This window comes from Balaenoptera physalus, assembly GCF_965194825.1.
Source record: "Balaenoptera physalus genome assembly, chromosome: 3".
NCBI classification, from domain to species: domain Eukaryota; kingdom Metazoa; phylum Chordata; class Mammalia; order Artiodactyla; family Balaenopteridae; genus Balaenoptera; species Balaenoptera physalus.
Window position 1 is genome coordinate 141,761,783 of NC_138890.1, and position 896,918 is coordinate 142,658,700.

Consider the following 896,918-nt stretch of genomic DNA (forward strand, 5'->3'; position numbering starts at 1 on the left):
TAGACATTGTCACACTTTCCAATGTGTTTTCACTGCTTACGTGTCTGTCTCTTCTATTAGATTTTGAGGTCCTTAAGAACAGGGAACTCAGCATTGTGCCTAGCGTAAGCACCTAATAAATGTTAGATTTTGTTCAATTTAATGTAATTTGATTTAATAGTCTATAAAGGTTTGTTTGAAAACTCTGCTTTCTTAAGTATGCTGACTAGACCCAGATTGCCCAGCACAGAAGAGGCTGTTAAGAATGGATTCCCTTCAAACCCTCCTCCACTATTGGCGGGAATGTAGATTGGTGCAGCCACTATGGAAAACAGTATGGAGGTTTCTTAAAAAACTAAAAATAGAGTTACCATATGATCCAGCAATCCCACTCCTGGGCATATATCCAGAAAAGGCAAATTTGAAAATATTGAAAATATAACTAATTTGAAAATATACACACACCCCAATGTTCATAGCAGCACTATTTATAATAGCCAAGACATGGAAGCAAGCTAAGTGTCCGTCAACAGATGGTTTAAGAAGATGTGGTATATATTTACAATGGAATATTACTTGGCTATAAAAAAGAATGAAATACTGCCATTTGTCATACTAAGTGAAGTAAGTCAGACAGAGAAAGACAAATATTATATGATATCACTTATATGTGGAATATAAAAAATAATACAAATGAATCTATATACAAAACAGAAACAGACTCACAGATATAGAAAACAAACATGTTTACCAAAGGGGAAAGAAGGGGAGGGATAAATTAGGAGTATGGGATTAACAGATACAAACTACTGTACATAAGTAGATAAGCAACAAGGATTTACTGTGTAACACTGGGAACTGTAGGACTTCCTGGTGGTGCAGTGGTTAAGAATCTGCCTGCCAGTGCAGGAGACACCAGTTCGATCCCTTGTCCGGGAAGATCCCACATGCCGGGGAGCAACTAAGCCAATGCGCCACAACTACTGAGCCCGCTCGCTGCAACGATTGAGCCCGCATGCTGCAACTACCGAAGGCCGCGCGCCTAGAGCCCGTGCTCCACAACAAGAGAAGCCACCACAATGAGAAGCCCGTGTACCACAACAAAGAGTAGCCCCCGCTCGCCGCAGGTAGAGAAAGCCCGCATGCAGCAACGAAGACCCGATGCAGCCAAAAAATAAATAGGTAAAATTTAAAAAAAAATTGGGAACTGTATTCAATACCTTGTAATAACCTATCATGGAAAATAGTCTAAAAAATATATATCTGAATCATTTTGCTGTACATCTGAAACTAACACAATGTTGTAAATCCACTATATTCAATTAAAAGAAACCCATGGATTCCCTTCAAACATTGCAAGCTCCCCATCATCTCTTTTTGCCATCTGGGGGTTTTAGATATACACTGGCCTGGACACACACACTCCCAGGCACTTTGCTTTGGAGCTAGCTGCACACTTGCAGGGAATTCTCTGGTACAGGAGGCAGCTGCTAAGCCACATGTAAAGGAAGGTGGTGATGGTGAAATACTCAGTTTCCTGCTGCAGACAGACCCAACATGACTATTTACATTTGTGAAGAAAATGAACTATAGGGGGATTATCTGCTTCATACAAAATTTTTTCACATGGTTCTTTTAAAAAACAAGTATGTATATATGCATTTTTTTTTTCCTGCAGAAAAACTAAGCATTTCACTAGATTCTCAAAGAGATCTGGGACCCCAAAAGGTTAATACCTACTGCTTGGTGTGAGTAAATAGAATTTGGCTTTCAAATGTCAAGCTTTTCCTTTTTTTTTTTTAAAGAAAGTTGCTGCTTTATTCAATAGTGCTTTAAGTGGCAGAGGATTTTAGAACCAACCCACTTTATGGAGGTAAGTGTGGAAGGATTCTTTTTTTTTTTTTTTTGTCAGCGCCACGCGGCATGCAGAATCTTAGTTCCCCAGCCAGGGATGAACCTGTGTCCCCTGCATTGGGAGCGTGGAATCTTAACCACTGGACCACCAGGGAAGTCCAAGCTTCTACTTTGATAATTTCTTTACAGGAAAGATAACATCAGAGCCTCTTTGTACTTTCTGCACCTTGTACAGCAGTACTCAGCTCACAGCAATCAATAGGGGTTTGTTTGGACAAAATGCATCGGTAGCGAAAGCGAGGCTTACTTGAAAACCATCGCTATCCAGGGCTGAAGTCATTTGAAATTGCTGCTTGCCTTACCCATCATGCGTGTGCTCATTTGTAGCAGTTAGTGGAGAGAATGTATCCCTTTCTGAAAGGGTAGGAATTTTCCATTTTTTTTTGTACATTTTGAAATTTCCATATCCTTTTCCATATTCAGCTACTATCACAGCTAACTTATTTGTATGGTACTTAAATTTGTAAAGAATTTACAATAGATTGTTAAAAGCTTCTGTGGGATACCTAGGTCTTCCAGAGAGTGGGACTTCTGTGATGAGAAAAATGAGGCCTGGCTTCTCTCAGATAGGAGGTCTCTTTCCTTATTCCTTTCCTTAAATGAAAAAGAAAAGAGCAGAAGTCCTGTGAGATCCCACAGAGATTCAAGTTTTAACCACTGCAAAATAATCTAAGCAGGTCTGTAACAGCAGGGGATGGGAAAGATTTGAAACACCAGGTGACTTTTCTAACAAAGTTCACACAATTTGGGTTAGGCTAGCACCTGACCACTACAAACAAAGTAAAAGAAAAATAAATTTTTTTCTTTTTTTAAAACGACAGCTTACCTTGCTGGCTCAGCAAATGTTTTTCCTTATTATAGTTTGGAAAAGAGCATAACTTGGAGGCCTTCTTTACCCTTAGCCCTTCCTCCCGCCCCCGACTGTACCATTAAATCCTAGCTACTGGGGTGACTAAAAAGGATAGGGAATAAATCAGTAATTGCAAAAACTCCCCCCGCCCCCATTTTGTGCATGCCAGCACTTGCTACTTTTTTAAAGTTGGTTGTAATAATCAGTCAGAGGTTGTCTCTGCTAGCCAGGTCACAGCCTGAGTGGGCACTGAACTTTGGACTATAGCTGAGGGGTGAGGTAGACAGCAGGGACTATAAATATCTGAGTTTCTGGCTGTGGCTTTGTGGAGCTGCCCCGGCTGAGCAAGAGAAAGGAAGCAAGCTAGTTGGAAGGGGTTGTGTGAGTAGAAACTTCGTGTTTTCCAAACTTGATTCCTTGACAGTTTGGTAAACGATTTGATTTTTGAGTCTTGATAAAATGTTTCTGTCCTTAGAATAGATTTGAAGAAAAGAGATGGGTAAAGAAAAATAATACAAAAGAAAGAACAAAAGAGTCTAAACACCGGGTGCAGTGGGGACACTAACAGTTCTTGCTGATTTTTGCCCTGCTTTCTGCACAGCTGAGGATGAACATGGGGGCAGAGGAGGCTGGAGAAATTGAATTCTTTTCCTCTGCAAAAAGTTGTGATGTTATATAGGCAATATTATATGTTCAAGCTTAAATATTTCCTACCGAAATGCAGAGTGAGAGCTCTAAGGGCAAAACAGCCTGTGGGTTTGAAGAGCAGAGACTGAGATATGGCCTTTCTACAGTGCTGTAGAAATGGCCAGGGATATTGTGAGCAGTTTCAAGGTTAAAAAAAAAAAGAAAAGAAGGAAGAGCAGGTTTGGTCCACTGTGCGGAAATGATCATCCTTGAAAGAGTTAAAACCCATGTCAGAATCAGGTGGTCTGCGATTAAACACAATGCTTTGCAGTTTACGTGGTGATGGGTGCTTTCAGGAGAATGAGGGGGGACCCTCAGATGCGGGTCTGAAGGTCAGGGGAAGAGGGTGGAAAAAGTTTCTGCATGTTTTGCCTTTTGATGGGAAATTTTAAGCAAATGTAGGTCTGTATGTGGCCAATGAATCTAGGTTTTGTGATTGAAAGTGGTGAGATTAGTGAAATTCATAACTACATTTTAACTGTTTTTGCATCAGCTTCCAGTAAATCTAGTTTTGTTATTTATCTACATTATTTTATATAGTTGTCTGACAGCTGTAATTAATCAAAAGTTTATTATGTAAAAAGTGATTTTAAGGAAACAAAGTTGAACAGCCTATTGATTATAGTAACAGAGGAAAATCTGAAAGTGTGAACTCTGTAATCCACTCTGCCAATGGCTTCTGTTATTTTTTCATCAAAAAACTAAATGAGAGCAATGGGTGAGATAACCTTTTCATTTGTATTCACTCTTCAGCCAATTGGAACGGTATGCAAAGTGAGGGCGCCAAGCGCTGAGTTTATGCTGGTGTCTATAACTACTGAATTTATGTTCTAGAAAGTAGGGAAATCTAGCCATTCTAGTAAGAAACAAAATAACTCGAATAATTTTGATGTTTTCTTTGTCATCTTAGGGCATTAAAAAAACCCAGATCCTGGCTACTATAGTTACTAAAGGTGACCCAGCTAAAAACGGTCAATATATTGCAGTAGCTAAGAGGTCATGTGTTGGAATTAGTAGAACCGGTTTGAATCCAGTTTCCCTGTGACTTAGTACCTGTGTGGACTTGGGCAAGATGCCTAAACTGTCACTTAGCCATAGTTTTCTCAACTGCAAAAGGAGATAATGGTCACATAGTTGTAAGGATTAACTGACATGATATTAAAAAAGTGCTTTGTGCCACCTGCAAATAGTTGTATAAATGCTCGATAAATGGTAGCTATAAGAAGGATAATTGTATCATTAGTATAAGTACTATCCTAAAGAAATTCCCTAGATTTAGTCCAGATATATCCTCTCCTTTTTTTTAAATATTGGAATTTTAAAGATATTAGAATAGTTGGGATGGCCTTAAAAAATTATTTAATTTATCCTCTCTTAACACCCCCCCCCTTTATTTTTCTTCCTTTAGTTAGGCTCTTATCAAGATATTCTATATAGCTAGGAATTTTGTGGTGTCAAATAATGTGAAAGATAATCAGGTTTTAAAAAGTTCTATCTATAGCTACCAGTGCATTAGAGCCCAAATCAATCTGATTTTAGCCTTTCTACTCCCCTCTTAACCCTGGGCTCACTCTAGGTTACTTTATCGTTAGCTGCCCACCCTCCCCCCTGCCCAAGTACTTTTAACTTGTTTAACCCCAGATCAGTGCCTGAAAATGTGCCAACTTCCTAGTTCTGCAATTTTGTCCTGATCTCTCTCCCTCAGACTCTTATATCAAAATGAGCCTGATTACTTTGATTACCTGATTCACTTAGTGTGTCTTAAATAAAAATTAAATCATGTTTGCATAAATGTGTGGATTTTTCTTTCTCTGCTCATCTCTGCTGAATATGCTCTTTTTTCCACCACCTGTCTACAAATCACGTGTTTTATTTGTACCTCTCTGCAGAGAGCGCTAGCCCTTGTTTTGGGAATATTTCTTGTCACGTATTTAATACTTGTACATTTCTTGTCTGAGTATTTCCTACTCAGAGGGGTCATCTTTTGTACCCAAGAATGTGCCATCTAGTCACAGGAACTTCCTGAACGTAGTGGTAGCCAATAAGTAGACTAATCGAGTGTAGATTTCAGTGAATCTTAAATGGTACAGGGGCCAGTGATTTGTAGTATTTATTCCTGGTCTGGTGTTTTTTCATTGGTTGGTGTTTGTCTTGGATGTGATAGCAACATTTTGGCAGGCAGTAACATCTGAATCTCTTCACGTTGGTAGGCTGCCCTCGCTGCCACCTTCTTTCTTCCTGGGTTCTCTTTCCATGCTGTCTTTTCATTTCTGTGCAGAATCCCCTACTTACCCTTTCCTTTCTTAGATTGGTAGAGGATAGAGAGAAGCAGGCAGAACTTGGTGTGTCTCAAATAAAAATCAAATCATGTTCGCAGAATGTTACTTGGTTGTAGAGGCCACATTCTCAAAATTTCCCTGGACGTGTATTTTCTCCTAGACATATATCTTCTACTAGAGAAGTACTTGGCTGCCTGTTCAGGCAGATCTCCATTGCATGCTTACTAAAGTATCTTGCTAAGCCAGATAGTTAAGAGGTACTTTGACAGCTTCCCTGACTCTGGCTGATCTTTTCCCCTTTACAGGGAGATTTGGGGCTAAGAGGCCCAATGTAATGAGTCCAACAACATGGAGACAGAATCCACTGGCTAGATATTTGTACAAAGTAGAATTGTACCTGCTGGGTTTATAGAAATTCCTTGTTATGACTGTGAAGATGACAGAAAGGTTTTTCTCTTTTACAGGACAGCCCCAGCAATGTGGAGAGGCCTGGGGCTGGCCCTGGCTCTTTGTCTCCTCCCCACGGGAGGAACAGAGAGCCAGGGGCAAAGCTCCTTTTGTAAGCAACCTCCAGCCTGGAGCATAAAGGATCAAGACCCCATGCTGAACTCCTATGGTTCAGTGACGGTGGTTGCTCTTCTTCAAGCCAGCTGATACCTGTGCATACTGCAGGCATCTAGGTAAGGTAGTCTTTCTGTGGTCTAGCATTTCTTAAGGGGATAGCTATTAAATACATACATACATAAAATAAAATAAAAACAGAAAAGATATTTTTATTAAATTGCATTTTTGAAAAACTATACAAGTTTGCCTAGAACATGTTAGAGGAAAGAAGACTAGGAGGGTGTTTACAGTTGTTTTCCTGGGGCTATGGAAGCTTTTTCTTCTTTTTGTGTACCTGTATTTTATAGTACCCTACTAAATATGTATTACTTGTGTAATGAAAATGTTCTAAATTGTACTGTTGGAAATGGATTAGTTGTTTCAATATAGGAAGCAGAGACAAGAGCTTTGCTAGAGTAGAATGAACACTAGACTTGCCACCCAAGGTCTTGAGTCATTTAACAAATCTATAAATATATATTTGTTGGGTTATTTGCCAAATATTTATTGGGTACAATTCTCTGTAACTGCGAGATGGATTAAAAATATACACTTCATAGGATTAATTTGAGGACTAAACGAGCTGATGTTTGTGCAAGCGCTTGGCATATGGTTTTAACTGAGCATAAGTGCTCAGTAAATAATTAGAAAAACAAAAGTTTTAGTCTTTTAAAACAATGCAAAAAAGAGGTATGAGTTAAGTAAAAAATAACAAAAGAGTTTCATTTAGGAAAATAGAGTGAGGAAAAAGGGAGAAGTCACTAAAATAAAATTAAATGAAATTATTCCTTTTTTTTGTATTTTTTCCAAATATTTTAGATTGGAAGACCTGCGAGTAAAGCTGGAGAAAGAAGGATATTCGAACATCTCTTATGTTGTTGTTAATCATCAAGGAATCTCTTCTCGATTAAAATATATGCATCTTAAAAATAAGGTTTCAGAGCATATTCCTGTTTACCAACAAGAAGAAAACCAAACAGATGTCTGGACTCTATTAAATGGAACGAAAGATGACTTCCTCATATATGACAGGTGTGTACACACATGTATACACATATGCATACATACCCACCCCCCAAATTAAAAGATACCTGCTTTGTATTTAATTTAATAAGTAATTTAAAATAACACATCTGCTTTTATTACCAAATACTCAGTTTCAAAGTGAGCCCATTCAAATGTTTGGTTTTAGTATTTTTGAAATGACTTCTTTTCACACAAGGGAATTCACCACTCCAGTAGGGAAATAAAGAATATTGACTATACTTTTTTTCCCCTGTAAATTAGCATTCTGATTAAATAAAAAGAAGGATCAATTTGTACCTCACATACAATTCTAACTTAAAAATTTTGCAGATGAATAACCATACTTTGCAGGCCACTTGCTTATCTCTAATCTAATTACTAAATTTTAAGTTTACATGCCTGCATTTCTGAACTATAAAATATGTTAATTATTTAGGTATAATCGGCATGAATCTGCTTTTGATTCCATGAATGAGTAAAACGTTTGTATTTTCAAGGAACCTCAAGGCATACATTATTTGATATCACTGGGACTTCCTTGGTGGTGCAGTGGTTAAGAATTTGCCTGCCAATGCAGGGGACATGGGTTCGAGCCCTGGTCCGGGAAGATCCCACATGCCGTGGAGCAACTAAGCCTGTGCGCCACAACTACTGAGCCTGCGCTCTAGATCCCACGAGCCACAACTACTGAGCCTGCGTGCCTAGGGCCTGTGCTCTGCAACAAGAGAAGCCACCGCGATGAGAAGCCTGAGCACCACAAGGAAGAGTAGCTCCCACTGGCCGTAACTAGAGAAAGCCCATGCTCAGCAACAAAGACCCAATACAGCCAAAAAACACATAAATAAATAAATAAATTTGACATCACCAACATTTCTAGTTGGTGCTGGTTTTTTTTTTTTTGGCTCTTCAGAAATGGTAAGCCAGACTCTGCCAAGGCCTAAGACCTACTTGGTCTTACTCTAAATATTTTTAATATTACATGTCATTCTTTTAGGCTTGCAAACTTCTTATTCTGTTGCAAAGTGTAACCCTTTGATAGTCATATAAAATTGTATATACAGGGTAAAATAGGGGTAAGAAGGACATTTCATCTCCACTATTTCTGAAAATGTCAAGTGTTGTTATTTCCATTTCTTTCACTGTACTGAAATTTTTGTTGCATCAGATATTTTTTTAAATCAGTGGGCTACTGGCCAAGACTTGAGGATCTTTTTGTTATGCTGTGATTTCTTATTGTGTGGAATTTGTGCTGCTTTAGCAGTTATGAAAGGATCGTGTGATTTGCAGAGCCCAATTTATGATGTCAGTGGTTTGAGCATTGATAGAATTTACAAGTCAATTACAAAATTGTATTTGACCAAGTCACAATAACTAGACTGCATAGTTTTGACATTATTTGTTGTGACATATCTATTTCACATTTCAAAATCAGACTCACTATAGTCTTGTCATGACCTGACCTGGTATGCAGTGCCAGGGAGGTCGTTTGAGACCCCATTCAAGGAAATTTACTGAAGTTATGAAAGGGTCTTAGTTATAAGACCACTGAACCTACAATACCTATCCCAGATGGTGCATGAGCAGGATCATGATACAGAAAATATTGTAATGACTTTGTTATTTTTTTCAGATGTGGCCGCCTTGTATATCATCTTGGTTTGCCTTATTCCTTCCTAACTTCCTCACATGTAGAAGACTCCATTAAGACTGTCTACTGTGAAAGTAAATGTGGAAACTGCTCTCTCAAGGTATTTTTCTCAATTATTTTTACTTGGAGAAAAGAGGAAGTCTTTTAAGAACTATTTAAATAAGTTAGTGTTTCATGACTAATTAGCTAGTCAATGTTTCTGTTGGTATACTAAAAATAAACTACAACAGTAATTTTTATTAATATAATTACATATGCTTCCTTTTATGTAACATATACTTTAAAACGTCTTTTCAAGATCCATATTGCTGCTTTTATCTAGAAGAAGCAAAAAATCAACGTAGATTACATATTTCAATTAACACCGAATGATATTGCATGAATATAAGTGCTTAAAGAATTCAGCCAACATAAAATACATTATTGCAATATTCTGAATGTGCTCATATAAGAGCATAGTGATAGCAAAGATTATCCATGGCATTACCTGAAGTGGAATTGGGGCCCAGATAACTACTTAATTTACCAAGAATGTAAAACTGTCAGCTTTTCTGTGAAGCCCTTACACAGTGCACTTGGAATTACTGCATTTATTTCACAATGGAGTAACTTTTTTACTCATTACTGATATTTCTTTCTTAACAACCATGAGAATATTTATTCCTTGTCATGAGAGACACTATATTTACAAGTGGTTTATAAAAAAGATACTCAAGGAATTGATTTTAACTTATATTAACTAAACTTCTTTTCCTCTCAAATTGAGAAGGAAAATAATTCCAAACAGTGTTTCCTTGACAGAGCAAGTGGGCAAAATTCGAACTCAGGTTTAAAAACAATTTTGAATTTTTATTTCTAAAATAAAGGAAGCTCTGCTTCCTTTATATTTTCCCCAACTCTAAAGAAAGCCATTCAAATTTTAATGAATCACTTAAGTTGTTAAGAAGCTCAACAGTTTAATTACTCTAGTTATGTCATTTTTCACATTTTAATCTTCATAATAATACCGTGAGGGTTATTTTACTGCTTTTACAGATGATGAGACTGAAGTAATGCAAACGAAGTATTAACTCAATGTCTAACTTATACTAAGTGCTTAATGAATGTCAGCAATATTGATTCCTCATATTTTGGGACTTTTTTTCAGTATTTTGCATTTTCACAAATGCCTAATAGTTGTAAATATACCTAGGTATATTGAAACAAAGGCAGAAACAATTCTCATAACACGTGTAAAGTTTACAAACATCTGTAAATAGAAATAATATATCGTATTATCTGATATGTCAAATCAAATTGGAGTTTTTCTATTTCATTGCATCCTAGATGCCACCAATTATATGACACATTATTTATGTGTTATTAAAAACTGCTGTCAGTTAGAGTAGGATACAATACTATAACACTATCAATAGTAGGATGCATTCCAATTTTAAAGATATTAAAATGTGAAAAATATACATTGTAGAATCAATGAAATATAGTAATTGGTTTTTTGGAACCAATACATATATCTAATTGTTTATGTTTTTAATTAAACACTATTAAGTTCTCAAAAGTAATTCAGAAACAACCAAAAAATGTACCATTTATTAGTTGTATGCTAAAATCCAGTGGAATTTATAACTTTTCAAAACCTTCAAAATACCAAATCATGTCACTTAGTGAGTGGTTGGTCGCTAAAGTCGATTTTGTAAATTTATTTACAAATAATTTTAGTTTGAGGTTTAATATTACATTGCCATATCTATAAGCTTTGACCCTATGATTTGTGGGCACAGAAAACAATGAAGAAAGACTTTCAGCAAATTAAAGAACTAGATTCATGCAGAGTGGAATATTATGCTCAATCAAAAATGGGCAGTGATTTGCTACTTTCAGCAGACAGCAGTACAGTAGAAACACATTAACAAAGCTTTGATGAAGTTCAAAACATTTCCTGGCAAAAGCCGAGGTATAAAAATCTATTGATTTTGAGCAAAGTTTATTTTATTGGCATTTTTGAATTATCAAAGAGGAATTAGTTTGTTTCAGAATATAATATTAGATTTGATGCCTTGTTGACACAGGTGTTCCATATAGGTGAACTGATTTTAGGATTTGATATTTATTTGACTTTACTGCAATCAATCCTAAGTTCTTCTAACCAGCTTATTAAGTTTTGCTTCTGCAGATATAAATATAGTGGTCTGGCTTTCTTTTTAAGCCTTATGTATCTCTCAAATGCTTCCTCAGAATTCTTAAAAATTTAGGAAATGCTCTTGATAAGAAAAAGAAAATTGGAATTCTGCTGTTGATGTAACTAGTATAGACGCTTAGGTGAATTGTTAAAACTTTAATTGTATTACATCCTTTTTTATCTATTTTCAAAACCTTAATGGTGATTCGTTTGCAAAATGCTTGAGGATTCTTTGGTTAAATGCAAACTTTGCACAAGAAGCAGTTTATAATTAGGTATGGATGGGAACCAAAATTTAATAAAAAGTCTAGGTATTGAGACTGACATCAATTTTTTTTCTCATTAATATGATTCTGGAAAAACAAAGCCAGTTCAATCCTAATTAACCAGTTTGAATTTCATATATGTTACCTTTACAAATCATTTTTTCACGCATTCCTGCTAAATCTATAAATTTGTTGATAAGTGATTTATAAATTTATTCCAGACACTGGAAGATGAAGGCTTCTGTAAAAATGTATCTTTGGCTACTGCGGAAAAAACAACCGAGGCTCCACAGCCTCATCCCCATCCCCATCCCCATCCCCATCCCCATCCCCATCCCCATCCCCATCCCCATCACCATCTTGAGGACGGTCATCTTTCAGAGTATCCAAAACCAGAAGCACCAGATAACCCGGAGCATCCCCCTCCTTCAGGTCTTCATCGCCACCATAGGCACCGGGGTCACCAAAGACAGGGGCACTCAGAGAACTGAGATACATTACAACTTTCTCTTCCGCAAAAGAAGCTCTGACGAAGGGGATGCATAAATCAGTTACTCTGAAAATTTCCCAAAGATTCAGAATCAGCTCTGAGTAGCTGATGCTGACACTGCCGACATCTGATATTTGAAAAAACAGGGTCTGCAGTCACCTGACAGTGTAAAGAAAACCTCCCCTCTTTATGTAGCTGACAGGGCCTTCTGGCAGAGGAGCACGTCACTGAATCTTGACAGTGACGTTTGCCTCCAGCTGCCTGCCAGGCAAGTCAGCAGCTCAACCCTACAGAAGCCAGCACCAAATGAAGCTGAGAAAAGAAGGCAGAAATGTGAAAATGACCTTCAAATTAAATATTTAAAATCGGATATACTGCCTAAGTCAGTCTAGACAATTACATTTCTAGCATTTTTATAAGCTACCTAATTAATAGTGATCCAAAAGTAGGAATTGGATTTGTGTAAACATGGAGAAATTGGCTTCCACATTTTAAAATTTAAGTCAAAAAATTTTGACCCCAACCATATTTTTATTACAGGGCAACTGAAAGGTGGTTGCAGCATTTGGTTAATATGTTTTTCTTTTTCTTTCTCCAGCATTCTACTTGCATTAATGAGAACAGAAACATAAACTATGACCTAGGGGTTTCTGTTGGATAGTCGGCAGCTTAGAATGGAGGAAGAACGACAAAGACATGTTTTCCATTTTTTTCTTTACTTATTTCTCAAACAATATTATCTTTGTCTTTTTAATCTTACGTTTTTTAACAAATTAAACCTTTAAAGAAAGAAGTGATTTCTGTCTTTTCAGATCCAGAAATACTCATACATGAATATTTTGCTATGATTACATTTTAGATATCCATTTATACTTTTTTTTTACATCCAAGACTCATATCTTGATTTTTACTATCACATATGAATTAAGTCTTTATATCTTGCTTTCTTTATCTGGCATTGTATCGTACTCTTTAAAATTTAAGATTGCCAGTCTTGAAAGATAGATGGGAAACGATAAAAGAATGTTGTCTATCTCTTGATTGCTTAGAAAGTATTTCCATAGTCAATGATGGTTCAATAGGTAAACTAAGTCCTATAAACCTGAACTTTTTTATGGTTAATACTGTTAAGCAAGAATGCAGAACATGATTGGCAAAAGTGTGCATTTGTTTAAATAAACTCAATGAAGTTTAAAGCTGTCTTTTTGTTTTCATTGTAATTACTTAGGTAGTATGTTATATTGACAATAGAAGTGAATTTTCAATTGCTTTTAAAGAAATTAAATAGCAACTAATGAATTTACTTCCATACTCAAAACCGTCTACGCTTAAAGTGATAATCTTTGCCAGCAAGTTTAAATTGAGAATCTTTGCTAACAGAGAGGCGTTGCTCTAAATCGTGAATGGTATTACGAAGAATTGCAATCTCCTTGTTTTTTTCTTCTTGAAGATGCTGAAGCTTCTAAATAGAGCAGAAAGATTTTGTTATTGCAGTTCATAAATAATAAAATTAAGTACAAGGAACAACAAAACAACAGCAAAAACTATGCTTCTGGTTTAAGTAGAAGTAGGTATTAAAAAAGATACCATATTTTGAAAGGTCTATAATTTTGCTTTTGTGGGATTTAATGGGGTAAAACTGGTACAAGGATACAAAAACACACATTAGCACCATTTGTTTTAGTTTGTTCCCTTCTCCCTATATAGCTTGAAATTATAAACCATAAATAAAGGAGTTGAACATGAAGAAATCTGCTGAGTACCTAAATAACTTCAGAATAGTAAGTCAGCCTTAGTTCATAGTACATTATGGAATTCCTTAGATGGTCCAAAGAGTCAGAGGACTTCTCTAATGTTTTAATTTACTACTAAGATTTACTAGTTTAAATTGAAAGAGACTTATAAAGATTATTAAAAATCTAATATCTTTCTGATTGTGTGATATATTTTAAGGAAAACTGTTAAGTATGTTGTTAGTAAATATAACCTTTATGGAAACACACTAAGAGAATTAATTTTTTTTAAGCAACAGCTGTGGAAGAAAAACTCACATACCCTTCTGTAGATACTGTGTGGCAAAACTGTAGAATCTGGATATGATTTTGACTTAGTTTGAACTCTTGCTAGTTTGGCATCAAACTGAATCAAGTTTAAAAAGAAAGTTGAGAACATTCTAGTTAAACAATTAGAAACAACTGTTTCTATAAATATAAGTATAATCCATTGTATCCTTAGACATATCTGTAATTCAACTGTATTCACTGTATAACAGAAGATAGAAAAGTCTTTAAGAAAGAACAATGAATACCCAAACAAGATTAACCCTGGCTGCATATTAAAATTACCTGGGGAGATTTTTTAAAGAACCAAGTACCTGGACACTACCTTAGAAATTCTGGGGTGGGGTCAGCATCATTTTTTTCTCAAGACATCAGTTGATTCTATCATGGAGGATTAAGAATCTAGTAAATTAGGGTTGAGAATCTAGTTAACTTAAAGATAGATAAAAATATTTTCATGTTACTATGAGTGTACTTTGTAAAGAATATGTAGTATAATCAACAGTCATGGGAGAAAAACATATACCCTTCTGCAGAAACTTTGAGGCTAAATAGTAGATTTTGGATATGATTTTATTGATTTAGTTTGAACTCTTGCTGGTTTGGCATTAAAGTGAATTGGGTTAAAAACATTCTCATGGGCCATTGTTACAGTCATATTTTTTGCAAAATCTTCCATTACAATTTTTCCTTCAGGTTGACTTTAGTGTAGCCTCACTGTGAACTAAGAATAAACTCTGTGAGATTGTGTTCTGGTTTGGGGAGAGAAATGGATAGTTATAATGAAGATAAATAGCAAAGAGTTCTGTATATCAAACAACAAACTTGGGCTAGACCAGTGACAGGGCCAGGATGGCAAACAAAATGCACATTCCCAATCAGTGGATTAGAAGTTGATAGCCAATCTTGAAAGACAGTCTACTGTATCTCAGTTGGCCATCCATCCCTCACTGTGGTTTGTGGGTACACTTGACCAGAAGGCAGGAACAGCAGCAAAGAGCCTCGAAAGTCAACATCAGTCCCCTTTTGCTCAATAATTATAGAATCTTCAACACTGTATCTCACCAAGCACCTCAGGATACCAAACTTTAAAGAACATGAAAACTAGGTTATCTTAACTAAGTAGGTGAATTCTAACAACATAAGGTAAAGTGGGAGTCAAGCTGAGGGAAGAATGATGGAAAGGGAGATTAGAAGGATCTAGACAAAAATGTAAACGGCAAACATATTGTCAAAATATCAATGTCTTTGAGATTCTGACACCTGATTAAGCAACCAACTGAGAAGGCTTTTGACCCAAGAACCGGAACCTCAGCCTTTGAGATGCCCTATTTAAAGTCCCTTTAAAAAAATCTGGTTTGTCTGCCTCTATATTTCTACATATTTATTAGGAACAAATTAGTCTCTTTTTATTTTAAATAAAGAAAAAGAAATTTCCAGTTAGTTCACCAGGGTTCCACAATTTCTGCTGAGGAGAGAGTAATGTTAAGGATTAGAAGCACTCTCCCCACAGCTGGAATGGTAGTCCTAAAAGGCTGCATAGACTCAGCTGTAAAATGCAGGTAATATGAGTTATCTGTGTCTGCTGTCAGAGGAAAATACCCTCTCTGGAAACCAGGACCTTTTGAATGACTGAAGAGTCCCACCTTGAGGCCAAGTGCTGAAAGGCAGTGTAGCTAACAGTTGTATTGTACAAGGTTTAAGCATTGCATGTGATGGATGAAGAATGAGCATGTGTGAAGCCCTCTCACAGGGTTGTTTCTAATCCTGAAATTTATCTCACTCTGATGACAAATAACCAAAGTATGGCCTAGACTGAGGGATGCATCCTCAAACTTAGCAGAGCCTTAAACACTTACCTCTAGCTGTAGTTTGATTATTTCATGTTGTTTTTCCTTTTCTTGAGTTCTTAACTTTGCATTTAACTCTGAAATTTCCACCTCCTTTTTCTCTATCAGTTCTTTATTCTTTTCTTCACTTAATTCAACTGCATAAAAACATAAATTCATCTTAACATTTCAAAAATCTTAAAATTTTTTTTTTGTATTTTAAACAATCTACAAGAAAGTGGAATTTATTAATAAAAACATGTATTTTAGAAACTGTTTACATGCAGGGTAGCTTTTATATACTTTTAACAAGCCCCTGAAAAATGCTTGTGATGCAAAGGTTGCCCATTGAATGCTTTTGAATGAATAAACTAATTTGTACTCTTAAATATCTAGAGAATAATATTCTCTAAATGCCTAGAGAATAAATAGGGGATTTAATGGTTAAAGAGGGACACAAATCCTGGGTTCCTAGTTATAGAAGGCCTCAAATTACAGGATGACTCTAGAACTACATCAGCTTTTTCTGGCTCCCTCACCATTTCCCTTCATAAGCATTTTGTCCAATAAATTTCTTTGACTGTCTACTGCCATCTTGTCGGCTCCTTGGAGGACCTGAGCTAGCACAAGAAAACAGGTATGATGGGGCACTTACTGCTTTGTAAGAAATGAGGAAGCCATGATTAGTGGTATATTGAGTACTGGCGGTTGCTAGTACACAACGGGGGTCTGATTGCTGAAGATTTTACCAGAAGTAATCTGGGGGAAATGTCCTGGTGGAGGTGAATGCCTTCCAGGTGTAATGAATAGTTCAGGCATTTGAAAGATAGAGGGAAATGATGCCCACAAAGACAGTAGAGTTGGAGAGTTACTGCTAAATTAAATTGACATCCTACTGAGGGATAATGAGAGACAGCTGTTAACAAGAATTTAAAGATTTAAAGAATAGGTGTGGCTAATCATTAGAGAAACGCAAATCATAACTACAATGAGGTATCACCTCACACTGGTTAGAATGAGCATCATCAGAAAATCTACAAACAACAAATGCTGGAGAGGGTGTGGAGAAAAGGGAACCTTCTTGCACTGTTGGTGGGAATGTAAATTGATACAGCCACTATGGAGAACAGTATGGAGGTTCCTTAAAAAACCAAAAGTAGAATTACCATATGACCCAGCAATCCCACTACTGGGCATATACCCAGAGAAAACCATAATTCAAAAAGACACATGCATCCCAGTGTTCATTGCAGCACTATTTACAATAGCCAGGTCATGGAAGCAACCTAAATGCCCATCGAATCTAGAGAAATGGTACAGATGAATGGGTTTGCAAGGCAGAAATAGAGACAGATGTAGAGAACAAACATATGGACACCAAGGGTGGAGGGTGGGGGATGGTGGTGCTGTGATGAATTGGGAGGTTGGGATTGACATGTATACACTAATATGTATATAATAGGTAACTAATAAGCACCTGCTGTATAAAAAAAATAAAATTCCAAAAAAAAAAAAAGAGAGAAAAGGAAAACAAACAAAACAAAACAAAAAATAGGTGTGAGAGCCAGAGGGACTCTTTGGTAGCTTACAAACAGGCTCTCACCAACTCTAGTGGAAGAGCAGGTAGAGCTGAGCAACAGAAAATCTAATCATTAAAGTTGCAGAACTCCAGAGATGTTGAAATGTTCAGCCAAAACAGGTCTGCTATGCTAAATCAGGGTCCTGGTTGGGAACACCTAAGATCCTGAAAAATAGGACAGGAACATCTGGATAAACACCTGTGAGGATGCTGGCTTTGACAACTCCCCTAAATGCTCAGAAATTGCAGACCTACTTTTTCCTATTAAGAACTAGCACTAACCTAGCTGATGAAAGATGCTGCAGAGGCTCCGCTCAGAAGATGCCCCTCCCTCCTCTTTTGGCTGCTAGGCCAATAACTAGGGTTAAAGCGCAGTATAACCTGGTTGGGGGAGTGCTGGGACTGATAAGGGGGGAAAGTGATTATACCCCAGAGAGCTGCAAGAATTAGCTAGGTTGTATTGGAAAGAGCCATGTGAATACCCTTGAGAATGGACTTTGAGGGTGCTGGATAGAAGAAGACGGAAGGTAAGACTAGGTAAGCAAGAATTCATTGACTTGAAGATACTCTTTAGGGACAGGGGACATAATACCCTAGCAAGGACCTAGGATATGGGACAAACTCTGTTAGAGTAGCCTTAGACCTCTAGAGAAAGCACTGGCCAAAGCTGAGTGAAGTGGGAATACCTGAGATGCCCTGGCAGATAGTAGAGAAAGGCATAAGGAGGCTCTCGAAAGTTGGCAGGCTTGAGTGGATATGTTATGTGAGGCAAGATAACTCAGCAAAAGATTATGTTCCTTAGGAGGGCCCAGAAGACACACTATTAACCAGGACCATAAGGAATGTGCTGGTAAGAGAAAAACCAGCACCACCAAGAAGTTCAATGGTCGCTCTCATCTGCAAGCTAGGGCTGACAGAAGAGGTGGGTATACAGTTGGGCTCATTAATATCTATGGGGATGGTGTCCCCCCTCCCCCACCAAGTTGTAGAAGCCAGATGATGGTGCTTAACTGCCAAAACCCAGGAGGCCACAATTATCATAATGAGCAGGAAGGTCAGAGAGCGGCCAAAGGGGCTTGATTCTCGAGAGTTGTAGAGTCAGTTAATGGACGAGCAGCCAAGCTGCCTAACACCTAGTACAAAAGAATCCAAATGGAGGAACGGGAGGCTGAGGGTACGTGCCCCAGCTAAAAATTATGATCCTTTGCTCAGTTCCCCAGTCTGAACCACGTTTTTGGTCTAGAACCTGCTGGCTGAAAAGACACGGTTAGGTCCCTAGGAGGAAGAACATTTCAACAATCCCTCTTCTAGGTTTCTCCTGAGGAAGAAACATCCACAAGAACCACGGAGAACCTGCTACCTGAACTCCTATGGAGAAGTAGGTATGTGTAGTATAAGAAGGGGACAGTTGTGGCCATGAAAATGCATCTTTCAGATCTCCAACTTCAGGGAACATAATTGGCTCATTGTCTTCATGACCATGTTTATGCTGAGGTCATGATTTCCAAGAGCTGCTCCTAGCCAGTGACTGAACTTGGCAGGGACACTAAGGCAGACTTGTTCCTGAGAGTTGCAGAACTTGGTTGATGGGCAAATTTGGCCCAACTTTGCTGAAACTTTCTTATAAGTGTGTCACAGTCTAAGACTTCTCTTGCCCAACACACCTTCCTTTCTTCTCTTCTTCACAGAGGTTAGACCTGTAGCATAAACCCACAGCTAACCCGGTCTCCCCCAGTTCCCTCCCTATCTACCCTCACAAATGTTTGCCTTAACAAACCTCTTGAACGTCTAATTCTGTCTAGGCATCTGCTTCTCAGAGAACCCAAAGAAACTGCAAAACTCTTTTCTAAAATGACTGTATAATTTTGTAGTCCCACTAGTAATGTAGAGGGTTCCAATAGCTCCACATCCTCACCAACTCTTGGTATTGATAGTTTTAAAAAAGATTTTAGCAGTTCTAAAAGGTGCAATGTGGTATCTCATTGTGGTTTTAATTTGCATTTCCCTACTAACCAATTATGTTGAACGTGTTTTCATGTGCTTACTTTTCATCCGTATTTCTCTGGGGAAGTGTCCAAATATTTTGCCCATTTCCTTACTGGGTTGTTTGACTTCTTATTATTGAGTTATAAGAGTTCTTCATAGATTTTGGACATAAGTCCTTTATCAGCTATGCATTTGTAAGTATTATCTCCCTGTCTGTGGCCTGTCTTTTCATTTTCTTAACAGCGTTGAAGGACAGAAGTTAATAGTTTCGAGGAAGTTCAATTTAGAACTTTTTTCCTTTATTTTTTGTACTTTCTGTTTCCTTCTAAGAAATTGTGGCTAACTCAGGGTCACAAAGATTACCTTCTATGCTTTCTTCTACTCGTCTTATAGATGTAGGTTTACATTCAGACTTATCCATTTTAAGTTAATTTTTGCATATGGTGTGCATCTAGGCTCATTAAGAAAGTTTTTAATACCTTTATGAAACCAGTTAACTCTCAACATAAGTTCATGAGACTTTGCTGAAGGAAGGATATTTCATTAGTGAAATTATATTCAATATGCTGAGTATATAAATATCAAAGTTAACTATACATTTTATATTAATTTTACAATGATATTAACTATTTCACATTAAATAATGTTAAGTGCAAACTCCATGAGTCCAATTTCTAAATGCTATAATTTTTTTTTTTAAATGATGTCACTGGTATGGCTTACAGAACACTTTCACATTTTTTTAAAAATTAATTAATTAATTAATTAATTAATTTTGGCTGTGTTGGGTCTTCATTTCTGTGCGAGGGCTTTCTCTAGTTGCGGCGAGCAGGGGCCACTCTTCATCGTGGTGCGCGTGCCTCTCACAGTCGCGGCCTCTCTTGTTGCGGAGCACGGGCTCCAGACGCGCAGGCTCAGTAGTTGTGGCTCATGGGCCTAGTTGCTCCGCGGCATGTGGGATCTTCCCAGACCAGGGCTCGAACCCGTGTCCCCTGCATTGGCAGGCAGATTCTCAACCACTGCGCCACCAGGGAAGCCCCTAAATGCTATAATTTATATCACATAAATATATAGAAAGGAACAAAAACTAAATTCGAATGTGTCAAGGCAATGTTTATTCAGAATACTGGCAATTACTGAAAAAAGTTTATATATCTGTGTAAATTGTTTTATGGTATCTTAGAATTCAGTAAATTAAAAATAAAAAACTTACCTTTTTTCTGCATATCTTGATAAAGTTTTGTTATTTCTGTCTTATGTCCCTCCTCTTTGATTTTCATTTCACTCATAAGTTTGGCAATACTATTCTTATATTCCTAAAGATTAAAATATACATTCATCCTTCAATTTGAGTATGTGTAGACAACTTTTGATTAATTAGAAAGATGAAATTTTCAAAGTTTATATTAATTTTTGGTATATAATCATATCTAGAGGGGAAAGATATTGTTCATTGTTTGAATGCTCAGCTTTGAGAAGGACCAATTTCTGGTCCAAGTAGATACAGACCATCTAGAGACAATGATTTTTTATCTTTGCCTCTGAATTCTCATCACTATATTCAGAGCATATCATAGATGCTCAAAATATTTTGTTTAATTGTATGAATAAATGCCATGACAGCATTAAAATATGTGAAAAAAGCGCCAAAGCTCTATTTTAAAGCCAACTTTAGGCACTGTTTGATAGCCTGCGAGCTTACCCTAATGTAGGATGAATCCCTTTGAATGTGGGCTGAATTTCTGTTTCTGAAAATTATATACACATTCCTAATTCCCAGAAGGAGGTTAAGCATTACCTATGGTAAGGGTTAGTTTTATGGGGAGGCTAAAGAAGGATGAATTTGGGGTTTTAGAAGTGCTCAACAGCCTCCTGAGGTTAGTTTCTTAGGTTGTTGAAGCATAGAAGTGATTTACTATGCTAATACGGAGAGTGGTATTGAGAGAGGTGTTGAGAGAGAAATCCTCCAAAGATAAAATTTACAATTTTTCAAGAGGTATGTTTCTACATAAAGAAACCACTCACAGGCAGGAGAAAAGGAAAGCAGGAAGAATAAAAGTGAGGTGGGATAGTAAGAAAGAGACAATGATCAAGGCAAGAGGCCCAGAAAAATCTCTAAACACCGTAAAAGCAGGGACTTTGTTTTTACTCACTGTTGTATTCCTAACTCCTAGTGTATATCCCTTGATATATATATTTTGAATGAATGAGAGTGCAAATAAGAATTAAGTCAGAGGTTCTTAGCCTAGACCCAGTGCATAGCTCCTCTAGATTATCAAAAATTCAAGGGGATATAGTCAGGAGTCCTACTTGGGCTACTTTTTTTTGCCAGGCAACTTGCAGGAATGGCTGAACATATCCAACCATTGCCTTTGATTAAAGCTGGGCAGGTGACTAAAGTGGTGAATCTCATGAACTGCTATTTTTCCTATGTTTGTATCGATTTCTAGATGGGCAACTATAGAGTGCCTTTCATAAACTACTCCTGACTCAGATGGTTGCATTAAGCAGTTGCTGCCCTGGGAAACCACAAGAGACAAATCTATGTATCTTTTCCCCATTGACTTTGCCACCTGAAATGTTGCCATTAATTTGGTAAGACCCAGGATTTTCACTGCAGCCTCGAGGCATAAGGCTATCCTAAATGTCTGGGCTGGGGCCAGGCTGTATCTCATTAGGTTCTTCTCCCCTAGTTTAGCCTGTGCCAGCCCCAAGGAGTCCAATCCTTTCCTCTTTTTAAGAGGACAAAGTTCCAACAAGTTATTCTTGGTTGCCTTCTTTTCATTTGCTTTCTGGGAACTTTAAATTCCAAGGGACAGCTTCTGGTTATATTTTTGTTCTTATAAAACTTAATAATTCTTAACATATTCCATAAATATGGCCGTTAAGTAACTCCTAAGTTTGTTTCTAGGGAGTGGTTCTTCATATGTTTTGGATGTGCCTGGAGGTTTTGTACTAGAGAATTTTCATTGGATTGAGGTAATCTTTAGTTTGCTTTGGACAGCGATTAATAAGTTCAGAATCTTGGATCACGGTGTTTTCTCTGTAATTCCCATCCCTCTGAAAATTCGTAGTATTCTAGATAAAGCAGTATTCTATGACTTGACATTTTAGAAGAAAAAAGAGGCAAAAATTTTCCCCCTTTCGCTCTGTCCCAGTTACACCCTGACTTCACATTTATTGTTGAACTCTAGAGGCAAGATATGAAAATGATGGAAAAATAAAGGAAACAGAGGAAAGGAAAAATAAAGGATGGGATATAATCCAGAGATATTTAAATTATTTCAAAATTGGTGATGAGAAGCTAAATTTTCCAAGAGCACAGTCAGATGCCATTCATTACTCCTGAGTATTACCCAGAAGCCCTGGAAGGGTTACAGAATTAGCCTGTATTTCTTCAAAGGCTCCTCAAGTGAAGAACCAGATTGAAATAGAGATGATCCTTCAAGTTGAAGTTCTAAGCTGGATACAGATCCAAGTTGAGTTTTGGAAATCTTAGGTCTGCCAGAGTTTGACATATTGGCTCTTAGGAGATGAGAAAAAATTAGCATAATAAACTTCCCAAAGGGCAGAGGGTTGGGAACTTACATTTACTGAGGACCTTTTATGTTCTAGGTACTGTGTTTTATGTTCTATAATTGCCATCATGGCACTGTTCTTATAGGAGAGAAGAAAACGTAGCAGAGGGTATGTTGGCCCTTGGGAGAAAATTAATTGGTGATCCACATAAAATGCTCTCTTCATTTAGATGGTACAATAAAATTGCAATAAATTACTCAAATCATAAATATTGAAGACTCATTCACTTTATTATAAAAAAGTTTTAAAGTGCTAATTGAGTATATTCTACAGTAAAAAGTCTATTAACATAATTTTAAAATATATGGCAAAATTATTTCATCCTTTTTTGTTAGAAAGAAAAAGTAATGCAAGTGATATGTTAGTGCATTATAGTCTGTAAAAAGCCAAGGGTCCTCAAAACTTGTATTTTCTAAAAAAAATTTATTTATTAAAAATTCTGGCACTTCCATATATATTTACTCTGAAACTTTTGGCTGTCTTTATTAATGAAAAAAACTTTTTTTTTCTAATTTGGGAAGACAGTGCTCCACAGGGATCTGATTGAATATGAAGACATACAAACTCACCTGTTCATGAGTTTTTAACTTTTCTTTCATAAGATCAGCATTTCTTTTTAGTTGTTCATTTTCACCTGTGTAAAAAACATCAAAGAATATCCTAATATATAAAACTTTTTAATTAATATGGGAATATGTTTAACTTTCAAGTTTCCATTCATGTATGTATTCAACACATGCATACAACATCAATTACACACCAGGCTCTGTGTATGACATTGGGAATGTTGAAACAAAAAAATTATTGCTCCTCAAAGAACTTACAGCCTAGTGGTGAGACAGATGTGTAAATAGTTATGATATGCTATGATAATTGCTCTGTAATGGCAGTGTGTCTGAAATATGGTGGGGAGTTGTGGAAGAAAAGCTTAGGTCAGCTTGAAGTCAGGAAAGGATTTGTAGAAGAGGAACCACTTGAGCTGAGACTTAAATGATAAGTTGGAGGAATGCGTTCCAGATACAGAAAACTGCACAGAAGACTTTGGGCTTGAGTGAATATAGCACATTTGGGAAAATTACAATTCAAATACAGTATTGTTGGCGTGTAAATTTTAAGGAGAATGTGTTAAATAGGTTGGAGATGTAGCCTAATAGGAGGTAGACATATTCTATATGAATAACTTTGAATTTTATTTTGTAGGTTACAGAATCATCAAAGAATTTTGAACAATGAAGTGAAATGATTAGTTACATGTTAAAAAGATTATCCGGCAGTGTAGAGGATGAATGGGGGGGTGGGGGTTGACCCCAGAGGAATGGATATCAGTAACAATAAATCAAATAAGAAATAACAGAAGCCTAAATTAGGTCACTGGCAGTAGGAGACAAAAGGAAAATAAAGATAACTATTTAGATGATAGAATTAACAGGAGGCTTAGTGACTGATTGGATAGCAGAGGCAAAAGAGAAAAGGGAACGTTTGCCTTCTAGGTTTCTGATTTGAGTGGTTGAAAACTGTTCATTGGTTTGGGAAAAATTAAAAGGGGAAGATTTTTAGGAGTGAAGTGATGAATCTAGATCTTTACCACGCCAAATTTGAAATGCTTGAGGTATCCAGGAGAATATTTCTCGTAGGCTGAGAAACATTTAGAGGTGGCCAAAGTAAGACTATCCTATAAAGAAGACTAAGAAGTGTCCAGAGACGCAGGTGAGGGTGTTACTAAGAAAAGAGAGTTTAAGGGGGTTATAATCAATGGCGGTAAATGCAGTAAAAAGATAAAATGAAAGAACTTTGAATCTGAAAACTTAGGGAGATGTTCAATTGTTCTAAGTTGAAGACTAGGTGGAGGTAAGGAAATGGAGATAGTGAGTGCAGACTATTCCCGTGAGATTTGATTGTAAAAGGAAAGAGTGAGGGTAATTGGAGGGAATAAACTCAAAGTCAAGAAAACTTTGTCTTGTTTGTTGAAAAGATGGGAGAGATCTGAGTTGTTTAAGTGCTGAGAAGAATGGCCAATAGAAAGAGGGAAATGAAAGAGAGAAAAGAAGAGACAACTGAAGATGCAACATCCCAGAAGAGAGAGGTGAAGAGAGATGAGAGTTAAACCCATGCGGAGAAATAAACTTTGGATAAGAAGAAGGATTTTCTTTTTTCTAAGCTAATGAGGAAGGAAGTAAGGATATGCCTGTGTATGAATACATTGGAGGAAGTGCAGTGGGAAGAAGGGGTGGTAGATGACAGGAAATGAGCTAGTTTATACCTGACAGCTTTCATTTTTTCTGTGATATAGAAAGTAAAGTAGGTTGAAAGAGAAAGAAACATTTAAAGTTGGGGGCTTAAAGGATGAAAATTTAAAAAGCCAAGATAAATTAAGGGTATAAGTGATACTGGGACTCAAAAATTAAAAGGAGTCTGCAGTGTATGATTTTTCACCAATAGCCTTCAGTAGCTGTAGCATGCAAGTAAAACAGTGTATGGTTGGATTGATCTGTATTTGAGGATTAGTATAGTTTGTATTGCAGAATGGGTGAGGGAAACAAAACTACTGTCAAAAGAGATGAGTGATATCCTAAGCTAGAAAGAAAGGGAGGTTTTATCTTTCAGCAACATTATTAAGAACCACAGTTGTATTTATATAATGCCTTTCCATGTAGAACTTAAATAAGAAAAATGAAATTAATTAAAATGTAGTTGTGCATCTTTAATTTGTCCTACTGTTTCACATCTATCATAATTGACATTTTTGGTATATAACCAAAATGTTTCTCTTGATGAAGGATGATGGAGAAGGAGTGGTGCTTCACAGTTTTCTGTATTCACTCTTGTAAACCTCTAGGTGTTTTTAGGAAAATCAGATATACTTAGATCAGGAAAGAGCCAACCCTGGTATAGTGCATGGTGAGAGTTCAAAATAGAGCCAGGATCTCTACCTGAGCCAGACATTAAAGGTGTTCAGAGCTAAAATTAGGCCAGAAGTAGGATTGGAGCCAGGACTGGAACTGGAAATCAGTGTGAGATAGAGGTCAGGACTTGAGTTCAGTGCCCAACTGGGATCAGTGACAGGGCTGAATGAGACATTAGACCTGGATAACAATAATTCCAAGTTCTGTATTATTCATACTCTGTTTGTCATATTCACAAAGTAACTTGCTGGGATATTGATTGGGATCACTTTGAATCTGTAGAACAAGTTGAAAAGAACTGACATCTTGACAATATTGAATCTTCCTATCCATGAACATGGACTATCTCTTTATTGATTTAGTTCTTCTTTGACTTACTGTATCAAAGTTTTGTAGTTTGTCTTATATATATCTTATACATATTTTGTTAGATTTATACCTAAGTATTTCATTTTGGGAGGTGCTAATGTAAGTAGTATTGTGTTTTTTTTTTAATTTTTATTTTTTAATTAAAAAAATTTATTTGTTTTATTTATTTATTTTTGGCTGTGTTGGGTCTTCGTTGCTGTGCGCGGGCTTTCTCTAGTTGCGGCGAGTGGGGGTTGCTCTTTGTTGTGGTGCGTGGGCTTCTCATTGCAGTGGCTTCTCTTGTTGCAGAGCATGGGCTCTAGGTGTGCAGGCTTCAGCAGTTGTGGCTCAGAGCCTCTAGAGCGCAGGCTCAGTAGTTGCGGTGCACGGGCTTAGTTGCTCCGCGGTATGTGGGATCTTTCCAGACCAGGGCTCGAACCCATGTCCCCTGCGCTGGCAGGCGGATTCTTAACCACTGCACCACCAGGGAAGCCCCAAGTATTGTGTTTTAAATTTCAAATTCCACTTGTTCATTGCTAGTATATAGGAAAACAATTGACTTTTGTATATTAATCTTGTATAGCACAACCTTGCTATAATCACTTAGTTCTAGAAGTTTTTTTGTTGAATATTTTAGATTTTCCATGTAGATAATGATGTCATTTTTGAAAAATGTTTTATTTCTTCCTTCCCAATCTGTATGACTTTTATTTCCTTTTCTTGTCTTAGTGTATTAGCTAGAACTTCCAACACAATGGTGAAAAGGAGTGGTAAGAAAGGGTTTCCTTGCCTTGTTCCTAATCTTAGTGGGAAAGCCTCTAGTGTCTCACCATTCAGTATAAAGAGATTGTACTAACTAGGCAACAAATATCTCTTGTATCTATTGGAATTGCTGAAGTATCCATCACTGAAAAATAAAAGAAAAGGTATTCGATGTTTTCCAATTTATAAAAGCATTCTTGCTTCTTTTAGTAAGTGAAGCAACTGTAAAGGGAAGCTAATCATCTCTATACACCTATCCTATCCACTCACTTCACTGAAGCTATCAATGTTAACAGCCTGGTCTGTATCCCTTCTCTATTTTTCTCCCAGTTTATACAATTATATATAAACATACCACACATTTGTACTGGTTTTATTTGTTTTTAACAGTATAAAATTGTACCATATATATTACTTTGCAAAAAAACTTATTTCTTAAAAATGGACATTCCTTCAAGTCTATAATTTTTCTTTGCATTTTTGTACATACATTTTAATAATTTTACATAAATAGGGTCATATCATACATGCTGAGATACTTTTAGGGAACGCTTCCATTCTCTTTCTTTCTGCCTTCTTCTTCTCCCTCTTTTTTTCCCATTGCCTCCACACCCCTGGTGTAATTGTGTATCCTTCTGTGTTTTTCTCCATGTTCTTAACCTCTGTATCATACATACGCACACACATACACATTTCCATATTTTTATTCATATCTTTTGCCCATTTAAAAATTCTCTTTATCTCTGCTGATCAATTTGTAGAGCTCTCTGTATTGCAGATATAAACTACATTGGTATTTGAAAACACTTTTTCAAATAAATTATTGGCTTTTTGACTTCTGTGTGACAAATAACATGCAAAGTTCTTTTTACATTGTTGTCTGTGCTTTTGTTGCATTGATGTTAAGAAAGTCTGCTGGTCTTTTTTTTCTTTATATAGTATCTGAGGTTCCCAGATTGGTTAAGATGATATCCCTCAGCTCCAGGTTGTACATTTTTCCTGGATTTTCTTTTAAGTTTTTATTGTTGTTTTCACACTAAAGTTTTTTTTTAATCCATCTGGAATTTATTTTTGATGTGGTGGGAAAGCTTTCCAGATGGTAAGCTAGTTAGGCCAGTACCATACTTTAAAATGCCCTTCTTTTTCCACTAAACTGAAATACTCCTTGTGTCATATATTACACTAGCAAATATTGGGGTCTATTTCTAGAATCTATTTCATTCTTTCCACGTATGTATTTTTCACAATTATGTTGAAAGAAGTATTTCTACACTTTTCAAACTACTTTTAATTTAAGCAATACTTTTTTCTTAAGAAGTAGCTGATCATGGATTAGCCTACTTTCTCAGATAATTCTCTTATAAAATAGCACTAAATATGTGCTATTGCCCCTTTTTAAACATTCTGATCAATGATCAGTTTTGACTAAATCATTTTGTTTAGTACAATTTTGTATAGTAAAGTTGCACTGTACATAACAATGTCTTCCTTAAAACTTACCCTGTTAGAGTATAAGGTCCTAAATAAATTCAAGTTATTCAGACTCAGTTTAGATAGGAAAAAAGCAATATTAAGTTGTAAGAAATTATCTAGAGAAAACTGGCAAAAATAAGTTTAAATTCTACTGAATTTGGACGTGCTCCATATTTGCAGCTGATTTCATGTGTCTCTCTCTTTTCTCTTTTGTTACCGCCCATGTGTTTAAATTCCTGAAATTCAATTGATCTGGGACTGGTTATATGGTGATAATTCTCCTCTAATGGAGAAAAATCTCCAAGTCTTTTTTTTCTTTTTGCCCTGGTATTAGTAGTCACTGGTCATAAATCAAAAGGCATAATGTCACCATCTTTCGTATAATGAGTTACTGAAGTTTCTTTCCTAAACCAGTATATAGAATAATATACAATAATATAAGAAATATTCCTATCATTTGATATATTGTGATGAATCATACTCTCTTTCTATGTTCATATCCTGAACTCCAAACACGTATTACTTCAAAGATAGGATGAATTCATTCTTTGAGGTATAAAGACTAAAGTTGAGGAGTAGAGGATAGGGTAATCAAGCAACAAGAAAAAAAAGTCCATAGTATAAAGGGCTGCCAACACTCATGCATAACCTGCATGATGGGCCCTTGCCTCTCTCCACCCTGATAGACAGCATATCAGATGCAATTCACTTAATATTGTTTCATGACTTTCCTTCTTGGTGTCAGGTTAGCAGTAATAAAAGGAAGAGCTTCTTTGGTCCTTGACAATGAGAACATCTCAGAAAATATATTTAACTTGATCATCCAATCACTCATGAGAATGAGAGGCTCACGTTTTCCCTTAAGCTATGAAATTCCAATGGTATTGCCATAAAAGGTTTAATACCTTGGTAAGAGGGACCAACCACTATGTCATGTATAACTGGTAGGATGTTAGGAGGGAATAGACAGGCCAACATAAATAACAAAATCTAAAAAGTAGTGACAAACAGATGAAGTGTTCTAAACTAATAGTCTCCAAACTCTTATAATTGTATGCCCTCTTAATAAAAATAACGAGCATGGGCTTCCCTGGTGGCGCAGTGGTTAAGAATCTGCCTGCCAATGCAGGGCACACGGGTTCGAGCCCTGGTCCAGGAAGATCCCACATACCGCGGAGCAACTAAGCCCATGTACCACAACTACTGAGCCTATGCTCTAGAGCCCGCGAGCCACAACTACTGAACCTGTGTGCCACAACTACTGAAGCCTGCTTGCCTAGAGCCTGTGCTCTGCAGCAAGAGAAGCCACTGCAATAAGAAGCTCGTGCACTGCAACAAAGTGTAGCCCTGCTCGCCACAACTAGAGAAAGCCCGCGTGCAGCAACGAAGACCCAATGCAGCCAAAAAAAATAAATAAATAATAATAAATAAAATTTATAAAAAAAAAAGAGCGTTACATCCCAATTCATGTTTAGTTATTTATAAATTATATATATGTGTATATATATACTATTTTCTAACTGTATATAATTCTTAAAACATAAAATAGAAGTAAAAAAGGTGAACTAAAGAGGAAAAATGTTAATTTATTCTAATATTATTTAAAGTACTGTTATAAAACTTTAAAATTATTGAATCATTATTATTGTTTACATTTTAGTGAAACAATGGAACTGAAAATGCGTCAACAGTTTTTACAATGTTGATTTAACTCTTCAAAGTCTGGTTTTAATATTCAGATTGTTTTGATACTTGGTTTTAATGGAACAAACTCATCACTGGCTGCACTTACTAAATCACAATACAGTCATCCCTGAGTATCCTTGGGGGATTGGTTCCAGGACTCCCTGTGGGTACCAAAATTCATGGATACTCAAATCTCTTATATAAAATGGCATAATATTTGCATATAACCTATGCATATCCTTCTGTGTATTTTTTATCTCTAGATTACTTATAATGCCTAATACAATGTAAATGCTATGTAAATAATTATAAATACAATGTAAATGCTATGTAAATAGCTACTAGCCCTTGGCAAATTCAAGTTTTGCTTTTTGGAACTTTCTGAATTTTTTTTTCAAGTATTTTCTATCTAGGTTGGTTGAACCCATGGATGCAGGGCCTGCAGAGATGGAGGAACTACTGTATTCGTTTTACAATCCCAAACACCAATTATGCAAAAGTGATTGTTTTTGAAATTTTGTCAAAATCCATCTTCTTTGGTGTTAATTGTTTTTATAAGCCTCTCTAAAGATTTTTAAAAACAAAAAACCAAACAAACATTTAACGAAAGGGTTCAAAATCACTGAGAATCATTGAAAAATTTTTATTGAATTTAGCATTTCTATGCCAAATTTAATATGCAGGTGAGAATACTTAAAGTTGACACACTTTCGGCTTCCAAATCACTTAATGATAGAACCATTTCCAAATATTCATTTGAAAACAGTCTTGCTATAGATTAATTTTCTCCCAAAGGCAGTTACTTGGCCACCATTGGCTGACATTTCATCAGGTATGATAGATTTTCATAATTTTTAACTTTTTAATATGTCTGATGAACTTGTACAAGGGTAGCAAGTAACAGCTCTGCTACTTTCTTATTCTTGACTTGCGTTTGTGTTATTAGTATTATTGTCAAATGTGTTTTATTTCTTAAAGCAACTGTCTATTTTGAAAGGATTAGTTTGATCATAAGTAGCTAATATAATATATAAACCCTCTTAACCAGGTACATGTAAACCGTACTACATGTCAATACACTGAGACTGGAGAAAAAATAAAGATGCAACTGTTTAGTTTTAGAACTCCCACTCTCCTTGGGAGAAGAGGAATCTTGTGCATTATAAATGATGCATAACTGACATACAGAAAGAGTAAGGAATAATAATAATAAATAAATAAAAATAAAAATAAAATATTCTATTAGTTTCGGGTAAAAAAAAAAAAAAGAAAGAGTAAGGAATAACATTCCACTATTAAATTTTCATCAAATTATTTGCCTTGATTTTTAGATAAAAATAAATGTAAATAGGAATTTCATTGTTTTCTTTCTGCATCTCAATGGATCATCTTTTACACAGCCCATAAGCCCCTACTGAAAAGATTGATGGATGAGAGTAAAGGGAGGTATCGTTTCTCTTACAGTGGTAGAAGAAACTCTTAAGCCTAGAGGGTAATTGATTCACCAGTTCAATAATGCTGTCAAGAAACCATGTCTTTTTAGTTTTTTCTTCCTGCTCTCCTCAAGCTGTCATAATTTTCAAGCTGAAAGCAAAGAGTCTGCAACAATTTCAGGCATTATATGCAGACTTATCAGCAACTAGAAGAAAACATTTTTTTGGAAGAGAGGAAAATTATTCCAGAAGCCCTCTGTTGGAGTTGGGGTGTAATTAGCTTCCACTGAGGCATATGATTGTGTGGATGAAGAATGGATGTCAGAAAAAAAAAAAATCAGGTTTTTATTAAGAAGAGGAAATACTTTCTGGGGAGGCAGACATTTGTAACCACTGTAGCCTAGATAAGCAAATTAACCATACAATCTTGACAATCAAATGGATGAAACAGAAGAAAGACAGGTAGTTCACATCTATCACTTTGCCCAAACCAAGGCCTGTAGAAACACTGGAAAAATGAAATCAATGAATTGCTATTTCTTCCTGAGAGACACCATAGAATATCTATTTTCAGAAATGGGTTATTAAAAAATTTGTACTACCATATCTGTGAAAAGATGGTGCTCTTGACCATTGGTTGATATTTAATTTCCTCTTACAAAGAAATAACATTTAACATATTCATTATTGAATTATAATTGACTTTCTGGGACTTCAAAGTATTTAACATTAATTTCTGATAGATGTTTTATTTGAACAAAATACTGAAAAGCGTTAAATACCATTTGAATCCTGTAAAGGATTTTGAACATACACAGTTTTTAAAAAGTGCAGGTAGGCGTTGTATTTAGTCAGAGAAGGGAAAAGTTGTTTTGAGCCATCAGCATTGAGATGGACAAATGAAAGCGCAAACCAGGTGTGGGATGGGGATCAAATGCTGGGAAAAAATGAGCAGAACGCTAGAACCAAGTAAAGTGAAAATCTAATGGACAAATGGCGATCAGACATCTGCAGGAATTAACCAAAAGAAAAGATATTGGAGATGGTATGGTTCCCTATCTGTCACCCTTCTTGATCTCCAGAACAGCTTTAGTGATGTATTAATATGGAAATGAGTCCTTTATGTACTGCAGATGCTGTTTGACAATGTAAGTGTGAAGTATTCTTATACAATTTCTATATTTGTTTCATCAACAGTTGAGGAAATATTTTAAGGGAAAGCAATGGGGAAAAAGTAAGAACTAATAATAATTCTTAAAAATAGATACATCTCAATTAGAATATTATAACAACTACAAGGAATAACACATCAAATCAAATAAATAGCATATAAGATCACCACTGTATCTCACCTACATATGTAAAGTTGTTTCTTTGTGATAAAAGCAGAGGACTAAGATGAAAAATTCCTGTTTGATGTGAGTTTTATGTTGGAAGAGACCTTGGAGGCAATTTAGTCTAAACTCCAATATAGCAGAGGAAAGTCCCACTAACACTGCACTGTAGCTAAATCAGAACAGGACAAAACACTAGGTTGCTTCATTTTGTAAATGGTAGGCCTATTGATTGGGTTAGCATGACTAACAAAAATAAGATAAGCTGAATGTGTTGGCTTCATTTACACAAACATAGCCTTAGCTTATGACAAAAATTAAAATGTAAACTAAACTATCACTGAAGTTTGAATAGAATACTCATCATGTGATTACTAGTAATACCCATCCTTCAAAACGGAACACAGGGTTATTAGACCAAGAATACTACTGAGAATAAATATACTTCTAACCTTTCAAAAGTAATAGAATTATTATAATCAATTATAAAACCCTGATGTCCTTGTCAGGATATGACTGAATTGTTCTGTTCAGCATGACATTTCTTATTTCACAATAATTTAGGAAGTATTATTAAGTAGTAAGGAGCCCTGCCCTTAGCTGATGAACTTAACAAGACCAGATTAAGAGAAATTTACTGTCAGAGATGTAAAAACTCTCTATTCTTTTTTTTTTTTTAACATCTTTATTGGAGTATAATTGCTTCACAATGGTGTGTTAGTTTCTGCTTCATAACAAAGTGAATCAGCTATACATATACATATATCCCCATATCTCCTCCCTCTTGTGTCTCCCTCCCACCCTCCCTATCTCACCCCTCTAGGTGGTCACAAAGCACCAAGCTGATCTCCCTGTGCTATGCGGCTGCTTCCCACTAGCTATCTATTTTACATTTGGTAGTATATATAAGTCCATGCCACTCTCTCACTTCGTCCCAGCTTACCCTTCCCCCTCCCCACGTCCTCAAGTCCATTCTCTACAAGTCTCCGTCTTTATTCCTGTCCTGCCCCTAGGTTCTTCAGAACCATTTTTTTTTTTTAGATTCCCTATATATGTGTTAGCATATGGTATTTGTTTTTCTCTTTCTGATTTACTTCACTCTGTATGACAGTCTCTAGGTCCATCCACCTCACTGCAAATAACTCAATTTTGTTTCTTTTTATGGCTGAGTAATATTCCATTGTATATATGTGTCACATCTTCTTTATCCACTCATCTGTCAATGGACACTTAGGTTGCTTCCATGTCCTGGCTATTGTAAATAGAGCTGCAATGAACATTGTGGTACATGACTCTTTTTGAATTATGGTTTTCTCAAGGTATATGCCCAGTAGTGGGATTGCTGGGTTGTATGGTAGTTCTATTTTTAGTTTTTTAAGGAACCTCCATACTGTTCTCCATAGTGGCTGTATCAATTTACATTCCCACCAACAGTGCAAAGGGTTCCCTTTTCTCCACACTCTCTCTAGCATTTATTGTTTGTAGATTTTTTGATGATGGCCATTCTGACTGGTGTGAGGTGATACCTCATTGTAGTTTTGATTTGCATTTCTCTAATGATTAGTGATGTTGAGCATTCTTTCATGTGTTTGTTGGCAATCTGTATATCTTCTTTGGAGAAATGTCTATTTAGGTCTTCTGCCCATTTTTGGATTGGGTTGTTTGTTTTTTTGATATTGAGCTGCATGAGTTGCTTGTATATTTTGGAGATTAATTCTTTGTCAGTTACTTCATTTGCAAATATTTCCTCCCATTCTGAGGGCTGTCTTTTCGTTTTGTTTATGAAAACTCTCTATGCTTAAAGGTGCTTAAATATATAATATTTTTTTAGATCTTACTTTTTTTTCTAACTTACCTTTCAAATTATGTTGATATTCAATGGTCTGTTGTAGCCCTTTTATCATATTATGAAGAGTAGCACATTCTAAAACATAAAAGATAAATTTATTTGAATATTATTTGCTTTCATTTTGGAATTATTATCTCAAAGTTGAGATACTTAAAATAATATTTAATTGACAATTATGAGACTTAATAAATCAACCAGATATCTCAAAATAAATTATATAATAAATACTTTTTAATCACTCTTTAAGCACTCTTTAGGTCAAATGCACTCCAGGATTTAGTAATGAGTTTTCTAAGGCACGATAAACCCAGTATAGTAGGGATTCCCCACCATGTGACTTAGTAACATCTGCCCTAGAAGTAAGGCACATTTGGACATGTCTGGAGAACTATGAGGTTTGTATCCAAGTGAATTTTCCATAAAAGAACATTCTAAGGAAAGAGAGTCAAGGAACATTAAGTTCTGTTCAAAAATAGAGAGAGCTGATGAGATGGTGTCATTTGGGAGAAGACAATGCTTTTCTTCCTCACTGTCCTCTAACCTGTCCTCTTTGCCTGAGTCCTAGGGCAAGGGAGTAGCAATAAAAGGAGTAAAAACACAATGTTCTGAGTTACAAGGCATCAGCAACTTTGGTGCCAATGTCTTCTTGCATAATGGGAGATGGAACCTCCTTTGCAAGCATTAGTGCCCTGACACGTGCATATAAGCTTTCAGTATACCCTTGGTTATCACCAGCAACAGCTGATGGAAGCAACAGTGGTGGAAACTTCTGTAACTTTAATCAGTCCACTTGGCTGTAAGCTCCAGGATAGCAGGGACTATTTTCTTTTTTTTTCTATTTCTCCCTAGTACTTAGAACAGTTGTGGTCCATAATAGTCTTTCCATAAATATTTGTTAAGTGATTGATTGATTGACAGGCAATATCATAGTAAGAAAGGAATAAGTGGAGAAACTGTGGTGTGAAAATAATATTGTATTGATATTCAAAGTGCTTTGCAAATATTAAATCATTTAATCCTCTTAACCCTTTGACATTGGTCCTAGTATTTGCCTCATTTTACATATGAGGAAATCGATACGGAGAAGTTTAGCAAATTATCCAAAGTTATAAATAGTAGATGGTAGAGCTACAACATGAACTCCAGCAGTCCAGCACCAAAGTCAATGATTCTAACTACTTTACTACCACCAAGAAGACCAGCGCAAGACCACTTCTTCAGAGTAATTTGAGTAGGTGGGAGGCCCTGGAAAGAGGGCAAGAACAGAGCCAGAGACAGACTCTGTGATAGTTATTGCTATCACATTTTTACTATAAATTTGAGAAACCCAGGTTGTACTAGTTTAAGTTTATAATTATACTAGCTAAATATATAATGATGAAAACTTCATAAAGAATAACAATATTTTTAAAAAGAAAGATTAGGGCAATTTCATTCTTATGTGCTAGGCTTAACAGCTAATAAATATTGAACCTCATGCTCTTTCTTTCTGTTTTAGAGTCCCACGGCCGATATTCAGGCACTATGCATTAGTGTGACACACTGACTAGTTTCCATTTTACTTGGGTATCTGTTTTGATGGTTAAATATTAAATACCACATTTGTGTCTAACAATAAAAATTGTCTAGGTATAATAAAGTACTATTATTGAATGTTTACCCTGCCAGGCATTACACTAAGTACCTTATAAACATCATAATCAGTATTCAAACTGATACTGAGAAGTTGGTATAATTATTGTGATTTTGCAAAGGGAGGAAGTCACCCATAGAGGTCTGGTTACTTAACAAAGATTCCACAGTATATGGAAGGTCTAGTTTTGAACATAGGTTTTTCGCATTTCAAATCCTGTGCTCTTAATTCAGTACTTCCTCAGGAATTGTAGGATATGCTGATGAAACCATGAAATTTGGAATCAGAGGAACCAGATTAGAGTTTTCTTTACTTTGTAGCTATGACACTCTGGGTAAGCTACTATTCTCATATATTAGACTGTTCTGACAAACAAATGAAAAAATATACTTTCTAAAATCACTTACAAATATGCAACATTGTTATTGTTGTTGTTACTATTTCTCTCCTCTCTGTCCCATAAAAATTTGTATATATTGCTTTTCTCCATTGTTCACATTAGATTTTAGTTATTTGTCGTTTCTCCCTCTAGATAGTGAACTCTTTCAGGTAAAGATATTTATTTTGATATTCCTTGCTTCTAAAGTGGTAACTATTTCATAGGTGTTCAATAGTTTTTATATTTATTAACTAAGTGAAAGAACCAGTACTGTGAGGGGAGAATTCAAAACTTCACCTTTCAGTTAGAGGTCCCACACTCAGTCTCCATGTACTTTTTTCAACTACACTAATAGAAATGAAAGTATTTTGTAGAAGTTAAAATCTTTATGCAAGTATAAGGTTCTACTCCTCCGCATTCCCCCTCTACCTTCCCCACCACCAACTCAGACAAAGTTCCCACCGTCCTCCATTTTTTTTCTCTTGCTGTTTCCCAGTAATAGAATGATGGTTAAGTGACAACTGACATTACCTACTTCATGTATGGTACTGTATTAGCTGCTACAATTCAAAATGGAGGCATAGATCCTGCCATCACTTGTCTTTGTGCCTTTAAAAGCATGAATCCAGCATTTATGAAATATGGTACCTCAGTAATCAGCAAATTGAAAACAGATCCCTGAAACTGAAAGTATACTGAATGTTCCCAAAATGTGTATTTTCAAATTTAGAACACAAGGTGGCTCTCTCAACACACTTTTTTTCTTTTTAAAACAAAGGAAACTGGCTCAATAAGGAATTCTTCAAAAGGTATCAATAGAATACCATTCATTATTTTAGAATAATAGCTTTTAATTCTCTTTGCAAATCTTTACCTGCATTATCATTTCTGTTGGACTTTACAGTGTAATTTGAAGTATACTATCTTATCCAATTCTTAAAAACTAGAGCTCAGAATATTAAGCTACTGCTTATACTGTATAATTTAGTAAATCAGTGATTATTTTGAGGTCACATTTAGGCTCTATCATTAACAAGCAATTTGGGCATTAATATCTATTTCATAAAGCAGTTGGAAATATTAAATAATTATGTATGACAAGGTTTTTTTTTTAATAGTATATGATCCTCAATATCAATATTATACCATCTTGAGCTGGCAAAGACATTGTTTATCTGGTATCAGGTGAAGAAAGTAAAATATCAAGATATCATTCTTTATTGCTGAACAAGTCCAATCATTATATGTAGTTTGTTCTTCCTCTCTAAGTGAATTAGTGCACATTTTGCTTTCTAAGATATTCTCACTTGTTCTTTCACTTATACTGCATATTATTCAGCAAAAAGGCCATTAGATTTAGAATAAGTATAACTGGATTTTAAAGAATTATTTGATTATGTTTTTCAAGTAATACATACACATGAAACACAAGTTTAGTGAAAAGTGACTATCTCGCCAATCTCTGCCTCAAAACTAACCAGTTTCCCTCCCCTCAAAGCAACCACTGTTACCTGGACATTGTTTATCTTTCCAGAGATATACAAATATATAGGGGAGAGGGTGTTTGTGTGTGCATTAAGATATATTTTTATAAAAATGATAATATACTGTTGTGTACACTGTTGTTTTCATTTACTGTATGTGGGAGATTATGTTATATCATATAAAGGTACTTCATTTTTTTTATCAGTTACGTAGTATTTCGTTAAATAAATATACCATAATTTATTTAACCAGATATCCACTGATAGATGTCACTCTTGGAAAGGCTTTCTCAGTTCTTAAAAACATAAAATCAAAAACCCCTATATTCTCTTCCAGTTTTTTTAAAATTGTGGCTTCATTTTTTTGACCTTTAATTAACTTTATTTTTTAGAACAGTTTTAGATGTACAGAAAAATTGGGAAGATATTACAGAGAGTTGCCAAATATTCTATACCTGGTCTCCCCTATTATTAACATCTTACTTTAGTACAGTATGTTTGCTATAATTGATGAACCAATGTTGATACACTATTATTAACTAAAATCTATGCTTTATTCTGATTTTCTTAATTTTTTTTTTTTTTATAGCTACTTTATTTATTTATTTATTTATTATTTTTGGCCGTGTTGGGTCTTCAGTTCGTGTGAGGGCTTTCTCTAGTTGCGGCAAGCGGGGGCCACTCTTCATCGCGGTGCGCGGGCCTTTCACTATCGCGGCCCCTCCCGTTGCAGGGCACAAGCTCCAGACGCGCAGGCTCAGTAGTTGTGGCTCACGGACCCAGCTGCTCCGTGGCATGTGGGATCTTCCCAGACCAGGGCTCGAACCCATGTCCCCTGCATTAGCAGGAAGACTCTCAACCACTGCGCCACCAGGGAAGCCCTGATTTTCTTAATTTTTACCTAATGTCTTTTTTCTGTTCTACGATTCCATTCACAATACCACATTACATTTAGATGTCATGTCTTCCTTGGGTCCTCTTTGCTGTGATAGTTTCTCAGAGTTTTCTTGTTTTTGATGACCTTAACAGTTTTGCAGAGTACTGGCCAGGTATTTTGTAGCATGTCCCTCTATGTGAATCTGTCTGATGCTTATCTCATGATTAGATGAGGTTATGGGGGGGGAAGAACATAGAGGTAAAGTGCCATTTTCATCACATCATAGCAAAGATACATACTATCAACATTACACCCAGTTGACCTTGATTACTTGCCTTAGGTCGTGTATGTCAGATTTCTCCACTATATAGTTACTCTCCACCACCTCCCTTTCCATTCTGTATGTTTCCCTACAGTGAAGAAAGTCACTGTACACAGCCCACACCTCATGAGTGGGGTGTTATGATATACTTCCTTGAGGCCAAGTCACTTACATAAGTTATTTGGAATTCTGCAGAGATTTATCTCTTCACCCCATTTATTTATTTATTTAATCATTTATTTATTTTTTTAAATTTTTATTTATTTATTTATTTATTTATTTGGCTGTGTTGGGTCTTCGTTTCTGTGCGAGGGCTTTCTCTAGTTGTGGCGAGCGGGGACCACTCTTCATCGCGGTGCGCGGGCCTCTCACTATCGCGGCCTCTCTTGTTGCGGAGCACAGGCTCCAGATGCGCAGGCTCAGCAATTGTGGCTCACGGGCCTAGTTGCTCCGTGGCATGTGGGATCTTCCCAGACCAGGGCTCGAACCCGTGTCCCCTGCATTGGCAGGCAGATTCTCAACCACTGCGCCACCAGGGAAGCCCTAATCATTTATTTTTATCAGTATGTACTCATGGATATTTATTATATACTTTGAGTTATAATCCAATACTACTTTATTTATTTTGTTGCTCAAATTGTTTCAGCTTTGGTCATTGAGAACTTTTTCACTTGGGTCCTTTATCCCTTTAACACACCCCTATCATTGTGGAGTTTTTTTTCTTTTTGAGCACTTGCTTATTTTCTGTTACTACAAGATGCTTTAGGCTCATCTTATATATTTCTTGCCCCAGTCTTAGAATCAACCATTTCTTCAAGAAGCCCTGGTTCCTTTTATTATAAGACGGTATTAGAAACCAAGATCTTGGTGCTAGGTTCGTTTGTTCCTACTGATTTTATGCCCTCTCAGTTGACGTAGTGAGGAATTATATGTATACAGCTTCTTCTTCTTTTTTCTTTTTCTGATGCCCAACTCTTTATTAGTAAGGACCCTCGGTCTGGCAAAGGGAAGGCTGGGATGGACAGGACTAGCATCTGTCTAGGGGGATCTTCCTGGTTATCAGGTGGCTTCTGCACGCAGGTGTAGAGGAAATACCTTATGGATGAGACCCCCACAGAGGGCAGCACTGTGACTGGCAAGCAGCAGAGGTAGGAGGGGAGCCCTAGGCACAGCTGGGCTCCTGGGACAGCAGGGCTTCCATGCTGGGCACAGACGCACCTTTGGGGAACTTCTCTAACTTCCAGGCAACATCGTTGCAGCACACAGAGCCCAGGTGATGAGCTTGGAATCTGTTGAAAGCAGCGGTTGTCGGCGGGCTAGGGCAAGGCCTTCCACAGGAAGGCGCAAAGCAGGTGCATCTGCGTGCCATTCGTCACACACTTCTGGAAAAGCGTGACCATCTCTGATGAACTTGAGGGAATTCAGGCTCTCTTGGTACTTGGTGTTCTCCTGATGCCTGGAACTGGTTGCGTGGGACGCCCAGCACTACCAGGCCTGGGGCAAAGTTGCCGCTGCAGCTGGTTCATCTGAGTGCAGTCTCAGACCTTTGTGCCGCAGAGCAATGCCGCTTTCTCAATGAGTAGCACCGTGCCAGGCTGGGTGCCCAGGCTCCCAGGCTCCCTGAGGGCTAACGGGTGCACAGAGAAGGTGTAGAGCAAGGAGAGGCAGTGGGGATGGAGGCTGCTGGGAGCTGAGCAGAGCGCGTGGCGTGGACGTCCAAGAAGCGAGGGGAGAGCTTCAGACTAGAACAGCCCATTTTTAACACTAAAATTTTTGACCCATCTGAAATTTCTTCTGGTGTAATTGTGAGGCAGGAATTCAACTGTACTTTTTCCATGTGTTTGAAGACCTGGATTGAGCCTTGGATTTGCCATTTCTTTTTTTTTTTTAAGAGTTTTTTGATGTAGACCATTTTTTTTTAAAGTCTTTATTGAATTTGTTACAATATTGCTTCTGTTTAATGTTTTTGGTTTTTTGGCTGTGAGGCATGTGGGATCTTAGCTCCCCGACCAGGGATTGAACCTGCACCCCCTGCGTTGGAAGGCGAAGTCTTAACCACTGGACCGCCAAATCCAGGGAAGTCCCTGGATTCGCCATTTCTTAGCTGACTGGACTCAGACAGATTACCTTCTTTTGTTCATGTTTCTTCATTACCGAGGTGGAATAGTAATACCAGTCCTATCTGTCTTTCAGGTTTATATTAAGGATAAAATGAAATGATAGTCTGGAAAGTTCTATGTGAATTTAAAATATTTTACAAATGTAAAATCACTGTTACAGCAAAAAGCACACTCATTAGAATTACTATTTCTGTAGGCAGCAAAGAACTAACCTTCTTTAATTGCGACCTCCTTTGTTTGCATTACTTTCAATAAACAGTTAGCTTTTTCCAACTGCATATCCAGTATATTGTTCTTTCCACTGGTTTCTATCATTCTCTATAGAAGAAACAGAATACATATTATCACTAAATCAATGCTGCTATTTTGATTTTTTTTTTTTTTTTACCTAAGGATATGAAGACTAATGAAAATACAAACCACTTAATACCTGAGAGTCTAATAATTAGGCCTGGCATATATTTTTAAATAAGCCAGCTTTCTAATTTATCTTTAATTTAAAGAGTAACATGGTAAAAAGTTAAAACAGATGAACACTTATGAAAAGTTATAAAAAGTAAAAATATGATCTAATTTGAACCTCCTTCTTTCCAACTATTCAACCTCCAGTCCTACGATTAACAATTCCTTATAAATATTTCCAAAATATTTTATGACTATACAACTATAGGAAAGGGTCATATTATACTCTGTTCTGTACCTTGGATGTTCCACTTAGTACTATTTTCTTGGAGATGATGTCACATAAGCACATAAAGGTCTACCTCATTCTTTTTAACAGCTGCATTGTTTCATTCATGAATATAATTTATTTAAATAGTTCCCTATTGAGGAAAATTTGTGCTGTTCCCACTTTTTTGCTATTATAGACAATTTATAAATATTCTTGAACATATCTCTTTGATATCTTTGTGAATAGTGTAATAGCTGCCATGTATCCTTCAAGCACCTTCAAAAATCATCAATTCATGACCTGTCCTGTATCATCTATACCTCTACCCATTCCCTAGTCTCACCACTTTTGAATTTATCTCAAAGCAACTCCTTGACATTATATTATTCTATCCATAAATATTATCATTTATATGCATCTCTAAGAGATGACTCAAAAATACAATCACAATACCATTATCACATCAAAAAATGAACAATATTTCTTATTTAAAATGTCTAAGAATATAAGAGCTACTTCCAAATTAATCTTCAAATACTTTGTACAAATTCCTCTCTCACCAAAGTGCTTATTTCCTTCTCTTTCTCTCTTACTTTGGTCAGAATCACTTGGTTAAGAAATCCCAAGATCATTGTTGAAAAAAAAGCTCATGTTATCTCAAAATACCCATTGTCACGAAATTTCTTTCATTATGGCAATACTACATTGTACAGAGGAAAAGAAGGAATAGAGAAGGATGATAAGAAAAGGAGAGAAAATAGAAGTAGGTATTATTCCCCCTCCTATTCCTGTTTCACAAATCCACCTCCCAAGTCTTTAATTTATCCATCTACATTTCTCAACAGCTATTCCTACTCCTCTCCCAGACAGAGGAGGAGAGAAAAAGCCTAATATATACTTGTGGGTATGGTCTACCATGTAATTTGTTCAGAGTTGGGGAGGGGGACTTTAAACAAGTCTGCTTTTAGGCAAAAGAGAAGAAAAAGGGAACAAATAAAATAGGAAAGACTAAAAAAATTAAGAGTTAGTCATAATGGCAAGAGACTGAGGATTGAGTCTACTTCAATTCTTACTAAACCATTCTTGAATTTATGGACATCCTGGGTACTTGCACATGTATTTCCCCTTTAAGTTTAGCAAAAGTGTATCATTATTCGTTCCCTTGCCCCCAAAACATTTTGATGTATTAGTATAAAAGAGCCAAAACCACATGTTTTAAATACAGATTTTAAAAATGAGAGAGAGGGGCTTAGCAAAATGTATTTCCATTATTTTTACCTTGCTTATTTTTTTGTACATTTTTTTTCTTCCCAACTCCCTCCATTGGCAAAATCTGTTCCACTTTTCCTTATATGCTACAATTGTTTGATATCATTACATACCTTTTCTATCTGTGAGAAGTCATTTATAAGTTTGTCAATATTCACATTGCTAATCTTTTTCATACATCCTTCACTGCTTTGATTCATATCTAAAGTAATGAAGAGTAGATAGTGTTAAAACAAACAAACAAACAAAATACAAAGCATATAACAGTGGTAATAGCTCAAATACTAAAGTTTCTGTACTCCACTCATGGAGTACCTACTTGAGCTCCATTGCACTCAGAGAATTTTTATTATACCCTCAGTATTACCCATGGTCAAATGAATTAAGGCTTCTCCACTCCTCTCCACACCCACACCAGCCAAGTTTTCTCTAAACCAATCTAAAATTAGTGCAATGATATGTGCATATGTAGAAATTATTTGTCCCTATTACACAAAAAACAAATTATGCCACTGTTCAACACTCATCTCTTTGCCATCAGTATGGCTGTACTTAAAATCTGATGCATTACTAAATTTGATGCATGACTTTTAAATATAGGTATTCTCAATTTTAGATGTTTATAATATTTAATTATCATGCCACAAATATTTTTTGCTGCATTTCTTGGTAGTCTGCCTGTTGCTAGGAATTGAACTGTGTCTCCTCCAAAATTCTTATGTTGAAGCTCTAAACTCCAGTGTGACTGTATTTGGAGATAGAATCTTTAGGAGATAATTAAGGTTAATTATGGATAATTAAGGAATGAAGTCATAAAGGTGGGGCCCTAATCTAATAGGACTGTGGCCTTATAAGAAGAGGAAGAGAGAGAGTGCTCTTGTTCTCTCTCCATATGTTCACACTGAGGATAGGCCTTGTGAGCACACAGTGAGATGGTGGTTGTCTGAAACCCAAGGAGAGAGCCCTCGTGAGATATCAAGCCTGCTGGCACCTTAATTTTGGACTTCCCAGCTTCCAGAACTATGAGAAAATAAATTTCTCTTGTTTAAGCCACTCAGCCTATAGTATTTTGTTATAGCAGCTTGAGTAGACAATACAATTATTGAATATTTTTAATATTTTGTATGGTAACCTGTTTGGTAAATAAAGGACATAAGGAAATTAATATGCTCAAAGCAATCGCTAAGGATTTCTATTCTCTTATTTTGTATAAGAATACTTTGGGATACAGCCAACTAACAGTTGAAGTGAAGAATGAGTTTCAGTTTTAGTTCTATGGAACCAATCACAAGAAATCTGCAGAATTCCAGAGGTAAACTCATTTAGTTAGGATGGAGAAATTGACTTTTGCAAAACAGTAAGCATTTACATTTGAGGGTGGGAGAGTGTCTAGAAGAATCAGGATTAATATAATCTAAAAGTATGAAATACTTGTCTTTAGACTTTTCTCTAGCAAAGAGGAAGGAGAAAATACAAATTTGAAATTTAGGTAATCTAGACTGAGGAAAGGGCATGTGCCAATGCCTGGTGTGTGAAAGTGGCAGTGACGAGTAGTCCAAAGTAAAGGTAAGTAAAATTCCAAAAGTAATTACTCAAAGTAATTTTGGGGACATATTGTTTAAAATGAGGTACACCAAAACATAGATATTGCTTGACAATTTGTTACTTCATAAAGAAATCCCATTTCCTTCCTCTTTTTATATTGCATGAACAACTATTAGTGGTTTTCAATCTAAATTTTAGCTGTGTATTTTCAGTTTATTGAATTATTATCCTCTGTATCACATATACTAGCAAAACTCTTCAATAGTTAAAACTTGATCCTTAAGACAGGAGACTAACTGTAATAGCAACCCATGATAAATGCAGTAAAATTTAGAAATCATTATGATTTGATATGCTGTTTTTGAACTGTATACTGTTTTGATCTATAGGATAATCTGAAGTAGTTAATGATGCAAAATCCTCCCTCTCAACATTTTTTTTAGTTTTTAACATTTAATTTTATTTTATTTTACCCCCCCCCCCAACCCCCACCCTTGGCAACCTCAAGTCTGTTCTCTATGTCTGTGAGTCCTTTTTTGTTTTCTAGATAGGTTCATTTATGCTATATTTTAGATTCCACATACAAGTGATATCATATGGTATTTTTCTTTCTCTTTCTGACTTCCTTCACTTAGTATGATAATCTCTAGTTGCATCCATGTTGCTGCAAATGGCATTATTTGGTTCTTTTGTATGGCTGAGTAGTATTCCATTGCATATATGTTCCACATCTTCTTTATCCATTCATCTGTTGATAGACATTTAGGTTGTTTCCATGTTTTGGCTATTGTAAATAGTGCTGCAATGAACATAGGGGTGCATGTGTCTTTTCGAATTATAGTTTTGTCTGGGTATATGCCCAGGAGTGGGATTGCTGGATCATACGGTAATTCTGTTTTTAGTTTTCTGAGGAACCGCTACATTGTTTTCCATAGTGGCTGCACCAACTTACATTCCCTCCAACAGTGCAGGAGCGTTCCCTTTTCTCCACACCGTCTTCAGCATTTGTTACTTGTAGACTTTTTAATGATGGCCATTCTGACTGGTGTGAGGTGATACCTCACTGAAGTTTTAATTTGCATTTCTCTAATAATTAGTGATGTTGAGCATCTTTTCATGTGCCTGCTGGCCATCTGTATGTCTTCTTTGTAGTTCCTAACATATTATTATTATTATTATTATTTTTTTTAATTAATTTATTTAAAATTATTTATTTTTGGCTGTGTTGGGTCTTTGTTGCTGCACACTTGCGGCGAGTGGGGGCTTCCCTTGCGCAGCTGGGGCTCTAGGCACACAGGCTTCAGTAGTTGTGACACACAGGCTTAATTGCCCCGCGGCATGTGGGGTCTTCCCGGACCAGGGCTCGAACCCGTGTCCCCTGCATTAGCAGGCGGATTCTTAACCACTCCGCCACCAGGGAAGTCCTGTAGTTCCTAACATTTTAAATGAAAAAGGTTTTACTAGGGTTTTGTCTCAGAACGTGTCTCCTGAACTAAACTCATTTTAATTTGAGCTTGATTTTCTCCCAACTCCTCCCCGCTAATGAGACCCTTGAGGTGTTTTTAAACCATCACTAATATCATAAAACCATCCTTATAAAATCATCATTAACATTCCACTGGCTGTTATCACATGCTATTCCTTTTGTCACACAGGCCAAGCCATCCTAAGTGTCTTCATTGCCCCTCCTCCAGTGTACGAAGGACAAGGTCAAGATCTTTTCAGTCTGTATGGTCTTCTTGACCAGTGAACTAGGTGACAAGCTGGTGATTCAGGGATCGTCAGATTCTTGGTGGGAAGCAGGGACTGACTTGTGACCTCCACAGCCCCAAATTCAACCACCCGCACAGTGGGCGGCGGCCCCATTTCCTTCCGTGCCCTTCTCCTGTGTCGCCGCCTTGCCCTCGCCCCTACCCTGCTCAGGCCGGCCCGCGGCAGCCCAACGACAGGCTTGTGTTATCTCCCCACCCCCCTCCTTGCCGCCCTGCATGAATCCACCCTCAGTCCTGAGGCCCGGGGATTCCAGTTTCCTCCACTCGCATCCTGCTGTCCTTAGGAGTCCAACTCTACAGCAGGACCAGCATCCTCAGGCGTGGGAGAAGTGGCCGGGTCAGAACGCTGTTCTGAACCAGGAGACTGTGAGGAGGTGTTAAGTAAAGAATAGTCACGGAGGGGCTTCCCTGGTGGCGCAGTGGTTGAGAATCTGCCTGCCAATGCAGGGGACACGGGTTTGAGCCCTGGTCTGGGAAGATCCCACATGCCGCGGAGCAGCTGGGCCCGTGAGCCACAACTGCTGAGCCTGCGCGTCTGGAGCCCGTGCTCCGCAACAAGAGAGGCCGCGATAGTGAGGCCCGCGCACCGCGATGAAGAGGGGCCCCCGCTCGCCACAACTAGAGAAAGCCCTCGCACAGAAACGAAGACCCAACACAGCCAAAAATAAATAAATAAATAACTTAAAAAAAAAAAAAAAAAAAAAAGAATAGTCACGGAAAAGGGAATTCCGAACCCGCCCGCGACAGGCCTGCAGCGTACCTGCCGTCTCCCACAGTTCCCTCAGTCTCCCCGCCCCGCCCCCCGCAGCTTCCTCCCGGTGCTGGTCCGCCCCTGACTGCTGTCCCTTCCCCGGGAAGCGGGTTCCCCCAACAATGGGCCCGCCCTTCTCCTGGTCCCACCTGTGCCCTGCCCTAGGGCCCCTCCTCCAGCCTTACCTCCTTCAGCCTTACCTCCTTGGGCTTCTTAGGTATTTTCATGGAGTTTCTAGAATATGATTCAACACTTAGTGACTGTCAGATCAATAATTATTTCCTGAGCAAAGAATAAATCACATTGGTTAAGTTTTGATTAATGAGTCAGCACTATTGAATAAATAATAATCCATATTTATTCTAGTAACATAAAGTAGGCTTATAAAGTACCAGACACTATGCTAGGTGATGCAGATGAAAACGTGGATACAATGCATTCTGTGCAGTCCAGAGTCAGTTAATGGATATGATCTCTCTTCTATAGAGTTTTGTCTTGGTAGCTTAGTGGTTAAGGGCATGGGTTCTGCGTGGATCCAACCCGCAACTCTTTTATTTACCAACTGGGTGATCATGGGCAAGTTCTAAATTATACCTGCTTCAGCTTCTTTGCCTGTAAAATAGACATTAATTTATTAATGTCTACCTCATAGGGCTGTTGCAATGTTTAAATGAAATGATGCATTTTAAAAATGCATAATGCACTTCCTGGCATAAGGTAAGTGTTAAAAATATTAATTATTATAATTAAAATTTTTTTTTCAATGACTGTTTGAAAGTATATCCACTGCCAACTTGGCCTTATCTACTTCTTTTTTTTTTTTTGAGTAGGAGCTGGGAGATTTATTTTTCTTAATTTGATTTTTCTATGAAACCCAAAATTTGGCATGCAGAAAAATGTAAACTATAATAGGATAATTCGTACTTTATTATTTGAAAGGTATTATAGCATGGTGGCAAGAGAACTAGATGAGAGTGGGAAATGTGGCAGGGGGGTGGGGGGAAATCCTCTTTATGTTGCTAACCTGTTAGTAATTTGGGAAGGTTGGACTTCCCAAGTTTTTTTTATTTCTTCATTTAAAAATAAGAGAAGTAGACTAAATAACAGAGATAAAATTTTAAGATTTTTAAACTAGTCTTATGATAAGACATTGCTCATCAAAACGTTTTGAAAATGTCATTTTCTCATGTTTATTACCTCATTAATTTCACAAAATTCACACGTACACACACACATAATTTAATTTTTAAAGATCTTTCAAGAGATGAAACTTCTGGCTACCCAAGGAGGCTTTCCTTGACATTAATAACAACACATAGGGATATTGAAAATGGCCTTTCAAATTGCTGGTTTTATCCAATTAGTGTGTATATATATATATATATATATATACACACACACACACACACACATATGTATATATATACATATATATATATATATCATGTTCTATGTCACTTGTATCATAATAGGTTACTTAAACAAGCCCATTTTAAGATCCACCTAAAATGCTGCCTTCTCCATGATGCATTCACTGATCATATCAATCAACATGACCTACTTTTCCTTGCTCTATGCTTTTATTACACTTTGGACCATGCTGGACTTCTTTGGCATTTGTTAGGGCTGTTTGAATTGATATCTTATCTCTCCTTCTCTCCTGTTGCATTATCTGCTCCTTGGAGAAAGAAATCTAGTGTGTGTGTGTGTGTGTGTGTGTGTGTGTGTGTGTGTGTGTGTGTGTGTATGTATATTTCTCCGTAGTGCCAGCATAGTCAGAATAAATAAATGAATCAACATACCAGAAATAAATCATGAAAATTTAGCTTGATTTTTCTAGTTTGAAATGAGTCATAAGCTTCTCTTCCAATTTATAGGTGTTAGCATTTTTTGGAAAGAATCCTAGTGAATTCGAGATATATCTGTCAATGAGAAACTATATGAGCTTCCCACGATTTCATATTTAAAAAGGGAATGTCTTCACAGTTGTATTCACAGTTTTATTCATCAAATACCATCTGATTGAGAAACAGAGTGGACTCATTGAACATTTGCTCACAAACTGCCTGGAAAACTGTAAGAGAGAAATAACTTATGTTACTATGCCGTACTAACAAAGGGAGTGTAAAGAAAGTAATGTTAGAATCCATTAAAAAGTACCTTGATTTGGAAAAATAGATGCATATGCACCCACACAACTGAAAAAAATTAGAAGCCACCGATTTATGTATGTAAGTATCTTAAGATGAATGATACATTGATGTTTTTTCCAGGTTACAAACAACAGCATTTATTAATTCATTCCTAAATATTTAAGTACTGGCAAGGTACCAGCTACTGAGGGTCTAGGTGCTAAGGAGAGCAAGACAAGACATTCTCCTTCTGCTTTGGAGCTTATAGTCTCACAGGACTGCTTTTTTAAGACCATCAGCACTTACCCATCTATTTATTCAAAAAATACATGTTGAGCACCAACCATGTTTGGGGATCTGTGAGAACACTAGAAATGAACAAAACAGACATGGTCCCTGACCCCAGAGGACCTACAGTGTAGAGATGGAGATAGATAATCAACAAATAAATAAAGGATAAATAAAAATTATAATAAGTGCAAGGAAAGAAACAAAAATCCATGATGTTGATTTAAAAAGTGAACAGGAGTTGTTTTAGGTATAGTGGTCAGGAAGTGTCTCAGAGCAGATAAGGTGAAAGCGAGACCTCAGTGGTACATCAAAATGTTAGCTATGGGCAACAGATAAATACTAGGGTTGCTTTTTTTTTTTTTTTCATTTTTTTTTTAAACCTCCTGCTTGCTCTCTTGGCACACTTCTCCCTGCTCTTATCTCTGTGTTTATCTGATTCCCTTATTTCAGTATCTGCTATTGAGCCATATTGTCCTGGCTTCAACTGCAACTTCAGGTCCCAGTTCTGTGGCTCCCTGGTTCTCAGCATTACCTGCAGTAATTGGGTAAAATACACCCTGGGCACCAGGTCTATGACCCTATGAAACTATGTTGGCTGGACTCACCTCCATCCATCCTCATGTAGAGAGAGGAATTTGGACACGATCCCAGGATAAATCCTAAACCATGGAATACTTGGACTACTTTTCTTGAAACAATCAGCCTTATATATGTAAATATTCCATCTCTAAACAGGCTTCTGTTAAAAGTAGAATCATATAGCTAACTGGGCAGAATTTGTATTTTTGGTTGAGGACAGAAAGTACAAGTATTCTATTTAATTTATTAAGAAGAAATCAATATACTTTAGACAGTGAGCTTATGGTAAGGGTGACATATTTTTGTGAAAATTAAGGAATCTAGCCACCTCTTAGTGGCTTGGTCTTCCATAGTTACTTGGAGGTGACTATGGGGTACTCTCAGGAGAAGTCAGATTTTTTCTCAAAATACAGTTTAAGTCTGTACAAGTACATAAACAAATGATCCATGATTACTTTGATGTCATAATGTAGCATGAGTTTAATGATTTGGGTCTAAAATATTCCTTTGCTCCCAGAAAAATCAACTTTTTCATAACATACCTTCTTAGCCATAACTCGGTTGGGGGTAGAGGGAATAAATAGACTTTTAGGCATACCTAGCTTCAATCCTGGCTCCACACCTATGAGCTGCGTGATTCTAGGCAACTCAGTTTATCTCTCTGCCCCTTAGTTTCATAATTTTCAAATGGGAACAAACTTCTGAAGATTGTGGAAGAGCTAAAATGAGATATTATATCTTATCAGGGCAGGCTTAGAGTATGCCAGAAGTATTTGTTGAATGGATGAATAAACCAATGAACAGTGTTAGTTCCTGAATCAATAAGGTATTGTAGTGTAATAAACTACTCTAAAACTCAGTGGTTTGAAACAACCATTTATTTAGCTAATGCTACTTCTGGTCAGAAATTTAGACTGGGCTCAGTGAGTAGTTTTTCTAGTCTTGCCTGGGCTCCCTTATGTACCTGTGTTCAACTGTGGATCAAGTAAGTGGTGTAAGTGGCTTTGCTGCTCTTGATTGGCCTCTCACATCTTGGGATGTGAGTTGGGATGGCTTTTCACTCTGTCACTTGGTCTCTCATCCTCAAGCAGGCTAGAGCAGGCTTGTTCTCAGGGAGTGTCAGGATTTCAAGAGAGGAAGCAGAGGCATGCAAGGCTCTCTAGCGGGTGAGGCTCAACACTTCCTCACCGTTTTGTTGGGAAAAGTGCATTACAAGACCACCCAGATTCAAGTGGTGAAGGGACAGACTCCACCTCTTGATGGCAGGAGTTGCAAACAGGGTGAATACAGGAAAGGCAATAATTGCAGCCACTTTGCAAAAAAAAAAAAAAAAAAAAAAATTTACCAATAACTATCTTTAGGTATACCTGTCAAAATAAAATAGTTGTAGAATGCATAGGTAAGTAAAGGGGATACATGGCCTGATGCATATAATAGTTAAGTTTAAGTCCAAGTTTAAATCCAAACTTGGAAGACATCTGCAAAATGATTTTGTGTAAGAAAAATTGAAATTTGGTCATTAGTTCTAATAGAGGTTAGATAGCAGAATGAAAATGTCTTTTGAGGCAACTCCTAGTTTTAATCATCCATGTAAAGGGGCGTAAGTATCCTCCTAGGCAGTTGTAAATAATCAAGCAATATTAAAAAGAAATGGAGAAAATGAAGAGTCAGGTGATTCTTAAAACAGAGCTAGGCTTCTGGTTCGAGGTGGCTGCTATTGCAGGGCGGACTATGGCAACTCAGGAAGCCAGTCAGAGGAGAGCAATGCTTTGGATTTGCCATCAGCTTATGATGTAAGGGATTCAGTGTTGCAGAGACCCAGCCAGGAGGCCAACAGTGAGGCTTTTAGCTCTGAGGAATCCCTTTCTATTCCTTGCTCTTCTGATGTGGATCCAGCCGTGTGGCTGACAGGGTCATTGTGCTCTGGCCTGGTGTCAGGCCTGAGCCTCAGGTGGGAGAGCCGAGTTCAGGACATTGGACCACCAGAGACCTCCCGGCCCCACGTAATATCAATCGGTGAGAGATTTCCCAGGGATCTCCATCTCAATGCTAAGACCCAGCTCCACCCAACAGCCAACAAACTCCAGTGCTGGATGCCCCATGCCAAACAACTAGCAAGACAGGAAACAACCCCACCCATTAGCAGAGAGGCTGCCTAAAATCATACTAAGTCCACAGACACCCCAAAACACACCACTGGATGTGGCCCTACTTCAATTTCTAAAACTTCAATTTTGGATTATTCAATCAAAATGCCATAATTATACTTATAATTTTTTTAAAAAATTTATTTATTATTTATTTATTTTTGGCTGCGTTGGGTCTTAGTTGTGGCATGCGGGATCCTCGTTGAGGTATGCGGGATCTTTCATTGTGGTGTGCGGGCTTCTCTCTAGTTGTGGTGTGGGGTTTTCTCTTCTCTAGCTGTGGCGCGCAGGCTCCAGGGCACGTGGGCTCTGTAGTTTGCGGCACGCGGGCTCTAGTTGAGGTGACTGAGCTCAGTAGTTGTGGTGCTCAGGCTTAGTTGCCCCGCGGCATGTGGGATCCTAATTCCCCAACCAGGGATCGAACCCGCGTCCGCTGCATTGGAAAGCAGATTCTTTACCACTGGACCACCAGGGAAGTCCCTATACTTATAATTATATTTAACAAATTCTAGAGTGTTCAAGGTAGTTGAAATAAGATGTTCATAAGCATTAATTACTCACAAAACATTTTGGGGGGGATATAATTCTATCAAACCTCAATAAGAGCAAAACTAGCATCAGTTAAATAACCGCAGTTAAACTAAAAAGAAATAAAATTATTTTTTAAAAGAGAAAACACAGTTAGATGCCCTGTTGTGGCTGTGGATGTTCAGGGGTCCCTGCTGTGAAAGCTGAATCACACCAGCATGTCCTATACACACTACCAAGTGTCAAATAGAGAGCTAGTGGGAAGCAGCCGCATAGCACAGGGAGATCAGCTCGGTGCTTTGTGTCCACCTCGAGGGGTGGGATAGGGAGGGTGGGAGGGAGGGAGACGCAAGAGGGAGGAGATATGGGGATATATGTATATGCATAGCTGATTCACTTTGTTATACAGCAGTAACTAACACACCATTGTAAAGCAATTATACTCCAATAAAGATGATAAAAAGAAAAGAATAAAGACCAGGTGATTAAAAAAAAACAAAACAGAACAAAAGCCCTGCATGTCCCCTTGGCTCCTTGGGTCCTCACACTGTTACCCTTTTTCTCGAGGATTTGATTATCCAGCGGTTCCCCTGATCCTCTCGGGCCTCTGCCCAGGACTATACGTGAACTGCAGGGGCAAAAGGGCCACTTGGAAAAAGCTGGAATTTAAACTGTGTTTCCACCAATTTTGTCTATTATGATCTTTCCCCCCACCTCTTAGCTATTTGAGCTTTCTCTCAGTTGACAGAGCTGCCAACCATCTTTCTTGAGGTTTTTCTCACTGGAGATAATCTGCCCTTGATAGAAGGAAGTCATTTTTTCTCATTCTTTTTCCAGGTCTTCAGCCATCCCCCTGGATCAGTATTCAGCTGATGTTTTCATACAGTTTGGGAAGTTATTTTTTTCTTTATTTGCAAGTGGTAAATACCCTCCTCTACTAATTTTCTGCAAAGTTGCATTACAGGTTCTTGGTGAAGTTCAGGAAGTATCTGCAATTTCAGCTGAAGCTTTTGAATCTCATTTTTAAGCTGAGAAAGTGAAAAGCCACTTCTTAGCTTAAAAGTTCACTGTCTTTCCTCCATGTCCTGAGCACTCCCAGCCTGGCCCCAAATATTCAGTCACTCTGTTAACCTGACCTCCTCTCCTTTGGGACCATCTTTTAGGAGTTCTCAATCCCCACCCCAAACAAGTGTTAAAATAATTAAACAAGGAAGCTCTCAGACCGATGTGGTGCTAGTGTAGTGGGGGCTTACGTAAGCAAACCAAAAGTTAAGCCTGTAAATGCCTCAAGGTTACAAAATCAAAAAGCTTAGGACAATCAATCACAAAGAGCTGACTAGGCTTAAAGCTACAGGCAATCAAATAATTAATTTCTTTTGCTTCCACACTTTGTCTATATAAGTCTTTCTCCTGGCTCCTATCGGTGGAGCGCTCCTAATCACTGTGGTTTGGTGAAGCTTGATTGGAATCTATTTCTGCGCAAATAAACCCTTAAACTTTTTAATATGCCTCAGTTTATCTTTTAACACAAGTTATCGAAACGTTTCTTCCAATCATACATGGTTATCTGGAAGAGAACTCTGGGTGGTTTTCTTCATCTTGTTATATTTCCTGATAGATTGGCACTCAAACTCTGCCCCAGGTGGTGCCCCTTAATTTGGCTGTGCTGTGGTGGTCCAGGCAGACCCTGCCCTACCTTTGATGGGGCTCCTTGGAGATTTCACTCCCTTCCTTCCTTCTCTGCCCACTTTCTTCTTAATGCTCACTCTCCCTGATCCACTGTCGTGTTCTTACATTTTTTTTTCACTCATCTCTCCTAGTGATCTCTGGATCTCCCATCAGAATGCCTCATGGCACTCACCACTGAGAAGGGAGTTGGTTCTCATCTTCCTGGGTTTTAGGGCACTTTTCACTCTTTGAATTTTACGGCTAGGTTAAGAGAGAGGCTTTTGGCTCTATGGAGGTTGAAGAAATGTAATTTCTATTATATCTATTATTGTAAATTCAAATATAAATTTCATATTGTGCCTTAAATTAGTTCATTAATCTACCCTGCCTCTGAATTCTATTTGAAGACTGGGAATTGAGGTCTAGCCACTTTCCTGTATCTTGCATGTGAGAACAACTCAGATAAATCTGTTTGCAGCTGTTCCTGGAAAAATACTCTGCTATCTCCTCTGAGATTATGTTAAATCGTCACAAATGGAGTTTACCCCTTTAATAAGAGCTTCTTCTACTTCATGGGAGATATTTTTATGACATAGATTCTTTCTCAAACTTGGCTTGGAGCTCTGGGAACCTGTGTTCTACCAGAGAGTCAGTCCAGGTTTTTCCCTTTCCTCCATCTACCCAGTAGCTTTTCCTACTCCCCAACACTTCCCTAATCACAAGACAGTAACAATATTTAATTAGTCTATTTCTCTCCATAGTTAGAAGGTAGAAGCAGAAGTCTCAGGACTTTTCTGACTCAACAGTGATGCTTGCAGGAGGGGAGGGTGGGGAGAAGAGGCCTCACTAACCCTCCTCTGTTTCTTCTCTTGGTTGTCATCTTCTAAATTTATGACATAAGGTCATGGCTTTTCTCTTGTCTCATTCTTGTTGTTGTGAACTTTTTGACTGCTTTCATCTTTTTTTTTTTTTTTTTGTTCATCTTACTAGCTTATAATATGGTGAGATTCTGTGATCTGTTTATTATCTACCATCTTTACCAAGAAGCATCAATAACAATTTGATTGTAAAGCAATTGTGCATATAGTTTGAAATGATATAAGGGGATATAGTATTTTAATATCATTATAACTCCTACAAAATAATTTATCCATTGGCTTCCTATGACACTGCATGATTCTCAGTTTGCTTCGTGTCACTGTCTCCTCAGCTACATGGCATGAATTAAGAACACTTCGTGTCCACTTCTTAATGACATTGCTGCAGAAAGGTGATTTCCAGTTCCATTTAAGCTGATATCGTAATGCCTACAGAGTTTATATTAGGATTTTAAAGAGAGAATCTAGGTCAAACAGGAAGACGTGACAACCTGTGCCTTGGCCCCTTTATCGGCTGCTCTGGATCCCATGGTGTGATTTCACCTTGCAATCAGGTCTCCATCAGGAGCTGCGTTATTTATTTGCCAAAATATGTTGAACTTTTTCAAAGCCTTGTGCTTTGAGAAAGTTGTCTTATTTGGGACAAATAAGACAACAGTGGGAAATAAAATACCACTGACAACCAAAAAGACTCTTTTCAGCTTTAGGAACCAGAAATACTCAGAAACCTAAGTTATAATGAACTCACAGACTCAGCTGAAGGTGCTTAACGCACCTCTAAGCTGCTGGGCTGAAGGCACCAACTCTCCATCTGAATCTTTAGGCCAAAACACTCAAAACCAGCTCCCAACAATAAAGCCTATTCCATCATCACTGTTGAGAAATATTAAAAAACAATATTGCCAAAAAAAGAAAAGAATGGGAAAATAACCAAATGGGAAACAAAAGGAGGTAAATTCCACGTGGATCCTTTTGCTCACTGAAGGAATCACAGAAAATCACAGAAAACCAGCTGCCCAGGGTTAGCAAGTGGTACAATAAAATGAACACTGGCAAAATAGCTGTATGGTCAGGCCATTCAAGATGACTCTTACTCTCCGTGCATCCCCTGCTCGACCAGACCCTCCTTCACTCACATGACTATCCAGTCTTAATTATAGGGCTTAATTGGTAACTGCCTACGTGCTTGCCCCCGCGCCAGCTGCTGGTTTCCCTGGTAACTGATGAGCCAACCTGACGTCACTTGCCCCTATAAATGGTAGCCTCCTTCTCCCTGGAGTAGTAAAGGTTCTTGCAGTCACCTGCCCTGCACAGTGTAGCTCCATGACCTTTTGCTTCAAACTGGTAAGATTCCCTATCCAGTAAACTGTTGATGTTTCTGTTGCTATTTCCAGGCTCTTTCTTCAGTCTCAAGTCTGGCAACTACAAGGCTTGTAGTTCTGTGAGGTGCAGCCCAACAATTGACGAGCCAGCCAGGAAGCCAAAGAGACCCCCATGAGCACCAAGATGTCAGGAAATAAGAACGGGGAATGGAAAGTTGCAGGGGGAACCCCGGCATGGCTGTCCACTAGCAAGTGGGGCGCTGTGGTGGCTGTCCTTGAGGAAGGGGTGTCGACAAGAGAGTCCAGATGGTCATGGCCCATCCAAACTGGGCTCCCAAGGTGTGGGACCTACTGAGAGCACTGAAGAAGAGGAAGATTGGGATGAGGTCATAAAGGTCCTTATCCCACAGGATAGAGATGAAGAGCAGCTCCCTTCAGAGCAGAGGCAGCTGACTACCATGAGAGATGTCTTTCTCTTCCACCATATTGATGATATCCTGTTAACCTCAGAGTTTCTGTCTAGTTTTAAAAGTAGCAGCCCTGCACTTGTGGCTTGTCTGACTGCACGGGGCTGGCTGGTGAACACAGACAAAATGCAAGGACCTGGATTATCTATCAAATACTTGGGTGTTATCTGGTCGGGTAAGACAAGCATAACCTAAACAATTACAGACACAGGCATTAGAGATATTACCCCAGGGACAGGCTTTTGAATTGGGTGTGGCCAGTTAACCAGAAAGGTTTGGTTTGGGCCTGTGGCAATGGCAAAGTAATAAAAGAGTACCCTTGGGCTTCTGCTCTGAGCTATGGAAGGGGGAAGAGTAACGATAGTGTGATGGAACGGCAGCTACTCTACAATGTTACAACAGGTGGAAGACATTACAAAAGCCCTACCCAAGTCATCCAGCAACTCAATAAAACCACTAGTTGGGGATCTATAACAGCTGTGCGTGATGTATGGGATCCCCATGGACTTCAATAGCCACCAAGGAACCCACTTTACCAGCCATGAAGTTCAGGCATGGGCCAATAAAAATGACACACTGGCCTTTCCACCTGCCCTACAACCCCGCTGCTGCCGGGCTAACAGGGTGAGTGGACTACTTAAACAGCTGTTGAGATGGAAACCTGCTCTCTCCACGTGTGGATGAGGAAGCTAATTCAAGCCCTGTGAGCTACAACTGAACATTCCAGTGGCTACGCCATGTTAACCCAGAGGCAACTAGGCAATGGTCCTTTGGTGGTCAACTATCGGTCAGGACAATAGCTCACTTTCACGCTTGCTGCAGGATCTACACCACTCCCCATCCCTCCCACAGCCCCCCGCCAGGGGAACACACTATAAAATGGCCCTGGGACTGGCAGGTAAAGCCCCGCTGGTTTGGGTTTGCTGAAGAGGGTTAGACAGGGACTTAACAGATCTCACTTGTCTTCTACCTGGCCACACCCAAAACTACTAAAGTAATCTGGGCCCCTTACTGGAGAGAGGTAACATCCCATTAACACTGTGGTCTGTTTACGGTATGTGCTCTCCAGTCCTCGGCACCGGCTGTGGAGACTGAGGGTGGCAGGCGGTGTGGCACTGCAGGCCAGGACAAAAGCACAGGCAGGGGTGGTATTTTCTCAGAATGCTGTTCCTGCTTGTAACTGGCTTAATGGTCATGATCTCCCCTGTATTGTGCCTGTCCAACATCTCACATTTCATCCCTAGTCTGTCTGAGGACTAGGTGACAACGGTGGTCTGACTGCAAAGTGAGTCTGATTGCTGGATGAGCAGTGAGATGCCATGAAAAATCGACGCGGCTAATGTGACTACGTGGGGACGACTGAAGACTCACCTCTTTCCTGTCCTGCATGCCAGGCACCTGGCTCCAGAATTTTCCCGCCTCTTGGAGAATCACTATTTTTAGCATACTAGGTATCTTACACTTGATACTCTGTAGCTGCTGTTGTTTGTATTGCATTTGTGGTATTTGGTTGCTGTGTACCTCTACATACCTGACCCCAGGGATATCGTGGAAGAGGGGCAGGCCAAATTGTAAGGGTTGTGCAGGGTACATAGGAGTGGAGTGTATCGTCAGGCCTCTCAAGATGACTGTTCTCTTGCTCTCTATAAATCCCTCACAAGACTATCCAATCCTCTTAATTATAGGGCTTAATCAGTAACTGCCCACGTGCTTGCCCACTGTCCCAGCCCATGGTTTCCCTGGTAACTGATGAGCCAAACTGACTTCAGTTTCACCTGTAAATGGTAGCCTCCTTCTCCCTGAGTAGCGAAGACTGCTGCAGTGTCCTTCCTGGTGTCTGCCATACACAGTGGGGTGTTACTCCAGGAGCTTCTGCTTCAGACTGGTAAGATTCTCTATCCAATAAACTGTTGATAGTCTCTGTTGCTGTTTCCAGGCTCTTTCCTTGGTCTCGAGGCTGGGCAACAAGGCTTGCAGGCCTGTGGGGTGCAGCCCAACAATACCATATAACCAATTTTAGGGGGAAATGGGATTGAAAGATTTTTATGACTGGACCTGGGATGTAAAAAGTTGAAGAAAATCCAACATCAAATCCTTCCTTAGGGAAGGTTAGATATGGCTTGAAGTGCCAGCCTCCAAACCCTCAGACCAGAACTGCCTACATAAATTGTGGAGCCCTTGCACAAAAGCTAAATTTCAAGGCAGAACAGAGCATTAAACCAAGGACAGACCCTTCTGTATGTGGAGCCCTGCGCTTGTACACAGGTCACACACCCATGCAGCTGGCCTGCCTTCCACTCCTGCATTCTTGCCCCACGGATTTTTACCTTTTTCTAGCTCCTCTTTTTTTGTCTTGAAAGTTTAGGGTCTGTAGCTGTGTGCTGGGAATGCTTGAGATGCAGAGGTGGAGGGAGGTGCAGCGCCCCCTGGTGACTTCTCCAAGCATTGCACAATCTCCTGGGAGGAACACAAGCATCTTCCAGTTTCCCTCTTGGACTTTGTCACAATCAGTTTTATAGCCATAGACCAGTGTAAACAATACTTTAAAACGAGCTCAGAAAATACTGTGTCTGTCAGCGAGCTATTCAGAAGGATACCAGTGAATTTAGTTATTCCAAATTTATTTGTTTAGAGCCAAGCCTCCTCCCCGGATGCTTTTTGTTGGTTAGATTTGATGGAGTCAGGGAGAGTTGGCACACAAGGCAGGATAAGACCACTAAGTCAATTCATTAAAAATAAAATCCACATGGGCCATCAATCTTCCAAAGTTAAAACTCAGTTTTGATTAAGGGTTGGCTCTAGATTGAGATAAGAATTAGAAATGCCTAACCTGAAACTCTGCAACAGTCTAGAGCCCGGGACAAGTTTGTGATGAGCTTTGAATATCAGGCTAAGGAACATAAAGGTTATTTTGGTTAAGACATGTGGATGCCAAAGGATTGGTATGATCATACCTATGTTCTAGAAAGATAATTCTGGCGAGGCCAAAACTTATGGAAGAAGTTGAAGTTGGGAAATCAGACAATAAAAGTCTGAACTCTTAAAAAAAAATAAGGGATATGTAGAAGTTGAATTCTTATTCATTTTTTCATTTTTTTACTTGAAGTATAGTTGATTTACAATATTAGTTATACAACATAGTGACTCAAATTCTTAGGTTATATTGTACTTAAAGTTTTTATAAAATATTGGCCATATTCCCTGTGCTGCAGTGTATCTTTGTAGCCTATTTTATATATAGTAATTTGTACCTCTTAATCCCCTACCCCTATCTTGCCCCTCCTCTCTTCCCTCTCCCTACTGGCAACCACTAGTTTGTTTGCTAGATCTGTGAATCCGTTTCTGTTTCATTATATACACTCATTTTGAGTTCACATACAAGTGATAACATATAGTATTTTGTCTTTTCTGACTTATTTCACTAAGCATAATACCCTCCATGACTAGCCATATTGTAAATGGCAAAACTTTATTCTTTATGGCTGAGTAATACTCCACTGTGTATATATATCACATCTTTATTCATCTGTTGATGGATACTTAGGTTGCTTCCATGTCTTGGCTATAGTAAATGCTGCTATGAACACTGGGGTGCATGTATCTTTTTGAATTAGTGTTTTCATCTTCAGATATATACCCAGGAGTAGAATTGCTGGATCATATGGTATTCCTATTTTTAGCTTTTTGAGCAATCTTCATACTGTTTTCAATTGTGGCTGTACCAATCTACATTTCCAGCGACAGTGTAGGAGTGTTCCCTTTTGTAGAAGTTGAATTTTGGTGGTGGAATTTGGTGATGGAATGGGTATCTGGAAGTCAGAGTGGACATTTGGGGCTTAGATATTTTGTAACTTAGATCATCATATTTGCTGATGCCATTATTTGATATAGGGAGCATCAGCAAATTGGCCATTAAAATTCCTGATGGGGGTGGATTTGGGGGCCCTCCATTCTGCATAGTAAGACAGTAATAAACCAAGATACTTATCGTTTTGACTTCCACCATTTTCAGTCACATCTTTAGAGATCTAGTCCATTATAACTTTTGAAATTATCAAGCAAAATTAAAAGTTAATTAGAAAATATCCTTAAATAAGGCTAAAATAACTAAAATATGGCTAGATATAGCTATATTTTATAGCTAAATAACTAGAATATAGCTGAGACAGATTATCTTCCAAAGAGTCCTGATAAAAGGTGTGATAATGTAAAGTATTATGCTATGCATAATATTATGTAAAGAACTCTATCAGAATTGCTGACTTCCTCAATTTTCGGTAAAAAGTTTGAATTCTGTAATCCCATACTCATTGTGATGGCAATGAGATTTTCTTTACAGAACCTTCTGATGGCTCTGTAATCTCACAAGTTTAGAATACCAAGCTATGTAGTAACAATATTTTCCTAAGTTTGAGTTGAGAGGAAAATTACCAGGATTTGAGACCTCCAGAAACATTAAAAATCCTTAATGTTGGTGGAGACTTTTTTTTTTCCCTCCCTCTTCATCTTCCAGAGGGAGCCCCCTGAGCCTGTAATTCTGAACCCATACACTGATTAAACCCAACTTCACTGGTACAATTTTTAAATTCTAAGTTTTTAAAACAAAGTTTAAAAGTTTCAAAAACTAGAATAAAGCTTTTTATTAATATGGCCTAAAAACTCTATCCTGTGATGCTCTTGTAATTTCTTTTTCAAATGTTTGTGGTTCTAGAAGGAATGTACTTTAATTTGTGATGAGTGTGTGAGAAATCAGTCTTATCTGTGCATTGTTCCAATGTGTAAGGATGTTTTTGGGTTGTCACAACGACTGAAGACCTTATTAGAATTAGTATCTGGAAACCAAAGGTACATCCTATAATGCAGGGGACAGATGTATACCTGAAATCCTGGATAACTGCAAAATTCTTTGTTTTTAAAAATATTACCAGAATATGTGCAGCTGTACACTGTATGTATAACCGTGTTGCACTGTTCACCTGGTGTATACATGCTATCTCAATATTCAGTGTTTCTTTATATCTCTCTTCTCCAGTTTCTGGATGGTCCAGTTGCTATTGCTGCAAAACAAACTACCCCCAAACTTAGTGATACTCACACCAACCCTCTTAGTATAGTTCACATAATCAGTAGATCAGAAATTTTGGCAGGGCTTGGCCGAGCAATTCTTTTGCTTCTTGTATCTTCAATTGAAGTCATTCCATGGTACCCAACTGTTGGATAGGCTGGTGTGCAGGGCAAAAGGTGATGTCCCTGCTCTTCTGGCTTCCTGACAGTGGTGGCTGGAAGGCTGGGCTTAGCTGGTACTATTGTCTAGAGTGCCTACACATGATGTCTCCTGCATGGTGGTCTCAGTGTTGTCAGAGTTCTTATGTGGTAGCTGGCTTTTCCAAAAGGAGTGTCCCAGGAGAGCTGGGAGGAAGGTGTATCACCTTTTGTGACTTAGGGTTCAAAACCATACAGTATCACTTCTAGCACGTACTATTGGTTGAAGCAGTCACAAACCCACCAGATTCAAAGCATGGAAATAGATTTCTATCTCTTAAAGGGATAAGCATCAAAAAATTTGTGGCCATTTTTATAAACTACAACTTGAATTTATTCATTTAATATTGAGTGTCTAATATAGGCTAAATACCCTGCTGGGCTTAGGGATAGTGAACATAGGAAATAAAACACATGCCCTCATATTAGGTGGGAGAAAGACATGAAAACAGAATGGCACAAATAACTACATAATAAAAGTAAGTGCTGTGAAGAGCTAACCTGGTCTGGGGCTCAAGGGAAGAACTTCCTGTAAAAAGCATGTTTCAGCTGAGATCTGAAGGACGAGCAGAATGTAACCAAGCTGGGGAGGGGAGGAGCAGACATTCAGGCTGAAGGAGGATGGCCCGGGAAGGCACAAGGTGTTCAAGGAACAGAGAGATGCTATATGGCTGGACCTTGAGAGTAAGGTGGAAGTGACCCATGTCTTGTATCCTTTTTACAGGATTTTGTAACTTATCACAGAAGAAGTGACAAATGTTTTTATCAGGTAAGTTGAGACCTGATCAGATCTGAAGTTTTACTGTAACTTTTTTTGCTTGCTTTGGGCCCCAAGTGAAGGGAGTTGTCTTAGTCATAATCAGTTTATAGCACAGCATCAGTGATGCATGCTAGGCCCTTTTCCTCTTTTTATATCTTTTCCCCTTCATCTTCCTGCTTCTATTTCCCTTCTTCCATCAAAGGCTGCTACTCTAAAGTGGTTAACATAAATCCTTGGCAAGGTATGTATCATTCAAAGACATGGTGTAATTTATGTATTAGGTGTGCCTTACATTTACATGGAGTATTAAGTGCTAGCTCTTGTTTTGTCTCTCTTTTTCACATTCAACATTTTATCCCCAAAGTCTACACTTGAGGTAGTGGTTAAAAGCATGACCTCTCAAAATTAGGATTTCTCCATTTAAACCCTGGTTCTACCACTTTTTAGCTATGTGATCTTGAACATATTACTTCACCTCTCCGTACCTCAGTGTCCACATTTAGGAATACGATAATGCAGCATTGGGTTGAATAAAGGTGGTGCAGATAAACAAAGGGCATGGCAAACAGTAAGTGATGTTAGCTAGTATTATCAGTCAGGGTTAGCTAGTATTATCATTACCTAGTAGTTAACTAAATATTTGCTATCATCATCTAGTTCATTGTTTCTGACCACTGAATAGGATTGTCATATGCCTCCACCCCATTTGGTTTATGTAGTTCCTTGATGATGGACAACAGACTCCAATTCTCTGTTATACCATTTCTCCCTTATAAACCTATACAAGAGTTTCTCTGAAGAACACACAAGTAATACTGGCAAGTCGCAGGGTGTGTGCCTACCCAGTTCCACTAAATACTGCTAAATTGATCTCTAGGATGGCTATGGTAGTTTATACTCTCACCTAACTGATCAGGGGTACGAAGGCCTGGACATCGTGGGACAGTTCAGGACAATCTTGAATATTCTGTAACTCTCTGGGGATGGGGGCAGGGGAGACGAGGCTTTCTTGGCCTGCATTGAATCTTCACTTCTTGTTCTGCCCACTCCTGCTTCCTTCTCCTCCCTGCCACACATGTTGGTCCCTAGGGCACTCCCTAATAAATATTCTGCATGCTAAACTTTGCATCCTGCAGAACCCAACCTGAGACTTCATGCTATTTTTCAACTGAATTTTAAAGCTTAATTTTATGCGATTATGTTAAATTACTTGAATGCTCAATCTCAAAAAGCTACAACATGCCAATGAGAGGACCACCTAATCTGGTCACACCATTGCAATAATTGTTTTTAGGAAAATGCATTCTATTCTTTTTGTTCCGCTTCCTCTATTTTTTAAAAACTAGTTTCTCCCTGCAGCTCTATTAAAGGAAGTAAAATATTGAAGGGTAGCAGAATATGCCACCCCAAATTATGCTTCCTTTGGCATAAGGATTATTTTGAGCTAATTATTTTGAGAAACTGCAGACACAGGAGAAGCTCTAAAGCCAGTAGAAGTTACCCTTTTGTAAGAGTAATTTACATTAGAAAGGGGGCCTGTACTAGGAACAGAGTTATTACCAGAGATAACAGTCACCTGAGGTGCTTACCTACAAGGCAAGGCAACATTTGTTTGACAAATATTTCATTTCCTCTTTTCACCTTCCGGTGAATTGCCTTCTCTTCCTTTGAAACTCAGACCTTTATCACTTTCATTAGGTCAGGATGTTATATAAGCCTCAATTGTCTGGCTGCCTTTTGAGTCTCACATCTTTGGAATGCTCCTGTGTGTAAGTACATAATTAAAATAGTGTTTTTCTCCTGTTTATCTGTCATGCCAATTTAGTTCTTAAGTCAGCCACAGAACCTAGAAGGGTAGAATGGAAAAGTTTTCCTTCCCAACAATATTAACAGGCTAAAAATTGATTTTCTGACTCTAGCAAGGGTACAATGTTTATCAAAACTGAAATTCCTTGTTTGTAAGGAGTTATCTACAAGTCAGTGAGTTATATTTCTGATACTGATCTAAAAGAAAATACAGATCTTCCTTGACTTATGGTGAGGTTATATCCCACTGAACTCATTGTAAATCAAAAATTTCCCGAGTTGAAAATGCATTTCACACACCTACTAAACATCATAGCTTAGCCTAGTCTACCTTAAAGATGCTGACAGCTAAAAATTTTCACCTGCACTCTGGTTCTGTAAGAATCAAGTCACTAGCCACTGCAGTTGCTGACTTTCGGCACACCCTGAATGGAGTTCAGGGAGATGAGGAATGAGGCACTCTGTGCTCTGAGAAAAACTGGCAGAACAGGGCTTTTGATAGTTAAATACTTTCAGAAGAAGATTTTATGAGCCCAAATGCTTGCATCTTCTCATATCTAGAAGAACACTAAAATCATTAACAGACATCTGCCCCTTGTGACCAGCAGCAACCTTCTTGTGACTAGCAACATTCTACCAAAATGTATACTTGATTGCACGTATCCCCCTTCACTAAAATTATATACTGACCACGCTCCCACCTCTTCCGAGCAGTTCCTCAGAACTATCTGAGGGGTTGTCTCCTGGGCTCTAGTCCTCATTTTGTCCAAATAAAACTTAAACTCGTGTTGTGCTTTATTTTTTTTTCAGTCAACAGTTTGGCAACTAATGAAGGGACCCAGAGCAGGCTTCTCTCCTTTGCCTGAACTCTACAAGGAACCAGAGTTTGGTACCAGCAGAGGCCTCTTGTGCCCATTCACCTCCCTCAGAGAGTCTAGATGAATTTGGGTGAGTCTCTCTTCCCTGGCTCTTGGGTCTCCCATATGGGTTGATATCCTGAGTTTTATCTGGCAGTATGTAGCAGTACCTGGCCCCTCAGGTGAAAGACACTGTTGAGGGGTGTGCCCACCCAGCTGAAAGACACTGGGGAAGGCACCCACCCCATTGAAAGACACTGAGCTGTCTGGGCTGAGTGGTTAGGTAGAAGGCTGATCTGACACCTCTCCTCAATTTGGCTGCCTTACTGAATTTGTCGGGATAAGAGTGAAGATATTACATGAGAGCTTTGCTCTGAAGAAGGAGGATAAGACTGCTTCCGGTCGGTTAAGACTTTCTCAGGAAACTGAGAAATTTACGGGAGTGGTCGAGGCAGAATCCTCACACTGCGCAGTGGTCCCACAGGGCAACCTGCCTATTAATTAAAAGATGTGCTCATCCAGGGATCATGTATAAGAATTGGCCATTCAATGATCCGAGTACCAACGATGGTCTTAGACGACCAAAGGGAGAAACTGAGACACGTCAGAGGGCTGCGATGACTCTAGAGTGGCGCCTAGAGGAGTTAAGCTCGCAAGCAGCACACTGGCCCACACACAATCTCATTAGTAGATTTTATCCCCAACAAATTCAACTTTAAGATGGGAAATAGAGCTCTCAAACAGAGAAACAAGGGGTATCAGAAAGCCAGCCTCTGACCAGCACCCCAGCCAAGTTTATAAACAAAACTTACTCTTACAAGCACTTACCTAATTGGGCATTAAAGGAGAATCTTGCCCGGAAAATGGCCAAAGTGGACTCTTTATGGCAGACACAGTTGTTAGAGAAAGCTGGCATGATAAAACACCTTTCCAGAATTCTGACCCTGAGGGAACAAGTCCTTCTAGGAAAACTTGCTTTTCTCTCCCAATGCCTTGAGATGTAAATGTTCTACCAGGGTTCTCAGGAATACTTACCTAGACAACTGTAATTCCTGAGACTGAGGGAAACAAAGGGGTGGGGGAGAAGAGGCCTTTTCAAATTTAACTTATTCCAAATGTTATTTATAAACTAATGAGTTTTATATTGTAATGCCTAATTGATGACTAAATTTTAAAGTGAAGTTGAGACCTCTGCTTGTGTCTTTCTATATGTCTATGTGTGCATTATAAATATGTCTTTACCTTTGGATGGTATTATGAAAATTAATTTGTAAATGAGCTCTACTTAATTGGCTTAAAGGAAATTAAGTGCTTATATGAATTCTCAGAAATATAAAAGGAAACTGCCAGGATGAATTTCAGGTTCACATGACCTGGGAAATATTCATTGTTAATATCTGGTATTAAAGTTTGTCAATTTAATTAGTATAGACATGTCTTTAGAATCATCCATAAGTATAATACTTTTACTGTATCTAGGTTTAATAGAAGTCAAATAAGATCTTATATGTGTTGCAGATTTGTCAGCAAGAAAAAACTTGGTATGATTTTTATAAAAAAAATGTAAATGAGGTAAGAGCTTTTGGGTAAATGTCTTAGGAGTAATTATGTTTTAGGAATGTCTACTTAAAAATAATCTCTCCAGATATTTGGTAACTTGAAATTTTAGAGTTGTGCTAAATTAAATGATGAAAGTTTATTGAATAGCTAGGTCATTCCCAAATAAAATGAGATACTGAAACACTAATTACTAAACATTGGCTTCTATTTACAGAGAAACTAAAGATATTTAAGACTATTGATAAATATGTTTGGTGCCACAATGAGATTTTCTACAATAAAGCACATATTTTTAGAAATTATTATTGGTATTTATGTTTGCCAATCTACAGAATGCTAACATAAAAGACAGTTCATATTTGCTTGCTCCTTAGTTTTCACTAGAAATTAAGGTTTTGAAGAGTTGAGTATTCTAGTTTAAATATGTAATTAAAGCTACCAGAAATAATTAGGGAAATATTTCAGTATACAGTAGCAAAGTAGGATGGGTTTTCAGTGAAAGAAGGTATGAAGAATAGAATTGCATTTTGTTAAGGGAAAAGAAAGTAATTTTGTCCTAGAGATGGTTGTTTCTGCATGGGAAAAAAATAAGAGACAAACTAATACTGATACAGAAAGTTATGGAAAGTTTGTGGAAAGGGACCCCGAGAAAAGAGTTTTGTGCAAGGTCAGGATTGGCTAAGTTTAGAATAAATTTAATTAAGTAAATGAATTGTTATTAAAAGTAGGCTGATGCAAGACTGGAGTTCAGTTTTCTTTCTGTTAAGAAAACAAAGTTTTTTTTAGACTATTGAGCTGCTTTTATAACAGAACTTAAGTTTCTTTACCTTTTAAAGTTTATCTTTTAAGTGATCTGTTCTGTATTTTCCTTTGAAATCTTTTGTCACATTGCTTAAGTGAATATGTATTGTTTCACGGTGATCTATGGTCCTATTTGACCAAGTGTTTTAAAACCTTTCTGACATTTTTTTTTTTAATGTTTCAAGGTATTTCTTTTCCTTTTTTTTATTTTTATTTTTAATTAATTAATTAATTTATTTATTTACGGCTGTGTTGGGTCTTCGTTTCTGTGCGAGGGCTTTCTCTAGTTGCGGCAAGTGGGGGCCACTCTTCATCGCGGTGCGCGGGCCTCTCACTATCGCGGCCTCTCTTGTTGCGGAGCACAGGCTCCAGATGCGCAGGCTCAGTAATTGTGGCTCACGGGCCTAGTTGCTCCGCGGCATGTGGGATCTTCCCAGACCAGGGCTCGAACCCGTGTCCCCTGCATTGGCAGGCAGATTCTCAACCACTGCGCCACCAGGGAAGCCCCTCTGACATTTTTTGACAAACTTCCCAAATCAAATTCCAGTGAAGTTCCTTTGACCTCTGGCTAACTTTTGGGATGCTTCAAAAGGGTCCCTGAAACCTCCCAAAGAGAGATATTAAACTAATTAGGTTCATTGGTATGTTAAATTACATGAGAAGCATTGTCAAATGAATAATAAATCTTCTTAGGTTATATTGTATGGGTAAATATTATTAATATAGATATTCTAGAAATTATATGGAATTCCTAAAAATCAGTAGGCCTTGGTAAAGTATTATCAGTCATAATGCTAGTTGTTATCTTAAAATGTTTTATGTCATAGCAGTAACCAAGTTTCTTTGTCAATTGCATTGTAATTAGGTCTCTAACCGTGCCTTAAGTCTTGTCATTCATAGACAGTTATTGTTTTACTCTCATGCTCTTGCAAAAATGCTTCCTCTTCAAGAATATTCATAGCAAGAATATGCACTTTTTGACAAGTGCAGGCGTCTGATAACTTTCAGATTATACTACTGATGGGTAAGAAATTAAAGAATCTAATGGAAGATCTCTTGGCTTCATAAAACTTAACAAAAAGGATTAGTTACATGAGACAGTAAACTGGTGAATATGGTTATAATTTTTTATGGCTTCTGTCTGAAATATTATTGGCTTTTAATCTTTATTTTTCCAGCTATAAGGAACCCTTCCCCTTAAGCTAATTATGACTTACATCAATTTAGTAAATTATACCTTTGTAAGCAGAATTGAAACATATCCTTTCTCTCTACCTGATCCCTCCAGAGATTGGAAACTCTTGGATTACCAGGAGGTTTATCAGGTAAATTAGGAAGGCCACCTCTTAACAGGTGCAGGAATCTCAAGGTATTTTGAGGACCTTGAAAAGGGAGAGATTCACTAAAAATTTTCCAAGGCAAAATCAGTGACAAGCCCTTGGCATAGCTTTCCTACCCTTGAAAGGCCTTTTAAAAATTTAATTTGAGATTCCTTAAAAAGTTCCAGCAAAGCCAACTTTAAAAGAACCTATATGATCAATTACACTTGTATAAATCATCAGGCCAAATTTATTGAAACCAGACTTATTTTGCAAACAAGTTAGTCTTATTTTGGCTATATTTTGTAGAAATGAGGGTAATTTTAGAGAGAAAAAGATTGTTTCAGTGGACATTAAATTATAGTTCTGTTAGTTGAGGTCTGTATTTACTAAGACCCACTTCCCAGTAGCTCCTTGCTGTTACATTATTGTAAAGTTTAATTGAATTATTTTAAGGACACTCTAAGTTTGTTTCTGAAGTTTACCTCAGTAATCTATCTTTGAATGAAGGTAAGATGCCCCTGGCGCACACGGCCCGGCGGGGAGGGGAAGCGGGTGGCGGCTGCGGAACCGGCATAGGCTGCCTGTTTCATAACCATCACTCCTCCTTGCTGACTCGCGGGCTGCGAGGCCTGGGTCGTGTCGGGCTGCGCCGCGGGGGCCGCTCGGAGTGGAGGCAGCTTGTGGGCGGGCGGGCTGGAGGCGCAGTTGACTGTTGAACACAGCTTGGAGGAATGTGCACCAACCACGAGTTGAATAGAACAGAGGAGGGCAAAAAATAAAGTGCTTCGTTAGCATGCTTGGAGGGAACATAGTAAGGAAAATTGCCAGCAGAGGTGTCTAGATGGAGAGGATGGAAATGCATGTTTGAGGGGAAGGAGAATCTGTTCTTCCAACACAGATGGGCAGTACCCTCAGGGGTTCAGGTACATGTGCTGATTTCTTGGCAGTTTAGTGTGGAAACCACTGATCACCTTGTCCTCATTTCTACTTGTTCTGTGTTGTCGAGGGAGCGTGCCCAAATGAGCAAGGTATCGCAGCAGAACAGTACCCCGGGCGTGAATGGAATAAGTGTCATTCATACTCAGGCTCATGCCAGCGGCTTACAGCAGGTTCCTCAGCTGGGGCCCGCCGGCCCTGGGGGCGGAGGCAAAGCTGTGCCTCCAAGCAAGCAGAGCAAAAAGAGTTCGCCCGTGGATCGCAACAGTGACGAGTATCGTCAGCGCAGAGAGAGGAACAACATGGCGGTGAAAAAGAGCCTGTTGAAAAGCAAGCAGAAAGCGCAGGATACGCTGCAGAGTGAATCGGCTCAAGGAGGAGAATGAATGGTTGGAAGCAAAACTTAAATTGCTAAGGAATTAAGTGTACTGAAACATTTATTTCTTGAGCATGCACAAAACCTCGCAGATAACGTGCAACCCAGTAGCACTGAAAATATGACACATTCTGATAATGCAGGACAGTAGACCTCACCCCTTCCAAACGTCACAGCTTGTGGCTTGAACGTTAAAGGTGTGACTACCTACACCACTCCTATCAGTGGCTGAATCTTCATTATTCAAAGATCCATTGAAGGTTGTTTTCTAGGATCAGTACTGAAGAGTTGATTAGCTAAAAATGTTAGCCATGTAATTTGAATATCTGGTTTTTTTTGTTGTTGAATATCTGGTTTTAAATGATAAGGATTTTTGTGGGGATAAAAAAACATTTTTAAAGGTATTTGGTTAAAAAAAAATACCCTGGAGCTTGATGCTTTTAATAAATCCTGACTTCCCAAGGCGGGGAAAAAAAAATAAGATGCCCCCATGACCTGCAACCAGGAGATTATGCATACTGGAAAAGACATCATTTAAAGGACTATTTCCAGCCTAAATGGAAGGACCCTTATCAGGTACTTTTAACCAGCTCATGCACAGTAAAACTAAGGGAATTGACCCCTTGCATTGGACTGGCCTATGAAGAGGACTGCTGACCTCAAAATCATCTTGAAAGTGATGCTTAAACAGAGGAGAGACTACCAGACCAGGATGAGAAGAAGACTACATCTGAAGTCGACAGCTTACCTAAGATGATGGATCAGGCCTGTATACCGATTACTTTGATAATTGCTCACACTTTTGCTTACAATCCAAATGTATTTCTTTCCTGGGACTCCCTCATTTGGCCAATCAATCAGACTTGCTCTAACCATCACCAAAAATATAAATTTTCTTTTAAAGGTACTCAAATTCAATCAGAGCAACAAGCAAATTTTCAGCCAAAGAATATAACTTCCCTCAGTTGTGTGCTGGATTTATATGGCTAACATCAGGCTATGATTTTTAAGGCCCTCCCCCTTTGGTTGGGAACAATTAAACCATACTAAGGATTACCAGCTTAATAACACTAGGAAACTGGGCTGGGTGCCTTATGAATAAGCCTATATATCACTTCCCTTAAAGATAAGAATTGGTACAGAACAGACTAAGTCAAATGACCTGGGGATATACTGGGTTGCACCTAATGGAAGTTCTTGGCTTAAATTCTTACTTATGACCTTACTAATACCACTAGCTAGATTACTTGTATTCTGCTTATTTTACAAGATTGTTGTTTCTTACATTACCAAATGTGTGAATGAACCTCTGATAAAGTGATGACTAAGTGACTTGAAGCAGTTGACCAGACATATAGTTCTGTATAAGATCAATGATTGTAATAGTAACTCTCAGTATGAGAAGAAGAAACAAGAGGGAATCATTTCTAGGACCATAACGGACTAGTAAGACAGGTGGTCCAGAGGCTTTTGGCTACAGTTAATAGGGCCTAGTCCAGTAATAGCACATTGAGTGGTATCAATGAAATCCTTGCCTGACCTAGGAATGAACATTCCACGCACCGTGGGACAAAATGGTCATGAAATACCTCCCAAGCCATCGTCAAATTTATGACCATGAGGGACACTGCCAACTAAAAATTGTTGCTCACTATCTGGTTCTATAAGAATGAAGTCGCTAGACACTGCAGTTGCTGACCTTCGGCACACCCTGAAAGGAGTTCAGGGTGGAGATCAGGAATGAGGCACTCTGCTCTGGGAAAAACTGGCAGAATAGGCCTTCAGATAGTTAGATATCTTCAGGAGAAGATTTTATGAGCCCAAATTCTTGCATCTTCTCATATCTAGAAAAACACTAAAATCGTTAACAGACATCTGTTCCTCATGACTAGCAGCAAGCTTCTTGTGACTAGCAATAAGATTCTGCCAAAATGTGTGCTAGATTGAACGTGTCTCTCTTCACTAAAATCACATGTATACTGACCTCCCCCGCTACCTCTTCCGAGCAGTTTGTCAGAGCCATCTGAGAGGCTATCTCCCGGGCTATAGTCCTCATTTTGTCCCATATAAAACTGAACTCACGACCCTCGTGCTGTGCATTTTTTTTCCAGATAACAGCACTCAGACACTTATATTAGCCTAAAGTTGGGCAAAATCATCTAACACAAAACCTATTTTATAATATGTTGACTATATTGTGTAATTTATTGAACACTGTATTGAAAGTGAAAAACTAAAATGTTGTAAGGGTCTGGAGTGGTTGTAAGAGTATTGGCTGTTTGTTCTTGTGATTGCACGTGTGACGGGGAGCTGTGGCTCACTTCTGCCCAGCATCATAAGAGGGGGTATCATACCACATATCACTAGCCAGGGAAAAGAGCAAAATGTGAAAAGTGGTTTTTACTGAATGTGTATCAGTTTTACACTATCATAAAATCCAAAAATTGTAAGTTGAACCATCCTGAGTCGGGGACCGTCTGTAGTCCATTATTTTAGACTCAGTAGGAATGCTAGTCAGAATAGTAGCATAATGAAACTAAAGACTAGTAAGTCATCTTTCAGTTGAGCCCATCTGAGAATCACTCAGAAATATCTTATTGGGATACAAGTCTTTGCCCTTATATGTGACCTTAGGCCATTAACTTCTGAGGTTGCGTTGGTGTTGTTAAAAAGGCAAACTGAGGCATATTAAAAATTTTAAGAGTTTGTGAGCAAAAATCAGTTCAAATTGGGCAGCTCCAAATGGTAGGTGGTTAGGAGTTCTCCATCAACAAGAGCTGGGATAGACTTTTATAGAGAAAAGGCAGAAGCAAAGAGAGGAAATTGACTAAAGCTTAAAGCCTACTCGGCTACTTGTGATTGGTTGTCCTTAGGTTACAATTTTATAAACTTGAGGCATTTACAGGCTTAGATTTTGGTCTGCTTACATAGGCTGCTGTGGCATTAGAGCCACCTCATCTAAAGGCCTCCTTTTTTTCTTTTTCATTTTTATTACAGCATTTATTTATTTATTTATTTCTCTTGAATGCCATGATTTTTTTTTAAAACATATTTATTGGAGTATAATTGCTTTACAATGGTATGTTAGTTTCTGCTTTATAACAAAGTGAATCAGCTATACATATACATATATCCCCATATCTCTTCCCTCTTGCGTCTCCCTCCCTCCCACCCTCCCTATCCCACCCCTCTAGGTGGTCACAAAGCACCGAGCTGATCTCCCTGTGCTATGTGACTGCTTCCCACTAGCTATCTACTTTACATTTTGTAGTGTATATATTTCCACGCCACTCTCTCACTTTGTCCCAGCTTACCCTTCCCCCTCCCCATATCCTCAAGTCCATTCTCTAGTAGGTCTACGTCTTTATTCCCATCTTGCCCCTAGGTTCTTCATGACCATTATTTTTGTTTTTTAGATTCCATGTATATGTGTTAGCGTACGGTATTTGTTTCTCACTTTCTGACTTCACTCTGTATGACAGACTCTAGGTCCATCCACCTCACTACACATAACTCAATTTCGTTTCTTTTTATGGCTGAGTAATATTCCATTGTATATATGTGCCACATCTTCTTTATCCATTCATCTGTTGATGGACACTTAGGTTGCTTCCATGTCCTGGCTATTGTAAATAGAGCTCCAATGAATATTGTGGTACATGACTCTTTTTGAATTATGGTTTTCTCAGGGTATATGCCCAGTAGTGGGATTGCTGGGTCGTATGGTAGTTCTGTTTTTAGTTTTTTAAGGAAGCTCCATACTGTTGTCCATAGTGGCTGTATCAATTTACATTCCCACCAACAGTGCAAGAGGGTTCCCTTTTCTCCACACCCTCTCCAGCATGTATTGTTGGTAGATTTTTTGATGATGGCCATTCTGACCACTGTGAGATGATATCTCATTATAGTTTTGATTTGCATTTCTCTAATGATTAATGATGTTGAACATTCTTTCATGTGTTTGTTGGCAATCTGTATATCTTCTTTGGAGAAATGTCTATTTAAGTCTTCTGCCTATTTTTGGATTGGGTTGTTTGTTTTTTTGATATTGAGCTATATGAGCTGCTTGTAAATTTTGGAGATAATCCTTTGTCAGTTGCTTCATTTGCAAATTTTTCTCCCATTCTGAGGGTTGTCTTTTCATCTTGTTTATGGTTTCCTTTGCTGTGCAAAAGCTTTCAACTTTCATTAGGTCCCATTTGTTTATTTTTGTTTTATTTCCATGTCTCTAGGAGGTGGGTCAAAAAGGATCTTGCTGTGATTTATGTCATAGAGTGTTCTGCCTATGTTTTCCTCTAAGAGTTTGATAGTGTCTGGCCTTACATTTAGGTCTTTAATCCATTTTGAGTTTATTTTTGTGTATGACATTAGGGAGTGTTCTAATTCCATTCTTTTACATGTAGCTGTCCAGTTTTCCCAGCACCACTTACTGAAGAGGCTGTCTTTTCTCCACTGTATATTCTTGCCTCCTTTATCAAAGATAAGGTGACCATATGTGCATGGGTTTCTCTGGGCATTCTATCCTATTCCATTGATGTATATTTCTGTTTTTGTGCCAGTACCATACTGTCTTGATTACTGTAACTTTGTAGTATAGTCTGAAGTCAGGGAGCCTGATTCCTCCAGCTCCGTTTTTCATTCTCAAGATTGCTTTGGCTATTCGGGGTCTTTTGTGTTTCCATACAAATTGTGAAATTTTTTGTTCTAGTTCTGTGAAAACTGCCATTGGTAGTTTGATAGGGATTGCATTGAATCTGTAGATTGCTTTGGGTAGTAGAGTCATATTCACAATATTGATTCTTCTAATCCAAGAACATGGTATATCTTTCCATCTGTTTGTATCATCTTTAATTTCTTTCATCAGTATCTTATAGTTTTCTGCAAACAGGTCTTTTGTCTCCTTATGTAGGTTTATTCCTAGATATTTTATTCTTTTTGTTGCAATAGTAAATGGGAGTGTTTTGTTAATTTCACTTTCAGATTTTTCTTAATTAGTGTATAGGAATGCAAGACATTTTCTGTGCATTAATTTTGTATCCTGCTACTTTACCAAACTCATTCATTAGTTCTAGTAGCTTTCTGGTAGCATCTTTAGGATTCTCTATGTATAGTGTCATGTCATCTGCAAACAGTGACAGTTTTACTTCTTCTTTTCCAATTTCGATTCCTTTTATTTCTTTTTCTTCTCTGATTGCTGTGGCTAAAACTTCCAAAACTATGTTGAATAATAGTGGTGAGAGTGGGCAACCTTGTCTTGTTCCTGAACTTAGTGGAAATGGTTTCAGTTCTTCACCATTGAGGACAATGTTGGCTGTGGGTTTGTCATCTATGGCCTTTATTATGTTGAGGAAAGTTCCCTCTATGCCTACTTTCTGGAGGGCCTTTATCATAAATGGGTGTTGAATTTTGTTGAAAGCTTTCTCTGCATCTATTGAGATGATCATATGGTTTTTCTCCTTCAATTTGTTAATATGGTGTATGTGTATCACATTGATTGATTTGTGTATATTGAAGAATCCTTGTCTTCCTGGGATAAACCCCATTTGATCATGGTGTGTGATCCTTTTAATGTGCTGTTGGATTCTGTTTGCTAGTATTTTGTTGAGGATTTTTTCATCTATGGTCATCAGTGATATTGGCCTGTAGTTTTCTTCCTTTGTGACATCTTTGTCTCGTTTTGGTATCAGGGTGATGGTGGCCTCATAGAATGAGTTTGGAAGTGTTCCTCCCTTTGCTATATTTTGGAAGAGTTTGAGAAGGATAGGTGTTAGCTCTTCTCTAAATGTTTGATAGAATTCGCCTGTGAAGCCATTTGGTCCTGGGCTTTAATTTGTTGGAAGATTTTTAATCACAGTTTCAATTTCAGTGCTTGTGATTGGTCGGTTCATATTTTCTATTTCTTCCTGTTTCAGTCTTGGAAGGTTGTACATTTCTAAGAATTTGTCCATTTCTTCCAGGTTGTCCATTTTATTGGCATAGAGTTGCTTGTAGTAATCTCTCATGATCCTTTGTATTTCTGCAGTGTCAGTTGTTACTTCTCCTTTTTTATTTCTATTTTTGTTGATTTGAGTCTTCTGCCTCTTTTCTTGATAAGTCTGCCTAATGGTTTATCAATTTTATTAATCTTCTCAAAGAACCAGCTTTTAGTTTTATTGATCTTTGCTATTGTTTCCTTCATTTCTTTTTCATTTATTTCTGCTCTGATCTTTATGATTTCTTTCCTTCTGCTATCTTTGGGGTTTTTTTTGTTCTTCTTTGTCTAATTGCTTTAGGTGTTAGGTTAGGTTGTTTATTTGAATTGTTTCTTGTTTCTTAAGGTAGGATTGTATTGCTATAAATTTCCCTCTTAGAACAGCAGTTGCTGCATCCCATAGCTTTTGGTTCATCGTGTTTTCATTGTCATTTGTTTCTAGGTATTTTTTGATTTCCTCTTTGATTTCTTCAGTGATCTCTTGGTTATTAAGTAGTGTATGGTTTAGCCTCCATGTGTTTGTATTTTTTTACAGATTTTTTCCTGTGTTTGATATCTAGTCTCATAGCGTTGTGGTCGGAAAAGATACTTGATACAATTTCAATTTTCTTAAATTTACGAAGGCTTGATTTGTGACCCAAGATATGATCTATCCTAGAGAATGTTCCATGAGCACTTGAGAAGAAAGTGTATTCTGTTGTTTTTGGATGGAATGTCCTATAAATATCATTTAAGTCCATCTTGTGTAATGTATCATTTAAAGCTTGTGTTTCCTTATTTATTTTCATTTTGGATGATCTGTCCATTGGTGAAAGTGGGGTGTTAAAGTCCCCTACTATGATTGTGTTGCTGTCAATTTCCCCTTTTATGGCTGTTAGTATTTTCCTAATGTATTGAGGTACTCCTATGTTGGGTGCATAAATATTTTCAATTGTTATATCTTCTTGGATTGATCCCTTGATCATTATGTAGTGTCCTTCTTTGTCTCTTCTAATAGTCTTTGTTTTAAAGTCTATTTTGTCTGATATGAGAATTGCTACTCCAGCTTTCTTTTGATTTCCATTTGCATGGAATATCTTTTTCCATCCCCCCACTTTCAGTCTGTACGTGTCCCTAGGTCTGAAGTGGGTCTCTTGTAGACAGCATATATGGGTCTTGTTTTTCTTTTCTTTTTTTAAATCAGTCATCAGTTTTATACACATCAGTGTATACATGTCAATCCCAATTGCCCAATTCAGCACACCACCATCCCCACCCCACCGCGGTTTTCCCCCCTTGGTGTGCATACGTTTGTTCTCTACATCTGTGTCTCAACTTCTGCCCTGCAAACCGGTTCATCTATACCATTTTTCTAGGTTCCACATACATGCGTTAATATACGATATTTGTTTTTCTCTTTCTGACTTACTTCACTCTGTATGACAGTCTCTATATCCATCCACGTCTCAACAAATGACTCAGTTTCATTCCTTTTTATGGCTGAGTAATATTCCATTGTATATATGTACCACAACTTCTTTATCCATTCGTCTGTTGATGGGCATTTTCTTCCATGACCTGGCTATTGTAAATAGTGCTGCAATGAACATTGGGGTGCATGTGTCTTTTTGAATTACGGTTTTCTCTGGGTGTATGCCCAGTAGTGGGATTGCTGGATCATATGGTAATTCTATTTTTAGTTTCTTAAGGAACCTCCATATTGTTCTCCATAGTGGCTGTATCAATTTACATTCCCACCAACAGTGCAAGAGCGTTCCCTTTTCTCCACACCCTCTCCAGCATTTGTTGTTTGTAGATTTTCTTATGATGCCCATTCTAACTGGTGTGAGGTGATACCTCACTGTAGTTTTGATTTGCATTTCTCTAATAATTAGTGATGTTGAGCATCTTTTCATGTGCTTCTTGGCCATCTGTATGTCTTCTTTGCAGAAATGTCTATTTAGGTCTTCTGCCCATTTTTGGATTGGGTTGTTTGTTTCTTTAATATTGAGCTGCATGAGCTGTTTATATATTTTGGAGATTAATCCTTTGTCCGTTGATTCGTTTGCAAATATTCTCTCCCATTCTGAGGGTCGTCTTTTCGTCTTGTTTATGGTTTCCTTTGCTGTGCAAAAGCTTTCAAGTTTCATTAGGTCCCATTTGTTTATTTTTGTTTTTATTTCCATTACTCTAGGAGGTGGATCAAAAAAGATCTTCCTGTGATTTATGTCAAAGAGTGTTCTTCCTATGTTTTCCTCTAAGAGTTTTATAGTGTCCGGTCTTACATTTAGGTCTCAAATCCATTTTGAGTTTATTTTTGTGTATGGTGTTAGGGAGTATTCTAATTTCATTCTTTTACTTGTAGCTGTCCAGTTTTCCCAGCACCACTTATTGAAGAGACTGTCTTTTCTCCATTGTACATCTTTGCCTCTTTGTCATATATTAGTTGACCATAGGGGTATGGGTTTATCTCTGGGCTTTCTATCTTGTTCCATTGATCTATGTTTCTGTTTTGGTGCCAGTACCATATTGTCTTGATTACTGTAGCTTTGTAGTATAGTCTGAAGTCAGGGAGTCTGATTCCTCCAGCTTCGTTTTTTTCCCTCAAGACTGCTTTGGCTATTCGGGGTCTTTTGTGTCTCCATACAAATTTTAAGATGATTTTTTCTAGTTCTGTAAAAAATGCCATTGGTAATTTGATAGGGATTGCATTGAATCTGTAGATTGCTTTGGGTAGTATAGTCATTTTCACAATATTGATTCTTCCAATCCAAGAACATGGTATATCTCTCCATCTGTTGGTATCATCTTTAATTTCTTTCATCAGTGTCTTATAGTTTTCTGCATACAGGTCTTTTATCTCCCTAGGTTGGTTTATTCCTAGGTATTTTATTCTTTTTGTTGCAGTAGTAAATGGGAGTGTTCCCTTGATTTCTCTTTCAGATTTTTCATCATTAGTGTGTAGGAATGCAAGAGATTTCTGTGCATTAATTTTGTATCCTGCAACTTTACCAAATTCATTGATTAGCTCTAGTAGTTTTCTGGTGGCATTTTTAGGATTCTCTATGTATAGTATCATGTCATCTGCAAACAGTGACAGTTTTACTTCTTCTTTTCCAATTTGTATTCCTTTTATTTCTTTTTCTTCTCTGATTGCCGTGGCTAGGACTTCCAAAACTATGTTGAATAATAGTGGTGAGAGTGGACATCCTTGTCTTGTTCCTGATCTTAGAGGAAATGCTTTCAGTTTTCCACCATTGAGAATGATGTTTGCTGTGGGTTTGTCGTATATGGCCTTTATTATGTTGAGGTATGTTCCCTCTATTTCCACTTTCTGGAGAGTTTTTATCATAAATGGGTGTTGAATTTTGTCAAAAGCTTTTTCTGCATCTATTGAGATGATCATATGGTTTTTATTCTTCAATTTGTTAATATGGTGTATCACATTGATTGGTGTGCATATATTGAAGAATCCTTGCATCCCTGGGATAAATCCCACTTGATCGTGGTGTATGATCCTTTTAATGTGTTGTTGGATTCTGTTTGCTAGTATTTTGTTGAGGATTTTTGCATCTATATTCATCAGTGATATTGGTCTGTAATTTTCTTTTTTTGTAGTGTCTTTGTCTAGTTTTGGTATCAGGGTGATGGTGGCCTCATGGGATGAGTTTGGGAGTGTTCCTTCCTGTGCAATTTTTGGGAAGAGTTTGAGAAGGATGGGTGTTAGCTCTTCTCTAAATGTTTGATAGAATTCACCTGTGAAGCCATCTGGTCCCGGGTTTTTGTTTGTTGGAAGATTTTTAATCACAGTTTCAATTTCATTACTTGTGGTTGGCCTGTTCATATTTTCTGTTTCTTCCTGGTTCAGTCTTGGAAGGTTATACCTTTCTAAGAGTTTGTCCATTTCTTCCAGGTTGTCCACTTTATTGGCATAGAGTTGCTTGTAGTAGTCTCTTAGGATGTTGTGTATTTCTGCTGTGTCTGTTGTAACTATTCCTTTTTCATTTCTAATTTTATTGATTTGAGTCCTCTCCCTCTTTTTCTTGATGAGTCTGGCTAATGGCTTATCAATTTTGTTTATCTTCTGAAAGAACCAGCTTTTAGTATTTTTTTTTTTTAGGTTTTAGTTTTATTGATCTTTGCTATTGTTTTCTTTGTTTCTATTTCATTTATTTCCACTCTGATCTTTATGATTTCTTTCCTTCTGCTAACTTTGGGATTTGTTTGTTCTTCTTTCTCTAGTTCCTTTAGGTGTAAGGTTAGATTGTTTACTTGAGATTTTTCTGGTTTCTTTAGGTAGGCTTGTATAGCTATAAACTTCCCTCTTAGAACTGCTTTTGCTGCATCCCATAGGTTTTGGATCATCGTGTTTTCATTGTCATTTGTTTCTAGGTATTTTTTGATTTCCTCTTTGATTTCTTCAGTGATCTCTTGGTTATTTAGTAACATATTGTTTAGCCTCCACGTGTTTGTGTTTTTCACGTTTTTTTTCCCTGTGATTCATTTCTAATCTCATAGCATTGTGGTCAGAAAAGATGCTTGATATGATTTCAATTTTCTTAAATTTACTGAGGCTTGATTTGTGACCCAAGATGTGATCTATCCTGGAGCATGTTCCGTACGCACTTGAGAAGAAAGTGTAATCTGCTGTTTTTGGATGGAATGTCCCATAAATATCAATTAAATCTATATGGTCTATTGTGTCATTTAAAGCTTCTGTTTCCTTATTTATTTTCATTTTGGATGATCTGTCCATTGGTGTAAGTGAGGTGTTGAAGTCCCCCACTATTATTGTGTTAATGTCGATTTCCTCTTTTATAGCTGTTAGCAGTTGCCTTATGTATTGAGGTGCTCCTATGTTGGGTGCATATATATTTATAATTGTTATATATTTTTCTTGGATTGATCCCTTGATCATTATGCAGTGTCCTTCCTTGTCTCTTGTAACATTCTTTATTTTGAAGTCTATTTTATCTGATATGAGTATAGCTACTCCAGCTTTCTTTTGATTTCCATTTGCATGGAATATCTTTTTCCATCCCCTCACTTTCAGTCTGTATGTGTCCCTAGGTCTGAAGTGGGTATCTTGTAGAGAGCATAAATATGGGTCTTGTTTTTGTATCCATTCAGCAAGCCTGTGTCTTTTGGTTGGAGCATTTAATCCATTCACGTTTAAGTAATTATCGATATGTATGTTCCTGTGGCCATTTTCTTAATTGTTTTGGTTTGTTTTTGTAAGTCATTTTCTTCTCTTGTGTTTCCCACTTAGAGAAGTTCCTTTAGCATTTGTTGTAGAGCTGGTTTGGTGGTGCTGAATTCTCTTAGCTTTTGCTTGTCTGTAAAGCTTTTGATTTCTCCATCAAATCTAAATGAGATCCTTGCCGGGTAGAGTAATCTTGGTTGTAGGTTCTTCTCTTTCATCACTTTAAGTATATCATGCCACTCCCTTCTGGCTTGTAGAGTTTCTGCTGAGAAATCAGCTGTGAACCTTATGGGCGTTCCCTTGTATGTTATTTGTCATTTTTCCCTTGCTGCTTGCAATAATTTTTCTTTGTCTTTAATTTTTGCTAATTTGATTACTATGTGTCTCGGCATCTTTCTCCTTGGTTTTATCCTGTATGGGACTCTCTGTGCTTCCTGGACTTGGGTGGCTATTTCCTTTCCCATGTTAGGGAAGTTTTCAACTCTAATCTCTTCAAATATTTTCTCTGGTCCTTTCTCTCTCTCTTCTCCTTCTGGGACCCCTATAATGCGAATGTTGTTGCGTTTAATGTTGTCCCAGAGGTCTCTAAGGGTGTCTTCATTTATTTTCATTCTTTTTTCTTTAGTCTGTTCTGTAGCAGTGAATTCCACCATTCTGTCTTCCAGGTCACTTATCTGTTCTTCTGCCTCAGTTATTCTGCTATTGAGTCCTTCTAGTGTAATTTTCATTTCAGTTATTGTATTGGTCATCTCTGTTTGTTTGTTCTTTAATTCTTCTAGGTCTTTGTTAATCATTTCTTGCATCTTCTCAATCTTTGCCTCCATTCTTCTTCTGAGGTCCTGGATCATCTTCACTATCATTATTCTGAATTCTTTTTCTGGTATGTTGCCTATCTCCACTTCATTTAGTTGTTTTTCTGGGGTTTTATCTTGTTCCTTCATCTGGTCTATAGCCCTCTGCCTTTTCATCTTGCCTGTCTTTCTGTGAATGTGGTTTTTGTTCCATAGGCTGCAGTATTGTAGTTTTTCTTGTTTCTGCTGTCTGCCCTCTGGTGTTTGAGGCTATCTAAGAGGCTTGATGGGAGGCTCTGGTGGTGGGTAGAGCTGACTGTTGCTGTGGTGGTCAGAGCTCAGTAAAACTTTAATCCACTTGACTGTTGATGGGTGGGGCTGGGTTCCCTCCTTGTTGTTTTTTTTGCCTGAGGCAACCCAACACTGGAGGCTACCTGGGCTCTTTGGTGGGGCTAATGACAGACTCTGGGAGGGCTCACGCCAAGGAGTACTTCCCAGAACTTCTGCTGCCAGTGTCCTTGTCCCCACGGTGAAACAGAGCCACCCCCGCCTCTGCAGGAGACCTTCCAACACTAGCAGGTAGGTCTGGTTCAGTCTCCCCCGGGGTCACTGCTTCTTCCCCTGGTTCCCGATGCACACACTATTTTGTGTGCGCCCTCCAAGAGTGGGGCCTCTGTTTCCCCCAGTCCTGTCGAAGTCCTGCAATCAATTCCCACTAGGCTTCAAAGTCTGATTCTCTATGAATTCCTCCTCCCATTGCCAGACCCCCAGGTTGGGAAGCCTGACGGGGGGCTCAGAACCTTCACTCCAGTGGGTAGATTTCTGTGGTATAAGTGTTCGCCAGTCTGTGAGTCACCCACTCAACAGTTATGGGATTTGATTTTACTCTGATTGCGCCCCTCCTACCATCTCATTGTGGCTTCTCCTTTGTCTTTGGATGTGGGGTATCTTTTTTGGTGAGTTCCAGTGTCTTCCTGTCGAAGATTGTCCAGCAGCTACTTGTGATTCTGGTGTTCTTGCAAGAGGGAGTGCTAGGTCTTGTTTTTGTATCCATTCAGCTAGTCTATGTCTTTTGGTTGGAGCATTTAATCCATTTACTTTTAAGGTAATTATCGATATGTATGTTCCTATTACCATTTTCTTAATTGTTTTGGATTTGTTATTGTAGGTCTTTTCCTTCTCTTGTGTTTCCTGCCTAGAGAAGTTCCTTTAGCATTCGTTTTAAAGGTGGTTTGGTGGTGCTGAATTCTCTTAGCTTTTGTTTGTTTGTAAAGGTTTTAATTTCTCCATGGAATCTGAATGAGATCCTTGCTGGGTAGAGTAATCTTGGTTGTAGGTTTTTCCCCTTCATCACTTTAAATATGTTCTGCCACTCCCTTCTGGCTTGCATAGTTTCTGCTGAAAGATCAGCTGTTAACATTATGGGGATTCCCTTGTGTGTTATTTGTTGTTTTTCCCTTGCTGCTTTTAATATTTTTTCTTTGTATTTAATTTTTGATAGTTTGATTAATATATGTCGTGGTGTGTTTCTCCTTGGATTTATCCTGTATGGGACTCTCTGTGCTTCCTGGACTTGATTAAGTATTTCCTTTCCCATATTAATGAAGTTTTCAACTATAATCTCTTCAAATATTTTCTCAGTCCCTTTCTTTTTCTCTTCTTCATGTGGGACCCCTATAATTCGAATGTTGGTGCGTTTAATGTTGTCCCAGAGGTCTCTGAGACTCTCCCCAATTCTTTTCATTCTTTTTTCTTTATTCTGCTCCACAGTAGTTATTTCCACTATTTTATCTTCCAGGTCACGTATACATTCTTCTGCCTCAGTTATCCTGCTATTGATCCCTTCTAGAGAATTTTAAATTTCATTTAATGTGTTGTTCATCACTGTTTGTTTGCTCTTTAGTTCTTCTAGATCCTTGTTAATCGTTTCTTGTATTTTCTCCATTCTTTTTCCAAGATTTTGGATCATCTTTACTATCATTATTCTGAATTCTTTTTCAGGTTGACTGCCTACTTCCTCTTCATTTGTTATGTCTGGTGGGTTTTTACCTTGCTCCTTCATCTGCTGTGTGTTTATCTGTCTTCTCATTTTGCTTAACATACTGTGTTTGCGGTCTCCTTTTTACAGGCTGCAGGTTCGTAGTTCTCGTTGTTTTTGGTGTCTGTCCCCAGTGGCTAAGGTTGGTTCAGTGGGTCGTGTAGACTTCCTGGTGGAGGGGACTAGTGCCTGTGTTCTGGTGGATGAGGCTGGATCTTGTTTTTCTGGTGGGCAGGTCCACGTCTGGTGGTGCGTTTTGGTGTGTTTGTGGCCTTATTATGATTTTAGGCAGCCTCTCTGCTAATGGATGGGGCTGTGTTCCTGTCTTGCTAGTTGTTTGGCATAGGGTGTCCAGCACTGTAGCTTGCTGGTCGTTGAGTGGAGCTGGGTCTTGGCACTGAGAGGGAGATCTCTGGGAAATTTTTGCTGTTTGATATTATGTGGAGATGGGAGGTCTCTTGTGGACCAATGTCCTGAACTTTGCTCTCCCACCTCTGAGGCACAGCCCTGACACCTGGCTGGAGCGCCAAGAGCCTGTGATCCACACGGATCAGGATAAAAGGGAGAAAAAAGAAAGAAAGAAAGAAAGAAGAAGATAAAATAAAATAAAATAAAGTTATTAAAATAAAAAATAATTACTAAAAAATTTAAAAAGTAATAAGAAAAAAAAGAAAGAAGAGAGTAACCAAACCAAAAAACAAATCCACCAATGATAACAAGTGCTAAAAACTATACTAAACAAAAAACCACCAAAAAAAAAAAAAAAAAAAAAAAAACCGAACAGAGAACTCTAGGACAAATGGTAAAAGCTAAGATATACAGACAAAATCACACACAGAACCATACACATACACACTCACAAAAAGAGAAAAAGGGAAAAATATATATATATCATTGCTCCCAAAGTCCACCTCCTCAATTTGGGATGATTTGGTGTCTATTCAGGTATTCCACAGATGCAGTGTACATCAGGTTGATTGTGGAGATTTAATCCGCTGCCTCTGAGGCTGCTGGGAGACATTTCCCTTTCTCTTCTTTGTTTCCACAGCTCCCGGGGTTCAGTTTTGGATTTGGCCCCTTCTCTGAATGTAGGTCGCCTGAGGGCAACTGTTCTTCGCTCAGACAGGATGGGGTTAAAGGAGCAGCTGCTTCGGGGGCTCTGGCTCACTCAGGCCGGGGGGAGGGAGGGGTATGGATTGCGGGGCGGGCCTGCGGCGGCAGAGGCCGGCGTGATGTTGCACTAGCCTGAGGCGCGCCGTGTGTTCTCCCGGGGAAGTTGTCCCTGGATCACGGGACCCTGGCCATGGCGGGCTGCACAGGCTCCCAGGAGGGGAGGTGTGGAGAGTGACCTGTGCTTGCATACAGGCTTCTTGGTGGCGGCAGCAGCAGCAGCCTTAGCGTCTCATGCCCGTCTCTGTGGTCCGCGCTGAGAGTGCGGCTCGTGCCTGTTTCTGGAGCTCCTTTAAGCAGTGATCTTAATCCCCTCTCCTTGCGCACCTCAAAACAAAGAGGCAAGAAAAAGTCTCTTGACTCTTCGGCAGCTCCAGACCTTTTCCCGGACTCCCTCCCCGCCAGCTGTGGTGCGCTAACCCCTTCAGGCTGTGTTCACGCCACCAACCCCAAGTCCTCTCCCTGCGATGCGACCGAAGCCCGAGCTTCAGCTCCCAGCCCCCGCCCGCCCAGGCGGGTGAGCAGACAAGCCTCTCGGGCTGGTGAGTGCTCGTCTGCACCAATCCTCTGTGCGGGAATCTCTCCGCTTTGCCCTCCGCACCCCTGTTGCTGTGCTCTCCTCCGTGGCTCTGAAGCTACCCCCTCCGCCACCCACAGTCTCTGCCCGCGAAGGGGCTTCCTAGTGTGTGGAAACCTTTCCTCCTTCACAGCTCCCTCCCACTGGTGCAGGTCTTGTCCCTATTCTTTTGTCTCTGTTTTTTCTTTTTTTGCCCTACCCAGGTACGTGGGGAGTTTCTTGCCTTTTGGGAGGTCTGAGGTCTTCTGCCAGCGTTCAGTAGTTGTTCTGTAGGAGTTGTTCCACATGTAGATGTATTTCTGATGTATTTGTGGGGAGGACGGTGATCTCCATGTCTTACTCTTCCACCATCTTGAAGCTCCACTAAAGGCCTCCTTGTTTAACTAATTTAACTGTGTAATAGGACTTGTCTCTTGCCAGAATTATGAGAACTATGAGGCTTAGTCAATAATTATACTTTAAGGCCTTCAGAGGTGTTAAAAACCACAGACCCAAAATAGTCACTTATGCTAAGCTTCATGTTACCAAACTCAGACTTAATTACAGTTTTGACTCTCCAGAAATCGAATTTTCAACCAATCAGGAATTGCCTGATGAACATTAGTTAGGTAATCTGCCTGATAGACTCCTGCCATCCCCTAAAGGAAAGAAACCTTTTGATAACCAACCCTCTTTTATGTCTAGTATAACTTCCTTGTTCCTGCTGCTTTTTGCCTATAAAAGTCTTTCATTTTGTACAGGTCCTCAGTGCTCCTTTCTGTATCCTAGATTGGATGCTGCCTATTTCATGAATCATTGAATAAAGCCAATAAGCTCTTTAAAATTTACTCAGTTGAATTTTTTTTTTGGCCACACCATATACCATGCGGGATCTTAGTTCCCTGACCAGCGATTGAACCCGCACCAGCTGCAGTGGAAGTGCGGAGTTCTAACCACTGGACTGCCAGGGAAATCCCCGAAAAATTTTTTTTTTTTAATAAGGGTAAACACTGCATGAGGCAACCTTCTAGGAATCTTCAGTCTGAGCCCATTTTGCCTACTGGAAATGTTCCTATAACTGTGTCTATACTCCCCAGTGCTCTGTCCACTATTACTATAAAATGTAACTAGTCCAAAAATTGAGATAACATAAGACCACAGAGGTGGGAGCCACTGATTCTGCCTGTGGATGCTGGGGAAGATTTTACAGTGGAGGTAATTCTTATAGGTTTGAGCCTGTTGTAGAAAGATGGTAAGAGTTTTTCATGCTGCATAATTAAAAAATGATGTCAACAGGTGATTCTGGCTTGCCCTTTTTGTAGGGAGTTCTTGCTGACTCTCTCCTCCTCTCCCCCTTGAGAATCAGAAAATTTTAAACAGGCCAGCACCTTCTGGAGGTGATCTAGTGTGAGAATGCTGCCAGACAGGGATGATCTACATGGATTGAGACTACCCAACCTAATCAGAACTTCTCTCTTGGGCTGTGCCAGGAAGTAAAAGGAGGAATATAGATAACGAGAGCCAGAGCTCCAGGAATAGGACAGGATTAGAGGGGAGGGATCACTAGATGAATGCCTCTGAGGAAAAAGAAGAGTTAATAAAAATTACTGGGTCATTGTTGGAGCCTGGCTTGGTAGCCAAGAATGTGACTTCTTTTGCTTCTGGCTTCCTTACTTTTTAATGTATGTACTAAGATGCATCACATAGTATAGTAGATAAAAAATGGCCAAAAATCCACTGGAGCTCCTGCCTTCAAGAGGTAGGTCTGTTTCCCCATCCTTTTCATTTAGATTGGCCTTCATATACTGCGGAAGAAGGAATGTGAGATTTTCCAGACCTTAAGAGGTTTTGCACCTTTCACTCATCTTTTTCCACTTCCACCATGTGAACAAGCCTCAGCTACACTGCTACAGAGGTCATGTGGAAGAGACTGAGGCTCTCCAACCAACAGCCTACCAATTGCCCAACAGGTAAATGTGTCCATTTAGACCATCCAGCCCTAGCCAACCCATCAGCTGACAGTTGATGAGTGAGCCTAGCTGAGACAGGCAGAAAAACTGCCCAGCTAAGCCCAGCTAAAAAGCCCAACCTGCTGACTTGTGAACTAATAAATGATCATTGTTTTAAGCCATTAAGTTTTGGAGGGATATTTTATGCAGCAAAGGCTGAGTATATTGCTATTATTTGAAACATGAAAGAGCATAAAATATTTGACATGGAAAGAAGTTTGACTTTTTTTTCCATTTATTGCCATTTTTTCAGAAATGATCCTCTTTCAAATTAGGTAAAATGTAGCTTTCTTAATTGGATGTAAACAGTGGGACAATTTAGGAGAGTGAAGTACTGAGATAACCAGAGCCTGAACTAAGGTAGTGGAAGTGAGTATGCTAATAAAAGAATAGGTTAATGGGTATTTCAGACTTCTAGGTCTGATTCCTGAGCCGGGCTATTGATGACATTTTCATTTTACAAACATTTCCTGTATTGTGAATAATTAAAGATTTGTGTGCCAATGATTGTCCTGAGAATCCCAATAACTGAAGCTGCTGAAAAATCCCAAATTGTGCAGTAACTTGGTTTTTACCCTTCAAAGCACTGGTCATATAAGTGAAGACAATAATTCAAATAAGCTTGTGCACATAAAATTTCAAAGAAAGTTAAAAAAAAAATGATGGGAACAACAAACTATGAAAATGTTGATTGAGAAAAAGACCACAGGCTAGAACTCAAGTTCATTTCCCTGCATTTTGCCTTTCAGAGAAAGTTATATGATAGGACTAAATTTCAATAGAAAATTTAAAATGTTATGTATTATTTTATGATCCTAAAATAATAAACTTTGATTATAGACAATGTAGGAAATTACATCAAAGTAAAAATTAGGGAATTTAAACACCCATATTCCTACCTGCCAGAGATAACCATTATTAACATTTTGATGTATATACCATAAATCTTCTATATCACACACATACCTACACAAAAGTACATATATGTGTATTTTACCCAATTTAGATCATAATGATTATATTGCTTTATATGTTCCCCTTTTCTCTTATTATGAGCATTTCCTATCCATTAAGAATATGAATTTTAATGTTTGCATGGCATTCTGTTTTATGGGTATATCAAAATATATCTAATGTTGGAGGATAATGTTCTAATTTCCCAAAATATGTGTGACGTTTAGGCACATAATTTTTGGATATAGCTCTAATTAGTCCTATAATTAAATTCCTAGATGTGTGATTACTAGGTACAGTTTATGAATGTTGTCAAGGCTCGAGACACATATTGTCAAATATTCTTTTAAAAAGTGCCGATTTTGAACTTGCATCTTTATTCACTAGGTATTGTCATAAATGACAATAATTTATAAGACTTCCAGGATACATATGATAAGTAGACTACTTCCATCTATGAACATAGAGTCAGCACAATTTAAGTTGAAAGCCAGAGTAATGACCTTGATGCTTTATGAGACTTCAGAGAAGTGGACTAAGATATTTAGTAATGTTCAACAGAAAGTATAATCAAACATTCCATTCCTTGGGCATTCTAGTTAATCAAGGGTTTACCCTCTGTCACTTCTTTTACAGTAAAACTGAAATTATATAGAAACTAGTGTTCCAGTTACTACAAGAATTTTCAGTCACTCTAAATATAGACAGAAAAAACAAGTAAAACAAAATATCTGACGGTGAAGAAGAAACTTAAAGCAGTGAACAATCATGGAAACAGCCAAGAAGAGCCAGAGTTATCTCTCTTGATAATTACATCCCCTACATTCTGAACAGTTATTTCCTGGCAGAAGGAACTCTAGTGGTCTGGCTCTGTCTCTAAAGTCCAGATATTCTGCATGAGATCCAAGGCTGCTGTAGAATCAACAGGACGCATAAGGAAAGAAAAATTAAGGAATAAATGTGAAAATAGTGGGAAGAAAAGTGGAAGACTCCATAGATGATGGTGGTTCAGGGATATAGTGGAGTAAAGAAGTAGCAATACAAATGTCACAGTAACATTGGCAGCAAGCAGCCAAAACACTGATGGAGAGAAGGAGGGAAGAGAGAGAACATTAAATAGGCTTGCTCTTTATGGAGAAAGAGAAAAGTGGTGGGAATTTGGGTCAAAAAGGCCCTGGATGCAACTTTGGATTGAATAAAGGGATAGGAATTATTTGTAATTTTGAAGTAAAAATCACATTTTCAAAACCTTCAGTTCTTGTCACAAGTTCTTCTATATTTTCTCAAAAAATAGCTGATATTTGCGTTCCTGGGGAACACATGTCTGACCAGGATTCCTTGAAATAATTTCCTTTAATTTTTTTTAACGGCTTTGTTGAGATATCATTGACATATAAAATTGTATATATTTAAGATATACAGCTTGATGTCTTGATATACATATACATTATGAAATGATCACCACAATCATGCTAATTATGGACAAAAAAATGTTGCCTGTCATTTCAGTAAACAACAAATGTTGCCTGCCATCAGCCACTGCAGCTGCCTTTGACAGTGCACCCTGAGTGGAATTCACAACGGAGAAAAATAGGATACTGGTCCCAGATAAGATTCATATCTAAGGTATAATTTCCAAGAGCCCAGAATCTTGCATCTTTCCATACATAAAAAAGTACTAAAATCCTTAACTTGAGATTTCTGGGTTTTTTTTTTTGTAATTAGTAGTAATCTCTTGATGTTGGACTACATGTTTTTTTGTTTTATTTCCCAATAAAAACTCCTGTATATCCTGGCTCCTCCCTTACCTCTCCAGAACAGTTCCTTAGAGCTATCTGAGAGGCTGCCTCGCAAGCTATAGTCCTCAGTAAGGTCCCAGCATAAAACATAACTCACAACTTTTAGGTTGTGCATTTTTCTTTGGTCGATATATAACATATATATTACTTCTACATAGTTACCATTTTGTGTGTGTGGTGGTGGGAAGGGAATTTAATCCTCAACAAATTACAAGTACACAATATAGTATTAACTATTGTCACTATGCTGTACATCAGATCTCCAGAAATTATTCATCTTGCATAACTGGAACTTTGTACCCTTTCACTAACATCATCATATTTCTCCCCCCCCCCACCCCGCCCCCGCAGCCCCTGGAAAACTACCACTGGACTCTCTGCTTCTGTGAGTTTGACTATTTTAGATTTTACATGTAAGTGAGATCATGCAGTACTTCTCTTTATGTGTCTGCCTTTCTTTGCTTAGTGTAGTGTCTTCCACCTCCATTCATGTTGGCAGTATTTCTTTACTGAGGCTGAGTAATATTCCAATGTGTTATATATCAATATCTATCATGTATCTATCTACCTCATAGTTTTTCTTCTTTTAATTGGAGTATAGCTGATTTTCAATATTGTGTTTCAGATGTACAGCAAAGTGAGTATAATGTGTATATTATATATAATATGTATCTTCAGACATTTTCCATTATAGGTTATTGCAAGATATTGAATATAGTTCCCTGTGTTATACATTAAACCCTTGTTGATTATCTATTTTATGTATAGTAGTTTGCATCTGTTAATCCAACACTCCTTATATGACCCTTCCCCTACTTTGGTAACCGTAAGTTTGTTCTCTGTGTTTCTGTTTTGTATATAGATTCATCTGTATTATTTAGATTCCATGTATAAGTGATATCATATAATATTTGTCTTTCTCTAACTTCACTAAGTATAATAATCTCTAGGTCCATCCATGTTGCTGCAAATGGCAATATTTCTTTTTTTATGGCTGAGTAATATGCCACTGTGGTGTGTGTGTGTGTGTGACATCTGAAGTCAGTTGTCAGTTAATGGGCAGTTGGGTTGTTTCCATGTCTTGGCTATTATAAATAGTGCTGCTATGAACATTGGAGGACATGTATCTTTTTAAATTAGAGTTTTCATTTTTTCTGGACATATACCCAGGAGTGGGATGGCTGGATCATATGGTAGCTCTATTTTTAGTTTTTTAAGGAATCTCCATAGTGTTTTCCACAGTGGTCACACTAATTTACCCTCCCATCAACAGTGTACCATGGTTCCCATTTCTCCATGTCCTCTCCAGCCTTGTTTTTATGGCTGAGTAGTATTCCATTGTGTGTGTGTATATGTATATATACAGACATTTTCCTTACCATTTATCAGTTGATGGACACATAGTTTGCTTCCATATCTTGGCAATTGTAAATAATGCTGCTATGAACATTGGGGTGCATGTATCTTTTTGAATTAGTGTTTTTTATATATATATTTTGGATATATACCCTGGAGTGGAATTATTGGGTCCTATGGTAGTTCTATTTTTAGTTTTCTGAGAAACTGCCATACTGTTTTTCACAGTGGTTGGACCAATCAACAGTGTACAAGGGTTCCCTTTTCTCTACCTTCTCACCAACATTTGTTATTTGTGTTCTTTTTGATGATAGCCATTCTACCAGGTGTGAGGTGATATCTTATTATGGTTTTGATTTGCATTTCTTGTAATGATGTTGAGCATCTTTTCATTTTCATTTGGAAAAATGTCTATTCATGTCTTCTGCCCATTTTTTAGTTGGGTTGGTTTTTTTTTGATGTTGAGCTGTATGAGCTGTTTATATATTTTGGATATAAAGCCCTTATCACTCATTTCATTAGCAAATATTTTCTCCCATTAAGTAGGTTACCTTTTTGTTTTGTCAATGGTTTCCTTTACTGTGCAAAAGCTTTTAAGTCTAATTAGGTAACATTTTTAAATTTTGCTTTTATTTCCTTTGCTTTAGGAGACAGATCTAAAAAAATATTGCTAAGATTTAGGTCAGAGTGTTCTGCCTATGGTTTCTTCTAGGATTTTTATGGTTTCCAGTCTTAACATTTATGTGTTTAATCCATGTTGAGTTCATTTTTGTATATGGTGTTAAAGAATGTTTTAATTTAATTTTTACATACAGCTGGTCAGTTTTCCCAGCACCACTTGTTGAAGAGAATGTTTTTTCTCCATTGTATATTCTTGACTCATTTGTCATAGATTGACCATAAGTGTGTGGGTTTATTTCTGGGCTCTCTGTTGTGTTCTATTGAGCTATGTGTCTGTTTTTTGCCAGTATCATACTGTTTTGATTACTATAGCTTTGTAGTATAGTCTGAGGTCAGGGAGCATGATTCCTCCAGCTCTGTCCTTCTTTCTCAAGATTGGTTTGGCAATTCAGGGTCTTTTGTGTTCCATGAAAATTTTAAAATTGTTTGTTCTAGTTCTGTAGAAAATGCCATTGGTATTTTGATAGAGATTGCATTAAATCTGTAGATTGCCTTGGGTAGTATGGTCATTTTAAGAATATTAATTCTTCCAATCCCTGAACATAGTATATCTTTCTATCTGTTTGTGTCATTTTCAGTTTCTTTCATCAGTGTCTTATAGTTTGAGTAGAGGTCTTTTACCTCCTTAGGTACATTTATTCCTAGGTATTTTATGCTTTTTGATGCAATGGTAAATGGGATTATTTCCTTAATTTCTTTTTCTGATACTTTGCTGCTATTGTGTAGAAATGGAACAGATTTCTGTGTATCAATTTTGTATCCTGTAACATTACTGAATTCACTGATGAGCTCTAGTAGTTTTCTGGTGGCATCTTCAGGGTTTTCTATGTATAGTTTCATGTCATCTGCAAACAGTGACAGTTTTACTTCTTTCTTTCCAATTTGAATTCCTTTTATTTTTTTCTTGTCTGATTGCTGTGGGTAGGACTTCAAATACTATGTTGAATAAAAGTGGTGAGAGCGGGCATCCTTGTCTTGTTCCTGATCTTAGAGGGAATGCTTTCAGTTTTTCATCACTGAGTATGATGTTAGCTGTGTGTTTGTCATATGTGGTCTTTATTGTGTTGAGGTATGCTCCCTCTGTGCCCATTTTCTGGAGAGTTTTATCTTAAACGGATGTTGAATTTTGTCAAGAGCTTTTCTGCAACTATTGAGATGATTTATGGTTTTTATTCTTCAATTTGTTGATGTGGTATATCATATTGGTTTGCAGATATTGAAAAATCCTGCTTCCTTTGGATAAATCCCGCTTATTCATGGTATATGATCCTTGTAATGTATTGTTGGATTTATTTTGCTAGTATTTTGTTGAGGGTTTTTGCATCTATGTTCATCAGTGATATTGGCCTGTAATGTTCTTTTTTTTGTGATATCTTTCTCTGGTTTTGTTATCAGGGTGATTGTGGCCTCATAGAATGAGTTCAGAATTGTTCCTTCTTCTGCATTTGTTTTGGGAAGATTTTCAGAAGGATAGGTGTTAACTCTTCTCTAAATGTTTGGTAGAATTCAACTGTGAAGACATCTGGTTCTGGACTTTTGTTTGTTGGGAGTTTTTAAATTACTGATTCAGTTTCAGTACTGGTAATTGGTCTGTTCATATTTTCTATTTCTTCCTGGTTCAGTCTTGAGAAATTATACCTTTCTAAGAATTTGTCCATTTCTTCTAGGTTGTCCATGTTATTGGTGTATTGTTGTTCTTAGTAGTCTCTTATGATCCTTTGTATTTCTGTGGTGTCCATTGTAACATCTCCTTTTTCATTCTTGATTTTGATTTGGGCCCTCTCCTTTTTTTTTCTTGATGAGTCTGGCTAAAGGTTTATCAACTTTGTTTATCTTTTCAAAGAACCAGCTTTTAGTTTCATTGACCTTTTCAGTTGTTTTTTTAGTCTCTATTTCATTAACTTCTGCTCTGATCTTTATGATTTCTTTCCTTCTGCTAACTTTGGGTTTTGTTTGTTCTTCTTTCTTTAGTTCCTTTAGGAGTAAGGTTAGATTGTTTATTTGAGATTTTTCTTGTTTCCTGAAGTAAGCTTGTATCACTTATAATCTTTCCTCTTAGAACTGCTTTTGCTGCATCTCATAGGTTTTGGATTGTCGTGTTTTCATTTTCTTTTATCTCCAGGTATTTTTTGATTTCTTCTTTGCTTTCTTCCATGAGCCATTGGTTGTTTAGTAGCATATTGGTTAGCCTCCATGTGTTTGTGCTTTTTGCAGTTTTTTTCTTGTAGTTGATTTATAATCTCACAGAGTTGTGGTCAGAAAAGCTGCTTGATAAGATTTCAATTTTCGTAAATTTACCAGTGCTTCTTTTGTGACCTAACATGTGATCTGTCCTGGAGAATGTTCCACGTACACTTGAAAAGAAATTTGTATTCTGCTGCTTTCAGATGAAATTCTCTATATATGTCAGTTAAGTCCATTTGGTCTAAGGTGTCATTTAAAGCCAGTGTTTCTTTATTGATTTTTTTGTCTGAATGATTTGTCCATTGACGTAAGTGGGGTGTTAAAGTCCCCCACTATTATTTTGTTATAGTATATTTCTCCTTTATGTCTGTTAATATTTGCTTTATGTTTTTAGGTGCTCCTATGTTGGGTGCATATATATTTACAATTATTATATCTTCTTCTTGGGTTGATCCCTTCATTATTATATAATATCCTCCTTTGTCTCTTGTAACAGTCTTTACTTTAAAGTCTATTTTGTCTGATATAAGTATTCCTACCCCAGCTTTCTTTTGATTTCCATTTGCATGGAATATCTTTCCCCATCCTCTCACTTTCAGTCTGTGTTTATCTTTAGATCTGAAGTAAGTCTCTTGTAGGCAGCATATATATGGGTCTTGTTTTTGTATCCATTCAGCCACTCTGTGTCTTTTGATTGGAGCATTAACTCCATTTATATTGAAGGTATTTATTGTATGTATGTTTTTATTGCCAGTTTATTAAGGGATTGTTTTTATAGGTCTTCTTTCCCTTTCTTCTTTTGTTCTCTTGTGATTTTGTTGACTATCTTTAGTGTTATGTTTAGATTCCTTTTTCTTTTTGTGTCTATATATATTACAGATTTTTGGTTTGTGGTTACCATGGGGTTTTTATATAGCAATGTGTATACGTGATTTTTAAAAGTTGCTGATATCTTAATTTCCAATGCATTTTAAAAACCCTGCATTTGTATTGTCCTCCCCTCATGATTACTGTTTTTGATATCACATTTTACATCTAATTGTTTTGTGTATCCTTTAACTTCTTATTGTGGATATAGATGATTTTACTACTTTTGTCTTTTAACCTTCCACTGGTTTTGTGCATGGATAATTTCCTACCTGTTACTGTATGTTTACCTTTACAAGTGAGCTTTTTCATTTTGTAATTTTCTTTCTTTTTTTTTAACATCTTTATTGGAGTATAATTGCTTTACAATGGTGTGTTAGTTTCTGCTTTATAACAAAGTGAATCAGCTATACATATACATATATCCCCCTATCTCTTCCCACTTGCGTCTCCCTACCTCCCACCCTCCTTATCCTACCCTCTAGGTGGTCACAAAGCACCGAGCTGATCTCCCTGTGCTATGCAACTGCTTCCCACTAGCTATCTATTTTACATTTGGTAGTGTATATATGTCCATGCCACTCTCTCACTTTGTCCCAGCTTACCCTTCCCTGTCCCCGTAACCTCAAGTCCATTCTCTAGTAGGTCTGTGTCTTTATTCCCGTCTTGCCACTAGGTTCTTCATGACCTTTTTTTCTTTTTCTTTTTCTTTAGATTCCATATATATGTGTTAGCATACTGTATTTGTTTTTCTCTTTCTGACTTACTTCACTCTGTATGACAGACTCTAAGTTCATCCACCTCACTACAAATAACTCCATTTTGTTTCTTTTTATGGCTGAGTAATTTTCCATTGTGTATATGTGCCACATCTTCTTTATCCATTCATCTGTTGATGGACACTTAGGTTGCTTCCATGTCCTGGCTATTGTAAATAGAGCTCCAATGAAATTGTGGTACATGACTCTTTTTGAATTATGGTTTTCTCAGGGTATATGCCCAGTAGTGGGATTGCTGGGTCGTATGGTAGTTCTATTTTTAATTTTCTAAGGAACCTCCATACTGTTCTCCATAGTGGCTGTATCAATTTACATTCCCACCAACAGTGCAAGAGTGTTCCCTTTTCTCCACACCCTCTCCAGCATTTATTGTTTCTAGATTTTTTGATGATGGCCATTCTGACCAGTGTGAGATGATATCTCATTGTAGTTTTGATTTGCATTTCTCTAATGATTAATGATGTTGAGCATTCTTTCATGTGTTTGTTGGCAATCTGTATATCTTCTTTGGAGAAATGTCTATTTAGGTCTTCTGCCCATTTTTGGATTGGGTTGTTTGTTTTTTTGATATTGAGCTGCATGAGCTGCTTGTAAATCTTGGAGATTAATCCTTTGTCAGTTGCTTCATTTGCAAATATTTTCTCCCATTCTGAGGGTTGTCTTTTTGTCTTGCTTATGGTTTCCTTTGCTGTGCAAAAGCTTTTAAGTTTCATTAGGTCCCATTTGTTTTTATTTCCATGTCTCTATGAGGTGGGTCAAAAAGGATCTTGCTGTGATTTATGTCATAGAGTGTTCTGCCTATGTTTTCCTCTAAGAGTTTGATAGTGTCTGGCCTTACATTTAGGTCTTTAATCCATTTTGAGTTTATTTTTGTGTATGGTGTTAGGGAGTGTTCTAATCTCATGCTTTTACATGTAGCTGTCCAGTTTTCCCAGCACCACTTACTGAAGAGGCTGTCTTTTCTCCACTGTATATACTTGCCTCCTTTATCAAAGATAAGGTGACCATATGTGCATGGGTTTATCTCTGGGCTTTCTATCCTGTTCCATTGATCTATATTTCTGTTTTTGTTCCAGTACCATATTGTCTTGATTACTGTAGCTTTGTAGTATAGTCTGAAGTCAGGGAGCCTGATTCCTCCAGTTCCATTTTTCGTTCTCAAGATTGCTTTGGCTATTCGGGGTCTTTTGTGTTTCCATACAAAGTGTGAACTTTTTTGTTCTAGTTCTGTGAAAAATGCCAGTGGTAGTTTGGTAGGGATTGCATTGAATCTGTTGATTGCTTTGGGTAGTAGAGTCATTTTGACAATGCTGATTCTTCCAATCCAAGAACATGGTATATCTCTCCATCTATTTGTATCATCTTTAATTTCTTTCATCAGTGTCTTATAATTTTCTGCATACAGGTCTTTTGTTTCCTTAGGTAGGTTTATTCCTAGGTATTTTATTCTTTTTGTTGCAATGGTAAATGGGAGTGTTTTCTTAATTTCACTTTCAGATTTTTCATTATTAGTGTATAGGAATGCAAGAGATTTCTGTGCATTAATTTTGTGTCCTGCTACTTTATGTAATTTTCTTGTTTTTGGTTGTGTCCTTTTCTTTTTTGCCTAGAGAAGTTCCTTTAACATTTGTTGTAAAGCTGGTTTGGTGGTGCTGAACTCTTTTAGCTTTTGCTTGTTTGTAAAGCTTTTGATCTCATCATCAAATCTGAATGAGAGTCTTGCTGGGCAGAATATTCTTGGTAGTATGTTGTTCCCTTTCATCACTTTAAATATATTGTGCCACTCCCTTCTGTCCTGCAGCGTTTCTGCTGAAAAATCAGCTGATAGCCTTATGGGAGTTCCCTTGTATGTTGTTTGTTGCTTTTCCCTTGTTGCTTTTAATATTCTCTCTGTGTAATTAAAATGACAAAATTAAAGATAATTTGTCTTGTTCTGTTTCTCTCTGGGTTAATCCTGCATGGGACTCTCTGCACTTCCTGGACTTGGGTGACTGTTTCCTTTCCCAGGTTAGGGAAGTTTTCAGCTATTATGTCTTCAAATAAGTTATCAGCATCTTTTTCTCTTCTCCTTCTGGGACCCCTATAATGTGAATATTAGTGTGCTTACTGTTGTCCCAGAGGTCTCTTAAACTGTCCTCATTTCTTTTCATTCTTTTTTCTTTTTTCTGTTCAGCATTAGTGATTTCCACTACTGTCTTCCAGCTGATCCACTCCTTTGTATCATTTAGTTTACTGTTCATTTCTTCTAATGTATTTTTATTTCAATTATTGTATTCTTCATTTGGTTGTTCTTTATATTTTCTAACTCTTTGTTAAAAACTAACTTCTCACTCTGTGCATCCATTCTTCTCCCGAGTCCTTTGATCATCTTTACAATCACTGTCCTAAACTCCTCCTTGGGTGGATTGCCTATCTCCACTTCACTTAGTTCTTCTGGCGTTTTATCTTGTTACTTTGTTTGGAACATGTTCCTTTGTTTGGAACATGTTTCTTTGTTTGGAACATGTTTCTCTGTCCCCTCATTTTGCCTAAGTTGCTGTTTTTATTTTTATGTATCTGGTAGGTTGGTTATAGTTCCCAACCTTGGAGAAGTGGTCTTTTGTCGGAGACATACTAGGCATCCAAGTAGCATATTACCTGCTCATAACCCAAACTATAGGCTCTAGAGGCTTCCTCTATGAGGGCTTCAGGGGTCTCTCTGTTGTGGTGGGCTTACTATATGGGATTCTGGTAGGGTTGGTTGGCCCCCCGGTCAGGTTGATTGCCAGGCCCTACCTTGTCCAGAGGCTGCCAGCCACTGGTTGTTGGGACCAGGACATGAAGAAGCTGACTATGGAACCCCAGGGGGCCCCAGCTCTTATGGTGGCTCAGTGCTGGGCTGAGTCAGAGTCTAGAAGACTCAGGGTGTTGCCTACCCACTGGTGGGTGAAGCCAAGTTCTGGGGTTAGAGCCAGGTCCTGGAGTCTGGTTGCAAAACCCAGGGACCCCAGAGCTGGTGTTGGATTGCTAGTGGGGCAGGGTAGTTTCTGACACAGTTGGGTCTGGGGTTCAGGGTGTCCTGAAGCTTGTTGGCCTGCTAGTGGGCAGGACCAGGGCCCAGCTAGTCTCAGGACAGAATCTGGCCTGCTGATGGGCAGGCTGGGTCCACAGGCTATAGGATTCTGGGTTTCTTGAGTCTGGTGTCTGCCCCCTGGTGGGTGAGGTTGGTCCAGAGGCTAGAACAGGCTCCCTTAAGGGCAGGGCTTGGGCCCAGGGTATTCTTGGACTGGTGCCTGCTCATTGGTGGGTGGAGCTGTATCCTGGGCCCTCTGGTGGGTGGCAGGGTCATGTCTAGAGGTGGCTGTGGGCTCAGGGGATCTTAAGGCAGCGAGTTCTTGATGAGTGGGGCTGTGAACCCACTCATTAGTTGCTTGGCCTCAGACATCCCAGCACTGGCACCTACAGGCTGTTGGGTGGGACCATGTCTTTGGCTAATGAGCTAGAGGAGGATTCCACAGTGGTGCTTGCTAGTATCATTGTCCATGTGGTAGAAGGAGCTCCCAACAACTGCTGCCTACAGCGTCTACATTCTGAGGTTGAGCTGCAGTTGCCTCCTGCTTCTACTGCAGACTCTCCAAGATCAGCAGGTAGGTCCAACCCAGTTCTTTCCATTTTTTGATTTTTGTTTTGTTTTGTTTTGATGTTGAGTTGTATGAGCTGTTTGTATAGTTTGGATGTTAACCCTTGTTGGTTGCATCATTTGCAAATATTTTCTACCATTCTGTAGGTTGTCTTTTCATTTTTTGTTTGTTTCCTTTGCTGTGCAAATGCTTTTAAGTTTGATTAGATCCCATTTGCTTATTTTTTCTTTTCTTTTGCTATATTTATGTCCAGGAATGTTTTACCTGTGTTCTCTTCTAGCAGTTTTATGGTGTTATGTCTTATATTTAGGTCTTCAAACCATTTTGAGTTTATTTCTGTATATGGTGTGAGAGAATATTCAGATTTTGTTGATTTACATGTAGCTGTTCAGCTTTCCCAACACCACTTGTTGAAGAGACTGTCTTTTCTCCATTGTGTTTTTGTCTCCTTTGTCATAGATTAATTGACCGTAGGTGCATGAGTTTATTTCTGGGCTCTCTATTCTGTACCATTGATCTATATGTCTGTTTTTGTGTCAGTACCATGCTGTTTTGATTACTGTAGCTTTGTAGTATAGTCTGAAGTCTGGAAGGGTTATGCCTCCAACTTTGTTCTTTATCCTCAGGATTGCTTTGGCAATTCTGGGTCTTTTGTGGTTCCATATAAATTTTAGGATTATTTGTTCTAATTTTTTTGGAAAATGTCATGGGTATTTTGATAGGGTTATCAAGTCTGTAGATTGCTTTGAGTAGTATGGCCATTTTAACAATATTCTTCCAATCCAAGAGCATGGGATATCTTTCATTTCTTTGAATCATCTTCAGTTTCCTTTATCAATGTTTTATAGTTTTCAGTGTATAGATTTTTAACCTCCTTGGTTAAGTTTATTACTTAAACTTTTTTTTTTTTGATGCAACATTAAATGGGATTTTTTTTTAACTTTCTTATATTTTGTTGGTGTAAAGAAGTGCAACAGATTTCTGTATATTAATCTTGTATCCTGCTATCTTGCTCAATTCATTTATTCTAACAGTTTTTATGTGCAGACTTTACGGTTCTCTATATCAGGTATCATATTATCTGCAAATAGTGACAGTTTAACCTCTTCCAATTTGTATACCTTTTTTTTCTTGTCTGACTGCTGTGGCTAGGAATTCCAATACTATGTTGAATAGAAGTGAGAGAGTGAGTATCCTTGTCTTGTTCCTGAATTTAGCAGAAAGGCTTTCAACTTTTCATCACTGAGTATTATGTTGGCTGTGGGTTTGTCATAGATGGCTTTTGTTATGTTGAGATATGTTCCCTCTATGCCCACTTTTGTGAGCATTCTTATCATGAATGAATGTTGAATTTTGTCAAATGCCTTTTCTATGTCTATTGAAATGATCATGTGGCTTTACTTTTTGTTAATGTTGTGCATCATATTGATTTGCATATATTGAACCTTCCTTTCAACCCTGTAATCAATCCAGCTTGATCGTGGTGTATGCTCTTTTTTATGTATTGTCGGATTTGATTTGCTAAATTTTGTTAAGGATTTTTCTTCTGTGTTCATCAAAGATAGTTGCCTGTAATTTTCTTTTATTGTAGTGTCTTTGGTTTTTGTATAAGTGTGATGGTGGCTTCATAGAATGTCTTTGGGAGTGTCCCCGCCTCTTCAATTTTTTGGAACAGTTTGAGCAGGATACCTATAAGTTCTTTACATGTTTGGTAGAATTCCCCAGTGAAGCTGTCTGGTCCTGGACTTTTGTTTTGAGGAAGTTTTTTAAAATTACAGATTCTGTTTCACTTCTAGTGATCAATCTGTTCAAATTATCTGTTTCTTCTTGACTCTGTTTTGGCAGGCTCTATTTCTAGAAACTTGTCCATTTCTTCTAAGTTGTCCAACTTGTTGAAATATAACTTCATAATATTCTCTTATGATTTTTTTGTATTTATGTAGTATCAGTTATTGTTGTTTCTCCTCTTTCATTTCTTATTTTGTTTGTTTGGGTCCTCTCGCTTTTCTTCTTGGTGAGCCTGGCTAGAGGTTTGTTAATTTTTGTTTCTTTTAAAAAACCCAGCTCTTAGTATTATTGATCTCTTCTATTGTTTTTTTTTCATCTCTATCTCCTCTCTGATCTTTATTTCCTTTCTTCTGCTGACTTTGGTTTTTTTTTTTTTCAAATTCTTTTTGGCGGTAGGTTAGGTTGTTTGAGATCTTTCTTCTTTCTTGAGGAAGGCCCGTATCATTGTGAACTTCCCTCTTGACAACTGCTTTTGCAGTATCCCATAGATTTTGTAGGTTGTGTTTTCGTTTTTTTTTTTTGCCTTGATTTTTTCCGAATCCTTCTTTTGTTTCTTCATTGACCCATTGGTTTTTTAGTAGCATGTTGTTTCATCCCCATGTGTTCATTATTTTCCCATTTTCTTTTCTGTGATTGATTTCTAATTTCATACTGTTGTGGACAGAAAAGATGCTTTAAATAATTTCTGTCTTAAATTTGTTGTGGCTTGTTTTGTGACCTGGTATGTGGTCTCTTCTTGAGAAAGTTCCATGCATACTTGATAAGAATGCGTATTCTGTTGTTTTGGTTGTACTGTAGTGTAGACATCAAGTCCAAATTTTCTATTGAGTCATTTAGGATCTCTGTTGCCTTATTGATTTCCTGGATGATCTGTCCATTGATATCAGTGGGGTGTTAAAGTTTCCTACTATTATTATATTATTGTCCATTTCTCCCTTTATGTCTGTTAGTATTTGTTTTATGTATTTAAGTGCTCCTATATTGGGTGCATATATGTTAGCGAGTGTAATATCTTCTTCTTGTATTGACCCCTTTATTATTATATAATGCCCTTCTTTGTTCTTCTTTATAGTGTTTGTTTTAAAGTCTTTTTGTCTGATATGTGTATTGTTACCCCCACTTTCTTGTTGTTTCCATTTTCATGAAATATTTTTCCATCCCCTCACTTTCAGTCTGTGTGTCTTTCACCCTGAAGTTGAGTCTCTTCTAGGCAGCATATTGTAGGTCCTTGTTTTTTTTTATCCAATCTGCCACTCTATGTCTTTTGATTGGAGCGTTTAGTCCATTGACATTTAAAATAATTGTTGATAGGTATGTAGTTATTGCCATTTTAAACTTTGTTTTCCAGTTGTTTTTGTAGTTCTTCTTTGTTCATTTCTTCTTTGTGTTTTTCCCTTTGTGGTTTGAAAATTTTCTTTTATAGTTTGATTTTCTTTTGTAGTATGCTTGAGTTCCTTTCTTTTTGGCTTTTCTGAATCTATTGTATGTTTTTGATTTGTGGTTACCACGCAGTTCAAGTGTGTTGACCCATAACTATGTCTACTTGCTTTAAACTGATAGTCATACAAGTTCAAACACAGTCTAAAAGATCTACATTTTTATACTCTTCTCTCCCACATCTCGTGATTTTGAAGTCCTATTTTACATCTTCATGTGTATCATTTTACTGTTAATTGTAGTCATCACTTTTATAAAATGTTTTTGTTTTTTTATTCTATTGCTATATACTGGCTTATTTAAGTGATTTTTCAATCCTTTTTTATATTTGCCTTTCCTATTGTGGTTTTCCTTTTCCTATAGATTCTTGCTTTTTTTATTTAGAGAAGATCCTTCAATATTTCTTTTAGGGTAGCTTTAATTTTGCAGAATTCTTTTGGTTTTTGCTTGTCTGAGAAATTCTGTATCTCTCCTTCTATTCTAAATGATAATCTTGCTGGGTAGACTCTCCTAGGCTGCAGATTTTTCCCTTTCAGGACTTTGAATATATCATGTCACTCCCTTCTGGCCTATAAAGGTTCTGCAGAGAAATCAGCTGATGGCCTTATGGGAGTCCCCTTGTAACTGACTCTGTTTTTCTCTTGCTGCCTTTAGAATCCTCTTTATCTTTAACTTTTTCCATTTTAACTATAGGTCTTGGTGTTGGTCTGTTTGGGTTCATCTTGTTTGGGACCCTCTGTGCTTCATGTACCTGGATCTATGTTTCTTTGTTTAGGTTTGGGAAGTTTTCAGCCATAATTTCTTCAAATACATTTTAGATTCCCTTCTCTCTATTCTCTCCTTTGGGAACCCCTATCATGCATAGGTTGGCATGCTTTATATTACCCCATATATCTCATATGTTGCTTTCGTTTTGTTTTTTCATTTGTATTTCTGTCTGCTGTTCTATTTAGGTGATTTCCATTATTCTGTCTTCCAGATCACTTGTTTGTTCTTCTGTGTCATTTAGTCTGCTATTCACTGTTTCTAGATTGATTTTTACTTTGGCAATTGAATTGTCTATTTTTGATTGGTTCACCTTTATATTTTCTAGTTCCTTGTTACAGTAATCTGCATTTCTGTTGATAATCTTTCTTAATTCCTTTAGCATTTCTATTACCTCCTTTTTTGAACTCAGGATCTAGTAGGGTGGTGAGGTCTGTTTCATTCTTTCAGGTGATTTCTCTTATCCCTTTAATTGGGAGTAGTTCCTCTGCCTTTTCAGGTTACTTAACTTGCTCTGACTCTATGGATTTAGGAGAAGCAGTTACCTCCTGTGGCCTTAAAGGGGTGTTTTTATGTGGTAGCATCCCTATGTAGATTGCATGCATTCAATGTTTTTGGTGTGAGGGCTGGTTTTGGTATGGATGCCAGCCACATTGTTCCTCAGAGTGTGCTGGCCATTATCCCTTTGATTGGTGTTGGTGGATTTAAAGCCTGTGCAGGATGTGAGGCAAGGTTTTCTCTTTGCATTGTGGCTGTCCCTGCCCTGTCAGGGATGGGGTCTGCTCTCCAGCTGTTGGAGTAGAAACCTTGAGGGTCAGGTTTGATCAGCCTCCATTGCCATTGAGTGCATGCCCAGCCCCAGCAGAGGTGGTTGCTGAAGCAAGTGTGGACTATGTGTTCACAGAGGACCTAGGCACTGCCTATGTAGGCATCCATGGTTCTGCTCAGCAACAGCCCAAGGTGGTATCCCTTTCTCTGTTGTGTTTGTCCTAGATCTAATGCAAGCCTGTGGTGTATCTCAGTTTCTTTATGCCACATTTTCTTTATCCATTCATCCATCAATGGACACTTGGGTTGTTTTCATATCTTGGTTATTGTGAATAATGTTGCAATGAACACGAGAGTGCTGATATCTCTTTGTGATCCTGTTTTTAATTCCAGAAGTGGCACTACTGGATCACATGGCAGTTCTATTAATTTTTCTAGCTCCTTTCTGGATTTGGAGTTCTTGTGTTTGCATCCTGACTCTAATATTAATTTTGTGACTTTTGTCATGGTTAATGAACTATATTCCTCAGTTTCCACATCACTAAGCTGGGAATAATAGAACTTACATCATCGGATTGTTGTGAGGATAAAATAAGTTCATGTATGTAAAGTGTTTAGAAAAGTGTCTGGCATATAAGTGCTTAATAAATTCTAGAAATTCTATCTATCCTTTATGAAAAATGTCATCCATTAGATGGAATTATCAGGTTATGTAGATTCAGTGGTGTGCTGGAGCTGGTTTCAACTGTCTCATGAGAGCTGATTGTGCAATCTTTCTGACTTTGTGTTCAGTGATGAAGCACTGATGGCTTAAAATCAGTTACATTGGGAATCTTTACACCACAAAAATTTGCAAATACTACAAATCTGGACTCTCTCTTCCCCCCGCCCCCCATCTCCCCGAACTGGTTGTTAAGCAGTGGTGTGCTAATAAATGTTTATCAGAAAAAGAAACTTTTATCTCTAGCAGGTGATTCTTTGGATTCATGAACACTATAAAACATTTTTCCATTTCTTCACACTGAATAAGATCAGAAGCTTTTGCCCTATCAAGGAATGTTACATCCTACACTGTTTTTAGAATACTGGACTAGTCAGAAGGTCTGTGCTTTTGTCCTGGCTCCAACACTTATTAATTAACTTTGGGAAAAACTCTTAGATTTTCTGAGCCGTGGTTTTCTTGCCTGTAAAATGTTAAAAATAATGTCTGAGTTGCTTACAGATTTATGTTTAAATGAAATAATACATATGAAAGTACTTCATAAAATTAAAACACTATGCAAATTATTTTTATCATATTGTATCATCTAAAGGAAAGCTAATAATAAAAATCTTTCTACTTTGAACTTTTGGAAAATCTGCTGGGAAAGCCAAAGTGCATTACAATTTCCTGACAAATTATTTCTTCCTTACAGAAAATGCTGGTAACATCTCTTTTTTTTTTTTTTTAAATTAATTCATTAATTAATTAATGGCTGTGTTGGGTCTTCGTTTCTGTGCAAGGGCTTTCTCTAGTTGTGGCAAGCGGGGGCCACTCTTCATCGCGGTGCGCGGGCCTCTCACTATCGCAGCCTCTCTTGTTGCGGAGCACAGGCTCCAGACGCGCAAGCTCAGTAATTGTGGCTCATGGGCCCAGCTGTTCCGCGGCATGTGGGATCTTCCCAGACCAGGGCTCGAACCCGTGTCCCCTGCATTGGCAGGCAGATTCTCAACCACTGCGCCACCAGGGAAGCCCCGCTGGTAACATCTCTTAATGTGAAAAATCTATTATGCTTGAAGTTCCATCTGGGTGATTTATTTATTTTTTAACTCAGAAGATAAAAATAAGGAGTGAATTATTTTTGTTCAAGTAATAATATACACATTATTCTGTAGCTTCCCAGTAAAATATGCTCTTCATGAAGAGTGATATAAGCATTACTCTGTTGTAACACTCAGATTTCACAGTAAACTAAATGTACTGAGTGAGACTGAGAATTTGTTACTGTTGGTAAGTTCCATGTGTTAATCCTCCTCAGCTAGTCTTCCAGCTGAAGGGGGGAAATTCAGTCTTCTTTTTCAGCAAGGAGATAGAAAGTCAGTGCCACGGAGAAGACAATGAATGCTCTAAGACCTCTAAGACCTTAGAAAAATGTCATTTCATATGGGAAAAAAGGTAACATACCAGAGTTGAGAAGGATCTGTTGTTATTTTAATCATGCAGCTGCAGCCTTTTTATTTCTTAGAAAGTTTTATTGATAAGTTTTGTGGCCTCAAAGATGCGTCGTTCAGATTCACATTTACCTGAAATTTATTATAACTTTATTTTGTACTAGGCTTGCTAGTTACTCTTCTTAGAGCAGCTTTCCCCAAGTGTTAATAGACCCAATGATGGGTACTCCTTTACCATTATGTTTTCCATTGTTGAATAAATTGGAATATGTGTTAAATTTAAATAGATTTCTTTAACAGTAGAAGCTTTAAAATGTCAATTTGTACTCTGGCTTTCCCAGAGGGAAATGTAGTATGAAGTGTTTTCCAAATTGACTACAGAATCATTCATTTAAGAACATTTCAGGGAACAGGTATGCCCCAGAATACATGTTGGCAAACCCATCTTAGGAAGGTTGTTAGGTGAGCTAAAAACTAGAATGTGATAAACACCATTAGAAGTGGTTCAGAAGAGGGAATGATCATTCAAGGCTGGAGGAGATCTAGGGGGCTGCATGAAGGAAGTGTTTGAGCTGGGCCACGAAGGATGAGGGAAAGTTCGATAGGCAGAGTTGGTAGGTGGGAGCTTTTCAGGTGGAGGAAGAGGCAGGAACAAAAACTTAGAGATGGGAAAGCACAAACTCTATTCAGAGCGGCAAATGTCTCTTGATACCTCCACAAGGGGATCTTAAGTTCAAGTAAACATTCCCCAGATGACTACAGACCATGCTTGGCCCCAGTCTACTGATGAGACTGTAAGACAGGGCAGTATCAGGCTTTCTGTTTTACAGTCATAGTTGTGGCAACAATCCATGTAGCAGTCTACACAACCATTGACATAGCTGTCCAGTATTTTCTTTCCTCTCTTCTGCCAAGTGACAGCTCAAGTGCAAGGGCAGGGGACTCATATTGGGCAGGTAAAGGAGTTCCCCCAGGCTCGGAAGCTCTATGTTCCACTGGAGCCAATAGCTCTTATTACAACTCCACAGGCATAGCTTTTAGTGTCCCCATATGGGATGTACTCAAAGAGTCACCATGCTCAAGTCCAAAGCATGGTTTATCTCTGGGCATCTAGAGTTTCTCCTTACCCAGATGCAATTTACCAGTCAGGTCATTTTAACCATGAGCAATTTTACTTATGTAACATAGTTGACATAATATTCTCTGATTTCCAAGGGAACAGAGCTTAACCAAAGGTCAAATTCTTATTCAGAAGCTGTGCCCTTTACACACAGCCTTTAAATAATAAGCTAGCAAGGAGATTGGGCAAATGATGTATTATCTTGGATTCCAACTAGAGTTTGGATTCAAGTAACTTCTACCTTTTCCCATTTCTTACCCTAAACAGGGAACATGCAAAGACATTTAGTATTTTGTTATAAAACTCTGTAAATATGAAAATATTATAACACTAGATTTCAGTGTTAGTATGTTCTGATAGAACCATTAAGAATTTAAAATACAGGAACACATGTGTAGCCATCTTGATTAATCTTTCATAAGATTAACATGACATTAACCTTCTGAAATAGAAAGGATCGTGCTCTTCCGATCCATGGAAGTAAGAATCCTGCCTTTACCTTCACTCCTGATCCTTGAAGCATCCAATATGAACGATAAGCCTGTCATCTCATAAGGCTGAGTCTTGTGTATGTAAAAAATATCTGGTGCTTCAAATGTGACCTTTTGTTGTGTAAATGTTAAGGCAGTATATGTTCCAGTATCTTAGGGACAAATGAGACATGATTTTCCAAACCATATTTCTAACAAGGAAGAAAACCTAAGGCTTCACCCATGGTTCTTTTAGATAATGGCTGCTCAAAGAGCAGAAGGCAGCAGGTGGAGAAATTTTGTTTTTTAATTTTTATTTTATATTGGACTATAGTTGATTTACAATGTTGTGTTAGTTTCAGGTGTACAGCAAAGTGATTCAGTTGTACATATACATATATATATATTATTATTCAAATTCTTTTCCCATTTAGGATATTACAGAATATTGAGCAGAGTTCCCTGTGCTATACAGTATGTTCTTGTTGGTTATCAATTTTAAATATAATAGTGTGTATATATCAATCCCAAACTCCCAATTTATCCCTCCCTCCCCACCTTTCCCCTTTGGTAACCATAAGTTTGTTTTCTATGTCTGTGAGTCTGTTTCTATTTTGTAAATAAGTTCATTTGTATCATTTTTTAAAAGAGTCTGCATATAAGTGATATCATATGATATTTGTCTTTCTCTGTCTGACTTACTTCACTGAGTATGATAATCTCTAGGCCCATCCATGTTGCTGCAAATGGCATTATTTCATTCTTTTTTATGGCCAAGTAATATTCCATTGTATATATGTACCACATCTTCTTTATCTACTCATCTGTCGATGGACATTTAGGTTGCTTCCATGTCTTGGCTATTGTAAATAGTGCTGCAATGAACACTGAGGTGCATGCATCCCTTTGAACCATGGTTTTCTCCAAATATATGCTCAGTAATGGGATTTCTGGATTATATGGTAGCTCTATTTTTAAATTTTTAAGGAACCTCCATACTGTCCTCCATAGTGGCTGTACCAATTTACATTCCCACCAACAGTGTAGGAGGGTTCCCTTTTCTCCACACCTTCTCCAGCATTTATTGTTTGTAGATTTTTTGATGATGGCCATTCTGACTGGTGTGAGGTGATACCTCATTGTAGTTTTGATTTGCATTTCTCTAATAATTAGTGATGTTGAGAATCTTTTCATATGCCTCTTGGCCATCTGTATGTCTTCTTTGGAGAAATGTCTATTTAGGTCTTCTGCCCATTTTTTGATTGGGCTATTTGTTTTTTGTTTTGATATTGAGCCGCATGAGCTGTTTGTAAATTTTGGAGATTAATCCCTTGTCAGTCGCATCATTTGTAAATATTTTCTCCCATTCTGTGGGTTGTCCTTTCATTTCGTTTATAGTTTCCTTTGCTGTGCAAAAGATTTTGAGTTTAATTAGGTCCCATTTGTTTATTTTTGTTTTTATTTCCATTACTGTAGGAGACAGATCAAAAAAGATATTGTTGTGATTTATGTCAAAGAGTGTTCTGCCTGTGTTTTCCTCTAAGAGTTTTGTAGTATCCAGCCTAACATTTAGGTCTTTAATCAATTTTGAGTTTATTTTATGTGTATTGTGTTAGAGAATGTTCTAATTTCATTCTTTTACACGTAGCTGTCCAGTTTTCCCCACACCATTTATTGAAGAGACTGTCTTTTCTCCATTGTATAGTCTTGCCTCTTTGTTGTAGATTAATAGACCATAAGTGTGTGGGTTTATTTCTGGTCTTTCTATCCTGTTCCATTGAGCTATATTTCTGTTTTTGTGCCAGTAGAATACTGTTTTGATGACTGTAGCTTTGTAATATAGCTTGAACTCAGGAAGCTTGTTTCCTCCAGCTGCATTTTTCTTTCTCAAGATTGTTTTTGCTATTCGGGGTCTTTTGTGTCTCCATACAAATTTTATGATTTTTTGTTCTATTTCTGTGAAAATTGCCATTGGTAATCTGATAGGGATTGCACTGAATCTGTAGATTGCTTTGGGTAATATAGTCATTTTCACAGTACTGATTCTTCCAATCCAAGAACATGGTATATCTTTCCATCTGTTTGCGTCAACTTCAATTTCTTTCATCAGCATCTTATAGTTTTTGGAGTACAGTTCTTTTGCCTCCTTAGGTAGTTTTTATTTTTTTTTAAAATATTTATTTATGGCTGTGTTGGGTCTTCGTTTCTGTGTGAGGGCTTTCTCTAGTTGTGGCAAGCGGGGGCCACTCCTCATCGCGGTGCGCGGGCCTCTCACCATCGCGGCCTCTCCTGTTGTGGAGCACAGGCTCCAGATGCGCAGGCTCAGTAATTGTGGCTCACGGGCCCAGTTGCACCGCGGCATGTGGGATCCTCCCAGACCAGGGCTCAAACCCGTGTCCCCTGCATTGGCAGGCAGATTCTCAACCACTGCGCCACCAGGGAAGCCCTCCTTAGGTAGTTTTATTCCTAGGTATTTTATTCTTTTTGATGCAGTGGTAAATGGGATTGTTTCTTTAATTTCTCTTTCTGATCTTTCATTGTTAGTGTATAGAAATGCAACAGATTTTGGTGTATTAATTTCATACCCTACAACTTTACTGAATTCACTGATGAGTTCTAGTAGTTTTCTGGTAGCATCTTTAGGATTTTCTATGTACAGTATCATGTCATCTGCAAACAGTGACAGTTTTACTTCTTCTTTGCCAATTTGGATTCCTTTTATTTCTTTTTCTTTTCTGACTGCTGTGGCTAGAACATCCAAAACTATGTTGAATAACAGTGGCGAGGGTGGACATCCTTGGCTTGTTCCTGATCCTAGAGAAAATGCTTTTAGCTTTTTACAGTTGAGTATTATCCAAGCTGTAAGTCTGTCATATATGTCCTTTATTATGTTGAGGTATGTTCCTTCTATGCCCACTTAATGGAGAGTTTTTATCATAAATGGGTGTTGAATTTTGTCAAAAGCTTTTTCTGTATCTACTGAAATGATCATATGGTCATATTTGTCAATTTGTTAATGTGGTGTGTTACACTGATTTATTTGGGGATATTGAAAAATCCTTGCATCCCTGGGATAAATTCCACTTGATCATGGTGTATGATCATTTTAATGTATTGTTCAGTTTGCTAGTATTTTGTGGAGGAGTTTTGTGTCTATGTTCACCAGTGATATTGGCCTGTAATTTCCTTTTTTTGTGGTATCTTTGTCTGGTTTTGGTATCAGGGTGATGGTGGCCTCATAGAATGAGTTTGGGAGTGTTCCTTCCTCTGCAAATTTTTGGAAAGGTTTCAGTAGGATAGGTGTTTACTCTTCTCTAAATGTTTGGTAGAGTTCAACTGTGAAACCATCTGGTCCTTGACTTTTGTTTGCTGGGAGTATTGAAATCACTGATTCAATTTCAGTACTGGTAATTGTTCATATTTTCTATTTCTTCCTGGTTCACTATTGAGAGATTATAAGAATTTGTCCATTTCTTCTACGTTGTACATTTTATTGGCATATATTTGCTTGTAGTAGTCTCTTAGGATCCTTTGTATTTCAGTAGTGTCCATTGTAACTTCTCCTTTTTCATTTCTAATTTTACTGATTTGAGCCTTCTCCCTTTTTTTCCTTGATGAGTCTGGCTAAAGGTTCATCAATTTTGTTTACTTTTTCAAAGAACCAGCTTTTAGTTTCATTGATCTTTGCTATTGCTTTCTTTGTCTCTATTTCATTTCATTTTTTTTTTGAATCGAGGTATAGTTGTTTTACAATATTGTGTTAGTTTCTACTGTACAGAGAAGTGGAGTTCCCTGTGCTATACAGCAGGTTCTCATTAGTTAACTATATTATACATATTAGTGTATATATGTTAGTCCCAACCTCCCAATTTATCACCCCTCCTTTCCTCCCTTAGTGTCCACACTTTTTTTTCTCTACATCTGTGTCTCTATTTCTGCCTTGCAAACCGGTTCATCTGTAGCATTTTTTCTAGATTCCACAAGTATGTGTTAATATACGATATTTGTTTTTCTCTTTCTGACTTACTTCACTCTGTATGACAGTCTCTAGGTCCATCCCCATCTCTACAAATGACCCAATTTCGTTCCTTTTTATGGCTGAGTAATATTCCATTGTATATATGTACCACAGCTTCTTTATGCATTCGTTCCATGAGCTGGCTATTGTAAATAGTGTTGCAATGACATTGGGGTGCATGTGTCATTTTTTTTTTTAACATCTTTGTTGGAGTATAATTGCTTTCCAATGTTGTGTTAGTTTCTGCTGTATAAGAAAGTGAATCAGCTATATGCATATGTATATCTCCATAACCCCTCCCTCTTGCATCTCCCTCCTACCCTCCTTATCCCACCCTTCTAGGTGGTCGCAAAGCGCCGAGCTGATCTCCCTGTGCTATGCAGCTGCTTCCCACTAGCTATCTATTTTACATTTGGTAGTGTATATATGTCAATGTTATTCTCTCACTTCGTCCCAGCTTACCCTTCTCCCTCCCCGTGTCCTCAAGTCCATTCTCTATGTCTGCATCTTTATTCCTGTCCTTCCCCTAGGTTCTTCAGAACCATTTTTTTTTTTTAGATTCCATATATATGTGTTAGCATATGGTATTCGTTTTTCTCTTTCTGACTTACTTCACTCTGTGTGACAGACTCTAGGTCCATCCACTTCACTACAAATAACTCATTTTTGTTTCTCTTTATGGTTGAGTAATAGTCCATTGTATATATGTGCCACGTCTTCTTTATCCATTCATCTGTCGATGGATGCTTAGGTTGCTTCCATGTCCTGGCTATTGTAAATAGGGCTGCAATGAACATTGTGGTACCTGACTCTTTTTGAATTATGGTTTTCTCAGGGTATATGCCCAGTAGTGGAATTGCTGGGGTCATATGGTAGTTCTATTTTTAGTTTTTTAAAGAACCTCCATACTATTCTCCAAAGCGGCTGTATAAATTTACATACCCACCAGCAGTGTATGAGGGTTCCCTTTTCTCCACACCCTTTCCAGCATTTACCGTTTGTAGATTTTTTGATGATGGCCATTCTGACTGATGTGAGGTGATACCTCATTGTAGTTTTGATTTGCATTTCTCTAATGATTAGTGATGTTGAGCATCTTTTCCTGTGTTTGTTGGCAATCTGTATATCTTCTTTGGAGAAATGTCTATTTACATCTTCCACCCATTTTTTGATAGGTTGTTTGTTTTTTAATATTGAGCTGCATGAGTTGTTTGTATATTGTGCAGATTAATCCTTTGTCCGTTGCTTTGTTTGCAAATATTTTCTCCCATTCTGAGGGCTTGCTTTTCGTCTTCTTTATGGTTTCCTTTGCTGTGCAAAAGCTATTAACTTTCATTAGGTCTTGTTTGTTTATTTTTGTTTTGATTTCCATTACTCTAGGAGGTCTGTCAAAAAAGATCTTGCTGTGGTTTATGTCCAAGAGTGTTCTTCCTATGTTTTCCTCTAAGAGTTTTACAATGTCTGGTGTTACATTTAGGTCTTTAATCCATTTTGAGTTTATTTTTGTGTATGGGGTTAGGGAGTGTTCTAATTTCATTCTTTTACATGTAGCTGTCCAGTTTTCTGTGCACCACTTATTGAAGAGACTGTCTTTTCTCCATTGTATGTTCTTGCCTCCTTTGTCATAAATTAGGTGACCATATCTACATGGGTTTATCTCTGAGCTTTCTATCCTGTTCCATTGATCTATATTTCTGTTTTTGTTCCCATTCTGTACTGTCTTGATTACTGTAGCTTTGCAGTATAATCTTTAGTCAGGGAGTCTGATTCCTCCAGCTCTGTTTTTGTTTTTTCCTTCAAGATTGCTTTGGCTATTTGGCATCTTTTGTGTCTCCATACAGATATTAAGATTTTTTTGTTCTAGTTCTGTGAAAAATGCCATTGGTAATTTGATAGGGATTGCATTGAATCTGTAGATTGCTTTGGGTAGTATAGTCATTTTCACAGTATTTATTCTTCCAATCCAAGAACATGGTATATCTCTCCATCTGTTTGTATCATGTTTAATTTCTTTCATCAGTGTCTTATAGTTTTCTGCATACAGGTCTTTTGCCTCCTTAGGTAGTTTTATCCGTAGGTATTTTGTTCTTTTTGTTGCAGTGGTAAATGGGAGTGTTTCCTTAATTTCTCTTTCAGATTTTTCATCATTAGTGTATAGGAATGCAAGAGATTTCTGTGCATTAATTTTGTATCCTGCAACTTTACCAAATTGATTGATTAGCTCTAGCAGTTTTCTGGTCGCATCTTTAGGATTTTCTATGTATAGTATCGTGTCATCTGCAAACAGTGACAGCTTTACTTCTTCTTTTCCAATTTGTATTCCTTTTATTTCTTTTTCTTCTCTGACTGCTGTGGCTATGTCTTCCAAAACTATGTTTAATAATAGTGGTGAGCATGGACATCCTTGTCTTGTTCCTGACCTTAGCAGAAATGCTTTTAGTTTTTCACCATTGAGAATGATGTTTGCTATGGGTTTGTCATGTATGGCCTTTATTATGTTGAGGTAGGTTCCCACTATGCCCATTTCTGGAGAGTTTTTATCATAAATAGGTGTTGAATTTTGTCAAAAGCTTTTTCTGCATCTATTGAGATTGTCATATGGTTTTTATTCTTCAATTTGTTAATATGGAGTGTCACATTGATTTGCATATATTGAAGAATCCTTGCATCCTTGGGATAAATCCCACTTGATCATGTTTTATGATCCTTTTTATGTGTTGTTGGATTCTGTTTTCTCGTATTTTGTTGAGGATTTTTGCATCTATATTCATCAGTGATATTGGTCTGTAATTCTCTTTTTTTGTGACATCTTTGTCTGGCTTTGGTATCAGGGTGATGGTGGCCTTGTAGAATGAGTTTGGGTGTGTTCCTCCTTCTGAAATTTTTTGGAAGAGTTTGAAGAGGATGGGTGTTAGCTCTTCTCTAAATGTTTGATAGAATTTACCTGTGAAGCTGTCTGGTCCTAGACTTTTGTTTGTTGGAAGATTTTTAATCACAGTTTCAATTTCATTACTTGTGATTGGTCTGTTCGTATTTTCTATTTCTTCCTGGTTCAGTCTTGGAAGGTTACACCTTCTAAGAGTTTGTCCATTTCTTCCAGGTTGTCCATTTTATTGGCATAGAGTTGCTTGTAGTATTCTCTTATGATGCTTTGTATTTCTGCAGTGTCTGTTGTAACTTCTCCTTTTTCATTTCTAATTTTATTGATTTGAGTCCTCTCCCTCCGAGTCTGGCTAATGGTTTATCAATTTTGTTTATCTTCTCAAAGAACCAGCTTTTAGTTTTATTGATCTTTGCTATTGTTTTCTTCGTCTGTTTTTCATTTATTTCTTCTGTGATCTTTATGATTTCTTTCCTTCTACTAACTTTGGGTTTTGTTTGTTCTTCTTTCTCTAGTTCCTTTAGGTGTTAAATTAGATTGTTTATTGGGATTTTTCTTGCTTCCTGAGGTAAGATTGTATTGCTATAAACTTCTCTCTTAGGACTGCTTTTTCTGTGTCCCATAGGGTTTAAATCATTGTGTTTTCATTTTCATTTGTTTCTAGGTATTTTTTGATTTCCTCTGTGATTTCTTCAGTGAGCCATTGGTTGTTTAGTAGCATATTGTTTAGCCTCCACATGTTTGTGTTTTTTACAGTTTTTTTCTTGTAGTTCATTTCTAATCTCATAGTGTTGTCAGAAAGATGGTTGATATGATTTCAATTTTCTTAAATTTACCAAGGCTTGTTTTGTGTCCTAGCATGTGATCAATCCTGGCAAATGTTCCATGAGTACTTGAAAAGAATGTGTATTCTGCTCCTTTTAGAGGGAATGCTCTATAAATATTGATTAAGTCCATCTGGTCTAATGTGTCCTTTAAGGCCTGTGTTTCCTTATTGATTTTCTGTCTGGATGATCTATTGATGAAAGTGGGGTTTTAAAGTCCCCCACTATTATTGTGTTACTGTTGATTTCTCCTCTTATGGTTGTTAGTATTTGCCTTATATATTGAGGTGCTGCTATGTTGGGTGCATATATACTTACAATTGTTATATCTTCTTCTTGGATTGATCCCTTGATCATTATGTAGTGTCCTTTGTCTGTTGCAAGAGTTTTTAAAGTCTATTTTGTCTCAGATGAGTATAGCTACACCAGGTTTCATTTGATTTCCATTTGCAATGAATACCTTTTTTCATCCCCTATCATTGTCTGTATGTGTTCTTACATCTGAAGTGGGTCTCTTGTAGACAGCATATATATGGATCTTGTTTTTGTATCTGTTCAGCTAGTTTGTGTCTTTTGGTTGGAGCTTTTAATCCATTTACATTTAACGTAATTATTGATATGTATGTTCTTATTGCCATTTTGTTAATTGTTTTGTATTTGTCTTTGTAGGTCTTTTCCCTTCCTTTCCTCTTCTCTTCTCTTTTGTGATTTGATGGCTAAATTTACTGTTGTGTTTGTATTCCTTATTCTTTTTTTGTTTGTGTATCTATTGTAGATTTTTGGTTTGTGGTTACCATGAGGTTTTGATATAGCAGTCTATATATAAAGAAGATTGTTTTATGTTGCCAGTCTTTTAATTTCAAATGCATTTCCAGTATCCTGCATTTGTACTCTCCTCTTCTCATGATTGCTGGTTTTGATATCATATTTATGTGTGGATGATTTCCTACCTTTATATTTGCCTTTACCGGTGAGCTTTTCCTTTTGTAATTTTCTTGTTTTTAGTCGTGGCCTTTTCTTTTTCACCTAGAGAAGTTCCTTTAGCATTTGTTGCAAAGCTGGTCTGGTCTGGTGGTGCTGAATTCTCTTAGCTTCTCAGTTTTGTAAAGCTTTTGATTTCTCCATCAAATCTGAACAAGAGCCTTGCTGGCTAGTGTATTCTTGGTTGTAGGTTCTTCCCTTTCATCACTTTAAATATATGGTGCTGCTCTTTTCTGGCCTGTAAAGTTTCTGCTGAAAAATCAGCTGATAACCTTATGGGAGTTCCCTTGTATGTTATTTGTTTATTTTCCCTTGTTGCTTTTAGTATTTTCACTTTGTCTTTAATTTTTGTCAGTTTGATTACTCTCTGTCCCAGCATGTTCCTCCTTGGGTTTATCCTGCCTGGGACTCTCTGCGCTTCCTGGACTTGGGTTACACTTTCCTTTCCCATGTTAGGGAATTTTTCAGCTATTGTCTATTCAAATATTTACTCAGGTCCTTTCTCTCTATCTTCTCTTTTTGGGACTCCTATAATGTGAATGTTGGTGCATTTAATGTTGTCTCAGAAGTCTCTTAGATTGTCCTCATTTCTTTTCATTCTTTTTTCTTTATTCTGTTCCACAGCAGGGATTTCCACCATTTTGTCTTCCAGTTCACTTATACATTCTTCTCCTTCATTTATTCTGCTGTTGATCCCTTTTAGTGTATTTTTCATTTCAGTTGTTGTATTGTTCATCTATGTTTGTTCTTTAATTCTTTTAGGTCTTTATTAAATATTTCTTGTATCTTCCTGGTCTGTGCCTTTATCTTTTACTGAGATCTTGGATCATCCTTACTATCATTACTCTGAATTCTTTTTTGGGTAGATTGCCTGTCTTCACTGAGTTGTTCTCGGATTTTATCTTGCCCCTTTCTCTGGGATATAGTCCTCTGCTGTCTCATTTTGTCTTTCTGTGGTTGTGGTTTCCATTCCGCAGGTTGCAGGGTTGTAGTTTTTCTTGCTTCTGCTGTCTGCCCCCTTGTGGATGAGGCTGGTCTAAGGGGCTTGTGCTGGTTTCCTGGTGAGAGGGACTGGTTCCAGCCCACTGGTGGGCGGAGCTGGGTCTTGTCCCTCCTGTGGGCAGGGCTGTGTTAAGGGGTGTGTTTAGTGGCCAGCTGTGGGCTTAGGAAGACTTTAGGCAGCCTGTTTGCTGATGGGTGGGGCTGTGTTCCCACCCTGTTGGTTGTTTGGTCTGAGGCATCCCAGCACTAGAGCCTATGGGCTGTTGGGTGGGGCCAGGTCTTGGTGAGAAAGTGGTGGCCTCCAGGAGGGCTTATGCCAGTGAGTACTACCCAGAACTACCGCCACCAGTGTCTTTGTCCACGCAGTGAGTCACAGCCACCCCCTCACACACCCCCACCCTCCTCTGCAGGAGACACTCCAATACCAGCAGGTAGGTCTGGCCCAGGGTCTTATGAGGTCACTCTTTTTCCCCTGGGTCCTGGTGCTCATGAGACCTTGTGTGTGCCCTCCAAGAGTGGAATTTCTGCCTCCCCCAGTTCTGTGGAAGTCTTGCAATCAAACCCTGCTGGACTTCAAAGCCAGGTGCTCTTGGGGCTCCTTTTCCCAATGCCAGACCCCCAGCCTGGGTAGCCTGACGTGGGACTCACAACTTTCACTCCTGTGGAAGAACCTCTGTGATACAATTATTTTCCAGTTTGTGCATTGCCCACCTGGTGGGTATGGGATTTGATTTTATCGTGATTGCACCCTTCTTGGAGCTGGAGCCTCCAATGGGGGAATCTCTGCTTCATGGCTTTACTGCTCTTAGGCTCCTATACAACCTACTTAACCAGCTTCCCTCCCAGCCTCTTATTGGCTTCCCATTATGACAAGGAGCTAGTCTGACAAACTGACTTGTTCTAATGTATGAATGGTAGAGGGAGAGCTGTTTAACCCTCCCCTCTTTCTAGGCAACATGCTCAAGCTCTCCCCACTTCACAAACACCCCCACATATGTCATGCATGCTTTGATGCATCCAAAATATGGCTCTAAGAGTCCAGGCAAGCCAGCAGGATATTTTTGAGCTGGGCTCGTATTTACTCAGAAAAAAAGGGAAGGAGCTGTCTCCTCTGCTCTATATTTCAGCACAGAACAAAAATCTTCACACACATTGCTACTGTGTTTAAACCAACTGTGCCATGCTCCCCTTACAAGGAGAAGAACTGAGTATGCAGTCTGATTTAGGATGCTTTTCCTGAGGGTGTTTGACAATAGAAGCATACCATCACAAATCCAAGAAAATAAATTTATTAAACTTTGAAGGAAAAAAATCCACAGACATAAAGAAAGTTAAATATAAACTGCAGGACACAACTAGTCATACTAGTGAATAATGGCTTGTGTGGCCAGCAAAGTACCAAAATGACATTCGGAGACCGATTGAGGTATTTAGCTATTTTTGGCTATAGAAATGTTGTCAGCCTATTGTGAAATAGTAAGATAGTTTTCCCAAACACACAGTTTTAAGTTGAATTAGGTTCTACATTGATGAAACTGTCTATGAAACTAAATTATGTAGCTCTTAGAGAAAACCGTAGCAGCAAGGTAGCAGAAAATCTATTAAACATCTATTACAAAGTGACATGTTGAACTTTAAACACCCAATTCTAGCTTTTCACTGTCCTTCCTGCAAGAAAGAGGGAATTTAAAATTGCCAACCATTAAGCTTGTTTCCTAAAAAAGTATGGCAAATACTATGTAAGTTAAAGCTAACTTTAAAGTTTTATTAACCTTTAAAAAGTACTTAAGTGAGAAGCATTCTTGAGTGAGATGAGTCTTCTCTTTTTGACAAACCTTTTGAGGAGCAATCCCAATGCTCCTATGAATGATGTTTAGGTTATTAAGATATTGAACAATAACTTATAATTTACTCAGGCCCCTTCTTTTTCTTCTGACTACCCGCTTTAAGGCCAATCCACTCAGAGGGGAAGTAAAAAATGATGAAACTTCTTTTACTACTTTAAATAAATCCTATAAAAGATTTGGTGAGGAAGAAAGTTTCTGCTATGGGTTTAAATAAATTTTTGAGTTATCTTGGGGATTTACAATCTTGTTTTTTCTCTTTTTTGCTACCATGAATAATGAGTATGTGTCTGGCTATAGGCTGTGAAAGAAAAACCTTTTTCTTGAACTTTTATTCCATGATCTGGTTAACTTCACTTCGACCAGCTTCAACTTACAAAATGCTTCTTGTACCTATTCCTTCCTTAGGTAAATATGAACTAAGAGACACTGCGGCCGAGGTTCTAAGGCTTGACTCTCATGATCTGAGTGCACTAAGAAACTCCTTCCCTGTGCACTGCAGTGATTAAGCACTCCGGGTCAATAGGAACCAGCTATGATTTCTGTTCTCTTAGTATGCAGTGCTCTGACATGAACCAAAACTTGGGTAAGAAAAGGCTTTTTGTTCATTTGTGTTGTGGGGTTTTTTTTTTTTTTTTTTTGGTTCATGATAAGTTGACCTGTGCAACCATTTTAAAGTTTTCTAAATTAACAAATATCTGTTTACAAATTCAGATAAGATGAACACATTCCAATAATGCAGCTAACTACAATCATTTTAGAATCATTTAAAGAGTTTTAGGAGGTATAAAAAGGGCCTTGTAAAAAACTAGTTTTTCTTCAGGTGCGTTGACCAAAGCATTAAACCAGCTTTAGACTGCAGTTACTACATTCTTTAGATGGGTTGGCATGAGCTACAGTACACCGTGTATAGTGTAATAGAAAACAGCCATGCTTAAAGTGTAAATTATTAAAAATACCTTTATCCATTTTATGTCAAAATAAATGTTTTACATATCCAAACTATTTCTTCTCTTCTTACCTATAATTTTAGTTCCCAATTATTAAAAAAAATTAGCCTGTGCTATGATTTGCATTCAATCGTCCTGAACTGCAAAAGCCACCTGATTTTTCGCTTTTTCAAAAAGCATGATTAACTATAGATTAAAAAACATAGCCATTCAATGCTTAGTAGCACAAAATTAACACCCACAATAACAAGACAATCACTGCCACTAAATAGTCTTTGAGACAATTCTTTAAAATATTTACAGTTCACAACAAGAATATCTATCTGATTAAGGGTTCTTCTTCTTTTTCTTTAATATCATGTTTCAACGTTTCAGGAAAAGCCATTTAGAATCCGTATCCCCCACCCTCAACTCCCACACCCCCCAAAAAAAGGTTTAAACATTGTTTTGGTTTAAGCATTCATGCCCTAGCCAACTCTTTGCTAGAGTAAATAGGTAGCTCATTAAATATGTAGCTCATGGGAAATCGAAGAAAAGCTACGGCATGATTTTGTTCAGTTGGTCTGTGCTCACGTAGCCACATGACGAGAGAAACTCTTTGTCAGGCAAGGGCAGGGCAGTTGCATTGAGTACAAGGCCCTGTGGAGATTGTACTATATGAATGGAGGTATAGTCTGGGACAGGCATCTCAGAACTTGGAACACGTTCTGCTGTCCCAGACCTCCCAGCAGTAGTGGTAAGGCTTTCCGTGGTGATGTAAATGTCTTCCGGGTTAAAGCTTGGCTCTACATGTGATTCAACCTCGACATGAGGGGCCAGGGCGATGCACTTTTTGGCATCTGCCTCACAGAAGTAGGCGTTGTCCATGATGAAGTTTGCTTGGCAGGGTGAGACCACTTCTGGATGCATGTCACACTGGGAGATCCCAGCCTTATTCTTTTGGCCCGGGGAAAGGACCACACTCCCTGCTGGTGTAATGTCACTTACCTGGGCATAAAAGTCGATGTTTGCCAATGAACTTGGATTGCTGAGCTGCTGCGTGTGGCCAGCTTGATGAGTTGACTCAGTTCCACCAATAAGAAGTGATCTTGGTTTGTTTTCCTCTCCTAGGATAACGCTGGGCTGCTGGCTAGCAGGGGCAGCATCATTAGAAGGTGAGTTATTTTGATTCTTCTGGTCAAGGCACAAGCGATCTGCTTCCCCTTTTAACCTTTGTGGCTGAGCAACCTCTGAGGTACCATCACACATGTCACTGGCATTGAAGTCAGTCTCCAGAATGTCAGGTTCATAACAGCTGGTACGTCCAGAGTCATCATCCTTTGCCCCAAGGATATTAAGTGATTTTTCATGGTCATTGCTTAGAAGTCTGTCTGTGTCTGATCCTTCAGTCTTTTCATCGGGGTCATCAATATCTAGCTCAATAAATTCAACCCAAGAGTCATCATTGTAGAATTCGTGTTTATAGTTGTCATGAATGGCTAAGATTGTGTTCACCTCTTCTAATTTTCCTTCCTAGGAAATAGAAAATGAAGATCTATGAAAAGAAACTCACAACAATTAAGTGATTTAATAAATAACATTCAGAGACTAATTAGTAACAAAACCATATAACAAATACATTAGTGAAGAACTTTTCTTTCTTTTTAAAAATTCTTTTCTACTATGGTTCATCACAGAATACCAAACATAGTTCTCCATGCTATACAGCAGGATGTTGTTGTTTATCCATTCCATATATAATAGCTTGTATCTGCTAACCTCAACCTCCCACTCCATCCCTCCCCCAACCCCCTCCCCCTCCCCCTCAGCAACCACAAGTCTGTTCTCTACGTCTGTGAGTCTGTTTTTGTTTCATACGTAGATAGGTTCATTTTTGTCATATTTTAGATTCCACATATAAGTGATATCGTATGGTATTTGTCTTTCTCTTTATGACTTACTTCACTTAGTATGATAATCTCTAGTTGCAGACATGTTGCTGCAAATGGCATTATTTCATTCTTTTTTATGGCTGAGTAGTATTCCACTGTATATATGTACCACATCTTCTTTATCCATTCATCTGTCGATGGGCATTTAGGTTGTTTCTATGTCTTGGCTATTGTGAATAGTGCTGCTGTGAACATAGGGGTGTATGTATCTTTTTGGATTAGAGTTTTGTCTGGATATATGCCTAGGAGTGGGATTGCTGGATTATATGGTAATTCTATTTTTAGTTTTCTGAGGAACCTCTATACTGTTTTCCATAGAGGCTGTACCAACTTACATTCCAACAGTGTAGGAATGTTCCCTTTTCTCCACATCGTCTCCAGCATCTGTTATTTGTAGAGTTTTTAATGATGGCCATTCTGACGGATGTGAGGTGGTACCTCACTGAAGTTTTGATTTGCATTTCTTTAGTAATTAGCAATGTTGAGCATCTTTTCATGCCTACTGGCCATTTGTATTTCTTCTTTGGAGAAATGTCTATTTAGGTCTTCTGCCCATTTTTCAATTGGGTTGTTTGTTTTTTTGTTGAGTTGTATGAGCTATTTGTATATTTTGGAAATAGAGCCCTTATTGGTCTCATTGTTTGCAAATACTTTCTCCCATTCTGTAGGTTGCCTCTTTGTTTATGGTTTCTTTTGCTGGTAAGAAGCCAGCAAAGAGTGCAAAAGCTGGTAAGTTTGATTAGGTCCTATTTGTTTTTGTTTTTATTTCTATTGCCTTGGAAGACTGACTTAAAACATTGGTATGATTTATGTCAGAGAATGTTTTGCCTATGATCTGTCCTAGGAGTTTTGTGGTGTCATGTCTTAAGTCTTTAAGCCACTTTGAGTTTATTTTTGTGTATGGTGAGAGGGTATGTTCTAACGTCATTGATTTCCATAACGCTGTCCAACTTTCCCAGCACCGCTTGTTGAAGAGACTTTGTCTTTTTCCTATTGTATATTCTTGCCTTCTTTGTTGAAGATTGACTATAGGTGTGTGGGTTTATTTCTGGGCTCTCTATTCTGTTTCACTGACCTATATGTCTGTTTTTGTGCCAATATCCCTGTAGCTTCGTAGTATTGTCTGAAGTCTGAGAGGGTTATGCCTCCTGCTTTGTTCTTTTTCTTCAGGATTGCTTTAGCAATTCTGGGTCTTTAATGGTTCCATATAAATTTTAGGATTATTCTAGTTCTGTGAAAAATGTCATGGGTAATTTGATAGGGACTGCATTAAATCTGTAGTTTGCTTTGGGCTGTATGACCATTTTAACAATGTTAATTCTTCCAATCCATGAACATGGGATATCTTTCCATTTCTTTGACTCATCTTCAGTTTCCTTTATTAATGTTTTATAGTTCTCAGCATATAAGTCTTTAACCTCCTCAGTCAGGTTTATTCTTAAGCATATTTTATATTTTGGGGTGAGATTTTAAATGATATTTTTTGTTTACATTCCCTTTCTGATATTCCGTTGTTAGTGTAAAGAAATGCAACTGGTTTCTATATGTTAATCTTGTATCCTGCTACCTTGCTGAATTCGTTTATTATTTCTAGTAGTTTTTGTGTGGATTCTTTAGAGTTTTCTATATAGTATCATGTCATCTGCATATAACGACAATTTTGCCCCTTCCCTTCCAATTTGGATACCTTTTATTTCTTTTTCTTGTCTGATTGCTGTGGCTAGGACTTCCAATACTATGTTAAATAGAAGAGGTAAGAGTGGGCATCCTTGTCTTGTTCCAGAGTTTAGTGGGAAGTCTTTCAGCTTTTCACCATTGCGTATTATATTGGTTGTGGTTTGTCATAAATAGCTTTTATTATGTTGAGATATGTTCCCTGTGTACCCACTTTGGTAGGAGTTTTTATCATGAATGGATGTAGAATTTTGTCAAATGCTCTTTCTGCATCTTTTGAGACGATCATGTGGTTTTTGTCTTCTCTTTTGTTTATGTGATGTATCACATTGATTTGTGTATGCTGAACCATCCTTGTGAACTTGGGATGACTCTTGGTCACGGTGTATGATCTTTTTTTATGTGTTGTTGGATTTGGTTTGCTAATATTTTGTTGAGAATTTTTGCATCTATATTCATCAAAGATATTGGCCTGTAATTTTCTTTTTTGGTGGTGTCCTTGTCTGATTTTGGTATGGTGGCTTCATAGAATGTCTTTGGGAGTGTTCCCTCCTCTTCAATTCTTTGGAAAAGTTTGAGAAGGACTGGTGTGAGTTCTTTGTATGTTTGGTAGAATTTGCCTTTGAAGCCATCTGGTCCTGGACTTTTGTTTGTAGGGAGTTAATTACATATTCTATTTCACCTCTAATGATCGGTCTGTTCAAATTATCTACTTCTTGTTGATTCAATTTTGGTGGGCTGTATGTTTCTAGAAACTTGTCCATTTCTTTTAGGTTGTTGAATTTGTTGACATATAATTGGTCATAGCATTCCCTTATGGTTTTTGTATTACTGTGGTATCAGTTGTTATGTCTCCTTTTTCATTTCTTATTTTGTTTATTTGGGTTCTCTCTCTTTTCTTCTTGGTGAGCCTGGCCAGAGGTTTGTCAATCTTGTTTACCCTTTCAAAGAACCAGCTCTTGATTTTCTTCTATTTTTCTAATCACTATTTTATTTATTTATTTCCTCTCTGATCTTGATTATTTCCGTCCCTCTGCTAACTTTAGGTTCTGTTTGTTCTTCTCTTTCTACTTCTTTTAAGTGGTAGATTAGGTTGTTTATCTGAGACTTTTGTTTTTTTGAGGAAGGCCTGTATCACTATGAACTTCCCTCTAAGAACTGCTTTTGCTGCATCCCATAGATTTTGTACAGTGGTGTTTTCATGCTAATTTTTCTCAAGGTATTTTTTAATTTACTCTTGATTTCATTGTTGACCGATTGGTTTTTTTAGTAGCATATTGTTTGGTAATCGTTTTTTTAGTAGCATATTGTTTAGTAGTCATTTTCTTTTTCTGTGGTTGATTTATAGTTTCATGCTGCTGTGGTCAGAAAAGATGCTTGAGATAATTTCTATACTCTTAAGTTTGTTGAGGTCTGTTTTGTGCCCTAGTATGTGGTCAATCCTAGAGAATGTTCCATGTGCACTTGAAAAGAATGTATATTCTGTTTTCTTGGATGTAATGTCCTAAAAATATCAATTAGGTCTAACTGTTCTATTGTATCATTTAGGATCTCTGTCGCCTTATTTTCTTTCTAGAAGATCTGTGCACTGATGTGAGTGGGGTGTTAAAGTCTCCTACTATTACTGTATTCCTGTCAATTTCTCCCTTTATATCTGTTAGTATTTGTTTTATGTATTTGGGTGCTCCTATATTATGTGCATATATGTTGATGCGTGTAAAAGTGTCCTTCTTTATTTTTCTTTATGGCCTTTGTTTTAAAGTGTATTCTATCTGATATGTGTATTGCGATCCCTACTTTGTCATTTCCATTTGCATGAAATATCTTTTTCCATCTCCTCACTTTCAATCTGTGTCCTTTGCTCTAAAGTGGGTCTCTTGTAGGCAGCACATTGTAGGCTCTTGTTTTTTTTAATCCAATCTTCCTCTCTGTGTCTTTTGATTGGAGCATTTAGTCCACTGACATTAAGGTAATTATTGATAGATATGTAGTTAGTTATTGCCATTTTAAGCCTTGCTTTCCTGTTGATTTTTTATTTCTTCTTTGTACCTTTTTTCTTTTTGTTTTTCCCTTTTGTGGTTTGATGATTTTCTTTTGTATTGTACTTCTCTTCTTTTTGGTTTTTGTGAGTCTATTGTATGTTTCTGATTTGTGGTTACCTTGTTTCTCAAGTATGTAAACCCCATCCTATAGCTATTGATACTTGCCTTAGACTGGTAATCATATAGGCTCAAACACATTGTAGGAAATGACAAAAAAAAAATCTACACTTTCTTACTCTTATCCCCCACATTATATGATTTTGATGTCCTCTTTTACATCTTCATGTTCATCCTTTTGCTGTTCACTGTGGTTATCATAAATTTCACAGAAATTTATTTTGATTTTTTTATTCCGTGTACTGGCTTATTTAGGTGATTTTCTTTCCAATTGTGATTTTCTCTTTCCTATATATTCTTACTTCTTTTCTATTTACAGAAGACCTTTCAAAATTTCCTTTAGGATAGGTTTAGTATTGCTGTATTCTTTTAGTTTTTGCTTGTCTAAGAAATTCTTTCACACTCCTTCTATTCTAAATAATAATCTTGCTGGGTAGAGTACCCTAGGTTGCAGTTTTTTCCCCTTCAGGACTTTGAATGTATCTTGCCACTTCCTTCTGGCCTGCAGAGTTTCTGTCCAGAAATCAGCTGATAGCCTTATGTGGGGGTTCCCTTGTAATTAACTTTTTCTTTTTCTCTTGTTGCCTTTAGAATCCTCTCTTTAACTTTTGCCATTTTAATTATAATCTTGGCGTAGGTCTGTTTGGTTTTGCCTTGTTTGGGACCCTCTGTGCTTCCTGTACCTGGATATGTTTCTTTCTTTACGTTTGGGAAGTTTTCAGCTTCCCAAATACATTTTCAATACCCTTTTCTCTTTCTTCCCATTCTGGGGTCTCTATTATGCATAGATTGGCATGCTTTATATTATCCCATAGGTCTCTTATATTGCTTTCATTTTTTTTTCATTTGGCTTTCTGTCTGCTGTCTTGATTGGGTGATTTCCATTATTCTATCTTCTAGGTCATTTATTCATTTTTATGTATTATTCATTCTGCTATTCATTGCCTTTAGTTCAGTTTTCATCTTGGCAAATGAATGAGTTTCAAAATTTTTTTGGTTCCTTTTTATAGTTTCTAGTTCCTTTTTACAGTACTCTGCATTTCTGTCAATAGCATTTCTTAATTCCTTCAGTATTTTCATTATCTCCTTTTTGAAATCAGTGTCTATTAGACTGAAGAGGTCTGTTTGTTTCATTGTTCTTTCAGGGGAATTCTCTTGATCTTTTAACTGGGAGTGGTTCCTCTGCTTCTTCATTTTACCTTATATTTCTCTTATTCTGTGAGTTTAGGAGAAACAATGATCTACTATGGTCTTGGAGGGCTTATTTATATGTGGGAGTGCCCCTGTGTAGTTTGTGTGGATTTAATATTTTGGTGTGAGGGCTGTTTTTAGTATGGATGCCTGTCACCTCTTTCCTCAGCCATTATTCTCTTGATTGATTGATAGGGGGTGTGCAGAAGAGGTGGCTGGTGCCTGGTCCTGGCGTTCTCTGTGGCAGCTCATGCGCATCCCTGGAGCACACAATGGGAGCAGAGGTGGCTCACAACTGCTCCTGGAGTCTGTGAGGGTGGTGGCGGTAGCTCATGACAGCTCTTAAAAGTGTGGGGGTTGGGGGTGGTGGTGGCTTGTGATCGCTCCTGTAGCTTGTGTAGGCAGTGTCCTGCCACCTGAGAGCACGTGCAGGGAGAAAGGCTGCAATGGCACGTCTTGCCTCTCTTCTCGCACATCACCCAAACAATGGTACCTGGCCTCTAAGGTAGCCCAGGCTTTCTCTGCATACATCCTCTGGTGCAGTTGCACCAAACTCCAGCCCCTTCAGGCTCTTTCTGCACAGCCCACCACCTGAGTCCTCTCCCTGGGTCTAATCTCTGAAGCCTGAGCTTCAGCACCCAGTCCCTGCCCGCACTGGTGGATGTGTGTCTCCGGCTGGGGAGTGCTGAGTGGTGGCACTGACCGTCTGCAGGTCTCTCTCTGTTCTAGCTGCTGCAAAACCGGTCCCTGCATTCTCCTCCAAGGCTCTAAAACTCCCGCTCTGTCCCGGCTGATCTCCATGACAGTGAGGGGACTTCCCAGGGTGCAGGCATCTTTCCTCTTTCACAGCTCCCTCCCAAGGGGTGCAGGTCCCTTCCCAATTCCTTCCTTTTTTTTTGTTTTTTTCTTTTTCCTTTTGTCCTACCTGGTTACATAGAGATTTTCTTGCCCTTTTAGTGGTCCAACGTCTTCTGCCAGCATTCAGTAGATATTCTGTGAGAATTGTTCCACATGTAGATGTGTTTTTGATGTATTTGTGTGAGGCAGTGAGCTTCACATTCTACTACTCTGCCATCTTGATCCAGTAGTCAAGAACTTTTAAATAAGACATTCTCATAATTTTGAGATGTATTATTTAAAAACTTTTTTTTCCAGAAGGAATACAAAAAATAAAATGTAATACATATAACTTGCAAAAGGTCTCAACATAAGACATTATTCTTCAGGTATCATTTAATTAGTGTTATGTATAACTTAGATAATTTATTAATTACCTTGAGGAGATCTGGATCAATTCCTTTAATCTTTGGAACTGGAACTGGGGGTAGAATCAACATCTTAATCCTTGAAAACAAAATTTTGTTTTGATGTCAGTTATACATTCTCATTTCAAAAGACAGAAATAAAATATTGACAGTATTATCACTAATATAAAATAACAGAAAATTTGGAATAAGTATAATCTGAGAAAGAGGAGGAAAGCATTAAGCAGTAAATGGCAAGGCAAAACTAGAAGAAAAAAAGAACAAAAAAACAACAACAAAAAACCCTCATCTGAAACCAATTTAAGTAAAATGCAGTTTTCTTATAACTTTTCTTTCATAATGTCTTTTATTGATAGACAGTCTTAGTACTGGAAGTTAGAAATTTAATTCCATCTGAAGCCAATTATTTCCATGTCAGTTATAAGGGAGGTAATTTTAATATACATCTCATCTGTAATTTGTGGAGGAAGGGAAGGGGAGGAGAAAGAGCCAATGCATGTGGAGGCAACATTATCTGTACCCTCAAAAAAGGGTGGGTTGGTATAAGTTCATACCACAAATCCACACGAATTATAAGATTATCCAAGATGATCTCATTAACCAGGGTGTTATTGCACAGTTCATTTCAGTTGGGACAGACTAAATTTGAGTTATCTCTGATCAGTATGGATTTGTATACACAAAAGTCTATGATGCACTTAAAATTTCTGTTCCAAATATTTAAGTTACTTTTTGACCATAATTCATTTCAATATCTATCCTGCCTGTCTTGTGCCTGATTGTATCCCCAGCACTTAGAACAATTCCTGGCACAGAGAAGGTGCTCAATAAACCATTTCCTGAATAAATTTGAGTAAATCATTTATATATTTCATTAATAGTGTAACTAGAGTTTTTGTTTTAAAGTCAACATTGTGGCTCTGGAATAAAGCTCAGATATTACTATAAAACACTGATGAAAGAAATCAAAGATGACACAAACAGATGGAGAGATACACCATGCTCCTGAATTGGAAGAATCAATATTGTGAAAATGACTATACTACCCAAAGCAATCTACAGGTTCAGTGCAATCTCTGTCAAATTACCAATGGCATTTTTCACAGAATTAGAACAAAAAATTATACAATTTGTGTGGAAGCACAAAAGACCCCGAATAGCCAAAGCAATATTGAGAACAAAAAATGGAGCTGGAGGAATCAGGCTCCCCGACTTCAGACTATACTACAAAGCTACAGTAATCAAGACAGTATGGTACTGGCACAAAAACAGAAATATAGACCAATGGTACAGGATAGAAAGCCCAGAGATAAACCCATGCACCTATGGTCACCTAATCTATGACAAAGGAGGCAAGAATATACAATGGAGACAAGACAGCCTCTTCAATAAATGGTGCTGGGAAAACTGGACAACTACATGTAAAAAAAGAATGAAATAAGAACACTCCCTAACACCATACAGAAACATAAACTCAAAATGGATTAAAGACCTAAATGTAAGACCTGACACTGTAAAACCCTTAGAGGAAAACACATGCAGAACACTCTTTGACATAAATCACAGCAAGATCTTTTATGACCCACCTCCTAGAGTGATGAAAATAAAAACAAAAATAAACAAATGGGACCTAATGAAACTTACTTAAAAGCTATTGCACAGCAAAGGAAACCATAAACAAGACAAAAAGACAACCCACAGAATGGGAGAAAATATTTGCAAATGAAGCAATGGACAAAGGATTAATCTCCAAAATATGCAAACAGCTCATGCAGCTCAGTATCAAAAAGACAACCCAATCAAAAAATAGGCAGAAGACCTGAACAGACATTTCAGCAAAGAAGACATTCAGATGGCCAAGAGGCACATGATAAGCTGCTCAGCATCAGTAATTATTAGAGAAATGCAAATCAAAACTACAATGAGGTATCACCTCACACCAGTCAGAATGGCCATCATCACATATCTACAAACAATAAATGCTGGAGAGGGTGTGGAGAAAAGGGAACCCTCTTGCACTGTTGGTGGGAATGTAAATTGATACAGCCACTATGGAGAACAGCATGGAGGTTCCTTAAAAAACTAAAAATAGAACAACCATATGCCCCAGCAATCCCACTGCTGGGCATATACCCTGAGAAAACCATAATTTAAAAAGATTCGTGTACCACAATGTTCATTGCAGCACTATTTACAATAGCCAGGAAATGGAAACAACCTAAATGTCCAACGACACACAAATGGATAAAGAAGATGTGGTACATATATACAATGGAATATTACTCAGTCATAAAAGGGAACAAAATTGGGTCATTTGTAGAGATGTGGATGGACCTAGAGTCTGTCATACAGAGTGAAGTAAGTCAGAAAGAGAAAAACAAATACTGTATATTAATGCATATATGTGGAATCTAGAAAAATGGTACAGATGAACCTATCTGCAGGGCAGGAATAGAAAGGCAGACGTGGAGAATGGACGTGTGGACCAGTGGGGAAGGGGAGGGTGGGATGAATTGGGAGATTAGGTTTGACATAAATACACTACCATGCGTAAAATAGGTAGCTAGTGGGAACCTGCTGTATAGCACAGGGAGCTCAGCTCAGTGCTCTGTGATAATCTAGATGGGTGGGATGTGGGGGGAGGGAAGTCCAAGAGGGAGGGGATATATATATATACATATAGCTGATTCACTTCACTATATAGGAGAAACTAACACAACACTGTAAAGCAATTATACTCCAATTAAAAGAAAGAAGGAAAAAAATTAACATTGTGGCTCTGGAATAAAGCTCAGAGATTATCCATTCCAATCTGATTTTTGGGTATCAGCTGATATTCTACTTAGTGTGAATGAACGTTTTTTGAATGTTTCCACCACCTTTTTACATAATCCAAGGAATAAGCCAAATTCCGTTTTGTAAGTTGTGTCTGAGTAGACTCCACTAGGTTTACTCTGTGGGACGGTGTTAAATTGTTACTGATGAATAGAAGTTATAGAAAAAATTCATGTTATTAATAACTGCTACCATTTTTGAATGCTTCTGATAAAGCACTGTGAGATGTATCTTGCACTAAACTCTGGGTCAGCAAACTACGGTCTATGGGCCAAATGTGGTCTGCCCTCTGTTTTTGTAAATAAAGTTTTATTGGAACATGGTCATGTTCATTATACATATTATCTATGTAAAATAGTTTGCATATCATCTATGGCTGCTTTCATGCCACAGTGGCAGAACTGAGTAGTGGTGACAGAGATTGCATAGCCCAGAAAGCCTAAAAATTTACTGTTTGGTCATTTTTAAAACAACTTTGTCTACCCTTGCACTAAACATTTCATTAAATCCTTACCACTACCAGGGAGGCAGAAGACATTATCTGTGGAAAGATTTAGATATTTAAGGAACATGTTCAAATCACACACTAATACTTGGCTCAGCTGGTGCTCAATTCCAAAGCAGCTGACTCCAAAACCTGGGCCCTTTGCCTTCCGTCGTGCTGATGGGTTAACTTGGTTCTGCATCTCTAAATGAATAGTTCACAGGTTCAAACACACAGAAAAATGCAACATAACCCCAGTTACAGGAGGCAAAGTTTCCTAAATGTCTAACGCTTTACTTTGTATGGGTGCCTCTTTTTTTTTGAAGAGGATGATGCATTTAGGTACTTGTTGATAGTCAGCTTTCTAGGAGTTGTGGTTGACTTTAGGCCAGGGTGGCAGACCCTGCAGCTTGGAGGACCCAAGCCAGTCATGCAACTGAATATAGCAGGCCTGGTACAAAGTCATAGGGAGGGATGGGAATGGTGACAGAGAACATATGCCCTTTGCAAATGGGATGGTTGTTGGTCCTCTGCTTCAGCACATGTTGCCATGCAGGAATATCAGCTCAGTTTCACTAGATCTCTGTTTTTAAAGATAATCTGGTAATCTGGATTTTTGTGTGAAAATTCCCTGTTTTATAAACACTTTGCAGGAAAACTACTCCAAAATCAAAAGAACATAAAACAACAAAACATGGATCTGCGGGCTGAATTTGGCTTTCAGGTTGCCAGTTTGTCACTTCTGTTTTATGTTGATTCAGTTATTTCTTCCTGGATTAGTCATAGCTTGAAGGCTGGAGTAGGTCATATGGTGGGAGCCACAGAGTATAGAATAAAGATAAACTGGCATGAAACTACGTTTCTGATTTTTCTATCATTTTATTCAAATCCAAATTACACTATAAATTTTGCTAGAGTTGACTTTTAATGATTTGGACTAAGAAAGGGACCAGTGGCTTGGTTTGTGAACTAACAAAACCTCAAGCAAAGACAAACAGCACCTAAGTCCTTTACAGTCCTGAAGTTCTGGTGTAAACTGGCATAGCACCTCATTCTTTGAGTTTCATTTTAATTGTTCTTTCCACACTTGCTGACAGCTATTTTCTACCATTTCCTACTTTCATTAGAACATGGAAATTTAGACAATGATAAGGGTTTTTATGGGTACATGAAAAAAGAAAGGTTAATTGTTTTCCACGGAAAACTTAATTTAGAACAGGAAATTTGGCAGTACAAATAGATTTCCAAAATTTTTCCCAATTTGGTGATTTTGACCAAGCATCATAATTAAGAACTTCATTATTCATAGAAAACACTGTTTTAGACAAAGGTTAATATATTTTCTTTGAAATTCTATTTGGAGGATTATTTTTTCTTCCAAATATTGTTAACTAATGTAATTTTAAGCAACATAACAAATTTGCTTGGTCTTCATGATGACTCAAAATTGACAACTAATGTTAAAAGTAAATTCCATTATGTACATAGTGGGTTTATCTACTGCAGTTACACATAAATTAGCCCATCGCCTAACTGTACAGATCAGTGAATTCAAATTAATCAACAGAATAATTTGGCTCCTTTGCTGTTGGCATTGCTTAAATACATAAATTACTTAAAATCCTAAACAATTATTTACTAACTTCCCCCCCAATTGAAAAAAGTGTGTTATCCTGCTTTATAATACTTGTGTTTCTAAGATAGTAATGTTGCTAGAAAGTTAGATAGAAAATAAAATTCTACAGAGCGAATTTTGTTTTCTCCTGAGCTTACATTATAAAATTGGAGATGAAACTACTAAAATAACCCTTCCTACATTCACTTGGAGACTTTTAGCATGCTTGACACTCTGGAACTCTAGAATTCTGAGAATTCTTCTCTCTACTGAAATTCTATTTTGATGTTTACAAATGCTATACAGCTTCAAAATACAAATTAAAAAGCTTTTACAATATATTCACATAGATCCTATTTTGATTTGTAGATGCGTCTTGGCTTCACCTGGATACTTGTCTTTAGTTCTAGGTAGAGTAACCAACTGTCTTGGTTTGCCTGGACACAGGACTTTCAACGCTAAAACCAGGAAAGTCCCAGGCAAACAGAGTGTTAGCTACCCTAATTCTAGGAGAAGGGGCAAGATTAACCCATGGGACTTAAAGAATATTCTAAACTACCATATGACCCAGCAATTCCACTACTGGGCATATACCCTGAGAAAACCATAATTCAAAAAGAGTCATGTACCACAATGTTCATTGCAGCTCTATTTACAATAGCCAGGACATGGAAGCAACCTAAGTGTCCATCAACAGATGAATGGATAAAGAAGATGTGGCACATATATACAATGGAATATTACTCAGCCATAAAAATAAACGAAATTGAGTTATTTGTAGTGAGGTGGATGGACCTAGAGTCTGTCATACAGGATGAAGTAAGTCAGAAAGAGAAAAACAAATACCGTATGCTAACACATATATATGGAATCTAAGAAAGAAAAATGTCATGAAGAACCTAGCGGCAAGACAGGAATAAAGACACAGACCTACTAGGGAATGGACTTGAGGATATGGGGAGGGGGAAGGGTAAGCTGTGACAAAGTGAGAGAGTGGCATGGACATATATACACTACCAAACGTAAAATAGATAGCTAGTGGGAAGCAGCTGCATAGCACAGGGAGATCAGCTCGGTGGTTTGTGACCACCTAGAGGGGTGGGATAGGGAGGGTGGGAGGGAGACGCAAGAGGGAGGAGATATGGGGATATACATATGCATATAGCTGATTCACTTTGTTATACAGCAGAAACTAACACACCATTGTAAAGCAATTATACTCCAATAAAGATGTTAAAAAAATAAAAAAAAGAATATTCTAAATGTAAGAAAACTGGTGACCGGTACTGGTAACTTTTCCTATGTTTTGTATTAAAAGTTCCTGTAGTCTGTACTGAGTTTCTTTCAAGAATGAAAATAGAATAATTAGTCTTTACAGCTTAAGGGAAATTTAAAGGTCATATAATCCAACACCCTCATATTACCCATGAGAACCTGGAGGCCTAGAGAGATTAAGGGACTCAAATGAGATTAAACAGCAGTGGCAGAATAATAACTGGAGCCTGCGTTTTGACTGCAAGAGAATGCAGAATGGAATCTCTTCAAGCTTAGAATTTTATCTGTGTTGACAAAAGCAGATGAAATACCAAATCATAACTATCCAAGCAATTTCAATAAAACCCAAATTTACTTAAAATTGTCATCATATGAAGTCAAAAAAGGTTTTATTAGATTGAATTATCTAGGTGGCTTTAGTTTACCACTTAAATTTCCTCTTACATTAGGACTGTGTCAGACTCAGCCAAAACCTCACTGCTGCCTTATGGTCCTGGAATAAATGAGCCAATTTTTTCAGAACTTTGATGAGGTACATATCACAAGGTGTACAGCCACTAGCCTCAGCCTCTTAATGTCCTGTGCAACTTTCCAGAGAGAACTGAGACCTGTGATGTCTCTATGATGAACACAACAAAGTGGTAAATGTATAACTGGAGATAACGTTCCACTGGGTTGAAATATTTCACCCATGATTCACAAAAGAAAACATCAAACAATAAATGGAAACATGTATGTTTGCTAAATGACTGGCAAAAACATATCAAAGTATGTTCTATCACACTTACCTTTGTTGTTTAGAAAATATGAATAAAAATAATGTCACCATTAGCCCAAATATTCCAAAGATAATAAATAAGAACCATGGAAACTGGAAATCTGAAAAACATAAGAACAACATCTCACTCACAGAACTATGAATAGTTGAAGTTTACATTTCACTCTCCTGTTCCACATAAAAAAATTTCCTAATGTGTATTCATCTAGTAAAGTCTGTGATTTCATTTGATAACCACTGAAATAGAGTGCAATGACTTAGGAGTATTTTCTGTTCCAAGAACACCTCTATCCACTTCTTCAGATCCTTTCATGTACCAAAAAAAAAAAGTCAAAGTAAAGAAACAGCATACAGTTTAAGCACAATCCATGTTTATACAAACAAACTGCTTTAAGCATCTTATGTATTCAGGGTATGTCATTAAAATGCTTCAGCTCTAGGAAAAATTGATGCCTGTTAATATACTACTTTTCCTAAATAATGTCCACTTGGTTCTTTTTCTTTGTTTTTAAAGGTGTGGTGATATTTTTTATCCTCCAGACAGGATCCATCAAAAAGATGGGGGCAGAGTTTTACTTTTGAATCATTACTGAAACTTTTTAGACATGCAGGGCATACATTTTCTGCTTAAAAAAATATTGTTTGACAGAAGAAGATCAGTACTAGGACTCCCATCTTCAGATTTTAGTACAATTTGTAGCAAATTTGTGGGAGTCTGTAAAACTTCTATTTCATTTCTCCAGAACAAGTGCCACAGTGGCAGAGGTTGACTGCTTTTAAGGTGGAATTTACCTTAACGTTGCTTTATTAAAAGTAGGCTTTTATGCTGTAATATTCTTTTATTTATTTTCTTATTCAGTTATTAAAAGCCCCAAGGGAGATGTTATGCCTATTATAAAGAATTAGTGGGGGAGAGAATATCATTTTTTTGTATCTTGTGGTACCTATAATTTTATATCAATGATATACTCAGGAACATAATATAAAGCGAGAGTTCAATATTTTTCTTTTTTAACAGAGAAGGAAAAGCTTGTTTAAAAAATGTTTTTGGTAAGGAATTAAATGCCATCACAATAAGCTTAAAGGGCACGTGGCAAATGTGCTTTTAACCTGAATTTCATTGTATCGAGTATCATGTGAAACAATAAGCCTGTTGAGTAGAGCTTAGAAAAGATGGTGCTATAGACATTTTCATTTGTGTTATATAGTATCACGGATTCTACCTGTACTATAGACACTTTCATTTGTGTTATACAGTATCACGGATTCTACCTGTACCGTAAGTGCAGAAATACAAATTTAATTTCTCTGTAGCTTGTGATTGTTTCGTTAACAAACCTCAGACCTTCATGTGGCACTGCAGACCTTCTGTTTTTAATGGAGATGAGTTATAGCCAATTCCCATTTGGGAGTGATAATACTTTATACACTTACTATTCATTGTTAAGCAGCCTTCTTTATTTCTGTATCCAAAAATTTAAATTCTTTTATTCTGAATTCATAGGTCTCATTTCTTTAAACTATATGTTTATATTTCTTTTATATAGGATCTTCAAGTATTCCTTGTCACTCTTGAGTGTATCTAGCACACGATTTACTAAGCCTTCCTCCAGGTAAAAGCCACACCCAAACTTTCTAAAACCAATGAACACCTGCCATTGACTACTTAGGCTGACTCAATATTAGGCATTCTCTAAGATGCCACATAGATAGCCATCCACCCAGATTCAGAATTTCTTCACTGTGTATTTGAAAAACATTTTTTTCTGATTATAAGTGCAAAACAAACTCATAGAAAATACTAGAAATATAGAAACAAAGAAATATAGAAATGAAGAAAAGAATCACCCGAAATTCTGTTATCCAGAGATACCCCACCCCCTCCATCAACAGCTTAGTGTATCTTCTGCTCTTTAACTTGCACCTACCCCGTGACTTTTCCTGAATAATTCAAAAATGAAATCCTCCTTCCTCTTTTGTAATGGAGAGTACCTGTTACAGGCAGTGAACTCAAGGTCCCTCATCCTGACAATTGATGCTAATGTATCTTGATCTGGACAACACCCTAACAAGCCCTGTATATTGACAAAAACCATGTTGGCTTCCACCTTAATCTCTTAGGTTTACCTTCTTCACATGCAAATGGTCTCATCTGAGGAAGTGTTACAAAGAGCACCTCACTGAACTCGCCATATTTTTCAGAGTTTCGTTGTCTGGATCTCACACGCACTTCATACTCTTTATCCAGTCTCAATGAGTACACTGGAACAGATGTTGACAGTACGGGGTCCATCTTTCAAGACAAAAGATGAAACTTACTGGTTAGAGAGTCAACAACTCAATGCAATAAGCTCTATGAGGTGTTTCTACATTTGTATTCAAAATGAATTTCTGTAAAGTAGGCAACGTTTTAAAATGCGCTGGTGGAGTTTGCTATTTAGAGAAAGATCAAGGCAAATAACTTAGTAACACAACATTGTAAATTAACTATACTTCAATTAAAAAATGGTAAAAAAAAAGAATCATTTTGTTAAATGGGTAGTAGTCTTCAAATTTATTTTGGTATAAACACGAAGATATGACAGACTTTTTTAAAGAAATGCAGCTATACCTTTGCATTAGGCTGTCAGATATTCTACTAAGATCAAAGCATAATAGAATTATTATAGTGAATGGCAGAATTATAAAGATTACAGATACATTGCCTACCCTTTGGGATATTACATTCTTATATAAAGACATCAGAACAGAAAGAAACAAACATATTTCCTATATCTATATCTGTTCTCTGGAAATCCTGGGTAGTCATTCATATGATCACAGAATTGGAAAGTATCCTAGAAAAATCATAGTTGCCTTAATTAAACTTTCAAACAATTCTATCAGCTTGCTCTAGAAGGCTTAAAGCCACCTCAAAATAGTTTGCTATTCAAAATTTGTGAAGAAAAGTCACTGGAGGCCTTTGGTAACAACCGTCAGCATTCCACAACCCTGAAGGCCAAGATGTTCCTTTACCTACCCAGGGAAGGGTAGGTGAGGCTATGAGACCTTTAAGACATGTTGCTATCAAAGAGGTTAGACACAACTAATGATGGTGTTTTCCTCCAAGTCAAATATTCAAAGCAGGTATCCAATATATGCTTTTCTTGTGTTTTTGGGTAGAACATCTTGTTCCTGTTTATAGAAAATTAGGAACATTCTCTTCTTCAACAGCATGGGTTTTTCACATAAATAAGATTCTCATAATTTGTTTTATTAAGTCAGAGCCTGGGCCTTCAGCTTCTAAAACAAATTTCCCTTCACCTCAGTTAGTTTCTACTCACAAAGTACCTCTTTTTTTTCCCTATGTACACAGAATGGTTAGTTTGCATCTTTTATAGATGCTTCATATATGGAATATTTGTATATCTAAAATGCTTCTGAATATTAAATTCATTTTATTATTTTTCTTAAACTATTTTAAAAAGCCTATGTTTCCATTCTTGAAGCCCTCATTTCTCTGTCGCTGTCACCAGTACTATTCCTTTACAGATTTCATTAATAACAAAACCAAAAAGGGACCCTCGGCCATTCGACCCATGGCCCCCTCTCCATCTTCCCTCACCCTTCCACACCAGCCACACCAAACTCAAATTTGCTCACAGGGCTCCTAATACCCGCCCTGCTCCCTGCCACCTTCCTATGAAGGAAAGCCTATTCTTGGCTAATTCTCAATGCAAATACTGCTGATATTCTAAGAAGGCTTTTCTGGCAATTATCCCTACTCCATCCTGCCAGGTAGTACACATATTACTTCTTTTAATTCATTGCTCTAATTTCTATATTATACTGAAAATTCCCTGGGGGCACACAATGCCTTCATTTTCTTTACATTTCCAAAGCCCAGCACAATACCAGGTATATAGTAGGTACTCAAGAGACGGCCAACACATTGTGGATAATTCTACGCCACCCATTAAGTCTTAAAAACAACAACAACAACAACAACAACAAATTCTTAACTTGGTTTAGCAGGTAAATAGTTGTAAGCAACTACATGGTCATTAGAATTACTTTTATATTCAAAATGTGTTTAATAAATTAAAAATGGGCATAGTAATACCAAATTCAGTATTGTCAAATGTAACATGAATTCCTGATACAAGCAACAAACATTAGCCTTTTCCCCCTTGACTTAACAACCCTCTCTTCTTTTTATGCTTATGCCTCTTGTTCTCATAGCCAAGTAGAATGTAAGATCTTCAAGAGAGGTCAATTCTTATAGATGGGCCCTTGATACTCATGACAATTCTGAGATACCTTGCAAATTACCAGACTTATAAATATCATGAATTTGTTACTTCATTTATAAAAGGTAAGTAAAGTAAAAGTTAATTGACCCCTTTGGACTATCTGATGAGATTTAGCAGGGGTGCAATGAAAAGTGCCGCAAAGCCAAGTTGGGATGCGGCCCTGAATGGTTGACTGAGTCCCATGCTCCCACGCACCTGGCTCAGAGTGTGCGGTTCCTATCAGTGCCTCCACTGGGACAGAACTACAGGCCATGGACTTTCTGTGTTCAAACTATCAGCACTCAATTTGTGTGCTAATGTTGTGATTTACATCTTTGCTTTTTCTAGGTTGTCAAACTTTTTTTTGTTTCAGGTCTCCTCCACACTCTTAAAAATGATTGAGAATCCTAAAGATTTTGGTTTTTGGGGGTTATACCTATCACTATTTACCATACTAGAAGCTGAAAATGAGAATTTAAAAAATACTAATTTCAAAATTAAAATAATAGATTTTATGTTAACATGTTTTTATAAAAATTATTGTACTTTCTGAAACAATAAAATTATAGTGAGAAAAATGTTTTACATTTTTGCAAATCTCTTTAATATCTGGCTTAATGGCTGTATTTTTACATCTGTCTCTGAATTAAAACTGCTAGGATGTGTTGTTTTGGTTGAGGTGCATAAATAAAACTTGGTCCCACAGATATATAGTGAGGAAATGGAAGAGATATTTTAATACTCTTTTCAGATAATTGTATATATTCTTCTTTAACACCAACAAAAAAACTCAGTAAGTGGTATTTTCTTAAAGGTTAGTTGCAATGTGGAATCTTAAATTCTATCAATGAATCTTTCACACTTCATTGTATTAAAATCCACCATTCCATCTAGTACTTTGAATGGATCATTTCTCCAAGTGTGGTTTTGGTTACAGTATGGTCATTTGGAAAATACTGTTCACTGAGTTATGCAGATTTTCTAAATGTTCACACATTTCACTATACAATATTAAAAAAAACCCCTCACTTTTGCTTATATCACCACTGATCTTATTAGGAGATCTTCAAAGGTTGGGGAAGCTGTCAAGTTCACAGCTGCAGATAGCAAGTTTTCCAAAATTCGAATTTAACCTTGAAAGCTCAAATTTTCTCATTGGCAACAAATACTGTCAATTGTTTTTCTTAAGTGGTAAGTTCACTTTTTCTAGAAATGTTGCCAAGTATTTGCCAACTCAAATGTGAAAAACCATCCAGCTGTTTATCAGTTGTTTTTTCAAAGTAAAAATGGTATTCCAAGCAAAAAGCAGCTAGTTCAAGCAGGCAACTCGGGTGTTTAAATGCCTTTTCTCAAGATAACCAACCACACCTCAGTATGCAGCTGCAGTGCTTTATGTGTACTTCCCATGTGTCACACAGAAGATTAAAAAGCTACATACTCAGAAATCGTGATTTAATAAAATTAATAATATATGCAGCTTCATCGAGGACATTCTTATGTGAAACTCCCTCCCCCCAGCCCTGCTCACGGCTTCTTAACTGTGAGTGCACGGTGCTGAAGAATACAGTGACTGTCAGGACGATTTGGAATTATTGCCTTGATTTGTGCTAAGGCAGCGGCAGTGTTTCCACCATTGCGCTTGTACCATCTGTGTAAATCTCGACACAGTGAAAAAAGGAAAGAACATTCTAGTATTATTATGAAAATAGTCTTGAGCTTGTGGACTCCCTGAAAGGGTCCCAGGGACCCTCAGGGGTCCAAAGTTTACACTTTGGGAACTGCTGCCCTGGGGTGCCTAGCACCGTGCCTTGTGCACAGTAGTTATTTCAATACCTGGTTGCTGAACAAATGTTTGACTGAAGCTTGAATTTAGAAAGCCTTGTTTGACTCAGCATCCAGCCAAGCTTTTCTGTACCAAGTTACGGAACAGATATCTAAATTAAAATGATTCTGCAAACAGAACCTTGAAGCCCAATATTTAACTGTGCACAGCTGCTCTAAACTTAACTTTCCTCTAGTGACAAAACTGGCTTCTTTCTCAGCAGTTCACTGAATGGACAGGGCCTGGTGTCTCAAAATTCTGAGAGTGAGGCTGTGCCGGGCTGCTGGGCACGACCTGGTGACCGGCCAGAAACCACTTGGCTTGGCCAGGCCTGTGGCTGTGGCTAGACTGATTTAGAATTGGTTACATTGGGAGCAGCATGATAATCCTGGTTTCTTCTTGTTGTGTGCCATGTGGACTTTATCTAAGTGCCCAGCTCCCATACACCTGGCAAGGAAGTGAGGGGTTCAGAGGTCAACCAGTACCATGCCACTTGCTTAGATAAAAACCTCTTAGCTTGATTCTCCCTTGAGGTATGTAACAAAACATCCTTCTGAAACCTCTAGGGGATCAATTCCCCCCCCACTCTGTTTCCCTCCTGGAGTCACTCAAGAACTTATTTTAATGGGGGTCTGGTGAAGAGTAGCAACTAAAATCATGGGAGAATATTTAGCCACAGCTCACTGTTGACCTTGATCATAACCCTTCCCATGTTTAGCCACATCCTCAAAGGCAGCTAAGTGGCTAGAGTACACGATATTGTTCTAAGGTTCAACTGGATACCAATGATGACTGGGGAAATACAGTTTTCCTTTCCTTCCATAGGTTTCTGTATAAAACTCCATGTAAGCATTTGCTGTCTTAAAGAATTCCAAGATGATATTTTACTGATTATAGCCATTTTTCTCAAATAAGAAATTAGAGAGCATATAGCATGGGCATGTGGTATTAAGTGAAAAGAAAGTCTATAAGTGAGAGGGGGTTGTTAAACTAAAAAGAAGAAAAGTCAAAGGATTTTTAAATGTGAGATGTAATGATATCTTACCATTTTCCATTGGGTCTCATTTACTTCTTTGTATTGCAGTTCATACTCCAGGACTATCCACCCCTTCTGAACATCTGCATTTGGTGGTGGTTCCCATCGCACTTGGATATCTGCATGAATCCCTGTTAAACTGATGTTCAGTAAAGTCCAGTTGAGGCCAATGGGTGGATCTGGTTGCACTGGGCATTTCAACAGAGAATTAGTACACAGACACAGCTCGACATTAGTGGAATGCTTTCTTCCGAAGAGACTGTTACTTTATACATTTTTATTATTCAAACTCTTAATTCTTCCAATATTCCCACTGTATGGGAGAGTGTCTTTTTTTTTTAAACATCTTTATTGGAGTATAATTGGTTTACAATGGTGTGTTAGTTTCTGCTTTACAACAAAGTGAATCATTTTTTAACTTAAGGATGATCTGTTTTTAACTTAAAAAAAAAGGCCCTATAAAAAACTTCTTTTTGAGTTTAAAATCTGATCTATAGCTATTCTTAAAGATTTGCCATGTTTTACATTTCTTTTGGCTCTGATAGGATTAATACTTTGGGATTTTGGCAAAGGAATTCACTTTAACTCAAAACTGAAGGAACGGAGAGTCAGAAAGATCTATGGTATTTAAACATGTCGCTGTTTTGGAACTAGGGGTGGAGAAATTTTTTTTCTTCCAAGCTGTATGTGACCTGGGGCAAGATCTTTCTTATTTTCTTTCTCATTTCTTGTCTTTGCCATTTCTGTACGGCTACAGAAGCACAGTCCTTCCAAACACTCAGTAAATACTCCTTAGCTTGTCTTCCTAGCCACATGTGATCATGTCTTCAGATATAAAATGAAGGCATTACACTGCTCTCTCAAATGGTAATGAATCAGTGTTTTCTGTGTTTTACTTAACTGCATGCTACTGACCACTGTGGAGTGGATACTACTTTTTTAAAAAATGAGAAAGTCCCAATTTGACTAATCATGACCACATTTTGGAAATTAAATTGAAGGGATTTGCAAAATAGCTAAGCTACCCACATCATGATAGCTATACCTCATCTTTCTGGATTTGTTGGGGACTGATGAATTCTGAAAACCAAAGCTTAACCCTTTAGATGACTGAACTATAAAAATGTTTTTAATGCAAAATTTTCTCAAACTTATTACTCATGTTGCATCTTACAAATCTTCCTGTCTACTTTAAATAGAGGATATAGAACTGGGTCCTTTTTGAGAAGGCTCAGTACCACTGTTATGAGCATAATAATAACCTCTTCCTTACTTTTATGCTTATTTCTAGGTGCCTTAGTTGACACATTACGGTGTGAGAAACACTCTGAGATATTTAAAAAGCATCTGAAACTGAACGCATTCAAAGGCAAGTCTTCTGCCTGAAGCTTGCTCCTCTTCTACCTTCCCTGGTTCTGTTAATGGTGACTCCATTCCTCCAGTTGCTCAGGATAAAAATGGTCAACTCTTCCCGGACTCATCTTTTTTTTCACCATCCCACATTCTGTCAGCTGTACTTTCAAGATAGTCCTCAAATCCACCCACTTCTCATCACCTGCATGGCTCTAACCTGGTCCTGGCCATTATCATTTTTTTTTTTTTTTTTTGCTGCATTAGCCTCCCAACTAGTCTCTTCCTGTGGTCCTTGTCCCTCTTCAGTCTATTCTCAACACAGCCTCAATACTGTGGACATGGTGGTCATCTTAAGTTAGGTCATATCACTCATCATTTAAAGCCTTCCAAAGGCTTCCTATCTCACTCCAGATGAAAGCCAAAGTCACGCAATGGCTTAAAGGGTACCTTAGCTTTGACCCTCTGACCTCTGGGATCTGGTCTATGACCACGCTCCTCCTTGCTCTCCGTGTGTCCCCTCACTACCCCATGCTGTTCATTGAGAGAGCAAAGGCATGCTGCCGCTTCAGGATCTTTACCCTTCCTGTGCCCTCTTCCCTCAGGTAGACATGTGACTGTTCTCTCACTTCCTTCTTTACTCAAGTGTCGCTGTCTCAGTGAAGCCATGTCTGATAACGCTACCACTGCAACCTCTCCAGCGTGCTTTTCTCCCTCCCGATGTTATCTCTCTTCCCAGCATGGTCTCTTTCCACCCTCACTGGGAAAATGTCCCACTAGGGCAGATGTTTCCTGTCCCCAGCACCTAGAACACTGCCTGGCCCAAGGAAGAGACTCAAAGATTGGCTGAATAAACTGAATGAATGACAAATGCCTAAGTAATATATGACTTTAAATCCAAAGACGAGCCCTGTGAGGTCTAGTAGAATACATTCATAATACATGAGGGAGCTGAGGCTTGTGACTGTCATCTTCAGATCTAGGTTCACCTCGGTTCTTTGTTGTCTCTCACTCTCAGCTCCCTCCCTCCCTGCTTTCATGGTAAGTCTGCCCATCATCATCTTTTGCCTTGATTATCACAAAGTCTTCTAATCCCCATACCTCTAGTCTGTGCTATTCCAATCTACCCTCTACACTGCAGCAAGATGAATTTCCCTGAGACAATAGTACCATGCTGTATGGCTTTGAGGTTAAGAGCATGGGCTCTGGAGTTATGCTGCTTAGGTTCAAATCTCAGCTCTGCCTACCAGCTGTCTGACCTTGAGCTAGTCATTGATCCCCTGCTGTGGGGATCAGTTTCATCATCTGTAAAATGGGGATTATAATAGAACCCATCTCACACAGTTATGATACCTGATCTATGGTAAATGCTTTGTAAGTGTTAGCAATAAATATCCTGAGGTCATTTCCCTGCTTAAGCATCCTCAAGTGTACCCCCCTGGGCAGTAAGGTAAAGTCCAAATTCCTCTGTGGGGTATACAAGATCAATTGATGATTTCTCTGGCCAACGAGTCAGGCCTGCCAAACTGCTCCCGAGTCTGTGAACATTCTGCGCTGTTTGTCACTTTTGGAACTTAGTCGCTGTTGGAAGACACGGTCCATCTTGTATAACTAGCAACTCCTGCTGATGCTTTAAGAAGTAACTGAACTAGTCACCATCTCTGTGCAGCCCTTTCTCATCCCTCAGGCCCAGTCAATCATTCACACCTCTGGCCACAGCCTTGGCTTGCTGTGCATTCCACACACCTTGAGTCCGGCACCTATTGTGCTGTACCACAATTACTTGTTAACCTGCCTGATTTCCCTGCTTGACTGCGTCTTACTCGTTCTGTAGCCAACACACCCAGCACAGTGCCCGGCTCATGGCAGGCACTCAGTGAAAGTCAGCCAGGTAAACGAGTGGGGCTGGCTCTTGGCAGGGACAGGGTCAGAACATGGGTCTTGACACAGTAGTCTTTCTACTACCCATTTAGCCACTAGACAGCTACATCTATTGACGTTAGGGCATATGTACGAATAGTTCCTCTAAACCGTATAATTGGGTTCTCTTTTCTGCTTGGTACAGTTTTCTCAATCTTCTCCCTCAAAGTCAGGCTATCAGATTTACTTGTTTCTATCTGCAGCTTCTACCCACACTCTCTCTGTCTCTTCCAGTCTGCTGATGCCTGGGAAACCACACACAAGAACAACACATCTGAGAGAGCCTCCAAGGAATTCCTATAAGCAACAAATGAGCTTTGTGGATAGATTTGAGGCACCAGTGTCAGCTACTCATGGTCCTTCTTTGATTCTTTCTATTTAGCTGTTTATACTATTATATTATAGTATAATATACTATAGAATATTATAATATAAACATGAATATTCCAATTATGGTTGTTTGTTTTGTTTCATTTCCCCTGTGTCCACATGATGGGCAAGGGATAAGCTGCTTGGATCTTTCACTTTGTTCATTGAGCTGACTACCTCCAGTGCTTGTTTTGAGATCTTATAAACATGTCTTTAAACTGATTTTGGCTGTTCTGTCAGTGTAAAATTCCAGAATGATTATGCCTTGTGGTAAAGAAAATCTAGGCATTTATTATAGCAATGACAGAGATCAAGGCCAATGTATTTCAGTAGATCAGAATATAATAATCATACCAAATCATTAGGAGAGAAGGAATCTTAAGAGTGCATTGAGTTTGTCCCTTGCAGCGGCACACAAGAACACAATCCAGCTTTAGAGACCTTCTCAAGGAAAAGACTCCATAAGGCTCCTATTCTTTTCTTTACAACATTTACTGCCAGATTTTTTTCATGTTAGAGCCAACCCAAGCTCCCTCTGCCCTTTCTCTCTGGTTCACCAGCTGATCTCATGCACTGTAAAGGAGACCTCTATCCCTCTACAGAGTGCAATGACACAGTCTTCCTATTTGCATACACTTGGGCTTTGCAGCCTTCTCCACTTATTTAATCTAAAGCCATGTCAAATAAAACACAAACCTGTGATTTACCTATTTCCTCAACAGAGAAACACTTTTGATCCACAGTATCGCCATTGCTGGTTAGCTTGATACAGTAGGGGATCCAAATGGAGGTATAAGATGAATTAAAGTAACAGCTGTTTTCTCCAGCAGAGACATAATCAGGGCATTCTTTCCATTCTTGAGTCCATTCTTGAGTGCTCCTGAAATGGAGGGTAAAAAAGGATGAATTGTTCTCCCAAATCATGCCATAGCTTAAGCCAAAGCAAGGTGCTAGGCAGTCAGATTCAATAAATTGGGACACAAATATGTTATGAGCAAGTATCTTAGTGGCACCATTTCCAAGAAGTAGCACATCTGTGGACTGATGATCAGTGTCTGTAGACCGATAGAAGGCCATTTGGTACTTCTGCCTATACTAAAAGCATCCCTCCATTGACTGCGTATAATGTGCCAGCTCCTAAATTAAGTGATTTATTGGTAGGTACTTCATTATCCCCACTCTACAGATGAGGGTTCTCAGGCTTACCAAGGTTTAAAAATGTTCCTTTATTAAAATACTGCAGAGTCAACTCCCAGACTATAGAGATTCCCAGAGAATAGCTGAGTCTTTAAACCTGGGTATCCCCCCAACTTATGGTGGAAGAAACTGAGGCAGCACACTGATGGTGTTCTGCAGGCTGAGTGACATTGAGATTTGGGTGGCCCTAAAGTGGAAAATTGGCTACCGCCCTACTCTGAACCTCTGCATCCTGTGTCCATCTCCCCAAAGCTGCCCATTGTTCGGGGGGGATGGTTCCCCGTTGCCTTGAACTCCTTCCCATACTCCTGATTTTTTTCCTTAATTACATGAAGAGCCACGGGAACATTTCAAACATGCTGGACATCCAGGTAACCTTTAAGAAACATGGGAGTCCTAGGATTTTCCCCTCTACTCATAAAAGAGACAAAAGCCATGAACCCAGAAATTAAAAAAAATTCTCCAAACTGAGAAAGCATTTTTCTTCTCCATTTTGTAAATAGAAATGGACATTTAATTATAATATCAAAAAAAGGAAAACAAAAATGGGCTGAACTGAATCAATGTGTTTGCCTATCAGTTCCTTTTTTGGTTTCTCTACAAAGAACAAGTTCATCTTTTCCTATATCTTGGATCAGATAAGCACAAACAAAACAAGTCATGAAGGATAGATGGACACATGGAGAACACTGAAGAAATCAGAAAAGCTACATCTCCGTATTTAAATTCTACCATAGAGTTATTCAGCTCTATCCCACTCCACAGAAAGCATCATTTACCCAGATGACCTAGAACAACAGCAGGATGTGTGTCGAAGAAAAAAGAGATGCCAGGAAGTTCTCTGTGGGAGGACGTCAGTTTGGGGAAAGGATATTCCCTGATCAGCTGCTAAGGGGACTTGAACAAAAACGCAGAGCAATCAAAAGATCGCTCAGACTCAAGTCCATCCCAGCAGGAACTGAGCAAACATGTGAGACAATGTGACACAGCTCTTCTCCCACTTCCCATCTGCTCGCCTGACTGAATGAGTGAATTCAGCAAGCCATCTTTGGGTGTCTCCCATGCAAGCAGTATGTAAGCATTATAGCTGGCACGAGTACTGTGTGGCTATAATGATTAATAAGACTTGATCACTACCTTCAGCCTAGAAGACGACTCAGAAATTACCATCCGAGTACTTTCTTTTTTTGTCTCCTTTAGTCAGTATATTGATATTTCATAAGCATTGATTATATATAAAACACTGTGCCAGATATTATGCGGGATTCATGTGAATTACTCCTGCCTCAGGGGAATGACCGAGAAACTGTATTACAAAGCAGTGTGGCTAAGTGTTTACACATAGTACTCACTGGAGTTAGAAGAGGGAATGATTGCTCTGGCTGTTCATGGAAGGCTTCAAGGTGGAGGTGGTGTTCTTAGCAATCTTGAAGATGGGTAGAAGTTTAATAGATGGCAATAGGGAAAGCAAGAGCGGGAACAGAAGGCAATGGAATAATTGGGAAAAACTTTCTTAAATTAGAATTGCTACTTAGATGGGGTAATTGATAATTTACTTACGCTTCACTAGGCTCTCGGCCGAGAAGGGGGTTTATAAGTCAAGGAGACATAAAGCCAGGTAACCTGTGGCTGAGGGAGAAGGGGGTGGGAATGACCTTGTGTCGGCTGAGGCGCTTGGGGCTGGCAGGCCAGACCGTGGAGGTCTGTGGGCATCACCCCGGGGGGTGGGTGCTGGGCAGCAGTGGACAATAAGGACCCTGCAGGCTGTGGGAAGGCAGGAGGAAGAGCTGGGAGAAGACACATGTTTCCTTCTTTACAGCTGTTTCCCAAGCTGGCCTGTTTGGCACTAGGAGGAAACTTGTGTAATATCAGGGGGTCCTTGAGACAGCTGCTCATCAGCTGTTGGAAAGAACTTGGGATTAACATGGACAGTGAACTGTTGCTTAATTTCTGGTTGAGATTCTCAAAAGCTGCACACTCTTGGATGAGAGGCAGATTCATCTCCGATGGGAAAATTAAGTGGGTAGAGGGTAGAAGTAAGAACTGTGTGTATGTGTTTAGAATAGGAAAAAGATAAAAAAGAAATATCGATAGGTGGGTCATGGAGCTATAGTATGGTTTATTTTATCTTGGCTTTCAAACAAAATCAGAGTATAGTAAAGAGAATGGTTTAAGAGATTGCCCAGGAAATGAGGCTTCCATATAATAGTAAAGGACATATCAAATGTATTTAGCATAACTGACAGTATTAAAGTTAGTATTAAAACATTCTAAAGATGCAGGCCAGTGCTTAGCAGGTCTGGATTTGTAAGAGGGAGGTTAGCTCTGTGTATTTCACACAGTTTCTCAACTTTGGCTTGTCAGCACCCTGGTCCCCACGGGGACTGTATGAAAAACACTGTTTAGACTGTCCCCAACCCATTAGCTCCACGGAACAAACAACTTAAAGCACTTATCTTAAGCACAATGGATCAGGAAGAGCTAGTTCAAAACACAACTTCCAACCCCCTCCCTCATTAACTGAAGTTGAATCTTATTTTAAATACATATTTAACACTTCTTTTTAAACTATTAAATTTAGAGGAAAAAAAAACAAATGGACTCACAAAACAGATGCTCTGTTGCCTGCCTTCACTGGGTTGAATTTCTCTACAGATGACCAAAGCCCGTTTATGCAAGCTACTCCCTACACTTCAGCGCTTTAGGTTTGCTCCCAGACTGGCTTGTGACATAGAGGTGAGAACTATAGAAAGAGCCTATCAATAAAAATCAGAATAAAGAGCAGAAGAAATGCTTTCCGCTTAAAGGTAACCAATTGGAAGAGAAATAAAAAAAAAAATAGAACATCATTTATGTTCTAAGGGCAGCTGTTTTCACTATCTCCAGATCATGCGTTTTAGGCTTAAAATTTAACATTTTCCTTAAAAAAAGAAAAGAAAGTAAAACTGCTCTTTCTCCTTTCTAATTTCCCCCACCACCTTGCATGGAAAAGAAACTTTCTTTTCAAAAGCCAGGGTAATTTGGGGAGGGGGTTTGGTGGGCTTGGGGGAGAGATAATCTTCGGGACTGAGTCTTCACACGCCCACTTCTTTGAAAACGAGGCATCTGCAGGCAAAAGGCTGAGAGCGGAGCATGCTGACAGGCTCCCAGAGCCTCTTTTTGCCAGGCCTGTGATTTGCATTCTTGCTGAGTCCCCTCCAAGCTCAGAGGCTGAATCGGGCACGGTCTCCATCACAGGGTGGCACAGACCGTTCTGAATTGGCTGCCTCTTCCCCCAGCTCACCTGGCCAGGAGCAGAGCCAGCCAAGCCTGCAGCTGCCTCCGGGCCCGTCCTCTGGGCCTGACGTGTTTAGATTCCCTTGTGCTTTAGCTACCAAGGCCAGGCCGGGAGTGCATCAGCCCCCTCCTGCTCCTCCCCGCCTCCAGTGTTCCGGTTCTGGATGACATCATGTCACAGTTTCATCTGTGTATCAGGGATGGGGAGTCATGATGCTATAGTCCCAGGAGTTGCCTGGGAACTGAATTCTAAGAAACAATCACAAGAGTCAGAAAATGCATTTGTATTTTCCTCTTTGTGTAAGTGGGTAACATGAAGGCAACACGTCTGTACTCTAATTGGTGCAGTCCTGATAATGTATATTCCTGATACTCCTAATTCCCTTAATTCTCCCCTTTCCAGAGAAACCGGGCTGGGCACTCATGTTATTTTGGCTAAGATATTCAAAATAGTTAAATGCTTATAGAGAAAACACAAAACACTGATTTTGCCAGTTTGGTAGGCCCTAATTATGAGGTTGTACTTAGGGGGTTTGAGGATGTGACAATTTCTTCCCCTGGGATCCCAAACTCTACTAGGACAATAATTGATGACGTCTTTCTGAATAGATCCAAGACTTTTCCCCCCACCTCATCACACTTTCAGTGGCATCTCTATTGGCACAGAGCTGGGTTTGGACTAGGGACACTGAAAAGCCTGGGCTGTGCAGAGAAGGCCTGGAGGCAAAGGTATGTGGCCCTGATGGATGAGGGTAAGGGACAAATATATATTTGTGAAGGCTGCATCCTTTTGGATCTTTTTGCTCAGGTTCAAATTTGGTGAATATTAGGGTGGTGAAAATCTGTTTTCATAAAGTGGGCCCAACTGCCGCTTCTCTCTTCATTTTAGTTAATTGTGCCAGTATGAATAACTTATTTTGTTTTGATTGAGCTCTAAGTTGCTGAAGCAAAAGTATGAAAATTGAACCTATTAAATCTCTCTTCATTTAACAATCATTTCAAAAGATATTCAAAAGTGTTACCAGACATTTTAGCTTCCTGTCCAAATGTATGCATACAAATCAGCTTTGTCTACCGGCCCCTACCTCTCTGCAGTATCAGCCTTGCTGGGAAAAAAACGTGCATTTGGTGCCCAACCATCTCATCTTTGTGTGCCCTTTGGGGTACATCTGAGAGACCTCTCACACACCTGGAAGGTGACTAAGGCCAGTCCTGGTTGCTAATTCAAAGTGTTTATTTGCAAATTAAGCATCCAGCTCTGCATTAAAAATGGTCTTATAGCACACCAATAGTCCTAAGCAGTAAAGAATCAAAAATCACTTTTGTAGCCCAGCAATTAGAATTCTATATTATTTTAAATTATTATCACGCTACCAATAATAGGAATAGCAGCTACCATTTATTCAGTACTTACTATGCTGGTCACCAAGCACCGTGATAAGTGTTTTTCATGGATTAGTTAATAGAACCCTCACAAGAAGCCATGTGGCAAGGTCTATTATCTCCATTTTGCAAATGAGGTGGCTGAATTGTTGACAGACTGACTAATCTGCCCAGCATCACTCTGTGAGCGAGGGCCGGAGCCAGACTGAAATGCGAGATGGTTGGCCCTGAGCTCATGCGCTTAACTGCCTGCTGCCTCTACCTTTCCTTTCCCCGCTCCTCTGGGGGATTGACAGCACCATCCCTGGACTGATGACCACCACCAGGTCAGGGGGTCTCCACTAATCTTGCATCTTGGCTTAGGCTTTCCCTGGGGGTTGGGTGGAAAAGAGGAGATGATGGAGTGTTTGAGCGTAAAATTTTAAAAGCAAAAAGGTACAACATGAGAGTAAACAGAGATGGAAATCGTGCCAGGTGAGGGGTAAGAAATAAACGACTCGGGTGGTGATTATGTTGAAAGGTCTTTGTTTCACTCTTCTCCTGTTATTTTACAGGAGCATCAGTAAAAATGGAAGAGAGAAGTATCACAGTCCCTCACGGAATGTAACTAATTTAACAGGGACACAGTCTATTTTCTACATAGGAACCAGTCTTTTAAAACACACATCTTTAAAAAAATTAAAAAAAACCCTATGGCTTCCCACCACAGAGAAAGTAGGCTGTGCCGTGGCCTGCAAGGCTCGTCTCAGTTTGGCCCTGCTAACCCTCTGACTTCTCCCCCATCACTCTCCCTGTCTTCCTCCTTGTACCATCCAGCCTCCTGCTTTCTTCCAACCTGCCACATTGGCCTCAGGGCCTTTGCACTTGCAATTTCCTGTGTCTGGACAGTCTTTCCCCCAGATACTCACATGGCCTCTCTCACCTCATTTATGTCTCCGCTATAATGCACCACAGAGAGGCCTCCGGTGACCTCCTCATTTAAGATATCACCCGAGCTCCTGACATACACACACACTCATGCACACTCACTTTGTTCACTCTCCCATATGCTCACACACATTTACACATACAGACACTCATGCACAACCACACCCCCCCACACTTTCACACATATTTACACGTGCATACTCACCCACCTTCCCACATTCATGCAGTCACACTTGTACCCACTTTTACACACTCACACACATTCTTGCACTCACAAAGTGCTCACTCATACTTTCACACACTCATCCTCAGACTCTCAAGCACATGCATATGTTTACACAGTGCTAACACTCTTTCTGGCTTTACTTTTCTTAACCATGTTACCAGCTGACATTTAATTTTTTTAATTAAAAAATTTTTTTGTCTGTCTTCCCCCACTGGAAACAAATCTCCATGAGACCAGGGACTTTATCTTTTTGTAATCACTACTGTATCTCCAGGGCCTAAAACAGTACCCAACACAGAGTAAGGGCTTAATTAATATTTTTGAATAAATGAATGGGTGAATGCATTTAGGTCATCAAAATAGATTATTTCCATTCCTACCACTGCATGTGACTCAATACGTTTTAATGAGAAAATCCGTGGAAGAGAAAAGTCAGAAAGGCATGAAACCTGCACCTTCTGATATAGAACAGCTGTATGGATCCTGGGCTCTGTAAACCGTGATGAAGCCCATCTGTCCAGTGGCATGAAAAAGTCTCTAGTTCAGGTGAACGGCACTTGGTGAATTTAGGCTTCCCGGAAGAATCTGCAGAAGAAAAAGAAAAGGCAAGGCATGATATCGGGAGGGTAACAGATGGTCCTAATGAAACACATACTTAAAGCGGTCAAGAACAACCACTTCTTCTAGAAATGCTGTTTTCCTGGGTCACAGCTGCAGAACTGCTGGTTGCCAGTTATTTCTCTGTCAGCCCCGATTCCAGGGACAAACCATTTTGTCTTTATTGCCGACATTATTTCTTGGGGCCTGTTTAAGAAACCAGAGCTAGAGAGGAGGATTTGGGCACAGGTAGTTTATTTGGAGGGTGACCCCAGGAAAGGGAAAGAGGGACGTGGGGAGGGGAAAACAGCGAACAAAGTGGATGCTCTTTGGCTCGTGCCCATAGTGGCTGACGGGGGCCCAACCCCACAGAGGTCCCTCTGAGAAGCTGTGAAGAGGGTGCCTTCCCTGTGTCCTCGACAACGATGGGAGCCCAGGGCGTTTATCCACCAACTTCCATCGGTTGAGGGCTGCCCTGGAGGTGTTAATGCCATTGAACTTCTAGGCTGCACCTGCACATGGGCTGAGGGTCCTCACCTGACTTCTGAGAAACCTGGGCAGGCACCTGAAGTGTGCCCAGCAATGTGCATGGTGGCAGCTGCCCACCATGGATGGCTGCGTTGGCACCAGGTGGGCCCCAGAGAACCACAGAGGCTTTTCTCTTTTTACAGATGTCTGATAAAAAGTCGCTAATGTTTGCATTCTTTTAAAAGATTCAGCCAGTAAACTCATTAAATAGGTATCATTAAATAGATACCTACTTTCAACAACTTGTGCATATATATACGTGTCAATTCTAATTTGGGAAGTGGAGAAAGACTCCTGTGTGTTAGGATATTAGCCAAACTCCTCTGCGTCTATGAAAACTGCAGCTATGAATGTGCAGCAGGTCTGAGGTAAAACCAATTTTTGTATATCAATTTTCATTGTTCTTCTGACTTCCATGGCCATTTTGGAGACTGTGGTCAATGTTTACGAACCCACTCAGAGCACTGAAGCACTGGAGCCTGTGTGATCTATTACAAGTGAAAAAGGTGTGTGTTTCTTTAGGCAAGCATCTATTATACAGTAGAGTTCCTGGAAAAGTTCCTTTTTCTATTAGCTGAAGCACTGGAAGTATTATCTTTTGGATCCTTCCAGAAAATCAGTGCTAAATAAACCACATTTAAACAACAACTAACACGTTTTAACGCCTGCAGGGTTGAGGGGAGGATTGCACATTCGGACTGTTTTTTTTGCACAGAATGTGAGAAGAGGAAATACACCAGATTTCAAATTAAGAGATTTGTGATGTAATCCCAGCTCTGATACTATTTAGCCTTGAACTTCTCAAGTCATTTGGACCTCAGTTTTCTCAATAGAGAGGCTGGAATAGATGGGATTCAAGGTACTTTACAACTTCACTTTTACAATTAAGTGACATATACAACCACTAATAACAATCTACAGAATCAAAGCATAATCTTGGCATTGGAGCCCAAACCACCAGAGAACACCAAATGCAAACACCATCCAGGTTCCTATATTCCCTGTGCAATAAGCCTGCCACATAATGGCAAGAATAATAAACCTAATCTGAAAACTTGAAACATGAAGGGAAAAAAATACTTTGCTAGCTGGGGGAAAAAAACTTAAAAAGAATTAATTTGAAACACATTTCGCTTGCTTAAACTTACTATTCTTGTTTATTCTGTTTCCTTTTAACTCCAGATATATAGAAAGCCCCATATTATCCTGCATTCTAAATAAGAAATAGGAAATTCATGGTTGTGGTGCTAATGTGATGAAATACGCGCCCACAGAGGAATCCCGATGTAGGCGTAGTGCAGCAAAGCTACTTTTTTGTCTTTTTTAATGTCTGTCTTTCATTGCCTGCCTTCCTTTCCCTATCTCCTCCTTTCTTTCTCCTTCCTTGCACCCTCCTTCTCTCCTTCCTTCCTTCTTTCTTTTATGGCTGGGTATGTGCTGCTAGGTGCTGTAGCAGACAGCCTCTCAGATGGCCCCAAGGATCCCTGCCTCCTGTTATCCACAACCTTGAATATTTCCTCCCCTTGAGTAACTTGCCTCGAACCTATGGAATATGATAGCATTGAGGGGATGTCACATCTGTGATTAGGTTACAAAAGATTGTGACTTCTGTCTTGCTAGCTGACTTAGTCTCTTGCTGGTTTTGCTGAAGCAAGCCGCCATGTTAGTGAGAACCACAGGGCAAAGAATGGAGGGTGGCCTCTGGTCCACAACCAGCAGGACGTTGATGCCCTCAGTCTAACAACCCTCCAAGAACTGAGTCCTTGGAAACAACCGTGTAAGTGAGCATGGAAGCGGATCCTTCCCCAGTTCAGACTTTGGATGAGACCATGGCCCTCGCTGGCACTTTGAGTGCAGCCTTGTGAGAGAGTCTGAGGCAGAAGACCCAGCTGATGGGTTAATTTGGAGGATGGATAGGGAAAAATATTGACCATAGTAAATACCTGAATGCTGCTGATATATTGATATAATAAACAAATTCAATATATATCAGAATTTCAGAGCAGTGTTTAAGAATGACATAAACCACTTTTCTTAGCAAATGGAATATGTCACAGTGAGTGTGGGAAAGTGGGTAACTTCTCTTTTGGAGGCAAGAAGAACTGTAATACAGCTGGCTGCTTCCCTCTTTCTCAGACACCTCCTGCTTCAGCTATTACTACTGTGGCTGAAGACATTCAACCTTCCTGAAGTCCAGCTCCTTAGAGTCATGCTAAGGTTTTCCAAGTCTGAGAGGTACTGGCCTAACCTTAAAATGAGCACCTATTACATCTGAAAATCCCAGTAGAAACTTGTTTTGTGTTTCACTATGAAGGCAATAAATGGTTACCGTACGCTCTGAGGTCCTCTCTGATGAGCCACACACAGTCATTTCTAAACTAGAAATACTTCCTACTCTCTTGTGATGTTTTTTCAGCCTAAACCTACAGACAGAGTAGTACACTCTTAAAAACATCTCTTAAAAGAATGTTTCAATGGACAAGAGAAACCACCTTTGGCCCTAAAGTAATTCTAAGAGAAATGAGTATTCCATTCAAGTGGTCCCACATCCTGAAGAAATGTTAGTGTGTTAACACTGATCAGCATTCAAAAATCTTGACAATAACCTTGGGAATTCACTTTTATTCTCTCTTTGGAGCTTTCATTTTGAAAATAAGGATTGTAGTGACATATTTACTTTGTTATCATTACTATGTTTCATACATCATGCTACATATTATTACATCAGGTTGAATATTTATGTAATCTCCTTTAATACTGCTAACAGTTCTAGAAGGTGGGTACTATTTCCACTTAGACATGGGTGAAACTGGGGTTCAGAGAAGTTAAGTGAGTTGCCTGTGTTTATATTGCTGTTGTTTGAAGAGGTGGGATTAAAACACAAATCCTTGTGATTTCGTCTAAACTCTTAGCACTAGTAAAAAATAGTAGCTTTTTTGTTAGACAATTCTCTACTGCTTCTCAAGAAATTCCCAGAAATGAAAGACGACAGGCTCAGATGTGCTCTGAACTAAACTCTCAGAAATCTGTAACCTGGCAAGCCCTAAGAGCAGCATTTCCTAACTGTGACTGCACATTGTAATCAACTGAGGAGTTTTAAGAAAATACTGATGCCTTGGTCTACTCCCAGAGGCTTGACCCAATCTGTCAGGGGTGCAGCCTGGGTATCGAGATATTTTAAACAATAGGTAGCCCAGGTTGAGAGCCACTGATGTAGAGAAATAAAGTTATACGTAAGCACTGAAAAGTTAGCTTTCCACATTATTAGGTTCTCTGATCAGTTCTAGCAGAGCTGCAGATCAAGAGTGACCTCCTTTGAGCCAAAGATGTAACCTCCTTTGAGCCAAATTCTGGAGGGTGTGGGAAGGATATGAATTAATTATGACCTTAAAAGAGCACAATAATTGTTCACGAGGAACGCCTGGAGAACTAAGAGATATTATAAATATATGTGTGAAATGATACATCTAAATGCTAAACCTGCCCAAATTTCTGATGGGCTATAAACTGGTAATAAGAACTAACTAAGAATAAGTTAAACTGATATTCCTACTGAAATTATTATTTAGAAATCTTGAAGAGAGTTTTACTAAATTCAAGTTTTGAAAAGTCAATGGAATGATGTTATGTTCAAACCTACGATGACAGAGGGACGGCATCAGAGGGGCTGGGAGGCGCCGCTGGTTGCGGCACATCACCTTTGACAGTGACCGTGCCTGATTTTGTCAGCCAGATTGGCTGGGCCTTCTTTCCTGCCCAGTGGCTCTCCCCTTGGAGGAACATGATCTTCCTGGGCCGTACACAGACGTTGAACAGCTGTTACATACTGAGATAGTAGTCATCTGCCTTCTTACCCTCCGTTCTCTCACCAGTCATGCTTTTCTATCCTCAACTCATGACAAAGCAGAAACAAAAGCCAAAGGAAATCACATACAAGTTCCCAATGTGTGCTTGTGGGTTTGGGGTTAGAAGAGAAGGAAGAAGAGGAGCAATTGAAGTGGGAGGGGAAGGCTGGAAGGAAAGGAGTCTTTGTGGGAAAAGGACAACCTTCTTCAGAGAGCTCCAGGTTGTGCAGGGGGAGGCACTCAGTAGCTATTTGCCCTTAAATGTACAACCTCCACTGCAGCCCGTCGTGTGGATCAACCGCTGTCAACAGTCCTGGCCAGCTGTTATCACCCCGAACAGAGAGGCTGGGGACTTAACACTTTGTGAAGAGACAACGTTGCCCTCTGACCAAAGTCTAACTGAACACAACCAGTTGAGAATTTCCTTTAGAGTTGGTCAGCATAGACAAACAGTAAGGAAAGGAAAGAAAACAAAACAATCGTCCTTAATATGATTAAGAATTAAAACTTGCCAAGACATACTAAAGAAAACAATTTTATAGAATAGATAAATGAACTTCATAAATAAATAAATGGAATGGGCCAAGTGGTTGAACTGTATTTCTAAAATGCTACCTTTTATATTTTTGTAAAGCCTAAATATTTCCTGGGGCTTCCTAGGGACCAGGTTCTGGACTGAGGGGCACTGCGTTTTGCACAGTGCTTGTAAACACTTAGGTGGAGGGGAAAGAACCCCTTGCCCATCTTCCTTATGAAGAGTCCTCCCTTATGAAGCTCTGCTTTGAGGCCACGCATCCTTCTCCTAAGTACACTTGTCATTTCCAAAGCACTTTTCTATTTGAAGAGCTTCAGGAATTCAGTGATTCCTTTACCTGAGAGCATCTTACACCCCCTTTCACCAAAGGTCTTGTCCTTGATGGACGCTGGCCTGTCAAAATATGGTAAAAGAAATCTGTAAACTTCCTAGTTGATCACTCTTGTCAAAAGTAACTGCCTTATAGATAATATAGTGTCAAAGAACACATCTTTTAAAAGTCTGGTAGGCTATATTTTTTTAAGCTATGGAATTGCCAAGTGGTTATGAAACTGCAACTACTTAGTTCATAAAATTATTGGCAAAAAAAGCTTTAATGCTGGAAATTGGCAAAGAATTTAATAAGTATTTTGTATTGGACAATACTGAATATAAGGAATTCACCCTCACAGTTGATTTCCTTTATGGTTCTCTGTGGAATTGAAGAAGGCACAGCTGTAAAATCTTCTGCTTAGGCACTTAATGGCTTAGAGTTGGGAACAAGAATTCACAAGATCTCCCCTGAACTATTCATTTCTTTCTTTTTTATTATTTTAAATTAAACTCTAGTATGCTTTAAACATGGATTCTTGGTGCATGTAAAACATTGTAAGGTTGACTAAAATAAAGGCTTAGTAAACATGTCCAGTTACTTTAAGATGAATGTCAAATCAAGTGAACTTTGCAGTGTCTTGGAAAAGTATTTGCAGCACATGTGGTCTGGCAGGGAACTTAACTGGATGCAGCCTCTATGGATAGCTCATCTGCAATGGCAACGTCAGGAAATGTTGTGCATAGAGCTGTGTATGCAGTGCTATTAGCATTTAAGCATTTATCTTTTCACCAAAACTTGTTTTGTTGTTTTAGTTAAGTTTTCACGGAACATTTTCATTATAAAATGTATTTACTTCTCTTCTTAAATAGCTGCAGCCGAACATAATTAATCCTAGTTTTGAACATTCACGGGCATTAATCACTCATCTTTCCTTTCTTCTCCACAGCATTTATCTGGTGCATTTAGCTTACTTAGTGCTTTCACATTATTTCACTGAATTCTCTTGGACAGAATGATCATATACTTTCCTATCTGATCTAAAATTTTTCTCTCTTCTCCCATCAATTCTCTTAAAACTGTTGTGACTTACTAATAGGGCTTCTTGGGTGGAAGGGTGTGGGCACTATTTTCCTTTGTGTTCTTTTCTCTGGCTAGAGGGGGGATGTACCAAGGCAGTGCCAGCAGCCCCGAGTTCCAACAGGGTAGCCTGCTGGAAGACGGAAACAGGAGCATTACCTCAAAGACACGTACTCACTGCCCTGCAGGATAACTGACTCAGGAAACAGAACTGCCGTAGTTTCATTATTCAGGAAAAAAGTATTCTGTATATCATGGTTTTGAGATGTCAAAGAAACAATTAGCATTAAATTTAGTAAGATTTATTTTCTGTTTGGTTAAGGTAAGGGACATCCTAGATAATAATCAAATAATTAAAATATAAAGCAAGAAGATGTGGAATAATTGGAGCCTCCAGTAGGAATTTAAACTGATACAGCCACTGTAGAAAAACAGTTTAATCATTCCTCAAAAGTTAAACACAGAGTTACCACATGACCCAGCAATTCTGGTCCTAGGTAGGTATCCAAGAGAACTGAAACCATAGGCTCACATAAAAACTTGTACAAGTATATTCAGAGCTTCGTTATTCATAATAATAAAAAAGTAGAAACAACCCAAGTGTTCATCACCTGATGAGAGGATAATATACAAAATGTAGTATAATCATGTAATAGAATATTTGTCAGCCATAAAAAGAAATAAAATATTGATATATGCTACAACCTTGAAAATATTTTATTAAGTGAAAAAAGCCAGACACAAAAGGCCACATATTATATTATTCCATTTGAATAGAACTTCCAGAATTGACAAATCCATTAAGATAGAAAGTAGATTAGTAGTTGCTAGGGAATGAGGGGGAGGGAAATTGGGAGTCACTAGTAATGGGTATAGGGTTTTATGTAAAAGTGACGGAAATGTTCTTGAATTAGGTAGTGGTGATGGTTGCACAACATTGTGAATACACTAAAAGCTACTTTAAAATGGTTAAAATGGCAAATTTTATATTATGTGAATTTTATCTCAGTAAGAACATGATCTAAAATGTATAAAGCAAGACATTATACTTAACACTAAAATTTATACATATAATTTAATTTTTATTTCTTCTTATCCTCTATTGGACAGTCACTTTTTCAATTTAAGAATCTCTCTCATTAATTTAGGCACACCACTGTCATAAAATAGGGAATTGTAACTCACTGCCCAAAAGACACTACTGGCTCCCTCGATCATATGAAAATGTCCTAAATTAAACTTAACCGAAGCACTTGTGAATGATGTTGTCAGGTTCTTTTCAATGAGATGATCCAAATTCCTGAAAATCAGTAGCTGGCAGAGGAGCTATAGACAAAATTAACACATCATATGCTGGAATCTCCTGGGGAATTAGAAAAAAATACCAATGCCTGAGTTCTAGCCTTTGAGATTCTACTTTCATTGGTAATTTATGGAATCACCAATTTAGTTACCTGGGCATGGGATTTTTCAAAGTTCCCCAGCGGTTTTGAAGTATAGCAGAATTCAAGAACCACTGACTTATATCATCTTTTCCCCTCTGAGCCCAGAAGGCATCCTGCTTGTTCCCACCACTGGAGCCTCTTGTTTGGGTCTCCCATGCAAGTTCTTCGCCAGGAACGGGAGGAAAAAGTACATGTGGGGATATTCTCATCCAAGCCTAAAAGTATAGCCATGCTTTGCCAAAGTCAAATCTCTGTTATGAAAAACATGAACCTCCTAAAGTCTCAGGGGAGCCTTCTATCGCCAGAAGAAACCAACTGATGAATGAGCCTTTATTTTCCTTGTCTTGTAATTTTGTCGAGGCCATTTATTTCTCACTGATGATGATATAGTCTTCTATGTAATTTCATTTCTAAGATTTGGAGTTTCAAATGCCATAAAACAGGGTCTTTTGTAATGAGCACACCAAAGCTTCTTAGTTTTAGATTCACAGGCACGTTCAGCATGCATTCATTCATTTGTTCATTTATTCAACAAACAATCATATTTGTTTATTTATTTATTTATTTTTGGCTGCCTTGGGTCTTCGTTGCTGCACGCGGGCTTTCTTTTTAGTTGCAGCAAGCGGGGGGATAACTCTTCGTTGCGGTGCGCAGTCCTCTCATTAAGGTGGCTTCTCTTGTTGCGGAGCATGGGTTCTAGGTGCGTGGGCTTCAGTAGTTGTGGCACACCAGCTCGGTAGTTGTGACATGCCAGCTCGGGAGTTGTGGCTCGCGGGCTCTTGAGCACAAGCTCAGTAGTTGTGGCACACCAGCTTAGTTGCTCCGTGGCATGTGGGATCTTCCCGGACCAGGGCTTGAACCTGTGTCCCCTGCATTGGCAGGCGGATTCTTAACCACTGTGCCACCAGGGAAGCCCAACAAACAATCATTGAGCACCTGTTTGTGTGCCAGGCTTCAGCTTAACATCATCACTTGCTGAAACAGTATATTCGGTCCAAGGATGATGGCACAGCAGACAGACTATTTTATATAAAGAGGCTGGGCCAGCTCCCTGACAGAGAATCAGCCTGGTCATTCTTTCCTAATAACTTTTGCTCTGTGTACATTTTCTTGCTTGGTGAAATTACTCCCACCACATGTTTGAATTCTTAAATGTATATTCAGATTTTTAAAATGTTTCATGTATATATTTCTATTTCCATTAAAGAATGACCAATGTGACATATGCAAAGATAAGTATGGTATACATAGCCATGGCTTCCAAAATGCAATGAGAGAACATTTTTCTATAAGTACTTATACATGTTTCTCAGGAACACAGCTTGTCATTCTTGTGTGTGTGTGTGTGTGTGTGTTAATTTTTAAAGGTATTTACTGCTGCAGTAAGGCAGCTGTGTCATACTTCATTCTTCTAAACCAAGGATTCTTAACCAGGGATGAGTTTCCTTCCCAGCAGCTGTTTGCTGGAGACATATTTGATTGTCATGGCTGGGAGAGGGATGACACAGGCATTTAGCAGGTAGAGGCCAGAGATGCTGTGAAACATCCTACAATGCACAGGACAGTCCCCACGGCAAAGAATTATCTGGTCTAAGATGTGAATAATGTCCTCTTCCAAAGAAATAATTAAAACCATTAAATTACAAAGTAGTTCTCCAAAATTCAAACATGTAGCCAGAATGAAAAAAGCTAACACAAAAATTGAAATCGGGCTTCCCTGGTGGCGCAGTGGTTGAGAATCTGCCTGCCAATGCAGGGGACACGGGTTCGAGCCCTGGTCTGGGAAGATCCCACATGTCGCGGAGCGACTGGGCCCGTGAGCCACAACTACTGAGCCTGTGCGTCTGGAGCCTGTGCTCCGCAACAAGAGAGGCCGCGACAGTGAGAGGCCTGCACACCGCAATGAAGAGTGGCCCCCGCTCGCCGCAACTAGAGAAAGCCCTCGCACAGAAACGAAGACCCAAGACAGCTAAAAATAAATAAATGAATTTATAAAAAAAAAAAATTGAAATCTCTAATCTCCTCTACCACCTTGCCCATCTGAACTTTTTTTTTCTGCTCAACAAAGAAAAACATCTTGCATTTTTAAGTCCTTTGGGATTTTTAAGAGACTTTCACATAGATATTCCATTAATCAAGAAGCATTTATGCAGCACCTATTATGTGTAAGGCACTCTTTCAGGTGTTGTGGGATTTATAAAAATAACATGACACATGCATTCTGCCTTTGAAGAACTGTAAGTAGTACAGGAAATGATACACGTGCATATGAGAAGTAGCTAACAATAAAAGCGAGCGCAAATAAAGATAATACTTGCTTTAGGAAATCAAAGAAAGTTGTGATTACTAAGAGCTGAGGGTGGAGAGAGAGGAAGGCTTCAAAGAGGAGTGAGGAGAGAGTGATTAACTTATCCTAGTTTGCTGAGATGGAAAAAGGCTTATGATAGTCACCAACCAAATGCCACTAGGGACACATCCGTACACAAAGTTAGGTTTATTTACCCTCCTACGTGCTGAATCAGAATCTACATTCTAACAAGTTCCCAGGTTATTCGTAGGCACATTAAATATTGAGAAGCATTGACTTAAGGCACCTGACTGCCAGCTAAGGGCTCTTTCAAACTGGACCAGTGGTTCTCAGCTCTGGCTGCACATTAGAATCACCTGGGGATCTTTTTTTTTTTTTTTAATTTATTTATTTTTGGGCGTGTTGGGTCTTCGTTTCTGTGCGAGCGCTTTCTCCAGTTGCGGCAAGCGGGGGCCACTCTTCATCGCGGTGCGCGGGCCTCTCACTGTCGCGGCCTCTCTTGTTGCGGAGCACAGGCTCCAGACGCGCAGGCTCAGTAATTGTGGCTCACGGGCCCAGTTGCTCCGCGGCATGTGGGATCCTCCCAGACCAGGGCTCGAACCCGTGTCCCCTGCATTGGCAGGCAGATTCTCAACCACTGCGCCACCAGGGAAGCCCCACCTAGGAATCTTTAACAAACTACATTCCAGAGATCTAATTTAATTAGATTAGGTGATGCCTATACAGTGTTATGTCAATTATATCTTTAAAAAAAATAATCACTACTCTCAATGTATGGAGTGAAAAAAAAAAAAAGACTGGGATGAGGCCTGGGCATTGGTATTTTTTTAAATGCCCCAGGTGCATGGCAACCAGGGTTGATAACTACTGAATCAGAACAATGAGCTTCTATGCTAGATTAGTATAATAAATCCCTCAGGCAAATGTATTGAAAGGCCCCTCAAATGCCGAGTCCTATGAAAAACAAACCAAATAAGGGTTAGCAAGGCAAAGCAGCATGCATTGAATCTCCGAGGGGAACTAGATGAACCCCCAAATAATGAGGATGTTGAGTGGGTCTATGTTGGCTCTCAGCAGTGGCAGTGCGGTAGACAGCACAAGCCCCTCTGGGGGTGGTCTTCCTGGGGTCTCCCAAGAAGGTCCAGCCGTAAATTCCACTGTGTAGAGCAGAAACATATGCTTGCAGCTGTGTTTCAGGGGTTCTAAAGTTGCAGTTTTAAGCATATATGGCATTGAGAGTGCAGCTGCCTTAATTGTGGGAGTCATGGAAGTTAGTGTTAGATTCTGTGCCATAGATCCTGGGAGCAGAGCCAGCTCCAGGCTCCAGGATGGCCTGTGTCAGTCCACACAGTAGAACAGCCATGGCTGCCTTTGTGGGAAACTACAACTTCTCAGCAGAACACATCATATGAAGCCCTGGCATTGCTCCTGTAGCGAATTTCCTAAGCTCTCATAGTTCTTCATTTATTCACTCTTTCTGGACTCTTTGTTGGAGAGATCTGTGGTTTTTTAGAGAGATGCTTTTCAAACTTTAATACGTATAGACATCACCTGGCAATCTTGTTAAAATGTAGATTCAGTTGGCAGGGCCTGAGATTTTGCACTTTTGACAAGTTCCCACATGCTACTAATGCTGCTTCTGGTGACCACATTCTGAGGGGCAAGAATTTAGATGTGTTGTCCAATACGGTAGCCACTAGCGTCACATGGATATTGAGCACTTGAAGTGGGGTACTGCAACCAAGAAATCTAGTTTTAAATTTTATTCAATTTTGGGGCTTCCCTGGTGGCGCAGTGGTTGGGAGTCTGCCTGCCAATGCAGGGGACACGGGTTCGAGCCCTGGTCTGGGAAGATCCCACATGCCACGGAGCAACTAGGCCCGTGAGCCACAACTACTGAGCCTGCGCGTCTGGAGCCTGTGCTCCGCAACAAGAGAGGCCGCGATAGTGAGAGGCCCGCGCACCGCGATGAGGAGTGGTCCCCGCTTGCCGCAACTAGAGGAAGCCCTCGCACAGAAACGAAGACCCAACACAGCCAAAATAAATAAATAAATAATAATTAAAAATGAATAATACACAAAATTGAAAAAAAATTTTTATTCAATTTTAATTAATTTAAATTTAAAAGTAAAAGCAAAAAAAATTTTCCTTAAATATAACTTTGTTTCAGTAGGACTACATTTCATTTCTCTGAAACTTTAGCATCCCAAGTGTGCTGTAAATGTAAAATACACACTGGATTTTGAAGATTATGAAAAAATAATGTAAAATATCACAATACCATTTTTATTAGATTGATTACATGTTGAAATTATAATATTTTGAATATACTAGGCTAAATAAGATATAGTATAAAAATTTTTACCTGTTTCTTTACTCTTTTAATATGGTTAATAGAAAATTTAAATTTCCTATGTAGCTGTCATATTTCTATTTGACAGTACTTGTTTAGATGGTAGAACTGATTTCAAAGGAAAAACATATTTAGTTAAAAAGGAAGAATCTGGAAAATGTATTGTATCAGGCTTAAACACGGGAGACCTAAAAAAAAGTTGCTAAATTGGCAAATTGTATAAATCGAGGTATAGAGGTAATCCCCATTTCAACGAATCCATTCTCTCTGGTGCACCTTCCTGAGAAAGCTAGGAGTTTTCACCTAGTTCATGGACACTCAAGGGCCCCTCAGCAGGAGACCCAATCTAACCTTCCTGAGGAGAGCCCCTTAATCTATATAAAAGTTTCTCTCCTACCTTATTTCCTCTAAAACACACACATCCCTGTTTCCAGTCTTAGACCCTTGGTGGATAGGGGCAGTAGGGAGCAGTAGAAAGAGCACGGGCTTGAAGGCCAGCTGGATTTAGGTTTGAATCTCAGAGGTGCAACTTGCTAGAAATACTACATAAAGTTTCTAAGCCCCAGTTTTCCCATGTGTAAAATGAAAGCAAAGTACCTGCACAGTTGCTGAAAATTAAATCAGAATATTTACATAAAGTACCTGGCACAGGATTGATTTTCAACAAAGAACCAGCACCGTTATTAGAGAACAAACTCACCAAATTTAAAATTGCATACGAGGCCCTCATTGTTTTTATTCATGTGGATTAGTAGATCCTTACTCCTTCATCTGTTGAGTTCCAAGGATATTTTTGAAATATAACAGGGCTTTATACACTGTAATGATTCAGCCTAAAATTATGGCGCACAATGAGAATCTGAAACACCGAAATGGGTCACATAGAAAGATATTTAGGACTAGGCAAATCCATGCAGAATCCACCAAAGTGGAAGCTACCTTCTTATTCATGCATCCAGGCAGTCTCAAATGCAAACCAAATTTATGTCAGAAGTAGTGGGCTCTCTAGGTTCTACGGCAGCGTTTCTCAGCCTCAGCACTGTTGATATTCTGGACCAGCTACTTCTCTGTTGAGGGGGTTATCCTGTGCAGGATGTTTAGCAGCCCCGGGTGGGATGTGTAGCACCGCTGCTAGTCTCCGCCCACTAGATGCCAGCAGCGCTCCCCTCTCCCTCAGCTGTGACTACCAAAATGTCCCTAGCTATTGCCAAGTGTCCCCTGGGGGAGAGAATCACCCCTGGTAAGAACCGCTGCTCTGCGGGAATGTACCACTCATTTTAGTACCTCAGTTACAAATGCCCTGATCATATTGAAATTGCGTACTTACATTTAAATTGAATAATTTTTATTGTATACAAGTAAAAGCATTTTACTTAATGCATAAAAGTTCTTTCTGACTACCATTAATTGAGCTCCTACTATGTGCTAAGCTCTTGCCCTATGTTTCTCGTCTCATCTTGACAATTCTTCTGTGAGGAATGTCGTATGAGAGTATGATAACCTTCATATTATAGATGAGGAAGCTTAACTTCAGAAAAGGTAAATCATTTTCAGCCAAAGAAAACAAACCAGTGAGTAGCAAAGCTGGGATCTGAATCCAGATTTTTCTCATTGCAAAACGGTTTTCCTCATATGCTGCACTGTCTCTTTCAGTTTTATTTGGGTTTTCTCTTTACGGTGAGGTTGCTTTTTTGGCATTAGGCTTAGAGATTTATCAGCTTCTATTAGCTGTTAGATAGCTTGTAGAGACTACAGCTTAGAGATTAACTGTCCTGTACTTGGTTTGAGAAGGCCTTGTACTTCACCCTTTACCCTCATTTATATAAAGCAAATAGGAAAAGCATCCTTATAATCAGAACCATATGTATCCCTGAACAGCAGTGCCAGATCCCCTCATGGAAATGAGAAACTAATGATAGTCCCTGCCCCTGTGAAGTTTTCAGTCTGGTTGGGGAAATAAGATTTACACATATGAAATGGTCAGAAAATAAAACATTTTAGGATATACTGTAGTAGCTATAATGAACTGCATAAAGAAAAGTAAGACTGGTATGAGTTACAATAGACCTAGAATCCTTCATAGAAAAGTTCTGATGGGAAAGGAGAGAAAAAATGGGGGTGCCGCTTAGGAAGTTGGTCATTTATAACAAGTATTATACTTCTAAAGTTGTCATTGTGAGATAAGAGAGGAGGTTAGATGCATATTGGGGAGTATCTGCTTATCCACTGGTGGACAACATTCCATTGGGCAACTCTCAAAAATAAAGGGCATACAATCATGGTCCACATTTGCTTCCTTCTCTCTTCCAAGTCAAGATTTCCACTCACTTCTAACCATAACCCAAAAGATAGATAAACATATAGAAGAATTAGAGAAGCAGCATTTATTTCACACATAAAAGAATTCTGGGAACATGACTTTGGCAATTCCAAATAGAAGATAGTTTACATGCAGTCACATACTCTTAGAACTGGAAGAGACCTTGACAGTCAGCTAGGCCCACCATTTCACTTTACAGACGAAGGAAATGATGTTCAAAAAAAGAGAAATGAATTGGCCAAGGTCACACAGCTGGTAAGAAGCCAGGCTATGTGTTCCACTGTCTCCATGAAGTAAAAATCATGGTCACTAAACATGATGGCCTCCTGATTATTATTATTATGTATTTACTTCACACCTACCAACCTCTGAGGCCCCACCAAATTTCAAAGTGTCACATTTATAGAGTGAACCAAGCTTGACCCTGACCCCTAGACTCTATGACAATATTAAGACCAAGTCCAGGGTCCCAGTGATAAGAAAAATAGGTCACTGATTAGGCATTTTGAAAGCTTTTAAGAAACCAAAATGAAGAAGTATTTTAAGTACTAACACTCAACCATGTAATTTCAGAATTCCATGCATAATTAACCTACTTTATTACACTAGATGGCAGCAAATAGGTATCTAGGTTTATAGTCAGTTAACTAGGAAATTGAAAACAAAATGAAACTACACACAGATTGGGTCTAAATTTGCCTGAATAAAGTGAAAGTCCATAAGCATTAAGCTCTTGCATGCTTTCAAACATCCTTGAAGTTGTGGTTCTTGTATGTTTTTATACCGAGGTTCCTTCTTACACATAGTAGGGTGCTAAAAATTGTGGTGAATTGCTGCAATGTTGAACTGTACAACCATTGACTTTTGGCAGGTAGGACAATATTTTATATATTTCCAGAATCTTTTCTCTGGCCATCAGAGGCAGAGCAATAATCAGAGGCTAGGGGATGTACAGTAGTGAAAAGACATGTCTGGGAAGAGATGTTGCAGGATATAACCGTTAGGATGCACAGGACAGAAATGTCTTCTAACAAAATCAGGCTATAAATACTGGCAGCAGAGGTATTTGAAATTAAGAAAAATTAGAGGCTACGTAACACCAACAGGACTGAAAGATTCTCTAAGTTATCGTCTTCAAAATGGACCATGTAAAATAATCCCTTGGGAATGAAAAGAACACACTAAAGCTTTTATTAATATGTATTGTTTATCTAACATGGAAATTAAGGTTTACTAATAATGAACATGGAGAGTCACAGGGAGCCTTCATTCAGCTTGTGTCAGAGTCACATGTCACATTTGGTATGAGAGGAGTTCTGCAGGAAGAGTGCGCAGGCACAATTCAGAGAGTTGGTGAGTAGTCCTTTTACTTGTCTCTTCTTTTAACATGTTAGAGCAGTTTTTTTCTTGTTTACAGGTTCTACATGGCTGATTTAGTGGATAAACAGATTAAACTAATATTTTGGTGGCTTAATCATGACGTAGTAAACAAATGACTTAAAAATATTCATGTAATGATATCACTTACATGTGGAATCTAAAATATGGCACAAATGAACCTATCTACAAAACAGAAACAGACTCATAGGACATAGAGAACAGATTTGTGTTTGCCCAGGGGGTGGGGGGCAGGGAGAGGGAGGGGCTGGCAGTTTGGGGTTGGTAGATGCAAACTATTACATTTAGAATGGAAAAACAATAAGGTCCCAATGTATAGCACAGGGAACTATACTCAATATCCTGTGATAAACCATAATGGAAAAGAATATAAAAAGAAGAATGTCTATCTGTGTATAACTGAGTCACTTTGCTGTACAGCAGAGATTGGCACAGTATTGCAAATCAACTCTACTTCAATAAAAAAAACTGAAGAAAAAAAATATTCATGTAAAGAAATCTCTTATTGAAGGTAATTCTAATAATGCCAGCCCAAGTCAACAAAAAGGCAATGGCTGAGCTGATGCTTTTCTTACCCATAGAATAGCTCTAATCAAATTTGATAGGAAGTTGATTTCCAAAATGGGAAATTATCCTAAACATTATTTGAAATATAGATTTACACCTTCTACAACTACTCTTCATTTTTTTTTTTAACATCTAACTTGGTGTATATCTCGCACTTTTCAGATACGAGACTGAGATCGTCATTAAAACAAAATATTGAAATAAATGTAGCATAGACCCAACCTTCAAACTGTGTTTCACAAACTGTTAAATGAGGACTTCCGCCTCCAGAAGAAGTAAACTTCTTCAAACACATTGCAGGAAGTATTTTGTTCTATCAAACATTAAAATATTTTATAATATTTCTTGGTTTAACTTAAGACTTTAAAATTTATATTTTTATGTATGTTTTAGAACAAAATATATTAGAACACTGTACATACATATTTTACAAATATGTAAACATGTATTTTGTGAGCCTGTTCAAAAATTATTTTACTAATGGGATACAGAATCCTAACTTCAGTGACCTATGACTTGAGCATAATCGCTTTACAGATGAATGAGCGAAATGAAGCCAGAGGCTTAGGGACTACTAAGGTTAATACAGAGCATTAATTTTTTTAATTCTTGATTTACAAACTCTTTCCATTTCTTTCTATTCTGCTTTCATCCCTTCTTTGGGTTTAACTTATCAGGTGCACATTTAGGTACACAGGTCCAGGGCAGACAACTGGACCTTTTCCTCTTACAGCTCTCCAAGTGCCTTTACCCTTAAAGAATTCTCTGTTGGAAGCACAAAGGTACAAGGAACATTAAAGAGAAGGCATCTGCCCATCAGATAAAATGCAACTATATGCGAAGGAAGGACCCAGATATTAGAGCAGAAAGATACTACAGGATAAACTGTTTATTCCTATAATTAATCTTGTCAAATGAACTCTCATAAGCAAGAGAACTACTAAAAATGTATTCAGTATTTTGAACTGTACAGGAGAATGAGGAATGGCTTAGAAATAAAAGGTTGATGTGGTCACGGAGAAAATCGTCTGGCATTCTGGGGCAGGCACAAGGGGAGTTTCCCTCCCAGATGAGGCATTTCCATGGCCCCAGTGGTCTTCTCCATGTTGCCTCCCTTTTCTTTGTGGAGCTGCGATCAACGGTCTGCATAAATCCTGCTGCAGAAGGTATAAAGTGGCTCTGGGGGACCAGTGTGCTCCACCTGGGGACCTTGAGAAACATCTAAGCTTCAGAGCCCCACCCCTGAACAATTCCCTGAGAGGGGCTTAGGAATCACTATTTTTGATTCCCCTAGTTGATTTGTATATTTTTGGGTCTCAACTCTCAGGCAGAATGTGTTGTCTGGTAACCACAAAGGGAGAAAAGACAAGATCAGAGGTTTTCCTGCTGGCCTGAGGTCATTAGGGCCTTCCTTTCAAAGACAGTATTATATTCATGTTATGAACTTCAGTAAGATATAAGACCACTTCTGGCTCATAAAGAAAATGAAACACAAGAATGGCTACATTTAAGGAGAGACTGTAAATCTTCACTTTGAAAAGGGCACTCTCTTTTGGGTCTTTTGAGATGTGTCTTTGCCCACATGGGGGGCAAGGGCACTGGGACAGATTCAGCTAACACTCACTGCATACAACTATGTTCCAGAAACACATACATTTAATGCTCAAGGCAACCATAGAAGGCAGTCAGTATTATCCCCAGTTTATAGATGGGAATGTAAGACTTTGAGAGGTTAAACGTCTTATCTAAATCCATTCAGCTAATATAACGCAGAGGTGGGATTTGCATCAGATCTCTGAAATTCACAACCAGTACATTTTCCACTGCCTTTGTGCCACTACCCTTCTGGTTCTAAAATTCAGGGTACCATTAGTAAACAGATGAGAGAAAAAGTAAAAGTATAGAGGAGATAGGAAAAAAGAGGGAAAGGCTAGTGTATCTGGAGAAAAGGAAATATGCAGGCATTCCCTATGACCATTTAATAGAACTATAATAACCCTTACAGCAAAGGGGAGTAAAGGAATCTCTCTAAACTGATGACTTAGCACCCTTGAAGTTGTAGGTCAACAAACAGGAAATATTCACTTGGTTTGAACTGGAACATAGAGTTCCTGTCTTACGAGAAATTTATAGGATCGTCAACATTGACAAGTGGTCGGGTCAGCTGTTGAGTTTCACATCTTCCATGGACAGAGCAGACTTACTATCCCCCTGGAGCAATGGTTCAGCACTGATTCAAGAAGCAATAGCTCTCAGTTAGGAGCCACAGCTGCCACTTCCTATATCAACCAAGATTTCCTGGGTGGTCTCTCACCATACCGTAATTATTAATGTAACTTTATTTATGGGCTCAGTCAGGTCTTAGCACAGAGCAGCACAGCTGTTATCCAGTGAGCCAATACAGCTGTACTACATTTGTTACCACGTCCCTGATGTAATTTCACAAGCGTAATATTAATTTTTCTCTCTTTTCTCTGTTTTCCTATTGCCTCTGTTTTGCATCAGTGTTTTTGATCAATGTAAGGACTGACTGAAGAAACCTGGGGTTTAGAACAAGACAAGGGTGGTAGAAGGAGCTGAGGCTTTGGAGCCTGTGTTCCTGAGTCTGAATCCTTGCTTATTTGATTTTAGAAAATAATATACTTTCCTGTGGTCTGAGTGTTCTCAAATTCAGTGAAATGGGAATGTAAGAGTTATCTTACTGAATTATTGTGAGATAAACTCTAAAAAGTGCCTGTTTAATAAATGTTACTCATCTTTCACCCAGGAAATTTGGCTACCGTAATTCACATACTAAGGTTGATGTTAATACATTTATTATGATAACAAGAGCCAATACTTATTGTTAGCTCTTGAACAGGCCATCTGTCAGGCCCTGTACTCAGAGCTTTTGGTGTATTATCTCATTTAATCCTTCTAACAAGTACTATGAGAAGGGCACTGATGGTATCCCATGGTAAAGATAGGAAAACTTTGACCCAGAGGTGGGAAGCACCATGCCCAGGAAGTCCTATTTCAAAGCCCATACTCTCAATCTCTTTATATCACTACTTCCCATTATTCTAGAAGAAGAGTTCTACATCAAGACGATATACAGAGGCAGCACAGAACAGTGGTAATGGGCAAGGGTGCCTGAGTCAGGATGCCTGGGTTTGAATCGCAGCTCTGTACTTCTTAGCTATGCGTGCTTTGAGCAAGTCACTTATTCTCCTGTGCAGTCTCCTCATCCATTAAATAAGGATAATAGCAGGATTGTTATGAGAATTACCAATGATTTTTAAATACGTAAAGTGTTTGTTAATAAAGTATTTCCAGGTAGTAAGTCTGATGATAATGTCTTCAAAACTGGAACTGTAAACAATCTGTTTTTTTCTTTTTTTGGCTCCTTTCAATGATTACAAACCTTTCTTACAATTCTGCATCAAATAATAACTTTGCTAGTGTTTTATGAACTAAAATAGTATCTCAATTTCTGCTTAATGCAATAACCCATTTTAATAACCCATTTTGGCCTCTGTGACATGAACAGTAGTAAAACCCATTTAGGTCAGTGAAATCATAGGGTAAGAAAAAGAAGAAATAAGAACATGGTCTTTAAAAGCAGGCACTCATTAGACCAGAGACCCCATCTGACACGCTAGCCATACCCACCATACACGGACTGTAATTTTGAAAATTCATGCTGTAGCAGTGTCATCATTTTTAAAGACCTACTTTTAAAGACCATATTTTATTTTTTAAGGTAAAAAAACTTGAGTTCAGAATTTGAAGTTCGAAAGTTCAGAATTCCCTATAGTTGTCACAACTACCTGTGCTACAAAATCTAGTACTTTCATCTTGCCTGTTTGGTATAAGGAGTGGGATGTGTGCAACATTCTACTTAATTCTTGTGGCAGAGAGTTTACCAGATTCTAATTTTGAACTTTCCTCTGGCCAACAATTCTTGGTTTATGACTTGTAATTTGAAAGCTGTGCATCAGCACACTATACAATAAAGTAGCACTCAACACATTTCCCTTTTTGAATGATCCTAAATAAAAACAAACACAACTGAATGATGCCCCCAAATAGTTAAATATATTGGTCATTTATAGAACTTAAAACAGTGCCTTTTTCTTTTGTAGTTTTTTGGGTTAATATTTTAAAATCAAGAGTTTAATTCACGGCTGAGGCAAATATACTATCAGGTTGAAAGGCACACTTTAAAAATACTTGCACTGGGACACAATGCTTAAGTTGAGAATATAGCAGAAGTCCCACCAAATGAAATCAGCTAATACAACTTTCCCTTTTAATACAAAACTACCAACCATCTCTGGCTTGATAATATCAGTCTAGAAAAAGTTTTTGAGTAAACACATTTGCTGGACAGTTGAGAGAGAGAGAATAAATGGAAACGGAGGAGAAGAGAAAGGAGAGACAGAACAGTTCAGCATGTCACTCTAAGGAGTACGTCTCTCCCACTTCTCATAGCTCCAGGGTACACTATGGCCCAGCTGAGAGAGAGGTGTGTCTCTTGGTCCATGTGTGTCTACTAATTTGGGGCCCCTGGCCAGCTCGTCTCAATTCCCTACTGATAAAAGGCTACCATGCACCAAGTTTTCTGTTTCATTCTCAACACTGCACAGGGTATCCACTCAAAATCTGGTCCAGCCTTGAGAATCTGGAAGTTCCCTAACCCCTCTTACAGTGTGCAAGATGATGGAAGGCCATGGAAAGATTAGAGATGTGGCTGGGTGGAGTCTGAAGGTTACTTGGGACAAAACCATCATAAAATAGAGACTCTTTCTCTCAGATGTGAACCAGACACACTTTAGGGGAACACGTGAGCAGTGTGGTTTCTTTGGGGTTCAATCACAGGAAGCCCAAGGCTTGGCAACATTCATGAAAGTCTCCTTACTACCCATGCAGGACCCTTTTTACTAGGATGGAGAAATCGGGAAAACCCTATTTCTTGATCTCTCCCCTATCTGACAACTCCACTTTGTTCCAGCAAAGTCCCTATGGAGCAGGTTAGATACTCAGTCCATTTCATTCTAAAGAAGACTTCTAACCATTTAAAATCACCTTGGAGTTGATAGCTGTAGGCTGCCAGCGGCTACCTGCACTCACGAATTTACAATGCTTGGAAAGGTGCTCAAGATAAAGGCTATGTTACCCACTTACTTGGGGCATCTGGTTCAGGGTCCCAAAGGACAACTACAATTACAGCAATCGTGCGCTTCATAAAAAAGATTTCTATAGTCTATATATTATCATCACATTCAGTAATCTCACATATTTTATTTCAACTATTAGCCCTTGATGTGATTACAAAGTAATAAAACTTACCATTTTAATCATTATGCTGGCATTCATATATTTAAATAACATTATCTTTAAAAGTGAGTACCTTGGGAAGTTTTAAATAAATCCCAATGAGGTTGTTACTACTCAAAGGGCTTTTAAAACTCTTCCTTGGGAATTATCTTTAGAGTTAAATTAATTCATGAGTCACATAAGAAAATCAGTCCTATTACTTTTTTTTTTTTTTTATTTTAGTCCTATTACTTTTTAGTCCGAACCAATCTAATTTAGTAATACAGTGAAAGTTTTTGGAGCAAATAATTTCATTATCTGGAACTGGCTGGTACTGGCATTTTCCTGTCCTTGCTTGCAATTTCCCCAGGCAACTACAGATAACTGGGGGAGTGAATATAATGGAAGCATTTAAGTGTCACTGTTGCTCTCTGTAATATTATCCCCAGTAAATTTATGTGGCCTCTTGTATGACTTTGAATAACATCATGGTGTAAGGAAAATGGGGACAAAAAGCCCTCAAATAAATTGTAAGGCTTCAGGTCCAAGGGCCATGTCTTCTCTCTTTCTAACCCCTGGCCCCCTAAACATTCACTCCCTAGGTCATTTAAGATAGTTTTATGCTCATAATAGGTGCTCAGTAAATATTCCCAATTCACTAGGTTGAAGGTTGAAACCTACCTTTCTATTTTTTTCTTCCAGCTGAAACCTACATTTCTTAAAGAAAAGGACTCTGGTTTCTCCCCTGAATGGCTGGCTCACCACCAAAGTAAACAGGATTTTCAGAACATTCTCCATTTTCTCAACCTGTCACACTGCTTTATAGCAGTCAAACCAAATCCTTGTATTGAGCTACTTTATTTTCAAAATCTCTGCAGAAATCACCTCCACTCCATGCTCAGGATCATGCTTTTCGGATTTAATTATGTTCACAGGTTCTGATAAATCATTTCACCTCCTGGCTGTTCTTTTTATGCAAGAGGAGGTTGCTTTTCCAGAGTGGGAAATAAGGCCCAGGGAGTAGACCATAATTTTCCAGATGTCAGTTTTCAAAAGCCCTTCAAAGAGAACCAGCCTTTTTGGCTTTGTCTTCTCTTTAATGGGGTTTTAAGGCTTCTATTACTTTGCAAATATCAGGTGCCCTGTATCTTACTGCTTGATAATTTCCTCTTTTTATGAGTATTTATCTTCAGTTTATTTTTCCCAGATTCATTAATTAAAGTATTTTGTTTATTTGTTTTTAATTAATTACTGTTATTATTTTACAAATATTCCTTATTTCATTGATAACATTCCAAATCAGTGCCCCTTTAGAAAAATGTTCTCAAGGATCTCAGATCTTGGGTTTGGTATATTTATATACTTTTCCCTTGTGTTAATGAAATGTTAATGACTTCCTACACCACATATTTTCATAGCTGGATAGAAGAAGGAAGGAAACTAACATCATGTTCAGTGGAAATTTTTATGCACACTTATAAAGCAGGTAGCATTTATCTTTGTTTACAGATCAGCAGCTTAAGGCTCAGAGGTTAAGTGATTTGTCCAAAATCCCACAGCTAGGAAGTAGCAGTGTCAGAATTCCAGCCACGACTGCCTGACTCAGAGTCTAAGTGCTTGGGCAGGCTTCTCAGAGGACCGCTCCTTTCAGTTTCATTTTTCAAATACTCCTCTCATTTGATGGAAGTTTTAGGAAAATCATTTGTGCTTTTTGAACCTCTCAGAAAAGATTATCATTACTGATTCCAAGAACAAGATATATTGGTCGGGTTTAAGAGACAGGATCTTAAGGGCTAAAGGCATTCCAGGTTGTCATAAGTTTGTTGAGGATGCTACAAAACAAGCAAAGTCTGAAACAACCCAAATCTGCAGGCAGTTGCCATACGAGCTGCCAGTCAGGTACAGGAAGTATTTCTATTCATTTCTATTACCATTTTTATTTCTCTCAGTAATAATAACAATAGTAATAATAATAGTTACTATTATATATTATATTATAGTATATAGTATATAATATAGTATACACTATATACTATATATACACTATAATATACATAGTATATAATGTATATACTATATAATATTAGTATTATATTAATTTAGAACAGTCATACTAAGGAAGTAGGGTAAGACAAAGCTAAGCAAAATGTCAGCTTTCTGATGTTTATTAACAAAGGAGAGTGAAAAGTCCCTGTTCTGAGGCTTTGGGTAAAGAGAGGAATAAGGCTCTAGGAAAAGCCAGGAATAGAGATGAAGCCAGGAAGACAAATTACTTCCCCTTTCCTCCTCCAAAACATATACACACATGTCCACAAACTCCTTGCACTGCTGGCTATGTCCTCCTTCACCGGAGAAATTAACTGGAGAGTCTGGTTCCATGACAGAGTCTCTGCCAGCCTGTTTCACTGTTTGGAGCAGCCCACAATTTCTTCTCCTTTGAGAACCCCTTATGGTTTACAGAGTCCTAGAACACTTGCAAGCAATATGCACATCCTGGTCACACCCAACCCCTGTAAAGGCGAGAGTCTAAATATAAATATTCCTATTTTTGAAAATAAAGGGAATTGCCTCAAGAGGTCCATGACTTTCACGTGGTGGGGCAGCTACTCTAGGCCCGGTTTTCTGACTATGCTCTTTCTACTTGTTTATATTTCTTGTTGCTGGAAATCTCTGGTCTTAAAAAAATTGTTTTTTAATTAAAAAAAATTGAGATAAACTTTATACACAGTGAAAACACAAATTTAAATTTATACTTCAACGATTTGACAAATGCACATAGTGTCATCAACCCCCCAATTAGGATACAGAACACCTGATCTTTAATTTATGGTAGCATAAAATCTAGGACCACTGAACAAGTCTATTAAAGGGAAAGAAAGCCATACATACTCAGGGAAATAAAACATATTTCAAAATTTTAAAGTAAAAACTCTAAAAGCTATATTCAAGGAAATACAACTCTGGGTACTTGATATGCCTAATGTAAGGCCCTTTTGCCAGGAGGGAAGAGGGAAAACAAGCTCGAGTGCTGATTTTTCTAAGCTAGCTTTCTGTGATTTTTCTCTCTGCTTCCTTCCAGTTGGTGAGCTTCTCTGCTCTGCATTACACTTGCGTGGAAGACTCCTAGGAACATATGAGAATTAAATTTTCCCTTCAATTTTACTTTGGCTCTTGATTTTACTATGCTATTAATATCACACTACAAAGCTCTCAGTGGCAGTTGGCTAATTAGTCTTATTCATATTGAAAAAGGACCATAATCCCATCTTAAACTTTGCACAGTGCAGCTCAGTGTTTTCTACTCAGATGACTCTCAACCATAATGTTATAATTATACCATTTTCTCAGCAGCATCACCCAACTACTATAATTACAGTCAAAGCTAAGGCTATGTTTATAGTGTACTAAAGAGAATGGGATTGTTTCATTTTAAGTGATTCATTTACCTCCTCTGTTGGTAACAGAAATGCATGATAATGGAAGAGTCATGGTTTAATATGCTTCTCTGAACAACAATTTCAGATACCGAGAAGCCAAAAAAGAAAATAAAGCCCCAAAACCCCAATATGAGAAAGTATGGGAGACATTATTCCCAGTCTGGTTACCACAATGACTCCTCATTTGAAAATCTAGGATGGGCAAGGGAATGGAGGTTGGCATGCTGGCGGCCACTGTGGGGTCTCAGGATGCCCTCAGTTGATCTGTCTTGTGGCAGGACGTCCCCATGCACCTCAAGTCAGTTTGCAGGACTGACATCGTGGCTCTGAGCCTGTAAGATCATGACTCATCTAAGCACAGGGAACTTCCGTCCTGCAGGACCATGCATTCCTTTATGGATGAAAGAGTGGATGGATATTTCATTCATATCCACTACGGGCTAGTTGCAGGTGCCAAGTACACAGCAAGGAACAAAGCAGAAATCTCTGTTCTCTTGGAACTCTAATGTATTTTAGATCTGTCTTTTGCTTATTTACCCAGGTGAATAAAAAGAAAGCTTTTACTTTTTTTTTTTTTCATTGACCTATAGTTGATTTACAAAATTGTGTTAGTTTCAGGTGTACAGCAAAGTGATTCAGTTATACATATATATATATATATATATGTATGTATACACACATATGTATATTTTTTCAGATTATTTTACATTACAGGCTACTACAAGATACTGATTATAGCTCCCTATGCTATACAGTAAATCCTTGTTGTTTATTTTACACATAGTGGTGTGTATCTGTTAATTCCATACTCCTAATTTATCCCTCCACCCGCCCCTTCCCCTTTGGGAACCATAAGTTTGTTTTCTCTGTTTGTGAGTCTGTTTTTGTTTTGTAAGTAGATTCATTTGTATTATTTTTTAGATTGCACATATAAGTGATATCATATAATATTTGTCTTTCTCTGTCTGACTTACTTCATTTAGTATGATAATCTCTTCGTTCACCCATGTTGTTGCAAACTGCAATATTTCATTCTTTTTTATGGTTGAGGAATATCCCATTGTGTGTGTGCGTGCACGCACACACACACACACACACACACACACCCACACACACCCACATCTTCTTTATCCATTCATCTGTTGAGGGACACTTAGATTGCTTCCATGTCTTGGCTATTGTAAACAGTGCTGCTATGATCATTGGCGTGCATGTATCAGAAAGTTTTTACTTTTACTATGGGAGATGTAGACTCCCCCATATTAGCTTGCATGACAAAGTGCCAGTCCATTATAGACTGAAAGCCACCATTTTCTTGATATATGGGCATATATTCGGTCTGGCAAAGAGAGAAATGATAAATGAGTGGAACAGCCTGGGGTTGGATGTGCTGGGTTCATTTGTAATCAACTAAGAGAGACCACCCTCCAGCTCTCTGACATTGATGGGGTAGAGATTGATACTTCATCTCCAGTACACCTCTCACTGGCTTGCCTAAAGCCTCTGGTTGAAAATGTTTCATAAAACCTTGACATTCTTTGACTTTTCCTGCTCCATGGAACCTTAGGTGCAGGAGGAGTAGACGATAACATTGTGGGAAACCATAAAGGATGGCTTGGTGGGAAGACATGTCTAGGTACGTGTCTCACGTTTATATTTTAGGAATTACTTCTCAAGTGTACGGGGTTTCCTTTTCTTTTTAGAGCAAGCTAAATTATGAACCAATTTTGATAACTTTTAGGCCAACAAGCAGATGCCTATGGTGCAAATGATTCCTCTCCTGGGTTCTGAGACATCCAACAGCTAAGCCCAAGCCTCTTAGAAATCAGTCAGCAACACTAAGGGAACTGAACAGTCTTTGAAATGAAATTCCATTATTTCTGGTTATCACTTAGATTTCTTTCTATTTATATGGGCTTGAATGACTATGCTACCTGCAGTGCTCTCAGCCTCTAAGCCCCTGACCTAGGACAGCAGGGCAGGAGTGGAGAGGAAGTAGGCCGAGCGGCATGGACAAGGACAGGGGTGGCCATATTTCAATCATTTCCTGTAGGCTTGAAAATGGCAAGCCTTAAAGTTGGACCTTCAGGAACAGATAGCTGGAAAGTAGAAATAAGAAAAAGCCTGCATTTAGAAAATTGCAACTAACTGGTTCCCTCTTCTGTCCTCGCTTTTTGGTTTGTGATTTAATCAAAAGCCTATTGGTTATCTTTCTTTCTTTCTCGTTATAGGAGTGGTAAGAGGCTAATCCAAGGGGGCAGAATGTAAATACTCCATTGTCACATCATCTTGGAATCTCTACAGGGACACAGCACTGTTCACTATAATGTGACTTCAGTTCTAGGAAATTGCTTGCACCAACATTAGACCTATAGCAGAGCTTGTGTGCAAGCAAATTCATCATGGTAGGTAACAGCAGCAATGAAATCTTCAGCCCAAATTGAGTTCAAATATGACCTAGAGCCATAGTCTTAAATTCTAGACAAGTTGTTTTCCTTGCCACTTGAAAACAGGGTATCATCTTTCAACATGAACCGTTCAGGACCACACACTTCAACACAACTCATGTCTAGTTAGCTAGAACTCCACATTTTCTGGTTTTCCCATAGCAATTTTCTAAACTAATGTGTTCATATAAAGACTTTTCCACTTTTCATAGATGGAATTCTGGTCACTAGTAAAGCTAATTCATGGTTTCCATTGGGGATGTGAATTGTGTTTTCTTGGGGGTGGGGATTGAGATCATCTGTTCATGAGGGATTACTCTATATTTATTATGGAATTTACAAATACACACAAAAACAGAGAGCACAGTTTAATGAACCACTATATGTTCCTCACCCAGCTTCAACAATTATCAGCATCTGACCTATCCTGTTTTGTACTTTCTTAACCTATTTTTTTTTTAATCATCTGCTTTTACCCATAATACCTACATATGTATCTTTAAAAGCTAAGGACTCTCTCATTTAAAACAATAATCCAATATCACACCTAATAAATTAATAATGATCCCTAAATATCATCTAATATCCAGTCTGTGCTCAAATTTCCCAAAATATCTCAAAAATTTTCTTTTGGCTATTTGTTTGAATCAGGATACAAACTAGGTCCATGCAATGTCTCAAGTCTGTCCAAATCCATGATACTTCCTTTCTCTTTTTTTTATTACATCATTGTTTTGGTTGAAGATAGTTTCCTTTAGCTTACTGAATTCTTAAAGAGTCATTTAAAATATCCCTCTTGACCTGTTATTTCCTATAAACTGGCAGTAGACCCAGAGGCTTAATTTGATTCTGTTCACCTCTCATGGAAAGAATCCGTCATGGGTAGCTGTGAACTCCTGTATCAGGGACATATTATGTCATATGATCTGATCATATGACATATGATCTGTCACAAGACTGATCTGTGTTCAAAATGTTGTCAGCCTGATTCACCTAGAATACAGCATACCTACATATTTTTATCATTCACTGATATCTTGTCTAAATCAATATGTCATTAGGGCTTCTAAACTGGTGATTTCTCTAATCCTGCCATTTCATCTGCATTTATTAGCTAAGTATGTCTGTATAAAGAACAATAACAACCAAAAGAAAACAACTTTCCTTCACCCTGAAATGCAATTCATACAAAAATTCAAGGTAATTGCTTGATTATTTCCCTGATATATCAGTTTTTATAATAATGAGTAGATGTCTTAGTAACCTCCAAAGGTGACCATTTTTTAAAAAGTATCATTATGAACTTACTGATGCCATTCATGTTTTGATGCCGTTTTTAAGGGACTGTAATTTTAAGAATAGAAATGAAGTAATTTTGTCTTTTTTCAGCTATTCTGAGCTGTTTTCAGAAAAAAAAGCACACTGTGTAATCTTGGCTACCTTTCCCCTTTCCATTCCCCTTTTCTCCACTCTATCACCCTACTATTTTACCAGGCTCCTTCCATAAAAATGGCTGAAAGCAAGACTCAAGACTAGATGACTTAGAAAAATCCATGCACATACAAATTGTCTAGGGAAACTCCTTTGGATATTTAACGAAGGATTCACACATACTCGGGGAAGGGTCAGTACAGACATCCACAATCTAAATGTTTGAACACTGTGGTAGACTCATGTGCTAGACCCACGCCATGCCCACAGCATTGAGCACAGCTGCAGAAGTGCCACAATCACCTGTGCTCCTTTGAACACTAGTGGCCACTGGGGTAGCAATAGGTAGTCCCTTGAAAAGAAGTTCCCTGGTCAACTATTTTCAGAAAGTGCTGTGGTTCTTTTATTTCTCTTAGATATTCACAATGCACCCAAACAGATTAGAGAGTGGTTCTGTGATAAAGAAGCCTGTTTAACTTTGCATATTCCAGCATTTCCCAAGCACTGGAGACATGGTAGGCTAAAAAGTTAAGGTCAGAGTTCTTTGCAGGGGTGTGTGAAGAATCTTTGTGGAGGAAATTTTTAAAAAACTTATGTATAACTATTTCATATAAAATAAACAACAAGGTCCTACTGTATAGCACAGGGAACTATATTCAATATCTTGTAATAACCTATAGTGGAAAAGAATATGAAAAAGAATATCTCTCTATCTATCTATCTATCTATCTATCTATCTATCTATCTATCTATCATCTATCTCTGAATCACTTTGCTGTACACCAGAAACTAACACAATATTGTAAATCAACCATACTTCAATTTAAAAAATACATATCTGTAGTGGGTTAAATTATATTCTCCAAAGATATGCCCAAGTCCTAATCTCTGGTACCTCTGAAGGTGCCCTTAGTTGGAAAAAAGTTCTTTGCAGATGTAATTAAGGTAAGGATCTCAAGATGAGGTTATCCTGGATTAGGGCTCTAAAGTCAATGATGGGTGTCCTTATAAGAGAAAGAAAAAAGAAAGGAAGAACAGACATAGAGACACAGGGAGAAGGCAATGGGAAAATGGAGATAGGGATTGAAGTGCTAAATCTACAAACCAAGGAACACCAACGATTGCTAGCAGTTTCTAGAAACTAGGAGAGAAACAGGAACAAATTCTCTCTCAGAGCATCCAGAAGGAATCAACACTAATGTCACCTTGATTTTTGACTTCTGGCTTCCATAACTGTGATAGATTAAATTTCTGTTGTTTTAAGCCACTAGGATTATGGTAATTTGCTACATAGCAGTCCTAGGAAATGAATACAATATGCCTGAATCAATGAAGATTGATTCAGTAGATCTGAGGTAGATGGCATTTGTATTTATTGAAAATGTCCACAGATGATTCTGATGGGCATATACACCAAGAACCACCACTTTATGATCTTTGGGATTGACCTGGTTATATTGACATCCTATAGGATTTAGGCTCTTGCTGTGACTCTGGATGGACCAGTAAAGCCTCCTGCCCTTTACCTCCAAGTCTGTTTTTCAGAGAAAGTAGTCCTAAAGAAAATGCTTTTGGGTTATCCCTTAAGTAGTAATTGGAAGTAGTTTTTTATAGGTGGTGATGATGGTCAAGGCTATATGAGTAGAAGGAAGTAATTATGGGTTCAAAGGGAAGAGAGGAAAATCAGCGCTTGTCAAATTAGCTATATGGATCTCACTTGAAGGGAGCTTTCATTTTGCAGCCTGAACAAGGCTGAGCTTCCTTTCTTTTGGTACCTTGAGAAATCTTGGTCTCCTATGACTTCAAATCGTTCTAGTTCACTTCTAATCTTCTGGACTCAGTTTCCTTCTTTTCCTCAGCTGCCTGAGAAGGCTGCTTCTTTCATCCCCAGCTTCTATTCATCTGAAAACATCTTCTTTCTTTTCCCAATTGTTCTCATTTTAGCGCCTAGCCTCCCTGGATGTTTTTGATGTACTTCGTCCCTCTGAGTCTCTAGTTTCTCCAAAAGGAGTGGGGGGGGGGGCTCCTATGCTAATGAACTCAGTCTTTGCCTGACACTTTGCTTCACCCTGAATTCCTTCTGTGCTGAGACAAAAGAACCTGAGCTTCATTTGCCTCACCCTGAATTCCTTCTGTGCTGAGACAAAAGAACCTGAGCTTCAGTAAGTCCTGACACCTGGTGAAATTCTTTGGGAAGCAAGTTAATATGGACTCTGATTATGCTCCAACGGCTTAAAAAAAAATACACACAGTCTTCTCTAGAAAACGTAAAGGCACAGTGCTAAGAGTCTGGGCTGATCTGAAGCCCTTTTTTGAAGCACATGCTATCTTACTAGAACCAATTGAGCAGGATGTAAAATAAGGTCAAAGCTGTCCACATTAAACCAGAGACCTCCTGGCCCCACGTAATACCAATTGGCGAGAGCTCTCCCAGAGATCTCCGTCTCAACGCTAAGACCCAGCCCGACTCAATGACCAGCAAGCTCCAGGGCTGGACACTCCATGCCAAACAACTAGCAAGACAGGAACACAACCCCACCCACTAGCAGAGAGGATGCCTAAAATCATAATAAGTTCACAGACACGCCAAAACACACCACCAGATGCGGTCCTGCCCACCAGAAAGACAAGATCCAGCCTCATCCACCAGAACAACAGGAACTATGAACCTGCAGCCTGCGAAAAGGAGACTCCAAACACAGTAAGTTAAGCAAAATGAGAAGACAGATAAATACGCAGCAGATGAAGGAGCAAGGTAAAAACCCACCAAGCCAAACAAATGAAGAGGAAATAGGCAGTCTACCTGAAAAAGAATTCAGAGAAATGATAGTAAAGATATGCAAAATCTTGGGAATAGAATGGAGAAAATGCAAGAGACGTTTAACAAGGACCTAGAAGAACTAAAGAGCAAACAAACAATGATGAACAGTACAATAAATTAAATTAAAAATTCTCTAGAAGAAATCAATAGCAGAATAAATGAGGCAGAAGACGGAAAAGAATGGAAGATAAAATAGTGGAAATAACTACCGCAGAGCAGAATAAAGAAGAAAGAATGAAAAGAACTGAGGACATTCTCAGAAACCTCTGGGACAATGTTAAATGCACCAACATTCGAATTATAGGGGTCCCAGAAGAGGAAGAGAAAAAGAAAGGGACTGAGAAAACATTTGAAGAGATTATTGTTGAAAATTTCCCTAATATGGGAAAGGAAATAGTCAATCAAGTCCAAGAAGCGCAGAGTCCCATACAAGATAAATCCAAGGAGAAACATGACAAGACACACATTAAGCAAACTATCAAAAATTAAATCCAAAGAAAAAATACTAAAAGCAGCAAGGGAAAAGCAACAAATAACATACAAGGGAATCCCCATAAGGTTATCAGCTGATCTTTCAGCAGAAACTCTGCAAGCCAGAAGGGAGTGGGAGGACATATTTAAAGTGATGAAAGGGAAAAACCTACAACCAAGATTACTCTTCCCAGCAAGCATCTCATTCAGATTCGACAGAGAAATTAAAACCTTTACAGACAAGCAAAGGCTAAGAGAATTCAGCACCACCAAACCAGCTTTACAACAAATGCTAAAGGAACTTCTCTAGGCAGGAAACACAAAAGAAGGAAAAAACCTACAAAAACAAACTCAAAACAATTAAGAAAATGGTAATAGGAACATACATATCGATAATTACCTTAAATGTAAATGGATTAAATGCTCCAACCAAAAGACATAGACTGGCTGAATGGATACAAAAACAAGACCCAGATATGCTGTCTAAAAGAGACCCACTTCAGACCTAGGGACACATACAGACTGAAAGTGAGGGGATGGGAAAAGATATTCCATGCAAAGGGAAATCAAAAGAAAGCTGGAGTAGCAATTCTCATATCAGACAAAATAGACTTTAAAATGAAGAATATTAAAAGAGACAAGGAAGGACACTACATAATGATCAAGGGATCAATCCAACAAGAAGATATAACAATTGTAGATATTTAGGCACCCAACATAGGAGCACCTCAGTACATAAGACAAATGCTAACAGCCATAAAAGGGGAAATCGACAGAAAAACAATAATAGCAGGGGACTTTAACATCCCACTTTCACCAATGGACAGAGCAACCAAAATGAAAATAAATAAGGTAACACAAGCTTTAAATGACACATTAAAAAGTATATTTTCCGGGTTTCCCTGGTGGCGCAGTGGTTGAGAATCTGCCTGCTAATGCAGGGGACACTGGTCCGAGCCCTGGTCTGGGAAGATCCCACATGCTGTGGAGCAACTAGGCCCGTGAGCCACAACTACTGAGCCTGCGCGTCTGGAGCCTGTGCTCCACAACAAGAGAGGCCGCGACAGTGAGAGGCCCGCTCACTGCGATGAAGAGTGGCTCCCGCTCGCCGCAACTAGAGAAAGCCCTCACACAGAAACGAAGATCCAACACAGCCAAAAATTAAAAAAAAAAAAAAGTACCTTTTCCAACCACGAGGCTATGAGAGTAGATATCGATTACAGGAAAAAAACTGTAAAAAATACAAACACATGGAGGCTAAACAATATGTTACTAAATAACCAAGAGATCACTGAAGAAATCAAAGAGGAAGTCAAAAAATACCTAGAAACAAATGACAATGAAAACACGATGACCCAAGACCTATGGGATGCAGCAAAAGCAGTTCTAAGAGGGAAGTTTATAGCAATACAATCCTACCTCAAGAAACAAGAAAAATCTCAAATAAACAACCTAATCTTACACCTAAAGCAATTAGAGGAAGAAGAACAAAAAAACCCCAAAGTTAGCAGAAGGAAAGAAATCATAAAGATCAGATCAGAAATAAATGAAAAAGAAATGAAGGAAACGATAGCAAAGATCAATAAAACTAAAAGCTGGTTCTTTGAAAAGATAAACAAAATTGATGAACCATTAGCCAGACTCGTCAAGAAAAAAAGGGAGAAGACTCAAATCAACAGATTTAGAAATGAAAAAGGAGAAGTAACAACTGACACTGTAGAAATAGAAAGGATCATGAGAGATTACTACAAACAACTATATGCCAACAAAATGGACAACCTGGAAGAAATGGACAAATTCTTAGAAAAGCACAACCTTCCAAGACTGAACAAGGAAGAAATAGAAAATATAAACAGACCAATCACAAGCATTGAAATTGAAACTGTGATTAAAAATCTTCTAACAAACAAAGGACCAGGACCAGAGGATTCACAGGTGAATTCTATCAAACATTTAGAGAAGAGCTAACACCTATCCTCTCAAACTCTTCAAAAATATAGTAGAGGGAGGAACACTCCCAAACTCATTTCATGAGGCCACAATCACCCTGATACCAAAACCAGACAAAAATGTCACAAAGAAAGAAAACTACAGGCCAATATCACTGATGAACATAGATGCAAAAATCCTCAACAAAATACTAGCAAACAGAATCCAGTACCACATTAAAAGGATCATACACCACGATCAAGTGGGGTTTATCCCAGGGATGCAAGGATTCTTCTATATATGCAAATCAATCAATGTGATAAACCATATTAACAAATTGAAGGAGAAAAACCATGTGATAATCTCAGTAGATGCAGAAAAAGCTTTTGACAAAATTGAACACCCATTTATGATAAAAACTCTCCAGAAAGTAGGCATAGAGGGACCTTACCTCAACATAATAAAGGCCATATATGACAAACCCACAGCCAACATCGTCCTCAATGGTGAAAAACTGAAACCATTAACACTAAGATCAGGAACAAGACAAGGTTGCCCACTCTCACCACTATTATTCAACATAGTTTTGGAAGTTTTAGCCACAGCAATCAGAGATGAAAAAGAAATAAAAGGAATCCAAATCGGAAAAGAAGAAGTAAAACTGTCGCTGTTTGCAGATGACATGATACTATACGTAGAGAATCCTAAAGATGCTACCAGAAAACTACTAGAGCTAATCAATGAGTTTTGTAAAGTTGTAGGATACAAAATTAATGCAGAGAAATTTCTTGCATTCCTATACACTAATGATGAAAAATCTGAAAGAGAAATTAAGGAAACACTCCCATTTACCACTGCAACAAAAGAATAAAATACCTAGGAATAAACCTACCTAAGGAGACCAAAGACCTGTATGCAGAAAACTATAAGACACTGATGAAAGAAATTAAATATGATACAAACAGATGGAGAGTTGTACCATGCTCTTGTATTGGAAGAATCAACATTGTGAAAATGACTATACTACCCAAAGCAATCTACAGATTCAATGCAATCCCTATCAAATTACCAATGGAATTTTTTACAGAACTAGAACAAAAAAGTCTTAAAATTTGTACGGAGACACAAAAGACCCCAAATAGCCAAAGCAGTCTTGACGGAAAAAAACAGAGCTGGAGGAATCAGACTCCCTGACATCAGACTATACTACAAAGCTACAGTAATCAAGACAATATGGTACTGGCACAAAAACAGAAATATCGATCAATGGAACAGGATAGAAAGCCCAGAGATAAACCCATGCACATATGGTCAACTAATCTATGACAAAGGAGGCAAGGATATACAATGGAGAAAAGATGGTCTCTTCAATAAGTGGTGCTGGGAAAACTGGACAGCTACATGTAAAAAATGAAATTAGAACACTCCCTAACACCATACACAAAAATAAGCTCAAAATGGATTAAAGACCTAAATGTAAGGCCAGACACTATCAAACTCTTAGAGGAAAACATAGGCAGAACACTCTATGACATAAATCACAGCAAGATCCTTTTTGACCCAGCTCCTAGAGAAATGGAAATAAAAACAAAAATAAACAAATGGGACCTAATGAAACTTAAAAGCTTTTGCACAGCAAAGGAAACCATAAACAAGACCAAAAGACAACCCTCAGAATGGGAGAAAATATTTGCAAATGAAGCAACTGACAAAGGATTAATCTCCAAGATTTACAAGCAGCTCATGCAGCTCAATAACAAAAAAAGAAACAACCCAATCCAAAAATGGGCAGAAGACCTAAATAGACATTCCTCCAAAGAAGATATACAGATTGCCAACAAACACATGAAAGAATGCTCAACATCATTAATCATTAGAGAAATGCAAATCAAAACTACAATGAGATATCATCTCACACTGGTCAGAATGGCCATCATCAAAAAATCTACAAACAATAAATGCTGGAGAGGGTGTGGAGAAAAGGGAACCCTCTTGCACTGTTGGTGGGAATGTAAATTGATACAGCCACTGTGGAGAACAGTATGGAGGTTCCTTAAAAAACTAAAAATAGTACTACCATATGACCCAGCAATCCCACTACTGGGCATGTACCCTGAGAAAACCATAATTCAAAAAGAGTCATGTACCAAAATGTTCATTGCAGCTCTATTTACAATAGCCAGGACATGGAAGCAACCTAAGTGTCCATCAACAGATGAATCGATAAGGAAGACGTGGCACATATATACAATGGAATATTAGTCAGCCGTAAAAAGAGACGAAATGGAGTTATTTGTAGTGAGGTGGATGGACCTAGAGTCTGTCCTACAGAGTGAAGTAAGTCAGAAAGAGAAAAACAAATACCGTATGCTAACACATATATAGGGAATCTAAAAAAAAAAAAAAAAAAGGTTCTGAAGAACGTAGGGGCAGAACAGGAATAAAGACGCAGACGTAGTGAATGGACTGAAGGACATGGGGAGGGTGAAGGGTAAGTTGGGACAAAGTGAGAGAGTGCCACGGACATATATACACTACCAAATGTAAAAAAGATAGCTAGTGGGAAGCAGCCGCATAGCACAGGGAGATCAGCTCGGTGCTCTGTGACCACCTAGAGGGGTGGGATAGGGAGGGTGGGAGGGAGACGTAAGAGGGAAGGGATATATGTTTAAGTATAGCTGATTCACTTTGTTATACAGCAGCAACTAACACAACAATGTAAAGTAATTATACTCCAATAAAGATGTAAAAAAAGAAAAAAAAGGAGTGGGGGATGTCTCTCTAGTCCTGTCAAATCTAATGACTAATAAATAAGGCACTTGCTCTTAAAAATACCTCCGCAAGGAGAGGTTTGCGAGACAGGAACGAGTTGGTGTATGCTACTCTGGTTTTCTGGTTTAACAGCTTCTCACACTGAGGCTGACTAGACCCTAGGAGGTTATTTACTCATGGTTTAACCAGGAGTATCCAGTCAAAAACTAAATTTGGAGAAAGGTACCAAAGAAAAATTTCAGAATTTTTGCCCTAGCTGGTTCTTCACCCAGGAAGTGGTGAAGTGTGGTGAAGGGGAAGACAGAGGGTAGGGGTGGTGAGGGCAGGATGAGATGGTGAAGGAGACATTCCTTCACCGTACAAACCGCAGAGCTCCTGACCCAGCTCTAGGAACCAGCCACAGTTCACCTACAACCCGAGCCAAACAGGCTGTCACAGCCTAGATGGGTACTTAACCGCTAGTTAATATATTATTTGTTGCGGTTGTTACACTTGATTTGGAGAGCCTCCTTACAGCCGAACTTCTGAAGCAAAAACAAATTTTAAGTTAGGGACTCCAGGGCCTTATAAATGTATACATATAAAGGAATCCTAGCAATAAAACAGTACTCGATTATTGCCAAATGACTCCCCAGGCACTAAATGTTCTAAAAGCTCAGAGAAGGAAGCTTGGGTCTGAGTTTAGTCCAGTAGGAGGTAAAGTTGCCCTCTGGAAAAGTAGAAAAAGTTTGTTTTAATGCCACACCTTTTAGCTGTCTATACAGCTTCATTGCTTCTATAGCTAAGGACAGTCTTTTTCAGGGGAAAGAGGAAGGAAAGGGAACAACATTCTACTAGGTGCCAAGTACTGCGGTAAACATTTGATCTAATGCTGCCTCAGGACAGCCCTGAGGCAAGACAGTGAAGCAATGAAGTCAGCTTCCAGGCTGCTCCTTCCCCCTCTTGCCCACCACCTCCTCGTTGTGACGTCCATCTTTCTTGCCTGGTACCCATGTCTCATCCTCTGGACATGTGGAGTCTGGCAAGCCTCTCAGTCCCTCCCTTTCAGTAAGTGCTCCCTGCTTCCTCAGCTCTAAAGGGCCAGCCTGAGCTATAGTCTAGGTTGATGTGCTTATAGCAGAACATGAAAGCAGGGCTTCTCAAACAAGGGTCTTTTGGGATACGAAATTAAGTTTTGTTCTTTTTGCAGAGATAAGTGACAACGAAAAGAATTATCTCCAACATTAAAATTTATTTTTTAACTCAATTTTTCTCAAACTGGCCTGTACAGGCATTCTCTGGAGTCTGTGAGAATTTTACTTCCTTAAAAAATAAATTACTCAAAATAGAGCTACCATATGATCCAGCAATCCCACTCCTGGGAATATATCCAGAGAAAACCATAATTCGAGAAGATACATGTACCCCAATCTTCACTGCAGCACTATTTACAATAGCCAGGACATGGAAGCAACCTAAATGTCCATCGACGGAGGAATGGATAAAGAAGATGTGGCACAAATATACAATGGAATAGTACTCAGCTATAAAAAAGAACAAAATAATGTCATTTGCAATGACATGGATGGACCTAGAGATTGTCATACTGAGTGAAGTAAGTCAGCCAGAGAAAGACAAATATCATATGACATTGCTTATATGTGGAATCTAAAAAAAAACGGTACAAATGAACCTATTTACAAAACAGAAATAGAATCACAGATGTAGAAAACAAACTTATGGTTACCAAGGGGGAAAGGGGGAGGGGAGGGATAAATTGGGAGATTGGGATTGACATAATACATTACTATATATAAAATAGGTAACTAATAAGAACCTACTGTATAGCACAGGGAACTCTACTCAATACTCTGTAATGACCTATATGGGGATAGAATCTAAACAAGAGTGGATATATGTATATGTATAACTGACTCACTTTGCTGTACAGCACAAACTAACACAACATTGTAAATCAACTATACTCCAATAAAAATTAATTAAAAAATATACTACTCAAATATGAGATATATTCTACTAGATCCAGCACCCTTCTTATCCTCCCAGAAAATACAAATAGGAGATCAGCTCTGGTGAGTGGGGTGAGGAGGTGGGTAGGATGCTTCCAGCCACCCAGGCTACTACTACTTTTTCAGTAGGAGTAATAGCAGTAGTAGCAGCAGTAATAGTAAAAATAATAAAGTATCTAATATTTATTCCATACCTACTTTGTGCCAGGAATTTTCCTATGTACCTATCTGCTCCTCACAATGACCATCTGAGAGAGATGTTAATATCTCCACTGACAAATAGATATATCAGAGCTCACAGCATGTCAGCCGTATGCCAGGTGCACACACACAGGACAACTCAGGGTCTCCAGCTCCCCAGACTCCAAAGTCCTCATCACACAGCCTGGGACACCAACTGAAACCAACAACAGAATTTGCCACAATCACTAGTGGCTGATAAGAACAAACACCTCCAACACTTTTGTAGGACCTTCTTGTCTGCTTTTCCCCATGAGAAAGAAAAATGGCAGAAGAGGAAACGCATCTGCCGCTCTCAGATTCAGGAAACAATTCTCCTCAGTATTAGTCTTAGTGTTGTGGAGAGGATGTCAAACTCAAACACCACGAAATCTAAGCTAACGCCTCCCCCTCCACTTCCCTTCTGCATTTGCTCTCAAGTCATTCCTGGAACTCATGTGGCATTCATTTAACCAACAGTAAGCCCCCATTTTGTATCAGGCCCTGTTTATGTTGTGGAGGAAGGGAGCAGAGCATATAAAGATGAGGGAAGACTAAGTCCTTTCCCTCTAAGAATTTACAACTGAAGGGAAGCTACCATATGTACACAAGCCACTTGAGTTCAATGCAAAAGATGTACAACTTCAAACGCTTTTGGAATTCAGAAAAAGAAGAGCTTCTGTCGCAGTAAGGATGCTATCCAGGTGTTTCTCCATTTCTCTGGGGTTTGTTCAGCAGGAGCTTCGCAGTGACAGGTGCACAGACCCACTCCTGCAAATATTTGCTCTCCAATGAATCCAAATTTGTAGTGTTAAAATTCTATTTACTAAGGAATATTAAGTGAGAAACAAGAAGAGCTAAAGGCTGCTTTTCCATAACATATGAAAATGAAAATATAACCTGTAGCAGTAAAGACATGAATGTTAACTTGAGAACATCTTGAGAATACACAAAGGCCATTCATCTGAACGGTAACATCTACTACAATGTGGTGAGGTTTCTGGTTTACGAGTCTTTCGCGGTGCACAATTTCCTAAAAGGAGAGTCTTCTGTCTTTATTCTTCAGCGTGAATTCAGTGGCAGCAGTCAGTTTATGGACGATCCACAAACCTGTAAAGTCAAGTCTGCCCTCGAACTGGAGCTGTGTGTTACACTGACTGTAACTCTTCATAAGATAAATAGTATGTGATAATGATGACATATCTCAGACAGCTCAGTTGCAAATTATTGCCCATTCAATCCATCACCAAGCATTTACAGATGCTCAGCTTTCATTTGGTGGAATACCAATAATAATAAAAATGTACAAGTCCACACTGATTAGCAGATACTGTTAATCTTACTTTGCAACAGAATGTATTTCAGAAGAGTTGACTGTGAAGGAAATTCATAAAGTGAATCCTGAATTCTCATTTATGTCAGCTACCAATTGAAAATAATTTTCCATAGGAGATTAAAAAACAACAACCAATACAAACATGATGACTAGTTCCATAAAATACCTTTTTATAGAAACAATCTTTTTCTGTTTATAACAGGGGTTGACATAGTTTTTCTTCAAGGGCCAGATAGTAAATATTTCAGGCTTGCGGACCTATGTTTTACCTACCCAACTCTGACACTGTATCCCCAAAGCAGCCATAAACAATCTGAAACAAATAGATCTGGTTGTGTTGCAATAGAACTTTATTTACAAAACAACTGAGGACAATAGTTTGCCAACCCCTGGTTCAAATAATTGTTGACCTTAAAAGAAAGTAGCTTATTTTGTATCATATATTGTGAATTACATGCAAATCAATTCCCTATAAATTATATATATTTAAAAGCCCTTTGAAAGTTGTATAACCTATTTTCTAAGTGATAAGTTCTTTATTTAGTAATTCGTGTCTCTTGAGTTAATTTTGGTTTAAATATATATTGCATATATTTGCCATAAGGCACACTATTATTTGAACTTCTACTCAATGGTACCTATGTTTGAATTCCATAAATCTTTTTATAAATATGGTGTGTAGTCTGCTTTCTCAGTGCATAGATTAATCTGTGTTAAAATCAGGGCAGACCTGTATGATGAATTCAAGGTTTTTTCCTTAGTGCAAAAGTGCACATTATCTGAAAAATTGTGTATCACAAGTAGGAGCTGGTATGAACAAAGGCCTTTCTGGAATGACAGAGCCTAGCCTCTGTCTCTCCCTAGAGAGGCTTCTGTGTGCGGAAGCCAGAGTTCTCTTGAGAGCAGTGATTACAGAGTTGGTTTTGAAGCTGTAGAACTAAGCAAGTCGTCAGTGCTGCAGTCTGGAACTCAAAGGTCACAATCAACTTTGGGATGCTTTAACTTTCCAGTCACTAAAAAGAGTTCACCACCCACTGGGGTCACCTAGGGTGAAAGAATGTTTGTCTTGGATTTCACCCCTGAAAAATGTGTGTTATGCTTTGGAAGAGAAACCATACTAGGAATGGGTATGTAGAGTACACACAGGCCCACTGGAATTTTTAGAGAGATGCTTAATCATCCTTCTCAGACTTCAAAAAAAAATGTTACTCACTTCTACAGTCAAGGCTTTCCGAGGCATATGCCCACAGATTTCTAACTCTTTTCTTACTGTTTGGGTTCCAGAATAAACAGACAACCTTGACATATGTTGACAATCAGAAAGGACCTGCAGAGGCTTGAGGAGGCTGACCTTGAGCTGTAGTGGTCTCACTCCCCCTCCAGACGTTCACTAACGTTGGTCTGAGCATATGTACAGAGAACAGGTCTCTCGTAAACTCAGTGGGAAATATCTACTCACCACTGATTATGGCTCAGCAAATTGCTGGGAGTTGAGGAGGATAAAAAAGTTAAGACCTAATATTTATCTTACAAAGAATCCTTAACTCCCAACAATGATATGTGAAGGCAGGGAGTGTATAATGAAGCACCGCCACTGGGAAACTAATAGCAGGCATTATCTGAGTATTTCAGCCCGGAAAAACTCACTATCAAGTCCCTATTTTGAGATAACTAAACACTGTTATTTGAATTATCAATAACATGCATTATCTACAATTTGTTTTGCTCATCTAGAAGCAGATACAAAGCATCGCACTGACGGTACCTTCTTTACCCTCTTGTTGGTCTGTTAAAGAGACTTAGGAAAGCTGTTTTGTCTCTACCTCTGTTTCTTCTTTTTTTTAAAGGAATTTTTAAAAACAATTAATTAATTAATTAATTTTATTTATGGCTGTGTTGGGTCTTCGTTTCTGTGCGAGGGCTTTCTCTAGTTGAGGCAAGTGGGGGCCACTCTTCATCGCGGTGCGTGGGTCTCTCACTATTGCGGCCTCTCTTATTGCGGAGCACAAGCTCCAGACGCGCAGGCTCAGTAGTTGTGGCTCACGGGCCTAGTTGCTCTGCGGCATGTGGGATCTTCTCAGACCAGGGCTCGAACCCGTGTCCCCTGCATTGGCAGGCAGACTCTCAACCACTGCGCCACCAGGGAAGCCCCACCTCTGTTTCTTCTTGTATAAAGTGTAAAATTCTACCGGCCTTCCTCCAACCTCAGAGAAGCAAGGAAAGGGGATAAATAGTCTTTGCAGGATGCTTGGCATTATCAGGATATTAGTGCTGTCTGTGAGTCAGGATGGGCTACCACTAGTTCGGGTGTGAGAGGGAGCCAACATAAACACCGTTTCCTTAAAAGGGATCATAATAATCTGTGTTTACTTACTGAATCATTTACTGAGTTGTTTATAAACAGCAGACTGTAAAGAATTCAATGTCAGCTTCGATGTCAGAGCCCAGCGCTGCTCTCTCATGCGTGTCCAAAGCTCAAGTTCTTTGTAACAAATAAAGGCTGCACATTCTCTCTAAGATACCATTCCTGCACGGACACACTTCCCTTATATTGTGTTTCTTTTACATGTATTGTCAGCTTGTGCTTATTTTAGCTGTATTGTCAGGTAATAAGCCCTTAAGGTTGAAAATATCTGATGAAAAAGAATGATTAAAGCTGAGAGGGTCATTCGGCTCTTACAGAGGCAGGAGGGGGGCTACTATTCCCTTGGCAGCTGAAGTGCCCACAGGATAGCGCAGTGATGACACAGAAACATCCTGGGACACACCCCAAGACTAGACCATGACACTGGTCCCATGACCTGAAGTTAAGGTTCTGTGGAAGGCTTTTGGGAAAGACTATAAGTATATTAGTAATGGACAAGAGAAATGTCTCCTCCTGCATATTTTAATCTCTCTCCTTTCATAAATGACTACCGGAGGACATAACGGTAGTCTATGGTAGCCAAAGAATACTTAAGATACTGGGGGGAAAACTTGGTTTCTATTTTTTGAATTTTTTTTGTGTGCGTGCAAAATCCACTGACTGTTTGTTAAACACTCGGCATTTGCCAGGTCCTTACCAGGTACTATAAGATACAAGGAGGTAAAAGATATAGCCCTCATCCTTAGGGATAGTACAGTCTATTAGAGGGAATAGAAAGCACATAAGAGTCTCCATTAGGTTGAAACAAATGACATAATGATATGACGGTCCAAAACAGAGTTGAATATGGGAAATTTCATACAGTTCAATTCTAATTCTTGTTGGAATATAAATAAGAGCCACAAGAGAATACAATAAACACCATGGGACCAGGTACTATCCTAACTACTTTAAATGGATCAACACTTGTAATTCTCACCACAATTTTATGAGGTAGGTACTATTAGCATCTTTATTTTAGAAGTAAAACAAAACAAAACAGAACTAAGGTACAGAGAGGTCATGAATCTTAGGTAAGATCATGCAGGAAGTAAGTAATAGAACTGGGACTTGAAACAAAGCTGTCTTGCTGCAGAAGCTGAGTTCTTCAAGTACTGTGCTATATACTAACTCTCCTAGAGAGGGAGAAAGAAAGGGCTTCAGAGATTCTAAGATGGAAGTGTGCATTCTCTTGGGGGAACTGGGAAAAGCTTTGTGGATAAGGTAATATTTGAACTATGCCTTAAAGACAAAATCCTTGAAGGATTGTTCCCACCTGGGAGGTAAGAAGAGGGAATTTCTGACAAAGGGGTCATTATGAATGGCTATAATGAAGCAAGAATTCAGGGGACACAAACATGGGTGTACATAGTACGTAAGCGAGATGAGGCTGGAAGGGTACATAGGATCCACGTTGTGGGCCTTTGTAAATGCCAGAGAGATGAGTTTATTCATAATTTAGGAAACAGTGGGGAGCTACTGAAGATGATGGGGCAGAAGAATCACTGGATCAAAGGTAGGCAAGAAGAATGAATGTGGAAGCAGAGGGTAGGATGGCTGGGGATAGGGAAAAAATAGGAGGTAGGGAAGAAAAATTAGGAGGCTAGGACAGGAGTCCAGCTAAGAATGTACAGTAAGGACCCCAACAAGCAAAATGACAGTTACTATATTACATTTTTGTCTCCTGTAAGTGTCTTTATTGAAGAGTAACTCACCATTGTAAAGGAAGTTGTTGGTGAACTTATAAAAATTTAAGCAATTCATTTCTGTGCCCATCGAATATGATAATCTTTGGGGATTCTTTCAAAACTGCACTCTGACCTCAGTCATGGATGTGTATGTTCAGGATGCCTGTTTTCATAAAACCTTGAACTAATTTGTGCTCCAGATGCCAGTCAGTGAAACTTCAGTATTTTTCTCCAGTTGGGTATTCATTTTATTTTGAGGTGGAAATGCCAGTGATCACACAATTTACACTTTCATAGTAATACATGACAAATTCAGTGAAAAGGTATGGCTTTAAAAAAATGACAGGAAAAATCCCCCTCAGAATGATGTGCAATCTTTTAATAATTTCTCTGTGTTTAATAAGTCTTAAGTATTTGGCCCATACGATCATCAAATCCTCTGCCAAAAACCAACTCTGAGAGCGAAATGAAATTACTGGAAAAACAACACAAAGCACATGGGACCGCAGCAGCCTAACTCAGGAGTCTGCCTTCTTCAGGAGCACTAACAATGTTTTGCTTTTCTCTAGGAGATTCTAACCATCCTAATCACTCTCTCCCACAACTAAAAGCAGCTTTCTTTGCAATAAGTTTGCACCATTACTTCTTTAAAGTATACAAAGATGCCTACCTCTTTAAACTGTAAACTCCATCAATATCCTTCTTATCTTATATGTGGGTTTTTGCTCATATTTATGCCTCTGCGTAGGTGAAGTATGCTGCTACCCATGTGTATGGGCTAAAAAGTCCTCATGGGACTTTTAAAAATAGCTCTTTGTTTCCAGAAAATATTTCTCAAGCCTGTACTCTGCAGAAGGTATGTTAGTATGTGCCCATTACCACACAAACACCTATTCACATGGATTAGGTCCACGCAAAAAGCACGCAGAAAGCAAAGCCCCGAGGGCTTAGAAGCTGGGACAGATACTTTTTGGTGAGCAAGAGAAGGAAGAGATGAGCTCAATGGGCAATTCTTTAAGTGGCACACAGCGTGGGTTAATTTTAGCTGGTCCGGTTTGACCGCGTGCTTTTTTTCCAGAGTTACTGATGCTTGGCAATGGTATGTATAGACTGTGTTAACTAAAGATAAATGATGTGCTGTAGTCATGGGTCCCTGAGTTGTTTCAGGGCAGAATATGTCAGCTTGTCAATGCTGCTTAGCAATATAATTAAATTTATGATTTGCACCTAAATTCAGTGGAACTGGGGCTGTTGGTAAGGCTGTCCACATAGCTAGGGTGCGCCTACATGACCAGCTCACTCTAGGAAACTCCATCACGAGCAGACTTTGGCCTTCCTGGTACCAAGGTGCTTGGCAGGCACACAGGTAGTGGTGCCAGACCTGGAGACACAGGGTGTCTGGTGTGACTGAGCAGTGAGAGGACGAAGAGGCCTACACCTGGGCTCTCCAGACCCCGTCAGTGCACTCGGCTCATCTGCTGTTGCCCTAGTGTATCCTTTGCCTGTAAGGAAGCTATCCCCTGAGCATAAAGCATTTGATTCCTATGAGTCCTTTTAGCAACACTGAAGGTGATTAATGGGCAATCAACACAGGTGGCGAGATCTGTTCCTCCATGAATGCCCCCCCCTCCACCCCCCGCCCCTGAAAGCCAAGAGGCTCCAAGATAACAAGGGGGGCTGGTGGGAATTGTCAAGCGTGCCGAAGGGTGGGTAGCCAGGGAGCTATTAAGGATACTTCCATTTAGTTAATTTATTTGCAATATCATTTATTACTTACAATGTTCAAGGTACCATTTGAGGTACTGTGAGTTATACAACTCTGAATAAGACACAGCTGTTCATAATCCAGATAGGGAGATAAGAGAAATATGCAAATAACTACACTCCAAAGCAGCGTGTAATATATCCCCTCAGAGTGATAGGAAATTGTGTGACCTCTCTCAAAGACACACACAGAGGAAGGAGGAACTGCTTCAGGCCAAGGGTCAAAGTGTTTTGGCTGAACCTTAGAGTATGGGCAGGATTTATATTTCCAGAATGCTGGGTGAGGCGGAAGGATGATAGTTCTGGAAGATGGGACAGCACGAGCAAAGTCCCAGAGGAGGGAAAGCATAGTGTTCCTGGGGAGTAGTGGGTAGTCTAGACTTACAAGCTGGGGTCAGATGACAGATGGTGGATTTGAGTGTCTTGGGATAGGATTGCAGTTTAAAATTTAGGTAGTGGGGAAGGTACTAAAGATAGGGTTATTTAGAGCAGAGGGATATGTTGGATTCTGAAAATCATTACTGGCAGAGGAAGATGGATACAAGGAAGGAGAGACGGGGTAGGGTGTGGAAGGAGAGAGGAGCGAGACAGCTACTAAAGGGTTATTGTGATAGCCCAAGTGTAAAGTAAAGGTGGCCTGCAGAAGGGTGGTGGCCTTTATTTACGTTTGGACAGTTCTGTCTAGGATTCACTCTGGGAGGGTTTATTTATTTTTCTTCCACAAGGTTTTGCTTTGAATCTGAGAATTCAGAAAAGTGCACATAGGAAATGCATACATTACAACTGTGAACTGACAGATCTTGAACACTGGCTTTTTGTGTAAAACTATCTCCTTAGGGGGAATATGACCTCCCTGAGGTCAGGACAATATCTTACACATTTCTTTCTTCCTCAAGGTGTAGAGCTAGCTAGTGCTGGGTGCATGGCAGGGAGTTAAACATTTGTGATACAGTGACTGTGTCCACAGTGACACAGTGAGGCTACAGGAGCGCTACGGTCTGTTGCATCTCAGTGAGACGCTTGGATGATAAAGGTGGCCATGTGTCCTAGTGAGTGCACTGCGGAAGGTGCCCAGTGATACGGACATATCCGTTGACATGGGGTACTTTATCCAATCAGTCCTGAGACAGAGGGCATGTGACTTCAGATAAGGAGAAGCTGGAAGGTTAGGATTCTTCCTTGCGTGGGGAGCTCAGTGTCTGTGTGACGTGCCACAGATGAAGGGTAATAGCTATTATTCTTGTTTATCACAAGGACAGAAAATCAACATATGCCAAATGACTGGCAGCAATTCCTTCAACACATCTGCCATACTCAGAGGTTGTATTTCAACAAGGCCCAAAGCTTAAGCTCCTCAGACCCCATGACTTGACAAAGAAAATGGCTTGGGGAAATCTTACCACCACTTTGGGGGCAAGTGAAGGGCAGTGTATTGTGGTTGTGTGTTGGGGAGGGTTCCAGTGTGGGATGGAGCATGCACCGTTAGTAAACCATTCTTAACTGATTCCTTCTTATTTCCTTACAGAAAGCAGCAATAAGTCACATCATCTGCCGAGTGAAGGCTTTGGAATATACTGGCGGGGATAACCCAAACATAAGCAACAGCTAGTCTTTCTACAACCCCTCACATTAATTAGGGAGCGGATTAACATGTCAGATGCTTCTAAAACAGGAGGGTTGTAGAGTTCACGGTCTGGCACAACTGATGAATTGATGACGTTTGTTAAAAACAGCACCAACCCTCCCTTTCAGTCACCTCCAAGAAAAATGATGTTTACATCGCCTATTAGAAAAGGACTCTGCAATTTAGTCACAAAACCCCAATTATAGTTTCATGATGCCGTTATGATCCCTGAAACAGCAATGGCTTAAACAGTCAGGTACACTAACTTCCCTTTTATTTTGTAATGTGGACTCAAGCATATACTTCAATTGAGGAAAAGAAAATCCATCCTTAGAATTTAATTGAAGGTGCCTACTATGTGATCACGGGTTTTTTTAGGTCACGTGAGGGATTTAGAAGAAGCACAAAACATAGGCTTTGCCTTAATTAATTGCAACATAATTAATTTGTGCAGCACACACAACTCATTGAGTCCTGCACATGGTATGAACACATGCATGAAGATGTTGTGAGGTAAATGCTGTCACGGAGCAGTGGACAGAATTTCAGAGCCCAAGGTGATTTGGTAGAAGCAACAAATTTGACTGTCTGGTGATGTGATCACTAGGTAAAGAAATATCTCAAAATAATAATGACAATACAATACAGGACTTATAAAACAAAAACGCAGATTCCTAAACTCAATAAACTAATTGTTGGCCCACAATAAGTTATTTTATGTCTTTTTTTCTTTGCATAAATTTGGCCTTACTTAACCTCTAAGGATAAGCTTATTAGAAAAATAAAGAAGCAGTCTTTTTTCCAAAGAGGAGATGCAGATGGCTAACAGGCACATGAAACATTGCTCAACACTGATAATCATCAGGCAAATACAAATCAAAACCACAGTGAGATATCACCTCACACCTGGCAGAATAGCTAACATCAAAAAGAACACAAATAACAAATGTTGGCGAGGATGTTGAGAAAAGGGAATCATCGTACACTGTTGGTGAGAATGTAAATTGGTGCAGCCACTGTGGAAAACAGTATGGAGATTTCCCAAAAAACTAGAAATAGGACTACCATATGACCCAGCAATTCCACTCCTGGGTATATGTCCGCAAAAAATAAAAACACTAATTTGAAAAGATATACTCACCCCAATGTTCAGAGCAGCATTATTTACAATTGCCAAGGTATGGAAGCAACCTACGTGTCCATCAACAGATGAATGGATAGAGAAGATGTGTTATATGTACAATGGGATACTACTCAGCCGTAAAAAGAATGAAATTTTGCCATTTGCAGCAACATGGATGGACTTGGAGGATATTACGCTAAGTGAAAAAAGTCAGACAGAGAAAGACAAATACTGTATGATATCACTTATATGTGGAATCTAAAAAAATAAACAAACTAATGAATAAAACAGAAAAGAAGCAGACTCACAGATATAGAGAATAAACTAGTGGTTACCAGTGGGGAGAGGGAAGGAGGGAGGGGCAATACAGGGGTAGAGGAAAGAAAGGGTTATTATGGGATTATATGAAATCATTTGCATGAAACTTTTGAAAATTGTAAAGAACTTTGGAATTTAAAGAATCTTTCGTTCAATTAAAAAAAAAAAGGGGAAAAAAAGAAGCAGCCTTGCAGAAAAGTTGAAAAAGAAATTCTGAAAAAAAAATTTGTTAGTTTGCCCATGCAATTTCAGTCAGTCATTCATCCAGTTACCATATCCCAAATAAAATAGGGAAAGGCCAGTAGCTTGAATTACAGTAAAACCTGGACAATATTGTTGAAGGCAGAAAAGGGAGTGAAATTCTTACTTGTCTCTAGGCCTGGATGAACTCTCTGCAGACTCTGAGATGCTCTGACAAGGATAGCTGGTGTGGCTGGAATAGAAAGAGAAGAAAACCATTAGTTATCCCTAGAAAAAGTGGTCTGATGTGACTTTGTTACAATCTCATTTTCAAATGTCAAAATGTGACCAGGCCCAACCTCACAACAATTCTCTCCTTTTTCTTTCTTTCTTTTTCAAACTAAAATTGCACCTACCCTCTAAAAAGAACTCCTAAATGTTCAGAGCAAATGGAAGCCTTCTGGTCTTAGTTGCCTCTGGTCTCATGCCTGGACACAGTCAGGTAGGATGAAAAATTGCCTTCCTACAACATTTGAGTCCAAACTTAAGTCTTGCTTGTGAAAACAAGGAGGAACATAAATTCTTTTCAAAAAGAGTATTAAAAACAGTTCAGTCAAAAGCATTTATTCTTAGAAATAAACATGTGAGCAACCCTGGGAGTAGGGAAGGAATGAGGGGAAGTGAGAAGTTGGACAAGAGGGGGACAGAACTTTAGGACACGAGATGGCAATGAGTCATCTATTATAAAAGCAGTTTTAATTTTATTGATACTAGTATTAGGTTGCATTAAAAACAGGAAAAATGGGGGCTTCCCTGGTGGCGCAGTGGTTGAGAATCTGCCTGCCAATGCAGGGGACATGGGTTCGAGCCCCGGTCTGGGAAGATCCCACATGCCGCGGAGCAACTAGGCCCGTGAGCCACAACTACTGAGCCTGCACGTCTGGAGCCTGTGCTCCGCAACGGGAGAGGCCGCGACTGTGAGAGGCCCACGCACCGCGATGAAGAGTGGCCCCCGCTCGCCGCAACTGGAGAAAGCCCTCGCACAGAAACGAAGACCCAACACAGCAAAAAAACCCAAAAAACCAAAAAAACAGGAAAAATGGAAAATGATCATTGTAGTTATCATTGAACTGTTGAAATGGGTTGAACTGCAAACACCTCAGCTACAAAAGTATTGTAACTGTTCTCTGGGCTTGGTGGAGAAGGGGGTGTCTCCAAGATTCTTCCCATCCCATCAGGCTATCCGTGGGTTATTAGAGAGGCAGTTTGGTCCAGGCCCACGACAAACACAGAGCATTACCTCAAAGCAGCGAAGCTGCTAATGCTTTTGTTCCTCGATAGAAACCCACAGTAACAGCGCTAAGAGATCTTTCTTTGATATGAAAAAAGGAAGAGGAAGAAAATGAAGATGCATGCGCAGTGAGCTGGCCACACCCATCTCCCTGAATTTCAGGCAGGGTGAATCCTGTCCATCTGTCCTGATCCACTTTTCAATGTGCTTTTTTACTAACTCCTCCCACCTGGCTCACCACTAGGAAGCAGCTGTCGGGTCTGAAGTTCAGAATACAGAACCTAACAGAGGAAGTTAAGATCCTTGCACTAAATGCTGCAGAATTCTAACGCTTGCAAGTTTTTGCAGCCTGGGCACATCAGTGAGAGTTTTCTTCCAAGCGAAGTTAGGTTTGGGGGGGGCTTTGGTGAATTAATATTTTAAATTCTGTGTGACTATTAGCTCTGGAAGGGTTTCTTTTCAGTCTCTCTCTAAATTTTAATATTAACTTCATCTGTAGAAGCTCATTTACTCCCAAATACAATAAAGAATTATGACAGAAAGCAAATGGAATACACGTTTCCCTAGAGTAGATAATGTACTACACATTGATTTTAACGTGACCAGAAAGGAAAACTGCATTTTATGAAAATCCCCTCAAGTCTACTCTCTGTCTTGATATCCTTAGTCTTTATTATTACCATTGTCTAGACCCCAACCCCTGCCTTTAATTCCTTACTACAAGTCAGAGACATTTTATTACCCCTTGCCCTAAATTGGGCACCAGAACGTTATTTTTGGTCAAGGTTTGGCAAGTTTGTATAACTTCCAACTGTGAATGACCTATTTCACTGACAACTATATATGCCTTGAGAAAGTTCTGATAGCTCAAAAAAAGAGGAAAATTAAGTCAATCATGGGATGACACGCAATCATACGTGTTATTTTTGTCAAAATTATCCAGCAAGTTTGTCTCAATTTTCGGCTTGAAAGTGAATAAACAGACACCAGTTTCCAGGCTCAGATCAGCAGGAAAGTTGACGAATTTCTCCAGAATGATGACTGATATGGAATGTGGGCATCAGTTATGAGGCCCCAAGGAGCCCACAGAGCCAAACCTCAGGCCCGGAAATGCTTGGGGAGCACTGGCCACCCCTGACTCTTCCCAAACCAGGATTTTGCTTTCTTTGCAGACAGACGTCTGGTGCTTTCCTCCTTATGGTGTGTTTGGTAACATTTTCATGAAGCAGAAAGTCTTACTCAGCTAACACCCTCCACAGTGTGTGATGAATCAAGGCATAAAAGGAACAAATGGCATTCTTGGGGAAGAACCACAGATTTGTGCCAGTGCCGAGAGGGTGCTGATTACAAATCGAGCACAATGAGAACAACTGTGCCATCTTAGCAATGGAGACGTCCCCCTCAGTTGTCAATTTTAGTGTCCAAGCTGTCCTCACTGTCTAGAAGTGCCGAGCGATGGAGGAAAACAAATGAAGGGTGACAATAAGCAGAGAATCACAGCTCCAGTATATCCCATAGGAGCTTTTAAATGCTGGCATTATGAAATGAATTAGCTACAGGCCCTGGCCTTGGTGAGCCCACTATTTCTGGGCAGGGATCTATAAATGAAGGAGTGGTCAGCATTGGAGGAGCAACGTGGTAGCCCTTAACGAGTCTGGACAAGCTTCCTGGGGAAGGTGACCCCTTGGACAGGCGCTGAATTTGGGATAAATAAGAAATGAAAAGGAAAGGAAAGGGCAGTTGGAGCCAAGGCAAGCCCTGCATAAAGACAGGGATAAGACACAACCTAGGCATGTAAAGAGCCATGATCTGTAGGCAGTGGGTGGGGCAGAGCTGACCTAGGATGTGTGGAGAGGTCAAGGGCATATTGGGAATGGTCTTTCCAAAGAACTTAATTGTGGGACTTCCTTGGTGGTCCAGAGGTTAAGAATCCACGCTTCCACTGCAGGGGGCACGGGTTTGATCCCTGGTTGTGGAACTAAGATCCCGCATGCTGCACGGTGCAGCCAAACATAAATAAATAAAGAAAGAACTTAATTGTCATCCTGCAAACACTGGAGAACCAGTACTTTGCAGTGCCTTGAGGCGGAGCTTCTCCTGGTGGACCTGCCTAAGAATGAACTGCGATCTATCCTCTCCTACTTATGTCCAGCCTTGTGCTCAGCTTCCCAACTATGGCACACAACTGGACCTCAGTTTCTGTCTGTAAAATGGGGACAGTTGCAGTATCTACACATGTGAGGTTTAAGTCAGTTAATACATGCACTATATTAAATATGCAATATAATAAGTGCTTGGTAAATGTTAGATATTCTTATTGTTATTATTATTGTCACTGTTATTATTGCTACCACTACCCTGAAAGTAAGAGCCCAACTTTTCCAACAAAGAATTTGACAGTGTTTTTACACTAGACTTTGTGAGTTTAGGGCTTTGCACACATGAGGACAGGATGCTGCCCTAAGCCCAGCAGGACCCACTCTATTCAGGTCCCCCTGCACAGGCTGGACGCAGGCAGTGGGACTTTGGGGAAGTAGGGTCAGTGGCATCGGGGATGGTAATCTGCCTGGGACTAAATGCCGTCAATTCCAGTTCTTGTAAGTTGGTGAATTCCCTATTATATCAGTAAGAAAGCTCTTATGGGAGAATCAATGTTCTGATGAGTACTGTAACTTACCAGTTGTGCAGCAATGGCATTAGAACCAGCCACGAATAGACAGTGCAAACACAAGTAGGTAAACCAAGATACTGCATATGGCAACAATTTTACATGACAGGAGATAACGTAAAGGGCCTCACAGGGCATCTGCCATAAAATAAGCATTGGTTAATGTCAGCTATTGTTATCATTATTAGCTTATGGTTACTATAATGATAATGATGATGTAACTATCATGAAATCTCTATTTCAAGACTTCCTCTGATTGCAGTAATCATTTTACAGTATATACATGTATCAAATCATTGTGTTGTACACAAACTTGCACAGTATTTTATGTTAATTTTATCTCAATAAAGCTGGAAAAAAAGACTTCCACTGAGAGGTTTAGCTTTCTCCCTCAGGCAGGTAAGTTGTCCTCCACCCAACAGCCCTAGAAACCATTCTTACACCCTTTGCTGTAACTGCTTATTTTCCTGTGCCCTGTGACACACAGCAAGTTTCTTGAGATGGGTATTGCTTTTATCTTTGTAACCTCTGTTAGGAGCACAGGGCATGGCACCTAGTAGAAAAATAAAGCTTGCTAAAGAAATGAGGTAGATGAATTACAAACGCTTTAAACTTTGGCTTTCGAACTAAAAGGGGATCAAAGAAAAATTGTTTATTCTCAGCAAATTGTCTTTCCTTGTAAATCTCAAGTTTGCTTGACTACTTTTCCTGCCTTTTTGAAGTGTATTTATCCTTGTGCATATTCCAAAAATCTTCCCTGCTCGGATTTCAACCTCAAAGCTCTTTCCAGACCCACTTTTGTCTTTCTGTCTTTTTTCTCTATCAAACTATGATCACCATCACAGAAGAGTATTCAATTTAAAGTCCATATCTCCTCCAGATATGCAGCCTCCACGCAATAAGACTGAAGTTCAAGCTCACTGTCTGGTCATATTGATGCCATGCCCCAGACCGTCCTGCTGCCTCTGAAGGGGCTGGCTGAGGGCAAAGTCAAAAAATGTGTGTGAGGTGTTTACACCTCACATTTATTGTGCCCTTAAAATGTACCAGGCACACACTTCAGGACATTTTATGATTTTTTCCATTTTATCCTCACAACAACCCTCTGAAGTGGATATTATTAGTTACATTGTATGAATGAGGGATCTGAGGCTCAAAGAAATAACTTGCCTAAGGCCACCCAGCAATTATATGGCAGAGGCCAAACTGGAACTGGAGCCAGATCCTGACTCCACCCCACTCTACTGTTTCCCAAACTTGTCTGACCATCAAGATCTACTGTGGCATTCATTCATTCATTCATTTACCGAAGTACAGTTGATTTAACTGTGGCATTTGTTAAACATACAGATTCCAAGGCCCTGTGCCAGCTCTACAGAATCTGAATCTCTAGGGCCCTGGTCAGTCTGTATGTTGGCAAAGGTCCTGAGAATCTGTATGCTTACCCTGCACACTCCATCCTCCAGCCAGGTGATTCTTATGACACGACCCGTTTGGAAAACTGTTCACTGGCCACTACTTTCTTGCTCTGATCAGTCACTGTGTCCTCTGTGGGGTTCCCCTCCTAGGGGTCCCCCACTAAGTGTCCACAGCTGGTGTTCATGACTTGCGCAGCCTGATTTATTTGAATGCTGCAAACATTCTGGCAAGTTACACTGATGGGGCCAGGTTGTTGAGGCTCTGGGTGGAAGTACCCTTCAGGGGTCATTTCACGAGGAACCAGGTAGGACTTGCAACACCCTGGCAGCCAGGCCTCTTCCTTTTGCTCTGTCATCGAGTGATATCTACACAGCAGGTCCTGGGGCTGCAGAGGTCATCTTGGTCATGACTACCCCTTGGCACACCAAGTCCTGGGCCCGAGTGCAGTGACAGTTCTAAGCTGGAATTTCGTTTCTTTTGCGGCTCACTGGCTAAATTGAATTTCCATCCATAGTTTCTCCTGAAATAAAATGTATTATCTCCTACACATTATGGCTCTTGGCAGCTCTAAAGACGACTGTGTAATCTGAACAGGAAATCTCTGAATCTTTCAGACAGCATTACCTCCCCAGATCTCCACTAGGGAATGTGTTTCTTCTATACTTGAACAGTAAATCATAGAGCACATTACATAAGATAATTTAAACAAACAAAAAAAGGAGCTGTGAAATGATGCTGGTGGTTTCAAACACCTTTTAATGCTAAAAAAGCTGCTTCACAAACAATCTACAACAATTTTGGAGGAGAGACTGGTTTCATGAAATGAAGCACATGCTGAACTAAATCTGCAGCAGCCATATTTTGCTGTAAATGTTTTTAGAGAGTAGCTGGGCCTTGAGGTAAGAAGAATCAATGTGCAATGAGAAATCATAAAGACCTTCTTTTCCCGCAGGTCTATCTCTGGCTTAGTGGACAAATGTGGAAGTTTCCTAACAACTTGAAGCTTCACATATTCCTTTCCTGTCTGGCAGTGCTCTCCTTGGTGAGTTAAAAAAAAAAAATCCTCCTGACACAAGTTTATGCACATACCGAGGACATCTGCTTGCAATTAAAGACAGAAACTAGGGCCTGACTTTTCAAACGTAGCTCTTTGAGTGATAAGGCCAGTTAGGGGTGCAGTGACTTAAGGAGAACACATTGGGGGGTGCTTTAAAAAAAAAGAAAAAAAAAAGTACGAAAAGGAGCAGTTAATATGCATGCTGGGTCTCAGCTGGCTTGCATCTTCCTTCGGCAAAGCTTCCCAGCAATTCCTCTGGCTTTCCCTTCCAACTGCTACAAGAACAGTGAAACACCCTGCCCAGCTAGCGGCCCTTAAAGCTGCTTCTCATTATGGAGAACAGCAAGGGTGTCAACACCAGGCAACGGGCGAAAAGCCATCCCTCTGTGCCATGTGATAGCAGGAGCCCAGGGGAATCACAGCCCTGCTAAGAGAAGCAAACAGAATCCAGGTTGGCACTGGACCATTATCAGTCCTAGGTGGCTAGGCAGAGGCATAGAACTGGGACCGGAAGGATAGACAGAGTATTAAAAGGTCAGACTGAGGTGTAGGGAGAAGGGCAGAGGTGTCTCTTCCTCTATAATGTTGTCTTAGATGTTTTTAATACCTGTGAATCCACTCGTTAAAGCAATAGAGTCAGGCGTTTTAATAAAGCCCAAAGCTCAGATGGTGACTCACAGATGATGTGCCGGAGCTGGCACCTCTTCCCAGCTCTGTGTTCAGTGACATCATGTCATTAACTTGAAATCAGCCATAGTGGGAATACTTACATCATAAAATTTGGTGAACGCTCCAAATCAAGGCTCTCTGCCATCCAAGTCTGTGAAAATTCCATTCATCTTTCAAGATGAGTGTGTCTTGTCCTCCATGATGCATTTTTTAATTTTCTCCCAGATGGGCTCCATCTCTCCATCCTTTGTGCTTTCACACAATAGCTGGACCATGGCATTTCTTATTCCCTGCCTGGTATCTCAGTTATCTGACCTGCCCAATGAATGATAAACTGGACGTTTGAAGGCAAGGACCCTGTCTCCTCCTTCTGACCCACCACATCATTAGCACAGCTCCTTCAATATAGCGAGTGCTCAGTACACATGTGTGAAATTCCTGAACACCTCACTGGGAAGTCTTCCGAGAAACGCTGTGAGGCACCATGACTCTACTTATATCACTTTGAATTTAGCAGACGTTTTGTGGTCTCTGGAGTCTCAATTGGCACAAAAGAAGACTCTAAAGCACATCATTAGATGACAAGTGTCCTCCTGGGACCGTGAATGCTCAAACTTGAGGCAAAGTCAGTGCATTTCAACTCATTTTCATGGTACTGAGCCACTTAACAGTGCTCAGTGAGGGGAAGAACTAATGAACATAGGATCGTTTAACTTCCTCACCTGCCTTCCTGTCACCTGGATAGATGCACTTGCTTGGTTTTGGCTGCAGCAGAGAGCCAGTGTTTTGATACCGAGGTGTGTAGTCCGTGCCCATTTACTAGGCTGAGGCTGGTAGTAGGGACTTTTAAGTCCTGGGAATCAGCTGATGTGGCAAATTCATGGATGTCCTTGTTGAGACCAGGCAGCGTTTCAGAAGCACAGCACGGTAAAGGCGTCCTAGGCAGGCATATACTTTGTCAGAGGTTTAAAGTTGTGCTTTCCCCTCTCTGGGCAAAGGCACCTTTTATAAACAGGTTGGTCTGAGCTGCCACTCTGCCTCTCGTTCCCAAGCTCCACTTATCAATTTCCATGGAACATTTCTTGAACAAACTCCTATTCCCTTGGGAAGTAGGTATTTGAGAGGTATTGAGAGGTCAGAACTGCCGTGTGCGAGGTGCCAGGTGCTGTCCTCGACGCCGGGGATACAACGTTGAGGAGCGTGGAGGGAGGTCTGCCTTTCTGGGCGTGCAGTCTGCTGTGTGCAGAGGGAGACAGATAAGCCAATGCATGACGCCAGGTAGCAGGGAGGGCACCGAGATGTGGGGAGAGGAGCTATGAGAGACGTGGAAGCAGCATGAAAGAGTGTAGGCCCTAAGGTGGGACTGGGGGCTAGAAAGGAGGTCGGTGTGGGAGGCGCAAGGGGAGAGAAGACGGAACAGAGGGAGGGAGGGGCGAGAAGAAGCATTTGAGGTCACGGCGTGCCAGGGGCCAGATCTTGCACTGCCTTGCAGGCCAGGGTAAGGACGTGTGGACTGCTCACTATGTCACCATGTCAGGTTCCATGACAGGGACCCCAGTGAGGTGGAGCTACTACTGCTGTCACACCTGTCTCATTATGTGTGTCCTTCCCACTTGAATCCTTCACTGTAATAGTTGGGAACTGGGAGGTGTTGGCATTGGGTCCCGAGGCTCTTTGGTGTATGGCTTTAATTCACTAATTACACTTATCCCACTGTACTTGGTCTGGGTTACAGACACAAGCCAGAGGGCCATTTGTTTGTACAAGACACATTTATCAAGCACCTATTATGCGTAAGGCACTACACTAGGCATTGGGATATGGTGGTGAACAGGCTACCATAGGGCCCAAGGTTCATTTCTCTCTATTCCCCTAAATGGATCCTTAGCCCCTGACCAATGCATCTGTTTGCCATCTGGCACATTCCTGATTCTAGGTCTTTGCTCACCTTATATCATTCTCCTTGTTTTCTCCAGAATGGGGAGAAGATCAGAGGTAATTCCCATCTATGGAGTGGGGATAATCATTCAGAAAATGAAACTGATCTGTATAAAGTGCTTCACAGAATGTCTGGCACAATAAAAAAAAGAATTAAATAATACCATGTGCAGCTACATGGATGCACCTAGAGGTTATCATACTAAGTGAAGTAAGTCAGAAAGAGTAAGACGTACACCATATGATATCACTTGCATGTGGAATCTAAAATATGACACAAATGAGCATGTCTACGAAACAGAAACAGACTCACAGACATAGAGAACAGACTTGTGGTTGCCAAGGGGGTGGGGTGCGGTGGGGAGGGAAAGATTGGGAGTTTGGGATTGGCGGACGTAAACTAGTATATATAGCAGGGGTCCCCCAACCCGCGGGCCGTGGACCGCTACCTGTCCGTGGCCTGTTAGGAACCGGGCCACACAGCAGGAGGTGAGCGTCTGCCGCCCCCCATCGCTCGCATCACCGCCTGAACCATCCCCCCCAACACCCCCGCCCCGGTCTGTGGACAAAGTGTCTTCCATGAAACCGGTCCCTGGTACCAAAAAGGTTGGGGACCGCTGATATGTAGGATGGATAAACAACAAGGTCCTACTGTATAGCACAGGGAACTATATTCAATATCCTCCGATAAACCATAATGGAAAAGAATATATATATGTATAACTGAGCCACTTTGCTGTACAGCAGAAATTAACACAACATTGTAAATGAACTATACTTTAATAAAATTAAAAACAATTTTTTTAAAGTAAAAAAAAAAAAAATCTCTGGCACATAGTGTTTATGAGGACAGTACAGTTAATTGAGAGCAGTTAACGGCATTTATATAGGCCACTCATCGGACAGTTATGTCCTATGCTGATTCTTGCAATGTTTAGTTTGTGTTTATATATTTGCCCCCTCAATTAGATTACAAGTCCCTTGAAAGTAGGAATCACATTTTATCCTTTCCAACCCTGCACATATTAGGCCCTCCATTAATATCTGTAGTATGATGGCTAGCTGGCCTTTTGATTGGTATCTATGAGATTACAGCTTTTTTTGGTTAACAAAGATTCTTAGTGGAAGGTCATGTACACTTTATAGATATATTTGTCACAATTTTATACGGTAAAAGAAACATAAAAGTTTGACACAGCTTCTCAGATACTTGACTCAAAATTTTTAGATTCATTTTCTGAAGCCCAGTTTTGGAAAGAAATTATTGAAACTCTGTAGCTAACATGCAACCAGCTCCAAAAATTATTTTGCAGCAGAAAATAGAAGCTCTACCAAAAAGTGAATGGAGATGGATAAGGTGACAATCCACTATAGACACGTACCTTGGCAGAAAGGTACCTGAAGCTTACTTTTTTGAACTTTGTCCTTTTTGTTGTGCCTTCTGTAGTTTTGGCTCCAGTGAGAAGCAACCCTTATGGGCACTGAACCTTAACCCTAAATCTAACTTCAGAATTTCCAAAATGGACAGTTAAAATTAGAGTCAAAAGAGTCCATCAAATCACATAACAACAATTTAAAGCAGAAAATTATACTGGGTGTGAAAAAAAAATTTATGACATTTTTCTGGAAGGAATATGTTTCAACTGAAAAGGAGATCCATTTCATTGTATCTTATAGGGCAGGCAAAGTCTTAGAGTCTAAAATATAAGTTTTGATTCCTTGCTGGAATTATGTTTAGTGTGATGACAATATGACATAAAGAAAAAAAATCAAAAGCCTTATTGATCATCCATATGCGGCCACTGCTCTGGCCATATATGGAAAGGGTTGGAAAGGATACAATGTGGTTCCTACTTTGAAGGGACTTGTAATCTAATTGAGGGGGCAAATATATAAACACAAACTAAATAGTGCAAGAATCAGCATAGGACATAACTGTCCGATGAGTGGCATATATAAATGCCGTTAACTGCTCTCAGTTAACTGTACTGTACTCATAAACACTCTGTGCCAGAGATTTTTTTTTTATTTAAAAAAATTTTTTTTTAAATTTTATTATAGTTGATTTACAATGTTGTGTTAATTTCTGCCTTGCACAGTGTGCCTCTGTGTCAGCCTGAAGGGGTGCCCTGCCCATAGGCTTTCTGGCGGGACAGGGACACTGTATGTCTTTAAGTGTTCCCTGATTGAAGGTGGGAAAAGCAGCAGTGAGCCAAGTTCTGAACAGAGTTTTTACTGTGCTGAGGCCAGGAGGTGAGGGGGAGGGAGAGGGACAGGACTCCCACACAACTTCTGCCCTGCTCTACTTTCTGGTAGATATAAGTTAAAAAGGTTGAGAAAGACACCTTTGAGTAGATGGGACAAAGGAGGATCTGGGACTCTATACAGTTCAAGTTTAGGAAATCTGTAGCAAATGCAAATATACGTATGTGTATATATAACATGTATGTAATATATATAATTTATATTATTTAATGTATATTTAATTTACATTTTATTTATACATATATTTAATGAACTTCCAAGCAGCAGCTAGTGAAACTGACGAGCACCCAAAATGATATGCATGACCATACAGACCCTACTCAGTCTTGTCTGCTATTAGCCCCCTGCTCTAAACTGGAAAAACGTGAATGGCCTACTTTCTTTTCAGTGGAAGGAGCATGTAGGGAAAAGGGATCTAGAGAAGCCAGAAATGGTTGGGCCACCAATGTTATTTCACATGAAAACTACAACAGGACATTGCTCTTTCTAAAGAAGAACATCAAAGAACAATTTAAAAAACTTATCTGGAAAGTACACTCATTTTTGAGTCATTAGGAGTTGTACTCCCAAGAAGCATCTTTCCTGTTCCCAGATCTTTGAAGCCCTGCCTGAATGACTGACTCCACTTCCTATTTTCTTCTCTTTTGAATCCTCTTCAGCTGACCCTGTGTTTCTGACCCCTCCCCTCCACTAAACCTGTTCTTGTCAAATTCAATGGTCTCGTCTCTTTCCTTATATGACTCAACTTTTCAGATGCATTTGACTCAGCAGACCACTGTCTTTTAAAGATACGCTCTTTGCCTAGCTTCCATGATGCCAAATTTGCCTGGTTTCCCTTTTACCTCACTGGCTGTTCTTTCTTGCTCACCTTTGCTGGCTTCTCTTCCTCTGCTTTACCCCTAAATATTGTAGTTTCACAGACCCTTCACTTCCCTAGCTTTTCTGCCCCCATCTTCCCCGAAAGGGGAATCTCATCAAGTCTCATGGCTTTAAACATCACTATATGCTGATGGCTCCAAATTTCCATCTTTAGCCTGAACCTCTCCATTGAACTCCAGGCTCGACTCAGCCTCTTTGGCCTCTTCACTAGATATCCAATAGGAATCTCAATCCTAACACACAACTCTCAAGCAATCCCTGATGAACCCGCTCCTTGTCAACTCCTCACTACCTCTGTAAATTATTTCACCATCCACGCTGGTACTTAATCCAAAACCCTATAGGCCATCTTCATTTCTTCAGTCTCCCTAACTCCTATTCCCTTATTTAACCCACCGACAAATTATGTCAGTTCCATCTCAATTCACTTTTCTCCTTCTCCTTTGCTATTATTATAGCCCAAGTTCCCAACACCTCTTGCCTAGACTATCAAATAACTTCCTAATTGGTCTTCTCACTTCCACTTTTGGCCCCCTTCAATTAACTATTGAAACATTAAACAGGGTGACCTTTTAAAAGCATAAATCAGATCATGATACTTCACTAAAATTCTCCATGGTTTCCCATGTAATCAGACTACAGCCCAAACTCCTTATAATGGCCACCAAGATCTCTTGTGTAGTACACATGGCTGGTTGTCTACCCAGACTGCCTTCCTCCTTCCTTCTCAACAGAAACTTGATTTTGTTCAGGTAACCACTCCTCCCCAAGCAGCTCATGTGCCTCTAGGGAAGCCAACCCAACCCCAGCTCCAAGAGTAGGTATAATTGGACGGAGGGTTATTCCCATCCTCTTCTGAAGTTCAAGAAAGAGGATGTGACCCAAAGGGAATCTTACTGGGGGGGATTCTAGAAAATTTAAGGGAAAAAATTTACAGAATGCCACAGTCTCCTTGCTTTACCTATTTCACCCCAAACCTGAACATGCAGCTGATACAACTGAGAGGGAAAAGACATCTTTTTTTTTTGAATTTCACCAACTTGGTCAATTTTAATTTTATTTATTTTTTTACACAGCAGGTTCTTATTAGTCATCCATTTTACACACATCAGTGTATACATGTCAATCCCAATCTCCCAATTCATCACACCACCACCCCAGGCAAAGACATCTTTTGGAAAATGAATTTGAAGCCACTGGATTTAGCCGATCCACAGCCTGCACCAACTCTGTTTTTCTAATTATATGAATTACTTTTCTTATTACTTAAGTCAATTTGCATTATGCTTCCTGTCCTTTGCTCCTGATCCTGGCTAGTATATTCCAAGAGTGGCCCCTGCTTCCCTTTCTTCCTCTTTGTGCCAACGTCTTCTTACCGTTATGCCTCAGCCCTGAAACTTGCTGATCTTATTCAGACTCAACTCCTGCTATTCTTAGTACCCACATGATTTTGTGTGATTGGCTTAGGCTTCAGCTTAAATGGTATCTTCTCAGGGATGCTTTCTCTGACCAAATAATCTAAAGGAGTCACTCCCAAGTCACTTGTAGGACATCACTATGTTTTATTTTCTTCATAGCCCTTATTTATCTTTGTGTTGAGTTCATTTATTTGTATTCTTCTCTATTTTCCTATCTTCACTCCACTAGAATATAAGTCCTGAGAAAAGCAAGGATCTACTTTCCCGGCACAAAGTAGGCATTTTATAAATATTTGTTGAATGGATAAATGCATGAACGAACCCCTTGGCCCAGTAATAATGGGGGCTTCATCTACTTTTTGCTTGTTACCTTATCTGCAACAGATTTAAAAGCTGTAGATGTATCTGTAAATTATTTTCCTGGAAACCCTATGAAAATTCCTGACAGTTAGCAACAAATAAATGGTTGCTAATTTGCTTAGGGGGGCATAAAGGCTGTTAAAGCAGGCAGAATCTTTGAATGCAAATAGTTGGTAATCTAAAGATTGGCTAATATCTTTTCCCAGTCTCCAGAAATGGCATCATCACTGTTTTCTTGGACTTGGACTTAAAATTTTGGATTTGTCTATGATTTCTCATTTTTCTACTAGTTGTCAGAACATACCATTGGTTCTTTCCTTCCATTATGTGTTTCCCAGGCTACTCCCTTTCTTTCCAACTTCCACTTCCCTAACGAGGCCTCATTTCTTCACCCACGCGTATTCCAAAGCTTCCTGTTATCTCTGCCCTGAGCAGGGATTCCAGTCTATTCTTTGCGCAATGTTGGATTAATCTTCCTAAAATACCATTTTCATCCTGCCACGCCCCTGCTGATGGACTCAAATGTCACCCTCTTGCTTACTGGATTAAGTCCAAATTCTGCAGCTCAACATTCAAAGCGTTTCTTCAGAAGGCACTGCTTTTCTCTAACTTCTTTCCCACAACTTGTTAATGCAAACACGCTTCAGTCAAGACGGCGTCCCTATGATCGTCAGCCTGTGTTCTCTTTTCTTTCTCCTTTACCTTTTTCTCTTTATCCTCTTCTGCTGAAAGTTTCCATCCTTCCCTCCCTAAGCAAAAATCTCCAACTCCCCGGAGAACACTCCTCCTTCACAAAACCTTCCTTGATAATTGGCTCCCTTCTGACAATTTTTGACATTTCACCTCTCTCCTTGAACTGGCCACTGACGTTCTCCATCAGTGATTTTTCTTGAAAAGACTGCTAAGGAGGAACATGGAATGTAAACTATTTGTATACAGTTACTATCATTAGGATAATCTCTCCAAACAGGGAAATGTGACCCAAGTGTATGTGATAAACGAGTAGCATAACAGCGTTAGAGAACATGGAGGTTCCAAACATGTTCTTCAAGTCACACTGGAATGTGAACTATTTGTAACACTTATTCCCAATAATTAGAATCTACCCAAAGCTCTCAGAAATAATTTACATTGTTCTCTCTCCTTGGACACCTTCTTACAGTAGATTGGCACAAACTGGTATATTTTAGACATGTTAAAATTGATAATCACATAATTTTCTTTAATTAAAACCCACTAAGTATATGTTTATTTTTTCAAATTTCTACTTTTAGAGTGCAGTGTGAACAGGTAAACTCCTCTGTTTCTTGAGCTTAACCATAATGTTTATTATTCATAACCGGCAGCGTGTTATAAAGGTAATGGATGACATGTCCATATTGTCTGAAAATGTCTTCCCTAAACCCATTCTTTGAAAATGAAAAATATTGAGATGGCAAACTGATTATGCATCACCATTTCAGTCAACACATTTATAGGGAGCATTGCCTAAATGCCTAGCTCTTTGCTAGGTTCTGTGGGCTAAGGAAAAGTAGTGGAAATAGTTGAAATTCCTGGGCTTAGAAATTTTCATCTGGTCCGGGAGCAAAACTAACAGACCAGATGCTACCTGAGGCTCCTAAGGGCTAAAATGGTTACAACTTGCTGATGCATAAGGACTTTGGGAAGTGAGAGAGTGGCACAATCAGGAGTAGCTTGATAATTTATATGACAGTGATGGGACTGGAATTCATTTTGAAGGCTTGTAGAATGCAGGATGCAGATAGATGGGCAGGTGAGGGAAATAACATGCCCAGGGCAATGATAAAAGGGCAAGACTGGCTCAGAGGAGCATTGCGAAGGACAGATATGGCCATGACAGGGAGTGTGTCTGGGAGGAGATGGGGGAAAAGTTGGACATTTAGTGTAGAGTCAGATGGCCTCAAAACACAGACTTGAAGCATTTGGCAATGTGAACCACTAAGATTCTTGAACTAGAGCGTGATAGGACAAAAGGGCTGTTTTAGGAAACTGGGCTCTTCAGCTGCATGCCTGAGGGATTGGGGAATCCAGGGGGCTCTTGCAATGGCCCAGGAATGACCTCTGAGGGGACTGAGAACATATCCATTATTCTCTATTGTTCTTACTTGTTCAGAAGACCTTGACAAAATAAGGCTTTCTCTACATGGCTTGATTTCTGTGTGAAAGTTTCCTTTTCCACATCTCCTGCCAAGTCTCCTAAGGACAATCCCCCTTGCTTCCCTCCTTTAGTTCACAGTGACCTCTTCTTCAGGACTACCCTCACCCTCATGACCATTAAGTACTAAAACACATGAATGATCATAAATTTGTATCAGCTGAGACTTTAAACCCAGAAGGGTCCAAAAAATTAACACGAATGTTTGTTTTGAAAAGTTTTAACTTCTTGAGAAATAAAAATATGGTAATAAATTTCTATTAAATGTTCCCTTCCTCCCTGCAAAGTTGGCCGTGTCAAATCCCCCTTTCCTCTTGAGGCAAGGCTCCTTTAATGCCATGTTGGAAAGGTTCTAGAAGATTTCAGACACTTTCCCTTAATAGAATAACCTCATTCTGACAGTAAAGACTCAGTCTGTTCATTTCAAAGTAGGGCTGCTTTGACCAAAGAGGGGGCAGAAGGCCCAAGTCTGCCCGCTAGGCAGCATTTACTCGCTTCTTTGCGGAAACCACTGATCAAAAAGCCTCTGGCAAAAAGTTTAGAAATTAAAAAACAAAATATTTGATTGAAATTAAATTTCAGAGGCTATCTGTACAGTTACCTGAAAATTTATGAGGTGCTTCCGGCAGTGGACTAAAGAACTGTTTCTACTTATTCATTAAATCGACAAATAACAACTGATAACTTCATATCTACTATACGGCTGGCAGGACTCAAAGCTGTAAGGACACAACATTGAAATATCCCTGCCCTCATGAGGGTTATAGTCTATGGCTATCCTATCTCAATAGCATCAATCTGCTTAAAAATGCCCAAGACAATAACTGTTTTATGACTTTTTCAAAGTAGTCCAATTTCTTTAATGAGCAGAAGAAATTAGACTATGATATGAAAAATCTAGGGAATGAATTTGGAAAATAAACAAAATCTTAGACAGTTAAATCTCCTTTTCCTGTAGAACTCAACCAACAAAGCCATAAGCTGGATGGAAAAACAGTTTCTGGGGAGTATGCAATGTGTTAACCTAAGTAAATGTCAAAAGTGACAGCATTATGTACTGAATGCATACTACAAGCAAAGGTTCAAGTTTACATGGTGGGTTATTTCTGTCTCCTCTGTTCATTTCTGTTAACAGCTTTGTATCAGTGTATGTGCACAAAAATATCCTTATTTTCTCGCTAGCATATTTTGCTGCGGAGTTTAAAAAACCTTAAGGGCATATTCTTGTAAACTGCCTAGGTATAGATTTCATGTGAAGCAGGTATAAATTTTTGGCAAAGTCATTGGGGTGCAAAGAAGGCCACATTATTGTACTTCTCTAAGATTGATCTGAGTCTGACTCTGAGCCTCCTCAGTTCTTACCAAGTTTGTGGGATATTCAATTTCAGCTATTTCTATAGGAAATAGCTCTATTTCCTACTCCTGGGTCAAGGGAGGGTCTTGGGAGGTCTTAACACAGAGATAAACATTTACAAAAAAAGTATCCATTGTCTTTCTCTTTCTTTTCTTTGGGTCCCAACTCTCCTTAACTCCAGAGATGCTCACTTCTCTCTCCAACATTTGTAAAAAAACCTAGGAAGAGAAGGTCTGTTCTAGACCTGCAAAATCCCCTGGGGCCAAGAGAAAAAGAAATCTTGGCTGCCTTTGGAATGGGAGCTGGAACAAAACACAGATTAATGCATCAGTAATGCTCCTGCCCCATTTGAAATGGTAAATGGTTTGTGTTCACCTTCCATTCTTGTGTCACAGTAGTGTTGAAAGGCAGCATTTTTTAGTCATTAATTCCTTGGAATTGTAACCTAGAATTGTAATTTGTGTAAAAACATTTGTGTAAAATTTGTGTAAAAAACATTCTCTTTGTCCTGTATAGCTTGCTACTCAAAGCAGTGTGCAGTCTGTGTGCTGGCAGCATCAGTGGCCCCTGGGGGCTTGTTAGAAATGCAGATTCTCAAGCCCCACCCCAGACCTTCAGAATAAGAATCTGCATTTGAACAACTTCTGCAGGTGATTCATATGCTCCTTAAAGTTTGAGAAGCACTTGCCTAAATGATTTTTCCTCCCTTTTTTCTTTTCCATTTCTCAAACACAAGGCATAATCCTTGCACGTCTTATAGGCCCTGAAAAATCCCTTCCAAATGAGTCATGAAAATTAAGCTTTTAGAATGGGCTTCTGTCTGTTCTTCAACACTTGGATGAAAACTGTGTCACAACATCTGGGATTAGGTAATCAATAGACTTCCAATGAGAAGAGAGTTCACATTTTCCTTCTGGAGGGAACAAGACATATTTGTGCTCTGGTTCCATATTTATGCTGCTAATGTTACTAAATTGTGTATGGAGGGACATCTGAGCTTGGATCAGTAAGCTTTAATTTGAGAGATGAAAGGCCAGCATTTTGGTCCAGGTCCCAAACACAGCTTACTGACTGCTTACTACAGGCAGCAAGAAAAACGTCTTTTGAGCCAGCGTAAAAGTAGTTTTCAAAAGTCATTAGACTTGTGAAAATTCTACCTGGCCTATAAAATTTACACTCGGCCCAAGCATTTACACTTTGCAACGCCGGTTTATTTTCCAAGCAGGTATTCCCTTCTCCTACTCTCCCTAACGTTAAGAGCCAAGGATCAGGAATATTTGCCTGTTAAAAATTCTTCCCCACTCTTCACCCACAGTCGAGATTAGAGAAGAAAAACAGATCAGGTTAACTTAAAAAAAAATCATTTCCACATTTCGTGGCCTTTAGGTATGTCATTCACTCATTCATTCATTCATTTCTACCTTTGTCCACTTTCAAGTAGCTGTTTTTAAGGCAATTTTATGTCTTCAAGATAATGTCAAAATCAAGTACCTGAAATAATTTACGAGTGATAAATTTCCTGCTTTTGAAATGATGCTCTCCAAATTACAGAGCTTTCCATAGTGGTGCCTGGTATAGAGTACTACCAAGAAATACTTGGTTTGCTCATTTCTTAAAAACATTTATCAAGTGGCTGTTATGTGTCCAATTAGTTATCATAGATTTGCAATATAAGACGCAAGGGTTGTGAGAAGTAAAAGTATTAGACAAATTCCCATGCTCAAATAGATACAGCTTGTTGGAGGAGCCAGATAGGAACATACCCACGGTGGAACAACAGTCAGGATGAGTCAGTATTAGCCAAGCATTGCTAGAGGGCCTTTCCCCAAGCGTTGTCTGATGAGTAACTAACCAGAGCAGTGATGTGGTCAAGATCACTGAAAGCTGGAACAAACTGGGAAACCTACATGCAGGAAGTAGGACTTGAAGTGGACCCTGGAGGATGGCTAGGTAGAAGTTAGAGAGAAATGCCAAGAGGCATAGTCATAGAGAATATTATGTACTTAAAGAAACTAATTTCTCCTCTGGAAGAACAATTTGGAAATGAATCCCTGCATTTTGTGACTAAATGAGGTTTAATTTGCAGAAGGTCTAGATCCCAATCTTATACCAATAGTAGGGGAGACTTCAAAGGGCTGCACTGCATGCTGGATAGGCTGAGAATTTCTGACTAGGGGCCACTGCAGACAACATGTTTGTGAGGCTCTGGACTCTAGAGTCAGATGGAAATCTCCCCTGGAAGGTGCAGTTCTTACTCTGAGAGCAAGTGCAGTTCTAAGGATAAACAGCTTCCTAAATCTTTATTCAGTCAAATGTCTTGAGCTGAAATTACTTTAAACGGCCACAAGTTTTATAGTATTATTAAAAATCTAAAACAAATAGCAAAAATAACACCACCTAGGTAAGTTAACATCAGGAAAATATTGGAGCAATAATTACATGACCTCAGAGATTCCCTGGTCCAGAAACCAGAACCCAGTCTTAGCCAATATAATCCTCAGTATGGTCTTTCCATTCTTCCCATCATTCCTTGTCAGTTAATACTGCCTGATGGAATCACCATCTGACACTGCACAATTAAGTCAAAGTCATTATAAATTCTTGGCCTCTATCCAACGAATGGTTTTTAAATTTTTAAAAATCAATGCCAGAAAAGAGTTTTATCTTTATCTTTTGTGGCTATGTCTTGTGAAGGAATCAGAAACAGTTGCGAGGAGTTTCTAATACTTATCTCCATGTGTGGCAGATCACCAATCATTGTGAAGACTATTAATGCTATGACAAAATTAAACGGCTTTCCTAGCAGGCCATTTCTGAGAAATATTATGCCTGTGACTTTAGGTCAATTCAATGACACAGCTCATCTTCCCAGAGACTCAAGTGGAATGCTTATTTATTTATTTTTTTCGAGTTTCCTTAAATCACAACACTATGGAAACCCACACTGATGTTTTGCTCCAAAACTGTTTTTGTAGTGAGACTTAGAGGTATTCATTCATTGTTGAGGCAGAAGAGCTAATTCTGTGCGTACATATTCCAGACTTTTAAAAAAATTAAATACCTAAATTTGATGAATTTTCAGTCAGCCTGTCCAAAAGCAAGCAGATAAGCTACTGTTTCTCTGGTACCTCAGAAATAGCCATATTAAAACCAACACACTGGGGCTTCCCTGGTAGCACAGTGGTTAAGAATCCGTCTGCCAATGCAGGGGACACGGGTTCGAGCCCTGGTCCGGGAAGATCCCACATGCCGTGGAGCAACGAAGCGGGTGCACCACAACTACTGAGCCTGCGCTCTAGAGCCCGCGAGCCACAACTACTGAGCCCGCCTGCCACAACTACTGAAGCCTGCGTGCCTAGAGCCCGTGCTCCACAACAAAAGAAGCCACCGTACTGAGAAGCCCGCGCACCACAACGAAGAGTAGCCCCCGCTCGCCGCAACTAGAGAAAGCCTATGCACAGCAACGAAGACCTAATGCAGCCAAAACAAACCAACACACTAAGAATTTAGAGACTATTATCACCATTTGTGACTCTTAGTAAAGGCATTCATATCTTCCCATTCCTGTCGCCTCCTTTACTATTCTTATCTCTACCTCTAGGCTCTTGTTCTCCAGCCTTCATTCAGGATAATAATTTCTCATGACAGCTGAGTACAACATTTCTTTCTTCAGCCAAATAACAAAATAATAAAAATAAATGATTTCTTTACTGCATTTCCACATATCACCTCCCTGGATGAGAACTTTGGCATTTTGGAAATTTTAAATTCGCAATAGGCAGAAACAGGGATATACTGTGGCTTCACTCTGCACAGTGCCATGGGCACATAGATATTTAATACAGAACAATAATACTAGCTGATAGCTAATAACCACTTTCCATGAGCCATGCACCATGTTACGCACTTTACAAAAATGATCTCTTTTAATTCCTGAAACAATCTCACGAAGCTATGGTGCAAGTGCTCTTATTACCATCATTTTAAAGATATGAATAGTGAAGCACAGAGTGGGTGAGTAACTCACCCCAAATCACACAGTAGTAACTACTGGAACTAAGCCAGGCAGAGGCTCTAGAGCTCATATGCTTAAACCCCACAGTCTAGTTGGTATTTCTTTGAATGTTTGTCTGTGAATTCTTTCAGTTGGATCATCACCAGAATCTGACAGCAGTAAATGAAAGGAACAAATAAAACAAAATAAAAGGATTGAAGGCTGAAGTTGGAATGGACCTAACTGTTAAATGGGCCATAATTTTAGAGATGAAATAACTGGGTCCCAGAGTGGTTAAGGGACTGCTCAAAACCACATAACTAGTTAGTTGGACTGAAAATATAATCTAGGTCTCCAGCCTTGTCTGTAAGGGATCTTTCCACTGTGCCGTGCTCCCTGACTCCTGATCTGTCATTCCTCTGCCATGTTATTCCTCTGTTCCATACAAGGCCCAGGGCATGGAGATATTCAAAATCACAAGCAGAAGTATGAGTTATAAATTAATACAACAGATTTAAACTGGTGCACATTTTATATATTCATTTTAATGGCTTTCTTTCTACTTAAAAGCTATCATTTACAGGTTCTCTCTTGATAGATAACATTTTAATGACAAGTAAAAATTAAGGAACAGATACAGATATACATATGTATTGGACTAACTGGTTAAATGAAATTTTTTTTTCACTGTTCTGAAAACTATAACCTTAACCTAGGCAATATGAATTGCATGCGTGTGAGGACTGAAGCTGAGTGAATGGGAGATAGTGATGTAATAGGGACAGGAATGAATTTCAAAGTGGTTCAAAAGTAGTGGCAACAAGTACCTCTTGCCAGGAGATGAACAAAGTTGCATACTGGGTAGAACTTCTAGTATTTACTACAGAATGGAGATTTGGAAATATAGGGTCAACCCTCTTGCACTGTTGGTGGGAATGTAAATTGATACAGCCACTATGGAGAGCAGTATTGAGGTTCCTTAAAAAACTAAAAATAGAACTACCATATGACCCAGTAATTCCACTACTGGGCATATACCCTGCAAAAACCATAATTCAAAAAGACACATGTACCCCAATGTTCATTGCAGCACTATTTACAATAGCTAGGATATGGAAGCAACCTAAATGTCCAAAAATAGAGGAATGGATAAAGAAGATGTGGTACATATATACAATGGAATAGTACTCAGCCATAAAAAGGAATGAAACTGGGTCATTTGTAGAGACATGGATGGACCTAGAGACTGTCATACAAAGTGAAGTAAGTCAGAGAAAGACAAATATCATATATTAATGCATATATGTGGAATCTGAAAAAATTGGTATAGACAATCTTATTTACAAAGCAGAAATAGAAACACAGACGTAGAGAACAAACATATAGACACCAAGGGGCAAGAGGGGTGGAATGAATTGGGAGATTGGGATTGACATATATACACTATTGATACTATGTATAAAATAGACAGCTAATGAAAACCTACTGTATAGCACAAGAAACTCAATGCTCTGTGGTGACTGAAATGGGAATGAAATCCAAAAAAGAGGGGATATATGTATACATGTAGCTGTTTCACTTTGCTGTACAGTATAAACTAATACAACATTGTAAAGCAAATATACTCCAATAAAAATTTTTTAAAAATCTGGCAGATATTAAAATGCATTCAGTGTTTAGAGGCAGAAAAAAAAGTTAATTTGATGTTGATTCATTTCTGGTCCCCAAAAATGTCCTAAACCCTTGTTTCTGGAAACGATTTAGGTGACAAAAACCGGTACAGAAGCTGAGTGAGTGACACTCATTTTGTCCTTTTAAAATAATATGTATGGTCTCTCTAGGTCTGGGTTAATGCTGGCACACATCTTTTCAAGTTTTCTACTATAAGCAACTTTTGAGGGAGTAAAATCGGATATAATGACATTGAACTTGGGATGAGGAACATTTCTATACTGGAGTTTCAAGGCACAATGTGAAAACTGAAGTTCTTGCCTTAATGAAAGTTTGCCTATAGTTGGAGTTTCCTGTAGGAAAAGAATATGACATCATTAAAATACTCCTCATACAGGGGAAAGGTCCATAAAAAAGAAAAGTGTTTCTTCAGATAAACTTTGAAATGAAGATCTGAGATGGTAGCCTGTCAAAAATACATCATGTTCCTTCTCTTTGTTTATATCCTTTGTCTCTGTGAAGACAGGGAAAAAATTATAACAACCACAAAAATCTATATCTACATGAACTGATCTGTAAGTCAGAGGCTACTCATTTGTAAGGTGAGATTGTATCTGAACACACATGGTAGTTTGATATATTCAAACAACCTGTTAAATTCCAGCAGCCAGTGGTAACCACCTACTGAAGAGCTGTTTCAAAATAGTAACTGATTTACTATTTAGCCAGACTTTCGTCCTCAAACTTGGTGTATATAATAATGGATTTTCAAATAAATGATAAACTTACAAAATCCTATCCTGAAAGAATCTATAGTACATTGGCCTCAACAGAAAGGGTCTTAACTGCTACAGATTTGCTTCTGGTTGAAGTTCAGAACTCTCTGACTAGGTGAAGGGCATTTTTCAACTACTGTATGAAGTCTCCATGTCCTTTTAGAATTCATACAAATGTCAGAAAGGGGAAACTTGCAAAGAGGGGGGGACACTATTCGTTCATTCAACAAGTGTTTGTTGGTTGCAACCAGAGTGTTATCCTAAATACCATGCTAGATACAGAGACAGAAAGAAATCAGATGAGTTGTCAAAACTTCAAAAAGCTTATTATAGTCTGATAGGAAAGATGAGGCAAACATAAAAATATAGTATAACCTACAACATTATATATATATAATGTATGTGTATATAATATATATATATATATAATGTATGCAAGATGTACATAACAAAGGGCTAAAATGGTTGAAAAATCTGATGAAGAGGGTCAGGAAAGACTTCATGAAGACCATGGCAATATCCTGAAGATGATGGAATTTGTACCTACAAAGACTAAGTTCTTTATGTAACTACATGCTTATCATCATTCAAATTTCAGCGTAAATGCCATCTCTTCTCTGACCACTCTATCAAAATAGAACCCTTCTCTAATTCTCTGTCAGAGTTTCCTGTTCTGTTACTTCTGACACTCTTACATGATTTGCAAGCATGTATTTGTCTATTGACCTGATTATTATCTGTTGCTCGTCCACTAGATTCAAAGTTCCAAGAGGGTATAAACCACATCTGTTTTGTTCCCTAACATATACCTAGTTCTAAATCTAGGGCTCAGCCCATGGGAAGGGCACACTAAACATATGCTATGAATAAATTCTAGTTGAAAAAACAATTTGAGCAAAGTGATAACAGTGGATAAACAAGAATCATTTAGGACACAGCAAATGTTTCAAAAGAGTTGAAATACAAGGTAAAGCGAAATGGTATATAATTAAGGTTGGAAGGTGGGTTGGGACTAGATTGTGGGAGACTGAACTCCAAGCTAAGGAAACTTGGACTTTATTATTTAGATGCTGGGCCAGCGGGACAATCTGTAAAAGGACTGTTTCAGAAAACCTGGGGTATAAGATCACATATGTAAAGATAAGGAAAAAGCATTGAAAATTCTTTGAGAGAAGAAATGAGATGACTGTTGAATATGGATATTGAAAATGAATCTAATAGTTAATAAAGGGCCTTCATCAATGTACTTCTTCACCTGAAAGATAACACATCTCCAAATTTTGCTTGTACAACCTGTTGCTCCTGAAAGGTTTCGGTGGCCATAAAAATCCATCTCCCAGATCTCCTACTGCAGAAAGCATAACTGGCCTATGCCCTCAGTTGCTGTGCTCTGAAACCCATCCAGCCAATGACTTAGCATGACAAAGATGCAATGGCAGGCCCATTCCTGGGACGGGGGGATTCTTCTGTCAGGTGGTTTTGGCTTGAAGACTCCCCGTGTTGGCTTTGCCAAAACTTTCCTAGCCTTGTACTGCTGTCTAAGGCCTTTTCTCCCTCCCTCCCTCCCTTCCTCCCTCTTTTCTTCCTTTCCTCCCTTCCTTCCTCCCTCCCTCTCTTCCTTCTCTCCCTCCTTCCCTTTTTTTCATTCCTTCCTTCATGCATTTCTTCTTCACAGGGGTCAGAACTGCACTGTAGTCTGCAGCTCTCCCAGTCCCCTCTAGTTCCTTCCCCCTTTTTCCTCACAAGCATTTCCCCTCATAAATCTCTTGCATATCTAATCTCCCAGTAAATCCCTTGCACAAGGTCTGCATCTCAGAAAACTCAGGCTAACCGAGCAGCCAAACCTTACATTCCCAGAATCACAGCAGCTTGAGAAAAATAAATTTCAACTGGTCAGCCACAAGCAAGCTGCTGCAGAGATCCCAAAACATTGTATCATGAGCTTATGAGCCACTTAGCTTTGTTTCTTCTCCTAAGAGTGAAGTGTGTGCTCTGGGTAAAGAGGTTGTCAAGCTTTGAAATGAAAAGAGAGGCTCAAGGACTAGAGGGGTTCAGGCTCAGGTTAGCCTCATTGCCAGTGGGGTGCTTGCCAAGGAGGACCCAGTGGCTGGGAGAACATAGCTAATCTTGGCACTCAGGACTTGCTCTTTTACTTTTCATTTTCCCCTTGAATATGCTGTCCTCACATTTCCTCTACACTCTTATGATTTATGTCTGGTCTTCTTGCTTTAGAATTTTCTTCCCCCTCCATTGCCACATGAATAAAAAAAGAAGAGTAACTCCTATCACACACTTATAATATTCTACTTCCTGCCATTCAAGGGCCCTCCTCAGAGCCCTGGAAGAGCTTTCATGCCTCCTGCTTTACTATTTAAAGCTATGTTTGCATTTTAGTGACAATCACTAAGGCCACTTCGTCTTCCAAGGTTTTTCTTAGTCACTGGCCTATTATTTTCCCTTCTTGAGCACTGTACCAAATGACAGAGAACACAGATGTTAAAGGTGATTTTGAATTACAGAAAAGGAGATTGAGATTTCAAATGCTATCTGAAAAGCATTAATCTCGAGAAAGCAAAAAATGACTGTTTTCACAATAGAACAGAAATGAATCTGGCCAATTGTGTGTCCTTCTAACCTCCTAATTTATTTCCTTCTTTGAACCTGTGATCTAGAAGATGTTGTGCCTACGAACTCAATCAGGGCACTTTATTCTTTACCTTAGGTTCTTTTAAGAAGTTCCTGTGGAACCGAGCTGCAGTGTTGCATTGGGCTTCTCAGCCTCCAAGATCTCCTCCCACTTCCAAAATCCAGACATAACTTTGAATGTTCCCCTTCCCGGGAGAAAACCAACTGTCAGAGCGGAGACATATTGCCCCCTCCCCCTTCTTCACCTAAGCTGGATCCTGGCTTTTCCTCATCCTCCTCTACAGTGCCTGGTAGACAAGTGCTACGTTGAGTACAGACCTTGTTAAGACTTGTCCTGTAGCTTGGTATTACAGATGTGCTATTAGTGCAATAAGGTGAAGGCTGTCTGCCCAGAGAAATACATAATTTATATAAGAAAATAAATTTCATAAATTAAAAAAAAACACAATACTATTTGTAACTGCATGAAAAATATTAAATACCTAGGAATAAATCTGTTGAAAGGTGTGCAAGACCTTGACACTGAAAACTATAAAACTTATCTGGAGGAAAATTAAAGATGACCTCAGTAAATGGACAGATATTCCACGTTCATAAATTGGAAGACTCAATATTGTTATCGATTTTTTCTAAATTGATCTATAGGTTCAATGCAATCCAATTACAATTCCAGCAAGCCACGTGTGAAAAAAAGGAAGTTCCTGTGGGCAGACACCATTGGTTCGTTACCCAACAGTTAGGAACCAAATTACCCCAACTCATGGCTACATTGGGATTAGTCTAAACCAGTTAAGATATCCCATTCACCTTTGCCAGATGTTCACACTTATGACATCCTTTGCAACTGGAGGTGGCAGGTGAAAGAGTTCTGACTAAAGAGACTTATGTGGAAGTTGGCTGAAGACTTCTGGAAAACCTTTAGATGCCTTAAAAAATGGACAAGGTGCAAAAGAAGAGCTTGCTGACACCATTACCTCTTCTATCTTCAAGCCTTGAATATGTTTGTGATGTCTGGAGTTTTAGCTATCGTCTGGCCATTAGGCAGTGACGATCATGAAGCCAAAAAGCCATCACACTAGGGGTGGAGCAGAAACCCAAGAAAAGCCTGATGACATCCTTAACCTGACTAGCCAAACCCGAGACCACTTCTAAATTTAAGTAAACAGTAAATGTCCATATGGCTGGAGCCACTATTAACGGGATATTCTGTTATTTGCATCAAAAATAATTTTAAAGTCCCCCTCTCTGCTTCTCTCTGTTTCTGGCAGAGACTGTGTTCCACCATGACAGCTCTGGTCACATGGCTCCTCTCCCACTACTCTGTGTCCCACCTGGGATCTAGAATGCTGTTTTCTCCCCTTGCTCATGTAGATATGGGGCAGTAAAGGCTCTCAGCTATTGCTAGCTCTGGGTCCTTCACCATGAATTGGTTTCTTTAACTCTGTGGACTCTTTTGTAAAGATACACATCATTACACTCTCTCTAGTTAGACTCTTTGCATATGCCATCTCTTTCCTCCCTGGACCTAGACTGATAAAATGGATTTCTATATGTACTGAGTTTTATTATTTGATTCCACAATTCTGATTGAGAGTTTTCAAAAATAAGCAACTTAAAAGTTTCCAAAAAATGGAAAAACCACTTTTGGGAGGGGAGAGTCAAGACGGTGATGGGGGAAGATGCAGAGTTCGTGTCTCCCCACAACTAGGGAGCCTGCTGGACACTGGTGGGGGACCTTGATGCCCAAGGAGATGGGAGGAACCCTTGAGAGACCATGTAGGATGTGGTGGGGAGTGAGGGGGGAGGAGAAGTGGAGGCTAGATAGGACTGGAGCCCCTGAGAGGTGTCTGGGAGGGGGGAGGGGTTCCCATACCTGGAGGGGCCCTTGGGGGCTCAGAGGATTGGGGGGAGTGTGCCTACCATTTGCCCTGCCCAATCCTCCCTGGGAACCCTGCTGGGCTCCCGGGCTGGGTCCTCCGCCCTCCGAGGCCCCCTTCCGGCCAAGTTGGTCCTAGGGGCATAGGAGGGAGGCCGGGGGTTGAAGAGGAGAGGCGGGTGGTAGGGGTCATCTGGGACCAGAGGATCAGGGGAGGCACGGTGGGTGTTTCTGCCACCAACTTGGGCCCCAGGAAGCCTGCTGGGCTCCCGGGCCTGGTCCTCCATCCTCTGGGGCCCCTTCCAGCCTCATGGGTCCTAGGGACAATGGGAAGGAGGGAGAGAAGAGGGGGGAAGAGGAGGAGAGGTCATGGTGGGGGCACACCCTCCAGGACCTGAGAATCAGGGGAGATATGGTAGGCATTTCCCCGACCCACTCAGCCGCGGAAAGCCTGCTGGGCTCCCAGGGCAGGTCTCCTGCCCTCCAAGGCCCCCTCTGGGCTGTGCTGGTCCTAGAGGCGTGGGGTGGGGGGAGAAGAAGAGAGGCCAATGGGGAGGGGCCCTCTGGGATCGGAGGATGGGGGGGACATGCCAAGCATATCCCCTGCCCACTTGGGCCCAGTGAGCCTGCTGGGGTCCTGGACCTAGTCCTCCGTGCTCCAAGGCCAGAGGCACTCCTGGGCCTGTCCTGCTACCTTGAGCCTAAGTGCCTCCCGCCCCCAGGGCCTTCTCCAGCCCTGTGGGTCCTAAGTATAGGCCCTGTCAACTGCCGAAACCCCGCCCCTGCCTAAGCTCTGCCCCACAGCCAAGGCCTTTTTGGGTTTTTTTTTTCTCCTCTTTTTTACTATTGTGGTTCTGGTTTACCTTCCAGTTGTTGTTTCATCTATATTTTTATTTTTTTATTCTTTCTAACATATCAGTTAGTTTTCTAATCTTATTTTTTTACTCTTTGTTATTGTTCTGCTCCTTTTCTTCTTTTTTTGAACCCTGCATGGCTTGCGGGATCTTGGTTCACCAGCCAGGGGTTGGGCCTGAGCTCCTGCAGTGGAAGCTCCGAGTCTGAACCACTGGACTAACTGAGAACCTCAGACTCCAGGGAATATTCATCGGAGTGAGGTCTCTCAGATGTCCTCATCTCAGCACCAAGACCCAGTTCTACCCAAGAGCCTACAAACTCCAGTGCTGGAAGCCTCAGGCCAAAAACCAGTAAGACAGAAACATAATCCCACCCACCAAAAAAAAAACAAAACAAAGAGATGACAAAAATATATGTCACAGATAAAGGAGCAAGGTAAAAACCTACAAGACCAAATAAATGAAGAGGAAATAGCAACCTACCTGAAAAAGAATTCAGAGTAACGACAGTAAAGATGATCCAGAATCTCGGAAACAGAATGGAGGCACAGATTGAGAAAATACAAGAAATGTTTAACAAAGATCTAGAAGAACCAAAGAACAAACACAGAGATGAACAACAAAATAACTGAAATGAAAAATACACTAGACAGAATCAATAACAAAATAACTGAGGCAGAAGCACGAGTAAGTGAGCTGGAAGATAGAATGGTGGAAATAACTGCCAAGGAGCAGAATAAAGAAAAAAGAATGAAAAGAATTGAAGACAATCACAGGGACCTCTGGGACAACACTAAAAGCACCAACATTCGAATTATAGGGGTCCCAGAAGAAGAAGAGAAGAAGAAAAGGTCTGAGAAAATATTCAGAGAGATTATAGTGGAAAACTTCCCTAACGTGGGAAAGGAAATAGTCACCCAAGTCGAGGAAGTGCAGAGAGTTCCATACCAGAAAAACACTAGGAGAAACACACGAAGACACATATTAACCAAACTAACAAAAATCAAATTCAAGGAAAAAATATTAAAAGCAGCAAGGGAAAAGCAAAAAATAACATACAAAGGAATCCCCATAAGGTTATCAGCTGATTTGCAGCAGAAATTCTGCAGGCCAAAAGGGAGTGGCAGTATATAGTTAAAGTGATGAAAGAGAAAAACCTACAATCAAGATTACTCTACCCAGCAAGGATCTCATTCAGATTCAACAGAGAAATCAAAAGCTTTACAGACAAGCAAAAGCTAAGAGAATTCGGCACCACCAAACCAGCTTTACAACAAATGCTAAAGGAACTTCTCTAGGCGGGAAACACAAGAGAAGAAAAAGACCCACAAAAACAAACCCAAAACAATTAAGAAAATGGTAATAGGAACATACATATCGATAATAACCATGAATATAAATGGATTAAATGCTCCAACCAAAAGACATAGACTGGCTGAATGGATACAAACACAAGACCCATATATATACTGTCTACAAGAGACCCATTTTAGACCTAGGGACACATACAGACTGAAAGTGAAGGGATAGAAGAAGATATTCCATGCAAATGGAAATCAAAAGAAAGCTGGAGTAGCAATACTCATATCAGATAAAGTAGACTTTAAAATAAAGAATGTTATAAGAGACAAAGAAGGACACTACATAATGATCAAGGGATCAATCCAAGAAGAAGATACAACAATTGTAAATATTTATGCACCCAACATAGGAGCACCTCAATACATAAGGCAAATGCTAACAACCATAAAAGGGGAAATTGACAGTAACACAATCATAGTAGGGGACTTAAACACTCCACTTTCACCATGGGACAGATCAGCCAAAATGAAAATAAAAAAGGAAACAAAAGCTTTAAATGATACATTAAACAAGATGGACTTAATTGATATTTATAGGACATTCCATCCAGAAACAACAGAATACACTTTCTTCTCAAGTGCTCATGGAACATTCCCCAGGATAGATCATATCTTGGGTCATAAATCAAGTCTTGGTATATTTACGAAAATTGAAATCGTATCAAGTATCATTTCCGACCACAACGCTATGAGACTAGATATCAATTACAGGAAAAAATCTGTTAAAAATACAAACACATGGAGGCTAAACAATACACTACTTAATAACCAAGAGATCACTAAAGAAATCAAAGAAGACATAAAAAAATACAAAGAAACAAATGACAATGAAAACACGACAACCCAAAACCTATGGGATGCAGGAAAAGCAGTTCTAAGAGGGAAGTTTATAGCAATTCAATCTCACCTCAAGAAACAAGGAAAATCTCAAATAAACAATCTAACCTTATGCCTAAAGCAACTAGAGAAGGAAGAACAAAGAAAACCCAAAGTCAGTAAAAGGAAAGAAATCATAAAGATCAGAGCAGAAATAAATGAAATAGAAATGAAGAAAACAATAGCAAACATCAATAAAACTAAAAGTTGGTTCTTTGAGAAGATAAACAAAATTGATAAACTATTAGCCAGACTCATCAAGAAAAAAAGGGAGAGGATGCAAAACAATAAAATTAGAAATGAAAAAGGAGAAATCACAACTGACACTGCAGAAATACAAAGGATTATAAGAGACTACTACAAACAACTATACGCCAATAAAATGGACAACCACGAAGAAATGGACAAATTCTTGGAAAGGTACAATTTTCCAAGACTGAACCAGGAAGGATTAGAAAATATAAACAAACCTATCACAAGTAACAAGTATTAATTGAAACTGTAATTAAAAATTTTCCAACAAACAAAAGTCCAGGACCAGATGGCTTCACAGGTGAATTCTGTCAAACATTTAGAGAAGAGCTAACACCCATCCTCCTCAAACTCTTCCAAAAAATTGCAGGGGAACATTCCTAAATTTGTTCTATGAGACCACCATCACTCTGATACCAAAACCACACAGAGATATTGCAAAAAAAGAAACTTACAGACCAATATCACTGATGAATATAGCTGCAAAAATCCTCAACAAGATACTAGCTAACAGGATCCAACAGCACATGAAAAGGATCATACACCATGATCAACTGGGATTTATCCCGAGAATGCAAAGATTCTTTAATATATGCAAATCAATCAATATGATACACCATATTAACAAATTAAGGAATAAAAACCACATGATCAACTCAATAGATGCAGAAAAAGCTTTTGACAAAATTCAACGTCCATTTATGGTAAAAACTCTCTAGAAAATGGGCATAGAGGGAACCTACCTCAACATAAAAAAGGCCATATATGACAAACCCACAGCAAACATCATTCTCAATGGTGAAAAACTCAAAGCATTCACTAAGATCAGGAACAAGACAAGGATATCCACTCTTGCCACTATTATTCAACATAGTTTTGGAAGTCCTAGCCATGGAAATCAGAGAAGGAAAAGAAATAAAAGGAATACAAATTGGAAAAGAAGAAGTAAAACTGTCACTGTTTGCAGATGACATGATACTATACATAGAAGATCCTAAAGATGTCACCAGAAAACTACTAGAACTAATCAGTGAATTTGGTAAGGATACAATAACAACAAAAAATCAGAAAGAGAAATTAAGGAAACAATCCCATTTACCATCACATCAAAAAGAATAAAATACCTAGGGATAAAACTACCTAAGGTGGCAAAAGACTTGTACTCAGAAAACTATAAAACACTGATGAAAGAAATCAAAAATGACATAAACAGATGGAGAAATATACCATGTTCTTGGATAGGAAGAATCAATATTGTGAAAATGACTGTACTACCCAAAGCAGTCTACGGATTCAATGCAATACCTATCAAACTACCAAAGGAATTCTTCACAGAATTAGAACAAAAAATTTTACAATTTGTATGGAAACACAAAAGACCCCGAATAGCCAAAGAAATTTTTCTTCCTAAAGAGAAAGAAAAATGGAGCTGGAGGAATCAGGCTCCCTGACTTCACACTATACTACAAAGCTACAGTGATCAAGACAGTATGGTACTGGCACAAAAACAGAAATATAGATCAACGGTATAGGATAAAAAGCCCAGAGATAAACCCATGCACATATGGTCACCTAATTTATGACAAAGGAGGCAAGAACATAAAATGGAGAAAAGACAGCCTCTTCAGTAAGTGGTGCTGGGAAAACTGGACAGCTACTGTGAAAGAATGAAATTAGAACACTCCCTAACACCATACACAAAAATAAACTCAAAATGGATTAAAGACCTAAATGTAAGACCAGACACTATAAAACTCTTAGAGGAAAACATACAAAAAACACTCTTTGATATAAACCACAGCAAGATCTTTTTTGACCCATCTCCCAGAGTAATGAAAATAAAAACAAAAATAAACAAATGGGACCTAATTAAGCTTAAAAGCTTTTGCACAGCAAAGGAAACCATAAACAAGATGAAAAGACAACCTTCAGAATGGGAGAAAATATTAGCAAATGAAGCAATGGACAAAGGATTAATCTCCGAAATATATAAACAGCTCATGGACCTCAATATCAAAAAACCAAACAACCCAATTAAAAAATGGGTGGAAGACCTAAATAGCCACTTCACCAAAGAAGGCACACAGATGGCTAAGAGGCACATGAAAAAGATGCTCAACATCACTAATTATTAGAGGAATGCAAATCAAAACTACAATGAGGTATTACCTCACACCTGTCAGAATGGCCATCATCAAAAAATCTACAAACGATAAATGCTGGAGAAGGCGTGGAGAAAAGGGAACCCTTTTGCACTGTTGGTGGGAATGCAAATTGATACAGCCACTATGGAGAACAGTATGGAGGGTCCTTAAAAAACTAAAAATAGAACTACCATATGACCAGCAATCTCACTACTGGGCATATACCCAGAGAAAACCATAATTCAAAAGGACACATGTACCCCAATGTTCACTGAAGCACTATTTACAATAGCCAGGACAGGGAAACAACCTAAATGTCCAACAATAGATGAATGGATAAAGAAGATGTGGTACATATACACAACGGAATATGACTCAGCCATAAAAAGGAATGAAATTGGTTCATTTTTAGAGATGTGGATGGACCTAGAGTCTGTCTTACAGAGGAAGTAAGTCAGAAAGAGAAAAACAAACATCGTATATTAATGCATTTATGTGGAATCTAGAAAAATGATACAGATAACCTGTTTGTAGGGCAGGAATAGAGATGTAGTCGTAGAGAATGGACATGTGGACACGCGGAGGGGGGAAGTGGAGGGTGTGACAAATTGGGAGATTAGGTTTGACATAAATACACTACCATGTTTAAAATAGTTAGCTAGTTGGAACCTGCTGTATAGTACAGGGAGCTCAGCTCAGTGCGCTGTGATAACCTAGATGGGTATAGAGGGGGGAGGGAGGTCCAAGAGGGAGGGGATATATGTATACATATAGCTGATTCACTTCACTGTACAGCAGAAACTAACACAATATTGTTAAGCAATTTTACTCCAATAAAAAGAAAAAAAAGAAAAAAAGAAGAAAAAAAATAGCTTCCAGAAAATGTAGTGCAGGATGGGTTCTAGGCATGCAGATTTTAATGGAAACAACTGAAGCAACACTTTACTTTCTATACTGGGTAGAAGAAGTGAAGGTAGAATTTGAGTTTCAGCAACAGGCATAAGAAAAAATGCAGAATATGTAGTACCATGCTCTATTTCATCATAATCTCATGTTCTTTACATAGTGTAACTTATCTCTGAAATCTAATTTTTTTTTGGTTTAACTTGAGGATTCAAAAAAATGAGGACTGAATGTTTTGTACTTTCAGTACTGTAGTATAACTAGGGCTTTCAATTTTTGACAACAATCCACAAATATACATTTGACCCATATGTACATCACTTATGTCTCTGTGTATCTCTACATGATACCTACCATTACTATAAATGATATAATCTTCCATACTAAAGAGTGCAATATATATCTTACTCTTCTGTTCTATGATTTTTCATTAAAAAATACTAGTTAGGGAGTTTGGGATTGACATGTACACACTGCTATATTTAAAATGGATAACCAACAAGGACGTACTGTATAGCACAGGGAAATCTGCTCAATATTATGTAACAACCTAAATGGGAAAAGAATTTGAAAAAGAATAGATACATGTATGTGTATAACTGAATCACCTTGCTGTACACCTGAAACTAACACACCATTGTTAATCAACTATACTCCAATATAAAGTAAAAACTTAAAAAATATAAATAAAATAAAAAAAATACTAGTTGAGCCTTACTAAATAAATTTCATGGCAGCCTGATGGTTGCTACTGGTAGTGTAAAAAATTTGTATGGAAACACAAAAGACCCCGAATAGCCAAAATAATCTTGAGAATGAAGAACAGAGCTGGAGGAATCACACGCTCTGACTTCAGAGTATACTACAAAGCTACAGTAATCTGTTTTTGTGCTACAGTATTGGCACAAAAACAGACACATAGATCAATGGAACAAGATAGAGAGCCCAGAAATAAACCCATGCACTTATGGTCAGTTAATCTGTGACAAAGGAGGCAAGAATATACAATGGAGGAAAGACAGCCTCTTCAATAAGTGGTGCTGGGAAAACTGGACAGCTACATGTAAAAGACTGTAATAAGAACATTCTCTAACAGCATATACAAAAATAAACTCAAAATGGATTAAAGACCAAAATGTATGACCAGATACTATTGTCCTAGAAGAAAACATAGGCACAACTCTCTCTGACATAAACCACAGCAATATTTTTTTGGATCCATCTCCTAAAGTAAATAAAAGCAAAAATAAACAAATGTTACCTAATTAGACTTAAAAGCTTTTGCACAGCAAAGGAAACCATCAACCAAAAGACAACCTAATAAGTGGGGGAAAATATCTGCAAATGATATGACTGATAAGGGATTAATATCCAATATATATAAACAGCTCATACAACTCAACATCAAAAAAACAATCCAGTTAAAAGGCAGAAGACCTGAATAGACATTTTTCCAAAGAGAAAATGCAGATGATGGCCAACAGGCACATGAAAATATGCTCAACATCACTAATCATCAGGGAAATGCAAATCAAAACCACAATGAGATATCACATCACACCTGTCAGAATGGCTATCAGCAAAAGAACACAAATAACAAATGTTAGCGAAGATGTGGAGAAAAGGGAACCCTCATATACTGTTGGTGGGAATGTAAATTGTTGCAGCCACTGTGGAAAACAGTATGGAGGTTTCTCAAAAAACTAAAAATAGAACTACCATTTGACTCAGCAATTCCATTCCTGGTATATATCCAAAAAACCAAAAACACTAATTTGAAAAGATACACGCACCCCAATGCTCATAGTAACATTATTTACAATTGCCAAGATATGAAAGCAACCTAAGTGTCCATCAACAGATGAATGGATAAAGAAGATGTGGTACATATACACAATGGAATACTACTCAGCCATAAAGAAGAATGAAATTTTGCCATTTGCAGCAACACGGATGGACTTGGAGGGCATTATGCTAAGTGAAATAAGTTAGAGAATGACAGATACTGCATGATATCACTTATATGTGGAATCTAAAAAATACAACAAACTAGTGAATATAACAAAAAAGAAGCAGACTCACAGGTGTAGAGAACAAACTAGTGGTGGCCAGTGGGGGTGGAGGGAGGGGCAATATAGGAGTTGGGAAGTACCAACTATTGGGTGTAAGATAGGATGTATTGTATAACATGGGGAATATAGCCAATATTTTGAATAACTGTAAATGGATCATAACCTTCAAAAATTGTATAAAAAAATGAACAAAATTAAAAAAAAAACCCATATTCATCTCTAAAACAAAAAACAAAAAACATTGCACTTAACTTTTTAATGAAAAGAATCTAAATCCATGACATAAAAGTGTGGTCTAGTGGAGAGAGTAACAAAAACACTAGCATTCGTATTGTTTAACAGTTTAAAAAGAATTTCCACACTTTTTGATATAATTTAATAGCCACAATAACCCAGTAATATAAATAAGGCTCTCATTTCCATTCCTAGATGAGAAAACCAGGGCTCAACAGATTAAACAATTTGCTCATGTTCACACTGCCAGAAAATACAGATTTTCATCTTCTGATGCTGAACGCCTAACTCCTTGACTCTTCTAGGTTAGCAGCAGGTAATTAGAATCAGCCCAAACTGTAATTGAGAAAGTCAATAACCTCAGTTGTAAAACAATAAAAAATATTTGCCTCTTTCACTTTGCCAGGAAATCTTGAAAGTAGACTGAGGTGTTGGATGGTTTCAACTCTCGAAATTCTTAGGAGAAAGTTAACAGTAAGTTCTTACCAATATCAAGCCTCTGCTGTTTTCACCTTTCTGTGCCTCTAATAGTGTTACTATACTGGAATGAGTCTCTTCCATTTCTCTCTCCGCATCCCACCCCCTTCGTTAATACTCAAAGTGAGTTCCTTCTCTTCGATGCAGTCTTCTTGACCAACTCCTAGCTACCCTGTCCCCTTTCAGTTTTCTGAATTCTACCATCAGTTACATACTACAATAGCATTCAGCAACTTATTACGGTGCCTCGTTATTTTGCTCTTATATGTGTCAGTCTTTTCTTCCTGATTAGACTGTACACTCTCTCAGAGTAAGGATTTTTATGGCTGTATCCTTCCTAGCTCTTAGCAGAATATGGAACACCTAGTTGGAGTTTAAGGACATGGTTAACTATTAATAAATCCCAGACTTATTTTTTTACTTTGCTTGTTTCTTTCCCTCTTTCAAAATTTAAGACAAGAAACAGAACATTTTTGGGCTACAAATCCTAATAAAAACCACCTTTAACACATAAGTTTTCATTAAATGTTCATGAGAGGAATAAAAAGCTGAATGAAAGATAGAAAGGATAAGAACCAGCACAACTAAAATAGTAACAAGTTCCTTAGTATTTGACATCTAAGGGCAATTACATTATGTATCTTTAATATGAAATTGTAATAAATCAGATTAGACTTTAGCAATTAATGACATTAATCCCGTCATGGATGAGAGAAGGTAGGGGAGTAGTAGGAAAATTCCACTTGCATTAACTCTTAAATGAGATTTTGGAAAATAACAAACCTATGATGTGTTTGGGACTGTAACTTCTTCTTTGGGACAACTGCTTCAGAGCCACTTAGAAAAATATATCTATTATTGGGTCAAGGTCCCTAACATCCCTTTTGCAATGAAGTGAGTTTTTTCAAATGCCTGGATCAACAATCCTCATGAATAGATCAAAATGAAATCAATAAAAGTAAAAAGCTGCACCAGCAATTGTACAAACCAGAGCTGAAGACATCTGATTATTCCTTGTATGGTTAACACAGTAGAGTTAGAGGTCTGGGGGAGAGAAAAGGGAAGACATCAAAAGAAGGAAGATTCTGGTCCTTCTCAAAAAGCATTCCTTTTTGAGGTTACAGTAAGATATAATAAGAGTTGATTCAGGGCTTCCCTGGTGGCGCAGTGGTTGAGAATCTGCCTGCCAATGCAGGGGATACGGGTTTGAGCTCTCGTCTGGGAAGATCCCACATGCCGCGGAGCAACTAAGCCCGTGTGCCACAACTACCGAGCCTGCGCATCTGGAGCCTGTGCCCCGCGACAAGAGAGGCCCCCACAGTGAAAGGCTCGTGCACCGCGATGAAGAGTGGCCCCCGCTTGCCTCAACTAGAGAAAGCCCTCGCACAGAAACGAAGACCCAACACAACCATAAATAAATAAATTAATTAATTAAAAAAAAAAAAGAGTGGATTCAGATTTCTGGACACAGACTGGTAACAGTTTGATGATCTAATACTATGTGAAGATGAAAAAAATTTCTGTAGCGACTAAATGATAAGTTAGTAAAGGGGGTAAAGAGTATTATGGCGTCAAACTGCTCTCTTAGGCCAGAACTCGCTTGATTCTGAATGGGTCCAAAGAACTTAGGCACAGCCTTGGGTACCATGTAGGACAGGGTCACAACCTGTGCCTAGAGGCAGGGCTGATATTCATCTGTGGTCACTGGTACAGCTGCTGGTCATGGGGGCCACTGCAGAGTGCTGTCCAGACCCCTTCAGTGAAGGACCAGGTGCTGGAGGTGCTCTAGGCCAACAGCCTTCAGTTCTCAGCCCCTCTAGGGATTGCCTCGGCGGTAGAGGGCAGCCTCCACCAAGGGCGAGACCCTTCCCACATTCACTGAGTGCTCTGTGTTGGGGCAGAAAGGCCAGGTTATCTTGCCCTCATGGGAAACAATTATGAAGGGCCATCCAGCTCCTGAGGTCCCCATGGGGTCAGTTGAGGCTGTCCCTGGGCCTGTTCTGCAGCTCAACTTCCTGCTCTGCCCACTCTCTTTTTCCCCCTTTTGTTTGCTTGATTTGTTTAATTTTAACTTTTGAAATAATTATAGATTCACAAGAAGTTGCAAAGATAATACAGAAAGATCCTCTGTATCCCTCACCTATGTCCCCAAGGTAGTTACATCTTACATAATTATGGGAGAATATCAAACCCAGGAAACTGACATTGGTACAGGGTATATGTAGAGTTCTGTGTCATTTTGTCACATATGAAGATTCGGGTAACCATCACTGCAGTCAAGATAGAGATTCCATCACCACAAAGACCTTCATGCTGCCCCTTTCCTGCTCTGCTATTCTTGTTTCCTTTCTCTCTCTTCCACAGGTATCGATTAAGGAGTGCTCTTAATAAACATCCTGTACTTCCATGCTAGTTGGTAAAAAGCTACCAACACAAGCTCCTGAGGGCCTCACTCTCCAAACTGCCTCCCCAGTTCCTTCCCTGGGATTTCCTGAATCTTTTTATGATCCAGTAACTAAACGGGTAATGTCAAGCCTAGCACAGTCATGTTCTAGGATTCTGTCCTGGTGCTCAAGCCTGGTTCTTTCTGACTGATATCTGACTGCCCATGTAATACCTGTTATTCAATCTTTTAAATATGACCTTGGCCTATGGAAGCTATGTGGGTAGCAAAAATGTCTAAAGCAGCCTGGAGGAAGCGGGGCAGGGGGGGGTTGTTGGGTGGACAAGTAGAGAATGTTTGCCCCATCTGAGACGGGCAAGGGCTACTTAGTTCCAGACAACTGTTTTAACAATGCAGGCCCAGGCTTGTCCAATTAGTCAAAGAAAAGCCAGAAATAAGAATTGTTTTTTTGTTGTTAAATCCTTCCGATTTTAAATGATACCAACCAATTTGACTTTACAGAAATGCTGCCTGGGTGACATAAAACATCTGGCCTAGGGACATCAGCTTGTGGGCTTTGCGATTCAAGCTCTGGTCCACATCACCCTCGGAGGCCAACCCCAGTAGGATGTGTGGTGGCTGGCTGGCTTTTCTAATTCCTGCCTGATCTGCCATCTGTGGAAATGTGGAAACACTTCAGTTTATGCCCCAAGGCAGAAGACTAGGCTAGGGTCAAGGAGCTTAACCTAAAACCCATCTCAGATAGTCACTATGTCCAGTGAGGAAGGTGACACTGACCCACTCTGCACTAAAGCTATTGATCTCTTACAGAATAGCTTCATTCACTGCCCCTGGCAGTGGTCACATAGACAGCTCCGTAACTCAATTTTACATTGTTTTTCGAACTGCGAAACTGAGTAACCCAGAGCTTTGAAAGTGAGCCAGATAATCTGATTTTAAATGAAGAAGAGCTCTCCAGATGCTTCTGCCTACACATACTTCTCATATTGCACATTCATGTCTGCACACTCCACTGACACACCTACTTTCTTAAGTTTTTCCTTTTCAGATGTACAAGTAATTTTCCTTTAAAAAAATAAAGGTTTTAAGAGGCTTCAGCTATGTGTATTTTTCCAATTTATATATTTATTATTATTTATATATTTATTTATTTTTCCAATCCAGATTTATAGAAATATATTTCTTGAAGACAACAGGACAAAGAAAATTCTAGAATTACTGGCAGAAGATGGGTCCGATAAATTCAAGATGCAAGCATAAAGAGAGTTCCGGGGGCTTATAGTCATTTATGTGCATCAAATTGTCTTTAAAACTTAAGTAGCTGCTGTAAACAGCTACTTAAATGATGAAAGATTAATTCTCTTGACTAAAGGTATACTGCTTTTCTAATTTACCTTTTGGAGAGGAGGAGAATAATTTTAGATATGAAGACTACTGTTTTGGCAGTGAGCAAACATTCCCTTTAAGAACAGGTTAGGGCCAAGCCCTGACAGAAAGCCTCCAGCAGTACCCAGCGGCCTGTCCACTGACTGGGGAAATTTTACCCATGATCGCCAGGTAATAGAGTGGTGCCCAAGGGTGTCTCCAGAATTCTTTCAAAAACACATACTTAATTCTTTCAGTCCTCTGCTTATTCTAAGGTCTTTCTATTACTAAAGGAAAAAACTTGAAACTCTTTAGGATGACATAAAAATGCCCTTGACCACCTGGCCCTGAACCCCTAGACCACTCTTATCTCTACTCAGGGTGAGGAAGCACTGTGGGGCCTCTCATAAGGGCACTAATTCCAATCGTGAGGGCTCTGCCTCATGACCTAGTCATCCCCAAAGGCCCACGTCCTAATACCATTGTCTTGGGGATTTGAAGGTCAATATCTGAATTTCGGGGGCACATAAGTATTCAGACCACAACAGCCCCCTGCCCAGGTACCCAAGTAGGCTCCCGGGCAATACAGAAACGCTCTCTGTGCCTTCACATTCCTACGCTTTGCCTGCCTTGCTTCTTCTGCCAAAGAACACCCACTCTGTAATCTTTCCCTCCCACTTCAGTGATCAGTCTTCTCTAGTCATCATTAACGACTCTATTCAAACCTTCCTTCTTTACTTTTCTTTGACCCATTTCAGAGCTATAATGATTTCTTCTTCATTTCTGCACACTGACTATCTTACACTTAAATCCCTCAAAAAAAAAAAAAAAAAAACCCAGAAAACAGGGACTTCCCTGGTGGTGCAGTGGTTAAGAATCCCCCTGCCAATACAGGGGACACTGGTTTGAGCCCTGGTCCGGGAAGATCCCACATGCCGCGGAGCAACTAAGCCGGTGCACCACAACTACGGAGCCTGCGCTCTAGACCCCGCAAGCCACAACGACTGAGCCCACGAGCCACAACTACTGCAGCCCGTGTGCCTAGAGCCTGTGTTCGCAACAAGAGAAGTCACCGCAATGAGAAGCCCGCGCACCGCAATGAAGACCCAACGCAGCCAAAAATAAATAAATAAATAAATTAATTAATAAAACAAAAAACAAACAAAAAACACTGTTACCCAGGTTGTGTCGAATTTTTTTGTGGAGTCGTTGTGAATTGTCATCAGGTTTCCCACTTAGTACTGGACATGGCGCGGGTGGGTATGGCAATCATTCCAATATCTCCTAACCTCATCCCTCTGCTCTCGGGGCCTCCCAGCCTCCTGGCAAACCTGTGACATTGCACCATCCAGTAAATGCAACTGACTATCAACCACGGGTAGCAGGACCTGAAGCTAAGCAAGCCATTGAGGACGACTCACTCTTCTTACAGAGTGACGGTTTCCCTGGCCATTGGAAGAGACCTGGGAGCAGTGCTGCAGGACCGAGTTATTCGTCTCGCCCCGCCCCTGCGCAGGAACCATGGATGCCAGTGTCAGCACCTTTCTTGGCGGGGCAAAGTACTTCTTCCAGATTGTTCTTACCTAGTGGTGTGCTGGAGTCAGCTCTTATCAGTTCATGGGAGTGAGCTGGTAGTCACATTTTCAGGAATTGCGTGAGCTAGTTATTAAACACAGGCGCTATTAAAAGTTAAATTGTATCAACTTAAAATTAAACAAATTATATTAAAAACAAATGTGATCAAGACTTAAAACCCATCACTTCATAATTATTTCACTACATTTCATCACTCTCTATGATCCTGAGGTTATTTATGTCTGTTGCATTTGCCTGGTGGAAATACTATATAATGGGGACTGCCGTGCCTCTCTTCCCAATGCTACTTTTGGTCACCCTGGTAGCTTGAAATTGGCCATGGGGAGGAGTATTTACACCACAGAAGTCAGCAAATAATACAGTTCACTGCGTCCCCTCTCTCTCTCTCCCCACCACCAAGAGCAGTTGTTCAACATTTACCAGCATTCCACTGCAAACAGTCCTTGCCAATCTACCTTGACTGAACTCAGTTAACAGCCTGGAGTGGTCAGCCTTTTCTAAACATCCTCCACAGTGTCCTATGGTGACGTCGCTGACCAGCCGCACAAGTCTTACAGGTTGGAGTGGAACAGGTTACTGGCAGCGTGGCCTGCAATGCTTAAAGGCCACCCTTTCAATCAGGCTGGTGAGCTGAGAGTGAAGGACTCATTTGCTCAAGACTGATCTCCCTACAAGCTGGCCTCCAAGAAAAGGAGCTGGCTTCCTGCAAAACTCTGCAAGAGTTCTTACCTGATGCTTAAGGCAATCAATTCTATTCAACATGAAGGCCTAGAGCTCAGACACTCGATCATGCCAGGAGAGAAGCTGGTGCTCCCTGCAACCACAAACACTAAGCCGGCAGGATTAGGCTGGAGCCAAGGTTCCGACATATATTTCTGCTGTACTCTGGCTCCTGATCACACCAGGGGAGGAGCCAATGCTTTGCTCATCAGGTGACTTAAAACTCCCACGGCCCAGGGGCTCTGCAAGACTGTTCATGTGCTGCCCCAGGATGTGAAAAGGCAATGCAGGAGTTGCACATCTGCTTCTACTGCCCTCTCCCCACAGACTTCTGCTCCAGCCTTTGTGCTGAGATTGCTGCTTTTCCTTGTTTTATAAGACCTTCTCAGAGCAATTTAGACATATTTGACTTTATCTATTTATTTACCTGTTTCCTTTCATTTTCCTTGGAGGTAGGGACCCACTTCATCTAAGAACATTTATGAGGCACCTACTATGTGCTATATACCATGGTAGGCTCTGTACACAGTGATGGATAAAGCAGACCTGATGAGAAGTCAATAAGTAGTGAATTAATGTTAACTCTACCAGGTGACAAAAGCTGGCTACAATGCACTGTTTCTTTTTTGTACTCTCACCTGCTTCTTCCATACTTGGGTTTAGCTAGCTCTTTCTAATTTTATATATATACCATCAGAACTTTCTCTTAATTGGCCTCTCAGTCTTTCTCTACCTTCTTATTTATTTTAGAAACTGAAGTGAGAATCCTTCCCTAACAGGAAACTGTTACTTGACTTTTCCACAGTTCCTATCCTCAGCTGTCTCTTTAATCAAATGAAAACATAATAAGGCAATCAGCTCTGGTACCACAGGCAGACAGATCTCCTTACTGCCCTCAGGATATCACTCACTCATTCTACAGCTGCATCTCCCTTACTGACAATTTCGCACGTAAAACACCTGCGTCTCCAGCAACCCACTTCCTTTTCCTCCTAAGCTGCACTTAAGATCCATTTCATTAAGGGAACTTTAAACCGCTCACCCTACTTAGTCTGCATCACTCTAGGTACACCAACAATCCCTCTAAACCGGATCCATATCTTTCTTTCTCATTTTTTCATTCATTCCCATTGGAAATTAAACAAATACACAGTGAAACATATTAAGAAAAATAAATCAGAGCAAAGGAAATACAAGATCTACGGAATAAGATAATTTCAGGGAAAATTCCTTATAGTAATAATGCCATAGGGCCCTGAATAATAAATAAGTTGGATTTTCAGCTCTTGTCTTCCTGGTGGTCAAAGCAGAGAAGAAAGCACAGTTGTGAGATTTACAGTGGCCATAAGATAAACATACACCAGATTCTGAGTAGAAGCAGAGTTTTTACTATAGCATTCGGCATTTCTCCAGTGGGTAATAATAAAAGGGAACAGTGTGTTCTACATCATTGCTAAGATTACAGTAAATCATTTCATAGGCCTGCTTCTTATAAAATGAAGATCAGCTAAAGCAATTCCCCAGCTCAGGTAGTAAGATAAGAGAGTAGGCACTACCAAGTGGGTAATGAATCATCTTGGCTTCTATGTAATCTTTTTTTTTAGAATTACGCAGGAAGCTTCATTAAACCAGAATTTAGCATCATTTTTTTAGTATTTATTTTGGGCCTTAGATTGTAATTTTCTAGGGAAATGTGTCATGAAAATATTCTATGTTGGTGGGTTCACAAAGTCAAAACTATCATTATAATAATACTAAACTATTGTTTGTCTCTTTCATGAGTGCACTGTGGAGTCTTCCAGAGGCTACCTGATATGTGATGATATCATCGCTCTAATGGCTATGTGTTGGTTTAAATATTTCTCGGATTTAATTTCTTACACGGTAAATATCAATAAAACCCCATAAACAAAAGCTCTTCGGCGTCCAATAATTTGGATGAATATATAATAGGGTCGGGAGACACAAAACTCTGGGAACTGCCGTTCTACTATGTAGGTTACCAAGTAAGAAAAGAAAGGTGTTTATAAAGTTACAGTGTGTGTGCTCTAGGACCTACTGTTACTAAAGTGATCCTTCTAAAGCAGGGGTCCCCAACGCCCGGGCCGCGGACCGGTAGCAGTCTGCAGCCCGTTAGGAACTGGGCCACACAGCAGAAGGTGAGCTGTGGGTGAGCCGGCCAAGCTTCACCTGCCGCTCGCCATCGCTCGCCATTGCTCGCCATCGCTCGCGTTACCGCCCGAGCCATCCTTCCCCCAGCCCCCCCACTACCCCCCACCCCCTGTCCGTGGAAAAACTGTCTTCCACGAAACCAGTTCCTGGTGCCAAAAAGGTTGGGGACTGCTGCTCTAAAGGAAATCCATCCTTGGCATTGCTACCTCAGTGGCTTGGAGGAAAACTTCAGCTTTATCTGACAGCACTGGTCATGACATTATTTTAATAATATATGCAATGTTAGTCTTTACATTTTAAAAAAGATGAAAGGAAAGCATGTGAGAGATGAGCTACAAGAAACGATGGCAAGGTTTAGGGTTATTTAACCCAAAACTGTGATTCCCAAACTAAGGATGGCATTAACCTGTGTGGGAATGAGAGTGAGCATGGGGGCTGGAGTTATCTGCATCCAAGAATCCAGGTCAACTCCAAGGATTGCCTAATATTTCAGTAAATAATGTGGAGATGTGAGGGCCGTAGAAACGGACACTAAATGGGGATCACATTTGAAAAGTCTGGCAATTTATGATCTAGAAGGAAAGAAAGCTAAAGTGATAGAATATAAATAGATGTAAGATATTTTCATGGTAAGATGCTGACGAAAGGTTGACAAAATTCTGACAATGGAAAAATGTTTATCATTCATGAAGAGAAATTTAGGTTAGATACATAGGAAAATTCCCCAACAGCAAGGGTTTTAAATAGAAACATGTAGTTTGGGGACTGCAAGGTTTTTTTTGTTGTTGTTTTTCTAAGGATGAGTCAGGTACAATCTGGGTAGTAGCTGGGAGGAGGAAAGCTGGCCTAGAGAAATGACCCCTTGGTCTAGGCTTCTCTATTGCCTGGTGCCCTTCTCAACCCTGAATTTCAAAACTCTGCTTCAGAAACCAGCAGCTGAATTCCCAATTAAGAAAATCTGTCACTATTTCAGAGCCTCAAGAATGGTTATGAGCCTACTCAATTCAGAAGAGGAAGCAAGGTTTGGATCAAGTCTCTGAAATCACCTTCTCTTTCCAGCAAAGGGAATTCCCCCACAAGTGGAAAATGTGTGTGACTTTCCTCAGGGCCTCACTTTAAATTCTAGGCCCAGGCATGACATTCCAGCACGTCACCTTCAGAAATACCCTCGGCAGGGATGCTCCTTTCGTGGCCCTTTAAGCACAGGTGACCTCCTTAGGAGGTAGCTCTACCAAGGTAAAGTCCAGGATCCAATTAGGGAAGAAAGATTGAAGTAAGAGTGCCTCAGACTTCTTCAGCTGCCCAGTACTCAGCACCTTGAACATAGGCAGGGCCACATACATAAATCAATATATATCCATAGAGATATAGAATGTTCACCAAATCAGTTGAATGTGTTTGTTTATGCAAAAATAGTTATTTTGACATCAATATTGATATATAAGAGCTTCTAAGAGACAGCTTCCTTTGGCTTAACCCTGCTTCCTAGGGAAAATAAAGATTGTCATACTGAGTTAAGTCAGACAGAGAAAGACAAACATCATATGATATCACTTACAGGTAGCATCTAAAAAAATGGTACAAATGAACTTATTTACAAAACAGAAGTAGAGTCACAGATGTAGAAAACAAACTTATGGTTACCAAGGGGGAAAGGGGAGGGGAAGGAGATTGGGATTGACATATACATACTACTATATATAAAATAGATAACTAATAAGAACCTACTGTATAGCACAGGGAACTCTACTCAATACTCTGTAATGACCTATATGGGAAAAGAGTCTAAAAAAGAGTAGATGTATGTATAACTGATTCACTTTGCTGTACAGCAGAAACTAACACATTGTAAATCAACTATACTCCAATAAAAAAGGAAAGCAAAATAAAACAAAAACCAAAACTGTATCAACTCATTCAATAAGTATTTACTAAAGCCTACTTTAAAAGCACATTGCTAGATGCTATGTAGATTGATATGTACCTGACACTAAGCATTTGCAATAAGGAAATAACATGGAATCACACAGCTGAAAATTTAAGTCCAATATTCATTTCTATAAATGTCTTTACAGTATCTACTGTTTTGTAACAATAAATAATGTTTGCAAAATTAACTAGCATTTTCATAATAATGATGTCCTCATTATTCTTTGCTTCTAAACTATAAACTTACAGTAGAAATTTAAGGGTAGAAGCCAGATTTTTCCACTTGGAAACTGCTTGGCCTTCATGGAGAATCTTGGAAATCATTTCTTTTGGATTGTTGGCTTCCAGAGGGCAACTACTGCTCTTTTCTAACTAACCAGACTAAGCAATCTCTCTACCAATTCATCCACCTTGCATTGTTTCAAATTATTTGGTTAACAGAAGTTTTCTGAAGTTTTACAAATCTACAGGTAAGGATGTCAAGGGATATTTTCAGTTCAGCTGGAGACTTGGTTTAACAACCTGAAATAAACTGCAGTAAAATACCTCTTTTTAATTTTCACTGATTTCAATGAATTTTGGCAAAGGAGTGAAGATAAATGTTTTCAAAGACAGAACAACTAAACTCTATATCTTTAAAAAGAAAATATGGGGAGCTGGATAATGTATTCACTTGCTGAGTATGACCTGAGGGACTGAGGGAAGAATCCCCTGGGTCACCAAGATGTCCCTACCAGCTGGTGCTGGAGAACAGAAATTGTACCATTAGAGATTTATTCATCTGGATGAATCATGGCCCCCTATTAAAATGCATATACCCCTGAGGGAGCTGTCACATTCAGAATACTCAGCTGGTCAAACACCCCAGCGTAAATTATTTTATGATTTTCCCATGGGCCATCAGTTTGGGACACATGTAAATAGGTTTTGAGATGGAAGAGAAAAAGGCCAAAGTCTGGAGCTCTTTTGGGAGGGCAGGCCTGTTAGGGATGGCAGAGGGATGTCCTGGTGGCGGGGACAGTGGGAGGGTGTAGGATGGGCATGGGGTGGATGGGAGACAAGAAAGAGGGAGTCTCAAAGAGAGCTGTGGCGGATTCAGACGCTGAAAACAACCTTGCCAACTGCACATTCTCCCTAGAGAGCACATCTGAGATTTAGTGCAGCAGTCTTGACATGATTTTCCCACCTGGGGGAAGATGGCGGACACTGGGGGAGAGTGGGAAATCACAATTCTCAAGCCCCATCATCCCTCCCTTTAGCTGCAGCTATAAGAACCTCTAACTTGTGATGAAAGTGAAACAATTCAAAAGCCAAGGATCCTACCCGCTGGTTCTGAAGGAGAAAACTAGTCTGGGAAATGACAGAACAAGGTCCACGAGAGCCATTTGCCTCCAATGGGGTCAAAAGTTCACTCCTGACTGGAGTTGCTGCCGCTCCTTTGACCTAACGCAGAAGGTCTGCCCCATTTCTGGGCATCCTAAGTGCTGTCAATAGCCTGCACAGCTCCCACAGAAAACCTCTGACAATGTTACAGCTGTTTCCTCGCCTGCCAATTCCCTTAAACTTGCAGGGTTCCCTGCATTCTTTTAAATAAGGGTTGGAAGCCATAGCTAACGTAGATGATTCAGCTCAAGTGTTTTTCATTTTGATTGCAGAACTGTACATTTGCCTAATGTGGAATGCTTCCACACAGAGTTCCCTTTTAGAAACTGTGAGGTGGGTGGCCAACAGGGAGTTCTCTTCTGCTCAGATTTTACCGTGCTGAACTGAAAAACAAGTTGCTAGGCTTATAGCAGAGAAATCAACCGTAGTCCCGGCAAAACACACACAGCTGTATAAAGAAATCCAATAGGGGAGGCAAGGACTCATTTCACTCCCATTCTCCCTGTGAACAGCCTGGTCAGTTCTAGGCATACATACTGGGTTTCTGATCCTAGAAACCCATGAGATGTCACTGGTTAGAATGTCAGTGCATGTACTTATTGTTATGAGTAACAGTGTTTCTTAATATCAAGATTACCTATTTTTAATGCTGGTTTATAGTTACATTTCCCACAACAGAATTTAAGTAGCAAAAACCCAGGGGTAATTGGTTCTAGGAGAAAACTTTTTGGCATTCTGCGGTTGGTTTGCAATCTGAATATGTGGCAAAATCTGATGCTCTGTGGTTGCTTTCAGGGGGACAGTAGCTCTCAAATATTGAATTTGTGTTTCCACTTCCCTGATCACATCTCGATCATGCTGCCAACACAGCAGTCCTCCCCACACTAAAAGTCAATATGCAAAGGAAGGAAGAAAACGAAAAAGCATCGTGTTTAGTAGATGAGTAGAAAACTCTAGTTTTAAAAACTTTCCTCACAGAAACGCCTCTCTTTCCTTTCTGATTTTAATCTTTAGCCTCTTTAAATGGTTACAGATAGACTCTTCGGGGATCCTTTTTATTATTTTGAAGCATTATGTGTTAAAGTAGAAGTTGTCTGTAGCTTATTACTTTAAGTGCTTGGCTGTGTGTTCAGAACAGAAAAGCGTCTATGGACTGGCCAGCTGTAATTGAAGGCGGAGGGCGACTGTTCCTCATCGTTCTCACTTTCTCATTTTGTGTCTCCCTCACCCTTCTCAGGGAAACTAGGACGATGCCAGGCATGCACCATGCTCCCAATAAACACTGACAAATGAATGAATGAAATAACTGGTTAATGTTGCCTTTCCCTTCCCCAACTTCCCACTGACCTCCTGCTGACCCCTAGGGGCCCAGAGCCATTCATGTGTTTTCCCCTCCAGCTGGCCTTCTCCAGCTCTGAATTTCTCACCACCACCCCCTCCACCTGAACTTAATGGTCTTGGGTTTCACTGCATCTTGCCAAGTATTGGTACCAAATCTGATGATTTGCTATGTTTAGATTATAATTTTGAGACTTGTTACTTATTCTAGGAATAATAACTCAAAGGAATCATCTCCACCTTAAATTACACCTCATGCATGGGTAGACTCTCAGTCCTCTCACATGTAGCACAAATGACCTTTAAATATTCAGGAGGCACTGAAAGAGCCAAGTTAATACTAAAAAAAAACCCCACAAGTACATATATATATACACATATATATGTATGTATATGTGTACACAGATAAAGAGAGAGGGAGACTACAGACCAATTTTTTTAAAAAGCTGATGCAATAATTGATAGTTCAGAACCTTTACACTTAAAAGGTAAAGCTCTAAACTGAGATACGTTTTCTCTCTTCTCACAAAACTAAAATATTGGGTTGGTCAAAAAGTGTGTTTTCCGTAACACACTTTGGCCAAAAGGTTGGTCAAAAGGTTTTTCCGTAAGATGTAACGGAAAAACCCGAACACACTTTTTGGCCAACCCAATACTATGAAAACAACAAGAACAGATGATTCAACTCAGAGAAGAAAGGGAAAGCAAAGGGAAACACTTATAGAATTTTCTTCTTCTCAGTCAAGGGACTGGAGAGTACAGAATAAATGTAGTTAATTGAAGTCTAAAGCCAATGGAACAATAAGCATAATCCCAAAGCTAATAGTGAGTTCATTTCTGAGGGTTTTCAGAGGACAAAAATAGGAGATATCCCAATGTTCAAATAAGTTAAAAGGGTAGATTCTTAACCTATACCTTTAACTTCAATCCCCAGCAACATTCTAGAGTGAATTGTTAGTTTCTAAGTATCCAGAAAGGAAACCACGGGTCACTTGGAACCAGCACGGATTCACTAAGAACAAATCATTATAGGAAATGTACTTCATTTCCTTTCAGAAGGATTATCTGACTGTTGTTTAGGGGAGTGTTGTTCATCAAATGTTTCTCAATTTCAGTGAGACAATGGACATAGTCTCTCATGATATGTTGTGAGTAAAATCTTTTACTGTGGCCTGAAAATTATAAAGATAAGTGAATTCACTGACGGTTAAACAAATAACCCAAGAAGTGAATTGCAGAATTCTGAACAGCCTGGGTCATGACCTTCATGGGTAGGTTGCAAGGTTTTGGATTTGGTTTTGCTATAAAGGCTTCGGTAGAAGAACCCCCAAAATGGGGGAGCATGCATATGGATTTATCAAGTCCTGAAAGAAAATTGGTAATTCTGTTCTGGAGGAAAAAAGAAGGACAGGGTTTCCAACCTACCAGATCTCCATTAGATTCAACTAATGGACTAAAATGAACTAAAATTCTCCAAAATTAATTTGGAGAAAACGTAAAGTACCAAGTTTGAATTTGAAATTCTCTTGCAAAAGTACAGGGCACTCCTTATCAGCCTGCATCGCTGCCTGACCTCCAGCTGGCAAAGCCTATGCTCTTACAGAAGTTTCTCTCACTCCCCAGAAGCTGCATCAATAGGATCTGACTCAAGGTATCATTTTGATTTTGAAAACGAGATTCAAAGCAGACAGCAAATTAACACAATTTTAAACAATACACACTTTAACACTGAATATCTTAGTCTCTCTGATTCAGTCCTCTCTGGCAAAGACATATCCAGGCAAGGAGAAAAAGACAAGTTCATTCACTTCTCAGAAGACTGGCCCTGAGCTAATGGGTTACCCTTCTGGGAGATTATAACTCACAGTAAGGGGCAGACACATAACCACAAGGCATGGTGGAGATGGAGGTGGGGTAGGGTAGGGAGAAGAGGCGATGGTGGACAAGGAACACGGTCCAGCCCCAGGGGGAGGCATGTGGCCCCATTTGTCTAAGCGTCTCATCTTGTTCTTTAGTTAGTTGTGGTCTTCCTGTGCCAGGGAAAGGGTTTGTGAGAAGAACAAGTCAAGTCTCTGTTTCTTAAAAAAAAACAACAACCAACAAACAGCAGCAAAGGATAACCCCCGAAGTTCACATTCCCAAATAAAAAGAGAAGGGAGCAAAACCTTTGCCACTAAACAGGAAGACCAGGCAGTTGTGTTTGCACAAGGTTCCCAGGGAGGAAGGAGGAGGGGTTTAGACTAGTGATAAGATCACAGCTTCCAGCAGCTGAGTGGCTTTCCCTGACCCTCTGGTCTTGGGAGTTCTGGACCAGAATTCGGATCCCTTCTGGCTTTGACAAGAGAAAAACAAAACAAAACCAAAAACAGAAAGGGGGAAAGAAAATGAAAACTTTCCCAAGTTACTGATCTCCTTTTCCCCTCATTCCTTCTGTCTTTAGTCTGTCCATCCTCCTGTGATGGTGCTTTATTTGGAGGAGAAGGAAACCATTTTAATAAGATCCCTAAATATTCCAGTTTCTGCAGCCTCCCAGCCTTAGACCATGCTCAGAAAAGCATGACACCTTCATGGGGTTTGTTTCTTGCTTTGTCTTGTTTTCATTCAATTGTTTTGAAATTACGCACGTTTTCCAGTGTATTCCAAATAAAAGCAATCCTGTTTTAAAATGCTTACTGCCAAACTTACAAACATCTTGATAAGAAAAAAGAAGCCCATGTGGAGTTAATTTATCCAGGGAGCCCATTTTTCTAGTATGTTATCACTTTTGGGTTCAGTATTAGAAATGTTGTCCCTCAAGTATCAGACAGCACCTCAATATTTTGACCCTCTTCCCTTTCCCCTTTCCATGTTATTTATAAACTATTTCTCCAACAAACTTATCTGCGATACCCAGTGCCACATGTTTGGGCTTTATTTAGTCATACATTTTGCACCTTCATTCAGCTTTGGCTGGAATCCCAGCCCTCTGGCTCAGATGTACTTCATGGCCTGGTAAGAAGGGCCCTCTGAGGTCAGCAGAGCCCTAGTGAGGAGGGGTGAAGACCTGTGACTCAGGAGAGACACACCACAGGCACACTGATGGCCTGAGGGATACTCTGCTCTTTGATTTGATTTCCATAATGCTTGCGTATCACCTGTACACAATACAGCAACTAAACCCAAACATTGGTGAAGAGAAGTAGGCTTTGCAGAGTAAACGCCTCTCCTAAAAGCATAGTGACACGTCCTTAATGTTCATCCTTTAGAGCCCCGAGTCCAGCTGTCCTATTTTTGTCATTGAGCCAATCAAAAAGTTAAACCCATTTCTTAGGAAATAAGCTTTCTGTTGCCATAAAGCCCATTACTGCTGGATGCAGCCACTTTAGCTGAAAGGTACACTTGATTATCAAAAAGCTTCCTGCCCTCCAAAGCACGCACATCTTCTTTTCTTCTACACATTTTTGCTGAAACATTCTTAAGTTGGGAGGAAGAGAAATAGGAGGCAGGGTGGATTGGGAGGTGAGGAAAGTGGGGTCAGAGAAGGCAGAGGAAGAGGAAGAGGAAGAAGGGAAAACATTACCAACATCCCACCAAACCATATGACTTCTGGGTTCTCTTTCTTTAGTTTTATAACAATAAGACCTTATGTCTATTGAGCGCTTATGTGCTAGATAGGTTTTCAGTTCTTTACATGTATTAACTTATTTAATGCTCACGATAACCCTGTGTTCTAGGCAGTATTATTATCCTCTCTTACATGAGGAAACTGAGGCACAGAGAGGCGAAGTAACTTCCCTGAGGTCACACAACGTGTGGTAGAGGGAGCGTTCAAATCCACTGTGTTCTCTGCACCACTCTCTGCCTGATGGGCTCTGTGTCACGCAGCCTCTGTGGCACTGGGCAGGTCACACAGCGAGCTTAGAGAGAGGGCATCCTCTCTCTTTCACCCTTATCAACCACCCTCCACCTTTCTTTCAAGTTTGTTATAGGGATTACATTTGTACATTTATTTAGTATTTTATTCATCAAAAAATAAAGACATGGTTTTCCCCTGAAATCCTGAAACTTCAAAGGGTCAAAGTTTGGGGAATAAAGTTTTTTATTTTTAAATTTTGATTTCAAATAAGCAAGCTATGAGAACAGTAACAAATTAAAAATGGTGCAGCATAGGAGTCCAGGAGGGTGCGTTGGCTTTCCTCCTTACACCCTGAGAGCTCATCAGTGCTCAGCTGTAGGAAGGAAGCACAGAAAGTCATATGCAACATTCCGGGGGTGGGGTTTGGACGATGACCCACTGCCTGGAGCTCAGCCTCCAGCTGTCTAGCCAGATGTGCCCTCCAGCAGAAAACCTGAACTCACCATAAAATAAAATTCAATTACAAATGAGATGTCGTTATTTACAGAGACATATCTGTTTTCTAAAAGGCTTAATCTACAATCCCTCTAACTATGCCAGTTTAGTGTTTGTTTGTAGGCTACATATGAACTAGAAAAACCACAAAGGAGAAAAGCAGATCCAAGGAATCCTCTAGTTGAGTAGGGAAGGCAAGGCATCATTCTTGCAAGCTGGTGGAAAAACAGATTCAACCGACGGTTACTTAATTTTAATTAACGCGACTTCCATTTAACTATTCAGGGGCTTCAACTACAGCACAAATGAAGGTACAGCTCATACCGTTGGAAAGACCCTGAGGAATCCTTCAGACGAGTCCACTCAATTGATTATATGTAATATAACCCTGGTTTTACAAGGCTCATTTTACTCACCTGGCCAAAGTAACGAAGTTTTAAAATGGCAGGAGGGTAGGGAACTGGAACCCAGATCCTAAGTACCGTTCTTTCCATACTATGCTGTCCACACACAGAGTAAAGGGTGGGTTTGGGACTCACACCAATTCTCTTATCTGCACAGAGCTGTATTTTATATCATTACAGGGGAAAAGGCAGTTCAGGCGTGTGTGTGTGTGTGTGTACACATATTCCAGTTAAGACGTTAAATAGATTGCATGACAGTATTCCAGTAATAATGATATACAATGGTAAGAAAAATAAGCCAAGTGAAACCTATTGTATATGTTCCTTAAGAACAAAATTAATAAAAAATCACTCACCAAGATATTGACAATCAAGGATAAAAGGAGAGTGAAAAACCACCACAAAAAGGGTACATGCATGCTGATATAGCAATCATGCAGGATCCTGTGGGAGATGGATGGAGACGCACACATACACACGCACAGAGTTTACATCAGTGTCTGGCCGCTGAGTTCTGCTCTGCTGGTTAATACAGGTAACTATTTAGTTTCACCAAAGCTTGCAGGGGTATATGGCATCTGCCCTGTGATATCCAGTCTCAAATTTCCAACAGTTTTGTGGCTTTTGCTGTCCTCGTCTCCTACCCAAACTCACCCACCTGCCAAATTCCTTTCCTAAATGATTCTAGATGCAAGAGTATTAACATGAGGAACTGAGGATTGTGCAGAGATACACTGATTATTAAACATTCATTAAAGGAAGAGAATGATTTTACTATGAACACAGTACCATGAGATTTAATATCATTTACCATGAAAGTTATTATTTCTGTATTACTAAGTAGAAGACTAAGCGATCACTGCACGGAGGTAGAGAGCACATTAAAGGAACACGTGGGCGCTCACCATCGGCCAGACCGGGGTTCTAGCTCCAGCTTTTCCCCTTGCTGGCTGACATACCACAGCCTCCTCAAACTCTCTTAACCTCAGTGCCTCCTGGGTAAATAGGACGACCACATATACCTCACAGGGTCTTGGAGGGACGCAAGGTGAGCACAATTGCCTAAGTGTCCCTTACACTTAATGCTGAGTTCACATCTGCCCCTTTAATCTGGTGACTAGAAGTTTCTAAAGTGTAAGGATTTAAAAAAAAAATACCCTTTCATTTTTTGCAAAATTAAAAAAATCCAAAGGTTTGGGGAGGTAGGGAGGAACCAACTTCTTCTGCAAGAGGTGGAATCTGGGTAAATGATAGAAGAAAAGGGGGACAAGGAAGCAAAAATATCCCAAGGATAATCTGTTCCAGGTAGATTTCTGAAACCTGGGCAGGGAGAAAACCCATAAAGAGATGCCAGGATCTTTATAAAGCTCTGCTCTAAATGTAAGTCATGTGCAAACAGTGTCCCATGAGCTTGAGGCTATCCTAATGATTCCTCTCATAGCTGTGGTCTGTGTATATCTCCTTGGGGACTTGCCAGCTCAGACTGGCCAACTCCTGGGGGCTCCCATTTAAACATTTTGCTGCCTGTGGGCACCTCCACTAGAGGGCAGCAGGTGGAAGGGAGAGGACGTCCAAATGGATCAATGTCGGCGCTTGGCAAGAGCAGCTGTCAAGGTGGGGTGCCGAGTAATGGGGGGTGCGAGGGGGCAAGTCAACTGAGTGGAAAAGATGAGAGCCTGAGTGATTAGAGGTTTTCCATTGCTAAGTGAAGCCAGGGACGGAAGGAGAAAGAGCTCAGCGTTAGAGGAAGCTGGGGCAAGGTTTTCCAAACCAGCTAATCTTCAGATTCATGTTTGGAGTTTTCCTAAAACACACAAACACACACAAACACACACACACACACACACACACACACACACACACCCATAACATGAAAACAGACAAACTCCAGGACATCACTCTCAGCCTTCTGCATCAGAATCTCTGGGTATGGAGCTTATGAATCTGTATTTTTCAAAAAACTCCTAGCTTATTCTGAGTAACAGCCAAGGTTGGCCTCATAAGGGTGTCTGAGGTCCCTTCCAACTCTCAGAAGACTAATTTCACTAACATAAAATATGCCCAAAGCCACCTTCAAAATAATGGTAAAATTGTCTATCCCTCTAGCAACTTGTCTTCAGAGAAAGAAGGGGCAGAAGTAACTGAAATTGCTAGAATATGGATTGCAAGTTACAGTTTTCAGAGTGTTATTACAGACACAATCTCCCTTAACCTTTTAATCCTCGCAGCAAGCCTGTACATAGGAAGATTTTAAAATCCCATGTATAGTTAGGGAAACCAAGTTCTAGCAAGGCCACCTAGAATGGTAGGTCTAGGAGCCACGACTACTGACTTCAGTTTATTCCAGTACATGACTACTTCCAGTGCCTTTTCAATTCTGTTCTTAACCTGGATTTATAAACAATCTTTTCAACAAATGATTTAGTGGAGCTCTAAGAATGACGGCCAAGTCCAAGGTATATGCAGAACAGGAATGGAGACAGGAATAAGAGAAAGCTGTGGTGGCAAGGCCAGAGACCCATCTCTAGCCGTGTCTTCTGGTGCTCCAGGAAGCAGGAGGAGAATGGGCAGTGGTGGTTTGTGAGTGAGAAAGATGAGTGAGGGTTCAAGGATCAGGGGTTATGCTTCCGCAGCTGGCCTGCCATGGTGGAGAGCAGAGTGATTTCATAAGGGTCTTGTCTCAACCCAATTCATTCACCTGAAAATCTCCTTTTTGCTATTGACCACTCTGCCATGAGGCTGCCACTCGGCACGTATCTTAAGATGTTTTAAATTTTGCGATGTTTCAAAACAGATTTTCAAATAGATTCCACCTGAAACTAACACAACATTGTTAATCAACTGTAGTGTCATATAAAATAAAAAGTTAAAAAAAACCCTATATTACCATAAAAAATAAATACCAAATGTATGACCAGTGAAGAAATAGAATATGATGAAAATTTAACAGGCAAGGGGATTTTTATATTTAACTCAATGGTACTACCTGTCGTATTAAAGAAAATCACTGATTCAGAAAAAAAAAACAAAAACCAAAACCAAAAAAAAGAAACAAATAGATTCTGCCAACTAGGTTGCTTGCTGTCAAAGGCTAACCTGTGGAGGAATGCACACTGGACCAGGGGTCTGCATCTCGGCCCTGCCCCTGCTGATGACGACTGCGACGTTGGGTAAGTCATTTAACCTCTCTGGGCCTGGGCTTTCTCATCAATAAACAGAGAGGGTGCGTGTTGCAGCTTCCAGACAGACCATGAGGACATGTTTAGTGTCAAATTATTTTGAACTGGTCCCTAACATTGAAAACTTAGGAGATTCAGATAAAAATATTTCAAGATCAACTTTTGGTTACACTCCGATGAGGAACAAATGGAGTGGTTATAATTATTCAAATAATAATTATTTTTATAGGCTATCATCTGCCTCACCTACTCACACACCCTCTTCAAAACACATACATATCCTGCTAAGGAAAGCTCCATGGCAGCAGGATTTTTTTTACATTTCTTGTTCACGAAAGCATTCCAGGCACCTAGAATAGTACTTGGCACATAGTAGGTGCACAAAAATATTTGTTTTTTTAAAACCAGTTTTCATTGACGTATAGTTAATTTACAATAAAAAATATTTGTTGAATCAATTCCCGGTAATTTTATGAAAAGCAAGTTTTTCTCAAGTGAGGGAAGCTAAAGACAGTACAATCCAGAGATAAGACATGAATATATCCAATAAATTCCTGATTTAAAAATCATAATACAGGCTTGGTTTTCACAATGAGTCATCAAATAAGGGCTATCGATACATGCTTATGCTGTATACAGTATATGACTTTCTCATAAATATAATCAAGTTGAGATTTAAAAATATAGTGCTGGGGGAGTTTTCACAAGGATTCTGAATGTACCACAAGACCCACCTGTTAGCTGTTTGTTTCGCTTGTAATGCTTAAAAAACAGCACGGCATGGGTATTCTAAAGGCACGTGACAGACAGCTCAGTATGCAGAATGTTCCATATTGATGTGACCTTAAATGTGGAGACTGATTTCTCTGGTGGTAAAAGGCAGGTCTTAAGGCTGATGAAATGTAATCTCACACCAATTACACTGATTTCAACAGCTGGCTTTGCAGTTCCCACACTCCACCAGGCTTCTTCTACTAAATGCTCAGGGATGTCTCCCAGTTTACCTCACTAGGCTTTAATTCTCGAAGCTGTCGAGGGAGAAGTGACAGGAAGCATTTGTTGGAAGCACTCAGATGTGGCTGTGCATTCATGGGGATTTGTTAGCTGATATCAAAGTTGTTGCATTCCCCATAAACCAGCACGAGTGACGGGCTTTAAGTGTGATCTTCCCAAACAAATGTGACTCAAAACCATTAGGGCAGCTCATGCTAAAGCTAGCAACTCTTGCTCTAGTCAACCTGTGTGTACCTCTGCAACACAGAATAGGCAAAATTGCAGGGGAGGTTTAAAGGCAGGACAGGCTTTATTGTAAATGTGGCTCCATAGGGCACACCAGCTTTTATATGGAGTTTCCTTGTTAATGAATATTTAATGCAGAACATTCTGGAATAAAGTTTGGAAATTCTGATACTTTCATAATGGTCAACCCTATCTCCATGGTACTAGCAGGTAATTACTCAGGCAGACATATTTCTATCTAAATTTGCAATGTCAGATTTAGAGCTTTAAACAGGTGTTCATGATTCTAGGAATGGTTCTTCTTGAATCAATAGACCTCAAATGAATTGATCGAGGTCCATTTGAAGAATATACTCAGGACTGAGCTTCCTGTGTTATTCTCTAGTGTCTGATATTTGTGGCTCTACTTCAGGAAATCCGGGCTGGAGTTTTTGTCTATTATTTTGTTTGATTGTTTGCTATCATTGGAGCGGGTATGAAAAAAGGCGAAAATAACAGGTGTCTGTAACAACTTCAATTAAGTTGCTCATTCAGATTTCATACCCAAGTGTAGACCTGAAAAATGATTAATACCTTAATCAGTGCTGAACGCTGTCAACACGCACCTTAAACACTCCTGGCAAAGCTGCATGAATATATGTCATTGAGTGAAGGAGAATTAGTCACAATTAGTCGAACGGTAATTGTTACTACAGAGCTTCAGCTGTGTAGACCAACTGGTTTTCTATGGTTTGGGTCAAAGGCAGCCCTTCCTTCCTTGGGGCTCCCATAACATTTTGTGCATGTTATATGCATACATTCATTACGGGATGTCTTACATGATTGCTCTTTTTCTTCTAAGTTCTTTGTTTACTCGGCACACCTTTCAGCCTCTCAAGGTTTATTTATTTAAGGGTGTCCACCACCTGGTTCAAAAAAATCTTACAATGAATGAATGAACAGATGAACCAGTGAAAAGATAAGGGCTGCATTGTAACTATATGTATACGTTTTTTCTTTACTTTTAAAAGTCTATAAACACGCTTTGTCTAATTTGACCCCTGCAACAACCCTGGGCACGGTCAGGTCAACATGCAATCACCAGATCTAGGGCAGTGGTTCTCAACTGGGGGTCATTTCCCACCCCCGGTGCCCCCTCACCCAGGGAATACTTAGCAATGTCTGGAGATGTTCTGGTTCTTACAACTGAGGGTGGAGGTGACCACCTAGTACCTAGAGGTCACGGATGCTGCCAACATGTTACAATGCACAGGACAGTGGCCACCACAAAAATTTATCTGACCTGAAATGTCAATATTGTCAAGATTGAGAAACCCTCATCCAAGCCTTCGATCTCTAAAAACTATTGTAACCCTATGTTCTGTGAGCTCCTGTCTGACATATTTTTCTAAGTACGTCCTATAAGAAATCACTCAGTGTACCATATTAAACTACTCCTTGCATTCAGTCACCTTACTCAAAAACATACAAACAAACTAACCAGAAAGTATGGGAATAGCAAGTTCGTGGTTTGATTCCCAACTGTTGACCCAGGATGAATGTTTGGTTTGCCCACCATGTTCTTTTAGAGAAGGCACTTGGGCATAGCTTGGAAGCACCTGGGTACTTTCATGCATTTCAAGAAGAATAATTTTGCTGTCTAAGCTCTCTTAGAACATTTACAGATTCGCCTGCTTCTTGTGATTAAAGCTCCTAGAAGGACAGCTAGAGAGGGCTAGATGGATTTAATTATCAGCTGTTTCAAAGGAAACCCAGTGCCGAAGTACTGGCAAGTTAATTCCACCTTTTGCCTTTGAGAAAATCATACATGACTTGCCTGGGGGGAGGGGGGCAGTGGAGCAGGAAACCACGGTACCGCTGTGATAAGAGAACTATAAAGAGGGGGCTAGCAATCCCTTTTGTTTGTCACAACTGAATTATCTTTCTATAACTTACAGAAATGATTCCCTAACTTCATAGGTGTAGTGGAGTAACACATTTGGGTCTTTTCTAACTCCATGTCCGGCAGGATTGTGCATGTTCTAGTGAGTATCAATCCCAACAACACAGACGTGCAGAGAACAGGGAGAACAAAGGCTTCTTAGGGATCATCTTATCCACTGATTTTTCTGCCTTTTAAAAAATTTCCTGAACTATTCATTCACACGAAATCATACCTGGAAACTTACTGGGTAAAATCAAAATTATTACATGAAGCTGTGTTTGGACAAGAGTGGGGGACAAGAGCGGGGCACCAGAGTGCCTTGGCAGGTCAGCGCTGCTCTCCCAGACTTTAACCCCTGCCCTGTCTGACCTAGCAACTCATCCTACTTTGGGATAGTTGCAGTAGGCATAGAATACCTTCTGGAAAAGCAACCTAACTGTCTTCGTTCTTCCCCTCTTGAAGGGAAGGTAAACAAAGAAGAGATTAGCCTTTACAAAAAACCTAACTCTTACCAATAACTATGCCAGGTACTTAACATGCCAGCTCATCTAACTTTCGTGGATGGCTTTCTGAGCAAGATATTATTACTCCTATTTCAAGATGGGAAACGGATACGCTGAGAAATTACTCAGTCACAGAGTTGAAACTTACAGAGCTGAAATTCATACATGCACATGTTTAGTTCCCAAAGTCTACATTTTTGGTGTATTATTTCTCCATGCTTTCTAAACACAGTTGATTAAAGCCCTCATCAACAAGATACATTTTTAAAACAAATACCTTGCCATTGCCCCTTCATCACCCTCAGACTAAACATCTCCAGTTCCTTTTGTGTGATTTCAAGAGTTTTCACCATTAAGATTATTTTGTTCTGGTTTATCAATATCTTTCTTAAATCTCGATATCTGGAACTCACCGGATTATTCTAGATATGTTGTGGCCAGTGCAGAGTCCAGAGGACTGGTGATTTACTTGTTCTAGACCCTCTGTTTCTATTAAGGCAGCCTGAGCTATCTTATCTTACTTTGGTAGCTACACTGTAACAGGTGAGGTAAATTATATATTTGCAATGAGCTAAATAACTTCAAGTCTTTTACAGAGGACTTGCTGTGAGCCAGGACTGTCACTTCATTTATGATTTTGTAAAACCTAAACACAGGCCTTTACATTTATCCCTATCAAATTTTATCTTGCAGTTTTTAGCCCACTACTGAGGCTGTCAAGATATCTTGAATCTATGTCTGTGATTCAGCACATTAGACACCCTTGGCTTTGCATCATCTGTAGATTTGGTGAGTCTGCCTTCCTTGTCCTCACTCTAGTCATTAATTTAAAAAAAAGCTCAGGAGAAGAAAGTCTATCACAAAGACCTTCAGACAGGGCTTGGCATGAAGGAATCCCTAGCTGGGTACTACATCCGTATCTAAGAAATAATAGAAAAAATAATTTTGGAGTTGAGAGGGACAGATTTGATTTTTTCTCTCTGAAAAGTTTTATTCATGTATCAGCAACTGAGTTTATAGAAATTAACAGCTCTTGCCCATAACCACAGAACTGATTACTGATGCAATTGGACTCATAACCCAGAGTTGGTGATTGGTTGATGTTTCTTTCCCATCACACCATTAGGTGAGATCACTGATGGCAAGAAAGACACTCCAAATTTGTTTTTAAATAATTTCTTGGTACAGTTTTCTTTTCTGACAATGTGCCCCTTTACCTTAAAAGGGCAACACAAAAATAAATTCCAGTGAGTGGAAGACTCTTGTTCATATAAGCTTGGTTTCACGTCCACTGATATGTATGGACAAATCTTATCAGAAAATGGTGTAGGAACAATGTTATACCAACACAAGTCCTGTGTACAAAATAGGGAATGTTAATAACAGTGACGATGGGAAAAGCTTTGGGTAAGAAGGTACAGTCTTAGAAACAGGCAAAAGTACATGCTATAATAGTGAGTGTGTGTAGTAGAATAATTCTCTAGGCATGTTAGTAGACGGCTTTCCTTTACTTTGACAGCTTCTGCATTCGTGGAGAATCCAGGAGTGATCAGAAGAGAAAACCCAGAGTTGATTTCATAAGACAGTTCTTCAACCTCCTTAGAACAATGCAGGTAGAGCCTTGTACACATAACAGGGTCGCACAGTACCAGATGGGGTTACCCAGTCCTTTCAAGGATTTTTTTCAAAGGAGAAGAGGTGGCACCTGTCCCCACAAACTTTGGCTACTGATATAACCTTGGGAAGAGATGCCCATTTGCTCTGAGGAAACTACCCATGCCTCATCATAAGTTTTACATTTGTATATAAGTATATATAAGTATCAATACTTATATATGAAATAATGAGATCAACATTAAAAGTCAAAGTACTACATTAAACTTAATGAATCTGAATCTTAGAGGATTTACAGAAGGAGTTCATGGAATCACCTCCTGTTGCTTTGACATAATACAACTATGATTCTTGATCTTGGCTGAGTAAGTGAAACGAATGCAACTTCCAGAGTTCAGCTGAAATTCCTGCAGAGGTGAGTACTACAGATAGTTAGGTACCATGGAAATCCTAGGACACGTGAGGCAGTGTAGTGTGCACTCTGGGGTCAGACTGCCTGGATTGGACTCCCATGTTGGCCTTCGCTAGTTATGTAAACTAGTTACATAACTATTCTTGGTGTCCTTACCTAAAGCAGGGTAATAATGGAACTTTCCTCTTACCATTGCTGTGGGAATTAACCAAGGTTGCAAGTATAAAGTACTTACAATTGGATCCATGAAATGCTTCTATTGTTCTTGCAATGAACTGGTTTTAATTCTCTCTCCCTACATCCCCACTTCACCTGGTGACTAACCTGGGAAACTGTGCCTCACTCCTCTTGGTCTCGTGTCTGCCACATGGCAAATGCTCAAAGAACGCTCGTTGAACTCAACTGACTTGCCCGGTGTCACTCCCAGCATCAGAGTCAACTCACTCCAGACCCACTTGCTGGATTGATCAGATTCAATTTTATTAAAAGTATAAGAACTAGAGCACTAAGGTTTTTATCACACTTATCCTCTGAGCATTCATTGTTAAAACTATAAATATAGAACAGTGTCCTGTTTCCTAAAAGTTTATGCCATCATGCCTTAGTTCCATGGTTGAAAGCATCTTAAACATTAGAATCCTCTTCTAGACAGTTTTCTGGAGTCATTATTAAAATTATCTTTAGTTTCCAAAACTTCCTTGTGCAACTGAACTGCTCCTTTTAGGCATATATTGTTATAATTCAAATTCTACATGTCTGTTTAGTTTGCATGTGTATTTAAGGCCTCAGGGTTTGGAGTAACTCAACCTAAGGCCAATAACAGTTACCAGTTGTTGACTACTTATGTGCTTTTCCTGTGTCATCTCAGCAGGTGCTTTACTATTGTTACCTCCTTGATGGTTTTAAACAAGTTCTTTTCCTCCCATTTAACAGAGAAAACTGAGGCTCAGAAAGTGTAAGAAACTACAAAAGCCTTTGTAGTACATGCTGTCAGTGCTCTGCTGATATAGATCCCGTAACCATTTATGTGCACATGGACTCCCTGTGTGCTTTCACTCCCAACACCCAGCACCTGTGTCTCTGTCGGCACCTGGAGCCATCTTGACCTGCACTTGGAGAGCTGATAGTGTCTAGGAATTTATGACCTCCAAGGGTCGCCCTTAACTATCAACTGAGGGCTGTTCTGGACAACTTGAAGCACTACTTCTAGAGGGGACTGAGCCAGATACCATCCCCACCATCCACCCCACCGTGGGATAGCACTTGACATTGCATTCTTGCTTGTTTTTTTTTTCTTTTTTAGCCTTTTCCCTGTCTCATTTCCCTACTCCCTGTCAGTTTCCCCCTGGAATATTTTTCTAATAATTCACTTTCATTTGAACCCTTGTCTCAGCATCTGGCTTCTGGGGAACTCAACCTAAAAAAAAATCACACAACTCATTAATGATAGAGCTGGGATTCAAACCCAATTCTGACAAAGTTCAAGATCAATGCTCTAAAATCCCCAATCTAGACTGCTTCTCCTGACGATGGCAGAGAAGATGGAAGCAGGAATCAGATATGACTGGTGCAGAGACTTGCTTACTGGTCCTACTCCCTAAGCATCTCTGTATGTTCTCTGAGTACCAGCCAAGGCCATCTGACCAGCCTCTCTCCTCACCCTCCAGAGAGTTCCTCCACAGGCCCCCTTTACCCCCTGATGGTCTAAGCCTCTGGCTGATTGCTGCTGCCCCAAGGAAGTGATAGCCAAGGGCAGGATCACAGAACCAGAGGGACACTGTGTATAACCAAATCAAGTGCAGATCAAACTGCGCTCCTAGCAACTAACTGCAGAAATCAATCAGTAATCTACACGGTATTTATTGAATACCAACTGTGGGCTCAGTGACGGCCACGGTCCCCTCATTTCAGCCTGGAAGTTCAGCCTCTTCCTTCTACCTCCTGCTTTAAGGCATCCATTGACTCTCCGCCACGCGAAAGGCTTCTGACTTTGGGTTTATAGCAGCCCACTCTCAACCAACATGTTGGAGAAATCACCCTCTGCCCAAATTTGACAGTTAGGGAACAGTTTCATTTTAGATACATCTCATGTTAATGAAAGTGCTACATATCCTTTTGTCTTTAATATTTTTTCCTTCAGGTAAGATTTTAAGACATAAAAATACAGGCTTTTAGTACCCATCCATAGAAATAAGACAAGACAGGTCATACTGGGGAGTAGCTACACTTTTGCCTTTCACACCTATAATGGCTATATAAACACGAGTTTGACACGCATATATGGCCAGGGTATGCACAGAAGTTAATCTAGGTCTTTCTATTCCTCGATAAGAGCTTTCCAGGAAGTCAGGCTTAGTGATAGCTACAAAGGGAGAGAGAGCTAGTCAGCCATGCTTATGAAGTTCAGAGCAAACACTCAGAGACTATGGTGCTGGCACGGCTCAAAAGGGAAGCCGAGCACAATCACAAACCAGTTCGTAAACTTGGCCAGGGCTGTCTGAGCACAGCGCCTCGGTACTTTACTGCATTCTCCACCTCACAAGCTAATCTCGCCTGACTGTGCCCTGACATGGGGCAGGGCTCTCTGACTGGTTCCCCCACTTCCCCGACTGCCCCGCTCTCTTCACAACACATCCTTTCATCCTTAGCTATTGTTAAAAAAAAAAAAAAAGCATGGTACTTCTTGCTTCAACCAAGGAAGCAGCCGGCCCACTGGTTGGGTAGCGGAGGAAGGAGCATTGGTCCTGAATGTTACACAGCCGCAAAATGGTCCTTTCCTAAAAAACTGAGCTCTCAGTTTGGGGGAAGCCAAGGCGTGGTAAACATCACCAATTCAATCTCCACTAATGTAAGTCTATTAATACTTAATAACACACAGCTATCCACTACTCAAATATTCTGAACGTTATTTCTCCTTTTACAAATTTGCAAGATTTTACTAAAAGATTAGATTACACAAAATACAACTTTTTTCCATATTCATGGATGAAGAAATTAAGGATTTTATCATATACCTGATTTAATTTTGAGAGTTTCATACTTCAAGATGGGCTCTCATTGGAAACTGGAGAAACCTGTTATTTAAGGGATGAGGCTGGGAAAACTGATCTAGCTCCCCATAAGATCCCTAGTCATGGTCTTTCGTAATCTAAAGTTCAATGTCTGAAGGGGCAGAGAAAACTTGAATTTGGAATCTGCAGGCCTCATTATACCTCTCTGTCAATATTTGAGGAGATTTAATCAGGTAGGTGGGGCACAGATAAAGGTGGTGTCAGCGGTAGGTGATGGGTGACTGGTTTATTCAATGCAGGATGTTGGCCAGTAGCTGGTGCACGGGGTACAGAGTCCAGTCACCTGGGAAAAGGTTGGCAAGACTTATAAAGGGCATCAGGCTCCCAGGCATTGGTGTGTTGGGCAAAGTTCTGACCCTGGGTGCATCTGAAGTATATAGCAGGAAAATGAGAGCATTCCATCCACAGGGAAAGCTCACAAATCAGGGCTTCGGGTAGGGCACAGGGATACTTGGGGCTTCTTGGAGAACAGCTCCTACAGTTGCACAGCTATTTCCAGACACTTTCTACTGGAAGGGGGTCCAAATCCAGCCTCTGCCCTGGTTAGGGCTGGACATAACGGAGCATTAGTGACAATTGTGGACAATTACTGGGAAAGTTCCAGGTCAGGATTTAGATGTTGATTCCCTTAAATAAAATGAAGATCTACTCCATGTGTCAGAATGCTAGAGGAGGGGATACAGGGGTGAACAAAACATCCGCCATGAATTTTCAGGTCTAGTGAGTTTTAATCCATAACTATTTATTACACAGAGTATGCAGTGGTCGTTTTGTCAATCATTCGAAAACAAATTGTGTATATTGCAAGCTCAATCCAGAATTTGTCACACAACTTAAAACACAGATGTCACGACAACTTCATTTAGAAGAGAGACACAAAACAAATGTCGCCTCCCCAAACCCCTGATCCTCTACCACTGGCTGCCCTTCTGCCCATCCCTGTGTCCTGCATCTTGGGGAAAGCTTCTAAAACAACAGACAACATCCTGAAACATTCCTTCCATGGTTGGGACATGCGCCTCCACACTCTAATAACTGCAACCCTGCTGTGGAGCTGTAACACAGACACTGTAATTAGTTAAGGTTAAGGCTTAAGGCTGGTGAGTTGTGACATAAACAGAAACAGAGATTCCTGATAGATGTATCTGATGAAATATCGTGGATTCATTTTGGACGAATTTGGGAAATACAGACCAGAGGAGACTGATTTGCAGCTGAGGTTGAAGAAGTGCTCCAGGCCCCTGGGCCTCCCGGTCTGTGCAGTGCCGGCCAGACGGGGTGCCACGGAATCCTCTCTGTACGATCAGTTGCATCCGATCTCAAAGTGTGTTTATGTCACACATCGTCACCACCCTTATGCTGCTAACTACAGATGAGAAGGAAGCTTTGCTCTGAGTCTGAGGGATGACACTGTTGACAGCCTGTGAGTGTTTCTGGAAGAGCCCAGATGGGACCCTGGTGCCTGCTGCTTGTGAAAACTGATGGTGGTCCTTGGGCTGCGGCTGCTGGCGACTCTGCCTGATGACAAGTTAGACATCCATAACTATGTCTAGCAGGCAGTTACAAGGAGCAGGGGATAGGCCCCGAAGATGCCTTTGCGGGTGGCTCTGAAACGCCTAGAATTCTATATCATCGAGTTTAAGGTTAAGGGTTTAAACTAAACCAAAGTAACACATTGACTTAAAAGCAGGGTGAGAAGAAAACCACCTCCCACAGGTTCTTCCTGAGAGGGTTTTCCTAGGGAAAAGGTGCTGGGTGATTGAGGGACCCTGGGGCCCTAGTTATGCGGGATGATTATCAGGCAGAGAGAGGCTGGCCGGGCCGGTCCAAGCCAGCGTGGACTTCTGCACAGTTAAACTTGGGTCAGCTTCCACTAGAGGCAGAAACCCAGGTGTGTCAATGAGCAAGAGCTGGTGGCCGGCACCACACATCAAACACATTCCGTCAACCCCGCTCCTGTCCTCCCATAACGGAAGCCCTAGTTTAGGCTACTGAACCAAAGGGGTGTGGAGACATTTTGCACACCAGGACCGGCTCTTGTCCTGTAATGGTTGGCAGATGACTGTCCTATAATCTAAGGCAGAAGATTGGAAGTATGGTTCATCATTGGCATGTGTGACCTGAACGTTCAAGGTTCAGGCTATTCTTGGGTGGTCCCCGTCCTTTTAATACTAATTAGCTGAGGCGCAAACCTCGTCACTCACACTGCCAGCTGCTTTGTAGAGGTGAGTCACGTAGCTACTGTGTAAGCCTCGCCGACCTCCCAGATTCTGCTCAGTGCATAACTCTGCTGCCCTCGACTCATCCTGCGTATATTTTATTGCATTCCATGAGATAAGTACATATTCTAGGGATGATCAAATATCTGGGGGTATGTCAAGGTCTCGGGATTGAGTCATGAATGCGCAGAGACTACACAGGTATGGAGCTCAGGCCTTTGTCCCCGCTGTGGACCCTCAGGGCACAGTGACCAAGCCATAGCACAGACACACTGCAGAGGGGAGCGGACAGCCGTGGGACCCGGGCTGGGCACAGGCAGGAGGGGTTCCGGGAAATGGCACAAAAGAAAGGTTGCTTAGATACTCTGCTGTCATCAGTCTCAGTGTTTCCCCCTCCACAGAGCTGTTCCATGCAAGTACCACTTCACTGCTAATAGGCTGAGCTGCGTGCTAGGGTTTTACTCTATTAAAAGTGAGTCACTGCTGATGTTGATAACATGAACTCAAGACGCAGAAACTTTGAAATGGATGGAGTAAGAAAGCTCTGCCAGTTCCCAAAGTCAAAAATCCACATGTAATTGGACTCCGAGTGCTCCGCAACATCTGTCTACAATCCATCTATTTTGTTTCAGCCGCCACTGGCACACTTGCATCGTCTCTCCTAACCTATTACAACCACCTTCCTCCACATTCATCGCTCTCCAATTCACTTTGACTCGATTACCGGCTGTATTTCCAAAAGGACAATCTAACAGTATTATTACCCTGCTTAAAACTCTTTAATAACCTTAGGGAGCCATGATTGAATTAGGTTTACTTATCTGTCTTCTCTTCTATAGACCACGAGCTCCTTAAAGGTAGAAACATAAATTCAAAATTCATCCTTGAATCCATAAACGTGCTCGATAAAAACTTGCTAAAAGTCCTCATCACACACAAAAGTCTATGCATATCTTCCACTGGCATCATCCAGGTAGACGAGACCAGAAGCTCCGTCGCCTGGCCTGCTATGACCTGAACTCCGGCGTCATAGCACCTGTGACACCAGGAAGACCAGGTGATGTAGGTCTGCTAATGTCCACGGCACTAGAAGAGACTAAGATTTCTTCTTGCCTCTTGAAGTAAAGACAGCAGTGATCTTAAGCTCTATGGCTTTCTCCCTCACTTCCAGTGTGCATTCAAGGAAAGTGTGTATTGTTCCTTCTTGAAAACATTTTTAACAGGCCCACCCTTCACTGTTTACCAACTGCAGCCATGACTCTAATACTTGCCTGAAATATATCCTGTATGTCCTGAAGCTCTTAGGGCTCTGTGGAGCTTCACCAGCAAAGGGGCATGAAAGTGTAAGGTTTATTTAAAAAAAATAAAATGTTCCTGCCACTGTGTCATCATTTCCTATCTGTTAGCAATGAGAATAGAGGTGTCTTTTCTTTCACACAAGTGCTGTGTGTGTTTGCATAAGTTTATGAAAAATGTTCAAAGGTGTACAAAGAACATTATTTGGGGAATCCTGGTTCCTTTGGGACATGGCATCTCACTCCTAGTGTAAGTTTTTTATCTTGACTGGTATGGAATGATATTTAGAGTGATAAGATACTAATTATGTGCTTTGCCTGCAAACCATGCCATGTATATACACACACATATATTACACATAAATAGTTTTTTTTTGGCTGCGCCATGTGGCTTGCGGGATCTTGGTTCCCCGACCAGGGATCAGACCCGGGCCCTGGCAGTGAAAGCGTGGAATCCTAACCACTGGACCGCCAGGGAATTCCCTGTATATGCTTTATATAAATATTACACACACACACACACACACACACAGAGTACCATCATGAACCTCTTACCTGGCCTACAACTTTAAGAACTATGACTTGCTTCCTCTCCAAAATACTACCCATCCTTCAAGACCCAGCAAGACTTGCCTTTTCCATGAAGCTTTTCCCATCTCTAGACCTTCTGTAATTTAACTCGAGTTCATTGACCTAAGTTTACGTCCAAAGGGAATAATTACAAACACAGTGCTCATGTACCAAGCACTCTGGCCAAATGAATCGTACGCCTTCCACAAAGTAAGTGCTCAAAAAACCTCTGTTGGATGCTGTGTGTGTGAAATAGAACCACTCATTCCTAGCACAGTGCCCCGTACATAATGTAAACCCAGTGACTGGCTGACTTGTTCTCCGCGTACACCTCATATCTGCACGTCTTTTATGTTGTTCCCTTATCACACACGCTATTCCTGCAGCCACCCCCTGCTCTTCTAGGCCTTTCAAAGTCTTAACCCAGTACCCTAATATCTGCTGAAATAACACCAACCTCCCCTGTGAAGTTCTCTCTGCTTCACCACATCCTGAGGTGACTCTCCTCTCTTCACTCCTCTTAAAGAGCGTAGTTCAGCCCACTATTTCCATAGTTAATACATTCTGCCTCATACAGTAATTCTTTATACATATGCCTGATCTTTTAAGTCATGATAAATTCCTTGAGGGAAGGATCACTGTTTTCCTCATAGCTGTAATTTCAATCTTTAAAAATGGAACGCTCTAAAGAAGTATCTGTACAATTAACTATTCCAGTCCACCTTAATTTAGCCTTTTTTAGAGCATCTTGGCCATCTGTATTCATCACACAATCTAGACCTTAAAACTATACAGTCTCTCATTAATTTCTAGAAGTTCCTCATATCCTAACTAGACTGAACTTCTTCAGGTCCGGGGCTAGCCTGCTCCCACCTTACACTGCTGAGGTCAAAGAGGAGGCTCACTTGTGGACCCACAGAAATAGGAGAGGTGTAACAACGTGTAACAGGCGCTCCTCAGAAGAATATTTGTATTCATTAAGTCTTTACGCATGTTTCTCATTAAAATCATCTTTGCAGAAGCAGCAGTTTCCTTTTTAATTAATTTATTTTTATTTTTATTTTTATTTACTCTTGGCTGCATTGCGTCTTCGTTGCTGCACACAGGCTTTCTCTAGTTGCGGTGAGCGGGGGCTACTCTTCGTTGCGGTGCACGGGCTTCTCATGGTGGTGTCTTTTGTTGTGGAGCACGGGCTCTAGGTGCACGGGCTCAGTAGTTGTGACTCGTGGGCTCTAGAGTGCAGGCTCAGTAGCTGTGGCGCACAGGCTTAGTTGCTCCACAGCATGTGGGATCTTCCCGGACCAGGGCTCGAACCCGTGTCCCCTGCATTGGCAGGCAGATTCCCAACCACTGCGCCACCAGGGAAGCCCAGGAGCAGCAGTTTTGATGCAACTAGTTGACAGTTCAACCCTGTGAAGCCCTCTGAAAATGAAACGTTGTTGCTCATTCCTGATTTTGGAGTAAGAAATTCTTCCTGAGAACACTTCTACACTGTTGGTGGGAATGTAAATTGGGGCAGCCACTACAGAAAACAGTATGGCAGTTCTTCAAAAAACTAAAAATAGAACTACCGTATGATCCATCAACTCCACTCCTGGGTATATATCCAGAAAAAATGAAAACACTAATTTGAAAAGACACATGCACCCCGATGTTCATAGTAGCACTATTTACAATAGCCAAGACATGGAAGCAACCCAAGTGTCCATCAACAGACAAACTGATAAAAAGGATATGGTATATATATACAATGGAATATTACTCAGCCATAAAAAGAGAACGAAATTCTGCCATTTGCAGCAACGTGGATGGACCTGGAGGGTATTATGCTTAGTGAAAAAAGTCAGACAGAGAAAGACAAATACTGTATGATATCACTGATTTGTGAAATCTAAAAAATAAAACAAACAAATGTATATAGCAAAAGAGAAACAGACTCACAGATACAGAGAACAAACTAGTAGTTACCAGCAGGGAGAGGGGAGGGGGGAGGGGCAAGATAGGGGTATGGGATTAAGAGGTACCAACTACTATATATAAAATAGATAAGCCAAATGGATATATTGTACAGCATGAGGAATTATAGCCGTCATTTTGTAATAACTTGGAATGGAATATAATCTATAAAAGTACCGAGTCACTAGGCTGTACACCTGAAACTAATATAATATTGTAAATCAACTATATTTTAATTTAAAAAATTAAATAAACTGTGGTACATCCAGAAAAAAAAGAAAAAGAAAGAAATTCTCCCTGAGAGTATGTAACCTGCCTTGAGGATCAGATGTAAAGACTAATTAATATTAAGGATGAAAGACAAACAGAGAGCATCAATTACATCACATTAGCTAATACAGTGGTGGCACTGTTCGATGCTTAGTTCTCATTAAATTTCCAAGAGGGCAATTAGACTTAATAAAAAAATCCTCTTAGGGCCAGCATAGTTTAAATTGCTCATCTGCCTAAGCAAGAAGAGCCCTGCTCAAGGCTTCAAGTGACAACGTTCCTCAGGCATGCAGATCTGTCATCTCCTCCCAGCTCCTGGGCAGCTTTTCTCCCCGTGATGCTTCCCAGTTCCTTTCCTCAGCAGTGCCACCTCTTCCACTGACCAAACTTAATTCAATGAATGCTGGTGAAACTACAGTAGCATCTTTTTTTTTTTAAAGTCCTCTCTTACAGTTTTAGTCTGCCTCATACAATGGGAGAGAAAATAAAAATAAAGTGATTTGGGTACAATCCAGACCTGGCAGAAAAAGAAACACATGGCCCATGAATGTCATCTGAGATTCAATCCATGTCGTATCAGGAGATCACTCTGGCTGAACTCATCGGATAAATGGCCAGCGCCAGCAAACACACACACACACACACACACACACACACACACATACACGCATACACGCTCATGTTCAAACATGGTCATCTGCACCTTCTTATATAAACATCATAACGCATCCTTAACAAACCCCAGGCCATTTTAAGGTAAGAATTTTGGAGTAGCCACATATTCCAAAGGAATTTTGGTTAGCCTACTAAGAAAAAGAAAAGGAGGAATTTTTTTCCTTTGCTAAATTACTTAGTATGTGTAAGTAATGTTAAACTATGTGATTTTTATTTACTGTAAACCATTGCCTTTTCTTATGCTCTGCTCCCCCCAAATAAACAAAGCAAACATAAAACTATCAAAAAGCAAAAAAAAAAAAAAAAAAAAAAAAAAAGCAAACATAAAACCAGCTAATGGTTTTGTTTCCTCTATGAAGTGAAAGGCTTGCTAAAATGTCAAAGCAGTTGAAATAGGTGCCCTCTGCAGATTCTTTAGGTCAAAAATGTAACTTGAGCTCTAGTCTTTTAGCTGGGGATACATTTTAAATTTTCTTTAAAGATTTCCTTTGCCATACTTTTCATTTCACAAGTCTTTTAAATTCCTCGTGCCTTGCCCAGTGGAGTGAAAGTCACCTTAATGAAGAAAGTAGAGACCTAACCACCATGACTTTGGAATAGCAGAGGATCTCAGCTGTAATTCTTTGGCTCAGAACCAGGGTCTAAAACCAGCCATGGGAAAAGCTGCTGACACGGAGCCTGCAATTCCCTCCATGTTTGACTTGCAAAATGTTGACATTATAACACCAGAGAGACCCCAAAATATTTCAAACAATTATGACTTCTTTTCTATAAATATTTTTAAATTGTTTTAGGAGATAAAATAACATATTTTACACTTCTTGTTTTCTTAGTTACTCTGGTTGCCCTCAGCAGCTCACTACTAGGGATTTATTTTTGGCTCGAAGGTCAGGGAGGACATTTTAAGGCACTACTTCTGCTGCTAAACTGTGTTTTCCAAGATGAGTTGCCTGGTAAGTAGGGGAGTTGGCCGCTCTTAAAGCAACAAGTGACTGCGGTATCACAGAATAGGAGAAATGATGATTTCTTTCCTTTGTTGAAGCTCAAGCAAGAAAAAAAATCAAGTACTCACGATGATATTTTAAAAAGTCTCCCACCCTCGTTACGAGCACAGTTTTCTTTCTGGGCAGAAAACTACTTTTCATTCCCTTTCATTTCTCTCCTGTTCCAGTTATTGCCGTGTGAGACCTAAGTTTGAATACATGGCAACTCTTCCAATAGGAAGAGGGTATAAAGAGGGAGGGAGAATTACAGAGATGGCCAAGGAAACTCGTGACTTTGAGTATATTATCCAACTATTACGGGTGTTTCCTCCTTCAGGTTTAGCCAAATGGTAATCACCCAGAGAGTAAGAGGTAAAATTTATTTGCAATCTGCAATTTCCACTCTCAGAGAATATGATTAAGAGGACTTAATACTGAGCTCTGGAAATAGGCTATGATATCCTTCGTCACAGATGAGCTGAGCGATCAGTACGTTAATAATCCTTCAGTGCAATTTCAATCTCTCTCCCGGAGCCTGAGGACCAAGAGACCTGGCTTGCCTTCACCAGAAATGCCCTCAGCATGATTTGCAGCATTTATTTTTGACGTGGAAACATCAGGTGCCAAAGCTGACTACTGTTTTCCTCCTAAAAACATCCCCAGAAACGTCCTCCTGGTTTGTGATTTTAAAGCTACAACAGGTTTTCTGTTTACTTCTACTTAAAACTTACCTCTTTTAATTACATCATCCAAAGAACTTAGATTTAACAAATAAAGTTCAGTGTGGTTTCAAAACACTGCAGGTGGGAATGGAAAAGCAGAACTCACCTTGACTCCCAGAAAAAGCATCACTTGAGCCTGCCACTGCCAAGGTCAACAGCAGCTGCCAGAGATCCATACCTGTAGGACCTGCAATCATACAAAGAGGAATAAGATAAAGCTAAGCAACTAAAAGCAGACTATTTTCATTAAAAATTGTTTAAAGACTGGCTAAATTATGAATGAGTTGACATGCACAGCAGCTCTAGAAGGAATCTTTGTCAGTCTTTCACTGCCCTAGAGTCTCACGTTGTCATACTTTTCATGAGGGCAAACAGCAGGTTGTAATAAATTCTACTTCCGGTGGGTGCCTGCCTCAGGAAATAACATGGACGCTAGAGATTTTCACATCCTGGCCGACAGCCATAGAACCACCACACAACAAATGACCCCCACGCATTGCTTCCATAACAGGGCCAGTGTGGTTCACTTTAATTTGATCTGGAAATAGAAACTCTTCAGCAGTATCACCAAGCAAGGGGCCTTGAGCTGCACAGCCCATACAAGGGAAAACAAAACAACCCACTTCAGTAGTAGTAAATCTTCTCCAGTGTGTGTCCCAGTGAACAAAAGAGCTCAATTAACACTCAAAACACTGTGCTAATGAGCCATCCTAAGGAGGTTTACCCAGAAGGCAGCAGTAAGGAGGTGAGAAGCGAAAGAAAACAAAACACTGGCGCTTCCTAGGTGGCCTCCCCTAGGACACCTGGTGTCCTTGTGCGTTTCAGGAGGAATGTGGTCTCTGAAAGGCCCAGGAATGTGAACACCTCAGACTCTAAGAAGGGTCAGTTTGTGGCTGGGCTAGCCATCTGGAATCTCAAGTGTGGCCACACCTTGAAGCCTTCGGTTTGATGAATGGGGGAGCAGATCAGCATGCCTCAGCTAGCACACACCTTTACCTGGAGGAAATGAAGCTTCTTGGGGATAAATAAACCAGGTGTCCACCTCCTGGATCTCTAAAGAGACAATTCTGGCTGGCTTAAAATGAACTCAGCAGACTGCCCTTTGGAGAGCTGTTGCTACATCTGACGACTAACGCCAACTACTTTAAAGCTTAGCTGCAATATTTCCATGAAATTACAGTACTTTACAAGTCACTCAGGCAAATCTGATCATCATACTGGGAGCTCCACCAGTGTCTCTATTGGACTTATTTTTATTACTGTACATTCTTGACAATAATAAAATAGCCCTTCCGCTACCCCTAACCAAACTGAAACGATGAACACAAATGTTTGTTTTCATGGATAGTGGAATGCTGTGGTCCGGGTAATGGCTGTGTAATTCTGAATAGGTAGTAAATGTCTCACACTCTACACTTTCATTTCTAGACAGGGCATCATTTTTTAAATTCTATATGATTTTAACGTTGTTAAAAAATTCTAAGAAGACATCTCTAGGTGAATGGAATCTCCCCCTGCGTCTGAATATCCAGGTGTAGCCCACATGCATGAGGATGCCCCACGTACGCTGCCCCATGGGGTCATTCATAGGACTGAGTGTGACGGTGTAGATGAACACACTTTGCCAACTGTGAGAGTTCACACTAATGTGAGTTGTGGTTATTATAACACCCATGTTTTAAATTCTTAACCTGGAAGGCTCTGGGCTCATGGCCTTGCACCATCCTCAGCTACTTTCACTGAGCATCTCTCCCAAGGTCCTTTACTCCTAGGTGAACAGGCCATTGTAATCATAGGTTTGAAGTCTCCAGCAGAAATACATAAAAAGGCTAAAAACAAATAAGTTATAGGTTGAAAATGCTATCCTCTGGGTAACTGGATATTTCCTTTTAAATTCTGTTTTACAAGTATTTTTTTAAGGAGGAAAAGCATTGCGGAACAGGATTCTGTATATAGTGCTAGTTTTACTCGCCATCCCTCAACACACCACGTGTCGGGTAAAGAAGCCTCCCTCCTCTGCCACAGGCTCTCTTGATGTTGGGTTGTAACGGTGAGTCCCATTCCCAGGCAACACTGTATGCTCCCCAGCTGAATAAGGATATGAACAGGTTTGCATTTCTCAGAAGGATGCTTCCTCTGGTTTCGAAGTTACCTCTTCGAACTTCTCAAAGAGCCTTGGCAGATGCCAGAGACCAGAGACAAGTGAATTTTGCTTCAGATGAATCGTAGTTGGCGCCCTCCCATCCCCAATCTTCTGAGAGCTGCTGCCTACAAATGAACTTGGCTTCTCCCAAATAAGGAACTGATTATTGCAACAGTTCCTTTATGAGCCAAACACATCTCCACAGAATACATTCTATCTCACAAAACAAATCAGAATCCCCAAAGCAAAATTAACCAGAAACCTGTTTGCACACTCCGACAGCAGAAAAGGAGGTATTTAAAACGGCCATCCTCCCACATAGATGAGAACAGTTCACTGCCAATGAGAGCAGGGCATAGGGACTCCCAACTCCAGGGCTCCAACTAGGGGCGGGAACAGAGAAGAGGATAAAGCAATGTGGCTGGATTCAGTAAGGGCTAAGGGTTTCCTGAGAGACGAACACTCCCAGTGCACAGTTGCTGGCTCGGTGGGGATGACTCCGAAAGCAGTCCCCTTGGCACTCCCCCCCTCTCTTTGCACCCCCATAGTGAACTCTCTTTAGTGCCATCACATGAACAGAACGTTCATTGGCCTGGGCCGATTTGACTGTAAGCTTTCCCCTTCAACGACGCAGGGCGCTGCATGGCAGCTTCTAGATGACAGGGCCCTCTTTTATTAGGTTCCGGAGGAGATAAAATGTCCCTGGGAGAGGACAGACTGCCAACACACAAAGTTTGGAACTTTAATCTATCAGTGATGTGCCAGGTGTGAGCAGGAGAAAATCCCTTTATTTCCTTTTCCTGATATAGTAATCTAACTAGAGGCAGGCATTGTTCAGAGGAATCTATTAAATTGTACCTTAGTCTATTGGGTTTTTAAAGTTCGCAGTATTTTCCTAGGGAAAATCCCTCTCTAAACTTCTAATGATATGTATGCATTCTTTGGCCGTATCCGCATGGCACGATGTTCACTGGGGTGGGGGAAGGAGGAGCTTCTATTTTTGCAGAAGGGAACTCACACCATTCGGATCTCAACGCGCCTGAGGCATTTTGCCGGCTCCCCCTTCCTCAAGGGAGAGCCATTTGAAAAGCCCCGTAACCCAGCTGGCGTGAGTTTTAATTCTGTAAACTGCGCAGCACAGGAGGCCTCCAAATCACAGTGAGGCCAATGATATACTTTTGTTCCTTGGCTATAAAATAGTCCATAAGCACATGAGAAGAGATGGAGATTAAATACACTATTTTTTCCCAACATGTTAAAACCAACTCCAGGCAAAGAAAGCCATTGGTTCCATTCTCTTTAATTTAAAATTAGCAAGCATTTGTTGAACTACTAGTGGCTGCTAGCATTGTACAGGGCACCCTGGAGAATATAAAAGCAATCAAAACCATTGAGAGAGAAATCACTACTGGATTTCAGAGATATCTACACAGAAACGATGAGTAGCAGTCAAATTTAATGTGAAGACAAGACTGTTTTGTGAAGAATCCCCACGTCATCTTTATTAAAAGTAACCTTTAAAAAGTATATGAAGCCATATAGGAAAAAATGTGATCATATCTGGTTAGTAATTTGGCAGAGACAAAACGAACCACTACCCAAAACTACCTACACCCTCTGATTCTCTGATCTGTATCAAGTACTTAAAAGGAAAATGGTCAAAAGCATCCTTAGAAGTATGATGTTAGCATTTTAATAAGTGGGAGGAGTAAAATAATAGATTTAGGAGCTTGTAGTTCTGTTACGACCAAGTAACGAAGAATAGCAAAATGGCAGCTGAATTGATCAGAAATAAGAAGTTTTCTCAAATGTCTGTTTTAGTGATCCAGTGATTCTGCTATGGAAAAAGCGAGAGCTGATTTTAAAAATCCCAACAGAAACAGAGTTGTTTATATTGCAAAACCAAGACTCCAGGTAGATAACCTAATAAATGTGTACTTTCTAATGCTAGTGTTGATTACTAATGAAATATTGCAAAACTGAATCTCATTGATTTCCTGGTGAAGCTTTTCTAAGAACTCAGCACTGAAAAAGGAAGAAGCTCATCCAAAAGGGTATTTGAAATGATCCATTCTAATTAGCTTCAGGCATTTATTTGAACAGTTTGTATCTGGAGTTCATGTTATTATCCACTTTTTGGTGGTGGCCATTTGAAAATGGGTCAGACACAAAATGCCTTAGGTCAATTTATCTCCTTCTATCAGTGAGGGAGAAGAAATTCACAGACATTATTGATACCATTACTCTCGCTGAGATTTCTCTCCTCGCAGGGATCCAGTGGGGAATATAGGACGGGAAAGTAGTTTAAATGTGTACGGTATGAGGGGAAAAAAAAAATTGGGGAATGGTATATATAATACGTCTCCATTTTTATAAAAAAACAAAAAATAGAGCATATATGGTCACCTGTGCTGACCAGTTCAGCTACAACCGGTCACCTATAGCTACTGAGTACTTGAAGTGTGGCTAGTGCAACTGAGGAATTAAATAAGCTAAATTTTACTTAATTTTAATTAAATATTTCAATTAAACATTTAATTAAGTATATTAAGAACAGATTGTGTATGTAAACCTTTTTCAGCTGTACATTTTATAAAATCTAAGTACAGATCAAGTATTTCTGATGAAAAGTTAGGATCTAAGTTGAGATATGCTGTAAGTATAAAATATACATGGATTTTGAAGGCTTGGTACAAAAAAGGATGCAAAATATTTCAATAACGTTTATGTTGACTATACGTTAAAATTGTAATTCAGATTGTTGAATAAAATATTAAAAACTAATATCCCCCATTTCTTTTTTTTAAAATGTGACTAGTAGAGAATTTTAAATTACATACGTGGCATTATATTTTATATTTCTATTTGACAACATTTATATATACACTTTATGGCTTATATGTTTCTATCTGCATTCAGAAACATTAGACTGTTACAGGAGCATATTTGTTTTCCTAACAAAAACAATACACAAAATAAAACTGTATATTTGTAGTGACATATGAAATCATTATGGTTATGTTTTCAGAGGTCTTCCCAAATGCAGAATGATGGGGATAAAAGATTCACGGAAGACTTAGGTAAGATTATATTTATAGAAGTTTTTTTTAGGGTATGCAGTGTGCCTTTGTTTACCTTTAGAATGTGACAATTCACATTGTATCTCTCTTTGAGGCACAGCCAGTGGTGTACTAATATTTAACAATTGTCTCTCTGGAATAATAATTTTAAAAGGGCCATGATTTGTAGCATTTGCCAATCTCTGTGGTATAAATACCTCCACCAAGGCTGATTTTAAGCTACCAAGTCGCTTAACACGGATTCACTGGATCACTGACATCACTGAATGTGGATTCACAAGCCAGTATGAGCTGGACCCAGCACACCACCAGCTGGGGAAGTAAATGATATTCTCTAGGCTCCAGGTGAGGTAACAGGTACAAAGATTAAACAATCTGCTGACATTGACACAAGAGGTAGGAGACATTGCTACTTAGTGAACCCTGGACACTTGATTTCATTTGATGCCATCTGTTCCACTGTCAGATGGTCACATTTAGTTAATAATCATTGACAGACACTTTCCCAGGTCTGTAGAAATTACCATCAGACTCTACCTCAGATGTTATCCTTGCTCTTCACCTATAGAGAGGGTGAGCTTAGGGGTTCAGGGCACAAGTTGTGGATCAGGTTCAAATCCTGGCTTTACCAAACCTCAGGTTACTCATCTCTAATATGGAGACGATAATATTATTCCTCTTTTCATGAGAAAATCAGGAGGCAACTGAATGAGGTGTTGATTCAAAGCACTTGGCCTGCCCTCTGCATATATCAATACTAGCTATTTATTACACTTTCTGATACTAGTGATTAAATAGACCGTTTTAGGTTTCTATGGGATTGGGAATGGGGCCCTCATTGTATGTCCTGGAAAGGAAGTCTAGGGACATGGTAAAGCAATCAGCCACAATACGTGAGCTCCACTCTTCAATCAAGCACTTACATCACATGAGAGTCCAGGGGAGGGGAAGGCTCATCATGATGTAATGTGTACATCTCCCAGGATAAGGCAGGAATGCTGATCACGTCTGCTTAGGTGTACAGGCAAATTGCACACCTTCTACATGGAGGCCCAAGTGTGGGGGAATAATCCAGAGGCTGATTTTTCCCCTAATCACTATCTCATCTACTGTAAGAAAATTATACGCTGCTGCTACTGGGTCCAGATCATTTGTTTTGTGAGTCATGGATTTCTAGAGCTGACAATTGGGTAGATGAATTCCAACAAATAAGAGGCTTGGTTTGAAGCCAGGACTCTTCCTGTGAGAACACAGAGAAGGCAGCTGGGTTATAGGAGCCTGGGTCTCCACCTCTTCCTTTCCAGGGAGTGAAAGAATAAGGGCCATTTCAACACCAAATGCTTGGTGCTTCTCCTACCTTGGTATGTGCGTGGGCATTCTGTTGGGAGTGGGCCTTTCTTGGTGCATGGGGCATTCTGTTTGAAATCAGTAGGACCCAGTGGCACTTTGAAACACCTCGCCACAAAGCTAGACCAAACTCACCCAGCCTGATTTACCTGGTGCATTCACTGATGCATGATGCAGGTGTAACTCTTACATGGAAGAGAAAATCAATGGCATAGGTGGGTGCTTATTTGAACAATATGTTCTGTTCCTTTTTATATCTTACAGCATTGCACCTACCAAGTCATTGTTTTCCAAAATAGAATTTGAAAAAGCAAACCTCTTACTGGATTTCTGCTATCTCTCTTTCCACAAGTGACTTTTTTTTTTTATGATCTAATATTTTATTACTGTGATAGATCACATAGAACACGGAGAATGTACCTTAAACAAAGTTGAAGATGTTGGAGTTTCTTCCAAGATGCTCAGATGGAAGTATAGGCTTTGTTTTACCTGATTTAACAGGAAATAGATGAGCTATTGAAGATCTCACAGAAGGAAGTTTTCAGGTAACAAAAACATTCAGTATCTTGATGAGATTATAACCTGACAATGATTACTACAATAACTCCAAGTACTGAAGGAGTCACTCACATGCCCAGATTATATATAGAGCAAAAGTTGGAAGAAACTCTTTTTTTCCTTTTATCAAGTCCAAAGTGGTGAAGTTGTTCTTTTAGGGTAAACAAGTTGGGAAACCAAGAGTGAGGCAATGTGCTCTCCTGGGAAAAGCATTGCTAGAGAAGGAGTCAGCAATCCTGTGTCCTGAACACAGCCCAGCATCACCTGATGTGGCGACTCGGGCAGTCACTTCATGACTGTGGGTCTGTCTCCTCACCTACACACCATACCAGACTTCTGTGATATGCCAAACCCCGCGCAGTGCAACATAATGAACAGCCGCCAGGGACAGAGGACTTCTCCCATCCTGCTGCTGCTGGGCTCCCCGTCTTTCTCCTCCTCTAGCTGTGAGCAAACTGGGGGCAGTAGCTGTGTGTCACTCACTCTTTTATCCCCAGCAGCTAGCCCTGGGCCGCACAGAGTAGATGTCCCCTCCAAAGTCTGCCAAGGAATAAGTGTGCTGAGTGCCTTATTACTTCATTCGTTCCTTGCAAGAGACCCTCATTTTAAAATTGAGGAAATGAAAGTTTAGAGGAGCTTTGAGAAGTTAAGGGGATCCCGCAAGCTGAGACGGAATACTTCTGGGTCGGGATTGGAACCGTCTCCAAGGCCTGCCTGTCTTTGCCTCTGCCTTCCCATGCTTCTTTGAAAATGCTAAACCAGGTCGACTAAACACACAAGTAGAGTACCAGTGAGGCAGGCCAAACTACAGAGAACAAGAAAAAGAGAGAGAGGAAAATCTGGATTTGCATTATGGACAAGGGTAGGCACCACAGTACTTCCAGTACTTTGGGCCTGTCAAGGACGGTGATAATTCGTAACTGCTGACATTGCAGTTTCTTTAGGAGCAGAATTGTTTAAGGGACATTCATCTCTCTGTCTTAGAGCCTCCAAGAGCACATGGTCTACTTTCGGGTACATTACTTAAGAGGTATGAAGTGTGCCCTTTCCATGACATGGGGGCATCCCCCTGCCTCCTTTGAGCCTATATTATAAATAGAAAGAAGTCTATTTGGCCAGACTGACTGGCTGCCAGATAGATGGCAAACACGGGGCAGATCAATGTCACGTCTCATCGCCAGGAAGTTTACAATACACCACTTCACTCTTCAAGATCACAGAAGGTGTAATAGCTTGGCATGGACCATTCACTGTTAACTGCTTTAATAGAACATGTTCTCAGGAAGAGAAATGTCTCACCGAAATATAATGCCAGCCACAGATGCCAGTCGTATGTGTAATTTAAAATTTCCTAGTAACCATATTAAGAAATAAATTTTAATTATATACCCTATTTAACCCAATATATACAAAATATTATCACTTCATCATGCAGTAAATATGAAAAGTATTGAAGTATTTCATACACTTCTTTTTCATAATGAGTCTTTGAATCTGGTGTGTATTTCACACTCACAGCACATCACAACTGGCACCAGCCACATTTAAAGTGCTCAAGAGCCATGGGCAGTGAGTAGCTACCCCATTGGATGGTGCAGCTCTGAGACACTGAGATTGGGGAGGTCCATGCATCCAGCTCCTGGCTAGTGCAGAATGTATCTGTGTTTATTATTGCTCATGAGCAGACCAAACCGCTGAGAAGAGACCTTTCAACTTATTTTGCAAGGTCTAATAGTTTCTTAAAGTCCTAGAAAGAATTTTGCTACTGAAGCGAGAAGCAGGGAGTTCCAGACCTTAACGTTCATTTTGCATATAATTACTGAGCACTGAACTCTACAAATAATTAAACCATAAACCCAGCACCAGATCTGTCACTAGGTATGGGACTTGAAGTGAATCATTTCTCACCCTCAGCCTCTTTATTTCCAAAATAGTATGTTGGGAGCGTATCAATAGTTCTCAGCCTTGGTTGTGTATTAGACCTTAGAAATAAATGCCCTGGCTTTACCACAGGTAAACTGAGAATCACTGACCTAATGCAAATCAAATTTGCTATGATTTTGAAATCTGTGAAAATAGAGCCCATCTGCCCCAAGCAGCCTCAGCTGGGTGAGGGGGAGAGAAAAACATCATTCTCCCCCATTTAGCCAACCAATAAATGTATTTTTTGTAACACAGAACCTTCTAAGCCAAGGGGTTGAAATGCTGAAATAGGAAGGTAGGATCAGAAAATATTATCCTACGAAATTGCAAATGAAAAGAATATGTGTAAATAGATGAAACCAGTCATCCACAGATATGATCACTCCAATAAAGACAAGACATCATTTCAAAATGTTGCTGATGAGACTGGATAGGCAGAATGCTAAAGAGGTTCCCCCCCACCCCCAGATTATCTTCTCTGGTTATTCAAACATTAACCTAGGTATTGCTCTGGCGGGACTTCACAGATGTAATTAAGGTTACTAATCAACTGACTTTAAAATAGGGAGATTATTCTGGATTGTCTGTGTGATTAAACGTAATCACATTAGTCTGTAAAAGCAGGAGATGTGCAGAAGGGGAAGTCAGAGATGTTAGAAACTTGAGAGGGACTTATCCTGCTGTTGCTGGAGGGGCCATATAGGAAGCATGAGATGCAGTGCAGGCAGACTCCAGGGGCAAAAACGGGCTCCCAGCTGACAGCTAGCAAGGAAATGGGGATGACAGTCCTACAACAACAAGGAACTGAATTTGGTCAACAACCTGAATGAACTTGGAAGCAAATTCATTCCCAGGACCTCCTGAGGGTAATGCAGCCCTAATGACAGTTTGATTTCAGCCTTGTGAAATCTGAGCAGAGAACCCAGTTACACCAGCCTGTGTCCAGACTTCTCACTTACAGAACTGTGAGCTAATAAATGGGTTTTTATAAGCCTCTAAATTTAAGGTAATTTGTTTTAGAAGCAATAGAAAATGAATACAGTCTTTAAAAGCCTGTTATAGAGCCTGAGGTTGACTTCTTAAACATCAATCAGGAAGACAACTATCCAGCCATGACTGAAACGTAGCCATAAGGAGAGGGGATTTTTAGCAGAGCACAGAAATTTGGAGGCAGAAGGGACTTTAGAGATAATCTAGTCTAATCAATTAATGTTTGATGAAGAATGCTGAAAAAAATAATTTATGGCTTTGTCTCATCCAATTACTTGGGACCAACGAGAATGTCCCAATACAGAGACAGGTACAATAATCTTTCAGAGCCTGCTGACGCTCTCCCTTGAGGGCCGCACAGTTCCCTCCATTGCGACTCTACAATTGCCACGTGACCTTCTGATTCTTTTCTTGTTTTCTGGGCTCTCTCTCTTTCTGGAAAACTAATACAATAACCAGCTGAAATGAAACTGCTTCACAGCTGAAATGGAGAATAAACAAATGTATTGGCATTCTGGTATATTGGCCCATCTCACGAGGTTGGCGAGTGTAAATTGAGCCCCTAGAGTCTAATCACCTCTGGGTCAGTTGATGCAATTTATATTCGAACACATAAATCTGGACACAAGTTGACCCCAGGGAAAGTGAGAAAGCCTGAGAGATCCTGTCTAAATCAGTTTGCTGGCCTTGCTTCTCATCTTAACCTCAGGTCAGACAGGAAATTAAAAACAGACAATGTGTCAATGTGAAGGTCAATCAAAATCAAGGTCAAAATCTACGAAAGACTGGGGTCAGGAGAAGATAAGGACGAGGAGCATGTATTTATGGAGGAAAAGGTCGTGTGGAAGGGAGAAGGACAGGCTATCTTTACATTTCCCTGTAAATCTAACATCTTGGCTCAGGAGAGCTTGTTTTCAGTCCTCCTGAATTAAATGTTCAATTCCCAGGAGCCTTATGTTTACCACCCTAAGGGACCACCACAGCATAACTCTGGAACCTGTAACTCAATGACCTGGCCGTGTTTCTCCTAAATCAGTTGGCTGGTGGAAGACGGTTGGAAAAAGCAGGCTGAGCCAAACCCTGAACTGCTATTGATTCAAGAAGATTGTCCACCTATCCAGAAGTCAAAGGAACAGACACTAAAATGGTTTTCATTGCATTCTGTTTGAGAGAAATCAGTTATTTCACATCTTGGAGAACAGTAATAAAACATTCATCTTCCCATCAAACTGAAAAGTGATTCAAATGAATTTTTCCACTTTCAATCACTTGTGATCATGTTACCAGTCAAAACTTTACTTCCAAATGGGGAAGAAAAGCTACAGGGAATCCCCAAGGTGGCAGTTTACTCAGAGCGTCATGTAAATGTTAAAGAACCAGAGGGCAGGTGCCTCAGACACAGGGAGATAGTCACCTGGACGCCCACAAGCGTCTGAAATCATTCCTGTCTAAACTGAATGAACTCACATCTCCTACCTGCCCCCAGTCCCCACCTCATGAACAAACAGCTTCATCTCATACATTTTCTAACATGTTTAATGAGATTAGGGCTCCCCAGCTACCTGTTACTCCAACCCCATCATGTGTCACTTGTCACCATGAGGGGGTGATTCAACCTCAGAATTGTCTCTGGACTGTATCTCCTCCTCCCCCAATGCTCACCACACTTCTCTAGACTTAAAACAGCCTCCTTCATGGCCTCTATTCCTTTACCTTCAAGGCTGCTGCCGGACAAATCCCCAATTTATCTGCTCTTCAAAAGCATGCTCCAATATCACTACCTCCATGAAGCCTTCTACACTCCCCTGAGACTGACCTGTTCATTCCTCTACTATAAAATGTGCCCTGACATGGAAGTCACAAGGTGACGAACCCCTGTATGTGGAATAAATGAGTCCTCAGTGCCTGTGCTGCTGTAGGTTTCCTCAGGGCAAGACACAGACCTTCTTCATCTGTTTATCACTCTGCGCCCACTCCCACCAAAATGCCTTGCAGGATTTGATGAGTGAAGAGATATGTGCACTGTGTGTGTGTGTGTGTGTGTTTGGCGGGGGGTGGGAGGGAATGTTGGTGGGTGTAAGGTAGCTCAGAGGCATTAGAAGTTCTTTCCCCACCTCAAGAATATCCACATCATCACTCAGCTTTGGGAGAAGTTAGTTTGGGTAAAAGAGAGCAGACGGTAATTTAGAGGTTAGGGGATGGGCCTATATAACCTGAGAGCGCTGGATACAGGTGCAAGAGATTTGCACAAAGGCAAAGAAGGTCACAGTTACTCAAAATTCTGCCGAGGATCTACCTGAATGGCTGCTCATGCCAAATAAAGGCTGCACTGCTCCTCTGGAAGGCGGGAGAACTCAGGTTCCCATAGGTCAGCCTTCCCCGTCCGTGTCTTACCCTCAGTCCCCTCAGAATCCCCAGCCAATCTCCTCTCTACTTTTGCAGGAGGGACAAGCAGAAAAAGTCAAGAGAAAAAGAAGGAAGTTGTGTGCAGGTGGCTTTCTGCTTCCCTTTTACCATCTGCATAGGACAAACACGAATCACAATATTTTTCCTTCGAAAATTATTTCCCATGCTCGCTAGATTATATTCTTTAAACTGAAACTTAGTTTAAATAAATGGCTTTCCTAGTTTCTCTATTAATCAGAATGTCTGGAAGCCTGAGGTTGGGGGTCGGGGGGACCACTGGGGAGACAGAATCACAATCAGAGAGCCCGGCAGCTGGATGGGGCCCTAATGACCATGTTACCATAAAGGTCTCACTTTACAGATGAGGTGAGCAAAGCCTAGAGGGATGAAGTGACATGTACAAGATTCCACTGCTGGTTACAGCCGAGCTGGGAGCTGCATCCAGGCCTCCCGTCCCCAGTCCAGTGGGTTTCTCAGTACTCCCCATCGTCTTCAACCTGTCACTCTATTGTCAAGGAGCAAAAAGCCAACTTACCCTCAGGCTCACACGTGCTGTCACATCTAATGTCATTTATCGTTAGACATTCAGTACAAACAAATCCTAACAAGTGCGGACATGAGGTGAGCTGGGCTCTCCTGGCCTTCCCCAGCTCCACAGGAGCTGAGCTCCCCTGGCCACCTTCTTTGAAGTAGGACAAGAAGCCCTAGAATAACCCAGAAACGGAATTTACTCACAACCAGCCCTCAAGTCTGGACCAAGCTGAGCCTAAATTTCCGAGAATAATCCTGGTTAGAACCTTGCAAAAATCTATTCTCCACACTGACACCACAGTGATCTCCTTCAACTGCAGCTCAGCAGCTTCTGTTTCAAACTGTCCAGTATAAGTGACAAACCCTTAACAAGGTGCCTCCAGCCCTGTGTGGTCTGATCTGGCCTCCTTCACCTTTCCATGCCCATCTTCCACCATCTCCCCAAACCTCCCCCTTTCCTCTGTCCATGGAGGAATCTTCTCAGAAGGTTCCAGGCTGTTCACACCTTCAGCCCCTCTGCCTCCTGTCCTCTTCCCACTTCATCCATCTCTGCCACTCATTCCCGAAGACTCAGCTCAAGGTCACTTCAACTTAAATGTATTTCGAGCAACGACCTCCACTCCCTACCGGGGGAAGTTAGGTGCCCCTCCTCTCTCCTTGCCAAACCTCTATCATAGCATCGTGAGATGCCCACTACTTTCTTATCTCTCCCCTGAGGGTCATCTCTGTATCCCCTACTACCTCGCAGTACCTAACACGCTCAGCTTGAAATGAATTGTTGCAGAAACGAACAGAGATCCCTTGACCTTAAAATCGATGTTTTAAGGGGGTAGAACACGTCCTTCTGTTGAAAGTTCAGCTGAATGCTTTTTAACGACATAGAATAAGTGATGTTTCCCATCACATCAGGCACCATGGGATAGCTTTCATTGGGTATGCAGGAAGGAACCCGAAACATCGGAGTAAACCAGCCAAGATATACGGCTAAAAATACAAAAAGACATAGTCTTAATTTTCCTTTTCTTCAGTGTGCTGACAATCCCCAAGACTTTAGAAAACCTGGAATAAAATGCAAAACAAACATGCAATTGTGGTGTCACTTCTTCTTTACGATACTCTTCTAAACTATAAACTGACTGTTGAAATGTAAAACATAGGCCAGAATTAAAACCCTGAAATGTCTCCTGAGTGCAAATTATCATCTCTGTCGACTTTCTCAAAAGGTACCAGATTCTTATATGCGCAGAAAATGGACTTCAAAGACCCAAATTATATCTTAATGGTGATCAGACAGGGAGGAAGGCAGTCTGAGGCTTTGCCTAATCAGAGTATTTTATAAGCTGCAGGACAAGAGAAAGAAGTTTCGCTCAGAGTACAGGGAGAAGAGTGGAGGAGGAGAGCAAGGAGGGAGCAGGGAGAAATGAAGCCAGAAGAGGGAAGAATGAGGTGGGAGGAGAAGGAAAGCAACCAGCTAAGCCAAGTTGGAGCTTTACATCTAAAAAGCACACAAGCAAGGTTAAAAAAAAAAAAAAAAAAAAAAAAGAGAGAGACCTGACTCTCAACCTTTTAATCAAAGTGAACAAGAAGGGAAATACTAACCACCAGTCCGGCAGATATTCCTGAAATAGAGGCTGGATTTTCGTATGGTTTCCTCCAGGCTTTATGGCAAGAACTTTTAAATTTCCTTTTTCATTCAGTCATGTATGCAAGCAGACCACACTATACTAATTTGGTTAAAATTGGCGGAGAGGGTGGGGGGTGAAGGAGGAATACGGTAAATGCTTCTTGGTTACCGCTTGGCACGTTAGATTCTTGGTCTTGCTGCTTTCCCATATAAACCTTCGCAAAATCCTCCCCAAATCAATTACATTTTCTCCCTCTTCCTCCCTCCCTCCCAATCTCTCTCTCTCTCTCTCTCACACACACACACACACACGCACGCACACACACACACACACACCCTGGTACCAGAAGAGCAGATTAAAGCACACAGCCCATTGCCTCACATAACGAATCCCCTGACCTTTGCCCAGTGCTTTTCTGGGCTCTGCCAACTGAAGTGAAGGCCAGGCCTGGGCTGGAGTCTCATGAGACCCATCACGATGGAGCCAGCCAGGCCAGCTGAGAAGGCCACGCGTTAGAAACTGACAAAGGCTATGAACTGGAAGGGCTGAAAAAAGTGACAGGCTTATCTGAATCTAATCCCTCGACTAAGGAGTTCAAGAAGGGAAGCTCCAGGAGGGCAGAGGTGCCCATCATCGTGTTTACTGGTCTCTTACTGAAGTATCCCAAGTGCCCAGAGTGTAGAAAGTTGAATATTTGTTAAATGAAGGATAAGTGATTGAATTTTAAAACATTAGTGCCCATTGGAAATCCTAACATACTTAACTTTAAATGTTTAATCATAGTATCAGTGGCACAAAGTAGTTGACTAGAAAACTGTTAGCACCATCTACACATTCATTGTAGGATATTTTGGTAGATCGGGCAGGAGGACACAGCACTTAGATTATGTGGGGTTTGTTTCTTTCTAGTTACCTTGTAGTAGAGAGAAGTAGGTCTAAGAAAAAAATACCCCAAACCAAATAAAAAGCTCAAAACACTAACCATCTAGTAAATTGCATACACGAGCAACCCAAGAAACAGAAACACTGCTCTCTAGCTCTGCAGCTTCACCAGATTTCTTGTAGCTTCTCACGGGTTAGAACAATCGCAATGATTCCCATCACTGAGTGTGGGCTGAGCTGCGGCACACACACAAGGCTACGTGACTATTATTCCTGTGTGACCAACAGTCCTGTCCATGCTTCCCACAAAAGAAGACTGTTCATGATTGATGACCACAGTAGGAATTAGCAAGGCCTAAAAGACTCCCTCTGCCTGGCTGGCTTTCCTATGTTTGTGTGCAATGAACCATTCTGTGACATGCGATACATACAAAGCCCTTTAACATAAAGAACCCTCACAGGGGAACGTTCATTCGAATAGAGGAGTTAACAATGACTAGATTTGAGACTCTCACTGACTGTGAGTTGGTGGTTTATTTTGGATGTGTAGAAACTGCCTCTCTGACAGATGTTTCCAAAGCTAAACTCAGAGGTCCATAGATATCTCATCCCCAAACCTTGTTTTCCTCTTGAGTCTGCAACACAAACCAGAAATCTAGGAGTTACCTGGATAGCTCCTCTACCTCTTCTGCCCCCATTTCATCCGTCAGCCTTACCCCTTCGGTATCTTTTGACTTCATTCCACTCCCTTTATCTTCTCTACTGCTACTGCCAAGTCCTAGCCATGATCTCTCACTTAGACCTTAGGAATGGCCTCTTAACAGTCACTTGGGCTTCCTCCAATCCAGTTTTCACACAAAAATTACATTTTGAAACAAATATGATCATGGCATCCCTCTGAATAAAACATTCAAATGACTTGCCTTGTTCATAGGATCAATACCACAAACCATAATATGAATAGTTACTAGTTGTCCCCCAGTACTCACTCTCCGCACTTTCAGTTAGTAATAGAATCCAGTGAAAGATGACACTTCACAGCCCACCTTGCAGCCACCAGGACGCGAGAAGCGGCATAAGCATCTTTCAGGAAAACGTGTATCCCTTTCGCCTCCCCTTCTCCACTCCCACTGGCTTGATGGTCTGGATCACCAAACACATGCATGAGGGCATCTAAATCTGTGGAACATTTCTGGAACTCACTATGAAGTTGGATCTCAGATAATGAGCTTGTTTAAACACTGGTAAAGGACCAACTAGTCAGTGGTTTTTTGACCAGGCAGCCCAGATCTTTCTAGCTTATTCTTGAAAGAAAAATTTTGTTTCACCGAATTTTTCAGGCTCAACTGAAAAGAAGTGGGAAAGAGTAATCGCACAAGACATGTAAAAACATAAGCTGAAATTTTATCCTCAATACCTAAACAGAAAGAAAATTTACCCGAGCACATGACATTTTGATCTGGATTTTTTTTATGGGCCTTAAGAGATACTCCTTCCTTTTCTAAGAGAGTTATGAATCCTAGTGTGCTAGAACCAAAAGTATTTAGAACTTTAGAATTTGTGAGTAGTTTTATTTAGGGAATTATTAGGGCCCACAGAAATAACCATCCTCAACAGACAAATGATATTTTGGTCTATTCAAGAAAACAGGTGATACTCTGTCCAATCCTATCCCAAACCAAATTTCCAAACCTCAAAGTTATTAGGGGATTTATTGAATAAATAAAAACAGGCAATAAATAATGGTTACACAAAGAGTAGGGAAGTGTAGGGCCTTAGGGAAAGGATCTTTCTAGGTTTTTGTACCCAGCCCTCCCAAACCAAGCTGTATACTGAGCAATGTATTCTGAAATGGTGTTAGTAGGACAAACAGGGGGCTTTCTGCTTCAAACAGAATTTTATTCATAGAGACTTCATATTTAGATATTTATACCTAGAGCGTGAGCTAAATAGAGACTAGTACATGATGCTGGTTTGCAAAATGATCATTTTCCCCAGAGCCAATTTTGATGATTTTTTCTGATTATAAATCTACAATACTTGTTTTGTAGAAATTTGATAAGTATTAACATAACGTAAAACAAATTTTAGATTCCTTTTCTGTCACTCTCCTTCTAAGAGAGTTTCTTAAAAAAAAGTTGAAAACAGGCCCCAATGCAAAAAAGTTGTTTTTTATTTTTCTTTTTGCATTTAACATTAGCGTCTCAAATATCTGCCAATTAGATTCCCACTTGTTCTAGGAAATGCAGCTTTTAGCAATTCTTCGTTGATTCAAATGAAATCAACCTGGGTCAGCTAGTATTAACTGATTAGATTGAGAATGAAGTCCCAATACCAATGGCAGACCAATAATAAGTGCTTGAAATTAAATGTTGGGTGACCGACCCAGGCAGATTCTATCTGCTTGGAAAGGTTACAAGTAAGAGGAGGGGGAGCTTGGGGACATCATGAAGAATCCATGAAGGATCCATGATGTATTGAGAGAGAGAGACAGGAGGATGACGGCACAGCAACAGAGATCTGGTATCATTATAGTAAGTCCCCATTAGATGGAGTTACATGGAAACATCCTCTCCGTTGCTGGCTGAAAAAGCATAATCCCCACCCAACCCCAAAGCAAAACCAAAATAAAAAACTGAACATAAAATGTAATGGATGCATTAATTAACATTCCATCATATGCCTATTTAGGTGCCAGTGCTTTTCAAACTGAGAGTTAACCTACAATTAGGCTGTGGGATCAATTTAGTGGGTCAAATCCAGCTTTGTTTGTCAATTTGTTTAAATGAATGTAATGGAATGGTGCTATGGACTAAACATTTGTCCCCCTTCACTTAAATTCATATGTTGAAATCTAGTCCCCAGTGTGATGGTATATGGAGGTGGGGGCCTTGAGGGGATTAGTTCAGAGCCCTCATGGTTCCAGAGAGCTTTCTCCACCTTCCTGCCATGTGAGGACACAGCAAAAAGACAGCTGTCTGTGAACCAGGAAGTGGGCTCTCACCAGACGCTGAATCTGCCAGCGCCTTGATCTTGGACTTCCCAGCCTCCAGAACTGTGAGAAATAAACTTTTGTTGTTTATAAGCCATTGAGTTTACGATATTTCAATCAGCTTGACTTTGCCAAGCTGATATCAGACTACGCTTAGGCTTTTAATCCTTGATTTTGAACCAGCTGCATGATACAGTATATTAACCTTAAAAATAACTTTAAAAAATAACCAGGGCCAGAAGTGCAGCCAATGTGCAAGTTTACACTTTGTACTTCCTCCTCTGTGTCAAATACTTCAATGGTAGGTTTATTATTTTTTAAAATTAAGACAGTAGTACTGGAAAATGTGAAAGAGCAATTATAAGCCAAGGAGGGCAGATTGAGAAGCTCCAATATACATATGATGGGAGTTCCAGAAGAAGAGAATTTAACTCAACTGCAAAGAATAAGTTTTGGAAAAGGTTATTATGTATAATTTTATAAAATTAAAGAATGAAGTGAGTTTTCAGATTAAAAGCAAATGTAATCATTGAGTAGTATAAATAAAAAGTAAATCCACTCTAGGGCATCAGGACAAAGAAAAAATCTTTAAAAGTTACTTTAAATAAGAGGCAGATTACCTAGTAAGAAACTCAAATGGACAGGTAGAAGATTTTCTCTCAGCAACAGCAGATGCCAGGACACAAATTAAAACCTTTAAAGTGGTAGAGAACCATCTATTCAGAATTTGATACCCAGCTAAGCTCTCCCTAAGTCTTCTGTGTGGGCGGGGACAGGGCAGGAGGTGTACGAAAACTGAGAGTTTACTATCTAAAGATTCTAATTTAAATAATTACTGAAGGAGCTATTTTGCAAGAAGACAAAAATCTTAAATAAATGTTGAAGTTTTTGTCTCTTTAAAAAGAAAGAGCCTCTTCCAATTACTCTAGTTATACTGTAGCTATTGACCCATTTCTCTGCTTCCCTTTAAAGTAAAACTTTTTGAAGGAATTGCATTATATTTTTATTTCCAATTCATTTTTGTCTATTTTCTTAAACCCACTGAAATCAGACTCCACTCCCCACCACTCCTATTAAATAGCTTTTGTCCTGGTCTCTAATGACTTCTATTACATATTGCTAAATCTAGTAGCTATTTCTTAATCATCTCATTTGACCTGTTAACAACATATGACACAGTGGCCTACTCTTTGAAATACTATCTTAGTTTGATATTTGGACACCATTCTCCATTGATTCTCCCACCCTACTGGGCTCTTTATCTTGGTCTGTTTTGCTGTGTCCTCTTCATTTTCTCAACCATATAACACTGGAATACCCCTAAGTATATTCCCTACTTCTCCTCTCCTCTTTTCCCTATCTACACTTACTCCCTAGGTGACCTCATTCAACGTTATGACATTAATATCATCTATGATTATGTTCTCCAAATATATAACTTCAATTCAAATCTCTTCTTGAACTACAGGCTCATATAGCCAATGACTAATAATACCCTTGGATGTTTGATAGGAATCTCAAACTTATGAATCTATACCCAAACTTCCGGTTTTTACCCTCCTAACCTGCTCATTCTGCAGTCTTGGTCATTTCAGCAGTATCACCCCCTCATCCTTCCAGATTCTCAGGCCTTTTACTCATACCCCTGATCAATCCATCAACTAATCCTCTTAGATATACCTTCAAATTATATCCAGAATGGGATCACTTCTTACCATCCCCATCTTTATCTCCCTCATCCAAGCCACCAACATTTCTCATCTGGATTATGATAATAATTTCTTAATTGGTCTACATGCTTCTGGTCTTGAATCTCCTTATCTCCAAATACATAAGCCACCAACACAAGATCTTGATCTCACTAAAACAAGAACATATCAATTCTTTGTTCACGACCCTCTGATGGTATCCCATCTCACTTAGAGTAAATGCCAAAGTGCTTACAATGGTCTGAAAGTCTTGTTGGATTTCCCTCAACCCTCACCCCCACTCTTACTCGCTATCTCTGCCGCCATTGGCCACCATACTTTTTTTGCTCATTCTGCTCCAACAACACTGGACTCTTTGATGTTTCTTGATGCCCTCATGCAGCATATGCTGTTTTCCCTGCATAGGGTACTTTCCTCCCAGACTTCCTTCAAGTATCCATTCAAATATCACTTTATCTGTGAGCTCTTTCCTGATAACCTACATCAGTAATAAACCTTATGCTCTTATTTTTCTCCATAGCACTTGTCTTTATTATATAGCTAGTTAATGTTTTTTCTCTCTCCTCTTACTAGAATATCAACTATATGAGTTCAGGGACTTTGACTATCTGTTCACTGCTGTATCTCCAAGTACCTATAACGATGGCAGGCCAATAGAGGGCATGCATTAAGGATTTATTAGATAAATAAATAAATGGTGAGGAAAAAAAAAAAGATAAAACCTGATGGCTAATTCAACTAAATATTGCTTGTAAAAACAATATTGACCACATTTCCTATGGATCAAAAAAGAGGGAAAATAAATTTAGGCAATAAAGATATGGGAGATAGTAGACATCTCAAAGGACAACTAAAATGTACTAGATTTTCTACTTTGTTAGAAGGATAGATGATGCATGTGAAATGGGAACACTAATGGTGCTTGATGCGGGAGTGAGCAGCCTGACTGAGGGGTATGTGAACACATGGGCATGTGGGGAGCACTGACGATGTGGTCATTGCAGCTTCTGCTGCCTTAAGAATCAGTGGGTGGTGCTGGGACCCACACCAGGGAGGACTGAGGGGTGTCACACCCCACCAGAGAGCCGAGGAAGGGAGAGAGAAGCTGAGCCTGATCGCAACTCTTAGAAAAGCGACAGTCTGCACAGAGTTTAAAAAATAGGAAAAGGAGATGTTTTAGGCTTATGTTCTGGGGATGTTTTCATTCTCAATAGGCAGGAAATGGAGAATCCCTTTTCCTAGGTAATGACTATATTTGAAATAAAATGAAAGGCAAACCTTTGCATGTTTAGCTTTTCAAAGAAACATTTCTGAAAAGTAATTATTTAAATCAATACCCATAAAAAGCAAGTCTACCAAAATATGTTTTAAGACTTTAAAAAACAAAACAAAAAAGACATAGTAATACATACAATTCAAGTAAGATTTAGACCAGAAACGCAAGGCTAGTTCATTATCAGAAAGGTCAATATATTATCAGAAAGATCAATATGATCTTCAGCACTAATAAGCTAAAAGAGGCAATCAAATGGTTACTCTAACATGCAGAAGACCACTATTAATAATTTATACTTATTTATAATAAATTCTCTTAATAAACTAGACTTAGAGAACAGTTCTCTTAATCTGACAAAAAAGAGGTCATCCCCAAAACTATACCTAGTAGCATACTTCAAGTGAAATTTTGGAAGTACTCTCACTATAATGAAGTACAACATAAAAATGCTTATTATAAAGGCATAGTATTTACATGGCATGGTATCTTGTAAGGATAGGGAAGTTGAGATCAACAGAAAAAAAAGCGTATATGAGAAAAGCATATATAGAAAAGTCCAAAGCATATATGGGATCTTAGTATACAACAGAGAAGACAGTAAAAACAATGGAGAAAGAATGGGGCTTTTCAGTAAATGCTGTTGGGACTAGTTTTTCATATGGGAAAAAAAGATTCATGCTTTACACCATACACTAACTCATTAACTTCACATAAATTAAAAGTCTACATTTTTAAAACAAAACTTTCAGAAGTAAATTAAAACACTTTAGAGTATAGGAGGAGTTAATATAAAATATAACCATGGAGGAGAAAATGATTTCTTAAGCAAGGCACAAAAAGCAGAATAAAAGAAATTTAACTACATCAAAAATTTCAAGTTGTTTGTGCTAAAAGATGCCAAGTTTGGGATTGACATGTACACACTGGTATACTTAAAAAGGATAACCAACAAGGACCTACTGCATAGTACAGGGAACGTTGCTTAGTATTATGTAACAATCTAAATGGGAAAAGAATTTGAAAAAGAATACATACATGTATATGTATAACTGAATCACTTTGCTGTACACCTGAAACTAACACAACATTGTTAATCAACTATACTCCAATGTAAAATAAAAAGTTAAAAAATTACAATGGAATCAACAGATGAGAGGCAAAATTTTCCACATGTATAACAAAGGATTAGTTACATATATATGAATGTATATTATAAAATATAAACGTATACTACGATACATATACATTAGGATCACACATATACACACGTTTCTATAAATCAATAACGAGAACAGACAAACAAATGGACAAAGAGTAGAAATAGATAAGTTAGAGAAGAGGAAATCCAAATGGCCCTGTAAAAAATGATGTTCAATTTCATAAATAATGAGTCATGAAAATTAAAACAGTGAGATTCATATCCATCATCCATCAACTAGCAAATAATTAAATCTGATAATAATCAAGTGCTGGCAGGGACCTGGGCAAGTGAGGGTTCTCACATATTGCTGGTACTAGTATAAATTGGTTGTGCAATTTGGAGAGCAATTTGGCAATATCTCAGACACAAAAATGCACATACCCTATGACATGACAAACCCACTGATATGTACTCCAGAAAAGCTCTATCACATATGTCCTAGGGGAAATGTCCTAGGGGATATTTATTTCAGTATTACTTATTTTGGTAAAACAATTGAATCAATTCAAATTCCAATCAGTGTGGGAATGGATAAATAGTGATAGTTTCATAGATGAAGTAATATACAGCAATTTAAACAAATGAACTAGGGTACTATAACAAGTTCTGAAAACAAAATGTTTGGTAGTAAAAGTAGCAATTGCCAGAGTACCACATTCCACCCCTAAAGTAAAAAAAAAAATGTACTTGAAAAATATGCAAATAATTTGGCTCATGTATGTAATAAGCATGTTTTATATGTGTAGTAAAATTTAAAAGTATAAAAAACAGGATTGTGCAACTGCCAATACATGACAGTTGTGTCCTCTGGAGTGGTAGAGAGCAGAGTGAGACTGGGGAAGGTAAAACTGGGGACTTCACATTTACTTGGATAGCTTGTTTCTTTACAAACAACAGTTTGAAGCAGGTATGGGGAAAATGTTTACATTTGATGGGTGACAGGTACATGGGCATGTATTGTAGCATCCCTAGTACATTAAGAAAATAACAATATAAAACAAAGTAAGTCAGAGAGCCCCAAATCTACATCCCTGCCCAGAGTCAAAAGTGACAAGCTCATTAACTATTACACAGATGGAAAGCTAAAGAGAGGTTCTGATGACTTTCCACACATAGGGTATCCATCCCTGTGACAACACTGAGAGGGGAGGGCTGGAATGGTTACTCAGGTCGGTTCAAGTCACTGAATCCATGACTGTCACCCTCACATCCATCCCACTTACCCCTTAGCCGACTTGTATGAGGAGGAAGGGGAGCTTTCTCAATCCCAGCCTCCAGGCTGAGAAACATTTTCTTCCCAGATTCCAGAGAAAAGCCACAGAGTGGACCTTCCAAGAAGAAAAGCAAATCACATGTGATGCTGCACAGGCCAGGTCCTGTCACAAGGCTTCTGAGAGGTCTGGTGCCAGCAGAGGCTGATGAAAGCGCAGAAAGCTGTATTCCTCACTAGCCTTCAAGAAGGATGCTAATTTGAGTGCTTCAGTACTCCAGTGAAAAACTATCTGATTTAGGGGCGTAATGATTAATAAATGGTTCTCAATCTCTCTCCCTGGAAGTCACACATACAGGATAAGACCTCGGTAAGCTGGACAGGGGGTCCTGTTTTGTCTCCCTGAATTGCAACTAATGGCTATGAAAGGGCTGGTTCATTTCACTCAAGTGGACCATTGGGAAAACTGCTAGCGAATACCCATTAAAACAAGAATCAAAATATTTCACCTACTACTATGTGATTCAGTTGGTTGAGAAACATCATCATAATAATATAGTAACCACAAGAGGACAGCACAGGCATTAGTCCTGTACAGGACGTGGTGATCCAGGGTGAACTTCATACATCTGTGGTCATCTCTGCTCCTAAGTGCAGATGCACCAGAATACCATGCTCGATGCCTCAAATGACCGCAGAGAATATCCTGAGAAAGTCGTTAATTAGTTTCCTTGATTTTACTTTTAAGAAATAATATAATTATCCCAAATAGGCTTCTATGTGTATTTTGATGGATGCAGAAGTGTTTCCCTTATATATTTTATCTGCATGTCCTAGGGTAATACCCTTCACAAGCATGTTTCCAAAAAGTTGGTCAGAGGAGCTTCAGCGGCAGCTCTAGAAACTCTATTTAGCTGTTCTTATTGAAAGAGGCAAAAAACCAGGAGAACAGGTGACTTAGTTTGTGCCAACAATCTATTGCTGAATATGACACAGCTTATGCAAAACTGGCACGTCTTGCACATTAAAAGATTTGGTGCTAGTAGTCATTTCCGAGCCCCGACTGAGTTGTACCAGTATCTAGAAAATTTTAAAGTCCTATGAGTTTACTTCCAATTACTTTTTTTCCCTTGAAAATGTAAAAACATTTTTATTCTTTGAGCTCTTATGTGATTCCCACTTTAAAGCAAAAAGGCAGAGTAGGCAATGAATGAGAACCGCCTAGTTGCCACTGAGTTCCACCCATGGCTCATCTTGCCCTTTTAACTAAATTGGCAATGTGAATGATTTTGTAAGACAGCGTGGACTTCTTCTTTCATGACAATAATTTCAGAGTTAAGTGCGCCCATTCATTCCTGAACATTTGACTGTCTGAGTCTTCCTCATAAGCCTCACAGCTTGTCAGATATTTCTAAAACTGAAAAACTACATGACAATTTTTCTTCTTCCATCAGAATTTTAATTTGTGTTGTAGGTTGTAGCTAGTGTTCAAAAGAGAACAAGTTCACACACTCTCTTTAGTGCTAATTCTACATTTAACTTGTTTCAGGTGAAGAAGATGGGGCCGGCATAATAAAGTTAGGAAAGATGAAGGGTCCCTTCATTTGTTCATTTTTCTTCTGGTCCCGAGAATGGATTTGGTCTCCATTTCTAGTTAATAATGGAATACTTAAAAATCATAGATGCAAAAGAAATCATAGATCTTATATCCTAGAGATGGAAGGGATGACAAGAGTAAATATACTTCAAAAGCCCACCTTAGGCAAGTAGGATATTTCTAGATCTGAAACCTGCTGAAGCCTCAGCCAAGCAGGAACTAAGTGACCCACCGAAGGGTTAAGCTGCGTCTGGACAGCAAGCTTCAGGCGTGCGTGGTGTGAAACATCTACTTTCACGCAGGCTGTCAAACTCAAAACGGGCCGGACAGATTCACCTTCCAGACTCAGACTTCTGTGTAGTTGTAGAACAATGGGAAATGGGCCAAAGCTGCCTTTACTGCTGGTTGAGGCACATAGCACTGAAATCTTTAATGCTGCAGAGAATAATGAGATGGCCAGGACTTGAACAAGTAAAGGGAGATTTGTACTGAGGGATATGTTTGGATATACGTCTTACAGTATCTATCTGCTGACTGATCTGTAACATCATTAGATATTGCTCCTAATTCCACATTTAGACCACCCTGACTAAATGCCATGACAATGAATCTCCATTGGATGTTCCACTTAATTTTTGTCCTAGACAGATCCTACCCCTTTGGAAGACACTACTCCCTGAAGGGGTTGTGCCGTGATCATAACCCAGCATGGATCTGCCTCTGCTCATTTTAAAGACCATTAACCACTACATACTCCTCATTGGTCCCCCTGTTTTCTGACTCCTGTCTCCAATCCATCATGCACTTTGCTGCCAGGAATCAAAAGTCCATCTCTGAACATACATTTTCTTGTTTAGTATTCTTTAATGACTTCCCATGCTTGGGCTCTGAGTCCTTAGCTGGCAATCAGGGCCCCATCCAAACTGGTCCTGGTCTGTCTTCAAGTTACACTCTACGCTCAACTTCATTCAATTTGCTACGTGGATATGCCCCAACTTTTAATCGATACGTTCTGTACCACCTGGAGTGCCCTCTATTTTCCTTTCTCTCCGTATTTCAGCTCTTTTCACCTTGTAATGCGACTTACCAAGCTTTCCTGTCTCTTCCTTCAGAAAGTTTTCCTCAGTCACTGAATCAGGTGGGATCTTTCTGTGCTCTGAAGCTCCACTGTACTTTCTTTGTCACTCTCTTACTCAGTTTATCACAGCCTGTCTGACAGTGAGCTGTAAGCGGTCTTTTCTTTATCAAACTAGAAGTTTCCTTAGGGCGGTAGAGACTTATTAAATATATTTGGTGTTAAACTGACACTGTTTAATATTGGAAAGGGTGCCTGACAAATGTGATCATCTGCTTTACAGAACCAAATAAATTTTAAAATCATCCAGAGCTTTTCAGCTCTGCCTTCTCATTCCCCAGTGCCCAAAGGGAAAGAGATCTAAGACTTTAAAAGCAAGACCTCATCTGTGTCTCCTCTATTATCTTGCATAATGCCTGGAAAATTAGAGGCCCTAATAAAATGTTCTTTTTCTCCTCCAGTTAATGAGCCTTGGCTGAATAGAAGCATAGCTAACCACTTCACCACAAGGTGCATGATCTTTGGGGTTTGATACTCTTTCTTATAACAGGAGAAAGAACCTTAGGAGTGAGGACATTTGTCCAACCAGCAACCACAATGGCAACCCACCCTGGCAGCAGAGAACAGTGATGCTTAGACACCATTCTCTTCTTCAGGATGAGCTGGGAGTAGTTGCAGCGGGTCGGGGGGTGCAGGGAGGGGTGCTTTTTAACTTGTCATTTCAAGATCAGAGAAAAAGGTTTTTACCTTTAGCAGTTTTCTGTTGATCTCCATAGCTCATAGCATTGCCAGAGTAAAAAAAAAAAAAAAAAAGTGGTAAGATGATGCAAAGACCCATCTGTTAAAACTGAATTTATCTGTATTTACATTGTCACTTTCAAGCTTCAAGTTGAAAATGCCTTTGATCAAGATATTTCAACAAACTGCTGAAAGCAGAAAGTATCTGTGCCATTTCTTCTGGTAAGTGCTAACATGCATAAAGTTCTTACATAATGGATGAGAAAAAAATTTATTTTTTGATATATGAATGTTTTTTTTTCTTGTGTCGAAAGAAATTTGGCAGTCAACATGCATCACCCTTTACACACAAAGTGGCTCAACCGACCACTGGCCTTTTCTTACAAATCTGGTAATCTGGGTCACCTTAATGGCATAATGCTCGGGATGCTTTCCCATGTGCAACACAAAACTATGGAACAATGGAGTGTTTCTTTTGGCCCACTGACTTTGTACAAAGGTCCCATCTATGTTCCCCCTTCAAAAACTCCTGCTTATAAATGCATAACACCCTAAAAGTCAAGCTGAAAAAAATCATGACGTTAGTCTTTCCTTTGGGCTAAAATCTTTAATTTGTAGAATGCAAATAAGTCTTTCAAAATCATTTTTAAATAGCTAAGAGAACCCATGAATCTATCAAAGCCTGTTCATCCCAAACTATTTCCCCAAATTGTCTGTTCGCTTCATTTTTGATTCAGTTAAGAACTAGAGAAATACATTTTATATAACTAGAACTCGCAACCCAAATAACATCTTCTCTTTTAAAAAAGAGAAGTCAGTTTGTTTTCCTCATCCTTTAGGCTTTCCCAGCAAAGCAAAAACAATTTAAAACAAAGTCAGCCTAAGTATTACGGAAAACGTGTGTCCGAGGTGTCTTCAGTGATCTGATTTTTAACTAGACAGGCTCTCTGGCAGATAAAAATTATTAGCAAGAGAAACTGTAAAGTTATTAAGATGTGTTGGAAAAGTTTCAGAGAAGATCTATAGCATAAACAGCTTTACAACCCCAAAGCAACATTCTAAATTATACCTGGAAGCCAGCCCATCAGATGACCAGAAAGGCTAGAATAAGAAATACGGACTAAATTCTGAAAGATACTGGTCTCAGCAACTGCAGCTTCACAGTAGAGACCAAAGGGAGCCTATATCAGAGATGTCATCCTTTAATCTGAAAAGGATGGAAATATATGTTCCTAGTGTCTATTGATGGGCAAGTAGAGAGAAAGTTTGGGTTGGCGCCAAGGCAAAGGCACCTGAAGATCAGCTGACATTCTTGCAAGAGGTTTTCTTCAGGCAAAGAGCATGATAGGACTCTTGACCATTTCCCTCAGCCTCTGACCATTCATGCATTCAATTAGTCATTCAATAAGTTGTGTCTGAGCACCTATCACACACCACACACTTTCCAGGACACATTAAATCAACAGTAAAAGTCTCCTATTTCATGGAACTGAGAATTCTAACGGGGGAAATTTAAAATAAAAAGTAAACAAGTGAAAAAACATCAGACGGGGAAATTGCTATAAAGCAAGCATAATAGGATGATGTGATAGAGAGTAAATGGAAACAGGGGTAGGAGAGGTTACTCATGTAACTGCGATCACAGAAGACCTGTCGGTTGAGCTGAGACCAGAACGACAAGAGGAGCCAGCAGTGCCAAAATCTGAGGGCAAAGTGTTCCAGACAAGGGGATAGTTAGTTTGGTGGGTTAGGGAACGTAAGGAAAGTCAGTGTGGCTGGAGCTTAGTGAGATGCTTGTCCTCAAGTCAATCACCTGTAATTGCAGACACTCAGGTCTCTGCCATGTGTTCTTCAAACTTGGGGTGAAACAAGGAAAGCTAGAGACAAAAACGTGCCCAGGTTTGTATAAAGCATAAAGAGGTCTTGGGGGTCTTATGCATACAGTAATGACCTTGATGGCAAGAGCCTGAGCTTCATTCCAGTTTGTTTTCCAGTATTGATAGATTGGACCTGTTTCTCATGGCCGAAGGCACAGAGAGTGCAAAGCTGGTAGGGTTAAGGAGTGCTGCATGTGGCCGTGAGAGGAAGTGCAACTAACTGCCTGTCCTCACCGGACCTCTGGCCATATCGGAACACCAAAAAGCTTTTCCTGATTCTTCAGGAGACATGCACGAGATCACAAGGTATCTTGTGGCACAGTGATCTCTCTCATGCTTTTAACTCCCACCTGACTCTATTATATTCCATCTTGAGTAATAGTTATTTCAGGATTTGTCTTCTTGCTACTGTTAACCTACAAGTGACTTCCTGGCAGAGACTGTGTCTTACCAATCATTCTCTTTTCAGTACCTAATACCGTGCCTGGCACACAACAGATGCTCAGTAAATGATAAATTCCCTGGGTCGGCTTTGACTTTTTTAGCCCAATATTCCAATTACAGGTATAGTAATGGTACCCAAATAATATAATTGTTTTGGTGTATAAGTAATAAATCCGTAAGAACTCCTGTGCTATCTACCAAAGGACAAACAGATTCCCAGCAATGCTTGGCATAAAGTAGATAACGATGCTTGCCAAACGCACGCATGCATGTCTGGACAAATCTGTGAACAAGTTCCAGTAAGAACAGTTGTATCCAGAGTCATTTAATTCATCCAGCAATGAGTGTCTACCATATGCTCGGCACTAAGCTAAGTGTTCCAGAGACAATGAGTAAGAGAGACGTGGGCTCTGCCATAATGGCGCTATGGGTCTGGTGGGGAAGCACAACCGAAGTCATTACACATGTCTGTAATTATGTTGCAAGTGCTATGAAGAAATGCATGACCTAGTTTGATGATCAGAGAAGGTGTCTTTGAAGTCCACCTGGAAGACACGGTCAACTTTATTCAAAATGTAGACGAGGGGGTCAGTGCCGGTACATAATCATGAAGTCTTTAGGAACCATGTAGACATGAAGCAAGTGGTCAAGAAGGATTGACAACTGATGGTAGCTGCAGCTGCCTCTTGGTAATTAACTGGGGATGGGTTACTGAGAGAATATGTGTAATCTTCCTCTTTGGTCATCTTTAAAACTAAACTAGAGCTTTTCATGTGTGTCCCGATTATGTGTGGTCTTGTTAAAATACAAAAGGATACACTCAGCAACCTAAAATTATCTTCTGCAGGCATTCCTTACCATCCCATGATTCTTTTCTAAACACTTTAAATGGAGCAGCTCAGCTATTTTTCTGACATATACCAGGCAAAAATTGAAATTTATTTCATGAGCTGAAAAAAAAACAACGCATTGCCCTCATTCTCCCATCATTCAGGAAAAACAGCTAAGTGAAATTTTGGTCAAACTTTCCAAAAAGCTTTGGGCTGAGGACAAGCATGGAAAAATTCAAGCCCAAAGGAGAAATTTCCAGAATCTTAGAAGCAAGTGAAAACAGGGGGTTACAACAGTTCAGCACTTGCTGCCAGGAACAAAGTATATATGATATTATTTATTGCTGAAAGCCTTTCAGAGAGGCAGCATCTGGTTTCAGTGAGGTCTTGCTTTCATCCCCTCCAGCAGCTGGACCGAACACTACAGCACAAGGAGATCAACCAATTTGCCAAGGTGACACAGCGAGTTAGTGACTCTCTCCAGATTAGACCACAAGAGCCTCTGGATCCTTGAATGCCAAGAATAAGTCACATGACCAACAGAGAGCTTAGCCCTTTTTATCGACTCCAAATGGATTCTCCACTTTTAATTTTCTATTTGTGTTTATATTTTCAGAGTCCCAAAGAATTATTCTTTCTCACTTTTCTCCCATGGGGAGATCAGATATCATTTTGGTTCCCTGTGAATGCCAAGACTCCCTGCCCCCCTCAACTGGGATTTATTCATCTAGGCTGAGTGTGTGAATGGCAGGAAGAGTCAGAGATGGTCCTGCAATGTCCTGCTCACACTGGGAAGGGGAAGATGGCAATCCAAAGGCTAGCTAACTCTGAGCAGAAAAGCCAGGCACTCTACTCTGGTCATTCCAAATGTGCCTCCGAGGCAGGGGAACAGCGGATGAGGACGAGGCTATTCTGCCAGGAGAAAGTAAGCTTTTGCTTCCCTTTGAGCCTTTTTCTCTACCAGTGTTATTTCTCACAGAGCCCTGGCTACAGAAAACACATCCCTTCACTCCTTTCGCATATGTCTTCCCTACCAACAGGGGAAAAGGAGGCTGTTTCCTGAGCATGTGTTCTCTGCACCCCAAGAAAACTAGGTTATTTGAGTTGCAAAGGGAACAAACAACAACAAACACACCCACAAAACTTGTTTAACAAGAAATTTTAGCATTTAATATAATGGCCAAAGTATCTACCAATCACTCTCTCTCCTCTGTATATGTGTGTGTACATACATACATTATTATCATAAATTATTATTAATAATTTCATAATTATTATAATTATCATAATTATTATTTATAAAAATAATTACCAATATATTAATATAATACTATTACTACTACTAATTATTAGTATAATGGAATCAAGAGGCCAATTTTAGGGAAAGAAAGAGAAGGGAAGGCAATGAAGGGAAAGGATCACAGCCATTGTTTTTAATGTCTAAACTTCCAGCTGGTGGATAATCTAATCTGAGAAGACCAGAAAACAGAGCACTGAGCCACTTAGTTGTGTGAATGGACTTGGCATATTCTAAAAGTGGTCAAAAGAATATCAGGAAAAGAACAGACCTCATTTGGTCCTTAGACTCTGCAATGGCAATAGGGCACAACACCAAGAGAAATTATGCAAGTGTTTGGAATACGTGACAAATGCTCAGAAGACATGCCATTTTAATAACATAAAACATATATCGACTCGGAATGGCAGTAATAATTGCACTATAAGTTGGAATGAACAATATGCCACTAAGAAACATGACAATCTCGATACAACAGGATTTGGGAAATTAACCTAAAACTTATTGCAGATGTCAAACACAATAGAAATATAGAGCATTTCACTTTGTTTCCTTTATATCACATTTTTTCCCTTTTAATTGGAACAGACAAAATAGGCCCTGACCATAAAGAATAATGGCATATTCCCCTTCGACTTAATTCCCTTATTCCAAGGGACAGCCATGCTAATTTAGATACTGTACTTATTCATTCAGCTTTTACTGAGTGCCTACTATGACCTGGGTAATGATACAGGCCCAAAGATGTAGTCATAAACCACACAGACACATCCCTGCCCTCCTGGAGATTCTAACTGGGTAGTCTGACCTTATTTCAAAGTTCAAATATTGTTTTGATAAAGCTCAGTTCAGGTTTTTAAAAGGAAACCTCCATCTGAGGAAAATTCTTAAGTTACTACTGTCTTTCCAAAACTTATTTTCTCAACCCCCCAATTAGTCCATTGATACTAAACTCACAGTTACTGTCTTAGAGGAAACACGATAAAGGGTTGTTTTTTTGCTTTGAGAAGATAAATTTCTAAATAATAAATGTCTAATGTCTAATGAGCTAACCACTAGGTTCGGTTGCTACATGCCAAACTAAGGGCAGTAACAAAAGCCAGGTCAACTGAAGATGCTTCCAAATATTAAACTTAATCCTGTCTCTGCCAAAAAAGCTAAACTGACATCTTTAGCAAGCACCAGTAAATAATTACACATTCTGGCAAACAAGTGCAAACAACCAGGTTTCAAAGTTTGCCCCAACCACCTGTCCATAAAATCCTTTGTGCCAATAGGGATCAATCTGACCACAGGGGACACCAGGCAATTGGCCAGGACATAAGTCACACAGGTCTACACCTCTGCTTCAATATAAGCTCCAGTCTTTTGCTGATGTGCACCAAGGTTTTTCAAAGTCATACGAACATACCTATATATCTCTTCTTGCAAAAAATCAAAAAATAGCCATTTTACATTTGAGATTCTTCCACTTTTTCTTTAACTTTCTCTTCCCCTCTCCCCCATCCCTCACTGCCTTGTCTCCTTTCCTCTCACTCTTTCTCCCCTATTTTCCCTACAGGGTGAGACACTGTTCTAAGCTCTTTACATATATTACCTCATTTCACAGCTCTATGAAGAAACTCTGGGGCTTCCCTGGTGGTGCAGTGGTTGAGAATCTGCCTGCCAATGCAGGGGACACGGGTTCGAGCCCTGGTCTGGGAAGATCCCACATGCCACGGAGCAACTGGGCCCGTGAGCCACAATTACTGAGCCTGCGCGTCTGGAGCCTGTGCTCCGCAACAAGAGAGGCCGCGATGGTGAGACGCCCACGCACCGCGATGAAGAGTGGTCCCCACTTGCCGCAACTAGAGAAAGCCCTCGCACAGAAACGAAGACTCAACACAGTCATAAATAAATAAATAAAAGAACGTGAATTTCAAAAAAAAAAAAAAGAAACTGCAACCACTGTACGTAGCAGAAGGGTCCCTGAAGCCCAAGGTTACATAGCTTGGAAGTAGCCAAACCAAGATCCCAGTGAGCCCATCTGAGCCCTCCACCACTGTACCATACTGCCTCTTAAGTGATTTTTGGCTTAAGTGTTGATGATAAAGATGAACTGTTTTTAGGCTCTAAGTAGCCGAGTAGCAATGATCCAGAAGAAATTAATCTCTGCTGCTCTAACAAACTCTCACTTTAAAGGCAGTAATGAAGGTGGTAATTAATGGGGCAGTTTATTAAGGTTTTATGTCTTGAGTGAGCCAACTTCAGGCCTTTTGCATCTCCCACGTGGGGAGCACAATGGCAAAAGTCAGAAACAAATACCAGTTAGAGGTTATAATGACTCAAATGAATAATCAAAAAGTAAATAACAAAAATCTACTCTATAATGTCACAGTTATTCTCTGTATCCCCTCCAAAAATAAGCCAAATAAAGCCTTTGTTTCTATTAACATTCATTATTGTTATTCATTTCATGGACCAGGAAGAGCTTTCGATGGGCATAGCTCTTAGATTTAAACTAAACAATTTGATGGAGACAAAGCTAAAATATGAATTCCTACAAGATCAACCCACTTAATGAACTAATTTCTAGGCTGTGATAAAATGAAAGAAATGGAAGGACTGCTACTGCCCTCCTTCACCAAAGCTTTTCCAACTCAGCTCTGTTCTTACTGGTTGTGAGGGCTGGACCACCCACTACATTTTCTCCAGCTAAACAAACAGCTACAGTCCAGTGAAGCGCAAATTTCTTAGCTTACTGTTTTTACATCCACCCAGTGTTAATTCAAGACTGTGTTCCAGCAGGTCACAGACTGAATCCAACAGAATGAAACTGGGATCTTAATTAAGCCTTACTGCCAGATGAAGGAAATCATTAAGTTAGTTCTCAGCCTGTGTCCACCTTCACTCTTCTCTCCTCTGAACAACTAACTCCCTGGTTAGTTAGAAGCCAATGCTACATAGACGACACAGAGCATAACAACGTTGATCCCATGGACAAAGAAAAATGCAGCAGCTTTATAAAGTGGGTTCCATTAGTAAACTGACAGTATTAACAGCAGGAATAGAGTATACTGGAAGACGAGAAAGGAAAAACATGATAACAACAGTTGTAAACAGTAGCCATCTGCCATGAAGGAGACACTAGCCTATGCCAAAATCAACTGCAAAGAAAAGAAAACTGTTTTTACCAGAAGGCAAAACTGCTTTCTGGATTTGCAATCATTTCCCTGTAGTGTCGTTGTTTGGTTTTCTGGAAGGAACCAGGTTCAAGGTCTCTATGGAACTCTGATGAGATCTGGGAAAAGCAGCAGCTAGTGTGTATTTAGTATTTAAGTGCCTACTAATGTGTAAGATATTGCATCTTGGGTAAACCTGCCTCGTGCTTTATGACTTTGTGGCAGAAGTAGTACTCTTTGCAACTTCAGTTGTGCTCTTCATAAAAGGTGACTGCCCTCTCCTGGCCACCTTTTATGAGACTGTTGGCTTTAAGACTTAGCTGGCCCATCACCTGCCCCCATCACTCTTCCTCCTTTGAGCTGTCACAAACTCCCAGTGAAATGGAGTGTCTTATTGGTCCTTAAAGGCCTAATCTTCTTTCAGATGTTGGAAACATAGGAAACCTTACAAAGCTCCTTCATCAAATGGAACTGGGATCATGCTACTTATGGGGACCCTCCACTGACGCTCCCACAATCTTTTCCTTCCATCCCTCCTTCTCATTCTGTAATGACCACAGATCTTTACCAATGTCCCCACCATGGCAGAGTTCCAGGGGCAGGCCTGGGCATTACCTCACCAGAGATCCCAGGCTTGTCACTGCCCTAGCCCTCCCTCTTACTTAGGTCGTGCCCTAATCTTTGACCTCTATTTCTTAAATCCACAAATTGGTTCCGTGGCTTCTTCACTAATGTTGGTCTCAGCGTATCTTTCTATTTCTTAATCATTTCTTTCTTCTTGCATCTACAACCATTTATGTCCATAATCATGGCTAGCTGGGAGTTTGCATAAACCCAGAGAAAACTTTTTTGAGGATCATAAATTCTAACAGAAGGGAAGAGAGGCCTGGTTGTCAGAGAGGCAAGGCTAGAGATTCCTCCAAGAAATATAGCGTGAATTTATCTTCTGAGTATGAAATCTCTGGGTCTGCCTATCCAAAGAGGTGACCTCGCTCATGGGAAATTTGCAGAACAAATCTTGTTTGGGGACCTGCACCCAGAAGCCACTTGTAAGCAGCCAAATTTCTGCATGCAGAATTCAAAACATAGGTGTAAGGTGCATCTTTTGACTTAAGCAAACCTTTTACTATATTTAGTCACCATTCTGGTTCAAGAACTTGCCTGATTTTGACTAGGAAAAATGACATTCTGAGCAAAGTAAGTTTTATTTTGATTTTCCTGTAAGTAAAAATAATTTTTTTCAAGAGCCTACAGTAAAGAATTTTTATATTGGCCTCATTAATGCTTGCAGCCAACTCATGCTTAATTACTAGAAAAAGGGAAGAGGGGAAAGGAAGAAGGTAACATACATAAGCCAGTGTCACAGATAATCCCCAAACCTCTTTAATCAAGTTTTAACCTCATCCTGCTAAGCCTTTTATCAGAGCTGCTAAGAAAGAACCAATGTGACATACTTAAGCCTCATCTCATCCATTTCCTCTCCCTGGCCTCTAGTTGGGCTGCTAATAAGCTGTGAAGTGGCCAAAGATAGCTGGCTTCCATGTGGGAGGGAGAGGACTAGAGGCTGGATAATCACAAAGTCATTTGGAGACTGCACACTTCTCATCCCAGCCTTAGGAAAAATGATTTAAGAGGCTGAGCCGGGGCATTTCCCCCCCAGATAACTACCCAGCCACAGTTGAAACCTCACCAAAGGGGTCCATTTGGGGGGTAGGGGGGGTTAAAGCATCAGGTCTCTAGTAATCATTTCATTATGGAAATTTGGCCACATAAGTCTACTGAGATGCAGAAATGTGGAGGGACTTGTCAGTGATACCCAACCTGTCAATGGCAGGCCTGAGGCTCGGCTTACAGCAGGGTATTGTTTTCATCATGAACCTCACAAAGGATCTAATTCAACCTTATTTCCTTGATGATTAAAAAAATTTTTTTTCTCCCAGAGCCACGAGTTCAGGACACCAAAGTAAGAACTTCAGGGTGTTCAAAAATGTTTGTGGGGGGGGTGACACCACCACAAGTTGAGAATTGGATCAGAGCTGGCAGAAGGAACCTGAGACAGATCTGAGAAAGACGATGTGTCAAAGCTTTTAATCCAAGTCAAAAAAATGTCACGGGGTGTCTACGTGTGCCATTACCTCTATTAATTCATAGTCTATAATCTAGTTTTCATTGGGCAACCTGCTAGTCAAGTGCAGGGTCCTAAAGGATTTGAATATAGTTAAGTTTTGCTATAAAAAAATGCAGAATATTGATAGATCACAGCAACATAAGCTTAAAGCTGACGGTTTTGAGAAGCCAGGGATTGGTTGGGAAAGGTGAGGAGTAGGAAGACGTATCACCTAAAACTTTGATAGCTCCCTAGTTGGGTCAAGTTCAAACTCTTTATGGCACATGGGGCTACCTCTCTCATCAACATTTCCTATACTCCCCCCACCCCCATGCCTAATGATTCACCATACTGGTCCCTGAACACACTGGAACCTGTCCATTTCGGTGCCTTTTAACATGTTGATCCCTGGATCCACCTCCACCGCTCTCTGCCTTGAGAACCCCCGCACTTATTATCCTCCCCCCCAACTGACCTCAACCACCACCTGCTCTCATCACCACCCTCGTGAAGCCCTGCCCAGCACCAGAGGGAGTTAGTCACCATCTCCCTGCCCTTTCATAACATTAACACAAACCTGTGCCGCGGCCATCACAGTGGAGTATGGGAATGAACTATTTTTTTAACCGTACACCAAGACTGGTAGTGGGTATAGAGGTAATATATTCCAATTCCCATCAAAAATTAATTTTACAGCAATGCACTAGCAGCTAGAGCACAGGCTAGCTAATATCTGAAAAACCTATGAACTTAATTTTTCATTGTTATCATGAGAGATTGGACTCCTGAAGGGGGATAAGGAGTGCTTACATTGGTAGAGGGGTACAAAAAGATACACACAACCTGCACCACGACTTTTCCCAGCACACCCCTTATAATAAATTCCTGAAATATCAAAGCTTTAAATGTTAGAACATCCCTAGGGGCAGTGCGGTGGGTATGAAACACCATGCAAGTCTGATGCATACCAAAGAAGACATGAAACCAGGTCTGAGAAAAGCCACTCTCCCTGTCACATACACACACAAACACATAAACAACATCAGACAAGAAATAAAGTCAGATGGGCTATTGTCCAGGCTAGAAGGAAATTCAGATGAATTCTAAAGGAGTTCGAATTTCATTCATTCAGTCAACATTTTTGAAATGCCTTGCTTTCACACGTTGGCCCGTGTTCCAGGCACTGAAGATGTAGCAGAGGAAAACAAAGGAAGCAAATAAAATAAACACCCCACAATCCTTGCCCTCCCAGAGCTTAACTACTCATGGATGTGGATCAGGCAATAAGTGAGTCATATATATCAGATGATAAGCATCAAGGAGAAAAATAAACAATGACGTGCAGGAGAGAATGTCGGGGGATGCGGTGGGGAGTGAGGGTGTGGTACTCTTAAACAGGCTGTCAGAGAAGCTGCCACTATGAAGGAAACATTAAAGGTCTGAAAGAGATGAAGAAATCCTGGAGGATTTTGGAGGGAGGCCATGCCAGGTGGCAAGAAGAACAAGGGCAAAAGCCTCTAGGTGGGTGCTTTCCTGACCCACTGGAGGAAGAGCCAAGATGACAGAAAGTAAGTCAGGACAAGTTGTTCTGTTACAACGTGTGTTTCTATAACAGCAATTAGTTCATAGGCTATTGGCAAACAGTAGGATAAATGTTGGTATAACACAGAAACATGTTTTGTTTTGTTTTGTTTTTTCCTAGGCAAAAGGAGCCAGAATAGCAGGAGTAGAATTCTAATCTTAGCAGGAAAGGAGAAAGGCCTCGGGTTGGCTGCCGCACAGGCTGGAGTGATTTCAGCTCCACTGGAGAGAATGAGCACCTGTACCGGTGCTGCCTCCCCAGAAATGTGCCCCCTCCCAACCGCGCGGCTCTCCCAAGCTATCTCTGGTTAGTGCAGGGGTTTTTAAGTTGTAGAAGATAGGAGAGGTCCACTCTAATCCTACTTTTCCATAAGCCCTGGTTGTTCCAGTGGAGAGAGAAGATAAATACAAGAGAGAAGAGGGAGAATTACAGGGGTAATGTCCGTAAGTAGAAGGCAGGATAAAAAGCAGGTGTCAGGTGAAGTGGTTTGTCTCAGAAGCTCTGATAACACAGGAGGAAGGCACAGCCTATGGGCACTGATTCTGGGTGGTAAGTAGATGTGGTGGGAGCCTCTGGGGTCTGTTTGCAGTAAAACAGGAAGAAAGGTTATCTGCACAGAGGTAGGATGTGAGAATTAAGTGTGAGGGGCTCGAGGAGAGAGGAGAAGGTATGAGATAGTTGTTTAGACGGGTAGGAAAGTGAATGCACCAGGGAAAACGGGGGCATTGCCAGTTGTACGAAGGGCTCAGTGAGGTTAGTGGCTTGCATTTAATATGAACCAGTCCTCATGGTGTACATTTTCTCCAGTCATATTTGGCTCTCAGGCACAGGCCTGGTGTAGGTGGAGAGTTGGATTTAGTCTGGGCTGGGATTTTGCCAGACAAAAGTATGATGAAGCAAAAGAAGTACAAAAGATTATAATAAACTGCTATGGTCTGAATGTTTGTATCCCCTGCTTCCCACACCAAATTCATATGCTGAAATCTTAACACCCAAAGGTGATGGTACTAGTAGTGGGGCCTATGGGAGGTGATTAGATCATGAGGGTGCAGCCCTCATAAATGGGATTCGTGCTCTTACAGAGTCCCCAGAGAGCTCCGTAGCCGCTTCCACCATGTGAGGATACAACGAGAAGTCTGCGAGCTGGAAGACGGCCCTCACCCGACCATGCTGGCACCCTGATCTCAGACTTCCAGCCTGAGAACTGTGAGTAGTACATTTCCGTCATCTGTCAGCCACCTAGTCTGTGGCATTTTGTTTTAGCGACCCAGAAAGGACTAAGGCATGAGCCGTGGAATAGGCGTGGGGTAAGGATGCTTATTTCTTGTCAGCTGCTAGTGGAACGTTAACCAGTACAGGCTTTAAGCAATTGTCATATAGCAAATGACAATCCACAGATATACATTTCATCACACCGTGATATCTTTTGCCCCTTCTTTTTAAAATATTATTTTTCCTTTTCAAGCTGGTGAAGCAACAGTAACTCCACACACAAACTTTCTGTTGGGAGATGTGTAAGATAGGTAATATGACTATTCATACTGAGAACAGTCATCTCTTGGGGTTCACTATTTATAATAAAGAGTCCACCAACCCTGCCCTGCAATGAGGGCTCTGGAAGACAGTGGGGGCTGGCAAGAGTGGGGACAGAACACGGCCAAAGGGCTGTGGAATCACTTGCAGGTCGTTTTCACGCACATGCCTCCTCCGGGCTTCCTTGCCACTCCTATTCTATCCTTTAGTTATTATATTTCCTGCAGAAATTCTCAATGGCTTTCCCATTTTTCTCTTTTCTCCTATTTTCCATCAGCAAGCTATGGGACCAGCCCTTTAGACCCTACAACCACATGTAGACCTGAGTGATGAGACTGGGACAGGCCAAAATGACCAGCAATTCTGGCTGCTGTCAGGTGATTCCAAGTGTATTTGAAAGAAAGTTTCAGAAAGCGGATGTTAACCCAAGATCAAATGACGTCAGGGCCCTGAATTCCTTGAATATACCATTCTTTTTTTTTTTCTTAATTAATTAATTTTACTTATTTATTTTTGGCTGTGTTGGGTCTTCATTGCTGCGTGCAGGCTTTCTCTAGTTGTGGTGAGCAGAGGCTACTCTTCATTGCGGTGTGTGGGCTTCTCATTGTGGCGGCTTCTCTTGTTGCAGAGCATAGGCTCTAGGCGCGTGGGCTTCAGTAGTTATGGCACACGGCTCAGTAGTTGTGGCTTGCAGGCTCAGTAGTTGTGGTGCACGGACTTCAGTAGTTGCAGCACAAAGGCTCAGTAGTTGTGGCTCACGGGCTCTAGAGCACAGGCTCAGTAGTTGTGGCGCACGGGCTTAGTTGCTCCGTGGCATGTGGGATCTTCCCGGACCAGGGCTCGAACCCGTGTACCCTGCCTTGGCAGGCAGACTCTTAACCACTGCACCACCAGGGAAGCCCCGAATATACCATTCTTTTTTTGGCAGTTTGTGGGCTCTAAACTAGCATTTCCCATCTGGGCTGGTTATTTTCTATTTGGTTCCTCTCACCTAGCAGATCTGTTCTAGGTTTTCTCTTTCCCGCACCTCAGGAGTGGGCTGCTGTGGGCTGAATCTCCAGCCTCCCTTCCTGGCTGACTCCCCACTGCATTTGAACAACAGAGATTAGAAGGTTGAAAGAGAGGTCGGGGATGACCTCCCCACAATCCCGGTTCGCTGGCAGAGCCTGTCCCTACAGGACTCTTGCTTCTATCATGTGGCCCCTCCTCCCAGAATGACAACAATACAGTTTCTTCCCACTGCTGCTCCAGGTCTAGGGGTGGTAACAGCCTCCCTGTGGCTTGGGTCTGAGTGCCCCAGCGTGGCTCGTTGGTGACTTTAACCTCACCCACGCTTCCTGCATCTCCCCTTATCAAAGTCTCTTGAAACTTCTGAGTTAGATTCTGTTTCTTGCTGGGACCCTGACTGACACATATATCATTTCAGATTCCACCATGTGTAATTTTACAACTATACTTTGGTGCTGAAGCTGCTAGACCAGAGGAAGGAAAGGCAAATCCCAAACATATAATATATTCATTCATTCAGTCTAGGTGAATATGCTAACACCTATCTCCTGTTAAAGGTAGAGACAGCACTCCACTGTTAAGAACCTCAGAATAACATAACAGGGAACCAGGTCTGCAAATTGCTTTTTTCAATAAAAGTTTCACTTCTCAAATCAAAGGATACTTACAAAGGCTAGTGGTCACTTTTATTGAAGTCTTTTTCTATTGACTGTGACTCTGAAACTGTAACCATTTTGATGACAGAGCTGATCTGATATAATTAATCAGCTTAATAAGATTGTTTGGGAAGTTCTCCTGGCCTAATAAAAGGCCCTAAGATTGTGTTCCAGAGAAAGAAACACCAGAAATAAGAATTTTAATATACTTCAAAAAAAAAAAAAAAAAAGGTTAACAGTAACAACTGGCCCATTTGATAGCTAATTTGTGCTAAAAGTCAATAGATTAGTAATACAATCTTATATTTACTGAAGATTAGCAGTGTGGCTATAAAGGCTGAGGTCAAAGAATACTGCTGTTAATTTTCAATGAATTTGCTTAATAATCAACTGCTAATGACTACGTCCCCATTTCCTTGTAAGGACCCAGGATCCTGAAAGTCTAGGGAAAAATCCGCTGGTATCACCCAGGTGAACTCAGGTCAGGGTGAGATTTCTTAAAAAGATCTATGAGTCCAATAGGTTCTTATCTAAAGGAAAATAACTTTTCAGACTGACCAATGTCACCAATGATGTCAACAGCCAACAGACGTCAACATTACATTGCACAAGACAGTCTATGAAGTCTGGCTAGAATAAATAGGCAATCTATGGCTCAATCTAGGGATGATCAAACATTATTTTTCTATGAAAAATGAGGTGAACAAAGGATTATATATTGGCAACTTGTTTAACCTTTTGCTCCCAAGAAGTATGGTAGAGTGAGCAAAACCAGAAAAAAGCTTAGTCAAATGCTAGCTTCGCCTTTCTTACTTTCATTAATGTAAGTTAACTTCGTTAAGCCCCATTTTTATCATCCAAAATATAGGAAAAAATATTCATTTCCCTTGTTTCAAGGATTTTATCAGTTATATGATGCCACATCTCACTTAGAAATGACCTTTGGGGAAGAAAAAAGAGTAAAACATTACCACGGTATCAATTATACGTATCAATTACACAGTGCATCCTGACTTCAAAAATGTTAAACTGGATAAAATATGGCTTAGAATCTAGGAAACAGGACAAGGTTATCCATCTCATTGAGTGTGTCACATGGAGTGAATAACAAAGAACATGAAGAGCCTGTCACGGCTTCTGCTCCAGAGCAAGTTCTCAGTCAATGTGGATGTTATATTGTTAGCACTAGTGTAAGTATGAAGAAGGAGAAGCATCCATTGAGGCTTCTGCTCGCTACATTTCAGTTCAAAATACCATGAATTTTGGAGGTAAATATATTGTATAGAGACTGTTCCCTTAGCTTTAGAGATGATCTATACAGATGGTGTGACAAAGTTAAGTGACTTATCAAAGCTCTCTAAATAACCACAGAATCAAAACTAGAACACAGACCTAATTATTTGTCCGATTAATAATAAAATAATAATAATAGTAATAATAATAATATAGCAAGTGCTTACTATGTTCCAGGCACTAATTGCTTTATATATAGTATTACTGAGTCACTGCAGCAATCCAACACAACGGTGTAATAGGTACTACTGTCCCATTTTACAGAAGAGGAAGCCGAGGACCACACACGATAAGAGAGTCTCACAGAGGCACACTTTTGGTCAGAGCCAGAGCTCTGAGTCAAACCCAGGGCTGCCTGATTCCAAAGTCTGGATTCTTCTCATTGACCTAATGCCTCCTACTTGGCTTTTCACTTGCTCCTTCTTGGATTGTTTTACTGCTGGAAGTCTTACCTTTTTAACAAAACTATTAATTCCACGAGAGCAAGGACAATGTTACCTATTTCTTTTGAATATGCATGGTGCAGGACTGAGCTCTGGGTAGATGCTCAAAAGATGTTTGCTAAGTATATGACAGCACTTTAAAAGAATTATGACTTGTAAAAGCAAAAAACCATAAGCACTGAAGTACTTGAAATGAGCAAACTGTGGACAAGATTGCTCAAGTAATGACTTGTACTGGGATGCCATCCCTTTTAGAAAATGCTTCCTTGCTTTTTTAATCACTCTTGATTCATCAGTCCAAGGATGGGCTTGAACAGAAATTCTTAACAGCTCTAAAAAGCAGAATTCTAGCATCTTCTCCTGCTGGTCCTATGCTGGTCTCCTTCTCCTTCTAGTCAACAGCTGTTGACTGTTAAAGAAAGTCCTCCTTTCTTTAACAGCCAATGACTCCCAACACACATGCTCAAAATCCCTCAAGGCAGGGAAAGCCTGAGAGGTGTATAGGTGAAATCTGACTGTCCTTGAAAACAGGGAAACCACTTCCAACTGGTACAGGTGACCCCGTTTCATGTTAACATTCAAAAACCTGAGCAATTCTTAGTTGAAAGGGGCAGGGCTAACTAATGCCTCTTTTCTTTTCACCTTTAAAGAGGATGAATCCATTTTGAGTTTATTTTTGTGTATGGTGTTAAAGAATTTTCTAATTTCATTTTTTTTACATGTAGCTGTCCAGTTTTCCCAGCACTATTTATTGAAGAGACTGTCTTTCCTCCATTATATAGTCTTGCCTCCTTTGTCATGGATTAATTGACCATAGGTGCATGGGTTTATTTCTGGGCTTTCTATCCTGTTCCATTGATCTATATTTCTATTTTTGTGCCAGCACCAGACTGTTTTGATAACTATAGATTTGTAGTATAGTCTGAAGTCAGGAAGCCTGATTCCTCCAGCTCCGTTTTTCTTTCTCAAGATTGTTTTGGTTATTCGGGGTCCTTTGTGTCTCCATACAAATTTTAAGATTTTTTGTTCTAGTTCTGTGAAAAATGCCATTGGTAATTTGATAGGGATTGCACTGAATCTGTAGATTGCCTCTGGTATTTTAATCATTTTGACAATATTGATTTTTCCAATCCAAGAACATGGTATATCTTTCCATCTGTTTGTGTCATATTTGATTTCTTTCATTAGCATCTTATAGTTTCCAGAGTACAGGTCTTTGGTCTCCTTAGGTAGGTTTATTCCTAGGTATTTTATTCTTTTTGATGCGATGGTAAATGGGATTGTTTCTTGAATTTCTCTTTCTGATCTTTCATTGTTAGTGTATAGAAATGCACCAGATTTCTGTGTATTAATTTTGTAACCTGCAACTTTACCAAATTCATTGATGAGCTCTAGTAGTTTTCTAATAACACCTTTAGGATCTTCTGTGTATAGTATCATGTCATCTGCAAACAGTGACAGTTTTACTTCTTCTTTTCTAATTTAGACTCCTTTTACTTCTTTTTCTTCTCTGATTGCCATAGCTAGGACTTCCAAACTATATTGAATAAAAGTGGTGAGAGTGGACATCCTTGTCTTGTTCCTGATCTTAGAGGAAACGCTTTTGGCTTTTCACTGTTGAGTATGATGTTTGCTGTAGGTTTGTCGTATATGGCCTTTATTATGTTGAGGTAAGCCCCCTCTATGCCCACTTTCTGGAGAGTTTTTATCATAAATCGGTGTTGAGCTTTGTCAAAAGCTTTTTCTGCATCTCTTCAAATAATATGAGACTGTACACTATAAAACTCTTAGAAAAAACATAGGCAGAACACTCTCTGACATAAATCGCAGCAATATCTTTTTCAATCTGTCTCCCAGAGCAATGGAAATAAAAACAAAAATATGCAAATGGGACCTAATTAAACTCAAAACCTTTTGCACAGCAAAGGAAACCATAAACAAAATGAAAAGACAACCCACAGAATGGGAGAAAATATTTGCAAATGATGTGACCAACAAGGGATTAGTCTCCAAAATTTACAAACAGCTCATGCGGCTTAATATCATCAAAACAAACAACCCAATCAAAAATTGGGCAGAAGACCTAAACAGACATTTCTCCAAAGAAGACATACAGATGGCCAAGAGGCACATGAAAAGATGCTCAACATCACTAATTATCAGAGAAATGAAAAACAAAACTACAAGTTATTACTTCACACCAGTCAGAATGGCTATCATCAAAAAATCCACAGACAAAAAATGCTGGGGAGGGTGTGGAGAGAAGGGAACACTCCTACACTGTTGGTGGGATTGTAAACTGGGGCAGCCACTATGGAGAACAGTATGGAGGTTCCTTAAGAAACTAAAAACAGAGCTACCATATGATCCTGCAATCCCAATCCTGGGCATATACCCAGAGAAAAACATGGTCCAGAAGGACACATACACCCCGATGTTCATCGCAGTGCTGTTTACAATAGACAAGACATGGAATTAACCTAAATGTCCATCGACAGAAGAATGGATAAAGAAGATGTGGTACATATATACAATGGAATATTACTCAGCCATAAAAAGAATGAAATAATGCCATTTGCAACAGCATGGATGGACCTAGAGATTGTCATACTGAGTGAAGTAAGTCAGACAGAGAAGGAGAAATATCATATATCACTTATGTGCAGAATCTTAAAAAAATGTTACAAATGAGCTTATTTACAGAACAGAAACAGACTCACAGGCTTAGAGAATGAACTTATGGCTACAGGGGGCGGGGAGGGATAGTTAGGGAGCTTGGGATTGACAGGTGCACACTGCTATATTTAAAATGGATAACCAACAGGACCTACTGTACAGCACAGGGAACTCTGCTCAACGTTATGTGGCAGCCTGGATGGGAGGGGAGTCTGGGGGAGAAAGGATACATGGATATGTACGGCTGAGTTGCTTTGCTGTGCACCTGAAACTATCACAACATTGTTAATTGGCTATACTCCAATATAAAATAAAAAGTTTAAAAAAATTAAATAAAATGGATAACCAACAGGGACCTACTGTATAGCACAGGGAACTCTGCTCAATATTCTGTAACAACCTAATTGGGAAAAGAGTTTGAAAAAGAATAGATACATGTATATGTATAACTGAATCGCTTTGTTGTACACCTGAAACTAACACAACATTGTTAATCAACTATACTCCAATATAAAATAAAAAGTTAAAAAAAAAAATAAAGAGGATGAAGGCCCTTTTGAGATACAGACCCAGAATATAAGATAAGAATTTCCAAAAGACTCCCTTGGGAAGGTGCTGTGATTGAAGTCCTCAGCATCCTCAGCATCCTTAAAGAGGATGAGTCCATTTTGAGTTTATTTTTGTGTATGGTGTTAAAGAATGTTCTAATTTCATTTTTTTTACATGTAGCTGTCCAGTTTTCCCAGCACTATTTATTGAAGAGACTGTCTTGCCTCCTTTGTCATGGATTAATTGACCATAGCTGCATGAGTTTATTTTTGGGGTAGGAGGCTCCAGTAACATGGGCTCTTTACCTATATTCAACTCTTTTGCATTTCCTCCTTGAAACTGCGCCCCTTCTTCCCTCCTGCCTGGCAAGGCAAGCCCACTTCCCACTAAAGAAAGGGCACAAAATCTGGTGAATTGGACCAGGGCCCATAGTCAGCCACAACCAGGTTGTGTTACTTCCCAGCCCAGATTAATAATATCATCCAGCCTGGGCAATGTATCCGAACTACTGCTTTCTGAGTTAGTCTAAGCTTTGCAGGGTAACTCCAAAAGACAATCCCATGTTCATTACAACTCAGCTAAAACAAATGACCATGATGTTTAACAGAGCTATGGGTCTCATTTAAAAACATGTAAGAGATTTGCAAACACATAATCCAATTTTATGGTTTTTCCAATCACTGCTGTGTATACATTCAGTGTATATGTTTAATGTAGCCATAATGCTTTCCCAAAGCTCCGCCTTTTCTTTTATCGCATTCCCTTTCATTCTAAGCACAGATAGACCTGCCCTTTCTCAGTCCTAATAAATTTCCTATTGGAACATTTATAACAGTTTCTGATATCTTCCCCCAGATAGCCACAAGGCTCTGTTCTGTTTCCTTCAGTTCACTGAGCAAATGTCACCTTATTAGGGAGGCAATTCCCCTGACTATCCCATATACAATACCAACCCCTTGGCCCTATCCTGCTCCACCTTTCCCCTTTCCATGTTTTGTTTTTCCCGTTGGCAATCATCTCTACATGACATATCATATATTTGTTTACTGACTGTCTCCCTTCACTAAATGTAAGAAAGCACTTTGTTCTTTGTGGAATCTCTACTACCTATAACAGTGACTAACTCACTGTTAGTAACAGGCTTTCCATAAATATTTGTTAAATGCATTAACAGTCTTCATTTCAAATCATTGCCAAGATGTGACAGTGTAGTCTACCATGTTTTAGGTAAAAATACATCTCTTTTAGCCACTTCACTCCTTAAAAATCTAGAATGGATCGTATCTCCGCCTCCCAAACAAGTATTTTTTAAAGCAAATCATATGCTTATTTTACCAGTACATCTCATATTTTGACACCATACCCATTTCTGAATGAGATCATCCTCTTGAGTCAAAAGGTCAAAGGCATTTCCTCAAGTCTTTCGATAACGTTTATACTCATGTCACGGTGGGAAGATTTCCTTTTATTGCTTGGGCACAAGGAGATACTTGGAACATGGCATGAGAAATATTAGATCCATACCTGACCTGGAGAGTTCTGTTACAGAGACCTTGGTAATCACAAACTAAAGTTAGGCAGAGCCCGAGGTACCACACCAAGCAGCAAGAGTACACCTTGTAATCAAAACTCCCACGTACCAGAACACACCGTACGTTTCTTGTCATGTTCTCCTCTTCCAGTTAAACACCCCCTGAATCTGATCATTTTCCTGCCTTACTGTTTCTTCCTTAGATCAGGAACTGACCACATGTGGAAAACATGAACGCTAGCTAGATGTTTTAAAAAACACTAAGTTTAAAATACACAATTAGCGGTTTCCTCCAATTAGTAAAAGAAATTTGGATACAGGGACGGGTATCCTGTACCAGTGGGATGAATTCATTCATATCGCCTTATGGTAACATTATAATCTGGGTGAAGATAATGCTGCATGGAGGTAGGAAGAGAGATAGTGAGAATATTTGGTCTGACTTAAGCACAAATCAATTATGAACCATTATTCAAGTTCCAAATTATTTAGTAGGCATAGTGTTTACGTATGAGAAGGCAAATTAATGCAAATCTACCATTTCCAATTGATCGACATTATGCAATCATGTGGTATAAAAAGAAACAGAAGCTTCTGAATCCTGAAGCAAAATGTACATTGATGGCATCCTGAATTTTCTGAGCCTTCTATTGGAAAACATTTAAAATTTTGTCTCTGGTTCCTCTTACTTATTCCTAAAATCTTGAAAATTGCCATAAGAGTATAATTTTGACATTTTACTCAGTAATAATTTTGTGCCTATATTGTTCTGTGCCTACATTGTTGAAAATTTCAGCTTAGTGTCTGAATCACTGAGATTTATCATAAATTTTGCTACAAACTCTATCCCCTGCACCTCAGTGTCTTGTCCTATAAAACATGAGAAGCAGACTTGAAGATCTGAGATCCTGCTTTTATGAATCTTACTCCCACCTGCTGAGTTTTTATACACATGCACCGATGGACAAGCAACACTCCTGTTTGTAAGAAGTCTGGACAAATGCTTTAAGGGTGATTTCCAGGATGACACATCCTTCTAGACTGGTCAGTTTGCTAAGCATTAACATGACATGTGGAAAAGCTGCTGTGAGGCTTAGCAAAATCACCCATTTGCCAAACACAGTGATTACAGGATCCCTCTTGAAGCATTCTGTCAGTATAGCTTGTCCATGAGCTTATTTTGAAAACTTTGTCTTCAGGGCCTTTTTTTTTTTTTTTTCAGTCACTTAAAAACCACATACAAAAAGCTGTTGAGTTTACAAATTCTGGCCACTTTTCTTAGTCTAGAGCAGTGGTTCTCAACCAGGAAGATTTTCTCCCTCGGGTGGCATTTGACAAGGTCAGGGACATTTTTGGTTGTCTCATGTTGGGGGGAGGTGTGTTGCTGGCATCTAGTGTGAAAAGACCAGGGACGCTGCTAACGTCCTATCATGGAGGCAAAGCAGCCTCCACACTAAGGACGTATCTGACCTAAAACATCAATAATGCCAAGATGGAGAAACCCAAGTCTAGAGAGAGAAGCTTTAGACGGATGGTAGCCCAGCCAAGTTAGGGAAGTAAGAATTAAATTCTTGGGGCAACCCTTGTTTTTTTCAAGTCTCATGGACATTCTTCATACTCGTTTAGGGCTTAAATGAGTGTTTAGGGGAAGCTCAGATATTAATGCAGTGAGAGAAAAGTTAATGTAGAAGCAGGTTGCACTAAATTGTTTCTTGGATGCCCTTTCCTGAGTATGTTTCAAAGTAAGTTGATAGGTTGTCACTTCTTTTTTTTTTAATTTTATTTTTTTATACAGCAAGTTCTTATTAGTTATCTATTTTATACATATTAGTGTATATACGTCAATCCCGATCTCCCAATTCATCCCACCACCACCCCCCTACCCTGCCCTTCCCCCTTGGTGTCCGTACGTTTGTTCTCTACATCTGTGTCTCTATTTCTGCCTTGCAAACCAGTTCCTCTGTACCATTTTTCTAGATTCTACATATATACGTTAATATACGATATTTGTTTTTCTCTTTCTGACTTACTTCACTCTGTATGACAGTCTCTAGGTCCATCCACGTCTCTACAAATGACCCAGTTTCGTTCCTTTTTATGGCTGAGTAATATTCCATTGTATCTACATACCACATTTTCTTTATCAATTCGTCTGTCGATGGGCATGTAGGTTGCTTCCATGACCTGGCTATTGTAAACAGTGCTGCAGTGAACACTGGGGTGTGTGTGTCTTTGGAATTATGGTTTTCTCTGGGATTCAGACTCCCTGACTTCAGGTTCCCACTTCTTTATAAAAGATTTAACTCTTTGATATGATTGGAACTCCCAGAGCAACACCGTTTGGGTGTAGTCTCACTTCATCCCAAATCCTTGCAGCCAACCACAGATTCGCTACGATCAGTGCTGAGTTAACCCTCCCCCCAGTACAGTCTCAGGGATGAGAATCAATCTTTTATGCAGAGCCTCATGCATGTTGGATGCAAACCCCCCGGGACAGTTTTTAATGATGGAGTCTTGGCTTTGTGGTCCCGCCCCCTAGAGCATGAGCCAGTTTAGAAGATGAACTCAATAACTGAGCGTTTGCCACTTTAAGCTCCACCACTTTTAAACTGCTTTCAGTGTAAATTATTCTAAAATGATCCCACATACCTTTGCCTTTGGCAACAGATGATACCGCAATTAATTTAATCTTCTCTTAATGGTTTTAAGATATCATTGTTCTTTGTTATAAAGCAGAATCTAACACACCATTGTAAAGCAGTTATACTTCAATAAAGATGTTTAAAAAAAAAAAAAGATATCATTGTTATGGATGTCAGCTGTTAATCCCTGTAACTGCTTTATGCACTGAGACAGAAACAGTGGTTCAAGCAAAGTGTTTACTTCACTGAAGTTCTTGTGGCCTTAGTAGTTAAGTGAAGCTTGCTGTTTTGAGCTCCCTGCCTTCAAGGTCACCAGACATAGAGGGTGAGCATTTCCTGAAGAAGTAGAAAGAAATCAAGAAGGTCTGACATGCACTCTCTCACCCATTTCATAGGCTGTGAAGTCGCCAATGAATCTGGACTTGCAGAGATAAGCCAGTAAATGTGCAAACTCAGTTTTTTACATGATTTTTTGATATGAACTAATCAAGTGCTGACTATTAACCATGCTCTTAGTGGCTAAGTGCTTTTCATGCATTATTTAATTCCATCCTCATAACAACCCTACGAGATAGGTCCAAGTATTTATCCCCATTTCACAGACACGGGAGGCTGAGGCAGAGAGACACTGAACAATTTGCCTAAATGACAGAACCCAGATTTGAAGCCAGACAGTCTGACCCCACAGCTTTGTTTTAACCACAACTCCAGAGGCTGCAAAATGATAGCCTGTGGGCTAAGCGTGGCCCAGAGATATGTTTTGCTTGACTCACATATGTAACTTTGGAGTCACTGTCTGAAGTTAGGCAGCCTGTGCCTGGCGCAAAGGCTCAGCCACAGGGCGAGCAAAATCCAGGCCCCACTTGACTCGCATAGCCACGGGCACCGGCATGAAGGAAGGGATGCCATTTTCTAATTTGGAAAAAGGAGTCAGATGAGCTAGGGGCAACCCTGGTTGTCAACAATTTGGGTTCTTTGCATGAAATTCCAAATTTATGGCTTCTCAGGGAAGGGAAGGGAATAAAAAAGAGGAAAGAGGGAAGGAGAATGGAAAAACGGAAGGAAGGAGGAGAGAGACACAGGGAGGGAGGGGGGTAGTTAGAGCCAGTATTCCTCCGTGGTGACAGTTTTTCTAGAAGGGACATGTGCTTGCCTGTGAGCAACTGGCTTCACACATTTCTGCTACCTGCCAAGATGCCACAGGCTGTCCAAGTTTGTGACCTCTGTATTCCATTACGATTCTGGCATTTTGTTTTAAAAATCCCCTCTTGAAAATGGGTCCACTCACAGCTCTTCAGCTAAGTTTTAGCCCCCTCTGCAGAGGGGCAAAAAGCAAGTCCAGCTCCTGAGCTGACAAGCAGGGTGGATTCTGTTTTCCTTTGCAGGCTGAAATTCTTGTTTTTTAGGACACACTGTTCTCTTGAGGCTCTATGCCTGGCAGCCAAAAACAAACAAACAAACAAAAAAAACCCCCCCAACTTTGTGTGTGGGCAGCCAGGTGTGGGGCAAGGACTTAGGCATCTCATAACTGCGTCCTTATCAAGGTGCAAACCGCCACATGAGTGTCTACATTTTGGAGGCATCACTATCCCTTCTCCTTACACCTCAGTAGGCCTCACCCAGGCCTGGAGCTTGTGGACAATCAACAAAGAGCCACGGGAATGGTGACTGGAAGATAAAGGTTACTGCTGACTGAACAGTAGTCATGTGGGGGGGGTGCCAGACATTCCCCGCCTCACCTAGCACTCCGGCGTATGCCACAGCTGTCTCTGCCAAGCTGACGTGATCCAGTGGTTCCTAGTGGTCTCCCCAGGCCCTTACCAAAGGACCTGCTAGCTGGTCTACAGAGACACCTGTTGCCAATACAGTAAGTGGCTAGGAGACCTGGAGCGTCACCACCCTTCCCTACAGTTGTCTGAAGACATCAAGCAGTCACCACTCCTCACTGGCATGTGCCATGTTTTACTATGGAAGCCAGAAGGAAATCATTCTGTCCACTGGATCTATCTCGTACCAGGAGATTAGAGAGGGATAATAACTTTTATCAAATTCACTGGAAACAAGGGAAAGCAAGATCAGTAAGAGTTTGGACCAGAGATTTTCAACGTTTCCATGCATCAGAATGACCTCTTGAAAAAGAAACTGTAAATTGCCTATTTAGTAACAATTCTCCCCTACTTCTGTACCTATAGAACACATTTTTATGGGGTTGTCAATGTGCTCAGCTTAAAACAAACCAAAAACCTCCACATTTTCCAGGTTCTTCCCTTGCAGAAAGGAATGGCCCTATGATGCTGACTAATGAGATATAAGTTGAAGTCACCAAGTAGGACATCTAAGAAGATAACAACCTTGGCTGGATTCTCCATTTACCTTTTATCCTTCACCCTTCAAATTCCTGCCTTGAAACATGGTGCCTGGATCTCCTGCAGCTATTTTGTGAGCATGAGGAAGAAGGCAACATGGTAAGGATTATGGATTAGAAAGCTAGAAGAAGCTGATGACATTTGCTAATAGAGACTATAATACTTTTGGCATGGGAACTTTGCAATTTACTTAATTTTCCTGAGTCTCAGTTTTCTGAAGGATTATATTACTTCCCTTGCAGTGTCTTTATGGGGATTTAAATGAGCTAATGTGTGTGAAATTGCCTCACAGTGACTAATATAAATTGGCTAATCCAGTCAACAAATAAATCATTCCTTTCTCCCTTCTAATCAGATCTCCAGACTCAAGGAGAAAGTAAGCCATTCTTGCTTGCTACTGGCTAACACTTTCAAAGCAGGCCTCTGTATAAAGTGTTTGTATAAAGTGTTTTTTGACTTGATGTCAATTGGCACAGATACTACTGAGTAAACAAGACTCCAGGCAAATGAAAGAGATTCCCTTCAAGGTGAGTAGCAGGAAACCAAGGTAAGTAGCAGATGGGGCCTTGCAAGGCTGAAGTAGAGGGAAGGTGTGGCCTGGCTCAGTAGGGAACCTAAGAGTATCTGAGATACGGCAACCATCAGGAAGTTTCCTAAGTCCCCTTACAGCCCAAGACATTTGTCTCCCAGGAAATCATGGCAAAATGGAAAAGCAAAGAAGAAGAGACATCCATTTATGACTTCAGGGCCTGAAGACCTGACACCAAGGCGGGGCCTGCCATTCCTCCCCACAACTACAAGCACACACGTTATTTTGACACTGATGTGCATGCGAGTCACCTGTGAATAGTGACTTTTCCAGTGTTTTCCACTTTACAAAAAATTATAGAGGAGCTTCAAGATGGCGGAAGAGTAAGACGTGGAGATCACCTTCTTCCCCACAAATACATCAGAAATACATCTACATGTGGAACAACTCCTACAGAACACCTACTGAACGCTGGCAGAAGAACTCAGACTTCCCAAAAGGCAAGAAACTCCCCACATACCTGGGTAGGGCAAAAGAAAAAAGAAAAAACAGAGACAAAAGAATAGGGATGGGACCTGCACCAGTGGGAGGGAGCTGTGAAGGAGGAAAGGTTTCCACACACTAGGAAGCCCCTTCGCGGGCGGAGACTGCGGGTGGCGGAGGGGGAGCTTTGGAGCCACGGAGGAGAGCGCAGCAACGGGAGTGCGGAGGGCAAAGCGGAGAGATTCCTGCACAGAGGATCGGTGCCGACCAGCACTCACCAGCCCGAGAGGCTTGTCTGCTCACCGGCCGGGGCGGGCGGGGGCTGGGAGCCGAGGCTTGGGCTTAGGAGGTTGGATCCCAGGGAGAGGACTGGGGTTGGCGGTGTGGACACAGCTTGAAGGGGGCTAGTGCACCACAGCTAGCTGGGAGGGAGTCCGGGAAAAGGTCTGGACCTGCCTAAGAGACAAGGGACCATTGTTTCAGGGTGTACGAGGAGCCTGTGCAGCCTGCCACTGCCAGGGTCCCGTGATCCAGGGACAACTTCCCCAGGAGAACGCACGGCGCGCCTCAGGCTAGTGCAACGTCACACCGGCCTCTGCCGCCGCGGGCTTGCCCCGCATCCGAACCCCTCCCTCCCCCCGGCCTGAGTGAGCCAGAGCCCCCGAGTCAGCTGCTCCTTTAACCCCGTCCTGTCTGAGCGAAGAACAGATGCCCTCAGGTGACCTACATGCAGAGGCGGGGCCAAATCCAAAGCTGAACCCCAGGAGCTGTATGAACAAAGAAGAGAAAGGGAAGTCTCTCCCAGCAGCCTCAGGAGCAACAGATTAAATCTCCACAATCAACTTGATGTACCCTGCATCTGCGGAATACCTGAATAGACAACAAATCATCCCAAATTGAGGCAGTGGACTTTGGGAGCAACGATATATATATTTTTTTCCTTTTTGTCTTTTTGTGAGTGTGTATGTGTATGCTTCTGTGTGTGATTTTGTCTGTATAACTTTGCTTTTACCATTTGTCCGAAGGTTTTGTCTGTCCGTTTTTTTGTTTTTTCTTTTTTTTAGTATAGTTTTTAGCATTTGTTATTGGTGGATTCGTTTTTTTGGTTTGGTTGCTCTCTTCTTTCTTACTTTTTTTTTTATTGCTTAAAAAATTTTTATTTTTAATAATTATTTTTTATTTTAATAATGTTATTTTATTTTACTTTATTTTTCTTTCTTTCTTTCTTTTTTTCTCCCTTTTATTCTGAGCCGTGCTGATGACAGGGTCTTGGTGCTCTGGCCAGGCATCAGGCCTGTGCCTCTGAGGTGGGAGAGCCGAGATCAGGACACTGGCCCACCAAAGACCTCCCAGCTCCACGTAATACCAAATGGTGAAAATCTTCCAGAGATCTCCCTCTCAACACCAAGACCCAGCTCCACTCAACCACCAGCAAGCTACAGTGCTTGGACACCCTATGCCAACAAGCCACCCAAACAACTAGCAAGACAGGAACACAACCCCACCCATTGGCAGAGAGGCTGCCTAAAATCATAATAAGGTCAGAGACACCCCAAAGCACACCAACGGACGCGGACCTGCCCACCAGAAAGACAAGATCCAGCCTCATCCACCAGAACACAGGCACTAGTTCCCTCCACCAGGAAGCCTACACAACCCACTGAACCAACCTTAGCCACTCGGGGCAGACACCATAAACAACGGGAACTACGAACCTGCAGCTTGTAAAAAGGAGACCCCAAACACAGTAAGTTAAGCAAAATGAGAAGACAGAGAAACACACAGCAGATGAAGGAGCAAGGTAAAAACCCACCAGACCAAACACATGAAGAGAAAATAGGCAGTCTACCTGAAAAAGAATTCAGAATAATGATAGTAAAGATGATCCAAAATCTTGGAAATAGAATGGAGAAAATACAAGAAATGTTTAATAAGGACCTAGAAGAACTAAAGAGCAAACAATGATGAACAACACAATAAATGAAATTAAAAATTCTCTACAAGGAATCAATAGCAGAATAACTGAGACAGAAGAACGTATAAGTGACCTGGAAGATAAAATAGTGGAAATAACTACTGCAGAGCAGAATAAAGAAAAAAGAATGAAAAGAATTGAGGACAGTCTCAGAGACCTCTGGGACAACATTAAATGCACCAACATTCAAATTATAGGGGTCCCAAAAGAAAAAGAGAAAAAGAAAGGGACTGAGAAAATATTTGAAGAGATTATACTTGAAAATTTCCCTAATACGGGAAAGGAAATAGTTAATCAACTCCAGGAAGTGCAGAGAGTCCCATACAGGATAAATCCAAGGAGAAACATGCCAAGACACATATTAATCAAACTATCAAAAACTAAATACAAAGAAAAAATATTAAAAGCAGCAAGGGAAAAACAACAAATAACACACAAAGGAATCCCCATAAGGTTAACAGCTGATCTTTCAGCAGAAACTCTGCAAGCCAGAAGGGAGTGGCGGGACATATTTAAAGTGATGAAAGGGAAAAACCTACAACCAAGATTACTCCACCCAGCAAGGATCTCATTCAGATTCGACGGAGAAATTAAAACCTTTACAGACAAGCAAAAGCTAAGAGAATTCAGCACCACCAAACCAGCTTTACAACAAATGCTAAAGGAACTTCTCTAGGCAGGAAACACAAGAGAAGGAAAAGACCTATGATAACAAACCCAAAACAATTAAGAAAATGGTAATAGGAACATGCATATCGATAATTACCTTAAATGTAAATGGATTAAATGCTCCAACCAAAAGACATAGACTGGCTGAATGGATACAAAAACAAGACTCATATATATGCTGTCTACAAGAGACCCACGTCAGACCTAGGGACACATACAGACTGAAAGTGAGGGGATGGAAAAAGATATTCCATGCAAATGGAAATCAAAAGAAAGCTGGAGTAGCAATTCTCATATCAGACAAAATAGACTTTAAAACAAAGACTATTACAAGAGACAAAGAAGGACACTACATAATGATCAAGGGATCAATCTAAGAAGAAGATAGCACAATTGTAAATATTTATGCACCCAACATAGGAGCACCTCAACACATAAGGCAAATGCTAACAGTGATAAAAGGCAGAATTGACAGTAACACAATAATAGTAGGGGACTTAAACACCCCAATTTCACCAATGGACAGAGCATCCAAAATGAAAATAAATAAGGAAACACAAGCTTTAAATGATACATTTAACAAGATGGACTTAATTGATATTTATAGGACATTCCATCCAAAAACAAGAGAATATACTTTCTTCTCAAGTACTCATGGAACATTTTCCAGGATAGACCATATCTTGGGTCACAAATCAAACCTTGGTAAATTTAAGAAAATTGAAATGGTATCAAGTATCTTTCCTGACCACAACGCTATGAGACTAGATATCATTTACAGGAAAGAATCCATACAAAACACAAACACATGGAGGCTAAACAATACACTACTTAATAACCAAGAGATCACTGAAGAAATCAAGGAGGAAATCAAAAAATACCTAGAAACAAATGACAATGAAAACACAGTGACCCAAAACCTATGGGATGCAGCAAGAGCAGTTCTAACAGAGAAGTGTATAGCAATACAATCCTACCTTAAAAAACAAGAATCATCTCAAATAAACAATGTAACCTTACACCTAAAGCAATTAGAGAAAGAAGAACAAAAAAACCCCAAAGTTAGCAGAAGGAAAGAAATCATAAAAATCAGATCAGAAATAAATGAAAAAGAAATGAAGGAAATGATTGCAAAGATCAATAAAATTAAAAGCTGGTTCTTTGAGAAGATAAACAAAATTGATAAACCATGAGCCAGACTCATCAAGAAAAAAAGGGAAAAGACTCCAATCAATAGAATCAGAACTGAAAAAGAAGAAGTAACAACTGACACTGCAGAAATACAAAGGATCATGAGTGATTACTACAAGCAACTATATGCCAATAAAATGGACAACCTGGAAGAAATGGACAAATTCTTAGAAATGCACAACCTTCCGATAAGGAATAGAAAATATAAATAGACCAATCACAAGCACTGAAATTGAAACTGTGATTAAAAACCTTCCAACAAACAAAAGCCCAGGACAAGATGGCTTCACAGGTGAACTCCATCAAACACTTAGAGAAGAGCTAACACCTATCCTTCTCAAACTCTTCCAAAATATAGTAGAGGGAGGAACACTCCCAAACTCATTCTATGAGGCCACCATCACCCTGATACCAAAACCAGACAAAGATGTCACAAAGAAAGAAAACTACAGGCCAATATCACTGATGAACATAGATGCAAAAATCCTCAACAAAATACTAGCAAACAGAATCCAACAGCACTTTAAAAGGATCATTCACCATGATCAAGTGGGGTTTATCCCAGGAATGCAAGGATTCTTCAATATATGCAAATTAATCAATGTGATACACCAGATTAACAAATCGAAGGAGAAAAACCATATGATCTCAACAGATGCAGAAAAAGCTTTCGAAAAAATTCAACGCCCATTTATGATAAAAACCCTACAGAAAGTAGGCATACAGGGAACTTACCTCAACATAATAAAGGCCGTATATGACAAACTCACAGCCAACATCATCCTCAATGGTGAAAAACTGAAACCATTTCCACGAAGATCAGGAACAAGGCAAGGTTGCCCACTCTCACCACTATTATTCAACATTGTTTTGGAAGTTTTAGCCACAGCAATCAGAGAAGAAAAAGAAATACAAGGAATCCAAATCGGAAAAGAAGAAGTAAAGCTGTCACTGTTTGCAGATGACATGATACTACACATAGAGAATCCTAAAGATGCTACCAGAAAATTACTAGAGCTAATCAATGAATGTGGTAAAGTAGCAGGATACAAAATTAATGAACAGAAATCTCTTGCATTCCTATACAGTAATGATGAAAAATGTGAAAGTGAAATTAAGGAAACACTCCCATTTACCACTGCATCAAAAAGAATAAAATACCTAGGAATAAAACCTACCTAAGGAGACAAAAGACCTGTATGCAGAAAACTATAAGACACTGATGAAAGAAATAAAAGATGATATAAACAGATGGAGAGATATACCATGTTCTTGGATTGGAAGGATCATCACTGTGAAAATGACTATACTACCCAAAGCAATCTACAGATTCAATGCAATCCTTATCAAACTACCACTGGCATTTTTCACAGAACTAGAACAAAAAACTTCACAATTTGTATGGAAACACAAAAGACCCCAAATAGCCAAAGCAATCTTGAGAAAGAAAAACAGAGCTGGAGGAATCACCTCCTGGACTTCAGACTATACTACAATGCTACAGAAATCAAGACAGTATGGTACTGGCACAAAAACAGAAATATAGATCAATGAAACAGGATAGAAAGCCCAGAGATAAACCCACGTACATATGGTCACCTTATCTTTGATAAAGAAGGCAAGAATATACAATGGAGAAAAGACAGCCTCTTCAATAAGTGGTGCTGGGAAAACTGGATAGCTAAATGTAGAAGAATGAAATTAGAACACTCCCTAACACCATACACAAAAATAAACTCAAAATGGATTAAAGACCTAAATGTAAGGCCAGACACTATCAAACTCTTAGAGGAAAACATAGGCAGAACACTCTATGACATAAATCACAGCAAGATCCTTTTTGACCCACCTCCTAGAGACATGGAAATAAAAACACAAATAAACAAATGGGACCTAATGAAACTTAAAAGCTTTTGCACAGCAAAGGAAACCATAAACAAGACGAAAAGACAACCCTCAGAATGGGAAAAAATATTTGCAAATGAAGCAACTGACAGAGGATTAATCTCCAAAATTTACAAGCAGCTCATGCAGCTCAATATCAAAAAAAAAAAAACCCAATCCAAAAATGGGCAGAAGACCTAAATAGACATTTCTCCAAAGAAGATACGCAGATGGCCAACAAACACATGAAAGAATGCTCAACATCATTAATCATTAGAGAAATGCAAATCAAAACTATAATGAGATATCATCTCACACCAGTCAGAATGGCCATCATCAAAAAATCTACAAACAATAAATGCTGGAGAGGGTGTGGAGAAAAGGGAACCCTCTTGCACTGTTGGTGGGAATGTAAATTGATACAGCCACTATGGACAACAGTATGGAGGTTCCTTAAAAAACTAAAAATAGAACTACCATATGACCCAGCAATCCCACTACCGGGCATATACCCTGAGAAAACCATAATTCAAAAAGAGTCATGTACCACAATGTTCACTGCAGCTCTATTTACAATAGCCAGGACATGGGAGCAACCTAAGTGTCCATCGACAGACGAATGGATAAAGAAGGTGTGGTACACATATACAGTGGAATATTACTCAGCCATAAAAAGAAACGAAATTGAGTTATTTGTAGTGAGGTGGATGGACCTAGAGTCTGTCATACAGAGTGAAGTAAGTCAGAAAGAGAAAAACAAACACCATATGCTAACACATATATATGGAATCTAAGGGAAAAAAAATGGTCATGAAGAACCTAGGGGCAGGACAGTAATAAAGACACAGACCTACTAGAGAATGGACTTGAGGACACGGGGAGGGGGAAGGGTAAGCTGGGACAAAGTGAGAGAGTAACATTGACATATATACACTACCAAATGTAAAACCAATAGCTAGCGGGAAGCAGCCACATAGCACAGGGAGATCAGCTCGGTGCTTTGTGACCACCTAGAGGAGTGGGATAGGGAGGGTGGGAGGGAGACGCAAGAGGGAGGGGATATGGGGATATATGTATATGTGTAGCTGATTCACTTTGTTATAAAGCAGAAACTAACACACCATTGCAAAGCAGTTACACTCCAATAAAGATGTTTAAAAAAAAAGAAAAAAAAATTATAGAATTCCACAGTTTCTCTTTTCTAACCAGCAGTTTCTTGGCACCCAGACATGAGTCTGGTAACTTCCTTTTCTTTAAAGCAGACATCAGCACACTTTCACTGGCAAGGGCCAGAGAGTAAATATTTTCAGCTTTGTGGTCCATACGGTTTCCGTTGCAACTATTCAGCTCTGCTGCTGTAATGAGAACCCAGCCACTGATAACATGGAAAGGAATGGACGTGGCTGTGTTCCAATTAAATCACATTCAAAAAGCAGGTGGCCTCTTTTTGCCAAAAGTTTGGCAGTCTCTGCCTCAAAGGACACTGGAACCATGCAAAACCAGAGAAGAAACATTTGCGGAGACGTAAGACTCTCTCACCAATAATCATTACCTTGAAAGAAGCCAGAGGGCTTGAAGTAAAACCAACAGAGGAAAGGGAAGGAGAGGGCAGAGGCAGACATTCCCACAACATGAGACACTGCCTATCATGCAAAGCCACAGACTCAAATGTTCCAAGATAATGCAAATTGTGACAAGGAAAGGCAGAGAACGCCATCTGATTGCACAGAAGGGTTAAGATAAATAAATTCAAGTGAATAAAATAATCTGTAGACTACAGCATGGGGGTTCCATACAAAGGTCAGGGAACCATTAAGAGTGGATGGGAAATACCAGTAAGAATTTCAGCCTTTGGCTCTTCAAGGACAAAAGTAGGACAAGAGGCAGATAGGAGGTAAGAGGTTGGGGCAGGAGCAGAACACAAGGTCCAAACAGATGCCCTCCAAACATCAGAGGCCCCTCACTCCTGGTCCCAGTACTTCTTGGTGCTGGTGTCATTGCTCCGCTTTCTTCCTTACTCACATGCAAAGTGTTCATATGATGAAAATAACCTATGTGGGATGAAACGTGGAGAAAGTAAGGAAAATAGGGAATGCACTGGAGAAAAATTAGTCAGAGAACGATCATCAGGCCTGGCGCAGCTTTCGGGAAGGCTGGTTTTTGGCTTTTCCGTGGCTGTTACTGTCTCCTAGAAATGTACTTTTGTTTCACTACTCTCCTTGCCCTGAACTCCATTCCAACTTCTTTCATAAATAACAGCCAACATTTACGAAATACTTACATCATGGCAAAGTTCTAAGCATGTTATGTTTACATATGTTGATCTTCTTGATCATCAACTCCGTGAGGTAGGTCCTATTATTGTTCTCATTGAAAAGATGAGGCAACTGAGTCACAAAGGAGTAATTTTTCCAGAGCTACACAGCTAAGGCGCAACAAAGCTGAAACTGGAACCCAGATAGTCTGGCTCCAGCGTCTATGCTCTCGGCCATCATGTTTCCCCGAGTTCACCCAGCCTTCCTACTCCACATCCCAAAAGCTAGCACCTCACACCAACAACTCCACTCCACCCTCCAGCGCATGTCAGTATGTATTTTTTCCATTTTCTTGAGAAAATGTAATACAACTTTCAGATACAATTACCAATTTATAGAAAATAAAGAGGACAGAAAAACATCTCAGAAGATACCATGGGGAAGCAATCAGCAAAATCCAGGCTGTAGTGAACTCTCCGGAACAAACAATTCAGTTTCTTCAACCAATAAATTGCAGATAGAGACAGAGGGAGAGAGAAGGAGAGAGATTTTGAACCTACAGATTAAAAGGGATTTAAAAGACTTGTAACCAATTGCAATATGTGGAAATTTGGAGCCTGACTCAAACTATCAAAAATTATGACATGTATGAGATGATTGTAATTTGAACAGTATATGAATATTCAATGAGTTAAAGAATTACTGTTAATCTTAAATATAATAATGGTATTGTGAATACACCTTAAAATGCGATCTTTTAAATAAATGAGGTGATAGATATATTAACTAGATGGAGGAATCCTTTTACAAGGTACACATATCAAATTATCATAATGCACACTTTATCTCACAATTTTATCAATTACACCTCAATAAATCTGGGGAAAAAGGAAAAAATTCTCATTTTTTAGAGACGTATACTGAAATATACTAATGAATGGAATGAAATGAAATGATGTCTGGATTTGTTTCCAAATAATATGGGAGGGGGAAATTAGGTGGGGCAGAGATGAAATAAGATTGCCATGAGTTGATACTATTGAAGCTGGGTAATAGCTATTTGAAGTTCACTAAACTATTCTGCCTAATTTTATAAATGTTGAAAACTTTATATAACAAGAACTTTATAAAAGTTTGAAGGAAAGACATTCTAGGGCTTAAAAAAAAGACGTCAGGCAAGGAGGAATTTCTAAATTTATTGGTATTTCACCTGTATGTACATGCATAGTTTCTTCCTCCTTCCGCAGCTGTTTTAAAGCTTAAGGGAAGAGTTTAGAGGAACTTCAAGTAGGGGAGTAAACTGTTCTTGTTCCTGAAAGATAAGCCTGGGAAATGCTGGGATAACCTGCAAGTTAGTTTCTTAATGAATGAATTTCTTGAATGTCACTCACATACTCTCAGCAATAAAGTATAACCCTCTATAACCCCCTCCAGTGCTTCCCCATGCTGCTGACAAGCTCAGGGTAGAAAGCATAAGGAGGAAGAAAAATCACACCCAAAGGTCTCGGGATTGGAGGGTGAAAAGGAAATACTCAGCGGAGGGAAGTATGGAACATCTACACACACAGAGTGAAAGGCCATATGGTGTCATGTTCAAGTGACTGTCCCAAGAGAGCTAGGTTTCAATCTCAGGCCCACAACTAGTCAGCTGAGCAAGCCTAGAGGGTCAGTTAACCACTGTGGACCGCAACAGTTTTATCTGAAAATTGAAGGATTTGGATTAAAATTCCCAGGACAATCCATCATCTCAGAGGTAAAACTAAAGATTTATGCTCTTAAAAGCTGGCTTGAACACTAGACCCAGTTAGATTACCCAGTTCCAGTCTAACGAAAGCTGCTTTGAAAGGTTACCACTGAGCCACAGAGCTCTGGGTTTTTGGCAAGACAAAGAAACCAGGTGAAATGTGAAGTCAGGAAGAAACTATGTTGAATAAGATGAAATGTGAAAAGTAATATGCCCTGCACTGGGATCAATGACTCAGCTAAGGCGGTAAATTATGGATGAAAATGACGGATGAGAATATATGCGTTTTTTTGTCAGGACACCGCTAACCCTGGGTATTCAGCCATCCACAGGTGCCAGTTGTCCTGAAGGCAATCTGTCCTTCAACAGCTGTAGTCAGTATTCTGTTGGACAAGGCATACCCAACACAAACCCACAGGCCAAATACCGCCTCAACTTCCAGGAACTAGGCTCCTACCTACAATGCAACGCATGGATTTCCATTTGGCATCCCCCAATCAGGCACAGCTCCAGACCTGCATATCTCAGTACAGATGTATCCAACGTATCCTGCCTTAAGCTTTCTGCATGTCATCAGGTCTGCATCAAGACTTTAAGAAAAAAAAAAAAAAAAATTGGTCCAGTTTGCTATGTGACCTTCAAAGAGAACAAGTCATTGGAAATGAAGAAGCCCGGTATATTCAATTAGTTGACAATACTTCTGACCTGAAATGGCAGAAATCATTCACTAGTCACAAAGAACTAATTCCCTCTGCTCAGAAAGCCTAATTATGTTTGTGCTTATGCTTCCCCTTCCGACACAAAGTACCTCTTCACAAAGCAGCGAGGCTTCCGCCTGTGTTGCCTCAGCTGGTCTTGACAAGAGACGAGGTGAGTCACAGGAGCAGCCTGGCAGCCTCTCGATCTGCAGTATCTCTTTACCCAGGGCTAAGCCACAGCCAGCCAGACACCCGCAGCCTTTTCTTCCTTTCTTAATAGAAAGAAGGGCGTTCCCAAAGGATCAGGGCTGCTCGACATAATTCGTAGAATTACTGGTGACTTAGCAGGCAGAGCTGCTGTCAAGAGTGGATCTGGGTATGTGGTGAAGGGGAGCACAGAGAGGACTGACTTCATCTTCAGGAAAGCTTCTGCCCCAAAACTAACCTGCAGCAAGAGATGAAATATTCACCATCATCTCCAGCAGAATGAAAACATATAGAGCTAACTACCTCCAAGATTCCTGAGCTCCACCCTCCATCAGATCACTGCAAGCTAAGGCTTTCATGCTTCCTCTACTGCAAGGGTTTCTTCCTGAAATTTGAAGATACGTACACAAGATTCAGTTACCTACACGAATAGCTCTCTACTCCAATCCAAATGAACATACTACCTCATATGTCAGGGTTGGGCTAATTTTGAGGCCAGTACTTTTTTTTCTGATCTCGCAGTAATAGGGCAGTGACAAAAGGCTGTCCAGAGGAAAAACAAGAGATGGTGACAGGGCGGGCGGGGGGTGGTGGTTATGTTTAATACAGGATGAATAACGTAAGGAAAATATGTTAATAAATAGAGTAACCGATATTAATAACCCACTAGGCTGGCAAGCAACATGTGAGATGACTGTAATATTGGTGGAAAAAATTAGCTAATACATAATGCATAAGTCTCTCAGGGGGGTAGGGAAGACAACTTTTACTCTTCAGCCATACCATGTCACTCTCAACGGAGTCTATTGCTGTATTCTTTTTCTGTGTGCACATCTCTCATTACATGCAAGGTGCCTAGAACATTCTATAAATACTTATGAGATAGATGGAGTGAACTGAATGTGTCACGGGCACACCTTCCTTCTAGCTATTATTTTCCCTTCTCTTTCTTGCTTGTCTATAAAAGCAACAAGTACCTTATAAACGTCTCTGTCCTCCTCAAAAAAAGCAGGGGGAGGGGGGCAGAATTGGAAGGCATGTGACTTAGTTAAATGTAGCACTTAGTTCCATACATGTGAAAACAATAAAATATAGATGCTAGCATATTGTCTCAGTGAGATGGCACATATTCAGAAACAGAAACACGAAGGAATGGGAGCTTCCATCACCTATCTAAGGGGGATGCGAAATCGGAAACTTAATTCCAACCACTTACATGTCTGGCTCTGATAGCCAAGCATCGCTCCAGAAACAACACATTTTCACAGCGTAATTCACTCCTCTATAAAGGCCAGTGAGCAGAAGTAAATATCCAACATTAAGAAGATTCTCCTTTAGATGTTTAAATTCTGGGAGAGGAGGTCATCCACCCAAGGATCAACTTGCTCTACATAGTTGTATTCAAGTCAGTTAGCTTTCTTACTTATCCCCCCATTCAGGCTAAGCTGTGCTTGAAGGTACAGAGATGTCTGTGACTGCGTCACAGCAAATTTCCAGAAGCCAGAGTGCCAAGCGAAGGCTTCAGATTCTAGGTTAGTTACATGGATGGTATGTCTCCTGGATTCTGCCACTTCCGTGTTATCCATCCACGCTCGATGGTATTGGAGGAGTTTTAGACAAGAGAGGACATAAGGAGACATTTTTTTCCCCTAACAAGTCTTGAATAATGAGGGTCAGTTTCTAGATATTAGGAGTTTGAATAGGGCTCCATTCCTTCTTGAACTACATTACTAGTACCCAGCAAGAGGGAGAACAGGGAGGCAAGAGCTCATGTATGATCTCTTCCTTCTCCCTGAAAATGACCATCCTGCCACTTCCCATCAGCCAGGGCGTGGCTGCCAATAGTTCCAACAGGAAGAGAAGTGTAATGTCAGCCGGAGAGCCTTAAGGTTCAGTCTTGGTTTTGATGTTCCATTTAGTCTCTGTTGTTCCTTTTGACTTCCTAAAATACTTCAGTTACAGGGTTTATGGCAAGTTTGGACGTGACAAGTAGAATTAAGTATATGCCGTCCTATGGGACTTAGATTCTCTCAAGCATCCATTAGAGCTCCTATTCCCTGCTGAAGTGAGGAATATTCCCAAGAGACTTGAAGGTTCACTTTCTGCCCTCTGAGAGCTCAGTGTCAGTCTCTTAAATGACCTCCCCATGTTGATTACGTAAAGCCATGTTCGTTGACTTCTAGACAGCTAGGCCTACCTCAGCTGAAAAACCATGATGGAAGAGTTCCGGAATGACTGTGGAATAGGCAAGATAATGAAAATTTTTCCACCCTGGTTGTATTTTACTGATCTTATCATAGTCTCTTGGCAAACGAAAGCTGGAAGAAATAGTTCAAGCCTAATACATGTATAAAGTGTGTGTAAAACTGTTAATTGGGCATATGTAGTACACAAAAGCAATGCTTTTAGAAATATCTCTTTTGCACTAAATTTATGAGCATTAGTAGACCCTAAAATGTTACTTTCTTTTCTGCTACCACTGTACATGCATCTCAGTAATAACAGATAATGCACGATGCTTCTAATTACGAGTTAGATCCCACCACAAAATCATTTATTATCAGATACCACAGTCCTCTTAGAAAGTCATATAGAAAGGTCTGAAACGATGTAGCTTATCAATCCATGTAAATACAAAAAGTGATTTTTAGGCACATAACCCTCTAAAGAAACAGGTTTCTAGTCTTCTTTGTTTTTTTAATCAGTTTGAGAATGTTTAAATATTTTGGCAGTCATTTAAAAAAATACTTGAAAACCTGAAACGAACACAACACTGTTAATCAACTATACTCCAATAAAATTAAAAAACGTACTTGATAACCAAAATTTTAAGAGTCTACTATTAAAAGAACACTTTTCCCAATAATATGATATACCAAATTCCTTCTCTGTTGTAAAGAAAGGCCAGCTTTATTCTAAGCAATGGCTTTCATTTAACACAGTAAGTCTTCTATCCCCCCACCTCCACTGACACACTTGGCAGCAAAAACCCGTTTTCTGCCTTACAGAATCACTCAAACTAGTAAACCCCCAAGCACTCATGGTGGGCAGGGGGGTGAGCATTAACCTTTTGAAAACACCATTTCCCTTTTATCTTAAATGTACCAAATAATGGCGTTTTTACACAATAACATGACTTTCCTGACAGCAGGCATCTGATCTCCCATTACACATTCCATCCCTTTATTTGTGGTGATCTAAACTATTTCTTACATTCTTTGATACCTCCGCCCTTTAAATACTTGTGTAGGCTTATCTGTGCTTTAAGTTAATTTTTGCCTCTTGTCTGCCAAATCCCCATTTAATGCTCAAAACCTTTACCCAGGCAACAGAATTTTTGGTTCCCTTATCTTGAATTTGAATGCACATAAAATACGCCTTTTCATATTGCCCCATGTGTAAAGCCGTACCTTTAAGCTGTGACACCAAGATGTGTTCCCTAATACTTAACCATTCCAAATATATTCCTCCAAAGATTTTTTTTTCCAAATGAGCAGCAAAAAGAAAATCCGGATTATAATTAACATCTGCAAATGTTAGTTCATAATTTACCACTAGTTAATTGTTTAAAATCACTCTTCTACATATAAACATAACCTTACATCAAGTAGAGCCACAGCCCTCTCCGCAGCCCCTTCCTTGGGTTTACCTCTATTTCTGCCTATAGCACAAAAAGCCCATCTGCATCTCCCTGAACATGCACTCCTGGTCTCAGGAAGGACCAACAACAGAAAGAGACCACAGTCAGTTTTTAGCTACACACATCAGATATATTGATTAATAGAGCAAGGTAATTTCTATATGGCTTAAACCTGAATCATAAGCAGTCCCTTGCCCATATTTCCCTTTACTTTTTATTTCACTTTTCTCTACCCTAATCCTCCATTCCTCACTATTAGCCACTTTTTTTTTTTTTGCGCCCACCAATATCCACTACAGGGATTTGCTGGTCTTTTAAACTCAATCCGCCTTTCACCTGATCATTACAGACCCACCATCCAGTAGTCTGAAGGGCAAAGCTACAGGCTTAACAGTGGCCGTACAATTGCAGACATAAAGGTGATCTTTTACAGCTCTGCCTTCTTCAAAATTGCTTACAGAAACAGCGCAAGGAAAAGCCAGAATTGCCTGAATATGATGTAGGGCAAGAGGAGAGGCAGGGGAGAAAAGAGGTCGTGTGGTTTTTCTTTTCCTGCAGCTAGTGGTCACTCTTCTGTGAAGCCCTAGTTTGCTTGCTGTTCAAGGTCTCAAGTCTTACCTAAACTTCCTAATCTTTTGCCTTGAAAATACCACATGCATTCCTGTCTTCATGCCTTAGTGTGACCCACACCTGCTGCCAGGAATGTCCTCTCCCTCCACCTGGGGAGTGAAGCCCCACCCACATGCCCAGCCCTGGCATGAGCCCACGCCTTGGAGGGCAGACCTCCTCATCCAGGCCTCCTGCCTCCTGAAGGGCCTGGGGAAATCTGACTCTCCTCATTTAGCACTTTCCATGTTCTCCCTTGTAGAACACATACAAAAAAGTATGTCTGTTCTGGAAAAACAGCCACTATGTAGTGATCTAGGGATTGTATAAACATTTCTAATTCTCAAAAGAACTCTGCAACATGGTATTAGGCCCATATTTTATAGAAAAGGAAACAGCTTCAGGAAATTGAAGTCATGGGCCCAAGGTCATACTTTGATAGAACTGGGGTATGAATCCAGGCCTACCTGCCTCTGAAACCTGTGGCTGTTTCATTCTGCTCATTGCCTCTATTTCTGAAGTGAAATTAAATGCTTTAAAACCAGGCCTGTATCTTACACCTCTCAGTGTCCTCAGTTTGTACTCTGAGTACTTAATATATATTCATGGAAGGGTTACATTCAAATGAGATTGCATTTCCTGAGTATAACACTATAGAGATAGAGGGCCAAGAGGCAGAAGAAAGCAATCTGGGATTCAAATTTCTGCAGATAATCCATAAAGGTAATGATCCACAGGCATGATAATCCACTGCTGGCTAGATATCCAATTCCACAGAGGTCTCCTGCCTAATTTCATGATGTCAGAGTTTAAGTACCAGTGTTTACTTCCATGGCTGTTTCTGCTCATCCAATGAGCTTGTTGGGCCTGGAATTAATCCTTCTGGCTGTTAGAAATATTATGACAACAGCTGGTAATGTCATTTGCAGTGTCCAAAATGGAACTTCCATTTTTCCCCCACAAGAAAAATTTATGTGTTTCTTCTCAAATGCCAGGCTTACTTCAAAATTAAAACCTTCACTTCTCTTCAATTGTTAGATTTTTCTGATGACTAAAAAACACAGTCAAACTAGCCCCCCCTGCCCCCATCACACATTGTGGTATCATCATGTTTTATAGTCCAGAGTCATTTCAGGAAACATGTTTTAATTGTGAGTTTTGAATCTGTGCAATTACAAGATGAGATACAAATAGATACTACCATATTGCTTTTGGTAGGGGATGGAGGGCACTCTATTTTTTAAAAAGGAAAAGCATGTAAGATTACTTTTGTTTTTAAAGAAACAAATCTGTCACAGCCACGATACACCATGGCCAGGCAAGATACTGGGCGCCGGGTTAAGGCTGTTTGCTAGGGCAGCCACATCTGTGGAGCACAGCTCACCCGACCAAACTTTGCTGACCTTTCATTTTGCATTCAGAGCCCTGGGCATGGCAAAGTGGCATATGCCAATCAAGGCCACCCCAGCTATCACAAATGCAAATATAGTTAGGTGGATTCAATGGCAAAACATAGTTTTGCCAAGCTAGCTCAGATTTCTAGGCCAGGGTTATAGTCACAGTTTGTGCAATTTTGAGAAATTAGTAAGCTCCTTCTATGCATTGGTACACAGCACTCATAATTCACGTGGTGATCCCATTACTGAGAGTAAATGTGGTCTTAGGAAGCACACCACCTAATCCTTCTGGAAAAGATAAAGTAGAAGCCACAGGGGACCACGTGAGCCATTCCAGTATCTGAGTAAATAATGGATCTCTGACCATCTCAGTAGTCAAAACTTCTCCAAACCATTCCACAGACTAAGAAGTTCATTTCAGGTTTACTCTTCCAAGTTCTACTGGTCAGTTGCAAGTACTTGCCCATTTTTTGTACTTTTCCACGTGGGACTGTCTCTTACCAAAATGTTCCTGCTATATTTTTCTTTAGAATCTATAGTATGCTTAGTTTTTGTCTTCTCTTCTTTAGAGAGAAAAAAAAAGGGAAGGTATCTCAGTGAGGTTTAGAGTTCAAAGCTAAATAGGGGGGCAGTTTATTCAGCTGGGCACATCCAACACTGTTCTCAAATGTTTATTTTACGGCTTTGTCCTATTTTTAAAGTCTTATTTATGAAGACGAATGGCCATAACTTTTGAAATTGGAGACAATAGCAAAATGCTTAAGCTCAGATATCCAAATGAAACTCCAATGATAATTTATATCAATGCATGATTTCCAAAGCAACTCTCTACACAATAGAGGCAAGCCTATCTGTGCCTCTCTATGATAACTCAAAAGTTCTTTTGTTGTTGCATTGCCAAAAATATGCTTCTCAGCAAAATGGCAGTCAATGCATAAAACAATTGCGTGTGTGTCTGTGTGTGTGTGTGGTACCCTGTATTTAGCTACTTAGAAATTATGGAGATCGAGGCATTATAGTCACTCATTTAGGTTTCTAACAGAAAAGGTAAGGAGATCTTTCTTTATTTCAATCCCATATTCTTCTGTTTTCACCTAGCTAATTATCTTATGTGGTTAGAATCAGACATGGTTAAGAGAAGTAGAGGGTCCATTATCAGGCTTGAAGTTGTTATTTTTTGTTTGTTTGTTTGTTTTAAAGATAGCTGGTTAAAAAAATGAAAAGAAGGCCAGGTAAATGAGCTGGGAGGGTGCTGGGAGGGCACTGGGTAGGTGGGATGGGACCAAGGAAGAACAAATTTGAGAAAGGAAGGGGAAGGCGGAGAAGATTGAGCAGACAGGAGGTGATGGATAGGACAAGAAGTGAGGAGAAGAGAGGACAGGACAAGGAGGCAAGGAGAACAGATGGTGATGGAAGGAACTGGAAGTAGGTAGAACCCCAAATTCCATTGAAAGAAACAGGGAAACAGGGGGTAGTTAAGCATGTGGAATTTGGTGTTAGACTCAAGCTCTACCATGTAGTAACTGAATGAACTTGGGCAAGTTTTCTTAACTTTGGGGATAATTATCTACTTTACAGGGTTATCCTGAGGATTAACTGAGATAATCCATGCAAATGTTTTGTACCTGGTGAGCACTTCCCAAATATTAGCTGTAGTGATGAAGAAGATGAGGACTAATTTGGGTCAGGTATGCATGTGCTTGGCTCAATGAAGAGTCCCCAGATGAGCAACTTGTAGTTTCTCTCCTCCACAAACTTACATTAGGAAGATAAAATATGTACACAAAAGGATTTATTACATAAAATATGAAATAGGTGGTGGGTCTTCAATATTAATTGCACTAACTAAAGAACTCAGAACACCAATACACCCAAACTTTGCCAAGTTAAAAAAAAGAATAGAAAGCAGATGAAACGTGAATAAGGTGTTACATTATAGTTAGAGAGCAAATAGGAATATATAGTAATTGTGTGCATAGTAGTTAAAAGGGTAGGTTTTAAAATAGCTGTGAATTTGAACCCAGGTCCATGCAAAGCCATTTACTAATTAGTAACTTTGAACATGTTACTTGTTTCCTGGACCTCTGTTTTCCCGCCCTATAAAAGGGGAGTCCAAATCCCTACTTTATAGATGGTTATGTGGATTAAATGAACATATAAATTTAGCATGGTATTTTGATAAATGTGATGTCATTATTACTTTGAGCTTAGTACTTTAGAGTTCATAGTAGATTTAGAGAATACTTTGTATGAGGAAACCAAATAAAACTAGGCTAACAAAACTTGAAGAAAAGAAGGCAGGAGCCAGAGCATAGGCAGACTCATAGACCAGTGAGTAGACTGGCTGTGTGCATTGTGGTGGGCAGTAGGAGGCAGAAATCAAAGCACATTAAGAGTTTTTATAGACCTGTACACAGAAAACTATAAGGCACTGATGAAAGACACTGAAGACACAATAGAAAGATAGTCCATGCTCACAGATTGGAAGAATATTGTTAAAATGTCCCTACTACCCAAAATAATCTACAGCTACAATGCAATCTCTATCAAAATTCCATGGCATTTTTCACAGAAATAGAACAAATGATCCTAAAATTTGTATGGAACCATAAAAGATCCCTAATAGCCAAAGCATTCTTGAGAAGGATGAACAAGGATGGAGGCACCATGCTCTGATTTCAAACTGTATTACAATGCTGCAGTAATCAAAACAGTATGGTATGGGCATAAAACAGACACACTGATCAACAGAGCAGAATAGAAAGCCCAGAAATAAACCTACATATATATGGTTAATTAGTTTACAACAAAGGAGCCAAGAATGCACCCTGGGGAAAGGACAGTCTCTTAAATAAATGGTGCTGGGAAAACTGGACAGCTACATGTAGAAGAATGAAATTAGAACACTCCCTAACACCAAACACAAAGAATGGAACTGGACCACTATCTTACACCATACACAAAAATTAACCCAAAATGGATTAAAGACATGAGTGTAAGACCTGAAACCATAAAACTTCAAGAAAAATATAGGGGATAAGCTCCTTGACACAGGTCTTGGTGAAGATTTTTTGGATTTGACACCAAAGCAAAGGAAACAAAAGCAAAAAACAAATAAGTAGGACCACATCACATTAAGAAGCTTCTGCACAGCAAAAGAAACCATCAACAAAATGAAAAGACAACCTATTGAATGGGAGAAAATATTTGCAAATCATATCTGATAAGGGGTCAATACCCCAAATACATAAAGAACTCATACAACTCAATAGCAAAAAAACAAAAACACAAACCAATTCAATTTTAAAACGGGCAGAGGATCTGAATAGACATTTTTCCAAATAAGACATACAGATAACCAGCAGGTACATGAAAAAGTACTGAACATCACTAATCAGCTGGGACACACAAATCAAAACCACAATGAGATCACTTCACAGCTGTTAGAATGGTTATTATCAAAATGACAAGAAATAACAAGTGTTGGCAAGGATGTGAGGAAAAGGGAACCCTCGTGTACTGTTGGTGGGAATGTAAATTGGTGCAGCCACTACTGAAACCAGTACGGAGGTTCCTCAAAAAATTAAAAACAGAACTACCATATGATCCAGCAGTTCCACTTCTGGATATTTATATCCAAAGAAAATTAAAACACTAACTCAGAAAGATATATGCGTCCCCATGTTCACTGCAGCATTATTTACAATAGCTAAGATATGGAAGCAACCTAAGCGTCCATTAATAGATGAATGGATAAAGAAAATGTGGTACATATATACACACTGGAATATTATTCAGCCATAAAAAATGAAATCTTGCCACTTGCAACAACACAGATGGATCCTGAGAGCATTACGCTAAGCGAAATGAGTCAGACAGAGAATGATAAATACCATATGATCTCACTTATATGTGGAATCTAAACAAAACAAAACTAAATAACTAAAAACCCTGAGCTCATGGATACAGAGACTAGATTGGCAGTTGTCAGAAGCAGGTGGGGGCCAGGACAGGGCGGGAGGCACAAAATGGTGAAGAGGGTTACAAAGCACAAACTTCTAGGTATAAGTCATAGGGATGTAGTGTACAGCATAGTGAATATAGCTAATACTGCATTGTATATTTGAAAGTTGCTAAGGGAGTAGATCTTAAAAGTTTTCACCACAAGAAAAAATGTTTTGTAACTATATATGGTGATGGATGTTAACTAGAGTTATTGTGGTGATCTTTTCACAACATATACAAATATCAAATCATTATGTTATACACCTGAAACTAATATGTTATATGTCATTTATATCTAAAAAAATTTGTATCAAAAAAAATGAGCACTTGTTCTCGATTTCTACTGTGGACAAGATAAATCAGAAAGTTTTAAGTTAAATTTTGACAGAAAAGTTTCATGATATGCAAGTGTTCAGAACCACTGACAAATATCATCAACAGTCTAGGCTTCATTTGCAGGGGCTTTAAATTATATAGGCAGTAAATCTTTACTAGTGTTTTAAATACAATTCTGCCTACAGGTTAATGGATAGAATAAATAACTCAGAGTCTTTCTACACCAGAGGACAAATGGCATTTGCCTCTTATTTGACAAGTATCTTGGGTGAGTGTCATGGAAGAGTGAGGGACAAATCTGGCCCACTGTCTCAAGAAACCACATCTAGGAATCTGGCCTTATGGTGGGTCATCTGTGTTGATTTGTAGCAATTTTGTAATCTGACCGATAATGGTCTTTTTTTATTGGTGCTGTATTTCATGATCTCTATTCATTATAATCCTACTGATGAACTGCATAGTGATAGGTAGGCATATTCTTTATTGAGCCAATTTGGAAACTGAGGTCCAAGGAAATTAAACTAGATGTCCAAAATAACCACAGAAGATAGAGCTTTTCTCAGCCTAAATCCCTTCGCCAAGGCTTAAGTAAAAAATAACATAGTCAATTGTCAATGAACTAGACATAGAAAATGTTTCCCATACAATAAACCAATACACTAAAAAACTCATGATGATATTCTATTTGATAAAACTGCTCCACTGGGAAGAGAACCTTTCCACAGTTCTAAGAATCCAGAATCACTTTGGCCCTTTAGGGAGCAATGGGAAGAGAGTTCAGTTTTTGGATTTTGATTACTGAGATTCACCATCAAAAATGATAGTCTAACTGTATGAAATTTTCTGAAGAAAATCGATGTCACAATACTAATAGCATGTTTAAAAGGAGAAGAATATTGATCCTGAATTGTTAAGCCTGTTAAGGATATCATTAAGCAGAAGACTGCTTTCTGCAGATTTGTTAAGTGATGCTTTAGAACCAATCTTTTGGAGTAAAAAAATACACCAAACTATTAAATAATAAAAGCAAAGTATTTTTATAAACCATGAAGAGAAAAGAGGGAAAATTTGAGCAATATCGTGCCATCAAACATTTTTTTAAGAGCATCCTTTGAATTAAAACAAGTGAGACATTTGAGGGATAAAGTTGGAGGCTTACATTATTTCACTCATGACTACCATTCATCCATCCAACTGTCACTGATTAAGTTTAGAGCCCTGTATTAAAATATTATTAAGGATCCAAAAGGGTTAAAAGATATGGTCTGTCAAGGAATATACACCTTAGATAGTAGACAGTGTTTCCCTAGGTTTCTGTCAGATAATTTAAAATAGTGTAGAGTTACATATGAACAAATAAAGTTGCATGTGTTACAGGAATATAACCAACTTTAGAAAATAAAGCAGAGAAGTTTCCATTTGTTTTACTTGTCTTACATACATGTTTTATCTGATTCCTCAGTATTCCAAAGAACGACAATATTGAATTAGGAAATGAGTTAATATTAAGAACAGAGCTAGAGGGCTTCCCTGGTGGCGCAGTGGTTGAGAGTCTGCCTGCTAATGCAGGGGACACGGGTTCGAGCCCTGGTCTGGGAAGATCCCACATGCCAGGAAGCAACTAGGCCCGTGAGCCACAACTACTGAGCCTGCGTGTCTGGAGCCTGTGCTCCGCAACAAGAGAGGCCGTGATAGTGAGAGGCCCACGCACCGCGATGAAGAGTGGCCCCCGCTCGCCACAACTAGAGAAAGCCCTCGCACAGAAACGAAGACCCAACACAGCCCAAAAAAATTAATTAATTAATTAATTAATCAAAAAAATTAAAAAAGAACACAGCTAGAAATGAGTCCCATAAGTATGACTGGGTATGCTAATAATTCATAATCAAGGTTAATGAAGTGATAACACAAATGAAAAGTGTAAGTGATGATTGGAAGAATGGACAAAGCATCCTTACGCAAAGTTCTGAAGTAAGGAGAACAATCAGAATGCGAAGTAGTTCACTGTGAAATTTCCAAAGTACGCTTAGTCCTCACTGATCCCACCTCTAACTGCTTACAGGAGGCAGGAGTGCCTCTGCCTGGCACACCTGTACCGCAATGCCTCAGAGGGGAGCAAATTCGGGTCGCTGAACCAAGTGTGCTGTTTGAATACCTAGAGGGACCATCCTTCATTAGGATACTGGGAGGTTCAAGTTCACTCTCTTTTGTGATGTGTCATTAGTCTCTTCCATCCACCTCCATTAAAAAAAAATAAACTTGGCTTAATTCTGCTGTCTGCAAGCCAAATTGCAGTTCCTAGACAACTAAAATGGTCATGTATTCTTACAGAAATATTAATTTGTTTATAATCATTAGACACAGCTATGCACAGCTGATCCTTGAACAAGGTGGGAGTTAAGGGTGCCGACTCTGCACACAGTTGAAAACCTGAGTATAACTTATAGTTGGCGCTCTGTATCTGCGGTTCCTTCATATCCATGGATTCAACCAATCACGAATCGTGTAGTACTGCAGTGCCTATCAATACTATTGAAAAACATCTGAGTATGAGAAGACCTGCACAGTTCAAACCCATTTTGTTCAAGGGTCGAGTGTACCTTAAACAGTACACCTGAGAGAGGAAATTTAAGCAGTTTTGTTAGTAAAGTAGTAGAGGAATAAAGGCAACGGAGTGGATGATGTCAAAGATGCACAAAGACAGATGGGTTAAATGCTGGAGCAAGGTCCTGAAACAGACAAAAGGAGGTGGGATAAAAACTGGTGGTGAAAAGGTTCAGCTTGAGAAGAGAATAAGCCTTCTGGGGGTCAGAATTCAGAGAACAGAGGAAGGATAAAAATTGAGAGAGGTTTTGTATTGGAGAAGATACCCTATCATATAAGATGGACTAAATCAGGGTTCTCAAAGTGTGGTCCTCTGGTAGCACCTGCGAGTTTATTAGAAAAGCAAATTCAGGAGCCCCACCCTGACCAACCGAATCAGAATCTCTGGGGCTAAGGCCCAGGAAGCTACGTTATAGCAAAGCCCGCCATGTGATTTTTAAACATATTAAGGTTTGAGAACCCCTGACCTACATCATCTCAGTTAAAGCAGTAAACCACATCATCTGCTGAGAACAAGAGGGTGGGTCCAGGACTTCAGGGCTGGAGATTTAGAACAGCTGCAGGGAGGAATGTAGGATGGAGGTGAGGAATTAGTGAAAAGCTAGCTGAGCTGCACCAGGCCCACGTGAAGCTAGTTAGCATACCTTTCCGAATTAGCAGTCTTCTTGTGAGCTGGCTTCTGAGTGTAATTTCCCTACACGGTAATAATGAGTCTATGTAAAACTCCATTCTGATCTTCATATAACCAACTAGGGCCCTGGAAAGACAGCTTTACTATAATAAAGGGACTGTTTATATGTTTTATATATGTGTGTGTGATGTGTATTTATAGATGCATGTATATATGTATAGAATCAATCAAATTAAGCAAAAGAGAAAAGGTTTATCTGCATTAAAATTGGGGAGAAAATATACTGGAACAAAACTCAGACTCAGTGAAACCCATAACTCTGTGTGGCCCTGGGCAAGTTATGAAACATCTTCAGAGCTCATTTTCTCTTCTGTAAAGTTGGACCTAGCATTCGTTTATTCAAACAACAAGGCAGGGGAAAAAAGATATGTATACAAGTACACAGCATATTATGGTAAAGGCTATGATAAGGGTATTGATAATATACAGAATGCTTAGAGAACAATGAAGAATTAGCAACTAATTCTAAACAAGGAAAACAAGGAAGGCTTCATGTTGAAGGTGCAGTTGAGCTAGACCCCAAGGAGTGAGAAAATTCAACAGATGGAGACCATACAGGTAGAGAGTGAGAAAGTGTGGGAATGGAACAGCCCAGCGTGGATTTGCAGATGCTAGATTGATGACAGGGGGATAGGTCTTTTTCTAGCTCTAAGACTGATTTTTTCAAACAATTTTCAGCAGCCTGAAAATAATGGGCAAATTTGATGGTGTAATTTTATCAACAGTTCATAAATACTGAACTTTGGGTAAAGGCCTATCTCAGAATTCTCCCTGGCTGTCTTTAAAGTAAAAGAACCAGGGATGTCAATTGTCCTCGGAGTGTCTAACCTTTCCATTTTCCATATTCCTGCCATGAGATTACAGGCGTTTCTGGGGCCACTTGGCAGAAGGGTGCTTGCCTCTTTGAAAAATAAATCTTGCTGCTCAGAGGCCAGAATTTAAATTGATTCCATCAGAGGAAAGGAAGAACACCCTACGGTGAACTTTTGATTAACCTTTTATAAGTGGGCCAACTTTTCATTCTCATAGTAAAATTCGTATGTTGAATCTCTGGTAAAGAGTCCCTGCCAAGCACCCTTTTCCTGTCTTGGATCAGGCCTCAGAGGACCTGAGTGAGCAGAAAGCAGTTGTCCCCTTGAATTTAAAAGCAGTTCTGAGCTCTCCTCAGGGCAGCATGGTTGACATTTAAGACAGAAGAGCAGCAGCCTCTGTATTTCTGGAAGAGAATGCAAAGAAAGCATCTTTTCATTCTGATCAGATTTCATGATTCCAGGACTAAGGCAACAGGCTGATCAATCACAAAAATCAAACCTCCCTCTTCTGCGAAGTGTTTATTTCTGATCACTTTTTTACAACTTCTGAAAACCATCCACACTACCAGACTAAAAGGGCATCCTAACAGTAGACACCTGTGGCCCTACTTAAGGTAAAGTATGAATCATATTTTCAGTTAATGAATTGTATGCCATGTACATGAGTCTTGAAAGTTTAGCTCAAAGAACGGCATTTCACTGAGTTCTGAGTTCACATGGAATGAGTCACATACCTGTCTATAAAGATGCCTTTTCTGGGCTTTTTAAGGATGTCCACAGCATGAAAACTCCAAAGGGCCACAAACTCCCCAGAGCAGGGTGTTTAGGATATGCCTTTACCACCATTAATCAGTCTACACGCTGCCAGCAGATATTAAGCACCTACGCTGTGCTGAGCACAGAGACAGCCATTGCCGGTTCTAAACACAAGATAAAAACGGAGTCAAATCCTACCCCTGGAATACAGCTCAGGATTACAATATAGACAACAATGACAATTGTTCGTTTTTAATCATTTCTCTGACAGCGCTCTGACAGAATGACAGTGTTTGAATTTTGAGAGTTCAGATCTGAGTGAATTGATCAAACAGCTGCTTGACCTGTCTTTATGTTAATGATACTGTTTTAGACACCGGCTAAGACTTCCCTTTGTAAGTTTTTCCCAGTTCTTGCTACATCACGTGGCCTCATTAAATGGGCATCACTTTTAGATTTGGTTCCCTTCCCTAACATGTTAACTAGGTATCATTTGGGAAACAGCTGATATCATGAATGATTATCCCTTTCCTCAATAATCTTTATCACTGTCAATAAGGTATTTATTTTGAATGTTATGAAGAAACTTTTTACATGTCCTAATAAAATACATCTTTACGATCTCACAGAGTCGTAAACTCACAGATGGGGCTGAAAGGAACCTTTATTCACCAAGCTCAGGCTCCTTGGACAGACTTCTCATTTGCAAACTATGTACTCGGACAATTAAAAAGAGAGTAAGTATGAATGCTAACAAGAACCACAAGTGTATGAGGAGAGATGGGAAGAAGGCAGAAAAGAGACCCTTCACCTCACAGGATTCCACTGATAGCCTATCAGAGACAGTACCACCCTGAAGCACTGTAAATTGCCTCCAATTTCGGCTGAATTTCTGTTGGCCGTATTTCTCCCTCAGAAGGGAACTTTAGGCAAAGGTTTTATAATTATGTAAAGGAGCAGGGGAAAAAGGAGAATACAGTTAAACAACTTCTCTCTTCCATCAGCAGTTTCTCATTATTTTCATATTTAACTCATTGTCGATTTGCATGCACTACTTTTAAGAATTCATGATTTTTAATATTTAGTCTGATGTATTTCTCTTAACCAAAATACATAAAATTATACCATGCAAAGGACATTCCTATTCAAAACAGACCTTAAAGATGAGATTAAAAAGCTGTTTCCCACTGCCAGAGACCGGCAGGAATACAGATCTCAGTTCACTTTCACTCACATCTCTGACGTTTTGGCTGACTCTGCTGCAGAGGTAATTTCTGATTCGTTACTCACTGCATTCCTAACCCAGGGGAAGACTCATGCTTGTAATGCCTGAAACTTACACAACTTGGAGGATCTTTCTTAGGAAAAATATACCTGATTACATATACAAAAAAGCTCATGATCAAATCACTTCAATGCCACCCACCTGAAGGCAAGCACGAAGGAGGGAAAGTTGAATTGGAAGGAGGCAGTGATTTTAATCAATTTTGGTTGAAATACATTATATTTTGCAGTGTTTACCAAAAAAACGACCAGGACAACACATTGCTAGGATCCCTCCCAGGACTTTGGAAGGGGCTTGTGCAAGTGAGGGGCTCTGAGCCTTCGGTTTCTACAGCATCACACCACACCTGCCTCTGCTCGTACCCTAAATCTCCGCTGCCTGCATTACAGCCCACCGAGGGGGAAATGCCAGCCCAAGAATAAGCCTAACTCCCTTTACTGGTTCCCCTTAACCCTGAGAAAGACTTAAATTCTCAAAGGAGAAATAATAATTCAAAATCAAAAAGTGAAAAATATTGTAGAAAATTAAAATATTCTTCCTAAAAATACAGGATCTCAGCCCTCAAAATACTACTCACACCTCCTTGATGGTCTTGTCTGAGCATCCAATAGGGTTCATACTACCATAATGTTCTCCTTCATAGAAGGTTACCTTTAGTGATCAAAATTCACTTCACTCTTTAAAAAAAAGGAACTTAAATTCAAAGAGGATCTTTTATTGTAATTCTCAGCTCAGGTCAGAGAAATAATGCTTCCTTCAGAAATAACTTGCCAAAGACCTCTGCCTGCTTCTGGGGCTACCTGCAACACCTCTCACAGAAGGTGTCTCACAAAGGTCCAGTCCTGGCTACACCCAGCAAGTGACTGGCTCTCCCTGACAGCAGCTGGAGCACATCGCCCCCTAGACCAGGCACTTCCACAGTCAGAAGAGAGGCCCTCTCAGAAGCACGCTGGTGGGCAGATATGTTTCAGTAGACCATTCCAGTCCATTTACCAGCTTTCTGAGCTTTGCCCAAGAATAAGCCCTTATCTTCAGAATGCACGTTGTGCAATACACCTAATTAGGTTCTGGTTATGACCTACGATGTATCCAATAAGACCCAGAAAGCAAATTCTTTCCAGCCACAGAGAAATCTGATCTTTACGCCATTCATACCTCTCCCGCTTAGAAAGGAACCATTTCACTCTTAGCCTCAACTGCTTATATGGCAAAAATCATGCTGATGGCCACAGCAATTCATCCAGTCTTTAGTCATACACTGACTTTTAACATTATTCAGAGTAACCAGCGTAAGGGCAGCACTGGAGGTGACATCCAAGTCATGAAATCACTTATATCTCAGATACTTAGAATGTACGGAATCTCCGAGGTGATCTGGTTGAACCTCCCATAGGAGTAGGACTCTAGTCCCCAGGGCTCAGAAGCTTGTTCGTCTGGCTGTAAATGAATAGATCTACTCTCAGAGATCCCCTGCTTATATGGCAGGCCATTCCTTGGAGCTTGATTTTAATGTTCAGAAAATCTTCCTTATATTTTTCCACTTCTAGGCCTTAGTCCCTCATCTACCACTCCTACTCTGGAAGAGCCAAGAATAACCCTCTTCTGTGGAATATATATATATATATATGAATATTACTCAGCCATAAAAAGAATGAAATAATGCCATTTGCAGCAACATGGATAGACCCAGAAATTATCATACTAAGTGAAGTAAAACAGAAAGAGAAAGACAAATACCATATGACATCACCTACATGTGGAATCTAAAAGATGACACAAATGAACATATCTATGAAACAGTAATAGGCTCACAGACATAGAGAACAGACTTGTGGTTGCCAAAGGGGATGGGAAAGGCGGATGGAGGAGGGAAGGATTAGGAGTTTGGGATTAGCAGAGGCAAACTATTATACATAGGATGGATAAACCACAAGGTCCTACTGTATAGCACAGGGAACTATATGAAATATCCTGTGGCAAACCATAATGGGAAAAGAATATATATATATATGTATAACTGAATCACTTTGCTGTATAGCAGAAATTAACATTGTAAATCAACTATGCTTCAGTAGAATTAAAAAAAAAGAATAACCCTCCTCTTCTTACTCCACAATGACAGTCCTTTTAACCCTTATGAACAACATATCAAGTTCCACTGAGGCAGCTAATTCTCTTTATACTGTTAACCATTTGGCATGGTTTCTTGCCCTTTCACTATTCTGGCACCGCCTTCTAAATGTCCTCCAATTTGTCAATATCCTTCTTAAAGCATTTCACCTATATCTGAAACCATTAACCTAGATGTGGTCTGACTATGCATATTTGTACCAGATACTTCTATTTCTGTCCAACAGCATTTGTACAATCCACAATTGAGCTAATGGGGGGGGTGGGTGTGTGGAATAGGCCAAACTCTTGGTTCAAATTAAGCTCATGGCCAATTACATTTAAAACAAGAACATTCTCTAAACTAGGTTCTCTAAGAAGAGAATATCATATCTCCAAAAGTAGTTAAAGCATCTTACAATGATCATCTTTCAGTAGATGTTTAAAGGATGGAATCCCACCATAATCCCTCCATTGACCTTTTGCAGTTTTCCAAGCTAAGGTCAGCAAATTCATCTTCAAATTCTGCTAAATGCTATACCATTAGAATAGCTAAATGCTGTTCTGTACCATGCTATACATAGAAGTTGTCCTATAATTTAAGACAAGAGAGTCCTCAGTGGAATGGTCACCAGCCCTAAAAAAAAAAAGACATCTTGCCCAGGTTAAGTAAATGTTCTATAAATCTCTTTTATATTTTTATCATTATCTCCACCATGTTAACATAGTGCCAAAGGCCCACAGTAAGCATTAAATAGTTACTTACTGACTAAGCCACTGGATAAATAAATCATTAGTTCCCATGCTCCCACCCTCCCTTTAATAATGTTGATTGGTTTTCATCAGGGTATTTCATTCCCCACATCACTCTTAAGAGCTATAGTTCTCCACTAGGGCACTGGGCAGTGAAAGTATTCTTGTCTCCACCACTGACTGACTCTGTTACGTTAGAAACACGTGGGAGCCTCTCAAGACCCTTGTCTCCTCCATCTGAACAACAGTCCCAACATCAAGTATTTAAACAAAGACATGGAGTACATACAATGGACCAGGCATAGTTCCAGGCACTTAACAAATATTAATTCATTTAATCCTCAGGAAAACTAGACTGAGGGACAGAAAGGTTAACTAATACAGCCAGGGACTGTATAGCTAGCAAGTGGTGGAGCTGGGCTTTGAACCTAGGCAGTCTGCTTCTTCCATGTGTGCACTTAACTGCAATTCCATACTCTCTACACATGATCCAATGGCACAACATCTGGGTAGTAAGGAAGGTCACCGACCACACTCCTTACATAAGTGAATTCTGCTTGATTTTCCATTAGTTCTTCAGATAGTAGCTTCTCCTTTCAGTCATATTTCTTAAGTCACTAACCAAGGGAAAAAATATCACTAAGATCCAACTCCTTAAACACAGAGTGGATGCAAATGCCTTGAATTGATTTGGATCCCTTCCAGTCACCACTGTTGGAAGTATTTACCCAAAACGTTAAGGACCATGAGAGCCAGTTGACCTATTGCCAGAACAAGAGCAAATCAAAAAAGGGCTACACCGGGCACCAGGAATCTGAGGGAAAAGGGAAAACACATTTCCTAGGAAAAACATCAAGATGCAGACTATTCCAGAGCTAAGCACCGGCCCAGTTGAAGGTAGGGACAGAAAGGTCCTCAAATATTTGCAGGCAGCTTACAAAAGTATAAACAGGATCTCCTAACCTCACAAATAAGCAATCTCAGGACCTGCTACCTTGCTCCAGGTTTCTCCCCACACGCATTCCCAGTCAGTGAGTCTGCTGGAGCTCAATAGATATTCTCAGTGCACTATCCTAATAGGTTCGGTGCAATGAATTTTTGAAACATAATTAAAGCCAGTCCACAAAAGCTATAAACAAACTCCTCAAGAATGTGGGGTGATAGGGAAAGAAGGAAATGCAAGTTGGAAGGCAAAGTGGTCACAGAAGCAGCTCTACTGAGTGGTATTTTTTACTCCAAGTTTAGATTCAAACTGAATTCAGTATTCCTCCAGCAGAATAAGAAATACGCAGAACTACATGGAGCCAGAGCCCTAAGGGGCAGGGGGCATTTCTGTTTTACAATGAACCTCACAGAAGGCGAGATCTTTCAGTCTAGGACTAGGGTCTGTGGCAAACTAGTCTCAAAGTTAAGGATTTCTCTCTAGAAAGTTACTCTGAAAGGAGTGTATGGTGATTAGCTCTAACCATCAGAAAGGCACTGATGGGCTTTGGAATGACCAAAACTCACATTTCATTTGAATGAGGCAGCAATGGGATACAAATAGAACATCTATCTGCATCCAACTACTGTTATAGGTGGAATGATCCACCAGATTCTGAAGGAAATCTGTTGGGAATACAAATATGAATTTGGATTCTCATATTTTGCTAATTGAAATATTCTTCTGATATATTAGATGAAAAGAAATAGCAGTTAATTGTAAGACACGGTTTTGAGCAAATAAGCAATATACATGCATATATGTTTATGCATGTATGCATTTACACACACACATATACTCCTCCCCACCCCCATTTAGGAGGTGAGACTATTAGGTTGTTGAGACAGGCTAACTCTCGACATGCTTTTCTGAAAGACAAAAGGAATATTCGCCCCCACCGAGTACTTTCCCAGTTACTTTCTGGGAACTTTCCAGAAAGTAACTCACACTGAAAAAAAAAAATCAGTAAACAGCTAGAAGATGAAGCAACAGCTCAGGTAAAGTCCAAACTTGGAACTCAAACACAGCTTATGCTTATGTTCTGGTACCAACAGGTCTGTTTCTCAGTTCTGCGGGCGACGCAGAGATCAGAGGAATCGCGTCTAAGGATGTCCTGGGTCTCTGGGTCCAGGGAGGCTCCTCTCCTCTTGGTGCTGCCCTGGGCCTGCGAGTCTGGCTGTTCCTATTGTCAGGGGAATGAGGGTTCTAGGAAGATGCCTGAATACTGGCCAGAGGGGAAGGTCTCGTGAGGCTCTAAGACAAGGCGCTTGGACCTAGCTGGCAGAGGCAAGGGTGGCCGAAGCACTGGCAAGGAGAAAGTGCGCCCTTTCCCTGCCACTGTGAGACTCTTTTTTTTCTCTCTCTCTGGCATCTCCTTCAGTATAGGCTGAGACAGATAATGGATTGGTCTGTCAAAGTAGACCATACTAGACGTGAATAGGTCTAAGCCTCAATCTCCTTACCTGTAAAGTGGAGATAATTTTACCATCTCTCCCATTTCAAAAGCTTGCCGTGAAAATCCCAACATGTGCGATTCACTTGCTATAGACTGAATGTTTGTGTTCCCCCCAAATTCAAATACTGAAACCTAATGCCCAATATGATTGTATTAGGGGGTGAGGCCTTTGAGAGGTGATTAGGTCAGGAGCATGGAACCCTCACGAGTAGGATCAATGCCCTCATGAAGGAGACCCCATAGAGCTTCCTGGCCCCTTCTGCTACCTGAGGACAAAGAAAAGAGATGGCTGCCTAGGAACCAGGAAGAGAACTTGTCAGCTCCTTGATCTTGGACTTCCAAGCCTACAGAACTGTGAGACGTTTATTATTTATAAGCCACTGGGCCTGTGGTTCTGTGACAGCAGCCCAAATGGCTTAAGACAACACCCTCCCACCACCTTACCTCCTTCATCAACTGTTCACAGATCATACACATACGGAATAATCTTCCTTTTCCCACTTCCCATCAGGCTATCATAAGTTCCCTGGACCAACCTTTCCCAATGAAAAGTGGGAGAGTAATTCGTTAGAAGACAACAGACAATATTTGTCTTCTCTCAAACTTCCAAAACTGCCCCTTTCCCAGGATAAGAGAAGCCTCTTTCTAGAACAAAGTTATTTGGAACTACCATTTAATTTGTCATAAAGTCAGAATTAAATGATTCCATTTTATAGACTTTAAAAATTCATATTGAAATTTACCTTACCCAACATGTACAGACATATTTTCAAAAAACCTGTTCCTAAAAATCATTACATTCAGTATAAGAAAAACACTGTCCAAAGTTACTCCTCTGGCTTTGCCAACCTGACAGCTGCCTCTGGACCCAGCTGTTCTGCTTTTAATTCAGGTGCTCACTATTAACCAACATAATTCCATTCCTTTTCACCATATCTAACTTAGGCTCTGTGTCACACAGTACCTACCATCCCAGCACTATTTACAGAATTCTCTATTTTCAAGAAGGTCACAGAGTTGCTCAACTGGCAACAGGGAACAATTATTCCTGGAAAGAGAATCTTTTCCTACTTCATTTTTTCATCATTTTCCCCCAAATAATTATATCCCAGTGTACCTTTTCAGTCTGTTTAATTTACTCACTTGGGTCACTATGACCTAGTTACTTCTAGTCTGGAAAGAAAAATCAGATTCTTTTACTTGTAGTGGAGAAGACAGAAGATGCTCATAATGACAGACATTAGCAAGTGCATTGTGTGTGTGTGTGTGTGTGTGTGTGTGTGTGTGTGTGTGTGTGTGTGTACAGACACTCATAACTGAGCGTATTACCTCTGCCAAGGACTCTAGGAATCGCCTAGTTCAACCCTCTTTGACCCCATTATACACTTGGCAAAACTGAGGCAACATGGCTGAGACATCCCTGGTCTGCTCTTCCTTCAGTCTGTCAGCACACAACCACAGAATGTGGTCATGACCCTCCTGCTTTCCCTCTGCTTCACACTTGCTTCGTTCCTTTCTCTTGACTAGGTCCATATTTTACGGGTTGCATTCTTACCTGCATCATCTATCACCTTCCAGAGACCTCATTCACACGAGGCAGCTGAGCTTTTCACACAGGTGTTTCTGATGAGAGCCCCACTCTCATTCTCTAAAACTTCCAAAGTAAAAAGAAACTTGCAACTCAATGCTGCAGATGAAGCAAAAGGGCAGTTTCCATTGGAACAAGGAGAGAAAGCTAATTTGAGTCAGAATGTGAACTCTATTCATTATTATATCCTGGACACCCACAGCAGTGCTGGCACATCATTAATTCTCAATAAACACCAATGCAGATTCCTGAGGAACTCCGAGGACAAGTAGCCAGCAGGTAGAAGGTGATAAAGGCAAACTGCATCAGAAGTCAGAAGACCTGGAATCTACTATTAGCTCTGAATGTGCTAAATTATGTGGCTATGAGCAAATTTTTTCCTTGTTTAAAAAAATAAATCAGTGGGATAAAAATACTAAATTATTTTAAAAATATTCTTTAAAAATTCTATGATAAATAGGATAAAACACATAAATTACAGCTATAGGTTGAAAGGTCTCTGAAGAGGTTTGCGTTCCAGCCACCCACCTTTCTCCTTTATTTCGTATTTCCAGAAAGATGACTATCCCATTTGGAAAATTTCCAGGAAAATATTTTAGATTAAACTAAGATTTTAGTTTAAGAAAAAGCTCAGATTTAACCTAAAAATGTATGTTTATACCACTGTTAATCAATTTAGGATTTAAAAAACCAATTATCAAATTCCACAATCCTCATTATCCTGGAATGTAATTTTATTTTCAATGCAAGTATTAAAAGATATGGCCAGTATGGCATAAGAACATTTTCCCTGAAGTCATATCATTGACTAAGTCATTAAGCTTGTCTACTGTGCTTCTCTCTAAATATACATTTATAGCAGGACTTGATTAGTTTTCTACCAAGAAATACGTTTATTAAATTATGTCTCATTCACCAGGACTCCTTATTTTAGCAATTTTTAATGGAAAAGTAGATGAAACATTATTATATAAATGTTTACAGAGATGACAGTAATTTTATTATAAATTAAATAAGGAAAAGGTTAAATAAATACTAAAATCCTTCAGGAACTGCAGTATAAGCCTTAAAATCATGACTTTCCCACTTACTTTTTTATAAGGTAGTCTTTAAATATTTATCAGTGTAATATTGAAACTAAGTAATCATGAGTTATTTTCTGGAAATTTCTTTGTTTTTCAAAAGCTTAAGTTAGATGCTATGTTTAGCACATTCTAGTTTTCCATTTCAGAAACGTGTTTTGATGAATAGCTATACCTCCCTAACAAAAAGCTATACAATAGGAAGTGTTGGCATTTCAACCTTCTATCCTTTTTGGATTTGAGGGCCTCCCTATATATACACATGTGTTCTTAAACACACATTTTGTCCTCAAATATCTAAAACAAAGTACTCAGTCTCATAACCACAATAAGCCAGACACAAAGGAAGAAACCTTCTCTCGATAATAAGGAATTGACTGTAACCTTACACAAAGCAAATATTTGGGAATCTCATTATCTATTAGAAAATAGGTCTACTATGGGGGAAAATAGTTTACATATTATGACAAAATAGCTGAAATTTATATCTGAATTAATAAAATTATTAAAAATCTAAAGTCTCCCCCCTTACATCGTTATTGGGTGCAAAAGTAAAAAAAAAAAAAAATCCCAAACAAGTATTATTTTAATTTAGCTTCATTTTAGTAAGCAACTTCATAATTCCCATTGTCATGCTAAAAACTTATGATTCAGAGAGTCCAGGTTGAAACACTGAAATCATTCTAACGACAGAAACAGAGCTATGACCCGTAACAGACTAACAAGAGAAAACCAACAATTCAAATAAGCCCTATACACAGTAATTCCCAGTTTCTTTGTTCAAGTCAGTGTTTGGATTGGAAAGGTGAGCATTAGATTGACCACTCTTTTTTTTTTTTTTTTTTTTGGCTGTGTTGGGTCTTTGTTGCTGGGTGTGGGCTTTCTCTAGTTGCAGAGAGTGGGGGCTACTCTTCGTTGTGGTGCACAGGCTTCTCATGGTGGTGGCTTCTCTTGTTGTGGAGCACGGACTCTAAGCGCATGGGCTTCAGTAGTTGTGGCTCACAGGCTCAGTAGTTGTGGCTCGCGGGTTCTAGAGCGCAGGCTCAGGAGTTGTGGCTCACGGGCTTAGTTGCTCCGCGGCATGTGGGATCTTCCCGGACCAGGGCTCGAACCCGTGTCTCTTGCATTGGGAGGCGGATTCTTAATCACTGCGCCACCAGGGAAGCTCAACCACTCATTTTTAAGAGCTGATTTCCAAAATGTGGCCCTGAACAGTTTTATCAGAATTTACTTCTTATTAGGCAGCTCTTGGTCCCTGGGTCCCGTGCCTCTGACAAAAAGAGGAAGGCTGCATACCAGAAGGATTATTTCTATAACCGCTTAGGTGTCTGAGTTGCGGGTGGTATGCCAGAGGCAAAGTCTTGAAGAAGCTAAGACTCATCGCCTGTGCTTTTCCACTCTTCAACTGGTTCCCACCAGTCTCTTCTGCTAGCACCCCACTTCCCTAAGGTTTGATGCTTGCACCTCACTTTCCCTGGATGAGATCTTCATGCATTTCTTTTCCTTTCTTCATGTTCCCTTCCATAAATACTCAGACAGCTCTGGTGATGACGCCAACACTGAGCTAGGTGCTGAAGGCAGAGTTGGAACCAAACACACACAGTACCCCCCTCATGCTGCTGGGGGGAAGACAAACGTGAATTAAATAATTGTGGAGATAAACATATAGCCAGTCAAGGATATGGAGGAAAGGCCTCCCTAAAGAAATGACAATTGAACTGACAGTCATTACATAAGGGGGACAAAGTGGGGGGCATAGTGGGGGGCAGAGTCTAAGGACCCGAAAGAAGATAGATGTGGCCACTGCCAAAATGGAGGGTTGTAATATGAAGCTGGAGAGGTAAACAGGTGCCAGACCACATGGCTTTGAGGAAAATGGTAAAGATTTATTCTAAGAACACTGAGGAACAACCAAAGAATTTTATGCAGATAATGAAATAATGAGGTCTAAATTTAGACAAAGGTTGCTATGACCAAATGTGGTGAACAGAGAGAATGAGGGAGAGGGCAAAATTCATCCAGCCAGCCTGCCTGCCAGCCAAACAAAGCTTAAACCTCACAACAAAACCATTTTGCAAGGTTGAAGAAAAAAGTAGTGTGCTTATATGGCTAATAAATGGTAGAGCCAGGATCTGAAATTTTAAGTAACTTACTTACCTATGTACTAAATTTAAGTATCTGCTTACATGGTGGTATTTTAGTCTGCTTGGCTGCCACACAAAATACCACAGACTAGGTGTCTTAAACAACAGAAAGTTATTTCTCACAGTTCTGGAGGCTGGAAGGCCAAGGCCAAGGTGCTAGCCAATTCTGTTCCTGGTGAGAACTCTGTCTTGCAGATGGCTGCCTTCCCACTGTGTCCTCAGGTGTCAGAGAGAGAGCTCTGGTGTCTCTTCCTCTTCTTATAAGGTCACTAGCCCTATTGGGTTAGGGCCCCACCCTTATGACCTCATTTGACCTTTACCACCTCCACACAGGCCCTATTTCCAAATACAGTCACATTGGGGATTAGGACGTCAATATATGGATTTTGGGGGGACACATACAGTCCATACATATCATGTGGGTAGGAAGTGATAAGAGTAGGATTTGAATAGAGGTCTCAAACGCCCAGGACTGGTCTGCTTATCAAGCTGTCCTCTCAAAGTGGGAGATGTAGTAGTTTGAGCTCCAAAAAGCTAGATCATCATTAGTGTGTTAAGACAATGGGACTTACTCATCAATCTCTAGCCCAGCTAGCAAACACAAAGAAGTAGCCCATCCATCTCACTGTGCTAGTGCCATACTCATTAGTCTTTCAATTTCTTCTTTACCTTGCCTACAGGCTCATAATATATGAAACTGATTGGAATTTTTAACGAATATACTGTAAATTCCCCTGTCCACATTCACACCAGGGAGCAAAAGTTTAGTAAAAACCTTTAAAACACACAGTAATGACAACTGGCATTTAGTTTTTGAAACAGAAGTATTAACAAGTAGATAATTTATTATGTTGGATGTAGTCAAAAGCCTAATTTATTAATGTCAAAAAACAGGTATTTGGTGGTGTGGTTCATATAGCTTCTAGTTGGGTTTTTTTTTTTTTTTAAGTTAGACATTACTGAAGAGGTTGGAAGTAAAACCCCTCTCCTTTAAGCAGAAATTTGCATTAACTGAGTTTAAACCAATAAGAGTTAAAACTTGTATTAATAAGTAAACTTTAAGAGACTTAAAATTATCTTGAAACCAACATAAAACTTCAAAATACATACTAATTTCAAAAAATAAAAAAATTTAGGAGTTTTTATAAGTCTTTAAACAGAGGAGAGATTATAGAACTCAGCATTTATCCTTCACTATTTTCATAAGATCACTCAGAGTTAATATTGGTTTTGTATGTGCCAAACAGAGAATGTTATGAGAAAATTGTTTTAAAATAAATGTTTATTTTATCCCACAATATGAAAAACAAAAAAGTTTCTTGGGCAGCTAAAGCATTTACTGGGGAAGATTATATTTCCTGTTGTCATTGTTGAATTCACTACAGTAATTATATACAGCACTAGTTATAGTAAGTATGCACACACACACCACATACATATTCATGTTTATATGCATGTATGCATATGCATAGACACACAGGCATATACATACATATGTGCACACACTCTCACAGGGACGGAGACCTAAGAGTATGGACCCGTTTTCAGCTTTTTACTTTTAAAGGCTGCTATTTTTGCAACAAGATAATTAGTTATGACAAGCACACAACCACACATAAACAATGAAAGGCTCAACTTATTATTTAAATTACTTAATAGACAAGCGACATTGTGCCCCCATTATCCTCCCGCTCCCAACTAATCTTTTCCTGACATGTTAGTATGAGCTGTAGAGGGGCAGATTCACGTCATGTGTCAACTTATTGCAGAGGTTGAGTACATATAAGCAACCTTTCAGCACCGAAGAATAGACATGGCTTCAACAAGAGAAATTAACCCATCACATTACCCATTCACACTGAAGAGAGCTTGGCGGCAGTCCTCTCTAGTCAGCGTGGAAGGGGACCCCGCGGGAAACCAGTAGGAAAACGAAATCAACTTTCACCCTGGGTTTCAGAGAGAAATTCTCATTGTCCAGTCAATCTAAAAACCTTTAATAGGATTAAATCCCTCAAATGGAAAAATCTCCATAGGTTGCTGTTTTTAACAATCAACAATTCTTTAACAAAAGAATGTTCATCTCATATTCTGCATCACAATGAATACATCCGACTTAAAATACACATGGGCAATTTCTAGAGTTGATGAAATACATTTCGTTCATTATCACATTTGATCCTGGAAATATCCCTATGGATTGAGGTCAGGTATACATTACCATCTCCTTTTTCTAGCAAGGAGACTGGGGCAGAGACTCCCAGGGTCATGTGGATAATAAATAATTTGCTTGGGTTACCACTGCAATTTTTTTAAGGCAAGAAATATAGGCAATAACCTTAGCTAAATTAAAGATTTTTGCAGTTGCATGGAATTTCGCAGTCCACCATGTGTAAACAACATCAATAGACAATAACAACATATCCAGTGAAGTAACTGGTGGAGCTAGGGGAAAAATATATTTAATATACAACAGTGTGCCTTGTCTTTGTCAAAATCAATACACATTTGAATTTACCAAAAACTGCTAACAGACGTCTGGTTATACAAGTTAATGGATCTCACTTAACATAGCTCTGATATATGGGAAATCAAATAACTGGCTTTGAGCCTCATTGTTCCTCATCTATAAAACAGGAATAATAACAACATCTAGTTCATAGGAGAGTTGTGAGGAATAAATTGGATATTTATGAAAAGTACCTGGAACACTTCTGGCAGATAATTAAATGCTACTTTTTATTATTGTCACCATATATAACGTATATCATAGGTGTACAGCAGATTACTTTGATACATTTATATATTTGTATATGATTGCTAATAGTGATATTTATCACATTACACAATTATAGTACAATATAATTGTCTATATTCACTGTGATGTGCATTAGATCTCTATCGCTTATTTACTTCTCTTTACAAGTTTGTACTCTTAAGCACCATCACCCCTAGTGAAAAAAATTTTTTTTAAATAGAGCAAGGCACAAAGGATTATTCACTTTGGGCAAGAGGTTCTTCACAAACCAAGTACATATATTCAGTCTGTAAAAAGTAAAATCCTATTAATTCAAATACACCCACTTAAATCTCATGATAGGCAGCTACCAATAAGCCATACAAATCAGTCCTTCCGCCCAGGTATTTGCTCTCAGGCAGACACAGCAAGGAGCCACAAGGAAGCCAAAAGAGAGCGAGATCCTCAAGAGGCTTCCGCGGCAAAAGGCTCACAGGAAAGTGAGTAAAATCTCTGATAATTGCCTCTCTGCTCCCTTGGGAGGGCCAGTCACATCCCAACTAATGAACCAGCTCTCAAACAGGAAAGAATGAAAAAGAAGGGGACAGCTTCATTAAAAATCCCAGGAAGATGAATTAATCCCCTTCCTCCCCCTCCCTCTTGCCCCCAGCAGGTGTCCTGTACATAGTAGCACATGGAGTTCTGCTGTTAATGCCACTCTCTCTCCTTCCACTGGACCCTGGGGTTTTTCCATCTTCAAAGATTAAGTTCCCTTTGATTTAATATAACAACCAGCTTATGGATAAAGGTGCCATTTATTTGCACTAGTTTTCCTGCTTTGGAAACACGCAATTTAAATAATTTGAGACTTCAGAGACCATCTAGAGACCATCTAATTCAAATGAAAATGTCTTCAAGGGCCAGGAAGATAACACAAATAAACGAAGTGGGCCAGGTAGAAACTGGGGTTTACTTTGTTGAATTTTTACCACTCAGAATTTTAAGCCCAATTGTTGCCCAATCTTTCCATTTTTCCAAGAGAAACTGGAATTTTTTTATGTTGACAACTAATTTAAAAGATTATTAAGCTCCATACCCACGTGCATAGAAAACTCACCTATAGAATTCCAGTTGGGACCTCCAACCTAACCTGGTGAATTTCAGCCCTGGTTTTAAAAAAAAAAAAAAAGAATCACCTGGGAGCTTTACAAATACACATCCGCCTCCTCTTCCAACTGGCAATTCTGATTCAATTGGGCAAGGGTAAGCTTTCAGGTGATTCTAATCAGCAGCTAGAGTTGAAAACTACCAATCTGGTCTAACCTATGAATTCTACAGATGAGGAAATAGTGGCCCAAAGACTAAAGCAACCTGCAGCTAGCAGGAGAGAAAGAACACGGGTTCTTACCAACATGCTGTTAGCAAAACTCTAATATAAATGCTACTTTTTTTTGCCAATGAACTGGAGTTTGGGCTCCAATATATATCATCTGTAAAGTTTCAACTGCTTCCTCAGGAGAAGTGTTAGGAAAAAGAGGACTGCAGCATCAAAAACTAAGTCTAGTGACTATCATGCAGCATTTGCATTGGATTGTCAACTCCACGAAGGCAAAGGATTGGTCAGTCCCTCCCTCACCACTGAGGTAAGTCAGCGTCTCCATAAACACTTGATCAATAAATGACTTCATGATTTTCAAAGTTCTATTCCCAAATAAATTGGGAATAAAGTTCCCTAAAAGCTCAAAAATCAATTTTCTACAGAGCAATGTCAGTGACTAGAAACATTTCAGAGGAAACAAATTATGAGGTCTCAACTATCTAAGGGGAAGATCCTTAGATCACTGTTGACAAAGAGCTGTAAATAGTAAAGAGCTGTAAATAGAAGGAATAAGCTGTTCACAAGAGCCCATCTCATTGGGTTTAAAGCTTCCTTTCCCTACAACAGCACAAAAAGGAACAGACCAGTCTATTTAAGTCACTTTCATCACCACTACTAACTCAGAGTATTTATTTTTTCTGGAGCTGAACCCTTGCCAACACCAATAGCCATAGCTTAAATATCCTGTCTGGTTTCTTGACTCCCTGTCACAGAACCACCGCAATCCCTTGTCTGTCTGCACTTCTATTCCTTTTCACACACTATAGTGGATAACTGGCCTCAAAAAATGGAATATAGCATTGTGTTACATTTACCTCAAAAGATTTGGTGATAAATACCAGGCTTCCTTTCGCCCTATGAAGATGCTGGCAAAATCCTACTCATTGTGCAAGAGTAAGACAAGTTATTGGTTTATTATTAAAAAAAATACACCCCTGCCCTGTCAGTCAGTGCAATCCAACCATCTTTCTTCTTCATAGTGAGCTGTCACTGAACCAGGTTCGTCTTGCCCCGACGCACAGCAAACCAAAACGCTGAGACAACGAGGTTTGCGGCAGAGAGGGTTGATTAACAAAGCAGCCAAGCGAGGAGACGGGAGAACAAATCTCAAAGCCATCTCCCTGCAGGCAAGGTGGGCTTGGGGTATTTATGGGACACGAATGAAGAAGCCGAGTGGTCTGAGGCGTGGGAGGCATGGGGGAAGGTGATTGGAAAAAGGTGCGGGAATCATCCTTCTGCACGGGCGTAACTAGGCAACAGGTCTCTGCACCTTTGCAGGGTAGCGTTTTCGGTGCTCCGATGTCAAAAGGTCACCGAGCAGACAATTAAGCATGCCCAGGGTCGGTGGTCCGATCCAGTCTTAACCAGCTCAGCTCAAAATAGATGTTGCTGACTCCAAGTTCCTGGAAAATAACTCTGGCAAACATCTAACTTTAGGCTAGATGCCGCTTCAGGACAGGCAAGTCTTCAAACAACCTTGATTAGTGAAGGCAGGTGGAATGGATATGACTGCTTACCCACGGGTTTATTTCTAAAATAACAAATCTGATCATGTCACTTACCTACATAAGAAATTCTGGGGCAGCTACCTACCGGGACCCAGAAAAAGTCCAAGATCCCTGACGCTATGTATGAATCCTACCGACTTTTCCAGCCTCATTTCCCTTCACCTACCCTCAAATATCCTCTGGTCCAGCCACCAAAAACCACTTATCAAATTTCCCTAACACACCATCTTCTTTTATAGTTCCCTATGAGCTGTCCCTTTCAGAACTCCCCTTCCCCTTTTCTCTACGGGGTGGGGGAGTGGTGCTTTTCAAGAATGGGCTCAAAAGGCATATCTTCTGAGAAGCCTTCCCTGACTTTCCAGGACCATAGGTCTCTGTTTCCTCCATCTCTCCTGCCTCCCATGGGGTTAGTTGTGAATGTAATCAAATGCCTCTAGGCTATGTGTTGCCAAAGCCCGTGTCTGCTCTTCATCACGTCCCTGGTGCCTGGCTCATGCGGGCACACAGTATGGAACCCAGGTTTGCTGAGTTCAAATAACCGCTGCTGCCCCACCTGTGCGGATAAGCAGACAAAAGTGGGTGTCCGGGCAGTTCCGCCTCCTGTGACAACTAGGGCTCCACTCACGGTGAGCCTACTGTTATTTGTGACTGTTCTGCTTATCAGTGCTTTGGCTTCAGCTGCTCCATTATGAGTTTCTCCTGTGAACGAAAAATACTGGACAATCTCACTTACCTGTAGAATCTGAAAAAGGCGAACTCATAAAAACAAAGTAGGATGCTGGCTAGAGGGGTTGGGAGTTGAGTGAAACTGGGAGATATTTGCCAAAGGGTGTAAACTTTCAGTTATAAGATGAATACGTCCTAGAGACCTAAGGTACAGCATGGTGACTATAGTTAACAATACTGTATTGTACACTTGAAATTTGCTAAGAGAATAGATCTTAAATGTTCTCACCACACACAAAAAAGTAACTACGTGAAGTGATGGATGTGTTAACTAACATTCATGTGGTAACCATTTCACAGTGTGTGTACATATGTCAGATCATCGCAGTGTATACTGTAAACTTGCACAATGTTATTAGTCAATTATATCTCAATAAGGACCTTAAAATATGTGAAAACAAACCAACAAACACAAATATGCTCTCTTCTCTAAAGCACACGGAGCTTAAGTCAGACCCTCCTTATTCAACATAATGTATGACAAAGTCAATGTTGATTGAAGTACACTTTTCAAATCAGATGTCATAGGCAGTCTCTCTTGATATTTACCTAGGTCTCTTTTGCTGTGATTTAAATCAGGAGAAATCAAGAATATCCTCAGAAAACTCACCACCAGAGATGGAGGAAACAGAAAATCACAGTCATATCAAGTTTATAAATGAAAAAAATTTTAAAAACCACAACGATGACTGGACCACCAAGTCTTTTCCCCAGCAGAAGAACGCACTCACACTGTTAGTTCAGTACCGAAAGCTAGCTATTGGTGCTCTCAGAGTGGGGTATTTTCTATCGACATCAGCGCCAGTCCTTTAGAGCTTGATGGTGGCATAATTCCATCAATGATTCTGACTCATGATTGACTCATTTTTCTATTTGCTGGACTTTAAAAGATACCATAGTGCCCTCATAATGTGCATCAGCAATAATGTTACCTTTTGAAACCTGTATCATCAATTCTACTTTAGTCTGAATGCATCCAAAATAACTTTATCACATACAGAATAAATCCATCAATTACTAATTACTGAATGCCCACTATGGCCCAGCACATTGCTGTGGAGGATATGCAAAAAAAAAAAAAAATCAACCAAAATTCTTTCCTTGATGAATTTAATGTAAATCATAATGACATTTTACATATTAGGTCCCTTATTTTGATTTTTCTCGACAAGATCTCACAGAGCAGAACGCTCGTCATCTGCAAGGCACTGTAGCGAGGCCACCGGGGAAGCTGCAGACTTCGACCCTGAATACACGCCATATGCAGGAAGGCAATGCCCGTGAGAAACTCAAGTGAGAGAAAGTGTGAGAGCCTTAATAAACACGCCAGTGAAGTGCCAGGGAAAAGGAACAAGGGAGCTTGTAGCTGGAAATGGGGCAGATGCAGAAGGATCGGAGCAGACACTGTGGAGTTTGACATTGTGGCCTTTGAGCTGCGCCTCAAAGGATGAGTAGAATGAGAGGATGCAAAAAATAAAGACAGAGAAAAGCCACTGTGGAGGGAACAACATGAACAAAATTGTTGGGCAGAAACAAATGAGTTATTTTGAGGGCAAAGGAGCAGTTCAGCTTGAAGCTCGGCAGAAGATCCAGTTGGATAAGTAGGTTGGGCTAACATCACAGGGCTACGGATACCAGGCTAAGGAATCTGAAAATCAGTCCTTAGGCTAATAAGATGATTTTTGAGAGCATGAGTGGTCAGAACGACAATTATTTAAGATGATTTGGCAATGGTGAGACGGAGCTAAAGGAGGATAAACAAGGGCTTCTACGGCTGTGGCTTCTGCTGCAACCGGTGTATGAGCTGAACACTGTAGTGATTCTTCTGATTAACGTTTACAGCTACTGTCAAATGGAAATCTATTAACTGCTCGTGGTGTCTTGCTTCACAAAGCTTTGGCTTCAAACACATCATTATAAAGTCTCTTGTCACTGGTATTGAGCAGTCTGTGTGCTTTCTATCTGCCCAGAACTAAGTGTTATAAGACCAAAGTGCCAAAAAAATACATACAGCAAAATGCTGATGATTCCCAGCAAAGACCAAACCAAACTTGTAGTGTAATGTTTATGTTCTACGTAGCACCTGCCGTATATGAAGCACTTGACAAATGATTAATTAGATTGAGTATTTTTTGTTTTTGTTGAATCCAGAGAAGACAGTGCTATAATCCGCCTTGGTGTCAGGTTAATTTTCTGCATCCACCTGACTGGGCCACAGTGCCCAGATACATGGTCAAACACTATTCTGAGGGTTTTTGGATGAGATTAACATTTAAATCAGTAGACTTTAAGCAGATTGCCTTCCAGAAGGTGGGTGGTCTCATTGAACCAGCTGATGCCCTGAATGAAACAAAAGACCGACTTCCCAGAGTTAAGAGGGAATTCTGCAACAGACAGCTTTTGAATCTGAAGTGCAACTTCAGCTCTGCTCCTGGGCTCCAGCATGCCCTGCAAATTTTGGACTTGCTAGCTTCCATAACTGTGTGAGCTAATTCCTTGAAATAAATCTCCTATGTACATGCACATCCTATTTGTTGTTTCTCCAGAGAACCCTAATACTATGGTAAAACATGCCAGAGTTTTCACAACCTGCTTCAGGTCTACCTGAAACTTCTTATGATCATCTTCTCTAGAAAATGCCCTTGACATGAAATTTATGGAATGACAGATAAGGGCCATGGGCTGGGGGTAGGAGTATCTAGCTAGATTTGCTGGGCTTTCTTAGGCAGTCATTATGCCTATGAGCCCTGTACATTTCATAAGCACTCCACTTAGCCAGACGTTAACTATACAATGACCTTCTATTTAATATGTAGAGAACAGAAGTGAGTCGTCTGAACTGAAAAAATGTGGCAGTGACCATCCTTATTACTGAATTACAGGAAAAAAATTAATGTATTATACTTTCATATGTGATTTCAATTAATAAAATTCTGACACCATTGCAAGGTGAGTGGACCATGATAGAGCCACTGAGTCCAAGGATCTAGGCTAACTGAGGGCCAAGCAGGCCCCTTATAGGAACCCAAGCCTCACATTCAGACCTCTGCAGCCAGACTGACGCCATTCCATGCCAAGTGAGCCAAAGTGCTGTCCCTCCAAAGAGACTGTAGTGAACAAATAATTACCATGCTTCTAGTTCCTGTTTTCATCAGTCAAATCCCAAAACACCAGATAATTTGTCCTGAATTGTACTAGCTTCCCTATAATTTTTCCTTCTTTGCTGTGGACTTCTAACATCAAAGAGAATGAGCAAGAGGGCAAGACCTATGACTTCAATCTGTGAAGAAGGAAATGCATGGCTTTAGAGTTGTTGTTTTATTTTAAAGGCACACTTTTTTTTGACTGCTTTCTCTAATTGTGTCTTCATCTTGATTTCACGCTGCTAGTATCTTTTATCATTATGGGCTTAAAAACAATCACTTCATCATATTCCTGGTTTTTTTTTTTTTTACACTACATCCTTATATTCCTTTAAAAAAAAGCACTGGAATCACCAGTGAGCTTTAAATCATCTATGGGCCCCACCCTTAAAGATTCAAATTTCTTTGTTCTGGGGTGCGGCATCCTGTTCTGATCGCTGACCTCTATTCTTCTATCACATTTAATCAACTACTCTGACTTCTACTCTCTCTCTCTCTCCTGTCTTAACTGTTTTTTCTTAACCAGCTTAGATTCCTGGTTGATCATTTCAGAGGCTCCCTTGCTGCTGCCATCTTTTCATCACAGCTCTCTGACAAAACCTTAGGCCTAGATGATCCCACTTTCCCTGTGCTTGGCAATGGCTGAATGCCTCCAGAAAGCATCAAATACTTTATAATTCTTTTTAACAGTGTATCACCATGAATTTGTGACCATCAGCCTCAACTGGGCCTTCAAGAAATGACTAGGGATCCTACTAAGCTTTACTAATTTACTCCCTTTCATATATTCAAGCTTTCTCTGTCCTCCTCAAAAATCTGACACTACTTCCTTTCTTTGCCAGGATGCCATCCCTTTCTCTCTCCCATTCAGCTACTTTTCAAAGAAGCCATTTCATAGAGACGCCTTTAACTCGCAGCTACCACACCTCGGCGTCTGCCCCCTTCCCTTCTTCCCTCCTAGCGCAGAGGGAAGGAACCCTCTCTCCTCTCTGATTCCTCCAGCTGTCCTCAGAGTGGAACCCCTTCTATCTTCTTGGGAATCCTACACGATTGATTACCCACCCTTTCTCTCACTTCGACCCTCATCCTCCCCATTGCTCTTTCCCATCAACCCTTAGACAAGCTTGGGTCTCCTAACTTTAGAAACCTCTCCCTTAATGCTATTTCCTCCTCTAGTTAAAGCTCCATCCTTTTGTTCCCCTCCAGAGCCAAATGTCTTGAGCTATCTCTATCCGCTGTGCCCCTTTGTTCACTCCCCCCGCTCCCCAGGACGCTTCATTCTGGCCTCTGCCCCATCATTACACCAGCCCAGGTCTCCCTGAAGTCCATCCAGACATCGTTTTACTAACCCAAAGGACACTTACAGGGCCCTTTTTACTTTACCCCTCAGCAGGACCTTAAATGATTCTCTTTCCCTGGCCTCTGAGATGACACTCTAGCATCTTCTCTGTCACACTTCTCATTCTTATTTGTCAGCTTTTCCTCCACGTGGCTTTTAAATGTTGGAATTCCTCATGGCTCAGAGCTAGGCTTTCTTCTCTCACTCCATTTTCACTCTGTGAGCTAAGAGTGATACCTTTGTGGCTTCAATACTGTGTCTAAACCCCTGACTTCCAAATTTATACCTCCAGACACCTCTGATCCAGGACCAAGACCACACGGAATCTCCTAACGGATGTCTTAAAAAGGCCTCCAACTGAAAATGGCCCCAAACCAAAGTACTTTCTCCTAACCTATACCTGGTCTCCCTCCAGTGTTCCCCGTTCCCCTGAAGAAGCCAAATACCGGGGAGATTTCCATGGCGTCCCTCACACAATCATATCCAAGTCAGCACGAAGTCCAGTCTACTTTCCTTCATAAATAAGTGGTGTATCTATTAACCATAAGTAACAGTAAATCTCTCCACTTCTCCCCATCTTCATCACCACCACTCTGGCCCACGCTACCAACACCTCTGGCCTCCAACAGATTCAGAACCCATCTCCCTGAACACCTCTGTCCACTCCTCCTCCATCCATCCTTCATTATGGAGCCAAGTGACCTCCTTCAAATGCAAACCTGACTGTGTCACCATTTTGCTTCAAAACCTTCAATGGTTTTCTATTTCCCTTTCTATTGATAAAGACTACAATGCAGCCTGCAAGACCATGTGAGATACAGTCCCTGCTTCCTTCTCTGGCCTCTTCTTAGGCCATGCTCCTTGCTCTCTGGGCTCTGGCCACACTGACTGTTTTCGGTTCTCAACAGTACTGGGTACCTTTCTGGCTCCTGTTCCCTCTGCCCAGATTGCTCTTTCTTCCTCCTCCTACTTCTACGCCTTTAGATTTCAAATATCTTCTTTTGAAAGCCTTCCCCAACCACCAAGCCCCAGCCTGAATCATGTCTCCTTATACTTTTATTCCATAGTACTTAAAACTGTTTTTAATTATACTTGGCTAATGTCCTCCTCCATTCTAGACCATGAACTCCTGTGAGGCAGAGGCTATGTCTGAGTTGCTTACCATGTGGTAGTATTCTAGTACCTAGTCTCCTGCTCTGCTGGGCAAAGTATAGACTGAATTAAGGCGTGGTTTGTGAGTGACTGAATGAATGAATTCTAGTAATGATGGATCTTTATACTATACTCAGGCTATCAATATTCATCTTTATCCTCCCCTGCAGCACAAACCCAGAATCAAGGTCAAGCATAAACTTTCAAGTCCAGTTCAATATAAAAAGTATTTTTTAAATACTTTTTCAGGGTATAGGCTGCATGGAGGAAAAAACATTGAAAGGGAAGGACTAGCAGGGTCTGATCTGTGTTCTCCAATGTAGGGAAGGAAAACCAGTGTCTCTATAATTCATTCTGAAAACCAAACAAGAACTAGCCGTATCCACTTCATGAATGAATTCCTTAACTTACTTAAATCACTTACTTGGTAGATATATAAGAAAAAAATCACTTTCACATATTTTTTAAAAAGGCAAATAATTTAGGATCTTCCATAAGGATCTTAAAATGCTCCAAATTCAGAACCTATACATGTACTAAAACCAACACTAACCTATCCCTTCCAGCTCTGAGAGTCCATCTTTAAATAAGTTTACAGTACTATGTCCCAAAGTCTTATACAAATTCTTGGGCTTAAGCTCAAAAGATATTAATCAAAGTCCAAGTAATTTATTAAACTGCCAAGTGGCCATAAAGCAGAGTTAATTCAATTTGGCAGGCAGAGCAAACCAAGACACGGCTTGACCTATGAGCTTTTAGGACCCCCTTTGAAAAGTTGAGTGAAATCACTAGGTAAGAGGTTAAAATTCAACTTTGTTTTATATCCCTCTTTAAATAATGTAAAGTGCAAGCGTGCTCCTGACAATTTAAGATTTTGAGTGATAACTTACCAAACAAAATACTTCCTGAGTTTTCCCACAAGAATTTTTTGAAAGTTCAAAATGCTCTCTTCAACAATGTGGTTATTATTAATACCCTTCCTTTTAAATCATGGACTTTTAAGGCAGTTGTCCGTTGAATTACAAAATCCCAAATCCCAGGGAAGTCATTATAACTATTATGTTAACGGGGCATTAATATTTTACTACTCACATTTGGCAGCTGTTTTTTTCTGGAAAATTTCTCCTTGCTGGATCAATATTTCAAAATTTAAGATTTAATAAAATTAAAACTATTTTTTTAATGATCAAGGCAGTGTTAGGCTGCCTTAGCTATCTATTGCAGCTATCTACTGCATAACAAGTTAACTCAAAATTTAGCAGTTTAACACAACAAGCATTTATTATCTTACAGTCTAGGGGCAGGGTCCTAGAAGAAGCTCGCTAGGTGATTCTGGCTCAGGGTCTTTCACAAGGTTGCAGTCAAGTTGTTGGCAGGGAGGGGACTGCAGTCACTCTGAGGCTGGACTGGTGCTGAAGGCTCCACCTCCAAGGTCACTCTTATGGTGGCTGCTATGAAGAGGCTTCGGTTTCACGCTGGCTGCTGGGTTGGGGGCCTGAGCTCTTCATTCCACACTGGCCATGGGACTCCCTCACTTTCTTTCCATGTGGGCCTCTCCATAGGGCAGCTCAAAACATGGCTGTTGGTTTCCCCCAGCATGAACGGTCCAAAAGACAGAGCAACCAAGACAGAAGCCACAGTGCCTTTGAATGATTTAGTCTCCAAAGTTGCACATCTTCACTTCTACATTATTCTGTTCGTTAGAAATGAGTCAGTAAGGGCTTCCCTGGTGGCGCAGTGGTTGAGAATCTGCCTGCTAATGCAGGGGACACGGGTTTGAGCCCTGGTCTGGGAAGATCCCACATGCCGCGGAGCAACTAGGCCCGTGAGCCACAATTACTGAGCCTGCACATCTGGAGCTTGTGCTCCGCAACAAGAGAGGCCGCGATAGTGAGAGGCCCGCGCACCGCGATGAAGAGTGGCCCCCGCTTGCCGCAACTAGAGAAAGCCCTCGCACAGAAACGAAGACCCAACACAGCCAAAAATAAATAAATAAATAAATTTATTAAAAAAAAAAAAGAGTAAGCTGCTAACTTAATTTGAAAAAAAAAAAAAAATGAGTCACTAAGTCCAGCCCCCACTCCGAGGGAGGGAAACCTGGACTCCACCTCTTGATAGGAAGAGTATCAAAGAATTTGTGGACATATTTTTAAAACCACCACATAGGCAGTGGCTAGAAGCATGGGAGCTGGCCACATTTGGAATTAGGAAGAGCTGTGTTTAAATTTGACCGTGCTACTTACAGCTGTGGGTCCTTGCATAAATTTAACTTCCCTACGTCATAGTTTCACCAAATGCAGAATCAGGTGGCTCACGGGGGTTTTGTGTGGGATTAAATAACATAACATGAAAAAAGGCCTTGGAATAGCCCCTGGTAATAGTAAGCACTTCCTTAATGTTGCCCATACAACAGTTATTGATGAAGCAAACTACTGAGTGCTCACCGAGTAAAGAATACACAGTCGTTTGCCCTGTAGGAGCTTACAATCTCACTGTTACGAAAGTAAATCTGAAGTTAGACATAGAAAAGCTAATGTGATGTAGAAAAGCTAGTTTTTCCTCTAGAAATTCAAAGGCTTCCTAAAGAGAAGTACTTCCTAAAGAGAAGTGGTCAGAAAAGCAGTCTAAACAAAATAAGGAAATATATAACGGTTTAAATATTTTTGTTTGCCTGCTTTTTTAAAGAACAGAGGCTGTTCCTTCAACTTAAATGTTCTCAGAAGTGTTGTGTATACAACAGATGAAAGCACGGCACTCTGCGGGTGGGAAGCATGCAGTGCAGCCAGCTTGGCCCTCTGCTCTGGACACCCCAAGGGCCCCGAGGGGGCTTGCTGGAGCACAGTTTGTAAATCTGCATTAACAGATTGTGCCTGTATCACAAACACAAAGGTCAAAGGTCAAATGGTCCTTTGACCATTTGATTAAAGGTCATGGTTTAAAACCATGCCAACCTAAGGTAGCCATTTAAGTATACAGTTTCATACATGTGATCTGAAAGGTAATGCTTTTTCTCCTTTAAAAATGTGCAATGCTTTAAACATTAGAATCTGAAGGGATTACCTTTCAATCAATCCCTGTTTATTCCTTCTAAGAAAACAAAGACCATTTTTACATGATTGTCCCTTTGTATCTTCTTAGAAGTTAGATCTCATTCTGAGCCAATAATTTGTGTTTTACATAGATTGTGTTATTAGATACTGACTCTAAGCTTCCAACAACTTGTAATCAAAGCAAAAATTAACAAAAAACCTTAAAGCCTATTCTTTTCTGAATTTAGAATTAGAGGTTAGAGGAATTTAAGCATTGGTTAGCCTAGATATCCATGTTGTTTATCTTCCCAGAGTCAAAGCTTGAATAATTTATAAAAATTTCTTTTGAATTTTATGCCCCAAGTTCCAAGGCAACCAAGGGTAATTTTCAGTTGGGCTATTGAAAGTATAAAGATCAGTCAAAGATTTCACTGAATAGTCCATATCCTTCATGTAATATGTAAAAAAAAAAAAAAAAAAGTATAGTAACTATGGAAAGACTGAGAAATGGAGGTTAACTATCTAGACTTAAACACATTATAAAATAATAAAATATTTGAATTATTACACAACATCAATGCCTGCTCTATAGAGGTGCTTTGCTTCCAAGCCTATAATTGGCCCTGGATCAAAACTTTATTATTAGAGCATGGGGTAACTTTCTGATGAGCTTTATGGTCAATGTATGTGTATATCAAGATAACAGGTTTTACAATTGTTAGTTAGGCTCTGAAAATGTTCCACAGATCCAAGGCTGACAGTTAATCCAGCTTACTAAGAAATATACCATGCATGTTTCATAATACAGTTTTGTCAAAGACTGCATGCCCATCAAAAGGCACCAAGGATAGGGGATGGGCAAGTGGAGAAATAAAAAGTTTATTTTAAAAAATCATACTGTGTTATCCAATGCAAGATGCCTGTCCCTTCCCCAACCATGCCCTCTTACCCCTAATAGGGCACACTGCCTAATTTCTAACTGCCAGCACCTGTATTTCTCTGCCTGAAGGTTCTCTCTTGCATCTCGAGATTGCTTTGCCCTCCTGAATGTTAGTGACCAGGAATTAGTGACTGATGGAAGTTGGTGGGTAAATTATTCAAACTCTTTCAACCTTGGGTGAGAGGGCTCAGGTGTGTGTTTTGCCTGGGCTCCCAAAATCTCTCCAGGAAGATGACAAACTCCAGTTGCCAATGACGGTAACTTGCTTCATAACACACCCTTTATTGGCTCCTTTTGCTTCCTTTTTTCACTTTCTCAAATAAACTTTTACCTGAATCCTTGTGTTATGGCTTTCTTCTGGGAGAAAGCCAAACCGAGATGCTACTCATAACTATATTTGCTGATCAAGTGAAGTGGCTATTGAATATATCAGTTTAAGGTCATTTATGGAGAGATATTATAACTAACCTGGATTATCTTTGGTCCCTCACTCCATACCATGAGGAAATCTCACCAAATTATAAATACACTAGGAATTGGCACATGAAAGTCATGCATTTTTGGACGTGTGGAAGGAAAATAAATTTTTGGACGAATGCTAACAAAACTTCCATTAACTACTAAAATGCATTCATTCAACCAAAACTTACGAAGGATTTTCTATGGGATATAAAGTGAACAGAAAAGGTCTCTACTATTAGGGAGCTTACATTTTTGTTGGTGGAGAGGGACAAAAAATAGAAAAAGAAATTAATAAATAAGATAATATTAGATAGTGATAAGTGCTGTGAAGAAACTAAAACAGGGTTATACGATAGCATGACCTAGTTGGGGAAAGGTTACTCTAGCTAGGGGTCAGAGAAGTCCTTTTGAGAAGGTGATATTTGAGCTGGGGCCTGAGTTACAAAAGAGGACCAGTCCTACATGGATGTGTATGTGTATAAATGTGTGTGTACACACAATCACACCTCCATCATATCACAGAGTCAGGCCTGAAGAGGCTAATGTCCTTTCATAAAGTATTATCTCTCTATCCTCCATAAAATACAGACCATGCAGTTATTAAAAATAGGAGGCTTACTTGTTAGATATGCATCCTAAAGTATAATATTTACATCTACAAAAGGAAAGGACAAGATGTCTGAGACTGCTTTAAAATACTCAGGGGCACGGTGGAAAGATGAAAGAAGATTAGCAAAATATTGATGACTCTGGAAGCTGAGTAATGGGTACCTGAGGCTCAAAATACTATTTTCTTTACTTTGTTTATGTAAAATTTCCCACAGTCAAAAGTTTTTTTTTTTTTAATAAAATATATATCAAAGATAGAGAATTCCCAAAGTTATAGAAATCCCACCTCACCAAATTTTCATCAACAAATTAGGAGCTCAAGCAGGAACGGGGTCCAGTGGAATCATGAAGGTGTAAAGAAAAACTCTGGACTATGCAATGAGAAAGGAGGTTACAGGATATCCCTTCAATGGAATGCTGAGCTGGCAAACTGGATGTGTCTCCCCAGTCCTACTGAGTCCTACAGAAAAATTCAAAATGTCTCCGTCTTGCTTCAAATATTAAAAACTTCTAGATGTTTCCAAGGCCCTGAACAAGATCCACTTTGGAAAGCTGGTCATCAGGTTTGGGTGCCATCATTAATCTAAGGAGAAATATACCAAATTTGCATTACAAGCTTCGATCCTAGTTATCACCCGATCCTATCCACGTCCCTTTGTCCCCAACTCTCCACATACTTCTTGTCAACAATTCAATTTCTCTCTGTGTTTTACTACATACTAACGTCATTAATAAAATATTTATTGAATGTTTATTCTATGACAAGCAGAGTACTGTTTTGCCAATGTCCCTATTGGAAATAAGATGCTACACTGACTGCTGATAGGAAAGAAATCCTTCCTCTTCATTTTGCTGCTCTTTCTTTAATATTTCAGACTTGCTAGGTATAAAAATGGTGTCTTTTCTTCAGTCATCATCATCTTGTCCAGGGATTCTGGTATTTTCTTCTACTCCTTTGGGAAGAAGCCACTGTAGAGATTTTGTCTTTAGGAATCTTTTTATTTCTCCTTCATATATGCTTTTCAAGGCTCCTCTTTACTTTGCTTTACCAAATTGAGATTTTCTGGAATAACAATAACATAGCTTGAAGATGTCCAAAGAAGCAGCTGATAGGGTGAAGTAGGATCATATGCCATCATCCTGACCAAGGACAAAGGCTGATTTCCTGAACCATAGCAATCAAAACTGGCAGTCTGACTGAAGACTCATCAGCCGTCATCAAACTTGAGATGAGCTATTTTCTGCATCACGGTAGCACCTTCTATTTTAATGAGCATGGGGAGAGAACTATGTAAGCCTCTGTTTTGTAATGGTCTCACTCTACTTTTTTTTTTTTTTATATGGCCACTCAAAGATAAAAAAGATGGATGTGATGCTTACTATGATAAAGTACATTTTTTAAACGAGAAAAAAAAAAGAGTTTTTCTTTGTACCAGTGACTATCATATTTCTAATATACTAAAGGAACAGAGAGGGATGCCTCTTTTAAGGTTTTTAATTATATACTACTTTAAATGTTTCATTTGATAAACAACTGAGGATACATTCAAGGAGTTATTATAGCAAATGTCTAGCATAGCAGGCTGTCCACCATAGATAAATACATCAAAGCACCTGTTCAATTTGCAAGCCCTTTTGGTTCTAGTGCTGACTGAGGGATTTATCAGGGTGCTTTCTACCACCGGCGCCAAATCTCCATGAAGTGAGTGTTTTCCCTAGGATACCCTCTCCACTTAGAAGCCCAGCCAGCTGGGGATAGACTTGTTTATGTTTAAACGAATTCACAATATAAGAAGAATAATTCACTGGGATTATAATGATATTCTTCTAAAGAAAACTGACCGAAGTCTAGTCAATAACAAAAGACGCAAGCCCTAATCAGAGCAGTAAACACATCTGGAAGTTTTAAGGACTCTGTAGAAGAAATTATCTACTGATTTTGGAATGGAATATTTGAAGGTAAGTTGAGATGCTAATTAAAAACACACAGCCCAACAATTTCTGACAAAAATCACTGCCTTCCTATGAATCATTAGTAAGTGAAATTTGTGCCTGACCTAAGGCTTCATTTACCTATATTAAAAGGTAGTGAGAAACACCCAACGAAGAAGTTGAGACTAAACAATGACCCTCTCTGTCATCTTTCTTTTAAGAGTCTGGTACTCATCATGGAATTTTCTTTAGCTCAAAGCAAAACCAACAACAAAAGGAAAGAAACTACTTCAGAAAGACCTCCTGCATCAGACCGTGATGAGCTGGTATTGTGTAGAACGGGAGCTGGAAGCACAGGTGTGATTACAGTTTTAACTGTTTTACTTCATTGACTAAAAGAAAAATTAATGGTAAGGGAAAAGAATCAGCAAACACTATTTCCTGATGCTTATATTCAAAATTGTTGTATATTGTTAAATAAGTGATATAAATTATAGCTTGACTGTCCAAAGCAGCCCACATTAATTCAACTAACACTTTTCCCACAACTGCTATATTTACAGCATTCAGCAGAGTGGAAAAATATAAAAATGAATAAAATTTATTTTCTGCTCTTGAAAAACCCACAGCCTAGCAAGGAAGACAGCTATGTAAAAAGTAGACCATGAAACTGAAAATGAATGAAATAGGTGTTCCCGCAGACATTCAAGCAAAGCCGCAAAAGAGCTGACAGAAGAGAGAAATTCAATAATTTGATGGATTCAAACATAGCCCTGAAAAGAATCCTAAGAGGTCATCTTGTTTACTCCTCTTTTTTTGTTGTTGTTTATTTGTTATTGATGTGTAAGAAATATGAAACCCAAGAAATTCAGTAGTTTGCAACAATTACAAAGCCTGTTAGAGGCAGAGCTTAGAGGGGACCCAGGTTGCCTGACACCTAGTTTACTATTATTTCCCATGATGCCATCCTAACTTGCAGGTTTCTTATATCAAAGTTGAACTTTGGTTTAGAACTTATATGTCCAAATACTTATCAGTGGGTCTACTATAATTTTTTTTTTGGCGGGGGAAGGGTGGATATGAGGTAGGGAGTAGTGAAATTGATTTCTGAACTTTAAAAAAGTGTGCTTTATCATTGATTATTTCCTCCCTTTATATGAGAACAGAATAAAGCAAAGAAGCAAATGTAATATGCAAGGGGGATGAGTGACGACTCTTACTGCAAACACACACACACACACACACACACACACGGGGGACAGCACGGACAATTTCATCTAAGAGCACAAGACTCTCATTGGCCCCTTGTCCTGACTGAAGGTCTGTGCACACAGTAGGGCCTTCTGATAGGCCCAGATGTCAGTCTATATCACAGGTTCGTTTTCTCTCTTTGCCGAGAAGAAATGGTCATTTCTTTCACATCCAGACTTGCTGAAACAAACAACATTGTCATCATCATCAACCATAAACATTTCCTGCAGGGAGACATAAGATTCTCATCTGTGTCAGATTCTCAGCTGGGAAACTCATAATTTAGTCAAGAAGCCTCAGACGGATACACAAAAGAGAAATCAATCATAACAGACAGGTGTCTAATGCGGAGTACAGGCCATAAATGCTACAGACGTTGTGTGGAAATGCCTCAGCCTGAGGCGGTAGGCATTAGAATTCTCACAGAGGAGAAAAGTGAGTCTCAGAGGAGTTAATTTGCATGTTGGTGGTAAAGCTCAGACTCAAACTGAGCTCTGATGGGTCCCAAAGTGGTTGCCTTTGAAGCACACCCTCTCCCCTGTGTGTCCTGTATATACCAGCTTTGCTTCCTTACTCCAAGGCGAGGACTTGGTAAGTGAGGAGCATCAGGGAACTCCCTTAGGGCTGACGGCCAGATATACCTGCTCTAGACTTCCCTGCGGCATTGGCAGGCATTTACCTCTAGAGGAAGATGGGGTTGTTGACTCAGTTCATGTCCTGTATGTACACCTTAAATCCCAGTTGCCTGAAGAAGCGTTTCTGTCTGATGTACTTTCACCTCATTTAGCGCCAGATGGCATAGTGTCTAGGACTTGGATAGAACAAGCCTTCAATAAATGCTGATTGCTAGTACTGACTCATGCTCGTGGAAACAGACACAATGAGGTCCATGAAAAGAATACCTCGCAATGTAGTCTCTACCTGTCTGTAACATGCAGTTGCAATTTGCTTGTCTTCAGAACATTCTACTTCTGCTGTTCTGGGGCTTGGTATTCCTTGATGGTAAGAAATTAGGTAGCTGTCTTCACTGCATGTAGAATTCTATTTACCTGCACAGTATTATACTTTCCACAGATTTATTGGGAGTTCAGGCAGGAAAAAATGTTTTGAAACTATTATCATAATGTTTTGACTGTGGATGATTAATAATCTGAAAAGAATGAGTTGTTTACAGGTTTGAGATTAGTGAACAGTGTAATGAGATGGCTAAAACAGCTCATGAATATTAAGCTGACTTAACAGATATAGAAAGTCCAGGACTAAGGATTTCACATCTATGTTTTCGATGACATACATTAGGAGGGATGGAGAGAATGTGGACTCGAGGGCATACTGGTCAGGGCAGAAAAGGGTGGCACCCCGCAATGGGTGAGGAATAGCTCCAAGAACAGGCAAAAAAGAATCCAGGAAGAAGGAGCATACTGTTTGTTTTCCAATACAGCACTTAAAGGGAAGAGAGATTAGATTCATTGCATGTGGCTCCAGCAACTTAATACTAGGCCAGTGAGCAGAAGAAAGTGTTGATTCAGTACAGGCAGAACTTTCTAAACATAAATCTCTCCTAGAATGGACTGGCTAGTGAGGAAGCAAGATTTCCATCTGATTATTTCCAAGGAGAGGTAAGCTGGCCCACTAACATGGAGGGCTACTGAAGTGGAAGTTCTTGACCCAATAGAGAGTTACCTATAAAGTCGGTGATCATACTAATCAACCATGTTATTGAGTATATTGTTTACATTATATTGTCCCGGGTTGAAAAAAAATCACTTGCCAAAAAGACATCCTGTGTTGCCTTGTTTACCCAATTAGCAAAGGTCTGACTTCAGCCTTACCAAACTTCAGTTCTTATCAATTCAAGATTCAGAAAGTGATTACGTGATTTGAATACTCAAATTATTTGTCATTACCACAGATATTATAGGGTTTTCTTTTTTAAGAAGAAAAAGTGATGGTTTGTATGGACGCATGTGAACACACTAAAAAATAGAAGTTATTTTCATTACTGACATACTTATAAAAAATGTCTTCCCTGAAAGTAAACCAAATCTCCAGAATTGTGCAATTTACCAGCAGAATGACCAGAGAAGCTTAAGATTAGCAGATTTAAAAAATATAACCCATGCCTTTTTTCTAAGCTAAACAATTTGCTGTGCCACATTCTCAGTGTATCACTCAGATTTATCTTTACATTAACAACGCTTACCAGCAGATAGCCAAAAAGGCTCGCCAAGTTGGACCAACTTCAAGATTTGTTTCCATGCTGGGGTGCTTCACGCGCTTAGCAGAAGCAGAGTGCAGCTAGGGCTCATTTATTACATTATGCTATAAACATTCTGTCTTGAGTTAACAAGATACTCAACACAATTCCATAGGTTACTAAGCACCGTAAACATCTGTTAACACAGGCACCAGAGATAGCACAGAAAAGGCATCTAGAATCCATTTTTAAGAGGTTTATGATGTGAAGTCTGCTGTTCAAAAACTAACAATCAAAAACACAGCCCCAAACTCTGCCTAGAACAAATATTTGCAAGGCAAAGTTATGCTCAGTTTGGAAAAAAATGCACTCGTGTCGTTGCTTTGTCAATGCATTTATAGATTTTCATTTCACACCTCTGCCCATTAAGTGTTAGTTTTCCATGCCATTCAGGAGACCCAAGCTATAATTTCACTGTGATGTATTTACTCCAAAAGAAAAGCTGAATGTTGATTCACCAACTTTCCTTAGACTCATGTGAAGCAAAAAGTTCACAAGGGTGGAAGAAGATGAGAGATGGGACATACTTAAGCTACGAATGAAGTTTTCCAGTGGTCTCTGGGCTTAAAACACATCCTTCCAGCTCCATCTGAACTCCATCTGAAGGGAAACCACCAATGACCAGACCCCTTGAAATCTAATCTGGGAACACTGAGCTTTGTTTTTCTCAAAAGGAAAAAGAATCCTCAATCACAGAAAAGATGGAACCAACAACTCTGCCTACTAAATCATTTTATTTCGTTCCTATCCAGCATTTTAATTTCTGGAAATGTTTCAATACTATAGACCTCCAAGGTCTATACCCTGGCACCCCAGAGAGGAGGACTTCCAAGATGACACCACCTGCTCAGGGCACAGAACTGCCACTGTGAGGAAAGATGAGTGCCTTCCCAGGCACACACACCAGGGAGTCTAAACACCCCAGAGGCTGTGGACAACAATACCCTGGGAATCTCAGATCCACGGATCCAACTTGGGTCCGCGTCTCCGGGCTTCTGGACCCACACATTCACACGTCTCCTAGACCCTCCGTCCTCCTATGCAGGTCTCCTGAGAGCTCCAGAAACCTCCACCTCCAGCCTTTCGTAGGCAAAGGGATTAGTATTTTAAAGTCCGTGGTACTTAAATCCTGTACAGAAACTCCTGCGACTTCCCAACCCTCTGGCCTCCCGTTACCTTTCCCTGTCCCTTCCAAGGTCTCCTGGCGGCACAAACAGGCGGGCGGCACCTCTCTGGCCTCCTCCCCCCAACCCCCCTGCACACCCTACTGGCTCAGGCTCCGACACGCCCCCCCAGGCGCACACACACCGCGCGCACACACAGCGCGCACGTACACCCATTCAGCCCACTGACCCTGCACCGGGCCACCCACTCCCACAGCATGGCCCCAGCAGGCGTACACCCCGCTCCGGCTCATATATAAAGCACTCACCCCAAAACAGACTTCCCTGTGCACCCGCAAGTGGGTGACCCTGCCCAGCACCCTCTGCGCGCCGTCAGAGTCTTCTCCCCAGACCCGTCGCTACCCCACTCACCCGCGCGGCTCTCTTGCCTCGGGCAGTTCTGTCAGAACTTTAAGCCTGGTTGATTTCATAACCACGAGTGTGTTCAGGGCTGGAGGAGTTCGGCTCGCCACGATCTCCACCCACCCCAGCTCATGGGGACTGGTGGCCGTGACTCTAACTGACCCCAGCTCCGCCGATGCCAATGCGCGGCTGCAGTCCGCAGAAACGCGCAAGGGTGGTGCGCTTTGGAAAGGAGCGCGCGGTGTAGGGGCGCACAGCCGAACAACCTCCCCTCTCCTCCCGCGGCGCAGCCAGGGACCTCTCCCCGCTTAGCAGCGAAGCCTCAGCAGTTCCTGCCCCAGCCCGGCTGGCTGATGATGTCAAACAGAAACAGTCGCAAAACTTCTAAGACTTTAACAAAACTGGCTTCGGAGGAAGCCCCTCCGGGCACCGCAAACGCGGGTGGGAGCAGGCGCCAGCGTGGGATGGTTCGTCTGTCACCCCCAACTCCCTGACGCCCCCACCAACTTACACATACACACACGCACACGTCCAGAGCGTGGATCGGGTTACAACTACCCACCAGCAGAAAACAACTTCTTGGTGAAGAGAAGGGGAGCAGTGCCAACCCCCAAGTCACCAGGACAAAAATTATCCGTGTAAATACATAAGACAGATCCCCACTTTCATAAACAACTGGCGTCCCAGGCTCCACTCCCAGGCCCCCCGACACAACATGGGGAAAATAAGAGCCCGATTCCGGCGCTCCCTTCCAGTACCTCTGAGGCTCGCCTCCGGAGAGAGCGCGCGGTTCGCGGCCGCGCTGGGGCCGAGGGCGCGGGGCCCTCCGGCCTGCGCGGCCCCAGCCCGGGGTCCTCGCCGCTGCCTCCGCTCAACAGCAGCCGCCGCCGCCGCCGCCGCTGCAGCAGCCGCCGCTGCCGCCGCCGCCGCTCCCTAGACCGCCTCCTCTTCCCATGGCTGCGCCCTGCTTGGCAGCTCCCGGGCTGTCAGGCTTGGGGAGGGGGGAGGGGAGGGGTGAAACGGGAAGGGAGGATGGGAGGGGAGGGGAGGGGTGAGAACCGGCGGGCGCCGTTCACTAGGGGTCACGCCGCGCCCGGCCCGCCGCCCTCGGGACCCCGGCTGCCGCAGCGAGGGGAAGCGGGAGCTCAGGGCGGCTGGTTCGAGACCCGCTGGGGAGGGGCCGAGCGCAGTTCGGGCCGAGCACTCCGCGGAACTGGGATGAAGCGTTCCCCGGCGAGGAGTTAGAGTTGGTGCGTGTCACTCTCATCTGGGCTGCGCGGCTCCTCCTAGAGGAAAATATTGGTAGTTGCAGGACACTTCCTTCCTCTCCGCCCACCCCTGTTCCCAAAAAGAAGGCAGGACCTAAAAGAACCTAAATGCAGTCAACAAATTCAAGGGAACGCTTACAGAAAGGTTAGCTTTCTGCTGGAATGGGGGCGGGGGGGAGGAGGGGGGAAACGGACAAGACAGCTTGAAAAGCGTAATTGGCAAACCGAACATTGCCTCTTTACACCTGCAACCAATTTCCAAACTCCTGCTCCCTGGGGCATGGTGAAAAGATAGTTAAAGGACCTTACTTCAGAGGTTAGAAAAAGGAGGCAAGAGAGATGAAGTAATTTACCAAGGACACGAGGCATGTTAGAATAGGGGTATGTCCAGAAACTGGAGCATAGGGAAGCAGGGTGTCCAGACACAGACCTCGGCCTGAGAACTGTACTTGTGTGTGACCTAGGGAACGTGTTTTTTTAAATGCCTTGCGCTGGACATCTGTCAAATACGGGCCTGCCCACCTCATTCCACTGCAGGGAAAAGAAAGTGAGAGAAGAAGCTGTCAAAGTGCTTCAGAAAGCCAATATCGTTCTGCATAAGCCTGTCATTTTGTTAAAGCATCAAACTCCCAGTCACCACATGCTTTTCTGAGTAGAAAGTTCAAAAGTCCAGTTCCAGGTTGTCTGAGATCTGACGGAGCAGCCCATCATGCTATCTTTTCACTATTTACTTTATTACTGACAGCCAGTTGTAACGTCATTTAGTTAACAGATTCGGCTTACTAAATGACATTTTTTTTACAGGGTTCCCAGACACAAAGCCAAATATATACCCAGAGAGAAATGTTTAAGCAACAACTTAAAGAAACCAAGCTTCTTAGCACTAGAATAAAAAATCCCCAGGGCATGGAAAATAGTACAGGGAGGCCAAGACTTGGGAAGGAGCATAGTACTAAAGACTTCGGGCAGCAGATGTCACATAAGATACCCTTCTTTTTAAAGGAATCAAAGAAGTGGAAAATTCTGTTCCTTAGAGTCTTTTCTGGTGCTCAGCTGTGGCTCAACAACCCAACTGTTCAAGGCAAAGACACCCAGAATGAAAGGAGGGGGGAAGATTCTAGTAGGGGTGTGGACCACACTGTCCCATCCTGAGGCAGGAGGCTGGATGGGTGTTGATCTTGAACTGGTCCTGCTCTTGCTGTATCCCACTCAAATATAATGAGGCTTCTTTTCCCTAAGAACCGCCCCTAATCCCTTGATTTCTGGGGTTCCATGCTTTGCTAGAGCAGTAGGAGTGCTTACCAATGTCTGGAGTTTTTCAAAGGGGAATTGCCCACATAGAGAGAGATTAGGGCACAGGCAGGCAGAACACCTGCTGGGTGGTCAGTACTGCCAGGCTGGCTGAAAGGGCAGCAGTGGCAGAAGTGGAGAACAGGCAGTCCACGAATGCTGACTCCACTCCTTCTGAGATGAACTTCCAATTTGGCCTTTCAGACTCTGACACTGCCAAATTCTCTCTTTATATCCCTTCTGTGCCTTCTCATTCTCCCCCGCCCCCCTCACCCTCAAGCTCAGAGAATCTTCTAGCAGGTGCCAGAGGGACTCACAAAATATTTTCTAAGTTCTATCGTTTATGCCCTGAGATGATTTCAGGGCCATGCTTAGCAAAGAAAGATTACCTTCTTTCTTCCTCTGGGTTCATCTGGAGCCTTCATTCTGTGAGACAGGGAAGCTGACTGCTCCGTCTTTGGGAGAAAGGTCATCATGCACAGAAAACACTGGTTAATATAAAAAATTAGGGAACCAGACATAAATTTGCAACTTACATGAAAGGCAGTCCTTTTTAAGCCCCATGAATAGAGATCCTCTGATCTCATATATGATCATGTATAGGTCTATAGTAGTATTTGCCTCTTTATATTTTCCAGATTATGAGGGAAAATGTATCAGGTACTGAATTAACTAATTTGCTACAAGTTAAGGCATGCCAGAGTACATTTACCTTATGAAATGTGAAACTGTACTTACCATTCCTTCCCCGCTGCCTGGAATATCCTACTTTGACCATATAGGGAAATTCTCCTTAACCTTCAAATTCCAGCTCAATTGTTTAGTGCCTGGCTTTTCCCAAAGGTGGAATTAATTAATTAACCATCCCTGCATCTGCATCCTCATGGGTCTTTATACCTACTTGTATTAAATATTTCAGTTTTTACTAATATGTCTACTTTTCCCATTAATTATGAGACCTCTGAGGGAGGCACTATATATTCTGAGTATCCGTACCTAAAATGTCTACGTTGGTGCCCAGCAAATGGTACGATGCCCAATAAATGCTTAACCAAATTGAATGAAAATGTAGAACCTCCAAGTTTGTATCTCAAACCCAGATCTTTATACAGAGCTCTGAACTGCCATCCTCCACATTTTCTCACACTCCACATTCAAAATCGGGTCACTTCCTAACCCCTCCATGCCTAACATCTGGTCCAAACCACCATAGTCCTTCACCTGGATTACTGCTGTAGTCTCTCAAACTCCTACTGGTCCTGTTTTCCTGGGGGGATCCAAACTAATACAATATTTACTGGTAAAATTAGTAAGATTCTAGAAATAAAGCACACCTACTTTAAAAGATTTTTGAAAACTAACACTGAATTCCCATCCACTAGGTTCTTTCAACAAGTGCTGAAGAGCCTGCACCATGACAGGTTTGTTCTATGAACATAAGATGCCTCAGGGAGCAAAACTTACATGGCCTGGTCACAAAGACCTTGCCCTCATGGGGCTTACATTCTATTTGGGAGAGACAGTGAACAATAATAAACATAATAAATAGGTAAATCACTGAAGTGCTGCTCAAAGGAAACTATAGTAGGATAAGGGTTTCAGGAAAACCAGGTAACAGGTGGAAGAATGCTGGGAATCCCTTCCTTGCCCAGCACTCAGCAGCATATTGTGGAGTTGAGCATGTGGCGCTGTGAACACCCTGGAAGAGCGCCCTTGACTCTCCCCACGCCTGCCCCCAGCCCCCGCCCTCAGTTGCCTTGGTTGAGAAGATGGCAGGGGAATCATGAAGGGAAGCAAACAGCTGAGGAATGTATTTACCTTTTCTTTCCTCTATTGAAAGGCAACAGGGGAAAAACTATTTCATGATCTGGAAATTCTTAGCCAAGACTTATGAGGTGGTCCCAGAGCCAGAACTAAAGCTTAAAATCACCATTTATTTTATGAATTTCAAAAAATAGGTATTTCGATTCAGAGCTCTTAAAAACTGAAAGGAATATGATAGCCTGGACTCTCTCTAGTGGACTCAGAGCCACCCCCAGAAAAGCTCAGGACCTGGGCAATGCCATCCATGTGCAGCCAGTGGGTGGAAAGGAGCCGAACAAGATAGGTCTCAACAGAGTCGTGAATGAATGTTCCCCTTTAAATGACTTAAGTGTAAAAATTAAGAATTTTTTTTTTAATATTTTGAGATTATTTTCTCTATCCTCCCACCAAATGCAAAAGCTTGTTTTTAAAAAGCATCTGATAGATGGTCCTCCAGCTTCTGTCTGGATAATTATATTGATGAGTAACCCATTAGCTCCCTCGTTGGAAACCGAGTTCCATTTTGTGACTGCACCATTTGTTAAGAGTACTTTAGCCAGAATCTGCTATTCTATTATTTATACCTGATTCTATCTCTAGAGCACATAGGGAAAAATTAGAAATTTAAATTTGCTTTTTTTCATGAGACACACTTTCCGCATGTCTCACCGTAAGTTACCCCTCCTCCAGGCCAAACACATGCAGGTTTTCCCACTACTTTTCATGTGATGAGGTTTCCAGACCCTACACCATGCTGGACCTCCACCTTAGTATACACTCCAATTCATCAAAATCCTTCATAAATTGCTGTTCCCAGTATCAAATTCAATCCCATTATGTTCACCACAAGACAGAGGAGGGCCATGAGCTTCCAACTAGGTGTTCTGGAGTAATAGAAATGGCAGAAGCCTTGGAGTCCAGTAGATGTGGTGGGAGCCCCCAGCTCTGATCCAACTTCCATCTGTTGTCACTCAGCCTACACTCCGAGGAAGTGAATTTAGCAACATTACCATGATCAGGGCATTTCCATCCCTTCTTTTCTTTCACATTCAATCCTTTCCTACTTTTTATCTTCACATATTACTTGGTTCTTTCCTTCCATCCTCTTTAGTTTTAAAAGAGATGGGACTATAAAAGCAAAAAAAGATGTGAATGAGAAAGGGATCTGAGCAGGTATGAAAAAGTTTTTCATAGCAATTTTATAGAAATTAGGCACACAGAGTATTTCCAACTACTAAATAAACTATCAATCTAGTTTACTAATCAGACTTCTCCAGGGCATAATGAAAACCCAAGAGGAAGAATACTGAACGCTTTGCATACGAAAGGAACAGACCTGCCTACCACCCATTGTCTACCCAGTGAAACCAGGAAAGGTCAGGTGACGGGAGGAACTGCTGGAGAACTCCTTGAGGAGAGAGAGGGCTTGCAGGGTAACAGAACTTTACTCAAGGTCACTGGCCCTCTGCAGCACTTGCTGAACCAGGTGAAGGCTGAGACGTATTAACCAGAGGAACTCATAATATCTTGGATAAAAGAATTTGAGAGCTAAGTCAAATAGGTCTCAACTGTTGTAGGCAAATAATAAATCAGAATGTCTGATGAAATTAAATTTGCTTCATAAATTTTTTTCTCATACGTTTTCCTAACGCTATAGAGTATTCCAAGCACATTCACAGCAATTATGCCAATCCTTCTTCACAGCAGTCCCATGAAGAAGGTGTGATTATCCTCTATCAGTGAGGAAGCTGGTTAAAGAAGCAAAGCAACTGGACCAAATCATGCAATTAGGTAGTTATAGGAGTTGGATGGGAACCCAGAGCCTTTCTGGGTCAAGTCCATTCTTGGGTCTCCTCCGCAGCTTCTCCAGTTATCCACTCCAACCAGTTTGTCTATCTTCTGTTTTTAAACCAGCAGACCACAGAAAACTTTAAAAATTTCCCCCAGTCTCTCTCTCTGTATAATATATATTGTTGATATGAATATTAATTTTTTAAATTATATGGAAAAATTACATTAAATTATTAACTATGGTTTCCTCTAGGGAGTGAAAAATTTTAGAAAGTGGGAGGGAGTAGGGGGAATGAAAGAACAAGGACTTTTACAGTTTTACACTCTAGTTTTCTTTTTTTTTTAATTGAGGTATAGTTGATTTACGATATTATGTTTCGTGTGTACAATGTAGTGATTCGCAACTTTTAAAGGTTATACTCCATTTGTAAATAGTTTTCTTTTAAATCAGGGAGCATAACACCTAAATCTGCATAACAAAGACCTCATCTATATCAGAAGTTGAGTATTCATATGATACTAAAATTCTTTGCTTTATGAAATGCTTGAATGGCATTTCATAATGCCATTCTACTAGCTCCTCTAGTAGATTAAATGTATAATTCACTTTAAAATAATTTGATTCACAAGCAACATTCTAGAAACACGTCCATTGTACAATGTGAGATGAGGTACTACCTCTCATCAATTTATTATATAATTTTTATATATAATAATAGACAGTTTTTATTCTGTTTATATGCCTTATTATCTGTTTTATTATTTATTTGCCTTATTTATATCTATCTGTTTGATATTTTCCTAGCCCCCATCTTCTAAAAGAGGATTTGAGGTGCCTTCTGGAGAAATATATATATATAATATTCATAAAGATGAATAAATAAAACAAATGAGAAAATGGGAATGGAAGAAAAATAGGGTATAAAACTAAGATAACAGGCAAGGATAGTTAGCTCTTGAAATGCATATTATAACATCCTGTTCATTTGCTAGAAGTGGGTCACAGTTTTGGCTCTGAGCTTCTTTGTGACCATAAGAAATAAGAAAACATGATCCATTATAAGATGTATACTTTCCATAGGGTGAAAGCCAAGAATTGCTTAGAAGTGCATCTTCTTCTGAAACCAAAACATACAAGAAATTGTTCCTGAAGGTCATCATACAGGGACTCAACATAGTGGACTGGATGATGTATTAGTGATGTTGTATAAGACGAGACTGAGGAACATTCTTTCCCTCTGAGAATTCATGTGCAGATACCAAAGTGGGAAAATGCTGCCAGAAATTAGAGGCAATCTCACACTCATCTTTAACTCCTTTTTAACTCAAAGCCATTAGTAAAATTTAATTGTAAGAACATAAAGTATTTATTTCATAGCGACCCCAGAAAGTTTTGGTTCAAGGTTATTTTAATTTAGTAATATCTTAGATTTGAGAATGCTGGTACTTAAAATTTTAATTGCACTCATAGTTCATAAAAATCTTAATCTGTGGAACTATGTGTCCCAGAGTTTGAACAAAATCCATCCAGATAAACAAAAAACAAAATGAATAAGGTATTTGAGATTTATTTACAATTCTCGGCTTTCATGGGATTACTTGAAGTAAAAGATTGACCTAACTACTGCCTTATCTGGAGGTTTATTAGGTTTACTGTAAATACATCAACTGTTGCACTTATGTTTATAGCTCACAAAAAAGTTAGTAAACATTTTAAACCACATTTGCATGCCTGATGCCTGATGGGTGTTGATTCCAAAATGAAAATTATCAAAACACAACTTAGAGCCTGTTTTTTCCCCTTTAGAGCACTCTCTAGAAATAAGTTTGCAGAAATAAACAGCATTAGTAAATTTCAGTTATTGAAAGTGGTCATAGTAGGACTGGTGGAATCAGCAGCCCAATTTTTGTGGCATGAATCAAGGTCATCAAAGTTTCTCTGATAAAGTTCCCCACTGTCTTCTCACACTGCTGTACCCCAGATTTGTCTTTCTGGGCATGCAATTCCAATGTCATAATCTCTTCTTTTGGTTAAGGCTTCATTTGTAGAACAGTCTTTTCAAAATTCAAATATTTATTTAAGATGAGCCACAAATTAATTTATGAGAAACTATTTACACAGTCACAGGGATGAATTAAGTGGTTATAATTTTTAAAACAAAGTAGTTGCTTAATTTATGGTTTTCCCCAAGAATTTCGTATTTTGAAGGAGATTGTGTGCCAAGTATAAGTTCACTTACATTCCCATTTTCATTAATCTCTCTATATAAATACAAAATTGAGCTGCATATCACTGTGAGATAAAATTGGGTTAACAAAGTTTCACTCAGTGGGCAGGAATTTGGTGTTTCATGTTTCCTATCTGGCTTTATTATGGGTAATGTATATTTTGCATTAGAAGAAAGTGATTATACACAGATATAGATACATCATAATATATGTTTATATATATTCTAGAATTTTAATTTTAAAACATAACATACTTCCATGGTAAAAAAAAAATGAACACAAAAGAATATAGAATGAAAATTTATTTGCAACAGATAAGACAGAAGAAAGACTTAATTAACCTATAAAGAGCTCTTAAAAACTGATTTCTAAAAAACAGACAAATTACCCAATAGAAAAATAGACATTTCAAAGATAATTAAGAAGAGACAATTCACAGAAAAATAGAAAAATAAAAATAATTATAAACATATGAAAAGATGCTCAAATTTATTCACAGCTAAAAGTGTAAATCAAAACAATAAAAAACTTTTTTTTTAAATCTATCATACTGGAAAAGATAAAACATGTTAATAATATGCATTATAGTCAGGGTGTGGGGACAAAGACATTCTTATTCAATGTCGATTGAGAATGTAAATAGGCAAAATCGATTTTCAGGATCATTTGGCATGTTGATAAAGTTTTAAATGCATGTATTCTTTTACCCAGAAATTCCACTTTTAGAGGTATATACTTATAAACTCACAAAATTTTGCTAAATTATATGAATGAAAGCAATTAAAAAATGATTCTATATTGTTTATCTTTTGACTTTTTAAAATGGTATATTGTTTCTATGAAAAGATATTTAATTTTTACATGGTCATACTTATCCATTTGCTCATCACAGGCTATTTATTACCTTACATAGTTAACTCTGCCTTGAGATAAGCCCAAATACCACCACTTTTCATTTGAGGAAACCCAACCAAGAGAGCATTCATTCACTTACTCAGAATGAGAGTAGAGATTTGATCTCAGTTCTAACTGACTTCAAAGCCTATGCTATTTCACCTCATTATACTCAATCTTGAAAAGTTGGAAAGACTGAAACCTTGAAAGTAACTTGGGGATCGCCACCACTGTTTTAATTCTTATCAATTTGGGGACCACCAGATGGGAGAAAGGATTCTTAGCTGCTGATGCATAGTTCTCCTTAGTGTAGTCACTTATTCCACCTCTTAGTTTTTGGTATATAAAATATGCATCCAAATCTTTCTCAAACTTAGAATGTTGGAATAAATAAAATCACATTTCCATATTTGGAAATTTGTCTCTGAAGGTAATAACGTTTTCAGTGATTTCCAAATGGGGAATTAGCACATCAGAAAGATTGATAAAATAGATAATCAATAAGGACCTACCGTATAGCACAGGGAACTCTACTCAATATTCTATAATAACCTATATGGGAAAAGAATCTGAAAAAGAATGGATATATGTATATGTATAACAACCACTTTTCTGTACAACTGAAACTAACAAAACATTGTAAGTCAACTATACCCCAATATAAAATAAAAATTAAATTAAAAAAAGAGATAACATCTAGAATGGCAAGTACATGAGGAAAGGCACACTCCCATATAAGGATGGTAATGTATGGTTAGTAACATTTTCAAAAGACAATCTGGCAACATATATAAAAATTTAAATTCTGCATACCCTTTTTTTTTTTTAACATCTTTATTGGAGTATAATTGCTTTACAATGGTGTGTTAGTTTCTGCTTTATAACAAAGTGAATCAGTTTTACATATACCTATGTCCCCATATCTCTTCCCTCTTAAATTCTGCACACCCTTTGAACCATCGATTCTACTTCTGGAATTGTCCAACAGTAACATCTACCCGAGTAAAAAGACATATGGACAATGATATTTATTCCATATTTAATAGCAATAGAGACAATCTGATGACAAAATACTCCTTAGTATAATCAATTAAATCAAAAGTTTATACAATGGAGTGGGATGCAAATATACAAAGAATGAGATAGACCAGTCTTCACTGATATGGGCTGCTGTTAGTGATCTATTATTAAATAAAAATAGTTGCAGAAAACTAAAGTATGAACCAACTTTTGTAAAAATGCATAGCAAAAGATCTGGGTTACCCCTAGAGAGGGGATAAGGGAAAGGGCAAGTGGGGAAAGGTGAATATTCACTCTGTATTCCATATAGTATTGTGTACTGTTTGAATTTTCTAGTGAGTTTAAAACTTTCACAAATTCAGTCTTTATATAGTTTTGATTTTTTAGATTTTTTTTCAGTGAGCAAAGACAACTTCTGTAATTTTTTAAAAAGCAATGATTTTTTTATAAAGGTGAAAGTAATACAACTGCTTTGGTTTAAGAAACAGGTAGTATAGCCAAACTAAGTCAACTACTTTGACTCAAACTAAGGCTGAAAACTGTCTTCCATTAACAACACAAAGCAATAGATTAGAGAGTTTTACTTTCAATAAGAATTGTTTACATTAAAATTTGGTGAGAGAGTAGCACTGACATAAATACACCACCAAATGTAAAATAGATAGCTAGTGGGAAGCAGCTCCATAGTACAGGGAGATCAGCTCAGAGCTTTGTGACCACCTAGAGGGTGGGATAGGGAGGGTGGGAGGGAGATGCAAGAGGGAGGGGATATGGGGATATATGTATACATATAGCTGATTCGCTTTGTTATACAGCAGAAACTAACACAACATTGTAAAGCAATTACACTCCAATAAAGATGTAAAAAAAAAAAAAGGAAAAAAAAATTGGCATCATTATTAACCCAACTTTCTTGAGAGGTCTTAAAACCATTCAAGCAAAAATGACTCACAGAGAATGATGGTTATGTTAAAAATCCCCATAAGGCCTCCCTTCCCATAGGCTTAATACAGACCCAACTTATTTGTATATTCTGAAGAAAGGAAGAGTTCACAGTGGGATAAGGCTGGTCACTCATTCCAGCTCCCACTATAATCAGTTTCTTCTATTTCTTCTGAGTGCTGGCACTCCATCTCTGTGCCCAGCAGATTATCGTCTCAGCACAAGTCAGGGAGGAGACGTGCATTCTTTCCTGGGGAGGAGTTGTTAGACTTCTTGGCACATCCTAGGTTAAGGTTGGATTATGCTATCATGAAAAAGAGTTTAGCTCAGGAGGTAATCTGTACTTTGTTAATTTATCTGGGCACAGAATTTACTAAGGAAAAACTCTGTAATTCTTGCTCCCTGGTAGATTTCAAAGAAGACATGATAGCTTTTCTGCTTGAATGCTCTGCATATGATGTGCTTTGTGATACTTAACATTTCTACTCAAATGAAAGGTTTTAGTTAGAAGCTGGAGATGATTCTTTTAAAAATAGATATTCTAAATATGCCAGAAAAGAGGCTGGTCTGGTCAGGCCTGGGGATGGTGTTAGTGTAGTTTAGATTTAGAAGTTATGAAATTGGTGGAAACACTTCTGGGTCATTGCAGTGAGAGGTTTAGCAATGCTGTACAGAAGCAAAGCCTAACAGACTATGGTTTGTTTCTTCTCAGATTCAATCGTTACAGTTACTTTTCTTCCAAAAAGCTGGGGACATGAAACCTACTCCACTGTCTTGCTGCCCTATCTTCCCCGTGTAGAACAACAGAGGCAGCTCAGAAACAGTAGCGCTGTGAAGGATCTTTTTTTTGAATTATATTTTATTTATTTTTTTATACAGCAGGTTCTTATTAGTTATCCATTTTATACATATTAGTGTATATATGTCAATCCCAATCTCCCAATTCATCACACCACCCCCTCCCCACCACTTTTCCCCCTTGGTAGCCATACGTTTGTCCTCTGCATCTGTGTCTCTATTTCTGCCCTGCAAACCGGTTCATCTGTACCATTTTTCTAGGTTCCACATATATGCGTTAATATATGTATTTGTTTTCCTCTTTGATTTACTTTACTCTGTATGACAGGCTCTAGATCCATCCACGTATCTACAAATGACCCAATTTCGTTCCTTTTTATGGCTGAGTAATATTCTATGGTACATATACACCACATCTTCTTAAACCATTCATCTCACAATGGGCATTTAGGTTGCTTCCATGACCTGGCTATTGTAAATAGTGCTGCAGTGAACATTGGGGTGCATGTGTCTTTTTGAATTATGGTTTTCTCCAGGTATATGCCCAGTAATCGGATTGCTGGGTCATATGGTAGTTCTATTTTTAGTTTTTTAAGGAACCTCCATACTGTTTTCCATAGTGGTTGTATCAATTTACATTCCCACCAACAGTGCAAGAAGGTTCCTTTTTCTCCACACCCTCTCCAGCATTTGTTGTTTGTAGATTTTCTGATGATGCCCATTCTAGCCGGTGTGAGGTGATACCACATTACAGTTTTGATTTGCATTTCTCTAATAATTAGTGATGTTGAGCAGCTTTTCATGTGCTTCTTGGCCATCTGTATGTCTTCTTTGAAGAAATGTCTATTTAGGTCTTCTACCCATTTTTGGATTGGGTTGTTTGTTTTTTTAATATTGAGCTGCATGAGCTGTTTATGTATTTTGGAGATCAATCCTTTGTCCAATGATTCGTTTGCAAATATTTTCTCCCATTCTGAGGGTTGTCTTTTTGTCTTGTTTGTAGTTTACGTTGCCGTGCAAAAACTTTTAAGTTTCATTAGGTCCCATTTGTTTAGTTTTGTTTTTATTTCCGTTACTCTAGGAGGTGGATCAAAAAAGATCTTGCTGTGATTTATGTCAAAGAATGTTCTTCCTAGGTTTTCCTCTAAGAGTTTTATAGTGTCTGGTCTTACATTTAGGTCTCTAATCCATTTTGAGTTTATTTTTGTGTATGGTGTTAGGGAGTGTTCTAATTTCATTCTTTTACATGTAGCTGTCCAGTTCTCCCAGCACAACTTTTTGAAGAGACTGTCTTTTCTCCATTGTATATCCTTGTCTCCTTTGTCATAGATTACTTGACCATAGGTGGATGGGTTTACCTCTGGGCTTTCTATCCTGTTCCATTGATCTATGTTTCTGTTTTTGTGCCAGTACCATATTGTCTTGATTACTGTAGCTTTGTAGTATAGTCTGAAGTCCAGGAGCCTGATTCTTCCAGCTCCGTTTCTTTCCCTCAAGACTGCTTTGGCTATTCGGGGTCTTCTTTTTTTTTTTTAATTAATTAATTTATTTATTTTTGGCTGTGTTGGGTCTTCGTTTCCGTGCGAGGGCCTTCTCTAGCCGTGGCAAGCGGGGGCCACTCTTCATCGTGGTGAGTGGGCCTCTCACTATCGCGGCCTCTCTTGTTGCGGAGCACAGGCTCCACACACGCAGGCTCAGTAGTTGTGGCACACGGGCTCAACTGCTCCGCGGCATGTCGGATCTTCCCAGACCAGGGCTCAAATCCGTGTCTCCTGCATTGGCAGGCAGATTCTCAACCACTGCACCACCAGGGAAGCCCTATTCGGGGTCTTTTGTGTCTCCATATAAATTTGAAGATTTTTTGTTTCCAGTTCTGTAAAAAATGCCATTGGTAATTTGATAGGGATTGCATTGAATCTGTAGATTGCTTTGAGTAGTATAGTCATTTTCACAATATTGATTCTTCCAATCCAAGAACATGGTATATCTCTCCATCTGTTTGTATCATCCCTAATTTCTTTCATCAGTGTCTTATACTCTTCTGCATACAGGTCTTTTGTCTCACCAGGTAGGTTTATTCCTAGGTATTTTATTCTTTTTGTTGCAATGGTAAATGGGAGTGTTTCCTTAATTTCTCTTTCAGATTTTTCATCATTAGTGTATAGGAATGCAAGAGATTTCTGTGCATTAATTTTGTATCCTGCAACTTTACCAGATTCATTGATTAGCTCTAGTAGTTTTCTGGTAGCCTCTTTAGTATTCTCTATGTATAGTATCATGTCATCTGCAAACAGTGACAGTTTTACTTCTTCTTTTCCAATTTGTATTCCTTTTACTTCTTTTTCTTCTCTGATTGCCGTGGCTAGGACTTCCAAAACTATGTTGAATAATAGTGGCGACAGTGGACATCCTTGTCTTGTTCTGATCTTAGAGGAAATGCTTTCAGTTTTTCACCATTGAAAATGATGTTTGCTGTGGGTTTGTCGTATATGGCCTTTATTATGTTGAGGTAGGTTCCCTCTATGCCCACTTTCTGGAGAGTTTTTATCATAAATGGTGTTGAATTTTGTCAAAATCTTTTTCTGCATCTGTTGAGATGATCATATGGTTTTTCTTCTTCAATTTGTTAATATGGTGTATCATATTGATTGATTTGCGTATATTGAAGAATCCTTGCATCCCTGGGACAAATCCCACTTGATCATGGTGTATGATCCTTTTAATGTGTTGTTGGATTCTGTTTGCTAGTATTTTGTTGAGGATTTTTGCATCTATATTCATCAGTGATATTGGTCTGTAATTTTCTTTTTTGTAGTATCTTTGTCTGATTTTGGTAACAGGGTGATGGTGGCCTCATAGAATGAGTTTGGGAGTGTTCCTTCCTCTGCAATTTTTTGCAAGAGTTTGAGGAGGATGGGTGTTAGCTCTTCTCTAAATGTTTGATAGAATTCACCTGTGAAGCCATCTGGTGCTAGACTTTTGTTTGTTGGAAGATTTTTAATCACAGTTTCAATTTCATTACTTGTGATTGGTCTGTTCATATTTTCTATTTCTTCCTGGTTCAGTCTTGGAAGGTTATACCTTTCTAAGGATTTGTCCATTTCTTCCAGGTTGTCCATTTTATTGGCATAGAGTTGCTTGTAGTAGTCTCTTAGGATGCTTTGTATTTCTGTGGTGTCTGTTTTAACTTCTCCTTTTTCATTTCTAATTTTAATGATTTGAGTCCTCTCCCTCTTTTTCTTGATGAGTCTGGCTAATGGTTTATCAATTTTGTTTATCTTCTCAAAGAACCAGCTTTTAGTTTTATTGGTCTCTGCTATTGTTTTCTTTGTTTCTATTTCATTTATTTCTGCTCTGATCTTTATGATTTCTTTCCTTCTACTAATTTTGGGTTTTGTTTGTTCTTTCTCTAGTTCTTTTAGGTGTAAGGTTAGATTGTTTATTTGAGACGTTTGTTGTTTCTTGAGGTAGGATTGTATTGCTATAAAGTTCCCTCTTAGAATTACTTTTGCTGCATCCATAGGTTTTGGATTGTCATGTTTTCATTGTCATTTGTCTATAGGTATTTTTTGATTTCTTCTTTGATTTCTTCAGTTATCTCTTTGTTATTTAGTAACGTATTGTTTAGTCTCCGTGTGTTTGTGTTTTTTACGTTTTCTTCCCTGTAATTGATTTCTAATCTCATAGTGTTGTGGTCAGAAAAGATGCTTGATATGATTTCAATTTTCTTAAATTTACTGACGCTTGATTTGTGACCCAAGATGTGATCTATCCTGGAGAATGTGCCGTGCGCACTTGAGAAGAAAGTGTAATCTGCTGTTTTTGATGGAATGTCCTATAAATATCAATGAAATCTATCTGGTCTATTGTGTCATTTAAAACTTGTGTTTCCTTATTAATTTTCTGTTCGGATGATCTGTCCATTGGTGTAAGTGAGGTGTTAAATTCCCCCACTATTAATGTGTTACTGTTGATATCCTCTTTTTTTTTTTCTTCTAAAACTTGGGAAATGCTTATTATGTGTAAAGTACCATTCGAAGTGTTTTTTTGTTTTTTTAAAATATTTTTATTTGTTTATTTATTTATTTATTTATAGCTGTGTTGGGTCTTCATTTCTGTGCGAGGGCATTCTCTAGCTGTGGCAAGCGAGGGCCACTCCTCATCGCGGTGTTGCGGGCCGCTCACTGTCGCGGCCTCTCTTGTTGCAGAGCACAGGCTCCAGATGTGCAGGCTCACCAATTGTGGCTCACAGGCCCAGCCGCTCCGTGGCATGTGGGATCCCCCCAGACCAGGGCTCGAACCCGTGTCCCCTGCATTGGCAGGCAGATTCTCAACCATTGTGCCACCAGGGAAGCCTGATTTCCTCTTTTATAGCTGTTAGCAGTTGTCTTATGTATTGAGGTGCTCCTATGTTGGGTGCATGTATATTTATAATTGTTATATTTTCTTCTTGGATTGATCCCTTGATCATTATGTAGTGACCTTCCTTGTCTCTTGTAACATTCTTTATTTTAAAGTCTATTTTATCTGATATGAGTATTGCTACTCCAGCTTTCTTTTGATTTCCATTTGCATGGAATATCTTTTTCCATCCCCTCACTTTCATTCTGTATGTGTCCCTAGGTCTGAAGTGGGTCTCTTGTAGACAGCATATATATGGGTCTTGTTTTTGTATCCATTCAGTGAGCCTGTGTCTTTTGGTTGGAGCATTTGATCCATTCATGTTTAAGGTAATTATCGATATATATGTTCCTATGACCATTTTCTTAATTGTTTTGGGTTTCTTTTTGTAGGTCCTTTTCTTCTCTTGTGTTTCTCACTTAGAGAAGCTCCTTTAGCATTTGTTGTAGAGCTGGTATGGTGATGCTGAATTCTCTCAGCTTTTGCTTGTCTGTAAAGCTTTTGATTTCTCCATCGAATCTGAATTAGATCCTTGCTGGGTAGAGTAATCTTGGTTGTAGGTTCTTCCCTTTTATCACTTTAAATATATCATGCCACTCCCTTCTGGCTTGTAGACTTTCTGCTGAGAAATCAGCTATTAACCTTATGGGAGTTCCTTTGTATGTTATTCGTCATTTTTCCCTTGCTGCTTTCAATAATTTTTCTTTGTCTTTAATTTTTGTCAATTTGATTACTATGTGTCTCGGCATATTTCTCCTTGGGTTTATCCTGTATGGGATTCTCTGCACTTCCTGGACTTGGATGGCTATTTCCTTTCCCACGTTAGGGAATTTTTCGACTATAATTGTTTCAAATATCTTCTCGGGTCCTTTCTCTCTCTCTTCTCCTTCTGGGATCCCTATAATGCGAATGTTGTTGTGTTTAATATTGTTCCAGAGGTCTCTTAGTATGTCTTCATTTCTTTTCATTCTTTTTTCTTTGTTCTGTTCCAGAGCAGTGAATTCCACCATTCTGTCTTCCAGGTCACGTATCCCTTCTTCTGCCTCAGTTATTCTGCTATTGATTCCTTCTAGTGTATTTTTAATTTCAGTTATTGCATTGTTCATCTCTGCTTGTTTGTTCTTTAATTTTTCTAGGTCTTTGTTAAACATTTCTTGCACCTTCTCGATCTTTGCCTCCATTCATTTTCCGAGGTCCAAGATCATCTTCACTATCATTATTCTGAATTCTTTTTCTGGAAGGTTGCCTATCGCCACTTCGTTTAGTTGTTTTTCTGGGGTTTTATCTTGTTCCTTCATCTGGTACATAGTCCTCTACCTTTTCATCTTGTCTATGTTTCTGTGAATATGGTTTTTGTTCCACAGGCTGCATGATTGTAGTTCTTCTTGCTTCTGCTGTCTGCCCTCTGTTGGATTAGGCTATCTAAGAGGCTTGTGCAAGTTTCCTGATGGGAGGGACTAGTGGTGGGTAGACCTGGCTTTTGCTCTGGTGGGCAGAGCTGAGTAAAACTTTAATCTGCTTGTCTGCAGATGGGTGTGGCTGAGTTCCCTCCGTGGTGGTTGTTTGGCCTGAGGCGACCCAACACTGAAGCCTACCCGGGATCTTTGGTGGGGCTAATGGCGGACTCTGGGAGGTATCACGCCAAGGAGTACTTCCCAGAACTTCTGCTGCCAGTGTCCTTGTCCTCACAGTGAGCCACATCCATCCCCACTTCTGCAGGAGACACTCCAACACTAGCAGGTAGGTCTGGTTCAGTCTCCTATGGGGTCACTGCTCCTTCCCCTGGGTCCTGATGCACACACTACTTTGTGTGTGTCCTCCAAGAGTGGAGTCTCTGTTTCCCCCAGTCCTGTCAAAGTCCTGTAATCAAATCCTGCTAGCCTTCAAAGTCTGATTCTCTAGGAATTCCTCCTCCCATTGCTGGACCCCCAGGTTGGGAAGCCTGACGAGGGGCTCAGAACCTTCACTCCAGTGGGTGGACTTCTGTGGTATAAGTGTTCTCCAGTTTGTGAGTCACCCACCCAGCAGTTATGGGATTTGATTTTATTGTGATTGCACCCCACCTACCATCTCATTGTGGCTTCTCCTTTGTCTTTGGATGTGGGGTATCTTTTTTGGTGAGTTCCAGTGTCTTCCTGTCGATGATTGTTCAGCAGTCAGTTGTGATTCCAGTGCTCTTGCGAGAGGGAGTGAGAGCACGTCCTTCTACTCCACCATCTTGAACCAATCTCCTCTCGCTGTGAAGGATCTTATATGTGAAATCATCATTCTCACATAACAATGACTGTCGAAGAAGGAAAAACACTTTTTAGGTTTTTTTGAAATAAAGAAGAGTCATTAAGCTATTGAAAGTGCACAAAGTCAGAATTAATGAAATAACAGTTGACACTGATAATTTTCTAGTATACTGGTAGTATGGTCAATTATTTGATGCAAAAGCCATTTCAACCTAGAATTGCATGAAACTCAGATAAAAGAAACCTGAGCCATAAAATAGCTAAGAAGGAAACCTGAACTTACCACAGAAGCAATTGCATAAGCCATGCAAGGCCAAAGGTTTTACCAATGCTTATGTACAGAAACTGGAAGTTAATGGAAGTTAATACCTGAACCCCAGCTATTATCTATATTTCATTCTATATAATGTCATATATAGTAAAATGAATATAATTCTTGTTTCAATCATTTTTATCTAACCCTCCTGTCTTTTTAAGGAACCCAGTTGGAGAACCCTTGTGGATATTATTTTAGGAAGGCATCTGTGGCAGTCATGGAAATGCTCAGATCTCCCTTCCAGAGAACTTGTGCAAGTACTGGGGTTGGCAGACAACCTCCAGAAGCCCAACCTTTGGATCCGCCACAATGTTCATGCCAAGGCTGCACTTTCTTCAGGTTTCACCCAGCCAGTGACTGGCTACTAGGGCTGGGCCATTTCTGCCCAACACCAGACTCTTCTAAAGGGCAGTCTCTACTTTGTGGCTCCCCATCGACCTGATTGACTCAGTGTCAGAGCTGTAGTATAGTCTGAAGCTCTTCCTATTCAATACATCATCATCCTTCCTTCCTTCTCTCTTTACACAGGTGCTAGACCTTCATCACAGTCTGATGCTTTCCTTGCCTATTCTGCTCCCTCTCCCCTACATCTTTCACAGGTGTCTCCTCCAAAAAATCCTTCAACTATCTAATTCCATCTTGCCTTCAGCTTCTTAGATAACTTGAGATGATACAGCATTTGAATTAAGTGGACTCCCAATTTGCAATAGAGATAAAAGTTCTTTTAACTTTTTTTTTTTTTTTTTTTTAAACTTTTATTTTTTTTTTTTAAATTTTTATTTATTTATTTATTTTTAATTTATGGCTATGTTGGGTCTTCGTTTCTGTGCGAGGGCTTTCACTAGTTGTGGCAAGTGGGGGTCACTCTTCATCGCTGTGCGCGGGCCTCTCACTATCGCGGCCTCTCTTGTTGCGGAGCAGAGGCTCCAGACACGCAGGCTCAGTAATTGTAGCTCACGGGCCCAGCCGCTCCGCGGCATGTGGGATCCTCCCAGACCAGGGCTCGAACCCGTGTTCCCTGCATTAGCAGGCAGATTCTCAACCACTGCGCCACCAGGGAAGCCCTTTAACTTTTAAGTATATTTTTAAAGAACTTTTAGGCACTGCTTAAAATCTTGTTCCAACAAGAGTCATTGCTGTCTGAATGTGTTTTAGATTACTTACTTACAAGGAGGCCTTGAGCAAGATGCCCCTTATCTGAACAGTGGAGCTATTACTGTTTACAATGCTGTGAGAGAAACTTCACGGACTTGGCTTTCTCTCTGACCCAAGTACAATTTGTTTTTCAGCCAAAAAGAGTTACTTTGATGCCAGTTGGCCATCACTGTTGATTGGCATCTCACTGGCTATACTTTGTAAAAATATGTTTGATGATCAGGTCCAGAGTTCTTACATGCAGATCAACCCACTGGATCCATCAGATTCTAAAGAATAAGAGTATCATATAGAATTTTTCTCACATTTGTCTCTGCTTAAAATGATAACTTATTCCTTGAGGATGTCAAAATCTGATTTTAATATGATCAGATTCAGATTCAATTAATGAAAAAGGATAAATGAAGAGGACGAGTTTACTTACATTTTTCAGCCATGTATGTATGTATCTGTAATATGTTCATTTTCCCTGCAGATGGGTAAGTAAGATCATCCACTTTCTCACTTACCCAGACCTCCTTCAAAGTGTCTTGGTTTTACACAGGCACTTTGGGTGCATAAGTGCCCTGGGTTCATTATAATACCCTGTGCAACTAGTGAGATTCATGAATATAATTTAAATAGTATGAAGAATTTCTTGATAAAACTCCAGTCAAATTTAATTTTTAAGCCCTTTAGAGCAGATTGTTTTCACTATGTATTACAATACCATCAGGAATTTGAGCATAGTGGATTTATATATTTCCTGTGTTATTATTTTCTATGTGCAATGACCTATTAAATTGATTACCTCACATAATTCACATTACAACCCTATGTGTTATGTTATTTATCATCTCTAATTTAAGATACAGAAGCTGGGTTTTAGAAAGGATGAGTAATTTGCTCAAGGTTACACAGCTAGCTAACAGTTTAGCAGGGATTTTAATGTGCGTTAGTCTGACCCCATGTCTGCACTTTTACGTACACATGGTACATCTTTCCTAAATGTCCTACATAATAGAAGATGGAGGTCATGCTACACATTAATGTAACATTGGGCAAGTCTTTTAACTTCTCCTGGAGAATTTATAAAACAAGCAGGGTGAGTTGGCCTCGAGCCCTAGACCCTCTCTGGGGTTCCTTCCTGCTGTAACATTCTTTTACTCTATAGCTAATCTGGATAAGCTCCTACCAAAACACAGTCTGAAAAAAATTATATGCAGTGTAGGGTGCAAGCCTCTGCACATGCTGATCGGGTATGCCAAGTCTTCTGAAACGTTCTTAAATGTCTATTACTCCCTCTACCTTAAAATAGAGTACATATGGCAACAAAAGAAAATTGTCGTTTATAGCTTTGATGAATGGGTGTCCTGTGCTCCTGTTGGGGAGTATATCTAAGTTTAAAACCATGATTAAATCTCAAAACCAAGACATCATAATTTAAAACAAATTGATAGCTGTAAACTATATATAAAAATGCAACTGAATTCACCCAAAGCTTTAAAAAAAGGCTTATATCCTACAAACTTTAAATTAGTGTTCCTTATTATAAGTTCTAATTCAAGTAATAGTATTTGGGTGATAGGTCTCTGATTTCCTCCGCTGCACTCATCCTAAAGTTTCTAGTCTGATAATGCTAGCAATCTATAACAATGATAATATCTGAGATAAAGGCATTTGGATCTAGAAATGGTCACTTCAAAAGTATTCAAAACTCAGTGAATCATCCAAATGGAAAGTCTCCTATGTGCTCCTATGTGCAGCATCTCATACCTATCCTGAGGTTGAAAATATACAATTTCCATGTAAAATACACAATTTCATGTTTGCATTAGCAAATTGATGCCATGTGAGCAGAGTATTGTTGTATGGGCCAGGTGGCACTACGATACAATCATACAATTTCCTCCTCAGAGGTCCCTTCAGTTTTATTCATTTACTCCTATAGTTGTATACTACAGGAGGCCTTGAATGGATTTTCTGGCATTTTGGACTATAATAGAATGTTGTTGAATAACTTGCTCATCCCCCACTTGTTATTATCAGACAAAAAATAGGACATTGAAAAGTGAAGTTAATATTTAAATAGTCAAAGCACTGAGAGTTCCCAAAAACACTGAGCCCAGGATTTAGTTTATAAAATTTCTCTTCTCGTGTGTTCTCTCCCCATCTGTTATTCCTGTCTTAACATGCACTTCAAGTTCAAGCCAAAATTTTGCCCAATGGACCTGCCATTGCATGTTTATTATTTCTTTAAAAATCAAATTTAGCATCATATTGAAAACATGTTGAATGATCAAAATGAATTCTGTAAAGCTCAGTCTTTCCTTCTTATTTTCTCTACAGTGGCAGCTGGAATAGAGGTGCTTTCATGTTCTTTAAGAACATTGCTCCTTCTTGTTATGGATGCACTAAGCCAGACCTGAAAATATCATTTTCTTTTCTTTTACCCATGAGGGGAAGTAACCCAGATTTTAATTTGGCAAATGTGCCTATGAAACAAAACTGAGATATCTCAGTTTATGTGGATGGTCTCCTTTTGATACACCATCACCAAAATGAAGCAGAGAAACCTAGGTTTTCGGGGGTTTTTTTTTTTCCCCCTGGTTGAAACAAAGAATTAAAAGGAAACAGAAGAAACAAGCTCCTATCTTGCCAGAAACACACATATCCACCCCGTCCCTGGAGGTGCCGCATGACTGATATGGCTCTTGTTAAACAGTAACTAATAGCAAAATGGCAAGCGGCTAAAAGGAAATTGGCTCAACACTTCTCAACCCCAAAGTGAAGTGTTGTAATGAAAGGGAAGCACAGAGAACAGGTGTAACTCAGTGTCTTGATGTTAAGTCATAGAGGAGAACTGGCAGGATTTGAGTTTTGTGAGCAATGAGTTCAGGCATGCCCGTATTTTTCTGGGTGAATAATGCTTAAGTTTGTAGCTGTTTAATTTTCTGCTACTGCTACTATCCTACCCGTCTGAGCCCATTCAGAATGACTTACTAATTATATACCAGGGCATACAATTTCAGATGATTATTTCATATCTCTCATCTCCTCTCAAACCTCCAACTCCTCTTCTCCATCCTCTCTTTTACCTGTGACCTTGCTTCTTAGTTCACCAAGAAAATTGAAGTAACCAGAGGAAAGCTACCACAGACCCACCCTCCACCACCACTGTCACCACACCTACCCACCTTCCAGCATCTGTCCACGTACACCTGCCATGATCAATCAATTTTCCACTCCTACTAAAGCCAGACTCCCTTCTTGTGCACAAGATTCCATGTCGTCTCACTCAGGACATTGCTGTCTCCCTTCTCTCCTGCTATTAATTTTTGCTCTCTCCTGACTCATTCCTGACATATAGTCACAATTAGTATATTAAGGAGAAAAACTGTTCTTGATTCCAATACCCCTCCCAGCTGTCATCCATTATTTGTAATTGACTCAAACTGGAAACAGCCCAAATCCATACCAGCATGTTAATGAATACACAAATTGTGGTATATCCATACAGTGGAATATTAACAACAAAAAGACTGAACTACTGACACTTACAACAACATAGATAACTCTCAGAATGATTACATAAGCAGTGAAAGAAGCCAGGCCAAAAAGTGCATACTTCATGATTCCATGTTTAGAAAAATTTAGAAAATGAAAACTAATCTATTGTGGCAGAAAGCATATCAGTGGTTTTCTGTGGATGGGGGGAAGGATGACCAGTGAGAGGAAGGGATAACAAAAGGACATGAGAAAACTTTTGATGATATTGGATATTTTCATTATCTTGATTGTGTTGATGGCTCCACAAGTGTACACATATTTCAAAACTTATTAAACTGTATACTTTAAATATGCGTAGTTTATTATTTATCGATTATACCTCAACAAAGCTGTTAAAGAAACTGGACACATCAGAGTGTATCGCACAGTAAGTTTAAACTTAGTTTCCTGAAAATTTTGTTTCATTGTGTGTGTGTGTATGCAGCACTTGTATTTTCATATCAATTATCTCTCACTTTAAAAAACTATTTTCTAATTAATTAATTTCTGTCCTTAGGTATGTTTTTTTCACTCCCCTTCTGCTTCTCCTCCTCCTCCTAAATTCTGGAATTAAGTGCATAATTCATTTATTTTTTTCTCTTGTTTTTAAGAATAAAATAATTTAAGGCTATAAATTTATTGGGGACTTCTCATATACTATTTTAATGTAGTGTTTTCAGAGTCATTAGCTTGTTCTGGGCTTCTTTTTGACCCAAACAAAGATTAATTAAGAGAGCTTTTAGAACTATCTTTTATTGAAGTTTAATTTCTAATTTTATTGCATTGTGCTCAGAGAGCCCTGATCAGCTTCTTCTAATTAGAATGAAATATTCTGGGAGACAGTATATTAAAGTGGTTAGGAGGAAGCTCTGAGTCACACACGCTGGAGTTAGAATTCTGTTTTTCCCACTACAATAGTGATTTTGGGGGCACAGATTAGATAAATTCTTTAAGCTTCAGTTCCTGCCTCCCTAAATAGGTTTAATAATGTCTATCTCATTGTATTATTGTGGGGATTAAATGAGATGATAGATACCAAAAAACCCTTGGCATGGTGGCTGGCCTGAAACGGAGCTAAACTCATATTAGCTAACTAGTATTAACATTGTCAATTTTTTTTGACTAGGAAATAATGTTTACTCTAACATGTATTCTCAAATTACAGCATTTAATCTAATTTATAGAACATCTTTAGTACTTATATTGTTTAAATCAGCTATGTCATTTTTTCTTTGTATTTCAAAGTGGTCTGCTTAAGCCTCCCACTAAAGTATTTTTTCAAGGACTTCTCTTTTCCAATCACTTCTTTGTATATTTCAATGAACTGACATTTGCTCCACAAAGTTTCATGATTATAATCTCTTCTTTGGGATACCTTGAATCAATATAAAGTGTTGACCTTTCTCCACTTAATCCAGTCCTTTTAGGTTTGAATTCTAGGTTGTTTCTTATAATAAAATGGTCGCTGTTTTTTGCTTATTTTTTTACACTTACCTAAAGATATCTTTTTAATTTAAATCTTTACATTACACTTTTAAGCCTTTCTTTTCAAAGACCATAAGATGGAATCTGACAAATCACTTAGTCTTTGTTTTTCAATAGAGAGTGTCAACCCAGTTTTGCTTAGGATTATGTATGTCTTTCTGCATTAATGCTTCTTAGAGGTTATTTTTTACTCTGGTATTTGATTATGTTTTGTTTTTTCTTTTTATTCAATTGATTTCTAAGATACACTCTTTGGAATTATTTTTATTAGAAAAATTAGATCTATTTTTCTGTGATTATGAATAGTAAGAATGCAATGGTTTCCATTGGCACATTTATAAAATAATTTTCCTCTTTTCTTCCTCTCTCAATTTCTCAGTTTTATTGACATCATCTATTATTCAAATTGAGAATCTATTTGATAAGATTCTTATGTTTTACAAGTTTATTTTTAATATTTGCATTGGAATTTTTGAACATTTAAAAGTGACTTATTGATATTTTTAAAGTCTCTGGCTTGTGAATTTTAATGTTTACCCACAGTTCATTTATTTTCCTCATTCTTGAGTTTTTTATTTAGTTTCATCTCTTGGATAGCTCTAGCATATTTTTAAGTAATGTTTTAAGGGATGGTATCTGGATAGCACATTTTTTAAAGCCGTTGCATTTCTGTTCTTTGATGAGTATTTTGATCTGTAGACTCAAATCTTTCTTCAGTTCAGGAAATATTTTATTTTCCTGTTGTTTCTTTGATCACAGACTTTGCACAGTATGCTCTATACTTTTCTTCTTGAATTCCCATTAAACTCACTTTGTTCTATTTTCAATCTATGTGCTGGGTAGTCTCCATTTGCCCCTCAGCTCCATTTGTCTCTCAGCCTTTCTCTGTCCTACTATGTGTCTCAGAAAGCCAACCTCTATAAACTGCATTGTCCAGTTTCTCTTGCTCCCTGGTCTGGCTGTCAAAAGGAACCAGTAAAAGATCAGAAGGAATGAGGAGTGGGGGGATGGTGGTGGTGTATTTACTCAACCTGTTCCCTTTCTACCAGGCCTCAGCGGGGACAGAGGCTGCATTCCTCTACCAAATATCACAGCTTCTGTTGGGCAGCACCTCTCCATTGGTTAATGGAGGAGAAAGATAACAATGTAATATAAAAATGTGTAAATTAAATAATTACAATTTGGAATATTTTCTGTGAGTCAATAAATGGGGTGTTATGGTACAGAGTACCCTGAGGAGGCTACTTAGAGTCTGGGCAAGGAAACCTTCCCTCTGGAAATAACACTTAAGCTAAAAGATGAGCACGTATGAAGAGCTGAAGAGAGAACGGTACACACAGAAGGAATTGTAAAGCAAAAAGCTTTTGGTGTTCTGGGAATGAATAAAAAAGTCCAGTGTGACTGGAGCATAGTGAGAAAGGACAGCCATGGAATTAGATGAAGATGAAGAAGACAAGCCATTAAAGTGTAATGGAAAGCTATTTGAAAGTTTGTTAGCAGAGAGAAATGTACGTTTTTAAAGGACTGTTTTGAAGGCTGTATGAAGGGTGAATTGTTGCAAAAGTGAAAATGGACAGTACAGGTAGTTGGCTCTTGTAGGAGTCCATGTGAGCAATGCTAAGGACGAAGATGGTAGCAGTCGGTTATTCCTTTCTCCTTTTAGCATTTTTGCAGCTCTAAGATTTTTCACTCTTGTGTCTTTCATTCCAATCGAGAATTCAAACAGCTGAAAATACATTAAAAAACACTCAAAGAGTGCCTCTCGTTCCAGTGCCACTTTTTCAGCTGTTTGATCTTAGGAAATTTTCGCTTGCCTCAACTTCAGTGCCAGATTTGCTCCTACTTGAAAGTAGAACATTAGGGCTCTTTTGGTTCATGTGCTGTTTGGTTCATATACCTTCAAAAACTGTCAGCAGTCGAAGGGTCTGTCTGTATTTCTTTTCTTCCTTTGCCTCAGCCATCTTGACTGTCCTAAGCAGCACTGACTTACCTTAATTTCCACGTATATTCCACTTTAAAGATATGCAAAGATTCAGACTCTACTTACAGTTAACCCTGCTGGTCTTTCACAGAGGCTGTGCCTTCTAATCAACGTTATTCCTTATCACCATATGGTGGCAGACCATGAAGAAAGTAGATGGTGAGTCTCCAAAATCCTTTGATGGCAGGGTCTTCTCTTACATTTCTTTCATACCCTTCAAAGTGCAGGGCTGAACCCAGAGTTGGTCACGGGCCTGGTGTGAGATCAGTGAGTGAGTGGACCTCTCAGAGTTACGCTTACAAGGTCTCTATGCAGCAAATTGTAGCAGTGACGCTTTTTATCTAATGGCAGACTTGATGTTCAATAGCTTCCCCTAAATCATTTTAACCTACTTCAGGTTTAATGGGCAAATAAACCTCCTCCCTCTTCTGTTCCACCCCAAGGCAAGGCATGATTCCTTGGTTTGCTCGGTTCATGGTGAGCCTATTGCCTTCTCTAAGGGGATTTGTTCTTCATTTCATTCAAGCAGGGTCCTAATTCTACTTGGCAATAATCCCCAAATGCTTTGCATATGTTTTCCCATAAGGACTGGGAGAGACAAACAAATTTAGGGACAGCCACATGTATCCTAAAGTATAATGTGGAAAGTATGCATATTCAACTTCATCATGGTCCTAGCTTATATATTATGACTACAAAAAATTAGTTTTAGTTCATGTATCCAATACCTAAGTGAAGCAAATGTGGCCCAGGAAAAAAATGTAAGCTGCATAAAAATCAGACCATTGTTCTTAGAACACCTGCCTTCTATTTTCTCTCGGTTTGACCTGAGAAGGAACTGATATTAAAGGAAAGACCTAAGCAGAGTTTTTCTGCTCTAGGAGGACACTTATGGCCTCCTGGGCTTTGTCTGCATGGAAGTGCCTGAGTCAGTTTTAGCTGAGTCAAGGCAACTGTCTAGGGAAATGCCTCAGTTGTCAAAAGAGTTGAAATGACTGGATGTCCGTGCTACAGTGCAGTCATTTTGATTTTCTATTATCAAGCTGAATAAATTTCTAAAAAAAAGATTAACCAATGAAACACAAGCATGACCTAATAATAAAATCTGTGGAGCTATTAGTTCTAAGTGTTTGGATGGAAACTAGAGGAATCCACAAGAAACACTCTGTCCTTGGGCGTCTTATTCCCTGGAGGGTGGGAACTGTGACTTGCTTCTTTTTTTTTTTTCTTTTTTTAATTAATTTATTTATTTGTTTTTATATTTGGCTGTGTTGGGTCTTTATTGCTGTGCGTGCGCTTTCTCTAGTTGAGGCGAGCAGGGGCTACTCTTCGTTGCAGTGCGTGGGCTTCTCATTGTCCTGGCTTCTCTTGTTGTGGAGCAGGGCTCTAGGTGTGCAGGCTGCAGTAGTTGTGGCTCATGGGCTCCATAGTTGTGGCTCACAGGCTCTAGAGCACAGGCTCAGTAGTTGTGGCACCCAGGCTTAGTTGCTCTGGGGCATGTGGAATCTTCCCGGACCAGGGCTTGAACCCATGTCCCCTGCACTGGCAGGCAGATTCCCAACCACTGCGCCACCAGGGAAGCCCTGTGACTTGCTTCTAACCAACAAAATACAACAGATAAGTCACAAAACCAAAAGAAAGAGATGGAAGGAAAGGAGCTGACTGAAATAATTTTGGGGAACAGTGTTTTGACTGAACACTGTAAGTCTAAAGATAAGTGTATACAAACATTTCACTATAGGTGGAAAATTTATTTCTCACAAGGATATGGGTGGGAATTCTGAAACTACTTTTTTTTTATACTACAGCTGATAATTAAGTGTATATGTTATAGATAATAAGAGCCAGGTTTCTCACTTTCAGAGAAAGAAGTTACAAATCAGGAGAGGAAGAAAGTAGAATAAACCCTATACAGGTGGATTGGTGTCAGAGGCATCAAAATGGACTCATGTTTGTTTTAAAATATGTATACAGATAAATAAGTAAATAAATAAATGAGTTAATATACTAGCTTTATCCACTGAGAGTGGCTAGAATAGTGATATCCCAGTAGCAATGAGCACAGCTAACACCCAGAACTTATTTTCTAACTGTCATTCTCCAATAAAAGCAACCAGAACTCCTTGGAAAACTGGTTTAGTTCAGGACTGAGTCAGGAGAAACACAAGATTAGCTTGAGCATCTTGTGGTGTCTGAAATAAAGGAAGCGCGCACACACACACACACACACACGCAAAAGAATTGCGGCATATCAAAATGGCACAGTTTTAGAATTCTAAAAAAGTTCCCAATGGCCAAATTTAGAACAGCTTGAGTAAAAAAAAAATTATAACCCAAAGAATAAAATAAATAAAATAAAATAAATATCCATGAGTTCATACTAATATATATATATATATATATATATATATATATATATATATATATATATATATATATATATAAATGACCTAGAAGTGACAACTCTTCCTTACAGAAGAAGTACAATCAATATATGTAAAAGGAATGAAGGAAATAAAAAAATCACCATTAGAATATCATACTAAGAATTGCTGTCGGCAAGTCCATTATGCTTGCTTAAGTCTATTGGCTAAAGTTTAATCAAAATAGGATTTTTGTCCAAAATGTCTAATTTACAAATCCCTTAGTCACCAAATGCATTCATCAATTAACACTTCTGATCAAGTATAACACTAATTAAAATAAAATTAAGACAACATACCAAAAAGCATAATAGTTGATTAAATTTCTAATTTAATACTCCTATACAATTCCACTGTATTTTAAAAACCATCTGTTTTATTATAATTCCCTTTTTAAACACAAGAATGTTATAGCGATAAATGTTAAAACAAGGATTTTCTAATATGAAATGAATCTAAAATAATCAAACCCTACTTTAAACATTATTTGAGAAGAGAATAAATTCTACCTCTGCATTGTGCTTAGTTGTTATTTCTAATTTTTCTTTCTTAGCCCCATGGAGTTTCTTTCTGAGATCAGCAGTAATATCCAAGTGTGTTTCACTTTTAACCATTTGTTTTCTATCAGATGAGGCATTCTTCAACCTATAAAATGAGATCAAAATAAAATTCTTATTAAGTAAAAAAAAAAAACCCAGGTTTTTTGTATAATCTCAAAATATCTCTTTCAAAATATTTAGTAATTACAAAGGAAAATTACTATGTTGTAAGTTACCACCTTAGCCAGATGATCGAGGTTAACATCCCCAGTATTAATAGCTATCATGATCCCTGATATGAAACCCTGAGAAGGGCACACCACCCCTATGGTAGCCTTCCCAATTATACATAGCCTCAAGGTAATTATAAGAAACATTAGACAAACCCAAGTTGAGGAATATTCTTCAAAAGAATTGACCAGTACTCTTCAAAGGTGTCAAGGTCATGCAACATAAGAGAAGACTAAGGAACTGTCATAGATTGGAGGAGACCAAGAGACATTACATCTAAATCAGGGGTGGGCAAACTTTTTTGTAAAGACACAGATAGTAAATATTTTAGGCTTTGTAGGCCATATAGTCTTTGTTACATCTATTCATCACCACCATTTTAGTGTCAAAGTAGACAGCGATAATAAGGAAATAAATGATCATGGCTGTATTCCAATAAAAACTTTATTTACAAAACCAGAAAGCGGGCCAGATTTGGCCTGTGGGGCTGGAGTTTTGCTGATTTAAGTATAATTTAGGATCCCACGGTATAGACAAAGGAGAGTCAATGAAAAAAAAAAAACTGGTAAAATCTGAATTAGCTCTGTTTATTAATTAATCATACCAAGATTAATTCCTTAGTTTTCATAAATATTCTATGGTTATGTAAAATGTAAACATTAGAGAAAACTGGGGGAATGGTATATAGAAATTCTGTAAAATTTTGCAATTCTTTTGTAAATCTAAAATTGTTTTTTAAAAAACTCCATAAAGTCAATTAGACAGATACATACATACATACTTAGATACATATATACATCATTGGAATTGAAGGTGCCTAAGAGAGCAGAGGCATGCTTAGTTCTGCAGGAAGTGTCAGTGCAAACTTGGCCAGAAGCATATTTGTAGGCCTGGTGAGCTTTGAAAACTACTACAAATTGAACTCTTATTTAAGTGTTTTTTGAAGTCGCTAAAATTTTCCCTCTAAGCATTTTTATTTTATTCTTGCGACAACAGACATGCTGGGAGCCATTTAGGAGATTCTTAAAATAACTTATATAAAAATTGTTCATTTGTAGAGAAAACTCTCACAACTTTAATGAACTACTAAAAGTGCATTTATGAGCTGGTCAAAGCAAAGTTTCTTCTTATCATCTTCAAATGATCCTTTAAATGATTCAGGTTAAACTGTCAATTCATTTAAAGAGTCTGAGGTCTTTTGTGTGCTTAGAAACATAAAAAGACCTGCCCAAAGACAAAGGCAGATAGCTCTACATATACATATTCACAGATTTCATTCTACATTTCCTTTAAATCCACTTAAAAATGCTTAATTATTTTCCTGAGAAATATAGAAATATGTGGTGCGAATGGGGGTAGGGGTTGTGGCATTTGGACTTAGGCTGGAATTGAAATACCACTTCTTCCCTTGGTAGGAATTATATATATAGTTCTGGCTAACTTTTTTTTTTTTTGTATTGTTAAACCATACTTGTAGGATCTTAGAAGATCACTTACCTTGGAAGTACCTGAAGTCATCAGCCGTGAGGCAATCAACAAACCTTTATTAAGTAACTACTGTGTGATAACTCTCTCAGTCCCCATCTTGTTTAACTCAAATCCTGTTAGAGCAAACTCTAAAATCTATCACAAATATAACCATTTCCACCATCTCCTAAGTCCCAAACTAATACAAGTCACCATTGTTCCTCACCTGGGCTCCTGCGTCACCTCTTACCTAATCTCCTATGTCCACTCTTCAGTTTGCTCCTCACATAGTAACCAGAACTGGAATTCAGATCACATCACTTCTCTGATTTGTATCCTCCTATATTTTCCCCTTTTATTAAAAATAAATCTGAACTTTAAAACTGGAATTCACATCACTTTTCTGATTAATACCCTCATATTTTCCCACTGAATTAAAAATAAATCCAAAATCCTTTTCAAGGACTACACAGTCCTACACAATCTCCCTCCTCCTTACCTCTCTGTTCTAATCTTGTTATTCCCTTTATCTGGAATGTTATTTCTCAGGATTTGTGTGTGTGTGTGTGTGTGGCTTGCTTGTTCTTATTTAGATCTCAGCTCAGATGTCAGAAAGCCTTCCTGAATTTCATGTATAAAGTTAGCCCCAGCAGTCTCTATCTCATTACGTTCTTTTCTTCATAGTACTTGCTACTCTCTGCAATTAGCCTGTTTCCTTTATATGGCTGTTTTCTTGAACTAGTCTCTTGAGGGTAGGGACTGTATCTGCCTTACCCACCACTGTACTTCCAATGCCCAAAATGTGTCTAGCATGAATAGGTGGTCAATGAATACTCCTTGTTAAAAATAAGTGAACCTGTGAATGAATTAATGCAAGGCACTGTACTAAGCAAATACAAGTACTCAAGATTGATTTCCATCCTCAGAGAGTTTATAATCTAGTAATTTGCATGACATACTATGAGAGATCTTACAAGACAAGGGTAATGCAGGGTCAGGATGGTTTATAGGAAGGACTGATGAATACTGACTGAGGAGATAAAAGTGGTATAATTCAAAGTATGCATTAAAGAGTCAGTAAACTTTTAAAATGCAAAGACCTGTGGCTGCAAAAGGGGTGTGTAGACTGCCCTCTCCATTTACCCCTCCAGGCCAAGGGTAAAGCCCACCAGGGAATGTAGCAGTAGACAGCAGACAGTGGGAAACAGGAGCAAGAATAAAGAGTTTATGAGGTCAGTTAAGAAGGCTTCTGCTCATTAAGTGACAGTTGGAGCTATAGAAGTAGAAGAAATTTTGTGGGAGAAGTGGGGAACTGATGCAGATAAAGGCAGAATAAATAACTACATCTAAGAAATAGGTAAACACAAAGTTACTACCAGGGAGAGAGACAGGCAGAAAGAGAGACAGAGAAAGAAACAAAGAGAATGGCCAGAGTGGTAGAAAGAGAGCATGTAATAGAAACTCATATTATTTATCAGCCATTTCAAGTCAATTTTGAAACTAACAAACACAAACATTATCTGGTAGGATTTTAACCAGAAGGATTACAGAAACCGAGGGAAAAGAGGTCCAAGAATGAAGAGTTGGCCAACAGGGTCAAACAACAAGTCTAGAGAACTGGGAATTGGGTTTGGCAATCAGGAGGTTGCTTCAGACCTTCTGGGAACAGCTCTAGAGAAGTGCTAGAGGCAGGAGGCAAAGTGCAGTGGGATAAAGATGACTGGCAGGGGGTCAAATGGAGGGAAGGCAGTGAGTTTAGCTTTGTTTTTCAAGAAGTTTGGTGGTGAATGGAGTTACAAAAATGTGTACTTTATTTTTGTTTTGTTTTCAGTGTTTTTGTTTTGTTTTTTTTTTGTTTTGTTTTTGATGGGAGGACATGCAGCCATTGCAAATCATCTTCTGGAGGGAGCATTGACGGGGGTGCCTGCATCACTGAGTGAGGCCTAGTCATGGAAATTACTATTGATGTGCAAATATGGTCGGTGCTGGAAGGATTCCCTCCTCATGAAGTGAAGGAAATTGGGGCCAGCCAATCTAACCTGTTAAATGTACTAAACTGAGTTAAATTTGGCTCGTATACATATGTTTCTGTGAAATTCATCTGTTTCTACACTCTTTGTTTTGTTTTGTGTTCTCTTAGTTCTTTTCCCATAAAGTTTTCTTTTAAAAACTTTCACATTAGTTTGACTAAATTAGAAGAAAATAAGTTTTTTCACACTTTAGTCAAGATAGATTAGTATATAGTTGGGCAATTGGGGCAAGTGTGTATGTATGTGTGTGCGTTGGGTGATGGTACAAATTAAAATGATTTAAGGTGGATAGGTGAATAGGGATTGGGAACATATTAGGGGAAAATGTAGGGACAACTGTAGACACTGGTCCTTTATTACTTGCATAGTTGTCCCTATTAAGTTATAGAAGTAAGATCAGTTGATTATCAAACTTTTGGGGAGCTCAAAACCTTGCTCGAACTTTCGATATGTTTGCATGTCTGGCTTATCCCTATGAGTATAGACATTTCAAGGGCTTCACGTGGCTTTCTTCCTGCTCTGTTCACCCTCACAGTGTCTAGCATGAGATTATGTACTTTGTGTGTTCTCCTCTGCTGATGGCCATGACCAAGATTCACCACAGCTCTAGAATTCCTGCTGCATTTCGGTGCATTCAGATGTGGCCTGAGGCATGTTTCAAGACATGAAAGGCTGAATCAAGCATGACACTAATTCTGTATCTAATATGAATCCTCCTAAATTAATAGCCAGGGTCTGGAAGTTGTTTCTCCTTCCCAAGACCCAAGGCAATAGCTAATTATTTCAGTGCGAAGGCTGTTAATGGAGCTGGAGAAGAAAGTCACTGAAAACTGATTTCTTTAAAGCTAAAGTAACTGAAGAAAACGTCATTCAATCAGTCAAGAAACATGTATTTGGCATCTAGAACTTACTATGTTCTGGGCAGTTAGATGTTTGTCATGAAAATTTAAATAAGAAAATAGTTCCTGTTATTAATGGCCTCTACCCTAGTGATCTATGTAAGATGGTGGCCATGAGACAGGAAAAGCTTGTCTCTGAGAGATATAAGTAGAAGTCATGACTTAAGAGAACAGATACGTTAACCTATAGGCAGATCCATAGGAAGGACAGCCATGCGTGACTTCTACAAACCACATAGGAGGTATTGACAGTTGTTTGGACATTTACTGTAAAAGTCAAGAGGAGAGCAAGGAAGACTTGGATTTAACAGGAGTCTTCTACCAGTTGTTCCGGCCACCAATGCCCTGAATGTGATTCTTTTGTTGCAGGATAATTGTACAAGAGGAACAGATAAGGTGGCATTATAAGATTTGAACAGTGGACAGAATGAAAGCAGAAGAACTTATGAAAGCCATCTCTTGAAGGTGTAGTGATGAAAGCAACAGAGAAGTTGTGAGGTCTCCTAGCAGAGAGGGTATTAGGATCTGCCTGCCATTTCTATTCCTTCACTCCTCTTTCATGTTGTCTGTCACCTCACCTGTGGACTTGGGATCAGCCAGCTTGTTTGACTTGTTATTTGACTCTTTTTACTGCATTGAAAGCTGATGCTTCTGACTGACTCAACTGTAGATCCATTCTGTATTGCTAACGCTGGACTGTGTCTGAGCTCTGGTAATTAAGGCTATCTTTTTTTCTTTTTCTGCCTGAAGTGGGTTTTGCAGGATTTTGCCTGGTGACAGTATTTTATTACTCACCACAGTCTACTGAAAAAAATGAGCTATTAAGTACTAAAAAGACATGGAAGAATCTTAAACGCATATTATTAAGTAAAAGAAGCCAATCTGATAAAGCTATATACTGTATGATTTCCAACTATATGACATCCTAGAAAAGGGAAAACAATGGAGGCAGTAAAAAGATCAGTGGTTATCAGGGGTTGGAGGAGAGGAGGGTGAATAGGTGAAGCACGGAGGATTTTTAGGGCAGGAAAATACTCTGTATGGTACTATAATGATAGATATGTGTCATTATACATTTGTCCAAATCCATAGACTGTGCGACACCAAAAGACAACCCTAAGGTAAACTATGGACTTTGGGGAATTATGATGTATCGATGTAGGTTCATCAATTGTAACAAACGTGCTGCTCCAGTGGGGGATGTTGATAGTGGGGAGGCTCTGCAGGTGTAGGGCAAGGACATATGGGAAATCTCTGTACCTTCTCCTCAATTTTGTGTGAACTTAAAACTGTTCTAAAATAATAAAGTCTTTAAAAAATCAAGTCTATTAAAAATAATTTCTAGAACATTACCAAAGTTATCATCATAATCTCCTTTCCATCTTTTGCAAACTACCATCAGGTGCTCCATTTTTCTTCATTAAAATTTTTTTCTTTTTATTAAATATGACTTCAGTTAAACTAAGAAAACTAGAATTTGAGGTAATAAATACATTTATAAAATTAATTTTCACTGTACATTATTAATGTTTAATCTTTTTGTCATACATATTCAAAATGTATGACATTCAGGGGTTAAGAAGCTGCAGTATTCTTTCTGTACAAAAAGAATTTTAGAATTTTTTTGTTCTCTGAGAATAGACCTCTCCCTCTCTCTTCTAGATTTTCTAATTTCAATCACACTCTCAGGAAAGCTATATGCATAAAAATTGCAAATTGCATCCAAGTGAAATATTTATCTCACAGCCTCACAAAGCTTACATCCTTATCCTCTGTCTGCAGTTCCCATTCTTAGAGTCACACCATTAGGTTAGGCTTTTATTACAATGTGGGCAACAGAAATGAAGACCATTATGTTTCAAAATCAAAATTAAAGGAGGGGGTATTGAACCACTGCATCCATTCTTGAGAAATCTTTCCTAAATTACTTCTCTTAAAGCCTTCCCTGGTGAACTCAGCCCATTTTCTGTCTATAGCAATAATTGACACTTTATTATATTTATTCTGAACTTCAAATTATTAGTATCACATACGCATGATCTGATATATTATTATATACATTTTGGTTCATTAAATGGCTCTGTGTTCTGAGCTAGACCTTAAACCCTTGGGCTTTTGTCTCACAGCACCTTGCTCTGTAGTGGGTCTATGGTTTATATTCCATAAAAACTTGACTATCAGTTGACTATTGGAGACATTACCAGAGAGCAACATACAGCTACTGGAGTTGTGATTACTTTGAATTTGAATTCGTTGCCTTCTGCACTTTGCTTAGCCTCTTTCTGCATTTTCTACCTTGCTACAGCACTGTGAGTTGCTGTCCTCCTACAGTCTACAAAAATACCATTGTCCTGTGGATTATGAGTCTTTCTGCCTAGTTATTACTGAAAATTGTAAAGCCCTCTTTAAGCTTGAGCTCCCTTCATCTGTGCAACACTCAGGTCTGCTTTTAAAGCCAGTGTATTGTCTAGGTCCTCCTGGAGGAAGCCTCCCATCAGTCATCATGTTCACTAATAATGTCAAACCTTTCCCACATTAGCCTTTTCATTTACTATTCTTTGGAACCATTTCAAACTTACTGTCAAGTAATAACCCACCATCATTTAACTCTGTACATTATGGCTTTCTTCCTTCCTCCACATTCAACTCTTCCTCCTCAAACACAACTCTCCTACCCCATACAACCTCTAAACTAGACATTACTGCAAAAGAGTCATGAGGTTTTCAAGCATTTCTCTGCCCTAACAATTTATTTCCAGAGTCATAATGCATTTAATCTTTCTAAATTTCTCTGACCTTTTTAAGCTTTCATATAGGAACAGGATGCTCAGTTAAGTAGTGGAGCATGAAATATCCCTTTGCTGTTTGGTACAGGGAAGTGGAACCCTGAAAATCTATTTGAGGCATAATCATCTGATAACTGCTCAAACTCCAGGCAGAGCAAATCAGGAGCAGATTTATTACTGCTCCAAAGTAAGATTTTGATTTTGATAAGAGTTTCTGCACAAGAAAAACAGTCATTTGATGCTGATATTACTTCTTATATTTTTGTTCAAGTTTAACCACCTATGCAAGAGTAATAACATTTCCCTCCAACTCCTGCCTTTCACAAAGAACTGTTATTCAGAGACCATAAGCCCTACAAGTCATTAATGATCATCCTGACTGAATTATTTAGGAGAGCTTTCTGTGTACTCCATGATTTTAGCTCACACTGGAGCTGAATTATAGAGGTCCTACTTTCAGCATGAGGCTGTGATTCCCTATGTTAACTTGAACATCTGTTGATTTAGATACTTGCCTACCCGGAAGTCATGTGGTTGTCTTTTGAAATACATTAAATGTTAATGGGACCCTTAGGAGAGTCTTCTTTATGTAAATAGTAGATAATTCATATTCTGTGCTTAACGTTTTTCTTCCTGTTGATTTTGGTGTAGAGCTGATGGGAAGTATAATGCTTCCTTTAACCACAGGGAAGAGGTGAGGCTGGAGGGGTAGAGGGCTTCAGTTGTCTGCTCCTCACTGTACATTTATTTCCAAGGCAATGTTTCAGGGTAGTAGAACAACCTCTTTGAGCACAAATGTTGGTAATGCATTTCTCAAGGCAAAATAATAAGCGAGGTCCAAATCCATTTTCTAGAACATTTGGGAGTGTTTTGAAGTAGTCCCGATGTTCCCTGAGGTTATGGAATTCCATGCTCCATTAGGAAAAGGTGGCTACAAATGTGATGGAGAGAGAGGCAGGAGTTCTTGGCACATTTGTGTGTGTTTTCTAATGTGGTTGGTTTGTGTGGTCTGAACAAGTAAATGGCAAGGAGGGTGCAGAAAACCCCATGTCTTCTGGTCTTCTAACAAGTTGACCTGTGTGCCACAGAATGAAAAAGGATGGAAAACTCTTAAAAGGAAGACCAGTTGTTATCTTGGCACATTTGTCAACAAATTGATCCTTAATTGTTCACACTGACTTGTTCAACACAAATGGCAAATGCCTTTGTAAATCTAAATCTGCCATGGATTAAGGTTACAAAGAGTCCTGTTCACTCCAGGGCGTGGTAGTCCCTGTGCTGCTAATGCTGTTATTTTAAAATTAGGGATTAATGGTCCTCTTCTTCTAGGTGTCTGATGCCCTAAAAAGTTGCCCAACACCAAATGAAACAAACCTACGTCTGCTTCATATGCATCATAAGCTAACCCTTTCCTTAGTGTTTTTGGGTTTCATGGGAGAATTACAACATAGTTTAAAAATGTGTGAGCTGTGAATTTATCTGTGTGATTACCAAACTGCAAACCACTTTATGGCAGTTATACAAGTCCAGTGTGGACAAAGGCTGCAAACGCACGTTCATGTCCTCCCTCTTCCTGTTAATTAGATTCAAAATGACTCCCATAACGTCAGAATGACCCCTCCCCCACCCCCAAATGAGAAAGTGGCGATTATTCTTGGGAGCGAGAGAGCACACGCGCGCACGCGCCGTGAAATCCCTGTGGAAATCCCCGATGAAGGGAGAGGAGTGTGCGTGGCTGGAGGTCAGGCCAGCTTAAGTCCCTGCTGGTCCATCTTTATGTCATCTATATAGTAGGTTCATGTACAAGCTTTTATTTGAATCTAGAGTCCAATGGCAACAAGTTAAGAAAAAAAACTGCTAGCAAAATTAATTTTTGATGCCACGTCTCACTTCCACCCTCTTTCTACATCCTTATTTTCTTGATCTTTATTCCAGTCAATCAGTCAATTAATAAAGTCTCTATGGCCTCCTCTTAGAAAGCTTAATTTGTAGCAGGAATAGAGGATGGCACCATCCATGGCTCAGAACTTTTTTGTAAGGCCCTTCTCACTACTCCATAATCTTTATCTCTACCGTTCTCACTTTGATGGCTCCTTTGTCCTCTACTCAATTACCTGAGTCCTCTGCTTTCATCTAAAATTCTTTCTCTCTTTCTGTCTCTCTTCCTCTTCCTCCTCTTACAATTCTCATTTCAAGAGGAACCACAAAAGATAGTGAGGCAGAGAGTAAGAGTCAGAGATAGAGAAAAATGCGTGACTATGGTACAGAGACAGCTATTTCCTTTTCTGTATCCTAATTTATCCAACTTTTACTGGGATCTTTGTTCCTTTTATTAAAAATATGCATACAACTCTTTAGAGCAAAGCAAAGAGCAGCTTTAGCTGCAGACAGCTGGTGACACTGGCAAGCATGTCTTCTAAAGCTCCTCATGCTTCCCCTGGCCTGCCCCCCACTCCCTTATGTGTGTCCCCTGCCCCAGACATGCCCACCTTCTTGCTGCACATCACTGAGCAAAAGCGAATTCTCAGTGGATATGGAACAAGGGTTGACAAAGTTTTCCCAAAAGGGGCCAAATAGTTAACATTTTAAGCTTTGCAGGCCACATGGTTTCTATTGCAACTACTCAACTCTGAAGTTGTTACACGAAAGCAGCCAAAAGCCATACATAAATGAATGGGCATGGGTGTGTTTCCAATAAAATTATATTCATGTACACTTAAATCTGAATTTCAAGTAAGTTTCATGTGTCACAAAATATTTTTGTTTTTCCACAACCATTTAAAAGTATTTAAAAAATTCTTAACTGGTAGGCTGAATAACAACAAAAAAACGCACAAGGCCATGGGCCAGATCTGGCTGGAGGGCTGTAGTTTGCAGACCCCTAATATAAAAGATAAACTCTCAGAGGCTAGGAATTTGATGCCAGTGACGTGAAGTTTAATCTACTTCTATTTTGGCATGAGTCACGCACACAGGCGAGGCTCTTTCAATACAATACTCTCAAGGCTCCCTTAAGGCATCCAATTATCCCAAATCATAAGTGAAGACAGAGAACATTCCATCTTGAAAGAACTGAAAGTTACTCAGGAAGTCAGATTTTCAGAGAGCATTATGATCTACGCATGCCAGCTTTTAAATTCTCATGGTCACCGGTAGTCTCCTCCTGTGGTATGTTTTCCATCTGCAATTACCTCCATCTGTAAGGAACCCGGAAAGCACTGCCACATAGATGATGTCACTCTCCTCAAGCATGATACCTGAAGGAGGGGAAGCAGCAGGATTAGAAAAAAAAAATCATTTAAGGGGAAGAAAATATATCCCCTCTGACAGAAGTTTCCCGTAGCCAAGAACCAATAACAGCATTGACCCAATTCTAAAATGGGTCTGGGAAGTTCAAAATTCAACTCCAGTGACCTCAGGGTACAATACCCACCCCCCAACTCTCCCTTCAGTAAAACCTGTCTTCCAAGGAGAATAAGATTTCCAGGGCTTGCCCTTTGCTTCACTCACCGCAGTGTTTGCTTTTCACCTGCACTGGCTTTTGATCATTTTGAAACTACAAAGGGCCTTGACAAAAGACAAAGAAGAGCTTGGCTTCCTGTAAGATTTTCACCAACTTTGTTGCTTTCAGAGCTGGAGCCTACCATCTATATCCAAGCAACAAAATGACTGCATCATTTGAACAGCAGAAAATTGAGTAGGAAAATTGAATTCTGAAGCTGAAGGACAGAGTACAGAATCAAAGGCCCTTGCTTATAAATGAGTTCTGTTCAATCTTACTTTTTCATGTATCTTCTTTTTGTTGTTGTCAGACTGTTTTCCCAACTAGATAGTCATACTGGGAAACTCTGCTTGAAGGCCATTTGATATCTAGAGGAAAAAAAAATCAACATATAACTTGAAGAAGTGGTACGTTTTCACAGAAATTAAAAGAAACATTTGTTGTGATGACATACCCTGTGGCAAGGATATTGTATTAGAACAAACAGTTCCCAACTTATAAGTAGATTGTGAGCCAAAATTTGTAAGTCTGTTGTTTGCAACTTGGAAGACATTCGCCTATAGGGACAGTGCTGTAGGTGGCGGCTGGACACCAGCATTTAGTTGTGATGGCTTGTGCAATCCAGTCAGACTTCTGAAATGGTAAAATGACGCTGTTTGAGCTTCTCAGACTGAAGTATGCAGGGATTAACAATGAACATTTCAAGTCAGGGAATAAACATGGTACAACTTCCTGGCATGTTAATTTTGTTATAAAATTTAAGGAAGAATTCTTTCTGAATTAAAAATAAATATGCAGAATTTTGAGTAAAATATAAAATTCCTGAAAACTTTAAAGATTAATCATGAGACTTCAAAACTACCTTGTGCTTATAGCTTGAAATTTTGGTCTAAGTCCCCAGACCTCCTTGATTTCAGAGCTCTCCTATTAGGCAAAGTGGAGATGTTCGAGAAGCAAAGCAGTCCTGCATGACAGCTCCATGTTCACCTGCAGCATGGCAGCTTGTTGTATAGACTCCACTGGTCCATGCCACACTAAGAGTCAATGAAACTCAGCTTTGTAAATTACAATCTTGCTGGGGTCGAAGGAAAGAAAGCACCCAAAGGTATTTGGAGATAGGAGGAGGCCAAGGAGACATGATAACTACATCCAGTGTGGATCCTGGATTGGATTCTGGAATAGGAAAAGGACAGTAATGGGATAACTGGTGAAATTCTAATAAGGACTGTAGATTAATCATACTATTGTAACAACAGTGGTAGGGGGAAGAAGAGTAGGGAGGTCAGAAACACACGATAAAGATTGAACTATTAAAAAATCAGTAGTCATAGCAATCTCAGTCTTTGTTCTCAAATATCTTTTTATCAATTAGTAAGATAGGGGGATCTCCTGATATTGTTTCCACATATGCCATCACCAGAGACAGCACTAGTGAACAAGGCTGAAAGCAGCTGGGGGTGAGTATATAGGGCTTTCTTTGGATGATTCACACATCTAAATTGGACAGTACACAGAGGCAGATCAAACTGTCTCCCAGACTCCACCATGGCTGTGAGGGTTCAGGGTGGCACGGAGCTTTGTTGGGAGACTTCCTCATGAACTTTCTAAGTCAGAGGTCTCATTCCAAGGCAGTCGACCTGAAAGTCCTGCCCCTACCTCAAGATATTGGTGGGGCCAGGAGCATTTCCTGCTCAGGGGGGTCAGGGTAAGGCTTAGCATCATTTCTGGCCTGAAGTGTAATTTCCTAAGCCCTTAAAATATTCAGGGTGTCCATGAAAGGAAAGGAACATTATATTAGTGTGACAGACATTCTGTCAATATAATTAAGCTATTGGATCTCTTTCTTCTTTAGAAATGGATGTGAAAGCAAAGCAGGGAAGAGCTAGTTGTGTAAAATGGAAATGGTGATGAGTGGTATGCCATTTAAAGAGAAAAGGGGCAGAAAGGGAGACGCTACAGCAGCAGGTACAAACTTACATGACTACAGTTTTGCTGCTCCCCTGTGGATGGAGAAGTAGAAGTTTGGATATTTGATGGCATTAGAACTGCCTAAACTATAGACACACATGCGTACACTCCTGTGTGCATGTTTTATGAGATTTTTTTCTGACTTGTGCTTGCTTTACTTTTACTTCAGAGGTTAGTGTCTAGGGAGTGTATTAAGAGTAGGATGGAGGGAAGAGTAAGGGATGATCAAGATGCTCAAGGTTAAGATAGATAACTAAGAAGAAGCTGCTGTATAGCACAGAGAACTCTACTCAATACTCTGTAATGGCCTATATGGGGAAAGAATCTGAAAAAAAAAAAAAAAGAGTGGACATATGTATATGTATAAGTGATTCACTCTGCTGTATACCTGAAACTAACACAACATTGTAAATCAACTGTACTCCAATAAAAATTTTAAAAAAAGAAAAAAGAAAACAAAAGAGTCAGGCACCAGAACGTCTGCCTATGGCATAGAAGGCTTCCTCTAGTCCACAGTCATGCCTAAGAATGGCTCCTTATGTCTCCAACTATTCGAGAAAAAACAAAAACTACTCCCAGAGGTGCTCTAAACCCTGCATGGAGCATAAAAGAAACATTTCCCAACATTTACTATTCTGCTGTTTGTTCTGAAGGCTTCACAGCATTTAGTGAGTTAGAGATCTCCAAGAAAATGCCTTGCTCTGCAGAGCAAATTTCCTCTGTTCTACTCTATGACATAAATCACAGAAAGATCCTTTTGACCCACCTCCTAGAGAAATGGAAATAAAAAAAAACAAAAAACAAATGGGACCTAATGAAACTTAAAAGCTTTTGCACAGCAAAGGAAACCATAAACAAGATGAAAAGACAACCCTCAGAATGGGAGAAAATATTTGCAAATGAAGCAACTGACAAAGGATTAATCTCCAAAATATACAAGCAGCTCATGCAGCTCAATATCAAAAAAACAAACAACCCAGTCCAAAAATAGAAGATCTAAATAGACATTTCTCCAAAGAAGATATACTGATTGCCAACAAACACATGAAAGGATGCTCAACATCACTAATAATTAGAGAAATGCAAATCAAAACTACAATGAGGTATCATCTCACACCAGCCAGTATGGCCATCATCAAAAAATCTACAAACAATAAATGCTGGAGAGGATGTGGAGAAAAGGGAACCCTCTTGTACTCTTGGTGGGAATGTAAATTGATACAGCCACTATGGAGAACAGTATGGAGGTTCCTCAAAAAAACTAAAAATAGAATTACCATATGACCCAGCAATCCCACTACTGGGCATATACCCTGAGAAAACCATAATTCAAAAAGAGTCATGTACCACAATGTTCATTGCAGCACTATTTACAATAGCCAGGACATGGAAACAACCTAGGTGTCCATCAACAGATGAAGGGATAAAGAAGATGTGGCACGTATATACAATGGAATATTACTCAGCCATAAAAAGAAATGAAATTGAGTTATTTGTAGTGAGGTGGATGGACCTAGAGTCTGTCATACAGAGTGAAGTAAGAAAGAGCAAAAAAATAACATATACTAACACATATGTATGGAATCTAAAAAAAAAAAAAAGGTTCTGATGAACCTAGGAGCAGGACAAGAATAAAGATGCAGACGCAGAGAATGGACTTGAGGACACTGGGAGGGGGAAGGGTAAGTTGGGAAGAAGTGAGAAAGTGGCACTGACATATATACACTATGAAATGTAAAATAGATAGTTAGTGGGAAGCAGCTGCATGGCACAGGGAGATCAGCTCAGTGCTTTGTGACCACCTAGAGGAGTGGGATAAGGAGGATGGGAGGGAGACATGGGAGGGAGACATGAGAGGGAGGGCATGTGCAGATATATGTATACAGATAGCTGATTCACTTTGTTATACAGCAGAAACTAACACAACATTGTACAGCAATTATACTCCAATAAAGATGTTAATTTAAAAAAAAAAATTTCCTCTGTTCTAATATGGCCCAGCCCAGCCCAGCCATCCAAAGGGTAAGATGTTTGTAAATGGATTCACCCAAGCCAGGATATACTTGTGTACTGTTGGAAGAGTTTTTTTTTTTCCCCTTAATGTTTAACTTTTTATTTTGAAACAATTTTAGATTTAAAGAAAAGTTGCAAACATAGCACAAAAATTTCCCATTGAGTTTTTCCCAATGTTAACATCTTACATAACTATGATACAATTATCAAAACCAGAAAACTAATATTGGCACAATGATGCATTTAATCTACAGACCTTATTCGGATTTCCCAGTTTTCTCACTGCTGTCCTTTTGCTATTTCAGGATCCAATCCAGGATTTCTTGTTGCATTTAGCTGTCATGTGCCCTTGGTCTCCTCCAATCTGTGATAGTTCCTCAGTATTTCCTTGTCTTTCATAACCTTGACAATTTTGAGATGTATTGGTCAGTATGTTGAAAACTGTCCCTCTTTAAAGTTACGTATTTTGAATAAGAATACCATAGAAATGTTGGTTGTCCCTTCTAGGAACATCATGTTGAGAGTTTATGATGCTAGTATATTTTATTATCGATGATGCTAACCTTGGTTAACCAGAATCCTGCCATGGTTCCCCACTGTAAAGTTACTCTTTTTCCCTTTGTAATTAAGTAATATACAGTGAGATACTTTGAGACTCTGCAAATATTCTATTTGTCATTATATGTCACTCAACAATTTTAACATCTATCAATGGTTTTCTTTGCAAAAAGTATTATTAGGGTGATCACCTAAAGGTGATTTTCTATTTATATCATTCCTTTTATGTTTATTCATTGGGATTCTGTTGCAAGGAAGAGCTCTCCCTTCTACCCCATTTATTTACTTATTTGATTATTTATATCAATATGGATTCATGAATATTTTATCTATAGGTTATAATCCAATACTATCATTATGTACTGGAATAGGTTTTTTATCTGTTTTTTTTAAAATTTTGCTTTCTAACCTCATGCATTCTGACTTCCTAAAAGGTGAAAGTTATATAAAGAAAAACATCCTCTCACCTATCTTTAGATATTAAATTTTAGTGCTAGACCTGAGCTGAATAAATCTTTCGGAAACACTAGGGAGACTGGAAGGCACGGGAAAATGTTTGGTATAGTTTGGTAATACATGATTCCAGACAGCCTTGTCTCAAGCAAGCAATTTAAAGATACCCTCAATGGCTAGAGATAAGATTTTAAACCAGGGGAAAGAGAATACTTTCAACTGGGAAGATGAATATGAAGATAAGCTCCATATTGGAATTATTAGAATTTGGCTTTGAATGCTCAGAATTTGTCTAAATTGTAAATGTACAACTTCCTTGCTGTTAACTGAATCCCTCTCTCTGTTATTTCCTACTTACTAAGGGAAAGAACACAATATCCACAAGTATTCGATGTAGAAGAGGGACTTCCCCCTGTGTACTATTTCAGAACCACTTTTCCGAGAAAAGCTGAAAACAAACAGTTGTGAGATGCCCTAAACATAATCCTTTCCCCTGGGTAAGTTGTTCTTTAATGCTGGAAACTACCCACACCCCTTCCCTGAACTCCCACAGCTCATTAGTTCTTTTCTTAAGACCATTACCACATTCAGTCCTAATCATTTCTACTCAGAAATAAGCTGCTGCTTTACTTGATAATATTAATGAGTTATTTTTACCCTTTTAGCCTTGATAATGGTATTGTGGATTTATCTTTTTTAAGATTCCTTATTTTTTTGGAGATATATACTAAAACATTTATGGGTTTCATGATATGAAACCATATTGGGGAGAGGGTGTAGGAAAATATCTCCATGACCTTAAATCAAAAAGAACTTCTTTATCCATTGATCTATCAGTGGACACTTAGGTTGTTTCCATATTTGGCTACTTTAAATAATATTTCAGTGATCATACATTTAAAGTAATTATTTATAGGTAAGGACTTACTAATACCATCTTACTGTTTTCTGAGTTTTTTGTAGTTCCTTTGTTCTTCTTTTGCTATCTTCTTTTGTGATTTGATGACTTTCTGTAGTGGCATGATTTGACTATTTTCTCATTATATTTTGCGTATCAAAAATAAACCCAAAATGGCTTAAAGACTTAAATATAAGACATGTTACCATAAAATTCCTAGAAGAGAACATGGGCAAAACATTTTCTGACATAAATCGTACTAATGTTTTCTTAGGTCAGTCTCCCTAGACAATAGAAATAAAAGCAAAAATAAACAAATAGGACCTAATCAAACTTACAAGTTTTTGTACAGCAAAAGAAACCAGAAACAAAATAAAAAGACAATCTATGGACTGGGAGAAAATATTTGCAAATGATGCAACCGACAAGGGCTTAATTTCCAAAATATACAAACAGCTCATATAATTCAACAGAAGACAAATAACCCAATCAAAAATGGGCAGAAGACTTAAACAGATATTTCTCCAAAGAAGACATACAATGGTCAACGAGCACATGAAAAGATGCTCAACATCGCTAATTATTAGAGAAATGCAAATCAAAACTGCAATGAGGTACCACATCACACTGGTCAGAATGACCATCACTGAAAAGTAGACAAAAAACAAATGCTGGAGAGGGTACGAAGAACAGGGACCCCTCCTACACTGTTTGTGGGAATGTAAATTAGTGCAGCCACTGTGGAAATCAGTATGGAGGGTCCTCAAAAAACTAAAACTAGAGTTGCCATACTATCCAGCAATCCCACTCCTGGGCATATATCTGTACAAAACTATAATTCAAAAAGAACATGTGCCCCTATGTTCACAGCAGCACTATTCACAACAGTCAAGACATGAAAAAAATCTAAGTGTCCATCAAGAGATGAATGGATAAAGAAGATGTCATACATATATACAATAGACTACTACTCAGCCATAAAATAGAATGAAATAATGCCATTTGTAGCAACATGGATGGGTTTAGAGATTATCATACTAAGTGAAGTAAGTCAGAAGGAGAAAGACAAATACCATATGATATCACTTATATGTGGAATCTAAAATATGACACAAATGAACTTATCTATGAAACAGACTCACAGACATAGAGAACATAGAGAACAGACTTGTAGTTGCCAAGGGGGAGAGGGGGGTGGGAGAGGGATGGATCAGGGGTTTGGGATTAGCAGTTGCAAACTATTATACAGAGAATAGATAAACAACAAGGTCCAACTGTATAGCACAGAGAACTATATTCAATATCCTGTCACAAACCATAATGGAAAAGCTCATGAAAAAGAATATATATATACGTCTGAATCATTTGCCATAGAAATTAATATGACATTGTAATCAACTATACTTGAATAAAATAAATTTTAAAATAATAATGTGTCTCAGTATAAACCTTTTTAGGTTGAACCTGTTTAGGGATTTTTGAGTGTCATGTACCTTCATGTCTAATTCTCTCCCCAGATTTGGGAACTTCTCAGCCATTACTTCTTTAAATAAGCTTTCTGCCACTTTTTCTCTCTCTTTTCTTTATGGGACCCCCATAATTCATACATCAGATCTCTTGATGGTATCCCATAAATTTCATAGTCTCTTTTTCATTACTTTTGATTCTTCTTTTTCTTCTCTGAATGGATTATTTCAAATGCCTTGCCTTTAAGTTCAGAGATTCTTTCTTCTGCTTGATCAAGTCTGGTGTTGACACTCACAATTGCCTATATTTAATTTCATTCACTGTATTCTTCAGGTCCAGAATTTCTGTTTGGTTCTTTTATATGATTTCTCTTTGTTGAAATTCTCATTTTATTCATTATTGTTTACCTGACTTCATTGAACTGTTAGTGTTTTCTTATAGCTGATTGAGCTTCCTTAAAACAGTTGTTTTGAATTCTTGGTCAGAAAATTCATAGATCTCCAATTTATTGTGGATGATTACTAGAAAATTATTTTATTCCTTTGATGGTACCACGTTTCCTTTATTTTTTTGTGTGTGTTCCTTGAAGTCTTGCATTGCTGTCTTTGAATTTGAAGAAGGAATCACCTCCTCCAATTTTTACTCACTGGCTTCAGGAGAGAAATACCTTCACAAGTCAGCCCAACTAGGGATTCTGAGGCTTTTTCAGAACTTTTCTGTGGATGGGATGTACCCACTCCACACCTATTCCTCCCTCTTGGGTTATTCTCAAGATTGTATGCCTTCTCTTGATCCTGCAAAGCCAGGTTGAATGCTGAGAGCCTCTCTTTTGTTTTCCTTGGAGAAGTGCCGTCAAGTGCTCAAGTTTGTGTGCCTTCTCCCAATGCTGCAGAGCTGTGTTGGCTTTCTGTGTGTGCTTTCAAGCCGTCTGCAAAGGCTCATACTCACAGTCCATGCAGGCATATGCAGAGAGCTGGCCATATGAGTGTGGGTGACGTATGTGGAACACTGGGGATGCCTATGGGCCAGTTGGGGGAGTCTGCAGGCAAGGCATCCAAAGTGGTTTATGAATGGGCTTCCTGATGGAGTCTGCAATGTGGTGAGTAGAATCTGCAGCCCTTTGATGAGTTCCAAGTCCTGGTTGCTGTGCTCCAAGCTTCTCCCAACCCCTCAGTCATGCCAATCACGTCAGCATTCTGGGTTGGGTGAAAAAGAAGTAGGCCTCTTGGGGAGTGCCCCACAGGGCCGGGGAAGCCAGACAGTGACTCACTATTCTCTCACTTTCCCTGTGGAAGAATTTGACACTGGGCTGTGCTGCCTTGGAGGAGAGGGGTAACATGGATAAAATGAAACTGCTCTTCTTACCCTATTCAATGCATCTATTCTTGGACTTTTTGCTCCAACAGTGTGCTAGAACATTTCTGCTAGACACCCAGTCTCTGACAAAAGTACACTGATCTGTGGGTCATTGTCAAAGTTGATCTTCTATGAGGGATGAGGATGGAAAACAATTAAACCATGTCGTTGACATCACTCTCTCCCTTCTGAATTCATTAATTGGAATTTTGTTGTAAAGAAGAGCTATCCCTTGTCCCCTATTTATGCATGTATTAAAGAAGTGAGAAAGGTGAGAATTAGATGCCTTTATTTTATTTTATTTATTAATTTATTTATTTTCATAGTGTCAATTCTTTTATTTTTAAATATTTTTTAACATCTTTATTGGAGTATAATTGCTTCACAATGTTGTGCTACTTTCTGCTGCACAACAAGTGAATCAGCCATATGCATACATATAACCCCATATCCCCTCAGTCTTGTGTCTCACTCCCACCCTCCCTATCCCACCACTCTAGGTGGTCACAAAGCACCAAGTTGATTTCCTGTGCTATGCAGTTTCTTCCCACTAGCTATCTATTTTACATTTGGTAGTGTGTATATGTTAATGCTAACATGTCACTTTGTCCCAGCTTGCCCTTCCCCCTCCCCGTGTCCTCAAGTCCGTTCTCTACATCTGCATCTTTATTCCTGTCCTGCGCCTACGTTCATCAGAACCTTTTTTTTTTTTAAGATTCCATATATATGTGTTAGCATACGGTAGTTTTTGCTCATTCTGACTTACTTCACTCTGTATGACAGACTCTAGGTCCATCCATCTCACTACAAATAACTCAATTTCATTTCTTTTTATGGCTGAGTAATATTCCATCGTATATATGTGCCACATCTTCTTTATCCATTCATCTGTCGATGGACACCTAGGTTGCTTCCATGTCCTGGCTATTGTAAATAGTGCTGCAATGAACATTGTGGTACACGACTCTTTTTGAATTATGGTTTTTGCAGGGTATATGCCCAGTAGTGGGGTTGCTGGGTCATATGCTAGTCCTATTTTTAGTTTTTTAAGGAACCTCCATACTGTTCTCCATAGTGGCTTTATCAATTTAATTTCCCACCAAGAGTGCAAGAGGGTTCCCTGTTCTCCACACCCTCTCCAGCATTTACTGTTTGTAGATATCTTGATGATGGCCATTCTGACCAGTGTGAAGTGTTATCTCATTGTAGTTTTGATTTCCATTTCTCTAATGATTAGTGATGTTGAGCATCCTTTCATGTGTTTGTTGGCAATCAGTATATCTTCTTTGGAGAAATGTCTATTTAGGTCTTCTGCCCATTTTTAGATTGGATTGTTTGTTTTTTTGATATTGAGCTGCATGAGCTGCTTGCATATTTTGGAGATTAATCCTTTGTCAGTTGTTTCATCTGCAAATATTTTCTTCCATTTTAAGGGTTGTCTTTTCGTCTTGTTTATGGTTTGCTTTATTGTGCAAAAGCTTTTAAGTTTCATTAGGTCCCATTTGTTTATTTTTGTTTTTATTTCCATTTCTCTAGGAGGTGTGTCAAAAAAGATCTTGCTGTGATTTATGTCATAGAGTGTTCTGCCTATGTTTTCCTCTAGGAGTTTTATAGTGTCTGGCCTTACATTTAGGTCTTTAATCCATTTTGAGTTTATTTTTGTGTATGGTTTTAGAAAATGTTCTAATTTCATTCTTTTACATGTAGCTGTCCAGTTTTCCCAGCACCACTTACTGAAGAGACTGTCTTTTCTCCATATTATACTATTATACTATTGTCTCCTTTATCAAAGATAAGGTGACCATATGTGCATGGGTTTATCTCTGGGCTTTCTATCCTGTTCCATTGATCTATATTTCTGTTTTTCTGCCAGTACCATACTGTCTTGATTACTGTAGCTTTGTAGTATAGTCTGAAGTCAGGGAGCCTGACTCCTCCAGCTCCATTTTCTTTCTCAAGATTGTTTTGGCTATTCGGTGACTTTTGTGTTTCCATACAAATTGTGGACTTTTTTCTTCTAGTTCTGTGAAAAATGCCATTGGTAGGCTGATAGGGATTTCACTGAATCTGTAGATTGCTTTGGATAGTATAGTCAGTTTCACCATGTTGATTCTTCCAATCCAAGAACATGGTATATCTCTCCATCTGTTTGTATCATCTTTAATTTCTTTCATCAGTGTCCTATAGTTTTCTGCATACAAGTCTTTCGTCTCCTTAGGTAGGTTTGTTCCTAGGTATTTTATTCTTTTTGTTGCAATGGTAACAGATTTTTCATATTAGTGTATAGGAATGCAAGAGATTTCTGTGCATTAATTTTGTGTCCTGCTACTTTACCAGATTCATTGAATAGCTCTAGTAGTTTTCTGCTGGCATCTTTAGGATTCTCTATGTATAGAATCATGTCATCTGCAAACAGTGACAGTTTTACTTCTTCTTTTCTGATTTGGGTTCTTTTTGTTTCTTTTTGTTCTCTGATTGCTGTGGCTAAAACTTCCAAAACTATGTTGAATAATAGTGGTGAGAGTGGGCAACCTAGTCTTATTCCTGATCTTAGAGGAAATGGTTTCAGTTTTTCACCATTGAGAACAATGTTGGCTGTGGGTTTGTCATATATGGCCTTTATTGTATTGAGGTAAATTCTCTCTATGCCTACTTTCTGGAGAGTTTTCATCATAAATGGGTGTAGAATTTCATTGAAAGCTTTTTCTGCATCTATTGAGATTATCATATGGTTTTTATCCTTCAGTTTGTTAATATGATGTATCACATTGATTGATTTACATATATTGAAGGATCCTTGCATTCCTGGGCTAAATCCCAGTTGATAATGGTGTACGATCCTTTTAATGTGCTCTTGGATTCTGTTTCCTAGTATTCTGTTGAGGATTTTTGCATCTATGTTCATCAGTGATATCGGCCTGTAGTTTTCTTTTTTTGTGACATCTTTGTCTGGTTTTGGTATCAGGGTGATGGTGGCCTTGTAGAATGAGCTGGGAAGTGTTCCTCCCTCTACTATACTTTGGAAGAATTTGAGAAGGATAGATGTTAGCTCTTCTCTAAATGTTTGATAGAAATCGCATGTGAAGCCATCTGGTCATGGGCTTTTGTCTGTTGGAAGATTTTTAATCACAGTTTCAATTTCAGTGCTTGTGATTGGTCTGTTTATATTTTCTATTTCTTCCTGGTTCAGTCTTGGAAGGTTGTACTTTTCTAAGAATTTGTCCATTTCTTCCAGGTTGTCATTTTTATTGACATATATTTGCTTGTAATAATCTCTCATGATCCTTTGTATTTCTGCAATGAGTTGTTATTTCTCCTTTTTCATTTCTAATTCTGTTGATTTGCGTCTTCTCCCTTTTTTTCTTGATGAGTCTGGCTAATGGTTTATCCATTTTGATTATCTTGTCAAAGAAACAGCTTTTAGTTTTATTGATCTTTGCAATCGCTTCCTTCATTTGTTTTTCATTTATTTCTGATCTGATCTTTATGATTTATTTCCTTCTGTTAACTTTGGGGTTTTTTTGTTCTCCTTTCTCTAATTGCTTTAGGTGTAAGTTTAGGTTGTTTATTTGAGGTTTTTCTTGTTTCTTGACGTAGGATTGTACTGCTATAAACCTCCCCATTAGAACTGCTTTTGCTGCATCCTATAGGTTTTGGGTTGCGGTGTTTTCATTGTCATTTGTTTCTAGGTATTTTTTGATTTCCTCTTTGATTTCTTCAGTTATCATTTCCTGGTTATTCAGTAGTGTATTGTTTGGTCTCCATGTATTTGTAGTTTTTATAGTTCTTTTCCTGTAATTGACATCTAGTCTCATAGCGTTGTGGTCAGAAAAGATACTTGATAAGATTTCAGTTTTCTTAAATTTACCAAGGCTAGATTTGTGGCCCAAGATATGATCTATCCTGGAGAGTGTTCCATGAGCACTTGAGAAGAAGTGTATTCTGTTGGTTTTGGATGGAATGTCCTATAAATATCAATTAAGTCCATCTTATTTAATGTGTCACTTAAAGCTTGTGTTTCCTTATTTATTTTCATTTTGGATAATCTGTCCATCTGTGAAAGTGGGGTGTTAAAGTCCCCTACTGTGATTGTGTTACTGTCGATTTCCCCTTTTATGGCTGTTAGCATTTGCCTTATGTATTGAGGTGCTCTTATGTTTGGTGCATAAGTATTTATAAATGTTATATCTTCCTGGATTGATGCCTTGATCATTATGTAGTGTCCTTCTTTGTCTCTTGTAATAGTCTTTATTTTAAAGTCTATCTATCTTGTCTGATATGAGAATTGTTACTCCAGCTTTCTTTTGATTTCCATTTGCATGGAATATCTTTTTCCATTCTCTCACGTTTAGTCTGTATGTGTCCCTAGACTAAAGTGGGTCTCTTGTAGACAGCATATATATGTGTCTTGTTTTTGTATCCATTCAGCCAGTCTATGTCTTTTGGTTGGAGCATTTAATCCATTTACATTTATGGTAATTATCAATATGTATGTTCCTATTACCATTTTCTTAGTTGTTTTGGGTTTGTTATTGTAGATCTTTTCCTTCTCTTGTGTTTCCTGCCTAGAGAACTTTTTTGGCACTTGTTGTAAAGCTTGTTTGGTGGTGAATTCTCTTAACTTTTGCTTGTCTGTAAAGGTTTTAATTTCTCTGTTGAATCTGAATGAGATCTTTGCTGGGTGGAGTAATCTTGGTTGTAGGTTTTTCTCTTTCATCACTTTAAATATGTCCTTTCACTCCCTTCTGGCTTGCAGAGTTTCTGCTGAAAGATCAGCTGTTTACCTTATGGGGATTCCCTTGTATATTATTTGTTGCTTTTCCCTTGCTGCTTTTAATATTTTTTCTTTGTATTTAATTTTTGATAGTTTGATTAATATGTTTCTCAGCATGTTTCTCTTTGGGTTTATCCTGTATGGTACTCTCTGTGCTTCCTGGACTTGAGTGACTATTTCTTTTCCCATATTAGGGAAGTGTTCAACTATAATCTCTTCAAATATTTTCTCACACCCTTTCTTTTTCTCTTCTTCTTCTGGGACCCGTATAATTCAAATGTTGGTGCATTAATGTTGTCCCAGAGGTCTCTGAGACTGTCCTCAATTCTTTTCATTCTTTTTTCTTTATTCTGCTCCCTGGCAATTATTTCCACCATTTTATCTTCCAGCTCACTTATCTGTTTTTCTATATCAGTTATTCTGCTATTGATTCTTTCTAGAGTATTTTTAATTTCAGTTATTGGGTTGTTCATCACTGTTTGTTTGCCCCTTATCTCTTCTACATCCTTGTTAAATGTCTCTTGCATTTTCTCTATTCTGTTTCCTAGATTTTGGATCATCTTTACTATCATGACTCTGAACTCTTTTTCAGTTAGGTTGCGTGTTTCATTTTCATTGATTTGGTTTTGTAGGTTTTTACGTTGCTCCTTCTTCTGTAACATTTTTTTTGTCATTTCTCTTTTTTTTTTTGATGGGTGGGGCTGTATTCCTTTCTTACTGGTTGTTTGGCCTGAGGTGTCCAGCACTGGAGTTTGCAGGCAGTTGGATAGAGTTGGGTCTTGGTGTGAGAATAGGACCTCTGGGAGGCCTCACTCTGATTAATAGTCCCTGGTATCTGAGGTTCTCTGTTAGTCCAGTGGTTTTGACTCGGAGCTCACACCACAGGAGCTTGGGCCCAACCTCTGGCCTGGGAACCAAGATCTCACAAGCTGGTCACTGGGGGTTCCTCCCATCTCCTTAGGTGTCTGTGGTCCAGCACCAATGCCTGGTAGGTGCCCTAGTTGTGCAGAGAGATGAATTCTGTGTCCTCCTAGTCCATCATCTTGACTCCACCCTAGGTGGCTTTATTTTAAACTCACATTTTAAATATTAACATTTTTAATGAAACACAATACCAATGAATGTATAAAACACATATGGACTACGTTATAAAAGTTTCTGAAGTGAACAGACACTTCCAGAAATAGGTCACTAATGGTTTTCCATAAACCCTTAGTGCATCCTTTCTTAGTGACAATCTACTTCCCTCTTAGAGATAACTGCTGCCATGACTTTTATAGTAAACGTTTCTCTCCATTTCTTTATGTATTCCTAAACTTTAGAGTTCACTTTTGCCCATTTCTGGATTTTATATAAACAGAACTATGCTATATGTATTTTTATGATTTTCTCCAACATATTTTGAGACGTCCATATTTCTGTGGATCTCTGTACCTCATTTATTTTTAGTGTTGTAGTATTCCATTGTATGAGTATAGCACAATTTACTCATTCTGTTAATGGGTTTATAATTGTTTTTAGTTTTTTGCCATTATGAAAAATGTTACTATGAACATTTTTGTGTATGGTTTTTTTGTCTTTTGGGAGATTGATTTATAGCTCTCTATATCTTCTATATATATGTTAGTAGTTCTTTTTTGGTTATATTGCTGCAAACATCTTTCTTCCCCCACTTTATGACTTATATTTTCACTCTTTTTATGTCATTTGATGAACAGATGTCTTAATTTTAATGTCAAATTTATCATGTTTTCCTTTATAGTTGGTGCTTTTGTATCTTGTTTATGAAATCCATCTACACCACAAGGTCATAAAGATATTCTCTTATATTCTTCTCTAATACTTTATAGTTTTGGCTTATACATTTAGATTTTTAATACATCTGTGATTGATTTTCTGTTTGGGGTGAGATAAAGATTGAATTAAAAAAATTTTACCTGTGTATAGTTAATTGTCCTGAAGCCATTTATTTGAAAGTATGTTTTTCATTAAAAAGACCTGTGGTTAAAATTACACAGTCGTAAAAAAAGGAAATAATGCCATTTGCAACAACACGGATAGACCTAGAGATTATCATATGAGGTGCAGTAAGTCAGACAGAGAAAGACAAATATCATATGATATTACTTATATATGGAATCTGAAAAAAATGATACAAATGAACTTATTTACAAAACAGAAATAGACTCACAGACATAGAAAACAAACTTACGGTTACCAAAGGGGATGGGGGGGGAGAAAAATTAGTAGTTTGGGATTAACATATATACACTACTGTATATAAAATAGAGAAGCAACAAGGATCTACTGTATAGCACAGGAAACTATACTCAATATCTTGTAATAACTTATAATGGAAAAGAATCTGAAAAAGAAAAGAATGTATATGTATGTGTACATATATAACTGAGTGACTTTGCTGTGCATTTGAAACTAACACAAAATTGTAAATTAACTATGCTTCAATTAAGAAAAAAGACAAGTGGTTGCCAGGAGATGGAGTTAGGAGAGAGGGAAGGACGAATAGGCAGAGCACAGGGGATTTTTAAGGCAGTGAAACTATTCTGTATGATACAGAATTGATGGACACATGTCATTATACAGTTGTCAAAACACATAAAAAATGTGCAACACAAAGTGTGAGCCCTCGTGTAAAGTATGAAATTTAGTTAATAAGATATTAGTATTGGCACATTAATTGCAACAAATATTACAAGTACAAGATGTAAATAATAGGGGAAATTGGAGGGTGGGGTGAGGATATTTGGGAACTCTGTTCTGTACACTCTGCTCAATTTTCTGTAAACCTAAAACTGCTAAAAAAAAAAAGTCTATTAATTTTTTTTAAAAATTCTTTTTCTCAGTGCTCTGAGTGTCACATCTATTATAAATTACATTCACATGGGACTGTTTCCAGGTATCCATTCTGTTCCATTAATCTTTTAATTTATATCTTATCAATAAACATTGTCTTATCAGAGCTTTATAAGGAAGCTTCCTGTCAAATTCTCCCACTTTTGTATTTATTTTGAAGAGTGTTTTGGTCTTTTGCATTTTTATAAATTTTTTGGAAACAACTTGTGAAATCACATACATACACACATGCATGCATGCACACAAGTAGTTAGTATTTGGACTGAGATTGCATTGAATTTATAAATTAATCTGGGAAGAATTTATACTTTTGTAATATTGTCTTCCTTTCTATGAACAAAGTATTTTCTCTATTTATTTAATTCTATTTTAGTATCTTCAGTAAGGTTTTATAATTTCCCCTGTAGAAATCTTGCATGTTTTTGTTAGATTTATTCTCAGTACTTTATATTTGTTGATATGCTTATAAATGGTATCTTTTTAAAGATTTCACTTTCTGTTTGATTCTGTTGTCTGAAAATATGGTTTATTTCATATATTGACTTTTAATTCTGGGACTTTGCTCAGCCCTACTATTAACATTAATAGTTTACTTCATAATTCTTTGAATTTTTATACACATCATTGTATCATTTGTGAATAACAGTAGTTTTGTTTCTTCCTTTCCAACCTGCATAACTTTTAAATTTTTTTATTGCTTTGCCTTTTAGTGATCACTAGGCCTTCCAGTTCAGGGTCGAACAGAAGTGGTACTCTCATGCATTCTCTTCTCATTCCTTATCCCAAAGAGAAATATTCAAAATTTTTACCTTTAAGTATAATATTTATTGTAGGATTTTTTTTCTTTTACAGATACCATCTGTTATATTAAGGAAGTTCCCTTTTATTTCTAATTTACTAAGAGTTCTTTTTTTCCCCTCACATTACTGAATTTTATCAAAAGATTTCACTGCATTTCAACCCTTAGGTGGAAAAGAGGCTGAAAACTACAATCATTATGCAGTATAGCTATCTGTGTAACTAAAAATTGGGAATATAATACTCAAGAGCAAAGAGAACCTGGGCTGAGGGGCCACTGACAATCTCTGCTGCAAGCTCCAATATGTGGTGGGGCCCTTTTACTGTTTAGAGTTTTTTTAATTGGTAGCCCTTGGTATAGGTCTACCACACTTTCCAAGGAGGGGAACATATTTCCTGCATATTGTGGGTCCCAGGTCCTAAAATCCCAAGAACAAGGCTTCCTGAAGACTTTATCTGGGATCCAGTGCCCTATATCAGAGCAGGGACTGGCCAGAGCTGCAGAATCCCTTTAATCCTGGGTGTTGGTGTCTTGGGCACAACAGGCAGCTGTTCCACTGTTGACACTCCTCTTCCTCTTCTCTGATTTTCATTCATTCAGTCTTCTGTTGTATTTTAAACTAAATTTGAATTTCATTTCTGGAGCTCATTTTCACAGTTACTGAGCTACTCAGAGAAAAGACATCATCTCAATACATGACTAACAGAATTGAATTTGAGTAAAGGTGGTTACAGTTTAATTTTTAATAAAATGACTGCATTGGCTCTCTTAAAAGCTAAGTGATCATTCTCATTTGGCCCTTTCTCCTTAAAGTTAGTGAAACAAAATCACTAGGTTTTGAAAAGAACACTGAACATAGTACCAGGTAATGGTGTTGCCTATGGCAATGACAGAAAAGAGCTCTCTGGCCTCAAAGGGCTCAGATTCCTTACAGTGGGCTCCTTATCCAGGTCTCAGATCAACTGTGTTTAAATGGGCTAACATGGCGATCTATATTTACAGGGAAAGATACTGAAACAGAAAATTTTCAGTATTTCATGGACTTAAAAATGTATGAATGCATCTAGAGTTCCAGAGCCGACACAACCTAAATTTATTCTTGTTTTTTTTCCAGCTTTATTAAAATATAATTGACATGTAACATTGTATAAGTTTAAGCTGTACAATGTGATGATTTGATACATGTATATATTGCAAACCATCTAATTGATAAGGTGTTAATATCCAAAATATATAAGGAACTCATACAACGCAATAGCTAAAAACCAATCCAATTAAAAACGTAGGCAGAGGGGGACTTTCAAGATGGTGGAGGAGTAAGACATGGAGATCAACTTCCTCCTCAAAAATACATCAAAAATACATGTGCATGTGGAACAACTCCTACAGAACACCTACTGAACACTGGCAGAAGACCTCAGACTCCCCAAAAGGCAAGAAACTCGCCAAATACCTGGGTAGGGCAAAAGAAAAAAGGAAAAACAGAGACAAAAGAATAAGGACGGGACCTGCACCTCTGGGAGGGAGCTGTGAAGGAGGAAAAGTTTCCACACACTAGGAAGCCCCTTCACTGGTGGAAACAGGGTGTGGGTGGGGGGAAGCTTTGGAGCCATGGAGGAGAGCACAGCAACAGGGGTGCAGAGGGCAAAGCGGAGAGATTCCCGCACAGAGGATCGGTGCCGACCAGCACTCACCAGCCTGAGAGGCTTGTCTGAGTGGGGGTTGGGAGCTGAGGCTCAGGCTTCGGAGTTCAGATCCCAGGGAGAGGACTGCAGTTGGCTGCGTGAACACAGCCTGAAGGGGGCTGGTGTACCACAGTTAGCCGGGAGGGAGTCTGGAAAAAAGTCTGGAACTGCCTAAGAGGCAAGAGACCATTGTTTCAGGGTGCGTGAGGAGAGGGGATTCAGAGCACCGCCTAAATGAACTCCAGAGATGGGCACGACCCACGGTTATCAGCGTGGACCCGAGAGGCATGAAATGCTAAGGCTGCTGCTGCAGCCACCAAGAAGCCTGTGTGCAAACACAGGTCACTATCCACACCTCCCATCCCGGGAGCCTGTGCAGCCCGCCACTGCCAGGGTCCCATGATCCAGGGACAACTTCCCCGGGAGAACACAAGGTGCGCCTCAGGCTTTTGCAACATCACGCTGGCCTCTGTCGCCGCAGGCTCGCCCCATATTCCATACCCCTCCCTCCCCCCGCCTGAGTGAGACAGAACCCCCTAATCAGCTGCTCCTTTAATCTCGTCCTGTCTGGGCGGAAAAAGGCGCCCTCAGGTGACCTACATGCAGAGGTGGGGCCAAATCCAAAGCTGAACCCCAGAAGCTGTGTGGACAAAGAAGAGAAAGGGAAATCTCTCCCAGCAGCCTCAGGAGCAATGGATTAAATCTCCACAATCAACCTGATGTACCCTGCATCTCTGGAATACCGGAATAGACAATGAATCATCAGAAAATTGAGGTGGTGGACTTTGGGAGCAACTGTAGACTTGGGGTTTACTTTCTGCATCTAATTTGTTCTGGTTTTATGTTTATCTTAGTTCAGTATTTAGAGCTTATTATCATTGGTAGATTTGTTTATTGATTTGGTTGCTCTCTTCCTTTTTATATATAGATATATATATATATTTTTCTCTCTCTTTTTGTGAGTGTGTATGTGTATGCTTCTTTGTGCAATTTTATCTGTATAGCTTTGCTTTTACAATTTGCCCCAGGGTTCGGTCTGTCCTTTTTTTTTTTTTTTTTTTTTAGTATAGTTTTTAGTGCTAGTTATTATTGGTGGATTTGTTTTTTTGTTTGGTTGCTCTCTACTTTCCTTCTTTCTTTTTTTTATTACTTTTAAAATTTTTAATAATTTTTTTATTTTTTATTTTAATAACTTATTTTCTTTTATTATTTTTCTTTCTTTGTTTCATTTTTTTATCTCCCTTTTCCTCTAGGCCTGTGGCTGACAGGGTCTTGGTGCTCCAGCTGGGTGTCAGGCCTGAGACTCTGAGGTGAGAGAGCCAATTTCAGGACATAGGTCCACCAGAGACCTCCTGGACCCACGTAATATCAAACAGCAAAAGCACTCCCCGAGATCTCCATCCCAATGCTAAGACCCAGCTCCACTCAACGACCAGCAAGCTACAGTGCTGGACACCCTATGCCAAACAATGAGCAAGACAGGAACACAACCCCACCCATTAGCAGAGAGGCTGCCTAAAATCATAATAAATACACAGACACCCCAAAACACACCACCGGACGCAGTCCTGCTCACCAGAAAGACAAGTTCCAGCCTCATCCACCAGAACACAGGCACCAGCCCCCTCCACCAGGAAGCCTACACAACACACTGAAACAACCTTACCCACTGGGGGCAGACACCAAACACAACGGGAACTACGAACCAGCAGCCTGTGAAAATGGGACCCCAAACACAGTAAGTTAAACAAAATGAGAAGACAGAGAAAAATGCAGCAGATGAAGGAGCAATGTAAAAAGCCACCAGAACAAACAAATGAAGAGGAAATAGACAGTCAACCTGAAAAATAATTCAGGGTAATGATAGTAAAGACGATCCAAAACTTTGGAAATAGAATGGAGAAAATACAAGAAACGTTTAACAAGGACCTAGAAGAACTAAAGAGCAAATAAACAATGATGAAAAACAATAAATGAAATTAAAAATTCTCTAGAAGGAATCAATAGCAGAATAACTGAGGCAGAAGAACGTATAAGTCACCTGGAAGATAAAATAGTGGAAATAACTACTGCAGAGCAGAATAAAGAAAAAAGAATGAAAAGAATTGAGGACAGTCTCAGAGACTTCTGGGACAACATTAAATGCACCAACATTTGAATTATAGGGGTCCCAGAAGAAGAAGAGAAAAAGAAAGGGTGTGAGAAAATATTTGAAGAGATTATAGTTGAAAACTTCCCTAATATGGGAAAGGAAATAGTCAGTCAAGTCCAGGAAGTGCAGAGAGTCCCATACAGGATAAATCCAAGGAGAAACACGCCAAAACACATATTAAGCACACTATCAAAAATTAAATACAAAGAAAAAAATATTAAAAGCAGCAAGGGAAAAACAACAAATAACATACAAGGGAATCCCTGTAAGGTTAACAGCTGATCTTTCAGCGGAAACTCTGCAAGCCAGAAGGGAGTGGCGGGACATATTTAAAGTGATGAAAGGGAAAAACCTGCAACCAAGATTACTCTAACCAGCAAGGATCTCATTCAGATTCGACAGAGAAATTAAAACCTTTACAGACAAGCAAAAGTTAAGAGAATTCACCACCAAACCAGCTTTACAACAAGTGCCAAAAAAGTTCTCTAGGCAGGAAACACAAGAGAAGGAAAAGATCTACAATAACAAACCCAACACAACTAAGAAAATGGTAATAGGAACATACATATCGATCATTACCATAAATGTAAATGGATTAAATGCTCCAACCAAAAGACATAGACTGGCTGAATGGATACAAAAAAAAGTCCCATATATATGCTGTCTACAAGAGACCCACTTCAGACCTAGGGACACGTACAGACTGAAAGTGAGGGGATGGAAAAAGATATTCCATGCAAATGGAAATCAAAAGAAACCTGGAGTAGCAATTCTCATATCAGACAAGATAGACTTTAAAATAAAGACTATTACAAGAGACAAGGAAGGACACTACATAATGATCAAGGGGTCAATCCAAGAAGAAGATATAAAATTGTAAATATTTATGCACCCAACAGAGGAGCACCTCAATATATAAGGCAAATGCTAACAGCCATAAAAGTGGATATTGACAGTAACACAATCATAGTAGGAAACTTCAACACCCCACAATCACCAGTGGACACACCACCCAAAATGAAAATAAATAAGGAAACACAAGCTATAAATGATACATTAAACAAGATGGACTTAATTGATATTTATAGGACATTCCATCCAAAAACAACAGAATACACTTTCTTCTCAAGTTCTCATGGAACATTCTTCAGGATAGATCATATCTTAGGTCACAAATCAAGCTTTGGTAAATTTAAGAAAATTGAAATTTAATCAAGTATCTTTTCTGACCACAATGATATGAGACTAGATATCAACTGCAGGAAAAAATCTGTAAAAAATACAAACACATGGAGGCTAAAGAATACACTACTAAATAACCAAGAGATCACTGAAGGAATCAAAGAGGAAATAAAAAAATACCTAGAAACAAATAACAATGAAAACACAATGACCCAAAACCTATGGAATGCAGCAAAAGCAGTTCTAAGAGGGAAGTTTGTAGCAATACAATCCTACCTCAAGAAACAAGAAACATCTCAAATAAACAACCTAACCTTACACCTAAAGCAATTAGAGAAAGAAGAACAAAAATCCCCCAGAGTTAGCAGAAGGAAAGAAATCATAAAAATCAGATCAGAAATAAATGAGAAAGAAATGAAGGAAATGATTGCAAAGATCAATAAAATTAAAAGCTGGTTCTCTGAAAAGATAAAAAAAATGGATAAACCATTAGCCAGACTCATCAAGAAAAAAAAGGGAAAAGACTCCAATCAATAGAATCAGAAATGAAAAAGGAGAAGTAACAACTGACACTGTAGAAATACAAAGGATCATGAGCGATTACTACAAGCAACTATATGCCAATAAAATGGACAACCTGGAAGAAATGGACAAATTCTTAGAAAAGTACAACCTTCTGAGACTGAACCAGGAAGAAATAGAAAATATAAACAGACCAATCACAAGCACTGAAATTGAAACTGTGATTAAAAATATTCAAACAAACAAAAGCGCAGGACCAGATGGCTTCACAGGCGAATTCTATCAAACATTTAGAGAAGAGCAAACACCTATCCTTCTCAAACTCTTCCAAAATAAAGCAGAGGGAGGAACACTCCCAAACTCATTCTACAAGGCCATCATCACCCTGATACCAAAACCAGACAAAGATGTCACAAAAAAAGAAAACTACAGGCCAATATCACTGATGGACATAAATGCAAAAATCCTCCACAGAATACTAGCAAACAGAATCCAACAGCACATTAAAAGGATCATACACTATGATCAAGTGGGGTTTATTCCAGGAATGCAAGGATTCTTCAGTATATGCAAATCAATCAACGTGATAAACCACATTAACAAATTGAAGGAGAAAACCATATGAACATCTCAACAGATGCTTAAAAAGCTTTCAACAAAATTCAACACACATTTATGATAAAAACCCTCCAGAAAGTAGGCATAGAGGGAACTTACCTCAACATAATAAAGGCCATATATGACAAACCGACAGCTAACATCATTCTCAACGCTGAAAAACTGAAAGCATTTCCTCTAAGATCAGTAACAAGACAAGGCTGTGCATTCTCACCACTATTATTCAACATAGTTTTGGAAGTTTTAGTCACAGAAATCAGAGAAGAAAAAGAAATAAAAGGAATCCAACTCAGAAAAGAAGACATAAACCTGTCACTGTTTGCAGATGACATGATTCTATACATAGAGAATCCTAAAGGTGCCAGCAGAAAACTACTAGAGCTAATCAATGAATTTGGTAAAGTAGCAGTACACAAAATTAATGCACAGAAAACTCTTGCATTCCTATATACGAATGATGAAAAATCTGAAAGAGAAGTTAATGAAACACTCCCATTTACCACTGCAACAAAAAGAATAAAATGCCTAGGAACAAACCTACCTAAGGAGAAGAAAGACTTGTATGCAGAAAACTGTAAGACACTGATGAAAGAAATTAAAGATGATACAAACAGATGGAGAGATATACCATGTTCTTGGATTGGAAGAATCAACATTGTGAAAATGACTATACTACCCATAGCAATATACAGATTCAATGCAATCCCTATCAAACTACCACTGGTATTTTTCACAGAATAGAACAAAAAAATTCACAATTTGTATAGAAACACAAAGGATCCCGAATAGCCAAAGCAATCTTGACAAAGAAAAACAGAGCTGGAGGAGTCAGGCTCCCTGACTTCAGACTGTACTACAAAGCTACACTAATCAAGACAGTATGGTACTGGCAGAAAAACAGAAATATTGATCAATGGAACAGGATAGAAAGCCCAGATATAAACCCATGCACATATGGTCACCTTATCTTTGATAAAGGAGGCAAGAATATAGAAAGGAGAAAAGACAGCCTCTTCAATAAGTAATGCTGGGAAAACTGGACAGCTACATGTAAAGGAATGAAATTTGAATACTTCCTAACACCATACACAAAAATAAATTCAAAATGGATTAAAGACCTAAATGTAAGGCCAGACACTATAAAACTCCTAGAGGAAAACACAGGCAGAACACTCTATGACATAAATCACAGCAAGATCTTTTTTGACCCACCTCCTAGAGAAATGGAAATAAAAACAAAAATAAACAAATGGGACCTAATGAAACTTAAAAGCTTTTGCACAGCAAAGGAAACCATAAACAAGACGAAAAGACAACCCTCAGAATGGGAGAAAATATTTGCAAATGAAGCAAATGACAAAGGATTAATCTAGAAAATACACAAGAAGCTCATGCAGCTCAATATCAAATAAACAAAGAACCCAATCCAAAAATGGGCAGAAGACATAAACAGACATTTCTTCAACGAAGACATACAGATTGTCAACAAACACATGAAAGGATGCTCAACATCACTAATCATTAGAGAAATGTAAATCAAAACTACAATGAGGGGGCTTCCCTGGTGGCGCAGTGGTTGAGAATCTGCCTGCCAATGCAGGGGACACGGGTTCGAGCCCCGGTCTGGGAAGATCCCATATGCCGCGGAGCAACTAGGCCCGTGAGCCACAATTACTGAGCCTGCGCGTCTGGAGCCTGTGCTCCGCAACAAGAGAGGCCGCGATAATGAGAGGCCCGTGCACCGCGATGAAGAGTGGCCCCTGCTTGCCGCAACTAGAGGAAGCCCTCGCACGGAAACGAAGACCCAACACACCCATAAATAACAAATAAATTAAAAAAAAAAAGTAGAGGAATTTAAACAAAAACTCCTAAAGAAACTCAACATTTAAAAAAAAAAAAAAAAAACTACAATGAGGTATCACCTCACACCAGTCAGAATGGCCCTCTTCAAAAAATCTATAAACAGTAAATGCTGGAGAGGGTGTGGAGAAAAGGGAACCCTCTTGCACTGTTGGTAGGAATGTAAATTGATAGAGCCACTATGGAGAACAGTATGGAGGTTCCTTAAAAAACTAATAATAGAACTACCACACGACCCGGCAACCCCACTACTGGGCATATACCCTGAGAAAACCATAATTCAAAAAGAGTCATGTACCACAATGTTCATTGCAGCACTATTTCGAATAGCCAGGCCATGGAAGCAACCTAAGTGTCCATCAACAAATGAATGGACAAAGAAGATCTGGTACATATATACAATGGAATATTACTCAACCATAAAAAGAAAAGAAACAAAATTGAGTTATTTGTAGTGAGATAGATGGACCTAGAGTCTGTCATACAGAGTGAAGTAAGTCAGAAAGAGAAAAACAAGTACCATATGCTACACATATATATGGAATCTAAAAAAACCCAAAAAACCAAAAAAACAAAAACCGTTCTGAAGAACCTAAGGGCAGGATAGGAATAAAGACACAGATGTAATGAACAGATTTGAGGACACGGGGACGGGGAAGGGTAAGCTGGGACAAAGTGAGAGAGTGGCAGTTGCATGGATATATATACACTACCAAATGTAAAATAGATAGCTAGTAGGAAGCAGCCGCATAGCACAGGGAGATCAGCTCGGTGCTTTATGTCCACCTAGATTGGTGGATAGGGAGGGTTGGAGGGAGATGCAAGAGGGAGGAGATAATGGGATGTATGTATATGTATAGCCGATTCACTTTGTTATACAGCAGAAACTAACACACCATTGTAAGGCAATTATACTCCAATAAAGATGTTAAAAAAACAAACACAAAAAATATGAGTAGAGGATCTGAAGAGATATTTTTCCAAAGAAGAAAGACATACAGATGGCCAAGAGACACATGAAAAGATGCTCAACATCTCTAATAGGGAAATGCAAATCAAAATCCCAATGAAAAAAAAAAAGAAAAAACCCACAATGATATATAACCTCACCCCTGTTAGAATAGCTATTATCAAAAAGACAAGAAATAACAAGTGTTGGCAAGGATATGGAGAAAAGGGAACCCTTGTGCACTGTTGGTGGGAATGAAAATTGGTGCAGCCACTATGGAAAAGAGTATGGAGGTTCCTCAAAAAAGTTAAAAATAGGACTACCATATGACCCAGCAATTCCAATCATGGGTATTTATTGGAAAAAAATGAAATCACTATCTGAAGGAGATATCTGCTCCGTGTTCATTGCAGTGTTATTCAAAGCAAATTTTAATAAAACTTTGTTCTCTTTTCTGTTTACAGTACTAGCTTTAACGATTTAAAAAGAAAAAAAGAATATATTTTTATGTATTTATGAATTCAAGAGGTCCTTATATTTTACCTTTAAACCAATTGCTTCCGTAGTCAAATTATCTTCTTTCTTCATGTTGACACTTGTAGTAACTTTTTTCTGTAGCTGTTTGTGAACTTATTGGCAGATAGATTCAAGTGTCTTTTCCCTCTATGATTTTATTTTTATGAAAACTAGCAAGCAGGTACTATACCACTGTGCTGGTTTTCTGTTCATTCCTGAGGACAAGAAAAGAAATATTAATCATTATTCTCTTTGACTTGGGGATTTCACAGCCAGCAAGCACCTTCCTCTTTTAGATTTGTGTACTTTTCTGGGTGGATTCAGAGAGATAGATAGGGCTGGGGAAAAACCCTCTTAAAATAGAGATAGGTAATGTAAGGTGAGGATTTTGATATTCGTTTGACAAAAAGACACACTCACATTCATGTAGTCAGTCAGCAAGGCCGTGCACATACATACATGCACACAGCAGAGAAGGGGAAATTCTTTCAAGCAGGCAACCTAGCTATGGAGCTCCAGAGATTTTACCTCCCTGTGCATTAGCCAGTGATCTCTGGATATAGATGCATATTGGAGTAGGAGTTGGTTTGCATATTAACTTCAAAACAGCCTCAGAGTTCAGATTTTTTTTTTTCAATATCCCTCTATTCGCTTTTTGTCTTTTACATTCCTCTTTTCCCCCAAAAGTACAATTAAGTATATATTCCCATTCTCTGGTTAAGTGAAATTTTATTATATATAAGTTTTACCCTTTGGATTCTTCCATTAAAATAAAGAGCAAAGAAACAATAAATAAAACAAAAGATCAAATCAATTCCTTTTCAGAACTATTATCCAAGTTCTTCTGGTTTAAAATTTCTTTAGTGTTTTGGTCTGAATTAAGAATTATAGATGGTCAAATTATAGAATTTTGCACTCATTCATTCTTTTAGCCTAAATATGGATGGTCTTCTAGGTGCCTGATATGGTGTAGACTCTGCATATATAATGGCCAGAGAAATAAATACATAAAAGGAACAACATGGTCCCTGCCCTCATTGAGCTTACAGAAATTTAGCTACATACATTAGTTATTTGTGCTTTTGAGATTCTTTGCAAAAACAAGAGTTGAATTTGCTACATTTATAGAGGAGGTCATTATATTTGAAATGTACAGTCTGTAGTCTTGAAGGATAAAGATGAATTTTATGCTACAGTGTTATAAGATGAAAGCAGGTAACCTGTGGTTCCATGATGAAATTCTTATCTCTTTGAGGAGAGCAAAAGGCAGCTCAGGGCCCCTTCTTTAAGGTCTGGCCAAACTCTAGGATGATGTGATATTTGGGAGGAAAGCATTGTTCTTTGGAGTATTTGCTTAAATAATAAAGATGTCAAGAAAACAGTGGAACAAAAGGAAAGAAGAAATAGTAACGAAGAGAAAAATGTACAAAGAATAAAAGAATGGAGGAAAGGAAAGTAAAGAACAAGTTAGAAGAGGTAGGAGGGGAGAAGAAAGAGAAGGAAAGGGGAGGGGAGGTGGGGGAGAGGAAGAGGATGGGGAGAAGGGAAGGGGTTTGGGAAATAGAGGACTTAGAAATGACCAGTGGTTTCCTGAGACACAAGGAAGGAAAATAGCCACTAAAAGAGAATTTTTTCCTTAAAAAAAGAAATAAGCCCACACAGCCATCCCCTCCTCCATGTTGTCCCCTCCCCTGTGCCCCACTCCTGCCTGCTCTTGTTTGAGGCATTTTCAAAGGAAGCTTAGATCCCCTTGGGCCACTCACCTATCTTTTCTCCAAAGCATCTTACTGGAGGTTGTTACCCTCTCCTTAATGAACTCTAGAAATTCTGGTTTTGTTAAGTCTTTGGAGAGGAATTATTTCTGACCTAATTCTGAAATATATCTAATTAGTTAAAATAAAAGCAGCCTTTTAAAAACATGGCTTCATTAAAATCATCTGATTCTTTATTTAAATAGCTTTTCTCTGAATTCCTTCTATGAGGGAAGATGCAACAAAAAAAGATCAGAGAGAAAGAATGAATACATTTTAATGAATATCTTTTATTTTGGTAATTAGAATTTATGGAGTCACAACATTTAAGTATTGAATGCATGATATTTTTATCTCAAAACCCTGTCTATATATTTTGTTTCTAAATAATTTTTGATGAGAAGCCCATTTGGGAGGAAGAAAAATGCTGTAATGTATGGATGTAAACATTGACCTTTGTGATTTGTACTCAGCGAGGATCCTTACCCAGGTCTGGGTGTGTTGTATAGTGTCAGGAATGCTACTCAAACTCTAAGGCCAGATGTCTTTCACATGTAAAATGGAAGAATAGCATTTACCTTTTAGGATTATCAGGATTACAGAAAGTATATATGAAGGCATATGGAATGCAAGAAATAAATGGCACCTCTTATTAGGGTGCCTGCCCTGGGTTTTTCCTTTTCTTGACCTTCTAATTCTAACTTTTCTGCTTCTGTTGTAGGTGCTGTGACCTAAGCATTATATCAGCAAATGTGTTAGATGCATGTAGAATTAGAGTTAACAGCAGTTGAGAGGCTGTTCTAATGGCAAATTGCATAAGTTTTACTCCTTAGAATCCTTGACCTCTATCTATGCAGCTCAAAACTTCTTTTGCCTTTTTCCTGGTACTCAGAGTACAGCAGTCTGTAAGTGGTCTATGCCTCAGTAACGTATTGCTATAGTTTCAGTGATCCACTGGGAGGTTTTCAGGTTCAAGTGCAAATAGTTCTGTTTTGCCTTAGAAACTTGGAATCACCCACACTGGGAAATCACCTATTTTTCCATCTGATTAAAGTAGTATTGCAGAGAGATAATGCAGCTCTCAAGAGTAAGTTAAGTTTTTATGAATAAAAGTTTTAGCCTGAATAAAAATTTTAGACCCTCCTATGTCTTCCAAGAGGACATTGCCTCAAGATGTCGATTTTATTTTGTAGGGAGACAGGTGACCTTTAATTTGGGTTCCACCTACCTCTACCTTATTTATTTCAAGCAATGTGTGTAAAGGCAGACAGATATTATATACTCCAAACACTATTATATGTGTATTATTTTATTTAGCGTTTCTTTTTCATTTTCTAGCAGAGAAGGTAGTGCAGGATACCAAACACATATATAAAACATGCATAAAAATGTATTTTCTGCCTCTTCCATCTTACTGGGGCTCCCACAAAGCCTCAACATCTTTTAACACCGATGTCCTTCCAGAATTAACCACGCGGTGCATCTCTCTGGCCTGCTCTTCACAACATGACTCTCATTCACTAATTCACAATTTTCCCTGCTTGTCTCTCACATCAAAATTCATTTGTGCTAGGTCCCTTTTATATATTCATATAGTCTTAGCAATGGAAAGACACAACTATCCACCAAAATTAGGAGTTCCTATTATAATAGCGGTTCTCCCTTTTTTTGGTTTCAGTATCCCTTTTATGCTCTTAAAAATTATTGAGAACTCCAAAGAGCTTTGGTTTAAGTGGGTTATAGTTATGAAGATTTAACATATTAGAAATTTAAATCTAGACCTATTACATGTTAAGATAAATAACATTTTTATGAGGAATAACTGTGTTTTCCAGAAATTTACAAGAGTGTCACTGTTTAACATGTGGATACTCATATCTGCTTCTGTATTCAATCTGTTGTATTATTTCATTCAAATAGCCCCTGGAAAACCCCACTGTACACGCATGAGAGAATGAGAGTGAAAAAGCCATATGACATCTTAGTATTTGTATTAGTTTTCTACTACTGCTGTAACAAACTACTACAGACTTAGTGGCTTAGAAAAATTAAAATGTATTATCTTATAGTTCTGGGGATCAAAAATACAAAATGGGTGTCACGGAGCTAAAATCAAGCTGTTGGCAGGGTTGTGCTGCTTCTGAAGGTTCTCGGGGAGAATCTGGTTTCTTTGTCTTTTCCAGCTTTGAGAGGCCACCAACATTCCTTGGCTATGTCCTCTTTCCGTCTTCAAGGTCAGCAATGTTGGGCTCAGTCCTTCTCATACTGCCATCTCTCTGGGCTCCTCTTCAGATTCCCTCTTCCACTTTTATGGACACTTGTGATTACATTGGACCCACCCAGATAATCCAGCATAGTCTCTTTATTTTAAGGTCCCATGATTACACCTTTAATTCGTTACAGTCTTAATTCCCTTTGCCATTAATGTAACATATTCTCAGGTTCCTGAAATTAGAACATGGACATCATTGGGAAAGCATTATTCTGCCTACCACAGTATTATTGTTAAATTCATTTTGACCTCATGGATCCCCTGAAAATGTCTCAGGGAACTTCAGGGGTTCCCAGATCCTTCTTTGAGAACCATTATTCTGTGATATCCCTAATAGGTAGCATGTGCTTGATAAGGTACTTCATAAGGCAGCCTTTTTTAAAGAAGTAGGTAAAATTTTAAACTTTAAAAAAATTTGTCTTCTGTAACTCCCACCCAGTAATGCTCTTCTATTCCCTGGAGCTACAAAGAGTAAATCTACTCCTTCTACAATGTTAACATACTTTCAAATATTTTAAAAGTATTATTGATTTGTCATTGAGTCATATGATTTTTCTCTTCATGTTAAACATGGACAGATCCTTCTTAGAAAAGTTATGACAACATCAACAATGATAATATTTGTCCAAACTCTACCTATCCTTCAAGGCTCAGTCTAGTGTCAAATTTTCCATAAACTTCCTCAGATGCCTCTGATAAATTATTTTTGGTTTCTCTGCTCTTCTATTGCTCATTACAAGAAAATTCATTTATATTCGGGGCTTCTCAGTGTGCTAAAATTGTAGATTTCTTGAGGGCAAGGTCTTTCACTCATTTCTTCTTACATTACACACAGTTTAGTATCTATTGGGGAAGGAGCTCACTAAATGGTTTTGAATGAAAGGATAAAAGAATTGGAGCATGGGTCCCAGCTGGAGTTCGTGTTTACCCATGGTCTTAGGAACACATGGCATGGTTGAGGATTCCTTGCAGGAGGCCTGAGAGCAGAGGTTCCTGACGGTGGGGCATTCATCCCAAGGGAAAGGAACATAGGGACACACTCTGATGTGAGGAATTTGCCACAGGTCTGAGGGAGGAATGACTGAGCATAACACAGTATCTGCCACTGGGGCTGTATTGGGTGCTGGGGAGGAAGGACTCAGAATGAAAATGGAAGCACTGTTTCCTGAAAGTCTCTACAAGAATAGGTAACATAGTGCAGCCCCATTCCGAGACCCACATTCTGGTGAGTATCACATGATCACACAGCTTCTCTGAGGCACAGACTTGTATCATCACAGCAGGACCTGCTCAAGACTTCTGCCCAAGCTCTCTGAGCAATGGCATCTTTAGCAGAGACGGATTGTTAAAACTCTTTTCCTTGAACAACACTTCCCTATTTCCCTCACCGCTCAGTCCCAGTGACCCCCATTCTGCTCTATGCTTCTAAGAGTTCAACTATTTTAGGTGCCACATATGAGTGAGATGATGCAGTATTTATCCTTCTCTGTTTGGCTTATTTCACTTGGCATAATGCCCTTGAAGTCCATCTCTTTTGTTGCAAATGACAGGATTTCCTTCTTTTTTAAGGCTGAATAATATTCGTATATATTCATATATATATTTTTATATATATCACATATTCGATGTCCCTTCATTTGTTGACAGACACTTAGGTTGTTTCCATATCTTGGATATTGTGAAAAATGCTGCAATGAACATGGGGGTGCAGATGTCTCTTTGAGATACTGATTTTATTTCATTTGGCGTTTCAGATATATAGGATGAATAATTTCTAGAGATCTAAGGTACAGCAGTGTGGCTACAGTTAACAATACTGTATCATATACTTGAAATTTGCTAAGAGTAGATCTTGTTCTCAAAAAAAAAAAAGTAACTACATGAGATGATGGATGTGTTAACCAGCTTGATTGTGGTAAAAAAAATTCATATTGAATACACACATATATCAAAATATCACATTGTATACCCTAAATATGTACAAATTTAACTTGTCAATTATACCTCAATAGAGCTGAGGGAAAAAGCTCTTCAAGAATCAACAGAAATATTAATTTTGATAATATAAATGAGAGCAGAGGCAAAATAGAGCAGCAGTAGCTCCCTTACCTCCTGAGTGAAAGCATTTGCTCCTCTTCTGAACTCAGGCAGGGAGGCCGGTCCTGAGCTGGTCATTCACTGTTATCAGAAATAAAAAGCAACAGGACACCTTGGTGCAGGGAGGAGGGTGAAGCCACCATATGATAGCTCAGGAGCTAGTGCTTATCTTGAAAGACACAATCTCTACTGAAGGAATTGGGCTTCGAGTGGGGCATGGAGGCCCTGGAATTGTGGGTAGGGTAGAGCCAGGGGAAAAGTTCTGTTTCGCCTCCTGTTTTTTACCCCCAGAATGGCGTGGCCCACGTTTCATGAACTGCAGCTCCCCATCCTGTCTTGACTTCCTCACAGTTTTACTTCTCAGAGGGAGAACCTTGGTCTCCCCATCTCCCACTCATTTCTGCTGTTATAGAAGTCCCTGAAGTGTTGAAATGATTCCCCAGTTGATGAAATCTAGCACTTTGCCATAGGGCAAACACTTAGCTTCTTCTGCAAACACTTGAGTCTGCTCTTATTAGAATCTTTTTTTTCGGGACTTCCCTGATGGCGCAGTGGTTGGGAATCCGCCTGCCGATGCAGGGGACACGGGTTCGAGCCCTGGTCCGGGAAGATCCCACATGCCGCGGAGCAGCTGGGCCCGTGCGTCACAGCTACTGAGCCGGCGCTGTAGAGCCCGCGAGCCACAACTAGAGAAAGCCCGTGTGCAGCAACGAACACCCAACACAGCCAAAAATACATAAATAAAATAAATAAATTAAAAAAAAATTAAAAAAAAAAAAAAAAAAGAATCTTTTTTTTCCTTGAAATCAGCTCTGCTTACTGTTAACAACTTACAAACAATTCAGATATATTAGCTTCAAACTTATTAGAAAGATACATAGCGTGGAAAAGCAAATAAATATTGTAATTCATTCCCTGTTTGTTCATTAAAGAAATCAGATAAACATGCTGATCTTAGTATTCTGATGGTGTAAGTATATATGTGTCCCCAATTTTCATAATGACCCCAAAATTAAATAATCATGTTCTCATCCAACAATTGTATAACACTCATTTTGTTCCAAAGTTAGAGATATCAATAAAAACACAGGCTGCTCTGCGCCAGATGAGAACATTGGTTTTGTTTTCCTACTCTCCACTTCCAGACGTCTGTATCTGCACTCCATCCTAAATTACCGGGGTCTTTACCACTCACGGAGTGCCTCCCATGGCAAGTACTAAGGCGTTCCCGCCCACACTGGCCTTTGCTGTGGTGTAGCTTGTCTTCCAGACTGAACATTGGGTGATGTGCTCTGATATCAGCTGACATGTGGTTAGTCCCACCTGGTTTTCAAACACTGTGACTGAAATGCCACTGTTACTGGCATTGGTGAATAATATCCATGGTCACTGCCGTTGTCTTGGGTCACAATGTCATATAGTGTCCTACTGACACCAGAATCCTGTGGGTTCCCTAACTCATTTCCAACCAGCGTTTTGGTTGCTCTACCTTACTACACTGACTCAATCTGCCAAGCTCTTTTTTTCTGTTATTGGTATTTGACCACCCAGGTGCTGTATTGGACTTGAAGCTTGACTCCTAGGCTTGCCCTCTCTCAGGATAGAAGTGTGGATGAAAAATGTTGCCTGCTATATCAGTAAACAAAGGATGTTTTGGCCATCAAGCCGTCAGCCACTGCAGCCGCCCCACAACTGTGCACCCTGAGGGGATTCAGAATAGAAAAAAAACAGGATACTTGCCCTAGATAGTTAAGGAGCATATCAAAAGAATGATTTCAATGAGCCCGGACTCTTGCATCTTTCCATACACAGAAAAGTGCTAAATTCATTAACTTGCGATATCTGGTTTTTCTTTAACAGTAATCTTCTGATGTTCTGACTACCTGTTTTTTGTTGCAAAAACTCCTATTTGTCCTGGCTTCTCCCTTTTACCTCCTCAGAGTAATCCCTCAGAGCCATCTGATAGGCTGTCTCCCAGGCTTAAGTCCTCCGTTTGTCTACCAAATAAAACATAATGCTCAACTGTTAGGTTGTGCATTTATTTCAGTCAACAGAAGCTAGGCACAATTACTCTCTGCTGTAAGATTTACCCTAACACCATGAGGGTTTCTGTGGTGTTCAGGAAAATGTGCCACTCAGATATCTGATGTTGGAGAGTATATATTGACCCACAACTCTACCTGTTATGCTCAGAAATGCATCACTGTGGTTGAGTGAGGCCACACTTCCCAGGGACTGTTCCCAGTCACTGAGGAGCATGGCCAGGATATGAAGGTCAGGAAACTACCTAGAAGGCAACAGCTTTCATCTGATGGGTGACTTTGGCTCAAGGACTTCCTGTAGGCTTTTCCAAAACCTTCTAAGAAATGTACTGTACTCTGCATCCTCTCTCCTTCTCTCCTTTCCCTCCCTCCTTCATAGGACTCAGACCTTTATTGCAGTCTGACATCTCTCCTGGCTTCATCCCCACTTTCTCTCACCAGTGTTTTACCCAATAAATCTCTTTCATGTCTAATCCCATCTTGGCATCTGTTTCTTCAAAGTCTAGAACTACAACAATTTAGAACAACTGAAAATTTCATCCTCCTGCCTTATTTCTCAGGGGTACTATATCTAAGATTGAAATCTCAGCCATATCTCTTCCAATTCCCCTCTTCCTACTTTCTAATTGACCTTTTCTTTTAGATGGGAGAATGGTTAACATTATCATTTTGTAAACACTTCAATTTTATTGTTTATTTTTGAAACTCTAAAACCTAGCTTTTAGCTTTCTTCTTACTTAGAGAAATCAAGTTTTTGGAATTTCAGAAAACAAAATCTCTAGCCAAACATATCAAACAAAAATCTCTTTACTCCCCACAAAATGTGGCTCTTACTTTTGCTTGCATACCATGTGTTCAACAAAAGTTCATTCAGAAATTCAGTCTCTCCCTTGGTTTTAAGATGTGTTCACTCTCCTTTTGTAACAGTGCAATGAGAAAAGCTATCACTGATAATTAAGTGGTCGGAAAAAGGAATTGTGGGAAAAGAACATAAAGGAATAGAAAATAATATAACATTTAGAATAAAAAATCACTAAAGTATGATTTAATATCATTTAGCATCAAAAGACTTTTTATTTTCAGCTAGGCTCCTCCCTTTCTCATGATTTAGGACCCATGAGGAGGAACTGAGAGTTCTGTGCTGGAAATAGTTTAGTTATAGGAAAAGATTACATCTATTTTTGCAATATCACATCTATTTATTTTGGGGCATCAGCCCAGAATTTCAAAAATTCTTGTGTACCATGAACTATTACAAACCCTACATGAGAACTGGAGCAAGTCAGCTGGAGGTCAGGACTTTGACCCTAGGAGAGATGGTGAATGCGAGATGAGCCAGATTTTGACTTTATAAGAGTGGACTAAATAATATTTAGCTTGAAAATATACTCCAGAATGGTTTAAATCCCCAAGAAATTATCAACAGATGTACAAAAAGTGGGGGAAGGGCTCAGTGTCGTGAAAAATTAAGGCTTCTGCCTTGGACTGTGAAGTTGGAAAAGACTTGAAGCCTTTCTTTAAAAGGAATGACTGATTCCAATGATATTAACTCAAAATGCAAGAGAGACAGATCTTGAGGGAAAACATTTCCATGATGACAATTAAGAATTTAAATATATGTATATGTATAAGTGATTCGCTTTTCTGTACCGCAGAAACTAACACAACCTTGTAAATCAACTATACTCCAATAAAAATTAATTTTAAAAAAAGTTAATTAAAAAAAGCCAGGGTTTAAAGCTGTAGTATGCCCTTCTTTCTGGTTTTCTTTTGATAGAAAAATAGAACTTTGGCAGTAATTTTATCATAAAGAGAATAGGCTGAGCAGAAGCTAATGTGGGTCAGAGTTCTTTGGAAGTCAGCGGGAGAGCAGAGGATGGAGCCCAGGTCTTGGGTCAGGTCAGGCTTGGCTGGTGCCTGCTCTCCTCATAGGTCAAGGCCAAGATCCGAGCAGTGACCTGTTCACTGTGTGTCAGTAAAGACCGTGCAGAGTCACACTTACACACAAGGAGGCTTCCAGTGCTCCTGAGGCTGGCCCCTACAGGACGAGGGGGTGGTGGGAAGCACTGAGGAGGGAGCGGTGGGGCCCTCAGTGGAGGGAGATGAACATTTCATCCAGTATCCAGACCCTGATACGAGAGCTCAGTGAACGGCATGATATTCTAAAGAAACAGATTCTAAAGAGTCATAGACCCCCTCTACCCCCGCTTAGAAAGGAAAAATTTAGATGAGAATAAACATTTTTTGTGGTGGGTTATGGAAAAAATGGAAGAGAAAATTTAGAGTAAATTCTCTTTCTTTTTATATTCTTCCCACCATTTAATCGTGAAGCTTTTCTATAGCCAAGACCATCAGGATGGGAATGACACAGAAAAAACTAAAATTGAAATTCTTATTTTTGAATTCTTATATTGTCTTCTATAACCTACAGCAGAATCAACAGTTTTGAAAGCCCTGACTTCAACTACAAAAGCTAAACAGTTACAAGAGAAAACTATATTTATCTACCTATTTATAAATTTATCATTTCAAAAACTTCTTTTAAAGCATTAAAAGCTATAGGCTGATACAGAGATATAGGACACATAATTTACAATATGAACCACAAAGTCTGCAAGAATCCCTTGATTTAAGAGAAAACGTTCCCACCAAGGTGAGAGGAGATGATAGTTCCTTTCTGGATTGGAAGGAGGAGATTATAGGGGAGAACAAGAGAGTTTTAAGGGCCAGTATTAGGCTCTGCTCCATGTTTCTATCCTCTGTAGACATTGAAACACTGGGGGTGGGGGGTGTGTGTGTATGTATGAGAGAAAGAGAGAGAGAGAGAGGGAGGGAGAGAGAGAGAGGGTATGTGTCAGAAGTCTCTGGATATGTTCGAATCTCTGAAAGCTGATGGGTCTTGTGTCCCATTTTACATCTGAAATTGCAGGTGAAAAGATTATAGGGTTAAGTATGTTTCTCTCCTGGTCTCTTTTTTTAAAAAAAATAAATTTATTTATTTAATTACTTTATTTATTTTTGGCTGTGTTGGGTCTTCGTTGCTGCGCGTGGGCTTTCTCTAGTTGTGGTAAGCAGGGGCTACTCTTTGTTGCGGTGAGCAGGCTTGTCACTGCGGTGGGTTCTCTCATTGCGGAGCACGGGCTCTAGGCGGGTGGGCTCAGTAGTTGTGGAACGAGGGCTCAGTAGTTGCGGCTTGTGGGCTCTAGAGCGCAGGCTCAGTAGCTGTGGCGCACGGGCTTAGTTGCTCCGTGGCATGTGGGATCTTCCCGGACCAGGGCTCGAACCCATGTCCCCTGCATTGGCAGGTGGATTCTTAACCTCTGCGCTACCAGGGAAGCCCCTCTACTGGTCCCTTTTAAAAGATGAAGAAACTCTAAAAAGAGTGACAGGTAACATCACTAATGCCTTTGAATAGCATAGTTCTTTGTAGTGGGGGCTGTCCTGTGCATCCTGAGATTGTGGGGTGTTTCAAACAGCCCTGGTCTCTATTCACTAGGCGAGAGTAGCACTGCCCTCTACCCCAAGCTGTGACAATCAAAAACGTCTCCAGCCACTGTCAAATGTCCCCTGAGGGGCGACATCACCCCTGGGTAAGAGCCACTGTCCTTATAGTAAATTAGAGTCAGTTAGGTGGCTCTTTTCCATGCTACAGGGACCAGGGTATCACAAGCCAGGATGGAGAAAGGGCACTGAAAGGGATGGTGAAGCCAAAACACCAAACTCCCTTTGCTATCATTTTGTCCTGAGTTAGGTCTTTGTTCAGTCTTTGGATTTCTATCAGGATTTTTTAAACAAAATCCACATCTAAGTATGTGAAAAGGAGAATTATTCCAAACAACAGGATATAAAGAAGACAGTGGGTGTGTTTAATGGCCTGAGGTTGGTCAGGTTGCAGCGAGCAAGCTAGTTTCATTTAATGGCTTATTAGTGGGCTGCTGAAAAACAGTGTCCTAGTCCTAAAACAAAATCTGCAGCTAGACCAGCAAGCAGCTGGAGCCCCAGACATACATAAGTGTCCCAGGCAGAAAATAATAAGTTGAAATTCATTTGGGAAAATATTAGCTAATGCAGTTGAAAAAAAAACCACACCACAGATATTCTGATGGGAAAATACACCTAGTGAGTAATATTTCCAAAAAAGCCCGTGAGTGTGCACACAGGATGAATTCTGCAGTCTGACACCACAATAAGAAAGACTAAATAATTTTTAGATGTGGGAGGCCTAGAAAAAGCATTAGCTTCATATGCTCTGACCCTGAGACTCTGGGTAGTAAATATAGCCAGGTGAGGTCACTCCTGGAATTTATTTACTTTGGCTTATTCCAGGTGTGGATAGACGGAAATTATTTGGCAAGTGTTCAAGAGTGAGCCATGACAAAGGTGGGCGAGGAGGTGGATGAAGAAGATAGAAGGTGGAGGAGACAGAATATTACCAGGAGCTTCTCCTAAACAACAAGAGTGAATACTATGCTGCATAAACACTTCGTCAGAGATTGATTTATGGTGGAACCATTTAAAGTGACTCATACTCTAGAATGTGGTGGTCATTAACAATGTGTAACCTGCAGTCGACCCACTCAGAAAGTAGCCTTGTCAAGACAGAGCTCTGTAGGAGATATGCTTATCTGCTTTTATTCATTTGGGGCACCAGAATTAATCATAATAGGTAAGGTTCTAAACATCCCCAGGCACTGTCTAATTCATTACCGGGAGGAGGTTCTTTAGACTGAGACTTTGAAGACAACACAATGATACCACACTATATATATTTTACTGACCTCAACAAAACACTAAGGATCTATATATTGTACAATATATGTACACATACATGTATCTATGTATCTATCATCTATCTATGTTTCTATCATCTATCTACCAACAATGTATTTTGATATCTATTCACTAAGGAATTAGAAATAACTCATAACTAGCATGATCAAGAGAATAATTTGCATCCTTGTCTGATGTAGATCCTAGTCTCTGCGTCTCATGATGTGTCCCTCCTGAGCAGGATGTGCTGGGCTATCCGTTTCTCAATGAAGGCCTTTTGGATTAATCCTAGGAAAAGCACACTGAATATAGGCTGCGTTCTTTGGAGGTGAGCTGATAAATTTCCTTATAGCAGAGATTTTAATATGCTTTGGAGATACTGTTTTTTTATGGGAATACACCTGTTAATTTTCTTTCATAAAATTAAACTCATTACACATAACTTTGTTTTTAAAATTATCCTTTTGGAAACAGGTATATTCTATATGTATTAAAAAGTCACTGACATAAACTAAAATAATTAAATTCTACTAACTTTGTCATTTTTACATCCTCAAAGAAGCTCACAAAAAATTATGTGAATCACCTGAAATGTCACCTCCATGTCAAATAGTCAAATAGGAGCCTAGAAAGATTAAATTACTTCCTGCTTTAATACTTTGGTTTGTCTTGATAAATGCCAACCTGTGCAGTTACCTACGATGACTCCCCTCTCAGCTGGTTGGGAAGAGAGAGAGGAGTCCAACAGAGCCTCCTTAGAGCTACTCTCCTCCTCAGGTTTTGATTCCTGTCCTCACCCCTTTTCCTCTCCAACTTTCCCTTCAAACCCTCTTGCTCTGATCTGATTTCCCCAGCTTCTGTACTATCATCTAATCTAAAAATAACTAACATTCATTTAATGGTAAATATTAATATAGCCTAATTTCTAATCAATCTACAGAAAAATGTCCTTGGCTCTTCATTAAAAAAATTTGCTGTTGGTTCACTGTTTATTGTAACCTATGCCAATCAGGCCTGAAAGTCAACTACTAAAAGGTATTTTGTTTAATCTGCAAAGTGTTTTAGAAATTGGTTAATTGGGGGACAAAACATATTGAAATGAGAAGGAATGGAGGGATCTACCTACCAGCCAGTGAGCTGAAGTTCGGTAGTCTTTCTGCTGGGCAAGGCTGCATGACTTGTTTAGTATTTGAAGATAGGCTGGCATGCTTTAGGTATCAAGGATACCTCTGATGAGAGCACAGGGAAGGTGATCCAAAGAATTGTTAAGGAAGTCAAAAGATCACCCCAGAATGTGGCTGGTAGAAGGTTCTAAAAAGAGGCTTCTTTGGTGGAATGGCAATTCTGCTTTATCATCAGCTAATTTGCTGATGTTGGTCTTATAGAGCTTTGTTTCTCAACTGAATTTTTGAAGTTATTTGTCTTACTTCAACCTGTTCCTAAAATGTTGTAATGTTTGGTCCACCAAGCCATTTCATTCTGGTATGCCCTCAGAGGTATAATGAGCCCAAGACCCAGGAAATACTGACGTTCTACCACCTTATGATTCTTCTGTATTCAGAGACGGTCATCATACTGTAATTACAAAATGAAGCACAAGTCTGTATTGTTATGTGAAGATGAAAATGTGAGTTCTCCTGATCCTATAAGTGAAAGGAGTTTATCCATGTGATTATGCACTAGGCCTACTGCCACAGCCCTGTGTTTGTAATGTTAATGAACACTTTGAGCTTCCATAATCCAACCTTAAACATCCAAGTTATGAGAGAACAGACATTTCCATGTAAGGGTTATGTGGTTTAAACAATACACTTACTATTTTTATTAGTGATAGCGTTTCCTTCTATCTGAAGGGTTAAGGATGAGAGGTTGCTAGCATTTGGTGGTATTGTTGTTTTTTCCCTTTGACACTTGTGAAAAGAGATGGAATACACAATATAAATGGTTGGTGATGAGACTTTTGAATTCTGTATCAATATTGTCATCTCTTCTCCAATAAGATTAAAACTGAAGTAGGTGGTACAGTGTGATGAATGTAAAGTAGTTTAATAGAGATAAGGTGTAGAATTATCTCTTATTGGGGGCACTTAGGATAATTTCCTTTTCCATCTGAATGCCTGTTTAAATTGCCTTTTATACCTAAAATTTTCTTATAAATCTATAGTCATCTTAGCATTTTCAAACCAACAAACATACTCCTTAACTCTTTAATTCAGTGCTACATCTCAGGTTAGTTTTCTGAATCTGTAGCTATGGAAAACTATGATACATTAATAAAACTATAGCAGTTTGAGAAGAAAAATATCTTTCCAACTTTTTCCAAGACAAAGCAGTACAATTTCGTAACTGCAAGGGACCCTAGAAGTATTGAATCCAACATCTTCATTTTAATAGGAGGAATAAGACCTTTGGGAATAGAAAAATTTGTCTGTCACACAACTTGCTGGCCCTAAAACCTGTGTTTCTTTGTTCTGGGTGCAAAGTTGGTCTCCCTGTGTCGTGGTTCTGGCCTGTGAAAGAATACTTTCATATCACATATCACTTCCAGGTGTACTGATAGCTAAGGAAGGAGCCTCTGCAGAGGCAGAACAGCTTAGTGGGTAAAGTTTGAGTACTAGACTGAGAGGATTCTGGCTTGCAAACCTGGCTCTACTGGCTGTTATTTTAGGCAAGTTACTTAACTTCTCTGACCTCAGTTTCCTTATCCATAAAATGGAGTTTATAATCTTGCTAAATCTACAGGTCATTGTAAAGGTCAAACGAGGCTCTGACACATATTATGAACTCAATGTGTTTCGGAATAAATATCCTAACTCTGGTTTTGACAACCATGAGTGGAGTTCAGTAATTTTAACATTGAGAGCTTTATCTCTCTATCTTCAGACCACAGAATTCAATAAGCAGAGGGTAAGAAAGATCCAAGTCAATTACGACTAACAGACTGGTCTCAGTGTTTTGATTTGCCAAACCCAGCTAGCCTGTATAAATTGGAAACCTGAGTCTTTTCCCAGAGATTCAGATCATTTTCACCACCACAATTCCAGGCAGCAGAGCATCTGTCTCAACTTGTGACATCTCCAGGGACAGAGACTTGAGAGCCCTCTAGTGAGTCCATTTTGGGGGATTTAATCCCCATCTTCTCAGTTTACCTCCCTAAGGAAACAGCAAGAAGAGAAGAAAGTCAAATTTGAATTTACTGAATGTTCGTAGTAGTATGTAAAAGATATCTTAAGTGTGTGATTTGGGTTTCCCCACATTTGAGTGTGAGTAGTTTATTTAGGAAGTGATCTCAGAGGGCATCAGTAGGGGAGCAGAAAACAAGACAGAAAAGTGAAGAAGATGCATTATCAAGCAGGCTATTGCTGTGAACAACTGGGGCTCAACCTCTCTGTGGAATTAGATGTAAAACACACCAAGATTTATTGCACCTGAAATGTGAAGAAGCTAGGATATGTACCCTTCAACTTCAGGCATCCCTGATTGAGAGCTGTTCCTGGGTGATTTAATTCCCTGACACTTCCAGCCTGTGCCATACATGGGCTGAGAGAAAGCCATGTGGCAGGATATTGCAGTAGAATGCTGCGGCATAAACTTGATGAATGAGTGAGTATGAACAGAATCTGGGTGATGTCGCTGTAGTATGTCTTATGATAAAACCAATAACCACTGGAAAGCATCTGGCCACAGAATGTGATTCTTGAAACTGAAGAATCTGATATATTTATCTAATGAAGTGTCTTTGAAGAAATAAAAATAGACCATATTACATCCTTCTTAGGAAAAGCAGGGGAAGGTGGACAAGAGGTGTCCTTTTGCACCTGAGGATGCATATACCTAAGCCCACATCCTTTTGATCCCATCTTCATTCCTCATTTCACTAATACTTTTTGGAAATATGGCTTATTAGAAATCATTCTGCAGTCATGCTCATAGATTATGTATTTTGCACCTCTTTCCTTCCCATATATCATTATAACAAATTTTGTCATGTTATTACAAACCTTTTGTTAATTAGCATTTGGGTGATATTTTTTGAGGGACCCATGTACTATGAAATTGTTATATGGGGAGGGGAGCATGCATTTATAGATTAGGTATCATGCTTAATACTTTGGGATAATTTCCTAAGTAATAATAATAATACAGAATAATAATGATTAAAAAAAAAAAGAAATCATTCTAAAACACAACAGTAGGCCGTTATCTCTGCAGTTTCCATTTTCCACTAGGCACATAGTGACAAGATGTTTATCAAGTTGGTGGAAACATCAACAGCCCAAGACTTGGCTCTTCATTAAGCATTGTATTCTGCAAAAATTCAGTTGATTACTAATTACAAATGGACAGAAGGATAACATAGATAATACTGAAAGAATAACAATATAAGGAAAGTTAGCATGAGTCTAACTCAAAATTCAGAATAAGTTCAAGCTGTTGCTCTGGCATATGTCTTCATTTGGGACCAGAGTGAAGGGTGGGAAATTTCAAAATTACCCAACATGTTTTCTTTTTGTACTTGGAAAGATGTCTAGGGTTTTTCTATTCTTTTTCAATTTATGAAATGAGCCCAATTACTTGTGTTCCTGGGATGCAGTCACACAACTAAGAATTAAAGCACCATCTTGGGTCCTTCTCTTTCTCTACACAGGCTCACTAACCTGCTATTTAGGAAAGACACTGATAGCATATATTGAATTTACTTGCATGTCATGACTTGCTTTAACAGCAATGCGATGTTATCTTTATCTTTTTCAGTCCAAGTTTTAAACAAACCCTGTTAACGAATTCTTATCAATAATTTTGATGAGACAGAGTATCCATAACCTACTCTGCAGAGGCAGCCTTTGGATAAGAGTTGTACGTTAGGACAGCAGCTAAATGATTGTTGTAGGATCCACAGCTATAGAGGTAAATTAATTTATATTTTGGTATGCCCTGTGATGATGTAGTAAAAATGGTAAACCCAAACTATTTAAAATTATGTCTAAGAAGGCAGAACATTTGCTCCCATTGGGCATTAGGTGGAAAATCAGGCATCAAGTTGAGTTTGCTCAACACTATGCTTTGGTTGATTGTTTACAGATCAACCACCAGCAAAGCAGAATAGGGACATTGGATTTTGGGGGGTTGCTTTTAATGATTGCAATTAGTTAATGGATTGTTAGTGGACCGGCAATTAAATATCAGATTAATGACTAAACAATCAACTGGGAAATGGTTACATCCTTTATTTTAATTTTTTAAAATGGAAGCATTATAAAACAAGTTGGCAAACTGTGGCCCATGGACCAAATCCAACCCACCACTGTTTTTCTAAGTAAAGTTTTATTGAAACTCTAGCCATGCTCCTTTACATATTGTTTAGGGCTGTTGTTGCATTACTGTGACAGAATTGAGCAGTTGTGACAGAGACCAATGACCCCCAAAGCCTAAAATACTTACTATTTGAGAAGAAGTTTACTCACCTCTGCTACAGAGATGTGACAATTATTTTGTACAACATATGCCTGTAGACTGCTACCTAAAGAGACCAAGGATGTGGGTTTCATTGCTATGTGCACATGTTAATATTACCTTATCATGCTGACTCGAATTTGCCCTCTTTCTACTCAGCTCATGACAGAGGGAGGATACTATTTCTCCTAAGACAAACAGACAAACAATCAAATAGCGAAAGGTCTTCTGATGAATCCCAGTCCCTTCTGATGTACGTCAGGGAATATTAACTTTGTTCTGTCAAGAACAGTCTTCCATTCTATGTTGAGCAAATTGTTTCTCTAATATACTGGTTCTCAAACTCCAGTGTATATCAGAATTATCCAGAGAGCTTTTTAGAATAAAGATTGCTGGGCTTAATCCCTCCTTTCCTCCTAGTTGCTGATGCGGTGGGTCTAGGGTGGGTCTTAAGAACCTGCATTTCTAAAAAGTTTCCCAAGTGATGCTGATGCTGCTGGTCTAGAGATCACTTTAAGATCCACTGCTGGAATACACTGAGGCTGATTAATTTCTGTCCCTCTCCTGTATAGGCACTTTGCCTTAAAGCTGAAACAACCATTACCCGCTCATGGTTTAGCGGAGGATGGTAATCAACAAAGAACAAGCAACAATCTCCTTAAAGGTGACTATTTCACACTACTGCAGTACACCAATTAAAGCAAAAACAAAGAACAAGAACAGGTGAGACTAACCAGTCTTAGTTATCAAGCTACTATAAGGGAGCAGAGCCAGATATAAAAGACAGATAATGTAGAAAGTTTTTGTTCTGTGGGCGTGTAGCAATTGACAGCAGAAGGTAGGAGTGTTTGTGAGGATAGGAGAGAAGAGATGAGACATTATAAGGTGTTAAGATGTCAAAATGTTCTCAGCATTTTTAAGTACATGATTCATTAGGTAGTGAATCATAGAATTTACATTGTGAGAGATCATCTAATACTATCTTTTTCCCCACATACGAATTTAAGATGTATGTGTGTGGATTTACATAAATATTTATTCCATAAAACTTTAATGTTAAAACTGCTCACTTGGCCTCATATTCATAAATTCACAAGATCCTCTTATGGTCAAAGATTTCTTTTGCAACTAGAAAAACAAGAAACAAATTACATTTAGCACCTAATATCATATAACAAACCACTAATAAGACAAAGAAAAATGCTAAGTCCCCTTGATTCTTGGTGAATAAGGTAGACATTAATGGAAATAAATAAGCAATAGAGGTTTATTTTTCCTGGATACTCTGTAATTTAAGTTGCTTTGCCTTTTCTTGAGGATAAAAAAAGTAGGGGGAGAAATTTAATCTCAAAAGATTAAATTTGAACTGGGCAGTGGTGAACAAATATAATTCATACCCTACCCTCTCAACAATCATCAGTAAACATGATTGAAGTGGCTTCCTATAAGAAAAAGTTCTAAAAAGTTAGAACTGGGAAAATTTAAACCTGATGTTTCTCATTTCCTTCCAACTTCTCCTGTGTCTGTTGCAACACTTGACTTTTCCTCTGCATCTGCGCCGGTGGGTTTCTGGATTGCTGGCACCGTGGTGTCTCTGGCTATTGCTCCTGAGAAGAAGAGGCCCAAGCTGGGCCTGCCTGAGCTCCCCCTGCCCTTTCCTCTAGTCCCTGCATGCTCCCTCTCTGCACTTCCTGCTGTCAAAGTTATCATTGTCTCCAGTCGCACAAGCCCAGAAGCTCAGAGAGAACCCTGCCGACTCCTGCTTCCCTCTCAAATCTAACCTGTTCCCAGTCTTCTCCATTCCTCTTTTTTTTTTTTTAATATCTTTATTGGAGTATAATTGCTTTACAGTGGTGTATTAGTTTCTGCTTTATAACAAAGTGAATCAGTTATACATATACATATGTTCCCATATCTCTTCCCTCTTGCATCTCTCTCCCTCCCACCCTCCATTCCTCTTTTATAATGTCTTTCACACCTGTCCCCTTGTCCCCTTGTCTCTCTCATTCTCTCCCTCACTTCCACTTCCACCCACCCACTCTAAACCCCCCTCAGGGCATAGTGGTTAAGAGCATGGGTTTCAAGCTAGGGCACCTAGACTTTGCTCCCAGCCCCCATGCCTCTGAGCTCGCAACTTCTGATGTTAAAGTGTCTGAACCTCAGTGCCATCACTTTATTTTAAAAGTGGGCATAATAATATTTGCTCATTCAGTTGTTATGAGGATAAAATAACATACAATGCATAGCATGGTGTATGGCACACAGTAAGTACGTGTCCCCAAATAGAGTGACTATAAAAGTTATCATTCAGGAGGTGAACTTATTGTGTAGCTTCAATTTTCTTTCGCACCTTATATACAAGTACTTACTTTCTTATCTAATCTTGTATTCCAAATTTTCTTTTACTTTCTTATATAAAATTTTTATTGCCTTTTATGAAGGATTCATCTTCCACCCTGGAGGAGAGGACCCTGTAGAGAGAGAAAAACAAGAATTCACTGTGTAGGGATAGTGGTGAAAATGTCTGCCTTTGTGCAAATGTCAGAAAAATCAAAGAAGTCTCTCCCCTCCTTCTACCAGCAGTATTCATATATTATGTTTAAGTTTTTAGGGTGCTTTCATATTTGCCATTTCTCTTGAACTCTACTGTTATGGATCAGATTGTGTCACTCCCAAATTCTTGTGTTGAAGTCCTAAACCCCAGTACCTCAGAATGTGATCTTATTTGGAAAAAGTCATTGCAAATATAATTAGATTTTGATGAGGTTATACTGGAGTAGCTCCTATTCCAATATGACTGGTATCATTATGAGAGGGGGAAATTTGGACCCAGATGCACACACAGGGAGAACATCATGTGAACATGAAGGCAGAAATCAAGGAACGCCAAAGATAGCCAGCAAATCACCAGATGCTAGGAGAGAGGCATGGAGGAGATTCTCCTTCACACTGTCAGAGAGAGCGTGGCCCTGTTGACACCTTAATATCAGACTTCTAGCCTGCAGAATTATGAGATGATAAATTCCTATTGTTTAAGCCACTAAGTTTGTGGTAGTTTGTTATGGCAGCTAGCAAACTAATATGCTTAAAAAGATGTTATGAGACAGAGCAGGTGGTGACTGTATAACAGACTAGGGTGTGAAGGAACTACTTCAACAGTGGTAGCTGGGGAGGGACCAGGAATGCAGGGAGTTGCTGCCAGGTAGAAGTCAGGGGACCCAGGCTGGGTCCTCAGGCAATGCCTCTGTTTCCCTCCCTGCTCAGGCTTGGCAAGGAGAGGAAAAGGAAGTTAGATCAGAAGATGAGGCCTGAGCTAGCCTCTGGGAAGCCCCAAAGCGCAGGCAGCCATTTCCCCACTGCTGAAGGTTCATCTTCCTGAGAGTGGAGTCCTCCAGGACCATTAAAGGGCAGAGGGCATTATGCTCCCAGCCCAACCAACTCTGAATGGTTTTTAGTTTGTAGAATTTTCCATCTAACACAGTTTCCTAGTGCACTGAATTCTCATAGTCAATCAACATCACCCCTGCTCTATCTAACCCGCAGGCCAGAACAAATTATAATTACACTTTTAAAGGCAAGAAGGGTAAGCTAACTCACAACCTCATGCCAAGAGGTATAGAACATGTGCCAGTGCCAGCTGTTTTCTACATCTGAGTTTTCCCCCTTTAATTGTGAATTTATGACTGTTTAATGAATAACTGAATCAGCTGGAAGTCTGATATCACGATAAGTGGGATTTTATTTTAATCAGAAAATAAATCCCTTTCAAATTTATCAGCTGAAAAGCATCCAGATCTACCCCCTCGGGAGCTAATTTTGGTATATTCATGGTGATGAGAATGGCAGCCCAGAGTGGCTCAGGAAACAGATCATCCCCTAGGCAACGTGAAGCATGCTGGTGGATTCTACCTCAATACACTTTGTCAGATTGAACTACGCTCACTGGAAGGGAGCACCTAGCAACATGTCTGCTATGAATAGTGCAGAATTATTTTTTCTTGTTTTCTGTGGGTTTCTTCCTTCTGTTTTTGAATTTTAAAAACTTTTGTAATAAAAAAGTGCTACCATTCCCCCTTTATAAGGGTCAGTCAGGCCTAGACAAACATCAGTGCAATCTTAAAACCCATTGAATTGAAATCTAATTGGCCTCTCTGTAATAAACTTGACAGATAAAAAGACCACATACCTATTTAAATTTGAATTTCAGTTAAACAATGAATAATTTTTTACTATAAGTGTCACCCAAATATTGCATGGGATATACTTCTAGTAAAAAAATTTCCATTATTTATCTGAAATTCGAATTTAACTGGATGTCCTATATTTTTATTTGCTAAATCTGGCAACCCTACTCTGTCAGAGATGGAGGATTTTCTATCCCAGTTTCTATGTTCCCTTAATCAAATAAGAAGATGTTACTGGGTTCTTTTTTTCCTTAGCAAAGAAGAACTTTGAGTGTGCCCTAGAACAGTTTTTTAAAACATGTTCTCCCTGATCACTCAGTTAAAAGGTTAAAATGCCAACTCATGAGTCTCACTTAAGTCGTGTTTAATAATTGGATTCTCAAGCTCCACAGGAGAGCCTTAAACACGGTAAAGAAATGACCCCTAGGATGTGGACCTCAGTTAAAACCTGATGTGAGTGTCCTTTCTTACTGTAGAATGTATCACTCTGAGGAAGCATTGAAATTTGATAGCACTAGAGACTACTGAATTTTTATCATAGTCTCAGTTATTGAAAATGACACTATTTATTTCTAATGCCTTCCTAGAAATTGCCAAAATATATACTTGTATTTAATTAAACTGGTTTAAGAAAACAAAGGTATAGTTTTTATTCATCAAAATAATTTGCCCACACTCTTGGTACTGTGCTCATCTCCAGGCCTCCAGGCCCAGGCCTAGGGACGAATACAAACTATCATTCACAATAGTTTTGCATTTCTAGGTCTCAAAAATATATCACAGGTGGAAACGCTGCTTGGAATAATCCAGAATCCAGAAAGCTTTGCTACAGTTTAACAAAATTTATTATATTGACATTAAGTGATATACAATGTAATTTTAAATACCACTCTAGATAGTAAGTTATTTTCTTGTGCAAGATATTGAACTCACTCAGTTTACTTTCTCATCTAGAAGATAATAATAGTAATAGTAGTACTTCAGGGTTTGGGGGGAATTAACCTAAAGATATGTGTAAGTAATTAGCACTGCTGCTTGGCATATGTACATAGCACAGTGCTTAATGAATACTAGTTGCTACTATTATTATTATTAAAAGTATTATTTCATTTATAAAATCATAAAACTTGCAAAAGACATATAGTTGGAGAAGGCTTTTCCATAGCAGTTCTTTCCTAATTTTGCATTCTGGGGCTACTATGGAAGGACACCACTTTAAAACCCAAGCACAGTGCTATGGATGTGATGCAAAGATGTAGCCTAAATCCTTCCTTCTTTCCCGTATCATCTATTGTTGGGAATTTTGACTCTTTACTGAAAGTATTACATGATGGCTCCATTGTTTTTTCCATGTTACCAGAGGGGCCCCTTTGATACAGTAAACACAAGAAATGCAACCAGTTAGCAATTTAATTTAAAAAAAAAATCTATATTCAGACCAGTGTGGCTGAAGAACAGTGAATAAGAGAGAGAATAGCAGGATTTGAGACTGACTAAAAAGCTGGAGATTGGTTTGAAATGCTCACATTTTAATTAATTAATTTTATTCTGAATGTGCTGGGGAGCCATTGGAGGGGTGTAAATAAAGGAAAGACATGATTACCATTGCAACAAAAGGAATAAAATACCTAGGAATAAACCTACCTAAGGAGACAAAAGACCGGTATGCAGAAAACTATAAGACACTGATGAAAGAAATTAAAGATGATACAAACAGATGGAGAGATATACCATGTTCTTGGATTGGAAGAATCAATATTGTGAAAATGACTATACCACCCAAAGCAATCTACAGATTCCATGCAATCCCTATCAAACTACCAATGGCATTTTTCACAGAACTAGAATAAAAAACTTCACAATTTGTATGGAAACACAAAAGATCCCGAATAGCCAAAGCAATCTTGAGAAAGAAAAACGGAGCTGGAGGAATCAGGCTCCCTGACTTCAGACTATACTACAAAGCTACAGTAATCAAGACAGTATGGTACTGGCACAAAAACAGAAATATAGACCAATGGAACAGGATAGAAAGCCCAGAGATAAACCCACGCACATATGGTCACCTTATCTTTGATAAAGAAGGCAAGAATATACAATGGAGAAAAGACAGCCTCTTCAATAAGTGGTGCTGGGAAAACTGGACCGCTACGTGTAAAAGAATGAAATTAGAACACTCCTTAACACCATACACAAAAATAAACTCAAAATGGATTAAAGACCTAAATGTAAGGCCAGACACTATCAAACTCTTAGAGGAAAACATAGGAAAAACACTCTTTGACATAAACCACAGCAACATGTTTTTTGACCCACCTCCTAGACTAATGAAAATAAAAACAAAAATAAACAAATGGGACCTAATGAAACTTAAAAGCTTTTGCACAGCAAAGGAAACCATAAACAAGACGAAAAGACAACCCTCAGAATGGGAGAAAATATTTGCAAATGAAGCAACTGACAAAGGATTAATCTCCAAAATTTACAAGCAGCTCATGCAGCTCAATATCAAAAAAACAAACAACCCAATCCAAAAATGGGCAGAAGACCTAAACAGACATTTCTCCAAAGAAGATATACAGATTGCCAACATACACATGAAAGAATGCTCAACATCAGTAATCATTAGAGAAATGCAAATCAAAACTACAATGAGATATCATCTCACACCAGTCAGAATGGCCATCATCAAAAAATCTACAAACAATAAATGCTGGAGACGGTGTGGAGAAAAGGGAACCCTCTTGCACTGTTGGTGGGAATGTAAATTGATACAGCCACTATGGAGAACAGTATGGAGGTTCCTTCAAAAACTAAAAATAGAACTAGCATACGACCCAGCAATCCCACTACTGGGCATATACCCTGAGAAAACCATAATTCAAGAAGTCATGTACCACAATGTCAGCTCTATTTACAATAGCCAGGACATGGAAGCAACCTAAGTGTCCATCGACAGATGAATGGATAAAGAAGATGTGGCACATATATACAATGGAATAATACTCAGCCATAAAAAGAAATGAAATTGAGTTATTTGTAGTGAGGTGGATGGACCTAGAGTCTGTCATACAGAGTGAAGTAAGTCAGAAAGGGAAACACAAATACTGTATGCTAACATATATATATGGGATCTATAAAAAAAAAAAAATGGTTCTGAAGAACCTAGGGTCAGGACAGGAATAAAGACGCAGACGTAGAGAATGGCTTGAGGACACGGGGAGGGGGAAGGGTAAGCTGGGACGAAGTGATAGAGTAGCACTGACATATATACACTACCAAATGTAAAATAGCTAGCTTGTGGGAAGCAGCCGCATAGCACAGGGAGACCAGCTCCGTGCTTTGTGACCACCTAGAGGGGTGGGATAGGGAGGGTGGGAGGGAGATACAACAGGGAGGATATATGTATATGTATAGCTGATTTACTTTGTTATAAAGCAGAAACTAACACACCATTGTAAAGCAATTATACTCCAATAAAGATGTTAACAAAAAAAAAAAAAAAAAAAAAAAGAAAGACATGAGCAGATTTGCTTTTTGAAAAGGTCATTCTGGCTCCCCTAATTCCCTCAGGCAATAAATAATCTCTCCTTCTTCTACTTCTATGGTTTATGGTTCTTTGTTTTGTTTCCTGTGTATATCTTCCTTGATTAAATGTAAACTTACGGAAGATGGGAAATTACCTTATTTTATCTTTATAACCCCTGTATTTCAAGGTGCTTTGCAAATAATAGTTAGTCAACAATCAGTTTTTAAGTGTGAATTAGTGCACAGATAGGAACAAAGAAAGCAACATAACCACCCCGAATCTTCAAGATAGGATAAGTGACAAAAACCCAGGTGTTGACACTTCTCCTCCAAGGATGGCAGTTTTCGCACGGTGTGTGGCTCACTCGGCACTGCATTAAACTAGAGCAGTTTCACCACAGGGCATTTTGATCAACCCAAAGTAAAAGCATTTATTATCTCAGTCACTGTTTTGTTTGGGGGTCATCAAAAAGAAATGACACAAATTGTGAAGGTGCTATTTCTCGGATACATGCTATATGAAAAGGAGATTCTTTTATCTGTACAGGATGCACATGCTGTGCTGTTTACCATGGCCAACTGTCATAGGCTGGTGTCCTTACTGCTTTTCTGCATTTAGGTCAGACTCTTGGGAGCAAGATACAAGAATAACAACACCTTGTATTCTCATACCACCACAATTTTTAAGTGTCCCCAAATGTTCCACAGATGTTCAAATGTATGAGGAATGTGTAGCACTGAGCAGTTAAGGGCTCGAGGTGTCCTGATTCTAAGCTAAGTTTTTATTAATCAAAGCAAGAACACAAAGGATGTTTCTCACCTTTCTGCCTGTACATGTAATGCTTTGGACAAAAATTTTTCACCCAAAGTTCCAGTGGGGTATGGAAGACTGGTAAAGCCCACAGGACTGATAAGAAAGAAATGGAAGGCAAAGATTGGATGAGCTTTCCCAGTCGGCTGTGCTTACATCAGGATGGTTGCCCGTCTGGGATTGGACTTCCAGAAGACCGTGGAGCAGAAAGGATTTAGCCAAGAAAATGAAGGAGAGGATCAGAATGAGAACACCTCAGATTGGCATGAAGCCAAAAGGGGTCTGAGTGCAGAAAAAATATACTGACTGGGATGTTTGTTGAATGCTTTCTCCATGGTGTTTAACATAAAACTACTTCCCAAATATTTTCCCAAATCTTCAGTAAACTATATATTGCTTAATATTGCCTTTGAATGGAGTCAATTCTTAGGAATGAATGTGGGGAAGTGCTGAATCCAGCTTCAATGGTAGGTGTGGGCAAGAGCCGATGCTCTCCTGAAGCCAGGATCTATGGTTACACAACTCCAAAATCAAATGTCATATTTTGCCTTATCTTGGAAAATTCTTGCCACAACTTTCAGAAATTTATTCATGAACAGCAGCAAAAAAAAAGACGAAGTTCTTATTCTCCAGAGTTTTATCTAAACTATATATATAGCATGCAGGATCTAAACTGGTGATAAATTCTTACTTTCTAAAGATAATTTTTTATTGAGAAATCATTCAGAGGCCCCTGTTCTTTAAAGTGGCTGGACAGTGTCCATATAAGCTCAGTCTTGCTGTCTTGAAAATTGTTATTGGAAACATGATTAGACTCCAAAAAAACATCTATTTGACTTGCAACCTTTGGCCGGCTGACTGCTTTTTCCTGTCTCATCCTTTTACAACCAGCTCCATTGAACCAGCTGCTTCCTTAGGCTCTCATAAAGGAATGTATGCTCTGGGAAACAAGAGAAAAATAAAAAGAGAAAAGGAAAGCAGAAAACCTGTTCTGTATCAGTTCCCATGATGAGGTGGGGATTGTAGGGCTTTATTTTATCCAACCCCCCTGAACACTTCTGTTATCCATCAGACTTCCCTGATGAGTCTGATGTTTCCTGTTTATTTTTTAATAAACTTTAAATTGATGCATAGTACTTAATGAACCACACATACCATAAGTCTAAAATTCCATAAATTTTCACAGCAGTAACACTCATGTATTCACCACTAAGGTCAAGAAATAGGACACCAGCAGTACGCCAGAAGTCCCTCTCATGTCTTCTCCTAGTCGTTACAACCTTCATTCCTTGACAGGAGTAAACTTTACTTCCTATTTCATAGATTAGGTTTTTCTTTCTTAATACTTTATCTGTAAATGGAATCATACTAGTCTGCTTGAACTGCCATAACAGAGTATCACAGATGGGGTGGCTTAAATAATAGAAATTTATTTTCTCACACTTCTGAGGCTGAAAGTCCAAGATGAAGGTGTCGTCAGGGTTGGTTTCTGGTGAGAACACTTCCTGGCATGTATACAGCAACCTTCTCACTGTGTCCTCACATGGCCTTTCCTCTGTGTGGACACACTCCTGGTGTCTCTTCCTCCTCTTATAAAGACATAAGCCCAATAGATTAGGGCTCTACCCTTATGACCTCATTTAATTTTAATTATCTACCTAAAGGCCCTATCTCCACATACAGTCACATTTGGAGTTAGGGCTTCAACATATGAAATTTTAGGGGTGTGTGTGTGTGTGTGTGCAGTTTAGTCCATAATATTCAGTATGTACAATTCTATGCCTAAATTTTTGCTTAATATTATGCCTGAGATATTCATTCGTTTTGCTTTTGTGCAGCTTTCATCCATTTGTTTTCAGTGCTATAGTATTCCTTTGTATGGGTAAAATATATTAGCCGTTCTATTGTTGATGGACCTTTTAGTTGACTCCAGTTTGGGGTTATCACACATGAAGTTACTATGAACATTCTTGTGCATGTCTTTAGTAAATATATGCACACACTTCTGTTTGGTATTTCTCCCAGTAGTGGAGTAGTTGGGTCTTACCATACGTGTATGTTCAGTTTTAGCATATATTGCCAAAGGGTTTTCTAAAATATTTGAACCAATTTACACTCCCATCAGCAGCATATGAGAATTCTGGTTGCTCCATATCCTCACCAACATAATTATTGTTAACCTTTTACATCTTAGCCATTTTGTTGGATGTTTAGTGGTATTACATTGTAGCTTCAATTTACATTGATGACTAACGATTTTGAGTACCTTTTTATATTTATTGACCTTTTGATATACTATTTTGTGATGTGCCTATTTTGCCTGTTTCCTTTTGTATTAAATGTTTCTTCTATAGATTTGTTAGGGTTCTTGATATACATGTTATGTTTAATTTTTCTTCAATTCTGTAGTGTCAAAGAACAACTTCTAGATTTTTTTAGTCACCATTGACATAGAAATATTCTACTCACATATACAAGTGAGAGCTGTCATTAGACTGTTGTTAAGAAACAAAGGCAAAGAATAGACTTATAAGAAGAGAGAAAAGGAGAAATCTGTGGACAGTCTGAGCAGTCTGAGAACAGTAAGTTTTGTTTTACTCTGTTTTTCGTGTAGGAGGAGTCAATTGATGTTGGTGGGTGGATTCTCCAGAAGTAAACACTGAGATGGAATTTAGGTCACAAATATCTGTGAAGGGAAGGGGAATAAAGCAGGTTTGGAGAGAGGGAACTGCAATTCAGGACAAACAGAGTCATTGCCAACATTTCAGGGAAGAGTAAATTTTGCCTTTACATTTTTGGGGGTAAACTGATAAACTAGAAAAATAGTCAGTCTAGGCACTTTGCCCTTGAGCAGGCTGGGTAGGTTTATCAAAACAAACAAAAACAAAACAATTTATTATCTTTTAATTCTATAAAAATTTCTAAGAGTTTAGCTGTCCTGTAGTATATCTGGCCATTTCTTTCTATTACCAGCCCCACTTTAGGCCAGTTCTGCAGATTCCCCTCATCAAAATTTCTCAGTGGCTTGTCTTCCCCCTCCCTTTCTAGTGTATGCTAATGAAGAGAATTTCTTTGATTTGTACTTAATTTTAGTTCTTTAAAACTTCTAAGATAATGTAGGAAAATATCTTCATGACCATAAAATAACAAAAGTTTTCTTAAACAGAATGTGAGAAATACTATTTAAAAAACAATTTATAAATTAGACTGCATTGAAAATAAGAACTCTACTCAGATGTCATTATAAGAGTTAAAAGACTATGAGAGAAAATATTTTCCCATACATTGTATCCAATAAGATTAACTTTTTCTTTGGTGTTTGAATATCCAATTGACCCAATGATATTTCTTTGTTTGTAGTCATTTTACTATGATGTTCCTAGGTGGATTTTATTTATATTTTTCTTATTTACTGTTTGTAGTATTTGTTGGATCTGTGGCTTGACATCTTTCACTAATTTTAGAGAATCCTTGGTCATTATCTCTTCTAGTATTGCTTCCACCCATTCTCTCTCTCTTCTTTTACTGGAAATCCAATTACATATGTTAGATCTTCTCACTGGTGTCCATCTGTCTCTTAAATGATTTTCTATATTTTCATCATTTTTCTTTCTGTACTTTAGCCTGGATATTCTCTTCCCAGTTCTAAAACAGTTAGAAAATGCTCTCTTAACTTTATCTGATATTCTGTTAAAAGCAATTTATTGAGTTTTTGTGTTTTTCATTTCTAGTATTTCAATTCAAGTCTTTTTTTCTCTAACAGATTCTAGTTCTCTGATAAAATTATCCATCTATGGTAGTTTTTCCATTATCTGTTTTTCTTCTCTTGGTTTTAGATTGTTTTTGTCTTGTTGTATGCCTGGTAATTGAAAGAATGCTAAACATGTATGAAAAATTAAGAGCTAATTAGAGATTCTGGATAACATTATCTTTTTCCAAAGAGAATTTACTTTTGCTTCTTGAAGAAAGTTAGATTAGGGCAGATTATTTCATCTCTTCTCAAACTGAGCTAACAAGGTGCTAGGTTTCAGCCTTCCTGCAGGCTGGTCAATTTCCTTTATTATTTAGGTTTTGCTCCTCAGGAGTTTCAACTGAAAATATGAAGTATTTTCCAGGGCTTCTTGTCCTTGGCAGACCTTGATCTTCATTTTTTAAAAAATCCCTTGAGACTGCCAAAAACTCTGACCAGCTTGTCAGGTTCTTAGTTCTAGTTATGAATTGTCAAACACATGTCAGTGCATAAAAGGGAACTTATTTCAGTGGTTCGGGAGTATCTCACAGAACACACAAGGTAACTTGATCCATGGAGATGGAAAAGATGCTGATGTTCCTTGAAAAGAAAAGCATAACTAGATGTTGCACTCACTTCTCAGAACTTCTTTCTGAAATCACGACCTTTCAAGTCCTTGGTGCTTTGATGTCCCTTTAATGCCTTCAAACAAATTTTCAGAAAACATTTTTTGAGATTTCTAGTTGTTTTCAGTGGGATACGAAATGAGACAGTCCACTGATAGCCAAAAGTGGAAGGTATTTTCCTGTCCTTTTAATTAGTACCCTTCAGCTCTGCATAAGTCTTTCCTCTCCTTCCCTCCCCCTTCCCAGTTATTGTTTTATCATACCCACAGGAGATGCATACCTAGTTTTAAGGAACCACCTTTGACTTTGACTTTGCCTCACAATATTTAGGACTGTACACTTACGTATTTCAATTCAGATAACACTGACTCCTGAGACTCACCCCTGCCTGGGCCTGGAAAATTTACCCCTACAACTCAGTAATAATTCTGAAGGCATTTGACAGTGTCCTATGGCTAATACAGTAAAAAAATTATTGAAGTTGACTAATGTTTGATGTTTGCCAGGTACAAATAGTGTGTGTGTGTATATATATATATTTCTACTAAAGTTATTTAGTGATTTTTAATTCTTATTTCTAAGCCTTATTATGGATTCTATTTTCTCCAATGGTTTCATAAAGAGTGAATTGAGAATTATGAGAGATGGAGATACCTGAAAGACTAAACTAATTTGTTTCCTTAGCTCAGAGTTAGAAAGAAACTTATAGGAAAATAGCTAAGATGAGTGAACCTTTGCTCTTGCCATTTACTATAAGACCTGGAGAATGATAAATCCCTTCCTGCTGAAGAAGGTGAGTATCTGAGGCTACATTGGAATAAGATTAAGTGATGAAAAATTAAGGATAAGGTCATTGTGATAACTGATAATAAAAACACACTCAAACCTCATTAAGCATAAAAGGAACTTATTGATTCAGGAGCATCTCATGGAACACACAAGGATTCAGGAGCATCTCATGGAACACACAAGGTAATGGATCAATGGAGATGGAAAAGATGCAGCCACTGCCAGATATGTCATGTGAAGCATAGAGCAAAAGAGAAATAATGTGGTTATTTTCCCTCCTACAACCCTCTGATCCGCCACAGTTTCTGATTGGCCAAACTTAATTGGAAGGCAAGAGAACTTTGGAAATAGAGAATGTATTAGCCCGCATGGGAGCAAAGAGAGTGCAGGGAATGGATTTGAAGATAAGATGCAAATGACACATACTGTTATCAAAAGACAAACTATTAGTTTATTGTAGGAAAAATATGTGATAATGGTCCAGGAAATCCTATTTGAGAATACTATTTAAATGACAGTCTTTCTAAGGAAAGTTTTAAAGGTGACAGTGATTTTAAAGACAGCGACATACCTATCTGAAAATAGATATACCGGGAGCAGATTCCAAAACCACAGACATACCTCATTTTATTGTGCTTTGCTTTATTGCACTTTGCAGATATTGTGTTTTTTACAAATTGAAGGTTTGTGAACCCTGCATCGAGCAAGTCTATCAGCACCATTTTTCCAAAAGCATTTGTTCACTTGGTGTCTCTCTGTCACATTTTGGTAATTCACACAATATTTCAAATTTTTCCATTATTATTATATTTGTTATGGTGATCTGTGATCAGTGATCTTTGATGTTACTATTGTAATTGTTTTGGGGTGTCATGAACCTCGTCCATATAAGATGGCATTTTAAGTGATTAATGTAGTGTGTTCTGACTGTTCTACCTACCGGCTGTACCCCATCTCTCTCCTTCTCCTTGGGCCTCCCTATCCCCTGACACACAACAATGTTGAAATTAGGCCAATTAATAACCCTACAATGGCCTCTAAGTGTTCAATTGAGAGGAAGAGTCTCATCACGCTTCTCACTTTAAATCAAAAGCTAGAAATGATTAAGCTTAGTGAAGAAGGCATGTCAAAAGTCAAGACAAGTTATAGAGCTAGGCCCCGTGTGACAAATAGTCACATTATGAGTACAAAAGAAAAGTTCTTGAAGAAAATTAAAAGTGCTACTTTAGCACACACAAGAATGATAAGAAAGAAAAACAGCCTTACTGCTGATATGGAGAAAGTTTTAGTGGTCTGGATAGAGGATTAAACCAGCCATAACATCCCTTAAGACAAAGCTGAATCCAGAGCAAGGCCCTAACTCTCTTCAATTCTATGTAGGCTGAGAGAGGTGAGGAGGCTGCAAAAGAAAAGTCTGAAGCTAGCAGAGGTTGGTTCATGAGGTTGAAGGAAAGAAGCCATCTCCATAACATAAAAGTGCAGGGTGAAGCAGCAAGTGCTGATGTAGAAGCTGCAGCAAGTAATCCAGAAAACCCAACTAAAATAATGAATGAAGGTGGATACACGAAACAACAGATAGTCAATGTAGATGAAACAGCCTTATATTGCAAGAAGGTGTCATCTAGGACTTTCACAGCTGGAGAGGAGAAGTCAATGCCTTCGTTCAAAGCTTCAAAGGACAGGGTTAGGGGCTGATGCAGTTGGTGACATTAAGTTGAAGCCAATGTTCAATTACCATTCTGAAAGTCCTAAGACCCTTAAGAATTATGCTACATCTACTCCATCTGTGCTCTTTAAATGGAACAACAAAGCCTGGTGACAGCACATTTGTTTACAACATGGTTTATCAATATTTTAAGCCCACATTTGAGACCTACTGCTCAGAAAAAGAAGATTCCTTTCAAAATTTTACTTCTCACTGACAATGCACCTGGTCACCCAAGAGCTCTAATGGAGATGTACAATGAGATTAATGTTGTTTTCTTGCCTGCTAATATGACATCCATTCTACAGCCCATAGATCAAGGAGTAATTCTGACTTTCAAGTCTTGTTATTTAAGAAATACATTTTGTAAGCCTATAGCTGCCATAGATAGTGATTCTTCTGATGGATGTGGGTAAAGTAAATTGAAAGCCTTCTGGAAAGGACTCACCATTCTAGATGCCATTTTAAAATATTTGTGGTTCATGGGAAGAGGTCAAAATATCAACATTAACAGAAGTTTGGGAGATACTGATTCCAATGTTCACGGCTGACTTTGAGGGGTTCAAGACTTCAGTACAGGAAGTAACTGCAGATGTGGTGGAAATAGCAAGAGAACTAGAATTAGAAGTGGATCTGAAGATGTGACTTAAATGCTGCAATCTCATGATAAAATTTTAACAGATGAGAAGTTGCTTCTTACAGATGAGCCAAGAAAGTGGTTTTTTAAGATGGAATCTACTCCTGGTGAAGATGCTGTAAAGATTGTTGAAATGACAGTAAAGGATTTAGCATATTACATGAACTTGGTTGATAAAGTAAAGCAGGGTTTGAGAGGATTGACTCCAAGTTTGAAAGAAGTTCTGTTGTGGATAAAATATTATCAAACAGCATTGCAGGCTATAGAGAAATTGTTTGTGAAAGGAAGAGTAAATTGATGAAGCAAACTCATTGTCGTCTTATTTTAAGAAATTGCCACAGCCATTCCAACCTTCAGCAATCACCACCCTGACCAGTTAGCAGCCATCAACTCCCAGGCAAGACCCTCCACCAGCAAAAAGATTACGACTCACTGAAGGCTCGGATGATGGTTAGCATATTTTAGCCATTAGGTATTTTTAAAATCAAAGTACACACGTTTTTAAAGACATGATGCTATTGCACACTTAAAACATTTGTATACACTGGAAAACCAAAAAATTCATGTGACTTGCTTTATTGCAATATTAACTTTATTGCAGGGGTCCGGAACTGTACCTGCAATATCTCCGAGGTATGCCTGTAATGGTCTTCTTCGGTAATCATATGTATGTTGGGCATACATTCATATGAATGTACATTAATGCTTATGATATGCATTTTCACACATTTTCATATAATTGTCTTACTTATTCAGATATTTCATGACTTAAAAAAAATATTTCCCCTTGCTTAGCACATCATGTTGAACTGAGTCTTTGCGCATGAATCTGAATGTCTGATTCCTCTTAAGACAATGAATCCACCTGGCTTATATTTACTGTGTGGAGAAAGTTCACCTCCTGTGGCTGAAAAATACTGAATTAGAGCTAGTTTCTATCTACTGAAATGCTTCTCAGCTACGTTTTAAACTGTGAATAAATTGAAGAGTACAAAAGAGGAATCTCTTTTATAGGAGTTAGTGGAAAACAATTCCAGAATGTATTATTCCAGTTTTTATTTCACTCAGAACAGAATTAGATAAAAGCCCAACATATCTCTCTTCAGTTTTAGGATATCAAGAAATGGAAGACATCACCAATGAACCCAATCTACTGTTCTGGTATAGAAACATCATCAGCCTAACAATAAAGAAACAATCCAACTCTTATAAGCCATGGAGAAAACAAAATAAATACTTTGAACTTAGAGTTAGGATAGAGAGGTTCCTCATGGGATGTGTGAACTTCCACCCCACTTGAACATTCTCTATGATTCTTTCCATGCAGGGGATGCTACTAAAGAGCAGGACTTGTAGTGGGACTGTCCCTCCCTTCCCTTGTCTGTGGGCTGCCATGTGATTCTGAAAATACAATTCTGAAAGAATTGTATCACATAAATTTTTGAGCCAAGATCCCATCTAGTACTTTGGATAGTCTTCTGGGCCACTGCCATTGACAAGGAGGTTTGGAATTAAAGGGAGTTTGTTTATTTTAGCTTTACTAAATCTACTCTGGTGGTAGGATATCTGGGGTAAGGCAAAGAGACCTCTGTAACAGCACAATCCAATGCTGCTGGATGGAAGTTTCAGCAATGATCTATAATCTGTGCTGTCCAATATGGTAGCCACTGTCACAGGTTGCTATTAAGGACTTGAAATATAGCTAGAATGAAACATTAAATTAAAAAATTTTTTAATTTAATTCACTTAAATTTAAATAAACACATGAGGCTAGTGGTTACCTGAATTAATTTCCTATTGTTGCTGTAACAAATTACTACAAACTTAGTGGTTTAAAACAGTGGTTCCCAACCTTTTTGGCACCAGGGACCAGTTTTGTGGAAGACAATTTTTCCACGGACCAGGGAGGAGGGGACGGTTTTGGGATGATTCAAGCGCATTACATTTATTGTGCACTTTATTTCTATTATTATTACATTGTAATATATAATGAAATAATTATACAACTCACCATAATGCAGAATCAGTGGGAGCCCTGAGCTTGTTTTCCTGCAACTAGATGATCCCATCTGGGGGTGATGGGAGACAGTGACACCCGAAGTGTGTCCCTTATATCCAGTCTACTTCGTAATCTCGTTTTGGTTGCTGTCACTGCAGAAAACCCTGCTTCACAAAGATAGGATGTTGGAAATGGAAGCAGGCTTTTCAGTGCTTTTGCGGCAATCTCACGATATTCCGCCTTGACTTTAATCCAGAACGTATGGAGATTTGAAGTTGTCTCAAACATACTTTTAAGGCCACCGTCATTTGCGATCTCAAGCAGTTGATCCTCTTCTAGCACGGACAAAGTCGATTCACCTGGCTTATTCACAAATGGGTCGCGGATCCATTCCTTTTCAGTTCGGGGGTCTTTTGTGGTTGGGAAGTAATGCTCAAGCTCTTTTGAAAGCTGGGATAGGTGATCATGCACCAGTTGTGAGAAAGAAGGCCCTGGCTCAGTCTCTTTCAAAATCTCTGCTAATGTTTGAAACATGTCAAAAATCCCAATGTTCACTCATCGCCCCCATAATTCCAGTTTGGCTTTGAATGCAGCCACTTTAGCTGCCGACTTGAACACAGTTGTGGTTCTCCCCTGAAGTGACAGATTGAGTTCATTGAGCAGGTTGAATATGTCACACAACTAAGCAAGTTTTGCGACCCATTCTGTGTCACTGAAATGTGCTGCCAGGGGTGACTGTTTTTCTAAAAGAAATCTCTGGAGCAGCTCTCGTAACTCAAAAACTCTGGCCAGTGATCTACCTCTAGAAAGCCATCTCACTTCTGTGTATAAGAGAAGACGTGTGTGCTCTGCGTCCATCTCCTCACAGAGCTGCACGAACAGACCTGAGTTAAGGGCATGTACTTTAATGTGGCTGATAATTTTAATCACATCCTGCAAAACATTGTTAAGTTCAGGTTACATTTTTCAGCTAGCCAGCATTTCTCTGTGGATGACACAGTGCGTAGACTCACATTCAGAAGCGGCCTCTTTGCCCCGAGTAGTGAAACCAGAAGGCCGTCCAGTCATGGCAGCTGCTCCATCTGTGCATATACCAACACATAATGACCAATTCAGTTTTCCTGATATGTAATCATTCAAAGACTTGAATAGTTCTGCAGCTGTGGTGTTCGTCGGCAACAAAAGTGCACATAACATATCCTCGTGCACATCCTCCTGAAAAATACATCACACAAAAACAAGCATTATTGCCTTGTTGTCAACATCGATGGACTTGTCAACCTGGATTGTGTGCCACGGTGACTCATTAATCCTCTCTAAAAATTGTGCCTCAATATCCTCTGCTATTTCATCAATTTGTCTAGTTATGGTGCCAGCCAAAAGAGGAATACGTGCCACCTTTTGAACTGCAGCCTCTCCTGTAAGTTCATGACAAATGTCCTTAGCAGCAGGCAGGATAAACTCTACACCAATAGTAAAGGGCTTCTTAGCTTTAGCAATGTGGTTAGCCGCTAAGAATATTGCTCTTGGTGCAGACACTTTTGATGAAGTGGTGGCCTTCAATAATTGCTTGTTCTTCTTGTCCACATTTTTTTTTCTTTTGAAAAACTCCAAAGTCTTGTCTTTTAATGCAGGGTGCTTGGTCTCCATGTGGCGAAGCAGTTTGAAGGTTTCATGGCTTTGTTGGATAGCTTGTTGCCACATATTATACAAAGTGGGCTTGGAGAATGTCAATCACCTGTTGCAATGAACCCATAATTTAAGAAGGACTCTTGATATTTTCTTTTAAATGCAGCTTTCTTTTTGTTGGCAGTCTTAGGGTCTTCTACTGTCTAATTACTGGGTCTTTCTCCCTTTACAAGGAAGTTCTCCAGCAACGTTTGTTTTTTTACTCATTTTGGCTAGGGTTAGCTTATGGCTTACCAAAACTGTGACTAAGACAAGTGTGCGGTGCAGGAAAGAGGTGCGGATGGAAGCGGTAAATAAAATTACAGGCGCGCCACACGCGGACTAAAATAAATGTCGGTTTCTGACTAAAAGCCTGCCACCAGATGCAGTGTACAATTGAAGTACATCTACTCACTTGCCACTATAAAGCCGGCCACCGCATGCAGCTTAATTGTCACTTGCCACTCACTGATAGGCTTTTGATATGGGTCTGCAAGCAATTGATTTATTATGGTCTCTGTGCAGTCAAACCTCTCTGCTAATGATAATCTGTATTTGCATCCGCTTCCCAGAGCTAGCATCACTGCCTCAACTCCACCTCAGGTCATCAGGCATTAGATTCTCATAAGGAGTGCACAACCTAGCTCCCTCGCATGGGCAGTTCACAGTAGGGTTTGCAGTCTTATGAGAATATAATGCAGTCGCTGATCTGACAGGAGGCGGAGGTCAGGCGGTAATGCAAGCAATGGGGAGTGGCTATAAATACAGATGAAGCTTTGCTCGCTCACCCGCCACTCACCTCCTGCTATGTGGCCCAGTTCCTAACAGGCCACCGACCGCTACCGGTCTGTGGACCAGGGGTTGGGGACCCCTGCTCTAGGGGATAATCTATTCCTCTCCTTTCCCAGCTTCAGGAGGCTGCCCACATTCCTTGGCTCATGGCCACATCACTCCATCCTCTGCTTCCATTGTCACACTTCCTTCTCTAAGTGTCCTGCCTTCTTCTTTCTCTTATAAGGATCTTCATGATTACAATGGGATCACCTGGATAATCCAGGATAATCTCCCCATCTCAAGGTCCTTAACCACATCTGCAAAGTTCTCTTTTGGTATCTTAGGTAATGTAGTCACCAATTCAGGGAATGAGGACTTGGACATCTTTAGGGGGGAACATTATTCTGTCTACTATACTATTGTATTGAATACTATGGCTCTAAAGAGAAGTCAGGACAGGGCAGGTACGAAAAAATCTGGAAGAACTGAAGGTATAGAGAGATATGTCCAAGATTTCTAGTTACAGAGATAGAAATTAAGCTGTGAAAACCATCAAATTTTTATTAGAGCCCACAGGAATCCTGATGGAGGAGAAGGGGTATTTGATTTGAGAAACAAGCATAGAGGTGCATTAATTTACCTCAGTAAACTCTATTATAATAACTATTAGAAACAAGGGCCAATAATATTTGCTTAATACCAACTTATCTGAAAGGTCTATAATGGTAGGTTTTAGATTACTTCCCAAAATTTCTGTGGTTGATGGTGCCCAGCTCAGTCAACTGTGCCAGTCAGAGCAGGCCATGATGGATTATATGGATGGGTTGCTTGCCTTTCAAGTAAGCTCGAGAAATAACATAATATTCACTATTTCATTCTAAAGTATCATTTTTAACTAAATTAGTATCATAGTTGGTTTATAATAATTTTAGTTGTTTTCTAAAAATAAGTTCATCCTCAAAGAATGTTTTCCAACATGAAGGATAGTCTTGTAAAAAGATGCCACATCCTTAAAGTAACTCCAAAGAAAAGTTTCAAAATCATTTTGATCAATGACAACATAATTTAGTGTTACCCTGAATATTTTTAATATCCTTTGTTAAAGTTAAATAAAATGGAAACCAGGCTTGAAGCTCTCCCTAGCAAACAAAACTAGTTAAGCCACATAAGCAAAACTTCATCTAGTTTACTCCATGAATGTAAACAAAACTTAGGTTATTTCTTGCAAATGCCTCTGATAATCATAAATGAAACTTTAATCATCTTCCTAAAATGGTATAAGATAATCAATTTTAATCAATCCCCTGCTGTCTGAAAACTCCCATTTTAATAACCAATCATTGTAAAGGTTAAACAACTTCCTCATTTTCACTTTATAAGGCATCCTGTAATGGCATGCCTCCGAGCTTTGTACCAGTTTCAGGTTTGAAGTACCCCCGTTCACCATTTGTTTCTCACTCAATAAAAAGTAAAACTGTCTGAATTTCTTTTGATATCTTGCATATCAAAAACACTTAAATATTCCAATGTGACTTTTTAGGAACAATATGAGCTGAACCATAATTTTTTAGTGTGTAGATTACAAATAATCAGTGCTAGTGTGATCAGATCTTGTGTCAACTTCAGTGGGGCAATTTAATTTTATGAACATATACTGAATACTCTTTATGTGCTGATGATATAAAAATGCACAAGATACAGTTACTGTCTGATCTCAAGTTATATTTTAGTCCAGTAAGGGACATACTTAAGCAGACAAGCAAAAACTTGCAGGACGTTAGGTGTTTCCTCAAGTTATAAATCTCTACCAAGTACCATACAAATGTTAGTTTTCATTTATTTAGCACTTTACAGTTTGCAGAAGTCTCCTGTGTTCCCAAGGTGCAACCACACTATAAATGAGGAAGCCACCATCTAGGAGAAGGAGGGGACCGCTGATGGTCACTTGGGCAGTAAATGGAGGAAGAGATTATCACCTACTAATAGTTTATTACATCTACTTATAAAAAATCTATTCTGCCATACTGCCACACAAGTTATAAAGTGATAAATGGAAGAAGTTAGGATGCAATATTATGGGAATCCGAGGGAAAGAGGCAAGACTTGATTGGGAGGAACCAGAGAAGGTGTCACAACTGGGTCTAGAATGGTGAGTAGGAGCTGGGGCTGACCAATGTGGAAATAGTAGCTTAAACAAAGTTTCTAGAATGGGCTTCTCATTATCCTTTTATTACATTTTCCTTTTTTCCCACCATACCAAACTACTTGCTGTTCCCCAAACACACCTTATTTTCTCATGCCTTCTCTAAAGTCATGCAGTATCTTCACCTATACCTCTCCAGCCACCTCCCCCTCAGTCCTTTGTTTTGCTGAAAAGTGCCTGTTTATCTTTTATCAGCTGAATCATTTCTTTCTTTTGTGAAGCTTCCCTGACCAGCACCCTTCACACTTCCCTCCTCCTCCTCCCTTCCCCCTAGACAAACAACAGATGGAGGGACTATTTGTAGTTTGTCATATCACCAAGGGTAGAGAGAGAAGCCAGGTAGATCTGCGAGGGCATTTCTTCTGTAAGAGAGCATGTTAAGAGTCTGCAGAGTGTTGAAATAGGTTAGGCTCAGTGAGAGCAGAGAGAGAAGAGTGAGAGATATCTGTAGTAGTAACATTTAAAGGGCAGGGAGCAGATGAGGTGAGAGAAAGGGGAAAGTAAGTGTAACATGACTCAGATTTTGATCCTGGCTGACTTAGAACAGGTGTCAGCAAATTTGTGCTGTAAAGGTTCAGATGATAATAATAACAACAACAACAATAATAATAATAGTAAGGCTTTTGGGGCCATAGGGGCTCTGCCACAACTACTCAACTCTGCCACTGTGGCACAAAAGCAGACATAGACAATATATAGATGAATTCATTTGGCTGTGTTGCAATAAAACTTTATTTACAGGAACAGGCTGAATTTGGCCTGTGGGTTATAGTTTGCAAACCCAACTGAGAGGATGGTGGGTCCTTTATCAGAAATAGAGGTTCCAGGAGCTGAAGCCTATTTACAGATGAGGGAAAACTAGCAGAGGTGGGGCTTAATTGAATTTGGATGTGTTGAATCTGAGATGCTGGCATGAATTCCATGTGAAAGTGACCAGCAGGCAGTTTGGAATATACAGTTGGAAAAATCAGGAGGGAAATACAGATTTGGGAGTCATTGTCACAGGAATGACATAGTTTTACTTTAATAATTTCTTCTATAGGAGTGTAATCTATACAAAACATTTAAAAGATGTGAAGTTATGCTTGTTACAGTTCCCAGAATTCAAAGGCACAGCTAACTTCCAAGTGTAGGTCATTTAAAGGAGGCCTGCAGTTTGAAACTAGCAAATAAGGAATCAGAGGGCCCCCTAAATGTCACTGATTGGTCAGTGACCTAAAATAAGTGACGCTAAAATATTGTCTCCTGTGGCACCTTGAAAACAAACCAAATAAAGAATCAAACCTGCTCTTTATCCTGTGTCTCTGTCCTTCTTAGCAGTAAACTGAGCTGGAATCATGGGAGTTATCGGAGATTTCCCATCCTCCCTTTTGAGCCTCCTTGCATTCATATGGTTCATTTCATATTTTTAATGTTTCAAATGCTGATCTTTCTTTTTCATTACTGGTGCCTTGTTTTAGGCCCTCCTCAGTTTTTGCTTGAATTGCTGCAATAATCATTTTACTCTTCTTCTAATCTTTGACCTTACCCTATACTCCCAATAATATAATATTATTATATACTAATAATCTCTATACTAACCCTCAGTCTTGTGCATTCTCTATGCTACGTTTGCCATTGATTTCAGAGATCCAGTTGAAAAATTTGTGCTTCCCTTCCCTGCTAGGCTCTACTGGTCCAAAAGATCAGGTTCCAAGAGGGAGAAGGCTTTCATGAGGTCACTTTTGCTTCCTTGAACCAAGACCATCTGTTAGGCAAGGAAGAAGAGCCATCCTTAGCAGGGGTAATTGACCCTAATGATCAGGAGACACAATAGGGCTGTTGTTACACAGTGGGGACAGGAAAGAATATATTTGATTCCCAGATGATTCACTAGGGTGTCTCTTGCTTCTTTCCTAATTTTGATAGTAAATGGACAAGTGCAGAAGCCAGGTTCTCTATTGTCCGATTATGACAGTAAATAGACCAGTTCAGAAGCCATATTTTTAAGAAGGTCATGGGGCTCTAAAACTCAGGGATGAGAGTCAGGGTCACCACATCATGTGAGCCCCGTAGACTAGCAGGAGTGTAGTTAAAGATGAGTGTGATCTAGAATTGGTAGTTGAGCAAGGAAATGATAAGCACTAGTTGCAGCCCTGAGACTATCTGTAACCATGGAGGCTGCAGTTCATTTTGTTAGCCTTCCTTAGGTAAGTTTTCCCTGGAAAAGAGACCATCCAGAATCCTGGATGAACTCTTCTCAGATGGGAGGAAGCAAGCAGACCTGAGTGATGCAAGGGGTAAACTCTAGTGGATGCTGAGGTGCACAGCCCAGATCCTGTCTCCAGGACCCAGGCACCCATGCCCCCACCTGTCAGGAACTGACTGCTCCAGGCTGAGGCCCTCCTCAGGGTAGAGAGGCCTAGCCCCTTGCTTCAATTTGGGACATACCTAGAGAACCAAACCAGCCCCAGGGCTCCCTGTGGGAGTGGCTGAGGCCTCTGCTGCAGATGCATCACAGTTCGACTTCTCCCCCTGCCCAGTCCTGCCTCCCTCACTTCCTTACAGGTATTGTTCCTGAGGACAATCCACAATAAGCCACCCACTTGCAAATCTCCATCCCCATATCTGTTCCCCTGGGATCTCAACCTAGAACATACACTATTACAACATTTTCCATGTTGATATCTAGGGAGTTACCACTTCAAGTAAGCACATTTTTTATTAACGAAAATTGTGCTCTTGATCCTTTTGAAGTTCAGAACACATAATGCTTATTATCTATTGCAGCCTCTCTACTCACAGGCCTGGCTAGTTCAGCCACTGACTCATGGCCTCTCCTCAGGCACATCAGTTAAGATCTGTGGTCTCATTTTAAACCAGCCAGGAAATTGGGCCCAAACTCCAGACTGGAGACCTTTGAAAATCATGTTAAAGCCATATTAATTCAATTTCTGTGACTTTGGTTATATTTCATGCTCTATTTTAAGCTGTCACTTTTTAATCTTCCTGATTTTCATTGTTTATTCAAAGATGAATGATGCACTAGAACCTTGATTATATCAGCTGAACCAAATGTGTGACATGAAAGCCATGTAATGTTGAAAAGGCTGCCAACCAAATAAGATTTCCCAGAATACATAACAAGTGGAATAATGAAGCCCAAGTTTTGTCTCATGGACACTTTACTGCAATAGTCAGTGATGAAGATAAATGTGGTCTGAAATTGTGTCCATGTTATGTATTCGGTCAGCACATCCTAATATGGAGGAAGCGCACTTATAAGGTAAATATCACCCTAGGCATTTGGATGTTTGGCATGGCAGCAGAACTCCCCCAGTACTGGCTATAAGACAGCTTAAAAACTCACTCAGGCCTCTAGCATCTACATCTAATGTTTAAGGAGATTGATTTGTATTACATGTTTCCAGTCTATTAATTTTACATCATATCTCAACCTTAAACGTTTCTGTGCTTCTTTGGTAAGATTTTTGTTTAGAATTAAAGGTCTAGAATTTTGGAGCTGTCTTACATTACACTTATTGACTGCCTGGCTTGCCTCGCCTTCTGGATTGTAGACTCTCTGTGGTCAGGAACTGTGGCTTATTCTTTTTTTAAAATTCTGAAGTCTCCTGCATAGGAATTTGTGGGCAGTATGTTAACAATAAGTAATGCTGAGTTTAATTAGGACTGGCAGAGCATTCAGAACTCAATTAGCTGAAACTTCTCATTTTTGAGATGAAGAAACTGAAGCTCTGAGCAGTAGGAAATAAATTATTTATGGAAGGGCTGAGGCAAACCACATAATATGCACTAATTAAAATGAGAAAATGTAAGAACTCAAATATGACTTATTTCCAGTCTGTTTTCGTGCAAGTACTTACATCTGACTAGAAAGTAAATTGCCCATAATTAATTAAGGAACCTTGCTTGTTAAAAGGCACCTCATCTTACAGGATATCTTCTTATAGTTATACATCTTGTCTGATAAACTTCTATTTTCTAAATCATTTTTCTATTTTCAGTAGAAAGTAAAATATCTTAGATTCATTCACATTTAAGGGAAAATTTGATGATTTCTTCCTGCTTTAAAGTAAGTTCTGCAGACTGATTACCATCTAAACCTTAAAGTCCTAAATGAAATGGATTACTAATTTGATCTTTGGAATGTTTTGGTAATTAACAGTTGTAGATATTAGATGAAAACATTTAAAAAAATATTATAATATAAGTTTCCATAGCAGTTTCTTAGGTGATACTGTGAAAAAATTTGTTTACTTGCTTTCTTGGTTACCGCTATATTTTCTCCTCCATTGGGCATTTGCTTTGTCAAATATTAAATAAAATTCTAGAACAAATTAAGTGAATTGTAAGCTTAGAGACAGGCTGCCTTCATGGCATGAGACCTCTGTATTTGCACGGTCCCAGGCTTAGAAACGCTATGTGCTTGTTTCAATGTTCTGCTGTCACTTTCTTAAAAATTCTTAAGAATACTTTAACAAGGGCCTGCATTTTAATTTTGCACTGGATCCCACAAATTAAGGAGCTAGTCTTACTTAGAAGTAATTTGAAAACCATCAAATTCTTATCTTTCCTTCACAATTCTAATAAATATTAAAAGTATTTCTTTTGTAAAACTTCAAAGAATGCTTGAGAATTGGGATGTTAGTTGAGACTTGATCCCTAACACTTTTTTTTTAACTTTGTTTGAGCTAAATGCGTTCAACTACTTTTCTTTCTGTCTTAGTAGATATAAAAGGGAATTTTCTTGGTTGATGGAGGACTTTGTGTGTATTGGCTATAATCATAGGTTTGAAGATATATAAACCAGGATGAGTATTTCTGGAATGGCCAGAGAACTTCACGTGTCTAGAAACTAGATCTATCACATTCACAACTTTTCCCTAAGGTTTTGCACAGTGCATGGCATACATTAGGAAGAATTGCTTTTCTAATGAAATCCCTGGCTTGTATAGCCTTAATTATGAGTATCCTCTTCCTCCTATTATTAAATGTAGAAAATCAAAGTGAATTAATATCGCTGGTTATCTGGGACCTGGTTAAATGAGATTTTACTGAATACTATGTCCATTGTTGGGATAGGTACCCAAAACTATCAAATTTGCAAATTTTTGTACAGAATTCTTAGATGGAGGGTATCGGAATAGAGGAATGAGATTTAGAGAACATGGAGCATAGGGAAGTAAGAGAAAGAAATTGATAATGCCCAGATAAAAGGAAGCCCCTGATACGACTTTATAATTTAAGATTCAAATGAATCACATGTGCATTAAGAGACTCAACTTTCCTCCTATTCTCTCCAAGGATTCCTTGAACGAAAGGAGGGTTACGTTTCTTGGAGTCTCTTGGTTCTGAGTTCCTGCTTCTGCTAAATCAATTGAGTTTGAAAATTATCTTGCCTTGTCCTCAAATACTGTCCCTTTTCCATGCCATGGCTCACCCTGTGGGGACCTACAGAAATGGTAACGGTTTTAATGAGGATTTGGGTTATGGGAGGGGTTATGCTTTTCACAAACACAGACACCTTGAATTCGATATTAATACGTTCTCATTCTTAAATGTCCTTCTGCCATCCTAACAAGGGGAATTTCTCACCGAATAACATTTCTCCTTGGGTTCTAGTCACCTGCCGTGTTACTCTGTTCCCTCGCTCTCTGGTCCATGCTCATCCCCTCCTCTCTCCTCTCTCACTATTATCCCAATCGCTGTATTCCATCTTCTTCCAGACAACGACACACATTTATACTCTCACACTAGTTTTATTAATAAAAACTGTTCTCTCCAGGATAGTAACTCTGGTGAAAACTGAGGAAAAAAGACTATAAAATACATACTTACCCCAAATAAAAGTGGAATGGTACACATAGTTCTTTGGCTTGCTCCGCTTCCTCAAACATCTTTTCACTCTTTTCTTATCCTTCACCTTTCTGTTACATTTCTCTTAATCATAGAAGAAAACATTGCTGTGACCAAGAAAAAATTTGATGAAAAATTTTATTCTCACATTATAGCTTAACAAAATCATGTTTTTCAAACCATACAGATGAGTTGTATAGTAGCAAACTCGTAACAGTCAATTAGTAAGGATTTTCAGAGTTAAAGACTGGTTTGTTTTATTTTTCCACTCATTTAATTTATTTCACTTGTTAAAGCATTTTATTGAGGTATAATTAATGTATGAAAAGGTGTACATATTTAATATACACAATGTGATGTGTTTGGAGATAAGTGTACACCCTTGAAACCATCACCACATCCATGCCATTAACATATCCATCACCTCCAAAAGTTTCTTCCTGACTCTTTATTTATTATTACTTTTTATGTATGACAAGAACACTTAACATAAGATCTACCTTCTTAGCAAAATTTTAAGAATACAATACAGTATTGTTAACTATAGGTTATGATGTACAGTACATATCTAGGATTTATTCAACTAGCATAACTGGAACTTAGTACCCTTTGACTAGCACATCCCCATATACCCCTCCTCCCAGCCACTGTTAACCACCATTTTACTCTCTGCTACTATCAGTTTGACTATTTTAGATTTCTCACATAAGTGGTACTGTTTAGTATTTGTCTTCCTATGTCTGGCTTATTTCACTTAGCATGATGTTCTCCAGGTTCATCCATGTTGTCACAAATGGTATGACATCCTTCTTTGTTGAGAGATTTTATCCAAACGAATATTGAATTCTGTCAAATGCTTTTTCTGCATCTATGAAAATGATCATATAATTTTTATTCTTTATTCTGTTAATGTGAATGTATTACGTTTCTTGATTTGCCTATGTTGAACCTTGCTTTCCAGCGATATATCACACTTGGTCAGGTGTATGATCCTTTTAATGTGCTGTTGAATTCAGTTTGCTAGTATTTTGGTGAGGATTTTTGCATCTATGTTCATCAAGGATACTGGACTGTAGTTTTCTTTTCTTGTAGTGTCTTTGTCTGGCTTTGGTATTGGGTCATGCTGGCCTGATAAAATAAGTTGGAAGTGTACCCTCTTCCAGTTTTTGGAGGAGTTTCGAAAGGATTAATATTAATTCTTCTTTAAATGTTTGGTATAATTCACCTGTGAAGCCCTCTGGTCCTGAGCTTTTCTTTATTGGGAAGTTTTTGATTACTGATTGAATCTCCTTATTTATTATTGATTCAGGCTTTCTTTTTCTATTATATACAATCATTTAAAAAATTTTTAGATTCCACATATAAGTTGTAACATACAGTATTTTTCTTTCACTGTCTGACTTATTTCACTACGCATAATACCCTCTAGGTCTATCCACACCATTGCAAATGGCAGAGTTTCATTCTTTTTATGGCTGAGTAGTATTCCATTGTGCATACTACTACACACCACATCTTCTTGTCCATTCATCTCTGGATGAATACTTAGGTTGCTTCCATATCTATGTTATTGTAAATAATACTGCTATGAACATTGGGACATCGGGGTGCACGTACCTTTTCAAATTAGTGTTTTTGTTTTCTTCAGATGTATGCCCAGGAGTAGAATTGCTGGATTATATTGTAGTTCTATGTTTAGTTTTTTGATGAACTTCCATGTTGTTTTCCATAGTGGCTGCACCAATTTACATTCCCACCAACAGTGTAAGAGGGCTCCTTTTTCTCCACATCCTCACCAACATTTGTTATTTGTAGACTTTTTGATGATAGCCATTTTGACAGTGTGAACTGATATCTCATTGTGGTTTTGATTTGCATTTCTCTGATAATTTGTGATGCTGAGCATCTTTTCAGGTGCTTGTTGGCCATATGTATCTCTTCTTTGGAAAAATGTTTATTCAGGTCTTCTGCCCATTTTTTAATTAGGTTGTTTGCTTTTGGATATTAAGTTATATGAGCTGTTTATATATTTTGGATATTAACCCTTTATCGGTCATATCATTTGCAGATATTTTCTCCCATTCAGTAGATTGTCTTTTCACTTTGTCAATGGTTTCTTTGCTGTGCAAAAGCGTTTAAGTTTAATTAGGTCCCATTTGTTTATTTTTGCTTTTGTTTCTTTTGCTTAGGAGACAGATCCAAAAAAAAAAAATTGCTACGATTTATGTCAAAGAGGGTTCTGCCTATGTTCTCTTCTAGGAGTTTTATGGTTTCTGGGTTTATACCTAGGCCTTTAATCCATTTTGAGCTTATTTTTTTTATATGATGTGAGAAAATGTTCTAACTCCATTCTTTTACTCGTAGCTTTCCAGTTTCCCCAGCACCACTTATTGAAGACAGTGTCTTTTCTCCGTTGTATATTCTTGTCTCCTTTGTCAATTCAGGCTTTTTATTTCTTCTTCAGTCTATCTAGGTAGGTGTGTGCTTCTAGGAATTCATCAATTTCTTCTAGGTTGTCCAATTTGCTTGTGTATCATTGTTCATAATAGTTTCTTATGATTTTTGTTTCTATGGCATCAGTTATAATGTCTTCTCTTTCATTTAGGATTTTCTTTACTTGAGCCTTCATTTTTTTCTTCATCAGTCTAGCTAAGAGTTTGTTGATATTAATTATTTTTAAAAAAACTCTTAGTTTCATAGATTTTTTTCCATTGTTTTTTTGTTCTCTGCTTCATTTATTGATGCTCTAATCTTTATTACTTCCTTTCTTCTGCTGACTTTGGGCAGGTTTTGGAGCTTCTTGGAACGGAGGGATACACAAAAATTTTATTTGGGGGTGATTTATACAGTGGTATTTGGTGTTTGGGCAGAAGAAAAGGAATCCACAATGCACAGTAAATTAATACACTTTTAAGAGATTCTTGTGAAATACTGAAGTATCCTTCCAAACCAGACAGGGCTACTTACACATTATTCATGTCAATAAGAGCATTTAAATGGAAAATTTTCTGAGGATCCAGATGGATACTTCATGAGTTATACCTCATGAAATGAGAAAGCTTAATTCAGTTCCAGTGATTTTTAACAAGGGATGCATTTTCAAATTTGGAAACAAGCTATAAAATACTGTAATGCTCATGCATTACATTGATCGGTGATGATAAATGATTAGAAGAAGGGAAAGGCAGAAACACATAAGTCTCAACTGAAGAATTTTTCAAATGAGTAGATTCCCCACCTTCTGCCAGAAAGTATGACCACTATGTCTAGAGAAGAACAAATCCACATGCAACAAGCACAGCAGATGAATTTGATGCAAATGGTCCACAGTCTGAGTCACACCAGAAGAAACTCTACCTGGGGTAAACAGTATAAAGAGTGTCTGTTTTGCTTTTCCGTTCCATTTTTCAGGTCAGTTAGCATGGTTCCATCCTCTTCTTCAGAGATACTGAATCAGAACATTCATGGGTGTGATCCCAAAAGAGATCATTTTAAATGCTACCCAGGGGGTTAAAATAATCCATTAGTTTCCTGTTGGATTTGGAATCCAGTGCTCCAGAGCAGTGTTTCTCAAAGTTGGTTCAAGAATCACTTGTATCAGCACAACCTGGGAGCTAGATAAAATATAGATTTCTGGGCTCCTTCTCAGGCTCATTGAACTCAAATTCTCTGGGATGATGTCTATAAAAAACCAATTTTTAGCTAGCTCTATCCTTGTTGTTTGAGAATATCCTGGAAAACTAAGTTTGTTCCTGGTAAAACAACAAAAGATCAAAGCTAAAGTAAACACAGTTATAGGACTGGCTGTCCTATCAGGAGGTATGTGAAAGATTCTGATCAGGCAGAGTATGAAGACCAGCAGGATGCCAGGTTCATACTAGATGAGTATAATAGAGACAGGCTTACTTGAGAGTCTGTAACACAAGAGCAAAGGGCAAATGGTGAGAATCGGTGAGAAGCATCACAAGAGGACACAGGGGTCTCTCTGGGGAGTTCTAAGGGCTGTGTTCTGAGTAGAAGGATGAATTCAAGAAATGCAGGGCTCACCCTCAGCGTCAAAGGTTAGTCACAGTATAATGAGAGGACTTTTGTGAGATATCTTCCTTGGCATTTTCTTAATCAGAGCTCTTTGGTTTGAAAGTAGAGAACCATTCAGGCTAGTTCGAACAAAGGGAAGGTTACTGTAAGGATGCTTATGGAGTGAAAAGTGGATGAAATCTACAAAAATGTAAGGGCTCAGTTTGAGAGATGGATGATGGTATTTCTGGATTAAAGGAGGCTTTAAATGCCTACAAACAGAAACTTAAAGACTGGTGCTTTGCCATTAACAACACTCCCTGCTCTCAACCTGTCTGGAGCATTCTGGCTTTTCTGCTTAAAATGAGTATTTCTTTCCTTGATTTCCATTCAGTTTTTCAAACTGCGAATCTAACTGGCTAAGGCAGTTGTGTTTGTTTCTCTAAGTTGGTCGTCCTGTGGATCAGTTTGCCATCACTGGTTTAATTAATTTGGTGAGAAATGGTGGGGATATGGAGTAGGGGAGCAGCCACATGATTCAAAATCTCTTCTTGGGAAGCCAGGGGGAGACATATTTCTTTAAACCACAGAGGGTGAGCAAGAGACAGCCAGAGTAAACATGTTTGGGCCTTTCTGTTCTTAATTGAACCACTTACATACACATTAATTTTCACCTGGGAACATGATAACTTTGCTTGACATCTCACACTGGGGCACACGAGAGAAACAGAGAAAGTGACCTGGCTAGAAATTCAGAGAAAAAGCTAGAACCCCCTGACATCTGGACAGAATACTTTTGAGACTCAAGAAGACAGTCAGAGCCTATACTGTGGCCTATATGTCAACAAATTTGTATACCTTAGGATTAGGTTTGCGCAAACAACTTGATAGATTTTTTAATTTAGTTATTTAATTATTTAATTAATAATTATTTATTTAATTGTTCTGTGGAATTTAGTTAAGTATGTGTGATTTCAGACTATGCTTCTGTTCCCTTCTGCCAACTGCAACACTCTGATGGCTTTGGTTTCTCAAATCTTGCTAACATAAAAATGACTTTTTATGGGTACAGTTCAGTAGATCTATATAATTTTCTCTTCATAGCTTTTGTAGGTGGTTGGAAAAGGTCTATATGATGCCAGCATTTCCATATCTCAGTATGACAGATTTTCTTTCTGCACACATTCTACAGTGAATCCTTTTGAGACATAGCAAAGACTTGTGAAAATGTGAAGATGTTGTAGCCACTGGTCTTCTCTATGACAAATAATTTTCCACTTCTTCCATGGTGAGAAATTCTAATACTACATTGTCTGTATCCCTTTGAGAAAAATCAGTGGCTGGCTTTCTGAGACCAGATTAGAATAATGATAATTATTAAATTATCTCAAATATGTTCAACAATGAAGTAAGGAAAAATATATCTGAAAGGGTAAAGGTGAAACATCCAGAAATAAAAACATTGCATTGGGGGAAAGCAGAGGGGAGGGGATGAATTCGGAGATTGGGATTGACATATATACACTAATATGTAATATGTATAAATAGATAACTAATAAGAACCTGCTGTATAAAAAATAAATAAATAAAATAAAATTCAAATGAAAAAATAAAATAAAATAAAAACATTGCATTTTGTATCCAGGGACCAGAGCCGAGTCCCATCTGTGACATTAATGCTGCTTTTTGGACATAGTCACCTAAAACTTCTGAAAAATTGAGTTGAATTGGTTCTGTAAACTATAGAATATTAGAACTTATTATATGAGTATATATGCATATATGTATATATGTGTGTATATAAAAGTATGTGTGTATATATAGTGGGTGTTATGTATATAATTTGCCATCAGAAAACTCAAACTTTATATATTATTTCTTTGTAAGCTCAGGCTCTCTCTTTGGAAGACCCACGACTATGTGCGAAGGACTTTGAAACTCAGGCCTCAGTCAATGTCCATTAATCCATCTATCCATCTGTCTACCTATTCAGTCTCCCCTGAAATTTAAGGTCTTAGATAGTGACATGGTGAGGTCTGATATCTGAGGTGAGAGGAAATAAGAAATCATTCCAGTTCTATTTTGTTGTTGTTATTTGTTTATTTGTTCCTCATTTTAAGTCCTGGTTTTCATTTTATGGAAGGGATGTTAGGTAATGTGTCCCTTAGAGGCAGTAGCATGTATCCTTATCTATCCCCAGGAACTAATGGGGTACTCAAAAAAGTATTTGACAGCATGAATGCATGAACATATGTATGAATGTACTTCAGAGACTAAAATTCTGGAAGCTTCTCTATGATCCACGCCCTTTGAAAAGCTCCTGTCCAAGGTTTATTATGAAAGATAAAACCAGGGACTTGAAGAGTGGAATATTTTTTATTCCTCTTTTGTTCAAACTTCACTATGTTTGAGCAGTGAAGGACAATGAAAAGAGGAGAAAGGAGAAGAAAGGAAAAGATGGAGGAATTGGGTAAAACACTCTGGAATGCTGCATGCATGGTAAAAAGAGGAAAAAAGTTCAAGACTCCAGATGGTTATCAGAGTGGCATTACCACTAGCTCTCTCAAGGCTTCCACCCCCATCACTTCAAATCCAAATCTCTTCTCTTTTACGAATAATGACAATGTTGTACTGATGACATGGATGAAGACTAATCCAGTTTAAATATCAATTTTGCACAGAAATTTTAAATTAAAAACAATTCTATCCAAATTCCTCATTCCCATGGCTAGTTAAACTTTTCCAGTTCTAAATTATAGCACAGGAGAGAGCAATATTTATAGCTGACTTTGTCATTGTGGGAACACATGTAACCTCAGCCTCAGTGGATGCTGGGACTTGAGAGGCAAGCTGGCATAAGGGAACTGGAGGGAAATGTGAACCAGGCTACTTGTGGTTGTCTTTGCAAAGGCATTTAGCTTTTAGGTCATTTTTATTGCAACTAGCATCCAGTTACAGTGATGTGACCATGGGGAGCTTAAGAACAGAGCATTGCCATTTGATTTTATTACTGTTGTCTATATGTTGTAAAATGGATGAGTTTGATGCCTAGACCTTTCAGTACATGATTTCTTTTGGAGGCATGATAGTCTCAGATCCTTTCATAAATGCCATCTAGTCATCCTCATTCAGCCATTTGGTGGAAGTCTATAAAATTATAAGAGATGGAGTTAAATGAAATACACATTGGATTTTAAAAGCTGCACCTAATTACCCATGAATATCTCCCCAGAGGTCTCTTTTTAGTAGCACAAGAAATATCTCTTTTAGGCTTCTGGACAAGAGTAGCCATTACAGTCCCTTATAGGGTAAAATTAGAACTTAGGTAAAATTTGGTCATTTTATAGGATCCTAAGGCGACTATGATGTTTCTGGTTATCAAAGAAGATTCTGCAAATCATCTATGCTGTTGACACCATGACATTTTAGATCCTGAAATGTAGCTAGACTCACTGCTGCTATAAATCTAGCAAACTGAAATCTTTTCAGAGGTAAAAAATACAAGAAGAAGAAATAGTTTCCAAATCTAAAAGTAACAAAATTTGACAATTTCTACCAAGAGAAAATTAAGAAAATAAATGAGACTTTTTGTTTGATCTTGATCATAACATGAAGAATGCTGCCCCTGAGAAAAAGTAGCTTGAGTTCCCCTCTTTAATTGCTCAGCAAATGGAAAATGTTTGTGAGCAGTCAAGGAATAATAGCAACTGAAAATTAATCCTAGCATTTAAATAAGACCTGATCAAGACCTGCTACTGGAAATCCAGAACTTCCCTTTTAAAATCCTTCTTTTCAAAGGTTAATTTCAACAGAGGGTTGAATTCTTAGCGTTCCTTTGCAGAAATATTTCGATTAAAGATAGGAATTTGTGCCTTTGGCTGAATTACCCCTGACATTTCTAAATTAAATCCATTGTAACAGGAATAGCTCTTTCTACCCTGGAACATATCGAACCTGGAGTCAAATCCTGGTTTAAATCTAACACCCTCTAGTAATTCCAAAACTTTCCCAAGCCATCTCTTTGAGAGACACATGGAGGCAAAAATAAGAATGCATTTTAGACAATAATTTGCCAAAAGTTCAGCAAGTTGGAAAGATCTTGAAACCCTTCAAAACCTAGATGAAAAATTTCTGAAATAGAGCCTTGTGCCACTAAAACGTCTAGATGCCCAGTTAGACACATTAGCTATTGCAGTTGAGTCAGCAGTAGTGGTTCCTAAAATGCAATTGCAAAAGAGTTTTGTTAGACCTCATGAATCTAAGATACTATTAAAGTCTGTCCAATTTGTTGTGCTCAAGGGGTACCAAAATACTACACTGTTAATTTGCCTTAACCTTTTTGTAATTTGAGGAGTAATTTGGTTTGTTTTCATTCATCAGAATCCCAGAAAACCCTAAATGACAAAATGTTACAGAGGCCAGGTCAAATCTGGCAGGTTTAGAGCATGATGATAAATGAGAGATACCTTCTAGCTACCCAATGAGTGTGTGTATCTGTGAAAACTATATCATATGAACCTTTGAGGTCACTGAGCCCAATTCACGGCCAAATCCCGGGATCCCCTCAACAGCAACCCTTGACCTATTGTTTTGAAGTCTCTGCTTAATACCTCAAGTGATTCATTGTACCTTGGCAGAGCGGAGAATATTAATATTAATTAATAAAAGTAAGTTTTATTTGCTCATTTATGATGAGCTGAAATCCTCCTCCTGCTAAGTTCCATCCTATAAATGGAAGAAAATAAATGGTGTACAGTTTTCAAAAATACAGGCAATGTTCTTTTGTGCTTGCTCCTTCTCCTTAGACTTCTTACAGAATTGCTTAACTTGCATATTTACAGAATCCATTAAAAGCAATGCCAGATGTTGATAGGAAGAGCAGCATGGCAATGCATCTCAAAGCTAGAGAGTGATACATTTTGGCAATATGCATGGTGCTTGGAAGCATAGCATGTGGGGCAAGACCACCCCATTTTGAATCCCAGCTCCGCCCCTTACTAGCTGTGTATGCTCTGATGAGTTACTTAGCCTCACTGTGCTTCAATAAAATGGAGCTATTACTATCTACCTCATAGTGTTGGGAGGACCAAAAAAGCCATCTCTAAACTATTTAGAACAACACCTTGCTTATAAAAGTAATACTTTGGCTCAATGTGAGGAAAAGTGGCAACAATCAAAAAAAGAAAAGTAGATTTCCTGGCACAGATAGAAATATGAACAGAAGTGGGATACCTGCTTTTTAGGATTGAGTGTGTAGTCCTGCATTATGTACCTGTTTGAATTAAGATTGAATTAAGGCATCTCCCAAATTTAAGATCTCAATCTAACTATAATAATTCAAAGCAAATTCATGGAAGATCAGGTTTATAACACTTGTCCTGTAAAGATTTAAAATATGTAAGGATTGGCAACAATGATACCTTATATAGCTAACATTTCACCTCATGCTTTAGGCCTTTTTTATTTGGACTTTGTGACCATTCAGAAATTGAAAAATCCCTGTTGATGGGAAAGAATGGCTTGCAGAGCCAATGAAGAGTCACAAGGCACGTACTTCGTGAGCTTCTCATTAGGAAGCTCATGGTGCCTTCATCTGGGAATGGTAAACGGCCACATCTGTTCACACCAGCAGGCCTGGCAGCTATAAAATTAAATGTTCTGAAAGAAACAAAGCTTCGTTTCTTTAAGCATATACTATAATTCATCAACTTTGCCACTAATTTTAGCTTTTTTTCCTTCCCAGAATACAAAAATAGCAATAATATTATTAATAAAGATATTCCAAACTGTCCTTTATTTTTCATGCCACTTTGGCAGAATCTGTGGACATCCTCTTTCAACAACTTGTCTAGAACTCTCAGCAGTTTCAACTGATTTAACACTCCCACACTGGGCCTTTGTGGTGTCATCAGGCTGAGTTCTTTTCCTTGCAGCTGCATTTCCAAATAATTCCATCCATTCACTGGATTCCACATGTGGCTTCTGATTTCTCAGGTTTGGAAATAGGCCTCCCATGAATGAGATAATGAAGGCTCCCATGGCTGGCTGCAAGGTTCCCTTTTAACAGTGGATTCTTAAGACTCTAAAATATTCTTCAGCATTTGGCATAGCAGACAGTCTACAGCAGCTATCTGGCTTTCTAATAAGCAGAACAGGTTGTTTCAGTGCAAGAAGGAGCTGTGGTCTGAGGTTGATGTGAAGTTTATTTTCCATCTGTTACTGAGAGATGTGTGAGTACCTGAATGGGAATGAAAAGTTACATCCTGCAGCTTTTCTATTGAATTACCAGTCAGTAACCTTTTTCTAGTGAAAGGTATTATAAATTAGGAATGTGTTCTTAATTTTCTACGGTTTATTTTCTTCTCTTATGCCTGTCAAGACAGAACCTTGGAACTTATAAATTGTATAGTATCATTAGAGGAGATACAAATGATGAAGATTCCAGATTAATCCCTCTTCTTAGAAACCAGACAGAAGGAAGGCAATCTGCAGTAAGCCAACCTCAGTTTCTAGACAAAATGTCGTTCATCTGAATTCTTATTCTCCAAATGGCTGCAATTAGCAGTTCAATAAGACATGCCTGTGGTACGCACAGTTAGGTCCCTTTAGAATCATTGCTGCAATTTATATTCACCAAAAGGCACTCAAGGACGCTATATGGGGTCCTGTTTTTAACAAGGCCAATATTAATACTGCCAAGATGAAAGGTCATGAAAAAGAAACATTGGATGTTGAAAAGCCACACACAACCCAAGATCCCTGGTCTGAGGGAGTTTGATGTAAGCCTATTTAGCAGTGCAGTTTTATGTTTTGGTTTGTCTTCAAATTTAGCATAATGCTCCATGTGAGTAGAATAATCTTTCACCAAATAATGCCCGGTAATTTTCTTGATTCTCATTAGTTCCTCTGTTGTCACTTGTTCATCCTTTCTGTCTTTATATTGCAGGTTTGTCCCTGGGCTCAAGTGAAGATTATGAAATTACAAAATTTCCCCTGTGAAAATCCCCCAAGCAAATCTGAGAAAATATTTAAAAGAAAAATGAGTCATATTATGAAAATTGGTTAGTTATAACTGGGAAAATAATTCATTTAGAGAAATAATGTTGTGATGGTTGGTTGGTCAGTAGCTAGCCCCATCCACAAAAGCCTACCTTTTATATTTCCAAACTATCAATACTTCAGTAATTCATTCAATCTACAGCTAGTTATTGAGTACTTGCGGTGGGCCAGGCACTGTGCTGAGCTCTGAGGACTCTATAATGGGTAAAACACTGCCACTGTCCTCAAAGAATTTACAGTTTACTGGGGAGACAACAAGCACCAGACAACTGGGGGATAATAAGGTAAACTGTGTTTCAGAGGCAGATTCAAAATCTGAATCTTCTCTTCTTATCTTTATGGCATGGTTAATCAAAATGAGTCTTTATTTCCTGGCCCAAGCTCATTGCTTTTTAGAGAACAAACTTGTAAGACTGTTAGCCTTTACTGGTGATCATTGAGAATGGGAATATTATTAGAAGACTCAGGACAGGGAAATATCTTCAGGTTTTCAAAAAGACTAAGATGTCATTTCTATAAAATATTAACTAGTAAGGTGATGTCAATCTCAATTAAGCTTTTAGGAAGCATTATTGAAGAAACAGTTGGTGAGCACCTAGAAGTAAAAGCAGAGATTACTAGGGATTCACCAAAAAGTGATGAATTCCTATTTTGATAGGGTTACTTGATTAACAGAACAGAGAGAAGCAATTGATGGAAATCTAAATTTTACCAAGACAGTTGACAAAATCTATCATTATAACATTGTGTATAAACAAACGATGGGATAATTTGGTACTGTTTAAAGTACAGTTAATTCAATTGAATCAACTTTTTAAAAAAAGCAAAGTCTCTAAGCTTATAACAGGGTTCTGTCCTAGCCAATGTTTATCATGACTTGGAGAAGATATAGAAGGTATGCTCATCCAATTTGAGGATGAAGAAAATCAAATATGGAGGATTAGAGAGTATCAAATGACAGACTCAGGAGCTCCAAAGATTTTCACAGGCTGTAAGGAAACAGACAGATCAAAGCTATTAGAAAGAAGATGAACGATGTGGATAATAGATTAAAATTATCTAACATAAGGATAACGTTATTCTCAAAGTAGAAACTGTAATAAGTGTAAAAAGAAATATGTGTAGAGCTAAATTTTATAGCTCATTTTTTGAAACAGGGAGCTAAACTTTTCTTTACATTGTGTGCCAGGAAAAACTGAAGCGGAAGGTTGGACACTGAAACACATTCTAATTACTGAATGTCAAGGTTAATTTCAAGAGAATTTTAGATATCAAAACATATTCTAGTTACTGAATTTCAAAAAGTAAGTCATCTTCAAGTGGTAAGAATCAGGCTGGCTCAGTTTTCTCTCTAGTGATGCTCACTTCTCAAAGACAAAGGATACTTGTCCCCAAATTTGAGAAAATGATAGTGACCCAAGAATCTTAATTTCAGCCAAATTGCTGAGAAAGAATAAAGGCAGAACCTTCATTCTGAGACATGAATGATGTTAAGAAAACTCACTCCTCTGAATTCTCCTTGAAAATAAAATATCCAACTAAAGGATAATTTAAAATAAAGAACTCTGCTTGGGAATGTATGAAGAAAGGACTGAGTTTGTTTTTTTTTTTTTTTTTTAAACATCTTTATTGAAGTATAATTGCCTTACAATGGTGTGTTAGCTTCTGCTTTATAACAAAGTGAATCAGTTATACACATACAATATGTTCCCATATCTCTTCCCTCTTGCATCTCCCTCCCTCCCACCCTCCCCATCCCACCCCTCTAGGTGGTCACAAAGCACCGAGCTGATCTCCCTGTGCTATGTGGCTGCTTCCCACTAGCTATCTATTTTACATTTGGTAGTGTATATATGGAAAGGACTGAGTTTGAGCATTGAATTCATTTAAACATAAAACCTACGAATAATACATTGGTGGATGAAGAATAGAATAAAAATGTTATAAACTCTTTAGACTTTAAGAAAATAGTTTATAAACATTTGGAATTAGGGAAAAGATACATAATTGTAAATTGAATAATCTATTTTATTTTTAAAATGTTTTAGATCTATTTTTGTTAGTTTTTGTTTTTAATTAATGGCCTTTTTTTTAAAAAAGTAGTTTTAGTTTTACAGAAACATTGACCAGAAAATACAGAGTGTTCTCATATACCCCTCCCCTTAAACACAGTTTCCTCTATTTTTAACATCTTGTATTAGTGTGGTTCATTCGTGACAATTGAGCCAACAATGATAGATTATTATTAACTAAAGTCTGTAATTTACATACGAGTTCACTCTTGGTGTACATTCTATGGGTTTTGACAAATGTATAATGACATGTATCCACCATTACAGGATCATATAGAATAGTTTCATTGCCCTTAAAATCTCCTGTGCTCCATCTATTCTTCCCTCCCCACTCCGTCCCCTGGCCCATTTTACAAATACTGATCTTTTTAATGTTCCATAGTTTTGCCTTTTCACATAATTTAAAGCAGTAATTTAATTGATACTGTCTAAAATTGAAACATATAGTAAAAAATTCATATGACTCCATCCCTAAGAGTTTTCATTTCTTTTTCTTAACTTTAGAAAAAATTGTCTCCCAACTGAACCAAGATGGCGGAGTAGTAGGACGTGCTCTCACTCCTCTGGTGAGAACACCAGAATCACAACTAGCTGCTGGACAGTCATCGACAAGAGGACACTGGAACTCACCAAAAAAGATGACCCACATCCAAAGACAATGGAGAAGCCACAATGAGATGGTAGGAGGGGTGCAATCACAGTAAAATCAAATCCCATAACTGCTGGGTGGGTGACTCAAAAACTGGAGAACACTTAGACACAGAAGTCCATCTACTGGAGTGAAGGTTCTGAGCCCCATGTCAGGCTTCCCAACCTGGGGCTCCAGCAATGGGAGGAGGAATTCGTAGAGAATCAGACTTTGAAGGCTAGCAGGATTTGATTTCAGGACTTTAACAGGACTGGGGGAAACAGAGACTCCACTCTTGGAGGGCACACACAAAGTAGTGTGCGCATAGGGACCCAGGGGAAGGAGCAGTGACCCCATAGGAGACTGAACCAGACCTACCTGCCAGTGTTGGAGTGTCTCCTGCAGAAGTGGGGATGGATGTGGCTCACTGTGAGGACAAGGACACTGGCAGCAGAAGTTCTGGGAAGTACTCCTTGGCGTGATACCTCCCAGAGTCAGCCATTAGCCCCACCAAAGAGCCAGGTAGGCTCCACTGCCTCAGGCCAAACAACCAACAGGGAGAGAACCCAGCCCCACCCATCAGCAGACAAGCGGATTAAAGTTGTACTGAGCTCTGCCCAGCAGAGAAACAGTCAGCTCTACCTACCACCAGTCCCTCCCATCAGGAAACTTGCAAAAGCCTCTTAGATAGCCTCATCCACCAGAGGGCAGACAGCAGAAGCAAGAAGAACTACAATCCCGCAGCCTGTGGAACAAAAACCATATTCACAGAAACATAGACAAGATGAAAAGGCAGAGGCCTATGTACCAGAAGAAGGAACAAGATAAAACCCCAGAAAAACAACTAAATGAAGTGGAGATAGGCAACTTTCTAGAAAAAGAATTCAGAATAATGATAGTGAAGATGATCCAGGACTTCAGAAAATGAATGGAGGCAAAGATTGAGAAGATGCAAGAAATGTTTAACAAAGACCTAGAAGAATTAAAGAACAAACAAACAGATGAACAATACAATAACTGAAACTAAAAATACACTAGAAGGAATCAATAGCAGAATAACTGAGGCAGAAGAACGGAAAAGTGACCTGGAACACAGAATGGTGGAATTCACTGCTGAGGAACAGAATAAAGAAAAAAGAATGAAAAGAAATGAAGACAGCCTAAGAGACGTCTGGGACAACATTAAACACAACAGCATTCGCATTATAGGGGTCTCAGAAGGAGAAGAGAGAGAGAAACGACCGGAGAAAATATTTGAAGAGATAATAGTTGAAAACTTCCCTAACATGGGAAAGGAAATAGCCACCCAAGTCCAGAAAGCACAGAGAGTCCCATACAGGATAAACCCAAGGAGAAACACGCCGAGACACATAGTAATCAAATCGACAAAAATTAAAGACAAAGAAAAATTATTGAAGGCAGCAAGGGAAAAATGAAAAATAACATACAAGGGAACTCCCATAAGGTTAAAAGCTGATTTCTCAGCAGAAACTCTAAAGGCAGAAGGGAGTGGCATGATATACTTAAAGTGATGAAAGGGAAGAAGAACCTACAACCAAGATTACTCTACCCAGCAAGGATCTCATTCAGATTCAATGGAGAAATTAAAACCTTTACAGACAAGCAAAAGCTGAGAGAATTCAGCACCACCAAACCAGCTCTACAACAAATGCTAAAGGAACTTCTCTAAGTGGGAAACACAAGAGAAGGACCTACAAAAACAAACCCAGAACAATTAAGAAAATGGTCATAGGAACATACATATCGATAATTACCTTAAACGTGAATGGATTAAATGCTCCAACCAAAAGACACAGGCTTGCTGAATGGATACAAAAACAAGACCCATATATATGCTGTCTACAAGAGACCCACTTCAGACCTAGGGACAAATACAGACTGAAAGTGAGGGGGTGGAAAAAGATATTCTATGCAAATGGAAATCAAAAGAAAGCTGGAGTAGCAATACTCATATCAGATAAAATAGACATTAAAATAAAGAATGTTACAAGAGACAAGGAAGGACATTACATAATGATCAAGGGGTCAATCCAAGAAGAAGATATAACAATTATAAATATATATGTACTCAACATAGCAGCACCTCAATACATAAGGCAACTGCCAACAGCTATAAAAGGGGAAATCGACAGTAACACAATAATAGTGGGGGACTTTAACACCTCACTTAAACCAAAGGACAGATCATCCAAACAGAAAATTAATGAGGAAACAGAAGCTTTAAATGACACAATAGACCAGATAGATTTAATTGATATTTATAGGACATTCCATCCAAAAACAGCAGATTACACTTTCTTTTCAAGTGTGCACGGAACATTCTCCAGGATGCAACACATCTTGGGTCACAAATCAAGCCTTAGTAAATTTAAGAAAATTGAAATCATATCAAGCATCTTTTCTGACCACAATACTATGAGATTAGAAATGAACTACAGGGGAAAAAATATAAAAAACACAAACACACGGAGGCTAAACAATACATTACTAAATAACCAAGAAATCACTGAAGAAATCAAAGAGGAAATCAAAAAATACCTAGAGAAAAATGACAATGAAAATATGACAATCCAAAACCTACGGGATGTGGCAAAAGCAGTTCTAAGACGGAAGTTTATAGCTATACAAGCCTACCTCAAGAAACAAGGAAAATCTCAAATAAACAATCTAACCTTACACCTAAAGGAACTAGATAAAGAAGACAAACAAAACCCAAAGTTAGCAGAAGGAAAGAAATCATAAAGATCAGAGCAGAAATAAATGAAATAGAAACACAGAAAACAATAGCAAAGATCAATAAAACTAAAAGCTGGTTCTTTGAGAAGATAAACAAAATTGATAAACCATTAGCCAGACTCATCAAGAAGAAGAGGGAGAGGACTCAAATCAATAAAATTAGAAGTGAAAAAGGAGAAGTTACAACAGACATCGCAGAAATACAAAGCATCCTAAGAGCCTACTACAAGCAACTCTATGCCAATAAAATGGACAACCTGGAAGAAATGGACAAATTCTTAGAAAGGTATAACCTTCCAAGACTGAACCAGGAAGAAATAGAAAATATGAACAGACCAATCACAAGTAATGAAATTGAAACTGTGATCAAAAATCTTCCAACAAACAAAAGTCCAGGACCAGACGGCTTCACAGGTGAATTCTATCAAACATTTAGAGAAGAGCTAACACCCATCCTTCTCAAACTCTTCCAAAAAATTGCGGAGGAAGGAACACTCCCAAACTCATTCTGAGGCCACCATCACCCTGATACCTAAACCAGACAAAGATACTACAAAAAAAGAAAATTACAGACCAATTTCACTGATGAATATAGATGCAAAAATCCTCAACAAAATACTAGCAAACAGAATCCAACAACACATTAAAAGGATCATACACCATGATCAAGTGGGATTTATCCCAGGGATGCAAGGATTCTTCAATATATGCAAATCAATCAATGTGATACACCATATTAACAAATTGAAGAAGAAAAACCATATGATCATCTCAATAGATGCAAAAATCTTTTGACAAAATTCAACACCCATTTATGATAAAAACCCTACAGAAAGTGGGCAGAGAGGGAACCTACCTCAACATAATAAAGGCCATATATGACAAACCCACAGCAAACATCATTCTCAATGGTGAAAAACTGAAAGCGTTTCCTCTAAGATCAGGAACAAGAGAAGGATGTCCACTCTCACCACTATTATTCAACATAGTTTTGGAAGTCTTAGCCATGGCAATCAGAGAAGAAAAAGGAATACAAATTGGAAAAGAAGAAGTAAAACTGTCACTGTTTGCAGATGACATGATAGTATACATAGAGATTCCTAAAGATGCCACCAGAAAACTATTAGAGCTAATCAATGAATTTGGTAAAGTTGCAGGATACAAAATTAATGCACAGAAATCTCTTGCATTCCTATACACTAATGATGAAAAATCTGAAAGAGAAATTATGGAAACACTCCCATTTACCATTGCAACAAAAAGAATAAAATACCTAGGAATAAACCTACCTAGGGAGACAAAAGACCTGTATGCAGAGAACTATAAGACACTGATGAAAGAAATTAAGGATGATACAAACAGATGAAGAGATAGACCATGTTCTTGGATTGGAAGAATCAATATTGTGAAAATGACTACACTACCCAAAGCAATCTACAGATTCAATACAATCCCTATCAAATTACCAATGGCATTTTTTACGGAACTAGAACAAAAAAATCTTAAAATTTGTATGGACACACAAAAGAGCCCAAATAGCCAAAGCAGTCTTGAGGGGAAAAAAACGGAACTGGAGGAATCAGACTCCCTGATTTCAGACTACACTACAAAGCTACAGCAATCAAGACAATATGGTACTGGCACAAAAACAGAAACACAGATCAATGGAACAAGATAGAAAACCCAGAGGTAAACCCATCCACCTATGGTCAACTAATCTATGACAAAGGAGGCAAGGATATACAATGGAGAAAAGACAGTCTCTTCAATAAGTGGTGCTGGGAAAACTGGACAGCTACATGTAAAAGAATGAAATTAGAACACTCCCTAACACCATACACAAAAATAAACTCAAAATGGATTAGAGACCTAAATGTAAGACCAGACACTGTAAAACTCTTAGAGGAAAACATAGGAAGAACACTCTTTGACATAAATCACAGCAAGATCTTTTTTGATCCACCTCCTAGAGTAATGGAAATAAAAAGAAAAATAAACAAATGGGACCTAATGAAAGTTAAAAGTTTTTGCACAGCAAAGGGAACCACAAACAAGACGAAAAGACAACCCTCAGAATGGGAGAAAATATTTGCAAACGAATCAACGGACAAAGGATTAATCTCCAAAATATATAAATAGCTCATGCAGCTCAATATTAAAAAAACAAACAACCCAATCCAAAAATGGGCAGAAGACCTAAATAGACATTTCTCCAAAGAAGACATACAGATGGCCAAGAGGCACATGAAAAGCTGCTCAACATCACTAATTATTAGAGAAATGCATATCAAAACTACAATGAGGTATCACCTCACACCAGTTAGAATGGGCATCATCAGAAAATCTACAAACAACAAATGCTGGAGAGGGCGTGGAGAAAAGGGAACCCTCTTGCACTGTTGGTGGGAATGTAAATTGATACAGCCACTATGGAGAACAGTATGGAGGTTCCTTAAAAAACTAAAAATAGAATTACCGTATGACCCAGCTATCCCACTACTGGGCATATACCCAGAGAAAACCATAAATCAAAAAGACACATGCACCCCAATGTTCATTGCAGCACTATTTACAATAGCCAGCTCATGGAAGCAACCTAAATGCCCATCTACAGATGAATGGATAAAGAAGATGTGGTACATATATACAATGGAATGTTACTCAGCCATAAAAAGGAACGAAATTGGGCCATTTGTTGAGACGTGGATGTATCTAGAGACTGTCATACAGGGTGAAGTAAGTCAGAAAGAGAAAAACAAATATCGTTTATTAACGCATATATGTGGAACCTAGAAAAATGGTACAGATGATCCGGTCTGCAGGGCAGAAACTGAGACACAGATGTAGAGAACAAACGTATGGACACCAAAGGGGGAAAGCGGCGGGGGGATGGGGGTGGTGATGTGATGAATTGGGAGATTGGGATTGACATGTATACACTGATGTGTATAAAACTGATGAGTAATAAGAACCTGCTGTATAAAAAAAAAACAGTGCCTTCTTGATAAAATGTTTAAAAGAAAAATAAATTGTCTTGCATAAAGAAATACTTATTTGAAGTTCACAACTAACTTCTGTTTTAATTATTTTCCTTTTTAAAGGTCAAAATATATTTTTATATTGTTAGTTTTAAATAGTATGCATAGTATGATTATATTTCTACTATTTTTTTCTGAATATATCTAGATATTCATTTACCCAACTGCACATATACAGAGCTATATTTGGAATCATGTTTAACAAATATCATAAAGTTGTTCTGGGGTATTGAGATTTTGGATAATTTGTAGCTGTTTTTTGGTGATTTATTTATATTCTTCATATATATGTCATGTGCATCTCTATTTTTAATAAGAATTATTATTTTTAAAAAACAAATAAAATTTATTGAAATAAATGTAATGAGATTATGCAAAATTTTTAATTTGGGTCAAAAATGTATCTCATAGCTACAAGAAGTTTGGGGTTTTTTGGGGCTTGAGCCACTTGTTCTCCTTGAATGGTCCTGCAATAACCCTTTCTCTGCTCAAAAAAAAAAGGAAGTGAAAGCTAAGAAACTTAAAAATACTTTTAGTATAGATAAAAGTGAGCTTAATGAGTGTACTTCAGAATTTAATAAAACAATAGACTGTATTAATAATGTCAAAATGAGAAAGTCCCTATGTGCTCTAAAGACCACACCTGGAATTTCTGGATGCAAATACAAATGTTTTCAGAGAAAGAACTAACAGGTAGTTGTTAACATGGAGAAACCATGGAGAGAAATAATTTGATTTGGTGATACAAAATCCTCCTGAAAGGACTCTCCACCATCAATGTCTAGGTACAAGTTGGTCCACCTTTTGGCATGGATGTTGTGGTAAGAATTCCAACTTCAGGTGGGTTATAAGAGTGAAAGATCTACATGTCTCCAAAATGTTATCCATTTTAAGACCTAGGTTTGGAAACAAGCAGTGATGACGTGATGAGCGCAGCTTTTCCACAATCAGATAAAGCCATTGAAAGCCATATTGATGCTACCTTGTGAATCATCACCAAGTGTGAACCACCAGCATTTCAGCAAGCAGTTGTTCGCCTTCATCTCTCCAAATGTTTGGGAAGATTTTTCTTCCCAAGGGGCAGTGGTAGAAGAATGGGGAAAGACTATGTGCTAATTAAGATGTATATTTTTTGAAGGATGCTTTTATGATTGATGCAAAAAAAAAAAAACACATTGTGTGCATCCCAATATTTCTTCTTAGAGTCTCAAAATTCAAACTGAGGAAAAATTTAACATGTGTGTGTACATAACATATGCAAGTGTATGATTAAAGGGCAATGTTTGTGAAGCTAATTTGGAAATGTTTGCTTCTATGTCTCTATCTTCTACACCCTGTACCTCTTTCTGTGTAGATTGTGGAGCTTTATAGCTCAAAGCGGTCTTAGCAATCATTTAATCGAACCACTACATTGAACCAATGAGGAAAATGAGGCTCAGAAAGGTTAAGCAACTTTCTCAAAGTCACATAATTGGTTCCTAACAGTGATGATCCTAAACATCAGTACTCTTGACTCCCAGCCCAGAGGCTTTTTTAGCTCATATCAGAGACTGAACTATCTGTGCCTTTATGGTCCCTCTTCATATTGGCTTTCTGATATAGTACAATGCTTTGGGCAAAAGCCTTTTTCAGTACATACCTGTCACAGACATTTTGGATAAGCTACAGTCTTTGTCATTCTCCTGTTTTTGTGTCTATATACTAGAGTGAGGTCCTTGGGGTTCTTTGCAAAAACCATTCATCTTTCATCGTCCTCTGTTCAAGGAAACATATGATTTAAAGAAATTCATGGGGGTTTTTTTGTTTGTTTATTTATTTGCTTGAGAATATTGAGTAGAAGAGAGGAGCCTTTCATAGGTCAAGGTTCTGGTTTGCAAACAATAAGATCCATTCTGTCTGATTTAAGCAGCTTTAAGCAGTAAGGAATTTACTGCAGAATACTAATTAGCTCATATAATCTCCAGGAAGACTAGAGGCTTGTATGCTACACAATTTGTATGCTACACAACTAGGAACAATGAAGCCAGGAAAAATGTCTTTTAGACAAGAAACTATTCCAGTAAAAATCATGCTGCCACTGCACACCACTTAAACTCTCCATCAGCCAGGCCTCTACTGCACAGGGAACAGAGATCCCATCCCTTTACAACCATTAGAACCACTTTCATTGTGGTGAAAGGGCTCCCTTCAGGGGTCCCTGGAGCTTCTAGAGCAGTTAACTCTCATTTTCAGGAGGTATCCACAACAACTTCAAGACCTCTGCACAGAGCATGACTATTCAAAGCACAAAATAATGGAGCCTAAGAGACTGGTTCTGGGCCATGAAACCTCATCATGAGTTTCTCTTGATTCTTTGAAACCCCCTATCTGCAGCCTGAGTCAAACCCCCAACCTTCAGCCCTCTCAAGTGTGTTCCTTTCTCAGACCCATCACATTCACAAAGGATGCCCTTTATGGTGCAATGGAAGGGCTTCTGTCTAGATGGGTTTCTGTTTCATTAATGAAGACATTCACTAGCAGTGGTGTTGCATATGCATAAGAATTCAATAAAGTTTTTCTAATGACATTGTTTAGTTAAACAGGCACCTTTGTATTTTGCGGGTGTGGGGGGGCTGTGTGTTGGTTAACCTGGAGCATATTTTCTAAATTAAAATAATAAGCATACTTTATAATTATCACTGTTGGTCGTCCCAACTTTGATGAATTTACATGAAGTTCCTATCATTCATGGTTAAAGATGGTTCAAAAAATAATAGCTGAAAAAGCTTTCCTAAGGTCAGTGAAGACTTCCTGGTCACAAAGTTCTCTTCTGAGGGAAAGTTAGGAGATCCACCAGAGATGATAACATCACAGTACTGTACATCAAGTGAGACTTGGAAATAATACAAAGGGATATGCTTATCCCGGGCTGGATTTTATTCAAACACCATGCAGATGACATATCTAAAATGTCTAAAACGATTCTCAGCAAAGAATGATGTAGATCTGAATGCATTCCAGATGGGAACAGGGTTTATTTACTGGACTCAGAAGCTGAAGAGAATTTAAATATATTTGCTAAAAAAATAAAAAAGGAAGGAAAGGAAAAAGACAAGAAAAGATATATAGAGAGGAAAATTCTAGGGCTGAATCTGTAGATAATTTCTGCTGTGAACTGAGTATACATGTTTAAAAATCTGTCAACCACCTAATCACACAAACCTGTGTTTTAAACCTGTTGTCTCTATTCAGTCACTTTTTGGCTGATCGATCCTTCAAAATTTGACCCAATCTCTAAAAGAATGTTTTGATTAGGAATACTAACCTCACTGGAAGATTACTTTGTTTTTTTTTTTTAAGTTGTCCGTTTCTTGAGCCTCTGGGAACACAAGATGAAGCTGAACTTAAAAAAAAAAAAAAAATCTTAACTATTCTGTTTGCTAATCCAATTTGTTAGAACTCATTCCATTCAACTGAGAATTTGGAAGCCTCATTATCAATGGTATTATCTCAGAACACAAGACAAAATTTCTGACATATAATTGGAATCCAGTATGCTCCACAAAGAGTGCCAGATACATTTTTTGATAGAAGAAAGGAGTGGCAACAGTTGGTGAGGTAAATTCACTTCTGAATAAATAATGTATTTACTGTCCATACACAAGTTTTGACATCAATTCATTACAAAAATATGTCATCTCATAGCCCACAGGATGGCAAATGGAAATAGATTAATATAGATCCAGAAGGACATGAAAGGGCATTTGTACAGGTATTGAATATGGCCGTTATTACATAGTGTTTCTTTTTTTTTTTTTTAATATTTATTTATTTGGTTGTGCCGGGTCTTAGTTGCCGCAGGCAGGCTCCCCAGTTGTAACATGTGAACTCTTGGTTGCGGCATGCATGTGGGATCTAGCTCCTTGGCCAGGGATTGAACCTGGGCCCCCTGCACTGGGAGCACAGAATCTTAACCACTGCGCCACCAGGGAAGTCCCAATAGTGTGTTTCTATTATGTGATGTCATCAATGGGAGTTTGGAGGTGGATGGGCAATTGTTGGTTTGAATAATAGTAGAAACCTTATGGACAGTTTCCTCCCTTCCTGTTACTTGTGAGAGGCTTGAATTTTAAAGAGAACCTTGAATGAATATACAAGAGTGGAAAGATATTCCAAGTCTGACAGAGAAACCGAGAGTTGGCGCAGAAACACTTATAGCAGAAAATGCACATATTAGTCAGCTTTGCTGCAATAACAAACTATCTCAGCAACTCACAAAGATTTATTTCTTGCTCTCATCACATATGGGCTACAGGCAGGCTTGCCTGGGCTTAGCTTCATGCATTTTCTCATCCTAGAACCCAGGCTAAAAGAGTAGCTATCACCTAGGAAGTGTTATTCTCATGGAGGGAAGGTTGTGGAAGAGGGTGAGCAGAAACTTGTGGTGCCTCTAAAGCCTCTGTTCAGAATGCACACACTGATATTTCTACCTACTTTCTATTGGTCAAAGCAAGTCACATGGCCAAGCTCAAAGTCAATGGATGAGGATGCATATTCAACCCACTGGAAGGCACAGAAAAAGGTGTGGGTGAATAATTTTATCACAGGGAGGGAGAGCATAGTTGGGAATAATCTAATCTACCACAATGTATCGAGAAGAATTGTTTTAATAGACCTGATGAGACAGGATGGGGCAGTAATAAGGGTTAGATTATCTAGGGCTTTTTCAAAAGCAATCTGGAAATACAGGAGAAGTTTGTCCTGGTTTGGAGAGCAACCTCAAGCAGGGTCAACCAGATAGAATCATAGTTAGAAGTGGTGATTGTCTTAGATACCTCAGGACTCTTCTTTCCTTTCCTCATCCCATCTTAAAACTTGTAGTCACTTTATAAGCTCCCAACTCACAGCATCAAATCTTACTTAGGATGAGGACCTATCAAAGTGAGACATTCACAATGGTCTTCAAACTTAGCATTTTGAGATTCTCTCCAAATGACAGTATATATACAGTCATATTGACAAATTAAACATTTAATATAAATTTAACCATATCTTGAGCAGTTTTTTCATTTTTTAATGTAATAGGGCCCTGAAAACAAAAGGACCTGTCTCAACTTCTGACAGGCTCAGCCTAAGAATGTATCTGATAGTGTACATCTAGTGGAAGAGTATTTTTTCAACAAAATTTTATAGGGATACCCAGTGGATAGAACTGTTACATTCTGATTTAGGCAGCACAAGGGAAAGTCCAGAGTTACCTCCACTTTCAACTCCATTCTCCCCTGCTACATCTGAGGACTGCTGAGGAAGCCCTATCAATTTTTGAAGCACTGCGGGAACACCACTGCTATAGGTTTCTGATAAGGCTTAATGAGTCACATTTTTTGGAACTTTTAAACAGTCCCCAGTTTGGTCAGAAAAGGGAACAGAGGTCTAACCCTGGAATACATGGCTCAATGGTTGATCAGGGAAGTATTTGGGAGCAGGAAGCATTTCTGCCATCCCAGGAATCATGCCACATAGGAGGCTACTACTCATAAGGTAAACTGTAATGCAAAGTACCAGAGAGGGAGTGAAGAAATCTCTTAAGTAGGAAAGAGAGAAGTATCTGTGCTTGATATAAGCGAAGGCAAAGAGGAAGGAGAGTGGAGGAAATCAGAGCAGGGTTGGTAGTTTGATCAGCATGGAATGAAAAGGAGAAGGTTCTGACATTCCCACACTTAACAAATGTCGAACTCTTCAGCTCAGCTCTCTATGCTTCCATGGGACGGATGCCTCTGTGGTCCTCAGTTCAGCTGCTCAGTTAGTTCTCCATATACAAATGATGGTGAGACATTCATATACAGGAAAGAGCATTCCAACCGGTGTATCTTATTTAAAATATAATCCTGCCTTTTATAATGGCACATAAATATCTTTTTTTTTCTAGCATAAGAGAAGAAAGAAATATAAACTTCTTAATCCTAGTCAGGTACCCCATCAGTGCCCTGCTACCAAACAATAACTTACTCAACCATTTATTTCATTAAGAATGGCTAGATTCATTTATTACAATTTATTGATCACTGTAATGAAGATGATGTTGATGGTGATGTTAGCTAATAATTATCAAGCCACTTATTGTATGTGTAGTACTTTACACTGATTACCTCATTTAATCCTCACAATAACCATGAGAGACACGTATTATTATTATCTCCATGTATAGGCAAAAGAGGTTAAAAGATGTCTCCATGACATATTACCACCAAGTGCTGAAGTGTGGATTTGAATTATACCGTCCCATGAAAGCTTTACAACAATGCTGTAAGATGAGTATTATTATTCTTATTTTACAGACAAGCAAGCTGAGGTAAGCAATTTAACCAAGATCCTGCAGCTAGCTAGTAAGTGGTAGAGCAGAAAGGTAAATCTGGAATTGCCTAACTTCAAAAGCCATGTTACAGGCTACATATCAGTGTAAGTAAAATAATTTTACAGGGTAGAAGAATAATCATCAGTTTATATTTACATCTCTGCTCTGCCACATATTAGCTAGGTAATATTTAGCATCAATTTCCTCACCTGTAAAGTGAAGACAATGATATGCATATTATACTTCAGGTTCTTGTGACAATTAATTTAAATAATGACATAATTCGAATGTTGGTGTGTTTAATGTTGTCCCAGAGGTCTCTGAGACTGTCCTCATTTCTTTTCATTCTTTTTTCTTTATTCTGCTCCTTGGCAGTTACTTCCACCTCACACTGGTCAGAATGGCCATCATCAAAAAATCTACAAACAATAAATGCTGGAGAGGGTGTGGAGAAAAGGGAACCCTCCTACACTGTTGGTGGGAATGTAAACTGGTACAGCCACTATGGAGAACAGTATGGAGGTTCCTTAAAAAACTAAAAATAGAGCTACCATATGATCCAGCAATCCCACTCCTGGGCATATATCAGAAGTAAACCATAATTCGAAAGGATACATGCACCCCGATGTTCATTACAGCACTATTTACGATAGCCAGGTCATGGAAGCAACCTAAATGCCCATCGACAGAGGAATGGATAAAGAAGATGTGGTACATATTGCATTCCATGCAATGGAATATTATTCAGCCATTAAAAGGAATGAAATAATGCCATTGGCAGTGACATGGATGGACCTAGAGATTGTCATACAGAGATGCAGTAAGTCAGAAAGAGAAATGCAAATATAGTATAATATAGCTTATATGTGGAACCCAGAAAAATGGTACTGATGAACTCATTTGCAAAGCAGAAATAGAGTCACAGATGTAGAAAACAGACTTGTGGTTACCAAGGTGGGAAGGAGGGTGTGGGATGAATTGGGAGATTGGGATTGACATATATACACTACTATATATAAAATAGATACTAAATTATATTATTTAGAAAAAATACGCAAAGAGATCTGTAAGTTGTTCACTGTTACAGTAGTACAGACTCTCTGTCCAGGAAAAAGACTCAGTATCAATAGATGCAAATTATTTATCAATCAATAAAATATGATTAGCATTTTACTATTCATGAAATAATATGAACAATAAAAATCAAAGCCAAAAAATTCAATGCAAGATATAAAAGAGAATAAAAGAAAATATACCAAATATAGACATTGATTGTCTTTGGTTGTAAACTAAGGGTGATTTTTTTTTGCCCCTCTGCATGCTTCCCTTGTATTCTCCAAGATTTTTTATTATGAATATGCATTCTTGTAGTCATAAACAAAAACTTAATATGCTTCATTAAAAAATTATTGCAAAGGCTCAAAAAATAAACAAATAAATAAATAAAGACATAAAGTCTTGCTACAAACTAAGCTCTTTATAAGTGTTAGCTGTCTCTCTTCCTAAAATTATTCTCCCCCCCCTACTGTCCCCTACTACATATGTTAATTTACTCTCACAAGATTCCACCAAGCAGATGTGCTTGACATCTCTGCATATAATTTTAGTTTACTTCCCTGGGTCCTTCTCCAAGGCATGTAATAGCAGTTTGGAGAGCCCTGATCTTTAGAAGGGCTGCATATTATTTTTTCCAGTATTCAAAAACATATGTGAATACCACAGAAAAATTATTTTCAGTACTAACAATGTTACAACATAGGAAACCACACCTGTGTACCATTAGATTAGAATGAAACTTATCAGAATCAGAATTCCTATGGATTCCTGTGACCCATTAAATAAAGGGTACTTAGATGTTTTCCTAGTTGGTATTGTATTCTCTCTGACACAACTGTCCAGTTATGCCAAGTTGTGTAGACACAACTTATCTTAATGTTTATCTCAGATGAAAATATTTGACTTTTAGCAGTCTCAGTCTGAAATAAAGCAAAAGAAAACAAGTACATACACACACACACACACACACACACACACACATAATTTATAGGTTTAAATAAAACCCTAAAATTACTCTGAGAGCTCATAAACAAGAGTGATGAATGATCCATGAGTCATTACAGAGGTCATTTTGGCTGAACCAGGACCATGTAATTAATTTTAAGAAGAAATGGCTCTTGAACATAAAAAAATACGAGGAATAAATATTAACTGTGTGCAATCAGAGACGTCTCTGAAGTTTTCAGTTTGATTTAGTGTCATCCCTTATTATCTACATATAGGGCCTTAATCTCCTCAATTAAGGATTATCATTCTTCATTCAAGAATTGTATTCAACAGAAGCACTAGGGAATCATTAGCTCAATAAAATAATAGTCATGTATATGGGGCTTAATGAATAAAAGGAGATATTCATTAATCTCTTTTTGAGCATCAATTATGTGTAAGAACTGTGCTGAATCCTAGGCATACAAAAACAAACAAAGCATTATCTTCCCCCAAGAAATTTACAATCTAGTGGGAAATTCAAATGCATAAATTGATTATTACAACATATAAAGTGCTCACCTAATAGACCAAGCCACAATGGGCACCCAGACCGTGTCACAGCCATCACGTGGTTGAAACATAAAACAGAGATGGTTGCTGACAAATTTACTAGCAGAGAAGCAGCAGAACCACGTGATCCTCTAGGTTCTAGTTGTGTCGTGGGGTGGTGTGCCTAGGCCAGCCACAGTGCGATAGGACAGACTGTGGGAGTCTGCCCCTGAAAAACTCTTCATATTTATAAAGGGAGGGGCTCTCTAGGTGACTATGTAACAGTCGGCTATTCTATAAGGGAATGGCCTTGTTATAAAGGAGCAGCATACAAAGATTGGGCACTACATCCATCTGTTCTTCAGGGGAGTTACTCATACTTGCTGAGCCAGCAACTTGCCAAATTACAAAGGAGAAGACTATTAACCTCAAGGGCCATCTGAACTTGCTTCTTGTTCTAGAAGTGCAGAGAAAAGCATGGAGATTCAGAGAAGGCTTCCTGGAGGAGGATGTTTGTATTGAGTTTTGAAGGAGTTAGCAAAACGAGGAAGGGGAAGATCATTCTGGTAAAGAGAAGAGCAAGTAAGAAGGAATAGCAGGAAGGACACAGCATAGCATATTCCTGGAACTGCAAATGGTCCAGCGTGGTTGGATAAGAGTTAGTAGTGAAGCTACAAGGCAAGTGGATGCCAGACCAGTGCATCATGCAGTTTCTAATAGCTCAAAACAATAAGGAATTTACCTGCATTTATTCTTTCTATTTAGCCTTTACTTGCTGATGTTGGGGAAAAGGGATCACTGAATAACCAAGTAAACAAAGATGACAAATCCTGCCTCTTAAGTTTAAAAGCCACTGGTCTAGGTGTAAACAAGAAATATTCGGATGCATATGTACAGACAGAATATTCCTGTTCCTTATCTAGATAAAAACAGTTTGCTAGGGGAAAGGGAGAGGAGGGAGACCAAGTAGAGAGAAGAAACCTTCAACCCTCAAGAAGATAGCAGGAGGGTCCAGAGACAGGGAACTAAGTGGATGTAAAACAGAACTGAGAGTCCAACCTAACTATTCAGGGTTGCGGTGACCTGAATCTTTTGTTTCCATCTAATGAGAGCTGCCAATCAACAGTATCCCATCACCCATTGATTGTACAGTAGGAGTAAAGCCCTCTTGTCCCCTAAGGCTATGCTTGACTCTTCAAATAGCTCACACCTTTAAGAGAACTGCACTTTTAAGAGTTTGGGATATTATAATTTCTAGGTCTCAGTACTCCCTGAGAGATGGGGATGGTATGGAAAGGAGAGAGTTTCCAATGGTCAAAGTGGAACTAAATATGTGGTAGTGTAACAGAGAAGAACAAACCTGACTCCATATTGGATCTGTTTCTTTAGCTCTAATCCCTGTGCTCTGTTGCCTGAGCTTAGTCATGCTGGCTCTGCACTTTTGTAGAAGAATGTTGCCTAGAGCCTGAAATATATATGATACATCATTCTCAGGGCTCTGGCCTTTAAAGGTATAATAATTTTCCATTCATATAGAAATAAAAAGTTTCAGAACAGAAAATAATTGTTTTGTTGGAGGTTTATAGCATGGACGGCTGCAAGAACAAAGGATTCCTGCACAAAGAAGTTTGCAACAACCAGCTTCACTGCCTCCCCTTTTAGTATAAAAGAAGCCTGAACTCTAACTCTGATAAAGTGGTTCTTTGGGACACGAGTCCACCATCTTCTCAGTCTGTTGGCTTTCCAGCTAAAGTCACTATTCCTTGCCCCAACACTTCATCTCTTGATTTATTGGCCTGTCGTAGGGTGACCAGTAGAGCTTGGACTCAGTAACAGTAGAATATCAGATACAGAGAATCCATGAGAGGCTGTGATAAGTTGGAAAGACTAACATGTTTATTTTCCAGAGTGAAATATCCAAAGTAAAGCAGGTATAGACAACTATAAGGAAGAACAACCATGGTATGAAATCATGACCAAAACCAATAAGACTCTAGAAATCCTTTAATACCTGTAAAAATCTGCATTGCAAAGTCCTCTTTTTATTTATTTGTTAAAAACACTGAAAACAACAAGAATTTTTTCTTTAGAAGCCTACATAAATGTATTTTTTAAAAGAATTATTAATGTCAATTTCTTCTGTTATTATTTTACTATTACGTAGTATAAATATCATTAAATGAGACTCCAAATTCTGAATTATAATATTTTAACCTGTGTCTACGGCACTGACATTAGCCTTTTGGGATCAGTTTTTTTTTTTTTTCCTTCCTGATTATCAGAGTACTGAAAATACCTTAAAAAAAGGAAATACAAATTTCAGGAAAAAATAGTAAAAAAAAAAAAAGCAGGAGAAAATCATATGTCATCCTACCACCACAAAGAAACTAGTTTGCACATTGTTAATCTCAGGGCTTTATTCCTTCCATTTTTTTACCAAGTAATATTTTTTCATATAGTTAATATTATCCTATTAATAAAATTTTTCTTTTACTCTTAACTCTATGTTATACCAAAACATTTGTACATGTTCTTGAAACCAAGAAAGAGTCTATTTTCTAAATTTGTTTTACTGGTTGTTTTAATCATATACTTGTTTCCACATCCCCAGGCAGACAGCAGGAACAGGGTGGAATTACTGGGAATGGGACCAACCCCTGGGGATGTAACAGTACTGGAAGGAAGGGACTATACGAAAGTATGCCCTAGTTAAATGAAAGGTTCTTTAGTAGGAAGCAGGCTTTTAAGAATTGTACCTTGGATAACAAATAGAGCAGACATTTTTATTTAGTCTGGAGCTAATCTTAAGGGAGAATTAAAAGGAACATAAAGACAAAATTCCCTGTGTATGTTACCAAGTCCAAGCTCACACTGCTTGCCACATGACAGGCCAATAAATCAAGAGATGAGTTGTTGGGGCAAGGAATAGTGATTTTATTTGGAGAGCTGGCAGATTGAGAAGATGGTGGATTAGTGTCCCAAAGAACCATCTTGCCTCTGTTTGGATGCTAGTTTTTTTCATAGAACAAAGAGGGGGGAGGTGAGGAGGTAAAGTACAAAGGGGATAAATTGTCGCAAATATCTCCTGGTTCCAGCCAGACTCTGAACCTCTGTTAATTTCTTCTTTCCTGCAGCCATTCACAGGTGGGCCTGGTCAGGATGTTTTCTGTGAGCTAAACAAAGGTATTTTAGCTTAATGTTCAGGCATGGGAGGCAGGGTTCCCAGAGATGGGCCATTATGTATACTTTAAGCTATAGGTAACATCCCTTTAGTGATTAACTTGTAGCAAAAGCACTAGAATACAAAGGTTAAAGCAAAAGAAACAGATCCAATATGGAGTCAGATTTGTTCTTCCCAATACATGCGCAAGGAAAATTACCTACCTACAGCAGTGCTTTCCTAGATGTCAAAACCAATGCTGTGGTTCACACAACTGGTTCTGACTAGCTGAAGCTGATAAATGACTATGAATGTTGAGCTACCCCAGCAGACTAGATTCTCAATGAAGCTAACAGAAGACTTTTTCCCGACAAGTAAAAAATGGGACTTATTTTAACAATTAAAATTAGAGGTAGGGATTCATTTCAGTCTATCCAGAGTACTAGTTTTAATTAACTGGCATAAGTGCCATGAATGCCCCCCATATTTCAACTCTAAAATTACATTGACATTTTGCTTTTAGAGTACTACTGAGTGAATTTCTTCAGTGTGTGTTCCCTGGCAAATAAATACATTAAGCTATTGTTTTGATTTTTGAGTTTTGTTTCATTTGCTCTGTTGTTGCTGCCGTTGTTGTTATTCTTTTTTTTAAATATCTTTATTGAAGTATAATTGCTTTATAATGTTGTGTTAGTTTCTGCTGTACAACAAAGTGAATCAGTTATGTATATACATATATTCCCATATCCTCCCTCCTGAGCCTCCCTCCCACCCTCCCTATCCCACCCCTCTAGGTCATCACAAAGCATCTAGCTGATCTCCCTGTGTTATGCAGCAGCTTCCCACTAGCTATTTATTTTACATTTGGTAGTGTATATATGTCAATGTTACTCTCTCACTTTGTCCCAGCTTCCTCTTCCCCTCCGTGTCCTCAAGTTCATTCTCTACATCTGCATCTTTACTCCTGCCCTGCCACTAGGTTCATCAGTACCACTTATTTAGATTCCATATATATGCATTAGCATATGGTATTTGTTTTTCTCTTTCTGACTTACTTCCTGTTGTTATTCTTTTTTAAAATTTTTACTTATTTTTTAATTGAAGTATAACTGACTTCCAATATCATGTTAGTTTCAGGTGTACAACATAGTGACTCAATATTCTATACATTACAAAACAGTCACCATAACAAACCCAGCTACCATCTGTCACAATACAAAGTTATTATTATATTATTGACTATATTCTTCATGCTGTATATTACATCCCTGTGACTTATTTATCTTATAACTCTAAGTTTGTACCTTTTAATCTCCATCACCTATTTCACTCATCTCCCCATCCCCCTCCTCTCTGGTTTGTCCTCTGTATCTAGGAGTCTGTTTCTGTTTTGTTGTCTGTTCATTTGTTTTGCTTTTTAGATTCCATGTATAAGTGAGATCATATGGTATTGTTTTTCTCTGTCTGACTTTCACTAAGTATAATACTCTCTAGGTTCATCGTGTTATCACAAATGGCAAGATTTCATTCTTTTTTTATGGCTGAGTAATGTTCTGCTATATATATGTGTGTGTGTGCTTATATGTATGTGTGTGTATATATATATATCAATCTTATTTAGCCATTCATCTGTTGATGGACACTTACGTTGCTTCCATATCTTGGATATTGTAAATAATGCTGCAATGAACATAGGGGTGCATACAATCTTTTCAAATTAGTGTTTTTGTTTCCTTCAGAAAAATACTCAGAAGTGGGATTGCTAGATCGTATGGTAGTTCTATTTTTAATTTTTTGAGGAACCTCCATACTGTTTTCCATAGTGGCTGTATCGTTTTTATTCTTGTACCAACAAATCAATGAGTTGAGTGAAGTTGTGTAATGTGCACAACAGTAACTTTTCCTATTGGCTTTTTGTATTTTAAATCCATTAGATGTGTTTCAAAGTGTCTCTTTTGAGTGAAATGAGAAGTCTTCTCACCTGCCCACAATATTAAGAATGACAGAAATGCTGAAAAGTTTGTCAGGTTTGTGTCTGTGATGCTTGGTAAACTGTTCTGATAGGGCATAGTGTGGGGAATACAAGGAGGGAGGAAGAACAATAGCAAAGAAAGGCTTTAAATAGACATGCAGCCCACTCAGTCATTCCATTAAGCATCTCTGGAAAAGATGAAGTATTTGGTCTCTAGGGTCCCATGTATTTCCCAGCAGTGCACATTATAAACCAGTGATGCTATGAACTTCTGCCTCCTTACGTTCGTACAGAATTTATTATCTGTGTACAGATTACGTCATTATTAACATCAAGGCATTAAAAACTAATAACTCAAAATGGGAATAGACCTTGGCCAAATCATGAAGTATGCAAAATTTGTCTTCATCTCCCCTTTGCCTCAGATACCCAAAGGATGTCCTCCCCTGGGCACCACATTTGATACTATTGCCAACAGTCAACTTCCCAAGCTCCAGACTCTTCTTACTCCTTCCTCTTATCAGAATTCAGTTACAGGTTTACCATTCTCCTGGACATGGCTCATTTTTGTTTTTTTTTCTAAAATGGTGGCTAATTTCTTGGTACACTGATCAAACTTTCAAGTCTAATTAAGAACAACAAAGAATGAATGCTATTAGTGACCCTTTCAACAGGAGTTTTCTAGTGTCATGGTCTTCAGAGAAATGGATGTTTGAAAGGGTACGCCCCACACAGCAAGGAGCTTAGGAGACAATTCTCAGGAGGACCCCTTCTTGGGGCTCCCAGGTCATAGCCACCAGATGACTGTTTACACCTATTGTGTAAAGCTCTTTCTTAAGGTATGATTTGAATATTTATGCTTGTGAAACACTCTGCCAGTTTGGCTCCTAACATTGTTTTTTAATTACTTTGTAGATATAACTTATATATCTTTTATTCAGTGGTGGCCTGTTATTTTACTTTTTAAAATTATCATCAGTCTCATCATCATCCTAGCAAAAATAATCACTACTTCTACTTTCACAACCATGAAGACTATGTTCATGTTTTGAGTCTTCAGTGTGTGTCATATGTTTGGGAAAACTGCCCTCCTGTTTCCATGAGGTGAGGAGGGAACCTTAATGAGATAACACAGTCCTCTTCTATGGGAGAAGTATGCATCTATCTGATGTTGAGATGGAAAGATTCTGACATCTTTTGGATGATGTTTCTTCATTAGATAGAGTGAAGTTGTCAGACCCCTAAATACATGTCCTCACTTTGTTCTATTTCCACTTACAAAGCTCTAAGGACATTAAAGCTGCCTATGGAGACTCCATCTCCAAAAGGAATTATGAAACGTCACTGTGGTTTAACTATGGTTATCAGATTTATCAGTCATTAAGTCCCTATTTTTATTCTTTTCCAATGTCAGTTGGTTCAAAACTGTGAGGGACAACAGTAAAATTACCTCTCAAAGGCTGAAACCCTTAACACCAGGCTCTATGCTCAGAGTTTTACATGCATTATCCTGATTAACTGTTACAACAACGTTGAGAGGTAGATATTATTACTCTCATTTTACAAATGATAATGAGAATTTCAGTGGCATAAGTAGCAGGTAAGTAGGAGAGAAAGGATTCAGGTCTAGGTATATCATGTTGCTTCCTAGTCTTTATGCTTTTACCATCCAAATACTCATTCTTAAACACCTTATAGTGTAGTATCACTTGATTTTGAAATTTAGGTAAATGGAATCATGCTTTATGTATGCTGTTATGTCCGGTTTCTTTTGTATTGTTCATGAGATTTTCCCCATGCTGTTCCATATAGCTGTAGCTCATTCATTTATATATTGAATAAAATTCAATTGGCAAAATTTATTTTTTATACTTCTAATGGACATTAGAATTGTTTACAGTTCTTTACTATTTGAATAATATTACTATGAAAATTCTTTCACATGTCCCTAGGTACACATGTGCATTTCTCTGTATTAAATCTTGCTTCACAACTAACACTTGATATTCAGTCTTCTAATTTTAGCCATTCTGGTGAATGAGTAACCGTCTGTTCTTGTGGTTTTATTTTGAATTTCCCTGATGTTTAATGAGGATGAGCACCTTTTCATGTGACATTCTTGGTTGTTTTGTTTTCCTAATTTATGAATTGCCTTTTAAATTCCCTTGCCATTTTTTTTTTTCTACTGGATTCTACTGGGTATCTGTCTTCTTATTGATTTGTAGGAACACAACATATGATGGAAGCCTTATGTCAAGTATGTATGTTGTAAATATCTTCTACCACTGTCTGGTTTACCATTTCACTTTCTTTTGATGAAAGGAAGTTTTAAAATTTAATGTAATCAAATATATTGGTCTTTTTTTCTGTTGTTAGTATTTCTTGTGTCCTTTTTAATAAAATCTTCTCCTACCTGGTATAATGAAACTATTCCCCTATATTAACTTCTAAAAACTTCATTTTGCTGGTTTTCACATTCAAGTCTCACTTGGAATTGGTTTTTCTGGTGGTATGAGGCAGAGGTTGATTTATCTGATTCATTTTCTGTTCGCTATAGGGAAATTGTCCCAGTACAATTTATGGAAAATATCATGTTTTACTCTTTGCTCTGTAGTGTCTCCACTGTCAAGTGTTTATATGTGTGTGGGTCTTCTGGGGGTCTTCTATTCTCTTCCATTGGCTGATATTTCTAATCTGGTGCTACTTCCACACTGTAAATAAAGCTTTATTTGAACACAGCCATGGTCACCCATTAATGTATTTCTTATGGCTTACTTTGGCACTGCAAGTGCAAAGTTGAATAGTTGAGACAGAGACAATATAGCCCAACAAAACCTACATATTCACTACCTAGCCCTTTACAGAAAAAGGTTGCTGACACTTGTTCTAACCTATACAAGAAGATTTTTCTTTAAATGAAACAATATATTAAAATTGGTAAGAAAAAAAATGTTATATTATTGTCTACTCAGGAAGTCCAATTAAATCAGTGAAAAGAAAAGTACTAGCATTGATGACAGAGTTCAGTAAAATGCAAGATTATAGAACAATTACAAAAAAGAAACACTTTCTTGTAGCTCATTAATTAGCTAACTAGAAAATATTATGCAAAAAAGGTACCATTCTCAAGCGTAATAAAAGTTTTAGTATCCACTAGCAATAATCTTAAAACTCTGAGGATTTTAAGTAAAATTACTACAATTTATACATTAGTGGGGATGTACTCTCACGTTTGTGATGTAAAGTCTTTCCATTAAGAAAAGTCACTCTATTTATACAAGTCTTATTTTGTATTTTTCACAACAGCCAGGACTCCAGATGGTGTCTCGAAGTGTGCAGGAGCCCCTCTAGGTTTGGTATCATCATCTGTAATATGGGGAGAAAAAAAATCTTTCCTACTCACCTCATACAATAGCTAATGGGATAAAATGGAATATTAGATGAATTAAAAATTTAAAGTGCCAAATGAAAAAAATGATATTAGCATTTATGTTTAATTCTATGTGAAAAGGAGAATGAGAGCAATGAAATCAGAATACATGTAGAGGGTGTAAAGTGAGAAACACAAAAGGAAACTAAGGATGCACGGTTTTAAAGTAAGATGATAGGTTAAGCTATCCAAGGTCATCTCATGTTTACTGCAGTCTTTGGAAATTAGGTAATTTCTTGTGATGTGCATTTAAGTCATGCTGTGGTGTAATGCGTGGGATTTGCTTGGAAATCATATTTAAGGCCCAGAAATGGATCAGTGATGAACAGCAAGTAATATTTGGGAAGCAGTGACCCTTAAAGTAGGCAGTTAGAAAGTACTAAGTAGAAGTGCTCAGAAGAGAAAGGCTGAGAGAAAGTGATTATTGCTTCATGCTAAAAGCTGCAGTAGAAATGTGCACCTGGGTGTTGGGCACAGAAGCTGGAAACTATACTTCAGACTGGTTCTGGGAAAGAGCACTGGTGCTTCTTTGAAGTATAATAATCTTACTGTGACAGGGAGTGAGAGGGTGATACTGCTCCTTCCCTTCTTCCCTGTGTTTTATTATGATTAGTGTGGTCTTTAGAGATAAATAGTATTGGAGAGATAGGCTTTTAAACCAGAATGATGGTCAGATTACCTGGGGAGATTTTAAATCATACATATCCGCAGACCCAAATCTGCTGAGGATGGAGTGGGGACAGGAATTCATATCTTGAAGATTCCACTTTTGATCACCCCAGTTTGAAAGCTCCAGAAACATTAGGGAAAGGACCCTTGTTGTCTTCCTGTCTATTTAGGAGTTCTTAAGTTTAACAACTCTTGTCTGTTTCAGAGCTGTTAAAATCCTGTGAGCCTCAGTCTGTTCCTCTGAAGATTAGATCAGAGTATCTTTAAGACTCCCTTCAGATCTTTGCCTCTGTGAAGTTTTAGAAAATCAATCACATAGAAGATTTGCTATAGAGCTCAGTTTGAACATTTTGAAAGAGATTTTCACCATTAAAGTCAGTTAACCAAAGGACTGTCTCATCTTGAACATCTCAAAGGAAGAGTAGATCTAATATATGTCAGTTAAGCCTTGACTGAAATCATTCATTCAACATTCAAGAATTCACCAAGAGGCCTTTTTATGACAAGCACTGTCACATGCACTGGGGTTAGAGAAGAGAACACCACACACACAATCTCTGTCCTTGTGGTACTTAATTCTGGAAGGGGGGGGGGCAGCAGGTAGAACAATAACAGCCAAAACAAACAAACAAACAAACAATTACACGTTAGGATAAGTGCCATGAAGGACACAGACAGGACGAGATGATAGAAAGTAATTTGGTGGGGATGGAATCAGGTGTCTACTTTGCATAGGATATTCGTGGAGGGCCTCACTGTACTGGCCCCTGAAAGAGGAGAGGGAGCTTGGCATCCAAAGGGGAGGGAGAAGAGTTTTCTAGTTAGAGGCCCAGTAAGTTACAGAGACCCTGAGGGGTAAAGAACTTGGAATGTTCAAGGATTGAAGGGAAGACAAATGGTGACTTGGATAGGGCCAGTGGTGGTGGAGACCCAGAGAAATGGCCAGGTTTGAGAGCTGTTTTAGACGAAGAAAATAGATCTTCCTTAAAGGAAAATAACACTCACCTCCTTGGTATGACAGAGAAATACAGAAACATCTGAACACTGAGCCATTCTGTGAAATACTCATTGCATGATCTTAGCCAAATTGTGTACCCTCTCTTTGCCTCAATTCCTTCATCTACAAAATGGAGATAATAATACTTACCTTATGGGTTGTTATAAGGATTAAAACTAGAAAGTAAGTATAAATATTTTGCAGTGTTTGGAATATATTACATTGTTGATAAATGTTAAGTAATGTTATAATTATTATTATTAATTTTTTTATCATATGGTTTTATAGAAGAGATGAGTCTATCAGTATCCTAAATAAAATAAGCCTCCAGCCTAGGTATTTAGGTTTACTCCTCACTGGAAAAACGAAAGACTCCTAAATCAATATAGGAAATTTATTTTAAAATACTTTGTTAAGACAGTATAATATTATACAGGGACCAGTTAAAATTTTATATCTAGAGGTAGTCAGTTAGCATGTGATCAAGAATGTACTGTTTAGGAGAAGTCAGCCAGCATTGTGTCAAGTACCAGAAGCCACGCTGGTTATCAATAAATTTATCGATATGTTTAACATACTGAATGTAAAAAAAATAGGTTTTATTGCTGAAACCAACGTCTTGCTAAATAACATAATGGACGTTATATGTAGCTCTTGTTGGTGAAATGAGGCATTTCCAATCTTGCATTATCTAGACAGAAGGATTCACCAAGGTCTGTATCCTGTACCCATTAAGAACATCACCCATGGCTTGATCCCTAATAGATCCTATATCCAGCTGTCTGGGTACATCTGTTTGCCTCATGCCCACTAGAGGACACAGACTTGGGAATCTGCCTCATATGAATCTCTAATACCAAGTATGCTTAAGTAACTTAGATGACATAGAAATGGAACTTCATCAAGCTTACAGAATATATTTATTAACTGTGATACTTGCCTTCTTAATAAATATTTAATAAATGTTATATGTGTGGAAAACTTTATTTGACACTGGCTTTCATTATAAAACATGTAGCAAGACTGTGGGAGATTAGCCCTTTCCTCAAATTTTATTGGTGGATACTTTCTTCTACCAAGAAGAATATAAGAAAACTGAATTGCTTGGGAAAGCTTGCAATAACGCCACGATTCCAGTGAATCACTTCCCCAATGCCCAATGTAGAGCCTTGCTTCCCAATAACAGCTTCTTTGTTATAGAAGCTGTGACTGCTACTTTAGTTTCCCTAAGATCTGTGGACCAGGAGTGGCCATGGGAAAACAACAGGTGCTCTGTTACCAAATTTTTGTTGTCAGCAGTGATGGCTATGGTATCCCTGCTGCTACCAACGTAAAGAAAGTCCTTGTCCCACCCGAACTGCTCAAATGACCTTTTCTTTACTGTTGTTATCCAAAAGGAATTATAAACGGGGGGTTACACTAAAGGTCATTCCCTTGCCTCTCACCACCTCCCCGATTCCACCCCCTCACACAAGAGAAATATCTGGACCTAGAGACTTATACATTCAATGCCTGGTCCCACTCAGGGGATTCCAATGGTAACACTACTTTTCTTCCTTCTTTCCTAGTCTCTTACATAACAATCCAAATGATACAGATCTTCTTTTTCCCCATTGGTAAATACAATCTAGACTATTTTCCTTGGGCAGATGGATGAGATTTATATTCAGTACCTCTAATTTGTTCAAGTCTAGTATTTAAGTAGGGATAATATTCAGATGTCCTGAGAAGATTTTTCAAAAAAATATATATACATATGTATATATGTATATGTATATATATATATATATGTATATGTATATATATATATATATATATATGGCTGAGTCACTGTGCTGTGCACCTGAAACTAACACAACATTGTAAATCAACTGTACTTCAATAAAAATAACAATAAGCCAACATCACATCTCAAAGATAATTTTTAAATAAATATATATATATAGTTGTGAGGCAAATTTGTCTATATTAATATTATTGAGTTCTGCAGATGAGCAAGGTGAACATGAGGTTGATTTGGTCATTGGAACATCCTGATAATTGATCAGTGAATTTTGAGATTGTCTTTCCCTCTTATTCCAGAATAACTTTTCATGATAATGATAAATTATGTATCGATATTTGATGTAGAATTATTTCTAAGAAATAAAATAAATTTAATATTTAATAAAACATATATGTGCATATGTATATATGTACATATATATGTATATTTACACACACACACACATACATAGCCCCCATCGTCATAGAATCAGACTCCTTTCTCTGGGTGGACCCAAGCATGTATAGTTGAAAAAACTCCAGGCTATTTACATATATAACCACATTTCAGAGCTACTGCTTAAGTTTCTAAACAAACTGGGTGTGGCCCAGGTTCACTAAATGGGTAACTAGGCTTGCCTTGATACACGTTTTCAAAACATTTCATTTCCTAAAACTGTGGAAGTGTACCTCTTAGAAGTTCCCAGCTGTTTCTCTTGCATTCTTGTCTGCCATATCCAAATGGTTCTTAAGGACTGGGGTCATCCCACTTCCCCTCCTCTCTTGTTAGGTGGTCCAGCATAGACCAATCAGGACACTTTAAATCACATTTTTATAGGTCTTGGATTATACTGGCAATTTGGAGTATTGGGTTGGAGTACTAAATCTTCTGGTTCCACAAGCCCATTCTCCAGGTCTGAGCTGCATGCAGAAGTTCCCCACCTCACGCTGGGGGTCAGGGAGCACATAGCTAAAGAGGCAGTGTTACTCAATCTGATGGGGGCAAAATGGAATGAGTGAAGAATCAGGCAGGTCAAGAATCAGAGCTGCTGAGGGGCTCATACAGGAGGATGTTTCCAGTTGACAAATATTAAGCATTCATGGTGTGGCTACCCTGTGCTCTTCTGGGGTAGGTGGGAAAGACTTGACCTGTGTTTTCTTGTAAATCAGGAGATTCTAAACTTTCCTCAAAATAAGTGAAACTTTTAAATTATGCCACAGGGTTTTATCTCCCAAGGGTATTCATTAATTATTTGATCCAAATTCCTTGCATCGTAGCACAATGTCAAAATTGCAAACTATGAATTTTTCAAGAGAACACTGGAAACCAGTTGTAAACACTTGAAAAACACGTAGTTAAATTCACAACTCAAAAGCAAATGTTTTGTTTTTCATATTCACATTATTTTTGTAGGAGTGGGCAAACTGTGTCACCTTGCATACCTTCCCTCTTTTTGTACATCATTAGTTCATTTCCACCTTCATTCATCATTCATTCAATAAGTATTTATTGTATGTTTGCTATGTGCCAGGTACTGTGCTCTGACCTGGAGATAAAAGGATGAACACAAGTGCTCACCATTCATATTTCTTGGAATTCTTAGTCTGGTGAAAGACAGGCATTAATGAAAATACCATACATCCTTATAAAGTTGCATTTTAAGTGTTAAGTGTTACAAAGGAAAATGATAGCATACTATGAGTGGGTATAATATAATCTAGTTAGATGAATCAGAAAAGACTTCCTTAAGGATAGGAAGTGGGCTGAGATCTGCAAAATAGGTAGGATTTAGCCAGGCAAAAACATGCAACAAAGGGAACAGCATGGGAAAAGTCCATGTGGCCAGAGGACCATCTGAGTTTAAGGAACTCAAAAAAGCCTGGAGTAGCTGGAATGAGAGAGCAAAAGGAAGGGCAATAGGAGATAAGGCTGAGAAGGTAGGACAAGGCAAGGTGAGGAGGGCTCCCCTCATACACATTGTCTTACCCTCTCTGATTTTCCCCTTACCCAGTTCTCTCAACTGAAGGACTTCATTTAACACTCCCAACACTTTCCCTACGTCCACTACTTTCACCTAGAATTTCCTCCCCAAATTCCATTTTTTCCATGAATCTTTCAGTGATGCCTCAAATAGAATTTATCTGATACTTTCTGTTTCCATGAACTTTGCATTTTTATTAAAATTTATCATATTTCAGGTTACCTCATACTTTTTTAAAACATATATGTCTCTCTTTCCAGATTTTATGACCTACATAGCAGGAATCTTGTTCATTTCCTATGGGCCCTAGCAAAGTATCTTGTGTCTAGCAAGAGTCTCATAAATTCTTATTGAATCATGTTAACACCAGGCTTCTGTAGAAAACAAAAAGTCAAATACATTGCTTTGTTTCCTTTCTTTTAAAGATTTTTTTTTTTTTTTGCTCAAAAAAAAGGCAACAGATAACAGAAAAGGTATTATGTAACATTGCAGACAGAATCCAAAAGTCCCCTAATATTTTTAAAGATTAACTTTCTTTTAAAGAAGAAATATGCCACATGAAGTCCAGATAAGAACCTCCTGCTATTTGGGGAGATATTATTATATTATTTTGGAAAACTCCAAATAGTCTGAATGAAGATCTCAATCTTTTACCCAAAAAATGGTATCTTATAATTAAAGCAACTTTCTGTAAAAATTAATGCTGTTTATAAAACATTTGGAAAATAGAGAAAAGTGGAAAAGAGCCATATTTGATGAACTTTGTTTCATCCTGAAGTCTTGATCTTCCTTCATATGTATGTAGAGTTCTCTGATTTTACTTTTTCCCCACTATTTTTGAGAACCTTGTGGAAGCTTTAGACTCTATAATATGTCCTCTTAACTGAAAAGGATTGGCACAATGCACAGCCATTAACTTTTATACGTGTACTTTCTGTAATCCTTTCTAATGCAAATGCTTATGCCTCGTGCATTACTGACTTTCATAGAAAATGTTATTTCTTAATTTACAGTTATGACTTAGGCTGAACACGGACTTACTGTTTGTCAGCTTTAACCCTGATGGAGTGGATTTAGGTATTGAGGTGAAATGGTAGGAAATTGAGAAAAACGAAACTTAGTGATTAGTGTTAAATGTTGACAACAAGCATTGTAACAATTTGAGGCAGTGTGAAATTGCCCTTTTCAGTGATTATGACAGTAAAGAAAGGCACCACAGGGTCATTGCTAAGTAAGGAGGACTGAAGCAAAGTTGGGAGAACACAAAAGGAGCCTGCATCTCCCTGCTTGAAGTTGATTCAACAAAAAGAGAAATTGCAAAAGTTGAGTATGTTTTTAACAGCACTTATGAAACACTGAGACTTTAACTTTTAGACAGAGGCAAGGTGGTCTAAGCTAAAATGAAATGGAGAGAGACAAAAATTATGAAGAGTAATGCTTAGTACCTATGGACAGGTTTTTAACCTGGGATCCACAGATCATTTCCAGGAGGCTGTATGCAAATTTTACATCTGTGTGTATTTTCAGGGGTTCATTAAAGTTAAGAAGCTCTGTGTATGGTATAATTTTCTACCCATTTAATTGAATTTATAATCTATTATTTACTTTTGAATACTTCAGTTTAAATGGTGTGATATAACTGTGTCCATTCCCTAGTTTTAATTGATATGCTGATGTAGCATTTCAGAGAGTGTGGTCGCATACCCCTCCGGGAACTCCAGCCAAGACCCATTTAGATCAAACCTATTTTCATGATGATATTAAAATGTTATTTACCTTTGTTACTGTGTTTACACTTGCACTGAGAGTGCAAAAACAGTGGTCAGTAAAACTGCTGGCACCTCAACATGAATCAGGCAGAAGTACCTAAAGTAATAATTATATTCTTCATTGCCATGTATTCACAGGAAAAAGAAAATGTTTTATTTAAGAATATTCTTGATGAAGTAGTAAAAAACAAAAACAAAATAATTTATTAAATCTTAACCTATGATCACACAATTTTTTACCATTCTATGTGAAAAAAATGGACATTGCACATAAAGCACCTCTACCACATATCAAAACTGATGACTATTCAAGGAAAGTACAATTTTTGAATTTTGAGATAAACAAGCCATTTTTTTCAAGTAATTACTTTTACTTGAAAAAAGACTAAAACAAATTATGGTAATTCAGATTATCACTTCACAGATAACAACTGACAGTATTTATTGACAGTGATAAAATTCAAGGTTACAGGAGAAAATTAGAATTTTGCAAAATATGTGTCTGCCACTATCAGCATAATAGCCTACCAATATTTAAAGAATTTTTGATGAGATCAGTGCTGATAATAATAAATGTAGCAATTTTTTGTGTTGTATAAAATATGTCAACATTTGGAAGATCTGCATGACACAGTGAATATTTTCCAAATGACTAATGCTTGATTGACAGAATCATGCATGGATAAAAGATATACCCAAAGTGAGAGGTAGACTGGAGGACTTTAATGTAATGGAATAGGAAAAATTAATCAAGTTTTAGAATAGTATCAAAAAAAATATCATAGAGGAAGCTTGCACAAGCCTCTTAGATAGCCTAATCCACCAGAGGGCAGACAGCAGAAGCAAGAAGAACTACAGTCCTGCAGCCTGTGGAATGAAAAACACATTCACAGAAAGATAGACAAAATGAAAATGCAGAGGACTATGTACCAGATGAAGGAACAAGATAAAACCCCAGAAACACAACTAAATGAAGTGGAGAAAGGCAACGTTCCAGAAAAAGAATTCAGAATAATGATAGTGAAGATGATCCAGGACCTCAGAAAAAGAATGGAGGCAAAGACTGAGAAGGTGCAAGAAATGTTTACCAAGACCTAGAAGAATTAAAGAACAAACACCTAGAAGAATTACAGAACAAACAGAGATGAACAATACAATAACTGAAATGAAAAATACACTAGAAGGAATCAGTAGCAGAATAACTGAGGCAGAAGAATGGATAAGTGACCTGGAAGACAGAATGGTGGAATTCACTGCTGCAGAACAGAATAAAGAAAAAAGAATGAAAAGAAATGAAGACAGCCTAAGAGACCTCTGGGACAACGTTAAATGCACCCACATTTGCATTATAGGGGTCCCAGAAGGAGAAGAGAGAGAGAAAGGACCTGAGAAAATATCTGAAGAGATTATAGAGGAAAACTTCCCTAACATGGGAGAAGAAATAGCCATCCAAACCCAAGAAGAACAGAGAGTCCCAGGATGGATAAACCCAAGGAGAAACCCATCAAGACACATAGTAATCAAACTGACAAAAATTAAAGACAAAGAAAAATGATTAAAAGCAACAAGGGAAAAATGACAAATAACATACAAGGGAACTACCATAAGGTTAACAGATGATTTCTCAGCAGAAACTCTACAAGCCAGAAGGGAGTGGCATGATATATTTAAAGTGATGAAAGGGAAGAACTTACAATCAAGATTACTCTTCCCGGAGAGGATCTCATTCAGCTTTGATGGAGAAATCAAAAGATTTACAGACAAGCAAAAGCTAAGAGAGGCACATATATACAATGGAATATTACTCAGCCATGAAAAGAAATGAAATTGAGTTATCTGTAGTGAGGTGGATGGACTTAGAGTCTGTCATACAGAGTGAAGTAAGTCAGAAAGAGAAAAACAAATACTGTATGCTAACACATATATATATATATATATATATATATGGAATCTAAAAAAAAAAAAGGTTCTGAAGAACCTAGGGGCAGGACAGGAATAAAGATGCAGATGTAGAGAATGGACTTGAGGACACAGCGAGGGGGAAGTGTAAGCTGGGACGAAGTGAGAGAGTGGCATGGACATATATACACTACCAAATGTAAAATAGATAGCTAGTGGGAAGCAGCCACATAGCACAGGGAGATCAGCTTGGTACTTTGTAACCACCTGGAGGGGTGGGATAGGGAGGGTGGGAGGGAGACACAAGAGGGAGGGGATATGGGGATATATGTATACATATAGCTGATTCACTTTGTTATACAGTATCAACTAACACACCATTGTAAAGCAATTATACTCCAATAAAGATGTTTAAAAAAAAAGAAAGCTAAGAGAATTCAGCACCAACAAACCAGCTCTATAACAAATGCTAACGGAACTTCTCTAATTGGGAAACACAAGAGAAGAAAAGGACCTACAAAAACAAACCCAAAACAATTTAAAAAATGGTCGTAGGAACATACATATCAATAATCACCTTAAATATGAACGGATTAAATGCTCCAATGAAAAGACACAGGCTCACTGAATGGATACAAAAACAAGACTCATACATATGCTGTCTACAATAGACCCACTTCAGACCTAGGGACATATATAGATTGAAAGTGAGGGGATGGAAAAAGATATTCCATGCAAATGGAAATCAAAAGAAAGCTGGAGTAGCAATTCTCATATCAGATAAAATAGACTATTAAATAAAGAATGTTAGAAGAGACAAGGAAGGACACTACATAATGATAAAGGGATCAATCCAAGAAGAAGATATAACAATTATAAATATATATGCACCCAACATAGGAGCACCTCAATATATAAGGCAAATGCTAACAGCTATAAAAGAGGAAATTGATAGTAACACAGTAACAGTGGGGAACTTTAACACCTCACACCAATGGACAGATCACCCAGACAGAAGAATTAATAAGAAAACACAAGCTTTAAATGACACAATAGACCAGACAGATTTAATTGATATTTATAGGACATTCCACCCATAAACAGCAGATTACACTTTCTTCTCAAGTGCACACAGAACATTGTCCAGGATAGATCACAACTTGGGTCAGAAATCAAGCCTCGGTAAATTTAAGAAAATTGAAATCATATCAAGCATCTTTTCCAACTACAACACTATGAGATTAGAAATTAATTACAGGGAAAAAAACGTAAAAAACACAAACACATGGAGGCTAAATAATACATTACTAAATAACCAAGAGATCACAGAAGAAATCAATGAGGAAATCAAAAAATACCTAGAGACAAATAACAAAGAAAACACGATCCAAAATCTATGGGATGGGGGATTAGAGAGCAGGACATTCAGCTTGTGAGCGGGAACGTCTTAGTCGTACACGGAGAAAGAACGATTTAAAAATGGGTGATGTTGAGAAGGGCAAGAAGATTTTTGTTCAGAAATGTGCCCAGTGCCATACTGTGGAAAAGGGAGGCAAGCACAAGACTGGGCCAAATCTCCATGGTTTGTTTGGGCGAAAGACAGGTCAGGCTGTTGGATTCTCTTACACAGATGCCAACAAGAACAAAGGCATCACCTGGGGAGAGGAGACGCTGATGGAGTATTTGGAGAATCCCAAGAAGTACATCCCTGGAACAAAAATGATCTTCACTGGCATTAAGAAGAAAGGAGAAAGGGCAGACTTGATAGCTTATCTCAAAAAAGCTACTAATGAGTAATAGTTGGCCACTGCCTTATTTATTATGAAACACATGTCTCATGACTTTTTATGTGTACCATATTTAAATTGATCTCATACACTAGAATTCAGATCATGAATAGTTGATGTAATATTTCTGTCCTGATTTAAATAAGATTGGCTTGTGGCTAAACGAATATGGTCAGCTTTTTGAATTTTGATATTAATTCTGGTTCAGCAAGTAGTATCACTGTTTTCCCCATCTAAAGAGATGATTAAACTTGAATAAGGAATGTTAAACTTTTCAGGGATATGGTGAATGCCTTCTCAAACCCTATAGGAGATTGGTTTTATATTTAGATTTCTATAACTGGTTATATTAATATATTTAAATATTGAGAAGCTCCCTTCAATGTCTCATAGACCAGCAAGATTCACCTGTGTTTCAAGTTGTGTTCATTCACCTGTTAAGGCAAAGGTTGAAGATACACTGACAATGTCCACTTTATCTTTTTGGTCTTAACTATGCCAATTTAATTAAAATTCTCCATCTTAAAAAAAAAAATCTGTGGGATGTGGCAAAAGCAGTTCTAAGAGGGGAGTGTATAGCAATACAGTCCTACCTCAAGAAACAAGAAAAATCTCAAATAAACAATCTAACCTTACACCTAAAGGAACTAGAGAAAGAAGAACAAACAAAACCCAAAGTTAGTAGAAGGAAAGAAATCATAAAGATTCGAGCAGAAATAAATGCAATAGAAACAAAGAAAACAATAGCAAAGATCAATAAAACTAAAAGCGGTTCTTTGAGAAGATAAACAAAATTGATAAACCTTTAGCCAGACTCAACAAGAAAAAGAGGTAGAGGACTCAAATCAATAAAATTAGAAATGAAAAAGGAGAAGTTACAAATGACACTGCAGAAATACAAAGCAACTGAAGAGACTACTAGAAGCAACTCTATGCCAATAAAATGGACAACCTGGAAGAAATGGACAAATTCTTAGAAAGGTATAACCTTCCAAGACTGAACCAGGAAGAAATAGAAAATATAAACAGACCAATCACAAGTAATGAAATTGAAACTGTGATTAAAAATCTTCCAACAAACAAAATCCTTGGACCAGATGGCTTCACAGGTAAATCCTATCAAACATCTAGAGAAGAGCTAGTACCGAGATAGTACAAAAAAAAGAAAATTACAGACCAATATCACTGATGAATATAGATGCAAAAATCCTCAACAAAATACTAGCAAACAGAATCCAACAACACAATAAAAGGATCATACACCATGATCAAGTGGGTTTTATCCAAGGGATGCAAGGATTCTTCTATATATGCAAATCAATCTATGTGATACACCATATTAACAAATTGAACAATAAAAACATATGATCATATCAATAGATGCAGAAAAAGCTTTCAACAAAATCCAACACCCATTTCTAATAAAAACTTTCCAGAAAGTGGGCATAGAGGGAACATACCTCAACATAATAAAGGCCATATACAACAAACCCACAGCAAACATCATTTGCAATGGTGAAAAGCTGAAAGCATTTCCTCCAAGATCAGGAAGAAGACAAGATGTCCACTCTCACCACTATTATTCAACATAGTTTTGGAAGTCCTAGCCACGGCAAACAGAGAAGAAAAAGAAATAAAAGGAATTCAAATTGGAAAAGAAGAAGTAAAACTGTCACTGTTTGCAGATGACATGATACTATACATAGAAGATCCTAAAGATGCTACCAGAAAATTATTAGAGCTAATCAATGAATTTGGTAAAATTGCAGGATACAAAATTAATGCACAGAAATCTCTTGCTTTCCTATACACTAACAACAAAAGATCAGAAAAAGAAACTAACGAAAGAATCCCATTCACCATTGCAACAAAAAGAATAAAATACCTAGGAATAAACCTACCTAAGGAGGTAAAAGACCTGTACTCAGAAAACTATAAAACACTGATGAAAGAAATCAAGGATGACACAGATAGATGGATAGACATACCATGTTCTTGGATTGGAAGAATCAATATTGTGAAAATGACTATACTACCCAAAGCAATTTACAGCTTCAATGCAATCCCTATCAAATTGCCAATGGTATTTTTTACAGAACTAGAACAAAAAATCTTCAAATTTGTATGGAGACACAAAAGACCATAAATAGCCAAAGCAATCTTGAGGGAAGACAACAGAGCTGGAGGAATCAGACTCCCTGACTTAAGACTATACTAGAAAAGTACAGTAATCAAGACAATATGGTACTGGCACAAAAACAGAAATATAGATCAATGGAACAGGATAGAAACCCCAGAGGTGAACCCATGCACTTATGGTCAACTACTCTATGACAAAGGAGGCAAGGATATACAATGCAGAAAAGGCAGCCTCTTCAATAAGTTGTGCTGGGAAAACTGGACAGCAACATGTAAAAGAATGAAATTAGAACACTCCTTAACACCATACACAAAAATAAACTCAAAATGGATTAAAGACCTAACTGTAAGACCAACACTATAAAACTCTTAGAGGAAAACATAGGAAGAACACTCTTTGACATGAATCACAGCAAGATCTTTTTCGATCCACCTCCTAGAGTAATGGAAATAAAAACAAAAGTAAACAAATGGGACCTAATGAAACTTAAAAGCTTTTACACAGCAAAGGAAACCATAAACAAGATGAAAAGACAACCCTCAGAATGGGAGAAAATATTTGCAAAAGAAACAATGGACAAAGGATTAATCTCCAAAATATATAAACAGCTCTTGCATCTCAATATCAAAAAAACAAACAACCCAATCAAAACATGGGTGGAAGACCTAAATAGACATTTCTCCAAAGAAGACATACAGATGGCCAAGAGGCACATGAAAAGCTGCTCAACGTCACTAATTATTAGAGAAATGCAAATCAAAACTACAATAAGGTATCACCTCACACCAGTTAGAATGGACATCATCAGAAAAATCTACAAACAATAAATCCTGGAGAGGGTGTGGAGAAAAGGGAACCCTCTTGCACTGTTGGTGGGAATGTAAATTGATACAGCCACTATGGAGAACAGTATGGAGGTTCCTTAAAAAACTAAAAATAGAATTACCATATGACCCAGCTATCCCACTATTGGGCATATACCCAGAGAAAACCATAATTCAAAAAGACACATGCACCCCAATGTTCACTGCAGCACTACTTAAAATAAACAGGTTATGGAAGCAACCTAAATGCCCATCAACAGATGAGTGGATAAAGAAGATGTGGTATATATATATATATATATATATACACACACACACACACACACACACACAATGGACTATTACTCAGCTATAAAAAGGAATGAAATTGGGTCATTTGTATAGACATGGATGGACTTAGAGACTGTCAGAAAGAAGTAAGAAAGAGAAAAACAAATATCTTATATTAACACATATATGTGGAATCTAGAAAAATGTTACAGATGAACTGGTTTGTGAGGCAGAAATAGAGACACAGTTGTAGAGAACAAACGTATAGACACCAAGGGAGGAAAGTGGGGGTGGGGTCGGGTGGTGGTGGTGGTGGGATGAATTGGGAGTTGGGATTGACATATATACACTAATATGTATAAAATAGATAACTTATAAAAACCTGCTGTTTAAAAAATAAGTAAATAAAATTAAATTAAAAAAAAGAATATAATAACTATCTGAAATGGTTATTAAAATATTCTGCTCTTTTTCAAACTACATATCTCTGTGGGGCCAAGTTTTCTTCCAATATTTCAAACAAAATGTTATATTGCAACAAATTTAATACAAAAGCAGATATTTGAATCAACTTGTCTTCTATTAAGACAGATATTAATATAATTTACAAAAATGTAAAATAATGACACTTCTCACTAATTTATTTCTTGTTTTGGAAAAATAATTATTTTTCATAAAATATGTATGTTAACATGTTTTGGGTTTCATATTGTTATTTTTAAATGAAATAATATATAGATTTTTTAAATTTGCAATTCTAATTTCTAAAATGGCAAATATTAATTGATATAATACACAAAAATGAGAGCACTTCAAGGGTTCTGGAACCAGTAAAATGCTATCATGTATATAAGTGTTTGAAACACTTAATTACTTTCTAAAATTGAACCATAATGTCCACATTTTTCTGTACTTGGCTTTATCACTTTATAACTTAGAGATCTTTCTATATCAGCACACATAGATTTACCTCATTCTTTTAAATAGCTACATGATATTCCATTCAAAAGGGGTACTGGAATTTATTTTATCAGTCCCCAACTGATGGACCTTTAGTTTATTTTACAGTATTTTGCTTTATAAACATTACTGTAGTGAATATCATTCTACTTGATGTACTCTTGACTAATATCTGTCATTTACCTCCAGCCAAAGACCACCGGGAACATATATACAGGTCAAAAAATTGAGTTTATTACTCATTGCAGTGAGGGAGAAAACATACCATGGGTGATTTTGTAGAAGGTCCAAAGAAGGGGGATTAGCTCTAGACTGGGTGCTGTCAAAAATCGTGAATAATTCTGTAGCTGGGTATCTCAACAAATCTTATCTACGGAAAGGGCTTACTGGAAAGAAGTTAAAGCTATAGGTGGGTAAGAAGCAGCAGTCACTTATATTAGCTGGGAGAGGGGAATATTTGGTATTTTGTGTTTTGCACAGTGATAGTTTTTGTCTACACTTAGACAAAATTATAAAGTAGCTTTATTTTGCCTCATTTTATCAAGTTCTCAGAATGACCTTGTCCAACTTTGGTATTTTGTGAGAATGTGTACGTCCCACAGGAGAACATGATCTAGCTGTGAGCATCAGGCCAACTCCTAACAACACAGAGTTCTAGCTACGTGTCAGTTGGGATTTCAGGAGCTGCTTTTCTCCTTCTCATATTTAGAGTGTACGTTTCTGGTATTGTAAATGCTAGGTCAAATGGGATGCCGAGGCAGCCAGAGAAAACTTCGTTTTGTCCTGTCTCCTTCCCTTTCATTCCAAGCTGGCAGCATTTCTGCTGAGATGGTTGATTGGTTGGTTCCATAAATCACACTCATAATCTCTTTAGAGCATATGATTATCCAGCCATACCCTTGATTTTTCCTCTAGTACACACTTTATCCGTTTTTGCAATATGGAAACACAGAATTTTCTAAACTTTCAAGTTTTGGTTCCATTTTTCATGACAATTTCTTTTTCAATTTATCTCATTCCTCTCACATTTTACTATGACAGCAATGAAAAACCAGGCAGTGCTTTCAACACTTTGCTTAAAAGTCTTCTCAGCTAAATATCAAATTTAATCGCTTACAGGTTCTACCTTCCACAAAACACTGGAATACAAATAAGCCAAGTACTTTCCCATTCTATAACAAGGATCCTCTTTCCTCCAGTTTCCACTAACATGTTCCTGAATTTTATCAGAGACTTCACCAGAAGAACTCATCATTCATATTTCTACCAACAGCCCTTTAAAGGGAATGTAGGTTGTATTCTAATATGCACCTCAAACTTTTCCAGTCTCTACCCCATTACCCAGTTCCAAAGCCACTTTCACAATTTTAGCTATTTGTTACAGCAGCACCCCACTTCCAGATACCAAAATCTGTATTAGTCAGGGTTCTTCAGGGAAACAGAACCAACAGGAATATAAAATTAGAATTTCTACTTTTATTTTAGATCTATTTCTGAATTCTGTTCTATTAATCTACCTGTTTGATCTCCAGTATCAAACTGCTTCCATTTTTCTAACTCCATCAAAATATTTAAACTATGGCAGGATTAGATAAACTACATCCCAAGTTTGTTACTGCCTCCTTTAAAAGTTTTTCACATCAATTCTCAGATGTTTAATCTTCCAGATGATTCCCAGTGTTATTTTGTAAAGTTTCCCTTCATTCTCCCACCATAAAAAATTCTTAGTACTATATTAATTGGTTAATATTTAATACAAAATTAAAACTAGAAAGAATTCACATCATTAAAATATTGTCTTAAGGGTTCTCATTATGGTCTTGCTGGATTAGTTTATAAAAGACTAACCCTCCTGGAGAGAACAACTAAAAATTTTGTTTAATGTTTGAAGGCATTAGAGAACTACTACTACTACTATCAAGACTTAAGAAGCCAAGATATGATATAGAAGGTAAGTAAAAAGAAGTTAACCAAACCATGTGACCTTTCTTTTCTCCTAAAACTGGAAGGTTGAAAAGCTGAGTAGAGTTTTTGGCAGTCTTAGAGTTTTAGTGACACAATTTTAGAGTTCAAGTTCTGCCAAATTAGGAGAACCTTGGCAAATACCCCAGTATATTGCATTTGAGACCCCAAAAGACTGGATCCTAAGAGTAGGAGAATCAGAGATAGATCAGCCCTCAAAAAAACTGAAATAGAGCCTTGAAACATGGTAGTCTCCGATGGGATTATGGTAACTTGCCCTAGATAAGCTGCAACCCAGAAATAAGAGCAAATTCTCTCTGGAGAAAGATAGGATCTCTGACTTTGAAATGCTTTTTTATAAGCAAGGTCCTGCGTTCAATCTAAACCATCTTTGTTGTTCAGCAGTTTGACTATGATGTGCCTAAAGTGTGATTTTATTTTTATTTCTTAGTGTCTCTTCAATCTCTGGTTTGATGTCTTTCATTGCTTTGGACATACCAGAAGACAAGACCAAATGACTGAAAACTAGGAGAAAGATCTACAGGAGATCCAGATATTGAAGTTATTACACAGGGATATTGAATATTATTAATACATTCAAGAAAATACAGGAGAAGATGAAAAATTTCAGCCAAGAAGTAGAATCTAATTTTTAAATGTCCACACAAACACTGGAATTTAAAGATACAATAAATGAAATTAAGAACTCAATAGATGGATGCAAGGACACGGCCAAACAAAAGGTTAGAGAACTGGAAAAAAATGTTAAACCAGAAACTAATGAAATTGGTCATCTACATGGAGTGTGTGGAGATGAAATGAAAGGAAAAGGGAATGTAACCTCTTCAAGTATTCCGTTTAATATAGTTTGGTATTTTGAATCATATTATTCTTCTAAATATTTGAAAAAGTTAAAACTTACTCAGCCATAAAAAGGAATGAAATTGAGTTATTTGTAATGCGGTGGATGGACCTACAGTCCATCACTTACAGAGTGAAGTAAGTCAGAAAGAGAAAAACAAATACCGTATGCTAACACAGATATATGGAATCTAGAAAAACAGTACTGATGAACCTAGTGGCAGGGCAGGAATAAAGACGCTGATGTAGAGAATGGACTCGAAGACACAGGCAGGGAAGGGGAAGCTGGAACGAAGTGAGAGAGTACATTGGCATATATACACTACCACATGTAAAATGGATGGCTAGTGGGAAGCTGCTGCATAACACAGGGAGATCAGCTTGATGCTTTGTGTCTCCCTGGAGGGATGGGCTAGGGAGGATGGGAGGGAGGCTCAAGCGGGAGGGGATATGGGGATATATGTATACATATAGCTGATTTACTTTGTGGTACAGCAGAAAGTAACACAACATTGTAAAGCAATTATACTCCAATAAAGATATAAAAAATATATATATATAAAAAGAAAAAGTTAAAATCAAATATAAGGGGAAAATAAGGTAAAAACAAATGAGTAGGCTTCCAAGATGGCAGAGGAGAAAGACGTGGAGATCACCTTCCTCCCTACAAATACATCAAAACTACATCTACATGTGGAACAACTCCTACAGAACACCTACTGAACACTGGCAGAAGACCTCAGACTTCCCAAAAGGCAAGAAATTGCTCACATACCTGGGTAGGGTAAAAGAAAAAAACAAAACAAAGACAAAAGAATAGTGATGGTACCTGCACCTCGGGGAGGGAGCTGTGAAGGAGGAAAAGTTTCCACACACTAGGAAACCCCTTCACTGGCGGAGATGGGGGGTGGGTGGGGGGGAAGCTTCAGAGCCACAGAGGACAGCACAGCAACAGGGGTGCGGAGGGCAAAGCGGAGAGATTCCTGCACAGAGGATTGGTGCCGACCAGCGCTCACCAGCCTGAGAGGCTGGTCTGCTCACCTGCTGGGGCGAGTGGGGGCTGGGAGCTGAGGCTCGGGCTTCAGAGGTCAGATCCCAGGGATAGGACTGGGGTTGGCTACGTGAAAACAGCCTGAAGGGGGCTAGTGAACCACAGCTAGCTGGGAGGGAGTCCAGGGAAAAGTCTGGAACTGCCTAAGAGGCTAGAGACCATTGTTTCGGGGTGCACGAGGAGAGGGGATTCAGAGCACCGCCTAAATGAGCTCTAGAGATGGGCGCGAGCCGCAGCTATCAGTGTGGACACCAGAGACGGGTATGAGATGCTAAGGCTGCTGCTGCAGCCACAAGAAGTCTGTGTTCAAGCACAGGTCACCATCCACACCTCCCCTCTTGGGAGCCTGTGCAACCCGCCACTGCCATGGTTCTGTGATCCAGGGACAACTTTCCCGGGAGAACACATGTCGTGCCTCAGGCTGTTGCAACGTCACACCACAGGCTCACCCCGCATTCCGTACCACTCCCTTCTCCCCAGCCTGAGTGAGCCAGAGCTCCCTAATCAGCCGCTCCTTTAACCCCATCCTGTCTAGGCGGGGGAATAGTTGCCCTCAGGCGACCTGCACGCAGAGGCAGGGCCAAATCCAAAGCTGAACCCCAGGAGCTGTGCGAACAAAGAACAGAAAGGGAAATTTCTCCCAAGGGCCTCAGGAGCAGCAGATTAAATCTCCACAGTCAACTTGATGCACCCTGCATCTGTGGAATACCTGAATAGACAACAAATCATCCCCAAGTTGAGGCAGTGTACGTTGGGAGCAAATGTAGACTTGGGGTTTCCTTTCTGCATCTAATTTGCTTCTGGTTTTATGTTTATCTTAGTTTAGTATTTAAAGCTTATCATCATTAGTAGATTTGTTTATTGATTTGGTTGCTCTCTTCTTTTTTTATACATATACATATATACTTTTTTTTTTCCTTTTTCTCTTTTTGTGAGTGTGTATGTTTATGCTTCTTTGTGTGATTTTGTCCGTATAGCTTTGGTTTTGCCATTTGTCCTAGGGTGCTGACTGTCATTTTTTTTTTTTTAGTATACTTTTTAGCACTTGTTATCATTGGTGGATTTGTTTTTTGGTTCGGTGGCTCTCTTCTTGCTCTCTCTTTTTTTTTTTAAACTTTTAAATTTTTTATTTTTAATAATTTTTTCCATTTTAATAACTTTATTTTATTTTAGACTTTCTCTCTTCCTTCTTCCCTTTCTTTCTTTCTTTCTTTCTCTCTTTCTCTCTTTTCTTCAGAGACATGTGGCTGACAGGGTCTTGGTGCTGTGGCCGGGTGTCAGGCCTGAGACTCTGAGGTGGGAGAGCTGAGTTCAGGACATTGGTCCACCAGAGACCTCCCAGTATCATGCAGTATCAAATGGCAAAAGCTCTCCCAGAGATCTCCATATCAATGCTAAGACCCAGCTCCACTCAAAGACCAGCAACCTACAGCGCTGGACACCCTATGCCAAACAACTAGCAAGACAGGAACACAACCCCACCCATTAGCAGAGAGGCTGCCTAAAATCATACTAAGTTCAAACACACCCCAAAACACACCACCAGACGCACTCCTGCCCACAAGAAAGACAAGATCCAGCCTCACCCACCGGAACACAGGCACGACTCCCCTCCACCAAGAAGCCTACACAACCCACTGAACCAACCCTACCCACTGGGAGCAGACACCAAAAACAACGGGAACTACGAACCTTTAGCCTGCAAAAAGGAGACCACAAGCACAGTAAGTTAAGCAAAATGAGAAGACAGAGAAATACACAGCAGATGAAGGAGCAAAGTAAAAAGCCACCAGACCAAACAAATGAATAGGAAACAGGCAGTCAACCTGAAAAAGAATTCAGAGTAATGAGAGCAAAGATGATACGATATCTTGGAAATAGAATGGAGAAACTATAAAAAACGTTTAACAAGGACCTAGAAGAATTAAAGAGCAAACAAACAATGACGAACAACACAATTAATGAAATTAAAAATTCTCTAGAAGGAACCAATAACAGAATAACTGCAGCTGAAGAATGGATACGTGACCTGGAAGATAACATAGTGGAAATAACTACTGCAGGGCAGAATAAAGAAAAAAGAAGGAAAAGAATTGAGGACAATCTCAGAGACCTCTGGGACAACATTAAATGCACCAACATCTGAATTATAGGGGTCCCAGAAAAAGAAGAGAAAAAGAAGGGACTGAGAAAATATTTGAGGAGATTATAGTTGAAAACTTCCCTAATATGGGAAAGGAAATAGTCAATCAAGTCCAGGAAGCAAAGCGAGGCCCATACAGGATAAATTCAAGGAGAAACACACTAAGAGACATATTAATCAAACTATCAAAAATTAAATACAAAGAAAAAATATTAAAAGCAGCAAGGGAAAAGCAACAATTAACATACAAGGGAATCCCCATAAGGTTAAAAATTGATCTTTTAGCAGATACTCTGCAAGCTAGAAGGGAGTGGGAGGACATATTTAAAGTGATGAAAGGGAAAAACCTACAGCTAAGATTACTCTAACCAGAAAGGATCTCATTCAGATTCGATGGAGAAATTAAAACCTTTAGAGACAAGCAAAAGCTAAGAGAGTTCAGCAGAACCAAACCAGCTCTACAACAAATGCTAAAGGAACTTCTCTAGGTAGGAAACACAAGAGAAGGAAAAGACCTACAAAAACAAAACCGAAACAATTAAGAAAATGGTAATAGGAACATACATATCGATAACTACCTTAAATGTAAATGGATTAAATGCTCCAACCAAAAGACATCAACTGGCTGGATGGATACAAAAATAAGACCCATATATATGCTGTCTACAACAGACCCACTTCAGATCTAGGGACACATACAGACTGAAAGTGAAGGGATGGAAAAAGATATTCCATGCAAATGGAAATCAAAAGAAAGTTGGAGTAGCAATCCTCATATCAGACAAAATAGACTTTAAAATAAAGACTATAACAAGAGACAAAGAAGGACACTGCATAATGATAAAGGGATCAATCCAAGAAGAAGATATAATAATTGTAAATATTTATGCACCCAACATAGGAGCACCTCAATACATAAGGCAACTGCTAACAGCCATAAAAGAGGAAATCAACAGTAACACAGTGACAGTAGTGTGCATTAACACCCCACATTCACCAATGGACAGATCATCCAAAAGAAAATAAATAAGGAAACACAACCTTTAAATGATACATTAAACAAGAAGGACTTGATTGATATTTATAGGACATCCATCCTAAAACAGCAGATTACACTTTCTTCTCCAGTGCTCATGGAACATTCTCGAGGATACATCATATCTTGGGTCACAAATCAAGCCTTTGCAAATTTAACAAAATTGAAGTCGTATCAAATATCTTTTCTGACCACATCGATATGAGACTAGATACCAATCAAAGGAAAAAAAAAGTGTAAAAAATACACATAGAGGCTAAACAATACACTGCTAAATAACCAAGAGATCAGTGAAGATACCAAAGAGGAAATTTAAAAATACCTAGAAACAAATGACAATGAAAACCTGACAACCCAAAATCTATGGGATGCAGCAAAAGCAGTTCTAAGAGGGAAGTTTATAGCAACACAATCGTATCTCAAGTTATAAGAAACATCTCAAATAAACAACATAACGTTACACCTAAAGCAATTAGAGAAAGAACAGAAAAACCCCAAAGTTAGCAGAAGGAAAAAATTCATAAATATCAGATCAGAAGTAAATGAAAGAGAAATGAAGGAAATGATAGCAAAGATCAATAAAACTAAAAGCTGGTTCTTTGAGAAGATAAACAAAAGTGATAAACCATTAGCCAGACTCATCAAGGAAAAAAAGGGAGAAGTCACAAGTCAATAGAATTAGAAAGGAAAAAGAAGTAACAACTGGCACTGCAGAAATACAAAGGATCATGAGAGATTACTACAAGCAACTCTATGCCAATAAAATGGACAACCTGGAAGAAATGAACAACTTCTTAGAAAAGCACAACGTTCAGTCTTGACTGAACTAGGTAGAAATAGACAATATAAACAGACCAATCACAAGCACTGAAAATGAGACTGTGATTAAAAATCTTCCAACAAACAAAAGCCCTGGACCACTGGCTTCACAGACGAATTCTATCAAACATTTTGAGAAGAGCTAACACCTATCCTTCTCAAACTCTTCCAAAATATAGCAGAGGGAGGAACATCCCAAACTCATTCAATGAAGCCACCATCACCCTGATACCAAAACCAGGCAAAAATGCCACAAGAAAAAGAAAACTACAGGCAAATATCACTGATGAACATATATGCAAAAATCCTCAACACAATACTAGCAAACAGAATCCAACAGCACATTAAAAGGATCATACACCATGATCAAGTGGGGTTTATCCCAGGAATGCAAGGATTCTTCAGTATACACAAATCAATCAATGTGATATACCACATTAACAAATTGAAGGAGAAAAACCATATGATCATCTTAATATATGCAGAAAAAGCTTTCGACATAATTCAACACCCATTTATGATAAAAACCCTCCAGAAAGTAGGCATAGAGGGAACTTACCTCAACATGATAAAGGCCATATATGACAAACCCACAGCCAACATTGTTTGCCATGGTAAAAAACTGAAACCATTTCCACTAAGATCAGGAACAAGACAAGTATGCCCACTCTCACCACTATTATTCAACATAGTCTTGGAAGTTTTAGCCACAGCAATCAGAGAGGAAAAAGAAATAAAAGGAATCCAAATCAGATAAGAAGAACTAAAACTGTCACTGTTTGCAGATGACATGATACGATACATAGAGAATCCTAAAGCTGCTACCAGAAAAATACTAGAGCTAACCAGTGAATTTGGTAAAGCAGCAGGATACAAAATTAATGCACAGAAATCTCTTGCATTCCTATACACTAAGGATGAAAAATCTGAAAGAGAAATTAAGGACACACTCCCATTTACCACTGCAACAAAAAGAATAAAATACCTAGGAATAAACCTACCTAAGGAGACAAAAGACCTGTATGCAGAAAACTATAAGACACTGATGAAAGAAATTAAAGATGATACAAACAGATGGAGAGATGTACAATGTTCTTGTATTGGAAGAATCAACATTGTGAAAATGACTATACTACCCAAAGCAATCTACAGATTCATGCAATCCCTATCAAACTACCAATGGCATCTTTCACAGAACTAGAACAAAAAATTTCACAATTTGTATGGAAACACAAAAGACCCGGAAGAGCCAAAGCAATCTTGAGAAAGAAAAACGGAGCTGGAGGAATCAGGCTCGCTGACTTCACACTATACTACAAAGCTACAGTAATCAAGACAGTATGGTACTGGCACAAAAACAGAAATATAGATCAATGGAACAGGATAGAAAGCCCAGAGATAAACCCATGCACATATGGTCACCTTATCTTTGATAATGGAGGCAAGGATATACAATGGAGAAAAGACAGCCTCTTCAATAAGTGGTGCTGGGAAAACTGGACAGCTACATGTAAAAGAATGAAATTAGAACATTCCCTAATACCACACACAAAAATAAACTCAAAATGGATTAAAGACCTAAATGTAAGGCCAGACACTATAAAACTCTTAGAGGAAAACATAGGCAGGACATTCCATGACATAAATCACAGCAAGATCCTTTTTGACCCAGCTCCTAGAGAAATGGAAATAAAAACAAAAATAAACAGATGGGACCTAATGAAACTTAAAAGCTCTTGCACAGCAAAGGAAACCATAAACAAGACGAAAAGACAACCCTCAGAATGGGAGAAAATATTTGCAAACGAAGCAGCTGACAAAGGCTTAATCTCCAAAATGTACAAGCAGCTCATGCAGCACAATATTAAAAAAAACAGGGGCTTCCCTGGTGGCGCAGTGGTTGAGAATCCGCCTGCCGGTGCAGGGGACACGGGTTCGAGCCCTGGTCTGGGAGGATCCCACATGCCACGGAGCAACTGGGCCCGTGGGCCACGGCTGCTGAGCCTGCGCGTCTGGAGCCTGTGCTCCGCCGCGGGAGGGGCCGCGATGGTGAGAGGCCCACACGCCGCGATGAGGAGTGGCCCCCACTTGCCGCAGCTAGAGGAAGCCCTCACACAGAAACGAGGACCCAGCACAGCCAAAAATAAATAAATTTAAAAAAATAAAAAAAAACAAACAACCCAATCCAAAAATAGGCAGGAGACCTAAACAGACATTTCTCCAAAGAAGATATACAGATTGTCAACAAACACATGAAAGGATGCTCAACATCAGTAACCATTAGAGAAATGCAAATCAAAACTACAATGGGGTATCACCTCACACCAGTCAGAATGGCCATCATCAAAAAATCTACAAACAATAAATGCTGGAGAGGGTGTGGAGAAAAGGGAACCCTCTTGCACTGTTGGTGGGAATGTAAATTGATACAGCCACTATGGAGAACAGTACGGAGGTTCCACAAAAAACTAAAAATAGAACTACCATACGACCCAGCAATCCCACTACTGGACATATACCCTGAGAAAACCATAATTCAACAAGAGCCATGTACCACAATGTTCATTGCAGCTCTATTTACAATAGCCAGGACATGGAAGTAACCTAAGTGTCCATCGACAGATGAATGGATAAAGAAGATGTGGCACACATATACAATGAATATTACTCAGCCATAAAAAGAAACGAAATTGAGTTATTTTTAGTGAGGTGGATGGACCTAGAGACTGTCATACAGAGTGAAGTAAGTCAGAAAGAGAAAAACAAATACCGTATGCTAACACATATATATGGAATCTAAAAAAAAAAAAAAAAAGGTTCTGAGAACCTAGGGGCAGGCAGCAGTAAAGACGCAGACATAGAGAATGGACTTGAGGACACGGGGAGGGGGAAGGGTAAGCTGGGACGAAGTGAGAGAGTGGCATGGACATACATACACTACCAAATGTAAAATAGATAGCTAGTGTGAAGCAGCTGCATAGCACAGGGAGATCAGCTTCATGCTTTGTGACCACCTATAGGGGTGGGATAGGGAGGGTGGGAGGGAGATGCAAGAGGGAGGAGATATGGGGATATATGTATATGTATAGCTGATTCACTTTGTTACGCAGCAGAAACTAACACACCTTTGTAAAGCAATTATACTCCTATAAGGGTGTTAAAAAACAAACAAACAAAAAAGTGAATATAACCATATATAACTATGAGATTTAAAAAAATCTAGTATCACAACCACAGATTTGATTAAGAATTGATAATATATTTTAAGTTTGAATAAAACAGCTTATACAAAACCACCAAAGAAGATAGGGTCTCTTATGTTATCCATTCTCTTATGTCAGGTTTCTTAAAAGCAGAGTGTGGGATGGGAATTTGCGTGCAAGTGATTTATTGAGAGAATACTCTCGGAAAATCCTATGTGGGAGTGAGGAAAGCAGGATAGTGAAGAAAAGCAAATTAGCAAAGAGGTGATTTCAGATAAATCTTAGTCTCAGCCTGATCCCAATGGGAGATTTAGAGGGTAATTGTACAACAGAGTTTGTCCTGCCTAGAGACAAAGAGGCTGGGATTTTATACCCCTTTATCTGTCAGTCATTGGATATGGTCATTCCAAGGGGGAGGCATGTGACTCTCAGGTAACCTAGGAATGATGGGTCCAGTTGCCCATGATCAGCCCTCCAGAAAAAATTGCTAGCAGCAACATCTACAACAGCTAGATATCTGGACATCAAAGCAGCAAAAAAGATTCCTGAGATCTGAGCTTGGCTACAACAGCCTCTGCAGCACCCATGTATAAGTACCACGCGTTAAGTTTCTCCTATAATTTAGTTCTAGGGGAAGCATACTGTGCAGTCTATCATGGCCTGCATAATTATAATTATCATTATAGGCTATAATGATGGTGATGATGATAATGTGGTGCACACTATGTGGCATTCATCTCCCATAAGGGTTTTTTCACGTATTAACTAATTTAATCCTTATAACAACCTCATGATAGAGATACTATTATTACACTTACTTTTTCAGACGAAGAAACTGAGACACAGAGAAGGTAAGGTTACACGGTTAATGGCAGACTGGGATTTGAACCCACTCAGTAAAGCTCTAGAGTTTCTTACCTAGTTAAAAAAGAAAAACACAGATTCTCTTTGTCTTAGGCTACAACTTTGTTCATAACTGACTGCACTGAGAATTAATGCTGGACTCAAAGGCAGCTCTCTCTAATCCAGACATGAGGAAGGCCAGTAGGCTATCAGAGGCATTAGATGAGAAATCTATCCAGTGATGCTGTATTCTGAATACTGGCCAATCAATTGAATCACAATATTTGAATGTGACAAAAGAGACAGAGTCAGAAGTAGAAGTCAGAGAGTCTCAGACAGAAGCCTGTAAGCAGAAGCCTTCAAAGGATAGGAACGGGAGCAATAGACGGAAGTGGAAAGAGAAAGGAGGTGATGAGAAGGTGAATCGTGCCCATATATGACTGGGCATAGAGTCGGGGCAGGAATTCTGTAGAGACTGAGAAGGGAGCTGACTCACTAGCCTGGGGCTGCTTCCTGTTGTTATTGGGACTCTTGTCTTGCTGTGCCACATCAAATCACATTTTAGCTCTTGCTAAATGTATTAAAAAATTAATGTTTTTAACGATAATAAATCTTTACCAATATATTATTCTTTTTGGCCAAATGAACTGAAGGAAAAGGTAAATCCCACCTGGTGACCTGGGATGCCTCATTTTATCAGACAAAGAGGCCAAAATATCCATCACGCTTCCTTTTGTGACTTAAGTGTTCAATGGCGTAAAGCTAAATTTAGTTTCAGGAGTGGGAACAATTTTATTCCTAGATTCTGATAAAATATGACCTGTATAAGGATTGAACATGGCACTTCATCTTTCAATATTTAATTGTTCTACTTTAATATAGATTTGATATTTTAAGCCTGCTCTTTGAAAGCAGGCACAGTACAAATTTCAAACAACAATGTGGGGGAGATGGAAATAATATTTCATATCATGTTGTGGTATAGGAATATATGACAAAGTAGGTCAACAGACATGAAGTAAAACATTATTGAGTAAGAGAATGTGACAAAACACAGCAGATTGATTTATAAATTTAGAAAAGCACACAGCCCTTTAAAAGGAGGCCAAGAGTGGCCAAGAATACCAAGGAAACCATTTCCTTACATAGCAAAAGCAAAGTGCTTGGTGTTGGGAAATAGGAAGGTGAAAGTTCATACTGGCTATGACTATTCCTATTTATGTAACTTTTTGTAAAATAAGGTATTATAAAAAGTTTACAAAATGCAAAAACTAAAGTGTGAGAGTAAATAAAAAGTAACTGAATAAATACATTAGATGGTACTTAACTAGATTAGAACTTTGTCACTTAATGCAGGAATTATCAACTCTAAATTTTTCTCCTTGGAAATCTGTGAAACATCAATAATACGTAGCCTCAGCTAAAACTACTTAATAGCCTGGAAATTTCCATATGATCTACATAGACCATTGCAGAAGTAAAACTAAAACCTCCCAAATCTCAACTGATCTGAATTCTTAGGGAATAGTTGCATTCATTGCTTTAAATTTTTTCTATTAACTAAGAGTTCACCAATTAGTCCATTTTGTTTCAACTCTTTGCAGCTAAAAGTATCTATAATATAATATGCCAAGTATCAACTCGCAGTGTAGTAAGGGGAAAATATTTGACAAAACGTAAATGTTATGACTGTAAGTGCTTTTAAGGAAAGAAATTTACAGGCAGTTCTGTAAAACACTCAGTACAGTGCCTGACCCACAGTGAAAATGCTCTGTGCATGTACAGTCAGCAGTAGTATAGATGTCATGAGTGGTCTATCCATTGTAAGGTAGAATGCAGAAAGACTACTAAGTGATTGAAGATTTCCTTTATTTTCAACCCAGTTTATTTTTTCTATTATAAAGTTTTTTACATTTATTGTACATTTTTCTTTATAAAAAGAAGGAAAAATATATAAATAAATAAATAGCTGGGTAACCTTTAGCTGTGTTTCAGGAAATTGAGGTTTTAAATTTCTTCTTTTCTTTAAGAAGTGTAAAACATTTCCACACATATTCATCATCTATCTGCACAATAGTTCTGTGTAATAAAGGGCAGTTACTGTTCCCAGGGCATAGAAAGAAAAACATACAAAGGTTAAGTGACTTGCCTGCTTGGCAGGAACAGAATTAGAATCTCTGTCACTTGGCACTTGATTCTCCTACCATGTAGCTTAAGACCATTTTGCTACCAAACAATATTAATTACTAATCACTAAGACATTCACGAACATTGATCACCACAAGGATTGGTTTAGGTCCTTAAAATGTGGTGAGGAAGAATTTCTCACCTTTTTCTCCTAATGACTAAAAGCCCTGATTAGCTAAGATGGGCTCTTAATAGTTTTAAACTTTAAATTTTAAAGTTTATCACACCTGTGATAGTCTTTGAAAATATCATTTAACTCTGAAACAAATGAGACTAAAATAAATAGATGGATACAATCTTGCAAAGAAAATTAGAAAAACATAACATCCTACTGTCAGCCAGCTCTCCCTAGAGTATACTGTTTACAAATGAACACAAAGCTGGCTACTAGTAGTAGTCATGGAGATAGTGAGAGGGATTGGATTTAGGATATACTTTGGAAGCAGAGCTGGCTGGTTTTGCTGATAAATTACTTATGTATTTATCAGCAAAAGAGGCTAAATCCCAACTTTGGGGTCTGAACAGCAGGGTGAATGTGGAATCATTTCCCAAGATGAGAAATATAGGAAGAACAGGTTTATGGGAATGAAATACAGAGAATTTGATTTTGAAAATGTTAAGCCTAAGGTGCCTAATATTCATTAGGTGGAGATATCATGTAAACAATTACGTATCTTAGACTAAGACTCATGAAAGTGATCAGAGCCAAAGATAGAAATGTGGGTGGGAGGGAACTAAATGGGATCACTGGATAGAAGGTGCAATTGAGAAGATTTCTGAGGACTAAGAATTGGAAGCACTAAGTCGATAGGATCCCATAGGAAAAAAATGGTTCAGTCAGGGAAGTAGGAATACAGTGTAGTGTCCCAGAAGCCAAGGGAAGAAAGCATTTCAAGACATTCTCAAAATAATGATCAAATCTATCAACTGCTACCAAGAATTCTTATAAGATGACTAAGACTAGATCATTGGGTTTTGCAACATGCTGTTCATTAATGACTGTGAAAAGTGAGATTTCTATTGGACATAAAGTTCTAGTTGAAATGAGTTGAGAAGAGATGTGAAATGAGAAATTGAAGAAAGAGGGTAAACAATGAGTTCTAGCACTTTTGTCAAACAGTGAAGTAAACAAATAAAAAGTAGCTGGAAGGGCATACGGGATCAAGCTCTTTGGTTTTGTTTGGTTTTACTTGTTTAGATAAACTTGGTTTGTTTGCTTTGTTAAACATGAGATATAGTACAGCATGTCTGTATGCTATTGAGAATAATATAATAGAGGGAGAAATACTGATGGTACAGAAACAAGAAGGAATAACTACAGGAGCAAAGTCCTTGAGTTAAAGAATGGCATCATATACATACTATTATATATGAAATATATAACTAATAAGGACCTACTGTATAGCACAGGGAACTCTACTAAATACTCTGTAATGACCTATATGGGAAAAGAATCTAAAAAATAGTGGATATATGTATATGTATAACTGAGTCACTTTGCCTTACAGCAGAAACTAACACAACATTGTAAATCAACTATACTGCAATAAAAATTTTTTTTAAAATGGCATCAAGTGTACAAGCTATATATTGACCACAGTTGGAAGCGTGGAAAATTCATGCACTGTAATAGGAGAGAAGTAGGGAGCACCAGCATAGAGGCAGATAATTTTGTAAACTTTAGTGGTAAAATGGCAAGGAAAGTCTATTCCGCTTACCCCTATTTTATTAGTGAAATGAGAAGAAACTGCATCAGAGTGATTTGACAGATTGGGAAGTTAGAGACTGGAGAAGAGAAAGGTGTGAAAAGTGGTCTTGGAAAGAGGAAGAATGAACTGACTAGGGAAAATTGTAGTCTTGCCATGTGGTGTTTGGGAACTACAGCTTGGTTCTGGGTTTTCTTCCCGCCATCTCCAACTGTTCAGCCAGAGGCAGAGAATGCAGACAGTTGGATTTAACCAAGATTGGGGTTTGCCAGTGAGTATGACGACAGGAGAGAAAAGCAGCAGAACTAGGAGTCTATGAAGAGGAGTGATTAAAGTAATGATTATGGGATCTAAACTGGATAAGGAGGGAATTAAGTATATATACAGATTAGTGTAAAAAGCAATAGTAAATACATTAGAAGTATCAGCTGGTAAAGAATGGAAACTCTATACTTTTTATCCCCTCCTCTTTCTCCATTGTTACTATTTTCAAAACATAAGGTTTCTTAGAAATGTTAACTATCATATAATATAGTGTAACAGTCTGCATTAAAATGATACTAATTTGGTGGAAATTCAAAGTTATACGGTTTTTAGACAAACTTTCATTCATGTATTCCAAAACCTAAATTAGAGGAGAGTCCATTGAAACCAGCATTGTCTGTTGCATTTGCTTAGTACCTAAATCTTTTTTGACTCATCCCCTCAAACTATATCCAAATGAACCTCCAAGAACTTTGGGTTCTTTTACCTATAATGTTTCTCTTATTTGTATTACTTCTCTTTGACATTCACCTCACACCCATAAAGATATAATCTCCACCTAAAGACTCTCCAGCTTACATTGTCCTGCAAGATTAACCTTTGGATTCCCTTACTTATGCTCCATTTTCAACCTAAATATGTCTCAAATATAACTAACATAGTTTTATTTTATGCCCCAAACTGTTTACATCTATGCAGTACTTTCTAGTTAGTCTGGAATTTCCTGCGCTTTTACATTATTTTTTGTCTTCCTCTTTCCTTCCTGTTTCTATTCCATACCCCGTCCTGTGTATGCCAAAACCTGCCCCTGGAATATTCAGGGGTTTTGTTGTGCATTTAGTCAGCTGTGAGGGAGAGACCTTGAGAATCCTGGACACCAGGGGACCACAACTAGCGGGCAAAACTTTTCCCTGGTAGTCTTGGCTTGGAAACACTTCACAGGCTGTTTCCTATGAGCTGGGCAAAGATTGCTCATTTGAAAATCTCCCTCCTAATCAGCTGCTTGTTGTCTGGCCTCTGTGCAAATTGGAGCATGATCCTTCAGAAGAAGGCAATTGCAGTTTGCTTGTGAAACTTGGGAGACATTTGTTACAGGAGAGAATGACTGTGATTTTGTGAATTCAGAGCCCAAGACCAACGAACTTCCTTTTTTTCTTTCAAACATATGGGATGAATAAAGAGACAAATAGTTTAGTGATTTAGCTACCCTTATTTGTCATCATTTTCCCCCCTAAAAAACCATTTTTAAAAGGAAAGGAAAAAAGCCTTTGTTTATATAAGCCATCGTGGTTTGACAGCATAGTTGGAACAGCTGGTGACCTAGCTAAATCCTTCAGAAGGCTTAGCCAAAGGGAGAAGCAAATACATAGGATAACAAGATACTGATATGTTATAGAGCATACTGGAGGTGGTTATCAGATCTATAGAATAAAGAATTTGGTCAAATGCCAGGCTATAAATTCTTCTCCCTAACTGGAGAACACACACTCTGAAGGGCTAAGGAAATATCAGGGAACCACTGAAACCAAGAAACATTTCCTTGTACAATACCTTCTCTCCATAGTAAGATAAAAATGATGGTCTAAGGAAGAGAGAACACAAAGATGTTGGTGTGTGACCTCTTGTGTATAGATGATGCTTCAGGGAGGCCGCAAACTAGGCCCTGTGAAGTATGTTACCTCTTCCACCCCACATGTTCACAGCAGGAGTCCAAACAGCCGAGCTGGACCCCTCCTTGTTTCAGGGCAGACAGAGGTCAATGTGACTCAGGACAGAAAGTTGCCAAAGGGAAAGTGAAAACAGATCCAACTGAAAGAATTGCAAGAGCTGAAGGAAATCACATCGGGGCTCATGAGGTTGACAGAGTGACCCACAGAATATATAAAGTTCACTACTTTCCCATTGGCAGTTTAGGTGCAATTCAGAGCAAAGTGAGTCCAGGGAAAATGGCATGACTTGGACCTCCAATCATTTGCCTTCCACAAATATAGAATGTTCTGCAAAGTCTGCATTTTCTTCCCTATTATATTTAGTGTCTCTGGGAAGGAATGTCAATGAACACTTTGTTAGGGAATGTTGTTGGTAGAAAACAATCAGAAATCTGGGGCAAGTGTTCATTTATTTCTCTTATTGTCCTTTTTAAGTGCTCTACCATAGGTTAAGCTCAACAAAACTGGTAGTGTCTAGGAAACACATTAAAGACAGGTTATGCTTACAGCCCAACTGAGAGACCAAAATTCAGTTGATCAAATATATATATACATTCCTTATGCCAATGCCAATACCACAGTCTTGATTACCGTAGCTTTATAGTAAATTTTATTTTTCCTTTATTCAGAATTATTTTGGCTCTTTTAGATCTTTTGCATTTCCATATAAAGTTTAGAGTCTGCTTGTCAATTTTTACAAAAAAAGACTTGGAATTTTGATTGGAATAGCATAGAAACTGTAGAACAATTTGTGAAGAAATGACAGTTTAACAATTTGGGGTTATCTGATGCAAGAACATTGTATATCTCTACATTTATGTCTAATTTCTCTCAGCAATGTTTCACAGCCTATAGTACACACAGAACTTGCACATTAAAAAAATTTTTTTCTCTAAGTATGTCAGTTTTTTGATGCTACTGTGAATGGTATTGTTTTGGATTTTTGTTTTCCAAGTGTTTATTGGTAGTATATAGTTGTTTTTGTATATCACCTTGTAGCCTACAATCTTTCTAAATTAACTCATTAGTTACAGGAGCTTTATCTTGTAGATTCATTAAGATTTTCTCTATACATGATCATATTATCAGAAAACAAAGACAGTTTTATTTCTTTTGTTCCAAATCTTATGTCTTTTTAAAAAATTCTTATCTTACTACAATGGCTACCTTCAGTATAATGTTGAATAGATGTAGTAAACATGAATATATTTGCCTTATTACTGATTTAGGGGATGAGGGATGTTCATTTCATCTTTCACTAATAAGTATAATGTTAACTGCGTAATTTTGTTGTAGACATACTTTATCATCTTGAAAAACAATTTTTTTTTAAAGTTTTTAAACACTGGGCAAAAGGTTGCACTGGTTTGATCTCTGAAAGAAGGAAGTTAAATGAAGAACATCCTTTCACTTTAGTTTTTGCCTGGAGGGACTCTCTGGACTGTAGCTCAGAGAAGGGAAACTGAAGCAGACTTAAGTAGTCTTGCTGAGTTAAAGCGACCAAGTTTAGATTTCAGAGAGCCTGAGGCAGCTGGAATTGGTGGGTTAGAGCAAATGAGAGAGGAGAATTATACAAAAAAAACACCAAAAACCTCTAGAAATCTTCGTAGGACTCTTTAATCTATTGGTGAATATTAAGGTGTGTATATATATATGGTGAAACTCCATGCGACAAGGCAAAGAACTACCAGGGATCTATACACTGAACAATTTCCAGAACTTATACCTGGTTGGAAGACATTTGATTTCTGAATAGCTGGAGTGAGAAGATCTTACTGAAGACTTGTGACACTCAGTAATGAACCCAGTAGACACACACCTTAGTAGTAATACTAAATTAGACCTAATCTTAAAAGGCTTAAGACTAGCTTTAAAAGATCAAATTGCTTCACAAGTAATTTTAATGCATGCCCTGAAAAAGTTAATACTCTTCAAATGAGGATAATAAAATCCAGTTCCTCCACAATATAGCACATTACAGTGTACCCCATCCAATATAAAATTATTAGGTATTAAAGAAGCAGGGAAAACTGACCCACAAGAAGGAGAAAAATCATACAATAGCAATAAGCCCAGAAATGACAAAGATAATATCATCACCAAACAAGAATTTTAAAACATTGATGAGAAATATGCTCAAAGATTTAAAGAAAAACATGATTATATATGGATAGTAAAAGAAAAATATGAAAAAGAAACAAAATGGAACTAGAATTATTATTTAATTATTGTAAAAAATACAATATTTGAAATAAAAAATTAAAGGAAGGGTTTAACAATAGCTTTTATCCCACTGAAGAAAATATCAATAAATTTGAAGACATAACAGTAAAAACCCTCTAAACTGAAGCAGAGACCCAAAAAGATGGAAAAAAATTAAACCCTTAGTGACCTACAGCACAATATCAAGGGTACCATATATGTATTTTGAGTCCCCCCAAAAAAGGGGTGGCATAAAGATATTTAAAGAAATACTTTTTGAAATATTTCCAAATTTGATAAAACTATGAACCAAGATCCAAAAATAACAATTTAAAAAAACAGAATAAACATAAAGGAAGTCACATCAAGGTACACAATAGTCAAATTGGGGAAAACCAGCGATAAAGAGAAACATTTTTAAAGCCGTCAAAGAAAAAAAGAGATATTAAACACTGGGGAAAAAAATTAAGAGTAATCATAGACTTCTTGTTAGAAACTACACAAGCCAGAAGACAATGTAACATCTTTAATGAGGTCAGTTTCAAATCAAATAGAAAAATAGGAATTTTAGGAAAGACCACTAGCTGTCTCATAATGACTATTAGTCTTTGAATAATTTCCATGGAGTTATGGGAGAATAAACACACACCAATCCCCCACCTACCTCACTCAATGAGCTCCTCTACTTAACCGCTCTACTTTTTTTTTTAATTTAACATCTTTATTGGAGTATAATTGCTTTACAATGGTGTGTTAGTTTCTGCTTTATAACAAAGTGAATCAGTTATACATATACATATGTTCCCATATCTCTTCCCTCTTGCATCTCCCTCCCTCCCACCCTCCCTATCCCACCCCTCTAGGTGGTCATAAAGCACAGAGCTGATCTCCCTGTGCTATGCTAACCTCTCTACTTTTGCCAGTGGTAACAACCTCATCATGGTTCCCTAAGCTTTGTATCTTGGGTTGTCTGGGCTCTTTTCTGTTTGGGCTTCTTTATCTTGCACGTTCAATCAAACCTTGATGATTCTCCCTTCGTGATAGTTCTTACACTTGTTCCCTACATTTAATTCCTATAGGTACCATTCAAGCCAAGGGCTTCCATATGATTTCGCCAAGTCTTTGTGACTGGTCTCTTGGCTTCTAGTTTCTCCAAACTATACCAGCTTATCTTTTAAAAATACTGCCATATATAAAAATGTAGAATATAAAAGTTAAATGTAAATGTAATGTAAACTTTTCTATTCACCTGTTTTATTCTGAGTGCAAAGAGATTCAGAAATTTCAGGATCTTGGTCAGCTCTTGAAAAGCCTATTTCCTCATTTGTAAAAATGTGGTTAATTATATTATGGACCATCTTTAGGTTGCAGTAAAGAATAATAAAGTTATGTGTTTAAAGAACTTAGCACAGCATTTAGCACAAAATAAGTGCCCAATAAATGTTAACTTTTGTTATTGTTATATGCTTCTAGTGGTTTCTATGTCAGTTTGCCAGGTCATGGGAGCAAACAACCTGGGAATTATCACAGTCCAGGTTACAGAGGTAGACCTCCTCCAATCACTCCTTCCTCTAAGCAGAAAAGTTATCAAATCCTGCCAATTTTGTCTTCTTAGCTACCTGGATGTGTGACACACACATTCATGATCAATATCCTTACTTAACCTTCCTTTGCCATCCATTGTCTCAGTCTAGGCCCTGAAGTATATTTGAGTTCTTTATCTAAATTTGTACCTCAGAACATTGTTTTCTTTTCTAAATATTCAGTCTGTTTATGCCCTGCAACACTTCCTTTCCCATGTTTTTATAGATCTATACATCCATTAACAGATATTTGTTGAATGTTGTGTTAGTCAAGGTTCTCAATAGCGTATCTATATCTATCTAGATAGATAGATGATAGATGATGATAGATAGATAGATAGATAGATAGATAGATAGATAGATAGATAGATTATTGTGAGAGATTGGCTCATGCTATTCTGGAGGCTAAGAAGTCCCATGATCTGCTATCTGCAAACTAGAGAACCAGGAAAGTTGGCAGTATAGTTTCAGTCCAAATCCTTAGGCCTGAGAACCAGGAGAGCCAATAGTGTAAATCCCAGTCTCAGTATGAAGGCCCAAAAATGAGAAGCATCAATGTGTGAGGGCAGGAGATGTATTTTCCAGCTCAAGCAATAAGAGAGCAAACTGGCCTTTCCCCTACTTTTATTTTCTATTCAGGTCCTCAACAGATTGGATGATGCCCACCCGCACTGGTGAGGGTGATCTTCTTTACTTAGTTTCCTGATTCAAATGCTAATCTCTTCTGGAGATACTATCACAGACACATCCAGAAATAATGTTTTACCACCTATCTGGGCATCACTTAGCCCAGTCAAATTGACACATAAAATGAGCCATCACATGGGAGACTTGTTGGAGATGTTTGCACAGGCCCCCATGGGCCTAGTGCCTTAGGTCAGAGAATTCCAGGCTCCCAGGTACTCAGTGAATGGTCTAGATTAAGGGAGGTGCAGGTGGGTGTATCCCCTTGACCTTGAAGACTCTCAGCCAATGGAGAGGGCAATAGCTGGGAGAAGACTAGCAAGGCCTTCTAAAGTTCAAGGCCCAGGGTCTTTGGGCAATATTGTCTTCTAACACTGACTGCCTCCTAAATTTCAAGAACTGTGTTCTTCAGCATTATATCCTTAACAACTGGTTAATCTCTTCATCAGAGCTTCTAATTTAAGGAATATTTGGAAACTACTTCCCTTGGAAATAAACTCAAGGTGAAAAAGCAGAGAGGATAAACCATAATGGAGGGAGGCCTTCAAGATGGCAGAAGAGTAAGATGTGGAGATCACCTTGCTCCCCACAAATACATCAAAAATACATCTACATGTGGAAGAACTCCTACAGAACACCTACTGAACACTGGCAGAAGACCACAGATTCCAAAAAGGCAAGAAAATCCCCCTGTACCTGGGTAGGGCAAAAGAAAAAGAAAAAAAAACAAGACAGAAGAATAGGGACTGGACCTGCACTTCTAGGAGGGAGCTGTGAAGGAGGAAAAGTTTCCACACATTAGGAAGCCCCTTCACTGGCAGGGATGGTTAGGGCGGAGCTCGGAGCCACAGAGGAGAGTGAAGCAACAGGGGTGCAGAGGGCAAAGCGGAGAGATTCCCGCACAGAGGATCGGTGTCGACCAGCACTTGCCAGCTTGACAGGCTTGTCTGCTCACCCGCTGAGGCGGGTGGGGACTGGGAGCTGAGGCCCGGGCTTCGGAGGTCAGATCTCAGAGAGAGGACTGGGGTTGGCTGTGTGAACACAGCCTGAAGGGGATAGTGCGCCACAGCTAGCTGGGAGGGAGTACGGGAAAAAGTCTGGACCTGCCGGAAAGGCAAGAGACCATTGTCCCAGGGTGTGCAAGGAGAGGGGCTTCCTGTTCCGTGTGCCCACAGACGACAGAACACCCCCTAAGCGAGCTCCAGAGACAGGCGTGAGCCACAGCTATCATCTCGGACCCCTGAGGTGGGTGCAGAACACTAACACTGCCACTGCTGCCACTAAGGATCCTGTGTGCAAGTGCAGGTCACTACTGCCACCTTCCCAGGAGCCTGTGCAGCATGCAACTGCCCGGGTTCCATGATCCAGGGCCAACATCCCCAGGAGAACACACAGCATGTTTCAGGCTGTTGCAACGTCACTCTGGCCTCTGCCGATGCAGGCATGCCCCGCATTCCAATTGAGACTACTGTACCTCTCCCTCTCCCTGGCTTGAGTGAGCAAGAGAGCCCTAATCAGCCACTACTTTAACCCCCTCATCTCTGGGTGAGGAACAGACACCTGAGGGCAGCCTATACGCAGAGGTGGGGCCAAAACCAAAGCCGAACCCCAGGAGCTGTGCGAACAAAGAAGAGAAAGGGAAATTTCTCCGTGCAGCCTCAGCAGCAGTGGACTAAATCCCCACAATCTGCTTGGTAAACCCTGCATGTGTGGAATACCGGAATAGACAACAAATGTTCCCAAAATTGAGGTGGTGGATTTTGGGGGCAATTTTGGGGTAGATTTTGGGGTTTGCTTACTGTATTTGATTTGTTTTTGGTTTTATGTTTATCTTAGTTTAGTTTTTAGTGATTGTTTTCATTTGTGGGTTTGTTTATTCGTTTGGGTGCTATCTTCCTTTTTTTTTTTCTCTTTTTGTGACTGTGTGTATGTTTCTTTGTGTGATTTTGTCTGTTTAGTTTTGCTTTTACCATTTGTCTTGGGTTTCCCTCTGTTTGTTTGTTTGTTTTTATCTTCCATTTCATCCGAGCCATATGGCTGGAAGGCTCTTGGGGCTCTGGCTGGGTGTCAGACCTGAGCCACCAAGGTGAGAGAGCTGAATCCATGATGCTGGACCACCAGAGACGTCCAGGCCCCATGTAATATTAATCGGTGAGAGCTCTCCCAGAGATCTCTGTCTCAACACTAAGACCCAACTCACCCAACGGCCAGCAAGCTCCAGTGCTGGACATCCCATGACAAACAACTAGCAAGACAGGAACACAACACCACCCATTAGCAGAGAGGCTGCCTAAAGTCATACTAAGTTCACAGACACCCTACAACAGACCACAGGACATGGCCCTGCCCACAGAGGGACAAGATCCAGCCCCACCAACCAGAACACAGGCACCAGTCACCCCCACCAGGAAGCCTACAAAACACACCAAATGAACCTTAGCCACTGGGGGCAGACACCAAAAACAACAGGAACTACAAACCTGTCACCTGCAAAAAGGAGACCCCAAACACAGTAAGTTAAACAAAATGAGAAGACAGAGAAATACACAGCAGATGAAGGAGCAAAGTAAAAAGCCACCAGACCAAATAGGCAGTCTACCTGAAAAAGAATTCAGAGTAGTGATAGTAAAGATATCCAAAATCTTGGAAAAAGAATGGAGAAAATACAAGAAATGTTTAACAAGGAACTAGAAGAACTAAAGAGCAAACAAACAATGATGAACAACACAATAAATGAAATTTAAAATTGTCTAGAAGGAATCACTAGCAGAATAACTGAGGCAGAAGAATGGATAAGAGACCTGGAAGATAAAATAGTGGAAATAACTACTGCAGAGCAGAATAAAGAAAAAAGAAGGAAAAGAATTCAGGACAGTCTCAGAGACCTCTGGGACAACATTAAATGCACCAACATTTGAATTATAGGGGTCCCAGAAGAAGAAGAGAAAAAGAAAGGGACTGAGAAAATATTTGAAGAGATTATAGTTAAAAACTTCCCTAATATGGGAAAGGAAATAGTCAGTCAAGTCCAGGAGGTGCAGAGAGTCCCATACAGGATAAATCCAAGCAGAAACACATCAAGATACATATTAAGCAAACTATCAAAAATTAAATACAAAGAAAAAATATTAAAAGCAGCAAGGGAAAAGCAACAAATAACATACAAGGGAATCCAGACAACCCAAGATATAAAGCTTAGGGAACCATGATGAGGTTGTTACCATTGGCAAAAGTAGAGAGGTTAGCATAGCACAGGGAGATCAGCTCTGTGCTTTATGACCACCTAGAGGGGTGGGATAGGGAGGGTGGGAGGGAGGGAGATGCAAGAGGGAGGAGATATGGGAACATATGTATATGTATAACTGATTCACTTTGTTATAAAGCAGAAACTGACACACCATTGTAAAGCAATTATACTCCAATAAAGATGTTAAAAAAAAAAAAAAAGAATCTGCCTGCCAATGCAGCGGACATGGCTTCAAGCCCTGGTCCAGGAAGATCCCACATGCTGCGGAGCAACTAAGCCCATGTGCCACAACTACTGAGGCCCATGTGCCACAACCACTGAAGCCCATGCACCTAGAGCCTGTGCTCTGCAACAAGAGAAGGCAGCACAGTAAGAAGCCCATGAAACACAACCAAGAGTAGCCCCTGCTCGCTACAGCGAGAGAAAGCCCATGCACAGCAATGAAGACCCAATGCAGCCAAAAAAAAAAAACAAAAAACAAATTACCTTAAATGTAAATGGATTAAATGCACCAATCAAAAGACACAGACTAGCTGAATGGATACAAACACAAGACCTGCATATATGCTGTCTACAAGAGACCCACTTCAGACCTAGGGACACATAGAGACTGAAAGTGAGGGGATGGAAAAAGATATTCCATGCAAATGGAAATCAAAAGAAAGCTGGAGTAGCAATTCTTATATCAGACAAAATAGACTTTAAAATAAAGACTATTACAAGAGACAAAGAAGGACACTACATAATGATCAATGGATCAATCGAAGAAGATATAACAATTGTAAATATTTATGCACCCAACATAGGAGCACCTCAATACATAAGGCAAATGCTAAAAGCCATAAAAGGGGAAATCGACAGTAACACAATAATAATAGGGGACTTTAACACCCCACTTTCACCAATGGACAGATCATCCAAACAGAAAATAAATAAGGAAACACAAGCTTTAAATGACACAATAGACCAGATAGATTTAATTGATATTTATGGGACATTCCACCTGAAAGTGGCAGAATACACTTTCTTCTCAAGTGCACATGGAACATTCTCCAGGATAGATCATATCTTGGGTCACAAATCAAGGCTTGGTAAATGTAAGAAAATTGAAATCGTATCAAGTATCTTTTCTGACCACAATGCTATGAGACTAGATATTAATTACAGGAAAAAAAAACTGTTAAAAAAAAAAACCACACATGGAAGCTAAATAATATGCTATGAAATAACCAAGAGATCACTGAAGATATCAAAGAGGAAATCAAAAAACACATAGAAAAAAATGACAATGAAAACAGGATGACCCAAAATCTATGGGATGCAGCAAAAGCATCTCTAAGAGGGAAGTTTATAGCAGTACAATCCTACCACAAGAAACAAGAAAAATCTCAAATAAACAACGTAACCTTACACCTAAAGCAATCAGAGAAAGAAGAACAAAAAAACCCCCAAAGTTAGCAGAAAGAAAGAAATCATAAAGATCAGATCAGAAATAAATGAAAAAGAAAAGTAGGAGGCAATAGCAAAGATCAATAAAACTAAAAGCTGGTTCTTTGAGAAGATAAACAGAATTGATAAACCATTAGCCAGACACAGGAAGAAAAAAAGGGAGAAGACACAAATCAACAGAATTAGAAATGAAAAAGGAGAAGTAACAATGAACACTTCAGAAATACAAAGGATCATGAGAGATTACTACAAGCAACTATATGCCAAAAAAATGGACAACCTGGAAGAAATGGACAAATTCTTAGAAAAGTACAACCCTCCAAGACTGAACCAGGAAGAAATACAAAATATGAACAGACCAATCACAAGCACTGAAATTGAAACTGTGATTAAAACTCTTCCAACAAACAAAACCCCTGGACCTGATGGCTTCACAGGTGAATTCTATCAAATATTTAGAGAAGAGCTAACGCCTATCCTTCTCAAACTCTTCCAAAATATAGCAGAGGGAAGAACACTCCCAAAGTCGTTCTACGAGGCCACCATCACCCTGGTAGCAAAACCAGACAAAGATGTCACAAGGAAAGAAAACTACAGGCCAATATTACTGATGAACATAGGTGCAAAAATCCTCAACAAAATACTAGCATCCAGAATCCAATAGCACATTAAAAGGATCATACACCATGATCAAGTGGGGTTTATCCTAGGAATGCAAGGATTCTTCAATATACACAAATCAATCAATGCGATACACCAGATTAATAAACTGAACAACAAAAAACATATGGTAATCTCAATAGATACAGAAAAAGTTTTTGACAAATTTCAACACCCACTTATGATAAAAAGTCTCCAGAAAGGGGGCATAGAGGGAAACTACCTCCACATAATAAAGGCCATATATGATAAACCCAGAGCAAACATCATTCTCAATGGTGTAAAACTGAAAGCATTTCCTCTAAGATCAGGAACAAGACAAGGGTACCCACTCTCATCACTATTATTCAACATATTTTTGGAAGTTTTAGCCACAGCAATCAGAGAAAAAAATGAAATAAAAGGAATCCAAATCAGAAAAGAAGAAGTAAAATTGTCACTCTTTGCAGATGACATGATACTATATATCGAGAATCCTAAAGATGCTACCAGAAAACTACTAGAGCTAATCAATGAATCTGGTACGGTTGTAGGATACAAAATTAATGCAGAGAAATCTCTTGCATTCCTATACATTAACAACAAAAAATTTGAAAGAGAAATTAAGGAAACACTCCCATTTACCACTGCAAACAAAAGAATAAAACACCTAGGAATAAACCTACCTAAGGAGACAAAAGATCTGTATGCAGAAAACTATAAGACACTGATGAAAGAAATTAAAGGTGATGCAGACAAATGGAGAGATATACCATGTTCTTGGATTGGAAGAATCAATATCAAAAAATCTACAAACAATAAATGCTGGAAAGGGTGTGGAGGAAAGAGAACCCTCTTGCACTGTTGGTGGGAATGTAAATTGGTGCAGTCACTATGGAGAACAGTATGGAAGTTCCTTAAAAAACTAAAATTAGAACTACCATATGACTCATCAATCCCACTACTGCACATATACCCTGAGAAAACCATAATTCAAAAAGAGCCATGTACCACAATGTTCATTGCAGCTCTATTTACAGTAGCCAAGACATGGAAGCAACCTAAGCGTCCACTGACAGATGAATGGATAAAGAAGATGTGGCACATACACACAATGGAATATTACTCAGCTATAAAAGAAACGAAATTGAGTTATTTGTAGTGAGGTGGATGGACCTAGAGTATGTGATACAGAGTGAAGTCAAAAAGAGAAAAACAAATACCATATGCTAACACATATATATGGAATTTTTAAAAAAATGGTTCTGATGAACCTAGCGGCAGGACAGGAATAAAGACGCAGACGTAGAGAATGGACTTTAGGGCACGGGGTGCGGGGGAAGGGGAAGCTGGGATGAAGTGAGAGAGTGGCATGGACATATATACACTACCAAATGTAAAATAGATAGTGGGAAGCAGCTGCATAGCACAGGGAGATCACCTCGGTGCTTTTTGCCCACCTAGAGGAGTAGGATAGGGAGGGTGCGAGGGAGGCTCAAGAGGGAGGGGATATGTGCATATATGTATACGTATAGCTGATTCACTTTGTTATACAGCAGAAACTAACACACCATTGTAAAGCAATTATACTCCAATAAAGATGTAAAAAAAAGAAACTATAATGGAAAAGAATATGAGAAAGAATATGTATATATATAAAACTGAATCACTTTGCTGTACAGTAGAAATTAACACATTGTAAATCAACTATACTTCAATAAAATAAATTTTAAAAATAAAATAAAACAAACATACATTACCTCACACACACACACACAAAACAGAGAGGGGAATAAAAGAGGATAAAAATTCACACCAGCTTCAGACAAAGTGGTCAAAATATTTGAATGTTCTCTGATTGACAATTTCTGAGTTTATTGCTAGGATAGTGTAATTAACTGATTTGTAAACTCTTAAGATTATCCTGGTCACTACTAAAAATTTGTAATATTTTTCCCTTCTTTAGATCCTCCTCTTCTTTTCAAGATCTTTTCCTTCATATGGGCTCAAATTCCTATTTTCATATATTTGTGTATATCTTTAAATGTTTAAATGTTTAAATTTCTCCAAATTGAGGGTGTTTCTGCTACCATTGAAAACACTAAATTAGGTCTCCCCCGGTGGCACAATGGTTAAGAATCCACCTGCCAATGCGGGGGACACGGGTTCGAACCCTGGTCCAGGAAGATCCCACATGCCACGGAGCAACAAAGCCTTTGTGTCACAACTACTGAGCGTGTGCTCTAGAGCCCGCAAACCACAACTACTGAGCCTGCGTGTCACAACTGGTGAAGCCCGCGTGCCTAGAGCCCACACTCCGCAACAAGGGAAGTCACCGCAGTGAGAAGCCTACACACTTCAATGAAGAGTAGCTCCCACTTGCTGCAACTAGAGAAAGCCCACATGCAGCAATGAAGACCCAAGGCAGCCAAAAATTTAAAAAATAATAAAATAAATGAATTTTTTAAAAAAGAAAACACTAAATTTTAATAATAATATTCTGTTTAGTTTTATTACCTGCTTTATTTAGAAATGACATCAGTACTTAGGAGAGAGCTCAATTGATGTGTACTAACAAAATTGAGTTTTCATACACACACATACACACACGCACACACACACACACCATAGCTAAAACCAATGATTATTTGAAAGAAAATGTAAAAGTTTTTTTCTTTCTCTCCTTTTGTTAAATAGGACTATGCTATTCACACAGAGACCTGCTTTTCATTTTAAAGCTATAGTGACAATTTTGGCGTAATCATATATTAAGTAGTCACATCGGGATAGATTGTGTACATAATATTGAAAAGTTCTGTTCTCTCCTCAAAGAGCTAATGTTCTAAAATTTAATAGAGGGATAAAGAGGATAAACAAACATGGACAGGCATGGATTCACACTCAGCAGAAACTATCCTTATTATAGTTTCCTTTTCTGTTCTCTTCCTGATTGCGTACAAATAGATTTTTGGCATGTAAAACCATGTCATTGTTTAAATTGGCAGTTTCGGGAATTGGCTCATCCCAGCTCCACCTCTTTCAGGCCTAGCGACAAACAGTCCCATCTTGGGTGGCCTTCCCATGTGGAAAGTGTCTCAAACAGACAGGAGACCAGAGGCTGCCCTGTGGTCTACAGCACGGGAACTTTCCAGAGGCAGCATTGCTATAAACCCATCTCTGACAGCTGGTATATTAGTTAATTCAGACTGACATGAATTAACTAGAGTCCAGTGGATTTAAGGCTCCATATTGGAGAGAAAAAGAAAGAAAACTTGTCCAGTGCTTCATAAAGCATGGTTATTTAACATTCTTGCTAACAGTCTTTTAAGAGTTATAGTTGGAATGAAATTTTCAAAGAACACTGAAGGTGAATTTAGCTCTGGTGAGAGAAACATAATGGGGAGAAAATCATCCAAGGTAGAATGATGTGGCATGTAGCCCTCACTCTTTTCTCCCTGTGCACAAGGAAGGGGATTGCCTTCCAATGCCTTGTGAGAAGCTCTGGTAAGAGGGAAAAAAAATTCTAAGATGTAATATCCCTCCCAGGCACAAATCGATTGTGAAATTATTTACATTGATCTCCTGAAATATAATGTGCCTAGAAATAGTGAGAACACTGTTCTCCAGGCTAACATCTCCTTGAATTGGTCTAAATTAAACCTTTATCTGGACTAAGGCCTGGTATGTATTTTCCAGCTCATGCCTTTAATAAAACCTTGATATATTTTTATTGGCAGAACCCTAGAGGGAAACACAAGCCTTGTGCCAGAGGACCTGAATGTGGGACTCTAGAAGAAGGAGAATGACTAAAAGAAAAGTTAGAGGTTGAAGGAGTATAAGAGCTAGAAGAGAGACCTATCTCTTCTGGATACCCAACAGCTAATTACATCTCTGAGGGCTTACAAGAAGAAACTGAAAAGCATTCCCATTAAAAGCTTTGTGGGGTTGGTTCGCAAGTAGCACTGCTTTGGTGTCCAGGAAAACTGTGTAACACAACCTGGGAGGAGGGTGCTGCATACTGCAGGATAGCATATTGTCTGGTTCTAGTGCTTTGAGTCTCCAGAATACATAGCACCACTCTGGCACTTTTAGACTGCAAAGAATTCATGGCAGCAATGGCCATGGAAATTATCATGGAGAATGAAGCAGAAACACTAATTTCTTCCCACATAGCCGTGTGCTCTCCACATAATCCAGTCTCACTGCAATTAAGTAAGACTACGTAACTACTTCTTGTCAATACTCTGTGAGCAGAAGTGACCTGTTTACTTTTCGGCAGAGCATTCAAGAGCCACTGCAAGATCTTTCAGTATTTCTTTTCCTACATTTATGACTTTTCAGGCCACTTGTTGAGCTGGAAACATGATAAATGGTGGAACCTTTATTAGATTGGATTTCCAAGTCACAACTTGGAGGGGAACTGCCGAGGAAAGCTGTCATATCCCCAGTGAACTTGGCATGATTTTTGAGTAAGAGTGAACTTTTATGTGCAGTCACTAAGATTTCAGAGTTTGTTACTGTAGCATAACTTTCCTTAGCCTGACTAAAATAAGGAGATTATACCAAAAGAAGGGAAGAAAAGGTTAGATGCCACATGGTAGTCAACAAAGTGTGTCCATGAGACATTTGTAGAGATACTTAGAATACCCGTTAGAGACTTTAATAGCTACATAAATAACAAGTAGGTTAAGATTTGCAAAATAAAGTTTATTACTGTTCATATAATCCTTCCGTTTAAACCTTACTGTGTTATGTATTAGAATAGATAGAGACCTCAGAGATGGCTTTTCCAATTCCCTTATTTTATATATGTGCACCTTAAAGCCTAAGTTTGCAAATTTGCTTGCCTAAGGCCTCTCAGCAAATTAATTACAGGGAGAAAGTGGGATGAAGGGTAGCCTGAGGGTCCATTAGGTACTAGGCAGGCACAGTGAGGCCCTTTACAGATTGCCTTATTTCCCAACTCTCCCAGATTGTTAGTGCTCCCCTTTCAAAGCTCTTACAGTACTTGCTTTATTTGTACAGTTGTACTTATACTTCATTGCAGTTATGTGTGAATTTCACAGAAATACAAAGGATCGTAAGAGACTACTACAAGCAACTATATGCCAGTACAATGGACAACCTAGAAGAAATGGACAAATTCTTAGAAAGGTACAACTTTCCAAGACTGAACCAGGAAGAAATAGAAAATATGAACAGACCATTCACAAGTACTGAAATTGAAACTGTGACTTAAAAACTTCCAACAAACAAAAGTCCAGGACCAGATGGCTTCACAGGCAAATTCTATCAAACATTTAGAGAAGAGTTAACACCTATCCTTCTCAAACTATTCCAAAAAATTGCAGAGGAAGGAACACTCCCAAGCTCATTCTATGAGGCCACCAACACCCTGATACCAAAACCAGACAAAGGTATCACAATAAAAGAGAAAATTACAGACCAATATCACTGATGAACATAGACGCAAAAATCTCCAACAAAATACTAGCAAACCAAATCCCAACAACACATTAAAAGGATCATAACCATGATCAAGTGGGATTTGTCCCAGGGACACAAGGATTCTTCAACATATGTAAATCAATCAATGTGATACACCACGTTAAGAAACTGAAGAATAAAAACCATATGATCATCTCAATAGAGGCAGAAAAAGCTTTTGACAAAATTCAACACCCATTTATGATAAAAACTCTCCAGAAACTGAGCATAGAGGGAATCTACCTCAACATAATAAAGGTCATATATGACAAACCCACAGCAAATATCATTCTCAATGGTGAAAAACTGAAAGCATTTCCTCTAATATCAGGAACAAGTCAATGATGCCCACTCTTGCCACTTTTATTCAACATAGTTTTGGAAGTCCTACCCATGGCAATCAGAGAAGAAAAAGAAATAAAAGGAATCCAAATTGGAAAAGAAGAAGTAAAACTGTCATTGTTTGCAGATGACATGATACTATACGTAGAAAATCCTAAAGATGTTACTAGAAAACTACTAGAGCTCATCAATAAATTTGGTACAGCTGCAGGATACAAAATTAATATACAGAGATCATATCTTAATGTCTTCAGTGTCTAACTCAGGGCTTGTAGCAAAAATGAACTAAATAAAATTTTATTGTATAAATGAAAATTTAGGTGGTGTCAACACTGAGGAAAGTTTTGGGTAGGATAGTGCTTTGGATATATGGAATATATACATTAAAATTATGTAAAAGATTCACTAAAATTTTTGGCTATTAGAACAAAGAATACCATCTCCAAATCCTGGTAAAAGTGTATCTTTTACCATCCAGCCTCAGAGGCTGAAATTTCCAAAATTAGTGTATCCTTTGGTTTGCATATTGAAGGTATTTATCAAAATAGAAATGTGACCTGGGAAAAATGGAATGACATATAATTATTTATCCATTAACACCTTTGTGCACATTAACTGGCCATATGGTCTTAGCAGACATCAGGTTCCTTATGGAATGGAATTTAGAATATTAATTTTTAAGGGGTGGGAATAGACGTATAGACCCACCTGGACAAGTAAAATTTCACAATGGAGAATCTGGGCCATCATTTAATGGCTTTATTAAAGTCATGAAGACATGAGAAAAGGTGAAAATTTAGTCATCATTTTGTCAAAATTACAAATAAGGTCCCATATATAAGCATCCCATAGGTAATTTGTTAGCTGCCTTTCTTTATTTTCTCTGCACTTTCTAATACTTATCTTTATCCTTTAGAGAGAAAGGAGGGAGGAAAAGAGGGATTAAATTATAATGTTCCTTTTCACATTATGTAATATGAGATCATTGAGATTAAATATATCTTTACTGCAATATGTTTTGTTGGTCAATACCAAAAATCTTGATAAGATAAATTTGCTTTGAGTTATCCCTACCTAATCAAACAGAAATTACATTCTTATATCTTCCAAATGAAATCATCAGATTGAAATTAGGAAAATATAGACTTCAAAATTAGTGCCTGTCCCTGTAAGAAAAGACAGAGTCTTATAGACATAGCTATGCTAATATTGATATTGGATTACTTCTTTCCGTTTCATTTACTCAGACCAAGTTAATTTGATATACCGTTAGGTGAGCCAGTACAGTGTTCCCAGAAAAATAAACAATATTATCTAGGAGTGGACATAACCCACAGATACCATGCAGACTAAATCAAAAGTGTTAATGGAAGATTACTTCTTACTCCTACATGACCTTTGGAATAGTAGCTTCCTTGCCTTTAAAAAAAATAGTTTTATAACCTACATATGCATTCCCTAAACAATACAATTTAGTTTTTCCTGGTTTTAAAATTTCTACAAAAGAACAAAGCTATAAATATTCTTTTGTGTCTTGTTCTTTTTATTGAATATTGTTGTGAGATTCACCCATGTTGTTGTGTGTAGCTGTAGTCAGCATTCTTTGGAATGAATATATCAAAATTTTATTCATCTCGCTGATGATATATGTTTAATGTATTATGAGCATTTGACAAAATGTGGCAAGAATTTAAGTATATAAAAATTAAACCAGAAAAATTTTTGAACAATATTTTATTGTAGTTTCCTTATAGATTCATTACTGAATCTGGACTGAGAATATTACCAAATCATCATGAAGGGATGGAATAAAGCAATTTTAAAGAGACGACTTTGAAGGGAGACTAAGTGTGGACATGGAGCATGATTGGGGTGTCTGTGAAGACTTTACCTTTCGGGGGGTGACCTTCTCCGAGTGCCATATTGCTTGCCCTGTCACCTTAGGACTCACCTTCTCCTAACCCTCACCAGGTATTCAGGGTCCCACTGCCAGCAGCTAGTGAGTTCTGACCAGAGGTTGTACATATGTCCAGAACTTTCCCTTACCCAACCAAAACCTACCCACTGCCTGCTGTTCAATTTTTTTCAGGGCTCCACTTTCAACTTCCCAAGGTGAGCTACTTGCATGGTACCAGATAGGGTATCGGTTGATGGTAGATGGCCAGTCACTGGGGCACGAGTTCCCTGCCCACACTGTGTAGGTAGAGAAAATGCTCCACTTTGGTTGCTTTACTTAAAGAAGTCAAACTAGTGGTGATATTTAAGGGTAAACCAGTGAGATTGTGAAAAAGAGAACAAAGGAGAGACTATGTCTGGCCTGTAATTAAAGATAACCATATAATTTATAGTCCCAAGCAGAACAATTTTGAGAGTGAAAGGTGGCTCTGTTAATATTTACTCCAGAACAATAGACATAAACTATGGTATTCGATGATCCTACCCTTAGAAGGTGTTGAATATGCAAGTTATGGTGTGTCATGTGAGATTTTTCTGGGGAAGATGGTTCATAATTATCATCATGCCTAAAGAGGTCTGTGACACATAAAGGTTAACAGCCAGGAGTGTGTACACATTTAGAGGCAGATGTCATAGTGGGGTCTGAACTGAGATGAAATCTTCATTCCAGAATTTAAGACTGTAACCTCAAACCAGTTCTTTGCCTCTTAAGGCTGCTGTTTTCCTCATTTAAGAGAATGAGGATAATACCTTCTTGACCGGTATATACATAAGAAGGTCCCTGTCACCAACTGATTAAGTGTATAGATAATTACATATAAATATCATGTTCCCCTTTATCCCTATAATACTTTTTCCCTCTGATTTTTTCGCATCATCAAAGACAATGTTATATCAAGATTAAATTAAATTACAAAAAAAATTGGATGGATTCTAGGAATCATGAAGTCAAATCCTTTACTTAACAGGTGAGGAAACAGAGATCCAGAGAAGACTTGACTTAGTCATTACAATATAATTACAGACAGAGTCAAGGATGAAAGCCAGCTCTCCAACTTCAGCAATACAGAATTCTCTTAACTTTTCATGTTGCCAAATTTCTCCACTAGCCACCCAGTACCCTGTAAGTGGTAAAGACCAACTGGAAACTTCATGATAGTCTACCCAAAGGGATTAGTCCACAGTAAAAAGTGGATAAAAAACGTTGGTGCTATATTTTGAAAAAAAAAATGTTAATGTTTTGGGTACCCATTTACAATACAAAAGATGTGGCATTAAAAATACTTCAGGAAATCCTTTTGGGATTTTAGATGTAGAAGATTTATTATAAAATTATAGGATAGTGTTATTTTGCTTTTACAAGTTTTTTTGTAATTTGTTTCTCATTATATCTTTCCAAGTCATTTGCTATTTAAGAAACAAAACAAATAAAACCAAAATGGTTTGCTCAATGTCATCGAAAAAGTTGGCCATACATTGGGAACCAAAATCAAGCTTTGCTTTGTTTCAAGGAATGAGAATTCAGATGAAGAAAAACCATTCCAGGAGAAACATTCTGGGTGGCATATTGGAAAAGAATATCTGCAAAGTTCTGTGCAATTAAAAAAAAGATAACTTCCTTCTTGATTGTTTGAAATTTCAACATTTTTAGAAAGAGAAATTTAAAATATTTTGCCATTTACACTAAAGTTCTGATACAAGAAAGTACATTTCCAATGTAAATGTCATGGATTAGGATAAATAAGATATGCATCAGATTATTTCTGTACTCTCTGCACAAGAAAATATAACTTAATAGTCAGCATTGACAATGAGGTTCATTTCATCCTTTTTAGTATGACATAGACAGAAAGATGATGTATGTGTAAGTTGGCAGCTAAAGGGAGAGACAGAGTAAAACAAACACATGCAGAAATTTATAGGTGCCAGTGGGCAAGTTGCTGGCAAAAGCCATTGATGATATAAGGAGCTTGGCCAGTGGATTATTTCCTTAAAAATGTTTTCACTATGTGCCTCTAGGCAGTGTTGAAATTTTTCTACTCCACTATATGTGTGCTTTTTATAATTTGATTTTGGTTTGGCTTACTTCTAAATAAAATTTCATTTCCTTTCAGTTCTTACCTTGAAGTTAGACTTTCAAAATAAAAATACGCTCCTCTCTTTTATATTCTAAAATATCCTGAGATATAGGGAAGAATAGAGGTTTTATCTTTCTAGAAACTTGCCTTATTAACTTGCAATGCAAATTTCTTCATTGTTTATAGTTAATCAATTTCCATATCATCATTACCAAACTACATGGCTAGAATCTATTGGACACTCATTTGTGTTATATGATTAACACATTAAAATGGCTGTATTAAAAGGGCTGCTTTAGCAATGATTTGGAATTTATTTAGATGGTTGAGATAATCATAATGCTTTCAGCTGTCCCTGAAATAGCTGTGTCACTGAAATATTGGCCTTTTTTAATAAACAGAAGAAATATCTCACCAATGAACTTGAACTCACCAAAACATTGATGTCAGTCTAATATCCCACAAGTCAGCTGAACTTGAGGCTCATAGAAAATATGAAGAACAGAATGAAATAAGAATGTAATTTGTAATTCCACATAACCTACCATATTTTAAAGGAATATATTATTTGTGAATATGAAAAAAGAAACATACATGTTTTCTAATGCATGTTTTTATGTTCTTCAAATGAATATCAGTGCTGAAATCTTAAAAATGTTTTAATAATGTTGCCATACTCATAAAATAAGGCTGGTGTTAGAACAAACAGGGAGAAAAGCTGTTGCAAAAAACATGACATTGAATTCTGCTGTCACTAAAGATATTTTCCATAGAGACTAAGTGATATACCAAAAAGTGTATGGCACCAATCAAGTAAACTGTAAATGTGTGCCATTGTAACAAAGGAAATAAAATAAAGTATGTGAATTTGGCCCAGTGGGAGACCCAAGTCAAAAGAGTTTTCAGTGTAGAATGGCCCATAGCTGCGTTAATGCTCTGTTATCTGAAGAACAAAACCAACCAAACACTGGAGAATTCAGTAGTATAAAAAAGACCTGAATAGAACCATTTTTATTGGAAAGGCTATTTCCTAGTGTAAAGGCATTTCATTACATGCCTATTCTTTGAGTCAGCACTGTTGTGTAAAATTGCTTGACAGTATGGTAGGTGTTTGTAGAAAATGAAGAGAAAAACTACTATATTGCTATGACTAGAGAAGGAACAAAACAGTGGTTTAAGTTTCAGCTTTGAAGAATATGTCAAATCTTTCACGGAGATATATGTATATACATATATGTGTGTGTGCGTACGTGTGTGTGTTTTTACTCTACCTCAAAACAATGAAATATAGCTTGAGTAAAATATAAACTGTTCATCTATTTAAAATGTTAATGACTTTTAGACACATTAATAGCTATAAGAAGAGCTGAAAATGTAAGACCTAGGAATGTCTATAAGCGTTTTTTGACACTGTGACAAATTGAAGGTGGGCTTCAATCCTAAATTTGTAACTTCCTCCCTACAAACCCATCAGGAATTCATAGCTCTAACTGACCTAAGATGGGAGGGCCAATGATCTATTCCTCTGGTTTGCTGTTATAAGAATTAGCTTCCTTGCATAGTTCCACCTGGATCCTAACCCCTTCAAAAACAAATAAACCCAATCTTTATGGTCCTCCCTCTTCCCACCATGCCCCATTTTGAAGAGATTTGGAGTTCAAAGACACATCGTGCCATTGTCTTCTGGTTGCAGAGACCCAACAGACTCTAAACCCTTTTAACTAATTAGCTGCTTATTTCCTATCTGCACCCTCAGAGCAATATTTTATTGCTTCTACAGAGTTGCCACCTACATGAGTCATCTGGATAAACTTTTAAAAAGGAAGTACTGGGTAATTTAAATTTGCTGAGAGTAGAACTTAAATTTTCTCGTCAAAAGAATAAAAAAGATTGAAAGAAAAGGAAAGGAAAGAAAAGAAAGATAAATATGCGAAGTGATGGATGTGTTAATTAACTAGATGGTGGGAATCCTTTCACACGATGTATACAAATATCAAATCACCACAATGCACACTTTAAATATTTTACAATTTTATTTGTCAATTATACCTCAGTAAAGCTGAAATCAATCAATCAATCAAATGGCCTAGAGCCCTCTCATGTCCTGAGGAACCTCTTCAGGACTCCTGTGGAACTCCTTAGAGGACAATTTGAAAACCACTGCTATAAAGAGACAGAAGTCACTTATTTTTCATACATTTTTTTCAGGTCAACACATTTTAAATTTGTTAGTCAGGGACTACCTGTGTTGAAATGGAAAAAATATGTGAAAAATAAATGGCTATGTATAGATTTAAAAAAATAAAAGTGAGAACAAAAGAAATTATAAGAAGAAAGAGTTGATATATGGCAGACCTTTTACTTTATTTTCTTTTAAGTCTTTCTCCTCACTTTATTTCCTCCCTCCATGGAGTATTCCTCTAACGAGAGTAGCCTTCCCCCACCCCGCATGTCTACTGGATATTTGTTGTATTTTGGCAGCCCAGGAGCTGACCTCCCTCTGGTGTTTGGAGCCCTTCACTCTGCACCGTGGTGAGAGGCATAGGTGGGCTCTAGCCTAACAGCCAAACAAGTCAGATGCTCCCTTCCCAAGCTTCTGGTGGGTGGAGTACAGTCTTGGCAGCAGCCAGATATGGTATCTCCAACCCAGAATAAGATTTAGGATGCTCATGACCCAGAGAAGCAGATGTAGTGGAGAAGCTACTATAGTGGGTATAAGAGCAATTCAGAAATGTCCTGTTTCTCCAAGGTCACTATTTCTTCCATCACTTCAACAACTAATTCCTTCCCTGTGGTAAAAAGGAGTCCCTGATGATTTCCCCAGCTACAAGGGTCATGAGACTGTCAGCAGTCTAGTGAACATTTAATATGCTGTGCTGAATGAAACTTCTAGTACATATCTGGGAGTCGAAGTCCTTGATGGCTAATATAATTTACCTGCTGTGCATACAGAGGCAAATTACTTAGCATCATAAACAATATGGTACCTAGCTCACTGGTTTGTCATATTAAAAGAGATAATACATGTATAGTGCCTGGCATAGAGTTAGTCTGTTATAAATAGTAGCTATTATTATTGTCATTACAATTTCTATTACTTATTCTGTGACTATTTCCATTACTATTATATCTTGCCTCTACTAGCTTGTGAACTGTCAGCCCTTATATCCAGCCCTCATATCAATTAGGCACCAGCTAGTCACCTAGCTGGTTGTTGGTTTGTTTTTTGTTTTTTTTTTTTTGCAAGACCATATATTACTTTAATAAACAGAAAAAGTAATAAAGCTATATTGAGTTGTACCTTTTTGACATATAATGCTATTCTATCTTCATTTCTAACTGATCTGACTCTTTTGAATAAGGTAGACCTTCCTTGTTATACTCCCATTTTTTATTTTATCCAAACAATTCTACATAATATGTCATAATATGCAGTGATAGTTATGAGATACTATTTACTACTCAGTTACAATTCATATTCCCATTTATTACATTTACTTCTCCTATCCTATAGTATAACATATATTTCTTAGGATCTGTGGCTTCCAAATCCATTAAAACCTTGACATATTCATCTTTTCATACTACCTTCCATACCTTATGCTTCTTTTCCATGTTTTAGAAGGTGTTGGTTATAATAACTGATTCCTAACTTATAATAGTGCTTGTCAAAATCTGGTCATGTCTCCTAGGTTGCTGCCTGATTGAGAAGTGATCACATAAAGTTAATGCTTTCTCAATATTATACAAGACAATGGCACACAATTCCATGGGAATTAATTTTTATCCATGTATAAGGAGTATTTACTGAGATAAGTACTAAGGGAGTGATTATAGATCTTAAACTTTACATATAAAAACCAAAATTAACTCATTACTTGAGTTTCCTGAGCTCTAATTCAGTATTCAATTATAGAGCCAGCTCTCATGCAAAGCTTAGCAATGAAGACAATAACAAGATTAGCTATCAGGGCAGCATCATTATTGGATCTTGAGTTGGTCATGATTGCTAGTTGTTGTTCTTGCTTGCTAATTATAAGGCTCCCTTATAAACTCCCTCATTCCATTCTCTGGTATATTTAGAAAAAATTGTGGGTTTGTTTCATATCCACCCTGAGTCACTCATCCTATCATATATTCCTCTACTTGGTCCCAGGTCTCCCATGGGCTGTCCCTCCTTTTGCTGCTAGTCCTGCCCTGAAACTCTTGGACTAAAATCTCCCATCCATAAGGAGATGCAGTTCTCGTACCATTCTCTGTGGTGAAATAAATGATGCAGTTCTCTTTGCTGTTCTCAGTGGCAAAATAAATACCGGATGGTGTATACTTCCCGTGATTGCCATAGAAGTCTATATGGTGTATCAGCTTTTATTGAAAGATTGCACATCAATAAATTACAATGGGGATCAGGTGCATTTAAAACTGTCTACCAAATAGGGCTTTTTCCATTACCAAAAAAAAAGGCAAAACAATAAAACACTGGAGTATTAAACTCTTTACAGGAACCTCCCAAAGGAGATCTCTACCTCTCTTGGGGGGCAACTCCATTCTCTATTTACACAGGTTGGTATGAATCTGGAAACCACCCACTCCTTACCCTCAGGAAATCTGTGGATCCCATAAACCACCAGTAGTGTAAATCCCAAATTCTGAGTTATTCAGCTTAAAGCAACACCAGAAGGATTGAAGAGTTGGGGGTTGAGAATGGGATATGGCTCTCCAAAATCTGTTAGTTGTAAGCGTGTCTCCTTATCCTTCCTGATAATCCAAATGGATCAAAAACACACATCCACAAACATCTTCCTAGGATAAACATTAATTCTTAGAAAGACTATAATATAAATCCTTATTGAAATAGAGAAACATTTTACTAATTACAAAATAATTGGTATAGTTGTCCCTGGACTTGACAACACAATGTACAGGGGTAAGAGTTTTCCTTTGTTTATCCTCCTGTTTTCATATTGTACCCATGAGCCTTTCACTACATACAAAACAGACAATTCCAGTGACTTCTAACTTTGATGACTGTAGCCCAGCCCAAGAAGTGCTTTATGTAAATACCAGTGATTCTCTGCAGGAGGATTATTTTGTCCTGACTGACAAAGATTTGGTGAATAAATACCTCAGCTTGGATGGATTACTTTAAGGAGGGTTCTTTGCTGTCTTTCAGAATTCCTTAATGGACCTAAGTTCTGGTGGCCTCAGTGGTAGCTGACGTGGTAATCTACCCTTTATTAACCACCTTTCCTACCATCTTATGTCCCTATTCCCCTAGGAGGGCTTATTGTGATCCCCAACCAAACGATTTACTTGCACTTGAATCCTTGTCTTAGGATCTGCTTCCGGGCATTCCAAGTTAAGAGAGTAGTCATCCCTCTCTTTTCAGACAGAGCAGAAGTTTTCAGATTTTATATTTGGGGCCAAGTCAGATTCTTGGGCAGGGTGAATTCCTCTCGTTTCTGAACAGGAAAAAAACCAATGTGATGACCCATTATTCTTCTGAGTGGGAAGATGGAGCTGTTGTTTGTGTAGTTAAGGAAAGATGAATCTTCTAGCAATTAAAATCTTAAAATAAAAATTTACCATTAGTTTCATGGTTGTCCAGTTTAGTATTTTGTGGGTTGTTTCAATACTCTCAGACCATGGAGAAACAAAGTTAGCCACAATATTTTAGTCAATATTTGGTCTATGAATTAGATTTTAAGTCATGTATGTGTCTTTCAAATATAAATCAACTACACTCCTTTCACTAAAATAGGCATATTCATAATTTCCATAAATTCTAATGAACTTTATCCTCTGGCTGTTTTTTTTTTTTTCTTCATAAATCCTCCCACTTCTTGGGAGCAGTACTAGAGCACAGCTTTGGGACTAGGGTGGCTGGAGTTTACATTCTGGGTTTTTTGCATTCTCACTTTAACTCCATATAACTTGCTTAAACACTGTGCTTCAGGTTCCTCATGTAGAAAGGGAATAGGGTTCCTATAACATAAGTGGAGTTATTGTGGTAATTAATGAGGTAATGTATTTATTTAAAGTAATTGGTCTGGTTCCTGGCACATAGCACAATCCTCAATCACTGTTGAGGATTATGAGTACTGAAGTAGGCTCATTCTTCAATTGAAAGAAAGAGTGAAATGCAGCACTTAGGTACCTAAGAGTCCCTCACTTTTCTGCCCAAGATTTCCCAGTGCTGAAGGGAGCTTCCTCCCTTTCTTCTCTCCTATTATTAATCCTCGTATGAATCAGTGAAAGTGAGTAGAAATCGTCAGATGGGTAAATCTCATCTGGCCTTCTGGAGTGAATATTCATTTCAGAAAGACAACACACCTCCTGAATGGATAAGTGAGATTTGCATGACACTACTTTTGCGCTTTTCCATTTCCCATGATTTTTTCCTTCCTCCCAGGAACACATGTATCCTTGATTTAAACTGGACTCATCTTTTTTGCCATAATATGCTGTGTTCAGTCACAGCCAGCACTAGACCTTCACCTAAATTATGGGGCTAGGCTAAAGAGATGATACAGGAGTAAAAATAATTCACTAATGGCAGGCAAAAAGGAAAACATGGTCCCTCACACTTTTCTGGAAAATATGGAAATATAGTGTGGTCATGCCCTGCTTCTCTATGAAGTATTGGTGTTTAATAAAAACTTGAATTAAAAATCAAATATTTTGTTTCCCACTTTACTCTTCATATTGTGTCAATGGTGAATGTTAACCAATGTCAGCTCATAGAATTGTAAGATATATGATATATATATGGCATATATATCTACCTCCAAATTCCTGAAATAGATTTGAACAAAAGGAAGAAAAAGTGATGGATGTACCAAAGTTCTGATAGGAAACAGATGGCCACTCAAACAGGTTAATTGAGGATAATTTAAGAAAAAGCCTATTTACATAGGTGTCAGGAGAATTAAGGGAAACCAACAAAAGACAGTGTATTCATCTAGGGAAAGGAAAAGGAGAAGCAAAGGAAATCACTGGGCTTTTTTGTTTTTATTTTTTAACTAATAAGATATCTGTAAGAGATCATAAATGTTAAAAGGCTCATTCCTCCATGAAACACTATAGTTAAAATAGCAGTCTACTCTTAGTGGTTCATGGCGATTTCCTCCTTCATGTTCCCACTAAACTTCCTACTCAGCTCTAACACTCAGGACATTATTTACTTGTCCCACTACCTAGTGAGCTCCTCCAAAATAATTGTCAGGCATTAATCCTAATGGTGCCCCTTTCGCCATTCCTTTACTTTTCAGGTACAAAAGAGAATAAAAGTTTGTGTTTGTTTTTTTGTTTGTTTGCTTTAAAGCTTGAAAGTAAGTACTCCCACTTTGAAAGCTTGACAGAGGATAAGGAGAAGTAGGGAAAGGAGCTGATACATATCAAGTATTTTGCTTAAGCTACTATGTTAGATGTGTGACAAATCTTTTTTCTACTGTTTGTTGTAATCATGGTCTTCACTCTGGAACTATGCGATGGTCCCTCTAACTTCTGAGCAGTGTCGCGGCAAGCTACCGCGTTGCTGCAGTCTAGAGCATGACCTTCTGACTAGGATCACATCCCCATTAGAAAGTGGACAATGAAATCAGTTGGAGTCACACTTTCCCCTAGGGCAACGGACTTCCCTTCTTTAAGATAAGGATTGGCACTGGGCACGCCCTTCCCGGACCTCAGAACCCAGCTCTGTTTTGTAGTGAGTCTGGAAGGAAATTTATTATTAGTTGGCATGGGAGTTGAGAGGCTCAATCCCCCTTCTATTTATCATTAAAACTCTATTGACTTCATCTCCCTTGTTCAAAGAATTCTTCCATTGGCACAGCTCTGTCAGAATTTTCTGTACACACAGCTGTCGGGTTGTTCTAATAATGCATTTACATTACAGGAAACTGGTAACATTAAATATTTACAGGGTGGGGAGATCAGAAAGAGAGATTGCCAAAATATCCTGAGTTGAACCAAAAGCCCAAGGGATAGTATAGTAGATGTTTTCTACTCTCTTTCTGTCTGAGGAAGATCAGACGTGGCTATTAGACTTTTTCAAAGTAATATTCTTAATCACATTGCTTGGAAAAGGATCTTATTTCTGCTATAAGTTACAGGAAGAAATAAATCCCTTGTTGGCTCCTTTAACAAAAATATTGTGACTGGGTGTGCTACAATGTGTTTCTATATTCAGAGAGCTCTAACAGTGAAATGCCTTGCCTGTATTTAGGAAAACCTACTTTAATGGTTAAGGATTTATGTTCCAAGAGTTTTCAAAGGAAATGCATTCATCTCAGTGCATTTGTTTGACATGACTAATTTTCTGTTGCTTTTTCTAATTTCATTCTCATTTGATTTATCTGAGAGTTTGGGAGAAACGAGCATTTCCACATCAATTAATTTTCCAGGTAATTTTAGCAAAACTGTTTATTTTGGTCATACTGGGAAAAAATTAAAATTTTATTAAAAAATGTTCCACTTGGATCAAGTTCATCATTTTATCCTGAACACCTCTCAGCTCTGCTGGCCTGTGGGATAATGATGTCTTGTTCCTCTGTATTTTTGGCATTTAGTGTCATACAAGGTATATCCAGTACTCAGTCAGTCACCACTCACTGTCTGCTTTGTCACTGGGGTAGCAGTGACTAAACATGGTCTCTCCCTTCATTGTGTCTATTGATTAAGAAGGTACTCAACGCATATGTAATAAATAAATAAATGTTAATTAATAACACAAATTCCTCTGGCTTTTTGCGTCTACTTATAGATACATGACCAGTTATTTGGGGGTATCTGTAGGGAAGTCTTCCATGTGCCTGGAAATAAGTCTATGTTCTTCTCTTCTATAATTTTAGAAAACACACACTTACTTCATGTCAGACCTGTTCTAAGCACTGAATGTACATTAATTCATCTATGCTGTCCTCAGAACCACTATAGTAGAAGAGCTGCATGCCAAATGTGGAAGAAGAGACTTTTCTTCACCTTGATTTCTACTTTGTTAGCTGATCCTAGAAACACCAAAGTATCATGAAATTGCTCATGAAAACAGCTGATTTGGGTTCTGCTTTTAAACCCCTCCCTCCAGAAGCACTGATGAACAGTCCAGCACACCATGAGTTGGGGAGAATTACCATGTCACTTCCTTCCATCGTCCACCTCTCTCTTACTTCTCCCCACAAACATTTGCTCTGATTTTTCTAATTTTTCTATCAGCCCAAATCAAACGTTCTCATTCATATCAACTTGCAAATAGATACTTAGGGAGTCCCAACAGCCAAGAAGGGAATTCCCATTTTACTGAACTGGGACAACTGTTAAACCATTTAGAACATTAAAGCCTGTTTCAAAATATACCTTCTTACCCCTTCTCATTAGCTGCTTTAGTCAACCATGAGATGGGAAAGCAGGTAACTAAGCAACTGTATTCATCTCCTAGGCCTGATATAACAAATTAACACAAAGTAGGAGGCTTAAAACAAAAGAAATTTATTCTCTCACAGTGCATGAGGCCAGAAGTTCAAAATCAAATTATCTTCAGCGTTGGTTCCTTATTGGAAACTCAGAGAAAAAATTTGCCTCTCTCCTAGATTCTGATGATTGCTGGCAATTCTTAGCATTCTTTGGCTCACGGAAACGTCATTCTAATCTCTGCCTCCATCAACACATACTCTCTGTGTGTCTATATCCCTGTGTCCAAATTTCCCTCTTCTTATAAGGGTACCAGTCATATTGGATTTAGAGCCTATCCTAATCCAGTGTGTCCTCATCTTAATTACATCTGCAAAGATCCTGTTTCCAAAAAGGTCACATTCATAGGTTTTGGGTGAACATGAATTTTGTGGAGACACTACTTAACCTAGTATAGCAACTGCATTTTTTTAAACAGGAATAAAATGATATCACCTTGATAACTGCTGTAAGCAACATTTTCCTAGTCTAAGAGGATGTTTTCATTTACTTCTGGGTGGAGGCTCTGTTGAGGCTGGAAGAAGACGAAACTTAGAAAAGTTAAGTGTAATTATAGATTGGGTGTCTATCATCTATCTATCTATCTATCTATCTATCTATCTATCTATCTATCTATCATCAGTCTGTCTATCAATCCACCTATCTATTGAGCAAGTTTTGTCCAGTCATAGTACATAAGGTTCACTGATTTTTGTACCTGACATTTGAGGAAAAATGACCTGCTTGGCCCATAGATTATAAAGACATCAATTCCCACTGCCTTCTTTCTGTTGTGTTCAAGATTGTGTCATGTAATCTTCCATCTGAAGGTTGGGGTTTTTTTTTCCTTTTTATTTACAGACTTGGAAAATCTCTTCTTTTTTTAAAATTAAAGTTAAGAAAACTGTTAAGCAAAATATGCCTATTAAAGTTCTTAATTTTGTTATATAAAGTATATACTTTTGTTATATAAAGTATATACTTCTGCAAAAGTATATTTGCAGAATATACTACTTTTAAGAAGAGTACTTCCATTAGATATTTTAAGCATACAAATGGAATTTAATTTTATCCTTCAATTAAATACAATGGGCACAGTAGAACCAGCACTGATATGGAAGCTAGGTTGATAATATTGCATTTCTATTTCCACAGCAAACTTACATATCATCCTGATTGAGCACATAACCTGTTTAATGTATATTCTTTATATATATCTTTTGATTTTATTATTTTTGATTCTATTAGGTATTATTTAGTACCTAAATTTATCCAAAATTTAGTATCCAAAATTTACAATTTAGTGTTAAATTAGCATCTGTCATAGACTGCCTAAGACTAGTATATGAAACAAGGAATTATCCTAAAAGTTGTATAAGGGAGTATTTTGCTTAATCAAATTTAATAAACACAAATGCCACATGAATGTTTCATTTTTAAGGAAATAGAATACAATAAAATACAGAATACCATACAGTCCAAATGTGGGACAAGTAAGAGCTTCTTCCAGCTTAACCATCATTTTATGTTTCTTTACTCTTTCAGAGAGCTAACTGGCTATTTTAGTGTCTTATGGTTAGCATTATGAACTTATAACTATTCTATAAAAATATTAATAATAAACACTATATATAGTACTTACTATGTGGTAGTCAGTAATCTAAGCATTTTATGTATATTAACACATTTAATCCTTTCAATGACTTTAGTAATGTAGGTACAATAATTATCTCCATTTTAGAAATGAGAAAACTAAAGCACAGAGGTGCTAGGCAAGGTGTGACTTGCCTAAAGTCACAAGCTGGCAAATGGCAATGTCAGGATTTGAACCCAGGTAGGCTCGTTCTGGGGATCACGCTCCCACCTACAGACTACATCACCTTTTTAAGGGGGGTAGGGGGAGTGTGTCTCTGCATATTTGAAATCATACTCTACAGAATACAAACCTGGTGCTTGATCTATCCTTGAAGACTAGTTAGCAGCCTCTATCATATAGGCAAAGACAGTGTGGTAAAACATGGAAATTATCTAGGGAGTATTAAAATAACATCGCTGGAATTCATATTTTAATTCATTTAGTCAATCAGCCTTTATGAAGCAGCTTCTAGGTTCTATGTATGTACTAGGGATACAGTGATAAATGAAACACAGCCCCTGCTCATGGTGGAGGGACACAGACATGTAAATAACTACACCATATACCGTCCGTTAGGGCTCAACAGCAGAGGCATGAGTACACTGCTAAAGGAAAACATTTTGCCATGATGCCTCTGAATTGGTCACTGTATGTTAATGCAGTTCCTAGACTTCACTGTAGAACATTTTGAATGTCAACTCATTTATTTAAATACCTGATTTGAAAAACATGCCACCCCATCTGGGACCTGCAGATGTTCAGGGCATGGCTCTCAATCTGAGAAGTGTTCATACTCATAGACCTCACCTCAGTGTGTATCTGTAACAAGCAACCCAGTGCTTTGCTGATCAATGACAAGAGCTTAGCCTTTCATCAGAAGCCATGTCTTTAAAATCAGGGGCAGGAATTAATGCAGGATCACCCAACTAGGGCCTTCTCTAGCCTCAACAATTTGATTATTATTAATTAGGGTTTACTGGGAGTGGGCCAGTGCCCTAAGCACTTTGTATGCATCAGCTCATTTTATCTTCACAGCTTCCCTGTAAGGTACATACTCCTAATTATCCTCATTTTAGAAATGAGGAACGGAGGTTTAAAGTTTGCCCAAGTTGTTGCCAACAGAAAGTGACAAAACCAGGACTCAATTCTGGCGAGCAGCACTCACCAGCCCGAGAGGCTGGTCTGCTCATGCGCCGAGGCGGGTGGGGGCTGGGAGCTGAGGCTCCGGTTTTGGTCAAATCCCAGGGAGAGGACTGGGGTTGGCTGCGTGAACACAGCCTGAAGGGGCTAGTGCACCACGGCTAGCCAGGAGGGAGTCCAGGAAAAGGTCTGGAACTGCCGCAGAGGCAAGAGACTTTTTCTTGCCTCTTTGTTTCCTGGTGCGTGAGGAGAGGGGATTTAGAGCGCTGCTTAAAGGAGCTCCAGAGATGGGCACCAGCCGTGGCTATCAGCGCTGACCCCAGAGATGGGCATGAGACGCTAAGGCTGCTGCTGCAGCCACCAAGAAGCCTGTGTGCAAGCACAAGTCACTCTCCACACCTCCCCTCCCGGGAGCCTGTGCAGCCCGCCACTGCCAGGGTCCCGTGATCCAGGGACAACTTCCCCAGGAGAACACATGGCACACCTCAGGCTGGTGCAACGTCATGCTGGGCTCTGCCGCTGCAGGCTCGCCCCGCACTCCATACCCCTCCCTCCCCCCGACTGAGTGAGCCAGAGCCCCCGAATCAGCTCCTGCTTTAATCCCATCCTGTCTGAGCAAAGAACAGATGCCCTCAGGCAACCTACATGCAGAGGCAGGGCCAAATCCAAAGCTGAATCCCAGGAGCTGTGCGAACAAAGAAGAGACAGGGAAATCTCTCCCAGAAGCCTCAGGAGCAGCGGATTAAATCTCCACAATCAACTTGATGTACCCTGCATCTGCGGAATATCTGAATAGACAACGAATCATCCCAAGTTGAGGAGGTGGACTTTGGGAGCAACGATATATATATATATTTTTTCCCCTTTTTCTCTTTTTGTGAGTGTTTATGCGTATGTTTCTGTGTGTGAATTTGTCTGTATAGCTTTGCTTTTACCATTTGTCCTAGGGTTCTGTCGGTCCAAATTTTTTTTTTTTAGTATAGTTTTAGCGCTTATTATCATTGGTGGATTTGTTTTTTGGTTTGGTTGTACACTTCTTTCTTTCTTTCTTTTTTAAAAATTACTTTAAAAAATTTGTTTTAGGAATTATTTTTTGTTTTTTATTTTAATAACTTTTATTTTATTTTATTTCATCTTTTTCTTTCTTTCTTTCTTTTTTTCTCCCTTTTCTTCTGAGCCGTGTGGATGACAGGCTCTTGGTGCTCCAGCCAGGCATCAGGGTTGTGCCCTTGAGGTGGGAGAGCCAAGTTCAGAACATTGGTGAACAACAGACCTCCCAGCTCCATGTAATATCAAACAGCGAAAATCTCCCAGAGATCTCCATCTCAACGCCAAGACCCAGCTCCACTCAACGACCAGCAAGCTACAGTGCTGGACACCCTATGCCAAACAACTAGCAAGACAGGAACACAACCCCACCCATTAGCAGAGAGGCTGCCTAAAATAATAATAAGGTCACAGACACCCCAAAACACACCACTGGACATGGACCTGCCCACCAGAAAGGCAAGTTGCAGCCTCATCCACCAGAACACAGGCACTAGTCCCCTCCACCAGGAAGCCTACACAACCCACTGAACCAACCTTATGCACTGGGGGCAGACACTAAAAAACAATGGGAACTATGAACCAGCAGCCTGAGAAAAAGAGACCCCAAACACAGGAAGATAAGCAAAATAGAAAGACAAAGAAACACACAGCAGATGAAGGAGCAAGGTAAAAACCCACCAGACCTAACAAATGAAGAGGAAATAGGCAGTCTACCTGAAAAAGAATTCAGAATAATGTTAGTAAAGATGATCCAAAATCTTGGAAATAGAATGGAGAAAATACAAGAAAAGTTTAACAAAGACCTAGAAGAACTAAAGAGCAAACAAACAATCATGAATAACACAATAAATGAAATCAAGAATTCTCTAGAAGGGATCAGTAGCAGAATAACTGAAGCAGAATAATGGATAAGTGACCTGGAAGATAAAATAGTGGAAATAACTATTGCAGAGCAGATTAAAGAAAAAAGAATGAGAAGAAATGAGGACAGTCTCAGAGACCTCTGGGACAATATTAAACGTACCAACATTCAAATGATATGGGTCCCAGAGGAAGAAGAGAAAAAGAAAGGGACTGAGAAAATATTTGAAGAGATTATAGTTGAAAACTTCCCTAATACGGGAAAGGAAGTAGTTAATCAAGTCCAGGAAGCACAGAGAGTCCAATACAGGATAAATCTAAGGAGAAACACGCCAAGACACATATTAATCAAACTATCAAAATTTAAATACAAAGAAAAAATATTAAAAGTAGCAAGGGAAAAACAACAAATAACATACAAGGGAATCCCCAAAAGGCTAACAGCTAATCATTCAGCAGAAACTCTGCAAGCCAGAAGGGAGTGGAAGGACATATTTAAAGTGATGAAATGGAAATACCTACAACCAAGATTCCTCTATCCAGCAAGGAATTCATTCAGATTTGAAGGAGAAATTAAAACCTTTACAGACAAGCAAAAGCTAAGAGAATTCAGCACAACCAAACCAGCTTTACAACAAATGCAAAAGGAACCTCTCTAGGCAGGAAACACAAAAGAAGGAAAAGACCTACTATAACAAACCCAAAACAATTAAGAAAATGGTAATAGGAACATACATATCGATAATTACATTAAATGTAAATGGATTAAATGATCCAACCAAAAGATATGGACTGGCTGAATGGATACAAAAACAAGACCCGTATATATGCTGTCTGAAAGAGACCAACTTCAGACCTAGGGACACATACAGACTGAAAGTGAGGGGACGGAAAATGATACTCCATGCAAATGGAAATCAAAAGAAAGCTGGAGTAGAAATTCTCATATCAGACAAAATAGACTTTAAAACAAAGACTATACAAGAGACAAAGGACACTACATAATGATCAAAGGATCAATCCAAGAAGAAGATACAACAATTGTAAATATTTATGCACCCAACATAGGAGGACCTCAATATATAAGGCAAATACTAACAGCCATAAAAGGGGAAATCGACAGTAACACAATCATAGTAGGGGGCTTTAACACTCCACTTTCACCAATGGACAGATCATCCCAAAAGGAAATAAATAAGGAAACACAAGCTTTAAATGATACATTAAACAAGATGGACTTAATTGATATTTATTGGACGTTCCATCCAAAAACAACAGAACACACTTTCTTCTCAAGTACTCACGGAACATTCTCCAGCATAGATCATATCTTGGGTCACAAATCAATCCTTCGTATATTTAACAAAATTGAAGTTGTATCAACTATCTTTTCTGACCACATCGATATGAGACTAGATATCAATTACAGGAAAAAATCTGTAAAAAATACAAACACATGGAGGCTAAACAATACACTACTTAATAAACAAGAGATAACTGAAGAAATCAAAGAGGAAATCAAACAATACCTAGAAACAAATGAAATGAAAACACGACAACTCAAAACCTATGGGATGCAGCAAAAGCAGTTCTAAGAGGGAAGTTTATAGCAATACAATCCTACCTTAAGAAACAAGAAACATCTCAAATAAAAAATCTAACCTTACACCAAAAGCAATTAAAGAAAGAAGAACAAAAAAAGCCCAAAGTTAGCAGAAGGAAAGAAATCATAAAGATCAGATCAGAAATAATTGAAAAAGAAATGAAGGAAATGATAGCAAAGATCAATAAAACTAAAAGCTGGTTCTATGAGAAGATAAACAAAATTGATAAACCATTAGCCAGACTCATCAGGAAAAAAAGGGAGAAGACTCAAATCAATAGAATTAGAAATGAAAAAGGAGAAGTAACAACTAACACTGCAGAAATACAAAGGATCATGAGAGATTACTACAAGCAACTATATGCCAAAAAAATGGACAACCTGGAAGAAATGGACAAATTCTTAGAAATGCACAACCTTCCGAGACTGAACCAGCAAGAAATAGAAAATATGAACAGACCAATCACAAGCACTGAAATTGAAACTGTGATTAAAAATTTTCCAACAAACAAAAGCCCAGGACCAGATGGCTTCACAGGAGAATTCTATCAAACATTTAGAGAAGAGCTAACACCTATCCTTCTCAAACTCTTCCAAAATAGAGCAGAGGGAGGAACACCCCCAAACTCATTCTACGAGGCCACCATCACCCTGATACCAAAACCAGACAAAGATGTCACAGAAAAAGAAAACTACAGACAAATATCACTGATGAAAACAGATGCAAAAATCTTCAACAAAATACTAGCACACAGAATACAACAGCACATTGAAAGGATCATACACCATGATCAAGTGGGGTTTATTCCAGGAATGCAAAGATTCTTCAATATACACAAATCAATCAATGTGATACACCATATTAACAAATTGAAGGAGAAAATCCATATAATCTCTCAATAGATGCAGAGAAAGCTTTCGACAAAATTCAACACCCATTTATGATAAAAACCCTCCAGAAAGTAGGCATACAGGGAAATTACCTCAACATAATAAAGGCCATATATGACAAACCCACAGCCAACATCCTCCTCAATCGTGAAAAACTGAAACCATTTCCACTAAGATAAGGAACAAGACAAGGTTGCCCACTCTCACCACTATTATTCAACATAGTTTTGGAAGTTTTGGCCACAGCAATCAGAGAAGAAAAAGAAATAAATGGAATCCAAATCGGAAAGGAAGAAGTAAAGCTGTCACTGTTTGTAGATGACATGCTACTATACATAAAGAATCCTAAAGATGCTACCAGAAAACTACTAGAGCTAATCAATGAATTTGGTAAAGTAGCAGGATACAAAATTAATGCACAGAAATCTCTTGCATTCCTATACAGTAATGAGGAAAATTTTGAAAGTGAAATTAAGAAAACACTCCCATTTACCATTGCAACAAAAAGAAAAATATACCTAGGAATAAACCTACCTAAGGAGAAAAAAGACCTGTATGCAGAAAATTATAAGACATTGATGAAAGAAATTAAAGATGATACAAATAGATGGAGAGATATACCATGTTCTTGGACTGGAAAAATCAACATTGTGAAAATGACTATACTACCCAAAGCAATCTACAGATTCATGCAATCCCTATCAAACTACTACTGTCATTTTTCACAGAACTAGAACAAGAAATTTCACAATTTGTATGGAAACACAAAAGACCCTGAATAGCCAAAGCAATCTTGAGAAAGAAAAACGAAGCTGGAGGAATCAGGCTCCCTGACTTCACACTATACTACAAAGCTACAGTAATCAAGACAGTATGGTACTGGCACAAAAACAGAAATATAGATCAGTGGAACAGGATAGAAAGCCCAGAGATAAACCCGTGCACATATGGTCACCTTATCTTTGACAAAGGAGGCAAGAATATACAATGGAGAAAAGACAGCCTCTTCAATAAGTGATGCTGGGAAAACTGGACAGCTACATGTAAAAGAATGAAATTAGAACACTCCCTAACACCATACACAAAAAGAAACTCAAAATGGATTAAAGACCTAAATGTAAGGCCAGACACTCTCAAACTCTTAGAGGAAAACCTAGGCAGAACACTCTATGACATAAATCACAGCAAGATCCTTTTTGACCCAGCTCCTAGAGAAATGGAAATAAAAACAAAAATAAACAAATGGGACCTAATGAAACTTAAAAGCTTTTGCACAGCAAAGGAAACCGTAAACAAGACAAAAAGACAACCCTCAGAACGGGAGAAAATATTTGCAAATGAAGCAACTGACAAAGGGTTAATGTCCAAAATTTACAAGCAGCTCATGCAGCTCAATATGAAGAAAACTAACAACCCAATCCAAAAATGGGCAGAAGACCTAAATAGACATTTCTCCAAAGAAGACATACAGATTGCCAACAAACACATGAAAGAATGCTCAACATCATTAATCATTAGAGAAATGCAAATCAAAACTACAATGCAATATCATCTCACACCCGTCAGCATGGCCATTATCAAAAAATCTAGAAACAATAAATGTTGGAGAGGGTGTGGAGAAAAGGGAACCCTCATACACTGTTGGTGGGAATGTAAATTGATACAGCCACTATGGAGAACAGTATGGAGGTTCCTTTAAAAACTAAAAATAGAACTACCATATGACCCAGCAATCCCACTACTGGGCATATACCCTGAGAAAACCATAATTCAAAAAGAGTCATGTACCACAATGTTCATTGCAGCTCTGTTTACAATAGCCAGGACAAGTGTCCATTGACAAATGAATGGATAAAGAAGATGTTGCACATATATACAAAGGGATATTACTCAGCCATGAAAAGAAAAGAAATTGAGTTATTTGTAGTGAGTTGGATGGACCTAGAGTCTGTCATACAGAGTAAAGTAAGTCAGAAAGAGTAAAACAAATACCGTATGCTAACATATATATATGGAATCGAAAAAAAAAGGTCATGAAGTACCTAGGCGCAAGACGGGAATAAAGACGCAGACCTACTAGAGAATGGACTTGAGGACACGGGGAGGGGGAAGGGTAAGCTGGGACAAAGCGAGAGCGTGGTAGTGTATATATGGACATATATACACTACCAAATGTAAAATAGATAGCTAGTGGGAAGCAGTTGCATAGCATAGGGAGATCAGCTCGTTGCTGTGTGACCAGCTAGAAGGGTGGGATAGGGAGGGTGGAAGGGAGGGAGATGCAAGAGGGAAGAGATATGGGGATATATGTACATGTATAACTTATTCACTTTGTTATAAAGCAGAAACTAACACACCATTATAAAGCAATTATACTCCAATAAAAATGTTAAAAAAAAGTTCTATGAATCACTCATGGACCTTCCATTTATTTGCTTAAAGATAAAATTAGTGTCTTGAGAATTAATCTCAAGAAGCCAAGTAGTCAGAGAAACTTTATAGGCAATAAATAGGCATAGATGTATGAAACATAAATGAACTATGAATATAATGAGAGCAGAGGAAAGAGGAAGGAGGAGATTCCAGGGTGGAGAAAGAACACAGGCTAGCGGATGTTGTCTCTAGATTGGAGACTGACCCATGTGGACAATGGAAGTCATCAGAGATTTGTGAGCAGGTGACTAATAGTGGCCACTACCTGGATTTCATGCAAAGAAATCTGTTGAGGAGATGACCAATTTAAAGTGCTTGGAGAGCTGTTTAGTAATTGTTCAACTCTTTGAACACTAGAGCTATCAAAAAGAGAAAAAGAAAGAGGGAATGAGAATAATATCCAGATAGACAAAGTAACCCATCTACATATCTACATAAGCTATCTGCACAGCCTATTCCCACGTATAATCATGCATGGAGACCAGTAACACTGTGGTTAGGAATACATAATTTCATAGTTAGATACCTGAATTACAGCTCCAACACTCTAGCAGATGTCTGAACTCTCTTCTGTAAAGTGAGGATAATAATAGTACATCCCTTTTAGGGTTGTCATGAGGTTTAAATAAAATAATACTTGTAAAGTATACAGCCAGTACTTGACATGTGCCCAATAAATGCTATCAGTTACAACAATAATAATAGCTCTTATTATTACTACTATTAATATAATCACTGCCTGAGTAAATGTCAAACAAATGTGAGAATCACTAGAGTATCCAAATCTAGATATGGACAAGAGGGTGGCTGGTGTTGAACAAGTTTTCCTTAAAATGAGTAGTTGGAGTTGAAAAAGTTTTCCTTGAAATAAGTGACATTTGGTGGGTGATAAATTTGGATTTAGATGGGTGATTTTAGGGAGAGGACAAACCAAAGCTCAAGGGTTGTATTGGTCAACACATCACCTGAGATCAATGTCTCCCTAATCTCTTTCGTACATTTAAAATTTTGAACTACTCACCTTTCAACATGTTGAGAAGCACTACTAAAATGAGAAGAAAAGTATATTAAAGTCAGGAATACTGTGAAATTTGCTTCTCTGGGCTTGAGTTTTTAAAAACATTAGTTCTGTTGTCCTTTCAAGCTCTAGTGGGCTATGGTCTTCTGACCTAAATCATTGATGTGTGTTTCTAAAACTAAAATTGACTTGAAAAATTCACCCATGTTATATCAGAGCAAACCAAGGTCTTGACATAGCTACTTACTTTAAACATTAATGCTTTAAAAAAACAGTGTGACCCTTTGCAAAACTACTACAGCAAAAGAACCAACCAAAAATTTTAAAAATTAAAAAAGAAAGAAGAAACAAAGAATGAAAAAGACAGAAAGAAAATTTATTCTGCAAAAACAGGAAAGCAAAGGAAAACAAAATTAATCCCCAAAGAAAAATACACCCTTGTCTTTTTTCTATAGAAGACCTAAAATAAAATATAAATTTAATACAGTAAATATCAAAAATGAAATGACAAAACAACAGAATGAGCGTTTTTAAAGATGGAGAATAGAGAGAGAGTCAAGATGGCAGAAGAGTAGGAGGACATGGAGTTCACCTCTCCCCACAAATGCATCAGGAATATATCTACAAACAGAACAATTTTCACAGAGCACCTGCTGAACACTAGCAGAGTACCTCAGACACCTAAAAGGAGAAGAAAGATCCCCGCATAACCAGGTAGGATGAAAGAAAGGAGGGAAAAGGAAGAGGAGAGGAAGTGGGATGGGACCTGTGCCCTTGGTGGGGGGACTTGAAGGAGAGGAAAGGTTCCTGCATCCAGGGAAACCACCTTACTGGCAGGGAGATCATCTGGGACAGAAGGGGAGGTCTGGGGGCTCAGAACAGAGGGCAGCAACCGGTCTGTGGCAGGCAGGGCAAAGTGAGATCTACACAGATGGTCTGTGCCACAGCCCCGTGTGTCCCAGCCTGAGACGTGTGTCTGTGGTTTGGAGAGCGGATCGGGGAGAGGACTGCTGTTGGCTGCAAGGAGACAACCTGAGGGGACAGGAGCTCTGCAACCAGGAACGCTCGTGGAGGAAGCCCATACTGCCATAGGAGTGAAGCACCATTGTTGAGTGACACATGAAGGGCAGGGCTGCTACTGCAGTCTCTCTCCCCATGTGTTGGCCCCTGCCTCTCAGGGCACTAGAAAGGGCACCTGCCGGGGCAGGCTCTTGCATCCCAGGTCGATGCTTCCTCCTCACCCCACTGTGGTGGGCTCTTCTGCTCTGTGGCATCCTCGGGAGTGCCTATGTGTGGCCCACATGCAGAGGCGGGGCTGAAACCACAGCTGAGCCCCGGGGCTGTACAACCAAGGAAGAAGAGCTGAAATCTCTCCCCATGGCTGTGCAAACCACAGATTTACATGCCCGCAACCAGCTTTCTAAACTCAGCACCTGCAGAATATCTGAACAGACAATGAGTGCTCCCAGAGCTGAGACAGGTCTAGCTTTAGCAGCTGTGGATTTTGTGGGCACATACACATGGGGGTTGGGCCAGGCCAGAGTCTGAGCTGCCCCCATAGCACCCACAGCAGGTCCAGATCCTTGATTACTGCCATCCTGGGACCTGACTTCAGTGGACCTATGCTGGTGGCCTGGTGAAAACAACACCTGAGAGACACCAGGGCCAATTGCCAGCACAGCCACCGTTAAGGTTGGGCCGACAGCAGTGCCAACAACAGTGTGATCTGAGAGTTCACACAATGGGTGAAAGATGACACAACAGAGTACACCCACAGGGGAACAGCTTCAGAGGAGGAATATTCACTGGCTTCTCTCCCAGTGGGAGAGCTCCAATCCTGCCTACTTTGCACCGCATATCACAAACACAGCTAAGAAACAGATCTGGGGGCCTCTACTCCAACAACTAGGGAGCATACCCTGCCCCTGACAGGGCAGTGACAACCACGGAGCAAAGGGTAGGCCTTGCTCAATATTCAGTGCAAGCTCTGGTCACCACAACATCAGTCACAACTCCTATCAAGGGGATAAAGGCCAGCATACACTGAGGAAAGAGGTGGCAGACATCTATACTAAAAAAAGCCCTGCACCAAAATATATTAAACCCACACATGCTACACAGGATGTTCCCACATAAAAATACCCTCCGAGATAGTCTGAGGGTCTGGCATCGGGAGGAAGAACCCCCACAGCATTTAGCCTTGAAGGTCAGTGGGGCTTGAGTACAGGAGTTCCACAGGACTGGGGGAAACAGAGACTCCACCCTTGGAGAGCACACACAAGGTCTCACATGCACTGGGACTCAGCACAAAGCAGCACCTCCGTAGGAACCTGAACTAGACCTACCTAGGGGTCTTGGAGGGTTTCCTGGGGAGGCAAGGGTAGCTGTGGCTCACTGTGGTGGCAAGGACACCAGTAGCAGAGGCCTAAGGGAATACTGATTGGTGTGAGCTCTCCCAGAGGTCCCCATTTCGTTACCAAGACCCAGCCCCACCCAACAACCTGCATGCTCCAGTGCTGGAAAGCCTCAGGCCAAACAACCAACAAGATAGGAACACAGCCCCACCCATCAGAAGACAGGCTGCCTAAACTCGTCCTGAGCTCTCAGACACCTCAAAACACACCACTTGACATGGCCCTGCCCACCAAAGGGACAAGACCCAGCTCCACCCACCAGAGGGCAGGCATTAGTCCCTCACAACACAAAGCCTACACAAGCCCTGGGACCAACCTCACCAACCAGGGAGCAAACACTAGAAGCAAGAGGAAATATGATCCTGTAGCCTGCAGCAGGGAGACCACAAACACAGAAAGTTACACAAAATGAGACCACAGAGAAATACATTACAGCCTAAGGAACAAGATAAAAACCCATAAGAACAACTAAATGAAGGGGAGATAAGCAATCTACCTGAAAAAGAATTCAGAGTAATGATAGTAAAGATGATTCAAAAATCTCATAAAAAGAATGGAGGCACAGACTGAGAAGATACAAGAAATGTTTAACAAAGAGCTAGAAGATCTAAAGAACAAACAAACAGAGTTGAACAATACAATAACTGAAATGAAAAATCCACTAGAAGGAATCAATAGCTGAATACCTGAGGCAGAAGAATGAGTAAGTCAGCTGGAAGACAGTGGTGGAAATCACTGCTACAGAACAGAATAAAGAAAAAAGAATGAAAATAAATAAGGACAGTCTCAGAAACCTCTGGGACAACATTAAATGCATCAACATTCACATTATAGGGGTCCGAGAAGAAGAGGAGAAAGGGAAAGGGCCTGAGAAAATATTTGAAGAGGTTATAGTCAAAAACTTCCCTAAAATGGGAAAGGAAAGAGTCACCCAAGTCCAGGAAGCACATATCCCATATAGGATAAACCCAAGGAGGAGCACACTGAGACGCATATTAATCAAACTGACAAAAATTAAATATAAAGAAAAAAATATTAAAAGCAACAAATAATATACAAGGGAGCCCCCATAAGGATATCAGCTGATTTTTCAGCAGAAACTCTGTAGGCCAGAAGAGAGTGGCATGATATATTTAAAGTGATGAAAGGGAAAAGCCTACAACCAAGGATACTCTACCCAGAAAGGCTCTCATTCAGATTAGAGAGAGAAATCAAAAGCTTTACGGACAAGCAAACGCTAAGAGAATTCAGCACCGCCAAACCAGCCTTACAAAAAATGCCAGAAGAACTTCTCAAGGCAGGGGGAAAAAAAAAAATAGGCCACAACTAGAAACAAGAAAATCATAAACCTGAAAGCTCATCAGTAAAGGCAAATATAAAGTTATAGTAGGAAATCATCCACACACAAATATGCTGTCAAAGCCAGCAACCATGAAAAGAGAGTACAAACTAAGGAAATGGGAATTGCATTTGAAATTAAGACCACTTAAAACAACCTTCTACATTTATAGACTGCTATATCAAAAACTCATGGGAAGTGTAAATCAAAAATAGATACACACACAAAAAAAGAAAAAGTAATCCAAACACCACTCTGACGATGGTCATCAAACCACAAGATAAGAGAACAAAAGAAGAAGGGAAGAAAGAAGACTGACAAAAATAAATCCAAAACAATTAAGAAAATGGCAATAGGAATATACATATTGATAATCACCTTAAATGTAAATGGATTAAATGTTCCAACCAAAAGACATAGACTAGCTGAATGGACACAGAAACAAAACTTGTATATATGCTGTCTACAAGAGGCCCACTTCGGACCTAGGGACACATACAGACTGAAAGTTGGGGAAAGGAAAAAAATATTTCATGCAAATGGAAATCAAAAGGAAGCTGGAGTAGCAATACTCACCTCAGACAAAATAGACCTTAAAATAAAGACTGTTACAAGAGACAAGGAAGGACACTACATAATGATCAAGGGATCAATCCAAGAAGAAGATATAACAATTGTAAATATATATGTACACAACATAGGAGAACCTCAATATATAAGGCAAATACTAATAGCCACAAAACGGGAAACTCACAGTAACACAATAATAGTGGGGTGTTTTAACACCCCACTTACACCAACAGACAGGTCATCCAGACAGAAAATCAAGAAGGAAATACAAGCCTTAAATGACACATTAGACCAGATGAACATAATTGATATTTCTAAGGCATTTCATCTGAAAGCAGCAGAATACACTTTCTTCTCAAGTGCACATGGAACATTATCCAGGATAGATCACATCTTGGGCCACAAATCAAGTCTTGGTAAATTTAAGAAAATTGAAATCATATCAAGCATATTTTCCAACCACAACGCAAAGAGATTAGAAATAAATTACAGGAAAAAAATGTAAAAAACACAAACACATGGAGCCTAAACAATATGTTACTAAACAACCAATGGATCACTGAAGAAATAAAAGAGGAAATCAAAAAATAGCTAGAGACAAGTGACAATGAAAATACAATGATCAAAAACCGATGGGACACAGGGACTTCCCTAGCAGTCCAGTGGTTAAGACTCTGAACTTCCACTTCAGGGGGCACAGGTTCAATCCCTGGTCAGGGAACTAAGATCACACTGAAAACAAACAAACATACAACAACAAAAAACCTATGGGACACAGCAAAAGCAGTTCAAAGAGGGAAGTTTATAGCAATACAATCTTACCTCGGGAAACAAAAAAAAAAAAACTCAAATAAACAACCTAACCTTACACCTAAAGCAAATAGAGAAAGAAGAACAAACAAAACCCAAAGTTAGTAGAAGGAAGGAAATCATAAAGATCAGAGCAGAAATAAATGAAAAAAAGACAAAGAAAACAAAAGAAAAGATCATTGAAACTAAAAGCTGGTTCTTTGAAAAGATAAACAAAATTGGTAAACCTTTAGCTAAATTCATCAGGAAAAAAAGGGAGAGGGCTCAAATCAATAAAATTAGAAATGAAAAAGGAGAAATTACATGGACAACACAGAAATACAAAGGATCATAAGAGACTACTACAGCAACTATATGCCAATAAAATGGACCACCTAGAAGAAATGGACAAATTCTTAGAAAGGTACAACCTTCCAAGACTGAACCAGGAAGAAACAGAAAATATGAACAGACCAATCACAAGTATTGAAATTGAAACCGTGATTAAAAATCTTCCAACAAACAAAAGTCCAGGACCAGATGGCTTCACTGGCAAATTCTATCAAACATTTAGAGAAGAGTTAACACCTATCCTCCTGAAACTCTTCCAAAAAATTGCAGAGGAAGGAACACTCTGAAGCTCATTTTATGAGGCCACCAACACCCTGACACCAAAGCCAGACAGATACCACAAAAACAAAAAATTATAGGCCAAAATCACTGATGAACATAGATGCAAAAATCCTCAACAAAATACTAGCAAACTGAATGCAGCAACACATGATCAAGTGGGATTTATCCCAGGGATACCAGGATTCTTCAATATACACAAGTCAATCAAAGTGATACACCACATGAAAAAAATGAAGAATAAAAACCATATGATCATCTCAATAGATGCAGAAAAAGCTTTTGACAAAACTCAACACTCATTTATGATAAAAACTCTCCAGAAAGTGGGCATAGAGGGAACCTACATCAAAATAATAAAGGCCATATATGACAAAACCACAACTAACATTATTCTCAAAGGTGAAAAACTGAAACCATTTCCTCTAAGACCAGGAACAAGACAAGGATGTCTGCTCTCACCACTTTTATTCAACATAGTTTTGGAAGTTTTACACACCACATCAGAGAAGAAAAAGAAACAAAAGGAATCCAGATTGGAAAAGAAGAAGTAAAACTGTCACTGTTTGCAGATGACGTGATACTATACATAGTATGGTGCCAGAAAACTACTAGAGCTCATCAATGAATTTGGCAAAGTTGCCAGATACAAAAGTAATACACAGAAATCTCTTGCATTCCCATACACTAACAATGAAAGATCAGAATGAGAAATCAAGGAAACAATCCAATTTACCACTGCATCAAAGAAAATAAAAATAAACCTACTTAAGGAGGCAAAAGACCTGTACTCATAAAACTATAAGACACTGATGAAAGATATCAAAGATGACACAAACAGATGGAGAGATATACCACGTTCTTGGATTGGAAGAATCAATATTGCCAAATGACTATATTACCCAAAGCAATCTACAGAGTCAACGCAACACCTATCAAATTACATTTTTCACAGAATTACAACAAAAAATTTTACAACTTCTATGGAAACATGAAAGATCCCAAATAGTCAAAGCAATCTTGAGAAAGAAAATGGAGCTGGAAGAATCAGGCTCCCTGACTTCAGACTAAACTACAAACCTACAATAATCAAAACAGCTTGGTAGTGGCACAAAAACAGAAATATAGATCAATGGAACAGGACAGAAAGTCCAGAGATAAACCCATGTACCTATGGTCACCTAATCTATGACAAAGGAGGCAAGAATATACAATGGAGAAAACAGTCTCTTCAATAAGTTGTGCTGGGAAAACTGGACAGCTACATGTAAAAGAATGAAATTAGAACACTCCCTAACACCATACACAAACATAAACTCAAAATGGACCTAAATGTAAGGCCAGATACTACAAAACTCTTAGAGGAAAACATAGGCAGAACACTCTCTGATATAAATTGCAACAATATTTTTTTCAATCCACCTCCTAGAGTAATGAAAATAAAAGCAAAAATAAACAAGTGGGACCTAATGAAACTTAAAAGCTTTTGCCCAGCAAAGGAAACCATAAACAAAAGGAAAAGACAACCCTCAGAATGGAAGAAAACATTTGCAAATGAAGCAACTGACAAGGGGTTAATCTCCAAAATATACAAACAACTCATGCAGCTCAATGTCAAAAACAAAAAAAATCCAATCAAAAACTGGGCAGAAGATCTAAATAGACATTTCTCTAAAGAAGATGCACAGATGGCCAAAAAGCATATGAAAAGAAACTCAACATCACTAATTATTAGAGAAATGCAAATCAAAACTATAATGAGGTATTACCTCACACGGGTCAGAATGGTCATCATCAAAAAGTCTACAAACAATAAATGCTGGAGAGTGTGTGGAGAAAAGGGAACCCTCCTACACCATTGGTGGGGATGTAAATTGGTACAATCATTATGGAAAACAGCATGGAGGTTCCTTAAAAAACTAAAAACAGAACTACCATATGATCTAGCAATCCCACTCCTGGGCATAATCCAGAGAAAGCCATAATTTGAAAAGACACATGCAGGGACTTCCCTGGTGGTCCAGTGGTTAAGAATCTGCCTTCCAATGCAGGGAACGTGGGTTCAGTCACTGGTTGGGAAACTAAGATCCTACATGAAATGGGGCAACAAAGCCCATGTGCCACAATTACTGAGCTCTCGCACTCTGGAGCCCTCGCGCTACAACTAGAGAGAAGACTGCTCGCCTCAAGGAAGAGCACACACACCGCAACAAAAGATCCTGTGTGACACGACTAAGACCCTATGCAGCCAAAAATAAATAACTAAATAAAAGAAAAGACACACTCACCCTTATGTTCATTGCAGCACTATTTACAATAGCCAGGATATGGAAGCAACCTGAATGTCCATCAACAGAGGAATGGATAAAGAAGATGTGGCATATATATACACAATGGAATATTACTCAGCCATAAAAAGAATGAAATAACGCCATGTGCAGCAACATGGATGGATCTAGAGAGTGTCATACTGAGTGAATTAAGTCAGATAAAGAAAAATATTATATGATATCACTTATATGTGGAATCTAAAAAAAAAAATGGTACAAACGAACTTATTTACAAAACAGAAATAGAGTCACAGATATAGAAAAAAAACTTATGGTTATCAGGGGGGAAAAGGGGGGCAGGATAAATTGGGAGATTGGGATTGACATATACACACTACCATATATAAAATAGATAACTAATAAGGACCTACTGTATAGCACAGAGAACTCTACTCAATACTCTGTATTGACCTATATGGGAAAAGAATCTGAAAAAGAGTGGATATATGTATATGTATAACTGATTCACTTTGCTGTACACCTGAAACTAACACAACATTGTAAAACAACTATATTCCAATAAAATTTTTTTAATTATTAAAATAAAATGGAGGCAAAAGAGCCAAGGAAATAAATTAAGAACAAAGGATATGCCATTTCAAGTTTGAAAAAAATAATCAGCAAGTAAAGAACAGAAAGAACTGAAAACCAAATTAATGATATAGAGGGAAAACTTAAGAGAAACATAGTGAAAGAAGAATAAAAAGATAAATAAAAGCTAAAGCATTTAGTGGGGAGAGAGGATAGACAAATGGATAAATAAAAGAATAATTGCTGCCAATGAAGTAGAAAACCCAAGGATAAAAATGTGTAAAGCCATAATTAGTACATTTTCTGAAAGTAAGGTAGAAGAAAATTTGTAGATCTGAAGGGAAAATTGTGTCCAAGGAAAGTATGATTCAAAATGACTAACACTAAGACATATCCTTGTAATTTAACAAAATCTTAAAGATAAAGAAAAATACTTTAGCTACCTAGGTAGAAAAAGTAAGTCATCTCTAAAGGGGAAAAGTGGTTTCATGTTTCTCCCCAGCAACTGTAAATACCAAAGACAATGGATTAATATCTCTCAAATTCTGAGGGAAAGATAATATAATTCAAGGACTTTTTGTATAGCTATACATCTGTTCATATATAAAGAAACAGATAGACATTATAAAGACAAAAACTCTGAGAATATAGTAGGCATGAGCTGTTCATAAAAAAATCTGCTTGACGAACTCCCTGCCAACTAATGTCTCCCACCAGTAGAGACATGAAAATAGAACTAGTGTGGAACACAGACTCCAGTGAAATATAGAACTGATTTACAAAGTGGTAGGGAAAAGTTTACAGATTATAACTTCTATAAGCCCAGACAATACAAAAATAATATTGTAATAAATACATATTAGAATGTTTGTTTATTTCTTATTGGGAATTAACAGATACTGTCTAAAGTTGATAAACCAAGAAATAGAAGTATATACATTTCAAAATTATCACCATGATAAGTCTAGTTGTCTTCTGTCACCATACAAACATACTATGTAATTACTGACTATCTTCCCCACACTGTACATTTCATACCAGTGACTCATTTATTTTGAAACTGAAAGTTTGTACATCTTAATCTCCCTCATCTATTTCTCCCCACTTCCCACCCCCTTCCCCTCTGGCAACCCCCTGTTTGTTCTCTGTATCTATGACTCTGTTTCTGTTTAGGTATATTTGCTCATTTGTTTTGTTCTTTAGATTGTACATATAAGTGAAACCATACAGTATTGTCTTTTTCTGTCTGACTTATCTCACTTAGCATAATACCCTCTAGGTCCATCTATGTTGTCACAAAGGACAAGATTTCATTCTTTTTAAGGCTGAGTAATATTTCAGTGTGTGTGTGTGTGTGTGTGTGTGTGTGTGTGTGTGTATACACACCACATCTTATTTATCCATTTACTGATGGGCATTTTGGTTGCTTCCATATCTTATCTATTGTAAATAATGCTGCAATGAGTATAGGGTGTATATATTTTTTCAAATTCGTGTTTTCATTTTCTTTGTATAAATACCCAGAGTAGAATTACTGGATCATATGGTAGTTCTATTTTTAATTTTTGAGGAACCTACATTCTACTTTCCATAGTGACTGCACCAATTTACATTTCCACCAACAGTGCATAAGTGTTCCTTTTCTCTACATTGTCGCCAATACCTATTATTTGTTATCTTTTTGATACTAGGCTTTCTGACAGGTGTGAAGGATAACTCATTGTGGTTTTGATTTCCCTGACGATTAGTGATGTTGAGCATCTTTTTATGTGCCTGTTGGCCATCTGTATGTCTTCTTTGAAAAAATGTCTATTCAGGTCCTCTGTCCCAATTTTTAGTTGGGTTGTTTGTTTTTTTTGATGTTCAGTTTTATGAGTTCTTTGTATATTTTGGGGTATTAACCTCCTGTCAGATATATAATTTGCAAATAACTTCTCCCATTCAGTAGGCGGGCTTTTCATTTTGTTGATAGTTTCCTTTGCTGTGCAAAAGCCTTTTAGTTTGATGTCATTCTACTTGCTTATTTTTGCTTTTGTTTCCCTTGCCTGAGGAGACATATCCAAAAAAAGTATTACGAAGACTGATGTCAGAGTGAATACTTATAATTTCTTCTAGAATTTTTATGGTTTCAGGTCTTAAATTTAAGTCTTTGATCCATTTTGAGTTGTGTACCAGGAACTAACATAATGTTGTAGGTCAAATATACTTCAAAAAACAAACTGATAGAAAAAGAGATCGGATTTGTGGCTACCAGAGGTGGAGTGTGGGGGAGGGGGGATTGGATGAAGGTGGTCAAAAGGTACAAACTTCCAGTTATAGGCTAAAGAAGTACTAAGGAGGTAAGGTACAACATGATAAAGATAATGAACACTGCTCTATGTTATATATGCAAGTTGTTAAGAGAGTAAATCCTAAGAGTTCTCATCACAAGGAAAAAAGTTTTTTCTATTTCTTTAACGTTGTGTCTATATGAGACGATGGATGTTCGCTACACCGACTGTGGTCATCATTTTATGATGTACTGTACGTAAGTCAAATCATTATGTTTTACACCTTAACCTTATACAGTGCTGTATGTCAATTACATCTCAATAAAACTGGAAGAAGAAAAAAAGCAAATGGTTTTTCCTTTTCCAAAATGTCATAGTTGGAAACATGCAGTATGGGGCCTTTCCAGATTGGCTTCTTTCACTTGGTAATAAGCATTTAAGGCTCTTCCATGTTTTTTCATAGGTTGATAGCTCATTTTTTTTTAGCACTGAATAATATTCTATTGTCTGGGTATTTATTCAGTTTGCTTATCTGTTTACCTGTTGAAGAACATCTTGCTGCTTTCAAGTTTTGGCAATTATGAATAAAGCTGCTATAAATATTCTTGTACAGGTTTTTATATGAACATAATTTTTAAACTCATTTGGGTAAATACCCAGTAGTGGAATTTCTGGGTCATGTGGTAAGAGTATGTTTAGTTTTGTAAGAAACTTTCAAATTGTCTTCCAAAGTGGCTATACCATTTCACATTTCCACTGACAATGAATGAAAGTTCCTGTTGCTTACATACTCACCAGCATTTGGTGTTGTCAGTGTTTTGGATTTTAGCCATTCTATAGGTGTGTGTAGTGGTATCTTATTGTTGTTTTAATTTGCATTTCCCTATAAGATATGATATTGAACATCTTTTCATGTTTCTTTTTGTTTGTGTTTGTGTCCAGGAAAATTCATCACCTTCCATATTGACCTTTGCTTTCAAAGGTGTCCCCTCTCTCTTTTAATTGTCATCAAAGCCACTTAGAATAACACTTAGGAAAACAACTTCCAGAAAAGAATTTATCTGTGAAGAGAGGAATGGGGGTTTGGGTAAGGCAGCAGGAAGATTTTTCGTTTTTTAACTTACTCTACTAATTGAATTTTTCCCATATGCATATAATTACTTTTATTTTTCAAATAATTAGATAGGTTAAGAAACAAAACAGCCATAATGACAAGAGGAGAAACATTCATAATAAGAAACCAGTGGCAGAAAACCTCACTCTAATGTGAGTTATCATTTATTGCTCACTTTGGCTGTCAGCTATTGTCAAAATGAGAACATCGCTAAAGAGAAAGTAAAGAACTAAAAAAAAAAAACTCATTAGCAAGATTTTGAAGGGGAAATGATAATTAAAAGATACAGGGAAGAAGATTTATGTAATACACAGTGAGCCTCATACTCAGCTTCTCACCTGAACCCTCAAAGAGCTGAGCTGATTTCTAACAGCTGGCCATGCAGAAGTCTTTCAATGTCCCACTAAGGCTGGAAAAACATGGGAGAGGATCTCAAAGAAAAGGATGTTTTATTAGTTTCTGGTTTTAGTCCTAACAAATTACTGGCTAAGAGAACAATAAAACAGTTTCATTCATACCAAACTAAACACCTAAAGACTTCACAGAATATAATTAAAGAGAAATTTTTACCCATCCATGAGCTCTCATGGCATCCCTGATTGTAAGATGGTCTCACTTTTCCTTGAATCAAGATTCAGTGTAGAAATGAAAATGCCTCTCAGCTTGGGGCCTGCAGCAGCCGCTGCCTGAACTGAGTTAGGATGCACATCTTCCTGGCTAGCTGCTTTGGCTCTTCCAGAATGATAAGACAAAGGATAGGCAGAAGGCACAATTCCAAATCACTGCTGAGAAAAATACCAAATTTCTCTCTCCTTGCCCCTTTAGCTCTCATTTTAAGAAACAAACATGCAAACAAAAACAACCACAGCAAATCCCCAAACCTCACCATGACTTGTATATATCTGTGTCAAAAATTTTATTTTGGAAGAAAAAGAAAGGAAGGCTTAGAACTCCACCGTTTTGGAGGGGTAAAGGAAGAAAACACCATTTTCTTGGAAAGTTCCTTTCCAAACATCTTGAGAGTGAGTCCAAAAAAAAAAATAAAACGCATGTTGCTTGCTTTTCAGCAGAAAATCTCTATCAAAATACTGCATGTAATGGTAGAATTGCTTCTCCTCCATTTTTAATTAAACAAATAACTAAAAATAACATGCTGGGTTAGTGATGTCAGGACCTTACTATTTCCCAGATTGTGGAAAAAGTTCCAATGAAGGAGCAGTTTCAGTGATATAGCTTGGTTACTGGCCTCATCTCCTTAAGATTCAACTTAGTCTTTCTCTGAAAATATCACCCTGCCCTGTATTTCTTGGCTCTGAAACTCAAATCCAGTTGGATTTTGGTTCTGCTTTCTTACAGCACTTCCTAAAGTTCATGCATGGATTTGACTGAGAGCTTTTAAGTCAGAGTTCTGGTTTAGGGAAGCAAAGTGAAATCTTATTCAATTCAATTTAACCAATAGTTTTTAAGTAAGGAAAAATGCTTCAAAAAGCCTAAGATTTCTTTTGGCATATAATCTTCTATACTGGAGAGTAGAACTACAGCCATTTCTGTTTCTAAATAATGTGACCTCAATTCTGCCCACTTCTCTATTTTCATCTTATTGACATTAACCATCATCACAGTGAACTGTTGAACTATTGATATTATATATCCTCCATCAAAGCTGCCCTACTCAGTGTAAGGTAGGATCCTTCAAGAAAAATCAAATTAGAACAGGCCATTAGAGGCTTAGAAATGCTTGGGCCTTTGACACAGGAATGCCACTTCTGTTGATTTTTCCTCAAGTCATCTTATGTGGATAAAAAAAAAAGAAATTTACAAAACTGACACATACAACAATACTAACCTTAGCATTATTCATAATGATGAAAACTGAAAATAAACTTAAGGTCTAAGAATCAGGGAAAGGTTAAGGAAAATCCCCACATGAAAATTTTGTAACCATTAGACTGTTGGTTTATCAAACATTTGAATTATTGTGGAACAATAATTAGTTAATGGTTAATTATTTGAACTGTGTTAAAACATATATGCATGAAAAAACTCTGGAAATAAATATGCCAAAGTGTTATTAGTGATTGTAATGGAACTATGGATAAATTTAGTCTGATTTTTTCTATCCATTATTTTTTCCAAGTGATCTCTCATGTACTTGTATTACTTTTGTAATTTAAAAAAAAGCATGTTTTTAAAAGTTGGAACAAAAAAGACTATATTTTTGTCATAAACCTCAAATGTTATAAAGACTTGTTTCTCTTGAAATGGTTACTGGTTCACACATTGATATAGGACCCAGAAAAAAAGCAGGAAACCAGCACCTCTGGAACTCTTGGAGGAGAAAGTGAAGTTGGCGGAGGTAAATGGCTCTCTTCCTCCCTGAGAAATTAAATGACAACCAGGAACCAAGATATTATGCATAGCTACAGGGAACAGACACAGGAGTTAACAGAAAAAAAGGGATCCTGAAAAATGAGGTGTTCCTTCTAAAACAATAATATTACTCAATATTTGAAGGACATTTCCCAGTTGATGAAGGACTTTGTAGACATAATCTCAGGCTATTCTTTCAACTACTCTGTTAAAGAAGTATAATTTCTTCGATTTTACATATCTTGAAGCTGAAGCTTAGAGAAGTTAAGTAATTTGCCCAAAGTCACAAAGCTTTTAAGTGAAGGCTTAGGTTCTCAACTCAGGCTTCCTGATTCTCAACTCAAGCTATTTCTGCTCCCACATTGTTATGTAATGGACTATATGTTGTGCAAGACAGTGCCCATGTGCAAGGCACTCTGCTGGATTTATTTATAAGGGGAACAAATATGTTGGAAGCATGGTTTCCGTCTCCATGAGCTGATGACCTAATAGAAGAAAGAGAACACAGAAAAATTGTCTAAGAGCACAGGTCATATTTAAGTGCCAAGTCAGTAGAGTAGACAGAAAATGCTGTAAAAGTTAAGAGGAAGGAATATTAGCTGTAAGCAAAGGTTATTGTGAAATGATGATCTGGTTATCAGGGAAAGGATTGGGGAAGGGAGGATGGTGGTGTGGCTGCAGTGGGGACAAGAGGAGAATGAATCAAGGAGCAGAAGTGACATCAAACCAGCTTCAATTCTGTTCTACAGTCTGCCTGGACAGTCACTCATCCTATTTCTTATATAAACTATTCAGTCATTAGTAAGCAATCATGTCATTTTGGAGGGTTTTTAAAAGGGTTTTTTAGTGGCTTATCACAACAAAATACAATTATTGTGCACTTTCTCCTTCATTATCTGAAATGATGAATTTCCTCCACTGATTAATTTATCCAACTAGCTACATCTCCTGTGGGCCAACAATGACCTGAACATCAGCACTGGTATGGCACTGAGTAAGCAAAGTGCAACCAGACACTGTTCACTGCCCTGAGAGTGCCTACTTTCCAGAGGGAGAGACTTACGTTTAAAATGCTTACAATTATGTGTGTAATGATAGAGATAGAAACTTGGCAATTTATGAGGTAAAGGAGGTGCGCCTACCCAAGCTTGGATGGGGATGTGGCATTATTCAAGGATAAACTGAAATTACCTGACAAAGAAGGGAGAAGGGGTAATTTCAGGCAGAGGAGGCCACATGGCCAAAGTCAAGGAAACAAGGAAAGGCCGGTGTGCCAGGAATTGCTAGTAATTTGGTGCTTTCAGAGATCATAGTGAAAGGCAAAGGGGAGATGAGATTAGGGAGATAGGATACAACAATTATAGTGGGTCTTGTAAGCCATTTTGGGTGGCTGAACTTTAATCTGTACAGACAATGGAGATGCAACAAAGAGTTTAAAGCAGGGCATGGGTAATGTGTAGTGTAATTAGTAACATCATTGCTGTGCTGTACTCTACTATACATTACTAAGTACATATAAAACATTCTGTCAGGTTTATGGAAAATATTTTTCATTTTTAAAAAAATAAATAATAGGAACCTTATGAAATTTATGTAAATCCCTTTGTCAAAGCTTCAACTTTTACCTCATTGATGAAAGATTTATGAAAATTCAGAAGAACATGATTAAATGTCCTTAATATGACGGATGATTCCTGTTTACCCTCTACCAAGATTTGGGTTTGGCTTATTTATGTCATAGCAGCAAGCAAGTGGTTGTAAAAGCCTGTGGGATATTGTTCAACTGCTTGTCTAGAAAATGAAGGATGAATATATCTCCTTTGGGGATATAGTTTAAACAGGGACAAAGTGTTTTTCAATTTCTGTGAAACACTCCTTTATATTTAAAGAAACAAATCAAACAAGACAAAAACAAAAAGGAATCTCTGCATTTTTCATTGCTTTGTTGTTAGCTTTCAAAAATTTTATTTAAAAATCAAGAAGTATATTTTCCTAAAAAGTATGAGTGGTCCAGTTTCCTGGCCTCAGACTAGGAATTATGAACTGAGCCCTGTTCCTGCAGCTGATTTTCCTCTTGGTGTTATGAAAAATAGCAGCCTTTATATGACTCTGCTTCTGTTAGAATTAGATTCTGGAGTTGTCCTGGTTTCTTGAAGAAAAAAAAAGGAGAGATTTCCACACTTCTTAAATTACACCTGCCTTAGAGGTATGAGAGCCCTGCAGTCAAAGAATTTAGTATTTGAGGATGGGACTTCACAGGTTATCTGAGTCCATTTTCTCTTCTGACCATTGTATCCAAGGCCTAGAGCAGTGATGTTTCGTGTATAGTTACACTAGGGGTTTGCAGAAGACCTAGAATGGACTGGGGGGCAAGGATCACACAGATGAAAGGCAGGCCCAAGAAGGGTGAGAAAAGGGGGCATTCTGAAGGCCAGGGACCTTGAATGAAGCCAGCTCTTTATGGGATGGGGAAAAATGACACCTCTTTGGGTTTGTTGCTAATGTTACCACTGGACTCTGCCTATTGGTTAATATTTCCGTCAAGCTGGCCCTCTTGTCACCCTCATCCACAATCCAACTCAGAAATCTCTTTTATCATTAGAATCTTTTTTCTGTTTTTCTTTTTTCAGTTTAACTGGTAACGACAACAACGTGGCATGAATATTTTAATTCCCTACTCTCTGCCCATCAGACATTACTACCTGGTCACGGCTCATTTCCTCACCAAGCCCAGACTTAGCCTTAGAATTTGTCATAGTCTAGCACTCTGGGCACTATTGCCAAAAGATCAAACTTAGCCCATTGGATACAATTTCTTTGCTATCTCTGGATTAGAATTAAAGGTGAATTCAAGAATTAATTCTCTGGATTAGAATTAGAATACTGCTTCCAAAAGTTCTCTGTTGCACCGGAAAGATGGTGTGATATTTTTGTTTAATACATTCCTTCCTTTTAGTTGAATACTCAATTTTCACTTGAGCCTACTCAGACAACTATTTCCCCACTTGGCTGAGAGATGGTGTCAAATGCTTTACTCTCTGCCCCAGCTCTGGAAGCTCTTATCCCAGTAAGCTGATTGTCTTTGGTTTTACTTTTCCCTGTGCTAGTTACTTTCATTATTCTACCCACAGGGAGGAAGATATTAATATCAGTGTATAAATTTTTAAAAACTTCAATTTATAAAATAAGCAATAAAGGCCCTGCCCTTTCCTCTGGGTTTGTACAAGGTGCCTATCTAAATGTGGCCTGTGTGAATTCTGGTTTCCTTAGTAGGTTGCAAAGAGCAGAGACCTTGCTTTTCACAAGTCACCTTGCCTATTTTTGACCCCTGCCATGGGGTGCTTTAGAGAATCTTCTGCATAGTTTTGAATAAGATGAATTTGCCCTTGCTTCTGCCTGGTTGCTGTAGCTGTCTCCATGCATCTGCCATAGTCCCCGCTGTGGGGTACGAGTGAAAGCAAGGTGATTCATTCATTCAGTGAACAAACGTACACTGAATGCCTGCTATGAGCCAGGCTCTAGGCTAGGTACCGTACTTGCTGTGGTTAGTCAAATAGAAATGATTCCTGGCCTCATGAAACATAGAGTTCAGTGGAAGAGACAAGCAATAAACAAATAGACATAAATGACATATCTGCAGAGTGTGATAAATGTTTTGAAGGACAAGAACATGGAGTTATAAGAGAATGTATCTGGAGAATCCATTTATATTGGGTGACTGAAGAAGACATCTATGAGGAGGTAACCTTTAAATGGAGACCTGAGGATGAGAAGTTAGTCATGAGGAGCCAGGAGAAGCATTCCACCCAGAGGGAAAAGTGTGAGTGCAGCCCTGAGGTAGTATTTGATGTGAACAAAGACCCCAGCTCCCCCATGAGGTCCTAATCTGGCTTTCATATAGGCACAGTAGCTTTGGCAGACAAACACAAATTCCAGTCAGGAAAGAGGGAGGCCACCTCCTGAATAGGATCTCTTCGTGTAAGAAAGATTTTTCATTTCTCTTGGGGTGAGATATGCTCATTAATTGATTTACAAAGTTCTCACAGCAATACGCATGGGTCAGGAATGAGGCTTTACACTCACATTAAAAACTTGACAATTAGGACTGCCTTTTGGACAGGTCTGTGCTACAAAGGCCAAAGTCAAGACAGAAATGCTGACTGCCCCATGCCCTTACAGTTTGGTGTCATTGCTGCTGTAGGTAAAATGATTTTCCAGCGTTTGGGAACTAAGGTGCCAGATTCTCTGAAGAGAGCATTGTCCTGATAAAGGAAAAACGTGAATGTGCTGGGTGTTTAAAGAGTGGAACATAAGAGAGGATGGAGGTAATGTTTTCTTTTGTTTTGTTTATTTTTCCCACAATATTCTTCACTTTTTAAACCAGATAGTTTGGCCACTGAAAGTCATGTTTTTGCACTTCTTTTGTGGCATTTTGGCTGCTTTTCCAGAGCCAAAAAAACTGAAATATAAATAAATCCAGGAAGGCTCTTATAAGCAATTATATTAGCCATATATTTAAAATTATTTTTTGTTTTAAGTAATTATTTCTTGAGCTGAAACTTAGCTTACCAGATCTGCCTAGTTGGGAAGTTTTTTGAAACAAAAATTTTGACAGAGTTACCTCCTGTATCAAAATCACTCACATAATATGAGGAATGGCAAGACTTTTCCCAAGTCTCTACAGAGTAAGGTAAAGCAAAAAAGGTAGTTAATTGCCTAACAATTCACCAAAAATGTTGCTCAAAATTGTTCTACATTTCTCCAGAACAAAACTAAAGATGCTACTGGAAAACTACTAGAGCTCATCAATGAATTCAGTAAAGTTGCAGGATACAAAATCAATACACAAAAATCTGTTGCATTTCTATACACTGACAATGAAAGATCAGATCAGAAAAAGGAATTAAGGAAACAATCCCATTTACCATTGCATCAAAAAGGATAAAATACTTACAGATAAACCTACCTAAGTAAGCAAAAGACCTGTACTCTGAAAACTATGAGACGCTGATGAAAGAAATCAAAGATGACACAGATGGAAAGATATACCATGTTCTTGCATTGGAAGAATCAATATTGTCAAAATGACTATACTACCCAAGGCAATCTACAGATTCATTGCAATCCCTATCAAATTACCAATGGCATTTTTCACAGAATTAGAACAAAAAATCTTAAAATTTGTATGGAGACACAAAAGACCCCAAATAGCCAAAGCAATCTTGAGAAAGAAAACTGGAGCTGGAGGAATCAGGCTCCCTGTCTTCAGACTATACTACAAAGCTACAGTCATCAAAACAGTATGGTACTAGCCCAAAAACAGAAATATAGACCAATGAACAGGATGAAAGCCCAGAAATAAACCCACACACCTATGGTCACCTAATCTATGACAAAGGAGGCAAGAACATACAATGGAGAAAAGACAGCCTCTTCAATAAGTGGGGCTGGGAAAACTGAACAGCTACATGTAAAAGAATGAAATTAGAACATTCTCTAACAGCATACACAAAAATAAACTCAAAATGGATAAAAGACCTAAATGTAAGACTGGATACTCTAAAACTCTCAGAGGAAAACATGGGCAGAACACTCTTTGACATAAATTGCAGCAATATCTTTTTTGATCCACCTCCTAGAGTAATGGAAATAAAAACAAAAATAAACAAATGGGACCTAGTTAAATTTAAAAGCTTTTGCACAGCAAAGGAAACCATACACAAAACAAAAAGACAACCCACAGAATAGGAGAAAATATTTGCAAAGGAAGCAACCAACAAGTGATTAATCTCCAAATATACAAACAGCTCATGCAGCTCATTATCAAAAAAACAAACAAACCAAACAAAAAATGGGCAGAAGACCTAAATAGACATTTCTCCAAAGAAGACGTAAAGATAGCCAAAAAGCACATGAAAAGACGCTCAACATCACTAATTATTAGAGAAATGCAAATCAAAACTACAATAAGGTATCACCTCACACCAGTCAGAATGGCCACCATCAAAAAGTCTACAAACACGGGGAGGGGGAAGAGTAAACTGGGACGAAGTGAGAGAGTGGCATGGACATATATACACTACCAAATGTAAAATAGATAGCTAGTGGGAAGCAGCCACATAGCACAGGGAGGTCAGCTTCGTGCTTTGTGTCCACACAGGAGGGCGGATAGGGATGGTGGGAGGGAGACGCAAGAGGGAGGAGATTTGGGGATATATGTATATGTATAGCTGATTCATTTTGTTATACAGCAGAAACTAACACACCATTGTAAAGCAATTATACTCCAATAAAGATGTTAAAAAAAAAACAAAAAAATAAATGCCAGAGAGGATGTGGAGAAAAGGGACCCCTCCTACACTGTTGGTGGGAATGTAAATTGGTACAGCCACTATGGAGAACAGTATTGAGGTTCCTTAAAAAACTAAAAACAGAGCTACCATATGATCTAGCAATCCCACTGCTGGTTCATATATCCAGAGAAAACCATAATTCAAAAAGATACATGCACCCCAATATTCATTGCAGCAGTATTTACAATAGCCAAGACATGGAAACAGTCTAAATGTCCATCAACAGATGAATGGATAAAGAAGATTGGTACATATATACAATGAAATATTACTCAGCCATAAAAAAGAATGAAATAATGCCATTTGCGCAACATGGCTGGACCTAGAGATTATCATGGTAAATGAAGTAAGTCAGAGACAGACAAATATATATCACTTATATGTGGAATCTAAAAAAATGATACAGATGAACTTATTTACAAAGCAGAATCAGACTCACAGACTTAGAAAACAAACTTATGATTACCAAAGGGGAAAGGTGAGGGGGGAGGGATAAATTAGGAGTTTGGGATTAACATATACATACTACTAGATATAAAATAGGTAATCAACAAGGACCTACTCTATAGCACAGGGAACTCTACTCAATATTCTGTAGTAACCTAAATGGGAAAAGAATCTGAAAAAGAATAGATATATGTATAATGAATCACTTTTCTGTATACCTGAAACTAACACAACATTGTAAATAAACTGTACTCCAATACAAAATTAAAAATTTTTTAAATTTTTCCATAAAGCAAAAATTATCAGATCTAGAGAGAGAAATTGACAACATAAATATAGAAAGTTTGCAGGGTACAAAGTCATTATACAAAATAATTCTGTTTCTATATTAGCGGCAAACATTTCGAAAATGCAATAAAATACCAGTTACAGTTGCACACAGTACATAAAGCACTTCAGAATAAATTTAATAAAAGATGTGTAAAATTTCTACAATGAAAGCTATAAAATATTACTGAGAGAATTAATGAACATCTAAATAAATGGAGAGGAACTTCCCTGGTGGCACAGTGGTTAAGAATCTGCCTGCCAGTGCAGGAGACACGGGTTCGATCCCTGGTGCAGGAAGACCTACATGCCGCGGTGCAACTAAGCCCATGTGCCACAACTACTGAGCCTGCGTGCTACAACTACTGAAGCCCTCGCACCTAGAGCCCATGCTCCACAACAAGAGAAGCCAATGCAATGAGAAGCCTGTGCACCTCAATGAAGAGTAGCCCCCACTCACTGCAACTAGAGAAAGCCCGTGAGCAGCAACGAAGACCCAATGCAGCCAAAAATAAAATAAATAAAATAAATAAATTTAAATAAATAAATAAATAAATGGAGAGATATACCTAGCTCATGGCTTGGAGCACATAATTTTGTTAAGATACACATTTTCCCCAAATTGATTTATAGATTCAAGACAATCCCAAACAAAATTTCAGAGACTTTTAAAATAGAAATTAAGGGAATTCCCTGGCGGTCCAGTGATTAGGACTCTGTGCTTTTGCTGCCGAGGGCCCAGCTTCAATCCCTGGTCGGGGAACTAAGATCCCACAAGGCACATTGCCAAAAAAAAAGAAATTGAAATGCTGATCCCAGTGTATATATGAAAATGTAAGCGGCCTTGAATGGCTTAAAAATTTTGAAAAAGAAGGATAAAAACTGAATTACTTACATAACTTGCTTTCAATACTTAAGTATAAGGCTAACAAAATCAAGTTGTATAGTACTGGGGATAAAAGTAGAAATATAGATCAAGGAAGCACAACAGAGAGTACAGTCTGAACTGTAATTGATGAATTGTGGAGGCTCAGTATGAACAACTCTGAGAATTAAAAAATCTAGGGGGGCTTGGTCATAGGTGGTCACCCACAATTTTACAGATTTATCTCCAGGAGCTTGACTAGATTCTCATAGTAAATGTCAGAGAAAAATCCCCTCATGCTTCTGGCAGAGGAAGAGGAAAAGGAACCATTCTGAAATATACCAGAGCACTCTGTTCTTAACAAGGCCCAACCTCAGGAGAAGTTAGTTAACCAGAGCCTAACCCACTGGGGCATTATCAGAGCCTAACTGACCTGGAAGAAGGGAAATACCCAACTCCAGCCTACGCTAGCTATCCTGTGCCCCCTAAGCGGGGAGGAAAAAATACTGAGGAACCCCTGTGAAGCTCATAGTTCAGAGCAATCTCTCTTCTAGAAATTTATCCTGAGGATAGAAGAGGGAAATACTTATAAAAGGGAAATGGACATTATTCAATGTTACATTGTTAGTAATCGCAAAATGAGAAACAACTAAAATGCCTATCTGTGGGAAAGAGTGGAACAAACTGTGGTATATCCACACAATGGATTTCTATAAAGCCATAAAAAAGAATGAGGAACATGTCTATGAACTGACATGGAGTGATTTCCAGGGTATATTTTTAAGCAAAAAAATTCAAAGTGCAAATTGTATATATTATTCTACCTTTTGTACAAGAAAGAAGGGGGAATAGAAATAGATATCACATATTTGCTTATTTTTGCAAAAACCAAAAAACCAACAGCATAGGAAGGATAGACAGAAACTACTGAAAATGGTCACCTACTGGGTGTAAATGGGAATCGGTAGAAGGATACAGAATTTTTAAATATAATTTGTAATCTGAGCTATGCAAATGTTCTGTATATTCAAAAATTAAGCAAAATTTTAAAAAGTAAAAAGAAAACCCTAAAATTTAATACAAAGAGAAATAAATTAATCTAACTGTATATTAAAATGATACTATAGCCGCACAGGAAGAGGAATTAATTCAAGTACCTTTGGAAACAGTGTTTTAACTAAAAAATCCTAGTGGGATCAATTCTAAGAAGAAAGAGAACTGCAAAGAAATGCTAAACTTTACCTAATTGGTTTATTGTTAGTTGTAATACTATTTTAATTCTTAAACTGCTGAATTTACAATATAAGATGACAAATAAGTGAATATATTATTATAAGGGATCAAGATTTTCACTATGAGAGAAAAAGAAAATATAAATATAGCATTTAAAGAGCTAAGGAAAAATTATGTAATGTTAAATTTGAATTGGAAATATCAACATGAATTCATTTTAAAAGTATATTTCTTAGCTCCATCCGTTAGAGTAGCCCAGAAAAAAATGGCACCCTACTAAAAAGAAGTACTCAAAGACTAATGGGGTCATATCAAAAGGACAGAGGAACATACTTAAAGGTTTCCTCTTGACTAAATTTGATATAGTTGGAGCACTGAAAAGTATAAAGATAGTGATACATTATAATAAATTAAATTTAAAAATAAGTCCATTGTGATACTCAAAAGGAGCAAGAATTGGAGGAAGGGGTAGTTCTTCTTTTGAGAAAAATTCCAGTTAACAGATAGGATTAGCTGTTTTGCCATCTCCAGTGTAATAACTTATTTAGGTAAATATCATCAATGAATGCTAAAATTGGGATGTGGGATTGTAGGGAAAAAGAATATTCACATAGTTGCAAAATATCACTCATAGATTACTTATTAAATATAAAGGGGAACTACAAATAAAGAGTGCAAATGGTCATCACCTTAACCAAGTAATTAACTTAGCATTAATAGTAGTAGTTCAACCTGGAATTATACTTTCTCTGCTGTGATGCATTAAGTACACAATATCTCCTATATATTAATCTTGCCAGAAATGTTTAACCTGAATCTAAGCACGAGAACACAATTAGACAAATTCATAATGTTGGACATTCTGCAAGACAACTGGCCTGGATTCTTTTTTTTTAACTCAATATCATAAAAAGCAAAATCAAAAAGCAGGAAGACTATTCTAAATTAAAAGAAATTTAAAAGGCAAAAACAGCTAAATGTAATTTTTGCACCTGGGTTGAATCTTTGAGAAAAAAAACACTAGATGTAAAAATGGAACTATGGCTCTTTTTAAAATGCCCTTAATCTTTTTTATTTTTATTTTTTGGCTGCCCTGTGATGCACGGGGATCTTAGTCTCCCCGACCAGGGATCAAACCCAAGCCCTGGCAGTGAAAGCAAGGAGTCCTGACCACTGGACTGCCATGGAATTCCCTAAATGCCCTTAATCTTAATGGGGTCATGTTAAAATTTTAGGGATGATGAGTTATGCTGTGTGCAACTTACTTTCAAGTAGTTTGGAGAGAGAATGAGACAGAGGAGGGGAGAGAAAGAGAGAGTGCAAATGTGGCAAACTTGTGTATCTAAACAAAGTGTATTTGAATGTTCATTGCACTATTTTTCCAACATTTTGGTGAGTTTGAACATTTTCCAAATAAAGAGTTGGAGAAAAGTAAAACAAGTACTTGCTTTAACCAGTACTTGTAAACTGGTTAAAGGTTACAGAAACTGTAACCTTACAGTTTGACTAAATTGTTATTATCTAGGAAACAATAAATATGCAATGAAATTTAAAAGTGGTGTTTTATATAACTTTAACTTTGTTTTATGCAGTTTGAGATGTGTACAGCATCCTCTCTCTCTTACTGACACTGTCCTAAGACCCAACCAAGCCACATTTCAGAGCCATTTTGTGCTATGTACAGCATTCCAGTGGCCATGCTACCTTGTCTTGGTGGAATATGTGAATTTTTCTTTTTCTAGGCTTTCCCTTTTATCATCAGTAGAAAGGGGGTGGAGCCCAGCAATGTTTTCTGTTCTTGTGCTGATTTTGCTTTCTCCTCCAAAAAAATCAAAACCAGTCTCAATTTTTCATCATGGAGGGTGGTGGGGAGAGCAGATGGAGTGATGAGCTTCCTGTCAACACCAGAATTCCAGAGCCAAATGCCTTAGAGTGTTGAGAAGTCTGAGGCACTTTAGGAAATGGCCCTAATACTTATTTTATTTTTTAATATTTTTATTTATTTATTTATTTGGCTGCATCAGGTCTTAGTTGCGCACGTGGGATCTTCATTGTGGTGCACGGGCTTTTTGTTGCAGTGTGTGGGCTTCTCTAGTTGTGGTGCGAGGGCTTCTCTCTAGTTGTGGCACGAAGGCTCCAGAGCGCACGGACTCAGCAGTTGCAGCGTGCGGGCTTAGTTGCCCCGTGGCATGTGGGATCTTAGTTCCCCGCCCAGTGATTGAACCCGCGTCCCCTGCATTGGAAGGTGGATTCTTAACCACTGGACCACCAGGGAAGTCCCCCTAATACTTTTAGAGCATCATTAATCTACTAAAGAAGGACAAACCAGTCCATAATTCTCCAGGACTGTTTTCAAATGTTGGTGAATTCTAAACTACACTCTTTCCAAGTGCTTTAAAAGGCTATTAAATGTTGCCCTTTCACTTCAAATAGACTAAATCAAAAATCTAGGTTTTCATGTTATGTTAGGGAGGGGTCGAGAGCTCCCTGTTAATGGCAAGTATCTCTAAATGGTGAGGCTAAGGTTAATGTTGTGAGAGAGAAGGGCCTGGAACTGATGCCAGGAAGGCAGAGAAAATCTCCTCCTTGTTGGTGATGCCTGCCGTCTTCCTCATGAAGACCCTTCATTAGGTTCTCTCTCTGTACAGAGAGTCCTCGTTATCCAAGGATTGGTTCTTTAAAAAAAAACACTTTAAGTGAATTCACTTTCAAAAGGGAACCAAAATTATTTGTTAAATTGTTTTTTAAAAGGGCTTTATAAAACTTTAGCTTGAAATATGACAAAAAATTATGAACATTAAGTTTAACAAAATTTAAGAATAAGTTGTTGATTTGGAGGCTTTTTGCTAAAATTAGCACAACAGAATACCCTTCCACTATATGTTTGGTTTCCTAGATACAACACTCAAAGCATAATCTAAAAAAAAAAAAAAGGTCAGAAATTGTACTTCACTGAAATTAAAAACTTTTGCTCTTTAAAAGACAATACTAAGAAAATGAAAATGAATCAACTGGGAGGAAATGTTTGCAAAACACGTATTTGATAGAAGACTTGAGTCAGGATATATAAAGAACTCATTAATAAGAAAACAACTCAATTTTTAAAATGGGCAAATATAGCACATGCTTATTGTCAAATATTTTGAAACTTAGACACATGAAATGGAAAGCAGAATTTACCCTCATCCTACTACTTAGAGATAATTACTATTAAATAAAATTTTAAATGGCATGTCCTTCCAGGTTGTTATGAGTAAATATATCATTTATTTTCTATTTTTATACTATTTTACAATCTGCTTTTTTTTTCACTCTACAGTATGTATAATACTGAGCATGTTTCTGTATCCTTTGATATTTGCAAACGTGATTTTCAATAGCTATAACGGAGGGGTCATAATTTATTTACCCAATTTTGTACAGTTGGACATGTATATCATGTTCAAGTTTACAATATTATAACTCACACTATTGTGATGAGCATTGCTGCACATAAGTCTTTAACCATTCAGTTTATTTCTCTAGGTTGTTACGACTTCACAGATATGACATTAAATTCCATCAAAAATGAGTACACTTTAATGGGTTCTGTCTTTATACACAGGAAACTCATATTTAACTCACTAAATTCATAATTCTAAGCAGAAACCTAACAATGGAATTGTTGGTGCATATTTTCAAGGATGAAGTTGAGTGTAGCCAACGCCTCCAATCAAGGGACAAGGTGGAATGTGAATTTGAATTGACAGCTTTACCTAGATTTGTGTGCTAAGTTTATGGAAAGAGTTCTGGAAAAGCAAGAAGAAAGTTCATGTTCAAATTCTCATGGCTATCATGGACACAGAAGGAATGGAGGCATCTGAGCATTTCCATCTCTACTCTGTTAGTACCTCACAGAACATCTACACTTAATTGTTTTTTTTTTTTTCCTCAGAAACATATTCATGAGAAGCCAGCCATGAGTTCAAGTTTTCCAATGCCAAGCCGAGAGTGTTACAGCCTCTCACATACCACTTCCACTGGAAGCTCATGTTACCCAAGTTTTTCAAAACCCCCACTGTCTTTTTTGTTCTTTGAAGCACCATGGCCTACCACAGTGCAACTCTCATTAGGTGTTTAATAAAATATGTGTTCGTTGTTTTCTAATCGAGAATGTTCTGTTCTTTGCGTCTCAAGGATCACTTAGGAGACAAACAGCAACATACAATAATTAGATCTGATTGGACCTAATTGATTTGAATGTTAATGAAACAGTGTCTCCTCTATGCTTTGCTTCACTCAGACTTTGATGATACTTAAGCAGGTGTCCTGCTTCCCCAACCTGCTACCCCTACTTCTCCCTACCATTGCATTCAACACTGTTGTGCCATCAACACTGTTGTCTGAAAACCTTTTAATCAGCTGTGGGCGAAGTTGGATAGGAGTGCTCAGCTCTTCCAGCTCTATCACCTCCCATGTTAGTTGCCAAGGGAACCATCTCACTGAGTCAACAATAAAAGACTCATCAGATTTGTTTTTTTTTCTTTTGCCTTCAGAAGAGCCACTGAAATGTCCTCTTGCATCAGAGCACAAGTGCCAATCTTTTCTCTCATTACTTCTTACACGATCTGAAAGCAATCTTTATTTACAGTGAGGGATGAAAGCGGGGAGTTTGACAAGCCTGGGTTGTGAAACTTAGCTGAGGTCAATGCCATAGAAACAGCATGCATTTGTTCTCTGAAAGGAAAAATTAAAACTTGATATTTAGCTATTTTGATAGAATTTTCAGCTATGTGTCCTGTTTGGTCAGAGTGGGGTGGATGGATCTGTATTGTATTCTGACCGCTGTTTTGATACATCAGTGAGGTACATGATGAGCCTGCCCTCTAAGGCAGGACAGGGTCTAAACTTCTTTTGTTTCCTTCTATAGTACTCTTATCCACTGGCACGAGCGGAACTCTCAACAAATGTTGGAAATTGCTCACCAGTGGCTGCTGCCAAACTACAGGTCTTCTGCGCTGTTTCAAAATTTCCAGCCAAGTCACTGTCTGGAAACATTTAGAGGCTGGTGAGGAAGAGTCTCTACAGCCTTTCTATTCAACATGCCTGTTATCTCCTTTGAGTTGTAAGCAGTACAGCTCCATGAACACAGAGACAAAGAAGTCCCTTTTAAGAGAAAGAATGTGTCCAAAGGCCCCTCTTGTAAGAGTTTGGGGTGAGAGAAAAGTCTTTATATGCCTACCCATCCCCATTCTCAATATTTTATACAGAAAATATGAAGTTAAAATGGGCATTATGTGCAATGTTCACTGGAAAAAATGACTACAATGTCCTAGGATAGCCAAGCTGAACAGAAGGGCAGATAGAGAGTAGGGTCGGGTATGGGAAAAGCCAGCCCCACTCTTTTCAACTAGGTTTCTGTCTCTTAGAGGGAAGTAGTCCGATTGTTTTTTCTGTATTTTTGTACTAGTTGAGCCACCTCTTTCTGAGTCACTGCCCAGTTTCTCAATTGTGACAATTTCTCTAACTGTGATCATTTGTTACCTGCATCAGTATCATCTGAGGCTTGTAAAATAACTTCAGTGTCTTGGGCTGGACCCCAGACCTGATGAATCAATATCTGAAGGTGGAGGCCAGACATGTACATGCTAAACAGTTACCCCCAGGTGATCCTTATTTATAGAACTAATAAGGACTAATGCAAGAATGTCTGTGGTAGGAGCAAAAAGATTCCCCTAAAGGAAGGGTCACGGGGCAATCTTCTCAGAACACAAGTTCTAATTCTAGATGAGCTTTGGGAGAGGGGGACCCATGACATACTTACAATTGTTTGAAAATTTTTGTAAGTGTGTCTACATATATGTTCCTGTTGGGGAGCTTTAGATCTTTAATCAGATCCCCAAGAGAGTTCATGACTCCCCCCAAAATATCAAGAACCACTTGTTCGTGGAATGCTTGAGTTGATGTCAGGAATATTGGCAGATGTCCCCAAAATAAAATGTCCTGAATAACCCCCTCACCCACTCTCACTCCTTCCCTTTCTTCCCCTGCAACATCTCTTCCCAGCTTGGACATTGGGACTTTGAACAATGACACTCATCAAAAATCTCAATTACTAAAAATATAAGTACAAACACAAATAGGGTTTGTACACAAATGAAATGATACAGTGAATATTTTACTGGCTTTCCTTTTTGGACTAAATTATTGCCCTAAACCAGAAAACAAAAGGTTAATTTTTTTCTCTGCCCACATTACAAAAACAAAATCAGTGTTGATGGAGTCACTCCACTTCTCCAAAAACCAAAGTGGTTTCTGAGAAATATCTCGCCACTTTGAAGACTGAACGATTAGAACACTCATGATTAGAGAAATCAGATTAATTGGCCCAGAGTGTGGTGTGAGAGTGTGTTCTTCAATGAAGGTGGCTGTGCAAAGTGGATGCACACAGCGCCCATCCAGAATGGTTCAAGGGACTAGGGCCGTGTTTCTCAAAGTGTGCTGAGAAAACTGCATGACCAGAGTTATCTCAGGAAGCCTGTTAAAAATGCCAATTCCCTGTACCCTTCTAGACCTTAAGAATCAGAATCACTGGTGATGGAGCCAGAGAATCGGCAGTTAGAACAAGTATTGAGGAGATTAGTGACTGTGAAACATCCTAAAGTTTTAAAGTTCTCTGGGCATCATTTCTCCTGAGTCATCTTTACATACAGATAAAGGTTATAGAACAGAGAAGGAAGTGCTATTGAGCTGGGAACCTAAAGTACATCATTGGTAAATAGCAATTAAGGACCCACTCTCTACCCAGAGAGTATTATAATCCTGTCCAGATGTTTATTTCAGAGGCTGAGAATTGGAAAACAATTGCATAATCATAAAAATTCTGTCCTGGACACAATTAGGAAACATATTACACCACTGTCTTTGGTGGAAATCTTAAAACTTCATTATTCTACATTTGAAACATCCCAATGAATGTCTCCTCCTTTCAACAAAAAGGACTCAACCTAAGTATGAAAGGATTAATTTCAAAATTATAGGGCAATTCAAATTCCACCTCTAAAGTTCTCTGCTTGATAAACGATGTTCAGAAGTGGGCCTGTCAAGTCCCTGGTCTAGGCAACCTTAGGGAGGGTGGCGACTTCACATATTGTGGATTACTGTTCTCAGAAGGGTGTGTCTGTGAGACAAGGGAATCCATTCCCAATTTGGTCAGTCCCAAGGGAAACAAAACATTTCTGTTTTTTATCCTTTTCCTTTCATTAGTCTCTGAAATTGTCACTGCCTAGAGCTCAGGCTCAGATATTTCTCGGCTGGTGACTGTTTTCACACCAAAGCATTTCTAAGGAAGTTGGGAATAGATCTGTAGCCACAAATAAAATATTTCATTTGTTATCAGATAATTAGTAAGAATATTTTCTATGTCTTCTTGTCTATTTTTGCTCCCTCCCAATGGCTATGCAAAGGAGAGACCTGCCTCCTGAAAATAAAGTTTTTTTTTTTACATGTCCTTCATTTTTAAAAAAGAAAAAACAGTGCTAAAGCAAGACATTAAATTCAATAGGAGGTATAAGCGGATCAGTAGGTAAAAGCTGATGTCAAAAAGCTATGTCCACCCCAGCCTGCTGCCACAAACTTCTGTGGAAAGAATTTCAAAGTAGGGTTTGCCAAATGACCTTTTTACTAGTTACCTCAATCAAGTTAATGAGATCATTTATACTGCTCCCATGAAGTTCTGAGGTATTAGAGAATAATATGAAGGGCTGAGGTGTTAGAGCATAACTCATCTCTACTGATATGGGCAGCAACTCCTGACTGGTTATTTACTGTGGTTAAGCAGAATAGTGCCTCTCCAACCTCCCAAAAGATGCCCACATCCTAACCCACAGATCTAGTGAATATATTACTTTACATGGCAGGGAAACTAAGGTTGCAGATGGAATTAAGGTTGCTATCAGCTGACATTAAGAAAGGGAGAGTAGTGGGACTTCTTTGCTGGTCCAGTGGTTAAGACTCTACGCTTCCAGTGTAGGGGGTGAGGGTTCGATCCCTGGTCAGAGAACTAAGATTCTACATGCCACGTGGCCAAAAATAAATTAATTAACTAAATTAAATAAAATGGGGGGGGGGAGTTAAAAAAAAAAAGGGAGAGTAGCCTAGATTACTCAAGTGGGCCCAATGTAATCAGAAGATTCCTTAATAGTGGAAGAGGGAGGCAGAGAGTAAGTGACAGAGTACTTCACTGTGAAGACTTGACTTGGCATTGCTGGCTTTGAAGATGGAAGGGGGCTATGAGCCAAGAGATGTCAGCAGCCTTTAAAAGATGAAAAGGGCAAGGAAACTTCTTCCCCAGAGCCTTCAGAATGTAACACAGCCCTACAAACACCTTGATTTTAGCCAGTGAGACCCATTTCAGACTTCTGACCCGCAGAACTGTCAGATAAGAAATTCGTGTTGTGGTAAGCTTCTGAGTTTGCGGTAATGTGTTGCAGCGGCAGTAGGAAACTAATATATTCATCTAGATATCTTCTGTCTCTTTTACCTTTTCCCTTTCAGAATAAAGGAACTTATTAGTATTTTTTAAAAATTAACCTGGATTTTTCCTCAAATAGAGGGGAAATTTCAGACTGTTTCCTGTTTCTCTTTCATTATCCCTAACATCTGAGCAGTACTTGACCTATTCCAGTTATATTAGATTATAATGATGATGATGATATAGTCATAGAGAATCTTGAGAACTGAGAGGGCTTCAGTTCCTGGGGAGATAGTCGTGTTCACATCTGGGCTTGTGTTTCTAGGACCTCTAGATACTTAGAGGAAACCTGAGCGTGGGGTGGAAAAGATGCTCAGTCGGGAGAAAGTTCATCTTCCAGCCTCTGCTATGAAGAGAACCTCTTTTGACTGTGTTCACAGCATACAAAACTACTTAGTCATATTTGAATTTTGATGATGTGCAGGTCTTCTCAGGCATCATACAAAGGACGATAGCATTATAGATTTAACTTCTTATTCTGTTGCTTATTTCTAAGTGAAGAACACTGCTGGGATTCTATTCTCTCCTTCACCTACCAGCTTTCCTGCTCAATTAATTATTGCTTAGGTTCAGATGAGCTGGTTTAAGAAGTGCCTCCTTCTCACACTTTCTCCTGCTGTCTGTAATAATCACCATATTCTCCACCCTAAGAGAGTCGAATCCTGTTTCTTTGAGAATGAAGATTCTTTTCATTTCCTTCATTCAATAAAAATGTACCATTTTAAATGCATTAAGTACTATTAATTCCCAACTCTGAAAATCAGCACACCAACCTTTTGAAGGATTTAAGATTTTAGGACAGATCGTAAAACAATGTCTTTAAAATCTATGGAAGATAACTAACATTTTGGAGTACCTGATGTATGCCAGGTTCTCTCCTAGGTAATTTTGTGCATATCTCATTTAATATCCACAATAACCCTATAAATTATATATGATGTCTATTTTTCACATAAGGAAAAGCAGCTCAGAGAAGTGTTAACAATTTTCTAAATATCACCTAGATGGTAAATGGTATAACTGGGAATTGAAGGCCAGGCCTGTCTGATTCTCTTTCCTGATCCTTCCACAACAGCACATTGTTTTACAGCTAAATAGTGATGAATATGAATGTGAAGTTGATGCCTTTATTGCAGGGACTGATGCAAAATATACAATGTGTGTTTAGAGATATTTTTACTAGATTTTATTTTTTAGAGCTGTTTTCAGTTCAGAGAAAAACTGCTCGGAATATACAGAGTCCCCATTTAACTCATTTTCCACGTCCCCACAACACAGCTTCTCCCATCATCAGTAAGTGTACAAGTGTGTTGCGTTTGTTACGATTTGAGCTAATATTGATATGTTACTAATAACCAAAGTCCATAGTTTACTTTAGCGTTCCCTCTTTGTGTTGTTTTGACAAGTGCAAAATGTCATGTATCCATCACTACAGTATCATGTAGAATAGTTTCACTGCCCTAAAAATGCCTTGTGCTCCACCTATTCATCCCTCCCTTCCTCCCTCCCGTTGAACCCCTGGTAACCACTGATCTTCTCACTTTCACTATAGTTTTCAGAATGTCATAGAGTTAGAATCATACAGTTTATATTTTTTTCAGACTTACTTCTCTCACTTAATAATGTGCATTTAAGATTCCTCCATGTCTTTTGGTACCTTAATAGCTCATTTCTTTTTATCACTGAATAATAACACTCCATGGAATGGTTATACTATAGTTTGTTTATTCATTCACTTATTGAAGCATTTCTTGGTTGCTTGTAGTTTTTGGAAATTATGAATAAAGCTGCTACAAACATTCATGTGCAGGTTTCTGTGTCAGCTTGTTTTCAACTCATTTGGGTAAATGCCAAGGAGTCTGATTGCTGAGTCATAAGTTTATGTTTAGCTTTGTTAAAACCTGCCAAACTGTCTTCCAAAGTTCTGTACCATTTTTGCATTCCCACCAACAATGAATGGGTAGTCTCGTTGTTCCATATCCTCACCAGCATTTGGTGGTGTCAGTGTTTGGGATTTTTGCCACTCTAATAAATATGTCTATCTCGTTGGCCTCATTTTTTTAATTTGCAATTACCTAATGACACATGATTTTTTAAATTTTTATTGATGTTTAGTTGATTTACAATGTTGTGTTACTTTCTGCTGTACAGCAAAGTGAATCAGTTATACATATACATATATCTACTCTTTTTTAGATTCTTTTCACATATAGGTCATTACAGAGTACTGAGTAGAGTTCCCTGTGCTATACAGTAGGTCCTTGTTAGTTATCTATTTTATACATAGTACTGTGTATATGTCAATCCCAATCTCCCAATTTATCCCTCCCCCCTTTTCCCCCTAGTAACCATAAGATTGTTTTCTACATCTGTGACTCTATTTCTGTTTTGTAAATAAGTTCATTTGTACCATTTTTGTAGACATATGATTTTGATCATCTCTTCGAATTCCTATTTGCCATCTACCTGTACATCTTTTTTTTTTTAATGACCCAATTTCTTTTTTTTATTTTTATCTTTATTTTTATTTTTAAAGGAACTCCTTTACTTATTTATTTATTCATTTATTTATGGCTGTGTTGGGTCTTCGTTTCTGTGCGAGGGCTTTCTCTAGTTGCGGCAAGCAGGGGCCACTCTTCATCGCGGTGCGCGGGCCTCTCACTATCGTGGCCTCTCTTGTTGCGGAGCACAAGCTCCAGATGCGCAGGCTCAGTAGTTATGGCTCACGGGCCTAGTTGCTCTGCGGTATGTGAGATCTTCCCAGACCAGGGCTCGAACCCGTGTCCCCTGCAGTGGCAGGCAGGTTCTCAACCACTGCGCCACCAGGGAAGCCCTTTTTGATGAGGGATCTATTCATACCTTTTGCCCATTTTGTAATCAGATTGTTTTCTTACTTTTATTTATTTATTTTTTATTATTATTATTATTATTTTGGCTACGTTGGGTCTTCGTTGCGCCGGCTTCGTTGCGCACGGGCTTTCTCTAGTTGTGGTGAGCGGGGGCTACTCTTCGTTGCGGTGCACGGGGTTCTCATCGCGGAGGCTTCCCTTGTTGCAGAGCACGGGCTCTAGGCGCGTGGGCTTCAGTAGTTGTGGCGTGTGGGCTCCGTAGTTGTGGCGCCCGGGCTCAGTTGCTCCGCGGCATGTAGGATCTTCCTGGACCAGGGCTCGAACCCTTGTCCCCTGCATTGGTAGGCAGATTCTTAACCACTGTACCACCAGGGAAGTCTCCAGATTGTTTGTTTTCTTGTTGTTGATTTTGAGTTCTTTGTATATTTTGGATGCCAGTCCTTTAATAAATATGTGGTTTGCGCATACTTTCTCCCAGACTGTGGCTTGTCTTTACATTCTCTTGACAGTGTGTTTCACGGAGCAGAAGTTTTTAACTTTAATGATGTCCAAGTTGTCAATCTTTCATTTCATGAATTGTGCTCTTGGTGTTGTATCTAAAAAGCCATTGCCAAGCCCAAGATCACCTAGATTTTTCCCCATTTTATCTTCTAAGAGTTTTATTGCTTTGCATTTTAAATTTAGGTCTATGATATATTTTGAGTTAATTTTTGTGAAAGGTGTAGAGTCTGTGTGCACTTTTTGCATGTGGATGTCCAGTTTTTCTGGCACCACTTATTGAAAAATCTATCTTTGCTCCATTGTGTTTCCTATGCTCCTTTGTCAAAGATCGGTTAATGGTATTTGTGTGAATCTATTTCTTTGCTCTCTCCTTTGATCTATTTTTCTATTCTTTCACCAATAACACACTCTTTTAACTGGAATTTTAGAATAATATGACAAGAATGCAGTTATAATGTCCTTCGCAGCAGGGCATAGGAATACCTTTGTTATACTGAATTATATTGAACAGATACTTTATTTCTTTGCAAGTTGATTATTCTTCCAATATAGCATTTGAAGCATTGCAGAAGGCAACTGGTTTGGCTTAGTGTTGGTCTCTAAGAGGACTTCTGGGTATCTCTTCCATCTTTTTCCTTTTATATCCAGAGGGAATGGGCTGTGATTGGTTTGGATTGAAGACAAACCAATTAATTTGGATTAATTGGTCATTGAGTGGGTAGAGTTACAGGCCAAGCTAAAAAACAGAGAATTCAAAAGTGTGGGATCTCAGTTGAACTCCCTTTTCCACTAATACTGAGATACTTTCTCTTCCAACACTCAGCTAAGGCAGACAGAATGGAGGTCATTCTCACTTTGGGTGTGCACCTCCACACCACCCACACATTTGGACAAATTCCCTTAGTCTCTTATACTCTTTTCTACTTCTTTAAGACCTTCCAAGGGTGGAAACATCAGACTTTGCATAGAGGCTAAATAGGTTAAGCAGGCTTCTCTGCCACTTCATTCAAATCAATTGAGGCAAGCCAAGATTAGATAACACATTTTCCACCAAAATTAATGTAGCTCTCCAGGGCTTTCCATTGGCATTTGGGACCAAGGCCTCTGCTAGCAATAAAGTGTAACATTTTTCTTGCTTCGTTTGCTAGGTGGTGACCCTGAAGTGAGGCAATGGTAGCTGAAAGAATAATTCAACAATTTCTGGGATTCTTGAACAAATTTCATAATACCTTCTAAGTCGCATACCAACAAGTCTAACTGCTGATGTGATCATAGATTTCTATTTTGATACACCTTAAGCATGAAATTAAAACTTTGTCTGTTTGGTCAATATTAGATTCTCTGTAAACTAAAATGAAGTTCAGATTACTTTTGCTGGTCTGAATAAATATTCAAATTGATAGATTATATTCACAGTGGGTTTTTGTCATTTAAAAGAATAAGATATAATTTTGGCTTTAAAACACATAGCAATCAAGGTTCTGCATGTGGGTTTGCTGTTTCAGAACGCCCCTATTATATCAGCTACTGTGATTATAATTTCTTAAATGGCCACCTATTAAATGTTTGGCTCCTCCTTTTTTTTTTTCCTGTAAAAAAGCAAACACTTCAGGTTACACATTGATTCTCTTTTGCTTTACTCATTCAATCATCAAACACTTCCTGAACACTTCTTATACACCAGGAAATAGAATAAGTGATAGGAGAACACAGATGAGTGAGAGGTAGTCCTTTTCACAAAAGAATTTACAACCTCTAGAGAAGATTATCTTTTAGCCCTATGCCAAAAATATCTGTTTCTGGGTCTTCAATACATAAAACATGTGAACCTTAATTACCAAGTATGGTCCATTTTATCTGCAACTGAGAAGATTAATCAAATATACTAATGTGACTTACAGTTTCCTCTGGTTTCAAAACTAAACCTTCAAAATAAATCTTTCAAAAACAGAAACTAGTTGTTCCTTATTTACATAACTATTTCATGGCCAGCTATGTAGTCTTAGGTCTTTTCTGAGATTGATACTGTTAACTGAAGGCTCAAATGGAATTTGGATTTGGTAGAAGTAGTAAAAGTTGTAAGTTCCCTGGGTGTAGAAAGAATCTTAGGTTCTGATGAAAGTAGGAAGAGGTCATGAAAGTGGATGGTATTAAGGAGGTCAGTAAGTGAATGCCTCACTTGATTAATTTCTAAACCTTTGAATGATTAACTTAATAATGACTTTGCTCCCAATTAACACCAGCCTGAGGGGGCTATCCCTAATCTACAACTTAAATAGCTCAAAGGAGAAAGGTCTCTATGTCTTTAACGTATTCATAATTCACAAAATGCAAGACAGTACTGAAACAAAAGAAAAGAAAGTATTCCCTGAAGACATAAATTTTTCTAATGAAAGAAGGGAGAGGAAAAATATTAAAACAAATCCTTCCAAGAATGCTGTGTTGTTGCTATAAGAAGAACACAAATTAAAAAGAAAATTTGGAATACAACATCCAAGAGTTTAATATATGGAATATTTTACATTGTTTGCAACCATAAGAGTACAATTAGGGTCTACATCTGCTGTATGCTTTAAAAAAATCTTTACTCAACTTTGACTAAAAATGTGCAAATCAGTTCAACTAATGCTAAATCCAAGAGAAAAAGGACATGAAACCATTTGTGTAGAAAAGCCAGGAAAGTGCAAACAATGAGAAGAGCCAAGGAAAAAATACTGACAATGATTTAAAAATAGGAACAAGTAGCAGTAAATGGAAGAAACATCACTCAAGGGGTGAACTATGTGGACACCCAACACTCCTGTGCAGCTGCTCTGGTCTCTTTTCAAAACCGGAGCCAAGAAAATAACTCAGGGAGCTATTCTTGACTTTTAATGGGGAATAAAACCCTGGCAATTTACAGGGGTGCTCAGTGTTGGTTAACACTGCTGAGGAATTTCAAATAGGCTAGAGCCTGCCTGAAAATTCCAGGTGCTAAAATTGGCACATATGTTTTCATATCAGAAGTATGCTGTACATAAAATGCAAACATACATGATTTGTTTGTATGTTCATATTTGTATAATTCATAATTTTTAATTTTAAGACCTTTGCACAGCTACTGAATTATAGACGTACATGGGCCATTATTATCCCCATTTTTTATTTTTTATTTAAAATATGAATCTAGTTTGTAAGTAGAAAGAGACTCCACTTATTGAGTGCTTACTATTGGCAGACCCTGTAATACATATAGAAGATGAGGCAGAATGTAGGACTTCTGGGCCCTTAAAGTGTCTTGGGAAAGAGACAGTATTGCAATGTAATGGGCTCAGAGCTGAAGCTTTGCTCTTTTTCCATTTTCTCACTGTGAATATTGTGTGTGTGTGTGTGTGTGTGTGTGTGTGTGTGTGCGCGCGCATGATGGAATACTACTCAGCCATTAAAAAGAATGAAATTTTGTCATTTGCAACAACATGGATGGACCTGGAGGGTATTATGCTTAGTGAAATAAGTCAGACAGAGAAAGACAAATACTGTATGTTATCACATATGTGGAATCTAAAAAATAAATTAATATAACAAAACAGAAACAGACTCACAGATATAGAGAACCAGTGAGGAGAGAGAAGAGGGTAGGGGCAAGATAGGGGTAGGGGATTAAGAGGTACAAACTGCTATGTATAAAATAAGCTACAAGGATATATTGTACAACACAGGGGATATAGCCACTATTTTACAATAACTTTAAATGGAGTATGATCTATAAAAATTTTGAATTGCTTTGTTGTACACCTGAAACTAAAATAATGTTGTAAATCAACTCTACCTCAAAAAAATAATAAAGTTTAAAAATAAGTAAAAATATTTTATTGCTAAAAAATGCTAATCATCAAGAAAAGAATATTTATCTTCTCCCTTCTGAAGAGAAATAACAAGAAATAACCAAAGAGCCCCTGTGGGTGGAATGAGTAAAAGGGTGAATGCATTTTTTTTTTGCTTTGCGAAGGTTACCAAGCAGAAATAAACAGCACGGCTATCACATAGATTCTATTGCCCAAACAAAATGTGCACTTTGCAAAGGGTTTCAGAAGCCAGCAGCACAACACTGAAGCTCCTATATTATAAATTCACTCAGGAAATTGTTTCCCCCCAAATAGCCTAGTTATTATCTAACAGGTATATCTTTCTTTCCTTCTTCCTTGCTTTCTAAAAAGAACAGTGGCTTTGATGAACTTTTCCCGAGTTCAAATTCTGGTTCCTCCATTTACTGGCTGTGTAAGTTGCTTAACTGCTACCTATTTTCTTCATTTATCAGATAAAGATAATAACCCTGCCTGGCTATGTTGTGAATCTTAAGATATTAAGTGTTTGGCACAAAGTTTGGCACATGGCTGGCACTCAATAAATACTAGTTGTTCTCTCCTACTTTGTTATAACTATTGGGCTTATCAACAGCTTACCATTTACCACCCCCATACAAATCTTTTCAAATAATTTTTCTTTAATTTCAACCATCATCCTTTTTGTAAAATCAAAGAATATTTGAGCTAAAGAATATCTTAAGAGAGTATCTCCTCCAACCTTCAATGGTTTTATATTCTTCAGTGAGTGGGATCTAAGTACAGATAAGGAAACAGGCCCAGGGGTGCGATGTGACCTGATCAAGGTCACATTGGTGGTGAGAGGTAGAATTTTAGGGCCAGATCATCGGTCTCTAGTCAATGTTTATTCCCATATTCCCTGGTGCCTCCCTACAGATGTTTTTCTAATTCATGAAAGATTAGAAACGAGCCTTTTACAATACTCTTTCTCATTGAAATCTTTCTCTTTTCCTTAAAGCAATGACAAATTGGACCTTGAGAATGTGGGCTTGAGCTTTTTGCATTATATTATTATTTGTGTTAAAGAGTGTGTGATGTTGGTTCAGGAACCACTTTCAGACTCCAGAGGTAGCATTGCTGACTTGGAATCAGGGTGTTTCTTTTTCACAGTGGTAGAATTCTGGAATGCCAAATATTTTCTATTCCCTTTGATACCTGTCTGTTTGGTTTTGTTTTGATCTCAAAGAAAGAAATCATTTCATGAGGAGAATTCTGTCTCAAAAGCTAATAAAGAAACCAAACTTCCTAAATTGTAACAGGGTGGGAAGACACCTCCAAATCGATTGCTTATCCAAATCCATTAAATTGCCAATTCTTTTAACCAACGTAGGTTGGTAAGGTAACCCCTTAGTAACCAGAAATTGTGTATTCAGACCACCACTGCATTCACCGAACAGAAATAAAGGGATATATTCTCAAACACTGTAGACAACAGTAGAAAATTCCATTTTGGCTTGAAGTCAAGAGAGTTTATTTGTTGACATGCCTGAAGTATCTTATCAGTAGCTAGCTTTAGCTATTAGGCTTTTTCACAATGTGAATCCCCCAAGGAAAACAAGAACGAAAAAACAAGGGTATGATGAAGTTCCAGAGTAAAACCTTCAATGAAAGTAAGAAAATGAAATCATTTAGGGTTTCTCTGTCCCTAAAATTTACCATTACCAAGTATTCTGTCTAGACTGGTGAACAATAAAGAATAACCTGGGTTTCAGAAGGGTATTTCAGACTTCATTATCAGTCACACATTAAATAAAACTTCATTGAGGATATACTATGTTTCAGAAGCTACTTAAAAAGTCTGGCTATCAAATGCTCAAACATAGTCATACACATGCCCCCCTCTCTGCAACACAGACACACACACACACACACACACACAAACACAGGCTCTTTTTTCTTCATCTTCTTCACATTTAACAAACTTGTCCACCCAGACTAAACACTCTTCCTCTCCTCTTGGTCAGCCTCCCTTCTAACCAGAATCAAGGTTTCAAGCTGTCCTCTCTGAAGGGGTGTTATCAAGTATTGGGCTAAATGTGCTTCTGACCAAATTGGTTCATTTTATCACAGCAATATTTGCACATAGTGTCCTTTCTTTTCCTTATCTCCCATTTGGCTTTTAACATCTCAGACAGTGTTACTTAGTTATGTGAAGCTACTAAAATACTATCATAAACCAAATCAGCCTGTGATATTTGCTGTTTTAAAGCATTATTTGGCTACAGATATGTTAGGAAAACTGGGAAAAAAGGTGAACACTTAGCAAATGAAGATGGGCCAAAAACATAAGCGCAGGTAATCCTGTTTAGCACATGAAATAGTGCTATTATCCATTTCATATTTGGGGCCCCAGCCTAAGAACACTCAATGACTTCTGCCAGATAGTGTTTAAATTTAGTTGAAGTTTAAGTGACTTTTCTGAGGATGGAGGCTATGAGGTATATCCTTGTAGTCCCAGCACATAGTAGGTGAAAGGCCCTGCTGTATAGATTCTAAGGTGCTACTGATTTAAAATGCACCATTATTTTTTTTTAACATCTTTATTGGAGTATAATTGCTTTACAGTGGTGTGTTAGTTTCTGCTTTATAACAAAGTGAATCAGTTATACATATACATATGTCCCCATATCTCTTCCCTCTTGCGTCTCCCTCCCACCTTCCCTATCCCACCCCTCTAGGTGGTCACAAAGCACCGAGCTGATCTCCCTGTGCTATGCGGCTGCTTCCCACTAGCTATCTATTTTACGTTTGGTAGTGTATATATGTCCATGCCACTCTCTCACTTTGTCCCAGCTTCCCCTTCCTCCTCCCCGTATCCTAATGCACCATTATTTTACATACCACTAAGGAAGAAAAAAAATACTGCCAATTAAACCAATGGTTTATTCCTAGTGAAAAAGCTGTATGAGACTTAGATTTTTCATTCATTGCTCATATTGTTGCCAAAATTTTGGCTCTCTGTGCACCAATGCCAAACAGAAATATGGAGACAGAGTTATGCAGGAGAAAGAAGGAGTGGCTTTATTTCTTTGCCAGGCAAAGGGGGAACACAGTAGGCTAGCACCTCAAGAACTGTGCCCCCCTCCACCCCCGCCACTGGGGAATAGGGAGAGGTTATATAGTCAGGGATAGTGGTCAGAGGTATGTGATAAGGATCAAGGCAGTAACAGTTTTGAATTCTTTCTTCTGCAAAGTTTCAAAAGGGCAGGGTTGCTGACAAGATTAGGGTATGTGCAGGGTCTCAGGTGGTCAGTCTCCTAATCTTGATGAGCTTCTCTGGTCCCTTTAATCTTGCCTCTGGTGGTTTCATGGCTCTTCCTCCCTTGACTAGCAAATGTTCAAATCTGCCCTTTGGAACTCAGGGAAGGTCGTGGAGGCTGGAGTCTTGCCTACAAGAAATGGGGGACAAAAAGGCCTCCATACCCGGGAGCCCCACAGGGCCCTGCTCGGCATCAATATCAAGTAAAGTAAGTTGGCTAAAGTTTTCCTAAAACTTTTTCACGTTGAGATTCTATAAACCAGAAGGTGCATCCTTACTTCAGAGATGTTGAAATACGGAAAAGATGTGCACTTTAGAATCTACAGAAAATGAGAGATGGTGTTCAACATCTCTCATGTTTGAAGCTGCTGCTGACAATGGCGATAATCATAGGCATGATTGTGATCAACACATGATCACCCCTGGTTGACATTTCTCATTAAGTTGTGTGATTATTTGACTAATGTCCATCTATGCCACCTGACTGTAAGGTGTCCATGAGGACAGTGGCCATGTCTGTTTTTCACATCATTATCCCCAGCCTGTAGCTGAGTTAGAGCTCTATAAATGCTAGTTATGTATTAATGGAATCAATAGATGAATGATGGTAATGATGGAGTGCCAGTCATAAGAACAGCCTGAGGAATTTTTAAATGAGTTTTTAGTAGGTGGCTTTCTTCCCTTAGTCAACTTGAGATGTATAATCTTTGGAATGCCAGGAAGTTAGCTCCAATAAAGTGACTTCTAAATTTTAATGCTAAAAAAACTTTAAAAAATGCAGATATTTAACTGAGATAGAAGGACTCACAACCCAGCTAAATGTATTAAATAATGTGTGAAGCTGCAGGTTGAGTTCATGCCAATGACCTATCACCTGCTCTCGTTGCAGGTGAAAGCATAGATGAAAAGTAAATAGACAATTTTCCCATGTGATAGTGAAACACGTGGGGGGGAGGTGGGGGCTTGTGGTCTCCTAGGCACAGAAGCCTTTTTTTTTGTCCTCCAGCCTCCATGACCTTCCCTGAGCTCCAAAGGCAGATTCAAACAGTTGCTAATCAAGGGAGGAGGAGCCAATAAACCACCTGAGGCAAGATTAAAGGGACCAGAGAAGCTCATCAAGATTAGGAGACCAACCACCTGAGACCTTGCACACACCCTAATCTTATCAGCAACCCTACTCTTGAAGTATTGTTATAAAACTCCTCATCAAATCCTCCCGGGTTGGGACACAGTTTTTCGAGGCAGGAGCCTGCGGCCCTTTGCCTGGCAAAGCAATAAAGCTATCCTTTTCTGCTTCACACAAAACTGTCTCCGAGATTCGATTTGGCACCACAGCATAGAGGCCGAGCTTTTGGCATCAATAGTACCTAAAAAAGACTTGAGTCATATGTGTGAATGCATATATATATATATTAGTGTATTGGATGTTGGCTTAAAAACACAATATAAAGCAAAATGTGAGAATTAGAGGACTTTTTGGTTCATCTTTTTCAGCTGAGAGCAGAGCTAATAGCACACACAATACTTACTGTAAGAGTGGCAGAACATCAAAGAAAGATGAACTTTCAGCCTGGATAAGTCTGGCCTCCGATAAGAAGAAGTATAACCCTTAGTCTTGAGATGGGGATATCTGGGTAGATGCACTTAGAAATTTTGAACCTCCATACTTCCCTGAAATCTCTGGGCCTTTAGAAGTGATCCATTCTCCTTTGCTAGAAAATAAAGGCTCTCATCTTATCTGAAAATATTACCTAGGTATATGCCTAGTAAAACAATGCTTGCCCTCCTCTGCATCTGCCCCCACCTTCCCTCCTGGCCACAAAATCCATAAGTACCAACATGATATGACTGGGCAGAGATTTAAAAGAGAACTAAGGCCATTTATTTGAATACAGCATACCTTGGAGATATCCCCCGTTCAGTTCCAGACCACTGCAATAAGTTGAATATCACAATAAAGCAAGTCACATGAAGTTTTTTGGTTTCCCAGTGCACATAAAATTATGTTTACGCTATACCGTAGTCTATTAAGTGTGCAATAGTATTAATGTCTAAAAAAACAATGTATGTAGATTAATTTTAAAATGTTTTATTGCTAAACATTGTTAAATACTTTATTGCTAATAAATGCTAGCCATCATCTGAGCCTTCAGCAAGTCATAATCTTTTTGCAATAATAACATCAAAGATCACTGATCACAGATCACCATAATATAGTAATAATGAAAAAGTTTATAATACGGTGAGAAGTACCAAAATGTGACTCTGAGACACTAAGTGAGCAAATGCTGTTGGAAAAACGGTGCCAATAGACTTGCTTGACTCAGGGTTGCCACAAACCTTCAATTTGTAAAAAGTGCAATATCCAAAAAGCACAATGAAGTGGAGAACAATAAAATGAGTGATGCCTGTAATTGTATCCTGCAAAGAGAGGAATATCCAGATCTTTAGAAATCTGTTGAATACAGCATTTGTTTTTTTTTTGTTTTTTTTTTTTTTTTTTTTAGTATTAGTTGTTTTGTTTTTTTTTTTATACTGCAGGTTCTTATTAGGCATCAATTTTATACATATCAGTGTATACATGTCAATCCCAATCGCCCAATTCAGCCCACCACCATCCCCACCTTACCGCAGTTTTCCCCCCTTGGTGTCCATATGTCCATTCTCTACATCTGTGTCTCAACTTCTGCCCTGCAAACTGGCTCATCTGTACCATTTTTCTAGGTTCCACATACATGCATTAATATATGATATTTGTTTTTCTCTTTCTGACTTACTTCACTCTGTATGACAGTCTCTAGATCCATCCACGTCTCAACAAATGACTCAATTTCGTTCCTTTTTATGGCTGAGTAATATTCCATTGTATATATGTACCACATCTTCTTTATCCATTCGTCTGTTGATGGGCATTTAGGTTGCTTCCATGACCTGGCTATTGTAAATAGTGCTGCAATGAACATTCGGGTGCACGTGTCTTTTTGAATTACGGTTTTCTCTGGGTATATGCCCAGTAGTGGGATTGCTGGGTCATATGGTAATTCTATTTTTAGTTTTTTAAGGAACCTCCATATTGTTCTCCATAGTGGCTGTATCAAGTTACATTCCCACCAACAGTGCAAGAGGGTTCCCTTTTCTCCACACCCTCTCCAGCATTTGTTGTTTGTAGATTTTCTGATGATGCCCATCCTAACAGGAGTGAGGTGATACCTCATTGTAGTTTTGATTTGCATTTCTCTAATAATTAGTGATGTTGAACAGCTTTTCATGTGCTTCGTGGCCGTCTGTATGTCTTCTTTGGAGAAATGTCTATTTAGGTCTTCTGCCCATTTTTGGATTGGGGTGTTTGTTTCTTTGATATTGAGCTGAATGAGCTGTTTATATATTTTGGAGATTAATCCTTTGTCCGTTGATTCATTTGCAAATATTTTCTCCCATTCTGAGGGTTGTCTTTTCGTCTTGTTTATGGTTTCCTTTGCTGTGCAAAAGCTTTGAAGTTTCATTAGGTCCCACTTGTTTATTTTTGTTTTTATTTCCATTACTCTAGGAGGTGGATCAAAAAAGATCTTGCTGTGATTTATGTCAAAGAGTGTTCTTCCTATGTTTTCCTCTAAGAGTTTTATAGTGTCCAGTCTTATATTTAGGTCTCTAATCCATTTTGAGTTTATTTTTGTGTATGGTGTTAGGGAGTATTCTAATTTCATTGTTTTACATGTAGCTGTCCAGTTTTCCCAGCACCACTTATTGAAGAGACTGTCTTTTCTCCATTGTATATCTTTGCCTCCTTTGTCATAGATTAGTTGACCATAGGTGCGTGGGTTAATCTCTGGGCTTTCTATCTTGTTCCATTGATCTATGTTTCTGTTTTTGTGCCAGTACCATATTGTCTTGATGACTGTAGCTTTGTAGTATAGTCTGAAGTCAGGGAGTCTGATTCCTCCAGCTCCATTTTTTTGCCTCAAGACTGCTTTGGCTATTCGGGGTCTTTTGTGTCTCCATACAAATTTTAAGATGATTTGTTCTAGCTCTGTAAAAAATGCCATTGGTAATTTGATAGGGATTGCATTGAATCTGTAGATTGCTTTGGGTAGTATACTCATTTTCACAATGTTGATTCTTCCAATCCAAGAACATGGTATATCTCTCCATCTGTTGGTATCATCTTTAATTTCTTTCATCAGTGTCTTATAGTTTTCTGCATACAGGTCTTTTGTCTCCCTAGGTAGGTTTATTCCTAGGTATTTTATTCTTTTTGTTGCAATGGTAAATGGGAGTGTTTCCATAATTTCTCTTTCAGGTTTGTCATCATTAGTGTATAGGAATGCAAGAGATTTCCGTGCATTAATTTTGTATCCTGCAACTTTACCATATTCATTAATTAGCTCTAGCAATTTTCTGGTGGCAGTTTTAGGATTCTCTATGTATAGTATCATGTCATCCGCAAACAGTGACAGTTTTACTTCCTCTTTTCCAATTTGTATTCCTTTTATTTCTTTTTCTTCTCTGATTGCCGTGGCTAGGACTTCCAGAACTATGTTGAATAATAGTGGTGAGAGTGGACATCCTTGTCTCGTTCCTGATCTTAGAGGAAATGCTTTCAGTTTTTCACCATTGAGAATGATGTTTGCTGTGGGTTTGTCATATATGGCCTTTATTATGTTGAGGTAGGTTCCCTCTATGCCCACTTTCTGGAGAGTTTTTATCATAAATGGGTGTTGAATTTTGTCAAAAGCTTTTTCTGCATCTATTGAGATGATCATATGGTTTTTATTCTTCAGTTTGTTAATATGGTGTATCACATTGATTGATTTGCGTATATTGAAGAATCCTTGCATCCCTGGGATAAATCCCACTTGATCGTGGTGTATGATCCTTTTAATGTGTTGATGGATTCTGTTTGCTAGTATTTTGTTGAGGATTTTTGCATCTATATTCATCAGTGATATTGGTCTGTAATTTTCTTTTTTTGTAGTGTCTTTGTCTGGTTTTGGTATCAGGGTGCTGGTGGCCTCATAGAATGAGTTTGGGAGTGTTCCTTCCTCTGCAATTTTTTGGAAGAGTTTGAGAAGGATGGGTGTTAGCTCTTCTCTAAATGTTTGATAGAATTCACCTGTGAAGCCATCTGGTCCTGGACTTTTGTTTGTTGGAAGATTTTTAATCACAGTTTCAATTTCATTACTTGTGATTGGTCTGTTCATATTTTCTGTTTCTTCCTGATTCAGTCTTGGAAGGTTATACCTTTCTAAGAATTTGTCCATTTCTTCCAGGTTGTCCATTTTATTGGCATAAAGTTGCTTATAGTAGTCTCTTAGGATGTTTTGTATTTCTGCGGTGTCTGTTGTAACTTCTCCTTTTTCATTTCTGATTTTATTGATTTGAGTCCTCTCCCTCTTTTTCTTGATGAGTCTGGCTAATGGCTTATCAATTTTGTTTATCTTCTCAAAGAACCAACTTTTAGTTTTATTGATCTTTGCTATTGTTTTCTTTGTTTCTATCTCATTTATTTCTGCTCTGATCTTTATGATTTCTTTCCTTCTGCTAACTTTGGGTTTTGTTTGTTCTTCTTTCTCCAGTTCCTTTAGGTTTAATGTTAGATTGTTTATTTGAGATTTTTCTTGTTTCTTGAGGTAGACTTGTATAACTATAAACTTCCCTCTTAGAACTGATTTTGCTGCATCCCATAGGTTTTAGATCATCGTGTTTTCATTGTCATTTGTCTCTAGGTATTTTTTGATTTCCTCTTTGATTTCTTCAGTGATCTCTTGGTTATTTAGTAACGTATTGTTTAGCCTCCATGTGTTTGTCTTTTTTACGTTTTTTTCCCTGTAATTCATTTCTAATCTCATAGCGTTGTGGTCAGAAAAGATGCTTGGTATGATTTCAATTTTCTTAAATTTACTGAGGCTTGATTTGTGACCCAAGATGTGATCTATCCTGGAGAATGTTCCGTGCGCACTTGAGAAGAACGTGTAATCTGCTGTTTTTGGATGGATTGTCCTATATATATCAATTAAATCTATCTGGTCTATTGTGTCATTTAAAGCTTCTGTTTCCTTATTTATTTTCATTTTGGATGATCTGTCCATTGGTGTAAGTGAAGTGTTAAAGTCCCCCACTATTATTGTGTTACTGTCGATTTCCTCTTTTATAGCTGTTAGCAGTTGCCTTATGTATTGAGGTGCTCCTATGTTGGGTGCATATATATTTATAATTGTTATATCTTCTTCTTGGATTGATCCCTGGATCATTATGTAGTGTCCTTCCTTGTCTCTTGTAACATTCTTTATTTTAAAGTCTATTTTATCTGATATGAGTATAGCTACTCCAGCTTTCTTTTGATTTCCATTTGCATGGAATATCTTTTTCCATCCCCTCACTTTCAGTCTGTATGTGTCCCTAGGTCTAAAGTGGGTCTCTTGTAGACAGCATATATATGGGTCCTGTTTTTGTATCCATTCAGCCAGTCTATGTCTTTTGGTTGGGGCGTTTAATCCATTCACGTTTAAGGTAATTATCGATATGTATGTTCCTATGACCATTTTCTTAATTGTTTTGGGTTTGGTTTTGTAGGTCCTTTTCTTCTCTTGTGTTTCCCACTTAGAGAAGTTCCTTTAGCATTTGTTGTAGAGCTGGTTTGGTGGTGCTGAATTCTCTTAGCTTTTGCTTGTCTGTAAAGCTTTTGATTTCTCCATCAAATCTAAATGAGATCCTTGCCGGGTAGAGTAATCTTGGTTGTAGGTTCGTCCCTTTCATCACTTTAAGTATATCATGCCACTCCCTTCTGGCTTGCAGAGTTTCTGCTGAGAAATCAGCTGTTAACCTTATGGGAGTTCCCTTGTATGTTATTTGTCGTTTTTCCCTTGCTGCTTTCAATAATTTTTCTTTGTCTTTAATTTTTGCCACTTTGATTACTATGTGTCTCGGCGTGTTTCTCCTTGGGTTTATTCTGTATGGGACTCTCTACGCTTCCTGGACTTGGGTGGCTATTTCCTTTCCCATGTCAGGGAAGTTTTCGACTATAATCTCTTCAAATATTTTCTCTGGTCCTTTCTCTCTCTCTTCTCCTTCTGGGACCCCTATAATGCGAATGTTGTTGCGTTTAATGTTGTCCCAGAGGTCTCTTAGGCTGTCTTCATTTCTTTTCATTCTTTTTTCTTTAGTCTGTTCCGCAGCAGTGAATTCCACCATTCTGTCTTCCAGGTCACTTATCCGTTCTTCTGCCTCAGTTATTCTGCTATTGATTCCTTCTAGTGTAGTTTTCATTTCAGTTATTGTATTGGTCATTTCTGTTTGTTTGTTCTTTAATTCTTCTAGGTCTTTGTTAATCATTTTTTGCATCTTCTCAATCTTTGCCTCCATTCTTATTCCGAGGTCCTGGATCATCTTCACTATCATTATTCTGAATTCTTTCTCTGGAAGGTTGCCTATCTCCACTTCATTTAGTTGTTTTTCTGGGGTTTTTTCTTGTTCCTTCATCTGGTACATAGCCCTCTGCCTTTTCATCTTGTCTATCTTTCTGTAACTGTGGTTTTTGGTCCACAGGCTGCAGGATTGTAGTTTTTCTTGCTTCTGCTCTCTGCCCTCTGGTGGTTGAGGCTATCTAAGAGGCTTGATGGTAGGCTCTGGTGGTGCACAGCATTTGTTTTGACACTGATACCTAAGGACCCAAGGAACTATCATAGCCCCATTGCAGTAAGGGCATATGGTACTCAGGTAATAAATAAAGCCCTTCCCAGGTCCATCCCACAGTAGAACCGCTGGGTCAATGGGCCCATCTGGTGTTATTTTCCTGGTTTCTGCCATATAATCAGAATGGACATTCTTAGCAATTGGCAGAATCTCCACATTGGTGCCCTACACTGTGGCGTTAAGAGCATTTGTAGTGGGAAAGGCCAAAATGCAGGGGTGATGATCCCCATCATTTCCCATTTAATTCACTAGTGTGACCCTTGCAAAAACTACATAGACCAAGACATATGACGGAGGACTACCAGAGCTTAACCAAGGATAGCCCCATATGCAGTTTTTGTGTCAGACAAATATACCAGATACGGTACAACTGCCAGAACAAATTAACACAAATTATAGCATGTAGTATGTGCCTGTTATCTGCAAAAGCATTATTTTCCAACCCATAGAAAGGGGGATCAGAGGCAGAGTCTATTTACCCCTGGTGGTGAAGAAAACAGCCTGAGCTTCCTTCACAGGTGGATTGGCTCAGTATGTGGCTGCAAGCTAAAAATGAACTGCCAGTCAGGAATACACAATGGAGAAAAGACAGCTTCCTCAATAAGTGGTGCTGGGAAAACTGGACAGCTACACGTAAAAGAATGAAATTAGAACATTCTCTAACATCATACACAAAAAATAAACTCAAAATGGATTAAAGACCTAAATGTAAGACCAGATACTATAAAACTCTTGAAGGAAAACATAGGCAGAACACTCTCTATAAATCACAGCAATACTTTTTTTGATCCACCTCTTAGAGCAATGAAAATAAAAACAAAAATAAATAAATGGGACCTAGTTAAACTTAAAAGCTTTTGCACAGCAAGAGAAACAATAAACAAAATGAAAAGACAACCCCACAGAATGGGAGAAAATATTTGCAAATGAAGCAACTGACAAGGGATTTATCTCCAGAATATACAAACAGCTCATGCAGCTCAATATCAAAAAAACAAAAACCCAACCAAAAAAAGGGCAGGAGACCTAAATAGACATTTCTCCAAAGAAGACATACAGATGGCCAAGAAGCACATGAAAAGATGCTCAACATCACTAATTATTAGAGAAATTCAAATCAAAACTATAATGCGGTATCACCTGACATGTGTCAGAATGGCCATCATCAAAAAATCTACAAACAATAAATGCTGGAGAGGGTGTGGAGAAAAGGGAACCCTCCTACACTGTTGGTGGGATTGTGAATTGGTACAGCCACTATGGAGAACAGTATGGAAGCTCCTTAAAAAACTAAAAATAGAACTACCATATGATCCTGCAATCCCACTCCTGGGCATATATCTGGAGATAACCATGGTTCAACAGTATACAGGCACCCCCATGTTCATTGCAGCACTATTTACAATAGCCAGGACATGGAAGCAACCTAAATGTCCATCAACAGAGGAATGGATAAAGAAAGAAGATATGGTACATATATACAATGGAATATTACTCAACCATAAAAAAGAATGAAATAATGCCATTTGCAACGACATGGATGGACCTAGAGATTGTCATACTGAGTGAAGTAAGTCAGACAGAGAAAGATAAATATCATATGATATTGCTTATATGTGGAATCTAAAAAATGGTACAAATGAACTTATTTACAAAAAAAAAAATAGAGTCACAGATGTAGAAAACAAACTTATGGTTACCAAGGGGGAAAGGTGGGGGATGAATTGGGAGACTGGGAGTGACATATACACACTACTATATATAAAATAGATTAATAAGAACCTACTGTATAGCACAGGGAACTCTACTCAATACTCTGTAATGACCTATATGTGAAAAGAATCTAAAAAAGAGTAGATATATGTATATGTATAACTGATTCACTTTTCTGTATGGCAGAAACTAACACAACATTGTAAATCACCTATACTCCAATAAAAATTAATTTAAAAAAATTAACTGCCACTGAACCACAGTCCACTCTGGGATGGCCCTGAAAGACAGTGATGAGTGGAAATCCTCCACTGGAGGGAACTCAGATAAGTGCACCTGTTATCCACAAAGAAGTAGTATATAGTAAGGGTTAAAATTGACTCAGTGATAAATGGTTTCTCTGGTTAGTTAGAAGCCTGCAAGGAGCAAGATTAGATTTAGGGACAAGGAAGTTTGGGGAAGAAGCATTTGGATGGAGTTTCAGGAGTGAGTACAACATATAATGACCTTTGCATCATCAGTCAGTGCTCAAAGAGAACATCCGTCCTGGAAGAAGAACCAAATAACAAAGCTGACAAGGTGACTTGACCAGTAGATGGCAACAAGTATCTTGTTGTTGGCCAACTCACTGTTCATGCAATGAGCTCTAGAATTGAGAAGTAATGGTGGCAGAGATGAAGGCTATGTAATGGCCCAAACAGCGTGGGTTCCCTCTCACAAAGGCTGATCAACTGCAGCCACCATTGAATGTCCAATATGCCATCAACAGGTAACGTTGAGAATACAGCATCGTCCTTCAGAGAGACCAATCAGTTATTTGGTGGCAAGCTGACTACATTGAACCTATTCCACATTACAGGGGGCAATATTTCATCCAGACTGTCAATCAACTCTCAGTCCCTGCTCATACTGTCCAGCTAGCACTGCTCCAAGGGTTCAGCTTGTCTAATCTAAGACTTTAAATCCCACATAGCATTGCTTGGGACCAAGAGGCAAACTTTATGGCATGGTGGCATGTAGTCATGGGATCTATTTATTGATACCACAATATACTGGATCATCCAGAAGCTGCTGACTTGATAGATTGGTAGAAAGTCCTCTTCAGGGCACAGTTGGAGCTCTACCCTCTACTCTTCAGGGCAAGGATGAAGAGCTCTTCTTCAGCATGTAGTATATACCCTAAACTAATGGACTTTAGTAGTGTGGTGTCCCCAGTAAGTAGAACAAAGGGGTAGAAGTAGGAGTGTGCCCACGCATCATTCCCAGTCACCCTCAGAGAATTTGTGTTTCCTCACTCCTGCAATTTTAGGCTCTGTGAGTTCTGATTCTTAGAGGGTGGATGCTCCCTCCAGGAGATACAAGGAGAGTCCCCATAAAAAAGATATGACAAACTCCTGGTCACTTTGGGCTCCTCAAGCCAGTAGACTATCAGACAAAGGGCAGTTACCATACTGGCAGGGGTAATTGACCCTGTTGATCATGAGGAAATAAAGTACTGCTAGCTAATGCAAGCAGGGTGACTCACTGGGATGTCTCTTTGTATTTCCATGACCAATTTTACTATAATGAGCAAGTCTAATAACCATGGGCTAATAAAAGCATGGTAACTAGAGTCTTGGGTGCCACAGGTCAACCCAACTAGCCTAGCAAAGGTGCTAGCCAAGGGAGAGGGAAGTCTAGAATAGGCGGTAGAGGAGGCAGATAATGGTATCTTGGGCCCAATTGCAACAGTGGGAGCTGTAGTTTGTCTAAATAATCTTCTTCTTGTAAGTGTTCCCAGAAAATTCAGAACCCTTGAAAAGCCGTGCCTGGATGCAGTTTGTTTAATTTGAGAGGCAAGTGGGTCTGAGTATTGCAAGGCAGATACTGTAGTGGACCCCATGGTTGCCCTGCCTAGATCCACTTAACTGGGTTGGAACACCCATACCCCAGCAGTCACACTTTAGCAACTGTTAGTAGCTCACAGCTATTTCCCTTCTCCTAATGGAAGCCATTATAATAACCCCAGGCATAGCAACCCATGCTGGCACTGGACAAACTGAGGTGAAATTCATGCTCCATAGCTTCCAGTGGAACCATACTCGTTCCAGCTGGTCTCCAGCTGAGACCACATCCTTGCTTAGCTCCTCCCCCTGCCTATCCTTCTCTCACTCCTCCTCTTCTCCTGAAATCACTTGCTCAATAAATCACTGCACAAGAATCCCAGGCCCTGGCTCTGCTTGTAGGAAACGCCATCTAAGAGAGATAACAAATGGATCATTTGGCAGACAATCCTCTCAGCCACAGATGCCTTTAAGACGAAAACATTTCTTCCAGACTCTTGTTGCTGACGAAATCACTTTTATTTTACTGTTAATTAACTATGCTTAGATGTAAAGGTACTTATAGATTCCTTATGTGATTGGATCTAATAAAACTATAAAAGCTAAACAAACTTGCCAATTAGATTAAAAACCAAAGCAAACAAAAATAAAGACTTTTGCATTAATAGAGGTGTTTCTATTTTAACAATGATTATAATAAGTGACATATTTCCAAAGTGTTTCTTGAAAAATCTAGTATCTTAATCTATAAGATTTATATATTATTATAAAATAGAGAAATGCAAAAAAAAAAACCAAAGCAAAAATAAAATTTAAATTTACAACATTAATGTAATGTGACAGATTTATATTTTTCTGAAGCTAAATTGCTGATGTTGGATTTAAAAACACAAAGATGTAGCCCCAGATTTGGTTCTATATTTAGTCTGTTCCTGTATTTTAACCTCAACAATACAAATTCAGAGCATGCTGTTGTTGTTGTTAGTGTTTAAGTATGTTCTACAAAATATTAATAACTTCCAGGCTTTTATACTAGTTCAGGACAATCAGTTCTTATTCTTAATTAAAACTCAGCTAGCAAAAAAATTCTCCAGTAGCAATGGTAACAAGTTCTTATTTGTAACTTTTTAAAGCTTTCTCCCTCATTAGGTAATGGTTCAGAATAAAATGATGCAGGCTCTATTGAGTTTGGTTCATCCGTTCTGCGCGCCTCAGGAAGATCCAATGCTCTTACTACTTTTATCAATTTGATGTGCTATGCCACATTCATTCATGGGGTACACCATGACATCATTTGAAATTTCTTTTGTGGGAGTACTATTGGAAACATAGAGGCAAATATGATCACTGAAATTAAGCAGCTATATAGAAGGCCCTATCATGATCCCAAATACGCTTATGTCACATTCTAAAATAGCAACAAAATGAAAATAAACAGTTAAAAATTTCTCTTAGAGAATTCATATACCCTATACACTACCCCTTCAGTTTGTATACTTTATTTTAGGAAGCAATGCACTAAAAAGATTATGAAATATTTTCTACTCTAAAATTATATGAATTTTGCCAATGTCAAAAACTGCCATAAATGGTGGTGGTTCATCTCAAAAACAAAAAATGCCTTAGCCAATAGAATATGCTGCCTTTGCATTCCCCCTGCAACACATTGACTGTGCTTCAACAGAGGTGAAACAATTACTGGTTTTCTCTTATAGTAGTACCCAGCCTTTTGGAGACTTATTCTCAATTGAATTTTAAGGTTTTCTTTTTCTTTCCAAGTAGTAAAGGTTTATAGATGAAACTGAATCTTGGTTTAAAATGGTAAAACAACATTTCTTTCTAAGAAAAAAATGCATCCTTTACCTAAATAAACCTCATTACCTTATAGTACCAACTCATATCAATTAGCAAGAAAAAGTAAAGAATAAAAATATCTTCTCCATCTCAGGTGGCTCTGTGAATGGATGACTTGAATAAAATTAAAATGGTTGTTCTAACTTGACATTTGTAAAGAATGGATGTTAATCAAAATGTTTTTTTTAACAATTAATTAACTCAAAGAGCAGGAGAGCTGCCATCTAATAGGCAATTTCTGTGATCTCTGCATTAATTGCCAACTCTGGTACATGAAGATGAATTCAGATAAATAAGAGAACTGTAGAAATGAATTATTTTGGTGTTTTTATATCCTCTCATAGTAAACTTGTGCATAGCCATAAGCCACTAAATTTATAGTGCCTATAAAAAGTTTTCTTCATTAAATGATTTCTGCCTCACACTTTTGTGTTTAATGCATCAGCTGTATCTAAACTTTCATTTGTGATCTCAGGGGCAGAACATTTATTTTAAAATAAAACTGTTTTTAGAAGTCTTATTAAAAGTTTATGACATTTTGAAACTACATTAGGCATTTAGAGTCAATTTTCTTCTCAGACCTAACTCAAAAATAGCATTACAAGAAGTGATTGAAGAAAAAGATTGGTCACAAAGTCACAAATATAAAGGTGCCACGCTTTAGATCTAGCTAAATTGGATTATTGTGATGAGACCCAAGAGACCCCTACATAATTATCTCAGTTGTTCAGTATCTTGGGGGAATAAGAAGTTCTGAATTAAAGACTTTTCTAATACAGAGAAACTCAGCTTTTCTGTTGTGGTTAAAAACAGAGCAGATTTGTAGTCCTGCAAACCTAGGTTCATATCCTATCTTCTCTACCTTGTGCTATTTGTGTAATTTTGTCACCATAATCTACAAAGCCAAGAATAAAATACTGAGCTTTCCGAGGATGACAAAGTGTGTAAACAACCTGGAATTGCTGCTTGGCACATGAAGAGTCAGAAAGTTTATATGCACTTTCCACATTATTTCACTTCCTCATTTCTCTTTTACATTCACTGTGTCTGGTTTTCCTCAATCCCCTTTTTGAGTACTCCCCTCACCCGTTCCTTATTCTTGCCCTGACTCTTCCCTGGACGTGCTTTCAAAAGGGGGTACTAAATTATTTCATACTTTTCTAGCCTTTCCTTACTTGATTTCTTTGCAGCATTGATGCCCATGACCATTTCCAAGAAAATTCTCTCTTGGTTTTCACCACACAATTATCTCCCCAGTTTCTTCTAACTCCTTTGGCTTCTCCACAGCCCTCTCTGCTCATCAGGTATCTAGGGTGTTTTCCAACACCAACAACCAGTTCTCCAGTTCTCTGGACACTGACTGGGCGTCCAGTGATCAATTCAATTCTGACACTAACTACCTGGAGTTAGCGTCAGACTCCCCAGGTTTGAGAGCTCAGTCCAACAAGACTGCCCCACTTCAGGCACCAATTGTAAGTCCCTGGGTCACCCATACTTCTGACCTTTTTCCCCCTCGGAAAAAGAGATAAGCAGAAATTGAGTAGTTAGATAGCAAGGGAGTTGAAGTTAAAGTGTGTAATAAATAGTAATACACTCCTCTGAGGAGAGCACCTGCAGCAGAAAAATGAAATGACACTGAAGGCCCAAAGAAATAACTATAGGCACAAAAGATTTTGACACAAATAAGGAAAAGAAGAGAATTATCTACTTAAAGCCAAATTAAGAAAAGAATTTATATTCACAGTGCTAAGAATAGTGAGGAAAGGTAAAAATCATACCTTTGAATTTCCTTAAATATGTCTCTATATGATACATTCAATTTAAATGTATTACCTAATTAGTATGTATGATTAGGTCTTTACAAATATTAAAAATATTTTGGAGTGCACACTCAAAGGGAAAAATTGTGAAACACACAAAAATGATTACTGGCTTTCCTGTCTGGAACATACTCCAGGGTTATCTCAGCCTATTGCTATCTTTGAATTATTTTACAACAAAACGGTAGAAAATTGACAGTAATACAAATGATTCTTATTCATAGAAATGCAGTTGTGTCTGGTGGAATACAATCAATTATTTCCCTGTAGATATTGACCAGCGTCCTCAGTTTTGCATTTACTTGTAAATTCCTTTCAGGTCTTGATGCCTATAAATTTGTCTGCTCTTCAGATTCTCCTTTGAACCAGTTGCACCATCTATTGATTCCCTCATTATTTAAAAGTAAGTCATTGTTTATCACTACCATGTGTCAGGGAATATTTTAAGTTTGGGGATAAAGCCCTAAATAAGATAGAGTTCCTTCCCTCATGGAGCTTACACTTTTATCACATCTGTTGTTTCAATAAAGATTTCTACGATTTTGAAAAATCTGAGCCCCCCCAAAAAAAAATGCCCCTCTCTAATTAGGTGGTTTGATTTATGTCAGCATGTAGTGTGACTAGACACCTAGTAAGTAAATGTCAACCTACCTTCCAGCTCATTTAACAATTAAAGTGTATGGATCTTTCATAATTAGGCCAAAAAAATTAATTCCAAGATACTTCTCAGGAAGTATAATTTCTAATCTGTTCTGGGCAATAAATTCTCAAAAAGTTGGTTTTAATAAATAATATTTATGGAAGATTTGCTGAGTTGAGTTCACTTATATCTCTAGGTACCTTAAATTTGGAGCCAAGATTGGGTTAAGCCAGGCCATCAGAGAATTATGCATATGTCAAATGTTCCCCTCACTCATGAAATTGTTTTACTGAATTATTCTTTGGTTTTAGGCCTTTGCCTACATCAATGTATAAGAAATACAGAATTTATTTTTTTATTTATTGGGAAGATGTTGAAGACATTGTTTACAATGTCAAAATGTCTACCAAATGAGGAAAGCCACTGAATTGGTCAACCTCGAAAAACCTAGTCTTCCCCTGAAATATTGTTTTATTTTTGTTTGGGGGGCATAGCAAAATTTAACTAACTTCGTTTTCCTCTGTATTAATTGCTAGGAAGCTTGAAACAATATTTCTGGCTTACACAGAGCAATGCACAGGGCATATTGTCACAAATATTATGTACTAATCTTATTGTCAACATCATGTTATTCATTATCTTCATTTCCCATCCCCTCAATTTCTTCACATACTTATTAAGCTGTATGAGTAAGCCACTATTTAATGACTATCTACAGCTGCCTCAGATCTATTTTTGGAACCATATATCATATATGTTATCATTGATAACATTTATTGAGACTACTGTGTGCTAGAAAATATGCTAAGCACTTTATAAATATTATCTCATTTACTTCTCACTTCAATCTTAAAAGTATTATATTTATTCCTATTTTGTAGATAAAGAAACTGAGACTCAGAGATTGACCAAGTTCACACAGCTGGTTAGGTCCAACAACTAGTAAAGAGCTGAGCTGGGATTTAAACTGGTTCTACCTGACTCAGAACCTTTGTTCACAACCACTTCATTAGGCTGACTTTATATGTATACATATTGTGTGTGTGTATGTGTGTGTGTGTATAAACAAATAACTAATTTTCTACTTAACCCAAACCTGTATGGAACCAAGTTGTTCAGTTCATGGTTGCTTAGGCCAATAACTATTGTTGAAATTGTACCAGCTTGCTTTAATCACAGGAAATGTTCACTGTTGAAATATATAAAATAACATGTGAAATACCTAGGAGAATATCAGGTATATAATAGGTTCTGTAATTAAATGCAAAAATTTGTTCCTCCTTCTAAAAAATTCATCTTAGGAGAGTTAGTAGTCAGTGTTTCCAAATATCAGTCCTCATCTGGAATCCAAGGTTCCCTTCCCATGGGCAAGTATTGGTTAACCCACCCTCCCTTTTTGCCACTGCCAATGACTTTAGTCCTCATCAACTCTAAGGCAAGTCATTTAACTTATCAGCCTTAGGATTCCACACGTAAAATGAGGAAAATATAAGTACCGTACTGGGCTTTCATGAAGATCAAACAGAGTAATTATGTGAAAGAGTTTTATAAAACAAAAAAATAAAGTTTTGTCATCATTATTCATTAACGTTACTTTGCTTTGTATAGAAATTATATCATTATCTTTAAGCAAAATGGCTTCGTGTATGCATGGTGAATACATAGAGGATTTCCTGATTGGAGGGGGCTATGACATTTGCTCCAGAAATATAACAAGAGTGTCACTCTCAGAGAGTGTTTGAAGTATCATCCATCCCAAAAGCAGAAGTTACATGAGGACTTCTCAGTGCCCCATGGAACTTACAATTTGGTGATCTGGATATTTTCCCCATTTTCTAACTCACTCTCTTAATCTACTTTTAAAGAGATTAAACGTGCAATTCAATAGAACCCTGCTTTCCAGGTATACATGTGCCAAAATATCATTTATCATTAATGAATAAGGACATTTTGATGATTTCCTTCATGGATAGGGAGATATTTCCCCTCCAAAATAAAAGTACAGTGCTAGTAACTAACACTGATTTATTTTCAATCAATTCTATAATATATGTTTATCATGCTTTATATTATTTGTTTACATATCTGATACCCTCAGAATACCAAGGTTTTTGAGAACTTGATCAAATTACTTCACTATTATTTAATATGTGTCCTTATTTGTAAAATCAACAAGTTGAATGAAAAGATACTGAAATTTCCTTCTAGCTTTGATACTCTATTACTCTATGAACTTAATTGGAACATGTATTAGTTTTTCTGAAAAAAAAAATACTGTTTCTGTTCTTCTCTAGTATAGCAAAGTATGGTTTCATCTTTGTACCAGGCTCCATTAGGGGAAATTCTGTTATGTAATGTAGGATGCTGTCTTCCAACACAACCTGACAAAAAGCCAGAGAAGAAAAAGCAAGAAAACCTGCTCTGCCATGTGTTTTATATTTAGACAAAATTCAAGTTTTGAGTTCCTGAAAACACTAGACATAACAGTGGAACAGATCATTTATTTTCTCTGTTTTGAAGGCTCTTTTTCACACCCTTGCCTCTCTGATTATTTAGAACATCTTTTCCAGATTGTGAAAGAGATGTCTTTTGTTGCAAATGTCCCAGGGGCAACATTTTGAGCTACCTCTACTTGAAGAGCATGGCACTCTTTCCACTGCATCATGCTTCTCACCTCTAAAATCTATCATCATGTTCAGAATCTGGAAAAAATGATGAATTTTTATATGGCTGTCCTAGTCACACTCCATAAGCTTCTGACATCTCTTTCTCTTAGAAATGGTTCCATGTCGATGACAAGAGAAAATGAATTTTAAGCTAATGTATTCAACCCCTACATTCATAAATCTTTTTCGTATTTCAGAGTTACATTTCTAGTGAAGTGTGAAATTTGGAGAGTGCTTTAACTCTTTCTTCTTACAAGTGGAATTATTCTTAAAAAGGTAGATTAGCTGTATATTGATTCAACAAATATTTATTGAATGTCTAATTTGTGCTGGGCCTAATACAAGGTGCTGGGGATGCAGAGATCAAAGAGACCCTCCTGGAGTTTCTAGGAGGTCACACTCTAATGAAGGACACATGAATAACAGAGATATTATAATAAATTGTCATAAATATTATGATACAGAGAAGTACAGGACAGTTGGGAAGCACACAAAAATGATAGAGAGAAGCATAGGAGTTTCTTAAAGAAGGTGATCTATGAGCTGGGTTTTGAGAGACGAGAAGGTGTTAGCCAGATAAGAAAACAGGAGAATGGAGTAAAGCAGGCAGAGAGATGCAAGCACAGAGACAATGAAAGGAAGAGCAAGAAGAACTTGCAAAATTACAGATAGCTTCATGCTCTTTGAACATCATGCTCCAAATTTCAAGTTGGGAGAAATGAGGTGGGAAAGGGAGTGTTCCCTCATCAGAGCAGAGAAAAGTTAACCTGAACACAATATTACAGATCAAGAATAATGAGTTAAAAGTTGACCATATCACTTTTCTAGAGCTTGAATTTTTTCAAATCCATTGAGTTTGGATGGCATTTGGGGCTTTTAAATGGTAAGAGTAAAAATTGAAACCCATTATCAGAAATAGGGTACAAATTTAATCAAGTTCCTCATAATTTAAATGTAAATTATGGACTTTTCCCTTAATGGTGCCGAATATTCCATTCGCTTTGGCACCATCTGAGATGGGGCAGTGTTAACTGCCAATGATTTGCCAGGATGTCTTTCCAATGGCTCCTGCCTTGTGTGACCCTGTGCCTCCCCACCTTTGCCAATCCCAGAACCAAATCTCTCTCTCTCTGGGCCATGTCTTGACCACCCACCCAGTCCCAGGACCCATAATAATCCGCATCTGGATAGGCCAGGCGAAGTCTAATAACTTGTCTAGCTCAAAAATCATTTAAGTCAGTGATATCAAATAAAATATCAATGTTATTATTTTTTATACCCAACATTCACTGAATTATAACTAGTGTCATATATCAAAAGGAAGTTTTGATTTTGTAAAATGATATAAAGTTTCTATGTAAGAAAATATAGATGAGAAGAAGCAAAAACAAAATTTTAAAGTAATAAGTACTGATTGATACAGCCACTATGGAGAACAGTATGGAGGTTCCTTGAAAAACTAGAATTACCATATGACCCAGCACTCCCATTACTGGGCATATACACAGAGAAAACCATAATTCAAAAAGACACATGCACCCCAATGTTCCTTGCAGCACTATTTACAATAGCCAGGTCATGGAAGCAACCAAAATGTCCATCAACAGATGAATGGATAAAGAAGATGTGGTACATATGCACAATGGAATATTACTCAGCCATAAAAAGGAACAAAATTGGGTCATTTGCAGAGACGTGGATGGACCTGGAGATTGTCATACCGAGTGAACTAAGTCAGAAAGAGAAAAACAAATATTGTATATTAACGCATATATGTGGAATCTAGAAAAATGGTACAGATGAACCGGTTTGCAAGGCAGAAATAGAGACACAGATGTAGAGAACAAACGTATGGACACCAAGGGGGAAAGCGGGGCGGGGGGAGGGAGGGTGGAATGAATTGGGAGATTGGGATTGACATATATACACTAATATGTATAAAATAGATAACTAATAAGAGCCTGCTGTATAGCACAGGGAACTCCACTTTGCTGTACAGTAGAAACTAACACAACACTGTAAGACAACTATACACCAATTAAAAATATATAGAAATAAAAGTATCTCATCCAAAAAACAAAAACAAGTAACAATTACTGACCTGTTTTCACAGGTATAGAGATTTATTGTAGAGCTATTATAATTAAAATAATATCTTACTTATATAAAAATAAGATTGATGAAACTGGGAAGAAAGCTAAAACATAGATTTGAGTACTATCATCAGGTCTTGCCCTGCGTCTTTTACTCTTCTCTAGATTTGACTCTCAGGTGATCTCATCCAGTCTATGACTTTAAGTATCATTTATATGCCAATAATTTCCAAAGATTTATCCAGTTTAGGTATGGTATCTCAGGTCTAGACTTGAATATCCACTTGCCTATTGTATTAGAGTTCTCCAGAGAAACAGAACCAAAAGGCTATATATAGATACATAGAAAGCGATTTATTATGAGGGATTGACTCACACAATTACAGAGGCTAAGGAGTCCCACCACATGCTGTCTTCAAGCTGGAGACCCAGGAAAGCCAGTGGTGTAGTTCAAGTCTAAATCTGAAGACCTGAGAGCCAGGGGAACCAATGGTGTAAGTCCCAGTCCAAGTCCAAAGGCCCAAGAACCAGGAGAGCCAATGTCCAAGGATAGGAGAGGATGGATGTCCCACCTCAAGCAGATCATAAATTTGCCCTTCCTCCACACTTTTGTTCTATTCAGTCCCTCAATGGATTGGATGATGCCCATCTGCCCTGGTGAGGGTGATCTTTACTCAGTCTACTGATTCAAATGCTTAGTCTCTTCTGAAAACACCCTTACAAACACACCCAGAAATAAAGTTTTACCTCCTATCTGGACACCTCTAGCCCAGTCAGGTTGACATAAAATTAACCATCGCACCACCTATATAACAACTGGCTTGATTCTTTGAAACTATTTCTCCCCCAAGCTAGTCTTCTAATCCTTCCCCTCTTAATAAACACCACACTATTCACAGTTCCTAGAGCTAGAAACCTGAGAACTATCCTTGTCTCCTTTCTTTCCCTCACTCCTCACATCCAATTCTAGAACAAGTCTTCTTGGTTCTACCTCCATAATACAACTCCATCTCACTGCTACTGTCATAGTCTAAACTATAGCACTGGCGTTGACCATGCAGACTCCCCAGCTGATTTCACTGCTTCTACTCTGGCTTCCTCCAATCTGTTCTAGCAATTTTGTTACAAAATAAATCAGACCATGTCACTTCCAACTTAAAACTCTTCAATGGTGTTTCATTTCAAGTTGATAAAATCTAGTCTTCACCATGCCTTACAAAGCATTGCATAATTTGGCTCCACCTAAACAGCAGAAGAGCTATTAAAATATCACTGAAATAAATTGGAAATTTTAGTCCATTTATCTCATTTCCATTTATTACATTTCTTGCAGAGTGTAAACTGGGCTCATGATCTTAATCAAGGATACAAGAACAGAGAAACAAACACATCTCTCTTCTTGCTAGGGCAGGTCCATCTCTGTTGAGTAGTTTGCTACAAGTAAGTGACATTTTACCAAGCAGTGCAAGCTATGTCAGTCAGCCCTGAGAACAAAAAGACATCTGAAGTCATTTCACAAACTATGTAACATTCTCAATTTTTATAAAATACAGGATATTTTTGTTGAAAGAAACAAAAACTCTCAAAATACCTTTATTGAAAACATACTAGGAAAACTTATGGAACCCACATGTAAGAAGCAACGCCATGTCCAGTGGACAAGGGAAGGTCATCTAGTATTTCTGTTTATCTTCTTTCAGTCTCTCTCCGTGTAATGTCTCGCTGGTGCTTCTCTCTGTGCTTTTGCTCAACTCACTTCTTTGTAGATTGACATCATCTGAAAGGCTGTCAATTTCTGATCCACCATAATTTTGCCTCTTATTGATATTTCATTTGCTTGGTACTAATTCCACATGGTTTTAAGGTTGACTCCTTCATGCTGATTGACATATTTATTTCTAAATTATTAATAAAGCTATTCCTAACATTCTAGCCATAATCCTAACCCTTATGTTAGTCTAATATTTGTCAAATAGTTAATGATCTGTCTCATTTGAGGATATCAAGCAAAGCCCTTGATAAACAACCAACTATTTGGTTGGGTAATTCTTTCATTAAACAAGTATTTAGTGAATACCAACATGCATCAGGCACTTTCATAAGTCCTAAAGATACTAACATGAATGAGTCAAAGTCCTGTACTTTGAGGATTCTGAGTAGACTAGAGTGACAAAAAATGGTCATGTTAATAAATTAATTAACAATTTTTATAAATCTCTATTTTGTTTTTATACTTATTAAATTTAATAAATAAATTAATAAGCACATCAATATATAAGTAATTTACTTTCAACAAGTGATAGAAAATGAAGTGTGTAGGATGAAGCGGGTTGGCTTCTTTTGCTAGGGTGGTTTAGGAAGGCCTTGCCAAGGAGGTAAATTGTGATCTATGACCTAAATAATGAGAGAGAACTACACAGGGACTGGGAGGGGAAGGGGAAAAAATAAATTAGATTTTCTGAAAAAACCTCCCGATGAAAAACACCTAGAAGTGCTGGATAAAATATCAGCAAATATTTTAATTGCATAATTGAGTTTCAAAAATGAAAAGGAACTCCTCAGCTGCTGAAAACAAGAGGGATACATAACAGCTGAATCTATCCCTTGAGGATATTATCTGATAAAAGGAACCTAGAGCCCTGGGTTTCATTGGCTCTGTGATATCAGAAAAAAAGCTCCATACAGGTTGTATAGTTCTCAATATAACCTGAAAACATTGAAAGACCACACCTCAGTGAAAGGTGAAAAAAAAAATCCTGCTGGAAGAAGGAGTTAAAAAGGTAGCTTGTCTCTTTTGGTAATTGTTTGGATGGAGGAAAATATCTGTGGTCATATATAAAACACTGCTCCCAACAATGAAGGGATAAACTATTGCCCTCATGCAGCCATGAGACATTCATGAATATTGACTACACACTTAGACACGTCACAGTCAAACTGTTGAAAGCCAAAGATTAAGGGGAAAAAAATATTTTTTAAAGCCAAAGGGAAATGTGCTGGGGTGGGGTATATTAGGATTCTATATCTACTGAAGCTTTCATTCAAAAATAAAAGTGAAGTAAAGACATTTTCAGATAAACAAAAGCTGAGAGAATTTGTTGCCAGCAGAACTGCACTACAAAAAAATGCTAAAGCAAATTCTGACACTAAAGGAAAATGTCATCAAGAATAGGAAACTTACTAAAAACAAATAAAAATGGTGAAAAGAGAAAAAAAAAAGAAACCCTCTGTTTTCTTCTCAGCAACGTGTTCTATTCCCTGCCTGCTTCCCTACCCCAAAAATGAGCCCTTGAGAATGGTTTATTTCCCCCACTACTCCTCACCTCCCACCCTCACTGACACCCATCTTAAAACACAGGATATGCTATCAGTTTAGCATGTTGTGATCCAGTTAGTGGTAATACAGTGTTGCTTCTACTCCAAGAATACTTGTTTGGCATTTATATTGCAAACTCTCAGTCACTCTAACACTGTCTTTTTAAGTTTAACTTATTCATAGGCATTGCTCTTCATTAGAGATCTCTGTTGTGCTTAATCTGTTGTTCAGTCAGAGCCCTGTTGTGATTATTTTCTTCATCTGTAAAGGTAAATGAGTAATATTCCTCCTGATGCTAACAGGGGACTGAAATCTGGGGTGACTCAGGACTGCTCTTCCTAGTCACTTCCTCTCTGTTGTGTATAGGTGTTATTTAACTGTTCACTAGCTTTCAGCCATTTTGACTTTTCACTTTTATAACTTTTTTTCTGAATAAAAGCTTGTGAAATTTTCTTTTTAAATTTAGAAATACAATAATTTGACCAGAAATAGGTCTAGCTGCGTGTCCCTTTTCATTATCCTATCTGGGATTAACAGAGCTTCATCAATATGCTAAATAAAGTCTACATCTTAAAGAAATTTTTTTTCCTATTATTTGGAACTTTAGAAACTCATAATAAATTCAAAAATTTCCCAAGAGTATGTTCTACTTTAAATATTCCTCCATTCATTTTATGTAGAAGACTGAATAGACTCAGTAAATATGCTAACAAATATAAAAATTCAAAAGAGACTAGGCCTTATTACTGACTGATTTCATAAAGAGCACATCAAATAAAATTTCCCTAATACAGACATGTTACAAAATATTATAAGCTACATGATGAGTCTAAAGTTAATAATTTGACCCCCATAGCAATGGTAATAAGGAATAATGAATATGCTAAATCCTATGCGAAAGCTTTCAAGAGCCATAAAAAAACTTTGCTTGAATTATAAATAATTGTGTTCTATAAGGAAAGTAAATGATAAAGAAAAAAAGGCCCAGTATAATTCAGTTGCAAAGAAAAATTGATTAACATAATAATATTATGCAGAAAGAGTGTTTGTGTATAACAACTAATTATATGCTTTATCAGAACTTGACCTCATTAAGAACCACATGACTTAAATAAGAAAAGTTCACTAGACTCTGCGGTTTCATTCCTCAGTTATCCCCTGCTTTCCACCTCCATCTCCAGGGCCTACTTTAAGTTCCTGGCATTTGTCATTGTCGAAGTTTCCCTCAAATGCTGCCAAGGACAGAAGGGGAGAATTTTGTCTACCCCAATCACTGGCAGAATCTACTAATAAGCAAAATCTACTTTGATTTCCCCAAGCAACTCATTTCTGAATTAGTTACCCTTTCCTACAGGTATCTAGGCCTCTTATGCTCTCTCTTTCAAAGAAAAGAAATATCTGCTCCAAGGAAATAATATGATATCATGGACTTACAGCCAACTCTGATTTTTAGATCAAGGACATTTCAGGTATCAGCAAGTAAAAAAGAAAGTACATATTTTAAGTACTGAGAAAAATTTTACCTGCGTAACACACAGAAATAACACAAAAGCAGGCCACTTGTGATTGCTTGAATCTGTGTTCCATTCCTCTGCACATAAGATGAATAGGCTTATTATTAGATAGAAATTCTGCATTCATTCATTTACTCCTCAACATTTTTGGAATGATTAGTATGACTTAGGCTCTGTGCTAAGCACTTAGGCTATAACTGAACTGATATTCATGATATACATAATTCATCCATGGAATGGACACATTTCATTTATTTGGATATTTTTGCCCTGCCTCATCCCCAAAAGAACTAAAAGCTCTTAGAATGGATATAAGCCTCAGGAATGAAGAAAAAAAAAAAAGCAGACACAAAGGACAAAAACCCAAGGAGAGGGTTGTTAGGTTACTAGGGCACGAAGTGCAGTGGCATGGGGGTGGCAGCAAGACCCTCAGATCATCCCAAAGAGAAGGTGGTCCATGTCAGAGCAGAAGGTAAAGGCTAATCAAGTGGTGTGAGAGAGAATCTAAGGGAGTAGTGTTGGGTCTGAAACTGTAGTTGGTGATGGGGATTCAAAGGGCTGTTGACCTCACATAGCAGAGCCTAAGATATAGAGCTAGGAGTATAAAATTGCACAGATTCAACTGGACAGTGGACCTGCCTGATGCAGAGAAACAGAACTGACACTGAACCTGCTTATTAGAGTAATTCTCCAATATGCTGATGCTGGAGGAAATGACCAACACCTTCTGGATAGATAGAATTTGTTAGCTCTGTAGTAGTTCATGGCAAATGCAAGTCCTCATATTTAATTCCAGGTAGCAAGTTCACTGCAGAAAGTGCTACTGTAGGTACATTGTCATAACACTTATAATCTAAAGACCAGAGCATATTCTAAGGTAGTGATTAGAGTGAGAAACTGTGGTTTCAATGATATTATAAGGAATAGCCACTCACAGCAGTTAAAGGGCTTAATATCCTAGTCCAATTGTACTGCAATTAATTCTTAGTCATTTGGGAACTTCTTGAACCAGGCGTCATGCTAGATGCTGACTGGGGATTCATATATGAACCAGATGAAATTTTCATCCTTGTTATCTTCTTTTGAAGCAGTATGGCATTAAGAACATGGACTTGAGATGAGCCAAATTCCAAATTTGAGTTTTATCCCTTCTGGGTAACCATGGGCAAGTTACTTAACTAATTAATTATTAGTTTCCTCATATGTCAAATGAAGATAACAATATCCATATCACAGGGCTGTTAACAAAGGTCAAACATGGCAAAGGATGTAGTGCCCTAATACTAGGCAAGTGCTCAATAATCATTAGCTGCTACTATTAGCCTTTAATATTTTGTGGACAGGAACACAATTGTTGAGAACCCTCTTGCGTGGGATACTTGTTTCACATTAATTTATACCTGATGGCAATCTGGATTTCCTCCTGATACTTTTCTAAGAAATATTACTACTAGAGCATTCATGAGCTATACTTATATTCAGGAACCTGTCAGAGCATACCTAATTCGTGAAGTTGGCATCTTAGTTGGAGATGATACATGTAAAGGTCAATGAAACATGAACATGTAAAGGATAGGATTATTACCATGCTAGATGCCTTCCAAAAATTCAGAGGTAAGGCTCAAAACCCAGAAGTGTGAAGCTTCAGGGTATAAAGGTACTGAAGGGAGTCAGGAAGAAGTAGAAAGAAGTCCAGGTAGAAGATATATCAGGTGAGCTTCTCTGTCACTTGACAGACATTCAGACGTGAGGGACAAGGTGCTCTGTCACTTGACAGAGGTTCAGACGTGAGGGACAAGGTGCACCACTAGGTTCAAATTAGACTGAAACATAAATGGCAGTGTGGTAATGAACCTGGCCTAGAAATACAGAGTCTCGTATCAGCCATGGTGAGCAAAACTGGTGATTTCCATGCACTGTCAGAGTGCCTCATCAGCCAGGACTGACAATTACAATGGCAGAAAAAAGATATAAAGTCTAAATTAGAACAAAATAGGGCCTGGCTATAGTTCTGGTCAGACTGAGGTAAATTGCTGTAGTTGTCAAAGGTGCAGCCTCTTTCTGAAGATCTGAGTCTTCAAGGAGGATCTCCCCAAAAGGAGAATATCATGTCCAAGACAGAGCTATTTAAGAATTTTCCTGAGCTCAATCTAGAAGACACTTGTAATTAGAGGAAAAAAATAGTTGTATTAGATCAGTTTAGTCTCAGTTAAAAACAGTGAGGACCTAAGGTGATACCTAGTTCTAGACTTAGGTTAATGCAGAAAAAAATCAAATGCCTCTTCCTTATACATTGCTAAAAACCCAAAAGATTGGTCCAAAAAAGTTACCCTTTGAAGTCTGAACTTAATTTGTGTAGCAACAGAAGTGAACAGAATTTAGTAATGAAAATCTAGGACAAATGCATAGCATAGCATAGCATGGAAATGAAAGATTTAAACAATATGTGCACAGTACAAATAAGCAAAAGCTTATGTATATAGCTGATTACTACTCAAAACAGAAACAGATTCATACAAGTCCACAGCATTCTAATAATGTAGCAAAGCAATTAGAATAGGAAAGGATCCCAGTGAAGTCGATCCTACTGTATCAAGAGAAACCATTCTTAGATAAATCACTCAACAAATGCGATTTGGGTCTTTGGGGGACTACTGGAGAGAGGAAAAACAGAATAAACAACTGACATGCGAAGAGGGTCAGGTAAATTTGGACCATGTAGGTATTTCTAAATCTTACTTCTTTACGAACTTTGTAAAAGCTCCATTAGTCAACCAAAAGAACTAAAGAGATTAACAATGTTTTAGAACCCTGCCTATGGGTCAATGTTTGCCCATCAAAACAAGAGATGCTTTAAAACTAAAGCTCAGATACAGTAAAAGCAAATTTTTTTACTGAAATTTCCACCATGTTCTAATCAATTTGCTTTGAATCAGATAAAATAATCCTTAATCTCTAAGTAGAAATGTTTCACACTGTTGGCTCAGTTTGCTTGAACAAGTTTAATTCATTATAATTTATCAACAGTGTGTGGGTCTGGAAAAAGGGGAAAGGACCTGGACACTTTTTATGCTATTGCTGTTGATGGGGTCACAAAGAGGATTTGCTTTCCATCCTTTCTTTCATTTGATAATAACCAGAACTGATGTGCAAATAGCTTGAGAGCCCAGGATAATGGAGATCTACCCTGTGAAAGGCAAAATGCAGGGGACAATTAAGGAAATGAGTTTATTCAGGCTATTGCAATAGAGAGAATGTTCATTAATGAGAAACATCAAAAAAAGAAAAAAAAAGCAAAGTGGGGGAGGGCCTGCAGCTTTATAGAGGCAGGTAAACAAGAGAGTCATCAGCAAGTTCTAAGATTCATGAAGGTTAGAGCTAAGTCCTATCTGAGTCACTGAGGAAGGAAGGAGATGAGTCTTATCTTCTGTGAGGGCAGAATGGTTCTTTGAAGTTAGCCATTTCTCAGAACACTAAAGGGTGGGAGCACAGGGCTCAGATAAAGTTCAACATTGTCACACCTTTTTATGCTTTTTTTAAAAAAATTCAATTGTTAGTTAAAGTAGAAGAGCTATTTTATTTTCCATACTACCAAGCTATTCTTATTTACAAACTGAAGTAAATTGAAATATTAGTACAAATAGTAAATTTAGAAACACTATGATGGAAATGCTTTTAAATTTATAGTTAAAAACAATTCAAATAACAAGAAGCAAGGTCTTTTGAAACATATATTTGAATTCTGCAACATTTGTTTTTTGCAGATGTCTAAAACCAAAGTACTAGAGTAACAAAACTAACATATTTTTTTTTGTGAGCTAAGACTTCATAATCCTCGGATCTGTTTATTGTACAATGAATGGTACTATCACTATTTTTTATCATGGAAATTTTCAATTTCAAATATACTCAAAACCAATACAATAGCATAATGAACACTCATGTACCACAACTCAGCTTCAGTGATTGTCACTATTTTACCATCCTTTTTTCATCTATCCCCCTGCAGGTTTTTTATTCAAGTATTTTAAAGCAAAACCCAAATATCATATTACTTAACCAAAAATACTTTGGTATGGACATTTAACTGACTCTTTTTAAACAAAGCCACAATATCAGTATCAAAACCTTTAAAAAATCAACAATAATTCCTTAATATTTTATAGTGTTCAGTCTGTGCAATTTTCCTCTATTATCTCAAATAGAGGTTTAATGACTTATTCAAATCAGAATCCATACAAGGTCCATACATTTATTTGGTTACAATTGTCTCTTTAAGTCTCTTTTAATCTCTAACATCTAACCTTCCCCTTTTCATGTCATATTATTTGCTGAATAATCTGAATCTTCTTTTGTCACAGAATTTCCACATTCTAAATTTGACTAATAGTATCCTTAGGGTTTCTTTCATGGTTTAGAAGTTTGATTAAACTCAGATTCAAGTCTTTTGGCAGGAATACCTATCAACATTTTGCTCAAACTAAATCCTATTAGGGTCGTCAATATAATAAATTCATTTTTTTATTGGATCAAAGTTCCTGAAGCACAGGTGGACCTCTTAGCTCCACCTATTTGGTCTCGCAATTTCTCAGCATCCAAAATGATCCCTAAGGAACAACCTTGAAATACTAGGTCTCTGTCCATAGAGAAATGTATGAAAACCCATAGGACTAGATGATCTCTAAAGTACATTCGTTAATTAGACATAAAAAGGACTAAACTGAGAGAAATGCTCAAAGCCCAACTTCACAGAAATGGTGTCCACACTCCCTCCTAGAGAGCTGTCTTGGGGTAAAAGCAGATCTTCTTCCTCCAAGACCAACCCTCTTCCCCATTTCAATTATTGATGGGTAAATCATTAAATATTCACTACATGCCATGGACAAATTTACTCTTTTCGAATGCAGGATCTCTTAGGTTTAGTCTTTCACTTTGGATCGAAAAATCACTTCCAACTTCTAGAGATTATCAAGTTCTGAAAGAATAAATGTACATCTTAATGAAAGTAAAGCAATACTTCTGGTGGCAGTGACAGCATATCAGAGGGTCTTCAGGCTGGTCCGTCTCCTTGAGGCAAGGAGGAGGTCACAACAGAAGGCAACAATAAGAAGGAGGGAGGAAGGCAAACACAAATTATAAGTCCTTCATAGTTTTGCCAAGGACTGGTCATGTCTGGGTATTGACTTAGTTTGTCCAGAAACTCACAGAAGACCTCTCTGTTTCTCTAGCAGAGATATTTTATGATCTGTGAGGCAAGAACATCAAATAAGCACACTGTTCTTTTTCTGGGACTCACAAATTATATCTGAGAAAAAATGGGAACATATATCCCTTTTAATTCAACGTCTATTCACATCTTTTCCCTCAGCATCAGCACTTTATTTTCTGAATAAAATTTATTCCTTTTCTGTGTATCAATTTAGATGATACTGGCATGACTTTACATACTAGCAGGGTCATTACTAGTTCCTGGTCATTTTTGTTTGTTTTTTGTATTTTATCCATTTCCCACAGAAAGACTATGACATCTAAATCATTCATTAGTTTTGATAGCAAACTAAATCTTTGCTTTCTATGTAATTTTTCTGAGTTGTTTAGATTCTGACTGACTTTATTCTTTAAGATGAATAGAGCATGGTAGGGGAAGCTTCTTGCTAATAGCTAATAGCTAATAAAGCTAAATTTTATATGTGAAAAATGATCTCAGGAGCAGGGCAGATCTAACGGTTAAAATCATTATTATTTGTTTTGGGTTTTAAACAGGGAACATTGCTGGTTAACTTACCAGGAAACAGAACAAATAGCTGGTCAACATCACCCTGATTTTGGACATTTAATGGTTTGTACATCTTGTTTGTTGAACTGAACTGGTTCACTTAACTCTAATGGCTGCTTTCAAGGTTAAATTCATTTTAAGCCTTCAGCTATTAAAATGCAGGAAGTAAATGTTCACAGAATAGTGGGCCTGTAATATGAACACGCTAAAAAACGAGGTGCCCATTTGACTTAGTACACGAGGGAATCATAATGCTGAACCCAGTCTGAATGTTACCTGATTTACTGATTGGGCAACAAGCATGGAGAGTCTTTGTCACTATTAGACCAAAACTACATAAGCAATAGGTTGCAATATGGATAGACTCCAATAATCTTACTCTATTGGACTAGGTTGTTTAACAATCAATTCAATGATAATCAGCATTCTAATTATGATGCTAAAATACCCACTCTTTCAGAATTCTTTCTACGCATTGGAAGAGTGGAAATGTCAGCATTCAAACATAAGAAATAAATTTATTTGTGTCGGAGAGGGCATTTTAGTATAATACTTGAAATAAAACTAAGGTATTCTTATCTTAAAGTAGAGGGCAAATGTATAAGTGAGTTCTATAAAGGGAGTTGAAGTCTTGATATATACCCTAATATTGAAACATTTTGTGTGTTATTTTGTAATTCACATTATTAATAATAGTGTTATGGAGATATAATTCAATTGGTAATTGGCAAACATTGTTTGCAGGAACCAGGAGTTCAGGTGATCCCCCTTTGCTTGCTCCTGAGAAGGAGTTGCACACAGTTTTTCAGATTGCCAGGAGACTGTGAGTTTAATTTTGAGCCTGCCTTCTTGGGAACTGTCCCTGCATCCAAGCAGCTTATTGTTAAGTCAGTGTTTGGTCAGAGGTTGTGTTTAAGCTCCTTCTGCCAGAAAAGTTTCCCCCTTTGTCAATAAATAGGTCTGTGTGCGGCTCTGGGAATGCTAGCTTGTTTGCCCCTCACTGTGCTTGGCTTCTCCTGAGTGGGTGAAGCCTAGGGCATGCACACAGCCTCCCAAACCCCAAGGTTGGCAGTTGTTACGGGCTGAGCATTTGGAGAGCTATGTCACTCCAAATTCATATGTGGAAGCCTTCGCCAGTACCTCAGAATGTGACTGTATTTGGAGATAAGGCCTTTAAAAAGATACTTAAAGTTAAATGAGGTTGTTAGTGTGGGTCCTAATCTAATATGACTGGTGTGCTTATAGGAAGAGGAAATTTACACAAACAGAGGAACAACCATGTGAGGACACAGCAAGAAAAGAGGCCCTCTACAAGCCACAGAGAGAAACCTCAGAAGAAAGCAAACCTACCAACAACTGGACCTAGGACTTCTAGTCCCCAGAACTGTAAGAAAACAAATTTCTGTTGTTTAAGCCCCCCAGTCTGTGGCATTTTGCTATGGCCACTCTAGCAAACTAATAGAGCAGTGATCCCAAAAGGCTGTCTCTTTCTCTGGTTCTGTTAAGCTTCTGGCTTGCTGTGCCATTTTCCTCACATCACGGAGCTATCACCCTCCTTTTAATTGTTATTCACCAACATCTCCATTGTTTTTGACAACTCTTTTAGGCATGGAGTTCTCCAAGCTTTGTTCCAAATGAAGTCATTCCTTTCAGGCAGTTTTGGAGCTCTTCATCCATACATACGGAGTTCTGCCTTTCCCCCAGGCAGAACTCCAGTGCCACTGCACCAGAGCTAGGGCAGGGGACTTGCTTTTCCCAGAGGGAGAGCCCTGCTCAGCAAGAAGATATTAGCAGGTGGCATCCCCTGGTCTTCTTGGCTTGCCCTCTGGCATGGGGCCTCTACCTTTGAGTGAACTGGGGTAATTGAGGTCCCAGTTTTCTCAGCCTGCCATGCCTGGAGTAGAGCTTCCAACCCTACAACTGGGAGCTGGGATAGGGCAGAGACCAGATCCTCTCAGTCAAGCCTGCCTGCGACAGGGCTGCAACACAGGGCTGGGGGGATGATAAACACCTGTAGCCTCCCCCTCCCCAGTTGAAACCAGAGCCCCAGATGCAAGCTGGGAGCAGGGAACCCCTGTTTTTTAGCCATACCTGGAGTACAGTGTCCAGGGTCAAAAAGCTATTATAACATGGAGCTGGAGGAGGAGGTGGGATAAGGGAGTAGGTCATGGCTCAAATTCCACAGAACCTTGTTCTTACCAAAAATTAATAGATTTTCTTGAATGAATGTTTCTCCATTTGCTGTATGTCTCTAAGACAATTGTCAGAGACCTTAAATAATTTTATCTTATAATTTTCACCAGTTAAATTGTTTTGCTGATTAGACTTTCTGCCAAGCTCCTTACTCCACCATTCTGAGCTCTAACCCCTAGCAATTCACCCTTGGGCCTTAATTCCAAGGGTAAACGTTTTGATGCTGATGCTCCCTATAAGTCCTAAGGCCCAATTTATATGTCTTCGTGAAATGTAAAAGTGACTGATTTGAGATACATCATGATTATATAGCCATGTGGAAGGTATTTGCCACACTCTGGTAAAAAATAATGGCTAACACTTATAGGGTCTTTAATATGTGCCAGGTATTTTTCTAAGTGCCTTGAATGTATTCATTATATTTAATTATCACAACAACCCAGGAGGTAGACATTATTTTTATCATTTTTATATATTGGAAAACTGAGGTACAGAGAAGTTACCCAATGTTACATAACTAGTGATGGGCACAGCTGGGATTTGAACCCTACTGCTTCAAGTTCAGCCTATCCTAAACTGCTTCTGTCTTTTAAGATTGCAAGCTATAATATCTCCAAAGTAAATACAATTTATGTTTCTTTATGAAGGAATGATTTGTTGAAAACTTGGGAATTCTAAGTTGGATAGATTTTACTATACTTTGTACCTTTTCTAGAAAAACTGATACCAAATTAGTTTCAGATAAAAATAGTAGTGTAATGCAAAAGAGGTTTTGTTTTGTACAAGAGTATCTATGGGAGTTATAGGCAATCATCAATTCTAGTGAAATTCAAAGAAAACTGGCTGTGGCTCGTTAGTTCAGAAAGTTCGTTTAGAAAGGTCCTAATTATATGGGTCAATGCTTTGTGGTCGGTAGTCTTCTTACATAGCCATTGTCCTGTCAGTCATCTTTGATTGAGTTTGATTACAGTGAAGGTGGCATGCACTCAAAGCAAACAGAAGTTGCCACTTTCCACTCTTAAATTAAGTCATCCAGTTTTTCTTTGAAGGATTCTTTTTAAAACCCTCATCCATAACTTACCCTTCCTACTTCATAGAGAAAATGGAACACATTAGAAAGGAACTCAGTCAACCTTCTGACATCAGACCTTCAAAGTCGCCAGAATAGTCATCTATTCTTTCTGCCTTCCACCCTTCCTTGCCTTCCCTCTTCCTTTTTGTGCCCCATCTCCCCACCTGATTGTGTATTTCAGCCCATTCCCAGGGATAGCCCTCAATTAATTACCCTCCCAATTATCTACAAACACTCCCTCTATTCTGACTCTTTCTCATCAGCATTTATACAGGCTCAGATCAGTGATTCTTAACTTTGGTGTACACCAAAATCACCAAAATATTCAGGCCATACCCATGAACAATTTAATGACAATCTCTGGGATTTTTTTTTAAACAGCTTCCTAAGTGATTTTAATGTGCATCTAAAGTTGAGAACAATTGCATAAGAATTACCATCTTAACACACACACATGCACACACACCTACTATCAACAAAAATGACAACAATTACAATAACAAACAAAATGATAAACCAAAAATATTTTTAGCCAGATCTCCCTTGAGATACGGAACCATTCTCTTTCCCTCCACAAATGAGGTGGCTGCTATTGGATCCCCTTTACTGGGCTAGCACACTCTTCCCATAGCTTGTGTGAGCTTTGTCTTATACTAATTCACAGCTATCTCCTTCAGAGAAGAATTTCCCCCAGACAAACAGGAGCCACACCATTTCTTACTTCTTGAGCATTTCTCATTCCACTGGAATCTTGATTCTACCCACCGACACCCCCACAACCATTTCTCTAAAACGGCTGGTTCCAAACTCACCAATCACTTCCTTGTTTTAATTTCCCTTATTTATCTCTTCTTACTGGTGTGTAGCATTTGACTCTGCCAGCCTCTCCTCTCCTCTTTCCTTGTATTTCCTGAAATTACACTCTTCTGGTTTTCCTCCTCCTCCTTGTAGCTATCTTTCATGTTTCTTGCCCAGGATTAACTCTTGGTGTTTCTCAGAGTTTTAAGCTAGGTGCTCTTCTCTCAGTCTACATTCTCCCTGGGCAAGGTCGTCCATATCCAGGCTTCAGTTACCAACTAAATGTTGATGACTCCTAAACTTATACCTCTAATGCGGACTCCTTTTGTAAATTCCAGACTCATCTACTTAACTTCATCCTCAACATCACTATATGGATGTCCCAGAGTTAACTCAAATGCAACATGTTCACAAGTGGTGTAATGTCCTGCCCCGAAGCCTAATTCTCTTCTTGTGTTGTTTCTAACTCTTCCTTCTTATGCCTCAATCAAATGAACAGTTTTTGATCCAATCTCTTTAATGACTCTCCATCCCATCCACTTCTCTCTATCTTTACTTCTACTACCTTAGTTCAGGCTACCAATATCTCTAATAGGAATGACTGATATAATTTTTCAGCAGGTTTTTCTGGTCTCTGATCTTGAAGTCTTCTTCTACCCCCAATTTATTTTCTCCACTGCAGCCAGAGGAATCTTTCTAAAGTGCAAAGCTAATATATTATGATTAAAAAAAAAAAACTCCTATGGCTCCCCAGTGCTCTCAGAATAAAATCCACACAAAGTATTTAAGACCCTTCATGATGTTGCCTCAGATGACCCATACAAAATCATTGTTTATTATACAATTTCCAAAACCCATTTCACCTCTCTTCCCATCACAGTCCATTCATACTAAACTTATTATAATTCTCTAAACATGAAATATTTATTTTCACTGCTATAATTTTCAATCACCAAAATCATATTTTTGGGGGGAGGGGCTCGCCAAACTTTCATAAATGCGCTAATTCCTATTCATATTTTAGGTTATAAGTTAGCTGTCACTTTCTTTAGGAAGCTTACCCTGACATATTCCTCAACCCCACCCTTACTTACAACTAGTTTAGAGATTCTCATTGCCTTGGATTTTCTCTATCAAAGTCCTTATTTTTCTGTTTTGTAATTTCCAGGTTACTTGTCTGCCTTCCCCAACACAATCGTAGAGAATGTGACCTGTTCACATACTGTATTGCCTTGTAGAACAATGACTTATACAAAGTTTTTGCTCAATTCATATTTGAAGATGAATGAATGATTCTACCATCCTAGCACATAGTAAATGCTCAATAGATAGTTACTGCACTTCAAATAAAGTATAACCAGTATGCACATTTCTAGATGTATTGCTTAGACCATGGGTCAATAGGTAAGATTTAAAATTGAGAATTTAAAAAACCCCAGAAGTGTATGTCCTCTACCCTCTTCCCACTGTTGAGATTTATAATGGAAACCTCAATGATGTTCTTTTCCCTGAACCCAAGATATTAACATGGTGACCTTTGTTGTCATTCCATGGCACTGTAAATACTTTATTTCTTAGCAAAACAAAACAAAATAAGAGACAATAGACTCCTAAACTCAATCTGACCTAAGATACATTTTAAAAATCTGAATTAAGTCACAAACCCAAATTATTTTTATCTTTAAGATATTAAATGATTTATTTAGTTGCTTTCCACCGTGTTTAACTGGTTATTCAAACACTACAATGTCATAGTCTTTCATGAACGACCTCCTGGGGATTTTTACCATTTGTTAGAGGTGTACTCCACTTCAAGCCAAACCAAGATTTACACAAACTCAGAATAACTGAACTAGAGATTGTCTGTTTGTTTTAGAAAGAACTGATCAGCATTTATATTTGAACAGTATTCTTCCTTTCTTATTCTGAATATTACTAAATTAATACTAAGTTTGATTTACATGCAACTTTTCAGGTATATGTCCATAACATAAAACAAGACACAACTATTAAAAGGCTTTCAAAATTTTTCTTAGCAAACATCAAATAGGCTGTACATTTTCAAATTCCTGTGGACACTGACCCCTAAGTTATAGCAGTAAAGCTGGTAATACGATTTCTCTTAAATGATATCTACTTGGTAAACAAGATCTGATTCTGACTGGTTAGAGTTCTCTCAATATCTCAAGCAAGGGGAATTTTGTGACTAATTTGAGATGGAATTACTTATCGTGGCTAGGTATCCTGCTTTCATGATCTAATATTGCCAAGGAAATTCAATGACTAAAGTGTTAAAACTAAAATGGGGGAAAAGTTTGAAGGAGGAGAGTTTGTTTAATAGTGCTTTTCAAAAAAGTGCCTTTAAAAATGCCCAGCTTGAAAAATAGCTTCTTTATGAAGCTCTGAAGCTTTTCAGTTCTGCTTACAGATTGATTTATATCCTTTAACTCATTGCCAAGGTCTTGTATACACTCTGGGGCTGTGTGGTTTGCAATGTGAAAATGCATGCTAAATCAAAGAAGAGCAACGGAATACTAAAGAAATGGTGGTTTACCAAAAGTTAGGAAATATAGGAAGACTAGTACTACCATTTTCAAAGTTCTTTAGATTCAGTTCACATCCTATCTTTTAATCAGAAAATAATTAGCTAGAATCTTCAGTAAACAAAGTTCCTTCCTATATTTGACTTAAAGAGAAAACGATTAATCAGAAGAAATTGAGTCAATAACCAAGATTTAGTTAAAAGGATGTTGTACTTTTTGTCCTGAAGCAATGTTATTTATCCCAGTATCATGTATCTCTACCCCTACATGATTATACAATGAGAATAACCCTGAAGCTCTGTAAACATTCAGCTCAACAAAGGAAAACTATTTTTTTCTGAGACTGTAAAGTGAAACAATATATTTTAGAAGAATTTATAACAAATGTTATAGACTTTTACTGAGACTGTAAAGTGAAGCAATATATTTTAGAATTTATAACAAATGTTAAGCACCAAGTCTTATCACACTTACCTTTAAAAGGCATAGATCCTATTTATAACATTCATCAGCAAACTTATTTATAGTTTCTATCTTCAAAATAAATCATGAGTCTAACCGCTCCTCACCATCTCCATAACCTTCACCCAAGACCAGGGCTGAGATAGCCAGCATGCGCATGTACAACTGTACCAGTCGCTAAAATATTGAACCACTTCTGATCAGCTGGTACATTAGCCATTACACTGAGCCTGCCAGGTGCCCCTGCCAGCCACTCTGAGCCCTTTTTTGTGACGTTCTATGACTGCCCTTGATATAGAAACTAAACAGTTAACACCTGGCACAGCAGGGCTCCTACCAGATCCTTGAGAGTCAATACCTGTAACATATGGAAGCTAGATCTTCCCTAGACCAATGCAACATTATCTCTTGCAGCAGCCTCCTTGCCACCACTCTTTTTTTTTTTAATTTTTACTAGATTATAGTTGATTTACAATATTGTGTTAGTTTCAGGTGTACAGCAAAGTGAATCAGTTATACATATACATATATCCACTCTTTTTTAGATTCTTTTCCCATATAGGTCATTACAGAGTATTGAGTAGAGTTCCCTGTGCTATACAGTAGGTCCTTGTTAGTTATCTACTTTATACATAGTAGTGTGTATGTCAATCCCAATCTCCCAATTTATCCCTCCCCCCGCTTACCCCCTGGTAACCATAAGTTTGTTTTCTACATCCTTAACTCTATTTCTGTTTTGTAGCTAAGTTCATTTGTACCCTTTTTTTAGATTCACATTAAGCAATGATATTTGTCTTTCTCTGTCTAACTTACTTCACTCAGTATAACAATCTCTAGGTCCATCCATGTTGCTGCAAATGGCATTATTTCATTCTTTTTTATGGCTGGGTAATATTCCATTGTATATATGTACAACATCTTTTTATCCATTCCTCTGTTGATGGACATTTAGATTGCTTCCATGTCCTGGCTATTGTAAATAGTGCTGCAATGAACATGGGGGTGCATGTATCCTTTTGAACCATGGTTTTCTCCAGATATATGCCCAGGAGTGGGATTGCAGGATCATATGGTAGCTCTATTTTTAGTTTTTTAAGGAACCTCAATACTGTTCGCCATAGTGGCTGCACCAATTTACATTCCCACCAACAGTGTAGGAGGGCTCCCTTTTCTCCACACCCTTTCCAGCATTTATTATTTATAGATTGTTTGACGATGGCCATTCTGACTGGTGTGAGTTGATACCTCATTGTAGTTTTGATTTGCATTTCTCTAATAGTTAGTGATGTTGAGCATCTTTTCATGTGCTTTTTAGCCATCTGTATGTCTTCTTTGGAGAAATGTCTATTTAAATCTTCCACCCATTTTTTGACTGGGTTGTTTGTTTTTTTGATATTGAGCTGCATGAGCTGTTTGTGTATTTTGGAGATTAATCACCTGTTGGTTGCTTCGTTTGCAAATATTTTCTCCCATTCTAAGGGTTGTCTTTTCATTTGCCACCATTCTTACCCCCTGCTGTCTGTTATACAGGAAAACAAGGTGATTTTTATTATTATTACTAACATAAATCAGATCATATTGCTTGCCTCTTCAAATTCTTCAGCAGTTTCCCATTACACTTAGAAGAAAATCCAAACTCTGACCTCGGTTCACTTGGCCCTGGGTAATCTGGATCCAGTCTCCCTCTTTAAACTCATCTTCTACCATGCTTCACTGTGTTCCAGCACCACAGGTATTCCTGCTCTTCTTATTCCAAAGCGTTTATATTTGCTCTTCCCTTTAACTGGGAAGTCTAGATCTCCAGTTTTCAATTCTTTCAGGTCTTTTCTCATATGTCACCTTCTTAGAAAGGCTGATGTGATGGCAACCCTATATAAAACAGCAACTTCCACCTCTGCACCAGCTTGGACCCGTACCCAGTCACCAACTTTTCCATCACTCTATTTGCTTCACAACCCTCATTCTGTTTTTGTGTTAAATTGTCATCTTACTTATTTTCTGTCTTTCCTATTGAAAGGTAAACTCCCTGAGAGAAGGACTATTCATAGCTTGCTCATGATCCTAATCTGTTCCCAACGTCTCATGAAATATCTGTACTATAATTTCCTTCCCCTATGCCTGCTCTTTCTTTCCCTCTGATGTAAATACACTTCTTCCCAATGCTACCTGTCCAAAACCAGCTTATCCATTAATGACAAGCTCAAATGCCATCTCCTTAGAACCTTCTTTGATCATCCCAAAGCATGTAATCTCTCCTTCTCAAAACATGGCTACCAATATTGCTCTATTTTCTCTTAAGGCTTTAACTGCTATATTTTTGGTTTTTGTGAATTACCTTCTCCTTTCAGTGAACTATAAGCACGTTGAAAGACAAATTTTTAACCCAGATATGAGCTTTTGTTTCAGTCATTAGTAAGTTCTCATCCAGAATGAACTTGCCTTTCTATTTATTAGCTGACTTCTTTCTTTAGGATAAACCTTAGTTTTAAGTAATAGGACAAAGAGAGTCTTCATAAATTTGCAGTTCATGGTGAGTTAACTTTGGCTGATGGGGAAGGGAGCTGTGACAATTCCCCTCAGGACACATTGCTGCTTGCTTAGGAAAACTTAAATATAGTTTACAAACTTGAAGGAAAATAAGGTAGAACGACTCCCTTAAAGAGATTCTTTCCAGATGTTTTTAAAGTAAAGCCTTATAATCATTCAATGTTCACTAGTCTCCTTGTTCAAGAGTTCATCCAACTACACAAGTCATATTTCTTTTCTAATAAAAACTCTTTTAAGCCAATGAAAATATTTACTGGCATTGGTTCTCCACTATGAGAAGTGAGCATTTTAATATTTTTTAAGCACATGATCTAACTGCAAAGCTAAATCATTTGTAATTCTTGTAAATCCTATCTTTTATCATCAAATAATCATTTATGGAATTACAATATTTTAGTGCCAAAGAGTTCCTTAGAGTGCAGATAAAAATAATTGTTAACTCCTAACTCCTAACTGTAACTATTAACTCCTGTTAGGAGCTAATAATTTTAAGTGCTGGCTATGCAATAATTCATTTAATCTTGATGACCATCCTCTGAAGTACATACTATTAATATCATCATCCTTATTTTAAAGATGGAGAAACTGAGACACAGAGAGGTTAAGTAACTTGTCCAGCGTCACAGAGTTAGTAAATGGCAGAGCTGGAACTTGATCCATCCTTGTCGTGTTTGGATTTGTGCAGCAGACATGTACTCGTTCTAATTCGCTTCTCCCTTGCCTTCCATTAGAGTGGAGGTTTGACTTCTCAACTTCCCTTACATGTAGAGGTGGACATTTGACACTTCTTTGGCCAATGGGAGTAGACATGAGTTCTTGGGAAAGTTTTGCCTTCCCCTAAAAAGGAGGAAAACTTCATAAAGAAAAAACATTTGACTCTTTGCCCTATTTACAATGTCACTTTCATATCCTAGTTAATTTCCAATTATTACTTGGTTTTGAATGGGAGCTATTCTTTCCTGGTTAGTCAATACCTGAAAAATAGTGTTAGGAAGACAGGGAGTGAGACAAGATAGAAGGCAACTTAAGTTCAGGTATATTATCTTGGAACACTTGCCTCAACTCGGTTGTATGCTCTGCCCTGGGACATCTCACCACTCTGTCCACACCAGTGAAGACATTGTCCTCAGCAATCAACGTAGTATAAACATATACATGCTCTCCACCTCAAGGTGAACAGGAATTTTTCTTGGCTTACTGTGGAGAACGACATGTCATAGAATTTTGTTTTTATTTCTTTGGAAGAGAAGGGTAGTTGTAGTGATTTAACTTATTTATTTCTCTTCAACTGACTTTTGTCAGGTTGACTGCTACCACTATCTTTCCTCTTTGTTAACCCATTGGCAGCCTGCTTCTTCAAATTTTAGTTGTTTGCATAGTTTCTCCATCCTGTCATTTGTGTTACCCTGCAATAGAGAAACTGGCCCAAGGTCTCTCATACAGCCCATGCATAGCCTCAGACTTTGCCATTCCAAGCAGGGGATTTGTGGTTAGGTTCTTCAGAGCCAAACAACAAACATTTTCCCCATGTATATGCTCAAAGATCTGAAAAATAAATGATCTGCAATCAGTGTCCTCTTTCCCTTGGTTTTGGAACACATTCTTCAACCATTTGGACTAAGGAGTTACTTTACATAACTAGCTAGCTTCACTGAACAATAAAGAGTCTTTTCTCCCATTTGTCCTTCTTTATGTTATTTTGCTACATTTAAGGGAGAAACAGTGTTTAAAACAGTTTCTCCTTGCTAATCCTTAGCAGAATTTGTTCCCTTAAGGTTTCAAAGGCATACAAGTAATGTACTCAGGGCCTTGATGTATAGCATTACTCTTTGACTGATTCTTTTTCTGGTTTATTTTGATTAGCACCTAGGAAGTACTAATAAGGACTGCAATAGTAAACCTCTTCCTTACCAGACAGATATGCTTAGAACACTGGATGCTAGTGGTATCATAAACACAAATACCAACCAGGACACTGGAATTACTTCACAGTTCTCAGATATAAGTTGGCTTATATCTGATTATAAGATTCTGAGACTCTGAGAATTGAGGGCAAAAGGTGTATCAAAAAAGGCTAATAGGAACAAGACCTGTGGATTTCAGCCAGGATTTCTCAACTTCGGCATTATTCATATTTGGACAAAATAATCCTTTATGTGGGGGAATGTCCTGTGGATTATAGGGAGTTTAGCAGTATGCCTGGCCTTTACCCACTAGATGCCAGTAGCAAAACTTTCGCCCATCTGTATCAGAAATGTCTCGAAACTTTGCCAAATGCCCACTGGTCAGGGGGTGGGGCATAATCACCCTCAGTTGAGAAGCACTGGTTTAAGAAAGAAGTAGAACTGTGTTGCAGTTAAAATAGAGGTCGTCACTGGATTCACTGGGGAGCTCTGGAGCTGGGATGGCTCTTCAGAATTGCCCCACATCTGCTTCAATGAATATTAGAGAAGTGCCTCAGTTCTAAAAGGGAACCTGGTGGCATACTATAGCATCCTCTACATTGGTCAACCAGGACTCCTAAGCCTTGTTAAATACTTTTGAACATAAAAATACCTAGTAAGATGTCGATGTGGGATTTGACCATCATAAGTAAAGTGAGAGTTAAATAAAATAATGTATGTAAATGTTCTGGCATATGTGATATGCTAATTAATTTGTAACCATAATTATTTTGTTCACATATGTAACCTCCTAGCATAATTAAAATAAAACAAAATCAGGCAGATTTACACCATACTCTTAAGGTTACCTGACCCCTTTCTCTGGTTGCTTAGCAATGAAAGATAAAGGGACAAAGCTACCAGTGTGACCAAATACTAATTTACATGATTGGAATTTTAGCCCCAAGAAGTCTTTCAATAGTAGACATTGTCCTAATGTGAAAATGACAATAAACACTCCATAGCTGACCTTGCACTCATATTGAAACATGTTCCCAGATATAAATGCTACACTTCTCTCTTGTAGTGATAATTTATAATTAAAAGACATTTTCATTGAGTACAAGTTTTGCTTACGATTTAATAATTTTAGACTTTGACTTGCTGTGATGAATCAACAAATGCAGCAGAATAATGTGTTATCTTAATTATGTCAGGTTAGTGGGTAAAAAGCAGAGGTGACCTTGATGTGTTAAGGGGTATTTTATAAATGAAGTGACAAATGTGAAAACAATGTTTTCAGAATATTTCAAACAGCGATGAGTAGAATTCAGCAAAGGAGAATTGAGTGATGAGAGGACACAGAGGAACATAAGCAAGCTCTATTCAAAAAGACTGATTTTATGGTACTGAATCCATATACATATTAAGACTAGATACACTATACTGATTCTATCTGTATAGATACCAACTTGCAAACCATTCATTAGCATTAAGTGTAGTAATAAGAATATGGAGAATATTTTGTTAATAGATTGTTAAACCCTTTTCAGTAGTATAATTTGGAACACAGCCATTAGAATGATTGGGTTGCTAAAATAATGTAAAAGTAATTTTGAAACAGTTTACTGTTTAAAAGAAAAAGTATCAGCAGTGTTAATGACAATGACTTAGAAAGTGGTTCACCATAAGCAAAACTTAAGAAATCAAGTTAACCACAAGTGAAATAGAAAATATCCAAGCACATTTTTGTACCATTAAACTCAACTTTAGCAATTAAAGTGTTTGTTATATCATATTAATTTGAATATTAGTTTGGGAGTTTCCTTTGATTAATTTGGGTATTTTGGTAAACATTTTTAGTGAAAACAACTTTAAACTTAACCAGACTATGTAATATGATTATTTCTCACAACTTAATGAACTCACATAGAACCCCCAAATTTGTCTAGAATTTTTTAAACTTTTTATTAAAGTATGACACACTTTTAATTTGCTTTGATTTTGAAGCAGTAAAAGGACTATAAGTAGTTTATTCTAAATTTTAAATATATGTTAGCATTATTACAATAAAAGTAATTCAAGACAAAACTAGAGGTTCTTAAGAATGTCTTCCTTGAGAAATATTTAGTCTATATCTTACTCAATTTTGAGAATTTGAAAATTTTGAGATATTGAGTTGTGTTATATTGCCAATATTGAGGCTTGTGTCAAATTTAATGCTTATTTATGCTTGTTTTCCTGACAAAACTGTTCATAACTTTGAGATTTAGTTAAAAAAACCACCAACTCTGTGATGTTTTTCCTGACCTCCACACTACCACAGTTAACAACAATACAGTTAATCACTTCCTCTGCAAATGGCCTTTATTGCCCTTATCACATTCCGCTGTCCTTTTATTACCTTCTGACCTTACTTCCCAGAAAGTGAGATCCTTTAGAACACAGTCTGTAATTTATTCACTGGTGAATCCACAATCCCTGGCTCAGTCTCTGGCACAGGGCATTCAATAAATGTCCAGTGAACAAATTATTTAATTAATTCATGGAAAGGCAGGAGCAATTATCCTCATCAGTAATAAGACTCAAAAATCTGTAACATGCAATCACTTGGAAAATATCAGTGTTACACAGTTAGAGAGTAATATGTGGAGACCAGCCTGGCTATGGCATCCTGGAGAAAAGTGAGGACAGTTCATTGAGGGGACTTAGAGAATGTGAATCAGTCCACCAGCAAGTGTTCCCCAAACTGTCATCTCAACCTCTCCTCTTGGGGGATTATTTTTTTAGGGTAAGTCAGAGGAAAGTATCAGAGAGCGGTGCTGATAAAAGAACCAGCCCAAGAATGTCACTGAGCTTTGAATAAAGTGATTGCTAAAGAGCTGTCTGCTAAGGAACTGTACACAAAGCAACGGAAGAGACATGGACCCCTTCAGGGGTTGTTCGTAAGTCCCAATACCATGTCTGAAACTTTTATCAGCCAGGAATATAAGCTGAGGTCTTACCCAACTTTTCCTTCTCACCTTTGGAATCTGTCAGCATAGAATGTTATGCTTTGGTAACAAAGAACCACCAAACTCCAGCAGCCTAAACCAACAAACGTTTCTTTCTTTCTCACATGAATGTCCACCAGCTGGTGGTTTTGCTCTGCACCATCCTCATTCAAGACCCAGGCAAATGAAGCATCCCCTGTCTGGAACATGTTGGTTACCCTGGCAGACAGAGAGAGAAGCTCTGGAGAGTCAGGCAGCAGCAACTAAATGTTCCCCCTCAAAAGTGACACGTGTCATTTCTGTACATAACACACATTTTCCAAAACGAGTCAGTGGCCCCGCGTAACCACAAGGTGGCAGTCAGTGCCATCCTGCCCTGCGCCCAGAAGCTGGGGAGCCAGCACAAACTACCACACCCTAAGACGAACTCCTCCAGAGGCAGGTCTTGACAGATCTCCAGAATCTTGTCTAGGGGATTATCTTCTTTTCAATTAGGAAAAAAAAAATAACATCTTTTTAATCTTCTCTCATTTATTAGCCTCATGTTTGCCTTTAAAGAGATGAACTATACTCTGTACAGCCATTATGTGGGGTGAAAGAAAACAGACACAAAGATGACATACTGCATGATAACATTTTTATAGTTCAAGAACGAGTAAACCTAATCAATGGTGACAGAACGCAGAGAGGTGGTTACTCGAGTTGCAATACTGACTGGGAAGAACACCTTCGAGGGGCTAAAAATGTTCTGTCTCTGCATATACATGCATACATAAAAGTTGATCAAGCTGTACTATTAAGATTGAGCCATCAAATGTGTGTTACACCTAAAAAGAAATCCTTAAATGTACCACTTGGGCATTAATGAAAGCTGAGAAAAAATGTAAGATTCATTGAAATCCACCTCTGACCTGACACACTGTTTAAAAAAAAAAAAAGAACTGCATCTGTAACTCAAATAAGAAGACATTTCACTCAGAATTCATGAGAAAGTGAAAATTGGAACACTTGGGATGTTTCCATAAATTCCATAAGCTGGCTTTTTCTTAAGTGATTTCAAATCACCTCATCTTCATTATAAAGCTATATACAGTTGATACATTGAGTCAACTCTAAAGATATGATAATGTAGTAGAAAAGGAAATGCTTCTTGCAACAGGCTAATGCAAAAAGCTAGCTTCATCAGGAACACCTGTCAATGGAGATGAATTTTTAAACAAAACTATTGATTCACAGGCAGAACTAAAAAAGCACATGCTGGGGGGACATAAAGTAATAGAGTTCTGGTTTTTTACTAGTGAGAGGAAATTATGTTTAATAATTCTTCATTATTATAGGAAACTTTATTCTATACAACACTACTTAATGAGGTCCTTGAAAATCCAGAATTTCATCTTGAGTTGTCTTTATAATTATTTAAGAAAATAAGCATCATGTTTGGAGACTAAGTCCTCCTGGAGAAATTCCACTTGTATAATAATTTTATAAAGAAATGTGTATTGTTCTAAACTAAATGTATTGTGCATATGGACAAAACTTTAGTCATTTTGACACCCTAAATAAAACTAGCTGGTTTCTTTAGATTGTTTAATAGTTTACAAACAATGATCCATCTTAATGGTTCTCAAATTTGTTCAGATGGTAGAGAATTCATGGAGATCTTTTCAGAACACCATGATCTTTGTACCACACTTTGAAATCTGGACATTTAATTCACTTAAACAAATTAAAAACTACTTTCTTAGCCAAAAAAAAAAAAAAATATATACACACACACAATATAAAGTAAAAATCATTGGTATAAAAACTTTAAAAAGAAAAATGACTTAACAAATAAAATATGATGAACTGTTTCCAAGTTTTCCTACAAATATTTATTTCCTACTTATAATAATAATAAACAATATATAAATAATAAATTATATACATATATTATATACTATAAGAAATAAATAATAAATTTATATATTATTATATAGTATAATAAATAATACTAAATTAGGTAATTCAATAGCTAAACATCACTAATAGACTAAAACCAGCTGTCACCAAAGGTTTTAATAAAATTTTAGGAGGGAAAAAAATAGAAAAAGTCTATTGATTAAGATATTTTTTTCTAAAAAGTAAGAAAATTGATATTATTCAGCTTTAGCCTCAGAACATTTCGTTTCAACTTAGAGAATCCCAGGATTTCAAGAGCACATAGCTTGCTTGACTTCATTGTCAATGATAAGAAATGGAAATCCTTTTTAGTTTTATTATAACTGCTGGAGTTTCCTTAGGATTCGATTTTATTTCAGCTCCTTTACTGCAAGGGAGACAGGAGAGAATTGGAAAATGTTTACATATAAGGGCTATATCAAGAAACACCACAGGACAATGACCTCCAACTTTCTTTTTTTCCCTTGTACTACTAGAAAGAATTTTGGCAAACTGTGTAACTCTTTGCACATTTTTAACTTAAAAACTATTATATTTTATCATAAGCTTAAATACTTGTAAACAACATAATTTCTGGTATATTTAAATATTGACATGTAAATAAAATTGTTACAGTCTTTCTTCTAAATATGTCCAAAAGGATAAACATCATTGTCCATTTTAATTAAATATTTGACTTAGCTCTTCTTTACAAGCAGAAATTTTACACTCCTTCCTTTTCTGCTTGAAACTGTGTTTCTATACCACTTTTCCCCATAGAATTTTACCCTAATCCAATCTATTGTTATATTTGAAATTCTTTTGTTAATCAGTCTATCTTGACTTTGGGGCACAAAAATCTGTATATAAATTAAAATGCTGTTTTAAAATTTATTAAGACCATAAAGCTGTATTAAAATATTTCTTCTTAATTCATTTATTATTACAATTATCAGTAAACAATCAGTATGACTTACACACTGATAATTATTAGATATAGAAAAGTAAAACTTTATTGAAAATATAAGCTAGTGGGTATAGTTGTTTTTTGCAACTGGTTCACTATGGATAAATATTGCTTATTTCTAGGATGAGACAGGGTGTAACAGACACTCCATGCCTATTACACATTTTTGATAGACATAATTGCTGAGAAATTATATGAATAGAAATGGAAGGAGTTTTGTGTACCAATGTCACTCAATTCTTTGAACTCCTTCCAAGTTATATGGTAAAAATCACATTCTGATTATATTAGTAAACTGTCACACTCATCCATCATCAAAAGTTATTTTCGATGATCTCTTGTCTGACACTCAATGTGTGCTCCTCAGTATCATTGAGAGAGAAGAATTGGCCTGAATTGCAAGGGAATTTGTTACACAGTCAAGAGAGCAATGTATTTGTCAACTTCCGGAAAGTATGCCCAGATGGACTTATCAAGACCAAAATGACTGTTAATTGTATCTTTTACTCTTTTACCCAGAAGCAACTTATTCAAACTGATAAACTCAAAAAGAGTTGGAAAAAATTCAAAATATTGCTATCTTTAATACATCTTAGCCAATATAATTTTTTAGTTACTTATTTTTATTTTATCATGAGTTTTACATATATTTTTGTCAAAATGTTAGCACTATAAATTTAACTTCTTCAAGTTGTGGAAAATGTCTGTCATATAACCTAATTAGCACAGTCATCCTATTGCCTCTTTCCTTGACTGTTCAAAGTTCTTATAATTTGGGTTTTCTATCAATACGTGAAAACAGGTATAGAGTATGGGAGGAAAACAAAAATTTATTGAATTACATTGTATGCAAGGCATTGTATTAAGAGATATGAACTATTCCTTAAATCTCATCTCATTTACCACCTCCTAGGTCACTATGTTCCAGCCTGAAAGACCACCTCACAGTTCCTCGAATATGCAAAGCAGACAATGCCCCGTCCCTGTTCTAGAATGTTTTCTTACCATTAAGATACTTACTCAAATATGCCTTATCTAATATGGTACCTCACCACTCACTGTGTTCTTACTCTGCTTCACTTTTCTCTTTGAACTTATGGCCATTCGATATATTATATATTTATTTGCTTGTAGCTTGACTCCACCCTCAGCAGCATTTAAGATCCATGAGAGTAAACACTGTTGTTATTCTCTGCTGTGTTCCCAGGACCAAGACCAGTGCTTGACACATAGTAGGACCTCAATAGATATCAGGTGCTTAAGTAAAAAAATGAATGGGAGTCTCTCTGACCTCAATTAACAGTAAAATATTAAAAGAAATAAAGGTAAACTAGCAGAGTTACTAATAGAAATAGTCTATTTTGCCAAGTATGGACACTTTAAAAATTGCTACCCAATAGTGACTCATTGCCTAAAACAAAGGAATCTTTAACACTGAAACCCAGTGGACTCTAGCAATCCCACTCCTGGGTATATATCTGGAGAAAACCATGGTTCAAAAGGATACATGCACCCCAACGTTCATTGCAGCACAGTTTACAATAGCCAAGACATGGAAGCAACCTAAATGTCCATCAACAGTTGAATGGATAAAGATGTGGTACATATATGCAATGGACTATTACTCAGCCACTAAAAAGAATGAAATAATGCCATTTGTAGTGACATGGACCGACCTGGAGATTATCATACAAAGTGAAGTAAGTCAGACAGAGAAAGACAAATATCACATGATACTGCTTATGTGCAGAATCTAAAAATAATGACAAAAATGAACTTATTTACAAAACAGAAATAGATTCACAGACTTAGAGAACAAACTTATGGTTACCAGGGGGAAGCGTGGGGATAGACTGGGAGGCTGGGATTGACATATACACACTGCTATATTTAAAATAGATAACCAACAAGGACCTACTTATAGCACAGGGAACTCTGCTCAGTATTCTATAATAACCTAAGTGGGAGAAGAATTTGAAAAAGAATAGATACATGTGTATGTATAACTGAATCACTTTGCTGTATACCTGAAACTAACACAACATTGTTAATCAACTATACTCCAATATAAAATAAAAAGTTAAAATAAATTTTAAAAAATAAAAATAAATAAAAATAATCCATTACATCAGAAACAAATGAGTATATTTAACTGTTCTAGAAATTCACTATATTTTTCTTATTTTCTTATTTCATACTAGTGGAAACTTCAGCAAGGAAATCATTACTCCAAATATATTGGCTGTCAACACTTATCTGAGCCATGCCAGAATGTTATCTTATTCACACTTAATCTTGAGAAACTTTATGATAAACTGCTTCAGCTAAGGCATTGGTAGTTGATAACTGGATAAAAACACTAAAATATATTTGAAAGCAAAAAAATAATAATTTGGGTGATTGATTTATGATGAAATTGGAAAATGTCTAATGGCTTTCTAGAAAGAACTTCTAAGCTAAAGGAAAGAGGGAGTATATTCTGTTGGTGGACTTTTGGGCCTCAGAAACTGAATCATGAGAAGGAAATCATTTTTCAGAGCATCCTTCAAATTACCTTCATAAAAGAGTGAGTGTTCACAGATGAACCTAAAAGAAATTATACATTTCCCCTGACACAGTATCTGAGATTTGGGGCAAGTCTGATACAGGACTTGCTAATTACTGCCTCTTCCCCATCCTATCTCATTGCGTGTTCCCATTTACATGTAATATCCTAAGTGTCATGTTATGCTTTGCCTCCTTGCCTTTCTTGTTTGTTTGTTTTTAGTCTTGTGCTATATAGTCCATATATTCTTTGATATCTTTTAGCTCCAGTAACTTGGAAGGTAAACATGCTGTTTTACTTGTAAGTCTTACAATCAAATCACTAGTCTCTAATTATTAATGTCAAGAATGAAAAACAGCCTTTATTTGCTCTTTCAATGATAGACAAAATAATTAGCATATCTATACCATCTTTAACACCCATATCCTCTCTTTAGTGTTGTTTTGTTTTTTGTTTATAATCTGGAATGTTTTTATTATTATCTGTGATTATTTTTAAGCGTTATCATCAATTTCAAAAAGTATGTTTGTTTCATTTTGTAAACACACAACAGTTGTTTATACTTTGTTTATTTAAAGAGTTTCAGGGCTAAACATCAGGTCCTTTCCTATCATGATATAGATGATGAATTTTTATTTAGATGTATCTCTTGTTTGACTGAGTTTGTCTTCAAGTGATTCTTATGGTTAGGGGAACCTAGAGGAATGGTCCCTGTCTTGACCCTTCTCATCACTGGCACCAACTAACTCTAACCCCTCCAAAGTAGGAAGTCTTAAAGGAGTAGGCCAGCATTTCCTCATTTCCTGCAAAGGCTGTAACACCTCACTACTTTCTTAGGAAGTTTAAGAGTCTTTGGTGGCTTCTTTAATCTGGTCTCATCCATCCTCTATCTACTAGAAATCCACTGACATTACATTCATGGCATACCATTGTTACTACTCCATACTCTTGTTATTTATTTATTATTTCAATAAGTTTTGGAGAAGGAGCAGGTTTTGGGAAAGGAAGATTTGATCACATCACTGCTTTGTTTCAAACATCCTAGCTAACTCCTCACCTATAGAGTAACATTCAGATTCCATAGGAGAAAGATCCTTCATTCTCTGGCCCAGCCCACCTGAATCTTGTACCTGAGCAAGTACCCCATTCACTTCACCTTACTCCTGGCCCTGTTCCTATGTATAGATAAAAACAAAGCAAGACTTTTTTTCTTAAACTGGTTTAGTCAGAATTAATCCAAAATTAAAAGCATCCCTTATTTTACTTATTTTGTTTTGGTTTTGGTATTTTATTTAGTGCTAAAAATCTGAATGAAAAATCAACTCAGAGCCAGTAAACACATCAATAGCAACCAAACATGGAAACATGTCATGTAAATAAATACAGGACAATTATCTATGAAATAGCTGTCTTTGTATTTCAACAAATATCAGAGAACAAGCCTCCTAAGCAAAGCCATCTACAGTTTGAGCCAACAAACACCTTGGAAAAAATTTACCAGTGCTTTTGGCTATGGGTATTACTCCTCAGATGTTAATAAACATGCAGAACCAAGTTGACCAAGAATATCATTCACTAGCAATCATCAGGGATCTCTCAGCAACTCCTCAGTCACTCACAACTGTTTGACTATGTTGACTGCCAGGTCAAATATTTTTCTAGCTCGAAAATCTAATGAAGAACATCTTTTTATAGTTTATTCTTAATTCTCCTCTGTTTATTGCTTATTACAAACAGTCTTATGAGTTCCTATGACATTTATACATAGAATAACTGTTAAACCTAAATTAAATTTCTCAAAACATATTACTGTGTCTAATGAGGTCAGCTTCTCTGATCTTTGTTAGGCTTTCTTCCAAACTAACTTCAAACTACACTCAACCTGCTAGACACATTTGATCATGAGTTGCTTCACAGCAAAGAGTAGATATGTTTATTTGATCTAATTAACTAGGATAAAATGATAAGCCTGTAGTACCTTGGGATATTTGCTGTAGATTTCATAAAATATGTATAGAAATTACCCTGCACACACAAAAAAACTGTTTAACTGAAGCAATCTCTGAGCTTTTTAAAATTTGGTCAAATAAATCAAGAATAATTGAGATAATATTTTCTCTTTTGAGCAACGGTAAATCAAGATAATTTCCATTATCTAGTTTATGCTAATCATTTGACATAGCTCTTATTAGCAGTGAGCTGAATGCTTCTGTCTGTAATTAATCTAAGCTTTTGATACATGGCACAATAAAATGACTGGTTTTGAATTTATACACACCTTAGCCTTTTCAATTTAAAAGACATGTAAATACAAATTATTAACCACTTTTACCAAGAGATGAAATTGAGTTACTACTAATTTTATGTGCACGTTTCTATCAAGCATAAAAGAAGTGGTCAGCCTTCATTTCTAGCTAATTTAACAGAGTCATTAGATGACAAATGTCTTTTTTCATTAGAATGTGAGAATTAAAAAAAATACATTAGCTGACAGAGCCGTGCTATTACTAAAAGTATTAGAAATAAGATTACTGCTTTAAAAATAAGTAAAATGGGTTTTTCCGGTAAAGAGCTCTGATGATAGTATCCCTAGGATAATAATCAAAAGATGTTTCTAAATTTCTAGGCACATTTAAAACATGTCTTTTCTTTGGTACACTTCTTGAGAGCAAGATTTTTTTTTTTTTTTTTTTTTTTTTGGCCAGAGTCCTGTGGTTTCTATTGCCTCTTACAGGGGAGGAGATGACTTTTGTTAGGTAGAGTAAGTACTGTCTGCAACTCACCAACATTAGCCAGTTTTGACAATGGGGAGAAGAAAGTAACTGTGCTCCTCCTCCTTCCCTTAGTGAACCTCTCCTCCATCTCCTTGGCTTGTTTTCCAGAGTCTCCCAAACCTCTTAATTTTAAAGCCTTTTGGGACAGCCTCAGACTTCTTTAGCTACAGTCACTCTCTTGGTGATTTCATTCAGGCTTGCGGTTTGAGATATACCCTCTTTTTGCTAATGTTCCTAAATTCTTATCTCAAGTCCAGACCTTGCTCCCCAAACTCCAGACTCATATATCCAACTGCTGCTTTGACATCTCTATTTGGATGTCCAATAGCATGCCAAACTTGACATGTTCAAAACTGAACTCCTCCTCTTCCTCCACAGAGGCCTTTGCCCTAGCTGTTCCCTTTGCTGGAAAACCCTCCCCTCCCCCAGAGAACTGCCTGGATAACCTCCTCACCTCCTACAGTCTTTGTTTAAATACTGCAGCCCTAAAGTGTCCTGCCCTGCCCTGACTGCCGTATTTAATACTGCAACCTGATCCTTTCTCTGATCCTCCTGACCCTCCTCTACCTTTTTCGCCCACAGCACTGTAACCTACTATTTGGTTTCCCTATTCATTTTATATTCCCCCACTCAGATATAAGACCCTTGAGGGCACCATTTCCTCTTTGGTCCATGGTGGAAATACACACATAATAGCGCCTAGCACATAGTAGTTACTCAGTAATTATTTATTGAATGAATGAATGGCAATAAACAGACATATCCCTGTATCCCAGTGCATAGGGTTAGTCATATATGAATTAATAACATTAAAAAATCTGTCTCATTGCTCCTCCACAGTGCACCATCTTTTCCTGTCTGCATACCTCATTCTTTCATTTATCAACTTCTCTTCCCTTCTCCTTTCTTCCCTTCCCAAGTGTCCAGTGCTCTTTTGCTGCCCCTTGGTTTCTAATCAGGAAACTCTACTATGAAAAGCAGAATAACAGAGGTGAAGAGCCCTGTTTGAATCTCTGTTTCTCTAATTACTCTTTCTGTGCATTTGTGCTCATTACTATTGTGCAGGAAATTCAGAAGACATCATCTGGATGCTGACTGAGATCAAAACTATATCTTCAACTTGTCCAGACCTAATTGCATTGTTGAGCACATAAAGAAGCTTGAAAATAAGGGTCACCCTGTGTGTATGTGTGTGTGTGTGCATATTATAAAACACAATGTTATCATACAGGAATAAGAGATTATTCACTGTGATGTATATACTAACAAGTTCTTAGAGTTACAGGAAATGTAGTCATTTGGATGTTATAATACAGGATACTATGATTGTACAATGTTGGATTTCCCAAGTCAATCAGAGTTTGACAGGTATAAATCCTACGAGTTAAGGTATAGCAGAATTGACCAATTTTGTCAGATTAAGAACATTATCACACAGCATCCTGGATCCAAGGCACCTCTTAAAATAAATGAAACCTCAACTTGTGTCCCATTTCTTGCTGCTAGCATGTGAATGAGAGTTTCTTTATTTTGTTTTTTGTTTTATTTTATTTTTTAACATCTTTATTGGAGTATAATTGCTTTACAATGGTGTGTTAGTTTCTGCTTTATAATGAAGTGAATCAGTTATACTTATACATATGTCCCTATATCTCTTCCCTCTTGCATCTCCCTCCCTCCCACCCTCCCTATCCCACCCCTCTAGGTGGTCACAAACCACTGAGCTGATCTCCCTGTGCTATGCAGCTGCTTCGCACTAGCTATCTATTTTACGTTTGGTAGTGTATATATGTCCATGCCACTCTCTCACTTTGTCCCAGCTTACCCTTCCCCCTCTCTGTGTCCTCAAGTCCATTCTCTAGTAGATCTGTGTCTTCATTCCCGTTTTGCCCCTAGGTTCTTCATGACCTTTTTTTTTTTTTTAGATTCCATATATATGTGTTAGCATACGGTATTTGTTTTTCTCTTTCTAACTTACTTCACTCTGTATGACAGACTCTAAGTCCATCCACCTCACTACAAATAACTCAATTTCGTTTCTTTTTATGACTGAGTAATATTCCATTGTATATATGTGCCACATCTTCTTTATCCATTCATCTGTCGACAGGCACTTAGGTTGCTTCCATGTCCTGGCTATTGTAAATAGAGCTGCAATGAACATTGTGGTACATGACTCTTTTTGAATTATGGTTTTCTCAGGGTATATGCCCAGTAGTGGGATTGCTGGGTCATATGGTAGTTCTATTTTTAGTTTTTTAAGGAACCTCCATACTGTTCTCCATAGTGGCTGTATTAATTTACATTCCCACCAACAGTGCAAGAGGGTTCCCAAATGAGAGTTTCTTAATTGCTGTCTCATCTCCCTCCTCAGTCAGGACTAGGAGGATCACAAGTTCAAATGTCATTCTAGATTCATGTTGGATTCAGCTGTTTATTGGCTGAAATTATTTGAGTGGTCAAAGCTTTCCCATTATTTCATAAAATCTAAAGGAGGACTGATCAGTCCAGTCAATACTAGACAATATTAGACTTCTTTTGTTTGTTTTTCCTTGCATATCAGCTTTGATGGTGTGATACTGGTGGGGTGGCAGTAGAGTGCAAGTTTGTAAAGGTTCCAGTTAGGCATGTCCTCTCAGCCTCCTAGTGTCTTTAATTGTATTGAGGAATCCAGACGTAGGAGGGCCAAAGTGGGTCTTCTAAAGCATAAGGCCCCAGGTTGCCCTAGGCTGAGGACAATACTGCCTGTATGACCCTAATATAAAATTAGCACAACCCTGGATTGCTTTGTCATCTTGAACAAGATCAATCATTCAGCCACGAAACTGAATAGCAGGTCCAAAGATATTCACTCACTAATTGCTTTATTATGTTTACCACCTGTTGCCAATATGTATTCATCTGATAGGCCCACTGACTAGAAAAACCTGAAGCCAGGGCAAGAGTTCCTCAGCAGAGATCATAACTGTACCTAACACAGTACCTATTCCTACTCTTTCCTCATCTCCCTTCATCTCCCACCATCTTAGAGCCACACATCATGTATCTTAGGCAAATACCTTTGATTAGTTACTGATATCCTCACACACCAATTCTCATGATATTTTCCAGATATGCCTCTTAGAATATCTAAAGGAAAACCAGTCCTTAACTTCTTCATGAATTAAACTTGCTAAAAGCATAAGCAATTAATTTCACATTTGTGTATGAAATTACTTAACCGTTCATTCTGGGAAAAGCATTAAAAAATTGAAACTGTAGAGTTTATTCACTCTGATTCTTTTTTCTTTAAAAATTAATTATTCTGTGCATAGGTAGTAATTAACCTGATCTCTTTCATTAACCTGTGCATAGGTAGTAATTAACCTGATCTCACTCATAATTAATCTCAATCTCATTCTTATGTCCTGTCCTTTGGGCAGTGAGATTATTTGCAAACCTCCATCTTTGAGAAATTGACTGCCATATTTTTCTCCTTTGCTGAGAGATAAGTTCCTCTTAAGATAGAAGTTGAAGAGATAAAAGTTTTGCTTTGGGAAACTTGGAAATATGGAAGTCAGTTGAATGAAAGCAAGAATAAAGAAGTCAGAAGGGGCTTCCCTGGTGGTGCAGTGGTTGAGACTCTGCCTGCCTAATGCAGGGGACACGGGTTCGAGCCCTGGTCTGAGAAGATCCCACATGCCGCGGAGCAACTAGGCCCGTGAGCCACAATTACTGAGCCTGCGTGTCTGGAGCCTGTGCTCCGCAACAAGAGAGGCTGTGATAGTGAGAGGCCCACGCACCACGATGAAGAGTGGCCCTCACTTGCTGCAACTAGAGAAAGCCCTCGCACAGAAACGAAGACCCAACACAGCCATAAATAAATAAATAAATAAAATTAAAAAAAAAAAAAAAAGTCAGAAGAACATTCATTGAACAAATACATATTTTTATTATGTTCCAGTTTCTCTTCTAAATACTGGTGACAGAGCAGTAAACAAATGAGACCAAAATACCAGCACTTACAATTAAGTGGGAGAAACTGATGATGAAAACACATGCACAGCAAGTTATTCAGAATTCAAAACGTGTATAGGTAATGGAAGAAAACAAAGCAGGGACAGGGGACAGAGTGTGTAGTCAGGGAGGTATATTAGTGTTCTACTGCTGCATAACAAATTATCAAAAACTTAGGAGCTTGAAACTACATCCATCATCCAGGCACAGCTTAGGAAAGTCCTCTGCTCAGTATCTCACAAAGCTGCAATCAAGGAGTTGGCCAGAGCTGAGGTCTCATCTGACACTTGGGGTCCTCTTCAAGTTCAGAATTCTCCCAGGTTGGCAGAATTCAGTTCCTTGCAGCTGGAGAACTCAGGGTAGGTTGCTTCTTCACAGTCAGCAGAATCAAATGACGATAGAGGAATAAGATTAGCTTTTCTTTATTACCCTCTTCCTCCCAAATATTCCCCAGACCCAAGACGTATCAGAGCACCACCCTGGAAAGATGAAATTCTTTACTCAACGATCAGGTATATCTCAAAAAGAATTACAATATGGAAAGAAAAAAAAATGCTTGTAACTTTATCTACCTGTGATAGAAGTAGCTTACTGGCCTGTATTTTAGTTTCTTGCTTATACCTCTGTCTCCTCTTTATCTCTTTCAACCCCTTTTTCCTGTTCTCCAGTCTAGTATCTCACTTCTATCCTGTGCAAACTCCAACTTTCCCCACCCAAGAAGGTGGTCCTGACCCCTCCTTGAGCCATTTTATATGTTATAACTTGAGAGCTTCATGTCAGGGTGAGATGCAAACAGAGGCTACTCAAAGGCTGTTGGTAGATGTATAAATTTCTATTCAATTTTCCCACAATAAATTGTTGTGGCTGATTTTCTCCCTGTTTCAGTTGAGAAGTAAGCACACTTATCTAAGTCAGGAGTCAGCAAACCACTGTTCTTTAAAGGGCCAGACAGTAAACATTTTTGTCTGTACAGGCCATATGGTCTCTGCACTGTGTTCCAATAAATTTTATTCATTAAAATAGGTGACAGACGAGTATAGTTTACTGACACCTCATCAAAGCATTATTCTCTTCTCAGTAACAGAGACTAATCTCATATTCTAATGTCCTCTTTCTCCTGTAGACATAACTTTGCTCTTATACTTTGCCCCTACATACCCACCAGAAGACAAGCAAGGAACACATGAAATAGCATCATTATACCAAGGCGGACTTGATTATTTCATAGATCTGGCTCTCACCCCAAAGTCTCTGCTTAGATTTATTTGTTATATGGCACTGTTTCAGTTTATTCTGCCAAACAGACAACAAATATTTGCCAAGTTCTTATGATGTGCGTATCATTATGGGGAACTTTGAGAAAGAAAAATGTAATATATGTCTCCTCAATGAGTTTATAAATTAATTGGTGAGGTACACACACAAATTAAATAACAGTACAAACTGTAATTCAAGAAGTATGATAAGGCAATATTGGATTAAATGTCCATATAGTGGCACAAAAAATAAATGCAAAGAGTTCAGAGGAAGGCTGTGTAGGTTGTCAATGAAGACTGAGGGAGAAAGGACTTTACACTGGATATAAAGAATTAATAGAATTTAGGGACTTCCCTGGTGGTCCAGTGGTAAAGAATACGCCTTCCAATGCAGGAGACACCAGTTCAATCCCTGGTCGGGGAATTAAGATCCCACATGCTGTGGGACAACTAAGCCCATGCGCCACAACTACTGGGCCTGTGCCTCAACCAGAGAGAAGCCCACGTGCTGCAACAAAGAGCCTGCGCACTGCAACTAAGACATGACACAGCCAAAAATATAAATAAATAAATAAATATTAAAAAAAGAATTAATAGAATTTAGATAAATAGACTGTGGGATTTTCCAATAAATTTGAGGAACCAGTAAGGTCACAACATAAGCAAAGAATGCACGTACATATTCAGACAACAGTAAGCCAACCCAATTGAAGAAAAGCGTTTGTGTGTGTAGCACAGCAGCATTTGTCACAGTTCTTTTGACTGCAAGGGAGACATAACCCAACTCCAATGGGGGACTGATGAATTCTATTAACTATAAACTCAGTGGCAGAAGTTGCTTCTTCAGACACGATTAGGACTACAGGCTGGTGTTATTATTTCAGGGCTCTCTGTCATTCTCCATCTCTCCACTTTGCTCCTCTCTGTGGTCTGACTTCAATCTGTAAATTCGCTATCTATGCCTGATGGCAAAAATGGCCACTGACATTACCATATTCATAAACACTTAGCTTAGAAAGTCCATGGAAAGAAAGTACTTCTTTCTCACAGCACCTGAATGTCAATTCAGGGAAGAATAACTGGCTTAATATAGATCTTGTACCCAAATGAACTAACTACTGGACCCAGAGGGATGAGGCTGTTATAATTTCTTCTGCCCTCAGCAGGTGCCCACATCCTGTGATGTCTGTGGAGAAGAGGTACACAGGAATTGGAGGGGGGTTATCCTCAAAAGTAACAGAAATGCTATAAAATAGCAGATTACCTTATAAAAATTGATCTCAACCTTTTCCATGGGTTTATTAGCGCAAAATATTTGAGGTGTATACTACATCTAATACTATACATACCATCTATGAACTATAAAACTCAATCCTAGTATGACAATTTCTAGGAAGATGTCTGAAACTCTGAAAAGTCCCTTAAGATATTCAGCTATGTGGTCCTACAATGTGGGTTCATGCTCTCCTCCTCTCTCCACAGCGCCAAATCACTACTATAGGGAAATAAAGCTGGGAAGACATTCAAATTCAGACAATGGATCTGAAAGTACAGTAAGTCCCCTACATACAAACGAGTTCCATTCCAACAGCACATTCGTAAGTCCAGTTTGTTTGTAAGTCCAACAAAGTTAGCCTAGGTACCCAACTAACACAATCGGCCATATAGTACTGTTAGTTATAGTACCCAACTAACACAATTGGCTATATACTATCGGCTATAGTAATAGGTTTATAATACTTTTCACAAAAATAATACATAAAAAACAAACAAAAACAAAAAATAAAGAAAACATTGTTAATCTTACAGTACAGTACCTTGAAAAGTACAGTAGTACAGTACAACAGTTGGCATACAGGGGCTGGAATCGAGTGAACAGGCAAGAAGAGTTACTGACTGGAGGAGGGAGAGGAGGTGGGAGATGGTAGAGCTGAAGGATCGTCAGCAATAGGAGACGGAGGGCAAGGTGCAATTTCACTCACACCTGACGTTGATGGCACAGATTCTGGTTCCTTGCTGGATTCAATTCTGTCTACCCTCTTGAAAAAACAATCCAGTGATGTCTGGGTAGTAGTACTTTTTTTCTCGTCATAGATGACACGGAAGAACCCGACTGCATTCTGAACGGCTGCTGCAAACTTTGTGTACCGTTCTACATTTGGGTCCTCTTCCTCAAAAACTAACAGTGCCTCCTCAAATAAAGAAAATTCCCTTGCCATTTCCTGCATCGTGAATCTCTTTGGTTCCTCAGTTACTTCTTCTTCCTTTTGTCTCTCTTCGTCCTTTCTCTGTGCCACAGCTTTTTTCTCATCACCACTGCTTTTATGCTTGCTTCTGCACATCCTGGGCTTGAAATAAAGATACTGCACTACTGTACTATATACAGTACTGTACTGTAAAGTACACAAAAGCACAACCACTTGTAGGTGATGCACACATGTGACAATATGTGCCAGACACGTGAACTAACTTACATAATTGGACATGCAAATGCACATTTGCATCTTTGAAAGTTTGGAACTTGAAGGTTTATATGTAGGGCACTTACTGTATAGATAAGAAGATCGAAGTTTGTTATATTTATACTTGATATTGGCAGTTACTTGGATACCATTATGGAAATTGACATCTATATTTCATTTTTTAAATCCGGTATTTGTTTTTAATTATCTACTTGCAAAATAATCTGAGTCTTGTTTGCTTGCTTATGTTCTTCTCATGGAGAAACTAAAAGTAGAATATCCAAATAACCTGAGCTTCTCTCCTCTCCCTCATCCACACACTCCCATACCATTCACAGTTTAGCTATCCCATCCCAATGGCCCAAAACATTCTGGGGGGTGTCAGAAGACTGTGTGGTTTTATTCCCCAGCTACCCCCATGCTTTTCTGTGTGGGTAAACAGAACAATCTAAGCTCACTGAGGAATACTGAAGGATGTGACTAATCATATGTGTAAGATTTGCTGTCAGGGACAACCGTAGGATGTACTGATGAAGAATTATGAAAAACAGGATGTCAGAAAAATATCTGATAAAGAATTATGAAAAAAACAATGTCAGAGTAAACATGATAAAGAATTATGAACTACAGGACGTCAGAGTAAACTCAATGTAACTGCTGAGGCAAATTGAATACTAGCTGATTGTTACTAAAAGTAGGATTATGTGTAAAAGCTATAGCTTTAATTCTTTATAAACAGAGCTAACCCTTTTGCCATGTAAGATTAACCAAGATGGCGGAGTAGAAGGACGTGCTCTCACTCCCTCTTGCGAGAGCACCGGAATCACAACTGGTTGCTGGACAATCATTGACAGGAAGACCCTGGACTTCACCAAGGAGGATACCCCACGTCCAAGGACAGAGGAGAAGCCACAGTGAGACGGTAGGAGGGGCGCAATCAGAGTAAAATCAAATCCCATAACTGCTGGGTGGGTAACTCACAGACTGGCGAACACTTATACCACAGAAGTCCACCCACTGGAGTGAAGGTTCTGAGCCCCACGTCAGGCTTCCCAACCTGGGGGTCCGGCAATGGGAGGAGGAATTCCTAGAGAATCAGACTTTGAAGCCTAGTGGGAATTGATTACAGGACTTCGACAGGACTGGGGGAAACAGAGACCCCACTCTTGGACGGCACACACAAAGTAATGTGTGCATCGGGACCCAGGGGAAGGAGCAGTGACCCTGGGGGAGACTGAACCAGACCTACCTGCTGGTGTTGGGGGGTCTCCTGCAGAGGCAAGTGGTGGCTCTGTTTCACCGTGGGGATAAGGACACTGGCAGCCGAGGTTCTGGGAAGTTCTCCTTGGCGTGAGCCCTCCCAGAGTCTGCCATTAACCCCACCAAAGAGCACGGGTAGGCTCCAGTGTTGGGTTGCCTCAGGCAAAACAACCAACAGGGAGGGAACCCAGCCTCACCCATCAACAGTCAAGTGGATTAAGGTTTTACTGAGCTCTGACCACCACAGCAACAGTCAGCTCTACCCACCACCAGAGCCTCCCATCAAGCCTCTTAGATAGCCTCAACCACCAGAGGGCAGACAGCAGAAGCAAGAAAAACTACAATCCTGCAGCCTGTGGACCAAAAACCACAGTTACAGAAAGATAGACAAGATGAAAAGGCAGAGGGCTATGTACCAGATGAAGGAACAAGAAAAAACCCCAGAAAAACAACTAAATGAAGTGGAGATAGGCAACCTTCCAGAAAAAGAATTCAGAATAATGATAGTGAAGATGATCCAGGACCTCGGAATAAGAATGGAGGCAAAGATTGAGAAGATGCAAGAAATGTTTAACAAAGACCTAGAAGAATTAAAGAACAAACAAACAGAGATGACCAATACAATAACTGAAATGAAAACTACACTAGAAGGAATCAATAGCAGAATAACTGAGGCAGAAGAACGGATAAGTGACCTGGAAGACAGAATGGTGGAATTCACTGCTGCGGAACAGACTAAAGAAAAAAGAATGAAAAGAAATGAAGACAGCCTAAGAGACCTCTGGGACAACATTAAATGCAACAACATTCACATTATAGGGGTCCCAGAAGGAGAAGAGAGAGAGAAAGGACCAGAGAAAATATTTGAAGAGATTATAGTCGAAAACTTCCCTGACATGGGAAAGGAAATAGCCACCCAAGTCCAGGAAGCGCAGAGAGTCCCATACAGGATAAACCCAAGGAGAAACACGCTGAGACACATAGTAATCAAAGTGGCAAAAACTAAAGACAAAGAAAAATTATTGAAAGCAGCAAGGGAAAAATGACAAATAACATACAAGGGAACTCCCATAAGGTTAACAGCTGATTTCTCAGCAGAAACTCTGCAAGCCAGAAGGGAGTGGCATGATATACTTAAAGTGACGAAAGGGAAGAACCTACAACCAAGATTACTCTACCCGGCAAGGATCTCATTTAGATTTGATGGAGAAATCAGAAGCTTTACAGACAAGCAAAAGCTAAGAGAATTCAGCACCACCAAACCAGCTCTACAACAAATGCTAAAGGAACTTCTCTAAGTGGGAAACACAAGAGAAGAAAAGGACCTACAAAAACAAACCCAAAACAATTAAGAAAATGGTCATAGGAACATACATATCGATAATTACCTTAAACGTGAATGGATTAAATGCCCCAACCAAAAGACATAGACTGGCTGAATGGATACAAACACAAGACCCATATATATGCTGTCTACAAGAGACCCACTTTAGACCTAGGGACACATACAGACTGAACGTGAGGGGATGGAAAAAGATATTCCATGCAAATGGAAATCAAAAGAAAGCTGGAGTAGCTATACTCATATCAGATAAAATAGACTTTAAAATAAAGAATGTTACAAGAGACAAGGAAGGACACTACATAATGATCAAGGGATCAATCCAAGAAGAAGATATAACAATTATAAATATATATGCACCCAACATAGGAGCACTTCAATACATAAGGCAACTGCTAACAGCTATAAAAGAGGAAATCAACAGTAACACAATCATAGTAGGGGACTTTAACACCTCACTTACACCAATGGACAGATCATCCAAAATGAAAATAAATAAGGAAACAGAAGCTTTAAATGACACAATAGACCAGATAGATTTAATTGATATATATAGGACATTCCACCCAAAAACAGCAGATTACACGTTCTTCTCAAGTGCGCACGGAACATTCTCCAGGATAGATCACATCTTGGGTCACAAATCAAGCCTCAGTAAATTTAAGAAAATTGAAATCATATCAAGCATCTTTTCTGACCACAATGCTATGAGATTAGAAATGAATTACAGGGAAAAAAACGTAAAAAAGACAAACACATGGAGGCTAAACAATACGTTACTAAATAACCAAGAGATCACGAAGAAATCAAAGAGGAAATCAAAAAATACCTAGAGACAAATGACAATGAAAACACGACGACCCAAAACCTATGGGATGCAGCGAAAGCAGTTCTAAGAGGGAAGTTTATAGCTATACAAGCCTACCTAAAGAAACAAGAAAAATCTCAAGTAAACAATCTAACCTTACACCTAAAGAAACTAGAGAAAGAAGAACAAACAAAACCCAAAGTTAGCAGAAGGAAAGAAATAATAAAGATCAGAGCAGAAATAAATGAAATAGAAACAAAGAAAACAATAGCAAAGATCAATAAAACTAAAAGTTGGTTCTTTGACAAGATAAACAAAATTGATAAGCCATTAGCCAGACTCATCAAGAAAAATAGGGAGAGGACTCAAATCAATAAAATCAGAAATGAAAAAGGAGAAGTTACAACAGACACCGCAGAAATACAAAGCATCCTAAGAGACTACTACAAGCAACTTTATGCCAATAAAATGGACAACCTGGAAGAAATGGACAAATTCTTAGAAAGGTATAACCTTCCAAGACTGAACCAGGAAGAAACAGAAAATATGAACAGACCAATCACAAGCACTGAAATTGAAACTGTGATTAAAACTCTTCCAACAAACAAAAGTCCAGGACCAGACGGCTTCACAGGTGAATTCTATCAAACATTTAGAGAAGAGCTAACACCTATCCTTCTCAAACTCTTCCAAAAATTTGCAGAGGAAGGAACACTCCCAAACTCATTCTATGAGGCCACCATCACCCTGATACCAAAACCAGACAAAGACACTACAAAAAAAGAAAATTACAGACCAATATCACTGATGAATATAGATGCAAAAATCCTCAACAAAATACTAGCAAACAGAATCCAACAACACATTAAAAGGATCATACACCATGATCAAGTGGGATTTGTCCCAGGGATGCAAGGATTCTTCAATATACGCAAATCAAACAATGTGATACACCATAATAACAAATTGAAGAATAAAAACCATATGATCATCTCAATAGATGCAGAAAAAGCTTTTGACAAAATTCAACACCCATTTCTGATAACAACTCTCCAGAAACTGGGCATAGAGGGAACCTACCTCAACATAATAAAGGCCATATATAACAAACCCACAGCAAACATCATTCTCAATGGTGAAAAACTGAAAGCATTTCCTCTAAGACCAGGAACGAGACAAGGATGTCCACTCTCACCACTATTATTCAACATAGTTCTGGAAGTCCTTGCCACGGCAATCAGAGAAGAAAAAGAAATAAAAGGAATACAAATTGGAAAAGAAGAAGTAAAACTGTCACTGTTTGCGGATGACATGATACTATACATAGAGAATCCTAAAACTGCCACCAGAAAACTGCTAGAGCTAATTAATGAATATGGTAAAGTTGCAGGATACAAAATTAATGCACAGAAATCTCTTGCATTCCTATACACTAATGATGAAAAACCTGAAAGAGAAATTATGGAAACACTCCCATTTACCATTGCAACAAAAAGAATAAAATACCTAGGAATAAACCTACCTAGGGAAACAAAAGACCTGTATGCAGAAAACTATAAGACACTGACGAAAGAAATTAAAGATGATACCAACAGATGGAGAGATATACCATGTTCTTGGATTGGAAGAATCAACATTGTGAAAATGAGTATACTACCCAAAGCAATCTACAGATTCAGTGCAATCCCTATCAAATTACCAATGGCATTTTTTACAGAGCTAGAACAAATCATCTTAAAATTTGTATGGAGACACAAAAGACCCCGAATAGCCAAAGCAGTCTTGAGGCAAAAAAACGGAGCTGGAGGAATCAGACTCCCTGACTTCAGACTATACTACAAAGCTACAGTAATCAAGACAATATGGTACTGGCACAAAAACAGAAACATAGATCAATGGAACAAGATAGAAAGCCCAGAGATTAACCCACGCACCTATGGTCAACAAATCTGTGACAAAGGAGGCAAAGATATACAATGGAGAAAAGACAGTCTCTTCAATAAGTGGTGCTGGGAAAACTGGACAGCTACATGTAAAAGAATGAAATTAGAATACTCCCTAACACCATACACAAAAATAAACTCAAGATGGATTAGAGACCTAAATATAAGACTGGACACTATAAAACTCTTAGAGGAAAACATAGGAAGAACACTCTTTGACATAAATCACAGCAAGATCTTTTTTGATCCACCTCCTAGAGTAATGGAAATAAAAACAAAAATAAACAAGTGGGACCTAATGAAACTTCAAAGCTTTTGCACAGCAAAGGAAACCATAAACAAGACAAAAAGACATCCCTCAGAATGGGAGAAAATATTTGCAAATGAATCAACGGACAAAGGATTAATCTCCAAAATATATAAACAGCTCATTCAGCTCAATATTAAAGAAACAAACACCTCAATCCAAAAATGGGCAGAAGACCTAAATAGACATTTCTCCAAAGAAGACATACAGACGGCCACGAAGCACATGAAAAGATGCTCAACATCACTAATTATTAGAGAAATGCAAATCAAAACTACAATGAGGTATCACCTCACTCCTGTTAGAATGGGCATCATCAGAAAATCTACAAACAACAAATGCTGGAGAGGGTGTGGAGAAAAGGGAACCCTCTTGCACTGTTGGTGGGAATGTAAATTGATACAGCCACTATGGAGAACAATATGGAGGTTCCTTAAAAAACTAAAAATAGAATTACCATATGACCCAGCAATCCCACTACTGGGCATATACCCAGAGAAAACCGTAATTCAAAAAGACACATGCATCCGAATGTTCATTGCAGCACTATTTACAATAGCCAGGTCATGGAAGCAACGTAAATGCCCATCAACAGACGAATGGATAAAGAAGTTGTGGTACATATATACAATGGAATATTACTCAGCCATAAAAGGGAACGAAATTGAGTCATTTGTTGAGACGTGGATGGATCTAGAGACTGTCATACAGAGTGAAGTAAGTCAAAAAGAGAAAAACAAATATCGTATATTAATGCATGTATGTGGAACCTAGAAAAATGGTACAGATGAGCCGGTTTGCAGGGCAGAAGTTGAGACACAGATGTAGAGAATGGACATATGGACACCAAGGGGGGAAAACTGTGGTGGGGTGGGGATGGTGGTGTGCTGAATTGGGCGATTGGGATTGACATGTATACACTGATGTGTATAAAATTGATGCCTAATAAGAACCTGCAGTATAAAAAAACAAACAAACAAAATAACTAATACTAAACTTTCATTGGGTTATTTGTATGGAAATATGTTAATATAAATGTTTCAGACATTACATGAAATTTCTAAAAATCTTATATTTGTATTTGTATGGAAATATGTATGGAAATATGTTAATATAAATGTTTCAGACATTACATGAAATTTCTAAAAATCTTATATGTTCTGGTATAATGTTATAAGTAATAATCCTAGTTATTACTTTAAAATGTATATCTCAGAAATAACTAATTTTCTTGTCAACTGCATTAATATGAACTTTCATCAAATCTTTAACTGTGGTCATTTTTAAGTCTTTTGTCATTTACAGACAGTTCTGGGTGTACTCTGATGCTTTTGCAAATATGTTCCTATAAAAGGGTTTCATCTTCAAGAAATTCATGGAAAAGACTCTGACAAGTACAGGTTTCTGGTAACTGACTGTACTGCTGAACTGAATGAATAAGCATTTTCAGAACTCTAATGAAAAACTGATGAACTCATAAAAGTGCTAACAAAAGATCAAGATGAAAAAAAAATTAATTACATGGGACTGAGTGAACTGATGAGGATGAGTATAATTTTTGTGACTTTCTGTCTGAATTAAAAAAAAAAAAAATCCCACAAGGACTCAGAGGCAAAGAATATACAAATCAATTTTCACTGCAAAGTAAAGGAGCTGTTACAGTGGAGGATTACTGGACTGAATGTCAATATTATGACATAGTATGAGTGTGTTTCATGTTTGGTAATTGCAATCATTGTTGCTTTTGTTGTGGTCATCCATGTACAATGCTTGGTGTCAGTCTATTTATCTCTTGTAAAAATAAAATATAGTGTGTGTGTGTGTGTGAAAAAAAATTTAAAAATTAAAAAAATAAAATACCTTTAAAAAAAAAAAAAACAGAGCTAAAAATCCTCTACAGCTTTGTAACTGCTTTCTGGCTACCTGCAAGCATTTCGGTATTTGCTGTGCTCAATAATAAAATCAGCTAATTCCATATTTATAATTGAGGTATTCCCTCAGATATCACTTTTCTTTCTTCCCAAAAGACTACAACCATCTACTTAGAAGTTCCAGAGGGTTTGGGGGAGTCACTATAAGAAGGTAAAGGAAGGGCATTTAAGGAGAGTGTATTGAGACAGTCTGAAGCACACAGTGGACCCAAGCCCCCACAGAATTCATTTAAACCTTTTGTGTCACTGAGATCATTTAAAAGCTAAACAAAAATTGCTTGTACAGAAAGATGTAGCCAAAGTGTTTCCAAAATTAACCCAGACTGTGAAAGAAACCAACTTGCTAATTATAGGGTACTGAATACTAAAATATCTATGAGTTTTCTTTAGCTTTTGTTAAAACCAAATAATCTAGTTTGTCCTTCTGAAATAAGTGGCTCCCACCACCAGCATGATGATTTACATCAACATAGGAAAAGAGTGAAATTAATACACCAAAGCATATGTTTTTATCTGATTTTTGTGTCCCATTCTATTCTTTCTCAATTGCTGTTCTTTCACATTCTGTTTCTTTTAAAAATATATGTATGAAACTAAAATACGCACAAAAAATTACACAGTACCAAATAAAAAGTTAAAGTGTCCCACCCAATCCCACAAACCCCACTCTCTTTCACTGGAGAAAATAATTTTTACTAATTCTGCTTTTAATTTTCTGGTAGTTATTGCCACAATTCTAAATGATAAGCTTAATCCGTGGCTTGGAGAACTGTCTTCATGTTGATTACTCCAAATTTTTTAACTCTAATCATGACTTCTTGACTGAGGTATAGTCTCATAAAGCCAGCTTCCAGCTTGCATGTGTAACAAGCATTACAAACTTAACGCCTCTAAAATAGAATTCTAGATTCCACTCTATTTCCTACCCTAAACTAAGTCATAAAAAATTCAACACCCATTTATGATAAAAACCCTCCAGAAAGTAGGCATACAGGGAAATTACCTCAACATAATAAAGGCCATATATGACAAACCCACAGCCAACATCCTCTTCAATCGTGAAAAACTGAAACTATTTCCACTAAGATCAGGAACAAGACAAGGTTGCCCATTCTCACCACTATATTTCAACATAGTTTTTGAAATTTTAGCCACAGCAATCAGAGAAGAAAAATAAATAAAAGGAATCCAAATCAGGAAAGAAGAAGTAAAGCTGTCACTGTTTGCAGATGACATGATATTATACATAGAGAATCCTAAAGATGCTACCAGAAAACTACTAGAACTAATCAAAGAATTTGGTAAAGTAGCAGGGTACTAAATTAATGCAGAGAAATCTCTTGCATTCCTATACACTAATGATGAAAAATCTAAAAGAAATTAAGGAAACACTCCCATTTACCATTGCAAAAAAAAGAATAAAATATCTAGGAATAAACCTACATAAGGAGACAAAAGACCTGTATGCAGAAAACTATAAGACACTGATGAAAGAGATTAAAAACAATACAAACAGATGGAGAGATATACCATGTTCTTGGATTGGAAGAATCAACATTGTGAAAATGACTATACTACACAAAGCAATCTACAGATTCAATGCAATCCCTATCAAACTACCAATGGCATTTTTTACAGAACTAGAACGAAAAATTTCACAATTTGTATGGAAACACAAAAGACCCCAAATAGCCAAAGCAATCTTGAGAAAGTAAAACAGAGCTGGAGGAAGCAGGCTCCTGGACTTCAGGCTATACTACAAAGCTACAGTAATCAAGACAGTATGGTACTGGCACAAAAACAGAAATATACATCAATGGAACAGGATAGAAAGTCCAGAGATAAACCCACACACATATGGTCACCTTATTTTTGATAAAGGAGGCAAGAATATACAATGGAGAAAAGACAGCCTCTTCAATAAGTGGTGCTGGGAAAACAGGACAGCTACATGTAATGGATGAAATTAGAACACTCCCTAACACCATACACAAAAATAAACTCAAAATGGATTAAAGACCTAAATGTAAGGCCAGACGCTATCAAACTCTTAGAGGAAAACATAGGCAGAACACTCTATGACATAAATCAAAGCAAGATCCTTTTTGACCCATCTCCTAGAGAAATGGAAATAAAAACAAAAATAAACAAATGGGACCTAATGAAACTTAAAAGCTTTTGCACAGCAAAGGAAACCATAAACAAGACAAAAAGACAACCCCTAAAATGGGATAAAATATTTGCTAATGAAGCAACAAAGGATTAATCTCCAAAATTTACAAGCAGCTCATGCAGCTCAATAACAAAAAAACAAACAACCCAATCCAAAAATGGGCAGAAGACCTGAATAGACATTTCTCCAAAGAAAAGATACAGATTGCCAACAAACACATGAAAGAAGGCTCAACAACACTACTCATTAGAGAAATGCAAATCAAAATGACAATGAGGTATCACTTCACACCAGTCAGAATGGCCATCATCAAAAAATCTACAAACAATAAATGCTGGAGAGGGTGTGGAGAAAAGGGAACCCTCTTGCACTGTTGGTGGGAATGTAAATTGATACAGCCACTATGGAGAACAGTATGGAAGTTCCTTCAAAAACTAAAAATAGAACTACCATACGACCTGGCAATCCCACTAGTGGGCATATACCCTGAGAAAACCATAATTCAAAAAGAGTCATGTACCACAATGTTCACTGCAGCTCTATTTACAATAGCCAAGATATGGAAGCAACCTAAGTGTCCATCAATAGATAAATGGATAAAGAAGATGTGGCACATATATACAATGGAATATTACTCAGCCGTAAAAAGAAACGAAATTTATTTTTTTGTAGTGAGGTGTAAGGCCCGAGATTCTGTCCTACAGAGTGAAGTAAGTCAGAAAAACAAATACTGTATGCTAACACATATATGTGGAAACTAAAAAAAAAAAAGGTTATGAAGAACCTAGGGGCAGGACAGGAATAAAGACGCAGATGTAGAGAATGGACTTGAGGACACGGGGAGAGGGAAGGGTAAGCTGGGACAAAGTGAGAGAGTGTCATGGACTTATATATACTACCAAATGTAAAATAGATAGCTAGTGGGAAGCAGCCACATAGCACAGGGAGATCAGCTCAATGCTTTGTGACCACCTAGAGGGGTGGGAGGGAGACGCAAGAGGGAGGAGATATGGGGATATATGTATATGTATAGCTGATTCACTTTGTTATAAAGCAGAAGCTAACACCATTGTAAAGCAATTATACTCCGATAAATATGTTTAAACAAATAAATAAATATATAAATAAATAAAAATAAACTACGTCATACCACTTAGTCTCCCCAACTTTTGTAAATGGCACTGTGATCTACTTGGGTGCTCATATTAAAAACCATCCCTAATTCTTCCTTTTTCTTCTTCCTTTCTATTCTGTTCATTGGTGTTGGTGAGGTGTTAATATCCCCCACTATTATTGTGCTACTGTCGATTTCCTTTTTTTCCCTCTTTTATACTTGTTAGCAGTTGCCTTATGTATTGAGGTGCTCCTATGCTGGGTGCATAAATATTTATAATTGTTATATCTTCTTCTTGGATTGATCCCTCAATTATTATGTAGTGTCCTTCCTTGTCTCTTGTAACATTCTTTATTTTAAAGTCTATTTTATCTGATATGAGTATTGCTACTCCAGTTTTCTTTTGATTTCCATTTGCATGGAATATCTTTTACCATCCCTTCACTTTGAGTCTGTATGTGTCCCTAGGTCTGAAGTGGGTCTCTTGTAGACAGCATATATATGGGTCTTGTTTCTGTATCCATTCAGCCAGTCTACGTCTTTTGGTTGGAGCATTTAATCCATTTACATTTAAGGTAATTTGATATGTATGTTCCTATTACCATTTTCTTAATTGTTTTGGGTTTGTTTTTGTAGATCTTTTCCTTCTCTTGCATTTCCTGCTGAGAGAAGTTCCTTTAGCATTTGTTGTAAAGCTGGTTTGGTGGTGCTGAATTCTCTTAGCCTTTGCTTGTCTGTAAAGGTTTTAATTTCTCCGTCAAATCTGAATGAGATCCTTGCTGGGTAGAGTAATCTTGGTTGTAGTTTTTTCCCTTTCATCACTTTAAATATATCATGCCACTCCCTTCTGGCTTGTAGAGTTTGTGCTGAGAAATTAGCTGTTAACCTTATGGGAGTTCTCTTGTCTATTATTTGCCATTTTTCCCTTGTTGCTTTCAATAATTTTTCTTTGTCTTTAATTTTTGTCAATTTGATTACTATGTGTCTTGGCCTCTTTCTCCTTGGGTTTATCCTGCCTGGGACTCTCTGCGCTTCCTGGACTTGGGTGGCTATTTCCTTTCCCATGTTAGGGAATTTTCTACTATAATCTCTTCAAATATTTTCTCGGGTCCTTTCTCTCTCTCTCTTCTCCTTCTGGGACCCATATAATGCGAATGTTGTTGCATTTAATGTTGTCCCAGAAGTCTCTTAGGCTGTCTTCATTTCTTTTCATTTCGTTTTCTTTATTCTGTTCTGTGGCAGTGAATTCCACCATTCTGTCTTCCAGGTCACTTATCCATTCTTCTGCCTCAGTTATTCTGCTATTGATTCCTTCTAGTGTATTTTTCATTTCAGATATTGTATTGTTCATCTCTGTTTGTTTGTTCTTTAATTCTTCTAGGTCTTTGTTAAACATTTCTTGCATCTTCTTGATCTTTGTCTCCATTCTTTTTCTGAGGTCCTGGATCATCTTCACATCATCATTCTGAATTCTTTTTCTGGAAGGTTGCCTATCTCCACTTCATTTATTTGTTTTTCTGGGATTTTATCTTGTTCCTTCATCTGGTACATCGTCCTCTGTCTTTTCATTTTGTTTATCTTTCTGTGAATGTGGTTTTCCTTCCACAGGCTGCAGAACTGTAGTCCTTCTTGCTTCCACTGTCTGCCCTTTGGTGGATGAGGCTATCTAAGACGCTTGTGCAAGCTTCCTGATGGGAGGGACTGGTGGTGGGGGTACAGCTGGATGTTACTCTGGTGGGCAGAGCTCAGTAAAACTTTAATCCCCTTGTCTGCTGATGGGTGGGGCTGGGTTCTCTCCCTGTTGGTTGTTTGGCCTGAGGCACTGGAGCCTACCCGGCTCTTTGGTGGGGCTAATGGCTGACGCCGGCAGGTCTCACACCAAGGAGTACTTCCCAGAACTTCTGCTGCCAGTGTCCTTGTCCCCACGGTGAGCCACATCCACCCCCGACCTCTGCAGGAGACCCTCCAGCACTAGCAGGTAGGTCTGGTTCAGTCTCCCATGGGGTCACTGCTCCTTCCCCTGGGTCCTGATGTGCACACTACTTTGTGTGTGCCCTCCAAGAGTGGAGTCTCTGTTTCCCCCAGTCCTGTCAAAGTCCTGCAGTCAAATCCCGCTAACCTTCAAAGTCTGATTCTCTAGGAATTCCTCCTCCCATTGCCAGACCCCCAGGTTGGGAAGCTTGATGTGGGGCTCAGAACCTTCACTCCGGTGGGTGGACTTCTGTGGTATGAGTGTTCTCCAGTTTGTGAGCCACCCACCCAGCAGTTATGGGATATGATTTCATTGTGATTGCATCCCTCCTACTGTCTCATTGCAGCTTCTCCTTTGTCTTTGGGTGTGGAGTATCTTTTTGGTGAGTTCCAGTGTCTTCCTGTCGATGCTTGTTCAGCAGTTAGTTGTGATTCCAGTGCTCTTGCAAGAGGGAGTGAACGCACGTCCTTCTACTCCACCATCTTGAACCAATCTCCTGTACATACTTAATCACTTTTTAACTATAATACATGCTTTTTGAAAATGCAAAGAACATAGAAATCTATAGAAAATAGTGAAAATGTGCATACTCTTTTTATAGAGTTTTAATTATTTACTAGAAATAGTACTTCATTATATATATTGTTCCATGGCATTTTTCTTCTTGAGGTGTTATGGCCATCTTTCCATCTCTGTGTATATATATGTATTTTATTTTCTTTAATTGATGATTAGCATTCCATTTGTGTTTGAAACAACATTTATTTAACCTGATTGAAAGATCATTGAGATTGTTTCCTATCATTTGCCATAACATTAGTAAAATAAATACCCAGTATGTTATATTTGTAAAGGTACATAAGTTTTTCTGTAGGATAAAAATTCTCTAGTCAAAATATAAATGCATTATACATGTTAAAAGATATAGTAGAAACCCTCCCAGCTAAAATTCTGTTTCTTGCTATCCAAAAAAATATAATGAAATCTAAATATATAATTTTAAAATCTCTAGTAGCCACATCAAAATATTAAAAGAAACAGATAAAAGGGACTTCCCTGGTGGTCCAGTGGTTAAGAATCTGCCTTCCAATGCAGAGGACACAGGTTCAATCCCTGGTCGGGGAGCTAAGATCCCACAGGCCATGGGGCAACTAAGCCCACGTGCCACAACTAGAGAGAAGCCTGCATGCTACAGCTAGAGAGCCCACATGCCACAGCTACTGAGCTCTCATGCTCTAGAGCCTGCATGCCACAACTAGAGAGAAGCCCACACACCGCAATGAAGAGCCCGCACACTGCAACAAAAGATACCACATGTCCCAACGAAGATCCCACATGCCACAACTAAGACCCAATGCAGCCAAATAAGTAAATTAATAAAAAAAAGAAACACGTAAAATTAATTTTCAGCATGTGTTTTATTGAACCCATTGTGCCCCAAATATTATCATTTCAGCATGTAACCAACATAAAAATTATTAATGAGGTATTTTTATATTTATCCTTTTATCATACTAAGTCTTCAAATTTTATTATGTATTTTACATTTATAGTACATCTTAGTTCAGATGCTGAATTTTTTTATACAATTTTTAAAGGTTACACTCCATTTACAGTTATTACAAAATATTGGCTATACCATGTTGTACAATACATCCTTGTAGTAGCCTATCTTACATCAAATAGTTTGTACCTCCCACTCCTCCACCTCTATATTGCCCCTCCTTCCCATCTCCTTACTGGTAACCACTAGTTTGTTCTCTATAACTGTGAATCTGCTTCTTTTTTGTTATATTCACTAGTTTGTTGTACTTTTTAGATTCCACATATAAGTGATCTCTGTCTGATTTATTTCACTTAGCATAATACCCTCCAAGTTCATCCATCTTGCTGCAAATGGCAAATTTCCATTCTTTTTTATGGCTAATTACTATTCCATTGTCTATATATATTACATATCTTCTTTATCCATTCATCTGTTGATGGACACTTAGGTTGCTTCCATATCTTGGCAATTGTAAATAATGCTGCTATGAACATTGGGGTGTGTGTATCTTTTTGAATGAGTGTTTTGGGGTTTTTTTGGATATCTACCCAGGATTAGAATTGCTGGGTCAAATGGTAGTTCTATTTTTATTTTTTTGAGAAGCCTCTATACTGTTTTCCACAGTGCCTGCACCAACTTACATTCACATCAACAGTGTATGAGGGCTCTCTTTTCTCCACATCCTTGCTGCCATTTGTTATTTGTGTTCTTTTTGATGATAGCCATTCTGACAGTTGTGAGGTGGTATCTCATTGTGTTTTTGACTTGCATTTCCCTAATGATTAGCAAGGTTGAGCATCTTTTCTTATGCCTGTTGGCCATCTGCATTTCCTCTTTGTAAAAATGTCTATTCAGTTTTTCTGCCCATTTTTTAATTGGGTTGTTTGTTTTTTTGATGTTGAGTTGTATGAGCTGTTTATATATGTTGGATATTAATCCCTTATTGGTCCTATCATTTGCAAATGACAATCCAAAACCTACAGGATGCAGCAAAAGCATTTCTAAGAGGGAGGTTTATAGCAATACAAGCGTACCTCAGGAAACGAAAATCTCAAATAAACAATCTAACGTTATACCTGAAGGAACTAGAGAAAGAAGAACAAACAAAACTCAAAGTTAGTAGAAGGAAAGAAATAATAAAGATCAGAGTAGAAATAAATAAAATAGAGACTAAAAAAAAAATAGAAAAGATCAATGAAACTAAAAGCTGGTTCTTTGAGAAGATAAGCAAGATTAATAAACCTTTAGCCAGACTCATCAAAAAATGGGAGAGGGCCCAAATCAATAAAATCAGAAATGAAAAAGGAGAAGAAAAAAAAAAAAAAAAAAGGAGAAGTTACAACTGATGCCACAGAAATACAAAGGATTATAAGATACTACTACAAACAAGTATAAGCCAATAAAATGGACAACCTAGAAGAAATGGACAAATTCTTAGAAAGATACAATCTCCCAAGACTGAACCAGGAAGAAATAGAAAATATGAACAGACCAATTACCAGGAATGAATTTGAATCAGTACTTTAAAAACTCCCAACAAACAAAAGTCTGGGACCAGATCACTTCAAAGGTTAATTCTACCAAACATTTAGAGAAGAGTTAACACCTATTCTTCTGAAACTATTCCAGAAAACTGCAGAGAAAGGAACACTTCTGAACTCATTTGTAAGGCCAACATCACCCAGATATCAAAACCAGACAAGGATACCACACACACAGAAGAAAAATTACAGGTAATATCACTGATGAACACAGATACAAAAATCCTCAACAAAACATTAGCAAATCTGACAATACATTAAAAGGATCATATATCATGATCAAGTGGGGATTACGGGATGCAAGGATTTTTCAATATCCACAAATCAATCAAAGTGATAAACCACATTAAAAAATTGAAGAATAATATCTCAATAGATGCAGAAAAAGCTTTTGATAAAATTCAACATCCATTTATGATAAAAAATACCCTCCAGAAAGTGGGAATAGAGGGAACACTTCTTCAACATAATAAAGGCCATATATGATAAACCCACAGCTAACATCATACTCAATGGTGACAAGCTGAATGCATTTTCTCTTAGATCAGGAAGAAGACAAGGATGCCCACTCTTCCCACTTTTATTCAACGTAGTTTTGGAAGTCCTAGCCACAGCAATCAGAGAAGAAAAACAAATAAAACGAACTCAAATTGGAAAGGAAGAAGTAAAACTGTCACTGTTGGCAGATAACATGATACTACAGATAGAAAATCCTAAAGATGCTACTAGAAAACTACTAGAGCTCATCAGTGAATTTGGTAGATTGCAGGATACAAAATCAACATACAGAAATCTGTTGCATTTCTATACACTAACAACAAAGTATCAGAAAGAGAAATTAAGAAATCAATCCCATTTACCACCATATCAAAAAGAATAAAATACCTAGGAATAAACTTACCTAAGGGGGCAAAAGACCTGTACACCAAAAACTATAAGACACGGATGAAAGAAATGGAAGATGACACAAACAGATAGAAAGATAAACCATATTCCTGGATTGGAAGAATCAATATTGTCAAAATGACTATACTACCCAAGGCAATCTACAGATTCAATGCAATCCCTATCAAAATACCAATGGCATTTTTTACAGAACTAGAACAAATCATTTTAAAATTTGTATGGAAACTCAAAAGACCCTGAATAGACATTAAATTTTTGTTGAAAATACTTGATCTATATTTAAAGTTCATATATTTGTAGTTGTAAAAGTAGATTCAAATATCCAACTTGTTCCAAATATACTTAAAAGTTTTTCAGTGATTGAATCGGGTATTACTTTTTGAATATAACTTTAAATTTATTTATATTAAATTACATACGAAATTCAGTTCCTTTCTTACACTAACCTCATTTCAAATGCTCTATAGCCACATGTGGCTAATGGCTATGGTTTTGGACAGCATACATATAAATTAATGTGATTAACCAAAGCTTTCTATTTTCTCTATTCACCATACTGACTGACAAGAAGTTGAATATAGCTAAAAATCTACCTTTTGGTAGCAGTAGCAGCATTTTCCCTACCAGTTGAGTCTTATATTTACAAAGATGAAGTTGTATTGTTACAAAATCTGTTTGATCTCTTTGTTTTTATTATTGTAATTGTGCAATTCAATCAACATTACAAAATAACGATGAAAAATAAACATGAAAATGTTCATTGCTTTGGAAAATTTTATAAAGGAAAACTGCTTTTAAAAACCTATTGATTTACAGGTGGGCAAGATGACTGTAAATGTTTGGAAAAATACTATAAAATTATAGAAGAATTCTGTACTCCTTTGCCTGGTAAATTTCCTTAAATTCTTGCTACACTTTAAAACAACAGAAAATGGAAGTAATAGACATCTATTTTTGGCATCTATTAAGATAATCATATAATTTTCCCCTGTTTAACTGTTAACCTAGTTAATTGCATTGAGAATTTTACTAATATTTTACTTTTATTCCTTTATGTTATTCATTAATGGACTTCTGAGTTTAATTCACTAATATTTTACCAGTATTTTTGCACTTATTTATATTTTTATTTTTTTGTGTCACACATGCTTGGTTTTCAGCATCTGATGCCTGTCCTGACACCATTTGCAGACTTTTAAGAATTGCATGGCCTGAGGCCCCATGCCAGGTGGAAGTATGATGACAGACTGTGTTCTAGGGTGGTTGCTTCCATTTCCCTCAGGCATATATGGCACAGCTATTTTCAGTCTCTAGTGGACATAAATAAATTAGAATCAACTAGTTCTCCCTTTTTTTTTTTTTTTTTGGTGAATAGGAAGATCCTAAATTGCTTTCTTCATGTCTCCCAGTATGAACTAGAGATAAAAGACACATTTCCAGGGACTTCCCTGGTGGCGCAATGGTTAAGAATCTGCCTGCCAATGCAGGGGACACGGGTTTGATCCCTGGTCTGGGAAGATCCCATATGCCACGGAGCAACGAAGCCCATGTGCCACAACTACTGAAGCCCACATGCCTAGAGACCATGCTCCGCAACAAGAGAAGCCACTGTAATAAGAAGCCCATGCACTGCAACAATGAGTAGCCCCTGCTCGCCGCAACTAGAGAAAGCCCGTGAGCAAAAATGAAGACCCAAAGCAGCCAAAAATAAACTAATTAATTAATTAATTTTAACAAAAAAGACACCTTTCCTTCTGGTCTTTCTATTGCTTGGAGTGTAGAGCAAAAGAATAGTATCATTTCAAACACTGTCTAAACATTGCTTCTTAATAAATTTCCTGCTTTGATTTCTTATTGGTCTTTTTAGCAGTTAGAATACTTTTGGCTGCAAGTAACACATTATCTGACTAACATTCCTGAAATATAAAGACCTTTATTTCAGTGAAGAAGGTTGAATAAAAAATAAAAGGTTTGAGTGTCAGTATTTAGTAACCAGAGCCAACTGTACAGCTCTTCTATTGTTATCCTTTTCAAATATAACAGCCATTACAACAAAATATTAAAATAATATGACTTTACAATCTGACCATTAAATTTTTGTGTCATAAAATGCTTAAAAAAGAATTTCAAAAAAAGTTGCATGTTCAACTTTTATTTTTTAAAATGTTTTATGTTAATAACATTTTAACATATTAGTGAAAATATGTTTCTGTATCACTAATAAACAAAATAAAAATATTGTTTATATAAAAATATAAAAAGAAGTCCCTAGGTAGGTGACTACAAGGTTGGTTTGTGGTTTGATTATGCCAAGAAGGATCCAGGACTTTTTAGTTTTCTACTCTGCTACCCTTGATGCTTCAACTATGTCTCTTCTTATGGATGCAAGATGGCTATTGATGTTCTAAGCATCATGCAAACCTGTAACAGCATACCAGTAAGAAAAGATAAAGATGGGGGTAAATAGAGCTTTCCTCCTAGACCTCTCTCCTTTCAGCAGTGAGGATTATCTTTTGCAGAACCCCCAACATATTTCTCTTTTTATCCCATTACTCAGAACTGGGTTATATGCCACCTCTGGCTGCAAGAAAGGTGAAGAAAGTATCTCTTTTTCAGCCTCTATAGCTGGAGGTGGGCAATGGAAAAGGGGATTGGGAATGGCTAATAGATTGTAAACTAACACTTCCCTGGCTCACTGCTCTATTTTTATTTTAATTGATTAATGTATTTGCTTTTTTCCATCTTTCCTTTGTGCTCCCCAAGATGATATCAGTTCTTCCTTAATAGGACTTAATATTTCTATCCAAACACACTTTTAATGTTTTTCCTGATTCACTGAGTGCATCCTAGCCATTCCCTTTTAACTTGCTTGGCTTTGTTTTGTGCCATCACTTTGAGGACAAGTCAGTCTCTGTTTCTAATATAAATACTAGGTGGTCACCACATTCCAAATGGTTTATCACACTTGAGATGTTTTCAGTCACTTGTTTCAAAACAGACTCTCATGAGATCAGACTCTCCATTCTCCTATTATTTCCAAAAACACACTTCAGTCCTATGTTTCCATGGCATACTTTTCCCTCTGGCAATATCAGTTTAGTCATATTCCTTCTGACCATTAGCCTGCCAGAGTAGAAAGAGTCAAGAACTGAATCTTCTTCCCAGCCTCTGCCTGTAGTAGAATTGACATTTGGAGAGTGTCATATTAGCACATTTGTGCTTAGATAAGAGATTCAGATAAATATGAGTGTATCCAATAAATTGGGAGCATCATCAACCTGAAGGTATGGGTTGATTTGAGTATGAAGAAGGCAAAGGCTACTTCATTACAAAATCACTCTCAAAATGAACAATCGTAACATCATCTGTATGTCTCAAGGACCAGCTCTTCTCTGAATTAAGTTCAATGTAGAATACAATTTTTTTAAGGAAAAGTAATAAAACATGCCAGTTTGAAGTCTATACACACAAAATTAATCTCAACAGTATTTTCAACAATTGTTTAGAACTCAGACCAACAAAAGATTTTTTTCAGAGAAGAATATTTATTGATAATGGTATCACATTGTTTAGTGTTGCTATGTATAGTGATGATAATAAAAATAAGACTTATAGTTGGTTTTATTCCCATTTCTAAATCCTCTACAGATAATACTCCCCCACCCCTTATTGTCTGTACCTGGAGCACATCGTGCCTACTGCCCCATCCTTGGTATGCCACTGGGGAAAACTAAGATTTTTGTATGTTCACATTGTGCCAGGAATTATCTCAGTGTTTTTTATATGACATATCAGAGGAGATATTTTTATTCCTGATTTATTGATGAAAAAACTAAGGCTGAGAAAAGTTAAAGTTAGTGAGATGATCAGAAAAATCTAGAATTAAACTCAGATCCTTCAGGTTCCCAACCCATGCTCTCTGATGAATACCAACTAGCTTGTAGGGAGTCATAAGGTGGATTCTAGTCCCAAACCTCATTTTCCTCATCTGAAAAAGGGCAGGTTTAGGTGAACTGATAACTAAGATCCATTTTAGCTAAAACATTGAACTTTCTTTTTTGGCGGCTCTTTATGTGCCAGGCATTGAGCTAAAGCATTTTACATATGTTATTTGTTTAACAACAACAAAACCTAATGAAGTAGGGGAGAAAACAGATGCAGAGAGGTTAAATAACATGCTGAAGGAACTCTAGAGTTCCAGCAAAATTGTGGAGCTGGGATTTTAATTCAGACCTATTTGAACCTAAAATGACTATGTGCTTTAAAGAAATTGTTCTCAGTTAGAGATATATGTCAGAATATGCAGAATGAAAGGATGGGAATTTTTTTTTTTAAACATCTTTATTGAAGTATAATTGCTTTACAATGGTGTGTTAGTTTCTGCTTTATAACAAAGTGAATCAGTTATACATATACATATGTTCCCATATCTCTTCCCTCTTGCATCTCCCTCCCTCCCACCCTCCCCATCCCACCCCTCTAGGTGGTCACAAAGCACCGAGCTGATCTCCCTGTGCTATGTGGCTGCTTCCCACTAGCTATCTATTTTACATTTGGTAGTGTATATATGTCCATGACACTCTCTCACCCTGTCACATCTCACCGCCCCCCCCATATCCTCAAGTCCATTCTCTAGTAGGTCTGTGTCTTTATTCCCGTCTTGCCACTAGGTTCTTCATGGGCCTTTTTTTTTTTTTCCTTAGATTCCATACATATGTGTTAGCATACTGTATTTGTTTTTCTCTTTCTGACTTACTTCACTCTGTATGACAGACTCTAACTCCATCCACCTCATTACAAATACCTCCATTTCATTTCTTTTTATGGCTGAGTAATATTCCATTGTATATATGTGCCACATCTTTAAGGGATGGGAATTTTTAAAAGCATATTCAACAATATAAAATTATTTTATATTCACATTTCACAAATATACTTTTTTTATAGGACAAGTTACTGAAAATGATTCTCAAATATTATACCCACAGATAAGGAGAATGTCAGTATATGTAGGGTCAGAAGCTGCAGGAAGTAATAAGTGTAGTTCTCTCCAGAATGTTAAAAATCACAGTGAACAAATCAAAAGTCCTAGACCCAAGCATGGAGAAGTGAGGGTACAGAAGCAGGGTGAGGGTGACGTGGGGAAGTCTCCTCATTACGTCTCCTTAACAAAGAAACCACACTTGCCTCAGCCAAGTAAGTCAAATCTCTGTCTTTCTAAAGACACTGGCAGTCTTGATATTTTTGTCTTCCTTGTAATTCCATCTAGTTATCCTATAATATGATTAGGCTACAGTGGTAAAAAAAAAAAAAAAAAAGCTATATAGTCTTTCTTCATGGAGCATATGGTCTTGGAGGGAAGCTTATAGACAAATCTTAGATTCTTGCCTTATTTCTGCAGTTGAGTAGGAAGTCATTAGCTAGCATTGAATTCATGGAGAATTTCCTTGCTGATGTGCAGTACTGGCCAGAAGCCACGTCAGCTTTCTTCACCTCTGGGGAAAGGCTGGCAAAGAGTGAGGTGTCAAAGCCAAACCTTACCTACTTCACATTTTGCCAGGGTACAGCCCTGTTTGCTCCCAACTCAGCACAAGCTTATAAAACCTATTTCTGTCCTGTGGCACTTGAGCATATGCAGCTTAATGGGAATTTTTCTGGACTAGTTGGACAAATAAAGGTGAGAAGGGAGAAGAAAGGACAGATTCAAGGATCATTATGAAGGAAAATTTGAGAATGTATGGGGACTGACTGGGTGGATACCAAGGAAGAAAAAGGACTTAACGCAAGATCCAAATCTTTTAGCCTGAGTGGTTTGGGAATGGTTATTATTACTTGATGGAAATATCAGCCAACAAGACAATTTGAGAAGTACTTTAGAAGAACTGATAAGGACACCTATGTGGAAATATGAAAATATATGTTCAACTTCACCAAATTAGGGTAAAAAGTGGCATTCATCCTCCTTTTTATATTTGAATCAAATAACTACAGAGTCTTCTCTCCCCTCACAATCTTGAATCCATAATAAACCATTCAGTCTCAGGTGTGACTCTAGATACTTATGGAGAAAAAGTGGAAAATTTAGTCAATTCCCTATAGGGTTTCTGTTCTTTGCTTCTCCTACCTAACATTACTGAGCACTGCTTTATTATAGGCACCACTGTGAGTCTTTCACGTGCATTAATGTATCTACTCTTCACAACAAACCTATGAGAAGGAGCTATCATCATACCCATTTTGCTTATGAAGACACCAAAGTCGAGAGTCATAAATTACACACAAGTCACCTAGATTTAGAGACCTTTTCCTTCTTTGTCTCTGGCACCCTGATGCGTCTGTCCTTATGGACAGCTCTGGCATCTGGTGATGCTGCTGGGAACAAGCAGTGAAGCAACCCACTGCAACCCTTGTTCTCTGCTGGAAGTCCAGTGGTGACATAAAGCGTGCCTGATCCCCGACACAGCGTTGTAGAAACCCAACACAGTCCTGGTTTGCTTTCCAAACTCATAATTCATTGCCACCAAAATCTAGGGGCTCAGATCATAGAGGAGTCCCAACTCACTGAACACAGTGCCTAATAAAAGATTCCCCTCTCCACTCTCACTGGAAAAACACAAATTTCTCAGAGTATGTCTCTGCATCAAGCCTGGGCATCCAATGTTACAGCTCTTTAGTAACATGGAACTTTCAGACACACAGACACATGTACACACACACACACACACACACACACACACACACACACATACGCACACACTCTCATTTTACTCAAGAAGCATTTGTAGAGCCAGGGTTTCCAGCTTTCTCCCAGGACAAACTAGTCCCTGGAGTTATGCCCAGACCACCTGTTAAAGACAGAGCCATGAATTCCTTTTGAAGACCCTGGTGTCTAATTCTTGACAGTTTCTCTAAGTTAGAGTTCCTGAACCCATCAGAGTTTCTAATTATGTTGAACTTCAAGGAAAAAGCAATCCAATGTCTCTGCACCTTTCCTCTTGAGGCCTATTTGACTCCTATGTAAATTTACTAACTTTTCTGAATTTCTCCCCAACTTATTTTGAGCTTAGCATATTAAGTCATTTGAGAAAAATGATATTTGTTGCTTCCTGAAAGTGCTTAATTGTTTCACATCCACATATGTAAAAGAAAGAATTTAAGTGATCCTTCCCAAAACAAAGAATGTATACCCATAGGTGAAAGAAGCCATTGGCAAATTTGACATGGTCATATCTTTAATTAACAAATCTTAAAATTTTCCCTTATTGTACACATCCTACCTAGGAATCGGACTTAAATTAGAGGTGAGAATATGTCAGAAAGTTTATTAGGACATCCTTCCTTAGAGTTAACCCAGGACATCCTTCCTTAGAGTTAACCCAAATCCATGAATAATATAGTTTCTTATTATAATGAATATCAGCTATAATCATCTAATAATAATTTGATAAATAATTATTTAATACCTATATGAGTCAGGCACATGAGCCAAATGGTGGGAGTATGAAGATGAAGACATTATTCCAGCCATCAAAAATCATTTTATCACACCCCTTAAAATGGCTATTATTTTAAAAAGAAGAAGAAAACAAGTGCTGCAAGGATGTGAGAAAATTGAATTCTTGTACATTGCTGGTAGAAATGTGTAATGGTGTAACCACTGGTGGAAAATGGTATGGCAGTTCCTCAAAAAATTAAAAATGACTTACCAGCAATTTCACTCCTGGGTATATACCCAAACAAATTGAAACAGAGACTTAAACAGATACTTACATACCTATGTTCATAGCAGCATTATTTACAATAGCCAAAGGTGGAAGGAACCCAAGTGTTCATCAAGAAATGAACGAATAAACAAAGTGTGGTTTATACATACAATGGAATATTATTCCACCTTAAAAAGCAAGGAAATTGACATGTGACAACATGGATGAAACTTAAAGACATTATGCTAAGTGAAATAAGTCAGTCACAAAAGGACAAATATTGTATGATCTCATCTATAAAAAATGACTAAGACTAGTCAAATTTATAGAGATAAAAAGTAGAATGATGGTAGTCAGGGGCTGCTGCGAGGGAGGAATGAGGAGTTACGGTTCAATTGGTATGGAGTTTCAGTTTAGGAAGATGAAAGAGTCCTGGAGAGACATGGTAGTGATGGTAGCACAATAATGTGAATCTACTTAATGCCACTGAAATGCAACTTAAAAATGGTTAAAATGGTGAATTTTCTGTTATGTATATTTTACCACAACTTTAAAAATTTTAGCTTTAAAGAAAGAAACATTTAGTCTGTTGTGGGAGGAAGAATGACAAGCAAACAATTAAATATAGTAGTCTCTTTATTTAAAGTCAGAAAATAAAGAAGAAGGTGTTACCATTTTGAAATGTTAACTGTTGAGCACCATTCAGCCTGCTATGATACAGTCACTTGTACCCCTAGCCCTGGCAGTTCGGAATCAGAGAAGAAAGGTAACAAATTCTTGGCTTTCAATTTCCACAGTCAAAGTACAAAAGAGGGGCAGAAAATAGTTAAAAGATTCAAGTTTCCTCTCCAACACACACAGATTCTCAAACTAGGTAAAGATTCCACGGGTGGAGGATAGAGAGACAGGAAGTGATGGGAGTACAGGAGTTGAAGTGTAGACACTGATATTGGCCTGGGCAATGCTTTGCAGGGAATCGATTGTCACATGGACTGGGAGAACAGGAAGCAGCTAGAAGCAGAGTCAGTGGCCAGATCAGGCGTTAAGTGCTTGAAAACAATATAGTCTGCATGTTCTCAGAACGGCACAACACCTGCCCTGAAGCACTGCTTTAGTTGCTCTTCTGATTGATGGTAGAGAGCAGGTTACCCACTGGAAATCCAGCAAGAATGATACCTATATGCTTTCAAAACTTGCTCAATCCCCATCCAACCCATAATCTATATTCTATAATAGATTATTCTGTATAGACTATTCTATATAGAATAATCTCCCTTTCAGCAGCTCAGGATCTTTGTATCTCCCTAGAAAAAAGGGCAGAGCTCTGCACAACTGATAGTAATATGGGAAGGAAAGAAAGCCCCTGTCTGACGTAGGACATTATAGGTGGAGCTAGCTCAGGATCTCCCATCAATCTGAGACAGTGTAGGAACAGAGATCAGCTTAGTTCTATAGTTACTACTACATATTTAGAAACTTGGAGTGCTAAAAGCAAAAATGCTGCATATCACACATTAGAAATTCGAGCAGAAATTCTGTGGTAATTTTTCTTAGAAAAAATATAACAATACTAATGTTGAATAATAAAATCCATGCTAGGAATCCAAGGCTCTTTTGGACAGTAGGACAAAAAGAGACCCCCCCCCCTCAACAAAGTAATATCACCAGGACAATGCTCATGGTTCCTATGAGACTCTCACTTAGTTAGATATGTCTATAGACACAAAGTACAAAGTCCCAGGGCACAGAGTATTAGGGGTCACAGTCAGTATCATGAAGGGGATGGAAGAAATCAGAACAAATAACTGGGGCCCAGAGGTCTGGAAAGGGATCCAGCCCTGAACACACTGCGTTATCAAAACAAATTATCTGAAAAGATTTTCAATTAGTCTGCCCAAATTTACTTCTAGTAGCTCTAGTTACAGACTTGCCTATTCTGGGATGAGGAGGGAAAACAAAAAGAAATCAAGCTGGTATGTCTAGTCCCAAAAACTCTAAAAAAGGATCAGTCATGCATCCTTGATTAGGCCTATGTCAATACTTAGCTCTTCATTAAAAGAGGTCAGCTGAATGTAAAATAATGGAACGCCCATGACCTATTGACTTTGTTGCATCATTAATTGAAATTATTCCTGAGCCAATATGTGACCAATTTCTTTCTTATTATTCACACATTACCCAGTAGACTCCAGCTTCTTGGAATTCTAAATCTCTTAGCAATAATTTAGCAGTAACACCACAATGTCTCATTGTTTTCTAGTTAAAGTCATCTTCATGTGATTCTTCTCAAGTCCATTATTCATTCTTTTCCTTTCCTTCTGGCTGTTCTTCCCCTTCTCAATGGCTACTCCAAATTGTTAAGTTTCTTATGGTACCAAATTCAGGCAAATGACTAGAAACAGGAAACTGGTTTGAGTGGATCTTGTTTCATGTGTGAATACTAACCAGAGAGCAGCCCTTATCACCACCCAATTCTAGAAATATTTGAGATTAGTTTACTTTGTTTTTTAATTTAATTTTTTTTAATTTTTAAATTTTTTGTACAGTTTTTAAAGGTTACACTCCATTTACAGTTATTACAAAATATTGGCTCTATTCCCCGTGTTGTACAATACATCCTTGAGCCTATCTTACACCCAATAATTTGTATCTCCCACTCTTCCACCCCTATATTGTCCCTCCCCCCCCACCACCACCACTGGTAATGGCTAGTTTGTTCTTCATATCTGAGTCTGCTTCTTTTTTGTTTTATTCACTAGTTTGTTGTATTTTTTAGACTTCACATATAAGTGATAACATACAGTATTTGTCTTTCTCTGTCTGACTTATTACACTTAGCATAATGCCCTCCAAGTCCATCCACCTTGCTGCAAATGGCAAATTTCACTCTTTTTTATGGCTGAGTAGTATTCCATTGCATATATTTATACCACATCTTCTTTATCCAGTCATCTGTTGATGGACATTTAGCTTGCTTTCATATCTTGGCAACTATAAATAATGCTGCTATGAACACTGGGGTGTATGTGTCTTTTTAAATTAGTGTTTTTGGTTTTTTCGGATATATACCCAGGAGTAGAATTGCTGGGTCATAATGTAGCTCTATTTTTAGTCTCTTGTGAAACCTCCATACTGTTTTCCACAGTGGCTGCATCAATTTAAATTCCCATCAGCAGTGTATGAGGGCTCTCTTTTCTCCACATCCTTGCCAACATTTGTTATTTGTATTCTTTTGATGATAGCCATTCTCACAGGTATGAGATGATCTCTCATTGTGGTTTGGACTTGCATTTCCCTGATGATTAGCGATGTTGAGCATCTTTTCTTGTGCCTGTTGGCCATCTGCATTTCCTCTTTGGAAAAAATGTCTATTCAGTTCTTCTGCCCATTTTTTAATTGGGTTGTTTGTTTTTTTGATGTTGAGTTGTATGAACTGTTTATATATGTTGGATATTAATCTCCTATCAGTCATATCACTTGCAAATATTTTCTCTCATTCAGTATGTTGTCTTTTCATTTAGTCAATGGTTTCCTTTTCTGTGCAAAAGCTTTTAAGTTTAATTAGGTCCCATTTGTTTATTTTTGCTTCTATTTCCTTTACTTTAAAAAATAGATCCAAAAAAGTACTGCTGTGATTTATGTCAAAGAGTGTTCTGCCTATGATTTCTTCTAGGATTTTTATAGTATCTAGTCTTACATTTAGGTCTTTAATCCATTTTGAGTTTATTTTTGTATATAGTATTAGAGAGTGTTCTAATTTCAACAAATCCAAAACAATTGACAAAATGGCAATAAGAACATACATATTGATAATTACCTTAATATAAATGGATTAAATACTCCAACCAAAAACACAGAGTGGCCGAATGGATACAGAAATGAGACTCGTGTATATGCTGCCTATAAGAGACTCACTTCAGATCAGGAGATATATACAGACTGAAAGTGAGGGGATGGAAAAAGATATTCCATGCAAATGTAAATCAAAAGAAAGCTGGAGGGGCTTCCCTGGTGGCACAGTGGTTAAGAATCCACCTGCCAGTGCAGGGAACACGGGTTTGAGCCCTGGTCCAGGAAGATCCCACATGCCGCAGAGCAACTAAGCCTGTGCACCACAACTACTGAGCCTGCGCTCTAGAGGCCATGAGCCACAACTATTGAGCCCATGTGTCACAACTACTGAAGCCCACGTGCCTAGAGCCCATGCTCTGCAACAAGAGTAGCCACCACAATAAGAAGTCTGCGCGCCGTAACGAAGAGTAGCCCCCACTCACTGCAACTAGAGAAAGCCCGCACACAGCAACGAAGACCCAACAAAGCCAAAAATAAAAATAAATAAAATAAATAAATTTTTTAGAAAAGAAAAGAAAGCTGGAGTAGCAATATTTACATCAGACAAAGTAGACTTTAAAATAAAGACTGTTACAAGAGACAAAAAAGGACACTACATAATGATCAGGGGATCAATCCAAGAAGATACAACAATTGTAAATATATATGCACCCAACTAAATATATAAGGCAGATATTAACAGCCATAAAAGGACAAATCAACAGTGACACAATAATAGTAGGGGAGTTTAACACCACCACTCACATCAATGCACATATCATCCAGAAACAAAATCAAAAAGGAAACACAGGCCTAAAGTAACACATTAGATCAAATGGACTTAATTGATATATAGAGAGCATTCTAGCCAAAAGAAGCAGAATACACATTCTTTTTAAGTGCACATGGAACATTCTCCAGGATAGATCACATGCTAGGTTACATAACACGCCTCAGTAAATTCAAGAAAATTGGAATCATATTGAGCATCTTTTCCGAGCACAAAGCTATGAGGCTAGAAATCAACTACAAGAAAAAAACTGCAAAAAACACAAACATGTGGAGGCTAAACAATACGCTACTAAACAACCAAAGGATCACTGAAGAAATTAAAGAGGAAATTAAAAAGTACATACAGACAAATGAAAACAAAAACATGATGATCCAAAACCTACCAGACACAGCAAAAGCAGTTCTAAGAGAGAAGTTTATAACAACACACACTTAACTCAGGAAATAAGAAAAAATCTTAAACAAACAACCTAACCTTGCACCTAAAGGAACTGGAGAAAGAAGAACACAGAAAACCCAAAACAAGTAGAAGAAAAGAAATCATAAAGATCAGAGCAGAAATAAATGAAATAGAGACTAAAAAAAAAAAAAAAAAATAGAAAAGATCAATGAAACTAAAAGCTGGTTCTTTGAAAAGACAAACAAAATTGATAAACCTTTAGCCAGACCCATCAAGAAGAAAAGAAAGAGGGCTCAAGTCAATAAAGTCAGAAATGAAAAAGAAGTTACAACCAACACCACAGAAACACAAAGGGTCATAAGAGACTACTATGAACAAGTATATGCCAATAAATGGACCACCTAGAAGAAAGTCTACTATGTATTGATTCCATTCAACTAGTGGAATGGATTTGCTATTTAAGTTTGAAAAGATACAATATTATATAATTTCACAATAACATTTAAGTATTGGGCTGGCCAAAAAGTTCGTTCAGGTTTTTCTGTAAGATGTTATGGAAAAACCCAAACAAATTTTTTGGCCAATCCAATATATTATAAGTCAGACTATTAATGCCTAATGAGTTAGACTACCTAAGAATCATGTTCATTAGCTCTAGGTGAAAATGAATGTTGCATTAAAACTATTTGTATTGCCCACCTGTGAAAGATAAGTAGATAAAGAAAGTGATTGGGGATTCAATCTAGGCATATTTACAATATAAAAATTTCCTCTCAGATGTAACACTTATCCATGGATTATATTCAGTTAGTAAATAGTCACTGAATGTTTCATATGATGAATAGAAAGAATAATATAGATTTCCACTCCTGAGGAGTTTGCAAATTTATAATCTTCGGGAGTGGATAATAGTTTTAAAATAATTTTAACATAAGTCAGTTGCGGCTCTTTACAACTCACATGATGCTTAGAATTTAAAGTCAATTCCTAGATTGTGAAAATAAAAATGTAGTCAAAATATATCTTGAAAAGCTCTTAAATTATCCAAAAGGTACAGCATACACAGTTTAATTGCAGTGTTTTAAAATGCACAATATAACATTAATATATGAAATGTAATAAAGAACAAACAAGCAAAAGATCCTTTTACAGTGATCTTCTGTTGAATTTTTACTGTGAAACTGTTGCTAAACTATGCCCATTAATTTGTGTAAAGTAAATGACTTGTGTAAAGTGTAATGCAACACTACTCTAGGAAATTCATATCATAAAATAGGTACAAGCTATAAAAATTCAGAGGAAGAAGGACTTACCCCTCAAACCATCTCTCTAATAAACATTTTCCTGATAGAATACCTGCTTTTCTTTTTTTTTTTTTAGTGACTAAACGTATTAGTAAAGGTTCTCCAGAGAAACAAAACCAATAGGATATGTGTGTGGGGGGGGGTGTGTACATATATATGTATACACATATATCAAGAGAAAGAAAGATTTATGTTAAGGAATTGGCTCACATGACTGTGTAGGTTGGCAAGTCCAAAATCTTCAGGGTAGGCTAGCGGGCCGGAGACCCAAGGGAGAGTTAGAGTTCAAGTCTGAAGGCAGCCTGCTGACAGAATTTCTCTTCTTGGGGAGGGGTGAGTGAGGCTCAGTATTTTTTTTGTTTCAGGCCTTCAACTGATTAGATGAGGCCCAATCACAGTATGGAGAACAATCTGCTTCACTAAAAGTCTACTGATTTAAAAGCTAATCTCATCTAAAAAATATCTTCACAGAAACAGCTAGAATAATGTTTGACCAAATATCAGGGTACCAAGGCCTAGCCAAGTTGACACATAACATTTACCACCAAACTTCACAGATGGTTTTTATAGGAAACATAGTCAAACTATAGCCCACAGGCAAAATTCAGCCTGCCATCTGTTTTTGTATAACTCACAAGTTAAAAATTAATTATTTTTATATTTTTAAATGAATAGGGGAAAAATCATAAGAACGCATGAAAATTATATGAAATTCAACTTTCAGAGTCCATAAACAAAGTTTTATTGGAACACAGCCAGGCTCATTGATTTATGTATTATCTATGGTTGCTTTCATGCTACAGTGGCAGAACTGAGTAGTTGCAATGGAGAACTTATGGCCACAGAGCCTAAAATATTATTATCTTACCCTTTAGGGAAAAAGTTTACCAATCTCTATTCCAGAAAATATTTGTATTTTCTATTCATTCATATTTACATCCTCAAAACTCCAAATGACATTTTTAACAAAAGGATGTGCAGAAAAAAAATCTCAAGTTACATTCAAATACAATAACTAGGGCCTCAGAATCACATCTACATATAGTGCCTGAGAGACACAACAGTGTCATATTTGATATGACAAGATGATAAGAAGTTTTTTGTTTTAAACTAGCTTTCAGTCTCTTAGAGCACTGTACTGGTTTGCTAGGGCTGCTGTAAAAATGTAACACAAACTAGGTGGCTTAAGCAACAGAAACTTACTGTCTTACATTTATGGAGGCTAGAAGTCCAAAATTAAGATTGGCAGGGTTTTTTCCTTCTAAGGACTGTGAGGGAGGGGCCTCTCTCCTTGGTTTGTAGATGGCCATCTTTCCCCTGTGTCTCACCACATCATTTTGCCTTTATGCATATCTCTTTACGCATGTCCAAATTCCTCCTTTTTATAAGGACACCAGTCGTATTGGATTAGGACCCACCCAAATGACCTCATTTTAACTTGATTACCTCTGTAAAGACCTATCTCCAAATAATGTCACATTCTGAGGTACTGAGGGTTTAGATTTCAACATATGAATTGCAAGGGAAACAATTCAATCCATAACAAGCTACAAACAAAACAAACAAACAAACAAATAGAAAAAAAACTTTATCAACATGAACTTTAGGAGTGTAAACAAAGCTCCATTTTGCAAATGTTTAACCTTAAAGCCTTGACCAACCTCTTATGAAGATTTACCAAAGCATTGCTTTGTGTTTCTTCAGCAAAACCAATATAAGTGGGATTGAGTTAATTTCTCTGACATTGATGGCTTGTCTGAAATTTCTCCATCACTACCCAATTTGTCAGCACTATCACTTTGTACAACCGGTGCTGAACAATGGCTATTACAATCCTTCTTCTTTGCTTCCTTCTCAACTTTCTTTAAACGCTATATTTATATATCACTTGGTAAATATCAACTCACACAGGAAGTTGACTGGTTTTCTGTGTAATTTTTGTCTGTGCTTTTATAACAAATTTATTTATTGCTGTGTGTTATTTGCCCCTCCATATTGTAAAGGTGTTTGGATCACAGTATATTACACATGTTATTTCATATAAAGTAACTACTATTTGGTTTAAGTGTTTCAAATATTAATATAGTTTCTTGCTTATACATAGGCATTTATATTATAGCAACATTTTAGAAAATTGATTGGGGGATTTGGGTGTGATATAAAACACATTACAATGTTTCTCCTTTAACGTAATGGGAAATAAACTCTGGATTAGCATTTTCATGCAGAGCTTCTGACTTAGAAATTGTTTATGACATTAAGTACAGATGCCAGTACTTCTCAGTGGAGAGATGATAGAAAAGTACCAGTTGAACTGTGATTTCATGACTCAATTTCATGAAAACTCAGGGCAGTGCTTCAGGCCAAGGTAAAAGACACTGAAGTGCAGAAATACAAAAAGTGCCAAACATTTGGAACACTCGTTACATGACAGCACTTGATAAGCATGGAAGAGTAGAGAAGCAGGGCTTCACCAGGAAATGTTAGATCACAGAGGGTCCTCAGTTCCAAGCTAAGGGGTTGAGAATTTACTGATAGGAAACAGAGGGTCATATTTATATATATACATATTTTATATGTTGATTTTTTTTGAATGAGGAATCCAAAGGGGTTAAAACTAGATACAACTTGGCCAATGACTTTTTGGAACAGAAATGGATTAAAAGGTTTGGTTCAAATCCTCAGGTGTCCCCTATTGGTGAGGAAGAGATGAGAGCACAGAAAGAATATTTGATCAATTTCTCTGCAGCTGGAATGACTGTGGAGGAAATACTCTTCCTTAAGATGCAATAATAAAAATATCCTAAAGCAAAATTCTCCAACAGTTGAGAGAACTATTCTCTGAAAAGTAGCCAGTACTCAATAAAAAGTTCAGATGGAGGGCTGAGAACAAGAGGAGAGATTTCTTCTCCAGTGGTTAGAGAACATTAGCTCAGTGATTCAGTAACTTGTGGAGAAAAGAAAAGTATAAATCTTCATTTCAAACAGTTTCAAAAATCTGAAAATGTTTTGGAAATATATTTATAGTTTTTCACTCCAATAGGCTTCCAAGATAAGCCAAGATAAGGAAGCATTATATGAGAATACAGCTCAAAGTATCTCCTAAGAGCTATTTATCAAGCACCATCAGAAAGTATACTTATGAGGCAAATAAAGCTTACAGTTTGAATCTTGACCAAGGGGCACAAGGTAAGACTATTCTAATTCCTTGGAAAGAGCTTCATTGTTTTATCACATCAGGGGATGAGCCCTTTCCAGCATCCCTCACATTCTCCTGCTGTGTCTTTTCTCCTTAGGTTGCCCTCCTCCTCCTTTTTACATGATCCCTTTTCTCTACAAGTGGTGAGACATAAATGGTTGAACGTTTGGGGTGAAGAGGTGAGAGAGAAGCATTTTATTCTTCCCCTTTGTATCAAGTTTTCATCAATTGTTTTTGGCAATTTGCTAGCCAGTTTTAAAAATAACCAGCTACATACTCACTTAGATAAGTCAATTAATGCCTCTGTGCCTCAGTTTCCACATTTGTAAGATGAAGAGGATAAAATACATGGTCTTTAACATCCTTTCCAACTGTAAATTCAAAAGCACTACTTAGAATTGCAGAGTTCAAGGAGAGCCAACACTACCCAACCCCATCCATTCAAAGCCCAGAAAACTTCTGTGGTTTTGCCAAGAGGGAGAAATTGAACTGGAATCAAGATTTTTGGCTGCTTATGGTTATTTCTGCTCTATTCTAATTTCTTCTTATTTGAAGTAGTAAAAAGCCAGCCTACATTTCAGAGATTCAGATGGAGCTTTGAATCTATATGTGACCAATTTTCTAAAACTAAATAATTTTTTCCAGTCCTAATGATTTTTTTAAAATTTTATTGAAGTATAGTTGATTTACAATGTTTTGTTAATTTCTGTTGTACAGCAAAGTGATTCAGTTATATGTTCTTTTTCATATTCTTTTCCATTATGTTTTATCACAGGATATTGAATATAATTCCCTGTGCTATACAGTAGGACCTTGTTGTTTATCCATCCTATATATAATAGATTGCATCTGTTAATCCCAAACTTCCAATCTTTCCCTCCACCATACCCCCTTCCGCTTAGCAACCACAAGTCTGCTCTCTATGTCTATGAGTCTCTTTCTGTTTCATAGATATATTCATTTGTGTCATATTTTAGACTCCACATATAAGTAATATCATACGGTATTTGTCTTTCTCTGTTTGACTTTACTTAGTATAATAATCTTTAGGTCCATCCATGTTGCTGTAAATGGCATTATTTCTTTTTTTTAATATTTATTTATTTATTTGTATAAGCTGTGCTGGGTCTTAGTTGCAGCACGCAGGATCTTTGCTGGCGCATGCGGGCTCTTTAGTTGCGGCATGTGAACTGTTAATTGCGACATGCATGTGGGATATAGTTCCCTGACCAGGGATCAAACCCTGGTCCCCTGTATTGGGAGTACGCAGTCTTAGCCACTGGACCTCTGGGGAAGTGCTGGCATTATTTCTTTTTAATGGCTGAGTAATATTCCATTGTGTACATATACCACATCTTTATCCATGCATCTGTCAATGGACATTTAGCTTGTTTCCATGTCTTGGCTATTGTAACAGTGCTGCTATGAACATATGGATGCATGTATCTTTTCAAATTACAGTTTTGTCTGGGTATATGCCCAAAAGTGGGATTGCTGGATCATATAGCAACTCTATTTTTATTTTTTTGAGGAACCTCCATACTGTCTTCCATAGCAGCTGCACCATCTTACATTCCCACAAACAGTGTAAGAGGGTTCCCTTTTCTCCACACCCTCTCCAGCATTTATTATTACTTATTAAAAAGTCTATCTTTTTAAAAATTATTTATTGATTTATTTATTTATTTATTTATTTATTTATTTATTTATTTATTTATGACTGCATTGGGTCTTCATTGCTGTGCACGGGCTTTCTCTAGTTGTGGTGAGCAGGGGCTATTCATTGTGGTGCGCGGGCTTCTCATTGTGATGGCTTCTCTTGTTGCGGAGCACTGGCTCTAGGCACACAGGCTTCAGTAGTTGTGTTTCACAGCCTCTAGAGCACAGCCTCAGTAGTTGTGGAGCATGGGCTTAGTTGTTCCGTGGCATGTGGGACCTTCCCAAACCAGGGCTCGAACCTGTGTCCACTGCATTGGCAGGTGGATTCTTAACCACTGAGCCACCAGCGAAGTCCAAAAAGTCTACCTTTTTAATAATGGCCATTCTGACTGATGTGAAGTGACACCTCACTGTAGTTTTGATTTGCATTTCTCTAATAATTAGCAAGGATGAGCATCTTTTTATGTGCCTATTGGCCATCTGTATGTCTTCTTTGGAGAAATGTTTATTTAGGTCTTCTGCCCATTTTTTGATTGGGTTGTTTTTTTGTTACTGAATAGTATGAGCTGTTTGTATATTTTGGAAATTAAGCCCTTGTCAGTTGCATCATTTGCAAATATTTTCTCCCAGTCCATAGGTTGTCTTTTCGTTTTGTTTATGGTTTCCTTTGTTGTGCAAAAGCTTATAAGTTTGATTAGGTCCCACTTGTTTATTTTTGCTTTTATTTCTATTGCCTTGGGAAACTGACCTAAGAAAACATTGGTACGATTTATGTCAGAGAATATTTTGCTTATGCTCTCTTCTAGGAGTTTTATGGTATCTTGCCTTATATTTAAGTCCTTAAGCCATTTTGAGTTTATTTCTGTGCATGGTGTGAGGGAGTGTTCTAACTTCATTGATTTACATGCAGCTGTCCAGCTTCCCCAACACCACTTGCTGAAGAGACTGTCTTTTCCCCATTGTGTATTCTTGTCTCCTTTGTCAAAGATTAATTATGTGTGGGTTTATTTCTGGGCTCTCTATTCTGTTCCATTGATCAGTATGTCTGTTTTTGTGCCAATACCATGCTCGTTGGATTACTGTAGCTTTTAATATTGTCTGAAATCTGGGAGGGTTTTGCTTCCTGCTTTGTTCTTTTTCCTCAGGATTGCTTTGGCAATTTTGGGTCTTTTATGGTTCCATATAATTTTAGGATTATTTGTTCCAGTTCTGTGAAAAATGTCATGGGTAATTTGATAGGGATCACATTAAATTTGTAGATTGCTTTGGGTAATATGGCCATTTTAACAATATTAATTCTTCCAATCCAAGAGCATGGGATATTTTTCCATTTCTTTGAATCATCTTCAATTTCCTTTATTAATGTTTTGTAGTTCTCAGGATATGTCTTTCACCTCCTTGGTGAGGTTTATTCCTAAGTTCTTTTTTTTTTTGATGTGGTTTTAAAAGGGATTGTTTGTTTACATTCCCTTTCTGATATTTCATTGTCAGTGTAAAGAAATGCAACCAATTTCTGTCTGTTAATCTTGTATCCTGCTACCTTGATGAATTCATTTATCAGTTCTACTAGTTTTTGTGTGGAGTCTTTAGGGTTTTCTCTATATAGTGTCATATCATCTGCATATAATGACAATTTTACCTCTTTCTTACCAATTTGAATACATTTTATTTCTTTTTTCTTGTCTGATTGCTGTGGCTATCACTTCCAATACTGTGTTGAAGAGAAATGGAGAGAGTGGGCATCCTTGTCTTGTACCAGATTTTAGTGGGAAGACTTTTGGCTTTTCACTATTGACTATTATATTGGCTGTGGGTTTGTCATAAATAGCTTTTATTATGTTGAGATATATTCCCTCTATACCCACTTTCATAAGGGTTTTTATCATGAATGTATGTTGAATTTTATTGAATGCTTTTTCTGCATCTATTGAGATGATCATGTGGTTTTTGTCTTTCCTTTTGTGGATGTGGTGTATCACATTGATTGATTTGCATATGTTGAACCATCCTTGTGACCCTAGGATGAATCCAACTTGGTCGTGGTGTATGATCTTTTTTATGTGTTGTTATTTGCTAATATTTTGTTAAGAATTTTTGCATCTATATTCATCAAAGATATTGGCCTATAATTTCCTTTTCTGGTAGTGTCTATCTGGTTTTGGTATAAGGGTGATGGTGGCTTCATAGAATGTCTTTGGGAGTTTCCTTCTCTAATCTTTTGGAAGAGTTTGAGAAGGATCAGTATAAGTTCTTCTTTGTATGTTTGGTAGAATTCACCTGTGAAGATATCTGGTCATGGACTTTTGTTTATAGGGATTTTTTAAAATTACAGGTTCTGTTTCACTTCTAGTGATCACTCCGTTAAAGTTATGTATTTCTTCTTGATTCAGTTTTGGTGAGCTGTATGTTTCTAGAAAGTTGTCCATTTCTTCTAGGTTGTCAAATTTGTTGGCATATAAATGTTCATAGCATTCGTTTATGGTTTTTTGTATTTCTGCAGTATCAGTTGTGATTTCTCCTCTTTCATTTCTTATTTTGTTTATTTGGGTCTTCTCTCTTTTCTTCTAGGTGAGCCTGGCCAAAGGTTTGTCAGTTTTGTTTACCCTTTCAAAGAACCAGCTCTTGGTTTTATTGATTTTTTCTATGATTTTTAATCTCTATTTTATTTATTTCCTCTCTGATTTTTATTACCTCCTTTTTTCTGCTGACTTTGGGTTTTGTTTATTTTTCTTTTTAAAATTCTTTTAGGTGGTGGGTTAGGTTGTTTATTTGAGATTTTTCTTGTTTCTTAAAGAAGGCCTGTATCACTATGAACTTCCCTCTAAGAACTGCTTTTGCTGCATCCTATAGATTTTATATGGTTGTGTTTTCATTGGCACTTGCGTCAAAGTATTTTTTAATTTCATTGTTGACCCACTGGTTTTTTTAGTAGCATATTGTTTAGTCTCCATGTAATTATTTTTTTCTCATTTCTTTTTCTGTGGTTGATTTCTAGTTTCATGCTCTTGTGGTCAGAAAAGATGCTTCAGATAATTTCTATACTCTTAAATTTGTTGAGGTTTGTTTTGTGCTGTAGTATGTGGTCAAGTCTAGAGAATGTTCCATGTACACTTGAAAAAAATGTGTATTCTGCTTTTTTTTGGATGTGATGTCCTGAAAATATAAATTAAGTGTAACTGTTCTATTGTATCATTTAGGATCTCTGTTTCACTATTGATTCTCTGTCTAGAAGATCTGTCCACTGATGTGAGTGGGGTGATAAAGTCTCCTACTATTATTGAATTCCTGTAAATTTCTCCCTTGATGTCTGTTAGTATTTGTTTTATATATTTGGGTGCTCCTATATTAGAGGCATATATGTTGATAAGTGTAAAATCCTCTTCTTGTATTGATACTTTTATCATTATATACTGTCCTTCTTTATCTTTCTTTATGGCCTTTGTTTTTAAGTCTATTTTGTCTGATATGAGTGTTGCTACCCCTGTTTCTTGTCATTTCCATTGCATTAAATATCTCTTTCAATCTATGTGTGTCCTTTACCCTAACGTGGGTCTCCTGTAGACAGCATATTGTAGGCTCTTGTTTTTTTTTTTTAACATCTTTATTGGAGTATAATTGCTATACAATGGTGTGTTAGTTTCTGCTTTATAACAAAGTGAATCAGATATGTTCCCATATCTCTTCCCTCTTGCATCTCCCTCCCTCCCACCCTCCCTATCCCACCCCTCTAGGTGGTCACAAACCACTGAGCTAATCTCCCTGTGCTATGCGGCTGCTTCCCACTAGCTATCTATTTTACATTTGGTAGTGTATATCTGTCCATGCCACTCTCTCACGCTGTCACATCTTACCCCTCCCCCTCCCCATATCCTCAAGTCCATTCTCTAGTAGGTCTGTGTCTTTATTCCCGTCTTGCCACTAGGTTCTTCATGACATTTTTTTTCCCTTAGATTCCATACATATGTGTTAGCATACTGTATTTGTTTTTCTCTTTCTGACTTACTTCACACTGTATGAGAGACTCTAACTCCATCCACCTCACTACAAATACCTCCATTTCGTTTCTTTTTATGGCTGAGTAATATTCCATTGTATATATGTGCCACATCTTCTTTATCCATTCATCTGATGATGGACACTTAGGTTGCTTCCATATCCTGGCTATTGTAAATAGAGCTGCAATTAACATTTTGGTACATGACCCTTTTTGAATTATGGTTTTCTCAGGGTATATGCCCAGTAGTGGGATTGCTGGGTCATATGGTAGTTCTATTTTTAGTTTTTTAAGGAACCTCCATACTGTTCTCCATAGTGGCTGTATCAATTTACATTCCCACCAACAGTGCAAGAGGGTTCCCTTTTCTCCACACCCTCTCCAGCATTTATTGTTTGTAGATTTTTTGATGATGGCCATTCTGACCGGTGTGAGATGATATCTCTTGTAGTTTTGATTTGCATTTCTCTAATGGTTAATGATGTTGAGCATTCTTTCATGTGCCTGTTGGCAATCTGTATATCTTCTTTGGAGAAATGTCTATTCAGGTCTTCTGCCCATTTTTGGATTGGGTTGTTTGTTTTTTTGTTATTGAGCTGCATGAGCTGCTTGTAAATCTTGGAGATTAACCCTTTGTCAGTTGCTTCATTTGCAAATATTTTCTCCCATTCTGAGGGCTGTCTTTTGGTCTTGTTTATGGTTTCCTTTGCTGTGCAAAAGCTTTTAAGTTTCATTAGGTCCCATTTGTTTATTTGAGTTTTTATTTCCATTTCTCTAGGAGTTGGGTCAAAAAGGATCTTGCTGTGATTTATGTCATAGAGTGTTCTATGTTTTCCTCTAAGAGTTTGATAGTGTCTGGCCTTACATTTAGGTCTTTAATCCATTTTGAGTTTATTTTTGTGTATGGAGTTAGGGCGTGTTCTAATTTCATACTTTTCCATGTACCTGTCCAGTTTTCCCAGCCCCACTTATTGAAGAGGCTTTCTTTTCTCCACTGTATATGCTTGCCTCCTTTATCAAAGATAAGGTGACCATATGTGCATGGGTTTACCTCTGGGCTTTCTACCCTGTTCCATTGATCTATGTTTCTGTTTTTGTGCCAGTACCAAACTGTCTTGATTACTGTAGCTTTGCAATATAGTCTGAAGTCAGGGAGCCTGATTCCTCCAGCTCCATTTTGCGTTCTCAAGATTGCTTTGGCTATTCGGGGTCTTGTGTGTTTCCATACAGATTGTGAAAGTTTTTGTTCTAGGTCTGTGAAAAATGCCAGTGGTAGTTTGACAGGGATTGCATTGAATCTGTAGATTGCTTTGGGTAGTAGAGTCATTTTCACAATGTTGATTCTTCCAATCCAAGAACATGGTATATCTCTCCATCTATTTGTATCATCTTTAATTTCTTTCATCAGTGTCTTATAATTTTCTGCATACAGGTCTTTTGTCTCCTGAGGTAGGTTTATTCCTAGGTATTTTATTATTTTTGTTGCAATGGTAAACGGGAGTGTTTTCTTAATTTCACTTTCAGATTTTTCATCATTAGTGTATAGGAATGCAAGAGATTTCTGTGCATTAATTTTGTATCCTGCTACTTTACCAAATTCATTGATTAGCTCTAGTAGTTTTCTGGTAGCATCTTTAGGATTCTGTATGTATAGTATCATGTCATCTGCAAACAGTGACAGCTTTACTTCTTCTTTTCCGATTTGGATTCCTTTTATTTCTTTTTCTTCTCTGATTGCTGGGGCTAACAATTCCAAAACTATGTTGGATAATAGTGGTGATAGTGGGCAACCTTGTCTTGTTCCTTATCTTAGTGGAAATGGTTTCAGTTTTTCACGATTGAGGAGGATGTTGGCTGTGGGTTTGTCATATATGGCCTTTATTATGTTGAGGAAAGTTCCCTCTATGCCTACTTTCTGCAGGGCTTTTATCATAAATGGGTGTTGAATTTTGTCGAAAGCTTTCTCTGCATCTATTGAGATGATCATATGGTTTTTCTCCTTCAATTTGTTAATATGATGTATCACGTTGATTGATTTGTGTATACTGAAGAATCCTTGCATTCCTGGAATAAACCCCACTTGATCATGGTGTATGATCCTTTTAATGTGCTGTTGGATTCTGTTTGCTAGTATTTTGTTGAGGATTTTTGCATCTATGTTCATCAGTGATATTGGCCTGTAGTTTTCTTTCTTTGTGACATCTTTCTCTGGTTTTGGTGTCAGAGTGATGGTGGACTCGTAGAATGAGTTGCGGAGTGTTCCTCCCTCTGCTATATTTTGGAAGAGTTTGAAAAGGATCGGTGTTAGCACTTCTCTAAATGTTTGGTAGAATTCGCCTGTGAAGCCATCTGGTCCTGCGCTTTTGTTTGTTGGAAGATTTTTTATCACAGTTTCAATTTCAGTGCTTGTGATTGGTCTGTTCATATTTTCTATTTCTTCCTGGTTCAGTCTCGGCAGGTTGTGCATTTCTAAGAATTTGTCCATTTCTTCCAGGTTCTCCATTTTATTGGCATAGAGTTGCTTGTAGTAATCTCTCATGATCCTTTGTATTTCTGCAGTGTCAGTGGTTACTTCTCCTTTTTCATTTCTAATTCTATTGATTTGAATCTTCTCCCTTTTTCTCTTGATGAGTCTGGCTAATAGTTTATCAATTTTGTTTATCTTCTCAAAGAACCAGGTTTTAGTTTCATTGAACTTTGTGATCGTTTCCTTCATTTCTTTTTCATTTATTTCTGATCTGATCTTTATGATTTCTGCTAGCTTTGGGGTTTTTTTGTTCTTCTTTCTCTAACTGCTTTAGGTGCAAGGTTAGGTTGTTTATTCGAGATGTTTCCTGTTTCTTGAGGTAGGCTTGTATTGCTATAAACTTCCCTCCTAGAACTGCTTTTGCTGCATCCCATAGGTTTTGGGTCGTCGTGTCTCCACTGTCATTTGTTTCTAGGTATTTTTTGACTTTCCCTTTGATTTCTTCAGTGATCACTTCGTTATTAAGTCGTGTATTGTGTAGCCTCCATGTGTTTGTACTTTTTACAGATCTTTTCCTGTAACTGATATCTAGTCTCATAGCGTTGTGGTTGGAAAAGATACTTGATACGATTTCAATTTTCTTAAATTTACCAAGGCTTGATTTGTGACCCAAGATATGACCTATCCTGGAGAATGTTCCATGAGCACTTGAGAAAAATGAGTATTCTGTTGTTTTTTGGTGGAATGTCCTATAAATATCAATTAAGTCCATCTTGTTTAATGTATCATTTAAAGCTTGTGTTTCCTTATTTATTTTCATTTTGGATGATCTGTCCATTGGTGAAAGTGGGGTGTTAAAGTCCCCTACTATGACTGTGTTACTGTCAATTTCCCCTTTTATGGCTGTTAGTATTTGCCTTATGTATTGAGGTGCTCCTATGTTGGGTGCATAAATATTTACAATTGTTATACCTTCTTCTTGGACTGATCCCTTGATTATTATATAGTGTCCTTCTTTGTCTCTTGTAATAGTCTTTACTTTAAAGTCTATTTTGTCTGATATGAGAATTGCTACTCCAGCTTTCTTTTGATTTCCATTTGCATGGAATATCTTTTTTCATTCCCTCACTTTCAGTCTGTATGTGTCCCTAGGTCTGAAGTGGGTCTCTTGTAGACAGCATATATATGGGTCTTGTTTTTGTATCCATTCACCCAGTCTGTGTCTTTTAGTGGGAGCATTTAGGCTCTTGTTTTTTTATCCATTGTTACTCTGTGTCTTTTGATGGGAGCATTTGGTCCATTGACATTTAAGGTAATTATTGATAGATATGTATTTATTGCCATTTTAAACCTTGTTTTCCTCTGGATTTTATATTTCTTCTTTGTCCCTTTCTTTTTTGTTTTTCCTTTTGTGGTTTGATGATTTTCTTTTGTATTATGCTTATATTCTCATCTTTTTGGTTTCTGTGAATCTAATGTATGTTTTTGATTTGTGGTTGCCCTGTTTTTCAAGTATGTTAAACCCTTTCAATACCTACTTGCTTTAGACTGGTAGTCATATAGGCTCAAACACATTCTAGAAAAAAAAATTTACATATTCTTACTCTTCTTCCCCACATTTTATGATTTTGATGCCCTCGTTTATATCTTCATGTTCATCCTTTTGCTGTTCATTGTGGTTATCATTGCTGTCACACACACACAAAATTTGTTTTTAATCTGCACACTGGCTTATTTAAGTGATCTACTTTTCAATTGTGATTTTCTCTGTCTTATAGATTTTTACTTCTTTTCTATTCAGAGAAAACTTTTCAATATTTCCTTTTTTATAGGTTTAGTATTGCTGTATTCTTTTCGTTTTTGCTTGTCTGAAAATTCTTTATCTCTCCTTCTTTTCTAAATGTTAATCTTGCTGAGTAGAGTATCCTAGGTTGCAGATTTTTCCCTTTCAGGACTTTGTATCAATATATACCTTGTCACTCCCTTCTGGCCTGCAACGTTCTGTAGAGAAATCAGCTGATAGCCTTATGGGGGTTCCCTTGTAACTAACGCTTTATTTTTCTCTTGCTGCCTTTAGAATCCTCTATTTATCTTTAACGTTTGCCATTTACATTATAATATGTCTTGGTGTAGGTCTGTTTGTATTTATCTTATTTGGGACCCTCTATGCTTCCTGTAAATGGATATCTGTTTCCTTCTTTAGGTTTGGGAAGTTTTCAGTCATAATTTCTTAGAATATATTTTCAATCTCCTTTCCCTTCTGGGAACACTACTATGCATAGATTGGCATGCTTTATATTACCTCATTGGTCTCTTATATTGTTTTCTTTTTCTTTTTTTTTTCATTTGTGTTTCTGTCTGCTGTTCTAATTGGGTGATTTCCATTATTCTATCTTCCTGATCACTTATTCGTTCTTCTGAATTATTCATTCTGCTATTCATTGGTTTTAGTTCAGCTTTCATCTCTGTAAATGAATTTTCTACTTTTTCTTTGTTCTTCCTTATAGTTTCTAGTTTCTTTTTACAGTAATCTGCACTTCTGTTGATAGCCTTTCATAATTCCTTCTGTATTTTCATTGTCTCCTTTTTGAACTCAGTGTCTATTATACTGAAGAAGTCTGTTTCATTGTTTGTTGTTTCAGGGGAATTCTCTTGATCTTTTCATTGGAAGTGGTTCCTCTGCTTCTTCATTTTACCTTTATTTCTCTCACTCTATGAGTTTAGGAGAAACAATTATCTACTGTGGTCTTGGAGGGTTATTTTTATGTGGGAGCATCTGTCCCTGTGTAGCCTGCATGGGTTTAGTATTTTTGGTGCAAGAGCTGTTTTTAGTATGGATGCCTGCTGTCTCTTTCCTCAGTATATGCTCGCCATTATCCCCTTGATAGGGGGTGTGACTGGTGTTGTGGTGACCAGATCCTGCACTGGATATCGAGCAGGGCCTCCTCTTTTTTTTTTTTAAATACAACTTTTTTTTAAAATTAATTAATTAATTAATTTATATTTTTGGCTGTGTTGGGTCTTCGTTTCTGTGCAAGGGCTTTCTCTAGTTGCGGTAAACGGGGGCCACTCTTCATCACGGTGTGCGGGCCTCTCACTATTGTGGCCTCTCTTGTTGCAGAGCACAGGCTCCAGACACGCAGGCTCAGTAGTTGTGGCTCACGGGCCCAGTTGCTCCACGGCATGTGGGATCTTCCCAGACCAGGGCTTGAACCCGTGTCCCCTGCATTGGCAGGCAGATTCTCAACCACTGCACCACCAGGGAAGCCCAGGGCCTCCTCTTTGCTCTGTGGTTGTCACTGCCCTGTTAGGGGCAGAGTCTGCTCCCTAGTTGTTGGAGTAGAAGCCCCCAAATCCATTCCTTAGCTGCAATGTGAGGTAGGTGGAAATGGAACAGTCCCACTGGGAGAAGAGCCACTAAATATTCCTCTGCCAGAGCCGTTCACTGGTGAGTGTGCTCTGTTGTATCACCTTTCACCCTTTGTGCTGGCTCACAAAGTACACTGCTGTTGGCACTGCCCTTGACCCCACCTCAATTGTGGGAATGCCAACAATTAGCCCTGGTGTCCCTCAGGCATTGTTTTCACAAGGCCACCAGTGCAGATCCACTGAAGTCAGGTCCCAGGACCACAGTGGTCATGCACCTGGACCTGCTGTGAGAGCTATGGAGGCAACTCAGATCCTGGCCTGGCCCCCACATGCACACACCCACAAAACCCTCAGCTGCTAAGGCCAACCTGTCTCAGCTGCAGGAGCATCCGTTGGCTGTTCGTGCGGGTGCCGTATTTACAAAGTCGGCAGTGGAGGTATAAATCTGTGGCTCATGCAGGTGTGGGGAGAGATTTCAGCCCTGCTTCCTAAGTCACTCGACCCCTGGGGCTCAGCTGTGGTTTTATCCCTGCCTCTGCAAGTGGGCAACTTGCAGGCATTTGCTCCTGGGGCCCACCAAGGCAGCGGTTGGCACCGGAGCGTGCAGAGGCAGCAGCTGGGTTGCAAGAGCCAGTCAAGCTGGCGGTTGCGGCGCACAAGCCCACCCAGGTGGGAGCTTGCCCAGGCAGCCAGTGATTTTTAAACATATATGTGAGTTTTATGATCTTATGTAGTGAAGTATTTCTGCTATTTTTGTTGCTCATTCAATCCAGTATAACACGTACTATTTGAGAATTTTTAGCTCTCTTAAACAGACTTGGAATTCTCTTTACGTCTCAAAGATCCCAGCCATTGTACTTCTACTCTATTCACCATTTTAAAAAATTACCCACTTGCTCTCACACGTTATTTTGTTTGTTAATTGAAAAACAACAAATTTACTGGTTGCAAAATTTAAATTTGCTGAAGATATTAAAATAAATTTTTTAAGTTAAAAGCGTCTTCATATTTTAGATTCCACGTATAACTGATATCATATGGTATTTGTCTTTCTCTTTCTGGCTTACTTCACTTAGTATAATAATCTCTAGTTCCATCAATGTCCATGTTGCTGCAAATGGCATTATTTCATTCTTAAAACATTGTAAATCAACTATACTTCAATTTTTTAAAAAAAGGTTTCAGCAAGCATGACTGCTCCAAATCTATGAGAATGTTTTATATAGTCAGGATATGGTCCATCAGGGACATTAGAGGAAAGGAATGGGTGATAAAACAACTTGGAACTGACCTTTCACTAACAAGCGTTTATAGAAAATAGAAAGCTAAATCACAGGCAACTGTGGTAAAAAGCTGGATAGATGTCACAACATTCAGCTCTTGTTTTTGCCAACCCAGCCTCCAATCCCTCTTCTGAAAACAGAACCACATTTTCAATTGAAGAATTCTCCCTCCTTCTCTCTTAGTCTATGTAGTTCAAAAGTTCCACAGAGAGCCTAAGTGCCAGGTCTGGACAATTAAAACATTATCTCCTTTAGGCCATGGAGGTTGGTACCAGAATGGGTATATAAACCAAGTCAAAGTGAAGCATTAAGTCTCCATTCTTGTCTTAACTCCACAACTTGTCTAATTCTTTTATTAAGTTCCTTAAAGTTGTGCAGTAATTTTTTTCTCCTTTGAAAAGAAAGTCTGTGTTACCTGTCCAATCTATCTCATAAAATTGTTCTGAGGATGAAATGAGTTAATACACAACTTGTGGAAATGTTTCTAAGCAAGATGCATTACAAAAGCATATTCAATTATAATATGTATAATTGGAATCACAAAATACATATTTACGTGTATTATGCTATTGTCAAAATAAGATATAAATGTGCTTTGGAAAGAAAAATGTAATATATAAACACAGGTGATGGTGATAACATCACAGCCAGTTTGCTGCTAAGCACCAGGGCATGACCTCAGTGAAACAAGATAATTTCATATTATATGAGCCCATTCATCCACTTAGTTTTTCAAGGATTTATTGAACACTACTGTGTGCCAGGCACATTCATTTGGGTACACACAAAGTCTACACTGGAGATTTTATACATATAATATGTATTATGTATCAAAAAGGAAAATATGGTTATTTAACACATACAAACATTCTCCCATCACACATACACAAAAGTAAACAACTAAAGGACTATAGCTGTTTCTTCCTTCTATAGGAAACATTGGATCAGAGAAAGATATCCTTGAATAAAAATCTGAGTAAACATAAAAGAAAATCTAAGCGAACATAAGAGGAAACATGAAAGGAAAAGGAAATCAGAGCAAACATAAAAGGAAATGTTTTCATTTCAAATTGTCTATCCATGTTTTCTACTACTAAATGATGGAGTCCTCAAGGGAGAGCTCTTTATTTACCAGAACACCTTAATGAGTTTGAGGATATGACAAGTAGGGCCACAGTTTAGATTAAGATCATCATAGTAAGAGCTGCTCTTAAATGATACCCATTATTTGGCAGGCAGTGCTCTAAGGACTGTACTATATTAACTCATTTAATGCACACCACATCCCTATGGAAGAGTTACTCCTATCATCCTCACTACAGAGAGAGTAACCAGAACATCATCATTACACAGTTTTAAGTGACAAAGCTAGGGTTTGAACCCAGGCTCCAACACCCTTGCTTTTAACCAGTACATTGGATTGCCTTCTCAGGGGCTAAAGGAAGCAGAATCCTTTTGTTTTATCAAGTCGGAGGGTCTGATTTTTTGAAAGACAGCAAAAGGGAAGGCTAAGAATGGAAACCCATTATTATGACCAGATAGTTGAGCTCCACATGAAAAGATGTCCAGCTAAAATTCTTCAGTGGCAGGTATACTGATGGGCTTTTTTAAAAAAAAACAGCTTTATTGAGAATTAATTAATATACCACTCAGTTCTCCATTTAAAGGGTACAACTCAGTGATTTTTATTATATTCACAGAGCTGCACAATGATCACCACAATCAATTTTAAAACATTTATTAAAAACTCCATTTCAAGGTAGAGTGACATATATTTGCAAACCAAGGATCCAATCTCCATCATACTCAGGTCATGCAAAATTACAGTAAATCAGCTTCCATAAGGACAGTAATATCTTATAATTTGTATCGTACTCTAAAGTATGCATTCACATCAATGAGTTCATTAGGTAATCCCAATACAACCCTATGCTATAATAAGGAGAAAACTGTCCATATTTTATAAATGAGAAAACTAAAACTCAGAAATATTAAATGATGACATTAATTCACTGCAGAGAGGAACCTAAAATTCAGGTCTCGCGATTCTAAATCCTATAAATCCTGTGCCATTTTTATTATACAATGTTTTATCGATTGTAGATAAGTCAAATATATCTGCAATCCAGTGATTCAAAAAATCTCCCATGGCTCAAAAAGTAGTCAAAATTGCATATTTTTATCTGAATATCTACATTATTTCCTTTTCTATCACTGCTAATGATACTATACAAATGAAAAGCTTTTTCAGCCCTTTTGTCAGTTATTAAGTGTCATTTTAAAAGACTGGTGTTTGTGAGATTATGATTGTTACCATGGTAATGAACTGTAATATCAAACTCTGTTCATAAATCATTCCTAGGTAAAGAAACAAAAGAATGAGACTAAACACTGTGAGTTTCTTTCATTTAAAGCAGAACCAATATTTAATAATAAGAATGCAGGTTAAATTCAACACTTACTGAATGCCTACTGTATACCAGGCCTTGTGCCAGTTTCTAGTGATACAGAAACAAATACTATCAGTTTAAAGCCATTGACACAAATTACTTTTTTAGCAGTTTGCTCTTTCAACTAAGGTTATGGTTGGGTTTGCTACTATCTTGTGGAGATGTGTAACTAAAAATACAGGAGATATATAGGATATATAGGATGTAAACAGTCCTTCATCTGATAGGAAGTCAAGAAAGAAAGAGTGCTTGCTTTAATTAAGAAAGAAATAGAAAAATAATTTTAAGTGATAACAACCAGCGGTAAGAGTTTGGGAAGACCTAGCTCTTCTAGACAGAAATTGGCAATTAATAATTGTCATCAATTAATAATTTCATTTTGAAGAACTTAGCTTGATGACACAATCATGACCTGCATAAAGCTATAATAAAAGGATGTTCAATTAAACATGATTTATAATTTATAATAACAAAAAAGAAGAATCTAATAGACCAAAAAAGTGATGATTAAGACAGTTATAATACATCTGTATAAAGAAATACCATGTGAGCTTCACAAAGATGAGAAGTTTTATTCTCCCGTTCACTGCCTTATCCTCATCACCTGACACACAGCAGATGTTCAAAAAATATTTTTGAATAAATTTATGAAGCAAAAGTATTAATGTGGCCATTAAAAATAATGCTATTAAATAAAACTTAAATCCATTAAAAAGTTTTAACAATGTGTATTTACATTTGAAAAAGCAAGTTAGGGAGACCTTCAAGATGGTGGAGCAGTAAGACATGGAGATCACCTTCCTCTCCACAAATACATCAAAAATACATCTACACGTGGAAAAACTCCTACAGAACACCTTCCGAATGCTGGCAGAAGAACTCAGACTTCCCAAAAGGCAAGAAATTCCCCACGTACCTGGGTAGGGCAGAAGAGAAAAGAAAAAAAATACAAAAGAATAGGGATGGGACCTGGACCTCTGGGAGGGAGCTGTCAAGGAGGAAAAGTTTCCACACACTAAGAAGCCCCTTCACTGGCGGAGACGGGGGGTGGGCGGAGGGGAAGCTTTAGAGCCACGGAGGAGACCGCAGCAACAGGGCTGCAGAGGGCAAAGTGGAGAGATTCCCACACAGATGATCGGTGCTGACCAGCACTCAGCAGCCTGAGAGGCTTGTCTGCTCACCTGCCACGGCGGGTGGGGGCTGGGAGCTGAGGCTCGGGATTCAGAGGTCAGATCCCAGGGAGAAGACTGGGGTTGGCTGCGTGAACACAGCCTAAAGGGGACTAGTGCACCACAGCTATCCAGGAGGGAGTCTGGGAAAAACTCTGGACCTGCGTAAGAGGCAAGAGACCATTGTTTCGGTGTGCACGAGGAGAGGAGATTCAGAAAACTGCCTAAACGAACTTCAGAGACAGGTGCAAGCTGCGGCTATCAGCGCAGACATCAGAGACAGGCATGAAACACTAAGGCTGCTACTGCAGCCACCAAGAAGCCTGTGTGCAAGCACAGGTCACTATCCACACCTCCCCTCCTGGGAGCCTGTGCAGCCCGCCACAGCCAGGGTCCCGTGAACCAGGGACAACTTCTCCGGGAGATCACACGACATGCCTCAGGCTGTTGCAGCGTCATGCCAGCCTCTGCCACTGCAGGCTTGCCCTGCATTCCGTACCCCGCCCTCCCCTTGGCCTGAGTGAGCCAGAGCCCCATAATCAGCCGCTCCTTTAACCCCCTCCTGTCTGGGTGCAGAACAGATGCCCTCAGGCGACCTGCACGCAGAGGTGGGGCCAAATCCAAAGCTGAACCCTGGGAGCTGTGCGAACAAAGAAGAGAAAGGGAAATTTCTCTGTGCAGCCTCAGGAGCAGTGGATTAAATCTCTACAATCAACTTGATGTACCCTGTGTCTGTGGAATACCTGAATAGACAACATATCATCACAAAATTGAGGCAGTGGACTTTGGGAGGAACTGTAGACTTGGGGTTTGCTGTATGTGACTGACTAGTTACTGACTTTTATGTTTATTTTAGTATAGTTTTTAGTGCTTGTTATCAATGGTGGATTTGTTTATTGGTTTGATTGCTCTCTTCTTTTCTTAATTACTTTTTAAATTTCTTTATTTTAATAATATTTCTTTTTATTTTAATTATTTTATTTTATTTTTTCTTTCTTTCTTTTTATTCTCCCTTTTCTTCTGAAACATGTGGCTGACAGGATCATGATGCTCCTGCTGGGTGGGAGGCCTGGGCTTCTGAGGTGGGAGAGCCGAGTTCAGGACATTGGACCACTAGAGACCTCCTAGGCCCACATAATATCAATCAGTGAGAGCTCTCCTGGAGATCTCCATCTCAACGCTAAGGCCCTGCTCCTCTCAACGACCAGCAATGTCCAGTGCTGGACATCCCATGCCAAACAATGAGCAAGACAGGAACACAACCCCATCCGTTAGCACAGAGGCTGCCTAAAATCATAATAAGCTCACAGACACTGCAAAACACACGACCGGACGCAGTCCTGCACACAAGAAACATAAGATCCAGCCTCATCCACCAGAACAGAGGCAACAGTCCCCTCCACCAGGAAACCTACACAACCCACTGAACCAAACTTACCCACTGGGGGCAGACACCAAAAACAACAGGAACTATGAACCTGCAGCCTGCGAAAAAGAGACCCCAAACAGAGTAAGTAAAACAAAATGAGAAGACAGAGAAATACACAGAAGATGAAGGAGCAAAGTAAAAACCCACCACACCAAACAAATGAAGAGGAAATAGGCAGTTTACTTGAAAAAGAATTCAGAGTAATGATAGTAAATATGATCCAAAATCTTGGAAATAAAATGGAGAAAATACAATAAACGTTTAACAAGGACCTAGAAAAACTAAAGAGCAAACAAACAATAATGAACAACACAATAAATGAAATTAAAAATTCTCTAGAAGGAATCAATAGAAGAATAACGGAGGAGGAAGAACGGATAAGTGACCTGGAAGATAAAATAGTGGAAATAAATACCACAGAGCAGAATAAAGAAAAAAGAATGAAAAGAATTGAGGACAGGTTCAGAGACCTCTGGGACAACATTAAACACACCAACATTCGAATCATAGGGGTCTCAGAAGAAGAAGAGAAAAAGAAAGGGACTGAGAAAACATTTGAAAAGATTATAGTTGAAAATTTCGCTAATATGGGAAAGGAAATAGTCAATGAAGTCCAGGAAGCACAGAGAGTCCTATACAGGATAAATCCAAGGAGAAATACGCCAAGACACATATTAATCAAACTATCAAAAATTAAATACAAAGAAAAAATATTAAAAGCAGCAAGGGAAAAGTAACAAATAACATACAAGGGAATCTCAATAAGGTTAACAGCTGATTTTTGAGCAGAAACTCTGTAAGCCAGAAGGGAGTGGAAGGAAACATTTAAAGTGATGAAAGGGAAAAACCTACAACCAAGGTTACACTATCCAGCAAGGATCTCATGCAGATTGAATGCAGAAATTAAAACATTTACAGACAAACAAGAGCTAAGAGAATTCAACATCACCACAGCAGCTTTACAACAAATGCTAAAGGAACTTCTCTAGGCAGGAAACACAAAAGAAGGAAAAGACCTACAATAAGAAACCCAAAACAATTAAGAAAATGGTGATAGGAACATACATGTTGAGAATTACCTTAAGTGTAAGTGGATTAAACACTCCAACCAAAAGACATAGACTGGCTGAATGGATACAAAAACAAGACCCATATATATGCTGTCTACAAGAGACCCACTTCAGACTTAGGGACACATACAGACTGAAAGTGAGGGAATGGAAAAAGATATTCCATGCAAATGGAAATCAAAAGAAAGCTGGAGTAGCAATTCTCATATCAGAAAAAACAGACTTTAAAATAAAGACTATTACAAGAGACAAAGAAGGACACTACATAATGATCAAGGGATCAATCCAAGAAGAAGATAGAACAATTATAATATTTACGCACCCAACATAGGAGCACCTCAATACATAAGGCAAATGCTAACAGCCAATGCTAACAGCCATAAAAGGGGAAATTGACAGTAAACATAATCATAGTAGGGGACTTTAACACCACACTTTCACCAATGGACAGATTATCCAAAATGAAAATAAATAAGGAAACACAAGCTTTAAATGACACATTAAACAAGATGGACTTAATTGATATTTATAGGACACTGCATCCAAAAACAATAGAATACACTTTCTCCTCCAGTGCTCATGCAACATTCTCCAGGATAGATCATATCTTGCATCACAAATCAAGCCATGGTAAATTTACAAAAATTGAAATCGTATCAAGTATCTTTTCTGACCACAACGCTATGAGACTATATATCAATTACAGGAAAAAAACTGTAAAAAATAGAAACATAAGGAGGCTAAACAATACACTACTAAATAACCAAGAGATCACTGAAGAAGTCAAAGAGGAAATCAAAAAATACCTAGAAATAAATGACAATGAAAACACGATAACACAAAACCTATGGGATGCAGCAAAAGCAGTTCTAAGAGGGAAGTTTATAGCAGTACAATCCTACCTCAAGAAGCAAGAAACATCTCAAATAAACAACCTAACCTTACACCTAAAGCAATTAGAGAAAGAAGGACAAAAAAATCCCAAAGTTAGCAGAAGGAAAGAAATCATCCAGATAATATCAGAAATAAATGAAAAAGAAATGAAGGAAACGATCACAAAGTTCAATAAAACTAAAAGCTGGTACTTTGAGAAAATAAACAAAATTGATAAACAATTAGCCAGACTCATCAAGAAAAAAAGGGAGAAGACTCAAACCAATAGAATTAGAAATGAAAAAGGAGAAGTAACAACTGACACTGCAGAAATACAAAGGACCATGAGAGATTACTACAAGCAACTATATGCCAATATAATGGACAACCGGGAAGAAATGGACAAATTCTTAGAAAATCACAACCTTCCAAGACTGAACCAGGAAGAAATAGAAAATATAAACAAACCTATCACAAGCACTGAAATTGAAATTGTGATTGAAAACTTCCAAAAGAGAAGCTTCAAGATGGCGGAAGAGTAAGATGCAGAGATCACCTTCCCCCCCACAAATACATCAGAAATACATCTACATGTGGAACAACCCCTACAGAACACCTACTGAACGCTGGCAAAAGACCACAGACCTCCCAAAAGGCAAGAAACTCCCCATGTACCTGGGTAGGGCAAAAAAAAAGGAAAGAAAAAAAAGAAACAAAAGAATAGGGACAGGACCTGCACCAGTGGGAGGGAGCTGTGAAGGAGGAAAGGTTTCTACACACTAGGAAACCCCTTCGAGGGCGGAGACTGTGGGTGGCAGAGGGGAGAAGCTTCGGAGCCATGGAGGAGAGCACAGCAACAGGGGTGCGGAGGGCAAAGCAGAGAGAATCCCGAACAGAGGACCAGTGCCGACCAGCACTCACCAGCCCGAGAGGCTTGTCTGCTAACCCGCTGGGGTGGGTGGGGGCTGGGAGCTGAGGCATGGACTTCGGTCGGATCCCAGGGAGAGGACTGGAGTTGGCTGCATGAACACAGCCTGAAGGGGGCTAGTGCACCACAGCTAGCTGGGAGGGAGTCCAGGAAAAAGTCTGGAGCTGCTGAAGAGACAAGAGACTTTTTCGTGCCTCTTTGTTTCCTGGTGCACGAGGAGAGGGGATTCAGAGCGCCGCTTAAATGAGCTCCAGAGACGGGCGCGAGATGTGGCTATTAGCGCGGACCCCAGAGACAGGCATGAGATGCTAAGGCTGCTGCTGCAGCCACCAAGAAGCCTGTGTGCGAGCACAGGTCACTATCCACACCTCCCCTCCCGGGAGCCTGTGCAGCCCGCCACTGCCAGGGTCCCATGATCCAGGGACAACTTCCCTGGGAGAACGCACGGCACTCCTCAGGCTGATGCAACATCACGCCGGCCTCTGCCGCTGCAGGCTGGCCCCGCATCCATACCCCTCCCTCCCCACCCCCCCACCCCCCCACCCCCCCACCCCCGCCTGAGTGAGCCAGAGCTCCCGAATCAGCTGCTCCTTTAACCCCATCCTGTCTGAGGGAAGAACAGATGCCCTCAGGCGACCTACACGCAGATGTGGGTCCAAATGCAAAGCTTAACCCCCGGGGGCTGTGCGAACAAAGAAGAGAAAGGGAAATGTCTCCCAGCAGCCTCAGGAGCAGCGGATTAAATCTCCAAGATCAACTTGATGTACGCTGCATCTGTGGAATACCTGAATAGACAACGAATCATCCCAAATTGAGGAGGTGGACTTCGGGAGCAACGATATATACATTTTTTTCCCTTTTTCTCTTTTTGTGCGGGTGTATGTGTATGCTTCTGTGTGTGATTTTGCCTGTATAGGTTTGCTTTTACCATTTGTCCTAGGGTTCTGTCTGTCCGTTTTGGGGGTTTTTTTTAATACTTAAAAATATTTTTTTCTTAATAATTATTTTTTATTTTAATAACTTTATTTTATCTTCTCCTTTCTTTCTTTCTTTTTTCTCTCCGTTTTATTCTGAGCCGTGTGGAGGACAGGCTCTTGGTGCACCAGCCAGGCATCAGGGCTGTGCCACTGAGGTAGGAGAGCCAAGTTCAGGACACTGGTCCACAAGAGACCTCCCAGCTCCACATAACATCAAATGTCGAATGTTCTCCCAGAGATCTCCATCTCAATGCCAAGACCCAGATCCACTCAACGACCAGCAAGCTACAGTGCAGGACACCCTATGCCAAACAACTAGCAAGACAGGAACACAGCCCCATCCATTAGCACAGATGCTGCCTAAAATCATAATAAGGCCACAGACACCCCAAAACACACCACCAGATGTGGACCTGCCTACCAGAAAGACAAGATCCAGCCTCATCCACCAGAACACAGGCACTAGTCCCCTCCAGCAGAAAGCCTACAAAACCCACTAAACCAACCTTAGCCACTGGGGACAGAAACCAAAAAAAACAGAAACTATGGCCCTGCAGCCTGCGAAAAGTAGACCCCAAACACAGTAAGTTAAGCAACATGAGAAGACAGAGAAACACACAGCAGATGAAGGGGCAAGGCAAAAACCCACCAGACCTAACAAATGAAGAGGAAATAGGCAGTCTACCTGAAAAAGAATTCAGAATAATGATAGTAAAGATGATCCAAAATCTTGGAAATAGAATGGAGAAAATACAAGAAACATTTAACAAGGACCTAGAAGAATTAAGAGCAAACAAGCAGTGATGAAAAGCACAATAAATGAAATTTAAAATTCTCTAGAAGGGATCAACAGCAGAATAACTTAGGCCGAAGAACGGATAAGTGACCTGGAAGATAAAATAGTGGAAATAATTACTGCAGAGCAGAATAAAGAAAAAAGAATGAAAAGAAATGAGGACAGTCTCAGAGGCCTCTGGGACAACATTAAATGTACCAACATTCGAATTATAGGGATCCCAGAAGAAGAAGAGAAAAAGAAAGGGACTGAGAAAATATTTGAAGAGATTATAGTTGAAAACTTCCCTAATATGGGAAAGGAAATAGTTAATCAAGTCCAGGAAGGACAGAGAGTCCCATACAGGATAAATCCAAGGAGAAACACACCGAGACACATATTAATCAAACTATCAAAAATTAAATACAAAGAACAAATATTAAAAGCAGCAAGGGAAAAACAACAAATAACACATAAGGGAATCCCCATAAGGATAACAGCTGATCTTTCAGCAGAAACTCTGCAGGCCAGAAGGGAGTGGCAGGACATATTTAAAGTGATGAAGGAAAAAACCTACAACCAAGCTTACTCTACCCAGCAAGGATATCATTCAGGTATGACAGAGAAATTAAAAGCTTTACAGACAAGCAAAAGCTAAGAGAATTCAGCACCAGCAAACCAGCCTTACAACAAATGCTAAAGGAACTTCTCTAGGCAGGAAACACAAGAGAAGGAAAAGACCTACAATAATAAACCCAAAACAATTAAGAAAATGGTAATAGGAACATATATATCAATAATTACCTTAAATGTAAGTGGATTAAATGCTCCAACCAAAAGACGTAGACTGGCTGAATGGATACAACAAGACCCGTATATATGCTGTCTATGAGAGACCCACTTCAGACCTAGGGACACATACAGACTGAAAGTGAGGGGATGGAAAAAGATATTCCATGCAAATGGAAATCAAAAGAAAGCTGGAGTAGCAATTCTCATATCAGAAAAAACAGACTTTAAAATAAAGACTATTACAAGAGACAAAGAAGGACACTACATAATGATCAAGGGATCAATCCAAGAAGAAGATAGAACAACTGTAAATATTTATGCACCCAACATAGGAGCACTTCAATACATAAGGAAAATACTAACAGCCATAAAAGGGGAAATCGACAGTAACACAATTATAGTAGGGGACTTGAACACCCCACTTTCACCAATGGACAGATCATCCAAAATGAAAATAAATAAGGAAACACAAGCTTTAAATGATACATTAAACAAGATGGACTTAATTGATATTTATAGGACATTGCATCCAAAAACAACAGAATACACATTCTTCTCAAGTTCTCATGGAACATTCTCCAGGATAGATCATATCTTGGGTCACAAATCAAGCCTTGGTAAATTTAAGAAAACTGAAATCATATCAAGTATCTTTTCCGACCACAAGGCTATGAGAGTAGATATCAATTACAGGAAAAAATCTGTAAGAAATACAAACACATGGAGGTAGACAACACACTACTTAAAAACCAACAGATCACTGAAGAAATCAAAGAGGAAATCAAAAAATACTTAGAAACAAATGACAATGAATACACAACAATGCAAAACCTATGGGATGCAGCAAAAGCAGTTCTAAGAGGGAAGTTTATAGCAGTACAATCCTACCTTAAGTGACAGGAAACATCTCAGATAAACAACCTAACCTTACATCAAAAGCAATTAGAGAAAGAAGAACAAAAAAACCCCATAGTTAGCAGAAGGAAAGAAATCAAAAAGATCAGATCAGAAATAAATGAAAAAGAAATGAAGGAAACGATCACAAACATCAATAAAACTAAGAGCTGGTTCTTTGAGAAGATAAACAAAATTGATAAACCATTAGCCAGACACAGGAAGAAAAAAAGGGAGAAGACTCAAATCAATAGAAGTAGAAATGAAAAAGGAGAAGTAACAACTGACACTGCAGAAATACAAAGGACCATGAGAGATTACTACAAGCAACTATATGCCAATAAAATGGAGAACCTGGAAGAAATGGACAAATTCTTAGAAATGCACAAACTTCCAAGATTGAACCAGGAAGAAATAGAAAATATAAACAGACCAATCACAAGCACTGAAATTGAAACTGTGATTAAAAATTTTCCAACAAACAAAAGCCCAGCACCAGATGGCTTCACAGGCGAATTCTACCAAACACTTAGAGAAGAGCTAACACCTATCCTTTTCAAACTCTTCCAAAATATAGCAGAGGGAGGAACACTCCCCAACTCATTCTACGAGTCCACCATCACTCTGACACCAAAACCAGAGAAAGATGTCACAAAGAAAGAAAACTACAGGCCAATATCACTAATGAACATAGATGCAAAAATCCTCAACAAAATACTAGCAAATAGAATCCAACAGCACATTAAAAGGATCATACACTATGATCAAATGGGGTTTATTCCAGGAATGCAAGGATTCTTCAATATATGCAAATCAATCAAAGTGATACACCATATTAATAAATTGAAGGAGAAAAACCATATGATCATCTCAATAGATGCAGAGAAAGCTTTTGACAAAATTCAACACCATTTATGACAAAAACCCTCCAGAAAGTAGGCATAGAGGGAACTTTCCTCAACATAATAAAGGCCATATATGACAAACCCACAGCCAACATCCTCCTCAATGTTGAAAAGCTGAAACCATTTCCACTAAGATAAGGAACAAGACAAGGTTGCCCACTATCACCACTATTATTCAACATAGTTTTGGAAGTTTTAGCCACAACAATTAGAGAAGAAAAGAAATAAAGGGAATCCAAATCGGAAAAGAAGTAAAGCTGTCACTGTTTGCAGATGACATGATACTATACATAGACAATCCTAAAGATCCTATCAGAAAACTACTAGAGCTAATCAATGAATTTGGTAAAGTAGCAGGATACAAAATTAATGCACAGGAATCTCTTGCATTCCTATACACTAATGATGAAAAATCTGAAAGAGAAATTAAGAAAACCCTCCCATTTACCATTTCAACAAAAAGAATAAAATACCTAGGAATAAACCTACCTAAGGAGACAAAAGACCTGTATGCAGAAAACTATAAGACACTGATGAAGGAAATTAAAGATGATACAAATAGATGGAGAGATATACCATGTTCTTGGATTGGAAGAATCAACATTGTGAAAATGACTATACTACGCAAAGCAATCTACAGATTCAATGCAATACCTATCAAACTACCAATGGCATTTTTCACAGAACTAGAACAAGAAATTTCACAATTTGTATGGAAACACAAAAGATGCCGAATAGCCAAAGCAATCTTGAGGAAAAAAAACGGAACTGGAGGAATCACACTCCCAGACTTCAAACTATACTACAAAGCTACAGTAATCAAGACAGTATGGTACTGGCACAAAAAATAGAAATATAGCTCAATGGAACAGGATAGAAAGCCCGGAGATAAACCTACGCACATATGGTCACCCTATCTTTGAGAAAGGTAGCAAGAATATACAGTGGAGAAAAGACAGTCTCTTCAATAAGTGGTCCTGGGAAAACTGGACAGCTACATGTAAAAGAATGAAATTAGAACACTTCCTAACACCGTACACAAAAATAAACTCAAAATGGACTAAAGACCTAAATGTAAGGCCAGACACTATAAAACTCTTAGAGGAAAACATAGGCAGAACACTCTGTGACATAAATCACAGCAAGATCCTTTTTGACCCAGCTCCTAGAGAAATGGAAATAAAAACAAAAATAAACAAATGGGACCTAATGAAACTTAAAAGCTTTTGCACAGCAATGGAAACCATAAACAAGACAAAAAGGCAACCCTTAGAATGGGAGAAAATATTTGCAACTGAAGCAACTGACAAAGGATTAATCTCCAAAATATACAAGCAGCTCATGCAGCTCAATATCAATAAAACAAACAACCCAATCCAAAAATGGGCAGAAAACCTGAGTAGACATTTCTCCAAAGAAGATATGCAGATTGCCAACAAACACATGAAAGGATGCTCAATATCACTAATCATTAGAGAAATGCAAATCAAAACTACAATGAGGTATCACCTCACACCCGTCAGAATGGCCATCATAAAAAAATCTACAAACAATAAATGCTGGAGATGGTGTGGAGAAAAGGGAACCCTCTTGCACTGTTGGTGGGGATATAAATTGATGCAGACACTATGGAGAACAGTATGGAGATGCCTTAAAAACTAAAAATAGAACTACCATATGACCCAGCAATCCCACTACTGGTCATATATCCTGAGAAAACCATAATTCAAAAAGAGTCATGTACCTCAATGTTCATTGCAGCTCTATTTACAATAGCCAAGACATGGAAGCAACCTAAGTGTCCATCATCAGATGAATGGATAAAGAAGATGTGGCACATATATACAATGAAATATTACTCAGCCATAAAAAGAAATGAAATTGAGTTATTTGTAGTGAGGTGTATGGACCTAGAGACTGTCATACAGAGTGAAGTAAGTCAGAAAGAGAAAAACAAATACAGTATGCTAACGCATATATTTTGAATCTAAAAAATATATATATAGTTCTGAAGAACCCAGGTGCAGGACAGGAATAAAGATGCAGACAAAGAGAATGCACTTGAGGACACGGGGACAGATAATGGTAAGCTGGGACGAAGTGAGAGAGTGGCATTGACATATATACACTACCAAATGTAAAATAGATAGCTAGTGGGAAGCAGCCGCATAGCACAGGGAGATCAGCACAGCACTTTGTGACTACCTAGAGGGGTGGGATAGGGAGGGTGGGAGGGAGACGCAAGAGGGAGGGGATATGGGGATATATGTATACCTCTAGCTGATTTACTTCGTTATACAGCAGAAACTAACACAAGATTGTACAGCAATTATACTCCAATAAAGATGTTAAATATAAAAAAATAAAAAATCAAGTTACGAAGTAGTGTTTATAGTGTGACACAATTTTCTTCTCTCAATTTTCTTGTTTTCTTCACTTAAAAGGACACAATTCACAGCTGAAGAATGCATTTGTTTTTTTAAAATAAGCATAGTAAAAATTTAGTAGCTGGTAGAATTATATAACTGGAAGTCTTCAAATCTTGCAGTAGAAAGAGTGGGGCACCTTACTTCTTGAAAAGACTTCACCTTGAGCAGTTTTCCATTCCAGAAACCACTTATTTTATGAAGGCTCTTCAAAAGTTCCAGTAAATTAAAAACAAACAGAAAAGAAAGAAGAAACAACTCCAGAACACTTTCAGTTCAAATCTGAAAACATTCCCCCAATTAATCAACCTGCCATTGTAATGAATTTCTTCATGTAAACTTTTTGTTTTGTTTTGTTATAGAAAAATCTTTATTTTTACTTTTGGAAAGGGACAGATGGTATTAACAACATATTGTAATTTTTATTCTAAGAAAGTACAATATCACTTTTTATAGCAACTTTAACACGAAACTTGTCTTTAAAATAACGAGATCTTTGATGATTTCCAAAACCATTAGTTGGTTCTATTAATCAATTATGGTGCCACCTCTCTGATAGTTTGACCTACAAAATAGTTGTTGGGTTCATGTCAATGATAATATCAGCCTTGGTCATCATTAACATGGATTCATATAAACTTTTGATTGGCTATCCTATCAAGAGTTTTCACAGAGACCGAGGCTGGCTCCTAACAGCTCCACCAATGCCTCCTTTTCATAATAATAGAGCTGAGAAATGTTTGCTCCAGGATCACAGTATTGAGTAGGAGACCCCACTCTGCCTCTTCTGTCCTCCTCAAGTTGCCTCTTCTGTCCTCCTCAAGTTTCCTCTTCAGTGGTGGAAGGTAAGGGCAAAAGACAGTATAGTTTCATCAGGAGTCCAAAAGAGCCACAGCAGAACCTTGACTTCAGCTCCTAAGTTCTCAGACCCACTAAAAGTTTGTAAATCATCATTACTCATGTGCCCCAAATAAACAAAGAGTATACTTTCATTTCACAGGTAGGGGTTGAATTGACTGCTAAACTTAATATTAGTTTAAATAAAACAACTCTTTACTAACTTCCAACAATACATAAAGAGCTAAAGAAAAATCTAAATAGAACAGTGTGTGTATTTATTATATAAGAGGAGGGAGGGACTTTCCTGGTGGCACAGTGGTTGGCAGCCTGCCTGCCAATGCCGGGGACACGGGTTCGATCCCTGGTCCAGGAAGATCCCACATGCCACGGAGCAACTAAGCCCGTGTGCCACAACTACTGAGCCTGCGCTCTGGAGCCCGGGAGCCACAACTACTGAAGCCTGCACGCCTAGAGCCCATGCTCCGCAGCAAGAGAAGCCACCACAGTGAGAAGCCCGTGCACCACAACAAAGAGCAGCCCCTGTGCACCCCAGTGAAGAATGGCCTCCACTCACCACAACTAGAGAAAGCCCGCACGCAGCGACAGAGACCCAACGTGGCCAAAAATAAATAAATAATAAATAAATAAATTTATAAAAAAAAAAAGAGAAGGGATATTTCTTTTTAAAAGGAAATGGAAAATGAAGGTATGTAGTATATTTTTTTAATTGAGAAAGATAAAACAATGTATATTCTTAAATACGCTATGAATTAGGAGACAGTTACCTGCTGAGAGTGAGAAGGCAGGGCTGAAGTTGAGGTTAAGGATTTCAGGAGAGAGCAAAAAGGTTTAGAATAACTAGAGGTCTAGAATAACTAGAAATATACCAGAGTCCAAAGGGAATTAATATAGGAACTGTCAAGTAGCAATGAAGATCCATTTGAGTTTGAATAGCAGAAATCTGAAGAGACCAATCAGCATGGTTTACTACTTTCTCAACCAGTGTTCAGGAACCCAGAAGAGCAAACAATTACATATTTGGGGTAAGTGAATAAGGTCTAAGCTTTTGCAAGGAGCTCTCAAAATACTGTCAAGCAGGGAAAAGACTAGGAAGTTCTGGGGGGATAACATCAACCTAATCCTAGGCTAGGAGTAGACTAAAGTAATTAGTAATTAGGAGAACATAAAGGGATAGTAACTAAACTGCCACTTCTGTAGGAGTAAGGGAGTTCGTGGACACTAAGTAGGTTGTGGTCAAAGTTACAAAGTTTATAGTTTAAGACACTGCAAGAGAGTTTCAGTGATGTTAAGCTCCAGGGTGTCATCTTGGGAGGCTTATGTAGAACCGAAGCTCAGGGGTTTAACAGGGGCAGAGAAACTCTAAAGGTCAGATATCAGAAGGGACATTAACATGAATGTTGACTCATCCAGGATGGTGATGAGGCAGAGAGCTACACTCTGAGAAACCTATTTAATTCATCTAAAATTGGGGTTTTGTGCTGGAGATGTGGTAGGATAGAGTTCATGACAACGGAAATGAGAAAAGACAATATAAATGTAGACTTCAAAAGGGAAGAATATCCAGTGGGGGCAGAAAATATGTGCTCCTTGGTGGCTGATCCCTACTCCTTCCATAAAAGGTTAAAGAAATTTGCCTGGCCTGATATTAAAACTAATGGGTCCAAAAGCCAGGAGAATGAAGAGTACCCATTCATACGTTTTCTTTATTTTCCCCCTGTGCTTCTCTTTCCATGGTTCAATAAAAATACTATTAAAATAATGTTATTTCTCAACTAAGAATAATCATAGAAAGAGAAAACATTGTAAAATGCATGTTCAAAATAATGATAACTAAAATTGCAACCATCAGAGTATTAAGTAATTGGGACTATTCCTGGAGAATTAGTCAGATATTGAGGGGGTTCCCTGGTTAGCGCCTACTTTTCAGATCTAGCTCAAACATTATTTTCTCAGAGTAGGCTTTTCTGAACCTCCCACCACCAAGACTTCTTCATAATAGTCATCATATTGCTCTTTCACATTTGTTTGAACTTTGATGAATGTCCCCACCCCTGCACTGCACTGTAAGTGCCATAAAGCAGTGAATTTGAAATCTCTATTCTATATATTCCCTATGTCTGTCAGATTGCCTATCACACTGAAAACTTCTTTGAGTGAATTAATGAATGGTATGTGTCAAAATTCCCTTAGGACAGTATTCCAGGTTTTAACATTCCAAACCAGGTGTTAACCTTCAAAACCAGGCAGCATGCCAAAGGGATAGATTTGGTACCTCAGACATACAGAATCTGAAAAATGCAATCACAGAAGGAGTGGGAAGGTCAAGGGAGGATCACTGAAATTAGCCACTTAACTGTGTAATATTTAAAATTATTTAGTAATATCTTAAAATTTTAAGTACACTTTTATGATGATGGTACTGCTGCACCAAGTAAAGGAAGGAATCACAATGCTAGCCCAGATCTAAATCCCACTTCAGACATAACTACTGTAACCTAGTAGGTCCCTTTGGAGCAGATGTGCACCTGCCAGGCAAACACATTCTGTCCCTGCCATATTTCCTCTCCCCTAGTGTTGAAGAAATTGATGCTAAAGCCTAGATTGCCAAGACTGAGGAGTCACGAAGCTAATAAATAAGCTTCCTGGGTATGTGCATTTTTATAGTAATCTTTAGTCTGAATCAAAGGTGGAATGTTTAAGCTAGGATGAATGAAGAGCAGGTGCTGACAAAGGAGGTAATGGGAAGGTATTTTGGAGAGATGCTTCTAGAATTAGTAAATCATCACTGAGTAGATATCTCTGACTTGAGCAATTCAAGAAATACAATAAAGAAATAAAACAGGGCACACAAAGCACCTGACTCCTGCTGTTGTTTTAATTGGTTGTGATCTTCAAATTGTTTAATTGGGTCAGGTTACAATAAGCCCCCAAGGTAAATATAGTTTTATGTATGCAAAGAGCGCCTTAAAGAAAATTATCTAAATTATAGTAATCACCTAGCAACCTAATGTCCTCCCATTTGTCTCTACAGCAGCTTACTAAGTAAGGTCTTAAGGGAATTTAGAATGCTGGGTTCTGAGCTAAATTTTGAATTAATAGTTATTTTGGCTTTAAAATACCACTCCAAATTTAATTACACTAATCATATCTAACGTTTATTTACACAAAAATCAGTCAGCCTCTTAAGCTATTTCTTCACTGCTGACATTTGAATCTACTTTTTCATAAGCACTTCTTATTAAGGATAGCCAATGATAATATCTATCTAAGTCACAAGCCCTGATAATGCAAACTGAAAATTCTTTGGCATGAAGGAGATTCAACAGGTTCACTAGTATTGTGCTCAATGCTGGCATCGTAGTGGCTTCATTGTTTACTTTTTTAAATCATTTAACTTAATTCCACTGTGGTCAGGGAATACAATGAAAGATTTAAATGCTTTGAAATTTGTTCAACTTACTTTATGATGCATCACATGGTCTATTTTGTTAAACATTCATGTACATTAGATGGAAAATAAATTCTGTCATTGGTGGCTCAGTGTTCTACATAGCTCTGTTAAGTAGTTAAGATCTGTTCAGATCTCCTGTATCTTTTTTTTTTTGTCTGTTGGAAAAATATGTTTTAAAACTAGAACCAATTGATTTCTAAGAAATCAGTAGTGGGGGTGAGATAAAGAGAGTACTCAAGGTTGTTTCCAAGATTTTTGGCTTGAGCAATAGGACAAGTGGTAACTAAATGAGGAGGAGAAAGGAAAAAAAGTTATCGCACATGACTTACATCCTCCCGCACAACAGTCGTCACTGTCTCTTCCTCAATCCCCACCCCTCCTCCCCACACCCTGAAGGACTTGATGCCAAATGAACATGCAGAGACAGTAATATAGCTATGTTATATGATAAGCTAACACACAAGAAGTTCCCTAATTTCCCTTTTGCCCCTCTCACAGTGCTTTCCCGTGATGTGGCCTATCAAAGAAGCTAATTTTCTATCAGACCCAGGAGAAGTGAGAGGGAGTTGCACGATGACTCATGAAAATCTTTTGACAGAAACATGGTTCATTTTTTTATATGGAGATGGTAAAGTTGCACATAAGCAAATATTTCATTAGTTTATCTGAATGTTGCATGTACCATACTTTTCAATCCACGGATGCTGCAAAAGACATTATGATGAAATGTCACTCAGGCTTGTATAAATGTCAAAAAGGTTCAAGGTCATTTCTCTACAAAAATAGCCCTTACAAGGAACTTATTCACACACATGTATAGTTTTTCATTTCTATAGTGTTTCAGTGCCTAAACTGGACTCAGAAATATGAGGACCCTCCAACAACAACAAGAAAAATGAATATACGTAAGCATACATAGACAGATATTTGGTAAAATCCTTTGAAAAAGTTACTCGACACCCCAGGTCAGGAGAGGTCAGGATATCATTGGTAATTCAAGGAATCTGTGAGGTGCCGCAAACAAAGTGAGGCTGGGAGAAGTAATGGTTGCTTTGTTTTGAGATGGAGCTGATATTTATGATTTCCATTTTATTTCTAAAAAAGCTTTCTAAACTAACATGATGTACTAATCTCTAATAAAAAACAGCCTAATTGCTTCCCTTTTAGATTGCAGTCATAAAGGTCTGGTTTTTCTATAAAAATACTGCTCATTCTTAGATTACAGTGTATTCATAAACAGATTCCTGTGTGTTGTTTCATTTATTTTTAGTTAGAGAGAATATAGCATTTACTTGCATGAAACTAAACTCAGGAATTAAAGCTAAATGGATTTAAACTGGGAGACTTTTTCCCCTATAAACAGCAGGAAGACTGTAGCATCTCCATATTAAGGCAAAGAGCAATGAAAAAAATAAATCAAAACAATTTACATAAATATTAGAATTTTATTATTTTGTCCACCCAAAAGCTATATTATTTTCTTGCTTGAGAAAATCAATAACAGAAGTACTTAAGAAGGGGGAGGATTAACCAAGATGGCGGAGTAGAAGGACGTGCTCTCACTCCCTCTTGCGAGAGCACCAGAATCAAAACTGGCTGCTGGACAATCATTGACAGGAAGACACTGGACTTCACCAAGGAGGATACCCCACGTCCAAGGACAGAGGAGAAGCCACAGTGAGACGGTAGGAGGGGCGCAATTAGAGTAAAATCAAATCCCATAACTGCTGGGTGGGTGACTCACAGACTGGCGAACACTTATACCACAGAAGTCCACCCACTGGAGTGAACGTTCTGAGCCCCACGTCAGGCTTCCCAACCTGGGGGTCTGGCTACGGGAGGAGGAATTCCTAGAGAATCAGACTTTGAAGCCTAGTGGGAATTGATTGCAGGACTTTGACAGGACTGGGGAAAACAGAGACCCCACTCTTGGAGGGCACACACAAAGTAATGTGTGCATCAGGACCCAGGGAAGGGAGCAGTGACCCTGGGGAAGACTGAACCAGACCTACCTGCTGGTGTTGGGGGGTCTCCTGCAGAGGCGAGTGGTGGCTCTGTTTCACCGTGGGGATAAGGACACTGGCAGCCGAGGTTCTGGGAAGTTCTCCTTGGCGTGAGCCCTCCCAGAGTCTGCCATTAACCCCACCAAAGAGCACGGGTAGGCTCCAGTGTTGGGTTGCCTCAGGCAAAACAACCAACAGGGAGGGAACCCAGCCCCACCCATCAACAGTCAAGTGGATTAAGGTTTTACTGAGCTCTGATGCCACAGCAACAGGGAGGGAACCCAGCCCCACCCATCAACAGTCAAGTGGATTAAGGTTTTACTGAGCTCTGACCACCATAGCAACAGTCAGCTCTACCCATCACCAGAGCCTCCCATCAAGCCTCTTAGATAGCCTCAACCACCAGAGGGCAGACAACAGAAGCAAGAAAAACTACAATCCTGCAGCCTGTGGACCAAAAGCCACAGTTACAGAAAGATAGAGAAGATGAAAAGGCAGAGGGCTATATACCAGATGAAGGAACAAGAAAAAACCCCAGAAAAACAACTACATGAAGTGGAGATAGGCAACCTTCCAGAAAAAGAATTCAGAATAATGATAGTGAAGATGATCCAGGACCTCGGAATAAGAATGGAGGCAAAGATTGAGAAGATGCAAGAAATGATTAACAAAGACCTAGAAGAATTAAAGAACAAACAAACAGAGATGACCAATACAATAACTGAAATGAAAACTACACTAGAAGGAATCAATAGCAGAATAACTGAGGCAGAAGAACGCATTAGTGACCTGGAAGACAGAATGGTGGAATTCACTGCTGCGGAACAGACTAAAGAAAAAAGAATGAAAAGAAATGAAGACAGCCTAAGAGACCTCTGGGACAACATTAAACGCAACAACATTCGCATTATAGGGGTCCCAGAAGGAGAAGAGAGAGAGAAAGGACCAGAGAAAATATTTGAAGAGATTATAGTCGAAAACTTCCCTAACATGAGAAAGGAAATAGCCACCCAAGTCCAGGAAGCGCAGAGAGTCCCATACAGAATAAACCCAAGGAGAAACACGCCGAGACACATAGTAATCAAAGTGGCAAAAATTAAAGACAAAGAAAAATTATTGAAAGCAGCAAGGGAAAAACGACAAATAACATACAAGGGAACTTCCATAAGGTTAACAGCTGATTTCTCAGCAGAAACTCTGCAAGCCAGAAGGGAGTGGCATGATATACTTAATGTGATGAAAGGGAAGAACCTACAACCAAGATTACTCTACCCGGCAAGGATCACATTTATATTTGATGGAGAAATCAAAAGCTTTACAGACAAGCAAAACCTAAGAGAATTCAGCACCACCAAACCAGCTCTACAACAAATGCTAAAGGAACTTCTCTAAGTGGGAAACACAAGAGAAGAAAAGGACCTACAAAAACAAACCCAAAACAATTAAGAAAATGGTCATAGGAACATACATATCGATAATTACCTTAAACGTTAATGGATTAAACGCCCCAACCAAAAGACATAGACTGGCTGAATGGATACAAAAACAGGACCCATATATATGCTGTCTACAAGAGACCCACTTTAGACCTAGGGACACATACAGACTGAAAGTGAGGGGATGGAAAAAGATATTCCATGCAAATGGAAATCAAAAGAAAGCTGGAGTAGCTATACTCATATCAGATAAAATAGACTTTAAAATAAAGAATGTTACAAGAGACAAGGAAGGACACTACATAATGATCCAGGGATCAATCCAAGAAGAAGATATAACAATTATAAATATATATGCACCCAACATAAGAGCACCTCAATACATAAGGCAACTGCTAACAGCTATAAAAGAGGAAATCGACAGTAACACAATAATAGTGGGGGACTTTAACACTTCACTTACACCAATGGACAGATCATCCAAAATGAAAATAAATAAGGAAACAGAAGCTTTAAATGACTCAATAGACCAGATAGATTTAATTGATATATATAGGACATTCTATCCAAAAACAGCAGATTACACGTTCTTCTCAAGTGCGCACGGAACATTCTCCAGGATAGATCACATCTTGGGTCACAAATCAAGCCTCAGTAAATTTAAGAAAATTGAAATCATACCAAGCATCTTTTCTGACCACAACGCTATGAGATTAGAAATGAATTACAGGGAAAAAAACGTAAAAAAGACAAACACATGGAGGCTAAACAATACGTTATTAAATAACCAAGAGATCACTGAAGAAATCAAAGAGGAAATCAAAAAATACCTAGAGACAAATGACAATGAAAACACGACGACCCAAAACCTATGGGATGCAGCAAAAGCGGTTCTAAGAGGGAAGTTTATAGCTATACAAGCCTACCTAAAGAAACAAGAAAAATCTCAAGTAAACAATCTAACCTTACACCTAAAGAAACTAGAGAAAGAAGAACAAACAAAACCCAAAGTTAGCAGAAGGAAAGAAATCATAAAGATCAGAGCAGAAATAAATGAAATAGAAACAAAGAAAACAATAGCAAAGATCAATAAAACTAAAAGTTGGTTCTTTGAGAAGATAAACAAAATTGATAAGCCATTAGCCAGACTCATCAAGAAAAAGAGGGAGAGGACTCAAATCAATAAAATCAGAAATGAAAAAGGAGAAGTTACAACAGACACCGCAGAAATACAAAACATCCTAAGAGACTACTATAAGCAACTTTATGCCAATAAAATGGACAACCTGGAAGAAATGGACAAATTCTTAGAAAGGTATAACCTTCCAAGACTGAATCAGGAAGAAACAGAAAATATGAACAGACCAATCACAAGTAATGAAATTGAAACTGTGATTAAAAATCTTCCAACAAACAAAAGTCCAGGACCAGATGGCTTCACAGGTGAATTCTATCAAACATTTAGAGAAGAGCTAACACCCATCCTTCTCAAACTCTTCCAAAAAATTGCAGAGGAAGGAACACTCCCAAACTCATTCTATGAGGCCACCAGCACCCTGATACCAAAACCAGACAAAGACACTACAAAAAAAGAAAATTACAGACCAATATCACTGATGAATATAGATGCAAAAATCCTCAACAAAATACTAGCAAACAGAATCCATCAACACATTAAAAGGATCATACACCACGATCAAGTGGGATTTATCCCAGGGATGCAAGGATTCTTCAATATACGCAAATCAATCAATGTGATACACCATATTAACAAACTGAAGAATAAAAACCATATGATCATCTCAATAGATGCAGAAAAAGCTTTTGACAAAATTCAACACCCATTTATGATAAAAACTCTCCAGAAAGTGGGCATAGAGGGAACCTACCTCAACATAATAAAGGCCATATATGACAAACCCACAGCAAACATCATTCTCAATGGTGAAAAACTGAAAGCATTTCCTCTAAGATCAGGAACGAGACAAGGATGTCCACTCTCACCACTATTATTCAATATAGTTATGGAAGTCCTAGCCACGGCAATCAGAGAAGAAAAAGAAATAAAAGGAATACAAATTGGAAAAGAGGAAGTAAAACTGTCACTGTTTGCGGATGACATGATACTATACATAGAGAATCCTAAAACTGCCACCAGAAAACTGCTAGAGCTAATTAATGAATATGGTAAAGTTGCAGGATACAAAATTAATGCACAGAAATCTCTTGCATTCCTATACACTAATGATGAAAAATCTGAAAGAGAAATTATGGAAGCACTCCCATTTACCATTGCAACAAAAAGAATAAAATACCTAGGAATAAACCTACCTAGGGAGACAAAAGACCTGTATGCAGAAAACTATAAGACACTGATGAAAGAAATTAAAGATGATACCAACAGATGGAGAGATATACCATGTTCTTGGATTGGAAGAATCAACATTGTGAAAATGAGTATACTACCCAAAGCAATCTACAGATTCAATGCAATCCCTATCAAATTACCAATGGCATTTTTTACGGAGCTAGAACAAATCATCTTAAAATTTGTATGGAGACACAAAAGACCCCGAATAGCCAAAGCAGTCTTGAGGCAAAAAAATGGAGCTGGAGGAATCAGACTCCCTGACTTCAGACTATACTACAAAGCTACAGTAATCAAGACAATATGGTACTGGCACAAAAACAGAAACATAGATCAATGGAACAAGATAGAAAGCCCAGAGATTAACCCACGCACCTATGGTCAACTAATCTATGACAAAGGAGGCAAAGATATACAATGGAGAAAAGACAGTCTCTTCAATAAGTGGTGCTGGGAAAACTGGACAGCTACATGTAAAACAATGAAATTAGAATACTCCCTAACACCATACACAAAAATAAACTCAAAATGGATTAGAGACCTAAATATAAGACTGGACACTATAAAACTCTTAGAGGAAAACATAGGAAGAACACTCTTTGACATAAATCACAGCAAGATCTTTTTTGATCCACCTCCTAGAGTAATGGAAATAAAAACAAAAATAAACAAATGGGACCTAATGAAACTTCAAAGCTTTTGCACAGCAAAGGAAACCATAAACAAGACGAAAAGACAACCCTCAAAATGGGAGAAAATATTTGCAAATGAATCAACAGACAAAGGATTAATCTCCAAAATATATAAACAGCTCATTCAGCTCAATATCAAAGAAACAAACACCCCAATCCAAAAATGGGCAGAAGACCTAAATAGACATTTCTCCAAAGAAGACATACAGACGGCCACGAAGCACATGAAAAGATGCTCAACATCACTAATTATTAGAGAAATGCAAATCAAAACTACAATGAGGTATCACCTCACTCCTGTTAGAATGGGCATCATCAGAAAATCTACAAACAACAAATGCTGGAGAGGGTGTGGAGAAAAGGGAACCCTCTTGCACTGTTGGTGGGAATGTAAATTGATACAGCCACTATGGAGAACAATATGGAGGTTCCTTAAAAAACTAAAAATAGAATTACCATATGACCCAGCAATCCCACTACTGGGCATATACTCAAAGAAAACCGTAATTCAAAAAGACACATGCACCCGAATGTTCATTGCAGCACTATTTACAATAGCCAGGTCATGGAAGCAACGTAAATGCCCATCAACAGACGAATGGATAAAGAAGTTGTGGTACATATATACAATGGAATATTACTCAGCCATAAAAAGGAACGAAATTGAGTCATTTGTTGAGACGTAGATGGATCTAGAGACTGTCATACAGAGTGAAGTAAGTCAGAAAGAGAAAAACAAATATCATATATTAATGCATGTATGTGGAACCTAGAAAAATGGTACAGATGAGCCAGTTTGCAGGGCAGAAGTTGAGACACAGATGTAGAGAATGGACATATGGACACCAAGGGGGGAAAACTGTGGTGAGGTGGGGATGGTGGTGTGCTGAATTGGGCGATTGGGATTGACATGTATACACTGATGTGTATAAAATTGATGCCTAATAAGAACCTGCAGTATAAAAAAGCAAACAAAACAACTAATACTAAACTTTCATTGGGTTATTTGTATGGAAATATGTTAATATAAATGTTTCAGACATTACATGAAATTTCTAAAAATCTTATATTTGTATTTGTATGGAAATATGTATGGAAATATGTTAATATAAATGTTTCAGACATTACATGAAATTTCTAAAAATCTTATATTTGTATTTGTATGGAAATATGTTAATGTTAATGTTTCAGACATCACATGAAATTTCTAAAAATCTTATATGTTCTGGTATAATGTTATAAGTAATAATCCTAGTTATTACTTTAAAATGTATATCTCAGAAATAACTAATTTTCTTGTCAACTGCATTATTATGAACTTTCATCAAATCTTTTACCGTGGTCATTTTTAAGTCTTTTGTCATTTACAGACAGTTCTGGGTGTACTCTGATGATTTTGCAAATATGTTCCTATAAAAGGGTTTCATCTTCAAGAAATTCATGGAAAAGACTCTGACATGTACAGGTTTCTGGTAACTGACTGTACTGCTGAACGGAATGAATAAGCATTTTCAGAACTCTGATGAAAAACTGATGAACTCATAAAAGTGCTAACAAAAGATCAAGATGAAAAAAAACAATTAATTACATGGGACTGAGTGAACTGATGAGGATGAGTATAATTTTTGTGACTTTCTGTCTGAATTAAAAAAGAAAAAAAATCCCACAAGGACTCAGAGGCAAAGAATATACAAATCAATTTTCACTGCAAAGTAAAGGAGCTGTTACAGTGGAGGATTACTGGACTGAATGTCAATATTATGACATAGTATGAGTGTGTTTCATGTTTGGTAATGGCAATCATTGTTGCTTTTGTTGTGGTCATCCATGTACAATGCTTGGTGTCAGTCTATTTACCTCTTGTAAAAATAAAATACAGTGTGTGTGTGTGAAAAAAAAAAAAAAAAAAAAGAAGTACTTAAGAACTCAAAAACCTCCACCTTGTATTTAGAACATTTGCATTTTTGTGGTGTTATGCCTTCTGAGAGTTAATAATAACATCGAGTCTGGGTACTATCTTGCCTAGGGTTACTTGAGTAAAAGAGTAGAGTTCAAAAAGTTCACACAAACATCCCAAACAAACACAGTTCTGAGAAAGGGATCATTCCATTGTAGAACCCTATGAATTTAATACATCATTACAAGTGGTAGCATCACATTTTGTTCCCTGGACCTAACTCATCAAAGTTCAATTTTATTACAGAATGATGAAAGAAAATGAATAGTAGGCTACATTTGTCCTTAAAATAACTCAAGTAAACTCCCTGAAAATGACTGTCCTTCCTTCTTTTTATATCTTCCTTTTTCTCTCCCCCACTCCACATACACATCCCCCTAAATGAAAGCAATCTTACAGCCAATAGCTTTTTTTTTTTTTAACATCTTTATTGGAGTATAATTGCTTTACAATGTTGTGTTGGTTTCTGCCAATAGCTTTTTTATGTTCTTAGTCAAAAAGGGTAAACCTTGCTTTGGGTGGTTATGCTAAACAATGGAGCCAAGAGGTAAAAGAAATTGATGCTAGGTCAAGAAAATCATTTCAAGTTAAATTAGGGCTTTTATATCACAGCTTAACCTGAACATGTTCTAAAATTTTCTCTAAATTTTCTCAGGATTGGGGACTGCTCTCATACAACCTTGGGCAATGCTTTCTAAATTTAACCCAAAAAAGTTATAATTTCAAGGATTATGACTACCATAACTGAATGCTGAGTTGGAAATATATGTTATGAATCAAATGTGTAGCCTTTTACTCTTAAAGAAAGAGTCAGAAATTTTAAATAGAACATTTGAAATAATTGAGTAGGGGATGGAGGAAACGAAAAGTTCCACTAAGAATCAGGTGGCAACATATTTATTTTTCCTATTCGTTTTTTTAATAGTTGGAGCTTTCCTGTAAACTACAGAGCAGCCGATGGCTTATGTCATCTAACTCTCTTATACCTAGTTAGCAAAAGGCTCTATTTTCTCTTTTTAGATAAATATGGTTAATAATAATAATAACAATGATAGCTAAGTTTCATTAAAAGCTTACTTTGTCGAGCTCTTTACTTAAATCAACTAAGTTCTCTCAACAAGCTTATAAGGAATACACTACTATTATCCATTTGGCCAAAGAAACCAAATTACAAAGAAGTCAGGTAATTCTCCCAAGTTCGTAAGTAGAAAAGCCAAAATTATAATCCAGGCTGACTTTCTCAAGAGCACTCTTAACCTCTCTCCTGTATAGCTCATAACATTAAGCCTATTTCCTTCCTTTGCAATACCCATTAAGCCTAGAATTTTTCTCTTGTCATTCTTTAAACTTTACTTTAAATATGTATCATCCTTTAGTAACTGTAGAAACTCCAGTAAATAAATTGAAGGATAGTTTTTGATGTTGCTGCTTTTTTATTACTAGCTTTGCTTGCCTTTGCCTCCCAGGACTATTTCTTTCAATGTTGCACCCATCGTCATCATTGGCAACATCCGCAAAGATTTATTCCTACTATATGAAAACTTTCATGTATCAAATATAATCTTGTAAGCTCTGTTGAATAAATTAATAAATAAATACAGAGATGTGTTAGTACTAGATTGTGAAGGAAATTACATGTCTTGCCAAACTATCTTTTTGCAGGCAATGGGAGGCATTTGGAATATTTAGTAGGGTAATGACATACTGATTTGAGGATAAAAAAAAAATCACAAAGTGGAAGTTTGGGAAAGAGTTTAGGAAAGAGTGAGACTGGATGCATGGAAATCAGTTAGGAGAATTTTGCTGTTCAATCCAGGCAGGAAATTATGAAGATTGGTCTATAATCATGGTAGGAGGAATTGAGAAGAAGGGTGGATAGAGAATCTAATGAAGGGAACACAACTTGGAGAAAATTAGACTGAAGTCACACATTGATAGTGAAGAGGAAAGATGCAAATACCTCTTTAGGACAGAAGTTTTTCCATACAGCTTAGGAACATTTCCCACTTGGGGTTTTCATGCCCAGAAGAAAGCTGGACAAGAAAGAGGAAGTGAGTGCAATCATCCAGAGCTAATTTTTCCTACCATGAACCAAAATTTAGCAGATTAGAAGATAAAAGATAAAATGTTTGGATTTTGAAATTATAGAAAAGGGAACTCTATTGATGGAATACTTGAAACATCATTGCATTATGAAGCTTTACATTATGAAGCATCCAATATGATTCAGCAAGTGGAAATTATAGAGTCAAAATATTTTATAGGATAGGAAAAGGCTCTCATATATTCTTGGTGGAAATGTTAGTATTTGAAACTGTATATATAGTATAATTCCAATTTTTTAAAATATGTGCATAAAAATATGTAGATGAAATTCTGTGAATATTGACAGGTTCTCTCTGAGTGTTGGGTTTATGGTTGATTTTTCTGTTTTATTTATAAGTATTATCTACATTTTCCAATTTTTAAAATAATGAGTTTGTATTCTTTTTATCTTAGAAAAAACACATGATTTAAAAGAAACAACAACAAAAAAAACCCATGGATGTAGCTATAGTGTAACAAAATGGTTCTCATATATTTAAAGTGTTATTATTAGGATAAATCTAAGTAAATACTCTTTAATTCATAGAAAAAGAAACACATACATTTGGGGGAAAATCTGAATTTCTCGGCTATAAAGGTGATTAATAGCAATTGCAGTTCACTAAGTAATGTTTTGGAATCACTATCCCAAAGGAAATTTAAATGATTTACAACTCCTGCCTATATGCTTTTATTTATCATAAAGATGTGTTTTATATTCCAATTTCCTCCTTTAGAAGAATGTTGATTTATTGGTGATGGTGTGTTATGCAGAAATTAAAGAAAAGGGAGTTGAGAAATTAGATTCAAGATTCTTTCAACCCTTTTTTACTATTTTCATCCTGGAATGTGGAGAAACGATAACACAAGAAAGTACTAACCTATGTGTTTGTGCAGTAAAATTCACAATTATTCAAAATGTTTTCCTGAATATATACTGTAGTTTCTTTATGACACTTCCCAGTCTCCTAGCATTGAGTTTCAGTCAAAAGTGTTGAGCTTCTGTAATTTTTCTATTCAACATACACCCACCCCCTCCCCCAAAATCTTTATTTTAACATTATCATGAGTGGCTCAGATTCTGCCTTCTATAAAGACACTGGAATTGAAATACTCTTAAGACTGTCTCATAGCAGACTCTCCCAGGAGGTTTGAAATGTTCAACATTTGTTCCATTTCCCCAATTCTATTGTAAATAAGATCTCATCTTGTTAGGCCATAGTCACCACTTGACTTCCACTGGGAGAGTCAGTAGCTGGTTATGAGTGAGCACCAAGGCAGCTATTTTTAGGTCTTCAAAACACGGACCTTCGGGCTAACCTATATCAATCCAATGATTCACAATCTTTTGGTAAGAAAACATGCAAACCTGCTCTCTAACCCTCCCAGATCCTTTCCCCAAATTAAGTCTGCTGTAAGCCCCAACACTAGGGCAGCCAGCTCCTGAGTAGCTGGCACAAACAGAATGGCCTGATGCATCTCCTTGTTTTGTCTTGTCTTTAGATTGATTTCAGACATAGTTAATACAAATAGGTATATGGGAGCCACTGGTGAGTATTTTTGAAGGTAGAAAGAAATTCTATGAAGGGGATATGATCATATTTAATGAACCTGAACTCTTTAGTAATACGAGAAGATAAATTTACAAGAGGATGAAATGTAGTTACAGACTCCTTGGATATTGGAATTTAAATTTGTAGGTCTGAGAATTTAAAGTTTTAGGCCCTAGAAATATAAACAGTAACCAAGAACCAAGGACATGTCTTAGCAACACCAGGGGACCTTATGGGCTCAGAAGTGTGTACTGGAGCCAGCTTGCACTGGCTCAGTGCAAAAATTGTCTCATTTCTTCCTAATTCCACATTCAGTGATGTCACAATAATAGCTAGAAATAGGCCATGGTTGGAGAGGTTAAGTCACAGAGATTATCAAACACTACAGATTAGGACTTTTTTTTTCCTGATAGGCAGTTGTTGAGCATTTGCTAGACATAAACAAAGGAGTATAGATTTCAGAATTTTTAATAATGTAATTAGTTGTAAGCATGATCATACACTCTTTCAAAGTCAGTGCTGTATAATGAAAAAAACAAAATCTACACATGAAGAAGAATATTATATAAGGCAGACTGATTAACTGAAGATATACATCATACACCCTAGGGCAACTACTAAAAAAATTTTTAAGAAGTATCAATAATAAGTTAATAGTGAAGATAAAATAGAATCATAAGAAAAATGTTCAGTTAACCAAAAAGAAGGCAGAAAAAGAGGATGAAAGAAATGAAGAACAGATGGAACAATAGAAAGCAAGATTGTAGAATTTAATTCAACCATATCAACATTGACAAAATGTGAATGATCTAAATGTGCCAATTAAAAACAGAGATTGTCAGACTGGAGTTTTAAAAAGTATATGTTATTTATAAGAAATCTCCTTAATATAAAAGCATAGATAGGTTAAAAGTAAAATGATGAAAAAAGATATACCAGGCAAACACCAAGAAAAGAAAACTTGGGTGGCTTTAATAATATCACACAAAGTTACTTCAGAACAAGGAATATTATCAATGTTTAAAAGAAAAATTAGATAATAATAAATGGGTCAATTCTCCAAGAAGACCTAAGAATTCTAAATGTGTACATCCCTAATAACAAAACCTCAAAATACACAAAACATAAACTGATAGTGCTAAAAAGAGAAATAGATAAATCCACAATTACAGTTTGACACTTCAACATTCCTCTCTCAGTAATTGCTAGACCAAAGACAGGAAATCAGTAAAGATACAGGAGACATAAGCAACATTATCAACCAATATGTCACTATAATATCATATTATTTACATTTATGGAACACTCCATACAACATCTGAGTAAGCATTTCTTTCAAGTGCATGTGGAACATTCAACAAGATAGACAGTATTCTTGGCCATAAAACAAACTTTGCCAAATTTTAAAGAATAGAAATTATTAAAAGTATGACTTTAGATCATAATAGAATTAAACTAGAAATCAATTTTTTTAAATATATCTGGAAAATTCCCAAATATTTGGAAGCTAAAGCTGCAACGAATATTCTCATATATTCATCATTGCAACTGAGTTCTATTATTTTCTTAAATATATAATCTTTAAAATATGATGACCCCTTATGATACAGATGAATTACTATTGTCATATGCAAGGTTTTTTTGTTGTTATTTTATAGGACTAAATATACCACTTCTCAAAATGACCCTTGGCAGAATTACAAACCTCAATCTGAAACTGAAATTCAAGACTTTTCTAACACTATCCCCCATATACCTATGTCCACATGACAACCTCCTAGTCATCCTTTTAGACATAGCTCAAACATCCCCGAGAAGCCTTCTTTGACAGTTGTCTATGCAGGCCCACTCCTAATCATCCCCCCAAATTAGACTTTCCTTCTTGCATGTTCCCATAGCTCTCTTCACATACCCCTGGTGACACATCTGGTGTCCTCTGCCTGGTTACCTCTACTTGTCCTTCAAACTTCAGCTGCAGGCTCCATAAAAGCATTCCATATCCTTCTCCCCTACTTACCTTCACTGGTTAGACAATTCTCTTACATAAGCCAAAAACACTCAATAATTAGTGTAGGGTTTCTCAAGAGCAGCACTATTGACATTTTTGACCTAATAACTCTGTTGTGCAGGGCTGTCCTGTGCATTGTAGGATGATTAGTAGTATCCTTGGCCTCTACCTACCAGGTGCCAGTAGCACACACACCCCAGACATGACAATCAAAGATGTCTTCAGACATTGCCAAGTGTCCTCTGCGGGGCAAAATACTCCCTTATTTGAGAACCACTGATTAAGTGCTACTAATCATACTGATTGTGATCAGTCTGTTTATCTGTTTATTAGTCTATCTTAGACTATTGGCAATTCAAAGGAAGAAACTGTATATTTTCTTTCTGAAGCCCAGTTTCTAGCACAGAACCTGGAACCTAATAAATACTTATATTTTGCTGAAGAAAATAAGTGAAATTCTATTGCTTTGGAAATTATTTTGTTTATAGATCTATATAGCACCTTTTTTCTTCTTCTCCCTTCTGGACTGGGATCTCCTTGAGGACAAAAAACCTTATTTATTCACTTTTATGAATAAAAAGTGAATAATGCACTAAAGTTGTCTGATCATTGTTTTATGATTATATCAATCAACAAAAGAATTTCTCATGTAGATAAGAATGTACTAAAACTGACAGATTATAATCCAGGCTTTCAAGAGTAAGTGGGAGAAAGAAGAGGTGCATTTTTTAAAACATATATATGTAAAATGAAGTAAATGGGAGCATAAAACTCTATTCATAATTATAGACAGCTATCTGCAAACTCTTCATAAGTTATTTTAATCAATTTATTTCTGCTTTAATAAACTAAATATAATATAACAGGGATGAAAATGATGGAACCAAAACTATAAATTGCTAGAAGGATAGAGAAAGACATGTTCTACCTATTTTAAAATCATTAAAATGCACATAATCAAGAGGGAAGACACTAGATGACTTATGAGCCTATAGAGTGGTCTTTTTAATAATAATCAAGGTAATCATTATTTCCAAGAAGATTATCTAGCATGTAAGATGCTAGTCATGCACGGAATTATTATTAGACAGAAAATACTTATCTTTTATGTCTTAATTTTTACCAGGAAATACACTCCATTAAAATTAATCAGTTAAAAAAAACTGATCTATTACATTGAGTAACTTTTTATTATCTAGCTTGTGTTTTTCAAAAATTATTATTACATGTGTAGTCATGGATGGTAACTGGACTTATTGGGGTGATTATTTCATAATGTATAAAAATATTGAATCACTATGCTGTACACCTGAAACTAATATAACATTGTATGTTAAGTATAACTTAGTTAAAAATTATTATTAGAAAAGCAGCACATGTGCATTGTAGAAAATTAGAAAAGCGTTATTAAATCAATCCTTCACCACCAGAGACCATCACTACTAATTCACGCCTATATTTCCAGGTTTACACACACACACACACACACACACACACAACCCTTTGTAGTTACATATCAATATAAAATCGTATTGTACATACTCTTCCTCAACCTACTTTTTTCAGTAAGTAATCTCTGCTTTCTCTTTCAGTACCTTTTATCTCTTCTAATACTTATACTATATTCAAAATTCCCCATTTGATCCAAAAATATCACATACAGATGGTTTGTCCATTCAAATATCAAATGTAGGATCAAACTTTCATCTGGTTTTTATGTCCCTTAAGTTTCTTGTAATAGATTATAATCTCTTTTTCACAATCATGACTTTTTAAAGAACCAGGTCAATTACCTATTGCAGAATATCCCTGGATTTTTCTGGTTTCTTTGCTATGCTACCATTTAACTTGTCAGTCTCTATCCTGCATTTCTTATAAATTGTACATTATATTAGAGGCTTAATAAACCCAATTTAAATATTTTTGCCTAGAATAATTCATAGGCCTTGGTGTGTACTTCATGTGGCTTTATATCTGGCACACAATATCTGATTAACAAACATTAATGACACTATGATTGATTGATTCCTATACTGTTATTTTGTTTTCCCCTCCACTGTACAGATAAAATTTTCCCCTTGTGATTAAAAAATAATGTGTGAGGTTTTCTTTTAACTATTAACCAATGGCCAGTTTTCCATAAACCATTTACTTAATGATCTTGACACCGATTAATAATCCTTCCCTCAATCTATTAATGTAATTTCTGTGAAATTATTTTTTTCTAATTCTACAGTCCTATGTCTTATAATGCATTTTTCTGTAAAACAGCATGCTTCCTCAAAAATTGGGATATTTGGTTACCCTGTTGGTGAGGATGTAAGCAACAGAAGTACCATAGACACCTGGTGGGAATAGTCACACTTCACTTTTGGAAAACAATTTGGCATTATCCAGCCAAGTTGAAGATACACACAATCTATTACCCAGCATTTCCATTTTAGGTATAGCATTTCCCACTTTAGGCATTCTTCACTTAAGATCAGAAATTTATTTTTGTAAATTAGACATTTTAAAAATAAATGCTAATTGAGAGTCTATTTCTTAATATTTCAAATAAGGAAAATTATAGTGTTTTTATATCAACCTAAAACCTCAACCAATTTCCTAAAACATAACTAATTCAGAGTAAAATGCATATAAAGTATTCATTAAATGACTAATATGGTTACTTCAAATAGTTTCTTTGTATGCAGAACATGCTGTATTAGTCTAGGTTCTCCAGAGAAGTAAAACTTGGATATAAAATATTCAATTGATGTAATATATCATACATGATTTATTATAAGGAATTGGCTCACGTGATTATGGAGACTGAGAAGTTCCAAGATCTGCAGTTGAACCCAGAAATCTGGTGAAGACCCAGTAAAGCCAATGGTGTAGTTCCTGTCCAAGTCCAATTGTGAAGGCAGGAGAAGACCAATGTTCCAGCTAGAAGACAGGCAGAGAGAGCAAATTCTCCTTTATTCAGCCTTTTGTTCTATTCAGGCCTTCAGTGAAATGGATGAGGCTCACCCACATTGGAAAGGGCCACCTGTTTAACTTAGCCTGTCTATTCAAATGTTAATCTCATCCAGAAACTCCCTCACAGATACATTCAGAATAATGTTTAACCAAATATCTGGGCAACGCCTCCAGTCAAGTTGACACATAAAATTAACCATCACATATGCCCTTCAGTGATTCTAGCTACACCTTTCAAAACATTAATACTTAACAATTCTACCTGGAATATAACCCAGACTTCCCCTCCCACACACATTGTTTTGTTTAAAATGTAGTATTGAGTTTGCGAGACATAAATACAATTTTTTCATATAAATCAGCTAACAAGGATATTGCAAGGACACTTACATTCTAAAGTTTGGATATCAAAGTCCAAGAGGTGTTTCACGAGGGAAATGTTAAAGTATGCCAGTACTACCCTAAAAACATGTAAACATATGCACTAGCATACATGTGTAAGATTATTTGTAGCAGTGTTATTTATGGTAACCAAAAACTGCAAACACCTGAATGTCCACTTACAATAGTATGAATGAGTTGTGAAATATGCATACAATGGAAGAGTATATCACTAAGAAAATGGTATGCAAAACGCTATAGTATGGATGACCTTGCAAACACAATATTGAACAAAAGAAGAAAGATAAAAATAATTCCAACAGTATGGAGTCCACTCATATTAAGTTCAAAGCAGGCTAAACCAGGCCATTGTTTAGAGATGCACATATAGGTTGTAAAAGCATAAAGGAAAAGAAAGGTATGATTATCACAAAGCCAGAATAGTGGATACTTCCAGAGTGGAGGGATAGAATTATAATTAGGAAGGAAGCCACAAACAAGGTGGGTGTTCTTGGATATTGCAAAATTTCTACTTTTTGACTTGGGTTATACCAGAGTTTGTTTTATAGGTATTCATTAGACAGTACAGATATATTTTATAAATTCTTCTGTAAGTACATATATTTCATAATAAGAAAAGAATAAGAGATGAATGGAAAAAGTTAGATTAGGCATTATATAGGAGGTACAACTGCAAGATGCTGCTGGCAGGCACCAACCTCTGCTTGCTGTATCTGACCAAGTGTCAACACATGTATAACTGAACTGCAGAAGATAAATTAAGGACAACTAAAATAAGCCACAGACAGAAGCATTTGCAAAGGAGCTTGCACTTAGAAAATGCTCAAAAACAACACATTTGTTGGACTGGAACTTGATGAATGGAAAAAGAAAACTTCCATATATGTAAAAGGCTTAAAGAAACAGGCTAGGGTCTTCCCTGGTGGCTCAGTGGTTGACAATCCGCCTGCCAATGCAGGGGACATGGGTTCGAGCCCTGGTCCGGGAAGATCCCACATGCCGCGGAGCAACTAAGCCCATGTGCCACAACTACTGAGCCTGCGCCCTAGAGCCTGAGAACCACAACTACTGAGCCTGCGTGCTGCAACTACTGAAGACCGCGCACCTAGAACCCATGCTCCACAACAAGAGAAGCCACCGCAACGAGAAGCCCGCACACTGCAACAAAGAGTAGCCCCTGCTCACCGCAACTAGAGAAAGCCTGCACACAGCAACAAAGACCCAACGCAGCCAAAAAAAAAAAAAAAAACAACAGTCTACAAGATTTAAAAATAAAACAAAAACTAAACACCTTCATGGGGACATAATAGGCATTCATAAAATCATAAAATGTAAGAATACTGTGAACATGGCTTTGGGCAATAAATCCTGCAATTTTCAAGACATGAGGATGCCAACGAAATTCAAAAGAAATCATTTTCAATAATTAAAAGAAATTGTATCTTACACAGAAAGCAGTAAATATATAATAAGTCATAATTATTATATGTGCTTAAATTTTGGTATTGACAGAAAAAAATACCAAATAAATAAGCACCTAGCCAGAATATTCAGCCTCAGAAGAAAGCGTTCAATCATTTTATGACTGTTTAAAATTCAGTTAAAATAAATGTTTCTCAATGCTTTGACCAGGCTCTGGTACATGAGGCAAAAGTTCAGAAGCATTCTCCTATGACTTCCGATTTCCCATAGAGTGCTGCCCTCTGCAGGGAGAGCTGTGTCACATCTGATCCCACTTTTCCGTGGTAATTTTTGTAAAAATTTCCACTTTCGTTTTCATGAATGGAATGTGTCTATCTTCCTCCTGAAACACTTCATTTGAAATTACAGTCAGTTGTAAACAAGGTAAAGATGGCTATGACATGTTTTCAATTAAACTAAGAAAAAAAATCTATTTTTGTATTTACAAAGAAAATCATAAAATGGAGAAAATATATATTATAAATTGTATTGCATTATTCAGTATAAGGAGAAATCAAATCTGAAATATTTTAAAGTAATTTTAAAAACAGGTATTCAAGGCTAGATATATGAGCAATGAAAATGGATTTTTTTTAATATTGGAGTATAATTGATTAACAATGTTGTGTTAGTTTCAGGTGTACAGCAGAGTGATTCAGTTATACATATACATGTATCTATTCTTTTTCAAATTCTTTTCCCAGTTAGGTTATTACAGAGTATAGAGCAGATTTCACTGTGCTATAGATTAGGTCCTTGTTGGTTATCTATTTTAAATATAGCAGTGTGTATATGTCAATCCCAAACTCCCAATCTATCCCTCCTCCCCACCCTTCCCCCTGGTAACCATAAATTCAATCTCTAAGTCTGTGTGTCTGTTTCTGTTTTGTAAATAAGTTCATTTGTATCATTTTTTTTAGTTTCTGCATGTATGTGATATCATGATATTTGTCTTTGTCTGACTTACTTCACTTACTATGATAATATCCAGGTACATCCATGTTGCTGCAAATGACATTATTTCATTCTTCTTAATGGCTGAGTAATATTCCATTGTATATATGTACCACATCTTCTTTATCCATTCATCCGTTGATGGACATTTAGGTTGCTTCCATGTCTTGGCTATTGTAAACAGTGCTGCAATGAACACTGGGGTGCATGTATCCTTTTGAACCATGTTTTTCTCTGGATATATATATGCCCAGGAGTGGGACTGCTGGATCATATGGTAACTCTATTTTTAGTTTCTTAAGGAACCTCCGTACTGTTCTCCATAGTGACTATACCAGTTTACATTCCTACCAACAGTGGGAAAACACCCTTTTCTCCATACCCTCTCCAGCATTTATTGTTTGTAGACTTTTTGATAATGGCCATTCCGACTGGTGTGAGGTGATATCTCATGAGCAATGAAAATGGATTTTAAGATTACATCTTCTTAAATATTTGGCTTAGGGACTTCCCTGGTGGTCCAGTGGGTAAGACTCCACACTCCCAGTGCAGGGGGCCCAGGTTCAATCCCTGGCCGGGGAACTAGATCCCACATGCATGCCAAAACTAAGAGTCCACATGCCACAACTAAGAAGTCTGCATGCCGCAGCCAAGAAGTCCACATACCACAAGTAAGATCCTGCGTGCTGCAACTAAGACCTGGAGCAGTCAAAATAAATAATTAAATAAACAAATATTTTTTAAAAATATTTGGCTTAAATTGCTATTCTATAATTAAACAGCCATCATAAGAAAGAGGTTTCTTATTTCAATGATGCTGCCATCACTCAAAACCAGTTTTGAACTGTTTACATAAAATTGCCTTCAAAATTGTTTAAAAGAAACAACAAAATCACACTATTTTATAATTTTTTTTTTGCTAATAACATTACCAAATTTCATCATCAGCGTTACTTAGAAACTCAATTTTGAATGTCATTCTTACTTTAAAGCAGGTAAGATTTTTGGAACTAAAGATATTCCACCACCAAGGGTATTTGAAAGAATATGATGAATGATTCTAAGAAATTTTGAAAAAGGAATTCCAAGATATATATATATATTGGAAGGGAAAACAATCATTTATATGTAAACTGTCGGGTGTCAGCTTCTGCCTAGAATGTAGAAAGTTGCAAAAGAATGTCATTCCTACCCTAGCAATAATAACAATCCAGATAACCCATAAAATCATAATTTATTAAAAAGTCATCAGAGAGCTAAGGATGGAGAAAAAATATCTAATGAGTTAAAATCCAGAAAGTTACATACCTCTCTTGGGAGCAAAGCAACCCAATAGCTTCTTTCATCCTTGGTGAAGCAGTAGAAAAGGAGAAAGCTGTCAGAGCAAGAAGAAAGGTAAGAAGAAAACTGGGATAACTCAAGAATTAAACTTCTGAAATTTTAACAAATTTTTGTACACTAAGTGTGAGCTGGCATGATGGTTTAAAATCCTTAGAACACAGAGTACAGCCGCCTACAACACTTCATAGCCTTCGCAGAGTAGTCATGAGAAATACTGCGGCTAGAGTAGGAATGCTTAAAAAAACTTTCAAGCACTCAGGCTTTACATTGATACAAGGCAGCAGGCACCTAACTTTGGTGAAGAGGGGCAAGAATACTGAGAGAGACCTGCTCTACCAAGGTACAGTGTGCAGGACCTCATAAACTCCGAGGGCAGGAAAGGAGGACTGAGACAAGCTCTGTAAGTTCTCCAGGCTGTACACTGAGTAAGAGCAATGATCATTTATGACTAAGAGAGGGGCAGGGAAGCTGAAAGAGATTCTTCCCCGAGGTGTAAGCATAGGGGGTTTCTTGAAGTCTGAAGGCAGCATAGGAAAAACTGAACTGAACTCTTTAGGTACATGAGGTCTTCAATGGGTACAAACCAATGACTGATTTTGGCTGGCACAGAGGCAAGAAAGCTGAGAGATACCTCTCTGAGATGTAGACAAGCAGGGCCTGGGGAAGGCTGTGGGAAAAGCAACAGAATGGAAACAAATCCTCCAGGTACTCAGGTCCCACATCTGGCTAAAAAGAAAATTCTGATCCCTTGCACAAACTATTTGAAGTCTGTGGTGAAATAAATCTAACTAAAATAAAGAACTAAGCCTAGATCCAATTCAGTCATGGACTAGATTAACTCATCTCCTCACATTACTGGACTGACAGAAGGAATGTGCAATGGGTGTAAATATTATTGCTTCAGTTTCTATTGTTCTATTATCAATATCCAACTATCAATCAAAAATATGTGACATGAAAAAAGGGGGAAAAAAATGTGACTCATTCTTAAGAGAGAAAAATCTGATCCAACATGGTCCAAGTGTTAGAATCATCAGAGGGAATTTAAAATAACAATGATAAATATATTAAGCAATCTCATGGAAAAGATGGATAGCATGTATAAACAGATGGGGAATTTGTTCCTGATACAAATAAAAACTATAAAAAGGAGCCAGATGGTAATCCTAAAAATGAAAAATAAAATATAAGATGAAGAATTATTTTGATGGGCTCATTAGCATTCTGAACACATCAGATAAAAGAATCAGTGAATTTGAGGACAATAGAAATTATCTAAATTAAAACACAAAGAGAAAAATTTAAAGAGGAGGGGGATCAAAACATCCAATAACTGTGAAACAAAATCAAATAGGCTATCATTTGTGTAGCTGGAGACCCAAAACAAGAAAAAAGAATAGAGCAGAAGAAATATTGGAAGAGATGACTGACAATTTTCCAAAACTGAGGAAAGATCAACCCACAGACCTAAGAAGTTCAGCAAAACCCAAGAACAGTAAATACAAAGAAAATTACACCTAGGCATATTATGGTTGTATGGTTGAAATCTAAAGCATAAAGATAAAATCTTAAAATGAGAGAAGATATATTACATACAATGAACAATGATGAGAATGATGGTTGACTTATCAGAAAAAACAATAAAGGGGATAAGCAATTAAACGACATCTGTAAAGTACTTAAAGAAAAACTGTTAATCTATAATTTTATATCCGGTAAAAATATCCTTTTAACATGAAGTCAAAATAAAGCCATTTGGAAGCTGGCAAAAACTGAAAGGATCCATCTCATCTCTGGCAGACCTGCACTGTAAGAAATATTAAATACTCACTAATGCTCTGTGGGTTTTTTTCAGTCATTTTAATGTGCTTCGTTTGTACAGTTTCAATTACTATGTCTTCAACTTCAATAATCATTTCTTCTCCAATGTCTACTCTACCATTAATCCCACCCGGTATGTTTTTCATTTCACACATTGCAGTTTTAATCCATGGAAGTCCAATTTGAGTCTTTTTAACATTTTCTGTCTTTACTTAACCTGTGCAGTATTTACTCCAGCTTCTTAAACTTAGGGAATATAGTTATAATAATTGTTTACTGTTCTCGTTTACTATCTTGTGTCCCATCTGGATTGGTTTTGATTGATTATTTTTCTCCTTCTTATGGATCATAGTATCTTGCTTCTTTGCATGATAACTTTTTACTGGACATTACTAATTTTATCTTGTTGAATGCTGTATATTTTTGAATTCCTATAAATATTATTGAGCTTTATTCTGTGATATTGTTGTTATTTAGGAACAGTTTGAGCCATTCAGCTCTTCCTTATAAGCATTGTTAGGAGGAACCAGAGCAGCATTTAGTTTAGGAATGATTTTGCTGCTGCTGAGGCAAATCACTTCTGAGTACTCTAACCAACATTCCACAAATTATGAGGTTTTCCATTTTGGCTGGTGCCCTCTGTACACACTGGGTATTAGTCCCTCTAATCCTTTCTGCATTGAGCAGTTTCCTCACCCTGATGCAGTGATCAGTACTCAGCTGAAGACTCATGGAGGACTCTGTAGATCTCCAGAGATCTCTCTCCCTGTCTCTGAAGAGCTCTTTCCTCTGTTACGCTCTTTCCTCTGCTACGCTCTTTCCTCCGAGCTCTTGGTTCCTTGGTCTCCCCAGACTTCCAGCTTCAACTTTGCAACTTAGGGAGACCTCCACGCTTTGGGATCTCTCTCCCTTTGGCCTGGGAAATCTGCAGGTAATAAGCTGGGACAATTATAGGTCTCATCTCATTTGTTCATATAGCGAAGGGAATCACTACCCTTTACTGCCCAATGTCTAATGTCTTAAAAACTGTTCTTTCATGTATTTTATCCAGTTTTTTGTTGTTTAGGCAGGAAAATAACTTGTGTTCCTCTGAATTTACTCTCCATCTTGATTAGAAACAGAAATCTTTGTATCATGCTTTTTAAAAATATTTTAAACCTATGTAGTCTGCACATATGACTGAAATGCTGATTTTTCCTTTCAGACTCACTCAAGTAGGAATACTCTAGGTCCTGTATGATATCAAATTTAGAATATAACATAAATAGTAAGTATGGACTTTGAAGTGGGCAAAGCAATCCATAAGCAGGAACACGCACACACAAAAAAGAAAAGGCATACAAAAGGGCATTGACCCTATGATATTTACCCCTATTTACAGACCTTCTCCTCCTTTTTAAAATTCTTCTCTGACACTACTTACCTTTAGGACCAGATGTTCCTGTATTCTCTATGATTACTTTCTGCTCTGGAGAGGAAGTAACATAGGATGTCTAAAAACTCTTTTAGTTGCCAAAAAATTGCGCAAATTTGCGCACTCTGTTTTGTCTAGGTAATGTAGCCTTGCCCGTTTTCTCTAGAATTTCTCTAGAAGTGAAGAAACATAAACATATGCAACTCACACCACACATTTATCAATTTTATACTAAGTTAGTTTCTGTGTTTTAGCTTTCATCCAGAAATGTAATTTAAGAATTTAAGTAATTGAGATTAATCTCTGATGTCTCTCTTTTGGATATCACTCAGATTTCAGAGAAACATATTTGTCACAATCAAAGATATGAAGTGATTAAAATAAAAAGTAATATCCTGTCTTCTGAAGTACACTGAAAAAAGGTAACATTGGGACTTCCCTGGCAGTTCAGTGGTTAAGACTCTGCGCTTCCACTGCAGGGGGCACAGGATTGATCCCTGGTTGGGGAACTAAGATCCTGCATGCCGTGTGGCGCGGCCAAAAAAAAAAGGCAACATGAGTGGTTTATAAATGCTTCTATTATTTGCAGTATTGAGAACAGGCCAACAGCTGGTGTTCAAATAACTAAAGCCTTTCACTAAAAATTCAGAATAGAGGGATTGGCTAGATGTGGATGATGCATCATGATTATATGATTCAGTGCTTTGCTCAGGGATTGATGCTTTAAGGAGAGTGGTTATACAGCCCCAATTACTAAGCATCTTAATTTGAAGTTCATATATGAGAAAAGAGAGAGAGGTGGATAGAGCAGGAGGGAGAAGAAGAGGGGAGAAGGAAAAGGAGAGTGAGGGGGAGAGGGATAGGAAGAGAACTTATGAACATGTGTAACAGGATTTAGGTAGCATAGTACCTTTATCCTGCTTGAACCCTATCCTAGGTATATTAACCTACCTCATTTCTTTCCCCTTGCTTCTTGCTGTATATTTTCGATTGATTCAACTAACTGCATGATTAAATTATCTTGATTTGGTCTGTGAGCCCTTCTGTTCTATTACGTCTGGGAGAGCCTGCCTAGTAGAGTACTTGGAGACTACCATACATCAAGTTATTTCTTACCATGATGATGATTTACTTTGAAACAGATTTGATAAGATTCAAGTTTAATCCCATAATAAAGTCACTTTATTTCACTTGCCTCCCAATATTTCCAAAGAGAAAGAGAAGTAGAATTACAGAAGGCAAGTCTAAATAACGCAAATGCCTTGTGTTATGCAGAGGAACATCATCCTTCATGTGTCAAAGCTGAACAAAAGTTGAACACCTCTGAACTAGAAAATTAGCACTCCAAGTGCAAAGCTCCCATATCCTCTAGACTTAAATTGATACTTCTTTCTGTATCCAAATCTTCAGGTTTATTTCTTTGCTCTTTAATAAAGATACTAGATCACATTGGAAGTTGAGGTAGGGAAGTCACATAGGGAAAATGCATCATTTAGCTTCATTCAGTTCCATTTTCGGTTTCAACAATAGCCACTCCCAAAGCTGGTAAGAAAATCCTACATTCACTTTACCTTCTCAACTCCCACTGCCCCACCCAATTTCCCCACATTCTCCTATCATCTTCCTATTTGAACACTCTAAGTATACTGTGCTCTGTGTTGAAAATTTTTAGCAACCTAGGATGTGCTAGCATCATTACATAAAAAGCATAGCTGCCAGTGCTACATAAATTGAGAACAAGCAAAGCAGTGCTCTTTTACTTCATTAGCATTCAGTTTGCAACACTAGACTCCTAATTAAGAGATTCATAAGTATTCATATTCATTCAGGCTATTCTACTTTTTATTTGCTAATTTGGTTAGAAACATTTAGACACATTAACTGTTCTTCCAGTCAAAATGAATACTTGCTGTGTTTGTGGATAAGCCAACTGATGACTGTCTTTTCTTGAAAGCAAAATATAAAACATGTTTTTTTCCCATTTTCAATTTTCCTTTATTGCTTTATGTAAATCATTACATTTGGATGAAGGAAAGTAATTCTTCTAAGAGTGAACTTTTGAATTGTTATTGTTAGCTTCTTCCAATAGTAATAATGTCCTCAAGTTATGCTGGTAAATACAGTATAGGAAACAATGAACCTGAGAAGTTAGTTTCTTTGATAAAGAGAGTGATCAGATGCAGGGAGGGGTGATGACTTGAAGTTTTACCACCTGAGTAGTGGTTGAAGGATCAATGGATGATTATTCCAGAGAAAAGGTTTTACAGGCCGTGAAACAGTTTTTGTTTGAACATAAGAGAGAAATTTGATTTATTCTACGTTGCCTCAGAAGACACAACTAGAATTGATATAAGAAAATTATAAGGAGGAAATTGCAGCTCAAGAAAAGAAGACCTGCTTAACGATTACATTTTAAACTGATCTGATTTTAGAATCCCACAGGATAATAGGGTCATTTAAATTAGAATCTCCATACACCTTCTGAATATCATACAAATCAGAGAGAATAAATAAAGCCATAATAACCCATGTTTACAGCATGACTAAAACAGAATAATACTTCAATTTACAAGTAACTAGGGAAATAAACATTCAGAAGCAAGCAGAGCCACCTCTGGAGCCCACTGTAGAGCAGCAAGTGGGTACTTGAGGTGTGGAATACAGATATAATTATTTTCCAAAAGATAGAGTCCCACCCTTAGAGCATAAATGCTGAGAATAAGTCTGACACCTGGATATTCAGAGTACTGGCTGTGTGGAATTGAGAGGGAGAGCCTTGAAATTGTTTGCAATCAGAGGTGGGAGTTGTACCCCTTCTTGAAAAGAGTAGGAAAGACTTGGAAAGAGAATAGCTTTAAGGGGAAGGATTCATGTGGATTTGAGGGTGAAAGAGAATAAGGAAATAAGCGGTAAAAATTAAAAGTTCTACACTAACATAAAACAGAAACATCAGAAGACTTCATTATCCTCTCTCCTTTGCCACCCAAACAATGTAGACATTCATGAAATAAGCTGCACTCCATCATGCCAACAGAAGAGGGCTCTCTTGAGCTAAGAAATCTAATTTGCCACCAAACTCATCCTTTTCTACACACAACGGTTAATGCTGGCCTAGAAAAATGTAAGATATTCCTAAAGTTAACAGAATATAGAAGACAACATCTATATTAAAAGTATTGTAATAGAAAACAAATAAAATGAAAATCAAAACATTTCAGATGATGAAAATTATTCCCAAAAAACAACCACAAAGCACAGAAAAACTATAACAAAATATGCGACACAAAATTAATTATCTTTAAACAAGCATTTGCAGGTGTGAAAAAAACTAAAAGAATATATTTAAAAGTTCAAAATAGAAATGAACATAAAGTTAGGAAGATGTAAAATGAGAGTTAACAACACAGGGGGAAAAAAATGAAGATAAAGAAAAAAATCATCCTTCCTTGCATGATAACCAAGGAAGAACAGCTTAGACTGAGAATATAATGAGGGACATAAGCAAAAATTAAAACAGATAAAATAGTGAAAATGAAATAAAGAGAGAGGTAAAAATGGTCAGTAAAAAAGTGACAGAGAAGATAGGGGGGAAAAATCTAAGTAAGGAAATGGGCATTAACAAACGTATTAGTACAAAGATAACCCATTAGAACAAAAATAAAAATATAGAACATATAAAATACATAATATTTTATATATGACATGTAATATTAAAAATATCTAGAGAACATATCAAAATTAAAAAAAAGAAATACACAGAGATTACAAAAAAAGGAAACTACAGTTTCAAATTTTCAATATCTGCAAATCAATCATTGTGATACACCATATTACCAAATTGAAGATTAAAAATCATATGATCATCTCAACAGATGCAGAAAAAGCATTGACAAAATTCAACATTCATTTATGATAAAAACTCTCCAGAAGGTGGGAATAGAGGGAACATACCTTAACATAATAAAGGCCATAGATGACAAACCCACAGCTAACATCATACTCAATGGGGAAAGATGAAAGTATTCCCTCTAAGATCAGGCACAAGAGAAGAATGCCCAGTCTCGCAACTTTTATTCAGTACAGTATTGGAAGTCCTAGACACAGCAATCAGACAAGAAAAAGAAATAAAAGGAATCCAAATTGGAAAGGAAGAAGTAAAACTGTCATTGTTTGCAGATGACATGATACAACAGATAGAAAATCCTAAAGACGCTACCAAAAAACTACTAGAGCTCATCAATGAATTCGGTAAATTGCAGGATGCAAAATTAACACACAGAAATCTGTTATATATCTATACACTAACAACAAACTATCAGAAAGAGAAATTAAGGAAACAATCCCATTCATCATCACATCAAAAAGAATAAAACACTTAGGAATAAACCTACCTAAGGAGGTAAAAGACCTATACTCAAAAACCTGTAAGATGCTGATAGAAGAAATCAAAGATGACACAAACAGATGGAAAGATATACTGTGTTCTTGGATTGGAAGAATTAATATTGTTAAAATGACCATACTACCCAAGGCAATATACAGATTCACTGTAATTCCTATCAAAATACCAATGGCATTTTTCACAGAACAAGAACAAATAATTTTTAAATTTGTATGGAAACACAAAAGACCCCAAATAGCCAAAACAATCTTGAGAAAGAAGAATGGAGCTGGAGGAATCACACTCCCTGACTTCAGACTATATTATAAAGCTACAGTAATCAAGACAGCATGGTACGGGCACAAAAACAGACACATAGGTCAATGGAACAGAATAGCCAGCCCAGAAATAAACCCACACACCTATGGTCAATTAATCTATGACAAAGGAGGCAAGAATATACAATGGAGAAAAGACAGTCACTTCAATAAGCGGTGCTGGGAAAACTGGACAGCTACATGTAAAAGAATGAAATTAGAATGTTCTCTAATGCCACATACAGAAATAAGCTTGGGACTTCCCTGGTGGCACAGTGGTTAAGAATCCACCTGCCAGTGCAGGGGACATGGGTTCAATTCCCGGTCCGGGAAGATCCCACATGCCGCGGAGCAACTAAGCCCGTGCGCCACAACTACTGAGCCTGTGCTCTAGAGCCTGCAAGCCACAACCACTGAGCCTGCGTGCCACAACTACTGAAGTCTGCGCACTTAGAGACCATGCTCCACAACAAGAGAAGCCACCACAATGAGAAGCCCGCACACTGCAATCAAGAGTGGTCCCCACTCGCCACAACTAGAGAAAGCCCGCACGCAGCAACAAAGACCCAACGCAGCCAAAAATAAATTAAAAAGTAATGATAATAAAATAAAATAAACTCAACATGGATCAAAGACCTAAATGTAAGACCAGAAACCATAAAACTTCTAGAGGAAAACACAGGCGAACACTCTTTGATATACATTGTAGCAATATTTTTGGATCTGTCTCCTAAAGCAAAGGATAAAAGCAAAAATAAACACATGGGGCTAAATTAAACTTAAAAGCTTTTGCACAGAAAAGGAAACCATAAACAAAATGAAAAGACAAGCTACTAAATGGGAGAAAATATTTGCAAATGATATGACTGATAAGGCATTGATATCCAGCATATATAAACAGCTCATATAACTCAACATCCAAAAAAACAAACAACCCAATTTAAAAATGGGCAGAAAAACTGAATAGACATTTTTCCAGAGAGGAAATGCAGATGGCCAACAGGCACATGGAAAGAAGCTCAATGTTGCTAATCCTCAGGGAAATGCAAATCAAAACCACAGTGAGATATCATCTCTCACCTGTGAAAATGGCTATCATCAAAAAGAACACAAATAACAAATGTTGGCAAGGATGTGGAGAAAAGTGAAGCCTCATACAATGTTGGTAGGAATGTAAATTGGTGCAGCCACTGTGGAAAACAATATGAAGGTTTCTCAAAAGACTAAAAATAGAACTACCATATGACCCAGCAATTCCACTCCTGAGTATGTATCAAAAAAACCCTCAAAAACACTTATTTGAAAAGATACATACACCCCAATGTTCATGGCAGCATTATTTACAATTGCCAAGATATGGAAGCAACCTAAGCATCCATCAACAGATGAATGGATAAAGAAGATGTGGTATATATATACAATGGAATACTACTCAGTCATAAAAAAAAGGAATGAAATTTTGCCATTTGCAGCAATGTGGATGGACTTGGAGGGTATTATGCTAAGTGAAATAAGACAGAGAAAGACAAATACTGTATGTTATCACTTATATGTGGAATCTAAAAAGACAACACACTAGTGAATATAACAAAAAAGAAGCGAACTGGCAGATAAAGAGAACAAACTACTGGTTACCACTGGGGAGAGGGAAGGGAGGGGGCAAAATAAGGGTAGGGGGATTAAGAGGTACAAACTACTATGTATAAAATAAGCCACAAGGACACAGTCAATATTTTATAATAACTATAAATGGAGTATGACCTTTAAAAATTGTGAAGCACTGTATTGTACACCTATAACATATAATATTGTACATCAACTATACTACAATAAATAAATCAATTTTTAAAAAGAAATATATAATACATAGTAAATATTACTTAAAATAATATGTAATAATCATATCAATAAAAATGGACTTAACTGACCTATTAAATAAAAAAACATTTTCTAATTGGCTCATGTAGCAAAACCCAACTGTTAAACAAACCCAACTGTTAAATAAACAGACTCACTTAAAACAAAGTGACTCAGAAAAGCTGGACCAGGTAAATACAAGTAAATAAAAAATCCTGATATTCCATAAGGGAGACTTTAGGGTTAAAAGTATTAATTAAGACAAAGAGTTTTACTAGATAATACTGAAGGATCCAATTCACAGTATAGAAAAAATGGCTATGAATATATATTCACCAAATAATGCAGTAACTTCCTTAATAAAGCAAGCAGAAATAGACAGAATACAGTAATAACAGGTAACTTCAATACTTCACTCTCTCTCAAAAAAGATCAAAAGAACAAAAAAATTTAAGTTATATACAACCCAGATAACGTAATCCATAAAGTAGCTCTTACTGACACCTATCAAAAAGAACATACCTTCTCAAATGTACATGACACATTCAGTAAATCTGACCATCTACGAGGTCATCACAAAACCTCTGTAAGTTTCACAAAGTAAAATTAATACCACATTCTCTGATTATAAAACAACAATTAGAAATCAATTAAAACAGAAAACAAAAAGACTCTTCAATGAAAAATTTTAAACTCTCTATTAAACAGTTCTTTGGAAAAGAAAATTAAAATTAAAATTTCAGAATTTCTAAAGAATCATGATATAAAAACACCACATTAAAGAATCTATGGAATACAATAAAAGCAGTGATAAAAATAATCAAATTCCTAAGAAAGAAAGTAGAAGAGAGAAGGGAAAAAGAACTGCAGACATTAATGAGGTATAAAAGAGAAGAGCAAAGCACAAAATAAATCAAAACTCTAGTTCTTGAAAAATAAGTAATAATATAGACAAAGGAGACAGCACACAAATACAAAATAAGAAATGATCAAGAGGAATTAATCACTGAAACAGGATCTATTTAAAAATCATAAGTAGTTTCCAAATATCTATGCAAATAAACTGGAAAACCTAGATGCAATAAATAATTTCTCAGGAAAAATTGGTCCCTACAGAGACAGATTAAGCAATTTCCATAGAATAGAGAAAGTCATCAAAGAACTATCCTGTAATAAAGGAATCAGAACCAGGTGTTTTCAGAGAATAAATTCTACCAAAATTTTAAAAACCACATGTTCCCAATATTACCTAAACTGTTTCAGAGAATGGAAAAAAGAAAAACTTTATAATCATTTTTATGAAGCAAGTGTAACACTAATACATCAACCTGATAAAGATATCACACTTTCAAAAATTCTTATGAATTCACGTACATTCATACTAAAATTTTTTAAGCAAATATTAGCAAAAGATTTTAACACTACACAAAAATAATACAATATGAGGCAAGAGAGATTTATCCCAGAAGTGTCAGAATGGTTCAGTATTAATCTAACATATTTCACCCTATTAAAAATTTAAGGAGAAATACCATGATTATCACCATAGGTGCTAAAAAGACCTCTGATGCAATTTGTCACCCATCCCTCATTTTAAAAAAGCACTTAGTAAGATAGTATTTAATGCATACTTCCTTAACATGATTACTAAACCATCACTCCTAAAGCCAATATGTTACATAGTGGGAAACCTCTGACTAGAGGCATTTCCACCAGGATGAGGAACAAGGCAAGAAAGGAGGTTCACTGTCTCACTACTCTTTAACATACTACAGGTATTAGCAAAGCAAAATCACATAGAAGATTAAACACTGTAAAATAAGAAGAAAATCTCCCTATTTGCAGATGATGCCTTTATATCTAGAAAATCAAAGGAATCAAAAAAACTAAATCAAACCATAAAGTAGGATATAAATTTAATACACAAAAATCAATAACTTTCACATATACAAATAATAACTAGAATATAGAAGGTTAAGGGAAAACTCCATTTATAATAGGAAAAATAAAGATAAAATTCTTAAAAATAAACTTAACAAAAAGTGTGCAAAATATATGTATATAAGGAAAACTTGAAAACGCTTCTGTTTTGAATAAACGGAAGCACATCCACTGTCTTGGGTGGGACGACTCAACATCCTAACTACGTAATTTCTCTCCAAGTTATTATATATATGTGTAATATATTTATGCATGGGTATACATAGTATTTCCAATAAAAAATACAAATTTTTAAATAAGTTGATATTACAGGTCATATTGAAAAATAAATATTTATGAATATATTAGAAAACCTTTCAAAAGAGGAATGATGGAGGACAAGCTCTATCAGATATTCAAAAACGTTAAAACCCCTTTATAAGTGTAACAGTGTGGCATTAGAGCAGGAACACAGAAACAGACAGAAAAGCAAGGCTAAACTCAATTACATGAACAAATTTAGTGTCTAATGAGATGGTATCTCAAAACACTGGGGGGAATATGGTCACTTTTAATAAATTACAGTTGACCCTTGAACAACACAGATTGGAACTGTATGGATGCACTTATATGCAGATTTTTTTTTCAAAAGTATTTACTCCTACTACATGGAAGTGGAATCGTGGATACCGGAGGAATAGTGTATACAGCGAGCTGACTATAAGTAATACACGGAGTTTTGACTGCATGGATGGTCAGCACCCCATCCCCCATGTTGTTCAAGGGTCAACTGTATGATGAAACAATCAAATATTCATTTGGAGAAAGACAAAATTGAATTCACACTTCACAATATACCTGAACACACTCCAAATGGATCTGATTTATGTGTAATATATGAAACCACACAAGTATATACAAGTAGAAACATGGGTAAATTCCCTTATAACCTGGGTGCTGGTAAAGAATTTCTAACTATTACCAAAATATATATATAACAAAAGAAAATGTTAATAAATTAGACTACACTTTTTAAAAGCTTTGCACATCCAAAATACAATAAGTAAAGTCAGAAGACAAATGATAAACAGGGGAAAAAAATACTTCCAACATACATCAAAAACATAGATTTGTCTCCCTGATACACCCAGCCCTTTAAATTTTGAGGGGAAAAAAGAACAATTTGATATAAAAGTGGGCAAAAGGCATGAACAGAAAGCTCAAAGGAGAAAAAATTCAAATGGTTCTAATAATGTTCATAAAAATAACCTCGAAAAATCAGGCTGAAGTAATACTAGTCCATACAATGTAGCAAACGATTTATTACCAGTTACTACTTTCTATTTCATTTAGTAAATTATTAGTCTAGATTTCTAACTTAATAGTATATTATTTTAAAAGGAAGCAGACTCACAGATATAGAGCACAAACTAGGGTTACCAATGGGGAGAGGAAAGGGGGTAGGAGCATAATAGGGGTAGCAGCTTAAGAGGGGCTTAAGAGATACAAACTATTAGGTTTAAAATAGAAATTTTAGTTAAAATAGAAATTTGGCAAAGGAATATTTAATTTATTTAAAACTTTTAAGAACCCTATGAGGTAGGTACTACTTTTATTTATCTTCATTTTAAATTAGGGAAACTCAGGCACATAGAAGATAAGAATCTTGCCCAAGATCATAAAATAATAAAGATTTGAACCCAGACCAATCTGGTTTTAGGGTCTTTGCACATAATAACTTAGCTATGCTACTTCTAACAACTTCTTATACAGATGTGTAGAAAGAATAAGCAGCTAGAAATTTTTTAATACAGGAAATTTAATTTGATGAGACTGGTAGCAAGAATCAGATCTCATATGTTATGCAAATTTGCTTAGGACTTATTCCAAGGATCAAAGAATATGAAGGTAAACACAACCCCATCAAAAAAAAAAAAAAACAGTAAAAAGTCATCATACTATATAGTAAAAATGAAATAATGATGAAAATCATGAGGAAAATGAGACTATGTGAGACTTTTCACAATATATAATAATAATAATTAAGTAAGTAAAGTTCAGATAATGGGTGTAGACATAATGTTAAAAATGTTTTAACAAATGAACATTGTAATATAGGAGATCATAGATGATAAGGTGTTTAAAAGACAATGTAAAAACCACTAGAAGTTTTGTTTTCAGATAGAATGTAGGTCACAAAAGATTGTTATTGCAGCAAGAAAACACAGGATAAAATGAAAATTATACTTTAAGCCAGCAAAGAGTAGAAGATACGAAGAAATCTAAATAAACTAAATTCCAAAGAGAATCAGGCTATTTTAGTGATCAAAGAGCTACACTGCTTTTATGGGACCAATTGCCTATTCTGGGTATCTGTGGATGGAATAGCAGCTCTGTCATAGGAAGAGAGATTTTGCTGGGATGAGAAAAATACCACTGAAGCTTTTAATTACAAAATGACTGGCACAACATATTGTAAATGAAAGAACTCCAAACGTGAAAACAAGCTGTTGAGCCCACCAATTCTCCCCCACAGGAATTTTGGCAAGAGACAAAGAGGGCAGAAAAATGTCTCACATTTTTGTTCAGTGCTTAGGTTTCAGGACCCTGCTGGAATTACAGCTAGAGATGAACTGAAACTGACTACACAGGCAACCCAACCCCTTTCCAGATGATAATAAGATCACCTCCTTGGTGGTAGCATAACATATTGGGGATTGGCACAAAAGGAAACAAGAGATACGATCTGATTTGTAAAAGAGATAAGTTAAATAAAGATATGGTCCAGCTCCAAGTCAACCTAGCTGACTGCTGAAAAAAGGAAAAATGGCTGAACTTGCCTGAAAAACGAAAGACAAAATAAAAAGTATTATCTACTTCACAATCTACCATTCTCTTAAGGAAAAATTCCCTGCATATAATTTTTAAAAACAGGAGACATACAGAGACTTCCCTGGTGGTCCAGTGGGTAAGACTCCGTGCTCCCAATGCAGGGGGTCTAGGTTCAATCCCTGGTTGGGGAACTAGATCCCACATGCATGTCGCAGCTAAAAGTTCACACGCCACAACTAAGAGGTCCGCATGCCACAACTAAAGGTCTCACATGCCACAACTAAGACCCGGTGCAGCCAAAATAAATAAAAGAATAATTATAATAAATAAATATTTTTTAAAAATAGGAGACATATAAAGAAATAGGAAAAATATGGCCCCAAATCAAGAGAAAATATAGTCAATAGAGGTATGGTATGCTCACAAATGACCTAAGTTGAAATTAGTTAAAAATGATTTTTAAAAAGTATTTAAATATGTTAAAGAATGTAGTGGAAAAGACAGAATGAATGAAGAGACAGAGTTTTAGCAGAAAAAGGGAAGCTCTAAAAAACTGAAAATTTTAGAACTAAAAAATATGATTAAATTTTTTAAAAATGGATATAATAAAAAACTAGACAGAATAGAAAAAAAACACAAGCTGCATGGTGTGGCCAAAAAATAAATAATATTTTGTGGGACAAAATATCAAATGATCTAATATATGTGTAACTGGGAGTTCCAGAAGCTGTGGAGAAAAAGAACTGGACAGCGGAAATATTTACATATATTTAAATATATTGGCTAAAGATTTTCCAAAACTGATGGCATATGGTCAGCCAGAGATCCAAGAGTTTCAGTTCTTTAGTTTAGTTCAAAACTAAGAAATCATTCCCAGACACATCAAACTGTTGAAAATTAAAAATAAAGAAAAAAAATTAAAGCAGCCAGGGAAGCATAACACATTCAATTCAGGGAACAAAAATAGCAATGATAGCTGACTCTTGTCAAAAACAGTGGAAGCCAAAGGTAATGGAATTATATCTTTAACATGCTGAAAGAAAAAAGTCAACCCAAGATTCTATTTCCAGATGGATATTATAATTCCTAAAGCAACTACTAAAAAATAATATAAAGTGATATAGCTAAAATGTCAAAATGCTTTTTGGCCCAACAACTTCCTACTGGAATAATTCTTCTGCAGAGAACATAATATTAATACAAAAAAGGCAGCTACCTGATATGACTGAATAGTGAAGAGAAGCAGGCAAATTTTGGCAGAGAGTATACACTCTGGGAAGTTCAACAGAGTAATTTCCCACTTTTTTCTTTTAACTTGTAGATTGGGGGTAGGCATTGGTATACATTGTAGCATGGGGAACTGGTAGAATAATCACAGCCTTTCTGGCATGGGGAATGAGAGTACTGACATGGGGCAATTGCAGCCAGTAGAGAGAAAAGCCAGAGTCTTAGAAAAGAAAAATCTAGGAGGGGAATCCCCAAATTCTGTCTGTATCTTTGCATCTTGAGCGCAAAACCAACTCAAGTTGCTCACTTAAAAAAAAAAGATATGAACTGAGAGTGGAGCTATTGCCCACGGGACAGAGTTTATAACTTATGCCTAAACATGTTAACTGATTAAACGAAAGAAGCATCATCCATTGGAGAAAAATAGCAGAATCCAGAGTCTCCACTACTTAGCATTTATATTTTTCAGGATACAATACAAAATTCTGCAACATAACAAAGAAAAATGAGAATGACACGCATTCCCTTCATAAAAGAAAATCAACTGAAATCAACTCTTTCAGATTTTGGAATTAGCAGACAAGGATTTTAAAGCAGCCATTACAACCATTCTCAGTGATATAAAGGAACATATGCTCTCAATGAAACAAAGGAAATCTGAGAAGAAAAATAAAATTTGGGGAAAAAAATGGAAATTGTAGAACACAAGATCTAACTGAAAAATTCACGGGATTTATTTAACAAGAGAATTGAGATGAAAGAGGAAAGAGTTTGAGAACTTGAACATAATCAGTTGAAACTACCCAAACTGAAGAACAGAGAAAAAAAGACTGAAAAAAATGAGCAAAGCCTCAGAGACAGGTTAAATAACAACACATTTAATGGTGTTACACAATGGAGACCTAAGAGGGAAGAAAACAGGAAAGAATGGGGAAGAAAATATATTTGAAGAAATAATGACCCCAAATTTCCCAAACTTGGTGGATGACATGAATTTATATATTCAATATGCTCATTAACCCCCAAGTTGGATAAATATAAAGACAACCATACCTAGGCACACTATGGTGAAAGTGTTGAAAACCAAGACAAAAAGTAAACTTGAAAGCAGAAAGAAAATTACATTCAAGGGAATGAAGATGCAATTAGTGAATGACTTCTTATCAGAAATTAGAGGCTAGAAGAGAACAAAAGAACATCTTGAAATGGCTGAGAGAATAAAATTGTCAACCCATGATTTTATATACAGGCATACCTCAGAAATACTGCGGGTTTTGTTACAGACCACTACGATAAAGCAAATACTGCAATAAAGTGAGTCACACAAATTTTTTGGTTTCCAAGTACATAGAAAAGTTATATTTACAGTATACTATAGTCTATTAAGTGTGCAACAGCATTATGTCTAAAAATACAATGTAAATATCTTAATTAAAAAATACCTAACTGCTAAAAAATGCTAATCATCATCTGAGCCTTCAGCAAGTCATAGTAGTAACATCAAAGATCACTGATCACAGATCACCATAACAATTATAATAATAATTTAAAAGCTTGAAATATTGTAAGACTTATCAAAATCTGACACAGAGACATGAAGTGAGCAAATGTTGCTGGAAAAATGGCACTGATAGAGATGCTCAGTGCAGGGATGCCACAAACCTTCAATTTGTAAAATACACGTGTCTGTGGAATACAATAAAGCAAAGTACAATAAAATGAGGTATGCTTACATCTTGAAAAAAATAAAAGAAAACTTTCATTATTTAAAAAATTTTTTTCTTCTTTTAATTTCTTTATAATATATATGACTGTTTCATCAAAAACTGTAACACTGTCTTCTGGGATTTATAACATATGAAAGTGTAATACATTCAATAGGTGTTAGCAAAAAAGAGTGGTGAGGAGAATAATAGGGCATAAACAGTTACATTTTGACATATTACACATATTGGTACAATATTAACTATAAGAAAACTTTGTACGGTATATATGTTGTAATCACTAGAGCAACCTCTAAAAAATGCAAAGAGAAAAGCTACTAGAAAAATTTTAATCAATTTCTAAAAAAATATAATTCAAAATAGAACAGAAGGAGGAGAGAAACAACATTGGTAAAGAAGGGATAAATGAAAAAGCAAATAATAGAACAGTAGATCTGAACCCAATCATATCAATAATCACATTAAATGTAAATAATCTAAACATTCTAATTAAAATGTAGGTATTGCCAGAATGGAAAAGGAAAAGGCAAGACTTACTATATTCTATCTATAGGAGATACTTAAAATATAAAAACAAATTTAGGTTGTATATAAATGGATGGAAAAGATATACCATGAGAACAATATTTTTTAAAAGCTGAATTGATTAATACTAGAAAATGGATTTCAAGACAATAAGTATTATCAGCAAAAAGGACATTTCATAATGATAAAAAGGCCAAATCATCAAGAAGATAAAGTCATATATGTGTGTGCATTTAAAAACAGCATCAAAATACATGAAGCAAAAATTGGCAGAATTAAAAGGAAAAATAGGCAATCACAGTTGAAGATTTTAATGCCTTTCTATTAGGAATTGATAAAACAACTATACAGAAATCAATATAGCCATATAAAAATATCCGGACATCGTCAACTACCTTGACCTAATAGATAGATACCAAATATTACACCAAAAAACTATAAAATATAAACTCTTTTCAAGTGCATGTGGTACACTCGCCAGAATAGACCATAAGCTGGGCCATAAAGCAAGTCTCAATAAATTTAAAAAGACTGAAATTTTACAGAGTATGTTCTCTGATAAAAAGATAATTGAATTAGATGTCAATAAATTATCTAGGAAATAGAGATTAAACAACACTAAAACAATACTACTAAATAATCACTGGATTGAAAAAGTAATCACATGGGATTAGAAAATATTTTAACTGAATGATAATAAATATACAATATAAAAAAACGTGTGGATGCAGCTAAAGAGGGCTTGAGGAAAATCTATAGCTTTTTCTTTTTTTTTTTTTAAGAAATAGAATCAATGACCTAAGTTTGTACCTTAATAATCTAAAAAAGGGAAGATGAAATTAAATTTTTTTTTACATTTAAAAAGCAGAAAAATAGAGATTAGAGCATAAATCAATGAAACAGAATATAGAATAAATCAATAAAACCTAAAGCTGGTTCTTGAGAATAATAAAATCAATAAAACTCTAGCCAGACTGATCATGAAGAAAAAAGACATAAATTACCAACATCAGGAATGAATGAGGTAACATAACTACATATAATTAAAAAAAGGGGGGAGTAGATCTACTTTTGGCATAACAGTATGAAGAGTTCCATGTAATGGCTTCCTAGAGAAATTAGAGAAAATTAATTTTTAAAAATCATTAAAATCTCTGTAAATGGTCCTAAGAGCATACAGCAAATGAAGAAACATTTATTCAAAAATATATATATACTAAAACTCAGTAAGAACAGTAAGAGTCTGTGGGATTTGAACCAAGACCCACTCCCCTCCTTCCCTCCTCCAGCTCAGAAAGAAGAAACTCCATTCTAGACTGGGGCAGCTGAGGAAACAGCACTCTCTCTCCAAGTCAGAGGGCAACCTTCCTAGGAGGAGCAGGATGTCAGCATTTCTCATTCTGCCCCCAACTATACAAGTGCTGAAGCTAAGTTCTGGATAAATGCACCCAAGATGTGAGAGCGCCTTTCTTTGAAATGGCACCTGCTCAAAGGATGGAGGCTGTTATCTTGGGTGCAGCACCACTAAGAATATTATGCTTTTTTTATTATAACTTAAAAATTCTTCAATTCCAGTGAGATAGGAGGACTGTAATGTTTCCTCTGCAAAGTGCAAGCAATTAGTGAATAGGAGGTCATATGATCATGAGCATCTCTGGAATATTTTCTCTATGAGTAAGGAATAAAATTTGGCTTTAGCACCTCATGAGCTTTCAAAGTTATTTGAAAATAGCAAGAATTTCCAGTTATTTTCACTGAATTAGTATTGAATATGATATAAAGTTAATTCCTACTGTTTCAGAAAAGAAACAGAAGTTGTATGGCCAAAATAGTAAATGAAATTCCAGTGAATATTCAGTTTTAAATAGCACATTTATTAAAAACAGATAGAAACTTATTTTCTGATAACCATTTAAGGACCTTTAAAAAGAATCTATTGAAAGCTTAGTAAATTTGCTATTCCCCACTATGGCAATCTTTGAAACGAAAAGAAGAGAAACCACAAAGAATGAGAGAGGCACAAACTTGTTTTTCCAGAATTTAATATTAAAAAAAAAAAAATATATATATATATATATATATAAGTTATTTAAAAATATTAAAAGGTTCATTTTGGGGCCAAATGCTAGCACTGAAACTTTTTTCTTGTAATTGATTTAAGGTAAAAAGTAAAAATTATATTAAAAAATAGAGTAGCTACAGCTGTCCAATATAAACCCTACCTGCAAAAAGGCAGGGCAGAATGAGCTGACTTGAGCAAATATCCACATCACGACCTTAGTAACAAGTTTCAAATGCTTTCAGTTCCCAAGGTCTAAAAGGAGGATCATCTTGCATGCTTAGATTCTACTTCTTCAAGAATCCACTGAATGCCATTCAAAAAACCAGTTAAAGTTTCAGCCTCTGTATCCTGGACCTATGAGCAAATAAAAGAGATTACTGTCAATAAGAAACTGAGTGAAAAATCTTATAATTAAGTGGGACATTTTACTGGACACTCAAAAAAGAACAGGACTAAAAAAATCCCAATAAACTTTGGGTGAGTCACTCAAGTTTGGTCTTCTAGAGAGCTTAGATTAAAAAATATCATCTTCTCTTCTGTCTTATAATTACTACCAATATGAGGTTTATTACTTATCTCAGAGGTCAGCTTTGATACCAAATATCTCCCACCGATTAAGCTACTAAAACTGACTTTTAGAATGTTATTTTATTAAAGAGAATGAGTAGAAAAGAATTTTAAAAATAAAAATCAATTAGAAAGTAGAGTGAAAACTAAAATGAGATTTTTCTCACCAGAGAAAATAGGACCTTACCATCCATGGGTGGCTTAGATGATTCAGACGCAGCTCATGGGCCAAATAAAAACAGGGCATTCTTTTTACATTAGCTTGAGAAATACAAGATAAAACCAGCATTGGTCTTCCTGAAGATCCAAAAGCTGGATCTGTCATTGCCATAATACGAGAAAATTCATCTTGCCATTCATGTCCTAAGGAATGTAGTCAAAACCCTTAATTTGCATTACTTGTAATGACTTAAAAAATAATAAAACAAAATTAAGAACTAACAAAACAAGGGAAGCAAAAAATTACCAGGATCCAAACATAACAAACTGCCTCTATTGCTGTGTTCATTTACTGTTCTTTCGTAAAACTACATTAATCAGCCTTGCAAGGATAGGAATTTAGGTGAAATCAGAGAGAACAAAAACAGTACCACTCAGATGTCTCTATGGTTTAAAAGCAAAAATACTTTGATATAGATATTTTCCTCTCACAAATTCTGTAGCTGTCACTACCCTTTCTTTCAAAGGCCGTAGTTTCCAAAACTTAAACTTATAATTGAGTCTAGCTTTTTTATCCAAACTGAAAATCTCTGCCTTTCACTGGAGTGTAAATCACTGACGTTTTGTGGTAGGCAGAATTCTAAAATGACCCCAATGACTCATACCCCGTATAATCCCTTCTCCTCTGAGTGTGAGAGGAATCTGTAAATACAGTGGGATTATCACTGACATGATTAGGCTATACTGTAAGACACAGCTGACTTCAAGAAAGGGAGATTATACTCAGTGAGCCTAACCTAATCAGGTGATCCCTTAAAACAGATGAGAGTCTTCCTAGTGAGAGAGACTCTCCATTGCTGGATTTGAAGACAGAGGGAGTCACATGACAAGGAATGATGATGGCCTGTGAAGCTGAGAGCTGCCCCAAGCTGACAGCCAGCAAGGAAACAGGGACCTCAGCCGTACAACAGTAAGGAGCTGAATTCAGCCAATAACTGAGTGAGCTAGAAAGCAAATTTTTCCCTAGAGCCTCCAGAAAGGGATGTAACCCATCTGACACCCTAATTTCAGCCTCTGAGACCTAGGCTGAGAACCCAGCCATGCCGTGCTCAAGACTTCAGACATAGAGAACTCTGAGCTAATAAACAGATGTTGTTTTAAGCCACTAGGTTGGCAGTAATTTGTTATATATTAATAGAAAACAAATAAACATTTAATGTAATTATCAACACAGTACATTTAAATCTATCATATACCTCATGAATTTTGACTTGTTCCATCTATTCTTTGTTCCTTTTCCTGCCTTCTTTTGAACTGACTTTTTTAATGATTCCATTTTATCTTCACTACTGGCTTATTTAATTATACCTCTGTTACACTTTTTTTTAGTGGTTGCTCAAGGATTTACAATGTATATTTTAAACTTATAACAGTCTACTTTTTTTTTTTAGTTTTTATTTTATTTATTTGACTGCATTGGGTCTTCGTTGCTGCGCGCAGGCTTTCCCTAGTTGCGGCGAGTGGGGGCTACTCTTCGCTGCGGTGTGCAGGCTTCTCATTGGGGTGGCTTCTCTTGTTGCAGAGCACGGGCTCTAGGCACGTGGGCTTCAGTAGTTGTGGTGCATGGGCTCAGTAGTTGTGGCTCGTGGGCTCTAGAGCGCAGCCTCAGTAGTTGTGGCACATGGGCTCAGTTGCTCCATGGCATGTGGGATCTTCCTGGACCAGGGCTCGAACCCGTGTCCCCTGCATTGACAGGTGGATTCTTAACCACTGTGCCACCAGGAAAGTCCCTAACAGTCTACTTTTAAAAAGTATTATATAACTTCACATATAGAACCTTATAATACTATGTTTCCATTTCTGCCTTTCCATGTTGTGTAATATTGTTACAATACAGTTTATTTAAAAAATATCATAAACCCATAATACATTGTTACTGTTTTTCCTTTACATAATGATAAATTAAAATTAGAAAAAAATATTTTATGTATAGCTATATTGTTTATATCCCAAGGCTCTTCATTTCTTTTTGTAGATGCAGTTTTCTACCTGGTATCATATTCTTCTACCTGAAGAGTTTCCTTTAATATTTCTTGTTATACAAATGTGCTGACTGAACTTTCTCAGATTTTGTTTGTCTGAAAAAAGTCTTGATTTTGCCTTCATTTTTGAAAGATGTCTTTGCTGGATATTAGATTTTCCCCCCTTTGAATACTATAAAGATTTCCCTTCATTACCTTCTGGCTTACAGCAAAATTCTGTCAGAAAGTCTCTGTCCTTATCTTTGGCCCTCTATATGTATGTTTTGTTTTGCTCTGGTTGCCTTCAAGATATTCTCTTTACCTTTGGTTTTCATCAGTTTGGCTTTGATGTATCTGTATTTTTTATTCATCAGATTTGGAGTTCTTTGAGAATCTTGGATCTGTGGTTTATTCTCTTTCAGTAATTTTGAAATAGTTTTGGTCATTATCTGTTCAGAAATTTCTTTGTCCCTGTTCTTACTCCTTTCATGTGTTGGGGCTCCAATCACATATAAATTGAATCAGGGGTCAGCATAGCAAACTCTGAAGATCTGTTTTTATAAATAAATTTCTTTGAGAAACAGCCATGCCCATTCATTTGCAAACTGTCTATGGCTACTTTTGCACTATAATAGCAGGGTTGAGTAACTGTGAGAGATTGTATGGCTCACGTGCCTAAAATATTTACTATCTGGACCTTTAAGAAAATGCCAACCCCTGAGTTAGATCACTTAATAGGTTCCCCCAGCTCTTGAATGTTTTGTCCTCCACTCCTACTCTTTTTTCTCTTTGTGTTTTAATTTGGGTAATTTCAATTGATCTATCTTCACATTCACAAAAGGTTTCCTTTGTTAACTGTCCACTGAAGGAACTGTTCACCTCTTATCATATTTTTCATATTTAGCATTCCCATTTTATTTTTTCATAGCTTCCTTCTCTCTGCTGAAAATCCCTATTTGTTCACATATATTGTCCATCTTTTCCACTAGATTCTTTAACATATTAATCATAGTTCTTTTAATGTCTCTTTCTGAGAGGGCTAACATCCAGGCCATCTCTGTGTCTAATTCCATTGAATGCTTTATCACTTGACAATGGGTCATTTCATTTTGATATTTTTTTGTATCTTATAATTTTTAATTTAATGTTAGATGTTTTATGTGGAAGAACAGAAGAGACCGAGGTAAAGGGGATTTACTTCTAGAAATGGACACGATTCTTCTGTTAGGCCATTAATGCAGTGGGATGAGTCCAGCTAGTCAGTAGTTGAGCTGGATTTGGCTTTTGTTGCTATAGTTAATTTCAGTGCACCATAAACTGTAAATTCTTTCAGCAGTGGGATGCTGCTACCTTGTTCCTAGTGAGAATAATATACTGTATATTTATGCCCTACCTTATTCACAGAGGATTTGGGAAAGAAATTACAATACTGGCTTGTGGTCCAATAATATTCTATTTTCATGCTATTTATCACACTGTGAATGGCAATTATTCAGAATATATGGATAGTGTTCTTAACTAATCTACTTAACCAAAGTAAACACTCCACCCCACACATCTCTCTACTATCTGGAAAATTAAAATAAAGGTAAAATTTTTCATTTACCTGCATAAATTATTTGAATAGGGCCAAAAGCAGACAAAACACCAATAACAAAAAGTGCAGAAGCATACAACAACAAAAAAACACTATGTAGTTATAGTATCAAACTTCGGTGTGCATCAGAATTCTGTAAAGCTTGTTAAAAAAACAGATGCCCAAGACACAACCCAAATCTATGAGTCATAATCCACCAGGGTAGGAATCAGGCAGCTGTGTTTTTAACAAGATCCCTCAGTGATCCTAATGCACATCAAGTTTTGGGAATCCAATATTAACAGTAATAACAGAATCACATTGATAAAATTAGCCATGATATTCTTAACAAGCCACAGTAAAGCCTAAAAACATACTTTCTTATTTGCTTTGCAAAGAAAGTGCTTTTAAAAAGAAAATAAGATAATACTTACTTTTATGAGCTTCAGCATTTGCAACATAGATGAACCCATCAACAACTTCACACACCTTCTGAATTTGTGGAATTACACTGTACCGGCTTCCTTGTTGATCATCCCCTTCATTCTGTATACTGAACATCTTGTTAACTGCACTTGTATGTTCTTCTCTTGCTCTATCTCTTTCCTTTCTATAAGAAAAATGTAAATATAGAACATAAACAGACACTAAACAGACTTCGCCCCCCTAAAATATTCCATTACTGATGTCTCAGATTGGTTGCCAAGTAGGCAGCCTTACCTTGTAGTTGAATATAATATTAGGATGTTGAATTTATGTTGGTTGCTCAACTGAAAACTGACTCCTGATCCAATACCTAAAGGAGAAAATTACAGTTATCAAAACAAGTCATTAATAAAGACAGCAAAAGATGAGAATGAAAAAAATTACTTGGTATAAGTAAAAAGAGTAAATGAAAAACTATGACAAGTTATATATATAGCTTTGGAATAAAATGAAATGTTTGTGTTGAAGAAAAGATGCTGTATGCAATTTTCATTCACATGGTAATAAACTATGGATATAGAAGAAAAAACTGCTAGGCTTTAACATTCCTTTTTATACCATCATCACTATCATCAGTAACTTTATCATCATCCTCTCAGTAGCAGCTGCATCGTAACAGCTACTACTATTTATCCTCAAGACTAAGGCTTACTTACTTCTTTTATGTTCTCATTAGTCTTATACTCCACGTACACATTCAGCCAAATGGCTTTTTTCCCCCACTCTGAGAAGCTGTTTTTAAATTCATGGCACCTTAGAAAACTGAGGAAATATGGCAGACACTGAAATTTGGAATTAGACTTGGGCTAGAATCCTGAATTTGCCACATATGCCCATGTTTCTGTGAGCCTGTTTTGACATCAAAATATAGAAATAATACACACTTTTTAGGGTTATTGTAAGCATTAAATGAGATCACATATGTAAAACACCTATGGAGTGACTGGTAAGTAACAGGTGTTAAACACTAGCTTCTTACTATTTTATATCTAAATCATTCAACATTGTTATTCGTCCTTCTTTCTTAACTCCTTCCCTCCTTTGGCTGTGTTAACACTACGGGGCTGATTCTCCTCTTGCCTCCTGGAAAGATCCTTCTCCTCTTCCTTGGCTTTACCTCTTTTTGCTATATAAATGTCCTCTTAGATCTGTCTACTTCTCTCCATCCTCACCCCCACCTTTTAGTCTAAATTATTATCATCTCTCACCTGGACTTCTGTAATCATTTCTAACTAGCCTCCTAAATCCACTTCTGCCCCCTACTATCCATTCTTCTGACAGCAGCTGGAGAGATTGCTCTAAAATGCTTTTAATTACATCTCTTCCCTTCAAAGCCCCTGCTCTTCAGATAAACAAAATTTTAATATAATCTGGCCTCTACTTACCTCATTAGGACAACTCCATCTTTCATATCCTTAATGCCTGCATTATAACCACTCTAGGTATTTAAAGCAGCTATGCTGTGCCATCTTATGTCACCATTCTGGGCAACACATATATAGAGATCTTGGTGGCTAGGACTGCAAGCATCCCAGGCAAAGTGGCCCTAGTCCTCCCACCACCAGGGGCCTCCCCAGAGAGATCACAGAAACAAATTCTACCATGTCTCTGATCTTTGTTTTCATCAGTTTAACTTCCAGAAATTACCCTCTCAACACATCTAACCTCGGCCCAGTATGATTCTCATGTTGTTTTGCCCCGCCTTGCCAATGATTCATCCCTCCACTCTTCCCTGACCTTGCAGGGTCTGAGGCACAATTAGATGGGCAATTTCAAACAATCACTCCAGCTGCTGTCTGGAGAATGAAATTGCCATTTCACAATCCGCAAATTTCCCCATATCCCGAACCTCTTCTTGAAGGGTTCCTTCCACCTCATGGACCTACCTGAAAATAGCCTGTCCCTAGGTGCCGCTTCTCTTAACAGTGGGCTCTCAAGTAACAAAGTTACCTATTCTCTCACATCTCAGGGTAAAGAGATGAGGTGAATGGTCTCTTTACTCCTCAATGCCATGTCTTAACCATTACTCACCAACCCTCTTGAAAAAACTCCATCTCTCAGAGACACGCACACCATTTAGCTGTAATACCATCTCCCCGTCCTTAACCTTGTAACTCATGAATCTCCTTTTGATAATCCCTTCCTCCAGACATTCACTGACGATTTCAGCACCTGGCTCACAATATTCCTCTCTATCCTCAGAAACTTCCAAGTCCATGTGGACTTCATATTATTCCCAAATCTTCATTTCTAGCCCAGATCTTTCTCTTGAGATATGGATGCATAAAGTAATCCATAAAGTCATTCATTCATTCACTCATCAAATATATATTGAATGCCTACTATGTGCCTGGCACCACAGCTAAGAATAAAGCTGACAAGATTTCTGCCCTAACGGAGCTTCCATTCAAGCGGCTAGCTTATAGCAGGCATCTCTACTTGTATCAAAAGTTTCTCTTCCTCCTGTGTTTCCTTAACCTAGTGAATGGCACCATCATCCAATATGAAAATCAGACCAAAAACCGGGAATTATCCTTATTACTGCTAACACACATTGAGTCAATTCTATATCCTTCATATTTTTATCACAATATTGTAGTGGTTTCTTATCCCTTCTAATCAATTCTCTACTCAGGAGCCAGAGTGATCTATCCAAAATGCCATCTTGATCATCTTACTTCTCTGCTTAAAATCCTTCAACAAATGCTTGACATACAAGCGTCTTCTCACCTGGCCCCACTCTGGACACACAGAGCTACTTCAAGTGTGTCATGCACACTCAGAACTTTGGGATTTTAGAAATGTAGTTCTCACTGCTTAGAATATTTTACCCTTTTTTTGATGGCCTACCCCTACTTATCCTATTGACTCATGTAAGGCATCATGTTCAGTGCAGAGCCTTCTCTGACCCTTACCTTTCTACACAGGAGCTAATTACACCACATTCTAATCACCTGTATACATGTCTCTGCCCTCGTCTAGACCAAGTACCTTTCAGGGCAAACAGGAGATTTTTTATGTTGTTTGTTTTAAATCTCTGCATCTTTAGTATCTAATAGGTACTCTCAATAAATGAATAAGTAAAGCACAAGCTAGTTTACACTGTTATGCATGTTTGTTATATATCCTGCTTACCAAACTAACTACATGGCTGTTGTTGCTATTGTTTTTCATAGAAATAAAGGTAAGGTGATAATTTAGCTCTTTTTTGAAATTCCAATATATATCAAAGTACTTTGCATATAGTAGGTTCTGAATGGTTTTTGCTGTTAACATTCTTTTAAAATATGGTAAATGTACAAATATAACTTTTTTAAATAACATCTTTATTGGAGTATAATTGCTTTACAGTAGTGTGTTAGTTTCTGCTTTATAGCAAACAAATATAACATTTTGACAACATACAACTTGCTTTCACATAATCTCATATTCTGGACTGAGAAAGTAAGAGAAAGCTTACCTCTTACAAAAAGTAAATTAATTCTTTCAGTCCATAGAGACCTGAGGGCTCCCATGCACCAAATTAGTATATTTCATTACAACAAAGAGTTAATTAATTTAAAAACTAATTTCTTTCTATTTAACATTAGAGTCAAGCTCAAAGTGTTTGAATTATTATGTACTGTAGATTAACATGAAAATTACCATCAATCTGCCTCTGAGGCAAACCAGCTGTTGGGCAAAGCTCCTCGGAAGACATCAAGCTCAACACCAAAGATGTATTTAGTTCTTCCAAACCTGGTCCAAACATGGCAAATCGTGGTTCATTCTGAATGATCAATGAGTGTAAAAATGAGGTGACAGCTCCATACATAGGACGGCTAGATTTTGAGGATCTTCTTGTATATGGACAGCACATTTTATAGCTGTATAAAATTGGCACAATTAGAAAATTAACACAAACACTTACTTAGCCAGTTATTCATTCAACAATATATAATGTATTGAGAACTTGCTAGACAAAAGGGATATAATGATTATACAGTCCCAATCCTCATGGAGGGCAGTGGAGGACAGGCACCATTATAATATGTATGCCGAGTTCCATGACAGAAAGAAGCACAAGATGCTATGGGAGTAGTAGTGGTCTAGTAGCTGAGGAGGTCTTCCCTGGGAATCGGTTACTTACTTTCTAATTTTTCATTTAGATTCTCTCATGAAACACTTGGTCTAACACATGTCTCAATGCTTAAAATTCACTACATAAAGCAGTGATTCTCAACCTGGGGAGATTTTGCACCCCCAGGGAACATTTCTTAATGTCTACAGTCCAGGGATGCTGTTAAACATCCTACAATGCACACACAAGACAGTTCCCATAACATCTGCTCCAAAATGTCAATAGTGCCAAGACTGAGAAACACTGTACTAAACATAAACTACATAGATAATATAAATGTCCCTAGAGATAAAAAAAGAAAAAAAAATTACTAAAGCTACCAATATAACCAAATTTCTTAGGGTACTTCTATTAACAGTAACAGTTCAATAAGTATTAATTACAGGGCAGCTCAAATGTTCCGTATAGGTAACCTGGCAAACTAAGAATCATGTGAAAGAAACAACTCAACTTTTTCAATAGCTATAAATTTCTAAACTAGCAATTCAACATGTTATCAAAAATTAAAACAAAGTTACTCAAATCAAAATAAAACCTAAAGCCCTTTAAATCGAGCTGGTTAAGACAATAACTAACGTTACAAGACAATCACCTTTACTTAGGAACCTTGTAATTCAAGAAGGAAAAAAAAATCAACTTTGCAGCTAGGTAGATCTGGCCAAGCCTCACCACTTTAATTAGTCATATAAGCCACTTATAGTCTAAACTTCAGTTTTTTCATCTGCATTATTTGAGCAATAACAATCAATCCAGGGTTGTAAGGATCAGAAATAATTTATATGATCACAAATGGTCGTTATTACGATTATTACTATCCCTAGGAAAACGTGGTTCCACAGCGCACAGAAACACTTGATGTTATGGTTGGCTGTGGGACAACGAAGAGGTAACACTAACAAGTGAGAGTACAGTAGCACTTGTTAAAATTACATACATGCGTATTTTAATCAAGTAGTCTCACAAGACTTGATGTAATGGCATCTGTATTGGAATAAGGAAAGAGTCTGAATAACTTAAAATATGAAAAAAAGTCCCACACATAGCTATTAAATCTACCACAGGAAAACAATTCTTACCTAACGCACAAATATTCTTTAAATTTTACTTACAATGCCTTAAATTTGGGGCTCTTAATAAAGCAGGTTATATCCAGAACTAACGACATTACAGTCCCTTACAAATTATACGACCTTAGACAAATCCATAACCATGCAGAACCTTCATTCCACATCCATAACACAAGGAAAATACCTTCTTATTGTGTGAGAATTAAATAAGTAAACATACATAGAACATCCATCATAGAATCCAATACACTATAGTTGCTCAATAAAATTAATTCTCTCAAATACATGATATTCGAAAATGTCAATGCATTTGGGTGATAACAAAATCTTATTTCCCAGAAACTTAAGAATGGTTTTCTTCCATGCAAAAGAACTCCTGTCTGAACTCTGGCCTTTCCTTCTCTGGGTATGGAAAAGTATTTATTTTAACAAAATGACAAGTGTTCTAAAGATAATGAAAATTTTAAGAAGTGTTTTACTTCTTGCCATATAAACTATCTATAATTATTCAAATACTCTACTTAGGTACTACAGGGAAATAACAAAATGTGAACGCTGAAACGGTTCTATGAAGGAAGTTATTTTACCTAACCCCCAATTTTACAAAAGGACAACTCAGACTCAAAATTCATGCAACAAATTAGTAGGAGGGCCAAGACTAATTTAGACTACTGACTTGTAATATAGTTAAATTTAATATCTTCTTTTTAATTCGTAAAACTAGATACTTACACTGCCATGTAGTCAAAAAATGCACCATCAGTGACCTCAGATATAGGCTTTTTTAAGATTTCTAGATCTGGAAGAGACTTCCAGTCAACAGAAGACCAAGAAGGAAGATCCCGCAACAGAAAATATCTCCACAGAATTGCATCTCGTACAGTTTCATTCCAATAATGACTTGTACTTCCCAACTGACATAGATCATGAGGTGAAAGAAATGACAAAATATATAGCTGTACATCAATCTGAAACAGAGGGAAGCAGCAAGTACGTTAAAGGGATGAATAATTTATCTTGGTAAAAAGTTTTTTTTAAATAATACATTACAAGGACTTTTTAAAATAATAAATTACAGGGACTTCCTGGTGGCGCAGTGGTTAAGAATCCACCTGCCAATGCAGGGGACACGGGTTCGAGCCCTGGTCTGGGAAGATCCCACATGCCGCGGAGCAATTAAGCCCGAGCGCCACAACTACTAAGCCTGCGCTCTAGAGCCTGCGAGCCACAACTACTGAAGCCAGCACTCCTAGAGTCCGTGCTCCGCAACAAGAGAAGCCACCGCAATGAGAAGCCCGCGCACCTCAACGAAGAGTAGCCCCCGCTCTCTGCAACTAGAGAAAGCCCACGCGCAGCAACGAAGACCCAACGCAGCCAAAAATAAATAAATTTATAAAAAATAAATAAATAATAAATTACAAAATAACAAATAATTATACTAGGAAACCAAAGGTCAACTGAACAGTGTATCATTTTAATAATTAAATCTATCATGACAAATTACAAAATTAACAGTTTTTATACTAAATAACAAAAAATCAACTTAACAGTCTTTTTTTTTTTGCAGCAGCAGCAGCATGTGGAACTTCCCTGACCACTGATGGAACCCGTGCCCCCTGCAGTGGAAGCGAAGAGTCTTAACCACTGGACCACCAGGGAATTCAACAGTCATTATTTTTAAAGATGAAATCTATCATGCTGAAGTTAATTTCCTGTCTCAGGATAGAATCATAATGAACATTTCATTTTTGACACATTGAAACATTCCTGAAATACCTCCCATTGTTCTGGTATTTTTCAAGTAAAATAACCACTTCATTTAATTTTTCCTTATGGATATTCTGCCACACCATTTATTTGAATGACCTGCTTAATGAAATAATTTATTCTTCAAAATAAAATCTTTATCAAGCGGACAAACTTCTGATTTTATCATTACATCAAATCAAAGAGTAAATGTCACCTGTGTTCTTCTGTAAAATCTGTTATTTCAGAGAACCTCTGCAAGGAGAACCATGGAGGCAACCTAAGCCTGCAGTTTTTAATTTCTGATGGACCTCAAGAGTGTCAATAGTCCAGCTGAGATATAGCATTTTAATAATTTCTAAGAAATTCTCCTCTCTCCGTTTTCCTATCTACCTGAAAAGTTTAACAATGAAAAATGTGTGTAATTCTCGTGGCCTGCCGTAACTTGAGGCCCTTGTAATTTAGTCATTTACTTTCCCGCATTTTTTTTTAAGATTTTTTTTTTTGATGTGAACCATATTTAAAGTCTTTATTGAATTTGTTACCATATTGCTTCTGTTTTATGTTTTGGTTTTTTGGCCAGAGGCATGTGGGATCTTAGCTCCCCACCAGGGATCCACCTGCACCCCCTGCAGTGGAAAGTGAAGTCTTAACCACTGGACCGCCAGGGAAATCCCTAGTCATTTACTTTCAATTGTCAGTTTTGTCACTTGAAATACAGGTAAGATAACAGTCGCAAAATCCTAGGAGAGTGTGTGTTTTGCAAGACCGCCAGGTGTTTCGGTACATGGAGCCTGGGATGAAAGATGCTGAGAACACAAGACACTGGACGCTTTCCATGATTTCCAGAACGTCTGGAATGGTCTCCGCATTTCCTTAACCTGACGTTCAGGGTGACCCAGTCCCTAGACCTGTTTTGGGGGTAGAAAACCAGAGGGTGGCCTGGCTGGTTGACAGGGCACAACCTGCAGGTGAGTTTCGGGGCGACCTTCGGCCCAGCTGCGGGGCACCAGGGGTCAACGCCACGGCGTTTCTGCTCAACTTCTGCCCCCAGGTGACGACACTGCCCGGAATGGCTGCAGGGACGGGGCCAGACACAGGCCGGCCCAGGGAGGCTTCCCCCCGCCCCGGCCCCCAGAGGCCGCCCCGGCGAGCGCCCCTCCCGGCCCGGCCCGCGGTCCTCCGCGGGTGGCGGCCGACGCTCACCGGCAGCCGCGTTAGCGAGCTGGCCTCCTCGTCCGCCTCCTCCGGGGAGGCCCTCGGAGCCGCCCTCTCCTTGCCCACCGACTGCCAGAAGTTCCTCCAGCCGCTGAGGATAGCAGCCTCCAGGCGGCCCCAGTCGCTGTGGTGAGGCTGAGGGGAGCCGCCTCCAGTGCGCTGCTCGCTTCCCGCCATGGCTGCCGACGCAGCACGTGACGCGCCGCAGGGTGACGCAGACGCGTCCTTCCCCTGCTCCCCGCCCCCCCTCGCCTCCGCTCCCTCCCTTCCCCCGCCCCCCGTTCCCGCCCCCATCTCCCCCTCCGCACTCCCAGTGGAGAAGCCTCCAGAGCCGGGGACGGAACGGAGAGATGGACCAATTGAGCGTGGTTCCCAGTTGAGCTTGAGGTTCCCGCCGACAATCACTGCTCCCCTCACTCCACGCCTCAACCTTGGGCGCGCTGACCTCACCCGTGGGTATAAAATCTCTCGCCCTTTGACCCTTTATAACTTTGTTACTTCACCCAAGGTGGGTCCCTCTGTCTGGGACCCATTTCCACTTTGCCTGGGTCTGGGCGACTCTTACTTATGCAAAAGACGGTGGCCCTCTTCCACTATCTGGGGCTTAATATCTCTACGTAATCTGGTTTAAACTGTCAACCAGCAATTGCGTGCAATTTCCAGGGCATGCAGCTATCCGTTCTCTTCGTGAGAATATTCAAAAATGGAAATTTCTAAATTTCGGAATCAGCCTCTGTCCACCATTGTCTTACATCAATTGTCAAAACGTTCTCTCACATATTACCCAAATCACCCATTTAAAAAAATTAATCTATTTTTTGTTGTTGCAACTTTTTCTTTTATTTTAGTTGATTTACAGTGTTGTGTTAATTTCTGCTAGACAGCAAAGTGATTCAGTTATACATATATACATTCTTTTTTATATTCATTTCTATTATGGTTTATCACAGGCTATTGAATATAGTTCCCAGTGCTGTTCAGTAGGACCTTGTTGTTTATCCATTCTATATATAATAGTTTGCATGTGCTAACCCAGAACTCCCACTCCATCCCTCCCCCACGCCTTGGCAACCACAAGTCTGTTCTCTATGTCTGTGAGTCTGTTTCTGTTTTGTACATATGTTCATTTGTGTCATATTTTAGATTCCACATATAAGTGGTATCTTTATGGTATTTGTCTTTCCCTGTCTGACTTACTTCACTTAGTATGGTAATCTATAGGTCCATCCATGTTGCTGCAAATGGCATTATTCTTTTTTACGGTTGAGTAATATTTCATTGTATATATGTACCACATCTTATTTATCCATTCATCTGCCAATGGACATTTAGGTTGTTTCCATGTCTTGGCTATTGTGAATAGTGCTACTATGAACATAGGAGTGCAGTATTTTTTGAATTTTAGTTTTGTTCAGATATATAGTTAAGAGTGGGAAATTAATCCCATTTTTTAATAGTCTTCAAAATAGAAGACAGGATCAGCAACTTCATAAAACCATTCAAGTCTTTAAGGATCATGATAGGCTACAGGGAACATATACATAACGTGTGTGTATGTACAAATATTTAAAGACTTACATATATTTAACATAATATATATTCACCTGTCTCTGTCTTTCTCCCTATCTGTATCTATATCCATATTTTATCTATATTCCACATAGCAGAGCGCCATAATGCTTAATGGACACAGTGCTTATCGGTTTGTATTTGCACTTCAAAAATAAATATCTGGGGATCTACATGTCAAATAACAGAAACTCAATAAAGCCCAATAACTGAGGTTCTGTGAGATCTGAATTTAGTTTCATTATTTATCTTGCATGCATGCCATTGCCAGGGGCCAATAACCAACCCAATTGAAGGCTTAGTTCTGTGAGACTGTCCAGACAAGAAAAAGAGCCATGAATTAATTGGCATTTCTCCTACCTCTCTAGGAACAAGAAAGAACTAACACAAGAAAAAAAAAATCAGTTTAAGTATGAAGTACTGAAATGGTTCTAAGCTTTCTTAGAATGACATTTATAAAAGAATGTGTTCAAATAATTTTTTATTATGGAAAAATTTGAATACATATATATATAGGAATATGAGAGTGAATAATAAAATGAAATAAAATGTATTTAGTAGCTAAGATTCTACAGTTACCATTGTTTTTTGTTTACAAGTTGCAAAATGTTGCTTTTCGAATTTTGTAATTCCTTTTATTAGATGAATTAAAGAAAAATTGTCCCTCATCAACCATTTGACTGCCCTCCCCAAGATCTGAATCGGCCTTATCTCTAAGGAGCCCTAGTTCGTTTTAATGGGAAATGGTATTTAGACATTTAATGGTCTTCATACTGTTATTTCCCATTCAAATTTAGAATTACAGAATTTTTACTTACCTTATTTAGTTTCATGTCTCTTTTACACTGAAAATCCTCATTTCTAATTACATACATTTCTGATTTTCATAGTTATTAACAATATAAGTACGGAGGAGTTTGATTTCTTTCCAGTTCCTTTTGCCCTTGGGGATATCCCACTAGGGGTGTGCAAATTTTGTGCTTTAAAGATAACTGACACATTCCTGTGTATTGAAGCCACCAACTGGCTACATAATTACAGCTCATTTGTTTCATTTTGCTTTGGATTTTTAGGGGTTTTCTTTAATTCTGATGTAAAAAATACAAAATTCAGCATATATTCAGAGAAGTCTAGTTTCCACCCTGATCCCCTCCAACTGGTTCCTCTGCCCCCATCTCCCACTTCCACCATAGGTAACCATTTTTTTTAAGTTGTTGTTTTTTTTTTTTTAATATAAGCAAACGAGATTATACACACACATTTATATTCTTTCTTAAATAAATAGTACTATACACCTTCAACTTATTTTTCACTTAATATGGCCACTCCATAGCATTTTACAGAAATATTCCTCTTTGGTTTTTAAAGCTACATGCTACTCAATCATGTGGATTTACCAGTTTAATCTATTTTTAAATAGGGTATCCATAATATTTGGATGACTAATATTAATTAAATGCATCTGACTTGTGAGATAAGAGACCAAAGGTAAGAGAGAGACCAGAAGCCAAGTCAATCAATCAAGCTGATTGGTAAATGTGGAAGTTCATATACAGCAGGTATATATACATTTGGAGTCTGAGGCTGAAAAACTTCTGAAAATTAATTGTAGGTTTTCTGCCAGCCACACTTATTACAAACATTTAAGATGCCTATACAGCCAGTGATTTCTTCTCTGAAAACTGCTTCCCATTTAGAATGGCCACCACCACTTGTACTGAGCAAAGGGCAGTGAGTGCTCACTGGCCAGAACAAGAGTTTGTCACTCAATTATTCTGGTTCATGTAGCATTATGGTATTTTTCAGCATGATGAATGAGGTATCCCAATACATAGAACTGGCCATTAAGGAAAATGATAATAACTCTTTTGAGCTCTTACCATGTGCTAGGCATTGAACTAAGCACTTTGAACATTAACTCATTTATTCAATAACCTGTGAAGTAGATATTATTATTATTCCTGTGTTAAACAATAAAATGCTAAGGCACAGAAAGGTTAAATAATATATATGGAATCACACAGCTAGCAAACAACAGAGCTGGGATTTAATCAGGCCTCTACCCATATTCCTAACCACTAAACCACCCTGTCTGAAAGTTATCAGGACCAGAAGAAATAATACTGTCAATATGTTACCAAACCAAACTTGGGTCCATTTGCCCTTATGCAGTAAAGCCAATCTATTGACACTAGGTTGTGGTGAAGGAAAGTGCAGCATCTACCTCAGGCGCCAAACAAGGAGCATGCGCAGCTAATGCTCAAAAGACCCAAATTCTCTGATGGCTTTCAGAGAAAGGTTTTTAAAGACAGGGCGAGGGAGAGGGTTGCAGGGTGCATGGTCAGCTCGTGGACACTCTTGACTGGTTGGTGGTGAGGTAATCGGGAGTCAGCATCATCAACCTTCTGGTTCCAACCAGTCTGGGGTCTATGTGCTTGTGGGCAGCATATAGTTAACTTCTTCCACCTGGTGGGATTTTCAGTATTTGCAAAACAGCTCTAAGGATATGGCTCAGAATATTATCTATAACCCTTGAGGAGGAGCGAAAGGTCCTTGACTTTGTTAATGGTTAAACCATTATTATTTTGTCCTGTTTGACTGTTTTCCTTTGTTTCTGCATTTTCTCACTTCTCTGATTAAATTTATTTTTGGAACCTGGGGAAAGCCGAGGAGGCTAAAGTTTTTCTATAAACAAGAGGCAGGTGGAGGACATGGGGGGAGTGGGGGAATCTGTCCCAGAAAGGCCCCATAGGGTCCTGCTTCATTACGAATTGTAAACTAACATGATAAAAGTTTTCATTCTGACACAACACTCAGATATAAAAGAAAACAAAGATACAAATATGGGACTATGGTTTTATTTTTTTTTAAAAATTTTATATGCTCCAAATATTTTAGTTGGAAATTTTCACTAGAAGTAGGAAAACAAAAAACAGTAAGCAACAGCAGCACGAATACATAATGCATATTTTAACTGTGGATACATTAAATGTATGTTAATGTAATACTTCCATAACATGATAGCTCATATTGTGTTAAAAAAAAAATAATACAAGGAGGTGATACTAGAGAACTATGGAATCCTGTATTCTGTGGCAGAAGGGGTATCCTTATGGGAGTCAGAAAAGGAGCCCTGGAAGGTGCAGAGAGAAAAGTGACAAGCAATCTAAAACTAGCATATAAGCCAGCTGTGGGTTTTTAAAAAATGGCATTAAAATTAATCTCCCACTTTAATGAACATCAGAGAATTCCCAGGGGGATTGATTGTAAAGGCAGGAATGTAAATTTTATTGTGGGGTTTTAGCCAGTGACTCTCACCTCACTCTACTGTATGCAAACAAATAAGGGAAAGTCTTCACTCATGATCTGGACCTTAATCAGCATCAAACAATTCACAGTAGCCAGAAACCCTATAAATGCAGCAAAGTAGACAAGCCTTTAACTAAGTCTCAAAGCCTAGATAACATGAGAAAATTCATAGTGGAAAAGAACCATACAAATTTAAGGATTATGAAAAATCCTTTAACAGAGTTTAAGTTTTAGTAACCATCAAAGAGTTCAAAATGGAGAGAAACTCCAAGTGTAATAAATGCTACAAGGTCTTTAGGTTATCACTTACCCATTAGTAAGGCCCACACTGGAGAGAAACCCTTTAAATGGGATCAAAATGAGATTTTCTTAGGTAGTGATTCATTGTTTAATTCAGCATCAAAACTTCCATAAGAAAGAGAAACTTCATGAATATACTGAATGTGCAATGGCACATTGAATAGTATTCAACCAGAGGGGTAGACCCAAATGCTGAAGTAGACAGGTGCTTAGAGGTGCCTTCCCAACCACCCTAAATAAAACAGCACCCCTCTCGAGTCACACTAGCCCCATGCCCTGCTTTATTCTTCCTAGCACTCATCACTCACCAAGCTACACATTTATTTCTTAAAATGTGTTAACTTCCTCCACTAAAAAACAAACTCCGGTGTTTTACAAAGCTATATACTCAGTGCCTAGGATAAAACCTAGCATGTAATAGGCACGTAATAGTTGTTGATGAGTGAATTATAGTAATTATAATACTTTCCTTATGTGGAGTATTTGGTATCCTGAAGTTAATCCATTCTAAATGGAACAGAACTTACATAGCAGGCTTTAACACATACAAAAATGTACTGCCCATTGTTTTGTTAATACATCACAGTAAAAAGCATTGTAACTGGGCTTCCCTGGTGGTGCAGTGGTTGAGAGTCTGCCTGCTAATGCAGGGGACACGGGTTCGAGCCCTGGTCTGGGAAGATCCCACATGCCGCGGAGCGGCTGGGCCCGTGAGCCACAACTGCTGAGCCTGCGCGTCTGGAGCCTGTGCTCCGCAAAAAGAGAGGCCGCGTTGGTGAGAGGCCCGCGCATCACGATGAAGAGTGGCCCCCGCTTGCCGCAACTAGAGAAAGCCCTGGCACAGAAATGAAGACCCAACATAGCAATCAATCAATCAATCAATCAATAAATCCAAAAAAAAAAAAAAAAAGGCATTGTAACTGTTATGGTCTACAAATTATTCTCCAGTTGTGTGGGGTATGAAAAAGTTGTACGAAAAGCACCCAACAGTACCGCCATTAGTGTACCAACCAGTGAGAGACCCAAGTGGTTCACAAGGTCATGAAGACAAAATGGAGTTCCCAGCTTCTAAAGAGAAAGCTCTCTACTTTTCTCTGGTCCTAGATCTAAATAATACTTTACTCCTCTGAGGAGTAATTCCCTCTTGGCCTTGTCAACCACTGGTACAGAGGTCACAGCAGTTTGGAATCCAAGAGCAGTAACCCTTTTGGGGCAGACTTCGGCACTTAAGAGTCATGCCTCTTTTTAATTCAAAAAACATTACCAAGGGCCTACCATTCATTAAGCACTATGCATAAAGATAAATTTTTAAAATATGGAGTTTGCCAACTCATAAGAAAAATGACTATGAAGCAATGTGATCAGTGTGATAACATGGGTTGGGGAAGTTTCAGGGAGCAGAAGCAGAGTAACATGTAACATTGACTGAAAAGGGCTGGAAAAAGCCTTATGGATCCAGTATCACTGGAGCTGAGTCCTGAAGGATAAATAGGTATTCACTTGACTACAAAGAAGGGCAAGGCGTTCCAGCCAGAAGTAACGAGGATACTGAGGAAAAAAAACACACAGCACATTGGGGAAGGAACTAGTACACTTGTGATTGATCATGATTCTCCAGAAAGGGTGGGGTGAGGGTGGGCAGGCTGGGATTTAAACCTTTATACTTAGAAAGCACAAAGGTATTTTCATAGCAAAACTTGTAAAAGCTAAGTTAAATAAAAATCTTCTTAGCTGTGTAAGGATAAACAAGGAGACAAAGGCAGAGATAGGGAGAGACTCTCCTTGTCCCAAGCAGCTCCATCAGAATGTTGATCAAAAATGAGCCTAAGGAACACCGGACTAGAATATGATCACACAGGAAGAGCTGCAGAGATGAGGCTGGCAAGGTAGGCAGAAGAAAGTAGGTTACAGCATTCTGTGTTGCCCTGCTTTGTGGAAGATCGAAAAAAGAGAAAACATGAACCGGAAAAGATTTTAGATGAAAAGTAAGGATTAGTTGTTTGAACATATCAAATTTAAAATTACTATGGGATGTCTATGTGAAGATTTTTTTTTTTTTTTTTTTATGTGAAGATATTTAATAGGCAGTTAGAAAGAAGGTTTAGAGAGCAGAAGCTGGGATTCAAGCTACAGGTTTGGGAGTCAGCCTAACATTACAGGTGATAGAAGCCATGGCTATCAATAACATCACATAAAAGTACAGCTGACCCTTGAACAATGATGGGGTTAGGGGTGCAATCCTCCTGGCAGTCAAAAATCTGAGTATAACTTTTAGTCAGCCCTCCATATCCGCGATTCCTCTGTATCCGGAGATGCAACCAACCGCTGATCATGTAGTACTGTAGTATTTACTACTGAAAAAATCCCACGTATAAGTAGACCCACGTAGTTCAAACCTGTGTTGTTCAAGGGTCAACTGTATTTAGAGTAAGTAAAAAAGAAAAAAGGGAGAAAGAAAGTAAGGAAGGAAGGAAAAAGGGGAGAAGAGGGAGGAAAAAGAAAAAAAAGTATTCTGGAAAAGAGCAATAAGTACAGGATATTGGCAGAAAAAAGAGAAGGCCCAGGGGAAATGAGGGAGCCGGCAGAGAGGAAACGTGGAGACTAGTCTTCAACATGAAGCAGGATACCTCTTCTCCTCTAAAAAGGGGGAAAATGAGTAGGGCAAAGCGGGTAAGCAGACACTGACCTCCTCATAGTCTCTATTTTCTGTAAGACAGGACCAAGAGCCATGTGCTAGGCGAGGGGACAAAGGGCCAGAGGAAAGTGATGAGGCAAGTCAGAGGTTTGGATTAGCCACAGTGGGAAAGGGACAGGGGCCACACTAGTAACAGACGAAAGGCTCACGCTGAGGGCTCTCCTCAAGCTGAAGGCAAGATACTTAGAGTGATTCCGCTTTAAAGGAGCTGCAGGAACTTCACATGGAACTCAGCATCCCAAAAAACAAGGTAGAACGATAGGATTAATTCAATGTTGAGGGACTGCAGAATGATTAGGTTGAAAGACCAGGGAAAGATGGATTTGAAGGGACTGTGAAGAGCACGTCATATGGTGCCCCATAAGGCCAAGGCTGGACAGGGAAGGAAGAAAATCTGAAAGAGGCTGATGGTGAGGAGAAAAGGGGGCAGCAAGAGGAGGAGGCTATGAGGAAGCTAAAGAGATAGAAAAGAAATGAAAGAGAGAAGAATCAATCAAAATGAGGAAGTAAAAAACTGGAAAGATAAGACTGTCACTAGCTATTGAAATTTAAGATTTCAGAAAGAGAAACTCAGGATGGTGATATTCATGTTGAGGCCGTGGGAGTTAAGTTCCTGGAATGTGATGAAGTCAATGGCCCAGAGGTGAAGGATATTGGCAAGGTATCAGACAGATCATCCCAAGACGACAACAGGAACTGAGGTAGACAGAAAGACTGTCAGCAAGATACCAGGTTGGGCTCTTGGCCTTTAACACTCACTCCTACAATTAAAGACAAAAACTATTAAAATTTCAAAACATGAAAAGATGTGCTCTAAAGACATAAGACTAATGGCGGACTAACCTAACTTGGTTTTATCTTCATTACTCATTTAATAAACCATGCATATTCTTTTAAACAAAATAGGAAAATCATTTTGAAATTTTTATAAAATGCCTAATAGACTAAAAATTTTAAATGCCATTAGTAGTACGTGGTGAAACAAACAAAAATTCTTTTGTGGAGTCTTCCATTATTCATCTTATTCTGGAAATGGTACATGGATATTCGTCACAATTTTTCATTTTGCCAATTTTTATATCTATAGCATATATACAAAGCAAAGAGGGGACTTGATTTTAATCTCTGAAGTGCAGCAAACTTCAAGACAGGGAGATTAAAAAATAATCTAAAAACACGTAAAATGTTCAATTTTATGTTATGTATATTGTACCACAATAAAAAAAAATCTAAAGTAATAGAAAAAAAATCTTTATAGAGATAAATTGGATTTCTCCTTAGTATTAGTTACAGGATATCTGTAGTTCAGAGTGAGTTAGAATAATATAAATGCCATTTTAGAAATTAAAGAATCATTCCTTCACAGGTTTAAGAATATATAGTGAGGGACTTCCCTGGCGGTCCAGCGGTTAAGACTTTGCCTTCCAATGAAGGGGGTGCAGGTTCGATCCCTGGTCGGGAAGCCAAGATCCCACATGGCTCGCAGCCAAAAAACCAAAACATAAAACAGAAGCAATAATGTAATAAATTCAGTAAAGACTTTTAAAAATGGCCCACATCAAAAAAAATCTTTTAAAAAAAAAAAAAAGAATATATAGTGAAAGATGGTGATGGCATTTAAAAAAGGGTAACCATGCTGGCTATTTTTATGTAGTGTAATGTTCCTAAATTCAGTATCAATATGTCTTCTTTTCTGGAACTTCCATTTCCTGAGCCTTTTTGTTTTTCTGTTTGAAAAGGACTAGATGAACTTACTAGTTAGTGTGATGCTGAAAGAAGTTTAAAATTTGTTTTGCATTTGTTGTATTCCATTCTTGTTCTTTCAGGGGTCCTTCGCACACAGATACATACTTTTTCAAAATTTTTTCTCCTACTTCTCGGAAATCCAAAGGTTCTTTGTGTGTAGCGTAGCTTGCTCCAGAAACACCAGTATCCACTTCATGATTTTCTGGCTGTTGATCTGCACAATGCTTCAATCCCCAGTAACACATTTCTCCACTGTACATCATAGCCAGCAAATGAATGTCACTAAATATTCCTGGGAAAGTCATTTAAGTTGAGAGATTAGAATTTAAAAAGAAACCCCTGTGATTAACACTCTAATAAAATCCTTTCACATCATTAAGCATTTTCCCTTCTCATTTAACAGCTATACTTAGAAAAGCCAAATATCACTAATACAATCCTCATTCCATCGGCACTTCTATCTCTATTTTATCTATAAAAGAGGCCCAATCCCACCCTCCCCAAAAAAAGAATTATTTTTAAAGGATCATATAGGTCAGTGTGTTAATCTTTCTGGTGTTCTCTTTAGGATCTCTTTGAGAATCTAATCTAAATCGATGGAACCTCTCCCAGAACGTACATCCCATATTCCGCATACAATTTCAGAGTACTCAGAGATTCCCTCAATCCCATGCATGAACACAACTTTTATTTAGGGGTATACTCAGGATCAGTAATACAGTTCCTATATTTCTACAGCAGGGTACAGAGATGATCCTGCATAATCATGTCCCTTCGATTCTAAGTTACCAAAGATGTTAAATTGTATCCAAGATGCTTTATGTTCCCAGGAAAAAGGAATACATTGCAGGATTTCCATCAAAAGTTGAAAGCGTGCTTATTATGGAAGAAGGTGATTATATAATTAAACATTTATGACACACAAAGTATATTAATTTGATATAAAAACAAACAGACCTAGAATTGTAAAGATCTGGGGATAAATTATCGGCTTTGTACAACTCACCAAAGCTCTTTAAACCTCAGTTTGTAAAAATCAGGATTCCACATACCCTACTTATTTCATGGAATTTTCTTATGGAACACATAAAATAAAAATGCATAAACCATAAAGTGCTATTAAATTATATGACTATTTAACTTCTTCAAGTCATAAAATACAAATAAATGATCTATTCTACTAGACAGGTACTTGTGTGACTAGAAAAGTTTACCTCAAATAAATGAGCATCATAATCTCAGTTGCTCACCTAATATGGCTCATCAGAAATGACTATGATAATACTAGAGATATAAAAATAGAAGAAAAATTTAGTTTCCAAAACTGTTATAGTTTGTATTAACATGAATCTATTGCAAGTTTTTGGTAGTCTCAGAGTTTGTCCCTACAGGTAACCCTTCACCTCACCTCCAATTCAGCTTATAAATAGTAGCAAGAGAAGGAATAAGCTTAGCAGACGAACTGATTCATTACACTGTTATATCAACAAAAGAAATAATTAAGAGCAGAATCTGAGACTTGCATTCATGAAAATACGATGGGCTACACTCTATTAATGATGCTTTCTATGTATAAAACAACTCAGTAAGTACAATGCATATTACCCATAATCACTTCTTGTCACTTCATTTCTTCACAGTTAAAAGATCATAAACCTCAGAGAAAAAGCTGGAATAGCATTAGATGTTATTTAGAATATAAAAAGAAACAGACCTAGAATCAAGAGGATCTGGGTGTAAATTATTGACTTTGTGCAACTCACCAAAGCTCTTTAAGCCCCAGTTTGCAAAAATCAAGATTCCACATGCCCTCCTTAATTTCATGGAGTTTTCTTAAGGAATAGTTTGCTATTTTTTCCAAATTAACGATTTTCACTGCAGAATTATATTTCATATTAGATAGGACATTTCACTGAATTCATATCCTTTTTCATTTTTGTGATCCTACATCCTAATTATTCCTCAAAAGACTGGTAGAGGGGAGTAAGGAGATAGAAGCAAAAATGAAGAGAAGGTTGAACTTTTAAGCAGACTAGAGCCTTAGGAGGAGGAGCTGAAGTAAGTCCCAGAAAATGAAGCCTCTTGGGAAAGATGAGAAGTGTTTGCTTAAGGGAGAGCTGGCATCCAATTTGTGCCCAACTCTAAGTCAGCCTCATCCTTTATATTAACAAGGAGTGATGGTTAAACAAGGTACACAGATATCCTTTGGAAAGGTGTTTCTGAGGAGAGAATGAATAGCTATATGCTAAAGAGTGGTTCTCAAACTTTAGCCTGCATTAGAATTACCTGGAGGATATGCTGAAATGCTGATTGCTGGGCCCCCACCTCCAAAACTTTCAGATTCAGGTATGGGATTGGGTCTATGAATCTGCATTTTTAACAAAGTCCTAGGACCTAGGGTGAGGCTGCTGGTCCATAGACGATGCTAAACTACTGTACTGCATTAAAATACCAAAGGAAGAAATGAACAACGTACAAATTACACATTCTCCCTCTGTACTCCCCCAAGGAATCCATTACTCTGTAGCTATAGTCTTTTTGCTGCTACAGATTTTCCTTGGTATTTTTTCTGCTAATGCTCAGCATTGTTTTCAATAAAATACTTCACTTTGCACTGCTCATATCCTTGGTGAACACATCAAGAGAGGGCGGGGTGCAGGGAGGAAGAGGGTGAATAACCCATGAAGTAAAAGTGATGGCAGAAAGATGACTTTCACAGGAAAAAAAAAGGTGGCCAGACTGGCATTCTCTAGAAGCAGTGATGTCTAAATCTGACTGCAACATAATTACGGTAGGTTATAAAAATAGATTCCTGAACTCCACATATTAAATCAGAACCTGCATGTGATACACAGAAATCTGTATTTTGGGGCACTTCCCTGGTGGCGCAGTGGTTAAGAATCTGCCTGCCAATGCAGGGGACAAGGGTTTGAGCCCTGGTCCAGGAAGAGCCCACATACCGCAGAGCAACTAAGCCCGTGCGCCACAACTACTGAGCCTGCGCTCTAGAGCCCACAAGCCACAACTACTGAAGCCTGTGCACCTAGAGCCTGTGCTCCGCAACAAGAGAAGCCACCGCAATGAGAAGACTGCGCACCGCAACGAAGAGTAGACCCTGCTCGCCGCAACTAGAGAAAGCCTGCGTACACCAACAAAGACCCAACACAGCCAAAAATAAATAAATAAATAAATAAATTCAATTAAAAAAAAAAAGATAACATAAAAAAAAAAAAGAAGAAAAGAAATCTGTATTTTTAAACAAGCTACCCAGGCAATTAGTGATGTCAATTCAGAGCTGCTCCTTTAAGCCACCTGAAATCCAGGTTCTGGGCTAAGCTATGAGCCAAAGGCTGTTGGGAAGGGGGCTCTTTAGTGGCATAAAAAGGGCATAACCCAAGGATGTGCACAGCTGAACAATCTTTTAACCTAGTTAACCCCAGAGTTATCCTGACAAGGCTATTTTTATAAGGGCCCACAGAAGAATGAACCATAGAAATGAGATAAGAAGATTTACTGAATACATTACCTGGTAATTTTTAAAAGCTGAAAATTTAATGGCATACAGGTAATGATCAAAGGACAAAATGATTATCTCACCTTGGAAAACGAAATAAAAATCATACTAAGTATACACTGTTTTGAGTTTTATGTAAAATCAGGTAAATTATCATTAAGATCTGGCCACAAAAATATTTTGATGATTCATAGAACTTTTCTCTCTAATTGGTACTAAGAATTATTCGGAATTATGTTTTTTATATTGGCTAACAAAAAATTTAAAAAAAAATTAGAACCACTCCACCAGGGCCTTAAGAGTAATTTAGCCTATGAAAAGTAGGCTTCCTGGCCTCTAATCTACATCTTGAGGAATGAAGTAGGGAGGAACAAACTGCTTTAGATGAGAGCAAGAAGTCAGCACCAAAAGAGGACGGACTCCTGTGGCAAAACTGCTAGGGAGTCAATATTGTTTTGTTGTTTCCTGGAAAAAAGAGACCCTTTCTGTGCCTTTGATTCCCCTGTTGAAGAAGGAATGGAAAATAGAGGTGAGTGTAATCAATTATAATCCAAGAGAAGACACCAGTATCACAAGCATCGTGATAAAAAAATTCTAGGCCCTGAGAATATATGACTTTATGACTAGAAATGGGAGAATAAGGGAAATTGGTGACTTGTGCCCTTTTCTTTGGTTCTAAATAAGCTTCAATGCCCATCTCTGCTTTTTCTTTTAAATCAATCCATGTGGGTGAGGAAATTTTAGAAAGATCATTTTTAATGCAGCTAATCGGTTCACTAGTTACCTGGAATAAATATTTCCCACAAATAAATCAAAACACCCCATGTTTGTCAAAACATCATGCCCACTGAAGGAGCACCTTATATTCACGACAAGTTTTTTAGGACAAGCTACTTGCCTGAGTAAACTGAAGGTAACAACTTTTGGACAACAGTAGCCAGTCATATGTTAATGGCTCTTAAATCATGGTGGTTTTTTTTCTGTGTGATGTTTTCTAATAGAAAGGAAAAGCCTATAGAAGCTAACAAAGGAAGAATTAAAATACACTTATATAATTAAAACACAGAATTTTCCCTAAGAAGTTTTCTTCTTCTTCCCCATGTTTGAATTTTCCCCATCAAAATTTCCCCAAAATTTCAGATGAAGCATAAAAGAAAGTTTACACAAAGAATATAACATCACTTGCCAGCTATGTGACCTTATCAGGCTTATCAGGACCTCAGTTCTTCCATTTGTAAAAAGAGACGCTAAAAGTAAGTGGTTCTTCCCTCTCAAACCTCAGTCTAAAACCTAAATGATGCTCCATATCCAGTTCCTAACATTTTTAAGTGCATGTAAGTTTATGACAGAAACTAGCAGTTACCACTCAATATTCATTCTTCCTTTCTTTCTTAGTAAAGAGACATTATTTGGGATGGCAATGTATCATGTAAAGGGCTATACATCCCAGATTCCCTTGTAGCTATATGAAGCCATGTGATTAAATTCTGGCCAGTGAAATGTAGGTAGAAGTGTTCTAAGTGTTGTAACAAACTTGAGAAGGATGAAAGAAAGACTTGGCTGAAAGAAACATCCTTTTGCCATTCCTATGGACTGAAACACAGGTGAGACGGAAGGAGCTCCAGCAGCATCTTGAGATACTGAGAATGGAAGCAATGTCCTCAACAGGGATGCATGTTGCACAACTCTGGCAAGTACTGTTTACATGCATTCTATGTAACTCGCCTCCTTCTGAAGCTGTAGGGCTCCACTTTGAAAGATGATGGAGGAAAAAGATAGGAACCTGATGATGCCATAAAGCTACCATAACCAGCTCTAGACCTTTTTGAAGTGAAAAAGCAGTAAATTTCTCCTTGTTTAAAAGTTACTTCCAGTCTCAGGACTTCCCTGGTGGCGCAGTGGTTTAGACTCCGCGCTCACAGTACAGAGGGCCTGGGTTCGATCCCTGGTCAGGTAACTAGATCCCACATGCACGCTGCAACTAAGAGTTGGCATGCCGCAACAAAGGAGCTCGCCAGCCACAACTAAGGAGCCCGCCTGCCGCAACTAAGACCCTGTGCAACCAAATAAATAAATAAAATAAATATTTGAAAAATAAAAATAAAAGTTACTTCCAGTCTCTGTTACAAGTAGCTGAACCTAGGGCAGGATCAGGGCTTTGTGGGGATGCAAAGTAAGTAAAAGCAACATGATATATTACTGTCCCTAAATTACTAAGCAGAGATTAGCAGTATTTTTCTATATTATGTGAGAAGATTTTTTAATTGTTTAAAAAGTCCTTTTATTATTTTTTTGTCTATAATGTAACCTGAAATTTATTTCAATCAAAGTTAAATCTAATAAACTTCTTAAAATTTTAAAATGCTTTAAAACACTTAGAAAACTACAAAAAGAGATCACATTACCTTCACTCAGTAATTTAGCTGTGTCTAGGTCTTGGAAAGAAACTCCTTCATTTAACTGGATGGGACACCGAAAATTCAGCATCTGTAGCAAGTAACTGATTCCATCAACAAGGTACTAAATGAAAGTCAAAGACAAAGAATCCAAGTATTAGATGCAGAGCTGTAGAAACTTCAAATGTTAATATTTTTACTCAAGAGAATATTGGCTAATATACAGATATATCATATGATTATTATATTACAATATAAGGACCTCCTACCCCAAAACTTTTATAACCCTCCAATTAGTAAAAGAGCATGGGAAAAAAAGAGAAATCATTAACCAAGAACACATGATTCAGTAATATACTTGTCAAAAATGTCATCAGAGGGCTTCCCTGGTGGTGCAGTGGTTGAGAATCTGCCTGCCCATGCAGGGGGCACAGGTTCGAGCCCTGGTCTGGGAAGATCCCACATGCCGCGGAGCAACTAGGCCCGTGAGCCACAACTACTGAGCCTGCGCGTCTGGAGCCTGTGCTCCGCAACAAAAGAGGCCACGATAGTGAGAGGCCCGCGCACCGCGATGAAGAGTGGCCCCCGCTTGCCGCAACTAGAGAAAGCCCTCGCACAGAAGCGGAGACCCAACAGAGCCAAAAATTAATATAAAAATAAATAAATTAATAAGAAATTGATTGACATTTAAAAAAAAAATGTCATCAGAGCAAGAAAAGGTTAAAGATAATAAAGATGTGTTAAAAAACTTGTTAAAAATATGTATGTACTTTATTACAATTTAGAAGTATTACGATCAAACTTTTACATCTGAAAGTGTGACCTCTCATTTGCAGACCCACATAAACCATGTGTACAATCAACCTAAGTTAGGAAGGATCCTTAGTGATACAAATATTAAGACAGGATCTTTGGATTTACTGATTTGGCCAGAAGAGTCAAGAAGAATCAGAGGGCCACAATTTCCTAGGAGCAGGGTCATGTGGGATCTTTAGGAGTGACCTGCTGATAGAGAGAGGCTCACAACCAAGTTTGTTTTCTTCAGGCCAAAAATATGCTTAGAAATTAATACAGATTATCTATCTTGCACGATAAAAAATAAAAATCCAGAACTTAAAAAAAAACATATAAAACTTCCCAGTTTACAAAGGGCTTTCACATGTTATCTTATTTAATCTTCTCAGTAATTCCAATTTGTTTAAGATTACATAGCTGGTAAGTACAGGCCTGGAATGCCAACCCAGGCCCTTTGATTCCTCTACTCTTAATCCTGTACTAAACAGCTTTTGGAAACCTACAAATGTCAACAATCAAAAATGTATGAGGAATGCTTTTTCACCTTTTTAAGCAAGCTAGATTTTCTTGTGAGCCATTCTCTCCTTTTGGTCAGAGAATGACAATACATGTAGAGTAGGGCTCCTCGTCTCCAAGAGAGACATTCCAGGAGTTCATCCCCAAGCAAATCGCAGTGCTGAAATACAACAAAGACATAGCTAAAAAGAGAAACTTCGTGTCTGTAAAAACCAAAATTAAATTTCAAAATATTGAGCAATTAAAAATACTCATTTCACAAAATTTGCTCTTTACTTAGCAACCTACACAGGAATGCCTTACTCTGAATCAATTAGAAATATAGAAATCTATTGCTACATGAAAATCAAAATAACTACTCCAATTTACAAATATTTCTAGAAAATTGATGTTCAAGTATTTTAGTAGCCAATTCGCTAATATATTTGAAATATAAGTATTTCATAATCTGACGGAAAAAATAAGTTTTCAGAAATATATGTTACTTGAAACAATTTCTACTATTGCTAAAATAAAACAATGAAAAGATATACACAAAAACAATTTTAATAAATCAATAACTTGTTTCTACAGTTAGCATTCCCTGATAAACACAAAGAGCAACAAAGATATCTACATAGAGAAAGCCAGCAGACAGTTCAAGATGAGAAATTATTTGCTTGAAAGCTAGAGACAAAAATCTTGGAATCATCTAAATAGAGACAGTAGTAAAAACAAGCTGTCAAGCAAAGACAAACTACAGACAATCAGAGGATTAAGGAGATATCTTTGGGGAGTGCCTATGTTTCCAGAATGGAAGAGAGGGGAGATGCTTGAAAAAGAGCAAGAGCAAGGCTTCTTAGAGATGAAGAGGAGCATGTAGGGTCTCCAAGGGATGGGGTGATCATTGGTAAGAAAGGCAACAAATGTCCAGGCAGAAGAAGACTGAAAGGATGAGAGATGTGGTATTAGGTTACTAGGGACCTTCAAGAAAACACAGCATCTGCAAAAGTAAAGGGAGCAGAAACAGCAAATGTGTATGTTTAGAAAATTACTAGGCACTGTAGTTACAATATAATTCCATCAAACAAACATTCTGAAACATATTTACAAAAATATGATACTTGAGTTGGGACATCAGTCTGAAATGTTCAACTCTCTTATGTCCCTCCTTCAGTCTTAATTTAAAACAAAGATACATTTAAGAAAAAAAAAATACAGATTCTAAAGGGTAATACAGCAGTAATCAGCAGCATTCCACCATAATTCACAGTTGTGCAAAACTTACTTTCGGATGCATATTATTTTCTTTAACCAAAATTTCTGGTTCTGAAAGAAAACTGATCAACTCTTTTACTTTTTGTGAAGAATCTTCAGGAAAATCTTCATCTACTAGCTTGTTCTCCTCAAAATACGTCATGTCCAAAATAGCCTGAAGTAAAAGAGAAAAAAAAGTATAAATGATTTCAACTCAAATGAATAATTCTTATAGTTTAATCTTACATATATAGATACTTTATTAGACATTTAAATCTTCTAGCACAGTATTTAAATTTAAGAAGTAGTCAAAATATCTAGCTATAAATATAATCTAAGATGAACTTTATAGTAAACTTCATAGGATTTTTCTAAAATACTGAATTAAGATAATCTAGCTTCCCTCAAAAAGTAAAATGGGTATTTATGTTTTAATTCAGATAAGCTAACTATATGCAATATAATTATGAAAAGTTTAATTATTATAGTCTTTGCTATTTGTACATATATACTTCCTGAACATTTTCTAAATGCCTGCCATACCAAGACAAGGTCACTACCTCTAGCTTTGTATACTGAATCTTCAAAGGATTACCTGTTTCTCAAATGAAGCGCCAGCACTTTAAAACTACCCGATCCTTTTTCTTTGTTTAATCTACTGGACTAAGACTAAGGAAACTGAGTTCTGGTATCAGTTCTACCTACCTAACAAAAGACAAGTCATATTTTATCTTATTTTTGGAGCCTCAGTTTCTTCATTGACAAAATGTAGAAACTGATCCAAATGCCTTTCAAAGTCCCTTGAGGGTAAAATGAATTAACATATGTAAACACTTCGAATGTTACCTAGCACACAGCACTACTTAAGTGTTAAGTGCTCTTGTGCAGAAGGCCTAAGCCAGGAAGGGGAGAGATCATCATCCTAAGGAAAATGACCTGTTGATTCAGAACCATAAGTAAGAGCCAAAGGGGTTTGGGGAATTTTAATCTATATTTCTAATTCTTTTGCCTTATTCTTAGAAATAAGTTAAGATGTTTAGAACTCTCCCATGTGAAAGAAACGAGACAAGCAAGGAACCTTCTGAAAGAAAAGAGAGTCAGGCAAATTTCTCCCAAATTGTAACAGCTCTCAGGGGTTTGTGGGTAGTTGTTACAGGCTCATTCAACCACATCGGAAGGCAGAAACCATCTCCATGTACCTCCTAACAGAAAGCAAAGTGTCAGGCGCCTAAGTGCTAGGAATGTGCATTTTGGAAACTTGACTAAGTTTACTCTATTTCCTATAAACCACTTCACCTTTATTATCCCTTGGGAATCAAGTAAGGGCATACGAAGCACTCTGTCAACTATAAAGTGCTATACAAATATTAGTTACTATAATAAAAGTATGTTTCTTTTTTTTTTGCTGCACTGCACGGCCTGCGGGATCTTAGTTCCCTAACCAGGGATCGAACCCATGCCCCTTGCAGTGGAAGCACGGAGCCTTAACTGCTGGACCACCAGGGAAGTCCCTCAAAATTATGTTTCTTAGTGTCCACTTCCCTCAGCATTGTTTGAGAAAACTGAGAAAATAGATCTTATCTGTAGAAAGGTCTGAATTTGAAAGGAAAGTAAAAAAAGAAGGGGGGAACAGAAAAATCTTATGGACCTGCATAACAAAAGCACAGGTAGTCAAGTTGAGAATCCAAAGGAAAGGTGAATTTCAGGGGAAAAAAAAATAATCAGAGCCCTTATAGAAACCTCCATTCCCTCTGACTAACCTTTCACACCTTGGAAATTGCACATTTGAGTGTTCTGCTTAATTATCTATAAAGGGAAGCAATACTGTTATCTGCAAGATTTTTTTCCTTTTTTATCAACACATCCAATAACTTTTCTTCTTTGTAAGGATACTGCCTTACAGTTTCAAGTCTATATGCTTTATACATACAGCTTTTTTTAACACAAACACTTTAAATAGAGAATAAACTGCTTTCATTACACCTAAATTTTGGAGTCAACCCTCTTAAATAAGCAAACTGCCTCAACAACGTCAGAAGCCACATCTGTTTCAGTACCTGTGTGTAAAGTTCAAGAAGATTTGATGGATTTGAACATTCTTTGTCTTCTCCACACAGAAGTTTCAATTTTTCTAGAGCTGCAGAGGCCCGAATTAAAAAGTGATCTATAAGAGATAAAAACATGATTACTGGAGCAGCGTGGGGCCGTCATGGCGCAGCTGCAGCAGCTCCGGGCGCAGGAGGCGGTGGACTCTATGGTGAAGAGTCTGGAGAGACAGAACATCCGGAAGATGCAGGGCCTCATGTTCCGGTGCAGCGCCGGCTGCTGTGAGGACAGCCAGGCGCCCACGCAGCAAGTGCACCAGTGCGTTGAGCACTGCCGTGCACCTCTGGCTCAAGCCCAGGCCCTGGTGACCAGCGAGCTGGAGAAGTTCCAGGACTGCCTGGCCCAATGCACCATGCATTGCAACGACAAAGCCAAAGACTCAATAGATGCGGGGAGTAAAGAGCTTCAGGTGAAGCGGCAGCTGGAGAGCTGCGTGACCAAGTGTGTGGATGACCACATAAACCTCATCCCAACCGTGACCAAGAAGATGAAGGAGTCTCTCTCATCCATTGGGAAACAGATGTCTGCTATTGGCCATCGGGGCTGAAGGCAGGAATCTATTTAAAAAGAGGAATGGGGATTTGGGTTTTCTAAAGTTTATGAATGAGGAAATTAAGGATGGCAGCAAGTTGAAGGCCTAGGTCACTTGCCTCTGGACACTGGTTCCTCTGTGTTTGAATCCTAGAAAGTGAAAAAACCTGGTGCTAAAATTTGGGTCAGAGATAGCACAGGAGAGTTTTTGTGAGCCTGAATTTCATGTGGCAAGTGCTTATCCTGGCAACAGGGAGTCTCCCTTGTACCAAACCACAGCACTCCAAGGTACCAGATTCTCTTAGTACACAGATATCAACAGGCTGGCAGGTTCATCTGACCTGCTTATGATCGGGTGGAGTGTAAGGAGAGGTGTTTCTATTTGTTGCCAACCTCCTGTTTACCAGAAGGATCACTACAACATTCTCCACAAACTGGAAATAAAACAAAATCCATGAGGTCACTAACTTAGAAGGGGAAAGGGGGACTTCTGGGGATTTGTTTTGCTTGGTTTTGTTTTATATACAAGGGCATGAAGTTACTTTAAAATGCAGAGTTGAGAGAGGTAGTCTGGATAAAAACTTTGAAAGGGTCCTTGCGGATATTCATTTCTGGCCATCAAGATGTGGATGCACATTTCCTACAATTCTCACATATTACGTCTTTCAGCCTGGAGACCCTGCAAAAATATAAGAAGCGCTATCACATTGGTAGGGGAAGCAAACCTTCCCTCTAACTGGCAGCCATGATGGGCCCTGAGGGTGTCTGCAGCAGAGTCAGCTGAGTGACAAGACAATCTTGCAGTGATACTCACCCTTGAAGGGAAAGGGGATTTTGATTGTGCTATATGCTAGTACTGAGGAATGAACAGCAAAAGAGGAATTGTTAGCTGCGTAATTAAGAGAGTTATGAAGTACTGGCCTTGGAAAAATCTTGTTTTCATAAAACAAAATAGAATGAAAGCCTAAACCCAGTATTGCTTACTTTGCCCCCTGTAATAACAGAGTTCTGTTGAGACAATCCCCTGGCAACACGAAGGTCAAAGGAGAAAAAGTAAGCAACTCAGGGGCGAGCTGTGACTCCTTTAGGGCAAAAAAAGGGACAGCCCTCCGTTACCAGATACCACTTTTGCGACCTGCGTTGTTCTTGACCCAGTTCTGGCACCTTATCATTTTATTAAGGACCTTGTGTTTTTACCAACTTATTACTTGAAATGATAATATAGCATGTCTGTTTGCTGTTTCAAGACTGTGTTATATTTTCCTAGTGGTTTGGTTTTAAAAATAAATAAGACTTAATTTTTCTTCAAAAAAAACAAACAAAAAAAAAAATGATTACTTCACATAGTTTCAGAGTGTCATTTAAATGAAAAAAGTTACATATCTAAAATGATGAAATGAAATTATTACAGTGTGGTAATAATATCTTTTGTAAAACATGAAGTACATCATAATGCCTAATCGTACTTAAATTTATCATGGAAATTTATTCTTGAAAGCTGGACTGAAAACTTTCTAGCTTCAGTTGCCACTTCTTAAGTGCAATCTGTATTTTCATACTGCTTCTTTTATGATGCTGACATACTCAAAATGTTTAAGCAATAAATTTAAAACCTGTATTGGAATAGTACAAATAATATACATAAATCTACAGAAAGGACTTCCACTAAAAACTTGTAACTTCATAAATATATTCTCCAAAAAATAACATGATTGATTAAATCAAATGTCTCATAAAATGTAAGCACTCTGAGCAATTATAACTTTATAATTGTGTTTATGTATTTATGTATGCAAATAGCTGTTACAATTAAAATTACACAAATTTCCTGAATACTTTACTCCTTTAAAAACCTAGAAATGGGACAAATTACTTAATTCCTTCAAAACCTAGACAAAATTAAACTAAATACTTCTGATATACCCTCTAAAAACAACTCCCCCTCACTTCCCTTCTACATTGTCTAATTTCTTCCTTTTCTCTTATGTCATATTCCCTTTGCTTCGATGTTTTCACTTTTTCTTATGGATTTTTCGTCCCTAACCTACAAAGCGTCCATACCAAGGTGCCATCCACACTTCTGCATCATCTCACGTAGCCAAATTTAAATATGCCCCCCATCAAGCCGCTTAAGTTCCTAAGTGTGCCCCTCTGTGGCTTCCTCCTGAAATATATATCCTTTTCCCCTCACTGGCAAATGGACAGAAAATGTAGCACTTGGTGAGGGTCCATCTGATCCAGCCTCAGCACCTACACAGGTGCGTAAGCTGCTCAGCGTTGGAACAAAAGCAACATCAGTTTAAGCTGCGTCTGTTGGCAATAATACGATGACTTTAAGTTTTCCCTGGTAAAGCCTAACCTGTATCTAAACCAGATTCTGAACGCTTTAAGGTCCACTATTCACCTAAATTGAAAACTACTTCTTTAGCACTGCCCTCTTATCTCTCCTCAGCCCAGAAGGATCATCCACACAGCTCAGAAAAAAAAATTCTATTGTGAACTAAATTGTATGAAACGTGGTCCTCCTTAGGTACTTCTTAAAACACTGAGTTGATATTTTCTTCTTAATTTGCAGGATTATTTTAAATGTAAAGACTTGCACTGAATTCACTGAACCACTGCTGAAGGAGTATCTCATATGAATTCCTGACGTAATTACAGAGGTGGAGGGATAATGGCTCACAATTTTAGAAAATTTTTATGAAATGTAGTATTTTTCCTAACCATTCAAAGCAGTGACTGACAAGGCAAAGACAAGTGATTCTTACATAGTCCCTGGAAAAGGTCCCTCTCATGGTATATTTCCATAAAGTAAACATACTATGCTTGTACAATGAGAAATAAAGGAACAAAAATTGACCAGAGGTAAAAAGGAGAGTATTCTTAGATGAACTAGTGTCTGGTTGTATCTGATCTAATTTAAAGACAACAGGAACTATCAATCCCTATAACCTAATATAAATATCATTAAAGGACAAATTTTGGGCGCATATTATTTTTGTGCTATGGGAAAATACAAGTTCAATTCAAATACATGCAACCATGTTTTAACTAAACTTCATAAATATAAGAAAATCTTGCTAGTAATACTGATGAATAGCTCATAACGTGGACCACTATTATTTTAATTCCAGTACACTTCAGAACTTTAAAGCCTCCAAACAAGAATATATACCACTTTACTTTTATTTTCAGCCCTCATTCTAGACTGGATTAAAGAACTCTTCCATTAGAAAATGAGAATGGCTTTTGGGTTCAATGGTAAGTGAATAACATACATTCTTTGTCTCTTTAGACTGATTCTAATGGAGTTGGAGTGGGGTGGAGATCACTGAATAGCTTACTTAGAAGTAACTTAGATACACTTCCAGGTACAGCTACTACTGTCCATGAACTAACTATTCATGTGATTCACTTACCACAAACCAAAAAAGAAAACAGCTTCAGGGTAGTCTGTGGGTTTTTAAAAACATACCCCTAAGAAAAGAAAATCCAGCAAATAATCTTCACTGGAACTAGAGCCATTTTATCATGGACCCTATTCAATAAATTCACCAACTATTCAATCGCTTGGGAAAACGTTCCACTACTATTTTCCTATGGGTTCGATGACAATGAGACAGTCCACAAGAATTTTTAAAACTGTCTATCTGTAGTAAAAGTGCAAAACTCAAAAAGAAATAATGTAGAAACGTACAGGCAGCTGATAAGTATTGAAAGAGAACAAAAGTCGAAGTAATTCTCTGTCAGTTTTTCAAAGGAAACCGCTTAGACATTTCCAAAAAAGTATTCTAGTACTGACAGGGCCCTTGTGAGACCTGAGGTGATGAATGTGAGAGAATCGTCTAAATTATACCAATGTAAACCTCTTCTGTATTGTTTACAGCTGAGTTTAGAACCCAAAACATAACACAGAAATTTACAACGAAGCAATGAAAAAGTCGAACTGTTATACACGCCTAGCTATCTCTACTACACGCAAAACCATTACTTATTTGCGTACCATCATCCAACTTTAACCACTCATTTAAACTTCCATGTGTATTTCCATCCAGATCTTGCCCTTCTCCCAGTTGCTACCGAGACAGTTAAAGACAAGCAGCACTGATATGACTGAGATTTCAGCGCTTTTCATGGGTTATGAAAAATGGGGTCTCGAAGCAAACGCCTTGCCTTAAGGCGTTGTGAGTTCTTGGAGGTGGACCAGCGACCCCGCAGCGGGGGCCAGAAGGGCAACACCTTCGGCAGTCCTGGCCTGGGATCCACACGGACAACAGGCCGCAGCCTCAGCCCCTACGGCCGTCGACCGCCAGCTCTGAACAACCGTCCGCCCGCCCGCCTCCCTCCCTCTCCTCGGCTCCCTCACCATCTTCGCCGGCGGCTTCACTGAGTTGTTGTATGTGGGCCTGAGCCAGGTCCCCGAGCTCCTCCACTCGCCTCACCACACTGGAGCCTGAGGCCGCCATGGCCACAACGGGCGGGCGCGCCTAACCACGTGACTGCGCCGGCCTGCGGTCACCTGATACCCCGGCGTCGGCGGGGAGTGGGGGCGTGGAGCTCTCCTGATAGGTGGGAGGGGACCCCAGCTGCAAAAGAGGGCAGGCTCAAGCCCGCACAGGTTGTTCCGGGTTATTTTCTTCCTTCTCGGAATTCTCTCTCCAGAACCCTGAGTAGCAGGCCGACTTTTTTGGGGCGGGCGTGACGTCAGGACGCACCTCCCCTCCTCTAAACCAATCGGAAGCCGCTCATGTCCTCAAGCTAATCCAATGAGAAGCCAGATCTCTGGGTGGGGGTGGGAGGGGGGTTGGCGGGGGCTCTGACTAGAGAGTGCCGCGGTGGCTGGCTGTTCTCTGCCCTGTGTCCAGCGCTGCAGCCGCAGTCAATAGAGCAGACAGGAAAGTCTGAAAATAGGACTGTCTGGTTTTGGTTGCCTAAAATGTGGAAAGCCTGGGAGACACTGCTTTGGGAAAGATCCCTGGTGTTCTCCCTCCTTGCTGCAAGTAGTAAATCATTCCTTCTCTGGTTAAAAAAAAAAAAAAAAAGACTGGCTCTCCTGGAGAACATCCAAGTCTCTAAGAGGTTACTGTGCGTCTAGGTGGGGACCTCCAAACACTGGTGGAAATTCCCAGTCTAAGCGGTTGAGTGTCGCTTTTTTAAAGTTTAATTTTAGCAGCTGGGTTTGTTTTATTTCTGGTCTGCTCTGTCTAGCTCACATTTAACATATTCATCATCATCTCACGTCCAATAGTACAAAAATTTTGCATTTACAAAAATTTCTATTGCCTTAAAGCACTTCGTGTGAAAAGTTCATCCTCTCAACTGTGAGTTTCAAAGCACTCAGGAGTCTAACTTCCACTTTGCAGTCCCTATTTTCTTGCCTCTGGTCAAACAAATCTTTAACTCGTTTTTTTCGTTTTTCAATTTGACACAGTATATCTTGAATAATCTCCATCCTATCTTCTTTCTTATGGAAAATAGTTTTTTATTTAATAGAAAATACTAAAAATAGGTGCCAACTAAAAGTTGTCGCTTGTCATCTGTTGCCATTCTACAAGAATGAAGTCACTAGCCACTGTAGTCGCTGACCTTCAACACACTCTGAAAGAAGTTCAGGGTAGAGATCAGAAACGAGGCACACTGTACTCTGGGAACAACTGCAGAACAGACCTTCAGATAGTTATATATTTTCAGGAGAAGATTTTGTGAGCCCAATTTCTTGTGTCTTCTCATTTCTAGAAAACCAGTAAAATCATTAATGGAGACATCTGCTCCTCGTGACTAGCAGCAACCTTCTGCCAAAATGTGTGCTTGACTGCACATATCCCCCTTCACTAAAATCATATATACACTGACAGTTCCTCAGAGCTATCTACAGTCCAGGCTATAGTCCTCATGAGGCCCCAAATAAAACTTAACTCACAACTCTCAAGTTGTGCACTTTTTTGGCAGTTGACATAAGGAAATAGTGTAATTGACCACAATGGCTTTCTAGCTGACCTTTGTAACACCAGTTTCTTCTTCCTTCAATTCTCCCTAAACATAGGGAGCAGGAATCAGGTATTAATTTTGTATCCTCAGGGATTCCTACAGTGCCTGATATGTAATAAATACTCAGGAAAAGTTTATTAATTAAACAAAAACTTCATGTTATCTTGTCAATATATTACTCTCTAATCAGGAAGCTGAAGGCCAGGAAGGTTGCATTATGTGATCAATGTGGGCTAAAGAATCAAAATTCTTATAAGCATTTGACATCTCAAAATGCCAAACCTCACTAAGTATATATATTAAATAAAATTTACAATTCCAGAGATTCATTAAACAACCATGGATTTTCAGCGGGAAACATACCTGACACTGGGAATTATTGCTCAACTGATAGTAAGTGTGTGCATGTCTTCAGAGAGAATTGGAAGGGATCTGAGAACATATAGTACAGCTCCTCATCTCCGGGTGAAGAAACTGGACAGAGTGTAACTATTAACTGCTCCAAATCCTAGAATACGTGATACTGTGATTTGTCCAAAATCATACCAAAGTAAGCATGTGTAGAAGACCCTCACCATAGATATAAACAACTAACAGCCGGCCCTAACCAATGCACACTGAAGAAAGGGCTTAAAGCCAGAGACCCAGTCCCAGAAAAGAGGAAATGTGAGTAATTTCTCCAATTTTATAGTTAATTATTTCTACTTTAGGAAACCTACAATGCATAGAACAAATACAAATATAATGCTAGATTTTAAAAACTGATTGAGGGCTTCCCTGATGGTGCAGTGGTTGAGAATCCGCCTGCCAATGCAGGGGACACGGGTTCGAGCCCTGGTCTGGGAAGATCCCACATGCTGCGGAGCAACTGGGTCCGTGAACCACAACTACTGAGCCTGCGCGTCTGGAGCCTATGCTCCGCAACAAGAGAGGCCGCGATAGTGAGAGGCCCGCACACCGCGATGAAGAGTGGCTCCCGCTTGCCGCAACTAGAGAAAGCCCTCGCACAGAAACGAAGACCCAACACAGCCAAAAATAAATTAATTAATTAATTAAAAAAAAACTGATTTAAATTAATAACTCATTATGAACCTACCAAAAAGTATCTTCTAAAATAAATAATTGATCTCATTTGGACCATTTTCCTCCCAATTGATATATAACAGATAAAATCCAATTAGCTAAGAAGAAATTAATTTCTAGGGATTTTATAAAAAATAGTCTTTTTTAATTAATTAGTTTGTTTGTTTCTTTGTTTTTTGGCTGTGTTGGGTCTCCGTTGCGGTGCATGGGCTTCTCACTGTCTTCTCCCGTTGCAGAGCACAGGCTCTAGGCGCACGTGCTTCAGTAGTTGTGGCACGCAGGCTCAGCAGCTGTGGCTCGTGGGCTCCAGAGCCCAGGCTCAGCTGTTGTGGCGCACGGGCCCAGCCACTCTGCAGCATGTGGGATCCTCCCAGGCCAGAGATTGAGTCTGTGTCCCCTGCATTGGCAGGCGGATTCTCAACCACTGCGCCACCAGGGAAGCCCCCCAAAAATACAAAGTCTTTCTAAAAATAAATTCTTGATTGCCTCTGAATTATTAGTACTTACAACTTGTACCATTCTTTTGAAACCTTCCCTTTACTGCTTTACATTTTTTGTGTGGGTCTTATTCTTTCATATAAATTTGTCAACCCCCTGTGAACAGGGATTGAGTTCTATTTTTTTTTTTAGTTCCCACCAGTGACTTGAATGTAACAGGACCTCAATAAATGAGGTCTTTTTCATTTAATGACCCATTATTGGGTTAGGCACTATAATAGGCACTGGATTTATGGCAGTAAACAAAATAAACATGATCACTGCCCTCCTGGAGCCTGTTACCTAGTGGGAGAAGACAGAGACATAATAAGTACACAAATGAATGCATAATTTTAAAACTGTGGAAGATGTTATGAAGGAAAAGAAAAGGGATGATTTGGTTTGAGATATCAGAGAAGTCTTCTCAGAGGAAATTATATTATCACCTAAAGGATAAATAAAATTAGGTGAAGAGAAGGGGTGCATACCACTCTGTATCCAATCAAGAGAAAGAAGCTACATGGTCATTTGAACAGGGAAAGTTTGATATAAAGAATTATTAACAGGGACTTCCCTGGTGGTCCAGTGGTTAAGAATCCACACTTCCACTGCAGGGGGCGTGGGTTCTATCTTGGGTGAGGAACTAAGATCCTGCACACCGCGAGGCACGGCCAAAAAAAAAAAAAAAGAATTATTAACGGGATTGAAGTCACAATGGATTAGCTAGTAAGAAGTATGAATAAAGGAATAGCAGAGATAAGGGGCAGTCATTACTCTTGGGATAGAGACCTAGACCTTGTTGGAGAATTCCTGGCTGTGGGTAGCTGGCTAGTAGAGTAGTTCACACCAGTGGAACTTGCTGGAACTCTACCCTCTGGGACTTGGTAGAAATCTGCCCTCCAAGGTGCTGGGAAAGCTGCTCACGGTGAGGTATCTCACAGGAGGCACTCTGCTACGAAACTGCCCAAGATGGGCACCAGGAGAAGCTGCTGGCCTTGCTGCAGAAGCCTGCCAAGCACAGAACCTGGAAGGAAAACCTTTTGTCTCCTGTAATGTCTCTCTAGCTCCCTCTACTGACAAAGTTTAATATATCAGCTGACAAAAATTATTTAAAGGGCTCATATATTTTCTCACAAAACAGGCAAAAAGGACAAATTTGGAGCTGAGAGGCAATAAATATATAACCAGCACAGTGGAGAAGAACATATCTGGCACAGGGAATAGCATTATGCAAAGACTCTGAGTTTGGAAAGAGCTTGGCAGTTTCGAGGGATGAAAGAAGGCCAAAGGCTCCTGGTGCGAGGGGAAAGTAGAGGAAGGAGAGGCTGAAGAAAGAAGGCCAAAGGCTCCTGGTGCGAGGGGAAAGTAGAGCAAGGAGAGGCTGAAGAGCACATGTAGAGCTTATCTCCTTAGGTGGATGCCTCACCCTCAACCATGGAAATGGACTCCACACCCCAGTGTGAGCCCCCATCAGCTGTGTCTGTATCAATTGTCTCTCTCTTCTGACCATGGCCAATTCCTTTATTCGATTAGGTGGACATAAATTAGTTCAATATTTAATGAGCCCCTACTCTATGCCAGGCACATGTAATATGGTAATAAACAAGAGAGACCTGCCTTTGTGGAGATAGATTCAGGGATAGATAGATCCAGGGGTAAAAGTCTGACGGAAGCCAAGCCAATCAGATTCTTTCTCCTGGTCATTTGGGGCATTTAAGAGAGAAAACTAATCACATCAATGTCAGCACTCCAGTGAGACAAATCCATCTGCTGCTGCAGAGGTTCCTGCGGGAGGACTTGGTTTCTTTACCTCTCTGAGTCTTGTTTGCTCAGCTTTTCCTTGATAGTCTCCTGTGTCTGTACCTAGAAACTAATTAGAGTCAGTTTCTGTTGCATGCAATAAAAAAAAAAGAAAACAAAAACATAATAGAGCTTAACGTATAGAACAGTAGAGGCAGATCAGGCAGGGCTTCTGATGCCATGTTAAAGATTGTAGACTTTATCATAAACGGGAAAAAAGCTATTGAAGTATTTTAGGCAAGGGATTGATATGATCAGACTGTATTTTAATGACTCACTCTGGCTGCTGAGGAGAATGGAATAACAGAAGTGTGAGAGAGAATTGGGTAGCTTAGTTGGGAGACTAGTACTTTGGAAGAAAATAAAGTAATTCCTATCAGAATGAGCACAGCGAAAATAGAGAGGATTACGTTTGACACACTATAGAAGTAGAATTGACAGGATTTGGTGACAGGATTGGAAGTGAGAGGGAAGGAGAAACAGGTGTCAAAGATGTCTTCCAGGTTTCTGCAGAGAGCTACTTGGCCAAAGGCAGTGACATTTGCTGGCTCAGATGAATCTAGAGGAGGAGAAGATTGGTGAGGGAAAGCAAGAATCAATTCAGTCTTATTGATTTCTAGAGTTCTTTATGCAAATCCAAGCTGAATAAAACTTTCATCTAATATAAGTTTTTACATTCATCTAAAAAAGCAATCGACAATTAATTTTTGAAGTTTACCTTGGGGAGAGAGAAAGAGGGAGAGAGAGAGAAAGAGAGCAACATGCCCTATAGGCATACTGGTAATTAAGAGCTGCTGTGTGAAAGGGCTTGAAATATAGATGTATTTTTTGGCTGCGTTGGGTCCTCGTTGTGGTTGAGCGGGGGTTACTCTTCATTGCTGTGTGCAGGTTTCTCATGGTGGTGGCTTCTCTTGTTGCGGAGCATGGGCTCTAGATGCTCAAGCTTCAGTATTTGCGGTGCATGGGCTCAGTAGTTGTGGCGCACGGGCTTAGTTGCTCCCACGCATGTGGGATCTTCCCAGACCAGGGATCAAACCTGTGTCCCCTGAATTAGCAGGCGGATTCTTAACCACTGTGCCACCAGGGAAGTCCATGACTGGGAATGTTAAAGGCATGATAATTAAAGGGATCTTGAATAATAAGAACTTAAATATATGATTTAAGCTCTAGAATAAATTCATTCTGGAACAGAGCAGAAAGACTGCTGTGCCATTTAGGTTTTCTATGTCTCATTTTATGTTATAGGAAACCGTTTCTTCTCCTCCACTCTCCAAGATAATCATTTTCCCTATTCTGGGGGCAGCCCTATTTTGCTGTTTCCTTTAGCATTTTTAATGATATCCATATTACCTGCAAGATATATCTGCCAGATAAACTAATTCTAATAAGTGTGCACTATTGCTACAGTATCAAATAATTTCCAAATTCTGTGTTTTGTCAGTGACATGACATTTAAAGACTGGGTACATTATTATAAGTCCCCTGGAATCTTAAGAATCTTTTTTTTTAATATTTATTTATTTATTTGGCTGCACTGGGTCTTCGTTGCGGCATGCAGGATCTTTAGTTGCAGCATGCGGGCTCTTAGTTGCGGCATGTGGGATCTAGTTCCCTGGCCAGGGATTGAACCCGGGCCCCCTGCATTGGGAGCGCTGAGTCTTAACCACTGGACCGCCAGGGAAGTTCTTAAGAGTCTTGATACTTCTAAAACAAATTAACAGAACACATTGAAACCTTACAAATAACTGTTATTTAACTTGCAAAAATTCCATTAAAATCTACACTTTGATTTAGATTACCAGTTTTTTAATCCCTAATAAGCAAATATTGTAAAAACATATCCACACAGGACATGAATCTCAACTGACAGACCAGACACACTAGCTTCTTAATATCCTAAAGAACTTACCTTAGGAAAAGCGTTGTATTAAGTAGAATAATTTTGGCTGCAGATCTCAGAAAACCCAGCTACAACGTAAACAGTGAGGAAATACATGGTTTGGAAAATGAATCCCAGAGGCAAAACTGGCTTCAGGGCTGATTTAAGCCAGCAGCCCCAGCTCCATGTCTCTGCGAGTGTTTTGGCTCTCTCTGCCTTCTTTGTCTGTTGGCTTCACGCTCAACCTGACAGTGAAAGGGCTGCCGCCATTCCAAGCCTCATACTGTCAGAGGAAGAAAGAAGCAGGTACTACTGGAAACTTTCACAGAATTATAACGAAGAACTTCTCCAGAATTCCAGATCAAACATTTCCTCACACTTTATTCGTTCAATCTGGGTCACATGATGGTAAATTACTGACACAAGGTTAAAATGATAGGGAAGATAGATAGACAGATAGACATTACAAGGAGAATCACAAGAAGTGATTATATATCTAGAGAGAAATATAGACATAGGTATATACACATATATCACAAAGATAATCCCCTTAAGGTCAAGGCATAGTGCTAACCTCATCTACAAAATACTACACAGCAGCACCTAGATTAGTACTTGATTAGATAACTGAATATTATACTATAGCCTACCAAAGTTGGCACATAAAACTCACCATCACAGGTTCCATTTCCAAACCTGTGAGGCGTGTGTTGAAGAGGGTGAAAATGGAAATCTGTACAAAATCAGGATTCTGACCAAGAATTGGTCATTAACTTAGCACAAAGTTAAAGCCCAAGAGCATTAATTTGTGCCTGTTAATAAGAAAACTCCATTATTTAATTTCTATTTAATCTACTGAAGTAAAAGTTCTCCCTATCCCACTGTATAATATTGTTTATATTAACTTCAGAGATTTAAAAAAAAATGATTTTAATGTACTTTGTTCAGGCACAAGGTGTTTTAGTTTTTCTTCTCAATTTATCAACAAAAATTAACAGACAAAATATAATATAAAAGAGAACTTAATACTTTTTTAATCTAAAAAATTCAACTTCGTACATCACCAAAATTTAATACACTTTCATTTCTTGTACTTGATCCAGAAACTTCCCTTTGACTTTACCCGCTATAGTAATTAATTGCCTCTGGCAAATGCAGTTTACTTTTCCTGGCTCAAGACAACTTGTCCCAAGTTAAGTCATTTGAGGTCAGTCACTTTCATCCACATTTCTAAGCTCTATGGCCCTCAGGAAAGGGACGTTCCACAAGCTCCAACCTGCCTTTACGCCCTCATCTCCCTACTATCCTGAACATCTGCTCCCAAGATTCTTCCTAACAATCACCTTCCTCCCATCTTTTTCACTGTGCACCCTGGAACTCTTGCTCCAATGTTAATAGAGGCCCCCATCTCCTCCAAATTTTCATCTATTTATTTCAGTGGACACAACAATTTATACTTCATCTGCTTGAGTTCAAGCTCCCTGATCATTCCCCTCTTCCCCTCTACTGACCTCTGGATCCCTCTCTCACACTCAGTAAAGACACTGAGTCTTTGTTTACATCATTTATCTTCACCCTAAACCCTGCCACAATCCTAAAATAGCCCAACATCCTGGTAGACCAATGAACCAGGCTATAGACCTCAGAAGCCTTAAACTCCAAAACTCAGTCTCTGACTACATCTCATATATCATTTACAATTCTCTCATGATCTCACAACAATGCAGATTTTTGATCTAGAAAAACCCTTTGGTGAAATTTTCTCTCAATCCTTTTAGCTCCTTTCTGGCCTTTTTCCCCTGGATAACAAGATTGGTTAACTGAACCTTTCACTCTACAAAACCCAACCAATCTTTAATGAATGTTCCTCTGCCCTGCCACTCAGGTGTTAAGCTCTGAAGCACAACAGACTTATTGCCATGCAGATTGATTCCACTATAAAATGAGCTGGAGCCTTCATGCTGCCTGGCAGTCCTTAATCACTTGTCCTTAGTCAGCTTCCTCTGGTGACATTCGCTCAGACAGCAAGCTCCTTGATGGCAGATTGAATACCTCATGGGTGGTTGCATCCCTTGCATATACCCCTGACTTACAGAGAGTAGACAAATATTTATTAACTTATTAAACGTTAATTAATTTATTGGATATTTATTTTTTTAAACGAATGAATGTACCTTAAAAATGCTTGAGCGTCCCCCATTTCTTGTCCCTGTGTTCCTCTCTGGCTCCTTTCCATTCTGAATCCAGCCCCAACGTCCAAACTTTGCAGAAGTGTAGTCTACAGTCACTGACTCCTGTCTCCTCTTTCCTATCCTTTATTGAGTCATCCACACACTTCAGTTTGGCTTCTTTCCTCATCGTTTTCCAGTCATTATCTCACTGAACATCTCTGCAGCATGTGACACTGTTTATCACAATTTCCTCTGGGAACTCTCTACAGTTCCTTGGTTCAAAGACTCTATACTCTCTTGATTCTCTTTGTTCTTCTGTTGTAAATCATTACTTTACTGTCCCTTCCACAGAATTAACTTTTTCTACCCTCCCACTGAATGTGAGTGTATTAGCGTTAGAATCCCCTGGAAATGGACACTAAAATGGAGATGTGTACAGGTGTTTTTTTTTGGAGTGCTCTCAGGAAGATTATCTGTGAGAGAGGTGGGACTGGGCAGGGGAGAAGTTGAACTGGTATGCAGTTGCAACTGAGGCCTCAGCTGATCCTACAGAGAGTTTTTTTTTTTTTTTTTTTTTAATTTATTTATTTATTCTTGGCTGCGTTGGGTCCTCGTTTCTGTGCGAGGGCTTTCTCCAGTCGTGGCAAGCAGGGGCCACTCTCCATCGCGGTGCGCAGGCCTCTCACCATCGCGGCCTCTCCTGCTGCGGAGCACAGGCTCCAGACGTGCAGGCTCAGCAGTTGTGGCTCACGGGCCCAGCTGCTCCGCAGCATGTGGGATCCTTCCAGACCAGGGCCCGAACCCATGTCCCCCGCACTAGCAGGCAGACTCCCAACCACTGCGCCGCCAGGGAAGCCCTACAGAGAGTTCTGGAATTAAGGTAGCCCTTAATCGATGTCACAAAATGAGGCAAAGAGGCCAAGGTTCTGTATTTCTACACTGATCATTCGTTGGATGAAGGATTTCCCCAGAGAATGGGCTCAAAGTAGGGCAAAGCATCTCCCTGGGGCGGAGGGCAATTCTAGAGAAGTGATATAGATGTCATATAGCTGTGAACCATCAGTAGGCAGTGCTCCCAGCAGCTGGGGAAGTGAGTGCCCCGGTTGTGAAGCGGGGAACTGTGACGGTGCAGTATAGCTTCCTCTACAGCGGGAAGCTCCCTCCCATTCCACCTTCAGCTCGCTGCTCTTTCTGCTTCCTACTGTCCTTCTGCTCTGCTTAACATACCTCACTCGCATGGTTTCAGCTACCACCTATACTAATGACTCCCAAATCCACCTCCAACCCAAACCTCTTCACTGAGCATCACCCTTCCATATACTCACAGAAAACTGCCTACTGGGCATTTTCAGCTGCAAATGCCATAGGCGTTTCAAATTTAAAATGTCCAAATGTAGAATCATCATCCCCAATCCCTTGCTCTTCTGTGCATCCGCAATTCCTATTGGGGAGTCATCCTTGAATCCTATCGCTCACTCAGCCCCACTCCAGTCCAATCCAACCAGAGACCTGAATATTTTACCTTCTTTCCATTTCTGGATAGAGGTGTGGAACTATCCAAGCCAGAGTGTTGATTAACATGTTCAATTTTATTAAGAGAATGATTAACCCACTGTGAGCAGAGCAATGGCCTCACAAAGATGTCCACTTCCTAATTTCTGGAGCTGTGAATATTTTACCTTACATGGCAAAGGACAATTAAGGTTGCAGATGGAATTGAGGTTGCTAATCAGCTGACCTTAATACAACGATATTATCCTGCATTATCTGGGTGAGCCCAATGTAATCACAAGGGTTCTTAAAAGTGGAAGACGGGGGAAGAGGAGATCAGAGTGATGCCTTATGAGAAGGACTTGACTTGCCATGGCTAACTTTGAAGATAGAGAAAGGGGATTATGAGCCAAGGAATGTAGGTAGCCTCTAGAAGCTGGAAAGGCAAGAAACTGATTCTCCCCTACAACCTCCATGTATTAGTTTTCTATTACTTTCTGTCACAGATTGTCACAAAATTAGTGGCTTAAAACAACACACATTTATTCTCTTATGGTTCTGGAGGTCAGTATTCTAAAAGCAGTTTCACTGGACTAAAGTCAAGGTGTCAGCAGGCCCACATTCGCTCCAGAAGCTCTAGGGAAGAATCCATTTCCTGTATTTTCCAGCTTCTAGAGCTGCATTTCTTGCATTCCTTGGCTCATGGCCCCTTCCTCTGTCTTCAAAGCTAGCAGTGTAGCATCGTCAAATCTCTTTATGCTTTTATCACATCACCTTCTCTCTAAAGTCAAATCTCTCTACATCCCAAATTCTTACCTAAGAATTTAACTTGTAGTAGTTCTTCCAACTCTTACAGGACTTCTTAGAAACTATTCATACATAAAGGATAACAAGCCTTTCTATTACTATTCGACAGACCAGCACTGTCCAATAGAACCTTCTGTGATAATGGATACGGTTTATATTTGTTTTGCATTTCATATAAATAGAGTCATATACTATATGGTCTTTTGTGACTGGCTTCTTTCACTTAGCATAATGTCTTTAAGGTTCATCCACTTTCATGAAATGTATCAAATACTTCACTCTTTTTTATGGCCAAATAAGATTTCATTGATTGGGTATACCACATTTTGTTTACTTATTTATCAGTTGATGGGCATTTGGGTTGTATTCACCTTTGGGTATTATGAATAATGCCGTTATAAACATTCCTGTACAAGTATTTGTGTGGCCATATGTTTTCATTTCTCTTGGGTATGAGTTGAATTGCTGTGTTATACGGCAACTCTATGTTTAATTGTTCGAGAAATTGCCAGCTTGTTTTCCAAAGTGGCTGTGCTATTTTACTTTCCCACCGGCAGTATATGAGGGTTCCAATTTCTACACATTTCCACCAACACTTGTTATTATTTCACTTTCTGATTCTAACCATCCTAGTATGTGTAAAGTGGTATCTCATTGTATTTTTATGTGGATTTCCCTAATAAATAATGATGTTGAGCATCTTTTCATGTGCTTATTGTCTAGCTGTATATGTTCTTCAGATAAATGTCTATTTAGAATCTCTGCCCATTTAAAAAATTGGGTTATTAATACCTTTATTATTGAGTTGTAAGAGTTCTTTATCCCATCCCTTATAAGATGTATAGTTTGCAAATATTTTCTCCTATTCTGTGGGTCACTTTTCACTTTCTTAATGGTGTCCTACTTTTTCTTTTGCTGCTCATGCTTTTGATGTCATATCTAAGAATCCATCACCAAATCTGAGGTCATGAAATTTACTTCTATGTCTTCTCCTGAGAGTTTTATGGTTTAGCACATTTTACGTTTAGGACTTTGATCCATTTTGAGTTAATTTTTGCCTATGGTGTGAGGAAAGGGTCCACCTTTATTCTTTTGCATGTAGATAGCCAGTTATCTCAGCACTATTTGTTGGAAAGACTATTCTTTCCCCATTGAATAGTCTTGGCACCCTTGTTGAAAATTAATGCATTAATTCATAACTAGGCAAGTTTCTTGATCTTCTTCCCTAGTTATTCTATGCATTATTGAAAGTAGAATATTGAAATCTCTGTTATTATTGAATTATCTGTTTCTCCCTTCATTCCTGTCAGTTTTTGCTCCATGTATTTTGTGCTCTCATGTTAGGGGAATATATGTTTATAATTGTTAAATCTTCCTGATGGATTTTCCTTTTACCACGACTTGGTGGGTATACTTATGAATGACCTGGCTATGGGGGATGCCCCTGTTCCCCTCTCTGCTCCCCCTCAATTAAAAGAAGGTAAAAATAAGCCTTCTCCTACATGCAGAGGGTCTGGTTTTCTTATTACTAGGATTGGCTTTCGATAGATAATTGGCACAGCTATACAATCATTGTCAGAAAGGAGGGCCACAGATTATTTATTCTAAAATACAAAGGACATTTTTTATTCTGTGCATTTCATTATTATAAATAGCAAGAATGTGACTCTTGTTTCCATATCAGTAAGTTCTAGCTCTTTCCTAGGCAATATCAAAAAAATATTTCTTACAAAAACTAGACTTCTAGTTCCCTGAAAGAAGGAAATATATCTCATTCTTTCTTATATTTCTACTGTGTAGAAGAGAGCCTGCTCTACAACAAATGTCTGATGACTTGAAATTTTAAAACTATGTTTATCACTTCTCAGGTGATATGCCTTTTTATCCACAATGAAACTTTAAAAGGCATTTATTGGGACTTCCTTGGTGGTCCAGTGGTTAAGAATCCGCCTTCCAACGCAGGGGACACAGGTTCGATCCCTGGTCGGAGAACTAAGATCCCACATGCCGTGGGGCAACTAAGCCCCGCGCTGCAACTACTGAGCATTTGGGCCAAAACTAGAGAGCCCGAGTGCCGCAACTACAGAACTCATGCACTCTGGAGCCCTCATGCTACAATTAGAGAGAAGACTGCACACCGCAACAAGGAGCCCGTGTGCCGCAGTGGAGGATCCCGTATGCTGCAACAAAGATCCCATGTACCGCAACTAAGACCCAACACAGCCAAAACTAAAATAAAAAAAAAAAAAAAAAAAAAAAAGGCATAGATTATAAGAACATCAGAAATAAAGTAAAGGGAATTCCCTGCGGTCCAGTGGTTAGGACTCCGTGCTTTTGCTGTTGAGGGTGTAGGTCCAATCCCTGGTCAGGGAACTAAGATTCCACAAGCTGCAGGGTGCAGCCAAAAAAAAAAAAAAGAAATAAAGTCAAAATCACCTGAAGTAAAAGTGGTTACTATTAAAATTCTATAAATATTCTTCCAGACATCTATGCATTAAAAAAAAAGCAAAACTTTTTTCATGGAACAAAACTATAGGGTTTTAACCTGATTTTATGACATGTCAATGTCTTGAAGATATTGAAATGTGTCATTCTTTTTAATATTGCTGAGCTTCTAAAATTGAGTTTAAGAAATTACTAGATAATTAATGGTTCTTCACTTTTTAAAATTACACAAATAATATGTATTAAATATAATACAAATTAAAACAATGCAACACATACAGGTGGAAAATTTTAAATTCCCTTCATTTTTCTATTAATTTCTATACAAATACCACTAGCATATAATTTTGATTTGTTCTTTTTTACATAAATGGAATCACATCATGCACATTATCCTGAAACCTGATTCCTTATTTATTTATTTATTTATTTATTTATTTATTTTGGCTGTGCCGGGTCTTAGTTGTGGCACATGGGATCTTTGTTGTAGCATGTGGGAATCTTTAGTTACAGCATGCAGAATTCTTAGTTGTGGCATGGGGACTCCTAGTTGTGGCATGCATGTGGGATCTAGTTCCCCAACGAGGGATTGAACCTGGGCCCCTGCATTGGGAGTGTGGAGTCTTACCCACTTGACCAAAAGGGAAGTCCTATGATTCTTTTTTTTTCCCTAAGGTGTTATTTATTTTTATTTAATTAATTAATTAATATATTTTTGCCTGTGTTGGGTCTTTCTTGCTGCGCACAGGCTTTCTCTAGTTGTGGCAAGAGGGGGTTACTCACCGTTGCGGTGCACGGGCTTCTCATTGCAGTGGCTTCTCTTGTTGCAGAGCATGGGCTCTAGAGCACAGGCTCAGTAGTTGTGGCACATGGGCTTAGTTGCTTTGCGGTATGTGGGTTCTTCCCAGACCAGGGCTTGAACCTGTGTCCCCTGCATTGGCAGGCAGATTCTTAAGCAGTGTGCCACCAAGGAAGCCCCCCCTTGATTCCTTTATTTAACTATGTCCTGGTGAAGTGTTACTGTAAATACGTCAAGATCCCTCTCATTCTTTTTTACTGCTGTGTAGTATCCCACAGTAAAGGGGTGGAAATGTTGAAGGAGGTGGAAATTTAAAATGATATTTTGCCTTACAAAATATGAGAGGATTATTTCTTCTACATCCTTGACAACACTGTTTATAACTAATCTTTCTAACGTTTGCCTATCTAATAAACATAAAGTGACATCTCATTATTTGAAATTGCATTTCCTTGGTTAGACCATCTTTTCATATAATAACTGGTTATTTACATTTATCCTTCCATTATATGTGTTCATTTTTCTTTTTTTGGTGATTATCTTTTTTGTCTTTTTGTTTTGTAGGTATTAGAATTATGGCTATTAACTGTCAGATTTATATGTGAAGAATACTTTCTCCCACTTGTTTGTCTTTAAATTTTGGTCACGAGTGTGAGATTACAACTTTAAAGTTTATGTGGTTTTGTTGACTCTATCAATCTTTCACTTTACAGCTTCTGGATTTTATGACTTGTTTGGAAAGGCCTTTCCCATCCTAATATTATAAAATAATTCCTCTACATTTACTGCTATATACTTCATTTACTTCATACATACTAACACCAATTTAGGAACTAGTTCATCTTTTTCTACTAATTAAAAGGACCAACTTTGACACATTAAATTCACATGCATATGAATTGCTGAATCCCATGTTAATTCTATGTTGTTTATTTAGGAAGTTTAATTCTTACATTTTCTTACATACAAATTCTTACAAATTCTTACATTTCTTACATTCTTACATCTTCTTATGTACAATCTGTCTTTAAAGCATATTTACAGAAATTATATTTAGTTTGTTAATCATGTGATGACATTGGAACTATGTGGAAGATTCTGTTCCTATATTGTCAGTGTCAAAGATAAACAAAGCTGGACATTAAAGTGCTGAAAACAGTTTTCATTCAGTAACTACTGACTGTAGGGGCAAGAGCTGAGCTCCATCTGATTAGTGCAGAGATGACTGGGCATTTTAACGGAAGAATAAAGGAGTAGGGAGGAGTGAGCGGGGCTCAGGTAGGAAAGGAAGTGAAAAATTACAAAGAGTGGTATCAAAGTGATTAGGCTACCTGTGTCTGCTAGCTGGCAATTAAGGAAATTAGAAATCTATCCTCCCATTGAGACTGGGAGACAAAGGCCCAATTCTTCCTGATAATTATATTTCCAAGGAATAGTTTTCAGGTCCTGGAGAAGGACACCTCTGAGTAGTAGGAGGGATGTATACATCTCAAAGGGACAGAGGAAGGATTCATAATTGTAAGTGAGTGCTCTGAGAAAGGGAGTTCCGGAGCCAGACATTGGCTAGTATCAATAAATTCTTCTGACAGTCATGATTTTTTGCAGACAGGAACTCAAAAGGCGGCTGGGTCATCCTTGGGACCTGGCCTTAGGCTGCTAGAAGCCATGCTAGAATTGGTAAGGTTTCTTAGTGAAGGGGTTTGAATGGAGTTGGAGTTGTTATGTGCTAAGAGTTCTTTGCAGTTCTCACCAGGCATAAGTCATCATGTGCAAAACTGACATTCATTTCGTAGGATATCTTTGGTAAGCAATTTCCCACAGCTTGAATTACACTATTTTCATAGGACATGTTCATTTTTGACTACAAATGCTTCCATAGTTTTTGCCATACACAAAAATAGTTATCAGAACACATGGATAAAATTATTATTTTATATTTTGCTGTGTTTCGATTAGGTGTCACAGGGGTTTTTAAGAACACTCCATGTACAAAGTCATTAGGTGATTTCTGAGGTAGTTGATTTTTATTGTCGTTGAACCAATACTCATTCATACAAATGACCTGAGCTATTAGACTATCACCTTGTCATAACAGCTCCAAAAGCGCTTCTTGTCAAGTAAATTCTCTTGACTTACCTTGGAAGTTGGCTCACATCACTCTCAGGGAAGCCTAAGTACTATATTAGAAATTGGATGGGTTTAGAAAGACACAGAAAAAACACAGTCCCTACCCTTTTTGAGGTATTTAGGTAGAGGTAAACATTCTTAGAAAATAGACTTATTGCCCTTGTAAATTGAGTCGTGCTTAGAAAAAGATACTTCAGAAAGGTACAAAGAGGAAAGCAAATTTCATTCAATTTCCTGCCACCAAGAGATAGCCACTGTTAACATTTTGGTGTGTGTATATTTAATATACACATATATATATACATATACATGTATATACCTTTAAACATACATTCAAACACACCTTTATGAATATCTCTATGTATACATACACATATACATTTTAGTAATTTTACATAAATGGACTCATACCATACATGTTCTTCTATAACCCTTTTTTCATTCAGTATTGAATAGTGGACTATTTTCTGTGTCAATAAATATAGATCACTGCTTTAATCGCGTTAATGAAGAAAATCCCCCAAATTGATAACAACTTTATAAATTCTTCACACCCCAACTGCAGTGATATTTTACAAAGTGCAAAACTGATCATTTGGGGGCTTCCCCGGTGGCGCAGTGGTTGAGAGTCTGCCTGCCAATGCAGGGGACACGGGTTCGAGCCCTGGTCTGGGAAGATCCCACATGCCGCAGAGCAAATGGGCCCGTGAGACACAACTACTGAGCCTGCTCGTCTGGAGCCTGTGCTCTGCAACAAGAGAGGCCGCGATAGTGAGAGGCCCGCGCGCCGCGATGAAGAGTGGCCCTCGCTTGCCGCAACTAGAGAAAGCCCTCGCACAGAAACGAAGACCCAACACAGCCAAAAATAAATAAATAAATAAAAATAAATTAAAAAAAAAAACAAAAGTGATCATTTGGGACTTCCCTGGTGGTGCAGTGGTTAAGACTCCACGCTCCCAATGCAGGGGGCTGGGGTTCGATCACTGGTCAGGGAAATAGATCCCACATGCATGCTGCAACTAGAGTTCGCACGCCACACCTAAGGAGCCCACGTGTCTCGACTAAGGAATGGGCGAGCCGCAACTAAAGGAGCCCGCCTGCCACAACTAAGACCTGGTGCAACCAAATAAATAAATAAAAATAAATAAATAAATAAATATTAAAGAAAAAAACCTGATCATTTTACCCCCCTGATTCAAATCTACAATGGCTTCCTTTTGCCCTTACAAAATGGACGTGCTTCTTAGCACACTTTTCAAGGCCCTACATGACCTGTCTCTTGTCCACCTTTACTCATGCTGGATTATTTCTTATACCCACTAGGGCTTTGCATCATCGCCCTTCAACTAGCTAACTTCTGCTGATCCTTAGGGTCCTGATTTAAAAACAATTCCTACAAAAAATGTTCACTGACACCCCTCTCCCTCTTATGTCAGTCTGTTATACAGTCTGTTAGCACTCCACACTTCTCACTGACAAGACCCGGAACAAAAATGCATTATTCAGTCTTAATCTTCTGATAAGAGGTAAACTCCATGAGGCCTGGGACCATGTCTGTCTGTCACAACTGAATTCCTAGCCCTTAGCACAGTGCCACATGGAAGGAAGAACTTAATGATTAGTCTGTAGATGAATTAGTCTGTAGACTAATGTACTTTTACAGACTGATCCCCTTATTGATACATTTAACTATAGTGTTTTGTTGCTGCTATAAAAATTGCTTTTCATAATTTACAAAGAAATAAACACATACACATACACATGTATGTTTATGCCCCTCGTTATCTGCAGGAAATTGGTTCCAGGACTCACCGCAGATAAAAAAATCCGTGGCTGCTCAAATCCCTTATGTAAAATTGCATAGTATTTGCACATAACCTATGCACATTTTCCCATGTACTTCAGATCATCTCTAGATTATTTACAATACCTAATCAATGTAAACGCTATGTAAATAGTTGCTGGTGTGTGGCAAATTCAAGTTTTGGTTTTTTGGAACCTTCTGGAATATTTTTTTCCAAATATTTTTCATCCGTTGAGGTTGGTTGAATCTATGGATGCAGAACCCGCAGCCTCAGAGGGCCAACTGTATGTATATATAGGGTACAACTTCAAAATTTATATATACAGATTACACAAAGTTTGTAGACCACTACTCTAGAATATGCAGAGAATAAAGATAGTGAAAATAATAATTATCACAAGAAATTGATATCAAATGAATTTTTCTTCCAAGGTTCTTATCCAAAATGGGACACGAAGCTTGCCTGTTAAAATCTACTCTGCCTTTCCTCCACATGTGGTCACTGAAAGCAAGCTATACATTCTGTGACCCTGATTTTCCCCCAGTACTTTTCCTACTACATTCCAGGGAATAGCACTTCCATGCTTTTAGACTGATTATATTCCAGGAGTAGGCAGTAGATTAGTCAGTTCTATTCTTTTAATATTCAGGGGTGTTTCATTAGAAATCAACAAATAGAGCTGCAGTACAAGCCTGAGGTAGGTAGAAAACCCACAAATGTAGACATGGAGATAGCAATGTTTCAAGTCACAACTCAAGACTACTAGGAACTGGCTGATGTCCAATAGTGATTTACACTATTATGGGGAGATATTGTTCATTCTCTTGTTTCCCAACTAAATGGCTTTATTTCATTGAAGGCTGCCACACTCGTTCATCTATAGAGAAGTACATACTGGAAGATTATTACTGTTACTCCATTCTGGGCAGTCAAAGGAAAAATTACTGTGTGATGTGAATGGAACATAGTATCTAGTCTCCTGAAACACTCCCTTGGGTTTCCAGGTTGAGACTGAAGAAGGAAAAAGTTGGTAATCAAATTGGATATATATAATATATATAAAACATAATATTTATGTATATATATATTGTGGTAGGAACACAACATGAGATCTACCTCCTAACATTTTTAACTGTACAATACAGAATCATTAACTATAGGCGCAGTGTTGTACAGCAGATTTCTAGAACTTATTCACTTATTCATCGTGTATAACTGAAACTTTATGCCTGTTAAATAGCAACTCTCCATTTCCCCCCTCCCTTGAGCCCCTGGCAGCCACTATTCTATTCTCTGCTTCTATGAGTTTGACTCTTTTAGATACCTCATATAAGTGAGAATCATACAGTATTTGTCTTTCTGTGACTGGTCCATTTCACTTAGCATAGTATCCTTAAGGTTCATTTGTTTTGTCACATATGGCAGGATTTCCTTCTTTTGTAAGGTATGACTTTACCCCATTTCCCTTTTTTGTTAATGGCTGTACAATATCCCATTTTATGAATGTTCTGTAATTTCTCTAACTAGTACCACATTTTTGGGTATTTAAGTTGATTCTGATTATTTTGCCATTAAAAACAATACTATGATAAATATCTTAATGCATGTATCATTTCCCACATGTGTGAATATATCTCTGGGATAAATTTCTAGGGATGAAATTGCCAGTGTATTTTAAATTTTCATAAATATTGCCAAATTTACTTTCATAGAGGAAGTATACATTAGTGACATATACTAGGGAGACTTTCCTACATCCTTGCCAAATCAGCATGTGACAATCTTTGCCTATATTTTGGTGAAAAATATGCCATTATAGATTTAATTGCAATTTAAAATTTATCAGTGAGGTAGAGAGCCTTGTACACTCGTTTTCAACCTTTTGTATTTCTTTTTCTGGTTGGTCAGTTTTAGTGATTTGTAGAAGCTCTTTATATGTCATTTGTTTCATGACCTTGTTTATGGCTTTTTTTACTGGTCTGAATTTTTTTTAAAATGTATTGTATTTATTATTTTTTGCTTTATGGCTTTTGGGTTTGTGATACATTTATAATGATCTTCCTCATTCTAATATTTAAAAAGCTACTGTATTTTCTTCTTATAGCTAAGTGAAATTTTAAGAATGTGGCATGTCAAATAAATGATGCAATTTAATCATGAAGTCTTTTAAATAAAAATTATTGTACATGTAAATAACCATGGTCACTGCCCAAAATTGAAAACCTATAGTTTTTAAGAATTTAAAATGCATCCTAAAAAATTGATTGGCATTTTATGCAAAAGTAATAAACTCTTTATATATTTTCTATATTTTAAAGTAACTAGGACAATTAAATAGTCTCTTTTTGATTATATATATATATATATATGTATATATGCATATATATATAAATTTACATAATTCCTGAGACGTTTCTGCGTTAACTCTTACAGGGTATAACCATAAAAGAAATAATTTGCTGGTGTATTCTGTTGGCCTGATAGACACAAGTCACTTTTAGATTTCAGTCACATAATATTTTCTTTCTATATAGCAGGTCTATGTTTTGTGATGGTGAGTTGGCATAAAGCTTATTGTTCTTTGAAATGATGTCGTCACTTTAACTTGTTTTTAGGATCTTCTACAAAATATGTGGAATTAGAGGTCTTTTTTTCTTTTTCCCCCCACATGTAATGGGAAGTGTTCTTTTTATTTTTCCTCCAAAATTTACACATTAGCTTGCTATTTGTTTTTCTGATTACTGACATTTCTATACCACATTTTCTTTATCCATTTATATGTGGATGTACATTTAGGTTGCTTCCACACCTTGGCTATTGTGAATAATGCTGCAATGAACACGGGTGTAAAAATATCTCTTTGAGATACTGAAATGTATTTTAAATTCAATATATTTTAAACTCTCACACTAAAACTATATATATATATAGTACTTTTAAGAGTTAATTAAAAGTTGTAAAATATTTAAACAATGAGAGAAAATACCTAAAGTCCTGCCCTCATCACATTTTTTTTTTCTCATTTTTTGGGTGGTTCTTTTCAGTTTTGAGCCTTATGCAAAAATATTTAACACATGACTGTGATCATTATATAGTACACATTGAATTCTACCTTTTACAATGATCCTAAACACATACTTAAAGTTTTTACTTTTTAGTGGTGGCGGTGTTCCAGAAGGGGATGTGAGAGAATAGTCATGTCCCAGGTCTCGGGCCCCCTTGGGCTGGAGTTTGGGACGGGCCGCCAAGTGAGCATCCTTGGCTTCATGCAGGAAAGAATTCAAGCGTGAGCCATAGTAAAGTGAAAGGGAGTTTATTTAGAGAGATACACATTCGACAGACAGAATGTGGTCCATCTCAGAAGGTGAGAGGGGCCCTGAGGTGATGGGGTGTTTAGTTTTTATGGGCTGGGTAATTTAAAATGCCAAGGAGTGGGGGAGTTATTCCAAATATTTTGGGGAAGGGGAGGGGATTTCCAGGAATTGGGCCACTGCCCACTTTTTAACCTCTAGGTTGGCCTCTGAACTGTCATGGTGTCTGTGGGCGTGTCATTTAGCATGCTAATATATTACAATAAGCGTAAAAATAAGGCTCAAAGTCTATGGGAAGTTGAATCTTCCACCATCTTGGGCCTAGTTGGTTCTAACTAGTTTATGTCATATCCTCAATGGCTGTGTCATTCTTTTAATGGTTGTGTCCTGCCCTCTTCCTTCCTGTCTCAGTATAATAGTCTTTTAAAATGTATTTAGTAATTCAATCAACCTGTGTTGTATTTTATACATATGCTGAGATATAGAAATCTATATTTTTTCTAAATTTACAGCAAATTTTCCTAACCCAGTTCAGGGACTAGTTCATCTTTTTCCGCTAATTAAAAAAACCATCTTTGCCATATATTATTCTGAGTTCTGCCTCCTAACTGCATGATCTGGTAATCTTTAATATGTTAAAATCAGAGTTACACCACAATTGAGTGTATATGCTACTATGTTAGAATTGACAGAAAAGTTAAAATATAATTTAAAATTTAATTTCAAGATTCAATGTTTGTGGAACCCCTGAAGTACTTCTGAAACAGGAGGGAAGGGGGAGGGGCACAACCTTTCAAAGAATAACATAGCCATAGGACATGATAAAAACTGGTTAGAACCAACTAGGTCCTGATGGCGGAAGACTGGACTTCCAGTGGACCTTGAGCCTCATTGTAATACATTAGCATCTAAATGACACACCCATCAGTGCCACGACAGTTCAGAGACCAACCTTAAGAGGTTAAAAAGTGGGCGGTGGCCCAATTCCTGGAAATCCTCATCTCTTCCCCAAAATAGTTGGAATAATCTTTCCACTCATTAGCCTATGAAATTACCCAGCCCATAAAAACTAGCCCACCCCATATTTTGGGGCCTCTCGCCTTCTGAGATGGCCTATACTGCATCTGTGGAGCGTGTTTCTCTCTAAATAAATTCACTTCTTACCTATCGCTTTGTCTCTCACTGAATTCTTTCTGCGATGAGACATCAAGAACCTGAGCTTCATCAAGTCCTAAGACCAGGTGTGTGATCACAATTAAAAGCCCGTGGGTTCAAGTCCCAATCTGAGTTACACGGTTTCACTTCTGCAAAGCTCTTAAGGTATGATGGTTTAGAAAGATCTTGGCTATAATTGGATGTTGAACTTTAACTTGTAGCCTATGAGGATTTCTTAAAGCGTTTTAGGAAAGCATATGAGAAGATCACATCTGTATTTGAAATGATAATTTAAAAAGCAGTTACCTTTAGGGAAGAATAGTACTTCATTTGGGAAGCAACTGCAATAATCCAGCTGAGAGAAACTGAAATTGAAGTCCTGCACTAGGGCAGAATGAGTAAAATTGGGGAGGTGGGGTCAGATTCAAAGATATCCCATAAAGAGGGAGGCGTAAATAGTCTTTAACACCATAGAGTACAGGGTTTGAATCCTGTCTGATGTTTCCCAGTTTATGAAAATATAGAAAGTATCTGAGAAATATATACGTTTACAAGGTATAATCTTTTAACACCAGAGTAGTACAAACAGGTACTGGTCCAGACGTGACCTTTCATCTTGCAGTTCTGCAGCTCTCCTTAACTATTGACAAGAGGAGGCAACATAGCTAGGGAACAGCAGAGCTGAGATTTGAACACAGGCAGTCTAGCTACAGAGTCCATGTTCTTTACTACTTTGCTATCAATATTTGATTCTGAGTTGTGCGGACTCATCCTGTGAAAATCAAGAGGCAAATATAGTTTGGAATACTGTATAAAGGTGATATACAGGTGAGAGGAAAACCAAAAGAGATGGTACCTTTCTATGCCCCGTTAAGAAGCGTGGACTTTGGATCTTAAAGGCAATGGGGAAAACCACTGAAATTTTTTAAGCAGAAGTGACATGATCAGACTTGAATGCATGCAAGACACCTCTAGTGTGTTTTGCTCTTTTTAGTTTCCTTTGCACTTTAACATAATTTTCATTTTCATTCCAGGAGTTGAGCCTTCTCCAACCATCGCATGCATTTAGTTGTTTACCATTTTTTCCTAAGAAAAAACTACACTTTAAGTAAAATTCAATTCATTTTTTATCCATTGAACAAATATTAGTACACATTAGTTAATTAAAAAGCACTATTTCAAAGAATCTATGAAAATAAGAAGCTTACAAAAAAGGTAAATTAGGGAATAATGATTTGCACAAAACAATACTTGAATTTATAAATTTATGTAAAATTTCAAATTTATGTCTTTCAAATCTACTAGAGGAAAACTGTCTGAAGGGATTTGTTTTCCATATATTAAAGGATCATCGTATAAAATGAAGCACGCATATATTTTTTTTAAGATTCAAATGACCTACTTAAAAACTACAATTACTAGCTAAGCCAGTCAAACAACTGGTTTTGAAAACAATTTTAAAGCCCCTGATTATCAGTCTGAATACTCCAACTGTGATGGCAGAATGTCCTATCTTTCAGTAATTAGAAAGGATGTTAACGCATCATATTTTAGGAGAATTTAAATAAAAATCCCTTAAACAGAGAATGACAACTTACAGTCTAACCAACTCTGACACATTGTCTGCATTCATTTGATAGAAAGGGAGGGGAATATATATATATGTACATATATATCACACAATATATCAATTGCAGCATAAGCAAAAACTCTAAATTAAATTTCAGCATATCAGTTTTATAAAGCAGTTTAAGTTATGGTGATTTAGCAGAACACAGGAAAGCAAGAAAATGTTTTCACACTTATACCAAATTAAGGATGTTGACTTATGTTACTAATGTATGCAACTTTAATTTTAACACTGTCTTCCAAAATAAACTTTATCCCCATAACTTAAAATATGTATGTACATAATAGTTTATTAGGTACAGTTAATGCCACTGTTTTGGCTGCAATAAAATCGACCTTGAAATTTAAAAAAATATATAAAAATAATATATGCAATATCTATTATATATATAATAACATAATACAAAATAAACTTTCCTATTGCCTGTCTAAAATCAGACCTTTTGTTTAAGAGCTCTGAATTCAATTCAATTCTCCCAAGTTTTTTTTTTTTAATCAATCAATCAATTAATTAACTTTCTGCAACATTGGGTCTTAGTTGCAGTGTGCAGGTTCCAGAGCGTGCGGGCTCTGTAGTTTGCAGCACGCAGTCTCTCTGGTTGTGGGGCGCTGGCTCAGTAGTTGCAGCAGGTGGGCTTAGTTGCCCCGCAGTATGTGGGATCTTAGTTCCCCGAACCAGGGATCAAACACGCGTCCTCTGCATTGCAAGATGGATTCTTAACCACTGGACCACCAGGGAAGTTCCTCTCCTAAGTTTTAAGAATGTGGAAGTTAAACTCTACAATACATGAAGAAAAGTTTCCAGAATATGATATATATCTGTCACAAACTGCCCCTAAAACAAAGGGGAGCTATTCTTACTAGTTCAGAAAAATTCGGATATTTTTGGGTTTTTTTACTTTTATTTTTAAAAAGTTTTTATTGGAGTATAGTTAATTCACAATGTTGTGTTAGTTTCAGTTGTACAGCAAAGTGAATCAGTTGTACATATATTATACATATATCCACTCTTTTTAAGATTCTTTTCCCAAATAGGTCATTACAGAGTATCGAGTAGAGTTCCAGATGTTTTTAAAAAGTAGATTTTACAGAGATTAAAATTGAAATGATTGTGGAACCAGAAGGAAAATCCGACAGAAAAACTTTTCTATAATTTGTTCAAGTTGAAGATACTCATATTTTATTTAAAAAGTACAAAATGGAGTCATAGAGTCACCAAAAAATAATACAGTGTGTTTTGACCGTTGAGTAATGAGGCTGATTTTTTTCACGAGATTTAAGAGTCACATAGAGTATAAGACTAAAAATGTGTGTCTTTTCCTCAGCCAGGAGCAACAGAGTGAGACCAGCCAAGAAGAGTGAGTCATATGACCACGGTTTGACACAGTTGCCAATGCTGTTTTCCATTTCATGTGTCCTCTGGAAGGGTGAAAGTGGAAAAGCAGACCCAGTTGTGAAGTTTAGCTTTTTCACATTCTGCCAACTACCATATGATGGCATTATATGCTGTATTAGGACTAGCAATGGGACTTTAGTTCTAAAACCTAAATTTCCCCTCTATCCAAGTTCTTAAAATGTGTTGAAAATAGAGAGCATTGTGAAGTTAATTTCTCCTTATGTCATTGGACAGTCTAACTTGGTATTTTGTTCTCTCAATGACTTTAATTAAAATTAACACAACAATGTAAAGCAATTATACTCCAATAAAGATGTAAAAAGAAAAAAATATATATAGTAGTCACAGGAAAAAAAGAAAGAATTCGGAGTTAAAAAGAATACCATGAAAGGGCAGTGCTTTTATAGAAAGAATTTAAACTGGACTGACTGTTCACTGTCTCAGTATACTTGCTAAGGAAGCTAAGGGCTCATTTAATTTTCGTGTTAGCTTTGCTTCAAAAACTAACAGCCACATTCCCAGGACATGGTCAGCCCTTAATCAAATAAAATGTTTATTAATTTTCCACTTGGTCCTTCCACTCAGCTGCTAAGTGCATAGATGGTTCTGAAGAAATCAGACTTTGATTGAATGTATGTGTCATATCAATGCACCACTGCCAACTTGAAGAAACTTAGAGTAACGCCTAAGATTTATTCAGTGTTTATAATGGGGCCAGACGCTTTGCATGAATTACCTCATGTAATCTTCAGGACAGTTCTGAGTATTATAAGCAATTTTAATTTGCAGATAAGGACACAGGCTTAGGAAAGTTATGAAACTTGTCTCAGGTCAGTCAAAGGGATACACAGCTGTATGTTTGCCTCTGCTGAGTAATCTCTGGGGTTTCTGGGACTCCAGT

The 896,918-nt window shown here is 38.4% G+C and overlaps 6 protein-coding genes, 2 long non-coding RNA genes and 2 pseudogenes across 31 annotated transcripts; 6 read left to right on the plus strand and 4 right to left on the minus strand.

The window, feature by feature from the left end:
• Nucleotides 1-2,973: 2,973 nt before the first annotated feature.
• Nucleotides 2,974-13,117, plus strand: SELENOP (selenoprotein P). Of its 2 annotated transcripts, none has more exons than XM_082454533.1 (5): nt 2,974-3,124; nt 6,174-6,389; nt 7,132-7,344; nt 8,969-9,086; nt 11,653-13,117. In XM_082454533.1, exons 2-5 carry the CDS (start codon nt 6,187-6,189, stop codon nt 12,229-12,231), a joined length of 1,113 nt encoding a protein of 370 aa, XP_082310659.1. In that variant the 5' UTR covers nt 2,974-3,124; nt 6,174-6,186; the 3' UTR covers nt 12,232-13,117. The 2 variants fall into 2 exon arrangements, with proteins under 2 accessions (XP_082310659.1, XP_082310660.1); XM_082454534.1 differs by having other exon boundaries at nt 12,520-13,117.
• CCDC152 (coiled-coil domain containing 152) lies at nt 12,853-47,209 on the minus strand. 3 transcript variants are annotated; one of them, XM_082454541.1, is made up of 9 exons: nt 47,043-47,209; nt 43,613-43,701; nt 41,770-41,875; nt 34,749-34,817; nt 23,524-23,588; nt 20,589-20,691; nt 15,841-15,968; nt 13,977-14,060; nt 12,853-13,383 (listed from the first exon to the last, which is right to left on the minus strand). In XM_082454541.1, the coding sequence occupies exons 2-9, from the start codon at nt 43,697-43,699 to the stop codon at nt 13,234-13,236; spliced, it is 792 nt and encodes a 263-aa protein (XP_082310667.1). In that variant the 5' UTR covers nt 43,700-43,701; nt 47,043-47,209; the 3' UTR covers nt 12,853-13,233. The 3 variants fall into 3 exon arrangements, with proteins under 3 accessions (XP_082310667.1, XP_082310669.1, XP_082310668.1); XM_082454543.1 differs by lacking the exon at nt 43,613-43,701; XM_082454542.1 differs by lacking the exons at nt 13,977-14,060; nt 47,043-47,209 and having other exon boundaries at nt 43,613-45,369.
• Nucleotides 47,210-69,132: 21,923 nt separating this feature from the next.
• LOC309657306 (CCAAT/enhancer-binding protein gamma pseudogene) lies at nt 69,133-71,587 on the plus strand (annotated as a pseudogene). Its single transcript has one exon. The product of its transcript is annotated as a CCAAT/enhancer-binding protein gamma pseudogene (transcript).
• Nucleotides 71,588-107,716: 36,129 nt separating this feature from the next.
• On the plus strand, nt 107,717-120,825 carry LOC309657314. Its single transcript, XR_014261768.1, has 2 exons — nt 107,717-111,866; nt 112,170-120,825. It is a non-coding gene; the product is annotated as an uncharacterized lncRNA (long non-coding RNA).
• On the minus strand, nt 120,695-398,074 carry GHR (growth hormone receptor; the record flags this gene model as incomplete). 4 transcript variants are annotated; one of them, XM_082454515.1, is made up of 10 exons in its annotated part: nt 120,695-123,727; nt 130,445-130,514; nt 137,433-137,523; nt 139,550-139,715; nt 144,561-144,739; nt 148,898-149,070; nt 155,655-155,784; nt 205,944-206,009; nt 281,766-281,846; nt 397,563-398,074. In XM_082454515.1, 9 exons carry the CDS (start codon nt 281,833-281,835, stop codon nt 122,753-122,755), a joined length of 1,920 nt encoding a protein of 639 aa, XP_082310641.1. In that variant the 3' UTR covers nt 120,695-122,752. The 4 variants fall into 4 exon arrangements, with proteins under 4 accessions (XP_082310641.1, XP_082310643.1, XP_082310642.1 ...); XM_082454517.1 differs by lacking the exon at nt 397,563-398,074 and adding an exon at nt 396,814-396,974; XM_082454516.1 differs by lacking the exon at nt 397,563-398,074 and adding an exon at nt 296,237-296,443.
• Nucleotides 320,630-342,462, plus strand: LOC309657313. The gene is made up of 2 exons (XR_014261767.1): nt 320,630-321,446; nt 322,051-342,462. It is a non-coding gene; the product is annotated as an uncharacterized lncRNA (long non-coding RNA).
• Nucleotides 398,075-409,343: 11,269 nt separating the features above from the next.
• Nucleotides 409,344-845,130, minus strand: FBXO4 (F-box protein 4). 13 transcript variants are annotated; one of them, XR_014261761.1, is made up of 13 exons: nt 844,930-845,130; nt 842,710-842,945; nt 840,436-840,656; nt 837,025-837,100; nt 836,739-836,914; nt 807,581-807,710; nt 511,342-511,466; nt 485,219-485,320; nt 480,391-483,977; nt 464,491-464,678; nt 437,509-442,202; nt 424,009-427,010; nt 409,344-415,524 (listed from the first exon to the last, which is right to left on the minus strand). XR_014261761.1 is itself a non-coding variant. In XM_082454528.1 (7 exons), the coding sequence occupies exons 1-7, from the start codon at nt 845,116-845,118 to the stop codon at nt 511,445-511,447; spliced, it is 1,050 nt and encodes a 349-aa protein (XP_082310654.1). In that variant the 5' UTR covers nt 845,119-845,130; the 3' UTR covers nt 502,771-511,444. The 13 variants fall into 13 exon arrangements, 6 of the variants coding, with proteins under 6 accessions (XP_082310654.1, XP_082310658.1, XP_082310657.1 ...); XR_014261759.1 differs by lacking the exon at nt 511,342-511,466 and having other exon boundaries at nt 480,391-484,456; XR_014261758.1 differs by lacking the exons at nt 480,391-483,977; nt 511,342-511,466 and having other exon boundaries at nt 464,491-470,664.
• LOC309657309 (cytochrome c) lies at nt 558,828-562,383 on the plus strand. Its single transcript, XM_082454544.1, has one exon. The coding sequence runs from the start codon at nt 558,921-558,923 to the stop codon at nt 559,236-559,238; it is 318 nt and encodes a 105-aa protein (XP_082310670.1). The 5' UTR covers nt 558,828-558,920; the 3' UTR covers nt 559,239-562,383.
• A 7,056-nt stretch (nt 845,131-852,186) lies between the features above and the next one.
• RIMOC1 (RAB7A interacting MON1-CCZ1 complex subunit 1) lies at nt 852,187-870,398 on the minus strand. 4 transcript variants are annotated; one of them, XM_082454540.1, is made up of 7 exons: nt 870,021-870,398; nt 865,075-865,181; nt 863,049-863,192; nt 861,810-861,941; nt 860,480-860,594; nt 854,666-854,852; nt 852,187-853,575 (listed from the first exon to the last, which is right to left on the minus strand). In XM_082454540.1, exons 1-7 carry the CDS (start codon nt 870,118-870,120, stop codon nt 853,563-853,565), a joined length of 798 nt encoding a protein of 265 aa, XP_082310666.1. In that variant the 5' UTR covers nt 870,121-870,398; the 3' UTR covers nt 852,187-853,562. The 4 variants fall into 4 exon arrangements, with proteins under 4 accessions (XP_082310666.1, XP_082310664.1, XP_082310665.1 ...); XM_082454538.1 differs by having other exon boundaries at nt 854,570-854,852; nt 870,021-870,384; XM_082454539.1 differs by lacking the exon at nt 852,187-853,575 and having other exon boundaries at nt 854,050-854,852; nt 860,480-860,561; nt 870,021-870,382.
• LOC309657308 (protein FAM136A pseudogene) lies at nt 865,191-865,680 on the plus strand (annotated as a pseudogene). Its single transcript has one exon. The product of its transcript is annotated as a protein FAM136A pseudogene (transcript).
• Nucleotides 870,399-896,918: the final 26,520 nt, after the last annotated feature.

What these genes read in the sequence shown, in the direction of transcription:
- CCDC152 (XM_082454541.1), bottom strand. Translation starts at nt 43,699, where the DNA reads ATGAATCAAAGCAGTGAAGGATGTATGAAAAAGATTAGCAATGTGAAT. An exon ending in GGAGGTCGCAATTAAAGAAG is followed by an intron (nt 34,818 to 41,769) that starts GTTAGTTCTTTG and finishes TTTATGTTTTAG; the next exon opens with AATGTGCTACTCTTCATAAT. An exon ending in TCAAGATATGCAGAAAAAAG is followed by an intron (nt 15,969 to 20,588) that starts GTAAGTTTTTTA and finishes GTTTTTATGCAG; the next exon opens with TTGAATTAAGTGAAGAAAAG.
- LOC309657309 (XM_082454544.1), top strand. Translation starts at nt 558,921, where the DNA reads ATGGGTGATGTTGAGAAGGGCAAGAAGATTTTTGTTCAGAAATGTGCC.
- FBXO4 (XM_082454527.1), bottom strand. Translation starts at nt 845,118, where the DNA reads ATGGCGGGAAGCGAGCAGCGCACTGGAGGCGGCTCCCCTCAGCCTCAC. An exon ending in GCCTCAGAGGCAGATTGATG is followed by an intron (nt 837,101 to 840,435) that starts GTAATTTTCATG and finishes TTTCTCCTTTAG; the next exon opens with GTATTGGATCAGGAGTCAGT. An exon ending in ATCTAAGCCACCCATGGATG is followed by an intron (nt 832,336 to 832,735) that starts GTAAGGTCCTAT and finishes ATTTGCTCATAG; the next exon opens with GTCCAGGATACAGAGGCTGA.
- RIMOC1 (XM_082454538.1), bottom strand. Translation starts at nt 870,120, where the DNA reads ATGGCGGCCTCAGGCTCCAGTGTGGTGAGGCGAGTGGAGGAGCTCGGG. An exon ending in TTCTTGAACTTTACACACAG is followed by an intron (nt 863,193 to 865,074) that starts GTACTGAAACAG and finishes CTTTTACTTCAG; the next exon opens with GCTATTTTGGACATGACGTA. An exon ending in AATCTAGCTTGCTTAAAAAG is followed by an intron (nt 860,595 to 861,809) that starts GTGAAAAAGCAT and finishes ACTTTCATTTAG; the next exon opens with TACCTTGTTGATGGAATCAG.